General features: G+C 42.9%; 6 protein-coding genes, 2 long non-coding RNA genes, 3 other non-coding genes and 8 pseudogenes across 36 annotated transcripts; 10 read left to right on the top strand and 9 right to left on the bottom strand.

Annotated features, from left to right (window-relative positions):
• Positions 1 to 29,228: 29,228 nt before the first annotated feature.
• Positions 29,229 to 32,141, bottom strand: LOC144580651 (translationally-controlled tumor protein-like; annotated as a pseudogene).
• Positions 32,142 to 128,915: 96,774 nt separating this feature from the next.
• Positions 128,916 to 191,345, top strand: SCAF4 (SR-related CTD associated factor 4). Of its 7 annotated transcripts, none has more exons than XM_078358820.1 (21): positions 128,916 to 129,363; positions 135,042 to 135,144; positions 153,554 to 153,637; positions 154,463 to 154,507; positions 156,298 to 156,459; positions 158,139 to 158,274; positions 158,598 to 158,740; positions 159,355 to 159,531; positions 164,319 to 164,497; positions 164,837 to 164,945; positions 166,225 to 166,392; positions 166,875 to 166,948; positions 168,001 to 168,191; positions 169,342 to 169,442; positions 170,144 to 170,257; positions 171,102 to 171,258; positions 173,548 to 173,705; positions 175,793 to 175,958; positions 176,046 to 176,132; positions 176,290 to 176,481; positions 190,016 to 191,345. In XM_078358820.1, the coding sequence occupies exons 3-21, from the start codon at positions 153,566 to 153,568 to the stop codon at positions 190,978 to 190,980; spliced, it is 3,396 nt and encodes a 1,131-aa protein (XP_078214946.1). In that variant the 5' UTR covers positions 128,916 to 129,363; positions 135,042 to 135,144; positions 153,554 to 153,565; the 3' UTR covers positions 190,981 to 191,345. The 7 variants fall into 7 exon arrangements, with proteins under 7 accessions (XP_078214946.1, XP_078214947.1, XP_035139019.1 ...); XM_078358821.1 differs by having other exon boundaries at positions 166,875 to 166,960; positions 176,356 to 176,481; XM_035283128.3 differs by having other exon boundaries at positions 166,875 to 166,960.
• A 2,021-nt stretch (positions 191,346 to 193,366) lies between these two features.
• SOD1 (superoxide dismutase 1) lies at positions 193,367 to 202,641 on the bottom strand. Its single transcript, XM_002761360.7, has 5 exons — positions 202,487 to 202,641; positions 198,576 to 198,672; positions 195,624 to 195,693; positions 194,774 to 194,891; positions 193,367 to 193,701 (listed from the first exon to the last, which is right to left on the bottom strand). The coding sequence occupies exons 1-5, from the start codon at positions 202,556 to 202,558 to the stop codon at positions 193,594 to 193,596; spliced, it is 465 nt and encodes a 154-aa protein (XP_002761406.1). The 5' UTR covers positions 202,559 to 202,641; the 3' UTR covers positions 193,367 to 193,593.
• LOC118150018 (small nucleolar RNA SNORA81) lies at positions 197,626 to 197,801 on the bottom strand. The gene has a single exon (XR_004737786.1). It is a non-coding gene; the product is annotated as a small nucleolar RNA SNORA81 (small nucleolar RNA).
• A 43,075-nt stretch (positions 202,642 to 245,716) lies between the features above and the next one.
• Positions 245,717 to 246,599, bottom strand: LOC100407529 (chromatin modification-related protein MEAF6 pseudogene; annotated as a pseudogene).
• An 817-nt stretch (positions 246,600 to 247,416) lies between these two features.
• Positions 247,417 to 287,182, bottom strand: LOC100407167 (glyceraldehyde-3-phosphate dehydrogenase pseudogene; annotated as a pseudogene).
• LOC118150037 (U4 spliceosomal RNA) lies at positions 273,225 to 273,364 on the top strand. Its single transcript, XR_004737799.1, has one exon. It is a non-coding gene; the product is annotated as a U4 spliceosomal RNA (small nuclear RNA).
• A 14,061-nt stretch (positions 287,183 to 301,243) lies between the features above and the next one.
• On the top strand, positions 301,244 to 750,292 carry TIAM1 (TIAM Rac1 associated GEF 1). Of its 17 annotated transcripts, none has more exons than XM_078358815.1 (31): positions 301,244 to 301,404; positions 362,225 to 362,353; positions 393,399 to 393,518; positions 512,080 to 512,261; positions 563,986 to 564,089; positions 576,288 to 576,464; positions 588,051 to 589,024; positions 604,515 to 604,962; positions 612,412 to 612,584; positions 630,757 to 630,981; positions 633,764 to 633,949; positions 640,036 to 640,182; positions 645,209 to 645,283; positions 648,451 to 648,621; positions 656,873 to 656,977; positions 666,896 to 666,977; positions 676,438 to 676,524; positions 683,737 to 683,961; positions 702,209 to 702,312; positions 714,296 to 714,475; positions 715,524 to 715,592; positions 715,909 to 716,034; positions 721,521 to 721,629; positions 725,852 to 726,031; positions 726,119 to 726,237; positions 731,638 to 731,746; positions 737,728 to 737,786; positions 738,394 to 738,496; positions 741,518 to 741,605; positions 744,162 to 744,334; positions 747,879 to 750,292. In XM_078358815.1, exons 7-31 carry the CDS (start codon positions 588,062 to 588,064, stop codon positions 748,346 to 748,348), a joined length of 4,776 nt encoding a protein of 1,591 aa, XP_078214941.1. In that variant the 5' UTR covers positions 301,244 to 301,404; positions 362,225 to 362,353; positions 393,399 to 393,518; positions 512,080 to 512,261; positions 563,986 to 564,089; positions 576,288 to 576,464; positions 588,051 to 588,061; the 3' UTR covers positions 748,349 to 750,292. The 17 variants fall into 17 exon arrangements, with proteins under 17 accessions (XP_078214941.1, XP_078214940.1, XP_035139005.3 ...); XM_078358814.1 differs by lacking the exon at positions 563,986 to 564,089 and adding an exon at positions 410,802 to 410,849 and having other exon boundaries at positions 362,225 to 362,397; XM_035283114.3 differs by lacking the exon at positions 362,225 to 362,353.
• On the top strand, positions 354,360 to 355,338 carry LOC144580650 (interferon-induced transmembrane protein 3 pseudogene; annotated as a pseudogene).
• LOC128930386 (uncharacterized) lies at positions 361,488 to 367,071 on the bottom strand. Its single transcript, XR_008478357.2, has 3 exons — positions 366,838 to 367,071; positions 366,118 to 366,253; positions 361,488 to 363,680 (listed from the first exon to the last, which is right to left on the bottom strand). It is a non-coding gene; the product is annotated as an uncharacterized LOC128930386 (long non-coding RNA).
• LOC118149980 (mitochondrial transcription rescue factor 1-like) lies at positions 386,720 to 501,745 on the bottom strand (annotated as a pseudogene).
• Positions 750,293 to 795,249: 44,957 nt separating the features above from the next.
• LOC100406439 (ubiquitin-protein ligase E3A-like) lies at positions 795,250 to 807,186 on the top strand (annotated as a pseudogene).
• Positions 807,187 to 896,008: 88,822 nt separating this feature from the next.
• Positions 896,009 to 897,439, bottom strand: LOC100406071 (actin, cytoplasmic 1 pseudogene; annotated as a pseudogene).
• Positions 897,440 to 987,016: 89,577 nt separating this feature from the next.
• KRTAP11-1 (keratin associated protein 11-1) lies at positions 987,017 to 987,917 on the top strand. Its single transcript, XM_002761355.4, has one exon. The coding sequence runs from the start codon at positions 987,069 to 987,071 to the stop codon at positions 987,528 to 987,530; it is 462 nt and encodes a 153-aa protein (XP_002761401.3). The 5' UTR covers positions 987,017 to 987,068; the 3' UTR covers positions 987,531 to 987,917.
• A 15,406-nt stretch (positions 987,918 to 1,003,323) lies between these two features.
• Positions 1,003,324 to 1,003,487, top strand: LOC118150023 (U1 spliceosomal RNA). The gene has a single exon (XR_004737791.1). It is a non-coding gene; the product is annotated as a U1 spliceosomal RNA (small nuclear RNA).
• Positions 1,003,488 to 1,015,707: 12,220 nt separating this feature from the next.
• LOC118149979 (emopamil-binding protein-like pseudogene) lies at positions 1,015,708 to 1,031,905 on the bottom strand (annotated as a pseudogene). Its single transcript, XR_013530595.1, has 2 exons — positions 1,031,849 to 1,031,905; positions 1,015,708 to 1,016,211 (listed from the first exon to the last, which is right to left on the bottom strand). The product of XR_013530595.1 is annotated as an emopamil-binding protein-like pseudogene (transcript).
• A 1,725-nt stretch (positions 1,031,906 to 1,033,630) lies between these two features.
• Positions 1,033,631 to 1,072,852, top strand: LOC118149881 (uncharacterized). Of its 3 annotated transcripts, XR_004737623.3 has the most exons (5): positions 1,033,631 to 1,033,835; positions 1,033,934 to 1,034,071; positions 1,058,207 to 1,058,322; positions 1,071,033 to 1,071,103; positions 1,071,610 to 1,072,852. It is a non-coding gene; the product is annotated as an uncharacterized LOC118149881 (long non-coding RNA). The 3 variants fall into 3 exon arrangements; XR_004737622.2 differs by lacking the exons at positions 1,071,033 to 1,071,103; positions 1,071,610 to 1,072,852 and adding an exon at positions 1,058,562 to 1,058,856; XR_004737621.3 differs by lacking the exons at positions 1,058,207 to 1,058,322; positions 1,071,033 to 1,071,103; positions 1,071,610 to 1,072,852 and adding an exon at positions 1,037,463 to 1,037,597.
• On the top strand, positions 1,040,331 to 1,041,044 carry KRTAP7-1 (keratin associated protein 7-1). The gene has a single exon (XM_008986561.3). The coding sequence runs from the start codon at positions 1,040,392 to 1,040,394 to the stop codon at positions 1,040,653 to 1,040,655; it is 264 nt and encodes an 87-aa protein (XP_008984809.1). The 5' UTR covers positions 1,040,331 to 1,040,391; the 3' UTR covers positions 1,040,656 to 1,041,044.
• KRTAP8-1 (keratin associated protein 8-1) lies at positions 1,063,232 to 1,063,829 on the top strand. The gene has a single exon (XM_008986560.3). The coding sequence runs from the start codon at positions 1,063,286 to 1,063,288 to the stop codon at positions 1,063,475 to 1,063,477; it is 192 nt and encodes a 63-aa protein (XP_008984808.1). The 5' UTR covers positions 1,063,232 to 1,063,285; the 3' UTR covers positions 1,063,478 to 1,063,829.
• Positions 1,072,853 to 1,094,921: the final 22,069 nt, after the last annotated feature.

Raw genomic sequence — 1,094,921 nt, 5'->3', positions numbered from 1 at the left:
TCCTAAGCCCCAGGACTGCTGTCAGGGTAAAATGAGGCAAATTATGGGCATATGCTATGAAAATAAAAGCTATTTTGGTCATGCTTAGCACAGCATTCTTAAATCAGAGCGAAAAGTGTCTGGGACATAAATCTGAAAACAAGGGCCGGGCGCAGTGGCTCAGGCCTATAATCCCAGCACTTTGGGAGGCCGAGGCGGGTGGATCACGAGGTCAAGAGACCCAGACTATCCTAGTCAACATGGTGAAACCCCGTCTCTACTAAAAATACAAAAATTAGCTGGGCATGGTGGTGCACGCCTGTAGTCCCAGCTACTCGGGAGGCTGAGGCAGGAGAATTGTTTGAACCCAGGAGGCGGAGGTCGTGGTGAGCCGAGATCACGCCATTGCACTCCAGCCTGGGTAAGAAGAGCGAAACTCCGTCTCAAAAAAAAAAAAAAAAAAAAAATCTGAAAACAATACATTTAAAATAAAGCAAGGAGTGAATGGGTGAAAGGATATGGTTGTCTGGGGCCTCTTCATTCCGTGGCGAAGGCTCTCTGGTGAGCATTAGTGTGGGATTAACACATCTGCAGGTTTTGGGCCCACTCCATGCACAGCGTGGCACTATCCTAGGCCTGCTCCTCAACCCTCCTCTTCAGTTTTCCTGCTTCCAGTCCCCTGAGCAACTGGCCAAGCCATTTCTACTGCCAATGAGTCCATATGTGTAGAAAGATAGTGATAGATAGATAGGTAAGTAGGTAGGTAGATAGATGATTGATAGATACATGGATCGATGGATAGATACATACATGGATGGATACATAGATGATAGAGAAATAGATGATAGATTTTTTTAGATAGGGTCTCACTCTGTTGCCCAGGTTAGAGTGCAGTGGTGCCATCATGGCTCACTGTGGCAGTGTTACCCTCCTGGGCTCAACTGATCCTCCCATCTCAGCCTCCCAAACAGCTGGGACTAGAGGTATGCACCACGACGCCTAGCTAATTCTTTTTCTGTGTATTTTTTGTAGAGATGGAGTTTCACCATGTTGCCCAGGCTGGTCTCAAACTGCTGAGCTCCTCCCTCGTCATTCTCCCAAAGTGCTGGGATTCCAGGCATGAATCACTGCGCCTGACCAATAATAGATAATTGGTAAAGCGATAGATCAATAAATAGATAATAGATCAATAGATGATTGGTAGAGACAGATGATAGATTCAATAGATAGAAGGATAATAGAGATAATACATGACAGATACATCATGAATGACCAATGGATAATTAATAGATACAGATAAAGAAATAGAGAGATAGATGATATCTAGATGGATCGGTGATTGATACAAAATAGGTCAACAGACACATTAATCAGTAGATGATGAACAAGGAGGAGGAGGAGGAAAGGGAAGGAAGGAAGGAAGGAAGGAGAGAAGGAAGGAGAGAAGGAAGGGAGAGAAGGAGGAAGGGAAAGAGGAAGGGAGGGAAGGGGGAAGACAGGCATTCTCTATCTAAACCAAGATAACCTGGTGCACCAATGAAGCTCCACCCATCAGGGTTTCCCTCCATGTCTTTAGGGCCCATCCTGAGTTCAGCTGTAATGCAGTCACTCCATTTTTGTCCACATTCACAATCCAAGATCGAAGCTTACTTTTTCTTCGTCCATCAGTGTAAGGGTTTCCCCTTCCAAATGTGGCTGCAGATGTGAGTTGAGGGAGTACCCTTGGTGCAACAGTGATGGGGGCCCCAGAAGTCAGCTAGCTGCCTATGTAGCTGGCTTGGGCCTCCAGGCCCTGCTGACATATTTGATCGTGGATGCCAGACCTTCTGTCTTGCCTTGGCTACTGCGGGGCACAACTGGCCTTAGAACCTGAAGAGCCCATGCCGGGCAGCTGGAGGTGCATATGGTGGTCACCTGGTATCCCATGTCCAGATGCTTCATCTCTCCCATGGTCCAGCAGCAGCACACCCGGAGCTCTTTCCTGAAGAGTGTAAAACTTTCCACTGCAGATGGCATGGCCTTGCTCCAGAATCCTAGGTCCTTCATGATTCCCCTGTGGAACTTTCTGTAAACTGCACATGGTGGCCTTTCCCCACATCTGAGATTGCGGGTAACCTGAGGCATGCTGTATTATTCAGCCCAAGCAGAAGGGCTGTTTGCACTGCAGCCTGGATCTACTCCAGAGGCCTCCTGTGGGCCTTACTTACAGGAGGCAGCCTTCCACGTACTCCAGTCTGTGGGTAGGAAGAGTATTCCCAGATCTGGACTATGCCACCTCCAGAAAGTATGGGACCTACCAGCATTGTGCTTCCTTCTTCATGGTGGGAGGTGTGAGATGCAATAATTTATCCTTTAAATGTGTCCCCGGTGTCCCTTGAACCAGCAGACTTCTGCAACTGACAACTTCTTCAAACTTGAGGGTTTGTCTCCCATGATCTGAAGCCCACGTGCCCTTCCAGGGCCTTCAGTACACTGGCTGCATCTTGCTTATCCATCTGATATCTGATTGACATAAGGCATTGATACAGTGGACCAGGGTGCCATTCTGTAGGGTGTCCAGCAGGTCCAGCTCTCTTCAAACTATGTATCATAAATGACAGAGGGCACGAGAGTTAGCACCACCTGAGGGAAGACTAAATACATACTATTGCCTGCTCTAAGTGAATGCAAACAGTTTTTTTTTCTCCCCCTTTCAAGAGTGACGGAATAGAACACATTCACCAGAACAATGGCCACATATCCCCTGAAGGCTACATTCATCTGTTGTAGTAAGAATACCACAGCAGGCCCAGCAGCTGCAATCCGGGCTCCTTCTGATGGAGTTTGCAGTAGTGCGCTATCGTTATCCAGGGTCCAGTGGTTTCCACAGGGCCAGGCTGGTGAATTAAACAGAGATGGGCTCACATCACACCCGCGTCCTGTGAGTCCTTAAGGGCGACACTAACCTCTGGCATTCTTGGGATGCACCACTATCCTTCAGTTTTAGAGCCTTCAACTCAGCCTTCTGTTACAACATCCCTGACTTCACAGAACAAACAATGCAGTGGTTATGGCAGGTAGCAAGTGTGCCCATTCCAATCGTACACTTGGCAACTGTGGGAACAACCACCACCTAAGTCCACGGATACAGTGGACCCACTGTGGCTTGACCCACGCCAAGACTGAATTAATTATCTTGCACCTATCTGTCCCCACCCTAACAGGGAGTCTATGATGAGGCTTTAAATCTCTGCATATCAATTCAGACCTAAATAGTCATTGAAATGTTTGGTCCCTATCTTAATTCTTTATTAAGGTGTTAACAGATTACCCTAAAATTTAGTGACTTAAAACAGCAATAAACATGTATTATCTCTCAGCGTTTCTGTGGGTCTGGAATTTGAGGGTGACTGACCTTTGAGGTTATGGTAGAAGGTCTTTCATGAGGTCACAGTCAAGATGTAGGCTGGAGCTATAGCCAACTGAAAGCTTAATGGGAACCGGACGATCCAATTCCATGATGCATGGCTGTTGTCCATGGGCACTGTTGCCAGGAGGCCTCAGTTCCTTGCTACTTGAACCTCTCCAAAGGTTGGTTTGAGTGTCCTCATGAAATGGCAGATGGCTTCTCCCAAATGCAGTGACGTTTAAGAGCAAGGCAGAAGCCACAGTGTATTTATGCCTTCGCGTCAGAAGTCATACTCTGTCATTTGCACAATGTCCTAGTTGTCACAGGTCAGCCCCATTCAACCACACAGAGGCATGAAGAGTAGGAGGTGAGATACACCGGAACCCATCTTGGGAGCCAGCTACCGTGCCCCTTCCTCTTGCACGTGGTTACCCAAGCAAGTGGCCTTAGGTCCCTCTAGGGACGGATCGGGGGAGTCATTACTGTGCCTGTTTAATATAGTAAAGTCCTTTCTCCCAAAGCTCCAGACTTCTCCTCAATCAATGGGCTCCGGGTTAGAAAACTGGTTCAAGTTTAAAAACTGAGCAAAGGGTTATAATTAGTTTATTGGGCAGCTGCCCTCAGCTTCCTGAGCATCTGCCCTTGATTTCTTCTAGTTGTATAAATCAAATAATATCCTCACTCATTTGCCATCTGTCTTACCCCTAGGGACATCACACACTCTGTCTTCACCACTCCCTGTGGGTGGATCCTCCCTGACTGCCATTCGACTTTGACGCTCTCTCTCATAACGGTACCTGCCTGGCTTCTGGTGGTTGAGTGCTGCCCCCTGGCCTTTGTTATTTCAGTATCCTATCATATCAATTTATGTCAATAAACCAAATTCTTCTGTGGCATCTTCTACTACAGCCCTGGGAGAGCCACCCCTGAGCTTCTCGCTGGCTCCAGTGACCCTCTCACTCGTGCATTTCTTATTGCTTAGGACAGTGGAAGGCCCTCTGTGCCTTTGTGCGCAATAGAATCAACTGGTGAGGTTTCTAGCCTTTGTGTCTGTGAGTTCCAGATGCCCACTTCTCTGAGGACTTCTCTGTCTGCCATGGCAGTTCTGTCCTTCCTGCTTCAGTTAGCATACCAGTGCTTTTCCCAGCCTCTAAGAGCATTCCAGGAGTGTGTCTCTTCCATGGGTCTTGCCGGCATACTCAATTCTAAATCCCAGCAGGATGCTCCCAAATTGGTAAGTTCTCACTTATCCAACTTTGTTTCACTCTCCTTGATCCAGCACCTGAGAAGCCAGTTCGTTCCATCTTCTGCCAGCCCACACTGGGTAAAGCCTCCAGCTCCTTCAACATAGGGTTGCCACATTGTGACTTAACTCTACCTGTTGGCCTCGTGGCCAGGAAGGGGGGTAGGCTTAGGGTCTCCAGATCATCTCCAAGGAAAAGGAAAGGGCTGCCCTTAACAGGGAGATGAGACTACAACAGTGCTGTAGTTTGGGATGTTTGACTTTTCCAAACCTCAAGTTGAAAGTTGATCTACAATGTTAATGGGAGGTGTTTGGGCCATGGGGGCAGATCACTTATGAATAGATTCCTGCCCTCTCTGGGCTAGGAAGAAGTGATTGAGTTCTTGCTCTGTTACTTCCTGTGAAAGCTGGTTGTTACAAAGAGCCTGGCACCTCCTCCAGCCCTTTTCCTTCCTCCCTCGCCGTGTGACCTCTGCACACGCTGGTCCCCCCTTCACCTTCCACCATGAATGGAAGCAGCCTGAGGCTTCACCAAAAGCAGATGCTGCTGCCATGCTTTTGTACAGCGTTAGTCAACACATACTAAATATTACTGTAAAATAAATAATAAAATGAATTACAATGGCTAAAATGCACACAGTAAAATATGCTAAAGATGTAAACATCAATAGACCTATACCCATTCATTGCAGTTAAAATTTACAAAAATTATCCCAGCATGAGCCAAATAGATCCCTTTTCTGGTTTTTTTTTTTGAGATAGAGTTCCGCTCTTGTTACCCAGGCTGGAGTGCAATGGCGCGATCTCGGCTCACCGCAACCTCCACCTCCTGGGTTCAGGCAATTCTCCTGCCGCAGCCTCCTGAGTAGCTGGGATTACAGGCACGCACCACCATGCCCAGCTAATTTTTTGTATTTTTAGAAGAGATCGGGTTTCACCTTGTTGACCAGGATGGTCTTGATCTCTTGACCTTGTGATCCAACCGCCTCAGCCTCCCAAAGTACTGGGATTACAGGCTTGAGCCGCCGCGCCTGGCCTGATCTCTTTTCTTTATCAATTACCCAGCCTCAGATATTTCTTTTCAGCAACACATAGACGAAGACAAATCATGAAGAGAAATGAGTGCTCCTGGGGCAACGTAAACATGAAAAGTAAAAGAAGCGTGAAAACCAAATGCTCTTTTTAGATCAAAACCTAATATCCAAAATAGAAACCAATCTCGAAAGAAAATGAATACGTTTACGCTTATACAAACAGAAATCTAGATGCGTAATAGAAAATTCAGGGTCCAGACTTGTTCTAAAAAATGTAGTAAAAGATTTTAATGAGTTCTACCTTAATAAAGTCAAAATTCTAACTTTTTGAACTAAAAATAGAACTACCATTTCATTCAGCAATCCCACCACTGGGTATCTACCCAGAGGAAAATAAGTCATTATAAGAAAAAAAATACTTGCACACAGGTTTATAGCAACACAATTTGCAATTGCATAAATGTGGAACCAGCCCAAATGCCCATTGATCAATGAGTGGATAAAGAAACTGTGGTATACGTATGTATTACAGAATACTAGTCAGGCATAAAAAGATTAGAATTAATGGAATTCACAGCAAGCTGGATGGGACTGGAGACTATTTTTCTTTTTTTTGAGATGGAGTTTCACTCTGGTTGCCCAGGCTGGAGTGCAATGGTGCAATCTCGGCTCACTGCAACCTCCACCTCTCAGGTTCAAGCAATTCTCCTGCCTCAGCCTCCGGAGTAGCTGGGATTACAGGTATGCACCACCACACCTGAGGCTAATTTTGTATTTTAGTAGAGGCAGGTCTTCTCCATGTTGGTCAGGCTGATCTCCAACTCCCGACCTCAGGTGATTTGCCTGCTTCTGCCTCCCAAAGTGCTGGGATTACAGGCGTGAGCCAACTGCGCCCAGCCTCCTGGAGACTATTACACTAAGTGAAGTCACTCAGGAGTGGAAAACCAAACACCGTATGTTCTCACTCATAAGTGGGAGCTAAGCTATGAGGACGCAAAGGCATAAGATGATACAGTGGACTTTGGGGACTTGGGGAAAGGGTGGGAAGCGGTGAGGGATAAAAGACTACAAATTGGGTTCAATGTATATTGTTCAAGTGATGGGTGCAGCAAAATCTCACAGATCACCACTAAAGAACTTACGTAGCCAAATACCACCTGTTCCCCCAAAACCTATGGAAATGAAGAAAAAATAAATTTCAAAAATTCTAGCTTTGTAGTGATACAGTACACAGCACAAAAGAAAACAGGTGTAAAATTCAAGCTTTGGGCTGGGCATGCTGACTCACACCTGTAATCTCAGCACTTTGGGAGGCCAAGGTGGGCGGATCACTTGAGGGCCAGAGTTTGAGACCAACCTGGCCAATATGGTGAAAACCCATCTCTACTAAAAATACAAAAATTAGCCAGGAGTGGTGGTGCATGCTTGTAATCCCAGCTACTCGGGAGGCTGAGGCGAGATAATTGTTTGAAACTGGGAGGCAGAGGTTGCAGTGAGCAGAGATCGCACCACTGTGCTCCAGCCTGGGTGACACAGCGAGACTCTGTCTCAAAATATAAAAATAAAAATTCAAGCTTTGGTGACTTGGTGACTGACCAATGGTGTGCGTTCATTTCCAAAAAAAGTGCTGAAGACTGGCAAGGAAGAAAAATTCAGGAACCACGGTGAAAACAACATGGAATACTTCCATGAAGTATGATAAGAGAAATCATTGCACTTTTTGTCAGTTAATCCTCAGGGGAAAAAAATGTGGAACAAAGGTATCATTTGTGAATTGATAGTAAATATTTCTATGTATTCATGCAATGAGCCTCTGGGCTTCCTGAAATTTTAAATAAGAACTCAAATATCCCATAAATATTTTTTACCATTTCTATAAACTCTAAGAAAAATCAGACAATTTGGTGGACTTGAGCCTTTGTGTGGGGCCTATGGAAACATCTGGAATTCTTCACAGATGGCAAGAGAAAGACTGAGATGCAGTGTCTCAGATGAGATGAGACTTATGACATCTCATGGCATCATGAGTGTTCAGATGGGTTATAAATATAACCCTTCATCGACAGGAATCAACTTCCTTCCCAAGGGACTTCTGAGCCCCTTAAGAATAACAGGAAACAATAAAGACACTTCTAAGTGTCCAGTGTTTTCTTTCAGGTCCCAGGAATTCTGTTGACCTAACCCAGCCAGGACCACTGTGTTGCAAGTGCATAATCCTTGAATAAGTCAAGCCACCAAAGTCCCAGCTGATCTAAAGTACCGCTATGTTGGTATAACAGAAATTTCCCTGGCCTAACAATCAATCAATCAATCAATTCGTCAAATAGCTGTGGCCAGGTCCAGTGGCTTACACCTATAATCCCAGCACTTTGGGAGGCTGAAGCAGGCGGATCACCTGAGGTCAGGGGTTCAATACCAGCCTGGCCAACATTGCGAAACCCACCTCTACTAAAAATATCAAAATTAGCCAGGCATGAGGGCAGATGCCTGTAATCCCAGCTACTTGGGAGGCTGAGACAGGAGAATTGCTTGAACCCAGGAGGTGGAGGCTGCAATGAGCCAAGATCATGCCACTGCACTCCAGCCTGGGTGAGTGCAATGCAAGACACGGTCTCAAAAAAAAAAAAAAAAAAAAAAAATCCTGCCCAAATCTGTTGAGTGAACTTACCTAAACTAATATTATATCTGAAAAATTGAAGTTCAGTTTCTGTGAAAAGAATCTTAAAAGGTTGTTTCTTATTTTAAAACTTATTTTACAATCTCTTCATGTGCAAATGTTCATATTCTTCCCAGAACCCAGTGAAACAGCAAGCAAAAAATACCGCGATTCCTATGATGCGGTGGGGGAAAGAAGGAAGCAACGTTTGAGCCTATAATCACATCTCCTAGCAGGTGAAATTGTGTCTAGAACACAATTCAAACTATTGCAAGGAATTCCTCATAACGCCAGTGCGCACTTCACAGACACAGAAAGAAGACACAGTAAAAGGGCAAGAAGTTAGAAAGACATAGTAGGAAACCTCTGCTGAACAGAGATCTTGTAAGAATTCATTAGAGGCAGGTGCCAGTAACAGTGATAATGTCACTACAGGCTGTCAACCTGATGCTGCTATGATACTGCCGGAGGAAACAACTATAAATCATTTTATTTTCAATCTAACAACCTGGAGCCTTTATTCTTTTATTCCACTATCATTTGCTCTAAAGAAGATACATGTATACACACACACACACACACACACACACACACACACATATCTTACGTATCTTTATATATAGCTTATTTATATATACATATCATCTTCTTTCATGTCTCTCTATATATACATATCTGAACTAATACATATATGGGGGGAGAGGTTTTACAAATCATCTTCCTGTTATTGTTAAAGTGGGTTTTTTCCTTCTGTTTAGATCCCATTAAGAGTGAACATGATTGCTATGTTGAAGTGGTTTGACATCACATTGGCAGCCAGACTAAATATTAGTTACTTGGCCAGGCACAATGTCTCATGCCTATACTCCCAGCACTTTGGGAGGCCAAGACAGGAGGATCACTTGAGCCCAGGAGATACATATATATAGAGATGGGTTACAAGTCATCTTCCCAATACTGTTGAAGTGGTTTGACATCACACTGGCCAGATTAAATATTAGATACTTGGTCGGGTGTAGTGTCTCATGCCCGTAGTCCTGGCACTTTGGGAGACCGAAACAGGAGGATCACTTGGGCCCAGGAGTTCCAGATGAGCCTGGATAACATGGCAAAACCCTGTCTCTACAAAAAACACAAATAGTTAGGGGTGGTGGCACATGCCTGTAATCCGAGCTACTCAGGAGGCCGAGGTGGGAGGATCACTTGAGCCCAGGAGGCCGAGGTTGCAGCTAGCCATGATTGCACCACTGTGCTCCAGGTCAGGTTACAGAGCAAGATCCTTTCTCAAAAAATAAAATAAAATAAGTAAAAATAAATAAATAAATATGAGATACCATAAAGCCAAACATAGAATGTGCAACTTTAAAGCAAGTAGAACTTCATATATGAATTTAGTGGGAGCTCAATTATACAAAGATCATAAATTTTAAATACGGTTATTTTATAGTGTAGTACAGTGTAGTATAATGTTTCTTTACTATAAAAATTAGAGTCTGCGTTCATACCATACCCACAATTAATATAACTAAAGTTGTGAAAAATGAAAAAGATAGGCCGGTCCCTACCAAGATTAAAACTCATAGAACACTATCATGTGAGAGATTCGAAGCCCCGTGTCGCCATCATGCAATAAAACCTGAATTTTCTCTTTGTGTCTATCTAGGCTCCAGATCTTTGTTCAAGCCAGTCTGCAAGTCACGGGAAATGTGTTATAGTCACGACTCTCAAGGTGCAATTTTCTTTGCGCCTAAGAACTAAAATGAATAGGTTTGCAGTGGAATTCAGTTACTAGGGACGTATTTCATTTTCAAACCTGAACATTTTTGCAAAGATGTGATATTTTTAGAAAGCCTCCTGATATTTCCTTTCAGAAGCACTACTGATTTGATTGAAATACCAACTGTAACAGCAAAAACCATAGAAGTAAATATTCAGAATGAAGTGGATACCCTTATGTTTGATTGTTTTTATGTTTTTTTACTGAAATGTGTGTTTAGATAACTTTATTGTTTTTAAAGAAAATACATCTAATTTAAAACATGATAAAAGGATTTTGTTGGATGTTCAGTTTTTGTTCTTCCAAAATGAGAAAATTATGTGAATATATATCAACAATCTTGGAAATGCACCTACTTTTTGACCCAGCAAGTTTACTTCTTGGAATTTATCCTTAAAAGAATTCCTAGAGGCTGATTATGGTGATTCATGCCTGTAAACCCAGCACTTTGGGAGGCTGAGACAGGAGGATCGCTTCAGGCCAGAAGTTTGAGACAAACCTTAGCAACATAGCGAGATCCCATCTCTACAAAAAAATTTTAAAAATTACCTGGTTGTGGTGGTACATTCGTGTAGTCCCAGCTACTAGAGGCTGAGGCAGGAAGATTGCTTGAACCCAGAAGTTTGAGGCTGCAGTGAGCTGTGATTGCAGCATTGTACTCCAGCCTTAGGGACAGAATGAGATCCTGTCTCTAATAAAATAAAACTTAAATTTAAAAAACACAGTAAGTATATAAAACCCAGCAGATCCAGCTGTTTTTTAGATTCTGTCTCAAAAAAAAATTCCTAGAAAAGTGTCCAGAGATGTTCACATAAATATATTTACTGCTGTATGTAATTAGGATATTTTATAAAATACTGGAAGAAATCCACTTGTCTAACACTAGGGGAATTAAATAAGTAAAATGTGATATCTTCAAAAATCATGCAACTACAGCCATTCCACAATTACACAGCAATACCACAATTATTATGGTGTGGAAGAGTATCTGTGGGCATGAGAAAGTTATAATACTAAGTAGAACCCTACTATAATGTTAAAGGTACTTATAGAAATATTCTTTGAGTAAAAAGAATATAAGCATATTAAGTCCTAGCATTGAAAAAATAGTAGAAGCATGTTCTAAAAGTGATTATCCCTAGGTGGTAGAATAAGTGTAATATTTATTTCGCTGGGCTTGGGCTTTTCTGTTTATGCAATCAACAGACATTTGTTGAATAACTTTTATGTGCTAGGAACTATACTATGTGGTAAGCATGTAAGATGGTTGCAGAGCATGGCCTAAAATTTTTGGACATTCAATTGAGAGATCTGTGTCCCCCTCCTGTTGAATCTGGGCTGATGACTGCTTGAACCAGTAGAGTGTGACAGAAGTGAAGCAATGTGACTTTTGAAACTAGACCATAAAAGATCAAGCCCCTCCCACCTGTCTTTCTTGGGATACTCACTGTCTGAAGGCTCCCTTTGGGAAGTTCTCTCTCCAAACCCAGTCACCATGCTGGGACGCACCCAAGTCACGTGGGAGTCCACACACAATGCTCCCATTAATTGTCTCAGTTCAGCCCATTTTTCATCCATCCCAGCCCAGGCACCAGAAGTATCCATAAAGAAGCCAGTTTAGGGGTGGTTCCTGCAGCCCCCACTCTCTTAGCCCCCAGACTAAAGTCTTGCCAACAAAGGCCAAGACATCATGGAGTAGAGAACAACCATCTCCACGGTGCCCTTTTTAAATCTATACTCACAGAATGCGTGAGCATAATAAAACAACTGTTCAACAGCTGTGTCGCTAAGTTTGGGATGCATTCTTACACAGCAAAGATAAGCAGAACAGCACGTCGTAGTGAATAATACACTGGTAACAAGGCCGAGAGCTAAAGTTACCAACCTATAACTGCAGCTATCTGTACACTGCTCAGATAACTGTACCTGTAACTAACAAGCAAGATACCTACAAGTGATGTTATGAAGAAAATAAAGAAGATGATGTGGATTTGTCTGTTGCATTTATCACTAACTGCTGCTCTATGTAATCTATTTTACTGATTTATCTTGCCTATTTTTTTTTTTTTTTTTTTTGTTAATCAACGAGAGCTTGTAACATTGCTCAGGTTGGCCTTGAACTCATGGCCTCACCTCCTCAAGTGCCAGAACATCTGGCCGGAGCCACTGCGGCCCCTATCTTGCCTATTGTTTAAATTAGAGTTCTCCAGAGAAACAAAACCAATAGGAGATACATACACACACACACACACACACACACCATAATATATATACTATATATAATACAATATATATTATGGTGTGTGTGTATATATATACACACATAATAGGTATATATATACACATAATAGGTATATATACACACACAGGAGGTATATATACAGGAGGCTTATAGATCAAGGTGTTTTATACATATATATATATACACACACAGAGAAGGCATATAGATTAAGGTGTAATATATATACACATATACACACACAGGAGATCAAGGTGTTATATATGTATACACACAGAGAAGGTATATAGATTAAGGTGTAATATGTATACACACACAGGACGTATAGGGATCAAGGTTTATATATATATGAGTGTATACACAGGAGGTATATAGAGCTATATAAATATAGATCAATATATATAGATCAAGGTGTTTATATATATATATATATATACACAGGAGGTATACAGATCAAGGTATTTTATATATATATATATATATATATGGTATATAGATCAAAGTGCAAGCAGATTCAGTATATGGTAAAGGAGCCCCCATCTATGAACTAGAGACCCCTTTGCTCATTCATAGATGATGCCTTCTCACTGTGTCTTCACAACTCAACTTAGCTCAAGGTAAGAGGATTAGGCTGCCTTCAGCCATAACCCTTTCCCAAAGCTTCTGCAAAACCTCCCGGCGTTTTGCATCTTTCCTGTAATTTTTCCCACCACGCTGACCAATGTCCTACAGCTTTTGCTCTGCCATGTGAAGACATTGCAGAACCTTGAGACAGCCCTCATTAAGTCTACTCTCTACCCCACCTTGTGTGCCTTTTTCTTCTACTTCAGTAATTGCTAGAGCTACAAACATATCCTATCTTTATCACACATATTTGATCCCACAGCTCACTGCCTGGCCCACTGGCTTAGGGCAATGATCAAGCAGACCTACAAGTTATGACATCACTGCTTGACCAAGCCACTCAATTGCATCAATTTTTCCACCAAAATTGGAGAAACTTGACTAAACAATTTCAACTTACCCAAAGACTAGACAGACAATTTATCCTGCAGTGCCCAGATTGCCAGCTCACAGGCACATCTTTCCACAGGTATTAACCCTAGAGGACTCGAACCTAATCAGTTATAGCAAACAGATATTACACATGTCCTCGAATTCGGAAAACTAAGATACGTACATGCATCTGTTGATACCAGTTCTCACCTAATTAGTGCACATACTCTTCCTGGAGAGTTCACCCAATATGTTATTAAACATCTTTTTTAACTTTTGCATTTATGGAGTGGTCTACAAAAATTAAAACTGATAATGGTCCAGCTTATGCCAGCTCAACATTTCAACAATTTTTTCACGTATGGAACGTCCAACATTCCACACAACCCCCAAGGACAGGCCATAGTAGAGTGTGCCCACTCCACACTTAAAAATATACTCAGAAAACAAAAAGGGAGAGTATGGGTAAGGATCCTGCAACAATACTACCACAAAACTGATTTACCTTTCATTTCTTAAATTTAGATGATAAATTTCAATCAGTCATAGAAAAGCATTTTGCAAAAATTTCCCAAGACATAAAACCCACAGTTTTATGGAAAGATGTAAATAGTAATGTACAGTGCGGTTCAAATGATTTGCTAACATGGGGAAGAGGATATGCTGTGTTCACACCCTCTCAGGCCTTCTTTGGATTCCAGCATGATGCACCAAACCCTACCATGGCGTGGTTAGGACCCAACCCAGTACCGGAAATGAAGGAAATGACCCTGCAGGACCCACAGCCCCAGATGATGTGGCCTCCTCGGATGACACAGCCCCAAATATCACCTGTGGGATGCTGAAGAAGATGACTCAGGAGGCTGAGTGAATCCTGCTCTGGACACAAACACCATTCACTCCAGATAATTTGTTTCTTGCTATGCTCTTTGTTGAACATTGCAACTCTTGAGGATATTGATCCTTTTTATGCTCTCGCTTTCCCTGCCACCCATTCCTGCTACACTCTATTGGGCTCATCTCTTAGATCCACCTTTTTTCCACCCTGCTACCTGGGAGGACACACCCTTCCCAGCCTCTTATAATGTAACTGCTTAGCTAGGAGGGACTGACTTATCCCCAGTGGGGTCCCTCATTAGTGGCACACATTAGACTAGGGTGCCAGGTAACACTACGTATCTCTCCACTATCCTCCCACTGTGTGTAAGTTATAAAAGTTCTAACCCTTACTGTATATCCACCCAAACACAATTATGGCTACATGATGGTTGCAGGTAGCCTCAAACCGGGCAACACAACCAATGCCACTTTTCCCAGCATTCCTCTCTGTGCTAAAGAATGAAGCTGAGAAAGTAATGGATTCCACTTTGACTGGAAGGTCTGTCATGGGGGACAAGCCCGTAGCCTCCAGTTAGGCAATTATAACATCTTAGACTGGAACCCCCACAACCATTTGGAGGGAGACCATCCTGAGGTCCGTGTTCATTGTGGCATCAATCACAGTTTCATAGCCACGTTCCTCTCCCCTATGATTTTGGCCAATGGGGGATGGGGTATCCCAGACCCTAAGTAGAGTCCATGACACTCCATGACACTTTATGGCTCCTGGGACATCTTAGCACCTCATTAACACCTGGCATGGGACACATGATAATTCCAGTAACAATCATACGATGACTTTTATTCATAATCACAGAGATCAGGGCCTAAATTGCACTGATGTTTTCCTTATGGGAACCAATGTTTCCATTACACCCCAAAACTCCACGTTTGTGACCCAAGTGCAGGGACAGACTTGGTTTGCTTCATATATCTGATTTAAATTACAATATATCTGATTTAAATATTGCTAGCGTCATGGTACTAAGGAGACAATCTGAGGCATTCCTTCCAGTCAATTTGGCACGCCATTGGCAAGGTTCCTCCTCTTGACACCTTAGAACGTGCCCTGACTCAGGTCAGACACAGGATTCATAGGTAAATTTACAGCCTTTATATTCTCAGCCATAGTCATCTCAGCAACTGCTTGTGTTGCTGTGCCTCTATTACCGAATCAAGACAAACCGCTACCTTTGTAGATAACTTGGCCAGAATTGTGTCTAATGAACTTCTCCTACAGCAAGGTATAGATCAAAAGATTCTTGCACGTCTACAAGCCCTTGAGGTTGCCTTGGAAACGTAGTGGGGCAACAAGCTGCACTGGCATTCTGACAGCAATTAAACTGCCACTGGGAGCATAAACATATCTGTGTCACCTCTCTGCCTTGGCATCAATCAATATAGTTGGGATGAGGTGGAACAACACCTCTGGGGAACCTTTCATGATAATTTAACAGCAGACGTAAAGCAACCTAAAACTAAAATTCTAGAATTCCCTAAACACCATAGATCTACATGCCCAACAAACAGCCATATGGAAGGATATTCGAGAATATTTCTCCCAGATAGACCCCTACTCCTAGGGGGTACCTCTGTGATTGGAAAAGAATGTTACTGATGATACTCATGTTTGTCTTAAGTTATTTACTAATTCTAGGATGCAAAGCTGGAGCATGAGTTTACCACTACACCTGACAAAACTGTTTCTGCACACATCTGTACTCTTCAACCAACACAACCTGATGCCAAAAAAAAAAACAAAACCAGAAAAGGAGGAGATGTAGGAGATCAGTCAGGGTGGTGGGAAAAATTATAGGAAAGACGCAAACTTTCTTGGAAGGCCGGGAGGTTTTGCAAAAGCTTCGGGAAAGGGTTATGGCTGAAGGCAGCCTAATCCTCTTACCTTGAGCTAATGGCAGAGGACAGATAACAAGGGAGTGCAAAGGAATTTACCTAGAAAAGTTCATTTACCTATTTCTCCAGAAACCAGCCTTTGATCATCCATGTGCAGGACTGCTCCCGACTTGGGGGGTCAACTGAGTTAATTACCCACAAATCCTATTTGCTCCAAGCCTTTGCCATTAAATCTGTAATAAATAAATGTGAGCATATCCCGCTTATTGGGGCCACACTTTCTCATCAGCTGTGCTAAGCCATATGGTCCCCTAGCCCCACTGACAGGCAAAATACCTGTGTCTGCGAACTCCTTTCATCCATCACTCAGCCAGAGTCTGTGGGACAGACTCAGCAAAAGGTATGCATATATATACCTCCCATTGGGATATATATATATGGAAGGTGGGCAATACAGCAAAAGTACTGGATACAAATTACAGAGCAATCAATGAGGGATGATGGTGAAGAGACAGCAGCAGCCACACCTTCGTAGCATTGCAACCTCCTGTTGGTATATGTATGTGTGTGTGTATATATATATATATATATATATATATATATATATATATATATATATATAAAATACCACCTATTGGTTTTTTTCCTCTGGAGAACTCTGATTAAACCAATAAAGATAAATAAGTAATATAGATATATTTACACTCATGTACACATGGAAAGAGATATACATGTATGTGTATGCATATACATGCATATGTGAATGTACATGTATGTATACATGCATAACATTCATGTATACATACATGCATGTGCATGTATATGTACACATGTATGTGTGCATGCATTAAATACATGCATGCATATATGCATTTATATACTTGCATATGCATGCATGTATATGCGTGTTTGTATACCTAGAGAGATTTATTTTAAGGAATTGGTTCACATGATTGTGGAGGCCTGGCAGATCTGAAATCTGCAGGGCAGTCTGGTAGGCTCAAGACCCAGGGAAGAGTGGATGTTGCAGATTCAAGTGTGAAAGTAGGGGGAGGCAGAATTTCTTCTTCCTCAGGGGACCTCAGTCTTTTCTCTTAAAGCCTTCAGCTGATTGGATGAAGCCGCCCGCATTGTGGAGAGGAATCAGCTTTGCTCAGAGTCTACTGGCTAAAAATACCTGTCCAGCAATGTCTGATATTTGATCAAACATCAGGGCATCATAGCTTAATCGAGTTGATACACAAAGTTAACATATCATATCTACTGTTTGAGACTTTGAAAGTAACCTCCATGAGGGCAGGAATTCTTGTCTATTTGATTCACTGTCCTAGCACATAGACCACTGCCTTGCACACAGTAGGCATTCCATTAACTATTTATGGAATCACTTCATAAGTATAAGAATTGACTATGAAAGTCACTTTATATGGATAGTCAGAGAAGACCTCTCAGAGGAGCAATATTCAAACTGAGACACAAAGACTGAGAATGAGCATGGCATGTGCAGAGTTTGGGGAAAAACATTCAACACAAACAGACCCAAAGCTGCTGCAGTGCAGAGGTGAGAATGAGCATGTCCACAGAAGGAAGGAGGTCAGCACAGCAAGAGTGCTGGATACAACATACAGAGCAATCAATGAGGGATGATGGTGAAGAGACAGCAGCAGCCAGGTCTTTAAAGCCAGCATTGCAGTCAGGACCTCTTTGCACAATTAGAGACAGGCACCCTTTCCTCAGAGCAGAGCTCACTCCATGGCAGGACACAAGACCAGAATCAAGTTGGATGTCAGCCCCTTGGCCACCTGGGCAATGAACCTTGGAAAAACACAGGTGGCTCAATTTACCCAGTGATGCAAGTCTGACTCATTGGAAAAGGACAGAAGGAGGAAGACCCTAAAAAGGCTCCTGCACAAACAAGTGATAAAGGCTCCTTGGGCAAGGGTCATGGCAGCAGCATGGAGATGTGGACTAATGGTGCCTGACGACAGATTCAATATGAGGGATAAAGAAAAGGGGAGGCAGGAGTGCTTTCATCTGAGTTGCTATAACAAAAATACCATAGACTGAGTGGCTTAAACAACAAATATTTATTTCTCACAGTTCTGGACACTACAAAGTCCAAGATCAAGGGGCAAGCAGATTCAGTATCTGGTAAAGAACTCCCTGTCTATGAACCAGAGGCCCCCTTGCCTGTGGATAGATGGTGGCTTCTCACTGTATCTTCACATGGCAGAACAAAAGCTCTGTGACCTCTGTATTAGTACGTTCTCACACTGCTAATAGAGACATACCCAAGACTGGGCAATTTATAAGGGAAAGAGAGGTTTAATGAACTCACAGTTCTACGTGGCTGTGGAGGCCTCACAATCATGGTGGAAGGTGAAGGAGGAGCAGAGACATGTCTTACATGGTGGCAGACAAGAGACATGCCAAGAAAAAGAGGGAAAAGCCCCTTATAAGGCTATCAGACTTCATGTGAACTCACTTACAATCACAAGAACAGCATCATGGGAGTAGCTGCCCCCATGATTCCATCACCTCCCACTGGATCCTTCCCACAGCACATGCGGATTATGAGAACTACGATTCAAGATGGGATTTGGGTGAGCACACAGTCAGACCATAGCTACCTCCTTTATAAGGGCACTAATTGCTTCCATGACCTAATCACTCTCCAAAGGCCCCACCTCCTAATACCATCACATTAGGGGCTAGGATTTCAACATGGGAATTTTGAGGAGACAAACAGTCCATAGCAGAGAGTAAGAGGGAAATCATTATCAGTAACTCCAAGTTGGAGGCTCAACAGCTGGGTGCATGATGTGCCATGACTGAGATAGGCCAGTCTGAAGGAGGAGGGTATACCAGACGGAGGCTGGCTTGGGGTCGTGGAGGGGGAGGAAGATTAGGATCTCGGTTAGACACCAGGTGGACATAGTAAATAGGCTGTGGACATACAAGCCTGGAATTTAGAAGAGAATACAAGCTGAAGATATACATTCCAGAGTCTGAAGCATATATTAATAGATGGATTTGAAGCCCTGGCCCAAGATGGGACTACCTAGGGATAAGGAATAGAACAGAGAAATGAAGGACACTCAGGATATCCCCTGCAATTTTTCTGTGCTATGCCTCTAATTTCCACATTTTCTTCAATAATCATATTACTGTCATTCAAACATGTACCCCAAAACTTGATCCCCAGAGTGGAGGTGTTGGGACGTGGACCTTTAAGAGGTGTTCAGGCTCTACCCTCATGAACGGATTAATGCCATTTTCACAGGGATAGGTTCCTTATGAAAGGACAAAGTTCAGCCCCTTCATCTCTCTCCATCTCTATCTCTACCTCTAGCCCTTTCTTTGCAATTTCTCCTTGTGTCATGGGGTAACACAGTACAAAGACCCTCACCAGATATGGCCCCTGATCTTGGGCTTCCCAGCCTTCAGAACTGTGAAAAAATACATTTCTGTTCTTTATAAAATATCTGGTCTCAGGCCTTTTGTTGCAGCAGCACAAAATGGACAAAACCACTTATATTAAGGCTTGCATTAGGAGAAAAATGAAGAAATATCATATTCTGAAAGATGAGAGGGCATCACATTGAGGTTCCTTTTCATTGGAAACAGATGGTGCATTTGGAAGAGAAAATTGAAGATGATGCAATGAAGGGAGGATTCTGAATAAGAGCGTGGGCAGAGCTGAGGGAACAGATATGAGAGGGGAGGTCCTCTGAGGGTAGCAAAAGCGGGGAGCACATCTCACCCCGGGACGTGAAGGAGCATAGGAGGGAGGGTGTCTAAGTCCAGATATGCTGTGATCGAAGACAGAGAACTACAGCAATTCCACAAACAGTCTCAGCAGGGAGGCAGCCAGGCAAGCCAAGCTCTCTCCACTCTCCTCGTCCACATGCAGCTCTGACTGCGGCCTTGCAATGGCCAAACCCAAGGAGAACCCAGGGGGCAAGGAGAGAGGTGAGAGAGACTCAAGATTCACCAATAACTCTAAGGCTAATCCTCCTCTAACCTCAATCTTAATTACTGTATGCACCTTATATTATTGATAAGTAAAGGGTCAAAAAACCAATTTTTTTTTTGAGATGGAATCTCACTCTGTCACCCAAGCTGGAGTGCAGTGGCATGATCTTGGCTCACTGCAACCTCCGCCTCCAGCGCTCAAGCAATTCTCCTGCTTCAGCCTCCTGAGTAGCTGGGACTACAGGCACGTGCCACCACACCCAGCTCATTTTTTATATTTTTAGTAGAGATGGGGTTTCATCTTTTGACCAGGCTAGTCTTGAACTCCTGACCTCAGGTGATCTGCCCGCCTCGACCTCCTAAAGTGCTGGGATTACAAGCGTGAGCCACCATGCCAGGCCCAAAAAAACCTATCTTGAGACATCCCTTTTTCAATCCTTTAGATGCTTCCACATGGAATGTGAGACTTGGCATCTGCACTCTTGGGCAGTTAGCAAAAATAAGTTAAAACAGCTTCATTATCACTTCCTGTCATGCCTTCTATATGGGAATCTAATATTTGACAACAGTGGACATTTAAATCAGAAGGGAAAAGACCAGCCATTCAATAAGCAATGATGCGACATGTGTTTATCAACTGAATGGAAAAAATGAGTTAACCCCTACTTCATGCCAATAATACAAATAAATTCCATCAGGATTAAAGCCCAAAAACATTTTTAAAGCATTAGCTAGAAAATAGAGGATAACGTGTTTATCCTCAGCTTTCATAAGAGACAAAAAGCAAAAACCATACCAAAAAAAGAATAAATCTGTTCATCTGTAGTAACTGTGAGAACATGCCTGAAGACCTCCAACTACAGGGAGCATCATTGTCCAAGGGCTCGGCTGCTGGACTCTGAAATCCATCACCAGGTGGCACTGAGGCCATGTTTCCTATGGGATTACAAGGCACAGTGGGGATGTACTAAGGTAGACCACACTCGGTTTCATGGCTGTGAGAGCCATACACTCACTCAGGGCCCTGAACTCAGAAGGACCCTGTGCTCAGTTTAGCACTCGGCTATTTTGTCTTGAAATTCTCTCTCTCTTTTTAGTTTTTTTGTTTTGTTTTTGTTCTTGTTTTTGAGACAGGGCTTCACTCCATCACTCAAGATCACGGCTCACTGTAGCCTTGACTTCCTGGGCTCAGGCGATCCTCCCACTTCAACCTCCTGAGTAACTGAGATTACAGGAGCATGCCACCATGTCTGGCTAATTTTTTTTTTTTAATTTTTCGTAGAGATGGGATTTCACCATATTGCCTAGGCTGGTCTCAAACTCCTAGTCTCAAGCAATCTGCCTACCTTGGCCTCCCAAAGTGCTGGGATTATGGACATGAGCCACTGGTCCCAGCCCCAAATTCTTAATATATTTTTAACAAGGAGTCCTGCATACTCATTTTGCACTGGACCCTCAAATTATGCAGCTAATCCTTCCTGGAGACAGGACTCCTCTGATAGCCAACGTCAGCTCAAGGACCACATGGCATCCTTGTGGAACCTTCTTTAAACTTCCTATCAGTAGAGGACACTTCCCCTCACCCTTCCTTCCCTTCATCTCTCAAGGACTAAGGGTGAGAGGTATCCCCTTCCCATTTTCTCATAGGCATTTGCCCTAATAAAATTCCCACACACTTAATCCAATTTTAACCTCTGTTTCTTGGAGGATCTAGAAGCTTAAGCGATAACTAAAGAGGTCAGACAATGCAGGTGGAAAGACAAGAATTTCTGGCCTCCTCACCTGTTGCCTGATGGACCAAGAGAATAAGGTCTGGGTTGGTATGTGGGGCAGGGATAACCCGTTACAAGGAATAGCTCTAATGTGACAGATTTCACCAGTGGTGTGACCTGGCCAAATACCCAGTGGCAGAGAAGCTTGTGGTAGGTGCAATGATGTGGGCTTTGAAGAATCTGGGGGAACAAAGCCTAAAAGACAACAGCATGGGTTGAGTAATGCGAAATCACGCTGACATCCTCCAGAAAGATGATGAGAGACTGAGGATTGATTACCAGCAGTAAATGGCCAAGGATGAGAGCCAGAGGACCTGGTAGGGGCAGCCCACGAAGAGGCCCTATCAGCTGCAAGGGAAGAACTGACACAGGCCAGCCGCAGGCTAAAGAGGCAATTCTGTTGCAGGTAGCTCTGGAGATGTTTAAAAGTTCAGCCAAGGCAAGTGTGGCAGGCAATGGGCAAGGCCCTGATGAGGCAAACCTGGATGGATGCAACCCGGTCTGTAGAATAAAGCCAAACAAAAGCAAGGAGAAAGAGAACAGGTCCTGGTCATATTGCTTGAGCTCCTGGATCCAGTCAGACCTGAAGGCAAAATTCATCTCTGGACTTTTCAACTTTGAGAACTAGAATGATTTCCTTTTGCAAGGACAACTATGAGTTGAGATTTTTGTCACTTTCATGGCAGAGTCCAACCACAGCTTTCCCTTGGATACCGTTTTACACAGAGAAGCATCTTCCCCTTATGAAATCCAGCCACAACAAACATTCTACATGCCTTCTTTCATGTTTTTGCAGAAAAGGGGGAAATCGTGGACTTACACAGAGCATGATTCCATAAGTTTGGTCTTGTTTCAATTGAGAAAATCCTCATGGCAGCCTGGAATCCACTTCATTCTTTCATACTCTGCAGCCTGCTTTGAGGCTTCCTGTTGGCGGACAATTTATTTTACATAAGATGGCTCCAGATTACTTTTTAAGCCCCATCTTATACAATCTGGCTCTTGAACTAAGCTCTTCAACTCCCAGGGGGCTTACAGCCTGGCTTTCTGCTGATGTGAATTTCTTCTTAATTCTTAGAAGTTCCAGACCTTCTTTCTTCTAATATTTTACAACACATTTTGAGAAGGCGAGATAGATGTGGGGCTGGGGACTGGATGTGGTTTCCTTACCCAGTTGGTGGGGAATGTTGAAGGCCAATTGTGACTTAGTTGTGACAATAAAATTCTTGAGATTATTTTCAGCTCATTTCCACTCTTCTCGTAACACAAAAAGCACAACATCTCAGGGACTTCTACTCAGAAAAAGCTGGTTTACAGGGTAGGGGGCTGCCAATGCGTTAATGTGTGATTGTTGATTGTACAGAGTTGTTTAATCAGCACATATTTACTGAGCACTAGAGCACTTTGCATCATTGTTACCAAATATTTGCTGCCCCTCCCTATGAAAAGATTATATTTCCCTGTGCCAATGACATCCAGTGAAGCCATTTCACTTGTTTTGCCTATGAGAGGTCAATAGCAGAGACCTGTCTAACGCCCAGACAGAAGCTGTAAGAACGAATGTCTGCTTCACTGTGTTTTTAACTCACCCCCACTAGGGACAAGTGGTGTTCCAGATAGAGGCCGCTCTGTTAGCTGCAGTCCAAAAGTCAGCTCATACTCAAACTGGAGACACAGACAATGCACAGTGCATATATACTACGAGCGAGAAGTAAACCTTCACTGTTGTAAGTTACTGAGATGTAGGAGACATGTGTTACAGCAGCTTAATATACCCGCATACTCACTATGTGCTCCTCATTGTACTGATGCATAAACCTACATCTATTAGGCCCTGGCCCCAAAATAGCTCTACTTGATGAGAACATCTATTAAATAAAAGCATTCCCTATGCCACAGAAGACTTCAAATTTTCTTTAGGCAGCAGAACCTCCTCCCCCACATACAGGGATTATCAGCTACAAAGCAGACACCAGCAGAGCTGCTCTGGTTGAAGGAAACTTGGGCCAGAAACTTGGCAGTTCTGTCTCCCCAAAGACCAGGTCCAGCCCAGTGTCAGATATCTGGCCAACACTCAGTGAATATTTGTTGAATAAATAAACAGCTATACTATTTCCTGCAGAATTCATTAAGGACTCTCAGGAAACATAGTGTTCCACGGAAGAAGATTTAAAATTCCCTTTAGCAACAGGATGGTCCCTACAGGTTGTTTCAGATGCAGTTGTCAAATGTACATGTGGAGAAAAAGAGAACAAGAGCAGAGATTCAAGTGAGGATTCAGATCTTATTTCAGCCGGTGATTCTTCCATCTTTCCAACCATGGTTCTATAAGAGATGTTAGAGATTGTTATTAAATAATTTTGTTAAGTGTTTCCTATGGCATCTTTTTCCATGGTCCAGCCAACCATAGACATGCTAATAAATAAAGAAGAGGGACGAAGATAAAAGATCTAATCATTCACACATTGAGTAACTAGTCCTAAAGCAATCATTCAACCCCTGTATGGATAGTGTATATTAGAGAAAATGCTGGGGGAAAAAATACCTGATAAACCCCAGAGAATTGGCTCAAAATTATACTTTCTATTTTTGTTTTTTGAGACAGGGTCTTGCTCTGTTCCCAAGGCTAGAGTGCAATGGCATGATCATGGTTCACTGCAGTCTCCATCTCATCGGCTCAAGGGATCCTCCCACTTCAGCCTCCCAAGTAGCTGGAAGTACAGCCACATGACACTGTGCCTAGCTAGTTTTTTTATATTTTGTAGATATGGAGTGTTACTATGTTGCCCAGACTGGTCTCAAATTCCTTTGCTCAAGCAATCCTCCTGCCTTGGCCTCCCAAAGTTCTGGGGTTATAGGCACAAGCCACCACACATGGCCTCAAAATTATTCTTTCAATATAAAATGAATTCTTCTTTGTACTAAATCTCTGTTTCTCCTTCTCTGTCTTCCCATAAGTGTAGACTGCAATAGGCAATGAACCTGATGTTTATATTATTCAAGTAACAGTGATCTGTTAGCAAAAGATTCTGTGAGATGAATAATGGGGGTGGGAGCTCTGCTGGGAAGATGGTAGGTGGACTAAGATAATAGATAACAGCAAAAACCTCCCTCAGTAGACTCCTCGCTATGCTGCATTTTAAAAATGCAGGTTTTTAAAAACCCTTTTAAAATGTACAGTTGAGCTCACAAGGCAGAAGGAAAGAAGAAACCCTAGCGGCCCCATAGAAGAGAGAACTGGAAAATGGCATATAAGCTGGCACTGTAGGTGTGCTGGGACCTGGTTGTTGGTCTAAATAACCAAGGCACTTGGGTTTCAGTGCTCATGTGGGAACAGTTGCTGAGGCATTAGGCAAGATGAGGAGGGAGGAATTAAAACCCTTGTGTGGATCTGAATTGTCAAAGAGCTGCAACCTCAGTGATTGAGTGGTATCTTAGCTCAGGCTACTACAACGAAGTAACAAATTACCATAAACTGAGTGGCTTACAAGCAACAGAAATGCATTTCTGACAGTTCTGGAGGCTGCAGTCTGAGATCAGGGTGTCAGCATGGTCGGGTTCTGGTGAGGGCACTCTTCTGGGTTACAGACAGCCACCTTCTCATTGGAGCCTCACGTGGCAGAATAGGGTAAGCTACTTCTCTGGGATCCCTTTTATAAGGGTCCTAGTCCCACTCATGAGGGCTCCACCCATTACCTCCTGAAGGGCCCACCCCCCAATTCATCACAATGGAGATTATATTTCAACATATGAATTTTGGGGAGATAAAAATCTTCAGTCCCTAACTGGTGGGCCAGAAAAAATTTATCTATCAGCTCAGTGGAGTAGTTAAGAAAGGATGCTCATCCCGTCACCTTCCGAACGGAGAGAACTCTTTACCATAACATTTCTTTTGTTTTTAAAATTTAACATGTCTTTTTGACTCTTAGATTTCTCTTTACTTGTGCTCTTATTATAAAGTACTTTAGGTTTTAAGCGGTCTGCTCCTAAACCTATTTTTCCCATAAACACTTCTTGTTTTTAGTATGTAACTTCCTGAATGCAAGACCTGATTTTTCTAATATACCAGTTGTGTGTCTTGCACCAATTCTTGGTGTCCTTGGAGAAAAATAGATGACTGGCACAGGCCATACTACTGCGAGAGAAAATAAAAGCAACTAAAATAATTATGATATGACCAAAAATGTGGCAAGGTCCCTGTATGAAGTACAAAAAGTTCAAAGAAAATTCAGGTAATTTGGGCTTTTTAGCCAATACTTAAAAGGAAAATCTAAGAACCTACTAGTTATTTGGGAAGAAAAGTTAACATTGCCATTACAAAATTGCTAATCGTTTTTAGCATTTCTTAATTTTATTGACAACACCTTGGATTTCATGTGGACTTCCTTTTTCATGTCCAGTTTTATTTGTTTAATATTTTAGTTAGGAATTGTTCTCCATTAGTTCATTTATTAATCTTTAGAGTATGTAAATGGTCTTGGAAAAAAATAAAAGTAGCCCTCCAGTGAACCTCTACTTATGCAGAATGTTTATATGACTAACCCATGGAAGAGGCAAATCTTCATCAAAAACATGTCTACTGTTGAAAGGGATAAGATGATAACCATTCATATTTTAAGAAAGATAAAGTCTCTATACTTAGCATCTGTACTCTGTGAGATGAATCGGAAGAACCACAGATCAATAAATATCACTCAAAATATAAAGATGGTCAAGATGGTCAATACTGACAGAGACTCATCAGATTTATTCTTCTAGTGATGTTGAAATGATGACTACTAGTTGGGTCCATGTCACACCTCCTATACTCATGTAAAAATCGCCTGTTTAGTAGTTGTTAATTATGTTAAAGTTTATTTTACCCCAGTGTTTATGAATTGTTTTCTTATTTTATGTAAAAATGAGTCTGTAAACTAAAACGTATTTCCAAGAACACACAACATAAATGTATACTTGTATTTGAAACTCTCAGGAACTTTCTCTTATTAGAAACTACAAAGAGACATCAACAGAAATGGCAGAGTAAGGACCTTGAAAAAGCTACTCCCTTGCAAAAACAACAAGGAAAGGAAGGAAGGAAGGAAGGGAGGGAGGGAGGGAGGGAGGGAGGAAGAAAGAAAGAAAAAAAGAAAGAAAGAAAGAAAGAAAGAAAGAAAGAAAGAAAGAAAGAAAGAAAGAAAGAAAGAAAGACTCAACAATAGTATCAACTTTTTCAGAAGTCTAGAAATTACAATCATAAACATATATGCACCTTACAACAGAGCCTCAAAATACATGAAGCAAAATCAGACAAAATGAACAAATATGAAGGGAGAAATAGATAAGTTAATAATAATTTGAGACTTCAAAATAGAATAACTAGACATAATCCATGAGGAACTAGAAGACTTGAACAACATTATAACACAACTAGATCTAACAGACATCTATAGAACACTGCATCCAATGAGAGAACAACACACATTCTTCTAAAGCACACAAGGAAATTACTCAGGAATGACTATATGTTAGGCCATAAAACAGACCTTGATATGCTTTAAAAAGCTGAAATCATAAATGCCTATTTTCTGACCACAATGCAATGAGGTTAAAAATCAATTACAGAAGGAAATTTGGGAAATTTATATAAATATGAAAATTAATACAACTAAAGAACCAATGAGTCAAAGAAGAAATCACACAAGAAAATACTTTTAGATAAATGAAAATATCTACCAAGAAAATACATTTATTGATTTATTATAAATTTATAAATGAATTCTCATGTTTTTTTTAAAAAGCAGCTGCAGAGCTTTTCTTTTTCTTTTCTTTTTTTTTTTTTTTTTGAGACAGAGTCTTGCTCTGTTACCCAGGCTGGAGCATAGTGATATGATCTTGGCTCACTGCAACCTCTGTCTCCTGGGTTCAAGCAATTTTCCTGCCTCAGCCTACAGAGTAGCTGGGATTCTAGGCACGCACCACCACATCCAGTTAATTTTTGTATTTTTAGTAGAGACAGAGTTTCACCATTTTGGCCAGGCTAGTCTTGAACTCCTCACCTCAGGTGATCCACCCACCAAAGCTTCCCAAAGTGCTAGGATTACAGGCGTGAGCCACCATGCCCTGCCTTTAAATTTTTTGTTGATTTTTATTTATTTTTTTTAGCTCCCAACCTAATTTCTGAATGCAGAGCTTTTGAAATATTATTGGCGGGGGTTTCTTCTAGACAGTTTTTAACTCATATTATTGGCACTGATTTTCAAAGAGCAATAATCAAGTCTGCTGCTCTATGATTGTACCAAATTGTAAAAGGATTTATGAATTTTTAGGGTTGCCATATGGAGCTGAGGCATTAGGAAAGGGAAAGAACCAACCTACAGTGCCCAAGAGAGAGGGCAGAAGGTGAAAAAGACCCCAAATTCACTCTTCTACCTTCTCATCTTCAGCCAGTGCCTTCCACAGGCCAAACTCAAACGGAAGGCAGAGGTTAAGGAAGCCCTCTGATGTAGTTCATAAAGATGAAACTTGCAGGACACTGAGTAAGGTGCATAGCTGGAGAGCAGAGATAGAGACACAAATGGAGACTGCCCAACACCCATTCTTGTGTCATTTTGCATGAGATTTAAAGTCAGAGTAGAAGCCAAGTTGCCTAATAGGGAACCAGTTCACAACTCTTGGGTAGGGAAGGGCAGAACACCTTGATCTGCTATTACATTAAAATAATAAGAAGTACATCAAAGTTTTTAGAAAAACAAGGAGTTCTGGTTGCCAGATAGTGATGTCCATCATGGATATGTTTTAGAGCCTTTTTTTTTTTTTTAACTTTTGAGACAGTCTCGCTTTGTCACCCAGGCTATAGTGCAGTGGCATGGTATCAGTTCACCACAACCTTCACTTCCTGGATTCAAGTGATTCTCATGCCTCAGTCTCCCAAGTTGCTGGGATTATAGGCATACACCACAGCGCCTGGTTAATTTTGTTATTTTTAGTAGAGATAGGGTTTTGCAGGTTGGCCAGGTCTCAAACTCCTGGCCTCAAGTGATCTGCCCACCTTGGCCTCCCAAAGTGCTAGGATTATAGGCATGATAAGAGCTTTATTTTTAAAGATTTTAGTACTGCTGTAATCCCAAACAACTGGCTATACCACAAAAATGGAAAATGAAATGGATTATAAAACCACTTGCACCTGATCACTGGGTCTTCCCTACCCATGACTGGTTAAAAATCCAGTGAAAGGTAAATAAATAAATAAATAAACCTCTAAAAAATTCTAAAGAAATTTTGCTTCTCTCCTTAGCAGAGCTCCCTGTGAGTATATATGTGGGTGGGGGAGGGGTAACTGACAGCTCTAGTCTAGGTCACAGAGTTGTATTTTTTTTAACTTTAAATGTATTTTATTCTTAGACAATTATATACCTATATATGGCAATTTTTTTCCTTAAAAACAATGCCTCCACTCCAAATAAATCATGGTCAAAATAAAGTGCTCAAGGTGACATCAGTCCCATTTGTCTTCAGTCCTGGTGTTTTGTGGATGACGAATGGCAGCCAGTTATAATGACAGGTGATAGATCCAAAGCAATTGTCAAATCTGTTAACAGTTTTCCATTTCTAAATCATCCTTAAAGAAAATCATAAATGGGGTCACATTATCCTCATGGTAGTCCAGTAGAGCCAGCATGCTATCTGGATCCATGTCCTCACAAATAATGAACTGGTAGTTTTTGAAATTAGCAAGGATGTGCTGGATTTGTTCTGCAGTCCATCATAAAAGATTTTACTTTTTATGGCCTCTGTTCTTCAAGTTTGCCTTTGACTCATTTCATGTAATCTTTGATGTACTTCTTGTAGGCTTCTTTTGTGGAGCTGGTTTCTGGCAAGTGATGGTTCATGGTGATAACAACAGCATCGATTACTTCTCCTTCTTCAGAGGAGAAGACCTCTAGGGTAAAGGTATAGAAAGCACTTTTCTCATTTTTCCCATTACTCTCACTAATGGGAAAGTCTTCAATGTTACAGTCTGTCCTACTGACCATCTTCCCCTCCACCTCCAGGCACAGCCTGTCTCTGATTTCCGGGATCTTTGTAAAAGTCAGAGGATACCTCTCTGGCTGATGAGATCTCTGTAGGTAATAATGATGGTGGTTGGAGGGAGTCGATGGTGGTGCTGGCTTAGGAGGAGCCTGGAGCTCAGAGCGAGCTCTGTGCAGCTGTAGCAGTGCTCAGGCGAAAGCGGAGAGCAGGTGGCAAAGCCAGAGTTACATCTCTTAAAACCAGTGCCAGGGATATTGACTTCCAGGTCCTCTCTGTTGAACTGAAGGCATGGGAGATGGAGAAGAGAGTCGCGGTTCCCTTCTGCAAGTTTCACCAGCAACTGTAAAAGCAACTCCGAGCACAGCACTGGCTGATGGACCACTTGTTCCAGCCAGTACCACCCTGGTGAGTGTAAGCACTGGCATGGGCTGGAAGACATTGAAATCTTTCCCTCTGGTGACACTGTATCATCAAGGGAATGCAAATAAGGTCCTGAGAGTTAAATTATCTCTGATGGTAACTTCCAGAAATTGCAAGTTTGACACAGGGTGCGAGCAAGCTAGATTAGCTATCATTAGGTCACCTTCCTTTGTGCTCTAATGCAGACTCGAGGAACCTTAGTACAGGAAGGAATCTTAGAGCTAACAAACAAAACAGCTAACATAGAGGGGTGCCTACATTCCAAGCACTGTTCTAAGGGCTTTGCATAAAATGATCACCGAAGGTCCTCATCTTACTAACAAAAACCTGTAGCGCACAGTGGCTAAACTAAGTTATCCAAGATCGCTCAGCTGGTAGGTGGTTGAGCCAAGATCAAAATTAGCATCCTTGCTTCCTCCACTCTGCCATACTGCCTAGAAATAATCGAGGCAACATAAAACTCAAGTGTCAAACGAGGCAACTAAGACTGGAGAGAACAGAATTGTCCAATGTCACACAACAAGTTACTGAGAAACCTAGAATTAGACCATCTTCTGATTCCCAGGCCATGGCATTTTCCATGATACAACGGAGAAAGGAGAAAACTCCACTATTTGACAGTTGCCTATTTTACCCATTATGAAATGGAAGCAAAAATGATGAATGAATGAGAAACAGAAGAGAACATCTAACTGAGCTCTGTATTTTTCTAAGTCTAGGACTTGATATAATTCCCCTTTTCTTTCTTTGGGGTTGCTTGGGCAAAGCTGACATAAATAGCTCTCTATGTTCTTCTAATACTGGAGGGCACCACACAGAGCAATAAGAGTATGCACCATCAGAAACAGTATGCAAATTTGAATGTGAAGAAAACTCATTTGATTCTCCATCTGTCTCCCTGTTTAATTACTTAGCCATAAATTAGCACTTTTTACTAGCTACATTCAGCAAATGTGATCAATTCACTGACTTTAATGTCAAATAAGGAATATTTTTGACTTTCAAGTATTTAGCCTTTTAATTTACATTCACATTTTGAAATACAAATTAACTGTTGAAATCTACCCAAACACAATGTTGGAGGCTTTTTTTTTTTTTTTTCTGTCTTCTCATTAATGACATTTCTTTGATTGAATCATTGATGAGATGCTTTTTGGAAACTTGGTTTTTTCCCCTAAAGGGCAAGAAAATAAAGTGCTTTCAACATTTAAAGGAAATAATTAGGAAACATATCATGAACAGTGTGAACTCGGGGCCTTAAAGATACAGCGCCTGTAAGCCTGCTCACATTTGCTTACAGACCTACAGGGTGGCCTCTCTGCAACTAACTTCACTACATGCCAGGCCACCATCCAGGCCCAAAAGGAAAATATACAGGCTGAGAAATTTCTGGTTATTCTATATTCTTAGAATATCAGGGATGAGAACAGGCCCTCAGAGGTAGAAAGCGCTTAAGAAAATAGGTAATAAAATAACCATATAAGTGTGTATGCCTAAGTAGTACACTGATATCTTGCTGCTCCTTAACCCTCGCCGACAAAATTCCAGTTTTATTTAGGAAGGTAATGTGCTCAGCTTCAGGCAATGGATCAGGATTGGTTAAAGCCAATCACGCCGATTCTGTTCCCTAAGGTTCCAGTTTCTTTTCACCTTCAGAGAGGCATGGGATACAATTCTAATTAACAAAATATAATGGGAAGTCTTCTAGGGCTTCCTGGAAAGCTTCTGTCTTCTTGATATGAGCTCTGGGGTGCTTCTCCCACCCTTTCCTGTTATGGATGTAGATGTGATATTTGGAGTGGTGAAGCCATCTTGAGATTGTGAGAGAAAGACAAAAAGTACTGCAAGGATGCCAGCCCTGAGATCTCTGAGTGCCTGAACTGATGCCAAGAGCCACCTACCTTAGGACTTCTCATCGTGTGAAAAAAATAAATCTCTGTTACATGCAACTGAATGCATTCCGAGCTGCAAAATATATTTAACTATAAAAGTGATAAAATACATTCCCAAAAGGGAAAAGTTACTGGAAATCTAAGAGCTAATTCAACGTCTGCTTTCCAATTGAGCCTCAAAACACCCAGCTGGTCCAATTTCAGTTCCTCAATTGGATACTGATTCATCAACCCACTAAGACAGTGGGTTCTAAAATGTGGTCTCCAGGCTGGAACAAATGCAAGAGAGATGTGTTAGTATTTTGAATAATGTGTTCAGCCAGCTCTGGGAGAAAAGACAGGCCATGAACATTCTGACTGGTTTCCCTGCTCCAACCTTACCATGTGCAGAGTGTTGAGAAGTTATTAAGCTTCCTGGCTAAGACGATTCAAGATTAGCACATCTGGAACCAGATGAGAAGCCTTCCCAATAATTCTAATAGTCCAGGAAAAAATTCAGAGCTGTACCCAAAGTGATCAACAGATTCCATGCAGTCCCTGACAAAATTGCAACAAACTGTTTTGCAGAAATAGAAAAACTTATCCTCACATTTACATGGAATTACAAGGGGGCCCTGAATAGCTAAAATAATCTTGGGGGATGGGGGGAAGAACAAAATCAGAGGACTTAAATCCCAATATCAAAACTTATAGAACAAAAATAACCAAAGCAATGTGGTACTGGCATAAGGATAGATATATATACCAATGGAATAGGATGAAGAGTCTAAAAATAAATCCATGCATATATGGCCAATTGATTTTTGACAAGGATGCCAAGACCATTAAATAGGAAAATAACAGTCTCTTCAACAGATGGTGCTGGGACAACTGAATTTTCACATGTAAAAGATGAATTGAAGTTGGACCCTTATTTTACACCATATTAAAAAGCTAGCTCAAAATAGGTCAATAACCTGAATATAAGAGCTAAAACAATAAAACTCCTCAAAGATATAGAGGTAACCCTTGAATTTGCCAATGGCATCTTAGATAGGGCACCAAAAACACAAGCCACAAAAGAAAATATAGATAAACTGGACTTGATCAAAATTTAAAACTTTTGTTCGTCAAAGAACATTATTAAGAAAGCAAAAAGACACCCTACAGAATGGGAGAAAATATTTGCAAATTACATATCTCTCAAGAGTTTAGTATCCAGCCTAGATAAAGAACTCTTATAAGTCAACAACAAAGACAAACAACTCAATTTAAAAATATGCAAAAGACTTGAATATACATTTCTCCAAAGAAGATACACAAATGGTTAATAGTCACATAAAAGATGTTCAATGTCATTAGTCATTAGGGCAATGCACATTAAAACCACAATGAGGTACCACTTCACACCTAATAGGATGGCTGCCATTTTTAAAAATTGAAATGAACAAATATTGTAGAGGATGCAGAGAAAGGGGAACTTTCATACATTGCTGGTAAGGATGGTGCAGCCTTTGTGGAAAACAGCTTAGTGGTTCCTCAAAAAGCTAAACATGGAATTGTCATATGACACAGCAATTTTATTCCTTACCCAAAAGAAGTGGAAACAGCGACTCAAATAGATAGGTTTACACCCGTGGACACTGTGGCATTATTCATAACAGTCAAAGGCTAGAAGAAACAATTTGTGTTCATCAACAGATGAATGGATAAACACGGTATGGTTTATCCATACAATGAAATATTATTGAGCCATGAAAAGGAGTGAAGTTCTGACACATGCTACAACATAATTGAACCTTGAAAATATTATGCTGAGTGAAATAAGCCAGACACAAAAAGACAAATATCATATCCTCCATTTATGTGAGGTCCCTAGAGTAGGCAAATTCATGGAGATGGAAAGTAGGTTAGAGGTTATCGGGATCATGGGAGAGGCAATGGGGAGTTACTGTTTAATGGGTACAGAAGCTCTGTTCAAGGTGATGAAAACGTTTTAGAACCAGACAGTGTGACAGTTGCACAACATTGTGAATGCACTTAACAACACGTTAAAATAAATCGCTGATTAACACTAATTTTGTACTTTCTATATATTAGACACTGCATTCTTACAATAAAGTAAGCTAGAGAAAAGAAAATGTTATGAAAGTCGTAAGAGAGAAAATAGATTTACTATTCATCAAGCGGAAGTGGATCATCATAAAGATCGTCATCCTCATCATCCTCATATTGAGCAGAATTAATGTAGAATCAATCATAAAACAAAATACTGTGTCCATGCCCGAAATTTTTCTTTGCTGATAGAGACACCTGATCAGAAAAGGTAAGACACCACTGCCTTAGTACCTCTGGGGAGAGAGTGTGCTGCTCTCCACTTTGATTGGGGCTTGCTTCAGCCAGCTTCCCTGCCTTCCTGACTCCTAACTAAGGCTCTCAGTTCCCTCTCTGTGCAGCCTCTCTGCAGATCCATCACCTCCTCACCCACTTCTGGTCCAAGACCAGTTTATATAACAGATTTACTGGAGATTGGAGGGCCATGGAAGGGCATTATGATTCACAATGGTAAGCAACTTGAACTCAAATATGCAACTTCACAGTTCTGAAAAGTTTCTTGTTTACTCTCACCACTGGGAACTTTGCTCAGCCCATCTTTTCCCCTGGCTCTGGACTCCTACCAGGTCACTGGGCGCTCCTCCTCTCTCATGAGAGAGCCTCTTCCATCTTTTAAGAAGCTTCTAGCCAGGGCTTAATAGCTCATGCCTGTAATCCCAACACTTAGAGAGACCAGGGCAGGAGGATCACTTAAGCCCTGGAGTCAAGGCTGCAGTGAGCTATGATCATGCCACTGCCACCAGCCTGGGTAGCAAAGCAAGATCTTGAAAGAAAGAAGAAAACAGAGAAGGAGAAGGAGAAGCAGCAGCAGAAGCTTCTAGCAATTCAAGATTCGCATTGCTTCATCACACATAACAACATCTCTTCACCCAAACTCTAGCCACAGAGGTGGACAAACAAAATCTGCCTACTCAGGTGTTTCCAAAAACCAAAACATCAGGTTGTTTCCCCCTAAGTGGATGCTATAGTCTTTCCAGACAGTGATTTCTAAAGTGTAGTCCAAGAGCGTCGAGCACCTAAATCACATAGGTCCTTATTTAAAACACAGATCCCAGGGCCCCAGCCTGCTGCAACTGAATTCAGTGAAGGCTGGGGTTTAACCTAGGAATCTGCTCCCCACAGGTGATTCTGGTGCACACTGAGATCTGGGAAGCACTGCCCTGGCAGGTGGATGACTCAACTTACAGATATTCTTCTTTTTGTTACAGCTGATTTATACTGAATGTGTTTGAGCAAATTAATCCTTTGCCCTGTCTTACCCATTCCTTTACTTGTGTTCTGACTACTTTTCCAAGCCACACCCTGAACCAGTGTTTAAATGCAACCCTCTAGGGGAATGCGCCCAGCAGTTGCACAGTTTGGTGAACTGATGGTACCGCTGCAAAGATGAAATAAGGCAGCCCTGCTGGGGACACAGCTCTACACCAGAGCAAGACACAGGCCAAATAGGTATGGGCTAGGTTCAGCTGGGGACTCTTGTCAACAACGCACCCTTGTCTTTGGAAAAAACCAAGTCAAAATAATAATTATCTTAGCTCCTCTTTCAGATCTGTGCTATCCAGAGGAAAATGGGCAGGAGTTAGTGCCTACATTTCCTGGAACAGGGACAGCAAATAGCTGAAACATCTGCATGGAAGCTGCTGCAATGAGTTTATATTCTTGATTACTATTGAAGAAAAAATTATTCTGACGCTTGTTAAAATGGTAAGGAAGACTTTATTTGGGATTATTCCAATTGGTGTCAAGACTACTGCAATAGAGGAAGGAGATTAGGCTCATCGCCAAATATAGCAAAGACATCTGGGGATTTATAGCCAGTGAGCAGGAGAGAAGGTCAGTGGAAGGGATATTACTAAGAGGAGACATCAAGGGCATGAGGACTCTTTCTTTCTTTTTTTTTTTTTTTTCTTTTTGAGATGGAGTTTCACTCTGTCACCCACACTGGATCTCAGCTCACTGCAACCTCCGCCTCCTGGTTCAAGTGATTCTCCTGCCTCAGCCTCCCGATTAGCTGGGATTACAGGCATGCACCGCCGTGCCTGGCTAATTTTTGTATTTTTTTAGTAGAAACGGGGTTTCACCATGTTGGTCAGGCTGGTCTCGAACTTCTGACCTCGTGATCCACCTGCCTTGGCCTCCCAAAGTGCTGGGATTACAGGCGTGAGCCACCATGCCCAGCCATGAGGACTCTTTCTAAACTGACTTAACAGGATGCTTGCTGAAGGCAGACCAGCGCAATCAGATAGCAAGGGTCAGGGGCTCTGTCTAAACTGACTTAGCAGGATTCTTACTACAACTGAACCAGGCGGGCCAGGTGACAACAATGGCCAAGGCTGAAGCCTAGTTGAAAAGAGGGCTTGGAGGAGCCTAAAGTCTGGCCAAGTAGAGAGTCTTTGGCATCACTCAGTGGCATCATGGCTTTCCTTCTTGATTACTCAAAGGTGTCATTTGGGTCTGAAACACCACCATGCCCTCAGTGGCTACCGACGTACGCAGGATGGGTTGTTTCTGCAATAAACGGCCCCAGGAGATGCCTTCCCGGGTTGTTAAGTCTAGCTGTAATATGTTGGTTGTCACTCTTCTGATTATTCCATTAGCTGTTGTCTTTGCTCTTGTCAGCAATCTTGATTTTCCAATTTACTGCTTCCAGTGTGCTGTGAATCAGACTGCTGGGATGTGTGAAATATGTCGAATTAATACGGTACAATGAAGATGCTAGAATTCTGGTTGCTGGTTCTGAGATGCTGGGCCAGATTCCCCTTTAAAAACCTAGTGCTACTTCTCCTCACCATTTATAATTCTCTCTTCTCTTTCTGGGGGATAAAAAGAACTAATTAATACAGAGAGATGTTGTATTTAAGGAACAAGAACTGCACGGACCTGGTTCAGGGATGGAAATTCCACAGCACTGCAAGAAATTCAACACATAGATGCTTGAAAGCCCTTGCAAGAAATCTGTCCCAAAGACCAAAAAGGGGTAGGCCTAGTCACGGAGATGTGATGAGATGCTGTAGCTGTCAGTCATGTTGGCCCAAGAGAGGCCCTGAAAGTTCCAGCACTTTTCTCTCCTGAGCAGATGCCAGTTTCAGGGTTCCCTGCAAGCTGGTGGGTCTTGTGCTGCTTCCACTCATGCAAGCATAAATGATCTCACCAACAGAGCAGAGATATGTGTGATTATATCTAAAAGATTTTTTTTTTTTTTGAGACAAAGTTTTGCTCTGTCACCCAGGCTAGAGTGCAAAGGCATGATCTCAGCTCACTACAACCTCTGCCTCCCGGGTTCAAGTGATTCTCCTGCCTCAGCCTCCCAAGTAGCTGAGATTACAGGCACCTACCACCTCACCCTGGCTAATTTTTGCATTTTTAGTAGAGACAGGGTTTCACCATCTTGGCCAGGCTGGTCTCAAACTCTGGACTGCAAGTGATCTGCCCACCTCAGCCTCCCAAAGTGCTGGGATTACAGGCATGAGCCACCACGCCTGGTCTAAAGATGTATTCTAATTTCTGAATGAAAATAAAGAGAGAGCCATTTTGGGAGGCTGAGGTGGGTGGATCACGAGGTGAAGAGATCGAGACCATCCTGGTCAACATGGTGAAACCCCGTCTCTACTAAAAATACAAAAAATTAGCTGGGCATGGTGGCACGTGCCTGTAATCCCAGCTACTCAGGAGGCTGAGGCAGGAGAATTGCCTGAACCCAGGAGGCAGAGGTTGCGGTGAGCCGAGATCGTGCCATTGCACTCCAGCCTGGGATACAAGAACGAAACTCCGTCTCAAAAAAAAAAAAAAAGTAAATAAAGAGAGAGCAAAATAACTCGTTGAGAAATCTGTGTCTGCAGGCATCCTACAATGTGTATCTCATCCCCAAGAATTTGCTGGAACTAAAGAAGAGACTCCACCCCTGATTTTGGCCAACAAATACAGTAACTTTTCACGTGTTTTAAATTTAAAGTAATACTTCTTTTTAAACTATTAGAGTCTGAAAGAAGACTAAAGAGACCGAATGAGGGCCAGAGGAGTTTTCCTGTGAATAAAGGTGAACTTCAGGGAATGGATTTTTTAACACTTAGGCTCACTGACTCATAAACTTTCTTGCTTTCATCCAGTCCCTTGGGTGAATTCCAAATGGAATTGGAATTCACTGTGTAATAAGTTGCTCCCTTTAAAAAAATCAATATGAATAATTTTCACTTATAGATTGTTGCTCTGTTCTAATACACAATGTTTTTTTGGCCCTGGTGAAACATGAAACACTGAATTTCACATACAGGCATAGGAGAGTTCCCACTGCCAAGTCAAGGCTTCTCTTTCTACTGAGGGAGAAACAGCAGTGCTTGCTTGCTTACTGGTGAGAGTTTACTTCCTATCTTCATTATCCTCACCTGGATGAATACAAACCATCTCTCTGGTTGCTCCCTGAATATGGAAACGTTGTGGGCCCATTATAACCCAGTATTTTTCAATCATTTTAGGCTATAAATCTTGAGAGAGAGAGAGAGAAGAGAGAGAGAGAGAGTGAGAGAGAGTGTGTATGTGTGTGTGTGTGCCGGAAGTCCAAGATCAAGGTGTCAGCAAGGGTGGTTCCTTCTGAAGCCTCTTTCCCTGGATTCTAGATGGTCGTCTTCTCCCTGTGTCCTCACATGGTCTTCCCTCTGTGGGCGTTTGTGTCTTAATCTCCCTTCCTTATAAAGATACCAGTTATATTGGAGCAGAGTCCATCCGAATAATCTTATTTGATCTTAATGACTTTTCTAACAAATCCAATCTCCAAATAAGATCATATTCTGAGCTACTAGGGCTTAGGACTCCAATATATGAATTTGCAGGGATAGGATCCAGCCTTTAGCACTCCTTATGCATGTATCCAATTCAGTCTGGCATTTTCTATTCTATTCTGTTTTTCAAAATTACATATTGAGATGTACTAATTTGATTTCACAATCCAAAAAGTGGGACACAGCCCAACAGTTTGAAAAGCACTATTTATTACCTGACTATGCCGTTTGGCCTGGTAATCAGCAAACAACCTTTTTTTTTTTCTCCCTGTGATGGAGTCTTGCTCTATCACCCAGGCTGGAGTGCAGTGGCATGATCTCAGCTCACTGCAACCTCCACCTCCCAGGTTTAAATGATTCTCATGCCTTAGCTTCCCAAGTAGCTGGGATTACAGATGTGTACCACCACACCCGGCTAATTTTTGTATTTTTAGTAGAGATGGGGTTTCACCATGTTGCCCAGGTTGGTCTTGAACTCCTCACCTCAGGTGATTCTCCTAAAGCACTGGGATTACAGACATGAGCCACTGCACCAGGCCCAAATAAAACCTTAATAAGGAGTCAGTAAAATGGCCCTCAGATCCCAATCCTTGCCTGTCCTCAAGAAAACGTGCTGAAATGTGAAGAATAAAAACTGTGGGTGAGACACACCCAGATAGAAATCTCGCGGGGTGATAAACCCACCGCATGCTTCTGTTCTGTGAGGAGACTGGAGGCTGAGATCAGAAGGGCTACCCAAACATGTGACTTGCTTCCTTTCTGACTTCCTGAGTCCAAGACGGTGAGCCCTTAGGCTTTGATCCCAGAATTAAATGTCAGTCATGCTATGTATGTCCTGTGGTGTTCCCAGAAACAATCAGACAGTGATCAGCAGGACTGAGCAGTAATTACTCAAAGGAAATTGTATTCCTTGTTCAAATAAATTCCTCCATAAATCAGAAACTTTGTTCTCTGAGAGTTTGCTTTATAGCCAGCCCTCTTCACCGTGCCTCAGAGAACTGTGTTTCATGTTATATAAAGGAGTTCCTATAATTAGTGTTTCTAATTTGAATTATTTTTTAAAGGATTGTTAACATCCTTACCTTTTTTTTTTCAATTTAATTCCTAGTGAATTAATTCTAAGTGAATTGCTCTTGTGCATAATTAAATTTTTTCTTTTGGAAAAAAAAGTCTTTATAAAAAAGGCAAGCTGGTTACTAGGTATGAATTGAAATTCTTGCCACCTACATCTCCATGTTCAGTAAAGTGTCTTGGGTTGATGACATCAAATTATTCACTCTCCAAGGAAGGAAGAAAGGGTTGAAAACAATGCTGAAGATGCTGGTATATTCCCTGTGAGAAATTATGTACACAGAAGAGGAAAGAGTAGACCCAAGATTTGGAAACCCCCAGGTTAAAGAAAAAGTGCTCAGAAAAATCATGTACACAAGACAATCTGTATTGGTTTGTTTTCCCACTGCTGATAAAGACATACCCGAGACTGAGTAATTTATAAGTAAGAAGAGGTTTAATGGACTCACAGTTCCACATGACTGGAAGGGCCTCACAATCATGGCAGAAGGTGAAAGGCACATCTTACATGGCAGCAGACGAGAGAGAATGAGAGCCAAGCAAGAGGGGTTTCCCCTTATAAAACCATCAGATCTCAAGAGACTTATTCACTATCATGAGAACGGCATGGGAAAGGCCCACCCCCGTGATTTAATTACCTCCAACTGGGTCCCTCCCAAAACATGGGAATTATGGGAGCTACAAGTCAAGATGAGTTTTGGGTGGGGACACAGCCAAACTATGTCACAACCTAAAAGGTAGTCCTTGTTTGGAAAGGAAGAAACATGGGCAGCATGGTGCACCCAGCAGGTGGAGCCACAGACACTTTCTTCAAAACCCACACTGGAGTACTTTCCACTTCCTGGCTAAGGAAATGAGGTGAGAAATGCATTTGAGAAAGAAGTAATACCCACATCATTTTTAAGAAGAGAAAGGACACCAGTGATGACTGAGAAAAGCATTTCTGCATTGTTCTTGAACTGCATGGGCCTTCCTTCCTCTCCATCTTCCCCTTTCTCCATCTTGTCCAGGCCTGCATGCAAGCTTGCATTACACCTCTCCCATGCACTTTTTCTATCTCTACCATCTGATCCCATTCTCTCATCCCACCACCCCATTTCAAAGTTCTATTTGCCTTCTCCCATAACAGTGCCTTTTAGAGGCATCTTCCCGAATTGTTTAACACTGCCCCTAAGTCCTCACCCATTCACCCATTCGCCTCTACCCCACAATGTGGAAGCTAGGGCATGCTCTTAACCTAGGTTCAAGATTTTGTTGTAAACACACTGCTATGCTATGCCTTGTGAGATGTTATCATCTATAATAGATAAATGTATTGCTGGATTACAAGCTATTCTAAAATATCAGAGGCTTCCACATCAAATCTCGATGTCTCACTCTGGTGACATGAGGACAGAATGTCTTCAAGTTTGCTCTGTATATCTTTTCATCCTGGGCCCCAAGGTGAAGCCCCTTCATTCTATAAGCCAAAAATAAAATCCTAAGCCTTCCAACCAACTGAATGGATCCCCCCTTAGCTGAGAAACCTTAAAAACCGAGTTTTTAGCCATGATGGGGTGGGAGGTCAGACATGCCTCATGACGCCCCCTCCCTTTTACAGTTCTGTTGTCATTGCTCTTGTGGTGTGAAACAGGGCCTGACTCTTCCACCCAGGCTGGAGTGCGGTGGCACAATCATAGCTCACTGCAGCCTCTACCTCTTGGGCTCAAGCAATCCTCCTCTCTCAGCCTCCCAAGTAGATGGGGCTACAGGTGTGCACCACCATGCCCAGCTAACTTTTACATTTTTTATAGAGATGAAATCTTACTATGTTGCTCAAGCTGGTCTCAAGTTGCTGAGCTCAAGCAATTCCCTTGCCCCAGCCTCCCAAAGTGCTGGGATTATAGGCGTGAGCCACCACACCCAGCCCCTTTTTCAGTTTAGACACAACACTGACCATCATTAATGCTAAAATATAGATCATAAGACATAAGAACAGACTATTTGTGGCAATAGGATGCCAAATTATAAACAGAAGCTAAGGCCATGCCAGGCAAGGTTAAGTCACATTGCCTCCACTTAAAGAATACAGCACATCATGTGTAGCTACATAACAAACCTGCACATTCTGCACATGTACCCCAGAACTTAAAGTATAATTTTAAAAAATTTAAATTTAAATTAAAATAAAATATTTTTTTAAAAAAGAATACAGCATGTTCTAAGTACCACAAGGTTTTTCTTTTTCTCTAGCGGTTAAATAAGCACTGGCCTCAAGATAAGCAATATTAAAACAATTACAGCTCATCTACCTCGAGATGCTGACTGAATAACCCCGTTCCACAAACCGTAACTACAGCTTTGAGTGGACAAGAGACTGATTTCAGTAACTTTCTCCTGATGGGAAGACCACAGCCTATGGACTGGTTCCAGCCAGTTTACAGAGGCTGCACATTGAGTGCCTTAGGTCCCTGTTTCCCCTTTTGACGTGCAGGGCCTGACAGTAATACATTTAAATGTTGAGTCTCCACCCAAAGTGAACATGTGTCACTTGGAACACATGTGTGCTTATCATGCATGTGCAAAACCCCCTTTCATGAATGTTCATAGCTCCTCCTATATCCTATTGAGTGTGTATAAGCCCAACCCATTCAGCTTAAATTCCTCTTTCCTTTCCTTTCCTTGAAGTCCCTGCTAATAGCTTCAATAGGAGACCCCTCTCTCTAACCTGTCAGAATGGCCACCTTGCTGGATATGATTTTGATACAAAATAAAGCTCTCATTTCTCTAAATGTATAGATTGTGTATTTTTTTTGTTTTGTTTGTTTGTTTTGAGGCAGAGTCTTGCTCTGTTGCCCAGGCTAGAATGCAGTGGTGCAATCTCAGCTCTCTGCAACCTCCCCCTTCCAGGTTCAAGCAATCCTCCTGCCTCAGCCTCCGAAGTCACTGGGATTACAGGCATGTGCCACCATGCCTGGCTAATTTTTGTATTTTTAGTAGAGACAGGGTTTTGCCATGTTGGCCAGGCTGGTCTCGAACTCCTAACATCAGGTGATCCGCCTGCCTCCGCCTCCCAAAGTGCTGGAATTACAGACATGAGACACCACACCTGGCCAGATTGTGTAATTTTTAAGTTAACGATTCTGAGAAGACATCATGCCTTTCTCTTCCAGAAAGCAGAAGCACAAGTGGCCAAGCCAAACCACATAACTGCATCTGAAGCATTTTGCTCCAATGTGGGCTCCATGGTGTTTGCTAACATTGTGCTAGCTAAAGCAAGTCATGTGGCTAAGAATGCCAACATCCTCCACCCACAGAGAGGGAGCAAATCACGTGACCAAAAGTGTAATCTACTGCAGACATAGTGATCAAGCAGACACCCAGCCATACACGGGAGCAAACATCCAGTTGATGGCTTCTGAGTCAATATCGTCACCAATCTATTGGCAGAATGTTGTTAATAATACCCTTTTAATATCTGAAGAATCTGGAATGATTGAACCTTTCATTCTTGATATCAGTGTCTCTATTTTTAAAATAAACTTTTAAAATTGTTTTAGATTTACAGAAAATTCCTATAAACCCCAGGCCCACTTTGCCCTATTATTAACATCTTACATTAGTATTGCAAATTCGTCATAATGAACTAGTAGTGATGCACTATTGTTCAGTAAAGTCTATACTTCATTCAGATTTTTTTTCTTTTTTCCTTGTGTCCTACTTCTTCTCCAGGCTTTCATCTAAGATGCCACATTACAGTTAATAATCATTTCTCCTTGGGTTCCTCTTGTCACAGTTCCTCAAATTTTCCTTGCTTTGAAAGACCTTGATAGTTTTGAGGAATACTGAAAAGAAATTTTGTTTAGAACATACTTCAACTTGGGTTTGTCTGATGTTTGTCTCACGAATTAGACAGAGTTGTAGGTCTGGGGATGATTGGACAAGACCAGAGAGATAAAGTGCCATTCTCATCACATTATGTCAGAGGTACATACTATCAACATGACTTACCACTGTTGACAGTAACTGATCACCAAACGAGGGAGTGTTTATCAGGCTTCCCTACTGTACAGTGACCCTTCTCTCCACTCAGTGTACTCATCAGAAGGAAGCCACTATATGTAATCCACACTTTAGGAGTGGGAAGGTACATTCTATCTCCTTGAGGACAGAGTAGCTATATAAATTATTTGAAATTATCCTGCACAGGAGACTTTTAAATTCTTCATTTATTTATTTATTTATTTAATCATTTATTTACATAAGTATTAACAGATATAACCAGAGTTTGTTAATATGGAGGTTAAATCAAGTTAAGCTTCAAGATTATTTTTTATTTTCTTTTTCACTAGCCTCAGTGTGTTGGCTTATCCTTTTGGATGGGCTCCTCTCATGGTCCCTAAAAGGCTGCCATAGTTCCAGGCATTACCTCCTCACCCAGGCACACCAAAAGCTGAAAAAGGAGCACACGCTATCTTTCCAAAAACAAAGGAAAATTTCCCATAACACCACTGCAGGATTCCCCTCTCATCTCATTGGCCAAAATTGTGTCACATGACCATTCATAAACCAATCCCTGGGTGGGGTGGGGTAAGATTCCCTAGCTGGGTCTGGAGCTACTGCAAGGCCCATCCTAATGTGAGTAACATTGCCACACTCTAGAGGATAATTAAAAATGGGATTCTGTTCAAGTGAAATAAGGGAGATAGCTGTTTGCAGGGTAACTACCAGTGTCTGCCATAGGAAACCATCATAATTAAAGGCCTCAAAAATATGTCTTCACTGACAGAAGAGACTGCTGGTGTGAAAACCCTGAAACGCCAGTGATACAAAAGCCTCTCCTTTTCATCCTCCCTTTCCCGTTGTTCCATTGTCTTTGTCATTTTATTTTTATAACTGCCCTCCTCTCCACCCCAGTCTTTCATGACATTTTCTCTTTCAGGTCTTTCTTCTCCTCAAAGAATAATCTAAGGTTCTAAATTGCCAGCTTCCTTTCAAGGCACTAAATAAAGTAAGCAAAGCTTCTGTGATGTCCTCACGAGCACAGTGGGAAAGTTTAGGTCTCTGTCCTTGAATATTTTTGATAGCTTCATAGAAGTACAATGAGAATTAAAGAGGGGAAATTTCTTTATTCAAAAAATGGTTATTGAGCATATGGGCTTAATATGGGTTAGAGGAAAAGGAGAGGTGAGGAGAGTACAAGTGGGAAGGGGAAAACAGAAAAGAAAAGGTGACTCTGTCTTCAAGATTTACAACACATAAAACAATTAGAAGGCCGGGAGTGATGGCTCACACCTGTAATCTCAGCACTTTGGAAAGCCAAGGTGTTCACCTGAAGTCAGGAGTTCAAGACCAGCCCGGCCAACATGGCAAAACCCCATCTCTACTAAAAATACAAAAAAAAAAAAATTAGCCAGGCATAGTGGTGAGCACCTGTAATCCCAGCTACTCGGGAGGCTGAGACAGAAGAATCACTTGAACCTGGGAAACAGAGGTTTCAGTGAGCCAAGGTCGTGCCACTGCACTCCAGCCTGGGCAAGAGAGCAAGACTCTGTCTCAAAAAAAAAAAAAAATTAGAAAACAAAGCAATGTTCCTAACACATTATCTTGTACTCCAAATAGGTTCACCTTTTCTTCCTACCTCATCCCCACTGTGCTTATTATAACAGCTGGCACGTGGTCAGCTAGAAGTAATGAAAACACATGAACTCCTAGAGGTTTACCTTTCTCACATATTAAGAAGTCTGGAGGGAAAACTTGCTGCCATTAGTTCAGCTTCTCAGGCTCATGAAGTACCTAGCTCTTTCCATTCTGCTGCTATTCATTTGTTGGCTTTTTGTCTTTATGATTATTGCTTCATGGTCACAAGATGGCTGCCACAGTTCCAAGAATCATGACTGCATTCAAAGTCAGCACCCAGTGAGGCAGCCAGATAACATAGGACCTTCTGTTTTCTGCCTTCTATGGAGGGGGATGGGGATCAAAAATATTTTTCACAAGCTCTCAACAGATTTCCTTTTTGTCTTACTGACCAAAACTTGGTCAAATGGCTCCTCTTAGCTACAAGAGGAGAGGGCAGCCAATTGACTACCTGGCAAATAGTATTAGCATAGTCATGATTGGCTTAAGACCAATCACGATTCATTCGTAGGATCTGCACACATGGCAATCTACCCTCCCAACCCCCCAGACCACCAAGAAAAAGAAAATCAGAGATCTGTTAGCAAGAAAGAAAACAGAGAAATAGCAAGTGCCTCGGCTTTCCAAGTTCATTTGCAAGTGCCTTTTATTCTCTTCACATTACCTGTAGTGACCTCACTGATCCCCACTTTTTACCACCCCCTCAAGATCAGTTCATACTTCAGGTCCCTGGCTCTCACCAACCTTGCTGCCTCTAAGATGCACCCAGGACCTGCACCTGCACCCCAGGGAGAGGGCTTGGCTGAATGATGCCTCAAGCCCAGTGGACAAGCCCTGGAATCTGCTTTCCTGGGTTTGAATCCTGGTTGTGCCTCTTTCTGGTTACAGTCTGTTAGGAATTGATTTGATCCCCTGGGAGTAAGAACTCTTCAGTTTCCTCATCTGTCCAATGAGCATAAATACAGTGACTAGCACAAAGTGGTCTCTTAATTTTAAAAAATTATCAGATGGATGGAAGGATGACACCTACCCCCATAGAATCACTGAAAATATTAAATAAGATAATATGTATGAAAGACAAAATGAGTCCTGGATTACAGTAAATGCTCATTAGATGCAGGAGGAAACTGATGATATCACCACCCTACTTCAAAGCCTTCAATTGCTTCAGTTACACCTAGGGTAAAAGTTCAAGTCCAAACTGCTCAAACAACTTGGCCTTTGCCTACCTCTTGGGATTCTCCCTTGTTGCTTAAATCATGCTGTCTCTCCCCTGAGCAGCTGTACACCTGCTCCTCCCACCCAGTACAGATGACATCTTCCATTCATCCTTCATGTCCTATCCAAGAGTCTCTTTCCCCTAAAGTCCTTCACCTCAATTATCACACACTAGCCAGGCTAGGTTCCCAGGGAGACAAGGAGTCAAGAATGTATGCAGGGAGAATTTTTGGAGTTGGGAAACAGGAAAGCATCCTCTCAAGTCTGCACTGCCAGGGCCCCAGGCGAAGCCCCTGAGAAATGCAACAGGACTCATCTTGTTCTTCTATCTGGAAAGTTGTGGGAGCCAGAACTGCAGATCAGATGTAGATATAGAGTGAGATAGGACTACTGATAAAGGGCAGATTTCTCAAGGAACCAAGCACAGAAAGAATTCAGAAAGGCCCCATAATTATCTGGAAGCCTACAATTTGCCAAGAGTTATAGTTATAATCTCCCAAGAGCCTTCATTTTGTCATAGTTTATTGTACTTCCTGCATGTCCAAGACAAAACTGTTCATCTTCTGTTTATTCCAACCTCTTCTCCTGAATCCCTATCTCTGCCCAAGGTGCCATAATTGATATTTCATCTTCAACTTTCACATTCTGCCAGTGGTCCTCAGACTCTTCCTACAGCACTCCCATCCCTGCTACCCTACAAGATACCCAGATCCTATCACATTCTCCTAGGGCTTCTCCCCACCACTGGCCCCTCCCTGCTCCCATCCATGTTGCATACAGAGCCTGGATCCCTTCCTACCCTGCTGCTTTCATTCCCTCGGGTGCCTGCTGTATATTAGTCAGAATAGTGGGAGAAATTACAGAAAATGCAAACCTTCTTGGAAGGCCAGAGGTTTTGCAAAAAGCCTTGGGAGAAAGTTATGGCTGAAGGCAGCCTAATCCTCTTACCTTGAGCTAATAGCCAAGAGTATATATAAAGGAATGTAGAGGAGTTTATCCTCTAATGGTGTTTACTCGAGACCATTTTCATTAAACCTATACTAATTAAATACAATCATTGCCAGCTTACCAAGGCCACTGCTGACTCTGGCAGAGATGTCCTGGTTGTGCTAACTGGCAAGCCTGTGTCAGTGTACATCTTTCATCTGTCACTCAGTCAAGTCTGCTGGTAGATATAAGGAATATAGAGGAGTTTATCTAAATAGCTTGTTTACTCATGTGGTCCTAAGACCCACCTTTGATCATCCATAGGCACATGACTGCTCTCTACTTGGGAGGCTGGCAATGTTAATTACCCTCTAATGGTGTTTACTTGAGACCTTTGTCATTTAATCTGTACTAGATAAATGCAAGCATTGCTGGCTTATCAACTGCTAACTCTGGCAGAGGTCCCCTGTTCATGCTGACTGGCAAGTCTGTGTCAGTGTACATCTTTCATCCATCGCTCAGTCAAGTCTGAGAGTCAGACTCGACAGCCTGCTCAAGGATTTTCACTGGTTCCCTGTCTCCTTCATTAAACATGAATGTCTCACCTGGAACTCAGAACTCTGTACACCCTCTCCATATATATTTCTGACCATGCTCCCCATTTTTTCTTTCTTTAAAACCTGTCATACATTCAAAAGAGTGTTCCTAAGAGTTGTACAAATTATTGTCCTAAAGACCACACTGAAAAACCACCTCTTGCAGTAAATCATCAAATACGTTGTTTGTTAGCCATTCCCCTCTGCTCCCTCACTTAACGTATTCCCCTCCCACCTCTGTGAGCTAACTCAACCCTGACACGTTCATAATCATTGCCTTGATTTGCTTAGAGTCCTACCATATAGTTCTAAATGATAATCATTTGCTTGGTGTTACCAAATTCTGAATTTTCTATTGACTGTATCATTCTACATTTATTTTGCTATGACTAGATTCTCCTTCCCCTGTTTCCCAGCTTATTTGAGATATAATTCACATACCAACTCACTCACTGAAAGTCTAAAATTCACTGCCTTTAGTATATTAAGTGCAACCATCACCACAATCTAATGTTAGAAAAATGTTATCACTGCAAAAAGAAGCCCTGTACGCATTGGCAGTTACTTTCCATTTCTTCTCATCCTGCAACCCTAGGCAACCACTAATTTACTTTCTGTCTCTATAGATTTGCCTCTTCTATTCTATTTCATGTAAGTAGAATCATACCTATTTGTCCTTGTATATGCTCTGTGCTCTCATAAAACTGACCACTCTCTTTCCCCATGTGCAGAACACCATTCATTCTGTCTACACTCACCTCCCCACCCCAGCCATCACTGCCCACCCACGTCTGACAGCTTCTGTGTGATCCAGCTCCAAGCATCTCTCTTCCACAAAGGTTTTCTCTTTTTCACTCTACCTCCCTGTAATTTTTCCCCTGTCAAATTCTCAAAACACATTGTAACTTTGTCTCAGGGGGCCTAGTGTCTTCTCTACTAAACTGTCAGCTCTGTGAAGGATCAGTACCTTGCCTGACACATAAATCAGCACTCTTTCCTAGTTAAAACATTTCCAGAGCTCTCAGGCTCCTCATTTCCTTTGGGATCAGGTTCAAATTTTATTCCCTGCTGTTTTATTACTATTGTTCTCCAGAGCCTCGTCAGTGCCTGGCACATAGCAAATGTCTGATAGGTATGCACTAAGAGGATGAGGACCATGCACATTATTCTGCCTGAGATTATCACTGCTTGTGCATGTAACTAGAACTTGAATGTAAGGAACTGACTAGGTGTGTCGTAGTCCATTTTGTGCTGCTATAAGGGAATACCTGAGGCTGGGTAATTTATAATAAGCAGAAATTTATTTCTCACAGTTCTGGGGGCTGGGGAGTCCAAGATCAAGGTGCTGGCATCTTGTGAGGGCCTTCTTGCTGTGTCATAACACGGCAGAAGGCAGCATATTTCAGGAGGGTAAGGAGAGGGTGAAAGACAGAGAGAGTAACTCAAGGCCTTTTATAATCAGCATTAATCCATTCATGAGGAAGAAGCCCTCGTGACCTAAATACCTGCCATTAGGCAACACGATTGCCTGGAAGATTAAGCTTCCAACACATAGGGACACATTCAAATCATAGCAAGATACAATCAGAAAATGATGTTTCTTTCCCCTGAAAGGGCCTGTTCCACCTGCTCTGTGAGACTGAGTCCTTCACCATTCTGGGAAGAAGTCACAGGTAGTCCTTGTGGCTTACTGCTCATTCTCACAAAAATGCATTCATGACATCTAGCCCATAGAATCACCAAATCTCTATTTTCAAGTCCATGCCCCTCCCTAGGTCAACCTAGGCCTCTTTCTGGCTGGTGCCCTGGGGATTGTGGTTAGCTTCCTGTCTCTTTACCCCACCTCGCTAGCTGTACCTTCTGCCATCTCCATGGTTAGACAGGGGAAGAGGGAGAGGTAAACACATCTGATGTTGGTTTTCCCCAGGCCATGGATCATGGAGAACACCAGCTCTTTCCCTCAGCTCTCCCTCCTGTCCCCCATCACTGGGAATATTTCTCACCTGTCATGTGCTCTTGACTCAGGCAAAATCATTCCATCGATGTGGCCACTTAAGAGCTCTCCCTTGGTCCCTGGACATCTAGCAATACCACTAGCTGCCTTCTGCTCTGGGAATTATCTGATAACCCTGGCAGGGCTCTCTCTCACATGACCCACCTCTGGTCCACAGTGAACATGCATCTTTGGCCTGTGGCCAGTGGCAGAGCAGGCACACAGCCCTATTCTCTGTGACCTCTACCAGCCTCTGACCCTTGAGACTGTACCTGTGAAATGAGCCTCCAGTACCCCAAGTTACCTAAGCTCCAGGAACAGTTAATATGCTCTCTAAAAGGTGTCTTTGAAGCCATTCCCACAGACCTGAAGGAGGAAGGTAGCATGCCACCTCCCTCCATGAAGGGATAAAACTTATTACACACTGATTATTCTTCTTCCAAGAATCATTTCTTAATCTCCAGCCCCTCACCTGGCCTCTCCATGTGGTATATAGGTTGCAGCTGGGTGGTCAACTGGAGGCCCTCAAAGCTGGTTTTCAAGCCCCTCCAAGTCCTGCATGGGAAACCACACCCTGACTTTGGAACACCATTGTTCTTGCCACCTACTGACTTGAGGCCTCAGCCAAAACTGAGACAAGGGTTTCATCTTAGCCTCCTATCCTTGTCTTAACCCTTCACTTAATTGTAAGCTCCTGAAAGGCAGACACCCTGCCATGCCCATCTTCATTGCTTTCGCCCCTCTTACTTAGTGTTTAGTGGTGCCAGCTCAAGATGCCAGTAGGCATTTTAGAGGAAGATAGCCCTGGTGATGACTCAGCATCATAAAGGAAGATGAAAGAAAAAAAGGCGGAAGACTTGGATTCTGCAGTGATGACTCAAAGGGGAGGCTTTAGAGGTTTCATGTTAGAAGTTATTCAGGCTTGGAAGCTATGAAAGCAGAGCTCTCCCAGGTCCATTTTCCCTTGGCATTGACTCAAGAATAAGCATATTACACAAGTCATTTTATACAGGCTGACCTTACAATGATGAGAATGCACAAGATAGGAATAACGAGGTTTAATAGGGGAAAAAGGGTCACCCTCACTGCATCTAGGTCCTCCCAGTTATTTTCCTACATGTCCCTGCTTCTGAAATCAGATCTATCACCAGCGTCATCTTTGGGATATTAGGAAATACACTGGTCCCTTTATTTCGGCCTGGTTAAAGCATGTGCTGAAGGTCTCAGGCACATAGAGAAGCAAGCATTTATTGGCAGGATGAAGAGTTCTGGGATAAGACATTACTATTAAAAAATGTCTAATTTACATGTACGCAACACATGCTGGGTGCTGTATAGAGCTGGATCTCATCACTTTGCAATCGGAGTGTCTCTTACATTCTAAACTCATAGGATTTCACCTATATTCATTTATTTGTCAATAAATCATTGACAATAGCTAAGAATTCTTAGTTAAGACCTCCAAAGTTGTTCCCTCTACTAAATTCCTGGCCTTCATTTAAGCTGCCAGCCTCCTCTTAAAAGGTCCATGCTAGACCAGGTGCGGTGGCTCATGGCTGTAATCCCAGCACTTTGGGAGGCCTAGGCAGGCAGATCACCTGAGGTCGGGAGCTCGAGACCAACGTGACCAACATGGAGAAACCCCATCTCTACTAAAAATACAAATATTAGCTAGGCATGGTGGTGCATGCCTGTAATCCCAGCTACTTGGGAGACTGAGGCAGAAGAATCACTTAAACCCAGAAGGCGGAGGTTGCGGTGAGCCGAGATCGCACCATTGCACACCAGCCTGGGCAACAAGAGTGAAACTCCATCTCAAAAAAAAAAATGTCCATGGTAGAAGTGGCCCAAAATCACAACCTCCTCTTCCCCACATTATTGATATGGAATCCACCTTCTGAATATCTTCCCAGTCTGCTGCCTCCTCATCATCTCCACGACAGCTCCCAGTCAGTCCACCATCACTCAACAAGTGGACTTGCACAAAAGAACTTTATCACTGGTTCACCACCTGCCAGTCCTTACTCAGTCCACCTCCAACATAGATGCCTGACAAGGCTGAATTGTATCCCCCCCAAATTCATATGTTGAAGTCCTAACGCCCAGCACCTCAGAATATAACTGTATTTGAGGATAGAGCCTTTACAGAGGTCATAAGTTAAAATGAAGTATTGAGGGTGGGCCTTAATCCAACATGACTGGTGTCCTTGTAAGAAGAAGATATTTAGACACAAACAGGAGCACACATACACAAAAGAACACATGAGGACGCAGTGAGAAGGCGGCCATCTTCCAGCCCGGACAGAAGCCTCAGAAGGAACCAGCCCTGCTGACATCCCAGTCTCATACCTGTAACCTCCAGGACTGAGAAAATATGTTTCTGTTAAGCCACTCAGTCTGTGGTAGTTTTTAATGGTAGCCCCAGCAAACTAATAAAATGCCTACTAGCTTCCTACACATAAATCGGCACACTTTCCTAGTTAAAACATTTCCAGAGCCCTCAGGCTCCCCATTTCCTTTGGGATCATGTTCAAATTTCTTAATATGACATATTTAGCCTTCTTCCACCCCCAACCTGCCTTTCCGTGTCATCTCCTGCCTACCAATCCTACCCTGCCCACCATTTCTAATCCCACAACCTGATGTATCAACAATGACGTCAACATGCATTGCCTCGGTCCTCTCCCTGACTTAGTACATTTGGCATTTCTGTCTTGGACTCATCCCCTCTATGTCCCCCTTGCAAGGGAGGGAGAGAAAGAGCGAGAGAAAGAGAAGAAAAGAAAGAAGGAAGGAAGGAAGGAAGGAAGGGAGGGAGGGAGGGAGGGAGGGAGGGAGGGGAGGGGAGGGGAGGGGAGGGGAGGGGAGGGGAGGGGAGGGGAGGGAAGGGAAGGGAAGGGAAGGGAAGGGAAGGGAAGGGAAGGGAAGGAAGAAGCAGGCAGACAAAAGGTTACATCCTATTGTTTTAACCAAGAACTCTTCAAATCTGGGAATGCTTCCTGCACATAGTCTCTGTCTGCTACCCATGCTCAGGCAGGCCTGGTTGATCTTGTTTTCTGACACTGATGAGCTCTCTCGAGTTCTTAGATCCTTTCCAGGTGTACAGAATTGTCTGTACTATATTTCCAGCCACTTTCTCCTTTCAGGGTTTCATCATTGCCTTTGACTCTTTCTAAAAGTTTGAGGGTTTTTTTTTTCCACCCTGGAAATTCCTTGTCCTTTTGTCCTCTTTGTATAAACTGATGCTTCCTATTCGTCTCCCTCATCCTAGGTCTTTGCCAACAATCAATCACCCAATTACAGTCACATTACAGTAATGTCTTGGAGAGACAGTGCCTCCCTTGGAAGCTGAAATGCAGCCTCGAGCTGCTTTCCTCCATGCAAACCCAGGACTCTTTAAATTCTTCTCTGGTTATGTAACTGTAATTTCCATAGTCTTTCTCCCAAAATGTTTATCATAGATTACCTTCAAGCATACATAACTCTAATAACTTACATTCGTTTAAACATGCATTAAATTGAAATAGAACTATGAGCCACCTGGGACCCAGGCATTTCATTTCAAGGTTTAGCCATTGCTTTCCTTTCCTTTATGTGCAAGTAGGTAAACCTGTTGTGTCAACAAAGAAATGTTCTCACCCATATGACTGACATTTCAGTAAGCCTTTCCCAACCCAACCTCCCACTCACCATGTGAAGGACGCTGAGCACTGTAGAACAGCAGGGCAAAAAGCTGAGTGTTTGCTTACTTCCTCTCTTGCCAAGGGGGATGAGAGAGGGGTGGGGGAGTGTGCCTGGATGGCTCAAGGAAAAATCAATCTGAACTGGGATTTGGAGGAGGAGTGCCTTGGAGATCCGTGCCTGTTCCCTAACTATACGGTTAGCTATTGCAGCCACTAGCCACGTGCAGGTATTTACACTGTAATTGATTAGAATTAAGAAAAACTGAAAATGTGGTTCCTCAATTACACTAGTCACATTTGAAGTCTTCAAGCGCTTCAGGTGGCTGGTGGCTAGTTTAACAGGATGGTGCAGATACAGAACATTCCCATCATTGAGAAAAGTTCTAGTGCGTATCTCTGATCTATAATGTAAGACCAATATCTGAAATTTTTAATCTTTTTTTTTGAGATGGAGTCTGACTCTGTCACCCTTTCATTTCAGGGTTTAGCCATTGCTTTCCTTTATGCATAAGCAGGTAAACCTGTGTATTAACAACAAAAAAAAAATGCTTGGCGAATAACTGAAATGTTCTCACCCATATTACTGACATTTCGGTAAGCCTTTCCCAACCCAACCTCCCACTTGCCATGTGAAGGACTGAAGTGCAATGGCGCGATCTCGGCTCACTGCAACCTCCACCTCCCGGGTTCAAGGGATTCTCCTGCCTCAGCCTCCCAAGTAGCTGGAACTACAGGCGTACACCACCACACCCAGCTAATTTTTGTATTTTTAGTAGAGACGGGGCTTCACCATGTTGGCCAGACTGGTCTCAAACTCCTAACCTCAAGGGATCCACCTACTTCGGCTTCCCAAAGTGCTGGGATTACAGGCGTGAGCCAGTGAGCCACTATGCCCAGAGAAATTTCTACTTTTAAAATGAACATTGAGAAAATATAAAGTGAACTTTGCTGACTGCAGTAAGAGTAAAACAATTTTTTTGAAAGGATTACTACTAGGTGCTTTGTCAACACCAGTCAAAGACAGGAACGAAAGACAGAGAGAAGAAGGTGGTTATCAGCGGTAAAGGGGCTCACGGAAGACAAAGGGAACCCATCATTCCTAAGGGGAAAAGAAACAAAACAATTACCTGAGGTGGACTTGTCTGAAATCCTGTCGGGAGGCAGCAAGCACTTTCTCATTTGGAAAATGTGTGCATGTGAGTCTGGAGGCACAGGGTCACAGGCCATCCTGGTCTTTGGTGAGTCAATTTAAACGATGTAATATGAGGGAGGAGATGTTCCCTTTAAACAGCCATACACCCCTGTTTACACATCTTTTCCTTTTCTTAAGACCACACTGGGTCAGGTGTGCAATAATTTATGAGGGCACCACTGTTGGGATGGGGGTTTGGGGGACACCCAGAGGCCAACGAACTTTTGTCTAAAACCTGTCAGGAGAGAAACCCCAAGAATCTGTAAAATTTCCAGGAATCTTTGGTATTCAGACTCCAGGGTTCATGTTAATGACTAACACCCATGTCTCCATCTCTCTGTATTTTTAAACCTTTGCTTTGCTTGGTAAGACTCCACCCCTCCCTCCACTACCAAATAGTAAATGGCTAGTGTGTATTCCACTGCCATATTGATTTTTCAAGGCTCATGTATAGCAGTCCTGCAAGAGTAGCCTCCATTTCTGGAATCCTGCAATATTGTGAAATATCTATCTGGTTTTCTTCTTGTTTCCCGGCATATAATTCCTAAAATCATCAGACTCTCCAAAGTGATGTCTTCTGTAGGCAAATGATTTGACCGATGGCTGGCAGTGCTTAGGTAACTTTGGGATGGGGGCTGGTGACCAGAAAGACCAAGGCAGGATTAGAGGATTGGGACTTTCAGCCCCTCCCCAACCTCAGTGGAGGGGAAGGGGGTTGAAGGTTGAGTTGTTCACCAATGCCCAGTGATGTCATCAACCATGCCTGCATGATGAAACCTGCATAAAAACCCGAAAGAACTGGGTGCAGAGAGCCAGCTGATAGCCAAACATGGAGGCTTATACATGCATGTGCCTGGAGCATGGCGCACCCCAACTCCACAGGGACAGAAGCTCTGGGCTCAGGACTGCAGACCTCTCCCTGTGTATCTCTTCATCTGTTTATTTGTATCTTTTATTGTTGTGTTGTTGTTGTTGTTGTTTGAGATGGAGTATCACTCTGTCGCCCAGGTTGGAGTGCAGTGGCACGATCTCGGCTCACTGCAACCTCCGCCTCCTGAGGGTCAAGCAATTCTCCTGCCTCAGCCTCCTGAGTAGCTGGGATTACAGATACCCGCCATCACACCCAGCCAATTTTTGTGTTTTTAGTAGAGACAGGGTTTCACCATGTTGGCCAGGTTGGTCTCGAACTCCTGATATCAGGTGATCTGCCTGCCTTGGCCTCCCGAAGTGCTGGGATTACAGGCATGAGCCACTGCACCAGGCCTTATTTGTGTATTTTTAAATATCCTTTGTAATAAACTGGTAAATGTAAGAAAGTGTTTCCCTGAGGTCCATGAGCAGCTCTAGCAAATTAATCGAACCCAAGGAGGAGGTTGTAGGAACCCCAATTTATAGCTGATGGGTCAGAGCCACAGGCAAAATAACCAGGGGCTTGTGAATGGCATCAGAAGAGGGGGGCAGCCTTCAGGGATTGAGCCCCCACCCCTGTGGGATCTGACGCTAGCTCTAGGTAGACTGCATTGAAATTGAACTGGAGGACAGCCAGCTGGTGTCCGCTGCAGACTGATTGCTCCCTTGGAGTGTAGGGGAAGCCCACATACATTTGGTCTCAGAAATCTTCTATGTTGATTGTTGTGGAGTAAGAGAACAGAAATAACATGGTAAAAACCCATCTCTACTAAAAATACAAAAATTAGCTGGGCATGGTGGCACTGGCCTGTGGTCCCAGCTACTCAGGAGGCTGAGGCAGGAGAATCACCTCCCAGGAGAACCTGGGAGGTGGAAGTTGCAGTGAATTGAGATCATGCCACTGCACTCCAGCCTGGGCGACAAAGTGAGACTGTCTCAAAAAAAAATAAAAGAAAAAGAAAGCACTTTGAGTTTGCTTTTACTCAGTCTTTATAAAAGCTCTTCGGAAAATCAGCTCTGCTGGACTGCTACTCCATCCAAGCTGCATGGTGGGCTGCCTGAGGGGCAGCCTGATCCATGGAAGCTCTGGAATTGGCAGGCTGCCCTGTGAGTAGGACTGAGGCAGACCTCTCTGGGCATGCGCTTTCTTTTTCAGGAGACCCCAGCCGAGGGTGGAGCCGCCAACCACAGGACGAGGTCCGTGCGTCCCTGGTCAGCAACAATGGCTGGGGAGCTGCTTATAGTAGCTGGCAGATTGGCAGCAGGTCCGAGACTGCTTACTGCTAGCAGCAAAATCAGCCTGTCATTCCCTCTGCCTCTCACTCTCATGGACGCATCATACACACGCCATTCCATTCCTCCACACCCAAGCACCTACACGCAGACGCACACACCCTCTCCAAACATATACATAAAACCCGCACACACCCAAACTGGTATGCATACATGTATACACATATACACCCACTCCACACGCACACAACACATATCCACACGTACATGCTTTTGAGAGTTCAGCCATCAGCACGGTCGTCTTGCCTGGCTAAGCTTGAAGCTGCCTGTCAAGAGGAAGCAAGCTTCAAGTTGGGACCAAACTCACCCCCCAACTCCTGCAGCAGCAGCTCTGGACAGGGAGGAAGCCACCTGTGCTGAAGCCCTTCCATCTTCTGCTTGCCCTCTGCCCCCCTGCAAGGACACTGGACTCAGCCTGAGCTCAGGCAAGAGCAGACCGTTGTCCTGGGTTTGTGGTCATTCTGTGACATTAGCATATCTCTCATTATAAGATTTATGATGTAATATTGTATGGTCTATGATATCACATGCATGGCATATAAAAGATTGTGTGTGTGTGTGTGTGTGTGTGTGTGTGTGTGTGTGTGTGTGCAGAAACCATGTCTATGAACAGGACAACAAGAGAAGAGGCAGAGAGGAGGAATGCAACCCATTCTAACAGGAATGCAACAGCATACAGTTTGGAAATTGACCCAGCAGCAGACCAATAACTCAGCCCAGGCCCAGGGTTGGTTTGCAATCACATTCACGCAGGTATTGGGCACCGTGGCCACTTCAGCACCAGTGAGACGTTCATGCTGAAATCTGCAGGAATCCAGCTATTTCCACGAAATTGGGAAGAAACAAGAGCTGAAGGGACTGCAGCAATGTGGTATTTTTTAAGGTGTTGCTAACCAGCTAATAATATCTGGGTTTTGGGGCGTGCTGCACACACTCGAAGGCTCTGCCAACACGAGCTAATTAACCTGTACTCAGAGGTGGGTGTGCATGTGAACTGTTACCACTTCAGCTTGCAGAACCACTTAGCTCTGTCACACGTCTTGTAGCAACATGCCAAGAGATCGCTAAAAACACACTGGGTTTTTAATACCTGGATTTAAGCAAATAGTGCTGGGAATCTCTGAGGCTGCTCATGCATTCAAATGAGAATGTTCCCTCTTCCCTCCTAGCTCCCGGCTGCTGTACATTCTTCTAGACTTCAACGCCCACTCAGATGTCTCCCTCCTCTACACAGCCTTCCCCAGCTGTGCTTGCACGCAAATCGATCCTTCTCCATGGTGACCAACCATCGTGTTTGCCTGGGACCATCTCAGTTTAATACTGAAAGCCTTCTGTGGCAGTCAACCCTTTAGTCCTGGGCAACCTGGGACTACAAGATTCTCACCATTCTAAAGGATGCATTACATACGATTTTGCTACTAACAATACTGTCTGCTATCTAGTAACATAACCTGATAATTTGTACTGAGTTTGTCTCAAGATTATAAACTGCTCAAGAATAGGGTCCTTTCTTCATCTCCTTGCAATCTCTAATTTGGGCACAAAGAATTACATATTGAATTCATTTCTTTTTTTTAATTATTATTATTATTTTTTGAGACAGTCTTGCTCTGTCACCCAGGCTGGAGTGCAGTGGCATAATCTCGGCTCACTGCAACCTCCACCTCCCAGGCTCAATCTATTCTTCTGCCTCGGCAGAAGCTAGGATTTACAGGTATGCACCACTATGCCCAGCTAATTTTTGTATTTTTTTTTTTTAGACAAAGTCTCACTGTCACCCAGGCTGGAGCGCAGTGGCACGATCTTGGCTCACTGCAACCTCTGCCCCCGGATTCAAGCAATTCTCCCGCCTCGGCCTCCCAAGTAGCTGGGATTACAGGTGCCCGCCACCACACCCATATAATTTTTGTATTTTTAGTAGAGATGGGGTTTCTCCATGCTGGCCAGGCTGGTCTGGAACTCCTGACCTCAGGTGATCCACTGTTCTTGGCCTTCCAAAGTGTTAGGATTACGGGTGTGAGCCATCGCACCTGGCCATGACTTTTTTTTTTTTTGAGATGGAGTCTTATCCTGTCACCCAGGCTGAAGTGTAGTGACAATCTCAACTCACTGCAACCTCCACCTCCTTGGTTCAAGTCATTCTCCTGCCTCAGCCTCCCAAGTGGCTGGGACTACAGGCATGCACCACCACGCCCAGCTAATTTTTATTTTTATTTTTATTTTTGTATTTTTTAGTAGAATCAGGGTTTCACCAGATTGGCCAGGCTGGTCTCCAACTCCTGACCTTGTGATCCGCCTACCTCAGCCTCCCAAAGTGCTGGGATTACAGGTGTGAGCCACCGTGCCCGGCCGACTTCCTTTCCTTTAACACCAGGTCTCTGCTATAACACAAGTCAAAATAAGACCCCTAATAGGTTTTTCTCTCTGTAGACAGTATAGGCCTTTCCCACTGAATGGTACCTTGAGCCTTAATCTTCCAGGTTGTAGGTCCAGACTAAGGACTCAGGGTGTTTGCCCTGATTAGCAAAAGAGCCCTCAGCAGCCAACTCTCCTGAATTGATCTCTAGGGAATTTGTTCTGGGCCCACCCCTAGAACTTCCAGTTCGAGACTGCAACTCCCTGGTGATTCTCATTCAAATGGTCCTTGAAAAATAAAAGTAAGACCGGCACAGTGGTACATGCTTATAATCCCAGCACTTTGAGAGGCCGAGGTGAGAAGATCCCTTGAAGCCAGGAGTTCAAAACCAACTGAGGCAACATAGTGAAACCCCATCTTTATAAAAAATTTAAAAAAAAATTAGCCAGGGTGTGGTGGCACAGACCTGTAGTCCCTGCTATTCAGGAGGCTGAGGCAGGACGATCACTTGAACCCAGGAGGTGGAAGCTACAGTAAGCTGCGATCACACAATTGCACTCCAGCCTGGGCAAAAGAGCCATACCTTGTCTCAGAAGTAAGCAGAAAAAGAGAAAAGAAAAATAGAGTAGAAACTCTTTCTTTCGGCTCTGTTGGGACTAGTTGTCAACTGTCAATCGAAAAAGCCACTTACAGTGAAAATTCATTTTTAAAAAGAAAAAAAGATAAATATTTAAACTTAAACATTTCATTTGAATTTAAAACATGTAAAAAAAATTTTTTTTGATTTAAGTCCAAGGCCTTCCTTTGAATTTGCGCATTGGATTTCTTCGTTGTTTTTCTTGTATAAATCATGCGTGTATATTTCTAGTTATGATTTCTTTAAAATAGAACAAGAATTTAAAGACACTTGTGAAGTATTCTGAGAATGGACTCCTTCCAGAGCCTTGCAATATTTTTCTCAATCTTTTTACAGTTGTCTCAACCACACCAAATTAAGCAAAAATTTTAAGCAACTTACATTTGTTGGATCTTACCAAAGCATTCGACTGAATTCTTGGTGAAGTAGATGACGTCTTTTTGCATAGAATGTAAGTTACACAAAAAAGGGGATCTTTGTTTTCTTGTTCGCTGAGTTATTCCATGCATGAAGAACATTGCCTTCCATATTATAGATGTTTCATTTGTTGAATAAAATGATTTACTTAATATTTAATTAAATTAATTAGTTACAACAATAAGGACAAATGCCAGAAAGAGGTTTGGGAGCTAATGCAACTGACTCTTGGTACACACAGTAGGTAAATCAGCAGGTCGGAGCGCGGCTGCATGAGAGAGTCATTGACTAGCTATGAGCGTTCAACTTGCTGTGAGCGTTAGTTAGTGTGTGTTCTTGGGAGGGCATGAAGTGTTCATTCATTTGGGGAGTCAGTTAAATGGAGGTTTGTTATGAGATATTCCTCTCTCCTGATCAGATAAGAAGCCCAGGTCAAAGGAGAATGGAGGCAAGAGCCAGTGGAATGAGTCAGAGAGCACTTCTCTCATTTCCGGTTCAGAAGGTGCCCTGTTTTGGATTCCAGAGCCAGAGAAGAAAGAACAGGGCAAGCAGATTCTCTGCAAACCCCAAATTACCAACCCATCTTCCTGAATTTCCAAGAAGCTCTTCTCCCAAATAAATCATTAGAGATCTTTCAACCTGTTCTAAGCTAGGGGCTTCTGTGGTTCCCAACAGAAGTTATACATCCTGCCATCATTTTAAGAGAAAAAAAACCCACCCCACCCATTTCTTGGTGTTATTTATTCATGTCCTTCTTTGCCAAGAATGCACTTGAATAAATTCATTTGAGACCACACCTGGAACGATGTCAGTGAGTCAGACCGTCTCACTGCAGACTCTGGCACTACACCAGCAATGTGAAACCTTCTGTAAACCTTGGGGGACAATACTTCATAGGGTTGTTGTGAAAACTCAGTGAGATAACATGCATGAAGCACTGAGAACAGTGTCTATCCATAAGTTGGTCAACACATCATCATTGTTGTATTTGCATCTGTGTCCTGCTGCGTCACCAGAACCTCATGAGTGTCACAAACAAGCCAACAATAACAAAAAAGTTTGGTTAACTGAATTTCTGCTTCTGCCACAAAAGACTTAAATGTTCAGGGCCCTGATTCATTGCAAATAATTAGCCTTTCCTTCCTCGAACGAGTTTGGTTTGGGGGAGAATCAAGATTTATGATAGAGGTAAGTAGTGAATCCTATTACTTTTAGGCAGGTTTGAAAAGCCTGAAGATGGCTGGGCGCGGTGGCTCATGCCTGTAATCCCAGCACTCTGGGAGGCCAAGGCGGGCAGATCACTTGAGGACAGGAGTTCTAGACCAACCTGGCCAACATGCTGAAACCCCATCTCTACTGAAACACAAAAATTAGCCAGCCCATAGTGGCACATGCCTGTAATCCCAGCTACTCAGGAGGCTGAGGCATGAGAATCACTTGAACCCAGGAGGTAGAGGTTGCAGTGAACCAAGATCACGCCACTGCACTCCAGCCTGTATGACAGAATGAGATACTATCTCAAAAAGAAAAAAAAGGTAAAGAAAAGCCTGCAGAAAAGGCAAGGAGGGGCAAGGGTCACTTCATTTTCCAACAGTGTCATTCTTAGATTCCAGCTCACTATGGATGTAGTATTACATTCACTGGATAAAACTGACTGCACACATTAAAACTGACTGCATGAAGATTGTTATTAATAATGAAAAATGATTGCAATATTAATTGAAGATTTATAAAACAATCATTCATTTAGGCATTCATTTATTAATATTAAGTCAGTAGCAAATAAAACAGATGACATCCCTGACCTCATGAAATATTTGTTCTTATAAGACAAATATTCATTAGAGGACATGTGGAAGAAATGCATCTAAATTTTAATAAATTTTTTATTTCTGAGTTATTGAATTACATTTTATTTTAATGTTCTTTAAATTTTTTTGTATTTATTTCAAAAAGGGCAGGAGGAAACATTTATTAGAGATATTTTAACTGCTTAGTGTCTGAATCCCCTTCTTATAATTGGAGAAAATCCCTTTTCCTTTTTTTTTTTTTTTGCTCAGGCTGGAGTGCAGTGGCATGATCTCAGCTCACTGCAACCTCCACCTCCCGGGATCAAGTGATTCTCCTGCCTCAGCCTCCCGAGTAGCTGGGACTATAGGTGTGCACCACCATGTCTAGCTAATTTTTTTTATTTTTAGTAGAGACAGGGTTTTTCACTGTGTTAGCCAGGATGGTCTCGATCTCCTGACCTCATGATCCACCCCCCTCAACCTCGCAAAGTGCTGGGATTACAGGCATGAGCCACTGCACCCAGCCTGGAGAAAATTCCTTTTTATAAAGCTTGTCTACCCACGTACTACAGAGGCTGAAAACATCAGATCTTTTCTTTCCCAGCTACCCGCACAGTCAGGCGTAGGCATGCAATCCTAGGTTGCTTGGGCCTCGTATGATCATAGTGCACTTTGCTTTAAGACCAAGTGATATAGGCAAGTGGGGATGACAGTGAATCCTTGCTGGTGGTGCAGATTGTTGCAGTGAGACTGGATCTTGGGCCAGCCACGGTGGCTAACGCCTGTCATCCAAGCACTTTGGGAGGCCAGAGCGGGCAGATCACCTGACACAGGAGTTTGCGACCAGTCTGACCAATATGGTGAAATTCCATCTCTACTAAAAATACAAAAAAATTAGCTGGGCATGGTGGCGGGGACCTGTAATTAATCGCAGCTACTCAGGAGGCTGAGGCAGGAGAATTGCTTAAACCCGGGATGTGGAGGTTGTCTCTACTACAAATACAAAAATTAGCTGGGTATAGTAGTCCTAGCTGCTTGGGAGGCTGAAACAGAAGAATTGCTTGAACCTGGGAGGTGGAGGTTGCAGTGAGCAGGGATCACACCACTGCACTCCAACCTGGGCAACAGAGAGAGACTCTGTGTGAAAAAAAAAAAAAGACTGGCTCCCAGCCCAGCAGTTCAACAACGTTGGCGGCATTGTTGAACGCCAAGCAGCCACATGGTCTGGATTGCTCCGTTGAAGTGGTCAGTTTTTCTGCCCTAACAAAAGTCTGGTGTGAGCCACAGAGCGCCATCATTGGTGGCAGAGGGATAGTCAGGAGGGTGCTTGAGCAGACTGTGATGACACAAGTTGCTCCATGAGCAGCAGCCTCACCCCTGCCACTCCGCCATCCTTCTCTCCACTCCGCCATCCTTCTGTCCACTCACACCTACAGCCTCATGGGACGTTCCCTGTGTCAGCTCAAAGCCAAGCATGGCCTCAGACGGATCTGCTTCATCTGCCTGCTCCAACCAGAAGTAAACAACTGGCTCTATATCCCTACTCTTGAATGGCCCTAAAGGCTGTGGGTAAAGGGAACTCCTCCCAGAGGATGGAAGCTTGAGTGGAACACTTTGTTGGCAACTCTTGCTGGACAGTGAGAGAACTTGAGCTATAAAACATTATCAGATTCTTGGGCTGCAGGTTGTGGCTGATGTTTGGATAGCTGGTCATGAACGTGGAAGGAACAAGATTGGAGAATTAGCCCCAGGGGGTTTGACGAGGTATGTGGATGGGCATCTAGAAAAGTTTCCCAAAAGTGTACTCTCTCCCGAAGACCCTTACTGCACAGTGGGAAAGGTAATGAATGAATCAGTGAACAAAACTATCAGCCCTGTAGATATCAGTCAACCTCCTTCCCAGCCACCCCACTGACTGTTTGATGGGCTCATATGCAAAGTGGCCATGGAGGTAGAAATGGAACCAACTGACGGACTCAGAGAGACACATTTCCCTTCCCCATGACTAATTTGGCAACTTCCAGTGTGCTGAGGCCCAACCTGCGAGCAGCATGAAGCCTCCCTTATCCTGTAATATTGTGTCTTTCTTAGATGGATCATCCTAGCTGCCAGCCAAAGTGAAAAACAGAATGTCATCAAGCTGAGGTCGTAGAGTTAAGGTAAAATGATTGGCTGCCCTCAGCGTTGGCACAAAGTAGTTTTCTTTCTTTGTATCTACACTGAGCGTATTTTGTTAGACCCACCAGAATGCGAAAGTAATTAAGTCCCCTCTTTGTCCCAGCTTGAAAATATTTGTGGAAGGCCTGCAGCCTGCTTTCTTCCAGCCAGCCAGCTGCCTAATGAAGCATTTCCTCCTTAGCTGCTTCAATCTTCCTTCGTTTCACATTTTAGCTGATCTGTAAACCTCTTCCAAGTTATCTGCATCTTCTTGATACCACTGCACTCCAGATCAAATACCAGGCACATTCATGTTGAGCCTCACCTCCTCAACCTATTACATGCCTCCGGCAGCAAAGGCAACTAAACCATGTAAGCATCTTATCTAATTATTGTAATTGCTTTTCAGACACATGCACACACGACAGATATACTTTGTTACCTCAGAGAATTAATGCCTTCTGAGGTCAAAAACCACATCTCTCTTGGTTAGAAAAGGAAGGGAAATAAATAGTCTTGTGAGATTGATGAGTCTAACCATAGGAAGAGCAGTGGATGGAGTTTTGAGGGTGTTGGTAGGTGGTCTAGCTGTAACCCCACAAGCTGGGAGACCTTGGATAAGTCATTTCACTAACTGGGCTCTCCATTTCCTGGTGAATAAAAATTAATGTGTTAAATTGCCGCAAAAGAGCTTCCTGTTGTTGCTATTTGTGAAAAGATAAATGATGTTTCAAGCTAACATTTAAACCAGTGGATCACAATGAGAGTGAGACTGAATCAGAATCCCCTGGGGTGCGTTTGCAGAATACACCGGCTTCTCCAGGCCTGGGCCTACTACCCCTCCAAGAAAGGCGAAAGAGGCATTTCTGCTTTATGAAAGCAGATTATGGTGGTGACTGTGGGGCAGAACAATGTTACCCTCGTAATCACCAGAATCTGTGAATATGTTGGGTTACATGGAAATGAAGGCTGCAGATAGAATTAAGGTTGCTAATCAGTCGACCTTAAGAGAACAAGATTCTACTGCATTATTCAGCAGGCCCAGTGTAATCACAAGGCTCCTAAAAGCAGAAGAGAGAGGCAGAGGAGCAGGTCAGAGGACTCAATATGAGAAAGGTTTCACTTACTCTTGCTGGCTTTGGAGATGGAGAAGGTGCCACAAGGCAAGGGGCAGGTTCTCCTCTAGCACCTCCAGAAAGAATGCAGCCCTGCCCACACCTTGATTTTAGCCCAGTGAGGCTGATTTCAGCCTCTGACCTCCAGAACTCTTAAGATGATAAATGTGTGTTGGTTCAAGCCACTAAATGCATGGTAATTTTGCCACAGTGGGAAGAGGAAACAAAAATAGTGACCTCCAGGAGCAATGTACTTTTACATTGACTCTCACACATAACACACACACACACACACGTGCATCTCACATACTGCTCAGTCACACTCACATACATGCATATTCCCACCCACCCACATGCTCACACAGTCACTCACAGACACTTATATACGTAGTCACATGTATGCCAAAACAAATCCATTCCACTACTCTGGATTTTATGGAATAATACCCATAGACTTCCCCCAAGAAAAGACTGAATTTCTACTAAGTGAACTAAGAAATAAGTTGCAGTGAAAGAAGCTATGGAATGGGGAGGGGTCTGTGACACCCCAGCTTCTGCCAGGCTCGCCTCTGCCTCCCTGTGCCGGCCTCAGTCCTGTGACGACTCTAGGCAGCCCCTTCCCTCAGCTCATACAGACCTGTCCTTTCCCACAGAAGAACCTCTCCTGCCTCCCACAACCCTTAACCCCTCCCTCCGTTGGTCTGAGAGGAGTTCCTGGCTTTCTGCACCACTCTATGCAGCCAACTCTTAGACCAACTCTTAGCTCCCACTCCCTGATCTTTCCTTTTAATCCATGTTTCTTCTTTTCTCAAAATGCATTTGATATGCTTTTCATGATACCAAGATCTGATTTTGCGGGACACGGTGGATCACACCTGCAATCCCAGCACTTTTGGAGGTTGAGGTTGAGGTCAGGCGTTTGAGACCAGCCTGACCAACACAGTGAAACCCCATCTCTACAAAAAATTTAAAAATTAGCTAGGCATAGTTGTGCATGCCTATAATCCCAGCTACTCAAGAGGCTGAGGCAGGAGAATCACTCGAATCTGGGATGTGGAGGTTGCAGTGAGCCAAGATCATGCCACTGCACATCAGCCAGGGCAAAATAGTGAGACTTCTCAAAAAAAAAATCTCATTTTGTTTTCTTTACTTCAACTCCCCCTCAATATTTAGGGCACACATTTGTACTGCAGTTGATGGGGCTGGTTAGGGTTGGTGGCAGGGTGACCTGATAGGAAAAGTTCCACAGGGAATCAAGAGGCCTGAGGGCCCGTCCTGGCCATCCCATTACTCCGTGGTCACGTAATTACAAAATGTGTCACCCTTCACAAAATAAGTTAGACTGCTTATCTCTAAATCCCACATGAAATGTTTCCTTATTATTAGTGTATTTGTGTTCAGCAGGAGTGTTCTGTGTTTCCCGGAAATTAAAATCTCCTTTAGGGCATGAGTTAAGTTTCTATTTATTTTCAGTTCGCCCCCGCACCTAGTAAAATGTGCCATACCCTGTGGGTGTCCAGTGAATGTGGATTGACTGACTGCTGACCTCACATTAAGAAGGCATGACTCTTCCTTCTGCTGCTGAGGTGTGAATACAAAAAGAAAAACAATGCTCATAGTTTTTTAAAAAGAAGCATGACTCGATTCAAATACTGCAAGCCATGAATCTGCTGGGGAAGAAAAATCACTTTGTAGGTATGCATTTGAGTCCTCTTCATATCAACAGAGACATTTTGAGAATCTATGCTCAAATGTATAAAATAGCTCTTATTAAGCTATAAAACAGGGGTCCTCAACCACGGGGCCACAGACCAGTATCAATCCGAGGCCTACTAGGAACTGGGCTGCACAGTGGGAGAGCAGAGGGAGAGTTAGAGAAGCTTCATCTGTATTTACAGCTGCTCCCCATTATTACCTGAGCTTCACCTCCTGTCAGATCAGCAGTCGCATTAGATTCTCACAGGAGCACAAACCCTATTGTGAACTGCACATGCGAGGGACTCTAGATTGCCACTCCTTATGAAAAGCTAATGCCTGATGATCTGTCACTGTCTCCCATCACCCCCATATGGGACCAGCCAGTCGCAGGAAAACAAGCTCAGGGTTCCCACTGATTCTACATTATGGTGAGTCATATAATTATTTCATTATATGAAGAAATAAAGTGCATAATAAATGGAATGTTCTGGAATCATCCTGAAACCACTCCCCACCCCTGGTCTGAGGAAAACTTATCTTCCATGAAATAGGTCCCTGGTGCCAAGAGGGTTTGGAAAAGCTGCTATAAAATAATTATTAGCATGATCATGTCATGATAATACTTATTAACGGAGGTGTTTCCTGCGAAAACTACAAGACTCCCTTATTTTTTTTCTTTTGAGACGAAGTCTAGCTGTGTTGCAGGCTGGAGTGCAGTGGTGCGATCTCAGCTCACTGCACTTCCACCTCACCTCCCAGGTTCAAGTGATTCTCCTGCCTCAGCCTCCCAAGTAGCTGGGACTACAGGTGTGTACCACCATGCACAAGTAATTTTTTGTGTTTTGTTTTGTTTTGAGACGGAGTTTCACTCGTTACCCAGGCTGGAGTGCAATGGCGCAATCTCGGCTCACCGCAACCTCCGCCTCCTGGGTTCAGGCAATTCTCCTGCCTCAGCCTCCTGAGTAGCTTGGATTACAGCACGTGCCACCATGCCCAGCTAATTTTTTGTATTTTTAATGGAGACGAGGTTTCACCATGTTGACCAGGATGGTCTCGATCTCTTGACCTCGTGATCCACCTGCCTCGGCCTCCCAAAGTGCTGGGATTACAGGCTTGAGCCACTGCACTCGGCCCGAATTTTTTGTTTTTAGAAAGACAGGGTTTCACCGTGTTGGCCAGGATGGTCTTGATCTCTTGACCTTGTGATCCGCCTACCTCGGCCTCCCAAAGTGCTGGAATTACAGGCGTGAACTGCACCCAGCCAAGCCTTCCTTATTTTATTTAGAAGGCAAAAGTAGGGGCAGAATTGAGCCCTCCCTAAACTTCATATATGTAGGTCCCAACCCCCAGTACCTCAGAAGGTAACTGGACTTGGAGATGGGTTCTTAAACAGGTCATTAAGTTAAATCATCAGGTCATCAGGGTGGGCCCTAATCCAATGTTACAGTTGTCATTTTAGGAACAGATCAGAACACACACGAGGAAGGCGGTGTTAAGACACATGAAGAAGGCGGCCATCTACAAGCCAAACAGAAAAGCCTCAAAAGAAACCCACCATGCTGACACCTTGAGCTCCAACTGTCAGCCTGCGAATCATAAGAAAATGATCTTCTGTTGGTTAAGCTGCCCAGTCTCTGGTACTTTGTGGCGGACATTCCAGCAAATGAATGTAGAAAGCATATAGACTAAGTTTGTTTATTTAAAATGTTTGGGGGAAGCCTATTAATTTTGAAATTATATACTTAATACATAATTATTATAAAAACTTTCTGGAAAAAGAAATTTAATGGCATTTAATTTCTCCCCTTGCCATTGATTGATGTCCTTCCAGAATGTTCTATATGTAAATATATAAATTTCAAATTGAGTAATGATATACCTATAATCTGTCATCACTAAATATGTTAATTTTGCCCTTCCATTTTAGTAAATATAAATTTAATTTTAATGGTGGGTAGTTCTCCGGTATACAAATGTAACTGCCAGGTGCAGTGGCTCATGCCTGTATTCCCAGCACTTTGGGAGGCCGAGGTGGACAGATCACCTGAGGTCAGGAGTTCGAGACCAGCCTAGCCAACATGATGAAACCCCGTCTCTACTAAAAAAATACAAAAATTAGCTGGGTGTGGTGGCAGGCATCTGTAATCCCAGCTCATCAGGAGGCTGAGGCAAGAGAATGGCTTGAACCCAGGAGGCAGAGGTTGCAGTGAGCTGAAATTACACCATCGCACTCCAGCCTGGGTGACAGAGCAAGACTCCATCTCAAAAATAAATAAATTTAACTAATTCACTTAATCAGTGATCTATGGCTCAACAGCTAAATTTTTCTTCCTGTTTCTTCACTGGTAATGCAAACTATTTATTCATCTTTACACATTTTCCCAATATTTTTACAGAATAAATACCTAAGAGGTTGCTGTGTCAAAAAAGAATGCTGTTTCCAGATTTTTTATACCTTAAGGAATGACTTGTTTTTTGATACCTTTAAGGGTGCAGTGGTGCAATCATAGTTCCCTGTAGCCTTGAACTCCTGGACTCAAGCAGTCCCCTGCCTTAATCTCCCTCCTGCCTCAGCCTCCAAAGTAGCTAGGACTACAGGCTTGTGCCACCATCTTCAGCAAACTGTTTTTTTCTTTTAATTTTAGAGATGGGGGGCCTGGCTGGTGGCTGAGGCAGGCAGATCACAAGGTCAGGAGTTCGAGACCAGCCTAACCAACATGGTGAAACCCCATCTCTACTAAAAATAAAAAAATTACTCATGCCTATAATCCCAGCTGCTCGGGAGGCTGAGGCAGGAGAATCACTTGAACTCGGGAGGTGGAGGTTGCAGTGAGCCAAGATCACGCCACTGCACTCCAGCCTGGGTAACAGAGCAATATCCTTTCTCAAAAACAAATTTTAGAGATGGGGTCTTGATGTTTTCCAGGCTAGTCTTGAACTCCGGGCTTCCAGAGGTCCCCCTACCTTAGCCTTCTACAGTGCTGGGATTACAAGCATGAACTACCAAACTCAGCCATAAGATGTTATTTCTAAATCTGTTCTTACAGGTCATAATTTAAAAGTGATTTGAAGACCCAAAATTCTTAGAGCATGGTAGAAATGAAGGGCCATTGATTCCTTGGATCCGACATATATCAGTGAATCTTACATGGCACATGAACCAGAGCAATGCCTCTTCCAAATGATGTGTCTCCCTGAAATTTGTGCTTTTGGCATTTTTTGGATCTGGAAAGGGTGGAAGTGGGTCAGCCTAAGTCAGTTACCACTATTAAAAAAAAAAACTAGGGCCAGGCACAGTAATCCTGGCACTTTGAGAGGCTGAGGCCAGCAGATCACTTGAGGTCAGGAATTCAAGACCAGCCTGGCCAACATGGTGAAACCCCCATCTCTACCAAACATACAAAAAAAATTAGGTAGGCATGGTGGTGCATGCCTGTAATTCCAGCTACTCAGGAGGCTGAGACATGAGAATTAATAGAACCTGGGAGGTGAGGCTGCAGTGAGCTTGGATTGCGCCACTGCACTCCAGCCTGAGTGACAGAGCAAGACTCTGTCTCAAAAAATAAAAATAAAAATAAAAAATAAAACACTAAACACACACACTCACTCACGCACATCCACCCAGCTTCGCATTTTACAAGAGGCCAGCATAGAATGTCTGCACCCCCTTCTTCAACAGAGATAAGAAAAGCAACCGTTTGTCTCTATCTAGTGGACTGTCTTCCTTTTTTTTTCCCCTTGAGACAGAGTTTCACTCTTGTTGCCCAGGCTGGAGTGCAATGGTGTGATCTCGACTCACCGAAACCTCTGCCTCCCAGGTTAAAGCGATTCTCCCACCTCAGCCTCCTGAGTAGCTGGGATTACAGGCATCCGCCACCACACCTTGGTAATTTTTTGTATTTTTAGTAGAGACGGGGTTTCACCATGTTGGCCAGGCTTGTCTCAAACTCCTGACCTCAGGTGATCCACCTGCCTCAGCCTCCCAAAGTGCTGGGATTACAGGCGGGAGCCACCACACCAGGCCAAGTGTACTCTCTAGACCAAATATTGGAACCACTTATTTTATTGTCCTGATATAGAATCCATAAATAGCATGATTCTATGTATGGATTACCACCACACATCCCTGTAAATCCCCACGCCTGACCAAAATAGATGTCAGTAAGAAGTCAGATGCGTGGCTTGCATGTAAAATTCCTGTGAACAGGACCGCTACACGCACACGCTGAGCCCTGTGTGCTGCTTTGGCAACTCAGATCCTACGGGCAGTGCTGTCATTGGTGAGGTAATTTTCAGAAATGGTAAGCAACTCAGCCGAGCGCAGTGGCTCACGCCTGTAATCCCAGCACTTTGGGAGGCCGAGGCGGGCAGATCACCTGAGGTCAGGTGTTCGAGACCAGCCGGGCCACATGGTGAAACCCTGTCTCTACTAAAAAAATATAAAAATTATCCAGCCGTGGTGGCAGGCACCTGTAATCCCAGCTCCTCAGGAGGTTGAGGCAGGAGAATGGCTTGAACTCGGGAGGCAGAGGTTGCAGTGAGCCAAGATCATGCCATTGCACTCCAGCCTGGGGGACAAGAGTGAAACTCCATCTCAAAAAAAAAAAAAAATGGTAAGCAACTCTTAGCCAAGGTTACAGAGTACAGGATTTCAATTTATATGACAGTTATACAACTGGGAAATTCTGTGTGTATTAAAAACATAGGAAAATAATTTGTATTATATATGAAATAGAGTTTTTTGTCAAAATAAGGTTCAGGTCTAGCATTAGATCATTATCAACAGGTTTTTTACCTATATAAATGACCAACAAGACAATCAAAACCAGTGCAGGCTGGGAGAGAAGTTTTCATCATGAGGGAAAACCTCACACCTTGCAGGATGAATCAGAAATCCTGTCTCCCACCAACTATGTGCCAGGTGTATCCCCATTGGTTGTGGTTACTAAGAAATGCCCACAGATTTGCAAAACACCCTGGGAGCAGAGGTGCCCTCATTAAGCATCACTGCACAAATATTCTTCTTAAAATAGAATCCCCTGACCCAAACACTATACTTCCTATGGAGAGTGATAGAAGGAATTTGATGTAGAACATCTTGGAAATGCCAAGTTGGCTTTATCTTAAGTGCCATTGATCTGTAGAAGCTGACTGAAGTGGTGTGTGGAGAAGGTGTCTAGAACAGCCTTTGGAATTGCCACCATCTATCAACCATGCCATCGTGAGCACAGAGGAGGGAAGTGTGGCCTGCCTGCCACTATGTTTGCCAGCCCAGAAATGTTAACCCTCTTACTCTAGACATCTTTTGCCTATGTCTGCAGTTGAAGATTGAAATCACTTTTTGGCAGGGGAAAAAAAATGCAATTGACTCACGTCAAGCTCCACTTTCCCACATTTGGCGAAACATTTCAGAAGTTAGAGCAAAGAGGAAAACATCAGGTTCAAATATTCAAAACTATACATATTTCATGGAACAAGAGGAACTCTCTGTGACAGAGAAATTAAAAAATAGAACTGCTGAGCAGATATACAAAGTATGGTTTCTGTCAGGGAGAGTCTGGAAGAATTCACACAGTGGCAGCTCCAAAATTCAAGGATAGAGCAAAATTCTTGCATCGAACTTTTTCTTCCACAGCCTGCCCCCTGGTGGAGATGTTAATAAGCAGGAGACACAAAATATTGAATTTACCAAAGGAAAGGGGAAAATAAAGCCGCTGTCCCAAGACCTTCTGAGGTAATGGAGAAAAGAAGTTTTGGCTGCTGCTCTGGTGATGATGATGGTAGTGATAGTGGTGGTGGTAATGACGATGATGATGGTGGTGGTGCTGGTGGAGGTAGTGGCAGGTGATAACAGTGGTTGGTATGATTTGGCTTTGTGTCCCAACCCAAATCTCTTCTTCAATTATAGTTCCCATAATCCCCACATGTCATGGGAGGGACCTGGTGGGAGGTAATTGAATCATAAAGGCAGTTACCCCCATGCTGCTGTTCTCGTGATAATGAGTGAGTTCTCACTAGATCTGATGGTTTTACAAGGGGCTTTCCCCCTTTGCTCGGCACTTCTCCTTCCTGCCACTATGTGTTCGCTTCCCCTTCTGCCATGATTGTAAGTGGGATTACAGGTGCCTGCCACCACGCCTGAGGCCTCCCAAGCCATGCTGAACTATGAGTCAATTAAACCTCTTTCCTTTGTAAATTGCCCAGTCTCAGGTGTGTCTTAATTAACACCAGAGAACAGATTTATACGGTGGTGGTGGTGGTGTAGTCACATTTTGCATGGATTATTTTCCCCAACATTCTCTTTTTTTTTAGACAGAGTTTCACTCATGTTGCTCAGGCTGGAGTGCAATGGTGCAATCTCTGCCCATTGCAACCTCCTCCTCCTGGATTCAAGCAATTCTCCTGCCTCGGCCTCCCAAGTAGCTGAGATTACAAGTGCCCCACATCATACCTGGCTAATTTTTTGGTAGAGACAGGGTTTCACCATGTTGGCCCGGCTGGTCTCAAACCCCTGACCTTGGGTGATATGCCCAACCTTAGTCTCCCAAAGTGCTGGGATTACAGACTTGAGCCACTGCACCCAGCGTTTTCCCCCAACATCCTAAAGTCACTGATTCTCTGAGTGGAGAAGGAACACTAACAGGTTGTGGCTATCTCCCTTATAACACATGTTATTGATTATTTTTTGAAAGCATTTTCTGTATTCTTTTCTTGTATTCGTAATCCCAAGGAGGTATGGTATACCACCTCAGTTATCTCATTGATGAAATTATGTCACTAGCTGTAATGTGAATGTAAATGGTTTATTAAGGACATGATGTGGTTGGTGTGTGATACCAACTACTGGGAAATGAGTAGAGAGTTCAGATAGGGTGAATGAAGAAAGAGGGACTGGGTCACTGCTTTAGATTGGGGAGCAAGGGAGAACCTATCTGAGGAGGTGACATTTAAGCTAAGAATGGGATGCATCAAAGAAGTCAGCGATGAAAAGAAGAGGAATCCATGCCTACTGTGACCACAGCATGGACAGAGGAGCTGGAGTGGCGCAGAGGAAGGAGCATGGCGGGAGATGAGTCTGCAAATGTAGGACAGGGCTTGACCAGATGGGACCTTCTAAGCCAAGGAGAGGATCTTGGTTTTTATTTTAAGTGCAGTGGAGAAGACTTGGGAGGGTTTTAAGCAAGGAAGTAGCATGATGTGATTTGTTTTGAAAGAACACCCTGCTGCGTTTGAGGAAGGGATTGGAGGAGGAAGAGAACCATCAGGAGGTTCTTGGCAGAAGTCCAGATGAGCAACTGTGGAGCCTTATGCTAGCTGGAAGCATAGAGGATGGAGAGAGAGGGCAGAGTTGAGATGTGCCTCAGAATGCAAGTGGGCAAGACTTACCCTGGATTTAACAAAATGAGAAAAATGGCAGAATTAAAAATTTGATGTGTGTCCTGAGCAGTTGGGTGCCACTGACTGAGATGGGGAAGACTGAGTATGGAGTAACTGATTATTTTTCTTTTTGAGGTGGAGTAGGGAGTAGATCAAGAGTTCAGCTTCAGCTCCATTAATTCTGAGGTGCCTGTTAGGCATTAGGAAGGGTTTCCAAGCAGAACATTCTAGATGCAGCTCTAGAATTCTAGAGAGAGCCCAGGTCTGGAAACCCAGAACTAACAGCCCCTTGCAAGCAGGCAACAAACAACACGCATTTGTACCAGGTGTGGTGGCACATGCCTGTGCTCCCAGCTACCTGGGCGGCTGAAGTGGAAGGATCACTTGAGCCCAGGAGTTTGTAGCTGCAGTTAAAAAAAAAGAAAAAGAAAAAGAAGCATTTGTGCAGCAGCTTACAGCCTACAGACACCTCTGTATGCCTTGGCTCATTCATCTTTCAGCAATCTTGTGGAGTTATTATTACTTCTGTACTTTTAGTGATTAATAATAATATTTCCCATTTGCATCTTGGTTTAGAGTTGCTACAATACTTTCCCACAGGCCGTTTGTCTCATTTCGCTCTTTCTAAAAACACTGGGGAATAGAAAGGTACGAGTGAGGGTGGCTGCGAGCACAGTCATTACTCCTGCTGACACTCATGCCTAGAGAGGCACACGGGAGAACATATGATTTGTACACCTGTGCTGATGATCTTTAAAAAAACGTCTGCTGATGTAGACTTTTTTTGCGTACATAAGAGCCCTCTGCTGTTCAGAGTGAGTTTATCCATTACGCAGGTTTTCAGCTCAACAGTATGAAAGTATTGAATCAGACTTTAACTTTTGTAAAATGCTCTTGGGGTAGATATCTTACATAATGACCAAAATGTTTTAAAAATACTTTAACTTGTTATAATTAACAATACCTCCAGCATGGTGGTTCATGCCTATAATCCCAACACTTTGGGAGCCCAAGGCAGCAGGATAACTTGAGCCCAGGAGTTTGAGACCAGCCAAGGCAACATACCAAGACCTCCATCTCTACCAAAAATTAAAAATTGGCCAGGTGTGGTGGCACATCCCTGTAGTCCCAGCTACTCGCGAGGCTGAGATGGGAGGATCAATTCAGCCCAGGCAGTCGAGGCTGCAGTGAGCCATGACCACAGCACTGCTCTTCAGCCTGGGTGACAGAGCAAGTGAGACTGTCTCAAAAAAAAAAACAAAACAGAAGAAAACACCACCTTTATATTAGAAAACTCAATATTTTATTCTTGAAGAAAAGGACATTGAGAGAAAGGAACGAAGTGGTTTCATATTTGAGACTTGGGTTTTTCCACCACTACCCAAATCTAGATCTGGTTCTTGCATCAATGTCACTTCATGGCTAAAAGTAGATGAGAAGCATCTAAATCTTTATAATGTCTGTTCATAGGAACACCAAGTTAAATCAGTGATTTAATACTTTTTAAAAATTTCTGAGAAACCTTATCATATGTATCAGTGTGCTTTCCTGGTTCATGGATAGCGTGCCATTTGAATCAGTCATTACAGGATGGAGATGCATAAAGGGAAAGATAGGGGTAGGTCATTGATGATCTAGAGATTGTGGAAGCAAATGGCCAAGGGTGTGCCAGGGGAAGGTGCCGAGACCAGCTCAGTCATGGAGACCCCAACCCAGCGGCACTGAAGGAATTAAGAAACAGACACAAAGATAGAACACCAAAGTGGGATCAGGGGGCTAACAGCCTTCCGAGCTGAGAGCCTCAAGCAGACTCTGACCCACATATTTATTATCTCTGAACAGGTAATTATTATTAACAAACAGGTGTTCTGTGTTTTCTGATAGAATAAAGATAAACTAAGCAGGCAGCTGGTGCCTGCTTACTACTGATCAAAAACAAACTAGAAAGCATTCTCCACGAGGGAGCAATGAGGGCAGGGTCACATATCCTGTGTTTAGTTTAACTGGTGTATGATATACATATACAAAGAACACCATGAGCAGTTTTCCGCTTGGGGAGCCAGCTTGGTTTTTCTTGCTGTTGTTCTCAGCAAACAATATAATCCATCACACACATTAGGACTTGTCCCAGAAGGAAGGAATAACTTGAAACCAAGAGAATTGTAGATTCTAGAGCCGGGACATAAAGCTTGAAGACCACCCAGCAAGACTGGCTGAGGGCCTTCAGTTCACTGGGCTGGCAGTGGGGACCCCGAAAGACTCATTAACTGGATGATGGCACACATGATGAGATCTGAGCTTGAAAGAATGTTCCAGAAGGCATGTGTAGAGCAGCTGATAGAGTTAAGGGGCAGGATAAAGAATAGTCATTTAGGGACCTCTTACAACCATCCATGGACACAACGAGGATCTCAGCTAGGTAGTCAACATGAAAAAGAAAAAATAGGCCAGGTGCGGTGGCTCATGCCTGGAATACCAGCACTTTGGGAGGCCGAGGCAGGTGGATCACAAGGTCCAGAGTTCAAGACCATCCTGGCCAAGATGGTGAAACCCCATCTCTACTAAAAATTCAAAAATTAGCTGGCTGTGGGGGTAGGCACCTGTATCCCAGCTACTTGGGAGGCTGAGGCAGGAGAATTGCTTGAACCCAGGAGGTGAAAGTTGCAGTGAGCTGAGATCATGCTACTGCACTCCAGCCTAGGCAACAGAGCAAGACTCTATCTCAAAAAAAAAAAAAAAAGAAAAAGAAAAAGAAAGAAAGAAAGAAAAGAAAAAGAAAAAATTGTAATATTGTGAGTAGGAAATGAAGAAAAGGAAGATAGTTCAGAAAATGGGGAACCACTGCATAAACTATTACACAAAAGACTTGAAAAGTAAGTTCCATTGTATCAACAACAAAACAACAAATAAAACAACAGTGTCTCTTGTACTTATGAGGCCTCCCCCTGTACACACATGTGCTCACTCCTAGGGCTGGTGGGCTTATTCCCCATGCTCATAGCTGCCCCTAGTCCCAGGACCCATTCCAGCCTTAGGCTGGTCATAATTCAGTATCACCTGGGAGAATTACCACCCCCTAGGGAGACATTTGAAGATGTCTTACAGTACTGTCCCAAAATTATTGATAAAATGACTTAGGGTGGTTACCAGCATTTAGTGGGTGGGAACCAGGGATACCAAGTATCCTGCAATAGTCAGGAAATTGCCACACAATGCAGAATTGAGCTATCTGTAACCCAGCAGACCCACCATTGAGGAACACTGCCACAATCCCCTCTGGATCCCAGTTAGATAAACAGGCTGCTGCTGTGTTCTCTGTGCCCAAGTTCGTGTCTCAGCCAGGGGCCTTATATCAATATTCCAGTTGGATAAACAGGCTGCTGCTATGTTCTGTGCCTGAGTTCGTGTCTCAGCCAGGGGCCTTATATCAATGTCCCTGTAGGTCTCGGGTGCTGTCTTGGTTTACTCCCTTTCTCCTAAGGACCAGAGTCCTTCTCCACAGGCTTCCCCGAGGTCTACTGGCTGACTGCCCACCTGCTGGGCACTCAGTGCTCCCAGCAGCCATCCTTTTCATGCCCATCAGATACGCCAATCCCCATATCATACTCCACGGCCCACCTGCTGGCACTGACCAGACTAGTCTGCCCTACCCTTTGGCATTCTGGTCAGCCACAAATACAAATCCTTCCTTAGCCTCCACCAGAGAACATCTCATCACTGATGACCATTGTAATGTTCTGAGAGTGAGTTTTACTTTTCAGTGTTTGCTCCATTTATCTGACTGTGGTACTCCCATTGCTTAAGCAGAGGATCTCAAGGTTTTGATGTTTTGTGGCATATACTTGAGAAAGACCATTCTGATTAAAGAGAACCAGACGCATGAGAGTATGAGCAGGAAAGGTGGAAATGTGCATGAAATAGTAAGAAGAAAGCCAGAGAGAAGGGGAAAAAAGCAGCAATATTCCTACTCTTACATCAGACCATATAGGTTGCTATAGTCTCTCTGCCATGAACTAGCCACCTGAACTTGGACTGGTCACTTCACCTCTCTGGGCCTCAGCTTCCTCATGTATAAAACAGGGTTATTAATGGTGCCTGTCTTACAGAGTTGTTAGGATTGAATAAGGCAATTTGATATAAAGCACGTAAGACAGTTCCTGGCACAATGTAATACTAGTGTTGGCTGATGTTAGGAGGCCAGAGCTGCCAGACTGGGAGGGGCTTCCAGTTAGACAGAGAAAGCGTAGGTGCTGTGGGAAAAGGTAAGGTTTCCCAGAGGTGGTTTACTTGTGTATTTTTTTCCTTACTAAATATGTCATGCAAAGTAAAGAATACTTTTGTGGGCCAGGTGCGGTGGCTAATGCCTATAATCCCAGCACTTTGGGAGGCCAAGGCAGGCAGATCATAAGGTCAGGAGTTCGAGACCAGCCTGGCCAATATGGTGAAACCTCATCTCTATTAAAAATAAAAAAAATTAGCTGGGCATGGTGGCACATGCCCATAGTTGCAGCTGAGGCTGAGGCAGGAGAATCGCTTGAACCTGGGAGGTAGAGGTTGCAGTGAGCCCAGATTGCGCCACTGCGTTTGTGTAGTCAGATGCAAGATTTGCAGGGTAATAATGAAATGAATCCTTAGGGACCCATTACCCAGCTTAGGAACCTGAATATCAGCAAAGCAGTAGAAGCCCTTGCAGGCCCCTCCCTGCTCTCTATCCCTCCCATCCCCTCAAAGGAAACCACCCAGTCTGATTTAGACACTCATCATTCTCTTGTTTATTTTGATAGCTTAAGTGCATTTGTATGTTCCCCATAGATACTGTGTATTTGGCCTCTTTCTGAACACTGTATAAATAGGATTCATACTGTGCGTATTTTTCCATGACTTTCTTCTTCATTCAGTTTGGCGCTGTAGAGATTCACCCACAGTGAGGTGTTGGCTCTGGTTCATTCATCTCCATTGTGCTCTAGCACCACACTCCATTGTATGAACATATCTCATACTTTTACATCTGATCAACAAAACTTCCAATTGGTTTCCATATTTCTTCTCTAACAAAAATACTGCCAGGGGCTGGGCATGGTGGCTCACATCTGTAATCCTAGCACTTTGGGAGGCCGAGGTGGGTGGATCACGAGGTCAGGAGTTCAAGACCAGCCTGGCGAAGATGGTGAAACCCTATCTCTACTAAAAATACAAAAAAATTCACCAGGCATGGTGGCAGGCTCCTGTAATCCCAGCTACTTGGGAGGTTGAGGTAGAGAATTGCTTGAACCCAGGAGGTGGAGGATGCGGTGAGCCGAGATCGCGCCACTGCATGCCAGCTTGGGCTACAGAGCCAGACGCCATCTCAAAAAAAAAAAAAAAAAAAAAAAAAAAAAAAAAAAAAAAAAAAAACTATTGCCTGGACATTCTTATGTGTGCTGTCTGTTGCAAAAGTGCAAGGGCTTCTGGATGGCAGGGCACCTCCAGCTTTCCTAGGTTCCCTCAAATTGTTTTCTGAAATGAACAAAGGAACTCACTGTCCCCCTAGTTGTATATATATGTTCCCTTTATTTATATTTCTTACTCTGGAAACTTTCAAGCAAAGGACTGACCAGATAAAAGCTAAGTTTAAAGAAGACCCATTAGGCAGTCGTGGGGGCATTGGAGGAGAGAAGCCTCTTGCCAGGTAAGATGGACGTCAACAGATGCATCCCAAGAGACCTGAGCAAGGCACAGGCTCCTTTTGGGGAAGAACTCCTCCTACAGTTTCTCTTTTGTGTATGAGTTGGTATCCATCAGTAGAATCCACAATCTTTGCAATATACGCAACAGTATGCATACCTTGCAGAAAAGCAAAGAGTTATACGCTTGAAAATTCTAACATAGTTCCCTGTGTCTGGTCAAAGTATCTGGCCCCCGGAAAGGTTCTGTGCATCTTCAAATCTAATCCTCTTGGTCTATCAACTGGGCATTATTATCCGCCTCCACAGAACTGTTGTGTGGCTTGGCAGATCGTTAATGGTAATGGGTTCTCGGTCCCTATAAAACCAGATGTAAATGCTGAGTACTGCGTGTAAGTGGGAACAGGTTAGGCATATAGTAGGGTGGAAGCAGGATCCAACGTGGCTAGCCTGAATGGTACTTCTCAGAGACAATCTGAATCTCACCACATTTTAAACAGGTTAGTTGTGTATCAAGAGGACGTTTCCCAAGCCATCAGTTTCCTTTTCCTCCTGCACAATCAAACAGAACTGCCCTGGAGGAGGAAGGCAGAAATCATGGCATGTATCTTGAGAGGCCACATCTGCCTGTGCAGGCCTTGCCACCCCCCTGCACAAAGGAACATGGCCTCCTGTGCATCAGCTGTCATATCTTGGGTTTCCCAGTATCCAATAAATGCTTTCTTTTCTTTTCTTTTTCTTTTTTTTTTTTTCAATACAGGGTCTCTTTCTGTCACCCAGGCTGGAGTGCAGGAGCCCAATCTTGGCTCATTGTAGCCTTTGCCTTCCAGGATCAAGCCATCCTTCCACCCCAGCCTCCCGAGTAGATGGGACTACAGACCCACAGCATTATGACTAGCTAATTTGTAGAGATAGGGTGTCCCTATATTGCCCAAGCTGGTCTTGAATTCCTGGGCTCAAGTAATCTGCCCACTTTAGCCTCCCAAAATGCTAGGATTAAAGGTGTGAACCACCATGCCTGGTGTAAGAAATGGGACCACAAAATCCAGAATATTTTGTAATAATTTTTAGGGGGGTGTGTGTGTATGTGTGTTTTGTTGTTGTTGTTGCTGTTGTTTTGACTCAGAGTTGTGCTCTGTTGCCCGGGTTGGAGTCCAGTGACACAATCATAGCTCACTGCAACCTCAAATTCCTGGGCTCAAGCAATTCTCCCACCTCAGCCCCCGGAGTAGCTGGGACTACAAGTGTGCACCACCATGCCCAGCTAATTTTTAATTTTTTTTTATAGAGAAGGTGGGGGTCTCATTGTGTTGCCCAGGCTGGTCTTGAACTTCTGGCCTCAAACAATCCTCCTGCCTCAGCCTCTCAAAGCCCTGAGACAACAGGCATGAGCCACCATGCTTGGCTAATTTTTAGTTGTTTAGACTGTCCTGTCCTGAAGGCAACAATCTATTGCAGCTGATTCACGAGGCTCACGCTTTTGTTTTTGAGACAGAGTTTTGCTCTTGTTGCCCAAGCTGGAGTGCAGTGGCATGATCTCGGCTCACTGAAACCTCCCCTTCCTAGGTTCAAATCCTACCTCAGCCTCCCGAGTAGCTGGGATTATAGACATGCACCATGCCTGACTAATTTTTGTATTTTTAATAGAGACAGGGTTTCCCCATGTTGGTCAGGCTGGTCTTGAACTTCCAATCTCAAGTGATCCACCTGCCTCAGCCTCCCAAAGTGCTGGGATTATAGGCGTGAGCCACTGTGCCTGGCTCAGGCTCACACCTGTGTTAAATTTTGTGGTAATAAGTGAGGGCCAGGTTGCAGCCTGAGGTTTCTCAGGTCGGCCCTCCTGTCCTTTCCACAGGTCCTAGGTGCCTCTCCCACCATGCACAGGGCCCTGATCCAGTCCTGGGGCAGTTGGCTAAAGAGCCTGTCAGTTAATGCTCAGCCTTTTCCAGCTGTTTACCCCATTTTTCTCATGTATTGACTAACACTTCCTGCCCCCAAAACCCATCAGCTCGAAGATGTACTCCACAATCATTCTGTCTCCCATCTGTCAATTTGGGGCTTGGGAAACACAGGCTGGGAGTCTCAAAAGGCCCATTTGCATCTCACCCACATCAGTAGAGCAAAAAGAGGGCATCACTGTAATAAATAATTGAAGGAAGGAAGCTCTAAAGCAAAAGGGGGAGGGAAGATTATCCAAATGCAACTAAATATAGATTCCACCGTGGGTCATGTTGCTGAGGTGCAGACATTTACAGCAGGTGTTCACTTTGGCTTAACACAAGACTCTTTGCAATCATTTTTAAGTAGTACAGCAGAAGGGCCCTTAGGGAAAGAGCTCTCCGTGTTCTCACTTAGCAGATGTGGGGGCCTGAGAAGAGGGATGGGAAGTAGTTCACCCACGGTCCCATAGCTGCTAAGTGCTAGGGCTAGGAATCCATCCCAGGCCTTGTGACAGCCAATCAGGGCCTCTCTTGACAGGCCCGTATTGTCTCTCAGCAAAGATCTATAAAAAGCTGGACGATAATAAGATAAGCTTATGCAACACTTTTACCTAATGCAAATTAAGAAACTGATTTCAGGAACAGAAACTTGGGCAGGGTTTGCCCACCTACAAACAACACTAAAGAGAAAGTTGACTACTTAAAATAGAAGACACTGGTCTCTTGTGTGACTGAGAGCCTTATTTCTATTCTGAGAAATTGAGAGGTTGCCTGTCATAAAGTCATATCCTCAAATTCAGAAACTTTAAAGTTTAATGTGGCCCAAAGCGTTGGCTTACACCTGTAATCCCAACACTGGAGTCCAAGGTGGGAGCTTGAGCCCAGAAGTTCGAGACCAGCCTGGGCAACATGGCAAGACACCATCTCTACAAAAAAAATTTTTTTAATTAGCTGAGCATGGTGGCACATGCCTGTGGTCTAAGCTACATGGGAGGCTAAGGCAAGAGGATCCTTTGAACCCAAAAAGTCAAGGTTGCAGTAAGCCGTGATTACACCACTGCACCCCAAAAAATAAAGTTAAAAAAAAAAATTCTGGCCAGGAACAGTGGCTCACACCTGTAATTCTAACACTTTGGGATGCCATGGTGGTTGGATCACTTGAGGTTAGGAGTTCAAGACTAGCCTGAGTAAACTGGTGAGACCCCCACCTCTATAAAAAAAATACCAAAAAAAATTAGCCAGGCGTGGTAGCACACACTTGTAGTCCCAGCTACTCCAGAGGCTGAGTTGGGAGGATCGACCTCTTGAGCCCAGGAGATATAGGCTGCAGTGAGTCAAGATTGCACCACTGCAGTCCAGCCTGGGTGAAAAAGTGAGACCCTGTCTCCAAAATATACATGTATAATAAATATATATAAATGTTTTAAAGTCTATTATAAGTGTCTCCAGTATACTGTAAGGTGACTCATGTCTGCAGAATTTAATCACTTGCAAAACACATAGTCATCCTCTCATTGGTCTTGACAATAATCCTGTGAGGAGCTGAGAATCAATCAGTGTCATCAATATCTCCATTCCACAAATAAGGAGGTGGCGCCTCAGAGAAACTAAATGAATTCTCAATATCATGCAGCTAAACCTTGAACCGTAGGCTACTGAACTCTTTCTGTAAGGTATGGTAGAAGGGAATTCAAGCTCAAAGTCAGGAAGACGGATTTGAGTTCTGACTTGGCCACTTACTTGGTCTCTGTTGTTGGACAACTTATTTACTACACAGAACTTCAGTTGAGGCATCTGCAAAATAGGGAGTATAATACTGATGTGGTAGCTTTTATGAGCATTCAGTGAAGCAATGTATGAAAAGCATCAAGATCAGTGGCACAAACCAGGTTCTCAGACAAGTAATCCTTGCCATTGCTGATAAACACAGCTTCTCTCTATGATTCTATTTTGCAGCTTTTCCAGCTAGCTACTGATGGGACAATACACAACTTAAAGACACAAAAGGGAGACTTCTCTCCCCTGGTCTCACTCCCTGATTCACTGGCCTGGTTTCTTATAATGAAAGGTCTTGGCTGGGCATGGTGGCTCATGCCCGTAATCCCACCACTTTGGGAGGCCAAGGCGAGTGGATTACCTGAGGTCGCGAGTTTGAGACCAGCCTGACCAACATGGCAAAACCCCGTCTCTACTAAAAATACAAAATTAGCCGGGCATGGTGGCGCATGCCTGTAATCCCAGCTACTCGGGAGACTGAGGCTGGAGAATTGCTTGAACTTGGGAGGCAGAGGTTGCAGTGAGCCGAGATTGTGGCATTGCACTCCAGCCTGGGCCACAAGAGTGAAACTCCCTCTCAAAAAAAAAAAAGGAAAGAAAGGTCTGGTCTGGTTTAAGCAGAAATTTACTTACCGAAAGAATCCGTCAATGAGGTTGCCAGAAAATAAATGTAAAGCATTTCACTTATTCATACGATAAATGTTAAGAAAGTGTCTACTACAAGCCAAGCTTTAGGGAGACCATGGGTCACTTGGTAGGCAGAGTCCCAGGTCTCAGGGAGCTTAAGTGATGGAGAAGGCAAACATCAAGTCATTGGTACCACCAATGTGATGCAGACACCTCCGATCACCTCCAATCACCTGGCATTTTGAGGGCTGAGAATCAGTAAACAGATAGAAACTCATCATCTTCCCCTGCTTTCTCCACTTCTCTGCAGCTCATCACCAATTAAGTGAGCATTCAATCAAAGCAGAGAAAATCATTAAGTCCTTAGTGATTCCCACCACTGCTGCCTACATTTCATTGCTGAGAACTAATCACATGACCATAACTGGGCATGAGGAGGGTTGAGAAAATAGCCCTTGACTGGGCTGTCACTCTCCATGCTAGGAAAAGGGGGATGCATTTTTGATAGCCAAATGGCATGTACTTGGGAAAGACGATTCTGACCTTTCCGCCACAGCCAGAAAGAAGGCCAAATATGTCAATGATCCTAACACCTAACGAAAAGAGCATAGGAAAGATGGAAAAGACATTGAAAAAGGCACGGTAGGCTGGGCACAGTGGCTCACGCCTGTAATCCCAGCACTTTGGGAGGCCGAGGGGGGTGGATCACCTGAAGTCAGAAGTTCAAGACCAGCCTGGCCAACATGGTGAAACCCCATTTCTATTAAAAATACAAAAATTAGCGAGGCATGCTGGTACAGGCCTATAATCTCAGCTACTCAGGAGGCTGTGTGAGAATCACTTGAGCCTGGGAGACAGAGATTGCAGTGAAATGAGATTGTGTCGCTGCATTCCAGCCTGGATGACAGAGTGAGACCCTATCTCAAAAAAAGAAAAAAAAAGAGGCATGCCAGGTGTATATTAATAGTAGTCATCTCACACAAAATAAAATTCAAAATGAAAATCATTAAAAATATATATCATAATTATAATATTATGAGGCTGGGTGAGGTGGCTCATGCCTGTAATCCCAGCAATTTGGGAGACCGAGGTGGGTGGATCACCTAAGATCGGTAGTTCAAGACCAGCCTGACCAACATGGAGAAACCCTCATCTCTAGTAAAAATACAAAATTAGCCGGATATGGTGGCACATGCCCATAATCTCAGCTACTCAGAAGACTAGAGAGGCAGGAAAATCACTTGAACCCAGGAGGCGGAGGTTGCAGTGAGCCGAGATCGCATCATTGCACTCCGGCCTGGGCAGCAAGAGCGAAATTCTGGCTCAAAAAAAAAAAAAAACAAAGAATATATCATAAGTATAACATTATAACCCACAAAATATGTCATAAACCTTTATGTATCTACAACCACAGCCTCAAAATCTATTAAGTAAGACAAGCCATGATAGAAATGCAAGGAGACACTGGTAAGTCCCCATTATAGATGGCTTTAAACACATTTCTCAAAAACAGACTGATCAACTACTTCCCAAATGAATATGGCTCCAGAAGTCCTGGCTGACAAAACTAACATTTATAACCTCATAGACATATGGAGAGAAACAAGTTTTTATCCAACAGACATTACACATTTTTTTCCAAACTCTCATGAGACATTCTCTGAATGTATTAAGCCACAAAGAAAATCACAACAAATCCCAAAAAGTAAAACTATGACAGCACACATTTATGAACTATAATGGAATAAAATTAGAAAATAATAAATGACGGATAACTAACAAAAATCTATCCTCTTGGATATTTTAAAACATTCCACTAAATAAGTCTTGGGCTTGACAGGAAATAAACAGACATTACAAGCCATTTAGAACTGAATCACAGTGAGAGCAGTCCATGCATATCAAAGCCCATGGGACACGCTAAGGCAGCATTCACAGGGAAAACATATAGCCTTATGTGCATATGGCAGAAAATAAGAAAGGTTGAAAATAAATTAATCAACCAAGTTTTAACTCAAGAAGCTTGGCAGAAGATGCCAATCTGAAGAAAGTTGAAGGAATGAATTAAGAAAGATAAGAGTAGAAATTAATAAAACTAGGAAATAAAGAGGTGAGAGCATTGATGACTGATTTTTCAGATTCTGGTGAGGTTGTAGAGAGAAGGAAACACTTGTACGCTGTTTGTGGGAGTGAAAAATAGTTGAACCATTGTGAAAGACACTGTGGCAATTTCTCAAAGCCCTAAAAACAGAAATACCAATTGATCCAGCAATCCCATTACTGGGTATATTCCCAAAAGGATATAAATTGTTCTATTATAAAGACACATCCATGTGTATGTTCATGGCCCCACTATTCAAAGTAGCAAAGACATGAAATCAACCTAAATGCCCATCAATGATAGACCGGAAAAAGAAAATGTGGCACATACACACCATGGAATACTATGCAGCCATAAAAAGAAGGAGATCATATCCTTTGCAGGAACACGGATGGAGCTAGAGGCCAATATCCTTAGCAAACTAACACAGAAACAGAAAACCAAAATTGCATGTTCTCATTTTTAAGTGGGAGCTAAATGATGAGAACACATGAACACATAGAGGGGAACAATACACACTGGGTCCTATCAGAGAGTGGAGGGTGAGGATCAGGAAAAATAACTAATAGGTACTAAGCTTCACACCTGGGTGATGAAATAATCTGTACAACAAACCCCCATGACATGTATCCCTGAACTGAAAATAAAAGTTAAAAAATAAAAATAAACTTGTAGTTTTGAGAGAAGTAATAGAAAGGCAAATCTTTGGCATACTTTCAAGAAAAAAAATCACAAGTCAAAAACTAAGAATGTTTATCTTCATAGCAAGCATTTTGAAAATTACTGGATGAAGAGATGAATTTCCTAGAAAAATATTAATTACAAAGATTCATTCAAGGAAAAATAGGAATGTTGAATAGAATCATAACCATCAAGGAAATCAAAGACATACTCAAAGATCTATCCCTAAAACAGACACTGAGTCCACAGGGCTTTTCAGGTAGATTCTGCCAAAGCTTTAAGGAAGGGATAATTCTATATAAACTGCCTTTGAGCCTAGGAAAACATGGGAAACTTACTTAACTCATTTTCTGATTTTAGAGGTTTAGTATAACACTGAGGTGGCTCACACCTGTAATTCCAGTGCTTTAGGAGACCAAAGCAGGAGGATCATTTGAGGTTAGGAGTTTGAAACCAGCCTGGGCAACAAAGCGAGACCCCTATCTCTACAAAAATTAAAAACAAATAGCCAAGCATGTGTAATGTGTGCCTGTTATCTTAGCTACTCAGGAGGCTGAGGTGGGAGGATTATTTGAGCTCAGGAATTTGAGGTTACAGTGTGCCATCATGCCACTGCACTCCAGCCTTGCTGATAAGAGTGAGATTCTGTCTCTGAAAAAAAAAAACACTGGGGCCAATTTTCATGCTGCTATAAGGGCATACACATAGGGCTGGGGAGGCCACAGGAAACTTACTGGTGGAAGGAGAAGCAAACACATCCTTCTTCACATGGTGGCAGGAAGAAGTGCCAAGCAAAGGGTGGGGAGAAGCCCCTTATAAAACCATCAGATCTTGTGAGAATTCATTCACTTATCACAAGAACAGCATGGAGGTAACTACCCCCATGATTTAATTACCTCCCACCAGGTCTCTTTTGCCACCTGTGGGTAATATGGAAACTACAGTTCAAGATGAGATTTGAGTGGGGACACAGCAAAATCATATAATTCCACCCCTGGCCCTTCCCAAATCTCAAGTCCTCACATTTCAAAACATAATCATTCCCATCCAACTGTCCCTTAAAGTCTTAAGTCATTCCAGCATTAACTCAAAAGTCCAAGTCCAAAGTCTCATCTGAGACAAAGAAAGTCCCTTCTGTCTATGAGCCTGTAAAATCAAAAGCAAGTTAGTTACTTCCTAGATACAATGGGGGTACAGGTATTGGGTAAATATACCCATTCCAAATCAGAGAAATTGGCCAAAACAAAGGAGTTACAGGCCCCAGGCAAATCCAAAATCCAACAGGGTAGTCGTTAAACATTAAAGTTACAAAATTATCTCCTTTCACCCCATGTCTCACATCCAGGTCATGGTAATACAAGAAGTGGGTTCCTACAGCCTTGGGCAGCTCCACCCATGTGGCTTTTCAGAGTACAACCCCCTCCTCCAGACTGCTTTCACAGGCTGGCATTGAGTATCTGTGGTTTTTCCAGGTGCACCATGCAAGCTCATGCTGACTCTACCATTCTGAGGCCTGGAGGTCAGTGGTCCTCTTCTCACAACTCCACTGGGCAGTGCCTCAGCAGGGACTCTGTGAGGCTCCAACCCCACATCTCCCTTCTGCACTGCCCAAGCAGAGGTTTTCCATGAGGACTCCACCTCTGCCACAAACTTCTGCCTGGACATCCAAGCATTTCCATACATCCTCTGAAATCTAGGTGGAGGTTCCCAAACCTCAATTCTTTTCTTCTGTGCACTCTGAGGCTCAATACCACAAGGAAGCTGCCAATACTTGGGACTTGCACCTTCTGAAAAAACAGTCTGAGCTATACCTTGGCCCCTTTTAGCCACAGGGGGAGTGACTAGGACACAGGACACCAAGTCCCTAGGCTGCACACAGCAGGGGGGCCCTGGACTTGGCCCACAAAACCATTTCTTCCTCCCAGGTCTTCGAGGCTGCTGTAAAGGTCTCCGACATGCCCCAGAGACATGTTCCCCATTATCTTGGTGATTAACATTTAGCTCCTCATTACTTATGCAAATTTCTGCAACTGGCTTGAATCTCTCCCTGAAAATGGAGTTTTCTTTTGTGCTGCATTGTTAGGCTGCAAATTTTTCTAACTTTTATACTCTGCTTCCTCTTGAACACTTTGCCCCTTAGAAATTTCTTCTGCCAGATATTCTAAATTAAATCTCTAGGGCAGGGGCGAAATGCCACCAGTCTCTTTGCATAGGAAGAGTGACCTTTACTCCAGTTCCCAAGAAGTTCCTCATAGCCATCTGAGACCACCTCACCCTGACCTTTATTGTCCACATCACTATCAGCATTTGAGTCAAAGCCATTAAAGTCTCTAGAAAGTTCCAAATTTTCTCACATTTTCCTGTCTTCTGAGCCCTCCAAAGTGTTCCAACCTCTGCCTGTTATCCAGTTCCAAAGTTGCTTCCACATTTTTGGGTATTTTTATAGCAGCACCCACAATCTGGTACCAACTTACTGTATTGGTACATTCTCATGCTGCTCTAAGGACATACCCAAGACTGAGTGATTTATAAAGGAAACAGGTTTAATTGACTCACAGTTCTACAGGGCAGGGGAGGCCTCAAGAAACTAACAATTACGGCAGAAGGGGACGCAAACATGTCCTTGTTCACATGGCAGCAGCAAGGAGAAGTCCAGAACAAAGAGGGGAAACTTTTCTTTTAAAACTGTCAGATCTTATGAGAATTCACTCAATAGCATGAGAACAGCATGGAGGTAACCACCCCTCCAGGTCCTTCTTATCACACATGGGGATCATGGGAACTATAGCTCAAGATAAGATTTGGATGGGGACACAGCCAAACCATATCGACCTTATATCTATCTGTATCTATCAATCAGCACACACACACATACATATATACACCCAATATATATGGCAAACATATGTATGTATACAAATGTATATATTTATATATCAGTAAAAACAAAGATAGAAAATTTCATATTTAGCAGTGTATTACAGGTATGAAAGGATCATTCTGGCAATGTTAAGATGTTTCCACATTAAGAGTCTATTAAAAAGTTCAAAACAGAGCTGGGCATGGTGGCTCATGCCTGTAATCCAGTACTTTGGGTGGCTGAGGCGGGTGGACCACCTGAGGTCAGTGGCCAACATGGTGAATCCCTGCCTCTACCAACAATACAAAAACTAGCCAAACGTGGTGGCATACACCTGTAGTCTCAGCTACTGGGGAGGCTGAGGCAGGGGATTCGCTTGAACCTGGGAGGCAGAGGTTGCAGTTAGTTGAGATCACACTGCTGCACTCCAGCCTGGGTGACAGAGCAAGACTCCAACTAAAAAAAAAAAAATCAAAGTAGAAAAACCATGTGGTGGTATTAACAGATCTTTCAGAGGCATTCGCTAAAGGACAACATCCATTCATGATAGCAACCCAGGAAAAGAAATGTCTTAAACCTAATCGAGCATGTTAGTAATGCAAGCAAGCATAATTTTACACGTCTGGTATTACAAATCTCTCCCATAAAAGTCAGGACTAAGACAAGATTTCTACATTGTATGACAGGTACTCAATAATACATTAAGACCAAGGAAAGCTAATGCTGTTCATTGACAAGTGTTTGGGTTAATGAAAACAATCCTATACATCTACTTGCACTTTACAGTTTACAAAAGATTTCCGTAAGTAGTATTCTCCTGTGACTTTCACGAGGACCAAGGGGAATGAGGATAATTATCATCACAACTTTAAGGATGAGGAACCTAGGGGTTCAGTTCCTCTAGGATTCTCTTAGCTCTGCTCACTGTGCTGTGGCAACTCCATGCTGCTATCAAGATGCCTGCAGGGATCAAGTACAGAAGATACTATTGTCTTTCTCTGGCTTTCTGGAAGAGGAGAAACTTTTCCCTGGAATCTCCCAAACAAATAATCTTGTGTCTCATTAGACCAAAGTGTATCACATGCTTATACCTGAACCAACCCCCAAAGTGGGAGACACACCATGTGCATAACTAGCTTAGATCTGATTTTCTGAACAAATCACTGGCAAAGAGAACTGCATTATTCAGCTTGGTTTGAATATAACATGGGCTACCTTTGAAGCTGAAGTTAATCTTCTAAACCTTACAGCTGTTAAACAACAGAAAAAGGTGAAGTGGATTGTGGAAAAGCATTTGTCATCATTTTTGGCTGAGCAATCTCTGAGCCTTCTTCCTATGTTTAGACTGAAAATCTGAATTTACTTCCCCAGATTATAAATCCTCCTAAAAGGCAGACTCTATTTCCCACCATTGAAACTGAAAATGTCAGTTTCACAACTCAGGCTCTTCTGTTGCAAGGGTGTGGATAAGTGACCTACATGTGGCTAACTAGAAACCACCACCATCCCCAAACCACCCCCAGATGGCAAACACAAATCCATATTTCTTTCCCCAGCCCATCCCCAAACAATCCCCTAGTGCACAAGGATGTAGGACTAGAATCCAACTGGTTTGCCCAGAATCGAATTGAATCCAATCCAATCCAATCGATTGCCTAGCAGGGGTCTTTCACCATGCTAATCGACCAAGGAACTTCTAGGACCAAAAGCATGAAGGCGCCCACTCAGGCCTGATTAACAAGAGGCAGGGATTGAGCCACTGGGATAGACATTCTCTAGTCCAAGGTCTGAATTAGATCACAGACCCAGAGCCTCTTGAATGAAAAGAGACCAGGTATTCTTGATGAAGGATGTTACAGCAAGACCACAGATACATACTCTAAATCAAGCCTTTGCAACCTGCAAGCCATGGGCCACATGTGGCCCCAGAATGGCTTTGAATGCCACCCAACATGAATTGATACTTTCTTAAAACATTGAGAGATTTTTTTTTTTAGCTCATCAGCTATTGATAGCGTTAAATGTATTTTATGTGTGGCCCAAGACAATTCTCCCAATGTGGCCCAGGGAAGTCAAAACATTGGACACCCTGCTATAAATCTTCATTCTCATCTGTCCCCTAAATCACTACCAACAAGTGATTGTTTGCCTTTATCAAGGCAAAGGTGTACTAGAGAAATGGAAAATCTAGACCTTTGAAGGATTATTGAAAACTGCATCCATTAGTTACTATTTATTTATTGGAAATGGAGTCTTGCTCTATTGCCCAGGCTGGAGTACAATGGCATGATCTCAGTTCACTGCAACCTCTGCCTTCCAGGTTCAAGCAATTCTCCTGCCTTAGCCTCCCAAGTAGCTGGGATTGCAGGCACCTGCCACCAAGCCCGACTAATATTTGTATTTTTAGTAGAGACGGGGTTTCACCGTGTTGGTCAGGCTGGTCTTGAACTCCCGACCTCAGGTGATCCACATGCCTTGGCCTCCCAAAGTTCTGGGATTACAGGCATGGGCCACCGTGCCCAGCCAACTGCATCCATTACTAATGCTAATTACTATGGGCCCAGAGTGCTACTGTTGTCCACCAGTCAGAAAACGGATTTATGGTGAGTTAGGTAAGAAACTGAAAATGAAACACCGCATATTCTCACTCATAGGCGGGTGATGAAAAATGAGAACACATGGACACAGAAAGGGGAGTACTAAACACTGGGGTCTATTGGGGGGAAAAGGGGAGGGCCAGTGTGAGGGGGAGGTAGGGAGGGATAGCTTGGGGAGAAATACCAAATGTGGATGAAGGGGAGAAGGAAAGCTAAGCACACTGCCATGTGTGTACCTATGCAACTGTCTTGCATGCTCTGCTCATGTACCCCAAAACCTAAAATCCAATAAAAAATTTAAAAAAAAAAAAAAAGAAACTAAGTTTTAAGTTTGTCACTAGGCCCAAAGAGTCCTCAAATCTGTATTTCCCCAGCTCATAAGGGTATAAGTGGGACATACATACACATGTAACAATAGCAAATGTCCACATTGGCTCAAATGGCCAAGTGTAAACTCAAAGAGCTCTTCATGTACAAAATGGCACATCACAAGTAATACCACATCCCTAGGAGAATTTCAGAGATTAATAGACCTGAAAGATCCAGAGGTGATGATTGCTATCACATTCTCTTTTAATGCTCTAGTTTGACTAGTGAAGAAAACCAGATGGGGCTTGGGGAATAACAGTGCATGATCATAAACTTAATCAGCTACACCTGCTGTTCCAGTTGGCTTCACCTGACCAAAGCAGATATACAGAGACTCTGGCACATGGTATGCATCCGTGGATTTGCCAAATGTTTATTCTGATGCACAAAGAACACTAGAAGCAGGTTAGTTGTTGGTTCATTTGTTTGTTGTACCTGGTAAGGACAATAGTACACCTTTTCCTTACCTTGGTATTGTTACCTCTCTGGTGCTGGGCTTAAGTTTGGTCTGTGGGAGCCTTAATCATCTAACGGGACATCAGGTTGATAGAATCTAGGGAGCTGAAGTAGCAGACACCAAGGATGCCTGGGTAAGAAAATTTACACCAGCTGCCTGGGCATGGTGGCTCAAGCCTGTAATCCCAGCACTTTGGGAGGCAGAGGCAGGTTGATCATGAGGTCAGGAGATCAAGACCACCCTGGCCAATATGGTGAAACCCCATCTCTACTACAAATTCAAACAATTAGCTGGGCGTGGTGGCACACGACTGTAGTCCCAGCTACTCAGGATGCTGAGGCAGGAGAATTGCTTGAACTCGGGAGGCGGAGGTGGCAGTGAGCCAAGATTGCGCCATTGCACTCCAGCCTGAGCGACAAGAGCAAGACTCCATCTTGATAAAGAAAAAGAAAAAAGAAAATTCGCACCAATGGGTAGAAGAGAAATATCCCAAAGCTACAGAAGATTTGGGACAGCGGATTTGGAGCAGAGGTGGAGGGAAGGTATTCAATAATCTGGGGGATTAGGGCTCTTTCTCCAAAACAAAGAGCAAGTTGCTATGCCTGGTATGCCTTATCACTAGGACTCAGGTGCAATGTCTGTGGGCCTCCACAGGATTTTAGACTTGTGCAATACATTGGACTATGCCATCTGACTCAATGGATGACTCTGAGCTTTGACAATGAGAAGTTCCAGAGCTGGTCCAGGCTGCACTGTAAGCAACTTAGCGCTTGTGGCCCGGCTGATCCAATGAGGCCTGAAGCGTTTCTGGCCAGCTCAGATATAATGAGGCATCTGTGGCAGGCTCTGATGGGAGAAACAAAGTCATAACCCTAGGATTCTAGGCGAAGTCAAGACTTCTCAGCCAATAACAAACCTTTAGAGAACCAAGTCTTGGGTTGCTGTGCTTCCAGCCAGCATGACATGGCGATTGAGAGCTCAGGCTGGCCCTGGGCTGCCTGGGTTTGAATCTCATCTCTATCACTTAATAGTGAGGCTCTAGTCCAGGGGTGTCCAGTCTTTCAGCTTACCTGAGCTACTCTGGAAGAAGGATTGTCTTAGGCCACACATAAAATACACTAACACTAATGATAGCTAAGGAGCTAAAAAAAAAAAAAGCCTCAAAAAAACTCAGAATGTCTTATGAAAGTTTGCAAGTTTGTGTTAGGCCACAGACAGCCCGCAGGCTGCGTGTTGGACAAGCTCACTCTAGACCATAGCTTATCTTGCCTTTGCTTTGGTTTCTCTTCTGTGAAATTGGCTTACTAGTAGAGGCTGGTTGGGAGGTTTAATGTGTAATGCATGAAAAGGGCTTAGGGTGATGTCTGGCATGTGCCTAATAATACAGGTTGAGGCCAGGCATGGTGGCTCACGCCTGTAATCCCAGCACTTTGGGAGGCTGAGGCAGGTGGATCACCTGAGGTCAGGAGTTCAAGACCAGCCTGACCAATATGAAGAAACCCCATCTCTACTGAAAATACAAAACATTAGCTGGGCATGGTGGTGCATGCCTATGATCACAGCTACTTGGGAGGCTGAGGCAGCTTGAACCTAGGAAGCGGAGGTTGCTGTGAGCCAAGATCGTGCCATTGCATCCAGCCTGGGCAACAAGAGTGAAACTCTGTCTCAAATAATAATAATAATAATACAGGTTGAATATCTCTTATGTGAAATATTTGGGATGAGAAGTGTTTCAGATCTCAGATGTTTTTCACCTACTGGAATATCTACACATACATACCTTGGGGTTGAAACTCAAGTCCAAACACAAAATTCATTTATGTGTTTTTGGTTTTTGGTTTTTTTTGAGACAGAGTCTCATTCTGTTGCCCAGTCTGGAGTACAGTGGTGCAATCTCGGCTTACTACAAACCCTGCCTCCTGGGTTCAACTGATTCTTGTGCCTCAGCCTCCCAAGTAGCTGGGATTACAGGCATACGCCACCACACTCAGCTAATTTTTGTAATTTTAGTAGAGACGGGGTTTCACCATGTTGACCAGGCTGGTCTCAAACTCCTGCCCTCAAGTGAGCCGTCTGCCTCGGCCTCCTAAAGTGCTGGGATTACCGGCATGAGCCACTGCGCCTGGCCATTTATGTTTTATATACATGTTATATGCATAGCCTGAAGGAAATTTTAGACAACATTTCTAACAATTTTGTGCACGAAACAAAGTTTTGACTGTGTTTTGCCTGCCACCCCTCACATGAGGTCCAACGTGAAATTTGACACTTGTGATATCACATCAGTTCTCAAAACATTGTAGATTTTGGAGCATTTCATATTTTGGATTTGGGAATTATGGATGCTCAATCTGTAAGTTATTGGATCCAGCATATTGAATAAGCACGAGTCATACCAGAAACCAAATTTTAGTTCAGTGTGTTCCCCTCCTCCCTGCTAAGCTCTCTATAGGGTCCAGTCCTACAGGGTCCTGTGAGTCCCTCTCTACAGGTGTAGAGATGAGAAACTGTGAAAATAAAGACACAAGACATAGACATAGACATAGAGAAAAGAGAGTTTGGGCCCGGGGTCCACTGCCAACCAAAGTGCGGAGTCCTCCAGTGCCTGGACACTCTGACTTTTACTGACTACAAAGCAGGGAGCAGGGAAGGTAGGGTGAGGTAATGGTGGCTGGTGATAGGGTCAGATAAATCACGTTGGAGACAGGGGGCCCAGGACCTTCAAGTAGCCCAGACGAAGAGAAAACCTGATGTGTCAGCACTTTTCACATATTTGTAAGAAATATCAAGGACATTTATGCCGCTATTATGAATTCTTATCTTCTAAGAAAAAGAGAAACCAGGTGCAGAAGCGGAGTGTGAGAGTGGACATGGAGCATGACCACCAAAGCACAGCATCACATAGAGACAGTTAGGCACCTGGGTATCTTTGGGCCTCCCTGACAGCCATCAGGCCTTGCCACAAGAGCTTGGAAGAGCAGAGTTTTCTCCTAACTCCCCCAAGGAAGGAGATGTCTTGGCCATCTTGAGCATCTCCTTCCCTAGCTGGCTAAATAGTGGGCACTTTCATAGCACTGGCACAGCCACACAGCCGAGGCGCCCTCCAGCAGCCCTTATGCAGGTATGACAGAGGACTTAGAGCATCTTGCCTTAGGATCACTTCTTTCACAATGTCACCTCAGTTCCATGCTTCATAACCTGATAGTCAATAGTAAAATTAAAGGTTATATTGAGTAGATATCTTTATAAGTGAGTAACTATAAGATTACATATGATTATATAAAGGAATAACTATGTGCTTATCTTTCTAATTATTTTCTAAATTAAGCCTTTAGACCCTTGCCACAGCACTTGTGGGGTCCCCCCACCACAGCTCTCCTCAGTGGAGGTGGTCTTCTCGTGAGCTGGGAGACTCTGGCAGGTCCCAAACTTCTTCCACTCACTCCTTGGAACCAATGAGTTTCAATTTAGTAGTTAGAATGTTAGAATTGGTTGGGTGTAGTGGTTCACACCTATAATCCTCACTTTGGGAGACTGAGGCTGGAGCATCTTGAGGCCAGGAGTTTGAGACCAGCCTGGACAACACAGCAAGACCCCATAAATAGCTGGGTGTAGTGGTGCATGCCTGCAGTCCTAGGTCATCAGGAGGCTGAGGAGGGAGCATTGCTTAAGCACAGGAGATGGAGGCTGCAGTGAGCTGCTAGGACCATGCCACAGCACTGCAGTCTGGGCAACAGAGTGAAACTCTGTCTCTCTCTCAAAAAAAAAAAGAATGGGCCAGGCACGGTGGTTCACACTTTGGGTGGTAATCCCAGCACTTTGGGAGACCAAGGCAGGTGGATCATGAGGTCAAGAGATCAAGACCATTCTGGCCAACATGGTGAAACCCTGTATCTACTAAAAATACAAAAATTAGCTGGGCATGGTGGCGTGCACCTGTAATCTCAGCTACTTAGGAGGCCGAGGCAGGAGAATTGCTTGAACCAGGGAGGTGGAGGTTGCAGTGAGCCGAGATCGTGCCATTGCACTCCAGCCTGGGTGACAAAGCAAGACTCTGTCTCAAAAAAAGAAAAGAAAAGAATGGGCTGGACAGCAGTGGCTCACACCTGTAATCCCAGTACTTTGGGAGGCGGAGGCAAGTGGATCACGAGGTCAAGAGATCAAGACCATCCTGGCCAATGTCGTGAAACCCCGTCTCTACTAGAAACACAAAAGTTAGCTGGGCGCGGTGGCACATACCTGCAGTCCCAGGTACTTGGGAAGCTGAGGCAGGAGAATCACTTGAACTGAGGAAGTGGAAGCTGCAGTGAGCCGAGATGGTGCCACTGCACTCCAGCCTGATAACAGAGCAAGATTCCATCTAAAAAAAAAAGAATGTCAGAGTGCCAAACTTGACAGTATGAAATCTCCCTCATGTTTTGGCTGGAAGCCTGCAGAGGGGAAGATACCATGGCCTTCTGGTCCTCCTCTTCCCTTACTCATGCCTCCCCCAACTTGCCAGTTTTTGGTGCAGTCCCACCAGGTACAGCAGAAGTGGTGGATAGGGAGAGGGAAGGGTCTAGCCCAGCTCCACCTTGCCTGCTGACTTCTTGCTGTCTCAGGGCTGGTAGATGATTAGAGGAGGCTCTCTCTCACTTTGGTGAGCTTTTTAGAGATTTCTTTTTTTTTTTTTTTGAGACCCAATTTCACTCTGTTGCCCAGGCTGGAGTGCAGTGGCATAATCTTGGCTCACTGCAACCTCCGCCTCCAGGGTTTGAACAATTCTCCCGCCCAGCCTCCCGAGTAGCTGGGATTACAGGCACATGCCACCATGCCCAGCTAATTTTTGTATTTTGGGAAGAGACCAGGTTTCACCATGTTGGCCAGGCTGGTCTCGAACTCCTGACTTCAGGTGATCCACTGCCTCAGCCTCCCAATGTGCTGGAATTACAGGCACAAGCCACTGCACCCAGCCTAGATATTCTTTTCTGTAACTTTTCTCCCCCACTTCCTTTAACTGCAAAGAATGGACCTATTCTGGGCTGTTTCTTGTGATGTCTTTAATCCCTGGGCATGAGTTGGGCCACTCTAGCCTCTATCTGCTGAGATGGCTGCTCTCTCTCCCACTCAATCCTGAGTGTGGTCCTTGGGAAACATTCAGCGTCACCTCTGATCCCAGTGTCACAGCACTGGGTTTGCCACCAAAGCAGGGGTTCACCCTTCTTTCCCCATCAGGAGAGTAGAGCTTAGATACAATCTATGTAGTGGTCTTCTACGTTGCCCACCTAGCAGGGACATGTTTTGAAACTCTCCTGGGGACCCCTGTAGTCTTCCTCATGAGGCATAAGATTAGAATCAAGGCAATAAACTTTTTCTGGAAAGAGCCAGACAGCAAATATTTTAGGCTGTCTCTGTCACAATCCTCCCACTGATACTAGAGAACAGCCAGAGGCCAGGCGCAGTGGTTCATGCCTGTAATCCCAGCATTTTAGGAGGCCAAGGCGGGCAGATCACTTGAGGCTAGGGCTTCAAGAACAACCTGGCCAACATGCTGAAACCCCAACTCTACTACAGATACAAAAATTAGCCAAGCACGGTGGTGCATGCCTGTAATCCCAGCTACTCCAGAGGCCGAGGAAGGAGAATCACTTGAGCCTGGGAGGTGGAGGTTGCAGGGAGCTGAGATCGCACCACTGCACTCCATTCTGGGTGATAGAGTGAGACCCCATTTCAAAAAAAAAAAGAAAGCCAGAGACAATACTCAAACAAATTAACATGGCAGTGTGCGCCATTATACTTTATTTGTACAAATAGGCTGTGACCAGATTTGGCTAACAGGCCAAAAGATTGCTAGCCTCTCACCCCAAACAGAGGGGGGTTGGAAGCCTGTAACTGTCAACTCCTTCCTCTCACTGCCAATCTCCATATCCCAAATTCTCTCTCTCTGCACCCTGATCATGTTTATTATCAAGTAAACAAGGGGGAGGAAGAGCTGAGAAACACTTTCTCAAACATTTCCCTTGAAAATCTCAATACATGGATTTGCTTCACTATCACTTTGGTAGCCAATGACGTCTTGGCACCTGAACCGGAAATGATGCAGGAAGAGTTTAAAATGTGCTGAGCATACAATGCGGGGGACAGGACTCAAGATGGCGCTGTGAGAACAACCCAGGATTGGAGCTCTCGTTGTGTCCGCGGAGAGGTGAGTCTGAGCTGCATTTCCAGACTGATCTTTGTTGCCCACGGAACGGGGAAATTCCCAAGTGAAGAGGAGACGCGGGACGCCAGGCAGAACCTCCGCCTGGCGAAGCCGGCAGCCAGGGTGGCAGAGGCCGGCCCTACCCAGCGCTCCCCACAGGGCGCGCTTGTCCGGGCGCCCTGTTGAACTGGCAACCGGAGACGTGAGAGGGCTGGACTTGAGACTGAGCTAGACTTGGACAGTGGGCCAGCCCAGGGGATTGCAGGGACAGAGCGTTAGGGGTGGCCCAGCGGGAGAACAAAACTGCAATTTCAAACAAGCCCCGTGCAGACGGCCCGAGATGCTCTGAGGGGGAGGGGCGTCCACCATTACCGAGGCAACCCACCCCAACTGAGATACACGCCCATTGCTGACGCAGCCAGCCGTTGCCGAGGCAACCCGTCCCTACTGAGATACACTCCCACTGCTGACGCAGCCTGCCGTTGCCGAGGCAACCCGCTACAACAGAGAGACTCCGCCGCAGGGCGTGGCGGAGAACACAGCAGAGCCAGGGTGAGCCTCACAACAGCAGGGCGGAGCCTCGGCAGGCAAACAGTGGCTAGTCTGCATCCTAGCTGGGCAGGACCCCAACGGACATCCAAAAATAAAGCCCAAACCCCTCAACACAGAGCATTTGAGGAAAAAAAAAAAGGGTTTTTTTAATGAGCTCTGTTGCAGCAGAATCAAACATAGCAGCCTAACAGCCCTGAATGAACAACAGAGCTCACAGCTCAGCAATTAAGCTCCTATAAAGTACAAACTGTCTCCTCAAGCAGCTCCCTGACCCCTCTATATCCAAAAGACTGACATTAGGCAGGCATCATCCTGGGACAAAGATAGCAGAAAAAGAAACTGGTAGCATCCCTCGCTGTGCCACAGCTGCTAGAGGTGCACCCCAGACAAGCAGGGCCTGGAGTGGACCTCAGCAGTCGTACAGCGAAGGGGCTAGACTGGTAGAAGGAAAACCAAGCAACAGAAATACTTCATCATCAACATTCTGGGTGTCCACTCAGAGACCCAATCGAAAAGTCAGCAATTACGCAGACGACCAGCGGACAAATCCACAAAGATGGGAAGAAACCAGCGCAAAAAGGAGGAAAACACCCGAAACCAGAACACCTCGCCTCCTAGAAAGGACCAAAACTCCTCACCAGCAAGGGAACAAAGCTGGACGGAGAATGACTGTGACGAAATGACAGAATTAGACTTCAGAAGATGGATAACGAGAAACTTTTGTGAGCTAAAAGATCATGTATTAAATCAATGCAAAGAAACTAAGAACCTTGAAAAAAGATTTGAAAAAAGACTCAAGGAAATGATAACAAGAATGGATAACTTAGAGAGGAATATGAATGAATTAAAGGAGCTGAAAAACACAATACGAGAACTTTGCAAAGCAAGCACAAGTTTCAATAGCCGAATTGACCAAGCAGAAGAAAGAATATCTGAAGTCGAAGACCAACTCAATGAAATAAAAAGAGAAACCAAGATCAGAGAAAAAAGCGCAAAAAGGAATGAACAAAGTCTCCAAGAAATGTGGGACTATGTGAAAAGACCTAACCTATGTTTGATAGGTGTACCAGAAGGGGACGAAGAGAATGAATCCAAGATGGAAAATATTCTTCAGGACATCATCCAGGAAAATTGCCCACACCTAGCAAGACAGGCCAACACTCAATTGCAGGAAATCCAGAGAACACCATTAAGATATTCCGCAAGAAGAGCAACCCCAAGGCACATAATCGTCAGATTCAACAGGGTTGAAATAAAGGAGAGAATATTAAGGGCAGCCAGAGAGAAAGGTCGGGTCACCCACAAAGGGAAGCCCATCAGACTCACAGCAGATCTCTCAGCAGAAACACTACAAGCCAGAAGAGAGTGGGGGCCAATATTCAACATTCTTAAAGAAAAGAACTTTCAACCCAGAATTTCATATCCAGCCAAACTGAGCTTCAGAAGTGAAGGAAAAATAAAATCCTTTGCGAACAAGCAAGTACTCAGAGATTTTGTCACCACCAGGCCTGCTTTACAAGAGCTCCTAAAAGAGGCACTACACATAGAAAGGATCAACCAGTACCAGCCATTCCAAAATCACACTGAATGCTAAAGAGCATCAACATAATGAAGAATCTACAACAACTAACAGGCAAAACAGCCACTTAGCATCAAAATGGCAGTATCAAATTCACACATAACAATATTAACCCTAAATGTAAATGGACTAAATGCACCAATCAAAAGACACAGACTGGCAAATTGGATAAAAATCCAAAACCCATCAGTGTGCTGTATACAGGAAACCCATCTCACATGCAAGGATACACAAAGGTTCAAAATAAAGGGATGGAGGAAGATTTACCAAGCTAATGGAAAGCAAAAAAAAGCAGGAGTTGCAATTCTCATCTCTGATAAAATAGACTTTAAAGCAACAAAGATCAAAAGAGACGAAGAAGGCCATTACATAATGGTAAAAGGATCGATACAACAAGAAGAGCTAACGATCCTAAACATATATGGACCCAATGCAGGAGCATCCAGATACATAAGGCAAGTTCTTAATGACTTACAAAAGGACTTAGACTCTCACACAATAATAGTGGGAGACTTTAACACTCCACTGGCAATACTAGACAGATCAACCAGACAGAAAATCAACAAGGATATCCAGGGCTTGAACTCAGACCTGGAGCAAGCAAACCTGGTGGACATTTACAGAACTCTCCACCCCAAATCCACAGAATACACATTCTTCTCAGCACCACATCACACCTACTCTAAAATTGACCACATAATTGGAAGTAAAGCACTGCTCAACAAATGCAAAACAACTGAAATCATAACAAACAGCCTCTCAGACCATAGTGCAATCAAGTTAGAACTCAGAATTCAGAAACCGACCCAGAACCGCACAGCTTCATGGAAACTGAACAACTGGCTCTTGAATGTTGACTGGGTAAACAATGAAATGAAGGCAGAAATAAAGAAGTTCTTCGAAACCAATGAGAACGAAGACACAACGTGCCAGAACCTCTGGGACACATTTAAAGCCGTCTCTAGAGGAAAGTATATAGCAATAAGTGCCCATATGAGGAGAATGGAGAGATCCAAAATTGACACCCTATCGTCAAAATTGAAAGAGCTAGAGGAGCAAGATCAACAAAACTCAAAACCCAGCAGAAGACAAGAAATAACTAAGATCAGAGCTGAGCTGAAGGAGATTGAGACACGAAAAACCCTTCAAAAAATCAATAAATCCAAGAGCTGGTTTTTTGAAAAGATCAACAAAATAGACAGACCACTAGCCAGATTGATTAAAAAGAAAAGAGAGAACAACCAAATAGATGCAATAAAAAATGATAAAGGGGAAATCACCACAGATTCCACAGAAATTCAAACCATCATCAGAGAATATTACAAACAACTCTATGCGCATAAACTAGTAAACCTGGAAGAAATGGATAAATTCCTGGACTCCTGTGTCCTCCCAAGCCTAAACCAGGAGGAAGCTGAAACTATGAATAGACTAATAACAAGGTCTGAAGTTGAGGCAGCAATTAAGAGCCTACCACACAAAAAAAGCCCAGGTCCAGACGGGTTCACAGCCGAATTCTACCAGACACACAAGGAGGAGCTGGTACCATTCCTTCTAAAACGATTTCAAACAATCCAAAAAGAGGGAATACTTCCCAAATCATTTTATGAGACCAACATCATTCTGATACCAAAACCCGGCAGAGACCCAATGAGAAAAGAAAACTTCAGGCCAATATCCATGATGAACATAGATGCAAAAATCTTCAATAAAATATTGGCAAGCCGATTGCAACAGCAAATCAAAAAACTTATTCATCATGATCAAGTAGGATTCATCCCAGGGATGCAAGGCTGGTTCAACATACGCAAGTCTATCAATGTAATTCACCACATAAACAGAACCAAAAACAAAAACCACATGATTATCTCAATCGACGCAGAGAAGGCATTTGACAAAATTCAACAGCCCTTTATGCTAAAAACCCTCAATAAACTCGGTATTGATGGAACGTATCTCAAAGTAATAAAAGCTATTTATGACAAACCAACAGCCAATATCATACTGAATGGGCAAAAACTGGAAGCATTCCCTTTGAAATCTGGCACTAGACAAGGATGCCCTCTTTCACCACTCCTATTCAATATAGTACTGGAAGTTCTAGCCAGAGCAATCAGGCAAGAAAAAGAAATAAAGGGTATTCAAATAGGAAAGGTGGAAGCCAAATTGTCTCTATTTGCAGACGACATGATAGTATACCTAGAAGACCCCATTGCCTCAGCCCAAAAACTCCTGAAACTGATAAGCAACTTCAGCAAAGTCTCAGGATATAAAATCAATGTGCAAAAATCACAAGCATTCGTCTACACCAATAACAGACTTAAAGAAAGCCAAATCAAGAACGAACTGCCATTCGCAATTGCTACAAAAAGAATAAAATACCTTGGAATACAACTCACAAGGAACGTAAGGGACCTCTTCATGGAGAACTACAAACCACTGCTCAACGAAATCAGAGAGGACACAAACAGATGGAGAAACATTCCATGTTCATGGTTAGGAAGAATTAATATTGTGAAAATGGCTATACTGCCCAAAGTAATTTACAGAATCAACACTATCCCCATCAAGCTACCATTGACTTTCTTCACAGAACTGGAAAAAACCACCAAGAACTTCATATGGAACCAAAAGAGAGCCCGCATAGCCAAGTCAATTCTAAGCAAAAAGAACACAGCGGGGGGCATCACACTACAGGATTTCAAACTATACTACAAGGCTACAGTAATCAAAACAGCATGGTACTGGTACCAAAACAGAGATATAGACCAATGGAACAAAACAGAGGCACTGGAGGCAACACAACATACATACAACTATACAATCTTTGATAAACCTGACAAAAACAAGCAATGGGGAAAGGATTCCATGTTTAACAAATGGTGTTGGGAAAACTGGCTAGCCATGTGCAGAAAGCAGAAACTGGACCCCTTCCTGACACCTTACACTAAAATTAACTCCAGATGGATTAAAGACTTAAACATAAGACCTGGCACCATAAAAACCCTAGAAGGAAATCTAGGCAAAACTATCCAGGACATAGGAGTAGGCAAGGACTTCATGAACAAAACACCAAAAGCATTGGCAACAAAAGCCAAAATAGACAAATGGGACCTAATCAAACTCCACAGCTTCTGCACGGCAAAAGAAACAGTCACTAGAGTGGATCGGCAACCAACAGAATGGGAAAAAATTTTCGCAGTCTACCCATCTGACAAAGGGCTGATATCCAGAATTTACAAAGAACTCAAACAGATTTACAGGAAAAAAACAAACAAGCCCATTCAAAAGTGGGCAAAGGATATGAACAGATACTTTACAAAAGAAGACATATATGAGGCCAACAATCATATGAAAAAATGCTCATCGTCACTGGTCATCAGAGAGATGCAAATCAAAACCACATTGAGATACCATCTCACGCCAGTTAGAATGGCGATCATTAAAAAATCTGGAGACAACAGATGCTGGAGAGGATGTGGAGAAAAAGGAACACTTTTACACTGTTGGTGGGAGTATAAATTAGTTCAACCATTGTGGAAGACAGTGTGGCGATTCCTCACGGCCTTAGAAATAGAAATTCCATTCGACCCAGCAATCCCATTACTGGGTATATATCCAAAAGACTATAAAACATTCTACTATAAGGACACATGTACACGAATGTTCATTGCAGCACTGTTTACAATAGCAAAGACCTGGAATCAACCCAAATGCCCATTGATAATAGACTGGATTGGAAAAATGTGGCACATATACACCATGGAATATTATGCAGCAATCAGAAATGATGAGTTTGTGTCGTTTATAGGGACATGGATGAATCTGGAGAACATCATCCTCAGCAAACTGACACAAGAACAGAAAATGAAACACCGCATATTCTCACTCATAGGTGGGTGAGGAAAAATGAGAACACAGGGACACGGAGAGGAAAGTACTAAACACTGGGGTCTATTGGGGGGAAAAGGGGAGGGCCAGTTGGAGGGGGAAGTGGGGAGGGATAGCCTGGGGAGAAATGCCAAATGTGGGTGAAGGGGAGAAGAAAAGCAAAGCACACTGCCATGTGTGTACCTACGCAACTGTCTTGCATGCTCTGCTCATGTACCCCAAAACCTAAAATCCAATAAAAAAAATTAAAAAAAAAAAATGTGCTGAGCTCGAGAAGGCTGTGAAGTCCAGATGTGGTATCCAGCTGAGAGCTGAAAGCTGTGCCTTGAAAGTCACAAGGATGAACTGGGCATAGCCCTCATCCTCTGTTATATCACACACTGCCTAACCTTTTTTTTTTTTTTTTTTTTGAGGTGGAGTTTTGCTCTTATTGCCCAGGCTGGAGAGCAATGGTGCAATTTCAGCTCATCACAACTTCCGCCTCCTGGGTCCAAGTGTTTCTCCTGCCTCAGCCTCCTGAGTAGCTGGGGTTACAAGCATGCACCACCACACCCAGTTAATTTTGTACTGTTAGTAGAGACAGGATTTCTCCATGTCAGTCAGGCTGTTCTCGGACTCCTGACCTAAGGTGATCTGCCCACCTTGGCCTCCCAAAGTGCTCGGATTACAGGTATAAGCCACCGAGCCTGGACCCGTTTTGCCTTCTTAAACAGAGAATGTGGTGCATACTCTCCCATTCTTAGTTCATTGGTGCCTGATGTGTATAGCAGCCTTGTTGTAACTTGCTGAAAAACCAATGCCACCGGGAGTTATGGAGGTGCCTGGAATGAGTTTCTCCTAAACAGAATGGCCTGATAGTGTTGTCTTTGTGCGTTCTTGTGTCTGCTTCCTATATATTGCTGCCTTCTCCTTCACTGTCACCCTCTCAGCTGTTACCTGTAGTTGCTTGCTGTTAGTTTCCCTATCTCTACCAGCCTCCTTATTTTTCTATTTTTTTCTTTCTTTTTTTCTTTTTTTGAGACAGAGTCTTGCTCTGTCACCCAAGCTGGAATGCAGTGGAATGATCTCAGTTCACTGCAATATCCGCCTCCCTCAACTTGGATTCAAGCAATTCTCCTGCCTCAGCCTCCTGAGTAGCTGGGATTACAGGCACATGCCATCACACCCTGCTAAATTTTTGTATTTTCAGTAGAGACAGGGTTACATTGTGTTGCCCAGGCTGGTCTCAAACTCCTGAGCTCAGGCAATCTGCCTGCCTTGGCTCCCAAACTGCCCACCTTTGCCTCTTTAAAACAAAAAGAAGACAATGATTCAAGAAGTTAGAATTGCACCAGATAGGGGGAGGATACAAGATGGCCAAATAGAAACAGGTCTGGAGTACAGTTCCCAGTGAGAAGAATGTAGAGGGTGAGTGATCACTGCATTTCCAAATGAGTTTCTACTGCCCACAGACCAGGAGATTCCTGGGCTGAAAAGTGCCATGAGTTTCCAGCATGGCTGTTTCAGCTGGCGCAGCAGGTCTTGGCACAAAAACTCACACAAATCTGGACGGCCATTTCAACAGGTGCCTGGAACACCTGCAATACAGAGCCACCCATTCAACTGAAAAGAAGGGGGCTGAAACAGGGAGCCAGGTGATCTAGCTCGGCAGGTACCATCCCCACAAAGACCAGCAATCTGATTGAGAGTTTCAGAGCAAGCACAGCTGGACCCGGGATGGTCCAGCTCAGTGGGGGGAAGGGTGTCAGCTATTCCACTACCGAGGCAGTCCACCATTACTGAGGCAGACTGCCATTACAGAGGCAGTTCTAAATGTACCCTGCAAACAAAATCACAAGGAAGTTCACACAGCAGCTGAGAAGAGCCCACGGAGGCTCAGCGATGCCTCTGCTGGCAGACTGTGACTAGACTCCCTTGTTGCTGAGCAGGGCATCTCTGAAAAAAGGCAGCAGCACATCAGAAACTTGTAAATAAAGCCCCACCTTCCCAGGACAGAGCACCTGGGGAAAAAGGCGGTTATGAGTTCCATTGCAGCAGACTTAAACGTACCTGCCCATCAGCTCTGAACGGAAAAACAGAGCTCCCAGCTCAGCATTTGAGCTCCTATAAGGGACAGACTGTCTCCTCAAGCAGCTCCCCAACCCCCATATATCTAAAGAGACACCTCACAAAGGAGAACTCAGGGTGACATCTGGTGGGTACCCTTCTGGGATCAAGATAACAACAGCAACCCTTATTGTTCTGCAGCAACTGCAGGTGATCCCCAGGCAAACAGGGTCTGGAGTGGACCTCCAGCAGTCCTACAGCAGAGGGGCCTGACAGTTAGAAGGAAAATTAAAAAACAGAAAGAAATAAATTCAACATCAACAAAAAGGACATCGACTCAGAGACCCCATCCAAAAGTCACCAACTACAAAGACCACAGGTAGATAAATCCACAAAGATGGGAAGAAACCAGCACAAAAAGGATAAAAACATCTAAAACCAGAATGCCTCTCCTACTCCAAGGGATCAGAACTCCTTACCAGCAAGGGAACAAAGCTGGATGGAAAATGAGTCTGATGAATTGACAGAAACAGGCTTCAGAAGGTAGGTAATAACAAACTTCTCTGAGCTAAAAGAACATGTTCTAACCCAATGCAAAGAAACTAAGAACTTTGAAAAAAGGTTAGATGAAATCCTAACGAGAATAAATAGGTTAGAGAAGAATACAAATGATTTGATGGAGCTGAAAAACACAACACAAGAACTTTGCAAAGCACATACAAGTTTTAATAGCCAAATTGACCAAGCAGAAGAAAGGATATCAGAGACTGAAGATCAACTCAATGAAATAAAATGAGAAAGCAAGTTTAGAGAAAACAGAGTGAAAAGAAATGAACAAAGCCTCCAAAAAAAGATGGAATTATGTAAAAAAAAACCTAATCTGTTCAGGCGCAGTGGCTCAAGCCTGTAATCCCAGCACTTTGGGAGGCCAAGGCGGGTGGATCACGAGGTCAAGAGATCGAGACCATCCTGGTCAACATGGTGAAACCCCGTCTCTACTAAAAATACAAAAAATTAGCTGGGCATGGTGGCGCGTGCCTGTAATCCCAGCTACTCGGGAGGCTGAGGCAGGAGAATTGCCTGAACCCGGGAGGCGGAGGGTGTGGTGAGCCAAGATCACGCCATCTCACTCCAGCCTGGGTAACAAGAGCGAAACTCCGTCTCAAAATAAATAAATAAATAAATAAATTAGCTGGGCATGGTGCCGCATGCCTGTAATCCCAGCTACTCAGGAGGCTGAGGCAGGAGAATTGCTTGAACCCAGGAGGCGGAAGTTGCAGTGAGCCGAGATCACGCCATTGCACTCCAGCCTGGGTAACAAGAGCGAAACTCCACCTCAAAAAAAAAAAAACCTAATCTATGTTTGATAGGTGTACCTGAATGTGACAGAGAGAATGAATCCAAGCTGGAAAACACTCCTCAGGATATTATCCAGGAGAATTTTCTCAACCTAGCAAGGCAGGCCTACATTCAAGTCCAGGAAATACAGAGAACACCACAAAGATATTCCTCAAGAAGAGCAAACCCAAGGCACATAATCGTCAGATTCACCAGGGTTGAAATGAAGGAAAAAATGCTAAGCACAGCCAGAGAGAAAGGTCAGGGTACCCTCAAAGGGAAACCCATCAGACTCACAGCGGATGTCTCAGCAGAAACCCTACAAGCCAGAAGAGAGTGGATGACTTCTTTAAGGGTGATTCAACATCCTTAAAGAAAAGAACTTTCAACGTGGAATTTCATATCCAGCCAAACTAAGCTTCATAAGTGAATGAGAAATAAAATCCTTTACAAACAAGCAATTGCTGAGAGATTTAGTCACCACCAGGTCTGCCTTACAAGAGCTCCTGAAAGAAGCACTAAACATAAAAAGGAACGAGCACCAGCCACTTCAAAAATGTCCCAAAGGGTAAAGAGCATCAACACAATGAAGAAACTGCATCAACTAACAGGCAAAACAACCAGCTAGCATCAAAATGGCAGGATCAAATTCACACATAACAATATTAACCTTAAATATAAGTGGTCTAAATGCCCCAATCAAAAGACACAGACTAGCAAATTAGATAAAAAGTCAAAACCCATTGGTGTGCTGTATTCAGGAAACCCATCTCATGGGCAAGGACACACATAGGCTCAAAATAAAGGGTTGGAGGAAGATTTACCAAGCAAATGGAGAGCAAAAAAAAAAGCAGGAGTAGCAATCCTAGTCTCTGACAAAATAGACTTTAAATCAATAAAGATAAAAAGAGACAAAGAAGGTACTTACATAATGGTAAAATGATCAATGCAACAAGAAGAGCTAATAATCCTAAATATATACGCACCCAGTACAGGAGCACTCAGATATGTAAAGCAAGTTCTTAATGACCTACAAAGAGACTTAGACTCCCACACAACAATAGAGGGAGACTTTAACACTCCACTGTCAATATTAGACAGATAAATGAGACAGAAAATTAACCAGGATATCCAGGACTTGAACTCAGATCTGGACCAAGAAAACCTAATAGACATCTGTGGACCTCTCCACCCCAAATCCACAGAATATACATTCTTCTCAGCACCACATCATACCTACTCTAAAATTGACCACATAATTGGAAGTAAATCACTCCTCAGCAAATGCAAAAGAACAGAAATCATAACAAACAGTCTCTCAGACCACAGGGCAATCAAATTAGAACTCAGGATTAAGAAACTAACTCAGAATCGCACAGCTTCATGGAAACTGAACAACCGGCTCTCGAGTGTTGACTGGAAAAACAATGAAATAAAGGCAGAAATAAAGATGTTCTTCGAAACCAATGAGAACAAATACACAATGTACCAGAATCTCTAGGACACATTTAAAGCAGTGTCTAGAGGGAAATTTATAGTAATAAATGCCCACATAAGAAGTAAGGAAAGATCTAAAATTGACACCCTATCATCAAAATTTAAAGAGTTAGAGGAGCAAGATAAAAAAAAAACTCAAAATCTAGCAGAAGACAAGAAATAATTAAGATCAGAGCAGAACTGAAGGAGATAGAGACACACACACACAAAAAAAAAAAAAAAACCTTCAAAAAATCAATAAATCCAGGAGCTGGTTTTTGGAAAAGATCAGCAAAATAGACTACTAGTCAGATTAATAAAAAAGAAAAGACAGAAGAATCAAATAGATGCAATAAAAAATTATAAAGGGAATATCACCGATTCCACAGAAATGCAAACTACCATCAGAGATTACTACAAATAACACTATTCACATAAACAAGTAAACCTGGAAGAAATGGATAAATTCCTAGACACTTGCACCCTCCCAAGCCTAAACCAGGAAGAAGTTGTAACCCTGAATAGACCAATAACAAGGGCTGAAGTTGAGGCACCAATTAATAGCCTACCAACCAACAAAAGCCCAGGTCCAGATGGGTTCATAGCCAAATTGTACCAGACTTACAAAGAGGAGCTGGTACCACTCCTTCTGAAACTATTCCAAACAATACAAAAAGAGGGAATCCTTCCCAAACATTTTGTGACACCAACATCATCCTGATACCAAAACCCAACAGAGACTCAACAAAAAAAGAAAACTTAAGGCCAATATCCATGATGAACATAGATGTAAAAATCTTCAATAAATACTGGCAAACCAAAGGCAACAGCAAATCAAAAAGCCTATCCATCACAATCAAGTAGACCTCATCCCAGGGATGCAAGGCTGCTTCAACATACACAAGTCTGTAAACATAATCCACCACATAAACAGAACCAAAGACAAATGACCATCTCAACAGATGCAGAAAAGGCCTCTGACGAAATTCAACAGCCCTTTATGCTAAAAACTCTCAATAAACTAGGTGGAACATATCTCAAAATAATAAAAGCCATTTATTAAAAACCCACAGCCAATATCATACCAAATGGGCAAAAACTGGAAGCATTCCCTTTGAAATCTGGCACTAGACAAGGATGCCGTCTCTCACCACTCCTATTCAATATAGTCTTGGAAGTTCTAGCCAGTGCAATCAGGCAAGAAAGAGAAATAAAGGGTATTCAATTAGGAAAGGAGGAAGTCAAATTGTCTCTATTTGCAGACTACATGATTGTATATTTAGAAGACCCCATCATCTCATCCCAAAATCTCCTTAAACTGATAAGCAACTTCAGCAAAGTTTCAGGACACAAAATCAATGCACAGAAAACACAAGCATTCCTATATACCAATAACAGACTAAAAGATAACCAAATCATGAGCGAACACCCATTCACAATTGCTACAAAGAGAATAAAATACCTAGGAATACAACTAAGAAAGAATGTAAAGAACCTCTTCAAGGAGAATTATGAACCACTGCTCAAGGAAATAAGAGAGGACACAAACAGATGGAAAAACATTCCATGCTCATGGTTAGGAAGAATCAATATCATGAAAATGACCATACTGCCCAAAGTAATTGATAGATTCAGCACCATCCCCATCAAGCTACCTATGACCTTCTTCACAGAACTGGAAAAAAACAAATTAAATTTCATATGGAACCAAAAGAGAGTCCACATAGCCAAGACAATCCTAAGCAAAAAAACCAAGCTGGAGGCATCACGCTACCTGACTTCAAACTATACTACAAGACTACAGTAATCAAAACAGCATGGTACAGTATCAAAACAGAGATATAGACAAATGGAACAGAACAGAGGCCTCGGAGGCAATGCCACACATCTACAACCATCTGATCTTTGACAAATCTCACAAAAACAAGCAATGGGGAAAGGATTCCCTGTTTAATAAATGGTGTTGGGATAACTGGCTAGCCATGTGCAGAAAACAGAAACTGGATCCCTTCCTGATACCTTACACTAAAATCAACTCCAGATGGATTAAAGATTTAAGCATAAGACCTAACACCATAAAAACCCTAGAAGAAAACCTAGGCAAAACCATTCAGGACACAAGCATAGGCAAGGACTTCATGACTAAAACACCAGAAGTATTGGCAACAAAAGCCAAAATAGACAAATGGGATCTAATTAAACTCCAGAGCTCCTGTACAGAAAAAAAAAAAATCATTAGAGTGAACTGGCAACCAACAGAATGGGAAAAAACTTTTGCAATCTACCCATCTGACAAAGGGCTAATATCCAGAATCTACAAAGAACTAAAACAGCTTTACAAGAAAAAGACAAACAAACCCATTCAAAAGTGGGTGAAGGACATGAACAGACATATATGAGGCCAACAAACATTAAAAAAAATGCTCATCATAACTGGTCATTAGAGACATGCAAATCAAAACCAAATTGAGATACCATCTCATGCCAGTCAGAATGGTGATCATTAAAAAATCAGAAAACAACAGATGCTGGAGAAGATGTGGTGAAATAGGAACACTTTTACACTGTTGGTGGGAGTGTAAATTAGTTCAACCATTGTGGAAGATAGTGTGGCCTCAAGTACCTAGAAATAGAAATTCCATTTGACCCAGCAATCCCATTACTGGGTATATATCCAAAGGATTATAAATTGTTCTCTTATAAAGACACATGCACATGTATGTTCATTGCAGCACTGTTTACAATAGCAAAGACCTGGAACCAACCCAAATGCCCATCAATGATAGACTGGACAAGGAAAATGTGGCACATATACACCATGGAATACTGTGCAGCCATAAAAATTGATGAGTTCGTGTCCTTTGTAGGGACATGGATGAAACTGGAAACCATCATTCTCAGCAAACTGACACAAGAACAGAAAATCAAACACCACATGTTCTCACTCATAGGCGGGTGTTGAACAACGAGAACACATGGACACAGGGAGGGGAGCATCACACACTGAGGTCTGCTGGTGGGAACTAGGGGAAGGGAAGTGGGGGGTAGGGAGGTTGGGGAGGGATAACATGGGGAGAAATGGCAGATATAGGTGATGAGGGGTGGTTGGAGGCAGCAAACCACATTGCCATGTATGTACCTATACAACAATCCTGCAAGAGCTGCACATGTACCCCAGAACCTAAAGTACAACAACATATATATATGTATATGTATATAAAAACTACACTAGGGAGTGAGTGCAATGGCTGTCCCTCCAGCTGGTGGCATGCATGATCTTAATGCAATGACAATGGGACATTTATTGTGGCTGCCATGGACTTATTCATTGATTCATTTACTCATCATTCACTGATTTAGTTTTTTGCTTGAATGTAGGGGCTCAGCCGGGGTACTGATATAGTGCAAAAAATTACTTGTATTTTAAATGGGATTGGGATTTAAAAAATTTTTCTGATTTGTGTGGATATTCACATAAGTACATAATTGGACATAAATGCAAATACGCAACCTGCATATTTTTTAGGCCACATTTTCTTTTCAGTTTTGCTTGCTTCCCCTCCCACCTTCACCTGGATTCATGCCCCTTTTTCCACTGTGATATGGTGTGTGCTAACAATAAGTATGCATCCTTCCACATTTCCTGCATGCTTACACAATCACACAGTCCACACTCACACTCAGTGCCCTGTCTGTGTGGCCATTAGTCCTTATTCTCACTCAGTAGCCATACCTTAGCTCCCTTCTTCCTTGCTATTCCGTTATACCATAGCTTCCATTATTCCTTGCTAACAGAACTTACTTGTTCAGATAGGAGGCAAAGATCCCTTGTTCTAAGGAAGGTTGCTTATATTCTAGCCTTAGCAGATGAATCCTGACTGGTGTTCATCCAATCCCTTTCTTCTTTCCATTGGTTTAGGAATGAGCATGTGGCTCAGTTCTGGTCAATGAAGAGGTAAGGAGACCTGTGGGGAAACATTTCTGGAATAGGCTCCTTTCTAATTTTCAAATTTTTATTATTTTATTTTATTATTATTATTATTATTTTGAGACAGAGAGTCGCTCTGTTGCCCAGGCTGGAGTGCAATGGCATGATCCTGGTGGAATAACCTCCTTTCTTTACGTAAGGAGCAGATCCAGCAGATACCATCCTCTCTCGATTCACGCTTTGACACAGATGCAATGCCTGGAACTACAGCAATCATCTTGTAACCACAAAGTGACAAAGAAGTCAAAAAGCCAACATGTTAAGAAAAGTCAAGCAGAATTGACAGAAAGAGTCTTCATCCTCAGCTGTAGCATTGTAACCAAGGCCAGAAACCACCTATTCTAGACTTTTTTATGTAATGGGAAAAATAAACCCCGTTTTAAGCTATTGATCAGATTTTCTTTACTTGCAGCCATAAACATTCCTATTTGAGACAGAATTTTATGTTTTGAAGTGGGGTTGAAGTCTATGAGGAATAGACTTTAAAATATTAATTGGCTGAGCAGAAGAGTTAGGACAGAAAGCAGTGAGATTAAATTATTCCAGGTCAGTAATTTGGTGATGGCAAAATATTTAGGTGAAAAGTGGCTAACTCTATTTGCTGCACTACTGGGAGGAATGGTATGAAATTATAGAACATTGATTTTTTTTATTCATTGTTACAGCTCTGTATTATTGCTGATAAAGAAATACCCAAGACTGGACAATTTACAGAATAAAGAAGTTTAATGGACTCACAGGTCCATGTGGCTGAGGAGGCTTCACGATCATGGCAGAAGGCAAAAGGCACATCTCACATGGTGGCAGACAAGAGAAGAAAACTTGTACATATAAAACCATCAGATCTCATAAGACTTATTCATTATCACAAGAATAGCATGGGAAAGACCCATCCCCATGATTCAATTATTTCCCACCGGGTCCCTCCCACAACACATGGGAATTATAGGAGCTACGATTCAAGATGAAATTTGGGTGGGAATGCAGCCAAACCTTATCAGGCTCTCAGCAAAAGAGAGCCATGGTGAAGATTAATAATTTTCCTCCCATATCATTCAGACTTAATTCACTTTAATAATAGAAGTTTTCTGAGGTTCAGCAAGATATGTGGTCACCCAGTCCAAAAATATATTTCCTCTCCTCCCCTACAGCTTGCATGGCCCTGTGACCAAGCTCTGATCAAGGGGATGTGAGTGAACATGAAGTATGTAACATCCTAAAACGGAAACTGCATGCCTTCTACTTCCTCTTTCTCCATCCTAGTAACTAGGAAATCATGATAAATGGCAGAGTCACCCTGGAGTTCATATGTTGGGGATGGCAGAATCACCTCACTAGCTCTGGGCTGCTCACTTCTGGAGCATTACCTGAGGGAGAAATAAACTTATAAAAACACAATATTTGTGTTAGGGAGTGGCGGTCCTTTTGTTTCAGCAGCTTATCTTATACCCTAACTGTATCAAGACATGAGACCTTAACTTAGAGACACCTGGTTTGAGAGGTGAGTGAGGGAAAAATCAGTTTTACTAAATGTGATGTTCTTCTCCAATCCAACTAAACAGAGAGTCCCATTATTTTAAGCATGGCCAGGTTAATAAAGGCAATTTTTCCTCTCCTTCAGTTGAAGCTAATACAAGGGACGCAGGAAAGTGATTGTAAGCACTGGAGTTTGGGCACTTAGGCACCAAAGAGGTGACTAAGGGTAGCATTCCCCATGTAACTCTTTTCTATCAAATTGTCTCATGCAATGGCCACTGGACCACGGGAGAGGGGACTGCACAGTGCATAATGACCAGCAGCTCGGAGGCAAGAATTCTTAGGCTTAAAGATCATTTCTCTACAAAGCCCTTGGATGTGGTTACCTACATATGAAATTGTTAAGAAGCAAATAGACTAGAAACATGCTGTCCTGAGGGAAATGTGTTGAAAACACAAAACCACAAAACCACAAACCCAGCGGGACCAGCCTAGGCCTCCTCAACCCCTAAGACAGTACTTCTTAACCTTAGCTACACATTGGAATCACCTGAGGAGTTTTAAAAATTACTGCCCCACCGGGCTTCTTGTGGCAAGATAACCTCAAAGAAGAGCAAAGTTGGCAGACTTATACTTCCTGATTTCAAAACTTACTATAAAGTTACAGCAATCAAGACAGTGAGGTATTAGTGATGAAAGGAAGAGAAGAATGAGGTCAGAAACAGGCCCACAGATACAGAGCCACTTAATTTTTGACAAAAGTTCCAGTGCAGTTCAATGGAGGGAAGAAAGCTTTTCAATAAAGGAGGATGAATTAACTTTTTAAAAAATAAACCTTAAAACTAAAAATAAAAGTAAAAAATAAAATAAAATAAAATAAAATAAACCTTTATTCCTATCTCACACACACAAAAAAAATTTACTTGAGATAGGCAAAAGACCTAAATCTGAGCACTAAAACTATAAAGCTTTTAAAAGAAACATAGAGGATAGTTTCATGATCTTAGGACAGGCAGATTTCTTAGAACACAAAAAGGCTGGCTGGGCACAGTGGCTCATGCCTGTAGTGCCAGCACTTTGGGAGGCCAAGGAGGCAGATCATGAGGTCAAGAGATCAAGACCATCCTGGCCAACCTGGTGAAACTCCATCTCTACTAAAAACACAAAAATTAGCTTGGCATGGTGACATGCACCTGTAGTCTCAGCTACCTGGGAGGCTGAGACAGGAGAATTGCTTGAACCCAGGAGGCAGAGGTTGCAGTGAGCCAAGATCATGCCACTGCACTCCAGCCTGGCAAAGAGCGAGACTTTATCTTAAAACAAACAAACAAAACACACACACACACACACACACACACACACACACACACATACACACACAACAGCTGTAAGTATAGAAGAAAAAAAACCTAATAAATTTTACTCCATAATAATTAAAAAGTTCTGGGAACTCTGTCTCTCATCATGAGATAGTAACAGGATGCAGAATTACCATTTCACCATGAAAAAAAGAAACAAACCAGAAAACTGGAAAATATACAGGAAATAACAATTTTCAGACATTGGACAAAAGGCAATTCTTTTAAAATATAAGAATTATTTCACATACTTCCCATGAGAAACTATGTAAGCCAGGAAACAATGGAATAACACATTTTAAAGTGCTGGGAAGGAGGTGAATCCTATAAATGTAGAATTCTATACCCACAGAAAATTTCTTTCAGAATTTAAGGTAAAATATAGACTTTTTCAGATCAACAAGAACAGAGAGGTTTCACTGACAGCAGATATGCAGTAAAATAAAATTTTTTTATATATGGAGTCTTGCCCTGTCACCCAGGCTGGAGTGCAGTGGCACAATCTTGGCTCTCTACAATCTCTACCTCCTGGGTTCAAGTGATTCTCCTGTGTCAGCCTCCTGAGTAGCTGGGATTACAGGCACGCACACCACACCCAACTAATTTTTATATTTTTAGTAGAGACAGGGTTTCATCATGTTGGCCAAGCTGGTCTCAAACTCCAACCTTCAAGTGATCCACCTGCCAGTGTGATCCACTTACAGGTGTGAGTCATCATGCCAAGCCAAATTTTTACATTTTTAGTAGAGATGGGGTTTCAGCATGTTGGCCAGGCTGGTCTTGAACTCCTGACCTCAACTCATCTACCTATCTCGACCTCTCAAAGTGCTGGGATTACAGACATAAGCCATGTGCCCAGCCTAAAACTAATAATAAAGAAACTTCACTATGAAAAAGAAAATTGACAACAGATGGAAACTCAGATCTGTACATGGGAATGAAGAGTACTGAAAATGTTAAATATGTGGAAAAATATAAAAAGCATTTTGTTTTCAAAATAAGAACTAAAGCAAAAAAAACACTACTGTATTATGGGCTTACAAAATGCCCATGCAGAAGTAAAATATAAGACAACAATAAGCACAGGATTGGAGAGGAAATAGAGGCATATAATAAGAACCACACATTATGTGTCAAGTGGCATATATTTATTTGAAAGTAGACTGTGATAACTTGAAGATGCATATCGTAAACCTTAGGTCAACCACTAAAAAAGAGGTACACATAGTAAGTTAACTAGTAGAGATCAAATAAAATACTAATACAATACTTAACTATGCCAAAAGAAGCCAAACAAACAGAAAAATAGTAGAGCAGATGGGACAAACAGAAAACAAACAGCAAAATGGTAGGTTTAAACTCAACTCTATTGAGAAATACATGAAATGTGAATGGTCTAAACAATTCAGTTAAATCAGAATAGACTAAAATGCAAGGCCCAGGCCAGGTGTGGTGGCTCAAGCCTGTAATCCCAGCACTTTGGGAGGCCGAGGCGGGTGGATCACAAGGTCAAGAGATCGAGACCATCCTGGTCAACAAGGTGAAACCCTGTCTCTACTAAAAATACAAAAAATTAGCTGGGCATAGTGGCGCATGCCTGTAATCCCAGCTACTCAGGAGGGTGAGGCAGGAGAATTGCCTGAACCCAGGAGGCGGAGGTTGTGGTAAGCCGAGATTGCGCCATTGCACTCCAGCCTGGGTAACAAGAGCGAAACTGCGTCTCAAAAAAAAAAAAAAAAAGCAAGGCCCAACTATATACTGTCTACAAAAAATAAAAATACACTTTAAAAATAAAAACGCAGATAAGTTAAAGGCAAAAGGATGGAAAAAATATACCATGCAAGCATTAAGCATGAGAAAGCCAGAGTGGCTTTATCAATATCAGATAAAAGAGAATTCAGGGCAAGGAATGTTATCAGAGATAAAGAGAAAATGTTCTAATTGATAAAGAGTCTAAGGCGGATTGCTTGAACCCAGGAGGCGGAGGTTGTGGTGATCCAAGATCATGCCATTGCACTTCAGCCTGTGTAACAGAGCAAAACTCCGTCGCAAAAGAAAGACGAGAGAGAGAGAGAGAAGAAAGGAAGGAAAGAAGGAGGGAGGGAGGGAGGGAAGAAGGCAGGAAGGAAGGAAGGAAAGAAACTGAAAAAGAACAAATTAAATATAAAGCAAGCAGAAGAAAGGAAATAAGTGAAAACCAATGAACTTATAAAGTCCACAAACAATAGAGCTAATCAATGAAACCAAAACTTGTTCCTTTGAAAAGAGCAACAAAATAGTTGAATCTCTAACTTGACTGAACAAGAAAAGAAGACAGAAATTACCAATATCAGGAATGAAAGAGGAAATATCATCACAGACAATGAAAGGTTAATAAGAGAATATCATGAAAAACTTTATACCAATAAACTGACAACCTTTAAATGATAATTTTCTGAAAAAATACAGATTATCAGAACTCGCTCGAGAAACAGAATACCTGAATAGCACTATATCCATTTAAAAAACTGAATTATTAATATAAAACCCTCTGATAAAGAAAACTTTATGCTCAAGTGACTTAACTGGTGAATTCTAACAAACCTTAAGAAATAAATAATATCTACAAAAATCTGTATTAGGGTTCTCTAGGAAAAAAAAAAGAAAGAAATAATATCAATTCTACACTAGCTATTTTAGAAAATAGAGAAGGAGGTCAGGTGCAGCGGTTCATGCCTGTAATCCCAGCCCTCTGGGGAGCCAAAGCTGGTGGATCACCTGAGGTCAGGAATTCGAGACCAGCCTGGCCAACATGGTGAAACCTCATGTCCACTAAAAATACAAAAATTAGCTGGGTGTGGTGGTGGCTGCTTATAATCCCAGCTACTCAGAAGGCTGAGGCAGGAGAATCACTTGAACTCAGGAGGCGGAGGTTGCAGTGAGTCGAGATGGTGCCACTGCACTCCAGCCAGGCGACAAGAGTGAAACTCAGCCTAAAAAAAAAAGATAACAGGCCGGGCACAGTGGCTCAAGCCTGTAATCCCAGCACTTAGGGAGGCCGAGACGGGTGAATCACGAGGTCAAGAGATCGAGACCATCCTGGTCAATATGGTGAAACCCTGTCTCTACTAAAAATACAAAAATTAGCTGGTCATGGTGGCACGTGCCTGTAATCCCAGCTACTCAGGAGGCCGAGGCAGGAGAATTGCCTGAACCCAGGAGGTGGAGGTGGAGGTTGCGGTGAGCCAAGATCGCGCCATTGCAATCCAGCCTGGGTAACAAGAGCAAAACTCCGTCTCGGAAAAAAAAAAAAAAAAAAAAAAAAAAAAAGATAACAGAAGAGGAAAGAAGCACTTCTCAAATAATTTGATGAGTGTAAGCTATCCCAGCACCAAAACCATTACAAGAAAAGGAAACACAGACCACCAATACCACTCATGAACATAGAAGGAAATATTTTGACAGAATCTTTGCAAATTGAATCCAGCAACATATAAAAAAGTAATAACCCAAAACCAAGTGGATTTTATTACAGGAAAGCCAGGTTGGTTTCACATTTAAAAACCAAGCACAGTAATTCGTTTTATTAACAGAATAAAATAGACAAAGTCAGATAATCATCTCAATGAATATGGCATCAGCATCTGACAAAATCCAACACCCATTTGTGATTTAAAAGAATAAAAATACTCTCAGGGAACTAACAGAAGGGAACTTTCTCAACTTATTACAGAGCATCTATGAAAAACCCTCAGCTGACAACATAAGTAATGGTGAAAAAAAACCTTTTGCCTCCAAGATCAGACACAAAGTAAGGAGGTCCATGCTCTACTTTTATTCAACATTGTCATGGAGGACTAGTCAGTGCAGACAAGAAAAATAAATAAAGGATAGAAAAAAAAAAACTGTCTTTATTCTCAGAAGACATGAGCATGTATATAGGAAATCTTAAGGAATTTACCCAAAAAAGCTACTAGAACTAAGAGCAACAACATAAGATTGCAGAACATGAGCTGAATATACAAAATCAATTGTATTTCCCTATACTAGAAATAAGAAATTGGAAACAAATTTTAAAATAGCATCATTTATAATAGCATCCTGGCTGGGTACAGTGGCTCACTCCTGTAATCCCAACACTTTGGGAGGCCAAGATGGGAGGATCACTTCAGCTCAGAAGTTTGAGACCAGCCTGGGCAATATAGTAAAACCCCCATTATCTCAATTTAAAAATATATATATATATGTATATATAATGGCATCCAAAACTAGTAATAACCTTGCGATAAATTTAACAAAATATAGGTAAGACATGTGGAGGTCTCAGCAAACACTGCTAGGAGAAATTAAAGAAGACCTAAATAAATGCATAGATATATCATGCACATGGATCAGAAGACTCAATACAGTTAAGGTCTAAATAATCCCCAAATTGATCCATAGATTCAATGCAAACGCAATCAAAATCACCTCATACTTCCTATTTTGTCTTGTTTTCAGTTGTGTGGGGGTTTTTTTGGAAATTAGCAAGTTGATTAAAAAAAATTATATAGACATGCAAAGATCACAAAGTAGTGAACACAATTTTTAAAAGAACTACGTTGGAGACTTTAATTGATTTACTTGAATTACTAAAGAGATGAAGACAGTGGGCTATTTACATGTAAGACTGGTATATACAGGTATATAGCTCTATAGATAACAGAAGAGAGTACACATAGTGGACTAGATCCACACAGTGGTCAACTGATACTCAACAAAGGAGCCAAAGTAGTTCAATGGGGGAAATGATTGGTTTTTTTCAACAAATAATGCTGGAACAACTAGATATGCTAATGTAAAAACATGAAGCTTGATATTTACCTTATCTCATACATGTATACTAATTCAAAATGGATCACAGACTTAAACAGGATTGCTAAACTATAAAGACTCAATAAGAAAATATAGAAGAACATTTCCATCCCCTGGAGATAAGCAAAAATTCTTCAATATAACAGAAAAGCACAAACCATAAAATAAAAAAATAATAAGTTATATCCAGGGCGAGGTGGCTCACGCCTGTAATCCCAGCACTTTGGGTGGCCAAGGTGGGCAGATCACGAGGTCAGGAGATCAAGACCATCCTAGCCAACATGGTGAAACCCCGTCACACAAAAAAATTAGCCGGGGCATGGTGGCACGTGCCTGTAGTCTCAGCTACTCCAGAGGCTGAGGCAGGGAAATTGCTCAAAAGTGGGAGGTGGAGGTTGCAGTGAGCTGAGATCGCTCCACTGCACTCTAGACTGGTGAAAGAAGACTCCATCTCAAAAAATAATAATAATTATATCCATCAAAATTAAAAACATCTGCTTTTGGAAAGAAAATGAAAAGGACAGCCACAGACCTGGGAGGAAATATTTACAATACCACATACCTGACAAAGGACTCATATCACCCAATAAGAAGACAAATGATCCTTTTTTTTTTTTTTTTTTTAGACAGAGTCTCACTCTATCACCCAGGCTGGAGTGCAGTGGTGCAGTCTTGGCTCACTGCAACCTCCGCCTCCCAGGTTCAAGTGATTCTCCTGCCTCAGCCTTCTGAGTAGCCAGGACTACAGGCACCTGCCACCATGCCTGGCTAATTTTTATTTTAATATTTTTAGTAGAGATGGGGTTTCACCATGTTAGCTAGGATGGTCCTGATCTCTGCCCATCTTGGCCTCCCTAAGTGCTGGGATTACAGGCATGAGCCACCGCGCCCAGCCAATGATCCATTTTTTTAAAGGGCAAACCATTTGAACACTTTACTAAAAGAAAGTATACATATGGCCAATATACACATGTAAAATGCTCAACATCAGGGCAAGGTGCCAGATCCTGGAGGGATAGTTCCTCAAGGAAGAAACTTATCTGTGTTTGGGCTTATCATGGAATTGCACACACCTAGCCCAGTGCCTATCCACAAGAGATGTACATATTTATTTTGTGAATGAATGAAGAACAAATGTTGGATTGGGGAGGCCTAGTCCTAAAAGATGACATTTCACTTCAGATGAGACTGGTTTTTAATAGTTTCTATTTTGAAAAAAGAATCTTGGATTCCTATTCCTAAGTAAAATAGGAAGTGACAAAAAGAAATGGTTTTCCTTTATTATTTACTCATATGCTCACTGTTACAATCATAGAATCCAGAACATTTTAGGTTTGCCGCACACTTACTTGTATATTTTCTTTTTTTTTTAAGGAACTTATTCTTTCTGACAATAAAACTGGTCTGGCGCAGTGGCTCATGCCTGCAATCCTAGAACTTTGAAAGGCTGAGATGGGTGAATCACCTGAGGTCAGGAGTTCAAGACCAGCCTGGCCAACATGGCAAAACCCTGTCTCTACTAAAAATAATAATAAAAAAAATACTTAGCCAGGCATGATGGCAGGTGCCTGTAAACCCAGCTGCTCTGGAGGTTGAGGCAGGACAATAGCTTGAACCTAGGAGGTGGAGATTGCAGCGACCTAAGATCATGCCACTGCACTCCAGCCTGGGCGACAGAGTGAGACTCTGCCTCAAAAAAAAAAAAAAAAAAAAAAGTGATACGTGCCTTCTGTGGGGAGTATGAAAAATGGTGGAAAATTAAGAAGAAAATGAAGATTCCCTAAAATCCCATTGCCCAACTGCTGTTGAACTCTTCCTTCTTGGAGTTCCTGCTTTCCACACAGTTCATTCCACTGTTTTGGCCCCAACAGCATAAAGGGCATGAAGACAGAGGAAGGCACAAAAAGGAGTCAGGTGGGGCCCTTGGGAATGGAGGGATACACATGTGGAATTCCCCAGTGGGCAGCTGAAATGCAGTTCTAAACCAGGAGAGAGTTCAGTTACAGCCCGAAGTGGGGAGGAAGAAGAATCACAGAAATGTCAGGCAAAGCTTGAGAGAGAGGAGGAGGCAAGGCCATGGGAAGGTAAGCCACAGACTGGGAGGAAATATTTACAATACACATATCTGACAAATGAATTCAGGAGCTGGCCAGAGAAGAAAGCAGACCAAGGAGAAAGAAGTCTCATATAATACAGCCAGTTTATACTTGCTCCAAAAGAAGATGGCATAGAGAGAACTCATTTTCAAGGCTGGGTGCCATGGCTCACATTCACACCCATATTTCCAACACTTTGGGAGGCCGAGGCAGGAGGATCGCTTAGTAACAAGAGTTGAAGACCAGCCTGGGCAACATAGAAGACCCCGTCCACAAACAAATTTAAAAATTAGGCCAGGTGTGACGGCTCATGCCTGTAATCCCAGAACTCTGGGAGGCTGAGATGCAAGAATTGCTTGGGCCCAGGAGTTTAAGACCAGCCTAGGCAACATAGGAAGACTGGCTGGGCATGGGGCTTGTACCTGTAGTCCCAGCTATTTGGGAGGCTGACATGGAAGGATCATTTGAGCCCAGGAAGTCGACTTCCTTAGCCAAATCTATTTTCCTGACTCACAGGAGGAAAGTAGATTGCTTATATGAATTGGGGAAGGGGGATCCCATTTGGCTTTGTGAAGGGATCTACTTCGCAGAAACAAGTAGAAGCAGGGTGAGGGCACATCGTGTCAGAATAATGCAGACTTTTTTTCTTTTTCAGATAATAACTATACAAGGTAAGAGGTGCTATGGTGGAGTCATAGAAGCATGTTGCGGAAGATGCCAAGACTGGCTGAAAGGAGAGAAGGGAAGCTTTTCCACATAGTGCCTGGCACAAAGTACATGGACAATACTTGGATAATGAATGAAAAGGCAGGGACATCTGAATCTCAACTAGATGCTAGATGGGCCTGCCTCCACAGAGGAGCAGAGAGGGGTTTTCTATGAGAGCAAAGGCCCAGCCATGTCAATTCACAGATGTGTCTAGGGAATGACAAAACCTGGGTTATGCCCTGGCAATAGGCTGGAAACGTGGTGTGAGGATCTTGGACAGAATTTGGTAGACAGTAGATCTCCAGAAATGCCAAAGGGTAGGAAACAGAGATCTAATGATCTACTCACTTCTGTATTTTCTTTTTTTTTTGAGATGGAGTCTTGCTCTGTCACCCAGGCTGAAATGCTGGAGTGCAGTGGCACGATGTCAGATCACTGCAACCTCCACCTCCTGGGTTCAACCTCCACCTCCTGCCTCAGCCTCCAGAGTAGCTGGGATTACAGGCATGTGCCACCACATCTGGCTCATTTTTTACATTTTTGGTAGAGAATGGGTTCCACCATTTTGGCCAGTCTGGTCTCGAACTCCTGATCTCAAGTGATCCACCTGCCTTGGCCTCCCAAAGTGCTGAGATTACAGGCATGGGCCACCGCGCCCGGCCTCACGTCTATACTTTCTAATGCAATGTTAGTGGTCTTATGGATAACAGCTTTTACAGAAGCAAGATGGATTTGGAAAATACAATGTTAGTTCAGTTGGAAGATTAAAAAGTAGTGATAGGGAGTGGTAATGAAGTAGAAGATGGGTCGACCCGAAAATAAAATTTGCAATCTACTTTGTTTGTTCCTTTAACAAGTAATTAAGGGTACATGAGTTTCATCTCAAAACAACACAAAACACACAAGCAAACACTCTCACTTCCCCCTGCAGGTTTTTCCTGTTGTCCTCACCACTTGCCATCACAGCCAAGTTTCTATAAACTTTCTCCTGCCTGCCTTCCCCTATTCAATACACACCAATCTAGCTCTTGCCCTCACCACTCCAGCCTACACACAAGACAAGCTCCCTGCACGTAGCGTCCTTCAGACACTTTCCAATTCTTACCTTGCTGGACTTTTACTTTCAGCACCAGACAGAGCTGATCACTTCAGAGCTCTTTCTTCACCTCTTCTTACCTCTAACTTATCCTTTGCATACCTGTGTGCCTGGGCTTTTTCCCCCTTATCTATTTCAGCTCCTTCCACCACTAGCTGTGCACTAACGACTCCCAGATCTCTATCACCTCAGCCATCTCTCCTGACTCTGCACATGTTTACCCAACTGCCTCCTAGACATCCTTACTTACTGGTCCCAGGGGCGGCTCAAACTCCACAGACCCCAGATGGAAATGATCCAGCTGTGTGACCTTGGGCACGTTAGTTAACTCACTCCCTGAACTATAAAATGAGGGCATTACTAATAGCCACCTCACCCGGAAGCCTGTTATGAAGATAAAACGAAACAGCACAGAACAGCATGTCAGTAGACCCTGGCACATGGTAAGCAGTCTACAAGTGTTAACCATCATTCTGTCTTCCCTCAAACCCATGCCTTCTTCCCCATAAATCCCCCAAGTTTACTCATAAACCCCCCACCCATGTCATTCATCGGGTCAAACTCTGAGCATCCTCCTTGACACCCCCTTTCCTTTTTTTTTTTTTGAGACAGAGTCTTGCTCTGTCGCCAGGCTAGAGTGCGGTGGCGTGATCTTGGCTCACTGCAACCTCCACCTCCCGGGTTCAAGCCATTCTCCTGCCTCAGCCTCCCGAGTAGCTGGGACTACAGGCACACACCACCAAACCCAACTAATTTCTGTATTTTTTAGTAGAGATGGGGTTTCACCATGTTGGCCAGGATGGTCTCGATCTCTTGACCTCGTGGTCTGCCCGCCTCAGCCTCCCAAAGTGCTGAGATTACAGGCGTGAGCCACCGCCCCGTTTCTTAACCTCACAGTCATTGTGCCTCAGCCCTTCCACTCCACTTCCTGAACAGCTGTCTTTCCTTCTCCATCGCCACCACTTTCAGCCGTCATTATCCTGGGGGGCTAGGGCCGTTCTTTCCGTCTACTCTCAGTACTTTTGCACCAACCTTCTGAGAGCACACTGCCTCCATCACTCCACCTTCCCCTTTCAAGGGCTCCCCTCTGCCTTAGGGGAGCAAAATCCAAACTCTGGAAGAGCAAAGGTTCTTTAGGATCTGGTCTCACTCCCCTCTCTCAGTCCACCTTGCTCCTAAGCTCCAGCTGATCCTCCTTCAAGGGGAGGCGATGGTGCAGTCCTCATCAGGCTCTGTAGGCCTCTCCTCCCTCCAGATGTAGCTGGGGTGCCACTTCCTCTGGGAAGCTTTCCTGGCCTTCTGGTCGGAGGCGCATCTTTCTTGGTTCCCAGGGCCTCTGCCCTAACACTAAGCATGCTTTGATAAGTGTTTGCTCACTTGTCCTCTCCACTAAAGTGTGGTGTTCTCAGGCAAAACAATTATCTTTTATTTCTAAATCCCCAACGCCAGGCAGACAGCAGATACTCAAGGAAAGTGATCAGCATAGAGTTTTGGCCAAAAATGAAACAACACGGTTCGCGGAATCAGCGTCAAAGTTAGTGAATCCACTCCTCTCATGGCACAAGGCTGCACAGGGGTTCCTTAAGGCCTGCGTGGATATCCAGTGCCTGCCTGTCTTCCTCAGTGTTTTAGCTCACGCATAATCAACCCGCACAACTACAGCGGACACACAGCTGCACTGGCACTGGCAGAGCTTTTATTTTACCCCCAGCAGAGCGCACGAAGGCCTGCAAAGGCACGCCCAACAAGGCCGAGGTTAAATCCTGCGCCCTTTGTTTGCGGTAGCGGAGAGCTAGCGGCTCCGTGCCCGCCCGGCCTGGTCGGGTGCAGGGCGGGTTAGGGCCGTACTGCTCGCAGAGACGCAACTGGGAGCACCGCGTCAGGCGGAGAGTGTGTGAGCCAGGGCTTGCTCCGGGTCACCCTCGTAGCCCTGGGATCCCGCGCTCTGCGGCGCCCTTCGCCCAGGCCTGGCTTCGGTGCCAGACCGTCTCCCCCGCCCGCGGCCGCCGTCGGCGGGAAAACGCCTGGCGTCCTGGCGTCCCGGCGTCACGCGCCAGCAGCCGGGCACACGGGGCGGCACGGGGCGGGATAAGGCGGAACAGGGCGGGACAAGGCGGGGAGGGGGCGGGACCAGCGCGGCGGGGCGGAGCGGACGTCGGGCACAGGAAGCGCCGGGAGGCCTGAGCTGTCCCAGGGTGCCCCGCGCGGCGTGGACTCGGGCGGCTGCCGCCATCCCGCTGGCGAGAGGGAGAGAGAGGCCCGCCCGCTCGCCGGCCGGGCCAGTGCGTGAGGGCGCGGGGGGTCGTGTCATAGAGACGCAGAGCGCAGCCGCCACCACCAAACGGACATGTTGAAGCCCAGCGCCGCCGCCGCCGCCTCGTTTTCCTCATCCTGCGAACGGGACTGAGAGGGGGCCCGCCACCTTTCCGCCTCTGCCTCGGCCTCCAGCCTCGCCGCTTCGGCTGCAGCCTCTTCCTGCTCGGGCCTCGGGCTCCGCCGCGCGTCGCCTCCCACCGCCACCAGGCCCGGCCGGTATCCCGGCCTCGCTCCGCTGCGGCGCGAGGTCTATGTGACCGGCGGGCCCGGAGCAGCCGCCGCCGCAGCGCGAACATGGACGCCGTCAACGCCTTCAACCAGGAGGTGAGGGGTGCTCCGGGCAGGGGGGTGCCGGGCCTACTGTGGGAGCCGGGGCCGGATTCTCCCGCCGCCGGAGGTTTAAAGCTTTGGTCCGGGTGGGGACGCTTCCTGCCCCAGTTCCGGGGCGGTGGGGCCTGCGCGGAGCGGGGCCTGTGGCCCGGGAGAGGTCGAGGCGACCACGGGAACTGACCCCGCACCCCTCCCCCCACTGCCCACCCCCGAGGGCGACCTCGGGCTTCCCCCCTCGCCCCCTTGCGGTTTCCCCTGCCCAAGTCGGTGCCCCTTCCTTTAACTTGGTCCCTTTTCGGGTCCGGGCGCCCTCGCTCTCTGCTCCGCGAGCCCCGTTGTCGGGTTCGCAGTGCCAAGAGCCGGCAAGGGGCTAAGAAAGAAGCGCGGGCGGGCGTGTGGGGTTGGGGGCGGGGGAGCGGGAGCATCTGCCGGTCTTGGGGCTGGCGGAGCGGTGGCTTCACCTCTCCTGTTGCTCAGGCCTTGGCGCATCGACGGCTGGACTCTGATCCCAGGTCCGGGAGGAGTTGGAGAGGGTGTTCATCCCCCTTCTCCGGGATTCACGCACTTGGGAAATAGGCTAATAAATGAAGAGGGGATGGCTCGTTATAATTTAAAGTCGTGAACATAACCCGCTTATAGGCTCTATGGCCCCAACGTGACGCCTAAAAAGTTGAATGGGAGAGAAGAGTATTCGCCCCGCCTTAGTCCTCTAGAAAGCTGGCGTTGTCCTCCAGTTCCCTACCCTCGCACCCCCTCCCGAGGTAGTTAATCCTCGGCTCCCTTCTACGAGGACATTTACATGTGAAAACCTCCCCAAACCGGGAACAAAGCTGCCTGCAGCCTTAAGGTTCTCTAGTTGTTTCTCTCGTCTTTCCAGGTGTTGCTTTTGGAGTGTAGCGTCCATACATCCGATTTGTCAGAATCGATTTGGGAGGAGGAGACTTGACCATTGATGATTTCAAATGAAGTTACAGAATGGGAACTGTTGTCATGGGTTGAGTTATATTGTCTTCTCTTTCCAAATACTAAAGATAACCAGCATTGAAAAATCAGTGGTTGTAGTTCGAGATGTGTGGATGTGGCGTTAAAAACGTGCTGCATCTCACAGAGAGATTTTGTAGGTTTACTTGTTGCAGTTACTTTCCTTTAGATTTGCGGTGCCATAATATATGGGACTCTCCAATTACACGCAGTTGAGACAATTTATTGTCATATAAATTATTCTAAAAATGACTTTCTTCAATTAATGGGCACATACACTGCCCTAACTGCAGTAGTTGCAACTGTTATTGGACAGTGCCTTGTAAAAGTTCAGTAGTGATTTTCAAAACAATAAAAATAATATGTCCTAGTTTTTGATCGCCAGGGAATTTGTGATAATGCTCCAGATATTTCAGGTTTGGAAGTTGATTGTTTTCTGAAGGTAAATTCACTGGAATGTTGTCTCCAGGCTCCATGAGGGCAGGAAGTTTCTGTTCTTTCCCCCTTTCCCAATCAAAACAGGTGCCTTGCAAATAATTGTTGAATGAGAATTTAAACAAATGGCGTAATAATAGTTAAAGAAATTTCAAATTCATTTTTTCTCCCAACAATGAATGTGTATTTTTAAAGTTTATTTCAGAATCGGAAGAATGAATGTTTTTGATGAAGGAAGAGGAGGATTTTTAGTTTATTCTTAAGATCAGAAGTGTTCTGATTCAGACATTATGGAAGTTGACATCAAGCACATTATTAAGCAAAGTATTTTCTGTTAATCCTGAAAAAGCACCATCAGTAATTTTTACTTTGGAAAACTAAAGTTAGAAATGGTATTGACTCCTTGAAAAGGGGAAATGGAATTTGACCTTTTTAAGTGTGCAAAATGAGCATTTTCTTATCATTGTTCATTTTACAGTTCATTTCAGTTCTATTCCTAGTCTTTATGAACTGCAGAGAATGCCAGCTCTCTTCTGCTAAATTAAAACTTCTGGAGAAATTAATCTGATTTTAAAATTAATCTTCTTATGCCTACTTGATTTGTAGTGCTTCTCAACTATTTTTCCCCATTCATGAAATGTTTTACATTCGTTCCCCATAATCTGGAATCTCTCAGATCTGATCTTCACTTAGCAAACCTTTGAGTGCCTGCTCACCTGCACAGCTATGTCCTGAATACTGTAGGACTACCAAGGATCTCAGTCACCTAAAAGTCTAATCTAATAGAGGACATAAGACTTAGGCAAATAATTTAAATATGTGGTAGAACAGCTTCCTTTGGGATCCTGCCATTGCAATGTGGCATAGCCATTGGAGATTCAGTGAAGGCTTGGGAAGAGAAGGTGTTACCAGTTTTAGGATTTCAGAAGATGTAGGAAGCAGTGATTGAAGGGCAATAGTGCTGAAAAGAGAGTATTTTGATTCTGAAGGCTACTGGAAAGTAAGGATGGTAAAGTAGTTTGGGCTTGACAAGTTTCATGTTTGCCTAATCTGTTTGAACTTCATATTTAGGCTGTGGATAAACATTGAAGGTTTTAAGCAGTGGGATAATATAATCAAAACTGTTTGGTTCATAGTGGTATGTGTTGTAGGAGGCAGAGACTTGGTAGGAAAGATAAGTAAAACCTGAACTTGGCAAAGGTATAGTGGGCATGAAGAGGGAAAGGATGTGGGCCAAGGGAATCCATGGACCTTGGCATCTGATGAGTTTATAAGCACCTTTTGTCCCCACATCCTAAGGGCTGAGAGAGTGGTGATACCCTTAACACAAATCATCAAAAGTCTGCTTAGTAGAGAAGAAAATAAATGTGTTTGATTTTTGAGCAGGTTGAGTTTGAGTTAATTGTGGAACAATCATTTTTGGCAAGCATTTGGGCTTATAAGACTTCAAGTTGGAAGCAACTAAGAGATAGAGGGAGACATCCAGGAGTTCAGATGGGAAAGGTGGGGGGAATCAAAAGGGGGAGAAAAAGGAATTAGTATAACACCAGTAGTGGCCTGTCAGACACTTTATATGTACACACACATCTAATTTAATAGATTTGCATTCCCACAACTCTGCATAGATGTCTAATTACAGATGAGGAAACGGATTTTCAAAGAAATTATAGTAAATGCTAATACCCCCAAGGGCATACTAGTTAATGGCAGAACTGGGATTTGAATAAGGATCTCTACAATTTAATTGCTGCCGGAAGATAATGTTTTGTGTAGTATGAGGGAACTTGGCCACTGAAATTTTTGGGGATAACAGGATTTGAAGTTTAGGGTTGAATGGTGATGGAAGATAAGGAAATAAGAGGTAGCTGGTATAAAGTAGTCTTTAGAGGTTTGATTTTAAGGGATTAGAGGGAAACGTTACTTAAGGATGGGAGAAGAAAGGGCAGTTAACAATGTACTAGGCACTGGTGATAGGCTGTATGTTTGTTTTTATAACAAATACATAAGGTTTTAGCTTTAGTTAGTAGTGTTGAATCCCTAGTCTCTGGGATGGGAGTAGAGGGTTTTAGCATTTTCGAGGAAGGGAGTATAGAAAAGCATAGTCTACCAACAAGAGGGGATGGCTAACTTGAAGCAGAATTATGAATAAGAGAAATGGAACAAATCAGAAGCACAGGTAAAGACATCCATCTCTGACCCAGAAGGAAAGGAAGGTAAGAAAGATGAGGTTATTAAAGATACCCATTTAACAGAATATTTGGAGAATTTTTATGGCAAGGCATTGTATTAAGTGTTGTGAAACGTGAAAAGATCAGTTAAAAAGAGTTATCAGTTATGGCTAATACTTAATTGTGTCTGTTGTATTGTTCATACATTTCTGAATATGAAGATTTTGTTAAAGTTTGTGGAATAGAATAAAGAATATGGATTGTAATTTTTTTTTTCTGAGACAGAGTCTCACTCTGTCAACAGGCTGAAGTGCCTGTTGGTACAGTATCGGCTCCCTGCAACCTTTGCCTCTCAGTTAAGTGATCCTCCTGCCTCAGTCTCCCAAGTAGCAGGGACTACAGTTGCGTGCCACCATGCCCAGCTAATTTTTTGTGTTTTTAGTAGAGACGGGGTTTCACCATGTTGACCAGGATGGTCTCGATCTCTTGACCTCGTGATCTGCCTGCCTCGGCCTCCCAAAGTACTGGGATTACCGCTGGATTATATTTTTTAACCCATTGATTGTATTTTTAGTCTTTAATACATTTTCCCTAAATCCTGAAGAATTATATCTTACCCTTCCCACTTTTTTACATCATCTGCAATTTTAAGACACAAAAAGTACAAAAATACGCAGGGGTGGTGGCCTGTAATCCAGCACTTTGGGAGACCAAGGTGGGTGAATCATGAGGTCAGGAGTTTGAGACCAGCCTGGCCAACATGGTGAAACCCCATCTCTATTAAAAATACAAAAAAGTAACTGGGCTTGATGGCAGCAGACGCCTATAATCCCAGCTACTCTGAGGCTGAGGCAGGAGAATCGCTTGAACCTGGGAAGCAGAGGTTGTGATGCGCCAGTGCTCTCCAGCCCAGATGACAGTGCGAGACTCTGTCTTTAAAAAAAAAAAAAAAAAAGGCACTAATAGTGCAGAGAAAATAAAACGGTAAGAATATACAGTTATTACTATTTTGTGTTTTTAATTTAAAAATAAAATATAAATTCTTTCTTTTATTCTCCAACCCCAACCCTCCTCCCACTTGCAGGAGAGGCAATCAGATAATTTAGTATTAATCTCTGTGGTCCATAAACAATATATAATATTCTGTGTTTGATACTGGAGTATAGTGGTGCCAGCACGGCTTACTACAGCTTTGACCTGCCTTTTTTTGTTTGCTTAAATATTATTCATACTGTCTAGTAAGATTTAGTTAATACTTGCTGACAGACTGCAATGAACTTTTCAAACATGTCTCCCATGCACATGTATAGTAATTTCTGTAGGGCAGCTGTTCTCAAACTTCCTGGTTTTAGACCCATTTATATATTTGCTTTTTGAGACAGGGTCTGGCTCTGTTGGCCAGACTAGAGGGCAGTGGCACAAACTCTTCCCATTGTGACCTCTGCCTCCTGGGTTCAAGCCATCCTCCTGTCTCAGCCTCCCAAGTAGCTGGGACCACAGACCTCTGCCACCATGCCTGGCTAATTTTTGTATTTTTTCTTTTGTAGACATGGATGTTGCCCAGGCTGGTCTCAAACCCCTAAGCTCAAGTGATAAGCCCACCTCAGCCTCCTAAAGTGCTGGGATTGCAGGTGTGAGCTACCAGGCCTGACTAAATCCTTTTAAATTCTTAAAAGTTAAAGGCCACAGAGAGCTTCTGCATCTATGGGTTATTGTATCTATTGATATTTACCGTATTAGAAATTTAAACTGAGAAATGCAAGTGTTTATTAATTTATTAAAAATAACAATAAACGTATTACAATGTTAACATAAATAACATTTTTAATAAGTAACATTGCTAAAACAAAATTAGTGAGAGTGACATCATTTTACATTTTTGCACATCTCATTTAAACTTTGTTTTAATAAAACCTGGATCCTTATTCCACTTTTTCATTCAGTCTCTTGCAATAACACACATCAGGTCAATAATTGCAGTAAAATTGGAGATTTCCCTTGCCAAAGTTGACCATGTTGTCTTAGGAGTTTTTGAATATTGAAAGTTGGTTATACATAGTTTTTTTTCTCTGCTTTCTTGACTCTCAGGGAATTCTTAATCTCTGACAAGGGCATTGGTCTGGCTTTATAGTGATTGCAGTAAAGTGATTCTTCAGAGCTTTCCGTAGCAGGGTTTATCACTGATGTTCTTGTAAGTATTTCCCTCCCTGGTCTATCATTTTGTCTGGTATTTTGTTTCAGAAAAAATTAAATGAACGTGTGATAAGGAATTGATTCAGAGAAAAATTAGAATAATGGAAAAGTTAGTTTCTGAATATCATGAAACAGAATTCAGGTTAAAAGTGTACCTACTAGAAATATGAGACAATTGATAGTGTTTTTTTGTTTCCTTTTCCACATACTAAGTCACTATAAAAACTGTAGATTACTCTGTTATGGAGCACAAGCAAATACGATTTACTTCAGGATTCAAAGTAACTTTTCGTACATATCTGCACACATTCAAATCTCATTTGAAATACACCTTTATAACATAGTAGGGGGAAAATGTTATATAAGTAATGAATTTTTAGTGTTATTCACAACATTTATTGAGACAATATGCCCGATCCTTTTTTCAGCACACTTTAGAGCAACAGCATACAACTTTCATGATAAGCTAAAAACTACACTGTGTTGTTAGGTATATAGCAGAATAAGCAGCTTACCTATTAACCATTCAAAATTTTGTTACCATTGGTGTATTAATTAGTATTATGTTTCTGTCGAACCACAGAAAATACAGAGGTGGCTAATAGTTAGATTTGCATTAGAATAGGCCTTATCAGGATCTGTTGAGAGCTTAGAATAGGAGAGACATGTCTACATTTCTGTGTTAATATTAAATGTGATTAATACTGTGCTGCTATGATTTTGAGAACTAGAAGAGATTTTACAAACAGTATTATAATTTATTATACACTGATCACCTTCATCCTGTTCAATATTTGCATGATTTATTGATTACATTTCATTACTGAGTAGTTTGAGCTTTTTAATTGGTGCTTTGAAGACATAGATGAATATACAGAAACCTGGTATTCCTTTAAAGTGCACTGTACCGGATTAGTAGAAAATTCAGGAAGAAAACCAATGTAACTCAGGAGTGCAGTTAAGAATTAGAAGCCAGGTTTTTGACTAGTGGTAGAGAACAGCAGGGCTCAGTGAAAGGTGGATGGCCATCCAAATAAATACCTCTTGAAAGTTATAATTTATGTTTGGATAATTGGTGATTCTTGGTATGAATCCATATGGGTCAGTAAGCCCAGTTGGAAGAAAACAGAGAGCAGTAGCCATGGCTAGCATATTTGACATCCAGAGCAGATTTTTTTTTTGAGATGGAGTCTTGCTCTGTCGCCCAGGTTGGAGTGCCATGGTGTGATCTCAGCTCACTGCAACCTCTGCCTCCTGGGTTCAAGCGATTCTTCTGCCTCAGCCTCCTGAGTAGCTGGGATTACAGGCATGCGCTACCACCCCCAGCTAATTTTTGTATTTTTAGGAGAGATGGGGTTTCACCATGTTGGTCAGGCTCAAACTCCTGACCTCATGATCCACTAACCTCAGCCTCCCAAAGTGCTGGGATTACAGGCATGCGCCGCCACACCCGACTCATTTTTTATTTTTAGTAGAGGTGAGGGTTCTCCATGTTTGTCAGCCTGGTCTCGAACTCCCAACCTCAGATGATCTGCCCACCTCAGCCTCCCAAAGTGCTGGGATTACAGGCGTGAGCCACTGCGCCCGGCCATAGAGCAGATATTTTTAAACACATCCTTTTTGTATAACAAAATTATTTTCAGAAACAGTCATGAAATGAATAATGAAAATGGCCAGAAAGGAAACCTGAACTGTACACACACTTGCATGCATGCACACACACGCACAATACATATATAATCATACCAGACTTTTAAATTGCATTAATACCTATTTTTTGGAAACATGGGAAAATTTCTCTGCATACTGATATGTCACAATGAATACAAATGCTCCGGTTTCTTTTATTTATTTATTTATTTATTTATTATTATTTTTTTATACAGTCTTGCTCTGTCACCCAGGCTGGAGAGCAGTGGTGCGATCTCAGTTCACTGCAACATCTGCTTCCTGGGTTCAAGCAGTTCTGCCTCAGCCCTGCCTAGTAGCTGGGATTACAGGCTCGTGCCACCACGATTGCCTAATTTTTGTATTTTTAGTAAGGATGGGGTTTCACCATTTTGGCCAGCCTGGCCAGTTTCTTTTCAAGTCTTAGGCAGATCTGTCAGTGACTGTTAAAATTGATCTTCACACATTTGTGTTTAGTAGACAGTTACAACTAAATTTATTCATCTGTTTTCACCCACAGTTGAAGAGCACTTTTGATTAATTTTAATTACAAAAAGTTGTACATAAAGCAGCACATACACAAATAGGAAGTTTTTAACATACTGTGGTTAGCAGGGATTTATAAGCACACTTCACAATAAATTCTAGAAATCACAGTCCTATCCATGTATTTTTTTTCAGCACTGAGTCTAATGACTTTCAAATGCCTCAGTTAAAATTTTACCAAAATGGTTTTCACCTGAAAATTCAATGTGTCTATTATAGTTGATAACCACTTTTGATAATTCAGGTACAAGGAAGTATAGCTTTATTTCCTTGCACTTGGTTGCTTAGTGATGGCACCTCTGTAATTTTTGTTCATGGGTCTTCACTTTTAAAGTTTTATATTCATCTCTGTATTTGTTTGAGGTGGATTCTGGTTGTTTGTAAATATTCATGCCAGAAAAAATATATTTCAGAAAAGATAAATTGGACACAGCTATAATTTTGAACATATTATTTAAACACGGGAATGTATACAGGTACAATAGGATTAAAGTCATACTGAGCCTGAGGAGAGCTAACGCTATCCTGAATCTTTGTGTTCTTACTCTCCAAATGAACGAGCATATCAAATCTGCATGCATTGGGAACTGACTATATAACGGGGATTTCCTAATAAACTTCCAATTAAGATGGATTGTATATTTAAGGGTATGTAATAAAAATGTGCAGATTTGACATTTCTATATTGTTAAAACTCATCAGTAACCACAGCAACAGTTTAAAACTTAAGAATATTGCCAAAATATTTGAAGGTAGATACATTTTATCTCTGATGTTATTTAGAATTACCCATGCTTAGGCCAGGCATGGTGACTCATTCCTGTAATCCCAGCACTTTGGGAGGCCAAAGCGGGTGGATCACCTGAGGTCAGGAGTTCAGCACCAGCCTGGCCAACATTGAGAAACCCCATCTCTGCTAAAAATGCAAAAATTAGCTGAGTGTGGTGGCTCATGACTGTAATCCTAGCTACTTGGGAGGCTGAGGCAGTAGAATCGCTTGAGACTCCATCTCAAAAAAAAAAAAGAATTGTCCATGCTTGATGTAATAAAAGAACACAATCAAAATCTTACTGTTTTATTTAGTCTTGGTAGTTCACCCACTTACTGCCTACACGTGGGTGGACTGCTCCCCTGGTCTCGTCCTAGGTATGCTATTGCATTAAAGAGCAATGGTTGACCATTCCAGTTGTCTGTCAAGTCTCCCTCTGCAGATCCCCAATATATCTTTATGCATTCCATCATGAGTATTCCTCTATATTTCCTCCTTTTGACTTTCCTTCAGTTGAAGTAGAATTATAACACTTTGCTTAAAGGAAACCAGTAATACAGAAAATTGCTGTAATATCCCTTTTAAAGCCTCTAAGAAATATAAAATAATTTTTAAACTTTAATGATCATACATGACTTAGTTTATGTTAATTCAAAGATGCTGAATGATAAAACACTTTAGATAGGGCAGCCAAGTTTGGGGATCAGTTGAAATAAGTCCACACATTTATGAAGGTCTTTTACCACTGTCTAACATATATAGGTACATACTTTTTTTTTTTGAGACAGTTTCGCTCTTGTTACCCAGGCTGGAGTACAGTGGTGCCATCCCGGCTCACTGCAACCTCCTAGGTTCAAGCAGTTCTCCTGCCGCAGCCTCCCAAGTAGCTGGGACTACAGGTATTCGCCACCATGCCCAGCTAATTTTTGTATTTTTATTAGAGACAGGGTTTCATCATGTTGACCAAGATGGTCTCGATCTCTTGACCTCGTGATCCACCCACCTCAGCCTCCCAAAGTGCTGGGTATAGGTACATACTTGATAAAGCAAACCCATAGAGGCAGGAAGTAGATTACTGGCTGACCGAGAGCATGGAGAGTGACTGCTAAAGGAAACGGAATTTGCTTTGGGGGTGAAGAAAATGCTCTAAAGTGTTGGTGGATGCACAACTGTTGAGTATACTAAAATTGCACATTTTAAATGGGTGAATTTTATGGTATATGATTTATATCACAAAGCTGTTGTAAAATACACAAAAATATCAGGTTATATCATAATCATTTTGGTGTTTACTTGCCTTATCTTTTTTCTGTCAAGATGAAAACAATACTCAGTAGCCTCTGCATGGGTCTGTAAATTATTTTGTTGATCCGGAATCCTAAGTTTGTTCAAAGAATAGCTTTAGTTTTGACATACCATTTTAAGGAGTAATCCAGTGGGGACAGTTCAAGTGAAGGACAAGAAAATAACCCTTCATTTGCTCATTAAATAACCAAGTGCTGGCTAATGAATTAGGTGTTATATATATGTCTTTGCATTCTTTCCATTTTAAAGGTAAGGAAACTAGAGAAGCCTGGTGAATGGTCTGAGGTCACGCAGTTTAAAAGTAACAGTTCTGAGATCTGACTCCTTCCTTGTAAGAGCCCATTTGAGTCTTGTCCACAGCCCCACGTGGCTCCTGTGACATTTTTGAGCAGCAAATCCTTGTCTAATGGACTATTTGTGTGGGGAGAAGACTCAGGGAACAAGTCTTAGAGGCCTCCTGGCCTATCTTTTATACATTTGAAGCTTGGTAGCAAGTTATACTATCAAGATAATATATACATTTGGAAGGACTTGTCTCAGTTTGGTTAAATTTTTGAGCCATCCACAGTAATGCAGTAAATGTAATCAGCATTTAAAACTGAAGGTGTCTGTATGTTTTTAGCATTTTATAGTCAATTAAAAAGTATAATTTCATTAAGGATTTTATAATGGTAACATTAAAATTATTTTCCAGTTAAATGATTTTATATCCTGGAATCAATTTTTATTTCTTGTGTTGATAGCTAGGAAGAAATATTTAATTCACAAAAATGTTTAATAGCCAAAGGTTCATTAGTGAGGCAAAATAAATGTGATGTTTAAATCTGGCATCTGTGCTACTAAAGTAGAGCAGTGGCATTGGATAAAATATTTGGCATTTCCTAAAATCACCTCTTGGCCTCTCGTCTTTCAAGCAAGTGAAAAGGAAGAAGTTGTGGATTGATTTGCAGTTCAGTGAATCAAAAATGGAACTACATTTGGAATATAACTTAATGTGGTAAGCTGGAACCGTTAGGGTTAAAAGCCCTGATGAGGTTTATACAGCCTTGGTTCTAAAAGTGAAAAGTTTGAGTGAAGGGTAGACCCTTGGAAATTGTAGGGGAGGCAGTGTAAAATGAAGAATACGTTAGGGCATACTTTATAGAGTAAGTCTTCAGAAATTAACTATTAATTAATACTTAGAAAATTAGTTCTGCCAGAAGTAAAGGCGAATAAGACAGCTCAATGATACAATTAAGAGTGAAAAGCAATGCAGATGAAGTTTAAACCATTGTCTATTATATTCTGTTTTCTTAATGTTCTTAATGCACACAGAAGTATAAGTAGTTAACCTAAAAATGTTTTTGTATTTATTATTAAATATAAATATTAAAAATAAACATGGTTTCATGTGTTTATTTGGTAAAACATTTCTTTAAATTCTGTACTAGAAGAAAAGTTACAAGTTTGTGGGAGAAGGCAGTAAAGAAATGTAGGAAGAAGTAAGTATGAAAAATGTTTTAACCTTTTGAATTTGAGAATATTATGTGCAGTTTTGTTGCCTATGAAAGTACCTGGTTTGGAATCTCTTGAAATCCGAAGAGTACATTTTATGAAGTAGATGGGAACTATTTTTTAGTGTTTATATTCAAACAAGACTCTGCTCAGTAGAGCAAGAAAATGGTATAGCATCTTGCCCCTGACTCTATGTTTTCCTGACTGTTTTAAAAAGCTTTTCAGGGCGGGACAAGGTGGCTCATGCCTGTAATCCCAGCACTTTGGGAGGCTGAGACTGGTAGATCCCTTGAGGGCAGGAGTTTGAAGCCAGCCTGGCTAACATGGCAAAACCCCATCAGTACAAAAAAAAAAAGGCTAATTTTCTCTACCTTAGGAGAGTATTTCATATTGACAATGCCAGATCCGTCTTGTTTTCATACCTTCCTCTAAGCAAGTGGAAAAGGTTAAATGTTCAGATTTCAGAAGGTTGGAGTCTGTGACAAACAAATGCGATTTATGTGGGAGTAAACTGTTTTTCAGTAATTAAAGGGATACTTTCTTTAAGAGATGATAACAAAAAACATAAAGCAATGATTTTGTTTTGTTTTGTTTTTTCCCCACAATGTATGAAGTTTGTTTTATCCATAGGGCTTCAGTCATTATAAGGATTTGTTGGAGGAGGGGTGTTTTTTAATTTATTCGTTTTTAAAAATTGGAATTTTGAAAGGCTTTATTAAAGATTTGCAAATTACTGATTTAAACGTAGTAACTCAGCTTCAAAGATAAGATTTACTTTGTGGAGAAGTTATGTGATAATGGTGATTCTATATAACCACATTCCTTTATCACTTAGTTATATTTATAATCAAAAGTTGAACAAAGATACATCTCAAACAGATACAAATTAAAGTTCGTTTTTAAATCCATTAATTTTATTTTTTTCATTTAAAAATGAATACAAGTTAGATAAATTTAAATTAGAAAATAAAATAATCTCATCAAACACCATTGACATTTTAGAGTATTTCCTTTCAGTCTTTTTTTCTCCTCCACTTATGTTTGGAAATTTTTATATAGGTGCCAGATCTTTTTAATAGCATGAATTTATTATTTTCTCAATAGTCATTGTGGAAAATTTGAGAACATCTAATTATTGCCTTAGATAAATTTCTAGAAGTAGAATTACTGGTTTAAAAGATACGGACATTTTTTAGTTTTTGTTTTATTGTTTTAAATTTCTCTTTGGAATTAAAACTCGTCCATTAGGTCTCACCAGCCCAGTACTCTTTTTGCTTTATGCTGTTAGATAATTGAAGAATTTTTCTCCTTGTGTTAATTTGTACTCTGATTATTAATTGGTATGGTTGAACATTTTTTCCTGTGTTTGTTGGGATTTTCTTTTTTCTTTCTTTCTTTCTTTTTTTTGATACCAAGTCTGAGCTCTGTAGCCCAGCCTGGAGTGAAGTGGCATGATCTTGGCTCACTGCAACCTGCAACCCCTGGGTTCCAACAATTATCCTGCCTCAGCCTGCTGAGTAGCTGGAATTACAGTCACGTGCCGCCATGCCTGGCTAATTTTTGTATTTTTAGTAGTTACCATGTTGGCTAGGCTGGTCTCAAACTCCTGACCTCAGGTGATCTGCCCTCCTTGGCCTCCCAAAATGCTTGGATTACAAGCGTGAGCCACCTCAGCCAAGATACTGGGATTTTCTTTGTTAAATGAGTTGCTTCTGTACATTTTTCAGTTTCATTGTATCTCTGTGTGTATGTATTGTTAATTAACTCATACACAGTATTCTGCTTTCAAGTAGAGTGACATAGTGGTACTTATTTAACATGTGACTGGTTTTCTTTCCTCACCTCATCATTATTACCTGATATTAAGAAAGTATTAACCCAGACACACATTTAGTAAATTACATATCAGAGGCATAAGAGGAAATACCAAGTAGGAAAGGGACTATACACGATCCCTTACCTAATTGTTCTAGCAGTAGTGTTTTATGGAGTTGTCTTCAGGTTTAAGTGAGGTAGATAAAGCATCTTTACAGGAAAGATGATTTTAAAACTTTTCTTTCTGATTATCTTTTAAGAAATTGAGTGTGTACTTTATTATACAGTGTTTATATGTTGGTAATAAACATAGAATTGTGTTGGATTTAACTCTATTTGGTTTAAGAGTGTCTGATATATTGAGTTGAGAATGAAAGAGGAAGAATGTATAATTGAATGCTTTGATATTTGTGTCTAATTGTATCTAACAGGAAGGAGATTTGAATACTAGCTTGTCATTGTGAGTATATATGTATTTCTTTTAGGAAGCTTTTTTATTTTTTCTTTAAATTCAACTTTACGTAGTAATAGGAGCTTAAGGAAAAATTGCTTTGTTATCTTGGAAGTCATACTAACAAAGGAAGGAATACTGGAAATAATCAGTGTAATCCATTACGAAATAAATGAAGGAAAATACATTTTTAAAAGTTTAGGTTTTGGGGTGGGGGAAAAAATGAAAAAAAAAAAGTTTAGGTTTCAAAAAGAAAGGGATATGCATCCCATTGAGGAAGATTCAGAAATAAATATTGCTTGAGAGATTTAAGTTTTAAAGAATGACTTAGATTAGTATATAGTCTTCCAATTCTTATCATTGCCTTGACAACTTTATTTCAAAAAGTAGGAAAAAGCATACTTTAGAAATTATAGATTGTGTCTGTTTACTTTTGTCTCTGCCAGTTTTCATTAATTTTTAGAAATTACTAGTCACTAAGAACCAGAACATACTCACTAACAATTTATAACAGACTAAACATTTTTCATTTGTAAAGTATGTTATGTCTAGTGAAAACGATACACCAAATATTTCAGAAAGGTATTGGGTATATTTGCATTATGAATAAATTGGAAAAATATGGGCAGGGTGACAGTATTGCTAAGTGGATTTTAGCTGACTAATTATAAATACCCAAGGAGTATCAGTTAAAATCATCTTACAAATAGGTCCTGTTTTAATTTTTAGAAAACATTGACTTGGAAGAAAGCATACAAAACTAGTTAGCGAAATCTACAAGCCGATTGGAATAGCTGACTACATTAAACAGCAGAAAATGACTTCTGGACTACCTAAATAGGTTGAAAGGTCTCTCAGAAACCAACACAAAGTCAATGTGAATATCTAGTTTTGAAGAAAATCCTGGTGAAAGCAGCCTGAGGATTTCAGTTGACTACAAATTGGAATTAGCGAATTAAGCCCTATTTTTTTTTAAGTAATAAATACCCCCTTCTTCAAACATGTTCATAATCTGATTCCTAAAACCTGTAAATATGTCACCTTACAAGGCAAAAGAGACTGGGGATGTGAATAAGGTTAAGGATGTTGAAATGGGTTAATTATCCTGGATTATCTGGGTGGGCCCAATATAATCACAAGGGTCCTTATACTAGACAACAGAAGAAGAGGTAGAGAGGAGAAGATGCTGTTCCACTGACTTTTAAGATGGAAGAAGAGGCCATGAGCCAAAAGAATGTAGGCACCCTGTAGAAGCTAGAAAAGGCAAGAAATAGATTCTTCCCTAGAGCCTCTACAAGACATTCTCCTTGCTGATGCTAGTGAGATTCTGACCTCAAAACTGTAAAATAATTTGTGTTGCTTTAAACCGGTAAATTTGTGGTGGTTTCTTACAGGAATAGGAAACTAATAAAAAAGCCAATTCACTCTTAAATTCCATTAATGCAGGACTACATCCAGACCCTGTCCATTCGAGGATACCGTACTTAAAAGGAATTAACCAGGATCATCTAGAAACCTTATCATTTGGCTAATAAAGAATAGAGAGGGAAGCATACTAATTATCTTTACATAGTTATGCTCCATTTACTGAGCACTTAGGTGTTACTGGGCTAAGAGGTTTAAATACATTATCCTGTTTAATTCTAACAGCATGGTAAGGTGAGTCTATTAATCCCTGTTTTTCAGATTTTAAAAATCCTTGAAGTTTTAGAAAGGTTAACTAAACTTGTCAAGGCTTATGCCATTGGTAAATAGCAGAGTACCATGTTACTTTGACTAATCCCTAAACATCGAGAATTCTGCCAGGTGTCACAGGCCAAATATTCTCATTCTTCATCTTCACTTGAAAGTCTTTACTGGTATAAGAGATCAGGATGAATCATTCTTCATAATTTTTAGAGTATTTTGTGTCTCAGGTTTCTATATGTCATACAGCAGGAGAGTGGTCATGTTTAGACGTTTTCATAGTCACCCAGCTAGAGACAGAGCAAAGATCCTAACTCATATCTGATGCTGACAAGTAGCATGCTTTTCTACTACGCTTCGCCCTTCTTTTTTTTTTTTTTGTTTTTTGAGACGGAGTTTCACTCTTGTTACCCAGGCTGGAGTGCAATGGCGTGATCTTGGCTCACTGCAACCTCCGCTCCTGGGCTCAGGCAATTCTCCTGCCTCAGCCTCCTGAGTAGCTGGGATTACAGGCACATGCCACCATGCCCAGCTAATTTTTTGTATTTTTAGTAGAGATGGGGTTTCACCATGTTGACCAGGATGGTCTCGATCTCTTGACCTTGTGATCCACCCGCCTCGGCCTCCCAAAGTGCTGGGATTACAGGCTTGAGCCCGGCCCCTATGCTTATCCCTTCTGAAGAAGTCTTGTATTTGGAATGGCTGTTGTTACTGTAAGCAGGAGGATTTCATGGTTTTCTTTGGCTGCTTTGACACTTTATTCATTCACAGATGACATTGATTGCAAATACAGGCTATAATGTTCGCGGAGCTCTGCACCTAATGATGTTTACTGAATACTTGTCCTCTGCCGGGTAACACAATACAAGTCATTCCATATACAGAAACTCATTTAGTTCTCCCTGAAACTGATACCTATCAAGCAGGTATTGGTATATCCATTTTACAAATGAGGACACTATGGCTTAGAGAAATTAATATGCCTAAAATCAAGTGCATGACCAGACACAGATTCAAAACCAAATCTTTCCCTCTACAGAATACCACCGTTTCTGGTTTTTCTCACTAGTAGATTCTGTTGGAGTTATATTAAATTTTGTGGCTTTCAGACTTGTTATATAAAACTAATAGCTTTTTTTCTTGAGATTTGTTGACTGAAATTGGATGTTGGTTATACGTAACTGAATTACCTTTGAATCTCTGGTCTACTCTGTGTATACTACTTATGTGTACCTAATCTTGATTGAAAAACAAAGTTTTTTTCGACATGGCAGTGCTGTTCCCCGCCCCCTGCCACCCCTGCAGATTGTCCATGAGAAATTTATTAATGGTTTGAAGGAATCTATACATTATTGAAAGGTGACTGGCAGTTTTAGAAATGAGGAAAATTAAAAGGCCCAAAATAATTTTTCCCTGGATTATTGTCTTTAGTATTTTTTTTTTTTTTTTTTTTTTTTTGAGACGGAGTTTCGCTCTTGTTACACAGGCTGGAGTGCAATGGCGCGATCTCGGCTCACCGCCATCTCTGCCTCCTGGATTCAGGCAATTCTCCTGCCTCAGCCTCCCGAGCAGCTGGGATTACAGGCACGCACCACCGTGCTCAGCTAATTTTTTGTAATTTTAGTAGAGACGGGGTTTCACCATGTTGACCAAGATGGTCTCGATCTGCTGACCTCGTGATCCACCCGCCTCAGCCTCCCAAAGTGCTGGGATTACAGGCTTGAGCCACCGCGCCCGGCCGTCTTGAGTATTTTTTGAGCACAGTACACACAGTAGGAATTACATAATCTATTTGGATCTCAACCCACAATTTGAAAACCACTCCTCTGGATTAACTCCAGGATTCTCTCTCTTTCTCAAAAAAATTCTCTATAGTGGTAATACTCATTAATGTCTATTTTGTATTTACTCTGTGCTAGGTGCTGCTCTAAGTGCTTTTATATGTATTGTTTGCATTTAATTCTTAGACTTCACTAAATAAGTAGGGATTGCTGTTATCCCCACTTTACAGATGGAGAAATAAATTCTCATAGGTAGCAAGTGGTAGCGCCAAGATTTCTTGGGCAGTTGATTGTTGAGCCTGTACACTTAAAATAATTGCAGGGGAAAAAGGAAAGGAAAAAAACCCAAATTATTGTGGAAAATCAGTAACTATCATCAAAATCTTAGATCACCACAAGATTATACACTTCTCTTGAGAGATTCCTCAACCAGTATTGGTGACCATGACAATTAACTCTTTTATTTAAGATTAACAAGTTGCAACTTTGCTTTAGATGCAGGTAAGGACTCAGTAATAAATCATTTACAACTAACAAGTTCATTTTGTTTTAGAATGAGCAAAACATACTATGCATAAATGGGAAATAAAACAATAATGAGCTGTATAATTGATTTTTTAATTAAGGGAAATAAAAGTCAGGGGTTGGTATATGTGAGAGGGGTAGGAGGAGTTAGAAACTAAGACATTTATTAAGCACAGTTGTCTTAGATGCTTTCATGTCATTTCATGCTATTAACAGTTTTATAAAGAAGGCAATCAGTATTTGTTTTAAAAATGGGAGAATCAGGCCGGACATGGTGGCTCACGCCTGTAATCCCAGCACTTCGGAAGGCTGAGCCAGGCAAATCACAAGGCCAGGAGTTAAAACCTGGGCAACATGGCAAAACCCCATCTCTACCAAAAATGCAAAAATTAGCTGGGCGTGGTGGTGCACATCTGTAATCCCAGCTACACAGGAGGCTGAGGCACAAGAATTGCTTTAACCTGGTGGGCAGAGGTTGCCGAGAGCAAAGATTGTGCCACTGCCCTCCAGTTTGAACAACAGAGTGAGACTGTCTGAAGAAAAAAAAAAAAAAGAATGGGCGAATCAAACTCAGAACTGGCAACAGTAGAGGGCCCATGTCTTACTAGAAATATTGGATGAGTCAGTATTCAGAAATAAGAATTTCTGAATGTATAACATGCTGGCTATTTAAAGCTGTCCCTCGTGCCCTAATATAAAATTGAGTTCTAAAACATAAAAACACTGCATTGATCTTTAGTCTCGAGAAATTGAAATTTGATCATTATTTTAATCATCTAAATAAATTATGCTGACAGTTTACCCCTAAGTTAGCACATTCAGTATTCTAGGGCCATTTACACACCAAAAAATTGACACTATTTTAGTAATTTATATCACCTCTAATTTGTTGCTTGGGTGCACACATCACTTCATACCTCTGTGCTGCTTATTTTATTAAAAAATTCTTGGGTCCAACCCCTCATAACAATTATATTAGTATATTACTTTCTAGTTTGGGTCTACATTGCATTTTATTTCTTTTTTACAACTTAACATGGCTGTGTAGTCATTTTTACTATTGGTACACTATTCTGGGCTAATATATTTGAAATAATTTCATTACTGTTAGGTACTAATTAAAAAGAATTCGAGTTTTGGGAAACAGTAGATTACAGATTGAATTCTACCACTTAATTAACTTTATGACTGAGCAGATTCTTGAACCTCAGTGCTATCATCTATGAAATGGAATTACAACATCTGCCTCACTTTAAAGGCTGTTATTATTTCTGTCCAAATGAGCAGTGTCAATGTACAGGCTTACCAGGAAAGTATATCAATTTATAACCTTTTTGTCAAAGTGCATCAGCATAATTTCTGGATTTCTGTGTCTGTCCAGTGAAGGCACAGGTATTGGGGAACTTTTTTGTCTTGCAAAAGGTGGAGATCCTTTGATGAATTTGTGCATTAAAGAAGTCAATAAAATATTAACAGCATTCATTGAGTGTTAAAAGGCGATTTTGCAAACCTCCAATTTTGAAACATCTGTATTTGCCTGTAGTGTTTTTCCTTGTAAATTATATCAAATGCAAATTCACAGTTTGAAATTTTCTTTAAAATGTTGGTAAAGGAGAATAAAAGTCATCTGAAAAGAAATGTCTGTGGGTGGGGTTGGCACATGCCTGTAGTTCTAGCTGCTGGGAAGGCTGAGATAGGAGGATCACTTGAATGAACTCTGGAGAGAGAGAAAGGGAAGGAGGGGAGGGGAGGGGAGTTATGGAAACTTTATGTTGCTAACAGATAGGATTTAAGGGTGAAAGCTTTGAAACATGATCCTGTCTCCTTTTTACATAACTCCTACTCAGCTTGCTACTTACTAAGCTGTCAGGTATTTGTTGAATTAATGACAAATGAGCCAAAAATGCATTTCTTCTTCCTTGCCTGCCACTCAATCTTTAACCAGTTGGAATTTGGAATCACTTTCAAAAACTGATATTACTTACATTCACCTAATTGCCAAACTAAATGAACAAGATTTGTTTTGCATCCTGATTAACCTCTTGTAGCATTTGGCTATGCCAGATGTCTTTAATTTCTATGATTCTACTTTGTCCCGGTGTTCATTTTTGCAGGTTTTTTCTCTGCTACATTGGAATATTTGATATATATGTGTAGTTGTTGTTGTTGTCGTTTGAGGGGAGACGGAGTCTCACTCTGTTGCCCAGGCTGGAATACAGTGGTGTGTTCTCAGCTCATTGCAGTCTCCGCCTCCTGAGTTCAAGCCATTCTCCTGCCTCAGCCTCCTGAGTTAGGGACTACAGGTGTATGCCACCATTCCTGGTTTATTTTTGTATTTTTAGTAGAGACGGGGTTTCACCATGTTGGTCATGCTCCTGACCTCAGGTGATCTGTCGTCCTTGGCTTCCCACAATACTGGGATTATAGGCGTGAGCCACCGCACCTGGCCTAGTGTATATGTTCTTGACTCCTTTCTTTCTTTAAGCTCTTTCTAACCCATCCTCATGGTTCTATAACCTTTCAGTTTCTAGCTTAGATCTCTCTTACACATTCAAGATCCATATTTCTTTCTCTGCCTGGATATTTGGTAGGCATCCCAAATTAAATTCAGTATGTTTCATTGTTATCCCTGAATCCAAACAGTGTACAACAAGCAGGCACAGATGCCTGCCTGGATTTCTTTTTTCCTTACATTTCCTATCATGGTTAATGGTCTCTGCACAAATTTAGTCTGTATGCAGTATTGTATCGGGTATGGGTATGTTGTTAGGGAATGTGAATCACAAATTTTAGTTCAGATCATAGCCTAGGCATCATCTAAAACAGATGTAAGCCTTTTTGAGTATCATCTCAAAACAGATGTAACAGATCTGCCTTAGTTAACATGATTAAGTAAAAACTACAACACACCACATCACCCAGCTAATTGCTACCTGATAAGTGCCCAAATGTTGGTTACCTCTTCTCTTCCCAAATAATCTTTTCTTTCTGGAATGTAATAATACTTTTCAGCTGTCTCAGATTATGGCACCTGACAGTTCTGGTCTTTTGCCTGAATGATGGTTATACTGTTATGTGGTATAGTCTATACTTTAATTTTTTAAATACATTATGATAATTTAAATAGAGACTATGGAGAAAGAAGTGCTTTTTGGGGCATTAGATGAATTTTATCTCTGGCTTAGGCTTTATTAAAATTTACTCTAAATGACCAGAAAAGTAGTTCTTACTGTTGCTTTTTTCTTTCTTTTTTTGCTGTGTCAATACCAGTAAGTCTTTATTTATTCCTTGTATTTTCCCAGGGAAAAGAGTCAGCATGTGTGTTACAAAATCATTAGAAAATGAGAAAGGAAGTACTTGGTACGGCAAAATCAATCATCAAATACACCCTCTCCCCCACCCGCCCGCAACCCCAGTGATGGGGATACCAGTGCCCAATGGGGCTAAGTCTCTTATAGTTCAGGAACGAGGGGAAGGGATCAGGAAAAGAATAGACAGGTACAGGGTTTCTTACCCACCCTGCCTCCCCATAAATTTAAGATTTCACACAAAGCTTTGATTTGTAGCAGTAAAGAGGGAGTCACATTTGTTCATCTTCTGTTAAACAGTCTTGTGGCTTGTACCTGCATAAACATTCCAGACTTCCTTGGATATACATTTAGATTCCTGACCAGCCTGGCCTCCTGACCATCCTGACTCTCTTGACTTTCTACATGGAAGGCCCCTTATTGCTTCTACTTTATGATTAAAGATTTAATCTATCCAAAATATAGATTAAATTATAATATTATAGATTGATCTATATTTAAATATATAGATTAATTATTTGGATAGATTTAATCTATCTAAAATAGAGCAATGTCTCAAGTATTTGGCGTGAATCATATCAAGAAGTGGCCTTGACTCAGGAGGTTGAGAACAAGGGCTGGTTTCTAGTTCCTTCAGGATTTTTCCATAAATTATTTAAGAGTTCTGGAGACAACCCAAGAATTAAATATGTGTGTGTATGTGTTTGTGGTTGCTCAGTCTTAAGATCCATGTCTGTCTGTCTGTGTGTGTGTGTGTGTGTGTGTGTGTGTGTGTGTGTGTGTTTCATCTTTCTCTGTGGTAAGGTATAGAAAAGAAAATAGAAAAATCATAAGAAACTGTCTTAATAGATTTTATAACATAGAGTATCCCTTTTATAAATGTATGCTACATATTATGCAGTGTTAATATTTTTTAGAATTTGTGTTTAAGTTGAAATATGTTAAATTTTTTTACTGGTTTATATAATTTTAAGGATTTACTATTTCTTTCCTTTTTTTTTTTTTTTGACAGAGTCTTGTTCTGTCGCCCGGGCTGGAATACAGTGGCACAATCTTGGCTCACTGCAACCTCTGCCTTCTGGGTTCAAATGATTCTTCTGCCTCAGTCTCCCAAGTAGCCGGGACTACAGACGTGTGCTACCACATCTGGCTAATTTTTGTATTTTTAGTAGAGATGGGGTTTGCCATGTTGGTCAGGCTGGTCTCAAACTCCTGACCTCAGGTGATCCATCCACCTCGGCCTCCCAAAGTGCTGGGATTACAGGCGTGAGCACCCGACCTACTATTTCTAATTGCCTTTCAGTTAGTGAGCATTTATTCTCAAAGAGAATTTTTTTACTACCTTGGTAAATGAAATAATGCAATGAAGAATCACAACTTTATTTAGAGAATCTCTTTATTAAAATGAATTCCTGTGATATTAATCCTAGTGTTTTTCCCATTTTCCGTATCTTATGGAAAAATTCTGTTATTTTCTGCTTACTTCATTATCTGGTTATTCTGCTTACTTCATTATATGGGTTATATTTCATTCCTTTTCTAAAATTGTTACTGATGTCTATGGTTTTCAAAAGTTGTGAAAATTGAATTCTTAGGATACCCTTCTAGGTGGGGCTATTTACTCTGAGAAAACACTTGTGTTGTAGGCTAGCCTGTTAGCTAGTGGTCTAGTAAAGGTTCATACCCTGGGGGTCCATATTTTGAATATTGGCATAAATGGGAAAAATGGAAATATGATACCATTGAAACTCATGAGTTTCATAATGTTGGGAATCTGAAACTTCACATAATATCTTTTGGAAGTCTCGGAAGTGTATGCTTATGATTAAACTAAACAAAAACAAGAATTTAAGAAGCTAGATATGTTTCTTAATGTCAGAGTTTTATCTTTATAATCCTCTATGGACTCTCCTTATGTTTTGGTTAGATTTAACTGTTTGGGGGAAGGAGTAAAAGTATGTGGTTAAGTCTCATTGAACCATCTGATGGCTGGGATTTACTGTTGTGAGATTTGTTAAATTTGGTTTTCCCCTATTTGTGGTTTTTTTTTGGAAACAAAGTCTTGCTGTGTTGCCCAGGCTGGAGTGCAGTGGTGCAATCTTGGCTCACTACAACTTCCATCTCCTGGGTTCAAGCAATTCTCATGCCTCTTGAGTAGCTGGGATTACAGGTGTGCACCACCATGCCCAGCTAATTTTGTATATTTAGTAGAGATGTTATAGGATATAAAAAGTAACCTCCCCATCTGTGGAATGTTAAGCTGACACCCAAGACAGTCAGAGCAATACAATATCCCACACTCTTCTGGTTGTACCAAAAAATAAAGGAAACAACCAGTGAATGATTTTACCTCTTAAAAAAAAAATTACACTTAAACAGTGGGAAGAAATGGGATTCCCTCCTTAAAAAATATTTCCAGACCAACTTGCATTTACAAAATATTTGTTAAAAATACTACTCTGGATTGTACGAGAGGGAAGACAGGGACTACTGATAAGACGTGGTATGTATTGAGTGGACTTGGCTTCTTTCTCTCTTGCTTCATCGGAGCCTGGACTCTCCTTGGTTTTAGTTTCTCCGTTTTCTGCAGGTAAATCTTTACTTTCTTGGTTAGCCACTTGAGCCTGTTTTCTCTTTGCTCCCCCTCCCTTTCCCTTTTGTTTGCACATTTTTGTCTGAGAATTTATCCTTCTCTGCTACCGTTTTTCAGCTTCATTTCCACTTTTGCAGAAGTAGGTTTAGCTGACAGCCATGCCGATTGTGTCTTGGGCTCTTCTTCACCACCCCTTCGCCACTTCTCTTTGCCAGAGCTGACCACCTTCTTGGGTACCATGGCAGTGGGGAGGGTGTGTGCTGGGTGCCTGCACACTAAGAGCCTTTGCAAAGCTGGGCTCCGTGGCCACTGCAGCTCCTCCCTCTGCCTGAGCTGCTAAGACGTCCTGATTGTATTTTCCAAGTGCTGATGCAGATAATGTAGGAAAGGTTGTTGTTTACTAGCCAAATAGTTAAATTTTTTATTTCAAAAGTTTTTTTAAGTTTTTCTTTTTTTGTCTTTTAAGCTCTTTTCGCTTATGGATATGAAACCTCCCATCTCTAGAGCCAAGATGATTCTCATCACTAAAGCTGCTATTAAAGCTATTAAGGTAATGATGACATAAATATAATCAATTTGAGAAATGTTATTGCAATTTTGAAAATACTACTTTTTTAAACTGGGAAGTTAACTTGTGAATTACTTTAGGCCTTAAATCAAAGAGCCCTAACCAGCCTTTGCTGAAGGTACATGTACGTGATAAGTGTATATTTGCATTGTAATGTACTGTTTCAAAGCAGTTTGGGTTTTTTGGAACGTGGAGAGTCAAGAGTCTCACTGTGTCACCCAGGCTGGAATGCAACGGCTCAATCTCAGCTCACTGCAACTTCCACCTCCTGGGTTCAAGTGATTCTCATGCCTCAGCCACCCAAGTAGCTGGGATTACAGGCGTGTGCCACCATGCCCAGCCTCAAAACAGTTTTTAAAATTTTCATTTATTCTATAAACCAACTATTTAGTTTGATTATTATTTAAAGAGAAAAGAAAATTTAAGCTCTGTGAAATTAAACGTCTAACCCAAAATCACACTTTAAAAAGTGACTTATTTTAGAAAAAGTGACATTGTTTAACTCTGATTCCATTGGTTTTGTCCCATCAGGTTGCCAAATATTCTGCTTTATGAAGGTTTATTGATTTAAAATTTAAGAAAAAAGATCTTCTGTTTGGGGGAATTTTTGTAGTTTTCTGTTTTTAGTTTTTATCTGATTTGTTTTTTAAGATTTAAAAAATTTTTTTATTATGAATTATTTCTCATGGTTCATTCAGTATTGATAATATTTAAATTGTACAGATTTCAAAGTTTTAAGTATTTTCTAATTAGAGAAAATATAGAATTATGTAAACTGAACAGTAATTTTCTTTTCATTCTTTTCAGCTTTATAAGCATGTAGTTCAAATAGTAGAAAAGTTCATCAAAAAGGTAACTATCTTTCATTATTACCTCATTTTAGTTACAATATGATTTGTAATTTACTTTTTAAATTTTAATTTGGATGCTTGTTTCTAAAGCCACTTCATAAAAAAGTAGTCACTAGAGGTTCTTTTTAATCACTAGAAATTTAAAAACAAATTTTTAGTAGTACTATTAATTGGTACTTCACTTACTGTGAACTTAACACTCAGCTCACATCAGTTTCTTATATGTGGGGCAGGACCTTTCCCTTAGCCTGAAGTGCTTGCTCTACCCTTTGCCCTGTCTACTGTTGAAGTTTAAACGTTTAACTCACCTTTGAGTATTTCAAATGAAATTACTTTGTAAACTTTTCCCATCAGAATAAAATTTTTTGAGTTATAGTTGTCTGTTATTTTTAACTGTGTGATTAGCACACATCTGTCTTAGTTGAAAATTGAGAACAGACACTTGGACATCTTTGTCTTAACTTCTGACCTAGAGCTGTGACATGTAATACCTACTATTCAGTGTTTATAAAAATGTCTCTAATCTATGGCCTTTGTATACTGGCTTAGTTATAGTAGTTAAAGCTCCAATAGACCCAAAAAATGGTTAGTAGAGGCCAGGCGTGGTGGCTCATGCCTGTAATCCCAGCACTTTGGGAGGCCGAGGTAGGCAGATTACAAGGTCAGGAGTTCGAGACCAGCCCAACCAACATGGTGAAATCCTGTCTCTATTGAACATACATAGCTGGGCATGGTGGTGCATGCCTGTAATCCCAGCAGCTTGGGAGGCTAAGGCAGGAGAATTGCTTAGACCCAGGAGGCAGAGGTTGTGGTGAATGAAGATTGTGCCATTGTACTCCAGCTTGGGTAACAGAGCAAGACGCCGTCTCAAAAAAAAAAAAAAAAACTGGTTAGTAGAAGCTTTGCATAGTAGAACATCAAAGACAAATAAAATGGAAAAAATTACCTACAGGCATTGCCTCCAAATTACTGCAATATTTATTAATACATTTGGATCTATTATTTATGTACATGTACATTTATAAATGTAAAAATTGATATAATACTGATTGTTAGCCTGCTTTTCCCGCTGAGCTGATCATAAACATTGGCAAAATACTCCTCTCTATGGTTGTTACCGTGATGCACTTAGCCATTTTCCGAGTTGTTAGACCTAATTTCCTTTTTTTTGGCATAAACTCCTAGATGTAGAATTGGTGGATTAAATAAGACCTTGGTTTTATTGCTAAATTACCTTTGATAAAGAGTTATACTTTTTTGTACTACAAAAACAGACACCTACATATATTACCACCAGAAATATATGTAGTTGTCTGTTATTCTGCTGTTGTCAGTTTGATTAGCCAAAAACACCTTCTTTTTAATTTTAATTTATCTGGTACTATACTTTAATAGAATTAAAATTGATATGTTAAAAAATGTTAATTTTGAAAGGTTAAAATTATCTTTTTGAGCAGGGTGAATTGTAGAGACTATTATAATAAGTGAATTTGTATGGGACTGGCTTAAGGATTGGTAAAGTAATGTTGATTCTGGGACATTGGGTGTGGGGAGGCAGAGAAAGAAGAGTAAAATCTTGGGGGTCAGTAGTATCAAGAGAATAGAATGGTAGTTCTGTATAGACATGGGAGATTTGACAAGTTAGCCATTTAGAGAGCTGAAACATTCAAGTCGTTTTTAACCAAAAGCAGTCATTGGATGGATATATAAAGTTTCATAAAGGTGAAATTAATGGGTGTCAAACTGTAACTTTGCTTTTTCTGTACTGATTTTACATCTTTATCCTTGCAGTGTAAACCAGAATACAAGGTTCCTGGATTATATGTAATTGACTCAATTGTTCGACAGTCTCGTCATCAGTTTGGAACTGATAAAGATGTTTTTGGGCCAAGATTCTCTAAAAACATAACTGCCACATTCCAATATTTATATCTTTGTCCATCTGAAGATAAGGTATAATTTTTAAACTAAAACTTGTATTCTTTATTTAAAAAATTAATATTTTACATGTATGTTAGATATTTGGAGCCTACTGTATTCCTGAATGAGATTTTTGTGTAGCGATGCCTGTGAGCTTGAAACAAAACCCAGTTTTTTTTCAGTGGCCATTTCATATTCATCTGTTTTCTTACAAAGTTCTTCAGAGATACAGTCATACTGTTGAAATATGAAAGGAGCAAAATTTATAGAATCAAAGAATGTGATAGCAGTTGTCAGGGACTAGGGATAAGGGTAACAGCAGGAGCTGCTAATCAGTAGGTATGACATTTCAATTAAGCAAGATGAATAGATTATAGATATCTACTGAACAACATTGTACCTATAGTTAACGATTATTGTACACTTAAAGATTTGCTAAGTGGGTAGATCTCATGTTAAAGTGTTCTTACCACAGTAAAGTAAAATCTTTTAAAAATAATATGAAAGGAGCATCATCTTGCTTTATCATTGGAAAGATGCGCTTATGTAGTTGAGTGATGAAGAAATTCTGCAGTAGAAAAAGGCAGCGATCATCTTATTATTCCAGAAAGAAAGGGCCAATAATTCATGTTCTTTCCCAACATAGAGGTACTGCAGCTTAAGTGGTATTCATTAGCAGTCAGACTGCTGTATTTAATTCCTTACGTATACAGTTGGCTTTACAACATACTACATAAAAGTAGAAAAACATTATAGATATAGTAACTGGCTATAAATAGGGGAAATTATACTAGTAAACATACTCGGAATAATGAAGAACAGAGACATTTACCATAAACAGTGTATAAATTTGAGTGCCATAGATGGCTGTTTTTATATTGGAAGAGTGCACTTGTGGGAAAATACACCGAAAACCAAGATGATTCCTTGAGTAAGGGTGAAAGTTACACCCATGAATAACACATCTTCTTTGGATCGCCTTCATATTTACTTGGCCACATAAGTTAAATTTTGATTACAGGCCAGTTTCTTAAATATTTTAGCTTTTACAATAATTCTGAAAAAATTCTCCTTTACTTCATTTAATTTTTTAAGATAGTTTTTTTTTTTTTTTGGTCAGTGATAGAGATTCTTTAACTGTAAGTAAAAATAAAATGAAAATGTCAAATAATAAATTTCTTGTCTGGGTCTGTAGTCCGTCTCTGTGCCTTACTCTAGATTATACCACTGTAGAAAGACTAATTAGAGTACATTGTTTTTGTTTTTTGAGATGGAGTCTTGTTCTTGTTGCCCAGGCTGGAGTGCAGTGGTACAATCTTGGCTCACCACAGCCTCTGTCTTCCAAGTTCAAGCAATTCTCCTGCGTCAGCCTCCCGAGTAGCTGGGATTACAGGCATGTGCCACCAGGCCCAGCAAATTTTTTTTTGCATTTTTAGTAGAGATGGGGATTTTCCACATTGGTCAGGTTGGTCTCCCTCAGGTCATCCACTTGCCTCGGCCTCCCAAAGTGCTGGGATTATAGGTGTGAGCCACTGTGCCCAGCAATTAAAGAGGTTTAACCAGGTTTTAATTCTGATTTTTTCCCCCTCATTTCTGAAACACACATAGTATGGAAATATTAGCCTAGGGACTTTTCCTCTTTTTTTGTAAGAGCATAATAGGTTATTTATGCAAATATTTATTGTATATTTTTGTTTCTTCATGCATAACAGAGTAAAATAGTTCGTGTGCTGAACCTTTGGCAAAAAAATGGAGTGTTCAAAATTGAAATCATTCAACCTCTTTTGGACATGGCAGCAGGAACCAGTAATGCGGCCCCAGTAGCAGAAAATGTTACCAATAATGAAGGTATGGTCAAATGTATTTGTAAGCTTGCACAATGACATATTTGCACATAAAAGAGTCAGAGTTTACCTGTATTGATGGAATTTTTCTGTAAGAAAGAAACTTGAGTTTACATCTTGGAAGGTGTGATTTTCTTTCCATAATTCCTATTTATAAAAAAAAGTCTGCTCTTCTGTTAGTTGTTATAGTATAAACTCTAGTGCCGCAATCTATATATTTTATACTGTGTTAAACTGGATAAAATTTTGTTTTAGTGAAGAAGCTTAATTAGGAAAACTTGTAGGTTAACAGTTTTTTTTAGGCCTTAATGCCCTTTTCTTTCTTAGGATCACCTCCACCTCCAGTAAAAGTTTCTTCTGAACCACCCCAACAAGCCACTCCAAACTCTGTCCCAACTGTACCACAGTTGCCCAGCTCTGATGCTTTTGCTGCTGTGGCTCAGCTGTTTCAGACAACTCAAGGCCAACAGGTAAAGTGTCTAGTCAAAGGTGAAATTGTTTACAGGACTAGGTACTCTTGTGACCTATTGTTTTCCATTTTTCACTAATAACCACATTCAGAGGAGAAAATACATCTGCTTTTCAGCTAGAAAAGCCTTCATAAGAGAAGTAATGATGTAGGAATAATAGGGAAAATGTGAAAGTGGTGAACAAGGAAACAGCACACTTGGAAATGGCAGTAACTCTTTGAAGAGGGCTTCAGAACTGCTAAGTGGCTTTTGTTGGTGCTCACAATTCTAGCATTTCTGATGGATTTCAAAATTATTTGTAATGGACAATTTTTCCAGTTTTCTAGAAAACTTTTGCTTACCTTGTTTACAATTTAGTGTATTTTCTCTTCTCTTCAACCATCTTGTATCATTGACATTGTCAGCATACATTTTTTAACCTTAAGCAACGCACATTGTACTTGGGTTGAATTCATTCATTCACAACAAATTTAACCATTAGTAAAAGGATTTTTTTCCCAATTTATTCTGTGCCTATGCTATTTTGAATCACTTTTTTTTTTTTTAAGTAAATTAACTTTTGATATTATGATTATACTTTGTTGTGTGATTTACTGGTTTTCCCACTCTTTAAGCTTCAGCAGATCCTTCAGACTTTTCAACAGCCTCCAAAACCACAGTCTCCTGCCCTTGACAATGCTGTGATGGCTCAGGTTCAGGCTATCACAGCTCAGTTAAAGACAACTCCTACACAACCATCTGAACAAAAAGCTGCTTTCCCCCCACCTGAACAGAAAACTGCATTTGACAAGGTACATTTCTCTCACATAACGCAGCCCACTGTTTATATCACTCAACTTAAATTATGGAAGTTATCCCTCCTGTGGATTGTTCATTTTGTTGTTTTCTGATTTGAGAGATTGTCCCCCTCAACATCAAAACATCGATTATTTTCCCTGGTTTTAAATGTGATACGTGCTCACTGCAAAAATTTTCAGGGTTTGAAACTGAATTTGCTAGTGTAAAATGAAAAAAGTAAAAAAAAATTTAGGGAGTAAAGGAAATAGAAAATTCTTTATTAACCCACACTTGGGGCTTATTATATAACATTTTGCCTTATGTGTTTTCACAATTAATTTCCTACAGATATATATGCTTTCCTTTTATTTATTCACTTATTTTTGAGGTGGAGTCTCATTCTGTTGTCCAGGCTGGAATGCAATGGCGTGATCTCAGATCACTGCAACCTCCACCCACTGGATTCTCCTGACTTAGCCTCCCAAGTAGCTGGGATTACAGGCACCTGCCACCACAGCTAATTTTTATATTTTTAGTAGAGATGGGATTTCATCATCTTGACCAGGCTAGTCTTGAACTTCTGACTTCATGATCCGCCCACCTCACCCTCTCAAAGTGCTGGGATTACAGGCATGAGCCACTGCACCTGGCTGCTTTTCTTTAATTGATTGTCATACGTATCCACTTGTTTTGGTGTTAATACTTTTATGTCTTTGTTGTTGTTGTTGTTGTTAAGATTAATAGTGGATTTAGATCTACATTTTTACTGAATGCATGTAATACATAGTATTTCACTTCATGGGTACATTATAGTTTTGCCATTCCACTGCTAGTAGACATTCAAATTGCTTTCAGTTTTTTGCTGTTAAAAAAAACCTGATGGTTGAGTGTGGCGACTCATGCCTGTAGTCCCAACACTTCAAGAGGTTGTGGAGGGAGGATCTCATAAGCTCAGTAGTTTGAGACCAGCCTGGGCAACATAGTGAGACCCCAGCTGTATGTATCTATTTTTAATATATATATGTATGTTTTAATAATATGTAGGTATTATTCTTAATAATATATAAAAATTAAATATTTTTAATGTTTGTGTAATTATGTATTTTATTATTATTAAGTTTCAGTTACCATATATGTAATAACAGGGTTTGGTAACCAGCTGGGCATGGTGGCATGCACTTGTAGCCCTAGCTACTCAGGATGCTGAGGTGGGAAGATGGCTTGGGCCCAGGAATTCAAAGCTGCAGTAAGCCATGATTGTGCTACTGCGCTACATCCTGGGCTACAGAATGAGATCCTGTCTCTAAAAGACAAGCAACAAAAAAGAGAATTTGAGTTGGGTCATTGTCTTTCAGCTGCTCTTTTGGGCCTATGGTTTCTTAGGCATGTATTAGAAGCTGCCACTAACAGCTCAGAGCTTCTCATTGAAATTTATTCCTAACAGCTTCACTCTTATCTGTTTTATTTGGTTTATGGCTTTATAAAACATTTCACTTTTCACTGCAAAAAAAACTCAAAAGTTTGTAAATCAGGACTGATGCCTTTGGTTTCATCATATCTAAAATTTCTGATTCTTTCCAACATCCTAATTATAAAAACAGAAGGACTTTATTGCCCATAGTCTAAATTAAAAATCTATGTAGTAAATACCAGTTTTCATTATATCTTAGTGATTTATGAGTGATGACTGATTAAATGAAAGTTGGATAAATTTTTTTGAGTAAAGAAATATATGCTTGTAGAAAAATATGGAAAGTTATAAAATGAAAAAGGAAGGAATTCCACACTATAGGTTTGGGCAGATTTGCTGTATATTCTTGCACACCTATTTACGTGCACATATGAACATAAACTCATATATTTGGTTTTATTAGTTTTTTTTTTTGTCTTATGTCATAATTAGGAAAACTCTTCATTTGTATTAAAAAAGAATTCTGTATTGTAGTAGGGGTTTTTTTACGTTTGTTTTGTCCCTCTGGAATTTTTAGAATATGGTTCAAGACAGTGAAATCTTTATGTTTTTGAAAATATCCGGTTCTCCCTCGCTGCTTTTTCATACACTGAATTCCCGTATGTTTCTATGTCTCATTTCTGGACACTGTTCTATCCCACTAATATATTTATTTCTGCATCATAGTAATTCTTGTAACAGACTCTTTGATTTCTTGGTGTCCTGTCTCTGCCCATCCCACTTATTCTTTTTCAAACTTTCTTCATTTATCATGAAGTGTATTAGGAGTCCCCAGAGAAATAGAACCAGTAATTGTATCTACATCTGCATCTGTCTGTCTAGATTAAAAGAATGAAAGATTTATCTTAAGCAACTGGCTCACACAATTGCGGGGGGGGCGGCTAGTGAATTTGAAATTTGTAGGGCAGGTCAGCAGGCTGGAAATTCAGAAGGAGACACTGAAGGTCTGAGTCTGAATTTGCAGGTTAGAAACTCAGGCCAGGGTTTCTCTGTTGCAATGTTGAGGATAATTCCTTCTTCAGGAAACCTCAATTCTTATTCTTAATGCCTTTAACTGATTGATTGAGGCCCACTCATTATCAAGGTTAATCTGCTTTACTCAGAGTCTATTGATTTAAATGTTACTCCCATCTAAAAAATACCTTCAAAGCAACATCTAGGTTAGTGTTTCACCAGACAGCTGGGCACTGCATAACCTAGGCAGGTTGACACAGAAAATTAACCATCACAGCATACTTTTACAAACGAAGTGGAAAATTCTATACATTTCTGTGTCAATGTATAGAATGCTTTGAATTTACAGGTAAATTTAGGAAAAGCCATGATAATGAGCATCTTTCTCTTATTAATGTGAATTGTAATTCCTCTATATTTAACTTTAAGTGGATTGCCCATAAGTTTAGAAAAAGTAATGATGTGCTTTTCCTTTGGCTAAAAAGGTCTGTTTCAGTCTACTAACTGGAAATAATTTTGTCTGTTTCAGCTACTTTATAGATCCTCAGTTTCATAAAAAGCAACTAAAATTTCTTTTTGGATAGACCCCATGTTAATTTTTTAATTGCTTTATATAGTTTTTTCAGAGCAATGTTCTTCAAACTTTAAAGAACATGTTAATATGTAATAATCTGTAAAGATCATAGGTTTTGTTTTTTGTAGGCAACTTTGACCAGATTTTAATTTTGGCTCCAATTACTTACAGACTGTCCTGTTGTTGAATTAATGTTTAGTGTTCAGTAGTGTGAAATAAAGATGGTAGTAAAAATATTTTATTGTTGCCATGAAGGTTAAATAAAAATGTATATAAAACAGCAAGGTGCCAGGGCTATGGTTTCTGTTCAGAAAATACTAACTTGCTCATTTGTAAGAACTACTCACTTGGCCTAGAACTACAAAGAAAGAAACAAAAGTCAGTTCTATCCCAAAACACTCTTCACACTTAGTTTAGTCCTAGGTACTGTGTTGTCTAAGGAGGAAACTTTCATTACTGATTTAAAAATTTGTTGTTCAGTAAAGCAAAACCAGAATCTCTAGGCCAAACTATTACAGAATGACACAAGTTTAGGGATTTAAGGTTGAAGTCCATGAGCAGAATGGACACAGCTTGAAAGGAAAAATTGCTTATTGAAAGCCAGAGATTGAGGGCTTTGAAGTCAAAAAGATAAGTGTCCTCCTTGTGATTCTACCATTCACTGACTGTACAATCTTGATCATGTTTCTTAATCACCTGAGACTTTGTTTCCTTGTCTATAAAAAAGAAGAAATTATATCTACATTGCAGTGTTCTTGTGATGATAAAGTCTATATAATCTGATACTCATTAGTAGGTATTCAATGCATTACCTTTTTTCCTGAATAAATCTTACTTAAAATTGTTCTTCTAGGTAGGTGATCTCATTAAGTCTCCTGAGTTTGTTTTTAAAAGAAAGTTTCTGATAAGCTGTAAAGTGAGATAGAAGTGAGTGAGTGAACTACTTAGTAAACTGCTATTGACTTTGTGTCCCTGTCCTATGCCATTTTTTTTCTTTTTTTTTTTTTTTTTTTTTTTTTGAGACGGAGTTTCGCTCTTGTTACCCAGGCTGGAGTGCAATGGCGCAATCTCGGCTCACCGCAACCTCCGCCTCCTGGGTTCAGGCAATTCTCTTGCCTCAGCCTCCCGAGTAGCTGGGATTACAGGCACGCACCACCGTGCCCAGCTAATTTTTTGTATTTTTAGTAGAGACGGGGTTTCACCATGTTGACCAGGATGGTCCCGATCTGCTGACCTCGTGATCCACCCGCCTCGGCCTCCCAAAGTGCTGGGATTACAGGCTTGAGCCACCGCGCCCGGCCTTTTTTTCTTTTTTTAATGTTAGTATATTCTGGAGCAAGCAGTATATGGACACTTTTCTATATGCATTTATGGTGATTGGATAAGACAGTCTTTTTGTACATTTTATGCTGACTGAAAATGTATGCCCATTTGCACAGTGTTCCGAACATTTTTAGTCTAGACCACTAAAAAAAGGTCTATTTTAGAAAATAGACCTTTTTAGAAAAATGTGTATGCTGCTAAATTGCTTGTGAAATATATGATAGAAAATAGAAAGAAAGCACTGTACTTACAATTGGGGAAGGAAAACAGAGTAATAACATTGTGTGTTTTTCAAACTGGCATCTGTGTAGAAACTGTTCATATCTACAAACTAAGGTCCTTAGGCGCATGTGGGAAAATAAGATTATGCTTAACAATGTGGGTTTCTAGATAGTGGTAAACATCCTTAGTTTTTATAACTTTTTTGTGCAGTGAATCAGTCTAAATTTTAAAATGGAATATTGATATAACTTTTCCAGAAGTTGCTTGATAGATTTGACTATGATGATGAGCCAGAAGCTGTGGAAGAATCAAAGAAAGAGGATACCACTGCCGTCACCACGACAGCACCTGCTGCTGCTGTGCCCCCTGCTCCTAGCGCCACCGTGCCTGCTGCTGCTGCACCCACTGCTGCCTCTCCGCCTCCACAGGCACCATTGTTAGTTTTTTTTTTTTCTCAGCAGATAGAAAATTGGCAATAGTTGTAAAGGCATAATCTAAGTGACATTTAGCAGTGGCAATTTTCAATGAAGTTGTTTTGTAAAATTTGTGGAATTAGTTTTCTCTTAAATGATACGGGGATCCTCTAAGATTTAAATTTAAAAATGGCTTTTCTGTTGGGGATAATACTAAGTTTATAAATTTAAAATATAGATAGATACATGGTTCAGTAACATGTTGACTAATGGCTTGTGAACAACACTCTTTCTGTAGTTTAAGTGTGACTGAGAAGCTTGTGCTTTTGAATGGGTAAAAAAGATTTTCCACCTTTTTTTAGTGGCTTTCCTGGAGATGGCATGCAGCAGCCAGCATATACACAGCATCAAAATATGGATCAGTTTCAGCCACGAATGATGGGAATACAACAGGATCCAATGCACCATCAGGTACAAGCATTTTTCTTATGGTTGAAAAAAAGATGTATTTATTAGAGCATGTGGTTTGCACTCCACAGACCACTATGCAGCTCTGTGATTGGCTGAGTCGTACTATAGCTCTGATAAAAGCTGTTGAACATGTAACTGTTTTGAGTTGCTTTTTTCTGTAATTAAAACAAGGATGGTAAAATCGCATGCTTATATTTTAATAATAGGCCTTTTAGTTAAAGTAATTTAGAAATTACAGTTCTGTTTGAGGAAACCGACTTATTTAGTTATACAGCCTTTTCCCCTGGAAGGGCCTTTCTTCTCTATTTTGTGTAGTTAGATACTTCAGAGGGCTCTGAGCTCTGAACATTGAGTAATATAGTTTGAAATGTGGAATAAAAGGAGCATACATAGCACACTGGAGAGTTGCAGGAAGCTAGTAGAGATTTGTTCAGTTTCAGTAAATTATCTCATTGAGTGTTTCTTAAACTTGGCTGTGCATCCAAATTATGGGGATGGGGTAGGAAGCATTTTTGTTATTTCAGGTGTTTAACAATTACTGAAAGTTCATAAATAATTTAGAAGGAATACTGATAGCATTGTATTTGTAGTTTTGTTTTTTTTTTTTAAGATGGGGTTTCACCATGAAGGCCAGGCTGGTCTTGAACTCCTGACCGCAGGTGATCCACCCACCTCGGCCTCCCAAATGCTAGGATTACAGGCATGAGCCACCGTGCCTGGCCTTTATTTGTAGTTTTATTTGCATTTAAATTGTACGAGCAGAAATATGTTAGATTGTAGTTTACTCATTATTACGATTCTTTATTTGAAACTCTAAAAGTTGGGTATGTTAGTTGAAATTCCCCCATGGTAATTTTTTTTAAAAGTAAACCTAGAAATCATTGCTTCTAGAAAGCCAGTTTTCCTCCCAAAAGGCTTAAAATACCTGTCTTTAAAGCTGAAAGGAGACCATTTGCAATAGAGTACTACTTCCGACTTGAAGTTCAGTTTATCACATTGCTTTCTTACGTAAATGAAAGTATTTCTTTAAATATTTAAAAACTAAACCTGTGTATTCAAAATTTTAAAATCAGTTACAGGATTTTTAACTATATACTTAGTATGTAATAATCCTTGCATGAAAATTGTACATAAGGAAATTGTTAAACATTGTTGAATATCATGATAACTTTTCCTTGATTAAAGTTTATTGAAGATATTTTAGTTTTATATAATAACTAAGGGGTTTCCAAATTATTTTGGTAGCTATTAACTCATATAGTTTGTTTAAAAATGAAAGGTTCCACTTCCTCCTAATGGACAAATGCCAGGATTTGGACTTCTTCCCACACCTCCATTTCCTCCCATGGCCCAGCCTGTGATTCCTCCAACTCCACCAGTGCAGCAGCCTTTCCAACCTTCTTTTCAGGCACAGAATGAACCACTTACACAGAAGCCACATCAGCAGGTAAAATTTTATTCTCAGATAGTTGTACATTTTTGTTGCCTTGACTTATATGCATATTTCTGCTTATTTGCTTGCTGTCTTCATATTTGACTATATAAAGACCTGGATACATGGTAAACTCTCTCAGTGCTCCAAGTGTTTAATCTGGAAAGTAGACATAAAACTACCAACTTCCATAGGATTCTGTGAGGTTTGAGATAGAGTGTTAAAGGCTTATTAAAATGGTATGTAATTTAAGCACAGTAACTTTGCCAGAAGTAGAGAAGTATTTTTTTTAGTCTTTTAAACAATATAAAAGTGTTTTTTTGTTTTTCTTTTTTCTTCCAGTAATGGCTAGTTGTTATTGAACTAATTTGGTCCCAAGCAACCAAAAGAGAATTGCTTAGGGGCAGGAGAATTTTAATGTAGCATTTGTTAGATTGTGTCCTCTTGTCTTTAGAATTTTTGTATTTCTCATTTTATGATGGTTTTTGTTTTTTAAGGAAATGGAAGTAGAACAACCTTGTATTCAAGAGGTTAAGCGACATATGTCTGATAACAGAAAGTCAAGATCTAGGTCAGCATCCAGGTAATCTATAGAAAATGTTTTTTCCAACCCTGTATGTCTTAGGAGACATAGAAATTAAAATTAGATTGGGTTATTTTCAGATATTCAGAATGTTAATAAAATAACAGTTGGTATGTTTATATTTGTACATGTGTGTAGAAGGGGGACAGAAGTATTGACTTTAAAAAAAATCTACCTTGTTTATCTTATATTTTTCCTTATATATGAGTTGCTCAGATGTAATGGAACTTTGAAAATATAATTCTATACCTTAGGTGTACAGTATGTCATATTAGAACTCTATTATCAAGGTTCTATTGCAACTTAATTAGCCAGCAAAAGTGGAAGATCACAGTAACGCTATAATCAGAATGTTCTAAATTGCTGCAGAAAATACTTTACTAAGAAGGTGGATAACAGTAGTAGCAATGGCCAGGTGTGGTGGTGCATGCCTGTAGTCCCAGCTACTCTGGAGGCTGAGGTGGGAGGATCACTTGAGCCCAGGAGTTCTGGGCTGTAGTGCGCTATGCCGATCAAGTGTCCACACTAAGTTTGGCATCAATGTAGTGACCTTCCGGGATCGGGGGACCACCAGGTTGCCTAAGGAGAGGTGAACCAGCCCAGGTCAGAAACGGAGCAGGTCAAAACCCCTGTGCTGATCAGTAATGGGATTGCACCTGTGAATAGCCACTGCACTCCAACCTAGGCAACATAGTGAGACTCTTGTCAATTTAAAAAAAAAAAAAAAAAAAAGTAAAAATAATATATCCCAACCATGAAAATTAGCTACTTAAATTACAAGAATGTAATTTTATATAGTACCAGAGGCACTGAAGATGACAGATACTTTCATTATATAGGCTGTTTATTTTATTTAAATAATGTGCATGATTTCTAATTTGGGACATACTAAAATCTGTAAAAGGAATTCCCAGCTATTGCATTCTTATGTAATCCAAACATTAAATTACCTAGTTGTATTTTTTTTTAATTAGTATGTGCTTATATTTTCTGCTTTTTGTCTATATGCTATCCATTCTCCCTTCTCTTGAAAACATAAGGTCACCAAAAAGGAGGCGATCTAGATCTGGTTCTAGATCTCGAAGGTCTCGTCATCGACGTTCTCGGTCTCGGTCCAGGGATAGACGCCGACATTCTCCCCGATCTCGATCCCAAGAAAGACGGGATCGAGAAAAAGAGAGAGAACGTCGACAAAAAGGCCTCCCTCAAGTCAAACCAGAAACTGCAAGTGGTAACTCAATCTTTATATTCAAACTTCCTGCACTATTTTTTCTTGTCTTGGGTTTAAAGTGTTTCATAACTGCTAGCAAAAATATAAAAGAAATATTACCTCTGTGTTTTTTATTTGAAATATTGCTTTATTTTGTCTTAGTTGTTTATGCATTGATATTCCCTTAGATTTGCTTTTTTACCTTAAACCAGCTGTAAAGCAGCAGTAAGGAGTGAACCAAACATTTACAGAATATATTCACTTGCATTATTTTCTGAGTCTCATCAAATGTCTTCAGTATACATTGAGTAAGGTACGCTAGACATGTATGTATTTGATATAAATCAGTAAGTATTAAGATGATTAAAATTACCAGACTCGGTGTCTCACGCTTGTAATTCCGGCACTTTGGGAGGCCAAGGTGGGCAGATCACCTGAGGTCAGGAGTTCGAGACCAGCCTGACCAACAAGGAGAAACCTCATCTCTACTAAAAATACAAAATTGGCTGGGCATGGTGGCGCATGCCTGTAATCCCAGCTACCCAGGAGGCTAAGGCGGGAGAATCACTTAAAACCAGGACACAGAGGTTGCAGTGAGCCGAGATCACGTCATTGCACTCCAGCCTGGGCAACAAGAGTGAAATGCCATCTCAAAAAAAAGATGATTAAGATTTTAATTCATAATATGACTAGGACATATGTAAGGTTTCTGATTCTGTAAGGCTTATTACCTAGGACACAACATTAAAAAAGAAAATCACGAACACGCAAGAGTGGAGAAAGGACAGTTACATGTAGTGAACAAAGCGCTCAACTGGTTGGTAATCAATAGACTTGAGCTCCAGTCCTAATTCTGCTGTTCATTGGCAGGGTAATGTGGGCAAGTTATTACTTCCCTGGCTCCAGCTTTTGTACATGAAGTCTTTAGATCCATCTACAAAAAAGCTAGTTTTTTCCAACTTTTATGTATACCTTTCACTATCCCAGTTCTCTTTTTAGAAGTACTAATGCAGTTTTCTAGAATTTTAAAAATGTATGTCAGATTTTCTATTTAAACTTGTGGTGTTGTAATATAGTTCATGGATATTTTGTGTAATTTTTTTAATTTTTAGCTATAGTGCTGTTCACTATCAAATGTGAATCTCTTTATGATTGCAATTTTAATTTTAAGTTTGCAGTACTACACTCTGGGTGGGGCAACTGGACAAAAGAACTACTCAGCAGGATGTTGCCAGTCTCTTGGAAGAGTTTGGTCCAATTGAATCAATTAATGTGAGTGTTTATTCATTATTTAAGTGTGATGGACAGATGTGATTAATGTCATTTTATGAAATGAAGGACTTGAGACCTAAGTTACAATTTGCCCAGGTTTATAGATGTGACTAGAGTTTAGGTGTTCTGAGTCCACATTTAGAATTCCCTGTGTTTAACATTTCTTGGATAACCAAGTTTAATTTCAAACATTTCTAGGTAGGCTGGGCGCGGTGGCTCACGCCTGTAATCCCAGCACTTTGGGAGGCCAAGGCGGGTGTATCACGAGGTCAAGAGATCGAGACCATCCTGGTCAACACGGTGAAACCCCGTCTTTACTAAAAATACAAAAATTAGCGGTGCATGGTGGCGCGCACCTGTAGTCCCAGCTACTCAGGAGGCTGAGGCAGGAGAATTGCTTGAACCCAGGAGGCAGAGGTTGCTGTGAGCTGAGATTGCTCTACTGCACTCCAGCCTGGGTAACAAGAGCGAAACTCTGTCTCAAAAAAAATTAAACAAAACAAAAAACATTTCTAGGTAAGTCTTTACATAACAAAGCTTGGAGGACTCAATTGAGACCAAACTTGAATTGCCATCATAGAAGTGAATTTAACCTTACATTATAGAGCATGGGATTGGGGGTGGGATTCTTGGAACTGGTTACTTAGTATTATATCTTGTTGCCCTTAATTCTGTTACCATCTTACAATGTTTTGGAGCAGATGATTCCTCCCAGGGGTTGTGCCTATATTGTTATGGTTCATAGGCAGGATGCCTATCGTGCCCTGCAGAAGCTGAGCCGAGGAAACTATAAAGTGAACCAGAAATCCATAAAGGTACAGTCTTACATGTTATAATTCATTTTTTAAAAATAGGCAGAGGAAGAAGGGGGCAAAATAATATGTGGCCTTTAAAAACTAATTTGGATCTTAAATATGACTTTTGACACTAAGGCATTTCATGTGCATCTTTATTTTATTTTACTTTATTTTATTTTATTTTAAGAGAATGTCTCCTAAAAGAACTCCAGTGTTTTAACATAAAATTGTAAATGTTACATGCATGGTAGAATTTTGGTTTGGTTTTGTTTCAAATGTAGATGGGTTCATCAAGGTAAATTAATGCTTTAAATATGTTGTCCTTTAGCAGTATGTTTTGTCCTATACAAAAAATTTGGATGCCATATTTTTAAAATTTGCCATCTTAGAATTAAGGGTATTTTTTCCCTAAGAAGCTAAAGTCATTGTTTCCTCTGTGTATTGACACCCCATTCTGCCATTGGATTGCAGTGCAAAAGGATTTTATCTGATGTTAAGTAATTACAAGGCACTCCTAGACTTGGAAACGTAGTCCACAGTATGCTGCTATGCTATTCAGTGAACTTCAGCCTTTCCCTGATAAACTTTTTCCTTTTTTCTAAGTTTTATGTTGGCTGGGTTGGGTGAGCGTTGGTAAGGAGCAAATGCCAGTGACGTTTCCATTCTAGGACAAAGTGAGAATTAAAGGTAACCAGTTTCTTAGTGAGAATAAGGTTTTAAATGAGATCCAAGCCTGGCTGGTCCAGATTGCTCCCTTGCTGCCAAAGTCAGAATGGATAGAATGATAGAGAATAGTATTTTCAAGACTTATGACCTTGTTTTTCCTTCTTTTCTTTTTATATTTTCACTACTGGTGAAATAGATTGCCTGGGCCTTAAACAAAGGAATAAAGGCAGATTATAAGCAGTATTGGGATGTCGAACTTGGTGTTACTTATATTCCATGGGACAAAGTCAAGCCTGAGGAACTGGAGAGTTTTTGTGAAGGAGGAATGTTGGACAGTGACACACTTAACCCAGGTAAAGCAGTATTTCATTTCTCTTACAGTTCACTTGTTTGCTTGGTGGTACACGTGAGAAATCCAGCGTTCTGTTCCTTGCATTAGGATGTGATTTTTGAGATTCTTTTAGTATCTATCCTGTGTCAGTCTGTCCATTATAAACTGAGGATTAAATAGTGAATGAGACAAAAGAGATGCAAACACAAATGAAATACTTACTGATTATGGGGTTTAAGAATTACAGAATTAAGTAGAACTTTTCCTGTGAAACTTAACAGATCATGTAGCTCTTAACTGAGCATCTTTGGTATTAGGTTTATTTTTTGAGATGGAGTCTCGTTCTGTCGCCCAGGCTGGAGTGCAGTGACACAGTCTTGATTCACTGCAACTTTCGCCTCCCAGGTTCAAGTTGTTCTTCTGCCTCAGTTTCCCAAATAGCTGGGACTACAGGTGCGTGACACCATGCCTGGCTAATTTTTGCATTTTTAGTAGAGATGGGTTTTCACCCTGTTGGCCAGGTTGGTCTGGAACTCCTTACCTCAGATGGTCCACCCACCTTGGCCTCCCAAAGAGTTGGGATTACAGGTGTGAGCCACTGCACCCAGCCTGGTATTGTGTTTTAATCCAAGGTAATAATAATTACCTTGGATAGTTTTAGATGTCCAGAGAAGCAATCTAAAGTAAACATGTAAGACAAGGAATTGCAGTTATTTGTGGGCGTAAATATTTAAAATGCCATATTGACAGATTCCAGTGGGGAAAATGGCAGAATGCATGGGCATGACCTGGAGATTGCTAGACAGGAACAAGAAGGAGCATAGAATGGCATGGCAACACAGAAAGAAATTTTTTTATCCTGAGATGAAGTCTTGCTCTGTCACACAGGCTGGAGTGCAGTGGCATGATCTCGGCTCACTGAAGCCTCTGTCTCCGTGGTTCCAGCAGTTCTCCTGTCTCAGCCTTCCTCGGGAGTAGCCGGGACTACAGGCATGCACCACCATGCTCAGTGGTATTTTTTAGTAGAGATGGGTTTCACCATGTTGGCCAGGCTGTTCGTGAGCTTCTGACCTCAGGTGATCCACCCCCCACCTCAGCCTTCCAAAGTGCTGGGATTATAGGTGTGAGCCATTGTGGCCAGCCTCAGAACTGTTAAAGGAAGCTTCAAGGCTGGGCGTGGTGACTCACACCTGTAATTCCAGCACTTTGAGGGAGGTTCAGGCAAGCAGGTGACGAGATCAGGAGATGAGACCAGCCTGACCAACATGGTGAAAATCCAAAAAAAATAGCTGGATATGGTGGTGCCTCTAATCCCAGCTGCTCAGGAGGCTGAGGCAGGAGAATCGCTGGAACCCAGGAGATGGAGGTTGCAGTGAGTCAAGATTGCATGACAGCACTCTATCCTGGAAGACAGAGCAAAACTCCATCTCAAAAAATAAAAATAAAATAAAGGAAGCTTCAAGCAGTAGTGAGATTTGAGAGCCAAAAAGAGGTGAAACAGTGCTGTACTGTTCCCACATCCCACTCCCTCCATTAATGCACAAAACCTTCACCTAAGGATAGAGCTAGACTTGTATTCAGGCAATCAGGTATTGAAGGCCAACTATGTGCCAGATATCTGGGAGGCTCTGGACGAGGGTAAAAAGATTAAGATGGTGTCATCATGGAGCTCATGGTCCAGTGGAGAATGTATTGAAAGGGTAAGTAATATTGGAGGATCTCTGATGGAGCCAGGGCCCCAGAGGACAGAGCAGAAAGATGGTTTTCTGTTTATCAGTTGACTAGAAGATAAGTAGAAATCGGTGGAAGGTTTAAGTTATTCTTTAATATTGAAAATTTGTTAAGGAAATATCGGATGTTTCATTATCCTTTATTTTTAATACTTCAAACAGTATATTCTTGTAGTTAAGTACGTGGACTCTAGAACAAAATGTGTCTGAGTTGAATCCATCTCTGCATTTACTAAGAATGTGATCTTGGACAAGCAAGCAGTCTTCACTTTCCTCATTTGTAAAATGGGATTACAGAACTAAATAAGCTATTTGAGAACTAAATAAGCTAGTTATAGAGAACTATATAGTTTTGAGAACTAAGTAAGCTAGTGTAGAGTACTTGTGACAGCACCTGGCACACAGCAAGGATTTTTTTGCATGTTTGTATTGTTATTAATTGAAATGATTGTTTCTAAAATTAGCCTAGGAATTTCTTTAATAATTGGGCTGGTTTTCTATAATCAACATTTTTCCTTTCTAGATTTAAAGTTATAAACTGAAAATGGTAAACTCTTGTTAAATTTTTTTCACTCTCACAGATTGGAAAGGAATTCCTAAGAAGCCTGAAAATGAAGTTGCTCAAAATGGAGGTGCTGAAACCTCACACACAGAACCAGTATCACCCATACCTAAACCATTACCCGTGCCTGTCCCTCCTATTCCTGTTCCTGCACCTATAACAGTGCCACCTCCACAGGTGAGAATATTGGGACATTAAACTTTTCCCTTTCTAAATCTTACTGTAGATATACATCTGGATTCATAGTTAAAAAAAAACCATGAGTACATATATGTGCATATTCGTTTTCATGTTTTGTGAGATTTAAAGTTTATATTCTTTATATAATTTTTTTTCTTTTTTTTTCTTTTGGAGACAGAGTAACTCTGTTACCCAAGCTGGAGTGTAGTAGCTTGATCTTGGCTCACTGCAACGTCCGCTTCCGAGGTTCAAACGGCTCTCTTGGTCTCAGCCACCTGAGCAGCTGGGATTACTGGCATGTGCCACCATACCTGGCTAGTTTTTGTATTTTTAGTAGAGACAGGTTTTCACCACGCTGGCCAGGCTGGTCTCAAAACTGCTGACTTCAAGTTATCTGCCTGCCTTGGCCTCCCAAAATGCTGGGATTACAGGCATGAGCCACCATACTTGGCTCATAAATGTTTATAGAACCAAAATAAATTTATATTGTCATATCTATCTATCCAGGTTACCCAGTATCAAGTTGCATAGATTCTGCCTACTTTTTTTTTTCTGAGTCTTCACTCTTCAGAGATTTTATGTTCTGAAGGAACTTGCGTATGTGCCCAATAAGCTGCTGCTTTGAGGGAAAGGGATTTTCTTAATCTTTACCTTGGTGCTATCATGAAATTTGTAAATCGATTGAAAACTATAATTAATCCTGTTTAACATGCAGTTATGTTCTTATTATAAAATCTTTGCTGTATAGTCAGCCAACCTATTACTTGAAAGAATAGATTCTGGTAGAACTGGGTTTACTTCTCCGCTCTATTGTTTATCCTCAGCAGCATGTAACCTAACCTCTAAGCTCCAATTTTCTATTTGTAAATGTGCAAATTCCCTTCCCTGGCTTTGGCAGTCCTCATGTGTTAGAGTTGTTTTGAGAGTTAAATGAGATAATATATGTTAAGTACTCAGCATGCTTTTGTTACATCATAAGAGTTGAAAAATCCTTTGAAAATTATAAGAATTTGATCCATAGTTCTATGTATGACCTACTAGATTTTTGTTTCAATACCTTTCTTCCTCAGTTTTTCACATTAAATCTGAATCAGATAAGTCTAAGCTATCACAAAAGTGAATTAACTCTTCATCTTCTCACGGTGAAGGGAAAACTATATGCTTTGGTACATTCTTAGCTGTGATTTAAAAGGACACCCCTAATTGGCACTTATTCAGTTGACCTTCTAGATATGCCCTTCCAGTGCAGGTTCTAAACAAACGATGTGTGTCAGCACTCGTTTACAGAAACCTGCCTAATCTGTTAAAATAGTGGTCCCCAGCCTTTTCGGCACCAGGGACCAGTTTATTGGAAGGCAGTTTTTCCATGGACTGGAGTGGATGATGGTTTCGGGATGAAGCTAGTCCACATCAGATCATCAGACATTAGTTAGATTCTCATAAGAAGTACACAAGCTAGATCCCTCACATGTGCATTTCACAATTAGAGTTCATGCCCCTATGAGAATCTGATGCTGCTATTGATCTATCTTTAAAAAAAAAAAAACACAATAGCTAACATTTTTTGGGTGTTTATTATGTGCCAGGCACCAGCACTTAGTATGTATTAACTCATTTAATCAGCGTAATTATGTGTGATTGGCACGTTCCCATTTTAGAGAGTTTAAATAGCTTGCTCAAGGCCACACAGCTAACTAAAGCGGGTAGGAGAGGCAGGCAGTTTGTCTCCAGGACCTGTGAGCTTAGCCATTGTAAATTGCCAAGTAGCCTGGCTTAGAGTTGTATTACCCAAAGTTGCTTGATTGGAGCATGGACCATTTAAAAATGTATGATGTCAGAACACCAGTAAACACTGATCAAATGTAGTATGAATTTGCTGTCATAAAGTGGAGAGCACAGCTTTGATTTCTATCAGTTCGTATGAGTAGAAGTTAACTACCACCTGATTTAATGAATTTGCTGGTCTACCAAGCCCAGATTAAGAAACATCTGTTTTTTCAACAGTATGCTCTTGTATCTGTGCTTACTGTATGGATGAGAGGGTGTCTAGATAGGTGGTTTCATTTTTTTATCTTTCTTTCTAGGTCCCACCACATCAACCAGGTCCACCTGTAGTTGGTGCTCTCCAGCCACCTGCTTTCACACCTCCTCTGGGAATTCCACCTCCAGGCTTTGGTCCTGGTGTTCCTCCTCCCCCTCCTCCTCCACCATTTTTGCGCCCAGGATTCAACCCAATGCATTTACCACCAGGTACACCAAATTGTCTGAGAACATACTTACTTTAGAGCCTGCAATGAAGTGATCGAACATAAGTTGACATTATTTCTCTTATTTTAGGTTTTCTTCCTCCTGGACCCCCACCTCCTATAACTCCACCGGTATCCATTCCTCCTCCTCACACTCCACCAATAAGCATCCCAAACTGTAAGCATGGTTTTTTCTTTGTGTTTGCTTATAATCTTGGAGCTGGGTATAGGAGGGAGAGTCAACCGGTAATAGGGTCTATAGTATGGCAGAAGAATGTTGACCGGGAGATAATTAATTATTCAGCTTCACATGTTGATATAATTATATTCCTTAGCTACTATCGCTGGTATAAATGAAGACACTACAAAAGACTTATCTATTGGAAATCCCATTCCAACAGTGGTGTCTGGGGCTAGAGGAAACGCCGAGTCTGGTGACAGTGTGAAAATGTATGGCTCTGCCGTGCCACCTGCTGCACCCACGAATCTGCCCACCCCTCCTGTAACCCAGCCTGTTTCACTTCTTGGTAAGTTATTTTTTTTTATTACTAATTTTCCTTCCCTACCCCCCATCCACAAGTTAGGTTTTTTAAAAAAAACAATGTTAATTTTGGGAAAATGATCTCTAAGACTGGTTTTTTTTTTTTTTTTGGTTGTTTTTTTGTTTTTGTTTTTGAGGAAGATATTCCTGTTTAAAGTCAAATATGTGTACTTGGTCTTTACCAAGAGATAATCTCAAAGATGAAATCATGTTTGTCTGACTTGAATAAAAGTTTGGATCTTCACATCCTTATTTGGTATAGAAAAATGAAGAAAATAATCTCTGTGCAAAGGAATTGGTACAGAGTTCGTAATTCACTTAACCTCCGTTTCTTCCCAGCTTTTAAAGGGACATTTCTTTAACAGCGTAGGTTTTTCTCTATCTGGACCAATTTTTATCCATCTGAAACCCATGGACTTTGGTAGCATTCTTTGTGGGCTCATCTTTGATACACTGCAATAAAATGGCTTTGTTTTCTCAGTAATGGTTGCAGTCTGAGATGCTGCTTTTCCACTCACTGTCAGTTTACTTGGCTGGAGTTTATCTGTTTTATTTTTTACCCATAACGTGAATACTGTGATCAAGGGCAATGTGACTTAGATCTTTTACATCTTTAAGCGGGCTTACTCTTGGCTGGGCGTGGAGGCTCTGCCCTGTAATTCCAGCACTTTGGGAGGCCGAGGTGGGTGAATCACGAGGTCAGGAGTTTGAGACCAACCTGACCAACGTAGTGAAACCCAGTCTCCACTAAATTAAAAAAAAAAAAGACAAAAATTAGCTGGGCGTGGTGGCGTGCGCCTATATCCCAGCTACTCAGGAGGCCGAGGCAGGAGAATCGCTTGACCCTGGGAGGTGAGGTTGCAGTGGGCCGAGATTGTGCCACTTCACTCCAGCCTGGGCGACAGAGCAAGACTCTGTCTCAAATAAAAAATTAAAAAAAAAAAAAAAAAAAAAAAGGGAGTGGGGGCTCTCTCTTGCTTGCTTAAGTTATGAATAAATACATCTTATGCTCGTTATAGTAGACCATCTTTTAAATTAACAAATTATTATATTTGAAGTGGTATTGCCAAATATAATTAACACTTGAATCTCCTAATTAGAAGTTAATACCTTGAGAGTATTGCAGTGTTCTAGTCCTGTGAGCCCATAGTATTTTTCAAAGATATATGTACATGCCTGTTTGCTTTCATAATCTGAGTTGTTTTAGGAAAGAATCCATTGATTACCTTTGAGATGTAGGACAGTGAAACATTGGTTTGTAATGGAGGACTTTTACTTTTCACCCATACTATTTAGTACTGTTGAAATTTTTTTTTTTGCATGTACTATATTTATAATAAAAATCAATTTGTTTTTAAATGGCATACTGTATTTTGCCCTCCCCTAGACTAAGTTTAGGCTGAAAATAGCCTTGATTTTATTTCTCTTACTACAGAGATTAGGTAATGGTAAAAGAGGATTTGGAATTAAAATTTATTACAAGTGATAAAGGAACATAGTTACCATAATGATGGAAAATCATTTGTTTAATAATAAGGAAGTTGCTTAAGAGCTTCTCCCTGCCCATGGAAATCATATCATACAAGGAATATTGGACTAGGAACCAGGGAACATCTTTGGATCTGTTTTGTTATGCTTTTTTTCCCCCCATGTTAACATGATTGCACAGGAATTATAGAATCTGTGGATGGTTTTCTGATCTACTCCTTCTCTTCACATCCCACATGGGCGCGCGCGCACACACACACACACACACACACACCATTGATTATGCATCTTAGTCTCAGGTCCATGGATATTAGACTACCTGAAACTATTTACAAAATGGCTGAATTTGTGCTTTTTACTGGGCTTAACAAACTTATGAATGAAAAGATCTCATGATCTCCAGGAGTTTAATGACCACCGCTTTCAAACAACCCTGAAGAGTAGTAAGTAGCCTGCCTATGATTTAACGTTTAAGTCTTGAAGACCTGACCTGTTACTTCTTATCACTAGTGGACATGTAAGATTTAACCTCTGCATCCAACATGTGAAACCAAACACAGATAAGAGGTTGGTGAGCTTGGAGATACATAGTAAGCTAGGCATAGAAATGTAATTAAATTCTGAATCACTTGTAGCATTTATCATCACCTGACATATCTGTTTCTGTGTCCATCTTCCTCCCACTAGATGGACCCATGAGAAGGGAACATTTGTTACATGAGTGGGTGGTTTTCAATGCAGGACTGTTCATATTTTACCTCTGATGATTATCTTCGTTCATAACTTATAAAACAATTTAAAAATTGAAGGCTATTCTAAATCCATAAGAAAAATGAAAACAGTTTTGTTAAAATAACCACTTTTAACTAAAATACAGTAGTTTAGTTCCAGTCATGAGAAAGAATGCCTTCCATGTGCCTTTAGTCAGCAGTCTTGAAAAGAATATCACATGAATTTTGACCTTATAGAGGTATGAGTTATATTAAATGTGTATGCAGATTAAGAAGGATTCATCCAAGACTAACCAGTTTTAACATTTTGATAAAAGAATGTGGCAACCACACTGCAGCATTGCGGTACTAAAGGATCAGTAATAGAATGCCAGAACTAAGGTGCTTTGATATTTCCTCTTAGTGCTCTAATGTTTTCTTTTAAGATAATAAAGGAAAGTGTTAATGCTGACCAGAAAACTGTAAGCCTAGAAATTGATACTAAACTTCACTTTCCTTATCTGTAAAGGGGGATAAAAATGACAGACACAACAGGGTGTCACAATGATGTAATGGGCTAACATACATAAAACACTTGCTATGGGGCCTGCTGCAGGGCAGGCACTTACTGAATGGTGGATGCTTATATTACACATAAGAAATGTCATAGATGATATTCATGACAGCTAGAGAAGAATATCTTTTGCAATTCTAAAATAATATTATTTCAGCTATGATTTGTTTTAAACTGTTGTATTGGCAGACAGAAGAAGCAAATTTGTTTTTTGAGATAGAGTCTTGCTATGTTGCCAGGCTGGAGTGCAGTGGCTCAATCTGAGCTCACTGCAAAATCCACCTCCCAGATTCAAGCAATTCTTGTGTCTCAGCCTTCTGAGTAGCTGGGACTATATGCATATGCCACCACACCCAGCTAATTTTTGTATTTTTAGTAGAGACAAGAGTTTCACCATGTTGGCCAGGATGGTCTTGATCTCTTGACCTTGTGATCTACCCACCTCAGCCTCTCATAGTGCTGGAATTACAGGCATGAGCCACCATGCCCGGCCTACTTTTTAGGAAAAAATTTATCTTGACATAGTTTCGTCAGATATCTTTGAGATAAATTAGATCATAAATTTACACATATCGAAGTTCCGTCAGTTGGCTTAATGAGAAAATGTGTGTCAGTTTAGTGATAAATAGCACACCTAGGGATCTATAGTTTTTCCAGTGAGCAAGATTTAATTGAGTTCTTGGATCTTAATTCGTGAAATATGGCGATATTTCTAAAGTAGGCGCCAAGCAGTTGTACGGTGGGTCTCCAAAAATTCTGTAGTGAAGCCTGATTATACTGGAAAGAGGCAGTGGGTGCCTTAAGGATGGTTTGGTTTAAAATTTTTTCTGTATCTTCAGACTTAAGCGTGTGTCTTAGTAGTTAGTTGAGTCATATTACCAAATTTTGAAAGAATAAACCAACTTTTAGAAATTTTGATTCTTTTAGCAAAACTTATAATCTGAAAATATAAAATTACTTGATGTGCATAATAATCATTCATTGTTACTTGATTTTAAAGAAATCTCACACACCAAAATAGCTAGAATGTGGTAGTTTCATAAAAGCTAAAGGTAACGTTCTACAGTTGTTGGTCACTTAGGAGAGAAGGAATATTAAAAATGATAGCAATCCAGTTCATTCTCTTTACTGTATAAGTGTCTGTGTTTACTTTTCAGAAACTTTTGTATAACCTGTATCTCTAATATGTACAACATATTTTTATTAAAAAGTTCATTGTAAATGTAAAGTTTGGGTTACTTTGGTGTTCCAAACAATAAAAAAGAATACACAAAAAAAAGTTTGTTTGTGTTACCTATCTCTACTGTGTTACCAGTATATCCAAAATATCTTTTCAAACAAACACTTTTCTAGGTTGAACTCATTGCTTTTATGGAAAACGAAAGCCTCTTAACAAGTATATTTATTCATTAATTATCAATATGAAGAGATTACTGCCAGTTTTTATCACACTGTAGATGATGGTAAAGTTTATAAATGAGAATTGGGTGTTTGTAAGATTACTTCCTACTTGTAATTTTTGTTACCAAAGGTTTTAAAGCACAAGTCACAAGTTGGTGGCCTGTGGCTGAATTACTAGGCAGTGGTGTGATGCGCTGCAGTCCCAGCATGGCTTCAGTAGGCATTTGCGTTGATGATTCCAGATTTGGACACCTCAGGAAATTGTGGGGACAGAATTGGTTTGTGAATTATATTTAAAGAGATATAAATGTTTATATGCTATCATTATGATCCCTGAAACTGCCGGAAGTTGAGTAACTTTACTAACAATTTTAATAGTTGCTTTAAAATTGGAGTTTGGTTTTGATTGTTTCACTACAGTTTGGATTTCTCTACCCAATTTCCGTCTAGAATTTTATGGTTTTTGATAGCTCGTAATTTTTAGCAACACTTATTAGGACATTAAAGCACCAGTCTACTAGTAATGCACTAGTTAGCCACTGACATTTAAAGGAAGCCTGAAGAAAATTCAAGAAAGCAGAGTTTTTAAAGTACTAGCATAATATGTAATTTTTTAAAAACAATTTTTGCGTTTTAAATTTTTTTGAACTTTAATGTTTGGTTACATTAAATTATAAGCTGGAGTGATGTATCAGGTATTTTATTTCGTACCCAGAAAGCCTGTTTACTTATCCTATAAAGCATTCTTCTTTGAAAGCGTTAAGATATTTGAATTGGTATTCTAATTATTGCATTATGTTATTCCACTAGTGTTACATAGTAGAAATGGTTTCTTAAATACGAATTATAGTACCTTCAACTTAGTATATAACATTATTCATTGGATATAGCGGATATTGCAAAATAGTGATTAATCTACAACAGATATTTGGCATGGATAAATATGCCTTTACATGTGAACACACAATAGTTTCTCACAAGGGCAGAGCACTTCAAATGAAACATGGAGAAAGTCTTGCAGAAAAGCTTGAAATATTTTAACACGATGTCTCCATTTCTCCTGGGCTTTCATTTCTTAGGCTGCTCTAGAGTACAAGTCTGAAGGATGTCTTAAATTTAGATCTCTCTGAGGGACATCTTGAGGAAGGTGGGAAGGTCAGTAACTCCGGGCTCTAGATTGATTTTGGTAGAGAAAGTTAATTGCTGTAAGGAATTTCGGGTAAGATTTTTTCCAGTTATCATTGAAAATGAAATTGCCTACAGATAGTCTCAATCAGTGATAGAAAGTTAACTCTAGATTTCAAACTTACTGACTCTCAATAGTGAAATTTTAACTCATAGCTGATGTACTTTGTCAGTTATAGTACATAGTAATAGTATACTAACTGAGATTCTAAAAAGTAAGTCTACGGGGAAGTTAACCATACAGAGCTTACTGTACGTTATTTTGAAAAAACCAAGCATTTGAAAAAGATAATCATTCTCCAGTTTTACATGTAATTGTTTTTCATGTATTAGATGTTATCAAAACATAATGTACCCTTGTGACAAGAATAGATGAGTTACATACATCTCAGTGTATCTGCAGTATGAATTATTGAAAACTCAAATTTCTCTTAATCTCTTGCAAACATTCTAAGCATCATTTTTCCAATCTAATCTTAATGTATGGGACAGTCTGAAAGATGCTTTTTCTCAGTCTTTGAAAATTAGCTCCTTCTTCTTCTATTCCCCCCAGCTCTCAGAACATAGTGCTTACTATAAGAATCACCTAGGAGCGTTTTCAGAATAAATAGGCCTAAATGTTATTGGTGAATCTAGGCAAAGGAAATAACGTGTTGGTTGTACTGTTGTTTCCATTTTCTGCAGGTCTGAAATGAAAAAAGAAAAATACTTGATTAAAAAATACTTAGGGATATATGCTTAGGGGATCTTCAGGCATTGATGAAAGAGTTAAGAGTGGTTGCTCTTTTTCTTCGTGTGGGAAAATTTTATTTTTGAGTTCATGCAGAATACCACAGTGACACTCATTCTCTAGAGAACGGTGGAACTACAACAAGGAACAGAAAAGGAGGTTGAAAGAAAACTGCATCCTATCTCAAAATTCAAATCTTCCTAGATTTATGCTGGAAAGATTGTTACCACCCTGGGAAAAGATCTGGACCCTGTAGCCTCTATTCTTAATCCCCTGAAGGGTATCTTCTCCTTGATGAGTTTGGTCATCACCTCTGCAACCACCATTCACCTCATACATTGAATAAATATCTAATCAATAACCATTTTGTGCCAGGTACCCTTCTAGGTACTGGAAATACCAGAATGAACAAAACAAAACCTGTCCTGGAGTTTATATTATTGCAGACCTGGGTAATAACTAATAATTTAACATGGAGATACTTCTATGAAGAGAGTAAAACAGGACAGTTAGGAAATTTAAGGGTGTAACATGGTTATGTGCAATTTCAAATATGATGGCTAGGGAAGGCATCTGAAGGAGTAATGAAGAAAACACTCCCATGTAAATACAGAGGAAAGGAATGTAGAGTGAAGGCCAAAGATAAGGGGGCCTGAATTGAGATGGAACAGGGCTTGTTGACCACAGTGGGAAGGGAGAGCAAAGGAAACAAAGTGGCAGATGAGCTTAGAGAAGGTGGTTGAGCACTAGGCTCTGAGTGCAGTGGGAAACGAGTTTTTTTTTACCCATGACATGATTTCATTTACAGTTTTTAAAGTATTACTGTGGCTGTTAGAGGAACGGACTGTAGAAATTGGTAAGAGTGGAAAGGAGATCTGTTCTGATTCTGCTGCGGCAGATGAGATGGGAGCTAGCCCACATTGGGCTGGTGCAATGGAGGTGATGAGTGATTGGAGTCTGAGTATCTTTTGAAGATAGAGCCTTCAGAATTGCCTTATTGTTTAAATGCGAATGTGAAAGAGAGTCAAGAATGACTCAAGTTTTTTATGTGAGCAACTGGTAGAATGTAATTACCATTCCTGTGATGTGCAAATCTGTAGGAGCGAGTTCGAGGGGAGCCTATCAAATTAAAACATTGGATATTTTAACTTTGATACCCAGGTACAGATGCCAAGTCAACAACTGATAGCATCTAATAGAGATGTAAATTCTAATATTTAAAGCCACAGGAGCCTGTGAGATTACCTAAGGAAAGAATGTTAATACAGAAGTGATGAGAGGTCTGAGGACAATAATTCTTCAGCATTTAGCAGCTAAGAATATGATACTGAGAGCTAAGATGGACATAGTTCCACATGCCAGGAACTCTCAAACAGTTTGTATATCTCAATCATTTAAGGCTTGCAGCCCTCAGGGTCATGTTCATTTTATAGTTGGGAGTGGGGGAGGGGGTGAAGCACTTGGAGATGAAATAGTCTTCCAAAGATCACATAGCTGCAAGTAGCAGTGTTAGAATTCAAGGTAGCCTCACTCCAAAAGGAGCCTGTGCTTTTGACCACTGTCTATACTGTACTCCCCAGCAAAGGATACTGAGAAGGTGTAGCCCATGGGCTAGCATACAAAAGTAGAGGGCGACAGAAGCCAAGTAGAGTTTCTAGACAGGAAAGGGAGAGAGAGAAGAACTATCAGATGACACTGATGGATCAAGAGTGCTGCAACTTGGCAGCAGGATTTAGCAAAACGAAGGCTCCTAGTGACCTTGAGAAAAGTGCTTTCATTGGATTGATGAGTTCAAAAGCCCACTTATATAGGGTTGTGAACAGAATGGGAGACGAAGGATACAATTGCGATTTTGAACATCTCAGGAGATTTGCTATAGAGGGGAACAAAAGAATGGGGTGATACCTGGAAGGAGATCCAGGGTAAAGGAGTTTTTAACTTTTGTTCTTATTTCTGAAAGATGAACAAAACTACGGTATACTTACTGGGAAGTCCAGTAGAGGGGAGAGTGTTGGTGCAAGCAAGAAGGGCTGTGTGCTAGGTTGTTACGTAGGTGAGAGGGGATACAAATAACAGGTGTAGCTGTTGGAGTGTGGACAGTCAGACGGTAGGAATAATGTGGATTCAGGTGCAGGTAAATTGGTAGATTTGGTGGCATGTGGGTAGATGAGGAAGTCTTTCTAAAGACCATTTTTAATGACGGGCCAACTAGGATAACTAAAATATGGTATATTCATATAATGGAATACCAATAAAGTGAAGGACTTAATGCAACATGGATGAACCTTGAGAAGAACGTCAAGCAAAAATCAGTCACACAAGACCACATATTTTATGATTCCATTTACAGACTGTTAATAGGCAAACCCACAGAGACAGAAAACGTGGTTGCTTGGGGTTGGGGTAAGTGAGGGGAAAGCTGAGGAAACACAGATGGCCCACGGATGCAGGATTTCCTTTAAGGTAATAAAGATGGTCTAAAGTTGATTGTGATAGCCCAATTCTGTGAATTTTATAGGCTGTGTTAATTTTACCACTAAAATTACTATAAAAACGACTAAGAGTAGGCAGGATTAAGGAGCAACTTGCAAATGGAAATAGATATCCAGGACATGAGAATATGGATTTACTAGGAAAATGTTAAGATTGCTGACCAGAATGAAAGGTGGACTTGGGCTGTAGTTAACGAAAATTTTAAGTGAGAGCAGTCAGCATACCTAGGGGTGGGGCAACCCACAGCCACATCCAGGTGAAGGTTAGGCAGAAGCGTTGCATTGAAAACCAATGTTGGGGATTTTCCAGGCAGATATGGTGAGGGAGAGCCATGGACTCCAAAGCAGGTAAGGAGGAGCATAAAGACATGAAGGGCCTTGGGGGGCATGAGTCTGGTGGGATTGAAGATTGTCTGGAAAAAGGAGACCTGGAGAGAATAACCTGGAAAGAGGAGAAGCGGGTTAAGAGTGGGGTCCTTGAAATTGGGAATTTGGAAGTAATAATGTTAGTGATCAGACCTCTAGAGCTCCTAGAGGTGGTAGCTCGTAGAATGGAAGATAGGGTTGTTGGCCAAAAAAAAGTAGAGAAACTGCCTCGTTCCTCTTTTTCTGTAAAGATCCCACTGAAATTTTGCATCTTCTGCAAAATCGTCTAACTGATGCAGTTGGTCACTCTCACAGTATTTAAATCAGACCTTTTACATTTAATATTTTTTATCAGTCTTCCTGATTGCATACACTCTGTGGTCCTTGACAGAAAGCCACCCTATGCACATTCTCCTGAGATTTCGAGGTCCACATTGGACTCCAACTATGAAATAACCTTCCTTTTCCCCACCTCCCCCATAACCCTTTAATGTACTTGTTCTTTCACACCATTCCGGGCATCTTTGCTGTAGATGGCAATGGTGTCTCCCCCACCTCTCTCTCTCTTTTTTTTTTTTTTTTTAAATTATAAAACAGCTGTTTTTTGAATCTTTATAGGAAATATTTAGATTCTTTGTTATTTTTAGTTAAACTCCAGTGTGTTTTCTGTATTCCTCAAATTTGAACACAGGCACTTGGAGCTATCACTTTTTTGGTCTGCCCTAAAACCGTACTGTATTACAAGTTTGTTTCACAGGTCTGAGCCGTTTTTTGTTTCATCTATATTTCAGAGGAGTTAATCCCATCACTCTTCTGATGTTGCATTGACAGCTGCATTCGCTCAGTTAAGGCAGAGAGCTGTGTTCCTTCATCACTTAAACCCCATCCTTCCTGTCCACTAAATGTCTTCAGTGTTTTCACTTTGTTCTCTTGTCACGGTCACTGCTGGATTCTCCAAATAAATGCCTAACTACTTCCTAGGGGCCTTCCCCTCTTTGTTATCCTGTATACTACTTGCCAGAAGGACCTATCAAAAACAATCAGAATCATTTATTCCTGCTAAAAATCCCTCGGTTTTCTGCACCACTAGAAGTCAAAGTCCAAGTTTCTACTTGCAGCATTTGTGGTCTCTGAATTGCCCTGAGTTACCTCTTCAGCCTCATAAACCTCATCTGTATTTTCTCCTTCCTTCTTAGTTTTCATCAAAAGTCATTTTATTGTGGTTCTCTGAACAACACATGCCACTGCTTTACCTTGCTATGCCTTTTCAAAAGCTGCTAGTAATGTGTTGATAGTAGTGTCCCTCCTTAACTCACACTTTTGCTTTGAGATCCAATTCAGACATCCCTGGGACCCCCACTCAGATTCACACACCAGCTTTATCACTTCTACCTTTGTACCACCATGTGCCATCTCCTACAGCAATTGAGATTTGTCAATTTCTACTAAACTTTGTCCCTTTTGAAGGAAAGGACTATTAAATGAGGTAATAGAAAAATTCAGATATTTAATACATAATGTGAATGAATTGGGTTTTTAAAAAATTTATAACTTTAGAAAACTTGTCAGTGATATCACACATATTTCCAGATGAATAATTGCTTTGAATGCCCTTTTAACCTGAGTAACTCACAATATATTCTGATGGTTTATGCATAATGCCAGCTTTCCTAGCTGGCCTGCTTGCCAATGTCTTCTGCCACCTAATGTATTTTTAATATAATTTGATTATAAAAGCATTACATGTTCACTGCAAAAGGGAAAAAAGGAACTACAGATAAAATTGTGTGGTCTGAAGGCCATTTGGCCTGTGGGAATATTCTATCAGAAATTATAAATTTAGTTGACTCACAAAGGGTTAAAAGGAAACTAGCTGACCACACATCTTTTTAGCTCTGTTTACAAAGAAGGGAAAGTATTTGAGTGTATAGTGTTTTAAGCAAATCTAATACACAAATACCCACATGTATGGGATAGGCAATTCTTTATAAAAATTGGGCTTTTATAGGTATATGATTATTGTAAATATAAACCCTGTTAATCTGTTTATACCCTCAGCTGAATGCTGTAAAGTACTTAAGAGATGTGGTCCTTCAGTCTGAGGCTGGTATTTTATCGTATTGGCCCATTTTCTCTCTTCTGTACAAAGTTAGGTGGCTTTGCATCCTTTGGCCACCGTCAGATACTTGAGGAAGCCAACTCACGGGGCAGTCAGGAGTAGGATCTTCCCATTGCCCTGCAGGAATCACTTTCCTTTTGAAGACTCATCTCAACTAAATTCTCCTGTTATAATAAGATGCTTTGAATCTGTTTCCCATTTTTCTGGTGGTGGTTTAAAATTTGGCATGGCCATTTAAACCTATAGATAGGCACCAGAATGTGCTACGCTGACCTCCGTAACAGTAAACATTGGTCATTTTAGTCCTGGAAAACAAATCTTTCCTATTTAAAGGTGATGAGAAAGTAAAGTTCTGTTTGTCTCAGGTGCTTCTATGTAATGATACCCCTATTAAAAGACTGCCTGGACATACGCATTTTATGTTTTGGATTAAAATCCACAGGTATTGGGACTACACTATTCCTTTACAAAGTGAAAGCAAAGACATGTGCTTCCGATGCTCCAGTGTATGGTATATACTCAGTAGTTATTTCCCAAATGATGTAAAGAAGGTTTTCTTTTGATTTGAGATACGGTATAGGTGGCGTCCTGTCCTGTACATGTTCATTGTCTGGGATTTTCCCAAAGAATCTGAAGAACCTGTGAAGGGGCAGTCATCACCTCATCCATTTCACAATTTCTGAAATTTTTGCTATGGTAATTAGCACTTCCCAACTTTAGACCTGACATACGGAAGTTTAGTGTATTTTTTCCAGCTACCCAAGTACTTGACTTTATGGCAGGTGTTGGGGGAAGCAGGAAGAGTTGATTAAGATTTTAATTATCAGAGGTAGAAATGTTGTGTTTTTTGCAAAATCAAATGTTTAGTGTTAGGATATTTATTACCTTTCTAAACAGATGTGCAGAATAATTTCAGCAGTTACATGAGCCAAACACTGAACTCACTCTTAGATATTTTATCCTATTTGATCTCAACAAGTGGCAGGTATTATTACTATGCCCATTTTGTAAGCCAGAATACTAAGGCACATGTCCTAAAAGATACTTCACCAAACATTTCTCTTTAAACATTTAGAAGAAGATATTTTTGTTTATGTAAATACCAAAGCTGGTGAGTCTTTATGTTAAAAGAGTTACAAACTGGTTTACATACATTTTCAGGTCCACTTTAGTGCTAAAGTTTAACAAGTACTGCTGGACAACACATTGTGAATAGCAAAAACATAAAGTTATTGTTTATCATAATAATACATAAAAATCTAGAAACAGGACTTGTTAGTTTGCTAAATAGGTGGGAAGAAATTGATTCAAGTTGTAAACCTAAAATAACATTATGTTGGGGAAGAAAGAAAATAGTACTAAAGTATTGGCCATTTTTCTGATCATTGCTAACTGATGATAACCCGTAACTTTCTGCAGCACGTAGGTAAATGGTATTTTCTTAATAGCATCTGGAATGTTTTCCATTATGTTCCTTTTAGTCATAATGGAATATGACAGAATAACTCCTTTCAGTTACGGTATTATATATTTGCCTTGCAATATTTATATTTGCAAAGGAATAAATTGAGAGATCCCAGTGCTTATCTGTTAAGTGGTGAACCCCAAGCAGAAAATGACAGATTGTTGAACTTATGTGACTCTTAATACCAGTATGAGCAAACCCTCATGTAAGTGGGAAAATAAAACCAAGAAGTCATTGTTACTTTCAACAGCATCAACCTTACCAGACTTGCCACCTTTGAAAGAATGAATAGAAGGTGAGCTGCTGAACACTGAGCATTATTCACGTCATGAGGCCTCAGAAGTTAAATACTGTGCTTTGAAAAAAGAACTGTAACAATAAACCTCACATTCGCGTTCGGATCTTTGTTTTGTTGACAGTGTTTAATTGATGCACATTGCATCATAACTACATTAGGCATGTTAATATGGACTAAGTGTAGCATGGAAGCAGATCTTCCTCTTCACTGGATTTTCTAGGTCTGTGACCTCAGTTTTTCCTAGTAATAAGTAAAAACACTTAGATTGTAAATTTTCTAAGTGTGCACCTGCAGTTTGCTTAGTTGACTGAATAGTTATTGATAGCAAATGTATTCATCTCATTTGGACTTAGCACATTGTGTTTCACAAGTGTATTTGGAGTGGGAAAACAGCGTCTAATGAAAGCCACAGGAGATTTTGACATACTGTTCAAAAATTGGTATTACCATTACTATTTTCTTCTGCGTTTATTTTGGCCCCTACCTGTATTAGATACTTTAAAGATGAATTTGCAGTTGGCTTGCCTTAGCTTGTTACTGGGCCTCACACTGGGTTTGTGACAGGTAGACTGGCAGACAGTATGAAATTTGAAGATGGTGGATTGAATTTTGTGCTTTAAGCGCCACAGAACAGCTGAAACTGAATTGCCATCTTCTTTCCTACTTAAATTTTTATTTTTATCATCTTTTAGGCACTCAAGGAGTTGCCCCTGGTCCTGTAATTGGACTCCAGGCACCATCTACTGGTCTTCTTGGCGCCCGGCCCGGTCTCATCCCGCTCCAGCGCCCTCCGGGAATGCCCCCACCTCACTTACAGCGGTTCCCTCTGATGCCGCCCCGTCCCCTGCCGCCGCACATGATGCACAGAGGCCCACCGCCAGGACCAGCGGGCTTTGCGATGCCTCCGCCTCACGGAATGAAAGGTCCCTTCCCACCGCATGGCCCCTTTGTTAGGCCTGGTGGAATGCCAGGGCTCGGGGGCCCAGGGCCAGGCCCAGGGGGCCCTGAAGACAGAGACGGAAGGCAACAGCCGCCGCAGCAGCAACAGCAGCCACAGCCGCAGCCGCAGCCGCCCCAGCAACCGCAGCAACAGCAGCAGCAGCAGCAGCAGCCGCCACCATCACAACAGCCTCCACCAACACAGCAGCAGCCGCAGCAGTTTAGAAATGATAACAGGCAGCAATTCAATTCAGGTAGAGACCAAGAAAGGTTTGGAAGAAGATCTTTCGGAAATCGGGTGGAAAATGACCGGGAACGGTATGGGAACCGTAATGATGATAGAGATAATAGTAACCGTGACAGGAGAGAGTGGGGAAGGAGGAGCCCTGACCGGGACAGGCACAGAGACTTGGAAGACAGAAATAGACGCTCTAGTGGGCATCGAGACAGAGAGAGAGATTCTAGAGATAGAGAGTCTCGTAGAGAGAAGGAAGAGACCCGAGGAAAGGAAAAGCCTGAGGTGACAGACAGGTCAGGTGGTAACAAAACCATTGAACCTCCCATTAGCCAAGTGGGAAGTGTAGACACTGCTTCAGAACTTGAGAAGGGGGAGTCTGAGGCCGCAGTCCTAAAGCCTTCTGAAGAGTTACCTGCTGAGGCTACCTCATCCGTTGAACCCGAAAAGGATTCTGGCTCAGCAGCAGAGGCTCCTCGTTAGAGACTGGAATTTGTGAAAATGTGACAGTGACACTTCCTGGAGTGTAGAGCTTGAGGTGTACAGATGCTGTATTATATCTGCTCCCGCTGTACTGCAGCCCCGCGCCAGCTGGTGGGGAACTGTAAGCAATTTGATTGCTTCCCTTCTATTTAAAAATAGCCACAAAATAACAAAAAATACTGAAAATATGAATAAATATTACCCTTTTTGCTGTAACTTTTTAAAAGTTTTGACTTTAAAAAGTTTACAAATCGTAATTAGAAGTGCTCTCTATTTTTTTTTTTTTTTTAATTTAAGACAAGGTAACGGTGAAAGCTCCTCAAAACAATAGGGATGTTTTTAATAAACTCTATTTTCGTAACAAACTTTAATGTGTGCTATTCTTCCTACACTGCATTAAGGTGGAAAAGGATTGTTCACCGTCAAAGTTTGATCTGTTAATACTGTATTGGAGTCTAAATTAGACTTACCTGATGGAAACAGACACTTTACGTAGTTATTCTCACTTGCATATGTAATGCTTTTGATTTTTAGGTAAAGGTTAGTTGTTTTAATGTCAATTGAAAAACTGTTTGCAATTCAGTCAGTTTTCTTTTTTCCTCATTGGCTTTGTGGTAAATGTTGCCCTAATTAATTTGTAAGGAGATTTTGCTGGAGGAAGTTAGATCCCAGTGTTATGAGTTATACTACAAATTCTTTGATTGCCTGGGTATTACGTTAGAAGGTTGCGTGTATATATATTTTTTACCATCCCATTAAATTTTTCAAAAGGGTAAAAGAATCAAGGTCAACATTTGCAACCTAAAAGCTTTTTGTTGTACATTTGAGGACTTCACTGCAACCTATTGTTTTCTTATATAAGCCTTGCCTGTTGCCTTTACCAGTTTTTTAATTCCCCTGCTGGGCAGAGGTAAACTGAACTTTTTCCCCACATATACTTTCTTTTGCTTAAAGTTGCTGGGTTAACTAGGAAAAATCATAGGTTTTCCAAGAATTATCACATGAATACATTCAAAGCCAAGCCAAGCCTTCATCTGAAATTAAAGGAAATCCAGTGCCAAGATCTGATGTCATACTATCCAAGTATTTATGGCCTCAAAGTTGTTTTTAATTAAACCCTGAGTTTCAGTGTGCTGAGCAGTTAACTTTGCCTTCATCCTCGGGCAAAGCTGCTTCATTACTCCAGTTTTTAAGTAAGACCTTTGATTTGATAGGGAGAATATATCTAAGGCAATGTCCTTATATTCCTGCTTTTAGAAAATGAGAGGAAATTGTTTGTGAATTTAGAGAACTTGTCCTTAATTTTACACTGTCCCACTGAGAAGTTTAAAAGTCCTAACAAATGGGCTTCTGGAAGAAAACATGATTACCCAACATCCAGACTTCAAGGACTTACAGCCTGTACTTCCAATTGAAAGTACTGAGACCATCCTGTGTCTCACACTCACATGAATAAGCTACTGCTAGTACGATTTTACATGTGAAGCTTTAAAAGGCTTAAGTCAGTCTCTGTATTTGAGTTATTCCACATGTGCAACAAACTGCATTAGGGAAATCTGTTAAATGCTGTTTTTTAAAGATTCTCCACCAAGATTTAAAGGATGGTGGTTTTCACCACTTACTGTGAGCATATTCTTTATTGTAATTTTAAAACTTTGGAAACACTACCAATTTGTCTTCAGTTTAGCTTTTCCTCTCCTAAATCATGTTACATTTGATAAAGTACATATTTATGAACAAACAGGATTGTCACTTATTCCTGGTTTATCAGAAATAATTTCCAGTGGAATAGTCAAACCTGAATTAACATTTAAAAGCATTCTCTCACAGGTACATGAGAAAATGACTCAATTTCACTAATTCGGTGTGTAAATTTTTAAACAGCCAGAACCTACAATAAAACATTGCCTTTGTTCCATCTTCTAATGCTACAGATTTCTTTAAAGGGCTCATCTGTAAGTAGGTTGTGCCGATCTCCACCCTTGAATGTAGAATTCGTGCCATTCTGGCACATAGATAATCTTATTAGCTAGCTGAGGCTAAATGTTATCAATGGCTCCTACGCTATAACATCTTTTTAAAATGAGGTCCTTTATGAATGCTAAAATGACTATGCAGGGACATTTCCCTAAAGCTTACAAAGGACAGCCTATTAGTCTAAGCAGTTAGTTTCAGCTAAAAGACCTGCTGTTTAAAAAATAGGCATTTTGATGGTCTCAAAACACTTTCAAAATAAAACACTATCAATTATCAGAGCTAATTTAGTTTGAATTGGATTATTTAATAGGCTCAAAATAGGTGCCATACGGGGTGTTTATTCCCAGGCTTGAATGAGAACTGAAATTCTGACAAGTTTAATACCCATCTGTGATTAAGTCTGGCAAAGTACAGGTCACTGAAACATTTTAATGTGAGGTTTATAAAACTATACAAATCTTCCAAGTGATCATAAACCAGTTTCTCATTAGAGGTACTTTAAAGCAACTTTTTTTTTCAAAATCACACTTAAAATGACGCTTTTAAGATTACAGTGTTTAATGTCAAGTTACATTTCTACAGCTAGCCAGGATAACAGATGAGTTAATGGGACTCAGACTACATCCAGGGCAATGTTTACTGGGCAATCCCAATGACACCACAAGCCAAACGACTTCCAGCGTTTCCTGTCTTTGTACTTTCTTCATTTCCACCTTTGCCCAAGTCATCTGCTTTTTCATGGACCTGTAAAAAATTTTAAGAAGATAACTTTGGGCTGTCAAGTAATCACTACCTCTTCCCAACAATACCCAAAAGATGTTTAAGAACCTTGTAATATTAGAAAAATAACATTAATCCTACTAGTAGAGAAATATACTAATATTTAGTAGTTTAAAAGTAGAAACTCCTACTAAAGGCTTTGTCTACGTGTTGCAAAGACATTAAACAGTAGGTAAGTGTTGCTGTATCTAAATGAAATACTAAAAACCCAAGTAACTGTGTCGTAGACCACCATGCTACTCTTAATCCTCCATAAATTATAGTGACCTTAGTTCAGCAGTGACTCTTACTTGGGCAGTTTTTTTAATTGCTTTGGAAAAAAAGGAAAGTGAAAGTGAACGAAAAACCTCAAAATTTCATGCCAAATGAGCGACAGGCCTATAAATAAGATATAACCCTAAAAATACCTTCATGTTTTAGCAGCAGTATTTTGAATTTTGCTCATCAAACCTTTATAAAAGATTTTTCTGCTTTACAACTATGGCTCAAGAAAACCACAGAAAGGGTCGCCTGAATGGAAGTGACCACTGACATTAATGCCCTCGAGGGTAGGTAGCAGAGCCTCTGCTTGGCGTTTGGCATGAACCAGATGCAGTTCCCTAGGGTAACCTGGGGCAGCAGCTTTCCACAAACCAGTCCTGATAACCTGCAGACCTGAGTGAACATGAATACTCAAGTCCGTCCCAGGCTTAAACTTACGAAATGTTCTGTTTAACAAGTGAGAAACCCAATCCTGGCAAGAAACTCTGACCCCTTTTAAACTACACAATACTTCTGTCTTTCCCAGTTCAGATCTTCTAATAGGCTCAAATGTAACCTGCTTTTTACTGCATGTTAGCAGAACAGTGTTCTTAACTGACCTAGATAGAATAATTCATTTTCACTGTAATTGTCCAAAAAAAATTGCTTTTCCCAATTTGAACTGCAAGTACAATTTATCTGGATCTTTAGAAACCACAACTAACAATCATGAAGTGAAAAGATACATGACTGTATGTTAGAGGAAGTTTTATGCATATCCTTTATGAAAACTTACCACCAACGTGCGGCCAATGATGGAATGGACTCCTGAGAGTGAGATCACAGAATCTTCAATTGACACACTGGCCACACCATCTTTACCAGCAGTCACATTGCCCAGGTCTCCAACATGCCTGATAATGAAAAAGCATCAGATGGATTAGGGCTCATTCCACTAGACATCAAGGTGGTTCATGAGCTAAATTAAAACCTGACTGAGTAAACACAAATTTGAAAACAAGTAGCTAGGCATTCTAGACACAGCTCTTCCAACAAGGCTTCAAGTCTACAGACTAATGCTCTGGGAAGAAAGATGGGGGTGCACCTCGTTTCAGAAGTACCAAAGGGTAAATTCTCAGTTACTGAGTTAAGCCTGTTAATTTCTGGCATAGCTAACAAAGCGATGGCCCAGGGCCTCTGTTACAAAAATAATCTTGTCCTTTAATATTTTCCTGAAAGGCTTTCAGAAAAGACGCATACAATGGAGTCTCAACTAGTTTTCAATTTCGATTTTTTTTAATCTAAGAAGCTTCCTATGTTTCATAATGATGACTGATTTTGCTAGTGGTTGACAGTACTGTTATTCATGACATTTCCTGTATTAGTTCCCTATGGCACTTGTATTAGTTCTATATTCAATAAATGCTACAAAACCAAATCGTTTTAAGTGTCCCCATTTGTCAACTCCTTTAACCCAGCAAGTAAGCATTCCAGCATTTGGGGGCAGGGGGTTAGGTGAGAGTCGAGTTCAAAAGCAAAGGTGGGGAGAAGACGGAACTACCTTGGCACATATTTATAGCAGTACACCGCATGGACTCCAGAAAGCTACCACCACTATCAAGAGAGTTAAGTATCTTGTTGCTCACCTCTCTTCATCCTCTGGCCCACCATGTTTTCTGGATAGAGGATTAAAGTGAGGACCTGCACTGGTACAGCCTATTCACAAGAAAAAAAAAGCCAAATTATGAATTAAAGTTCCCAAATACATTCTAAAACACTGCTACAACTTCCACCGAGAGAGCAAAGGCCTGCATCATGACTTTGGGATAAGCAACACCTTGGTACAGGCACAGTGAGAAGGGAACAGAAACAAGTTCTATGGCCAGGCATGGAGGCTCACACCTGTAATCCCAGCACTTTGGGAAGCTGAGGTGGGTGGATCACCTGAGGTCAGGAGTTTGAGACCAGCCTGGCCAACATGGCAAAACCCTGTCTCTACTGAAAAAATACAAAAAGTAGCTGAGCATGGTGGTGCACACCTGTAGTCCCAGCTACTTGGGAGGCTGAGGCAGGAGAATCGCTTGAACCTGGGAGGCAAAGGTTGCAGTAAGCTGAGACCACACCCCTGCACCCCAGCCTAGGTGACAGAGCAAGACTCCGTCTCAAAAATAAACAAACAGTTCTAACTACTGTCAGAACCTTGTAAAGTTAATAGCCTTCTCTAGGCTTTGGCTTCCTCACTGTAAAATAAGGGGACCACAATGATCTTCAGCAGTTTTTCTATTAAAATCCCATGGTTATGATCCAAATTTTTAAGAATGTAGTATTCTTTACAAAAATCTCATCTCCCCAGCAACATACTATCAAGCAGTTCTATCTGTGCCCTTTACTTGGTGCAGGCAGAATATTCAGCATCTTATGTGCCAGGGCCAAGGCTGCTGCCTTACACAACTCCAGGGGGTGGCATTCCGACTGTATCCTGCATAGAGGGCACTCCTGTGCACCAGGGGATGACAGCCTCGATGGCACAGGAGGCCCTTTCATAACACGGCTGTCTTCATTCAGCAGCACCCCCCGAGCCCAGAGTCCCACACCGGGAGAAAAGCAGGCAAGTTACAGGATGCAGCAGGACAATCACCTCCCAAACCAGAGGCGGAAAAGCCAAAAAGCAACTTGGGGAATTTCAGCAATTTCGGAAATGGATCCAATTTGATTATTCAAAATCACTATTTGGAACTAAATTAGCAAGATGAATAAAGTTAATTTAAGAAGACATCTATAAACAAAAAATTCAGATTATTATTCAAATATGGCAAAAGATCACTAAATGCAATTTAACCCATAAACGTTTGTGAACTTGCTTCGAATCCCAAATTAAGAAAATAAAACTCGGGTTGGGCCTGGTGGCTCAGGCCTGTAATCCCAGCACTTTGGGAGGCCAAGGTAGGTGGATCATGAGGTCAGGAGTTCAAGACCAGCCTGGCCAATATGGTGAAACTCCACCTCTACTAAAAAAAAAAAAAAAAAAAAATTAGCTGGGCGTGGTGGCATGGGCCTGTAATCCCAGCTACTCAGGAGGCTGAGTCAGAGAATGGCTTAAACCCAGGAGGCGGAGCTTGCAGTAAGCCGAGATCATACCACTGGGCTCCAGCCTGGGTGACAGCTATGAGACTGTCTCAAAAAAAAAAAAAAAAAAAAAAAAAAGAAACTTGGCATTTCTCCGAACCTACTCTGGTTCAGGGGCTGTCTGATTTTTAAAAATATTTAAAAAAATTTTTTTAAAAGCTTATTCCAAAGCACCAATAATCATCTACATTCCGTCTTCAGTTTGCATCATACTTTTGTCCCACTAAGGAGCCTGTGTTTGGGGCATGCTCTTATATGGCATTATGCAAATAAAACAGCCCGTTCGCTTGAGGCACCCACCCTCAACCCCCAGCTCAAACACCTGGGATCACTCCCAAGAGTTAAGAGCTCAACTTATTTTCTATTGCATTCTTTAAAAAGCACCCTCTACTACAACGAAGGCGTAAGACAAAAAACATCAACTCTTTTCCACACCTGGGTGTCAAAGACCAGTTTTGCAGCTAATCTTAAGGTTGATCATAGTTATTTCACCTTGACTTTGTTGTTTGTTTGTTTCTAAAGATTTACTACACCAAATCTTAAGACAAAGGACACTGGACATTAACAAACAGGTCTACCCCAGTCTTCACAATCTAGTGCAATTACTTTTCTTCCTGTCTCACTCTGCTAGCATTATTACAAAAACAAGATATGGTCCTAGTTTTTGTAATTTTAGCACAGTGCTTATACAATAAAGTTGACCTCTTTTATTTATTTATTTTTTTTGAGATGGAGTTTCACTCTTGTTACCCAGGCTGGAGTGCAATGGTGCGATCTCGGCTCACCGCAACCTCCGCCTCCTGGGTTCAGGCAATTCTCCTGCCTCAGCCTCCTGAGTAGCTGGGATTACAGGCACGCGCCACCATGCCCAGCTAATTTTTTGTATTTTTAGTAGAGACGGGGTCACCATGTTGACCAGGATGGTCTTGATCTCTTGACCTCGGGATCCACCCGCCTCGGCCTCCCAAAGTCCAGGATGGTCTCGATCTCTTGACCTCAGGATCCACCCGCCTCGGCCTCCCAAAGTACTGGGATTACAGGCGTGAGCCACCGCGCCCAGCCAGTTGACCTCTTTTTTAAAAGAAGAGTTGAGGGTTTTGCCAGGCACAGTGGCTCACACCTGTAATCCTAGGACTCTAGGAGGTCAAGGATGGACTGCTTGAGCCCAGCAGTTCAAGACTAGCCTGGGCGACATGATGAAACTCCACCTTTAGAAAAAATACAAAAATGAGCCAGGCGTGGTGGTGTGTACCTGTAGTCCCAGCTACAGGCCAAGGCATGAGGCTCACTGGAGCCTGGGAGGCCAACAGTGAGCCATGATCGCACAGCACCACTGCACTCCAGCCTGGGTGACAGAGCAAGACCCTGTCTCAAAAACAAAAATGAGTTGAGAGGTTTTAATGTTTAGGGGCTACTGAGTTTATCTAACTAGGCTAAACAAGAATGGGTCACCAGCACAACACAACACTCACCTTGTGTGTTGTCTCCAAACTGATGAACATGGAATCCATGCAGGCCTTCAGCCAATCCTGTAATGCTTCCCCACACCTTAACTGGTCCATTACTTTCCTTTAATCAAAGAAAAGTGCGAGAGAGTTACTGAACCAAGAAAACAGCTGATTTACCTTTACCCCTCACAGGCAAGTAAAAAACCAGACTTGGGAATGGAAAAATCTGTGTCCAAATCCCAGGCCCACCACTTTCTAGCCAGTGAACCTCCAGCAAGCTGCTTAACTGCTCTAGGCCTGTGTCCTGAAAAGGGAGATGGCAATGTCCCGCACTCAGTTTGCAAGTGCTGTGGCTAGGCTTTGTGATTAAATAACATAAAAAGCATCTAACAGAGTGGTAAGCATAGAGTACCTACACATCAGGGTTAGATACTTTGTAGGGTTTGACTATTACAGTAAAAATGTAATATTAAGTACCTATTTATTTAGTAAATACTTTAAACAGGCCGTATCTGTACATGTTGAATATACATGCACGTGTAAACTTTTTTAACCCAAAGGTGTATGTCTCATCCTACACTCCTTAGCACCTTGCGTTTTCTTCATATAGACGCTCTTCCATATGGCATACAGACATGACTCTTAAAAGGAAAAGGCACCCTGGAAATGTCCAACAGGCAACCCTAGGACCCCTGCTCCCCACTCCCCCACTCAGTGAGTGTTTTTACGTTTCCATCATAGGTTTTTGTTTTTTCTTTTTTTTTCAGATGGAGTCTCACTCTGCCGCATAGGCTGGAGTGCAGTGGTGCAATTTCGGCTCACTGCAACCTCCACCTCCCGGGTTCAAGCGATTCTCCATCAGCCTCCTGAGTAGCTGAGATTACAGGTGCATGCCACCACACCCAGCTAATTTTTCACATTTTTAGTAAGCACGGGTTTCACCGAGTTAGCCAGGATGGTCTCAATCTCTCGTGATCCACCTGCCTTGGCCTCCCAAAGTGCTGGGATTACAGGCGTGAGCCACTGCACCCAGCCACGTATTCTTAATTCGCAGTCAGAAACTATCCTATTCCACTTCCCGTGGGAGAGGACTTATTCCAGTCTAACCAGAGATACTAGTGTTTTCTAAAATCTTTTCACGCACTGAAACCTAGATAACCTTTCCACTCTACCACGAAGATAAACAGGATCGCCATTCAAGTAATGGTGACAGGTAATGGTGCTCCGTGGCTATATACAGAAATCAAGAAAGTTACAACTAGATCTGACTAAAATAGACACAGTCATACAACACGTTAGTGTCTCTTGTTTTTAGCTTGGTTTGTTTTCAAATAGGCAGGGCCAACAATTAAGAAGCATTAGCCTTTAAGAGGTGACTTTCCACTGGAAAATACCACTGCTCAAACAAAGTCTTCTGGCAATTGCTGCCTTTTAAAATTGTTTTCTTTTTGAGAACAGATGCCATGACCCTTTTACAACCTTTAATTTTGAAAAGAACTCAACTGTTAAAAGTTGTCCCTCAAACACTCTATTAAGACCACAGAGCCAAAAAGAGCAGGTTCTTTCAAACCTCCATTTAACAGGTAATGCATTGGGAACACGTAAGCGGCTGTGCCTGGGTACAACCCTACAGGGACCAGGCTGTTAACTTAGGAGAATGACACAGGCCTGGGAAGTGAAAAAAATACACGAACTGCTCCAGCTGTGCTGCCCTTGGGCCAGTGAAGGCTCAGTATGAAGAGATCTCCAAAAACTCTCCAAGAGAAGCTAGGAGCGTTTTAATTAATAGGTGAAAAATTCTGATTTGCAAAAGCTGGCAACGAGTCCAAGATTTTAAACATAGAATGGGCCAAGCCAAGTAGTTTACAGCCAATTATCTCTGCATATCTGGAGAGCCGGAATGCTCCACTCTCCAAGCGTCTTTCTCAGGTACAACGGGCATCACCAAATGAAGCCTGGAGCTTAAGAGACGGAACTCTGCAAGCTGCTCAGGGAAGGGAGAAAATGACAGAAACCTGGGTTCACGCACGGATTCTCAATGGCCCAGGAGAGGGGATTCCTCAGAGGCTCTTAAAACTAGTACTGGTGAATTATGTGGGGAGAACTCAAGAGGGACACAACCAAGTGACAAATGAAACCTGCAAAATGAAGTCAAATGGCAAAGAACCTTTTCCAGAAAATCTGGAGGCCTATGAAAGAAAAAAGCTGGCCCGGCGCGGTGGCGCACGCCTGTAACTTCCACCACTTTGGAAGGCCGAGGCGGGTGGATCACGAGGTCAGGAGATGAAGACCATCCTGGCCAACATGGTGAACCCCCCACCCCGCCTCTAGTAAAACAAAAATTAGCTGGGCATGGTGGTGCACGCCTGTAGTTCCCAGTTACTGGACAGGCTGAGGCAGAAGAATCACTTGAACCAGGGAGGCGGAGGGTGCCGTGAGCAGAGATCGCGCTCCTGCACTCCAGCCTGGGCGACAGAGCGAGACTCTCTCAAAAAAAAAAAAAAAGCTAAACTTGTATCTCCCTCACATAAATTTCAGACACTTACACAGACTGTTCCTGTCCTCTCCTGTTTCTGTACATCCCTTTAAAGACGGAATCTCATTCATACGGTAAATATCCTCTCGATTTTTAAGCCGAGTACGAGACAATTTTCCACCAGTTGGTAAGTTCGCTAAGGTTCTGGGGACACTGTTATCACAACCGCCTTTCTGGCAACTCGTTTTGCAATTTTACTGATAACAGTTCTGAAAATATTTCTGTATATTTTATCCTACAAGATTCGTTGAGAAGTTTGTCTCTGACCATCTTAGCAACCTGCCTAATGGCAGAGCAATTTTAAAGCCACTTTACAGAGAAGTTGGCTTCAGAAATGCTCCGACTAGTTATTAAGTGCCAATTCGGTGTAATGGAAACTCCAATTCTTCTAATTTGCAAACCCTAAACCCCACCCACTGACCTCAAAGAACAGTTCTAAATCGTGGGTGCACATCGAAATCACCTTGGAAACTTCTAAAACCTGGCATTACTCACCCTGCACCAGGGCAGGTTTGGATGTAATTGGTCTGAGGCTGGGCTCTGGTGTCTGTATTTTTACCAAGATCTTCAAATGAGGTAACTGTGCACCCAAAATTAAGAATCACTGCCCTCGAAAATCCCCGAAAGGGTCAGTTAAATCTCTGGCTTTCGGAGCTTAGGAAGAGGAAAAGGACCTCTGTCCAAGGCTACCTTCTCTACCCTTGCAGCCCAACCATGACCTAGAACAGACCTAAAACAGTCAGCAAACTTTCTTGCAAAGTGCCATACGAAACGGTCTCTGCTGCGTATTTTTCTTTTCCAAAGTCTTTTAAAGATATAAAAAATATTCTTAGCCTTGGAGCTGTATACAAAAGAGGAGACTCCCTGACCTAGAGCGCTGAAGTCGGAAAATGGAGAAGGATGCGAACACCAGGGGTCCCCCCGCGCAGTCGCCACCCCCGGGACCCACAGAACGAGAACACTCGGCGTCCACGGGACCCACAGAACGAGAACACGGCCAGGCAAGCGAGGAGCACAGCGGCTCCAAGCACCACAACCGACCCAGCGGCGGGGGTCCACCGACCCCAGAGGGCAGCACGCCCGCGCCCGCCCCCGCCCCTCCCCGGCCGCGGCAATCCCTCCCCGCGCTCCCGCCACGCGCAGGCCCAGCCCCGCGGCGGCCTCAGTCCCACACCCCGCACCCGGGCCCGGGCCCGCCCGGTGACTCAGCATTTAGCGGACGCCGCACCGCCGTGGACGAAGGCACCGACCGAGCGGTACCGACCGGGGCCGGGGCCGGGGCCGGGCGCCGGACCAGGACAGCCCCGAGGCCTGGCTGACGGCCCGCTCCAAGTACAGATGCGTGGGCGGGCAAGCGGACGGGAGAGGTCTCGCCACGAGCCTCCGCCCCGGCCCTTGCCTTCTGCTCGAAATTGATGGTGCCCTGCACCGGGCCGTCGCCCTTCAACACGCACACCGCCTTCATCGCCATCACTCGCGAGGCCACGCCTGGATCCGGGTTCCAACGACTGCCAGAGAAACCACAGACGCTGCAGAAGAGAACGGCGCAAACCCAAGCGAGAGCGCCGCGGGCACTTTATAGGCCGGACCTACGTGCACCACCCACTCTGGCCCGGAGCCAATCGCCCTGCGCGCGCTCAGCCCGCCTTCTGCCGCAGCCTCGGGTCGTCAGTGGCCGGGAATGACCGGGGGCGGGGCCAAGGGGCCGCGTGCGCCGCAGACTTCCCCCGCCCCACAGCCCGGAAAGGTCCAGAAACCCGAAACGTGGAAAAAAACCACATCTTTCTCCAAACGGGCGCGTCGCCCGCCGAATGCAGGACGCGACATTGGCAAAATGAGGTACACATGGTACGCCTTGGCGATCTGAAGTCACTTTATCTAGAAATGTCATTAGTTATGACTGATTTTGGTCACAGCGTCTCATTTGTTACTCAGAAATTGGGACGTACCAAGATGGATGCTTTTGTAGTTTTCATTTTTTTGTCTTGGTTTTCAGTTTTCTGAAGGTGTAGGAAGTCGTTACACCTCAATCCCCGGCCTCCCCTTTTTTTCCCCTGCAATTTTTTTAGTCCTAGCACAGAGTTTATTTGGTTGGCAGAATTCCATACGCCTACATTTTTCCTCTGCAGGACCACAGCCCTACAGATAACCAAAACGGTAACTAGGTGGCTTCTACGCATCTCCTGCGTTTTTGTCTGGCTCCAAGGCCACAACACTCAAGGAGAAGGATAGAATGATGACATAATTTATGATCCCTCCATAAAACAGGATGATAAAGATGACTTATCTTTCAAGGGGAGTATTTCAAAAGCATATTATGAAATGAGAAAATAGTACAAACTACTTTTTCGGGGGGGGTAATTTTTTGTTTGTTTTTGAGACAAATTCTCGCTCTGTCGCCCAGTCTGAAGTGGAGTGGTACGATCAAGCTCACTGCAGCCTCGACCTCCTAGGTTCAAGCGAACCTATTGCATCAGCCTCCCAAGTACCTGGGACCACAGGCATGCAACACCACACCCGGCTAATTTTTGTATTTTGAGTAGAGACGGGGGTTTCACCATGTTGCCCAGGCTGGTTTCAACCTCCTGAGCTCAAGCCAGCCATTTGCTCTCTTCGGCCTTCCAAAGTGCTGGGGTTACAGATGTGAGCTACCACGTCCAGCCTAGCATTTAGTTTTGAGCATGGCAAAATACTGAGACTTAATTCAAGTCCAGTATGAACAACAGAAGCTACTCCAGCCTTGTTTGGAGTACACTATTATCTATGTATTTACTTACTTATTATTTATGTTATTTAGACCCTCAGACTCTAATGCATCCCCTATCAGAGAAACACAATTCACATTTTTTGATCATCCTCCAGAAAGTATACATAATTGTAGTTTTGCTTGTTGTATTTAGTAGTTTCCAGATAATTAGTATATTCTAGACGGTTACATAAACAGTTCAAACGCTTGCCAAATGGCCTTTGCCCAAGGCTGAAGTTTCTTTGGGTTCCAGGAAGTTCAGCAGATTTCAGTTCATTGTAAACTTGCCAAGGGAGCCACCCGTCGACACGAGAGCTGCTTTGGGACGGTGAATTACTCTTCTTTTGAGATGGTCTGATGATGCCAGCGTGGTGCCTTCCTACGACGATCCTTACACCTGAACAAGGAAGTCCCATACTTTAAAGGGCCCTGTTCTGTCCCTCTTCCAGCATCAACTCCCATGGAGAAAAGAATGTGTTGAGGCCATATGTGGTGGCTCACGCCTGTAATTCCAGCACTTTCGGAGGCCAAGACAGGAAGATCACAAGGTCAGGAGTTTGAGACCAGCCTGGCCAGCATGGTGAAACCCCATCTCTACTAAAAATACAAAAAATTAGCTGGGCATGGTTGAGCACACCTGTAATCTCAGCTACTCGGGAGCCTGAGGCAGGAGAATTGCTTGAGTTGCAGTGAGCTGAGATCGTGCCACTGCATTCCAGCATGGGCAACAGAGCGAGACTTCATCTAAAAAAGAAATGTGTTGAAGCCAAGAAGGTGCTCCTCCCAAGAACATCGTCTCTCCTGGGACAGGGTTAAGGAATTCAGCTTCGTGATAATTAAGGGTTTCCTAATGCAGGATGTCAAATCTGGGCACTATGGACATTTTGGGCCAGATAACTCTGCTGTAGAGGCTGTCCTGTCCACTGTAGGGTGTTCAGTAGAATCCCTAGCCCCTGCTCACCTACTCATTAGATGCCAGTAATACCCTCCCCCTCCCTGCCAGGCTGGGACAACCAAAAATAATTCCAGACCTTGCCAAATCACTCTCAGTTAAGAACCACTGTTTATTTTTATTTATTTAGATATGGAGTCTCACTCTGTCGCCCAGGCTGGAGTGCCGTGGCTCACTGCAACCTTCACCTCCTAGGTTCAAGCAGTTCTCCTGCCTCAGCCTCCCGATTAGCTGGGATTACAGATGTGCGCCACCACACCCGGCTAAATTTTTCTATTTTTAGTAGAGATGGGGTTTCTCCATGTTGGCCAGGGTGGTCTCTAACTTGTGACCTCAAGTGATCCACCCACCTTGGCTTCCCAAAGTGCTGGGATTACAGGCATGAACCACTGTGCCCTGCCAGGGACCACTTTTCAGAACATCACTTGAGTACCAGCACCCCGGAATCTCCTGCCCAAAGAACCCTGAGCCTGTATATAGGATCCCGAACAGGCCACGCAGGGACTATTCCTCATTGAGTTCACTGCTAGCCTTGAACATAGTCCCCGCCCAGTGCCACTAGGAGCAGGACTGGGGAAAAAAGGACAGGCCAGGGGCGGGCAGGCAGCCAGCTCTCTACTGCCAGCCTTCTACACAGAACTGAAAGAAGTCCAAGAATTCCACATTTGAACGTGCCTCCCAGGTCTTTTTGAAGGTATATTTCTTAAGACAGGCTGACAGAACATATTTTATGTAGCTGTGTCCTCATGATTTATTATATCTAAGCATTTGGCAGATGGTATTAGGGCCTCTATCTGTGCTCTTGTCTCAGCCCTGCAAATGTTCGGGCAGGCCTGTTCATTCCCACCTGGAAACTCCATGATCCTATGACTGTGGGGCTCCTGCCCCATAATATATCACAGAGTCCATGTGTTTCAAACTGGATTCAAACGTTGTTGTTGTTGGAGACAGAGTCTTGCTCTGTCACCCAGGCTGGAGTGCAGTGGTACAATCTTAGCTCACTGCAACCTCCACCTCCTGGGTGCAAGCAATTCTCATGCTGCAGCCTCCTGAGAGGCTGGAATTACAGGCATGCACCACCACGCCAAGCTACTTTTTGTATTTTTAGTAGAGATGGGGTTTCATCATGTTGGCCAGGCTGGTCTCAAACTCCTAACCTCAAGTGATCTGCCCGCCTTGACCTCCCAAAGTGTTGGGATTACAGGCGTGAGCCACCTCAAGTATGTACTCAAGCCCAGCCTCAAGTATGTAATTTTGAAGAGTTCGCTCTTGTACCAGGCCAGTTCCATTGATAGTCTCCTAGAAATCAACAGAATCCTAAGGTAGCCTGAGTTGTTTGGAATCCTGGAACGTAGCTTGAATCTGACACATGTAATTAGCCAGGCATGGTGGTACGTGCCTGTAGTCCAAGCTACTTGGGAGGCTGAGATAGGAGGATCGTGTGAGCCCAGGAGGTTGAGGCTGCAGTGAGCTATGATTGCACCATTGCACTCCAGCCTGGGCAACAGAATGAGATCCTGTCTCAACAATAATCATCATCATCATGCTGGGGTATGTAACTTAAAATTAAAAACAGGGAAATCAGATGAGAGGGAACTTTGCACTTGAACTCCAGGGTATAAGGAATCAGAACAGGCAAGACCCTGTCTCAAAAAAAAAGAAAAAGAATGTGGCACATGTAAACATGTAGACAGTCCAATCTTATCAGGAATGGTGAGGAGGAATAGATGCCTCAAATCAGATGGCACCATGTGCAGATGACAAAGCTGCTTGTAATGCGTCATTTCAGCCTTCCTGGGAAGGAAAATTCATGTTTGGGGACCTCTGTGATGAAAGGTGGGCAACAGCCAGGTGTGGTGGCTCACGCCTGTAATCCCAGCACTTTGGGAGGCCAAAGTGGGCAGATCACATGAGGTCAGGAGTTGGAGACCAGCCTAACCAACACAGAGAAACCCCGTGTCTACTAAAAATACAAAAATTAGCCAGGCGTGGGGGTGGGCACCTATAATCCCAGCCACTTGGAAGACTGAGGCAGGAGAATCACTTGAACCTGGGAGGCAGAGGTTGCAGTTAGCCGCAATCACACCACTGCACTCCAGCCTGAGCGACAGAGTGAGGCTCCATCTCAAAAAAAAAGATGGGCAAAAAGGTAAAAAAGGGTAGGCCAGAAATTCTTTTTTTTTATTTTTTTTTTGATATGGTGTTTCTCTCTGTCCCCCAAGCTGTAGAGAAGTGGTGCAATCTTGGCTCACCACAGCCTCACCCCACTGAGCTTAAGTGATTCTCCAGCTTCAGCTTCCCAAGTAGCTGGGACTACAGTTTCAATAATACTCTCTAGACCTCAGCTGCAAACCAAAGGCACCTGGCCTAGATGCAGTGTTTGTCAACCCTGGCTGCACAACAGAATCACCCAGGCAGTTAAAAACAAACAAAACACTGTGCTTAGGCCCAACTATATTGAAATCTTAAAATTGTATATCTTTACTCTGTAAATACACATTTCATTGCCATAAGAGTCATAAGAAACCTCAGTGGTTATCAGTGGAAATGGGCTGCTTATCTGTGCACTTTTTGTCACAAGAGAAAAATAAACCTTTGTTTGGTTAAAGAGCATAACCAGATTTCTGTTATGTGCAGTCAAAAGCAATTTCTAACTGATAGAGATGAGAAGCCACCAGAGGGGTGTCCGCAGGGAGCCAGGATGGTCTCTGGAATAGCTGAGTGGGTGGACCGAGAGCAGATGGGGTGAGACTCAAGGCAGACAGGTCATTTGGGAGACAGGATAAGAGCCCGCATAAGGCCATTACTGGACGAAAGCTGGGAGATCGTGGAAATGCATCCACAAGCCCAGCCACTCATTACCAGTGTGTATTGAGAGAGGAAGGTAAGGGCAGCCCCAGGTTTCTAGCCTGCTTGGTACTGTTTAACAGGGAAAGCAGGTTCAAGGACAAAGGGCTTCATTCAGGACAGGGTGCATGTACGGTGCCTGAAGAACCTAGAAGTGCCAGGCTGGAACTGTCCCCTTGGATATGGGTTTAAGCCTCAGGATCATTCCTAAGTCTGGACTCCCGTCTCAGAATTAACACACATCTATTTCAAAGTTCTTGTTATGTTTTGTTTTGTTCTGTTTTTTTGAGACCAGGTCTCACTCTGTCACTCAGGCTGGAGTGTAGTAGTGTGATCTCAGCTCACTGCACCCTCTACTTCCTGGACTCAGGTGATCCTGCCACCTCAGGATCCTGCCCAGTAGCTGGGACTACAGGTGAGCACCAACATACCTGGCTGATTTTCTTAATATTTGGTAGAAATGGGGTCTCCCTATGTTGCTCAAGCTCATCTAGAACTCCTGGGATCAAGCAGCCCACCTGCTTCAGTGGACTGTCTAAGTCTCCTCATACCTCTTTTAATTCTGCCAGTTTTCTTTCATGTTTTTGCAACTTTGTTACTAGATATGTACATATTTATGACTTGTATGTTCCTGACATATTGACTCTTGTATCATTACTAAATGTTCTCTTTGTCTCTAGTGATATTTCTTGACTTAATGTTAGAGATAGCCGCATAACTAATGACTGCAACTTTCTTGTGGTGACTTTTTTTTTTGAGACAGGGTTTCACTCTGTCTCTGTCACCCAGGCTGAAGTACAGTGGCCCAATTATGGCTCACTGCAACCTTAACCTCTGAGGCTCAAGGATCTTCCCACCTCAGTCTCTCGAGTAGCTGGGACTACTGTCACACACCACCGTGCCCTAATTTTTATACTTTTTGTAGAGATGGGGTTTTGCCATATTGCCCAGGCTGATCTCAAACTCCTGAGCTCAAGCAATGCTCCCACCCTGGTCTCCCAAAGGGCTAAGATTATAGGTGCATATACTGCCACCCCCCCAGCCTACTATTTTCATAGTATATCTTTTTCTGTGTTTTCACCTTCCACTTATTTTTTTGTCTTTGAATCTAGGGTGTAACTCTTGCAGACTGCCTATAGTTAGATTTTGCTTTTTTTTTAATCCAATCCAAATATCTTTTTTTTTATTGGAATGTTTAGATCATTCGCATTTAATGATTTAATGGTATATCTGGATTTACATTTACCATTTTACTATTTGTTTTCTTTTGTTGTTGCTTCATTTACTTTTTTTTATTTTGTGTGTGTTGTTTTTTTTTTTTTTAGAGACAGGGTCTCATTCTATAGCCTAGATGAAAGTGCAGTGATGTGATCATAGCTCACTGCAGCCTTGAACTTCTGGGCTCAGAGACCCTCCCATCTCAGCCTCCCAAGTAACTAGGACTACAAGCAAACACCACCACACCCGACTAATTTTTATTTATTTTTTTGTAGCGATGAGGTCTCATTATATTGCCCAACCTGGACCTGAATTCCTGAGCATCATACAATCTACCCACCTCGGCTCCCAAAGCACTAGCATTGCAAGTGTGAGCCACCGAACCCAGTCTGCTATTTGTTTTCAATATGTCTCCTATTTTTGTTTCTCTGCCCTTCTTTCACTGCTTCTGTGCTCAATACGTTTTAGTACACCATTTAAATTCTTTTTTTTAAACTATTTAAAAATTTATTTTCCTAGTCATTGCTATATGGATTCTAATATATATTTTTTAATGATAAGAGCCATTTCAAAGTAATTTTTTCAGCTTGAGGTATAACTGACAAATAAAACTATATATTTAAGTACATAATATTTTGATAACATTGTGCATCTTATCTAAATATAGTTCAGCTTAATACTAATTTAGTTCAGATAAAACATAGATATTTTGCTTTAATAAAGCTGAATTCTCTTCCCTCTTTTTTGTATCATTATATGTATTACATTTATACATCCCATAAGCCCAACAATACAATGTTATGATTACTTCTTTACATAATATTATGTCTTTTTTAAAAGTTAAGAGAAGGGCTGGGCGCGGTGGCTCACGCCTGTAATCCCAGCACTTTCAGAGGCCGAGACGGGTGGATCACGAGGTCAAGAGATCGAGACCATCTGGTCAACATGGTGAAACCCCATCTCTACTAAAAACAAAAAAATTAGCTGAGCGTGGTGGCAGGCACCTGTAATCCCAGCTACTCAGGAGGCTGAGGCAAAAGAATCACTTGAACTTAAGAGGCAGACATTGCAGTGAGCTGAGATCAAGCCACTGCACTCCAGCCTAGGCAACAGCGTGGGACATCTCAAAAAAAAAAAAAAATTAGCCAGGCGTGATGGTGTGCCCCTGTAATCCCAGCTACTCAGGAGGCTGAGGTGGGAGAATTACTTAAACCTGGGAGGTAGAGGCTGCAGTGAACCAAGATCATGCCACTGCATTCCAGTCTGGGTGACAAAGTGAGACCCCTTCTCAAAAAACAAACAAAAACTGTATGTATAAGGCCAGGGATGGTGGTTCATGCCTGTAATCCCAGTACTTTGGGAGGCCGAGGCAGTAAAATCACCTGAGGCCAGGAGTTCAAGACCAGCCTGGCCAACATGGAGGAACCCTGTCTCCACTAAAACATACAAAAATTAGATGGGCATGGTGGCAAGTACCTGTAGTCCCAACTACTCAGGAAGCTGAATCAGGAGGAACATTTGAACCCAGCAGACAGAGGTTGCAGTGAGTCGAGATCCTATCACTGCACTCCAGCGTGGGTGACAGAGCGAGACTCTGTCTCAAAAAAAAAAGATACACAAAAAGAAGAATTGGTCTCACTTCTCCTGGATATCTAGAGCAATCATCGCAGACTTAATGAAAGACTGAATAGAAGAAGCAAGGCCAGATGCAGTGGGTCACGCCCCAGCACTTTGGGAGGCTGAGGCAGGTGAATCATCTGAGTGCGAAACCAGCCTAACTAACATGGTAAAACCCTGTCTCTGCTAAAAATACAAAATTAGCCGGACCTGGTGGCACATGCTTGTAATCCCAGCTACATAGGAGGCTGAGGCAGGAGAATCACTTGAACCCAGGAGACGGAGGTTGCAGTGAGCCAAGATTGCGCCATTGCACTCCAGTCTGGGCTACAGAGTGAGACTCCATCTCAAAAACAAACAAAAAACCAAGCCAAAGGTGGCAGAGCTAACAGACATCGTCTTCCAGCCATGTATTCACTAGCACGAAGCCACACTTCCTCTGAATTTCTTCTTCTGTGAGATAATACACCTCTACATTGGTTAAGCCATTCTGAGATGGAGTTTCTTCACTAGAAGGGTCAGGGGCAAAAGAGGAGGATTATCCTGAACATTTAACTGGATTAAACTGAAGAGGAACCTACTGAACGTTCCAGGCAGTAGATGAGGACTTCCAGCCTATTACTGGCAAGACCAGGACGGTGCCAGCAGCAGGACAATGTGCTGACAAGGCACTGACTTGGTGTATGACTTGAGTTAGAAGCTGCTTGTTTTGGCGTAGGTCTATCCTTTTTTTTTCTCTTTTTTTTTTTGGGAGACGGAGTCTTGCTCTATCATCCAGTCTGGAGTGCAATAGCGCAATCTTGGCTCACTGCAACCTCTGCCTCCCAGGTTCAAGCAATTCTGCTGCCTCGGCCTCCTGAGTAGCTGGGACTACAGGCGTACACCACCATGCCCAGCTAATCTTTGTATTTTTTTAGTAGAGACAGGGTTTCACCCTGTTGGCCAGGCTGGGTCTGTCGTTTTTCTTTGCCGGAGAAGATAGGGATTGCAACTGCACCTGCGGTCCTTATCGCTAATGACCTCCTCCATGCACAAGACTTTTCCTGGGCACTGAGAGGCAAAGTCCATGAATGGCTTTCTCTTTATTTCATTTGGTACTCACAAGTCCTTGTTGTCAGGTCAGGCAGATATCGTTATCCCCATTTGTAAACTGGGTTTTGTTGTTTTTTTTTACGATGGAGTTTCACTCTTGTTGCCCAGGCTGGAGTGCAGTGGCGTGATATTAGCTTACCGCAACCTCCGCCTCCCAGGTTCAAGAAGTTCTCCTGACTCAGCCTCCCAAGTAGTTGGGATTACAGGCATGTGCCACCACGCCTGGCTAAATTTGTCTTTTTAGTAGAGATGGGGTTTCTCCATGTTGGTCAAGCTGGTCTGGAACTCCCGACCTCAGGTGATCCGTCTGCCTCGGCCTCCCAAAATGCTAGGGTTACAGGCGTGAGCCACCGTACCTGGCCAAACTGGGTATTTTCCTTAAGGACTCTAGAAATGGGAAAAACCCAGAATTGAACCTAGCTTTTCTGAGTTCTAGGCCAGCACTCTTTCAACCCCACCATGGCATTCATTTTAGGATTTAAAAATGGCATCTAATCACAGTTCTTACTTGATTATTCTAATTTTGCATATTAAGTACAGTATGAGTAAACTATCACTGAGACTCCCATGCATCTTGAGTCAACAAAATGTATGCTAAGTACCCAGGCTTTTTAGGGCATGGTTGGTTTTCTTATTTTCTTTCTTTTTTTTGAGAATGGCTCTTACTATGTGGCCCAGGCTGGAGTGCAGTGGAAGGATCACAGCTCACTACAGCCATTCTCTCTCAGGCTCAAGAGCTCCTCCCACTTTAGCCTCTAGAGTAGCTGGGACTACAGGTGAGTGCCACCACACCTGGCTTTGTACTCTTTTATGGAGATGGGGTTTCGCTATGTTGCCCAGTCTGGTTGTTATATTAATAAAAATGAAAACTCTTCTTCCTATGCTACTTGATGAGGACTCTCTTCCCCTTCCAGTTTTCTTATAGCATGTGCTATGAGTTAATCTTTTAGTGCTGTAGAGAACAAGGTTCAGAATCACTTTGATTTTATTTTATTTATTTATTTTTGGGACAGAGTTTTGCTCTTGTTGCCCAGGCTGGAGTACAATGGCTCAACTTTGGCTCACCACAACCTCCACCTCCTGGGTTCAAGCATTCTCCTGCCTCAGCCTCCTGAGTACCTGGGATTACAGGTGTCTAACACCACGCCTGGCTAATTTTTTGTATTTTTAGTAGAGACAGGGTTTCACCATGTTAACCAGGCTGGTCTCGAACTCCTGCCCTCAAGCCGTCCACCCACCTCAGCCTCCTAAAGTGTTTCAGGCATGAGCCACTGACCGCACCCAGCCACAGGATCACATTAATTTTAGAAATGATCTTTTTATTACTGTTGGCAAGGAACAAGTATCTACATCTATAGTGATTGTGCAACATCTCCATTAACTTTAAGTGGAATTGAAAGTTACATTTGTTTTCTAGTGAAGCTCCTTTTGGCATGAGAATAAAAACTCTGAAGTGAAAAATCAAGTTCAATTGTACCAAGGGAGCCAAGTCTAACTGGTTCAGCAGGATGAAAAGTGCTTCTTAGTAACTTGGTTTTAGAGTGAACATGGAATGTCCTTTTCTTTTTTACTTCTTTTTTTTTTTTTAAGTCGGGGTTTCACCATGTTGGTCAGGCTGGTCTTGAACTCCCAACCTCAGGTGATCCGCCTGCCTTGGCCTCCAAAGTGCTTGGATTACAGGCGTGAGCCACCATGCCCAGCTACTTTTTTTTTTTTTTAATGGAGTCTCGCTCTGTTGCCCAGGCTGGAGTGCAGTGGTGCCATCTTGGCTCACTGCAACTTCCACCTCCCAGGTTCGAGTAATTCTCTTGCTTCAGCATCCCAAGTAGCTGGGACTACAGGCACGCGCCACGACGCCAGGCTAATTTTTGTATTTTTAGTAGAGATAGGGTTTCACCATGATGGCCAGGCTGGTCTTGAACTCTTGACCTAAGTTGATCTGCCCATCTCGGCCTCCCAAAGTGCTGGGATTACAGGCATGAGCCACTGCACCTGGCCATATTCGCTTATTTATTTTTTGAGACAAGGTCTCACTCTGTCCCCCAAGTTGGAGTGCAGTGGCACGATCACCACTCACTGTGACCTCAGCCTCCCAGGCTCAAGCAATCCTCCCTCTTCAGCTGCCTGAGCAGCTGAGACTACAGGCACATGCCACCATGCCTGGCTACTTTTTGTATTTTTTGTAGAGATGCAGTTTCTCGATGTTACCCAGACTGGTATCAAACTCCTGGGTTTAAGCAATACTCCTGTCTGCGCGTCCCAAAGTGCTAGGATGACAAGCTTGAGCCACCACACCCGGCCCTTAAATTTTACTTTATTTTTGTGAAAGAAAATTCACATGGTTCAGAAACCAAAACATAAAAGGGAATAGGCTGGGCTTGGTGGCTAATGCCTATAATCCGAGCACTTTGGAAGGCTGAGGCAGGCAGATCACCTGAGGTTAGGAGTTTGAGACCAGTCTGGCCAACATGGTGAAACCCCTTCTTTATTAAAAATACAAAAATTGGCTGGGCGTGGTGGCTCACGCCTGTAATCCAGCACTTTGGGAAGCCAAGGTGGGTGGATCATGAGATCAAGAGATCGAGACCATCCTGGTCAACGTAGTGAAACCCCGTCTCTATTAAAAATACAAAAAATTAGGCCGGGCGCGGTGGCTCAAGCCTGTAATCCCAGCACTTTGGGAGGCCGAGGCGGGTGGATCACGAGGTCAAGAGGTCGAGACCATCCTGGTCAAAATGGTAAAACCCCGTCTCTACTAAAGATACAAAAAATTAGCTGGGCACGGTGGCGCATGCCTGTAATCCCAGCTACTCAGGAGGCTGAGGCAGGAGAATTGCCTGAACCCAGGAGGCGGAGGTTGCGGTGAGCCAAGATCACTCCATTGCACTTTAGCCTGGGTAACAAGAGCGAAACTCTGTCTCAAAAAAAAAAAAAAAATTAGCCAGGTGTGGTGGTGTGGGCTTGTAATTCCAACTACAGGGAGGCTGAGGCAGGAGAATCTCTGGACCCCAGAAGGCGGAGGTGAGACTATATTGCGCCACTGCACTCCAGCCTGAACAACAGAGCGAGACTCTGTCTCAAAAAACTAAAAGGGTATAGATGGGAGGGTTTCACTTCCATCTTTAGTCATGTGTATGTACCATTTATTTTTTGAGACAGCATCTCACTCTGTCATCCAGGCTGGAGTGCAGTGGCGCAATCTCAGCTCACTGCAACCTTTACCTTCTGGGTTCAAGCGATTCTCCTGCCTCAGCCTCCAGAGTAGCTGGGACTACAGGCATGGACCACCATGCCCAGCTAATTTTTGTATTTTTAGTAGAGACAGGGTTTCACCACGTTGGCCTGGCTGGTCTTGAACTCCTGCCCTCTAGCAATCCGCCCACCTCAGCCTCTCAAAGTGCTGAGATTATGAGTGTGAACCCCCACACCCAGCCAGTACCACTATTTGTTGAACTAACCCTTATTACAGTATTCTTGTAGGGCTGCCATAACAAATTACCACAAATTGGGTGGCTTAAAACAACATAAATTTATTTTCCCAGAGTTCTAGAGGGCAGATGTACAAAACCAAGGTGTTAACAGGTCTGCAGTCCCTCTGGTGGCTCTAGAAAAGAATCTTCCTTTGCCTTTTCCAGCTTCTGGTGGCTATAGGTGTTCCTTGGCTTATGGCCTGGTCACACCGATCTCTGCCAGTATGGTCATGTGGCCTTCTCTATATATGTCTGTTTCTGTGTGTTCTGTGCTCTTCTTCCAAGGACACCCATCATTGGGTTTAGGGTCAACTCTAACTCATGTTGTGGCAGGAGTTACTAAGAAATTATTTTAGGCAGAGAGGAACATGGATCCTTGGGAAGTTTTTGTTTTTAAAGCTGCCGGGGAAGTGTTCCTTATAAAGTCCTGGCTCTCAGAGCCAGGCAGGCAACCTTTGATATGCAAATGCAGGCCATTAAAAACTGGGTCCACCCAAACATGGCGATTCCCACCCTCTTCTTCTTGTCCTTGCCATCCCCCAACATGTGCCTGGCAACATGGCCACCCCCACGTATCCTGACGTGTATAGAACCTCGTGGTGGTCTACATTTGCATATTAAAAGGCTAGGGTGGGAGGGCCAGCTTTTTATCCGTCTACATGAATGACATGCCTAGTCTAACCAATTCTCTGAGCACTGTGCAAATCAGACACCGCCTCCTCCAGCTTCTCTATATGCCTGGCTGGTTTCCGACCCACTTGGGGTCTCCTCTTTCAGCTTTGGAGACAACCACCCCGCCGCCCCTGGTCTCTGTAGCGGGGAGCTTCTTCCTTCTGCCTTCTCCTTTCTTGCCTGTTAAGCTCTCTGCTCCTTAAAACCACTCCATTTGTGTCCCTGTCGTTTTATCCAAACCGGCATGAGGACCAAGAACCCTTGTGTTCCTCCACTCATCGGAGCCATATCAATATGACCTCATCTTATCTCAAGGGTCCCCAATCCCTGGGCTGCAGATCAATACCTGTCTGTGGTCTGTTAGGAACTGGCCACACAGCAGGAAGTGAATAGTGAGGAGTATTACCACCCGAGCTCTGCCTCCTCTCAAATCAGTGACAGCATTAGATTCTCATAGTGAACCCTATTGTGGACTGTGCATGTGAGGGATCTAGGCTGCCCGCTCTTTATGAGGATGTAATGCCTGATGATCTGAGGTGGAACAGCTTCATCCCAAAACCACCCCCATCCATGGGTATATTGTCCCATGAAACCAGTCCCTGGTGTGAAAAAGGTTGGGGACCATTGACTTAACTAATCGCATCAGCACATACTGTATTTCCAAATAAGGTCATATTCACAGGTACGCCATGGACTAGGACTTTAACTTATCTTTTTGGGGGGCACAATTCAACACATCACACCTATGGATGGACTTGTAGCTGTTTTCAATTATTTGCTATTGTTGCATAGGTACACACATGGCAATGTGGTTTGCTGCCTCCATCACTCCCGTCACCTACATCTGACATTTCTCCCCATATTATCCCTCCCTGGCCTCCCTCCCCCGACTACTGTCCCTCACTACTGAGCCTGTTGGCTCCCCACAACAGACCCCAGTATATATTGGGTGATGCTCCCCTCCCTGTATCCATGTATTCTCATTGTTCATCACCCACCTGTGAGTGAGAACACGCGGTGTTTGATTTTCTGTTCTTGTGTCAGTTTGCCGAGAATGATGGTTTCCAGATTCATCCATGTCTCTACAAAGGACACAAACTCATCATTTTTTATGGCTGCATAGTATTCCATAAAATGGAACAGGCCTCTGTTCTGTTCCATTGGTCTATATCTCTGTTTTGGTACTAGTACCATGCTGTTTTGATTACTGTAGCCTTGTAGTATAGTTTGAAATTAGGTAGCATGATGTCTCCAGCTTTGTTCTTTTTGCTTAGGATTGTCTTGGCTATGCAGACTCTCTTTTGGTTTCATATGAAGATTAAGGTGGTATATATATGCTACATTTTCCTTGTCCAATCTATTGTCCATGGGCATTTGGGTTGGTTCCAGGTCTTTGCTATTGTAAACAGTGCCACTATGAACATATGTGTGCATGTGTCTTTATAATAAAATGATTTGTAATGCTTTGGGTATATACCCAGTAATGGGATTGCTGGGTCAAATGGAATTTCTATTTCTAGGTCCTTGAGGAAGTGCCACACTGGCTTCCATAATGGTTGAACTAGTTTATACTCCCACCAACAGTGTAAAAGTGTTCCTGTTTCTCCACATCCTCTCCAGCATGTCATCTCCAGATTTTTTAATGATCACCATTCTAACTGGTGTGAGGTGGTTTTGATTTGCATTTCTCTAATAATCTGTGATGATGAGTATATCATATGAGTTTTTCATATGTTTGTTGGTCTCATATATGTCTTCTTTTGAAAAGTGTCTGTTCATATCCTTCGCCCACTTTTGGATGGGTTTGTTTGTTTTTTTCTTGTAAATCTGTTTTAGTTCTTTGTAGATTCTGGATATTAGCCCTTTGTCAGATAGGTAGATCGCAAAAATTTTTTCCCATTCTCTTGGTTGCTGGTTCACTCTAATGATTGTTTCTTTGCCTTACAGAAGCTCTCGAGTTTAATTAGGTCCCATTTGTCTATTTTGGCTTTTGTTGCCAATGCTTTTGGTGTTTTAGTCATGAAGTCCTTGCCTATGCCTATGTCCTGAATGGTTTTGCCTAGGTTTTCTTCTAGAGTTTTTATGGTGTTAGGTCTTATGTTTAAGTCTTTAATACTTCTAGAGTTAATTTTAATGTAAGGTATCAGGAAGGGGTCCAGTTTCTGCTTTTTGCACACTGCTAGCCAGTTTTCCCAACACCATTTATTAAACAGGGAATCCTTTCCCCATTGCTTTTGTCAGGTTTGTCAAAGATCAGATGGTTGTAGAGGTGTGGCATTGCCTCCAGGGCCTCTGTTCTGTTCCATTGGTCTATATCTCTGTTTTGGTACTAGTACCATGCTGTTTTGATTACTGTAGCCTTGTAGTATAGTTTGAAATTAGGTAGCGTGATGTCTCCAGCTTTGTTCTTTTTGCTTAGGATTGTCTTGGCTATGCAGACTCTCTTTTGGTTTCATATGAAGATTAAGGTGGTTTTTTCCAGTTCTGTGAAGAAGGTCATTGGTAGCTTGATAGGGATAGCGCTGAATCTATAAATTACTTTGGGCAGTATAGCCATTTTCACAATATTGATTATTCCTAACAATAAGCATGGAATATTTTTCCATCTGTTTGTGTCCTCTCTTATTTCGCTGAGCAATGGTTTATAGTTCTCCTTGAAGAGGTCCTTTACATCCTTTGTTAGTTGTATTTCTAGGTATTGTATTCTCTTTGTAGCAATTGCGAATGGGAGTTTGCTCATGATTTGGCTGTCTGTTATTGGTGTATAGGAATGCTTGTGATTTTTGCACATTGATTTTGTATCCTGAGACTTTGCTGAAGTTGCTTATCAGTTTCAGGAAATTTTGGGCTGAGATGATAGGGTCTTCTAAATATACTATCATGTCATCTGCAAATAGGGACAATTTGACTTCCTCTTTTCCTAATTGAATACGCTTTATTTTTTTTCTTGCCTAATTGCTCTGGCTAGAACTTCCAATACTATATTGAATAGAAGTGGTGACAGAGAGCATCCTTGTCTAGTGCCGGATTTCAAAGGGAATGCTTCCAGTTTTTGCCCATTCAGTGTGATATTGGCTATAGGTTTTTCATAAATAGCTTTTATTGTTTTGAGTTATGTTCCATCGATACCTAGTTTATTGGGAGTTTTTAGCAGAAAGTGCTGTTGAATTTTGTTGAAGGCCTTCTCTGCATCTATTGAGATAATCATGTGGTTTTTGTCTTTGGTTCTGTTTATGTGGTGGATTACGTTTCTAGACTTGGGTATGTTGAACCAGCCTTGGATCTTTCCAGGCGAAATCTTGCTCTGTCACCCAGGCTGGAGTGTAGTGGCACAGTCTTGGCTCACTGCAACCTCCACCTCCCAGATTCAAGCGATTCTTGTGCCTCAGCCTCCTGAGTAGCTGGGATTACAGGCATGCACCACTCTGCCTGGCTAATTTTTGTATTCTTAGTAGAGACGGGGTTTCACCATGTCGGCTGGGCTAGTCTCAAACTCTTGACCTCATGATCCATTTGCCTTGGCCTCCCAAAGTGCTGGGATTACAGGCATGAGCAACCACGCCAAGCCCCAGATGTATATCTTCTATGGACATGTGTATATATTCTTATGGACTTGTGGAATGCTTCTGAGCTACAAATTGCCAAAAGTGTATATGCTGACTCTGGTTTTTGCCAAATTGTATTTAAAAATGGTTGTGCTTACAGCATGGCTAACATGACAAAACCCCACCTCTACTAAAAATACAAAAATTAGCAGGGCATGGTGGTACATGCTTGTAATCTCAGCTACTCGGGAGGCTGAGGCAGGAGAATCGTTTGAACTTGGGAAGCGGAGGTTGCAGTGAGCCCATATCAGGCCAGTGCACTCCAGTCTGGGAGACAGAGCAAGAGCCTGTCTCAAAAAATATAATGAAATAAATTTAGAAAACACAATGGCTATGCTTAATTCCATTCCTACTCTGTTTATTTCCCTTCAGCCTCACCAAACCATAATACCAGTCTCTTTTTTTTTTTTTTGAGACAGAGTTTCGCTCACGTTACCCAGGCTGGAGTGCAATGGCGCGATCTCGGCTCACCGCAACCTCCGCCTCCTGGGTTCAGGCAATTCTCCTGCCTCAGCTTCCTGAGTAGCTGGGATTACAGGCACACGCCACCATGCCCAGCTAATTTTTTTTTTTTTTTTTTTGGGAGGGATGAAGGAAGGGAGGAAGAGGGGAGGGAGGGAGGGAGGGAGGGAAGTGAAGGAAGGAATTCTAGCAATGAGAGAGACATTGCCAACCTGGATCTAGAGGTTTACAAGTTGATTTCTTTATTTTGAGTGAAGGAAGGAAGAAAAAAAATGAGTAAAGGAGAGGAATAAAGAGGAAGAGAAAGAGGGAGAGTGAATGGAAATATTGCTTTATTCTGAAAAAAAAATGGGTATTAATAATGGCCAATCAATGTTTCATTTAAACCTATGAGTAGGTGTGATGTGGTGTTGACTAGAATGTTTATTTTGTGTATTTGAAGTGGAGAGCTCTATAAATATTTATTAAGTTTACTTGTTCCGGATCTGAGTTCGAGTCCTTGATATCCTTATTAATTTTCTGTCTCATTGTGTGTCTAAGTCTGTATGTATCTGGGTGTTAGGATCGTTAGCTCTTGTTGTTGCATTGGTCCTTTTACCACTATATCTTTGTTGCTTTAAAATCTGTTTTATCCAATACGAGAATTGCAACTCCTGCTTTTTATTTATTTATTTATTTATTTTTGCTCTCCATTTGGTTGGTAAATCTTTCTCCATCCCTTTGTTTGAGTCTTTGTGTATCCTTGCATGTGAAACAGGTCTGGATGTAACATGCCGTTGGGTTTTGGCTGTATCTTTTGATTGGGGGTTTAGTCAATTTAAATTTAGGATTACTGCCATTTGATGTTAACTGGCTGTTTTATCCATTCGTTGGTGTAAATTCTTCTTTATGTTGGTGCTCTTTACTTTTTGGTATATTTTTAGAAGGGCTGATACTGGTTGTTTCTTTCTGTGTATAATGCTTCTTTCAGAAGCTCTTGTAAAGCAGGCCTGGTGGTAATAAAATCTCTGAGTGCTTGCTTGTTCATAAAAGATTTTATTTTTCCTTCAGTTGTGAAGCTTAGTTTGGCTGGATATGAAATTCTGGGCTGAAGGTTCTGTTCTTTGAGGATGTTGAATATTGGCCCCCACTCTCTTCTGGCTTGTAGAGTTTCTGCTGAGAGATCTGCTGTAAGTCTGATAGACTTGCCTTTGTGGGTAACCTGACCTTTCTCTCTGGCTGCCCTTAGTATTTTCTCTTTTGTTTCAGCCCTAGTGAATCTTAACGATTATGTGCCTTGGGGTTGCTCTTCTTGAGGAATATCTTTGTGGTGTTCTCTGTATTATCTGGGGTTGAATATTGACCTGCTTTGCTAGTTTAGGAAAATTTTCCTGAATAATATCCTGAAGGGTATTTTCCAGCCTGGATTCATTCTCTCCGTCGCATTCAGGTACGCCTATCAAACGTAGATTTGGTCTTTTCACATAGTCCCACATTTCTTAGAGACTTTGCTCATTCCTTTTTATCATTTTTTCTCTAATCTTTTCTTTGCGTTTTATTTCATTAAGTTGGACTTTGACCTCTGATATCCCTTCTTCTGCTTGAGCAATTCGAGTGTTTAAACCTGTGCAAACTTCTCGGAGTTCCTGTATTGTATTCTTCAGTTCCATTATTTCACTCATACTCCTCTCTAAGTTGTCTATTCTCAATAGGATTTCATCAAACTTTTTTTCAAAGTTCCTAGTTTCTTTACGTTGGGCTACAACGTGTTCTTTTAACTCACCGAAGTTTGTTATTATCCATTCCCTGAAGCGATATTCTAGCGTTGGGATGCGCTCGTTCTCCATCAAGCCTTGTTCCATTGTTGATGTGGAACTGTGATCATCTTTAGAGGGAGAGGCATTCTGACTTTGAGTATTCTCAGCTTTTTTACGCTGGTTTCTTCCCGTCATTGTAAGTTTATCCTCCTGTGGTCTTTGAATTTACCAACTTTCAGATTAGGTCTCTTGAGTGGGCGTCCAGGTTGTTAGTTCCCAGGGCCAGAGCAGCAGCGTTAAAACTGATGGTGCTTTTCTACCCAGGATTCTCTTGTCTGGCTTCCTTCTTTTTTTTTTTTTTGAGACGGAGTTTCGCTCTTGTTACCCAGGCTGGAGTGCAATGGTGCAATCTCGGCTCACCGCAACCTCCGCCTCCTGGGTTCAGGCAATTCTCCTGCCTCAGCCTCCCAAGTAGCTGGGATTACAGGCATGCACCACCGTGCCCAGCTAATTTTTTTTGTATTTTTTTTAGTAGAGATGGGGTTTCACCATGTTGACCAGAATGGTCTCGATCTCTTGACCTCGAGATCCACCTGCCTCGGCCTCCCAAAATGCTGGGATTACAGGCTTGAGCCACCGCGCCCTGCCCTGGCTTCCTTCTTGTGTCCGTAGTGGACAACTCTGCCTTCCCCGGGCTCCAAATCTTGGTCAGAAGGGGAACCGGTCCCGTTTACTCTGCGCCTCTGCACTGAGCTCTGCCGTGCCGAGGTGCCGTCACAGCCGCTGCGCCAGGCTCTGGTGTCGTGCTGGGGGCACTTGTGGGTCCTCCAAACCTGTTTTCTCTGCTCTGAGAGCTGCCGCGCGGAGGCACCGGTGGAACCGCTGCGCTGGCCACGAAAGTCGCGCTGGCGACCCATGTGATTCCTCCACTGGGGATCTTCTGCTCTGTGAGCGACCAGAATTTGTCTGAAAGTGTGGCGTAGTCTAGTTCTCTGCACCTTCACTGAGAGCTGCAGTCCCGAGATGTTAGCGATCGGCCATCTTGGATCGGACTCCCATGCCCGGCTAATTTTTGTATTTTTAGTAGAGACGGGGTTTCACCATGTTGACCAGGATGTTCTCGATCTCTTGACCTCGTGATCCACCCGCCTTAGCGTCCCAAAGTGCTGGGATTACAGGCGTGAGCCACTGCACCCAGCCAATACCAGTCTCTTTTCTTACCAGTCTGAGCGGTCAAAAACAAGACTTCATTTTAAATTTCTACTTACTTGATTATTCATGCTAATGAGTACATGTTCATGTGTTTGTTGATTTTGTGTAAGTCTTTGAAATGCCAGCTGTTTCTTATTCCCTGTTGGGTTGTTGGTCTGTATTTTATTTAATCTATTTTAGACATTTCAAGGGCTTTTTGTAAGGTCATGATCCTTTTATTGTTCTTGTTCTTTTATTGAAAGGAACTTGATCTTCTATATAATCCTAAAGCAACAGACTGTGTGAAATTATATATGTAGCTATGTGAGTATGGGAAGTGTTTTGTAAGATTATGATACTTGTGATGGGTACAATTTATGAACAGGGTGGGGGGAGGTGTAAACAGTTATACCAGAAACAAGATATGACTGAAAGAATGTCAGTGAGTGGGACCTTATATGAATCTGTGAAAGGGTTTTTTAAAAAATCCCATTTCTGGCCAGGCATGGTGGCTCATGCCTGTAATCCCAGCACTTTGGGAGGTCAAGGCGGGCAGATCACTTGAGGCCAGGAGTTCAAGACCAGCCTGACCAACATGATGAAAACCTGTCTCTACTAAAAATACAAAAATTTTTCGGGCACAGTAGCGTGCAATCCCAGCTACATGGGAGGCTGAGGCAGGAGAATTGCTTGAACCCAGAAGGTGGAGGTTGCAGTGAGCCAAGATTACGCCACTGCACTCCAGCCTAGGTGACAAAGCAAGACCTTGTCTCAAAAAAAAAAGAAAAAAAAAATCCCTCTCCTTCATTTTATTGTATTTATTGTTTATTATTTATTTTATTTGAGATGGAGTCTCGCTCTGTCTCCCAGGCTGGAGTGCAGTGGTGTGATCTCAGCTCGCTGCAACCTCTGCTTCCCAGGTTCGAGTGATTCTCCTGCCTCAGCCTCCCAAGTAGCTGGGATTACAGGCATGCACCACCAGGCCCAGATAATTTCTGTACTTTTTTATGAGAGATGGGGTTTCACCAAGTCAGCCAGGCTGGTCTTAAACTCCTGACCTCAAATAATCCGCTTGCTAGGCCTCCCACAGTGCTGGGATTAGAGGCATGACTCACCGCACCCAGCCCTTTCCTTCATTTTAGATGAGGACCTCCAGTTAAGATATCAAACTGGTAGTAAATATTCGCCAAACTGCCTGCCCATCCTGACTTACTTTTTTCAGCACAGAGACATTTAGTTTGTAATTAAAAATAGTGAGGGGGGCGGCCGGGTGCAGTAGCTCACATCTGTAATCCCAGCCCTGTGGGCGGCTGATGCAGGCGTATCATTTGAGTTCATGAGTTCGAGACCAGCCTGGCCAACATGGTGAAACCCTGTGTCTACTAAAAATAGTGCTGCCAGGCACCTGTCGCCCCAGGTGCTCCAGAGCCTGAGGCAGGAGAATCTCTTGAACCTAGAAGGCAGAAGTTGCAGTGAGTCAAGATAGTGCCACTGCACTCCAGCCTGGGCAACAGAGCAAGACTCTGTCTCAAAAAAAAAATAAAAAAATAGTGAGGGGGCGATTCCACTTCTGAGTATACACCTACAAGGACTAAAAGTAGGACATGAGGCTGGGCACAGTGACTCACGCCTGTAATCCCAGCATTTTGGGAGACCAAAGCGGGTGGATCGCCTGAGATCAGGAGTTTGAGACCAGCCTGGCCAACATGGTGAAACCGCATCTCTACTAAAAATACAAAAATTAGCCGAGCTTGATGGTAGGTGCCTGTACTCCCAGCTACTCAGGAGGCTGAGGCAGGAGAATTGCTTGAACCCAGGAGGCAGAGGTTGCAGTGAAGCAGTGAGCTGAGATGGTGCCATTGTACTCCAGCCTGGGGGACAAGAGGGAGACTTCATCTCAAAAAAAAAAAAATGAAATGAAAGTAGGACATGAGTAGATGTGTGTATACCTGTGTTTACAGAAGCAATATTCACAAAAACCAGAAGGTGTAAGCAACCCGTTTCCATTGTCCAATTAATGGATTAATAAAATGTGGAATATCTATCAACATACAATTATTTATTCCTAAAATGGAAGGAAATTTTGATACACGCTGCACCATGGATAGACTTTGAAGACCTTATGCTAAGCAATACGTGCCAGACAAAAAAGAACAAATAGGCCAGATGAGGTGGCTCATTCCTGTAATCCCAGCATTTGGGGAGGCTGAGGCAGGAGGATTACTTGAAACCAGGAGCTTGGGAAGAGCCTGGCCAACATAGTGAAATCCTGTCTCTACAAAAATATTAAATTAGCCATGCGAAGTGATGCATGCTTGTAGTTCCAGCTACTTAGGAGGCTGAGGCAAGAGAATTGCTTGAGCTCACGAGGTCAAGGCAGCAGGAGGCTTTGATTGTGCCACTGAACTCCAGTCTGGGCAACAGAGTGAGGTCCCATCTCCACAATAAAATAGAATAAAGGACAAATATCATATGATTTCACTTATATGAGGTAAACAGAGTAGTCAAATCCACAGAGCCAAAGAGTAGAATGGCGGCTGTCAGGTGCTAAGGCAAGGGAGGGGTGGAGAGTTATTGTTTAATGGGTATAGAGTTTTAGATTTACAAGATGAAAGGACGTCTCGAGACTGGTTCAACAACAATATGAATATACTTAATGCTACTGAATTACACACTTAAAAATGGTTAAGAAGGGCCTGGTGTGGTGGCTCATGCCTGTAAACCCAGCACTTTGAGAAGTCAGGGCAGGAGGATCTCTTGAGCCTAGGAATTTGAGACCAGCCTGGGCAACAATGTGAGCCCCCGTCTCTACAAAAACTAAAATAATTATGTGGACATTGCAGCATATGCCTGTAGCTGCAGCTAATCTGGAGGCTGAGATGGGAGGATCCCTTTGCCCAGGTATTTGGGGCTTTAGTGAACTATGAGCACACCACTGCACTGAAGTCTTGGCAATGGAGTGAGCCCTATCTCTAAATAATAATAATATTAACAATACTGAGTTTATATCCAGGCAGAAGAAAAAGAAAAATCATATTAATAATAATAAATGTTTAAGAAGAGAATGTATAAGGAGTTGTATGAGGGAGCCCCTATAAGACTATGAGTTGATTTCTCAGTGGAACCTTTGTAGGCCAGAAGGGAATAGGGTAATATAGTCAAAGTACCGAAAGAAAAAAAACTTGTTAACTAAGCATACTATACCTGGCAAAATAGTCCTTCCAAAATGAAGGCGAAATGAAGTTTTCCCATGGAAAACAAAAGCTAAAAGAGTTTATTACCACTAAACCTGCCTTACAAAAAAATGCTACAGGGAGTTACATAAGTTGAAACAAAAGGATGCTAAAACAGCAAATCATTTGCATAAGAAAAACTTATTGGTAAAAGTAAATACAAAGACAGATGCAGAATACTGCAATACTGTAATGGTGTGAGTAAATCTCTTTTGATTCTAGTATAAAAGTTAAAATACAAAAGCATTATAAATACCTATAACTAAAAGATATATTAATAGATACATAAGTTCACGTAAATTATGACAGCATAAAGTGTGAGTAGGGGGTAATAAAATATTATGTTTTGTATACAATTGAACTTAAGTTGTTATCAGCTTAAAATAGACTGTTCTAACCATAAGATCGTTTTAGTAAGCCCCATGATAATGACAAAGAAAAATATCTGTAAATTTACACAAAAGAAACAGACAAAGGAATCAAAACACATCAATACAAAAAACCAATGAAACTAAAAGGAAGACAGCAAGAGAGGGATAGATGGACAAAAGAATTGTAAGACTAACACAAACCAATTAATAAGGTTGGGCATGGTGGCTCATGCTTGTAATCCCAACACTTTGGGAGGCCAAGGTGGACAGATCACTTGAGGTCAGGAGTTCGATACCCGCTGAGCCAACATGGTGAGACCCCTCTCTACTAAAAATACAAAAAGTAGCCAGACATACTTACTTGAACCCAGGAGGCAGAGGTTGCAGTGAGCTGAGATTGTGCCACTGCACGCCAGTCTGGGCAACAGAGTGAGACTGTCTCAAAAAACACAAAAACAAAACTTAAAAAATAAAATGGCAATAGTAAATTCTTCCCTATAAATAATTACTTTAAATGTAAATTGATTAAACTCCCTAAGCAAAAGATACAGAATGGCTGAATGGATAAAAACAAGACTACATGATGTATACAAGAATCTCACTTTAGATTTAAGGACACATAGAGCACTGTGTGTCCTTAAACATATTCCATACAACTGGTAACGAAAAGGGAGCAGAAGTGATTATACTTGTATCAGACAAAACGGAGTTAAAATTAAAAACTGTCATAAGAGACAAGGAAGGACATAACATAATGATAAAATGGCCAATTCACTAGGAAGACATAATAATTGTAAATATTCACTCAACATCTGAACACCTAAATGTATAAAGCAGACACTGACAGAACTAAAGAGAGAAAGTAAAGCAATAATATCTGAGCCTCTGGCTACTTTGCAAACAGGAAAAAAGAACAATAAAATTATAGTGACAGACTTCAATATCCCACTCTCAATAGTGGATAGAACATCCAGACAGACTATTGATAAGGAAACAAATGATTTGAACAACACTGTAGGCTAAATGAATCTAACAGACACACACAGAACATTCCACCCAACAGCAGCAGAATCCACATCCTTTTCAAGCACACATGGAAAATTCTCCAGTATAAATGGTAATGTTAGGCCACTGCCTTAGTCCATGTGCTGTTGTATCAGAATTCCTGAGACTGGATAATTTGTAAAGACTAGACATTTATTTCTCACAGCTCTGAAGGCTGGGAAGTGAAAGACCAAGGTGCTGGCAAGTTTGGTGTCTCTGCTTCCAAGAGAGCACCTTGAATACTGCACCCTCCAGAAGGGAAGCACACGGTTCCTCACATGGCAAAAGTGCAGAAGACAGTGCACTCACTCCAGATAGCTCGTGCAATCGCGGCATTAAATGCACTCGGGAGGATAAAGCCCTCATGACCTAGACACCTCCCATGAAGCCTCACTTCCCAAAACTGTTGCATTGGTGATTAAATCTCCAAGACTAAGTTTGGGATGGGACAAGCATTCAAACCGTAACAGTCACAAAAAAGTCTTAACCAATTTAAGAGGACTGAAATCATACCAAGTATCTTCTGACCACAGTGAAATAAAACTAGAAGTTAATAGCAGAAAAAAAACAACTCTGTGGCCAGGCATGGTGACTCATGCCTATAATTCCAGGACTTTGGGAGGCCAACGCAGGAGGATTTCTTGGGCTCAGGAGTTCAGCCTGGGCAACAAAGTGAGGTCTCATCTCTACCAAAAAGAAAAAAAAAAAATTAGCCAGGTGTAGTGGTGCATGCCAATAGTCCCAGCTGCTCTGGAGGCTGAGGCAGGAGGATCACTTGAGCCTAGAGGATTGAGGCTTCAGTGAGCTGTAATTGCACCACTGCACTCCAGCCTGGGACAGGAAGACTTTGCCAAAAAAAAAAAAAAAACCTTGGAAAATCCAAAAGGTAAATCAAAACACTATATTACACGATGAATGGAAATGAAAATACTACATACCAGCTGGGTGCAAGTGGCTCACACATGTAATCCCAGAAGGTTGGGAGGCCAAGACAGAAGGATCATTTGAGCCCAGGAGTCTGGGAACAGCCTGGGCAAGATGATGAGACCCCTTTTCTACAAAAAACAAACTAACAAAAAGCTAGCCAGGCACTGTGGCAAATACCTATAGCCCCAGCTACTTGGGAGGCAGAGGCAGTAGGATATATAGAGCCCAGGAGTTCAGGGATGCAGTGAGCTATGATTGCACCACTGCCCCCCAGCCTTGGCAACAGAGTGAGACTCCGTCTCTGAAAAATTAAAGTAAAATAAAAAATAAAGAAAATACTACATACCAAAACTTATGGGATGAATCAAAAGCAGTACTAAGAGGGAAGTTTATAGCAATGAATGCCTATATATTACTAAGAGAAAACATCTCAAATAAACAACCAAACTTTACATCTCAAGGAACTAGAAGAAGAACATCAAACTATTCCCAAAACTAACAGAGGAAGTAATAAAAATTAGAGATGAAATCAACAACATAGAGAATAAAAAATAGAAAAAAAGTCGTCCGGGCACAGTGGCCCATGCCTGTAATCCCAGCACTTTGGGAGGCCAAGGCTGGCAGATCACCCAAAGGCTGAAGTGGGAGTATCACTTGAGCCCAGGAGTTCAAGACCAGCCTAGGCAACATAGCAAGACCCCGTTCAGTATTTAAGGACAAATGTAACTAAGGGTATGAAAGACTTCCAAAGAGAAAACAATAGAACATTGATAAAAGAAACTGAAGAAGACACAAATAAGTGGAAAGATATCCCATGGTTATGGATTAGAAAACTTAATATTGTTAAAATGTCCAATGTTACCCAAAGTCATCTACAGATTGCATGCATTCCCTGTCAAAACCCCAATGGCATTTTTTACAGAAAAAAAAAAAAAAAAGATTCTAAAATTCACATGAAGCCAAAAAAGACCGCAAATAGCCAAAATAATCTTGAAAATGAAGAGCAAAGCTGAAGGCATTATACTTCCTGATTACAAAATAATTTATAAAACTACAGTAATAAAAACTACAGTAATGAAAACAGTATGGTACTTGTATGAAGGCAGACATATAGACCAGTGGAACAGAATAGAGAGAGAACAGAATCTGCAGATAATGGTTAACTGAACTTTGACAGGGATACCAAGAATACACAATGACAAAAATCTCTTCAACAAATAGTGTTGGGAAAATGGGATATTCACATGCAAAAGAAAGAAATTGGAGCCTTAATTTATACCCAAAATCAACTAAAAATGGATTAAAGACTTAAATATTAGACCTGAAACTATAAAACTCTAGAAGCACACATAGAGGAAATCTTTATGATATTAGTCTTGGCAATGATTTCATGGATATGACACCAAAAACACAGGCAACAAAAGCAGAGATAAATACATGGTTCTACACCAAACTAAAAAAATTCTGTGAAGCAAAGGAAATAACAGAGTAAAAAGGCAATCTACAAAGTGGAATGATGTCAGCAAACCATATATCTGATAAGGGCATAATTTCCAAAATATGTGGGGAACTCCTACAAATTGAGAGAAAAAAAAAGATAACCCAATTTTAAAATGGGCTAAAGACTTGAATAGACAGTTCTCCAAAGAATCCATCCAAATGCCCAACAAAAAGATGCTCAGTGTCACTAATTGTGTAAGGCTGTTCTTGCACTGCTATAAAGACATACCTAACACTGGCTAATTTATAAGAAAAGGGGTTTAAGTGACTCACAGTTCTGCAGGCTGTACAGGAATCATAGCAACCTCTGCTTCTGGGGAGGGCCCAGGAAGCTTCCAATCATGGCAAAAGACAAAGTGGGAGCAGGCACATCACATAGCAAGAATGGGAGCAAGGATGGGAGAGACTGGTGGGGGAGGTGCCACACACTGTGTGTGTGTGTGTGTGTGTGTGTGTGTGTGTGTGTGTGTCTCAAGGTCTTGCTCTGTCACCCAGGCTGGAGTGCAGTGGTGCGATCTCAGTCACTGCAGCCTTGACTCCCCTGGCTCAAGCAATCTTCACACCTTAGCCTGTTGAGTAGCTGAGACCACAGGCTTACACCACCACAGTGAGCTAATTTTTGCATGTTTTGTAGATACGGGGTTTCACCATGTTGCCCAGGCTGGTCTCGAACTCCTGGGCTCAAGAGATCCACCACCTCAGCCTCCCAAAGCCACACACTTTTAAACAACCGGATCCTGTGAGACCTCATTCACTATCTTAAAGACAGCAGCAAGCCATGAGGAATCCACCCCCATAACCCAAACACCTCCCACTAGGCCCCACCTCCAGCATTGGAGATTATAGTTCAACCTGAGATTTGGGTGGGGACAAATATCCAAACTATATCACTAACCATCAGAGAAATGCAAATCAAAACCACAATGAGATACCACCTTACACCTGTCAGGATGGCTATTACCAAACAAACAAAAGACGAAAAGCGCTGATGAGGATGTGGAGAAACTGGAACCCTCTTACGCTGTAGATGGGAATGCAAAATGGTGCAATCACTATGAAAAATAGTGTAGAGGTTCCTCAAAAAATTAAAGTAGGGCCAGGCTCAGTGGCTTATGCTGTAATCCCAGCACTTTGGGAGGCCAAGATGGGCAGATCACCTGAGATCAGTAGTTCGAGACCAGCCTGACCAATATGGTGAAACCCTGTCTCTACTAAAAATACAAAATAAAAATAAAAAATCAGCTGGTTGTGTACCTGTAATCCCAGCTACTCAGGAGGCGGAGGCAGGAGAACCGATTGAACCCGGGAGGTGGGGGTTGCAGTTAGCTGAGATTACACCATTGCACTCCAGCCTGGGCAACAGAAATGAGACTCTGTCTCAAAAAAAAAAAAACTGGCCAGGCATGGTGGCTCACGTTTGTAATCCCAGCACTTTGGGAGGCTGAGGCAGGCGAATCACCTGAGGTTGGGAGTTTGAGACCAGCCTGACCAACATGGAGAAACCTTGTCTCTACTAAAAATACAGAAAATTAGCTGAGCGTGGTGGCGCATGCCTCTAATCCCAGCTACCGGGAGGCTGAGGGAGGAGAAGTGCTTGAACCCGGGAGGCAGAGATTGTGATGAGCTGAGGTCACGCCACTGCACTCCAGCCTGGGCAACAAGATCAAAATTCCATCAAAAAAAAAAAAAGTAAAAATAGAAGTACCATATGACCCAGCAACTCCACTTGTGGCTATTGATCCAAAAGAACTGAAACCAGAATCTCAAGGAGTTATTAGCACTGCATATTCACTGCAGCATTCTTCATAATAGCCAAGATGCAGAAACAACCCAAGCACCCATCAGCAAATGAGTGGATAAAGAAAATGTGGAATACACAAGCACTGGAATATTATTATTCAGCCTTAAAAAAGAAGAAACTTCTGCAATATGGGACAACGTTGAACTTTGAGGACATTATGCTAGGTGAAATAAGCTAGTCTCAGAAAAACAAATACTGCCTGATTCCACTTAAAATTAGTATCTAAGGTAGGCAAATTCATGGGATACAAAAGTGAAATGGTGGTTGCCCGGGGAAAGATCAATGGAAAGTTTCTTTCTTTCTTTCTTTTTGAGACAGTCTTGCTCTGTCCAGGCTGGAGTGCAGTGGCATGATCTCAGCTCACTACAACTACCGCCTCTTGGGTTCAAGTGATCCTCTCACCTCAGAATCCCAAGTAGCTGGGACTACAGGCATGCACCACCACACCTGGCTAATTTTTGTATTTTTAGTAGAGATGGGGTTTCACCATGTTGGCCAGGCTGGTCTCGGACTCCTGACTTCAGGTGATCCACCCGCCTTGGCCTCCCAAAGTGCTGGAATTACAGGCATCAGCCACCATGCCCAGCCTCAATGGAAAGTCTAATCAACAGGCATAACATGTCAGTTAAGCAAGATGAATGAGTCCTAGAGACCTGCTGTACAATGCTGTACCTATACTTAACAATACTCTATTGTACGCTTGAAAATGTATCAAGAGGGTAAATCTCATGTTAAGTGTTCTTAGCACAATAAAGTCACTCTTTTTTTTTTTCAAGTGTGCCATAAATTGAGGAGTATGATTAAATCTACCTTTGGAACCTGAGTTCCAAAGTGAAATAAACTCCAACATAAAATTTTTAAATGCTTTAACTATTAAAAATACTATTAAGCCAAAGTTTACAACAGGTAAGTTTCAGTTATCATGGAGACTAAGTTAAGATTTTCAGTTCCTAGAGATTTTTTTCCCCCAGAACTGCAGGCTAGCTCACAGGGGTATCTTTTGTCCATTTCTTTTTGAAACAGGGTCTCACTGTCTCCCAGGCTGGAGTGCAGTGGCATGATCTCAGCTCACTGCAACCTCTGCTCCCTAGACTCAAAGGAACTTCCCACTCAGTCTCCCAAGTAGCTGGGACTACAGGTACACACTACCATGCCCAGTTAATGTTTTTTATTTTTTGTAGAGAGTAGATCTTACCATGTTGCCCAGGCAGGTCTCAAACTCCTGGGCTCAGGCAATCCATCCGCCATGGCTTCTCAAGGTGCTAGGATTGCAGGCATGAGCCACTGCATCTGGCCTTCCCTCAAACGTAACCTTGCCTGTCTTGTTCATTGTTAAATCTCCAGTGCAGGCATAGTGCTGGCACAGAGTCAACTCTAATAAATATTTGATGAATAAATCCATATCAAAACAAAATGCAGGCTGCTTCCATTTTGTAATTCTGCATTTTGCTAGTGAAATAATATTTGAGTCATAGAAATCAGCAAAGTAGGTAGTATTTGTTGTTAACTCATGGAGGTGATAGGTGAGAACCTCAGATTTTAGGCTTGGTCAAGATCTCAGTCTGTTAAAACTGGAAAAAAATGGAAAGTTTCTGAGTAGCATGAGGCCAAAGGTGCTAGCCGATTCCCTTTATGGCAGCCCGAATGATGCTTGTGAAGGGCAGCCATAATTTTGATTATGTCATGTTCATGCTGGAGAAAGAAAGAGCCAACCGTGAAATAATCACTGGGACAGATCTGGTTTTGTTTTTTTTTTTTTTTTTCGAGACAGAGTCTCACTCTGTCACCCAGGCTGGAGTGCAGTGGCATGATCTCAGCTCACCGCAACCTCTGCCTCCTGGGTTCAAGCGATTCTCCTGCCTCAGCTTCCTGAGTAGCTAAGATTACAAAAGCGCACCACCACACCGGGCTAATTTTTGTATTTTCGGTAGAGACGGTGTTTCACCATGTTGGCCAGGTTGGTCTTGAACTCATGATCTGCCCACCTTGGCCTCCCAAAGTGCTGGGATTACAAGTATGAGCCACTGCACCCAGCCCTGCACACCACCTTTTAATGACAGCTCTATGACAATACTCTGCACATATCATCACATTTAACCCTCACATCTCCCTGAATGTGAGGGTGCTCATACCCCTTTTACAGATGAGGAAATTGAGGCTCCAAGTCAGGAAGTATTTGCCTAAGGTCACATGTCTAGAATTCAATGCCTGGTCTCTGATGCCAGAGTCCTCACTTGTCCCCACCCCACTTTACTGGAAAAAGATTTGGCTCACCAAGTTAGGGGCAAATCTTGGTGAAAGCTTCTGGAGGCTTTCTGGTGGGTTTCAGTAAAGCCACCCAAGACCCAGTTTTCTTGCCAGCCTCTCGGTTGGTGGTGAGGATTATAGCTTTCTTAATGTTCTTATATAACTGAAATGTGTTATTATTTTGAACACTCATTCCACTAGTGTATAAGCTACATCCTCAGCCAGTTTGGTTAGTCTTAGTTGATTCCACGTGTTTTAGGGCAAGTCCAGGCTTCCTTCATCACTTCAAGGGTTTTTTTCCCCAACAGAAGCTGTTGAGCCCAAAACTGGCTCATTTTTGTCTTTGGGCTCTTTGTTTACATGTCACCTTCTTAAAGCAACCATTCCTGACATAGCTAAGAATGCCCACCCACGCACCCACTATCAGATACTCAATTTCACTCCTTCATAAGCGATAGTCATCGTCGGATCGGATATTTTCCTGTTTGTTTGTTTTGAGATAGAGTTTTGCTCTTGTTGCCAGGCTGGAGTGCAATGGCACCATCTCAGCTCACTGCAACCTCTGCCTCCCAAGTACCTGGGATTACAGGCATGCGCCACCACACCTGGCTAATTTTTTGTATTTTTAGTAGAGACAGGGTTTCTCCATGTTGGTCAGGCTGGTCTAGAACTCCCAACCTCAGTGATCTGCCCACCTCAGCCTTCCGAAGTGTTGGGATTAGAGGCGTGAGCCAGCGCGCCCAGCCTTTCCTGTTCATTTTTATTGTCTGTGTCTCTCGTCACCTCCAACCAATGCTTTACTTCTCTTGTTTTACTCTTGTGCCTAGAATAAAACCCATCAAGGCTTTGGTGCCCAAGTTTTGAGTTTGGGACTTAATTAAAGAAATAAAACGGCCGCTTGTAGCCGGGGCTTCCTATCCAAGAAGGTGGGAGGAGACTGGAAATCCTGAAAAGGACAGCCAGAGTGGGGAGGGAAACAAGAGGGAAGAGAAGTATCTCCCCTCCTTGTTGAAGACAGCCAGTCGGTGTAGAGAAGGCAGGAGGGGGCGAAGCAGAAAAAGCTTTCTTTCCTCACTCCCAGCTCCCCAGCCCTCCCTCCGCACCTCACCCCTACACCTTCCACCTTCCCAGTGCCTTGTTTTCCACTGCACCTCAGGTGGGCCTCACTCAGGCACCCCCGCTGGCTAAACTCAGCTGTTGGCTTTGCAGGAAGCCCTGGCCTTGTGGAAAAATGCCTGTTATTTGTTCTGTGCCACCCTCTGCCCGTATTTGTTTTCCTCTCCCCTCCCCCTCCCTAAATAGCCCATCTTGGCCCCACCCCTGTCGAACTTTGTCCTATTGGCAGTGGAGTACCTTTCCAACCACAAACAGTGGTCCCATGGCAGAGATTTACAGAGCGAATCAACAGGTGAACTTACACCTACTGCACAGATTGCAAGCCAGTTATTTTTGTCGTCTCACCGCCCTGGGAAATGTAATCTGATAGAAGAGGTTTGTTGAACTTTCAGATTCCTTTTTTTTTTTTTAATTATGTGCCACCCAAGCTGGAAATCAGCGCCACCTGGGGGTCCTCGACGCTATAATCAGAGAACAAGATTGAGGTCGGCTGGCCCCGAGGCAAGCTACAAGCAAGCTCCAATGAGCTCTTTCCTTCCACATTTGGTGAGTAGAGGAAAATATTGGGGGTAAATTTGCAATAACCCGAATCGATTGCATTTTTCCCTGTAGACAAGCCGTCATTAAATCCTCTTACGCGCTCCCCCGTGCTGCTCTTTTTCTGGAATGTTCAGTGTGTTTCCAGTCCTGTGTTTCAGTCGGATGGGACTGCCCTTCATCACAGTTACGTGGGTTGTGAGCTATGAGCTCCTCCTCTGTGAGAGCCAGCAGGGCACCCCCACTCTCCTGTAACAAGGAAAGGTTATTGTGTAGTAAAGAATTTTCAGCTTGCTTTTGGAGAGATCTGGGCTTTGCTCTTGGCTCTTGGGAGGTGATCTCTGAGCCCTTAGATTGTCCTGCTTAATAATAGTGCTTTGTTTACCTGGAGGCCTTGGGCCATGTCAGACAGACACAATGTGTTAGACCAATGTGATTTACGGTGGGAGACCTGGCCAGACCATAGCAGCTCGACCCCTGAAGGAACAGACTAAAGTCAAGCCAGCCATGTCCACAAAACCAAGCCCTACTATATGCTCTGGACACCAACAGCCTGGTGAGTTTCCTTGGTTGGCAGTACTCCATGTATATGGTCTGAACATATGGTTTCCAGAAGGAGTTAACGTTGTCCATGACTCCATTGGGAGAGGACTGCTGGCAGCTCTCCTGGATGCCACCCTATGTGTCTCTTCCCTTAGCTGATGTTGATCTGTGTCCTTTTGCTATGATAAACTGTAAGTATAATAGTTTTCAGTAAGTTCTGTGAGTCCACCAAGTGAATTCTTGAACTCGAAAGTGGTTGTGGGGACCCTTAAACTTTAAATTGGTATCTTGGGGACTCTTTCCTAACTTTATAGGAATGTGAGCACATGGTCTCAACAAAAACAAAAAGAAAGAAAGAGAAAGGAAAGAAAGGAGGAAGGAAGGAAGGAGAAAGAGAGGAGGGAGGGAGGGAGGTAGGAAGGAAGGGCTGGGCATGGTGGCTCATGCCTGTAATCCCAGCACTGGGAGGCTGAGGCTGGCGGATCATGAGGTCAGAAGTTTGAGACCAGTCTGGCCAATATAGTAAAACCCCATCTCTACTAAAAATACAAAAATTAGCTGGGCGTGGTGGTGTGTGCCTGTAATCCCAGCTACTTGGGAGGCTGAGGCAGGAGAATCACTTGAACCCCAGAGATGAAGGTTGCAGTGAGCCAAGATCATACCACTGCACTCCAGCCTGGGTGAAGGAGTGAGACTCTGTCTCAAGAAAAAGGAAGAAAATTCTGACATATGCTGCTAATACAGGAGCTGGAAGGAAGTTATTTAGGCAGATAGTGGGTAAAATAGGGTAAAAGAGTCCTCAGCAGAATTTCTCTTTTAACAAAAGCAGCCCCCAAATCATTTATTTTCTAACAAAGAACAGCCTGAAAAATCAAGCTGCAGACATAGATAAGTAAGCTGGAAGCTTGCACAGGTGAATCCTGGCAGCTGTACCAGTAGAGAAGGGCTACTTGGGGGCCAGGTGTGTTCAACATGGAGGCTCCATCTTTCCTGTTCTTTGTTGCCACATGTACAGTAAAGAAACAGGCAATATGGCACTGGCCAGCCAGAGCATATCTGCCTAATAAAAGATTAGGGTCTGTATGCAAAGACTTAAATAATGAGCTGATTATCATACGGGGCCATGTTAAGGATACTTTTGCTCTCTAATGTGCATGCCTAGCCCTGAAGAGCTGCTCCTTACTGGTTTCATCCAGATCCTTCTGGCCATAGGGTCCTTGCTCTGTCTCTATCTAACTTTTTGTTTGGGCTGCTTAACTTCTGCCTCTTATCTTGCTTCTTGCTCACCAGCCCCTTCACCTTGATTTGGTTCTCATGCTCTTACTCATTCTGCCCTTTATCCAACTTTTAATTCCCTTTGCTATTCTTCTGCCTCATTTTCCCTATTCTCCTGCCTCACCAGGACTTTGGGAGGCCAAGATAGGAGGATCACTAGAGGCCAGGAATTCAGTCCAGCCTGGGCAACATAGCAAGACCTCAACTCTACAAAAAATAAAAAACATAACCTGGGCATGAGGGCATATACCTGCAGTCCCAACTACTCAGGAGGCTGAGATGGGAGGATCACTTGAGCCCAGGAGTTTGTGGTTGCAGTGAGCTAGGATCACGCCAGTCCAGGCAGCAGAGCAAGACACTCTCTCAAACAAAACAAAACGAACAGAATAATACACAGCCTGTTTTTAAAAAGAAATATGTGTTGATTGAACTGACACAAATGACCATTTTTAAAGTCAGAAAACTCAAGCACAGACTAGAAAATAAAACAGCTGGCAGCCTCAGGTTAGAAGCCAAAGCTTCAGGTCCCCAGCCTGGATTTCCTTATCTACTACAGAACACCAAGGGCCTGGCTGGCTCTACATTCTTATGACTCAGAATTTCTCTCAAACTGTTAGTTATGTTGTCGTAGTAGATTGAATAAATAATCTTCCTGACACAGGCATCATGCACAGATAGGTAAATAGGTCAGTAACAACTAAACCCATCAATTTCTCTTTGGATGTGACATTTCAACCTGAAATGATAACTAAAACCCCTGAACCTGTTCTTCCCAGGAGCCCCACAGACCTCTTTTACCTTTTATATATGAAAAATTTCAAATATTCAGAAAAGTACGGGAAGTAATAAAATGAACCCATCATCTACATTTTATAATTATTAATATTTGCCAGTTTTGCTTCATGTTTTGTTTTGTAGAACTTCCTGGATTGTTTTAAAGTAAATTATGGCTGGGCACAGTAATTCATACCTATAATCCCAGAACTTTGGGAGGCAGAGGTGGAAGGATTGCCTGAGGTCAGGAGTTTGAGACTAGCCTGGACAACAAAGCAAGACCTCATCCTTACAAAAAGTTTAAAAATTAGCCAGTGATGGTGATGCTTGCCTATAGTTCCAACTTACTCAAGAGGCTGAGCTGGGAGGATCCTCTGAGCACGGGAGGTCAATGCTATAGTGATCTATGATTACGCCACTGCACTCCAGTGTGGCTAGCAGAGCAAGACCTCATATCTAAAAATAATTTTTTTTTTTGAGACGGAGTTTCGCTCTTGTTACCCAGGCTGGAGTGCAATGGCACGATCTCGGCTCACCGCAACCTCCGCCTCCTGGGTTCAGGCAATTCTCCTGCCTCAGCCTACTGAGTAGCTGGGATTACAGGCATGCGCCACCATGCCTGGCTAATTTTTTTTATTTTTAGTGGAGACGGGGTTTCACCATATTGACCAGGATGGTCTCGATCTCTTGACCTTGTGATCCACCCCCCTCGGCCTCCCAAAGTGCTGGGATTACAGGCTTGAGCCACCGCGCCCAGCAAAAATAATTTTTTATATAAATTATGAACATCATAGCATCTCAACTCTGATTAACAAGAACAATTTCTTCTATAACCATAATTCCTTTGTCACATATAAGAAAATTAATAGGCTCAAGCCTGTTACCCCAGCACTTTGGGAGGCTGAGGCAGAAGGATCCCTTGAGTCCAGGAGTTCAAGACCAGCCTGGGAAACATAGGGAGATCCCATCTATACAAAAAAACAAACAAAAATTAGCTGGGCCTGGTGGTGCATGCCTATGGTCCCAGCTATTCAGGAGACTGAAGTGGAAACATCGCTGGGGTCTGAGAGGCTGAGGCTGCAGTGAGCCAAGATGGCGCCACCTCACTCCTAGCTGGGCAACAGAGTGAGACCCTGCTTCAAAAAAAAAAAAAAAAAAAGGCAAAGAAAGAAAAAAATAATATAAGTCCTTAGTATCATCTTATCTACAGCCCATATTCAAATTTCCCCATTTGTCCTAAATAACTTTTTCCAGTTGGTGTGAGTTAGTATAGAACAATTCCCCACCTTTCCTTTGTTTAATGCCATTGTCTTGCTGAGACAACCGTATTAGTTTAACTGCAGGATGTCTCCCATTCTGGACTTGGCTGGCTGCTTCCTCATGGAACCATTTAACTTCTTCTCTTTACCTCCTGTCATCGGGAACTTAGATCTAAAATCCTGCTTAAGGCTGGGCACACCGGCTCATGCCTGTAATCCCAGCACTTTGGGAGGCTGAGGTGGGCAGATCACCTGAGGCCAGGAGTTCAAGACCAGCCTGGCCAACATGGCGAAACACCATCTCTATTAAAAATACAAAAAAATTAGCCAGGTGTGGTGGTGCACGCTTGTAGTCCCAGCTACTCAGGAGGTTGAGGCAAGAGAATTGCCTGAACCCACTTGAACCTGGCAGGCAGAGGTTGCAGTGAGCCAAGATGATGCCACTGTACTCTGTCTCAAAAAATAAACACCAGATTGTAGGTTTATGCCCTGCATGTGCCTTAACTTTCCTGCTAGACTATTCCTCGAAGTAGTAATGGTATCTTTTTCACCTCCAGTAGCACAGCACCTTACCCAAAGCATGCATGGGATTTTTCTATTTCTTTAGATTTTAAAATGTGCTCATTCTTGATCATAGATGGAACACTTCATGATTACAAATGTTTATAAATTCCAAGTTCAAATCTTGTACTGAAAGATATTTTTATAATTATACTCAGTTTTCAATATCTGGAAATGTATCTAGATACTAAGACAACAAAGAATAAAATAGACTGGGCACAGTGGCTCATATCTGTAATGCCAGCACTTTGGGAGGCCACAGTGGGAGGATCGTTTGAAGCCAGGACTTTGAGACCAACCTGAGACACATAAAGAAACACCATCTCTAGAAAAAGAAAATCGTGAAGAATAAAATGAAAGTGAAGGCCAGGTATGGTGGCTTGTGCCTGCAATATCAGCATTTTGGGAGGCCATGGTGGGGGGAATCACTTGAGGCCAGGAGTTTGAGACCAGCCTAAGCAACAAAGTGAGACCTCCATCTCTGCAAAAAGTCAAAAATTAGCTGGGCATGGTGGTGCATACTTGTAGTTCCAGCTACTCAGAGGGCTGAGGCAGGAGGATTTCTTGAGCCTAGGAGTTCAGTGCTGTAGTGAGCCATGATTGCACCACTGTACTCTAGCTTGGGTGACAAAATGAGACCCTGTCTCAAAATAAAAAGTGAAATAAGGATATTAATTATAAACCAGAGGAAGGGATATCACAAATGATTAGTCTTGTGATTTTGCCATCATAAAACTGATTTTTTAAAAATAAAATCATTATTAATAATAAATGTTTCTGGGCCAGGCATGGTGGCTCATGCCTGTAATCCCAGTACTTTGGGAGACCGAGGCGAGCAGATCACGAGGTCAGGAGTTTGAGACCAGCCTGACCAACATGGTGAAACCCCATCTCTACTAAAAATACAAAAAATTAGCCGGGCATGGTGGCGTGCAGCTATAATCCCAGCTACTCGGGAAGCTGAGGCAGGAGAATTGCTTGAACCCGGGAGATGGAGGTTACAGTCTCCTGAGTAGCTGGGATTACAGGCACCTGCCACCACTCCTGGCTAATTTTTGTATTATTTTTAGTAAAGATGGAGTTTCACCATCTTGACCAAGCTGGTCTTGAACTCCTGACCTTGTGATCCACCCACCTTGGCCTCCCAAAGTGCTTGGATTACAGGCGTGAGCCACCGTACCCGGCCATTTACATATAACTTAAATCAACTACATATATGCGTGTTGAGGGCAGAGGCACAGAGAGAGAGAGAATGTGAGTTTACATCATAAAAGAGATTTTGTCTGCTATTCCTGTCAACCACTTTTATGCCCTGGAGTTGGAGGAAGATTGGAGATCTGAATCCAAAATGCCTTCACACGCTGTCAGTCTGTAAATCTCTCATGGTGTGAGCAGCTCACCTTGTGAGCTGATTTTGCTATTTTAAGTACATATTTTTGATACAACAAGGCCCTGTATAACCAAGCAATTCCTTCAACTGATGCTCAACTGAAAACAAACACACAGAAACAGCAATCTGTTCATCTCTAAGAGCAGGGAAAAGGACTATTTTTGAGTCGATATGCCATTCAACAACATATTGTGTAAAGATGGCTCCCTACACCAGACCTCATTGAGAACCAAAGATTCATAAGAGTAATTTTGGCAATACTAAAATTCCAGCCTTATACGCATATATTCTTTAAAACTAAGTTCCTGGTCGGGTGAGGTGGCTCATGACTGTAATTCCAGCATTTGGGGAGGCCAAGGTAGGAGGATCACTTGAGCCCAGAAGTTCAAGACCAGCCTGGCACCAGAGCAAGACCCTGTCTCTACAAAAAATTTAAAAATCAGCTGGGCATGGTAGTGTGCACCTTCAGTCTGAGCTACTTGGAAGGCTGAGATGGGAGGATCACTTGAGCCCAGGAGTTCGAGGCTGCAGTGAGCCTTGATCACCTCAGTGCACTCCAGCCTGGGTGACAGAGTGAAACCCTCTCTCAAATAATAAAAATAACTGAGTTCCTGAGAAAGTAGACTATTGTTTTCAGCCTGCAAAATGGCTGTTCTAGGTAGATTTCTCTGTAGAAATAGTTTTTTGTACATGCATACATGCAGGCATGTGTGTGTGAGAGAAAGAGAGATTGATTTAAGGAACTGGCTCATGTAATTGTATGGGCTGCAGGCCAGGTTTGTTGGCTCACACCTGTAATCCCAGCACTTTGGGAGGCCGAGATAGGCCTCCTGAGGGATCTCCTGAGGTCAAGCATTCGAGACCAGCCTAGCTAATATGGCAAAACCCTGTCTCTACTAAATACATAAAAATTATCCGGGCGTGATGGCGGGCGACTATAATCCCAGCTACTTGGGAGGCTGAGGCAAGAGAATCGCTTGAATCCAGGAGGTGGAGGTTGCAGTGAGCCAAGATCGTGCCACTGCACTCCAGCCTGGGCGACAGAGCAAGACTTGGTCTCAAAAAAAAAATTGTAGAGCTGTAAGTCCTAAATCTGCAGGGTGGGCCAGGAAGAAGTTGATGTTGCAGTCTTCAGTTCCAAGGCAGGCTGGAGACAGAGTTCCTTCCTCTTCAGGGGACATCAGTCGTTTAAGGTGTTCAACTGATTGGATACAGCATACCCACATTGGTGGACGGTAATTTTCTTTACTCAGAGTGTACTACATATACTGAAATGTTAATCACATTTTTTTGAGTCAGGGTCTCGCTCTGTTGCCCAGCCTGGTGTGCAGTAGCACAAACATGGCTTACTGCAGCCTCGAACTCCTGGGGTCAAGCCATCCTCCCACCTCAGCCTCCTGAGTGACTGGGGCTACAGGCATATGCCACACCTGGCTAATTTTTGTATATTTTTCTGTAGAGACAGGGTCTCACCATGTTGCCAGGTTGGTATCAAACTCCTGGCCTCAAGCCAACCTCCTGCCTCTGCCTTCTAAAGTGCTGGGATTACAGGCGTGAGCCACCTTGCCCAGCCTCATTCTGGATCTTACTGACATCAACAGTATTACAACATATTAGTAACTAATTGAAGGCAGAGAAATGACACCACAGTCCTGTGACCCCTTCCTGCCCTTGCCCACGGCCAAAGCTTTCTCATGGGGATGTCTGTAGCGTCAGAGCTCCAGCAGGGGACCAAAGCCACACTCAAATAGAATTCTGCAAAGAATTTAACAGAGTCTGTTTACAAACTAGCATGCGGGGCTAATTTTTACAAAGCAGGACGGTGAAGTCTCTTGGCATCAGGCACCATGGTAGAGGTCAGGGGAGGAGAGAGCGTGGCTGAGCGTGATGAGAGCTGGAGCTGGGTGAGGAGCCCAAAGCCACCAGCAGCATCCCTACAAGTAGGGAGGGACAGGGAAGCAAAACCCCCGCTGCTTCTCCTGCCCTCCAGCCTCTTCTCAGGACCCCTCATTGGCCAAACGCACAGCAACACAAAAGGGAAATGTGTCCACAGAGGTCAGGCCTCCAGGGCACACAGCAGGGCCGGGAAGGAGGAAGAAATGCTAAGAAGGGCACGGAGAATAATCAGCCCAGCGGCTCATGCACAGTGATTCACGCTTCACAGAAGCTCAAAGCCCTTATATGCAGCAGCCCCACCCTTCCAGCACGTCCTGGTTAAAGTGGACTGTCGTCTGTGTGGGCTGTCTGTATTGTTAACCTAGAAAAGCCAATACTTATAAAAGTGTTACTGTGCCAAATACCGAGTCCCCAAAGGGGTAGGCTTGGGGCTGCAGAGGTCAGGTTCATGCCTTGGGGCCCACTGTCACTGAGAAGGGATCTCTGTGGTGTCTCTTTCTCTTACCCACACTCCTAAGCCCCTTGTGCAGGCTTTACCGAGGGGGGCTCACAGGAGAAGGGGAGCAAGGCAGGGGAGAGCTAACTAAGCAAGGACCTCGCCTCACTTCTGCTAGTTCTGCTTCTCTCTCTTTCATTCTCTTCTTCTTCTTCTTTTTTTTTTTTTTTTTTAAGACAGAGTCTTGCTCTGTTGCCCAGGCTGGAGTGCAGTGGCGCAATCTTGGCTCACTGCAACCTCCACCTCCCAGGTTTAAGTGATTCACCTGCCTCAGCCTCCCAAGTAGCTGGGATTACAGGCAACTGCCATCACACCCAGCCAATTTTTGTATTTTTAGGAGAGAGAGGGTTTCACCATGTTGGCCAGGCTGGTCTTGAACTCCTGGCCTCAAGCGGTCCTCCTGCCTTGGCCTCCCAGAGTGCTGGGATTACATGTGTGAGCCACCATGCTCAGCCAAAACAATAATAATCTGACACATGCTACAACATAGATGGACCTTGAGGACATTATGCTAAGTGACATAAGCCTGTCACAAAAGGGCAAATACTTTATGATTCCACTTACATGAGACACCTAGAGGAGACAAATTCATAGACACAGGAAGTATAATAAAGGTTTCTGGGAACTAGAGGAGCAGGAAAATTGTTAAATGGGTACGGAGAGTTAGCCTAGGATGATAGAAAAGTTCTGGAGATGGGTGGTGGTGATGGCTGAACTGTAAGGTCTGACCGCCATGAACAGCCTGGTAATCTCTGTGGCCTGCACGTACACCATCAGCCCCTGCGGCACCTGACTAACTTGAGACATTCTTCTTTCTTATTCTAACCTCAATTGACAAGGCCTTTGTGGCTGACCTTGGCCAACCTTGTGACACCACACCCTACGATCCCCTCCCAGCTTGCAAAAAACCACCAACTATAACTTCTGTAACTTTCCACTGTTTACCCCAGACCTACAAAACCAACTCCTGGGCCGGGCGCGGTGGCTCAAGCCTGTAATCCCAGCACTTTGGGATCACGAGGTCAAGAGATCAAGACCATCCTGGTCAACATGGTGAAACCCCGTCTCTACTAAAAATACTGGGCATGGTGGTGCGCGCCTGAAATCCCAGCTACTCAGGAGGCTGAGGCAGGAGAATTGCCTGAACCCAGGAGGCAGAGGTTGCGGTGAGCCGAGGTCGCGCCATTGCACTCCAGCCTGGGTAACAAGTCCAAAACTCCGTCTCAAAAAAAAAAAAAACAAAACAAAACAGAACCTCCCTAGCTGCTTCCCATAGGGAGGCACAGCCAGGGCTCCTCTTCAGGTGGGCGCTGCCCCAGGGTTGGCCATCCTGCTGCCATCGCTCCTTGGAAGCTCAAATCATTTCACTTGGTTTCCACAGTGTATTAGTTTTCTCATGCTGCTATAAATAACTGCCTGAGACTGGGTAATTTATAAAGGAAAGAGGTTTCATTGACTCACAGTTTCACTGCACCTACCGAGAGTTCTCTCCCCACTGAGATTGCTAAACTGGGAGGAAGGATGGTTAGGAACAGGGCTACTAGCAGCTGTTTTGCTACCATGAGGAAAGTTGGCCCAAAACTGAACCCATCCAAGAGGAAAGTAGAGGTGGAGAGAAGTGGGGGGCCAGCTAAGCATTTGGGTCCTGCCACCCCAGCTTTTCCAGTTAATAGGCCAACAGGCGATCTTTTTTTTTTCACAAGCAATTTAAAAAACTTGTATTTAAAGAGAAAAAAAGGCATGTCAAATCAGTTCTCTCCATCCACGAAGAAATAAAAGTAGGCAAAGATCAGGATTCACAGCAGAAGACTTTATCCCACTTTACAGCTCCCCATTATGTACTAGTGGCATTTTTCAAATACTGTCTATCACACAGATCCCCTTTCTATTTCTCCTGTTTCTCTTTTAAAAGTATCCCATGTTCACCATATGAAACAAGGTTTTATGGAATAAAACTATTCTGCACTCGAAACAGTGAGAAGGATCCTGGAGTCTTCCTTGAGGGTTACTGTAATGTCCACCAATTCCTCTCTTTGAGCAAATTAGACTGTTCACTTGGACCAAAGGACGTTCTTGCCATCAGCAACAGAAAGGCTCTGCAACAATCGTACAGCGTTGTCACTCTAGGCAATTCCCTTCACTGTAATGGTCATGGAAGCTGCAGGGGTGGGATCTCTGCCACTGACCTGTGCGGGTTTTTATTTTTTATTTTATTTTATTATTTTTTTAACATGTTCTTTTAACTCCCAGAAGTTTCTTACCATCCACGGGTTTTTATTCTTTCGCTTTTTATGGCTGCTGTGGCGGCTCCCTGAGGAAGTAGAGGAAGCAGCCGTCTGAGGTTTCACTCCCTGCACAGACCCATCCAGATCCTCGGTCCTCCTGGCTAGGCTCGTTTTCCCGATTGTGGAAGTCTGGAGAAGTGTCACTTTCTGTCCCACTTCCTGGCTCCCTCTTTTCAATGAGCGGCTCCTGCACTCCTGCCAATGCACTTACTGCAGCTGCTGAAGTAACAGGATTTACTGAAGAGCCGTTCAGCTTCCTGAAACTTCGGTCCCTTGGATCATTTTTGCTACTGGAGTTTTTTTGATTGGTCAGGAATAATATTGCCATACATCTGAGTGTCCTCCAGGTAGCTTCCCTCAAAAGCATAGATCTGTCGCTCCGAGTTTGCCAGTGTTTCCGCCAGCTCCTGCTCCCGCTTCACCACCTCCGCCAGCTCCCGCCGGGTGTTGGGTGCATCGCCACGCTGGGCTGAGGCGGGCGGCGGTGGCGGCGCGCGGCTGGGGACAGGTGATCTTTTCTAATTAAATCCAGCGTGAGTCAGGTTTTGGTCACTCACACTGAAATTATCCTAATACAGATGGCTTTCCTAACAGGATGCAAATGGACACTTATGGGAAAACGGTTGTGTAACAGGACCACCCTATTCATGTTATGCTCATGACCTCAGAGATTTTCAAAACCACTTTGCCAGATAAATTCTTGATAATATTGATGACTAAAAGTTTTTATTTACATGTGTCCTAGAAGAGCTTTCAAAAAGCCTACCCCTTATGCTTTTTAAGGTTCTAACATTTAAAAAATCATTTTTTCATTACTTAAGTAGTTGCAAAAGATATCATTTATCCTATATTGTTGATACTGACATTTTCAAATAAAACTCTAGATCACTTTTTTTTTTTTTGAGAGGGAGTCTCACTCTGTTGCCCAGGCTGGAGTACAGTGGCACGATCTCAACTCACTGCAACCTCTGCCTCCCAGGTTCAAGCGATTCTCCTGCCTTAGCCTCCCGAGTAGTTGGTACTACAGGCACGCGCCACCACACCCAGCTAAGTTTTGTATTTTTGGTAGAGATGGGGTTTCACCATGTTGGTCAGATTGGTCTCAAACTCCTGACTTCAGGTGATCTGCCTGCCTTGGCCTCCCAAAGTGCTGGGATTACAGGCGTGAGCCACTGTGCCGGTCTCTTAGATCACTTTTAAATGTGTCTGGCAGAACCTAAATACCCCGTTGTTTTGATGACCATATCCATTCCCAAAATAGTGAACAAACTCTTTATTTTTTTAAAATTTTTTTGGCTGAGCATAGGGGACTTTATTGATGGTACACGACAAGGTGGGGCTCCCTAGGCCCCTCCCTCTTCAAGGGGTCTGGATGGAAACTTTGAGGAGGGACAATTTGGTGTGGTGAGGGACTCAGTGTGTCAGAGACTCCCCAGCAGTGAGGGCCTCTCTTCCTCTTATGCTCTCGCTGGCGCTGGTGGTCCAGGGGTCTTACTCCTTGGAGGCCATGTGGGACATGAGGTTCACCACCCTGTTGCTGTAGCCAAATTCATTGTCATACCAGGAAATGAGCTTGACGAAGTGGTCATTGAGAGCAATGCCAGCCTCAGCATCTAAGGTGGAAGAATGGGTGTCGCTGTTGAAGTCAGAGGACACCACCTGGTGCTCAGTGTAGCCCAGGATGCCCTTGAGGGGGCCCTCCGACGCCTGCCTCACACCTTCTTGATATTGTCATATTTGGCAGGCTTTTCCAGACGGCAGGTCAGGTCCACCACTGACACGTTGGCAGTGGGGACACGGAAGGCCATGCCAGTGAGCTTCCCGTTCAGCTCAGGGATGACCTTGCCCATGGCCTTGGCAGCGCCAGTAGAGGCAGGGATGATGTTCTGGAGAGCCTCACGGCCAACATGCCACAGTTTCCCGGAGGGGCCATCCACGGTCTTCTGGGTGGCAGTGATGGCGTGGACGGTGGTCATCAGTCCTTCCACGATACCAAAGTTGTCATGGATGACCTTGGCCAGGGGCGCTAAGCAGTTGGTGGTGCAGGAGGCATTGCTGACGATCTTGAGGCTGTTGTCCTACTTCTCATGGTTCACGCCCATCACGAACATGGGGGCATGAGCAGAGGGGGCAGATATGATGACCCTGTTGGCTCCCCCCTGCAAAAGAGCCCCAGCCTTCTCCATGGTGATGAAGATGCCAGTGGACTCCACCACATACTCAGCGCCAGCATCGCCCCACTTGATTTTGGAGGGATCTCCTGGAAGATGGTGATGGGATTTCCACTGATGACAAGCTTCCCATTCTCAGCCTTGACAGTGCCATGGAATTTGCCATGGGTGGAACCATACTGGAATTTGTAGACCATGTAGTTGAGGTCAATGAAGGGATCATTGATGGCGACGATAGCCACTTTACCAGAGTTAAAAGCAGCCCTGGTGACCAGGTGCCCAATACGACCAAATCCGTTGACGCTAACCTTACCTTCCCCACGGTGTCTCAGGGATGTGGCTGGCGACGGGAGACAAGATGTGGCTGGCTGTTAAACAGGAGGAGCAGAGAGCCCAAACTCTTTAATAGTCAGAAATTTCGCCCATTTTTTCTTCTACTTTTATTTCTGTTCTATGCTCTTACAGGATTTGATTCTAATATATGCTTGAAGATCTTTTGTTGATCACCCTTCACTTCTCTGCAACAAAATTATACATAAATATACATTCGTTTACTTATTTATTTATTTTGGAGACTGTTGCCTAGTCTTCTCTGCAGTAGTTCAATCTTGGCTCACTGCCACCTCCACCTCCCACGTTCAAGGGATTCTCATGCCTCAGCCTCCGGAGTAGCTGAGACTACAGGCATGTACCACCACTCCTGGCTAATTTTTTGTATTTTTAGTAGAGACAGGGTTTCACCATGTTGGCCAGGCTGGTCTCAAACTCCTGACCTCAGGTCATCCACCTGCCTCAGCCTCCCAAAGTGCTGGGATTATAGACGTGAGCCACCATGCCTGGCCAAATATACATTTATAATGTGTGTGTCTGTGTGTGTGTGTGTCTGTGTGTGTGTGTGTGTTTTCAATTTCCCATGATTATAAGATTATAAGGTCCTTTAATTTGGATTAATTTGTAATTATAATCAGTAGTATACAGTTGATTAAAACGACAAAAATATATTATAATGTTCACCATTGTCAAGGAAAAGAGTTGAACTCTGTAAAATATTTGAAGATATTAATTCTGAGTCAAATGTGAGCAACCATGGCCCATGACACAGTGCTTAGGGGGTCCCCAGAACATGTTCCCAAGGTGGTTGGGGCATAGCTTGGTTTCATACATTTTAGAGACATGAGACATCAATCGAATACATTTAAGAAATTCATTGAATTCGGCTGGGCGTGGTGGCTCACGCCTATAATCCAGCACTTTGGGAGGCTAAGGCGGGTGGATCACAAGGTCAAGAGATCGAGACCATCCTAGTCAACAAGGTGAAACCCCGTCTCTACTAAAAATACAAAAATTAGCTGGGCGTGGTGGTGCGCACTTGTAGTCCCACCTACTCGGGAGGCTGGGGCAGGAGAATTGCTTGAACCCAGGAGGCGGAGGTTGCGGTGAGCCGTGCCATTGCACTCCAGTCTGGGTAACAACAACAAAACTCAGTCTCAAAAAAAAAAAAAAAAAAAAAAAAAGAAATTCATTGAATTCATTGATTTGGTCCAGAAATGAGGGACAACTCAAAGCAGAGTGTGGGGAGGGTAGGGGAGATGTGCCTCCAGGTGAATTTAAACATTTTCTGGTTGACAATTGGTTGAGTTTTTCTAAAGACCTGGGACTGATACGAAGGGAAGGGCACAGTGGCTCAAGCCTGTAATCCCAGCACTTTGGGAGGCCGAAGTGGGCAGATCACCTGACGTCAGGAGATCGAGACCATCCTAGTCAACATGGTGAAACCCCGTCTCTACTAAAAAGGCAAAAATTAGCTGGGCGTGGTGGTGGGCACCTGTAATCCCAGCTACTTGGGAGGCTGAGGAAGGAGAATCACTTGAACGTGGGAGGTGGAGGTTGTGGTGAGTGGAGATTGCACCCCCCATTGTACTCCAGCCTGGGCAACAAAAGTGAAACTCTGTCTCAAAAAAAAAAAGAAAAAGAAGTTATTTCACTAAATGATTTCTGACATATAATGCTGAAGGAATTCAAAGGATTGATTAACACCACTGTAATATACCATCTCTTGATTTATGACAGGCTTGTTTCTCAGAGCATACATCTTTTTAAAATTATTATTAATTCTCTGGAATTAATAATAATTATAATTCTCTGGAAGTTGCAAATTATAAATTATAAATTCTCTGGAAGTTGCAAATTATAAATGATAAATTCTCTGGAAGTTGCAAAGATAAGCAGACAGGACTGCTGTACCTACCCTTCACCTGATTTTCCGCAATGACTAATCTTATCAAAGGAGAATATCAAAACCAGAAAATTGACATTGGTATGACATGTGTGTGTACTTCTGTGTCATTTGCTTACATGTGTAGATTCACATAAGGTACATTGGCTCACGCCTGTAATCCCAGCACTTTGGGAGGCCGAGGCAGGCAGATCACCTGAGGTTAGGAGTTTGAGACCAGCCCATGGTGAATCCCCATCTCTACTGAAAATACGAAAATTAGCCAAGCATGGTGGTGTGCGCCTGTAATCCCAGCTACTCAGGAGGCAGAGGTTGCAGTGAGCCAAGATTGTGCCACTGCCCTCCATCCAGGTTATAGAGCAAGGCTCCGTCTCGAAACAAAAAAAGAAGAAATGGAATGCTTTCATCTAAAAGATCTCCCTGGTGCTGCCCCTTAATCATCACACCCACCCCTTGACCCCATCGTCCCTCACCCCTGGCAACTACTGATTTGTAATCCATCTCCATGATGTTGTCATTTCAGGAATGTTATATAAATAGAATTATACATAGATGTAACTTTTTTTTTTTTGAGACAAGGTCTCACTCTGATGCCCAGGCTGGAGTACAGAGGAGCAGTCTTGGCTCACTGCAGCCTCCAACTCCTGGCCTCAAGCGATCCTCCCACTTCAGCCTCCCAAGGAGCTGGGACTACAGGCCTATGCCACCGGGCCTGGCTAATTGTTTTATTTTTTGTAAAGATGCTTGCTTTGTTGCCCAGCTGGTCGTGAACTCTTAGGCTCAAGCAGTCTCCCACCTTGGCCTGCCACAGTGCTGGGATTATAGGCATGAGCCACCCCACCCACCTGCACCACCATACCTAGCTAATTTTGTATTTTTAGTAGAGACAGAGTTTCTCCATGTTGGTCAGGCTGGTCTTGAACTCCTGACCTCAGGTGATCCAACCGCTTCAGCCTCCCAAAGTGCTGGGATTATAGGCATGAACCACTGCGCCCAGCCGAAGTAACTTTTAATATTTTAAAGATTAGGAGATTCAATTAGGTCTTCCTTTGATTTTGGGTAAAACATGCTTGGGAAATAAAATGACTCATCGGAACTTGTAACCCCGTTATTAGTCATTCACATTTTCATCCCTGCACAGATATGTCTCTTTATGCCTTTGTTTAGTGCCCAGAGGTTACCTGGGGTGAAAGTGCACTTTATTTTTATTTTTATTTTTTGAGACGGAGTTTCGCTCTTGTTACCCAGGCTGGAGTGCAATGGCGCGATCTCGGCTCACCGCAACCTCCGCCTCCTGGGTTCAGGCAATTCTCCTGCCTTAGCCTCCTGAGTAGCTAGGATTACGGGCATGCGCCACCATGCCCAGCTAATTTTTTTGTATTTTTAGTAGAGACGGGGTCACCATGTTGACCAGGATGGTCTCGATCTCTTAACCTTGTGATCCACCTGCCTCAGCCTCCCAAAGTGCTGGGATTACAGGCTTGAGCCACCGCGCCTGGCCAAAAGTGCACTTCAATAAGACTGAGGGAAGGTGGTTGGGACGCCTTCCTCCAGAAAAGGGGAAGAGGGATCATGAAGTCTAAAAACCAGTTTGAGATCGAACGCACTGGCTCACACCTACAATCTCAGCATTCTGGGAGGCCGAGGCAGGCAGATGGCTTGAGGTCATGAGTTCAAGACTAGCCTGGCCAATATGGTGAGAACTTGTCTCTACTAAAAATAGAAAAAAAAAAAAATTAGCCAGGCGTTGTGACTCATGCCTATAATCTTAGCTACTCAGGAGGCTGAGGCAGGAGAATCACTTGAACCCAGGAAGGGGAGGTTGTGGTGACCTAAGATCTTGCCACTGCACTTCAACCAAAGGAGACAGAATGCAACTACATCTCGAAAGAAAAGAAAAGAAAAAGGCCAGGCACAGTGGCTCACGCCTATAATCTAAGGACTTTGGGAGGCCAAGGTGGGTAGATTGCAGGTCAAGAGATCGAGACCATCCTGGCCACTAGCACGTTGACAACCCCTCTACTAAAAGTACAAAAATTAGATGGGCATGGTGGCACGCACCTGTAGTCCCAGCTACTCAGGAGGCTGAGGCAGGAGAATCACCTGAACCTGGGAGGTAAAGGTTGCAGTGAGCAGAGATGGAGCCCCTGAACTCCAGCCTGGCAACAGAGCAAGACTCCATCTCAAGAAAAAACAAACAAACAAACAAAAGAGGCTTGGGTAGCTCCTGGGTCTGCAGGCTATACAGGAAACATGGCAGCTTTTCCTCTGGAGAGGCCTCAGGAAACTTACTCATAGTGGATGGGAAGCAGGAGCAGGCTCATCTTACATGGCAGGAGCAAGAGAGAAAGCAAAGGAGGATGAGCCACACACTTTTCAACGACCGGGACTTGCAAGAACACACTCACCATCATGAGGACAGCACCAAGTCTGGTGCTAAGCCATTTATGAGAAAGCCACCCCGATGATCCAATCATTTGTCACCAGGCCCCACCTTCAACACTGGGATTACCATTCAACAGGAGATTTGGGTGAGATCACAGTTCCAAACCATATCAGGGAGAGAGTGGAGATTGGAATCTGCACACTGCTCCTCTTAAAACCACCCATCTGGGCCAGGCGAGGTGGCTCAGGTCTGTAATCCCAGCATTTTGGGAGGCCAAGGCGGGCGGATCACCAGGTCAGGAGTTCAAGACCAGATTGGTCAACATGGTGAAACCGCGTCTCTACTAAAAATACAAAAATTAGCCAGGCATGGTGGCACACACCTAACTACTCAGGAGGCTGAGGCAGGAGAATCACTTCAACCCAGGAGGTGGAGGTTGCAATGAGCCGAGATCCAGCCACTGCACTCCAGCCTAGGCAACAGAGCGAGAGTGTTTCAAAAAACAAACAAATAAACAAAATGCCACCATGTACCTTTGGAGGCTTTGGAAAGTCTTCAAGACACTCTCCGCCACCCCCAAGTCTACCCAGACGCTGTTCGAAGGCTCTGTTAGTCACTCTACAGCAGAGAAAAGCAAGGCTAAGGGTGGTTAAGTCATTTACCCAAGACCACCTGGAAAGTGGTTGCACTGGGACTAGATCTTGGGATCAACTACAAAATCCATTGTTTTTCAACCGTGCTGTCCTATGAAAACAAGGCTTGTGTGTTTCCCTAGTATCATCTAAGTGCAAAATTACCCATTCATGGACATCGGAAATTGCCTTGTGTATTAAAATTGCTGACAATGTTATTACTACCTGCTGAGCACACAAGGGCCTGGAAAGACTGGTCGTACAAAAATACAAAGAAATCCTCATTCGTTTTCTCCTCCTCACACCCTCTAAGAAATCAAGCCTCAGTTGTCACAGAATTGTTGCTTAGTGACCAGCAGATGGCACCACCACCTCATCGTTGTCCTGACATTCACGCTGGGAGAATTTCATTTTGTAGGTAACTCTAGTGTAAATGGAAACAAACTTTACAGCCCTGGCCATCCTGGACTTGTTCCTATTGTTTCAGCCCAAAGATGGGTAGCTTCTGTCGGGCTGTAATTGATTTAGTTTCCTTGAATTTCATTTATTTGACACTGAAGAGGATTTAGCTGGCAGTTTTGGCCATGAGGTGAAGGTATGATTAGAAGAACTCATTTATTGAGGGCTTATCTTGCACCCAGCCCTTTGCTTGGATCATCTCATTTAATTGTTGCAGTAAGAAAAAGAGGCGAGTTCTGGTTTGGTTTTGTTTTGAGACAACAGTTTCTCTCTGTCGCCCAGGCTGGAGTGCAGTGGTGCATCTCAGCTCACTGCAATATCCGCCTCCTAGGTTCAAGCAATTCTCCTGCCTCAGCCTCCCAAGTAGCTGGAATTACAGGCATGCAGCACCACATCTGGCTGATTTTTGCATTTTTTGATAGAGACAGGATTTCACCTTGTTGGCCGGGCTGGTCTCAAACTCCTGACCTCAGGTGATCCACCCACCTCGGCCTCCCAAAGTGCTGGGATTATAGGCATGAAACAGGCTGTTTCACTCTTTTATTGCTGATCACTGACCAATAATTCTGTGACAATTGAGGCTTGATTTCTTTTGGGGCTGGGGAGTATGATGAGAAGAAAATGAATAAGGAATGTTTTTTTTTTTTTTTTTGAGACGGAGTTTCGCTTTTGTTACCCAGGCTGGAGTGCAATGGCGGGATCTCGGCTCACTGCAACCTCCACCTCCTGGGTTCAGGCAATTCTGCCTCAGCCTCCTGAGTAGCTGGGATTACAGGCACGTACCACCATGCCCAGCTAATTTTTTTGTATTTTTAGTAGAGATGGGGTTTCACCATTTTGACCAGGATGGTCTCGATCTCTTGACCTCGTGCTCCACCCACCTCGGCCTCCCAAGTGCTGGGATTGCAGGCTTGAGCCACCGCGCCCGGCTAGGAATGTTTTATTTGTATTTTTGTATAACCAATCTTTCCCAGTCCTTGTATGCTCCGCAGATAGTATTAACATCATTAGCAATTGTAACACACAAGGCAATTTCTGATGTCCCCAAATGGGCAAAAAGACAATCCAAATTCCAATAGGTTTTGGAATATTAGGAAAATATGACATCAGTTTTAAACAATAAATGTTAGGGAAATATTACATGAATTTTTCTCATTATTATTATATGCAAACCTTTATTGGATAATATGATATCTTCTGGGTGACTATAATGTGATAAAAATAAAATTATTTATAAATATGTGATATTTTCATTTATAACCACTATATGCAAATTAATATTGTGTGTGTGGTGTGGGGGTGTGTGTGTGGTGTGGGGGTGTGTGTGTGGTGTGGGGGTGTGTGTGTATCACACTCACCTGATACCAACCCAGCTCTAAGTTTTTTGTTTTGTTTTTTGAGACAGTCTCACTCTGTCACCCAGGCTGCAGTGCCGTGGCACAATCTCGGCTCACTGATTCCACCTCCTAGGTTCAAGTGATTCTCCTGCCTCAGCCTCACTAGTGGCTGGGACTACAGGCATATACTACCACACCCTGCTAATTTTTTGTATTTTTAGTAGAGACGGGGTTTCACTGTTAGCCAGGATGGTCTCGATCTCCTAACCTCTTGATCCACCCATCTTGGCCTCCCAAAGTGCTGGGATTACAGGCATGAGCCACCACACCCAGCCCAGCTCCAAGTTTTAAGAAGATATACACATGACTCCTTCCTACATGAAATGTTATTACCATGTATCACTATATGGTAATATTTTCAAATCCAGGACAATGGCTCACTTAGAATAATGCAATCCTGTATCACCCAGTTAAACCCTTTACCTTACAAAGGAAATCTTTGTCACCCAAGGAAGTGGTGATTTACTTGAGACACATAGTGTTGCAATTCCAAGACCCCAACCCCCTGACCCTACAACAAAGCTCCTTCCTTGGGAGGCCGAGGCGGGTGGATCACGAGGTCAGCAGATCGGGACCATCCTGGTCAACATGGTGAAACCCCGTCACTACTAAAAATACAAAAAATTAGCTGGGCACAGTGGTGCGTGCCTGTAATCCCAGCTACTCGGGAGGCTGAGGCAGGAGAATTGCCTGAACCCAGGAGGCGGAGGTTGCGGTGAGCCGAGATTGCGCCATTGCACTCCAGCCTGGGTAACAAGAGCGAAACTCCGTCTCAAAAAAAAAAAAAAAAAAAAAAGCTCCTTCCACGTGAACTGTTCTGCCCTTGGGTTGGAAATTAAAATAAAACCAAATATAGGGGTTCTCATTTATCTCTTGTTAAATGTCTTCTTTTTAATTTGAGTTTCCTGACTATGTAGATTTTTTTAAAATATTAAATATGTCATCTAACTAATTGGCTATTTATCAAATTTTGTGCTATTTACAAATCTGATAGTCTTCTATGTCCTCTTCTGTGACTTTAATAAAAACGTCCAATGGCCAAGTCTGAGGACAGAGCTTATTGATCATTTACAAATTTCATTTAGGATCCTACTGATTCATTAAATCCAGGTCTGGCTGGCTACATAATTTGCGGGGTCCAGTGCAAAATGAAAATGCAGGCCCCTTGCTCAAAATTATTTAGAATTTCAAAGTGGAGCTAGTGGAGCATTAAACCCAGCATGTGCCCTTCTGAAGGTGAGGCCCCGTGTCACTGCACAGGTCACACCCCTTTGAAACCAGCTCTGATTAAACCGCTTTGATTTCAGTCATTCAACCTGCTACAAATTGATTTATCTAACACATGTCCACTGGAATTGCTTCTAGCTGTGAGCGGCAGGAAACGCAACAATGGCTTAAGCATGAAACATACAATCCAGAAGCAGGTAACCACGGACTGCTGCCGCTGAGGATGGAACCCTTCTCTTTTCCTAGCTCTCTTTAGCGTCTAGTTTTCTTTTTTTTTTTTTTTGAGACGGAGTCTCACTCTGTCGCCAGGCTGGACTGTAGCGGTGCAATCGCGACTCATTGCAACCTCCGCCTCCCAGGTTCAAGTGATTCCCCTGCCTCAGCCTCCCAAGTAGCTGTGACTACAGGCGCGCACCACCATGCCCGGCTAGTGTTTTGTATTTTAGTAGAGATGGGGTTTCACCATGTTGGCCAGGATTATCCACCTGCCTTGGCCTTCCAAAGTGCTGGGATTACAGGCGTGAGCTACTGTACCCAGCCTCCCCCGCCTTTTTTTGGAGACGGAGTCTCATTCGTCCCCTAGGCTGTAGTGCAGTAGCCTGATCTCGCTCTCAGCTCACTACAGCCTCCACCTCCCGGGTTCAGGCGATTCTCTTGCCTCAGTCTCCGAAATAGCTGGGATTACAGGCGCACGCCACCACGCCCAGCTAATTTTTGTTTTTTTGTTTTTTGAGTCGGAGTTTCACTCTTGTTACCCAGGCTGGAGTGCAATGGTGCGATCTCGGCTCACCGCAACCTCCGCCACCTGGGTTCAAGCGATTCTCCAGCCTCAGCCTCTCGAGTAGCTGGGACTACAGGCGTGTACCACCATGGCCAGCTAATTTTTGTATTTTTAGTAGAGACGGGGTTTCACCATGTTGACCAGGATGGTCTCAATCTCTTGATCTCGTGATCCACCTGCCTCGGCCTCCCAAAGTGTTGGAATTATAGGTAGGAGCCACCACGCCTGGCCCATTTAATTTTTGTATTTTTAATAGAGACCGGGTTTCGACATGTTGTCCAGGCTGGTCTCAAATTCCTGACCTAAGGTGATCTGCCCACCTCAACCTCTCAAAGTGCTGGGATTACAGGCGTGAGCCACTGCGCCCAGCCCGTCATTCATTTCTCCTGACACAGGATAGCTGCAGTACCTTAAACCATCATATCCATATTCCAGGTGGGAAAAATGAGGCATGGCAAAGGACAGAGAGCAAAAACCTTCTGCTCTTAAGCATTTGCCTTTATATTCAGGAAAAGAAAGCTTCCCCAGTGTTTTCAGCTGACATCTCATTACCCTCATCTCAAAGCTGCAACACATGGTCACACCTAGCTGCAAAGGGGGCTTGGTATTAGTGTTTCACTGTCCAGTCTCTTCAGTTGAGAAAGACAAGAGAGAAAGCGGTTGATATATATAGGAAGCATTTCTTTTCTTTTTCTTTTTCTTTTTTTTTGAGACAGGATCTTCTTCTGTCAACCAGGCTGGAGTGCAGTGGTGCAATCACTGCTCACTGCAGCCTCTGCCTCCCTGGCTCAAGGGATCCTCCCGCCTCAACCTTTTGAGTAGCTGGGACTACAGGTACACGCCACAATGCTCAGCTAATTTTTTTTTTTTTGTAAAGATAAGGTCTCAGCCGGGTGCAGTGGCTCACACCTGTAATCCCAGCACTTTGGGAAGCCAAGGCGGGTGGATAACTTGAGGTCAGGAGTTCAAGACCAGCCTGTTCAACATGGCGAAACCCCATCTCTACTAAAAATAGAAAAATTAGCAGGACATGGTGGCATGTGCCCGTAATCCCAGCTATTCGGGAGGCTGAAGCAAGAGAATCACTTGAACCCGGGAGGCAGAGGTTGCACTGAGCCAAGATCACACCACTGCACTCCATTCTGGGCAATAGAGCAAGACTGTTTCAAGAAGAAAAAAAAAGACAAGGTCTCACTGTGTTACCCAGGTTAGTCTTGAACTCCTGGATCCACCTACCTCAGCTTCCGAAAGTGCTGGGATTACAGGCGTGAGCCATTGTGCCCAGCCTGTGGGAAGTATTTCAATGACCATTGCTGCATACAAACTGCCCCAAGTGGATTACACATTTTGTTATCTCATGACTTTGGAAGTCAGGCAGGACTCAGCTAAGGGATGTTTTGTTCCTCACGGCATTTTTTTCGGAGTTACTTGGTCTGTCCAAGGAGTCCAAACAGTTTCATTCACATATTCAGCATGTTGGTGGGGGTGGCTGGCAGGCTGGGTCCGGCAAGGACTGTCATCTGAAGCGTCTGTATGTGGCCTTTCCAGCATGGTGCTCAGGGCAGCTGGGGGCTCCCAGAGTGAACATTCCTGCATCAGAGTAGAAGTTGGCACTACCTTTATGACTGGCTTTTGGAATCACACACAGTCACTTCGGCGGTACACTTCATCAAGGTGGTCACCAACCTGCCTAGTTCCAAGAAGAGGAGACAGAAACCCAGTAGTAAAGGACAGACAGCTTGTACTGGCCAGTGAGAACCAACTCATAGTTTCAAGACTGTTGCAAGCTGGTTGTTAAACATAGCCATCCTTGAAATTGGCCACGGCAGGCCGGGCACGGTGGCTCAAGCTTGTTATCCCAGCACTTTGGGAGGCTGAGGCAGGTGGATCACGAGGTCAACAGATCGAGACCATCCTGGTCAACATGGTGAAACCCCGTCTCTACTAAAAATACAAAAAATTAGCTGGGCATGGTGGCGCATGCCTGTAATCCCAGCCACTCGGGAGGCTGAGGCAGGAGAATTGCCTGAACCCAGGAGGAGGAGGTTGCAGTGAGCCGAGATCGCGCCATTGCACTCCAGCCTGGGTAACAAGAGCGAAACTCCGTCTCAAAAAAAAAAAGGAAAGAAATTGGCCATGGTGGAAATACATACGTCAGAAATTGGCAAACACTACAAATCAGGACTTTTTCCCTCAAAGAGCCAGTCGTTAAACATTTACCAGTACAGCTGGGCGTGGTGGCTCATACCTGTAATCCCAGCACATTGGGAGGCCAAGGCAGGCGGATCATGAGGTCAGGAGTTTAAGACCAGTCTGGCCAAGATGGTAAAACCCTTTCTCTACTAAAATACAAAAATGAGTTGAGCGTGGTGGTGGGCAACTGTAATCCCAGCTACTCAGGAGGCTGAGGCAGAGAATTGCTTGAACCCGGGAGGTGGAGGTTGCAGTGAGCCAAGATGACACCACTGCACACTCTAGCCTGGGTGAAGAAGTGAGACTCTGTCTCAAAAAAAACAAAAGCAAAAACAAAGACAAAAAACATTTACCAGTGCAACACTGCTTGTTCACCTCTCTATAGAAAGAGTATTGCAAAATTGACAGCCATGGTTTTTGGTTTTGTTTTGTTTTGTTTTGAGATGGAGTCTCACTCTTGTTTCCAGGCTGGAGTGCAACGGTGAAATCTCGGCTCACCTGGGTTCACGCGATTCCCCTGCCTCAGCCTCCCAAGTAGCTGGGATTACAAGCAGGCGCCACCATGCCCAACAGCCCTGTTTTAAATCTGTTACCATAAACCATTGAGATTAACTTTCTTTTGTCTTGTCCAGCACACATTCATTTGGTCCCCAAGAATATCATGAGAGATCTCGTCAAATGCTTTCTGCAACCCATGACCCAATAGCTTAGTAATTCCATGCAGAAGTAAAATTGAGAGACTTGGCTTCACTCACTCTGAATGACCTCGTGCTGCCTCCTGTCGCCACCACTGTCCTTTCCAAGTGCTCAAACTAACTCAGGTCAACACCTTCTTCCAGATTTTTCCCCCAGAGAATATTTTGGTTTTTAATATCTGAAAGCCTCCTTTTTTCTCTTTTGAAAATAAATATTTTTTAAATATATATATATATATATATACTTTTAGACAGTCTCACTCTGTCACCCTGGCTGGCATGCAGTGGCCTGAGCTCAACTTACTGCAACCTCCACCTCTTGGGCTCAAGTGATCCTCCCTCCTTAGCCTCCCACGTAGCTGGGCCTACAAGCATGCACCGCCACGCTTGGCTAGTTTTTTGTATTTTTTTTTTTTAATTTTTGTAGAGATAGGGTTTCACCGTGTTGCCCAGGCTAGTCTTAAACTCCTGGGCTCAAGCAATCCACCCACCTCAGCTTCCCAAAGTGCTGGGATTACAGGCATGAGCCACCATGCCTGGCCCTATTTTTAAAATATTTTAATTGTGTAATATAACACACATGCAGAAAGCTCAAATATAAATATGTACAAATTAATAAAAAACTGAATCCAACATCACTGGAACTATCACACAATCAGTAAGTTGAATGTCGGGAAAAGCCGCAAAATCTGCCGATGAGTCTCTTTCCAAGATCCACCGTCCCTTCCCCTGTAGGTGATCAGCTTCCTGACTGCAGTGGGATTCAGTCCGCTGCTGTTCTTCATAGTCACAGCAACTTCCTAAGTCATAGAGTTGAACCTTTAAACTTTATATGAATAGAGCCAGACTGTGTGTATAACTGGGACAAATGTTGCCCGGCTCTGACCTTTTAGTCTGTTTTTCTTTCTTCATAGTTTCTCCAAGATTAACAAGACTGATTTCATAATCATAGTTGTAAAATCTTTTGCACAATTTTAGGCTAAAACTGAAAATCTTTCATGTTCTATTGTGAGATTTCATCATCTGTATTAATTAAAAAGTTGTATTTTCAGGAAATAGAAAATTGAAGGTTTTACAATTTTTTTTTTTTTTTTTTTTGAGACAGAGTCTTGCTTTGTCGCCCAGGCTGGAGTGCAGTGGCGCGATCTCGGCTCACTGCAACTTCCGCCTCCCGGGTTCAAGTGATTCTCCTGCCCCAACCTCCCAAGTAGCTGGGATTATAGTCACGCGCCACCAGTCCTGGTTAATTTTTGTATTTTTAGTAGAGGTGGGGTTTCATCATATTAGCCAGGCTGCTCTTGAACTCCTGACCTTGTGAGCCACCCATCTCAGCCTCCCAAAGTGCTGGGATTACAGACGTGAGCCCCACTCTGTACTAAAAATACAAAAATTAGCTGGACATGGTGGCGGGTGCCTGTAATCCCAGCTAGTCATGAGACTGAGGCAAGAGAATCGCTTGAACCCAGGTGGCAGAAGTTATAGTGAGCCGAGATTGCACCACTACACTCCAGCCTGGGCGACAGAGGGAGACTCTGTCTCAAAAAAAAAAAAAGAAAGAAAAAGAAAAGAATGAACAGTTCACAAGCTGGTGGTGGTAGAGAGGATCCTTCTGCTCTGAAATGTGTGTCCCCGGGAGACTGTAAGCAAGGTAGAAAGTGACTGGGGGCGTGAAGGGGAACTGGCTGATCCCGACTGTCAGGGAGGGGAGAGCCCTGCAGTTTGGGTGAACAGCTTGAGTCAACGAAAGACCCGGCTGAGCCTTCCTTCTCCCTCCCGCCCACCCCAAGCCTGTTTTCACCACCATGTTTCCCCATGGCATTAGTTTACTAGGGATACCATAATAAAATGTCCCAGATTGGGTGGCATGGAATTTGTTGTCTCACAGGTCTGCAGGTTGCAAGTCCAACATCAAGAAATGGGCAGGTTTGACCTTCTCTGAGACTGCTCTCCTTGGCTCGCAGATGGCCACCTTCTTGCTGTGTCGTCTCATAGTCTTTCCTGTGTCCTTACACCCTTATGTCTCTTTGTGTTCAAATTTCCTTTTCTTGTAAGGACACCAGTCAGATTGGATTAGCGTCTCTCCAGGTGACTCCATTTTAACCTAATTGCCTCTTTCAAGGTTCTATCTCCAAATGCAGTTGCATTCTGGGATATAGGGGTTAGGACTGCAACATATAATTGGGGTACACAATTCAAGACCGTAATACCCATCTTGGTCCATGGCTTCACCGTTCAGAACCATGAGGCAATGAACATGAGGTTCAATGTCAACATGTAGAAGACAGTGGCGTCAAAGAGCTGAAAAACCCTGGATCTGTGAAGATGTCCATGTCACATCTCCTCCCGATGACTTGTCAAATACACAACAAACGAACTCCTGGTTTAGGTCACCATGAGTCAAGTGTCCTGTCACTTGCAGCTGAAAGCATTCCTACCTAGTGACCTCCCCCACCATTTAGCACTGTACCTAGCATACAGCAGGCACTCAATAAAGACGTGCATTTGAATGAACTCTCCTGTTCCCAAGCCCTCAGTCGTTGTGTAACCTGGTTTTGTTCTTGGGTGCTGGTGAGGCACAGCTCCCCCGAGAGAATGCTATGGGTTCTTGGCCCCCAACCTCTTAAAGAATAAGCGATGGGAACACTGAAGGTGCACCATATGCTCATAAAAATAAATATCAGACCCAAGAAGGGTTGCAGAAAGGTGATTTTATTTAGGTGGAGGAAAGAGAAGGAAAGGAGAAGAAGAGAAAGACTTCCATGAAGAGTGTGGAAGGGGATTTCAGAGGGAAAATCCCAGAGGGAGCTCCCACCATGTGGGAGGGGATTCCAGAGAGTTGGAAATCCAGTGTGGTTGAAGGAGCAGGGGAATTTATCCTGGAAGAAATTTCCACCTTCCCAAGTTCCTCTGGCCAATGAAAGGAGTTCCTTTAAACTTCCACCGGGGTGACTGACTTTTAGTTTTTTCCCTACGCCAGTGAAATTCAAACATAAACCATTGAATCTCCCAGATGGAGAGAGATGGTAGGGGGGCATGGTGCTGGGAAATTCTTGCCCTTAAGCCTGTACCCCCCATGGACTCGGAAAGAGAACACATTCCCTCAGTAGCTCTCCATCCTCTCTGTCGGGAGACTGAAGCTCCGTGGGTCAGGTCAGCTAGGAGTCTGTCTCTGCTCAGGGTCTGGTCTCCAGCTTCAACTGCTCCTCCATCCCTCCCTTGGCCAGACTTGGCCCTTTTTCTAGGATAAAATTAACCAAGAGGGATGCAGAGGGAGCTCACAAGAGAGCCAAGGGCTGAATGTGCGTCTCAGGAGGCAGAGGGAAACACAGAGGGTAACACAGAGGGTAATTTGGGTAATGCAGAGGAGATTTGGAGCAGGAGGAGGTTCAGCACAGGCTGTCTCTGAAGGACCGAAGCCTCGGGGAGGAGTTAGGAAGGCGTTGCAGAGACGCAGGAAGGATGGAAGATACCAAGGCTAAGGAAGGATTTGCTTTCCTCCTACAAAACCAGAAAAATGGTTAAATGGAAGCTTGGTGTATTTATTTCCTCGGGCTGCTAAATAGAGGACCACAAACTGGGTGGCTTAAAACAACAGGAATTTATTCCCTTACAGTCTGGAGTGCGGACATCCAAAATCAAGGTGTCAGTAGGCAGGTTTGGCTCCTCCCTGGGGTCTCAGGAAGAAATCTGTTCCATGCCTCCATCCTGGCTTCTGGTGGCTGCCAGCAATTCTTGGCATTTCTTGAAGCAGTGGACTCTGCCTCCACTGTCTCATGGCTACATGGCTGTCTTCCCTCTGTATTCATCTGTTTCTCCTCCTCTTCCTCCTCCTCCTCCTCGTCCTTCTTCGTCCTCTTCTTCTTCTTCTTTCTGAGACAGGGCCTTGCTCTGTCACCCAGGCTGGAGTACAGCCATGCGATCACAGCTCACTCCAGCCTCAACTCCCCAGGCTCAAGTGATCCTCCCACCTTAGCCTCCTGAGTAGCCAAGATCATAGGCACATGCCACCATGCTCGGCTGATTTAAAAAAAAAATTTTTTTTTTTTGTACAAATGGGATCTCCCTGTTTTGTTCAGGTTGGTCTCAAATTCCTGGCCTTAAGGAATCCTCCTGCCTTGGCCTCCCAACGTACCGGAATTACAGGCATGAGCCTCCACACCTGGCCTCTTCTCTTCTTCTAAGGACCCATCCTATTCCAGTATGACCTTACTGTAACATACTTGTTATTTACATAGGCAATAGACCTATTTCCCAAGAAAGGCCAGATTCACAAATACCAGTCCCAAAATCTGTGTTGGTTTGCGAGGGCCACTGACCCCATAAACTGAGTGGCTTAAATGACAGCAATGGATCTGATGCTCGGCAGAGGGCCTGGCTCGAGACGGGTGCCTCATAATCACTAACCACAGCCCGGCGCTCAGTGAAGGTGTGTTGACTTGAGCTGCATCGTGTTTGCACTCTGGAAATACATTTACCTCTTGGTGTGGACTGTAGAACACAGCGGGGCGTGTGGATTTCCTTTGCTGCGTGTAGCCTGCACACACTTGCCCTAACACGCATTTGGAAACTTTCCCACGATGGCCATCAACATAAACATCGAAGGAAGCCTGCCTCTGGGGCTTTATTTTACTTTTTCTTTTTTTTAGATTCCCTATGTAACTTAGGTCTTTTTTATTTTTTGAGACGGAGTTTCACTCTTGTTGTCCAGGCCAGAGTGCAATGGCACCATCTCGACTTACCACAACTTCAGTCTCCCGGGTTCAAGGGATTCTCCTGCCTCAGCCTCCCAAGTAGCTGGGATTACAGGTGTCTGCCACCATGCCCAGCTATTTATTTGTATTTTTAGTACAGACGGGGTTTCATCATGTTGGCCAGGCTGGTCTTGAACTCCTGACCTTGTGATCTGGCCGCCTCAGCCTCTCTCAAAATGCTGGGATTACAGGTATGTGCCATCATGCCCAGCTAATTTTTTGTATTTTTTAGTAGAGATGGAGTTTCTCCATCTTGGTCAGATTCATCTTGAACTCCTGACCTCAGGTGATTCACCCGGCCCTTTGGGGCTTCATTCATCTGAATTCAGTGATCATCTAAATGCAAGAGTTCACTTTCCTGGTCGTAAACTTTGCCTTGGATCGTTTGACTTTGGGTCTTTGTTTCTGCGTTTGTTTCACAACTCAATTTGGAGAGAAAAAAAAACACAACAGAGGGAGGGAGAGCTGTTTGCAAGAGACACACCTTGTTCAAGACACAGGGTAGAGTGGGCGGGTGGGGCCGCCTAAGAGTTCCAAGACAGGGTAGAGAACCTTTGTTCCTTAAACCTGCATCATATCACAACACACATGACGTGATTCGCAGCAGGATCCCACTGGTTGTGGCAGGCTGAGGGGAGAGTGGGTTGACCTTATAAGCTATTACATTCCCGTCCAAGGCTGTGCTGGCTCCTGCCCTGGCCTCCCTCCCTGGGCAGATTTTGATGGACCTGGGTCAACAGAGACCCTGCAATCATTTTAAGGTCGTCCCCAGATCCAAATGAATCATGGTTTCCAAAAGGCAAAAGAATGACATGTGAGCCACATGATGCAATGGGCTAAGGAGATGCTTTGACCAGTTGGAACAAAGGGCTTGGCGTAACACGTAGCTTCAGGTGTGGGCTACCCCACCTCTCCTGACCCCTGAAAAGACCTTCACTGCTTCCAGGCAGAAGAAAGGGGCTTGAGCTTATAGAGGAGGAAGGTTTGCGACACTGGGTTGATTCTGAGGTTTCTTGAAAGTGTGGGGGACAGTGGCGAGTGGGGAAAAGATGATTGACAGGAAAAAAATAGAGCTGGTCGGTCAGGATCCTCTCATCTCTCAATAATGGTGATAACAGCATTTCTAAGAGGGAGACAGGGAGGGAGGGAAGAAGGGAGGGAGGAAGGGAGGGAAGGAGGGAGGGAGTAAGGGAGGGAAGGAAGGAGGGAAGGAAGGGAAGGAGTGAGGGAATAAAGAGAAGGAGGGAGGGAAAGAAGAGAAGGAGAGGAAGAAGGAAAGGAAGGGAGAGGGAAGGAAGGGAAGGAGGGAAGGAAGAAAGGAAGAAAGGGAAGGAAGGAATGGAGGAAGGAAGGGAAGGAAGGAGGGAAGGAAGGGAAGGAGGGAGGGAATGAAGAGAAGGAGGGAGGAAAGGAGGAAAGGAAGGGAAGGAGGGAAGGAAGGGAAGGAGGGAGGGAAAGAAGAGAAGGGGGAGGGAAGGAGGAAAGGAAGGGAAGGAGGGAAGGAAGGAAGGGAGGGAGAGAAGGAGGGAAGGAAGGGAAGAAGGAAGGAAGATAAGAAGGGAGGGAAGGAAGAGAAGGAGGGAGGGAAGTTTTAAGTTGTTAGCCAATCAGGTTTTAGTTTAGATTGTGAGGTCTAGGGGCCGGGCGCGGTGGCTCAAGCCTGTAATCCCAGCACTTTGGGAGGCCAAGGCAGGTGGATCACGAGGTCAAGAGATCGAGATCATCCTGGTCAACATGGTGAAACCCTGTCTCTACTAAAAATACAAAAAATTAGCTGGGCATGGTGGTGCATGCCTGTAATCCCAGCTACTCAGGAGGCTGAGGCAGGAGAATTGCCTGAACCCAGGAGGCGGAGGTTGCGGTGAGCCGAGATCGCGCCATTGCACTCCAGCCTGGGTAACAAGAGCGAAACTCCGTCTCAAAAAAAAAAAAAAAAAAATCGTGAGGTCTAGCTCCAGCCAACGAAGATGAGACACAGCAGTAAGGACAACCCTAAATGTGTAAGGAAATAATTTGTGTGTTTCCCTTTGTTCACTGTACTCTGGTGGCAGGATGGCTAGTGGGAGTCCCCTTCCTGCAGTCCGGGAGTGAAAACCTCATTGCTAAGAGATCCTTTCTCTCAGTGCTCATTTTTCTTTGTGGCATTGAGCATCCGTTTCCAGCAGTAGCCCACTAGGTCAACAGGAAAATTCTCTTTCTCTAAATCCCACTTACCACCATCTCTATATTGGTTCTTCTGTTGTTCACACATCTTACATATTTTCCCCATTACAAACTGTGGATCTTGTATCGTATACAACGTGCCTCTAACCTCCTTCTATTCGCTCTTCTTCAGCCCGGCATCCCTGCCCCCTCCCAGCCATGTCATTTCTTTGCCCTCTGCCATTTGAAGTCTCCACGGGCTCTTTGATTGACTCTTTGCTGCTTGTTCCCATCTTCCGAGGCTAAGAGCCCCTCAATAGGCTCTTCATGCATAAGAAGTTCTCAGAGATTGGCTGCTGCAGCCGCAATGACCAAATGCTGATGTCTTCGTCTGCTCTGGCTACCATAACAAAACCACAGGCTGGGTGGATTCAACAACAGGAATGTATTTCTCCCAGTTCTGGAGGCTGAAAGTCTGCGATCAAGGTGCCAGGACGGTCAGGTTCTGGTGAGGGCACTCCTGGCTCGCTGTGAGCTGATGTAGCCTTTCCTCAGTGTGTTGGAGCGGTAGAGGGAGTACATGCATGCTCCTGGATTTCTTCTTATAAGGGCACTAATTCCTTCATGAGGGGCCCACCCTCATGACCTCAACCTCGTCACCAAAGGCCCCATCCAAAATACCACCATATTGGGGGTAAAGATGGGGAGGGGGCACAATTCAGCTCAGAGCACCGGTGGACACATTTTAGAAGCCTGCCACTAGCTTTTAAGCTTCACCACCATCTTACCTACGGCTCCAGGGCACTGCAAATGGGGAAAAAACAATTATTCACAAGAGGTATCTATTAGAATTTCTCATTTATTTTATGGTAGGTGGAGTAGCGAGGGCTTGGGAGACAGGGTTCCTGGGGTTTGAATCCTAGTTTTTCTAAGTATTGGCTGTGTGACTTTGGGCACATTACTCAACCTCTCTGTGCTAATAATACCTACTTTATAAGGTAGTTGGGGGAGATTATATGCCATAAAGCAGGTAAAGCATTAGCACTTAGCCTTTTAAATAATGTTAACTATTTATTAGTCTTCCTATCTACAAGCGAGCTGTTTTTCCTGTTGAAAGACTAGAAAGTGTGAGAATAAAAGAGAAATGTGAGCTAGGTGCAGTGGCTCATCCCTGTATTCTTAGCACTCTGGAAGGCTGAGGCAGGCAGATCACCTGAGGTCAGGAGTTCAAGACCAGCCTGGCCAATATGGTGAAACCCCGTCTCTACAAAAATACAAAAACTAGCCAGGCGTGATGGTGGTGCCTGTAATCCCAGCTACTCGGGAGCCTGAGGTGGGAGAATTGCTTGAATTTGAGAGAAATAGGTTGCAGTGAGCTGAGATCATGCCATTGCACTCCAGGCTGGGTGACAGAGCGAGACTCCGTTCCCAAAAAAAAGGAAAAAAGAGAGAGAAATGTGGAAAAAGAATGAGAACAGGAAGGATTTGAAGGAAAGTTAGGATGAGTTGGGTTAGGACAAGCTTCTGGAAAAAGGTACCCACAGTTTGCAGTCCAGTAGAAACAGAATGTAATTCACAAATGAAAGTCACGAATATAAGTCATACATGTAATTTAAAATTTTCCAGGCAGGGTGCAGTGGCTCATGCCTGTAATCCCAGCACTTTGGGAGGCTGTGGTGTGTGGATCACCTGAAGTCAGGAGTTTGAGACCAGCCTGACCAACATGGAGAAACCCTGTCTCTACTAAAAATACAAAAAAATTAGCCAGGCAAGGTGGTGCATGCCTGTAATCCCAGCTACACAGGAAGCTGAGGCAGGAGAATTGCCTGAACCTGGGAGGCGGAGGTTGCAATGAACCAAGATCATGCCATTGCACTCCAGCCTGGGAAAGGAGAGTGAAACTCTATCTCAAAAAATAAATTTTCCAGTAGCCACATTTAAAAAGGAAAAAGAGGCTGGGCATGGTGGCTCACGCCTGTAATCCTAGCACTTTGGGAGGCCGAGGTGGACAGATCATGAGGTCAGGATATCAAGACCATCCTGGCCAACATGGTGAAACCCCATCTCTACTAAAAATACAAAAAAAAAAAAAAAAAAAAAAGCTGGGCGTGGTGGCGCATGCCTGTAATCCCAGGTACTCGCGAGGCTGAAGCAGGAGAATTTATTGAACCCAGGAGGCGGAGATTGCAGTGAGCCGAGATTGCCCCACTGCACTACAGCGTGGGTGACAGTGCAAGACTCTGTCTCAAAAAAAAAAAGTAAAAAGAGGTGAAATTAGTTCTAGTAATATATTTTATTTAACCCAATTTTTTCAGTTCTGTATGGTGATCCACTATATAGTATATTTTAGATAACCCAATACAATGACTACCATACAGATAATCTAAAATTTTGAATATGGCTTTTACATTTCTTTTTCATCCTAAGTCTTGGCCATCTGGCGTGGGTTTTATTCTTATAGCACATCTTAAGTCAGACTAGCCACGTTTCAAGAGCTTCATGGCCACCTGTGGCCAGTGGCTACCAGATTGGACAGCGCAGTTCTAGTTTCCTAGAGACATTCCTTCTTATCTCTCTGCATATCTGCCGTGACGTGCAAGCCCTGTGAGAGAGAATATTTTTAGCAGCTGTTAACAAATCGAGGCTGCAGGCAGCAACCACACATCCTGCTGCAGCAGGACCCACCCCTTGCCATGCGTCTCCTTTACGGTGTTAGCGCTTCATTTTGCTTCCCACTCGAGGGCTGATATTTAAGGGGTTGTTTTGGTTCCATCCTGAGATTTGAATTCATGTAACCCATGGCAACAGTGAGGCTCATGAAGCTGATTGCGATGTTTAGTTTCCACAATGCTGAGTTGAGAGTTAGGGGGGAAAAAGCATTTGTCTGGAGCTGGGAAAGTGACAGCAGGGCCACAGAGGGACTTTGGCAAACTGGATGGCACTGTTGGCCGCATACCCTCCGGGAAACGCGTGACTCCTTCCTTCTCTGGACCTTCGTTAACAGAATGAGGTCCTTAGAGCAGAGTTGATTGAGCCAGGATCTGGGGGGTTGAGCTCTATAGGGTGACTTGGCTGCACATGGAGAAACAATGTTTTCACGGTCACCACCTCCATTACCCACCCAGGTCAGCCTCAAGAATGAGTGTGCTTTTAGGATTACTCCTGGGGGATGGCTTGAATGCTAGGTTTGGGCACAGGGCCACTGCACAACTCTAGGAGGCACCATCTGCATTTTGTTCCACAGAGATGGGTGCTCCTGGACTATGGACCTTCATGCTCCAAATAGCTCAAATACTATTTAATGACAATACTAAGAAATGATTTTTCTTTTTCACTCTCATTCACTCGTAAGTGTATAGTGGAGTTTTCCAGAGGCTGTCCAACGTGCTGATGTTTTTGTTCTGAAAGCCAGTGAAGGTGCACTTATGTATTATTGAGTTTTACATTTTTCATGCTCTTAGATATGCAATGAGAAAGGTGAGACCCTGGACTCAGTTGTAACCTGGCATCTGTGTTTAATGAGATAATTTGGAAGGAAATTCAGGAGAGTGAGTTCTAATCCCAGCTCCATCAATATCTACTTGGGGGACCTCTCTGAGGCCATTACCTCATCATAAAGAGTGGATCGGATTGGATCATTTGAATTTCTGGGATTCTTCAAGTTTTAGAGCACTCCATTCTCTTTTTTTTTTTTTTTTTTTTTTTGAGACAGAGTTTCGCTCTTGTTACCCGGGCTGGAGTGCAATATCGCGATCTCGGCTCACCGCAACCTCTGCCTCCTGGGTTCAGGCAATTCTCCTGCCTCAGCCTCCTGAGTAGCTGGGATTACAGGCACACGCCATCATGCCCAGCTAAGTTTTTGCATTTTTAGTAGAGATGGGGTTTCACCATGTTGACCAGGATGGTCTCGATCTCTTGACCTTGTGATTCACCCGCCTTGGCCTCCCAAAGTGCTGGGATTACAGGCTTGAGCCACCATGCCTGGCCAAGCACTCCATTCTCTATGTACTTTTTTTTCTTTTTTTTTGAGATGGAGTTGTGCTCTTGTTTCCCAGGCTGGAGTGCAATGGCACAATCCTGGCTCACTGCGACCTCTGCTTCCCGAATTCAAGCGATTCTCTTGCTTCAGCCTCCCAAGTAGCTGGGATTTCAGGCACGAGCCACCACACCCGGCTAATTCTGTATTTTTGGTAGAGACAGGGTTTCTCCATGTTCGTCAGGCTTGTCTCAAACTCCTGACCTCAAGTGATCCACCCACCTCAGCCTCCAAAAGTGCCAGGATTACAACTGTAAGGCACCGCACCCTGCCTGGAAAAGTTTAAATTACATATATGGCTTACATTTGTGACTTTTATTTGTGAATTACATTCTATTACTATTGGACTCCTAAAGTGTTGGCATTATAGTCATGAGCCACTATGCCCAGCCCATTCTGACTTCTGTCACCATAAATTAGTTTTATTGGGCACTCGTCCCATTCATAAGGGCTGCACTCTTATGACTGTCAACCTAAATAAACAGAGGCTCTCCAAAAGAACATGATGTTTACTTGGGAAAAGAGCATTACAATGGGCATATGTGTGCCATAGGAAATTCCCTCCCTCTCTCCCTCCCTCCCCTCCCTGTCTTTCTCTTTCTTTCCTTTCTCTCTCTCTCCCTCTTTTCTTTTTCTCTCGACAGGATCTTCCTCTGTTGCCCATACTGGACTGCAGTGGTATGATCTTGACTCACTGAGATTTCTTGGGCTCAAGCAATGCTCCCACTTCAGCCTCTCAAGTAGCTGGGACTACAGGTGCACACCACCATATCTGGCTAACTTTTTTTTTTTTTTTTTGGAGAGATTAGGTTTTGCTATGCTGCCCAGGCTGGTCTTGAACTCTTGAGCTCAAGTGATCCTCCCACCTTGGCCTCCCAAAGTGCTGGGATTATAAGCATGTGCCGCCATGCCAGCCATTCTGTTGATATATCCTGTCTGCTGTTGCCTGATCTCCCGTTGTCTTAAATCATTATACTTCATGCCTACTACAGAATTGCTAGACTTGATTTTCTAAGTTAAAAAGCAAAATCTTGGCCAGGCGCAGTGGCTCATGCCTGTAATTCCGGCACTTAGATCGAGGCAGGCAGATCAAGAGGTCAGGAGTTTGACACCAGCCTGGCCAACATGGTGAAATACTGTCTCTATTAAAAATACAAAAATTAGCTGGGCATGGTGATGCATACCTATAATCCCAGCTACTTGGGAGGCTGAGGCAGGAGAATCGCTTGAACCTGGGAGACGGAGGTTACAGTGAGCCAAGATTGCTCCATTGCACTCCAGCCTGTGACACAGTGAGACTCCATCTCAAAAAAAAAAAAAAAAAAAAAAAAATTAAAACCTCCCAGCTCCTTAAACAACCCTTCAAAATCTAATAAATCAAGCTTCCAATACTGAAATATCTTAAAAGGCCAATATTATTTATCAACATATTCCATTTCTCTATGTATAGATTTATATGTATATATGTGTTCAATCTGCCATGTTTAATCGGAAGTCCTTCTGCTGTTACAACCCTTCACACATTTGAACATGAGTTCCCCAGATCTGAAGCTCTTGCCTCCATCTCCTCCCCAGCTCAGCAAGCTCATTTTCCTCCATCATCTCATGGGACATTATCATCACAGCCTCACCACATTGTCACCTGCAGAATACTCTTCAGATGAACCCTTCAGAAAGTCTATTTCATGGAATATTCTTCCCAGACCTGACACAGTCCTCCGGAGTGACAATGGAAGTTTCCATATGCCCTTAAGACAAGCTTCTTGGCTGGGCGCAGTGGCTCACACCTGTAATCCCAGCAGTTTGGGAGGCCAAGTGAGCAGATCATGAGGTTAAGAGATCGAGACCATCCTGGCCAACATAGTGAAACCTCGTCTCTACTAAAATACAAAAATTAGCTGGGTATGGTGGCCCTTGCTTGTAGTCCCATCTACTTGGGAGGCCGAGGCAGGAGAATTGCTTGAACCCGGGAGGCAGAGGTTGCAGTGAGCCGAGATTGTGCCACTGCACGCCAGCCTGGTGCCTGGAAAAGAGCAAGACTCTACCTCAAAACAAGACAAGCTTCTTGGATACAGAGGAGACATTACTTGGATTTTCAAATAAGTATTCCATTTATGATTAAAGTTGTAAATTTTTTAAAAGGTAGTTTTCCTTAAGACCTTCAATTTAGCTTTGTGCAGTGGCAGTATTGTAACCAATGAAGTTTATCCAAGGCGCGATTATTGCTAATTGAAAACTTTTCCCAATACCCCGCCGTGACGACTTACAATACAGTCAGCACTGACAATTTTTGCCAGTCTCTAGGAGACTGATTAAAAAAAAAAATAATAGGCCGGGCACAGTGGCTCACGCCTATAATCCCAGCACTTTGGGAGGCCAAGGTGAGTGGATCACGAGGTCAAGAGATCGATACCATCCTGATCAACATGGTGAAACCCCATCTCTACTAAAAATACAAAAAATTAGCTGGGCATGGTGGCACGTGCCTGTAATCCCAGCTACTCGGGAGGCTGAGGCAGGAGAATTGCCTGAACCCAGGAGGCGGAGGTTGCAGTGAGCCGAGATCGCGCCATTGCACTCCAGCCACAAGAGTGAAACTCCGTCTCAAAAAAAAAAAAAAAAAGAGATCAAGACCATCCTGGTCCACATGGTAAAACCCCGTCTCTGCTAAAAATACAAAAATTAGCTGGGCATGGTGGCACGTGCCTGTAATCCCAGCTACTCGGGAGGCTGAGGCAGGAGAATTGCTTGAACCCAGAAGGTGGAGGTTGCGATGAGCCGAGATCACGCCATTGCACTCCAATTTGGGTAACAACAGCGAAATCCATCTCAAAATAATAATAATAATAATAAGACCTTCAATTTAGCTCACAAATATTGTATGACTCATAAATCTAGTACATTTTAACAATCACTTTCAAAGGGTCCTATGGATAAATTTTTATCAACTTCAATTGGGCAAATGTAAGTACCTTAAACAACTGGTCACATGTATAAATTTAGTTAAATTCTCTCAACATTCAAAACCAATTTACAAAGTTACTGGACTTTATTTTCCAAACTTAGAAGCAAAACCTCCCAAAGTACTTAAACAACTCTCAAAAAACAAGTCAAATTTGTAATAGTAAATATCTTTTTTTTTTTTTTTTTTTTTTTGACGGGAGTCTTTCTGTCGCCCAGGCTGGTGTGCGGTGGTACGATCTCGGCTCACTGCAACCTCCACCTCCCGGGTTCAAGCAATTCTCCTGCCTCAGCCTCCTAAGTAGCTGGGACTACAGGTGTATGCCACCATGCCCGGCTAATTTTTTGTAATTTTAGTAGAGATGGGGTTTCACCGTGTTGGTCAGGCTGGTCTCAAACTCCTGGCCTCAGGCCTCTCAAAGTGCTGGATTACAGGCATGAGCCACCACGCTTAGCCTTAGTAAATTATCTTAAAGAGACTAATATAGTTTATCAGCTTAACCAAGTTCTCTAATAACTTACAACTTAAAATCACAAATGTGAAATCATTACCAGACTACACATCCTAATTGGACTTACAGGGCTACTCTATCATAGTCTAATATGAAAATCCCCTTAGATATTACAAACCTTTAAATGTTAAAATATACAGATTATTTCAACAAATATAAAAACCTTTTTCTGATCGAAACAAAAAGTATGATTATTATTTTATTTATTTATTTACTTATTTTTGAGGTGGAGTCTCTCTCTGTCACCCAGGTTGGAGTGCAGTGGCGCAATCTCGGCTCACTGCAACCTCCGCCTCCCGGGTTCAAGCGATTCTGCTGCCTCAGCCTCCAGAGTAGCTGGGACTACAGGTGCCCGCCACCATGCCCAGCTAATTTTCGTATTTTTTGTAGAGATGGGGTTTCACCATGTTGGCCACGCTGGTCTCAAACTCCTGACCTCAGATGATCTGCCTGTCTCAGCTGCCTTGGCCTTCCAAAGTGCTGGGATTACAGGTGTGAGCCACCACACCCAGCCTATTTATGCATTGTTAATGGGTATTTGTGTTTCCAAGTGAGGCTGTTACAGAAGGCTGCTCGGAACTTGCAGTTCATGCCTTTTGGTGAATATGCATTCAAACCGAGGCAAGAGAATCGCTTAGACCCAGGAGGCAGAGGTTGCAGCAAGCCGAGATCGTGCCACTGCACTCCAACCTGGGTGACAGAGGGAGACTCCATCTCAAAAAAATAAAAAAGCATAAATAATTCACCCAACAGACTAAGCTGAATGATCTACAACCACACACATCGTAGATGACTCCCATGAGAGTATGATTCCATTTTTATAAAGTACAGAATAAATCTATGCTATTAAAAGTTAGGACAGGACAGGCGAGGTGACTCATGCCTGTAATCTGAGCACTTTGGGAGGCCATCGAGGCGGGTGGTTCATCTGAGGTCAGGAGTTCAAGACCAGCCTGACCAACATGGTAAAACACTGTCTCTAATAAAAATACAAAAATTAGCTGGACGTGGTGGCGCGTGCCTGTAATCCCAGCTACTTAAGAGGCTGAGGCAGGAGAATCGCTTGAACCCGGGAGGTGGAGTTTGCAGTAAACCGAGATTGTACCACCGCACTCCAGCCTGGGCAACAGAGTGAGACTTCGTCTTAAAAAAAAAAAAAAAGTTAGGACAAGCAGGCGCGGTGGCTCACGCCTGTAATCCCAGCACTTTGAGAGGTCAAGGCGGGTAGATCACTTGAGGCCAGGAGTTCAAGACCAGACTAGCCAACATGGTGAAACTCCATCTCTAATAAAAATACAAAAAAAGTTAGCTGGGCGTGGTGGTGGGCCCTTTTAGTTGCAGTTATTCAAGGGGCTGAGGCAGGAGAATTGCTGAAACCCAGGAGGTGGAGGCTACAGTGAGCCAAGGTCATGCCGCTGCACTGAAGCCTGGGTGACAGAGCAAAACTCTGTCTCAAAAAAAAGGACAAATCACCACTGGGAAGAAGTAGTGAAAAGAATGGCATATGAAGGGCTTGTCTGCTGCTCAGTCTAGGCTCTGGATCCATGGGTGTGCTCAGTTTCTGCAATCTTTTCAAGCCCTACATTTACCCTTATGTACACATTCCTGTGTATAGGTTACACCTCAAAAAACAGTGATTCTGTTTTTTTTTAAAAGAGTGCTTGGGCCGAAGGGAGTAGTTTTACCATCCCAAGGATATTGGCTTAGCGGCTCAAGGGCAATAACATTGCTTATCAGGCAGAGATTGCTGAGACAGGGATCTGAGTGGCACACATTCTGGCCAAGATGCTTCTGGATAATTTGCTGAATGCTTTTTTTTTTGAGACAGAGTCTTGCTCTGCCACCCAGGCTGGAGTGCAGTGGCGTGATCTCAGCTTACTGCAAGCTCCACCTCCTGGCTTTGAGTGATTCTCCTGCCTCAGCCTCCCAAGTAGCTGGGGTCACAGTCACATGCCACCACACCTGGCTAATTTTTGTATTTTTAGTAGAGACAGGGCAGGGTTTCGCCATGTTGACTAGGCTGGTCTCAAACTCCTGACCTCAGGTGATCCACCTCAGCCTCCCAAAGTGCTGGGATTACAGGTGTGAGCCACAGCACCCCGCCCGCTGAATGCTTTTTATTTTCAGTTTAACAGGGACTCTGAGCCCATAATCAATGCAAACGAGTTCTGTCCCTGTCTCCCCCGTCTCTGTCACCCCACTCTACAATTTGTGCTCCCCTGATTTGACTCGCAACCTCCAATGAGGCTGCATCAAACATCGTTTTCCAGTTGATTGCCTTTCTTTTAGTTCTTTTAAGATACCTAAATGCCTTGCCTTCTGGCACTTCCACCCCATCAACTCTTTCACTTTCCTATGTGATTCTTTCTCAAACCCTTTTAATTTTACCACCTGCTTTCGGTGGCTGAGATTCTGCATTAAGGTTGCTGCTGTCTGTATTCACCTTTTCAAGCCCCGGTTGAATTCTGGATTCTTTTCATGGTCTCTCTGTCCAGCAGGGCCACCACTCACCTGAGCGGAGTCTATCTGGCTTTCCTTCCTGTTGGAAATAGACACTCGGTGCCACAAAGCAAACTCAGCACGGAGACAAAGGATCTTTCAGCAACACAATTTTTACTTCCTGGACTGCAGGAAGGGTACTCTCACTAGTCGTCTTGCCACAAGAGTCCAACGGATAAAGGAAAGCAGACAAATTTATCCCTTACGCATTTGGGGTTGGTCTTACCGCTGTGTCTGATCTCCATTGGCTGGAGCCAGACCTCACCATCTAAGCTAAAATCCAACTGACTAACAACTTAAAACTTTTCTAAACAGGTAAAAGCAGTAGAGAACCGGGACATGCCTGTGAGCACGTCCAGCACAGATATCTTGGTTACAGTACAAGGACACAGAATGTACTACGTGCCTGTAAGCACGGCATGTCTAACAGCTACATAGAATAGGGCTTCACAAAGTTATTAGCACACTTATTCTTTAACAAGAAAGAAAACTTTAAGAAGGAACTTTTCTACTTCCCACACTTCTTATATTCAAGTCATGCTAACGACATAGATGTGGCCTGAACAAAGGACAAGGGGGGATTTTTCTTCTCTTGCTTCCATCAGCTTTGTTCATCAAGCCCACACCACACTACATTTGGGTTGAGTAGGGGCGCCACATCATCATGTTGGCACGGACTGAGATTGTAGTAACCTGAACATTCTAGACAGACCTCTTTCCACAGTATCAGTTATTTTTACGCACTTGACATTCTGTGGACCAGAATGTACATTTATCCTGATTCAATTTCAATTGTTAGATTTCATCCATTGTTCTAACCTGTCAAGGTATTTACCAATCTTAATTCAATCTCTCAGGATAGCGTTGATCTCTCCAAGGTCCTGATAAGCCACCATCTCAGCATTCGGGGGACAACGCAGGAGGGAAACAGACCAGCACGTGGACAGTGCCTTTTGGTACCGACCACTGCTTCTTTGTTCAGATGAAGAAAGAACAGTTGGTGGAAGGAGGCCTGATAAGGATTTGGTATTTAAAGGATAACCTCCTGGCTCCATTTTTCTTGTACTTCTGGCTTCCAATTCAAGGACTTATTTCCTGGACCTGCTCCCCCAGAGTCCATGGGCCAGAGATGGGGGACCTAAAGGAAAGTTTCAAATGTGAGTTGGTTTTGTTTTTTTCTTTTTTCTTTTTTTTTTTTTTTTGAGATGGAGTTTCCCTGTTGTTACCCAGGCTGGAGTACAATGGCGCGATCTCGGCTCACCGGAACCTCCGCCTCCTGGGTTCAAAGCAATTCTCCTGCCTCAGCCTCCCTAGTAGCTGGGACAACAGGTGCCTAACACCATGCCCAGCTAATTTTTGTGTTTTTAGTAGAGATGGGGTTTCACCTTGTTGACCAGGATGGTCTCGATCTCTTGACCTCGTGATCTACCCGCCTCGGCCTCCCAAAGTGCTGGGATTACAGGCTTGAGCCACCGCGCCTGGCGGTTTTGTTTTTTTCTTTTAGGAGAGGGCAAAGATATATTTAAGGAGGGAAAGGTGGCTTTCTGTTCATTTCTTTTGACCCTCTCCTCTTTTTTTTTTTTTAAGATGAATTAAGATGAAGACTTGCTTTGCTGCCTAGGCTGGAGGGCAGTGGCACAATCTTAGCTCACTGCTACCTCCGCCTCCTAGGTTGAAGTGACTCTCCTGTCTCAGCCTCCCAAGTAGCTTGGATTACAGGCACATACCTGGCTTATTTATTTATTTATGCATTATTTATTTATTCATTTTTGCATTTTTAGTAGAGACGGAGTTTTACTATGTTGGTCAGGCTTGTCTCAAACCCCTGACCTCAGGTGATCTACCCACCTCAACTTCCCAATGTGCTGAAATTACAATCATGAGTCACCGTGCCCAGCCTCTTTTGACTCTCTTTTCTACCCTTAGAAGATTACTAGAAAGGCAGGCTTTTAGAGCTGCATTAGGAGTGAACAGAAATCTGTCACTTAATTGTGAGGTGCAGTGAAGCCAGGTTCCTGGCCTAGCCCACTCTGGAATAAGATGCCAGAGTCAGGAGGGGACACCAGTTCCATTGCTCTGCCCTGAATTGTCTCAGTCAGGTAATCATGGCTGTAAACCTGCCACCACTTCCTAGAGAGCCATTGTGTCTCCAGAGTATGAAGAAAAACATTAGTTTCTCATTAAAACATATGAGGGTAGGCCGGGCACGGTGGTTCACACTGATAATCCCAACACTTTGGAAGGTCAAGGTGGGTGGATCACCTGAGGTCAAGAGTTCACGACCAGCCTGGCCAACATAGTGAAACCCCGTCTCTACTAAAAATCGAAAAATTAGCCAGATGTGATGGCGGGTGCCTGTATTCCCAGCTAGCTACTTGGGAGGCTGAAGCAGGAGAATCATTTGAACCTGGGAGACAGAGGTAGCTGTGAGCCCAGACAGTACCATTGCACTCCAGCCTGGGCAACAAGAGGGAAACTCTGTCGAAAGGAAGGAAGGAAGGAAGGAAGGAAGGAAGGAAGGAGGGAGGGAGGGAGGGAGGGAGGGAGGGAGGGAGGGAAGGAAAGAAGGAAATAAATGTGCATTTACTAGCCATAGATGTCAGATTCCCCAGAGAGTACAAAAATCGATTGTTTTACTTTATAGAAGAACAGTTTTTAAGCAGAGAAATAAGGCTTTCAATAGGCTCCATGAATATATCAGCTGTTTGCTGAGGTCTGTCTGTAGCAAGTAGGAGAGGGACATCATCCTTGTTTCCCATGTGCTGTTATCATTATTCCTTGTTATTTGTAGGTGTGACCAGTGCACAGAATATAAAACACTTTCAAGAAGCCGCTGTGAGGTGACAGGTCTGGTCACTGAGTCCTCTCTGTAAATATGCAGATTTAGCCAGGCACGGTGGCTCACACCTGTAATCCCAGCACATTGGGAAGTTGAGGTGGGCATATCGCCTGAGGTCAGGGCTTTGAGACCAGCCTGGCCAACATGGTGAAACCCGTGTCTCTACTAGAACTACAAAAATCAGCCGGGCGTGGTGGCACACACCTGTAATCCCAGCTACTTGGGAGGCTGAGGAAGGAGAATCGCTTGAACCTAGGAGGTGGAGGTTGCAGTGAGCCGAGATCAGCCTAGGCAACAGAGAGATGCCTTGTCTCAAAAAAAAAAAAAGGAAAAAAAAAAGCATATTCATTCATTTTAGGTTTCTGAGGACATTGGTCAATCCTTGCAAAATTCCCAAGAAGCCAGCTGCATGATGGACGCTCATTTCCACTGCCTGGGGACTGATTTTATTGTCGTAATTAACAGTGAGGAACTTCATGCACGGTGTCCTCTTGTAGGCACGAATTTCTAACCGAAGAATGCCTTTCAGCTCTCGGCATTGTTCAACTGAATGTTGCTATGAGACTGCAGCTATTTATTCCTCTAAAGAACTCTAGTGTGGCTCTGGTGACAGAGTATATTTTTCATAGCTACGCAGTCTTTCTTCTCATTTAAAGAAATAAGAGACTCTTGCCATTTGTTTATCATCTATGAATATATTAGAATATTAGATGGGGGGTGGGTACCAGAGGTCTTGGGAGAGTAGAGGCCCTTTCAATTGTTTAATTTCTGTTTTATTCCGATGACGTGGTACAAAGTTGATTTGCCTTAAAGAATCAAAGATCATCAAGCTCTTACTGAATGTTCCAATAATGTGCTTAAATAGTTAAAAATAGATATGTTTTGGAATAATAATTAATGGGTTTGCAATAATAATAATACATGGATTTTAGAGTAAATAGGCTATAAATATTCTTGTCAGTCAATACCATCAATAGGCTATAAATGTTAACAATCAATATCCTGGCGTATACCTGTCTCACAATAGAGAGGCATGGTTTCACCTACCTATTTAGCTTTTCTTCTTTTTTCTTTTTTTCCCCCTTCTTTTTTTTTTTTTTTTTTTTAATAGAGTCTCTCTCTGTCACCCAGTGTGAAGTGCAGTGGCACAATCATGGCTCACTGCAACTTCTGCCTCCTAGGCTCAAGTGATTCTCATGCCTCAGCCTCTCAAGTAGCTGAATTACAGGTGCCCACCAGCACATCTGGCTAATTTTTGTATTTTTAGTAGAGATGGGGTTTTACCATATTGGCCAGGTTGGTCTCGGAACTCCTGACCTCAGGTGATCTGTCCACCTCAGGCCCCCAAAGTGCTGGGATTGCAGGTGTGAGGTGCTGCACCCTGCTGAAAACCCGGTTTTCCTTTGAGGATTTACCCCTCTCGGGGTGATAGGCAAAATTTACAACAACTGGAATGACTTGGGCATAGCCAGATTCAACCAGTCAGAATGGATCACTCAGCCTTCCTCGTCAGATATGCTTTTGAGGAGTCCGGAAATCAAAATATCCTGCCCTTCTTTATCCAAAGGGTGGATATGAACCAAGCCAGGCCTAACAGACTCTCTGTCCCCAGAATTCATATACTGATTAGTGACACAGGCAGGGCTGAAAACAATTGTCCCAAAGGTGTTGCCCTGGAAACACCAGCTTACTGGACACCTAATGCCCCGTTTCCTGTCCTTTGTGAGATGTTGTTCAGCTTGAATTGTTTTACTGTAAGTTACTGCCATATTCCTCTAATACATTTCATTTGTGTATTTCTTTTTTGTTTATGTTTCCTAGAATCTACTTCTGTTACAAACAAAGCAACAGAAATGAATGTGTCAGGTGTTTGCGGGAAGGGGGGCACCAGCCCTGCTTTCCTTGTGCTGTTGCTATTATTTGTTATTTGTAGGTGTGACCAGTACACAGAACATAAAGAAAAACTACACGCACTTGTAAGAAGCCTTTGTATTTTGGAAAATGGGATCTTAAAGCACATTTTCTGTAATGGGAACCCTGTTTGCCTCTCATTTTGTTACAGAATTATAGGAGTGTTCCTCTGGGAGGAAAAATGTCTTCAACAGAATAAGTAGGAAATAGATAAAAAATGAAAGTAAGAGGCACTGTTGGCTGGGCATGTGGCTCACACCTGTAATCCCAGCATTTTGGGAGACTGAGGCAGGTGGATCACCCGAGGTCAGGAGTTTGAGACCAGTCTGACCAACATGGAGAAACCCTGTCTCAACTAAAAAAATAAATAAATAAAAAATAGGCATGGTAGCGCATGCCTGTAATCCCAGCTACTCAGGAGGCTGAGGCAGGAGAATCTCATGAACCCGAGAGAGGGAGGTTTCGGTGAGCTAAGATCATGCCATTTCACTCCAGCCTGGGCAACAAAAGCAAAACTCCATCTTAAAAAAAGAAAGAGAGAGAGAGAGAAGGAAGGAAGGAAGGAGGGAAGAAGGAAGGAAGGAGGGAAGAAGGAAAGCAGGCAGGCAGTTGTGAGCTGATGGGCCTGTTTATGCACTGGTGTAACAAAAGGCTTGGACCAGAAACAGCAGAAGCGCCAAGCTTTCTGTGAGTTGCTAGCCCTATGATGACCAAAAAAAATTTTTGTTTGGCCAGGCACAGTGGCTCTTGCCTGTAATCCCAGCACTTTGGGAGGCTGAGGTGGGTGGATCATGACAAGGTCAGAAGTTCAAGACCAGCCTGGCCAATATGGCAAAACCCCGTCTCTAACTAAAAATGCAAAAACTAGCCAGGCGTGGTGGCACGTGCCTGTAGTCCCAGCTACTCGGGAGACTGAGGCAGGAGAATCGCTTGGGCCTGGAAGGTGGAGGTTGCAGTGAGCCAGGATCATGCCATTGCATTCCAGCCTGGGAGACAGAGCAAGAGTCTATCTCAAAAAAAGAAAAAGAGAAAAAAAAAATGTTTCTTCAACTCTAATGCGCGCACGAATCACTTGGAGGATCTCATGAAAATGCAGATTCTGAGCCAGTGCCTGTAATCCCAGCAACTCAAGAGGCTGAGGCGGGAGGATTGCTTGAGTCCAGGAGTTCGAGACCAGCCTGGGCAACAGAGCAAGACCCTGTCTCTAAAAAAAAAAATGTAGTCTGATTCCACATTTACAAACTCGTAGTAACGCTGATACTAGAGGCCCTAGGACCACACTTTGAGTAGCGAGACTGAAGGTCAGGATTTCTCTTCAGCCTCAATTTCCCAGGTACTCCACTCAGGGGGTCCAGACCACCTACCTCTGTCTAGACTAGAGCACATCTGTCATACCATGCCTAGCCAGCAGGTGTCATCAGAGTGCTCTGAGAGTCACACCAGATCAGATTTCTAAGGACACTTGATATGTTTCAAAACGATTCATGTATAGGGACTTTAAAAACCTCCCAAGTAAGGCCAGGCGCTGTGGCTCACGCCTGTAATCCCAGCACTTTGGAAGGCCGAGGTGGGGGTGGATCACGAGGTCAAGTGATCGAGACCATCCTGGTCAACAAGGTGAAACCTTGTCTCTACTAAAAATACAAAAATTAGCTGGGCATGGTGACGCGTGCCTGTAATCCCAGCTACTCAGGAGGCTGAGGCAGGAGAATTGCTTGAACCCAGATGGCGGAGGTTGCGGTGAGCCGAGATCGCACCATTGCACTCCAGTCTGGGTAACAACAGCAAAACTCCATCTCAAAAAAAAAAAAAAAAAAAGAAACGCTACAGCTCAATTTTTAGACAGCTTTCTCATGCATTATCTTATTGCTAGAAGAATCTTTGCTATAATTATTGTTCCCATTGCACAGATGAGAAAACAAAGGCAGAGCGGAGGATGTAGTGATTACCTCAGTGCTGCAAAGATAGCGATGAAATTCAACCTCGAGCTTCTACTTATAAGACTCTCCTTATCCTAGTGTTTATGGAGAAGGAAAAAGATGGCATTTGGGCTTTCTCTTGCAAAGAAAATTTATTCTTCGTACCTAGATTGAAAGTTAACTAATCTTTATAGGGAATAATGGTCTACACTTTAGAAGTTCCTGGCTTCCTGATCAAAGGTGCTGGGCTACTGATAGTTCTGAGCATAAATCCTCCCCAAATAAAATGATACACTTTGAATACAATGATCTGAGATGCAAGAGTTCTATAAACATTGTATTTATTCATAACAACCAAGGACTCCCTGTCCTACATATGCTATCAAAACCCCTTTAAAATTTTTCTGGGGAGGCTGGGCACAGTGTCTCAAGCCTGTAATCCCAGCACTTTAGGAGGCCAAGGCGGGAGGATAGTGAGGTCAAAAGATTGACATCATCCTGGTCAACATGGTGAGGCTCTACTAAAAATATAAACATTAGCTGGGCGTGGTGACATGTGCCTGTAATCTTGGCTACTCAGGAAGCTGAGGCAGAAGAATGGCTTGAACCTGGGAAGCAGAGGTTGCAGTGAGCCGAGATCGTGCCACCAAACTCTAGCCAGGCGACAGAGCAAGACTCGTCTCAAAACAAAAACAAAAACATACAAACAAAAAATTTTTTTGGCGGGGGGAAGTTAGAAATTCGTGAAGAGGGGCCGGGCGCGGTGACTCAAGCCTGTAATCCCAGCACTTTGGGAGGCCAAGGTGGGTGGATCACGAGGTCAAGAGATCGAGACCATCCTGGTCAACAAGGTGAAACACCATCTCTACTAAAAATATAAAAATTAGTTGGGCATGGTGGCGCGTGCCTGTAATCCCAGCGACTCAGGAGGCTGAGGCAGGAGAATTGCCTGAACCCAGGAGGCAGAGGTTGCGGTGAGCCGAGATCACGCCATTGCACTCCAGCCTGGGTAACAAGAGCGAAACTCTGTCTCAAAAAAAAAAAAAAAAAAAAAAAAAAAAAAATTCGTGAAGGGGTAACATTTTGAGTATATTTAGATTAAAACAGAGATTTCCGTGGTGCCTGGGTGGAGGGTGTTTAGGGGAGTTGCTATGTCATCTTTGAGAACCTCCTCCAGGTTTTGCAACCCCAGTAATCTCCTCCCAGGCCCACACTCATCATATCTGATCACCGTCACCATCAAGGCCAAGCAGAGGAGATTGGTGAGCACTCACTCTCAGGGCAGGAGGGGCTGCTGTGGGTGATTGCTAACGCCTCTTTGAGCTCCAGGGACCTTAAGATCTTTGACTTCAAACATTTTGCAAATGGGTTATATGGGGAACTGATATGGAGAATTGGGGGAAAATGTTGCTCTGGTAAAATGCATTTGAGAAGCGCTGGGTGAAATGAAGGCACACTCGTTTCTTGCCTCTCAGCGGGGCTTGCTGCAGCAGTTCATGTGTGTTTTTGAATCTTCAACGAAGGGATGGGGAAATGTGCCCCACTTCCCAGAGATGAGCTTAAGGAATCTTTTGTTTTTGGAATATCTGGACGTTACTCTGAAAATCCTGATCTAATTTGTTAGAGCCGGCTTCATGGGCATGTGACGGACATGGTCGCACAGGGCCCCAGTTGGTTTAATGCTGTGCTGCTGCTGCCTCCAGATTCCTAATACGTTTTGAACAAAGGGCTCCACAGTTTGATTTTGTATCGGGCCCTGCAAATTATGTAGTTGGCCTTGCCTATGGATACCCCAGAGGAGGAAATGGTGGTCCAGAGAAGAGAAGGGTCTTGAGATGGAGTTTTGCTCTTGTCACCCAGGCTGGAGTGCGGTGGTACGATCTCAGCTCACTGCACCCTCCGCTTCCTGCATTCAAGCGATTCGCCTGCCTCAGCGCCCCCAGTTTGGGATTACAGTCATCCGCCCACATCTGGCTAATTTTTGTATTCTTAGTAGAGACAAAGTTTCACCACATTGGCCAGGCTGGTCTCAAACTGCTGACCTTAGGTGATCTGCCTGTCTCAGCCTCCCAAAGTGCTGGGATTACAGGCATGAGCCATTATGGCCTTTTTTTTTGGGGGGGGGATGAAGTCTTGCTCTGTTGCCCAGGCTGGTGTGCAGTGGTGCAATCATGGCTCACTGCAACCTCCACCACCTGGGTTCAAATGATTCTCCTGCCTCAGCCTCCCCAAGTAGCTGGGGCTACTGGTGTGTGCCACCACATCTGGTTAATCTTTGTGTTTTTAGTAGAAATAGGGTGTCACCTCGTTGGCCGGGCTAGTCTTGAACTCCCGACCTCAGGTGATCCGGATGCATTGGCCTCCCAAAGTGCTGGGATTACAGGCGTGAGCCACCGTGCCTGGCCAAAAAGAATCTTGATCTAAACACTTCCCAGTCCTTCCCTGCCCCCCTCTTTTTTTTTTGAGATGGAGTTTCGCTGTTGTTACCCAGACTGGAGTGCAATGGCACGATCTCAGCTCACTGCAACCTCCGCCTTCTGGGTTCAAGCAATTCTCCTGCCTCAGCCTCCCAAGTAGCTGGGACTACAGACGCGCATCACCATGCCCAGCTAATTTTTTGTATTTTTTAGTAGAGAAGGGGTTTCATCTTGTTGACCAGGATGGTCTCGATCTCTTGACCTCGTGATCCACCTGCCTCGGCCTCCCAAAGTGCTGGGATTATAGGCGTGAGCCACTGCACCTGGCCAAGTCCTTTCCTCCTTTTCAGACTTAGCTTCCTGCCTTTGCCTCTGCTTGTTCTCTCCTCCCCGTCTTCTCCTGCATCCCTTCTTTCGGCTGCCATCTCTTTTTCTCATTTGCATTTTCTATTCTACTCTTCTCCCTTTTTATCCTTTCTCTTCCACCTCTGGACATAGGAGATTTTCCCCAGTCCAGTTTTATGTCACTAGAATAATGTTCTCCATGTTTCCTTGGCTCCCTTTTGGGCTTTTAATTATGAGAAGAGCCCGCATACTTTATCAAATGTTCACAGTTTAGAGGATGGTCATTTATATAAAACTGCTGCGGTAATACTGCTGGATGTTATGACTCTGCTCTGGGCATTGCTACATTCTCTAATTTGCATCTGGGCATTCAGGGAGGGAAGAATAGAACGCAGTAGAAAGCAGAGAAAGCGCATTTCAATGATAATGAAAGCAACACTTTCTGAGGCTAATAATCTCTTCTGTCTAAACTTATTAAATTCATGGTTTAGAGTGAAATGTTGCTGTTACTCTCTTCTTACAGTTAAAGGAAAGTGTCTGCTTAGTGCCCCTCAGCACATCAAGGGAAGAATCAGAGCTAAAGATGGTAACAGCATTGCTCACCTCTTTCTAGAAAGGATTTATCTATCATAAGAAGGCAAGCTTCTCTGCCTGGCTTTTAGGGTCCTCAGAGACCACCCAGCCTGTCCAACCCAGTCTCCATCTTTCTCCTTTACCTTCCATCTTTGTCAAGGTGAGTTTCTGTTTGTTTTGTTTGAGATGGAGTCTCGCTCTGTCACCCAGGCTGGAGTGCAGTGGTGTGATCTCGGCTCACTGTAACCTTCACTTCACGGGTTCAAGCGATTCTTCTGCCTCAGCCTCCCAAGTAGCTGGGATCACAGGTGCCCACCACCACACTCCACTAATTTTTGTATTTTTAGTAGAGATGGGGTTTCACTGTGTTGACCAGGCTGGTCTTGAACTCCTGACCTCATGCTCCGCCCACCTCAGCCTCTCAATTTTTTTTTTTTGAGACGGCGTCTTGCTCTGTCACCTACACTGGAGTGCAATGGCGAACTCTCAGCTCACTGTAACCTCTGCCTCTTGGGTTCAAGTGATTCTTCTGCCTCAGCCTCCTGAGTAGCTGGGACTACAAGTGTGCGCCACCATGCCCAGTGAATTTTTGTATGTTTAGCAGAGACAGGGTTTCACTGGATTGGCCAGGCCTGGTTTTTTGTTGTTGTTTTTTTTTAATTTTTTTTTGCCAGTGATATAAATGTAATTCAAACCGCTGTATGGAAAAAAAAAGAGATGTATTAGTTTCCCATATCTGGGCAGCATAAGTAAGGAACGGGAATGGCCTCAGGTAGAGTTGGGTTCAGGAAACCAAATTATCCCATTTGGACCTCTTTCCTGTCCCCTTCTTCTCTGTGATCCCTGCTGTCTTTTGGGAATGCCAGGCCACTCCCCACCAGGACAAAATTAACTGCTATCTTATTTATGTTCTGAAATCTCTGTTAAATCTAATTTTTCTAAAAATTATCTCTTTGAATCATGTGCCTGCTTCCCTCAATAGATTCCGAGTACTTTGACCACAGGGTATATATAGTTTTTCACCTTTGTATTTCTAGTACCTGGCGTGTAAGCAACTGTTCAATAAATGTTTATAAATTGGAATTGTAAACCCTAAAAATAGCAATAAAGGTCCAGGCTTTTGCTCTAAGTAAAAAAAATAAAAAAGAATTTTGATTTTGACAAAAGTATAACAAGAATTTCTGATAACTTACAACTATTGTCTGGCCAGATAGCTCCACATGGAGGCCAAGAGCATCCCTGATAGCTCTCAGCTGAGCTTTCTTCATGGCTTCTGCTCTAGAGAAATGTCATTCTCTCAAGAGTTCCACAGGAAAACTGGAGGAGCGATTCTGATTGGCCCAGCCAGGTTATGACTCATAGCTTTTGAGCCACACAGCGACCCATCACAGTGACCCAGAAAATGGCAAGCACTCTGATTGGCCTGGGAGAGTGGGCCACGTGCCCACTCATATGCTGCTGCTGGAAGAACTCCAGCTAATCCACACGGGAATGGGTTAATGGGTTCTCCTTGAGAAAGAGGGTTCCAAGCACTAGAAGAATGGGAGGAGATAAGTGTGAAGCAGACAAAACACTGACAACTCCAGGCAACTGTACCTTCTCTTGTTCCTCACCTCCTCCCCTCCTCCCACACGTGATACAGGAGTTAAGAATAAATTACTGGCCGGGCACCATGGCTCACGCCTGTAATCCCAGCACTTTGGGACGCCAAAGGGGGTGGATCACATGAGGTCAGGAGCTCAAGACCAGCCTGGCCAACACGGTGAAACCCTGTCTCTACAAAAATACAAAAATTAGCCAGGCATGCTGGTGAGTGCCTGTAATACCAGCTACTTGGGAGGCTGAGGTGGGAGAATCGCTTGAACCCAGGAAGTAGAGGTTGTAGCAAGCCGAGATCGTGCCACCACACTCCAGCCTGGGCAGTAGAGCAAGACTTCGTGTCAAAACAAAAAAAAAGAATTACAATAATGTCCAAGCTGTGCATTTTCAGTCAGGAATTATCTTGGGGTAATGAATGAGGGGAAAGAAAAGTCACTGATCTTTCAGATTTCCATCGGCTGGCCAGAGAAATTACCCAAGAATGAGAAGTAAATACAGAGGAAAATGCCTGGCTAGCTGTGGTTTACTAGGCTTTTCAGATACCAGCTTAGAATACTGAGGCTTGACCGATCATTTGCTGTAACAGAGCCTGGAATGTTGCTTCAGTTTTGAGAGGATAAAAGCAGCACTTGTTTTAGGGGGAGAAATTAACTGACATACTGAAAGGAATGAATAATGTAGCTATTGAAGGGCACCTATAGGTGGGAGCGGAGTCACAGCCATGGATTAATTCGGGACATGTGGAGGGTGGTGAGAAAGGGCTCCTTTCCCAAGCGGAGGAGGTCTCTGCCCTGAGGCTCCAGGTACTATGCTCCTGCACTCTGCCCTGGGCCCGTCTCTCTTTTGATCCCAGTCTTCATAACTGTTCGTTGTTCTCCTTTACTCACAGGCTTTTAAATGAAACCCTTGGAAATCTCAATAATGTATTTTACCCATTCTTTTATTTATTTATTTATTTGAGACGGAGTCTTGCTGTGTTGCACAGGCCGGAGTGCAATGGCATGATCTCGGCTCACTGCAACCTCTGCCTCCCGGGTTCAAGTGGTTCTCCTGCCTCAGCCTCCTGAGTAGCTGGGATTACAGGTGTGTACCACCACGTCTGGCTAATTTTTATATTTTTAGTAGAGACAGGGTTTCACCATGTTGGTCAGGATGGTCTAGAACTCCTGACCTCATGATCCGCCTGCCTTGGCCTCCCAAAGTGTTGGGATTACAGGCATGAGCCATTGAGCCCAGCCCCATTCTTTATTTTTTTAAAAAAGAAAAAAACCTCTGAGAAGAGAGGACACTTTTTCCATGATCCTTTGCTAACTAACTGAAGAATTTAATTCAATTCAACAGTTATTCAACTAAAAAAACTAGGCAGAAACCCAAGGGGAAGGGGTATCTATGTAGATCCAAATATTCAGCTATGGTGTGTTTATTATTCTTTTTATTTAATTTATTTGAGTCAGGGTTTTGCTCTGTCACCCACATGTGAGCGCAGTGGCGCGATCACAGCTCTCTGCAGCCTCAACTTCTGGGCTCCAGCCATCCTCCCACCTCAGCCCCCCAGGTAGCTGGGCCCACAGGCACACACCACCACATCTGGCTAATTTTTGTATTTTTGGTAGAGACAGGGTTTCACCACATTGCCCAGGCTGGTCTCCAACTCCCCAGGCTCAAGGGATTTGTCCACCTCGGCCTCCCAAAGTGCTGGGATTACAGGCTTGAGCCACCGCGCCCGGCGCATGTTTATTCTTTACAGCTCTGTTGCGCAGGCAGGAGTGCAGTGGTGTGATCTTCTACAGCATGTAGACGACACGGTGGATGTTGGGTATTTGTTATGGCTTGAATTGTGTCCCTTCAAATTTCATCTGTTGAAGCCCTAACCCCCAATTCCTCGGAATCTGGCTGCATTTGGAGATAAGCCTTTTAAAGAGGTGATTCAGTGAAAACGAGGCCAGGATGGTAGGCCCCAATCCAATCTGACTGGCGTCCTTGTAAGAGGAAGTTTGGATACAGAGAGACACCTGACCATGTGAGGACACAGCGAGAAGGCGGCTGTCTGCCAACCAAGAAGAGAGGCCTCAGGAGAAACCAAATCTGCTGGCACCTTGATCTTGAACTTTTAGTCTCCAGAACTGGGAGACAATGAATGTGTGTTGTTTAAGCCACGCCATCTACAGTATTCTGTTATGGCAGCCTGCAGGAAGTAATATAGTACTCAAAAAGTAAACTCAAACCTCAACAGAGTGAGACTCAGTCTCAAAAAAAAATAAATTAAAAGGCACACCTAGGGGCTGGGTGTGGTGGCTCACGCCTGTAATCCCAGCACTTTGGGAGGCTGAGGTGGGCAGATCACCTGAGGTCAGGAGTTCGAGACCAGTCTGACCAACATGGAGAAACCCTGTCTCTACTAAAAATACAAAGTTAGCTGGTTGTGGTGGCTCATGTCTGTAGTCCCAGCGTCTCGGGAGGCTGAGGCAGGAGAATGTCTTGAACCTGGGAGGTGGAGGTTGCGGTGAACCGATATCGCACCACTGCACTCCAGCCTGGGAAACGAGCAAAACTGTCTAAAAAAAAAAAAAAAGGCACACTAGGATTCTCTTCCTAGAGACCCCCCAAAAGTCTCCTGAAATCAACCTGTCCCTAATCTCATATCCACCCACCACATTCCCCAAACAAGAACAAACAAATCCCACTATCTCTTCTTTCGTTTCCCAGGCAGGCAGTTAGCCTTATTATCTAAGGACCCCGCTGTTGGGCACGATCATCAGGAGTGCGTGGCTGACATGGGAAACTGAAGCAAGCACCCACCCATCAGCCCCTGTGCAGCGCCGAACCGCCCACCCGGTTATATGTCAGTTATTGCTTCCCCCCGGACCCTTCTCTATCACCGTGTGTCTGCAGTGTGTCTCTATTTCTCCTTTCCTTCAGCCCCAGTCTGTTACACTGCACAAAGCAGGCAGTCTTAAATGTTTATTAAGTCAGCATGTGTCTCTAATCAGTGCACATTCTGTACCTTCTAGAAGGCTCGGGGCTGGCTGTGGTGGCTTTGTCATCCCAGCACTCTGGGAGACCGAGGTGGGAGGATCGCTTGAGCACAGGAGTTTGAGGCCAGTCTGGGCAACCTAATGAGACCTCCCTTTCTACAAAAAAAAAAAAAAAATTAAAAAATTAGCCAGGTTTGATGGCTTCTGCCTGTAGTCCCAGCTCCTCAGGAGGCTGACGTGGGAGGATCACTTGAGCCTGGGAAGTTGAGGCTGCAGTGAGCCGTGATTGTGCCACTGCACTCCAGCCTGGGTGACAGAGCGAGAACCTGTCTCAAATATAGATATAAAATGTAAAATGAAGGAGGCTCAGACAACAGCAGAGGCCTGTGGAGGAATGGGGTCCATAGTCATCCTGAAGACAGATCCAGAAACCGCTTCAGCATGTATCAGATGAGGGAGAAAGAGGAAGGTTAAGTGAAAGCTGCTTCCCATTCTTCCAGCTTGGGCAGTGCCTCGTTAGATGGTAAGGCTCAGAACTGCCTGCCTGGGAAACAAAAAGAGACATCAGTGGGATTTGTTTGTTTTTGTTTGGGGAATAAGGTGGGGTGGATATGATGAGATTAGGGACAGGTTGATTTCAGGAGACTTTTGGGGGCTCTAGGGAGATAATCCTAGTATGCCTTTTAATTTTTTTTTTTTTTTTTTTTGAGATTTAGTCTTACTCTGTCGCCCAGGCTGGAGTGCAATGGAGCAATCTCGGCTCGATGCAATCTCCAGCTTCTGGGTTCAAGTGTTCTCCTGCCTCAGTATCCTGAGTCACTGGGACCACAGGTGTCCATCACCATACCCTGCTAATTTTTCTATTTTTTATAGAGATAACATTTCACCATGTTGGCCAGGATGGTCTCGATCTCTTGACCTCGTGATCCACCGGCCTCGGCCTCCCAAAGTGCTGGGATTACAGGTGTGAGCCACTGCGCCCAGCCCAGAGTCTGCTTTTTAATCACCAGGCTCTTTGCCTTTAACTATTGCCTTTCTACGGAGAGGGAGAGAAGGAAAGAAGTGGGGGAGAGAGACTGAGAGAGAAAGGGTCATAACTCCATATGGATAGAAACTGAAGCTGTCACCTTACCCCAAGAAGGGAGGTGATTTCTGTGGCTCCACTGTCCCAGTTTTCCCGCCCGTCTCTCAGCCTAGTGATTGTTTTGCTGAGGCAGTGTGGCTACATTCCAGCCTTTTCCGTGCCATTCTGTTAGGCTAGGGGAGCGAGGACACTTCTAGGGAGTAGAGAATAAACGCATGGTCTGAGATAGGTGGAGCTGCAGGTGCATGTCCTGTGGGTTCCCTGCATTGTCCCTTGTCCCTTGTCCGGGAGGAGGTGGGAAAAGAGGCAGCTTCAACTCTCACCTCATGGGGCCGGCAGGAATATTGAACCTCGTGTGTCAGTGAAGAGAAAACCCATTAGGCCAAGATCTGCAGCATCATCGTAGAAGCCCACCCTCCTGCAGCAGTTGCGGTCTGTTTTAGGAGTAGCTTTTATTCTGTCCCACGCTGATGAGTTAATAATCAGATTGGTTTGTTTTTGGAGATGCACGGGTCCCTTCCCAGGGAAGTTCTTTCCTCTGAAAAGACATTTTGAGGATTTTTTTTTTTTGGTTGTTTGTTTGTCCCTTTGCCTTGGAGTTTCTGAAATATTCCATAGCGCTGTCCCTGCCAATTCTGCAGAAGTGTTGCTGTTGCTTAGAGCCTGTTCGCAGCCAAGTGGGAGAGTTTCTCCACAAACTGCCATTTCAGGGAAAACACAGAAAATAAAACGCAATAAAGCAAATTACAAAGAGGGGGCACTGCTTAGCTCTGTGAATGTAGTGTGGCCTGATTTGCCCGGCCCTGCCTCTCTGACCTTGGGTTTACTTGTATTGGTTCATACACTAGGTTGTGTATTGAGGCTGCCTTGGTCTCTTCTCCATAATTGAAGACTTATTGTTGCTAGGAAAATGTCCTGACTTCTTGATTTCTTTTCTAGGTCCTCTTTTACCCGACTCCCCAGATCTGTCCTCAGGTAAGAAAGCCTTGGTTAAGGGCCGGGCACGGTGGCTCAAGCCTGTAATCCCAGCACTTTGGGAGGCTGAGGCGGGTAGATCACGAGGGCAAGAGATTGAGACCATCCTGGTCAACATGGTGAAACCCTTTCTCAACTAAAAATACAAAAAATGAGCTGGGCATGGTGGCGTGTGCCTGTAATCCCAGCTACTCAGGAGACTGAGGCAGGAGAATTGCCTGAACCCAGGAGGCGGAGGCTGCGGTGAGTCGAGCTTGTGCCATTGCACTCCAGCCTGGGCAACAAGAGCAAAACTCCGTCTCAAAAAAAAAAAAAAGACTTGGTTAAATTAATTCCTTTACCAAGCCGTTTTGTTTCTTTGTTGTTTGTTTTGAGATGGAGTTTCGCTCTTGTTGCCCAGGCTGGAGTGCAGTGGTTGACCTCAACTCACTGCACCCTCTGCCTCCCAGGTTCAAGCGATTCTCCTGCGTCAGCCTCCTGAGTAGCTGGGATTATAGTCATGAGCCATCACGCCTGCTAATCCTGTATTTTTAGTACAGACGGGGTTTCTCCATGTTGGTCAGGCTGGTCTTCAACTCTTGACCTCAGGTGATCCACCTGCCTTGGCCTCCCAAAGTGCTGGGATTACAGGCGTGAGCCACTGCACCTGGCCAGTTGTTTTAAATATTGTTATTTTCTTCTTTTTTCTTTATTTTATTTTATTTTAAGACGGGGTTTCACCACGTTGGTCAGGCTGGTCATGAACTCCCAACCTCAGGTGATCCGCCTGCCTTGGCCTCCAAAGTGCTTGGATTACAGGCGCGAATATTGTTATTTTCTTTGAAAATGCATATGCCGGGCGCGGTGGCTCAAGCCTGTAATCCTAGCACTTTAGGAGGCCGAGGCAGGATCACGAGGTCAAGAGGTCGAGACCATCCTGGTCAACATGGTGAAACCCCGTCTCTACTAAAAATACAAAAAATTAGCTGGGCATGGTGGCGCGTGCCTGTAATCCCAGCTACTCAGGAGGCTGAGGCAGGAGAATTGCCTGAACCCAGGAGGCGGAGGTTGCAGTGAGCTGAGATTGCGCCATTGCAGTCCAGCCTGGGTAACAAGAGCAAAAACTCCATCTCAAAAAAAAAAAAAAAAAAAAGAAAATGCATAACATTTTCAAAGAAGTGATAATGTGGCGGGGCGTGGTGGCTAAGGCCTATAATCCCAGCACTTTGGGAGGTCGAGGAGGGCAGATCACTTGAGGTCAGCAGTTTGAGACTAGCCTGGCTAACACAGTAAAACCCTATCCCTACAAAAAAAATACAAAAAAATTAGCCGGGCATGATGGTACGAGCCTGTAGTTCCAGCTACTTGGGAGGCTGAGGCAGGAGAATTGCTTGAACCCAGGAGGCAGAAGTTGCAGTAAGTTGAGGTCCGCCACTGCACTCCAGCCTGGGTGACAGAGCGAGACCCTGTCTCTAAATAAATAAACCCCAAAGAAGTGATGATGTGTTTCTCAAACTTTATACACAGATGAATCACCTGAGCATTTTGTTAAGATGTAGATTTGAATTCAGTGTCTGGTGCCGGGTGCGGTGGCTCACGCCTGTAATCCCAGCACTTTGGGAGGCCAAGGCAGGATCACGAGGTCAAGAGGTCGAGACCATCCTGGTCAACATGGTGAAACCCCGTCTCTACTAAAAATACAAAAAAATTAGCTGGGCATGGTGGCGTGTGCCTGTAATTCCAGCTACTCAGGAGGCTGAGGCAGGAGAATTGCCTCAACCCAGGAGGCAGAGGTTGCAGTGAGCCGAGATCACGCCATGGCACTCCAGCCTGGGTAACAAGAGCGAAACTGTCTCAAAAAAAAAAAAAAAGAAAGAAAAAGAATTCAGTGTCTTGCATGGTGTCTGAGATTGTGTTTCTGACACCAGGTGATGTCATTGCTACGGGTCTGAAGACCACCCTTTGAGTAGTAAGTCTGCAGAGGAATATTGAATGGTTATGGGAAAAACTATTGGGATGTGTTAGGGTTCTGCAAACAGAACCAGTGGAAGACATACACACACACACACACACACACACACACACCCCATGTCAATCAAAGTTAAGGTGGAAATAATTTAATAAAGGCTTCTTGGAAGTCAAAGGTGAAGACTGATGATGGGGAAAGACACATCAGCAAAGTTAACAAAGTTCTGGAATCTGTTACAAGTTGTTTAGGAGAAGAGAGGAAGACTCCTCATATCTGAGTTGTGCTTTTTCATTAGAGGGTGCAAGAACTGGCTACAGATTGCAACAGATAGGCTAAAATGTCCACCTGAAAGACAGTCAGTGAAACGTAATGACTCAGAAAGAAATCAGCATACTTTTCAGTGTCCGTGGGTTATGCGCCAATCAGTACATCAGCAACCTGAGGAACTCACAAGGTTCCTTACCCAGGGACAAGGTCGCCATGCATCACAAGACCTTCCTACAGAAGGTTAATTTGGCTGCCTGTTTACTTTTTTTTTTTGAGATGGAGCCTCACTCTGTCACCCAGGCTGGAGTGCAGTGGCACGATCTAGGCTCACTGCAACCTCCGCCTCCCAGGTTCAAGCGATTCTCCTGCCTCAGCCTCCTGAGTAGCTGGGATTACAGTCATGAGCCACCACGCCTGCTAATCTTGTATTTTTAGTACAGACGGGGTTTCTCCATGTTGGCCAGGCTGGTCTCAAACTCCTGACCTCGTGATCCATCCGTCTTGGCCTCCCAAAGTATTGGGATTACAGGCATGAGCCACTGTCCCCGGCCTATTTTTTTTTTTTTTTTTTTTTGAGATGGAATCTCGATCTGTCACTCAGGCTGGAGTGCAGTGGTGCAATCTTGTCTCATTACAACCTCTGCCTCCCAGGTTCAAGAGATTCTCCTGCCTCAGACTCCTGAGTAGATGTGAATATGGTGTGTGCCACTATGCCTGGCTAATTTTATTTTTTAAAATTTACCCAGCCTCCTGCAGGTGTAATTTTTTTTATTTTTAGTAGAAATGGGATTTTGCCATGTTGGTGAGGCTGGTCTTGAATTCCTGACCTCAGGTGATCCACCTGCTGCGGACTTCCAAAGTGCTGGGATTACAGGTGTGAGCTATTGTGCCCAGCCCAAGATCTATTTTTTTTAATAAGCTGCCTCCTGTCCTTTCTTCAAAGGGGGCACCCACAAATAGATGACACAAAAGAAAATAATTAAGTGCCAAACTTCTTGTAGAATGCAGGCTAAAAACTTCATTCATTTAATAGATGTTTATTGAGCACGTACTATGTGCCAGTCACTGTTTGAGACACTTGAATATAGCAGTGAATTAAACAGGCCAAAGTCTAGCCCTCAGGGAGCATCTGTTAGAGGGAAAGACCAGCTCAGGAACACAGGGGAGGCAGGGCTGTCCAGAGCGCATGTGCGGGCTCATCTCAGTGGTGTTTTCGTACTGGGGAGGACCATTTGTTGTGACTCAGCTATGACTGTGTGCAGTCAGCCTTTCAATAAGCATTGAGGAAGAAAATGTTGACTCTTAGTTGCAGCTAGGGTCATGTACTAGAAATGTAACTTCTGCTCATCCACCTGCCCTAAACCTTGATTCTGCCTTTGACCACTCCATTTTTCCCCCTAATGCCAATTCCATGTTCTCTTTAGATGTCAACAATGCCCTCAGGAGACAAGGTGTCAGAATACTCGGCCAGATGGCATTTGTCTGTATTTTAATCAAAATGCCCCATCCTCTGGCAGTGTGAAGCAGCAATGTCCTGTGTAGGGTGGAGACAAGAAACAGCATAGAAGCCCGCAGCAGCTTTTTAGGTTTGCAAGGTCAGGAAAGGTACCCAAAGGCTGGATTGGCTTAATTCTGTCAGCCTCAGTGGCAGTGCCATGATCGTGGGAACAACGCCTCCCATAGTCAGCGGCGAGCAGATTCCAGGAGCCAAAGCACTGCCATGTTGAGGTAAGGGGGGTTCAGGGAGAACATGAACGAGAGAAGGAGCCTGAACAGTGGTTTCCATGCATCCATCTCCCCTGTGGGCAGTGGGTATTTCTCTTGCATCATCTCATCAGGTTTTCCTCTCCTTTTCTTTTTTGTTGAGACAGTCTCACCCTGTTGCCCAGGTTGGAGTGCATTGGCTGGATTTCGGCTCACTCTAACCTCTGCCTTCCAGGTTCGAGCAATTCTCCTGCCTCAGCCTCCCAAGTAGCTGAGTCTACAGGTGTACGCCGCCACACCCAGCTAATGGTATTTTTAGTAGAGATGGGATTTCACCGTGTTGCCCAGGCTGCTCTTGAACTCCTGAGCTCAGGCAATCCGCCTGTCTCGGCCTCCCAAAGGGCTAGGATTACAGGAGTGAGGCACTGTGCCTAGCCAGCACACTGTTAATATTAACACATTCATCCTCATACCAACTCTATGTGGCATGAGGTACTGTTATCTCACTTATTTAAATGGGGAAACTGAGGTACAGAAGTCTGAAGTAACTTGCCCCAGATTAGAGCTGGAAAGCAACCAGGCTTGAAACTAGCAGCCTGGCTCCAGGGTCTGCTCTTTTCAGGATGGCCAGATGTACTTTTTTTTTTTTTGAGTCAGAGTATTGCTCTTTCACCAGGCTGGAGTGTAGTGGTGAGATCTCAGCTCACTACAACCTCCGCCTCCCGTCTTCAAGCAATTCTCCTGCCTCAGCCTCGTGCGTAGCTGGGACTACAGGTGCCCACCACCATGCCCAGCTAATTTTTGTATTTTAGTAGAGACGGGGTTTCACTATGTTGGCCAAGATGGTCTCAATCTCTTGACCCCATGATCTGCTCACCTCGGCCTCCCAAAGTGTTGGGATTACAGGCATGAGCCACCATGCCCGGCTGGCCAGAGTACTTCTAAACATCCTTAGAGAAAAACTACTCATTTTCAAATATATATATTTCCCTTAGATGGTGGCTTGGAAAGGTTCAAGAAATGGCTTTGTCCTGGGATGAAAAGCTACATAAGGGGGCCGGACACAGTGGCTCACGCCTGTAATCCCAGCATTTTGGGAGGCCAAGCTGGGTGGATCATGAGGTCAAGAGATGGAGACCATCTTGGCCAACATGGTGAAACCCCATCTCTACTAAAAATACAAAAATTAGCCAGGCATGGTGGCGCATGCCTGCAATCCCAGCTGCTGGGGAGGCTGAGGCAGAGGAATCACTTTAACTCAAGAGGCAGAGGTTGCAGTGAGCTGAGCTCACACCACTGCACTCCAGCCTGGGTGATAAGAGTGAAACTCCGTGCCCCACCCCTACCACGCAAAAAAAGAAAAAAGAAAAGCTTTACAAGGGAATGATTCTCCATTCCAAGCTGTTGGCTGACACGAAGCTGATTTTGGAAGGAGTGTCTTTAGAAAATCTCTCAAACTTGACTGAAAAACCTCCCTGTAACACCCATCATGGAACCTGGGGGACGCATCCCTTCCTGAGCCACCATGCTACCCATTCTTCTCGAAGTGATGTTTTAGAAGCACTTCAAATCCTTAAAGCTCTTCCCTATAATTACAGCTCCTCCAAAATTCATTGATTCCATATTTTTTTCTGTGTCCCAAATGTGCCAAACACTGTGCTAGGACTGGGATCCAGCAGTGAAGACAGAGAAGATTCCAGCTTCCATGGAGTGCTTCAGTGCAACAGCAAGTTCAGCCCCGAGGCATACAAGCTGTGAGGGAAGGACCGGGCGTGGAAGCACTGGAAGTGGAGACGTGGGCCTCTAGCCTTGACAGGGTACAGGAGGCTTCCGGGGGTCTGTATGAGCAGGTGCTACACAGTAGTTCAGCAACGCCTACTGCATGGGTGCCTTGGCGGACAAGCTGGGATCTTAAGAAGGGTAGGAATTAGTTAAGTGAAGGGAGAATCTGGGGGTGGACGTGTTCTGGGGAAAGAAAAGAGACCCAGAGTTGAGAGCGCACATGAGATTTTTCTGCTTAGAATGATCATTCTGCAAAGTGGAAAGCAGATTTCAGGGGGTGAGGCCTGGGACAGAAAGACTGTGGGAGCCCTATACTGTGGTCCAGGTGACAGGATGGGAGGCATGGGTTCGGGAGGTTAACAGAAATGGATGGGAGAGGGTTAGAAGGAGGAATCCAGGATGACTTTCAATTTTCTGCTTTAGGTTTACCTACCAGAGTGGGCAATTCTTTTTTTTGTTTGTTTGTTTTTGAGACGGAGAGTTTCGCTCTTGTTACCCAGGCTGGAGTGCAATGGCGCTATCTCGGCTCACCGCGACCTCCGCCTCCTGGGTTCAGGCAATTCTCCTGCCTCAGCCTCCTGAGTAGCTGGGACTACAGGCACACGCCACCACGCCCAACTAATTTTTTGTATTTTTAGTAGAGACGGGGTTTCAGCATGTTGAGCAGGATGGTCTTGACCTCTTGATCCACCCGCCTCAGCCTCCCAAAGTGCTGGGATTACAATTTCTTTTTGTTTTTAACAAGATCACCCCGGGAGCGCAGACGTTCCCAGCCCCTGGGGCGAACGAGCAAATGGAATCAAGGTCTAAGGAACATAGATCCTAGCCTTTGTGGTAAACGGTGAAGTCTAGAGCTCTGCAGGAGAGGAGGAAACTCTGGCCTGATGCAGGGAAGGTTTCCCTCGAGGCTCCACCGCCAGCATCTTCGTTTCCTTGTCCCTCACAACGTTGCAAAAGGTAAACTGCAACTGTTTCCGGATTTTACAGAGAAGCCCAGGAGGTCTGCGTGACCCCTACCCGAGTCACTTACTCTGCCCAGCAGGTGAACGTGAGCTCAAGCCCCACGCTGTGACTGCAAGTTCGCTTGCTGGGCGCGGTTAGTGAACGCCAGGAGTCCTGGACTCTGGTGAAGGCCACCGTGCTCTACCTGGAGACTGGTCAGGGTCTTAACATCCTCTGGCATCCACGGGAAGGGTTTGCCTGAGGATTTTTTTTTGTCTCGTAAAAAAGTTCCTGTTTCCCCCTAGAGCCAAGCACACGCCTCCCAAGCCAGACCACCTGTCCCACGTACAACGTTTTTTGGCTCTTCGCCTCCCCCATTGCTATCCCCCTTCCTCTCCGCGTTAGGTGGCAGGAAAATCCTTTACCTCCGACCAATCCCACCGATGCCGAGTCGCGCGCGCGCGCGCCAACTCGAGCTCGGTCTGTGTACGCCATTGGCCACCTCCACCTATGCGGGGTGACAGGCAGCTTCGCGGACCTATCGCCGGGGGAGGCGGAGGCCGCCCGGCCCTCCCAAAGCTGCTTTGTTAGGGGCTCCCTGGTAGTCCCCCGGCCCACCAAGCCTCCGCTGCTTGTCGGCGATCTCCCCGGGCCGCGCTGCCGGAGCCTAGTGGGAAGGCATCCCCGGAGCGCGCGCCCCCCGCGCCCCTCCAGTCGCGCGCTCCGGGCGGGCCACGGCGCGGGCAACCGGCGTGCACCCGTGGTCGCTCTACAGCCCAACTCCGAACGCCCCGCTCCTGCATCCGCCGCCTCGGATTGGCTAGCCGGAGGCGGAGCGATTGTATGGCGGCCCAATCGGAGCTCGGTTTCCCACGGGCTCCCGCGGCCCGGCCCCCGAGGCCGCCGGCGGAGGCGCACTGACAGCTCCCATTGGCAGACCGCGAGCGAGTCCGAGCGCGGCCGGCAGAGCAGCGCCGCCGCCGTCGGGCGCGCAGCTCTGCAGCGCCGCGAACGCTTCGGCGCCCGCAGCCCCAGGGGCCCGGCGGCCCCGCATCGTGCTCGGCCCCGTCGCTGAGCTCCCGGACGACCGTCGCGGGTGAGTACCGCAGGCCTGGGGGGCGCGGGCGTCCGGTCGGAGCCGCCCCGGGGGGCCGCGGCGAGGATGCCCGGAGCCTAGGTGCCTCGGTGCCCGTGCCGGGCGCGTTCTGACCCCCGTCTCCCGCACACTGGGGCTCCCGGCGGGTCCTAGCTCCCCCCGATCGGGCTTTCCTCGTATTGTTTTCGTGTTCACACTCTTGGGAGGTGGGGAGATCCGTGGAGTGGGGGCAGGAGGAGGCGTCCCTCGCGCGAAGGAGGGAGACGAGACCGTGCAGCCCGGGTGCCCGGCGCAGGATGGAAGTGACAGCGTCCGGACGTCGGCATTCGGTCTTCTCGGCAGCAGGAGGTCAGCGCTGACCTGCAGCGGCGGCGGCACTTTGTATTTTATCGGCTGATTTTCGTCAACTTCGGGGAGGGCGTGCGTGTGCGTGCTTGTGTCTATGTTTGCGTCTCGGTCCTTGACTTCGGCACCTTCGGGCCTGGCTTTTCGGCGACGCTGCCTGGGTGCTCACCTTGGCGGTCCGTGCGGTGTTCGAGGCCGGGCTCAACGGGCGGAGAGCCTGGGGCCGGCGCGCGGAGTCGGGACCCGCGGCGAGCCCCGGAGGGGGCATTTAAAGCGGAATTCTGCGGGTGCGCAGACAATGCCTCATCCTGGCGGCCAGGACCCGAGGGCCGTGCCCCGGGTCCCCGCGCCGGATCCCGTCCCCGCCTCCCCCTCTCACGGCTGCGATGCTGCTGCGCCGCGCCCCTCGCCTCCCGGCTGGGGACCCGCGTGGGGCCCGCTTTGTTTACAGACCTCGCCATTGGGCGAGAGCAGCGCGCCGTGCGCCCCCGGCCCCGGCGGCTGCCGGCTGCCCCCTCCGAACCTGGAGAAGTTGGTGCACGCTGTCAGGTGACGCCTCCTCCCCCAGGCCGCGGGGCGGGATGCTGCAGGGGAACGATGCCGTCTCGGCGCCTTCGTGCCCAGCCCCCGCCGCGCGCGGCGCCTCAAGGTCCCCTGCACCCGAGGGCGCCCGTGTCCTGGCTGACGGCCCTCGGGGCCCCGACTTGGCCACTCTCCCTCGGTTCCAGTCGCATCTCCTGGTCTGGCCCACGGGTCAGCCGAGGTTGACTCGGAGCCTGCCATTTCCCGCTCGCTGGCAGGTCTTGAAGGACGCGCGCGAGCCCTTGGGAACACTGTGCAGTCTGTGCCCGCCTCGGTGACACCCGCGCGGTCCCGCGGGGCAGCTGTGCGGCATCTCGAGTCAGAGCCGTCCGGATCACACATGCACGCTGACTTGGCGCACACTTTGAGTTGGAGCAGAGGTTGAGATCCTGTGCGCTGCGGTCAGACAAACCCAGGTTCCAGTACCTGCTCAGTGTCACTCACCAGCTGGGCTATCCCGGCCGAGCTACTCAATCTCCCTTGGTCTCAGTGTGCGCATCTGTAGAGTGGGGATAAGGAGAATCCTGGGGGGCGGAGCTTAAACGACCATATAAATTAGCCTTATAGCACAGTGACAGCCGCTTATGAAACATTAGAATTGGCCTGGCGCGGTGGCTCTCGTCCGTAATCCTAGCACTTTGGTAGGCCGAAGTGGGTGGATCACCTGAGGTCAGGAGTTCAAGACCAGCCTGGCCATCCTGGTGAAACTGTATCTTTAAAAAAAAAAAAAAAAAAAAATTAGAGTCCTGTTCATTCTCTGTTAGAGGAAATCTATAATAGATGACGACCCCTTGTCGCTTTCCTTTTCCGTTTTCTTCACCCCCCCAGCCCCGATTTCTTTTAATTATTAAAGTCATGAAGGACTGCGATTCTCAGCTTCAAACAGGTCTTGTTTTACTTGGCCTTAGGTTTAATTGGGCTTATCTAATCGCTTGCAGCTCTTTTTAAAATGTGTTTGAATTTCCATTAGGTTTTAGTTGTTCCTTCTTCCTTTCTCTTCGAGACTCCGCTGGGACCCAAACCTGGGTTTGGAGAAGGAAAAACCCTTCCAGGTGGAGAGCAGTTGCCAGTGAACCAATGACTGTTGTGGAAAGTGATGAAGTCCAGGAAGGAGGGAGGTTTGAACATAGAGAGGTCTGGAGGCTGGGAGGGAGCACTTTCTAGGAGAGGTGAAATTTAAGCTATGTCTTGTAGCTGAAGAAGTTCGGTAAATTCCTGGTTTCCAGCATATGCTCTTTTGTGTCTCAAGGTAAAAAGCTGGGCAAGGGAGGGTGGATGCCTTTGAGTGGTAAACCGCGACGTTGCTAAGTAATTATCTTTGAATAGAAGAGAAATAAAACTTAAGGAAGAGGCTGTTGACTAAGCAGGGAAGGCAGAAGAAGAAAGTCAATTTCATTGAATATCTTCAAAATGTTGTGAATGTGTTTTGACTTGTTTTTCCTCTACTAGCTCTGCCCTGCTAGTTTTCTTTAGGCAAAAAGAGAAATCAGTTTTATTTAGAAAACAAAATAATAACGGTCCATAATCAGAAAAACAGTTTAAAAAGATGATCTCAGGCTTAAGGACAGACTAAGATTTTATTGAAAAAAAAAATCCAGCTTCCTGTTTTAACACCCTTTTGCCTTTTGGAATAAATTATTGGGTCCAACAACACATTCTTTGAAAGTGGACCCCAGGGGCCTTTGCCAGCCAAAACAAGCAAACAAACAAACATACACAAACTCGACTTGTAGTGTGTCCAGTGGTTGCAGAAGCCCTCAGGATTGCACTCTGTGTCTTCTGCTCCCCTGGGCCTGCCTCAGTTACCCGGAGTGGAGTCTGATTCCCGTGAACCCCTATTGGGCTGTTGATGTGGAACTCGGTCAGTAGCATTATTGCTAGATATCAATGAATAAACGTGGTAACCTATTTAAAGATGAACTGATTCCCATCCTTCTTGTACTTGTTCTGGGAATTCTTGGGCCCTTAGGGACGGTGAAGGCCTCTTTCCCCCCTGCTGTTGTGTGGGGATCAAATCAGCGGGGGGCCTAGACTTAAAAGGGAGCACGTGGTTAGGAAATCTCATTAGCTGACAATTTAACTCCACTCTAATGCTCCTCCAAAGAGCCCGGACAAAGACTTCCTCTCCTTTCCCTTTGCAGTTCTCTCTCCTTGCTCCACTCTCTTCCCCTCCCCCTCTAAACCAGAAAGGAAAAGCAGCAGTGGGCCTATCTCCTTCCCCCAAGATTCCTGCGGTTCTAGTGTGCCGACTGAACCCCAACATTCCGGAGCCCTGAGCAGGAATTCCTTGGAAGACTTTGCTGAGGGCCTATTAGGTGCATGTGTTAACACTTCTACAGTTTCTGCAAGGAGCATACTGTCCAAAGGAGAAACATATTTTGTGAGACGCTTTCTTTCTTTTCTTTTTTTTTTTTCATTTTTGTTCTTCGTTAGAGACAACACTTTCATAGATGTACAGTAGAAGTGTCTGGTTTTTCCAAATGAGGAGGGCGGGTGAGAGCATGGGAATCACATCAAAGCCTTGTCTAAAAATCAGTGCTGGGAGAGGGGGCTTCTGCCTGTTTGAGGAGGACAGAGGAGTGGGAGTGACAAGCCAGGAGGAGAATTCAGTTTCTGTGGGTCAGGTACAGATTCCCATGGGAGTGCTGAACACCACGGACTCAGGCTTGTGGTTAAGAAAGGGCCTCGTTTCGCCAGGCTTGGTGGCTCACACCTGTAATCCCAGCACTTTGGGAGGTTGAAGCAGGTGGATCACGAGGTCAGGAGTTCGAGACCAGCCTGTCCAGTATGGTGAAACCATATCTCTACTAAAAATAGAAAAATTAGCTGGGAGTGGTGGTGCATGCCTGTAGTCTGAGCCACTTGGGAGGCTAAGGCAGGAGAATCACTTGAACCTGGGAGGTGGAGGTTGTGGTGAGCTGAGATCGTGACACTGAGCTCCAGCCTGGGTGACAGAACAAGACTCTGTCTCAAAAAAAAAATTAAGAGGCTCGTTTTGGCAGGGCGAGGTGGCTCAAGCCTGTAATCCTCGGCTCAGGCCGAGGCAGGTGGATCACGAGGTCAAGAGATCGAGACCGTCCTGGTCAACATGGTGAAATCCCATCTCTACTAAAAATACAAAAAATTAGCTGGGCATGGTGGCGCGTACCTGTAATCCCAGCTACTCAGGAGGCTGAGTCAGGAGAATTGCCTGAACCCAGGAGGCGGAGGTTGTGGTGAGCTGAGATCGCGCCATTGCACTCCAGCCTGGGTAACAAGAGCGAAGCTCCATCTCAAAAAAACAAAAAGAGGCCCCTTTTATGATCTCCAGTCATTTGGTCTTCAAATCAAAAACACACTTTCACTGGGGATGTGTGAATGTATATACTGTGTATACACGTATATTTACCTGTACATTTCCTTTCTAAATTAAGCAGATAACTAGAAGATATGTTTCTGAGGGTGTATCACTTTTTGTTTTCCCCTCAATTCAGGACCAGAAAAAATCAGATTGGTAGGTGTCTAGTAAAAGTGTCAGTTTTTCCTAATACCAAACTTGAGGTCTTTTCATCTGTAAATATTCCATTTTGTATAAGCTGTAATTCCTGTGTTTAAAAAAAAAGTCTCTCATCTTTATTGTAGGCAATCAATTATTAAAAAAAAATAAAAGAGACATTCAGAAATAAAGCAGTACTCAGCAAGGAACAGAGTGTTTTTAAAAATCAAACAATGCCCTAGTGTAAAAGGGTACATGATATTAATAGTTAGGTGGAGTTTTTCCCTTCCATCCTTTCCCAACCTCTGCCACCGTCCTCCACACCCTCCAGCATAAGACTTTCCCTGTTCCTGTGGTCTCCAGGGACCTCATTAAGAAATTCATAAGGGCCTAGACTATGGGCATGGGAAGCCGCAGAGATTCCTCCATTGCTTGTGTGAGATTCTTCTAGAAGACCTTGAAGCTCTTTCACTAGGTGAAGAGGTTCTTCTCCCCCTGGGCTGAGGCAGACCTGGGAGACTTTGCATCCTACCACAGAGCCCTGGAGTGGGGGTCTCAGCTCACGAACGCTTGCAGAAGTGGAGGGGATGGGGTTCCACGCAGGCATGATCTGTGAGCGGATCAATTGCTTTCAGAGGGTGTTAAACAAAGAGTGATGATTCATCGAAGAACTCTGTGGGAGGAAGTTTCTTTCAGCTGAGCACAGTCTCAGTTTCAGAATGGGCCCAGGGCCCTTTTAGGCTTGGTCCTGTCGCAAAGTATTTCTGAATAGGAAGGCTTGGGTGTAGTTGGAACAGGGGCATCTAGCAAAACACAAGTATAACGTGGATGTTTTCTGTTTGGGACCACTTTGAATTCATGAAGGAAGATGCAAAGGGAAGTGTCTTTGTTTTTTAAAAATAATACCTATATTATTTATTCCAGCTTCTGCCCCCCTAGAGTATGATTTTATTAAGGATCAAAGCATTCTTTTTATTATTATTAATATTTTATTTTTTGAGATGGCGTTTTGCTCTTGTTGCCTAGACTGGAGTGCAATGGCGCAATCTCGGCTCACTGCAACGTCTGCCTCCCAGGTTCAAGTGATTCTCCTGCATCAGCCTCCCGAGTATCAGGGATTACAGGCATGCGCCACCACACCTAGCTGATTTTTCTATTTTTAGTAAAGATGGGTTTCTCCATGCTTGTCATGCTGGTCTCTAACTCCAGCCTCAGGTGATCAGCCTGCCTTGGCCTCCCAAAGTGCTGCGACTGAGCAAAAAAAATTCAAACGCTCCGCAGAGCAAAGGATTCAAATGCAGATGTGCTGGGAAAAAGATCTTATTGGGAGGCAGCGGGCCTGAGTGTCCAAGCTTGGAATGGGTGGAGGAGCTCACTGGGGATTGGGCTATGAAGATTTAGTTGCTTTTCTTTAAAAACACAAATAGGCTTCTCTGTGAGCATGAGGAAGACTGGAAGGATATCCTGCTGAAAAAACCTGCCTTTGCAAGCTTGTTTCCAAAGGAGCGCTCTCCTGCCCTCCTTCCACCGGCCCTCCCACCTTGTCTGAGAGCTGCTATCCTTGTAAACATAGACCAATCCATCAATCCTAGTTCCTCCTCTTCGTTTCCTCTTCCCACTCTGCAGGGGTGAAAATGAGCCCCAGAAAGCCACCAGGTCAGCTGGGGATCGGGGGAGGTGAGAATGAAAAATGAGTCTGGGAATTGTCTTTGCTGGGGGAAGCAGGGATGTCAGGACCGTGGAAGTGGGGTGAACAGGATTTTCGGCCCATTGCTTGCTCTGGTGGGAAGGTGGGATCGGGGCAATAGTGATGTCTGCTTGTTGAGTCTTAGGGGCCTTGGGGTAGGGGTGAGGGTCTGCCCTGTAAAACCTCTCCTCTGAGCCTTGTTGGAGGCCTCCAGTGTCTGTTAGGAAAGATGGCAGCCCAAGGCCTCATCTTCCAGGGCTTCTTCAGATCCTGGGGACACGATCTCTATCAACCCAGCCATCTTTCGGCCATCACTTGGGCTGGGTGGTTGTATTCTAGGCAAACGATAATTTCTTGCAGGAAAGTCCAGAGGGTCTCATGAGCTCATTCCTACTCACTCTTTGGACAGTGTTTTCAGAGGCTCAGAACCACAGGCTTATTCTTTTTTTTTTTTTTTTTTTTTGAGATGGAGACTCGCACAGTGTTGCTTGGCATGGAGTGCAGTGGCATGATCTTGGCTCGCTGCAACCTCTGCCTCCCGGGTTCACTAGATTCTCCTCCCTTAGTCTCCCAAGTAGCTGGGATTATAGGCACACACACCACCACACCTGGCTAAATTTTTTTGTATTTTTTAGTAGAGACAGGGTTTCACTATGTTGGCCAGGTCTCGAACTCCTGACCTCGTGATCCACTCCTCTCGGGCTCCCAAAGTGCTGGGATTATAGGCATGAGCCACTGTACCCAGCCCACTTACTCTTGCCATGACCTTATGTGGGTTTTCACCCAACCAGCTGGAGTAAAGCGTAAGAAGTTCTTTTCTTCTTTGCAAAATGTGCATCTCCGTCTCCTCATGGAACACAAGGATATCTTTGGAAAGTGATAATTAGGAGGGCAGGTTCTTTAGCATAATGTAGGCTCCCTGGATTCTGATAACCACTGGGGTGCATTTCCACACGGCTAAGCTCCCTGGGGTACCTAGGACACTCCTGCGTGTTGCCTGGTATTATTAATTCTACCACCTGACATGCTCACAAATGACCCACTTTGGTCTCTCAGAATCCTGTGTCCCAAGTGTCCCAGCTGTAACTCTGATTATGTTTTAAATAACTCTGTCTAGAACTTTTCTGCTGGCAAATTCTGCTTTGTTCGGGTGCTTAGCAGAATCTACCTTTTTGTTTCAAAGTGTGTTCTAACTGGGGCTGGCTGTGCTGGTTGGTGTGGAGGTGAAGGGGGTGCCATGTGCACTTTATTTCACCTAAAATTTGCCTTGGATCCCAAAGTTATTAAGGCATTTGAATGCTCATTCTTGCCATGGCAGAGTTTTGACCTTTTTTTTTTTTGAGATGTATTCTTGCTCTGTTGCCCAGGCCAGATCTCAGCTCACTGCAACCTCTGCCTCCCGGGTTCAAGTGATTCTTCTGCCTCAGCCTCCTGCGTAGCTGGGACTATAGATGCTCACCACCATACCCGGCTAATTTTTTGTATTTTTAGTAGAGATGGAGTTTCACTGTGTTAGCCAGGATGGTCTCAAACTCCTGACCTCATTATCCATCCGCCTTGGCCTCCCAAAAAAAAGTGCTGGAATTACAGGCGTGAGCCACCACGCCTGGCCTAGAGTTTTGACCTTTTTACGATGATTCTTACTGTCTACTTTACATGTGGTAGGGACTTTATACAGGTTTCTTGTTCTCTTTTTTTCCTCTTTGGAGACAGAGTCTCTTGTCATCCAGGCTGGAGTGCAGTGGCACAATTTCAGCTCATTGTCACCTCTTTCTCCCAAGTTCAAGCAATTCTTCTGCCTCAGGCACCTGCCACCATGCCTGGCTAATTTCTGTGTTTTTAGTAGAGACAGGGTTTTACCATGTTGGCCAGGCTGGTCTCGAACTCCTGACTGCAGGTGATCCACCGCCCTCAGCCTCCCAAAGTGCTGGGATTACAGGAATGAGCCATCGTGCCTAGTGGAGGTTTCTCCTTCTCTTAAGGATCCAGCCTACATTTCTCAGCTATCTTTGTAGCAGGGACACAGTTTTTGTCTATCAAACTTGAGTCAGTTTTGCTTAAATCACACTTAAATCACAATTTCACTCAGTAATAATGATCTAGTTTAATATTTTTTCTGACTTAAATGATATTATTTCATGCAGATTCTTCAACTGAAGTAATGTACAGTTTGATTTGATTCTAAAAACAATGTGCAGGCTGGGTGAGGTCTCTACTAAAAATATAAAAATTAGCCAGACGTGGTGGCACAATCCTAGCTACTCAGGAGGCTGAGGCAGGAGAACTGCTTGAACCTGGGAGGTGGAGGTTGCAGTGAGCCAAGATGGCGCCACTGCACTAAAGCCCGGGTGACAGAGCAAGACTCCGTCTCAAAAAAACGAAAACGGGCAGTGTGTAATATTAAGAGACTCAGAACAGATGGGGTTCTCTTGAAAGGTATCATAATAGTTTTCTGCCCCTGTCCTGTTTTATTCCCATCCAGCCTAATATTCTGCAGAAACAATTACATTTGTTCATTTCTGTTTTTAGTACTTCTAGTGACTATCTTTATATCTCTAAGTAATTTGAATGTATGATTTAATTCTCAGCTTCCTGTTATGGTAAGTGACAGTTGCATCTCACCTACTTCCTTCCTCCTCCACATTTTTGATAATTATGTTTATGGTTCTTTTTTTCTTTTCTTTGAGCTAGGGTCTGGCTCTGCTGCCTAGACTGGAGTTCAGTGGCGTGATCGTGGCTCACTGCAGCCTCAAGCCCCCGGACTCAAACAATCCTCCTGCCTCAGCCTCTAGAGTAGCTGGACTGCAGGTGCATGCCACCATGACCGGCTAATTTTTAATTTTTTTTTTACCATGGAGATAGGGGTTCCACTATATTGCTCAGGATGGTTTTGAACTCCTGGGCTCAAGTGATCCTCCCCTGGCCCCTGAAAGTTCTGGATTATAGGTGTGAGCCATGGCATCTTTTTATTTATGGTTCTTAAGTTGATTATTCTTCAATCTTTATATTACTGAAATAGACCTTTAATTTAGTACCATCAACCAATGACAGTGACTTTTAATCCCTCCCTGCCCTTGTGAAATTAGAAAATGGATGTCCTGATCTTCTTTCTCTTGAACTTTCTTTCTCGTTCTGTCGCCAGCTCTGTCAGCAGTCAGGAGTGGTAATATTGTCTTTGGTACATTGTATTTCTGTAATCATGATTAAGTCTTCTAGGTTTTCTCTATAGATTGTTCTTATATTTACAACAGTGTTATTAAGATACACTTCCACCTCTTTTGTTTTCCTTTTTGTGGAGAATGGGTTCTCGCTATATTGCCCAGGCAGGTCTCGAACTCCTGGGCTCAAGCTATCCTCCTGCCTCTGCCTCCCTAAGAGTTGACATTTCAAGGCTGGTCTCAGTGGCTCATGCCTGTAATCCTAGCACTTTGGGAGGCCGAGGCGGGCAGATCACCTGAGGTCGGGAGTTTGAGACCAGCCTGACCAACATGGAGAAACCCCATGTCTACTACAAATACAAAATTAGCCGGGTGTGGTGGCGCATGCCAGTAATCCCAGCTACTCGGAAGGCTGAGGCAGGAGAATCATTTGAACCCGGCAGGCAGAAGTTGCGGTGAGCCCAGATCGTGCCATTGCACTTCAGCCTGAGCGACAAAAGCGAAACTGTATCTCAAAATAAATAAATAAATAAAAATAAAAAATAAAGTAGATATTTCATTGTTTTTTGATGTATTTATAGAGTTGTACAACCATCACCACAGCTTTTAGGACATTTTCGTCATCCCAAAAGAAACGCTGTTCCCATAAACAGTCTCTTCCTTTCCCTACCCTTCCTCCCAGCACCTGGCAACCACTCACCTACTTTCTCTCACCATGGATTTGCTTAGTCTGGACATTATGTAGAAATGGAATCCTATCTTATGTGGTCTTTTGTGACTGACTTCTTTCATTTAGCATCCTGTTTTCAAGCTGCTTCTATAGTGTAACATGTATAAGTACCTCATTCCTTTTTGTGGCTGTATAATACTCCATTGTATGGACATACATTTTGTTGAGCCATTTATCAGTTGATGGACATTCGGGTTACTTCCACCTTTTGGATATTGTGCATAGTTACTATTATGAATGAATGTGATACAAGCATTTGTTAGGATATTTTTTTTAAATTCTTTTTTTTTTTTTTTTTGAGACGGAGTTTTGCTCATGTTACCCAGGCTGGAGTGCAATGGCATGATCTTGGCTCACCGCAACCTCCGCCTCCTGGGTTCAGGCAATTCTCCTCCCTCAGCTTCCTGAGTAGCTGGAATTACAGGCACGTGCCACCATGCCCAGCTAATTTTTGTATTTTTAGGAGAGACGGGGTTTCACCATGTTGACCAGGATGGTCTCGATCTCTTGACCTCGTGATCCACCTGCCTCGGCCTCCCAAAGTGCTGGGATTACAGGCGTGAGCCACCGCGCCTGGCTCTTTTTTTATTTTTTGAGATGGAGTCTTGCTGTGTTGCCCAGGCTGGAGTATAGCGGCGTGATCTTGGTTTACTGCAGCTACCACCTCCCAGGTGCAAGTGATTCTCCTGCCTCAGTCTCCTGAGTAGCTAAGACCACAGGCATGCGCCACCACGCCTAATTTTTTGTATTTTTGGTAGAGACAGGGTTTTACCATGTTGGCCAGGCTGGTCTGGAACCCCTGACCTCAGGTGATCCACCGTCTTGGCCTTCCAAAGTGCTGGGATTAGAGGCATGAGCCACCATGCCCAGCCTTTTTAAAAAATATTCTTTTGGATATAAACATAAGAGTGGATGGCCGGGCGCGGTGGCTCAAGCCTGTAGTCCCAGCACTTTGGGAGGCCGAGGCAGGTGGATCACGAGGTTAAGAGATTGAGATCATCTGGTCAACATGGTGAAACCCCGTCTCTACTTAAAATACAAAAAATTAGCTGGGCATGGTAGTGCGTGCCTGTAATCCCAGCTACTCAGGAGACTGAGGCAGGAGAATTGCCTGAACCCAGGAGGCGGAGGTTGCGGTGAGCTGAGATTGTGCCATTGCACTTCAGCCTGGGTAACAAGAGGGAAACTCCGTCTCAAAAAAAAAAAATAAATTAAAAAAAAAAAAAAGAGTGGAACTGCTAGATCATACAGTAATTTTATGTTTAAGGTATTGAGGAACCACGAAAGTATTTCCCAAAGTGGGTGCACCATTTTACCTCCCACCAGCAGTGCATAAGGAGTCAATTTTCCCACATCTTTGTCAACACTTGTTATTGTCTGTCTTTTCGTTTATAGCCATCCTGTTGGATGAGCAGTGGTATATCCTTGTGGTTTTGATTTGCATTTCTCCAATAAATAATGTCATTGAACAGAACGTTGTTTTGTCTGCTCACAGGCTAATTGTATATTTTCTTTGAGGAAATGTATCTTCAGACATGTTGCTCATTTTTAATTTTGTTTTTTATTAGTAAACTGTAAGAATTCTTTATTCTAGTTATAAATCCCTTATCAAATATATGATTTGCAAACATTTACTGCATCCTGTGGGTTGTCATTTAATTTTCTTGATGATGTCTTGTGCATATTTATTTTTAAAAGCTGAAGTCGCCGGGCGCGGTGGCTCACGCCTATGATCCCAGCACTTTGAGAGGCCGAGGCAGGTGGATCACGAGGTCAAGAGACCATCCTGGTCAATATGGTGAAACCCCGTCTCTACTAAAATATAAAAATTAGCTGGGCATGGTGGCGTATGCCTGTAATCCCAGCTACTCAGGAGGCTGAGGCAGGAGAATTGCCTGAACCCAGGAGGCGGAGGTTGCGGTGAGCTGAGGTCGCGCCATTGCACTTCAGCCTGGCTAACAAGAGCGAAACTCTGTCTCAAAAAAAAGAAAAAAAAAGCTGAAAGTCAATAAAAAATAGTTACTTAATCATGATTCTGCCAATACTTTTCACTACATATGTAGGTGGTATGCTCATTTACATTTTCTTTTCTACACTTCTACTGGCATGACTAATTAAGTTACAGGTCAGGAGAAGGAACACAGGAAACATTTTGTTTTAAAACACCAATTTCACACTTAAAAAAAGCAAAACTTTGTTTACTTAAAAAACTCTGTAAATGACTCAGTTATTTTATTTATCAGAGCTTCTTGAAGGGAATATTTGCAGTGAGATTTAGAAGTGAACTACCTTTGGTATCAGCTTTTGGGTGTTAAACTTCGGCTGGGTGGTAGGTTTTGTTGTGTGTGGTTTTTTTTTTTTTTTTTAGATGGAGTCTTGCTCTGTCATCTAGGCTGGAGTGCAGTGGTACAATCTTGGCTGTCTGTAAACTCCACCTCCCAGGTGGAGCAATTCTCCTGCTTCAGCCTTCCACGTAGCTGGGATTACAGGCAAGTGCCACCATGCCCAGCTAATTTTTTGTGTTTTCAGTAGAGACGGGGTTTCGCCATGGTGGCCAGGCTGGTCTCAAACTCCTGACCTCATGATCCGCCTGCCTTGGCCTCCCAAAATACTGGGATTACAGGCGTGAGCTGAGCCGGCCTGTTGTGTTTTATTAATACAGAGGTTCTCAACTGGGGGCAGCATTGGCCTCCAAACATTTGGCAAAGTCTGGAGACATTTTTGGTTGTCATGGCTAGGGAGGTTCTAATGGCATCTGGTGGGTAGAGGCCAGTGATGCTGCTGAACGTCCGGCAGTGAACAGAGCAGTCCACCAGGACAGTGATCAGGTCCATAGTCAATAATGTTGAGGTTGGCCGGGTGCGGTGGCTCACGCCTGCAATGCCAGCACTTGGGGAGGCTGAGGTGGGTGGATCGTTTGTGGCCGGGAGTTTGAGACCAGTCTGGCCAATGTGGTGAAGCCCTGTCTCTAGAAAAAAAAATACCACAATTAGCTGGGCATGGTGGTACATGCCTGTGGTCCCAGCTACTTGGGAGTCTGAGGCAGAGGACTGTTTTAGCCCAGGAGGCAGAGATTGCAGTGAGCCGAGATTGTGCCATTTCACTCCAGCCTAGGTGACAGAGTGAGGCTCTTATCTTAAAAAACCCAAAAGGTTGAGGTTGGGAAACCTTGCTTTTAAAAGATGCAAGTGGCCTGGCGTGGCGGCTCATGCCTGTTATCCCAGCACTTTGAGAGGCTGAGGTTGGCGGATCACTTGAGGTCAGGAGTTCAAGACCAGCCTGGCCAACAGCATGAAACCTGTTCCTACTAAAAATACAAAAATTGGCTGGGTGTGGTGGTGCACACCTGTAATCCCAGCTACTCAGGAGGCTGAGATGCACGAGAATGGCTCGAACCCGGGAGGTGGAGTTTGCAGTGAGCCAAGATCTTGCCACTGTACTCCAGCCTGGGCGACACAGCAGGACTCTGTCTCAAAAAAAAAAAAAAAAAAAAAAAAAGATACAAATACTATTCAAGATCAATGTTTAAATGTATTTACTTAAGAAAGAATCTTATACTTTCTAGAGATTTGGAACTGAGCTATCTTGGGGCACCAGCTTTTGGTTATTATTTTACCTGGAATTAAATTAAGAAAGTATATCTTTCTTTTATACGACAGAAGGTTCTTAAAAGCTAGAACATAATTTCAGGTGTTTTGGGCTTCTTTGTGCTTGAGTAAGTTCTCCCACTTAATGTCTTCTGGATATTGCTAAGAACTGTGTCCCGCAAAGCCATCCTAAACACTCACATCTGTTATGGTTAATATATTGCTGGGTGATTATTACAGTATTACTCCTCTTAAGCAGTTTATTGAGCATTGAAAATATTTTCAGAAAACGTTGCGAGTGTATGCATGGTCTGCCATGACATTCTAGAAAAGATGTCTGAATGTTTGAATAATTATCACATCTTGAAATCTCTGTGATTAGAAGTTACCATTTCAGTGCCACAATTACAGCAATTGATCTTTAACATTTCAATGTAATTTTAAAAATTAAAACCTTGTAACTGTGGCTCTTAGTTAACTAAACAGTTTAACAATTGAGTTCTTTAAAAGTAGATTGAAAATATTCACCCTGTAGTTTATTTTTTTATTTTTATTTTTTCACCCTGTAGTTTTTTTCCCCTCTTTTTTTCTCCCTCCTGATGGACAGTTAATTGCTTTAATTTGAGGGTTGGATCTGCCCTGTGAAACCTCACCAACGGTATCAAACAATTCAAATTACTGTAAAGGTTTGTGGGAGTCTGTTGCCACAGTTTCCGTGCACTTCAAGTAAGAGTACTCAAATGGCTGTCTCTTTCTTGGAAAATGGGGTCAAAACCAGATACACGTTGTTTATAGAAGTTTCTGGTTTGGGCCAGGTGCGCCTGTAATCCCAGCACTTTGGGAGGCCGAGGTGAACGGATCACGAGGTCAGGAGATTGAGACCATCCTGGCTAACACAGTGAAACCCCGTTTCTACTAAAAATACAAAAAATTAGCCAGGCGTGGTGGCGCGAGCCTGTAGTCCCAGCTACTCAGGAGACTGAGGAAGAATTGCTTGAACCGGGGAGGTGGAGGTTGCAGTGAGCCGACATCATGCCACTGCACTCCTGGGTGACAATGGAAGACTGTCACACACACAGAAAAGTTGCTGATTAGCATGAGGAAACTGGAGTCCTCTTGCCAAAGACTTCAGAGATCCCAGTTAACTGCCTATTCTTTGAAACAGGACCAGTTAATATAGCTTATTAGAGTGGGAAGGGCTAAAATGGTTCCTTTAGCCCTTAATTTTAGACTCTTAATTTTAATTGCAGTAATCCATGTCTTCTCAGCCTGTGATACAGCAGTTCTGAATCTCATCCAAGTTAGGAAAAGTGAATTTATAAGCCTCCTAGCAACTAGCAACTGGTAAGCTGGAGGGCCTGGACCTTATCTTTATTACAACATAGGAGCCAGCCCCACTATTTTGGGGTACAGCCCCTCAGTCTAGACAGCTGAGATGGTGACAGGCTTGGGGAAGCCGGTTTCAAGGGTATAAAATATGGTCTTGGTTGCTGCCTTATGGTTGCTGGATAACTTTAATTTGGGAAAAACTTGAGAACTCTGAAGGCAATGAGACGATGTGGTTTTTCAAGCTTCAACAAGTTACTTTGTGGAATTCTGGAGCAGAGGGGAGTCAGGTTTAATAGTTTGTATTCTGACTATAGATGCTGTGACTTGCATATCCTTGATTTTCTCCTTTGCCATGAATAAAATATTTCTGACCTCTAGCAGTGTTAAAATGGTTAATGGTCTTTGATAACATGGGCCCACCCTTCTCCATTTTTCTCAGGCATGTTCTGGTTTCTTATTCTTTGTTTTTTTTTTTTTCCTGAGACAGAATCTTGCTCTGTTGCCAGGCTGGGGTACAGTAGTAGTGTGATCTCGGCTCACTGCAACCTCCACCCCTGGGTTCAAGTGATTCTCCTGCCTCAGCCTCCGAGGAGCTGGGACTACAAGTGTGTGCCACCATACCTGGCTAAATTTTGTATTTTTAGTGGAGACGGGGTTTCACCATGTTGGCCAGGATGGTCTCAATCTCTTGACCTTGTGATCTGCCCGCCTCTGCCTCCCAGAGTGCTGGGATTACAGGTATGAGCCACCATGCCTGGCTTTTTGTTTTTTGCCTCACCTTTCGTTTCTTCTAAACATTCTTTTTTTCTTCTGCCTGTGTGATTCTTCTGGAAGATTTCATCACAATCTTTTTTTAAATTAGAAATGTTGCTTTTCATTACATAAAGTGTGCCAGAATACCCATTATAAATATTTTTTAAGTGTCGAGATTAAGGGTGGTTTTTATTTTCTTTTATTTAAAAAAATTAATTAAAATTGTTTTTCCTCTTCCTATATAAAAGTGACTTATTTTCTTCCCTATGATTTTCTCTAACTTTGAAATATTTTGCCATGAATAGGAGTTGCTCTTATAATTGGAAAAATCCCATTGGTGGATATACACATTCATCTTTGAGTGGGTGTGACTAGTGGCCACTTAAGGCCCCCCAGAGTCATATTTCCTCGATTTGTAATCCACTTTACACACGCAGATTAATCGCAAAGTGCTCCTCTCAGCATCAAGGACCTCGGGAAGCATAAAGAGTATGTGGGTTCTGTGAGAATGAACAAAGATGAGAAAGCCAGTGGGGGCCAGTGATTACATCTCAATGGAAGGATTAGCTCTATTGATGGATCCATTCAGGCTGGGATTGAACCAGGGCCCTCAGTCATCAGAACATTGTTGACCTTGGAGGGTCAAGTTTCCCCTTTTCTCCCGTTTCTCCTTAAACACTGGTCTTAGATCCAGAGTCCCAGTCATGCTTGTATCTCATGACCTCAGCTTTTCTCTAGGATTGCCTCCTGTTCGCGAACGATCCCATCTCCTCTGAATGTCCCAAAGCATTGACGATTTCCAAGACATTTAATTCCTGTCTTAGTTTCCTTGGTTCGTTGTAACAAGGTATCTCAGTCTGGTGACTTATGACAACAGACGTTTATTCTTTCACAGAACTGGAGGCTGGAAGTCTGAAATCAAGGTGTCAGCAGGGCCACACTCCCTCTGGAGGCCCTAGGGAAAATTCTTTTCCTGCCTCTTCCCTCTTTTGGTGGCTCCGGGCCAGCCTTGGCTGGTCACATTATCACTCGGATCTCTGCGGGATCTCTGTGTGTTTGTTTCCACATCTTCCTTCCCCTTTCTTTTGTAAGGTTATCAACTACTGCCTGTAGGGCCCAGCCTAATTCTGTATGACCTCTTTTGAACCTGATCACATCTGCAAAGACGCAATTTCCAAAGGCTCACATTCCCAGGTACCAGGAATTAGGATTTGGACATATCTTTTTTAGGGTGCCACAGATCAACCCATAACCATGCCCAATGCCCAACTCCTCCGTTACATTGCCTGTTTATTTATTTATTTTTTTGAGATGGAATCTTGCTCTGTTGCCCAGGCTGGAGTGCAGTGGCGTGATCTCAGCTCACGGCAACCTTCGCCTCAGCCTCCTGTATAGCTGGGATTACAAGTACCCGCCATCGTGCCCTGCTAGTTTTTGTGTTTGTGTAGAGGCGGAGTTTCACCATGCTGGCCAGGCTGGTCTTGAATTCCTGACCTCATGTAATCTGCCCACCTTGGCCTCCCAAAGTGCTGAGATTACATGCATGAGCCACTGTGCCTCACCTGTTTTTAAATTATGTATGTATGTGTGTATGTATGTATGTAATTTTTTAAGACAGTCTCGCTCTGTCGCCCCTGCTGGAGTGCAGTGATTCGATCTTGGCTCACTGCAACCTCTACCTCCCAAGTTCAAGCAATTCTCCTGCCTCAGCCTCCTGAGTAGCTGGGACTACAGGCGCCTGCTACCACAATGGCCCAGCTCATTTTTGTAGTTTTAGTACAGATGGAGTTTCGTGCTATTGGCCAGGCTGGTCTTGAACTCCTGACCTCAAGCAATCTGCCTGCCTTGGCCTCCCAAAGTCCTAGGATTATAGGTGTGAGTCACTGTTCCTAGCCTTAGACTGCCTGTTTAAATTGGTTAAGGACACGTAATATGGATGTGTCCTCAATGCTAAGAGGCTTGCTTTTCTCAAAGCTTAGCTCTGATATGCCACCTTGTGTTTTAAACTTTTAATAGCTGTGGCTAGTCTTCTGGTCCAGACCTTATTTTTCAGTCTTGTCTGATAGGACTCCTTGTTCAAGTCCTTTGAGCCAGTGAGACAGGAGCTACTTCTCTGGGATACATCCTGTTTTCTTATTCTTTTTTTTTTTTTTTTTTTAATTAAAAAAATTTTTTTTAAAAAAAGACAGGGTTTCACCACGTTAGTCAGGCTGGTCTTGAACTCCCGACCTCAGGTGATCCGCCCGCCTTGGCCTCCAAAGTGCTTGAATTATAGGCGTGAGCCACCACGCCCAGCCTGTTTGCTTATTCTTTTGCTCATACCGTTTCCAGATCTGGGACATTGCTGTTGCTGCATGTAAAAATCTACCTTCTCTTCTAGGTCTGGTTGAAATCAGCCATCTTCTTCATCCTCTTTTTTCTTTTTTTTTTGACACAGAGTCTCCCTCTGTTGCCCAGACTGGAGTGCAGTAGCATGATCTCTGCTCACTACAGCCTCTACCTCCCAGGTTCAAGTGATTCTCCTTCTTCAACCTACCCGAGTAGCTGGGACTATAGGCGCCCACCTCATGCCCAGCTAATTTTTTTGTATTTTTAGTAGAGGCAGGGTTTCACCCTGTTAGCCAGGATGGTCTCGCTCTCCCGACCTTGGGTGATCTGCCCGCCTTGGCCTCTCAAAGTGCTGGGATTATAGGCATGAGCCACCATGCCTGGCCGAAATCAGCCATCTAATAGTTTTCCTCCATGTTCTCCTTCCTCCATGACTTGAAGTTGTCCCTTCCTTCTGAATTGTCATAGTGTTTCATGGCTCTTTTCTGTGTGTTGTCATAGACTAGCTTGGGTTTCTGTGGATGCTTGCTAGACTGCAAACTCTTAGATGGCAAGGTCTCAGCCAGATTCATCTCCCCCGGCACTGCTGTGGAGGAGCTTGGTCTGCGTTTGGATAAACTTGCCTTGATTTGTAACTCTGGTCTATACATATGCATGATGCACAGGTCATTGCCAGGAGCGTGAGCTCTGAATGGTGGTGGCTGTGGGATGAGAAGCCCAAGAAGAAAAAGGAGTTTTACTCAGGAGAGATCAGGGAGGGCAACTTCCCTTTGGGCCCATTGGAGAAGAAAGTTTCTCTTAGGTGCTGATGAGCAGCTTCCAGCCAGGGTGAAACTGATGTATAGGAAGAGGCAAAATGAGGTGGCATGTCATCTGAGGGGGAAAGGGGGTGGTGGGCAAGCAGTTTGGAATCACCAGATAAACAAAAGCCAGAAAACCAGGAAGAGCATCACGCCAATATGCCTTTGATTCCAAGGTGAGCCCTTCTGGACCTTTTTTTTTTTTTGAGTTTTGCTCCATCACCCAGGCTGGAGTTCAGTAGCGCAGTCTTAGCTCACTGCAACCTCTGCCTTTTGGGTTTGAGCGATTCTCCTGCCTCAGCCTCTCAAGTAGCTGGGATTACAGGCATGCACCACCATCCCCGGCCGATTTTTATATTTTAAGTAAAGACAGGGTTTGCCTTGTTTACCAGGCTACTCTTGGACTCCTGTCCTCAAGTGATTGGCCCCTTCAGTCTCCCAAAGTGCTGGGATTACAGGTGTGAGCTATTGTGCCCAACCGTGGACCTGGAGTTTTTAAAGTGTCACAGGGACTGAGCAGCCCAGGACCTAACCTGCAAATGGTGGCAGAAGAATTTGTACCTGGATACTGAGCCTATGGGTAGGAAATCATGGATGATCCGTGAGGGAGTAGCAAGGGTTGGGGGGCAGGTAGAAATAGAAGCTGGCCTGGTGCAGTGCCTCATACCTGTAATCCCAGCACTTTGGGAGGCTGAGGCAGGCAGATCATGAGGTTAGGAGTTCAAGACCAGCCTGGCCAATATGGCGAAACTTCATCTCTACTGAAAATACAAAAATTAGCCAGGCGTGTAGTCCTCAGCTACTCAAGAGGCTGAGGCAGAAGAATTGCTTGAACCTGGGAGGCAGAGGTTGCAGTGAGCCAAGATTGTGCCACTGCACTCCAGCCTAGGCAACAGAGCAAGATTCTGTCTCAAAAAAAAAAAAAAAAAAAAAAAGAAGCTGAGTTCCCTAACCTCAAGGAGGAAACATTTTGCCTGGTAGGTAAGATGATCCCACAGTGCTGTACCTATTAATAAGCATTCAGAAGAATGAGAGAGATCTCCATGGGGGGAGCTGAGCTCAAATGCCTGTGGTTGGGTCAAGGGTCGAGGGTGTAGTCTTCATTGCGAATGACCACAGAGGGAGGGGTGAAGGCACTGGTTTTAGGGAAAGTGAGAAAATGGCTAATGGAGATCTGTTAAGGGTTCAGGCCTTTGCTTCACTTTCCCAACCTATTTTTCTAGGCAGTTGGGCAAGCACTTGGCTTCTAAGGGGATTTTGTGCTACACACGGATCAGCTTAATCTTTTAAAATGTATTTTTATTGACTTTGTGATTTTTTTATAAGAACAATAAAGTGTGTTTAAAAGGAGACCTTCTGCATTCCCAGCGTAGGAGCACATTGGTTGCTTTTGGTTTTCTTTGTTCTTTCCTTTTTTTTTTTTTTGAGACGGAGTTTCGCTGTTGTTACCCAGGTAGGAGTGCGGTGGCGCGATCTCGGCTCTCTGTAACCTCTGCCTCCTGGGTTCAGGCGATTCCACTGCCTCAGCCTCCTGAGTAGCTGGGATTACAGGCACGTGCCACCATGCCCAGCTAATTTTTGTATTTTTAGTAGAGACGGGGTTTCACCATGTTGACCAGGATGGTCTCGATCTCTTGACCTCGTGATCCACCCGCCTCGGCCTCCCAAAGTGCTGGGATTACAGGCGTGAGCCACCCGCGCCCGGCCATTCTTTGTTCTTTCTTATTGGTATTTTGGATGTACTTTTTACCTGATTTAGCTCTTAAATAGATACAGCTTTGTATTTTGTTTCTTTTCAGGTAATGTTGCATCTCAGCCTGTATATTGTAGCCACTTTATCCTCATACTTCTCATTTATAATGTTTATACATTGCAGTGAGTTCACAATTTATTTAACTATTCTCCTGTAATTGAAAATTTATGTAGCAGTATTTTCATCACTGTTTTAAGAATCTTTTGTGACTTTTTTCTTAAATTTTCTTCCCTCCCTCCCACCCCCACAGGCTGGCGTGCAGTGTGACATGATGTTGGCTCACTGCAGCCTCAGCCTCTGGGGCTCAAGTGATCCTCCCACCTCAAACTTCCGGGTAGCTGGGACTCCAGGCGGGCACCACCACACCTGGCTAACTTTCGTATTTTTGGTAGAGAGGGGATTTTACCGTATTGCCCAGGCTGGTGTCAGACTCCTAGCCTCAAGTGATCTGCCTGCCTTGGCCTCCCAAAGTGCCGGGATTACAGGCGTGAGCCACCGCGCCCGGCCTGACATTCTTTAAGTATATATTTGCTTGCTTGCTTGTCTGAACTTACTTTTCTCAGGATAAATTCCCAAGATGTGGGATCTGTATTAAATATGACGTACAAAATGGCTCTTGATTTGAATTGCCAAATTGCCTCCCAAAAGTTTTGATTGGTCTTCATCAGTTGATGTATATATCCATATATGAATTCATCAATGGATAAGTATATTGGACTCACCAGAGCCTAACTAGCAATGGATTCTTCATCATTTCACTTTATTTTCTTGCTGTTAATTGAGTCAATATCTCCCTATCTCTCTCTTTCTCCATTTCTTTCTTTCTTTTTTTTTTTTTTGAGATGGTCTTGCTCTGTCGCCAGGCTGCAATGCAATGGTGAGATCTCGGCTCACTGCAACCTCTGCCTCTCAAGCGGTTCTCCTGCCTCAGCCTCCTGAATAGCTGAGACTACAGGCGTGTGCCACCACGCCCAGCTAATTTTTGTATTTTTAATAGAGATGAGGCATCACCATTTTGGCTAGGATGGTCTCGATCTCTTGACCTCGTGACCCACCCGCCTTGGCCTCCCAAAGTGCCGGGATTACGCACAGGCCTCCAACATTTCTTTACTTTCCAGGTGGATTTTCTGTGTTTATTACTTTAAACGTTGTTTTAAACTTTTACAAAACACTAGCATGATCTTATCACTTAAATCATTCACATGCCTCAGAGCAAAACAAAACTATCAACAACTGTCTTTGGATTCCCGTCTGTGAGACACTGTTTCGGAGGTCCTTTCTGGCTTGCAGTGTCTTAAGTCTTTGATTTTATGAACCAGAAGTTTAAGAAGTGAGTAGTCTGGACATTAAGAGTGCCTCATCTGCAGAGATGGGGTCCCCGTATATTGCCCAGGCTGGTCGCAAACTCCTGGGCTTAACCGATCCTCCTGCCTCAGCCTCCCAAAGTGTTGGGATTACAGGTGTGAGCCACTGCATGAATACTTTTGTAAGTGGTTTTTACGACTATGACCATTGTACTTGCTACCTTTTTTTATTTTTTATTTTTGAGTCAGAGTTTCGCTCTTGTTGCCTGGGCTGGAGTGCAATAGTGTGATCTTGGCTCACTGCAACCTCTGCCTCCTGGGTTCAAGCAATTCTCCTGCCTCAGCTTCCTGAGTAGCTGGGATTGAAGGCGTCTGCCACCACGCCCAGCTAATTTTGTATTTTTAGGAGAGATAGGGTTTCACCATGTTGCCCAGGCTGGTCTTAAACTCTTGACCTCAGGTGATCCACCCACCTGGGCCTCCCAAAGTGCTGGGATTATAGGTGTGAGCCACCACGCCTGGCCTATACTCACTACCTTTTTTTGATTCTTTGTTCTAGGCCTTAAAAATTTTTTTTTTCTTAAATGTTTTTTTTGAGACAAAGTTTCACTATATTGCCTAGGCTGGTCTTGAACTCCTGGGCTCAAGTAATCCTTCCGCCTCAGCCTCCCAAAGTAGCTGACATTACAGGTGTGTACCACTGTTCGCAGCTTACACTGGGCCTTTGTGATATTTTACATGTTGTCATTAAGAAGTCCTCAAAAGGTGTACTATTACCCCATTTTACAGATGAAAAATTGGAGAAGCAGAGAGATTAGAACCCTGACAGGATTCATCAGTGAATCCACATCACCTGGATGCGATGAAATCCACTCTCATCAACTGATAACAGTGCCTGGGTGGTTTTGTGGCTGGGATTCATTGATTCCCGCCCTCCCCTTAATTCTGTGTCTGTCAAGGTCACCACATTCCCCTCCCCCTTCTCATTTCATGTCCCTCTGCCAAGCAGTCCAGAGTGTCCGTGTGACTGCAAGACTGAGCAGAGTCTGTTTAGTAGAGACTGTTTAGTATAGAATAACTCACCCATTCCCTCTTCCCCTGTCGTTTAATACGATCCAGTGCCTCCGATTACTCTGTCAAAGGTATTTTATGTAGGTGAGACCATTTTAGAATGGACAAAATTTCCTGTTGAGAGATGTAATGTATGTGGTGTGTGTGTGCCCTTGGAGGCAAATGGACGTTTAAGAGTGTGTGAGGTGAAGGATAGCAGACTCCGGAAGTCTGGGGACCACTTAGGTCTGGAACCCTCCCTCTCTGCACCAGCTGGCCAGCTCCAAAAGGCCTCCTGGGTTTTCCATTTATGGGGCCCCTTTACTGTTACGACACCTGTTTAAATCTGGTGTTTCCATTACGGGAGGCATAGTAGGTGGCTGGAGTGAGGGGCCGTGCAGGGACGATGTGTGCAGGCTGCCCCTCCTTCCACCACTTCTTGGGGAAAGTCCATTTTTGGTCTTTTGTTTCATCGAGAAACGCATAAAAATGTTTTCAGGGACCCCTCGCGGTCTTACTTGCAGCTAAAATTTCAAGCTTTGATAATGGGGGCCAAATCTCTTTTGAAACCAGGAGATTGTGAATGAAAACACTGACATGTCCATATTTCTTTTGGAAAAATCTTTTAGAGCCTGTGACATAGATGTCCATGACATTGGACCTGAATGATGACAGTGTTCTGTGCTTCTCCCCTTAGAATTCTGGGCAGCCTCAGGCAGGAGAGCTTTGCTATAAACAGGGTGATATCATCCCCATTTTATAGATAGGAAGCTATACACTAACATTATACACTAACATTATGTATATACTTATTTTTTCTCTAAGTTTTTACTTTTTTAGATGGAGTTTCACTCTGTCACCTAGGCTGGAGTGCAGTGGGGCGATCTGGGCTCACTGCAACGTCCACCTCCCGGGTTCAAGTGATTCTTCTGCCTCAGCCTCCCAAGTAGCTTAGACTACCAGCATGCGCCACCACACCCAGCTAATTTTTATATTTTTAGTAGAGACAGAGTTTCACCATATTGGCCACGCTGGTCTCGGACTCCTGACCTTGTGTTCTGCCTGCCTCAGCCTCCCAAAGTGCTGGGATTGCATGCATGAGCCACCACACCCAGCTCTATATTTGCTTAAAAAAATACTTTTTTATTTATATAGAGATACGGTCTTTTCCCATCCCAGCCTCCTGAGTAGCTGAGACTACAGGCGCATGCCACGACACCGGGCTATTTTTAAAATTTTTTTGTAGCGACAGGGTCTCACTATGTTGCTCAGGCTGTCTCTAACTTCTGGTCCAAAGCAGTCCTTTCATCTCAAACTCCCAAAGTGCTGGGATTACAAGCGTAAGTAACCACACCTGGCCACATATTTATTTAATTAAATAATTACTGAAATTATGTATAACATACATACAGAAAAGTATATGTTATTGTACTTGTAAGGCTTGATGAATTCTTACAAATGGCATACAGCCACGTAACCAGCACATCCAGCTAGAAACAGAACATGCTGAGACCCCAGAAGTTTTCTTGTCACCCCTGGTTTAGGACAGCCCCAATCCAGATTTCTTTTTTTTGCTTTTGTCACCCAGGCTGGAGTGCAGTGGGTGATCTTGGCTCACCGCAACCTCCGCCTCCTGGGTTCAAGCAATTCTCCTGCCTCAGCCTCCTGAGTAGCTGGGACTATAGGCAAGTACCACCACGCCCGGCTAATTTTTATATTTTTAGTAGAGACAGGGTTTCACTATGTTGGCCAGGCTGGTCTCGAACTCCTGACCTAATCATCCACCTGCCTCGGCCTTCCAAAGTACTGGGATTACAGGTTATGAGCTACTGCGCCTGGCCTCCATGCCTGGCCCCCAATCTTGATTTCTAATCCCGTAGATGTATTTTTGTACTTGATAGCAAGGAGTCACACAGGATGTATTTGATTGTATTTGTTGTCTTTTGTTTACTGTTATGTTTGTGAGATTCATCCATTTGTAATATTTGCCTACAAAACATTATTTTTAAGTTTCATTTGTTTGGATAAATAATGTCTTTACATGGTTTCAGAATGAAAAGATTATAATGAAGTACACCTAGTGCAATCTTGCTCTTGCCTCATCCATGAATACCCTAGTTTTCTATCTCCTTGGGTAAATATTAATGCTTTTTTCTTTCTTCCTTCCTTATTTTGTTTTGTTTTCTTTCTTTCTTTTTTTTTTTTTTTTGCATATAGAGTCTTGCTCTATTGCCCAGGCTGGAGTGCAGTGGTACAATCTTGGCTCTCGGCAACCTCCGCCTTCTGGGTTCAAGCAATTCTTGTGTCTTAGCCTTTCAAGTAGCTGGGAATACAGGCTTTTACCACCATGCCTAGGTAATTGTTGTAGTTTTGGTAGAGACAGGGTTTCGCCATGGTGTCCAGGCTGGTGTCGAACTCCTGGCCTCAAGTGATCAACCCATTTTGGCCTCCCAAAGTGCTGGGATTATAGGCACAAGCCACTACCCCAGCCCTATTAATACTGTTTTTTTGTTGTTGTTATTTCGTGCAGTATTGGTTTATATGAGCAAAGGTATGCTAATTTTTGCACCCCGCCCCCCCCACCAAAATGTTGGCACACCTTCTTTATTATAATTTTTTTTTTTGAGACAGAGTTTTGCTCTGTGATCCAGTCTGGAATACAGTGGTGTGATCTTGGCTCACTGCAACCTCCGCCTCTCAGGTTCAAGCGATTCTCCTGCTTCAGCCTCCTGAGTAGCTGGGATTTCAGGTGTCTGCTACCACGCCCGGCTAATTTTTTGTATCTTTAGTATTGACGGGGTTTCATCATGTTGGCCAGGCTGGTCTCGAACTTGTGGTCCGTCTGCCTTGGCCTCCCAAAGTGCTGGGATTACAGGCGTGAGCCACTGCGCCTGGTCATGTGTTTTAGTTTTAAGGGGATAAGAGAAAACATTGGGAAACAAGAACTTTCTGGATTAACTTTTTTTTTTCTTGAGATGGAGTCTTGCTCTGTTGCCCAGGCTGGAGTGCAGTGGTAGGATCTTGGTTCACTGCAACGTGCGAGTCCCAGGTTCAAGCAATTCTCCTGCCTCAGCCTTTTGAGTAGCTGGGATTATACAGGTGCCTGCCACCATGCCTGGCAAATTTTTGTATTTTTAGTAGAGATGGGGTTTCACCATATTGACTACTTGAACTCCTGACCCACCCACCTTGATCCAGCTGCCTCAGCCTTCCAGAGTGCTGGGATTATAGGCATGAGCCACTGCACCCGGCCCTTTATTTTTTTTTCTCTTTTTTTGAGATAGGGTCTCGCTCTGTCACTCCGGCTGGAGTACAGTGGCGCAATCCTGGCTCACTGCAGTCTTGACCTCCTGGGTTCAGGTGATCCTCCCACCTCAGCCTCTCAAGTAGCTAAGGCTGGTGCTACCACACCTGCCTACTTTTTTGTAGAGATGGGATTTCATCATGTTGCCCAGGCTGTTCTCAAACTTTTGGCCTCAAGTGATCTGCCCACCTTGGTCTCCCAAAGTGTTGACACCATGCCTGGCCCTGGATTAATTTATAACAACAAAGATATTGAGAAGATATGCCAGATCCTCAGAGTGATTATTCTTTTAGGAATTTGGGTGGTCAAGATTCTGTGATGGGCAGCAGTTTTGACTTAAATTAAGATTCTTAGGTGCTAATTTTGGATGCTTTTTTTTTTTTTTTTTTTTTTGAGAGGGTTTTGATCTGTCGCCCAGGCTGGAGTGCAGTGGCATAAACTCTATTCACAGCAACCTCTGCCTCCTGGTTCTAATGATTCTTCTGCCTCAGTGTCCCAAGTAGCTGGGATTACAGGTGCACACCACCATGCCCAGCTAATTTTTGTATTTTTCAGAAGAGATGGGGGTTTCACTCTGTGAGCCAGGCTGGTCTTCAACTCCCGAGCTTGGGTGATCCACCCACTTTGGCCTCCCAAAGTGCTGGCATTTTAGGCATATGCCACCATGCCCTGCTGATTTTTGTATTTTTAGTAGAGATGGGGTTTCCCCATGTTGGTCAAGCTGGTCTTGAACTCCCAACCTTAGATGATTCGCCCACCTTGGCCTCCCAAAGTGCTGGGATAACAGGCGTGATCCAACACACCCAACCTGATTTTGGCTTCTTAAGTGCTTCTTTGGTTTGTCCTGGAATTTGGAAGAAGACAGGCCATTAGTCCAGGGAGCTCAGTTTCCTGTTAAGTCTGGTTGCTCTCGATGTAGGCACTGGATTGAATGACTTTTTTTTTTACTTGAGATGGAGTTTCGCTCTTGTTACCCAGGCTGGAGTGCAATGGCGCGATCTCGGCTCACCGCAACCTCCACCTCCTGGGTTCAAGCAATTCTCCTGCCTCAGCCTCCCGAGTAGCTGGGACTACAGGCACACGCCACCATGCCCAGCTAATTTTTTGTATTTTTAGTAGAGACGGGGTTTCACCATGTTGACCAGGATGGTCTCGATCTCTTGACCTCGTGATCCACTCGCCTCGGCCTCCCAAAGTGCTGGGATTATTGGCGTGAGCCACCGCGCCTGGCCCTGAATGACTTTTTAATAAGGCATGGAGATCCAGAGAGGACAGTGTCTCTTGGCCAGCATGTTAGGCTTAGATGTTAATGGTGAGTTTGAACATGTCTCGTGTCAGCCCCTAGCATGGTTTTCCTATGTAGGAGGTACTTGCTTTCTTTTTATTGTGTGTTCCATTATACAGAGTGGGTGAGGTTTTGGATGTGAAACTCAGAGTCCTGGAGAGGTTCTCTTGATGCCAGGCAAATATTTCCGAATGACCACAGGGCACATGTGTGCCCCTTGGAGGAGCCGTGTGAAAGAAAAGCTGAGCACATCCTGTAATTGGGCACTTAAACGGTTCTGGATTCCTCATATTCGGAGCTTCTTTATCTAACCCTGTTCCCTGCTGTCCACACATACAATCAGAGGGTCTGTAGCTGTCCTGCCCACTATGCTGACATGTGGATAGTCTCAATTAGGAAGTGCTGTCAGCATAAACTATAGACCCGATTTCAAAGACTCCAGAAGAAAGAGAAGAATGTTTGGTATCTCACTAATAATTTTTTATATTATTATTTTAGGGACAGAGTCTTGCTCTGTCACCCAGGCTGGAGAGCAGTGGCATGAACACAGCTCACTGCAGCCTTGAACTTCTGGGCTCAGGTGATCCTGTCACCTCAGCCTCCCTGGTAACTGAGACTACAGGCGTGTACCACTACACCTGGCTAATTAAAAAAAAACAAACAAAAAATTGGGACCGGGTATGGTGGCTCACTTCTGTAATCCCAGCACTTTGGAAGGCCAAGGTAGGCAGATCACCTGAGGTTGAGAGTTCGAGACCAGCCTGACCAACATGGGGAAACCTCGTCTCTACTAAAAATACAAAAATTAGCCAGGCATGGTGGCAGGTGCCTGTAATCCCAGCTACTCTGGAGGCTGAGGCAGGAGAATCGCTTGAACCTGGCAGATGATGGTTGTGGTGAGCCGAGATCATGCCACTGCACTCCAACCTGGACAACAAAAGCAAAACTCTGTCTCAAAATAATAAATAAATAAATAAACAAATTAGTGAGAGGGTCTTGCTGTGTTGCCCAGGCTTGTCTTGAACTTCTGACCTCAAGTGATCCTCCTGGGTTGGCCTTCCCAAGTGGTGGGATGGCATGTGTGAGCCACTGCACCCAGTCACATGAATAATTTTTTGTGTTGAGCCTATGTTGAAATGATAGTATCTATGATATGCCTGGTTGAATAAAGTAGGTTTTAAAATTCTGTTTAACCTTTTAACTTTTTAAAACATGTGGCTACTGGAAAATTTATTATTATTATTATTATTATTGAGACAGAGTCTCACTCTATTGCCCAGGCTGGAGTGCAGTGGCGTGATCTTGGCTCACTGCAACCTCTGTCTCCGAGGTTCAAGCGATTCTCTGGCCTCAGCCTTCCGAGTAGCTGGGATTACAGGCACCTGCCACCACGCCTAGCTAATTTTTATATTTTTGTTAGAGACAGAGTTTCACCATGTTGGCCAGGCTGGTCTTGAAATCCCGGCCTCAAGTGATCTGTCCATCTTGGCCTCCCAAGGTGCTCGGATTACAGCATGAGCCACTATGCCTGGCCTAGAAAATTTAAAATTATGTTTTCCCTTGGCCTAGAGAAACGGTGTCCACCTACCTTGCTGGGATCACCTGCTAGAGTGGGTACATTTTTTTTTTTTTTCCATTTGTTGCCTGGGCTGGGGTGTAGTGCTGTGATCACAGCTCACTGTGACCTTGACCTCCAGGACATAAGGATCCTTTTACCTCCTTCTCCTGAGCGGCTGGGACTGCAGGCATGTACCACCACATGGCTAATTTTTTGTAGAGATGGGGTTTGGCCATGTTGCCCAGGCTGGATAGGATGGGGAAATTTCTCTTATTTCAGGAATCTCTTAATCTTTTTTTTCCTCTGCCCCCTCTGGATATTAGGACCAATATCATGGAATAGGTGTACATTCACTGAGATATAGAGAGTAATGTTATTCTCTAACCCCCTGGATGTTATAGGAACAATATTCCAGAGGGGTGTACACACCCTGTGATATTGGAAGTAATATCATTTTCTCTCCTCCCCTCTCAAAATTAGGAACAATATCACAGGGTGGGAGTACACACCCTGCAATAGTGCGAGTAATATCATCCTTTTTCTCTTTGGATATTAGGGGCAATTATTAATGGATGTTATAATATCCAAGGGAGATGCTGCTCCTAATATTGCACTCCCAGTTATATTATTCATAATATCCTTTTTTTTTTTTCAAAAAGAAATAAAGAAAAAAAACTTGCATTGCAAGTACAATTAGATTTATGTCTGTAGAAGTGCCTTTTGTCCAGAGACCCCTTAGGATGCTATACTGAGGCACTGAGCTGAAAGAGGAAAGATGATTTTTTAATTTTGATTTTAATTTTTTTTTTAAGGAAAGAAAGAAGAAAATAGAAAAGAGAAGGAGAGGAAGAAAGAGGAAGAAAAAGAGGGAGAGAGAAGGGGAATATTGCTTTATTCTAAAAACTGGTATTAATAATGGCCGATCAATATTTTGTGTATTTAAAGTGGAGAGCTCTGTAAATATTTATTAAGTTTACTAGTTCTGGATCTGAGTTCAAGTCCTGGATATCCTTATTAATTTTCTGTCTCGTTGAATCTAAATCTCTTTAGGGGTCTTATGTATCTAGGTGTTAGGATCGTTAGCTCTTATTGTTGCATTGATCCTTTTACCACTATATCTTTGTTGCTTTGAAATCTATTTTATCTCTTAATTTTGATGGGCCCCGTCACCCACCAAAGCATGTTTGAAGCCAGGGTGAGGGGAGATTAAAAAGTACAAGGCTAGCCGGGCGTGGTGGCTCAAGCCTGTAATCCCAGCACTTTGGGAGGCCGAGGTGGGTGGATCATGAGGTCAAGAGATCGAGACCATCCTGGTCAACATGGTGAAACCCTGTCTCTACTAAAAATACAAAAAAATTAGCTGGGCATGGTGGCGTGTGCCTGTAATGGCAGCTACTCAGGAGGCTGAGGCAGGAGAATTGCTTGAACCCAGGAAGCGAAATCGTGCCATTGCACTCCAGTCTGGGTAACAAGAGCAAAACTGCGACTCAAAAAAAAAAAAAAAAAAAAAATTAAAAAAATAAAAAGTACAAGACTAAGTGGTTTCCAAAAATGAGTTTTCACGACTAGCCTATTGGAAAGATAGGAGTTTTCTCTGTAGCAAAATTAATTTAGGCACATTTAGAAGATTAGGTAGACATTGTATCACTGCCCATTGTGTGTAACACTAGCTCTGTGTATTTAATTGCTTGACTCCCCTTTGAAAGTCTAAGAATAAGGAAGTTAGAGTAGTCATAAAACCATAAAATAGGTTAGGAAAAATGAATGAAGGGCATAAAAGCAAGCAGCATAGCACTGGGGGAGGCTACCCTATCAAGAAGAGATTTTTATGTTGGTTGGTCAAGTGTGTAATTATTCATCAGCATTGGACTGTTTTGGTGTGTGAGCCAAGGCTGTGCCTAGTTTTAGTTGGACCAGGGAGGTGCTTCTGTTTAATCTCCTCCATTCCTACTCCACAGCCAAACGTAGTGTGTCGGTCCTTGCATCATTCTATGGCTCTGTAGAAGATTGAACTATAGGCTTGTTTGCATTCTTGCTGTTGGGTTCTTTTTTTCTTTTTGAGACAGGGTCTTGCTCTTTTACCCATGCTGGAATGCAGTGGTGCAATCTTGGCTCATTGCAGGCTGGAACCGCCACACTCAACCAATCCTCCCACCTCAGCTCCCTGAGTCGCTGGGACATGCTACCATGCAGGTGCATGCCACAATGCCTGGCTAATTTTTGTATTTTTCATAGAGTTGGGGGTCCCCTTTGTTTCCCAGGCTGGTCTCGAACTCTTGGACTCAAGCAGTCCATCTGCCTCAGCCTCCCAAAGTGCTAGGATTATAAGCGTGAGCCGCTGTGCCTGGCCTTCTGTTGGTTTCATATTTGTTTCTCTTGCTGTTGATTTGTTTCTCCCAAGGAGGCATCTTGTATTTTTTTTTTTAGCTCCTGTACTGTTGAACATAAAATGGATATTCAGTTTGGAGGTTTTTAATTGGCATAGTTAGTGGTGAGTTAAAAAAAAAGGAGAGTGTTCTCTTCCCTTCTCTCCTGCCCTCCTTCCTCCTCTAGGTCCTCTTAGATCCCCTCATTTGTCCATTTATTTCACCATCTCACTCCCTTCTGTAGTTTATTCCACTGTTTCTTCCTCTTCTTTTTCTTTTCTGATAGGGATCACATGGGGAAGTCATGAGAAATGTATGCCCAGCCGGTTTGTCTCTGTCCCTGACTTTTACCAAAAACGCCTTGCTTCCCAGGGTGTCGTTTTCCATTTTTCCTTTGGCCACCTTTGCCCTTCCTTCCATACAGTCTCCTCTTACTAGGCAGCCCCCTTGCATGGCACCGGTGGCTGGCTCCCAGCATAGAACTGCCTTGGACCAGGGCCAACCCTACGGTTGGAGCTGGGCAAACACTGTTTTTCACTGGGGAGCTGATTGGACAGAGGCCCAGGGTGGAGTACTCACGGGCTCAGTGGAGGCCTGGTTCTACTTACGATATTCCAATCGGAGCATGGGGGAGTAAACAGTCTGCTAATTAAATCTGTGGGTGGCAGTAAATTTGGAGGTGTTGCAAAGCCCTCTGTGCACAGAGAGGACGTTGGGAAAACACAAAGAGCCGTAGAAAGGTGAGGCAAGGCTTGGGGAGATGAGATTCTGCCTGGAAAAGTACAAGCCGCCATCTGGAGAGAAATTAGCCATGGTTGCTGCTCTGTGGGGCGTAAGTCAGTGGCGCTGTGATTGACTTGGAGCCAGAAATGTTAAGTCCTTTTTCTTGTTCTTGATAGTCACTAGGAATCATTTATTTATTTATTTAACATTACTCAGGACTGAAGCCAGTTCTGCTGTATTCTGGGTTTTCTAAGGCTTGAGTATATGAGTGAACAGATAGGAGAGTGTCTTCCAGAAACATCTGCCTGCCACTTACATTTCCAGGCCAGGGGTGCGGGATCTTGGAGGCTGGTTCTGGGGACACAAAGTGCGACTGACCAGCTGGTGGGGACAGCTGATGACTCAGTGTGGATCACAAGGCGCCTTGCTTCTACCACAAGGCGTCCAAGTGTGTGCCCACTGGGGGGCTCATACAGTCGGGCTCTGGGGTGCCCCACAATTTGATTTGTAGATCTCCATTAATATTTGTGGCCCTGCTTCCTCTGGGGGTTTCATAGCCGCACAAATATGCTTTAGTATGTTGACCTGGTTTCCATTTGCCAGAGACAGAATAGCATTGATGGTGAAGAGCAGGGATTTGGGGATTTTTGGGATTTTTGGAATTCCATCTCTGTCCAGGCCTCTGGGCGATCTTGGCCAAGTTTCGGAATGTCTCAGCCTCAATTTCCTTGTCTGTAAAGTGGTGGTGAGAGGGTTAAGGAAATGACGTGTAGAGAGAACTTTGCTCGGCAGCACACTTTGGGTAGATTAATATTAGCTATTCTTGAAATCGTGGAAGTCATCTTCAAAACCTTTTCAGTGTGAATTCATAGGAGACCTTCCCAGATGAGGTTGCCCTGGGAGATGGCATTGACGGTGGCCAGGAACTGGGAGAATAATGGTGACATCAGGCTCTAAGAAAGGAGTCAGGTTCCTCCTTGAGTTTCCTGATACGGTTGCTCGAATGCCAAGTTGTCTTCTTGCCTTCCAACATGTTAGTAGAAATAAACATTTGTGGGGTGGGGGTGGGGGTTGCAAAAGCAGTGCTAGGTCCTGGCTCCAGCGAAGATGGCAACAAGAAAATTCTGTAACGTCTGTGACATTTCACAGGAGATGAGAGAAGCTGACAGGAGGCCCAGTAAGGTGGAATCTTCCCTGGTGAGAACATCTTACATTGTCTCTGGGGACCTCCTCTTGACAGGGAAGGGGCATGAGATGAATTTTCCTGGAGTTAAAGGAGGAGAGATGCCACCAGGTTGGAGGTCATGGACTCTTAAGTTTATAAACACATGTCTGCACAGCTGTCCTGCGGTGACAGTTACTCTGCCTTTGAGGAGGAGGTATTTGGGAAGGAGCAATGCTGGATGGGTGACCTCATTTATTTCCTTTGTTTCCTTCTAGCCTGAACTGGGCAGGTAGCCTTGACCCACAAGGTCTTACACTCTGAAAGGAAATCCATTTGCTGATAAAGAAGATACATTGAGGAGATAAAGAAGGGAATGCTTTGTTTCTTGCTTCCTCTCTGGGTTTAGTCAAGGTAGAGCTAAGAGGGGAATATAACCCTTGTTTCTGAACTCTTACCCTTGGAACTCAGAGTTACACTAGTAATTGTTCATAAGTAACAATCCACGATTCGACTAGTTACTGTTTTTTAGTTGTTTTATCTGCATTAGTTTTCTTTTCCCAACCTGACAGGTTGGAGGGATTTTTGAGGACAGGTTTTGTGACTTTTCCACTTTTCCATGATTGGACTTTTTTTTTTCCCACCTTTCCATGATTGGACTCAGATATCTATTTAAAAGAATAAAAAGGCGGCCAGGTGCAATGGCTGATGCCTGTAATCCCAACACTTTAGGAGGCTGAGGCAGGCGGATCACGAGGTCAGGTGTTTGATATCTGTCTGGCCAACATAGTGAAATCCTGTCTCTACTGAAAATACAAAAAAGCAGCCAGTCTCAATGGCTGGCACCTGTAATCCCAGCTACTTGGGAGGCTGAGGCAAGAGAATCGTGTGAATCTGGGAGGCAGAGGTTGCAGTGAGCTGAGATTGTGTCATCGTACTCCAGCCCTGGCAACAGTGAGAGACTGTGACTCAAAAAAAAAAAAAAAAAAAAAGACATTTTATTTCTCTGATATCTATTCTTCCTGTTTCTTGAAAGAACATGATAAATATAACTGAATTTTAATCTTGAGAGTTTTTTTCTTGTTTACAAATTTCTTTCTTTATTTAGTTTTTATTTCTGTTGCCCAGGCTAGAGTACAGAGACGCGATCCTGGATCACTGCAGCCTCGATCTCCTGGGCTCAGGGAGCTTCCTGCATCAGCCTCCTGAGTAGCTAGGACTACAGGTGCAACACCATGCTCAGCTAATTTTCAAATTTTTAGTGGAGCCAGGGTCTTGCTGTGTTGCTCAGGCTGGTTTTGGACTCCTGGCCTGAAGCAATCCTCCTGCCTTGGCCTCCCAGAGTGCTGGGATTATAGGCATGAGCCACCCTGCCTGGCTTTGAGAAATATTTTAAATAGAGGTCACATACTTAGTGCATTGATAGTGCTGCCTATTCTCTGGAAGAAATGTTTTCATTGATAGGCATTCTCCCTCCCTGCTCCATTAACCTCCCTAGTTATCGCTTTCTCTCCATCAATGAATGTTGTTGTTTAGACACTGAAGTCTCATCAGTCTTCTATTCTGGGCAGCCTAGAATCACTAGTTTAGGGCTTCACATCTCAGCTGGATTAACACTGTGATCTCGGCTCACTTCCACCTCTGCTTCTTGGGTTCAAGTTATTCTCCTGCTGCAGCCTCTCAAATAACTGGGACTACAATCACCCGCCACCATGCCCGACTAATTTTTATATTTTTAGTAAAGGCGGGGTTTCACTGTGTTGGCCTGGTTGGTCTCGAACTCCTGACCTTAAATGATCCCCCACCTCAGCCTTCCAAAATGCTGGAATTACAGACATGAGCCCTCAAACCCGGCCTTGGATGAGATAACTAATGTGTCACTCACCCTCTCATTTTATTTCTTCATATAATAAGAGCTCCTGGTGTGGGGATTAATAGCATGGATTCTGGCACCAGGCACTGGTTTGGAATTCTGGCCCTGCTAGCAGTGCGACTTTGGGCAAGTCACTTGGCTCTGTGCCTCAGCTACCTTGTCTGTAAAATGATTCATACAAGTTGGGATATTTGTCCCCTCCGAATCGGATGTTGAAATTTGATTCTTAGTGTTGGAGGCAGGGCCTAGTGGGAGGTGTTTCGGTCTTGTGAGTGGATCCTTCATGAATGCCTTGGCGCCATTCTCATAAGGAGTGAGTTCTCAGTCTATGAGTTCCCATCAGAGCTGATTTTTTTTTTTTTTTTTGAGACAGAGTCTAGCTCTGTCGCCCAGGCTGCAGTGCAGTGATGTGATCTCGGCTCACTGTAACCTCTGCCTCCCGGGTTAAAGTGATTCTCCTCCCTCAGCCTCCCAAGTGGCTTGAGATTACAGGTGTGTGCTAATTTTTGTATTTTTAGTAGAGACAGCGTTTCACCATGTTGGCCTGGCTGGTCTTGAACTCCTGACCTCAGGTAATCCACTAGCCTCGGCCTCTCAAAGTGCTGGGATTACAGGTATGAGCCACTGTGCCCGGCCTCAAATTTGATTTTTTCTTTTTTTTTTTAAAGATGGGGTTTCACCCTGATGGCCAGGCTGGTCTTGAACTCCTAACCTCAGGTGATCCACCCACCTCGGCCTCCCAAGGTGCTAGGATTACAGGTGTGAGCCACTGCGCCCAGCCAGATTTGATTGTTAAAACGAGTCTGGCCCCTCTCTTTTCCTCCTCCCTTGCTATGTAACATGCCTGCTCCCCCTTTGCCTTCCTCCAGGAGTGGAAGCTTCCTGAGGCCTCCCCAGAAGTGGAAGCTGCTGCTATTTTTCTTGTATAGCTGCAGAACCATGAGCCAAATAGAGCTCTTTTCTTTTTTTTTTTTTTTTGAGATGGAGTTTCGCTCTTGTTACCCAGGCTGGAGTGCAATGGCGTGATCTCGGCTCACCACAACCTCCGCCTCCTGGGTTCAGGCAATTCTCCTGCCTCAGCCTCCTGAGTAGCTGGGATTACAGGCGCGCACCACCATACCCAGCTAATTTTTGTATTTTTAGTAGAGACGGGGTTTCACCATGTTGACCAGGATGGTCTCGATCTCTTGACCTCGTGATCCACTCACCTCTGCCTCCCAAAGTGCTGGGATTACAGGCTTGAGCCACCGCGCCCAGCCTCTTTTCTTTATAATTACACAGTCTAGACATTCCTTTTTAGCAACACAAATAGACTAAGACAAGGATGTATCTGCCTCCTTGAGATGTTGGGAAGAGCAAATGAATCACATGATACGAGGCACATACTAAATGCTCTGTAAGTTTTTGCTGTAATGATCTAGCTTAAAGAGCATTGCATGATGAAATGGATAGAAAGCGCTTGGGCCTGGTGTTCAGTGATACACTTTAGCTCTTTTGCTTATAACCTTGGCAGAGAGTAAACTCTGATTATTCCTCCTGATTTCCCATTTTTCTGTTTCAAAGCTCTCAGGATGAGAACCGTCACCACAAATGCTTTCTGCCATCTAGTGAGAGAGTATACTTATGCGTCCAGGTTCTGGGATTCAGTGGCTAGTATAGGTGGATGTCCGCCCCAGATCTTTCGTTGAGATGTAACCCCCGGTGTTGGAGGAGGGGCTTCGTGGGAGGTGTTTGGGTTTCAGGGGCGGATCCCTCACAGCTCGCTGCTGTCTTTGCCATAGTGAGCCAGTTCTCGGGGGATCTGGTTGTTGTAAAGTGTAGCGCCTCCCACCACTCTTGCTCCCACTCTGCCACGTGAGACTCCTATCCCCACTTCACCTTACATTTTGAGTAAAAGCTCCGACGCTTTCACAGAAGCCGTGCTTCTTGTACAACCTGCAGAACTGTGAGCCACTTAACCCTCTTTTCTATATAAATTACCAAGCCTGAGATATTTCCTCATAGCAATGCAAAAATGGCCTGACACGCTAGTCGTGGAAGTGTATCAGGAATCTTAGCTTTTTTTCACCTGAGCATTGGAAATTATCATGCTTGTAAAGCGGGCAGAGTACATACTTTTTTTTTTTTTTTTTTGAGACTGAGTTTCGCGCTTGTTACCCAGGCTGGAGTGCGATGGCGCGATCTCGGCTCACGGCAACCTCCGCCTCCTGGGTTCAGGCAATTCTCCTGCCTCAGCCTCCTGAGTAGCTGGGATTACAGGCACGTGTCACCATGCCCAGCTAATTGTTTTTGTATTTTTAGTAGAGACGGGGTTTCACCATGTTGACCAGGGTGGTCTCGATCTCTTGACCTCGTGATCCACCCGCCTCGGCCTCCCAAAGTGCTGGGATTACAGGCTTGAGCCACCATGCCTGGCCTTTTTTTTTGAGATGGAATCCGGCTCTGTCACCCAGGCTGAAGTGCGGTGGTGGGATCTCGACCCACTGCAGCCTCTGCCTCTCATGTTCAAGTGATTCTCGTGCCTCGGTCTCCCGGGTAGCTGGAAGTAGACGCCACCATGCCCAGCTAATGTTTGTATTTTTAGTAGAGATGGGGTCGCACCATGTTGGCTAGGCTGTTCTTGAACTCCTGACCTCAGGTCATCTGCCCACCTTGGCCTCCCAAAGTGCTGGGATTACAGGCGTGAGCAGCCTTGCCCGATTTAGTACTTACTGTTATCCCCACTTTATTGATGAGCAAACTGAGGTTCAGAGATGAAGAGATGTGCCCATGGATGGTCACACAATTGGGAAACAGCTGGGTAGGGCCCAGAGGCACTTCAGAGTGTCCTGGATGGCTGGGAGTTGCTGCTCCTCTGAAGTATTAGTCTTCCTCGCTTTCAAAATCCAGACATCTTTCTTAAAAGAGTCTTAAATGAGTGGTTCGTATGACTTGTTCTTAATCGGGAAGAAGATTGCTGTTGCTTATATAAAATCACTGTGTTGTTTTAGATTTTTCTTAATAGCACTGCTTGGGACTTTTTCTGCAAAAGTATGAACTACTCAGTTCGCTGAGCTATATTTAGTGAGCACTGCACCCAGTACAGTTTCAAGTCACATTATTTACATCTTGATGCTGTAGCTCTTTACTTTGAAACCGTTTGCAGTGGGAAAATAAATATAACTTACATGTTTTGTTTGATTTACCTCACCTTGCAGGTACCTTTTGTAAGGTGTGAAAAGGTGCAAAGAGAAATACTGCTTTGCAGAGGAGTTATTGCTGCTTAAATACATGGCATGGGGTGCTGTTGAAATCTGTGAATGATGACACTTTATTGAGAATGATTGAGAATGTGCTAAAAATTTATTTTACAGCTGGACAGTGAATTTTAGTGATTGCTTCTAAATTTAAATGACAGAATTTGTGGTTGTAGCTTAAAACTTATCACACTGAAGTACAGGGTAGTATAAGTTCTGAGAACCGGAAAACGACATTTTGTTTTTTTAATTGGTTACATGAAAAGAAACTTCCTGGTTATCCGTATTTTCAATTTTTTTTCTTTGAAATGGAGTTTTCCTCTTGTGGCCCAGGCTGGAGTGCAATGGTGTGATCTCAGCTCACCACAATCTCCGCCTCCTGGGTTCAAGTGAATCTCCTGCCTCAGCCTCCAGTAGCTGGGATTACAGGGATTACAGGGCGTGCCACCACGCCCGGCTAATTTTGTATTTTTAGTAGAGATGAGGTTTCTCCATGTTGGTCAGGCTGGCCTCGAAGTCCCAACCTCGGGTGATCCACCTGTCTCAGCCTCCCAAAGTGCTGGGATTACCAACCGTGCACCAAAGTGCATGGTGTGAGCCACCATGCCCAGCCTACTTTCAATTCTTGATATATTATAGCCAGTGATCTCTTTTGGATAGAACTTTGCAAAGGACTGCTTCAAGTAGGACAGATGGGTCTTATAAGTGTTGTGGAACATTCGTGCTAGATGCCTCCTTGGAGAGAAGTGGTGGTCTGGCCCATTTACTACTGATGCGAAGTCTGAGGCCCAGCCTAGGAATAAGGGCTCCCTGACCATAAAAAAGTATGTTTAATAGTTTCATGGTGGGGACATGATTAAGCATTTCTTAATAATTAGAGGCTGGGTGTGGTGGCTCACACCTATAATCCCAGGACTTTGGGAGGCTGAGGCAGGTGGATTGCCTGAGGTCAGTAGTTCAAAACCAGCCTGGCCAACATGGTGAAACCCTGTCTCTACTAAAACTGCAAAATTATCCAGGGGTGGTGGCACCCGCCTATAGTCCTAGCTGCTTGGGAGGATAAGGCAGGAAAATCGCTTGAACCTGTGAGGTGGAAGTTGCAGTGAGCCGAGATCGTGCCACTGCATTCTAGCCTGGGCCAGAGTGAGACTCTGTCTAACAAACAAAAAAAAATTATTGGGGCCGGGCGTGGTGGCTCGCACCTGTAATCCCAGCACTTTGGGAAGCCGAGGTGGGCGAATCATGAGGTCAGGAGTTCAAGACCAGACTGGCCAACGTGGTGAAACCCTGTTTCTACCTAAAAAAATACAAAAATTAGCTGGACATGGTGGCTCATGCCTGTAATCCCAGCTACTTGGGAAGCTGATGTGGGAGAATGGCTTGAACTGGGCCCAGGAGGCGGAGGTTGCAGTGAGCCAAGATCATGCCACTGCACTCCAGCCTGGGCTACAGAGCAAGACTCCATCTCAAAAAAAAACATTGTTAGATTTCTTCCTCTCTTTTACTTTCCTTTTGTGAGGCAGGGTCTTGCTCTGTTGCCCAGCCTGGCATGCAGTGGCACAATCATGGCTCACTACAGCCATGAATTCCTGGGCTCAAGTGATCCTTCCACATCAGCTGCCTGAATAGCTGGGATTACAGGTGCACACCACCACTCCTGGCTACGTTTTAAAATTTTCTATAGAGAAGGGGTATTGCTATATAACCCAGGCTTGTCTTGAACTCCTGGCCTCATGTGATCCTCCCGCCTCCACCTACCAAGTCACTAGGATTACAGGTGTGTGTTCTTTTCTTTAAGAGACTCAACTGTGTCTATCTGGTTTACATCCTTTGTGATCTGAATATCGAGGCTCTGAGGGTAAGTGCTTTGCCCAGGGTCATGCAGCTAGTGACTGGTTGGAACCTTAGGTTTTCTGGATCTCTAGAATATGTTCTTGAGTTTCTCAAGATCACGATATGAGTTTCTCTTCAAAGAAACTCTAGAAACCTTTTTCTAATTTAAATGAAGCCTTCCAGCTTAATATTTTGCTGACTCTCTGGACATTTCCAGTTATCTGGCCACAAAATAGAGAGCTGACCTCATTAAGAGTTTTTAGGATGAGGGTTTCTTTTTAGAGAAGGTGGCGGAGTTGAGGCAATTAAGAGGAAATCTGGCGATCTGTTCCTTCTTAAGAAGTGAATGAACAAGCAAGCATAAAGCCACCTGACGTGTGAGTGCCTGCATGGACGGGGCGAAAGGAAGCAAGCCTTGGGCATTTATTAAGCACCTGCTTTGTGGCAGACTGTGTTCTTTCACACTTGCTGTGTCTAAATCCCTGACATTTGCCGGGCGTGGGTTCTTTGCGGGATTTACGGTTACCTTAGGAAGCAGGTGTTCTTTCACCTTACAGAAAAGGCAGCAGAAGCCTGGGGAGTTTTTAATTGGTCCAGTGGTGGGAATTGGAGGGCAAAGCACGTCTTGAATTCAGCTTCTGACCCACGCCTCCTGGCCCACAACTTAAGTTACATAATGTTTCTTTATGTTGGTGTGCAATATGAATCTCCAATCACACGGCTGGGAAGTGCTTTCGCCTGGCTTTGTTGCTTCAGCTGTCCTAAAGGAATGGCTTTCATAAACACAGAGAGGGAATTGGATTTTCAATTTGTGAAAATTCATATTACAGAAGTGGGGAAGGTCATTGCCACAGGAATTCCATTAATCCTTGAAGCCGTGGGTCCTAAATGAGTCGGCCTGCCCTAGGACAGCACGTTTCTTTCCTTCTGCTGTTTATACGACGAATGCCTTTTCCCTTTTTAAGAAAAATTTCATGAGTGAAAGTTTAGGACTCAAAGGAAAAGTAAAACTGTGCTCACAAACCTGTTATTCTTAAACAGTTATTGCTAGTACTTCATTTTTTTTATTGTGGTAAAATATGTATAATATCGTTTGTCATTTTAACCATTTCAGAGTGTCAAGTTCAGTGAATTAGGTACATTTACAATGTAACGTGGCATCACCACCAGCCATCTCCAGAACTATTCATCTTCCCAAGCTGAAACTCTGTATCCATTCAACAATAACTCCCCTTTCACCCTCTCTCCAGGTCCTGGCACCTACCATTCTGCTTTACGTCTCTATGTATTTGACTGCTCGAGGGACCTCATATAAATCTTAACAGTATTTGTCTTTTTTGGCTGATTTCTATCAGCACGATGTTTCTGGGGTTCTGTATTGGAGTGTGTGCCAGAATTTCCTTCCTTTTTAGGGCTGAATAGTATTCCGTTGTATGGTTATGTCACATTTTGCTTGTCCTTTCATTCATCAAGGCACGTTTGGGTTGCGCCCATCTTTTGGCTGTTGTGAACATAATGTGTGCAAATATCTGTTCAATATCCTGCTTCCATTTCTTTCGGGTGTTTACTCTGAAGTGGATTTGCTTGATCATATGGTAATTCTATTTAATTTTTTTTTTTTTTTAAATGGAACAGAGTCTCGCTCTGTGGCTCAGGCTGGAGTGCAGTAGTGCAATCTCAGCTCATTGCAACCTCTGCCCGCTGGGTTCAAGTGATTCTCCGGCCTCAGCTTCCTGAGTAGCCAGTGTTACAGACACACACCACCATGCCTGGCTAATATATTTTTTCTTTTATTCTTTTTATTTTTCTCTTGATGCAGCAGTAATATTTTGTATTTTTAGTAGAGGTGGCGTTTCACCATGTTGGCCAGGCTGGTCTTGAACTCCTGACCTCAGGTGATCCTCCCGCCTTGGCCTCCCGAAATGCTTGGATTACAGGCATAAGCCACTGTACCTGGCCGCATTTGTCTTTTATCTGAAATCCAGAGTACATTTTCTATAAAAACGATGTCACCAGGGTGATCGTTTTCCAGGCTATCCCTAAAGGCCAGAAACCAACATGCGAATTCACTGGAGCCGGCCAGGCATGCTTGGAGGATCAGATTGCTGGTGTTTGCACCTGGCTTTGCCCCATCTCCATGACGTGAGCTGCTGCCCTGTCTTCCTAGTCTAAGCTTCCCTGTCCATACAGTGGGGGTGATACTGGCTCGCCTGCATTTTTGTTGAGAAAGATAAGTGAAGTGACAATGATGGTATTTGATTCGTAAGCCACAAATTCAGTACCTTAAAAAACACTCATTTGGCCAGGCACGGTGGCTCACGCCTGTAATCCCAGCACTTTGGAAGGCCAAGGTGGGCGGATCAAAAGGTCCGGAGTTCGAGGCTAGTCTGGCCAACATAGTGAAACCCCTCTCTACTAAAAATATAAAAAATTAGCCAGGTATGGTGGTGTGTGCCTTCAATCCCAGCTACTCAGGAAGCTGAGATAGGAGAATCGTGTGAACCTGGGAGGCAGAGGTTGCAAGGAGCTGAGATTTCACCATTGTACTCCAACCTGGGCGGCAGTGCGAGACTCCATCGCAAACAAAAACAAAACCAAAATACAAAAACACCCACTCATTTATTCTTTTTCAGTTCTGAGACCAGAAGTCCCAAATGAGTACCACTGGCCCCGGGTGTAGTTGGCATCGTCATACCCAGGGCTCCCCGGGAGAACACTTGCCTCTCCCAACTTGTGGTATGAGAGAGGGAGACTCTTTTTCCTTTACCCATTTTAGGTTTTCTGACTGGGGCCTTATACATTAGACTAGCAAAAGATAGATTAACAGGAGAAAAGCGTGCATCTTTTATTTAGTTATTTTTACAAGTCCATGGGAGCCCTCATAAGAAAAATAAAGACTCGAAGGAGTGGTGAGGGCTGAGAGCTCATGTACTTGTTTGGACCAAGAATAGTAAAGTCTGGGAACCTGGCAAGACAGGGGTGTGGGCTAAGGCAGTTGATCATGGAGGAGTGACGAGGAAGATAAGGGTTAGTTGAACAAGGTTGGTTTGTACAGATTTCTCTTGGCCTCGACTCACCAGCTCTGGTGATAAGAATGTTTCCTTCCTCCTGGTACAAGAAGGACACCTTTTGCATGGTTTTATTTCTGGCTTGCAGGAAGAAAAAGGAGGTCAGAGTGCCCTTTTTGCATTTGCTGTTCAAGTGTCTTTTAACTCAAAACTTTCCTTAAGCCGGCCAGGCGCAGTGGGTCACGCCTGTAATCCCAGCACTTTGGGAGGCCGAGGTGGGCGGATCACCTGCGGTTGGGAGTTTGAGACCAGCCTGAGCAACATGGGGAAACACCGTCTCTGCTAAAAATACACAAATTATCTCGGTGTGGTGGTGCACGCCTATACTCCTAGCTGCTTGGGAGGCTGAGGCAGGAGAATGGCTTGAACCCAGGAGGCGGAGGTTGCGGTGAGCTGAGATGATGCTATTGCACTCCCGCTTGGGCAACCAGAGTGGAACTCCATCTCGACAAAACAAAACAAAACCCGAAAAACTTTCCTTAAACCAAAGTGGCATATTTGGGGGTGGCATGTTCTACCTTCGTACCAGCACTCCTTGGCCTGTGGCTGTATTGCTCCCTCTCTGCCTCTGTGGTCACATAGCTTTCTCCTCTTCTGTGTGGTTTCTTCTCTTAGATCTACGTGGAATCTCCCTCTGCCCCCCACATTAGGGCCTGGGATACCTTTGGAGACAGTTTTAGTCTTCCACAATCAGTAATAATAGTAATAGTACTGCCCATTGATTTTTTTTTTTTTTTTAAGATGGGGTTTCACCATGATGGCCAGGCTGGTCTTGAACTGACCTCAGGTGATCCACCCACCTTGGCCTCCCAAAGTGCTAGGATTACAGGTGTGAGCCACCGCGCCTGGCCCACCCATTAATATTTTGATGTTATAGGACTGTTTTAAAGTTTTAAACATTTACTTATTTACAGAGACGGGGTTTCACCATGTTGCTCAGGCTGTCTTGAGCTCCTGGCCTCGAGTGATCCTCCCGCCCTGGCCTCCTAAAGTGCTGGCATTATAGGCACAAGCCATGATCCTCAGCCTGTTTTAAAGCTCGCTGCACAGATCTCCTGAGATCGTGTGATGGAGCAGGGAACACTTGTGGTCTGGCTGTAGAGTTATAGCCTTAACTGCTGCCCTTGAAGACCCTGGCATAGTGCCTAGCAAAGACAGAAGCCTAGAACATATGAATTCATTATATTTCTTCTTCTTCTTCTTTTTTTTTTTGAGATGGAATCTTGCTCTGTTGCCCAGGCTGGAGCGTAGTGGTTGATCTTGGCTCACTGCAACCTCTGCCTCCTGGGTTCAGGCAATTCTCTACCTCAGCCTCCCGAGTAGCTGGTATTACAGGTGTGTGCCACCATGCCTGGCTAATTTTTTATTTGTATTTTTTAGTAGAGATGGGGTTTCACCATCTTGGCCAGGCTGGTCTTGAACTCCTGACCTCGTGATTCACCCGCCTCGACCTCCCAAAATGCTGGGATTACAGGTGTGACCCAATGTGCCCAGCTGAATTCATTATATTTCTAAGGATTTTGTGCTGTGCTGCCCTCTCATGCAATTTTATTCTGGTTTTTGTCTGTCTTTTCTTCTTCTTCCTTTTTTTTTGGTGGTGGGGTAAGTCCAGTTGTGTGAACACCATTAGTGTGTTGAGTTTTGCAGGGTGGAAGCTTGGAATCAGTGACTCTAATGAGAAAGAGGATGGATGTCACACCAAATATGGTGGGTTGCTTTCTCTTAAAGAATTTTCTTTGTTACGGAGTGCTTCAACTCTGCTGTCCCGACAGAGCCAGTAAAGATCCCTTCTGAGACATAAACCAGTGTCATTCCCAACATTTCCCTAGTGTGTTTTATTTTTAAATTTTATTGATTTTTTTGAGACAGAGCCTCGCTCGGTCACCCAGGCTGGAGTACAGTGGTGAGATCTCAGCTCGCAGCAACCTCTACCTCCTGGGTTCAAGCAGCTCTCCTGTCTAAGCCCCACTAGTAGCAGGGATTACAGGTGCCTGTCACCATGCCCAGCTAATTTTTGTATTTTTTATTAGAGATGGGGTTTCACCATGTTGGGCAGGCTGGTCTCGAACTCCTGACCTCAAGGCACAGATCACAAGGTGATCTGCCTGCCTTGGCTTCTTACAGTGCTGGGATTACTGGGGTGAGCCACTGTGCCCAGCCCCTAGTGTATTTTATTTTATTTTATTTATTTATTATTGAGATGGAGTCTTGTTCTGTCTCCCAGGCCAGAGTGCAGTGGTGCCATCTCAGCTCACTGCAACCCCCACCTCCTGGGTTCAAGTGGTTCTCCTACTTCAGCCTCCTGAGTAGCTGGGACTACAGGCGCCCGCCACCACACCCAGCTAATTGTTCTATTTTTAGTAGAGATGCAGTTTTGTCATGTTGGCCAGGCCGGTCTCGAACTCCTGGACTCAGGTGATCTGCCTGCCTTGGCCTCTCAGAGTTCTGGGATTACAGGTATGAGCCATGTGCCCAGTCCCTAGTGTGTTTTAGATCCTTACTAACACGCAGTGGTCATGGACAGGATCCACACATTAGTTTTTCTCAAATCACTTGCTCCATGGAAATTCTGATCGAGTCCCATTTATTCCGTAGGATTCCTGGGTGCCGCTGGTGCTGCATGCCGGAACATGGTGATGGAGGTTCAGCAGCCTGTCACGTTGCCAATTTTACACTGCCTTTTCCAGTTTTGGAAGAGCTTATTTAGGTTAATTCAACAAGTGGGTGTTTATAGGGTGCCTAGCTTGTGGCAGCTCTGAGGGACTCACAATGACGAAGATCCTAAGCTAAGTAGAGAGGATAAAGTAGTGATTCTGGCTGTTGTAGTGGGCAAAGCTTGAGCGGGCATCGGAACCCCCTGCAGGGCTTGTGGACGCATAGATTGCTGGTTCACCCCAAGTTTCTGCTTCAGTAGATCTGGGACCCAGTGCACAGATTTCGATATTGATGCCACTGGCTCAGGGACCACTCTTTGAGGATTTCTGTACAATGGAATGGAGAATAGAGTAACTAACTCAACCTGGAAGATGGGTGAGATTTTCCTAGAGTGACAAAAGAAGAAGGGGGCAGTCCAGGCAACCGAGGGCTGCGTGGGGAGGGTGGGTCCTGATTTTGGACCCGGGGCCTGTGGTTGATAGCAAAGAAAGGGAAAAGGTGGAGAACAAAGGGTAGGAGTTGTTTTTGGGGAAGGGCATAAGAATCTTGGGTGTCTGCAAAAGTGTAGTCAATTCCACAGTGTCCTTTGGCAAAGAGTCATCGAACCAGGCAAGGCCCTTCTGCCTACTTCTGGGTCTGGGAGCTACTGTGTACCTGTGTAATAGACTTAATGAGAGTTGGAAGCAAGAAATAAAGTGACTGTATCTTGCTTTCCATCTCCTCCAACTCCTAACATCGGCTTTCCACTGGAACAAAGTCTGCTTTGTCCCGTGGTTCCACCCAGCTGCGGGCTGTGGGAGGCCTGCTTCTTGCAGAGAGAGCAGTGCAGCTGCACTAGCAGGGAGCACACTCTGGATCTCCAGGCGTGGGCTCTGCAGTTCAGAGTGCTGGAGGCTTTGAGGACTGCGGTTGTATAAAAATTCAGATCAATATGATTAAAAAAAATTTTGCGTGTTACTCCGTTGCCCAGGCTAGAGTGCAGCGGTACAATCATGGCTCACTGCAATCTCCACCTCCCAAGTTCAGGCAGTTCTCGTGCCTCAGCCTCCCCAGTAGCTGGGATTACAGGCGCGGTGCCTGACATCATACCTCGCTAACTTTTTTTCTTTTTTGAGACAGAGTTTTGCTCTTGTTGCCCAGGCTGGAGTGCAATGGCACGATCTCGGCTCACTGTAGCCTCTGCCTACCGGGTTCAAGCGATTCTCAATTCTCCTGCCTCAGCCTCCCCGGTAGCTGGGACTACAGGCACCTGCCACCACGCCTGGCTAATTTTGTGTTTTTCTTTTTACTTATTTATTTATTTTAATTTTTCTCTAATTTTATATTTTTAGTAGAGATGGGGTTTCTCCATGTTGGTCAGGCTGGTCTTGAACTCCTGACCTCAGGTGATCCCTGCCTCAGCCTCCCGAAGTGCTGGGTTTACAGGCGTGAGCCACTGTGCCCGGCCCTTTTTTCCCTGAGGCAGAGTTTCACTCTTGTCACCCAGACTGGAGTGCAGTGGTGTGATCTCAGCTTACTGCAACCTCCGCCTCCTGGGTTCAAGTGATGCTCCTGTCTCAGCCTCCTGAGTAGCTGGGATTACAGGTGTGCACAACCACGCCTGGCTAATTTTTTGTATTTTTAGTAGAGATGAGGTTTCACATGTTGGTCAGGCTGATCTCGAACTCCTGACCCCAGGTGATCCACCTGCCTTGGCCTCCCAAAGTGCTGGAATTATAGGCGTGAGCCACCACACTGAGCCCAACAGTTTTCAAATGAGGTCTGTTATGGGCTGAAATATGTCCCTCTAAAACTTCCTATGTTGAAGTCCGAACCCTCAGTACATCAGAATGTGATTGTATCTGGAGCTAGGGCCTCTAGAGAGGTCCTTAGGGTGGGCTCCAATCCATCTGACCGTTGTGCTGATGAGAAGGGGAAATCTGGACATAGAGGTACCAAGATGTGCTGGCACAGAGGAGAGGCTGTGTGAGGGGGACACAGCGAGAGAAGGAAGGCAGCCATCCATCTGCCGGCCGAGGAGAGGCCTCAGCAGAATGGTTTCTGGCCGCTGGGTCTCTGACCTCCAGTCTTCAGAACTGTAAGATAATACACTGCTGTTGTTGACACCACCTAGATGCTGGGATTTTGTTATGGCAGGCCTGGCACACTCATGCAGTTACACTGACAGGTGCCAGGGGTTAGGGCGTCAGCATTTTCTTTCAGGAGGACACACTTCATCCCATAGCACCAGGGTTTGCTGTTAGGAAGTCCTTTGATGGCTGTGCCCCGTGAATGCTAGTTCTGGTCTGAAGTTATGATTTTCACAACTTTTCTGCCTGTGCACTAATAACAGCTGCTTGAGATAAATAAACACACTCCCGTGGCCTGGGGAGGGGCCCTGCGGTGGATATCAAGGCGGCAATCGGCTGACTCATCCCAGAAGTTCTGCGGGCTTCCGGCATGTGGAACTTTCTGGTAGAAAGAACTATCATTCTAGGTGTGTGTGGGGGGGGTACCCTGAGAGAGAAACATGCAGCGCCGTCTTTGTTGCGAGGGAAGGCCTCTGACTTTATCCCTGTTAAAGATGATCTCTGACAGTGTAGACAAAGCTCCAGGCGTGGAACTGTCTCTCTCCCTGCCCCTCTCCCCTCTCTGTGGCTCCCTGAGGCCTGCAGGGGACTGAGAGGCGTGCCTGGGGCAGGGGATGAGGCGTGAGGCATGAGGCGTGCTATGAAACAGCTGGTTATTTTTACTGCCTGCCTGGGTGTGAGTGTTTGTGTTGACAGTGGCGGAGGAGGTGCAGTGATGAGCGCTGGAACAGTTGGGTGCCCGAGGAGTGGGTGGGAAGTGGCGCCTGTGCCAGGCAGGTGACTTGGGGCTCACGTGGCCCTCGAGTGGGTCCTCGGGGCTTTGCAGGACTCCAGGAGAGGTGGGCTTGCACCCCTGTGCCAGGGGATGTCTGCTTCCTTTTTCCTTGTCATATTTTGGAGGCTTCCCCATGCCACGCCTGATGCATCCAACAGGGTGAGGCACTCCCAGCTGAAGTGGTATTTCCCTAAGTGGGTGATTCTGCCTGGGGTGACCTCCCAGTCTCAACAGGTAGGGTTTAGGGGGTAGTCCTGAAGAATCACTGTGTAGGGTGCCCTCCATCCCCCATAACCTCCACCACTGAGGCACACAGACACTCCACATGTATTCAGACATGCATCTTACGGAAAATTAGTGGCCTGCTCTGTGACCGAGCTTTAAGACTCATTGCCTCCTGGCGGGGGTCTCACCTCTTGCTGGCTTCTCTACAAATATGGGCGGAGGCATTGCTTGTTCATGACAAGGCAAGGGGGAGGGGCAGGGTACATTCCTAGCACAGCCCAGTTTGCTTAATGTCCTGCATCGAATCACATCTCAATACCAGTAGTGTGCCCATTGGTCTCCCATAGGGAAGATTGGGAGCTGACCCTGTGGGCTAGCTTGAAAAAGACTCTGTGAGAATCTTAGGACCCCTTCAATGCTGGGATCTCAGAGATAGTGTAAGGGCATGCTCACCCTACAGAGTCAGAAGCTGAGACTCAGGTCCACAGGCCAGGATCAAAAATTGGTTAGAAGCTGCAAGATGAAAACCTAGTTTTTTTTTTTTTTTTTTTTTTTAGATGGAGTTTGGCTCTTTTGCCCAGGCTGGAGTGCAGTGGCACGTCAGCTCACTGCAACCTCCGCCTCCCAGATTCAAGTGATTCTCCTGCCTCAGCTTCCTGAGTAGCTAGGATTACAAGTATGCATCACCATGCCTGGCTAATTTTTGTATTTTTAGAAGAGATGGGAGTTTCACCATGTTGGTCAGGCTGGTCTCAATCTCCTGACCTTGTGATCCATCCTCCTCGGCCTCCCAAAGTGCTGGAATTACAGGTGAAAGCCACCGTGCCTGGCGAAAACCTAGTTCTTTATTTCTCTCTCTCTCTCTCTCTCTCTCTCTCTCTCTCTCTCTCTCTCTCTCTCTCTCTCTCTCTCTCTCTCTCTCTCTCTCTCCTTACCCTCCCTTCTCTCCCCTCCCCTCCCTACTCCAAGGAAAGGTAGAAAAGAACCTGACCTAGGACTTTCCCATGTTTCGCCCTGTGTATTTCCCAGGGATGTGCTAATGAAGTACCACGGAGGGGGAACTTCAGACAGTGGAAATGTATTCTCCCACAGTTCAGGAGGCCGGAAGTCCACTACTGAGGTGTGAGCAGGGCCACCCTCGCTCTGAAGGCTCTAGGGGAGAACCCGTCTTTGCCTCTTCCAGCTTCTGGCGGCTTCCTCAGTGCGCAGCTGTGTCCTTCCTGTCCCTACCTGTGTCTTCCATGTCCTCCTTCCCTGTGTCTGTCTGTGTGCAAGTCTCCCTCTTTTTACCAGGACATTGATCGTTGGAATAGGGCCCACCCTACGCCAGTACAACGTCATCTGAACTTGATTATATCTACAAAGACCTTATTTCCAGTTGGGTCACATTACATGTTCTGGGAAATAGGACTTCAGCATATCTTTTTTTTTTTTTTTTTTTATCCTGAGACAGAGTTTCGCTCTTGTTACCCAGGCTGGAGTGCAATGGCGTGATCTTGGCTCACTGCAACCTCCGCCTCCTGGGTTCAGGCAATTCTCCTGCCTCAGCCTCCTGAGTAGCTGGGATTACAGGCACATGCCACCATGCCCAGCTAATTTTTTGTATTTTTAGTAGAGACGGGGTTTCATCATGTTGACCAGGATGGTCTCGATCTCTTGACCTCGTGATCCACCTGCCTTGGCCTCCCAAAGTGCTGGGATTACAGGCGTGAGCTACTGCGCCCGGCCTTCAGCATATCTTTTAAGGAGTTGAGTTCAACCCACAGCACAGACCTTACCCTTGGGCTACCAAGCTAAAACACCTTCCCATGATATGATTGATGGCAGAGTTGCTGCCTGTGTCAGTTTCACTGTGGTCTGTCTGCTCCAGATAGCTGCCTGTGATCTGATTCCTGTCTGTCCATCCTGCTAGACTGTCAGTCCCAAGAGGACGGGGACCATGACTTTAGGTCATGATCGTTGTATCCCTGGTACATAGCCCAAGGCCTAGCATATAATTGGTGCTGAATACACATTAGTTGAATAAAAAAGAAAACATACTTTGCTGTCAGTTGCAGTTGTGGAGAAGTGTGATATAATTTTAAAAGGGACAAGGCACGGTGGCTCTCGCTTGTAATCCTAGCACTTCGGGATGCTGAAGTGGGCAGATTACTTGAGGTCAGGAGTTTGAGACCAGCCTGGCCAACATGGTGAAACCCCATCTCTACTAGGAATGCAAAAATATTAGTGGGGCATGGTGGCAGATGCCTGTAATTTCAACTATTTGGTAGGTTGAGGCAAGAGAATTGCTTGAACCCGGGAAGCAGAGGTTATATGAGCCGAGACCCCTCCACTGCACTCCAGCCTGGGCAAGAGAGCAACACTCTAGCTCCAAAAAAAAAAAAAAAAATTTTTATTTTAAAAAGGTGCATGCACCTCAAAAAGTTAAAAATAGAATTACCATATGATGTAGCAGTTTCACTTCTGGGTCTCTACACAAAAGAATTGAAAGCAGACACTTAGATGTTTGCATACCCACGCACATAACAGCATTATTCACAATAGCCAAAAGTAGAAGCAGCCCGGGTGTCTGTTGATTGAATGGGTCAACAAAATGCGTAATCATACAATGGAATATGATTTAGCCTTAAACAGGAAATGTTTTGTTTGTTTGTCTGAGACAGGGTCTCCCTCTCTCGCCCAGGCTGGAGTGTAGTGGCACGATCTCAGCCCACTGCAACCTCTGCCTCCCGGTTAAAGCGATTTTCCTGCCTCAGCCACCTAAGTAGCTTGCGCCACCATGTCTGGCTAAGTTTTGTGTTTTTTAGTAGAGACAGGGTTTCACCATGTTGCCCAGGCTGGTCTCAAACTCCTGACTTCGAGCGATCCAACTGCCTCAGTCTCCCAAAGCTCTGGGATTCCAGGCATGAGCCACTGCGCCTGGTCAAAAAGGAAGGAAATTCTGACACATGCTACAACATGGGTGAACCTTGAAGACATTACTTTAAGTAAAATAAGCCAGTCAGAAAAAGAGAAATACTATGTGATTCCACTTGTATGAGGGACCTAAAGTAGTCAAATTCAAGGGAGTTTGACTTTCAGCTTAGCAAGATGGAAAGAGGTTGTAAGATGGATGGTGGCGGTATTTATACAATATGAATGTACTTAACCCTGAACTGTACACTTAAGGGTTAAGACGATCAATTTTATGAATGTGTATTTCACTATACCTTACAGATATGGAAGGAAGCAAAAGGAAGAGGAAGAAGATTCGTGTACATGTGCATGTGTGTGTTTGTGTGTGTGTGTACATGTGTGAGAGTGTGTGAGTTTAGAGAGAGTGCTGTTAAGGATGGGGAGGGAGCTGGTATAGGTGTCTGATTTCCTGCTGTGAAGAGAAGTTGTGCTGAGCAGAAAACTCTGAGGGCAGCTGGCAGTGCCTGGGTGGTGATCAGAGCTCTGTCTCCTGCAAGCTCTGGGACCTTGAGCAAGTCAGTTGTTTCCTGTTGTGGGCATCAACTTTTTTTTTTTTTTTTTTGAGACACAGTTCATTCTGTTGCCCAGGCTGGAGTGCAGTGGCACAGTCTTGGCTCACTGCAACCTCTACCTCCCAGGTTCAAGTGATTGTCCTGCCTCAGCCTCCTCAGTGGTGGGGACTACAGACGCGCATCACCACACCTGGCTAAGTTTTATATTTTTAGTAGAGACGGGATTTTGCCTTGTTGGCCAGGCTGGTGTTGAACTCCTGACCTCAAGCAACCCGCTTGCTAAGCCTCCCAAAGTGCTGGGATTACAGGCATGAGTCCACCACACCAGACCTTCTCCACCATTTTCCTAAGGGAGACACAGTAGTGGATTACAGACAGTTTTCACCTTGGTACCTTTAGCCATGTCACTGCAACAGACATCCGAGCACTCTCATTTGAGAACTGAGGAAATGTCACTGTCTGATGCCTGGCCCAGATGAGGTTTTCCATGAGGTGGGTTGGGGCCAAGCTCTTCATCTATGTGCTCCTGAACTGTGTGTCTTCTCTGCCGGGTCTCCTCCTGGTCTGTACTGGGGTTATCCTCAATACAACCCCAGGAAAGAGATGGAAAGACAGCCTTCAAGGAACTTGGGGTGGCGCCGGGGTGCAGGGAAGAGGAGCTGCCTGAGATTCAAATGACAGGGAAGGCACGAGTCTGGAGGTGCTCACGCACGGGGACCCTTGGGACACCGGCGAGGAGACACATTTGCTTCAGGCTCAGCAGATCTTGTTTTCTCTTGAGTGGGGCTGTGATTTATCCCTTTAGGGAGACGTGGAGTTTGCTGCTCATTTGGAGCATGTGTTTACACTACCCAAACAACCCCAGGGAGAAGCATCCCAGCAGCCCGACCACGGCCCGTCTTCCCTGGACACCGTGAACCACACTGTCCAAACCTTCTTCACTCCCGCCAGCACCGACCGTCCCCTGAACTATGAGATGCTGAAGGAGGAATATGAGGTGGATGTGCTGGGGGCGCCCCACAACCTTGCGCCCCCGACATCCACCGTGATCCACATCCGAAGCGGGACCTCCGTGCCTAACCACGTCGTCTGGTCCCTGTTCAGCACCCTCTTCAGGAACTCCTGCTGCCTGGGCTTCATAGCGTTTGCCTACTCCTTGTCGTCTAGGGACAGGAAGATGGTTGGCGACCTGACCGGGACCCAGGCCTACGCCTCCACTGCCAAGTGCCTGAACATCTGGGCCCTGATTTTGGGCATCATCATGACCATTCTGCTGATCATCATCCCAGTACTGATTCTGCGAGCCTATCAGTAGATCCAGAGAACCATCCCGGCCAGGGGCTCTCCCCGTGACCTGTCTCCCACGTACTCCAGCTTCTATTCCTCGGCCTGCCCTCAGCTGAGTCCTGTATCAGCCCTTTATCCTCACACACTTTTCTACAATCGCGTTCAATAAAGTGCACGTGTTCCTGGTTAAAAAAAAAAACCCCAGAACAGACTTGGGGGAGCCAGGTGAGGGGAGGGGAGGCCCTTCTCGTGTGAACACTGGGGAGCAGGGATGGTCTTTCTGGGTGAAAGCGGGGGGGGTATGTCCCACCTTTCGAAGCTAACTATTAGATTTGTCAGTGTAAAGCTTTCATTGCCTGCCTCCTTTCCTGCGTGTGACCCAGTCCTGACTGCTGCACTGAGTGAACCAACACAGAGCAAGGCCTTTTTCAGTGTCCAGGGAGCAAGACTGGTCTTGAACTCCTGGCCTCAAGCGATCTGCCTGTCTCCGCCTTCCAAGGTGCTGGTATTATAGGTGTGAGCCACCTCGTCTGGGGCTTATTCTTTCCCTGCCTTTTTTTTCCCTTGTGTCACCCAGGCTGGAGTGCAGTGGCGTGATTTGACTCACTGCAACCTCCACCAACCGGGTTCAAGTGATTCTCCTGCCTCAGCCTCCCGAGTAGCTGGGATTACAGGCATGCATCACCATGCCTGGCTAATTTTGGTATTTTTAGTAGAGACAGTTTTGCTATGTTGGCCAGGCTGGTCTTGAACTCATGACCTCAGGTGATCCGCCTGCCTCAGCCTCCCAAAGTGCTGGGATTACAGGTGTGAGCTGTCAATTTTGTAAATTAGTGCCCAGCCTAATTTTGGTGTTTTTAGTAGAGACTGGGTTTCACCATGTTGGCCAGGCTGGTCTCGAACTCCTGACCTCAGGTGATCTGCCTGCCTCAGCCTCCCAAAGTGTTGGGATTGCAGGCGTGAGCCACCACGCTTGGCCTTTTTTTTCCTTCCTATTTTTGAATCGGCCCCTGCCAAGTTAATTTCATCATCCTAACTCAAGTAAGAGGTTGGAATGTCAGGGTGCCTTGCTTGACTGATTGCCTTTCTTTAAACTTCCTTTGCTCTCCCTCTGATGAGATGCTCCTAAGCAGAGAAATGGCAGGCAGCCAAAACTGCAGAGTACGGCCACCTGGATTAGCAATCCTTGAATCATTAGGATCTAAACGGAAAGGGAAACTATGAAATGCATTAAAGGGTGCACTCCAGAGTGAACCAGGAAACTCAAGACAGATGATCTGGGCAAAAAACATCTTACAGCGCTTCCTGAGTGGAGCAGAAACTCCTCCCGCCTGACCCATTATCCAGGCCTTGTGATCTCCTTTTTTCTCTAGCTGAAATCCCATCCTTAGTTCCATTTTCCTCATGCTTGGTGCTGGTCCACATCTGGGGGAGTGGGGTAGGGGGTGATGGGTGGTGATGGTGGTTGTGGTAGTAATGGACATAGAAGTCCTCTCTTAACATTCTTCCAGGCTGGGTGCGGTGGTTTACGCCTGTAATCCCAGCCACTTGGGAGGCTGAGGCAGGATCATTGCTTGAGCCCAGGAGACTGAGGCTGCCGTGAGCCTAGATTGCCTCATTGCACGCCAGCCTGGGTGACAGAGCGAGACCCTGTCTCCAAAGATACATAAATAAAAAACAAAGAATAACATTGCTTCTTTCCTGACAGTGTTCGTGGGCCCTAAAACGTCTTCTCCGGTATTTCTCCCTTTACCTCCTTTTTTTTTTTTTATTTTAAGTTATGTTACTTGGCAGACTGGTTTGGTAACCTTACTAGAACTGAAGCTATTGAGTCATTAATTCTGCCAGCTGAATTCCTTGACACTGGAACTTTCCCCCCGCTCTCAAAACAGCTAAGTGAAACCTCAGGGAGCGTAAAGAGGATGGACAAGGCAGTGCCTGCTCTTAGTCTTACTCTGATTGAATTCCCAGGTGGCTGGGAATGGGGCATTCAGCCCTTTGGTCCCACGTTTCCAAACAAATGGATTCTTTGTTACTAGTAAAAACCACTTCTTGAGGCTGGGCGTGTTGGCTCCTGTCTGTAATCCCAGCACTTTGGGAGGCTGAGGCAGGCAGATCACCAGAGGTCAGGAGTTCGAGGACATGATGAAACCCTGTCTCTACTAAAAATACAAAAATTTAGCCAGACGTCGTGGTGCACACCTGTAATCTCAGCTACTCTGGAGGCTGAGGCAGGAGAATCGCTTGAACCCTGGAGGCTGTGAGCCAAGATCACGCCACTGTACTCCAGCCTGGGAGACAGAGCGAGACCCCATCTCAAAAACAAAAAACAAAAAAACAAAACCCACTTCATGGATTTGGTGTGTTCCAGTGAGAATACCAGTCTTGTCTTGAGAGAATAACAGGTAGATGGGAAAGGCCGAAGAAAGTCGTCGTGCTTGAGTCACTTTCATTGGGTGAATCAGGCTCAAAGGTCACTTGTTTTCCTTCTAACTGTGTAGATGCCTAGGAAAGTGATTTTCTGCTTTGTGTTGACTTTCCCCCTCTCTTCTTCCCGTCCTGATTGACCTGTGGTTTGCTGAGAGCCGATTATGGTAAAAAATAAATAAATAATCCAGCCTCCGGGTTCTTCACCATTGTAACTGAGCAGCAGTGCTAAGGGGCCTCTGGAAGGTGTGAGGTACATGGGGTGTGAACCAGCCTCTCCAGTCAAGAGGTGTGTGGTCCCGACCTTCTGGACTGGATTTGAAGGTCCTTCTCTAGCTGTATCTTTATCCCTTGGGGGAATCATGAAACAATCCCAAGTGGTGGCGGCCATTATGAGAGGGTCAGGGAGGAGGAGGGAGGATAAAGAAAAGAACCGACAAAACACCTCCATTTCTCTTTCTGCTGCAAGGGCCTATTAGCGAAGATAGCCTTTCCTGAAATCAGTTGTTAGTTACTTTTGTAAAAGTGTCCTGTTTTCTCAGGCAAGGCAAGAATTTTGTTTTTTCTTAAAAGGGCGGTGGTAGAGGGGAGGAGGATAGGGCTGTTTCCCGGGACTGCCATTATGACAGCACAGGCTGGTAGCTTCCAACCACAGAAACGTATTCTCTCAACATTGTGGAGGCCAGAAGTCCAAAGTCATGATGTCCACCAGGTAACTTCATTCTGAGGGCTCCGTGGGAACGTCGGTTCCATGCCTCTTCCTTGTTTCTGCTGGTTTTTCTGCAAGCCTTGGAGTTCCTTGACTTGTAGAGGCTGGCCTCTGTTTTGTGCCTCCATTGTCGCTGTGTGTCTCTATCTTTTCTTTTTCTCCTAATGGCACTAACCATACTGGATTAAAAGACTGCTGTGCCCCAGGATGATCTCTCCTCTTTTTTTTTTTTTTTTGAGATGGAGTTTAGCTCTTGTTGCCCAGGCTGGAGTGCAGCGGCATGATCTCCATTCACTGCAACCTCCACCTCCCGGGTTCAAGTGATTCTCCTGCCTTGGCCTCCTGAGTAGCTGGGATTATAGGCATGTGCCACCATGCCCAGCTAATTTTATATGTGTAGTAGAGATGGGGTTTCTCCATGTTGGTCAGGCTGGTCTTGAACTCCTGACCTCAGGTGATCCACCCGCCTTGGCCTCCCAAAGTGCTGGGATTACAGGGGTGAGCCACTGTGCCGGGCCATATCTTTGTTAAACTGTCACCTGCATGTGAATGTGCCTCCTTCCTAGCACCCCAGGAAGATGGGGTGAGGACATTCACCATTCGTTACTATTGGTGTTTGTATCCCTCCACTGGACTGGGAGCTCAGCTGTGTCTTTCCAGGGCTTTGCTCACTGATTGACAGAGGCAATGCTCAAGGTATCTTTGTGAAGTAAACAGATCCCATCATCTTACAGTTCTGAGGGAAAAAGACCCTCTTTTCTTTTGTTTATTTCTTTTTTCTTTTTTTGAGATGGATTCTTGCTCTGTAGCCCAGGCTGGAGTGCAATGGCATAATCTCAGCTCACTGCAACCTCTGCCTCCTGGGTTCAAGCCATTCTCCTCTCTCAGACTCCCAAGTAGCTGGTGTCACAGGTGCACACCACCACACCCAACTAATTTTTTATTTTTAGTAGAGACGGGGTTTCACCATGTTGGCCAGGCTGTTCTCGAACTCCTGACCTCAGGTGATCCACCTCAGCCTCCCAAAGTGCTGGGATTATAGGCATGAGCCACCACGCCCAGCCGAGACCCTCTTTTCTCATCCCATGTCTTGACTTCTCCCTAGTCCCACATCCTTTTTCCAATACAAATATCAATCACATTTCAGGCTCTACAGTTCATGTGGTACAAACATACACAGGTGTGCCCAACCAAATCCTCCCCCAAAATACTGGAGGCTGAGTCATGGAGCTGGGATCTTGGCTCGGAGAGCAACTGTGGGTTTCCTCAAGGGAGAGTGGGGTGCTGTGGGGTCCCTCCCCTGGTGTTCTGACAACCAGCATTCGCTCACCAGCTTCTCAATCCGGCTTCTGCAGACAGTAGTATCTTCCTGTCTTTCTATGGTTGTCTGAGAGCTTGCTCAAGTCCCATAAAGTTTAACATGGCAAGTCTAGGCTGGTGAGAAGGCTCATGTGTCCATTCAGAATTGCTCGCTGCTGGAATCATCTGTGATCATCTTGGAAAGCTCTTGCATAGATTCAAGACTCTTTCCTTCCGTGACACACCACCAGATAAATGGCTTGTTGGCTGTTACCTCCAAGGAGGGAGGCTGCTCCTGAAGAGTGCTGGAAGCTGTTTATGTTTGGGTTTGTCCTTCGGAGGAACGGAATAGCCTCCTTAGGGCTTAGCAGGTTGTGACAGTGTGTCATGTGATTCAATTACCGAACCAGCAAAATCAGCTTGGGGGAAGAGGGCGAGGGGGAATTGTGGCTTGTAAGTCAATCACATAATTTATTTTATGGGACAGTTCTGTCCAATTTAGGCTGAAACTTGATAGAACATGTTTTTCCAAGCCCCCAGCTTTACTTGCCTGGAATGAGCCCTTTTTAAATAGGCAGCTTTCCAAGCACAGTGGCTCGTGGGGTCACATCTGGGCAGCACCCTGCCGAGTATCTGTTAGCTGATTTCTTACCTGTCTCTGGCCTACGCCACTCCACACCACGTAGTCCAACTGTGAATAGTGCGTCTGCTTGCACTGTTGTATTATTTTCCTTGAATATATTTCTTTTCCTTCAATTTTTTTTTGAAGACGGAGTCTTGCTCTGTTGCCAGGCTGGAGTGTAGTGGCGTGATCTTGGCTCACTGCAGCCTCTGCCTCCTGGGCTCAAGTAATTCTCCTGCCTCAGCCTCCCAAGTAGCTGGGACTACAGGGTCACACCACCATGCCCGGCTAATTTTTGTGATTTTAGTAGAGACGGGATTTCACCATGTTGGTCAGGATGGTCTCTATCTCTTGACCTCGTGATCTGCCTGCCCCGGCCTCCCAGAGTGATTATAGGTGTGAGCCACCACACCTTGCTAAATTTTCAAAGCAATTTTATTGCCGTTATTTATGTTTTGAATACACAATATGTTCACATGGTTCAAAATTCAAAATATATAAAAATAGTGAAAACTCTCCATTCTACTCCATCCCCAACTACCCTGCTCCCCTCTACAAAGAGGTAACTAATAGTACCAGTTTCTTATCTGCCATTATGGACATGTTATATCCAATTAAGTACATATCAGTACCTTTTCCTTTCCACTTCTGAAATGAATGGTAATCTTCCCACATCTCATTCTGCATTTTTTTACTTTGCATATTTTGAAGATCTTAGCAGTATATAACCTCCTTACTCTTGTAACTTTGCTTCGATATTATTTCAGACTTACAGAAAAGTAGCAATACTAATATAAACAACTTTCAGCTGGCTACAGTGGCTCAAAAGAAAGGTAGCTTTATAACTTCGTAGATTTTGATTTGTAATAAACTTGACTCTCTAGTAACCCTGTTTAAAACATAAGCACAATGTACAGCTGTATAAAAGATATTCTCCCTTTATTTCTTTTGAGATGGAGTTTTGCTGTCTCCCAGGCTGGATTGCAGTGGCCCGATCTTGGCTCACTTAAACCTTTGTCTCCTGGGTTCAAGCCATTCTCAGCCCTCTGAGTAGCTGGAACTACAGGTGTATGCCACCACACTTGGCTAATTTTTGTATTTTTAGTAGAGATGGGGTTTCACCATGTTGGTCAGGCTGGTCTTGACCTCTTGACCTCGAGTGATCCACCCACCTTGACCTCCCAAAGTGCTGGGATTACAGGCATGAACCACCGTGTCCCGTCAGTATTATCCTTCTTTATATCCTTTTTCTGTATACCTTTTTCTATTTTAAAACATTAAAATTTTTTTAAACTTTTTAAACTTTTAGTTAAAAACCAAGATACGGACATACTCCTTGGCCTAGGCCCACAAAGGTGCCAGGCCAGCAGTGTCACTGTCTTCTACCTCCACATCTTGTCCTTTGGGAAGGTCTTCAGGGGCAGTGAGGGCTCCATTGTAATCTTGTTTTTTTTTCTTTGAGATGGAGCTTTGTTCTGTCGCCCAGGCTGGAGTGCAGTGGCGCGATCTTGGCTCACCACAACCTCCCGGGTTCAAGTGATTCTCCTGCCTCTGCTTTCCAAGTAGCTGGGATTACAGGCATGCACCACCATGCCCGGCTAAGTTTGTATTTTTAGTAGAGACAGGGTTTCTTCATGTTGGTCGGGCTGGTGTTGAACTCCTGACCCTAGGTGATTCATCCACCTCGGCCTCCTAAAGTGCTGGGATTACAGGCTTGAGCCACCACGCCTGGCCTCCATTGTAATCTTATAAGACCACTGTTGTATATGGATCGTACCACTGCCACAGACTGAAATGTCATTGTGCAGTGCATGAATGTATTGCTGTGGTTTCAACCCTCCAAAACTCAGGTGCTGGCAATGTGATGTATTGGGAGGTGGGCCTTTAAGAGGTGATCAGGCCATGAAGGCTCCTCCGCTGTGAATGGCATGAAAAGGCTCTTACAAAGGAGAATTCATGCAGCATTCGGCGCTCTTGCCCTTCCTCCTTCTGCCAGGTGAGGACACAGCGCTGTTCTTCTTGGAGGATGCCACATCAAGGTGCCATCCTGGAGGCAGAGAGCAGTGCTCCCCAGACAACTGAACCTGCTGGTGCCTTGATCTTGGACTTCCCAGCCTCTGGAACTGTGAGAAAATAAATTTCTGTTCTGTACCAATTACCTAGTCTCAGGTAATTCGATGTAGCTGCGCACGTGATTCAATCATATCCACATTACCCAAGTTCACCAGTTGTTCGCATTTTGTCCCATTTTCTGTCTAATTCTCTCTGTGTATATAAATACGCACCCACTCGCTTTTATGCCTAACACATTCATCCTCATACACATTTATATAGGCACACTTACATACACACAGCTTTCCCTGACCTATTTTAGAGTATTTCAGCAGCAGCATGTCCCTTTGCTGCCTAAGTACTACAGTGTGGTGTCCTGAAGAATGAGGACATCATCGCACGTGCTCGGAGAACCTTTCATTGTATTGCACTTTTCTGCAGGTGTTGCTTTGTGTTGGTTATGTGGATATACATTTTTGTTAATTTGTAGGACTCTTCTGTTTTTTTTCTTTTTTGAGATGGAGTCTCGCTGGAGTCTGCCAGGCTGGAGTGCAGTGGCGTGATCTCAGCTCATTGCAGCCTCTGTCTCCTGGGTCCTGGTTCAAGTGATTCTCCTGCCTCAGCCTTCAGAGTAGCTGGGATTACAGGCATGCACTACCACGGCCAGCTAATTTTTGTATTTTTAGTAGAGATGGGGTTTCACCATGTTGGCCAAGCTGGTCTTGAACTCCTGACCTTGTGATCCACCCACCTCAGCCTCCCAAACTGTTGGGATTATAGGCATGAGCCACCATGCCCAGCCCTTCTTTTGAGACAGAGTCTCGCCCTGTTGCCAGGCTGGAGCATGGTGGCAAGATCTCGGCCCACAGCAACCTCCACCTACTGGATTTAAGCAGTTCTCCTGCTTTGGCCTCCCAGGTAGCTGGGACTACAGGTGTGCGCCACCACACCCAGCTAATTTTTGTATTTTTAGTAGAGACAGGGTTTTACCATGTTGGCCAGGATGGTCTCGATCTCTTGACCTCGTGATCTGCCTGCCTCAGCCTCCCAAAGCACTGGGATTACAGACGTGAGTCACCGCACCCACTCAGTGTTTGGGACTTTTCCCCTGTAGGAGCAGGGAGATGGAGCATCTTACTTTTTCATATCAAGCTGATAAGGTGTTCTTTCTCGGACCCGTACCCTTTCCCACTTCGGCCTTTCCTGGAGTGTTTGTTAGGCTTTGTGCTTTCCTCAGGTTTGCTGTGGCAGAAAGAGGATTCTTCGTTGGAAATAGGAAAAGGGAGGGTTTTTCTCCATTCTTGGTGATTCATCTCTGTGCTTTTTGGACTGGATCACTTGTAGAGGATGAAGGGGGCAAGAGGAGCTGCCATCGTTAGTGCCTTATGTGTGTTCAGAGCCTGTAGAGGGCACAGGAAATAAATTATTAGATGGGCCAGGCACTGAGGCTCACACCTGTCATCCCAGCACTTTGGGAGGCCAAGGTGGGCAGATCACTTGAGACCAGGAGTTCGAGACCAGCCTGGGAAACATGTCAAAACCTTGTCTCTATAAAAATATAAAAATTAGCCAGGTGTGGTGGTGCCCTGTAATCCCAGCAACTGGGGAGGCTGAGGCATAAGAATCAGTTGAACCCGGGAGGTGGAGGTTGCAGTGAGCTGAGATCGAGCCACTGTACTCCAGCCTGGGCGACAGAGTGAGATTCTATCTTTAAAAAAAAAAGAAAAGAAAGGAAGAAATAGATCTAATTCCTGACCACAAGAAACCTAATTCACTTTAACAAATACCTGTGGAGCTGTCTGTGCTCTACCCACTATGCTGCCAGCCATGGTTATAACTGTACTTCTGCCGTGAGTGAGTGCAGATGCTGTTGGCTGGTCCCTTCTCCAGCTCTAGACCAGGTCACCTGTTGCTGCTGGATTTATTTATTTCTTGATCTTGGCTCACTGGCACCTCTGCCTCCCAACAATTCTCCTGCCTCAACCTCCCAAGTAGCTGGGACTACAGGCAGGCACCCCCATGCCTGGCTAATTTTTGTATGTTTTAGTAGAGACAGGGTTTCACCATGTTGGCCAGGCTGGTCTTGAACTCCTGACCTCATGATCTGCCTGCCTTAGCCTCCCAAAGTGCTGAGATTACAGGTGTGACCCACCGCATTCAGCCTTGGATTCATTTATTTCTAAAGCACAGCTCTGATGTGTCACTGCCAAGCCAGCCTCTTCTCCTAACCCTTCATTCCCTGTCAAACCAAGGCAGCCTGGCATCTTGTGGGTCTTGCCATCTGCTTTGTTTCCAGACCCATGATTTGCCTCTACATACCCCGCATTCCAGCCCATCTTGATTCTCTATATTGTTCCCAGAATTCTTCTTAAAGTCTTCTGTTCTTTATCTTTGCTAAAGCTGTTGCTACCCTCTGAAAATGCCAGTCTACCTAATTTCCATCCTCGGTTTCCATTTCCTATGCCGCCTTTCTTATGACACCTTTCCTGAAATTCTCCATGCGATCTCACCCTCATTTAAAGCTCTATCATTTCATCTCATATCTCTTTTTATCATTGATTGATTGTGTGCCTTACATTATATGTGTCTGTTTTTACCCTTCACGTACTCCTCCCTGCTCTTAGTTAGATTATGCGTTCTTAGAAGGTAAAATTCATCTTCCTTCATGCTTTTTTCCTCATTTCTCATGTTCCAGAAAGAGTTCAAGGCCACTAGGGCTGCATCTGAAATATAACTCAATTCTTTGCAGAACCTGCATGGTTCCTGGAATGTAGTTGGCCCACAGATCATGAAGGATTGAGTTTAATAAAGGTAAGAAGATCAGTGAGTGGTTTTGGTGAACTTAGAATTCCGAGCACTGGAGATGTCTGAGAACATACAGACACTCATCATCAACTTAAACGACTTCATTAAAAAAAAAAAAAATTGTAACTATCAACTTACTTCATTAAAAAGTCAATTTCATTAAAACATACCTTAAAACATCTTTATTTCTCCATATTCTTTATGATTTTTGAATCAGTATATATGTAATGTGATGGATGGATTTTTTTTCACTTAACATTTTTATGTGTATACATATGTTTGTGTGTGTGTGTGTGTGTGTGTGTGTGTGTGTATAGAACCCAAAATATCTCAGATCTCAATCAATTTAGAGAGTTTATTTTGCTAAGGTTAAGGACGTGCCCATGACACAGTCTTAGGGGGTCCTGTCGACAGGTGCCCAAGGTGGTCAGGATGCAGCCTGCTTTTATACATTTGAGGGAGACATAAGACGGCAATCAATATGTGTAAGATGCATATTGGTTTGGCCTGGTAAGGTGGGAGAACGCTGAGGGAGGGGCTTCCAGGTGGTAGGTAGATAAGAGACTACAGGTTGCGTCGTTTTCAGTCCTTGATCAGCCTTTCACCGAATAAACAATTTAGTTGGGCTCAGTGAATCTGCTTTCCTGCATAAAGGGTAGGGTGGAGGAGGAAGCAATCAGATATGCATTCCTCTCTGGTGAGCAGAGGGATGACTGTCCTTCCTGCACCTGTGAAGATGAGCTTTCAGTTCAGAACTGTTTTAGGGTAAAGATCTTGAGGCCCACCAGGAAATTCCAAATTGTGAGGGAAATATGTACCTTTTTTATCTTTGTTAGCTATCTTATTTAGGTATAAAATGGGAGGCAGTTTTACCTGCTGTAGTTCCCAGCTTGACTTGTCCTTGGCTTAGTGATTTTGGGGTCTTGAGATTTATTTTCCTTTCTTTCTCTCTCTGTGTTTATGTACATACACATATGCATATGTATATACGTAAATATATATACACACATCACATACATATATATTACTTACATTAGTTTTAATGCTCATGTAGTCTCAGGAAGTTAGTTCTTGAAGAATAACCTTGCAGGCACATACTAGAGAAATTTTCTATCCAGTCAGATGGTGTTATCTTTTGTTTACGTCTGCTTCCTGAGAGTGGAGAGGCCTACAAGAAATTCTTATCTTTAACAAGATGATTTATGTACCTATTTATCTAACACTGTCTCCCCTACCAACCTCTATCCTTGAAAAAATTGCTTTGGAAGATTTTCTTCTCCAAAGTCTCATAGATTCATCAGTCAGTTTTATTTAATGTCTAAACTTGCGATGACATTTAGCAGTGGATAGTCCATAAATCGCAAAAGGAAAGAGACCTTTTGAATCCTGGTTTTCACTGCTCCTTCTCAGGTGGCTGTAAAGCATCAATTTTCTACCTCTTGAATATGTCATAAAAGGTATCAGTTGCTCAATGTTCTGTTAGAATGAGTTACAGTCAGAGTGTGGAGAAAGGAGAGTTGAGAAACAAACAGGTTGGTGACTGACAGGAAGTCATCACGAAGGTCCTGGCCACCTGTCCTCTCTGTTCTTCTCTGTGCCTTACTGGGGATCTGGTCCAGGCAATCTGACACATTGTCTTTTGGCTTTAATATGTTTGTAAGATTCCAGACTCTTAGTGATGAGCCTCAGTATAGGGTTCTACCAGTTAGGATAGTTTTGGTTGCTAGAAACAAAAGACCCAACCAGACATACCTTAAACAATAGTGTCGCACATGATGGTTCCAAGGTTAATTCAGCAATGCAGTGATGGCATCAGAATCATGAGTTCTTCCCAGTTTTCTACTCCATTCTCCTCAGGGTCTTTGCTTGATCCTTGGGCTTATTTCTAAGTTGCAGGGGTGGCAGCTGGAGTTGCAGCACTGCCAGTAATTGCAACACTTGAATTAAGAGATGAGCATTTCCTCCAGTTGGCCTCTTTTCATCTGCAAAGAGAATCCTTCCCGGAACTGCCCAGGCTACTTCCTGTCTTGTTCTATTGGTGGCTGCTGGATCACATGGTCAGCCCTAATCCAGTCACAAGCAAGGAGTAATGGGAAGTTACCATTGGTTTATATCTGGCTTATTTCAGATTGGAGCTGAGCAGGGGCAGTTCCCTAAGTCTGTCCTGGCCTGAGAATGTGAACTTGAATCATCAGTGTTCTATTGACAGGGAGGAAGGCATCCAAGAGGTGCTCTTGGGAAGGCAACTAGGGATTTTTTTTTTTATTATTATTTAAAGGCTACATCTAGGCTTGCTGGCAGTCTAAAAAAATTTGATTTCATGTTTTAATCAATGGTGACATTTGGGTATTTTGAATTTTTGCATTTTTGGGTGTAATATCTTAAACTTCAGAGATTCTTCTTTAAACTTGAGGATATCTGTAATAATTTTTTATAAAGCCACTTAATTATTTTATCCAAAGTAGAATTAGAGAGGGCCTCACAGTGACCCCAAGTCCTGGTCGTAGGGCAGGGATAGAAGAACCTGCCTCTCTGAGTTAACGAGAATAATGAAAACGATTCATTAGATAATGGGTTTCTCTGCACACAGTAGGTTTTCATGGTGGAAGGGGACTCCAAGCAGAGAATTAACAATAACTCATGTACATGTTTTTTGGGAAAAAATTGGAAAGGGACACTTTTCAGTGAACTCTAGAATTCTTTTCCTTTTTTTCTTCTAAAACAAACTTTCCCATGAAGACCTGGATAAAGACTTCTTCTTTTTCTTCTTACTCCTCCCAGTTAGTAAGACTGCTGAAAGGCAGTTGTAATGATCTGGAAACCTTGTTTTTCTGGAAGTCTCTTCAAGTGCTTTGAGCATGGGCATGAACAGCCAGATAAGGAGGTAGGAGGGGGAAGAGGAGGGGGAGGGGGAAGGGGATTTGACCTTACCCTTCAGGGCTCTCCCTCTGGGCACTTTCTGCCCCAAGATGGATGAGGAGCTGACACACTGTCTCAGAGTCCAGGAAGTGTTTTTCCTCTGGAGCGGATCCCTTACAGCTGTGCTGTGAGTGTGGCCTCATGAGGATGGCTTCCTAAGGTCACGGTCGTAGAGGTATGATGGGTCCAAGCAACCCAGGGTGGCCCTTCCATCTGCCAAGGGGGGTCTGCACCTTTTCCCTTAGCACAATTGTCTTTCTTTTCAGTCTTTCTTTCTTTCTCCACTCCCTCCTTCCTTCCCTCCTCCTTTCCCTCCTTCCCTCCTCCTCCTCCTCCTCCTCTTCCTCCTCCTCTTTGTCCTCCTCCTCCTCCCCCCACCTCCTTCTCTTGTTTGTCTGCTTCCCTCCACCTCCCCCCTCCGCCTCCTCTTTGTCACCAACCCTGGAGTGCTCATTGGAGCCTTGAACTGCTGGGCTCGAGCCATGCTCTTCCCTCAGCTTCACAGCCATCCTCCCACCTCAGCCTCCCAAGTAGCTAGGACTACCGGTGTTCATTACCATGCCTGGCTAAGGTTTTAAAAATTTGTGTAGAGATAGGGTCTCTGTGTTGCCCAGGCTGTTCTCAAACTCCTAGAGTCAAGCATTCCTCCCGTCTCAGCCTCCCGAATTGTTGTGATTACAGGCGTGTGCCACCGCACCAGGCCCACAGTTATTAATGCTTTTTAGTTGCTGGTGCTGATGACAGTCTGGAAATATATGTTTTGCAGGCATCTAGTTCTGTTTATTACGTTTTTTTCTGATTGTAACAAGCATTTTCCCTGGACAGAATACCGACAATCAGGAAGGCACAGAGAAGAAAATAAGTTACCCATGATTTTGCTGCTCATAAACAGCTGCTGTGAACATTTTGACCTACCCTTTTTCTGTCTTTTTTTCTCATATATATCTGCATCCTTCCCTTGTCCTCCTCTTCCTTCTGTCCCCTCCTGATGAGGTTTGACTGTGTCCTCACCCAAATCTCACCTTGAATTATAATCATCCCCACATGACAAAGGCAGGACCAGGCGGAGATCATTGAATCACGGGGGTGGTTTCCTTCATACTGTTCTCATGGTAGTGACTGAGTCTCACAAGATCTGATGGTTTTTTTTTTTTTTTTAACGGAGTCTTGCTCTGTTGCCAGGCTGGAGTGCAGTGGCACCATCTTGGCTCATTGCAACCTCCGCCTCCTGGGTTCAAGTGATTCTCCTGCCTCAGTCTTCCTAATAGCTGGGACTACAGGTGTGTGCCACCAGGCCAGGCTAATTTTTGTATTTTTAGTAGAGACAGGGTTTCACCATGTTGGCCAGAATGGTCTTGATCTGTTGATCTTGTGATCTGCCCACCTGGGCCTCCCAAAGTGCTGTGATTACAGCAGGTGTGTGCCACCTCACCTGGCCTGATGGTTTGATAAATGGCAGTTCCTTGGTGTACACTTTCTTGCCTGTCGCCGTGTTGGACATGAGTTTGCTCCTCCTTTTCTATCCGCCATGACTGTGAAACCTCCCCAGTCATGTGGAACTGTGAGTCCATTAAACCTCTTTCCGTTATAAATTATCCAGTCTCGTGCATGTCTTTATTAGCAGCGTGAGAACAGACTGATACACCTCCTGTTTCCCCTTCCTCCTCTTCCTTTTCTTTTATACAGATGTAATTTTGTATCTCCCTCCCCTCCCCTCCGAATACACTGACTGGGGTCGGACTGCCTGGATTCAAATCCCAGCTCTTCTAAGCAGAATGTGATAATTATGTGCCTCAGTTTCCCAGTCAGTGAAACGAGAATAAGGGTAGCTATGAGGACCAGTGGGAAGCTCTCTGGAGTTCAGTCCTGTGCCCAGCTTCGATGCAGGCATTCCTGGTTGACAATCTGTGTTCTCAGTGACTGCTCTTTCATATGGCCTCCCTATACTGTGAAGTGGGGATGAAAACCCTGGTTTCCAGTAATGCCAGCACTTTGGGAGGCTGAGGCAGGTGGATCACCTGAGGTCAGGAGTTCGAGACTAGGCTGGCCAACATGGTGAAACCCCATCTCTACTAAAAATACAAAAAATAAAAAATTAGTTTGGTGGCCAGCGGCTGTAATTTGGGAGACTGAGGCAGGAGAATTGCTTGAACTCAGGAGGCAGAGGTTGCAGTGACCAGAGATTGCTCCATTGTACTTCAGCCTGGGTGACAGAGTGAAAAACTCCTTCTCAAAAAAAAAAAAAAAAAAAAAAAAGAAATAAATCATGGTTTCTGGCAAAGGAAAACTGGCTGTCAAGAGTTGCTTAGACAGGACATGTGAACTGCGGCAGTACTGAGCTTTTGGGCCGGAGGATTCTTTGTTGTGGGGGCCGTCCTGTGCCTTGTAGGGCTCTGCTCGCTACTAACAGCCTCCCCTGCAGCTGTTTCCAGATGTCACAAATGTGTCCTGGGGGACAGAAGCTCCTTGAGCTTTAGATCCCTGGACTGGCCCTGTCAGGATTTATTGCCTGGGGTTGCCCACAGCCTTGAACAAAACTGATGGGCAGCCAGGTCGTCGAGCACCCATGAAGCCAGGCGCAGCCTCCAACGCCCCCTTTCCCAGCCTCTGAATATCTCCCATCCCATATTCCCAGGAGACACCTGCTGGGGCTGCGTCACCACGTCTTAGCACCACTGCCTGTCTTGTCCTGACTCCAGGTTGAGACTGCTGTGGCCCCGATAAGGAGCTGGGTGAAGTGGCCACACAGCAGAAAGGCAGTGCTCCCTGATGTGACATCCAAGGGCCTGAGTGGCAGTGGGACTCTCGTTATGTTTCAGGCTGTGGATGAGGCAGCTGCGCACAGAGTGCTTCTGCCTTGGGACTGCCCCATGTCAAAGACCACCAGACTTCACTGGTCCTTGGGCTTCCCATCAGGAAGGATGGCCCAGCCTGTTCCCCTCCTCAGTGGAGAGGGCAGATGCAGGAAGTTTCCACCTGAGCCTGGCTACCAAGCCCATGAAATGGTTGACTGGTCAGTGGTCACTGAGGAACAGTTGAATGTAACGCCAGATAATTAAAAAAACAAAACAGGGCCGGGTGCGGTGGCTCACGCCTGTAATCCCAATACTTTGGCAGGCCAAGGTGAGCAGATCATGAGGTCAAGAGATCGAGACCATCCTGGCCAACATGGTAAAACCCCATCTCTACTAAAATACACAAAAGTTAGCCCGGCATGGTGGCGTACACCTGTAGTCTCAGCTACTTGGGAGGCTGAGGGAGAAGAATCGCTTGAACCTGGGAGGTGGAGGTTGCAGTGAGCCGAGATCACGCCACTGCATTTTAGCCTGGGTAACAGAGCGAGACTCTGACTCAAAAAAAAAAAAAAATTGCTGTGTCCTGAGGTGCTGCTGTAGGCTTGGTTGTGCCTGTGTGACTCACAACCAAGCCTAGAGCAGCACCTCAGGGGACAGAGTATTTGTCAGACTCAAATGAAATGCTTCATAAATCTTGCCGTCCAAGGAGGGACAGGCCACTGGAGCTGCTGACGCTCCCTTTGCACCCACCTTGTCCTAACCCTGAAGGCTGATGCAGGACAGTGGGGCGGTCATTTCTGCTGCTCCAGGTTCTGAATGCAGCCTCAGACTCGAGGGCAGGATGATGGTGGTGCAGCTGGCTTTCAGAGGGCCAGGGTTTTCATTTATTCCCCAGGATGATCCAGAGTGGAAAGCATCTGGTGTTGCAGTGCCGGATGGTCCGTAAGACTGCAGTTTCACAGTGCTGTGGCACCTCCCTTCCTTGGTTCACATTTTATGGTGGGCAAGAACTATCATTGAATGGTGAGTTATCAGGTGGTGGAGGGGTAGGATGTGCTGTTGGTTTCCACTCAGTGGCGTGCCGCTTATTTCTGAGCCCACAGGGGAGTAGATCGTGTATGTGAAGACGGATGCTCGGAATCAGGGAATCAGAGAACCAGGCACTACGAACATGTGGTTAGGCGGGGTGTAGAGCTGGGAGGAAAGGTTCTGGAGCTGGGCTGTGACCTTGTACAGGGAATTCACTCTGTGCCTGGGTTTCTTCATCTGCAAAGTGGGGACATAGTAGCATCTACCCCTCAGGTATGTGCGAGGCTTGAGTGCGCTAATACACGTAGGGGTTTAGACCAGTATCTGGCCCTGGTTGACACCCAGTGGCTGTGGGTGGTGGTGGCGTTGGAATTGTTGGCACAGTACTGCTTCCCTGGGACACAAGCCATGCAAGCCCCTCCCTTCAGGAGTGTGCTGGCTCTAGAGGGCAGGCTGTCTCTGAGGAACTGAGAGCTCATTGAGGCTCCTGACGCAATGGCTGCTACTGGAGTCCGACAGAGAGAACATGGTCATTAGGTGTTGGAGATTCCTCGTCTACATTTTGACCTGTTATCCTAGAGTTAGTGTTTTGTTTTCTCTCTGCCTCTTCTCTCCACACTCCCAGGCAACAGTGCATTACATGTTTTCATTTTTTTGTCTTGGGATTAGCACGTGAATTTTATAGGCTCCTCAACAATGTTGCAGTGAGTTGTAAAATGGCCACCCAGTAGCTCTACCTCTTGATATCACAGTCATTTTATGTTCTCTTTTGTACGATGTGAGGGTAATAGCCCATGTCTGAGAAGCCCCTGGGGCTTCTTTCTGGGGACCAGTTGGAATGTGTGTGAACCATGGAGTGGGTGTGTCCTGGTTTCTGGGAAGGCAGCGTGGTGCTCTAGACTTGCTCTTCAGTCTCCATTCCTCTGTGGATGTGTTATGCTATGACTTGTGCTAGTCTTCGTCTGTTCTTTGCTGGTCTGAAAGAATAGAAATTAGTCACAGACTGGGTAATTGATAAAGAACAGAAGTTCATTTGGCTCATGGTTCTGGAGGCTGGAAAGTATGGTCAAGGCACTGGCACATTTGGTGTCTGGTGAAGACCTGCTTCCTGGTTCACAGAAGACAGTCGTCTTCTCACTGAGTCCTCACGTGTTGGAAGGCACTGGCCAGTTCTCTGAGGCGTCTTTTGTAAGGGCGTTAATCCCATTCACAAGAGCTCTGCCCTACTTCTCAGTCACCTCCAAAAAGCCCCACCTACTGATACTATCACCTAGGGGGTTAGGATTTCAGGGGGATAGGAATTTGGACAGGTGGGACACAAACATCTCAGCACCCGCCATACTGGGGGAGTCTCAGAACATGAAAATGACCATGGCTGGGGTCATGGTCCTGGAAAGACTGTCACGGCCCCCTTCCTGGATGAGCAGGAAGCTGAGATTACAGGATGTAAAGTGCTGTGGACTTGGGGCCCTGCTATAATAGCTGAGCCTTGAGTAGGTTTACTCTTAGAAAGTGGTGGGCAAAGTATTTGAAACTCATAGGAGTTTGCTCTTTCAGACTTCCTCAATCCTTTCTTTGTGTGTTTCTGCCTGATTTTCACATTGGTTAACAGCTGCTGTTTAAGTGATGTCCCTGCCTTGGAGGCAGAGGCAAGCTGGGTTCGGAGGCTACCCACCGTGCTAGCTCCACTGAGTTAATTCAGCCAGCAGGTATTGATGTATTGAGCTCATACCTGTGGGTATTTGCCTGCAGATGGACCAGGGAGCAAAGCAGGCACAGTCCCCACCCTGGAAGCCTCTTTGTGGAGTACTGTGGGAGACAGGCAAAGTGACAGGCAGTGGGGGTGCCGTGTTCTTAGTGGGTGTCTTCATCTGTTTGGGTTGCTATCGCAGAATACCATAGACTGGGTGGCGTATAAACAACACAGTTCTGGTGGCTGGGAAGTCCAAGATCAGGGTGCCAGCAGATTTGTTTCTGTTGAGGGCTGGCTTCCTGGCTCATAGACAGCTTTTGCTGTCTCCTCACGTGGTAGAAAAGGTGAAGGAGTTCTCTGGGACCTCGTTTTTTTTTTTTTTTTGGAGATGGAGTTTTGCTCTTGTTGTCGAGGGTGGAGTACAGTGGTGTGATCGCGGCTCACTGCAACCTCTGCCTCCTGAATTCAAGTGATTCTCCTTGCCTCAGCCTCCTGAATAGCTGGGACTACAGGCGTGTACCACCACGCCCAGCTGATTTTTGTATTTTTAGAAGAGAGGGTTTCTCCATGTTGGCCGGGATGGTCTTGATCTTTTGACCCTGTGATCTGCCTGAGCCACCGTGCCCAGTCCTCTGGGGTCTCTTTTGTGAGATCATTAATCCCATACGTGAGGATTGCATCTTATGGCTGATGACCTTTCAAAGGCCGTCACTTTTCAGCTGAGGATTTGAGCCATGTGAATTCTGTGGGGGAACCCAACCTTTCAGCCATAGGCAGTGGATTTTCTGACTCCTTTTCCAGCAATGACCAGGGTTCCAGAATGCCTGGTTCACTCCCTTTTTCCAAGGCTGCCTTAGATCTACTTGGGAGTTCCTTATGTTGGACTCTGCTTTCCCACCAGATAGGGACAAGGGCCATTGTCTCTGGTCCTGTGTGCAGATTTGTCAGGCTATTCCTTGACTGGATACAGAGACTCTGTCGTGAAGGAGTGCCTCTTGCAATATCAGCCGATTGATGATATTGTCTCATTTTTCTTGATTTTGCAGGTATCTTGAGTGCTCTCAGAGCTCACATGGCTCCTGCCCTGCGTGTAAAACCAATCTTGGTCCCTTAGGATCCTCTGGTTGTCCCAAAATGAATGGAAGAGACTGTCAGTAGAAGCAGCTGCTTCTACTCTTAGAAATCTACAGAGCAAAAAATGAGTCTCACCATGTTGAAACTGTGACATGTGTTTGAAAATAAAGTTTTAATTAGAAGGAGCATTTCTCAGCCTCAACCTGGTGCTGGCTGTCTTAACATTGACACTAAAATAAACTGGCTCCGACTTCTTGGCACGAGACCCACTCTGTCTTTTACACACTGAATCTCTTGGGTTGAAGCGTGGGGTGCAGTATGTATATGTCTTTTTAAGACCTCAGATTTTATAAAACAAAGGAGTGGGAGGGTGCTTGATCCCAGGGTGGTGAGGACTGCAGCAACATTTGCTGCAAATTCTGTTAGTTTTGGCCTTCTTACGTTTGCTTATGTTTATAAAATGCCTGCTTTCTAAACATAGGTCTGGAGACTTCATGGAAGCAGCCAGCCAGCCAGCCCACCATGGTGTGATGCCAAACCATGGCCTCTGGAGCAAGATACCCTTAGCTTCGTGTTCTTCTTTTACCAGCTGTGTGGCCTGGGGCAGGCCACTTAGTGTCTGAGCCACTGTATCCTCATCTGTGAAATGGGCACAACACTTTCATGACCAGCTTGACAATGATTATTTATGCACAGTGCACAGTGCCTGGCACCGTAGCTACTCAGTATATGGTATCTGTTCTTACTATGATCTCATGATTGGCACAGTCCTCCCATTGCTCTGAGTCACTGCCAAGGCTGCCATGATGTTTTTGGTGTTAAATTGTCCTTGATTGGGGGTGCTTCCGGTTTAGTTGAGGACTGGCAAGCTTCAAATTCACTTTACCAGATGCACATGGGCAGGCAGGTGGGCGTGTCCTGAGTGTCAGCTTGCATATTGCATCACCCTTCTGTTGTGCTTCTGGACTCCCACTCTGCGCTCTCTCCTCCCACCTCCCACCAGAAGCCATCACCAGACAGAAACAAAACAAACTGGCACTGCCTTGGAGCTAGAAATAAGCCCTTTCTTGGCTTCCTCATGCTAGGCTAATTTAGCCCAGGTGACAGGAAGGTACCATTTTTAGGTTGGTGTGCAAGGCAGAATTTCTGGTTTAGTATGATGGGCTGGGCGTGGTGGTTTCCAGCATTTTGAGAGGCCAAGGTGAGTGGATCACCTGAAGTTGGGAGTTCAAGACCAGCCCGGATGATGTGGTAAAACCCTGTCTTCTACTAAAAATACAAAAATTAGCTCTGCATGGTGGTGGGAGCCTGTAATCCCAGCTACTCGGGAGGCTGAGGCAGGAGAATCGCTTGAACCTGGGAGGTGGAGGTTGCAGTGAGACAGGATCGTGCCACTGCAGTCCAGTCTGGGTGACAGAGAGAGACTCTCAAAAAAAATTTTAAAAGATGGGTGTGATGATAAGAAAATAATTTGTGTGTACATATATATATATATATACACACACATACATACATACACACACACATACGCATACATACACACACACTCTTTGTCCCAGGTTCTGGCACACAGTTCTCCAAACCATTGGAATCTCTGGATTGATAGAATGTCTTTCTTTTGTACGTGGGGGACCTCTTGATAGCTTCAGGATGAGGGCTGGTCTCTAGAAAGACCAAACCATGTGATACGAGGGTTGAAACTTTCAGTTCCATCCTCTTAAGGGAGAGGAGAGAGGGGCTAGAGATTGAATTAATCATCAATGGCCAATGATTTACTCATTCATACCATAAGATTTCTAAACAACAGAATTCAGAGAGCTTCTGGATTGGTGAACACATGTTCCTGGGAGGTGGCGTGCCCAGAGAGGACATGGGAACTGGGAGCTCTTCCTCACACCTTGCCCTGCACATCTTTAACATTCGTCTGTTTCTGAGTTGTGTCCTTTATCATAAACCAGTAATAATAAGTCAGATGTTTTCCTGAGTTTTGTGAGCCATTCTAGCAAATTATTGAGCCTGGGGAGAGGGTCATGGGAACCCCAGAATTTGTAGTTGATCAAGCAGAAGTGTGGGCACTCCATTTGTAGCTTGTGTCTAACGTGAGGGCAGTCTTTTGGGACTGAGCCCTTAGCCTGTGGATTCTCTGCTAATTGTAGGTAGTTATTGTCAATCTGGAATTGAATTGTGGGAACCCCCCCTGTTGGTGTCCAGAGAGTTGGAGCATTGGTTGGTGTGAGGAAAAATCCCCCTGCATTTGGTGTCAGAAGTGTGAGTAAAATCAGTTCATGATATAGGATAGAAACAGGTACCCAAACAAGGAGCTGTGGCTTAACTTGGAACCATTGACTGTACCTTTGGCATCTGGGTTAAATCTTACTGTCGAGTGTACAGAAGAAAGGCTATGTGAGGACACAGAAAGAAGGTGGCTGTCCACAAGCCAAGAAGAATGGACTCACCAGAAACCAATGCAGACAGTACCTCGATCATGGACTTCCAGCCTTTAGGACTGTAAGAAAATAAATGTCTGTTGGCCAGGCGCGGTGGCTCATGCCTGTAATCCCAATATTTTGGGAACCCGAAGTGGTGTATCATTTGAGGTCCAGAGTTCTAGACCAGTACGACCAACATGGTGAAACCCCATCTCTACTAAAAATGCAAAAAAATTAGCTAATTGTGGTGGCTCATGCCTGTAATCACAGCTACTTGGGAGACTGAGGTGAAGGATTGCTTGAACCCTGGAGATGGAGGTTGCAGTGAGCCAAGATTGTGCCACTGCACTCCAGCCTGGGTGACAGAGTGAGACTCTGTCTCAAAAATAAATGAATGAATGAATGAATGTTGTTGAATCTGCCAGTCTGTGCTGTTTTGTTATGGTAGCCAGGGAGACTAAGACACTTTGCCTCCTTCCTTCCAAAGATGATAGAAGGGGGTGGCTCCATTTGCAGCCACTGCCGAGGTCAGGGCTGGTGCCCCTGCCTTTACTCTGGCATGGGGCAGGGTGGTGATTTCTTTCTTCTCTGTACTATTTCTAGTCTTCTGTCTTCATTTGATGGATTGGGTAGCAAAGGGTGAGAAGCTTAAGCAGTTTGCTCCAAGTCACTTGAGTGTATTAGGCAATAGAACCAAGGGTGCATCCCAAGCCTCCCTTGGGTAAATCCAGGACAGATATAGTTAATTTTTTATTTAAAAATGCAATTCCTAGTGACATGTGGATGTCATTGAGTAGCAAAGAAATGAAATGAAATGAAATGAGCCAGTGACACACTGCACTGCTCTGTGACAAAAGTAGGTTAACTGATTTAATGGCAAACCACGATGTAAGGGAAAGTGTACCTGAAAAGCTTAAGCCCTTGAAAAAGCTCCTGCTACCCAATGATGATCAGGCTAGAAGAAGCGCTGCTCTTGGAAGCTGAAGCTTACATCATCAGATGTTTTTGCTCTGCCTTGCAGCTAGAACCATTGCTTTAATTTAAAATCTATTGATTGGATGTGACTCTGTGCCTGTCTTTGTGCTGGGCATTAAGTGCCAAGAGCTAAAATGCACAGTTGCTGTGCTGAATTAGCTGATACTTTTGCCGGGCTGACTAATTGGACAATGGCCGCAATGTATAGTACCTAGGAGGGTGGAGAGGGGTAATGACTACATGCTGTGAGAACACGTGTAAAGGCATCTCCGGTGGAGGGCAGACTCCAGGAATGGCTTTTCTAAAAGAGGCAAAACAGGTAGGGGTCCCAGTAGGGAATAGGGTTTCAGGCAGAGAAAATACGAAGTGTATCAATGTGGAGATACGGGGGAATAGCCCACTGGGAGGACTTTGCAGGCACTTACGGGTGCTGTTGCTTTGTCTTTCTTCTCCCCTTCTTATCCTTTCTTTTTCCCTTCCATCAGTGGTGTGTTAGTAAATTGGCTTCCCGAGGTGAATAAAAATGGCCTGATTTGTAGTGTTTTGTCAATTTCTGTGGTGTAAATTTTCCCATCGTGGCCAATTCCAAGCTATCAGCATGATGTCAGCTGGTCTACAGAATTCCTAAAGCTGTAACAGTTGGTCCCAAGCCTGTACAGTCCCACTCCGGCAGACCTCTGCCTCCCATCCATCCATCCATCCATCCATCCATCCACCCACCCACCCACCCACCCACCCACATGCATAATTTTAGCCAAACAAGAGTAACAGGAGTAAATCATGTTACAGATTTGAGGATTATTTTATCAAGTGGCTTTTAAAAATTCTGTTCATTCAGCTATTAGGACGGTTGTCTCCAGAATTCGAGTAAAGAATGTGGTTTAGCAATTCTTGAGTTGAAGCAATGTGGAATCCAAATTGTGCAGACCATAGTTGTGATGGTCCTAATGCTCAGGAAGCTGTTTTTGTTCCTTGTCTCAATAGTTGCTTGTTCCCAGCAGGCTCACAATTTCTTTCACAGGTGGTTAAAAATGTTCTTGTAGAAATCACATTCTTTTCCCAGTGCATAGCAGATAGTATCAGAATCTAAGTTAGCAATTAGCTCCTGACGTTTCTTTAGTCTTTGGTGTATCTGGATTTCATTTATCTCACTTTTTGGGTGATGTAGACATCTTTCCTTTAGGATTCCAACTTAAGCCACACATTTGGGATGTCAGCTCGCTGCCTTCACCCCATTGTATTGGGCTGGATTTCCTTGGACACATCTATGGGGTTGAAACACTTTGGCTTCTAACAGCGTGCTTTGGAGCTTTTGGAAAGATGAATAATTGGTCATGGTTTTTGGTGGTCTTTAAATTGTTGTAAACTCATGGGTAGGAGTTGATTCTTACTAAATAAGAAACTTTATTTTGAACAAAAAAGAAAAAGAAAAGAAAAAAAGAAGCTTTATTTTGAAATTGTGGACACACTGGCTGGTGAATAATGAATGTTCCAGAGGACTCCATTTAAAAGTAGTTTCTATGCTTAATGTTGAGTGAAAAACCAAGTCGCCAGGATATGTATTAGGATGTGACTTTTATAAAAAATAGGCAAACAAATTGGCAGTTACCTCTGGGGGAGTGACAATGAGCATAGAATTCATTCACTTTTAACTCCACGTTTCTAAATTTTTTTTTAAAACTTTTAAATTACACATAGATAGTAAAGCAAATCCAGACTAAACAGAAAGCTTGGTTCTGTTTTAAGAGGACTCATCTGGGAATGGATGATAAACTTTCTGTTGTCTTTTTTTTTTTGAGACGGAGTTCTGCTTTTGTTACCCAGGCTGGAGTGCAATGGCGCGATCTCGGCTCACCGCAACCTCCGCCTCCTGGGTTCAGGCAATTCTCCTGCCTCAGCCTCCTGAGTAGCTGGGATTACAGGCACGCACCACCATGCCCAGCTAATTTTTTGTATTTTTAGTAGAGATGGGGTTTCACCATGTTGACCAGGATGGTCTCGATCTCTTGACCTTGTGATCCACCCGCCTCGGCCTCCCAAAGTGCTGGGATTACAGGCATGAACCGCTGCGCCTGGCCCTCTGTTGTCATTTTAAGGCAATTTGCCATTTGCCCAAATGCAAAGTTTACATGTGTCTAGTTTATGAATAGTTACTTAATAATCCCAGATACAATTCATTTTGGTTGCTAGAAAATTCAAATTGCATAGCTGTTCATACCTGCTCAATAAGGCCAGCAATCTAACCCTAAGCTTCACTGTAGTTCTCCCTCATAATTTTTTCCCAGTTCTTTCCTAATGAGGTTGATCCTCTGTGCACACGCACTGGCTAAGCTGGTTGTTATTCTGGACTCCCAACAGTGATTCATTCTAAGAACCTCCTGGAGATATTCTGTGAACTAACATAGGGCCATTCTGTTTCTTCAGCATTTCTTCACTGGGGGGCTCTCAGCTACCTGGGACATGGAGAGTCATCAGACTCCACTTTGCTTCCCAGGAATAGCATCATGCTATGATGCCAATATGCTGCCTACCCTCCTTTTTCCTCCTAAATGAACTCCTTGCATGCGGTCGGCAGTTCTGTCCTCATCTTCAGGATGAGAACAATGCATTTAGCGTTCAAGACCAGCCTGGCCAACATGGTGAAACCCCATCTTTACTAAAAATACAAAAATTAGCCAGGCCTGGTGACGCGCACCTATAATCCCAGCTGCTTGGGAGGCTGAGGCAGGAGAATTGCTTGGATCTGGGAGGCAGAGGTTGAGGTGAGCTGCTATTGTGCCACGGCACTGCAGCCTGGGTGACAAAGTGAGACTCTGTCTCAAAAAAAAAAAAAAATTGAACAATGCATTTAGTTTCCTTTGCTGAGTCGCTGAGCATTTGAAATGGGAGGGAATGTGTGGATATTATATAAGAATTGGTCAAATCAGATTGTGTTAGTGTAAAATGGAAAAATACCTGTGACTTCTTATTCAGGCATTTGCCAGCAGATTGCCGCTCCCAACTCTTTCTTACAAAAAGAATTTTAGGAAATATGTGACTTAGGTAAGTGATGTGTTGTTGATGCAAAGCCCAATTATGATTACGCTGGTGGACAAAAATAGTTCTATTTCACAGTGTGTGGAAACCTCCCTCTGATTAGGTTGACCCATATGAATTGCCAAATCGAGCCACCAAAAGGGCAGTTTTCCCCAGTTCAACCTAAGATCACTTATTTGCTAAGCTGTAAGCGCAGAAAATACGGGTCTACATTAAAAGGACATGAGATGGATGGGCTGTGAGGAAGCCAGGCATCCCTTTTTATTTGAACCTGTCTCTAATGGTTAGTGTTTACTTAGTTGACACTTGGTTGTTGCCTCACTAGCTTTCAGGAAGTATCTGGAGCAAAATTCGTTGCCTAGCAACATGTTCCAGCCCAGAAGGTTGGAGAATGGGTCAGTGATGAACAATTATATACAATCAAGTTTAAAAATGCATAGCAGTAGGCAACATGCCTGCTCTGGCCACCAGAAAGCATCAGCGTTCTACTGCCCTGGGTTTTGGGCTATCGTAAGTAAATTTCTTGCAGTTGTGATCTTGACCTCATGGTGGCAATTAAGAAAAACTGCTCTGGACTGAAATAGGCTCACGGCGCCCCTCCGTCCATGGATCCATTTTGCAAAAGCATCTGATACCCATCATTTGGTTGGCTGCCTGTCTGGACACTCATCCCCTTGGAAAACGAGAAGAGAAAATGAAGAATCTGGGTATTTATGGTTGTTGTCGTCTCAACAAATTGGCCCCTGTTAGTGAATCTGTAATTTACTAAAGAACAAGTACACACAGAATGAGTGACAACAGCTCCCTCGTTCAACCCAGACCGCTCTTTCAAGAATTACGAATGCACTGCAGATGTTCTTCCTGAAATGGCCCAAGCCCTCAGTCGTTTCTCTTCCTTCCGTTCCAGCGAGAGAGAAGACAAATTTTCATCAGCCAGTCCTTACTTAATCTTTCTGTCAGCACAAATATCAATGGTGTAAATCGTGAAAACGGCAGTACAGCTAGGAGACATTTTTATAACTCTGGCAAAGCTAATAATGCACATTTCATTGTTGAGAATCATTGAGTTTAATTGGCTAATCAATTTTTAGGCCCTTTCCATTTGTGTTTTGATAATCAACAAAAATAAATCGCCCTGCCAACCTTGGAAGACCCAAGTTGGAGAACAGTGCACATATTTCGTTTGTCCTGCCAAAAGTGCTTTTCCAGCAGCAATGTCTTAATTGAAGATGATTTATATTCAGAAGTGCTGATGTTTTATCATTTGTCTAAAGAAGGAAAAAGCTGTGTAAGCAGGCAGTAGGCAACCGTTTTAGGCATTGTTTTTGACATTTATCGACACTCTTTCTCCTTCAGATGTTTATATAAAAATGACCTGCCCTAGTCTTTCTTGCCGATGATTCGGACATCACCTCATGAAGTAGCTGTCAAGTTGTTCCCATAACTTTTGGTTAGAATCAGGCTTTGCTGTGGAGAACTCCAGGCCCAGGTCTTTTCTCTCTCAGTGTCTGGGCCGCAGCTTTGGAGGACGGGTCACCTGGGTGTGCCCCGGTGAAGTGCGCTGATTCTTGGTTTCTTCATGGAAAACATCACTAGTTCCAGCTGGCTGTGGGGTCTCAGGGCACCCTAGGACTTTGACCTGCATGGTGACAAGCTTTCTGAGAGTTGCAAGAATGTCGCATTTGCTTTGCTTTGCCTCCTTTGCACCCCAAGGAAGGGAAAGAGATGAAGAAAGTAACATTTATTTAATACCTACATGGTGTATTTTAATTTCTTTTTATTTTCTTTTGAGACGGAGTTTTGCTCTGTTGCCCAGGCTGGAGTGCAATGGCATTATCTCGGCTCACTGCAACCTCCACCTCCTGGGTGCAAGCGGTTCACCTGCCTCAGCCTCCCAAGTAGCTGGGATTACAGGCGCCCACCACCACGCCCGGCTAATTTTTGTATATTTAGTAGAGACAGGGTTTCACCATGTTGACCAGGCTGGTCTTGAACTCCTGACCTCAGATGATCCACCTGCCTTGGCCTTCCAAAGTGCTGGGATTACAGTTGTGAGCCACTGTGCCCGGCCTCCTGTATTCTCATTTCTTACAACAATTCCAGGAAGTAGCCAAACCCTATGTAGCTGGTAAGGAAGATGAGTTTCAGAGAACATCAGAACTAGAATAACTTCCAGTGCTGGATGCAGTGGCTCACTCCTGTAATCTATAATCCTAATACTTTGGGAGGCTGGGGAGGGTGGATTACTTGAGCTCAGGAGTTTGAGACCAGCATGGGCAACATGGAGAAACCCTGTTTCTACAAAGGAATACAAACGTTAGCTAGACATGATGGTGTGCACCTGTTTCTGAGCTACTTGGTGGGGTGAGGTGGGAGAATCACCTGAGCGTGGGGCGGTCGCTACTGCAGTGAGCTGTGATCAAACCACTGCACTCCAGCCTGGGAGATGAGTAAGACCCTGTCTAAAACTTTAATAATAATAAAGCAGCTCACAGTAACTTAGATGTGGAGTGTCTGCAGTTTGAATCCTGTTCTGTGAGTCTCCAGCTGTCTTCCCATTTCACTGCTGCAGGAAGTTGGCAAAGTTCCCCTCTCTACCCCAAACATGTTTTCCCTGTAGTGCTCCCAGGGCGCAGGAATTGAAGAGTAATAAAGGCTAAAGGTTGGCCAGGTGCGGTGCCTCATGCCTGTAATCCCAGCACTTTGGGAGGCCGAGATGGGCAGATCAGCTGAGGCTGGGAGTTTGAGAACACGTTGACCAACATGGAGAAACCTGTCTCGACTAAAAATACATAATCAGCTGGGCGTGGAGGCACATGCCTGTAGTTCCAGCTACTATGGAGGCTGGGACAGGAGAACTGCTTGAACCCCAGAGGTGGAGGTTGTGGTAAGCCTAGATTGCACCGTTATACTCCAGCCTGAGCAACAAGAGTGAAACTCTGTCTTAAAGAAAAAAATGCTAAAGGTTTGTGAGTGCTTATCTTATGTCTGCTGCTTTTCCAAAAGCTTCATATGATGTATTAATTCATTTACACTTCACTTGCTTATTAGCTGCTGCCAGCCTCATCCTACAGAGGAGGAAACTGAGGCTCAGGGTGCCTGGGGCTGGACCATGGTCAGATGGCTAAATGTTGAGGGAACCAGGATTTGAATCCAGGTGGTCTGACCCAGAGCCCATGGTCTTAGGGGTCTGCCTTTCATTGGCTGTACCCTTATTTGTTTAATATTCTCTGATATGGTTTGGATACTTGTTCCCTCCAAACCTCGTGTTGAAATGTGATCTCCAGTACTGGAGGTGGGGCCTGGTGGGAGGTGTTGGGTCATGGGGGTGGATCCCTCATAAATGCTTGGTGCCTTCCCCATGGAAAGCAGGGTAAGTTTTCACTCTGTTAGTTCTTGGGAGAGCTAATTGTTTGAAGAGCCTGGCACCTCCTCCTTCTGTTTCTCGTGCTGTCTCTCGCCCTGTGATATGGCTGCTCCCACTTTTCCTCTGCCTCAGGTGGAAGCTTCTTGAGGTCTCACCAGAAACAGATGCTGGCACCATGCTTCTTATACAACCTGCAGACATAAGCCAAATAAACCTCTTTTCTTTATAATTACCCAGTCTCAGGCCCGGTGAGGTGGCTTACGCCTGTAATCCCAGCAATTTGAGAGGCCAGCCTGGGCGGATCATGAGGTCAGGAGACCAAGACCATCCTGGCTAACAAGGTGAAACCCTGTCTTTACTAAATATACAAAAAATTAGCCGGGCGTGGTGTCACGCGCCTGTAGTCTCAGCTATTTGGGAGGCTAAGGCAGGAGAATCGTTTGAATCAGTGAGGCAGAGGTTGCGGTAAGCCAAGATCGTGCCACTGCACTCCAGCCTGGGTGACAGAGCGAGACTCCATCTCAAAAATAAAAAATAAATAAATAAATAAATAAATAATCCAGCCTCAGGCATTCCTTTGTAGCAGTGCAAGAACGGACTAATAATTCTTCAAGTCCCAGTGCAGCGAGGCAACAGCTAAGATGACAGAAGGGAAAATAGTGATTTTATGGAATTTATTTCACACTTTGTAATGGACAGCGGAGGCCACTGATTGAGTGATTGTCTCAATTCCTGGCTCACTCACTGATCTTTGACTGTACTGAGACCCTTTCCTGCTATTTTTTCTCCACTTCTGGTTGTTTTCCTTGTGTGCCCCTGGTTTATCTTCCATGAGGCCCTCAGACTGACAAGAGGCCAGCTGTGCTCCAGGGGCCACCAGGAAACCAGCATAGTGACCTGAAAACTACTCCAAGGGCAAAAAAACAACAAAAACAAAACAAAACAAAAAAACCACACACTAACCTTAAATCAACCTGGGATCTAATATGCAGCGCAGCAACTTCTAAGCCATGTTCCTGTTGTTAGTAAGTAATTCTGGGAAGCCAACAGAATGGGAAAAAACCCCAGAAAAGTGCCTGAAACTCCACAGCATCTTTCTAACAAGGCCATTTCCCTTGCTAGCCCCAGACCAGGCATGCATCTTTGGTACCAAGGTCAAGTGATGCCTGGATTGAATGAGGACTGAGGAAGAATTTCCACATTTGATTGGCGTGGGAAAGCCTGCAGCAGGTCACATCAGTTGCTACAATGACGGTGAAAATACCTGCAGAGAACCATTTCTGATGAGTACTCCATGCCAAGCCCTGTTCAAAGCATTCTCTGCATCTGTTAGTCCTTAATCCTCCGCCAGTCTTGTTAGCTAGATGCTATTATCCCCATTTAACAGATGAGAAAATCTATTGTAATTTTACAAACGTTAAATTACAAAACCCTCTTAGGATCAAGGCCATGTGGTATCATGGGCTGGTGGTATCTGGAGCACAGAGGCCTCTTTGTTAAATAGTTCTTGGAAACTCATTGAAACATGTGGGCCATATGACAGCCAGCATCTACTGAGTTCTTGCTGCACACCAGACACTTTTTTTTTTGAGACAGAATCTCTCTGCTGCCCAGGCTGGAGTGCAGTGGCACAATCTCGGCCCCCCTGGGTTCAAACGATTCTCCTGTCTCAGCCTCCTGAGTAGCTGGGATTATAGGTGTGTGCTACCACCCCCAACTAATTTTTGTATTTTTAGTAGAGATGGGGTTCACCATGTTGGCCAGGCTGGTCTTGAACTCCTGACTTCAAGTGATCTGCCCTCCTTGGCCTCCTGAAGTGCTGGGATTGCAAGCATGAGCTACTGAGCCTAGCCCAGACACTATTCTGAGAACTTTCTCTGAATTTATTTAAACCCACCAGAAACACGGGCTGGGCACGGTGGCTCACGCCTGTTACGCCAGCACTTTGAGAGGCTGAGGCGGGTGGGGTATGAGGTGGAGATCGAGACCATTTTGGCCAACATGGTGAAACCCCGTTTTTACTAAAAATACAAATATTAGTCAGGCATGGTCATCATGGTGGATGCCTGAAATCCCAGCTACCCAGGAGGCTGAGGCAAGAGAATCATTTGAACCTGGGAGGCGGAGGTTGCAATTAGCCGAGATTGCACAACTGCACTCCAGCCTGGTGACAGAGCGAGACTCCATCTCAAAACAAAACAAAAACAAACAAAAATCTCACCACAGAAACACAAGCGCTATGATTATGATCATCCTGACTTATAGATGAGGAAATTAAGTCACGGAGAGATGATATAACTTGCACACGGCCGCCTCGTCAGTCCATGGCAAGAACAAGTGTCTGCCGAGGCTCCCCATCCAGGCTCTTAACCGCAGCGGCCTTGTGCCTCTGAGCCCAGGACATTGGCACAGCAGGAAAAGGGACAGCGGCATGGGAGATGGAGATCATCGTAGGGCTCCTGTGGGTTTGAGGCTCCGGCCCCTCTCAGGTGGCGTTGCCCGACTGGCTTGCCACTCCCTTTGGGCAGTGGCCCTGTGGAACTGGGATGTTGATTCCATTGACTTCTCTTGTCACCTGGTGTTTGTTTGTACCCACAATCACCCCTGCAGGGAAAAAAACAGACAAGACCTCTGATACTAATCCTAACACATCCGAAGGTGTTTACTGGGTCTTGGTGACATGCAAAGCACATTTTCTCCTTGACCCCACAACAGCCCTGTGAGGTTCATTCTTAATGATCATCTCTGTGTCAGAGGGCGCTGATCCCCGCCCCACATGGCTCCCAAGGGGTGGATCTGGGCTCCCCAGTGGCTGACTGCTGCCCACCCCAGGGTAGAAATCTGTAGACAGCTCCAGGCTTTGTTGTGCCCACCTGGGCATTTCCTGTGTGGTCTGCTCTGCTGTTCTCTTGTCGCCTGAGTATTTTTTCCCTCCTGGTTTGCTGCCTGGAGACTCTCAGCAGCCTGGAGGTTTTCAGAACAACACGATGAGATTTTTCCCGGCCGGAACTGTTTCTGCTGTTGCTTGTGCATCCGACACCTGCTGGGCTGACGGGCTTTGCAAATGTTACTGAGTGTTGAGAGGGAGCTGTGGAGGTTTGCAGGAACGCACTATCCCAGCTGCCCCCTTGGGGGCGGTGGTGCCGGTGAAGGGGTCGCTGCCGGTCCCTCCTCTAGCCCGGCTCCCCTTGGAAATGGAAGAGGTGGTGTTCCAGCTCATGGAGCTGACCTGGGTGCCCACAACCTACTGGTTCCTCCTCCTTCTCCTGGGGAAACAGTGGCTGTTTCTATGTGGTTTTACTGGCAGCATTGTCTCTTAAAATATTTGGTCACCTTTTGGGGATATAGAAACATTCTGATCTTTTCCTTTCTGGATTTCTCTTTTCAGAGAAATGGAAGCATACACACAATTTTGTCTATAAAATTCTAGATTTTAGTTGGGCATGGTGGCTCACCTCTGTAATCCCAGCACTTTGGGAGGCTGAGGCAGGTGGATCATGTGAGGTCAAGAGTTCAAGACCAGCCTGCCCAACATGGAGAAACCTCGTCTCTACTAAAAATACAAAAGTAGCTAGGCCTGGTGGCGCATGCCTGTAATCCCAGCTGCTGAGGAGGCTGAGGCAGGAGAATCACTTGAACCCGGGAGGCAGAGGTTGCAGTAAGCCAAGATCGTGCCATTGCACTCCAGCCTGGGCAACAAGAGTAAAACTCTGTCTCAAGAAAATCAATCAGCCAGTCAGTAAAATTTGCGGTTTTCAACTGGGTGCGGTGGCTCATGCTTGTAATCCCAGCACTTTGGGAGGCCGAGATGGGCAGATCACCTGAGGTCAGGAGTTTAAGCCCAGCATGGAAAACATGGTGAAACCCTGTCTCTACCAAAATATAGAAATGGCCAGGTGTGGTGGCAGGCGCCTGAAGTCCCAGCTTCTCCTGCTGATGCAGGAGAGGAACTTAAACCCAGGGAGGCAGGGGTTGCAGTGAGCTGAGATCATGCCTCTGCACTCCAACCTGGGCAACACAGCCAGACTATCTTAAAAAAAAAAAAATCAAGGTTTTCACTGGTACTCTTACACTTGGAAAGTGCTCCCCACTTGCCTTTGACCCATGCCTGGAAATCTAGCTTAAAAATCTCGTTCTCTGTTTCTTCCCTCTCCATTGAGGGCAAAGATAGAAAACTGAATTTTAAATTCTCTGCCCTCTTCTTCTTCGACGGTTGTCAGTCAGAGGCTTGGCAGGAAAATAAATGGCACACTCATAGGTGCCAGAAGAGAGTGACGAGAGAAGGTGTGTCATGAGTTAAAAGCAGATAGGCTGGGTGCAGTGGCTCACAGCTCTAATCTCTCAGCACTTTGGGAGGCTGAGGCAGGAGGATTGATTGAGCCAAGGAGTTCGAGATCAACCTGGCAAACAGTTTTTTTCTTGTCTCTACCAGAAAAAAAAAAAAAAAAAAAAAATTAGCCACGTATGGTGTGGTGGTGTGTGCCTATGGTCCCAGCTACTTGGACGGCTGAAATGAGCAGATCATGTAAGCTCAGCATGGGAGTTCAAGGCTGCAGTGAACCGTGATCATGCCACTGAACTCCAGCCTGAGTGACAGAATGAGACTCTGTCTCAAAAAAAAAAAAAAGGTAAGAAAAAAAAGAAAAAGAGACAGGGATTGGGTTCACTGGGGCAGTGGGAGGAAAGCCCTTTTTTCCCCTAGAACGGAAGCCTGAGAGAAGCAGGGATGTATGATGAAGAGACCTCCAGTGCTGCTGTGGGGTGGAAGCAGGGGTTTACACTCCTACCGTCTTGACCCTCCTCCTCTCCTTCCTGCCCCTGGTTCCTCTCCAGGCCGAGGACGAGGAAGGGCAGCCTCCTAGGGCACAGATCTCAGAGGAAAAAGAGGGAAAGTCACCTGAAGGGCAACCTGAGAGTATTTAGCACATCATCCTTTTTTTTTGAGTTAGTCTCGCCCTGTTGCCTAGGCTGGAGTGTGGTGGTGTGATCTCGTTTCACTAAAACCTCTGCCTCCTGGATTAAGGCGATTCTCCTGCCTCAGCCTCCCAAGTGGCTGGGATTACAGGTGTGCACCACCACACCTGGCTAACTTTTATTTCCTGCTAAAAGCAATAGGAAAAAATGTTGGCCAGGCTGGTCTCAAACTCTAGACCTCCAGTGATCCACCCACCTTGGCCTCCCAAAGTACTGAGATAACAGGAATGAGCCACCACACCCAGCCTATTTTTACTTTTATTATTATTTTAGAAATGGATATTCTTTAACCTTGAACCCCTGGACTGGAGCAGTCCTCCCACCCCAGCCTCTCAAGTAGCTAGAACTATAGGCATGCCACCATGCCTGGCTAATTTTATTTAGTATGTATGTATGTATGTATGTATGTATGTATGTACTTATTTATTTTGAGACAGAGTCTCTCTCTGTTCCCCAGGCTGGAGTGCAGTGGCGCAGTCCTGGCTCACTGCAACCTCCGCCTCCTGGGTTCAAGTGATTCTTCTGCCTCAGCCTCCCGAGTAGCTGGGACTACAGGTGTGTGCCACCAAGTCTGGCTAATTTTTGTATTTTTAGTAGAGATGGGGTTTCACCGTATTGGCCAGGCTGGTCTTGAACTCCTGACCTCATGATCCACCCACCTTAGCCTCTGAAAGTGCTGGGATTACATGTGTGAGCCACTGTGCCTGGCCTTAGTTTTATTTTTTAAGAAACAGGGAGTCTCACTCTGCCACCCAGGTTGGAGTGCATAGATTATTGCAGCCTGGAACTCCCAGACTCACGTGGTCCTCCTGCCTCAGCCTCTGAAGTAGCTAAAGCAACAGGCATGTGCCCCTGTGTCCACTTTTTTTTTTTTCTTTTTTTTTGAGATGGAGTTTTGCTGTTGTTACCCAGACAACAGTGCAACGGGACGATCTCGGCTCACTGCAACCTCTGCCTTCTGGGTTCAAGCAATTCTTCTGTCTCAGCCTCCCGAGTAGCTGGGACTACAGGCGTGTACCACCATGCCCAGCTAATTTTTGTATTTTTAGTAGAGACGGGGTTTCACCTTGTTGACCAGGATGGTCTTGATCTCTTGACCTCGTGATCTACCCGCCTCAGCCTCCCAAAGTGCTGGGATTATAGGTGTGAGCCACCGCGCCCAGCCTCTGTGTCCACTTATTCTTTAAAAGAATCTTTGTGGAGATGGGGTCTTGCTATGTTGGCCAGGCTGGGGTCAGCTTTAAATGCTGTCTTTTGGATTTGGGCATCTTGGAACTTTGCTAGGGCAGTTTGGTAATTCTATTAGTGACTGCAAGTGTCCTGGTTTTTGCCAGAGGCTTTTAAATCTAGTCTTTTAGTTTTTTTTTTTTTTTTTGGCCTCTTTTATTTGTATGCCTGTCATGACAAGGCTACTCTGAAAACCTTCATTACCTTCATGATGGTGAATCAATCTGCCTCAGTCTCATAGGGAACTTATATAAATTGCTCCCAGGGCATTATGTGCAAAGGTAGTTTCCCTTTATTGTACAGTAGCTTGATGTTTAGAAACGGCCATTTCTAAATTTTGTAGAAAAGCGAGATTATATGTGGGAAGAAATAGAGAAACCACGAAGTGTGCTGCGGTGTGTGACATGTTATGGGGCACCAGCTATAACTGACCCCTCTGAGCTCAGGACCAGGATGTCTGGATTCTGCTCTTGGCTCTGGCTGGCACTTCTCTGTGGCCTTGGTCACTACCTCCAGGTATCAGGACCTCTGTTTATACCCTGGAGTTACGGATACTGATGAAGACTTGCTCCTTGACCAAAGCTGAGTCCAGCTTCTCTGCGCCCCCTTCTCAGCTAGGCCTTTAACGCACCCCCATCCTCCAGGCCTTCCCAGCTATTTTAGCAAGAATCCTGCTAGATGAGTTTAGAGAAATTTCTTCTGTCTTGGACATCTGATCACAATCTATGCCTGATCAAGTTCCTTGTCCCACTGTCCTTGATGTAAGTCAGTCTGCCTTCAGCAGGAATCCCGTTAAGTTGGTTTAGCAAGAATCCCCTGACTTCAATGTCTCTTCTTAGTAATTTCCTCTCCAGTGGTGCTTCCCGCTGCTCACTGGTTACAAATCTCCAGATGTCTCTGCTGTATTTGGAGTTGAGCCCAATCTTTCTCCCTGTTGCGATGACCTTGACACCTACACAGTCACCTTGACACCTGTCTGTTGTAGTAGTCCTAAGTAAAGTCTGCCTTACTATTTGTAAAATGTGTCAGAATAGGCCGGCGCGATGGCTCACGCCTGTCATACCAACACTTTGGGAGGCAAGGCGGGCAGATCACGAGGTCAGGAGTTCAAGACCAGTCTGACCAACATGGTGAAACCCTGTCTCTACTAAAAATACAAAAATTAGCTGGTTGTGGTGGTGTGTGCCTGTAATCTCAGCTATTCAGGAGTCCGAGACAGGAGAATTGCTTGACCCCAGGAAGTGGAGGTTGCAGTAAGCTGAGATCATCACACTGCACTCCAGCCTGGGTGACAGAGTGAGACTCCGTCTCAAAAAGAAAAAGTCAGAATAATTTTTTACTTTGACATGACCCATCATAAAACCTTGGAATTGATTGAGATCTTCAGGGACCTCTAGTTCAACCTCGCCTGATATTGAGACCTGTAAGGAGATAACTATTCACTGCCAGGGTTCTAGTCACCACCCTACAGGCTGGTTCTCATTGTTAAGAAGTCTGCCTTGGTCTCAAGCCTGAAATCTGCCTCAATTTTTCCTCATTCATCTTAATTCTGTCTTTCTTTGAAACCTCTTCCCTTCCTTATTAAGACGATATATTAGCTTTTAACCAAGTGTAGTGGCGCACGCCTGTAGTCACAGCTGCTTGGGAGGCTGTGGCGGGAGGATCGTTTGAGCTCTGGAGTTCGAGGCCAGAGTACAGATCATGCCACTGTACTCTGACCTAAAAAATAAATTAAGAGTATATATTAGCTTTGAAAACGTTAATTTCTTTTTTCAGATAGGTTCTTGCTCTGTCTTCCAGGCTGGAGTGCTATGATGCAATCACGGTTCACTGCAGCCTGGTCTTCCCAGGCTCAGGCAATCCTCCCACCTCACCCTTCCTAGTAGCCGGGACTACAGGTGCACACCACCACATCTGGCTGATTTTTTTGTATTTGTATTTTTTAATTTATTTTTATTTTTTGAGGCAGAGTCTCGCTCTGTTGCCCAGTCGGGAGTACAGCGGTGGTGTCATCTTTGCTCATTGCAACCTCCGCCTCCTGGGTTCAATCAATTCTTGTGCCTCACCCTCCTAAGTAGCTAGAATCACAGGTGCATGCTACCACACCTGGCTAATTTTTATATCTTTAGTAGAGAAGGTGTTTTACCATGTTGGTCAGGCTGGTCTTTGAACTCCTGACCTCAAATGATCCGCCCACCTCAGCTACCCAAAGTGCTGGCATTACAGGTGTGAGCCACCGGCCTGTATTTTAATTTTTTGTAGAGATAGCATTTTGCCATGTTGCTGAAGTTGGTCTTGAACTCCTGGGCTTAAGCAATCTGCCAGCCTCAGCTTCTCAAAGTGCTGGGATTAGGGGGTGTGAGCCATTGTGGCTGGCCCAATTTTAACCATCTTAGGAAAATAAAAATAGAATAAAAATGTATTACTCATCTTGTTTCCTTGGACAGGATTCTGAGCCGGGTTGAACCTCTGTTGCCAACCTGGGAATATCGTTACTGTGGAAAGCTGTTAGGGTGATACGCTGGGGTTCACTCCGTGTGGACTCTATCTTTATTTCAAAGTTCTGGATGGTTCTGCTTCTCTGCTTCTAATTTTAAGTCCCTTGTTTCTTTCCTCTACTATTAGCAATGACTGTCACCTCCTGCTAGTGCTTTGTGTGTGTGTGTGTGTGTTTTATTCTGCTAGTGTTTTATAAATGACGCACTTCTTTTTCTTCTATGGAATAAGATGCGTGGGCTTTGTGGAAGCTGCTTGTCACTCAGTTTTTTTTGTTGTTCTTTTTCCTTACCTTCCAGGTTGATGGTCACATTCCAGATGTGAAGAGTTTCAGAAGCCTGACTGTCACATGGTGAGCAGTGGACACTCTCAGATATGCCCTGTCCTGTGCTTTGAAGGACCTTCTAGGGGCATCAAGGGTATGTGAATACATTTGCTTTTTCACTTGTTTGTCTGTCACGGCCCCAAAACCTGCTGTTTGCTGATTTTCACCACCCCCCCGCCTTTTTTTCTTGGAGATGGACTCTCGCTCTGTCGCTGGAGTGCAGTGGCGCTATCTGGGCTCACTGCAACCTCTGCCTCCCAAGTTCAAGCCATTCTCCTGCCTCAGCCTCCCCAGTAGCTGGGATTACAGGTGCTCACCACCACACCGGCTAATTTTTATATTTTTAGTAGACACAGAACTCTGTGTCTACTAGTCACCATGTTGGCCAGGCTAGTTTCGAACTCTTAACTTCAAGTGATCCGTCCACCTTGGCCTCCCAAAGTGCTGGGATTATAGGAGCCACCACGCCTGGCTAGGGCTGTGGTTTTTTTTTTTTTTTGAGATGGAGTCTCACTCTGTCACCAGGCTGGAGTGCAGTGGTGTAATCTCAGCTCACTACAACCTCCACTTCCTGGTTTCAAGTGATTCTCCTGCCTTAGCCTCCTGAGTAGCTGGGACTACAGGCACATGCCACCATGTCCGGCTAATTTTTTGTATATTTTTTTTTGTAGAGATGGGGTTTCACTGTGTTAGCCAGGATGGTCTTGATCTCCTGACTTCGTGATCTGCCCACCTTGGCCTCCCAAAGTGCAGGGATTACAGGCATGAACCACCATGCTCAGCTAGGGTGTGTTTTTAACAGGGTGATTAGTAGAGGGCCTCTCTAAGGAGACATTTGGGCAAAGACTGGAAAGAGGTAGGGGTCAAGCCTGGTGGCTGTCTAGGGGAGGAGCTTTCCAGGCCAGGAGAAGGGACATGCAGAGGGCCTGAGGTTTAGATGCACTTGGCATTGCTGAGAGACAAGGAGGAGGCTGCTGTGGCCAGACCAGCATGAAGGAGCAGAAGAGGGCTAAAGAGTGACTGGGGAGGTGAGGGGATTGGGGGAGTGTGTTGGGATCCAGGTTGTGTAGGGCCTTGCAGGTCATTGTAAGGATTTTGGGGGCCACTGGACCAACAGGATCTTACTTCTTTTTTTTCATTTCCTTTTCTTTTTTTGAGATGGAGTCTCACTCTGTTGCCCAGGCTGGAGTACAGCAGTGTGATCTCAGCTCACTGCAACCTCCACCTCCTGGGTTCAAACAATTCTCCTGTCTTAGCCTCCTGAGTAGCTGGGATTACAGGCATGTGCCATCGGGCCTGGCTAATTTTTGTATTTTTAGTAGAGACGGGGGTCTCGTCATGTTGGCCAGGTTGGTCTTGAACTCCTGACCTCAAGTGATCCATCTGCCTCAGCTTCCCAAAGTGCTAGGATTACAGGGATAAGCCACTCCCCCCGGCCTTTTACTTCTCTTTTTTTATTTTTTGTAGAGATGTGGTTTCTCCATGTTGGTCAGGCTGGTCTCGAACTCCTGACCTCAGGTGATCCGTCCACCTTGGCCTCCCAAAGTGCTGGGATTACAGGCGTGTGCCACCATGCCCTTCTTTTTCAACATAACAATATTCTGTTGGAGTGAGGTTAAGAGCAAAGTCAGGGAGACCAACTAGGAGGCGCCAGTGATGAGGGTGCTGGCGATGGAGCTGGTGAGATGCGGCAGATTTTGGATACCCTTTGAGAGTCCAGTTGACAGGGTTTGTTCTGGGTGGAGTGTGAGGTATGAGGGAAGACGTATCCAGGAGAGGGAAGAACTCGTGTATTTGGGGTTTGTGAAGTGACAGTGGTTGATCACGGCTGCTCTAGGCTCCCTGGCTCTTTTTGGCCCTTCAGCAGATAGGAGTTCAAAGCTGCAGTGGAAAGCCTTATCTCCTGAGCTCTCATTGAGTAGTTGATGAGTTCCAGGGCAGGGTAATTCCCTCGTAGACCAGTTACCTCTTTTGACTTGGTGACCACGCTCTGCGCTCCTAGTCCTGGTATGCTGCTAGCTACAAGAAGTGGTAGGCTGGCTGGGCACAGTGGCTCATGCCCCTATAATCCCAACATTTTGGGAGGCCAAGGTGGGTGGGTCACCTGACATCAGGAGTTTGAGACCAACCTGGCCAACCTGGGGAAACCCCGTCTCTACTAAAAATACAAAAATTAGCTGGGTGTGGTGGCGTGTGCCTGTAATCCCAGCAGAGTAGGAGATTGAACCTGGGAGGTGGAGGTTGCAATGAGCCAAGATTCTGTCACTGCACTATAGCCTGGGCGACAGAGAGATACTCGGTCTCAAAAAAAAAAAAAAAAAAAAAAGGTAGGGTGTGTAGACCCTTTGGGGACGTGACTATAGACCTCCGTGGACATGCTGTTTGGGGGATAAACCCCATGGCGGAGTGGTAGCTGCTTCTGTGAGGGAGAAGCCCTTGTGTCTTTTTTTTTTTTTTTTTTTGAGACGGAGTTTCACTCTTGTTACCCAGGCTGGAGTGCAATGGTGCGATCTCGGCTCACCGCAACCTCCGCCTCCTGGGTTCAGGCAATTCTCCTGCCTCAGCCTCCCGAGTAGCTGGGATTACAGGCACGCGCCACCATGCCCAGCTAATTTTTTGTATTTTTAGTAGAGATGGGGGTTTCACCATGTTGACCAGGATGGTCTCGATCTCTTGACCTCGTGATCCACCTGCCTCGGCCTCCCAAAGTGCTGGGATTACAGGCGTGAGCCACCGCGCCCGGCCCCCCTTGTGTCTTGAGAGCTGTGGTTGTTGAGACATGATGCTTCCCTGTATTAGGTTGGTGCAGAAGTAGTTGCAGTTTTTCCATTACTTTTAGGGCAAAAACCGCAATGACTTTTGCACCAACCTAATATCTCTAGACTTGGTTTTGTCTTACAAGAATACTGCTGGGTGTAATTGGCTATGTGCGCTGGATACGTTTGGATCGACTGGATCTCTTTGCTCATTCCTGCTGTGTTCTTATAGGAATGTCTTAAGTGTGTCTCTGCTTCACTCTTCATTTCTAGCACCCTGAGAACTGGAATAGGGGTCAGCAAATCACAGCCCATGGGCCTGTTTTTGTAAATAAAGTTTTATTGGAACACAGCCACACTCCTTTTTGTACGTGTTATCTATAGCTGTGCTTTCTTGGTACAGCAGCAGAGTTGAGTAGTTGTGAAATAGGGACTAGAAAGCCTGAGGTCCTTACTATTTGACCCTTTATTTTTTAAAAAGTTTGCTGATCTTTGGGTTAGAAGACAAACAGGATAAATAAGGCTGCAGTAGTAGATGGGTCACACAGAAATACTCTTTGTCCAGCTATACCGTTCAGCCTTGGTACATATGAATGTGAAACTGATTTAAAAGTATCAAAATTGGCTTCACATGGTGGCTCAAGCCTGTAATCCCAGTACCTTGGGAGGCCGAGGTGGGAGGATTGCTTGAGCCCAGGAGTTTGAGACCAGCCTGGGCAACATGGAGCGACCCATCTCTACAAAAATGTAGAAAAATTAGCCGCGCATAGTGGTGCATGCCTGTGGTCGCAGCTAGTCGGGAGGTTGAGGTGGGATAATCACCTGAGCCTGGGAAGTTGAGGCTGCAGTGAGCCATGATCACACTATTGCACAGCAGCCTGGGCCATAGAGCGAGGTCAGGATCTTCAAACAAAAAGGGTCAAAATTATTTATTTATTTTTATTTTTTTGAGACGGAGTTTCACTCTTGTTACCCAGGCTGGAGTGCAATGGCACGATCTCGGCTCACCCCAACCTCCGCCTCCTGGGTTCAGGCAATTCTCCTGCCTCAGCCTCCTGAGTAGCTGGGATTACAGGCACATGCCACCATGCCCAGCTAATTTTTTGTATTTTTAGTAGAGATGGGTTTCACCATGTTGACCAGGATGGTCTCGATCTCTTGACCTCGTGATCCACCCGCCACGGCCTCCCAAAGTGCTGGGATTACAGGCTTGAGCCACCGCGCCCGGCCTATTTTTTTAATTTTTATTTTTTTGAGACAGGGTCCCTCTCTGTTGTCTAGGCCGGATGGAGTGCAGGCTCGATCTTGGCTGACTTCAACCTCTGCCCCCGGGTTCAAACAATTCTCCTGCTTCAACCTCCCGAGTAGCTGGGATTATAGACATGTGCAACACACCTAGCTAATTTTTGCATTTTTAGTAGAGTCGGGGTTTTACTGTTTTGACCAGGCTGGTTTCAAACTCCTGACCTCCAGTGATCCACCCGCCTTAGTCTCCCAAAGTGCTGGGATTACAGGTGTGAGTGACCGCACCCGGCCTTAAATTCAGCATTTTGAGACCTGATTTGCTGCCTCCTCTTCCTGAACAGGAAAGCGTTCTCTTTCATAGGAGTATGATACCATGTGGCTTGTTTTATCTGTGTTTGGTCAGGAGTTCTTAGTATTTTTGACTATTTCAGGTTAAGGTTTTCACAGTAAGTAGACTTGTACTTCTTCCTCCTAAGTGGAATTCATCTCCTTTTATCTAAGTTATTCATTTTGTCTCTTGGCTATATTGCATGCTACATTATTATGGATGACTGTTGAATTCTTTATGTAAAAAAAAAAAGAAACAGGCTGAACACTTAAAGGACTTTTTAAGTTGCATCTTAATGGAATAAAAACAGGAGTTTAATTATTAAAAATGGTGGAAGAAAAGACTGGTGGAAGAAAAACTTGCTTAGTAAAGACTCTGTTTTATAATGCATTCCAATATAATTGGTATCATAGTGTGTAATTAACAATCTTTGAAGTGTGAAGCTTGAGTTTGGGTGGATGAGGGGCCTCTTACGGTGGGGGGATGTCTATACTTGTTTTTGAACAGTAGAACACCCTTTTCTCCTTTTGTTTTTGAGACAGAGTCTTGCTCTGTTGCCTAGGCGGGAATGCAGTGGCACCATCTTGGCTCACTGCAACCTGCCTCAGCCTCCCAGTTCAAGCGATTCTTCTGCCTCAGCCTCCTGAGTAGCTGGGATTACAGGTGTGCACCACCACGCCCGGCTAATTTTCGTTTTATTAGTAGAGATGGGGTTTCACTACCTTGGCCAGGCTGTCTGGAACTCCTGACCTCAAGTGATCAGGCCACCTTGGCCTCCCAAAGTGCTGAGATTATTGGCATGAGCCACCACGCCCAGCCTTGAACAGTGGCACTTCCGAAGTGGTGTACAGATTGTGGGGTCTTGCTACCTGCCTTTTTTGTGTGTGTGGTTGAAGGAGATGGTAGAAGAAGGGCTAGGACAGAGGACTATCCTCCAATGCTTGACCACCCACCCACTCCTGCCAGGGTTTGTCAGGGAGGAGAAGACAGACTCCTTCATATGGGCAGTGGCTTTAGCTTCAGATCTCAGGGTAACTTCCTGGGGAGTTGGAGTCCACCAGATGCTAGACTGGTTTGGGGCTTGTTGTTTAAAACCTGCAGAGGCCAGGCACAGTGGCTCATGCCTGTAATTCCAGCGCTTTGGGAGGCCAAGACAGGCAGATCACCTGAGGTCGGGAGTTCGAAACCAGCCTGATGAACGTGGAGAAACCCCATCTCTACTAAAAATACAAAATTAGCCGAGTGTGGTGCCACATGCCTGTAATCCCACCTACTCGGGAGGCTGAGACTAGAATACGAGCAGCCTGCCCCTGCTGCAGGCTTTCCTACTGCATGCCCCCAATACTCTCCCTCCAAGCTCCGCCTGGCCAGCCGTTCCCTTTCTTCAGCTGTTGGCTCAAATGTCGCCTCCCCAGACAGGCTTCCCTGAGAACCTAAGCTGAAGTGGCAGCTCTCTCCTCAGCCATTGCTGTCATTATCATGATCTTGTTCAGCCCCTTTAATTTACAGATGAAGAAGCTAAGAGGGACGGTGGTGCACCCAAGTCGTGGTTAATGGTAGAGCAATGAAAGTCTGGGGGTTTCTGTGGAATTTACTTGCACTTGTGTTCACTGTGAAGTTGGTGCTGGGATTAGCACAGCTCTCTACCTCCTCCACTGAGCTCCCTGTCAGAGCCTGAACATATAGTGCCAATATTCTGGGCCCATGTTATTTATTTATTTATTTACCTTTTTTTTTGAGACAGAGTCTTGCTCTGTTGTCAGGCGCCAGGCTGGAGTACAGTGACGTGATCTCGGCTCACTGCATCCTCTGCCTCCCGGGTTCAAGCAGTTCTCCTGCCTCAGCCTCCCAAGTAGCTGGGATTACAGGCGCACGCCACCAGGCCCAGCTAATTTTTGTATTTTTAATAGAGATGAGGTTTCACCATGTTGGCCAGGATGGTCTCGATCTCTTGATCTCATGATCCGCCCGCCTCAGCCTCCCAAAGTGCTGGGATTACAGGCGTGAGCCACCGCACCTGGCTGGAAGATTTGTTAATAAGAAATTTTCTGAAAAGATTGATCAGGGAGGAGACATAGGGAGTCAGAGAAAAGGAAGGAGAGAGGAGCATCTTAAAGTGCAAAGATGTTGATCTGGAAAAGGAGAACTATGAAAACATTGCAAAGGGCAAAGAAATAGAAGGAACCTGTGGAAGAAACTGAAGAATCAAATCAACGAAGTGTAATGTTGGATCTTGTATGGATCCCGATTTGAACACAACAACTGTGAGAGAAGGAGAGAGAGGGAGACAAAATCAGGAACATTTAACCGGGGAATAGGTTAATTGGTGTTATTAAAGATTTTTGTGGGGTGGGTTGTGGGATGTTATTTAAGTAAAAGTTCCTTCTCTTTTAGAAGTAAGTGTTGATGTATTCATGGGTGATATATATGATGCTTATTTTCTTCAAAATAAGTCAGCCAGCCTTGGGGGCGGGGAGTGTAGTGAAGTAGGATTGAATAGTTGAAGCCATATCGTGAGTACTTGGGGATTACGTACCTATCATAAAACATTTCCAAGGAAAACATTTAAAAACCTGAAAGTTGATCAGTTGCAGAACCTCTTTGCAACTTAAAATAATAAAGAAAGAAACAGTGTGAGAAATTTGCCAACTTTTTAATATTATCTTAAAGAATCCTCCAAATGTAGCAGACGTTTCCCAGTTTCCCTGGCAAAGACCCTTTGCCCTGTGTGACAAGCGGATATGGAAACAGGAGCTCAAGGAAGCTCATTCTTGCCAGCACGGCAGGGATGCTCCCAATCCTCATGTACCTGGTCCCAGGTTCCGCCAGGTATGACCCTCTCTGTGCCAGCAGTGAGCTCATAGTGTCCCTGCGGAGCTGATAGGAGAGTCTTCCTTCTTCGGCCTCCTCCATCTCTCCTGCACCCTTCCAGACATGATCTGTGGACCAACCTATCTTTTTTGGCAAATGTTTTATTCTCTAGATAATATACAAATTTTAAACAGTCATAGAAAGATGAGACTATAATGCAAAAGAGATTTCTCTTCCAACAACCCCTTTCTGGAACCACTTGAGTGTAGTGACATATTGATGCTCTGCTACCCTGGAATTCTCAGTGTGTGTTTCCCGCAACCAGGAACCTTCTCTTACATAATCACAAGAGAGCCATTGATATCCGGAAATTAACGTGGATACATTGCTACCTTCTGGTGCTCAGAGCCCAGTCGGATTTATCCTGTTCTTCCTGGAATGTCCTTTAAAAGCAAAACGATGTAGTTCAGAATCATTTAGTTGTTTCCTTCAGTTGAGAACAGTTCCTCAGTTTTTCCTTGATGGCCCTGATTTTCCTTAATACTTTTGAGGATGTCAGGCTGTTTTCTAGAAGATTCCTCAGTTTTGGTTTGCCTGATACTTTCTCAAGATTAGACTGGCTGTGCATTGTTGGCAGCAGCGTCACAGAATTGCTGTGTTCTAGCGTTTCCCATCTGGTGGTCCAGATTTTGAGCTGTTCTACTATTAACCCGTAGTTTGCTGTGGCTTATTCAGTGGCCTGTATTCCTCTGCTCTCATCACTTTGATACTCATGTTGCCACTCTTCTGGCTGAGAGGAGCTGGTTTCTCTGTGCTGTCATTCTTTGAGTACTTCCTTACTTTCTAGCCTATGTTGTAGTAGGTTCATCTTTTTTTTTTTTTTTTTTTTTTTGAGGCGGAGTTTCACTCTTGTTGCCCAGGCTGGAGTGCAATGGTGTGATCTCAACTCACTGCAACCTCTGCCTCCTGGATTCCAGCAATGCTCCTGCCTCTGCCTCCTGGATTCCAGCAATGCTCCTGCCTCAGCCACCTGAGTATCAGAGATTACAGGCATCCACCACCATGCCCAGCTGATTTTGTATTTTTGGTGGAGACGGGGTTTCACCATGTTGACCAGGCTGGTCTCAAACTCCTGACCTCGGGTGATCTACCTGCCTCAGCCTCCCAAAATTCTGGGATTACAGGCGTGAGCCACTCACTGTGTCCAGACTCTAGGCTCATCTTATACCTTCCTTGGCCAGCAGGGAAACCAGCCATTTCTCTAAGGAGTCATGTTTTTTCTTAGTGGACACTGGGATGTAGAAACCAAAATCTGGGTTTAAGGTGTGCTCATTGCTTATTGGGAAGTCAGTGTCCCAAGATGCTCAAAAAGAGGTTAGTTACATCTTTACACACGTGAGTTCACACTGATGCCTTCAGTTCTCATTCAGCTCCACAAGGTTCATTCTAGTTTTCTCCCTTTCCACATTTAAATGGATTCTCCAATAAGCAAAACTCTGGTGCTCATTATCCATCATAACTTTACTTATTTGGTCAATTGGCATGTGTGTAACCAATCTCTCCTTCCCGACTGTACCTCCTCCCATGTGGGTGCCCTGCTTGTTGTGCTTGGCTTGGAGATGCATGCTGGGCTGCTGTTTTACATGGCCCCTTCCTCACCCTGCTGGGTCAGGTTGGATACCCTACTCAGTGACACCATGGCTTCCCCTTCCTTCCTCTGTGAGTGCCTGCCTTGCTCTGGCTCATGTTAAGACTTCAGAAATGGATTGCTTGGAAAGGAAGGTTTTTGTTTTAGACATACATAAAAAGGGTCATAGCACACATGTTGTCTTTTGACACGCTCTTGAAATTTTTAACGTTATGAGGTCTCACAGGCATCCTACCAAGTAATACATGTAGACCGATCTCATTGATTGCTTAATGATTGCCTTGAACCATTCAGTAAATATTTTCCTGAGCACTTGTTCTGTGCTATATATTGTTCTAAGCTCTTTGAATTTATCAGCAAAAAATACAGACAGAAATCAGTCTTTGTGGAGCTTGCATTCTAGCAGGGGAGACAGAAAAACAATCAACATAACGCATAGTAAATCTTGTAGCATGGCAGAAGGTGATAAATAGGCTGGATCAAAGTACTGCAGCTCATGAGGTAACTGGAGGGCAATTAACAATACATTGGTCAGGGTAGGCATTTATGGGAAAGGCTTTGGGCAAACAGTGGAAGGAAATGTGTCTATGGAGGAAGAGCATTCTGTGAAAAGGTTGTAACAGCTCATGCTGGAGTGGGAGCCACAGAAATGTGGCCAGTGTGCCTGGACCAGGCTGAGCAAGAAGGAAAGTGTAGAAGGTTCAGTGCGGTCAAGTGGCCACGTCATGTCGGTCTTGGTAGCACGTTTATTTTTCCTCTATTTTTGGTCATTTCCTTTTAAACTCAGGGAAATATATTCATTTTGTTGTACTTTCTTTTAATTCTACCATTTATTTATTTATTTATTTATTTATTTATTTATTTATTTATTTATTTATTTAGAGACGGAGTCTTGCTCTATTGCCCAGGCTGGAGTGCAGTGGCGCAATCTCACTGCAACCTCCACTTCCTGGGTTCAAGTGATTCTCCTGCCTCAGCCTCCTGAGTAGCTGGGACTATAGGTATGCCCAGCTAATTTTTGTATTTTTGTAGACATGGAGTTTCACTGTGTTGATCAGGCTGGTATCAAACCTCTGACCTCAGGTGATCTGCCCACCTTGGCCTCCCACAGTGTTGGGATTACACACGTGAGCTATCATGCCGGCCTTTTTTTACTGCACTTTCATCTGATGACTTTGTCCTGGCCCCACTTTTTCTTGATCTTTCTTAACATCTTCATTGATGTTCTGGTGGCTTGATGAGTGAGACCCTGGACTGAATCTGCTCATCCTCCTGGGCACCTTCTGTCTGGCGCTTCTTCAGTTTTCTCCAGCTCATCTTTTTCCCTCCCTTGGTGTTGGCTTTGCCTTTTCATTCGCTTTTTTACCTTTCTCAGCACATTCTGCCTTTGAGAACTTGAGCACCACCCTCTGCCCCTGTCCTGCTTACTCCCTGCTGCTCTGGAGCAGGTATCTCTTTAAGTGCTAAGTAGTTGCTAATTTCATCATCAGTAACAATCATAAGCAATGGCTACTATTATTTCCTCCACTTCATGAATGAAGAAACTGAAGTGCTCTAGTCACACAGCTAGGAGGTGCTGGGGCTCAATCCTGTACTGTCAGGCCCCAGCATCAGCCCTCATCTGAGGGACACATGGCTGCATCTGACCTGACCCTCTCCTGAGCTTCAGCCCAGCTGCTCCAGTTCCTAAGAGATGTTGATGAAGTTTCTATTGGCACATAACACAGTGCCCCAAACTCTATGTCTTAAAACAACACATGTCTGGGCACAGTGGCTCATGCCTGTAATCCCAGCACTTTGGAAGGCTGAGGTGGGTGGATTACCTGAGATTGGGAGTTCGAGACCAGCTAGACCAATGTGGAGAAACCCCGCCTCTACTAAAAATACAAAAATAGCTGGGCATGGTGGTGCGTGCCTGTAACCCAGCCACTCGGAGGCTAAGGCAGGAGAATCACTTGAACCCAGGAGACGGAGGTTGCAGTGAGCCGAGATCGCACCATTGCCCTCCAGCCTGGGCAACAAGAGCGAAACTCTATCTCACAACAAAAACACAGACTTAGTAATCTGACAGTTCCATGAATCAGGAGTCGGGGCTCAGCTTTGAGATCTCACAAGCCTGCAGTCAAGGTGTTGGTTTGGCTTCATTCTCATCCAGAGGCTGGGAAGAAACTGCCTCCAGGCTTGCTCAGCTTGTTGACAGAATTCACTTTCTTGCAGATTTGGGATTGAGAGGAGATCCCTGGCTTCTTACTGACTGTCAGCTGGAGGTCACCTCAGCACTTAGAGATCACTCCCACTCCCTGTAGACACCCACGGTTCCTGCCACACAGCCCCTCCATGGGCAGTTTGGACATGACAATTTTTTTTTCTTTTTTTTTTTTTGGAGTTGACCCCTTCCTCTACCACTGGAAAGCAGCTTTATTGCTAAAAAGCAATCCATTTATTTAGACATTCTCTTCCTGGGGAACTAAGTTTTCCCACTGCTGTGACACCACTCCTATTTTTTCACTTTTAGTCTTCAAACGCTTTTAATTACTGTTATTAGATTTTAAGTTCTGGGATACATGTGCAGAACGTGCAGGCTTGTTACATAGGTATGCATGTGCCATGATGGTTTGCTGCACCCATCAGCCCTCATCTACATCAGGCATTTCTCCGAATGCTATTCCTCCCCTTGCCCCCACCCCTGACAGGCCCGGGTGTGTGATGCTCCCCTCCCTGTGTCCATGTGTTCCCATTGTTCACTCCCACTGATGAGTGAGAACATGTGGTGTTTCCAAACGCTTTTTTCAGGAGACTCCGCATCACTATCTCTGTTCCTGCTGCTTTATCCTCTCCAATGAGAAGATCCAGTGTCTCTTCCACTGTGAGCAGTCTGCTTTTCTTCCACGATATTTCCCCATTCAGCCGGAATTCACCTCTGCAGAACGCATCTTCCATTTTGTTTCTTCCAATATTGAGGCCTGTCTTCAGCACACCATCGTACCGAAAAGACTAACCTGCTTTTTCCGGGTCTGGATAGTCTCTGACTGTGGGAGGGTCATTCTCGAGTGCCTCTTTCTGCTCACTCATCTCATCATGATCACTTTCCTCACCAGAGTCCTTTTCATCTTCTACTTTTTGCAGTGACTTTTTAGTATGTTTTTAGAACTTACCTAACTTTCGAGTCCTACGGAAAATGGAAAAATATATTCTAGAGATATTAAAAGCCCTGGGAGTTTCAGTGAGAAAATATTATGGAAAAGTCTTTTATAATTTGGTGCACATAACTTGGTACTAGATAAATACAAGTATTCATTGCAGGAAGTACAGAGTTTATGTGACGAAGGTGTCCCTCAGAGAACACCCCAGAGTCCAATCCAGATGCCTGGTTTTCTTAAAACACTGGCCAGCAATTTGACACTAGTCATAGCCACAGCGCTTCTGACTTTCTTTTGTTGTTGTTGTTTTGAGATAGAGTCTTGCTCCGTGGTCCAGGCTGGAGTGCAATGGTGTGATCTCAGCTCACTGCAACCTCTGCCTCCCAGGCTCCAGCGATTCTCATGCCTCAGCCTCCCAAGTAGCTAGGACTACAGCCGTGCGCCACCATGCCTGGCCAGCTTTTTGTATTTTTAGTAGAGACAGGATTTCATCATGTTGGCAAGGCTGGTCTTGAACTCCTGAGCTCAGCGATTTGCTTTTTCAAGGCCCAGCGGGCTTAGATGAAGTCTTACATAATGAAATATAATCAATGGAGCGACACCCCATCATTTTTGTCATGCCCTGGCCACATTCAAGGGAAGGGGTTATAGAAGAACATAGATCACTAAGACTCGATCACCCAGGGTGTGTCCTCTGCAAGGTGGCCTGCCAACCTTGAAAGTTCACCTTCAACCCGAACTCAGTTTCCCTCTTCCAGCTTCCTCATCTCTATTAGCATCACCTCCAGTCTTCCAGCCACCAGCTTTTTAGTCTGTTAGCACTGACACTTGTTTTTGTTTGTCATTTTCAGCACCCTTGCACTTACAAAGTACTCTCAAATTTTCTTTAGCATGTCCTTTGTAAACCATCTTCCAAAACACTGTGTATCTCTCACTGACTTTATCTCTGTCTCTCTCTGTGTCTCTGACACACACACACACACACACACACTCTCTCTCTCTCTCTCTCTCTCTCTCTCTTTCTCTCTCTCTCTCTCTCTCTCTCTCTCTCTCTCTCTCTCTCTCTGTCTTCCCCCTTCACTCTTTCACTCCGTCTGGTTTGAATTCCCGGAGTCTAGTGCCTGGTGTTGGTCTGTCCACCCTTTTCTCTGTAAGCAAACTGCTTCACTTCCACATTTATGCTGTATTGGTTTGGAGCTTGTCTGTCCTTCCTGGGATATCCTCGGCCACATCTCCTGTTACTCCTCTCAAGCCTCCGCATTTGCTCTTTCTCTAAACTGCAGACTCTGGTCCACTTAAGCCTGGTGCTTTCTTTACGTTAGAATCATCAAGGTCACTGGAATTGTCAGCGTGTACAAACTTGGCTCATTTCCCTGTATGCAGTATGTATATATACATCTATAAAAGTAAGGTGGGGTGAATTATCTGAATTTAAAAATTCATGAGAAAAATATGATAATACTAAATCAAACGTGCTGCTGTTTGGCAGCGGAGTCACCAAGCCCTCCTGTCCCTGTGGCTGGCTCTGCCGGTGGCTGGGCAGCCTGGTGTTAGCCAGGGTGATGGATGGCGCTGTGGCAAGCCTTCGGCCTGGAGGGCTGGCCACACCTGTGGCTCTGGGCCTGATTCATGCTGGCCTCGGAGCCGCACATCGCTCCACAGGATGACGCAGATCCTGGGGCCTGTCCTAGCGTGTGGCCTGGGCCATGTGCATCCTGAACGAACCTTTTTTTTTTCCTTTGAAAATCTCATTTAGGCTTCTTAGCTTACTTAATTGACTACCAGATGGATTAGGTGCCGCTTAATGATGTCTGAAGCTCACAAGGACTGTTTTGATGGACTCTTGATCTGGTTTCGCTGTGTCCCCACCCAAATCTCATCTTGAATTGTAGCTCTCATAATTCCTACATGTTGTGGAAGGGACTGGTGGTAATTGAATCGTGGAGGTGGTTTCCCCGATACTGTTCTCGTGGTAGGGAGTAAGTCTCGCCAAATCTGATGGTTTGATAAGGGAAAACCCCTTTCCCTTGGCTCTCATTCTTTCTTGCCTGACACCAATGGAAGAGGTGCATTTCACCATCTGCCATGATTGTGAGGCCTCCCCAGCCATGTGGAACTGAGTTCATTATCGTTTTTTCTTTTTCTTTCTTTTTTTTTGTTTTGTTTTGAGACAGAGTCTCACTCTGTCACCCAGGCTGGAGTGCAGTGGCGTAATCTTGGCTCACTGCAACCTCCACCTCCCGTGTTCAAGCAATTCTCCTGCCTCAGCCTCCCGAGTAGCTGGGATTACAGGCAGCTATGACCACGCCTGGCTAATTTTTTGTATTTTTAGTAGAGACGGGGGTTCCACCGTGTTAGCCTGGATGGTATTGATCTCCTGACCCCGTGACCCACCTGCCTCGGCCTCCCAAAGTGATGGGATTACAGGCGTGAGCCACCGGGCCCAGCCTGCACTTTTTTCTTGTAAATTACTCAGTCTCAGGTATGTCATTATCAGCAACTTAAAAATAGACTGATACAACTCTCAAGGAGGGAAGAACGCCCTCCTGTCGCCCCCCGCCCCGCCCCGCCCCGCCCCGCCCCCCCCCGCCCCGTGCCTCCGTGAGTCAATGCTGCTCTTCGGCAAGCTCCTTTGAGTATGTGCTCTGCATTTGCCCGGGCCCAGGAAAGCAATGTACAGGGAGAAGGCACCTGCTCTGCCTTGAAGAATCTCAGATCTGGGTAGGAAGCAGGGCGCCCAGGGACAAGAGTGACACTCCCTAACTGTAGAGCCGCAGGAGGAGCTGCCACCGTTAAGCAGGACCTGCCTCTTGCAGAAAGTCAAGGAAACATTCCAAGAAAACATCTCGGACTTGCTTCTCTTTGGTATAGGAGAGTGGCACTATTGTTTCTGTAGGGATGTTGGATGGGGCCTCTCTGAAAAGAGGTAATTTGGAGGATTCCAGTTATGATAGGACAGCATTGTCTTGTATATCCTGGGATGAAGGGAAATTGCATCTTGCCTTTGTCCAATAACAGGCGGTGGGGAAATGGGTAGCAGTGCCTTTGGGGCTGAGAGCCCTGTTTTCCGCAGCTGCATGATTCACGAGCAGCTCCTTCCATCATGCCTTCTATTCTGCTGGGAGGGAAGAGGCAAGGCTGGTTGTGTGGTTGCTGCCTGATTATCAGCCTGACTGCCCGAAGGAAGTCCCCCAGGCCCCTCTGGCCTTCCTCTTACCCAACCTGCCAGGCGTTTGCTTTTCCCCCTTATTCAATTATGCCTCAGTGTGAACATTTTCTGCCTAGGCTTGGTCAATCTGCTGGGACCTCTCTTGGTACTTCACATAGTCAGTTGTGTGACTGCAAACCCAGGCCTACCCTGGGTAGAAAAAGGGAGTGGTGACAGTGCCAGGAAGATTTCTCTGTGGAAGTGGCTGGTGTTTTTCTGGGTGGAAACTTTATGGAGGGAACAAGCATTTAATTAAAAAACAGGCTGGGCACAGTGGCTTACACCGGTAATCCCAGCACTTTGGGAGGCTGAGGCGGGCAGATCTCCTGAGATCAGGAGTTTGAGACCAGCCTGACCAACATGATGAAACCCCGTCTCTACTAAAAATAAAACATTAGCCAGGCGTGGTGGCCCATGCCTGTAATCTTAGCTACTCACTCGGGAGGCTGAGGCAGGAGAATCACTTGAACCCAGAAAGCATAGGTTATAGTGAGCCAAGATTGTGTCACTGCACTGTAGCCTGGGAGACAGAGCAAGATTCTGTCTAAAAAAAGAAAAGAAAAGAAAAAGAAAAAACAAAACAGAAAGAATTATGATGATTTTTTTAGAGTACCTACTGCGTGTCTGATATTGGGCTATTTCCTCAGTAACCATTACTTCTTTCTCATCTCATAGCAACCCTGGCCAGCCATGGTGGCTCACATCTGTGGTCCCTGCACTTTGGGAAACAGCAGTGTGAGGGTCACTTGAGTCCAGGAGTTCAAGACCAGCCTGAGCAACATGGTAGAAACCCATCTTTACAAAAAATACAAAATTAGCTGGATGTGGTGGTGTGTACCTGTAGTCCCAGCTACTCGGGAGGCTGAGGTGGGAGGATCACCTGAGTCTGGAAAGTTGAGGCTGCAGTGAGCCACGATGGTGCCACTGCACTCCGGCCTGGGCAACAGAGTGACCCTGTCTCAGAAAAAAAAACCCAAAACCAGTTCTAGCAAGTGGGTGCTGTTGTATTTGCTATTGCAAATGGGGAAACTGAGGTTGGGAAAGGTCCAGTACCCAGGCCACAGGGACTTGCAGAAGTAGATGCCAGGGGCTCCACTGGGAGAGCTGGACTTTCTGACCCCAAAGCCCTGCCTGTGATTTGGGAATTTGCCATCTTGTCTTCTAGCGGTTCTGAGAGCTGCCGCAGTTCTGATTGTGGAGGCTTGAGTGACAGAGTTGCAGCCTGAGGCCTTTGGTAGAGTTGGGAAGGAATATTTGCAAGATACCTCCATGCTCAGCACCTTCTATGGGCTTCTCCAAGTTGCACTTCTTCTTTTTTCTTTTTTTTTTGGAGACAGTCTCACTCTGTCACCAGGCTGGAATGTGGTGGTGGGATCTCAGCTCACTGCCACTTCTGCCTCCTAGGTTCAAGTGATTCTTCTGCTTCAGCTTCCCAAGTAGCTGGGACTACAGGCATGTGACACCACGCCCACCGAATTTTGTATTTTTAGTAGAGTTGGGGTTTCACCATGATGGTCAGGATGGTCTCGAGCTCTTGACCTTGTGATTCACCCACCTCTGCCTCTCAAAGTGCTGGGATTACAGGCATGAGCCACCGCACCTGGCCTCCAAGTTGCCCTGCTAATTTAGATTCTGGCCTCTAATCTTGGTCAGTGTAGATGTTTTAGGAGTGACCAGTGTTCCTCATATGTTTCTGTTGAGGCCTGCTACACAAAGAGTGCTATGATAGTTATTTTTGTGTCAACTTGACTGGGCCACAAGGTGCCTGGATATCTGGTCAAATATTCTGGTTGTTTCTGTGAGGGTGTTTTGGATGAGATGAACTTCCAAAACAATAGACTGAGTGAAACAGATTGGCCTCTATCTCATGTGTGTGGGCCTCCTCCATTCACTTGAAGGCCTGAATAGAACAAAAGTCTGGCTCCACCCCTGAGTGAGGGAAGTTTCTCCTGCCTGACTGTCTTTGGAGCTGGGACATAATTTTTTCCCTCCTGCTTTCATCTGTGGACTGGCACTCCACCACTGCTCTCCTAGTTCTCCAGTCTGCCAACTGCACATCTTCAGGTATGTTAGTATGTTAACCTCCATAATCGCATGAGTCAATTCCTTATAATAAATTTCTTCATGCACATATATGTATGTGTGTTGTGTAGGAATGTATGTATGGATGGGTTCTGTTTCTCATGAGAACCCTGACTAGTACAAGCATTCATCCCTGTCACTGTCCACTTTATTTCTCAGGCTGGCAGGCATCTGACCAACATACCTGCAGGTGCTGCATGGAAACACGTGAGTCACAGTCTCTTCACTTCCATCTGCTTTTACCCCTCTTTTGAGATGGAGTCTTGCTCTGTTGCCCAGGCTGGAGTGCAGTGGTGCGATCTCGGCACACTGCAACCTCCACCTCCTGGGTTCAACCAGTTCTCCTGGCTCAGACTCCCAAGTAGCTGGGATTATAGGCGTGTGCCACTATGACTGGCTAATTGTTTTCTATTGTTAGTAGAGACGGGGTTTCACCATGTTGGCCAGGCTGGTTTGGAACTCCTGACCTCAAGTGATCCGCCTGCCTCGGCCTCCCAAAGTGCTGGAATTACAGGTGTGAGCCACCATGCCTGGCGCTTTTGCCCCTTTTATCTCTGAACTCACAGCTCAGTTTTTAACACATTCAGATCATTCTCACCGTCTTCCTCCTGTATTCTAATTTATTGATCTTAGGAGAATTTCTTTCTCTTTTCTATACTTTCTCCATGTTTCCTTCCTTTTTTCCTTTTGCTTTTCTTCTTTTTTTTTTCTTTCCTTCTTGAGCTAGGGTCTCTCTGTTGCCTAGGCTGGAATGCAGTGGTGGGGACACAGCTTACTGTAGACTTGACCTTCTTGTGCTCAAGCAGTCCTCCCACCTCAGCCTCCTGAGAGCTGGGACCACAGGTGCACATCACTACAGCCCACTAATTAAAAAAAAAATTCCCAGTTGCCAGCAGCTATAGTAAAATAAATAAAGAAAAATTTTGTAGAGTTGGGGTTTTCCTTTGTTGTATAGTCTGGTCTCGAACTCCTGGGTTCAAGTGATCCTCCTGCCTCAGCCTCCCACAGTACTAGGATTATAGGCACGAGCTACTGCCTGGCCTCCTTTTACATCTTTCTTATTATCCTACCCTATCCTGTCCAACCTTAAGGCCCGCGGTGGCTGTAATATTTGTGGTTCATAGGGGTAAGAATAATACTCATATTATTTGTCTTAGCACAAAATCCCTCGTAGAAACAAAACCAGTAGTTTTGCAAACCAGAATTTCCAAGAATGTCTCCAGCCACCCTGCTTTCTTCGAAATAAGTCTTCTTTTCTTTAAGATGAATAAAATGTTCCTGCTGGAACTTTACTGTTTTGCTTTTACTGGAAGATTTGCACCTTTTCTGGGCTTAGCATTTGTTTTCACTAAAGACATGCAGCAGATCGATGACATTTCGCATGAAAAGGCTATGGTGGGTTGGCTGAGAGTAGCCCAGCCGCTGCCGCTGTGGCTAGAGGTCCTCCTTGTTCCATTTCCTGTCTGTGGTGAGTGGGTATCTCCCATCGTTATGTCAGAGGAATATGCTTTGTATTTCTTTTCTGTTTTCTTTGCCTTCTCTACATCTTTCTCATTCACACTTCGTTACTCCCTGGCCTTCGCTCAGTAGTGCCCATAAATGTTGACCTTGCAGTCCACCACGAAAACCAGTGTGTAAGGTTTCACTGGAAGCTGAAAGTGATCACCCCTCATTCTTAGCACGAGACAGATGGAATTATGCATGCTGCCCGCTGCCTGTGCCTCTGGAATGGCTGTTTGGGTCATGAAGCATGAGGTAACCACAGCTTACATGCCTATCTTCAGTAGAAAGCAACTGGCACTTGGTTCTATTTCTCAGCTGCAGAAATTTCAGACAACGGTAGGGTTAGTTAAAAAACAAACACACACAGTCCTCAAAAAAACAAAGCAAAACCGTGAAACCAACCTTCCCAAAACCCAAACGTTAAAATACAACCAACAAAACCCCAATCTCTCCTTTATCGTCTCTCCCCGCCTCCTCGTCCTGGCCGTATTCATGTCCCTGAGTCAGAGAGGGCTGTTAAAATTTAATGGATATAGTCTGACTCAGGAAGCAATGGATGATAGTCTTGAATCAACTCTTGAAGTTTACAAGGATTTGGGATCTCCTGGGCCTCCTGATAAAGAGTACAGGCCTTTGGATACTGCCTGCAGTTTTGAGTGCTTGACATTTCTGCAGGGTAGGCAGTGAGAGGTGAGCATTTGGGATGATAGAATTCTGTTCAGTTACCTGTGGGCTGTGTGTTTGTTAATTGGAATTATAGGTGATATCCAGAATGACAAGGGGGAAATATAACTTCTGGATTTACCAGATTATTTTCCACAAAGTTTGGAACTTACATAAAAGCATCTTTTGGAGTGAGCATTGCCCCTCTTTGAGCAAAACCAGAGGAAATGTCATACAGAAGGACTGTGGTTAAAGAACATTCTGGGTCAGGTACAGTGGCTCCTCAGCACTTGGGGAGGCCAAGGCAAGTGGATCATGAGGTCAGGAGTTAGAGACCACCCTCGCCAATATGGTGAAACCCTTTCTACTAAAAATACAAAACTTAGCTGGGCGTAGTGGCACACACCTGTAATCCCGGCTACTCGGGAGGCTGAAGCAGAAAAATCGCTTGAACCTGGGAGGCAGAAGTTACAGTGAGCCAGGATTGCACCACTGCACTGTAGCCTGGGCAACAGAGCGAGACTCCATCTCAAAAAAAAGAACATTCTGGAAGACACACATATTAAACAGGGTAAGCATTACAGAAGGTTGAAGCCAGCAGGAGCACAGTAATAAAATGAGCCTAGTTTCTTATTTTATAAATTCAAAAGCAAAACCTGAGGCCTTGGAGTTTCCATGTCTTGCTCAAAGTCAGGATTCTATGTCATCACCATAGACTGTTTCTCACATTAGTCTGTGACAGTTGATGTTGTATCTCATAGGCTCAAGACATTTCCCACAGAAACTTTATCTACTTGTTACTGGTCATAAAATTACCGATAGCAAAAGCGGAAGTTGTCTTTGCCTTCTCTTATTAGAAAAGCTTGCTGACTTTTTTGTTAATTGTCACATATTTAATGGGAGACTGCAGTTCTTTGGATATTGGATCATTATTTGCTGAGGTCCTGATAATTAGTCCAGTCTCATTTCACTCAAGCTGACAGATCGTGCTTCATTCCTTTTGGGGAATGTAAGTATAAAATTAATATTGTAGCAATTAGTCATCTGTCCCTCATTTTTTCTAGTAAAGTCTCCGAGCACAAACATGAAATTCATCAGATCAAACCCCTTATGCTTAAAAACCATGGTGGCATTCTAGACATTTCACCCCTCCTTTGAAATAGAATGCAATAAGGCATTTAACAGAAATTTTTAGTAGAAATTTACTGATTTATTTTTAAATCAGGAAGCTGTATTTCTCAGCAGCTGTTTTCTTGTGGTTGCTGGCTGACTCAGCGCCACGCTGTGAACAACAGAAAAGCTGGTGCGAATTCTATATTTTAGTGCCTCCACTTAAGACTACATTAAAGTTGTTTGATAACTGCTGCTGTAATTTCCGTGGGACAGCTTATCTTTAATGCTGTTCATATAAACACAGGTCCTGCTGCTGGGAGCCACAGAGGTTAGGATTGATTTTCATGAAACTTTTTACTTAATGAAATCTCATCAATTTCTATCCTCCTGGATATTTTAATTTGAGACCAAGGAGGGTCTGAGGATGAACTGCAGCTTTGCTTTGGCTTTTGAGAGGCTGCCTCCCATGAGGTTGAGCTTTTATGAAACATGTTCTAAATGACTTGAATGGAAGCCAGCTCTGGCTGATGTTTTACATTATGTAACTGGTCAGATTTATGTTGCCTACAGTGAATTTCAAATTCCAGCTTTTAGGGATTTGCAGGAGGGACAGGGATGCCCGAGCTTGAGAATGAAAACTTGGAAAGCCACAATAGTTTAGGGCTCATTATGGAAACCATGGCTATAAAATATGATTCTTTTTGCCTCGAATAAACATCAGAAATTATATTTCAGACGCTAAAAGAGATTCATCGGTGATAGACAACAGGAGTGGGTGGTTGTGGTGGGTGAGGTGAGATTTCTTACGTGAGAGCATTTAAACTGCTCCTTGATGGTCAAAGAGGGCTTCAACAGGCAGATTTGCAAGGAAGGCAAGAGAGGCTAAAAACAGGAGAATGCATCAAAGAAACATTAACTCTTAGCTCCATATGATAACTTTTAAAAAACCATTAAAAAAATGAGATCTTTCCTTAAAAGGAAAAGAATTATACCAGTGACGTATAGCAGCATGGTCCATAGACTCTGACCCCAGTTCTATAAAGCATTCCGGGTTATGGGCACATCTCTACCGTAATTGTCTTGTGGGAAGAGATTGCCTCCCCCACTTCCCATGCTTTTCTGATATCTGGGGAGCTGGCCCTGAAATGTCTGTTCATTATTTCTTGTCTGTTACTAGAGAGTTTAATTATTCCCAATGACCAAAAGCAGCTGGGGAGTCTGACAGGCCTGGCCATGTCCCATGTTGGGCACTTTTCTAACCTATTCCTTTCTATCCTCTTCTCCCTTTGCTTTTTTCAGAGTTAAAGTTGTAAAATGAAACTATAGTCCAAGGTTTCTCTTTTTTTTTTTTTTTTTTTTCGAGAATGGAGTCTTGCTCTGTTGCTAGGCTGGAGTGCAGTGGCATGGTCTCGGGTCGCTGCAACCTCTGCCTCCTGGGTTCCAGCCATTCTTCCGCCTCAGCCTGCCAAGTGGCTGGGACTACAGGCACACGCAACCATGCCTGGCTAATTGTTTTATATTTTTAGTAGAGGGGCCATGTTGGCCAGGATGGTCTCTTATCTCCTGACCTTGTGATCTGCCTGCCTGGGTCTCCCAAAGTGCTGGGATTACAGGCGTGAGCCACCGCACCCAGCCAGGTTTCTCTCCTACACTTTCTGCAGAAATTGTTCCAAGACAGTTCATAGTTGCTTTCAGTTGCAGGTAACATGTATGTAGGAGCTGCATTGCAATTTGGTATTTAATACAGTAGTTCATTGAAACACTGGATCCAGTTTGACTAATCGTTGGGGACTTCTTCAGGTCCTGGCGGTCCCATATTTGCCTACTTGACCTGGTGCATGGTCTTTCTCCTTCCTCAGCTTATTTTTCCTTCTAAATCTTAATGAGCTTGTTAAATATGGAATTCCAGAGCCCTACCTTGACAGTAATTCCCTCCTTGATCAAACCGTAGTGAGGCTCCTCTGAGCCCTGTTTTCAGCTAGGCTATGACCCTGGCCCCATCCTCTCTTTGGCCTGTCCAGTCCAGTCTTAGGAAAGAATCCTGCTAGGTTATCCTCTCATTCCTGATATCTGACCACCCTTGATTACCTGATCAGGTTCCTCATTTTCCACCTTTGATGTGTAAGTCCTTGGCTGTATTTAGTAAGAATTCTCTTAGGCCAGTTTCGCTTTCGCACGATTGCGAGAATCTCCTGGCTGGGTGCCGTGGCTCATGCCTATAATCCCAGTGCCTTGGGAGTCCAAGGCGGTGGATCACTTTAGGTCAGGAGTTTAATACCAGCCTGGTCAACATGGTGAAGCCCTGTTTGGTCAACATGGTGAAACCCCGTTTCCACTAAAAATACAATAATTAGCTGGGTGTGGTGATATGCACCTGTGATCCCAGCTACTCGGGAGGCTGAGGTGGGAGAATCACTTGAGCCCAGGAGGCAGAGGTTGCAGTGAGCTGCGATCATGCCGCTGCACTCCAGCCTGGGCAACAGAGGGAGACTCCGGCTCAAAGCAAAAAAAAAAAGAATTTCCCTACTGCTGCTGTTTCCTGTTGGTAATTGTCCACCCACTGACCCTTTCAACTTTGCTCCTTGGCTGTAGGTTCCCACCTATTCTTGCTGTGTTTGGAGTTGAGCTTGATCTCTTTGCTCTGTTACAATACCCTTATTTAACACATGTATATGTATATTTGATAGTCTCACTTCATCGCCCAGGTTGGAGTGTAATGGCACAGTCTCAGCTCACTGTTACCTCTACCTCTTGGGCTCAAATGATCCTCCCACCTTAACTTCCTGAGTAGCTGGGACTCCAGGTATGCGCCACTATGCCTAGCTCATTTTCGTAATTTATTTTGTGGAGATGGGGTTTGACCATGCTGCCCAGGCTGGTCTCAAACTCCTGGGCTCAAGTGATCCACCCACCTTTACCTCCCAAAGTTCTGGGATTACAGGCATGAGCCATCATGTTCAGCCAGTAGTTTTGTATTAAGTCTTCATTACTCTTTTAACAAGTGTCAGAATAATTTTTTTTCAGTGACCTCCAGATATTACTTGCTATATCTAAGATAGGAAGCCTGTACGTTAGGTAGGGGAGGCTCACTCCTGGAACAAAGTCTGAAATTCCAGTGGCTTAACTCAACAAAAGGTTATTTCTTGTCCACATAAAAGTTCTTTACCAAATGGTGATTTCAGCACCCAGACCCCTTCCATATTGTGGCTCTTCTGTTGCCAACTTGTGCCTTCCAATGTTTCCATATTCCTGGGAGTCAAGTCCTAGAAGGGGAAAGAGCTTGCAGGCTTGTGAGAGGGGCAGACATGTCTCTTCCACTCACATTCCTTATTGGCTAGAGTCAAACCATGCAGCCACATTTAAGAAGAAGGATAGAGTCTGTTGAATACCAGCACATGAATCTGCATTTTAAACAAATGTCACTTGTGACTCTTATGCGGGGAATGCTTGGACCACATCTTGGTAAATGTTGTACATAATGTTTGCTAAGAGCCCTCCAACCCTAACGGTCTATGATTCTGTTGTGCTGTGACTTTTCACATGGAAAAAGGCCAGCATTTCCCTCTAAGATGAAAAGAGAAATTGAATCAGCAAAATCACAATGGATTCTTCCCATATCCTGAGTTCGTAAAGCAAGGTGACCTGTTAAGACCAGCTGATGAAATAGCCACTGGTTCCATAATCATTTTGCTGTGACTCTTCTGCTTTGGGAACCTACTGAGATATTACCTTATGGTGTTTTCTTCCATGATGGGGTGCTGGGAACTAGAATGGGGAGCACAGAAAATGTAAATGCCTGTTTTCCTTCCCAACCAATTAAAGTGGACAGTGTACTACTTCATTTGTCTCTTTCCATCCATTGGAAATTTAAAGGTTTCCTTAACCTCTGGGACCAGGACAACCCTGATAGCATCTGTATTAACTTGGCCATTTGTGCTGTGATTTTTGTTTAAAGGCCAAGAATTTAGGTTTATTTCAGGAATTAGGTTATAAGTAGACATGTGGGGCTTGGGGATGGTGGCGGTCAGCAGTGTGGTGATCAGATTTTCTTAATTCCACTAAGGACTAGTTAAGAAGAAATATTTGGACCTGCATGAGATGTATTTTGAGCACACTGAAACTATGAGGGAAAGCTAGATGGTGAATACAGCCTTTGAGTGAGACTTTTTCTGAGTTTCTCATTTCTTAACACCTTCAGTTGCTAAGCTGCTGGCAAATATGACACAAGCTGTTGGATGCTGTCTCGATTGAATATAGTTCTGACATCACACAGTATTAGCTAACATTTGTAGAATACTGAACTGATACAGATCTGTGTTTGTAGAATACTTAACTGCAGATGGCTTTTGTTATTCTCTTATTTCTTCATCGTAACAACACTGGGAGGTATGAGTACTATTTTATCCCTGTTTTACCAAATGAGGGAAATTGAGACACAGAGAGGTTAAATAACTGCAAGGTCGCTTTGCTGGTGATCAGGACCCCGTCGAGAGAAGCATCAGCCATCCATGGTTTTGTTCCATCTCAGTCTGGTTTGTTCCGCACTAGTTGTTACAGTCTTAGACAACCCAGTGGTTCTTCGAGAGAGCCCTCCCCCTTTTTTAAACATAGATTACATGGTTCAGCAGAAAGTGGTTCTATTTCCTTTCGTGATAATTATGGTTTCTGGGTTAGCACTCAGTGCTGCCAACTTTTTGAGGATGTGGGGAAAGTCAGTTCTATTTCTTACCAGCCTTTGATGGTGTACAGCCTGCTTAGATAGAATAGGAAGCTTATACATATTAATGACTGGTCAACTGTAGTTTCTTCTGGGGATCATTTCGTAGGATGTTACAATCAAATACATGTTAAAGAATACAATGCTTGCCGGGCGCGGTAGCTCATGCCTATAATACCAGCACTTCAGGAGGCCGAAGTGGGTGAATCACTTGAAGTTAGGAGTTCGAGACCAGCCTAGTCAACATGGTGAAACACTGTCGCTGCTAAAGATACAAAAATTAGCTGGGCGTGGATGTACATGACTATGATCGCACCACTCAGGAGGCTGAGGCACAAGAGTCGCTTGAACCCAGGAGGCGGAGGTTGCAGTGACCCGAGATCGTGCCACTGCACTCCAGACTGGGCAACAGAGTGAGATGCCATCTCAAAAACAACAAAGAATACCAGGTTTCTGTTATTCTTCTGTGAGTTCAAGGGAAGATGGTATTGGGTCTGGGTCTCGTGGGTTTAAGTCTCGTTTTATTAGTTACTGTTGTCCCCCCTGTTCCTGTTCAGCTGCTTCTGGTGAGGTAGTGGGGATGACAGGCTTATCTCCCACCACACATTATATTTCAGCCCCAGGGCACATGTCCTGGCATTGCAGGGCCATGCCACTTATTTTAACACCTCTGTGTTTGTTTCTACTGTTTGCCTGGAAAATCATTCTCTCTGTGCCTTCCTCTCCCACATCATGCATGTTGCCACGTCTTTCCAGCATTTATAAGTAGCGTTGCTTTTCTTCTCTGCGTTCCCATGGCTCTCTCACACTGGCTGGAGGGTGTGTCTGGGAAGGCCATAGTCACTGTTGACAGGAAGGTAATTTAGAAACCAGGCTGGATCACCCGAGTCCCGCTGCTGGGTTTGGTACTGTCAGTCTGTCATCATTATAGAGGTAGAAGCTCAGGAGCAGAATAAAGAGTATGGAAGAGCTGGGTGTGGTGGCTCATGCCTGTAATCCCAGCACTTTGGGAGGCTGAGGTGGGTGAATTGCGAGGTCAGGAGATCGAGACCATCCGGGCCAATGTGGGGAAATAACATTTCTACTAAAAATACAAACATTAGCTGGGCATGGTGGCATGTGCCTGTAGTCCCAGATACTTGGGAGGCTGAGGCAGGAGAATTGCCTGAACCTGGAGGTGGAGGTGGTGGTGCAGAGTGGTGCAGAGATTGCGCCACTGCACTCTAGCCTGGTGACAGAGTGAGACTCTATCTCAGGGAAAAAAAAGTTTTTGGAAGGGCATTTGGGACAATGATCTAGACTTTTGCCATCAATAAGTTGGAGTGAAAGAACAGCCAAGTCTTCTCTGTCCCTCTCCTATTTCTGGCTTCATTTCCTTTTGCTTGGAGTAACAGAGAAAGTATAATGGTTAGGTATAAGGTGAATATATATATATATATTTTTTTTAAAGATGGGGTTTCACCATGATGGCCAGGCTGGTTTTGAACTCCTGACCTCAGGTGATCCACCCACCTCGGCCTCCCAAAGTGCTGGGATTACAAGCGTGAGCCACCACGCTCAGCCTGTTTTTTTTTTTTTTTCTTTGAGACGGAGTTTCGCTCTTGTTACCCAGGCTGGAGTGCAATGGTGCGATCTCGGCTCACCGCAACCTCCGCCTCGTGGGTTCAGGCAATTCTCCTGCCTCAGCCTCCTGAGTAGCTGGGATTACAGGCACGCGCCACTATGCCCAGCTAATTTTTTGTATTTTTAGTAGAGACGGGGTTTTACCATGTTGACCAGGATGGTCTCAATCTCTTGATCTTATGATCCATCCACCTCGGCCTCCCAAAGTGCTGGGATTACAGGCGTGAGCCACCGTGCCTGGCCATGCTCAGCCTTTTTAAAAAAAAAAAAATTTTTTTTTTAAAGATGGGGTTTAGGCGAATAATTTTTCACAAAGAGTGTGTATTAAAAAAGGGAATCTTTGATTTTTGACATTTTCATTCCATATTTATTAAGGTTTCCAGATTTCACAAAGATATCATCAAGGAAATAGTTGTAAGATGGCATGTAGCAGCCGGGCATGGTGGCTCACGCCTGTAATCCAAGCGCTTTGGAGACCAAGATGGCATGTAGCTCTGCACAGCATGTGATGTGGGGTTCTGACAATGGTCGCCGTTATGTATGGGAATGGGTTTTTTTAGTCATTAGGCGGCGCATGTTGCATTTTGGTTAATGGATCGCATACATGATGGTAGTCCCATAAGATTGCATACATGACGGTGATCGCATATTTTTACTGTCCTTTTTTCTTTATTGGGTGGTGGGAGTTAAAAGGCTCCTCTTTAAAGTTTTCTTTCTTGTTAAAGAATAAGTATGCTAATAACTTTGTGAAGCCTTATCCTATGTAGCTGTTAGACATGCTGTGCTTACAGGCACGTAGTACATTCTGTGTCCTTGTACTGTAACCAAGATATCTGTGCTGGACGTGCTCACAGGCATGTCCCAGCTCTCCATTGCTTTTACCTGTTTAGAAAAGTAGCCAGTTAGGTTTTAGTTTAGGTTGTGAGGTCTGACTACAACCAACGGAGATCAGACACAGCAGAAAGGATGACCCCAGATGCGTAAGGGGTAAATTTGTCTGTTTTCCTTTGTTCATTGTACTCTCATGGCAAGATGGCTAGTGAGAGTCCCCTTCCCGCAGTCCAGGGAGTAAAAATTGCGTTGCTGAAAGATCCTTTGTCTCAGTGCTGATTTTTCTTTGCGGCACCGAGCATCTATTTCCAACATTGGGATATGTTTAAATACACGAATACCACTCAGGACAGTACCATACTGTACAGGTTTGTAGCCTAAAGCAATAGGCTGTACCATCTAGGTTTGTCTAAGTGCACCCTCTGTTGTTTGTACAATGACGTCATTGCCTAACGGCATTTCTCAGATTGTGTATCTGTTAAGTGATGCATGACTATATATGACTGCATTTTAAAAAGTAAAATGGATAAAATAATTTCTGACCAATCTTGTACTAAGTGTCAGGTGCTGTTCTTGGGCCATAGGATGCAACAATGAATAAAACAGTCACCACCTTTGGGAGTCTCTGAGTCTAGCTCAGTGGTTCTCCCACTGTGGTTCCCAGACCAGCAACATCAGCATCATCTGGGAACTTGCTAGAAATGCACATTCTTGCCCCCGCCACCCGCCCCGCCAGTTTACTGAATCAGAAACCCTAGGGGTACAGCCTAACAACCTGAGGTTTTTTTGGGGGGGCGGGAGGGACAGAGTCTTGCTCTGTCACCAGGCGCCAGCTGGAGTGCAGTGGTGCGATCGCGTCTCACTGCAACCTCCGCCTCCCAGAACGACCTGAGTTTTAACAGGCGCTCCAGGTGGGGTGATAGACACATTCAGTAGTCTGGTAATAGCTACTGAAGGTATGTGGAGTGCATCTCAGAGTAGTTTAGGAGGTGAAGTTGAAGGCAATGGAGAATTAGGTCGGTCTTCAGATGAGTCAAGTTTAAGTCTCAGATGATGAGTGGTTGTTCTTCTGATGGATAAGGGGGAGAAGGAGAGCGTTTCAAGCCAGCAGACCCACACATGCAGAAGTACAGAACAATAAAAGGGTTGGTCCCCTCTGGGGATGACAATTATTATTACTGTCATTATGTCCATATTATGACTATTACATATACTTATGTCAGGGTTATAAGATGGGCTAAGCTGGCAAGATCAGCGGCCAGATCATGCCAAGAAGTTTGACTTTTCCTCTGGTAAATAACCAAAAGATTTGTTAGCAGTGAAACAAAGTAATATCATATTTGCAATTCTGTTGTGTATACACAAAAAACAGGGCCTTTTTGAATTAGAAAAAATTATTTTATAATAGTTGCAAAATCTAAGCTGAGAGTGAAAGAAAAAGATACAGAACGATAAAGAATTTCAATGAAGATAACAATAAAGAATGTAGAACTTAATTCTTAGAAACTCATCCAAAATCTTGGCCGGGTGTGGTGGCTCACAGCTGTAATCCCAGCACTTTGAGAGGCCAAGGTAAGTGGGTCACCTGAGGTAAGGAGTTCGAGACCAGCCTGGCCAACATAGTGAAACCCCATCTCTACTAAAAATACAAAAACTTTCCCCAGGCGTGGTGGTGGGTGCCTGTAGTCCAGCTACTTGGGAGGCCGAGGCAGGAGAATTGCTTAAACCCGGGAGGCGGAGGTTGAAGTGAGCCAAGATAGCATCACGGCACTCCAGCCTGGGCAACAGAGTGAGACTCTGTCTCCAAACAAAAAAAAAAAGCAAAATCTGAAAAGAATTTTAATTCTAAAACAAACCCTTCAGAAAATCTACAGAAAACTTTAAAAACCAAAGAAACAAAAGCGAACTCAGTTCAGCCTAGACTGGACTATTGTTTACTTTTCAGTTGTACTTTGATTTTTTTTTTCTTTGTCTGGTCTTTGTTTATTATATGTAATACGTAAGTTTGAATTCTAGCTTGATGTTTTTCCCATTTGAAAATGGTTGTGTAGGAAGTAGCTTTTAATCGTTTGTAAATAATCATTTAGCAAGTGTTGAAGTGTTTCCTGTTCTATGGGTACTGCACTGGGGTTTTCTTTGCTCTTATTTCAGTGTGTGCTAATGTATATATCAGTTAGGATTTGGTGAGGGGCATGGCAGAGGATTTATCATGGGGATTCCTCCCTGTGCAATATTTTTTTTTACCCCGCCAGACAGAGTTTCGCTCTTGTTGCCCAGGCTGGAATGCAATGGTGATCTCGGCTCACTGCAACCTCCGCCTCCTGAGTTCAAGCCTCAGCTTCCGGAGTAGCCAGATTAGGCACCAGCCACCATACCCAGTTAATTGTTTGTATTTTTAGCAGAGACGGGGTTTCATCATGTTGGCCAGCCTGGTCTTGAACTACTAACCTCAAGCGATCCACCTGCCTTGGCCTCCCAAAGTGCTGGGATTACAAGCGGGAGCCACCATGCTGGGCTCCCCCTGTGCAATTGTGGGAGCTGAAAGAAGTCTGTGGAAGGCTCTGTCCCTGCCTCTGGCTGGGCCAGGAGTCAAGAAGAAAAGTAGCGCGTGGAGTGCGCGGAGCCAGGACGTGGTGCAGCCGCTGTCTGTTTCTTCCACTTCCCATCTGGATGACTGGGAGTGGCACACAGAAGACTCCATGCCCTTGCCGTTGGACTGCACAGTGCCTGACCCAGGAACCCAAGGGACTGTGGGAGGCTGCAGCCACAGGTGGTATGCCCCCCAACTCCGCTTGACTTGCTTCTCCAGTCCTGCTTTCACATACCGAGCAAATTTCCCCATGGCTGCCACCCACTCCCCGCTGTCCGGGAGAGGGAATTCTGGGAAATGAGGTCTGACTTAGCCACTTAGCTACAGTGATCCCCCCACCCCCTACTGCCTCCCCAGGTTTTATTTCCGATTTTTATTCTCTTCTTAGGAAATACTGCAGTGGATGTCTTTATTTCCACGTGCAACATTTTCTGAATCTTGGATCATTTCCTTGGGTCAGGATCCTCAGAACAAGGATTAATGGGTCAAAGGGCCTGAATATTGTTGACTCTAGATGTTGCCAGTTTACTTTCCACAGAGGTGGGTTGGCCAGTGCTGTGGCTTATATCTGTAATCCTAACATTCGGGAGGCCAAGGCGGGCAGATCACTTGAGCCCAGGAGTTCCAGACCAGACTTGGCCACATAATGAAACCCCGTCTCTACAAAAATACAAAACCTAGCTGGCTGGGGTGGTGTGTACACCTGTGTTCCCAGCTACTCAGGAGGCTGAGGGGAGGATGGTGTGAGCCCAGGAGGTGGAGCTTGCAGTAGGCTGTGATCACACCACTGCACTCTAGCCTCAGCGACAGAGTGATATCCTGCCTTAAACAAACAAATCAAATAAAGTTGTATCAGTTCTGCCACCAGAGTAGGATATGAAGCATCTTATCTGACCTCACCTTGGGTAGTACTTAGCACTGTATCTGCTCTACTGTTACATCTTTCTTTTTATTTCTTTTTTCTTTGGAGACAGGGTCTGGCTCTGCCATCCAGGCTGGAGTGTGTGGCATGATCTCAGCTCAATGCAGCCTTGACCTTCTGGACTCAAGAAGTCCTCCCACATCAGCCTCCTCAGTAGCCAAGACTACAGGCATGCACCACATGCCTGGCTAATGTTTGTATTTTTTGTAGAGGTGGGGTGTTGCAGGCTGGTCTTGAACTCCTGGCCTCAAGCCATTCACCTGCTTCGGCCTCCCAAAGTGCTGGGATTACCGGCATGAGCCACCGTGCCAGGTCTCGCCTTTTACATCTTGAAGTTTCCATTTGATTTATTTCCAACCCTTAAAGTGAAACGCTGTATGTATGTATATTTAATTAAATTGACTTTGCAACAAGTAAACATTAGTGGCTTTGAACCTTGAGAAAATTGCTGAATAAATATCATGAGTAATAGGTAAACCACCCTCTCTTGTCCTGGGGATTTACTAATCATAATAGCAATAAAATATGGAGGTAAATTAGCTGACAGGTATATAGGAAGGGGTATTAATAAGTGCAGTGAAAGTTAGAAGCTTATTTGGTGCAGTCAGTTTATTGCAACATTGTTTCTCCCTCTCTCTCTTTTTTTTGGAGATGGAATTTCACTCCTATTGCGCAGGTTAGAGTACAGTGGTTCAATCTCGGCTCACCGCAACGTCTGCCTCCTGGGTTCAAGTGATTCTCCTGCTTCAGCCTCCAAAGTAGCTGAGATCATAGACATGCGCCACCAGGCCTGGCTAATTGTGTATTTTTAGTAGAGACAAGGTTTCACCATGTTGGTCAGGCTGGTCTTGGACATCTGACCTCAGGTAATCCACTGGCCTCGGCTTCCCAAAGTGCTGGGATTACAGGCATGAGCCACCACACTTGGCCACATTCAGTTTCTGTAGAGGATTTGGGGATTGTTTTTGGTTGCAAGGAATCAATTATTTGCTTTCTTTTTAAAAAAATGTTGTTCTTTCTCTTTCTACAAGAAGACTGCTTTTAATTTAATTTATTCAGATTTATTTATTGTTTTTGAGGTGGGGTATTGCTCTGTTGTCCAGGCTCTGGGGTATATTGGCGTCATCACAGGTCACTGCAGCCTCAATCTCCTGGGCTCAAGCAATGCTCCCGCCTCAGCCTCCTGAGAAGCTGGGACTATAGGTGCACACCATCACACCTGGCTATTAAAAAAATTTTTTTTTTCAATTTTTCATAGATACGATCTCTCGTTATGATGCCCAGTTTGGTCTTGAACTCGTGAGCTCGAACAGTTGGTCTCCTAAAATGCTGGGATTATAGGCATTAACAACTGTGCCTGGCTCAATAATGCTTTTAATTTTAATTGGTGACCTTTAATCTTAAAGACAGACTATGTTGCCGAGGTGGGAGGATTCCTCAAGGCCAGGAATTTGAGTCCAGCTTGTGCAAATTGTGAGAACTAGTCTCTGCAGAATATAAGCCGTGAACCAGGCTTGGAGGCCCATGACTGTAGCCTTAGCTACTCAAGAGGCTGAGGTGGGAGAATTGCTTGAGCCCAGGATTTGGAGGCTGCAGTAAGATATGATTGTGCCACTGCACTCCAGCCTGCGTGACAAATCCTATGTTTTGAAAAATAATAAAATAAAAATTAAAAAAAAGCACTGATCCCAAACCCCCAAAAAACAGAGTGTGTTATTAAATATTTTAATTTCCCTTAAGTGCTTGTCCTTATAACATCTGTCTTATTGATTGGTGAGGCTCTGGGCCTTACCAATCGCTTTTTCTTACTGTTCTGATGACGTTTCTTTCCAGTTAATTTTCACTAAGAACTGGCGTGGAAACCCAGCCTTCATGAAAACCAAAGTTAAAAACTGTGCTATCCATGACTCTGCAAAGTGGAATGTTTGGGCTCTCTTTCAGTTGGAGCTTTTGACATTGTGAGTTACCAAGGGGCTGGAGTGAGTTTCTGAATCAGTTATTCGACCACGTTGCACTGATTTCTGAGTTTTAAATCCTATTTCATATTCCCTTTAGAAACGAACTACAGTTGGTTTCTTTCCTTCCCCTGCAATCAAGCAACCACTCCGCTGGCTCGGTTTTAACATAATGAAGCTTTCATTTTCACAAACCATGGAAGTGAAATATGTGTGTTTTCTAACTCAGCCTAAAGTGAGCTGAGATGTATTGGCTTGTGATTGTGTGCTTAGTTCTACTGAAAATGGAATGATCCCAGGGAACCCCAAGTCTGAGAAGGTGGCTTCTCATTTGGGGTAAGGAATGTGATGTCACTTCATGGCTACCCTTGCTTCTCAGAGTGTCAAAAAGTGGGCCCTTAGGCAAAGACATAAGACTGATACAATGAATGTTGGGGACTCAGGAGGAAGGGTGGGAGGTGGTTGGGGGTACACTGAGTACAGTGTACGTGGCCCGGGAGAGGTGTGCACCAGAATCTCAGAAATCACCACTAAAACCCATGTAACCAAAAATCACCTGATCCTCAAAAACTGTGTAAATAGGCCGAGCGCAGGAGCTTATGCCTGTAATCCTAACACTTTGGGAGGCTGAGGTAGGTGGATCACCTGAGGTCAGAAGTTTGAGACCAGCCTGGCTAACATGGCGAAACCCCATCTCTATTAAAAATACAAAAGGTTAGTCAGGCGTGGTGGCACATACCTGTAATTTCAGCTACTTGGGAGGATGAGGCAGGAGAATTGCTTGAACCTGGGAGGCAGAGGTTGCAGTAAGCCGAGATCGCACCATTGCACCCAGGCTGGAGATTCTGTCTCAAAAAAAAAAGAAGGGAAAAAAGAAAAGAAAAAGAAACTATTCAAATAAAAAAATTAAAAACAGCGGTCCCTGGACCAGCATCATCTAGGAGTTAGTTAGCAATGCATAATCGCAGACCAGCTTAACCAGAATCACAGAATCTCCAGATCCCTGGGTGACTTAGATTCATTCAAGTCTGAGAAGCTGTCTGACCAGCTTGGCACTCAATACCAGATACCTTTTGCTGCCATCCATTTACCTCTTGGCAAGTCGTCTTTGGGATGACTCAGACCTGTGGAGTGGCCTCCATTTTATTGATCTGTCTACTGATTGGTCCTGCTGAGATTTGTTAAAATTCTCGAAATTCCTTGTAAGCAGTGACGTGGCCTCTCTGATTTCTTGATTGTGAAGTCTGAGCAAGCAGCCTGCTTTCCTTTCCATCTGTGCATTCCTGGGTCTGGGAAGGGCCACAGTGGAAGAGAGTTGAGGATGGAAGTTAGGAGACTTAACTTTGGATTTAAAAAAAAGTTTATTTTTGCTGGACGCGGTGGCTCACGCCTGTAATCTCAACACTTTGTGAGGCTGAGGAGAGTGGATCACGAGGTCAAGAGATCGAGACCATCCTGGCCAACATGGTGAAACCCCGTCTCTACTAAAAATACAAAAAAATTAGCTGGACATGGTAGCATGTGCCTGTAATCCCAGCTACTCGGGAGGCTGAGGCAGTAGAATTGATTGAACCCGGGAGGCGGAGATTATGAACCCGGGAGGCGGAGGTTACAGTGAGCCAAGATCGCACCATTGCACTCCAGCCTGGCGCCTGGCGACAGAGTGAGACTCTGTCTCAAAAAAAAAAAAAACCAAACTTTATTTTAAATTATGGTAAAATAATATAAAATTCACCATCTTAGCGATTTTGTTTTTTGTTTGTTTGTTTGAGATGGAGTCCTCTTTTGCCCTGGCTGGAGTATAGTGGCATGATCTTGGCTCACTGCAACCTCCACTTCCTTGGTTCAAGCGATTCTCCTGTCTCAGCCTCCCTAGCAGCTGGGATTACAGGCGTGCACCACCATGCTCAGCTAATTTTTGTGTGTGTGTGTGTGTGTTTTTCGTAGAGAGATTTCACTATATTGGTCAGGCTGGTCTTGAACTCCTGGCCTCAAGTGATCCGCCTGCCTTGGCCTCCAAGTGTGCTGGGATTACAGGTGGGAGCCACTGTGCCAGCCCATTTTAGCTCTTTTGAGGTGTACAGTTTGGTAGTGTTAAGTACATTTGTACTGCCATGCAGTCAGTCTCCAGAACTCTTTTCATCTTGCAAAATGGAAACTGTGTGTGTGTGTGTGTGTGTGTGTGTGTGTATGTGGGTTTTAAAACAAAGTCTTGCTTTGTCACCAGGCTGGAGTGCAGTGGCATGATCTCAGCTCACTGCAATCTCTACCTCCTGGGTTCAAGCAATTCCCCTGTCTCAGCCTCCCAAATAGCTGAGACAACAGGCGTTCACCACCATGCCTGGCTAATTTTTTGTATTTTAGTAGAGACAGGGTTTAACCAGGTTGGCCAGGATGGCCTCGATCTCCTGACCTCATGATCCACCTGCTTTGGCCTCCCAAAGTGCGGGGATTACAGGTGTGAGTCACCAGGCCTGGCCTGTGTGTTTAATAAATAATAACTGCTCATTCTCTCCCTGTTCCCCCGGGCCCTGCAGCCACCATTTTCCTTCTTCTCTATGAATTTGGCTACTCTAGTTACCTCATATAAGTGGAAGCACATAGGATTTCTCTTTTTGTGACTGGCTTATTTTACTTAGCATAATGTCTTCAAGGTTCATCCATATTGTGGCATGTGTCAGAAATCTTTTCCTTTTAAGGCTGAATAATACTCCATGGACTGTCTGTATCTCATTTCGCTTGTCCACACACCTGTTGATGTGTACTTGAGTGGCATCCACAAACCTCCCCTTTTTCTTTTGTAAATAATGTGCTGTGATTGAGTTTGAATCTAAGCTTCGGCACACTGGCTGTGAGATCGTAGACAAATCACCGAACTTCTGAGTCTCAGTTTTTATTTCTTTAAAAATGAGCAGCTCAGACCAGATGTTCACAAGCATTTAAGCTCTAGTTACAGGATACTAAATAAAACCGAATCTGCATCTATTAAAAACGAAAAGAAGTCCATGCGTCTTCCGAAAGCTTTCCATGGCTTCTCCCAATTATACCCTTTTCCTTTTCTGAGCAAACTTAATTTTCAAATATCTGTAGCAGCAGAACTTCTGTAACTTTAACAGCTTTGTTGAGATATAATTCACATGCCATGCAGTTCATGCACGTAAAGTGTGCAGTTCAGTGGTTTTTAGTGTATTCTTAGTGAGGTGCAATCATCACTACAGTCAACTTCAGAACACGTGCATCATGCCCCAGGTTATTCCCTATTTCTCCCCAAACACCCTTGACCCCCAGGCAATCATTAATGTATTTTCTCTAAGGCCTTGCCTATTCTGGATATTTCATATAAATGGGATCATAAAATGTGTGGCCTTTTGTTACTGGCTTCTTTCATGTAGCATAATGTCTTCAAGGTTTTTTTTTTTTTTTCTTACAACTTTCTAGGATGACAACTCATCTCACATGTGAAGGATTCATTCATCATCATGAGCTTGTTATAGGTCTAGGGCCTAGAGGTACAGCAGTAAATAGCAGACACAGCTCTGGCTGCAGAGAACTCACAGGCTTGTGGGGAAGATGGACATTAAATGAATTAGCTGATATTAATCACAAGTGTGCTATTTTCTATAATGGAAAAGCTGGATTCTCTGAAGGTGTATAATGATGGGGCAGGGACCATGAGGGTAGGCTGCTCTCACTTTTACATATTCAAGACAGTGCTGGTCACAGATTTCTTATCAGGAAACCCCTTCAATCAGTGTTTATTAAGTGACTCTGTGAGGTGACAGTCATATAGGAGAGAGAGAGACAGGCAGAGAGAGACAGACTGTGCCTGTGTGGCATGGCAGGGGGTCCCCCCATGTCATGGGCAGACAGCTGTGTATGCTGCAGGCTGGTCCAGTGTGCTGAAGGAGCAATGGATGATTCTCTCTTAAGCATGCTAGGGAATCTTTAGGGAGCGATGATGCTTAATTGGGATTTTGGAAGGTGAACGAAAGAAAGTTCCTTAGAAATACCGTATGTGAATGGGGGGACAGAAACTTCTAAGTAGAGATCATGAGCAAAGGTAAAAACATACTCAGTAGGTTCAGGAGAGGTGCCCATTGGTGCAAAGGTGGAGTGCGGTTGGAGGCACAGGACATTGCTCACGGCAGTCGTGGATGGTGTGAGCGTAGGCATCAAGTAGTTATCTGGTTTGGGGTTGCTGGACAGGTAGTTGGATGAACATCCCCAGAGGATGTTTTTGTTATATGTGTGTTCACCTCCCAACAGAATTTTCATAAATGTGATCCAGAGGCCAGTGTCACTAGAATCTGGGGTTCCTTGTTAAAAATACCGTCTCTTGTACAAAGACCTCAGGTCGGGGCTTGGGAGTCTGCACTCTAATGCTCTTGCCAGGGTAATGCTTATGCACACCAATGCTTAGAAACCACTGCTCAGAGAAACAAGAAAACTGCTTACAAAATCTTAATTTTAGCTTTCAGCATTTCTTCGGAAGTATCTTCCATCCTTGACACGTATCCTGAGATGGAGCTGTAAAGTAGCATATTTTCTTAACATACTCTCCCCTCAATAATCCCTCTTTTGTGTGATTTTCTTGTCTTTACTTTGAGACTTCTGTTTGTGGGTCGTATTGGTTTTCTAGGGTTGCCATCACATATTACCACCAACTTGGTGGCTTACAAAGACAGGAACATATTCTCTTGCAGTTCTCTGGAAGCCAAGAGTCTGAAGTCAAGGTGTCAGCAAGGCATGCTACCTTCTTTTTTTTTTTTGGTTTGTTTTAGAGACAGGGTCATTCTGTCACCTCTCTAGGCTTGTGGAACTCTTGTTTACCTGTAGCAACTCCACTGGAGTGCAGTGGTGTGATTATAACTCATTGCAGTCTCAACCTCCTGGGCTCAAGTGATCCTCCTGCTTCAGCCTTGAGAGTAGCTAGAAGTACTCATGTGTGCTACCATGCCTGACTAATTTTTTTTTTTTAGAGATGGGTCTCACTGTGTTGCCCAGGCTAGTCTCAAACATCTGGCCTCAAGCGATCCTCCTGCCTTGGCCTTCCACAGCATTGGGATTACAGGCGTGGCTACTGCACCCAACTGGCATGCTCCTTCTGAATGCTCTAGGGCAGCGTTCCCCAAGCTTTTTGGCACCAGGGACAAGTTTTATGGAAGACAATTTATCCCACTGACTAGGGGTGGGGGAAGGTTTCAAGATGAAACTGTTTCACCTAAGATCATCCGCATTCAGTTCTCATGAGGAGTGCACAACCTAGTTCTCTTGTAGCTCAGTTTACAATAGGGTTCATGCTCCTATAAGAATCTAATGTCGCCGTTGATCCAGCAGGAGGCAGACCTCAGGTGGTGAAGCTTGCCCACTCACCCCTGCTCATCTCCTGCCTTGTGGCTTGGCTCCTAACAGGCCACAGACTGGTACTAGCCAGCCGCCTGGGGGTTGGGGACCCCTCTCTACAGAGGAATTCTTCTCGACTCTTCTTCTGGTGGCTCCTGGCGGTCTCTAGTGTTCCTTCGCTTGTAGCTGCAATGTCCAGTCACTGCGTCTCTCTTCACTTGGCCTTCTTTGTATGTCCTCTCTTCGTTAAAGGCCACTAGTCACTGGATTTAGGGCCCATTCTAATTCAGTATGACCTCATCTTTTTTTTTTTTTTTTTCCCTTGAGAGGGAGTTTTGCTCTGTTGCCCAGGCTGGAGTGCCGTGGCATGATCTCAGCTCACTGCAACCTCCACCTCCTGGGTTCAAGCGATTCTCCTACCTCAGCCTCCCAAGTAGCTGGGATTACAGGTGCCCACTACCATGCCCAGCTAATTTTTGTATTTTTAGTAGAGATGGGGTTTCACCATGTTGGCCAGGCTGGTCTCGAACTCCTATTCTCAGGTGATCCGCCTGCCTTGGCCTCTCAAAGTGCTGGCATTATAGGCGTGAGCCACCGTGCCCAGCCGGCCGCATCTCAACTTGATTACGTCCACAGAGACCCTATTTCTAAGCAACGTCACATTGTGGATGTGAGTTTTTTGGGGAGACCCTATTTGACTCACTATTTGGAGGAGACCCTATTTGACCCACTATATAGAAGTTTGAGTTCTGAAGGCAGTTCTACTCTGTTGAACAGTTTGAAAAGTACACACTTAGTTAAAACCACAGTCAACACTAACAGTGGTACAGACAACAGTAAAATAAGTCAGGGGGTCACTCCAATGAATTCTGAACTGTTGCATCATTTTGGACAATCTTACATGCTCTGCTTCGAGGCCTTATTGCATGTACTTACCTGTAGACTCTTTAGGGTCTGGGATACTGGAAAAGGTTTTACAAATTTCCCTTAAGTAAGCCTCCCTGGAATGGTCAGCTGGTTCTTTCTATCAGTTCCTAGAGTTTCTGTGGAGCTTGTGTTCACTGACATCCAGAGGAGATGCAACAGGAGAGGGGAGGCTCCGGCCCATGGGTATTTTTTACAGGCATGGAGGCTGATGTGGCTGTCCTGAGCCATAAGGTGTTTTTTTTTTTCTTCCAAGGCTTGTTTTCTATACCGTGACTTATTATTATTAGGAGTCAAAGCCAGGAAATTGCTTCTCTTCCAACGTTGCTCATTTGCTGAGTTCTCAGGTGGCTCAGGTTCTCCTGATAGATATTTTTCCTAAAGTCACTTTTTCAAAAATTACAGAGAAGTTTCTTATAAAGATGTTATATAGTTTATTTTATTTTTTATTTTTGGTTTTTGAGACAGAGTTTTGCTCTTGTTGGCCAGGCTGGAGTGCAGTGGCACAATCTTGACTCACTGCAACCTCCACCTCCTGGGTTCAAGCGATTCTCCTGCCTCAGCCTCCCAAGTAGCTGGGACTGCAGACGTGCACCACCACGCCTGGCTAATTTTTGTATTTTTTGTACAGATGGGATTTCACCATGTTGGCCATACTGGTCCTGAACTCCTGACCTCAGGCAATCCACTCGCCTTGACTTCTCAAAGTGTTGGGATTATAGGAGTGAGCCACTGCGCCCAGCCTAGGATGTTATATAGTTTATTTAATTGCGTCTTTTGCTCATTATTTTGTTTTTCTTTTTTTCCCCACTTTTGTTTTTCTATTTGCGGGGAGTATTAACTTATTTGGGTGTAAATATTTATATCTTTTCTTCTATCCTCAGATAAAATTTTTAGATAGAGATTTACTGGGTAAAGAATTTAAACTGATAAATGTGTCTAATGCATATTACTGCTGAATTAGTGTCCAGAAAGAGGGTTTTAATGCCGTCATCAGCATCTGAACACACTAGTGTTAACAGTTCACTTGTAAGTGTTGCTGAGGAATTTGTATCTCTGAATTTTGCATCAACATCTTGGGGAGGATGGCTTTTAACTTAAGGTGAATCTTCTGTTCTTTGAATAAATGTTTAAGATGACACATCAGTGGCCGGGCGCGATGGCTCAAGCCTGTAATCCCAGCACTTTGGGAGGCCGAGGCGGGTGGATCACGAGGTCAACAGATCGAGACCATCCTGGTCAACATGGTGAAACCCCGTCTCTACTAAAAATTACAAAAAATTAGCTGGGCACAGTGGCGCGTGCCTGTAATTCCAGCTACTCAGGAGGCTGAGGCAGGAGAATTGCCTGAACCCAGAAGGCGGAGGTTGCGGTGAGCCGAGATCGCGCCATTGCACTTCAGCCTGGGTAACAAGAGCGAAACTCCGTCTCAAAAAAAAAAAGATGACACATGAGTAATACAAGGTGCGTCACCATCCTATTTTTATCGCTCTATTGTTTAATGATGATACATTTGTTGCTTATGGTACACGTGAATGTTTTCATTATTTTACTTTAAATGAATTTCTCATGCATTCATGTGCAGTTTAAGAGAATTAGCAATAATAATCCCAAGAATAACTCTCTGCTGAGTGCCCTCCTTGTACTGAGTGCTCTTCATGCATGAATCTCATTTAGAGGAGAAGTGAGGAGGGTAGAGGCGTTTGGTTACCTGGGTCTCCAGCTAAGTGGATTCCGGAGCTGAAGCTCCATCAGGAGGGTCACTGGCCAGTCCTGGTGTGCCCAGCAAATCTCTCGGAGACCATGGGAGGTGCAGAGAAGAGCAATTTGCACACATCTTCAACCCAGGATTACTGGGCTAGATGACTCGGTAGGGGGCTGGGCTTGAAAGCCACCTGAGTGTGTGACCTTGACTCCTTTTTCTTTCCTTCAACTGCAGTAAAAGAAGCGATAGTTCCAAGAGGCCTTGCCACCCTGCTTGCCGCAAAGGCCTCTGAAGCTGATTCTGTGCAGAGTCCAGAGTCGCTGGTATCTGCAGGGTGCCTTTCTTCTCTGGCGGTGTGTGTTTTCCTCTGTTTCCAGGGGAGCTCCCAAGAGAAGGTTGTCTCTCAGTCTTCTTTTCATTTGGGGTGACCCGTCTAGCCCCCTGTGTTTAAAGCTGGGCCACGCTCATTGCTAACCTTTCTAATAGCTTCTGTGGAGCTGGCCTGAAAAACTGCAGAGAGCTTTCCTTTCATCCCTGGCCAGGGTGGCTGCAGGGCTTTGTATGTGCAGCTGCGGGGGTGGGGGAGAGTAGACACCCTTGGCCATTTTCTCAAATTCCAGGTAGCTGGTGCACAGACCCTGCCTGGAAACAGTAGCTGTTCAGTTTGGATGCCTTGGAGCCTTCTCCCTGGGGTTACTGTGCTTCCCTCCACCACCGGATGGGGCCCTCTGCTTTTCTCTTGCCCTCCCACCATTCTGTCTCTAAACCACCACCCTATCTCTAAATAGTAGCCAGAGGGCACTTTTTTTTTTTTGAGACTGTTGCCAGGCTGAAGTGCAATGGCATGTTCTTGGCTCACTGTGATCTCTGCCTCCCTGCAACCTCTGCCTCCCGAGTTCAAGCGATTCTCCTGCCTCAGCCTCCTGAGTAGCTGGGACTACAGGCACATGCCACCATGTCCAGCTAATTTTTGTATTTTTAGTAGAGACGGGGTTTCATCATGTTGGCCAGGATGGTCTCGATCTCTTGACCTTGTCATCCACCCGCCTCAGCCCCCCAAAGTGCTGGGATTACAGGTGTGACCCTTCATGCCCAGTCTTTTTTTTTGTTTTTGTTTTTTTGAGATGGTCTTGCTCTGTAGCCCAGGCATGAGTACAGTGGCATGATCGCGGCTCACTGCAACCTTCACCTCCGGGTTCAAGTGATTTTTTTTGCCTCAGCCTCCTGAGTAGCTGGGACTACAGGCACACACCACCACACCTGGCTAATGTTTATGTTTTTAGTAGAGATGGGTTTTACCATATTGTCCAGGTTGGTCTTGAACTCCTGACCTTTCACGATCTGCCTGCCTCGGCCTCCCAAAGTGCTGGGATTACAGTCCTGAGCCACCACGCCTGGCCGACGATCACCATTTTTACCGAGCTTATAGTCTGCTGGAGAAGGTGGATATAATCACGAGTAATTCTAACATGAGCCTTAATGTGTGTCATGTAAGCAAAGTGGGTGAAAGCTCTGAGCGAAGCGATGACTTTTTTTTTTTGAGACAGAGTTTCACTCTTGTTGCCCAGGCTAGAGTGCAGTGGCGCATTCTCAGCTCACCGCAGCCTCCGCCTCCTGGGTTCAAGCGATTTTCCTGTCTCAGCTTCCCAAGTAGCTGGGATTACAGGCATGTGCGACCACATCCGGCTAATTTTTTTTATTTTTAGTAGAGACGGGGTTTCACCATGTCACCTCGTGATCCACCTGCCTCGGCCTCCCATAGTGCTGGGATTGCAGGTGTGAGTCACTGCGACCAGCCATGATGACTTTTATCTAGACATTAAACTTCATTTTGTGTGCCCATGAATCAATGAGTAGATACAGCAAATGTGGCATATATACGATGTTAGCAGTAAGAAAGGACGAGATTATGTCTTTTGTGCAACTTGGATAGAGCTGGAGGCCATTATTCTAAGTGAAGTAACTAAGGATTGGAAAACCAAATATTGAATGTTTTCACTTATAAGTGGGGGCTAAGCTAGGACGATGCAAAGGCATAGAGTTATATAATGGACTCTGGGGACTTCTAGGTGGAAAGGTTGGGAAGGGGGTGAGGGATAAAACACTACATATGGGGTACAGTATACACTGCTTGGGTGATGGGTACAGGTACACCTAAATCTCAGAAATCGACACCAAAGAACTTATCCATATAACCAGAAACCAGCTGTACCTCAAAAACTATTGAAATTACAAAAATTAACTATATGGAGCGTGCAGTATTTGAGGTGTACCTTGTAGGGTGCATTGAAGACTAGCAAGAATTGGAAGGTGTGGGGTGGCCAACCATGCAGGGAAGTGGTGGCCTGTGAAGGGTGGGGCATGATAGGAGAGGAGTTGTCCTATGGGGCTGGCATGTAGGATTTGTGAGGATTTGGTGGGAGGGGAGAAGAGAAAGGGCTGCTGGAGTCATGTGATGGAGGCCTTTTTAAAGGTAACCCCAAAGAGCTAGAATTTTCCTAACAAAGCTAAAGCCACTGAAAACGTTTCATTCGGGAAGAATGAAATCTGTGTCCTGCCTTATAGAGAAAACCCTTGGGTAGCATTAGGAAGGCTGGTGGTTGGAGGAGGCCTAGAGGGCAGGGATGTCTGTTAGGAGCCTATGGTCATAAACTAAGATGAAGATGAGCTTGAGGCCGGGCGCGGTGGCCCACGCCTGTAATCCCAGCACTTTGGGAGGCCAAGGTGGGTGAATCACGAGGTCAGGAGATCGAGACCATCCTGGCTAACACGGTGAAACTTCGTCTCTACTAAAAATACAAAAAATTAGCTGGGTGTGGTGGCGTGTGCCTGTAGTCCCAGCTACTCGGGAGGCTGAGGCAGGAGAATCGCCTGAATCCAGGAGGTGGAGGTTGAAGTGAGCCAAGATTGCACCACTGCACTCCAGCCTGGGTAACAGAGCGAGACTCCATCTCAAAAAAAAAAAAAAAAAAAAAAAAAAAAGATAAAGATGAGCTTGACCTGGGAGGTGGCCGAGATGGAGACATGCAGGAGACACTCTGGGGAAGGCATTCTGTCATTCTGTTGGGTCATGGCCAAAAATGAATGAGAGGCCGGTTTTCTCTCCGCATCACCCAGGAGCGCAAATGTTCAGACTCTGTCGCCTGACCAGGAAAGTGGAGTCATGGAACCCTTGGAAAGAAACCAGTATGAAGAAAAGGGCCTAGAAGCTGAGGGTGCTAAAACCGGAAGAGGCCCCAGCAATCCTATCATTTCTTCATAAGTTGGAGAAGTAAAGGAAGAGAGAAAAATTGTGGTGACAGAGAAAAGCCACCTGGGTGAAGGCAGTGCCTTTTTTTTTTTTAATTGTAGGTTCTGGGGTACATGTGCAGCTCATGCAGGATTGTTGCATAGGTACATACTTGGCAAGGTGGTTTGCTGCCTCCATCCCCCCGTCACCTATATCTGGCATTTCTCCCCATGTTAGCCCTCCCCAACCTCTCTTTCCCCTGCAATCTCTCCCCTAGCCGCCCCTCCCCTGGCCACCCCCCGCTGACAGACCTCAGTGTGTGGTGCTCCTCTCCCTGTGTCCATGTGTTCTCATTGTTCTACACCCGCCTATGAGTAAGAACATTTAGTGTTTGATTTTCTGTTCTTGTGTCAGTTTGCTGAGAATGATGGTTACCACATTCATCCATGTCCCTAAAAAGGACACAGACTCATTGTTTTTTATGGCTGCATACTCTTCCATGGTGTATGTGCCACATTTTCTTTGTCCAGTCTATCCATCGATGGGCATTTGGGTTGGTACCAGGTCTTTGCTCTTGTAAACAGTGCCGCAATGAACATATATGTGCATGTGTCTTTATAATAGAATGATTTATAATCCTTTGGATATATGCCCAGTAATGGGATTACTGGGCCAAATGGGATTTCTATTTCTATATCCTTCAGGAATTGCCACACTGTCTTCCACGATGGTTGAACTAATTTACACTCCCACCAACAGTGTTTTTGCAATGAGGGCATTGGGTCCTAGCAACAGTAACTGATCACCCATGTCCCTGGGTTAGAAATGGGAGGGGAAGAAGGGGCACATACCGCCAGTGTTTGTACATGAGTGATACTGGACTTTGAAAGAATATTTTGAATAGCTATGATTTCCAGAAAGGGGTTCATTAGCTAACCAATGGGTTTGCTTAGAGAGGAACTGAGTTTTCATCTCTGGAGGGAACACCTGTTTTATTGGCAGCTGTGAATATTATTTCATTGTTGTTAATAAGGTAACCAATGACATACATTTTGGTTAACTTTACTGAGAATTCCTGACCTTGTGCTAAGCACTTTGTAGAGACATCTTCTTTTTTTTGAGACAGAGTTTTGCTCTCATTATCCAGGCTGGAGTGCAATGGCGCGATCTCGGCTCACCGCAACCTCCGCCTCCTGGGTTCAGGCAATTCTCCTGCCTCAGCCTCCTGAGTAGCTGGGATTACAGGCATGCGCCACCGTGACCAGCTAATTTTTTTGTATTTTTACATTTATTTTTTGTATTTTTGTAGTTTTGTATTTTAGTAGAGACGGGGTTTCACCATGTTGACCAGGATGGTCTCGATCTGTTGACCTCGTAATCCACCCGCCTCGGCCTCCCAAAGTGCTGGGATTACAGGCTTGAGCCACCGCGCCCGGCGAGACATCTTCTTATATGGGATGTTGAGATTTTCTTTTACACTTTGGGGCCTGTAGGTAAGAAGACCCTCTATCACTGAGTCTCTCCCGTTTGTTTTATATGGACTGCTGATTTTGCATTAGTGTTAGTTTTACAGGTGGAAGGAGACACTGAGTGTTGGAAGAGTCACACAGAACATTCCCCATTCCTCATGGGTAAGCTGTTTCTGTGCCTTCCTGCCTTCTGGGGCCATCTGACCACCTGACCACACAAACATCCCAGGGGCCATTTGTGTGAATGTTCCTTGGAGTGCGTGATGATTTCTCTTCTTGTGGGCGGTGTGTGTCCGCCTCTGCCTTTTGGGACTCTCTTCGTTTGGTTGACATATTTGTTTGGACGTGACCTTTTTCCAGTTCCTCTTCCCTGGGTTTTTGCTCACTGAGGAAATGATCCTCGGATCTCATCCATCTGCACTGGTGGCAACAGAAGAGAGAATTTCTTTTTTCTGTGGTCCAGGTCCAACTGCCCGGACACCTGTCCTTCAGAGGCTCGTGTTGTTCTGGTTGGTATCACTTCCTTACGTAGACACTCGTTAATATTCAAGTTCTGGAAGTCATCAAGTTGCACAAGAGACAGGAGGAAGCGGTGGAGGGTCCTCAGCTGACCTGGGATGCTTTTTTGATTGTTCACTTGCCATATAGGAAGGGGCCATGGCTCCCACCTCCATTTGCAACTGGCCTCTGGAACTGGCCCTGTTAGTAAGCTTTTCCCAGTGTGGCTGTTTCATTCTGAGGGCTTTCCACATCCTTTGGGATTCTTCACTGTTAGATTTGGGAAGAAAAAGTACAGCTTCGTTTTTAAGTTTGATGAAAACCACGTGCAGCAGACATGTCTCCATAAGCTGTATATTGATGCTTTTCTTACCGACACTTGACTGCTCCCCTGTTGTTAGGGAAATTCACAAGAGGACAGGCACCTTTACGCACGACCCTTAGCTTGTGAGTTCTGCTGTCACAAAGAAAATGAGTTCTGGCTATTTTCGAGGCTTGCCAAAGTTTTTTCTCTGCAACTCTGGAATTTTCTTTCTTGTGCTTTCAGAGTGGCAAAATCCATGGGCTCCTGAAAGCCTGAGGTGGTGGGGGATGAAGTACAGAGTTGAGCCAAATCCTAACTCTCCTTTTAGGCCTCTGCCATCTGCCAAATGTCATGTTTGCCGTTACCTTGAACTTGGAAGAGTGCTCTCCGAGCCCCACTCCCATCACCAAGGTTGCTCTGTGGCTTTCCAGATGTTGACCTTGTGCAGGTGATGTAACCGCAGCTCATGTTGCAGGGGGGCTGGCTGAGTCACTCTCACAGCTTTGGGATTGGATTGTCATCTCATTTAGCAGCAGGAACCTGTGGAAGGAGATGGCGCCTGGTTGGTCTGTTTGCATGTTCTTTGCCTGGGACTTCTTCAAAGCTGTGATCTGAGGCCCGGTGTGGTGGCTTACACCTATAATCCCAGTACTTTGGGAGGCCAAGTCGGGGTGGGAGGGTCACCTCAGGTCAGGAGTTCGAGACCAGCCTGGCTAACATGGTGAAACCTCGGTTCTACTAAAAAGTGAAAAATTAGCTGGGTGTAGTGGTGTGTGCCTGTAGTCCCAGCTGCCCGGAGGCTGAGGCAGGAGAATTGCTTGAAACTGTAGGCAGAGGTTGCAGCGAGCCGAGATCGCACCACTGCACTCCAGCCTGGGTAACCTGGGTGAAAGAGCGAGACTTCATCTCAAAAAAAAAAAGCGACTGTGGTCTGGAGCTGGTATCAAGAAATAGCATATCTGTGATAAGAGGCCTGGCAAGTGCTAGATAATACATTTTACCCATTTTTTTAAAGAAGTTGGATGATAATCAGTTTCATATTCCCTTCTCAGGACCACAAAGACAGGAGCAAGACCGAGGGAAGAATGGAGTGCAATGAAATGGGTAGAAAGAGGAAGACGTGGCTGGGCGCGGTAGCTCACGTCTGTAATCCCAGCACTTTGGGAGGCCGAGGCAGGCGGATCACGAGGTCAAGGGATCAAGAACATCCTGGCCCACATGGTGAAACCCCGTCTCTACTAAAAAAAGATACAAAAAATTAGCTGGGTGCGGTGGTGCATGCCTGTAGTCCCAGCTACTCAGGAGGCCGAGATAGGAGAATTGCTTGGAACTGGAAAACGAAAGTTGCAGTGAGCCGGGATTGCGACATTGCACTCCAGCCTGGCAATAGAGCGAGACTGTGTCTCTAAAAAAAGAAAGAGGGAGACATGCACAAGCGGGAGGAAAGGGAGATACAAGTCAGTGGATGTGGGGAGAACTTCCCATCCAGAACAGAAGCAGCTGAGAAAGGAGAATTATGACATTATTTTGTTCTTTGTATTTTAACTTCTTGCTCTAAATTTATGGGATACATGTATGATTTTGCTACATGCATAGATTGTATAGTGGCAAAGTCAGGGCTTTTGGGGGGGATCCCCAATCCCCCAGCCATGGGCCAGTACCAGTCTCTGGTCGGTTAGGACAGGCCACGCAGCAGGAGGTGAGAGGTCCGAGAGTGAGCATTACCACCTGAGCTCTGCCTCCTGTCGCATCAGCATTAGATCCTCACAGGAGCACGGACTCTATTGTGAACTGTACCTGTGAGGGAGCTAGGCAGCATGCTCTTTTTTTTTCCCCCGAGACAGGATCTTGCTCTTTTGTCCAGGCTGGAGTGCAGTGGTGTGATCTCAACTCACTGCAACCTCCCTCTCCCAGGTTCAAGTGATCCTCCTGCCTCAGCCTCCCAAGTAGCTGGGATTCTAGGCGTGTACCACCACGTCTGGCTAATTTTTGTATTTTTAGTGGAGACACGGTTTCACCATGTTGGCCAGGCTGGTCTCGAACTCCCGATCTCAGGTGATCTACTTGCTCAGCCTCCCAAAGTCTGGGATTATAGGTGTGAGCCACTGTGCCCAGCTGCATGCTCCTTGTAAGAATCTAATGCCTGATGATCTGAGGTGGAACAGTTTCATCCTCAAACCATTCCTACACCCCCTTGTTCATGGAAAAAGTGTCTCCCATGAAACTGGTCCCTGGTGCCAAAAATGTTGGAGACTGCTGTTATGGAGTATCCATGGCCCAAATAACGTACATTGTACCCATAGTAATTTCTCATCATCTACCCGCTTCGCACTCCACCTCCCTTTCAAGTCTTCATTGTCTGTTGTTCCACACTCTACATCCATGAGTACACTTTATTTAGCTCCGACTTAGAAGTGAGAACTTGGAATCCTTGTCTTTCTGTGTGTGACTTAAGATAACGGTGTCCAGTTCCATGTAGGTTGCTGCAAAAGACATGATTTCATTCATTTATACAACGGAATACTATTACGTTGTGTATATATATAACATTTCCTTAATCCAGTCATCTGTTGATAGACACCTAGGTCAGTTCTGTATCTTTGCTACTGTGAGTCCTGCTGCAATACATATAAAATGTAGGTGTCTTTCTGATATGAGGATTTCTTTTCCTTTGGGCAGCTGTCCTGTTTCTTTAAAAGAGTGGACAAAATGCACTTTCTAGTGTTGTTCGAGTGCCCATTACATACATTCTTACACCAGCGGTCGGCAAGCCACGGCCCACAGGCCAGATCCTGTCACCTGTTTTTGTAAATAAAGTTTATTGGGACAGGGCACGGTGGCTTATGACTGTAATCCCAACACTTTGGGAGGCCAAGGCAGGTGGATCACTGGAGGCCGGGAGTTTGAGACTAGTCTGACCAAGATGGTGAAACCCTGTCTCTACTAAAAATGCAAAAATTAGCTGGGCATGGTAGTGAGCACCTGTAATCCCATCCACTCGGGAGGCTGAGGCAGGAGAATCACTTGAACCTGGGAGGTTGAGGTTGGAAGCTGCAGTGAGCCGAGATGGTGCCATTGCACTCCAGCCTGGGCGAGGGAGTAAAACCTTGTCTCAAAAAAGAAAAAGTTTCTTGGGACATGACCACATCTATTCCCTTATCTTTCATGGCTGCCTTCGCCTGTGTGTCGGGGTTGAGACATGCTGAATGGCTCCCGGAGTGTGAGGTTCTTCTTCACCGGTCTCTTACAGGAAGTTTGCCGACTGCTGCTCTGTAGTCACCTTTATCCTGACAGTGAAATCTAGGATATCCCCTGTCTTTAAAATCTCTAGATTTAATATATGCTGCTTTTTGTTATTACTATTATTTTAAATTCATTGCACATCTCCGGCTTCTTACTATCCTCTTTGCCCTTGGATTATTTCAGGAGTTTAATTTTCTGTGGGGTGCTACTTCCCTCTTGAGGACATTTAGGATTATGAGGCGGGGGGTTTTATGATTGAGGTGGGAGCCAGAGAGAGGCTCTAAATCGTCCCCAGTGTGCCGGACAGCCCGCTCTAAATGTCAGGAGCCCACTCGCCCTCGGAACCACTTGCCTTGTGGCCGTGATGTAACATGGGGCTCTTTTAACATGGTCCAGTGAGGGGCCGGCCCCTAATGCTCTCACTCCAGCTGAGTTCATGCTTTTGCGTGCCTCATGTTACTTGCTGTCAGACACAGGAAACCGCCAGGTAATTTATCTGCCTGCCAGTGACACGGAGGACTCCGCTGACTGGATTCAGACTCTCTCCCTTTTTGTCTCTCTCTTCTCTCTCTCCCTCTGCCTCTGTCTCCTGTGTCTCTCTCACATACACACTCACACACTCTCACACCCTGTCCCATACATACACATCACATACACACTCTTACACATAGTCACTGATACATGCTCACATTCATACATACACTCATACAGTCTCATACACATACACACTCACATACTCAGACTGTCTCACTTATACATACTGTCACACACACAGTTGCTCACACATGCATATACTTGCACTCACGGTCACACACACATAAACTCACACACTCACACTGTCTCATATTACACATACACTATCACATACAATCTCACATACCCACACAAATATATATACTATCACACACCCGCGCAATTCAGATAATGCACAGTCTTACAAACACAATCACTGTTTCACACACACACATCCTCCCTGTCTGACATGTGCTCTTTGACAAGTACATGCACACTCTCCACGCTGTCACACACTCATACAGCCTCACACTCACACACACTCCACTGACTTTCCTAACTGATTCGGTCGGTTCCCAGGACAGGATGTTGCGTCGCCCTGGCTGTCTCGTGCAGCGCCGGAGAAAACTTGGATCTCCTTTTCTCTCTCAAAGGAATCAACAGCCAGCCTTTAGAAATCCTGCTTAAAACAAGATCCGAACTCCCAAATAAAAAAAAAAAGGCCTCCTTAACCCTTTGCCCCCTCACCTAGTTCTCATTGCTTTTGGGGGGCAGGGTTAGAACTTTTGCCTAGAAAAAGCCAGCTGTTTCCTGCCCCCCACCAGGGAGGGAGGCCTGGGGGAGAGGATGAGTTTTTCTGCAGCCCAGAGAAGGCTGCAAGGCTACTGGAGGAGAGACGGAGAGGGGCAGGGGTGTAATTGCAGAATAGAAGGGACAAGCCATGGTCACAAGGGAGGCGGGCCAGAGGTGTGGCGGTCCAAATGGGTCTCCGGGAGGGGTGGCGGTGCCGTGTGTGGATCTGAGCATGGAGTCCTGTGTGCTTGGCCTCCAAGGAGCAGGAAATTGGTGTGCAGAGTGACTGTGGACTGTGGGACCTCATCCTAGAGAGATGTGGGGAGCAGGAGGCGGGCTGGAGGGGCAGCATGTGAGAAAATGCAACTTCGAGACTGTCAGAGAGATCTAAGGAGAAGGTCAACGCCAGGCGAGGTGGCTCATGCCTATAATCCCACCACTTTGGGAGGCTGAGATGGGCAGATCACGAGGTCAGGAGTTCGAGACCAGCCTGGCCAACTTAGTGATACCCCATCTCTACTGAAAATACAAAAAATTAGCTGGGTGTGGTGGGGGATGCCTGTAATCGCAGCTACTCGGGAGGCTGAGGCAGGAGAATCGCTTGAACCTGGGAGGCAGAGGTTGTGGTGAGCTGAGATTGCGCCACTGCACTCTAGCCTGGGCGACAGAGTGAGAATCTGTCTCCAAAAAAAAAAAAAGAGAGAAAGAAGAAGGTTGAGTTGCTGCCATTTAGGGGAGTGAGGAGCATGGCTGAGGGAGCAATGTGTTTACAGAGACAGTCTTAGGACCTACCAAACTGGTGAAGCCTGGGGACAGGGAGTGAGTTGGGGGGATGAGGGTGACACAGATGAGGTGTTTCAGTGGCTGAGAGCCATGGCACTCAAAACGTGTTGCACTGAAATCACCTGGAAGCTTTGTAAACCACTTCTAGGTTTCTGATTTATTAGGTCTCAGGTCAGATCCGAAAATTTGCATGTCTGACAGTTCCTGGGTGATGCTGGCACTCTTGTGGAGATTGAGACCATCCTGGATAACATGGTGAAATTCCATCTCTGCTAAAAATACAAAAACATAGCTAGGCGTGGTGGCACACACCTGTAGTTCCAGTTACTTGGTAAGGTGAGGCAGGAGAATCGTTTGAACCCAGGAGGCAGAGGTTGCAGTGAGCTGAGAGCACGCCACTGCACTCCAGCCTGGGCAACAGAGTGAGACTCCCTCTCAAAAGAAAAATAAAAAAGAGAGAGAACCACTGTTCTCGTGTGAGAAAGGTAAACAGAGCTCAGAAGTGTCCTTAATAGAACTAATCTAAGACGTGGGGAGAAGATGAAAAATGAAGCTGGTTGGATGTTAAGAATAGGAATTTGCTTTCCAGCACGTTGATGAGAGTGTCAGAATTTTCTCAGTTCTGGAAAGGGTTAAGCCAGTTTAGCCAAAATGCTATTGAGCAATGCATGATAGTAGAGACTTTCATTAAAATCTAATTCCTCTGCATTTGGGGAATTTATTCACTATAAACAGGAAGAGTGTTTCAAAACCGAGTTTTGGCTCTTTGTAATTTTGATTTCTTTTAGCTGACTCGGGAAAGAGAGTCCCTCATTTGAACTTTTCTTTAGAAAAGAAGAAAATTCTAGGGCCTAAGTGGTTACCATCTTTCACCATCCTGGTTTGTCCCCTTGGTACCAGGATGACCGCTTGATGGCCGTGACCTACATTTTCAATTGACAGACTCTCATTTCTTCTGTTTGTCTTTCGCTTTTCTTTACAAGTGTAAGATTTTGGCCACAAATGTAAAAATAACTAAAATATAAACAAAAGAAGGATAGACAGACACATAGTAAACAGTATAATCAGGTGCTTCAAGAATATCCTGAATCATTTAGAAGTAAATCCTGGGTTTTTAACAACTGATGTCTTTGTCCTTAGTTTGGATTAGATTTTTGTAATGCGAGATACAGCAAACTTTTCAATTGTATGCATGGAAGTTTCCAGAGAGCTCTTACTTCCTTCTGTGGGCACACAGGACAGGTCAGCCATTCACTGATTCCTTAAAAATCTTTATAAGGGGACAGGCATGATGGCTCATGCCTATAATCCTAGCACTTTGGGAGGCTGAGGCGGGTGGATCACGAAGTCAGGAGAATGAGACCATCCTGGCTTATATGGTAAAACCCTGTCTCTACTGAAAATACAAAAATTTAGCTGGGCATGGTGGCACGTGCCTGCAGTCCCGGTTACTCAGGAGGCTGAGTCAGGAGAATTGCTTGAACCCAGGAGGCGGTAGTTGCAGTGAGCCTCTATTGTGCCACTGTCCTCCAACCTGGGTGACAGAGAGACTGTCTCAAAAAAAAAAATTCTCATAATTATTAATTAAAGAGCAAGTGACTCATTGAACAGGAGAGCATTGAAAACCTTAACCTTAGAACTGGAGTCTGCTCCCAGTGACCAGCCATGGCCTGTTTTTGATTTTGGCCAGGCTGTTCAGTGGTTCAGCCCAGCACCAGTGGTAGCAGTAGTGCTTGGGAGGGGCGACTGGGGCTTCTGGCTCTTTCAGAGCTACGTTTTATTTACAAGTTGTTGGGATCTTTGCCCAGGTGCTCGGGCTGCTTCTTCGTGCTTAGGTCCCACCATCTGTGAACTCCACTGACGGTGTGTAAATTAATAAAATGCTCCGTGAGCCCAGGATGAGAGACTTTGGAGGTGCCAAGAGGAATTGTAATAAATAATATTAAACAACTCCAGGGATTTTAGCAGTGTTTACAATTTTGGCTTCTCACACTTAGAGGTTTGGAATCGTTTTATAAAACTGACTTGAAAACCACGCATTAGGCCTTCTTTGTGTGACTGGCAATGCTTCAGCACCCCCTGCTTCTCAGAGCTGCTGTGAGAACCTCATCAGTTCTGCATGGAACTCGGCCTCCTGTGAGAGCTGTCCCTTTCCTGGGAATCCTTCTCTTGCTCATGGATTCCCCATTGGGGATGTCATTGGTGTATGATGATAAAAGTGCCCTGGGAAAGGACAAGAAGCAGTGGGGAGGAGAGGGAATGGTTGTGGCCAGTAGCTGCAGCTACTGGGATGGCTGGTATTTTAATATAATTATCTGCAGACCTTGAAAAACTCGTCTGATGGCACAAGCTTTGTGTGAGACAGAGCAGTGTCTTTGGGAATTTGTTGATTTTTTTTTTTTTAAGGTGAAAGTTGAATGAGGGGGGCAGGGAGACACATACCACTGACATTTCACATCTGCTTTGATGAAATTTTATCTTATTTGTGACTTGTAAGTTCTGCCGACAGGGCTAACAGCTCCTTTGGGCTGGCGGCGCCAGCACTGTCTGACCGTTCTCTGTCTAAATGTTTAGTAACATGCAGATTCTTCCAGAATTATGGCTGTGCCTTCTTTTATCTTGGATTCATAGAGTTTGGGACCCAGGTACTTGATAAAAGTTTATTGCATTAATAATAATAATAATAATAATAATAATAGACAACACGTGCTTGGTAGAGAGTGGGCACTGTTCTAAAGCTTTTTTGTATTAATTACTTAATCTTCCTGAAAATTACACGGAGGAAGGTTCTAACTAATGCTGTCATGATCTCCATTTTATAGGGAAAGTTTAAATAACTTGCTTACGGTTTTTCATGTCTTAAAGGGTGGTTTATATGCATCCAGCTGAAGGGATTTGACCTCTGTAGCATCAAATTCTTAATCATTGCTCTGTAGGCCTACCTTTTTTTTCTTTTTTTTTTTTGAGACGGTGTCTCACTGTCACCAGGCTGGAGTGCTGGAGTGCAGTACTGTGACCTCAGCTCACTGCAACCACTGGCTCCTGGGTTCAAGTGATTCTTCTGCCTCAGCCTCCGGAGTAGCTGGGACTACAGGTGTGAGCCACTATGTCCAGCTAATTTTTGTATATTTTAGTAGAGACAGGGTTTCACCATGTTGGCCAGGATGGTCTCAATCTCCGGACCTCGTGATCCGCCTGCCCCGCCTCCCAAAGTGCTGGGATTACAGATGGGAGCCATTGTGCCCGGCCGACTTTGTTGGACTCCTAAAGAGAGTGAACTGTGCTGCAGATGCCCCTTTCTGGTTGCCCTTCCCAGGACCAGGTCATGTGTTTGCTGAATTGTGTTTGCAAGTTTTTTGTTAGTGTGATTTATTTATTTATTCATTCATTCATTCAATCCCAGGCTGGAGTGTGGTGGCATGATCATGGCCTACTGTAACCTTGACCTTCTGGGATCAAGTAAACCTCCTGCCTATAGCCTTCTGAGTAGCTGGGACCACAGGTGCACACCACCACACCTGGCAATTTTTTATTTGTATAGAGATGGGGGTCTTACTCTCTCACCCAGGCTGGTCTCAAACTCCCTGGCACAAGCAATCCTCCTGCCTCGGCCTCCCAACGTGCTGAAATTATAGGCATACCCACTATGCCTGGCCTGTATCTGCAAGTTTTAAGGACCGATATCAAAGTACTAGAATCTAGGAGGAAAAGGGGGCTGTTGGATATTGGCAGAGCTCTGAAAGTGATAAATGCTATGAGTGCTTTTTTAAACTTTTTATTTTGAAGTAATTGTAGACTTACTGACAAGAAGTTGAAAAATAATACAGAGAGGTCCTGGGTACCCACCACCCAGCTTCCCCCAGGGGTGACATCTTACTTAGCTGTAATGCATTATCAAAACCAGGAAATTGAAATTGGTGCAATGTAAGTCACAGAACTGCAGATAACAGGTGGAAGTGGTGGCTCAGGCCCCTAGTCCCCAGCCACTCAGGAGGCTGAGGTAGGAGGATCACTTGAGTTAGGAGTTCCAGACCAGACTGGACAATATAATGAGATCCCATCTTTAAAAAAAAAGAAAAGAAAAAAAAAAGACCAGCTGAATGCCATGGCTCACACCTGTCATCTGAGCACTTTGGGAGGCTGAGGTGGGCAGATCACTAGGTCAAGAGATCAAGACCATCCTGGCTGACACAGTGAAACCCTGTCTCTACTAAAAGTACAAAAACTAGTTGGGTGTGGTGGTGCGAACCTGGAGTCACAGCTACTTGGGAGGCTGAGGCAGGAGAATCTCTTGAACTCAGGAGGTGGAGGTTGCAGTGAGCTGAGATCATGCCACTGCACTCCAGCCTGGTGACAGAGCAAGACTCCATCTCTAAATAAATAAATAAATAAATAAAAATAATAATAAAGAACATACTGGAATCTCACCAGCTTGGCATACACTTTTTCTTTTCTTTTAAAATAGGACTTAGTGTAAAATTTGACCAGTGTTTTCTGATGAGGGAGAGAACCTCTGACTAAGACTGTGATACATGCTTTACAGACACATGGTTTTCACATAGCTCTGTTTGCTTAAGTGTTTTTAACACGGAAAACAGTTGAGTGGAATGTGAAATCCAGCAGCTCAGTTATGGGATCGAGACCAAGCAGTCTGGTTATTTTCATTTATGGTCTTGAACTCTTTGGGGATATTATCTTTACTTTTTTGTTGCCTTTTCAGAGAGAGGATATTTTCTAAAGATAAAAGGATAATTCAAGGTCATGGTGTCATCTTAAGAGCTCTCGGAGGGAATGATAAACAAATGTTGTTTTCCCTGGCAAAGGGTGGGATTTCGATTAATCAGATAGAAGGTGTGGACTGATAGGACTCAAAGATCATGGATAGAATTTCAAGATAACTTTTAGAGTGGATTTGCTTTTCCAGTGACAGCCCTGGATGAGTTGTGGCTACGTGTTGCCTGCCTGGCTGGCCTGTGATTAATTGCTCCTGCCTCCGTGATCCCATCAGGCTTTGCTGAGAGTTCCAATTAGCCTCTCTCACTGTCTGCCCTGGATTTGAGCTATTTGTGAGAGTGATTGTCTTCTTGAGTAGACTAGGAAGTCTTTGAGGGCAGGGACTGTCTAATTCATTTTTTGACTTTTCTCCTCCTTTCTCCTAGTATCAAGCAAGATGCATTGAGCAGAAAGGATCTCTCTATTCTCCCGCCGCCAGCCGTTTTTAAACTGTCCCTAAACTGTCCCTTCACTACTTTATGTATTTATCTGGGCATCTGTTTGTATGTTATGTGTATTTGAAACTAGTAAGGCTTAATCCATGGTAGATTATTTTATAATTTTGAGCTATCATGAGTCAGACTGGCCTTGTTCTGTAGCTCCACCCGAATAGCAGAAAAACAGCCTGAGAGCTTGGGAGATTTTCTTCAAAAAAAAAAAAAAAAAAAAAGCAGTGGGGAGTTGTTTTTGTTTTCTCTATACTATGGAATTTTTTCTTAAAAAAGTGTATCACCTGCTGGGCATAGTGACTCACACCTCTAATCCCAGCACTTTGGGGGACCAAGGCGGGTGGATCACTAGGTCAGGAGTTCAAGACCAGCCTGGCCAAGGTGGTGAAACCCCGTCTCTACTAAAAATACAAAAAATCAGGCAGGCATGATGTGGGGGCACCTGTAATCCCAGCTACCCGGAGGCTGAGGCAGAGAATTGCTGAAATCCGGGAGGTAGAGGTTGCAGTGAGCTGAGATCGTGCCAGTGTACTCCAGCCTGGATGACAGAGCGAGACTCCATCTCAAAAAAAAAAAAAAAAAGATATATCACCTTTATACTTAACTGTTAACCTTGGGATAATTCAGATTCTTCTGAGTCATGCTGCCTTTCAGGATTTGGCGTTTCAGGGATGTTGGCAGTGGTCTATAGTTTTGACCCCTGCACATCATCAGTGGTGCTGTGAGCCCCTGTCTTCTTGGAGACATATAGGAAGATACATTCTTTTAGTCACCTTTTCTAATAAGGGGAAAACTGAGAGCAGAAATACTGTGTTCTTGGGATCGTTTGGTTATAATGAAATGTGAAGCATCTCTCTCAAGTGAGCTCATGTAAAAGTGGTGTTACCGAAGGGATATGGGGAAATGCTGTGGGCAGCCAGGGATGTGCAGGCCTTGTAAAACGGGAAAATCAGGAAGGGACGCTGGGCCCGTGCCTCTCAGAGGCCCCCAGAGTGTGGATGTTGGCTTTTCTCTGCAAGGATTTGCCATTCTCTTGTCCCTACTTGCAGACTGACTTTCTTGCTTGGCCTCTGAGGTCTCAGATTTACTGCTTACCAAATAGCATTGATTTGGTGCAGTGTTGCTCTAGTCCAATACTACATGACCTTTCTTCTACATAACTGTCTTAGTCTCCCAGTGTTTCAATTCCAATTTTTTTTTTCAGAGATGGGGTCTTGCTTTGTTTCCCAGGCTGGAGGGCAGTGGTGTGATTATAGCTCACTGCAGCCTCAAACTTCTGGATTCAAATGATCCTCCTGCCTCAGCCTCCTAAGTAGCTAGGGCTCCAGGCATGCACCACCATCATGATCAGCTAATTTTTATATTTTGTAGAGATGGGGTCTCGCTATGTTTCCCAGGCTGATCTCGAACTCTTGGGCTCAAGCGATACTCCAGCCTCAGCCTTTCAAAGTGCTGGGATGACAGGCATGAACCCAATCTCAATTCCAGATTTTGAGTCGGAGTCTGGTTGGCCAGTACTGAGTCATGTATTGTGGGAAGTAGAAAAAGTTCCTTTTTAGGCCGGGCGCGGTGGCTCAAGCCTGTAATCCCAGCACGTTGGGAGGCCGAGGCGGGTGGATCACGAGGTCAAGAGATTGAGACCATCCTGGTCAACATGGTGAAACCCCATCTCTACTAAAGATACAAAAAATTAGCTGAGCATGGTGGCGTGTGCCTGTAATCCCAGCTACTCAGGAGGCTGAGGCAGGAGAATTGCCTGAACCCAGGAGGTGGAGGTTACGGTGAGCCGAGATTGCGCCATTGCACTCCAGCCTGGGTAACAAAAGTGAAACTCCGTCTCAAAAAAAAAAAAAAAAATCCTTTTTGAAGTTTCCTTTCTTGTTAAAAGAATAAGTGTGCTAATAACTTTGTTAAGCCCTATCATATGTAGCTGTTAGACATGCCAGGCTTACAGACATGAAGTACACTCTATGTCCTTGTACTATAACCAAGATATCTGTGCTGGACATGCTCACAGGCATGTCCCTGCTCTCCATTGCTTTTACCTGTTTAGAAAAGTTTTAAGTGGTTAGCCAATTGGGTTTGAGTTTAGATTGTGAGGTCTGACTCAAACCAATGGAGATCAGACAAAGCAGTAAGGATGACCCCAAATGCGTAAGGGATACATTTGTGTGTTTCCCTTTGTTCATTGTACTGTTGCAGCAAGATGGCTAGCGAGGGCACCCTTCCTGCAGTCCGGGAAGTAAAAATTGGGTTGCTGAAAAACACTTTGTCTCAATGTTGATTTTTCTTTACGGCACTGAGCATCTATTTCCAACATGTATTCACCTAGCTTTTGCTGGGATGCAAGGGTGTATGTATGATGGGTGGTCTCAGACTTGCCCAGGCGGGATCTCCAGAAGGCGGGGATGTTGGGAGGCCATGATTGACATGGTTGCCATATCCCAATGAAGGAACAGTTCATCATTGTTTATATTTAGCTCTAGGCTACATTAGGAAGGCAGGGCCCATTTTTTTCCTGCCTTGTGTTAGCTTCCAGCTTTTCCCACTTAAAATTTCAGGTCTAGACAGTAGAATGAGAAAAAGGTACAGAAGTGCTGGAGTCTACATGTAGCTGATGAAGAGCTGGTTACTAACACTGACTAGAGACAGGTGGTTGGGTACATGACATCACCAGTAAATATTTAGTTCAAAAAAATACTTTCATTCATGCTTTTGAATTAAATTAGTGCAGTTGAATTCGTCTTTTCATATGCATGTGTTTACTTTTTGAGTTCCTAACTTGGACTTAAAAAATACAGACTCGCCCTGCAGTGATTCCACTTTTTTTTTTTTTTTGAGACGGAGTTTTGCTCTTGTTACCCAGGCTGGAGTGCAATGGCGCGATCTCGGCTCACCGCAGCTTCCACCTCCTGGGTTCAGGTAATTCTCCTACCTCAGCCTCCCGAGTAGCTGGGATTACAGGCATGTGCCACCGTGCCCAGCTAAGTTTTTGTATTTTTAGTAGAGACGGGGTTTCATGATGTTGACCAGGATGGTCTCGATCTGTTGACCTCGTGATCCACCCGCCTCGGCCTCCCAAAGTGCTGGGATTACAGGCTTGAGCTATCGTGCCCAGCCGTGATTCCACTTTTATAGTCAAGGAATTCTGATGTGTGTTGAAGTCACTGGATAACAGGAATACAGTAACCAAATGGTGAAGACAGAGAAGAGGACTGGGCAAGACCTAAAGGCGTCTATTCCCTGCTAACCAGCTGTGTCACTGAGGTAACGAAGTTCTCTGAATTTCAGTTTCTTACCTGTAAAATGGGGTAGGGGTAGTATCTGTCTCATAATGTCGTTGAGAGGATTCCATGAGCTGATCTATTCAAAAGCACTGTACTAGGCAGTTGGGATATAGGAGTGCACAAAATCCATAAAGATCTTGCTCTCCTGGAGCGTATATTTCAGCATGTGCTGCCACCACTCTAATTTATAAATCAGAAAGAGCGGTGTGTGGCCAGACTTGTGGCTCTTGCCTGCAATCCCAGCACTTTAGGAGGCCAAGGCGGGCAGATCACCTGAGATAAGGAGTTTGAGACCAGTCTGGCCAACATGGTGAAATCCTGTCTCTACTAAAAATACAAAAATAATTTGCAGGGAGTGGTGATGGGTGCCTGTAGTCCCAGCTACTCGGGAGGCTGAGGCAGGAGAATCACTTGAACCCAGGAGGCGGAGGTTGCAGTGAGCCGAGATCATGCCACTGCACTCCAGCCTGGGTGGCAGAGCAAGACTCCATCTCAAAAAGAAAAAAGGAAGAAAGAAAAAAGAAAGAGTAGCGTCCTTATATTTCCCCTAATATTTCCTTCCAATTCTTTAAAATTCTAGTGGAGTTTGTTTTTGCTTTTGTTTTGTTTTGGTAGATAGGATCATATATAGCTGACAGTCAGGCTTCTCTAACTTAGAAAAATCAGGATGTTTTAGTGAGTACATGTGTGGGCCCTTATGCTATCAGGAGCCCAGAGAAATCAATGCAAGTGTCAACATTCTTTGAAAAAGGTCTGTTTTCCAAGGCAAACGTGAAGTTAGCTTTGGGGGAATAAAGAAAACCTGTGAGAGACATTTATGAGCTGATATATATTGGCTGTGATGATCCAGGGAAAGGCATGCCTGTTTGTGCAGGGGCCACTCATTTTGCTTGTATGAACTCAAAGTCAAAAATCTTAATGGATTTTAATAACCCTAAATGTCATACTGAATTTACGCTTGGAAAATTTCAGATAACACCTCTTTGTAACAGCTATGGTTTACTCATCTCTTGGGCTGCCACATATATCTCAAGACAAAAAATCCTCCATTTAAAAAAACTTTCACATTTTGCAAACTTTGCTGTGAGAAATAGAAACTTTTGGGGCAAGCTCTTTTAGATGAAGGAAATATTTTCCCCCACAGTGGATCCATATAATTTATTCTGTCAGCTAAAACAAGCAATTTCTTTTCTTTGCCTTGGGATTTAAAGCAATAATATATTGTATATAATTATTTAATTTAGTTGACCTAATGTTAATGTATTATTTTTAAAGGTTCAATAGATTGTAATATATCTTAAAATCATTACAGTTTGACATGGCACGAAGTATTTAAGGATATTTTGATTGAAGTTTTAAAGAGAGAACTTATCCAAGCCAGTATTAAATAAAAAATTTCCCTGCTTTATAGACAAATTTTAGTATATATCAGGGGCATTAATGTTATATCTAAAATGTCAAAGGAAGATTTGTAATAACAGAAATGTATTACTCTTTATTATATATAGTATAAATGAGTAAAGCAACCAATTCTGCTTTGTGGAATTAACTTTGGCTTTGCTACTTCTTTTTAGTTTCTGGCAAAGGTAATTTTTTTTTCTGAGACAGAGTTTTGCTTTCGTTGCCCAGGCTACAGTGCAGTGGCACGATCTCGGCTCACCGCGACCTCTGCCTCCCTTTAGTGAGGGAGCCTCCCAGGTCATGATTTTTCTCCTTTGCCGATTCTCCTGCCTCAGCCTCCCAAGTTGCTGGGATTACAGGCATGCATCACCATGTCCAGCTTATTTTGTATTTTTAATAGAGATGGGGGTTTTACCATGTTGGTCAGGCTGGTCTCGAACTCCTGACCTCAGGTGATCTGCCTGCCTCAGCCTCCCAAAGTGCTGGGACTGTAGGCATGAGACATTGGGCCCAGCCCAAAGGCTATTTATAATTATTTGAGAAGAGACAGAGCCTGGGTGGTAAGAGATGTTGACATTCCCATTTCTCTTTCTTCTTCAGTTTCACATGATAAGCGATCAACTCTATATTCTCATATCACACTAAATAGTTCTCCGTATCTGCCCAGGCACAGACTGAAGCTTGCTTAGATATTTATCACAGTGGCTAATGCCCTTGTTATTGTAATTGGTCATAATTTTTCTCCTTTACTGAGGGAACACAAAGAATTTTCATATCTGAGAACTGTGTACTCTGCGGATGGCAAAGTTCTGTCTGCAGTGGGCATTTTGCAATGATGGCACATTCACCATTTATTTATGTGCTTGGTCATGTGTTTTGATGTTTGAAGCGTGATGGAAAATAGAAACGATGTGGGCTACTTCCCATGGCTATGTTATTTTTCATTTTTAGTGGTGTAAAATTATGTGGTGGTTTATTAAAAAAAAATCTTTACATTTGCTTCAGTAACACAAACCATTACCACTGTGTGGGAAAAATAACCGGGTTTCCCTCAGGCCCAGCTTCCCCATAGTTCTTTATTCAGAAGGACCGCATAAAAAGTAAGATTGTTTTAAAATTTTCCACGCCTTTCTGAAAACAGGTGCTTCCTTTGTGAATTCAAGTTAGTGAATTTATGTGGTCATTTCAACCTAGTTTCAACTCTGGTTCTAAAGAACAAAGACTTTTTTTTTTTTTTTTTTGCCCTGAAGATTGACATTTGCTTGCAGAGATTAGGCACTTCCTGTGCCCCTGGGTCCCATTCTGCTGGTGCAGAGGGGAGGCTGGGGGCGTGTAGGGGGAGGTCAAAGCGAAGCCAACACATTGGTCCATGTTCATTTCATGGCGGTGGGAGGGACTTGGAGTCTGTGCAAATCTGCACAGGGGCAGGCTGAAGCTTGCTTCGAAGTTTACCAGGTATTCCGTGGTTCATCCATTCTACAAGGTAGCAGTGAAGAATTCTGCAGTTCCTTTGTTCTCTGTAAATGGTCAGTTTGAGACCTGTTGCCTCTACCCTTCTCCTTTTCCCATTTTCCATGTCTTTCCTTCTGCCCTGGCGGAAAGCAGCCCCGCATCTTCACATTCTGACTTCTGGAATGGAATGAAAGCGTTTCTTTCTGTACAGAGAGGTTTGTTTCACACAGAGCTGCCTTTGACTGGGAAGACTCCCCCTAACAGATGTGGATCATAATGTGTTGGCACCAAGCCAGGAAGGATGGCCATAAATTGTAATTTGAAAGAGGTTTCACCAACTCTTTGTCCTGTTATCTCATTTCTGGCACGGGGATATTGGGGCAAGTTAAACCAAGAGCTGATTTGGTACTGGTCTATGTGATTGTCATAATTTAAATTAGAAATGTTCATTTTGGGTGGTAGGTATCAAGATTTTTGTGTATTGGTTTCTGCTTCTGAATTTTTTTTCAAAGGAATTAAAATGGGAGGAAAAGAGGAGGAGAGAACGGAAGAGAGGAAGGAAGCAGTTTGAAACATGGGATCTTAGCAGAGCTTTTGGATGCGAAAAGATCTCTATAGGAATTTGGCACTTGCTGTATGTGTGACTTTGGCCAACTTTTCTGCCTCAGTTTTTGCTATTTATAAAATGACACTTATAAATGGGCGTAATAGTTCTTTGTTATGAGATCATATATCTTCAGAGCCAAACTTAGTGCTTAGTATTAGTATATAAAAGATACCTCCAAAATCTCAATTCCCTTTCATTACCTCTTTCATGTTGCATTTAAAGATCCGTAGCTACATTGAATGCTGCAGACCTTGTCACTTCCAGGCTGGTCTGAACTTAAGTCTTGCTAGAATGTTTTTCACTTAATGGCAATGATACTGGCTGGGCGAGGTTGCTCATGCCTGTAATCCCAACACTTTGGGAGGCCGAGGTGGGTGGATTACCAGGTCAGGAGTTTGAGACCAGCCTCACCAACATGGTGAAACCCTGTCTCTACTAAAAATACAAAAATTAGCCAGGTGTGGTGCCCTGTGCCTGTAATCCCAGCTACTCTGGAGGCTGAGGCAGGAGAATTGCTTGAACCTGGGAGGCGGAGGTGGCAGTGAGCCACTGCATTCCAGCCTGGGTGACAGAGCTAGACTGTGTCTCAAAAAAAAAAAAAAAAAAAAAAAAACATAAATTCACAGTGATGGAAGGGTTCTTTTGCTTTGGTTTCTTTCTACCATTAAAAAAGTAGAAGGGCATAAAATGTTATTTTAAATATTTTATTTTATATTAATATTAAATCAGATATGATTGTTATAATTGATAATATAATTAGTATGATATATCATATATTAATATTATACATTTTATGTTTATTAATTTTTAAAATATTTATTGAGGCCCAACTCAGAGCCAGACAGTGTTTCAGGAGCTACAGTGGGGCGGGTAGGAGATTAGACATCCAGGGGGTGGTGGGTGTCTGTTTTAGACGGGGTGGTCTGGAGATACTTCTCCCAGGAGATATAATCCTGAGGTCTGCCTGGAGGGAGAGACCCCGTGAAAATCCAGAGAAAGAACATTCCAGGCAGAGGGACCTGCAAATGTGTTAGAGATTGGCAGCAGGCATGTATGGGAAAGGCAGGAGTGGGACAGGGGCTGAGGTCACAGCCAGAGGCACCTGCAGGAGCGAGGTTCTTGTTTGGATTTTGGGCAGTAAGAATCGGCGTAAATGGAACCACAACCCAAGCCCCTCTACTCCTCTTAAGAGACTTAGTTAGATGCGTTTTTGCAGAGAAGATGGAAAATAATAGTGTATCTGTTACTTTGATTACAATTCCCATCATATAATAATTAACTGCTAGCTGTAATTATAGGACTTCCTCTAATTTAGTTTAGCACTCGGGGGACCTCCATTAGCCTATATCCCAATCAATTTCACAGCTATTACGGAGGAAAAAAGCTACGTTCTTGTTGAATTTTAACTCTAGCGGGTGAATGATGCGCACATTTGCTAGACAGCTTATTGTGTTTTTGCTCCTTATTTTCTTTCTGTTCAGGCCTTCCCTGCTGGCCTGCTGTTTCAGGCATGAACATGTTATTTCCTAATTAGGATAGATTTTTGCAGATAGTTGTTCATGAATTCCATGCATCCCACGTCCTTTTAGTAACCTCCCCAATTTACAAAGCAAAAATTTTCACCTGACAGCCAAGGGAACGCGTGTCCCCTCCCCAAGGCGGATGTTTTAGTCGATATTTATTCTCCCGTCCAGCACCTTTTACTACCCCCATACTCTCTGTGTAAGGTCATTTATGTGGGGAAATGTAACGCAATCTGCTTTCTCAGTTGGAGGGAACAATACGTTCTCCGGTGGCAGAGAATGCAGGGTTGGCCCGCCTCTTTGCCTCCGTGGCATGTCTGGTGATTGGCTATGTTTAGATGACCTGGGCCTCCAGGGGCACCTCTTGTCCAATTTTCTCTGCTGCTCTGGTGGTGAAAGTCGCCCTTACGGTCACATGGCTGCAGCGGCACCATGTCTCCAGTGTACTGCTTCTCTCTGGAGGCAAGCAGTCATCTGTATGTGGGGCCGTTTATAACTTCACTAGAAGTAGCGCCCTGAGAAGTAGTGTCATCTCCAGAGAGCTCTAGTTTTGTTTCCTCCCCACTCCATTTTTTTTGAGACAGAGTCTCACTCTGTTGCCCAGGCTGGAATGCAATGGTGCGATCTCAGTTCACGGCAACCTCTATCTCCTAGGCTCAAGCAATTCTTGTGCCTTAGCCTCCGAAGTAGCTGGGACTGCAGGCACACACCACCACACCTGGCCAATGTTTGTGTTTTTGGTAGATACAGGATTTCACTGTGTTGGCCAGACTGGTCTTGAACTTCTGACCTCAAGTGATCTGCCCACCTTGGCCTCCCAAAGTGCTGGGATTACAGGTGTGAGCCGTCATGCCTGGCCCCACGTACTAGTTTTATAATAATGTCTGTAGCTCGTCGGTAGCAACTAGAATCTACCGGGAGAATGATGCACCTGTTTATTTGATAGACAGCTTTATTTTGTTTTCGCTCCTTTTTTTTTTTTTCTGTTCAGGCCCTCCCTGCTGGCCTGCTGTTTCAAGCATGTACATGTTATTTCCTAATTAGGAATAGATTTATGCCATGGAAGAAGAAACCAAGATTGTGGACAAGGAGGTGGAGGGAATGGTTGCCCACTGCTGTCAGGCAGGTGGCTATAACATGAGTGCTGTGTGTTTGCCCCAGCTCCTCTGGCAGTGTGTGTATATATGTCTGAGAGAGAAAGAGAATGAGTAGATTTTTTCTTTTCTTTTTTTTGAGACGGAGTTTCGCTGTTGTTACCCAGACTGGAGTGCAATGGCACAATCTTGGCTCACTGCAACCTCTGCCTTCTGGGTTCAAGCAATTCTCCTGCCTCAGCCTCCCGAGTAGCTGGGACTACAGGCACGCACCACCATGCCCTGCGCTAATTTTTGTATTTTTAGTAGAGACAGGGTTTCACCTCGTTGACCAGGATGGTCTCGATCTCGTGATCCAACCCCCTCAGCCTCCCAAAGTGCTGGGATTATAGGCGTGAGCCACCCCGCCCAGCCTGATTTTTTCTTTTCTTTTTCTTTTTTTGGAAATAGAGTCTAACCCTGTTGCCCAGGCTAGAGTGCAATGGCATGATCTTGGCTCACTGCAACCTCCGCCTTCTGGGTTCAAGCAATTCTCCTGCCTCAGCCTTTCAAGTAGCTAGGATTATAGGCATCCGGCACCACGCCTGGCTAATTTTTTTTGCCTCTTTAATACAAATGGGGTTTTACCGTGTTGTCCAGGCTGGTCTCAAACTCCTGACCTAATGATCCTCCCACCTTGGCCTCTCAAAGTGCTGGGATTACAGGCATGAGCCTCTGAGCTTGGCCCAGATTTTCATTTTTAGAGCAGTTCTAGATCTCCATCCAAATTGGATGGAAAGCACAGAGCGTTCCCATGCATCCCTCCTTCGTCACTCCCGGCCACCTCCCTCACCATCAACATCCTGCCCCAGACCGGGAGAATGATGCACAACAGCAAACCAGCAGTCAGCTGTCATCACCACCCGGAGTTCATAGATTACACCAAGCTTCACTCTCGGTGTTGTACCTTCTGTGCGTTTGGACAAATGTATCATGATGTGCGTTCACCACATAGTATCCCACAGAATTAGTTTCACTGCCCTAAAAACCTTCTGCTCCCTGCCTGTTCATCCCTTCTTCCCCCCATCCCCTGGCAAGCACTGCTTTAGTTGCTGTCTCTATAGTTTTGCGTTTCCCAGAATGTCATGTAGCTGGAATCATACAGAGGGTAGGCTTTTCAGATTGGCTTCTTTCACTTGGTAATATGTATTCACGGTTCTTCCGTATTTTTGTGGGTTGCCAGCTCATTTCTTCATAGCCAGATAATATTCCTTTGTGTGAGGCACCGCTGATCATTTATCCATGCACCTACTGAAGGGCATCTTGCTGCTTCCGAGTTTTAGCAATTATGAATAAAATTACTGTAAGCATTCACACGCAGGTTTTTGTGTAAACATAATATAAATATAAATGTATATTTACACAGTATATAAATGAAGTTTGTTTCTGATTATGAAAAAACGTGCTTTATTGCATAACATTTGGAAAATATTAAAAAGAAAATCTTTAAGAATCAGTATAAGCCTATTTATTAATTTACTGTAATAAGATACATGGAATTGGAACTCCCCTGGAAATGCAGGCCATATGGTTATTATATAGTATAACAGTCAGTGGAAGAGACAGGAAAGATTTAGGGCATTCCAGATGCTGGTTCTGTTTCCATTAAACCCACTTCTTAAGTGGCTTTTTATGATAGTCCACATTCAGACACTCTCAGCTTTACCAAATGGCTAAGAAGTCCTCACCAACAACTGTAGTCCAAGGAGGTACTGACATTTTTCTCTTAAAAATTCAAATATACATTAGCTATGGTTCTTGGTGGCGGTGGAGGGGATTCCAGACATTCATGTGGAATCCAGCAGTTCAGAGGCACACAGCTTGTATAAGGCTGGATGTGACTGCATTCAGTTCTGGGAGCCTCCGTATCTCCTGGGCATGTTCTGGGTGCAGAGGCAGAGGATGCTGCTGGGGAGGACGGGGTGGTGTTGATCTAATGGAATAGTAATGCCGAAAAAGCAGCCTCAGAAATGGACATCCGTGGACAGCCTGTTGCAACTTCATTTTTCATTTTTAAGAATTCTTGACCAGGCGCAGTGGCTCACACCTATAATCTCAGTACTTTGGGAGGCTGAGGCGGGTGGGTCACCTGAGGTCAGGAGTTTAAGAGCAGCCTGACCAACATGTTGAAACCTCGTCTCTACTAAAAATAGAAAAATTAGCCAGGCATGGTAGCACATGCCTGTAACCCAGCTACTCGGGATGCTGAGGCAGGAGAATTGCTTGAACCTGGGAGGCAGAGGTTGCAGTGACCTGAGATCACGCCATTACACTGCAGCCTGGGGGACAGGGTGAGACTCTGTCTCAAAAAAAAAAAAAAAAAAAAAAAAAATCTGGCAAAGTACTGTGTTAATCCATTTTTCATTGCTATAAAGCAATACCTGAGGCTGGGTAATTTATAAAGAGAGGGCCAGGCATGGTGGCTCATGACTGTAATCTCAGCACATTGGGATGCCAAAGTGGGCAAATCACTTGAGGTCAGGAGTTCGAGACCAGCCTGGCTAACATGGTTAAATGCTGCCCCAGCTGAAAATACACAAATTAGGCAGGCATAGTAGCAGGTACCTGTAATCCCAGCTACTCGGGAAGCTGGGCCCAAGAATTGCTTGAGGCCAGGAGATGGAAGTGGCAGTGGGCTGAGATCTCACCACTGCACTCCAGCCTGGGCAACAGAGTGAGACTCAGTCTCAAAAAAAAAAAAAAAAAAAGAGAGGTTTACTTGGCTCATGGTTCTGTATAAGCCGGGCACCATTATCTGCTTGGCTTCCGTGAGGCTACAAGTAGCTTTTACTCATGGCAGATGAAGGGGGAGTAAGCCTGTCACATGGTGAGAGGGAACAAGAGAGAGTGTAGGCGGTGCCAGGCTCTCTTAAACAACCAACACTCACTTGAACTAACAGAGCAAGAACTCACTCATTACTGCAAGGAGGGCACTAAGCCATTCCTGAAGGACCAGCCCCCATGACCAGAACCTCCTACCAGGCCGCACCTCCAACATCGGAGGTCACATTTCAATGTGGGATTTGGAGGAGACAAATGTCTACAATATATCAGGTATTGAAGTTCATTTTTGACTTTAACAAGGCAAACAATACCACATCAACCTTAAAAATAACTGTCTTTCGTGGCTTCTGAGAATGGAAGTATACAGATGCTCAGCTTACAGTGAGGACACGACTCAGTAAACCCATTGTAAGTTGAAAATACATGAATACACCTAATCTGCTGAACATCCTAGCTTAGCCTAACTTACCTTAAATGTTATCAGACCACTTACATTAGCCTACAGTTAGGCAGGATTATCTAACATAAAGCCTACTTTATAATAAAGTGTTGAATATCTCAGGTAATTTATTAAATACTGTACTGAAAATGAAAAACAGAATGGGTGTATGGGTACATAAAGTATGATTTCTGCTGAATGTTTATTGGTTTTATGCCATTGTAAAGTCAAGAACGGAAGTGGAACCATCCTAAATCTGTATGTCTAGCAACTTTTAATTTTAAAAATGTTAGGTATTCATGATCTCTTTTTGGTGGAAGAAAGCAGGCCTGCAGGCAGGAATACAAATGAAGGCACATATAACCTTTGTCTAGATACCTGAAAGTTGTTGTAAGTCAAGCGAACAAATTGTAAAATAAAACGTCTTCTCCTACCTTGACAAATAGGCTTTTTGTTTTTTGAGACAGCGTCTTGCTCTGTCACCCAGGCTGGAATGCAATAGCATGATCTCATCTCATTGAAACCTCCACCTCCTGGGTTCAAGTGATGCTCCTGCCTGAGCCACCCAAATAGCTGGGATTCTAGGCATGCACCACCACACCCGGCTAATTTTTGTATTTTTAGTAGAGACAGGGTTTTGCCATATTGTCCAGGCTGGTCTCAAACTCCTGACCTCAAATGACCCTCCCGCCTTGGCCTCCCAAAGTGTTGGGATTATAGGCAGAGTTACAATTGTCAGACTCCTTGGAATACCATGTGGGAACCTAAGGTGGGGGAAAGCTGGCCTCCGCCATGACCCTTCCTTATCCTCTACCCCGGCTCCATCTTGGACCATGAAAAGTTTTATGGACACAACAACCTATACAAAGAAGCCCCCTCTAAAATCCCCACCAAGAGCTGCCCTTGGGCCTATGAGTGCACACGTGGCATTGTTAGGTCAGAACTAAGAAAGAGCCCCTAGAGGGCCAGGACATAGTCATGGGGTCCAGGGTGCCCTGGTGTCGTCTAGAAAGGCATGTGCTTGTCTTCACAGGAATCCTTGCCCCTTTAAGAAGGAGTGTGACTGGTAGAAGACCAGAGAAGTCCCTTTGATGTGAGTGCCCAGGTCCTACTACGAATCTTTGAACACTGGTCTGGTTTTGATCCTGGAAAAGCTAGTCATCACTTTTAGCATAAAGAAAGGACAATGAGAAGCCTCCATTTGGAATGTATTAGAATTCAGCAGCATGTAGTTAAAAAGTTGTTTTTAATGGGTGAACATCAGTGTATCCTGGCATAGGTTCATTTAAAAAGCTCTGGGCTTGGCCGGGTGCGGTGGCTCAAGCCTGTAATCCCAGCACTTTGGGAGGCTGAGGCGGGTGGATCACGAGGTCAAGAGATCGAGACCATCCTGGTCAACATGGTGAAACCCCGTCTCTACTAAAAATACAAAAAATTAGCTGGGCATGGTGACGTGTGTCTGTAATCCCAGCTACTCAGGAGGCTGAGGCAGGAGAATTGCCTGAACCCAGGAGGCGGAGGTTGCAGTAAGCTGAGATTGCGCCATTGCACTCCAGCCTGGGTAACAAGAGCAAAACTCCATCGCAAAAAAAAAAAAAAAAAGAAAAGAAAAAAGAAAAAAAGCTCTGGGCTTGCTCAAATAGCAAAATATACGATACATTTTATAAGGTGATTTGTTGTTGTTTTCAGACTTTTTACTTTTCAAGAACCATAGTGAAGTTTTGCTTAAAAACTGTTGATCTTTGGTCCCAGGGATCATGGCTCTCTTCTGAGCTGATGCAGTGTTTCACCTCCTGGCATCTTCTGTGATGGCCTTCTTCCTGCTCATCACATCTGTATAGGTGCTCCTGCACTCTTCATTCTTACTTTCAAGGGGATGTTGATGAGAAGAGCTAATGTAATTTCAATACACAGGAAAAGGCAAAACCAAGATCAAGTTTAAATTGGAAGATACTGTCTTAAAGGGTGAAAAGATACTATCTTAAAGGGTACGATAGTGAAATGAACATGTATACTGGCAAACCCCTTGTCATGTTTGGTAACAGTAATACAAAAGTTTTACAAATTGTTCATTAGTGAAATTTTCAAATTGCTTTAAAGACTGTAGAAAAACAAGCAAGTTGGAGTTCTGAGGTTCTGTTCTTCTGGTGATTGGAGACAATTAAAATAATACCTTGTTTTTACATCATTAATTATTTAATCAAAACTGAAAACATTATGTCCATAACACTACATCCACAAAGTGGGTACCGAGGAATGGGTAAGTTTAAATTCTCCAAAAATCTCTCACGTTTTCTCATTCTTGCTTAATAAAGTCTTTGTGCTTTCTAAAAAATTCCTCTAATAGATTTAAAAAAAAAAATCTATTTAAAATGAGAAAGCCATACTGCAAAGTGATATGTTCCAAGGCTTTTCCCACCACTAGAAATATTCCTGATTACTGAATGTAATGAAATAAATTTGTCATGTTGGACATAATGTGTGGTGGAGTACAGAATGAAGAGTCCAAAACTCAGAGTGGAGGCTTGACATTTATAGTTATAAATATGTGCTTTAGGAATTGATTTATATAGAAAAATACCAGGGCTAAGATAGATAAATTGAAGCTTGTTCTCACTAAGTAGGTTAGACAGTTCATCAAATATTGGTTAAAATCTTTCTCTCTCTGGAGATCAAAAACGAGATTAAGTGGCAGTGTTCAGCACACGGGACTTTGACTGTACAGCAGCCAGTCTCTTCATGTGAATATAAATGTGCAGCACATGGTTTAAAACCCAGCTAGCCACTCTTGCTTTGTTACTCAGGTTGAGAATAGATTTTATGCTTTAAATGGTTGGGGAGGCCAGGCGTGGTGGCTCAAGCCTGTAATTCCAGCACTTTGGGAGTCTGAGATGGGCGGACCACCTGGGGTCAGGAGTTCGAGACCAGCCTGGCCAGCATGGTGAAACCCTGATTCGACTAAAAATACTAAAATTAGCTGGGGATGGTGGCGGTGCCTGTAGTTCTAGCTACTCAGCAGGCTGAGGCAGGAGAACCACTAAGACCTGGGAGGCAGAGGTTGCAATGAGCTATCGCACCCCTGCACTCCAGCCTGGGCAACAGAGTGAGACTCTGTCTCAAAAAATAAAATAAAGTAAATAAAATAAACGGTTGGTGATAATATCATAAGAGGAGTAATACTTTGTGATATGCAAAATTACATCAAATTCAAATGTCAGGATTCACAAATAAGATTTTATTGGAATGTCACCATACCTGTTCATGCATATATTGCCCGTAGCTGGTTTTATGCTCCAGTGGTGGAGTTGAATGGGTGTGACACAGACCTTATGGCCAGGAAGGCCTAAAATATTTACCATCTGGCCTTTTGCAGAGTAACTTTTTTCAGTTGGGCTGGGCACAGTGGCTCACGCCTGAAATCCCAGCATTTCGGGAGGCTGAGGTGGGCTGATCACAAGTTCAAGAGATTGAGACCAATATGGTGAAACCCTGTCTCTAGTAAAAATACAAAAATTAGCTGGGTATGGTGGCACATGCCTGTAATCCTAGCTACTTGGGAGATTGAGGCAGGAGAATCTCGTGAACCCGGGAGGCGGAGGTTGCAGTGAGCTGAGATCGTGCCACTGCACTCCAACCTGGTGACAGATCAAGACTGTGTCTCAAAAAAAAAAAGTTTTCTGAACCCTGGTTTAGCAGAGCCGGTGTGTTGCTGCTGGCAGCCTTTGATTGTCCCTTCTTTCCCCTTGTCGTCTTGATTTTGCCTTAAATTTGTGTTGAGTTATAGTGATAGGTAGTGCTTTTATTGAGTGCTTACTATTTTTAATTTATTCAATTCTTCTATGAACTCTGTGATATGTAGATTCAATTATTGTTCCCATGTTACAGATGAAGAAATTGAGGCATAAAAACAGGCCAGGCATGGTGACACACACTTGTAATCTCAGGACTTTGGGAGGCCAAGGCGGGCGGATCACAGGGTCAGGAGATCGAGACCATCCTGGCCAACATGGTGAAACCCCGTCTTTATTAAAACACAAAATATTAGCCGGATATGGTGGCACGCGCCTGTAGGCCCAGCTACTCAAGAGGCAGGGGAATCGCTTGAACCCAGAAGACGGAGGTTGCAGTGAGCTGAGATTGTGCCACTGCACTCCAGCCTGGCAACAGGGCAAGACTCCATCTCAAAGCGGGGAAAAAAAAAAGATTTTTCTCTCTCTTATTTCAAGGTCACATTCTGATGAATGTTTCACTTGCATAGTTCCTAGCTTATGCCTTGACCCAGCCGTCCCCACAGACACTGGGTGACTCTCAGGCTCTCCCTGCGTCTCCCAGCCCCCAATGCCTTGGGACCCTCTACCCCACCCTTCTTTCCTGCCAGCCTAGAGCCTTGTGGCTTGTATGGTTTTGAAACTCTCATTCTGTTTTATGATGGTTGATAATAGTCATTAACCTCATGAAGTTTGTTTTTTAAAAATTTATATCTACCTATAAAGAATTCACTATTGAAAGGGCAGCATTGCCTGGTCAACATGGTGAAACCCCATCTCTACTAAAAATACAAAAAATTAGCTGGGCGTGGTGGCAGGCAGGTGCCTGTAATCCCAGCTGCTTGTGAGACTGAGGCCAGAGAATCACCTGAACCAGGGAGGAGGAGGTCGCAGTGAGCCCAGATCGCGCCATTGCACTCCAGCCTGGGCAACAAGGCAAAACTCTGTCTCAAAAAAATAAATTAAAAAAAAGGACAGGCTCAAGCCATGTGGAATCTGCTCCTATGACCCAGACATCTCCCACTAGCCCCCACCTCCAACACTGGGGATTCCGTTTCAACAAAAGATTTAGAGAAGACAGCATTCAAATCATATCAGTGTGTGTATGTGCTTGTGTGCGTGTGAGGTTCCGTTACCTAGTCCCGACGTCATGGGCTTCATGTGCTACTAATACATTTTTTAATACAAATTGAAAAATACTTATAACTATAAAGATTAAACATGGTTTTCCATGCACCACTAAAAATGGTTTTTTATTCCATTAGTGGTATGTGTGGCACTTTTGTGCAGCCCTCTTGGGTTTCCACTCACAGCTCTTGACCTATTTGTGGGACTTAAGATATTTGTGGGCTTTGGTTTCTAAATTTAAAGCGAATTCAAGGTGTATAATCCTGAAGTACAAGAGACAATACAGAGTAATTCAGGGAGGTTGGGAAAACTTACTTGCTTTTGGGTTTTAGAGACAAGGTCCTGCTTTGTCACCCAGGCGGAGTGCAGTGGTGCAATCATAGCTCACTGCAGCCTCGAACTTCTGTGCACAAGCAATCCTCCCACCTCAGCCTCCTGGGTAGCTGGGACTACCAATATGTGCCACCATGCCAGCTAATTAAAAAAAATTTTCTTTGTAGAGGTAGGGTCTGGCCATGTTGCCCGGGCTGGTCTTGAACTCTTGGCTTTAAGCAATTCTCCTGCTTTGGTCTCCCAGGAAAAACTTTTAATTTAGGCACCTTCTCCCTTGATCTTTGATTGTTTTTTTTCGTTTGATGGTGTGTTTGCTTGAGTACTTTTATTTCCAAGGCCTCTTCAGATGTTATGTATGTACTTGAGTTTTTTTTTTTTTTTTGAGACAAAGTTTTGCTCTTGTTGCCCAGGCTGAAGTGCAATGGTGCGATCTTGGTTCATCGTGACTTCCACCTCCTGGGTTCAAGCCTCCTGAGTAGCTGGAATTACAGGCATGCACCACCATGCCCAGCTAATTTTATATTTTTGGTAAAGATGGGGTTTCACCCTGTTGGTCAGGTTGATCTCGAACACCTGACCTCAGGCAGTCCACCTGCCTCGGCCTCCCGGAGTGCTGAAATTATAGGTGTGAGCCACTTATTTTTATTTTTTGAGGTGGAGTCTCACTCTCTTGCCCAGGCTGGAGTGCAGTGGCGAAATCTCACTGCAACCTCTGCCTCAGTGTGGTCTCTAACTCCCGACCTCAGGTGATCCCCCCACCTCAGCCTCCCAAAGTGTTGGGATTACAGGTGTGAGCCACCACGCCTGGCCTTGAGTATCTTAATTGCCTTATTCATTTATTCAACTTAAATTTACAAGGCGCTGCTTGAGACTGGAAGCGCATCTATGAACACCGCAGAATATGTGGCCCATAGTGCGTTACAAGAATATGGTCATCAGCCAGCAAATGTCTTCACCTGCTCTACTTAGATTTTAGCAATTTGCCTTGCTCCTGCAGTGAGTGATTGCATATGATAATTTTGAAACAGCAGGTCCCAGTGGAAAGAGGAGCAGCTGTCAGATCAAGAAACCTGTCCTTTGGCCCAGATTGTTCTGATGATTTGCAGCATAACCTTGGAAACGACGTTCCGTTTTCCATTCCAGGTTTTCACTCTGGAAAGTGGAAAATAACAGCAAATGAAGCTGTTATTGGTCTTCAGGAAATCAAGTGCCCCAGAGACTGTAATGAGCTCAGCTTTTCATTTCTCATGCCTGCCTTGTTTACATGGACAAGTCCTGTTGGTGTGTAACCTTATGAGGTAGATAGATACAGGGTATGAAGATGCACGTGTGTAATATGACACCTGCAATCTGATGTAGATACGGAGGTTGTCTTTCCCCAGACATATCAGGAACTGTCCCTGGAAATGACAGCCTGAAAGGGATAGGTGTGTAGCATTGGTGGACAAGGCCAGTATTAGTTTGGCGAATCTGTGAAAGCCCATTTTGTGCCTGTTTGTAAGGTTGAGTGAAAGATGTTGAAGTGTGAAGAGGTGCCTGGGAAAGGACTCTTAAGTTCCTGGGGAGTGGGATGTAGCCCAGGATCGGGCACATAATAGCTGCTCACTGAACCTCATTTTGCACCATCCTTGTAATGCTTAGTGGCCCATGGCACTGAGAGAATCACTTTGTGTTTAGATGGTGACAAAGCTGGGATTAAAAACTTTACTCTTTTAAGTATTCTGAATTTATGAAACTATTATGTTTAACACTTTTCTTTTTTTTTTAGATGGAGTCTGGCTCTGTTGCCCAGGCTAGAGTGCAGTGGCACGATCTCCTCTCACTACAACCTCCGCCTCCCAAGTTCAAGTAATTCTCCTGCCTCAGCCTCCCGAATAGCTGGGATTACAGGTGCCCACCACCACACCAGGCTGATTTTTGTAGTTTTACTAAGAGATGGGGTTTCATCATGTTGGCCAGGCTGGTCTCGAACTCCTGACCTCAGGTGATCTGCCCTCCTCGGCCTCCCAAAGTGCTGGGGTTACAGCCATGAGCCACCACGCCTGGCCTATGTTTTATACTTTTAAAGGATATTGATAATATTGAGACATCTAATGATAATTCGCCAAGGTGAAATTGATTACTTTTCCATATGGAAGGCACAGAAGCATACTTCTTGAACCAATAATGTCACATGGGTCTCTGTTTTACACTAGAATCTGTTTTTGTCCGGGCGCGGTGGCTCATGCCTGTAATCCCAGCATTTTGTGAGGCCCAGGTGGGCAGATGATGAGGTCAGGAGTTCGAGACCAGCCTGACCAACATGATGAAACTCTGTCTTTACTAAAAATGCAAAAACTAGCCAGGCGTGGTGGCGCACACCTGTTGTCCCAGCTACTCAGGGGGCTGCGGCAGGAGAATCGCTTGAACCCCGGAGGTGGAAGTTGCAGTGAGCCAGGATCGCGCCACTGCACTCCAGCCTGGGTGACAGAGAGAGACTCCATCTCAAAAAAAAAAAAAAATCTGTTTTACAGACTGTCAAAAGAAAAAGCATAGGTGTTTTAATCCTCTCATTCAGTGTGCGACATCCGTCTCATTAACTGCCTCTTCAGAGAACGGTGTCATTGGAGGTAATCAGTCTTTGGAAGAAAAACAGACCAAAGGGTTGTCAGGAGGTTGTCTGACTCTGAGACAGTTCATTTCTTGCTTTCGTCCGTGAGATACAGAGGAGTGTGGCAGCTAATGATCAGCAATTTGGAAATTGAAATTTATGTATCTGATCCTGGTACCTTGGTCAAAATAGACAATTAATCTCTCTGCTTTTCATTTTCTTCCGCCCTTACGTTGGTTCTAGACAGGGTGCAAATCTCAAGTCATGCCTTTTGTCACCTGTGATTTTAGCCAGTGGTTTCTACCTTACCTGTGGTTTTTCATAAGGATATACAGTGCGCTGATGAGCGTTGAAACAACGCCCGGAAGTCTCTGGTGTTTGCAGAAGAGTTAGCAGAAGGCTTGCCTGGGAGACGTGCTCATCGCTTTGTACCTTTCCTTTCCCTCTTTTCATTCTCTACTCCAGGAATTTCTGCTTGACCCAGTTTAAATGTCTTTCGCACAAATCTCTCCTCAATGCTTTACTGGTCTTTGTCTTAGGCAGTTTGAACTGCAATAATGAAATACCACACACTGGGCAACTTAATCAGCAAATACTTATTTCTCACAGTTTTGAAGGTGAGGAAGTCCAAGACCAAGGTCCTGGCTGAATGGGTTCCTAGTTTGAAGACGGCCTTTCTCTCTCTGTCTGTATCCTAACATGGCAGAAAGAGAGGATCTCTCTAGTGTCTGTTCTTTTGTTTTCTGTTTTTGAGACAGAGTCTCACTCTGTCACTTAGACTGCAGTGCAGTGGTGCGACCATGACTTACTTCAGCCTCGACCTCCCAGCCTTGGGTGATCCTCTCACCACAGCCTCCCGAGTAGCTGTGCGCTACAGGTGTGCGCTACCCTGTCTGGCTAGTTTTTTTGTTTTCCTTGAGACAGAGTCGCACTCTGTTGCACAGGCTGGAGTGCAGTGGCGTGATCTCAGCTTACTGTAACCTCCGCCTCCCACATTCAAGCGATCCTTGTGCCTCAGCCTCTCAAGTAGCTGAGATTACAGGAATATACCACCATGTCCAGCTAATTTGTGTATTTTTAGTAGAGATAGCGATTCATCATGTTGGCCAGGCTGGTCTGGAACTCCTAGCCTCAAGTGATCCACCTGCCTCGGCCTCCCAAAGTGCTAGGATTACAGGTATGAGCCACCATGCCTGGCTGCCTAGCCAATTTTTTGTATTTTTTATAGAGCTGGGGTTTCAGCATGTTGTCTAGGCTGGGAGTGTCTCTTCTTATTTCTTCTAAGAGCACTAATACCATTCACGAGGGCTCTACTCATGACCTCGTTACCTCACAAAGACCCCACCTCCAAATACCATCACACTGCGGATTAGAATTTCAACATGGATTTAGAGGGGACGCAAATGTTCGGTCCATAGCATTTTTATAATGGCAGCACTAAATAGTCTGCTTGGTGTCATAATCGAAGAAAGGGACTGTTTTGTCTGTGTCTTCCAGCAAGGTTTAGTGTATTGCACACAGGCCCCTGTTGGTTTTGTTGTTATTTACTTAGAAAGTTACTGGTTGAGTGCTCCACGGTGTCAGATACTCACTCATCGGTGAAAGAAGCACTATGATTTTCCTCATTTTCCATGTAGAGAAGCTGAGGCTTGGAGGAGGATCCAAGGTCATTCAACTTAGGAGTGAAGGGGTTGGGACTCAAACCTAGTTTTCTTCCAAAGCCCCTGTCCCTAACCAATCTGGAATAATGTAAATGATATGGAATTGACTGTATACACTGCTTTATTAACATTGTGGATATGTTAAATTTAGGATTTTGACCCACATTTAATGAACTAAAAAAACTAGGGTATTGAGTCTATTCTTTCTCTTTATACTGTGGTAATAGATTAATTATCCTCTAATGGATTTAAAAAAAACAGTTTTATTGAACTATAATTCATACCCCTTGCAGTTCTTCTATCTAAAATGTATACTTCCATAATTTAATTTTTAATTTTTACTTTATTTATTTATTTATTTATTTTTGAGACAGAGTTTTGCTCTTGTTGCCCAGACTGGAGTGCAGTGGCACAATCTCGGCTCACTACAATCTCTGCCTCCTAGGTTCAAGTGCTTCTTCTGCCTCAGCCTCCCAAGTAGCAGAGATTACAGGCATGTGCCACCATGCCGGCTACTTTTGTATTTTTTTTTTTGAGATGGAGTCGTGCACTGTTGCTCAGGCTGTAGTGCAGTGGTATGATCTTTGCCTCCTGGATTCAAGCAACTCTCCTGCCTCAGCCTCCCTCGTAGCTGGGACTACAGGTGTGCACACCCACACCCAGCTAATTTTTTTGTATTTTTAGTAGAGACGGGTTTCATTATATTAGCCAGGATGGTCTCAATATCCTGACCTTGTGATCCACCCACCTCAGCCTCCCAAAGTGCTGGGATTACAGGCGTGATCCACTGTGTCCAGCCTAATTTTGTATTTTTAATAGAGACAGGGTTTCTTCATGTTGGTCTGGCTGGCTGGTTTCTTTTACATTTTCTTTTTTCTTTCTTTTTTTTTTTTTTTAGAGATGGGGTCTTGCTATGTTGCCCAGGCTGGAGTGCAGTGCCTCTTCACAGGCGCAATCCCACTACTTATCAGCACGAGAGTTTTGACCTGCTCCCTTTCCGACCTGGGCCGGTTCACCCCTCCCTAGGCAATCTGGTGGTCCCCCGCTCCCGGGAGGTCACCATATTGATGCCGAATTTAGTGCGGACACCCAATTGGTATAGCACACTACAGCCCAGAACTCCTGGGCTCAAGCGATCCTCCAGCCTCAGCCTCCCAAGTAGCTGGGACTACAGGCACGTGCCACCACGCCTGGCTGGCTGGCTGGCTGGCTGGCTGGCTGGCTGTTTGGTTTCAAACTCCCGGCCTCAGGTGATCCACCCGCCTTGGCCTCCCAAAGTGCTGGGATTACAGGTACGAGTCACAGCACCTGGCGCATTTGGGTTATTTTTCTTTTTGGCTATTAGAGCTAATGCTATGAAACATTTGTGTAGGAGCTTTTGTGTGGACATACGTTTTCACATTTTTTTTCTTAGGGACAAGGTCTTATATTACTTCTCTTTGGAGTCTAGAGTTACTTTTAACTTGTCTAAAGTCCAACCTTGGGTGCTTCTTTGGCTAGGGCACAGGGCAGTGTTTTTGGAACCAGAAATTACTCACTGATATTATTTCATTAATGTCACTGTATAGTCATCCCTTGGTATTCGTAGGGAATTGGATCCAGACCCCCTCTAACCCATAGATACTAAAATCCATGGATGCTCAAGTGTCTTATATAAAATAGTGTAGGCTGAGCGAGGTGGCTCATGCCTGTAATCCTAGCACTTTGGGAGGCCGAGGTGGGAGGATCACCTGAGGTCAGGAGTTCGAGACCAGCATGGCCAATATGGCGAAACCCCATTTCTATTAAAAATACAAACATTAGCCCGGTGTGGTGTTGGGTGCCTGTAATCCCAGCTACCAGGGAGGTTGAGGCAGGAGAATAGCTTGAATCTGGGAGGTGGAGGTCACAGTGAGCCAAGATTATGCCAGTGCACTCCAGCCTGGGTGACAGAGTGAGGCTCCATCTCAATTAAAAAGAATAATAATAAAAAAATAAAATAATGTAGTATTTGCACAAAACCTATGCACATTCTTTAGATGAATGTAAGTAATCTCTAGATGACTTACAATACCTAATGCAATGTAAATGCTAGTAAATAGTTGTTATACTGTATTGTTTAGGGAGCAGTGACAAGCAGAACAAGCCTGTACGTATGCAGTACAGACTCAACACAACCATCCATTTTTTTTTTTCTGAATATTTTGGATCTGCAGCTGGTGGAATCCAGGGATGCAGAACCCACGGATACCGGAGGCCACTGTCCTGGCCAAACTGTGTGGCAGCGAGTATGAATGGGAAACAGATGGGCTTCAGGGAATCAGGGAAGCCAAGGAGAAATGAGAATAAAATGGTTAAAAGCCTTGAGGGTTAAGAGAATAAAATGCCCTTGGGAGAGCAGGGACCCTTAGGATGTGAAGCAGGCTGGGATGTGCAAGCGAAGGTGAATTAGTGAATCAGCACCACACTGGCAGGACAGACTGCCCAATACCTTAAGAGTAATTGGCAAGGTACCTTATGTGGGACACTCCGTTTAGTTTCTGTGTTAGATAGGACTCCTGTTTGTAAGTCACGTACACCAAGTCAAGATCATATGCATTTTTTGAAAAGAGGTTGGTGTTAATTTTTAGGAAGATATAAGTTGCCTCCTGGCCAACATGGGCAGTAATGTTATCCATCTAGGGATTTTGCTGGGTGGTGAGGCCCCCAGGATTTGGGGCTCTGCGGCTCTTTTGGCTCATCTTGTTTCTGCTTAGTTATGTTATTCTCTCTCCTGCAGCTTTTAATGATTTTTTTTTTTTTTTTTTTTTTGAGATGGAGTCTTGTTCTGTCCCCCAGGCTAGAGTGCAGTGGTGCGATCTTGGCTCACTGCAACCTCTGCCTCCCAGGTTCAAGCATTTCTCCTGCCTCAGCCTCCCCAGTAGCTGGGACTACAGGCATATGCCACCATGCCCGGCTATTTTTGTTGTTTTTGTTGTATTTTTAGTAAAGACAGGGTTTCACTGTGTTAGCCAGGATGGTTTTGATCTCCTGACCTTGTGATCCTCCCATCTTGGCCTCCCAAAGTGCTGGGATTATAGGTGTGAGCCACTGCACCCAGCCCCACCCCCCACCCCGCTTTTTGGTTTTTTTTTTTTTTTTTTTTTTTGAGACAGAGTTTCGCTCTTGTTGCCCAGGTTGGAGTGCAATGGCACGGATCTCGGCTCACTGCAATCTCTGCCTCCTGGGTGGAAGCGATTCTCTTGCCTTAGCCTCCTGAGTAGCTGGGATTACAGGTGCCCACCACCATGCCTGGCTAATTTTGTCGTTTTAGTAGAGATGGGATTCCTCCATGTTGGTCAGGTTGGTCTCGAATTCCTGACCTCAGGTGATCCACCCGCCTTGGCCTCCCAAGGTGCTGGGATTATGTGCATGAGCCACTATGCCCAGCCTACTTATAATTATTTTATTCCTGCCTGAGCACAGCCAAAAATGTGGCTGCTGTTTTTGAACTTGGATATCACATCTGGAGGGGAGATGTGATATTCAAGAAGACCCCTGCAGGGTCTTCAGTACAAAACCTAAATACCCTTAGTAGCCCAGGATAGCAGGTAGAAACCTGCCAGATAACCTTTCAAAAGCTGGAATGTGATGTCCTGTACAGTTTGCGGACGATGAGAGCAAAAGAATAAATTGCTGTACATATACAGAAGGGTTTGGCTTGGCATTAGTGTCTGTCAGAGGCATGGTGTGGTCACTGCAGATGACTGAGCCCACTCTTGGGCTAAGGGAAGCATAGTGTCCTGATCCCACTGAATTTTCAGGGGGACACCCCAGCCCTTGAGGACTGTAGCCAGCTCCAAGATTAAGGAAGACCTCTAGTGTCAGACAAGCGGAACCAAAATGGTGGCAGGAAACCCTGCCAAGGATAGCAGCTTACCTGGAGGAGGAAACAGTGAGAAGACAGGACACTTCCTTCTGCTGTTTGAAGGCTTAGCATACAGAAATGATAAAGAATTGGTCTGAGCTTTTCCAGCATATGGGAGCTGCAGAAAGACATCTCTTAAATCTATCTTAAAAAAAAAAAAAAAAAACTCTCTTAAATTTTATCTAAAAAAAATTTTCCAGCCGGGTGCACTGGCTCACACATGTCATCATAGTACTTTGGGAAGCTGAGGCAGGTGGATTACTTGAGGTCAGGAGTTCGAGATCAGCTTGGCCAATGTGGTGAAACCCTGTCTTTACTAAAAAAAAAAAAAAAAAAAAAAAACAGGTCGGGCGTGGTGGCTCACGCCTATAATCCCAGCACTTTGAGAGGCTGAGGCGGGTGGATCACGAGGTCAGGAGATCGAGACCATCCTGGTCAACAAGGTGAAATCCCGTCTGTACTAAAAATGCAAAAATTAGCTAGGCATGGTGGCGCGCGCCTGTAGTCTCAGCTACTCAGGAGGCTGAGGCAGGAGAATTGCCTGAACCCAGGACGTAGAGGTCGCGGTGAGCCGAGATTGCGCCATTGCACTCCAGCCTGGGTAACAAGAGCAAAACTCCGTCTCAAAAAAAAAAAAAAAAAAAAAATACAAAAATGAGCCAGGCATGGTGGCACCTGCCTGTTATCCCAGCTACCTGGGAGGCTGAGGCAAGAGAATAGCTTGAACCCAGGAGGCAGAGGTTGCAGTGAGCTGAGATCACACCACTGCATTCCAACCCACACAGCAAAGTGAGATTCTGATTCAAAACATTAAATAAAATAAAAATTTCTATCTCAGAAACGGCGTAAGGAGTTGCCTAAAATTTTGTGCTTCCTAGATTGGAGCTCCATCACTTACCATTCTTCAGGATATTGTAGAAGTTATTCTAGATTTCCTCTGCTCTTTTAAGACCTGTTGAACATGACATTGGTCAGCATGTAGGCTCTGAGTATGGAAAAGGTTCTTTTATTTGAGGCCGATTTTACAGTTTAGCAATCTTTCCATCACCCAGAAGTCCTTTCGATTGGCATCTCCTCCCCCCTCTGCTGTGCATGTGTTTGGGGGAACACTAACTAATTTTGATGGTAGCCTAAGCAAAATGCAATTAGAGAAATCTCGTGCCAAACACGCATCTGTGCCAATGTTTGCCTTCATTAGCGTGCATAATCAGGAGTTTGCTTTAAATACTATATGTCTTCTCCTGCAGAAACACGAAGTGAAGAGGGTGCAGAGGGAGACCTGGGTACCCTGCACCCTGTGGAGTGCTCGAAAGTGAGCCCAAGAGCCTGAGACAGCACCTCGGGTTTGGGGAGATCGTGTCTTGGTGATTGCTGTTATGGTCAGAGACTGAGACGCATTTATCAGGGATGTGTGTGAGTGTGCGAGCGTGTACATGCGTGAGTGTGCACATCCACTATTGCTACTCATTTTAGCACTATATGGGGAAGCACAATTAAGGAAATAGAGAACCAGAGATCTCACAAAATGAAGGGAAGACTGGTGGTGCCATTTCTGAAACACTTGAAGGATATACCTAGCCATTTGACACAAAGGACTCTTCTTTTCTCCTCTTGATAAAAAGGTTTGCATATAGTAAGAAAAACTCAGCTTCACTTCCCAATGTATGGGTTTTCTTTTTTTTCTTTTTTTTTTTTGGTGGCACAGGGTGTATGGGTTTGTATTTAGTGTCTGGTTTTTTTTGATGAAAGGAGATGAGCATACCTTGTAAAAACTCCATCTTTATACGTGTGATAAAAGTAAGGTTGTTGATTTTCCTTTTCTATGTATGAATGATCATGGTGGGAAGTTTGAAAAACCAGAAAAGGTGGAAGAAGGAAAAAATAATTGTTATTTACTTACCCTGAAAGTGATGCTGATATTTTGGTATTTTACCCATTCTGTAGTCTTTATTACTTGAACATACACATGTATACTACACAGAGACACATACATATTCATGCACAATGCATGCACAGTTTTGCACACAAACACTGCGTTTCCCTGGATGTCAATGACTTTGCTCTGTTAATGTTTGTTTGAATGTTGGTAGTAATTGTAAATTACATTTTTTTCTATTAAACAGTGACTTTCTGATATTTTTTTAATCTGAAATGTTGGTTAAAGCCTACCTCATATTGGATGTTTCTTAGAATATTTTTCAGCAGTAAAGAATAAAGAGCCAAAATTAAGAGTTCAAAAGTGAGCACATTTCTCTGCTGTGTGTAAAAAACATATAGAGAGTTCTAATGTAAGGTCAAACACTAAAGAATCTGAGTCACTGTGTCTAATGTAAAGACCAGGAATTTCACCCTTGCTCTGCCATTCCTTGCTAAATTTCTCTCTGCTTCCCCTCATCACTGAAACCTGTGTCAAACTTATTTTCAGTGATTGACAGTAGAAACTTAATCTTCTTTTAAAGGAGGGCATTATCTGTTTGAAATAATTTAATGGCCCAGAGGAATAATGAATATTTGTTTTTCTTTTATAAACATATTCCTAAATTATCAGTTGGCTGGTTGTCCTTTTGGTCCTAGAAGTTAAATAAATAAATTCTGGAAACCAAGTCTTATCCCATACTACCTTGGGACAATCTGTCCCCCTGCTGGGAACCTGACGTTTTCCTTCACTTTGATGGGATAAACTTCTTTACAGGAGCAGGGTGATGCGTGGGAACCCAGAGCAAGTGTCAGCTTGCTCCAGGGAGTCTTGGGTTTCACAGTCCCTCCTGTTCCTGTCTGTCTTTTCCTCCTATCCTGAGATTCAGGTCCATTCGGGAAGTGGGGGAGGGAGGATATCTGATCTTTAGTCCTGAGAGTTGGATTCCAGTGCGTGTGTGAAATGCTGAGTTCCCTAGATGATGGTATCAGTGATATAAAAGAAGGGAGCTCCAATGGGCATTTGGAGGGATGGATGCCGAATATCCCATATATGTAGGTATACGAGGTGGGAGAAAGAACCGGAGCCAGGGGAAATTTGCGAAGAAACTGTCAAAGGTATAGGAGGGAAATGTGGATGCTGTAGTGGATATTTCTGATTGTTTGCCCAGTGGTTGCTTTCTACCCTGTTCTTATCAGCACCCTGTACCTGTTTTGTGGGAGTCCTCTCTGCCTGCTGCACACCAGCTGTGCCATTTGGGAGGAATGGGTTCCATATCGGTGTTGACATTCTTCTCGGCACCAAGCACTGAGCGAGTTAGGCCGGGAACTCACGTGGAATTTTCTGTAATTGGTACAGAATTCAAATGAAGAGGCGCCCCCAACAAGGGCATGGCTGGTGGTTTCAGGTACTTTCTGGATACCAAGGAGGGGAAAGCCATTTAGAGTGACAGATGTGGTGGTTGGGGGTGGGGCTTCTGGTGACGTTGGTTGGGGCTGGGCTTGAGCGTGAAGAGAGGACGCTGCTGCTTCCAGAGGGAGCTGTTGAAAAAGATATGGGAGGAGTTGGGGAGGGGAAGAGGAAACAACCAGATCAGTGAGACTTTGATTTAAAAGAGGGGGGAGAAGTATGTATATTTATGTAGATGCATGGCTAGATTTGATCATTTTCTTGAATTAGTTATTTCTAGTTTCTTCTGCTCATCAGCTTTCTCTTTAACTCAGCATCTCTCTGAATGGCCTTATTCCTCTCCTCTCATTTCCAGTACTCCCTTGAAAGAAAAACATTCCAGACACCCTCCTGCCTCTCCTGTTTCTTCCCTGTTCTTTTCTGCTGCCTCTTGTATCCTAGCGCGTTTGTACAGTACCTGGCCACACGTTAGGTGCTCAAGACATATTTGTTATATGAGCATGATATGGTTTGGCTTTTGAATAAGTCTCATGAGGTCTGATGGGTTTATCAGGGGTTTCCACTTTCACTTCTCTCTCATCTTTCTCTTGCTGCCACCATGTAAGAAGTGCCTTTTTTTTCCCGCCATGATTCTGAGGCCTCCCCAGCCATGTGCAACTGTATGTCCAATTAAACCTCTTCTTGTTCCCAGTTTTGGGTATGTCTTTATCAGCAGTATGAAAACAGACTAATACAGAGCAAAAGAAAGGAAGCTTTATGACAGGGTCTCATCCTCTGTCCCAAGCTGGAGTGCAGTGGTGCAATCTTGCCTCACTGTAACCTCTGCCTCCCAGGCTCAAGTGATCCTCCTGCTTCAGCCTCCTGAGTAGCTGGGACCACAGGCACGTGCACCGTGCCCAGCTAATTTTTGTGTTTGTTTTAGTTTTTGGTAGAGAAGGAATTTTTTTTTTTTTTTTTTTTTGAGATGGAGTTTCTCTTTTGTTGTGCAGGCTGGAGTGCAATGGTATGCTCTCGGCTCACTGTAACCTTGACCTCCTGGATTCAAGTGATTCTCCTGCCTCAGCCTCTTGAGTAGCTGGGATTACAGGCATGTGCCGCCATGCCCGGCTAATTTTGTATTTTTAGTAGAGACAGGTTTTCTCTACGTTGGTCAGGCTGGTCTCGAACTCCCGACCTCAGGTGATCTGCCCTCCTTGGGCTCCCAAAGTGCTGGGATTACAGGTGTGAGCCACTGCACCTCTGTGTTGCCCAGGCTGGTCTCAAGTGATCCTCCTGCCTTGGCCTTTCCATGTGCCAGGGGATTACAGGTGTAAGCCACCTACCCAGTCAGTTTTATATCTTTAATGTCATGTTGGTTCATAGCCTCTCTAGCTACCTGGCTCTTCAAACCCCACCCTCACCCCTACCCTCCCTTGCCCCTTCCCGTTCACATCTTCTCTTTACCTCTGTGGCCACTGTGTCAGTTTCAACTTTGGTCTTCTCTTGCCAGACTGGTTTCCGTGGTTCCTCTCCCACTGCTCTCCTGGTTCTCAGGTTCTGGCTGAGCGAGGGTTGACCACAGATGCCCCCTAAGGCTCCAAAGCCTCCATATTTTCTACTGGGCACTCAGTGCAAACCTTTTCCGTTACAGTGGTGGGGAGCAATTATGAGTTATCACCTGTTCATTTGTTAGACTAATTAATGTGGTATAACCTGTGACCACTGGCCCAGAAGGAGCTCCAGTTTTTGAGGCCCAGAAAGCTAGAACCCCAGCCAAGTGATTGCTACGGTGCCTACAGACCTTGGATGGCAAAATCTGATGATGTTTTCCAGTGTTTTTAATGGGAGGAAAGAGTTGCTGACTTAAAGCACGTCAGAAGTGTTGAGAAAGCAAATGGGATGTGCCAGCCCATGAGGCAGAACTGGAGTTCCTCACTGGGGAGCTGAGAGTATTGCATATGCTTCACTGTCCAGACCCATGTTGCCTCAGGGTTGCTTTAATTTTTCTTCTTTCGGCTTGTCTGCCATTGAATTAATTAGATTTCAAGAATAGTCTATTGTTAACTGGGTGCGTTCGCTCTGAGAAGAACCCAAGTTCACCGCTGGTGGGCTCTGCATATATGGCAGCCATTGCAGGACCTGGAGAATTTCCTTCGGCTCAGCCTGGCTGAAGGGGTGAATGAGTCCGAGAACAGTTATGAAGAGCCTAGAATCTGGAAGAGTCTTCAGAGAACCTGAAGAGTTAGAAGGACTTTCCTGTCCTTCCTCTTATTTGTCTTCTTTTTTTTTTTTTTTTTTTTGAGGTAGAGTCTTGCCTCGTTGCCCAGACTGGAGTGCAATGGCACGATCTTGGCTCACTGCAGCCTTCACCTCCAGGGTTCAAGTGATTCTCCTGCCTCAGCCTCCCAAGTAGTTGGGATTACAGGCATCTGCCACCACATTCGGCTAATTTTTTTGTATTTTTAGTAGAGACTGCATTTCACCATGTTGGCCAGGCTGGTCTCAAACTTCTCACCTTGTGATCCACCTGCCTCAGCTTCCCAAAGTGCTGGGATTACAGGGTGAGCCACTACACCCAGTTTATTTGTCGTCTTGCCTGATGAGAAGTAATTGTCCAAGTGAGGAACGTCAGTTAGGTGCTAGGAGATCTTGTCAACAGATGTTCCTCGTTGAGTGGTCCATTTAAAGAGGAATACCGCGACGCAAGTGGTTCAACCCTTAGTCCTTTTTAAGGTTGAAAATCTGTCTTTTTCTAGAGACATGTTACTCTTTTTTCCATAATTATACTGGAAAAGTATTTTGCAGGGAGTAAAAACATGCAGGAACAAATTGTCATCCAGTAACTCTGGGATGTGTATGGGAGCTGTCAGCACTCCATCTCACGTTACATTTTCATTCCCATCCCTTCCTCCAGAGACCCCTTAGAAAATGGTTGGGTGAATTACTCAACCTCCCTTGGCTTGAGTCTCATCGTAAAAGAAGGAGGGAGGTAGTAAATGAGCTCTCCTCCCCCTCTTCCTTTGCATTCTGGGAGTCTGTAGAGCAAGACAGGAGCCAGTCCTGTTGCCTGAATGATAAGGAGAGTCGGCAGAACCGGCCAGAGGTCCTCAAGCCAAATAAACTTCAGAAACTCTGGGGTTTGCTTTTGCAGTGTGTTGACTGCCCATATGTTTTGAATCACCGCTTTGTGTAATATCAACTCAAACTCTTCAAGTGCTTGAATTGAAGTTGTGGTCAGGAACTTTTGATGACTGGTCAGAAAACAAGGCTCTAGGAGGCTGGGCTGAGAGAAGAACAGTCATTCTGGACAGTTTGTCCCTGGAGGTTGGCACTGAGTTGCTGCTCTGAAAAGCCCGGACGCTGGAGGCCATACGCAAATGGCCACAGACCAGGGAGGCCCCGGAAGCGAATGGGTGCTGGGTCTGGGAGAGGGCAGCGCAGCTCCGCTCCAGGGCTTGTTGCTGTAGCCTACTGTTGCCAGATCTTTCTATTTATTTCAAGATTAGTTGGAAATCCTCATTTTTATGTGAAGTCTGCTTATTTTTAAATATTGGATCAAAAAGGAAACAACATTTTTTAAACAGTCTGCTGTCCAAACAAAATATGTCCACAGGCCACCCGGAGGTGTAGTCGGGCATATAGACCACAGTATGTCTTGTACAGATTGTGTTTTGAAAACCTTTTTATTACGGGTAATTTCAACATTTACACATTGAAAGGGTAGTATATAACCCCACACAGAAACTCACATACTCACCACCCATCTTTGAGGAATATCAACCTATGGTCAATGTACTTTCACGTACAGTCACTACACACACATGCGTGTGCACACACATAAACACACCAACACACGCATACTGGATTGTCTGGATACAAGTCACAAGTATGCTCTCATTTCCTCTGTATATATTGCTAAAGATAAGAACATAAAGAGGCCATATTGGTCCAGCCTCTGTCTGGTTTCGAAAAATAAAAAGAAAAGCTGTATTTTTTATAGATCTCAATATTGTGGAACATATTGTCAGTTTTCAAACTTAATCTATGTCTCATAATTTTTTAACAGCTCATCCTTTTGAATCGTAACCCAAATAACACCCATACATTGTGTGTTAATCCATTTGGCTCCTATAACAGAGCACCATAATCTGGGTAGCTTAGAAACAATAGAAATTTATTTCTCATGGTTCTCGGGGATGGGAAGTCCAAGACCAAGGCAGATTCAGTGCCTGGTGAGGGCCTGCTTCCTGGTTCATAGACTGCTGTCTTCTAACTGTATCCTTGTGGTGGAAGGGAAAGGGGTCTCTCTTAGGACTCCTTTATAAGGATACCAATTACTTCCCAAATGTCCTATCTTCTTTTTTTTTGTTAATTTATTTTTCCTTTTATTTTTAGTTGACATGTAATAAGTGTACATATTTATGGGAAACAGAATGATATTTTGATATGTGTATACAGTGTGTTATGATCTAATCAAAGTAATTAGTAGATCCATGATTTTAAACATTCATTGTCTGGGTGGCAGAGTGAGACTCTGTCTCAAAATAAAATTATTTTTCTATGTTGGAAGCATTCAAAATCCTTTATTCTAGCTTTTTGAAAATATACAATAAATTATTCTTAGCTATAGTCACCCTGCAGTGGTATAGATCACTAGAACTTATTCCTGCCATCTAGCTGTACCTTTGTATCTGTTAAGCAACCTCTCCTTATCCTCCCCTCCCTCCTACCAACATCTAACATTTCACCTTCTGATACTATTGCCTTGGAGCTTAGGATTTCAGCATATGAATTTGAAGGGTACAGGGACGCTGAGACCAAAGCACCTTGCAACTGATGCTTGTATGTCTTCAGTGTCATGTAGCTTCCTCAGTATCATCCCTTTCTTTCTTCTCTTTTCTGTGTACTTAAGAGTCCAAGTCCTAGAATCTTACACTCTGAAGTTTGCTGCTCGCATTATTATGGATTTTTTCAAAACGTACATGCTAATTTAATACCTCTAGTTTTATACCAAAGAATCATCGAGACGCTTATATTTTATGAGTTTTGTCGTGTTTGCCCTGCTGCTACTCCATGTAGTTTATCATTATGAGCTGCTTTTTTCCTGAGTTTTTCTCCTGTCCTTTTTCTCTTACAAATAAAAGCATACTGGAGACGGTCAAATCTAAAGTCTTGTCAGCCTCTGCCTGCCTTTTGGGATCTGTTCACGAATCTATTTGAAGCTTGTACGCTTTCTTGAAATGCTTTTTTCTGCCTTGTGATGTGAAAGTTTGGTCGCTATTTTTAGCTTTTTAGACTCCTGGCAGCAAATCCGAAGCCTACAGAATAATTTTGGGTTGGGATATTTTGGATTTGAAGTCAACTGTGGCACTCTAATTAAAAATGTTATGCATGTGGCTCAGCCAGCTCGAGTGAATAATTTGTCGAGCTACAAACAGTAACAAATTACAGAAATGATTCACCTGGAGTTTTAGAAAAGGATATTAAGAAAGCTTAAAATCAATTATTATGGAATATTAAAGCCCTTTTAAGAATGAGGCCTATGGAACAAAATAGGAAGTTATTAATATGCCTTAAATATTGTCCCTTAAAATTTTTGATGAAGACATCTTTTGTGAGGTTCACCATCAAGTTGGTTAAAGTCCCTTTAACATATAAATAACCAAGTTTAAAATCAGAGGAACGTGTTTTATTTATTTATTTATTTGCGCCCCCCCCCCCCCCATGTGTTTTAAAATGAATTCTTTGACCGTGAAACTTGGTATGAAGTTTCGAGTTATATTGAGAGGCCTCTCATGAAAATTCTAGTGGCTGTTTTTGGGTTCAGCTCATTGATCCACTGAAATGGAGCATCAGATGTTGCTTTTTAGGTCTTCTTTTGTGGTCCATGAAGCAGTTTAGGGAGGATAAACACCCAGTAAAACTATGTGGATTTTGTGATTCCAAATTAGATGTCATTTTGAAGTTAAAATATTATAATACAGTGGCCCACGAGGATGTGGAAAATATTAATACAACACACACTAATAAATACGTGATGAATGGGAACGAGCCTATCTAGGGCTGTAATTGGTAAAGGATGGACTTACCCAAATGGTGAAGAAACCCAACACTGCTGCCTTGGCTGATAAACAGGTCTCTTGCTTGTTTGCTTTTGGTCTCAGATAGAATGCACAATGCCCATCAGAATTTCTGGATCATCTTAAATGTGGCGTTTGGTAAGAAAAAAAATAAAAACATTCTTGCTAAACTTATTAGGTAGGTAAGCTTGGGTTGAATACCAAGGTATTCAAGTTCAGTTGCTATGGAGACTTCTTCACAAAGGAAAAAGAATCCAAATACCATTTAAAATGGATAACTAGTGAATTCAAAAATGTACAGAATGGGCCAGGTGTGGTGGCTCACACCTGTAATCCCAGCACTTTGAGAGGCAGAGATGGGTGGATCATGATCAGGAGATCAAGACCATCCTGGCCAACACGGTGAAACCCCACCTCTACTAAAAAATACAAAAATTAGCTGGGTGTGGTGGTGCGTGCCTGTAATCCCATCTACCCGGGAGGCTGAGACAGGAAAATTGCTTGAACTCGGGAGGTGGAGGTTGCAGTGAGCCGAGATTGCACCACCTTACTCCAGCCTGGGTGACAGAGTGATACTCCCTCTCAAAAAAAAGAATACTGAATGAGGTTATTTTGGTCTGTTGGTCTGGGTACTTCTAGTCCCATTCTGTTGACTGGGAAATTAAGTCTTGGTGCAAATCAAGCAAAGAGTTACTGACAGACCTACCTAGAGAAAGGCAATAGTGGCATTCTTTAAAGCTCTGTTTGCTTTGCTGTTCATATGGCTTGTAGCTGAAAGATGCTGTCAGGGTGGGTGAACCAGGTGAGTTGCTCTGTTTGTACCCTTCTCTTCCTTCCTCCCTCCCTCCTTCCCCTTTTTTTTTTCTCCTTCCTTCTTGGCTGCTTACCTGCCTGCCTGGCTTCCTGCTTCAGATTGCAATTATGTTTGTGGAGCCACATTCTGGGACCCATCCAAATCTGAATACTCATGAGTCATTTCCACACAGATTATCCTGTGGTTCTTTGTATTCCCTTTGTATACCGATTTGACCCCGGCACAATCCTATTCAAGATTTCCAATAAAATGTTAAAAAGAGTCTGGGCATGGTGGCTCATGCCTGTAATCCTAGCACTTTAGGAGGCTGAAGCGGGTGGATTGCATGAGGTTAGGAGTTCAAGACGAGCCTGGCCAACATGGCAAAACCCTGTCTCCACTAAAAATAGAAAAATAAGCCAGGCACGCTGGTGCGCGCCTGTAATCCCAGCTACTCGGGAGGCTGAGGCAGGAGAATCACTTGGACCTGAGATGTGGAGGTTGCAGTGAGCCGAGATTGCGCCACTGCACTCCAGCCTAGGTGACAGAACAACACTCTGTCTGAAGAAAAAGCCCCTAAGCATCCTCTTTTTAACATCCTCTGCTTTCCTTGGAAACACAAGTATTTTGAGGATATGGCTACACAGTGTCCACCATGAACATGACATTGAGCTTTCTCCTGATGGATAGTCTGGAGGGAGAGGTGAATGCGAAAAAAGGGAGCCAGGAGTGTGTTTACTGCCCATCAATTCCCAAACTCAGGAGCCAAAGGGTGACGTGTTTTTCATCCTCTGCTAATGGATGGGTATGTTTCTTTTCATTTGGGACATGCATACATTAAGTAACATCTGTGTGGTCATGGCAAGAATAAGGTAACTGGTTTCCTGCCTTTTACAGTGTGACAAACTAAGAGTTGCTTTTGAATTGAATTGGTACAAAGTTTCCAGTTATACAGAGAGGCCGCTCATGAAAATTCTAGAGTGGCTATTTTTCGGTTCAGCCCATTGATCCATTGAAACTGAGCATCAGATGTTGCTTTTTGGGTCTCCTTTTGTGGTCCAGAAGCAGTTTAGAGAAGAAAAGTAAATCCAGCTTCAGGGTAAATGAGTACAGTTTACTTTCTGTGACCTCTGTCAGTCATCCCAAGGGCATAATATTCATGGCTGTGATACCACATACGGGATGCCTGGTATCGACGTGGCTTGCCCTTTGTGCCAAACTTTGACAGTGAAATCTTGTGGTTCTTGGGGAGTATGGTTTGATTCAGGAAATATCTCTCAAGCACCTGTTATGTTCCATGTACTATGCCAAGTGCTAAAGGTATAGAAATATGTGAGACACAGACCCTGCCAACAAGGTGCTTCCTATATCCCGGAGGGCAAGACGTCCATGAGGAATTAAGCAATAAAGACAGGAGACATACATACAAAGCACAGAATAGAAAATGTGTGCTGTGTTAGATCTCCTCCCAGGGTCTGCTGGTGAGAGCTGCTTTCCTGATCACTATCCTGAGTGACTGGAGTGTTTGGAGATTAGATCTGGGGTCCTCAAATTCTGGCCTGAGCACCAAATTCCACTAGTTCTTGTGTTTGAAAGATACTTGAATTAAAAATGTCTTTTACATTTTTAAGGGGCTGGCGGGGGGAAGAATAATAATTGGTGTCATGTAAAAATCATATGAAATCCAGATTTCAGCATTCATGAATAAAGTTTTATTGGAACAAAGTCATTTTCATTTCCTTACTGTCTTTGGTTGCTTTTACATAATAAGGGCAGAGCTGGACAGTCACAATGGAGAGTATATGGCTGGCAAAGGCTAAAATATTTATCTGGTTTTTTAAAGAAAAGATTTACCCACTCTGTACTGTGCCGTTACTCCACAATTATGGTGTGGTTGGCCTGTCCTCTGTCCTTCGTCCCCCATCAACACACACCATTTTTTACCCGGTCCATCTGTCTGTCCATTTGTCCATCTGTCCGTTCATCCATCCATGATCCCTGGCCGTCATGGTGTCAGCTGTTCCAAGATTTGTTAATAGAGAATATAGAACTCTTATTAATGATTCCTGTAGGTGGAGCTGCGCTTTCCTCTCCATCCATGGCTTATGTCTCAATACTTTCTCAGTTGCACCATCATATGCTCAAACAGAACCTTCTCCCCTCCGTCACACCCACTTCAGTTGCTGGTGGGGTTATTCATTGGCTCCCTCTGCAGAGGCAGGAGTACAAGCGAGGTATTCAGCAGAGGTCTTTGAAGGGTTTCTCATTTGATCACAATTTTAGTTTGAGAAATGGAGCCTCATTAAGCTGTAAGAGAACTCTCTACAAGCAATTTTATTATTTATTTATTATTATTATTTTTTGAGACAGAGTTTCGCTCATGTTACCCAGGCTGGAGTGCAATGGCGCGATCTCGGCTCACTGCAACCTCTTCCTCCTGGGTTCAGGCAATTCTCCTGCCTCAGCCTCCTGAGTAGCTGCTGGGATTACAGGCACGCGCCACCATGCCCAGCTAATTTTTTGTATTTTTAGTAGAGACGGGGTTTCACTACGTTGACCAGGATGGTCTCAATCTCTTGACCTCGTGATCCACCCACCTTGGCCTCCCACAGTGCTGGGACAGGCTTGACCCACCGCGCCCGGGCCGCAATTTTATTTTTAAGTAGCCCTTTGCTTAACAAATTTACTCCACCTGGGATACTTTTTATTTTTGATGGCCCATGGAAATCTGAAACAATGCAGTGCTCGGGCCTCTAATCTGCCTTTAGGAATGGGAGATACTGTGAAGCTCACCCTGTGATTACTTAAGAAAGTGTGCCTGTAATCTCAGCTATTCGGGAAGCTGAAGTGGAGAATCGCTTGAACCCAGGAGGCAGAGGTTGTGGTGAGCTGAGGTCACGTCACTGCACTCCAGCCAGAGCAACAGAGTGCGAGTTGGTCTCAAAAAAAAAAAAAAAGGAAAGCTACTGGCTAGTGCTACTGTGAATGTGTTTTTACCTTCCTGTAAAATGCTGAAATCACAGACTTTATTACTACTATAATGGAGAAATGTATAAAGTCAATGCAAATGAGGCCAGCAGGCTTGTGTGTTGGGCAGAGGTGTCCTGGGGCCGTTTTGCTCTACGCTTTTCCTCATAGTTTTTTCTTTCTTGAAATTACACACCACTGGCCTGGTGTGGTGGCTCTCGCCTGTAATCCCAGCACTTTGGGAGGCTGAGGTGGGCAGATCATGAGGTCAGGAGTTAGATAGCCTAGCCAATATGGTGAGACCCTGTCTCTACTAAAAATACAAAAAGTTAGCTGGGCATGGTGGTGCGGGCCTGTAGTCCCAGCTACTCAATAGGCTGAGGCATGAGGGTCACTTGAACCCAGGAGGTGCAGGTTGCAGTGAGCCAAGATTGTGCCACTGCACTGCAGGCTGGGCAACAGAGGGATACTCTGTCTCAAAAAAAAAAAAAAAAAAAAATTGAACACCGCTGAATCTCTCTTTAAGCAAAACACTTCAGCAAATATACAGGAAGAGGTTCCCCCCCCGCCCCCACCTCTTTTTTTCCTGTGGTTTCATTGCATGCTGTGTGGTTTTAGAGGTACTTCCTTGGGCTGCCCCAACCAACCAGAGTTTCCTCAGAACCAGAGAGCTTTCTTTTGGAAGGACTGTTAAGATTGTAATCTGCATGCTAGCAAAGCATCTCCATCCAGCTGCTCCATTTTCAATTCTTAATTTGAGAATGATCAGCAGTTTCACAGAAGAGAGAAAAATCTAAGACATTCATCGTGTGATCATTCAGCATTTGGAAAAGGGAAAAGGAGGACTGATTGAGGTCATAAACAAGGATGTTAAGGAGAAGACGTGGAAGGTGCGGTTTTGAAAGACGTCATTAGAGGAAGCTTAGGGACTAACAAGATGTTTTTGCACATACATGTGGTACGGAGGAGTGTTGTGGATCACAGGAGCAGATCTTCTCGCTTCTTACCCCTGCAAACAACATCAGCAATGAAACCATTTAAAAGGCCGGTTGTGGTGGCTCATATCTATAATCTCAGCACTTTGGGAGGCCGAGGCAGGCGGATCGCTTCGGCCAGGAGTTCGAGACCAGCTTGGCCAACATGGCGAAACCCCCGTCTCTACTAAAAATACAAAAATTAGTCAGGTGTGATGGTAGGCATCTGTAATCCCAGCTACTCAGGAGGCAGAGGCAGGAGAATCGCTTGAACCTGTGAGGCGGTGGTTGCAGTGAGTCGAGATTACACCATTGGACTCCAGTCTGGTGACAGAGCGAGACTCTGTCTCAATAAAGAAATAAGGAAAAAAAACCCAGAAAAATCAGAAAAAAAAAAAACCCCCACAAAATTCTGGTCCTGTTAGAATGTTGGATTGCAAGGATCAGAAACCTAAGTTGATTTAGGGCCAAAGTGGGAATACATTTGGCTGTGTACCAATCAGTGTAAAGCTGGGGTTAGGGGACAGTTGGACCCAGGGAAGTTACCACCATCAAATGTTGTCTTTCATCCCTATTTTCCCTGGATCGGATTAGTTCTTCTCAGGCCAGCATGAACCAAACAGAACGCATGGCTGCCAGCAGTTCTAGGCTGACATCCTCAGTTTTAAAACAAAAAAATTCCCGAGGAAGTTTTCTGATTCGCTAATGTTGATCGTGAACCCACCTTTGGACCAATCACTGTGCGCAAGGCTCAAGGTTCAGATGATCTCAGTTGGATCCTGTGCCCATCCTGTGGTTAGGGATGGTGGAGAAATATGGAGATGCCATGCAGAAGAAAACAATCACAAATAAAAGGGGAAAGGAATGGTCTTTTCCACCAATCCTATGCCAAAAACACCCATCAGAAAACTCAATGCCCTGTATCTGATAGGGTATCCTAATCAGAAAACACAGTGATGAACCACCTCACAGTGTAAGAAAGAATGTGATTAAGTGTTCTTTGCTTTAAGGGGTGGTGGACTAGCATTGCTTTAAAAATAATTGTCAGCTGGGTGCGGTGGCTCATGCCTGTAATCCCAGTACTTTGGGAGACTGAGGCAGGCAGATAACTTGAGGTTGGGAGTTTGTGACCAGCCTGGCCAACATGATGAAATCTCTACTAAAAATACAAAAATTAGCCAGGCATAGTGGTGGGAGCCTGTCCTCCCAGCTACTCAGGAGGTTGAAGCAGGAGAAATCGCTTGAACCCGGGAGGCACATATTGCAGTGAGCCAAGATTGTGCCGCTCCACTACAGCCTGGGTGACAAAGCAAGACCTTTTCCCCAAAATAATAATAATAATTGTCACCATATTAATGGGTAATGGATCTATGACTCGTCTTGAGGAGAAGGGCGAACGTTGGGTGGCTGTTTTGAATCTCTGGGTTCAGTGTGGGGTGAGTCAGCTGCTCCCTTCTCACTTACTTTCTAGCGCTTGTGGGTTGGAAGTGTCAAGTCCGTAACTCATCCAGTCCAGCGACATTAGAGAGAATAGAGGAAGAGGCTGGATGCACTGAACTCACTCTTATGCTGCCTTCATTTTCAAATAAAGTCACAGTAAAGAGTGTGTATATATATATATTATTTATTTATATCTATCTATTTATTATATATTACATATTTATTTAATATATATTTATTATATAAATAAATTTATTATTTATTTAATGTATTAAATATATATATCGGCATCTCTATTTATTTATTATATATTTGTATAATAGATCATCAGTCTCCTTCCTGCTGCTTTTATGGTTTTTCTCTCTGCCTTCGGCTTTCTAGTTCTACTGTGACATGTCTAGGTGTAAATATATTCTTATTTATTCTGTTCAGGGTTTATCGGACTTCTGGATTGGTGTCTTTGTTGCATTTTGGGGAATTTCCAGTGTATCTCTTCAGTCTAGTTCTCTTTTTTTCTTCATACTAGATCCTTTCACAGTGTTTTTTTTTTTGAGATGGAGTCTAGCTCTGTTGCCCGGGCTGGTGTGCAGTGATGTGATCTCGGCTTGGTGCAACCTCTGCCTCCCAGGTTCAAGCGATTCTTCTGCCTCAGCCTCCTGAATAGCTAGGATTACAGGTGCCCACCACCATGCCTGGCTAATTTTTTGTATTTTTAGTAGAGACGTGGTTTCACTATGTTGTCCAGTCTTGTCTCAAACTCCTGACCTTGTGATCTGCCCACCTTGGCCTCCCAAAGTGCTAGGATTACAGGCGTGAGCCATCACGCCCAGCCTTTTCACTGTATTTTCTATGTCTCCTGCTTTCTCTTTCTTTCTTTGTTTTATTTTTGTCCCTTTATGTTTCATTTGGCCAACTTAATGTTGTGAAAAGAAAATACTATTTTTTCACTCAACAAATGTTTATATTTTTAGGTCCTACTGTGTGCTAGGCAGTGTACTAGGTATTTGGTATACTTTGGTGATCAAAAGAGACAAAGATCCTTGACTTCATGAATTACTATTAAAAAGATAAATAATGGTTTATTTATTGCAATGAGTTATTATGTCTTCATTTTAAATTAATTAAGTTTTACTTAATGATTTAGTGTTTTGGAGGTAGGAGATGATGTTTTAAAAAAGCAAAGTAGACCTGCTTTGGATGGGTGGTATGGTGGCACACACCCATAGTCCCAGCTACACGGGAGGCTGATGCAGGAGAATCACTTGAAACCCAGAGGCGAAGGTTGTGGTGAGCTGAGATCACGCCACTTCACTCCATCCTGGGCAACAGAGCCAGACTCCATCTCAAAAAAAAAAAAAAAAGTAAGATAAGAAAATATTCAGCATGTGTATAAAGGAGAGAAAAATACTTGGGCGCAATGGCTTATGCCTATAATCCCAGCACTTTGGGAGGCTGAGGTGGGCGGATCACTTGAGGCCAGGAGTTTGAGACCAGCCTGGCCAACATGACAAAACCCCATCTCTACTAAAATACAAAAATAAGCCATGTGTGGTGGCAGGCACCTGTAGTCCCAGCTACTCAGGTGACTGAGGCAGGAGAATTGCTTGAACGTGGGTCGTGGAGGTTGCAGTGAGCCGAGATTGTGCCATTGCACTCCAGCCTAAGCAACAGAGCGAGAATCTCTGAGAAAAATGAATAAATAAAATAAAGCAGAGAAAAAATAAATCGGGGAGGTAAGAAAGGAAATGTGCTAGGCATGAGGTGTGCACGTGGTGGGGGTGGGGCCACTGGCCAGGAGGACACCTTCATTGAGAAGGTGACGTTGAACAGAGACTTCAAATCTAAGGTCACCTGCATATGCAGAAGAAGTTTACACGATACCAAACAGACCAAGTTGTTCGCATGTCCTTGAGAAAACAAAAACCGATATTCATGCCAAAGGCCAATGTTTTTGGTTACTGAAATGGAATGAGCCAGTAGTATCTGTGTGTATGTGTCAGTATGTGTCTGCCAGACAAGTAATGGGCAGTTCATTAGCCGCTACACATTTTTTTTTTTTTTTTTTGGTGATGGGGGAACTGTGTCTGGTGGGGGTTTCTGCAGGAGACTGCTGACCTCAGACCCAGCCGACCTGACTAATTTTTGCCAATGGAAAGTTATGTGTGTAAGGGATTACAGCTGTTTTTTAATGGGCTGAGTTCATCTGCGGCCAGAAAAAGAACAAAAGCTCCCAGGGTACAGGGCTTTGGGAGGGGTCAGAAGCCTGAATCATAAGCCTGAGCCTAAGCAAGGTGAGTGAAGTTGCTGAGCCTGAGAAAAAGAAAAGTCAGAGAGGGCTGATCTTGGTGTCCGCTCGACCGCAGTGAGGATCTCAGCCGGGCAGGCTGTCCGTGTCATGGTCGTATGCTGAGAAATTCCCTTTCTCAGAAACTAGGCATCCGAGAGTAGTGTTGAGCTCTGGTGTTTTAGGTGATGTGGTGAAGTGTTTGTCAACTTGCTGGCTGAGCCTGCTCCACACAGTGTTCCTGGCACAGGTACCAAGAGTTACACATGTGTATCATCCCTGTGAGTCACCTGTCATGTTTTACCGAAAGGTTGGGTGGCTCAGCTGCAAGCAACATTCTGTTCGGTATGAATTTCCTTTGATCGTGACCCAACGTTAGTACTTCAGGGAGGTATTATAAATAGGTCAGGATAAAATAGCCACCCAGCAGTTAATTATCTCAGTCCAGAGTTCGAACTTGCCTCTTCCGGTGGCGGGGGGTGCGGTGGTGCGGGGGGCCTCGGTTCTGTGAAAGGGCCTCGTGAATACATGTCGGAGTCTCCCACACATCCATTATGCATATTATCTGCCTATTGTGCAAATCGTTGGCTCACGTTAGATACCTTGTTCACTCACCTTTCTCAGACGGAGTGATGATTAACTTCCAGGAGCTTCATGACAAACCCTCAAATATGTTGCTTGCCTTGCCACATTTGTCCTTGAGAGGGGATGAGATTCTCCATGAGTAAGTGTAGGCTTTTGGAGTGATACTCAGCCCTCTGACTTCATGAGCCCAGAAGCTGAGATTCATGAAACAAAAGGTAATGTTTAGTTATACTAAGGCTCGGAATTGGCACACGCCTGTAATCCAGCACTTTGGGAGGCCGAGGTGTGCAGATCGCTTGAGGACAGGAGTTTGAGACCTGCTCAGCCAACATGGTGAAACCCCGACTCTACTAAAAAGACACAAATTAGCTGGGTATGGTGGCAGGCGCCTGTAATCTCAGCTACTTGGGGGTGTGAGGCACGAGAATCGCCGGAACCCAGGAGGTGAAGGTTGCAGTGAGCTGAGATCACACCGCTGCACTCCAGCCTGAGCAACAGTGAGACTCTGTCTCAAAATAACAACAACAGTAATAATAAAAACAAATAAATGTAAGGATGACAAGATTGTAGCCCAAATGCAGTAGTGAGGTTGGAGAGAGTTGGGGCCTCAGCTTCACAGAGACTAGCTTAGAATTTTAGACCTGCCTCTTAGTTGTTGAGTGGCTTTGGGCGGTTCATTTAACCTCTCCGTGCCTCAGTTTTCTTGTCTGTTAAATAGGTCTAGTAGTAAGTAGTACCTTGCTGAGTTATCATGAGGTCCAGATATAAAATTGAATGACCAGCCCCTGACCTTCTGGCTTTCACAGAGAAAGTGCTCAGGAAATGTCAGCAACTGATTGTCATCAGAGTTGTCTTCACATAGCTTTATGAGGGAAGTGCTCCTATTCCCATTTCACAGGTGAGAGACTGAGGCTTTATGGAGATTAAAGGATAGGCCTGCAACTGGAAGAGGAATTCCTGGCTGATCCACAGTTCTCACTTAGACGGGCACCCCTGCTTATGTCTTAACTCCTGAAATTACCACGGGTTGAGGGTACACTTGAATGTGGTCAGTTACCATGTATCATTTAATATTTGCAATTAAGAATTTGGGTTTGGGCTGGGTGTGGTGGCTCATGCCTGTAATCCCAGAGCTTTGGGAGGCTGAGGCTGTCAGATCACATGAGGTCGGGAGTTGAGACCAGCCTGACCAACATGAAGAAACCTCATCTCTACTAAAAATACAAAATTAACCAGGCATGATAGCACATGCCTGTAATCCCAGCTGCTCAGGAGGCTGAGGCAGGAGAATTGCTTGAACTCGGCAGGTGGAGGTTGGGTGAGCTGAGATTGCACCATTGTACTCTAGCCTGGGCAACAAGAGCAAAAACTCTATCTCAAAAAAACAAAACAAAGAATTTGTGTTTGATTAATTTCCCACTAGGGTTCTGGACTCCTGTCTGACCTTTTTTGGTTCCTTGATCTGCTTTGCAATTTGGGATTGGGATGGCTTGGTGGAAGCAGCTGTTCCATACGGCTGTGATTCTACCATACTGTGCAAAGGTGTGCCTTGTTTTTTCTTTATAATTGTGAAAGATTTACCTTGGTAAGTGAGGCAATGTCATTTTCTCTCTTACCGTCAGAGAAGATCACTCATCTGGGTGTGCGAAGATCATGGTGATTTGACAGGGAGAGTTTTTCTATTGGAAGCCTTGGTTAATGTGTGGAAAGTTCTGATTAGTTTTGTTTTAAGCAGCAAGTTTTTTGTTACTTTTTTTTTTTTTTTTTGAGGCAGAATCTTGTTTGTTGCCCAGGCTGCAGTGTAGTGGCATGGTTACAACTCACTGCAACCTTCGCCTCTGGGGTTCAAGCTATTCTTGTGCCTCAGCCACTTAAATAGCTGAGATTACAGGCGTGCGTCACCACACCTGGCTTATTTATTTATTTATTTTAATATTAGAGATGGGGTTTCCACTGTGTTGGCCAGGCTGGTCTTGAACTCCTGACCTCAAGTGATCCACCCACCTTGGCCTCCCAGAGTGCTGGGATTTTAGGCATGAGCCACTGCACCACACCTTTTTCTTTCTTTCTTTTTTTTTTTTTTTTTAAAGCTACATATATTTGAGCCAAAAAGTTGAAAATGATATTTTTGGAATCTTTTTTTAAAAGTTGTAGTAAAATACATATAACATAAAACTTGCCATTTTAACTATTTTTAAGTACACACTTAAGTGGCGTTAATTACATTCACAATGTTCTACAGCCATCACCACTATCTATGTCGAAACCTTGGACATAAGTGGAATTATGCAGTATTTGTGCTTTTGTGTCTGACTTTCTCACTTAACATAATATTTTCAAGGTCCCTGCATGCAGCAACACAGATCAGAACTTCATGACTTCAAATGGCTGAATAATATTCCATTGCGGAGCTATGCCAGATTTTGTTTACTCATTCCTCTCCTGATGGGCACAGAGACTGCTTCCATCCCGTGGCTATTGTGATAATGCTGCAATGAATAGTCACAGACAATTCAAAATGATGGTCTTTTGTGGTGTTAGCAGAGATGCACTTTTTTATTTTTTATTTTTTTGAGCCACAGTCTTGCTCTGTTGCCTAGGCTGGAGTGCAGTGGCGTGATCTTGGCTCACTGCAACCTCCGCCTCCTGGTTTCAAGCAATTCTCCTGCTTTGGCTTCCTAAGTAGCTGGGAGTACAGGTGCATGCCACCCTCCCTGGCTAATTTTTATATTTTTAGTAGAGTCGTGGTTTCACCATGTTGCCCAGGCTGGTGTTGAACTCCTGACTTTAGGTGATCCGCCCGCCTCTGCCTCCTGAAATGCTGGGATTATAGGCATGAGCCACCATGCCTGGCCAGAGACGAAACTTTAATTTCTTGGTATTGCAGGAGTAGAGCTTTCGTAATTGGGAGTCTGTGTCTTTGACCAGGTTGCTATCTTAACCCCTTGGGCACATGTGGATCCTTCCCCTGCATTCTTGCGGAGCCTGCCACCGTAATATGTCTGGGAGGATGCTGGCTACTGGTGAGTCAGACTGCCTCCAGCCATCCGGGTCTGACTGCGTCTTCCCTCCCAGTTCTCTAGGCCCCTTGCTTCCTTGTCTGGAGCTGAGCCAAGAATTTCTCATGTACCCATTTATTATGGTTTTCTTATTAGTTCTAGATGGGCCCAATTCATATTGTTTTTTATTTGCTTGTGCCTTTTGTACTAGGTTGGGGCCCCAAATTATATGTGCATATACTGCATTGAATGTTCATTTTATGGAAATATTTTTTAAAGGAGGTAGTAATTGAGTGGAACATATACCAAGTTTATTTCTGTTGACCTGGGTGCTGGGCTGAAGCTGTCATGGTTTTATTATATGAGCTTGAACAAGTCACTCCTTCTGACTTCAGATGAATGAGTGATTTATGAGACCTCCTTTCTGCTCTTACATAAGAGGTCTGTGACCCTAAATGCATCAACCCTATGTTAGGGCCTTTACTATTTTGAGATACAGGTTTGTTCTGTTCTCTGATTGAAATTTATCTTTGCATGTTTGGTTTTCATTGACATTAGGGAAGATGGCAGCAAGTGATCCTAGAGTGAAATCGAATGCTTGTGTTATTGGAAGGGAAGACAAGACAAGTGGATTCTCATTAATCCACTTGGCCATTATTCATTAGAAGTCACCTAATTTTAATTGATTATCTGCCTGTGGTTAGTGGAACTCTGTAAGGTGTCATGTGTTACAAACAGGTCTATGGGTGGGGTCCTTTTCACCTCCCATCCTACCCCTGTGCTAGGTGTCTCCTCGTGTATTGGGCCATTCTTGCATTGCTATAAAGAAATACCCAGGACTGGGTAATTTATAAAGGAAAGAGGTTTGATTGGCTCATGGTTCTGCAGGCTGTGTGGGAAGCGTGATGCTGGCATTTGCTCAGCTTCTGGGGAGACCTCAGGAAACTTACAATTAGGGCAAAAAGAGAAGCAGGAGCAGACGTGTCATGTGCCAGAGCAGGAGCAAGAGAGAAATGCGGGGATGTGCCACCTACTTTTATACAACCAGATCTCATGAGAACTGACTCACTATCACGGGAACAGCAGCAAGGGGACGCTCCTGAACTATTCATGAGAAATCCACCACCGTGATCCAGTCACCTCCCACCAAGCCCTACCTGCAGCACTAAGAATTACAATTCAACATGAGATTTGGGTGGGAACAAATATCCAAATTATATCACCTTCCTAGTCAGTGTCACTCATCCCCACCCCACAGTGTGTTTTGCCTCCCCAAAATTTTAAAGTGACAGTCACTGTATCTTAATATAGAATAAAAATCAAAACAATTCCCACCCATAAATAACAAAAACAAATGCCATTAAATTGGCTGGACCTGGTTAGTGCCAGGCCTCTGTGGCTCACCGTGTCCACTCTCACAAGGGTGGCCTGCCACTGCCCCATAGTAGGGACTGTCTGGGGAGGGCTTAGGGCTCAAGAGGGGAGCCCTCGGGCCGGGCGCGGTGGCTCATGCCTGTAATCCCAGCACTTTGGGAGGCCGAGGCGGGTGAATCATGAGGTCAAGAGATTGAGACCATCCTGGTCAACACGGTGAAACCCCATCTCTACTAAAAATACAAAAAATTAGCTGGGCATGGTGGCGCGTGCCTGTAATCCCAGCTACTCAGGAGGCTGAGGCAGGAGAAGTGCCTGAACCCAGGAGGCGGAGGTTGCGGTGAGCCAAGATTGCGCCATTGCACTCCAGCCTGGGTAACGAGCGAAACTCCGTCTCAAAAAAAAAAAGAGGGGAGCCCTCTGCAACGCCATTGGAAAGGGCCTCCGTTCTGTCATCCGACACATAACTAGTGCCAGAACTGCACTTTATTACCAAAATAGCACTGTCAACGTGAAAACATTGAGAACATTATAAACGCTAAGCTCGTTCAAGATACAGGGTTGGCTTATTTCCCGATTGAAATTGTCTTGACATGTTTCATGCCATTTGTCCATTTAGAGACAGTGTTGGGCATGTGCCCAGTCCAAAGCCTGTTAACCCACACATTCCATTGCCAATAGGCATCTATTATTTTAAGTTCCCATTTTACTGAAGGGTAGGCAGAGTGGCTTGCTTTATGTTATTCTGGTTGTCGTTGGAGCCTGGCCTTGAACTGGGTCTTCTCAGTTTGTGTCCTTGCTTCTCTCATGACCAAATGAGGCCTCCCCAGTGGGACGCTCCCTGACCCAGCTTTTTCAAGAGGCTATTCTCAGGATTCTAAAGCTATCCTGGCATTCTCTGAAGAAAAGGCAGGACTGAAATTAGAACTTGACCTTTTATCTTCTTAAATTAGTTATTCTATATTCTCTTGTGCCAATGGCAGTTATTATTGTTTATCGCTGCTGAGCAGGGAGGTATCTGAAAGGTTCCCGAACTAGGAAGAACTTAGATGCTTTGACCCCCGCGAATACATGCACCATTTGTACAAGGCACCCAGGGCCCTCGAAATCAACAGCCTTACTGTGTGTGGGTGGGACAGCAGCTGGCCCCATATGGTTTAGTGTTGGGAGGAGCTAAGAGCTCGTGGAGGTTTCCTCAGCCTTCATTGTCACCTTTATCCTCTGGTTGCCCTTCCTCCCTTTCCCCTTCACCCTTTCAGTTACAAACCCGGCTTCACTTACAAGAATGTGGGCCATCAAGGAGTGCTCACCCTCTCACCTTTCACTTGTTACATGAAAGTTGTTCTTCTGTAAGGAAATCTAATTTGGGGTAAAGAAAGCAATGGGGGCTTTAAAATCATGGAAACATATAATTGGAAGATAGAACTCAGAAGGCAGAGAAAATTAAATTGAAAGCCATAATTTATAGTCAAGGAAATTGAAGCCCTTGGATTTTAGGGAATTTGCCACACAGTTCCTGCAGTGCATTCTGGAGGTGGTGCTTAACAGCTATTAGAGTTTCCTGGCCTCTTTTGGCTGGCCCTCTATTTTTTAAGAGTATCTCTGTGTATTTGTTTTTCTGTTTTCAGAAAGAGAAAACTATGTAAAGAGTCTCCGAGTTTGGTTGGCGTAAAGTTTGCTTTGAAGTTGCGAAACATTCTTGTATCAAATCAAATTTTAAAAACCAAGTTTTTATAAAACTTTGCCTTTAAATGGTGAACATTGTTTGTCTCTGGGAGAAAAGATAGTCCCCATCCAGGGCTGAGACAGGTGTTTGAAGTGTTTTCAAATGTGGCAGTATTCTTGAGCAGACAGATCCTCAGATCACCTAGCATGGGAGTGGGGGGGCTGGATTCATATTTAGACCTTTCATCAGTTTCAAATATAAAAAATTGATTTTGGCAATCAATTGGTAGTCAACCACAAAATGTATTTATGAACAACCTTCTGCATTTTCATAGCCATTCCAAATATGGATTCCATTAACAGGATCCGAATTTGGAACTGCAGTTATGCTGGGAAGTCGTGTTTGGATTCAGGCAGTTTGATGGTGCTGACACCCCTGTTGTGTATCACCTAACGTGAGGAAGAGGACACTCCTCCTGGCCTTGCTGCTGATAGGCTGTTGCTAGGTAGCATAGGTGAGGACGGGTTGGTGGCGGCACTTCTTACCTTGTTGTTGTTCTGTGAAGGTTTGAAAAGGTGCAGGTAAGTTCCGTTATGGGTGATGGCTTCAAATCCACAGACCTTGAAGACACCTTGATTCCTGACCAGGTTGGTTCTGGAGATCCTTGAACAGCAGTCCAGAAAATGCTTGCTTTTGGAAGTCATCTGTGTCATTGAGAATGTGATTTGAAAGGGATTTTAAAGGCCAGCTATTGTAGATCTGTAAAGAGAGACTGAGCAAGCTAAACACTGAGTTGAAATTTTTGGAGAGAATAAGCTTAAATAAACCCCATACGTTTTCATTTCTGAGTGTAAATCCACTTGACAGAGGGAAAAAGAAATTCAACACTTTGTGACCGTTTCTCCACATACCACATATTGTCTGCCAATATGAATTCGTTTTTTGTGTAGTCCTGTCTGTGTAGCAAGCTTTTGTGCAAATACTCACTAACAATTCAAATCCCTTCTAAGGCTGTCGTGGTTTACAGTTTCTCTGAATGTTCGTGCATAAATCTTTTCTTTTGCTGCGATGTGTATTATTTTTGTATCATTCAGCTTCATCCCCAGGTTCATCCCGATCTTGAGAAATTAACAAGAAAAGTCCGCTGTGCTCCCCCTACTGGTGCATTTCTTTGGCGAAGAAATAGTGTACATTTGTGTCTAAGTTCATTGCTGTTGATGGGGCTTGGACCTGTGTTCATGTTTTCTTTTCCTAAATTTGCACAACTTTTAAAAAGCAAAACTAGTGGCTTTCAACACCGCAGATTAAGAAGCTGGTACTTTAAGAGGGATAGGGCATCTTTCTTACTGCCCACTTGACTAGTAGTGTTTCTCGGGGGAACCCACAGCCTGGCATTCTTCCTGGGCAGGAGGACACAGCCCTTCTGCTATAGGAGTAAATTCTTGGATGCTAAGTCCTGCTTCTCTTTGAGGCCTGAGGCCAATGCCTGGGGCCTCTTTAGTTCTGATATTGTTGGAGTTTCACCTGTATCAGGTCAGCCCTTCTGTTCAGATCTGTGAAGACTGCCCGCCACTATGTGGAGCCAGCGGGGATTATGTAATGTGTTCACATGTTGCTCGGACTCTTGATCTCAAGATACTTTTCTTTAGAAGCATCTACAGGAGACCTTTTACTTTTAGGCCTGAGAGATAGGGAAGAAGGTGGGGACTATTTGGCTTAATCCAACACGTGTGTATTGCACCCCCACCATATATGTGGCTTCAAGAAGATTCAAGATGAGCAAACCTTCTGTTCCCTGCCTCCCCCAAAGGAAACACTACGTAACAACAACAAAAAAAGCTCTTCTCTCCCTCCATGCAGAAATTAAATAATAATATCAGAAAGAAGGGGGGAAAAGTATATGGCCTCCCAAAACTAAAAGAAACCCTTCTTAGGTAATCATTAGACCAGAAAACCTGTAGGCGAGATGTGTAAGCCCCCAGCTCTGACCCCAGACTTCATGGTGCTTACCTTCCTCTTCCCATGAGTGATCTGTACCATTCTTTTCTATATGCTGTAGAGAGATGAAGCGCCTTCCGGTTCTGCGTGGAGTACTTCCAGCGTAGACTCGTGATTGTCAATGGAGAAATGACTGATGGGCCACGATAAGCCCACTTTGTCCCTGTATCTGTCACATCTCTCTCTGCACACCCTGTCAGCTTCCCTGAAGTAGGTGATCTCAGATTCTCAAACCGGTCCCCCCCAGCTCTACATCCTCTTCCTCCCACCCCCTTCATGAAGGTTTTCATCCAGATTCAGCGTCAGTCGTTAGCATGATGAGTGCATGGATGCCAAGGCTGCACCCAGAACCATGGGAAGCGTTCCTGCCTCTGATCTCAGTGTCTGCTTTCTTCTGAGCCCATGCGTCTGGTTCTCAGCCATTGAATGCTGCACAGTGGAAAAGGAGAAGTGTTGTTTCATATTTTGATAAGTCCCTGGAGAGTCCTTTGAAATTGATGATGCTATATGGAATAGATGGAATACATGAATTCAGCGACAGGTGAGAGTGAAACTTCTAAATGGGGGTTTCTCAGCAGCAGCGCTATTGGCATTTGTGGCTGGAGAATTCTTTGTCGTGGGGCCTGTTTTACGCATGATAGGATGTTAAGGAGCATCTCTGGACTCTACCTACCAGATGTCAGTAGCACCCCCAGCTGTGACCACCAAAAATGCCTTCAGATATTACCAGATGTTTCCCAGAGGCAAAATCACCTCCAAATAAGGACCATTACTCTATCCAGATATTCTTCTCTTTGTTCATTCTGTTTGTTTTTTTATTTATTTTTTTTCAAGACAGTCTCACTCTGTCACCCAGACCGGAAGTGCAGTGGTGCGATCTTGGCTCACTGCAACCTCCACCTCCTAGGTTCAAGTGATTTTCCTGCCTCAGCCTCCTCAAGTAGCTGGAAATATAGGTGCACACTGCCACGCCTGGCTAATTTGTGTATTTTTAGTAGAGATGGGGTTTCACCATGTTGGCCAGGCTGGCCTCAAACTCCTGACCTCAGGTGATCCACCTGCCTTGGCCTCCCGAAGTGCTGGGATTACCGGTGTGAGCCACCATGCTCATTTCAGTTCTTTTAGATACGTTTGTGGACACTCTTGTTTATTTCCTTAATTCATTTTTCAAGTGGTGATTAGATTTTCTGCTTATACCAGCTTTTATGTGAGTTACCAAGAATATGAAGATGAACCAGGCATCTCTTTCTTCATGTTCATGTACATATGAATAGATATGTGAATATATGGATATGTATGAATATATGTATATAAATATATGTGAATATATATCCATATATTGAGTCAAGTTTAAATGTATCTGAAAGTTCCCTTTTTGGAGTATTGTTTCCAGGCTGTCTCCCTGGCTGGCATTTGAGTCATTATGACTTCTTTAATGAACATTGTTTCTATTTTTGTAGCCTGTGTCTTTGGGTAAAGTTCCTTACAGCATGGATGAGTATCCTTAGTTTTTGGCACAGCTTTTAACCTTATGAAATGATAATGCTCTATTAATCTATCAATTTCATCCATGAATGCTTCAACCATTTCAGATATAGCTTCTCACCTGTCACTTTAGATTTACTGTTTTGTTCTTTTGTGATTTCTTTTGTTCTCTTTAACCAGCCACCTGAGGCTTCATTTAACCTGAGGGCATTTTAAGTTTTATTTAAGGAAACTTCTGTTTGGAAACCAAGGTCCAGCACAGTAGAGGGGTGTCCATGGCTGTCCTCCTGGTAAACTTTAAGTTAGCATGTTCCCATTAACATTTTTAGAAACCGTGTTGCAAAATTTTTCATGGGAAATGAAATGTGGGGCAGTTTTCTTTCCAGGGGGAAGGAAAGAGAGGCATATTTCAGTGAGGAAAAGGGTTGCAGGTAGTTTCCACTGTGTTAGTAATTTTAATTTTTTATGCTTCATGCTGGGTACTTGGTTGTTTATTACATTCTTTTCAAATATATGGTGTGTGTATTATTATTATTATTATTATTATTATTATTTTGAGACGGAATCTTGCTCTGTTGCCCAGGCACATTCTTGGCTCACTGCAACCTCTGCCTTCTGGGTTCAAGCGATTCTCCTGACTCAGCCTCCTGAGTAGCTGGGATCATAGGCACGCATCACCACACCTGGCTAATTTTTGTAGTTTTCGTAGAAATGGAGTGTCACCATGTTGGCCAGGCTGGTCTCGAACTCCTGACCTCGTGATCTGCCCACCTTAGCCTCCAAAGTGCTGGAATTACAGGTGTGAGCCACCGTACTTGGATGTATATTTGAAATACTTTCTAGTACATATTAAAGAAAAGGCAGCCAACTGAAAGTTTGGTTTCTATATTTCTGCCCTTCACTGGTTTTCAGTAGATATTTGGGAGTCAGGTCTCCACTTGATGAACTACCCACGTTTCTGCCCTTGAAGGACTTGTGGGGGGCGCTTATGTAACATTCCTAGACTTTAACATTTTTTAAGAGGCGCTGCTTGTTGCCATGTGCTGTAGAAAAATATCTGATAGTCACTCGTGCTTTGTGCAGGGTGGCCAGGTTCATCCGTAAAATGCTTAAGACCTGTTTGAAATACATTGCTCCCAAGGATGTGGTGGGCAGGGTGCTGGGATTCTGAGTGACAGCCGGCGAATGCGTAGAGAAGTAAATTGGAAAGGGAGGCGGAGAGGAGGGAGGTGATGGTGGGAGGAGGAAGGGAGGAGCGACCAACCCTCTCCAACACACCCAAGTGACCAGATTCATCATAGCTCGAAACTTCACAAGTTACACCCACTGCCTCCGCCAGCAGCCGGGGAAGGCTGCCGCTTCCTCATTTCTGTTACTGGAAGTTTGAGAGATGTGAAGCCAGACGAGAGAAACGTGCGCGCCTTGTTGAGCAGGGGTGAGCTTGAATTTTGAAATCGATTCTTTCCACCAGCGAATCTCTGTGTCGGGTGGTCGGGGCGGGCAGCCGATTGTGGGTCTGGGAGAGGATAGGTGAGAGCCCTGAGCTGAGCTGTGCAGCTGGGGTGGGTGAACCGTGCGCCCCGGAGCCCCTTCCCAGAAGGAGCAAGCGCGTCTCCAAGCTGCTCGGCGCGCGTTGCCGGCTGAGCTCCAGGGACTGGGACGCCGGCGACATTGGTTCTGGCTCCAGGGTACAGAGATTCGGGCTTTGAAAGCTTCATCTTTCCTCCTTGACTTCTGTAAGCGAGGATCATTGTATGGGATACCGTGTTGGGGAGGAGACCGGGATCCTATCACCCACCCAGGATGCGTCCTGCCCGGGGCTGTCCCGCTGCGAGTTGGGTAATTGCATGTCAGTGCCATTGAAAATGAACCCCATGGCATGCTTGGGAATCAAGTGAAAAAAAGGTTCCGAAGAAATACTCAGAAGCTGTGGCTCGGACCGCACCTGGATGGGAGTTCTGGAGTGAGACATGGGAAGTCTCTGGTTTCTCATTTTACATCTGATTAGATTAGCATGGTTCTAGGTTCCTGGCTGTGGAGGTGTGATTTGTTTATCTGGAACATTTTTTTTTTAAATGTCTGTCTTTATGTGACAGCTAGGCTTATCTTTGGATTGATTGCCTAAGTCAGTTTTGGGTGGGGTGTGAGAGGAAGTTTGGGTGGAGGGTGGCACTGGGGGCTGGGATCATTGCAAGTGACAGTATGTTCCAGCAAAGGATAAACCTGGCCCAAATGAGGCTTCTCACAGACAGGCTTTAGGTTTTATCTTAAGCCTGGAGCTGGTCAGTCGGCTTCCATTTGGCCTGGGTCTGTAGGGGTCAGATGGAGGCTATAGGGTTAACTGTCAACAGTTGCAGTTATTTTCTGCCTGATCAACAACTTGGTAATATACCAGCACTTGGAGCTGGTTTTTGTTTTTCGTAAGCAGGTCCTTCAAGAGAATGTTTATAGAATCGTCTTACTTTTAGGGGAAGAAACGAAGGTGAAAAATGTATTGCTCCTGTTGTATTTATAGCAAGCCAAATGCTATTTCCCAGGTCTGGGGTGGGTTCAGTCAGGAAAATGTCAGTAGCTGATTTTATCATTTTTCTAATATCAAAGTGGAATTGCCTGACTTTCTTAGCGTACCTTTCCTTGAACTTTGGGGGTCAGGAGGCAGGCTGCTGGGCCACAGTTCACTTAGCTTGCTCTGACTCGTGCTTCCTTGAAGTTAAAGATACAGATGGAAAAGAAATTACTTTTCAACCATATTAGACGTGGCCTAGGGAAGGACAACAGGTTGTATGATTCAGGGCTAGAACTCCGAGTTCTAGCTGGTTTTGGGCTCAAGGAAGGACCCAGTGGCAGGTAGATGTGAAATTGATGCTGACATGAGGTCTGTGACCCACTCCCTCAGGCCCCCACCCCGCAAGGAACGTTTAGTAACTCACTTGACATTAAAGACAACCAAATTGGATCTCATGATAATGCTGGTGAAACTGACTAATAGAGTTTTATGGAACAATAATTCTTAGCTAGAGAAAGGGGAAATGCATTATTCATAGAGCAAAGGTTTTTAGATATTGTCACATGGGAGTGTTAGAAGATACCATCGTGGACATTTGAAATTGGGGTTAATGCTGTTATATCACCATACAGATGTGAGAGAAACCGACAATTTCTGTATCGTTATCTTTTCATATTGTCTCCCCACCTCTCGCAGTAAATAAGCTGGTTTGTCTCTGGTTGGTTATATTTTAAATTTTATTCACTTATTTCTTCGTTTTAGAGGTGGGGTCTTGCTCTGTTGCCCGGGCTAGACTCGAACTCCTGGGGTCAAGTGATCCTCCCACCCCAACCTCCTGTGTAGCTAGGATTATAGGCTTGTGCCACCATGTCTGACTGTTTGTTAACTGTTAATTTGTTTACCAGACCGTTTACAGACATTTTTCCACTTTATATACAGTTTCAGATTTATTGGTATAATATTGAACATGATGTCCTCATAGCCTTTTTAAAGATGATAGCATCTGTGGCCGTGTTTCCTTTTTCATTCATGGCGTCGTTTATACCTTTTCTCCTTCAGTCTTGCTAACATGTTATCAATTTTATTGGTCTTTTGGAAGAATCAACTTTGGCTTTTGATGGTTTCTTAATTGGAATACAAACAAAGGCCACCTCCTTCCTTTTTTTTTTTTTTTTGATAAGAAGTTTCGCTCTTGTTACCCAGGCTGGCGTGCAATGTTGGGATCTCGGCTCACCGCAACCTCCGCCTCCTGGGTTCAGGCAATTCTCCTGCCTCAGCCTCCTGAGTAGCTGGGATTACAGGCACGCGCCACCATGCCCAGCTAATTTTTTGTATTTTTAGTAGAGACGGGGTTTCACCATGTTGACCAGGATGGTCTCGATCTCTTGACCTCGTGATCCACCTGCCTCGGCCTCCCAAAGTGCTGGGATTACAGGCTTGAGCCACCGCGCCCGGCCCCACCTCCTTTATTTTCTTCTTTTCTTTTCGAGATGGAGTTTTGCTCTTGTTGCCCAGGCTTGAGTCCAATGGCATGGTCTTGGCTCACTGCAACCTCCACCTCCTGGGTCCGAGTGATTATCCTGCCTCAGCCTCCCAAGTATAGCTGGGATTACAGGCACGCGCCACCATGCCCAGCTAATTTTTTGTATTTTTAGTAGAGATGAGGTTTCACTGTATTGATCAGGCTGGTCTTGAACTCCTGACCTCAAGTGATCTGCCCGCCTCAGCCTCCCAAATTGCTGAGATTATATGAACCACCGTGCGTGGCCTGCCACCTCCTTTCTTGAGTTTATATTCATTTTTAAAATTCTACCCCGTGGAACTCTGTCAAAAAAGGCCTGAAAACAGCCTTTGAAAATAAGCAGCTGAATTCCTTAGCTGTAAGCAGGAGGACACCATGTATTTATCTTTGTATCTTTGACATAGATTATGTTTTTTCAGTTTCATTAAAATATACCTCTGTTTGTGAACACCATACACAGTGGACCAAATTGTTCCAAGGTGGGTTTTGTGTTTTCATTGAGGCACACCCTGTGATATTGTTCTGGGAAAATGTAACTAGAATTTACATGAGACTTGCTGGTAATTTAATGTGAATTGTAGGTACCTTCAACACACTTGACAATACAGATTTACCTGTACAACAGTAGAACGAATGTGCTGTAATGACTCGAGAAGACACTTCATTTTGGTTCATATTTAATGCATGAGTCTGAGCATTTTAAAGTTGTCTCAGAACAGATTCTTTCTGCATATATCAGAAAGGATGCTGATATCAGAAAGGCCTGGCTTTGAATTCCTCTTCTACCACTTTAGGCTGTGTGGCCTCAGGAAAATTGCCTACCCTCTCTGAACTTGTATTTCCCCAAATGTGAAATGGAAATGGATTGTGAAATTCCACTATGAATTCAGTGAATAATGAGATTTCATTATGAATATTCATGTAAGGTTTCTATCCCTGCTTTGACACAAAGTAGGCATTTAACAGTGACACCGAGTGTTTTCAATGTAATGATGAACGTTTTCTGCCTCCCACCCTTTCTTGTCCAGTCTCCAACCTTCCCACCTCTCTTAATGCCTTTCTTAGCGTAAGGCAAAGTTACTGCAGTATAATAAAACAAAAACCATTTTCCCCGTTTGTTCTCTCCTCCTCAAGGGCAAGTGCGTTATCGGAGTCACCTATATTTTCAGTATTTGCATTGTATTTTCCTGGTTGGTTATCCTACCATTTCTTCCCTCCAATTTTTATCTTACTTGCCCAGGGTTTTTTTTCTCTCCCAGTTTATCTCATCTCTTTGAGGTTCTTACCCACTGCTCTGTTTTTTTTTTCTTTCTTTCCTTTTTTTTTTTTTTTTGCCTGCCTTTAGTGTAAAAATGAAATTGAGTACAAAGCCCAGATCTTGGCAGTGACTGGGATGTAAGTTAGTGGGTTGCTTCTATGAAGGAAATGTTTGCTTAATTTAGTTACTCGAGAATTTAACTTGGAAGCCGGTCGTGGTGGTGTGTGCCTGTAGTCAGGAGGCTGAGACAGGAAGGTTCCTTGAGCCCAAGAGTTTGAGGCCGTCCTGGGCAATAAAGTGAGACCCCATCTCTAAGAATTAAATTAAAATAAGAAAAGAATTAAAGTTGGAGATAGATGATGCTGGTGAGTGCCATAGCAGTTTGGTATTGCCATTGCATTTTCTGAGAACGCTTTTTCAGACCTTGGAGTTTCTAAGTACTTTTGGGGAAGTGTTGATTGTTTGATGTTAAGGTTGATGTTGTAGCCAAAAAGGGACAATTAGAGTATAAGACAGAGGAACTTACTGGTTAATATTCCCCAACAAGGGAATGTAGCATTACTGAGTTTGTCCAACACTGAGCCATTGGTTCTTCCAAGGGTGTCTCATTTGAGAAGCTCCTGGGGTATTAGGACCTTGACCTATGTAATGGCATAATGAGTTAGCGTTTATTTATGCATCTAGTATTGCAAGGGACTGGACTGGGGATGGGAAGGGATTGTGAGCAGGGAAGAGCCTTCATTTGCTTTCTGGTGCTATGCTAAAGTCATTCTGCTTTGCCCAAGGAGTGAGTCTTGGTTTACATTTTGTATAGTGAATCAGCTTCAAGTGTGGAGTCATTTTCAATAAAGGCAGATTGACTAGCTGTGTCTGGTCTGGCCTGCCCGCTATGACCTGGTGGTGCTATTTTGTTCTAGCCGATGCTTTCATGAGAATAGAGAATGAGGAGGCAACACCCGCTTCTCCGGTTTATTTTGGTGCCGTTGCTTGAAAACAGTGTTAGCGTGGCTTTCATTGGTAAAGCTTTTAGGGAAGAGATCATCACTTTTGGAAAGTTTTGTTTCCTTAATGGTTCAGGGGGGATTGATTTGTGAGCTCTTGTACTGAATCGTGAAGCTGCTTCCGGTACCTGTAGTCACATGCTTTAGGATTTCCATAAACCGTGAGATTTTCGTGGGCAAGAATCACCACAGTCGTAGGTGCTTCTACAAAGCTATAGATAACTAAGCCTGGTAAATGCTTCTTTTGTTTATTTGTTTATTTATTTACTTAGAGACGAAGTTTTGCTCTTGTTGCCCAGGCTGGAGTGCAATGGCGCAATCTTGGCTCACTGCAACCTCCGCCTCCTGGGTTCAAGCCATTCTCCTGCCTCAGCCTCCTGAGCAGTTGGGATTACAGGCATGCACCACCACGCCTGGCTAATTTTGTATTTTTAGTAGAGGCGGGGTTTCTCCATGTTAGTCAGGCTGGTCTGGAACTCCTGACTTCAGGTGACCGCCTCGGCCTCCCAAAATGCTGGGATTACAGGCATGAGCCACTGCGACTAGTCAATGCTTCCTTATTAAAATATGAATAGCTTATGAAAATAACAACACTAAATACTAATGTATTGAGTGTCTACAACATATGAGGTACTTTTCCTGTGTTATCACATTAATGTTTCCGAAGATAATCTTGCAGTCTCTCGAGGTATATAAAAAAGAAGCCCAGGGGTGGGAGGTGGGGCGGGGGATAGAGCAATTGTGCTCTTTTACTGTGGACTTCACTCTCTCCTTGTAGGTTTGTTGGCTTCAGCTGTATTTTTGATGATAAAACTGTGCCCTGGGGGTCTCAGGTCCCTCTATAAACATCAGCTAAATCTTCAGCTCACCCACAAGAAATAGAAAATATTTGCTTGCTGAGTCCTGGAAAGGCAGGCTTTTAGGCACTAAATGGATTTTCTACAGGAAGAGACCTTAAAAAGTCACACAGTCCAACCCTCTCTTGGACACTGTGACCCAGGACAGTAAAGTCAGAAGCCAGGTCCCCCCATGTTGTGTGGCTCCCTCCATAGCTTCGTTCAAGTCCCTGCTCAGAGCTCAGCTCATCACTGAAGTGTCCTACAACCCACCAAGCTAAAATATACCGCAAACCACATTACTCTCTATCTCCTTTCCCTGAGTGTTTTTAAAAATAATGTAACTACTTAAAAAAATAATTATATTATTTTTCAATTTAAAAAAAAAAAAAGAAGCACAAATCCCATTATTTTCTTATGTTGCTCTTATAGGTGGAGTCACTGTGGACTGAAGCCCACGTTTCTAGACTTGAAGCCCAGGAAGGAGGAAGAGGAGGCTGGTTGGTACCATGGGGTATGATGCTCTGAATCCTAGTCTCTCGCCTAGGATGTGAACAGTCCCTGCAGATGGCACATTTGGAGATCTTGACAAAGCTTCTTCTGTCTCCAATGGGGTAAGTGTGGCATTTGCAGAAGGCTGGAGAATGAGGATTGAAGCTTTTAAAGTCTTTATTATCTTGATCCTGCCCAAATCCACCTTTTTTGGGGGGACAATAGAAAGTTCATTGTTTGTGACGATGGTTTTGGTGGTTAAAGGGTTGCTGAGTTTCCCCAGTTGCAATCTGAGGCTTTGAAATGGGTTTCCTGGGAACCTTTCCCATTCTTCCTGGGTGGTTCCCATGGTTATTTTGTTTTGGAGTTGGCCATGGGTAATCCTCTGTCTTCCTGACTTTTCTTTTGCCTGCCTCCATGATAGTGGGAAAGGGGAAGAAGGAATTGATTTGGATGCTGCTGGGGAAACTTGGTATCAACGTGCTGGTTTTGAGACTGATGGGCGTGGGTTCACTTCACTTATAACGAGACAGGGTAAGCATTGATGTAAACTGCTACGTGGTTTTGTTCAAGTGGAATATTTCATGTGGGCCTCCCTGCTGCAGTGAAACTGGACGTTTTTATTACATGACAGGCTTGGGGCTTTCATAGAACGGAGCAAGTGGTCCCTGTGTAATGGTCGCAGTTACTCCAAGAGAAGAAATATGCTGCAGGGGCCAGGCACGGTGGCTCGCGTCTGTAATCCCAGCACTTTGGGAGGCCGAGGCGGGCGGATCATGATGGGGTCAGGAGATTGAGACAATCCCGGCCAATGTGGTGAAACCCTGTCTCTACTAAAAATACAAAAACGAGCCAGGTGTGGTGGCGAGCACCTGTAGTCCCAGCTACTCAGGAGGTCGAGGCAGGGGAATCGCTTGAACCTGAGAGGCAGGCGGAGGTTGCAGTGAGCCAACGTCGGACTGCTGCACTCGAGCCTGGCAAGAGAGTGAGACTCCATCTCAAAAAAAAGAAAAGAAAAGGAAAGAAATATGCTGCAGAGATACCCTCCCTACTTCCTGTATGTGGCACGGACCCCTTCTAGGGAATTCCAGCAGAAAGGGCTGTTGTACTTCAGTTTTCCTCGGCTACGTGGGAGTGGTGATGTCTGCCCGTGCAGTCCCCGTTTACTTCCTAGGAGGAGAATGACGTCGACCAAAAGGGGCTTTCTAGCTATTCGAAGTTGCTCTTGTTCTTTTCAACTTTGCCTTCCTCTCGTGGACAAACCCACCTCGACCTTGTTAGCAGGTGACATTGGGATGCATTATTTTACCTTCACCAGGTTTGGCTCCTATGTTGGTTGGTCCAGAATGTGAACACAGCAGGAGACTGTGGACTTGAGAGAGAGCAAGAATCACAAACGCTTCCTGGGGCGTGATTTTTGTAACTTTTAGCGTTTCCCACCCAGCATTCCGGGTCCTGCATTGTGGATCTTGCTGGGACTTGTTCCTCCAGTCTTACCTGCTGCTCCGCTCTGCCTGCATCCAGACGCACAGCGGCGTAGCCACTCCTTTCTCTGAATGTGCGTAGTTGCTTGAAGCAAACTTCCTTTCAAGGGCTCTCTGGACAGAGGGCAGATAAGACCTCTGTGTGTGCACTCTCTTCAGGGTTAGCTCTTGCTAGGGATGCCCTGCGGATACAGGGACTCCCAGGTAGTTGGTGAAAGGGAATCCAGCCCCTACGGGCACCCTCCAACAGAGAGCGGAGCCAAAGCTCTCACTTTTCCTGTGATAATCCAGACTCATTGTATTATCATAATCAGGTTTCATGCCCTTTTTAAGGGGTAAAAATAATCATATAAATAATAATAGGCCAGACGTGGTGGCTCACACCTGTAATCTCAGCACTTTGGGAGGCTGAGGTGGTTGGATTACTTGAGGTCAGGAGTTTGAGCCAGCCTGGCCAACATGGTAAAATGCCATCTCTACAAAAATACAAAAATTAGCCGGGCATAGCGGCCCATGCCTGTAATCCCAGCTACTGGGGAGGCTGAGGCTGGAGAATCTCTTGAACCCAGGAGGTGGAGGTTGCAGTGAGCTGAGGTCACACCACTGCACTCCAGCCTGGGCAACACAGCGATACTCTGTCTCAAAATAATAACAACCCTTTGGAAACCCAGCTGTCCTTGTTCATCCCCTATCCTTTGGGTTCCCTTCACCTGTCTATTAAATTTCCTTTCTCTGAGGGCTTTCGCCCCTGCCCTCTTTGTTGGAGGGTGCCCACAGGGGCTGGATTCCCTTTGACTAACTACCTGGTAGTGTCTGTACCCCCGGGGCATCCTGAGGAAGGGCTAACCCTGAAGGTGCACGTATTCCAGGCCACGCTGAGATCTTACCTGCCCTGGATCTAGAGTGCCCCATGACTGCTTTCCCTTCAAGATCTCAGCCTATTTTCTGTTTTTCTCTGAAAACACTTCCTTTTTTATTTTTTAATGGAGTCTCGCTCTGTCTCCCAGGCTGGAGTGCAGTGGCTCAGTCTTGGCTTGCTGCAACCTCCACCTCCTGTGTTCAAGCGATTCTCCTGCCTCAGGCTCCGGAGTAGCTGGGATTATAGGTGCACACCACCATGCCTGGCTTAGTTTTGTATTGTAGTAGAGACGGGATTTCACTATGGTCGGGGTGGTCTCGAACTCCTGACCTCGTGATCCGCCCGCCTCTGCCTCCCAAAGTGCTGGGATTACAGGCGTGAACGAACACACCTGGCCAACACTTCTTAATCAAAAATATATACATGATTTTTTACCTCTGGCCTAAGTAACCTATCCAAAGCAATAGCATTGGGAAATGAGGTACCAGGATTTGAACCCAGGCAGCCTAGCCCCAGAGTCTGGTCTCTTGACCACTGTGCTATTGTGTTCCTCTGAGGTGGGCTGCTTGGACCCCTCTTTATACTTGCGCCAGCATGGCTCTAGTGACTGCCATGGTCTGCTTAGTAAATGTTACCTGAGTGAGTGGCCACACAACGCACCGGAGTCAGCCTTTCTGAGTCCTGTCTCAGGGCACCTGTCCTTGTCAGTTACATCCCCCCCCCCCTTCGCCCCCCCGTGGCCTCCCGCCTCCTCTGTGCCGATTCAGATTTTTCCTCTCCTTCAGGGTCAGCTCATGTTCACCTCCTCCTGGCTGCCTTTCTGGACTGCCCGGCCACTGTGATTTTTGCCCCTCAGAACCAGCACTCCTTCTCAGATGATGTTACCCTGCAGCTTTCTCACTGAAGTAGGATCATGCGTCCCTGAGAGCTGTGACTGTGCCCTGTGGCACCGTGTTAATGGATTCTTTTGGGATTTAAACCTGGTCAGAGCTGTCCAAAGAAATGGCAGCATTGCTTCCAGGTTCTGCGAGCAAAGAAACATAATGAGGTTAAAGAGCAAAACGAAAAAAGCAAGGGGCAAATCTAAAAATTGTCAGCCCATTTCTGTGTGAGCCTGTGTGTGTATTTTCATGCTGCAGCTGCTCAAGTTGAGTCATAGAGTGGATGTGTCATCTCTTGGCTTCAGGCACAGTGGCTAGCCCATCTTCCCCCTGGAGGGAGTTTAAGTGCATTTATGTGATGAATAATGTGGATTCACCCCCAGTACTTGGGATGCATTTCAACAGATTTCATGCAGATGGTAGGTGAAGCATGTCAGGCATCTTTTGTCCCCCATTCGAAAGATAACAGAAATACCCCCAGCAGAATCAGTGCGCTGAGTTTTAGCTGACGGCCAACATGGTGGGTGCGCCCGCCATCGTAAGGCAGTGGAAGGAGGGCTAGGGCTGGAAAGGAAGATGCAAACCTTGAGCTCCTACTGTGTGCCTGGCGTTCTTCTGCTTTGTGATCTCTAATAGAATACATGATTGCACTCACAGCCCCTCTGCCTGTGCGTATTCTTATTTCCGTCTACCTGTTGGAACCCAGGTAGCTTGACTAAAATCTCGCTATTGTGGCAGTGACCCTGGACTCAAACCGTGTTTTATCTGACTTCTAAACTTGTGACCGTTCCCACACATCTTGACCTCTGGTTCTGAATATAAACAGAGGCATTTAGATGAGGATGTCTATTGGTCATATTAACTCTAGAATTTGGAGACTCTTGAGTTTCTTTGTGTGTATGTGTGTGACGGAGTCTCCCTCTGTTACCCAGGCTGGAGTGCAGTGGTGCTATCTTGGCTCACTGCAACCTCTGCCTCCTGGGTTCAAGCATTCTCTTGCCTCAGCCTCCCAAATAGCTGGGATTACAGATCTGCTCCACCACACCCAGCTAATTTTTCTATTTTTAGTAGAGATGAAGTTTCACTATTTTGACCAGGCTGGTCTCAAACTCCTGACCTCAGGTGATCCGCCCTGGTCAGCCTCCCAGAGTGCTGGGGTTACAGGCGTGAGCCACCACACCTGGCTGGAGTTTATTTCTAATCTGAATCTTTTCTACATTATCCAGTTCCTCTTAGTGCTTCACTATGAACTTGTTAAAGTCTTTCTTGTCAGAAATACCATGTTTAGGTTTAACTTTGGTGGGGGGCAGTCAGATAATATTTTAAAAACTGCAAAACGAGGGATCTCATTTTATTTTTAGATGCTCGATGCTCATCTGCAGGAGAAACATCTTTTGAACACCCTCAGGGAAGTGAAAAGCTTGATCTTTCTCTTTAGGAACCAGGAGCCTCTCCGGGTAGACGGAGGACTATTCTCTCACTGTCTTGTTTTGTGGCACAAACGGCCTGGGATGGCGACGCCTTGGGTCTGATGCAGGATACCCTGGAGTCTTCCCTGGCCTGTCCCTCTCCTGCCCATGTGGCGTAAACATTGGCATGGCAGGGACAGATGGCCACTCCAGGGGCTCTTTGGATGTCACATTTGGTTGCCTGGGTGGGGGGTAGGGTGGTTGCAGCCAGTCTCCACTGGGGGGAGGAGAGGCCGACTGGGAAATACCCCTTGACAGTGGGTAAACACAAGCTCACCTCCGGAAAGGCCAGGCGCCCCAGGACGTGTGCAGGCTGGGCGGTAATGGAGTCAGATGCACATAAGTGTGTTTGGCTTGGGAAGAAGCCAGTCTGCTCAAAGCACAGCCTTTTCTCTCTGCTCCTAATTGATGCTCAGCAGAGTTTGGTTTGCTTATGGGAATGGGAATGACTCGTGTGGGGATGGTGGAGGGAGGGATGGGCTGCAGATAACTTCTTTAAGAGCTAGAAAGAAATTCTTTCCAGAGGTCTGGGTTAGCTTTACAGGAGGCGCAGGTGAGGGTATCTGAAATTCCCAGAGAGTCAGGAGAGCGCAGTTAGCTACCCTCATCGGTGGTTTTTTTTTTTTTTTTTTTTTTTTTGCTGATCAAACAGCGCCAATCTGCGTAATGAGGAGCGAAGCGTTGATGAACAGCCGAGTGCAGCATCTCCGGCATAAAACCCCATCGCTTCAGGAGGCTGCCTGGGGGGAGAAGCCCTTAAGCCGAGGAGTTTGAGGCTGTACTAAGTCAGAACCACGTTATGGCACTCCAGTCTGGGCAACAGAGTGAGATCCCGAGTCAAAAGAGAGGGGAGAAAAAAGAAACAGCACCCGGGCAGGGAAGGGCTGGAGGCAGCAGAATCCCTCTTCAGAGAAAGCGCAGGAGTTGACATTAGGTGAAAATAAAATGGGGTTTTCGTGGTTTCAGCTTTAGAAGCAACAGTGGGGGTTGTTGCAATTGCCTGCATGCAAACCAAGCCTGGGGTTGAATCGAAGTGGAAAAGCCTACAGCCATAAGCGTTGACTGAAAGCATTTCCGATTCTCACCTCTGTGTTGTAACTATTGCTATTTATCTAATGTATTTGCAGAAGTCCCAACAAGCCAAGGTAAGGTAATGTATTCAAGTTAGCAGAGTGACATCTAGTTACTAGGCCTTATATTAATTTATTTTTGTGAGGGAGGGTGGTGTGGTTATTTATTCATTATTTCAACAAATCATTTGTTGGGTAGCTATGAATATCATCTTTGGGGTACCATGTAGAATATCATCTTTGGGGTACGGTGTAGCTGACAGTGTAGAAGGGAGGAAAAGATATACCATCAAGAGTTCATAAGTGTTCAGGCCAGGCGTGATGGCCTGTGCTTGTAGTCCCAGCACTTTGGGAGGTTGAGGTGGGAAGATCACTTGAGCCTAGGGGTTCGAGACCAGCCTGGGCAATAAAGTCAGGCCTCGTCTCTATAAGAAAATAAAAAAGCCAGGGTGTGGTGGTGCATGCCCGTGGTCCCAGCTGCACAGGAAGCTGAGGCAGGAGGATTTATTTGAGTCTAGAAGGTTGAGGCTGCAGTGAGCCATGTTTGGGCCACTACACTCCAGCCTGGGCGACAGAGCCGGACCCTGTGTCAAAAAAAACAAAAAAGAGAGAGTTCATATAAGGGTTCAAATGAGGGGTATAAACTAGAAGTTTGATAAATTTGAAGCATCAGGACATTTAACCTTCAAAGTAATCTAATGAGCTGTTATTCCAGTTTTGCAGCTGAAGAAAACAAACAGGTGCAGAGAAGTAGAATACCTCAGTGAGGCTCCGCGGGCTGCCCGGTGGACAAGCCACGCCTGCCCAGATCCCTCAGCCCTCTGGGCATCCGAGAACCCCCAGCCTCTGTGGTCCTGATTTCCCTGTTGGTAGCTCAGTCAGTGATCAGTGCATCTACAATATTTAATTCTTTTATTTATTTAAAATACAAGTTTGATTTGAGAGATGGGGTCTCGTCATGTTGCCCAGGTTGGCCTTGAACTCCTGGCCTCAAGCAGCCCTCCTGCCTCAGCTTCCTGAGTGGCTGGGACTGCAGTCACACATCACCATGCCTGGCTTATTTACTTCTTTTTAAGAGTTGGGACAGAAAACCAGTATGGACTATTAGTGTTTCTGCTTCACCTTTCTCAGTATTGAGAGTAATCTAGTTAGTGCAGATGTCTGATGAGCCATTTAGTCCTGAAGAGATGTAACCAACAGAGCCTGTTTTGTAGGTCATTGGAGGGTGATTTTAATGATCACTTAAACACTGTGAATGTGAGTGTGGGAGTTTTGTCGCCAGTTCCCTGGTGGTGGTTTGAGCATTTTCTCTGGGTGGTTCCCGTTACAGTGTTGACACTGCTGGAAGCTGTTCGTACTTAGGGCACAGCAATTTTTCTCTTTTGGTGAAAAATAAAAATTTTTTTTTGAAGAGGTGAGTGAGGGTATTTCTGGTAAGTTCAGTGATTTATGTTTAAACAAAATGATCATCATTATTAGCAAATAATGTGAGTCTTTTTGACTCACAAATGGTGTGAGTGCCCAGGGACACTTAGCGCGGTAAATACGCGATGTGGGAAATCTACCTGCAGAATGTCAGCCCTGACTAGGAAAGAAGCGTTCAATGGAGGGCCTTGTCAAATGCCTTTTGATTTGATGTGTAAAGCTGGCGTGCCATAGCTGGAGATGCCCAGTCCTGAGGAGTATGGTAGGGTAGTTAGTATTCATGAATGAAGTATGAGGAGGCGAGCACTGGACTAGAAAGAGGTCAAGAGACCCGAGTTCTTACCTTGGGCTCTTCCCGACTCTTCCACCTTAGTTGAGCCAGCTGCTCAGGTCTGTGAGTCGCATCCTTCCGTTCCTTGAGAAGTATAGAAGTTTCTCCCTGTATAGTTGGCAAAGCCTGTGATATGGATATTATGTACTAAGACTCACCTTTTAGCTTCGATCCTGCTGGACTATGTATTTGCACGTTATTGATTTGTTTCTTTCAGTCTCAGATGCGGGGGCTGGATTTTGTATTTTTGGTGTGTATTTTACACTGGAGTGTTAACTTCTGGTTGTTCTCTTTCTTTTTTTCCTTTTTCCTCCAGGAGTAGGGGGTTTCATGTAGGATGAAAATGAAAACTAAGGAAAACATAGGATCTGGAAGTAATTTTGAGCAGCAGAAGCATTAAACAAAATGGGGAAATATACCATTTTGTTACTAGCCAGATGAAGAGAACAAGGAGTATATACTTGCTTTTTCTCAGTAACTGGATATGTTAGACACGGATTATGTTTTCGCTGGGACTTTGCAGTTAAAAGAAAGCAAAAAGCAGATCTGGATGTTTCAATGTTTTCCTCTTCTCAAGAGCACATGAAGTCGCACTTAAATGCGAGTTGCCTGCCTCTCACTTCCATAATTTGAAATCAGACTGAAATCCTGCATGTGGGACCCTCATTCTGTGACCCCTGTGTATCCACCAGGCTTCCTTGCCAGCCCTCTTTTTGACTCACAGATGCAGTGGCTATGACTGCCCGGGAATACTTAGCGTGGTAAATACAGGATGTGGGAAATTTATCTGCAAAATGTCAGCCCTGAGTAGGAAAGTCGTGTTACACCAGAGAACGCCTTGTCAAATGCCTTTTGATTTGATGTGTGAAGCTGGTGTGGCATAGCTGGAGATTCCCAGTCCTGAGGAGTGTGGTAGGGTAGGCCCTGTCCTACCAGAAATGCGTTTGGGTTTTAGAGATCATTGTGAAATCGTTTCTTTTGCAATATCATTTAAGACACATTTGGGTTCTGGGACATTCTCCTTCCTCATTTTTCCCCTGGGAGTTGTTGTGGCTGGTTGGGTGGGCCTGCAGGCTGTGATTGATGTGGTGAGCTCCCCTCTTCCAAGGGATGGACCTCTCTGACTTGTGATGCCTCCATTATTGCAACTTTGGTTTAATCATTATAGGTGGATTTTGAGACTGATTGGTGGGATGGATGCTTTCTTTCCTAATCCATGTCTACTTCTGTGTCCAGAAACTTGTAGCCATCTTTGTTTTAAAGTTTGTCATCATCTTTGCTGACTGCTTGGTTGAATCTTTGAAATGCATTCAACACCCAGCATTTTTTTTTTTTTTTTGGCACTGGCTGTGTATGGTGGCTATGGTGGGTCCCTCACAGAACACTTGGGCTGGGAGTACCAGCTGGGAGAAAACGGCCTAAGTATAATGGAATAGATGGCGAAGTCCCACAGACACGTTTATTTAGTGGGGACATTCAAATCACATTTTACCTTTCAGAGTTTATAAATCCAACTGAAGATTTTTTTTGAAAAAATATCATAGTATTAGAAATGGATACATGTGTGTATAAAACTAACGCTAGACCTCTTTGCCAAATTTAATTTCCCAGAAGCGTTCTTAGAAAGAGGGACTTTCTTGGAGAATATGAAGCCTATTTTGCCTCCAGCTCATGAAGGTCATTCTTTTCATTTCTCTTTCTGTGTGTCTCCCCACACCAAACTGCTATTAAAAACCTACAAAGGGCTGGGTGTGGTGACTCAGGCCTATAATCTCAGCACTTTGGGAGGCTGAGGTGGGCAGATCACGAGGTCAGGAGATTGAGATCATCCTGGTCAACATGGTGAAATCCCATCTCTATTTAAAAAAAAAAAAAATTAGCTGGGTGTGGTGGCGCATGCCTGTAATCCCAGCTACTTCGGAGGCTGAGGCAGAATCGCTTGAACCAGGTAGTCGGAGGTTGCAATGAGCTGAGATCGTACCATTGTACTTCAGCCTGGCGACAGAGGAAGACTCCATCTGAAAAAAACAAAACAGAACTACAAAGAACCTTGGGAGGCCGAGGCAGGTAGATCACTTAAGGTCAGGTGTTTGAGACCAGCCTAACCAACACAGTGAAACCCCATGTCTACAAAAATACAAAAATTAGCCAGGCATCGTGGTGCACGCTTGTAATCCCAGCTACTCGGGAGGCTGAGGCAGGAGAATCACTTGAGCCCAGGAGGTGGGGGTTGCAGTGAGCCAAGGCCACGCCTTTGGACTCCAGCCTGGGCACCAGAAGGAAACTCTATCCCCAAAAAAGACAAAACAAAACAAAACAAATGCAAAGAACCATGCAAAAAAAACAAAAACAAACAAACAAACAAAAAAACAAAAACAGCCCTGCACACGGATGTTTACGGCAGTTTTATTGGAAACTTGGAAGCAACCAAGATGTCCTTCAGTAAGTGAATATATAAACACTGTGGTATATCCACATGATGGAATATTATTCAGCACTGAAAAGGAATGAGCTGGTCATGAAAAGACACAGAAGAACCATTAGGGTGGTAGCCAGGGGCTAGGGAGGAGAGAGGGATAAACTGGCAGAGCAGTTTATGGTGCAGTTCGGGGTGGTGAAACTACTCTATACGAGATTGTGATGGTAGATACATGTCATTATACATTCATCCAAAGCCATGGAATCTACAGCTCCAAGACTGAACCCTAACGTAAACTATAGACTTTGGGTAATAATGATGTGTCAATATGTGTTCATTGATTGCAACAAACAGACCCTTCTGGTGAAGGGTGTTGGTAGTAGGGGAGGCTGTGCACGTGGGGCAGGAGGTATATGGGAAATCTCTGTACTTTCTGTGGAATTTTGCTGGAAACCTTAAACCGCTCAATAAAGCCTGGGTGTGGTGGCTCATGCCTGTAATCCAAGCACTTTGGGAGGCCAAGGCTGGCGGATCACAAGGTCAGGAGTTCGAGACCAGCCTGACCAAATGGTGAAACCCTGTCTCTACTAAAAATACAAAAAAATTAGCCGGGCATGGTGGTGTGTGCCTGTATCCCAGCTACTCAGGAGACTGAGGCTGGAGAATTGCTTGAACCTGGGAGTCAGAGGTTGCAGTGAGCTGAGGTTGTGCCATTGTACTCCAGCCTGGGCGACAGAGACGCTATCTCAAAACAAAACGCATTTACACAAACTGCTCTGTAAAGTGGTCTTAGGAAACTGCAAAAACATTCAAACCAAAGTTGAAGAGCGACAGCACTGCGTTCTGCTCATGGCATCTAGTAAAGTGTCTTTTGACCTGTATTCCTTCTCGAAGTTCTTTGCAGCCTGTCCGTTTGGACAGCAGTCACTGGGCAGCAGGGGAGACTCTCCGGTCAAGCAGGAGGATCTGATACTCTGAGAACTGGGACTTTCGCTGGCAGCGTCATAGCTATGAGAGCACTGACTTCATATTCTCGTTTCTTCTTTCTGGCCGTGTGCTGTGGCCACTAAGGATGCATTTTCTGGTAAACGGATTCATACGGTAGGTTCCGTGTGAGCCACACTTTCCTGCATTGAGGGTGGTTAGGGAGAGTAGGGCTTTAGTCATATTTGAAAGTACTGTGACTAGGGGACCACAAAGGGTCAAATTCTGCTTCAGTCTTAAGCCCCTTCCCACAGGGAGTCACCAGGTCTGTGTGCCCAGTTACCTCAGCATGAAAGTAAGCAATTATGAGGAATTTTCTGGGAGCCGACCTCAGTCTTTCTCCGTGTGGGCTGTCTTAGACTTCCCTTTTTTTTGAGATGGAGTTTCGCTCTTGTTGCCCAGGCTGGAGTGCAGTGTTGCGATCGTGGCTCACTGCAACCTCCGTCTCCTGGGTTCAAGGGATTCTCCTGCCTCAGCCTCCCGAGTAGCTGGGATTACAGGCATGTGCCACCACACCCGGCTAATTTTGTATTTTTAGTAGAGACAGGGTTTCTCCATGTTGGTCAGGCTGGTCTTGAACTCCTGATCTCAGGTGATCTGGCTGCCTTGGCCTCCCAAAGTGCTGGGATTACAGGTGTGAGCCACAGTGCCTGGCCGTCTGACTTCGAAGTCAGCATCTGTGTGATCACTGTGCTGTGCTCAGTTGCAGGTAGTAAGGAGACAGCAGTGCAGAAGGCTAGGAAGCATCCCTGCCCTCAAGAAACTGACATTCTAGATACAGACAATATCAACAGGCGTATTCCCTGCATATCTGTGGGAGGTTGGTTCCAGGATGTCCCTTCCCTACCCTGAAGACACCAAAATCCACAGATGTTTAATCTCTTATGGACAATGGTGTAGCATTTGCATATAATTTAGGCCCCTCCTTCCAGACATTGAAAATCATCTCTGGATACCTAAAACAACATAAATGCTATGGAATAGTTGTTACACTATATTGTTTATGGAATGATGACCAGAAAAAAAAGTCTGGGCTGGGCATAGTAGCTCGCCTGAAATTCTAGCCCTTGAGAGGCCAAGGCAGGAACATCACTTGAGTCTGGAAGTTCGAGACCAGTCTAAGCAACATAGTGAGACCCCGTCTTTACAAAAAATAGAAAAATTCACTGCATGTTCTCACTTATAAGTGGGAGCTGAACAATGAGAACACATGGATACAGGATGGGGAATATCACACACGGGGCCTGTTGGGGGTGGAGGTCAAGGGGAGGGAGAGCATTAGGAGAAATACCTAATGCATATGGGGCTTAAAACCTAGATGACGGGTTGATGGGTGCAGCAAGCCACCGTGGTGCATGTGTACCTATGTAATAAACCTGCACGCTCTGCACACGTATCCCATAACTTAGAGTAAAACTTTTTAAAAAATGCCAGGCATGGTGGCTCATGCCTGTAATCCCAGCAGTTTGGGAGGCTGAGGTGGGTGGATCACGAGGTCAGGAGTTCAAGATCAGCCTGGTCAAGATGGTGAAATCCTGTCTCTACTAAAAATACAAAAATTAGCCAGGTACAGTGGCAGGCACCTGTAATCCCTGCTCCTCAGGAGGCTGAGGCAGGAGAATGACATGAACCCAGGGAGTGGAGGTTGCAATGAGCCGATATCACGCCACTGCACTCCAGCCTGGGCGACAGAATGCCACCTTGTCTCAAAAAATAAAGTAAAATAAAATATGTACTTACTCAGTACAGACAGAATCATTTCTTTATTTAAAAAGAAAAAGTAGCCAGGCGTGGTGGCATGCAGCCTCTGTTCACAGCTACTCTGGAGGCTGAGGCAGGAGGATCACATGAGCCCAGGAAGCTGAGGCTGCAGTGAGCCATGCTTTGTGCAGCTGTGCTCCAGACTGGGCGCAGAGTGACACCTTGTCTCAAAGAATAAAACAAAATACAATATGTACATGTTCAGTATAGACACAATCACTTATTTATTTTGCATATTTTGGATCCACGGTTGGTTGAGTCCGCGGATATGGAAGCCATGGATACAGAACCCGTGGACAGGGAGGGCCGACTGTAGTTACAACATGTACTATGTGGGAAGGCGATCGTTGCAGTGGAGACTCTTAAAGCAAGGAAGTGTTGGGTGTTTGAGCTTTTGAATGTAGAGGAATTAGGAAGGCCCCACTGCGTGGGTGACATTGAAGCCAAGGTGGCAAGCGGTTGAGGGAGCAAGCCTGTGCTGACAGAGGGGGCATCTAAGCAGAGGGCAGAGGGCTGGGCCAGGCATGTTGAAGGCTTGGGTGGGAAGAGCAAAGCGCGAGAGCCAGGGAGATGCAGACTGAGGATTACCGTTGGGGCAGGGTCTCAGGACTGCTGGTGAGATGGGAAGCCTTTGAGGGTTGTGGGTAGGACTAGGGAGACACCATCTGGTTTATAGGTTCTCTCAGCCGGCTGTGCTGGGAGGAGACTACACACCATCTCCCGTGGACCGTGGTTTTTAGCCTGTGTCTGAGCCTCTATTAGACTTAGTTACTGCTTATACAGACTGGATCCCACTGGTGTGGGGTGGTGGTGGTCTTTGTTTTTGCAACTTCTCTAGGCACAAATCTCTTTCTTTTCTTCTTTTTCTTTGTTTTTTTTTTTTTTTTTTTTTGCGATGGAATTTCATTCTGTTGCCCAGGCTGGAGTGCAGTGGTGCAGACTTGGCTCACTGCAACCTCCGCCTCCTAGGTTCGAGCGATGTGCATGCCTCAGCCTCCCAAGTAGTGGGGATCACAGGCGTGCATCACCACATAAGGCTAATTTTTCTATTTTTAGTAGAAACAGAGTTTGCCATGTTGGTCAGGGTGGTCTCGAACTCCTGACCTCAAATGGTCCACCTTGGCCTCTTGAAGTGCTGGGATTAGAGGTGTGAGCCACCATGCGGGGTCCACAGATCTCTTTCTTTAAAGAGGATGAGAAAAGGGACTTTTTATCTTACGAGGGTACTTAGCTGATGAATTCTAGAATGCTTTCAAGCGTGGCTAGAAAAATGCCTGAAGATAATTCCAGGTTCTCGGCAGCCCAATGTTTCATTTAGCTTCGAAACAGAAAGCTCCTCCTCCCTGTGCATGCTCCGTGTCGCCCACTTGGCTCACCGGTGAGCAGATTCCACCCTCTTTTCCACTGATCACTTCCCTTTTCGGTTCAGGCTGCTCCTCTGGGGTTGTAGTTCTGAACTAAGGGAACCATTTATCATATGTTCTGCCTTCTCGCCGGAGCTGCATGTTCAATCGTGACCAGAATGCATCTGTCGGATCTCTGAGCTTTTCAAAAATCCTAACCCGAATGTTTTGGCTTATGACCCTCTTAGCCTGTTTTAAGTGGGCGTGTGGTAAACTTGCCCCACGGATGTTAGCATACCCGTGTACTTTGAAGAAAATAATAATAACTTTCACATCTGTCCTCTTTTCATCTAGGGATCTTAAAACCCCAAGTGCATATTAATTAAACCTCACATCACTGGCAGGTAGGGAAGGGATGGAGGGCAATTGCTTTAATCACCACTGCAGAAAATGTAGAGGGATTGCCCCTGGGTAACAGATGCCTTTCATGTAGCATCTTAAATACTTGCTGACGATTACCTGGTGGGAAGGGTACGGTCACGCACATCTGCAGGGTGTGGGGAATATCCTGAGTTACTAGGGACTTACCCTATGTTTTTGGTGTAGTCTTGGCAGAAGGCTTCCTTCTTTCCCGTTCATGGGCTTTTACTGCTTAATATGTATTATTTGGAGTCTCATGGTATGCACTGAAGGATGGTATCGTTAACTGGTAAGGCCATTTGGTTTTCTTTCCACCTTTTATTTTGGTATGCAGATAGGAAGTTCCTTTTAACATTTCAGCTGCCTTCCAAGCTGGTAACTGGGAGTTTTCCATGAATGGAGTGGTACATCCCCTTCCCTTTAACAATCTTTTCTTGGAAAGTCTCTCAAGTGAGCTGGGACAACAGAAAGACAGGAGAGGACCGTGACTTTCCTCAGAGGACAGAGTGGCAGCTGCTTAAGTCTATTCATAGAGAACGGGGTGTTGGTTTTACCTATAAGAAAAATGGGGCAGGGCGTGGTGGCTCACGCCTGTAATCCCAGCACTTTGGGGGCCGGAGGCGGGTGGATCACAAGGTCAGGAGTTTGAGACCAGCATGGCCAACATGGTGAAATTCCGTCACTACTAAAAATACAAAAATCAACCAATATGATGATGGCAGGTGCCTGTAATCCCAGCTACTCAGGAGGCTGAGGCAGGAGAATCACTTGAACCCGGGAGGCTGAGGCAGGAGAATCACTTGAACCCAGGAGGCTGAGGTTATAGTGAGCTGAGATTGCACCACTGCACTCCAGCCTGGGTGAAAGGGAAACTGTCTCAAAAAAGAAAAGAAAGAAAAGAAAAATGGAACAGAACAAAACCAAAACAAAATCAGGAAATGGTATGGTCCTGTCATTAATAGGTAGGAATTCTGCTGCTAACCGGTGGGAGGGGAGTTGCAGGTGTCGCTGGGGTCAGGGAGTTCATATGCACAGCAATTGTTCTTCAGGGCACCTCTGCCTGGCAGTGGGAAAGCAGGCCTCGGCAGGGTCTAGAGGGTCTGAGATACAGCTGGTTTTCAAAGGGATGGGCTTCTTCAATTTTAAGCAGAAAGTCTTTAGCTCCATTTTAAACAATTTATAAATGCCAGTGTATAGTACATCATCGATTTTACAATGTCACACTGCTTTTAGTCACAGTCGCGTGCAAAAGAAAACAGTAAAGGGGAAAAATATTGAAAAGTGTGGATTTCTCATTGGCCCCTCCATGCGACACCTCTTAACTCATGGATGGCTGGCTTCTTTCCATCTTTGTGACTTAAGAGGTAGAAATATATCTATCTTTCCTCAGATACACGATGAATATTTATATTATTTTAGATGAACATTCTTCTGAATAAATTTTTTTATTTTTGAGATGGAGTCTTACTCTATTGCCGAGGCTGGAGTGCAGTGGTGCCATCTCAGCTCACTGCAACCTCTGCATCCCAGGTTCAGGTGATTCTCATGCCTCAGTCTCCCGAGTAGCTGGGATTACAGGCGAGCGCCACCACACCCAGCCAATTTTTGTATTTTTAGTAGAGACAGGGTTTTGCCATGTTGGCCAGGCTGGTCTTGAACTCCTGACCTCAAGTGATCCCCCTGCCTCGGCCTCCCAAAGTGCTGGGATTACAGACATGAGGCACTGCACCTGGCCTACCACTGATGTCACTAAATAGTGTTGTTTTTTCTGGAATGTCGTATACTTGGAATCCTGCAATGCGTAGTCTTTTGGGACTGGCTTAGCACCACCTTTTATGGCTTCGGCCACTTTCTCGTCTTTCTTTACTTTGGCTCTGGAGTGCTGAGGTGCACTTACCAGGGTTCTACCATGGACTTTGCCAAGGAACCGAGTTCCCTGAAGGGCACTTTGTCTCACCTGCAGGACTTGTTCGGGAAAACCGTGAAGTGGGCCCTCCCTTGCCAAAATTACCAGTGGCTGTCTGACCCCCTTGTGGAAAGAGAAATACAACTGCATGCGTAGATAAGTTTACAAATTCATTGCATTTGGGACCTAACATTCAACAGTAACTCAGTTCAGTTGACAGACGGTGGCTTAGATATTCCTGATAGAGGTCAGTAGGCCACAGCCCCTGCTTCACAGTGTGGCAGAGGTGACAGGAAAGTCAATGCATAGGGACAACGAGACAGGTGGTGGCAAAAATAGAAGCACCTGCGGGAGGAGTCAGGTTGTCAAGGCCAAGAGGCTGGGTTCAGTGTTGAGTGTGGATTGGAAGCCAGGCCTGTCAGGTGAGCAGCGCACCCCTGGGCAAGTTGCTGTCATTCTCAGGGCCTCAGTTACTGCCCCTATAAGATGGCAGATGATGGCACCCCCCGCTGTAGAGGTATTGTGAGTAGGAAATGAATTTACATGTGTCATGACTTAGAGGACGTGGTCTACACGGATGCACTTTGGGAATACGAGCCAGAATCATCCTCCCCTTCAGTATAAGACAGATGCAGACACGGAGTGAGAGGGAAGACTGTGGTCAGTCTTTGAACTTACCGACTAATTTCAACTTATCTACGCATGCAGTTGTATTTCTTCTCCCTTCTTCAGGGAGGAGAAGAAGGAGCAGGGAGGCTTGGAAGAAGCTGGACTCCGAGCTAGCATGTTCTTTCTTCTTTGTATGTGATATTCTTAGATGATCATGCACGTTCCTTATAGGAACACTAGAAAATACGGCTAAGCAGAAGGATGGCCATCAAAACGACCACAGGTATTGACTATTCACATTTAGATGATTTCTTTCTAGATTTTTCTTTCTTCCTCTGCTGAGATGGTTTGTGGTTGTTTTGTTTTGTTTTGAGGCGGAGTCTCACGCTGGTGGCGCGATCTCGGCTCACTGCAACCTCCGCCTCCCAGGTTCAAGCGATTCGCTGGGATTATAGGTGCCTGCCAACATGCCTGGTTAATTTTTGTATTTTTAGTAGAGATGGGGTTTCACCATGTTGGCCAGGCTGATGTTGAACTCCTGACCTCAGGTGATCAAGCCCGCCTTGGCCTCCCGAAATGCTGGGATTGCAGGCATGAGCCACCACGCCCAGCCCAGCTATCCTTTTTGCTCTGTCACCCAGGCTGGAGTGTAGTGTCCTGATCTCGGCTCACTGCAACCTCTGCCTCCCGGGTTCAAGTGATTCTCCTGCCTTCGCCCCTGGAGTAGCTGGGACTACAGGCGTGTGCCAAATTAGGCCTGCCTAATTTTTGTATTTTTAGTAGAGATGGGGTTTCATCATGTTGGCCAGGTTGGTCTTGATCTCTTGACCTTGTGATCTACCAGCCTCAGCCTCCCAAAGTGCTGGGATTCTAGGCGTGAGCCACCGTGCCCGGCAGCTTTCCTTTTTTTTCTAATGAGGCTCTGAGAGGTAGAGGGAGTCACTTACCATCGCTCACGGGTCAGTGTGCAGCTGGGGTTGTCCCAAGCTTCTGATACCACATACCCTGAATGCCATTTTCTGGCTCATTCCTGCCTTGGAGACCCCAGACTCAATCATCATTGACTGGAGCCATTTTTTTTTCAAAATGTTGTGGATTTTTTTTGACTAATTATATTTAGAAGTACAAAGTGACGTTTTTACATTTGATAAAATATCCATAATATAAAATGTACCACTCTAGTTATTTTAAGTGAACAGTTGTGCAACCATTACCACGATCTATTTCCAGAACGTTTTCATCATCTCAAGCAGCAGATGCACCCAGCCAGCAGTATAGCTCCCATTTCTCATCCTCCACCTCCCTGTCCCTGGTAACCTCCATTCTACTGTGTATGAATTTGCCTATTCCAGGTACCTCGTATAAGTGGAATCATACATCATATTTAGCATAATGTTTTCAAGGTTTGTTCATGTTGTAGCATATGTCAGAATTTTCTGCCTTCTTGGGGTTGATATTATATATATGCATCTTTTATATACATGTTTATATACATGTAAATGTAGGTATATATATATATATATATACACACACACACACACATGTTTTGTTTATCCATTCATCTGTAAATGGGCATTTGGATTGTTTCTGCTTTTTGGCTATTGTGTGAATAATTCCGCGATAAGCAGTGGCGAAACAACTCAGCGACAATGAAAAACCATGCCATTTAAAAAATCAGCATAGGACTTGGATAGACACTTCTCCAAAGATAATACACAGGTAGCCAAATCAGCGCATGAAAAGATGCTCAGTATCTGTAGGGAATTGCAAATCAAAACCATGGTGAGGTACCACCTTATGCCCACGAGAAAGGTTATAGTAATTTTTTTAATGGAAAATAATAAGGTGTTGGAGGGAATGTGGAGAAATTGGAACCCCTATGCATTGTTGGTGAGAACGTAAAATAGCACAGCTACTGCGAAAACAATTTACTGCTTCCTCGAATGTTAATCAAAGAATTACTGTATGACCCACAATTCCATTTCCACTTATATGGCCAAAAGAATTGAAAACGGAGACTCAACTATGTACTTGTACCCCATTGAGCAGCGTTGGAACATGTATCATTTTTTTTTTTTTTTTTAAATCAGTTCACCCTTCCCAAGGCTGGTTTGTCTGGGTATTTAGCCTGTTGCACAGCAGAAACGAAAGCTCCAGAAACAAGAGGCCTGCCCGCCTTTCTGCTGTACAGCACCATGGGAAGCCAAGCGAGCAGAGACTGAGGCCCGGTTGTGGTGCGCTGGAGACACAAAAAGGTTGATTCAAAACTCAGAGGTTTAGCTGGGCGTGGTAGTACATGCCTGTAATTTTAGCCAGTTGGGTGGCTGGGGTAGGAGGGTCTCTGGAGTGTAGGAGTTCAGGGTTATGGTGAGCTGTGATTGCACTACTGCACTCCATCCTGAGTGACAGAGCGAGACCCTGTCTTTGTAAAAAACAACAAAAACAAAAACCACCGACTTGACCGGCATCTTGTAATGTTGTGTTATGGAGGAAGCATCCTGAATGAGAAACCGGGATAAATCAGATTTTATCTTTCGAGTAACATTGTCGAGATAAAGTCAAAATAACATCAAGAAGATTTATGTGCAGAGCTTTTTCCATTTTTTCCCCTCCCAGACTCAAAGCCAAAAAGAATTTCCAAAGTAGTAAATTTTGTTGGCTTTACAGTGATAAAATTGGCAGATTTTGCTCATCAGATTCATTAATAGACAATCTCAGTAGGAACAAGTAGGTTTGGGTTCTTAGATGTTCCCTCTACAGAGTTGAGTCCGTTGACCGCCTTCCGAATTGTTGATGATTCATGCTGGATTTCATTAGCCTGTGGGAATGTCTTGGGACACTCACACTTGGTGTTTGTTATTTTGGAAATTCACGTTGAATGATAGAATTTGATCCTCTGGCGATGTGGTGGCTCACATCTGTAATCCCAGCACCTTGGGAGGCTGAGGTGGGCAGATCGCTTGAGCTCAGGAGTTTGAGACCAGCCTGGCCAACATGGTGAAACCATGACTCTATAAAAAATATAAAAATTAGCCAGGTGTGGTGACGCATGACTGTAGTCCCAGCTACTCATGAACCTGGGGTGGGAGTAGCGCTTGAGCCTTTGAGAGAGAAGTTGCAGTGAGCTGAGATGGTGCCACTGCACTCCAATCTGGGTGACAGAGTGAGACTGTCTCAAAAAAAAGAAAAAAGAGTTTGATCCTCTTTCTGTGAAGACCTGGGAGCTGTACCCAAATTACTGTTTAACTCACCCCGCAAAGCTGCTGTTACTCTGTGATCGGGCAGTAACCTAAAGAAAACTATCTTCTTTCTGAAATCCTGTTGAGCTGGGTCATTAGCTATGTTTTGATTTCTAGGAACTTCTGTGCGGTATTGGACTGCCTGAGAATATGAATAATTCCTACAGTTTTCTCATCAAGTAGGCATATGTAGCTTTGTCCTAAAATTAGAAAGTCACAGATGTGTTCAGCGGTGGGTTTTTTTGTGGGCTTTTTTTTTTTTTTTTTTTGAGGTGGAGTCTCGCTCTTTTGCCCTGGTTGGAGTGCAGTGGTATGGTCTGGCTCACTGCAACCTTTGTCTCCTTGGTTCAAGGGATTCTTCTGCTTCAGCATCCTGAGTAGCTGGGACTATAAGTGCATGTCAGCACGGCTGGCTGATTTTCATATTTATAGTAGAGACTGGGTTTCACTGTGTTGGCCAGGGTGGTCTCGAACTCCTGGCCTCAGGTGATCCACACACTTTGGCCTCCCAAAGTGCTGCACCACACCTGGCCAAGTAGTATTTTAAGTGTCGTCAATTCACTTGAAATTGAGAAGATGGAGAGGACAGAGCTTATTGGGATTTGAGAAGTTCTTTTTCCTGCTTAATTTCTAGACCAACTGAGACAAACAAAGCATTCAGCAGGTGGAGACGAAAAGCTTAGCTTTATTATTAGTGAATGTCGGATTGGAGGTTGTGACGCAGAGGTACAACAATGTGGGTTCCCCGAACATCCCTGGCCAGCTGAGTTAGGCAGACTGACCCCTCTGTGCAGACCTGGCACTGGATAACAGGTCTCCCTTCTATGGGGCAGGATCTCTCCAGTTACTGCATGATCCACAGAGGTCCAACCTTGAGTTCCCCAGGGGCCTTTATTCCTAAGCAAGTGGAACAGAAGGGCTTGATCTAGGCATGTGTGGGTCATTCTTCCAAACTGTCTCCTCTGTCTGCATGAATGACTCATTTTTCCAGAGCCATCCTGAGGGGCCAGAGAGGCCAGGAAGTTTCCTATAGTTGAGAATTCTTGATGGGGAAGGAAACAAGAGGGCCTGGGGGCATGGCATCCCCATCACACAATCCTATCTTAGCTCAGAACACCTTAGATCCGATGAGGGGCAAACGACACAGTCTTGATTACTCCTTAGTGAGAGGGTTTAGTGTGCCCCAACCACAGGGCGAGGAGAAGAATGCATCATTAGTATTTTAATACAAGTTCAAGTGGAGATGCAGTCCTGGATTTAGCTCTCACAAAATACTTTCCTCTATGAAAAATGCTCATGCCTTTTCATGTGAGCTGGCTACATCTCACCATTGTCTCAATCCATAGAAATCTTTCCTTGTAACAAAGACCTGGAACCAATCCAAATGCCCATCCATGATAGACTAGACAGGGAAAATGTGGCACAGATACACCATGGAGTATTATGCAGCAATCAAAAATGATGAGTTTGTGTCCTTTGTAGGGACATGGATGAATCTGGAGAACATCATTCTCAGCAAACTGACACAAGAACAGAAAATGAAATACCACATATTCTCACTCAGAGGCGGGTGATGAACAATGAGAACACATGGACACAGGGAGGGGAGCACTACACACTGGAGTCTATTGGGGGAAATAGGGGAGGGACAGTCGGTGGGGGGAGCTGGGGAGGGATAACATGGGGAGAAATGCCAGATGTGGGTGAATGGGAGGAAGACAGCAAATCACACTGCCACGTGTGTACCTATGCAACTATCTTGCATGTCCTGCACATGTACCCCAAAACCTAAAATGCAATAAAAAAAAAAAGAAACCTTTCCTTGAAATATTTTGGCTGTTAATTGGGAACAAGCAGTAATGAAACGATAGGATTTTTGGTTTAAAATTATCCTCTTTCAGAGCATTCCATCAGGTTCTCTGTGGGAGGCAGGAAATAGGTAGGTAACGCTCTTCGATTTTGGGGATTTCAGAATTGTAGTGTAATAATACTAGAACACTGCAGAAGACATCAGGGTACCTCTCAGGTAACTTCCTCCTTTTCCAGTTTAACCCAGAATCCTAATACAGTTGCCTTGGTAGGCAGTCAATATGTAGAAGAAATGAATGAAGGTTATTGACAGTCTGCCATATTGCCACCCTTTGTTTTGTGACACGATTTCAGGGTCATCAGGGTTGGGATGATCTCTTCTCATTGCATGTTTGTTTGTTTTTTGAGATGGAGTCTTGCTCTGTTGCCGAGGCCAAAGACCAGTGGCACGATCTGGGCTCACTGCAGTCTCCGCCTCCCAGGTTCAAGAGATTCTGCTACCTCAGCCTCCCAAGTAGCTGGGGTTACAGGCATGTGCCACCACATCCAGCTAGTTTTTTTGTATTTCGTAAAGACGGGGGTTTCACCATGTTGGCTAGGCTGGTCTCGAACTCCTGATTTCAGGTGATCTACCTGCCTCAGCCTCCCAAAGTGCTGGGATTACAGGCATGAGCCACTGCACTCGGCCTTATCACATGTTAATTTTATTTATATTTAACCAGAATGTGGTTTTGATGTGAGGTTTGGTGACTATCACCAAAAAATTAAGGAAATTAAATAAATAAGTATCTAAACTTGGATGGATCCCACTTTTGTAAAGTTGGTTAAAAGCCATGAAATGCTCTTTATACAAAGGCAGGTGTGTTTCTGCACGTACTTTTTATACTCAATTCCAGAAGGTTCAGATACCTTTGAAAGTCCTCCAGGGATCCTGTGCTAAGCATCCTCGTCCTGGGTCCATTCCCAGGCCCTGTGCAAAAGTGCTGAAATTAGCAAGTCTGTGTGACCCTACCCTTTACAAGCATGCACGTTTTAAAAATACCAATAGCTCCATGTGCAAAATTGTAATTTCCATCTGGGTAGCACTTTTCAACTGAGGGTTGAAACCTTTTTGGAGTTAATAAAATAATTTTAGTGTTTTGTAGCCAGTATTGCTTAAAAAACTGCAAAGGAATAGGATAGGAAATAAACTAAGCTATTATGTGTGTGTACTGGGGTTGAGAAATAAAAATATGGGTCCCAGTTTAAGAAAAACTGATGTATGTGCTGCTTGTTTTACTATATATTTAGGGCAGTGGGAGCAATTTAAAGAAATATTTGCTTTCTTTTCATTACATGCTTTGACTATATTGGCACTTTTTCGTCTTCATAAGAAGGGTCAAAGAGTTTAATGGGCTGACATTTTATATAACACATCCTACTGCCAATCGTCATTTATCCACAGTTATTCTCAGAATACCTCTAATACCAGTAAGCTTAAATCTGCCGAATGTTCTGATTTTCTGTAACAGTAACACTTAAAAAAAAATCTCCTAGCCAAGAATCAATGTGATTCGCCGCTAGTTAACAATTTCATGTGGGAGACCTAGCCTCCTTGGCTTCACTTTTCTCATGTGTAAGTGAGAAATGGTCCTGATAATAATGACATTCTTCTCTCAAAATTGTTGGGAAGCCTGAATGAGCTTTTATATGTAAAATTCACAGCATAATTCTTCCATAAACCTTATTATTCTTCGTAGGAGTTGTGCTATTTGTCTACCAGGCTGGAATCACATCTTAGCCTCCCTTTAGGATTTGTGAGAATCTGTTAAGTTGTCCATTCTCTCTGTGTTACCTAAAAAAATGGGCACTCTGGAGCATATAGTAATGTCCTTGTTTCAAAAGCATCTGCTTAACCTTTTTTTTTTTTTTTTTTAAAGTGTGCCAGGCACAGTGGCTCATGTCTGTAATCTCAGCACTTCGGGAGGCCGAGGTGGGCAGATCACTTGAGGTCAGGAGTTCAAGACCAGCCTAGCCAAAATGGTGAAACCCTGTCTCTACTAAAAATACAAAAAATTAGCTGGGTATGGAGGTGCATTCTTGTAATCCAAGTTACTTGGGAGGCTGAGGCAGGAGAATCGCTTGAACCGAGGAGGCTGTGGTTGCAGTGAGCCGAGATTGTGCCACTGCACGCCAGCCTGGGTAACAGATGGAGACTCTGTCTCAAAAAAAAAAAAAAAAAAAATGAAGTGGGTCAGATGCAGTAGCTCAGACCTATAATTTCAGAACTTTGGGAGACCAACGTGGGTGAATCACCTGAGGTTGGGAGTTCCAGACCAGCCTGACCCATCTCTGCTAAAAATAAAAAATTAGCCGGATGTGGTGGTACATGCCTGTAATCCCAGCTAGTTGGGAGGCTGAGGCAGGAGAATCACTAGAACCCAGGAGGGCAGAGGTTGTGGTGAGTAGAGATGGTACCATTGCACGCCAACCTGGGCAACAAGAGCAAAAACTCCATCTCAAAATAAATAAATAAAGAAAGCGTAGTCTATTGAACTCCTGAGTTTTGTATACATTATTTTGCCCCCACACATCATGAATGACATTAAAAGAACAATCTGTCTTTCTTTCTCTGTATTGTGAACCAACAGTCTGTTCACCTACAAATGCTGCAAATGGTGATTATTTGGAACCCAGATGGAAGCCTCCCAGAAGACTCAGAAGAGCGTTGCAACTTGACTGCAAGGATTTGTTATTAAAGTAAATGTCGTGGGAAAAAAATACACAGAGAGCTAAATAATTTTCCTGGTGTGTTCCTCCCCACCCCCACCCCGCTCCGGAAGTACTTTTTGTAGGTGTCCTGTTGATTTTTCAGGAAAGAAACATGCTGAATACCCAGGATTAAGTAGACTAAATGCAAATGCCTACTGCAAATAAATGTATTCACGTTCTTAGAAAATTATGCATGCAAACTTTCCTTCCGCACCACTCTGAAGAATTTGCAAGAAGAATGTAAGTCTGGGCTTGCTGTATCTCATTAAATAAGATATAGGACACACTATGCATGGAAACATTCTTTTTGCACCAGGCAGGTGAGTAGCTGCTGTAATGTAAGGGCTGTGTGTGACCTGAGCTGGAGAAGACTGCAGAGCTATGTCTCAGAGGGCCTGACCTTTGTAAAATCATGCGCCCCAGCACACATTTCTGTATCATAACCTAGCTCTTTCATCCCTCTTTTTTACATAATATTTTCAGATTCTTTTTTCTTTTCTTCCCCTCCCTCTTTCTGGCTATAAAAACCATCCTTCCCTTAGAGAGAATGCAGTTACGAGTATCTGACAGAATCCTTCAGGAAAGGGGCATGAACTTAAGATCAAGGGGTCCTGCATTGGAATTTCTTCTCTGCTCCTTTCAAGAACTTGGGCAATGTAGTTGACCTCTCCATGCCTCAGTTTGCTCATTGTAAAGTGGCCCTATTATTACGGATGAATCCAGTAGAAACACCTTCATACGGATAAGGCTCAGATTTTCTTCCTTGTGGGTATATGTATGTATTTTCGTTTCTTTTCTTTTTCTTTTAAAACGGAGTTTTGCTCATATTGTCCAGGCTGGAGTGCAGTGGCATGATCTCAGCTCACTGCAACTTCGCCTCTCGGGTTCAAGCAGTTCTCCTGCCTCAGCCTCCCGAGCAGCTGGGATTACAGGCATGCACCATCACGCCCAGCTAATTTTGTATTTTTAGTAGAGACGGCATTTCACCATGATGGCCAGGATGGTCTCGATCTCCTGACCTCATGATCCACCTGCCTCAGCTTCCCAATGTGCTGGGATTACAAGTGTGATCTACTGTGCCCAGCTGTATGTTTCTTAAGAAGAGAAATAATTAAAAAATCAAACAGTGAAATTTTTGGTTAGGGAAAGTGTTTTGTGAACAAGGAGGGTCTTTTTTAGAACTCCTGAAATCTCATTATTTCTCTTCTTCCCATGATCTGTAAGGGACCTGACATTGCCTGCTGCATCTACTAATGATGCGAGCTGACCTTATTGTTTCCCTTCCAAGGCCAGTGTTGTGCGCTTAACTCTCATAGTTCACCTGGGAGGGGGTCGTTATTAGGAAGCTCATTTATGGATGAAAACTGATGTTTAGTGTGGTTAACTCCCCTTGTATTAGTCAGGGTTCTCTAGCAGGATAGAACTAACAGGGTAAATGTCTATATAAAGGGGGGTTTAGTAAGAGTATTGACTCACACTATCACAAGGTGAAGTCCCACAATAGGCCCTCTGCAGGCTGAGGAGCCAGGAAGCCAGTTTCGAGTCCCCAAACTTCCTAGGGAAGCTGATGGTGCAGACTTCAGTCTGTGGCTGAAGGCCCGAGAGCCCCTGGCAAATCACTGGTTAAGTCCACGAGTCCAAGAGCTGAAGAACTTGATTGAGGGCAGGAAGCATCCAGCATGGGAGAAAGATGGAGGCCAGAAGATTTAGCCCGTCTAGTCTTTCTGCATTCTTCTGCCTGCGTTTATTCTGGCCTTGCTGGCAGCTGATTAGATGGTGTCTACCCAGATTGAGGGTGAGTCTGCCTCTCCCAGTCCACCGACTTCAATGATAATCTCATTTGACAACAGCCTCAAAGACACACCCAGGAACAATACCTCGCATCCTTCCATCCAATCAAGTTGACACTCAGTGTTAACTGTCACACCTCTCGTGGTCTTTGTGGCCCCGGAACTTGAATTCTCAATCGCTGCTCGGTCCATATGAAGACATGTGTACTAGAGGACTTTTGTAGAAGTAGGTACCAGGCATGGTAATGGGCTGACAGAGAGATGTAGAGAATCCTCTTCTCCCCCCTCAGTTTATGGACTGCTCATCACATACTGGGTACATTCCAATGTGGCAGAAACAGAGCTGTTTTGGCATTTTTGCTTAGACCCAGATGTGAGATGGTCTTTGGGAAATTATCTGGACGAGGGTGATAGGAAACCACCTCCCATTCTGTTTGGGCCACAGTCCCTGGAACCCTTGTGGGCATGTTTGAAATGATTTCACTTAAGTGTTTCAGCTTTAGTCTTTCACTGAGTGATGTCTTAGAGAAAACAGTTTCTTAGTAATATGAATTGTTTCCAAAGTAGAGTCCATCACCTTTTAAGGAAACTGGCAGCCTAATCCAGGCCTTCCTGCCACCATCTTTGGAGGGTCTCCATTTCCCTAAGTTAGCAATTTTGACAATGTTCTTCCCAATATATGACTTTTAAAAAACGCACTTCCTGATGGCAGAGACATCAGGGAAGGGAATCAAGTTTCCTCTCCTTGGTTGTAGAACAAGCTTATTGGCAGTTCGGTATTTACTTATCGTGAGAGTCCTGCCGAACCAATGCAGGTGTGGCTGACTTGCTGAGACAAGTTGGTGCTCTATTTTCTCTTAAGAAAAGCTGGAATGCGGCCCTTTGTCAGAGGATTGCACTGCGAGAGTCACTGAGCTAAATGTAAATATCTGAAAATGCAAATTACGCTTTGCCTTAGAATTAAACATTTTGACATCCTGCCTTAAACGATTTTCCTGAATGACAGTTGTTAGTGCCGTCCTTCCCTCATCCAGCATTGCGTAACCTTTCCTTTGGGGTTTTTGGCTACGCTAACGAGCACTTTCTAACATGTCTGCTTGGTTGTTTTGGGGTCACCAAATTGGCAGCAGAAAGAAATGTAATAGGTAGGGGTTTCCATCAGGGAGTGGTTATCTTCTGCATCTGAAAGGCAGCGAGTGACCTGGATTTTTAGGAATCACGTATGTCCAGGTTGTAACTCTATGAAATTAATTTAATCTCCATGGGGATAAATTTCCCAGACTTTATTGGAGTGGTTTTGGTACCTTTGAGATCACTTAGAAGATTCTCACAAAACTTCCTTAACCCCAGGCTGTTTTTCACCCAGGTGGGCTGAAACATACAACCCCACATTTCAGTGGCTTTGTGGATCCTGGAGTTTACTTCCTGCCTATGTCACAGGCTGAAGCTGGCTGGCTGTGGGAGGAGACTGCTTTCTCTCTCTCCATGGGGTCCTATGGGCACCCAAGCTTCCTCTATCTAGTTGGTTCTAAGCTCTCAGAATCCGCAACTGGCTTCTCTGCATTTGGTGTGCAGGGACTATTAGAGACAGAGCTTGGAAGCCCTCCAGGGTGGGGACTGTGGCAGGTTCTGGAAGTGGCCATCTTGTACCCACATTTCACCAGCCTGAACTCAGGCATGTGGCCCCACATAGCTGTGATGGCCTGGAAGTGTAAAGTTCCTCACTTCCCAGGTGAAAAAGGGATTGATCCAGCATCTGCCTCTGTTGTGTATTTAAACTTCATCTTAAGGTGAAGCGTTTTTGTTAGGAAGACGTTAGCTGTGTCATTTACTTCACTTGGTGGCTGGGTATTTGATTTGCATTTCTGGACTTATTTTTGCCTTGGGTGGTTGTGAGCTTCTCACAGATGGGAAAGAAGGGGATTTGGGGTTTTGATTTTTTAAAATGCTGCACTGGGGGACTTTCTTCTTTGCCTGGTGATGTCTTTATACTCAGCTCAGAGAGCCAGAATGAAGTCTGGTCATGAGCGATGGATTTCAGTTGAAATAATAGATTTGGGTTTTACAGTTTCTTATAGGGATCTGTGCTGACTTTAGAGATGCCTTGCAGGTTGTCCTGAGTTTCTCACTGACCCTAGCTTTCCAGGGCTTGCAGGCCACATCTTCGTGCTCTTCATATGCGAAGCCCCTGGTTTAGGAGTCTAGAATTCTAGGTACATGACTCTTCCTGCTGAAAGACTTTTTTCCCCCTGTAATTTCAAAAGCTTTTCACCTTTGAAATAATTTTGCAAGACTTTTAAAAATTAATTAATTTGTTAATTTATTTATTTTTGAGTGGAGCCTCATTCTGTCGCCCAGGATGGAGTGCAGTGGTATGATCTTGGCTCACTGCAACTTCTGCCTCTGGGGTTCAAGTGAGTCTTCCTCCTCAGCCTCCTGAGTAGCTGGGACTATAGGTACATGCAACCACCCCCGGTTAATTTTTGTGTTTTTAGTAGAGACAGGGTTTCACCATGTTGGCCAGGCTGGTCTCGAACTCCAGGCCACAAGTGATCCGCCCGCCTCAGCCTCCTAAAGTGCTGGGATTGATTACAGCCTGAGCCACTGCACCCAGCCCAATTTTGAAAGACAGTTAAACCTTTCATATGTGACCAGTCATCTTCGATAGAATATGTGAAATTGATCTAAACTGATCTTTAGTCAGTTTTTCCCCCTCCTACAGAATTGATCGGTCTATCATTCTGAGATTTGGTGAGGTGGAGATCGTTGAGCTTGTAAGGCCCAGAGTGGTGAAGTATTCAAGCTAATTGCATTTGCTTCCTAAAATGGCTTCATTTTTCATCCCTGATTCCTCCTCTGCACCAGCACTAGCCCCTCCAACTCCCAGCCTTTAGTTTGCTGTAGGCTGTCAAACCAGATAACCAAGCTTGTTAAATTGAGAATCAGTAGGCTGTACACAGGGACTACAACAGAACGACTCTCATTATCGACAGAATCAAGTTCAGACTCCTTGTGCTGGCATCTGTTGGCCTCTGGAGCTGGCTCTTCTGGCCTTAGCTGGTCCACCCCGTCTCACACACATACTGCATCCATTTCCCGAATCACACCAAATTATAGTGGATATTATCAATATCATCGTGACAAACTACAACACACGTTTGTTGAGTGCATACTGTGTGTCAGGTTCTTATAGAGTATACTTTAGTAAACATTCCTGGAGACCGAAGCATTTAGAATATAGTAAAAATTGATTAAATCATGAAATGTTTAAAATATATGTAATAATATATAGTATGTACCACATATTAGTAGTTTAATAATTAAGTGTAGGTTAAATATTAAAAATATATAGGTATATAGAATATATGAAAGCATTTAACCCTCCAAGCGTGCGTTAGATAATGCCATCGTCTTCCTTGTGAAAATGCAGAAACGAGGCAGAGGTTACCTGACTTGCCGCAGGTCACAGGACTAACCGTTTTGCAGTTGTCTGTTTTTTGGTTTTAGATGACTTCTCGCTCCATCGCCCAGGCTGGAGTACAGTGACTCGATCTTGGCTCACTGCAACCTCCACCTCCTGGGCTGATGCAGTCTTCCCACCTCAGACTCCTGAATGGCTGGGTCTACAGGTACACACCACCATGCCCGACTAATTTTTGTATTTTTAGTAGAGACGAGGTTTTGCCATGTTACTCAGGCTGGTTTTGAACTCCTGGACTCAAGCAATCTGTCTACCTCTGCCTCCCAAAATGCTGGGGTGACAGCCATGAGCCTCCGCACCCAGCCCGGTGTGTAGTGTTGACTAAGATTGAAGTAACTTGGCTCTCTTCTCCCCTTCCTTTTATTCCACTTAGGGAAACCTCTATTTTTTATCCTGTAAATTCAACTTAGATTCTCCATTTTCCTGCAACCTCCCCTCCTCTCCAGTGTCTTCTCCCTGAACAGGATGGAGCCTGTGCTGTTTAATGAGAAAATGGCCCATCTTCCCTCACCCCTCAGTTGTCCAGAGGTGTCTGTCTGCAAGCCCCTCCTTGCTCAGCTTGAGCTCCTTGAAGACAGAACCAGGGCCTGGCTGAAGGGGAGGCCTTTACTAAATGCTGGTGGAGTGATCAGAATTAGGTTACCATACCCACCTACCCAATTTCCAGTTGACAAAGCTGAGGTCCAGTAGGGTACCTGCCACAGAGTTCTCCGGGGACCAGAACCCATGTGTTCAGCGTCTGTGACAGGCAGAAGACCTGAGAGGGATTCTGATTTCATTCCTTTGTTCTGGCTGTGTTCTGGATGGTGTCTTGGATGCAGGAGGTGTTTCTAAGCCTTCAGCATACTCAGAGGGCTGGTAATAGTCATAAGAGTGGCTTGGCATGAAAAGACAGAGAGAGCAAAGTTAGGAATTTGTACAACCTGCTGGCTGAGGGTGTGGATACTCTGGTGAGGACAAGAAGAGCACCTTAACTTACCGTGTGGCTAAAGGGCCTTTTGTTTTTTCTAATACAAAATTAGCAAATTTTATACATTGTCATTAATTCTCACAGGAGTAGAGTGAGTGATGTGCTAAATTGTGCCTCATTTCATTTTATCAATTATCCATACCCGTTTCCACCTGTATATGTGACTGAGAATAAATCAGCCAGGTTTAAGATTTTCTTTTTTGTTTTTGAAAGTGCCACAAACTTCAAGAAAAGTTGGCGATGCAATATAGTATGAAGAATTTTATTTTCTCAAAATCACTTCTGAGTAGCTGGGACTACAGGCGTGTGCCACCATGCCTGACTAATTTTTTGCATTTTTTTTGGTAGACACGTGGTTTCACTGTGTTAGCCGGGATGGTCTGGGTCTCCTGACCTCATGATCCGCCTACCTCGGGCTCCCAAAGTGCTAGGATTACAGGCAGGAACCATGGCGCCCAGCCTATTGATATATTTTTAAGAGACAGGGTCTTATCAAAGAGTTAGTGTTTTTCAAGGACACTGTTCTATACAGCCACCATCCGGGGGTCAGAGTCACCGCATGAGGGCGCTGTAGGGGTGGTGCCTGTTAAGACAGTGAAGGTTTCCGGTAGAGGATCATGCCTTGCGTGTAATTGTCTCGTGTGTTTAAACTCCTTCAGTCAGGAACAGTTGCGCAGCCTTGCCTGGACTCCCAAGACCTTGATACTTTGGAAGAGTCCAGGCCTGTTGCTGTGTAGAATGCCCCTTTATTTGGTTTCCCCAGATATCTCACAAGTCACTCCACGCTGGATCGTTGCATCACTGGCAGACATACCACATGCCACGATGTGGGGTGTTCTCCTGTGTCTCCTCTGAGTGCCCCCAACATTGGCCTGTCCCACTTCTGATGCTGTCTGCTCACCTTGGCCACTTGGTTAAGATGTCATTGCCAGCCTCCTCCCTTGTAAAGTTACTCTTTTCCTCTCTGTCATTAGTAAATGTTTTGTAGGGGGATACTTTGAAATTAAGTAAGTCTTTTATTTCTCATCAGGCTGCAAATTGTATTTCTATCTATCTAGACTCATAATTTCCTATTTTATTCAGTGGGTGATAATCTGCTAGTAGTATTATGTATCAATTTTTTTTTCTTTTTTTGAGATGGAGTCTTGCTCTGTCACCCGAGCTGGAGTGCAGTGGCGCGATCTCAGCTCACCGTAACCTCTGCCTCCCAGGTTTAAGTGATTCTCTTGCCTCAGCCTCCTCAGTAGCTGCGATTATAGGCATGTACCACCACGCTTGGCTAATTTTGTATTTTTAGTAGATACAGGGTTTCTCCATGTTGGTCAGGCTGGTCTCGAAATCCCAGCCTCAGGTGATCTGCCCGCCTCAGCCTCCCAAAGTGCTGGGATTATAGTTGTGAGCCACATCGCCCAGACTAGTGATAATTTTTTAGAGACAGGGTCTTGCTCTGTCATCCAAGCCAGAGTGCAGTGGTGTAATCAGAGCTCACCACAGCCTCAAACTCCTGGGCTCAAGCGATCCTCCTCCCTCAGCGTCCTAAGTATCCGGGACTACAGGTGCACACTACCATGTTGGCTTCTTTTTTTTTTGTGCAGATGAGGTCTTGCTGGGTTGCCAGGCCGTTCTGGTTTTTTTTTTTTTGAGATGGAGTTTCGCTCTTGTTACCCAGGCTGGAGTGCAATGGCGTGATCTCGGCTCACCACAACCTCCGCCTCCTGGGTTCAGGCAATTCTCCTGCCTCAGCCTCCTGAGTAGCTGGGATTACAGGCACGCGCCACCATGCCCAGCTAATTTTTTGCATTTTTAGTAGAGACGGGGTTTCACCAAATTGACCAGGATGGTCTCTATCTGTTGACCTCGTGATCCACCCGCCTCGGCCTCCCAAAGTGCTGGGATTACAGGCTTGAGCCACCGTGCCCAGCCCCCCGTTCTGTTATTTATTTTGATCCTCAAATTGTCCCTGACTTGGCCTGCAGGAACCCCTTCGCGTTTGCTCGTCCGTCTCATTGTGTCCCCCCATCCTGCGCTCTGCCTGGACTATGAGGACCGTGGAGGTTCCTCTCCCGGGGTGGGGGCTTGCCCTGTGGGGCTTCTGACACCACCACGGCAGTCACCCCCGCAAGCAGACATCTTCCCACTGCAGTCACCATGTTTTCAAAAAAGTATATTTCGTGGTTAGGTTGGGTTAAATAAGCCATAGACTTTTTTTTTTTTCCTGGAGGTTTTAGGGAGAATTGTTTTTGTGCCTAAATTGAAAAAGCGAGGCATGTTTAGAATTCGTAAACTAGCACAGAAAGGGTAGCTCTGTGCCTCCGGGCAGATTCTCATACAAATTATTAAAAGGCTCAGGAGGGGTTTGGTCATGTTAAAACCCCAGTTTGAAAATGTAATCAAGTTTCTCTAAGCAACTGGGTGTTGATAAGATTTCCAGGGAGCTAGGAGGATAGCTTTTTAAAGAGAGGTGTACATGAGAGAGAAGGCGAACCCCTGTGAGGGGCAGCTACCAATGGAACCTTTCGGGATCGTTTTAAAACTCTCATCCAGGGTCCTATAAGGAAGCCAAGAACTGGTTAATGCCCCTTGCTCCTTCCCTAATTCATTGGCCACCCCCTTGCTGCTGAGTCCTGCGATTCAGCCTTTTTGGCCAGTCGTAGAACCAATCGCTCATTCACTTATCACCTAATTTTCTATCTGGTTTATTATCATTTATCACACCGAAAGTAATCAATGAAAACTCTTGGCTCCGAATTTAATTTAAAATATTGTTTATAGATAGATTCTGTAAAAGTCAGCATTTTAGTGATGTCCTGATGACCACTTCCAGTTGCACATTCTTGTTGAGCAAAATATTTAAAAGTTTTGCCATTTGTTTTATAAATGTTGTCTGTCTCTTGCACACATATACAATTATTACAGAGCAGTGTGATGAAAGATATTTATTGGAGACAGGAGTTGGGTGAATTCAGAAATTCAATGGACCGGGCGCAGTGACTCACACCTGTAATCCTAGCACTTCGGGAGGCTGACGCGGTTGGATTATTTGAGGTCAGGAGTTCGAGACCAGCTTGGCCAACATGGTGAAATCCTGTTGCTACTAAAAATACAAAAATTAACCAGGCATGATGGTGTGCGCCTGTTGTCCCAGCTGCTCAGGAGGCTGAGGTAGGAGAAACGCTTAAACTTGCAAGGTGGAGGTTGCAGTGAAGCAAGATTGCACCACTGCACACCAGCCTGGGCATTAGAGCGAGACTTGTCTCAAAAAAAAAAAAAAAAAAAAAAAAGAAATTCAAGGCCGGGCGCGGTGGCTCACGCCTGTAATCCCAGCACTTTGTGAGGCTGAGGTGGGTGGATCACAAGGTCAAGAAATCGAGACCATCCTGGTCAACATGGTGAAACCCCGTCTCTACTAAAAATACAAAAAATTAGCTGGGCATGGTGGTGTGTGCCTGTAATCCCAGCTACTCAGGAGGCCAAGGCAGGAGAATTGCCAGAACCCAGGAGGCAGAGGTTGCGGTGAGCCGAGATCACGCCATTGCACTCCAGCCTGGGTAACAAGAGTGAAATTCTGTCTCAATTAAAAAAAAAAAAGAAATCAAAACAAAGCAATGATACAATATTCTAATCCAATGTCAGGATTTATTAAGACTGAAAAATTTTTTTTGTCTTATTGATTGAATTTTCAGTAACTGCAACCACATTTAAAAAGGAATCTCGACCATGTTCATATTTTAGCATGGTGCTCAAGCACACGGTACTTTTTTGGCTGAGTGGAATTAAACTGGGCCCCTAATTTTGAGGCTGTAGGATGGATTTCTTAAAAGCAGCTTTTCCCGATGGCTTCCAACGAGTAAAGAGCATTTGAAATCTCATGACTGGGATTTAATCTGTGTATCCTGATTCCCTTTTGCGCAAAGCTTCCACGATTATATTATATTTTGCTTCTTAATTTTATTTTCTTCCTTCTCTGTGTCTTCCTTCCCTCTAACTACGTATTTGCATGGTTGCTATATTTACCATTTTTTATGCCTCTGGTACTAAGATACGAAACCTTTAAGTTGGCCTGGAGTTTCTGAGAAAATTGGAGAAAGGACTTTTTTTTGCTAGAGGAGTAAATGAAGTATATGAACATGTGTGTAGTTCTCACAGCCAAATGCAGGCTAGCTCTCAGAAGCCCCACCAAGCCAGCATCTTCCATTCCATTGTTTTTGGAAAGTAGAACCTTGGGACAGAGCTATGTCATATTCAATATCTCATTTGTTTTTTTTTTGAGACGGAGTCTTGCTCTATCACCCAGGCTGGAGTACAGTACTTGGCTCACTGCAGTCTCTGCCTTCGGGGTTCAAGTGATTCTCCTGCCTCAGCCTCCCAAGTAGCTGAGATTACAGGTGCACGCCACCACGCTCAGCTAATCTTTGTATTTTTAGTAGAGACGTGGTTTCACCATGTTGGCCAAGCTGGTCTCGAACTCCTGACCTCAGGTGATCTCCCTGCCTCAGCCTCCCAAAGTGCTGGGATTACAGGCATGAGCCACTGTACCTGGCCACTGTTTGTTTTCTTTGGGTGTTTTTTAGCCTAAGGGTGTTTTTTTTTAAAAGGTCTAGTTCTTTTTTGTTTTGAAAATTATAAATCATTTTGATGCTAGTTATAATGAAGACAGTGCTGCCCTGGAAGCCAGAAGATTTAAGTTCAGAGGTTACTTAGATATCACAACATTAAAAGAAAAAAACAAAATAAACCAGTTCTTTTTTTTTTTTTTTTTTCAAATTGCATTTTAGGTTTTGGGGTACATGTGCAGAGCATGCAATACAGTTGCATAGGTACACACATGGCAGTGTGTTCTGTTTGCTTTCTCCCCTTCACCCACATTTGGCGTTTCTCCCCAGGCTATCCCTCCCCATCTCCCCCTCCCACTGGCCCTCCCCTTTTACCCCCAGTAGACCCCAGTGTTTAGTACTCCCCTCTCTGTGTCCATGTGTTCTCATTTTTCATCACCTGCCTATGAGTGAGAATATGCGGTGCTCCATTTTCTCTTCTTGTGTCAGTTTGCTGAGAATGATGTTCTCCAGATTCATCCATGTAAACCAGTTCTTTGTATTCTTTTTCCTAATGGGGTGCCATCAGTAAGCTGAAGTATGGCCCTGGTGGCATTCAGGCACAACTTCCTGCATCCTACTGGCCTTATTCATTTAAAATGAGTTAATGAATCTGCCAGATCTGTGAATGATAGACATTGTGCTAAATTAATGCTGATTCTTTGTGTTTGTGTGTGAAACCTCTGTAGAGCACCTTTTCTTTCTTAGAGTAACTCAGTACAGTAGTTGTGAAACTGAATAATGAAAACTTCGGCTTCTCTTAGGAAAAGAAGAATTCCCAGTCATAGGTGTCTTATGGGGAAGTTCCTTAAGGCTACAAATTATCAGTATTTATAAAGTAACTGATTTTGCACAATTCTTTTGTTACTGTGACCACAGCGGAACAATGTCTCCTCGACTATGCGTATGTAAAGTTATTAGAATGGTATCTGTTCATTTTAGTGATAGGAAGAAGAAAGACCACAACCAGCAACTTACAAATCAGAGTTTGCCAGTTCAAATTCAGCATGGCTGCAACTGATTGAGAAATTGATATGATAATTCTATGCTAGTCTGTCTTACTAATGGAATTACATATTGGCCAGTAAAATGGGCCTCCCAATTGCTGTTTCAGCAGGTTTTAAAACCTTCAAGGAACACCAGTTAGGAAAATAGGTCCAGAAAATATAGATGTATTTTATTTTTATTAAAACGGCAGTCTGCATCATCACGGGCTTTTCCTGAGACTGCCTTTACCAGAATCTGTGAAATAATTCATGTTTTTCTACAGAAAGTAGTGAAAGCAGTCTAGTCTTCCTGAAAAGAAAATCCCTTGGATGTTTACGACGGCCGACTTGGCTGTGATGCGGCATCGTGGCTTTGGTGGCGTGGTGCTGTGTGTGTGGAGTTAGCATGAAAACGTGGATTACACTAACTGGAAGGAACGTCTTCTTGCCAAGCTCATTCTTAGAACTGAAACAACACGACGGCTTCTACTTTAGCGATGATGATGTAGCACTCGAGGCTTCTACAGGGAAGACAATGGGGGGCAGCATTCATGTGTTACTCTTGCATTGGAATCTGAAGGTACTTAAGACTTCTTGGGTTTTCTTTTTAAACAAAACAATGTGAAAACATTCAAGGTGGAAATGTTGTATTTGAAGTTGTGATCATTTAATATGTTCATATTACCGAGACTATTATATTGGAAGTGGTTTCTTTTTGTGTTATAAAGGTTTAGTTTTACATAAGGCAGTTGCTTAATGTGATATTTAACCCTTAAAAAAGTGGAGAGATATACATTTTCTTGAATTTCTTATCAGAATATCTGGCTGGGCCTGCAATTTAAATTTTTTTTTTTTTTTTTTTGGGGTTGGAGTTTCGCTCTTGTTACTCAGGCTGGAGTGCAATGGCACGATCGCTGCTCACCGCAACCTCCGCCTTCTGGGTTCAAGCAATTCTCCTGCCTCAGCCTCCCGAGTAGCTGGGACTACAGGTGCACACCACCATGCCCAGCTAATTTTTGTATTTTTAGTAGAGACAGCTTTCACCTTGTTGACCAGGATAGTCTCGATCTCTTGACCTCGTGATCCACCCGCCTTGGCCTCCCAAAGTGCTGGGATTATAAAATTTTGGAGAAACAAACAAGCAAAAAGTAACTTAACATTGACCATGGATAGCATTGCAGGGTATTTACATCTTCATGTTATATGAATGTTACATACACATTATATATATGTATACATATTTATACACACATGCACGCACACACACATGTGCACACACACGTGCACACACACACGTATATATTTTTTGAGACAGAGTTTCTCTCTTGTTTCCCAGGCTGGAGTGCAATGGCACGATCTCAGCTCACTGCATCCTCTACCTCCCGGGTTCAAGCAATTTTCCAGCCTCAGCCTCCTGAGTAGCTGGGATCACAGGTGTGTGCCACCATGCCCAGCTAATTTTTGTATTTTTAGTAGAGGCAGGGTTTCACCATGTTGGCCAGACTGGTCTCGAACTGCTGACCTCCGGTGATCTGCCCGCCTTGGCCTCCCAAAGTGTTGGGATTGTACAGGCATGAGCCACTGCACCTGGCCTTCATTATATATTGAATAATGTTTTTATTCTTTAAGCCAAAAATCCTACGTAGATTGCACAGATGGGTAAGTGCGTATTTATTCTACATTTTGATGAGTCTACCCAGAATATAATTTCTATCTGGTCTCATTTTTATGCTGTACAATCCCAATGGTGTTTTTTAAAAATACCCTAATCTGTGTTGCATAGCTATGGCCTGTTTATTAAGAGAATCTAGAGAAGAATGAGAAATTGAACCCAGGGTTTGTATTGTAGAATTCTAAATTCCACTGTATTAATCTAGTTCTTATGAATTAGACCTTCTAGAAACAGGTCTAATTGATAAGAACGAGGCCTTATTGTGGTCTGGGTCCTTCTAGGTGAATCATGAGGATGGTGCCTCTGTATTCAAGTTGATGCAACCTCCACCCTCACCCCTGTCCTGAGCACTGGGAATATTCATCATCATAGCTGTTGTTAACAAAAAGTGATCACATCCTATAATCTCACTCAGCTCCAGAATTCACAGCGCAGTTCTGTCCTTGCTGTTATTTTCGTACGTAACTGGGGATTGTCTACCATATTTTTGGTGCTGGATTTCTTGAGTCAACTTAGCAGCAAATACATTTTACTACTGACACCTCCTACCATGAGATAGCTGGAATTTGATTATGCCTCAAAGGTGTGACTTAAAGTCTAAATATTATAGCATGAGTATTTTACCGTATCTATATATGGTAAATCTGATTTGCTTTGTGCCTTTCTGATAAGTTCTGGAGCAGTAAATGTTTGCCATTGGCAGTGTTCTTTCCGATATCCTTACATTTTTCCTTCTATTCATCTTTAGTCAAGAATGGTTACTTACGTTTAGAAGATGAACTTTCTAGGACTTCAGATTGATCAGAAATAATCTTTTGCAAACACTTGTGAAGACATGAAGGAGCTGGAGAACTGGGGTATTATTACTTTACAAGGCAGTGGTCCTTTGCATTGTCACTTCTTACCCTCGATGTTTATCACTGATGAAGGGTTCAGGATGTCCTCATGACTGTTCTGTGTTGCGACTTCCTCTGGCCATGAAAGAGCTTGTGTGTTTTCATTGTAATCAATGAGGAATGAGATTCTATGAAATCAGGCACTAATTTCACAGAGCATTTTTCATACTTGTTTATTTTTTGAAAACTTCCAGTTATTTATTTATTTTTGAGCCGGAGTTTTGCCCTCTTGTTACCCAGGCTGGAGTGCGATGGCGTGATCTCGGCTCACCACAACCTCTGCCTCCTGGGTTCAGGCAATTCTCCTGCCTCAGCCTCCTGAGTAGCTTGGATTACAGGCACACGCCACTATGCCCAGCTAATTTTTTGTATTTTTAGTAGAGACGGGGTTTCACCATGTTGACCAGGATGATCTCAATCTCTTGACCTCGTGATCTACCCACCTCGGCCTCCCAAAGTGCTGGGATTACAGGCTTGAGCCGCCGCGCCCAGCCCGAAAACTTCCAGTTATTATGGCTCATATAGTAGGCCATTCTTGCGTTGCTATAAAGAAATACCTGAGACTGGGTAGTTTACAAAGAAAAGAGATGTAATTGGCTCACAGTTTCATACAGGAAGCATGATGCTGTCATCTGCTTCTGGGGAGACCTCAGGAAGCTTTCAGTTGTGGCAGAGGGTGAAGTTGGGAGAGCAGGAGCAAGATACCGAGTGGGAGGTACTGGCGTGTTTTTAAATGAACAGATCTTGCAGGAACTCACTCACTATCGCAAGGACAGTACCAAGGGAGGTTGGTACTAACCCATTCATGAGAAATCCTCCCCCGTGATCCAGTCGCCTTTACCAGGCCCGACCTCCAACACTGGGGGATGACAAATTTGGGATTTGGGCAAGGACAACATTCCAAACTCTATCAGCTCAGGAGACTGGAGATTTTGATGACCCATCAATATGCACATGTCAGGAAGATCTCACATTTTTTTTTTTCCAGGCTACCATTTATTGATAACTTCTGTGGCTCAGGCAGTGGACTGTGATTTCCAACAGATTGTTCCACGTACTCTTATTCCCATTTTACCGTTGAGGAAACAGGCTTGGTGAAATGAAGTGACTTTCCACTGTCGTTTGGGCATCAAGTAGCACAGGCAAAATTCCTGCCAATTCTGTCTGGCTCCGAAGTCCAATCCCTAAGCACGAATCCCTTACTCTCTGCCACTTAATGGCTAACGTCATGCCGTGGGGCTTGAGACTGCTCTCGTCTGGGAACTGTCCCTATTTTGACTAATGCTGTTGCGTGTCTTTCACAACCTGTTCATTATCTGTTTCAGATTTCATGTCAAGATTAATAATTAACCCTTAAGGGCTTTTCCCATTGTGTCAGGTTCAAACAAAATAAGCTGACAAACTCCATTATAAGTTGAACATACGTAACAAACAGCGCAAGCCTCAACAAGAAGTAGCAGTTGATAGGTCTAGTGGTTTTTCCACTGCAGCCTGGGCCAGTGTCAGCAGTTAATTACCTTCTCAGAAATGTCGTGGAAGGGAGAGGGTAGTGACGTGGTAGCATGGCTGGGTTTGCAACTTAAAAACGAGGGCTATGAAAGGCATAGGGAGGGGCATTTATTTTTAATTGAATTCCAGAAGGAGATATGGAATCTTTTCAGTAAATATGCCTATCATATTACAAATTATTTTTGAACAATTTGTTGCTTTGTCTTAAAGATTTTTGGATGCACTCTGTTCAAAACAAAACAAGACAAGAAACCCATGATTAAAAATTTTGGTCTGTGGTTGTTGATGTTTTGTTTTAATTGGTGTGAAGAAACTGGTAATGAGGTATATTAAACTCCAAATCTAAGTATTATTGTTGAACCTGTATTTCTGTTCACCCTTCACCTCCCTCCTCCGATAACATTTATTTATCACAGAGTGATAGATCTGCTTCTTTCTCTGACTCATTTATAGCAGGCCTGTGAAAAGGGATTTGAGGTGGGGAGGATATATACCATTATACTTCTCATGGCCCAGTTACCCCTGTCTCTGTCTCTCTCTTTCTCTCTCTCTTTTATTCCACATGCGCACGCGCACGCGCGCGCACACACACACACACCCTCAATGAGATCTGATCTGATCCCTGCTTGGTGAGTAAGAAACACAGGAGCCAAGGATGACGTCTGTCAGGTTAGTCATTGTCTTCTTCGTGGTCTTTTATGTGTGCTACTTTTATGGTTGATGGAAAGTTTTGGATGAGGGAAGACAGACAATTAAAGGGGGAAGACGACCAGATGAGAGTAGCGCTGGCCAGCCATGACACTGATATTTGGAAATGCCAATTAAGTAAGCACCTTGATCACTTGATTATTGCAAGTAGATAGAATCTGTAATTGTAGAACTGAGCACATTTCATTAAAATATTTCCCACAGCAGTAACCATGACACACTTACTCTTGCACGGGTTTTCAGTAGACAGTCTACAAAATAAGTTTTAATTAAGAGAGTTTAGAAAACACTAGGTTAAATGAAGTGAAAGCCATTTCTTTACTGTTGGAGTTCTCAACTTTGGCCATAGAATGTGTATGTCTTGGAGCACCTGGTAACATTCCTCTATTTCTACAGAAATAGACACAACTATTGGAAGATAGTGTGGAGGGGTGAAGTTAGCACTGCAGGGTTTTTTTTCTTTGTTTTTTTGAGACAGAGTTTTGTTCTGTCGCTCAGGCTGGAGTGCAATGGCATGATCTTGGCTCACTGCAACTTCCACCTCCCAGGTTCAAGTGATTCTCCTGCCTCAGGCTCCTGAGTAGCTGAGATTACAGGTACACACCACCATGCCTGGCTAATTTTTGTATTTTTAGTAGAAATGGGGTTTCACCACATTGGTCAGGCAGGTCTTAAACTCCTCACCTTGTGATCCGCCCACCTCAGCCTCTCAAAGTACTGGGATTACCTGTGTGAGCCACTGCGCTTGGCCTAATTTTGTATTTTTAGTAGAGATGGGGTTTCACCATGTTGGTCAGGCTGATCTTGAACTCCTGACGTCACGATCCGCCCGCCTTGGGCTTCCAGTGTGCTTGGATTACAGGTGTGAGCCACCGCCCAGCCTGCATTACAGGTTTTGAAGGAGGCCCACTTGGGTTCTGATGACAGCCAAGCCACTCCATCCACTCGGCAATAGACATGCCGCTTACATAGACGTGTGTAAGAGGGATTCACATGCCCCTCCCCCAGGTGGCTGTGATGATTAAGTTACCTAATATACATAGAAACCTTTTTCAAATTATGAACACCCTGCAAATAGTAGTTACTATGATACTCTCGATTTTTTTTATTGCTGTAATATATGTGTCGTCATACTCGGGCAATTAGTATTCCTTTTGAGCACCAGGATGACCTGTTAACTATTCATCATAAAGAATTTCATTAAGTTGCACCTTTCCCTCTTCATAGCCCCTGAGTTTATCGGATGGCACCAAACTCTTGAGCACTATATTATATTTTGGGGGTCCCCAAACCCTAATATACAACACCAAATTGTCCATTGCAACCATTTTGAGGCAAACAGCTCAGTGGCATTAAGTACATTCACACTGGCCAGGCGCGGTGGCTCATGCCTGTTATCACAACCCTTTGGGGAGGCCAAGGCAGGCGGATCATGAGGTCAGGAGTTCGAGATCAGCCTGAGAACATGGTGAAACCCCGTCTCTACTAAAAATACAAAAATTACCCAGGTGTGGTGGCAGGCACCAGTAATCCCAGCTACTCAGGAGGCTGAGGCAGGATGATCATTTGAACCCAGGGGGCAGAGGTTGTAGTGAGCAGAGATCACACCACTGCACTGCAGCCTAGGCGACAGAGTAAGATTCAGTCTCCCCCACCCGAAAAAGAGTGCATTTACACTGTGTGCAGCCATCAGCACCATCCAGCGGCAGAATTCTTCATCTTGCAGAACCAGAACCGTACCCATTCAACAACTCGCCATCCACCTTTCTATTTCTGCCTCAACAAGTTTGCCCGCTCTACGTACCCCATGTTAGTGGAATCGACAGTATTTGTCCTTTTGTGTCTGGTTCATTCAATTAGCGTAACGTTTTCAAGTATACCCTCTAATTTTATACGATGTGAAATTTTGAGTTTTATTTATTTTCTTAATTTACTCACCCCTAGTGCCATTCTTTTAACACATAGCATGAAGTTGGAAGGGTGGATGTATCCCTAGACTGTTCCTCTAGGAGAGCCCTGAAGAGTGAGTTAGTAGCACGATGTTAGCAGAGGGGATGTCAAAGATATGACTTGAAGAAATGCTGATCAAAAATCCAGTCCGACCTCAGATTGAAACTAAAAGAACCCTTGGCCTCTCCCTGATGAGAAGACTCATTTTGTTTCTTCTTCAGCCAGGGATTTGAAATAGAAGAGACATGAGTGTCAGCACCTGAGTATTGTTTTTTTCTCTTGTGGATTATCTTGTGGATGATTCATGCATAAGCAGGAGTTTTTTAAATGATGTATTTTGTCATTTTTACCTGTCTTGAAATGGGGGTTTGTTGGGGAAGTCCTCTGTCACTTTTAGGTGAAGATCATCCATTTAAAATTTAAATAGTTGAAAATTTGAAATTATCTATTTTTGTTCATTTAAATAAAGTTTAAACCTTTTAAATGTGTGCATTTTTTTGGAATGAATATTCTCTTCTATACCAGGATTTGAGAGTAGACGTATTTCCAAATTCTCCCTTATTAACCCCCAGAAATAGAAATGTTTCTTTTCCCAAGGACTTCAATAGTATTCTGATTATAGATTAAATAATATGCCAAAATGATCACATTCTTTTCCTGAATAATTATCAAATCCAGGTTTTAAAAAATCAGAGTCGAGAATCTCAGAATCCTAATGTGCATATTTTCAAAAGGTACATATATTCTTTACCTTTGTCCTGTTAAGGGCATGTATTTAATTGTAGAGACCCTCACCTGTATTCGTATACTGTGGCAATTGATACTCTTTTTTGAGCACCAAGATAACCTGTTAACTGTTCATCATAAAGAATTTCATTAAGTTACACCCCTTGGTCTTCATAGCCTCTGAGTTCATTGTATGGCACCAAACTCTCGAGTCATAGCTTACATTTTTAGGGTCCTCATCTCATTTCTTCATTCCCACCCACCCAGATAAATGATCTTTATGACCCTGTAAGAAGTCTTAATCCTTCCTGGTCCTAGCATCCTGTGTGGAATCTTGAACCATACCATGCACAAGGTGGGTGCTCAGCGTACAGTGACATTGAAGGGGGCTGAGCTGAATTGAGATGGGGGTCTGGAAGCCATAAATGAAGGGACATTTTTAGATGAAAAATAGCGTCAGGATCTTATTTACCTTTATGGAAAACCGAGCTGTGCTAGGAGGGGCAGCACAGATGGCAGGCTGTTCCTGTGAGTGTGGGGACGGAGTGAGAGAAACAGAACCAAACAGGTGGCTCAAGAGCTGCCACCCTGGTGCCAACATGCGTTTGGGCCGTGTGCGGTGCCCCCCTTCCCCGTGCTTGTGCGAGTGAGGCATCCGCGGAACCAGAAGGCTGATGTTATTTTGATCACCAAGCTCTATTTAGTGAATGCACTTGATTAATTCCCCCCCTTCTTCTCATGGATGCTATTTTGAATGGAAAATCACTACTGGAAAAACAAATCTCTACATTAATGATGCCCACAATCCTATTTTTCCTCTTTACATACCACACCCAATGGCTCTCTTTTCTGTGGAGCCTAACATTTTAAAAGCCCTTACTAGGTGCTAAATTGTACTGAAGAAGAATCTGAAACCACAGAGAAATTAACTGATTTTCCTCAAGTTAACAGGTTACCCTGGTGCTCAAAGTGGCATACCAATTGCTTACCCACTGCGTATGTTCTTTGATTTGACCCTTGAAAATTCAAACTCCCTGTTCTGTGGAGAGGCAGAGTTAGAAAGGACTCCTAAGCCAATACTCTCAGCTTGTTTTCTCTCTAGGTGGATATTTTCGGAAAGGGGTATACTTAGGGCTTGGAGGGGCTGAGTGGCTCCTGAGCCTTCTTGGGATTGGTTTGGTTTAAATGTGACTTGTCAGTTCTCACTAGCTGGGAGGAAGTGCTCTCCCAGTGTGATGATGCATTAGTCATGAGCAGAGAGTGGGAGGCTGTTGAACAATCATTCCAACCTTCCTCCCCACTGCTGGGCTTTCATGCTGAACTTTAAGCCCAGCTGTGTTGAAATTGAGGACTTGCTGGGACAACCCCCACCCCTACCATGCTGTGAAGTCTTGGCTCAGAGGTGGGAGAAGGCGGTGATTTCAGATCCAAGACTAGGGCAGAAATAACACCAACAGGGTAGCTTATGTACCTAGGACTTCCAAAATTTATGTTCGTTGGGGTGGGGGTGGGGGGCGGGCGTTGTTTTAAGTCAGGGCTGTTCTAAGAACCAGAAGCTGTGGTACAAACTTCTACAGTATTCCTGGGTATGTGTGTTTTCCAATCTGCAAATATATTTTGATACAGTTTTCCATGTTGAAAGAAAAGATAAGTCACCACTCTTGATGATATTGGCTACCAAGAAACATAAGGTTGTATGGTTGAAATTGTCTTGAAATACATGGCAAGGAAGACATCCTGGAAGCCTTGCCGCTCTTCTCAGCGACCTCTTCATTCCCTGTAGACTGTGACTACCTGGAACACCTGAGCTGACCTCCCTTGAGAGTACAGGACAGGTGGCCTTATGGGATGGAAGAGAGTCTGTCAAGAGCACCTGTTGGATATTGCATTGTAGACATTCTGTGGGGAAATACATTTTATTCTCTTTCTTCCTTTGGCTAATATTGATGGCATTACTAGGTACTAGATAAAAAGTCTGTGGTGGGGGGAATGATGATTCATTTGATCTGTCAGCTTGGTAGGTTGTGGTTCCTAGTTATTTGATCAAATACCAGTCTAGATGTTGCTGTCAGGTATGTGTGGCTGTAATTAACATCTACATCAGTAGCGGTTGAGTAAAGCAAGTGACTTCATAACACTGATATGCCTCATCCAATCAGTCAAAGATCTTAAGGCAAAAGACTGATGTCCGAGGAGAAAGAAATTCTGCCTCCAGATGCCTCTGGACTCAAACTGCAGCATCATTTTTTCCGTGAGTCTTCAACCCTGCCTTGCAGATTTCAAACGTGCCAGCTCCCACAAAGCATGTGAGCTAATTCTTTAAAGTAAATCTCAGCCAGGCATGGTGGTTCATGCCTGTAATCCCGGCATTCTTGAGGCCCAGGCTGGTGGATCACTTGAGGTCAGGAGTTCAAGACTAGCTTAGCCAACATGGAGAAACCCTGTCTCTACTACAAATAAAAAATGAGCTGGGCATGGTGGTGGCCGCTGTAATCCCAGCACTTTGGGAGGCTGAGGCAGGTAGATCACCTGAGGTCAGGAGTTCGAGACCAGCCTGGCTAACATGCTGAAACCATGTCTCTACTAAAAATACAAAAATTAGCTGGGCGTGGTAGTGTGCGCCTGAAATCCCAGCTGCCCCAAGGGCTGAGGTGCAAGAATCCTGGAACCCGGGAAGCAGAAGTTGCAGTGAGCCGAGATCGTGCCACTGCACTCTAGCCTGGGCTACAGAGTGAGACTCTGTCTTGAATGAATGAAAATATAAATAAATAAAGCAAATCTCTTTCTTCACATAGATGTAGCAGTGTAACTGTATAGGTTTCTTTCTCTGGAGCACTTTTCACTAACACGGGAGCATGTGGCATCGTGCACTATGACAAACATATCATGACTGTGGTTCCTTCTCTCATAGAACTTGTGATTCTACCAGAGGATAGGAGTAAGTCAAGTATTCAACTATCTGGTAACCGTAGGGACTGAGAGGGAAAAGTGATAATGAAAATTTTGGAAGATCAGAGGTTTGCAAAGTTTTCCAATAAAACATCCCAACATGAAAAGAGAATAAGCTTCTAACCATTCCATGTGCCATTTTATTTTTAGGGGAAGACAGATATTTCATTTTAGGAAGTCATACATATTTAAAAGTGTATTCCAGTATCAATCTGCACCCCCCCACCCCCAGCTCTTCCTAACTTCCTGAGTAGATCTTTGAGTAAAATGGATTCTTCCGGAAGATGCTGCTTTGCCCCCCTCTCTGCTGTATCTGCTGCGGTTGCTTGCTCCTCAGGTTAGCAGAGCAGGGATAAGAGTGGTAGTGTTTCTGAAGGACAGTCAATGCACTTCGAATGTGGATTAGTTTAGTTGTACAGTGACGTAGGCATTGGGCAAATTGCACAGAAGAGAGAGATACTCACAATGGCGATTGAGGCCAGGGCATGGTGGTTCACACCTATAGTCCCAGCACTTTGGGAGGCCAAGGCGGGTGGATTGCTTGAGCTCAGGAGTTCAAGACCAGCTGGGCAATATGGCAAAACCGCATCTCTACCAAATATACAAAAATTAGCCGAGTGTGGTGGTGTGTACCTGTAGTCCCAGCTATTTGTGTGGCTGAGGCATGAGAATCACTTAAATCTAGGAGGTGAGGGCTGCAGTGAGCTGAGATCATGCCACTGTACTCCAGCCTGGGTGACAAAGTGAGACCTTGTCTTTAAGAAAAAAAAGCCAGGCATGATAGCCCATGCCTGTAATCCTAGCACTTGGGGAGACTGAAGCGGGTAGATCACTTGAGGCCAGGAGTTCGAGACCAGGCTGGCCAACATGATGAAACTCCGTCTCTACTAAAAGTATAAAAATTAACCTGGCATGGTGGTGCATGCCTGTAATCCCAGCTACTCGGGAGGCTAAGGCACAAGAATCACTTGAACCTGGGAGGTAGAGGCTGCAGTGAGCTGAGATAACACTACTGCACTCCATCCTGGGCAACAGAAAACAATGGTAATTGAAAACAAGGTGACCTGGATTAGAAGGGTAGGAATAGAAGGGACAAGTCGTAGAAGATACTGCAGGGTCCTGGGAGGAAGAACAAGGGGAAGAAGGAGACAGGAGGAAAGAAAGAAATGAACATTCACGAAGCCTCAACTAAATACCAAGGAAAGGTGTGTTTCCATACATGGCCTCGCTTAACTTCTAGCATAAACCTGCAGGCAGGAATCGTGTTATGCAGATGGAGAAAGTGGTTCATAGGGATGTGAAGCGCTGGCTTAAGGTCACAGATGCATTGAGTGGCAGATTAGGGTCAGGTCTCTCAGATCCTAAGCGTGTGTTTCATTTTTCAATCACACTGCCCTCATAACGGTGAATCATAAGGGTGGAAGGTTATCAGCCTAAGTGGTAAATCATCAGTGGGACAACCCCAGGAGGTGAGAAAGAGGGATTTGTGCTGAAGAAGGAGAGTCTGGAAGGAGCTAGATGGAGCCAGGTAGAAGGCTGTGGGCAGAACCTACAGTTGGGGTAAGAGAAATATCTGAGGGGTATACAGGCATGGAATTCGGCCAGGTGCAGTGACTCACGCCTCTAATCCCAGCACTTTGGGAGGCTGAGGCAGGCAGATCACCTGAGGTCAGGAGTTCGAGACCAGCCTGGTCAACATGGTGAAACCCCATCTCCACTAAAAATACAAAAATTAGCCGGATGTTTTAGCACATGTCTGTAGTCCCAGCTACTCGGGAGGCTGAGGCAGGAGAACAACTTGAACCTGGGAAGTGGAGGTGCCAGTGAGTCGAGATCTCGCCATTGCATTATTGAATGGGCAACAGAGCGAGACTCTATCCCAATAAATAAATAAATAGATAAAGGCATAGAATTCATGGGGAGGGTGTGTATTTTGGAGGGGTGCATATCAGTAAGAGCAGATGCAGATGGGAGGCCACAGCCATATGAGCTCCTAAGGAGAGCTCCTTCCATCATCAGCAGTGCCTTTCTGGATTGGAAGCTGGCCAGGGAGAGGTTTCCGGAAAATGAAGCTTTTTTTTTTTTTTTTCTGTCTATGAGGAGGACAAAAGTTTTATATATAAAATCTTTAAAAATAATTTTTCATGCTCGTTATTGTTAGCCTTTATTCTTCCAGACTATACAACTGAAATTTCTTGGCTACTTACCCTGGCTGCCCCCACAATGAGCTGTGCAGTCATGGTCAGAAAGGTGTTTTTTATTGACTGCATCTCAGTGAATCACAATATGCTGTATTGTCTGGTCTTGTGGTGGGTGGGGATGCATCCTTCTGTCCTATAGTTTCTTTTTCTACATACGGTGCGGTTTTGTTAACAACTGGTGAAGGGGTAATTTGTTGTTATCGTTGTTGCAAAATCACAACTGGATTGAATGGTCCCTAGTGAGCAGTAGATGGTTTCAGAGCAGCCAGAGGATTTCAGTACATGTCTCCTGAATGGTGATGTGCCACCTTCCTGAATAATCGGGGAGATTTTGGCCCTCATACGTGCTGTGACTTCGTAGTAAGGCCAAAACATAGATAAAATTTTGACTGTACAGATGGGGAAACTGAGGAAACTCAGGTGGGGTTTGCAAGTTGCAAAAGCACTCTCCAGCAGCAGAAAACATATCCTCTTTGGTGAAAAGCTATTCCACTATCTGGCTTTTTTTTCCGAGACTGAGTCTTGCTCTGTTGCCCAGGCTGGTGTGGAGTGGCATGATCTCAGCTCACTGCAACCTCTGCCTCCCGGGTTCAAGTGATTCTTCTGCCTCAGCCTCCAAAGTAGCTGGGATTACAGGCATGTGCCACCATGCCTGGCTAATTTTTGTATTCTTTTAACTAGAGATGAGGTTTCACCATGTTGGCCAGGCTGGTCTTGAACTCCTGACCTCAGGTGATCCGCCTGCCTTGGCTTCCCAAAGTGCTGGGATTACAGGTGTGAGCCACTGTGCCCGGCAGATGTTTTGTTTTTTTTTTGAGCCTGAGTTCTCCACATGTTGCCTTTCCCGATTATTTTGGTAGGTTCCAGATCGGCCTTGTATTTCCTTGAGCAGTGGCCTTCAATATCAGATGAATATGCAGATGAATTCATCAGGGCATGGAAGGAGATTTCAAAACTTATATTTCTTTTTTTTTTGTTTGCCTTTAGATTTTTGTGTATTTCGGTTGGTTCAAATAAATTTTGTGCTTTATAAATATATACAGAAAATTGAACTGTGCATAATGTATTTGGACAGTACTTCATGTATATAATCTATACATTAAATAAGCAGTGGTAGGCATACTCTTTTGGGTGGGCATGGATGCCAGTAGAACCGTTTGCATCATAATGCCCTGGACAGGAGTGTACTCATTGATTCTCAGAAGGCAAGCCCAGTGTCTCTTTCCCTTGCATTGTGTGTGGTCCCATAGATATTTCTTGGCAGTGAACGTCAAGCTTTTAAAGCCAGTTGCTGTCATATAAGAAACAGATTTGCTTTGTGACTTTGTGTATTGGTTTCTGCATGAGGACTTTGATGTATCAGTGTTTGAGAAACGTTCCCATGACTCCCCAGGAACAGCCTTTATGTTAAAAGAGGCTGATTACCCTCTTATGATTTTGGGGAGGAGAATATGGACTCTTTGATTTTTTTTTCTTCTACTTTAACAAATCTGCTTTGCAATGACTTCATATGCTTTTTATTCTCTCCCAGTTTGTCATTTGGCTACGATGAACGTGAATTGTTGCACAGGCAAAAACTCTTGCACCGGCTTTACAGAGAAGTTAGGTTACTTTTCTGGGGTCCAGCTCAGTGGTACTTGCCTTAATTGAATCACCTATATACTGAAAAAAGAATACCCATGGAGAAAAATCTCATGGTGGTTAACATTGTGATACTTGTGGGTTTCCACTTGAGCAAGTTAAAGAAACACAGACTTCTTTTCAGGAGTGGGGAGCACAAAAACTTCCAGACCATCCTCCTAACTTCGGAACGAATGGGTGCTCAGGGGAGTTGGGCTGAGTCACTTGTGACGTATAGTTAACCATGTCTTTCTAGCCATCCCTCTGTGCTCATTGCCATGGGCTCCACTCTCCTTCTTTCCCGTCCTGGTCACTCACATAAACCACGGCATCACCTGAGATCTGCTCGGTATTGCGAAGCTATTGACTTCTTATTTTATGCACTCACAGAAAAGTTAAATGATTGTCCTTAAATGTGTTTAAGTGGCACTTGGGCACACTTATTTATGCATTGCAGATATATAGCACTGTGATTTGTACACCGCCTGCATTCAGTGATCTTATTTAAATAATAAGAGTGGGTTTCCTGCAGCTCAAGAGTATTTTGGAGGCTGAACCCAAATCTGATTTACTTTTTAACTTTATGACACCAAGGCTGAGGCATCCTATTTTTATTTTTGCATCAAATTATTGATGCCATTAAATCCGTTTATTATTACGGGTATTGATTTACTCCATAAAAAGTGTGGTCGAGATAATGTTCGAAACTTCTAACCTCTCATTGATTATTAGAGGGTTTCGTTTTTGTTTTTGTGTGTGTTTTAAGTTCTGTAATTATACATTGGAATTGTCCATTATTTGTGTCTCCGTTCTAATATCCTTCTTGATCTAAGCTTTTTGGGAGGCTTTACTGAAACAATTTGTAATGCTCTGAATGTCGGTGTAGATTCCTATGTGGAACCTAATACCTGAATGTGATAGTATAATGAGGTGGCATCTTTAGGGCCTGATTAGGTCATGAGAGCTCTGCCCTCATAAATGGGATTTGTGCCCTTATAAAAGAGGCCTCAGGGAGCCTGTTTGCCCCTTTCACCAGGAGACGACGTAGCAGGAAGGTACAACATACTCTGTGAGAAACAGGCCCTCATCAGATGCTGAATCTGCTGCAACTTGAACTTGGACTTCCCAGCCCCTAGAACTGTGAGCTACATTTCTGTTGTTTATAAATTACTCAATGTATGGTATTTTGTTATAGCAGCCCAAACACACTAAGACAGGAGGTTTTTTTTTTTTTTTTTTTTATTGTATTGCTGTTCTAGTGGGTTTTCATTCCTTTGATTTTGAGGTCCTTTGTGGAATGGTCACTGAATTTCCAGTACGATCGCTGTCAGTGAATTGTGGCCTCTCAGGGATAACATTTGAATCGGGTGCTTGATTATACCTCAGAGTGGAAGGTGTTATTGTCTCCTTCCACGTTTTCAGTTACCAAACCAGGAACTTCAGAGAAGTCTATGCCTCCTCGTTCTCCCTTCTTCTTTCCGCAGAGGATGTATGTGGCCACCGAGTGCTGGTGATCCTGTCATTCTCACTACGACAGGGCACTCATTGTCCCAGTTGGGCCATCCCATGTGATTGCTTGCTTGCAATAATTCTTCCCCTTCTCTTCCAAGCTAACAGGAGGGAAAACTGTGTTTGATCATGTAACTCCTGTAATAGTGAGGTGAGATCGTGCCACTGCACTCTAGCCTGGGTGACTGAGCAAGATTGCATCTAAAAAAAAAAAAAAAAAGAAAAATCTCATCACGTAATCCCATCAAACATAATAACGTTCAGTTCCTTTCTGTAACATCCATATCCCCAGCCCATCTTTTTAGGTTCATCACCTCCAGCTTTTTCCCATGCACTTGCCTGCCTACAATATTGGGCTAATGATACTTTCATTCTTCAGAGTCTTTGCTTATACCCTTCTCTTTTACTGGAATTTTCTGTCCTTCTCATGTGTAAACTATCTCCTATCCCTGTTCATTTCTTCCCATCCACCTAAGGTAAGCCAAATCCTTTTAACCTTTCAGAACCAGATTCAACTGATAGCCTCTCCTTGCAGAATTAGTCTATTTCTTCACATCCTTCACTTTTTTTTTTTTAAGATGGAGTCTTGCGCTTGTTGCCCAGTCTGGAGTGCAATGGCTTGATTTTGGCTCACCATGACCTCTGCCTCCTGGGTTCAAGTGATGTTCTGCCTCAGCCTCCTGAGTAACTGGGATTATAGGCATGTCCCAACACACCCAGCAATTTTGTATTTTTAGTAGAGACGGTGTTTCTCCCTATTGGGGCTGATCTCAAACTCCCGACCTCAGGTGATCCACCTGCCTTAGCCTCCCAAAGTGCTGAGAGCCACCATGCCCAGCCACATCCTTCACTATTAATTGCCAGACTAGTGGTCACAGCCCTGTCTGAATGGGTAATTGCCCACTGTCTCCCCAGATTGTAGACCTCATAAATAGTCTATTTCCTCATTCCACTTCTTTTTTTTTTGAGACGGAGTTTCGCTCTTGTTACCCAGACTGGAGTGCAATGGCATGATCTCGGCTCACTGCAACCTCCGCCTTCTGGGTTCAGGCAATTCTCCTGCCTCAGCCTCCCAAGTAGCTGGGATTACAGGCACGTACCACCATGCCTAGCTAATTTTTTGTATTTTTAGTAGAGATGGGGTTTCACCATGTTGACCAGGATGGTCTCGATCTCTTGACCTTGTGATCCACCCGCCTCAGCCTCCCAAAGTGCTGGGATTACAGACGTGAGCCATCGCGCCCAGCCTCCTCATTCCAAAGATATAACAGGTGTCCAGGAAAATTGTTGGTTGAGTTGAACTGAATTTGTGATACTCAGTAAAATTTTACATAGATACTCTGTCTTACCCAAACAATTTGTAAGCAGTTTTTAGATAGTCCTAAGTGTAGCTATTTAGAGGTCTATTTTTATATACTCTATTTCATAAAATGCTGTCACTTGTAAAATGCACCACTATTTTGCATACCACTAAGAAGCAGAGAAAGTGGCACTGACTAAATCCCAATACACCATTGTGATTGTAAGATATGTCTAATTTCAGAGGTGTTAAAAGTGAAAAACAATGTTTCTTAAAATCAATGAAATAAAGAATGATGTTTTTTACGTGTTAGTGCTTGTAGTGTTAATAACTGTGAAACAACTTGAAATCATTTGCAAATAAAAACTTGATCATTTTGAAAGTGTTTTTTTGTTTGTTTGTTTGTTTTATTTTAAAATGACAAGTGAGTAAAGGAGAATTTGGGATTAAGTGCTGAGGGAGAGACTCGAGACTCAAGGTGTTCTGACCGTGGTTGCGTCACTGTCTTGTGGTACCTCTGACAAAGTCCTCAAATTTCAACCTCAGTTCTTCTCTTTTAAAAGATGAGCATTTATGGGTAAAGAATCACCTCTATTTTGAAAATCTGTGGGAAGAAGTCCTGTAAATAAACACGCACACGCACACACGTACACACACGTGCGCATGCACACACACGCACACGCACGCGTGCACACACACGCACACACACCCACACACACGTGCGCACACACACACACTTGTTGAGACAGGGTGTCTCTGTTGCTTGGGGTGGAGTAGCATGGTGCAGCTGAAACTCACTGCAGCCTTGATCTCCTGGGCTTAAGTGATCCTCCCTGCTCAGCCACCCCAGTACCTGGGACTACAGGTACATGCTGCCACACCCAGCTAATTTTTTTTACTTTTTGTAGAGATGATGTCTTGTAGTGCTGCCCAGGCTGATCTCGAACTTGTGATCTCAAGTGATCTTCCTGTTTTGGCCTCCCAAAGTGCTAGGATTGGAGGCGTGAGCCACCAAGCCTGGTCCTTTAATTATTATTATTATTATTTTAAAGAAATAGAGATAAGGTCTCATCATGTTGCCCAGACTGGTCTCGGACTCCTGGGCTCAAGTCATCGTCCCGCCTCAGCCTCCCAGCATGATAGGATTACAGGCATGAGCCACGGTGCCTGGATCCTTTAAATATTTCTAAAAAATCATTAACTTTAAGGCGCAGTATTCTTTGCTGCACTGTGATGTTTTACTTAGTCTTTGATTAAAATCCTTCTGTTAGGTTATGCCATCTAAACACATATCAAGGTTGAAGCTCATAATGTCCCCCAGCAACAGCGCAACACACGATCCTATTACAATTTCACTTTTTGCATGTGGCAGTTCTCATTTCCCAACTATCATATCAGTGCCTTTTAGTTATTAAATTAAGTTGCTTATCAATACATACACACACTTACATACTTTATAGATTCTCTTCCTTCCTCTCCACTTACAGTGTCATAGCCTTAAAAGCGTTCACATTATCTAGAGGATTGAAATCTCTATTTAATTTATTTTATTTATTGAGACAGGGTCTTGTTCTGTGGCTGTCTGGAGTGCAGTGGCGCAATTTTGGCTCACTGCAGCCTCCACCTCCTGGGTTCAAGCGATTCTCCTGCCTCAGCCTCCTGAGTAGCTGGGATTACAGTTACCTGCCATAGTGCCCAGCTAATTTTTTTTGTATTTTTAGTAGAGACGGGATTTTACCATGTTTGACAGACTGTACTCTAATTCCTGACCTCAAGTTATCCACCCACTTTGGCCTCCCAAAATGCTGGGATTACAGGCATGAGCCACTGCTCCTGGCCTGACATCTCTCTTTAACCGTGTTCTGTTAAAAGGATTTCATGACATCAACACAAGTGCAGCAGCAGCAGAGACAGACCCAAGGTGGAAGCAGCAATTCCATGGCGGGGAGGAATTCTTTTTGGATGGGCCCTTTAGGCTCAAAGCATCCAGGGACAACAAGGCAGATTTTCACACCCCGTCCCTGTGACCTCTCCAGCGGGGCTTGGGATATCTTTTCTGTTGTTGGATGCAGGCAGTCCCAGACCTTGTTGCCAACAGGCTTAGTTGCCACGCTGCCCTCTTGAGTGCATGGCCTCATACCCTCACCCCCAGCTCTTCCCTGATTCCAGAGTGGCCGCACAAGGCAGCTCTGGGTCAGGGAACTGGCTTGGGGAATGAAATCATGGTTGAGGACCACATCTTGGTCTGCTTCTTGTTGAAGGAAGGGGACCCCTTGATATCCTGACTTGATTTTTGGCTGAAGACTTTCCTCTTGGCAGCATGGTAAGAGAACAGATTAGGGGAAGCCAGGCTGTAGAGGTCAGAGGCCATCAGGAAAATTGTGGTTGTACTTTCCTGTTTTGGGTCACTGGGGCAGGTCTGGAGAGTATCATGGAGGTAGATAGAAGCTGCTGAGTCTGAGAGTCCCTTGTGGTGCCTTTTTCCCCGACTTCCCATGTAGGGCCATGTCCCTTAGAATAGAGACTCCCTTGTCTTCAGGCTGGCTCAAGGCTGAACCTCATGCTTGGAAAACAGAATTAGAACCAGATTCCTCACTTTGGGAGGGCAAGGTGGGCAGATCATTTGAGGTCAGGAGTTCAAGACCAGCCTGGCTATCATGGTGAAACCCCATCAGTACTAAAAAGATACCAAAAAAAATTAGCCAAGTGTGTGGCACATGCTTGTAGTCCCAGGTACTGAGGATGTTGAGGCAAGAGAATCGCTTGAACAGGAGAGTTGGAGGTTGCAGTGAGCCAAGATCAACCGTACCACTGTACTCCAGCCTGGGTGACAGAGCAAGACTCCATCCTCCTCCCCTCAAGAAAATTTCCTGGAGCTTGAGTCTTTGACAGTGAAAGAGGAGTTCTCTTTACCCTCCACCCACCCTGCCATGTGTCCCAGGAAATGTGGCTTCCTCCTGTGCCTGGTGTGGTTTCTACAGCTTACATGGGAGTAGGAGGGAGCTCTGTTTAAGGGAAGATACCTAAGGGTGGCCCAATTTTGGAAAATGAGTACTTGGGTAAAGAGATTTGGTTTTGACATCTCTTCTAAACTAAGGTGTTGGTATGTTCTTGAGATGAGTATTTTGGTGTGTGGTTTAAGGATTACTTGCCTGTGTTTCATGGGAGGTATGAAAACACTGAGGATGAACACGTCCTCTCCCACTGTCTTGCATGAGCTTAGATAGCCTAGTTCTCTCACAGGGAACACCATGTAAGTTAAGCCGTAATGTCATGAAATAGCAAAGGACAGATCTAAGCATTAGAAGTTAATTACATTCAGCTCCATTTCTGTTTTCTTTGGGGATCACGTGTTCTACCCTGCCTTACGGTGACATGGGTGTGCTTTTTTGATATGACTGAAACTTGGAATTTAGGAGCCAAGAGCGAGCCCAAAGCTGGGTTCCAGGATTCCATGGTCACTACTCTCGGAATGGGTGGAATTCCCAAATGTTGAGTAGCTTTGCGGCTTTAAGAAATGGGAAAAGGATGCTGCTTGGATTTTGGAGAAAGCACGTGATTCTCCTGGTGTGTCCTGAAAAAGTTATTACATCTATTTTAGCGAGCTGGGGCCTCATTTGAAGCATTAGTAGGGTCAGGCTCTATGGATATTTGGGAGATGTGGACACCGGCTGTGTGACACAGCCCTGGAGGTCTGGTGACTTCCAAACCCTGTTGGGAGCGAGCTTTTCGGGAAATGACGTGGTGTCAGCGTTGCAGTGTGTTGGCCGCTGTCAGTGAAGAGGTATAGTTGCGAGGTGATCAACCCCAAGAACTTAGGGGAAGTCTAAAGCGTATTTTGGCCTGAAGCCATGAACACAGTGGTAGCCGGATAGTCAGCTGTCCATCAATGGTCGCTTGCCTGAGTTCAGGTGGAACATACTAACTTCGCTTTGGAAGGTACCGACTTACTCCTAAGAAATACGGCAATGTCTGTCCTGGCTGAATCTGTTGGTTAAGTATTGCCAAAGATTCACTACTTGAAGATTAAAGCTATGATTTTATAGTTCCCGACTTATCCTTAAACATACTGATTCTATGAACATGCTTTCTTGCTTATTTAGGATATATTTAGATACATTAGGAAGTAATTGATCAAAACTAGGGCAGTCTGTGGACGTGGAAACTTCTGGGAACTTTTTAATTTTTTCTTATTTGGGTGTCTTTTTATATCTGCCGTAAAAAAATGGCTGGGCTAAAACTTTCATTCATACTTTATGGAATGGGAACTTGGGCCCCTTACCATGGCTCATTCATCTGTTTGGAGGGATTTTTTTTTTTTTGGAGTCTCGCTCTGTCGCCAGGCTTGGAGTGCAGTGGCGCAATCTCGGCTCATTGCAACTTCCGCCTCCCAGGTTCAAGCGATTCCCCTGCCTCAGACTCCTGAATAGCTGGGACTACCTGCGCGCGCCACCGTGCCTAGCTAATTTTTGTATTTTTAGTAGAGATGGGGTTTCACCTTGTTGGCCAGGATGGTCTCGATCTTTTGACCGTGTGATCCACCTGCCTCCCAATGTGCTGGGATTACAGCCGTGACCCACTGCGCCTGGCTGGCATTGGTTTTTCACTGGGAGTCCTGGCCCTGCCCCAGGGCCATCATTGGGAAGCGGGGGCAGCTCTGCTTTGTGCGTGAATCCTTGTTGCCATCTCAGCTTTCACAGAAGCCAGACAAACACACCCTTGGCGGAACAGTGGCTTTACACCAGATGGGGTGTGGTCATCTGTCAGCATGTTCTAGCTGCAATCAGCTGTGAGCCAGCGAGCCCGTCTCGAGGTCACTCCCCCTCAGTCATGCTTCTGTACTCTGGAGGGCAGACAGTGCTCAAGAGGAATTTCCTGGAAGGAACACTGTCTGTCCACTCTGCAGCAGTATCCTGCGTCTTCAGGATGGCTGCTTGCTGCTGAATTGCGACTTTTTAAAAAAATAATTGTTAAGACAAGAAACATTCCTGTGAAATTTGTCACTGAGCTTTGGTGGAAGGATGAGGTCCAGGGCGTTGCTCATCGCATCACAGTGTCCTCAGAGGACCCCCAGTGTGGACTCCTGTCTGATCCAAGCACCAAAAACTTTGGTGCTTCTTTGGAACCGTCAATTTGGACATTGTGAATTTTACAACTGCCATGTTTTTTTCTATTTGACTTGGCTGTTATAAAGCTTACTGTTAAATGGAGCTAGGTATGTGGCTCAGTAGGATATGCATGGTTACCCTTAATCCTCTTATTACTTTTTAAATTGGGCATCCTTGGAAGTCATTCCCAAATTTTTTCTTAAATAACAGCTTAAAAAGTGACTGATGAAATTTCTTTAATTTCTGAACCATTTAAAATTTTCTGATGCACTAGGTCCATCCATCTACATCCATCCACCTGCCCATCTACCATCCATCTATCCCTCTATCCGTCCATCTACTCATCTACCATTCATCCATATCTCTATCTCCATCCACCACCCATCCATCCAATATTCATCTGTATATCTATTATCCAACCATCCATCCATCCATCCATCCCTCCCTCCCTCCCTCCCTCCATCCCTCCATTCAGTTATCCATCTACTCATCTGCCATCCATCTATTCATCTGTCAATACTGATTTGGGGTCTAAGTATGACTATTAAAAGCTAAAGCCTGTTGGTGCTTATTGCATATGAAATAAATGTTTAGGATTTTGATTCAAGACCTCTGCTCCCTTTGTTTAAGCTCAGTATAAAGAAAAACTTCCTGATTGTCATTAACCTACTAGTTAATGGAAAATTTGGGGGCACTAAATCATTGTAAACACAGTAAGAATTAACATACTTATATAAATTTTAAAGTTAATGGTGTTACATGTTGATTATCTACTTGTTTCCTATAAGAAAAGACATTAGATGTAAGTATTGGTAAGACACAATATTACATCCTCATTTTTTCTGATGGTTTTCAGAATGGGTAATTTACTATCAGAAAATCACATAATTTATGAAGTAATAGCACCTGGTAATTGAACTTGCGTATTTCGAGGGCAAACACAATATAGTATCCTTTTGTCTATACACTGGTCCCTGAAACTTGAAAGGACTTGAAAATGACAGAATGTCCCTTAGGAGTGTGTTTTTGTGGTTGTTATTTGTTTTTTGAGTTAGGGTCTCACTCTGTTGCCCAGGCTATGACCTCAAACTCCTGGCCTCAAGAAATCCTTTGATGCAGCCTCCCCATGTATCTGGGAACACACATACACCACCATGCCCAGCTAATTTTTTAAATTTTTTGTAGAGATTGGGGGGTCGGGTCTCACTATTTTGCCCAGGCTGGTCTTAAACTCCTGTCCCCAAGCCATCCTCCCACCTCAACCTCCCAAACCACAGGGATGAGCTACTGTATCTGTCCTCCACCCCCCACCCCCAAGTGTCTTTGACACTTTGAAGATGAAAAAGAAACCTCTAGTCTAGCAGACATTTTGGGAAAAGCCAAGGATTAAATGTCATGGACACACTTTCAGACACCGAATTTTCATCTTAAATCATATTACAGCGTGGAGCAGTGGGACTTCTCAGCCCTATCCATTTTTTGTGGGTATTTGAAACCTGAGATTAGTTTTGGTAATACCTTCCTCACTTCCAGTATACACATTTTCCTGTGAAAACTGGTTATTTGACACGTGACACAGAAAGTGGCCATACGAATTGAGGATTGTATTAGTCCGTTTTCACTCTGCTGATAGACATACCCGAGACTGGGTAATTTACAGAAGAAAGAGGTTTAATTGGACTCACAGTTCCACGTGGCTGGGGAGGCCTCACGACCCTGGTGGAAAGCAAGGAGGAGAAAGTCCCATCTTACCTGGATGACCGCAGGCAAAGAGATAGCTTCTACACGGAACTCCTCTTTTTAAAACCATCAAGTCTCGTGAGACCCACTCACCAATTGGGAGAACAACAGGAGAAACACCCACCCCCATGATTCAACTACCTTTTACTGGGTCCCTCCCATGATATGTGGGAATTGTGGGAGCTACAATTCAAGATGAGATTTGGGTGGGGACACAGCCAAACCATATCAAGGATGCCTCAGAGTGAGACTGAATAGCTCGGTAATTTCAACATTCACTTCCCTAGGGTCATGTTAACGTAATGTAAGCAGACATACTGGTATTGCTGGATTTCATCAGTATGGTTGTGTGTGTGTGAACTGCAGCCAATTGACCAGTAGACCGCATGCATCTTCTACCTGGATTAGGTAATTCTCCCTCTTGTTCCACAACAAATTTAAGGTGACTGATTTCATCCAATTTATAACATACAATTCAGTTTCAATGAATTAGGTATCATTTTACTAAGGGAGCCTGCATAATAGTGGCCCATTCTGTAGCACATTCCTTATGGTTTAAACATTTTAAATCGTAGTGGAAATAATAGTTAATGTTTATTGAGAACTGATTATGGCATAGGCACGAGGCAAACTGTGTAACATACATGATCTCATTTAATGCTCCTGACAACCCAGTGATTTAGGAATCTTATCGTCCCCACTTGTTAGAGGGATAGGACATTTAGGGTTTGCCCCAAGTCATGCGGAAAGTGAAGATTTGACTTGCAAAGCCAAGATGCCACCGGATGCAGCACGACTCCTCCTCCTCGCTTGGACTCCCAACACTGAGCTTGGTACATAGCTGTCTCCCAGCGAAACTGAGTGCTTCGTAGCTCTTGGAGAAAATCCATAGTACTAGTAGTTCCCAAATTGCCATGGGGGCATCCATTTCCAAGGCCACGATGCCATTAACTTGCTGGAAGGGAAATGGATACATACTTGTTGGCACATTGCGACCTTAGCATGTCTGCTGATTGTGGATCTGTTTCACAGTCAGGGTCATAGGCAAATCTTTTCCCCACCAAATCAGAAAGAAGTTACACCAAATCGATTCCATTTTGTTTTTCTTCGTGTTTTTAAAATAATGCCCTTTCTCCCTATAAAGTTGTTCCCCCCCTCCCCACCTCAGGGACTAGAAGAATATAGATAGAGGAAAAAAATTATTCTATCTGAATACCTAATTTTGTTAAAGTATAGAAAATGCATTATCAGCCTCTGCTATGCAGGTGGAAGGACAGCCGCCTGCAGGCCTCCTTTGCCAGCAAGAATCCAGCCTTGCCAATTATTGGCAGCTGGCACCGTAATGAGTCCATTTCAGTATAAATGGGCTATTGCTTATTAATTTCTCCAGTTCCTAAGCAATTCAGGAACTGCTTCAGAAATTTGGAAATTTTGCAGAGAGCCGTTTAAGGAGGATGCCCGGGGAAAGGGAGCGAACCAGGAAGCCTTGGGGGAACTGTGGAAAGGGCACGTGTTGTGGGGTAATAATGAGGTCTTGCTGAGAACTCGTGCTCCTTTCCGTGTGAGCATGAGTCTCTAACTTTATGATTAAATAGACTATTTTCCAAGATAAGGAAGAACGGTCTTTGCTTATTGTTCTGTTCTGGTTAGACATAAATATTTATATACTTACTGCCTGTATGTGGCTCCTTTCCACAAAATAGGCAGTTTCCTTCGTGTTCCTGCTCAAAGTGGTTTTCATGTCGGGTTCTCACCTGCTGAAACTACCAGCAGTGGGCAGCCCCAGGGGAATGTCTGGGAAGAAACTACCAAGATGAAGCCACCCAAAGAGGCCCTTCAGGCCTTTCTTTTTTTTTTTTTTTTTTTGAGACGGAGTTTCGCTCTTGTTACCCAGGCTGGAGTGCAATGGCGCGATCCCGGCTCACTGCAACCTCCGCCTCCTGGGTTCAGGCAATTCTCCTGCCTCAGCCTCCTGAGTAGCTGGGATTACAGGCACGCACCACCATGCCCAGCTAATTTTTTGTATTTTTAGTAGAGACGGGGTTTCACCACGTTGACCAGGATGGTCTTGATCTCTTGACCTCGTGATCCACCTTCAGGCCTTTCTTTTACATGCCGTAGTATTTGTGATTTCACCTCTACTGGTAGAGTTTTAAAAGAAAAAGGAAGTAAAATAACCATGTGTTCCTGGAGCTCTTGTCCATTGATTTTCCATGTTAAATTACAGTTGGATCTTTTACCTAAATTCTTTCCTGTGCATATTCTTCACGCGTTTTCTCTGAATTTGATGTTTGCCATCCTAAGAAAACCTGCGAACAATGGGAAGTTCTATGTAATTGACTTGGGCTTCTGTTTCACTCTCTTGCAGCGTTTTCTTCCATGTCTGTTATGAATAGAGCACTACTTTGAGAATAACTGCGGGTTCTTGAGACTGAAGATTGAGTGGGAAATGGGAATCATTTCATAGTAACCTCTTTCTGTTCTCTAATACCTTAATATACACAGATACATTAAAATAATGAGATAACTTAGTCTGTAGGGCTATGTATTGTAGCTGGTATTTATTTATTAATTTATCTGATTAAGCCTGTCGTTTTATGCCTGTATCCAAATGTTACATCATTTGATTTGGCATGTCATATTGTTACAGGAAAGGGGTCCTGATCCAGACCCCAAGAGAGGGTTCTTGGATCTCGCACAGGTAGAGTCTATAAAGTGAAAGCAAGTTTATTAAGAAAGTGAAGTAATTAAAGCATAGACAGAGCAGTCCCGAGGGCTGCCGGTTGCTCAATTTTGTAGTTATTTCTTGATTATATGCTAAACAGGGAGTAGATCATTCATGCCACTCCTTCCTTCCCCTTCCCCTTCCCCTTCCCCTTCCCCTTCCCCTTCCCCTTTCCCTTTCCCTTCCCCTTCCCCTTCCCCTTCCTACCTTTCTTGCCTTTTCTTTCTTTTGAGTTTTGCTCTTGTCACTTAGGCTGGAATGCAATGGTGTGATCTTGGCTCACTGCAACCTCCACCTCCTGGGTTCCAGCGATCCTCCCACCACAGCCTCCTCAGTGGCTGGGATTACAGGCACCCACCATCATGCCCACTTAATTTTTGTATTTTAGTAGAGATGGGGTTTCACCATGTTGGCAGGCTGGTCTTGAACTCCTGACCTCAGGTGATCTGCCTGCCTTGGCCTCCCAAAGTGCTGGGATTACAGGTGTGAGCCACCACGCCTGGCCCATGCCTCCCCTTTCTAGACCATATAGGGTAATTTCCTGACATTGCCATGCCATTGTAAGCTATCATGGTGCTGGTGGGAGTGTAGCAATGAGGATGACCAGAGGTCACTCTCATCACCTTCTTGGTTTTGGTGGCTTTTAGCCGGCTTTTTCACTGCAACTTCTTTTTTCAGTGAGGTCTTTTTGACCTGTATCTTGGTGCTGGCCTCCTATCTCATCCCATGACTTAGAATGCCTTAACTGGTCTGGAAATGCAGACCAGTAGGTTTCAGCCTTATTTAACCCAGCTAAAGATGGAGTTGCTGTGGTTCAAATGCCTCTGACAATATTTCACAAAAAGTTGATGTCATGGAATAGTTGAAATGGGTTTGACAGAACATGCTGATTTGCTTCCTTCTGCCTCATCATTTCCTTTCTGGTTTTCTCTCTTCTCTGACCCGCTCCTCTCCAGGTTTGTGGCGCATTCTCACAGACTTAGATGAAACTGCCATGGCCACCCCAGGGGGCAGGTGCTGACACCATCCCCAGCCCAGTGGCTGCTCATCCAGACATCATTTTCATCCTCAGTATCTAAATGCCACAGTGCCCTTGGAGCAAGTTGGGCTGGGGACCACTGTTGCCTTTTAAGGTAGGTTTGCATGTGTATATTTGAGCCTGTATGTCTGTATGAATTAATGGAAATGCTTCAAAGGTGGTGGGACAGATACACTTTACCACCATTGTTGTGTGTAGCTCCTGGGAAAAAGAATTTGGAATCACCTCCTTGGAGTAGGTCACACCCATCTGACAATTCAAAAGTATTAGCGTTAAAACAAAACAGACACGAGAAAGTTAGGTGCCTATGAAATCCTTTCCTCCCTGGGACTTGCCCTCAGGATCTCTTAAATTTATCCCTGGATTTTACCATCTTTATACAGGATTACGTTTGAAAAAGGCGAACCTGGCATTCAAAATCTGACTTGAAAACAATGATACATTTTGTTTATGCTTCGGATAATCTTTAAAAAGTAAAAATAAACACAGTCAGAATAATAATCTTTTCGAAATCAAAGATCATCTTGTATTTGTTGCAAAACTTTCCCGCTTAGTCTCGGTGTGTTCGGGGTGTCTGTGTGTGACTTGGCAAACTCTTCTCATGGGTTGTAACAATTTAGTGAAAACTTTCCGAACTTTGTCTTGGTTTAATCTTAGCTCTCCCTCACCCCCACCCCCCAACACCGTCTTCAAGCTCAGCCTGTAGGGAAAAAACAGGCTTGAAACCAAGACCTCCCACTAGAATCTAATTTTAAATTTGCAATCTGTTGTCTTGTGATTTCGCTTCAAATTTAACTTAGAAATAAATACATTTCATCCTTTCTCGTGCAGTTTCGGAGGCCTATTTTCAAGTCACAGAAGGGTCATGATTACGTTTATTTTAATAGGTTTTTAAATATCTCACGGGAGTGAAAGTTTGTCTTATTAATCATTGTAACTTACATCATTAAATGCCTTATGGTCGGTGTCACAATGTCCTTGCCGAAGACAGAGAAACCTGGCTTTCTTAGCTAACTTTTGACTTGGATCTGAGATGAACTGGATTATCTTGGGTCCACCTGTGAGAACGAAGATTTGATGTATTTGAAGTGCCCTTTTTATAATCATAAGGCAGTGTCAGTGATGAAGATTCCCACTCAGAAGAGCTAGGCTAAAACTTTGGTGTATTTAGGTCACAGTCACAAGTAAGGTATGGTTTCTGCCATTGAGATTTTATAATAAAGTGAGAAGAGGGTACTTAAAAACCAGACGAATGTGTCAGGGAACAAACAACCCCGCCATAGGTATCATGAGCAGAGGTCAGTGTGCCATTGAAACGTAGCGAACAAGTGGAGTGAATCCAAGCGAGGCGCTGTTTTCCTCATCCGAGGTAATTTTCCCAGGCCGTCTGTTGTTGAGTTTGGGTTTGATGTGGTTTTGTTGTAGCTGTCAGCATAGTGCCCACATCCTCACTCCCTTCAACTGTAAAAGAAATTCAGTGACTTAAAAACCTGTTGGCATGTTCTATTTATTTTTCTTTCCTTAAAATGAATTACGTGTTTAGTATAAAAACATTAGAAAATACCAAAAAAACTATAATTGTGAAAATTAAAATGCCGTGTAAGTGTAGGGCGTGGTGGCTCACGCCTATAATCCCAGCACTTTAGGAGGCTAAGGCTGGTGGATCATGAGGTCAGGAGTTCAAGACCACCCTGGCCAGCATGGCAAAACCCCTTCTCTACTAGAAATACAAAAAATTAGCTGGGCATGGTGGTGCACACCTGTAATCCTACCTGCTTAGGAGGCTGAGTCAGGAGAATCACTTGAACCCAGGAGGCAGAGGTTGCAGTGAGCTGAGATGGCACCACTGCACTCCAGCACGGGCAAAAGAGTAAGACTATCTCAAAGGAAAAAAAAAAAAAAGCCCTACAAGCAATCCATCCAGAATAATTGCTTATTAAAATTTTTATACAGATTTATCATCTGTATATGTGTTGTGACATATTTACATATTAATATTCTTTTTTTTTCTTTGAGATGGAGTTTCACTCTGTCACCCAGGCTGGAGTACAATGGCGCGATCTTGGCTCACTGCAACCGCTGCCTCCCTGGTTCAAGAGATTCTTGTTCCTCAGCCCCCTGAGTAGGGCTGGGATCACAGGCGCCACCCCACACCATGCCCAGCTAATTTTTGTAGTTTTTAATAGAAACAGGGTTCTACCATGTTGGCCAGACTAGTCTTAAACTCCTGACCTCAGGTGATCCACCTGCCTCAACCTCCCAAAGTGCTGGGATTACAGGTGTGAGCCAACATGCCCAGCCTCATATTAATATTCTTGGAGAGAAAAGTTTTAACTGTCTCAAGATCTGTATTTTGAATGTGCATCTCAAATATAAGACTTTACTTCTGGAGGATGAGAAGAATTTTGCACTGGAGATGTTTGACCCTGTGATAGAATCAGCTTTTGGATGATTTACTCCCACACTGGGCAGGCCCTGGCCAGTGGACCTGCAGGGCTGGGCATTGTTCATGTGGAACTTGCCTGTTCTTCAGCTAGAGGGTGGGGCAGCCTGCTGTCTGCTGGGAGCACCGCTGGAACCTCTGGTTTCATTGAGGGCATGAGACATCCAGACCATAAAAATATTATTATAACCTCCTTAGTCCTCAAGGTGATGAAGTTGTTTCCAGATTCCCTTGTGCCTATTTCTTTCCTTCCTTCCTTTTCCCTCTCAACAATCAGTGGTTGTGGAAGTATTTTCCTGTGTTCTTTATGTCTAGGACTTTGACCACAGGGGCCATCCTTACTTTGAACGGGAATATTTTCTTAGGCAGTACAGGTGGTTTAATGATGCAGTGTATGTGCTGTATCTTGGGTCATAAAGGGTTGACCTTTCTTTTTTATGTATGTTTTGTTTGTTTACTTATTTTTTTTTTTAAGGAGTCTTGCTCTGTGGCCCAGGCTGGAGTGCAGTAGTAGCATGGTCTTTGCTCACTACAGTCTCTGCCTTCTGGGTTCAAGTGATTCTTCTGCCTCAGCCTCCCAAGTAGCTGGAATTCCAGGCATGTACCATGCCTGGCTAATTTTTGTATTTTTGTAGCAACAGGGTTTTGCCATGTTGGCCAGGCTGATCTGGAACTCCTGACCTCAGGTGATCTACCCGCCTTGGCCTCCCAAAGTGCTGGGATCAGGCGTGAGCCACTATGCCTGGCCTTTACTCATGTACTAGTTTCATCATTGATGTTCATAATGATCTTGCACAGGTATTGCAAGCAGTGAAGTTTCTCATTAATTTTAAGGGTGTCTGCCTTTACTCAGGAAACGTATTTATAATAGCTGCTTTAAAAGTCTTTGTGTGGTAATTCCAACATCTGGGTCACCTTGGGATTGGTATCTATTGATTGTCCTTACCCCCGAAAGCTAATTACATTTTCCTGGTTCTTTGGAATGCACTGTGGGCATTTTGAATATTATGTTGTGGTGCTGCACGTCTTGCTACAGCATCTGGAGAGTGTTGGTTTTTCCTTGTTATTTTGCAGGCAGTGGACCTGGCTGGGTTCAGATTATAAGTACTGTCTCGCCTCCTTGGGTGGAGACTCTGATGTCAGCTCGGTTTTCATACTGCTTTGAGTTTGTCCCATTCCTGTGTCACTCGGGTTAGTCTGAGGATTGGGCTGTGGTTTATGTCATGATTCAGTTCTCAAAGCTTTTGCTGTCTTGCTTTGGGTTAGTCCTAGGCATGTGCATCTGAGGAGTGAGCCTGGAACTTGTGCAGATTGGTACGCACTATCATGGGACGTTCTTTTCCACTTCTCTTTTCTCTGAGATCCCCACACTTCCTCTGGTTTACGGGGACTACTGTTGGTTCCTCTGGGTTGAACAAGGTCTGGGCCAGAGTTTTTTCTTGCCTGTGTCACAGCTTCACTGGTGCCATACTCACCCTTGGTACAAGGACAAGAAAACCAAAATAGCAAACTCATCCTCAAATGGGTGGCATTCTCAGGTTTTGATCCCCCTTTTTTTTTTTTTGGAGACAGAGTCTTGCTCTGTCGCCCAGGCTGGAGTGCAGTGGTGTGATCTTGGTTCACTGCAACCTCCGCCTCCTGGGTTCACGTGATTCTCCTGCCTCAGCCTCCTGAGTAGCTGGGATTACAGGCACGTGCCACCATGCCCAGCCAATTTTTGTATTTTTAGTAGAGACGGGGTTTCACCATGTTGGTCAGGCTGGTCTCAAACTCCTGACCTCATGATCTGCCCGCCTTGGCCTCCCAAAGTGCTGGGATTACAGGCGTGAGCCACCACACCTGGCTTCATCACCCAGTTTTTTTCTAATGGTTGCATCTTACATAATCATAATCAAATACCAAAGCCAGGAATCTGACATTGTTTCAATGTATGTGTATAGTTCTATATCATTTTTTATACAAAAGCTTTGTAAAGAGTCTATAAAAGCAGTCCGTGAGAAATGATCACCTTCCATGAACCACCTTAGCTAAAAAGTATTTGTGCATATTGACAAAGTTTCTTCAAATACCTTTTATTTCCTTTATGATGAATAGACAGTCCCCAACTTAGGATGGTTTAACTTGTGTTTTTTTAACTTTACGATGGTTCATATACAACCATTTTGATTTCCACTTTCAACACATTCTTCAGTAAGTTACATGAAATATTCAGCATTTATTATAAATAGTCAACAGATATTTAATACTTATTATAAAATAGGCTTTGTGTTAGGCAGTTTTGCTCACCTGTAGGCTACTGTAAGTGTTCTGAGCACATCTAGGGTAAGCTAGGCTAAGCTATCATGTTTGGTAACTTAGGTGTATTAAATGAATTTTTGACTTAGGATATTTTCACCTTATAATAGGTTTATGAGGACATGACCCCATCATAAATGGAGGAGCATCTGTATTTAATTTGATGGGATTTAAAGGCCTTAAAGGTGATTACTTATTGAAAAGTTGAACTCATCACTTTAAGAGAGGGACCGTGGTGTTGGTAAGCATAGAAAAATCCCACTCATCCTGTTGTCTTTGATCCCTGGCCCTAAGCACTCCTCTGGGAACTCCTGATGCTTTGACCCAATCCCACTTTGAGATGACACTCTTGCCCATCATGCCCCCACTTTGTCTGGATCGCCTCGGCCTGAGCAGTTTGGCACTTGTGACTCTGACTATGTGGAGAGGTGCCCTCTCAACTCTTAACCTCATTCCTGAACCTCTGCACTGCACCAAAAGGAAGAGGAAGATAAGAACCTGAGGTGAGAATTCAGTGCAGTGAGACAGGTGCAAGCCCTTAATTCTTTCCCCAGGAAGAATTGGGGGTGGGGAGGGGAACACACTGGAGTACAAGCTGACCGCCCTCACCCCTAAGTTCATGGATCAGGGTGACCTTCAACCCAGTGGTCCAGAGTGAGAGACTGACATGGACCTGCCAGTGGAAGGGACCCAGAGAGCAGCGAGCTGATTGGGCAGTTTCTTCCAGGCATGCTGAGAGGAGAGGCTAGCGTGTTGAAGACGGATGTGTGCTGTGTCTCATTCGCACTGTGGTCATGTTCTCACCTATGCTACATGGTAGTTGTATGAGTTTTCACATCTTAGATGAAAGTGTCTTTGTCATCCGGTATTTATTTTTTTTGAGGTGGAGTCTTGCTCTTTCACCCATGCTGGAGTGCAGTGGCGAGATCTTGGCTCACTGCAACCTCTGCTTCCGGGTTCAAGCAGTTCTATTTCAGCCTCCCGAGTAGCTGGGACTACAGGCACGTGCCACCAACACCCAGCTAATTTTTGTATTTTCAGTAGAGGTGGGGTTTCACCGTATTGGCCAGGCTGTAATCAAACTCCTGACCTTGAGATCCGCCCACCTCGGCCTCCCAAAGTGCTGGGAGTACAGGTGTGAGCCACCATAACCAGCTTCTCCTTTTCTTTTTCTTTCTCTTTTTTCCCCCCAAGAAGTTCAAGGCTTATAGTAGAGACCGGGAGGAAGGAAGGGAAGGAAATAGTAGAAAATTGTTCTAGTTCCTACTTGAATTCCTGGGGAACTCCTGCCTTTGGACAACGTAGATGTGACCATATGTCTCCACATCTGGTTTTGCCCTAGGGCACCTAGTGGCGAATGTAAGGAGGAGGAGGGACGGGATGGGAAACAAGGACAGTGCGGCAGCCTTTAAGGGCTTCCTTGTATCCAAATGTCCCCAGACCTCAAAGAAAGGTCACTGTATAATAGAAGTGTCGTTGTTGTTTTTTAATGGAGTGATGCTCTTCTGCCCAGGCCAGAGTGCTGTGGCTGGGATTACAGGCGTGAGCCACCGCACCCAGCCTTTGGTGTGTTTTTAGTGGACCACCTACAACTTTTCAGGCTGGGTTCTAGGCACTGAGGATACAGCGGGAAACAAGACAAGTAAACCTTCCACCCTCCCGAAGCTTAGGCTCTAGAGGGAAAGGATAGAGAATAAGAAAGACCAGTAAGTGAAACATATTGTTGGTTACAATCATGATCAATGTGAAGGTGGAAGACAAAAGAAGAGGGGTAAGGAGTGCTGAGTGTTGGTTGTCGTTTTAGATGGAGGGGCCAGGAAAGCCCTCCCTGACCAGGGGACATGTGATTGAAGATCTGAAGGAACTTGGTGGAGTAGGTGGAAAGGCAGAGCATTCTAGGCAGAGGGACAGGGACAGGCACAGGCCCTGAGGCTGGCCAAGGAAGCCAGAACTTAGAACACGGCCATCCAATCTTTTGGCTTCCCTGGGCCACACTGGAAGAAGAATTGTCTTGGGCCACACATAAGATACACTAACACTCATGATAACGGATGAGCCGGGAAAACCAAAATTGCCAAAAAGTCTCATAGTGTTTTAAGAAAGTGTACAAAAGCCAGCCGTGTGGCCTGCGGGCTGTGGGTTAGACAAGCTTGGCTTAGAACATTGGAAAAAAAGAAAAGTGTGAGAAGCCATACTTGAGGTTTGAATACTAAGAGCTGTACTTAGGCTAAAAGCTTATGCTACGGCTGGGTGCAGTGGTTCACACTTGTAATCCCAGCACTTTGGGAGGCCTAGGCGGGTGGATCACAAGGTCAGGTGTTCGAGACCATCCTGGCCACCGAAACCCTGTCTCTCCTAAAAATGCAAAAAATAAGCTGTGTGTGGTGGCACCCGCCTGTAATCCCACTACTTGAGAGGCTGAGGCAGGAGAATCAATTGAACCCAAGAGTTGGAGGTTGCAGTGAGCTGACATTGTGCCACTGCACTCCAGCCTGGTGACAGAGCGAGACTCGGTCTTAAAAATAAATAAATAAATAACTTGTCCTACCTCCCTCCTACTTAGCTGCTAAACATGAGCACTACCTGGGACCACTAACATTCTATGTAAGTTGTATTCTGAAATTAAGAGTTTAATGAATTTGGCCGAGCTTGGTGGCTCATGCCTGTAATCCCAGCACTTGGGAAAGCCAAGGTGCGCGGATCACAAGGTCAGGAGTTTGAGACCAGTCTGACCAACATGGTGAAACTCTGTCTTACTAAAAATACAAAAATTAGCCAGGCGTGGTTGCAGGTTCCTGTTATCCCAGCTACTCAGGAGGCTGAGGCAAGAATCACTTGAACCTGGGAGGCCAAGGTTGCAGTGAGTCGAGATGGTGCCACTGCACTCCAGCTTGGGTGACAGAGCGAGATTCCATCGCAAAAAAAAAAAGAAGTTTAATGAATTTAAAACTGGTGATATTTCCCAGCTTGAGGTCTAGTATCATTTTTCTGGCATCTTCCTTTTCAATGTCAATCCCAATGTTTTTATTTCAGCCTGTCCTTCTTGTCCCAAATATTCTCTGTCCTACCTAGTGACTGTGTGATGATGTTGGTGAGGTGCTGGTTTTTCACTTTTTTGCTTTTGTTACTAAAATGCACCAATATTTATTGATTTTTTTTTTTTTTCGAGGCGGAGTCTTGCTCTGTCACCCAGGCTGGAGTATAATGGTGAGCTCTTGGCTCACCGCAAGCTCCGTCTCCTGGGTTCAAGCAATTCTCCTGCCGCAGCCTCCTGAGTAGCTGGGATTACAGGTGCACACCACCATGCCCAGCTAATTTTTGTATTTTTAGTAGAGACAGGATTTCACCATGTTGGTCAGGCTGATCTCCAACTCCTGACCTTGTGATTCGCCTGCCTCAGCCTCCCAAAGTGCTGGGATTACAGGCGTGAGCCACCGCGCCCAGCCTATTTATTGATTCTTTATCATTCGTGGAATATTTCTAGTCTTGTGAAAGCCATGAAAAAATAAAAAGTTATTTTCTTCCCTGAATTTGCTTCTTTTGCGCTACAGGAACAACAAAGCCCACTCAAATACAAAATGCAAATCAGATTTTGTTTGTTTAAATGAAAATAAAAAGGGTTAAGATAGGATAGGAAGAAATTAAGATGATGGAAGTAGCTGGTATTTTACATTTGTACATGGAAAGGTTAAAACTTGGAATTCACCAACTTTCTGGGGGTGGCCAGTAGGGCAGGCGTTGTCCCGAAGCAGGAAATTGTGTCTCCTGTATGCAATGAGCAATTTTTTTTTCTTTTTTGAGACAGAGTCTCCCTCTATCACTGGGGCTGGGGTGCAATGGTACGATTTCAGCTCACTGCAGCCTCTGCCTCCCAGGTTCACATGATTCTCCTGCCTCAGCCTCCCAAGTAGCTGGGATTACAGGCGCAGCTAATTTTTATTTTGTACTTTTAGTAGAGATGAGGTTTCACTATGTTGGCCAGACTGTTCTCGATCTCTTGATCTCGTGATCCGCCCGCCTCAGCCTCCCAAAGTGCTGGGATTAAGTCAGAAGCCACCATGCCCGGACACAATGAGCAATTTTAACTTTTCGCGCTGATATTATTTCAGAGCCCCCCACTGATTCCACATGGGCTTTCATCATTCTTGTTAACCTTTCAGGAATAGCTTTCAAACTGAAGGGTGTTGCAGCGGTCCCTAGAAACTTATTTTTCTTAACTTTAGTTGTTCCAAGCTTCCTGTTCACTCTCCTTAGGCCATCTCCTGAGAATTTCTCTTAGTAGGATTTAGGAGATTTGGCATTCATCTCTACATTCTAGTTCTGAAGATAAAAGTGGCTTCTTTCCTACCTTGGCCAGCTGAAAAAAATCTTGCTACTAAGAATGCTATTAATATAAGAGACCCGTCAGCGTGATGCATGGAGTGCGGTAATTCTTGAAGGTTGGGGCCATTTCCTTCAGGAAACCTCTCCTGAGGCTTTTAACTTGATGAGTTTTCTGTTGGCAGAAACAAGCCTTACCAGAAAGCTGTTGTTGAAAATATATCTGTCAATTTATATTTGCAAACTTTGGATGTATGTGCTAGAGGAGGGCAAATCCTAGCATATTTGAGGCAGCAGCTTTGCCTTTTCTTTTACTCAATTCATTTCATCATTGTTCTTTCTTCTTTTAAATTTAAACCTATGTGATTCTTAAAACAGGGCCATGACTAACATTGGTTCTAAGTCCTTATTTATTGGCAAAACGTATAGTTACATAGGCACATCCAGGTATCTTAATTTATACTTTAAAACAGTAAAGGACTCCAAGGCATTGGTCAAGTCTTTAGTGCTACTGAAATGCATATTTATTTATTTTACTTGTAAGAAACGTAGCATGTGCTATTCTTAGGAATCTAGATAATATAAATGGTTGTGCACAGACCGTTGATCTTTTTGTTTTTATATCTTTTCCCTTGCTTCTTGAAGATACTAGAGAAGCATGAACATATTGCTTTGAAATCTACTTGCTGCTAGGAAAAAAGAGATTGTCTTTTTTGGAAAATTCCATCTGAGACTCCTCTGATGTGTGCCCTGGTGGGGAATATTCCAGCCTGGGAATAGTTTAACATCTGGTGTCTGCATGAGTTACCTCTGAACTCACTGGAACGTTAAACGGAGGGTTTCTTGTTGTGTTGCCACACGTTGTATTTCAGTAAAGATGTGCTGGTGAGAGTTTCAGCAACGTTCCAGCCTGAACAGTGGGATTATGGAGTAAGTCCCAGATCAGTGCAAGGTATATTGTATTCCACGGTGTTTCGATCTCTTTGCAGTGATCCTGGTAATAATCATTTCCTGCTTCCCCACGATGCCTTTTACTTTCTTGTCTATTGCATGCCTTCCCTGGCTAGAAATTAATTTCATGAGAGTAGGGGATGTGTCTCTTTTGTTCACTGCTGTATCTCTGGCTTCTAGAACATGGTAGGTGCTCAGTGTGTATTTTCTGAATGAATGGCTCTATAGGTGGTTAAAAGAACCACCTCAGAGATGTGCCCAGTTCCTCTGTTTTTTTTCTTTCCTTTCCAGCTATTTTCATGTGCGCTGTCTTAAGTGCATACAATTTGTAGTGTGACAGAGAGACCTCATGCAGCAAGGAGAATAGGCTAAGTAAAGTCACAGTTGTCGAGCTTTGAAGAGTTTTCTCTTTCCCACTGTGGGTAACAGAATTGTGTCATCGGGTCAGTGAGAGAGACTGTGAAAAAATTACGGAGGGACTTGAATTAACCTGGGGGGCCCCGGAAGGCTGAATCACGCTTAGTGGTTTCATAATGTGCATTTCTGTTTGCAGGGCACGCTGTACCAGATTAATGTTCGCAGGTTGGATTTGCTCCCAGAAATAAACCCATTAATCTGCTGCTAAGCAGAAAGAGGAGTTTCTATTTTGTTTTGCCCATCCCTGCCACCCCTCCATAGTCCTCCAAAAATGCCCCTAAATTCAAGGTGTTCTCAGAAGGCTATGAAAGGTAAAAGCCCGCCCCCCCTTTTTTTGACTTTGATTTACTAGGAAAAGTTGATCAGACTTATACCTTGAGGTTTTCCTTTTTTTTTTTTGAGCTGGAATCTCGCTCTATCACCAGGCTGGAATACAGTAGCACGATCTTGGCTCACTGCAACCTCCGTCTCCCAGGTTCAAGCGATTCCTTTGCCTCAGCCTCCTGATTAGCTGGGACTACAGGTGCCTGCCACCATGCCTGGCTAATTTTTAGTATTTTAGTAAAGATGGGGTTTCAGCATGGCCAGGATGGTCTCAATCTCCTGACCTTGATTCACCTGTCTCAGACTCCCAAAGTGCTGGGATTACAGGCATGAGCCACCGTGCCCAGCCAGAGGTTTTCCGTTTCTGATTGTTTTTGAAGTATTGTTAGAGCTCAAATAGAGCAAAAAAACAAAAGTACCCATTGTCACGGAGGGAAGGAGGTTACCCAACATACCTCTGAGTTTTGTTTCTTGAAATATGTATATAATTTCAAACAGAAACTACAACTTTGGTGAACATTTTGGTTTGTACTTTCAGAGTTTTCAATTTATACATAAGAGTAGAACTTTAAATGTTTAGTAAGGAAGTGAAGGACAGCAGAGTTTCCGGCTGTACAAATGCAGCGCTGTCACCTATGTCCTGTGGTCATCTTCCCTCTGGGCAGAGACAAGTCTCACTCTCTGATGCTCATATTTATGAGCTTATTTCACATCTCAGGGGCAGTCTCAGCAGATGATGTTACTGCTCACCTGCACCCAGGTAAGAGTCCAAGAACCTACCAGGTGCATATAGGAAGTTGTGCTGGTACTTGACCACCCCTGTGAGGCAAGGTGTTCTGCCCTCCCTGCCGGCTGAGCTCTTTCTCTAAGATGCCTATACCTGTGCTAATAGTGACTCAGTTCTCCCCCTTTCCCCCCACTTTGCTGCAGACCATAAAACCATGGGAAACGCAGAAAGTCAACATGTAGAGCATGAGTTTTATGGAGAAAAGCATGCCAGCCTGGGACGCAAGCACACCTCCCGCTCCCTGCGCCTCTCGCACAAGACGCGGCGGACAAGGCATGCTTCCTCGGGGAAGGCGATCCACAGGAACTCTGAAGTGAGCACCCGATCCAGCAGCACCCCCAGCATCCCCCAATCCCTGGCTGAAAATGGCCTGGAGCCCTTCTCCCAAGATGGTACCCTAGAGGACTTCGGCAGCCCCATCTGGGTGGACCGAGTAGACATGGGCTTGAGACCTGTGTCTTACACCGACTCTTCTGTCACTCCCAGCGTAGACAGCAGCATCGTCCTCACCGCAGCCTCTGTGCAGAGCATGCCAGATTCTGAGGAGAGCAGGCTTTACGGGGATGACGCTACATATTTGGCTGAGGGAGGCAGGAGGCAGCATTCCTATACATCTAATGGGCCCACTTTCATGGAGATGGCGAGCTTTAAGAAGAAACGCTCCAAATCTGCAGACATCTGGCGGGAGGACAGCCTGGAATTCTCACTCTCTGATCTGAGCCAAGAACATTTAACAAGCAACGAAGAAATCTTGGGTTCTGCCGAAGAGAAGGACTGCGAGGAGGCTCGGGGGATGGAAACGCGGGCGAGTCCGCGGCAGCTCAGCACCTGTCAGCGAGCCAACTCCTTGGGTGACTTGTATGCTCAGAAAAACTCTGGAGTGACAGCAAACGGGGGGCCGGGGAGCAAATTTGCAGGCTACTGTCGGAATTTGGTGTCTGATATTCCCGATCTTGCAAACCGTAAGATGCCACCAGCTGCTGCTGAAGAGACTCCTCCGTACAGTAATTATAACACGCTTCCCTGTAGGAAATCTCACTGTCTCTCCGAAGGTGCCACCAACCCACAAATTAGCCATAGCAACAGCATGCAAGGCAGAAGAGCTAAAACAACTCAGGTAAAGTGATTGAAATTTGTTTCAATGTTTTGGGACTGGTGCATGACTCTTTGAGCGAATGACTTTGCCCTTAGAAGATTTCCATCTTTTAATCAGGGTTTACCCTGTTTGCCTGTACTTGCTGCAGCTGGTGCTGTTTTGGTAGGATTCCTCTGTCTCCTGCTTTGCCCCTCTTATGGTTCAGTGGTTAAGGGGTGGGGATTAGGGAAGTTAGGGGTGGGGAGTGGCGATGTGATAGGAGTGGGAATAGAGCTGATCGAAGTTCAGATCAGGAAACTGCTTCTACATGTTCGTTCCTCAGCAGCATCCCACTTATTCAAGCTTCCTTTCTAACTTAGTCCTTCCGTGGAAAAACAGGCATGGTGGGTTGCAGACTCTTGGAACTTAACTTCTTCACTGCAGCAGGTGGGAGGAGGTTAGCCGGCAACTCCTTTGAGGAGGCATTTTAAATTCTGGGCGGGTTTGGGTCACTCGTCAGTTTCTTTCGGGGGCTGGCAGGCTTGCTACCTTACCGGGAGCCATTTCAATTTCCTGTTCCTTGCGATGCTGGCCAGCCCTGTCTCTGGAGGGAGGTGTAGCGGAAGGAATAACATGGGTGGCTTCCAGTTCTGATTTTGCAGCCAGCTAGTTGTTTGACCTTGGGCAAACCCTGACTTCAAGTCATTCCTCTGAAAAATGGGGATAAAGATGCTCAACTTGCCTGCTTCGGGGTCTAGCGTATGAAACCGTGGGTGGGAAACATTATTAAAAGACTTCGCTTCAGCCTGGGTGACAAAAGCGAGACTCTGTCTCAAAAAAAAAAAAAAAGACTTTGAAAGTGTCTTCCTAGTGAAAGGAGGCACCACCACTTAGTTGGCAATAATAATTAAGACTAGAAATAATAGCATATTGAGTAACTGAGTCGGCTTGGTGGCTGAGGCAGGGGGATCCTTTGAGCCTAGGAGTTTCAGTCCCATCTGGGCAACATAGCAAGACTCTCTGTCAATGAAAGAAAGAAATGTGGAATAATCCTGCATGCATTGGGCCTTTTTTGGTACTTCTGTTCGCCGAGGCAGAGTTCAGGGAGGCTTGGCTTTTGCCCAGGATGGGGAGGTGGTTTGTAGATGGTGCTTCAGGCTAAAAATCCAGACTTGGCCCATTTGCGTTGAATGGCGGAGCAGCCTCAAGGGTGACCAGCAAACGCCACTGCAGTCAGCACTCTGATCTGGCCAGTAGGAGGCGGTGCTGCACCTTCCAGCTTTGCTCCAGCTCAAGTCAAATGGGCATTTCAAGGTGACGTTCTGCTGGAAAGGGGGTCTAAATATAATGAGCGCATGATGGAGGGCGTAGGGGGAGCCCAGAAAAAGAAAACTGACTTTAGACTGTCTGTGTTTCTGCCTGGGGACAGGTCTTGCTGATGGTGTCCAAGCCAGGTATCTTGGCTCCACCTCTTCTTCCCTGCGTGACTTTGGATAAGCTGTTCACGTTCTTGTAGCTTTAATTTCTGCATCTGTCAAGTGGGGATGATAAGACTCTTTGAGAAAGTGGAATGAAGTAATGTGTGAAGCGTAGTGCCTGGTCCTTAGGAAGCAGCCAGTGAGGGCAACTCTGTTAGCTTTTGTAATTTTCAGCATTGTTAGTGGAGGCACAGGGGTTGAGGACCCAGGGTAGTTGTTTGTATCAGTATCTTGAGTACTTCATAAAGATGGAAACAGTAGACACTGGGGACTCCAAAAGCTGGGAGGGAGGGGAGCAAGAGTTGAGAAATGAATTCTTGGGTACTGTGTTCCCTGTTTGGGTGATGGGTCCAATAGAAGCCCAAACCTCAGTTTTACATGATATATCCATGTAACAAACATGCACATGCTCCCTTGACTCTAAGGAAAGAAAAACACACTCATGTCCTAGAAACCAAGTTGCTAAAAAGGCTGCATCTGTGGTCTGAGAAGGTGAGCCTGAGGCTTGCCTCTGGATGCACTCCCTGAATTTTAACCCATCTCTTCTGAATTGAGAATATAATGACCCAAATGACCTGATAACCCACGTGCAGCCCCTCTGACTACCCCGTGAGGGCTACTTCTGCACTGTCAATTTGACAATCATGGAGATAGATGACCTATTAAAGAGTAACCTGAAAGGGATTGAATGTCTGTCTTGAAGACATCATCGGATTGGCACTGCAGGACTGATTCAAAGAGGTGATCTGTGGGGCCTTCGGAGCTTAGAGAAGGATACTCGGACATAGATTGTTAAAAACAGAATGTCACCTTTGACTTTCACTTTTTCCCAACAGTGCCAGGTTGGTGCATATGCTCTGTAAGATTTGAGAGGGGGGTACCCTGCTGTATTTTGGCTCTCTATGGTTCTGACACTAGGGATGTGTAGATTTCTGCTCTCCCCCACACTCAATGGCTGATGGGGATTTGAGCCTTTGAGTTACGGCTACCCCCAGAAAATGGGCAAAGGAAAGGACAGTTCTCCTGTCCAGGTCTGGTACTGCTGAAAGCTCTCATCTGTCATTGTTATATGAAATTTCCGTCCTTTGGCTTGTCACCTTCTAAAATTGTTAATATATGGAAGTGAGATCATCTAAAGGTGGTGTCTCATAAAATCACCGCTTAGGCAGCCTAATGTAATGGGAAGTGCCATGGGCCAGGAATCCTAAGAAGGGCTTTTGCATCCTGGCATGTGTGCTTACCCAGTGGTGACCTTGGGCCAGTCACTCCATCTTCTGTGCCCCAGGATCTGTTGCTGTCCAGTTGGAGTGACACCAGCTACCCACAGGGCTATCAGGAGAACCAATCGGGATACCGTGTGTGGAACCCTCTTGCGGCATCTAGAAAATGCACAGAAGTATTATTTTTGTATTGACTTTATATGTTGAGTGAGGATCTTTAATGACTTGAAACAAACCTCAGAATTATGCATAACGCTATCCGCCCGCCCACATTTCCTCGTCTAAGTTTGGCATGCTCATCCACGCGATTTCTTGGGAGCCCACTATGTTCCAAAGAGCGTATTTTAAGAGGCGGTGGGTGTGGAGGCTTCCTTGAAAAGAATGCTTTAAAAAAATTTTTTTTTGACCCAGGGGACCTCTCCAGTGAGCTTGAATCATAGATAGTAAAGTCTCCTTGGCTGCCCTGGTGATGTAGTTTAATCTGTGATCATCCTGTCAGCAGTTTTACTCCCCAGAAAAGAGCTCCTGGCAGACATTTGACCCAAGAGCATGACCTCTAAGCCTGGAAGAAAACACATTTTATCTGGAATAATGTGAACAACTTCATTTGATTTGAAAGTGATTAAAAAGGGTTTTGGCCATTCTTCCCGTGTCTGCATTCTTTTCAGTTGTTGGATGGATTTTGAAACAAGAAGACATTGGACTTCACATTTCAGTCTTCAACAGTGTCACGTAGGTGCTACAGGGTCTGGCTGGCAATTTTTTGTTACATTCGTGTGTTTTATGAGCATGTTTATCGTGCATGCACATGCGTGCTGGGCAGAAAAGGTTGTCTTGGAGTCAGTATGGGTAAAGCCTCATGTAATTTGAAGCAGAATTTTGTTTTGTTGGTTTCTGTGAAAGTACTGAATAGGTTGCTCCTTGGATTTAATTGATGGCTAGCTTATCTCTGGGCCTGAACTTTATGAATTTCTTTGATTATAGACAGAGGAGGGGGCAGCCTAGTGTCAGACAAAGAAGTTAGCAGCATATCTGAACTTGCAAGGTTGAGGCTGTTACCTCTTGGTTATTTATTTATTTAGTATATTTTATTATTTATTATTTATTTTACTTTAGGTCTATATCTGTCATTTCTCCCCAAGTTATCCCTCCTCATTCCCTGCTGTCTCTCTCCTACCCCCTCCAACTGCCTCCAGCGTGTGATACTCCTTTCCCTGAATCCACGTGTTCTCATTGTTCAACACCCACCTATGAGTGAGAACATGCGGTGTTTGGCTTTCTGTTCTTATGTCAGTTTGCTGAGAATGATGGTTATTTAAATTCCATGGTTCTCAATGCCTCTTAAATGAGGCTGGAGATTCTGCAAGGGAATGAATGGAAAACTCGTGGCAGTTTTACACATACAAATGCTTAACACATAGGAGTTGTTAGTTGTGATGGTTAAGATTGCCTCATTGTACTGGGGTTCGGCTCTCCTGTGTCTCTGAGACTTTCAGTGGGTGAGCTGGAAGAGAGAGAACCCTGCCATTTGATGGAGTCTTGTCGCCAGGTTCTGTGTTCTGTGGGAAGCTTTGGCGTGGAGCCACTGTACATGCTTGTGAGGAGAGCTTCATTCATCCACTTGGGAGATGAAGGAACACAGCTAGGTTGTACTGAGCGAGTCTCAGAGAACCTCAGCCTCAGGAGAGCAGCGAGGAGCCCTGCTCTCGGAGCACCCCCAGCCAGGTGTGGTGCTGGTGAGTCAGTTTGTGAGTTTCACTGGCCAGTTTCAGACAGCGCATTCCCAGAAAAGACAGAGATGAAGAGAGAAGGTGTCATAACTAGATGAGAACCCAGATTTTTTATTTTTTATTGAGACTGAGTCTCACTCTATCACCCAGGCTGGAATGCAGTGGCACGATCTTGGCTCACTGCAACCTCTGCCTCCCAGGTTCGAGCATTTACCATGTGAGTAGCTGGAATTATAAGCACACATCACTGTGCCTGGCAAATTTTTTGAATTTTTAGTAGTAAAGGGTTTCACTAATGTTGGCCAGGCTGGTCTTGAACTCCTGATCTCAGGTGATCCTCCTGCTTCTGCTTCCCAAAGTGCTAGGATTACAGGCATGAGCTACTGCGCCCAGCCAAAAACCCAAGTCTTCTGACTTGTTGATCAAGCAGGGCCTTTTCTTCCAAAGCATACACTAGTGCACTACCTCCCTGTGCCTGAAAAGGTTTCAGTTCAATATCCTCAGATTTTAAGATCAAAACCCTCAATTCTGGTACAGACACGGAAAAAGAAAAAGGACTTGGTTGAAAAGAAGATTGTTACTGACCACTCTTGCCACCTAAAACAGGGATTACAGAGAGAGGTGGCCAGGATGACTCTGGCACAGCCGTCCCTCACGGCTGCTTTGTGTAACAAGCAGGTATTAATAACAGGGTAAAGAGTGAAGCATTGGCAGAAGAGGAGCTTGAGTTTCTAAAAAAATTGTCTTGATGTTTAAAATTTGGTTTTATTTTGCAACTGAGCTTCAGTGACTCAGAGATAAGTTTGTTTCCTGGTTTGAAAATGCACATCAACAACCATGTGATTCTTGACCTTTGGACACAGTCTTTTGAGAATCAGATGAAAAATGTGGACCTTTGCCTTAGATAAAGATAGGGACCACCCTTCTGCATATCATTTCAAGGGGTCCATAAATCCCTTAAACTCCATCTAGAGGCTTCTTTCTGGTGAGGAACCCCAGGTTTTCATAAAACAAATACTTTCATGTAAAATCAATTTTTAAAACATCCCTGTCTTTTTCTTTCCTTTTCCTCTGTCTTCTGTTTGATGGTTTGTTTTTTTTTCTTTCCTTTTCTCTTTCTCGTTTCTTTGTCTGGCACGTCAGTTAAGCAATGAGATATTTATTTTAAAAATGAACCCATCCATTTTCTACAAGAATATTTATCTTCTTTGCCAAGATCTTTTTTTGGGAAGTGGAAAGGTGGGTAGGTAGTTGAGAGAAAGCTTATGTCAGCAGTTCTTAGACCTTTTTATACTCTTAAAAACTAATTCAGGAGGCCGAGGCAGGGGGACCATTTGAGGTCAAGAGTTCAAGGCCAGCATGGCCTACCTGATGAAAACCTGTCTCTACTAAAAATACAAAAATTAGCTGGGCGCGGTGGTGGGTGCCTATAATTCCAGCTACTTGGGAGGCTGAGGCATGAGAATCACTTGAACCCGGGAGGCTGAGGTTGCAGTTAACATAGGTTGCAGTGAACCAAGATTGCACCACTGCACTCCAGTCTGGGTGGTAGAGTGAGACTCAGTTTCAAAAAAAAAAAAAAGGAATTCGGACTCCAAGGGACTTCTGTTTATGTGGTTTATATCTATAAATATTGATCACATTAGAAATTGAAACAAATATAAAAAATATCTATTAATTCATTTTAAAATGACAGCATACCCATTACATGTTCACATAAATAACTTTATTTAAAATGTTTTGACCCACCAAACATGGTGGCTCATGCCTGTAATCCCAGTACTTTGGATCAGGAGATTGAGACCATTCTGGCTAACATGGTGAAATGCCATCTCTACTAGAAATATAAAAAATTAGCTGGGTGTGGTGGCATGTGCCTGTAGTCCCAGCTACTCAGGAGGCCGAGGCAGGAGAATTGCTTGAACTTGGGAGTGGAGGTTGCAGTGAACTGAGATCATACCATTGCACTCCAGCCTGGGTGACAGAGTCAAACGGTCTCACCAAATAAAAATAAGGGTTTTGGGGAAAAAAAAAGTTTGGGAAACATAGTAAGAGGTTGTCTTTAAAAAAAAAAAGAAATGGAAAAATTAGCTGGGTATGGTGAGTACCTGTTGTCCCAGCTGCTTGCAAGGCTGAGGTGGGAAGACGACTTGAACCCAGGAACCGGAGGCTTTCATGAGCTGGATCACACCACTGCACTCCAGCCTGCGTGACAGAATGAGACCCTTATCTCTAAAAGAATACCGTGTTTTATGCTCTAAAACAAAAGATGTGGGGCAAGGCATTGTTTTCCATTTTGCAAATCTCTGTGACTTCCAACATAACAGAAGACACTAGCGTCTCAGACCTACCTTTGCGTTCACTCTCTTGCAACATGCTGTTTGACTGGACCCTATGAGCAAACCCTGGCCTTGCACAGGTAGCCGGAAAAGGAAGAGCCTGAGGGGGACCCCCTGTAAGTATTTTAGGGACCCCTAGTCCACACATTGAGAGCTGATCATTTATGCTAATACAGATTGGGAGTATTCAGGATTTTCTCTTTTAAGAGACAGGTCTCGCTGTGTTTCCCAAGCTGGAGTGCAGTGGCCATTTACAGGTGTGATGATAGTGCATTGCGGCCTTGAACTCCTGAGCTCAAGTGATCCTCCTGCCTCAGCCTCTTGGGTAGCTAAGACCACAGGCATCTACCACTGTGCCCACCAGTTCAGCTTTGGAGGATCACATTCTTAGGGGCAGTGGCTCATGCCTGTAATTCCAGCATTTTGGGAGGCCACAGTCGGAGGATCGCTTGGGCTCAGGAGTTCAAGACCAGCCTGGGGAACATAGTGAAATCTTGTCTCTACCGAATTTCAAAAAAATTAGCCAGGTGTGATGGTGTGTGCCTGTAGTTTCAGCTACTTAGGGGGCTGAGGTGAGAGGATTGCTTGTGCCTGGGAGGTTGAGGCTGCAACAAGCTATGATCATGTGACTATATCTACCAGCCTGCACATCAGAACGAGACCCTGTCTCAAAAAAAAAAAAAAAGGCTGGGTGAGGTGGCTCACAACTGTAATCCCAGCACTTTGGGAGGCCAAGGCAGGTGAGTCACAAGGTCAAGAGATCGAGACCATTCTGGCCAACATGGTAAAACCCAGTCTCTACTAAAAGTACAAAAAATTAGCCAGGCGTGATGGTGTGTGCCTGTAGTCCCAGCTACTCAGGAGGCTGAGGCAGGAGAATCGCTTGACCTGGGGAGGCAGAGGTTGCAGTGAACCAAGATTGCGCCACTGTACTCCAGCCTGGGTGACAGAGCAAGACTCCACCTCAAAAAAAAAAGAAAAGAAAGAAAAGAAAAAATCAGATCATATCATAGTATAAGAATAGAGGAAGGTCTTGCCCCTTGACTCAACTTGTATGAAAACAATGTGTAATCATTGGTGTGTTATAGCATAACTGTAAATGTGTGACTGTTGGATGCGGCTGTGAAGGCTGCCTCCCCTGAAGACCTGACAGGGTCTCCACAGGTCCTTATAGAGAACTTAGGAAACACCTGACTAGCCTTTCACTTTGTCATTTGGACCCAGTTGACATTGGACCACCAGTTGACTGAGTATCTAGCTTGGGCCATAAGATAGCCCAATATATCTTTCTTACTTTCTCTATTTTTTTTTTCTTTTTGAGACAGAGTTTTACCCTTTTGCCCAGGCTGGAGTGCAGTGGCACAATCTCAACTCACTGCCTCCCGGGTTCAAGTGATCTTCCTGCCTCAGCCCCCTGAGTAGCTGGGATTACAGGCACCTGCCACCATGCCCGGCTAATTTTTGTATTTTTGGTAGAGACAGAGTTTTACCGTCATGGACAGGCTGATCTCGAACTTCTGACCTCGTGATATAGCTGCCTCGGCCTCCCAAAGTGCTGGGATTATAGGCATGAGCCACTGCGCCTGACCTACTTTCTCTATTTTTTCGAAAAGTTTAGGAAAAAAATTTAAGTGAACTCCGATTGCTTCCATACAAGACATAGTCCAACTGGACTGCTTGAAGGCTGCAAATGTAAGCTTTATAGCTAGGACTAATTTGTCCCCTCAGCTTTAGTTGAGCATGAGCTGAGTTTAGAAATGACAGAGCCTTGAAATCCGACTGCAGTGTATTCCATGAGAAAGTGTTTTCCTTGTTCTAAGATTGTGGTGGAAAATGAGCAACAGTGAGTTCATTCAGCAATTATTTTTGAAGTGCCTTCTCCATGCCAGGCTTTATTCTTGGCACTTGGGATGCGTCAACCAGGAAAGATCCACGAGCTCGGTGGGGTGAAGTGGGTGTGTGTGGCAGAAAACAGTTAGCATAATAAGTAAGCGATACACTGTGGAAGAAAGACAGAGCGTGTTGAGGAAGATGAGGTGTGGGGCATGGGGGAGGCGATTTCTGACAGGGTGGTGGGGGGTGCTCTTGAGAGGGCAGACTTGGGTAGGGACTTGAAGGAGAGGAGGGGAGGAGGGAGCTGGCTCCTGAGTTGTTAGATGGGAGGGTGCACAGCACATTTGAGCAGGGGCGCCAAGCCCAATATGGCTGGATTCGGGGCGGGGAAAGGGGATGCTGTAGAGAAGTTGGCTTGGCAGTTGGAGGAAGCACAGAGAAGGCTTCTAGTTGTAGTAGAAGCAGGGATGTGGGCCGGGTGCGGTGGTTCACACCTGTAATCCCAGCACTTTGGGAGGCCGAGGTGGGCATATCACCTGAGGTCAGGAGTTTGAGACCAGCCTGGCCAATGTGGTGAAACCCTGTCTCTACTAAAAAAGCAGAAAAAAGTAGCCAGGTGCAATGGCAGGTGCCTGTAATTTCAGCCACTCAGGAGGCTGAGGCAGGAAAATTGCTTGAACCTGGGAGGCAGAGGTTGCAGTAAGCCAAGATCGCACCCCTGCACTCCAACCTGGACGAGAGTGAGACTCCGTCTCAAAAAAAAAAGGTGGGGATGTGAGTATTCTTGGGAGTGAGAATGATTGGGAGTATGACCTGGAATGAGTTCTTCAATTTCGCTGGTGGGTGGGTACATCCAAAGCTCAAGTGCTGACACCGGACGTTGGGAGAGGGTCTTGAACAGCAGCCTGAGGAGTCCTCCATGTTGCTTCTGGAAGATTGGCCTGGCAGCGGTGTGCTGGATGGATTGATGGAAGGAAGATGGTTAGGAGAGAGCTTATTGCTCAGCCAGAGTGTGGCATTCGGAAGGGAAGGAGAACACTGAGTCTCTGATATATTACGGATCGTGAGGAGGGAGAGGAAGGATGACTGTAAGGCATAAGCACATGCATGGGAGAGCAGAGGAAAGGAGAGGTCATGATTCATTTAACTTAGACATAAAGTGTGTCCATCAGGAGGTACCTGAAGGAGCATTTCAAGCTTTTGCCAACTTACTTTGGAGTCCCTTTTTAGTAACAGTAAGAATTTTGGTTCCAGTGCTTGTAACTGAAGTTGTGAGTCACTCCCACTGGAAATCATTAGGAGAAAAGGAATGGGTGTTGGAAACATAAAAAGCAAGGCATGGAGATTTTGCCCTAAGAAAGGAAGAGGAGCGAAAATAGAGTTGATTTCCTATTCTAGCAAATTGGGGATGGCAATTATTAGTAATTCGTAATAGTGACCAATAGTTACTAATTTACAGTGTAGAGAACGTCACCACTTTCCTAGCTTAGTGCTGTTTTGTGAATGTGAAGACAAGGAACAAGCCTAATTAGTATTAGCTGGCCCCAGCCTTGGTATGCTTATGTTTTTCCCAGGTTTCTCAGGGACCTTTCTTCCATGTTGGTGCAGGAAGTTAGCAGCTGAGTTCAGGCAATGCCTTCTGTCGCTGAAAGTGGAGATAACTGTAATTATAGTTAACATTTTTGAGCAGGTACTATGTGCTGGGTTCAGTTCAACACACTTTTCCTGGGTTAACTCAATCTCACAGTGTCTTATAAGGGGTCTTACAAAGTAGATGTGTTATTCTCCCCATGGTACAGATGAGGAAATTGAGCAGATTGGTTCAGAGTCTCTTACCTAGAACTGTCACTTGTTGTATTCAGATTATCAAAGGTGAGTGTACTGAGAATACCAAGGAGAGAATACTGAGGACCAAAGATGGGTGTGTGTGTGTGTGGTGAGGTGAGGTGTACTTAACATTTTGGGGTTGGGAAGAAGATGTGAATCAGAGAAAGGACATGTTAGAATTTAACAAACCAGAAACTTCTAATTGAGGGTTTCTGCAGGTCCACATTTCTTTACCTTCTGGGATTCAGTGAATTCTGCATTCTATTAGCATGTTAACACAGGTATATTCAAGCTAAGCTGGATCTATCAGGGAAATTAAAGTGACACAGGAAACGCATTCAACTTATCTAACTGCATTCAACTTATAACAGCTACAGGTAGCCAGTTGATTCTCTCCTGGTCCTGAAATTGGCCCAGAGACCTTGCACTTTCTGACTAACTGCATTTTCAAAATCGTGTTCACACATCATTAGCACAGAAAACCTCTCCCTTTGGTAGTATTTGAAGTCTCCTGTCAAAACAACTGGAGCCTTATCACAATGTGTCATTAGTCCACATTCATGCTGTGTGACCCTCCCGTCTTCAAGGCGGTGAAAACAGGCTTTGAATTTGCCTCTTGCCTCCCTCATTTTAGTGTGAGAGCTCATTTAAGCATTTGTTGCCCAGCTCAAATGCTAAGAAAACTCTTGCCCGCAGCTGTTGCATGCTTCAGGCTACAGCTGGCCACTTGGGCATACATTCATTTCTGGGAAACTGCCAGTGGAATGGAGGCTGGTGAGTACCCTGAAAATCTGGCTTCAGATAATTTGTCCTGGGAGAACAGGATTGAAGAGCCTCTCCACCCTGTGAATGTTGGTTCATGATCGGAAGTCTCTTCAATGGAGTGGTTCCATCATGGAGAGTTTATTTTGAACTGTTTTCTGGAAATCTCTGCTAGATCATGAACCATATTTAGAATTATTTCTCTGTCTAGCCAGGATCTTACCCTAACATTTGACTCTAAGAGGGAAGATACCTTGACGTTGTTGCAAACAGTGCTGAGTCTCCCTTAGGACCATTCCGTGGTATCAGTCTTCTGTATTCCTCACTGCTGGGAAGACTGGGGAGGTTTATAGGTGCCTCTGGGTCGGGGGAGAATCTGGTTTCTCAGGTGGGTAGGAGGAGCCCCTCTGAAATGACCACTAAGTAAGTTTGCAGCACAGTGAAGGAAAGAAAGAACAGTGTTGAGTAGCACCTCTACCTGGGTCATTGCCATTTCCAGCCTTACTGGAGAATGGACTTCTGGGAATTTGGGACATCCCAAGCTTCATGACTTAATAGGGGCTGGGGCTGGGCAACCCGCATCTGTTTCCCAATGGGCTGGGTCACATATCAGTGGGGGCATGTGTACCAGTGAGCCTGAATAACCATGTAGGAGACAAGGTGGAGTTGTCTTGGATCACAGATGACAAGAGCATTCCCTGGTGATGACATGGAGCTGTGTGCTTCCAAAGTATGCACGCTCAGCTGGGGCCCGCAGGCCTTTTACCTGGAGTAATCACTTCCTTGCTCGGTTTAGTGGCTGTCCTAGAGTTGAACACACATAGTCTGGGCCATGGCCAGGCTGCAGCATCAGTTGGCAAGAGCAGATGTTCAGGTCCTACAAAGAGGTGAGTGTCCATTGAGGCCTTAGCTCTTAGTTTAAATAGAGGCAGATGTGAGGGCATTCTAGAAAGGTAAGGATGGTGTGGGAATGTGGTGAACTCTTACGAGACATGCTCTGGAGAGCTGGTCTGTTGGGTCTCTGCCTCTCTTTTCCTTACCCTCTTTTCATCTCCTCCTTCCCCTTTCTTCCACTTTCAGCTTTTAGCTTTTTGCCAGGCAGGTCAAGGCAACTGGATAAACAATTACTGAGCTTTTACTGAAAGAAGCTAGAAGAGCCATTGTTGGTAAGAAAAGTGGGGAGGCATGGGATTGATTGTTATTTTTTTTTTGGATACAGGGTCTCATTCTGTTGCCCAGGCTGGAGTATAGTGGTGCAATCTTGGCTCACTGCAACCTCCGACTCCTGGACTCAGTGATCCTCCCACCTGCCTCAGCCTTCTGAATAGCTGGGACTACAGCTGCGCACCAACATGCCTGGCTGATTTTTAGTATTTTTAGTAGAGACGGGGTTTCACTTTGTTGCCCAGGCTGGTCTCAAACTCCTGATCTCAGATGATCCACCCGCTTCAGCCTCCCAAAGTGCTGGGATTATAGGCATGAGCCACCATGCCCTGCTGGGATTGAATATTTAGGCAGAATCTGATCCGGTGCTACCTGCAGCTGAGCCATGAGGTCGCCATACAATAATGGAAAGCATAGTTGGAAGGATAGGTTTCAACCTCCCATCTGCCACCAACCAGACTTGTGATTTTCATCAATGAGATGACTTTGCCAAGTCCCTTCCTCTTCTGGAGCTCTGGGAATTACAAGTTGCCTGGGATCATTTCTCTTCTTTTACGGAAGTCTCTCTTATGAAATAGGGATGTTACCTATGTAGCTACATTTCCCTGTCTTGTAGAGAAGCATTTCACCTCTTTGCATTTTAGAGAAGAATACTTAGTAGCTGATTTTTTTCATGCATACCAAACCTTTTTCCGAGAAAGACTAAGACTCCATGAAAATAAATCCAAAAGTTTGGAAAATTCACGGGCTCATCTTGTGTAACTCAGTGGTAATCCTAAATAATCAACAGTAGTCAGATTTTCTCTTTGTCTTTTATCAAGAGAGAAGCATATGGTCAGTGTCTCTGCCTGGGAGAAATGTGAGTTGGTAACAATGTTTTCCTGTTTGTGTAGAGGATTTTTACCAATCAGCTCTAGGTCTTTGATGACCACCATGAAAGTTAATAAGCAGGAGGGCAGATAGCGAAGCTGTGGAACCAGCAGTTACAGGGTCTGCATCTCAGCTGCATTTGTGATTTCTTTCTTTCCCTTAAGTCCCTCTAACTCCCAGGGGTCTAAACTCCATTTGTCAAGGAGTCGATCCCTAGAAGCTCACTCAGCTATTTCCTGCTGCCATTCTACTCCCACCACCCCTTTTTTCCCCATGTCTTGCTGTACACCTCTTTTAGCTGCTCACTTAGTATTTCTTCATGATGAAGGTAAGCTTTGACCAATTCTTAGAACTGGGCTGGGCGTGGTGGCTCACGCCGGTAATCCCAGCACTTTGGGAGGCTGAGGCAGGCGGATCACGAGGTCAGGAGATCTAGACCAGCCTGGCCAACATGGTGAAACCTCATCTCTACTAAAAATACAAAAATGAGCTGGGCATGGTGGCTCCATGTGGCTCCCAGTTACTAGGAAGGCTGAAACAGGAGAATCGCTTGAGACTGGAACTTGGAGGTTACAGTGAGCTGAGATTGTGCCACTGCACTCCAGCCTGGCAACAGAATGCAGCTTCATCTCAAAAAAAAAAGAAAGAAAGAATTAAGTGAGGACCCTGGAGATCCAGGAACAGTGCCTGTCTGGGGCCTTGTGTGGGACAGTATTCGTTTGTGACATGACTCATACTGTTCCCATTTCCTCTCAGCAAAGACAGGAGCCCAGAGCTTTCATTTGTATGGTAATTCAGACTATCTGGTTAGTTTCTACATGTTTGAACCAGAATTAGCCATTTGTGAGCCTAAAGGCCCCCCACATTGGTGAAACCTCTGAACCGCGTTGAAACCTCCGAGGCCGGGTGCGGTGGCTCACGCCTGTAATCCCAGCACTTGGGAGGCCAAGGCGGGTGGATCACAAGGTCAAGAGATCGAGACCATCCTGGTCAACATGGTGAAACCCCGTCTCTACTAAAAATACAAAAAATTAGCTGGGCACGGTGGCACATGCCTGTAATCCCAGCTACTCAGGAGGCTGAGGCAGGAGAATTGCCTGAACCCAGGAGGCGGAGGTTGTGGTGAGCCAAGATCGTGCCATTGCACTCCAGCCTGGGTAACGAGCAAAACCCCGTCTCAAAAAAAAAAAAAAAAAAAAAAAAAAAGAAACCTCCGAACCGCACGTTACTTTGGCATTTTCTATATTAGATTCAGGTCGCCGTTCTCTTGCTTGGAGAACAGTCAGGCCCCTTCCTTAGGCATAAGATTGTTGAGCCGTCCCATCCACTACTGCAGTCAGGATCCTTCCTTGATTACTACCATTATTTAATTATTGTTTATGGAAATGCCTGTAGCGCTTTAGAGCCATTAAGATACTGATTTAAAAACAGACCTGTCTGTCTCAGAAATGTTCAACTTAAAGCAGAAGCAGTTTTGGAAGTTCCCAATGTTTTTAAACTGGGAATTGATACCCCCAGTATCTTGGCAGTTGCCCCTAGCTATCACTTGGCCCAGGGGCAGCAAGTAACCTGCCCAGGGCTCCTAGCATACCGGCTTTGAAAGGGCAAGGTAATTGGAGAGCTTGATGGAGCTGTGGGCCCCACAGACTTACCACAATGCAGAGAGTGAGAGGCTGCTTGTTTTCAAGAAGCGAAGCTGATTAGAGGATGAGGATTCTTGCCTGCTCCTGGAACGAGGGGCCTTGCTGGGTGAGTGGGTGAGGCAGTGCCCTAGCTACCTTTTCTGTCACCCCATTATAAAGGAGACTCCTAAGCAGGCCTTTTATTGATTGATTTTTAAAAGTATCAGCTGTAAAGTCCTGGTTATTCACTGTCACCCCCTATGTCTAGAACAATTAACTCATCTGCCTGCAGAATTTCCCGGAGTTCAGGGCAGGCTGATGAGGCTGAGGGTGCTGGGCTCTCAGCATGGCAGCGGAATAATCTCAGTCACTGATTTGCCAGTTCGTTAATTATCTTAGAAAAATGATGAGCTCTTTGAAGTATTCCTTATTTCTTTTATATTTCTTGAATATTCCAAATCATTTGCTCTCACGAAGGGCGGCTAAAGGTTTTCTGAGCAGCTCTGCTGGGTGTGTGCGAGTCCAGGGTTGGGCAGGACCGGGTCCAGGAGCCATGGGGAGTGGCTTTGCCTGTGAGTCTCCTGTGAGTCTCCTGGGACTGCAGAGCCCTGGCTGGACTCACAGGAGCTCCTGGGTTCCTTCTCCACGTGACGCTTGTCTTCTTTGCTCTCCCCTTCTGCTCCCAAGGATGTTAATGCAGGTGAGGGCAGTGAGTTTGCAGACAGTGGGATTGAAGGGACCACCACCGACACGGACCTCCTGTCCCGGCGATCCAATGCCACCAACTCCAGCTACTCACCCACCACCGGCCGGGCCTTTGTGGGCAGCGACAGTGGCAGCAGCTCCACTGGGGATGCAGCTCGCCAGGGTGTGTATGAGAACTTTCGGCGGGAGCTGGAGATGAGCACCACCAACAGCGAGAGCCTGGAGGAGGCCGGCTCAGCCCACAGTGACGAGCAGAGCAGCGGCACCCTGAGCTCCCCGGGACAGTCGGACATCCTGCTGACCGCCGCGCAGGGCACGGTGCGCAAGGCAGGTGCCCTGGCCGTCAAGAACTTCCTAGTGCACAAGAAGAACAAGAAGGTGGAGTCAGCCACCCGGAGGAAGTGGAAGCACTACTGGGTGTCCCTGAAAGGTGAGGCTGGGAGGGCCCTGGCTGTGTGCCAAGTGCACCACAGATATGCTCCGTTGTGTACATACTCATGGGACGGGTGGGTTTTTTGTGGTTGTTATTATATAGAATTTGAAATTCATTCTAATTTAAAATTTTATTTTATCATGGTAAGAGCACTCCACATGAAATCTACCCTCTTCACACTTTTTAAAATGTGCAATGCAGTATTATAGACCACAAGTGCCATGTTGCAAGGCAGATTTCTAGAACCTAGTTGGGCTGGGCGTAGTGGCTCATGCCTGTAATCCCAGCATGTTGGGAGGCTGAGGCGGGAGGTCCACTTGAGCCTACGAGTTCGCGAACAGCCTGAGCAACAGAGCAAGACGCGGCTCCAATTAATTAATTAATTTATAAACTAGAACCTATTTGTTTGACTTAAGTGAAACTTTATGTCCCTTGATTAGGAACTCCCCATCTCCACCCCTGCGAGGGATGTTTTGTTTTTTCACTTACGCTAGAGGAGCGTCTCATGTCTAGTTTCGGCATATATGCAACCGGTTGTGATGACGCTTTCAAAGGATGAGTTTAAAAAAAATTTTTTTTGGAATCATTCAGCTTTGTGTCTTTCCAAGTGACTATTTTGAAGGGAAGTTTATTAGCTTGAATCCTATGAAATTGCCATTTTTTAAGGTAAAAGATTGGTAGGATAATGTTAATTTCATAGGATTCAACCTGATGTTAATGGAATGTGTAGACCATCATGTTTAGGAAAAAGTCAGTCACTGTCTGATCGTCACATGTTGCATGTTTGCCTGTGTGTAGGTATACATACATGCATGTGTAGATCACTATATTTTCTGTTCATATGATCATAGTTTTGTAGTTGCTATTTGTTGTCATTTTGCACATTTTTATGAAGTGCACGTATGTATTGTTGTACGTATCTGCATATGTCCTGGTAGCGTAGAAAATGTAATATATTTGTGAGCTCTCTATATACATATTTTTTTGAGATGGAGTCTCACTGTGTCACCCAGGCTGGAGTGCAGTGGTGTGATCTCAGCACACTGCAACCTCCACCTCTTGGGTTCAAGTGATTCTCCTGTCTCAGCCTCCCGAGTAGCTGGGATCACAGGCATACGCCACCACACCCGTCTAATTTTGTATTTTTTTTTTTTTTAAAGTAGAGATAGCGTTTCACCATGTTGTCCAGGCTGATCTCTATCTCCTGACCCTGTGATCCACCTGCCTCAGCCTCCCAGAGTTCTGGGATTACAGGCATGAGCCACCACCCTGGTTGAGCTCTGTATTTTAAATAGAAAAACACTTCTCAAGCACACAGTTTTCATCACAAGCTAGACTTGAAACAGGATTAATACGTGGCAGCCTGAGTTGGATAGGTTAACAGGATTGATGGAAGGGCGTGGGAGGAAGAAGCTTGGGCTTCCCAGCGTCAAATTAGACCATTTGATACTGGATTTCAGACTGTGGTCATTTAGGGAGCATCCAATCCTAGAGACATGGAGCGGCCCAGAGCTCTGCTCAGTGAGGTGAAGACATGACTGTGCGGTGATGGGCAGGTGCAGGTCAACCCTTGCACAGGTGGGGTTGGTTTGGCCCCATCATTCTTGGTGCCAGCTGTTGCTCAGATGCAGGTCACGCAGGAAGGGAGGGTGTTGGTTAGGATATAGGTTTTGCTGCATGTGCCAGAGACCCGCAGTGCCGACGCCAAAGCCATAAGCAAGGAAGAACTTTACTTCCCGCCCACTTATCAGAAATAGACGATCTAAGGCTTGTGTGATAATTCCTCCCTGTGAATTCACTCAGGGACGCTGGCTCCTTCTGAAGTTTTGTTGCTCAGCTATTCCTAGAGCGTTATCTGGGTCTCACTCTGTCTTCTAGGCTGGAATGCAGTGGCACAACAGCTTTCTGCAGCTACAAATGCCTCGGTTCAAGTGATCCTCCTGCTTCAGCCTCCCACGTAGCTGGGACTACAGGCATGTGCCACCATGCCTGGCTAATGTTTTTTATTTTTTGTTGAGACAGGGTCTTGCTATATTGCCCAGGCTGATCTCCAGCTTTTGGCCTCAAGTGATCCCCCCACTTTGGTCTTGGGATTACAGGGGCCGTGGTGCCCGGCCTCCTAGGGCATTATCTTTTGATGATGATTTTCTGTAGGGGTCTTGCCTGTGAAACATGGATGTGCACCCAGTGGTAGCATTTTGGAGAACTTCAGTGTTCTTTCTCATGTGTGACCTGCCTTGGCTTAATTTGGAGGTGCTACAGGGTTATGTCTGAGGGGCCTGGATCATCACACCTGCTGCTCTGCTCTGAGGGAGTGAGAGCAGATGAGGGGAAAGGCTTCTTTTCCACTTCCCGCTCCTCCCCTAGATGGGCACACCACTGAACACTGTGGCCTCTGATTCTTAGCAGCCCATCTTAGCAATTTTTTATTAATTAGTGCCAAGTTCTTAATAGTTTGATTTGAAGATCACCTTCTGGGTTGTACCCCACATCTGCTGACTCACAAGGTTTGGAGGTGGGACCCTGGATGAATTTGCTGGGGCTACCATAGCAAAGCACCACAGACTGGATGGTGGAAATTACAGAAATGTATCATCTCACAGTCCTGGAGGCTGGAAGTCCAAGATCAAGGTGTCAGCAGGGTCGGTTTCTTCTGAGACTGCTCTCACTGACTTGGAGATGGCCGTCTTCTCTCGGTGTCTTCACACAGTCTTCCCTTTACTTGTCTGTGTTCAAATTTCTTCTTCATATAAGGGCACTGTTCATAGTGGGTCAGGGCCCACCCTGTGTCCTCATGTTATCTTAATTACCTCTTTAAAGGCTCTATTTCCAAATATGATCCTATTCTGAGCTAACTGGGTTTAGGATATTTGGAGGACACAATTCAGCCTGCAACAGGCCCTGACTTTGTGATTTAAACAAGCTTCCCAGGGGATTCTTACTCTCAAGTTGAGAGCAGCAATGTTAGTGGCATAAAATAAAGATGATTAGGGCCAGGGGTGGTGGCTCATGCCTATAATTTCAGCCTCTTGGGAAGCTGGGGTGGGTGAATCACGAGGTCAAGAGATTGAGACCATCCTGGACAACATGGTGAAACCTAGGCTCTACTAAAAATACAAAAATTAGCTGGATGTGGTGGCACGCACCTGTAGTCCCAGCTACTGCGGTGGCTGAGGCACAAGAATCTCTTGAACCTGGGAGGCGGAGGTTGCAGTGAGCCAAGATTGCACTGCTATGCTCCAGCCTGACAACAGAGCAAAACTCTGTCTCAAAAAAAAAAGATACTTCGTTGACTTTTTTTCCTTGGGACATGTCAGAGGGGTTAATTTTGTTACTGCCATTCCCTGGGAGAGTCATTAATACAGGAAGCCAGGGTGCAGGTACCTAGGTGCACAGCCCACAGGCCCTTTAGGGAAGGGAGTCTTCTTGGTGATGCAGATCTGAGTGACACACCTGTCGGAATTCAGGCCCAGAACATGGAGCCACCGAGCTCTTTGCTTCACCCTGATGGGTTCCCTGTTTATTGCCATCCTCGGGGCTTTGTCCTTGCTGCTCAGAAGCAAAACTTGCAATTGACTTTTTCTTAGCAACACTTGACAACTGAGAAATAAAGAGCAGAACACCTGGGAACCATGGGATACAGATTCCCCCCCCAATTCTTTCCCATTAGACAAAGTAATTGATTTTTTTTTAGAAAAGATTTCATTTGGAATTAGTCTCTGGAGTGTTTCCATGGACAGCAGAAGAGCGTAGATTATGTTCCAGAGAAGATGAAGGTAAAAACTGTCTTTTTTTTTTTTTTTTTTTTTGAGATGGAGTTTTGCTCTTGTTACCCAGGCTGGAGTGCAATGGTGCAATCTTGGCTCACCGCAGCCTCCGCCTCCTGGGTTCAGGCAATTCCCCCACCTCAGCCTCCTGAGTAGCTGGGATTACAGGCATGCACCACCATGCCCAGCTAATTTTTTGTATTTTTAGTAGAGATGGGGTTTTACCATGTTGACCAGGATGGTCTCGATCTCTTGACCTCGTGATCCACCTGCCTCGGCCTCCCAAAGTGCTGGGATTACAGGCGGGAGCCACCATACCCGGCCCCAAGGTAAAGACTTTCATCAGGGTGGACGTGGTTCTCGGATTTGCTGCTTCGCATTCATCTTAAAATTGGGACAAGTGATCATTGAGTAAAAGCAGATTTTAATCACCTTTTGTGGTGCTTTGTTGTGGATGAATCTACATCAAATTTGAAAAAGTATAAAAACACTTACCTGGTAGGACCGTACAACATTCAGTAGGTGCACATTTTAGGATGTGTGCGTGTCCCCTAATTCATCACCCACAGGCTTCTTTCTCTGTTCTAAAACTGTGCTAAGGTGTGTTGCTTTTTTATGTTTGGAATCTGCTTTTCATTAGTGTTGAATTAGTCATAAGGATTATTTAGAGTAGGATTTCTCAACAGGGACACTGTTGACATTTTCTGGATAATTCTTTTGTGGAGGGCTTAGGCTCTGTCCACTAGATGCCAATAACACCTTCCCCCAAGTTGTGACAACCAGAAAGGTCACCAGACACTGCCAAGTTTGCCCCATCGTGAGAATCTCTGATTTACAGAAAAACAGTTTCCCCCTCCCAGCTTTGTTATTTCTTTTTATCTCTAAGCTGTGCTAGCCTAAGACAGGGAAATAGGAGGTACAGATGATTCTGCTTTTTATATAAGTGTTCCTGAAAAGGCTTGAGATCCTCAAAATCTTGGGGATTTGGGGAAAAATAGAGTTGGGGCAGACTACTCTACAGGTACGCATCTGAGTTCTACAATGCAACTTTTAAACCCCAAACTAAAAAAAAATTAAAGAGAGGTTGGTGTGGTGGCTCACGCCTGTAATCCCAGCACTTTTGGAGGCAGAGGCAGGAGGATTACTTGAGGCCAGGAATTTGAGACCAGCCTGGGTAACATAGTGAGACCTTGTCTTTACAAAAAAAATACACAAATTAGCCAGGTATGGTGGTATATGCTTGTAGTTCCAGCTACTCGAGAGGCTGAGATAGGAGGTTCACTTGAGCCCAGGAGTTCAAGGCTGCACTGAGCGGTGATTGTGCCACTGTACTCCAGCCTGGGTAACAGTGGGACCCCATATCTACAAAAATTATAGTAATAAAAAGAAAAATAACTGCAGAACTCCACTAAAATTTTCTAGCAATAAGCAACATAAAACTTGTATTTTTATTTTTTTGTGACAGGGTCTTGCTCTGTTGCCCAGGCTAGAGTGCAGTGGCATGATCATGGCTCACTGCAGCCTCAACCTCCTGAGCTCAAACAGTCCTCCCAGCTCAGCCTCCTGAGTAGCTGGGAACACAGGCATGCACAGCTAACTTTTTTTATTTTTGGTAGGGTTGAAGCCTCACTATATTGCCCAGGCTGGTGTTAAACTCCTGGGCTCAAGTAATCCTTTCACCTTGGCCTTCCAAAGTGCTGGGATTACAGACATAAGCCACGGTGACTGGCACACTTTATATTTCAAAAAAGCATTAGCATGGGGCTTTCCCTTTGAAAAAAAGAAGCAACTGTAACTTGAATGGGTAGAAGCAATAATTATGGAAACAAGGATTACAAGTGTGAAATCCTGATGCTCAGGAGCACCGTGCAGTAAGGACTTGTAAGCAGAGACTGTGGTCAAGCTGTGCCAAGAGAAAAACGTGACATGAGTGGGGAGGGCATGCCAGTATGCTGCATTCCTACAGAGGAGGGACGAACAGTTCAACAGCGGTTCTCTGGTCATGTGAAATACTATAGGCTAGGAACGTTGCCCTTGAACCAGTGGGACCTTTCCGTTGATGTGCATCATTCTCTATTATTCATTGCATATGAGCAAATTTGCTTTACAGAGCCCCATTTGCTTTACAGAGCTGAATAGACTGAACTTTCAAGGGCTGTGCAGTTCACAGCAAGTGTGGCACTTGTTTGTGGTAAGGAAGATGGTGAAAACGGACTGATAGCTTATGTTGAAGTTGAGGAAGAGTTCACCCTGGCTTTCCCTGAAATTGGTTTCAGTTGGTTGAGAGTAAGTGTTCAGCTAGTAATTGCTTTTAAAGTGAGCCTTGGCCGGGTGCGGTGGCTCACACCTGTAATCCCAGCACTTTGGGAGGCCGAGGTGGGTGGATCATGAGGTCAAGAGATCGAGACCATCCTTGACAACATGGTGAAACCCCGTCTCTACTAAAAAATACAACAATTAGCCAGGTATGGTGGCACACACCTGTAGTCCCAGCTACTTGGGAGACTGAGGCAGGAAAATTGCTTGAACCTGGGAGGCGGATGTTGCAGTGATCCGAGATTGTGTCACTGCACTCCAGGCTGGCAACAAACCGAGACTCCATGTCAAAAAAAAAGTGAGCCTCAAGTTTAGGTGATAATGGAGGGCATCTGTGGAAGCCATCTTACCACAAGTCTATGAAATATTCTGTTTCTATTGTCTTGTTAGTTTCACGGTGCACTTACATATGGACCAGGACTCTGGCTTCTCCCAGGCCTTTGTGTGTGTGTGCCATGTATTTCCTCCTTCAGCAGGAACAAAGGCATGATTGGCTTCTAGAAAAAAATTTACAGTTAAGAGATGAGACCAAAATGTATGTTTTTCTTATCCTTAAAGCACTTAACGCCAATATTATATATTGTTTTCTCCAAGGGCATGGTCTGGAAACTAAATACATTTCCTAGAGTTTTCTGGTTGCAGATCATATGAGATGTTGGAATGGGCTTCAGTTGGACGGTAGTGACTTCCAGTCCTCACATAGTGCCGGGCACAGTTCTGGCCTGGAGGACCGTGTTTGAATTCACCTTGGGACAAAGTCACAAGACCCTATGTCTGTGAAGAGGCCTGTCGTGAATCATTCTAAAACCCAAAGGAAGGGTTTGAGAGAACCTGAGGGCATGCAGGAAGGAATCCCAGGCAGGCTGAGAAGCTACAATTTAAGATCTTTGTTCTTTTTTTTTTTTCAAGACAGAGTCTCGCTCTTGTTGCCCAGGCTGGAGTGCAGTGGTGTGATCTTGGCTCACTGTAACCTCTGCCTCCCTGGTTCAAGTGATTCTCCTGCCTCAGTCTTCCAAGTAGCTAGGACTAAAATTAGACCACCATGCCTGTCTAATTTTTGGTATTTCAGTAGAGACGGGGTTTCTCCGTGTTAGCCAGGATGATCTCGATCTCCTGACCTCCTGATCCACCCGCCTCGGTCTCCCAAAGTGCTGGTATTACAGGCGTGAGCCATCGTGCCCAGCCGATCTTCTTCCTTCTTTAGGTCCATCCAGGACTTGAGTCTAAGCATGGCCCCATTCTCTTCACTTCCTGGGTTCCACGTGCTTTAATTTTTCAGCCTCTGACATGTTAAATTCCGCTATGGGTCCTTTTGTTTCCCAGGCACTAAATACTCATGCAGACCTCTGTTCTGTTTCCTCAGGATGCACGCTATTTTTCTACGAGAGCGACGGCAGGTCTGGGATCGATCACAACAGCATCCCCAAACACGCCGTCTGGGTGGAGAACAGCATTGTGCAGGCAGTGCCTGAGCACCCCAAGAAGGACTTTGTCTTCTGCCTCAGCAATTCCCTGGGCGATGCCTTCCTTTTCCAGGTTTGTTGGGCATTTCCTTTGCAGGGCATTTCAAACCTCTCAGCTGGGTACCTTCTTTTCTTGCCTAGGTGCCCAATCTCCCTTCACTGCTTTTTTTGTAGTGGTGAGATAAATCTGTTGCTCATTATGAAAACAAAAACAGTGCATGACAAAATAAACATCTATGTGAAATTCTAAGAATAGGTATATTCAGAGATCTTCCGAGTGAAGGCTAAGGAGGGCTATGGGTTGGGTGTGAGAAACTTGCTCTGTTTGTGATGAGTTGAAGGATATTTTAGTGTGGTCTCAGTACCATTTCTGTTGCATGTAAGAAAGGGATCATGAATTCCCTGCTTCAGACATGATTTGAGCTGCCAAAAATTTTTATATTCTTTTTTAGTATTAATCATAAAGTAAAATAATGACATCTCAGAAATGACGGGCATCACCTAAACAGTTTTTCTCCCTCACCTGATCAGGACTTTCTACTCATCATCCTTGATTTTCAGCGTTCTTTAGAAAAATACTTCTGGTTGGGGCGGTGGCTCACGCCTGTAATCCCGGCACTTTGGGAGGCTGAGGCGGGTGAATCACCTGAGGTCAGGAGTTTGAGACCAGCCTGATCAATATGGTGAAACCCTGTCTCTACTGAAAATACAAAAATTAGCCAGCCATGGCAGTGGGCACCTGTATTCCCAGCTACTCAGGAAGCAGAGGCAGGAGAATTGCTTGAATCTAGGAGGTGGAAGCTGCAGTGAGCTGAGATTGTGCCATTGGACACTTCAGCCTGGACAACAGGAATGAAACTCCATCTCAAAACAAAAACGTCTCTACTAACTGCCTCAGGATTAACATTTTCTGTGATAGGGAATCTGTTGAATTTGGATAGTTGTAAAATACTCTGCAAGAACTATTTTTGAGGTGTTATTTAGGAAGGCTTTCTTGATTCCGTTGAAGACTTAATTTCTCAAGCCTTTATTCTGTGCTTCCTATGTGCTCCGCGTGGCCCTACTGAGAATACCAGAAGATTTTGACAGTTCATCCTTTTTTTTTTAAATTTGAGATGAAGCCTTGCCTTGCTCTGTTGCCCAGGCTGGAGTGCAGTGGCATGATCTTGGCTCACTGCAATATCTGCCTCCCAGGTTCAAGCAGTTTTCCTGCCTCAGCCTCCTGAGTAGCTAGGACTACAGGTGCCCACTGCCATGCCTGGCTAATTTTTGTATTTTTAGTAGAGACGGGGTTTCACCATATTGGTCAGGCTGGTCTCAAACTCCTGACCTCAGGTGATCCACCCTCCTCAGCTTCCCGAAGTGCCGGGATTACAGGTGTGCCCAGCCGACAGTTCATCATCATAAAAGTGTTCACATGTAACAGAGAGGACAGACACAGCAAATCTTTATAATGTGGCAAAGCCTAACGGTGCCGGTTAAAGGAAGAGCAGGTATAAATGGCGTGACAAGGACAGCGAGACTATAACATGCAAGGAAGGAGCTGGAACAAAGGTATAGAGGAGAAAAATCATTTATTTCGCCAAGTTTCTGGCTTTGGCTTCTGATGCTATTTCTATTTGGACAATTAAAGTAAGGAATATAAAGTGCTAGTTTTGATTGTATAAAGACAAAGCATCTGTGTTTTCTTTTTTAAAAATCTGTGATGTAAAACACAGAAAGAAGAGTGCACAAAACATAAGCGTACTGCTCACTGAGCTATCATAAAGTAATTATGTAACCAACAGCCAGGACGAGAAATAGAAGTTTCAGGCACCTGCTGGGTGCAGCCACTCAGGCCTGTAATCCCAGCAGTTTGGGAGGCCAAGGCAGGCAGATTGCCTAAGCTCAGGAGTCCATGACCAGCCTGGGCAACACGGTGAAACCCTACCTCTACTAAAGAAACAATACAAAAAAATTAGCCAGGTGTGGCGGCATACACCTGAAGTCTCAGCTGCTTGGGAGGCTGAAGCAAGCGAATTGCTTGAACCCAGGATGTGGAGGTTGCAGTGAACCAAGATCTTGCCTCTGCACTCCAACCTGGGCTGGGCAACAGAGCAAGACTCTGTCTCAAAAAGAAAAAAGAAGGAAAAAGGAAGTTTCAGGCACTTAAGCCACCTTCCCCAACCCCACCCCACAGAGAAATGCAGCCTACTAGTTGAATTGAGTGAATATGTCTTTTATCATCCAAGCCAGGACATGTTTATGTATCTGGGAATGACTTAATTGTCCCTTCAGTTTTACTGGATATAGAATTCTTAATTGACAGTCTTACTTCAGTGCTTTGAAAATGTCATCTCACTTCTTTCTGGACTTCATGATTTCGGATGAAAAGTCAGCTCCTTGCGGATTTGTTGTGGGAGATAGGGTCTTGTTCTGTCACCCAGGCTGGAGTGCAGTGATGTGATCACAGCTCACTGCAGCCTCAACCTCTTGGGCTAAGCAATCCTCCCAGCTCAGCCTCCTGAGTAGCTTGGGCTACAGGTACGCACTGCCACACCCAGCTAATTTTTTCTAGTTTTTGTGGAGATGGGGGTCTCACTTATTACCCAGGGTTGTCTCAAACTCTTGTCCCCAAGTGATCTTCCTACCTCAGCCTCCTAAAGTGCTGGGATTACAGGAATGAGCCACTGTGCCTGGCCTGGTTCTTTTAAATAAAAATTATATTTCTTTATTGATATTCTCTATTTGTTTTCTTTTTAAGACAGGGTTTCATCATGTTGGTCAGGCTGGTCTTGAACTCCCGACCTCAGGTGATCCACCCGCCTTGGCCTCCAAAGTGCGTGGATTACAGGTGTGAGCCACCACGCCCAGCCAATATTCTCTATTTCATGTGGTATTAGTCTCATACTTTATTTCTTTAGACATGGTTTATTTTAGTTCTTTGAATATGTATACAACAGTTGCTTGAAATCTTTGTCTAGTATACTTAACATTGGACTTTTCTGAACCAGTTTCTATTGACTTTTTTCTGTGTATGGGCCATACTTTATTCATTTTTTTTTTTTTTTTTAGCAATCGGGCCTGGCTCTGTTACCCTGGCTGGAGTACAGTGGTGCAATCATAGCTCACTGTAACCTTGAACTCCTGGGCTCAAGCAGTCTTCCCACCTCAGCCTCTCAAGTAGCTGGGACTGCAAGTGTGTATCACCACACCTGGCTCATTAAAAAAAAAATTTTTTTTTTTTTTTTTTTTTTTTGAGACGGAGTTTCGCTCTTGTTACCCAGGCTGGAGTGCAATGGCGTGATCTCGGCTCACTGCACCCTCCGCCCCCTGGGTTCAGGCAATTCTCTTGCCTCAGCCTCCTGAGTAGCTGGGATTACAGGCACGTGCCACCGTGCCCAGCTAATTTTTTGTAACTTTTAGTAGAGACGGGGTTTCACCATATTGACCAGGATGGTCTCGATCTGTTGACCTCGTGATCCACCCGCCTCGGCCTCCCAAAGTGCTGGGATTACAGGCTTGAGCCACCGCGCCCGGCCAAAAAAAAAATTTTTTTTAAGACAGAATCTTGCTATGTTACCCAGACCAGTCTCAAACTCCTGGCTGCACGCAGTCCTCCCATTTTGGTCTCCCAACCCTCTGGGATAATAGGCATGAATCGCCATTCCTGGCCCATGCTTTATTGTATATTTGCATGTCTCATACTTTTTTTTGGTTTAAATTGTACATTTAAAATAATGGGACAACTCTGAAAGCTGATCCACTTCCCATCCTTTGCTATTGTTGTTGATTATTGATGGTGATGGTGCTTCTTTGTTTAGTGACTTTCTTGAAATCTGTAAAATATTTAGGCTTTGTCATGTGTGCTCACTGAAATCTCTCCTCAGCTATTTAGTAATCAGCTAATGATTAGAGAGAGATTTCCTTAAATGTCCAGAAGCAAAAAGTTTCTTCCTAGTCTTTCCGAAGAACAGAGGTTTGCAAGTTCAAACACATCATCAATGCTCAGGCAACCAGCTTTCATCTCTGCCTTAGCCTTCATCTCTGCTTTCACAGAGCTGTAGAGTCAGCCAGAGGGTGAGCTTAGGAACTTCTTGGGACTATCTGGGCTTGTGCACAGCCTTATGCATATATGCGACTGTATTAGTCCATTCTCATGCTGCCAATAAAAACATACCAGAGACTGGGTAATTTCTAAGGAAAAGAGGCTTAATGGGCTCACAATTCCACATGGCTGGAGAGGCCTCACAATCATGGTGGAAGGCAAGGAGGAGCAAAGTCATCTTACATGGTGGCAGGCAAGAGAAAGCATGTGCAAGGGAACTCCTCTTTATAAACCCATCAGCTCTCATGAGACCTACTATCATGAGAACAGCACGAGAAAGACCTGTACCCATGATTTTATTACCTCCCACCAGGTCACTTCCACAACATGTGAGAATTATGGGAGCTACAATTCAAGATGAGATTTGGGTGGAGACACAGCCAAACCAGATCAGTGGTCTTCCAGATTCCAAGGACTATGTCATATCTTTTCAGAACTTTTTATGGAAATTGTATTCCCCAGCTTTTCCTCAGGTTTCTTGGTCAGCTTCTTCTTTGCCCAACTGTTATCACTGCTTCAGGCAACCATGATGTCAAACAATTGTCATTGGTTGTTTTTCACCAACACCCCCTGGAGTGAAGAGTGTTTGCATGAATGAGGTCTGAGTCAGGTCAAGTAGCAACAAGCTCTGTGAAGAGGGTTTTCTGGGACCTGCTAGACAGGTTGGTTAGTGACGGTTCTCTGAGAAAGACGTTTTTGGGAAGATGTAGAGATCTACCTTGCAATGCCATGTTTAGTTCTGAGCCAGAGACTGTACCTACCACCTACAGAGTACAACTTCCTGTTGAGCCTTCATTCTTTCATTACTTTAGGCTATCACATACAATTTCAAAAAGCTCGCTCACCTTTATGGTAACATATCCTAATGATAGTTATTATTTTGTCTGTTAGACGCCTTGGGAACATAGCTACCAGGCAAATAAGAAAGGTGACAGAGTAGAAAATCATATGCAGTTATATATCTAAAGGGGTGTAGAAAATGTTATCTCTCTAGGAATTGATTGCCTTTTCCTTCCATAGAAAGTTTTCTTATCATTTAAAAAGTCACTCATGTGAGGGTATTGTATGCATACATATGCATATTAAAAGATTCATATGCCATTAAGTTGAGTTGCAGATTAATTGTGATAATGATAGTAAGTGTCTGATAGATAGCAAACGCTCAGTAAATGTTAGTTACAGTTACCATTTTAGTAATAAAGAAAAAAAGACGAGTTCCATGGGCTCCTCTTTTTTTTGAGAGACAGAGTCTCACTCTGTCTTTCAAGCTGGAGTGCAGTGGCATGACCTCAGCTCACTGCAACCTCCACCTCCCAGGTTTAAGCAGTTCTCCTGCCTCAGCCTCCCGAGTAGCTGGTATTACAGGAGCGTGCCACCACGCCTGGCTAATTTTTTGTATTTTTAGTAGAGATGGGGTTTTACCATGTTGGTCAGGCTGTTCTCGAACTCCTGACCTTGTGATCTGCCTGCCTCAGGCTCCCAAAGTACAGGATTACAGGCGTGAGCCACCGTGCCTGGCCCCTGATGGGCTTCTCTTTTTTTTTTTTTTTTTGAAACGGAGTTTTGCTGTTGTTACCCAGACTGGAGTGCAATGGCGGGATCTCAGCTCACCGCAACCTCCACCTTCTGGGTTCAAGCAATTCCCCTGCCTCAGTCTCCTGAGTAGCTGGGACTACAGGCGCACACCACCATGCCTGGCTAATTTTTGTATTTTTAGTAGAGACGAGGGTTTCACCTCATTGACCAGGATGGTCTCGATCTCTTGACCTTGTGATCCACCCACCTCGGCCTCCCAAAGTGCTGGGGGCTTCTCTTAAATAAGCATCTTTATAGAAGCTAAGTGCGGCTTCACTGTGGAAAGGCTAAGGTCTTGAGTTTCATCAGGCTCTAGAGATCTACCTTGGAAGCCATGTCTAGCTTGTGTGCCAGATTAGAGGAAGGTCATTGCCACATGCCCTGGACAACGGCAGCTGGGTTAGAGAAAAACCTCTATATCTTTCACAAGGAGGTATCAAGTGGACTTTTGGCAGAAAAGACTTTAGTGGGGTTTGGCATCTTGACCCAGCATCCCTCTCAAGGGAGGTATGATCCCTGCAAGATCCTGGCCAACAGGTGAGCCTGCTCATTGGGCAGCCCCTCCCCTTCCTGGAAATCTCCCAGCTTTCAACCACTGGTTTTGTGAGGCAGCCCTAAGTCCTGGAAAGTTCTTTGTCATGTTGAGATAATATGTTCTTTCTGGTAAGTCTTGCCATTTCTCTTTGTTTCTGTATTTACCCCCAGAATCCTGTGCAAGTCTTCTGCTTATCCTTACTCATCAGATACTTAAAAACAGCTTTGATTTGCCTCCTGCCACGTCTCTTTAGGCTACCCTGCTAAGGTTCCCAAGCCATTCTCACTGTTCGAACTTATAAGTGTGCGCAGGAGCTCAGCGTCCTCTCTGAGCCTCTGTGTCATCTGCTCCTTGCAGTCTGCAGTGAGGTTCCCGTTATCCTTGTTTCCGCTAGAGTTAGTTCTTTTATTAAAAACCACATCAAGCTGTTGACTCAGACTGGGCTCGTGGTATCTTAAACCCTCAGCATCAATTCTTACCCAGCAAGGCCTTCCCCATCTTATCTTAATAGAATTTTATTTAAAAAACCCAACTCAGAACTTAAATGTACCTCTTTAATATGTTATCCTTGTGGGCTTTTATCCTTCTAATAAACAGTTGAAATCCTCTGGGATCCTCGTTTGATCTTCCCTGGTGTTTATATTCCTCTTATCTTCACATTATCCAGTGATAGGACAAGCTGAGTGCGAGGTCTTCGTTCTCTTTGTTGGTTTCCGTGTTGACTTAGTCTGTAGCTAAGTCCTGTTTTCTCCACACTGTGGATTATATTCCTGCTCCTAGCCAGCCACTGGAGAAATATTTACCTTTGATTTTGGCATGGGTTAGTTGTGGAGAAGGGCCAACTCTAGAATATGTGGAGCCCTAGGCAAAATTTTTTTTTGATGGAGCCTTTATAGATATAAAGAATTTGGCTCACCCACATCAACTGTCAGCACCATTCTGGTGGCCCAATCTCAAGCAATCTGGTGAAAGAAATACCACACAGACTGGTAGGTACATCTCACTAGCCACAAACTCAAGTTCAAGAGCTTCGGGCATCTTTTTGACACCGCGCGGCTGGTACAGGGTGAGAGAGTTCCCTGAAGGGGAGAGATGACATGAGGGCCACCTCCCGAAACCTCCCGTTTCGAGGAACCAGAGGGAAACTTGGAAAATTTCAAGCAAGCCCTCTAAACTGTGGGGCCTACTGAGGTGCAGGGCCCTGGTAGGGGCCCCACTTGCCTACCTCTTAAGAGAATGGGATGTTGAAGTGTAAAATGAATATCCAAAGCTGGAAATCAGATAGTTAGATTTTATGCCTTCTGTGGGTGCCTCAGAGAATTCCCCACACTGCAGAGGTATAATTGCGGTTGAGCTAGATCTTCCTATATGATTCTATACTGTTATGTATTATGCAAATAATGTTCTAACAGTATTCTTCCTTTTCTTACATTAGTTTAAATTTGTATTAAATCAATATGAGCATCATTTAAAATATTCAGCTAAAATGAAAAGGCTTAAAGTGAAAGTATTTTCCTCCTTTTGCCCTCTTCGCCTCATGGGGCTCATTCCCCAGAAGCAACTGTACAAAACTAGTTTAGCTGATGTTTTTGTTCCTTTGTTTTCCTGCATTTGCCCTCATTTATCATTAACATGCTTATACTGCTGTTTCTTTTTTTAACTTGATTTATTTATTTTATTATACTTTAGGTTCTGGGGTGCACGTGCAGATCATGCAGGATTATTGCATAGGTACATACATGGCAATGTGGCTTGCTGCCTCCATCCCCCTGTCACCTATATCTGGCATTTCTCCCCATGTTATCCCTCCCCAACCTCGCCACCCAACACCAGTGTGTGATGCTCCCTCCCTGTGTCCATGTGTTCTCATTGTTCAACACCTGCCTGTGAGTGCGAACATGCAGTGTTTGATTTCCTGTTCTCGTGTCAGTTTGCTGAGGATGGTGGTTTCCAGATTCATCCATGTCCCTACAAAGGACATGAACTCATCGTTTTTTATGACTGCATAGTATTCCATGGTGTGTATGTGCCACATTTTCCTTGTCCAGTCTATCATCAATGGGCATTTGGGTTGGTTCCAGGTCTTTGCTATTATAAACAGTGCCACAATGAATATATATGTGTACGTGCCTTTTTAATAGAAAGATTTATAATCCTTAGTTATATATCCAGTAATGGGATTGCTGGGTCAAATGGAATTTCTGTTTCTAAGTCCTTGAGGAATCGCCACACTGCCTTCCACAATGGTTGAACTAAATAACACTCCCACCAACAGTGTAAAAGTGTTCCTATTTCTCGACATCCTCTCCAGAATCTGTTGTCTACAGATTTTTTAATGATCACCATTCTAACTGGCATGAGATGGTATCTCAATGTGGTTTTGAGTTGCATTTATCTAATGACCAGTGATGATGAGCATTTTTTCATATGTTGGTGACCTCATATATGCCTTCTTTTGGGTGTCTCTTCATATTCTTTGCCCACTTTTGAATGGGATTGTTTTTTTCTTGTAAATCTGTTTTAGTTCTTTTTAGATTCTGGTTATTAGCCCTTTGTCAGATGGGTAGATTGCAAAAAATTTTTCCCATTCTGTTGGTTGCCGATTCACTCTAATGATGGTTTCTTTTGCTCTACAGAAACTCTGGAGTTTAATTAGATCCCATTTATCTATTTTGGCTTTTGTTGCCAGTGCTTTTGGTGTTTTCGTCATGAAGTCCTTGCCTATGCTTGCCTAGGTTTTCTTCTAGGGTTTTTCTGGTGTTAGGTCTTATGTTTAAGTCTTTAATCCATCTGGAGTTAATATTAGTGTAAGGTGTTAGGAAGGGGTCCAGTTTCTGTTTTCTGCACATGGCTAACCAGTTTTCCCAACACCATTTACTAAATAGGGGATCCTTTCCCCATTGCTTGTTTTTGTCAGGTTTGTCAAAGATCAGATGGTTGTAAATGTGTGGCATTTCCTCCGGGGCCTCTCTTCTATTCCATTGGTCTATATCTCTGTTTTGGTACCAGTACCATGCTGTTTTGATTACTGTAGCCTTGTTGGAAATTAGGTAGCATGATGTCTCCAGGTTTGTTCTTTTTGCTTAGGATTGTCTTGGCTATGTGGGCTCTCTTTTGGTTCCATATGAAGCTTAAGGTGTTTTTTTTTCCCAGTTCTGTGAAGAAGGTCATTCATTGGTAGCTTGCTGGGGATAGCATTGAATCTATAAATTACTTTGGGCATATAGCCATTTTCATGATATTGATTCATCCTAACCATGAACATGGAACGTTTTTCCATCTGTTTGTGTCCTCTTTTATTTCTTTGAGCAGTGGTTTATAGTTCTTCTTGAAGATTCCTTTATATCTTTGTTAGTTGTATTCCTAGGCATTTTATTCTCTTTGTAGCAATTGTAAATGGGAATTCACTCCTGATTTGGCTCTCTTTAAGTCTATTATTGGTGTATAGGAATGCTGCTGATTTCTGCACATTGATTTTTTATCCCGAGACTTAGCTGATGTTGCTTATCAGTTTAAGGAGATTTTGGGCTGAGACAATGGGTTCTTCTAAATATACAATCATGTCATCTGCAAATAGAGACAATTTGGCTTCCTCATTTCCTAATTGAATACCCTTTATATCTTTTTCTTGGCTGATTGCTCTGGCTAGAACTTCCAATACTGTACTGAATAGGGGTGGTGAGAATGGGCATCCTTGTCTAGTGCCAGATTTCAAAGGGAATGCTTCTAGTTTTTGCCCATTCAGTATGATATTGGCTGTGGGTTTGTCATAAATAGCTTTTATTATTTTGAGATACGTTCCATTGATAACTAGTTTATTGAGAGTTTTTAGCATAAAGGACTGCAGGATTTTGTCAAAGGCCTCCTCTGCATCTATTGAGGTATTCATGTGGTTTTTGTATTTGGTTCTATTTATATGGTAGACTACCTTTATAGATTTGTGTATGTTGAACCAGCCTTGCATCCCCAGGAGAAGCCTACTTGATCGTGGTGGATAAGCTTTTTGATGTGCTGTTGCAGTCGGTTTGCCAGTATTTTATTGAAAATTTTTGCATCTATGTTTATCATGGATATGGCCTGAAGTTTTCTTTTCTTGTTGAGTCTCTGCCGGGTTTTGGTATCAGGATGATGTTGGTCTCATAAAATGATTTGGGAAGGATTCCCTCTTTTTTCTCCTTTGCTTATGAAGCTTAGTTTGGCTGGATATGCAATTCTAGGTTGAAAGTTCTTTTCTTTAAGGATGTTGAATATTGGCCCCCACTCTCTTCTGGCTTGTAGGGTTTCTGCCAAGAGATCTGCTGTGAGTTTGATGGGTTTCCCTTTGTGGGTAACCCGATCTTTCTCTCTGGCTGCCCTTAGTATTTTTAACTTCATTTCAACTCTGGTGAATCTGACAATTATGTGCCTTGGGGTTGCTCTTCTTGAGGAATATCTTTGTGATGTTTTCTGAATTTCCTGGACTTGAATGTTGGCCTGCCTTGCTAGGTTGGGTAAGTTCTGCTGGATAATATCCTGAAGCATGTTTTCCAGCTTTGCTTCATTCTCTCTGCCACATTCAGGTACACCTGTCAAACGTAGATTAGGTCTTTCCACATAATCCCATATTTCTTGAAGGCTTTGTTCACTTTTTTTCACTCTTTTTTTCTTTAATCTTGCCTTCTCATTTTATTTCATTGAGCTGATCTTCAATCTCTGATATCCTTTCTTCTGCTTGGTCGATTCAGCTATTGAAATTTGTGTATGCTTCATGAAGTTCTCATGCCATATTTTTCAGCTCCATCAAGTTGTTTATGTTCTTCTCTAAGCTGTTTATTCCAGTTAGCATTTAATCTAAGCTTTCTTCAAGGTTCTTAGTTTCTTTGCATTGGGTTAGAACATGTTCTGTTAGCTCAGAAAAGTTTGTTATTACCCATCTTCTGAAGCCTGTTTCTGTCCATTCATCAGACTCATTCTCCATCCAGCTTTGTTCCCTGGCTGGTAAGGAGTTCTGATCCCTTGGAGGAGGAGAGGCATTCTGGTTTTTGGTGTTTTCATCCTTTTTGCATTGGTTTCTTCCCATCTTTGTGGATTTATCTACCTGTGGTCTTTGTAGTTGGTGACTTTCGGATAGGGTCTCTGAGTGGATGTCCTTTTTGTTGACGTTGAAGTTATTTCTTTCTGTTTTTGAGTTTTCCTTCTAACAGTCAGGTCCCTCTGCCGCAGGACTGCTGGAGGTCCACTCCAGACCCTGCTTGCCTGGGGATCACCTGCTGAGGCTGCAGAACAGTAAAGATGGTTGCTGGTTTCTTCTGTTATCTTCATCCCAGAAGGGTATCCACCAGATGTCAGCCTGAGCTCTCCTTTATGAGGTGTCTCTTTGGATATACGGGGGTCAGTGAGCTGTTTGAGGAGACAGTCTGTCCCTTATAGGAGCTCAAGTGTTGTGCTGTGAGCTCCATTATTCTGTTCAGAGCTGCTGAACATCAGAGCATCCCAGGTGCTCTTTCCTGGGAAGGTGGGGCTTTATTTATAAGTTCCTGACATGCTGCTCCCCTTTTTCAGAGATGCCCTGCCCAGCAAGGAGGTAGTCATAGTCTGACAGCAGAGACATTGCTAAGCTGCCACGGGCTCTGCCCAGCTGCTGTGTAAACTTCCTTGCTGTTTTGTTTACAGAGGTACAGTTACAACTGCCTCTGTAATGGCAGTCTGCCTCAGTAATGGCATACTGCCTTGGTAATGGCGGACTGCCTAGATAGTGGTGGACTGCCTCAGTAATGGTGGCCTCCCTTCCCCCCGCTGAGCTGGACCATCCCCAGTCCAGCTGTGCTGCGAAAGTCTCAATCCATAGCATTTTGGATTGCTGGTCTTTATGGGGGTGGGACCTGCTGAGCCAGATCACCTGGCTCCCTGTTTCAGCCCCCTCTTTTTGAGTTGAATGGGTGGCTCTGGTTCCCAGGCGTTCCAGTTGCCAGTTGAAATGGCCTTCAGATTTGTGTGAGTTTCTGTGTGGAAACCCCCGGTGCCACTGAAACAGCCATGCTGGAAACTCGTGGCACTTTTTGGCCTGGGAATCTCCCTGGTCTGTGGGCAGTAAAAACTCATTTGGAAATGCAGTGATCTCTCACCCTCTGCGTTGTTTTCATTGTTCTCTCTGGGAACTGCACTCCAGAGCTGTTCCTATTCAGCCATCTTGATCTCCCCTTACACTGCTGTTTGTAATGAATTTTAGATACTAACTACTGACTTTGTATTATGGTAGATGAATTTAGCTCTGTTAGCTACAAGTTACTCTTTCCTCATCTTCCCGTATAGGTATATGAACATTAGGATTAAGGCAGTAGTCAGTGTTGTTAGATTGTTATGACCACATAAACAGTATTGGCCACTGGGACAAGTAGTGTACTATGAGCTTATTTCTTTTCTGTAACAATTTCTTCTTAGTTTGTTTTTTCCTGTAGTTAATGACTTCCTTCTTTTTTTGGGAAACTCATATTGCTTATTTTCCAGGTTATGTGGCAATGATATTTTCTAAATCTCCAGTGTGTTAGCTGGTTCATCAGTGCTGTTTTTCCGTTGAAGCCTGCCCTCCCCTGGCACATTGTCCTGCTCCCATATGGCTGCTCTCCTGGCCTCATGTAAAACAGTGTCCCTAAAATTACCAACTGCTTTGTTTTCATGAAAATAACCTGTAGTAATTTCCTACAAAATGGTGCGTATTTAGGCCAGGCATGGTGGCTCACACCTGTAATCCCAGCACTTTGGGAGGCCAAGGATCATGAGGTCAGGCGTTCAAGACCAGCCTGACCAATGGTGGAACCCTGTCTCTACTAAAAATACAAAAATTAGCTAGGTGCGATGGTTGCACATCTGTAATCCTGGCTACTCAGGAGGCTGAGGCAGGAGAATTGCTTGAACCTGGGAAGTGGAGGTTGCAGTGAGCCGAGATTGCATCACTGTACTCCAGCATGGCCAACAGAGCAACAGAATAAGACTCTCCAAAAAAAAAGAGAAAAAAAGGTGCATATTTTAAAAGTCTTCATTTTACGTTTTACTTGCCTAATATTTGAGTAATTTGCAATTTTGGCTTGGAGATCATTTCCCCTTGGTTTAATTATTTTTGTACTCATTTCTGATTAGCATGTGTGTTTTTTATTTTCTTTTTTCTCTTTGAATCATTTAGCATCATTTTCTTATCACTGGTGTTCTGATCCTTTTTTAGTTTATGTGCTGCCGAAGCAAGCACAGCATGCACATTGTTTTTGGAGACAGGGTCTCGCTGTCACCCAGGTGTAATCATGGCCGATTGCAGCCTCAGCCTCCCAGAGCTCAGGTGGTTCTCCTACCTCATCCTCTCGAGTAGCTGGGATGACAGGTGCACACCACCATGCTTGGCTACTTTTTGTATTTTTTGTAGAGAGATGAGGTTTTGCTGTGTTTCCCAGGCTGGTCTTGAACTCCTGGGCTCAAGTGATCTATCCGCCTTGGCCTCGCGAAGTACTGGGATTACAGGTGTGAGCCACTGCACCTTATTGGTGTTCTGAGCCTTCATAGTGATTTCCTTCTATTGACATTTTAATTTTTTTTTAATTCCTAAAAGAGGCTTTCCCTCCCTCCCTCCTTCCTTACTTCCTTTCCCACCTCCTCCCTCCCTTCCCCTCTCCCACTCTCCTCTCAAGCTCATTGTTCCTTCTTATTATAACTTGTACTTTTCATTCACTTGTTTGTAGCTTTAGATTCCCTTGCGTCTCCAAGGGTTGTGTAGGTTTTAGGCAAGCTTTCTCTGTTTCTGGCATGGCTTCTCCTTTCTGCAAGTACATTTTCTCCTGTGTGCTTTAGTCTCTGCCTTTCATGCTGGGGGCTTTAGAAAATGTCTGGTGATCCTTGGCTGTTTGGTCATATTTACATGTGAGATATGAAAAAGCTGCTTGGATATCATCTGTGTATCTTAGGAGGTACTGGGAGCTTTCATAGCATGGATGGATAAGTGGTCTTCTTATGGAGAGACTCCGGTCCTTGGAGGCTGCTGAGCTTGGCCAGAGATGAATCCTGCCAGTGCCCTCCATCAGGGAGGCTGCCATCTGTTAGCCTCTTAGCAGCACATGCTCCCTGCTTCCCTTATGTCTGTCTTCCTGGAGTCTGGAGCTTCCCTTCTTCTCTAAAGAATGAACCTGGGGTGGGTGAGAATGAGAGGGATGCTTTATATCACTATTTTCAGTGTGGGAGGGGAACCTCACATTTAAAATTCTCTTTTTTTTTTTGAGATGGAGTCTCACTCTTGTTACCCAGGCTGGAGTGCAGTGGTGAGATCTCAGGTCACTGCAACCTCTGCCTCCCAGGTTCAAGCGATTCTTCTGCCTCAGTCTCCTGAGTACCTTAGATTACAGGCACATGCCACCACGCCCGGTACTTTTTATATTTTTAGTAGAGATGGAGTTTCACCATGCTGGGCAGTCTGGTCTCGAACTCCTGACCCCAAATGATCCCATCTCAGCCTCCCAAAGTGCTGGGATTACAGGCATGAGCCACCGTGCCTGTAATCATGGTGTAGCATCTAACCCAACCCTAACCCTAACCCTTACCCTTCAGTTCTCTTTACAGATGTTAAAAGTAATAGCTTAATTAAGTTTTATGTAAACAAAATATGTTGAGTGTAGAATAAACAAGAAAAAAGCCTTTTAAGAATTCACATAGCAACTTCATTCCTAGTTTCTTAAAAAATGATAACTTTCTTTTTTAAAAAAAATTTAAAAGTTTGACCTAGTTTACAATTATTCTTGTGCTTCTATAAATTTGAATTATCCAAAATTTTAGTTTCCTAGATTTGGCATATATTCCCTAGTATTTCTCATGTTTAAAATGAATTTCCCTTTTCCTGCCACTTACGTAAACCATTGATTATCTGAAATCACCGAGTGTCCTCCATGCTGTTGGATAATTGAAGCTGGATCTATTTAAATACATAATGAAGCCCTGAGCTTCATCTTATCTCTGCACTCAAAGGGGCTGTTATGCAAAATGCATTTTTTGCTGATTATATTTGTCTGTTGGCAAGAACTTTGCTTATTCCCTTCACTGAACTGTATACAGTATTTATAGCATCCCCAGAAGGCAAAGGAAGAATCACAAAATTCACTCTCTCTTTACCTGTCTGCTGCTGTTTGTTTAATGGAAGGTGATTTGTGGTGAGTAGGTTGAGAGGGTACCATTGGGTGGTCTCTCCTTCCTGCCTTTTTGACCTCTGGATGCTGGCGAAGGGACCTATCATGAATCTGATGTCTTTAGCCTTGCCTGGTTCAAGAAGGGGATGCAAGGTTAGTGGCTTCGAATGGCTTTTTCTAGCATGTCAGAATTTAAATCCTGCAGAGGCCATGATGAAGAACATTGTGTCAGGTCAGGAGTCTACTGCGGTCGGTTGAGCTGTTAAGCCTGTAAATGGTCATGAAATGTTTAGAGACTTCTGTCCACCTAACTAGCTGTTGAAAGCAGTCGGGGGAGACTTTCTCTCCTCTCTTGTCGACACACAGCTCCCTGTGTGCCCCCTCAAAAGGACACACTTTGCTGAAAAGCTCACTTATTGAATTGTGCTTCTGAGAAATTGATTTGGCTTAATGATAAAGACTGGTAGGGACTGTTGTTCTATTTCAACAGGACAGTGGAGCCAAAGTTCTCTCTATTGGAACAGCCTTCGGCCACTGACAGGTTTTTTAAAAGTCTGGAAGGCTGAGGCATAGTTAATGGATAAAAGGGCTGATGGCTGAATTTTTCATATAGCGGTCACACATTTCTATATATGTTTCTCTAGGTTTTGGGGACTGTTATGCTTTTTCTCCTTTTATTTTTTTTTTTAATTATGTGTTCTTTTAAATTGTGGTACACCACACATGAAATTTACCATCTAGCCATTTTTAAGTGGACAGTGAGTGGCATTAAGCACATTGACGCGGTTGTGTAACCATCACCATTATCCATCTCCAGAACTCTTTTTTTGTTTGGGGTTTTTTTTTTGAGATGGAGTCTTGCTCTGTTGTCCAGGTAGGAGTACAGTGGCATGATCTCGGCTCACTGCTACCTCTGCCTCCTGGGTTCAAGTGATCCTCCTGCCTCAGCCTCCTGAGTAGCTGGGACTACAGGCTTGTGCCACCGTGGGCAGCTAATTTTTGTATTGTTAGTAGAGACAAGGTTTCACAATGCTCAGGCTGGTCTCGAACTCCTGGCCTCAAGTGATTCTTCTGCTTTGGCTTCCCAAAGTGCTGGGACTACAGGCGTGAGCCATCCCACCCTGCCCAGAACTCTTTTTCATCCTACAAAGCTTAGTCTCTGTCCCCATTACATAACACCCATTCCATATCCCCCTCACTCTGACCCCTAGCAACCAGTCTTTCTTTATTTTAAATAAATAAGTTCCAGGATAGCTGCTTTGCCAAAATTAAATATATACCATTCAAAGGGTGTTTGACTTTGGTCTGCTTCTTTCATTTCTACTTATTAAGTGGAAGGGAAACATGAACTCTGATGTCAGAATGGACTGTGTTCCTATTGGCTGAGCTTGGCTGGGGTCCTCACAGACAGGGGGAAGAAGACCCACTTTCATTAAGTAAAGAGAGCAAAAGGCTGTTGTTCCACAGAACATGTTAGATGCTGTTTCATCTATGGAATACAAAACTGATGAGATTCAGAAAGAATACAGTACTCTCTTGGCTTAAATTTCAGCTGCCAGCCAGCATAGAGTCATATGCTGATGGGGTCCTGTTAATAGAATTTTTGTTTACAAGTGGCTGGGCATAGTGGCCCACACCTGTAATCCCAGCACTTTGGGAGGCTGAGGTGGGTGGATCACTTGAGGTCAGGAGTTTGAGACCAGCCTGGGAAACATAGTGAAACCCATCTCTACTAAAAATATAAAACTTAGCCAGACATGGTGGCACACGTCTGTAGTTCCAACTATTCGGGAAGCTGAGGCATGAGAATTGCTTGAATCTGGAAGGTGGAGGTTGCAGTGAGTCTAGATTGTGCCACTGCACTCCAGCCTGGGTGATAGAGCAAGACCCTGTCTCAGAATAAAAAAAAAAAAAGAATTTTGTTTACAAGCCTTCACTCAAATGATTAGAAAACTAAAAAGGTGCTCCAAAGGAAAAAACAATTAAATGCTTTTGTGCATGAAAAATGATATTAGGAGCTACTTTAGTATTGTAGTGGCTTAATAGACGATTTCTTGAGATGGGCTAGCTTCTGAGCATGTATTTCACCCCTCTGGGCTTAAGAGAATACCTAGAGAAGTCCGGTATCTCCTGACTTTTAAAAACTCATTGATTGAATGCCTAAGGAATCATTAATAGCGAGTTATCACACATGAACTGTCTCTTCAAACTATTCTGACTTTAGCCTTTCAGAACCTGAGTCACACCGATCCCACTTAGGTCACCTGTCCATTGGTGGTTGTCACTCACCCTTTTCTTAATGCCCTTCTCAAACAGGCCACTTTTAGCACATGGAGTGTTGCTGGCTGGCTGCAATTCATAGAGGCTCCCATGTAGCTCCGCAAGACAGTATTTCTTCTGGCTACCTGACCCCTTCCCCAACTGTAGTTGTCTTGCTGCTTAGTGCCAGGATGGGACCTTTGGATTTGGGTTGCAGTGGTTCACTAAGAGTGGGGCTGTTGTAGCTTCCTATGTCAGTGAAGTCCCTCACTCCCACTCACACTCTGTAACTGACCCGTCCTATCTGGAAATTGACCTTTGCTTCATAGCAACCCTCCTGAGTAGACACCAAGCTGTGTTAGGAGTATCAATTTCACAAGTGAGTTCAGTAAGTATATTGAGTGAGCAGACCTGGTGGCTTCATTCAGCACAGCCCTTGAAGGTGAGGAGGGGAGGGGGGCATCTGACCTGAGACTTACTTTTTGTTATTGATTTCCTGAAGGTGGAGGAGGAGGTCAGGTTAGCCTTATCTATGGGTGTCTAGACCTGACACCTTGACTCCCAGGCATTGCTTCTCTGGATATGCTCCAGTCCATTTCTCTTAACTTCCTAAAAGGTGCCTTTTTCTTCCTGCCCCTTCTCCCTGGTACAGACCACTAGCCAGACGGAGCTTGAAAACTGGATCACCGCCATCCACTCTGCCTGTGCCACTGCGGTCGCGAGGCACCACCACAAGGAAGACACGCTCCGACTCCTGAAATCAGAAATCAAAAAACTGGAACAGAAGATTGACATGGATGAAAAGATGAAGAAAATGGGCGAAATGCAGCTGTCTTCAGTCACTGACTCAAAGAAGAAGAAAACGATACTAGATCAGGTAATCATTCGTCCGTGTTTAGATCCGGACAAAATTGTTAGGTCTCTAAAAGGGTTGTTTTTTTTTTTTTTTTTTTGCTTTTTTGGAGTCAGGAGACATCATCAGATACCTCCTCGACAGCCTGTCATCCAGGATGCTAAAGTCTTTATTTTGACTGTCAGTGTTCTTCACCCGTTGTTGATAACTGATTGTTAGCAGCTAAATGGAATAATAATACATTGAATGAAAGACAGAAAAGACAGAAACCTAATAGATGAGCACCTGGCCCCCACCAGTGGTGTGCTGTTCTAGAGGATCTGTGTAATTAGAAAGTTTGCAATTTCATTTCCACGTTATCAGACTGACTTGGAGTTTTCCTATGGTAGGGACTCATTTCTGACTCCTCAGTAAATTTTGAATTGTTAATTTGAAAAAGGGGAAGTACATTCAAAAATATATCTGGCCAGGTATGGTGTCTCATGCCTGAATCCCAGCACTTTGGGAGGCTGAGGCAGGCATATTTGCTTGAGCCCAGGAGTTCAAGACCAGCCTGGCCAACATGGCAAAATCCATCTCTACAAAAAAAAAAAAAAAAAAAAAGTACAAAAATTAGCCACAGCTTTAGTCTCAGGAGGCTGAGATGGGAGGATCACCTGAGCCTGGGAGGCGGAGGCTGCAGTGGGCCAAGATTGCACCATTGCACACCAGCCTGGGTGACAGAGCAAGACTATCTCTCTCTATATCTATATATACTTATACCTACACACAACACACACACACACACATAATTGCTTTATGTGTACATAAGTATATTTCATGTCAAACAGAAAAGATTTAGTGAAATGAACAACGGACATTTTTACCTGCTATTCAGCTGTTTTAAAATCAGTGACAACCTATCTGGTAATCCTTTGACATTCTGTCCTAATGCTTAGGAAATCATTACATGAATAAATGATATTTCAATTATTGAACAATTGACATGGACCTTCAACATTTCTCTCCCTCTGGGGTTTCCCTTTGTTACCTGACACTGTATTTTTTTTTAATTAAGGCAAAATTCACAAAATGTCAACTATTGTAACACAAACAATTCAGTAGCATCAAGTACAGTGTGGTACATCCACTACCCCATCTGGTCCCAAAATGTGTTCATCTGCCCCAAAAGGTAACATCATATCTGTTAAGCAGTTGCTGCCCACTGCCCCCGGCACTCTGTCTTCATGGATTTGCCTCTTCTCGATGTTTTTTTTTTTTTTTTTGAGACGGAGTTTTGCTCTTGTTACCCAGGCTGGAGTGCAATGGTGTGATCTCGGCTCACCGCAACCTCCGCCTCCTGGGTTCAGGCAATTCTCCTGCCTCAGCCTCCCGAGTAGCTGGGATTACAGGCACGTGCCACCATGCCCAGCTAATTTTTTGTATTTTTAGTAGAGACGGGGTTTCACCATGTTGAGCAGGATGGTCTCGATCTCTCGACCTCGTGATCCACCCGTCTCGGCCTCCCAAAGTGCTGGGATTACAGGCTTGAGCCACCGCGACCGGACTATTCTTGATGTTTTATATGAACAGAATTGCACAATAGTTGGCCTTTTGGGTCTGGCTCCTTCTCAGAGCTTCATGTTTTGGGGGTGGAGCCACATGGCAGCATACATCGGTACCTTACTCCTGAGTTCTGGCTCAATCACATTCTGTTGTAGGTACACACCGTGGTTTGTTTATTGGTCATTGGTTGATGGACATTCAAGCTGTTCCCACCTTTTGTGACCAGGGCTGCTAGGAACACATGCATACGGTGATACTGTATTTTGTTGAAGCAAAAGGGCGATTTCAACCATTCATCATTATCTGTACTACTGTCAGCATTACTGAGCCTTCACTCTGTGCCAGACCTTGTACTTATGCTTGTTTTGTCCTTTTCACACATTCCATCAGCCTTAGGAGGTAGGTATTATCTTGCCACTTTGAAAAATGAGGGAATGGCCAGGCGCGGTGGCTCACGCCTGTGATTACAGCACTTTGGGAGGCTGAGGCAGGTGGATCAGCTGAGGTCGGGAATTCGAGACCACCCTGACCAACATGGAGAAACCCCGTCTCTACTAAAAAAATACCAAATTAGCTGGGTGTGGTGGCACATGCCTGTAATCCCAGCTACTCGAGAGGCTGAGGCAGGAGAATTGTTTGAACCCAGGAGGCAGAGGTTGCGATGAGCCAAGATCGCGCCATTGCACTTCAGTCTGGGTAACAAGAGTGAAACTCTGTCTCAAAAAAAAAAAAGGAAGAAAGAAAAAGAAAAATGAGGGAATGTCTCAGTGACATGCTACGGTTGGAACTTTGTATTCCAGAGTCTAGGCACCATCTAGGTGTTCTCCTTCCACTCTGTGTTCTGGGCTACCCCACTCTTCCCAAAAGCTTGGTCAGTTGCTTCTGGTCTTTAATTCATCACTTTTCTTTGTATGAAAACCCACCTTGTGTTAATTCCTATAGTTCTCTGGTGCTGGAAATCTCTACATTTTTACTTCTCCAGTCTGGAGTTTGTGGCCCAGATCTTGGAATTGATAGACTTACCATCCTCCCAGTATGAACTCCAAGATAGGAGGGAACAGAACTCACACTTTCTATTTATCATGCTGAATGTATAGCTATAGATCTTTGCAGAAGAAACATAAGTAACTAAGAAACTTAGGTACTTGTTGTTTATTCCTTAGGATTATAATGAATGCCTTTACAGCGTGCAGCTCTGTATAGGATAAAGATGTTAACACTTGTTTTCCCTTTTTCTTCTCCCATGTTTTCACTACCATAGATCTTTGTTTGGGAGCAAAATCTCGAGCAGTTCCAAATGGACCTCTTTCGTTTCCGCTGTTATTTAGCCAGCCTTCAGGGTGGGGAGCTGCCAAACCCCAAAAGGCTTCTTGCTTTTGCAAGTCGACCAACGAAAGTGGCCATGGGCCGCCTTGGAATCTTTTCCGTATCATCTTTTCATGCCCTGGTGAGTAGAAGTGAATGAATTTTTGAAAAACATTAAGCTTGATGCTTAATCCTGAGCAGGACTTGACAAGAGTCTCCTAAGTGTTTTTCTAGTTTCCTGCTGTGTGTGGATTTCTGAAATGCCCTCTCTTTGCAGTGGATGCAAATTTCCATTTAAACCTGTCTGAAATATATTACTTCAGCATCTCTTGATGGGCACTAAGCTATTGTGCAAAGAAAATATGAAAGGTTCCATCTTCAGCGTAGATCATGTGTAGTATTTGTTGATAGCTCTTGTCGTCTTTAGGCAGTGTCATGTTTTGAATCCAAATGCATATTTTTTATATTAACTTTGTGGGAATGGTGAGTGGAGTGCTCACTCTCATATATCCATGCATTCTCAGGCTGGGTGCAGTGGCTCATGCCTGTAAACCCAGCCCTTTGGGAGGCTGAGGCAGGTGGATCATCTGAGGTCAGGAGTTTGAGACCAACCTGACCAACATGATGAAACCCCATCTTTATTAAAAGTACAAAAATTAGCCGGGTGTGGTGGCGCACACCTGTAATCCCAGCTAGTCAGGAGGCTGAGGCCTGAGAATTGCTTGAACCTGGGAAGAGGTTGTTGCAGTGAGCCAAGATCATGCCACTGCACTCCAGCCTGGGCAACAGAGTGAGACTTTGTTTCAAATAAATAAATAAGTGTGTGTGTGTGTGTGTGTGTGTACATTCCCATTTTGTCTCTTTCTGTCACTCAGTCACTCACACACACATATACCCATATATGGAACATAGATCTCTTTGGCGATCTCCATTTCACTTCATTTTTACCATTGTTTTGATGACCATGAATACTCAATACATTACTGGAAGGCAAAGAACTTTGTGATTTGCCAGTTGAACATATGCGTTGCTGGAGGAAGGGAATTTCCATCTGACCTCTAGAGCGGCAGATTGTATACTTGTGTGTTTGTAATCTGTAATTTCATGTACTTGCTTAAGTGCGAGAAGCTTTGTGTACTTTTGGCTCCTTCTCAAAAATTGCTGTATGAGTAACATGGTTTTAGTCTCTCCAAGTCGACACCCACTTAAAATGTACTGCACCTTAGCACATTTGCTGTGGAATTAAATGTTAAGTCTCAGGTTCCAGAAACTGCTTTGTAAAACCTTGGCTGTGCTATTCTCTTGCTGTGTCAGCTGTACCCTTCAATTGCATTCAGAGCTATAATTCAGTCAGAGGCGTTTGTATTCTTTATAAATAGATTAGCATCATCATTCAGATAATTAGGGTAGATTTACATTTTTAAAGAAGTCTTAAACCAATTTCTGGAGTTATTAAAACTGGCATCCTGATTTGTTCTGCTAATTACAGCTCAGCTCTTGGTCTCCCTGACTACCACCTCTCCATACAGCTATTAAATCCTGTTTTCTCAGTAGTGGTGGGACAAACTGCTGTGTTGAATAAACTTACGAAAGGTTTTCAGTTTGTGACTTCAGATCTGTTTCTCGGAGACCTGGACACCAGTTTTTAACTTTGTCAAATCTCCGTTCACCTATTCTGCAAAGCAAAAAACAAACACAAAAAACTAGGACAGAAATTCTTCTTTATTTCCTTCTTTATCATCCATTGAGGACGCATTTTTATGAAGGGAACTTGTGACGTCGTTGAGGTACCATCTGTATTAATACTAAACCCTGAGCGTCAAAGTGGCTCCCTCCTCTTACTGTACCTTGCTGCATTTTGGAGAAAATAATGTTGCTTTGTCTCTAAAACTGGTACCCTTTCATTATTTCCTTCAAAGCCGTTGGATGCACTCTCCCTGAGAAGGTTACCGTTTTACTCTTCCATAATTGATCTTCAGACCCTCTAATTTCCTTCGTCTCAATGTCTGCGATGTGTGTGTACTTTTCTTTCAGGGGGCAGGCTATTAAAATTTGGCCAGTTGAAGATGGGGCTGGGAGAGTTAGTTACTCTTTTAGGGTTTTGGTCAGTGGTTTTAAAGAAGAATATTTAAGTCCATACATTCCACTCTCTGTTCCTTTGTTTGGATTTTTGCTTGTTTCGTCAGTGATACAAGTCTGGGTGTTTCTCTATGCCCCTGCAACTTCTCTTTTCTGTGAGGGGTTTTATTTCAGTGGGAACAAGTGACATGAGCCTGTTGGGTGTCTGTTCCTGTTTGTCGCTTTAGCTACTGTGGACGATCCCGGGCAGGGAGTTTTGCAGTCTGATTTATTAGGCACTCTTATTTTCGTTCCCTCCTCTCCTTGTCAATTGACCCCCGGGATTTTTTTTCTCCTTGGGGTTGAAACATTCTTCAATTTAGTCTTTGTCCAGAATTTTTTTTTCTTCTTTTCAGTGGGGGAGGAGGGAGGAGGAGGTGTGAGGGTAATGGGGCTGGGTCGGGAAGATGGGAGCTGTGATTGAAGTAGCATTCACTGAGAGAGCTTCCCATAATGCTGAGTGATTTGCGGTAATTAACTGAAGGGTCCCCGCTGTACTCTTTGAATGAAGGTTATCATTGTTCTTGTTTGCACAGATGAGCAGAATGATAGAGTAATCAGGTTCAGGCCACAAAGGGAGGCATTGTCTGGGCAAAGATCATTGAGAAACTCTTGTGCTCTTGTCCAGCAGTTCTTCTGCCAGCCTTTTTTTCTAAATCCCTTTGCTCATTTTGAGTCATTATTGTCTTGGGGCAGTGATTACTTTTGCAGTTTACAAGGCCCCGTGCAATTTAGAAGAGTGCTTATAAGAACCTTAAGCAAAGTGTTTGTTAAACAGACTGAACTAGTCAGCTGGTAGCTGAGAATGTGTAAATGTGTGTGGATGCACGAGTTTCTCTTTCATGATCTTTTTGTCCAGAAATTGTAAACCCAAGAGTTACGTTTTCATTGTTGCCGCCATGTTATATAGGATATGCTTTTGCTTTGTGGTATTATTTGTTTATTTGTTCAAGCAACAAACATGTATGTAAGTGGCTGAGATTCGTCGGTTTTATCCTTATGACTAGAATTATAGTGAACAGCACAGACAGCCTGTCCTCTTGGAGCTTATAGTCTTATAAGAAATAAGTGAACAATTAACTAGACATGGTAAGTACAGGCATTGCTGTGTCTATAAAGAAAGCAAATGGTAATATATGTCGGCATATTTATATGGCTGCCTGTATATGCGTGTCGCTATTAATGGCTGGACTTATTTATAAATAAGACCATATGGCCGTGAGGCCGAATGGACATCTTTTTCCTCTAGAATTTAAAATGTTTAACATTATTTATTCAGTGTTGTGAGCATATGCGTGCCGGCATGTTAGAATTTATTCCTTTTACAATCTTTGTTTACCGTTAACTCAGAAAGTGATGAAGGTAGAGAACATTTGTATATATTTTACGGTGTGTTTGTCTTGTGATTTTGTTCCCTGTGACACTTCCAGTGTAATCTTAGATTAAGACCTTTCAAGTAAAAATTCCCACCAGTAGGCCAGGCGCGGTGGCTCAAGCCTGTAATCCCAGCACTTTGGGAGGCCGAGGCAGGTGGATCACGAGGTCAGCAGATCGAGACCATCCTGGTGAACATGGTGAAACCCCGTCTCTACTAAAAATTACAAAGAATTAGCTGGGCACGGTGACGAGTGCCTGTAATCCCAGCTGCTCAGGAGGCTGAGGCAGGAGAATTGCCTGAACCCAGGGGGCGGAGGTTGCCGTGAGCCGAGATCGCGCCATTGCACTCCAGCCTGGGTAACAAGAGCGAAACTCCATCTCAAAAAAAAAAAAAAAATTCCCACCAGTGTCTTGGATGCCACATTTTTCTATGCCTGGTCCAGGTTGGCTGCTGCTGTTGTTTTAATGTGCTAAGCTGAGAAAATGCAAAATGCAAAACCTCTCAGCTCCCTCATCTTCCTATTTTCGTGTGGGTCCAAAAACCTTCCCTCTAATACCCTTGTAGAGAAGCTGTTTTGATTCCTGGTTTTAATGTACATGGGGGTCCCTGCCAACCCACCCGTGGGGCTTCTGAGGTGTTTACACTGTCAATACTGAAGCCCCAGAGAGGCTGGTGGTCCAACCAGCATGTGGACTCCTGGGAGACCCCACATGTTACCCACACTGCTTCACCCCCCCGAGTTGCTGCCAATTGGCACCTGTCACATTGGGAGTTGCCTGTGTGGGAATCTACAAGTAGGTTCCAAGACATTCACCTCTGGCAACAGAAGAGTGGGTGGAGAAGCTTCATTTCAAGTCAGACTCGCTCTCCCTCCTGCCACTCCCGTTTTTGAAAGTCCAGTCCGTGGGTGGCCTGTGGAGACCTCCTGGCAGAAGTTCCCTTAAGTTCTGGGGACTTTGCTTGCCACCTGGAGGATAAAGTTCAAGGCTGAGTGTTTTCTGGGGGGACTTTCTGGAGTCCTTACGGAGATCTTCCCTGAGCACTTATCATGGTGACAGATTTACATTCAGGGCGTTCCCTTGTGAAATGCTTCTGTGGGATGCTGGCACATTGTAGTATCTTGACAGAGTTTAGCTTTGGTTTAACCAAAAAATTAACAAGTTTTGTTTCCAATTTACCTGAACAGAGGACATCTAAGTGATGCAAGTCTGGTAAAGCACCTTCATCTTCAGTGAGCCAGGTCCCTTTTGTCTTGTTATTCTGCCATCCTTGAAAAGGCTTCTGGGCCAGGCGTGGTAGCTCACCCCTGTAATCCCAGCACTTTGAGAGGCCCAGATGGGCGGATCACCTGAGTTCAGGAGTTCGAGACCAGCCTGGCCAACATGGTGAAACCCTGCCTCTACTAAAAATACAAAAATTAGCTGGGCATGGTGGCAGGTGCCTATAATCCAGCTACTAGGGAGGCTGAGACAGGAGAATCGCTTGAACCTCGGAGACTGAGGTTGCAGTGAGCCGGGATCGCACCACTTCACTCCAGCCTGGGCAATAAAGAGTGAAACCCCATCTCAAAAAAAAAGGAAAAAGAGAGAAAAAAAAACAAAAAAACGGAAAGGCTGCTGTAGGAACATCCTAGCCCACCACACAGACCTTCCTTTCATCAGGAAAAAGAAAAGCAGAGGATAATAGAAAGCCCACTCCTATCGAGCACAATTCCTGGATGCTGCAAATAGTGTTTTGCTTATATGCCATTGACCTGAACTGAAGCCCAATTCATGCCATACTGCAAGGAAAATAAGTCATCTTGGACTTACTGGCTACATGCTCACTTACATTAGAGATTCTCCCCACCCCCCCTTTTTTGAGATAGTCTTGCTCTGACACCCAGGCTAGAGTGCAGTAGCATGATTTTAGCTCACTCTAACTGCCACCTCCTGGGTTCAAGCAATTCTCCTGTCTCAACCTCTCAAATAGCTTGGATCACAGGTGCCTGCCACCACACATGTCTAATTTTTATATTTTTCAGTAAAGACGGGGTTTCGTCATGTTGGCCAGGCTGGTATCGAACTCCTGACCTCAGGTGATCTGCTTGCCTTTGCCTCCCAAAGTGCTAAAATTACAGGCGGGAGCCACCCATCCTGGCCTACATTTGAGATTTTTCTGACTAAGATGGAATAGAGAATGGATATTGGGGGCAACAATCACTTGCCTGATTTTAAAACGTGATTTTATATATTCCAAGAAAACAAAATAGTAGGGATTGGTAATTTTAGATTTAACCTGGAAACCCGGGAACCAAAATCTGCTGTTTTTCCACTATTGTTGCTGACACTTGGGCACCATTTTTCAATAAAATGCAGAAACAGCTCTGCAGCAATTGGAGAGAAAGCCTGGCTCATTTCCCTTGCTGCTGTAGTTCAAGCCTGTGACCAGAAGGACGTGTCATTTTGGGAAACAGAACATACATGTTTTATTCCTATATTATGTCCTATATTATGATGATTTCAAACAAGGATCGAATGTGCCAGCCTTTCATTTCCATTCTGAATTCATGAAGGGCTCTCAAAGTCCCAATATGTCTGGGTCATGGATTGAATACTTTGGACGTTGGGGTCAGGGTTGGCTGGCATGATGGAGGAGGGGTTTCCAAAGGTTGGGACTTCCTAGGGACCTGAGGGCACAGGCGGGTGGTCCTGATGCATCTCCCTGTGGCTGCTTGTCCTTGCCATCCTCAGGTCGCAGCACGCACTGGTGAAACTGGAGTGAGAAGACGTACTCAGGCCATGTCCAGGTCTGCAAGCAAGCGAAGGAGCAGGTTTTCTTCTCTTTGGGGTCTGGATACTACCTCCAAAAAGAAGCAGGGACGCCCAAGCATCAACCAGGTAGGTTCCAGAGCAGATGACAAGCAAGCCTGCACAGATTGCTTCTGTGGCCACCTCAATTTGGGATGTGTGTGTTTCTTTATTGAGACTGAATGTTATTTAAAATCAGATAGATAATGCACACCCATAACATTGAAATCTGCTATTAGCCTATCACTAAGCTCCAGTTTTCCACCTGCATCCTTTCCAAACCCTGGTTAATTACAGACCTGCTCAAAGAGCACAATTCACCCGGAGTCTTCAGGACAGAGCAGGGCTCTACAATGAAGCCAAGTAGGCACCTGAATGCGAATCGTTTTTTTTTTTTTTTTTTTTTTTTTTTTGAGTTGGAGTCTTGTTCTGTTGTCCAGGCTGGAGTGCAGTGGCACGATCTCAGCTCACTGCAACTTCCACTTCCTGGGTTCAAGTGATTCTCCTGCCTCAGCTTCCCGAGTAGCTAGGACTACAGGCACGAACCACCATGCCCAGCTAATTTTTTTGTGTTTTTAGTAGAGACAGATTTCACTGTGTTAGCCAGGATGGTCTCGATCTCCTGACTTTGTGATTCACCCTCCTTCGCTTCCCAAAGTTCTGGGATTACAGGTGTGAACCACTGTACCCAGCTAATTTTTGTATTTTTAGTAGAGACAGGTTTCACCATGTTGGCTAGACTGGTCTTGAACTCCTGACCTCGTGATTCACCCACTTCAGCCTCCCAAAGTGCTGGGATTACAGGCATGAGCCACTGGACCCAGCCGTGCAGAGTCTTTTTAAGTCTTTATGCTGGATGAAAGGCAGCCCCTAGGGAAATCTGGTTGTTTCTGTGCCCTTGACTCTTCGGGGTTGGCATTAAATGGGCAGATCCTCTGCCTACTGGAATGAGGAGCCAGGAATCCAAGAGTGCTCGCCCACTGCCACAGCCCCCTTCTGCTCAGGTCCAGGGCTGGAAAGGTATGTCCATGAGGGCACAACGGGTCTCCGCTGACCATGTGCAGCCGCTAGTTCTTCCCCATTAATTTCACGTCTTCACTCGCCAAGGCCAGCCTCCTGCTGGAATGACCTCGAAGCTCACTCTCGGTTGTTATTGTCATCCTTGGCGTTTGGCTTTGAGAAATGAGTAGCTCTAGAACTTCTTGTTAGATTTTGGGTGCTAAAGGAACGTGAGCATCTGTAGTCTTTTGGAAGAAGAATGTGCGGTTGATGGGCTGCAGTGGCTGGAAAGTCAGGCCTTAAGCATTTTGGAGGTCAGGACTACAGCCGCTAGTTTGAGGTCTTCACCCTGCGCCCTTATGCAAAGTGAGAAGATGTCATTGACTGACTTGATAGAATGATCTCTCCTTGTTTGCTCTGACAGTTCCAGCCATTAATTTACTTAAGAAATGAACTTTAGGGCCGGGCGCGGTGGCTCAAGCCTGTAATCCCAGCACTCTGGGAGGCGGAGGCGGGTGGATCACGAGGTCAAGAGATCGAGACCATCCTGGTCAACATGGTGAAACCCCGTCTCTACTAAAAATACAAAAAATTAGCTGGGCATGGTGGCGCGTGCCTGTAATCCCAGCTACTTGGGAGGCTGAGGCAGGAGAATTGCCTGAACCCAGGAGGCGGAGGTTGCAGTGAGCCGAGATCGCGCCATTGCACTCCAGCCTGGGTAACAAGAGCGAAACTCCCTCTCAGAAAAAAAAAAAAAAGAAATGAACTTTAGAAAAGAGATTAATCCTGAAAGCTGATGCACTGAGTCCCTTAGCTGACTACCATACTCATTGGAGAATTTTTATTTTTGAGACAGAGTCTCACTCTGTCGCCCAGGATGAAGGCTCACTGCACCCTCCACCTCCCAGGTTCAAGCAATTCTCCTGCCTCAGCTCCCTGAGTAACTGGAATTACAGGCACGCTCCACTAGGCCCAGCTAATTATTTTTGTATTTTTAGTAGAGACAGGGTTTCACCATGTTGGCCAGGCTGGTCTTGAACGCCTGACCTCAAGTGGTCTGTCCACTTTGGCCTCCCAAGTGCTGGGATTATAGAGATGGGCCACCACGCCCGCTCAATACTTACTGTTTTAATGTGGTATTTCTCTATCCTTGATGGAACCTGGAGAGACCAGATGAGCAAATGATAAGCGAGCGTGAGCCTGAAGCAGTTTTACCGCTTGTCCTTGATCTTTTGGGAGGGTAGAACATCCATCTTGCTTCCGTGGGTTCTGCTTTTATGTAAATCAAAGAAAAACTGGAGGAGAGTCAGCATTTCTTCAGAAAAATCACATAGACTTGATGGTTATCAATTAAAACCTGCAAAAGGAAGACATGAATGAGCAGCATTTCTCTTCTTTTTTCTTTTTCTTTTCTTTTTTTTTTTTTTTTAAAGACGGAGTTTTGCTCTCGTTACCCAGGCTGGAGTGCAATGGTGCGATCTCGGCTCACTGCAACCTCCGCCTCCTGGGTTCAGGCAATTCTCCTGCCTCAGCCTCCCGAGTAGCTGGGATTACAGGCACGCGCCACCATGCCCAGCGAATTTTTGTATTTTTAGTAGAAACGGGATTTCACCATGTTGACCAGGATGGTCTCGACCTCTTGACCTTGTGATCCACCCACCTCGGCCTCCCAAAGTGCTGGGATTACAGGCATGAGCCACCCACCTCGGCCGCATTTCTCTTCTTTTGGGAGGTGGTGGTGTCATTGTGTATATATCTTCTGCTCTTAGAGACAGCTCAGCCCACTGCTCCAGCACTTCACAGGTCAGACTTGTTTTCTAGCAAAACGCTTTGTTCATATGCTTCTGCTTGATTGGCACCAGGTTATGTTAAAGCCCATTTCTTCTTTTGTTTTTCTTCTTTTTTGAGACAGAGTCTCGCTCTGTCTCCAGTCTAGAGAGTGTAGTGGTGCAATCTCAGCTCACTACAGCCTCCACTTCCCAGGTTCAAACAATTCTCCTGTCTCAGCCTCCTGAGTAGCTGGGACTACAGGCGCGCACCACCGTGCCCAGCTAATTTTTGTATTTTTAGTAGAGACGGGCTTTCACCATGTTGGCCTGGATGGTCTCCATCTCTTGACCTTGGGATCCACCCACCTCAGCCTCTCAAAGGTGGATTACAGGCATGAGCAACAGCACCCAGCCGTTACATCCCATTTCTCCTGAAACATATGACTAAATTTAAATGAATTCAAGAGACTGTTTTAACATTTTTCTAAAATCGAAGCACAATGTAATGTCTTAGAAACAATTCTTATAATTTTTTTCTTAAAGTATGAGTTTTTTAAGAACCTTTTGCTTAACCATAAATGTACCAGTAGAAATTTACTCATTAATTCTGTAATTTGAAAAGGACAAACATTATTTTTTGGCCAGGCGTGGTGGCTCATGCCTGTAATTCTAGTATTTTAGGAGCCCAAGGTGGGGGATTGTTTGAGGCCAGGAGTTTGAGACCAGCCTGGGCAACATAGTAACAACCTATCTCTATCAGAAAAAATGTAACACGTTGTATGTTTTGGTATGTTTTATTTGCATGGAGGAAAGGCTTTTTCTTAATTATGTACATTATCCTGACATGACTTGTTTTAGGGATGGTCATAAAATTCCTCACGTCCGTGAGTTTGAGTACCTAGTGGCATTGCTACCCTATTCTAATGTTCATGATGTCTTTAAGTTAGCAGGATTGATTACATTTCAAAGAAGAGACAATTTTCTCTGTCTTAAATTTTTTAAAAACCTATGTTGCCATGTTGATGTAAAAAAACCATAATCTCCTACATTCTACTGAAAAAAGTGTTACAAAGCTAGCAGAATGTTAGTTAAAAGTATCGGATTGGGTATATGAGGCTATAGGAGAAATGCTTCCTTGTAAGTTTATCTAGTCCATTGCTTTTTCTTTTATTTGTTATTTTTTTCTTTTCTTTCTTTCTTTTTTTTTTTTTTTTTGAGGCAAGATCTTGTTCTGTTGCTCAGGCTGGAGTACAGTGGAGCAATCTCAGCTCACTGCAGCCTTGGCCTCCAGGGCTCAAGTCATCCTCCACCTCAGCTTGGGACTGCAGGCACATGCCACTATGCATGGCTAATTTTCAGGGGTTTTTTGTAGAGCCAGGGTCTCACTCTGTTGCGCAAACTGGTCTCGAACTCCTGAGCTTGAGCAATCCTCCTGCCTCAGCCTCCCTAAGTACTAGGATTACAGATGTGAGCCACCACGTCTAGCCTAATGTCTTTCATTCTTTCCTGTTTTTGAGACAAGGTCTCCCTCTATTGCCCAGATTGTAGTACAGTGACATGATCTTGGCTCACTGCAACCTCTGCTTCCTGGGCTTAGGTGATCCTCCCACCTTAACCTTTAAAGTAGCTGGGATACGTGTGCATCATGCCTGGCTAATTTAATGTAACTCTTTATTTATTTATTTATTTTGAGATGTCACCAGATTTGAGTGCAATGGTGCCCTCTTGCCTCACTACAACCTCTACCTCCTGGGTTCAAGCAATTCTCCTGCCTCAGCCTCCCAAGTAGCTGGGATTATAGGTGCATGCCACCACACCCAGCTAATTTTTTTATTTTTAGTAGAAATGGGGTTTCACCATGTGGGGCAGGCTGGTTTTGAACTCCGGACCTCGTGATCCACCCTCCTAGGCATGCCACCACACCTGGCATTGTAATCCTTTTTTTTTTTGTAAAGACAAGGTCTCACTATATTGCCCAGGCTGGTCTCGAACTCCTAGGCTCAAGCAGTCCTCCTGCCTCAGCTTCCCAAAGAGCTATAGCTTATAGGTGTGAGCCACCATGCCCAGCCTATTTTCTTTAAGTGAAGATGAATTACCCAGATTTGAAAGCAGCCTTTTTTATTTTTCCAACTGTCAAAGATGTAGTAGGGAAGTGATCTAGATACAGGGACGTGTTTTCTAAGGTCTGCTCCCATCAATTATTTCACCTGCTTTGGGATTTGATGTAGGAGCCTCTGAACACGTGTGTAAGGTTTTGTCATAGCCATGCTCACTTCCTTCCCCCTTCCTAGGTTTCATTTGCCCCTTTGCCCAGATTCCTTTTTAAGATGATACTTTTGTATGTGCAGGTGTTTGGAGAGGGAACCGAAGCTGTAAAGAAATCTTTAGAGGGAATATTTGATGACATTGTTCCAGATGGCAAGGTAAAAATAAACCTGTGTTTTCTTTTCTAAAAGTACCATAAGTGCATCAACATATACATAGTGCAGTGTTTTCTTGGCTACTAAAATTAAGTAAACTCAATATTAAAAACTGAAATTATCAGTTTTTTAAAGTTATGTAATAAGTCAACAAGAGATGGAAAATCATTTTATATTTAAAACTGAGTGGTAATGAGAACATTCTCCTGCTGACATAACAGTTCCCTTACTTACCGTTTGATGTGATGTGTGAATTTCTTTCTTTTTTTCTCTCTCTCTTTTTTTTTTGAGACGGAGTTTCACTCTTGTTGCCCAGCTGGGAGTGCAATGGCTCGATCTCGGCTCATTGTAACTTCTGCCTCCTGGGTTCAAGCAATTCTCCTGCCTCAGCCTCCTGAGTAGCTGGGATTACAGGCATGCACCACCATGCCTGACTAATTTTGTATTTGTAGTAGAGACGGGGTTTCTTCATGTTGGTCAGGCTGGTCTTGAACTCCCGACCTCCGGTGATCCACCCACCTCGGCCTCCCACCCAGCCCTGATGTGTGAATTTCTAACTAGAATGTAAGAGGAAATGTGGATTCTGAATTGCTGAATATTTTATGCCATTGTCAATTTCTTTTCATGTATAACTTCTCTTCCTAAGAGGCGTGTTCTTACTACACTCTCTCTGCCCACACATGCTGTTTTGCTCCTATTAATTCCGAAGGACTGTTCCAGTAGTGTGTTCTTTAAAACAACAGCAACAAAAACACATTTGCCTCCTAATACTGTTTAATTGAGTATTTCTCAATTAAAGATTCACAGACTTGGTTCAACCTTGTGCTTGGATTTAACAGGGCCTTTCAAACTGCTCTGATTGAAAGTCTGTAAAAATACTGATTTTTTTTTTCTTGACCACTTTTTCAGCCTCTAAGTAAATAGACATCTGTGCTTTTTCAAGACTCTAGTAGTGATACTGAGATCCTGTTTTTGTAGGGGAGGGGGGGTTGGGCTGATGTTGATAATGTGACCTTGGTGTGAGCCTCTGGTTCTCAGGCTCAGAATCAATATGACAGAATTCAGCCCTCTGAATTCTGTTGCCATGCAACCAGTGTCCGTCATCAGCAGCTCAGCCCCATGTTCTAGATGGAGCTGAGCTTCAGAAACCAGAGTGCCATGGGGAGTTCTGCTGTTGGAGGGGAAGGAAAGAGTGGTGGCCATGGGAAGGCCTTTTCTTTCCTTCATACCCCAGCTACTCATGAATGATGCTATCCGGGATATAAAGGCCGCTGTTCTTGGAAGTACTCATCCATGGCCACTGTCTGAGCATCTGTCTCCGATGACATTTGAAGAAATTCAGTTGCTGGACCTATGTGCAATCCAAGCATAGTTTTCGACGTTAACTTGGTCATTTCTGACATTGGCCAATTCATCCTGCACACTATTGTTAGTCCACATTTAATGCTGAGCTATCTTCTCCGAGCCACAGAGCTTAGAAACTGTCAAAGTTTTTCCGGTGGATTTCTGTGTACCATTTTTGGTTTTCCATTTTTCCAGGATACCTCTTTCTCCCACATCCAGGCTAGAATGCCTTGTTTTCAAAGAGGTTAGATGCAAAACTTGGGCTGATCCAGTGCTAAGGGGCATTTGTTTAATGTGGCACGCTGGAACGGACTCGGAAGATTCCAATTATAGTTAATGGGATTTAGGCATGTTGATTGCTTTTTGACAATTCCTTCCCTGGGGTCCAGCTTATCTCCTAAAGCATCTATGTTCAAAGGCAGGGCTGAAATTATCTTCCACAGTTGGGTTTAGTTTAGTGGCTTTTACTAAAATGTTTCCCCATTCTTGATCCTGTTCTTATGAATAGAGGTTATGTTGCTACCTCTCAGCCTTCACTGGGAAATTTGTTTTTCTTGTAATTTGCTGATACCAGCCTTGTTCTTTGTGATCTGTAGATACATATGCACCAACTAGTGGCTTGGTTATAAATCAATAACAAAGGCATATTACTGAACATGTATTGGGCATCAGTATTATATTTACATTGCTGAAATCGAACATCATTCTTTCCTTGCTTATTTCACGGGACTCCTAACATTGCATCAATCTAAGGATGTCTTCTGCTTCATCTGCTTCGCTTGCTTAGGTTGAGCCCAGCCGTGATAGGGCATAGGACTCTTCTCCCACATTCACAAACTTCATTCCACTCCCTGGTCCTCAGGCAGAGTGATGGAGAGGATACAGTGATGGCAGCCAAGGAGGCTTGTTTTTGCCACATTGTACCATGACGTTATCCGTGAAGTTCTTTGAACTCTGTCTGGAAAATGGAACTGTGTCCCGGGTTGTGTGAAGGTCCAAGGAGAGCACAGAAATGATGCTGTCTGCAAAGATCAATATGTAGCGCTAGAACATGGTCTTTTTAAAAAACATTTCTGGCCGGGCGTGGTGGCTCAAGCCTGTAATCCCAGCACTTTGGGAGGCCGAGGCGGGTGGATCACGAGGTCAAGAGATTGAGACCATCCTGGTCAACATGATGAAACCCCGTCTCTACTAAAAATACAAAAAATTAGCTGGGCATGGTGGCGCGTGCCTGTAGTCCCAGCTACTCGGGAGGCTGAGGCAGGAGAATTGCCTGAACCCAGGAGGCGGAGGTTGCGGTGAGCCGAGATTGTGCCATTGCACTCCAGCCTGGGTAACAAGAGCGAAACTCTGCCTCAGAAAAAAAAAAAAACATTTCTGGGGGCTTCGTCATGGTTTTGAACTATAAGTTCACAGGGCAAATATGCTTGCTGTACGAATTCCCGGTTTAAAACTTGAAATGAGTTTGTGGAGGAAATAAGAGCCATAAAGCTGAGCTAAATGGGTGACTGACTTACTTCCTCCCTCCTTCCCTCCCTTCCTTCCTTATTCCCTTCCTCCCTCCCCCCATCCCCCCACTCATTCATTCCGTGGCCACCTATGGATATTGTGGACCAGGTGTGAAGCCTGCCCCACATGTGAGGTTAGAAGTCTTCCCATTGCACCATAAATCTGCTTTCTCAGTAGTTTCTCTCTCTGAGGGTTCCCTGCCTCCGCCTCTGCCCTGGGCTGTTTTTGTAGGAATCGGTGATTGCTATGTGCAGTCTGTGGATCTAGGGTTGTCAGTTCCACTGCAGCCACCCTGCTAACTTTATTTCTTCTTATAGAGGGAGAAAGAAGTGGTCTTACCTAGTGTTCACCAGCACAACCCTGACTGTGACATTTGGGTCCACGAGTATTTCACCCCATCCTGGTTCTGTCTGCCCAATAATCAGCCTGCCCTGACGGTCGTCCGGCCCGGGGACACTGCACGGGATACCCTGGAGCTGATTTGCAAGGTATGGAGCTGCTTTGTGTTGTTTTTCCAAGAAGAGCAGAATGGGGTGTAGGAATCTTCAAAGGCACATGTGGAAACCCTGAGTCCTGAGAGGGGAAGGTGCTTAAAACATACCTTCCTTTCATTTTGGAGTAGCGTTGCATTCCTTTGTGATAATATTCGTAATTATATTAGTGAATGCTTTGCCTTTGAGAGGAGAGGAACTCTTCTAAGTGGCATCTTTCAATGTGTGTGTTTGATAGATTTCTTTCTTTTTTTTTTTTTTTGAGACGGAGTTTCACTCTTGTTACCCAGGCTGGAGTGCAATAGCGCGATCTCGGCTCACGGCAACCTCTGCCTCCTGGGTTCAGGCAATTCTCCTGCCTCAGCCTCCTGAGTAGCTGGGATTACAGGCACGTGCCACCATGCCCAGCTCATTTTTTGTATTTTTAGTAGAGACGGGGTTTCACCATGTTGACCAGGATGGTCTCCATTTCCTGACCTCGTGATCCACCCGCCTTGGCCTCCCAAAGTGCTGGGATTACGGGCTTGAGCCACCACACCTGACCCTGTTTGATAGATTTCTAATGCACATATCACTTGTTCATTGCAAACCTTTTAGAAAATCTAGGTGAAGAACACAAACAGCAAATTTTTCACTAATTATTCACTTTTATTCACAAAATCAAAAAATAACTATTGCAAACATTTTGGCATTTGACCATTCATTTTTCCACACACATACACATACATGTGTTCAGTGGCGTCATATTATAAGTACTGTTTTGTTACTTGCTCTTTAATCAATAACCATACACTATGGATATGTTTAGAATGGAGAAAACGGAAGGAAATATAAGTTTGACCTCCATTGGTGGAAAATTCCTCTTCTTGTGAACACAGAATTAGCCTTTTTTTAAAAAAAAAAAATGACAAATGACTGAGCTCCTTTTCTCTACTTTCACCCTAAGCTGTAGAAGAAGTGCCTTCATCTTTTTCAAAGTGAACCTGGTTTCATTCTTCCCCCTGAAGGGCAGCCAGGTGTGTGGCCTGGAGTGAGGGGATAGAGAGGAAAGAACTTCCCTTGCGTGCGTTGTTGTTTTAACGTAATGAATAGCATTAATAGTTCTATGTAGTAGTCATACCAGGTCTGAGCCTGAGAAAGAGCTTGGAGTTTACCATTTTACAGATGGAGGAAGTGAAGCTCAGCGGGCCTTAGCTGCTTGCCTGAACTCACAGCATAGTCAGTTGCAAAGGAGAGGCTGAACCCACATATGCTGGCTTCTCTATAGCTGAGTGCATCCCGCAGTGCTGGGTGTCCACAAAAACTCTCAGAACTGGGTCAGTCTTCAGGAAGTACAATCAGTAAGGCTCAGAAGGATCTAGAATATATTCTTAGGGGAGTGAATTGGTCTTAGGGGCTGCTAAAAAAAAATAGTGGAGGTCAGTCGCAGTGGCTCACACCTGTAATCCCAGCCCTTTAGGAGGCTGAGGAGGGTGGATCATGAGGTCAGGAGATTGAGATCATCCTCGCTGACATAGTTAAACCCTGGCTCTACTAAAAATAGAAAAAAAAAAAATTAGCTGGGCGTGGTAGCATGCCCCTGTAGTCCCAGCTACTCAGGAGGCTGAGGCAGGAGAATCACTTGAACTTGGAGGTGGAGGTTGCAGTGAGCCAAGATCGAACCATTGCACTCCGGCCTGGGTGACAGAGCAAGAGTCTGTCTCCAAAAAAGAAAAGTGGAAAGCTTTTCCATCACAATTTTATCCTAGAAGAAGTTGGATGGATAAAATGACGTTTTCAAGACCTCATCATTCAACACAATGTTTGTAAATACCGAATGACTTCCACTACCTCTGCCAGTACCTCGACTTTGTAGTTGTACAGGGGGCTTTTTAAAGAAAAAACATGACTCTTTATGTGACAGGGAAATGGAACAGTCCAGCTCATATTAGCCTCTTCCAATGTCTTCTGTATGTGGAGGAAAAACAGAAGAATCACTTGTTTCAGTCCATAACCAAAGACAGCCCCGACGTGGATGTTAAAACAAATGATACCACCTTATGTGCTTTGAATCCTTCATGTGTGAGGGTTCCAGCTTTTGGAGATAATGGTATCTCTTTTCACAATGTTTTCATGTTAATCATTTAATAAAATTGGTCTGTTGAGGATTTCTGCATTCCTTTATTTATAGATTAGCACAGTTCTTTAGAGACCCATTAATATTCTGCAGAGCTGGTTATTGTCAGATCTGCAGCAGAAGGCGTTAAAAGTAGGACTTTCTGGTTCCAGAGGAATAACATGGCTTGGGAGCATCCTGTGCGCATTCGCTGTAAACTCAATCAGGAATTGAAGGTTAACCCAGAGTTTTCCAATAACCCTTGATTAGCGGGAAATTGATCAGTGAGTGAAGCAATGAGGGATTGGCCCCATTTCAGATATGTTTCAAGCTTTTGCTTTGGAAGAAACGAGGGGAATGAAGAACGATATTGTCATTGCTGCTGAGAGACCATATCTGGATAATGTAGAGGACCCCTTCCCCTTTAAAGTGTTTATTTCTGTCACTTGAAAGGTTTCTGATGACATCGTTATGGTACACATCCCTTTCTCTAACAGTAAAGGGTAGTCCTGCCCACTTTTCCTTGGATCTTCAGTTCTTTTTCCCAAGACATAGAAATAAAAGCAAAGACAATGTGGTGCGGAACAAGCTTCTATCTCATGAGTTTATGCCAGGCACGATGGCTCACATCTGTAGTCCCAGCACTTTGGGAGGCTGAGGCGGGCAGATCACTTGAGTCCAGGAGTTCAAATCCAGCCTGGCCAACATGGCAAAACCTCATCCCTACTGAAAATACACACACACAGAAAAAAAATCTCATGAGTTTAAAAGTGGAAGGCTGTATGTGCATTTCAGGAATTAATGGTCTTTGGAAGAGCACCCATATAGGGAAAGTGATATCGTATCTCAGGGCCAGGTGCCTTCTAGAGCTTGCTTCTCCTTGGAAAACACCTTATTGTAATTAGTGGACCTGATTTTATTCTTTTTTTTTTTCTTTTTGAGACAGAGTCTTGCTCTTTCGCCAGGCTGGAGTGCAGTGGCACAATCTCAGCTCACTGCAACCTCTGTCTCCCAGATTCAAGCAATTCCCCTGCCTCAGCCTCCTAAGTAGCTGGGACTACAGGTGCACAGTACCATGCCTGGCTAATGTTTTATATTTTAGTAGAGACGGGGTTTCACCCTGGCCAGGATGGTCTCGATATCCTGACCTCATGATCTACCCACCTCGGCCTCCCAAAGTGCTGGGATTACAGGCGTGAGCCACCACTCCTGGCCCTGATTTTATTCTTTAGAGGGAAGGAGATAATGGAGAAAACAGTTCCCCATGTTATTAGCAATCTGATATAATGGCGAATGTTTTTTTCCCCCATTGAAAACAAAGATGATTGTAAGAATGCCTGTCTTTTGTTTCATTATTGTTGTTCTCAATGTTTGGTGATAGATGCTTTCTCTGATATTTAATAATCAATCTGTTTCTTCTGTCTCTTGCATTCAGCTCATTCTCTTTCCTATTCTGTCTGATCCACATCATTTCACATCAGTTTGCCATCTGCCATCTGAGCACCAGTCAAGTTCTGGTATAGTGCATGTTTCAAGATATTCATTTCATATACAATTCATGTCAGAGACGTTACTGGAATGACTGTTGCTAAATATAGCAGGTAACCATGTTGGCCTTTAGGTTTTAGATATATTCTGATCGTTACAACTACAAAAATAATTGCAACATATTTTCATTCATTTATACCTACTGATATTACTCACATATGACCATGTGTCAGTTGTATTTCATGCTTTTACTGTGTCAGCTATGGCTTTGGATATGCTAATAACCATTGGCATTTAAAGCAATGAAAGGTTACTTTGAAGGGGAGGGAAGTGTCTTTAGAAATTCTACAATAGCACTTTGTGTGTGTGTATGTGTATTCGTATTTCCGTCTGCAGTGACTGCATGTTTGTATTTCTGTATACAGTAATTGCATGTTTATATGTCTCCTAGCAGTTTGACTGACATGGAAGAATATGAAGAGAAATAGAAGAACAAAACATAATGGATTAGGAGATCTCAGGCAGTAAATTCTCAGACATGTTATCTATTTTAATTGGTGCAAACTGTTTACTGAAAATATCTACATTGTGTTTTGCTGTTTCATCCTTTGAAATAGAGTAAGATGCTAATTTAAAAAATTACTCCAACTAAACTAAAAATTGTTGTACCATAATACTTACGGTATAATTTGTGGCTGCGTTGCCTCAAAATGAATCAAATGCTAAGTAACTTCAGTACATGTACATTGGAAAACAAATTTATACCATTTAAATTTTTTCCTAACTAAATTTTCCTTGAATGTTACACAAGTCTGAAGTTGCTTTTGAATTTTCACTTGAATGTTTTATGTCTAAAGCAAGGCCACACATTTAGAATTACTATGTTTAAATATTCATTAACATTTGAAATTCTTTCGCACAAAGACGTATTGTGAACGCGGTTAGTTGTGTGACTTGCTTTCATACTAAGAGATATCTCAGGAGTATAAAATTCTTCTTGATAGTTTTGATGATCTAATTTAATTAATTAGTTAGGATTTTCTTTTTATGTTAGATCAGCCATGATTAACAAGGGCTCGTAATTCAGAAACTTACCAAAATAATCCAATGTCCTGTTTTAACTATTTACTGACCAGAACAAGGGTTGTTAGGTTACAGCTAAGACCATTGTGATTTTTATGTTTGCTGCTTGTGCTGATTTTTATTTTTGAAAGTTATCAAGACATTATTGTAACTTAAAGAAGTTGAAAAATATGGGTGGTGGCAAGAATCTTTTTTTCCTTTTACGTATTTATTTACTCTTTTGAGACAGGGTCTCACTCTGTCCCCCAGGGTGAAGTACAGTGGCACAGTCATGATTCACTGCAGCCTTGACCTCCCAGGCTCAAGCAATATCCTCCCGCCTCAACTTCCCAAGTAGCTGGGACTACAGGTGTACCCCACCATGCCTGGCTAATTTTCGTATTTTTGATAGAGATAGGGTTTCACCATGTTACCCAGGCTGGTCTCAAACTCCTGGCTCAAGCTGCTCACCCGCATTGGCCTCCCAAAGTGATGGGATTACAGGCATGAGCCACCGTGTCCAGCGAAGAATGATTCTTTTTACCATTGCTATATTTATTGTTCTTTAGTTCTCTGCAATGCATTATGCAGTTTAGGTGAGGTGCCTTGACATTCTCTGCATGTATTTATAAATGTTTACAGCACCGTAGCATTTGGGGGATGATGGAGCTCCCCATAGTCCACGCCAGGACTTCCTGGACTGTCTCTCACATTAAGGTTTCAGGAACCAGAGTCTTCTTAGGTGAGGTTGCTATTTTGGTCTGATTTCTGGAAGACAGTCTGTTTCAGTGGCAGTCTCATTAAGGAGTGTCCACAAAGTATTTATTAATGATGATGATAAGGTTTCCAAGCGGATTTGTTCCTGTTACTAAGAACCCATGAAATTTCATTTCTTTCCCTTCCGCCTCAGTCGGAAACAGATGGTGAACCAAAATGTTTGCTTCTAATTAAAGATTTCAGTGAGGACCCAGGTAGGGGGAAAGCATTTGCAGCTTCGAGCTCTCTCAGGAAAACTTTTCTTGCTCATTGCATCGCCTTAATACTAGCATTTTGTTATTTGTCTTGATGATTCTCCGATAGTAAGTAACACACTTTAAAAGTCCCTGTATTATGTTTCCCTGGGCTTTCGCATCCACCCTTATTGTCTTTGACATTGACAATCATGAGTCTGTTGGACCTTGAGCTTCTGGTCTCGGATATAGGCAGTGAAAGGACAAAAGCCAGGTGCGCGGGGACGTGTTTGGTGAATGGCATCTGTGTCCAGCACAGCAGGCTGTAAACTATCCTGTTACTCTGGAGAGGAGAAAGGTTGGGGTTCCCAAGAATCGCTGGTGGAAAACTTTATCCTTCTGCTCTGTGTTCAAAGTGAGCTCGTTTCCACTTTCTGGAAATGTGCTTTTGCAAGAATGCAAGTTGCCTGTCCTGCATGTATGTATGTATGTATTATTTATTTTATTTTATTTTTTTTGGAGACAGCGTCTCACTCTGTCGCCCAGGCTGGAGTGCAGTGGTACAATCTCGGCTCACGGCAACCTCCGCCTCCCAGGTTGAGGCATTTCTCTGCCTCAGCCTCCCGAGTAGCTGGGATTACAGGCACCCACCACCATGCCCGGCTAATTTTTGTATTTTTAGTAGAGAATGGGTTTCTCCATCTTTGCCAGGCTGATATTTAACTCCTGACCTCATGATTTACCTGCCTCAGCCTCCCAAAGTGCTGGGATTATAGGCGTGAGCCATGGTGCCCGGCCTGCACGTATGTATATATTAAGATGCTAATCCACTGCTGCCTCACCTCCTACATCTACATAGCTCTCACCTGCAGCTGCAGACGCTCCTGAAGACTGCATTTAGATTGTATTAATTTCTGTATTCTCAGTGCTACGCATGGTGTCTGGCGTATCTAAGAGTTTCTTAGATGTAACTTAATATATATTACTGGAATAGTCATTGGAATGCTGTTGGTTTGGCTTTAGAAATTTTTTTTGAGGGTGGGGTAAGTAGAAAGAGTACGGAACCAATTAAAAATTAATTTTATTTATTTTGAAGGAATTCTCACCTGCATGGCCTTGAATGTGAAGAGGTTTTATATTTCTTTTGTGAAAAATTTCCAGTTTATATAAAAGTAGGAAACAATGTAATACATTCTCATATATCCGTCACCTAGAATCTGTAATGATCAAATTCAGTTTTACCTATTCACTTGCTCATTCGCACCCCCAACTTACTTATTTTGGAAGCAAATTCCAGACATGATATCATTTCTGTCTGTTAGCACTTTAGGATCTATCTCTAAAAGATAAGCACGCTTTAAAAAATCGCTTGTTTTAAACATTTTCTGTCTAGCAATGTATTTTCATGTTGCTATGTAACTTTCGAAGACCATTTTCCTTTTTCCCTGGATCCTCTTGACGTCTGCTGAGAATGATTTATAAAACCATGTGGCTATTAGTACTTATTCCTCAAAATTAATTCAAGGATTACTTTTTAGACAGAAAAAAAAAATCTATTGTCCCATCCTGGACCAAAGGAGAAGCCTTGGACATTTCAATTTTAGAAGTGTTTTCGTTGAGCAAGTCATTCAGTGTGTTCCCATCGTTGGACACATGCCTATTAGCACTGCCCCCAGAGGGAGTCTCACTTGGGGAGTATATAAATAAGACTGAAATCCAGAAGCCTTGTCTTCACACTGACTCGCTTGCAAATGAACTGTTAACAACTGTCCCACTGTCCCCATGAGGTTGAAAAAACGGCTTTGCCCAGGCACAGCATTTTTCTCTCGTAAACCCAGTCTTTTCTTGCCTTTCTTGTTACTCTATGCTTGAATCGCCTATGTATGAAGTTATGTTAAGTACCTTTTGGATCTGATGTGAAAATTGACCATTGTTAGAGAGAGTACAGTGAATCAAATAAGTGAAGATGGACTCAGTTGTTTCTGTTGAATCCTAAGATATCCTTGGAATGTTACCAACGTGTTCAGTGAAAAAAAATCAATTGTCCCATCCTGGACCAAAGGAGAAGCCTTGGAAATTTCAATTTTAGAAGTGTTTTCGTTGAGCAAGCCATTCAGTGTGTTTCCATCGTTGGACACATGCCTATTAGCACTGTCCCCAGAGGGAGTCTCTGGGACTTTATTTTAAAAGTTTGTGTTCACGATGTGAACGTTTTAAGAAGTGTAGAAACCTTATACCCCCTTTTAGTATCAGATCTCTATTGAGCTGGGCATGGTGGCTCACGCCTGTAATCCCAGGACTTTGGGAGGCCGAGCATGTAAATCACCGGAGGTCAGGAGTTCGAGACCAACCCGCTCAACATGGTGAAACCCTGTCTCCACCAAAAATACAAAAATCAGCTGGTCGTGGTGGTGGGTGCCTGTAATCCTAGCTACTGGGAGGCCGAGGCAGGAGAATCACTTGAACCCAGGAGGCGGAGGTTGCAGTGAGCCAAGATTGCACTACTGCACTCCACGTTGGGTGACAAGAGCAAAACCCCATCTCAAAAAAAAATCTCTGTGGGTCGTGGGAATACTTAATATGTTGGTGGAGAGCTAATTATGCCTATTTACTACTGAACAGGCATTTCTTCCTTTTATTTTTTTCGTCCCAGACACATCAACTGGATCATTCTGCTCATTACCTACGCCTGAAATTTTTAATAGAAAACAAAATGCAGCACTATGTCCCACAGCCTGAGGAAGACGTCTACGAGCTGGTAATGTCAATGACTGCATCCAAACACATTTTGTGGGAGATTATTTTCAAATTAGACGTGTTCTTGTGTTAATTGTAGTTGGTGGAGTGGAACAAGTTCGAAAATAAATGAGCTTCAGTCAGAACGCTTACGTTGGTGGGGATGGCCTTAGTTAGCTCAGTATTTCCAGAGTGGAATGCCACCTTTGTTTATGCAAAAGCAGCGCGATGCTATCATGAAAAATCAAAATCTGGAACTATCTCTTCCATAGAATTTTAGTCATTATTATAATACTAGCTTCCCTTACACTGACAATCTTCTACTTGATTTTATTTTAGTATTTTATTTTGTTGTTCAGAGACAGAATCTCATCTGACACCCAGGCTGGAGTACAGTGGGATGATCATAGCTCACTGCAACCTTAAACTACTGGGCTTAAGTGATTCTCCTGTGCCAGCCTCCTGAGTAACTGGAACCGCGCAGGTGTGCGTCACTGTGGCTGACGAACTTTTATTTTTTATTTTTATTTTTGTAGAGACAGGATCTTCCTTTGTTGCCCAGGCTGGTCTTGAACTCATGGGCTCAAGTGATCCTCCCACCTCAGCCTCCCAAAGTGCTGGAATTACAGGCATGAGTCATTGCACACAGCTAGTCTTTTATTTAAAGTTGGTGACTTAAAGATCAGCTGGCTGTGGTTATGGAAAACAGTGCTAATTCTAATTTTCTGTGACATCCGTAGACATGTTGACACTGCTGGGTCAAATCTTGTTGGGTGAAAAAAGCTACCATCTACTTCCTGGTCTTTTAGAACTGTATATATATAGCTTCTCGGGGACATTTATGTATATTTGAGATTGAACATACTTATGGGACTTGGGTTCTGAATCAGACCTGCTTACTAATCATATGGAACTGGCCAAGAAAAAAAAAAAACATGAGAGGTTAATACCTAATTTCTAGGATTTTACAAAGATTAGCGATAATACGCTTACTTGGTAAATTACAATGGTTATTATTGCAATGAGCCAGTGAGACGCTCTTTGCTCTTTAGCAGAGTGGTGCATCGTCAGTCCAGCAAAGAAACATGTTGGGAGTGAGGCGCCTCTATTTTGGAGTTCCTTATGCTCTCTCTGTACTTAGTCATTCCTCTGGGGGCTCTGACTGCTTGCCACGGATGTGTGAATAACAGTGACTTCAGAGTTTCACCACAGAAAGCGGAACTGAACATTTAAACCCGAGTATTATTCTCTTTTTGGAAAAGGGAAGCGTGATTTAAAAATGAGTAGGAAAGTGTGTTTTCAGTCAACTTTATTGAGGCATACTTTGCATTTAATAAGACCCTTGCCAACTTTAAGGACGAAATCCAATGAGTTTTCAGAAATGTATACAGTCTTGTTTCCACTGCTACAGTCATGCTTTGGAACATTTCTGTTATCCTAAAAAGTTACCTCGTGCCCCTTTAAGGGCTTTTAAGGAAACACAAGAGAGGGCGTGCTGTTGTAACACTCTTAGCATGTTATGCAATACAAGATGATCAAAATAATGAGCCCTTTTTCAACTATCACTTAAATCAGTAACTGTTCTGTGTTCAGTGTATTTAACAGAGAGGGCTGACGTATTCTTTCTCTGGCCCGGGGAAAAGGCCCATCTTGGTGCTGTATGAGTAGAGGAAAGAAAACCCTTTTATCTTACTTAAAAAGGAAGTGCTTTCCTGCTAACACTGGAAGAGATATTAGATTACACCTTTTGCATCTTGGGGTTGATGAGTATTTTGCATCCTGAATTGTAGGGATCATACCTAATCAGTTTCCATGTTCCTCATATTTTACACGTAAGTGGTGTAGGGACTTCAGGCATAGCTTTTGAAATTATTTGGACTTTTTTTTTTTGAGCTAGAGTCTTGCTCTTTCGCCTGGCTGGAATGCAGTGGTGCGATCTCAGCTCACTGCAACCTCCGCCTCCCAGGTTTAAGCAATTCTCCTGCCTCAGCCTCTCAAGTAGCTGGGACTACAGACATGTGCCACCATGCCTGGCTAATTTTTGTGCTTTTAGTTAGAGATGGAGTTTCACCATGTTGACCTGGATGGTCTTGATCTCTTGACCTTGTGGTCCACCCTCCTCTGTCTCCCATAGTGCTGGAATTACAGACGTGAGCCACTGCGCCTGGCCACTCGTTCATTGTTTTTGGCCTTGGCCATTGTGTGGTCTCCTCCAACACAGGACACTAAGGTGTGCCAAGCTTAGTCTGTTTGGATCTACAGTTTTTGTATGCATACAGCTATATATGTATTTTGAAAGCATCTAAAGTACAGAGAGACCATGGTATTATTTCTTGGCCTGTTGCAAAAGGTCTCCAGGCCATAGATCTCTAAGGATGCAAATGCCACAGTCTTGCAATACCTCTATTTTGACCAAGGTTCTTAACTGTTTTGTCCTTTTTCTTGGTAGCCTGGGGGAGCCTCCAGACCCCTTCTCAGAATGATATTTTCAGTTGCATAAAATAGAATACATAGACTTACCTGTGCCCTAAATATATTGAAATAGTTCTCAAAAATATTTTTAAAATTATAGATAATATATGTTCTTATTTATTAGCTCATTAAATTATAAGACTTAATAGCTAGACGTAGACCTAATAGCCAGACCGTTAAATTACAAGACCTAGCAGTAGGTGTAATAGCTACCACTGTTCTGAAGTAGCAGTGAGCATAAATAATATTTTGAGGCATGAACAGCAGCTGAAACATGATATGAAAATAACTGTGCTTTACTTTTTTTTTTTTTTTTTTTTGAGACGGAGTTTCTCTCTTGTTACCCAGGCTGGAGTGCAATGGCGCGATCTCGGCTCACCACAACCTCCGCCTCCTGGGTTCAGGCAATTCTCCTGCCTCAGCCTCCCGAGTAGCTGGGACTACAGGCACGCGCCACCATGCCCAGCTAATTTTTTGTATTTTTAGTAGAGACGGGGTTTCACTATGTTGACCAGGATGGCCTCGATCTCTTGACCTCGTGATCTACCCGCCTCGGCCTCCCAAAGTGCTGGGATTGCAGGCTTGAGCCACCGTGCCCGGCCGTAAACTGTGCTTTCTATTTGTGACGGAGTCACAGGCACTGCTACCATTATTACATTTGTTGCCTACATTCATTTATGATAAAAGGAAATGCTGATTTTTCAGTTTAAGGTTTGTAAATATCAAGATATCACTGTTTTTCATCATCCACATTCACAGACCACTTAAACTGGATTCATGGATTCCTGGTTTTGAATCTGCGTTAGGCCATTAAGCTAGGCGTAGTGTCGTTCTGAGACAGGGGTTTCTGAACAGGGTTCCTGGATGCTTTTTGAGAGTCTGCAGGTATTCAGTGTCTCGTCCCTTACTGAATAAGCATCAGACCACACACAGTTAATTGGTTTCCCTAGCTCCCCTCCATTTTGATTTTGATGGACATGGGAAGCTTTCAAGTGTTGCAAGCCAGTTCCTTAGAAATGACTCATTCGTGTACGACTCTCCCAAAATATCTTACTCTATGCCATTGTTTTGTCAGTCTTTCGTGGTAAGACCAATAGTTATTAGCAAAAGTATGTGCTATATTTTTTTAAAGATCTTTTTGGAGGGTCTAGTGTGTTTATTTTGGCGGTCAGGGGATTCTCTTGCTTGTGCATAATCAGGAATAGTTAGCCACTGATTTCCCTGCTTTGCTGGTTGTGTTTTTAATATAAGTGGCACCTGTTTGGCTGCTTTTTCACGATGACTTGTTTGTTGGTTCCAGTCCACGGCACCATTGATTGTAGTCTGTGGAAGCTCTTTTCAAAAACCCACACTAAATGCATTTCTGAAAAGTGACAGGTAGAAATAAAGTTTGCAGAAACACTGGGTAATTTATTCACTCATCCAGCAAATATTTTTTATTTTATTTTTTTGAAATACAGTCTCATTCTGTCGCCTAGGCTGGAGTGCAGTGGCACGATCTTGGCTCACTGTAGCCTCTGTCTCCTGGGTTCAAACGATTCTCCTCCTGCAGCCTCCCAAATAGCTGGGATTAAAGGTGCCCATCTCCACACCCAGCTATCATCTAGCAAAGACTTACTTAGCAATTGTATGCCTGACACTATTCTAGCTGTTCTAGGCACTGGGGATACACCAAAACAATTCTGCTCCTGGTGGAACCTGTATTCAAGTTTGCAGAAAGAGATAAAAATACATGCGAATGTGTGACATGTCAGGAAATGTTCAAAGCCTGGAAAGGCAAGAGGCTTGGGCAAGTAGAGAGAGGGAGATGGCGCAACTGCAGCAGGTCTTACTGCTTTTTAATTTTATTTTGTTTTGGGGTTTTTGTTTAAGATGTGATGTTGGAACAAGGAGGTGCATGAAGTGAGGGAGTAGACTCATAGAGATATTTTGCAGACAGGTGTTTGGCTGGCCAGGCACGGCGGCTCACGCCTGTAATCCCAAAATCCCAGTACTTTGGGAGGCCGAGGCAGACAGATCCCGTGAGGTCAGGTGTTCAAGACCAGCCTGGCCAACATGGTGAAACCCCTTCTCTACTAAACATGCAAAAATCAGCCAGGCGTGGTGACACATACCTGCAGTTCCAGATACTCTGGAAGCTGAGGCAGGAGAATCACTTGAACTCAGGAGGTGGAGGTTGCAGGGAGCCGAGATCACACCACTGCACCCCAGCCTGGGCGGCCAAGCGAGAATCTGTCTCAGAAAATGAAAAAATGTGTTCTAGGCTGAGACAACAAAGCTGGCTAAGGCCCAGGCAGCTGGAGGGTGTCTGTGGTGGATGGTGGCTTAACAGGTTTGTGAGGAGGATGGGTGGGGAGGGCGCTAAACGGGGGATCCAAGAGATGAGATGAGGGGAGGAGGGAAAAAGGATAGGCCATGTAGATTTTAAGTGCCATAGGAAACCCCAGAGAGAAAGGGCATTGTTTGACATCTGTTTTGAAAGGCTCACTGTGGCAGGTGAGTGGCCCACAGGGTATGAGAAGATGAGCAGGCAGGGGCCATAAGGCGGGCTATAGGGAGCCACTGTCACGCAAGAACCCGATGGTGGCTCAGACCAAGCCATCCAAAGGAGACAGAGAAGGAAATGATCATGATGTTGTGAGAACCCAAGAGCCTAGGTAAGCAAAGCAATTTGTTACTTAAAATCTGATGATCTTATCCAGTTTTTGAAAATGGAAAGTTGCAACATTATCACTTTAATAAAAGAAAGGGAATATGTGAGATATTTCATTGTTAAATGCATTTATGTATAAAACTACTGAATTTCAAAATTTCTAGTTCCAAATATTGTGGTTGCATTTTTATATTTTAAAGGACAAATCCTTCTTGAAGTTTTATCTAGTTTATTTTAAACCTGGCTTTAGTGTAACCAGTGGGGCCTGTCTGTATGGTACCGAATTATTGTCTGAGACCAGCAGAAGACAGCGACAGTCACACTATTCCATAGAAAACTAGGAAAAAGTATTATGAGAAAACAGGAAAGATTATGCGCAAAGCTCTATTCCCACCAGATCCTGTGGAAATGATTAGAACACACAGTTATATACTGCCACCTGCAGGAAGAGTTTGGCTCTTAAAGTTTTAAAAACTAATGCTCCTACTAAGTTAAAGTGAATATATTTGATAACATTTCATTGAGCATTCTGTGGTGTTATGATATATATTGTAAACCTTATTGAATTTAATAATTTACTATTTAGAGTTTGGGTGGCTATTTTCTGAATGAAAAAGTAGTATAACTGATTTCTTCTTCTTCTTTTTTTTTTTTTTTTTTTGAGACAGAGTCTCACTCTGTTGCCCAGGCTGGAGTGCAGTGGTGCAATCTTGATTCACTACAACCTCCATCTCCCTGGTTCAAGCAATTCCCCTGCCACAGCCTTCCAAGTAGCTGGGATTACAGGCACATGCCACCAAGACCAGCTTTTTTTTTTTTTTTTTTTTTGTATTTTTAGTAGAGACAAGGTTTCACTTGTTGGCCAGACTGGTCTCGAACTCCTGACCTCAGGAAATCGGCCCACCTTGGCCTCCCAAAGTGCTGGCATTACAGACATCAGCCAGCGTGCCAGGCCAGCTGATTTATTCTAATTTGTAAATTTATTGTATGAAACATTTCTAAAGTATGACACCAAAACCATATCCAGTTATGCCCTTGACTTACTGCGTTTGGTGGAAGTTGCATTAAATTAAGGTGTTTAAGAGGACCCAAGCTGTCCTGTCTTCATTCCTGTCCCCCACATTCCTTGGCATTCTCCTACAGCAGACTATTTTTTCAGGCTCCTGAGTCGCAAGTATTATGCTGACCTCTCAAATGCCCCAAGCAAATAAGAGAAGAAACTGGCCTCTCTTTTCTACCTGCCTGAATAAAATTGATTCTGGACAAATGGCTGAGTGGTCAGAGCTGCGGGCAAGTTGAGATAACCATCAAGACTTCTCTTTAGTGCTAACGGCCACATTTTGTGTTATTGACCTTGGCTCAAAATTGCTTTTCATTTCAAGATGGAGTCATAATTTAAAAATTCTGCATGGGCATTTGACACATCTATTTGTTTTTAGATTTTTATTATAAATTTTGGATTTGAACCTTTGACTGACCTAAGAGGGTAGGTTCCCTTTGCTTTCATATCCTGTGTTCCAGTGAGTGCTGGTCTGGGAGACATTGTAGTATAGTGGAAAGAACTTTGGCTCTAAAGCCAGTGAGACCTGGGTTCAAATCCCAGCTATGCGTGTACTGGTTTTCTGAACTCAGAAAAGCACTTTCTCTTCAGCCTCTTGCCTGTATTTGTAAAATGGAGATCATGGTTGTCTTAATGGAGTTAGTGTAAGAGGCATGGCGCATGCTCAGAACTCCTTAAGTTATCATCTTGATGATAGATCTTGACATATAAAAATGAATTCTCGTTTAAACAACAATGTTTCTGATGTGTGAATGCTGCATCATTCTTATCTTGGCTTTGTACAGAAGTTCTTTTTCCAGGCTTTTTTGTTTAAAAAAAGTTTTTAAATAATTTTAACTTTTATTTAGATTCAAGGGTCACACGTGCAGGTTTGTGTGACTCAGGTCACATTCATACCTGAGTATATTGCATGATGCTGCGGTTTGGGGTACTACTGGTCTGATCGCCTAGGTGGTAAGCCTAGTACCCAGCAGTTAGTTTTACAGCCCTTGTCCCCCTCCCTCCTTCCCCTTCTAGCTGTCCCCAGTGTCTGTTGTTGCCATTTTTATGGCACAACTCTGTTTGTGAGTGTTATCAGCACTCACTGTTTAGCCCGCAGTTATAAGTGTGAAGGTAGGGTCCAGGCGCGGTGGCTCACGTCTATAATTCCAGCACTTTGGGAGACCGAAGTGGACAGAGCACGAGGTCAAGAGATTGAGCCCATCCTGACCAACATGGTGAAACCCCATCTCTACTAAAAACATAAAAATTAGCTGGGCATGGTGGCAGGTGCCTGTAGTCCCAGCTACTCGGGAGGCTGAGGCAGGAGAATTGCTTGAACCCGGGAGGCGGAGGTAGCACTGAGCCAACATTGTGCCATTGCACTCCAGCATGGTGACGGAACAAGACTCTCAAAAAAAAAAAAAAAAGTGAAAAGGTATTTGGTTTTCTGTTCCTGTGTTAATTCACATAGGATAATGGCCTCCAGCTGCATCCATGCTGTTGCAAAGGACATGATTTTGTTCTTTTTTATGGCTAAACAGTATTCCGCGATATGCACCACATTTTCTTTACCCAATCCACCCTGGATGGGCATTGAAGTTGATTCTACATCTTTACTATTGTCAGTAGTGCTGCAGTGAACATACATGCACATGTCTGTTTGGTGGAATTATTTGTTTTCTTTTGGATATATACTAAGTAATGGAATTGCTGAGTCAAGTGATAGTTCTGCTGTAAGTTCTCTGAGAAATCTCCAAACTGCTTTCCACAGTGGCTGAACTGATTTACATTCCCAACACAGTGGATAAGCGTTCCCTTCTCCGCCCGGTGTGGTGGCTCACACCTGTAATCCCAGCACTTTGAGAGGCTGAGGTGGGTGGATCATTTGAGGTCAGAGTTTGAGACCAGCTTGTCCAACATGGTGAATCCCCATCTCTACTAAAAATACAAAAAAAAAAAAAAAAAATTTAACCTAGTGTGGTGGCACACCCTTGTAATCCCAGCTACTCGGGAGGCTGAGGCAGGAGAATTGCTTGAACCCGGGTGACAAAGGTTGCAGTGAGCTGAGATCACACCACTGCACTCCAGCCTGGGCAACAGAGTGAGACTCCATCTCAAAAAAAAAAAAAAAAAAAAAAAAAAAAAGAAAAGCATTCCCTTCTCTCTGCAGCCTCTCCAGCATCTGTTGTTTTTTTTGGCTTTTAAATAATAGCCGTTCTGACTGGTATGAGATGGTATCTCATTGTGGTTTTGATTTACATTTCTCTGATGATTAGTGATGTGTACGTTTTTTTCATATATTTATTGGCCACATTTATGTCTTCTCTTGAGAATTGTCCGCTCATGTCTTTTGCACGTTTTTTGATGGGATTATTCATTTTTGGTTGATTTAAGTTCCTTATAGATTCTGGATACTACATCTTTGTCAGATGCATAGTCTGCAAATATTTTCTCCCATACTGTAGGTTGTCTGTTTATTGATAGTTTCTTTTTCTGTGCAGTAGCTATTTAGTTTAATTAGGTCCCACTTTTCTTTTCTTTTCTTTTTTTTTTTTTTTTTCCCGAGATGGAGTTTCACTCGTTACCCAGGCTGGATGGCACGATCTCGGCTCACCGCAACCTCGGCCTCCTGGGTTCAGGCAATTCTCCTGCCTCAGCCTCCTGAGTAGCTGGAATTACAGGCATGCACCACCATGCCCTGCTAATTTTTTGTATTTTTAGTAGAGACGGGGTTTCACGATGTTGACCAGGATGGTCTCGATCTCTTGACCTCATGATCCACCCGTCTTGGCCTCCCACAGTGCTGGGATTACAGGCTTGAGCCACCGCGCCCCAGGTTCCACTTTTCAATTTTCGTTTTTGTTGCAATTGCTTTTGAGGACTTAGTCATAAAATATTTCCTTTCTTGGGTTTTTAGAGTGCTGATTAATTTGTGTACTTCAGTTTTCTATCTAATTTCGATACAGTTCAGTGGCTAAAAAAAGAATATCCTCCTTTGTGTAATTTGTTTCTGTTTCAATGCTATGTTTGTCTCTACTTATTTGTGCTACCATGAACTTTTTGGAATAGAAGCACAGAGGTGTATCTTATTTTCATGAATTCCATGCCAAGATCTTTAGAACCTCTTCCTGATTTTAATAGACTTTTTTCTCCCCACAACTAGAGATTTCCATTACTGTAGTATTATTTTTCAGGTCTATGATAGACTTTGGGTAGGAAGAGACAGAATTATGTGGAGGAATTATTTAGAAACTAAACTGTGGCTATGCTTGAGGATGACAGTTTTAAGTTTGTTTGTTTGTTTGTTTGTTTATTTATTTGAGACAGAGTCTTGCTCTGTAGCCCAGGCTGCAGTGCAGTGGCGAGATGTCAGCTCACTGCAACCTCTGCCTCCTAGGTTCAAGTGATCCTCCAGCCTCAGCCTCTCAGGTAGCTGAGATTATAGGCATACGCCACCATGCCCAACTTATTTTTGTACTTTTAGTAGAGATGGAGTTTCACCATGTAGGCCAGGCTGGTCTCAAACTCCTGACCTTGTGATCTGCCCTCCTCGGCCTCCCAAAGTGCTGGGATTACAGGCATGAGCCACTGCGCCCAGCCAAGTTTTTACTTGGACTTTTTACTCTTAATGAGTTCCATTTAATGAAAAGATGGTAAAGTGCAAATTCACATCATAAGTGTCAATTGTGAAAAAATAGATTTATGAAATGATGACCATTCTTAAAAGTTAGTGATAATGAAATTCTAATTAGATTCCTCTTTGTAACTTTCAGCTATACAAAGAAATTGAAATCTGTCCAAAAGTCACTCAGAGCATCCACATTGAGAAGTCAGATACAGCTGCTGATACTTACGGTAAGTTTATTTTTCTTTGTGTTTAAAGTATTTTTTTTTTTTTGAGACGGAGTTTCGCTCTTGTTATCCAGGGTGGAGTGCAATGGTGCGATCTCGGCTCACTGTAACCTCCGCCTCCTGGGTTCAGGCAATTCTCCTGCCTCAGCCTCCTGAGTAACTGGGATTACAGGTGCCTGCCATCATACCTGGCTAATTTTTGTATCTTTAGTAGAGACAGGGTTTTACCATATTAGCCAGGCTGGTCTCAAACTCCTGACCTTGTGATCTGCCCACCTCAGCCTCCCAAAGTGCTGTGATTACAGGTGTGAACTACTGCGCATGGCAGGAATTATTCTTTTACACCCTTCTCCCAAAAACAGACATTATCTTCCCTTCCCACACAAATAATGTTAAAGGAACTTACCTTGGTATTGTGTTTTTGAGTAGAGGTCCCCAAGACCCTGCCTAGGTTTGCTGATTCACTAGGAAGACCCTCAGAGCTCAGCATCTGGTCATACTCACCACTATGATTTTTTTTTTCTAGCAAAATGATACCAAAGCAGCTTCGTTGTCTGGGGTAAATACCCAAGATTCATTGTCTCATGCCAAGGGAATTGATGACGCAGACACACAAGAAGTGGGTTTAGGAGTGGAGGTTTAATAGGCAACAAAAAAAAAAAGAGAAAGGCGACTAGCTCTCTCCCTTGCAGAGAGAGGGATGCCCAAGTGGGTCTTCTGGCCCTCAGCAGAGTGCACTAGATTTTATAGCCAGGCTTGAGGAGGCAGTGTCTGATTTACATAGGGCGCACCGATTGTTTGGACCAGGTGTGCTGTCTACATAGCACGTGAAGCTGGCTGTCCCATCCTAATCTTTATTATGCAAATGGAGTCTTTGCCTGGCCATGGCCATGTTGCCTGCTCCTGACTGTACTGGCAAAGAGAAGAGAGGATGGAGTCGCCATTTTGAATGTGCTTAGTCCCAGCTAGCCGGTTCCTATTGGCACGACTGCCGCCATTCACCTGTGTAAGCTTCCAGCTTGCTTGTCTATGTCTGCAGCTCGATTTTACAGGCTGCTTTTTGATAGGAAAGAAAATTCTTTGGGGGCTGCTTTTTATTAAAGGAAAAGCCTTACTGAGGACTTTCTTTTCCTACTATCTGCCTAAATTATTTCATCTTAACTCCTCTGTGAATCAGCAAAGGGAAAAGGCGCATGGAGCAAAGTCTAGGGGACACCATGTGTGAGTTTCAGCGAGGCCTGTTTCAGCAGAGTCACAGAGAATGAGGATAACTCCCCCAGCACCAAGTTGTGACAACACTTGGGAAATGCTCCCTCATAGTGTTCTCCAAGCAGGGGATGAGAGGGGAGACCCCCTCCCTACTTCCCGCTTCCCAGCCTCTGCCTCCTCCCTCCACTCTGGTTGGGAAGGAGGGTGAAAACAAAAGAAATAAAATACCAAAGAGCTTGAATCTGTGGTCAGGCGACTTGCTGACGCCACTGACAAGGCCATAAAGAGGCCCGAGGACTGGGAAAATGACTCGCTTTTCGGTTCCCAGAGTCTCTGCTGTCCATAAGCCTTGAAGGAGTTGCAAAGAATGTTATCACTACCAGCCGGACCCCAGCCCTGGGTCACATCCTCCACGTTTGCATGACCCAGATCCCCTCCTAGAAATACGTCCATCAGCTAATAATTGACTGCCTTTGTCTTGTCTCTGTAAGCCCCCTCCCCTGCCTGTTCCCACTCTCGCTGATATGAACTAGCAAATCAGTGAAGCCAAAGGTTGTGAGGTCAAATGTCCAGCCAATGGACAATAATACAGTTTCACCTCTGCTCCCCTTTTAGAGTTGTAAGCCCTCAAAAAAGGAAAGGAGCTGCTTCTTGGAGAGCTCAGTGGTCAAGGCATTAGCCTCCCGCAGCTCCCAGCCAAATAAAAAGCCACTTCCTTTCTCGGTTTGGTGTTTGAGAGGTTTGTTCCCCACCGATCCTGCTACTGTAGGGAAGGTGGTTAGAAACTCAGTGCCCCGGGCTTTTCTGGGGATGCTGGTTCCTTAGGCACCCACTGCCTAGAACACACCAAAATTCCAGAGTCCCAGGAGGAAAGTAGGCATTCACCATAAGTGCCATTGTTTGTACACACGGTTTAGGCGCTGTGAGCCACTGAGGGTGCTGGGAACCCTTCCAAAATCCAAGTTCTCAGGATGCCAGCCAAGGTCCAAATTTGTAAGCAGGTCTTTCGAAGAATAGCAGTCAGGCCTGTTGTGTTAACGCTTTCCTATGCGGTTGTCTACATTCTGGCAGAGTTAAATATATACTCCTTTCCATATGTTTAAGACCAGTCTTCTTTACTTAGCATTACCCTGTATGGCTTGAATAGTAACAGAGTTGGTGCCTGAGTAAATTAAGTGGGGAAAATCCATACTGTGCTATATCAGTCAGGCGCAGCGAGGTTAGCTGAGGTAACAGACAGCCACCAAAGCCTGGTGGCTCAAAACAGTGAAATTAATTTCTCACGTTCACCACACATCCCTTGTGGGTTGGCTGGGACTCCATACGTCGTCCTCCTTCTACACCCAGTCCTGGAGCAGCTGCCACCTGGGACAGTGCTTGTCAGTGAGCAGAGGGGATAGAGGAGTTGGGAAAGCAGGTATTGTCCCTCTCCCAATTTATTGGCCAAAGCAAGTCATACCACCATACCTACGTACAAGGGAGCACAGACGTGTGATTCTCCTGTTTGCTAGAAGGAGAACAGAGTTCCTGGTGGAAAGACATAAAGACTCCTGCATACCCTCACTTAAGATTTCTGTCTGAATCAGGCCGGGTGGCAGTAGCTCATGCCTGTAATCCCAGCACTTTGTAGAGGCCGAGGCGGGCAGATCACAAGGTCAAGAGATCAAGACCATCCTGGCTAATATGGTGAAACCTTGTCTGTACTAAAAATATAAAAAATTAGCTGAGTATGGTGGCGTGCACCTATAGTCCTAGCTAGTTGGGATGCTGAGGCAGGAGAATTGCTTGAACCCGGGAGTCAGAGGTTGCAGTGAGCCAAGATCACACTACTGCACTCCAGCCTGGCAACAGAGTGAGACTCCCTATCAAAAAAAAAAAAATTTCTTTCTGAATCAAGTTATTAAGCTTTCTTTTTTGAGACCCAGTCTGGCTCTGTTGCCCAGGCTGGAGTGCAATGGTGTGATCTCAGCTCACTGCAGCCTCCACCTCCCAGGGTGATTCTCCTGCCTCTGCCTCCCGAGTAGCTGGGATTATAGGCATGCACTACCATGCCTGGCTAATTTTTGTACTTTCATTAGAGACAGGGTTTCACTGTGTTGGCCAAGGTGGTCTTGAACTCCTGAACCTGAAGTCATTCACCCACCTCAGCCTCCCAAAGTGCTGGGATTACAAGCATGAGCCACTGCACCCAGCCCAAGTAATGAAGTTTTTAGCATATGAAAATCTTTAAACTCTTTTCTGAGCTGTGGGATATTATATTCCTTCTGCACCTTCCCCCGTAGGCCACCAATCTTCATCTCAGAATACTCAACCAAGGATTTGGGCCTAATGAAGATAACCCAATTTTGAACACTGGCCACTCGCAGCATAACTTCATGCTGTTTATCTCTTGACCTTAAAACTAAAGACATCATAAAGCCAGGAGAACGTTTCTGGTGACAAGGAATAAGTGTTTATGAGCAGCTTGTGCAGCAAAAGGCCAACCTCAGTACTTAGAGCTGTAATTGGAGCCTGGATCCTCCAAAATTAGATGCTCCATAATGATTATTCTTTTTCTCTTCAGTCTACTTAATTTTTGTTGAGTAAGGATAAACTAGCAAAGACCAAGTTCAGAAGGCTGAATTTCAAAGCTCTTGGACTCTTTTTTTTGGAACGGAATCTCACTCTATCGCCCAGGCTGGAGTGCAGTGGCATGATCTCCGCTCACTGCAACCACCACCTCCCAGGTCCTGGTTCAAGCGATTCTCCTGCCTCACCCTCCTGAGTGGCTGAGATTACAGGCATGTGCACCATGCCCAGCTAATTTTTTTATTTTTAATAGAGACAGGGTTTCACCATGTTGGCCAGGCTGGTCTTGAACTCCTGACCTCATGTTCTGCCTGCCTTGACCTCCCAAAGTGCTGGGATTACAGATGTGAGCAACCACACCCAGCCTTGGACTCTAATTCTAAGATTGAGTGATTCAGGGACTCAGAAATAGGAACTAGGCATAAAATTGTTATTGTTTGTATACTTTTTAATACTTTTTATTAAAGTCACTGAATTACTCATAGAACCCATTTACCTTTCCCCCCTAAGGAGGGTATGACAGGGCAGGAGGCATCAGTCTTGAGAGTATTACAAACAGTGCTTCTCAACTCATCTGATGTAAAGAAGCAGGTGTTTTAATTTTCACTTTTTTTTTTTTTTTTGAGATGGAGTTTTGCTCTATTGCCCAGGCTGGAGTGCAGTGGTGCGATCTCGGCCCACTGCAACCTTCGCCTCCCAGGTTCAAGTGATTCTCCTGCCTCAGCCTCCTGAGTAGCTGGGACTACAGGCACACACCACCATTTCTGGCTAATTATTATATTTTTAGTATATTTTATATTTATAGATTGTGTTCACCATTTGGCCAGGCTAGTCTCGAACTCCTGACCTTGTGATCCACCTTATTCAGCCTCCCAAAGTGCTGTGATTACAGGCGTGAACTACTGCGCCTGGCCAATTTCCACTTTTTGTGACCATCACTACTTTTGTGAAATACAAAATCCCATGCATGGAGGTTGTGGCAATGTCAGGGCTCCAAGAGATTCTCAATGCTTAGTCACGATTTCTGTTCTTACATTACTGCCGTTAGCAAACAGTTGGCACCTGTTCCTCGTCCTCACTTGGAAAGCCCTGCCACACACAGCTAATATGCTCAGGCAAATCATTTCTTCTCAGTGCTCAGGTTGGTTTTGGTGTACGACGTTCCAACAGCATATTGATTGAAGAGGTGAAAGATTCCCCCAATCCTCAGAGACCTGATTGCCTCTGGATTAAAAGTGCCCACAGACTTGAAATTCAGCCCATGTCTAAGATTAACACCTAGCTAAGTGGCTTCTGTCTAGATACTGAGTTCGGTACAAGTAAAAGCTCCTGGCACGAACACAGAAACATTTGAGGGAGGAAAACGTCATTTAATAAACCAACTGACAGAACACATTTAAAGAGGAAACATTTCCTTAATTTGTCTCTCTTGCCCCTCTCTCCACCTGAGCCCTCTGCTCACTTCCAGACCTTACTGTTGAAATTAGTTCACATATGTAGTTATGTGATACTTAGACTGAGCATGAGGCCCTAGGCTGCCATTTAAGCAACTTAGCGTTCCTTTTCTCTGGGTAAATCTAGAACTATTATATTTTTTAGTCATGTGCCCTCCTCATGTTATAGGTGCCTGTGCGTGTTATCTGAATTTTCATTGTATCCTGGTCTCGAGTTTTGAGTAATTCTCTGTTGTTTATCATGTTATGGTTTTTCCAGTCTGAGGAATCTTTGGGTTGTTCATCTCATGAGTTTGTTCTTCTTAATTTTTTTTTTTTGAGACAGGGTCTTCCCTGTCACCCAGACTGGAATGCAGTGGTACGATCATGACTCGCCGTACCCCATCCTCCTAGGCTCAAGAGATCCTTCTCACCTCAGCCTCCCAAGTAGCTGGGACTACAAGGCGTGTGCCACCACGCCCAGCTAATTAAAAAAAAAATTTGTCGAGACAAGGTCACACTATGTTGCCAGGGCTGGTCTCGAACTCCTGGACTCATGCATTCCTCCTGCTTCTGCCTCCCAGGAGTGCTGGGCTTATAGACATGAGCCACCAAGCCCGGCCTTGGTTTCATCACTTAGTTTTAATCACTTCCTTCTTTCTTCTGATGATTATTCCAGTTGCAACTCACCATGCCTTCCTGTCTTTGAAACTAACAGCCTTCCAGCTGGTCGATACATCCATTTATATTGAGTAATCTGCCCCCTGCCCCCTGTGGATGGTCATTTTGGATGATACTAGAGTTGTCTGCTGAGATTTAGAGTATGGCTGTACTATTGAAAAGACATAGACCTGACTTTGCCGATTAACTGTTAAAATCATTATGTTCTTCATTCAGCTCCACATGATCCAGCTGTAGTATATTTCATAATTTTCTTTATATTTGTTAATATAGGAGATGATTATAGTGTCTTCCCCCCAACTGTGCAAAGTATTGGCATCTTTAAGTGGCAGCCGCTCACATGTTTGTTCCAAGGCAGGGTGTGGGGGGAGCTGTCTTCCTGGAACGCTGAAAAGGTCTCCTGTTTGACCCCTAAACCGGTGTCCAGTGTGAGTTCCAGTACAGAGCTAAAGTGCTGTTCAGATTTGTAAATTTTCAGCTTTCATTTGGGTGGTTTTCATGCCCATCAGCCTTTCTTCCATCCTCTTTCCTATCACAGAGATTTCCCCACTAATTAGAAATGTATGATCTGTTTCTCAGACCCATTCTTTTTACCCAGTTGTCTGATACAAATCACATAATCAATTGCTATCCTCAGACTGGAAGTCTCCTCCATTTTCACTCCTATTTTTAACCTTTTGATTATTAAAAAAAAAAAAAAAAGACCAAGAAAAAAGGGAATGTCCAGGTGTGGTGGTTCACACCTGTAATCCCAGCATTTGGGAAGCCGAGGCAGGCGGATCACTTGAAGTTAGGAGTTCGAGACAAGTCTGGTCAGCATGGCGAAACCGCATCTCTACCAAAAATAGACAAATCAGCTGCGTGTAGTGTGGTGTGGTGTGTGTCTGTAATCCTAGCTTCTAGGGAGGCTGAGGCAGGAGAATTGCTTCAATCTGGGAGACAGAGGTTGTAGTAAGCCAAGGTTGCACCACTGCACTCCAGCCTAGACAGCAGAATGAGACTCCATCACAAAAAAAAAAAGAAGGAATGGAGCAAATGAATACCCGGGATGTTTTTCAACTTGACTTCAGGTGACTTGTAGCAGGTTCTCACTGTGTTGGCTCTCCTGGCATCTTCCAGTCAAACAAGGGTATTTCTTGGTACTCCACAGGAGTGCTAATTTTTTTTCTTTGAGACAAAGTCTTGCTCTGTCACCCAGGCTAGAGGGCAATGGTGTGATCTCAGCTCACTGCAACCTCCACATCCCGGGTGCAAGCGATTCTCTTGCCTCAGCCTCCCGAGTAGCTGGGATTACAGGCGCCTGCTACTGTGCCTGGCTAATTTTTGTGTTTTTAGTAGAGATGGGGCCAGGCTGGCCTCAAACTTCTGACCTTGTGATCCACCTGCCTTGGCCTCCCAAAGTGCTGGGATTATAGGTGTGAGGCACTGCACCTGGCCCAGGGGTACTAATTTTTTAATAGAAAAGAAATTGGGGCCAGGTGCAGTAGTGTTCACCTATAATCCCAACACTGCGAGAGAGGCTAAGGTAGGAAGACTGCCTGAGGCCAGGAGTTTAAGAGCAGCTTGGGCAGCATAGTAAGATCCCATCTCTACAAAAGAAATTAAAAATTAGCCAAGTGTGATAGCTCACATGTAGTCCCAGCGCTTCTGGCAGCTGAGGCAGGGAATTTTCTGCACCCAGGAGTTTGAAGCTACAGTGAGCTAAGATCACATCAGTGCACGCCAGCCTGGGGGATAGAGCAAGACCACGCCTCTTTTTAAAAAAAGGAAAAAAAAATTGCTCTCAGAATGTTATAGAATGATGGCATTTCAGAAAGGAAATTCCAGTATTTAGATGACTCCTATTCATTTTTTCCTATGACATAGCCCTTGATTCTATCTATCTAAACAAATTTTTATTTAAAAATTTCTTCTAAAATACAGGTAAATACACTTGTGTTAAGGCTAATGTAAGTTAAATGGTTCTTGTGTAAAAATATTTAGATTTTAGTAAGGCTTCTTGACACTTAATCTGAAAGTTAGAAGTTGCTGAAAGAAGAGAATTTAAAATAAGAGAATGAAACGAAGGTTTTGGAAAGTCCTCGGGTGGCCCTTTGCTGTTCCCTGAGGGTGTTACGGTACTTAAGCGGGTGATGGCAGTTAGCTGTTTAGCCTACGTGAGGTTATTTCCTGGTCCAGTCAACTACACGAAAAACCACGTCTTCCTCATGGCATGCCCTAGAAAGGCTCAATGACTCCCTGGAACCAAATCTTGTCATTCTGTTTCCCTATTTGCCTGTTGGTTTCTTTCTTTTTTTCATTCCCTGCTTTCCCCTCAGCATTAAGTCAGGTGTTTATATTATGGGATGATTTTTCTCCCAGAGCTGAAATTATTGCAGATAGACACAATGACATGTGTTCTCATTGCCCTTTTTAGAAGTATCTGCAAAGGTATTTGTTTCCTTCAGCAAAGTAGGTATTCATAGAGGACATTCAAGTAACTGATTAGGAAAGCATTTTACATGAGGCGATCTGGAAACACGAGTGAGCAGGGCTTATATCCATAGAGTTGTAAGTACCCAGGTTCCTCAAGCCACATAGAATATCTGGACCTCAGACAGGTGCGGTGTCTCAAGCCTGTAATCCAGCACTGTGGGAGGCCTAGACTGGTGGATCGCCTGAGGTCAGTAGTTCGAGACCAGCCTGGTCAACATGGCAAAACCTCATCTTTACTAAAAATACAAAAATTAGCTCGGTGTGGTGGCAGGCACCTGTAATCCCAGCGACTCGGGAGGCTGAGACAGAAGAATCGCTTGAACCCAGGAGGCGGAGGTTGCAGTGAGCCAAGATCCCACCATTGCATTCCAGCCTGGGTGATGAAAGCGAGACTTCCTCTCAAAAAAATAAAAAAATAAATAAATAATACCTGGACCTCACTCTGCTTTTCTCTCTGAAGAATGTAGCATAGCCCAAGGTTAATTAGCAAATGGGCTTTGAGCTCTGGCAGCCCAGAAGAATAGAAGATAATCTTATGATCAGATGCTGGTACAGGGTGAAATCAGGTACAGTTTCTGTAATGTGTAAGTCACATTACAGATTTGTATTGTGAGTTGCATCTTGCTCCTGTTTGCAGAATCGTGTTTAATTAAAGCAGCGTCCTTGTCATACATTTGGATGAACACACACCCTCCAACGGTACAGCGGCAACATATTCTAGGATGTAGATTTGGTGTAAAATGTCTGGGGACTCTGAGGGAAGCTAATCTTTCTGTTTTGTGCTTTGGAGGAGTGTAAGGAAAAGAAACAATGATGGCGCTTACCAGGAAGCAAGGTCAAACAAAAGAATTCGCTTTCCTTTGAATTGATTGGTAGGTAATATGAAGCTAGACGTACCTAGTAATCTTTATTTTTACAAGTAGTGACTTCCAGAATGATCTAAAAATACACTTTTCTGCTTTGTCAAACAAGAAAAAAACAATCACTCCAAACTGTAGTCACAAACACGAAACATACCTTGTTCCAGCAGGCGCTTCCTGTTGTTTGCTAAACAGTCAGAAGGTGCAAGCCCTGCCATTCTGTCTTTTGTTCCGCAGGGTTTTCACTTTCTTCTGTGGAAGAAGACGGTATTCGAAGGCTGTACGTGAATAGTGTGAAGGAGACCGGTTTAGCTTCCAAGAAAGGTAAGTCAATAAAGGGCTGGTCCGTCCATCTTAAATGCCCTTTGAGACTTCTCCAGCTTTTGAAGGAGAAACATATGCCCAAAGGATTCATTTATGAAAAGTATTTGAACATTTTCTCATTGAAAACCCTTCCAGGGAATGTAGGTTTTATTCCGTTAACTTAAGTATACAAGAAAGGTCATTTTTTTTTGAGAAAGGTCATATTCTTGAACTTTTTCTTTTTTTAATTTTTAGAGATAATATCTTGCTCTGTCACCCAGGCTGGAGTCCAGTGGCACAATCATAGGTCACTGCAGCCTTGAAATCCTGGGCTCAAGCCATCCTCTCCCCTCATCCTCCCAAGTCCCTAGAGGAGTACAGGTGCATGCCACCACACCTGACTCCATTCATTCATTCATTCATTCATTCATCCATCAGAGCCAGAGGTCTTGCTGTATTGCCCAGGCTGTTCTTGAACTCCTGGCCTCCAGCGATCCTCCCGTCTCAGCCTCCCAAGTCATACATTTTTGGATTTTAAATCTGATTGAGCCCATTTCCATGGGGCTTGTGGGAAATCCCATTCTAATCATGTGGTCACCCTTCTCCACCTTTTAGGATGGTGTGGGGTATCTTGGAGGGGGGTTCTTCCTGGAGCAGGACCTGGAGATCAACACATCCAGGTCCACACTAGTCAAAGCTGACACTGGCCATTGCCTGAAGGCTTAGAGCTCTTTCAAATCAGATGTTCTGTTGCTTCCGTTCATGGAAGAATATGCAGAAGTTGAGAACCTAGGGATTTGAGATCCAGCCTCCCTCCCCTTCCTTAGAGAGCGCTTCCCTGCTACACCCTGCCTGTTTCATTTCATCTCTGAAAGGGCCCATAATGCATTTGGGCTACCTGGGGAGCCCCAACTTTCCATCCTTTTTCTACTCACGGTCAGTCTTTGCAACCTAGATGATTTACTCACAGTGTTAATTTCCTAGGGCTCCTGTAATAAATTGCTACACACTGGGTGGCTTAAAATAACAGAAATGTATCCTCTCACAGTTTAGGGGGCCAGAAGTCTGAAATTAAGGTATTGGCAAGACTAATTCCTCTGGAGCCTCTGAGGGAAGAATGGCTTCATGCCTCCTTCAGGTTTCTGGGGGCTGCCAGAAGTGCTTGGCATTCTGTGGCTTATGTCTGTGTCACTCCAATCTCTGCCCTAAGTCACATGGCTTCTGTCCTGTGTGTCACTCTGTGTCATTAACATGGCCTTCTTATAAGAACACCAGTCATTGGATTTAGGACCTACTCTAAATCATCATGAGTTCATTGTAACTTCATTACATGTGTAATATTATATAATTATAATGATGATATTATTATAATTTCATCTGCAATATACATCTATCCCTATTTCCAAAGAAGGTTGCATTCTGACATTCTGGGTGGACATGAATTTGCGGGGGGACACACTCTTCAACCCTGTACTCCCTGTAAATAAATAGGATGGGTAGGTAGGGCTGGAAATCCACCTTTGTTTTTTCCTTCTTGCTGTGGGATTTGTAATTTCATCCAAGCGGTGGCAAAATAATACGTGTTGAACGTCAGAGATCAACACATCCATGTCAACAGTGCTTAGATGCACTCACCTTGCATCTGTTGTGTTAACTGCTGCTGAGTAGAGCAGAAAAGGGAAATTGAGTGCTGATCTTTGCCACTGCCTTTTCTGTCCTGGTTCAGCTGAGTTCTGGGTAGTTCATGGCTTGTAAGCTACATGTGCCGGTTATACTGACCTGTCCTTTAAACACTGGAGAAGCACAGCTGCAGACTTGGCTATGCACAGAAGGGCAAAGGCGTGATGAGTGGGAAGTAAAGTCAGAATAATTTGTCCGCTGCTGATTGTCACGGAGGAGCACTTTCCTTCTTTTTCTTTCCATACTTTCTAGGCCATAGGCAGCCTGGGGCCAAAGTGTGACACAGTCACTGAGCTGCAGCTCAGCTAAGAGCAGAGATGACAGACTTTCTTCCCCTTCAAGCCCAAAGACTGATTTTTATCTCTTTCAGCACAATGAGTGAGCCGGTTTGTGTGGCACGGGGGTGGGGAATCAACCCTGGTTTCAGTCACATCCTGTTTTAGTTCTTTGAATCTGAGAACCCTGGTGTTAGAAACGGTCGTCTGCACCAACCACCTTGCTCTGTTCTCAGCAGATGCAAGAGTGATGTCCATTTTGTCCTCCTGATCCACAAACACGATCCCAGTACCCAGCGTGTCTAGAAAGATATTGGGGGTATTCTGTGTTAAATTTAGCCGTGAATTGGCTGGGCATGATGGCTCATGCCTGTAATCCCAGCACTTTGGGAGGCCAAGGCAGGTGGATTACCTGAGGGCAAGAGTGCAGGACCAGCCTGGCCAATATGGTGAAACCCCATCTCTACTAAAAATACAGAAATTTGCTGGGCATGGTGGTGCACGCCCGTAATCCTAGCTACATGGGAGGCTGAGGCAGGAGAATCGTTCAATCCCAGGAGGTGGAGGTTGCAGTGAGCCGAGATCGTGCCATGCACTCCAGCCTGGGCGATAGAGTGAGACTGTTTCAAAAACAAACAAACAAACAAACAAACAAAAAAAAAATTTAGCCATGAATTGGAGATCCCCTCCACCTGTGATTGAGAGAGTGCTGTGGATCCTACCGCCTCTTTGTGGATTCTATCTGATTATAAAATAGCCTCCTCCTTTCGCTTCCGTCGATGGTTCTAGGTTTTGCCTGAGTCTTCCTTCTAGCCAGCCTTTGCTATCCAAATCTTACAACTGCTGAGTCTTTTTCTTTTCCAGCTACCATTTCCAAATCCTTCAGCCATTTATTACAGTCGAGCACACTCCAGGTGTTGCCTTTCAGACACAAGGTGCCATTGTGCCTGTTAAGATGCCCAGCATGGCGTACAGCCAGGAAGAGTGGAGTGGAACACGGCCTGATTGAATCTGAATATCCTGCTTGCGTAAAATCAGCCCACATTTGCCTTTTTGTTCATTGATTTCTGTTAGCCTCACTGGGCTTCGGCTTGAGCAGGGTGACAGCGGAGCCCAGTTCCTGCTCCCACCCTCTCCCCTCCACACTTACACTGCTCTGGCTGGACCTCACATTGGCTGTACTTATAGAATTGACTTTTTGGACATTCTCTGTTTGATGTGGACATGTTTGTTATGGCTCACCTTTCTACTTGTGGAGTCACCTGAGAGTTATTTGCTGTCATTTAAGTTTTTTCTTGATTGTCACCCAGGACAGAGGCCAGTAGAGAAAGCCACGTGTCATATTACTCTGGATTAGCTTGGATACTTCACAACTTTCCCGTGGTCCATTGGGGTTGTTTCTGAGGCTATGATTTTCTGTTAGAAAGAAAACTGTTCCTCTTTCTTCTACCAAACATTAATAATGAGAGCCAATGTCCATTGAATATTTTTTTTTTTTTGAGGTGGGGTTTTGCTCTTGTTGCCCAAACTGGAGTGCAATGACGTGATCTGGGCTTATCACAACCTCCACCTCTCGGGTTCAAGCGATTCTCCTGCCTCAGCCTCCTGAGTAGCTGGGATTACAGGCATGTGCCACCATGCCCAGCTAATTTTTGTATTTTTAGTAGAGACGGGGTTTCCCCATGTTGGTCAGGCTGGTCTCAAACTCCCAGCCTCAGGTGATCCGCCCGCCTTGACCTCCCAAAGTGCTGGGATTACAGGCGTGACCCACCACACCCAGCCATTGAATATTTTCAATGTGTCCAGTGCTGTGCTAAGCGTTTAACATGGATTGTTTTATTTAATCTCACTTAACCCATTTATCCTTCTTACATATATGGAAACTGAGGCTAAGAGGGATTCAGTAACATGTCCACAGTCACAGACCTGAGACATGGGGCAGCCGTGACGGAAAGACCCTGACAAGGCTCTTCATTTCTCACAGCTGTTGGATGGCCTTATTAATACTGAGAGTACTCATTCAGGAAGACCCCTGCAGTACTTCACCGAGGCTACCATAACAAAGCAGTGCAATCGGGGTGGCTTCAAGTAAGATAAATATATTTTTCTTTCTTGAGACAGAGTCTCATTCTGTCACCCAGGCTGGAGTACAGTGGTACCATCTCAGCTCACTGCAACCTCTGCCTCTCAGGTTCAAGTGATTCTCCTGCCTCAGCCTCCCGAGTAGCTGGGATTACAGTGCACGCTACCATGCCCAGCTGATTTTTTCTGTGTTTTTAGTAGAGATGGGGTTTTACCATGTTGGCCAGGCTGGTCTTGAACTCCTGACCTCAAGTGATCTGCCCACCTCAGCCTCCCAAAATACTGGGGTTACAGGCGTAAGCCACTGAGCCCGGCAAGAAAAATATATTTTCTCACAGTCTGGAGAAGCTAGAAGTATGAAATCAAGCTGTACACAAGTTATGCTCCCTTTGAAGGCTCTGGGAGCGAGTCCTTTCTTGCTCTTTTGTTTCTGGTGGCTCCGGATGTGGCTGGAGCTTGTGGCTGTGTCACTCCAGCCTCTGCCTCTACCTTTCCATGGCCTCCTTCTCTCTTTGTCTCTCTCCTGTGAACCTCTTACCAGGACATTATCAGTGGTCTTAGGATCCATCTGATAATCCATCATGATATTATCTCAAGGATTTTAACTTCCTTAGAGTAGCAAAGATCTTTTTTCCAAATAAGCCTCCATTCCCGGGTTCTGGAATATAGATGTGTCTTTTAGGGGGGGTGCCACTTAACCTAGTACACACTCCTACTCTGCCAGTCATATAAACCTGTAACTTCTTTAAAAAAAGAAACAAACAAACCTCAGGCTGGGCGTGGTGGCTCACGCCTGTAATCCCAGCACTTTGGGAGGCCAGCGTGGGCAGATCACAAGGTCAGGAGTTCGAGACCAGCCTGGGCAACACGGTGAAACCACGTCTCTATTAAAATACAAAAAATTAGCTGGGCGTGGTGGTGGACACCTGTATTTTTAGCTGCTTGGGAGGCCGAGGCTGGAGAATCGCTTGAACCCAAAAGGCGGAGGTTGCAGTGAGCCGAGATTCTGCCACTGTACTCCAGCCTGCGCGATAGAGTGAGACTCTGCCCCCAAAATAAAGAAAGAAAGAAAAAAAAACCCGCTTGTCAAATGTAGTAGAAATTTTGTGTTTTCAATTCAAATACTTTGATGCCAAAATCTTTTCTCTGAAAATGAAATGGTTTGCTTCTCAGGATTTGGCCTCTGATATGAAGGAAACCATTCTTCCTTCCCTTCATTTCCCCTCCCACTATAATGTTTCTCAGAGTATCTTAGGATAGAAAATTGATTTCAAAGGCTGGACACAGTAGCTCACGCCTATAATCCCAGCGCTTTGGGAGGCCGAGGCAGGCAGATCACCTGAGGTCAGGAGTTTGAGATCAACCTGACCAATATGATGAAACCCCCGTCTCTACTAAAAATACAGAAAATATTAGCTGGGCATGGTGACATGTGCCTGTAATCCCAGCTACTCAGGAGGCTGAGGCAGGAGAATTGCTTGAACCTAGGAGGCAGAGGTTGCAGTGAGCCAGGATCACACCATTGCACTCCAACCTGGGCAACAAGAACAAAACTTTTGTTTGTCAAAAAACAAACAAACAAAATTAGCCAAGCATGGTGGCACACGCCTGTAGTCCCAGTTACTTGTTGATACCGAGAGTACTGTCACTCAGGAAGACCCCTGGAGTAGTTCACCAAGGCTGCCCTAACAAAGCAGTGCCATCGGGGTGGCTTCAAATAAGAGAACTGTCTTTTCTATTTTATATCTTTTCTTTTTTTTTGAGACAGAGACTGAGGCACTAGAATGGCTTGAACCCAGGAGACAGAGGTTACAGTGAGCCAAGATCATGCCACTGCACTCCAGCCTGGGCAACAGAGTGAGACTCCATCTCAGAAAAAATAAAGAAATAAAAATAAAAATAATTTCAGATCCCCTGAGGTCAGGAGTTTGAGACCAGCCTGGCCAACATGGTGAAACCCCAACCCTACTAAAAATACAAAATATAGCTGGGCATGGTGGTATGCACCTGTAATCCCAGCTACTCGGGAGGTTGAGGCAGGAGAATCATTAGAACATGGGAGGCAGAGGTTGCAGTGAGCCAAGACTGCACCACTGCCCTTCAGCCTGGGCAGCAGAATGAGACTCCATTCCTCCCAAAAACAAAAGAAAATTGATTTCAAGTATTTTAGAAACCTGAATAAGGATGTCCAGGGCATGTGACTCTGAAGCTGGGAATGGGAACTTCTCCATAGGATCATTTTCTGCAGAATCTGGGTGGGATGCCTGAAGGCCTGGGAGGCTTCTCTTTCCTGCAACTTATCTTTTGTCTTTGCCCGCCCTTCACTCACTTTCTTTTTGAAGCTGGTTTTTCCATATCGGTATATAAAATGAGAAATTGGGCTCCTTTTCTTTCCCTTGCCGAAAGGATTATTTTATTTTCTTTCATATTCTTCCCAACCTCTCCCTTTCTCAAGCTGCTAGAATGTTCTTCCAGTGCCGGTTCGAACTGCACCATGGTGTCTCAGCTTCCTGTTCTTCTAGGTTGGGCTTGCTCATGGCCGTTCCCTTGGGTCCCAGACTTTGGCAGATCTTTTGGGGATCTACCAAAAGAGAGTCACCCCAAGGTCTTGATGTAGTTTGAAAACAAAACCAAAAAGGGCAAAAATGATTTCATTGGGTTTTTGAAACTCATCTCGAACTGGGTTTCGAATGAGACATCCTTCCTTCTGTCATCAGAGTCAGAGTGAACGCCGTGCATTTTGGTTCCCTGGGAATGATCAATAGATATTAGCTGACTGTGGCTTAAGTGTGCACTGAGGCACGAACATGTATAAAAAAACACAGTGATGGCGGTAATCAGAGAGCACTTCCATTCTCCCCGCCCCGCCCCAAAAGTGTAGGAAGATAGCCAGAGTTAATTAGCATTTGTGAGCAATTGGCAGATGCTTGGAACCAAGGAGATTAACAAAGGGGTTAGCTTGTTTGCTTGATGTATCAAGGACTGGCAAGGCATGTTGTAACCTGCAAAGCTAGAACCTTCAGAACCCGAGGCCCATGTCCTCTCCTGAGAATCACTTCTGAGCACCGCAGTCTGTCTGCAGCAGTACCTGGGGCTGTGAGACCCACAGCAGGTGTGCCCTTTATAGCAGAGCTCCGAAGCTATTGTGTTCTGATGATGTGTGTGAAATTAAAAATTTTCCATCTTGCGTTGGCAGGCTTGAAAGCAGGAGATGAGATTCTTGAGATCAATAATCGTGCTGCTGGCGCCCTGAACTCGTCTATGCTCAAAGATTTCCTCTCACAGCCCTCGCTGGGCCTCCTGGTGAGGACCTACCCCGAGCTGGAGGAAGGAGTGGAGCTGCTGGAAAGCCCACCCCACCGAGTGGACGGCCCTGTGGACCTCGGCGAGAACCCCCTCGCCTTTCTCACCAGCAACCCAGGTATGACTGGGCAGGGGGCTGGGGGCAAGTCTGAGCTCTGTTCTGCTGCAACCCACGGAGTTTCTCACGCGGCTTGTATATTTCAGTGAGTTTCTTTGTCTGACGGGTGGTATAAAATGTGTGTGCAAGATGGGCTGATGACTGGCCCTGCACTTCCTGTTGAAATTTCAAAGGCACAGGGAGCTTTATTTTCTCATAGAACTGTTTTGGTACAAATCCACCTGTCATCATGGACAGCTTTATAATGCTTCAACTGTTTGTCATTTTGGAGAAAGGTGAATGTTTAGAAGCGCTTGGTTGTGGATAGAGATATGGAGGCACAGAAGTGTTAGGAATTGGGCCAGGCATGGTGGCTGACACCTGTAATCCCAGCACTTTGGGAGGCTGAGACAGGAGGATAACTTGAGGCCAGGAGTTTGAGACCAGCCTGGGCAACATAGTGAAACTCTGTCTCTACCAAAAAAAAAAAAAATTAGCTGGGCATAGTGGTGGGCACCTGTAGTTCCAGCTACTCCAGAGGCTGAGGCAGGAGGATTGCTTGAGCATGGGAGTTTGAGACTGCAGTAAGCTGTGATCACACCACTGCACTCCAGCCTCAGACGCAGAGGCCTGTCTCTTAAGAGAAAAGAAAAAGGCTGGGAGCAGTGGCTCATGTTGTAATCCTAACACTTTGGGAGGCTGAGGCAGGCAGATTTCTTGACATCAGGGGTTCAAGACCAGCCTGATCAACATGGCAAAACCCCATCTCTACTAAAAATATAAAAATGAGCCAGACCTCGTGGCACATGCCTGTAATCCCAGCTAGTTGGGAGGCTGAGGCAGGATAATTGCTTGAACCCAGGAGGCAGAGGTTGCAGAGAGCCAAAATGGTACCACAGTATTCCAGCCTGGGCATAGAGTGAGACTCCTTCTCAAAAAAAACAAGAACAAGTGCTGAGAATCACATGAGATGCTGAGACTAAGTTCTGCCTCTCTTCTGCCTTCCCTGGCGTCATCTTCCAAACCACCCAGCCCTGCTTTCCTGCTGTCTGAGAGAAGGATGTGAGCTGAGATGCTGAGAGGCCCGGAGTGGAAATGTGTGCAGAACTCTTGTTTGCTGTTTGTCTTTTGGACTTTTTCAACCAAAGGCTGAACCAGAGCCCATCAGTGAACCCCCCTGCCCTGCCCTTCCTTCCTCTCCGCCTCCCTCTGGCAGCCTGTGCTCATTCTCCTACAAGCAGCGTGAGTGCTAACTGCCTTTCAAAGTCTTCCTGAGACCCCACAGAGTGAGCTCCTTCCTCTGGGCCCGCAGGACCTTGCAAATTTCACTTCCATGTGGGCCCTCATTAGATCAGGCAATTTTTACTTGCTTGTGTCTCTCTTTTTGCCTGAATGTATTTCCTGGGACTGGGTTTATATTCCTTGTTTTTGTCTTCCTGGCTCTTTACATGTGCTTCACTACACAGGTGGCCCCATCTTGTTCAGCAAGAGGGTGAATGAATGACCAGGTGAAAGCACAGATTGCTGTTGTTTATTACGCTATTGGGTTCATTTAGTGAGTTAGGGTTTGTCATTATTTTCTCTTTTCAAAGCTTGGGATAAAAAACGAGCGCTCCATTCAAAGTCTGAAGCGGAGGCTCTTGGTACGTGGGTATTCTTGCCCTGCCATTGTTGTTTTTCAAATCATTTTCTGAAGCTTGGCTTGCGGAGGAAGCAGGAGCCCTGTGATAGCTCATTCTTTTGTTCATTGGCTCCTTGGAAGAATTTGACAAGTTGAAGCTTCAGAAAATTGATTGCTCTCAGTTAAAATTGACTTCCTTGGCTCATTTTGTCACTGTGGTCCCCACATCCCAGTCAAATTTTTGAAAAGCGGCTCTAGTGAGTTACATACCCTTAATAAAGGAGAATGAAGAGCAGAAAGGCTGTTATTTCATGTGACCACAAGATGGCAGGCTTGACCCCATAAAACGGTTCACAGATAGAGTTGTTTCTGGAATGTGACTTTGAATGAGACATAGTAGGTTAGATTCTTTAAAGGATTTTATAAGCTTGCACGTATATGCTACGATGCTACAAGCAACAGTGTCTACTCAACTTTCTTTGGATTCTTTTTTTTTTTTCTGTCTTAGTCCTTCTGGTTTACAGATACCAAAAAATTAATTAAAATTAAAAAACAAAACAAAACAGGGGTTGGTAAACTATAACCCACAGACTAAAATCAGCCCACCGCCTGTTTTTGTAAATAAAGTTTTATTAGAACACAGTCATGCCATTCATTTACGCCTTGTCTCTGGTTGTTTTCCTACTGCAATGGCGGAGTCAAGTAAGTAGTTGTCCTTGTCAGGACTTAGGGTCTGCAAAGCCAAAAATATTTACTCTACGGCCCATTACACATAAAATTTGCTGTCCTCTGATGTAAAGTGTGACTGCAATTGCTCACAGTTTGTTTCTTTAAGGATAGCCACTGTTAATGTTTTGGTCTATTTCTTCTTTTTTTTTGAGACAGAGTTTCACTTTGTCACCCATGCTGGAGTGCAGTGGTGTCCCCTCAGCTCACTGCAACCTCTGCCTCCAGGGTTCAAGCGTACTGACTCAGACTCCCAAGTAGCTGGGTACTGACTCAGACTCCCAAGTAGCTGGCATACAAGCACCCACCACCTTGCCCAGCTAATTTTTGTATTCTTAGTAAAGCTGGGGTTTCACCATGTGGGTCAGGCTGGTCTGAAATTCCTGACCTCAGATGATCCACCCGCCTTGGCTTTCCAAGTACTAGGATTACAGGCATGAGCGCCCGGCCACATTGCTTTATCTCTTAAAATTTTGCAATTTTGCAGTCATCAAAAATCCTTCAGAACATAGTCTGCTTTGTCAAGTTAGGCAATCAGACTGACTCAAGAATAAAGCATGAAAGTAAAGCCACTGTATTTTTTTTTTTTTGGGTAAGGTTTCTAAACTGGCTTCAAAATTAGTAAAGTTCAGAAGAATTCCTGAATACTCTGGTCAAGTGGCAGCCCAGTTGGACCTGCTGGAGGGGAGAAGACACTTCAGTTCCCCACCTGGGTCTCTGCCGATCTGCCTCTCATTGCTTCTGCTTCCTAGTCCCCACTTTATAGTAGAAGATAAAAGCAAAGGGAAGTAAACAGGATAAAAGAACTGAAAGACTGTTCCGTGATGGGGCAGAGATAAAGCAGTATCGACAGACAGCAGCAGTTAAAATAGAAAACAGCCAAGAAAATTTTGTACAATAGGCAGCCTGGACTACAACCTTAGTCTAAATTTGAAAGTAACTAAAAATAAGAAACATTCTTGAATGGCAGGTTTGAGGTTTGACGGGAGTGTGGGATGACTGGCGTCCTCGATAGAGGCACTTGCTGTGTCTCAGGGACCCTGGGGTTCATGTGAGTGATGGCTGCCGCCTGGCTGCTGGAGGCTGGTCCTGCAGAGGTCCACTGTCTCACAAGCTCAATTGTACAGACTTGGCCAGGTCCTCGCCTACGAACCCTGAGTATGGGATTCGCTTTCAGAGATGGATTCTTTCTGAACTGCTTTCTCACGAAGAGGTTTATTTCTTCTGTGTAGAAGCATCACAGCCTGCTGGCTAAGAGTAGGCCTTGGAACCAAGTTCTTTGGAACTCAGTCGTCATTTGCAGGGGACAGAGTCTGACTCTGTCACCCAGGCTGAAATGCAATGGCAGGATCTCCGCTCACTGCAACCTCTGCCTCCCGGGTTCAACTGATTCTCCTGCCTCAGCCTCCCAAATAGCTGAGATTACAGGGACCTGCCACCATGCCTGGCTAATTTTTTCGTATTTTTAGTAGAGACAGGGTTTCACCGTGTTGGCCAGGCTGGTCTGGAGCTCCTTGCCTGAGGTGATTCACCCTCCTCGCCTTCTGAAAGTGCTGGGATTATAGGCATGAGCCACCGCGCCTGGCCAGAACTCAGTTTGTTTCTGTGTTCATCAGCTTCATGACCTTGACCTGGTCGTGGTTAATCCCTCTGTGCCCCAGCGTCCTCACCTACAAAATGGGGATAATGCCACACTCATCTCACTGGGCTGTTGTGAGGACTGAATGAGTCATAAACATAAAGCATTTAGAATATTACCCAGTAAGCACTAGATAAATGTTTTGTATCTGAACCCATTCTCTCATGGGGGACATGAGGATTCCCTGGCCTGTGACCAGAGATTGCCCTTTTCCAGTCATCTCCCTGCCTTCTACACCGTCTCATTCTGAAACAGGTGGATTACCTGGTGACTAAGTTCATGAATTACACCTTGTTTATATTTTCCTTGCCCAAAAAGAAAGAAAGGAATGCTGTAGTTAGAATGCTGAAGTTCCTAGGCCCTTTTCAGAACTCAGGAGGCACTTAGTTTGAGATGGGGTCTGGGTCTGCATTTGTTCTGCTGGTTGCTTTTATTTATTTATTTATTTTATTGAGAGGGAGTCTAGCTCTGTCGCCATGCTGGAGGGCTCCCGGGTTCAAGGGATTCTCCTGCCTCAGCCTCCCGAGTAGCTGGGATTACAGGCATGTGCCCCCACGCCCGGCTAATTTTTATATTTTTAGTAGAGAGGGGGTTTCACCATGCTGGCCACGATGGTCTTGATCTCCTGACCACCTGTTCTCTGGTGTTTGCTTCTAATGTGCAGCCCTGATGGGGAGCCACTGCCTTACGTCACCAACTCTTCCTGGTTATTGTCCCCCCCACCCTCTGACACTTTTTCTTATAAGATAATTGCAGTGTTTCGGTGACGGGCAAATCATCCATAGTTTGTTCATCACATTTTGTGATCTGCCTCACTGAGATATTTTGGTCATGAAAATGTGTTAGGTGGTCCTGTAGTACATTGTCCTTTCTCCAGTTCCTTGGTTTATGAGGGAAGCCTGCTGAATGTGTTGCCACATTGGCTTAGAAAGCCAGGATCCGCTGGGTGCAGTGGCTCACGCCTGTAATCCCAGCACTTTGGGAGGCTGAGGCCAGTGGATCACCTGAGGTCAGGAGTTCGAGACCAGCCTGGCCAACATAGTGAAACCCTGTCTCTACTAAAAATACAAAAAATTAGCTGGGCAGGTACCTGTAATCCCAGCTTCTAAGGAGGCTGAGGCAAGAGAATCACTTGAACCCAGGAGGCGGAGGTTGCAGTGAGCGGAGATCGCACCATTGCACTCTGTCCTAGGCAACAAGAGTGAAAGTTTGTCTCAGAAAAAAAAAAAAAAAAAAAAGCAAGCAAGCAAGCTTGGGTCTGCATAAGGAGAGTCTATCCTAAGTGTTCTCTCTAAGACTCGGTTTCCTACCTTTGGCTGTTTGCCAAACATATGAAAGGAACATATGAAAACCATGAGTTCTGGTTTGCAGTCTTACGGAGCTGCTTTCATCTGTTTGGTTTTTTTTAAAGCATTTGTTTTCATATGTATTGGTAGCAAAAAAAAAAAAGGGAAGGATGTTTAGGACAAAAAGATCGTTCCTTCAGTGGCTGTTATTATAGAAAGATCTCAGCAGTGAAGAGGAAGCTGGAGTAGGAAGTTGCAGAACTGTGTTTGTGTGAGGTTTCAAAAAAGTCTCTCTTGCATTCTGGTGTGATTTATTTTAAAGGCTGATCTTATCTAGCAGTGTTCACCATCTGGGCGAGGTAATGCTTTGCTCTGGGGTGCTGTCCTATGCACTGATGTTTAGCAGCACCCCTGCAAAGACAATAGTACACCACCTCCCAAGTTGTGCCCATCAAACGTACCTTCAGACATTGCCGGAAGTCCACTGGGCAGCAAAATCTCCCCAGTTGAGAACTATTGGGCTAATTTATTAAAAGATACAGCTTTATCCCCCAGTTAGGGAGATGTTGCAGTGAACATCGATATAGGGAAGCAAAGCAAATCTAGATGTAAAACAGGTTTTTAAAACAGTGTTATAGGCCGGGCTTGATGACTCATGCCTGTAATCCCAGCACTTTAGGAGGCAGAAGTGGGCGGATCACGAGGTCAGGAGATTGAGACCATCCAGCATGATGGAACCCTGTCTCTACTAAACATACAAAAAAAAAAAAAATTAGCTGGGCATGGTGCTGCACGCCTGTAGTCCCAGCTACTCAGGAGGCTGAGGCAGGAAAATGGCTTAAACCCAGGAGGTGGAGGTTGCAGTGAGCTGAGATTGCTCTACTATGCTACAGCCTGGTAATAGAGTGAGACTCTGTCTCAAAAATATGAAAAGCAAAGTTTTATAAGCTGGATACAGTGGCTCATGCCTGTAATCCCAGCACTTTGGGAGGCTAAGGCTTGTGGATCACGTGAGGTCAGGAGTTCCAGACCAGCCTGACCAATGTGGTGGAACTCTCTACTAAAAATACAAACATTACCTGGGCGTGGTGGTGGGAGCCTGTAATCCCAGCACTTTGGGAGGCTAAGACTTGTGGATCATGTGAGGTCAGGAGTTCCAGACCAGCCTGACCAACGTGGTGGAACTCTCTACTAAAAATACAAAAATTACCTGGGCGTGGTGGTGGGAGCCTGTAATCCCAGCTACTCAGGAGGCTGAGGCAACAGAATAGTTTGAACCTGGGAGGCAGAGGTTGCAGTGAGCTGAGATTGTGCCATTGCACGCCAGCCTGGGCAACAGAGGGAGACTTTGTCTCAAAAAAAAGTTTTATAAGCCATTTATTGGGAGAATTCCAACACAAATACCCTTTTATGGCCTTGTTTTTCCTTTTTACATCAAGGAGAGAGCAAAGAAAAAAAATAAATGCAATTATGTAAAAGTAATTATGCAAAACCTCAGCTTTTATGCAAATTATAAGAATCACAGTTCAAGTGACAGCATTAGTGCCTTTCCAAGGTTTCAGAAGCCTGTTTATAGCTCTCTTTGGGCTCACGTTCACTTTATTTTTCGGTTCATGCAGCTCTGCTGTGATTGTCCCTAGAATTCCACTTGACCAGTTGAGGTGAAGCAGGTGCCTTGGTTTACCCTAAGGAGTAGCCCACAGGACGACAATAGAAGTGCCAGAAGCCAGGCATTGATTATGGCTCCCACCTGTAATCTCAGCACTTTGGGAGACTGAGGTAGGAGGATGACTTGAGCTCAGGAGTTCGAGACCAGCTTGGGCAACATAGTGAGACCTTGTCTCTACTAAAAATTTCAAAATTAGCCAGGCACATGGTATGCACCTGTAGTCCCAGCTATTCAGGCAGCTGAGGCAGGAGGATCCCTTGAACACAGGAGGTTGAGGCTGCAGTGAGCCTTGATCACACCACTGCACTCTAGCCTGTGAGACAGAGCAAGACCCTATCTCTAAAAAAAAAATGTAACAGGCTGGGCGTGGTGGCTCACGCCTATAACCCCAGCACTTTGAGAGGCTGAGGATGGATCACCTGAAGTCAGGAGTTCAAGACCAGCCTGCCCAACACAGTGAAAGCCCATGTCTACTAAAAATACAAAATATTAGCCAAGAGTGGTGGCAGGTGCCTATAATCCCAGCTACTCCGGAGGCTGAGGCAGGAGAATCACTTGAACCCAGGAGGTGGAGGTTGTGGTGAACTGTGATCACACTACTGCACTCCAGCCTGGGCAACAAGAGCGAAATTATTTCGAAAAAAAAGAAAGAAAAAGAAGTAACAATAATTTAAAAAATAATAAAAGTTCCAGAGTCCCAAGAACTGAAGCTGCTTATTGTTCAGAAAATGGTTATTCCTGCTTTTGTGCTGGAGAAAGCTTAGTGCCTGTGGCTAGCAGCAGCCCATGGCTTGTTAAAGGCAATTAGGGCCAGCGCTGGAGTTGGAAAGTCGGCCCTTTGATAAAAACCTCAGGCATGTCTGTCTGATGCCAAGTGGAAGCTTGTGCTCTGCGGTCCAGACCAGTGTCCCTCCTGCAGGAAGTAGATTAAGCAGCGTTTGTTTAACAGGAAAGGCCTCTGTGATAGCCGTGAAAATCCAAGGCACCTTGCTTCGGAATGGGGAATTGCCAAGTGCAGAGCACGGACAGCCGCTTGGTCCTCATGGGCAGGACGTGCCTCTGTGCAGGACTCGTGAAGTGTGAGCTTCTATTTTGGTCCGATGTTCCATGGAGATGGCCTGGAGCTCGATTCTGAAAACCGAAGACAGTCAGGCGGCAGGGAGGGGCAGCAAAGGAAGAGGAACTGCACAGATTTCTCTTCCCACAAACAAATATGGTCCAGAGCTTCAGATTCTCTGAAGTCTCACAGATACCCGGCAGCACATGGTCCTGTTTGTTTGCTGATAACATTTGGAGCCATGCGCGCCCTGTAAACTGTCGGCCTGCTGTGCTTCTTGTCACACAGCACATGGCCTGCTTGGGTGGGCCCTGCTGGGACCGGGGCGGGGTGACTTCCAGTGCGATTTGATTGACGACACCGTCAAATCCTGTGTGTGGGAAAAAAAACGTTTCGGAGAGTGAGATGCTCTTTTTTTATATGTTTAAAGATTATCAATGTCCCTTATATTTAGACGTTCACAACAAGCCAACAGGATTAGTAAGGTCCAAATCTACAGTTTTTATGGATTTTTAAATTTTTCTCTATAGGAAACAAAGACTGAGATTTTGTGACATTTGACTAAAAAGAAGTTACAGCCTACCAAGTTAAAGTCTTAATGTTCCCCCTTTCTCTCTCTCTTTCTCTCTCTCTGTCTCTTTCTTTTCTTCCCCTCCCCTCCCCTCTCCTTTCCTTTCCTCTCCCTTCCTTTCTCTTTCTTTTTTCTTTCTTTCTCTCATTCTATTATAGTTGTTCTGGTTTGTTTTTTAGCTTTGTTGGAGGGATGTTTATGCTGATCTTATTATGGGCATTTATACGGAATTCTTAAAATCTTATAACAGTAAAATGACTGAAAAGCAAAATAAAATTATATCCAAACAGTTGAGTTCTAGCGAAGTATCTTCACTGACAGTGTCTAAGCTTTCTTTCACCCCCTCCCCAGTCTTCTTTTTTTTCCATCAGGGATTTAAATTCAAGCATTAACAAGACCTTTTAAAAATTTAGATTTATAATTTTTTCCCTTTGGAAGTGTTTGAATTGGAGGGTCTGCTTAAAACACATTGTTAAGACATCTCACGAGGCCAGAATTTTTTTTTTCCTCCTTAAACTGAAGTCCTGTGTGTACTGGAATGAAGCAAAGTAGATGTGTCTAATCTGGGTAAATGAAAGGTAAATCTCAGTGTAAACTTAGACTAATATGTTTGCACTTCCCCAAGTCTCCTCAGTGTCTGTCCTGCTAATGGTGTGTGGAAGGTACAGATTGCAAACGTTTTTGCAGTCACAAAAATATTATTAGAAGAAACTTAAAAGGCAAAGCATTGATTTGACCTTTTCACCACAGTGAATTTTATTTATAGCATTACAGCAGTTTTTTGTTTGTTTATTTTGTTTCTTCTCTAATAGAGTTGGGGTTTCACTCTGTCACCCAGGCTGGAGAACAGTGTCACAATCATGGTTCACTGCAGCCCTGAACTCTTGGGCTCAAGCGATCTTCCTGCTCTAGCCTCTCAAGAGTTGGGGATTACATCTGTGAGCCACTGCAGCCACCTCTACAGTGGCTTTTCTTTTCTTTTTTTTTTTTTTTTTGAGACGGAGTTTCGCTGTTGTTACCCACACTAGAGTGCAATGGCACGATCTCAGCTCACCACAACCTCCACCTCCTGGGTTCAAGCAATTCTCCTGCCTCAGCCTCCCGAGTAGCTGGGACTACAGGCACACACCACCATGCCCAGCTAATTTTTGTATTTTTAGTAGAGATGGGGTTTCATCATGTTGACCAGGATGGTCTCGATCTCTTGACCTCGTGATCCACCCGCCTTGGCCTCCCAAAGTGCTGGGATTGCAGGCGTGAGCCACCACGCCCGGCCAACTACAGCGGCTTTTCTTTTGGCCGATGGTCCCTATCTGAGAGGTACTGCAGTCCTGCTCTGGGCTTAATTCCCTGGGGCTTTGTCTCTCTAGATGGAGCCCTGTTCCCTCTCTCCTGGGCCCCTGTTCCCTCTCTCCTGGGCCCCTGTTCCCTCTCTCCTGGGCCCCTGTTCCATGCCTGGCAGTGTGCTCAGTTTGGGATATGAATGGGCATTCTCCTTGCTCTGGCTGCTGCTTTGGCCACCACTGAGCCTTATCATCAACTTTCTTCTCTCTGATTGGTGCCTTGTTTCCTGGTAAGTAGGTGGGGACAGGAATGTCCAGAACAAAGAAGATAATTCCTCCAATGTCTATAATTAGGGGAAAGCCGCTCGCCTACTACTATTGTGAGTGGTTCAAAGGAAGCTGGAGTAGGAAGTTGCAGAACTGTTTGTATGGGATTAAAAAACAAACAAACTTGACAATGTTGTCGTCCACACTGCTTAAGCTGGGGGTGTTTAGAAAAGGTCGTGAAGTATGGGAGGAAGAACAATGCCCCTACCCATTTGTATTCCCTCTTCCTGCCATGCTGGTGTCTCGCCTCAGCTTTCTTGAAGTGTACCACTATCAATTCCTGCCTTTCTGGCTTTCCTGTATCATGAAATTCCCTCTCACCACTTATTGATTACCTGCTACCAGGTAACAAATCACTCTGAAACAGCTGTTTCACTTGCTCCCTGTTCTGTGACTCAGCAGTTTGGCCTGGGCTCAGCTGTTTGGTTGTTCTGCTGACCTTCCCTGGATTCACTCATGTGGCTCTGTGGTCCAGTGGCTTGACTGAGGCTGGAGGGTTTAAGATGGACGTACTCACTCCCACACATGGTGACTAGACAGCTGGGCCTCCTGTCCTTGGGGTCTCTCATGGGAGGCTAGCTTGAGATTTCTTTGTACAGTGAGCTCAGAATTCCCAGCAGGGCAAGACCAGAGACTGCAAAGTCACTTGAGGCCTTGGTTCACAATTAACATATGATTTCTTAAGTTGCATTCTGTTGGTAAAAGCAAATCACAGAGCCAGCCCAAATTCATGATGTGGCAAAATAGACACAAAAGTCTCTGCTTAAAGAGGTGAGAGAAATAATAACTATCCTCTTTGCAAACGATCTACTGCAAACTGCATTGGCCATTCTAATTCATTTTATTGATTTTTATTTTCAGTTAAGGGTAGAAAATATGACATAGGGATAAAAATTAGGCTTCAGAATCAGATATGCCTCCAGGTATTGATTTGTAAGTTCTTTTATATTTTAGAAGTTAATATTTTGCTAGTTATATGTATTGAAGTTAACTTTTATCAGTATATGACATGTCTTGTATATTTGATGCCTTTTTACAAATGAAAGTATTTAATTTCAGTAAAATCTGGATTTTCCATCTTACATGGTTTGTATTTTTCATATCTTGTTTAAGAAATCTCTCTCGCCCCTGAAGTAGTAAACACTGTCTTCTGTATTTTCAGTTTGGGCCATTCACTTACTGGTTTATGTTCCTGGTACTGATTTTTGTGAATGGCGTGAGTTAGGATCCTATGTTATGTTTTTTCATGTGGGTCATCTACCGGCCTAGCATCATTTGTCAAATATTCTGTTCCCATCTCACTGGTCTGCAATGTTACAACTGCTGTTTTTCACAATTCCATATACAGGTGGCCCCAATTTATGATGACTTGACTTAATGATTTCATTGGGACACAACGCCATCATAAGTTGAGGAACATCTGCATGGGATGGAGGCACTGTTCTGAGCTCTGTGTTCTGTTAGCCTCTTCTGCACTGCTTTAAATTACTATAATTTTATAATATGTTTTGAGATCCAGTATCCAAAGTACCCTAATCTTGTTTTTCTGTTTCAAAACTGTCTTTGGTGTTACTGGCCTTTTTTTCTTTCATAAAATATTTAGTTCCAAGAAAAAAATGTTGCCAGTGTGGTCTGGATGCATACGGATTCTTTGGTATTGCTTGAAACTTACACTGTGGCCTATTTGCAGAAATCGCTAATCTTATGGCAAATGTACATTCACTAATTTCTTGGGAATAGATTTGAAATGCATTCATGGATCAAGCTATATAATTACTGATGTTTACACCTTCTGTATCCTGATGAATCGATTGTGTCTGATGTTTATAAAGCTTTCTTTATGTTTGTTTAATAGAGTTTTCCATTCTTTTAATCTTGTGTGTCTTTTATGTTTAAGTCTATGGCTTCTATAGAGCATGTAGCTGGGGCTTGTTTTGCACTGTTTTTCTTCTTTAATCTAAACATGAGGATTAAGTATTATGTTTAACTGTTTTACATTTATTCAGAGTAGCTGTGTATTTTGATTTGTTCCTATGATCTTGTTTTGCTCAATTTGTCTTGTTTCCCTTTCCTGTCCTCTTCTAGGTTGCATTTATAAATTCTGCTTTCTCCTTTCAACCTATATCCTCCATTTGATCTTAAAATTTTAACATAATTATTTATTTATTTTTGAGACAGTTTCACTTTTTTTTTTTTTTTGAGACGCAGTTTCGCTCTTGTTACCCAGGCTGGAGTGCAATGGCGCGATCTCGGCTCATCGCAACCTCCGCCTCCTGGGTTCAGGCAATTCTCCTGCCTTAGCCTCCTAAGTAGCTGGGATTACAGGCACGTGCCACCATGCCCAGCTAATTTTTTGTATTTTTAGTAGAGACGGGGTTTCACCATGTTGACCAGGATGGTCTCGATCTCTTGACCTCATGATCCACCCGTCTTGGCCTCCCAAAGTGCTGGGATTACAGGCTTGAGCCACCATGCCCAGCCCGACAGTTTCACTCTTGTTGCCTAGGCTGGAGTGCAATGGCACAATCTCAGTTCACTGCAACCTCTGCCTCCCGGGTTCAAGGGATTCTCCTGCCTTAGCCTCCCAAGTAGCTGGGATTACAGGCATGCACCACCACGCCAGACTAATTTTGTATTTTTGGTAGACACACGGTTTCTCCATGTTGGTCAGGTTGGTCTTGAACTCCTGACCTCATGTGATCCACCCACCTCAGCCTCCCAAAGTGCTGGGATTACAGGCATGAACCACTGCGCCCGGCCTAACATGATTATTAACAGAATCCAAAGTTAGTCTTTCTAGTTTCCTCTTGGACAAAACTGTGAAATGGCTTTAAATATAATCACTTCCACCGTTGTTTTAGTTGCAGTTTGTATTTTGTTTCACCCCCAAGTACCTTTTTTGGGGAGTTGGGGTTTTCATATACACTAAGACTTATCTGTGTGTGTATCAGCTGTTTCTCATTTTGGCTTGCATACCAGATCTTTTTCTTTTTTTCCCCACACTCAAGTACATTTTTTTTTTTTGAGATGCAGTTTCGCTCTTGTTACCCAGGCTCGAGTGAATGGCGTGATCTCGGCTCACCACAACCTCCGCCTCCCGGGTTCAGGCAGTTCTCCTGCCTCAGCCTCCTGAGTCCCGGGTTTACAGGCACTCACCACCGTGCCCAGCTAATTTTTAGTAGAGATGGGGTTTCATCATGTTGGCCAGGCTGGTCTCGAACTCCTGACCTCAGATGATCTGCACGTTTGGCCTCCCAAAGGGCTGGGATTACAGGTGAGAACCACTGTGCCAGGCCCCCTTTCTTCTTCTTTTAAGAAAATATCTTAAGGCCGGGTGTGGTGGCTCACGCCTGTAATCCCAGTACTTTGGAAGGCCGAGGTGGGCAGATCACGAGGTCAAGAAATCGAGACCATCCTGGCCAACATGGTGAAACCCCATCTCTACTAAAAGTGCAAAAAATTAGCTGGGCATGGTGGTGCGTGCCTGTATTCCCAGCTACTCGGGAGGCTGAGGCAGGAGAATTGCTTAAAACTGGAAAACGGAAGTTGCGGTGAGCCAGGATTGCACCACTGCACGATTCTCTGCACCAGCCTGGTGATAGAGCGAGACTCTGTTACAAAAAAAAAAAAAGAAAATATTTTAAGCATACTTACATGACATTTTATATATAATCATTGCAGAATCATTCCTCAGGGGTCTGGTTTTGTCAGTTATTGTGTGTGTTGTCTCTTGCTTATAGTGATGTGTTGCCTCTTGGGTTTTATAATATGGGATTATGAGTCCTTGTTTGACCAAGTTCTATCTCTGAGTATTATATGATACCATCATTAAGCGTGACTTCTTCCAGAGTAGATTTGTTTATGCTCCTACCAGATGCCTTAGAATATAAACACAGAAAGTCAGTTCTGTGATTAGAATTTCAGGGAAGAGGCTGGGTGTGGTGTCTGATGCCTATAATCTTGGCACTTTGGGAGGCGGGCAGATCACCTGAGGTCAGGAGTTCAAGACCAGCCTGGCAAACATGGCAAAACCCTGTCTCTACTAAAACTACAAAAATTAGCCAGGCATGATAACTGGCACCTTTAATCCCAGCTACTCAGGAGGCTGAGGCAGAAGAATCACTTGAACCTGGGAGGCAGAAGTTGCAGTGAACTGAGATCGCACCACTGCACTCCAGCCCGGGCGACAGAGTGACTTTCCTCCTACCCCAAAGTATAGGCAGAATTTGTTTTTCCATCTCTTTTTCTTTTGCCAGTGAGCACTTTTTTCTTTTGGTCTATGTCTTTTCAGACTGAGGGGCGTAACCCCTTAGCAGAAGCATAGGAAGGTGGGAAATTCACTTCTAACTCCCAAAGTTGTGCTGACCGAAGCCCTGTCTTCTGTATCATGGCCTTATAGTTAAGCCAAAGGCTTCAGGGCAGGGAGTCTCAAACTGGGTGGTGATGCTGTAGGGAAGTGTGTGGGTACATTTTTAATTGTCACAGGACAATCAAGTCCTAATTGTTTTAGTGCTCAGGAGCCAGGGAGCCTAGTGCCAAGTGTACCCACCAAGTGCACAATTCTGTCCCAAAAGAATTGTCCCCCTGCCAACACCAACAGGTTCTCACACCCTTTGGGAAACACAGCTTTAGGGTTTGGGGATTGAGGGATATGGTTATGCTGCTGTGGGATGGACACCACTCCACCTCCTTTATCTTCTTCACTCGGGCTTTGGAGAGTTTTTGGAGCTCAGCTTTGTTTCAAAAGGATATTTCTTTTACTTCAGCATCTCTAAGTGTTTTGTAGACGTAGATTTATTTGTTTGTTCTTCAGGATACCTTGCTCTCACAGTATTATTAAAAATGAAAATCCTGGCTGGGCATGGTGGCTCATGCCTGTATTCCCAGCACTTCAGGAGGCTGAGGTGGGTAGATCACTAGGTCAGGAGTTCAAGACCAGCCTGGCTAACGTAGTGAAACCCCGTCTCTACTAAAATTCAAAAAATTAGCTGAGCATGGTGGCGCACGCATGTAGTCCCAGCTACTTGGGAGGCTAAGGCAGGGTGAATTGCTTGAACTTGGGAGGCAGAGGTTACAGTGAGCTGAGATCAAGCCACTGCACTCCAGCCTGGGCGACAGAGCAAGACTTCCTCTCAAAAAAAAAAAAAAAGGAAGAAAAAATGAAAGTCTGGCTAGGCACTGTAATCCCAGCACTTTGGGAGGCCAAGGCAGGCAGATCACCTAACGTCAAGAGTTCAAGACCAGCCTGGCCAACATGGTGAAACCCCATCTTTAAAACAAAATAAAATAAAATAAAATAATAATAAGAAGAAATATAAAAATAAAAATACAAAAATTAGCCGGACATGATGGTGGGAGCCTATAGGGCACCTATAATCTTAGCTACTTGGGAGGCTGAGGCAGGAGAATTGCTTGAACCCAGGATGCAGAGGTTGAAGTGGCACCGAGATTGCGCCACTGTTGTCCAGTCTGAGTGACAAGAGTGAAGTTCCATCTCTTTTTTTTTTTTTTTAATGTTACTAGTTGTCCCAATACAAGTTCTTTATAGCAGCAGAATCTAGTTCTGATTCCCTGTTGCAGTTGGTTGTCCTGTCCCATTAGGTTTTTTTGGTCTGGAATGATTTGTCACCCTTTTCTTGACTTTTCATGACTTTGACTCTTCTGAAGGTTACAAACCTTCAGAAGAAGGTTTTGAATAATACTGTGAGAGCAAGAAGTTCCATCTCAAAAAAAAAAGAAAGAAATTGCTTTTATTTGCTTTCTCACTATTTCATGAGCATCAGCTATATCCTAGGCATTGTAAGCAATGGATATGCAGGGTTACAGCATTTCTCTGCACAGTCTACGGGTTGTACAACTCCAGGAGGTCGTGATTCTGCAGACCACATTGTGAAGGGGGACCCTGTCAGTTGTGCATCCTGGCTACTCTGGACTTCGCGCTGAGCATGGCGTGGTTTCTGTGATCAGAGCACTGAGTGCTGTTGCCATCATGTTCCCACATGAGCTTGTCAGCTCTTCCACATCAGATATCAACTCTTCCTCTTCTTTCTGGCCCCATACCTAGGTCATTGCCCCCATGCAAAACATTCAAGCACTTTTGTTTTGGCAATGACGCTTGACATAGATGATTTCTGCCAAGTTCATTGAGCTTCCTTTTTTGACCACTACCACCTTAAGAGCGAGCAATGAGTGATCGAATAATGAAAAGAAACTCGAGAAAATCCAAGAGCCAGAGCCAAAAGGTGGAGAAACCCACAGAAGCCTCTAAGCCATTCGAGGTGCAGTCACTTAGTTGGTGCTTCATTCCAGAGAAGGAGAAAGCGACAGTAGGAGGCAGTGTTGGTGCCAGGTCGGCTCAGAGGTCCACCTCCTCCCTAAGTTTCCTGGCCAGCTTGGACCTGAATAGAGCATTGTCAGGCAGCTTATGGCTGTAATGGTGTCATTGGAGCAAGGGAGCCACTTTGCAGACTCTCATCTAAAGCATCAGAGGCTTCTTCTGCTTCTGTTTCTTCTCTTTCCTTCTCTCTTGTCTGGTTATATTGATAATGCTCTCGTCCATGATCCAGTGCCGCCTGGTGTAGGACAGTGGGGCTCACACCACTGTCTTCTCAGATTCAACTAGAGAAGGTTTTCAATGTTCTAGAGTCTTTTTCTTCCAAGTGTGGTCCATGGACCTGCAGTTTTGATGAGTATCATTCAGAGCTGGTAAGAAATGCAGAATCTTAGGTCCAACCCCATGCCTGTTGAATGAGAATCTGCATTTAACATGATCCCCCAGGAATCCAGATGCTCTGTCAGTTTGAGAAGCACCCCATGGGAAAGTGATCCTCAGGTTCTCTTCTCAATGTGGAGAACCACTATAGAGATTCACTGTGGTAAGCACTCAGTAAATAGCAAGGAAAGAAAGTTGCTTGCACTTTTGCACAGAATATCGTGGGAAGAGCAGGTATTATAAGATATTTATAATTTGCCAGACTTGGCCAAGATAGATTTTGCAGGATTTTTCAGGCAATGGATATGGGAAGTCATTTTTTTTGTTGTTGTACTGGTCTCAGTATGTTTTTAAAAATTATTTTAGTAATTAATGAATTAATTCATCAATTTGCTAATTGTAACAGTAACAAAATTAGTTGCTTTTTTAATACATAAAATATATATTCTTCTATTATGGTGGTTCACGCCTGTAATCCCAGCACTTTGGGAGGCCAAGGTGGGCGGATCACCTGAGATCAGGAGTTTGAGACCAGCCTAACCAACATGGTGAAACCCCATCTCTACTAAAAATACAAAATTAGCCGGGCATGGTGGCACATGCCTGTAATCCCAGCTACTTGGGAGGCTGAGGCAGGAGAATTGCTTGAACTCCTTGAACCAGGAGGTGGAGGTTGTGGTGAGCTGAGATCACGCCATTGCACTTTAGCCTAGGCAACAAGAATGAAACTGCATCTCAAAAAAAAAAAAAATACACACACACGTATTCTTTTATTATAAATTATTATTGTCTTAGCTTAAGCCACTATAACAAAATATCATAAACTGAATGGCTTAAACAACAGTCATTTATTTCTTACAGTTTTAGAGCCTGGGAAGCCACATCCTCTGGATGCTAGCCAATTCAGTTCCCTGGTGAGGGCTCTTTTCCTGGCTTAAAGACAGCTGCCTTCTTACTGTGTCTTCACATGGTGGAGAGAGAACAAACTCTGGTTTCTGTCTCTTCTTACAAGGGCACTAATATGATCCGTGGGGACCCCACCCTCATGACCTCATCTAAACTTAATTACTTCTCAAACATTCCTCCTCTAACTACTGTTACTACATTGAGGGGTAGGTCTTCAACATAAGAATTTGTTGGGGGGAGACAAAGACATCCAATCCACAATTATTATTTATTATGAAAAATAAAAGTAATACTAGTAGTAACAGTAACAACTATCATTCTAATTTGATGAAACCTTGGAGCTTGTACTTGGAGGGTTTTACAATATCTGTACATGTCATGAAAACGGCTCCTCGTCCCTCTCGCAAAGGGGTGGCTTTTAGCAATTACTATCCGTGTCGACCCACGTTTTCTTCTGATTTCATCTGACAGGGCACAGCCTCTGCAGCGAGCAGGGCAGCAGTGCTGAGACTGCTCCGGAGGAGACCGAGGGGCCAGACTTGGAATCCTCAGATGAGACTGATCACAGCAGCAAGGTGAGAGATTTTCATTTTCACATCCCATGCCTTGAACCACTGAAGAATCACAGCTGACACGTCACCTGCGCAGCTGTATGTGGTTACCAGGCCTCTCTATGGACCAAGTGTTTTTACTTCTGAGATGCTGCTGAATAGCAAGATATGAAATCCAAATTACAGCCTTGGGAACAAACCTGTATGTGAGAATGTAGGGCAGAAATCACTCCTAATGAAATGAAATCCTTTTTCTTTAATTTCTGCCACTGCTGGAGCTCCCAGTTAATGCCATAATTTTATCCCATTTCCTTATTACATCTTCATTTGTGTAGAGTGAAACAGCATTCAAAGTATGTGGGACTGAGTCAGCTATGCTTTTTTGCTATTTAGGCTTTCTATAATGAATTCCTTTTGAATTATCTGCATTCAGTTCTTGTTAAAAGTGAGCAACTTTTATGTTAAAGGGAAAGAAACCGTATTTTAAAATTAATCCAAATAAACCTTTCCTTAGTTGAACATAGTAACAAAGTTCTTCTGACTCTTTGGCTCCAGACACTAAAATTGTTGCGTATAATGTGTCATGTTTCTATTCCACTTCATAAGGAGTTCCGTTCTGTGGGTCAATAGCCTCTTTTTACCTCAGTCTTCAAAACACAACCCAGCTTAAAACCTCTGTTACCCCAATCCAAAAGGCACTCCCCTCAACAAAAGGCAATTTCTTTTTTTTTTTTTTTGAGACGGAGCTTCGCTCTTGTTACCCAGGCTGGAGTGCAATGTCGCGATCTCGGCTCACCGCAACCTCCGCCTCTTGGGTTCAGGCAATTCTCCTGCCTCAGCCTCCTGAGTAGCTGGGATTACAGGCATGCGCCACCATGCCCAGCTAATTTTTTGTATTTTTAGTAGAGACGGGTTTCACTATTTGGCCAAGATGGTCTCGATCTCTTGACCTCGTGATCCACCCGCCTCAGCCTCCCAAAGTGCTGGGATTACAGGCGTGAGCCACCGTGCCTGGCCAAAAGGCAATTTCTTATGATTATGTTTCCATGCTTATTCATCTTTTTCTCTAATGTTGTTGAGATATTTATATTCCTTTATTATCTCTCATTTTTTTGCTTGACACTTACTAGTCACTTAATCCAAGCAAATGACGTCATTTTAAATTATACCTTCATTTTCTCATCTGCAAAGTCAGGGTGATTCTTGCCTTTGCCTGGAGATTGGATTTTTGGATGGGTTAAATAATATAACTATGAGAAAGTACATTGATAATGGAAAAATGTTTCTCAAACATGAACTAAATTATTATTATTTCTGAGATGGAGTCTTGCTCTGTGGCCAGGCTGGAGTGCAGTGGCACAATCTCAGCTCACTGCAACCTCCACCTCCTGGGTTCAAGCCATTCTCCTGCCTCAGCCTCCCGAGTGCTCGGACTACAGGTATGTGCCACCACGCCCGGCTAATTTTTTGTATTTCAGTAGAGATGGGGTTTCATCATTTGGCCAGGATGCTCTCGATCTCCTGACCTCGTGCTTCACCATCCTCGACCTCCCAAAGTGCTGGGATTACAGGCGTGAGCCACTGCGCCCGACCAAACTATTATTTTTTAAAACCTACATTTGTACTTTTCCTGTTTTGATTCCTCTGCATGTGTGGATTCTGTAGGACTTTCTTGGGTGCACATATTTGGTTCTTCAATATCTTTTATCCATATATGTTTCTCTTTCCTGACCATAGGATTTTCATTCACAGACTGAATGGTGTAATGTTGTTGGTTGTTAATTAAAAAGCAGATCAATGGAAATGCAGATTTTTTTAAGGCAAATTAAAAAAAAACTGCTAAAAGTGACTTTTTATGTAGGTGACCCTTACATTTCTTTTGCTCACTTATTTGTGTGTGTGTGGGCTGGGGTGGTGCGGAGGTGGGGGCAATTTATTCAGCTGTCCTCAGGAGAAACTGACATTTCTGTACTGATGTAGGCTATTTTGAAGGGTATCTATTAGGTTACTGTGTTATAGGAGCTAAAAATACCAATTTTCAGTTTCTAACTGGTTTTAGACAAAACAGCTATTTTTGCTATATCCAAAACATTTATTTCTGAACACTTAAAAAGTATTGGATCAGAAATGATTGGATCATTTTTACTTGACTGTAATAGGTCAGTGTTCTCGTCTCCTTGTGGATTTTGAGAGAGATCGTTTCTGTGTTAAATATAGTGAGTCATGAGGTCATAAACACAGTCTATATAATATGAGGTCTGGCAGTGGAGAGGACGGAAGAGGCTGCAGGGCTTTGTGGACTGGTCGGTCCCACGTGTCACTCTGACTCCATGGTTCCTTTTCCAGAGCATAAGATCCTTGGAACTCATCGGGAACACAAACGGTCAGATGTAGAAATAGATGGTGCTGTTCCAAGATTTTCTTGTAGAAATTCACAGTGGGCTTTCTAAAAATGGACAGAATTTTCTCAAAATTATTGACAAACTACTCGTGAGGCTGAGGCAGGAGAAGTGCCTGAATCTGGGAGACGGAGGTTGCAGTGAGCTGAGATCACGCCACTGCACTCCAGCCTGAGCAACAGAGTGAGACTCCATCTCAAAAAAACAAATTATTAACAAGAAGTTTGGGTGAAGATTTGAATAGTTTTAAAGGTCATGCAGTAGACTGCGTTCAGACCATACGTTTGTATTCCTTTCTGCTAGATTAGATGTGGGGAGCGCTGTGTCCGAAATGCTTCCTAGTTTTGCCTTGATTCACTCTTCATCTTCTGTATTTGAAATTTTGTCATGCAACCCAAATTAATTAGCTAAAATAACCTTTGGTCAATTAAATTTCCACTTAGGATATTTGAAAGCTAAAAGCTTAAATGAGCAGTTCTTGGTGACTGGGTTCTAGTGTGTGTTATTAATAACAAATGAGAGGTAATACTTATTTAAGGTCTGGTAGATATTAGGCACTGTTCTATATTAACTCATCCTAGCCTCAGAACACTCCTGAGAGAGATACTATTATTTGCCCTCTTTTATAGATGAGGGCACTGGAACAGAGAGGTTCAGCGACTTACTGAAGGTCACACAGCTCTCAAAACCAGGATGCAAATCTAGTTCGGCTCCAGGTCTTGTGTTGTTAGGGGCTATGCTAAGACTACCTTGTGTCCAGATTGTTAACATCGGGTGTTAAATATTGGGCTTCATTAAAAAAAAAAAAAAAAATTAACTTATTAGTGGTGCTGTTGGCCATTCATATACACAGCCATAAGCCACTTAAATATTTTCCTAATGCTTAAGGTTTCTGTGTGTCTCGTTTTATGATTTAAAGTGAGAGCAAGCAAACACCTTTAGTTTCTAGGTTAAGGCTAAATAATATTTCTTACGCATCTCCTATGTAAGTGTGAAATTTTTCTTGAGAATAAACTGAAAATTAATTTTTAATTTAGCTGTCTGAACGTGAAAGCATGATTTAACCTGTCTGAATGCACCAGGCTGAGTGTAGAGATGGAAATACATAAATAAGTAAACAGAAACAAGTAATCATTTATTAGTCCAGCTGAGTATGTTAGAGCTGTTCTTATGTTGTTTAATGTCCTGCTTTCTTTCTAAATGGACTGTTTTACATAATTTCGATCAGGATCAAGAAAAACCATGTTGGAGTTCAGTGGTTTTCACTTATTTTGAATAGCAGTTTTTGCTGTGCATGGCCTTTTGGAGTTGAAAGTAAATAATTGTATGCTTGTTGTTGAGCGTGGTGACACTGGAATGTCACAGCCATGGGGGGGTGGGGGGATGGGGTGTGGCCCCGTCACACCGCAGGGGCAGTCTAGCGACCTTTCTCTTTGTGAACCGCCTCCTTTCTCTTGTGACTGTGGGTGACAACCTCAAAAAGCCTCATCACCACTGGCTACTTTTTTCTCTGCTTCTCATTGAAAACTCTTGTTTCTGGAAATGAATGCTAATTAGCTTCAGGGCAGTCGAGTCATGCGTCATGCATTCCAGGCCTCCTGGCAGCTGTGATTTTGTTTTCCATTTAGCAAATGTATTAGACTCATTTTCAGGACATTTCCATTAGGAATGACTTTCTTTTCTTTCTAATCCATATTGTTTTTGTCCCATAAATGTTTGCCTTTATAACAAAGCACGAGTGGAAAAATGTGAAACTATCAACTGCTTAAAAACAAAACAAAACAAAACAAAACTTTTTTTAGTTGCCTGCTCTTAACTTGGTGTGGAATGCCTTGAAAGTTGCGGGAGCCCGGCAGGTTTAATATTCCTGTGCAGTGCAGGATGCTGGCCAATCAGCTGATCTCAGGCTGCAGGGCAGAGACGCCTGCATCCCGGGGAGGCGTTTTGTGCTTTGTTTTCTTGCCAGTTTCAGCTCTCTCTTTCTGGAACTTTTGTTGTTTAGCCAGGTGAAATCAAAGCCTGAGTTCTGGTCCAGAGTTTAGCCTTTGACAGCTCCCCAGAGGGCACTGATGGGAAGCGGGTGCAGCGCCGGGATCGCACCGGCACTGTCCTTGCTGCGTTGAGACGTGGCTGTAGATTTTCATGGGAAAAGCAGCATGGGACATCCATCTGAGAGGATGCTCTCTTCGGAGCTGGGAGGCGTGTATTTTAAGAAACTAATGTCTCCGTGCTGAACACGTCAGGTGGTAGAATTAATTACCATGAGAATACATTCCTGAGGATGTCTGCGCTGTGGAAAATAAAGCGCAAGCCGAGGATTGAAAACAATGGCAAGTCTGGTGACTCTATCTATCGAACACTTCATCTGGTGAGCGCCTTTGCTGTTTGAATCCTATCTTGCTAGGTTGGTTTGTGGTATGACTTTCTAGCTCAGTTGTTTTTCAATCCGAATGACGGTGATTATACCTTTCCCGTTTCCCCATACTCTATCCTTTTACCCTCTGGTTGCTAAGAAGTATTTATGATGACTTTGGGGGAGGTGGGACGTCTGCAGTTGGTATGGAGTTGAATTTGCCTAGAATCTTGACATTTTTCTACTCTTTCATACTTAAATGGCTGAAGGATGTAATCTGCATTTTTTCATCAGTTAATGGTCAGTTGCATGTTTTGCCTTTGTTTGGGTAATTGAGGTTTTGATTGTGTTTCGTGTTATGTGCCTGGTGAGACTCTCCCATCCTCTCTCAGAACGGGTAGTCTGAGTGATGGGCAGGGAGGTCTGGGAGTAGGATGCTCAGCTTGCTTCCTTGTATAAGGCTTGAAGTGTCTTTGACTTTATTTCTGCTTACTTGATTGACAAGGAGATTCATATCGAAGTGTTGGCTCGGGGGACGTGTTAATGGTTTGACGGCAACTGACCTATTTGAACAGGTCCGTCCTACAGTCAATGCCACCTCTCCAGTAAGGAAGGGTAGTGGGGTCATGGCAAGAAATAATTTAACAGAATCGGATTCAACCTTTTAATAGTTTATTAGTAATAGCAGAGTCTGTCAACTATCAGATGTTGTGTCATTTAATCAAACTTGAACTTCTCTTGATTTGCTCAAATCAGCCTCCTCCTTCTTGGATATTTCTTCTTTGAAGTTTGTTCCAGAGGAAACTGAAAAGGTGATAGAGAACTGTAGGGATTACCACTGTACATAATGTCACTGAAATTATGGAGTGCATTGTCCCCCCAAAAAAGCTTAAGTGAAGGCTATAAGATTTTAGGCCACTCTGGCCTCTTTTAAATCTGTGGGATGTGTTAAATCGGTCAGACTCACAGAACCGTTTTAGAACTGTGAACTCATCTAGAGTTAGAAATTGCCTTTGGTGGTTGCATAACAGGAAGAGCTTAAACAGCTGGGTGGCTTGGGTTGATAGTGTGTACTTAAAAGTCTGCCCCTCTCTATTTGTACTTTCTTTTCATCTTCCACAGGAGTAAAGCGGCATTATAAACATTGAGCATCATGCTGGTCTCAGTCAAGTGGCCCATTTCCTCTTGCCATTGTTCTCTCCTTCTCTCTAGGTTGGTTGGATAATTCTTAGTCCTGCGAGTGGAAAAGCTCTGCTACCCTTGAACAGTTTTAAACTCTCAAAATTTCTGTAAGTGCTTTTTGGTTTCCAGGGTGACTGATTACAGGCCTCAAGCAGGGGAGAAGTTTGTACTTTTCCCACTAGAGAAACCTGGTCTGTCTTCCCCTTGCTGGAGTCTGAGCTGCTCCTCCCAGATCCAGGATGCTTGGCTTTTGGGGGCAGGTTGAGAACCTCCCATTGTGGCGACCTTTCTGGGCACTCGTGGCTACGGCGCTTGGGGTGGGAATGACCAGGATGCCATCTCTAACACTCAATGATGGAGTGTGGCGAAGCCCTGTACCTCATTCCTCCTACATTCTACATCATGGCTAAGCTGCATGGAGAAGGCCTGACAGATTTTGATGTAAAGATGTTTGGCCACAGTAGAGAGGGAGGGGGATTTAAAAGCTGAGCCCCACAATGTGAAAAAATCTCTAGCTTAGAAGTATTCTAAAGAAAACCTGCATTTCATAATGCCTTCCGAAAAACGTTTCGGGGGGGGGTAATATTTTAATAAAACAGAATTCTCAAACTTGATGACATCCTTTTACATTGTTTCCAAGCAAATTTTAAGAGCCTTGTATATAACACCCCTTAACAACATTGATATCATTATAACTTGTAATTATGTATAATGATACCTTTTCATTCTTTATTCAAATCACATGCAGTTGACAGTAAAGAGATTACATCATTTGGACTCAGTTCCTTGTGCTACACCTAAGAGTTGGTGCCTTGAGTCATTGAATAGGGTTGCCAGTGGGGAAACCGCTCTGCCCTTTGCTCAACTTGGGAGACCACTCAGCTAAATCTGTCACAGGCTTAGGTTGTATCTGATAAAGAAGGCATATTTGGCCAGGCGCGGTGGCTCATGCCTGCAATCTCAGGACTTTGGGAGACGGAGGCGGGCAGATCACATGGTCAGAAGTCCGAACTAACCGACCAACATGGTGAAACTTCTTCCCTACTAAAAATACAAAAATTTGTATTTTTACAAATATTGTAATGTGGTGATGCGTGTGTGTAATCCCAGCTACTCAAGGGGCTGAGGCAGGAGGATCGCTTGAACCTGGGAGGCGGAGGTTGCAGTGAGCCGAGATTACACCATTGCCCTCCAGCCTGGCAACAGAGTGAGACTCTGTCTCAAAAAAGAAAAAAACAAGAACAAAAAAGGATACTTAAGGCAGTGAAATGACCAAAGAGGACCCAGTGGAATTTTAGTTGTCTCCTGAGATGCTAAAGGTATTTCCTAATATAATCTAGAACTTAGCTCTAGCTGTTTGAGGGTGAGGTTGAGGTAAGATACAGCTGGATTTAGAGCGCTGAAGCCCTAGCCTACATCCTACTGACCTGAGCTCGCCCCACAGGCCTGCTTGAAACGAAGGATGCCAAAACCTCAGAGGGGGTAAACTTTACCTAGACAAAGTCAGAAACCCTATTCGCACTCTTAAAAATGGAATTCTCAAAGTATTTCTGGTAGAACAGATGGAATGGAAACCCAGAGGTGGTGAGGTGTGAATCGGAGGCACAGAGGAATGTGTGAGGTTCCTTTGTCTTTTGGAATTTCCTGCCTTTGGTATGTGTCAGATCCCCATGTTTATAATGGTTTGCCTTTTGTGAATCACTGATTTCACATGGACAGTTTGCCTAAATCATAAAAGGCGTGCTGTGCCTCCGTGGCAGGTCCTCGGATAACGTTTTGTTCAACGTCATTTCATTAAACGTTTATGTGAAAAAATTCTGGCTAGGACGACTGTTTGTGGAATTTGTGTGTTCAGTTCTTCACAGGTTTTCTCTGGATACTCAGGTTTGCCCTCACATCCCAAAAACGTGTGTGTGGGATGAATTGGTATGTCTCAGTGGTCCGTGTGTGTGTGTGTGTGTGTGTGTGTGTGTGTGTGTGTGTGTATGCATCCCATAATGGAATGGCATTCTATTCAGGGTTGATTCCTCCCTTGCACCCTGAGCTGTCAAGATAGGCTCCTGAGCTGGAATAAGTGGGTTGGAAAATGATGAATAAATGAATACAAATCATTATAAAATAAAAATTTGCATACAATCATAAAGATGCATAGCAGTAAACTAGGCAGTACCAAAGTACTCAGAGATCCTGCCAAAGTTCTTCTTGCTAGTTTTGAACTGCATGGTGGGAGGAGGTGCTCCTTACAGTTTTTGCTTTGCAAACATTTATTGCTTGACTTAACACACTACCGCTATGACCACTGTCACTCACCAGTTCACCAAAAGTTGGGTAAATAGTTCTTTTAACTTGTTTTTGTTTATCTTACTTAAATGTATATCTAGCTTACATTTATTTCAGTGTTTAATATTAGAAGCGTTTTGGTCTTTATTTAGAAGGGTGGTGATGCTTTTTGTGACCAGAAGTGGGCTGTAGGAACTTGTTTGTATCATAGCCTACAGTAAAAATGGTTTCTTATGTCAGTTTCCAAGAACCTATAAACCACGTTAAGCAAAGACTCACTGTAATAGACTGCAGTGAAGGATCTATTTGCCATGAGTAGTAGCTTTTCTGTTAATTCTGTGAAGAACAGACAGCTGTGGTTACAGCTGGAACATTTAGAAAAGCGTAGTATAAACAGAGGTGCCAATTATACATCTGTTGTGTTAGGTGCCTTTGCCAGGTACCAAATCAAAGCAAGCAAGGAGAGTTTGGGGTAAGATAAGGGCAGGGCACAGTTAGTTGTCAGCTGTTACCACTGTCTGTCCATGGATTTTCATTCTGGCAAGGGTTTTCTTTCCATCTCATTATGAGTATGTTATAATGAGTTTTCCTTTTTTTTTTTTTTTTTTTTTTTTTTTTTTTTGCCCTTGTTACCCAGGCTGGAGTGCAATGGCGCGATCTCGGCTCACCGCAACCTCCACCTCCTGGGTTCAGGCAATTCTCCTGCCTCAGCCTCCTGAGTAGCTGGGATTACAGGCACGCGCCACCATGCCCAGCTAATTTTTTGTATTTTTAGTAGAGACGGGGTTTCACCATGTTGACCAAGATGGTCTTGAGCTCTTGAGCTCATGATCCACCCGCCTCGGCCTCCCAAAGTGCTGGGATTACAGGCGTGAGCCATCGCGCCCAGCCTATAATGAGTTTTCTATTAGTTATCACTGGATCATCTAAAAGACACATGAAGATTTTTGCTAAAATGGATGTATTTGTTCCTTTGTAATTTTTAAGACAAAGCCCTAATTGACTGTATATTTAATGATGATTTTGGATTAGTGAAGTTCTTTTTTATTTTTTGAGATATAGTCTCACTATGTCGTCCAGGCTGAAGTGCAGTGGTATGATCTCTGCTCACTGCAACCTCTGTCTCCTGGGTTCAAGCATTTCTCCTACCTCAGCCTGCCGAGTAGCTCGGATTACAGGCATCTGCCACCACTCCCAGCTAAGTTTTGCATTTTTAGTAGAGAGGGAGGTTTCACCATGTTGCCCAGGCTGGTCTTGAACTCCTGACCTCAGGTGTACCGCCCGCCTTGGCCTCCCAAAGTACTGGGATTACAGGTATGAGCCACTTCCCCCAGCTGAGTTAGTGAAACTCTAGCATAACTAAATAAAATTGTTGAGTTTATTTCTACTGAGATGAACTTTGAACAAAAACATATCGTTTTTCTTTTTTAACAGCCTTGTTGAGATATAATTCACATACCATACAGCTCAGCCCATTTTGATGCATTTTTCCAGTCACCTAGGAAAAAATTGTTTGTGGGGTTATTCCATGTCAGAAACATGCTTTTCCACAGAAAACATTGAACAGTTCCAAATAGTGCCACTGATGTGTGACTGACACCTTCAGCACATAAGATCAGTGTTGGTGCTAGCAACAAATAAGCCGCGGTGATTGTAAGATAATCAGAGTAATCATTATGTGGATGTGGGTTCTGGCTCTCCTCTGTCCTGTCATGCCACTGCAGCTAATGCGTCTTTGTCAGGTTCTGATTTTCCCTGTGTTTGCTCCTCTTTATTCCAGACTTCCTTCCCTTTTGGATATGCTAATGAGGGAAAGGCTCTTCAATATTAGCTGCCTTCCTCTGTGTTTAAAATTGATTGCTCCATGGCATACCCTTTATTTTAGCTTTTCTGCCCTGCACAAAACACCCTCTTGACTTTTCGCTCTGTGTACCTACTGTTATTTTTGGGAGGATATTCTCATGTTCTTGCCAGGCAGGTGGGTGATAGAAGAAGTTATTCTTTATTTGCACCGGTATTTACTGGAAATAGCTTGTGCCTACAGTTGAATAAGACAATAGAAGCAGAGAGAGAAGTGTGAGAAAGGCAGCCACTACCTTCGAGAAAACATTCACTCAATGGAGTGGTGCATTGGAACAAGTATTAGTGAATTTGATTTTGTGCTATAAAATAGCCTCTAGAGCAATTACATGGAGAGCTTTAAAAAATACTGATATCAGGCAGGGCGCTGTGGCTCACGCCTATAATCCCAGCACTTTGGGAGGCCAAGGCGGGTGGATCACGAAGTCAAGAGATCGAGACCATCCTGGTCAACAAGGTGAAACCCTGTCTCTACTAAAAATACAAAAATTAGCTGGGCATGGTGGTGCGTGCCTGTAGTCCCAGATACTCGGGAGGCTGAGGCAGGAGAATTGCTTGAACCCAGGAGGCGGAGGTTGCGGTGAGCCGAGATCATGCCATTGCACTCCAGTCTGGGTTAACAACAGCGAAACACCGTCTCAAAAAACAAAATAAAAAACCTGATATCGACCAGATGCAGTGGCTCGTGCCTGTAATCCCAGCACTTTGGGAGGCTGAGGCAGGTGGATCACGAGGTCAGGAGTTGAAGACCAGCCTGGCCAGATGGTGAAACCCCGTCTATACTAAAAATACACAATTTAGCCAGGCATGGTGGTGTGTGCCCATAATCTCAGCTACTCAGGAGGCTGAGGCTGAGGCAGGGAACTGCTTGAACCTGGGAGGTGGAGGTTGCAGTGAGCTGAGATCATGCCACTGCATTCCAGCTTGGGCAACAGAGCAAGACTCTGTCTCAAAAAACAAAAAACAAAACAAACAAAACTGGTATCTGCTCATCCCACCCCAAAGATTCTGATTAAATTGATACCTGGTGTGCATGGGCATTGGGCGGTTTAAAAGCTCTTCAGGTGATTCTCATAAGCAGCCAAAGTGGAGAACTACTGGTCCATTGAGTTTTTACAGAAGCCCATGCTTTGCAGAACTGTTTGCATAACTGAAAGAGTTGGAATTTTAGAATTCTGGAATCCTAAATTTCAAATGGATAACAAAATATGTGCAACCTTTATGGTCTGCACCTGATTGATCCCTGGTAGCTATGGAGACTGGGATCTCCCATGAGGCCTGTTTTAGGGCTAATTATCTTATTTTTAAAGGGAAGTGGTCTCTTTTTGCCTTTGGAGAAGCTGGAGAGGAAGAAACTTTTTTTTTGAAGTGCGGGTATCTTTCTTAATCTAGAAAGTTGACTCAGAGTCCATTTTTAACAGGAAGAACCTCTGCTTGTAAAATCATCTTTGTAACATTGTAAAGTAGATAGTGTACTGAACCGGGAGGCTGATAATTAGGCTTATGCCTTGGGTGAAATGCAGCTAACTTTGTCTCTGTCTCCTGATTTATCAACTTCTTGGGGAGTGGTAGATCCATAGGCTTTGGAACTAGATTGCCTGGTTCAAATCCCAGCTCTGCCACTTAACGTACTGCGTCATCTTGGATGAGTTACTTAACCCCTCTGGGCCTCCATTGTCCTTACCATGTGGGAAGATGAAATGCATCAGACCGGTGCTAGGCGCGTGGGAATCGATCAGTGTATGTTAGCAATTGTTATCATGGTTGTATTGAGCATTCGGGAAGCTCTCCTATATGTGGAGCAATTTGTGGAAACGAGACAACATTCATATATGACAGTTAATTAGGAAGAATGCTGCGAAGCGGTCTAGGTGTCAGGTGAGTCTAATGAGGGATAATGACCTCTGCCTTCCCTTTCCCCTGTGCTCCGAAGAGTACAGAACAGGTGGCCGCATTTTGCCGCAGTTTGCATGAGATGAACCCCTCTGACCAGAGCCCATCTCCTCAGGACTCCACGGGGCCTCAGCTGGCAACCATGAGACAACTCTCGGACGCGGATAAGCTGCGCAAGGTGATCTGTGAGCTCCTGGAGACTGAGCGCACCTATGTGAAGGTATGTTTCTCCCCCTGCCCTCCCTCTGCCTCGTAAAGGAGTGAAGTTGGCGTGTCTGTGCCGGTTTTCACTAACAGCAGAGTCAAACCGTGGTCATGAAGAGTGTCTTGATTTCTCCTGGAACTTTGCCTTTACTCTGAATATTAAAAGCTTGCTTTGAGGGTTTTTGTTTGTTTGTTTGTTTGTTTTAAGATAGTCTCACTCTGTTGGCCATGCTGGGGTGCAGTGGTGTGTTCATAGCTCACTGCAGCCTTGACCTCCTGGGCTCAAGTGATCCTCTGTCCTTAGCTCCTGAGTAGCTGGGACCACCGTTGCACACCACCATGCCCAGCTAAGTTTGCTATTTTTTGTAGAGAGGGCTTTTTACCATTTTGCCTAAGCTGGTCTCAAACTCATGGGCTCAAGCCATTTTCCCACCTTGGCCTCCCCAAATGCTGCGATTATAGGGGTGAGAGCTACCACGCCCAGTCTCCTTATGATTTTTAAGGAAGCCTAGCAAGTTTACAGCGATTCATTTATATATATATAAATATATGTGTTGTCAACCTAGTAAGAAAGCTAAATTTAATTTTTAGAAAAGTTGAGGGTATGATCTTCATAATCTCAATTAGATCAGGTCTATTGTCTTTGTGCTGTCACTGCTTCTGACACCTGGCCACCTTCCCCATGCAAAAGCAGTGTGATCTCTAAGTATGTATATTGTGGTCTTTAAATCAGGGGTTAGCAAAGGAAGGCCCTTAGGGTTAGCAAATTCAGCCCGCTGCCTGTTTTTGCAATTGAAGTTTGATTAGAACACAGCGACACTCACTCCTCGATGATGTATCTACGCCTGCTTTGGTGCCACAGCTGACGAAGTGGCAACAGAGACCGTATTTTAGGCCTCGAAGCCTTAAATCTTGAGAGAAAAGGTTGGCTCACTCCTGCTTGAAAGGGACTTTCATGACCTAACGCCTCTTATGTTAGCCTTTGGGACGTGATCTGTGTGTTCTCTTCTAGATCTTTTTATAGACTTTAAAATATGCTGACGAGGTATCTTTTCAATTCTTAGGACTTAAACTGTCTCATGGAGAGATACCTGAAGCCTCTTCAAAAAGAAACTTTTCTCACCCAAGATGAGGTATGGTGGAAATGGTTTCAACTTCGTGAGCGTCGTACTGTGGTTTGACTTGTTGGCAAAAAGGAAGAAACGGGCGGAGGGAGACACGTGTAACACTGAAAACATTTTAAATGTATTTAATTGTAGTAACTAGGTGAGATCGTTGCCTGCTAAGCTCTGGTGTGCTCATGGAGAGTAAAGACCTGCCCTACTCTCTGGTCGTGGGATTATTACTGTAATGGACAAGAATTGATAGAAAAACCTTGTAATCAGATATAAATAAAGTTCAGCAAGACTAATGAGATATGAGGTGGATTAAATTCTGTTTCATTTCTAGCTTGACGTGCTTTTTGGAAATTTAACGGAAATGGTAGAGTTTCAAGTAGAATTCCTTAAAACTCTAGAAGATGGCGTGAGACTTGTACCTGATTTGGAAAAGCTTGAGAAGGTCGACCAGTTTAAGGTAACTAGTGCGAAGCTGCCCCTAGCATCGGAAGAGGGCTGTAATGTGTGTCACATTGAATCCCCTAATCATATTGGAGGGCCACATTGGGGTCGGTTCCTTAAGGGTGTCTGAGAGGGGAGCTGAGTCTGTCTTGCTGGTCTGGTTAGGGGAAGACCAGTGCCTTCGATTTGCATTAAACTGGTGCAGCTGCCGGCTTTTACTCGAGAAGATGCACCAGCCTTGACCTTTTGCTTGGCTTATGTGGGGACCTTTAATACTTTAGCTATTAGTGAATTAGAATAGACACTCCTGGTCACCCAGTAAACAAATTAATTTTCCCTGTTCTGGGAAGCTTTGCTTAATGGAAATGCTTATCATTATCCAGGAGGAAGACAATCTTCCAGCACACGGTGTCCTTACAGCCTAATGAGGATTTATGGCTAGTGCCTTAGCAAGCCTGCTGATTTCCTCTCCCCTGCTTAGCTTTCATTTATTTCAGATTTCCTGTGTTGCGTCTGCAGTTAACAAAGCACATTGCTTCATATGCTGCCTTACATGTCACCCTCATGTACTTTAACAAATCAATTGCGGTATAACTGCAGTAGAATATGCTGCATATATTTAGTGTGGAATTTGATGAATTCACACATACACCCCTATGAAATCATCTCCACAATCGGGACAGTGCATATAACCGTTACCCCTAAAAGTCTTTTCCTGCCCTTTTGTGATTTTCCCTCCTGCCTCTTACTGCCCTCCCACTCTCCCCCTGTTCCGTGCTCTGCTCCCAGTTATTAGAGATAAGTTCTGGAATTTTATGTTGGTGGAATCCCACACCAAGTACCTGCTTTTCTGGGCTACTTTCATTCAGCATAGTTGTACTGAGATCTGTCCATATTGCTGTGTGTATCAAGAGCGCATCCCTTTTCATGGCTGCATAGTCTTCCATTGGATGGATAGACCACGCTTTGTTATCCATTCACTTTTGTTGGGCATTTGGGTTGTTTCCAGGTTTTGGCAATTACAAATAAAGCTGCTGTGAACACTTGGGTCCAAGTTTTAGCCTGGATATATGCCCTCATTTCTCTTAAGTACCCGGGAAGGGAATGGTTAGGTCATATGTAAGGGATTTATGACTAAATCCCTTTTTAACTTTTTAAGAAATGGCTAAACTGTTTTACAAAGTGATTTTACCATTGTAGCTCCCTCCAGCAGTGCCTCCTCATTGTTCTGATGAGGTCACGGTCATTCTATTATTATTATTTTTTTTTGCCATGCTAACAGGTGTATAGTAGCACCTCATTCTGGTTCTAATTTTCATTTCCCTAATGACTTACAATGATAAGCATCTTTTTTTATGTGCTCGTTTGCCTTCAGTATATCCACCTTGGTGAGGTGTTTGTTCAAATAATTTTCTCATTTATTTTACTGGTTTACTTAAGTTTTGAGAGTTCTTTTTGTGTTCTGACTATAAGTCCTTTATCAGATCTATGATTTGTAAAATTTGTTTTCTGTATTTGAGGCCTATCTTTTCATTCTCTTGACAATGCCCTTCACAGGGCAGAAGCTTTTCATTTTGATGAAGTACAGTTTTTCACATTTTCCCTTTTTGAACCATACTTTTGGTGTCATATCTATGAAATCTTTGCCTAAACCAGGATCATAAAGATGTTTTCCTGTGTTTTCTCTTTAAAGTTTTGTAGTTTGGGGATTTACATTGTCTTCTGATCTATTTGAACTTAAATTTGTTATTGTTTGATGTAGAAATCAAAGTTAATTTGTGTGTGTCTGAATATCCAATTTTTCTAATCCTGTGTGTTGCAATGACTGTCCTTTGATCCTTTTTCTTTTCTTTTTTCTTTTTGAGATGGAGTTTTGCTGTTGTTACCCAGACTGGAGTTCAATGGCACGATCTCAGCTCACCGCAACCTCCACCTTCTGGGTTCAAGCAATTCTCCTGCCTCAGCCTCCAGAGTAGTTGGGACTACAGGTGCATACCACCATGCCCAGCTAATTTTTGTATTTTTAGTAGAGACGGGGTTTCACCTTGTTGACCAGGATGGTCTTGATCTCTTGACCTCGTGATCCACCCGCCTTGGCCTCCCAAAGTGCTGGGATTATACGCATGAGCCACTGTGCCCAGCCCCTTTGATACTTTTTCTACTCAACTTCTTTAGCATTTGTGTCAAGAATCAGTTGTTTATATATGTATAGGCCCCATGCACTTCACCTGACTTCCAACACTTGGCCGGATCTAGCTATATAATGTTAGGGTAAAAGTTTAGGAGCTGAGGATAAAGACTGCCTCGACTTGGTCTATATATTTGTGTGTGTGTGTGTGATCTCTTTACATTGCCTCTCTGCAACAGGAGCTACTAAGAATCACTTACAAACACACATAAGTATGTGAATATATATGTATGTTTATCAGTGTTCATTTTTGTTTGGATATAATTTCAGACTTACAGAGAAGTTACAAGGATAGTGCAAAGAATTCCTGAATTCCCTTCACCTAGATTCCCCAAATGTTAACATTGGGCTACATTTGCTTTATTCTTTCCCTTTCTGTCTCCTATGTGTACATGTATGTGTGTGTATGTGTGTACATTATGTATGCATGTATGGTGCATCTGTGTACATATAAAAGATTTTCTTCCCAAGCCCTTTAAGAGAAAGTTGTAAGCATAATCTATTTTCACCCTAAGTACTCCATGTAGTTCATTTTTGTCTTCAAAAGTTGCTTCTTGGTGGTTGTGCTCTTCACTTGAAATACAGTTAGGTTCAGTTGTCTCTGTTTGTAATGATACCTGTTTTCTAAATTAGTAAATTAATAATTTGCACTGTAGAACACATGATGCGGCCTGGTAGTTTGTTAGACAAACAAAAAAGCTGCTTAATAAAAATAGTTGTATTCTGTAGGCCATGGTTGGTTAAAAAATAAATACAGACATACTTTGAAATACTTCATTTTAACCTGAAGTAGCTAACGGTCATTATATTCATTCACAAGTCTTTTTCTGTGAGGCTAGTTCTTAGAGTTTGGGTCCAGTTAATCACTAAAAGGATTCACAAGAAGGAGATTTTGAGTGACAGAACTTTGATATGAACTTGAGTGTACTGAGAGCAGTGTTTCTCTAGGGAGGGACTGGTATGTTGATTCTTCTGGCTTCAGGTGGAGCATCTCAAATCTGAAAATCTGAAGTCTGAACTGCTCTGAAATCTGAAACTCTTTGAGTGCCAACCTGTTGCCCAAAGGAAATGGCCATTGGAGCATTCTAGATTTTCAATTTTTGATGCTCAACCAGTAAATATAACGCAGATATTCCCAAATCTGAAAAAATACAAAATCTGAAATACTTTTGGTCCCAAGCATTTTGGATCAAGGATAGCAAACCTGTACTTCATACTCAATGGTCACTCTTCTAAATTCCATGTAAGTGGGCCCCTCTTCATAGACCTTCACTTTGCTGCTTATGGCACAGTCTGACCATCTCCATCCCAGCTGTAAGGTGAGCTGCCTGATGAACACTGAACGTGCCTTCCTGCAGGCTTCTCTACAGGTTCTCTGAGTTGGTTTCTGGAGAGTCGCTGTTTGGTTCCAAACCCGTTGCTGTTTATTTCCACAATTGCTGCTTTTTTAAAAATCCTCATTGTATATTTGAAGGAAAAAATGAAAAACTTGTTAAAATCTTCAAACTGTGTTGCATAGAGCACTAGTTCTCAAGGCAGTATCAGAAATGGTTAGTTCTGAGGTCAAATAAGTTTTGATAACATTTTCATATGGAAATTTGCAATGTACATCAGCCTATGAGAAGCATTCTCAGGTCCTACAGAACAGAAACATTGGGGAAATGCAGTCTTTGTGTATAAACCCCTCATATTTTTGTGTACTGTGTTCCCTGAGAATCAATTTTTAAGGCAGGAAGAATAAATGAATACCTTAATGTTTCATCTGTGGTTACTGTAGGGTAAACACTTAGTAAATATTAAGTTAAACAAATGAATGACTTTAGGATGGCTAAAGAGAGGAGTTGCCTTTAGCGCATTTTCTTCTGTAACTTTTTCTGCTTAATTCTTGAGTATGGTCTGTATTAGTCCATTTTCACATTGCTATGAAGGAATGCCTGAGACTGGGTAATTTATAAAGAAAAAGAGGTTTAATGGACTCACAGTTCCACATGGCTGGGGAGGCCTCACATCATGGTAGAAGGCAAAGGAGGAGCAAAGGCACATCTTACATGGCGGCAAGCAAGAGAGCTTGTGCAGGGCAACTGCCCTTTATAAAATCGTCAGGTCTCATGAGGCTTGTCACTATCATGAGAACAGCACAGGAAAACCTGCCTCCATTCTTCAATTACCTCCCACTGGGTTACTCCCACAACACATGGGGATTATGGGAGCTATAATTCAAGGTGAGATTTGGGTGAGGACACAGCCAAACCATATCAGGCTCCAAGGATAACTGTCCCTCACGGTCTGATGGCAGTACCCAGGGGTACTCCTGCTGACACCTTTCAAGCCAGAGTGGAGATTTGGGGAGGACTTGGAAAGTAAAGGAGGAAAAGGAGAACATGTAGGAAGAGAAGTGAGGCCTCTAATTACCAATTATGTATGGTTTTAAATAAACCTTTTTTTTTTTTTTTTTTTTTTTTTTTTTTTTGGTCATGGACAGACTATTAGAAGCCTCTTCACTGTTCATTACATAAATTGCACTGTGGGGAACCTAGTTGTTACTCAAATTAAAAAAAAAAAAAAAAAAAACTTTTTTTTCTTTGCTTGAAACTTACCTTTTAAATCTGAGCCTCAATAATAAGGCCTCTCTCTGAAAAAGACTCTTTCAGTGTGAAACTCACAGAAGATGTTTTTCTGAGGCCTTTTATATATATATAAGCTAGGTGGGATACAAAGTATCCTCTCAGGCATATGAAAGTCTTAATGAGAAGGCCTCTACCCATGTGTGATCCTACTGGGACAGAACACACAGGCTGGGGAGATGATACCTGATTTCCATAGTTGAGCATGTTTCTTTCTTTAATATTGCTTATGTTCTTACCTGCTAGAGGAGAGGGTGGTTTTGGAAGGTATGATGATAGTGATCAGAGAAACATGTTATCTACTTCAGGGGGTAGTATAAGCATTTCCTGCCTTTATCTAGTTTGCCAACAGGAGCTAATGAGAGGATAGATTTCTGACTTCAAAAATACATACTTGTCAACATTCAAACAGCTCACATAGGTTATTAAGACACCTACAAAACCAGAAACATCTCCCCTGTAAATACTGAGAAGGCAAAAAGTCCAACACCTTTTACACAAACTTGTACATGCACATACTTTGCAGTGGGCAATTTTAGGGCATTTGATAGCAAAGAAAGGCTCCGACAGGCGCGGAAGATGTTGATTTGCGGGGTGGGCCAGGCAGAAGTGAGCTCCCTGCCATAACCTGCTGCTACTTCCAGTGGAGGAAGGAAATAAACCAACTGTGCCTTTTCTCATTAAATCCAGAAAGTGCTGTTCTCTCTGGGGGGGTCATTCCTGTATTATGCTGACCGCTTCAAGCTCTACAGTGCCTTCTGCGCCAGCCACACAAAAGTTCCCAAGGTCCTGGTAAAAGGTAAGGCCTCTGAGATTATGGAGGCGGTGGGTGGGGGTTGTCGCTTGTCAGTTGTGTGGCTTACGGTTCTTGGGGGTTTTTGGACAGAAATCTAAGAGTCATTGGTTGCCAGATAGATGTTCTAGCAAGCCACTGTTATGGATATGGGTGCTGAGCAATGCAATACATTCTTTTTTTTTTTTTTTTTGAGGCAGAGTTTCACTCTGTTGCCCAGGCTGGAATGTAGTGGCATGATCTTGGCTCACTGCAACCTTCACCTCCCAGGTCCAAGTGATTCTCCTGCCTCAGCCTCCTGAGTAGCTGTGATTACAGAGGTGCACCACCACGCCAAGCTAATTTTTATAGTTTTAGCAGAGACAAGGTTTTGCCATGTTGGCCCAGGCTGGTCTTGAACTCCTGACCTGAGGTGATCAACCCGCCTTAGCCTCCCAAAATGCTAGGATTACAGGTGTGAGCCATTGTGCCTGGCCATTTCTTTTTTTTTTGAGGCAGAGTCTTGCTCTGTCACCTAGGCTGGAGTGCAATGGCACAATCTTGGCTCACTGCAACCTCCACCTCCCGAGTTCAAGCAATTCTCCTGCCTCAGCCTCCCAAGTGGCTGGAACTAGAGGCGCCTGCCACCATACCTGGCTAATTTTTGTATTTTTTAGTAGAGATGGGGTTTCACCATGTTGGCTAGGCCGGTCTTGAATTCCTGACCTCAAGTAATCTGACCGCATCGGCCTCCCATCGTGCTGGGATTACAGGTGTGAGCCTCTGTGCCTGGCCAGGATCTTGAATTAATGGTTTTGTCAATTTTCTTGCAATGAAAGTTTTACCTTGCTTTTTTGGGCTAGAACTGATGGGTCGTTTTGCAGTTATGTAAAAACGTAGGTGGTTTAGAAATTCCCTGCTTTATTTCTGTTTTTCATTAATTTCAGTTATAACCTACCACACTTCATAACTAAGTCCCCACTTCACGTTGTCGATAGGTTCTTGGCAACTGTGACATGATGTACAGCAGGTCCCCAACTAATGTCATTTTGTTCAACTTCATTATAATGTTGGTGAGGAAAAAAATTGGTTTCCTTATATGTCATTTCACTTAAAGTCGCAGCACTTATTGACTGCATTAAGGGAAGACTTACTGTATACCTTTTTGTGGACTTTCATCCTTCCTTCACCTACTTTTGCTCCCGGGAGCGTGATAGCAGTTCCCGAAAGCACTTCTAAAGTTGTCTCAGCCTCGAAAATTGCTGCATTTGTAGTTATTTTTGTACAGGACAAAGTAGAGTTTTTATATTGGCAAGCTGCTTTTTCTTAAGGGTTGTGAGAAGGCGGTGGAACATTCTGAAAGTCTCCAGAAGGAGGTTATGTCTCCATAGTTCCGCATATGGCGGGTTTTGATGGTGAAAGGATGAAGGAAACATTTTCTTGGCAAACAGTAGCACCAACAGAAAGTTTGATTTCAAAGAATCTCTGGAAATCAGCCTGCGATTCCTTAACACTTTGCTGTAGCTGCCGAGTAAGCAGCTGCTGATCAGGTCCCGGATATGTAAATAATGTTCTGGTGCGGTGTTTATGTTTGCTGCCAGAGAGAGCCTGACTTAATCTAAAACCTGTTATAGGAAACATTAGCACAGTGCAGATCTCTGGGTAACAAAGAGCTGCCCCAGATAAAAACAGTCTTATTGGTAGTGGTGGGCTGTGCAACAGTCTGGTGCAGCCCCAGATGAAAAGGGGACCTGGGATTCTCCTTGTCATGCTGCCTGACCCTTCCCGTGTCCTGTGTTGGTCATATGGCTCTGCGTGTGCAGTGTGTTTCTTTTAAAACCTTTATTGAATGCTAATTGTTATGAGATTGTTAAATAATTTGAGAGTGCTTTGATCTACAGTGAAATTACATACCCATCATGGCCCTAGAGCAATTTGTTATTTTTAATCACTCAATTAGATTAAATTCTGCCCCCGTGGATTTTTCTTAATTCAATAAGAAAAATATTATAGTATCTTTTAAAACTATCCCTTAAAACGGTAGGTATGACCCATATTTTTCTTCATTTTTTCTGAGATAGAGCCTCACTCTGTCACCTAGGCTGGAGTGCAGTGGTGTAATCTTGGCTCACTGCAGCCTCTACCTCCCAGGTTCAAGGGATTCTCCTGCCTCAGCCTCCCAAGAATCTAGGACTACAGGTGGAGTGCCGTGTCTAATTTCCATTAGGGGAAAGTCATCCAGATCAATATTCAGGTGCCGAATGTGAAGAATGTGCTTTTTCCAATGTTGATTGTGTTAATTTACTGGTTTATCATAAAGGATGCATCTGAGGAATAGCCAAATTGGGAGGTGATTGGGCGCAGTATGGGGGAGGGGTGCATGGAGTTTCTGTGCCCATGCCACCCTCTCAACAGCCCCAGGTGCTCACCAGCCCAGAAGCGACATGTGTCTACCGTTAGTTGCTTGGATACACTGTCCCTTCCTCTTCCCATATTTTGCCCTCCAGCACATTGCTTTGCCATGTGGAAGGCATTAGGCATGGCTTTCTGTCAGCCACTGCTGGTACCTCTGTTTGGGATCCACAGCTTCCCAGGGCTGCTTCCCAAACCAGCTGGGACGCAGAGGAAGGCAAGGCTGGTGAGGAAAGGGCTGCCTGAGCTGCATCAGGTCGGAGCCCACAGGTGCAAACAGGTGGTGCCACTTTGAGCAGATGTGAGTTAACTTTGAGCAATCACTGTGGGAGATCCTACCTTGCTCTGCTCTTCCGGCATCGTGAGGTGCTGCTTCTGCTCACCTTTTTTTAATTTCTTTTTTTCTTTTTTTTTTTTTGAGATGGGGTCACCCTCTGTTGCACAGGCTGAAGTGCAGTGGCATGATCTTGGCTCACTGCAACCTTTGCCTCCCGGGTTCAAGTGATTCTCCTGCCTCAGCCTCCAGAGTAGCTGGGATTACAGGCACATGCCACCATGCCCAGCTATTTTTTGTATTCTTAGTAGATATGGGTTTTGCCATGTTGGCCAGGATGGTCTTGATCTCTTGACCTTGTGATTTCCGCCTGCCTCCGCCTCCCAAAGTGCCGGGATTACAGGCATGAGCCACTGTGCCTGGCCTTTTTTTGTTGTTTGTTTTTGAGATAGAGTCTCCGTCTGTCATCCACACTGGAGTACAGTGGCATGATCTCAACTCACTGCAACCTCCGCCTCCTGGGTTCAAGTGATTCTCCTGCCTCAGCCTCCTGAGATGGGATTATAGGCACCTCCCACCATGCCCGGCTAATTTTTTTTTGTATTTTTAGTAGAGATGGAGGTCTCACCATGTTGGCCAGGCTGGTTTCAAACTCCTGACCTCAGGTGATCCACCAGCCTCAGCCTCCCAAAGTGCTGGGATGACAGGCATGAGCCAACGCACCCGGCCTGCTTGCCTTTTTCAAAAGAGGTTTTTCCAGCAGCGAAATGCTTGGAAAACCAGGGTAGGGTGTGTTCAGAATGTAGGTGTATCATTATTTTGGAATGACAAGACCAACAGCTCTTGGGATGGAAGATTCTGCAGTTTGTCACTCACAGTTCCCAAGAGGCACAGGCGCTCCCTGCCATGCGGGGCCAGATGAGGACATGCAAGTTGGGTCAGGAGGCAAGGGAGTGAGGGGAAAACATGACCAAGAGCCTTTCTTGGGATTTCTGAGGGAAGGAACTGGGGAGGCCGGGCTCTGGGGTGCACTCAAAACGGAGATGTCTGCTCCCCACCCGGAGGCGACCAGGGCAGGGGAATGGTGGCCCAGGGCGTAAGAGCCTCAGAGAGGAGGTGGCAGTGTGTGGGGACTCTATAAAAGGCACATTTCCTGGCAAATCTTTGACTACCTCCAGGAACTGGCCAGTGTGGGCGGGGCAGTCTCCTCCGGGACACTAAGGCCCCAGGTGTTAAAACATCAGGATAAAAAGACATACTTCACGGAGGAGGATCAACAGCAGCCCCTGGAAATCCGGGTGTCTGGAATCTACACTCTGTCATCCTTTAACTCATCAGGCTTCTCCCCACCCCCACAACACATAAATACGTAGATCCGATGGCAGGCCCTTCCCGTGGTCTCCCTGACCGCCCCCTCCCCTACCTTTCCCTCTTCCTGCCACCCACTCTCTGCTCAGTGCTGCAAAAAGGCACCTTGGCGTCTCAGGGAGGAAGGGAGGGAAATTGTGGGAAGGGAGTCACGTGGACGTTCCACCCTGATGACCTGTATTTAAACCCTGCCAGCCAAGACAGACACGGCTTTCAAGGCATTCTTGGATGCCCAGAACCCAAAGCAGCAGCACTCGTCCACGCTCGAGTCGTACCTCATCAAGCCCATCCAGAGGATCCTCAAGTACCCGCTTCTGCTCAGGGAGCTGTTCGCCCTGACTGATGCCGAGAGCGAGGAGCACTACCACCTGGACGGTAGGCCTCGGCCCAGGACCTCCCCACAGGCCTGCGTCCACAAGGGTCTCTAAGTAGCCTCTCATTTCACCACCTGTTTTCTTCCAGTGGCCATCAAGACCATGAACAAGGTGGCCAGTCACATCAATGAGATGCAGAAAATCCACGAAGAGTTTGGGGCTGTGTTTGACCAGCTGATCGCTGAACAGACTGGTGAGAAAAAAGAGGTAAGAATCCCCATCTTCTCAGGACAGCTGTCAGGAAAGCCAAGTTTGCATTTGCTCTTTTTTTTTTTTAAGGGGTTATTTGTAAGTAAAATAGTTAGGATGCAGTTGTTTTTCTTAGGGGTACATCTGTGCTTTATCCAAGGCTGCAATGTGAATTTTCTTCATCCGCTGGGCTATTTCTTCCTGTAGGAAATGTTTCCCTGATGCTCAGTTCCTCACCCTGGGGATCTCTGGCTTTATTCTGCATTAAGCGTGAAAGTGAACTTCCATGACCACAATCTGGCTATTTCTAGAAGCATTATTAACAGGCCAGGGCTCTACCTCCAGAGCTTAGAAAGACATCAGGCACACAGTGGGTATATAGTTGGTATTTAATACAGGTATATAATAAATAGCTGTCAAATGAATGAACATTTCAGATGACTCTGAATCATTTAAATCTACCCAAAAACCTACTTGGAAGAGCAGTGGCAGGAACAGATAGAGCTGAGAAAGACTTAAGGCAAAGCTAAAAGGTGTGCCTGAGTCATTAAGCAGCACTCACCTGAATGAGAGTATGTTGCCAGCACAGAGAAGTGGTAGACATTTGAAATCATGGGTAAGTTAATTGCTCTGATCTGGTGGTTAAACAGTACATGTATCAAAGCATCGTATGTACCCCTGAATACATGCAATTTTTAATTTAAAAATCCCAGTGATACTTAGAGGAATCATAGGCAAATGATATATAGTAACATTCATCAATGCCTCTGTACACTCAGATTCAACTAGAATATTAGACTCAGTTTTTCTTTCCACCTTAAAAAAGACAAAATGTGGGAAGGAACTTAGAAGAAAAACACTCTTGCTGTGACTAGCAGCAGGGTTAAAAAAGTGGGTAGGGCAAAGTTTGATTGGCTTTTTTTTTTTTTTTTTTTTGAGACGTAGTTTTGCTCTTGTTACCCAGGCTGGAGTGCAATGGTGTGATCTTGGCTCACCGCAACCTCCGCCTCCTGGGTTCAGGCAATTCTGCCTCAGCCTTTCGAGTAGCTGGGATTACAGGCACGTGCCACCATGCCCAGCTCATTTTTTGTATTTTTGGTAGAGACGGGGTTTCACCATGTTGACCAGGATGGTCTCGATCTCTTGACCTCGTGATCCACCCGCCTCGGCTTCCCAAAGTGCTGGGATTACAGGCATGAGCCACTGTGCCCGGCCCTGTTTGGTTGTTTAGTGTAGACTAGAGAAAGCACCTTATCTCCAGAGATATTAAAGGCTGTTATCCAGGTTCATGTTTATGTCCTGAGTGAAATGAAACAAGTTTTCCCGCTGTTCATGGATAATTTTCAGAAACAGGTAAAGTTATGACATCTTATCATTTATCTTACTCATAAGATGTGGGGGACCCAGGCAGGTGTTTTAAGGGTTCATTGGAAAAGTCACAGTCACACAGTTATATATGGAGTGAAGAAGTCACTAGATGAATTGTAAATGAGACGAACTGGTGTTTCCACAGCTGGAGGAAATCAACCAGGCCAGTGTCAGACTGGATAGAATTTACACTTGTGTCTGTTACCTACACCTTACAAAGTGTTGCAGAGGCTCTCAAAGATGCTATACAGTCAGAATCTGATAGCCCAGGAAGGTCTGCTGTAGAGGATATGTAGCTTTCAATTGAAACATTTTTTTTTTAACATAACATGACAAGCAGAGCATGAGAATGTTCCGAGACTAATTTAATCTATCAGAGTGTAGAAAAATTTAGGTTGCCACCCTGGACATAGTTCTCACTTTCTTATAAAACATTATAAGAAGAAAAAGAATTATGCTTATTAAAGCAGAGGGCAAAATATAGAAAAAGGCAAGAAAAAAACTTCTCTGGTTTCAAGACATACAACTTACCATATTTTGGTGTTGATTTTGATTTTTTAAAAATTAATATCTATGTATATGTTTGAATAGTTGTATCTTGAAGGTAATTTTATACCTTGATTTTATGTCGATCACAGAATTTTAATGCTGTTTTTAATGGACTAATATGAATTCTATAAACATTTTACAAATGATAAGACGGCCTGTCCTCCTTTGGTTTATTTCATTCTGACAGAAGAGCATTTTACCGGCCCATGGAAGTGAACATTTTCATTACATTCTCTTTTATTTTCTTTATGTGCCAAATTAATTACTGGATTTTAATGACTTTAGGAGCAAATGACCATGCTGCTAAAGATTAGAAGGCAAAATGGACAGGGGACAGCACAGAATTTAGGAAAAAAAGATGAATATGATCAAAAGTCAGAGACTATAAAAAGGAACATGGTTTCAGTGAAGTCCTTTAAAATGAGATTCTGACATGTAAGACATCTTTCCAGTGACGAACAAAGTGATATAGTGCTATACAAAGTCTTTTTCGTGGGCTAAGATTGTAAAAAGAAATGTGCAAAAGATGGAAAGAGGGACACTGGCTGAGTCCCAGGACTGAAGAGGAGGAAAATCCTACTTTTACCAGGAGGTGCAAAGCCCAGAAAATTTCTGGCTTGGAAAAGAGGCCAAAGAGAGCAAGAGAAGAGAATGTTTTGGCAGGACAAGATGAACAAGCAGGCAACAGGCCCCCAGCGGGAATCAGTTACTCAAAGGCAGTTGATTACTCAAGGAGAGGCTCTCAAGCCCTATTTCATCTCTTCTCCTTCCATTGAGGAGAATGGCCTTTAAACTGGAAAGGATGCAGTAGCCTCAATGCCGTAAGAACAAAACCCCAGGGAAAATGAGTCCTGGGAAATAGGATCGTCTGTGCCAAGATCAATGACAATTCTGTTGCACTGCTCTCAGCAGCATATTGGAAGAATTGTGGAGACTCAGGCAGGTGACTGTGGAGGTACCCAAATTATATTCAGATTTTCACAAAGGTAATTCCTGAATTCCTGTCCTTGTGGTTCCCTCTTAGTGGCAGTATGAAGTAACAGCCTAGAATGGATTTAGGAAGTTTTCTAAACAGGAATAGGAACATCTCAGTATTTGCTGGTAACAGCAGGTTGATAGTGAAATGGTAACATTCTAGGATCACAGGGTACCTGAATCCCATCTTCAGCCAACGTGCCTTAAGATATCTCTGAAGGCAGATATGTTCACAGAGAACAAAGCTGCAAAGAAACAGCTTTTGATGAAACTGCGCCTTCAACTTCCTACCCCTGTGTTAAACTTTGGGTTGTTGGGCTAAGGACTCTCTTTTGCTTAATGAGGAGGAAGAAGAATCCCAGAGGGTGTTTCCCCATAAAAGAAGTCCTTAAAAGCCCTGGGTCAGTAGGACATCCCGGTCCTTAATAAGGTAAAGGCCTCCCAGCAGAACTCTCTCTTGGGATTTGAGAGGAAGATTCAGAAGGGAACCAGTGGAAGCCCCAGTGAGAAACTGTGACCAAAGGGAGCACCCCGACTCCCTATTCTATTTGGCATGGGAAGCTTGTCCAGAGAGAAGCCTTGTGCAGAGGCACAGGATCAGCCCGTTTTAAGTTGTGTAACAAATGAAGTATCAGTGGTTGTCTACACGAAATATTTATCTCATATGTGGCTTTGTAGGTCAACTAAAGTTTGGTTTCTCTTGGTTAGCTCCAGCTTCGAAGGTTCTGGTGTGCCCCTTGTCTCTTCTTCCAGCACCCAGGCTAAAGCAGCAGTGGCTGTTTTGGGCAAGTCCTTCTCCTGGCTGGAAGGTGGGCGCCCAAGAGGGGCTTGTTGTGGCATGTCCACTGCCTAAGTCACTTGGCTACACCCAAAGTCATCTGGGCAGCGATGTATGTACCCTGCCTCTCTAGTGGGAGGTGCTAGAAAATCACATAGCAGAAGGTGCAGATAATGTAATTCTGTTGGAGGAAATAGAGTTTGGACAGTCTACCATGTTGGCCTTTAATCACTTTTAAAGACATATTCTGTAAGGCTGTGGCCCCTGGGGATTTGCCTTATGTATATAACTCCTCCTCTTCCATGTGGGTCTTTGGGGGATAGGTAGTGGAGACTGTGTCATTACCTTGGCTGATAATATCCTGGGGGGTTGGTGGATGAGTTACTTAATATCTATAGACAAAATAATATGGCTGCTTGAAAACTATTTTAACCGTTGGTTGTACTACGATATTATAGCTCAGAAATAATGACAGTGATGATTCTAATAATCCCAATCAAGGAGGCAATACTACTTCTGTATCCTGTACTGATGGAGCCCCATCTCAGCACGGTAGCCTGTTTTGGTGGCTGGAGGACAATCCCAACTGCACTGTGATCAGTGGAGGGTTGCCAGGTTGCTGCTGTATAAGAAATCCAGCTAGGTTTGGAAGGGGTCAGTGCCTCCCGTGAGAAAAGCAGACATGACCGTTGTGAGGCATAGACATTGAACTTGCATCAGACTCCTTGGATCATTGTGTCTAGATGGCTCTACAGCCAGCACTTGACAGTTTTTAGCATGTGACTGCTGGGGGGCAGTGACTGAACCTCATGGTCTCTGGGGATTCCGGCACTTACGCTGCACTTGCCAAGAGAGGAATCTTCAGACTCTTGATTTGGCTCCTGTCTCCCTCATCTAAAGTGAAATAAAACCTTGCTTGAAATGGATTAGAAAAAGAAATAATTTGCTTACACTTCCCAAAAGAGGATACTCACTGGTGGAAAGGTCTGCAGTTATCTGGGGGTGGGGCTTTGCCATTGACGGCAATTGGCATCTACTTGGGAAACTGGCTCTATTTGTTGAACACAAAACATCTCTAGTTTTGTAGATCAGTTTTGACAGACTAACTACATGTGAATTTGAGAGCCCCTTTTTGTAACTATTTGCCATGTTATTCTGAAATTCTAGTAGACATACATGGAATAAAGTGGAGAAAAAAAGATGAATGTTTTCTCTACCCTGTATTCCATGTGTTTCTTTGGGAATAGAGAGGATTTATTTTTTAATTAGGAGATTTCATAGGAACTAAAGGGTTTTTTGTTGTTGTTAAAATTTCATTGTTTTTTTCCTAGCTCAAACTTGGCTAGAACATAATGATACTTTATTTCCCATTAGAAAAGTTAATTTGGATATTGTACCTTCACCCTGTTTCAGTGATAGGTGGTGTTTATTCAGACAATCACAAATTCAGAGTATTTTTTTTTTACAATGTAATGTCATTTTGGTGCCATTTTCTCAAAAACAAAAAAAAAGGAAATTGAAAAAAATTTTATGTATTTATGGTGTACAGCATGAAGTTTTGATATGTTACATTGCAGAATGGCTAAATCAAGCATAAATGATGGATTACGTCACATACTAAAGCAAATGTTTTTAAGAGTATTTTCTTGAAGTAAAATTAATATCCACATGCTGAATTTTCAAGCGTCATGAAAATCTGAGCATCGATAACACCACCCGGTAAACTTGGTCCCGTCTCTGGCTTTCAGGTTGCCGATCTGAGCATGGGAGACCTGCTTTTGCACACCACCGTGATCTGGCTGAACCCGCCGGCCTCGCTGGGCAAGTGGAAAAAGGAACCAGAATTGGCAGCCTTTGGTGTGTATCAGAAAAGGGTTTTATGGAAGCGGGAAACGTCTAGCTCAGTTTTCAAAACAAGAACGTTTCTTTTTCAAGGCCCAATTTATTAAAAATAAAGTTAACTGCGGTTACTTGAATTGGTCTTCCTGCTGTAGCCACCAACATCTCACAAACATTAAATGAAACCTTCGAGTTCAATTGCACTGTGGTCACTCAGCCACGTGGGTGGGCGGAAACGGCAGTGCCCAAGTCTCTCCAGACGTAAACACACAGGCAGGAAAAGAATTTTCCTCTCTGGCAGCTGCTCTGAGTATCTTTTCAAAATAATGGGTTAATTATAAACCAAGGAAAAATAAAGTAAAAAATTGAGACAAAATGGCCTCTGTTTCTGAGACCTCAAATCCTGGATCTTTTATTTTCTTCTTGACTCTGTTGCTGTTTGTTCTTAAGACCAGGATGTGTCCAGGTGTGGTGGCTCACACCTGTAATCCCAGCACTCTGGGAGGCTGAGGTGGGTGGATCACGAGGTCAAGAGATCGAGACCATCCTGGTCAACATGGTGAAACCCCATCTCTACTAAAAATACAAAAATTAACTAGATGTGCTGGCGCGCGCCTGTAATCCCAGCACTCTGGGAGGCTGAGGTGGGTGGATCACGAGGTCAAGAGATCGAGACCATCCTGGTCAACATGGTGAAACCCCATCTCTACTAAAAATACAAAAATTAACTAGGTGTGCTGGCGCGCCTGTAGTTCTGGCTACTCAGGAGACTGAGGCAGGAGAATTTCTTGAACCCAGGAGGCGGAGGTTGCCGTGAGCGGAGATCGCACCATTGCACTCCAGCCTGGGCAACAAGAGAGAAACTCCGTCTCAAAAACAAACAAAAAGACTAGGATATAGACAAGGTTCAGGTTCTCAACTGAACTGTTGGGGCAACTCGAGTGCCTGGATCAGCTGTGAGGTGCATCTCAATCACATTGCTGCTCAGTACTAGTGAAATTAGAGATGTTTGCAAATGATTTATTTTTTAATAAGCCAGTTTAGATGGATGCAATTGCTGCATTGAGAGATCTCTTGTGATTGTGTTGTACGGTTTTTAAGAGAGAGGAAAACCATGGGTGAGCATACTGGGAGTTACGCGTATGTAGGAAACGTGGCTTGTTGTTGCAGTGTGAATGCTCGTTGGCATATTGCTGTGTTCATGAATATAAAACCATCAACACTCCATGCTTTTTTTTTGGTTTGTTTTGTTCGTGTTTTTTTTTTTTTGAGATAGAGTTTCACTCTTGTTACCCAGCCTGGAGTGCAATGGTGCGATCTTGGCTCACCGCAGCCTCTGCCTCCTGGGTTCAGACAATTCTCCTGCCTCAGCCTCCTAAGTAGCTGGGATTACAGGCACATGCCACCATGCCCAGCTAATTTTTATATTTTTAGTAGAGATGGGGGTTTCACCCTGTTGACCAGGATGGTCTCGATCTCTTGACCTTGTGATCCACCCGCCTTGGCCTCCCCATGCTTTTGTTTTATGTTGCATTTTGTCCTAGCCTTTTGCTAAAAGACTCATGGGTAGGAACATAATATAATGGAGATCTGGCTTATCATTCTCTTGCCTTACATTACTTTTGTGGGCTTGTGGGGAGTGGGACTTGCTTACTCCTTCTTTAAACTTTTTTTTCCTCCATGATAGGAACAGAGTATTCCCAAATGGAATGTCCTGCTGATTTTAAAATCAGAGTATTTAATGCAAAGATTCACTGAACTTTCTATTTCAATCACTTAGCCTTCATTAAAAAATTACTGACTGATATTCCTAAAATTCCCAGAGTCCCTGTAGCTGTTGATGCCATTTCATTAAAAATAACAAAGAAGGCCGGGTGTAGTGTAATCCCAGCACGTTGGGAGGCCAAGACGGGCAGATCACTTGAGGTCAGGAGTTCAAGACTACCCTGGCTAATATGGTGAAACACCGTCCTTACTAAACATACAAAAAATAGCTGGATGTGATGGCAGGTGCCTGTAATCCCAGCTACTTGGGAGGCTAAGGCAGGAGAATCACTTGAACCCCGGAGGCAGAGGTTGTAGTGAGCTGAGATTGCACCAGTGCACTCCAGCCTGGGTGGCAGAGCAAGACTCTGCCTCAAAAAAAAAAGGAACACATAAGTACAGAGAAAGCATGTGACTAAAAAGGCCGTACCAAGGAGTACTGAGGATGTTAACAAGTTGTTAGGTTTGGATGGGGTAGGGGTGTGGTGAGGGCAGTAGTGTTTGCTTTCTTTCAACATCACCACTTGTGTTTCTTCTACTGTGATTTCTTCTTGGAGGAGTCTGGGATCTCCCTGATGCTGCTTAGTGGGTCACTCATGGGATGCAAGATGTTGATGTAGATGACCCACACCGTGACGTGGGCCTACAGACGAGCAGTTTCAAAGTCAACATTTAGAGTTTTCATGACTTTGCCCTCAATATTACAGATTCATTGTAGTTAGAAAGCAACAGATTTAGAATAAGAAAATAATTTAAGTAGGAGAAAATAGATTGGCAGACTCTTTTCTGTTAAAGGTTACATATGGTACTTTTTTTTTTTTTGAGACGGAGTCTCATTCTATTGCCCAGGCTGGAGTCCAGTGGTGCAATCTTGGCTCACTGCAGCCTCTGCCTCCTGGGTTCAAGCAGTTCTCTGCTTCAACCTCCTGAGTAGCTATGATTACAGGCACTTACCACCGTGCCCGGCAAATTTTTGTATGTTTAGTAGAGATGGGGTTTCACCATGTGGCCAGGCTGGTCTTGAACTCCTGACTCTGTGATCCACCTGCCTCAGCCTCCCAAAGTGCTAGGATTACAGGCATGAGCCACCACGCCCAGACTATATATAGTACATTTTAGGCTTTGGGCCAATAGGCCACATGCTTTGCCACTGGAGCCAGAAGCAGCCACGTGTAAATGAATGAGATGACCAGATCAGCAGCTGCACCACACTGGTGGCAGCAGGCCTGGGTCTGGCCTGAGAGCCCTTGTTTGCCAACCCATGGTGTAAGAGATGCAGGAAAATGCTGGTTTTGAGGTTGGGGATTTAGGTGCCACTTGCTGCCCAGGCTCAGGCAGTGGGCTCTGCTTTCATTACTCTGTTCCCTGCCTCCTGGGCTGTTGATGAGAGGTCAGTGTGGGAGCTGCCTCCAGGAAGGTGGCCTGCAACCCCTGTCTTAGGTATAAATGGAGACTGCATACTCCAGCAACAGTGCCAGGGCATCACACCGTCAGCAAACTCAATGGGGCCGTAGTTCACAAGAGAAAGACTGAAGGCTCTGAGAACCAAGGCTGATTTATCATCAGTCAGAATCCTCTCCAGAGAGATACGAGAGAGAAAAGGAAGGATTCAAATTGGGATTATGAACAAAGGCTACAGTCATGATGTGGATGTGGATGAGCTGTGGATTCCCAGTCGTTAGAGACACAAGTTTGATGGTTTGGGTGTGTTTTCAAGTAGCAAGGCAGAACTAATGGAAAGGCTGAGCAAGGAGTTGAAATAAGGAAGAGTTACTGTGAAGGAAGGATCGTGGTTACCCTCAGTCAGGCAGATTTGGGGTTAAAAAGTGGTTGTCGTCTTGTTTTGGTTTAAACCTCTAACCTCAGGAAGCAGTGCAGCTTTCTTATGAAAGCGAAGTTGACTTGCTGCCAACGAGGCACCTTGATGTTTCCCTCACAGGATGGCTCATGTGGACCAAATGTTGGTGCCTTAAACAAAAACAAAAATAGAAATAGGCTTCTGCCTTGAAGAGTGTTTGTCGTTCACCTTTTGGGGCAAAGAGAGGATGCTTTAGGCTGGCAAAGTAGCATGAGTTTTGGAGATCAAGGCCGTGTCTGAAGGGATTGGGCAACGCGGTGGAGTCACGTGAGAAGCACTAGCTCCAAGGGTTAGGGAAAGCTGAAGGGAGAGGCTGAGGGCCGGGTGCCAGGCCAAAGCTCACTCTCTGGCCCTCCTGCTGTGATCCACGATGATGAAGATTGAGGGAAATGGAGGCAGTTACAGCACTGAGCTGTGGTCTCAGTGGCATGGTGGCTCTTCTGAGATTAAAGTCATTGGGGTAGAGTTCTTTCACTTCTTTTTGTTTTTGTTTTTGAAATCGAGTCTCGCTCTGTCACCCAGGCTGGAGTGCGGTGGCGTGATCTTGGCTCACTACAACCTCCGCCTCCCAGGTTCAAGCAATTCTCCTGCCTCAGCCTCCCCAGTGGCTGGGACTATAGGTGCGCCCTACCACGCCCAGCTAATTTTTGTATTTTAAGTAGAGATGGGGTTTCACCATGTTGGCCAGGATGGTCTTGATCTCTTGACCTTGTGATTCCCCCGCCTCAGCCTCCCAGAGTGCTGGGATTACAGACTTGAGCCACCGTGCCCGGCCAAGCTCTTTCACTTCTAAGAGGACCTAGCTGTCCTAGCCTCTGTGGTTTCTGAGGGCTTCATGGTGGGAATGAAGGGCATCCTCAGGTTGCTTGTGCTCAGCTGCTCTGCAGAGCTGGGTGTGGCCTCCTCTGGTCAATGTGAACCTTTGGAGGGAACCTGCCAGTCTGTGCTCTGGAGACCTTGAGCGGTCAGATGCTGTGAGGTGTGAAGGGCTGTGGGCGGTCTAGACCCAGCGGCTGAGTCAGTTTCTTTGTATCTCAAGGCTTATTTCCCTGCAGTGGAGATTAGCATGATCTTACCCAAAGAGAAGACAAGACCGACCTGCCCTACCTAGGACAGAAATTAAACCAGATACTTGGGGTTCGTCTCCAAAGGGCGTTTGAGCCTGGTGGCCCATCCCTGAGAATTCTCTGGAAGTTTGTTCCTTTTGTAATTCCATGTCTGGTATACAAGACTGTGCCTCCTTCAGCTGCTGTGTGACTGTGCTATTCCTTGGAGTCAGAGTAGGAAGGGATAATGGAGACTATCTTAGTCCGTTCGGCTGCTGTAACAAAATGTCAGAAACTGGCCAGCTTCCAAACAACAGAGATTTATTTCTCACAGTTGGGGAGGCTGGAAGTCAAAGATCCTGCTTTCTCATACTTCCTAGCTGTGGCTTCATGATGGCAAAAGGGTCAAGGCAGCTCTCTCAAGTCTCTTGTATTGGACACTAATTCCATTCATGAGGACAGAGTCCCCGCTTCTCAAAGGCCCACCTTCTGAAACCATCACAATGATGATTAGTTTCAAAGTATGAATTTTGGGGAAACACAAACATTTGGACCATAGCAGAGACCCTGGCACAGAGAATGCAGGAGGGGCAGAGCTCAGTCCCCCTTCCATTCCTTCTGAGTGCCAATTCTACTTCCCCCTCAAGGAATAATCAGAATCACTGTATGTTAAACATGTTTGGCATTGCTTAACAAATTCTCTTGAAGATTATGCATAACTCTGTTGTATCTCCCCACCCCCTGAAAGAATATAAGAATGAAACTATGTATTTACCACTCCTAGAGAGCTTACTCTGATTCAGTCTTTTGGGAAGAAATATAGTCAAATTCTAATTTCATAAACTCATTTTTGTTTCTTTAGGTCAAAAGATGAGTTATATTTCCTAACTTATCACTCTGTGTCTGTGTGCGCTATTACCTTAATTTGCATGAATGTAAATCATCTTCAGAATCGCATTATTATTATGAAAGACATTTATATTATTCCTCCATCTATCGAATTAGTACATTTTTGTTGAATATGTATCAGTTGAAGTTTTAACTTTGAAATGGTATCATACTTAACATATTTTGCCCAAAAGTTTTTTTGGGGCGTAGGTGATTTCCACTTATGTAGGCTTTTTATGTTTATTTTGAACCCGGAAAATTGTGTCTCAATAGGCTTTTGATTTTCACAGACGTGATGAATGAATGGAAGGTGGGTGGGAGTCAGTTGGCTGGGATCTCCACATGTCTTCATAACCGTAGTGTTTATTACCACAAGTTAGTGACGTCAAGGGGAAAACCCTCTGCGTGACATGCCATGACTGTCTTTATTTTATTTTTTCCAGTCTTCAAAACTGCTGTGGTCCTTGTGTATAAAGATGGTTCGAAACAGAAGAAGAAACTTGTAAGACTTCTTATGTTGCCCCGTGGTTTCAAAGTATTTCTCCATCTGCTTATCAGTTGTGTCTGCAGAATTTTACCATTTTGTCAGTATGAACCTTTTTACAATTTTTTTTCATTTCTTAAGCGTTGCTAAGGATGCTTGAGATCACCCATCCTGCCTTCTTTCAGGAAGGCTCAGGTTTCGAGCAAAAAAATGAATTGGTCTCATTTTTGTGAATTGGAACCAATTGGTGACTTGGTCTCATTTTTGTGAATTGAAATCCATTGGACGCCATTGGTGACTGGGTCTACCATGGCCCAGAACCTTTCCAACACTACTCTTCCCTTTCTCTGTTGCCCTGTTCTTGTTTTGGGATCCCTTTTCTCCTCTTCCTGTGTGTCTCTCTTCACTGCATTTGCTTAGCAAATGTATTTGCACACCCTCCCCTCAATATATTTATCATGCAGCCTCTCACTTCCTGCTGGATGAACAAGAGCTCAAGGGGGAAGATCCTCTGGGCACGCCTGGAGTTACTGCGTGAGAGTCTGTTGCTGGTTTAGAAAACATAGGGAACTGGTCCAGGGCAGGTTAGATTCTTTTTATGCAGCTGGTTCCTTCTCCTCTGCAGGTAGGATCGCACAGGCTTTCCATTTATGAGGACTGGGACCCCTTCCGATTTCGACACATGATCCCCACGGAGGCACTGCAGGTTCGAGCTTTGGCGAGTGCAGGTAAACTCTGACGTGTGCTGGGTTTTTCACACACGTATTTCTGGTTTGTGTAGGAATTATTTGAATTCACACTCTTGGTCTAACCACCCTATCATCTTTTTTTCCCTATGCTTAACTCTGGTCTCTCAGTCTCTTTATTGCCTCTTATTTACTCAGCCATTGATTAAATATTGAATGAATGAACTGAATGAATGGATGTGTAATGTCTTCAAGATTCCTGGAAGGGATTCTAGTTATTCTATTCTGTATATTAATACTATAGTGACTACCGTCTGAGTAGCAATGAGCCTGTGCTTCTTGAAAGAATCCTGGAGACTGTGAGCAGACAAAGCCCATGTCAACTACTCACTTGCTTTTTAACTGAGAGATCCAAAAATACCACCAAAAGAACTAAAAAGCATTTTTTTCCCTAAAGTATTACAAATGTTTGTCTTTGGTATTAATGTGAAGGTTTTTTACAATGTTGATTCTATTTAAAACTTAAGTTAGTTTTTTTTAGAGACGGGTCCCATTCTGTTGCCCAGGCTGGAGAGCAGTGGTGCGATTGTAGTTCCCTGTAGCCTCAAACTGCTAGGCTCAAGCTATCCTTTCCAAGTACCTGGGGCTACAGGCGTGTGCCACCACACCCAGCTATTTTTTTTAAATATTTTGTAGAAATGGGGTCTAGTCTTGAACTCCTGGGCTCAAGTGAACCTCGCACCTCAGCCTCCGAAAGTGCTGGGATTACAGATGTGGAAATGTTGATTCTTTTTCTAAAATCCACATAGTAGTGAAGTGAATTGTTGGGTAGCTATGAGTATACTTAATAATATAATTAGACAATGCTTTAAACACATCAGTAGCAGGGTACTGACTAAGAAAAGTGGTATTTCTGTGACTCGAAAGCTCCCCCTCCTGGGCCTAATTTGAGATCAAGTTCTCGAGAGGAGGAATGGGCTGTGTACAAGCTCTCCCAGGTGCATCCTGGAAAGAGCATCTCTGGGGAGTCAGGTGGAACCTCTTTAGCCACACCTGTTGCCTGTCCCACTTGGTCAGCAGGTGCAGCTTTGGTAAGGAAAAGCCCTGGCAGTGGAGACCTGCAGGTGGATGATCAATGTGAATTTCTTTTGTCTTCTTTTTTTTTGAGACAGAGGTTCACTTTGTTGCCCAGGCTGGAGTGCAATGGTGCGATCTCAGCCTACTCCAGCCTCCGCCTCCCGGGTTCAAGCAATTCTCCTGCTTCAGCCTCCTGAGTAGCTAGGATTACAGGCGCATGCCACCAAACCCAGCTAATTTTTGTATTTTTTTTCAGGAGACAGGGTTTCACCATGTTGGTCAGGCTGGTCTCAAACTCCTGGCTTCATGATCCGCCTGCCTTGCCCTCCCAAAGTGTTGGGATTACAGGCGTGAGCCACCTCACCCGGCTGTCAATGTGAATTTCTATTTTATGCTTTTGATACCTAACGTGAATGTTAACTTCTTACTGTCTGATTTCCGTTGTGTAGCCTCTTTGTTTCTACTTGTCATAAGCAGTAAAACTGGATCTGATCCTCAGAAAACCACCACACGCTAGTCCAGCTTCATGGGGAGAACCCTCCCTCTTGCAATATTTTGCACACTTTGAATTATTTTTCCAAATTAAACAAGGTGTCTCTTCCTTCACAGTTTTTTTTTTTTTTTTTTTTTTTTTTGCCTTACAGTAGGAAGACTCAAATGCAAAAACCATGTAGGGCAAATATATTGGGAATGATTCTTTGTCTTAGAAGGTTTCTCTCTAAGCTTCCAGCAGTGATTTGCCGGATGCCCTTTTACTTATGTGATTTGCAAAATTGATTTCCATGTGAATTTGCAGGCACCTGTAAGTTGTGAGTCTAGTATAGCTACAAGTAGCATTTTGAGGTTTGAGCACATAAATACTGATGTCTTACTTTAGAATCGTAGATTATGAATTATCTGGTTGCTTTGTTTCTTTGTGCCAGGTTTATAAATGGGTAAGTTTATTTCCATAGCAGACTGACAGCTTCTAAGCCAGGGATTTTGCCTGCGTCGAGTAAACACGTAAAGACTTTAAATTTTGAAGACAAAGCCGTCTTTGTGACATGACATTCCATTCTCACCCTCTATTTTTCATTCCAGTCAAGTTTAAAATCATCAAGATAAAAGCTTATTTAGGTTGAGTTGCAAAGACTAGTCAAGATGTCTTTCATTATGAAATCCACTCTAGTGGGTTGGAGAATCAGAATGTGGAATTTCTGGGTTTTCATCTCAGTCTGGGAAAGTTTGTAAAATTTTTTGCAGATAGATTCTGGTTAAGGTTAAATCATGGAACCACAGTGAGGGTTTGTGACCAGGGTTCTAAACCACTGGATGCAAGTGAGACTTTACAGCGTATAGCCTGGATGCCTGCAGTTAACTGTTCCTTTCACAAACACTTCATTCGTGACTTAAAGTACTGCACTATTATAGGCACTGCAGAGCTTCAAAACTATTTTAAAATTGTTCCTTACCTTCTTGGCGTTTCTGCTGTGTTCAGAGTTGACCCCAGGGGAAGGCTAGGGACGAGAAATACCATTAGGTCTCCAGGGCTTTAGGCCCAGCCACCTGGGGGAAGGCTCCCTTGACAGACAGCAAGGGCTCACCTGTCGTCCCTGGCCTGATGAAATCCACATAGGAGGCTTTGGCTCCGTTTAGTCCAACTGTTGCTAAAACAACTAATCATTTCATTGAAATGCACAGGTCAGTTAAAGAGACTGCGTGGCTGAAAGGGTGAGAGCAGTCAATATGATTGACTGATTGGCCTTTTAGACCATCTAGAAGATTTTAGCAACTGGAAATTCTCCAAGCGTTGTCTTCTTAGTATCCATTAAGCTTTTCAGTTGCTTCGTCTCTTTAGATCGTGGGATAGTGGGAAAATATCTTCGATCTTGTACAGTTCTGCATTATGAATCCTCTATCACAGCTGGCAAATGCTTTTGTAAATAAACCATGTAAATAAACCCATCTAAAACATACCCTGATTCATTGTTGCTTTCATTTCTTTAGATGCAGAGGCAAATGCCGTGTGTGAAATTGTCCATGTGAAATCCGAGTCTGAAGGGAGGCCGGAGAGGGTCTTCCACTTGTGCTGCAGGTGAGCTGCGCCTGTGAAGTCCAGACCATGTTTACATTCTGCAGATGGGAATGAGATGGTGGTCTCATCGTGTTATGTTTTGATGTTTGGTGCATTGTACTGTAACATTGCTGAGATACAGTAAACGGAGACTCAGCTGGGAGGGGGTGACACTATGGGAAGGTCTTACCGGGATTCCTGCTCATTTTGGGAACAGCCTGTGTTGATCACCTGCACATCTTGAGGGGAAGCTGGGCTCGTGACATGGGGTTCTACTTATTTCTTGTGGTTTTTCTTCTACCCCGCTGCCCTCTTTCTTCCCTCCCTCCTCTTCTCCTTTCCCTCCTCCATGAGAATTTGAGGTCTTCTCCAATATACAGTGTATTCTTTTATTTTTCTAAAAATATGAGATGAATGACCCCAACAGATGACATTTAATGTTTTGGGCTTTAAATGTGCCCCATATTTAATCTTGCTTTAATTTAATCATAGACACTCAGCGATTTATTCAATAATTACCCAGTACCCCACACAGTCAATAGAATCAATACCATATGATTGTTAGCAATATTTTATCATGCTAGTGTAGTAAAAGGTACATATACCAAGTGTGAAACATGCTAAGCACCTTACATTCATTATTTCATTTAGTCAGACCAAGGTATTAGGTTGGTGCAAAAAGAAACGGCACTTTTTACCATTAAAAGTGATTGAAAGTGCCATTACTTTTAGTGGCAAGAACTGCAAATATTTTTTGCCCCAACTTAATACTATTATTACTCCAGGTTGCAAATGGGGAAGCAAGGCTCTGAGATGGTACTTTGCCTAAGGCCTTATAGAAAGTGAATACTGGGACAGGTGTGGTAACTCACTTTGCCTAAGGCCTTATAGAAAATGAATACTGGGACTGGGCGTGGTTGCTCACATGTGTAATCCCAGCACTTTGGGAGGCAGAGGCAAGTGGACCACTTGAGGTCAGGAGTTCGAGACCAGCCTGACCAACATGGTGAAACTCCATCTCCGCTAAAAATACAAAAATTAGCCAGGCATGGTGGCAGGCACCTGTAATCCCAGCTACTTGGGAGGCTGAGGCAGGAGAATCACTTGAACCTGGGAGGTAGAGTTTGCAGTGAGCCAAGATCATGCATGCATTGCACTCCAGCCTGGGTGACAGAGCGAGACTCTGTCTCAAAAAAAAGAAAAGAAAAGAAATGGCGGGTTTAACGTCCAAACCCATGTTTTGTGTTGCTGCGTCACTTCTCTGTGTTGGGTGACAGAGGTCAACAAAGGGCAGATCCCTGGGAAGCTGTCAGGACTACAGGTGAGATGTTTTTTGTATAACCACGTGGGGTTTGAGCACCACCTTTACCATCTGTTTTGGCTCATCCACTTGTGATGCTGTTGGTAACATTTACAGGGTTTAGTAAGCTTGCCTACACGGATGCCATATTTATTGTTAATAAGGAATACCAGGTGAAACTTAACCAGGGTAAAAATATTGGGAATAAAACAAGAAAAATAACTCACCTAGGAAGCATTTGTGTTTTTTTTTGAGACGGAGTCTTGCTCTGTCACCCAGGCTGGAGTGCAGTGGTGAGATCTCAGCTCACTGCAACTTCTGCCTCCCCAGTTCAAGTGATTCTTCTGCCTCAACCTCCCAAGTAACTGGGATTACAGGCACGCACCACCACACCTGGCTAATTTTTGTATTTTTAATAGAGACAGGGTTTTACCATGTTGACCATGGTGAAATCTTGACCTAGTGATCTACCCGCCTAGGCCTATAGTTGTTAACAACATAGCCTTGGACCAGGCGTGGTGGCTCACACCTGTAATCCCAGCACTTTGGAAGGTCAAGAGATCGAGACTGTCCTGGCCAACATGGTGAAACCCCATCTCTACTAAAAATACAAAAATTAACTTGGCATGATGGCTCATGCCCATAGTCCCAGCTACTTGGGAGGCTGAGACAGGAGAATCACTTGAACCTGGGAGGCGGAGGTTGCCTTGAGCCTAGATTGTGCCACTGCACTCCAGCCTGGTGACAAAGTGAGACTCTGTCTCAAAAAAAAAAAAAAAAAACCAACAACACAGCCTTAATATTTACATGTTGAAATGTGTCATGGGAACCGTTGATGCTGAACAGGAGGGAGCCAAGCTCTAGAGGACATTAGGAACGTTGAGATGTCAGCCTTTGGGTGCTCTGCAGAGCCACACAAATCTTGTGGTTCATTTGCCCTCAAAAATATTTTACAATGAAAAGCTCTGCCTTAAGTGCCAGGAGCAGAATTTGGCAGCTTCTTGGTACAAACTCCCACTGTCCATAGGTCTGTTCATTAATGGGCTGCTCTGCCCCGCACCAGCAGCAGGAGATGGATCCCAAAGCACGACGGGAGAGGAGTTATGTGCTGTTTATCCCTGGCTGTGAAATCACCGCTCAGCACAGAAATTGGAGCCATGGCCTCAGTCTTTAGCCTTTGGCCCTGAGGGATATTTGTTTGGTTGCCCTGATAACCTTAGACATTCCCCATGTGTTAAGCCCTGGTTCTCTAACATGTGCAAATCTTCTTTTCCTAGCTCCCCAGAGAGCCGAAAGGATTTCCTGAAGGCTGTGCATTCAGTCCTGCGTGATAAGCACAGAAGACAGCTCCTCAAAACCGAGAGCCTGCCCTCATCCCAGCAATATGTCCCTTTTGGAGGCAAAAGATTGTGTGCACTGAAGGGGGCCAGGCCGGCTATGAGCAGGGCAGGTACTGTGGGGATTCAGACATTCAAGATCCCCGTTACCCCCACTCCGCTGTAGAATCCAGTGAGCTTGATGTCCTTGTTGAGTGGGGGTGAGGTGTGGCCGGGTGGGGGCTGACGTAGGAGGGTGGTTCTTCCCTGGTGTGAGGTTCCTTGCCCTTGCCTCCTTCCCGGTGGCTCCTGGGGATCTGCCCTCTGTCTCCTCTCGCCCTCCCTCCAGCCTTCCCTTTGCCTCCCTTCTCCTTTTGGCTGGTGAGCTCCTCTCTCATTTGCCAAGCCGGGAAGCTGACACATCCTCTTTCTGGAAAGGCTGTCTCAGCCTGCTTGCAGAATGAGAGTTGCTGCTTTGCATGACAGCCAGCTTTGTCTAGCAGAAAGCCATGTGTCACATATCAGCAGGGTCACAGACCTCTGTTCTGAGAACAGGGTGGCTTCATGGTCTGGCAGCCCAGCAATGCCTGCCCTCAGCAGTAAGGATTCTAGGTTTGGAGCCCACATGACACTTCCCGATTTTATCCTTGCCTTGTGCTTGCAACTTTTAGTCACCATGTGAATTTGGGGAAGCCTCGAGCTATTGGAAAAAAAGAATCTAGAGTTTAAATGATCCCAATTAAATACTCTGGTAGACCTAATCCATCACAGCGGAGCAGTGAAGAAGTAAGATACATACTACCAGCCGTAAATGGCAGCAAAATTTATGTAGGAAGAAAGCTGTTTTCAGAATACTTAGGGACTTAATGACATCAAGATACTAACATTTTTATCACGCCTTTCTTAAGAGGCAGCCCAGAATTTTTGCAGGGAGGATTTCATTAAAAGAGACCCGCTTTGCACCTGCCAGAAGGTTTCTGGCCTTTGTCCTCATGACCATTTTACCTGTTGACAAGGCAGGGACAGAAGTGAGAATGCTTGAAGGTTTTCAGAGACAAAACCTACCTGGCTTGACATGGGATATTACATTCTTTAAGCACCTTAAATTTAATGTTAGGGGACTAGTTATTGTGAATCTCCCCTCCAATCAATTGATAAATGTTTATTGAAAACTTAGTGCAGTGAATACCCAGCACTTTGTGAGGTTTTCCGAGGTATCCTGAGAGTCTTGAGTATGTCCATATCTGCAGCTTTTCATGGGGGCCCCATGGAAGAATAGTTGATTGATCCTTTCTAACTCATTTTATAGATTTTTATCTTGGATTTGTCTTACCCACCCCCCCCCTTGCTTGCCAGGGAAATGTTTAAACAGATTTGGGAATACGTATCTCAACCTCAGGGAACTCATCTGTTTCAGTTGTTAATCAATGAACCGAACTTCAGAGCCGCATTGACTTTGAAACTAAGCATGGTTAGTCTGTCACTCAGAAGTTTTCCTGCTGAGATCCATTTGGGAAGAAAACAAAACCAGCCTACAACTTGACACCATCATCCATCATCATGATTACCGAGAGAAAGCTTTGATGTCGTAGCCTGTTATATCTCACTGATTGAAAGATTTTTCTGCGTGATGGCTCATTTTTGGCTGAAGAAAGTCGGTATCACTTTGCTTTGGAGGCACCTCGCTCTCCTCAGAATCTTCTTATTAGAGGATTTTAAAATGGTGCCTGAGTAGATCAGCACAGCAGTAGCTGGTCAGTCTTAACAGGGAGCACTGGAAATAGTCAAAGATTGCATCCCTAACAGACTGAGAAGAACCCAGTGATGGTAGCCGGGTTCCTAAGCATCCTAAGGACAGATACTCATGCTTCGTTCTGCTTTGTCTTGAATACTCTGCTTCTATACTAAACCTAAAGTACTATCTGGCTGCCAATAACCCAATGAAAAATTTTTTTCTTTGTTCTATTTTCTTATGAAAATTTTCAAACTTAGAGAATTTCTGAAAGAATTCATACCTACCATCTATATTCTGTAAGATTTTTCTGTATTCTCATTATCACTCATCTATTAGAATCCACCTGTCATCCATCAGCTCATCTTATCTTTGACACATTTCAAAGATGTAGACATTAACACACTTGACTCCTAGATACTTCAGCATGAAGTCATTAACACATATTTCCAGTAGCTTTGAGTTGGGTCGTTCTAATATAGCGATTGCAGAGAGAGATGCTGTGTTTTGCTGGTGCTGAGATAAAAGTGAACAAGAATTTTTGTCTCTTCTCAATAGAAGTAGGTGGTATTTTTTCCTCTTTTCTATTTCTTTTTTCCATTTTGCCTGGAAATAGCATTTATTCCCATCCTCAAACAAGAGTGGTGCCCATTTCTTCCACATTTTAAGACGGCAGAACACTCAGCAACAGTGATGGACACACACGGGTCCAAGGCAGAGGATAGCTGCAGTGGGAGCCAGTTCAGCCCCTTGTTGGCCTCTCTAACCTCGTGCCTGCTGTGTGTGAAGACAAGGCTGCATCTGGCAGTAATGCAGCCGAGGCATCTTCTGGCAGCATTGAAGCAATTCGACGGTTTCTAGGGGCTTAGGTTTCAGGAAAGCAGCTCCCAGTTGGCGTTTAGACTCTGCCCTTCCTCTGGAAAGCCTGTGTTGCCTGTGTCTGTAATAACTGCTTCACTCTCAAGGGACTTGTGTGTGCGTGTGGTGGGACTGTTTGTTGGCTTGATTGGATGGTGTCTTTTGTTCACTTATTTTTAATTCTGGCTTCCTAGAGGGCAGTAGGTGAAAGAATGAATTCTTCTTAACTAGTCGTCTCTTTATACAGCACTTTGTTGATCAAACTGCTTGGGTGTCATTGGTGTTTTATTTCTCATTCCACTGAGGCACAGATCAGTTAATTGCTCTGTAGAAGAATGAGCGATACACAGAATGTAATGGGAGGAGACTGAGGCTCACATCTGCTTAGCCTCCGAGCTCATGGGGGACTTTGTCAGAAAGAAGACAGGGACGTAACTGAAGACTCCGTGTCTTTGAGAGCCACTCTTTTTCTCAGGCTTTAATCTAACTGCAGATCCCAAGAAATGTTACGTTCAAGTTCCCAGAAAACAAGTAACTTGGACCAGTGCCTCTGCCTCCCTGATGCCTAGGGGCACTTTCTACAAAGACAGCAAAACCGTAGATGCATTCCCAACCTTTCTAAAGACCTATTCCAGCTAAACAACCCTGGGACACCCCGGTGGGACCTTCATAGCACGGGGCCATGGGACATGACCAGTGCTCAGGACACGAATCCCCAAATCAGTGGTCTGTCTCCAGAGAAGCTGCAGTCTGTGTTATCCATCTCTTAGGTGCACAGGTTAGAACAGTAGATTATTTCGGAAGGAGTTGGGTTCCCCTTTGCCCATAACCTTCAACCTCTCCTGTGTGCCCCAGTTCCCTGTTGCCCCTCCATCAGTTGCTGGGGTATCTTCTAAGTCCAGACACCTCAACAAGGTAAACACTCCAAGACACACTGGTGATATCTAGACTTTAAGCCCTGAAAGACATCAAGGCATTCAGTGCATACCGTTGAGGTTTTCATTTTCTCCTGTCCTTTGCTTTCTGGATTTTCATCTCACGTAAAGCATGTGGGGGTTTTATTTTTATATTTTTGTGTGTGTGTGCAGTGTCTGCCCCAAGCAAGTCTCTTGGGAGGAGGAGGCGGCGGCTGGCTCGAAACAGGTTTACCATTGATTCTGATGCCGTCTCCACAAGCAGCCCGGAGAAAGAGTCCCAGCAGCCCCCCGGTGGCGGGGATACTGACCGATGGGTAGAGGAGCAGTTTGATCTTGCTCAGTATGAGGAGCAAGATGACATCAAGGAGACAGACATCCTCAGTGACGATGATGAGTTCTGTGAGTCCGTGAAGGGCGCCTCAGTGGACAGAGACCTGCAGGAGCGGCTTCAGGCCGCCTCCATCAGTCAGCGGGAAAGAGGCCGGAAAACCCTGGATAGTCACGCGTCCCGCATGGCGCAGCTCAGGAAGCAAGCTGCCCTGTCGGGAATCAATGGAGGTCTGGAAAGCGCAAGTGAGGAAGTCATTTGGGTTAGGCGCGAAGACTTTGCCCCCTCCCGGAAACTCAACACTGAGATCTGACTGTGTGCCCTGCCCCGTAGAGAATGTGTGTAGATACTTCCTGCCCTAACTCTGCCCACCTTCCCATACCATTGACAAGAATGTCCCCTTAGGTCGCGCTCTTGCACACACGGTTTTGGCAGCTGACTTGGTCCTGAAGCCATGTAGCCACCCAGCTTCGTCATTTTCAACAACAACATCAGAAAGAATTGCTCAGAATCCCAGATAAGCTTGAGTCGTATCTTCTGTGTAGTTACTAAGGGCTTTTATTTATTCTCAATGAATCAGGGCCTGAACAATTAAAAGAAAAAAGATTCCATAGCACTGGAAAGCAAATCACCCCCAGGAGTTGACATATGTATGACAGATTAATTTAAGGGATAGTAGCACACACACGATCCTTCTATCTGAAATCATTCTCCTAGTTGGGGAAACCACTTCAAACACAAAATGAAATGAAATGTGTACAGCTTGCAGTGTTCTGACTGTACCCTTCCCTCTTCCATGTCTGAGAATCTCTGTGTATTTTAAGAATGTGTGAGGAGAGGGTGGCGATTCATGTTTCAATGAGCCTTTTTTTTTCTTCCTGTTTTGGTCTATGGCTGGTCTTACTGTATGTTCATGTTCGGAAGCTCTAGTTTTGCATAGAATTATAGAGATGCCAAACTCTTTGGAAAGAGATCCAAATTTATCACTTGAGAGAAAGAAAAGAAACACTATTTTTTGTATTTTACCTGAGATACAGGGGCACAAATAGATGAGAATTTTACAGTGTTAGTGTAACCCTGAGCCTAAAAAAATGAGGATATAACCTTTTACAGAGAGAGTGAGGCGTGGTGGATTTATATTTATATATGAAAGGCCAACAAGCTCATGCTAAGGATACACTTTTTTTTTTCCAAGAAGCAGATTTTTTTTTTTTTTTTTTTAGTGTTTGAATCTCTATTTGAGACGGGAGTTTGGTTGGATTAAACATGACACCCAAGTGGGCGGTGTGTGTGTCTGTTGCACGTGGCAGGGAGGGGAGCCTCCTTCTCATGGGGTTGCCGTGGTGATCACTGGTTTTTTCCATCAAAATTGCATCTTCATCCATAGATTACCTTCCCCTTCCCTGACAGTCCATAACCAAACCTTTTAACAGAAAACCTCTTTTAAAAACATCTCTCATGTTGAACACATTCTTCATGCCAACTAAACAGGGTAAACGCTCAAAACGTTAACGGTCTAAACAGACATCCAAATACCAAGAAGAAAAACAAGTTATAGCACTTTCAATTTTTTTTTCCAAAGGTTTATAGCTTTTTCTTTTCCCATGTCACAATGTCCACTTCCTAAGAAGGGTTTAAATACTATGAAAACTTTCTTTTTGGGGAAAATATCTATTTGGTGTTTGACACATCAGTAGGTACTTTAAAAACCTGAATTTTATAGTAGCTTTAGGAGTTATATTTTATAAAAATCAGTTATGACTTTATATTTCCAGACAATAGAGAGTGCAGAACATCATGCTCTTGTGCCTCTGCCTGCTTTTCCCGCTTTCCCACCCCGTATTCCCCCCGCCTTTCGGGTTTCCAGGGCTTTGAGCTTGATCTTTTGAAAGTTTTATTCTATTAAATTTTTGCTATATCTTCTGGTTTTCTTAAAAAGCTTTAGAATGGTTTCTATACCCTTTGTATCACTGCATTTTTCCGTATCATCTCCGGTTCGATTGCGTCCAGATGGAAAACGGAAGCAGAGGCTTCTAATCGTCGCCTTTACTGGTCCCAACACATCCGTCTGAAACACTCGGGAGTCCGGTGCTTGGAGAGGGTGCCATTGTCTCTTGTACATAAGGTCATGACGTGTCTATGTCAAAAGTTCTTATATATTTCTTTTATAAGCTGAAAGAAGGTCTATTTTTATGTTTTTAGGTCTATGAATGGAACGTTGTAAATGCTTGTCAAACAATAAAAATAATGAAAAGTGTCTGGATGGTTCTATGCCTTCTTGGATGGGAGGATGAATGTCAGTTGTTGATGGGAGAGAGGCCATGGGAGAAGATGCCTGGGAATGCCATTCATGGAAATAACTCGTGATCATCAGGAGAACGCTGTTGTGGTAGAGCTTGAAGGTTTTTTTTTTTTTTTTGAGACGGAATCTCGCTCTGTCACCTGGGCTGGAGTACAGTGGCAGAATCTCCACTCACTGCAACCTCCGCCTCCCAGATTCAAGTGAATTTCCTGTCTCAGCCCCCAAGTAGCTGGAATTACAGGCAACCACCACCACGCCTAGCTAATTTTTGTATTTTTAGTAGAGACGGGGTTTCACTATGTTGGCCAGGCTGGTCTCGAACTCCTGACCTCGTGATCCACCCACCTCAGCCTCCCAAAGTGCTGGGATTACAGGCAAGAGCCACCGCACCCAGCCAAGAGCTTGAAGTTTTAACAACAGAAAAGGGTGTCCGACAGTTGCTTGCCGTCTTGACCTAACGTTTCCCCTACTGGGCCTTGTTTCTTTTCCAGTCTCCTGCCTGTCCCGATGGGAGCAGGCTGGGGGGTTCCCACGAAAATATTGGGGTGAAGTGCAGAGCTCTAACTGGCCTGACTGAGCTCTAGAATCACTCCACATTTTATCATCGGGGCCTGCTGCCTGAGCCTTCCACAGAATCACAAAACAAGGTAAATACACCCTGGGGCTGGCTTCCTCTCCCTGTCAGAGTCCCCAGATCTGACCCTCCTGAGTCCCTTACAAACCTTCCCCATCAACGTTACCCCATCCATCCCTGCTCTCAGTGAAAATATTGTCCCCTCCTGTCACTAGAAGATCCTTTCTCTGGTGCCTGGGGAGCCCTGTTGTGTCGCTAATTGCCCCTCAGTGCAGGTCCTGACACCAGCAACGTCAGTGTCACCAGGAGCTTGTCAGAAGTGCAGAAAATGGGGAGGCAGGAGGAGCACTTGAGGTTAGAAGTTTGAGACCAGCCTGGGCAACGTAGTGAGACCCCGATCTCTACAGAAAATAAAATACATGGCTAGTCGTGGTGGTTCACACATATAGTCCCAGCTACTCGGGAGGATCGCTTGAGCTCAAGAATTTGAGGCTTGTGAAATATGATCATACTCCAGCCTGGGCAAGAGACCCTGTCTCAAAAAAGAAAAGAAAAATGCAGGAACTTGGGCCCCACCCAGAGGCATTAAACCACAACTTCCATCTTAACAGGATCCTCTGATGACTCAACCATGTTTATGTTTGAGACACATTGGTTTGGTGGCCTTCAAACATTTTGATGTTGAGCAGTGATTTGGACCACATTCCTCTTTATTTTCAATATGTTCAGGCATCACAGCAACAATATAGATTTCCCTCCATAGCCAATGCGTCCGTCTTGGGGGACGGCTGAAACCAGCTTTAACACCTACTCCGTGAAGTTATTCCAGCAGTTTGCGCTCCGGTGTAAATGGATTTAGCAGTTTGGGCTGCTTTCCTCACCAGTAGTTGAGCCAATGTATGCGGATGAAATGAGTGCTCAAAGTCAACTATAGAGGAATCATCATCATACCTTTCCCGCCTCGTTTCATTTGTTCTCAGGCTCCTCTCCCACCAGGCTGCAGAAAACATCCTCAGGTTACCTCTCCTTTTCTGTTCTTGAGGTTTGGGGGTGGGGTGCTCCCTTCTGCAAAGATAACTGTAGCAGCGACCAATGTCCCCATCCGTTCACAGGCTCCTTCGCGCGGGCTGGCCGGCTCTCAGTGTTCCTTTTGCACACCCAGGAGCCTGGGTCCCCAGGGTTCTGTCTCCTCTCTGGGGTGTTGCCAGGATTCCTTGCCCAAGTTCTGGTCCCTTCCCTTCCACAGAGCTCTGCTGCCTGTATTCCCAGCCAGGGGCTGTTGCCTTTTATGTGGATGGGTGATTGTGGGGGTGAGGACAGAGAAACCGGATTGCAGCGGGGAGCCCTTGTGTTTTTTGCAAACTTTTTGTTGATACCCAAGTTTTATAAGCAATTCTGCTTTTTGGCACAAACCTATTCCTATTCCGTGATAGGAAACCGCTGTGACAGTTGCCTTAGGAGGGAGGTATTGAGCACCTTGGGGGGAAGAAGTGCAAATACAAGGAGAGAAGGAAATACTCAAAATATTCAGTCACTTATGTAAAGAATGTGTGATACTGAAATTGCAGTGTCACAGCCAGGTGTGGTGGCTCACACCTGTAATCCCAGCACTTTGGGGGGCCGAGGCAGGCGGATCACTTGAGGTCAGGAATTTGAAATCAGCCTGGCCAATGTGGTGAAATCCCATCTTTACTAAAAATATAAAAATGAGCTGGGCATGGTGGCACACACCTGTAATGCCAGCAACTTGGGAGGCTGAGGCAGGAGAATCATTTGAACCTGGGAGGTGGGGCTGAGATTGCGCCACTGCACTCCAACCTGGGAGACAGAGCGAGACTCCATCTAAAAAAAAAAATGTAGTGTCACAATCCCCCTAGGCTTCTCTAAAGGAAGTCATTGTTGGAAGAAGGAAAAAGGAGTATTCATACCCCAAATCATGAATGTGCAAGGCCTCTGTAAACAGTATGGATGCTGTGCAAGGCCTCTGTAAACGGTATGGATGCTGTTGGCAATTTACTGTCTTCTGCTGAACAGTGCAGGATAGAAACCCTCCCAGGTCATGTTCCTGGGATCACTGTTTCCATTCTTCTGCCTGTCATATGCCTTCCCACCCCCACCATATACCAACAGAGTGCATTCCACGGAAAACCTCATTTGTCGACAATGGAGTTTATTCCGGTCTATTCTTTCTACGTCATGAAGCAACTTTTAGCCTATAAATTCTACTGTTTCAGTAAGTCCGTTTCTACTGTCACTGAGTTCACCACCTCAACTGTGTTCCTGAGTGACATGCGGCTCATGCACATCTTTATGTCACCACTGTCAAGCCAGACTTGCGATTTCTAACTTGTGTGCGGTAGATCCTCTGCGGTTGTCTAGTCACTGAGGATTTCTTTTATTTATTTATTTATTCATTCATTCATTTTCATTTTGAGACAGAGTCTCACTCTGTCACCCAGGCTGGAGTGCAGTGGCTTGATCTCGGCTCACTGCAACCCCTGCCTCCCAGGTTCAAGCAGTTCTCCCTGACTCAGCCTCTCAAGTAGCCAGGATCACATGCCCGGCTAATTTGTGTATATTTTGGTAGAGACAGCGTTTCACCATGTTGGCCAGGCTGGTCTCAAACTCCTGACCTCAAGTGATCCACCCACTTTAGCTTCCGTAAGTGCTGAGATTACAGGCGGTCACTTGGGATTAAAAATGACAAGGGATTTAGACTATGTGGACACCCTGCACTTTCTGTACAGTCAGCTGCTTTCACATTGGGAGGGATGACACTTTTTTAAAAAACCAAATCCAGTGTCCATAATACTAAAAAAAAAATCAGGAACCACATAGTCCTTCAGAATTTTTTTTTTTTTTTTTTTTTTTGAGACAGAGTCTTGCTCTGTCGCCAGGCACCAGGCTGGAGTGCAGTGGCACGATCTCAGCTCACTGCAACCTCCACCTCCTGGGTTCAAGCAATTCTCGTGCCTCAGCCTCCCGAGCAGCTGGGACTACTGGTGCACACCACCATGCCCAGCTAATTTTTGTATTTTTTTAGTAGAGACGGTATTTCACCATGTTGGCCAGGATAGTCTCGACCTCTTGACCTTGTGATCCTCCCACCTCAGCCTTCCAAAGTGCTGGGATTACAGGTGTGAGCCACCGTGCCTGGCCAATCTTTCAGAATTTTTTTCCATATTCTTCAACATACTTCATACCCAGATCAAGCCAAAGTTCGATTTTTTAGCCAGTCAGGCCCTAGTGGAATTGCTTTTGCCTTTCTGGGCACCAGCTTCATCCTTTTTGACTTTAATACTTAATTTCTTTTCTTGAACACCACCTGGGGCTTCCTGGGCTGCTCCCAAGAATGATTTGGTTACTGAGTTCGGCGCCTGACGTCTGAAACAGGATGTCCTGTGTTCTGTTCTCATCTCTGTGCTTGTCTGTTCTGCCTGGTGCCGTTACCTTGTATTTTAGACATTAATGGTTGGCTAATTATAAGCCTCTAACTTTCAGTCAAGATTGTAACATTTGATTGTCGTTGATTGATTTCTTGAGTATATGCATGGGGTATGCATGTGCACACACACTTAAAAATGAGTTTATATTTTATTAACATACTGTTTTGTTAATCTGATTTTTACTCTTAATGATACAAGTTGTAGATGTTTGCATGACATTCTAAAAAGGTCTGCGTCACTCACTGTAAGTCATCGTCCCATCCATCATAATGGTCATAGTTCACCAAAATTTACATGACCAATTCCCTGCTGATGGGCATTAAGGACTCCAGCTGATGAGCATTAAGGACTCCAGCTGATGGGCATTAAGGACTCCAGCAGATGGGAAAGTGGTAATGGCTCCCGGAACAGAGTAGTTCAGTTTGGGGAATGGATAGAAAGTCAAGGTAGGGATGGAGTGTCATTCACTTGAAACAAATCTTGATACCTTTTACTAAATGCCATTGCATACAAGCTACGTTTCTGTGGAAAACCAGGGAAACCGACAATGACTGGCGGATCTTCTATTACCCTTTCCGGTCTCAGGGAGTTTCTCGCCACCAGTTGGAGTAAGAGACTCAATGTCGAATGCCCTTTCCTGAAATTGATCTGCCCGGGAATGTGCTTGTGATAAAGTGCGCATTCTCTTCCCTCCCTCTCTCTTCAGAGTCATCTTGCTCCCATTTTATTAAAAAGAGAGAGAGAGAGAGAGACTCCTCTCAGCTGTCCTGGATTGTACTTAGGGGGAAGAGCCTCTGGGACACCAAACAAATGGTCACAGAACCATGGTGTGTTCAGAAAGTACATGACACCACCGACCAGGGAGCTAATCCTTCGGTGAGCCAGGTGGCTTCTAATTATTTGCTCCTAATCAGTTTGAAGGAGGACCTAATCAGGTCATCAGGTGGATAAATCATTAATTATAGATGATATCTCTGATTTGGTACATATAATTCAAGAGGTCAGAGAATTGAGTGACACATAAAACTGCCTTAATTAAACTCCTTTCACTCCCAGTAGTCTTCAACCAAGGCTTTTCTGTGTTTGCATCTACAACAATGAAAAACAGAAATAGAATTGAGCAGAACTCTGTCTAGCTAAAAATCAGATTCACTGAATGGATACGTGAACTAATCGAAAAATAAAAATCTCTGTCCATTTCATTAAGAGATTATTTCCAGTGAAATTTTATTCTTTATATGTTTATATTTCTCTTTCTCTATGACTCTAATATATATATAATATATATATTTTAACATAGAAAACTTCTAACATAGAAATTTATCTCTCTCTAATGTATATAACATATATATGTTATCTCTCTATATATGAGAGAGAGAGAGAGAGAAATTTCTATGTTAAAAGTTTTGGCATTTCCTATGACCATATATATTTATATATACATATATATATAAAAAATCCCTCTCTAATACATATATTATATATATAAATTATATATAATACATCTCTAATATATAATTATATATATTAGAGATTTATATTTTATATTTTTATTTATATTTTATATATAAGTAAATATATATATTATATATTTTATTTATATATATTTATATTATATATATATGTATATATATTAGAGAGAGATTTATTTTTGTCACCCAGGCTAGAGTACATGGGTGTAATCATAGCTCACTGCAGCCTCAAAGTGGACTCAAGCAATCCTCCCACCTCAGCCTCCTGAATAGCTGGGACTACAGACATGCCATGACCAATGGGGCTAATTTTAAATTTTTTGTAGAGACAAGATCTCTGTATGTTGCCCAGGTGGTCCTGAACTCCTGACTTCAAGCAGTTTTCCCACCTCAGCCTCCCAAAGTGCTGGGATCACAGGCATGAGCCACTGTGCTTAGCTGATACATTTTTATATTGATCAATTGTGTACCAATAATAACTGCAATGGTAACACAATCCAGAAGTCATTTTTTTTAAAAATTGTTGGAGCTTTATGGTCATCGGAAATGCCAAAAGTTTTAACATAAAAATTTGTGTGGATATCTTTGTTGTAAAGAAGCATGATAGGGTAATAAAGTGTTATAAAATGGGGCTAAAAGAAAAAAGGAATGATATGAAATTACTGAGTTTTTAAATGTATCTTTTTTTTTTGTGAGATGGAGTCTCACTCTGTTGCCAGGCTGGAGTGGCACCATCTCAGCTCACTGCAACCTCCACCTCCCGGGTTCAAGTGAGTCTCCTGCCCCAGCCTCCAGAGTAGCTGGGATTTCAGGCACACACCACCACGCCCAGCTAATTTTTGTATTTTTGTATTTTTAGTAGAGACGGGTTTCACCATGTTGGCCAGGATGGTCTCGATCTCCTGACCTCATGATCTGCCTGCCTTGGCCTCCCAAAGTGCTGGGATTACAGATATGAGCCACCGCACCCGGCCTAAATATATCTTTGGAATGGATGATGGGCATCAAATTGATTTGAGGTTTTGGATACACTGGGTACATTAAAACTGACATAATAATTTTCTTTGAAAATATCATATTTATAATATGTATTAGTTGCTAGGTAACAAAAGCACCCTAAGGCTTAGTGGCTTAATACAACAAGCATTTACAATGTTCATGAATCTGGGGGTTAGCTGGGTGGTTCTGGACATGGCTGGCTTGGTGGATCTCCGTGGTCAGCTGGTGGTTCAGCTCAGCCTGGGCTGCATGTCCTCATACCCTGCGGCTTCACATATGTGTTAGTTGGAGGGCTGCTTGGTCTAGGAACCTCAGCTCGGACAGCTTGTCTCTGCTTCACGTGCTCTCTCTTCCACCAGTAGACTAGCATAGGCTTTCTTACATGGCGACCACAGGTTCCAAAGAGTAGCAAGAGCAAGCCCCAGAACACGAGCAATTTTCAGGCTTCTTCCTGACTCTCCTTTCCATAACGGCGAAAGCAAGCCGGGTGTCCAGTTGGGAAGGAACTCTCCTGCGTCCTGACCAGGAAAGACGTGGGACTCTTTTGGGACCATTACCGCCATAATCTACCATCTCCAGGCAGTGCATTCTTTGAAACTAATTAAATTTATAATCAAAACATTTATTTATGACATTTAGCTGTCAGAGGGAATATGGTTTCAAAATTATCTTGGGGAGTTTCTGAGAAGAAGTTGGAAATTATTGCTGAGAAGTCAGGGTAATTTTCGAGGGCAGTCCAGGCTTTCTCACTCTCCCCTCTCTGTTGAGAACAGGGAGTCTGAATGCAGAGAACGTGCATGGGCTTCGGGGTGGAACCCCTGTGTGCTTCCATCCTGACATTTCCATTGACCAGCTGTGTGAACCTGAGCAAAACACCAATCCTTCTGTGTCTCTTTCCGCACCTCTGCAGTGGGGATAATAATACCTACTTTAGCACATGACCAATTAGCGGTCACCACCTGCTGTGTCTCCCTCCCCCTCCCCCTCCCTTAGCCCACATGGAGGAAGCAGCGGGGCCTCTATGTTCTTAGTGTTCTGGGGTGATGAGATGGTGCCAAGTTTGCTTTGGAGCCTTCTAGCTCAGGTTTTGACTAATCAAGTGAAAACTGTCATTTGTAGAGAAAGAAGCTGGAAAATGCCTTTATACAAAAAAGGTTTTGGTATTCACCTGTTAAGTTATGCACCACCCTGTTAAAGATGTAAAAATCCATCTAGACTTAAAAGTGATTAGAATAAAAGTAAACATTTTCCTATTGATTTAAAGATCAGAAAAGCTACCTTGAAAGTGTGTTCAAAAGTACTTGTGTTTTTTTGTTTTTTCTTTTTCTTTTTGAGAAAAGGTCTTGCTCTGTTGCCCAGGCTGGAGTGCAGTGGCATAATCTCAGCTCACCACAACCTCCGTGTCCCAGGTTCAAGCAATTCTCCTGCCTCAGCCTCCTGAGTAGCTGGGACTACAGGCACACACAACCATGCCTGGCTAATTTTTGTATTTTTAGTAGAGATGGGGTTTCACAATGTTGGTCAGGCTGGTCTCGAACTCCTGACCTGAAGTGATCCGGCCGCCTCGGCCTCCTGAAGTGCTGGGATTACAGGTGGGAGTCATCCATCCTGGCCTGATTTTTAGAGCAAATATGGACACTGTACTCAAACTAGCATTTTCGTGGGTGAGCCCTGTCTCACTGCCATATTACTTAATAATTCATGTTCAGATAGCTGAGTCTGAAGTACCCCAGTTTGGGAATTAAAAAAGAATTAAAACCCACAGTCTATGTCTTAGCTAAAATAGGAAAAATTTATTACAGTTTTTTTTTTTTCTGGTTGAATTTCAGATTTCTCCTATAACTCTGCACACCAGAAAGGAATCTATAATACAAATACACATGAAATTCCATCAACTGTTCCATTTTTTATAAAAGTTTCCTTAATCTTGTTCAGGGCATATACAATTTGTTTTAATTAAAATTATTCACTCAATTTTTATATGGAACACACTTGAGAATTCTACCAGAGTTTTCTTGATATTTCTCTTTCTTAAGCAATTGATCTTGAAATTCTCTTAAAAATGATATCTGAGTTTTACAAATTGTAATTGATTGCCTGTGGGAGGAAAAACAATTTTTCTTTCTATCTTTCTTAGTTTTTAACTGGGATCTCTGTAAGCAAAAACAGATTATCAAAAGAAAAGCGAACAGAAGCTTATTACCAGTATATTTCATATACACATGGGAGAAAACTCAGAGAAAGAGTAATTGTCAAACAGGTGGCTGAGAATTTTGGTGTATATAGTACTTTAGCAAAGAGCAATACATCTTTAGAGAAGTGACAAGATAAGGAGAAGGACTGTCAGTCTTCGGCATGGCAAATTGTGGGAAGGCAAATAAGCTGAAAGGAAACTAAGGGTGGATAAAGGCTAGTTTGTCCTGTAGATTCCTCTGGTGCCATCTTCAGGTTGATAAGGCTGTGAAGTCATGTCTTCCTGGCAGAGAGGAGGGGAGGGACCCTGATGTAAATCTATGTTGTGCTTTTAGGCAAATAGGGGAAGGGCAGAGAGATTTTCTCCCATCTGCTTCTTTTAAATTTCCTTCAGCTCAGAAGAATCCTTATGCTGGCGGGAGGCGCAGTGGCTCATGCCTGTAATCCCAGCACTTTGGGAATCCGAGGCAGGCAGATCACTTGAGGTTAGGAGTTCGAGACCAGCCTGGCCAACATGGTGAAACCCCGTCTCTACCAAAAATACAAAAATTAGCCAGATGTGGCGGCATGCACGTGTAATCTCAGCTACTCAAGAGGCTAAGGCAGGAGAATCACTTGAACCCTGGAGGCGGAAGTTGCAGTGAGCTGAGATCGCGCCACTGCACTCTAGCCTGGGTGTGACAGAGAGAGACTGTCTCAAAAACAAAAAGAAAAAAAAAGAGTCCTTATGCCAAAGTGTCATATATTGGGGTGTTATATTTGCTACCTTTTGGTTGTTATCTTCTTTTGCCCATTTTTCTGTAATAGACTAGAAAAGTTGGTCTGCTTTGTATTTATGAAGAGCTCGCTTATGAAGACAGCTGGTCCAAGATAATCTCTTATGTTTCTGATGGACAGACTCCAGCAATATCACTAATCCCGGGAGTGGGATCCCAGGCTGCTGTTACCATGTGGTGGGGCCTCAGAGGGACTCCCTCTCTGCCATGGAGCTTGTTTTTATAAGTTAAGAAATGGTCATGCTTTCTACATGGAAATGTTTCTGTTGTACCTTAGTATATATTACATTTAAGAAATTTTGACATGGAAAAAATGAAATTGTCTTGGGAGGCAAGAAGAAAGCTGGTATCTCAAGCTGGAAAAGTCCAAGTCATTGGTTAGATTCTGAAATGACTCTGAAATGTTTTATTAATTGAATTAGTCCATTCTCATATTGCTATAAAGAACTACCTGAGACTGGGTAGTTTATAAAGAAAAGAGGCTTAATTGGTTCATGGTTCCACAGGCTGTACAGGAAGCATGGTTGTGGAGGCCTCAGGAGACTTACAATCATGGTAGAAAGCAAAGGGGAAGCCAGTTGCAGCAGAAGGAAGAGAGCAAAAGAAGTGCTACACACACACACACACACACACACACACACACACAAATATATTTTAAGATGGAGTCTTGCTCTGTCACCCAGGCTGGAGTGCAGTGGTGCAATCTTGGTCCACTGCAACCTCTGCCTCCCAGGTTCAAGCAATTCTCAAGCTTCAGCCTCCCAGGTAGCTGGAGATTACAGGTGTGCACCACCACGCCCAGATAATTTTTATATTTTTAGTAGAGTCATGGTTTCACCACATTGGCCAGGCTGATCTTGAACTCCTGGCCTCAATTGATCCACCTGCCTCGTCCTCCCAAAGTGCTGGGATTATAGGGGTGAGACATCGCAGCCAGCTGCTACACACTTTTAAACAATCAGATCTTATGAGAACTCACTGTCACAAGAACAGCAAGGGGGATGTATGCCCCCATGAGCAAATCGCCTTCCACCAGGCCCCTTCTCCAACATTGGGGATTATAATTCAACATAAGATTTTGGCGGGGACACAAATCCAAAGCATATCATTAGTTTACTGATAACCAGATGAGAAAAAGGAACAAGACGGCATTTCAAGAAAGGGAGAGGGATCTTTTTAAAAATGGCTTTTAAAATTGAGGTAAATGTATATACAGTGAAGTGCACTACATAAGTGAATACTGTAAACCAAAAGTCAAATTCCATGTCTTTTATAAATTGAATTAGTCCATTTCAATCAATTAATTAAATGGTCCGTACAGATGGTTGATATCTGTATGGACCCCTCCTCTTGGCCAAAAGCATTTTAAAGTTAACCTGAAACACTCGTTCAGGCTGTGATGGGAAGGGGAGCCAGAGGTTAAACTCATTATACTCTCCTCCCTTTTGGAATTACTGATAGAACAGGGTCTTTAGGTCTAATAAGAAATATTTACAGTGGGCTGGGTGTGGTGGCTCATGCCTATAATCCAAGTACTTTGGAGGCCAAGGCGGGTGGATCACCTGAGGTAGGGCGTTCAAGACCAGCCTGACCAACATGGTGAAGCCCCGTCTTAAAAAAAAATAAAAAAGAAAGAAATATTTACAGTCTATTCTCTATGAAGCCTGCTACCTGGAGGCTTCAACTGTATAATAAAACCTTGGTCTCCACAATGCCTTGTCACAATAACTCTATTCATCACAGGTTTTTAGATAATAACTCCTTCAACCAATTGCTAATCAGAAAATCTTTGAATCTGCGTGTAACCTGGAAGCCCCTGCTTCCCACCTGCGCAGACAGAACCAACGTACGTCACACATGTATTGATTGAGGTCTTATGTCTCTCCGAAATAGATAAAACCAAGCTCTAGGCAGCACCTTGGGTACATGTTCTCAGGATCTCCTGAGGGTTGTGTCATGGGCCATTGGCCACTCATAGTTGGCTCGAAATAAATCTCTTCAAATATTTTAGTTTGGCTCTTTTTGTCAACAATACCTTGGCGATATAGGAGAGGAAAAGATCATTTTCCCTCTGCTTTTCTGGGTTCTTAGGATCTCTGTAATAAAAGATTGATACACATGAGCTGAAGTTTATTAATGTTGTATCTCATGTATACCTGGGAGACACCCAGAGAAATGAGTACATTTCCAAGCAGTGGCATAGAACCCTGGCGTATATACCCTCGCCAGAGAAAAGAAAAACAAGAAGGAAACCGTAGGGAACAGATTCTGAAGAACTTCCTTCACTGTTCTCCCTCAGATGCAAACCAAAAATTAAGAACCCAGTTCTAAGAGGAGCCAGAGCTGTGATCAGTCCTGGAAACTGGATAAATTTGAAGAATTTCACCTGTTAAAGGTGCAGATAAGGGTAGCTCTCCAGGATAAGAACGGGAGGGAATCACCCCAGATCAATGCAAATGGGTTCAGAAATGCCGACCGGAAAGGTCAGAATCTGTGAAAGGGTCAAAACCAAACACGAACAAGGGCTTCACGTTGAGATTTCGTGATATTATTTTTACTTTCTGTGTTCGTTATTTTTATTTCCCGTTTCCTCATAAACATTTCAGTTGCACACACGTCTACACAGGTACTGTTTCTGCTTGTTTCCTGGGACAGTAATGAAGGGAAGAGTAAATAAAGCTCCACAGATATTTTCTGGGACAGTAACACAGTACAGAGTAAGAAAGTCCCATAGATATGTGCTCAAGGTCTCTGCTGCTAATAAGGGGTAGCCATGCTTGGGCTGTGGCAGTGACGAAGAGGAGGGGCAGAGGGAGGAATTCCTAGGTCTTTAGGAACAAGGAGGCAGCAGTGACGCACAGAGAGTGAGGGGACTCAGTAACTGGAAGGTCCCACCCTTGCTCTTTCCCTGTTGTGCTTTTTTTTTGAGACAGAGTCTCACTCGGACGCCCAGGCTGGAATGCAGTGGTGCAATCTCGGCTCACTGCAACCTTCACCTCCCAGGCTCAAGCAATTCTCTTGCCTCAGCCTCCCAAGTAGCTGAGATTACAGGTGCAAACCACTGAGCCCAGCTAATTTCTGTATTTTTAGTGGAGACGGGGTTTCACCATGTTGACCAGGCTGGTCTCAAACACCTGACCTCAGGTGATCCATCTACCTCGGCCTCCCAAAGTGCTGGGATTACAGGCATGAGCCACCACACCCGACCCTCTGTTGTGGACATTTTCACTCGGGGTTTCCTGCAATTCCAGAAGAGGTGCAACCTTTTGTCTAAGGGGAGCACGTGATAGCTTAATGTGCGTGTAAACACACGCTTAGAATATGACGTGGTCTTAATTTGGCTTCCAGGTAGCTGATGTTCTCTTCTGGTGGTATTGAGGGATAGTGTAATCAGGAAATCATACACATCACTTGTATGTGCTCAAACCCCAGTAGCTTTGAAAATAAACTGATGTTGCACTTGGGGAGGCTGAAGTGGGCAGATCACCTGAGGTCAGGCATTTGAGACCAGCCTGGACAATTGGTGAAACCCCATCTCTACAAAAAATACAAAAATTAGCTGGACATGGTGGTGTGTGCCTGTAGTACCAGCTACTCCGGAGGCTGAGACAGGAGGATTGCTTGAACCTGGGAGGCGGAGTTTGCGGTGAACCGAGATTGAGCCACTGCACTCCAGCCTGGGCAATAGAGCGAGATTCCCTCTCAAAAAAATAAAAATAAAAAAGAAAATATACTGATGTCAAGACACATCTCACACCAAGAGAATCACAGTCTCTGAGGGTGAGGTCAGAGCATCAGCATACCTTGAACAATACAAGTTTGAATTGTGTGAGTCCACATATACATTTATTTCTTCTGCCTCTGTCACCCCCGAGACAGCAAGGCTAATCTCTTCCTCCTCCTTCTCAGCCTACTCAGCGTAAAAGTGACAAGATTTTTATGTGAATTCACTTCCACTTAATGAATAGTAAATATATTTTCTCTCCAGCTTATTCTGTTGTAAGAATACAGTGTATAGCCGGGCGCGGTGGCTCACGCCTATAATCCCAGCACTTTGGGAGGCTGAGGCGGGTGGATCATGAGGTCAAGAGATCGAGACCGTCCTGGTCAACAAGGTGAAACCCCATCTCTACTAGAAATACAAAAATTAGCTGGGCATGGTGGCACATGCCTGTAGTACCAGCTACTCAGGAGGCTGAAGGAGGAGAATTGCCTGAACCCAGGAGGCGGAGGTTGCAGTGAGCCGAGATCGCGCCATTGCACTCCAGCCTGGATAACAAGAGCGAAACTCCGTCTCAAAAAAAAAAAAAAAAAAAAAAAAAAAGAATACAGTGTATAATACATATAACGTACAAAATATGTGTTAACTGACTTTACGTCATTGGTAAGTCTTTTGGTCAACAATAAACTATGAGTGGTTGTCTTAGGGGAGTCAAGAGTTACATATGAATCTTTGCATGGGGAGTTTTCCCTCCCTCTTATGTTGTTCCAGAGTCCACTGCATTTAGGGTTTTTTTGAGGATGGCGTCTTGCTCTGTCTCCCAGGCTGGAGTGCAACAGCGCGATCTTAGCTCACTGCAACCTCTGCCTCCTGGGTTCAAGCGATTCTCCTGTCTCAGTTTTCCAAGTAGCTGGGATTACAGGCGCCTGCCACTGCACCCAGCTAATTTTTGTATTTTTAGTACAGACATGGTTTTGCCATGTTGGCCAGGCTGGTCTCGAACTCCTGACCTCAGGTGATCTACCCACCTTGGCCTCACTGCAACATCCACCTCCTGGACTCAAGCGATTCTCCTGTCTCAGCCTCCCGAGTAGCTGGGATTACAGGTGCACAGCACCACGCCTGGCTAATTTTTTGTATTTTTAATGGAGATGGGGTTTCACCATGTTCCCCAGGCTGGTCTCAAACTCCTAATCTCAGGCAATCCACCTGCCTCAGCCTCCCAAAGTGCTAGGATGAGCCACAACACTAGGCCCCTATAACATACTTTTTAATGGTTACAAAGATTCCCTTTGGGTTGACACACCATATGATAGTTTGGATGTGTGCCCCGTCCAAATCTTGTGTTGAAATGTGATTCTCACTCTTGGAGGTGAGGCCTGGTGGTGGCGGGGTGGGGGGCTTGGATCATGGGGGCAGGTCTCTCATGAATGGTTTAGCACCATCCCCAATCCCAGGTGATGAGTTCTTACTAGTCAGTTCACATGAGATCTGGTTGTATAAAAGTCTGAAACCTCCCCGCCACCCCTGCATCTTCCATGTGACATCACCTTCTCTCCCTTCTCCTCCTGCCATGATTGGAAGCTTCCTGAGGCCTCACCAGAGGCAGAGGCTGGAGCCATGATTGTACAGCCTGCAGAACCACGAGCCAATTAAACCTCTTTTCTTATAAATTACCCAGCATCAGGGATCCTTTTTCTTTCTTTCTTTCCTTCTTCCTTTCCTTCTTCCTTCCTTCCTTTCTTTCTTTCTCTTTCTTTCTTTCTTTCTTTCTTTCTTTCTTTCTTTCTTTCTTTCTTTCTCTTTCTTTCTTTCTTTCTTTCTTTCTTTCTTTCTCTTTCTTTCTTTCTTCTTTCTTTTTTGTTTGTTTTTGAGACAGAGTCTCATTCTGTCTCCAGGCTGGAGGGCAGTGGCACAATTTCGGCTCACTACAACCTCTGCCTCCCAGATTCAAGCTATTCTTCTGCCTCAGCTGCCCGAGTAGCTGGGACTACAGGCACTCGCCACCATGCCTGGCAAAGTTTTGTAGTTTACTAAAAATACAAAGAGACAGGATTTCACCATATTTGTCAGGCTAGTCCCCAGGCTGGTCTTGAACTCCTGAGCTCAGGCAATCCCCCGGACTTGGCCTCTCAAAGTGCATGGGATTACATCGCTCCTGACCGAGGCATTTCTTTATAGCAACTCAAAAACAGACTAACACACCATATGTCCTCAAATACTTGCTGACAAGAGGGTTTCAACTTGGTATTTGATAATTTTGGACATGTAGATCATTTGCCTTTTGGCTATTGTAAATCAGACCCTGTGATGTGAACATCACCTTGAAAATAATTACACACTTGTATCATTACATTATTCATGGTATAAATAAGCACACCTTTGAAATCATTCCACCAGCAGTTTGAATCTGTGGTATACACTTCAGAACATGTACGATACCTTAGTCTGGTCCTCACAAACCTGGTGAGAAGATGAATTGGGCGGATGCGCTTATCTTTTCTCACCATCTTAGAGGTGTGAGAAGAAGGTGTGGCTTGCACCACAAACAGCAGCTTTTGTGTTCGGTGTTCGCGACCGGCATTAGATGGCACACAGAGGGAAAGATTGGCAAGGCCAGGCATTTCCCAACCAGAAAGTTCATCGATGAACTATCCTAACAGGACTGCCTGCTAGAAATCCAAGGATCAGGATCTGCCCTGCTTCTCGTAGTAAGGGTAAGGAAGCAAGCTCACCACATGCTAAGAACTTTTTGCCAAACCAGCTTTGAGGGTGCCACGTGTGCCCCACTGCTCCCTGCTGGAGACCTACCTGTAGGATCACCTCAAGTTTCTTTGGCAATGTCCACAAAGGAGTCGAATCTGACTTGGCAGCTACGCTGTGAGTTTCCAGGAGCCAGGAGTGGGAGGCGAGCAGGAATCTGTCCCAAGTTCATCTTTTTTTTTTTTTTTTTTCCTTCCTTCTTTTAGCTGATGGGAGGGCTGTGGCCCCTCGCGCTGCTCTGGGTTGGGAGTAGAGCATCGGTGCGTTTAAGAGCACCCAGGTGAGTGACTGTAATGTGCCAGCTGGATCTAATTTACCTTGAAAATTCATGCATTTGACTAAGACACTCTGGCAGTGAAGAGCCGGACAATGCTTTTTGCCTTGATAAAGAACTAAAGGGTATCAATAGGACGTTGGCTGCGGTTGCTGCTTATCGAGGGTTTTTCCCAGATTGAAGGGTTTTCCCCAGTGAGGAGGATGCGGAAGGATGGCGTTCCACCTTGCTTCCACCTGGTACCCTGGCTGGCTCCGGGCGCTGCCAGTGCCGTCCTGCGCGAGGACGTTTCTCTGGTGCCCTCTCGCGGTGGATCAGCGATGTGCCGCATTTTATTTAGAACCACAGTGGACCTGGAAGGAGGACCCTTGGAAGTCATCTTTTGTAACCCTCCCATTTTACAGACGAGGAATCGAGGACTAAATCAGTGAAGTGGTTTGCCCAGGCTACCTGCCTGGTAATTAGCTGAAGTGAGGTTTGGCTGGGGACAGTGTTTAGGAATAGGAGAGGGTAACCCAGATCTCTGGAGGTCGACAGCGGGAACAAAGGTTTGGGAAATGAGAGCCAGCTGGTGACGGATGGAATTTGAACAGATGCTGGGTGCCGCACACAGGCCACGGGTGATCACTGCTCTCACCACTGGAGCCTCAGAACCTGAAAGTTACAAAGCCCCTCAAGGCCAATATGTCCCAAACTGAACTTAAGGTTTCCACCCTTCACTTTATCTTCCTTTTTTTTTGAGACGGAGTTTCGCTCTTGTTACCCAGGGTGGAGTGCAATGGCGCGATCTCGGCTCACCGCAACCTCCGCCTCCTGGGTTCAGGCAATTCTCCTGCCTCAGCCTCCTGAGTAGCTGGGATTACAGGCACGCGCCACCATGCCCAGCTAATTTTTTGTATTTTTAGTAGAGACGGGTTTCACCATGTTGGCCAGGATGGTCTCGATCTGTTGACTTCGTGATCCACCCGCCTCGGCCTCCCAAAGTGCTGGGATTATAGGCGTGAGCCACCGCGCCCGGCCTTTATCTTCTTCCATCATGTTTCATCACAGTAAATGGTCGCCTTCTCTCAGGTTGCTCAAGCTGGACAAATCGTCATCTCTCTCTGTCATCCACATCTAATCCATCACTGAGCCCTGCTTCCTGTAAAATTTAGGCCGGGTGTGGTGGCTCATGCCTGCCTGTAATCCCAGCACTTCGGGAAACTGAGGTGGTCAGATCAGTTGAGGTCAGGAGTTCAAGACCAGCCTGGCCGACACGTTGAAACCCTGTCTCTACCAAAAATACAAAAATTAGCAGGGCGTGGTGGAGGGCGCCTGTAATCCCAGCTACTCAGGAAGCTGAGGCAGGAAAATGGCTTGAACCTGGGAGATAGATTGCAGTGAGCTGAGATCGTGCCACTGCACTCCAGCCTGGGTAACAAAGCGAGATCCTGTTTCAAAAAAATAAAAATAGTAAAATATTTATCTTGACTTTTTCACTGCCAAAATTTCCCCTTGCCTGTAACTATGTAAACCTGGGTAGTGGACGACTTCTAGCTGTAGCTGCCTAAATGCTGAGCACCCTTCTTGCAAAGACAGTGGCTCGTCTTGCGAGCACTGTCCTGCTTTCTCAAGGTAGAATCTGGTCAACTTCCTTTTCCAGCCCTCCCAGCAAGGGGTGTGTACCCTTGCAACTGGAATATGGATGTGGGTGCTGGGTTTTACCAATTCGGTGCAAACCCAGGAAGCTTCCTTATGGAAGTGAGTGGCGTGACGGCAGCTGAGGATGGAGCCGGCCTTTCATCAGGGTTTAAATGGCCTGGAGGGCTCGAGGGGATGATTTGGGAGGGAGAGAGGCAAGGGGCACAGAGCAGAGGGAACACGAGGAGAGAGGAGATGCCAGATGATTGTTATTTAGAACTCTGGTTCTAAATAAAACTACATTTTGGGTTAGGACCCAGTGTGATGGTTAATATTGAGTGTCAACTAGATTGGATTGAAAGATGGAAGATAGTATTCCTGGGTGTGTGTGTGAGGGGGTTGCCAAAGGAGATTAACATTTGAGTCAGTGGACTGGGAAAGGCAGATCCACTCTCAAGCTGGGTGGATATTATCTAATCAACTGCCAGCTTGGCCAAAATTTAAAAAAAAAAAAGGCAGGAGAACGTGAAAATACTATGCTGGCTTGCTTTCTTTTTTTTTTGAGATGGAGTTTTGCTCTTGTCACCTAGGCTGGAGTACAATGGCGCAATCTTGGGTCACTGCAACCTCTGCCTCCCAGGTTCAAGTGATTCTCCTGCCTCAGCCTCCCCAGTAGCTGCAATTACAGGCACCCACCACCATGCGCAGCTAATTTTTGTACTTTCAATGGAGACGGGGTTTTGCCAGGTAGGCCAGGTTGGTCTCAAACTCCTGACTTCAGGTGATCCGTCTGCCTCGGCCTCCCAAAGTGCCGGGATTACAGGAGTGAGCCCCCGTGCCCAGCCTAGACTGGCTTACTCTTCTGGCCTCCAGCTTTCTCTCGTGCTGGATGCTTCCTGCCCTTGAACGTCAGGCTCCAAGTTCTTCAGCTTTGGGACTCGGACTGGCTTCCTTGCTCCTCAGCTTGCAGACGGCCTATTGTGGGACCTCACCTTGAGATTATGTGAGTCAATACTCCTTAATAAACTCCCCTCTCTCTCTCTCTCTCCATATATATATATATATATTATTAGTTCTGAAACTCTAGAGGACCCTGACTAATACACCCAGGGGACACAGAGGTGACACATGGTAGTGCTACATTTCTCAGACTGACAATGGTGTGATTTTGGCTCACTGCAACCTCCGCCTCCTGGGTTCAAGTGATTTTCTTGCCTCAGTCTCCCCAGTAGGGAGGCTTTCAAACTGATTCACAAAAGCTGTTGGCTTGGTGTAGGACAAGCTAACGCCACAGGTGGAACAGATGAGCTGCTGAGGCAGCCGCAGGAGCCTGGGGCTGTGATGGGTGCTTTGAAGGCTTGTGCAGGAACAAGCTCTGGTTGGAGGTTGGAAACAGAGCATCGTATATATAAAACAACAAAGCTGATGTAGGAAATGATAAAAAGTAGCTAATACGCTATTAAACAATTTCACTCCAAAGCAAGGTGTGACCAGATTGGAATTAGAATGTGTGTGTGTATGTGTGGATGTATGTATGTATGCATGTGTTAAATCTATTGTGAGTGCAGCAGTCGCCATAGAGAATTTTTGAGTAAAATCACCCTCTTTGGAAATATAATTTCTTCCCCATGGGACCACTTTTGGGATCAAAACTTATTTGGTTGAGTCAGCTTGGGTGACGTCCTTGCCAAAGACATTATTTCATATGCATTGTTTCAGCAGAGATACTACAATTTTGCAAAGTGAGAATGAAACTCTGGTTTGGGCTTTTCTGCAGGTTTAACAGAAATATAAACCACTGATTAATTGGATTGATTGAACATGTAAATGAGACAGGTTTTTGTTTCCTCTTATTTCCAGAGCAGGAATAGTCTCATTTTAGACATTCTGTCATGGGTACTATCTGCTCTCTGACTAACTTGTCTCTTCTGACTAACTTATAAGTATCTGAAAAAAAAAAAGTTGCACTGGGTGTTTAAGATCTTTTCAGTTTACTTATTGAAAAATAATTTCCCCAGCAGTATTATTTGCAGAAGTGAAAAAAGCCAGTTGTTCAATTTTAAATAATTGCACAGGGCCCCTAAATAGCAAAAACAATATTGAAAAAGAATAATAATAATAACTACCGAATGGGTACTGTGCTTATTATATGGGTGGTCAAAAACTCTGTACACCAACCCCCCATGACATTCAATATACCATATAACAAGCCTTGACATGTACCCCTGAACCTAAAATAAAAGTTAATAAAAAGAAGAAGAAAGTTGGAAAGCGAACACTTCTGGGTTTCAAAACTTAGTACAAAGTTATAGTAATCAAAACAATGTGACACTGTTACAAAGATATGCATATAGACCAATGTAATAGAATTGAGAATCTAGAAACAAACTGATACATCTATGGTCAATGGATTCTTGATAAGGATGCCAAGTTCATTCAGTGGGGGAAGAATAGTCTTTTCAAAAAATAGTTCTGGGACAACTGGATTTTTACATGTAAATGAATGTAGTTGCACTCTTACCACACACTGCATATAAAAATTAATTCAAAATTATTTCTGCATTAATCTGGTACCAAAACCAGATAAGGACACAACAATAAAAGAAAAATGACAGGCCAATATTCCTGATTAACATACATGCAGAAATCTTCACCAGAAAATTAGTAAACTAAATTCAACAACACATTACAAAGATCATTCCTTATGATCATGTGTATCCCAGGAATGTAAGGATGGTTCAACATATGCAAATCAATAAACCTGATACATCCCATTAGCAGAGTCTAGAACAAAAGCCATATAATTACAATAGATGCTGAAAAAGCATTCAATAAAATTTAACATCCATTCATGATAAAAACTCTCAACAAACTGACTATAGTAGGAATATATCTCAAAGCAATAAAAGCTGTATATGACTTTTGTATGGCAAAAAGTCATATATGACAAACCCATAGCTAATATCCTACTGGATGGGGAAAAATCAAAATTATTTTCTCTAAGATCTGCGACAAGACAAGGTTGTCCACATTCACCATTTTTATTCAGTATGATCATGGAAGTCCTAGCCAGAGCAATTAGGTAAGAGAAAGAAATATAGGCCATCCAAATAGGAAAGAAAGAAATCAAATTATTCTTGTTTATAGACGAGATGATTCTACATTTAGAAAAACTTAAAGATTGCACCAAAAAACTGTTAGAACTGATGAACAAATGCAGTAAAGTTGCAAAATACAAAATCAATATATGAAAATCAGTGGCATTTTTTGTTTGTTTGTTTGAGACAGGGTCTTGCTCAGTTACCCAAGTTGAGTTCAGTAGCAGGATCATGGCTCATGGAAGCCTAGACAGCCCAGGCTCAAGTGGTCCTTCTACCTCATCCTCCCAAGTAGCTGGGACTAAAGGCATGGGCCACCACACCGGGCTAATTTTTAAAAACATTTTTGTAGAGATAAAGTCTCCCTTTGTGGTCCAGGATGGTCTTGAATTCCTAGGCTCAAGCAGTCCTCCCACCCTGGCCTTGAACAGTTTTGGGATTATAGGCATGAACCATCATGCCTGTCCATCAGTAGCATTTATATTTGTCAGCAGAGAACAATCTGAAAAGGAAAGCAGTCCTATTCATACTAGCTTCCGAAACAAACGCAAAGCCCCAGGAAAAATTTAATCAACAAAGTAAAGGATCTCTACAATGAAAATTACAAAACACTAATGAAAGAAATTGAAGAGGACACCAAAAAGTGAAAGATATCCTATGCTCATGGATTGGAAAAACTGATATTGATGTATCCATACCATCTGTATTAGTCTACTTTCACACTGTTGATAATGACATACCCAAAACTGGGCAATTTACAAAAGAAAGAAGTTTAATGGACTCACAGTTCCAAGTGGCTGGAAAGGGCTTATAGTCATGGCAGAAGGCGAAAGGTGAAAGGCACATCTCACATGGCTGCAGAGAAGAGAAGAGAATGGGAGCCAAGCGAAAGGGGGTTTCCCCTTATAAAACCATCAGATCTCGTGAGATTTGTCCATTACCACAAGAGCCATATGGGGGAAACTGCCCCCATGATTCAGTTATCTCCCACTGGGTCCCTCCCACAACATGAGGGAATTATGGGAGCCACAATTCAAGATGAGATTTGGGTGGGACCGCAGCCAAATCATGTCACCCACCACCTAAAATGATCTGCAGAATCAATGCAGTCCTTATCCAAATACCAATGACACTTGTCTTAGTGTGTTTCTGTGACTGTAGAGAATTACCTGGGTAATTTATGAAGAAAAGACGTTTATTTGGCTAATGTTCTGCAGGCTGTTGAAGAAGCATGGCATCTGCTTCTGGCAAGGGCCTTAGATTGCTTCTACTCATGTCAGAAGCTGAAAAGGGTCCGGGTGAGATCACATGACAAGACAGGGAGGACGAGAGCAGAGAAGGAGGTGCCAGGCCCTTTTTAGCAATCAGATCTTGTACATAGAGCAAGAACTCATTACCAGGAGTATGGCAACAAGCCCTTCATGAGGAATCTGCCCCCATGACACAAATGCCTCCTGCCAGTCCCCACCTCTAACATTGGGGATCACATTTCTTTCTTTCTTTCTTTCTTTTTTTTGAGACGGAGTTTCGCTCTTGTTACCCAGGCTGGAGCGCAATGGCGCGATCTCGGCTCACTGCAACCTACGCCTCCTGGGTTCAGGCAATTCTCCTGCCTCAGCCTCCTGAGTAGCTGGGATTACAGGCATGCGCCACCGTGCCCAGTTAATTTTTTGTATTTTTAGCAGAGACAGGGTTTCACCATGTTGACCAGGATGGTCTCGATCTCTTGACCTCGTGATCCACCCGCCTTGGCCTCCCAAAGTGCTGGGATTACAGGCTTGAGCCACCGCGCCCGGCGGGGATCACATTTCAATGTGAGATTTGGTGGTGGAGTGGGGGTGTCAAATATCCAAACTATAGCAATGTTCTTCACAGAAATAGAAAAAAAAATCTTAAAATTTACATAGAACAAACATCCCTGAATAACCAAAGCGATTTTGAACAAAAAGAACAGAGCTGGAGGTATCACACTACCAGAGATCGAAATGTACTACAAAGCTATAGTAACCAAAAATAGCATAGTACTGGCACGAAAACAGACACATAGACCAAATGGAACAGAATACAGAGCCCAGAAATAAACCTATGCATATAGAGCCAACTCAGTTTTGACAAATATGCCAAGAACATACATGGGGGAAAGAATTGTCTTGTCAATAGACGGTGCTGGGAAAACTGGCTATCCATATGCAGAACAAAACTAGGACCCTGTCTCTCACCGTATTAAAAAATCAAATCAAACAGATTAAAGATTTAAATGTAAGACATGAAACTACTAGAAGAAATCACTGGGGAAATGCTTCAGGACATTAGTCCTGGCAAAGATTTTTTTTTTTTTTTTTTTTTTTTAGTAGAACCTCACAAGCACAGGAAACAAAGCAAAAATCAGCAGACAGGATTATATCAAGCTAAAAAACTTCTCACCCAGCAAGAAAACAATCAGCAGAGCGAAGAGGCAACCTACAGAATCGGAGAAAATGTTTACATCCATTTGACAAAAGGATTAATAACCAAAATATATAAGAAACTCAACAGCTGGCTGGGTGGGGTGGCTCAAGCCTGTAATCCCAGCACTTTGGGAGGCCAAGGCGGGTGGATCACGAGGTCAAGAGATCGAGACCATCCTGGTCAACATGGTAAAACTCCGTCTCTACTAAAAATGTAAAAATTAGCTGGGCATGGTGGCACATGCCTATAATCCCAGTTACTCAGGAGGCTGAGGCAGGAGAATTGCTTGAACCCAGGAGATGGAGGTTGCGGTGAGCCGAGATCATGCCATTGCACTCCAGCCTGGGTAACAAGAGCGAAATTCCGTCTCAGAAAAAAAAAAAAACAAAAAAACCCAACAACAACTCAACAGCAAAAAAACAAATAATCTGATTAAAGAATGGGCAAATGATCTGAATAGACATTTCACAAAAGAAGACATACAAATGGCCAACAGATACGTGGTAAAATGTTCAATATCACTAGTCATCAGGAAAATGCAAATCAGATATTATATTATATGCAGTGAGATATTATCTCCCTCCAGTTAAAATAGCTATTATCAAAAATATAAGAACTAACAAATGCATGCCAGTACACTGTTGAGAATGTAAATTATGGAAAACAGTATGGAGGTTCTTCAAAAATTCAACATAGATTTACTGTAGGATTTAGCAAATCCAGTACTAAGTATGTATTCAAAAGAAAATAAATCAGTGGTCTGGCGTGGTGGCTCATTCCTATAATCCCAGGACTTTCAGAGGCTGAGGCAGGTGGATCATTTGAGGTTAGGTTGAGCCCAGCCTGGCCAGCATGGTGAAACCCCATCTCTACTAAAAATACAAAAATTAGCCAGGAGTGGTGGTGCACACCTGTAGTCCCAGCTACTCAGGAGGTTGAGGTAGGAGAACTGCTTGAATCCAGGAGGTGGAGGTTGCAGTGAGCCAAGATCACAGCATTGCACTCCAGCCTGGGTGACAGAGAGAGACCCTGTCTCCAAAAAAAAAAAATTAGTATGTTGAAGATATCTGCATTTCTATATTTATTGCAGCACTGACAGTAGCCAGGATATGAAAATAACCTGAGTATCCATGAATGGGTGAATGAATTAAAAATATGGTGCAGATACACAGTGGAGCATTGTTCAACCACAACAAAGAGTGAAATTCTGCCATTTGTGACGACATGGATGAATCTGGAGGACATAGTAAGTGAAATAAGTCAGGCACAGAGAGACACATGTATCACATGTTCTCATTCATATGTCTCGATCAAAGTTGATTTTATGAAAGTAGAATATAGAACAATGGTAACCAGAGGGTGAGAAGGATAGTGGAGATTGGGGATGTATTTCCTTACCCAGTAAATGAAATACAGCTAAATAGAAGGAATAAGTTCTAATGTTTGGTAGAGCAATGAAGTGATGATAGTTAATAATAGTTTATTGTTATTAGAAGAGAAGATCTGCCATTACTGTGTTAGAAACACAAAGAAATGATAAATGTTTGAGGTGGTAGATATCCTAATTACCCTGATTTGATGATTACACATTGTATACATCTAACCAAATATCACATGTACTCCATAATTATGTGTAATTATTATATATCAATAAAAAACTATAGAAGAGAAAAAAGAATTTAAAATAGTTAATTATAGAAATTTTAATTGAACCCCATATCTCTTTCTTTCTTTTCTTTTTTCTTTTTGAGACAGAGTCTCATTCTGTCACTAGGCTGGAGTGCAGTGGTGTGATATCAGCTCACTGCAACCTCCGCCTCCCTGGTTCAAGTGATTCTCCTGCCTCAGCATCCTGAGTAGCTGGGACTACAGCTGTGTGCCACCACACCCAGCTAATTTTTGTATTTTTAGTAGAGACGGAGTTTCACCATGTTGGCCAGGATGGTCTCGATCTTTTGACCTCGTGATCCACCCGTCTCAGCCTCCTAAAATGCTGGGATTTACAGGCATGAGCCACTGAGCCCAGCCAAACCCACATTTCTTAATGATGAGTAGAAAAACAGCAATGCTTCTTTTTGATCCAGGGTATCTAGAGTTTGTTCTTCTTTCTTATCAAATTGACTAAAATATTATTGCTTTTTGATAAGACTTTATCTGAATGTTTGCTTTTTGCAGGCATTAAGTCACTTTATTGTATTAAGATACTATCCCAAACCTGAGACATATCCTCTATAAAATACAGAGAAATAAAATCAGCAAATGTTTGACACATCATGAGGAATTAAGGATACCTGTCATTTATCAGTACATTTATAGTTTAAGAATGAATTATAAGAGAAAAAAATAACAAAATGACTTGTAAATATGCAGAAAACCACACAAGTATAATTCTGAAATAATATGTCAAAAATTTCATTTGAAATTTTATTTGGAGTGGATGTCTCATACAAATGTAAGCCAAAAATATGTGTATAAATAATTTTACAGCTCAATAAAATTTTGTTTTATTTAAAGCCCAAAAACAGAAAGAAAAAAAAATTCACTCAAATCAATGACCTAAGTATAGGAGCTAAAACCATAACACTCTTACAAGAAAACATAGGGATAAATCTTCATCATCTTGGATTTGGCAATAAGTTCTTATATATGACACAAAAAGCTTGGCAACAAAAGCAAAAACAGACAGATGGGACTACATCAAACATAAAAACTTCCTTATGTCAATGGAAAGAGTCAGCAGAGTGAAAAGCAAAGCTACAAAATGGGAGAAATTACTTGCAAATCATATATCTGACAAGGGATTCATACATAGACTGTATACAGAACTACTACATCTAACAACAAAGAACTCAATTAAAAATGGGCAAAGCAGCCATGCGCAGTGACTCATGCCTGTAATCTCCGCACTTTGGGAGGCTGAGGTGGGCAGATCACCTGAGGTTGGGAGTTTGAGACCAGCCTGACCAACATGGAGAATTCGCATCTCTACGAGAAATACAACATTAGCCAGGCGTGGTGGTGCATGACTGTAATCCCGGCTACTCAGGAGGCTGAGGCAGGAGAATCTCTTGAACCCGGGAGGCGGAGATTGTGTTGAGCTGAGATCATGCCATTGCCCTCCAGCCTGGGTGACAAGAGTAAAACTGTCTCAAAAAAAAAAAAAAAAAAAAAAAGGCAAAGTACCTGAATATACATTTCTTCAGGGATGGTGTCCAAATGGCCCCTAAGCATATATGAAAAGATGCTCAATTATTAGAGAAATGCAAATCAAAATCACAATGCACCCCATATCCATATTAGTATAGCCACTATCAAAAAACACAAAATAGCAAGTTTTGGAGAGGATGTGGGGAAACTGCTGGAACCTTTGTGGACTGTTGTCGGGAATGGAAAACGGTACAGGCTGCTATGGAGAACATGGAGATTTCGCAAAAAAAATAAAAAATACATTGATCATATAATCTAGCAACTTTACTTCTGGGTATATAGCCAGAAAGCTGAAAGCAGTTTCTTGAAGAGAGATTTTTCACACCCGTGTTCACTGCAGCATTATTCACAGTAGCCAAGAGGTAGAAGCAACTCAAATGTCCGTTGATGGAAGAATGAGTGAATATGCAATATCCATTCGAAGGAATATTATTCAGCTTAAAAAAAGAAGAAAATCCTGTTACAAGTGACAACATGGAAGAACCTCGAGGAAATTGTGCTAAATGAAGACAGCCAGTCACAAAAAGACAAACACTGTGTGATTCCACTGATAAGAGGCATCGAAAGTAGCCAAACTCCGGTGGCTCACGCCTGTAATCCCAGCACTTTGGGAGGCCAAGACGGGTGGATCACGAGGTCAAGAGATCGAGACCATCCTGGTCAAACAAGGTGAAACCCCGTCTCTACTAAAAATACAAAAATTAGCTGGGCATGGTGGCGCGTGCCTGTAATCCCAGCTACTCAGGAGGCTGAGGCAGGAGAATTGCTTGAACCCAGGAGGTGGAGGTTGTGGTGAGCCGAGATCACGCCCTTGCACTCCAGCCTGGGTAACAAGAGCGAAACTCCGTCTCAAAAAAAAAAAAAAAAAAAAAAAAAAAGTAGCCAAACTCATAGAAACAAAGTAGATTGAAAGTTACCAGGAGCTGGGAGAGATGAAAGGAGAAGTTATTGCTTAATGGGTAGGAAGTTTCTGTTTGGTGAAGAAAAGTTGGTTGCCAGGGGTAGGGGAAAGAAAACCAGAGTTGTTTAATGGATGCAGAGTTTCAGTTTTGCATAATGAAAAATCCTCTTAGCAACTGTTGGCAAGGGTGTGGACAAGTTAGGACCCTGTGCATTGCTTGTGGGGATGTCAAATTGTACACCTGATGTGGAAAAGAGTAAGGTGGTGGTTCCTAAAAAAAAAGAAAGAAAAATTACTAAGCATGACTGGGTATGGAAATGCAAGCGATTCGGGAGGCTGAGGTAGGAGAACTGCTTCAATCCAGGAGCTGGAGACCAGTCTGTGCAAGACAGGGAGACTCTGTCTATAAAAATAAAAATAAAAAAAGAAACATAGAATTTACCATATGTTCCAGCAATTCCACTTCTGGATATACATAAAAAGAACTGAAAGAAGGGACCTGACAGATACTTGTGCACTAATGCTTATTATTCACAATAGCCAAAAGGTGGAAATTCTCAGTGTCTATCAACAGATGAAGGGCTCAACAAAATGTATATCCATGTAAAGAAATATTATTCAGCAATAAAAAGGAATACATTTTTGTTTTTTTTCTGAGACAGGGTCTTGCTCTGTCGTGCAGGCTGGAGGGCAGTGGCGCAATTTTGGCTCACTGCAAATTCTGCCTCCTGAGTTCAAGCGATTCTCATGTCTCAGCCTCCCAAGTAGCTGGGATTACAGGTATGGCCCACACACCTGGTTAATTTTTGTATTTGTAGTAGAGATGGGGGTTTGCTAGGATTACAGTGCTAGGATTACAGACGTGAGCCACCACACCCCATGTAATAAAGTTTTGATGCATACTGCAACATGAATGAAAACATTATGTTAAGTGAAATAAGCCAGACACAAAAGGACAAATGTTGCATAATCTTATTTATATGAAATAACTGAAATAGGCAAATTCATAGAGACAGAAAGTAAATTAGAAGTTACCAGGAACAAGAGGAGAAGGAAGGGAGGAGGAATTCTTTCTTAATGGATACAAAGTTTCTATTTGGAGTGATGAAAAAGTTTTGGAAATGGATAGTGGTGATGGTTGGACGATATTGCAAACATAATCGATGCCACCGACATGAACAATTACAAATGGTTAAAATGGCAAATTATATTTTACCAAATGTCACGTTTTTCCACAATAAAAATTATAAAGACAATCTTCACTTTTTAAAATGAGTAAAACATAAAAAAAAGTACAAATACACAAATATTAGACATATGGCTGGGGTCGGTGGCTCTCTCCAGTAATCCCAGCACTTTGGGAGGCCAAGATAGGTGGATCATGAGGTCAGTAGATCAAGACCATTCTGGCTAACATAGTGAAACACCGTGTCTACTAAAATTCAAAAAACTAGTGGCAGGTGCCTGTAGTCTCAGCTACTAGGGAGGCTGAGGCAGGAGAATTGCATGAACCTGGGAGGTGGAGGTTGCAGTGAGACGATATTGTACCACCGCACTCCAGCCTGTTGACAGAGCGAGACGCCATCTCAAAAAATAAATAAATAAATAAAAAAATTAGACATACAATTCAATGAGCTATGAGCTATATTGGACTCATCCTGTTACTATTGCAACAGGATGGGGTCTTGATGTTGTCGAAATTTTTCCTACATGCTTAGTACTTTGTGTGTGATTTCCCTGCATCTGCAGAGAAACCCTGAGAGGTGCTACGGGGCCCATTTTACAGATGGGACAACAGATTAAGTCCTGGTCCAGATTTAGGAAGCTCTATAAATCCAGCATTCAAAGCTAGGTCTGTCTGGCTCCGGATGGAGTACAAGCAGACCATGGTGACCATTTTGGGAAAATCATTTCACCATGGAGGATAATTTTGAACTTTTACTTAATTTAACTAGGGAAGATCACTGTGAGGGAGAATAGGTTGAATGTGAGCAAGATCCTATCCAACTCCAATTTCTCATTGGATTTTGCTGGAACTCATCAGCCTCAGAACACTTATTTTGGGTTGAGGTTTCTAGATTACATGGTTTTAGTGCACAACGGCAGATTTAGTAAATGTTGAATGCAGTTCTTTTCCAACGTGATAACCTATCCGTATTTGAAGTTTAAAATGGACTTTGATTGAAGTTCTTGAATTTCCTGCTGGTGACCAGCGGAGGTCGCTCTTTCACTATGAATGTTTTTAGGGTCCAACGCAAACTCCAGCATACTGCTGGGTCCAAAAATTATCGCTCTTATTTTCATTCCTCTCTCTCTCTCTCTCTCTCTCTCTCTCTCTCTCTCTCTCTCTCTCTCTCTCTCTCTCTCTCCCTCCCTCCCTCCCTCCCTCCCTCCCTCCCTCCCTCCCTCCCTCCCTCCCTCCCTCCCTCCCTCTCCCTCCCTCCCTCCCTCCCTCCCTCCCTCCCTCCCTCCCTCTCTCTCTCTCTCTCTCTCTCTCTCCCTCCCTCCCTCCCTCCCTCCCTCCCTCTCTCTCTCTCTCTCTCTCTCTCTCTCTCTCTCTCTCCATCCTCTCTCCTTTCCTTTCCTTTTTTTATTTCTTTCTCCTCCTATTATTTCAGCATCACCCCAGATGTGATAACAAGAAAGGGATGTTTCTCTTCATCACGTTCTTTGAACATTTATCTGCCTCTTCCCCAACGAATACTGTTTCCTTTAATAACAAACTTTCCAAGAAAATGGACCAAATGGAAAAGATACTTTTCCTTCCCCTTTACTATTTTTTTTTTTTTTTTTTGAGATGGAGTTTCGCTCTTGTTACCCAGGCTGGAGTGCAATGGCACAATCTCGGCTCACTGCAACCTCCGCCTCCTGGGTTCAGGCAATTCTCCTGCCTCAGCCTCCTGAGTAGCTGGGATTACAGGCACGCGCCACCATGCCCAGCTAATTTTTTGTATTTTTAGTAGAGATGGGTCCACCATGTTGGTCAGACTAGTCTTGAACTCTTGACCTAGTGATCTGCCTGCCTCGACATCCCAAAGTGCTGGGATTACAGGCATGAGCCACTGCGGCTGGCCCAGCCAGGGCTTTTAACTGGGAGAGTTAACAAGCAAAATTAAATTTTATCAATTAGAAAAAAGTTTTTTTTTTTTAAAAGAATTTTGTAGCCTGACAGATGAGGGGATCAGGGTGCATGTGGGTTGGGGGCAGGAAAGGTGTGTGACAAGCACAATCTTCTTTATTCTAAATCACCTGTGGGGGCAGGAGGGAAGAATTATTTACTTTAAGGGTGAGGTGATTTAGAGCTCCAAAAAAATATTCATCTGCAGAAGTGCCTCATCACACAATGTGCTTAGTGAGAACTTCAATGGACTTGCTATTTGTGTCTTGGATGCTACGTCTTTTAAAGGGCCCGAAGGATCTTTAAGGAGTTAGGAGGCAGATGAGCTTTCCTGTTTCTAATTGATACTATGCCGCTTTTCCTTCTCATGCAGGCTATTCACACTAACAAGAGGCGGTTGGTTGGGGCCCTCCTACTAAATTGGTTTCAACTATATTTCCATTGCTTGTGTGACCTTGAACCAGTCCCTGAATCTGTCAGGGTTTCAGCTGTCCCTGTCACACAATGAGATGTGGAATGATGTGACCTGTGACGTCTTCTGAATGCTCTTTATGATTCTCTCTGGCTTTATTGTCTTAGAAGCACCGTGTTCAGATTCTGATGCACTATTCCTAGCAACTGCCTCACCTTACAGTAAAAGCAGACAGAATATCAATAAACACAAGATTGTATTTTCCTTTCTTTTGGTTCTGGAAAGACTTTGGATCCTAGCCTGTAGCTGAACAGGAATGGGGACAAAAGGAAGGTGAATCAATAAAGTAAAAGACACTTTGAAGCCTGACTTCCTGGGTTTAAGTCCTGACTTTGTTACTTTTACCAGTAAGTGAGCAAGCTTTAAAATTCTTTGTCCTTCTATTTTCTCATCTCAAAAAATAGGATGAAAATGTCGCCAACCTCGTGGGTAGGATTGTTGTAAAGACAGCAATCACTGTAGTAATTATTATGTAATTATTATTTCTGCCAACTTATAATTATGCCTTTTATTTATTTATTTATTTTTGGAGATAGGGGATTATAGCTCACTGCAACTTTGGACTCCCAAGCTCAAGTGATCCTCCTGCCTTGGCCTCCCAAGTAGCTGGGACTGCAAGCATATGCCTGGTTATTTTTTAAGAAAAATTTTAGTGGAGATTGAATCTTGCTATGTTGCCCAGGCTGGTCTCAAACTTCTGGGCCCAAGTGATCCTCCCACCTTGGCCTCCCAAAGTGCTGGGATTATAGGCATGACTCCGCCCCCCACCCATGCCTGGCTTATGCTTTTTGGAAGATTAGCATCTTCCATTTTCCACTGTGACTCATTAATCAATGTAAGAAACTACTTTTTGTGAAAAAGACTGTCCTGGACCCATTTTCCTGCCTTTGCAGTGTATATTTACAAATGAGTTGGAAAGATAAGCCCGCCATTAGTAAAATGTAAGTGGGTTGCCTGAGAGGGGACAGTTGGGGGAAGCTGCTTTTGAGGTCATGGATCTCCACTGGTGGCTGTTTTGCTGACACTCCTTCAGGGAACAGGGATGGTGCAGTCAAAAGACATGAGCAAACCATTCACCTGGTGTTTTAGGCTGAAAGCCACTCAGCAAACCCGTCAACATGATGGGCTCGAAACCTTTATGAGGGCTCCATTCAAAGGATGGTCTGAGGGCTAGCAGCATGGGCATTTGGCATTATCTGGGAGCTTGCTGGAAATGCTGGATCTTGGTTACCACCCCATACCTGCTGAATCAGAATCTGTACTAGAATGAAATTCTTAGATATTTGGAGAAGTTTCTAGGCAATTACTGAGCACATTAAAGTTGAGAAATGCAGCCAGACCTATGTTCTGTCTATTGTTCTTTTTCTTTTTATTTATTTTTGAGACAGAGTCTCACTGTGTCCCCCAGGCTGGAATGCAGTGATGTGATCTTGCCTCACTGCAACCTCTGCCTCCCAGGTTCAAGTGATTCTCCTACCTTAATCTTCCAAGCAGCTGGGACTATAGGCATGGCAACACCCCTAGCTATTTTGTTTGTACTTTTAGAAGAGACGAGGTTTTACTATGTTGGCCAGGGTGGTCTCGAACTCCTGACCTTAGGTGATCCATCCACCTCGGCCTCCCAAAGTGCTGGGATTACAGGTGTGAGCCATTGCAGCTGGCTGGTTTACTTCCTTTAAGTTTTGGTTTTATCCACTGAAGTAGATTGTCAGTAATGATAAAGACGTGACATGGAGCAGAAACTGACAGGAATTACCTTGGGGATTTCACTGAAGACACAGTGACCATGATTATGACAGACATCACCCATATTCTCCAGGATGGAGCCTGTGAATTTACCAGATAAATTTGCATTTCCATGAAGCCACGGCAACTCATGATTTTTCCCCTTGCCCTATCTTCCACTACGATTATAGGGGTAAGGAAAATTATTCTAAATCTCTATGTGAAATGAAAGGGGAAAAATTTTTTTTGAATATCTTAAAAATGCAATATTGAAAATGGTAAATTTTATGCTATAAACTTTAAATTAATTGCCTTTCAGCCTCACGGTTCTATTTCTCTTTTAACTTGCTTTGATTTTGAAAGTAATATGTACCTATTTGAGAAAAGCTGTGTAATAGAAGATGACAAAGAAAAAATAAAAACCATCATCCAGAAGGAGCCACTTTTGATATTTTGTTGATAGATTTCTAGGAAGTTCATTTCCCTATAAAATAGAAATAGATTGAACACACTTCTTTACAAACTGCCTTTTCTCCCATATTACTATCATTGCTTTATACTTCCTATGCCATGAATATTCCATATTACAGAGGTTCTCAAACATGAGTGAGTCTCAGAATTACAGATTGTTGGCTCTACCCCCAAAGTGTCTGATTTAGGAGTTTTGGGGAAAGACCCGGGAAGTTGTGTTTCTGCACTTGGAGAACTGCTGCTGTGTATCCGTCTTACTAAACTTGGAATTGGTGTGTTTTTTTCCTCAGGCTTTTAAGGTGATTTTGATGGTCCATCAGGTCTCAGAACTATGATGGGAGCATCATCATAGCCCTGATCTGATAACGCCGTGTCAGGAGGAGAGAGACTGAGGAGGCTGTAATCAGGCTGCTCTTCTAAAGATGACTTGTTTTTAGAAAGTGCATAGGTAAAGGGGGCCTTGGACATTTTGGTTTAGTCTCATAAAGCATTTGTAAAAGAGTTGTAAACTTTTGGCTGAGTGTGGTGGCTCACACCTGTAATCCCAGCACTTTGGGAGGCTGAGGTGGGCGGATCATGAGGTCGGGAGTTTGAGACCATCCTGGCCAACATGGTGAAACCTCGTCTCTACTAAAAATACAAAGTTTAGTCTGGCATGGTGGCACACACCTGTAATCCCAGTTACTCAGGAGGCTGAGGCAGGATAGTTGCTTGAACCGGGATGCAGAGATTGAAGTGAGCCGAGATCGCACCACTGCACTCCAGCCTTGGCGACCGAGCAAGACTCCATCTCAAAAAAAACAAAAACCAAAAAAGAAAAAAGCCAAAAGAGTTACAAACTTTTTACACCTTTGACTTCAAAAAATTATTTTATCACAACAGCTTTGGCTCAAAATGAAGGGAAATTGATTAATGGCCATGGAATGTTATTATTGTTAGAAGAAATGAATCCCAGCTACTCAGGAGGCTGAGGCAGGATAATCGCTTGAACCGGGATGCAGAGATTGAAGTGAGCTGAGATGGCGCCATTGCACTCCAGCCTGGGTAACAAGAGCGAAACTCCGTCTCAAAAAAAAAGAAGAAGAAGAAATGAAACAAGCGGGACAGATTTCATAAAATCAAACAAGAGCCTGACAGCCAAGGGAATACTGTAGAATTTAGTAGTCATTGGTGAAAATCGACTTCCTAGGCTGATCTTCCTCTATTGTCTGATATAAGTCTTTTCAGCTGCTATCATGCCAAGAAAACAAAACAGGGAGACCGCGTGAAATATACACATTTGAAAAGTAGCTCGCCCCTATCATCTGTGTGAAAAAATGCATTCCATATGGGAGTGACTATTGTATTAGTCAGGATTCTCTAGAGGGACAGGACTAATAGGACAGATGTAGATGAAAGAGGGAAGTTTATCGAGGAGTGTGGACTCACATGATCAGAGGAGAAGAAAGCCAGTTGGAGTCCCAAAGCTGAAGAACTTGGAGTCTGATGTTCGAGAGCAGGAAGCATCCAGCATGGGAGAAAGATGGAGGCCAGAAAACTAGACCAGGCTCATCTTTCCAGGTTCTTCTGCCTGCTTTTTTTTTTTTTTTTCTGAGACAGCATCTTGCTCTGTTGCCCAGGCTGGAGTGTGGTGGCATGATCTCAGCTCACTGCAACCTCTGCCTCTTGGGTTCAAGTGATTCTCCTGCCTCAGCCTCCCAGGTACTGCAGGCGCTGGGACTACAGGTGCACTCCACCACACCTGGCTAATTTTTTGTATTTTTATTAGAGACGGGGTTTCACCGTGCTAGCCAGGATAGTCTCGATCTCCTGATCTTGTGATCCACCCACCTCGGCCTCCCAAAATGCTGGGATTACAAGCGCGAGCCACTGCGCCCAGCCTGCCGGCTTTTACTCTAGGTGCACTGGCAGCTGATTAGATGGTGCCCACCCAGACTGAGGCTGAGTCTGCCTTTTCCAGTCCACTGACTCAAGTGTTAATCTCCTTTGGCAACACCTTCACACGCACTCCCAGGAACAATACTTTGCATGCTTCAATCCAACTAAGTTGACACTCAATATTAACTATCACAGCTCTATTTTGACATTGGATATTTTTTCTTTTTCTTTTTTAAGAGGTTGGGTCACTCTTGCTCAGGCAGAGGTGGATTGGCACAATCATAGCTCACATCAGGCTCCAACTGCCAGGCTAAAGTGACCCTCTCACCTCTAGAGTAGTTGGGATAGAGGCATGTGCCACCACGCCCAGCTACATTGTCTAAGTCATCTACAGCAGTGATCAGCCGAATCAAAAAAGAAAAGCTTACCCAGGCCTTAGATTAGTGACTTGGGAGATAGTGGAGGGGATGCAAAGCTTCCTTGTTCTTGTATTGAGGCAAAGGAGGCATTCCTCAGATTCGCTGTTATATCGTGATGGCATGGTTCTTGCTTTTAGAGGCACTGGCTGTATGGCCTCAAACAAACCACTCAACTTTACTGAGCCTCAGTTTCCTCATTTGTAGCCGGCCAGGGTACCATTCTGCTTGCCTACCTCCAGAGGGCTGGAGGTGGAGAAAATCAGATGAGAAAATAGGAAAGCACTTTGGTTATGAGTGATGGTTCATGACTGTCATCCCAGCACTTTGGGAGGCTGAGATAGGAGGATCACGTGAGCCCAGGAGTTTGAGGCCGACTTGGGCAACATAGTGAGACCCCATATCTATTGAAAAACAAAAGTAAATTTAAAAAGAAAGCACTGCGGACCGGGTGCGGTGGCTCACACCTGTAATCCCAGCACTTTGGGAGGCTGAGGTGAGTGGATCAGAAGGTCAAGAGATCGAGACCATCCTGGTCAACATGGTGAAACCCCGTCTCTATTAAAAATACAAAAAATTAGCTGGGCATGGTGGCGTGTATCTTTAATCCCAGCTACTCAGGAGGCTGAGGCAGGAGAATTGCCTGAACCCAGGAGGCGGAGGTTGCGGTGAGCCGAGATCACGCCATTGCACTCCAGCCTGGGTAACAAGAGCGAAACTCCATCTCAAAAAAAAAAAAAACAGAAAGCACTGCATAAGCTATAAAGTGCCATGCACATCTCAAACATTGAATGTCTTTGTTAACAGCTTAGATGGATTCTGCCTCCGGGTAAGAGGAATGTGACTTGACCGCTGTTTCCAGCAGGACATGAAGCAATGTCCTTACCTAGTTAATGCCGTGTTTGGTACATTCTGCTCCTCTTCTCCCATGTCAACAAAGCTATTATTTTGTACACCATTTCCCTGAAGCCTGGAAGATTGGCTAGAGATGCTGATAGGAGGCAAGATTAAATTTCCAACTTTGAGCTGAAAGGCGGGTGACTCAACGCCACGGTAGCCAGGACCAGGGTGATGTCATAGAAAACGCAGAAAACTGAACCGCAGATAAAATTCATGTTTTGGTTTGTTCTTTCACTTTATCCTGGATTAACTTTAAAACCAAAAACTGATGAGAATCATCATTCAAATGACTAATGGCTTTCAGGCTGTTCTCACAGAAAACCTCAGGAGTTGCTTCTGTTCTTGGGGTCTGTGTTGCTTTGTGTCTTGAATCAAGTTAATTGCAAGTGAAGAGAAGGTCCATAAACTCAAGTTAATAAAGTGAGGACACATCTATCTCACTTAACTGAAAAGCTGAGGGGTTCCGGGGTGTTTTGGGATGCTGCCTTGATGTCTCTGTTCTCAACTCTGCTCTTTTCTGTGCTGACTCTGATCTCAGCCCGATGTCCCTCTGTGGTCTCAAGGTAGCTCCTGACAGCTCCCCTTAACCCCCTGTCCTCTCTTCCCACCAGTTTCAGCAAGAATCCCGTACTGAGTCTTCTACTGGCACTGAACGGTTGTTATCTGCAGAACGACGTGTAAGTAAAACTTTTCAGCAGATGACGTTGTATTGCGGTACTGTTGCTAATGTGCATGGGCCCGTGTATGTGGCACGGCAGGCGGTGGAAGAAGACATGATTAACAGTGGTTTGAGAGTTGTCTGCTAAAAGCCAGGTGTATTCATTTTCTGTGGTTTCTGTCACAGATTATCACAAACAATGTAGCTTAGAACAGAAACTTACTGTCTCAGCGTTCTGGAGGGCAGGAGTCTGAAATGGCAGTGTCATCAGGGCTGTATCCCTTCTAGAAGCTCTGGAAGACATTCCATCCATTGCCCACTGGCTTCTGGTTGCTGTCGGCATTCTTGGGCACGTGGTTGCATCTTGCCAGTCTCCACCTCCATGGTTACAATGCTTCCTCCTATTCTCTGTGCCTTCCCCTCTTCTGTCTGTCTCAAATCTTCTGCCCTCTGTTTATAAGGACACTTGTCATTGAATACAGGGCCCACCTAATTATCCAGGATCATCTCATCTCAAGATTCTTAATTACAACTGCAAAGATACTTTTCCCCAATAACATTTACAGGTTTTGGGAATTAGGATGGGGATGTATCTTTTTTATTTTTATTTGTTTTTTGAGACATGGGTCCGTCATGCTAGCTGGAGTGCAGTGGTGTGACCAAAGCTTACTGTAGGCTTGAACTTTTGGGTTCAAGAGATCCTTCTGCCTCAACCTACCTAATAGCTAGTACTATAAACATGCACCACCATACTTGGCTAATTTTTTTTTTGTAGAGATAGGGTCTTGCTGTGTTGCCCAGGTTGATCTTGAATTCCTGGGCTCAAATGATCCTTCCCACATGGACTTCCTAAAGTGCTGGGACTACTGGCATGAGCCACCACACCTGGCTCTATTTTGGGGACCACTATTCCACTTATTATACCATACCATGATATGTATACACGTTCTCCTGAAATTCTCTCTAGGTCTTGAATATTTTTCTCTGGTTGCTTATGCTCTAGTTTAAAGTTATGTTTTCAAAGCCAGTTTCTACAGCAGACCTGTAAGAGATCTCAACTCTATACTTTGAATCCTCAAGTGGAGATTGGGGGCAAGACTTGAGGCAGTGAGAGGACCTGTTTGGAATTGTGATTGCTGAGGAGGGGAAGAAGGGCCTGAAGAACGTGGGGAGTGGACTCCAGGGAGTGCAATTTACTGGCTCCTAAGACAGGCTCTTGCTTGAGACCATTCCTCACAGACCTTGCCTCGCCCACAGGCTGATAGTAAGAAACCACGTGTGATAACCTTTTCAGACTCTCCAGGGAGACTTAGCTTTCTGGAACAGCACAAAGCACATACAAACCCATCTCCTGTCAGTGTTTGCATAGAAGGTTGTCTATTTCGTTAATAATAAATAATATTTTTTCTCATCCCAGGTAGGATATCACTTCCTAAGAGTTGCTCATCTTACTGGTTCAAAGATAATTCGTGAGGTCCATATTTATCTGGTGAATATAATACCACGTTGCAAACAAACAGGTCTTCTGCATTTCATTTTAATCCAGCCACAAGTTTTGGCCCAACTGTACTCTGATCATGGCTGTGATCACTGTAGCTGCTTCTCCCAGCACCCAGTGGTCTGTGATAATTAGCAAGCACATGTGGAAAGTTCTAGAACTGCTTGAAAATGGAAGTGCCAAGTGTTATCATTCTTCAACTACATAGGAGATGTGAGAATTAAGGCAGGGCTGGACCTGATTCCTCATGCATGCTCTGTCTTTGGGAATCAACCGCTGTGTCACAGAGAGTTGAAAGTTTCACACTTGTCTATAGCCTATGGGTGAGCCAGGTCTCATGGCGAGAGCTTTGCACAGTTAGTGCAGAAGGGCAAATAGGGAATGTAGTTTCCCTCAGTTGCACTGGGCTACCGTGATATGCTCCTGGAAGATCCCTGGGGCTGTCTTCACCCTTCCCACCATCTCATTCACTTCCAGGTTTTCAAGGTCACCAGGACCTTTGTCTTCTTTTACGTGGAAGACAGAAGTCTGATTATCTTTCTATTGGTCTCTGCCTCCATTCTTCATGCCACTGGCAAGATTATCTTCTGAAACTCTGTACACAAGTCATTCCTCAGTAGATAACGCTTCCCTGCTTGCCTCATTGTCACCTAATAATGTCCCAACTCTACAGCCCAGCTCTGAAGACCTTCTTAAGTTTGGGGGTCATCTACCACTTAAAAATATCTTTTTCTTTTCTCCTTAATCAACCCTCAACTCTTCCTGCCACTTTGAATGACCTTCAGCTCTTCCTGCCACTTTGAATGACCTTCACCAAACTGTATTGTCAACTTCCTTATTAGTGATGGGAGTAGCATCCTTAACTCTCCCAGACAGAGCGGTAGATTAAATGGACAATTTCATGGAAAGTTTCTAGGACAGCACCTAATGCACTAGGTGATCACAGAATGATTACATACCTTCCATCTTTGGGAATTACTTACTGCAAGGTCTCCCTCATGGTTTAGCTTGAGAGCTGCTGCTTTTCTGATGCTGTCTTTGTCCCCTTAGCTTTGGGATATTTTCTCTCTCCCACTGAAATCCAAAGCACTTAATCTCCATTCATCATTTGATGTTGTGTACATATTACTACATACTTGGATTTGGTATCAGGTCCAATTGTATGTGCCTCTCTGATTTGCTCCCCCTCCCCCCGTGTTACATCTTTTCTCTTCTGTAAGTCTTGAACCATAATTTCCTTTGTGGCAAAGGCTCTCTGGGTAGCTGTTCCCAGGGCTCGCTTCCTCCACATCACAAGCTCACTGCAACTATGCAGTGTGGCTGTTGTGACCTCCACTGTGCTCAGGGATGTAGAACCACAGCAGGTCCAGCACTTAAGAGATACAGAGTCTTGGTCCTGTGGCCAAGAATAAGCAAGATGGAAGCCCAGCTAGTTTCCCTGGGCATGAGTTGTCTTAACTAGGTTCCTGGGGCCTTGAATGTAGTAGCTAAAGACAGACCAGGAAGGTTTCAGGCTCTATGCTTCCATTAGGGTGTGTCCTACAAAGGCAGTCCTGGAGACAGTGGATCAGTTGAGTTTGAACTTGGAGTTAGCTAAGACCAGGCTCATAGGGCTATGGCCTTGCTACTCCGTCAGAACTGAGATAAAGACTGTGTTCAAGGAGTGATGCCTGGCTTCCCAGAAGGACCAGGTAATACAACTTATATGAACTTGGACTGATGAGAAGGGGAGACAGGAACAAGCTTACGGATCAATTGCTCTCCTTCCCTCCCCATATGGTTCTAGTTTGCATGTAGCATCTGGAGGCTGTCCATGTGATAGGCAGGATATACTTGAAGTTGACGATGTGACCAGCTGGGAGAGGACCACCTTCTATTTGTTATGTCTTGATACTCTACTGTCCGTTCCTCCCACTCCAGATTCCAATGTGTTGCACTTCTCAAGAAAACAGGGTGCAAATATTGCCTAAGTGTTTGCTTCCTAAGGAAGCACGCCCTGAAAATTTTTGTCTACCATCTCTCTTTTTTTCTTCTCTCCTCCCTTTCCTTTCCTTCTCATTTCCTCTTCTCCTTTGGTTTTCTCTGTTTTTTTTTTTTTCCTTCTCCTCTATTACTTATTTTGTTCAAAAATCAAATCATAGAAATTTGATTTTTCTGGGGAGGACTCTCACATTTCTTCATTTTTGAGGCTAAAGCCCTAAGGAATCATGGGAGCAGTAGTCTTCTGAGTAGATTCAGGATGCTGAGCTTGATAAAATATTCTTTTTCTCTTTTGGAGACAGAGTGTCGCTCTGTTGCCCTGGCTGGAGTGCAGCGGCACAATCATAGCTCACTGCAGCCTCAAATTCCTGGGACTAAGCAATCCTCCTGCCTCAGCCTCCCAAATATTTGGGATTGCAGATGGCCAAACTTTACAAAATAAACGTAGGTACACCCCAATTTTAAGTGATCCCCTGGTTTTATCTTTGTTTTCTTTATAAAAAAAGGTTCCCATAACCTTCTATCTCATACAAATATTATTTGATTAATACATTTCAGTTAGCAATGAACTTCACAGTTGCAGTCCCAGGGAGAGAAGTCATGGGGAGACTGGCCATTGCTTCGAGCTGTTCCACAGAGGAAAAGACATGTTCCTACTTTCCCCTGGAAGATGGGGATAGTGGCATCTTTACTTTGCTCTATTTTTATCTCTCTGGTGGGAGCAGTGTTAAAAATGCTAAAAATCCTCTATCATAGCACTGGGGAGCTTCACAAATGTCTGACATGGCCACATAGTCATTTGTGTGTTTGTGGTGGGGGAGTGGTGGTAGGTGGAACAATGGCCCCCAAATGTCCACATCTTAATCCTCGAAATCTGTGAATATGTTACCTAACAAGGCAAAAGGTAGTTTGCAAATGTGATTAAGTTAAGGGTCTTGAGAAGGGAAGCTTATTGGATTACTCTGGCTGCATGTAATCACAATTGGCCTTATTAAGAAGGAGGAAAAAGTGTCTGAGTCACAGAGAGAGATTTGAAGATGCCATCCTGCTGGCTTTGAAGATGGAGGGAGGGGCTATGAGCCAACGAATGCAGGCCACCTTTAGGAGTTGAGAAAGGCAAAGAAATAGATTCTCCCCTCCAGCCTTCAGAATGAACTTAGCCCTGTACCTAGACACCTAGGCTTCCTGACACCTAGATTTTAGTCTTGTTAGACTTTAGACTTACAGAACTTTAGGACAATAAATCTGTGTCATTTTAAGCCACTAAGTTTGTGGCAGTTTGTTGTAGTGGCAATAGAAAACTGGGGGTGCTGGTGGTGGTGGAGTATTAACTTTTGGGTTATTCATAGTTAATTAGTCAAATATAGTATTTGTTGAGCTTCTCCTCTGTGTCAGGCACAAAGGTGAATCCATATTCTCTGTCCCCTTGGAGCCTGAAGTCTGGGGAAGCAATTATTCTAGCAAGTTCTACAGTTCATAGCTGTATCAAATAGCCTGTTTTTTTTTTTTTTTTTTTTTTTTGAGACAGAGTTTCACTCTTGTTACCCAGGCTGGAGTGCAATGGCGCGATCTCGGCTCACCGAAAACTCTGCCTCCTGGGTTCAGGCAATTCTTCTGCCTCAGCCTCCTGAGTAGCTGGGATTACAGGCATGCGCCACCATGCCCAGCTAATTTTTTTTGTAGTTTTAGTAGAGATGGGGTTTCACCATGTAGACCAGGATGGTCTCGATCTCTTGACCTCGTGATCCACTCGCCTCGGCCTCCCAAAGTGCTGGGATTACAGGCTTGAGCCACCGTGCCCGGCCAAATAGCCTGTTTCACTTGTTGTTTAGGATATTTTCATTAGGATGTTTCTTTTTCTCCTTGTGAATTTCTTTCTCTACGAAGTCATTTCTAATTTAAACCCTTGAGCACTTTGCAGTTATCATGCGGAAGGCATGATAGATGGATCCTGGGGAGATAAAGATTCTCTTCAGGGGGCTTCCAATCTATTAGTAAAATTGGAAAGCATCTAAAATAGACAACTAACTCTACAGGGTAGTGTATGATTTTTAATAGAATGAGATTAGGCCAGAAGCAGAACCCGGGACTCCTGGAGTCTCCCTTCAGCTGCCAACCTCTGTCCTAGATAGATACCGTGTACAGAGCCCTGCAGATAAGGAATTCTTTATTACCTATAGACCTAGTTTCTCTGGAGACTCCAGCGCTGCTGCTTGTCTGAATCATGCCCAGCTTCAAGGGCTCCCTGTTTCCCTGTAAATTTAGACTTAGACTAGATGTAGATCAAGGTTATACCAAATGCTGATCTTGACCTGATAAATTTTACCTATAGCCTACACCACACGCAAGAGAAGGCAATTCTTTTAAATCTTTTTAAAAGCAGACCATTCACCTCACTTTCATTCCTCCAGCTGAGCATCTTCCTCCTGTGCCCTGTCAGCTCTGTGCCCCAATTATATCTCTGTTCTTCAAAATATTCCTGGACCATCTGGCAGGGTCCGAGGACATTTTTTTTTAAAGTTGTCTAAACAGGAGGAGAGAAGCCTTGGGATTTCCCTAAAGGTCAGAGTGTGTGACCAGCCATGCTAAGTGCCTCAAGAGACTCTTGCAATTTCAGGGGATTCATGGATCCCAGGAGAGGGATACACCATGAGGTCAGTGGGTCACAACTTATCATGGAGGAAGGGAATGACATGTGCCTCAAGGGACATGGAGGATTTAATTGAACGAAGGGGAGGGAGTGTTTTCCAGGTAGGTGCCTGGGGTAAATAAAGTGGAATGTGGGAATCTGTAGTGTGTAGGGTCCAGAATGCATTGAGAACTAACTTCATGCATGCAATTCGAGTTACCTGATGTGAGCCTTTCTCAAAATATGACTGGTATTTATAGGATAGTGCCGCAGCCAAAGTTCTTGGAGTAAAAGCAATTGCATTGAGAAATCTGGGAAAGTCAGGCACGGATATGTTCTTAATCCTTTTTAATTGAAGTCCCTGAGGAAACACAGCTGTCTGAGCCCTATATTCACTTGCAGATTAAATGAGACAGGTATTAATTGACAATTCATCTTGTCCTTGGTTAAGAAGCCTATTTCATAGAAGAACGTAATGAAACATCTGCAAGATGGCATGACTTGCAGTAGTTGAGTCTGATTACACTGTTTGTGTGCAAAGAGAAAAACAAGCAGCACAAGATAATGTAGGTAGGCTTCCATCCCAGGAATTTATTATTTGAGCAATTTGCTTAAAACTTGCTCATAATAGTGAAAGAGTAGATGATCCCTCTTTAAAAAAATTCGCAAATTTTTCTTTGTACACAGTTTGAATTAAACCCCAATAAATTAGTCTGCATTGGGTATGGAAGAGCATGGAATGGCAGAGCGTAAGCCGTCGTGGTCTAGGTACAATGTCGAGGAATTAGTTAATTAAGAATTGATATAGACAGAGTCCCTAAGTGGGATATATGATAATATAACTTATGGAGAGTCTTAGAAGACGCTGTTTAGACCACACAGAAAGATTTATTGTACATTTTTTTTAGCATATGTGGAATACCAAAATTAGTGTCTCATTCTTCTGTGTCTACCACACTTTCTACTTTTTTTTTTTTTTTTTTAGAGAGGGTTTCACTCTGTCATCTGGCTGGAGTGCAGTGGGGGGATCTTGGCTCACTGCAGCCTCTGCCTCCCGGGGTCAAGTGATTCTGGTGCCTTAGCCTCATGAGCAGCTGGGACTACAGGTGCATACCACCACATCCAGCTAATTTTTGTATTTTTTTGGTGGAGATGGGGTTTCACCATGTTGCCCAGGCTGGTCTCAAGTTTCTGACCTTAAGTGATCCACCCACCTCAGCCTCCCCAAATTCTGAAATGACAAGCATGAGCCGCTGCACCTGGCCACATTTTCTAGTTTTTGTGTGCTTCCTACTGAATTAAAATCTCTTTTAGTGGATGATGCAACGTTAGCTATTACTATTCATTATCATCTCAGATGGGATTAGTTGACAATGGCAAATTGATAATGAAAGTGCACATCCTGTAAACACAGGTGGAAGGACATGCAAGCATCCAGGAAAGAGAGACCTAGGGAGCCAATGTCACAGTTTGGCCCAGGGCAGTGAGTTGTCTAACTGGGGCCCTATGTATCCTATCAAAGCCTGGATGGTCAGCTCAGGCGCTTTCTTTTCTGACAACAGAAGCTACCTCAAGCTAATAAGGAACGAAAAATAAAGAAATGTACTGGGAGGATACGGGATAGCACACAGAACTGAAGAAAAAGATGAATCAATAATCGATGAGTGAGGCAAGAATGCGGGCAGAGTCAGAAGAATCACGGACAGTGCTTGTGAGCATCACTTTTGGGTTGAATCTCCAAATGTTTTCTACCTTTGAAGTTTGCTGCACAAAATCTGAATCCTTGCTGGGGGCAGGGAGAATCCGACCTGGTTTTTCACCCTTGAATCAGGAAAGGGAAGGGACCCTAAATGACAGCTCCATCAACACCACCAGGTAGGAGGGGGGTGACTCTTCACAAGAGGGCAGGGCATTGCCCCCAAATCAAGTGCGATGGGCTTTGGGCTGCTTGTAACAATAGACGTCATATCCAGGTAGCTAGAAGGTTTTTTTAAATGCTTTCCAAATGGGAGGAGAATTTTTTTTGTATTTACTTTCAGTATAAATGTCAAGGCTTTCAAAGAACTTTTGTCAAGACTTAAACATAGGGACGCTTGTAAACTGGGTAACAAAAATTAAAGAAGAGGGGACAACTGGTAGAGACTGCAGATGAGTCTGAAGCCCCCTTGGGAGATTCATGACTTTATTTTCATTCTGAAATAATTAAAAAGGTAAGTGATATACAAATTATCTCAGAATTTCTAAGAGGAATTTATGTAAGATTATACATAAAGTCAGTAGAATATGGTGGAGAAAGCTTGGACTTTTGAGTTGGAGGGGTTTATAAACGAAGATTTTTTCAATTCTTTCCTTTATAATATGGAAATAACCACATCTCTTAGGGTTGTTGTAAGGTACCTGAAGCTCTTGGTCTATATTAAGCCTTAATAAATGCTAGCTTTCTTCTCTCCCGCTGTGTATTTATGTATATGTTCCTCTTTATATATGAAGCATATATAGCGACATAGTTTTCCTTTCCCTGTAATGAGCTGAAAACAAATTCTCTTCTCCTCAAATCTATTTTTCTTCTTTGGAGCTGATATTGGTAACAGGGGTGCACAGCAGACAAGCTCGTCCCTATCCTGTGGTCTGTATTACAAGATACAATCATTTTTCCCCTGGTGGTAGATGAGGCAATTTATATCCCTGGGTGTCTTAAACCTCTCCTACAGCAACAGTCAGCTGTAGTTTAAAGTGAAAATTAAATCCTCTGTGGATTTGAATCATAGCTGGAAGCAAGGCCATCAAGTTGGAGTGGTTGATCTAGCAAAGTAAAAAAAGAAAAAAGTCTTAGAACACCTACATTACAATGAATGGGAGTAGTATGTCATTTACGACAACTTCAGTATTCTCAAATACTTTGTTATTTGCTCAACCAGTTTCTCATATTTAAATGGCCTGATGGGGTGAGTCTTCCTAAGTTTTATTTTAAATGGGGCTGAAAGTAGAAACTGTTGTAGAAATAAACAACAAATTGTTTAAGGAGACATCTAGAGGGAGAAGTGGCAAATAATCTTGGAACATGTAGGCGAAAGAGCAAGTCATCTTGCAAAATATGGAAACAAAAATCTGCCATACCTGCCCCAGCCCAAGGGAAAGAGTAATCCAGGGTACCCAGAACACAGAAAAGGAGCCTCAAAGTTGACCAGAACAAAATGGGTTCCAGTCTTGCCACTTTCTAGGAGCTGATCAACTTTGGAAACATGTCTTTGCCTCTCTGATTTTCACTGTTATCTGTAGCATAAGGCTAAAAAAAATCTCCATTTGCGGAATTCCTGTGAGGATGAAATGAGAATGTAAAGCACTTTGGAGTGGTTGGAACATATGAAACATTTGATAAATGATGTTATGTTATTGCTTAATATAGTTAATACAGTGTATATTCTAAGATACATATTAAAATATGCATGCATTAAGATTTGACCTGATAAACGAAACAATGCTTTATTATGTGAGAGTTAATAATCTTATAATAATCATGAATAGGAATCATATTAATTCTTTCATAAAAATGCTGAAATTTGAGGAGATACAGCATAAGAAAAAAACATGGACTTGGGGTCAGAAAGTTTTCGGTTTCTTCTGCTTGGTGGCTGAGATGTTTGAGTAAGTGTCTTTATCCATACAGAGGGGATGATACCACTTACTTTTTAGAGTTTTGGGAGGATTGTAAAACAACTAATGAATATTGCCTGGCATGTGGTAAACCAAAAACACCTGTTCTCTTCCCTTCTTGTATTGTTCTGAGATTAACACAATCCTACTATATCTCGTAGTCACCTTAGAATACAGACAGAATATAGAGTCTCACAATCTCACAGATAGCATATAGTATATTGGAATCATCAAACATAAAATTTAAAAGTGAACCTGGTGAATATTTAAACTCTACTAACTGATACATCCGGGCTTCTGATGTGTCCCTGGTAAGGAAGAAATTACCTGCTAGGTCATTTCTCTAGTACTAGTACTTAGAACAGAGAGATCTTACCTTTGAGGCAATTTTAATTGTCAGAAAGTTCTTAATATCGAACTGAAATCTCCTCCTGGCAATTTTCCTTCAATGGTTATAGTTCTAGATGCTGATCATCTTCACATCACAGCCCTTCGTGTATTTTAAGTCTGCTACCTTAGAACAGTACCTGACCAATGGTAGGCACTCAGCAAATGTTTCCTCAGTGAATGAATGAGTGGATGAATGGGACAAGAAATGAGAACCATTTAACAGTGTTAGTGCTTTACTGCTTATGCTGAGAACATTAGCACAATTTCTTTTGCACAAAATGGTAATACCTTATATCAATCATGGCACAGTAAAGACAGCAGAACCATTATGAGTTTTATGTAATAAGAGATTTATCATAGGAATAAGGCCTTGTACCATTATGGAAGGGGTTGCAGAAGTGTGGTTTACAAGGAGGGGTTGGAGGATCAGAGAAATGTCTGTAACCTGCCTTCTGAAATGCTAGTGCCAGTGGACAAGAGCAGAGTTCACAAAGGAATATGGGGAGACAGGGATATCAACTGAGGAGTGAAATGGGAAGAAGACTGGGAAGCCTGTTGTTACCTCTGCATCTGGTTACGGGCCTGGAAAGACTGTTGGCCCTTGTGTTCGGGCTCTTCAGAGAAAAAGAGAGTCAGTAGGATCTATCTGCCTATTTCTCTATCTGTGTATCTGCCTGTCTATCTCTCTATCTGTCTATCTATCTATCTATCTCTATCTATCTATATCAATCATCTCTCTCTCTCTCTCTCTCTCTCTCTCTCTCTCTCTCTCTCTCTCTCTCTATCATCTATCATCTATCTATCCTCTCTGTCCATCTACCCATCTTTCTTTCTATCTATGGAATTGACTCATGTGATTATGAAGGCTGGGAACTCCAAAATCTGCAGGGGGACTGGCAAGCCTGAGACCCTGGAGAGTTGATGTTGCAGATGAAGGCTGAAGGCAGTCTGTTGGAGAATTTCCTCTTGCTCAGGGAGGCTGATCTTTTTGTTCTGCTCAGGCCTTTACCGTATTGGATGAGGCCCACCCACATTATGGAAGACAATCTACTTTACCTAAAGTTCACTGATTTAAATGTTAGTCTCATCTGAAAAATGCCCTCTGAGTTGACATGTAAAATTGCCCATCAGCAAAGCTTGCAGTCAGGAAGAAGAGCTAGATACAGAGGAGGGAAAGCATGAATGAGGGCTGGAATCTGCCAGCACTTCTGCCTCTATCTCTTGTTGTGCTAACAATGATGGTCTTTGAAGAGTCAATGGTTACCATTCACTTCTGCCTTCCAAATCTTGCTCAGATTTCCCAGAAGATGATTCTGGGAATCATAAAGCTAGCAGACCAGTTGGCATGCATAAAACTACATAGGAGGCTGGGTGTGGTGGCTCACGCTTGTAATCCCAGCCCTTTGGGAGGCCAAGGCAGGTGGATCACGAGGTCAGAAGATCGAGAACATCCTGGCCAATGTGGTGAAACCCCGTCACTAGTGAAATACAAAAATTAGCTGAGCGTGGTGGTGCCCGCCTGCAGTCGTAGCTACTCAGAAGGCTGAGGCAGGAGAATTGCTTGAATCCAGGAGCCAGAGGTTGCAGGGAGCTGAGATTGCACCACTGCACTCCAGCCTGGTGCAAAAACAAAAACAAAGAAAAACTACAAAAACAAACAAACAAAACTACATAGTCAACCCATTGTTGACTTGGCAGCATATATACCTTTTTAACCTATATTTAACTTTTTTTTTTTTTGAGATGGAGTTTCACTTTTGTTACCCAGGCTGGAGTGCAATGGCAATCTCGGCTGACCGCAACCTCCGCCTCCTGGGTTTAGGCAGTTCTCCTGCCTCAGCCTCCTGAGTAGCTGGTATTAGAGGCAAACGCCACCATGCCCAGCTAATTTTTGTATTTTTAGTAGAGACGGGGTTTCACCTTGTTGACCAGGATGGTCTCGATCTCTTGACCTCGGCCTCCCAAAGTGCTGGGATTATAGGCATGAGCCACTGCGCCCGGCCCCTGTATGTAACTTTCTAACATGATGCAAGACACTCCCCAAACAATCTAACACCTCCTAACTTTCTTGCCCCAAAAGGATACAAAGTCTCATGTGTCATATGGTCCATCTCTGGGTGATGTTATTATCCTTCAAGCTGCCTCACACTTTTCCTTCGATATCTTGTAGCCTGAATACTGAGGTATAAGACTAACCGATTATTACCACATCCGATGATAGATTCTAGCTCAATGGGCGAAGGGGAAGAAAGGAACATAAATGGTTAATATATACACAAATATTCACAGGAAAGTAAGAAAAACAACAGTCAAAATTACTAGTCTTTTTTTTTTTTTTTTTTTGAGACAGAGTCTTGTTCGGTCGCCAGTCTCCAGGCTGGAGTGCAGTGGCGCGATCTCAGCTCACTGCAACCTCCGCTTCCCAGGCCTCCCAAAGTGCTGGGATTACAGGCATGAGCCACTGTGCCCGGCCCTTTTTTTTTTTTTTTTTTTTTTTTAAGACAGAGTCTCGCTTTGTCACCAGGCTGGATGCAGTGGTGCAATCTCAGTTCACTGCCACCTCTGCCTCCTGGGTTCAAGTGATTCTCTTGCCTCAGCCTCCTGAGTAGATGGGACTACAGGCTCGCACCACCGCGCCCAGCTAATTTTTGTGTTTTTAGTAGGTTTGTTTTGTGTTTCACTATGTTGGCCAGGATGGTCTTGGTTTCTTGATCTTGTGACCCACCCACCTCAGTCTCCCAAAGTGCTGGGATTACAGGCATGAACCACCGCACCATGCCTTCCGTCTTTGTTTTTACAACTAGACAGGCTTAACTGGTGTTATCCCAGCACTTTGGGAGGCTGAGGTGGGCTGATCACAAGGTCAGAAGATTGAGACCATCCTGGCCAACATGGTGAAACCCCGTCTCTACTAAAAATACAAAAATTAACTGGGCATGGTGGCATGTGCCTGTAATCCCAGCTACTCGGGAGGCTGAGACAGGAGAGTCGCTTGAACCAGGAAGTTGGAGGTTGTGGTGGGCCGAGATTGTGCCATTGCACTCCAGCCTGGCAACAGAGCGAGACTCTGTCTCAACAAAAACAACAAAGAATATCTATACTTCTTCCATGGCTGTGCAGAGCTCCTAGCAGCAACAAAGCAGGGATGCTAGCCCTTTTAAGGGCTCTGTTCCAGGGCTGCAAAGCATCACCTCCACTGAATTCTAGTGTTTATTAAGTAGCCTAGTTTATTCAGCATCAATTGAAGGGGCAAGAGCTACACCAGGGCATGAATTTTGGGAGGCATAATTCTTTGAGAACTTCCACAGCTGACTAGTATATGTACTTTTGGAATTTTTTAAAAGAAAATTTTGTTGCCTACATGAAAATCATAGCGTAATACCTCTATGACCTGTACTTTTTACAGACAGAGAGATAATGTTCATAACAATATTCAGGTTTCTTCTAACATCATAGAAATACACTGATAGTGGTAGCTGTTGAGTGAAAGATGAATTAATTCTCTTGTTTCTCTGTTGGAAATACCACTGGAATAGTAAATGAAATGCCCCCAGCCGTGGTCAACATATTTTTCCTGCACTGTTCATTGGCTGTTATCAAGCCTTTAGAGTAAACTTATTCGGCAAGTTTACTGGGAACTGCTGGGTGCCCCAAATAGCTAGTTGATATTTAAAAATCTTATCTCATGTGTTTTTCTTTCTCTTCACCACTTGTGACCCTGTAGCTCTTCAGTCATTTAAATTAAGCCACAGGTCTCAGGCTGTCAGTGAAGGGAAGACCATAAAGGACACAGCGTGAACAAGTAGTCAAATTCTTGGCTTTTTTTTTTTTTTTTTAATTTTTTATTGGATTATAGGTTTTGGGGTACATGAGCAGAGCATGCAAGACAGTTGCGTAGGTACACACATGGCAGTGTGCTTTGCTTTTCTTCTCCCCTTCACCCACATTTGGCATTTCTCCCCAGGCTATCCCTCCCCACCTCCCCCTCCCACTGGCCCTCCCCTTTTCCCCCCAATAGACCCCAGTGTTTAGTACTCCCCTTTCTGTGTCCATGTGTTCTCATTTTTCATCACCCACCTATGAGTGAGAATATGCTGTGTTTCATTTTCTGTTCTTGTGTCAGTTTGCTGAGGATGATGTTCTCCAGATTCATCCATGTCCCTACAAACGACACGAACTCATCATTTCTGATTGCTGTATAATATTCCATGGTGTATATGTGCCACATTTTTCCAATCCAGTCTATTATCAATGGGCATTTGGGTTGATTCCATGTCTTTGCTATTGTAAACAGTGCTGCAATGAACATTCGTGTACATGTGTCCTTATAGTAGAACGATTTATAGTCTTTTGGATATATACCCAGTAATGGGATTGCTGGGTCAAATGGAATTTCTATTTCTAAGGCCTTGAGGAATCGCCACACTGTCTTCCACAATGGTTGAACTAATTTACACTCCCACCAACAGTGTAGAAGTGTTCGTTTTTCTCCACATCCTCTCCAGCATCTGTTGTCTCCAGATTTTTTAATGATCGCCATTCTAACTGGCGTGAGATGGTATCTCAATGTGGTTTTGATTTGCATCTCTCTGATGACCAGTGACGATGAGCATTTTTTCATATGATTGTTGGCCTCATATATGTCTTCTTTCGTAAAGTATCTGTTCATATCCTTTGCCCACTTTTGAATGGGCTTGTTTGTTTTTTTCCTGTAAATCTGTTTGAGTTCTTTGTAAATTCTGGATATCAGCCCTTTGTCAGATGGGTAGACTGCGAAAATTTTTTCCCATTCTGTTGGTTGCCAATCCACTCTAGTGACTGTTTCTTTTGCCGTGCAGAAGCTGTGGAGTTTCATTAGGTCCCATTTGTCTATTTTGGCTTTTGTTGCCAATGCTTTTGGTGTTTTGTTCATGAAGTCCTTGCCTACTCCTATGTCCTGGATAGTTTTGCCTAGATTTCCTTCTAGGGTTTTTATGGTGCCAGGTCTTATGTTTAAGTCTTTAATCCATCTGGAGTTAATTTTAGTGTAAGGTGTCAGGAAGGGGTCCAGTTTCTGCTTTCTGCACATGGCTAGCCAGTTTTCCCAACACCATTTGTTAAACAGGGCATCCTTTCCCCATTGCTTGTTTTTGTCAGGTTTATCAAAGATTGTATAGTTGTATGTATGTTGTGTTGCCTCCGGTGCCTCTGTTTTGTTCCATTGGTCTATATCTCTGTTTTGGTACCAGTACCATGCTGTTTTGATTACTGTAGCCTTGTAGTATAGTTTGAAATCCGGTAGTGTGATGCCCCCCGCTGTGTTCTTTTTGCTTAGAATTGACTTGGCTATGCGGGCTCTCTTTTGGTTCCATATGAAGTTCATGGTGGTTTTTTCCAGTTCTGTGAAGAAAGTCAATGGTAGCTTGATGGGGATAGCGTTGATTCTGTAAATTACTTTGGGCAGTATAGCCATTTTCACGATATTAATTCTTCCTAACCATGAACATGGAATGTTTCTTCATCTGTTTGTGTCCTCTCTGATTTCGTTGAGCAGTGGTTTGTAGTTCTCCTTGAAGAGGTCCCTTACGTTCCTTGTGAGTTGTATTCCAAGGTATTTTATTCTTTTTGTAGCAATTGCGAATGGCAGTTCGCTCTTGATTTGGCTTTCTTTAAGTCTGTTATTGGTGTAGACGAATGCTTGTGATTTTTGCACATTGATTTTATATCCTGAGACTTTGCTGAAGTTGTTTATCAGTTTCAGGAGTTTTTGGGCTGAGGCAATGGGGTCTTCTAGGTATACTATCATGTCATCTGCAAATAGAGACAATTTGGCTTCCACCTTTCCTATTTGAATACCCTTTATTTCTTTTTCTTGCCTGATTGCTCTGGCTAGAACTTCCAGTACTATATTGAATAGGAGTGGTGAGAGAGGACATCCTTGTCTAGTGCCAGATTTCAAAGGGAATGCTTCCAGTTTTTGCCCATTCAGTATGATATTGGCTGTTGGTTTGTCATAAATAGCTTTTATTACTTTGAGATACGTTCCATCGATACCGAGTTTATTGAGGGTTTTTGGCATAAAGGGCTGTTGAATTTTGTCAAATGCCTTCTCTGCGTCAATTGAGATAATCATGTGGTTTTTGTTTTTGGTTCTGTTTATGTGGTGAATTACGTTGATAGACTTGCGTATGTTGAACCAGCCTTGCATCCCCGGGATGAATCCTACTTGATCATGATGAATAAGTTTTTTGATTTGCTGTTGCAATGGCTTTTTTTTTGTTTGTTTGTTTGTTTTGAGACCGAGTCTTCCTCTGTCACCAGGCTGGAGTGTAGTGCAATGGTGTGATCTTGGCTCACTGCAACCTCTGTCTCCCAGGTTCAAGCTATTCCCCTGCCTCAGCCTCCTGAGTAGCTGGGATTACAGGTGCACGCCACCACCCCCAGCTAATTTTTGTATTTTTAGTAGAGACAGGGTTTCATCATGTTGGCCAGGATGGTCTCAATCTCCTGACCTCATGATCTGCCCATGTAGTTCTCCCAAAGTGCTGGGATTACAGGTGTGAGCCACCACACTGGGCCAATTCTTGGCTTTTTGTTCTAAAATAAGCTTTTATAATTCTTAGTAGAGTGATTTTGTATTTGTAAAATCCGAAGTTTTTAGAGAGGAAAATATGTGGGGCTTCAAGGCAGCGATTGCTTGGAGGATAAAGAATGTGGAACTCATATCTTAAACAACAGAGATGTGAGATGACCAAGAGCAGTTTCCCTCCAAAAAGACTAAGTACAACCACTTTGGAAAACCGTTTGGCAGTTTCTAATAAAGGGAAACATACATCTACCCTTTGACCCAGCAAGTTTATTCTTTATCTAGGGACTCACAGTGCTGGTAGATCAATGTACCCAAGAGAAATAAAAATATATGTCCAAAAATATTTGTACGTAAACATTCATTGCAATTTTATTCATGGTATTAAAAAAATTGGGAATAATCCAAACATCTATTAGGTGTCTAGATAAACAGCTGTAAACTTTTCATACAGATTAAAGATGTGACTTACTTAACAGAATAGAAGGTATATGAAATTCTTGAATTATGCAGAGAAAGAGGATTATTCCCTTTTAATCTGAGTTATTGGAAGAGTTTTTTCTAGTGCTGAGGCATTGGTACAGAGGTTCTGGAAAGTTACACAACATACCAAGGAAGAACTGAAATCTCTTCAAGCAAAGGATGAAGACAGGGATGAAGATGAAAAGGAAAAATCTGCATGTTCTCCTCCTGCTATGGAAGAAGACTCAGAAGCATCTTCCTCAAGGGTAGGTGATGGCTCACAGGGAGACAACAGTTTGCAAATATTAGGCCCTGATGATGTGTCTGTGGATATTGATGCCATTAGAGGGGTCTACACCAGATTGCTCTCTAATGAAAAAATTGAAACTGCCTTTCTCAGTGCACTTGTATATTTGTTACCTAACGTGGAATGTGACTTGATGTATCACAATGTATGCTCTTGAGATCCTAATTATCTGCATTTGTTCATTATCGTAGTGGAGAATAGAAATCTCCACAGTCCCGAATATCTGGAAATGGCTTTGCCATTATTTTGCAAAACAGTGAGCAAGCTACCCCTTGCAGCCCAAGGAAAACTGATCAGACTGTTGGTCTAAATACAATGCAGACCAGCTTCGGAGAATGATGGAGACATTTCAGCGATTTATTACTTATGAAGTCTTGAGCAATGAATTTAACAGTTGAAATCTAGTGAATGATGATGATGCCATTATTGCTGCTTCCAAGTGCTTGAAAACGGTTTACTATACAAATGTAGTGGGAGGAGAAGCGGACACAAATCACACTGAAGAAGATGATGAAGAGCCCATCCCTGAGTCCAGTGAGCTGACACTTCAGGAACTTTTGGGAAAAGAAAGAAGAAAGAAAGGTTCTTGAGACACCCTGGAAACTGAACTTGGTGTTAAAACCTTGGATTGTCAGAAACTACGTATCCTCTTTTGAAGAGTTTATTAATGAACCACTGCATGAGGTTCTAGAAATGGATAAAGATTATACTGTTTTTTAAAAGTAGAAACAAATTATCTTCTATGATGTGTCCCTTTGTACTGTATGCTGTCACAAAGACTTTGGGATTGTATAATGACAGAAGTTGCATGTACAGTGAATGAAGAATCACTGTTCTCGACAGCTTAGTTCAAGGACAGCAGTTGAATCCATATTTGAGACTCAGAGTTAGATGTGACCATATCATAGGTGATGCACTTGTCCAGCTAGAGATGATTGCTGTGGAAAATCCTGCAGACTTGAAGAAGCAGTTGTTTGTGGAATTTGAAGGAGAACAAGGAGTTGATGAGGGAGATGTTTCCAAAGAATTTTCTCGGTTGGTTGTGGAGGAAATCTGCAGTCCAGATATTGGTATGTTCACATAAGAAGAATCGACAAAATTGTTTTGGTTTAATCCATCTTCTTTTGAAACTGAGGGTCAGTTTACCCTGATTGGCACAGTACCAAGTCTGACTATTTGCAACAACTGTATACTGGATGTACATTTTCCAATAATTGTCTACAGAAAGCTAATGGGGAAAAAAGGGACTTTTTGTGACTTGGTAGACTCTTACCAAGTTCTATATCAGACTTTAAAAGATTTATTGGAGTATGAAGGGGATAAAAGATGACATGATGATCATTTTCCAGATATCACTGACAAATTTTTTTTTTTTTTAGACAGAGTTTCGCTTGTTACCCAGGCTGGAGTGCAATGGCGCGATCTCGGCTCACTGCAACCTCCGCCTCCTGGGTTCAGGCAATTCTCCTGCCTCAGCCTCCTGAGTAGCTGGGATTACAGGCACACGCCACTGTGCCCAGCTAATTTTTTGTATTTTTAGTAGAGACGGGGTTTCACCATGTTGACCAGGATGGTCTCGATCTCTTGACCGTGTGATCCACCCGCCTTGGCTTCCCAAAATTCTGGGATTACAGGCTTGAGCCACTGTGCCTGGCCAGACAGATCTTTTTGGTAACCCAGTGATATATGATCTAAAGGAAAATGGTGATAAAATTCCAATTACAAATGAAAACAGGAAGGAATTTGTCAGTCTTTATTCTGACTACATTCTCAATAAATCAGTAGAAAAACAGTTCAAGGCTTTTCAGAGAGGTTTTCATATGGTGACCAATGAATCTCTCTTAAAGTACTTACTCAGACCAGACGACACTGAATTGCTTATATGTGGAAGCCAAAATCTAGATTTCAAAGCACTACAAGAAACTATACAATATGATGGTGGCTGTACCAGGGACTCTGTTCTGATTGGGGAGCTCTGGGAAATCCTTCATTCATTTACAGATGAACAGAAAAGACTCTTCTTGCAGTTTACAATGGGCACAAACAGAGCATCTGTGGGAGGACTAGGAAAATTAAAGATGATTATAGCCAAAAATGGCCCAGACACGGAAAGGTTACCTACATCTCATAGTTGCTTTAGTGTGCTTTTACTTCCAGAATATTCAAGCAAAGGAAAACTTAAAGAGAGATTGTTGAAGGCCGTCATGCATGCCAGAGGATTTGGCATGCTATAAAACAAAGCAAAACAAATAAAAAAGGGAAGAAAGAAACAAAGAAAAAATTTAAAAATTCTAGAAATATAACAAGAGGGATAAATTTTTGATGGTGATAGTGTCCCAGTACAAAAAGCCTATAAGATAGTGAACCACAGAATCATCTATGTCTGTACCTCCCTTCTTTATTGGGGACATGTGAGCTGGAACAGAAGATTTCAGCTACATATATGAACAAATACTTTATTATTATTATAATCATTTTTTTTAATGAAAGTGTTGCATATTCTTCGACTTATATGTACAGAGAGGGTTTTCTGAATATTTATTTTAGGGGTTAAATCACTTTTGCTTGTGTTTATTACTGCTTGAGATTGAGCCTTTTGAGTATGTGAAAAATATATAGCAACAGAACTACGTTCCCAAGGAAAATATTACCACCATTTTTAGATCACGTAACATTCAAGTATGTGCTGCTTTTCTGTCCCTGGATCTAACTCAAATCAGGAACTGTATTTTGTTTTTAATGATTTGGTTTTGAAACTTGAAGTCTTGAAAGCAGTGTGACGCAATCACTGCTGTTCTAGCTCCTAAAGAGTTTTCTGGGCAAAATCTTGTGAGTCAATAAAGATGGAAGGGAGAAATTGGAAAAAAATTTCATACAATGCAATATAATGGAACCAATTACTAACAGTGCCACATTCATGCATCTCAAAAACAGGATGCTGAGTGGGTAAAGAAAGACCCCAAATAGCATGCACTGCCTGATTTCATTTATGTGAACTTCCGGCACACACAAAGCTAACCTGTGGTGAGAGAAATCAGAAAAGTGTTTGCCTAGGAGTGGTAATTGACTGGGGAGAAGCATAAGAAAAATTTGAGGGTGATAGAATATTCCATATCTTGTTAAGACTATAGGTTACAACAGCGTATGCATTTGTTAAAACTAACTGTATTGTTCATACACTTTATGTAAATTATACCTTAGTGAAAGAAAGGAGATAAAAGTTGATCCAGCTGGAGCAAGGAGATTTGGGATGATTTGAATGCTGGTGTGTTCTGAAGATACCTCTCTCCCTAGCCTTGCAGACCACACTTTGTTCCTCTTGACCCAAGAATGTCCAGCATGGCCTCTACGACCGTATGGCTAAAGTGTCCAGGTAATGAGCTGAGAGAGTCTCACACAGTTTAAATGATATGGTTTGGCTGTGTCTCCACCAGATCTCATCTTGAACTTTCTAGATATCCCCATATGTTGTGGGAGGGAACTGGTGGGAGGTAACTGAATGATGGCGGTGGGTTTTTTCTCATGCTGTTCTCATAATAGTGAATAAGACTCATGAGATCTGATGGGTTTTTTTTTTTCCACTAATTTGAGATGCTGCCTTTTTCATATTCTAAATTTCTATTTGCAATTGAACCAATTTCTGCATTTCTGTTCTGTTCCATTGTTTATTTTATTATACATGTGTGTAGAAAAACACGAACTCAAAGTGCTTTTTCTTGTCTCTCACTCAACAACAATCAATACAGAGACCTCTATGATCAGCTGTGTGTAGGGTATTTCCTTGCTCGCCAAACAAGCAATTGATTCTGCAGCAAACATCACCTAGATGTCCTCTAATTCAGTTTTCACATTATGTATCTGGAGATAGCATCAGATCCCACAGGTTAAAGGTTCAGTCTCCAAAACTGGCTTCCACCTTCAGATGTCAATCACAAGCTCCACGTTGTTGTTGTTGTTGTTTTTTTTGTCTCTTTGATACTATCAATTTTTAAAATTTTATTTATTTATTTTTTGAAAGAAAAAAATAAGACTCATGAGATCTGATGGTCTTATAAAGGACAATTCTTTTGTACACACTCTCTTGCCTGCTGCCATGTAAGATGTTCCTTTTTTCCTCCTTTGCCTTCTGTCTTGATTGTGAAGCCTCTCGAGCCATGTGGAACTGTGAGTCCATTAGACCTCTTTTTCTTTATAGATTACCCAGTCTCTGGTATTTCTTCATAGCAGGATGAAAATGGACTAATACACTAGACCTCACTGTGCATGAGGCAGAGCAGAGAAAAGTCACTTAGATTTTCCCAGTACCTTCATTCTATGTCCTCTTTTTCTACTGGAGGTGAGTTGCAGCATTCTGGGACAGAGCTAATGAACCTAAGGCAAACTTGATTGGGTTTGGAGGAAGTCAGTTGTGGATGCCAACTCCAGTTGCCTCTCACACCTGGTGCCAGGACAGTGCAAGCCACCCACCAATAAAAATCATTCCCAAGGAGAAAGAAGCTGAGTAACAGAGGCTTGAATTGACTGAGTTTGATATTCAGTCATTACATTTTAAAATGGTAGCAAATTGAGTTTAACTTGAATGACAAGATTAGGTGTTTCAATCGTCAAAGAGAAATGAGTTCTCAAGAGCCAAGTTGATTTTAGTTAAAGTTTTCTCACCCTCAGTACATGCTCAGAGCCATTTACAAGAATCCTCCTCTCTCCTTCCCTCTCTCAAATAAACATTAGCAACTTAAGGCTATAATTCTGAGAGGAAACACAGCACCTACATTGGTCATGTGAGCTCAGCTGAGGTGTCAGGGAAGAACAACAGACATGAAATTGATAGAATTCCAAAAATTAAAATGCAGTGACATTTAAAAATATGAAACTACCCATGAAAAATAATTTTTGCAGTTATAGACCAAAAGATAATTTTTTTCAAGGATGAATGGCATCTGGAAAAAAGCACTGACAATTTAAAAATGAAAACTAAAAATTACTTTATTAGCAACATTTTATAGGTTTTTTTTTTTTTAAAGTGGACTTAAACATATTTTTATTTGACACTCTGATAATTTCAATTATTTGCTCCAGTGGGCAATTCATTAGGTAACTTTGAATGAATTTTCAATACGGAAGCCTTCACTTACTTATGGAAAAACAGCCTTTTATGTAGGGCATGGTAAAACCTCAGTTACTGATCTATACGAACAATTAAAGTTATTTAGAGCATGTGAGCTAACAACATGGAAATGCAGAAATCTTAGCTGCTGAGCTCGAGGAGGGTCTCTTGCTGTGATTGTGTTTTCTCAGTCCAATTCATGCATTCCTCTGAGTTTCTCTAACTGAATCCATTTATTATTTTTCCGAATTGAACTAGTTTTCTTCTGATAATTTCTTATGAGTGTTTGAATCACCTTTCAGGCAAAATGCAGTGAATTATGATGTTTTAAGTACTCCAAGAATATGAATGTTCTAGACAATGGAGAAGCTGTATTGTTTGGGGATAATATGGTTTGACCGTGTCTCCACCCAAATCTCATCTTGAATTGTAGCTTCCATAATTCTCATGTGTCATGAGAGGGAGAGGGACGTGGTGGGAGGTGATTAAATTATGGGGGTGGGTCTGTCCCATGCTGTTCTCATGATAGTGAAAAAGAGTCATGAGATCTGATGGTTTTATGAAGAGAAGTTTCCCTGCACAAACCCTCTTTGCCTCCCTCCATCCATGTAAGATGTGCTTTTGCTCCCCCTTGCCTTCCACCATGATTGTGGGGCCTCCCTAGCCATGTGGAACTGTCAGTCCATTAAATCTCTTTTTCTTTATAAATTACCCGGTGTGTCTTTATCAGCAGCATGAGAATGAACTAATACAAGGGACATTTAGGCACTGACAACCCTAACACCCTGGAGGAGAATGGAGCCTTGCTAGTGCTAACTTGGGTTCAAGAAGCAGGAGAGCTTGATATTTGTAAACATTTTGTTAAAGGGTAGCACAAAGATTTTAATGTACCTCTTTTATTTTAATGTAAATGCTTCCGATTGATGATATATCCGTCATGTATATTACAAGGGCAGTGGCTTGGCGGCTTTCCACCAAGACCTTACCTGGAGCCAAGAAAGTCAATGGTGGCTACAAGTCTTCCATTAAACATTTGAGGGTGAAGAATTTCACATCAGTTTCCGCCCTGTATGGCCACTATGCTTTTAATAGGGTTTGTGACCTTGCTGAAGTAGTGTAGGAATAGAATGTAATCTCACAGTGGAGTGTGAATTTGTGGTTACTCCCCATCAATGTATATAGCCCACCAGAATAATCTATAAAATTTTGGGAAGAAATTTAATTTTTCTTTGCAGAAAGAAGACTTTTTAAGAGTAGGGAGGTTCTATGCTTTCAGGGCTAAATGTTCAACATGATTCAAGGATATTGGGTATCTCTGGAAGTAACTTGTTGTTTCATGGTTGGCTCAACTCCAGTAGTGCAAAGAGACTTTCAATTTAGTGGGATAAATTCTTTTGAGATCAAGAAGGAAGAACTGGTATAAATATCATGATGATGAACTGAATTGTGTCCCTTCAAAATTTGTATGTTGAAGCCTTAACCTCCATTGTGATTATATTTAGAGATCGGGTTTTTAGGAGGCAATTAAGGTTAGGTGAGGTCATAAGGGTGGGGCCCTAAGCTGATAGGATTAGTGTCCTTATAACAAGAGAGAGAGAGAGAGAGAGAGAGATAGTGTCCTTATAACGAGAGAGAGAGAGAGAGAGAGAGAGAGAGAGAGAGAGAGAGAGAGAGAGAGAGAGAGAGAGAGAGACAGAGAGAGAGACAGACAGACACCGACCGGCTGGGAGTTTTGACTTATGCCTGTAATCCTAGCACTTTGGGAGGCTGAGGTGGGCAGATTGCCTGAGCTCAGGGTTAGAGACCAACCTGGACAACATGATGAAATCCTGTCTCTACTAAAATACAAAAAATTAGATGGTCATGGTGGTGCATGCTTGTGGTCCCAGTTGCTCGGGAGGCTGAGGCCGGAGAATTGCTTGAACCCTGGAGGCAGAGGTTGTAGTGAACCGAGATTGTGCCACTGCACTCCAGCCTGGGCGACAGGCTGAGATCCTGTCTCAAAGGAAAAGAAGGTGGCTATCTGCAAGCCAAGAGAAGAGGCCTCAGAATAAGACTTACCTTGCTGGCACCTTAATCTTGGACTTCTCAGCCTCTAGTGATAAATTTCTGTTGTCTAAGCTACCCAGTCTGTGGCATTTTGTTATGGCAACCTAAGCAGACTAATACAATTACCGAGCACCAACTTAAATACTTCCTGAGTCTCACAAGCTTGCTGGGTGTTTAAATTTATTGAGTCAGATGTTTTACACACACACACACACACACACAAACACACACACACACACCATACCAGTATTCACCTTTAGAAGTGGGGATGGTGTGGGCATGATGGCATGCACCTGTAGTCTCAGCTACTCAGGAGGCTGAAGCTGGAGAATTGCTTGAACCCGGAAGGCGGAGCTTGTAGTGAGCCGAGATGGTGGCCTGGGCAACAGAGCGAGACTATGTCTCAAAAAAAAAGGAAGTGGGCATGGTGGTTAAACCATACCAAAGTTCTGGGGTGCTATCAGAGTGTTCCGCAGTCACTGGCCAGGTTACCTGATTTCATCCTCTAGTGACATCCCACAGTACAGTTACACGGGCCTGTACATTGTTCAAATCCCTGACAAAGTAGTCTATTTCTCTCTAGTTCATAGATTTCTTACCCTTGTGTTTACAGGTAGACTTCATGGTTTTATAAATTTCATAAAATTTTATGCTAAATATATCTATGTGCATTTTCAGAGGAGAGGATTCATAGCTTTAAACAGATTCTCCAGTAATTCCAGACTCTAAGGTTAAGACCCATGACTTCAGACCAAGGTGTGGTGGAGATCTTTTTTTTTTCTTCCTGAAACAGAGTCTTGCTCTGTTGCCCAGGCTGGAGTGCACTGGCTCAATCTCGGTTCACTGCAACCTCTGCCTCCCAGCTTTAAGCAATTCTTCCTCAGCCTCCTGAGTAGCTGGGATTACAGGCGCCCACCACCATGCCTGGCTAATTTTTGTGTTTTTAGTAGAGGCAGCTTTCACCATGTTGGTCCAGCTGGTCCTGAACTCCTGACCTTGTGATTCACCCACCTTGGCCTCCCAAAGTGCTGGGATTATGGGTGTGAGCCACCGTGCCAGGCTGGAGATCTTATAAATAGTGAAGAGTAGCTCCGGGCTAAAGTCCTGGGCATGATATCTTAGGTCTGACCAAAAGCATTTGCAAGGCTTTTCCCAGCCAGTCTCATCAGAGAAAGCTGTCCTCCCCACATCGCAATCTCTGGAGGAGGGAGGTGAGGTCAAGGATTCAGGTCCCCGCACCCTTATTGCTCATATGCTTACAGATAGCTGCGTTCACAGCCCAGGCACCTTCATTCGGGCTCTTCTTTATCTGTAGCCCTGCAGGGTGGGGGCCAGTTTTCAGGTACATCCACCAAGATGTTCCTTATAGGGGGAGCTTGACTAAGACTCTTCTCTTCATTGGGTACTCTGGCCCAGTACTTTTTAACCCTAGTTCTTCCCCATCCCTCCTTTTTCTTTTTCTTTGTCTCTTGCCTTCACTCTCATGGTAAATTAGTGAAAAGCTGGCTGTTTCTTCCAGTTTGGCTTGTTGTCCTGCGTGATCCTTGTTGTCCTGCGTGATCATTTTGGGATCTGGCAGCTCAACAGGAGCTGAGGGACTTTGAGAGGTCTCTCCTCCTCTGGAAGTTCACACTAAAATAATCATTTAAGGGAGATCTTTACAGAAGAACGTGAATATCTCAAAGACATGGTTAATTCCAAGGAGCCTCAGAACGACTCATCTTCTTAATATTTCATGTGGATTCTTCTTTACTAGGCCAGTAGTCTAATTTTAGTTCTATTTGGCATTGGGAAACTGGTGAACATACTCCATCAAATTCTGGCTTTTTCTTCCAAATGTCCCAGCAGGGTCACCTGTGGCCTCTGGTGTTAGACTATCCATCTATAATTATAGCACAAAATTGCTCATTAGAATGGATCTTAGGCTTACACAATAGGCTCAGAGAATAGCCACACCTGCCCCATGTTAGGAACCCTCACCCATGCATTTGTGCACACACTCAGGCATATACGCATTTATTTCTCCCAGTAATATTTATGAATCCATTTGGTATTTTGCAATTGCCAAAATGGATGGGAAGGCGAGGGCAGGGCATTGACATGTGTTGAGCAATGACCTTTAAGAACTATGAAAGGTGCTTTTGTAAACCTTATCTCCTGTGATGCTTCCGTGAGGGTCATTTTGCAGAAGAGGATACGGATTCACAGGTTAAGTAACATGCCCAAGCGGGCAGGTGGTGGCTTTGGGATATGATTGCAAAGTCTGTGTCCTTCCCCCTCACCACAGCATTTCCCTGGACCGGGGTCTGCTCTGTTCAACTCACCATTGTCTACTGAAGACATCCATGATGTAATAAGACTATTATATTAACGTTTGTATTAGTCTGTTCAGGCTGTGATAATAAAACCCCACAGACTGGGTGGCTTAAGCAACAGACATTTATTTTCTCACAGTTCAGGAGGCTGGAACTCCAAAATCAAAGCCAGCAGGATTGTTTTTCTCCTGAGGCCTCTCTCCTTGGCTCACAGCTGGCCACCGCCTTGCTGTGAACTCACTTGGTCTTCTCTCTGTGTGCGCACATTCCTGGCGTCTCTCTGTGTGCCCAAATATCCTCTTTTTATATGGACTTCACTTAGATTTTGTTAGGTCCCACCCTACCAACCGCATTTAACCTAAACATCTCTTTCAAGGCCCTATCTCCAGATACAATCACATTCTTGGGTCCTGGAGGTTAGGGCTTCGACATACGAATTTGGGAAGGCTGCAATTCAGCCCATAACAATATTCTTATGTCCAGAGTTGGGCTCTGGGCTGTGTAGGACTCAGTATCATCCTTAGGGCACAGTGGGACCCAACAAAAATCACAAATTCCCATGTCCTCACCTACGAGCCTTCCATGCTGGGAAATTTTAGTAAAATTGACAAACAGACTGGGTGTGTTGGCTCACGCCTATAATCCTAGCACTTTGGGAGACTGTGGCAGCCAGATTGCTTGAACCTAGGAGTTCAAGATCAGCCTGGGCAACAAGGCAAGACCCCATGTCTACAAAAAATACGAAAATTAGCCAGGTACGGTGGTGCATGCCTGTAGTGTAAGCTACTTGGGAGGCTGAGGCAGGGGAATTGCTTGAGCCTGGGAGGTCAAGGCTACAGTAAGCCAAGATTGCGCCACTGCACTCCAACGTGGGTGACAGAGTGAGACCCTATCTAAAGCCAACAAAACAAAACTTGGCACAGAAGGTACACTGTGAGAGGAAGAGTAAGTGGCAATCATTTATCAGGTCCCCTACTGTGGCAAGGCTGTGTGAGGGGCTGAGCACATACCAGCAATCCCTGCTTGCAAGGAGCCTCCACTTCCTGTGGGAGAGCTGGAGGATAAGGAATACCCAAAGTACCCCTGGGAGAAGAACGGTGAGTGGTGGGCGTGGGACCTGTTTGAGGGTGGGTGGTTCGGTATGCCTTCTTGAGGTGATGACCTTCAGGCTGAGACCTGAACAGTGAGAAGCAGCAGCCTCTTGGAAAGTCGATGGAAGAGTTTCCAGACAGAAAGAATAGCACGTGCAAAGTCTTTTGGGAAGAAAGGAATGTTGGGGACACTGAGAAGAGACCTGGATGGCTAGAGATGAGTGAGGGAGATGGGAAAGGGAGAGCAGCCTAGGGTGAGGGTGGAGGATAAAGCAGGGGCTGGACCTGGAGGCTGTGGCAAGAGGACCTCAAATTGAGAGCTACAACCCTTCTACAAAAGCCATTCAAGAGCTGAGCTTCAGGCGGAGCTGAGGCTTTCTAGGGCAGATTAGACCTCGCTTGTATAATCATATTTGAGGGATGTACCGAAGGATGTCCTTATGCAGAAACTCTAGCTCTCACAAATACAACCCTGAGTGTCGGTTGGTAGTGCCTGTCGTTCCAATCACTAAAGCATCCTTTTTTCAAGTACCTTTGCTTTGCCTAGGAAGAGACTCCTGCCGAAGTACAGATAACCCTGGCAGCATATCCCAGGACACGGACAGAACTAGTTTAGCAGATCATCCCACCTTGACAGCTAGAGAGGAGCAGCTTGTTGGAGAATGAGATAAGCTTTCGGCTCTGCCTGTACTATGGCCAGCTCTGAAATTGCCCCCCGTTAACAACATTGCCTATCCTTTCCCTAGAGTATTTCTCATATTGTCTTCTCCCTCACTCCCTACCCTCATCCAGCCACCTTTCCTCAGTGACAGGTCCCTCCGCAATGTCCCAGTCCCTTTACTGCCTCCCTCTGTTATTTACCTCTGCACACAGCCAGGACTCCTCCTTGCCCTCTTTTTTGCCCCAAATTTCTCACCTTGGGGACTTCCACCACCCCTATCATGCAGACTCTGGATCGTTGTCAATCAGATCATCCACTTTTTCCGTTATAACTCTGTGGCTTCTGAGACTCACTGAAGAAAGCGATCTCATAGCCTCGATGATTGGTCATGAGATTCCCCCCACTGTTGCACCATTCCAGCCACACCACGGTCCTTCTAAATTCTAGCTCATTGTTTAGCACGTGTCTCATCTCTAGGCTTCGTGGCCATACGCAGAGTAGTAGTTGAGCTTTGGTGTCATAATCCTGGGTTCGAAACCCACTTTACTTCTTACTCACAGCTGTGTGGTCTTGGTCAAGTTATTTAGCTTCTCAGAACTTTAGATTCCTCATTTAAACAGATTGAACAAAACAGGTTTAATAAAACTTTTATGGGCTGGGTCAAGTGGTTCACCCCTGTAATCCGAGCATTTTGGGAGGCTGAGATGGGTGGATCACTTGAGGTCAGGAGTTTGAGACCAGTCTAAGCAACATGGTGAAACCTCATCTCTACTAAACATACAAAATATGGTGGGCACCTGTAATTCTAGCTACTTGGGAGGCTGAAGCAGGAGAATCGCTTGAACCTGGGAGGCAGAGGTTGCAGTGAGCCAAGTTCGCACACTATACTCCAGCCTGGGTGACAGAGCAAGACCCTGTCTCAAAAAAAAAACAAAAAACAAAAAACAACTTGTTCACCTGTGTAAGTTTGAATGAGATTGGTTGTACAATGCTGAGTATTGAGATTAGTCTGATAATAAAGGGTCAGTATAGATTAATTCCCTCTTTTCTCTCCAGTGCTCAAAGAGCAGATGCTACATTCATATAAAAACCAGGTCCAGGGCACATTATCACAGTCTTTTCAGAGGAAGCCAGGCCAAGCCCTGGCTGTGAATACCTTGGGATCACCAGGGCCAGAGGAGAAGGTGGTCACGTGAGCTTCTTCCTTAATGTAGAAACCTCGCTCTCTGGAGTGGTGTCTTATCTGAAATCACAACAACTCATTTTGCAGCCTCATAAATTCAAGGAACGCTGCTAGATTTGCCTCTTCTTTGTCCAAGCCAAAGTTCATGTTGTATTTAATGAGGACTAAAGTGGGGTCACGAATGAGCAATCTGCAAGATATATGTGTGACAACTAGTAGATACATTTCAGTATCATTCTACTGTCTGGAGAGGAAAGCAACAGCAGGACCATGACAGTCACCACAGAAGGAAAGTAATTAAAGGCATCGACTAGAAAATGATTTCAACGTAATCAGGTTGCTCATGATGCACAGGGCAGAAGCATTAATTTAAGGGACATTTGTCCGTTTCTTCTGGGTAGATGTCAAAGACAAAATGCAATGAAAACAATGTAGGCAGCGTTTTCTGCTAGTCACATGGTCAACTCTAAATTACTTTTGAATGCATGCAGAGACAAGATTGAAGAGAAAGCTCGAAAATAGTTTGCATTAAGCAAGTAATTATTTAGTACCTGCTATACACCTTGAGTAAGTTCTGGGTTAGAGCATACAAGGATGCTGAAGGAAAACCCTGGAAGTTCCCAGCAGATGGTCTTGAGCTTACTTGCCGCTGCAGTCAGATGTTTGGGACCAGAAAAAACCATGGACACCTGGGACACACTGGTGAAAGTTTTTTTTTTTTTTTTGTAAGATGGAGTCTCACTCTGTTGTCCAGGTGGCATCTCCATTGTCTGCAACTTCCACCACCTGGGTTCAAGCAATTATCCTGCCTCAGCTTCCTGAGTAGCTGAGATTACAGATGCATGCCACCATGCTGGCTAATATTTGTATTTTTAGTAGAGATGGGGTTTCATCATGTTGGTCAGGCTGGTCTTGAACTTCTGACCTCAAGTGATCTGCCTGCCTCAGCCTCCCAAAGTGCTGGGATTATAAGGCATGAGCCACAGCACCCAGCCTGGTGAAAGGTTTTGAATTGGGTTTCAGACTAGAGGGTGATCTTTGTTTCTTTAAGGAACTAAGAAGGAAGCTCAAGTATCACTTATACCTGTGGCACAGTTTTAAGAAACACACTTTCAGGCAGCTTTGAATTTAAAGGGCATATACAGAGTGTTTCCTTGAGCATTTTGCCTTATTAAAGCCAGAGAATGTATTAATAGTTGATAAAGTATTATGAAGGAAGAATAAAATAATGACGATGATAATGATGACAGTGTGAACATAACAAATTTTATTTATTGGCCTCTCGTTACATGCCAGACATTTGGCTACACACATTTCTGAGAACAATTCATTCAATCCTTACAACACAGTTTTAGATTCTTGGACCGTCAGTGTCTTCAGCCGTAACTTCTCCCTTAACATCATGTGATGGCTAATTTCATGTGTCAACTTGCCCAGGCTAAGGGATGCTCAGATAGCTGAGAAAATGTTATTTCTGTGTTGTCTGTGAGGGGTTTCCAGAAGAAATTAACATTTGAATCAGTCTGAGTTAAAGAATCGCCCTCACCAATGTGGGTGGATGTCACCCAATACTTTGAGGCTCTGAATAGAATGAAAAGGCAGAGGAAGGGCAGATTTGCTCCATCTGAGCTGGGAATCCACCTTCTTCTCTCTCAAGAACCAAGGACATCAGAGCTCCTGGTTCTTGTGGCTTTGGATTTAGCCTGATATACCATTGGCTTCTCTGGTTCTCAGGCCTGTGGCCTTGGACTGAACTACACCACTGGCTTTTTTGCTTCTCCAACTTACAGATGGCATATGGTGGGACTTTGTGATGGACTTTGTGACTTCCAGAGTTGCATGAGACAATTTCCATAATAAACCTCTCTCTGTCTCATATGTATATATGTGAATATATATTCCATTTTCCTGTTTCTCTTGAGAGCCCTGACTAATTAGACACTTCATTAGACCTCTGTTTTCCCATCTGAAAAGTGAAGACAGTAATTTTTACCTCTAGAGTTGTTGCAAAGATTACATGAGACAATGGACCCAAAGCCCATAGCACAGCATCTGTTACTGACTAAGCATTCACTAGAAACTGTATTTATGTTTGTGACTATTATAGGAAAATGTCTTTAGGCGTGTGTCCAAGGGCTGTATTCAGCTGTGTCTCTTATGCCTCCCTGAAGGCTGTGGCATGGCCAGGTGGCTTCCAATCTGTACTCAATTGTTACTGTACAGACTTTGTTTATTAGTGGCAGTCCCTTAGGTACCAAGGCGAATAGGCCACTACTTAGAAGAATCTCATGTTTTGTGATCCCCCTGACATTTATTACCCTATGAGAGTGGGTAATGCTCTGGACCTGAGAGAAGCCCATAAATGCTTTTAGAAGTCCCAGTATTCTGATACCTTTCCAGCCTTCTCCTGCTTTCACTGTTCTCAGCCCCTTGGCAACTCACATCCCTAAAACAAGAGGAGGGAAATTTTCTGATGCATTTCCGTATAAGGGTTTTCTGGAGAAACGGAACCAACAGGATGTATGTATGTAGAAAGAGATTTATCACAATAAATCAGTTCATGCAATTACGGAGGTTGAGTAGTTGCAATATCTGCGGGGTGAGTTGATAGGCTGGAGACCAAGGGGAGCTGATGGTTTGGTTCCTGTCTGAATCTAAAGGCCTGAGAACCAGGAGAGCCTGTGTTGTGGCACCAATCCAAAGGCTGTCAGGCTGAAGACTCAGGAAGAGCCTATGGTTCAGTGTGAATCTGAAGGCAGGAAAAAAGCCATGTCAGTGAAAAGGCAGTCAGGCAGGAGAGATTCCCTCCTACTTGGGGGAGAGTTGGCTTTTTTGTTCTATTTAGACCTTCAGCTGATTGGATGAGGTCCACTGACACTAGGGAGGGCAATTGCTTTACTTAGTCCATTGGTTTAAATGTTAATCTCATCCAAAGCACTTTCACAGAAACACCAGGAAAAATACTTAACAAAATAGCAAGCATCCCATGGCCCAGTCAGTTTGCCAAATAAAAGTAACCATCATAATTTTGGTTCTCATCAGTCTTGAAGCCCCCTCCTTCACCCTCTAGTAAACTGGCATTTTGTCCAAAGCTTCTAAGTTATTTAAAGTTTTACACACCAATGAGGGTGAGTTTTTAATCTAAGGGGTAGGAAGGGAAGAATAGGGTGAGGAGGGAATAGCAGAAGTAATTAGAAGTAATTGTCATAATTGCTTCTTGTTAAACCCAGCTAATTGGTAGAAAGTAACAAGGAGAAAGCCATTATGCAAATATACGGCCACTCTGTTCAGCTCCAGATGAAGATATCAGAGCAGAGAATGGGAACATTTCTACAAGCCAGTTACATGATGATCTGTTCATTATCCTTCCTTATCAGTAACCTTCGGCCTCATGAAGCTTCGGACTTCTGTAATCTTGTTAGTTTTTTCCAACTTGCTCCAATCAATTCAATATATTCCTGGTCATTCCTGATCCGTAAGTGATGCTATTTTCCTCTCTGTCTTCCAACGATTACCACCTTTTAATGCACAGTTCAAATTCTGTCTTCCCCCTGATGCGTTCTGTGACTATTCCAGTCCTTAGTCTTCCATTTCCTCTGTATTCTTTTCTTCTTGCAGCTGCCTGTATGACCTGTGTTACTAGTGGCTGCTTTGCCTGGTTATTTCCCCATCAGGAGAGTAAAAAATTTTACAGCAAAGCTCTGTTTCTTGTGTACCTTCTTCAGCACCAAGAACAGTCCCAGGAATAGAGTTGCTAGTAGATACTTATGAATAATGAGTGACTCTAACATGTAAGCCAAATCATATCATTCCTCTGGGAAAAACTCTCTAATGACTTCTCATCTTATAAGAAGAGCTAAAGGTCTATAACAGACAACACAAGACAGCTTGATTGGATACCACGTCTCTTCTCTTCTTGTCTCCATAATTCTCCACCTTGCTCACTAGAGCATCACCTAAATTGTTTTCCAGCCTCTTAAGTGTAAGGGTTTCCAGGTACTGTAAAGGCAAATACAAATAAAAGCAAGAGTCTGGGCACTGTGGCTCATGCCTGTAATCCCAGCACTTTGGGAGGCCAAGGCTGGTGGATTACCTGAGGTCAGGAGTTCAAGACCAGCCTGGCCAACATGGGGAAACTCCATCTCTACTAAAAATACAAAAAATTAGCTGGGTGTGGTGGTGGATGCCTGTAATCCCAGCTACTCGGGAGGCTGAGGCAGGATAGTCACCTGAACTCAGGAGGCAGAGGTTGCAGTGAGTGGAGATACTGCCAATGCACTCCAGCCTGGATAACAAGAGCAACATTCCATCTCAAAAAAAAAACAAAAAAACAAAAAAAAAGAAGCATCAAAGATACCTCCTTTTTCTTGGAGTATTTACTTTAGAAAACTTGCCATTGTAAATTCTCTGTTACTTTGCAGGTATCTTGATCTCAAACTACCTTCTATTATTGGGATATAAGAAGTTTATTTTTTCCTTTGAATAAAGCCAATTGGAAAATACAGATGGCCACTGCAATTACCCAATGAATCTAGGATGAGCCACATGTGACAAATGGGGCTGCCAAATCTCTTATGGAGGCGTAGGTGTTGTTTATCTTGAGAACATGTATGTAACGGGCTGTATCTGCTTGGCTATATAAAAAGGTGAGACTTTTTTCTGTCTTCACAATTTCTTAGTGGGTCACCTGAGATGGGCACCACATTCTGGTTCAATGTTTATTCAGTAATGAAATTGTTTTCTTCTGCTTCTTCCTCTGAGGGAGGTTTTCTGGGCTTCATTCTTTAAAAAGAAAATGACATATTTAAGTACTTTTAATTTTACATATTTTTATAAATTATAGTTTAAGTTTTCCTTAGAGAACAGAAGATGGAATCTTAGAATTTGGAAAACAACTTTATAAAACCTCTTTGCTGCTTGTATTAGGAATTTAGTAAGGCAGAGCGTGCTGCCTGCCTTCCTGTGGCTGTGGAGTCAGATGGGTAGAGCCGATACTCAGATGTTAATCTCTTTAGGAGAGTACTTTTTAAAAACAAGGAGATTACAAAGATGAAAAATATGGTATTACTTTGCAAAAATCACACCCGCAACTCTTGCCCATAGTGAACACTGCATAAAGAAAAAAGTATAGCGGTAAGATCTAAGAGCCATCGAAACATTCATAAACAACATTGAATAAAAGGGTAGTAATGTGTAATGAAACAAAATTTTGCCATTTGGTTTTTTCTCTCTCTTAAAAAATAAATGTTATCCTGTTGTGCTGTCAGCTCCATTTGGTTGGATTTATACAGTAAGTGTACTTCTATTACTTCACTAACTTAAATAACAAAGATAAAGGGGCAGAAGTCATGGGATTGGGAAGGGCAGTTCTTATTTACAGTTGCACCTCTGTAAATTACACTAGCTCTGAGCATAGTGCCTGGGATGCATTATTGGGCATTAAATATTTGTGAAGTGAATACATTAAGAATCAGACACTGTGAACGGGCTGTAATGAAAGAACAATTTTAGGTGACAAAATTGGAGCTGATTGCTGCTCTGAGGTCTGATTATAGAGCTTTAACTATGATGGCCAAAGCAAGAGGGCTTTGAAGACAGCATAATCATCCTGTGGAATTCAAACTGCATGGAAATCAAATGAAAATAGCTTTAATTAGTGTCAGGAGTTGTCCTATAGTTTTAAGAAGAATGAGATACTTTTCATGCAATTAAATCTACACCATGAGAAGTCTAACATGGAAGCTGTATTTTTCTGGAGGGGGGATGGGGTCTCACTTTGTCACCTATGCTGGGTGCAGTGGCACGATCTCGGCTCACTGTCACCTTTTCTATTTTATTGTGGTAAGAACACTTGACATGAGATCTGCCCTAACAACTTTCTGAGTCAGTGATACATTATTGACCACTACAGGTGCCACATTGCATAGCTGATTTCTAGAGCCCGTTCACCTTGCTTGACGGAAACTTCATGCCCCTTGATCAGTAACTCCCCATTTCCCCCTTCACCCAACCCCCGGTAACTGCCATTCTACTCTTTGATTCTACAAATTTGACTCTTTCAGATACCTCATATAAAGTAGAACTGTGTAGTATTTGTCTTTCTGTGGCTGGTATGTTTCACTTGGTTTCATTTCCATTGATTCGTTTCACAGAACAAGACCCAAGCTTCCAGGGTCTGTGTGTGTGCATTCACCATTGAATATTCTGTGCTCATGAGAATGCCTGGCACATATAAGGCAGACAAGAATATTTGTGGATTAAGAAACTTGCCTATTGGTGTTATAATATTAAATCAGTTTTAATCTGTTCGGTGATTATCTAAAATGTCATCTAATTTTGGGTTAATGGTATTCTTTTACAGCTCTCCACCCTCTTCTCGCCCCATTTCCTCTTATGCACACATGTACACGCTCTGGTCAAACATCTCTCACCTTAGGTGTAATTTATTTTTGTCCCAGCAGCTGACAAAAAAACCTCAACTGTGGCACTCCATATATATACCCTTAGAGAGTCAAGCAGAGTGCCTTGCATTTTGTCAAGAAACAGAGATGAAAAATTATTTGCTTTTAAGGCAAGCTACAGAGTGGGAAGCAACATTTGCCACATAACTGGAAAACAAACAAAATTTGCCACATAACTTGCACACTTGGACTTCACCATACACAACCTAATGTCTGTCAACATTATAATGGAAAAATAAATGCGGCTTATTCTTACAGTGGAATATAACACAGCAATGAAAATGGCCAAACTGGCGCTATAGGCAACAACCTGGCTGAACCTTACAATCGTAATGTGGAGTGAAAGAACCTAGGCATAATAGAATAAACACAGTATGAGCCCATTTATTTAAGTTTTTGGAGAAGAAAAATGAGATTATAGGGTTAGAAGTTAGGATAGAGATTACTTTTGGGAAGATAGCATTCATGGGAAGGCTTGAGGGTGGCTTCTGAGGTGCCGGCAATTTTCCATTTTTGATTTGGGAGTGGTTATATGGAGGTTCTTTCTAAGTCATTAAATTTATGTTGTGTGTATTTTTCAGCATGTTTGTTATGTTCCAATTTAAAATAGTTTAAAAATTGACAATATTCCATGATTTGAAAAGTGCCATCTAGGAACAGATAATTCAGATGGTCCAAACTTTTTTTGGACCATCTGAATACTATGTATTCCATGTTGGTGGCTAGGACATATGGAGATTTCAAATGAATAAACACATTGCTTTGTGTCAAGAAACTCAAAATATAGCATCCCTTAATAGAGGCATAGGTGGGGAAGAGAGGTGTGAGAAGGGGGTGGTGAGTTTCTGTTCCAAAATTTAGGAGAAGATTAGAGAAGCTTCTCCTAATGTGTCTAAGCCCCAACTTTAGGATATATACATGTTATTAATATTGTTAGTCACAAATCTAATCATATCTGAAGGAATAAGACCTAAAAAAAGTTAAACAGTAACCACAGAGAAAATCAAGTAACAAATATGAATTAGGAAACTTGCTTACCTGTGGGTTTCTCTCTTTAGCTTATGTAGAAAGTGCATTTTGCTCAATGGACCCTGAGTATATTTGCTGAGTGTGCTGTGGGTGATATGGGTAGGAGATGTGTATGACGAATAGAGAAAACAAATCTAGCTCCTTTTGACGAAACTTCAACAAACGGAATTTTGATGCCTAAAAATTGTTCTAGATGATTTTTAAAGATTATATAATAGGCTAAATTATTCTTTGGAAATCATGAGAAAATGTGTTTTGCTGATAGGAAGATGCAAATATATTAACAAAAATGTTGTTTGCCATTCCTTTAATTAATGTATCTACTCTATTAAAATGGTTTGGATAAGTAAAGATAGTTTGTGTTTCTCAAAGATATTTTAGTTAGGCAACAGTATACTTGATTTTATATGAAGTCTTCAGCATTTCAATAGTGTTGTCTGATATGCTTGGGATAGCTGATAGATATCAAACATTCCTCATGTTAATGAATATGTCTGAAAAATGTATATGGAAAAACAATGACTTGAGAACTAAGAGTTACTCATGAGGGTGATAAACATAGTGATCAGCACAAATCTTGGCCAGGCAGTTGCTTTTATAACCCCATTGGCAGCTAGTATCTTCTATTTGACAGAAATAATATACCACATATGAACCTCTCAGTAAATTCAACTTTCCCCAAATGCCTGCTGAGATTTATCTTGCACAGAATGGATTAAACTTTCAAGGCTTAGGAAAAAAATGTACATTCATCCTCAACTCACCAGCTAAATAGAAAGCCAAGCTCATGTCTTACATGAAAGGAAGCCTTAGAATCATTCTGATGACCCAGAGAGAGATGACATTCTATACCACCCATGATGCCAGGTCCAGAGGCTTTAAAAACACCTGTTTTTTCTGGAGCCTAATTAGCACTAATCCTATGTGGCAAAATAAGCTGGGGGTATGATAAGGCTTAGAATATTTGTTAAGAATAATTTTTCATTGTTGCCTAAAATTAGTATTTTTTTTTTAATTTTTTATTTTTATCTTACTTTTTGAGGGAGATCTCACTCTGTCACTTAGGCTGGAGTGCAGTAGCATGATCTTGGCTCACTGCTACCTCTGCCTCCTGGGCTCAAGTGATTCTCATGCCTCAGCCTCCCATAGCTGGGACTATAGGCATGTACCACCATGCCCGGCTAATTTTTGTATTTTTGGGAGAGATAGGGTTTCATCATGTTGCCTAGACTGGTCTTGAACCCCTGAGCTCAAGCAATTCACTTGCTTCGGCCTCAAAAAGTGCTAGGATTACAGGCGTGAGCCACTGTACCCAGCCAAAATTAGTATTTTTTAAATTAAACTTTGGGTGACTACTATCTGGAAGGTGCTTGGAAGTAGTAAAACAAAACACAATTTCTGTGCACTTTGTAAATGCCCCTGATTTTTGGCTATTTTCTTATCTAATATTAGTTGTCTGTAAATGATAAATATCTGTAAATAAAGAAGTTCTGCTAGTTCCTCTATGATGTCCAATTTGTGTTGTAGGTAATTTGAAAGAGTTGAATCTCAGTTGACTTCAGATTAAGAAATATTTGAGTTTATGAGTTGGAATAATGTTTTGTTATTAGTCAGGATAATATAGCCTATGCTGCAGTAACAGGAAGATCCTCAAATCTTAGGCTTAATCCAGTAAAGTTATTTATCACTCTTGTCTAAGTCCTACTCAGTAAGTCGGTTCTCCCTGGAGCGCTCCTATAGTGACTCCGGGATCTGGGCTGCTATGTTTTTACCTCTGCTATCTCGTTGTTCCAGCTACACCTAAATGGAGAGAACAGAATATGGAGAAAACATACCTGCCTTTGTATGATGAAACACATCAGTTCTGCTCAGTAAGAAGTATTCAATCTTACTTCTCTGTGTGCCCCAAAAGGGGAGAATTGGTGGTCTTTCCATAGTTACTTTTCTCAACCAGAACTGGATTGTTTTACGTATCTTAGGGACCCCTTATTCCATCTCTCTTTGAAATTTATTGTAGCTCAAAGATGCATATGATGGAGATGTGGAAAGATCAGGGGTAAATTTTCCACACGACAAAGAAAGTTCTTCTAGGCTGACAAACTTTTTGTCACTCTAAGTGGTATGAGCTGCTTTATTGGGACTCCAAGTCTTTTTTTTGGCGGGGGACGGAATCTCGCTCTGTCACCAGACTGGAGTGCAGTGTTGCGACCTCGGCAAACTTCAATCTCTGCATCCCAGTTCAAGCTATTCTCCTGCCTCAGCCTTCTGAGTAGCTGGGATTACAGGTGTGCACCACCATGCCAGACTAAATTTTGTGTTTTTAGTAGAGACAAGGTTTCACAATGTTGGCCAGGATGGTCTCAATCTCCTGACCTTGTGATCTGCCCACCTTGGCCTCCCAAGTGCTGGAATTACAGGTGTGAGCCACTGTGCTCAGCCTGGAACTCCAAGTCTTAAATAAATATCTAAATTCATATATCTATGTACCTTCATATCATTATATTTTACAGGTATTAAATCTACAAAATATTTAAATTTTAAATCTTATAAACATAACAAAGAGATGTTTATGTTTTCAAAACCTTAGGTTTTTAAAAGTAAATATATAGAGAGAGCACTGAATCCCTCATTAAATGGATGAATTTCTTCAGGAGTAGCCTTGCCAAATGGTTTTGGGTACAAAAATTATCAATTTATCTTTAGTCAACACCTTGCTTGGGGTCTTCCTTTGTCTTAGCAATTATTATTAAAACCATTCAAAGACTTCTAGTAGCACTAAGTGTCTTTTTTTCCTTACTTCCTTTCTATCTATGCAGCTAAGTCTGTACCATCTTCTTTCTCCACCCAGCCTTAACCATCTGCACACACACACACACACACACACACACACAATCCACTTACATAATAGCGTTTTGACGGATTAGGACTTTAACTGAAGTTTCAAGGTGGGAGGGGCACAGAGTGATGGAAAAATGATCAGATAAGGCCAATACCTCCATCATCTTGCTTTGGAGCCGATTCCTACCAGCCTAGCTTTGCCCAAACTCACACTCTCCATGTGTGACACATTCATTATGTGAATCTTTAAGTAAGTGATTCTGTTTCTGGATCTCATTGGGAAAAATGCCTTTCTGCTCTTTTCCTTAGGATTCCTGAAATTTTGGAAAACAGATTTTTCTCCATTTTGTCATACTTTATATCTTGCATGCTTCCTCATAAGCTTTCAGGTGATTTACAGTAAAACAAAGTATCACATTAAAACCATCAAGCATTAGAGACAAAGGACAAGAGGCCAACTCTTCCAGATAACTCAGGCTAAGGGAAAACTGCAATTCAGTTAAAAAAAACCTAGCTCCAAGCTTTCTGGCTGCCAAGGCCATGAAGGAAACTCATTCATCTTCATTTTACCTGATTGACATGCTTGCTTTTTTGTTTGTTTGTTTGTTTGCTATGACTCTTCTTAATTTCGGCTGTGTTACCCAATGTTTGGCCCAGCTTTGTTTCACTTATCTCTTCAACATACATTGCTTCTATGCTTTTGTTCATTGACCCAAGTCAGTTTGAATAAATTCATTAACACCATCTCATTGGCCCAAGTCAATGAAAGAAACACGAACAAAACAGGGCCAAATATAGCCTTACAGTATGTTTTCAGAATAGCTTTCCATGTTATTCATTCATTCATCCTTTCACATATTTGCAAACACTGGCATGTCCTGGGCACTGTACAAGGTACATGGGAAGTGGTAGTTGGTACCCCTGCTCCTAAGTAGATTGTAATCTACAGAAAGTGAGGCTTGAGAAGTTTAGCAATTTAACCTGACTTTAAACAGAGACCCAGTCAAATTACAGAGCTGGAATTTGAAACCAAATCAGTCTTCACCAAAACCCATGTTATTAGTTTTTATCCTCCTCTTTCTTTGTGATAGGCAGAATTTCTCCAGTGGCCTCCACAAAAATGCCCTGCCCTGATTCATGGGAACTGGGTTTAGGATGAGATAGCACTCTCATGACTGTGTTACGTCACATGGCACACTTGACCTTGCAATGATCCAGCTAGGTCTGATCTAATCACTTGAGTTCTTAAAAGCAGAGAGTTTTCTCTACTGATAGCAGAAGTCAGAGATTTGAAGCATGAAGGAGATTCAACACATTGTTGCTGACTTTGATGATGAAATGGACCCCATATGAAGGGATGCAGGTGCTACTTAGAAGCAGAGAGATGCTCCTACCTAACAGCCAGAAAGTAAATGGGGACTGCAGACCTACATCCACAAAGAGCTGAATTCTGTCAAGAAATTGGATGAGCTTAGAATTAGATTCTTCTCCAGAACCTCCAGATAAAAGCCCAGCCTGGCTGATGCCTTGACTTTGGCATCAAATTCAGTAAGCCTGGCTGGAAATTTGTGAAACCCTAAGCAGAGAACCCAGCCAGGCTTACTGAATTTCTGACCTACAGAACTGTGAGATAAGAAAATGTGTTGTTTTAAGCTGCTAAATTTTGGGTAATTTCTTTTACAGCAATAGAAATATAATACATCCTCTCAGATTAAAAAGAAACCATCAGTTTCCTCTCATTGGGCAATTCATGAATCAAAATAGCTGGATTTCTCATCTTCTACCCATTTCCCCCAGATATTCCTAGGGTTACCATGAGAAAATTCCACGGAATCCAATTTCAACTGCACTTCCGATTCACTATTTGAATGACTCTTCACGTAACTGTTTTTCTTTGGGCAGTCAGGAATGGCCACTGACCAGTTGGGAAACCAAAGCTCAGAGGAAACTTATGTAAGGTCATATAGAAAATTGGAGGTAGACCTGGGTTGTTTAAATGTGTTTTATTTATTTTAAAATATCTTCTTTCGTTTAGGAAGCAGAGGACTCCTCTTTTCGCGCAAGATAATTCTGAAGGTGAATTGAATGTCTGATGCAGTCGTGACATTTATGTAGGTAAATATTTTATAGTTTGCTTTTCTGCTCTCGTTTTCAGGTATATTTTAGTACGACAACCTTTTGGGTTTTGCCCGTGAAACGTCGTTTTGTGATGTCAATTATATGCTGTTGATTTGTTTAAGCCATGCTATTTCCACCTCAGTAGTGATCCAACTTGTTGGCATTGGACAGACCCTCGCATTCACTGTTAGGTGAATAGACACTTCAAACCATTTTGATGTAGCAAAAGAAAGTAACTACATTTAGGTTACTAAAGAAAAGCCCCGCTGAAATTTTTGACCCTGAGCTCCAAAGCGCATATTGTAAATGCTGGGTAAACTACTTTAGTCCTTTGCTCTATAAGTGAGTCCCTTTCTTTCTTCCATTGACTACTTTTTGGCACAGCTTCTGTTTTTAGAGCCGAAAAAAAAGATGGGAACCGAAAATAAAGAAACAAAATCTTATCTGAAACACCCGAGTCTGTGAATCATGGTCTGCCTCCTGCACAGCCTGTGTGTAGCTGCTAAGTAATTTATGAATGAGGGAGCATAGACCAGATATGGCATCAACAAAAAAAACTTAGACTGATGGATTCTATTTCTAGTTCCAAATTGATGATGAAATGACTTCAGATAAGTCACTTTAACTCCTTTTGGGGGGCTCTACTTGTAAAATAGGAAGAAACTCCTTTTTTCTTGACAATGATATAAAAATCGACTTAGCTTCTCACCTTTGGAGACTTCTTATTTAAGGCTTGATTCTCTTAATGTCTTCCTTTAGGCCAGGCTTGGTGGCTCAAGCCTGTGATCTCAGCATGCTGGAAGGCCAAGGTGGGTGGATCACCTGAGGTCGGGAATTTGAGACCAGCCTGACCAACATGGAGAAAGCCCATCTCTACTAAAAATACAAAATTAGCACGGTGTGGTGGTGCATGCCTGTAATCCCAGCTACTTGGGAGGCTGAGGCAGGAGAAGAGATTGAACCCGGGAGGCAGAGGTTGTGGTGAGCCGAGATCATGCCATTGCACTCCAGCCTGGGCCACAAGAGCAAAACTCTGTCTCAACAACAACAACAACAACAACAACAAACCTCCTTTAATATTCAACCCTGTACAACAGCCATGGGATCCATGCTTTTCTTTGTGACAAAGGAACTCAGGACAATAATTCAAATGATTCAGCCTTAGTGCTGATTCACTTGGAGTGTTGGCCCTGGTTGGGTTCTAGCTTTGTTCTGTGTGATCCATCCCTTTCCTCTGACCTCTTTCCAGTAACTGGATCCTCAGATTCTTTTATGACATCTGAGCCTCTCCTCTGGTTTCCGATCTGCTATGCGACTCCCCCTGAGACCAAGGTTCTGCAACTGACCCTTTTTGTCCCTTCTGTCGTATTTCAGCCAGAGTATCCAGTCTAGTTAAGGTTCCAACTCTTTTTGTCTATCTAGCCCACTACTTCTTGAAAGACAACCCTTGAAGACCGTTCTTTAAAAATTTTAAATTAAACCTTGAGGAACCTCACCCCCCAAATACTTGTAAAATGTCCATAAAATATAGAGACTAATGATACACCGAACATCTAAAGTATCATACCTGGTTACCACCACTACCACTACTGGAAAAAAAAAAAAAAGAAATTATTCTTACCATTGAAGTCCATGTCCCATTCCTTTTTCTCTCTACTCAGACAAAACCAACCTGGCTGAATTAACTTCTTTCCCTCTCTTTTTTATTTTAGTTTTGCCAGATGGTATTTCCCTAAGTAACATATTATTTAATGTTGCATATTTTTGAACTTTATATAGATAAAATTATAGGGTGTATGTTATGATATTTGCTTCTTTTTGTTCAACATTATGTCTCTGAAGATTCATCCATGTTTTTACATTTACCTGTAATGTATTCATTGCCACAAGAAGGCAGTCTTTTCATTGCATGAACCTTACATAGTTTATTATCTCTGCCGTCCTTGAAGAACATTTGGATTTTTCCTATTTTTATTATGAAAAGGACCACTATGAATATATACTTGTCTTAGAAGAAGCACTTGCTGGTTGATACAGTCTTCAAAGATGCATGTCTCAATTTATAATCCCACCAGAAGGGTAATTCCATATCTTTGCCAACTTTAGATTTTGATAGGCTCTTTAATTTTTGTCAGTCTGGAAGTCATAATATAGTATCTAATTGTGTTTTAAATTTTTATTTTCTTTGTGATTAACAAAGCTGAGAATCTTACTCGTACTTTTTTGGTCCTTTGGATTTTCTCTTCGCTGAAGATCTGCTTAAATTTTGTGTTGCAATTTCCTCTGAGTCATTTGCCTTTTAAAATGATTTGCAAAAGTTCTTTGCTCAGTTACTATTCCTTTGTCAGTAACACATAGGGAAAACATTTATTTCCAGTTTATGGGTTGTCTTTTTATTTTCGATATCTTTTAGGGAACAAAAATCTTTAATTTTAATGTAGCTAATTTATAATTTTTTAAAAATGACTTGCATCTTAAGACAATTTTTCTGGCTTGGTGTGGTGTCTCCTGCCTGTAATCCCAGTGCTTTGGAAGGCCAAAGTGGGAGGATTGGTTGAGGTCAGGAGTGAGACCAGCTTCCGTGACATAGTGAGACCCCGTATCTTCAAAAAAAAGAAAAAAAAAGGAGACTTTTTTCCTTTTCCTAATATCACATATATGTTGTCCTATATTTTGACTAAAAGTTTTATAGTTTTGCCTTTTATATTTAAGTCTTTAATCTATCTGGAATATTTCTGTGCATGAGGTTAAAAAGGGCTTTGATTTAATTTTTCCACACCAATAAGAATTGTTTAAGTCATGTTTATTACAAGTCCATTCTTTTCCCACTGGTGTGCAATGCCAGTTGTGACATAAATCAAGTTTCAAGTCTGTTTCACTGATCTGTTTGCTTTTCCCTATGATAATCCCATAGTGTCATGAATGTAAAAGTTTTATAAGAATTATTGATATATGGTAAAGCACGTTTCACTATGTTGTCTTAAAATGTCTTGGTTAACCTGGTTCTGTGTTTTCCATATGCATTTTGGAAATTTCTTTTGACAAGTTACATATACTAATATACACACAAATTCATTGCAACTTAGACTGTAATTGCCTTTAATCTATAGATGAATTTGCAGAGAACTGATTTGTTTTATATTGCTTCTTCTATTCCATGAACATGGTATATCTTGTATAGCTCTTCATTTAATTAGGACTTCTTTGAAGTCTTTTAATAATTAACATGTTTATCATAGTTTTATGCATATTTTGCTCAATTTATTGCTAGAAATATACATACGCATTTGCTATGATTAATCATGATATGGGATTTTAATTGTGTGCACTTGAATTGTATTTGCATATTCTCAGCTCACTTCATCATTTTCATTCTGTGCTATGATAAATCATTAATAGTTTCATTTGGGAAGTCTAGATTAGGTCTATTTACTTGCCTTCCCTCTCACTTTAATTGGATAGTCTTTATTTTTTCTTACTGGTGAATATACATTACATTAAAAAATTAAATTATGAGTGTACTTTTTTGGTCATGTATATAATGATATAAATAAATATATTTACTCTATCGCTGTATATAGAGGGTAAATATCTTTTTCCACTAACGGCTTTCCATTTTACTGTTTTTTATTTCCGAATGAACCAAATTTTGGCATATATAAAAACACACACTCACATAGACACGTATATGATTTTTACATTGCTATTTGTAAGATTGGTCTATAATTTTTTATTTTCATAATGACCTGGCCAGTTTTTCACATGAAGTTATGCCAGCTTTATAAAATGAATTGGGGAGTGTCTCTCTTTTTATTCTTAGAAACTTACCTTTTCTTTTTCATTTCTTATTCCTGGAGCTTGCTAATCAAACTATGTGTAACTAATATTTTCTTTTCAGGAATCTTTTTACTAATTCAATAAAAAATGTTAATAAGTATATTATTCTTTAATTGTTCTTTAGGCCATTTTATAAAGTGTATATATATACTTTATATACATATATATGTATATGTATATATATACTTTATATATATGTATATAAGTATACATATATATATGTGTATATATATACTATATATATGTATATATATACGTATATATATATGTATATATATATATTTTAGATGAAGTCTTGCTCTGGGTCACCAGGCTGGAGTGCAGTGACATGATCTTGTCTCACTGCAACCTCTGCCTCCTGGTTCAAGTGATTTTCCTGCCTCAGCCTCCTGAGTAGCTAGAACTACAGGCACGCGCCACCATGCCTGGCTAATTTTTGTATTTTTAGTAGAGATGGGGTTTCACCATGTTGGCCAGGATGGTCTTAATCTTTTGACTTCATGATCCACCTGCCTCGGCCTCCCAAAGTGCTGGGATTACAGGTGTGAGCCACTGCGCCTTGCTGTAAATTATATTTTTCAATGCTCTGTTCATGTCATCTGTTTTCATAATTATTAGTATTGTTATTATCTTTTTAATATGTGTAGCATCTATAATGTTGGTTAATTTTAATTCCAATATTATTTATTCTGTCTCTCTCTTTTTTAGATTAAACTTGTTAGAGAGGGTTTTCAGTTTTATTATTTCAAATAACCAAGTTCTCACATCACCATTACTTTCTATTATGTGTTTGCTTTCCTCTATTAGATGTTCTTATCTTTAGTTTCTCATCCTTTAGCACTCTTGGGATATATAGATACATTTTCAGCATTTTAAGTTTTCAGTTATAATCACATTACTTTATAAATTTTACTATACATACCACTTTACCTTTATATCACAAGTTTTATGGGGCATGTGCTCTTTTTGTTATCATTTCAATTCGAAATTTTTATGATTTCTTGTATGATTTCTTCTTTGACCTATGAGTTACTAAATTTGTGCATTTAAATTACCAGACATATGGGGATTTTGATGTATGTTTTTGTCATTATAAGTAATAATTACATTGACTTTTGGTTGAAAAGTGATCTATATGAGATCAATTATTTGACATGTTTAAAGACTTTAGGTCAAAGAGATGGTTAGTTTTAGTACATTTTTAAAAAGAAATATTCTTCATGTTGTTGAAAAGAATGTATTTTGGAGATACAGTGTTTGATATATGCACATAAGATAATGTTTTGGGTAGTGTTCAATCTATATCCTTACCAATTTATTTTCTGTTTGATCTATTGTCAGAAAAAGCATGTTAAAATATTATTTCATAGTGGTAGAAGCGCTTATTTTTTCTGTACTTCTCTGAATTTTGGCTTTACTTTATTTTATTTTTTTGAGATGGAGTCTAGCTCTTGTTACCCAGGCTGGAGGGCAATATGTGGTCTCAGCTCACTGCAACCTCTGCCTCCTGGGTTAAAGCAATTCTCCTGCCTCAGCCTCCTGAGTAGCTGGGGTACAAGAACTTGCTCCTGCGCCTGGGTAATTTTTTGTATTTTCAGTAGAGATGGGGTTTCACCATGTTGGCTGGGTTGGTCTTGAACTTCTGACCTCAGGCGATCTGCCAGCCTTGGCCTCCCAAAGTGCTGAGATTACAGGCATGAGCTATCGAGCCCAGCCTGCTTTAAGTATTTTGAAGCTATGTTATTTACTGTGTTATTTCATCATAACACCTTTGACATTGATGCCTAAGAGAATTGAATTTATATACACATATATATATATTTGGCTAGATTAGGGTTAATTTTCAATGAACAATCCTCAACTCTGCAAAAGATCTTTCCATTGTCTATTAGACATTTATATCAATGTATATTTGAGGTATACAAATAAAATAAAGCTTAAATAAGTGATATGTGTAGATTATTAGCTTTGTATTTTGATGGTGGGAAGGGTTAGGTTTGTGCTTTTGTTAGATTAATTAAATATAATTACTATCACTTTTTAAAAAACACATGATGCATTCACTTGTTCATGACTCTGAGTCCATTTTGTCCTCAGAGGGGAAAAGCATGATGCTGTGGACTATGAGTCAGGGATGGAAGAAGGAAAAGAGAAGGAACCATAGACTGGGATCCAGTTGGTTAATGTCTTATCAGCCTCCTTTTTCTTTTTTGGTTTCTTGGTTCCTTAAGGAGGTAGGAAGAAGATGGGTTTTGAGAAAATTTCACTTTCAAGGGAAATGTTGCTGCAGTTTCAACCATCATGCAAGAAACCTTTCAATAATATTATACAGGGTGTGGACATGAATAACATTAAATGTTGGACGCCTAGACCAGCAGTTTTGAAATCTTAGCTTGGTGGCACCATTTCATAAAGTCCACGTTACCTTTAATCCTAAACATATTCAGAATGTGATTGCAATTACCCATAGTTTTTGAAGATATGCAAAAACAATACATTTTAAACTGACAGAGCATAGTTTCTTTGGAAGTGCTTTATCAGGAATGAAAATGATGAAGAGTGCTGAGAATATGCAAATACAATTCAAGTGCACACAATTAAAATTCCAAGATGTGTTTTATGATAAATCATTTCACTGCAGTTGCAAGAATTAGAAATAGGTATTCAAATTGATAATTATGATTATATGATTTTTAGAATAGCTACAGTTTTCCATTTTCATCTGCTCTTTGAAATAAAAAGAAGAATATCATATCCTAAAGCCAATCTGTAAAAGGGAGATTGTATTTCAAATGTACAGGAAACTTTATTTTTCTCTCCAGAAGTCTTCTGTACCTTGAGAAAACTGCAAATAGAATTTTTAAAAAAGTCCTATCTGCCATCCCCACCTCCCAACCTCAGAATAAACTCCAAAACTTGTTTCAGTTCCAAAAATATTTCCAGTACAGGCCTTAAAGAATGAGAGTAGGATTGCATTAGAATAAATACCTAATGTAGATGATGGGGTGATGGGTCCAGCAAACCACCATGGCACGTGTATACCTATGTAACAAGTCTGCACCTTCTGCCCATGTACCCCAGAACTGAAAGTATCACTTAAAAGACAAAAAGGATGAGAATAGGTGCTGTATGCTCCCATCACAATGCAAATGTCCTGTTGGAAGTTAAGCCACTTCTAACCAATCCCTTCAGTGAGCAAGCCCTGAACTGATGAAATCACCTTATGATGAACGTATGTGGAGGGCTGCGTTAGAGGAAAACAGTTATGAATTTTTGATTTAGACATTTATCATCAGCTAGGCCATTTGTTGTCTGCTTTCTGTTGCCTGTTCAGCTTGAAGGAATAACTCAAGCTGAGCAGATGATCTTCCAGTTCAGAAATCATGTTGATTGCACATGTGATGGCTTTGCAGGGGTTCAGGAGGGAGAGTTAGATGTTAGGATTATCCTTCATCTGCTGGTCCAAGCTTATTTTTATTTTTAGGGTTTAATGAATGCAAGAGAAGAAATGTGCATGTTTTCAAATGTAGGTTTTATTATTCAGATATAGTGAGGCAAATGTGTTAGTAGATGACTGCCATTGAAAAGATGACTTGTTATAGATTTCAAGCAGAGGGACATGCTGTGCCCTGGGGACTTGGGGCACCCAGAGAAGCATGAGGGTTGGTCAGGAGGCAGAGGGAGAGAGGAGAAAACATGGGCAAGAATCTCTACTGTGGTTTCCACAGGAAAGAACAGGTGAGGGAGGGCAAACCGGCTTAGAATTGGTTCCTTTGAATAATTTCAGCAGGTTTTGAGGTGCAGAGAATGTCCTCATTTGTCTAGTACCTGGCTCTGGGGTGATTAGAGCAAAGGAATAATGGCCTAGAGTGTCAGAGCCCAATAAAAGAGGTGGTTGAGAGGCATGGGCTCTCTTGCCTCCCAAGAGATTGGTTGGTTTGCATAGGATTGGTTGATTTGCATATGATAGGCAATATGTTTGCAAGAGAGTACTTTACTGTTTCTAGTAACTGGGGAAGCGTTGGGGAGGAGGGGGTGTGTGTGCGACAGTGCCTTCAAGATTAGCAAGTCTGAAGATGTCAAAGCATCGGAAATACACGGTTAATATGATGTTGTACTAAACAAGTGTCACCCTTCCCGTGGGTGCTTTGTAAGGCTTCATACAATTGTCCAAGGTTGAGTGGACCCAAGGTGGTCCCGTGACCTGGACAAGAGAGACTGCGTGGACTGCGTCCTGCTCCCGCACCTCACTCTGGATAGTGGATTCTGCCAAAGGCTTTAAGTCTGCACTTTACCGCTTTGAGTTTCATCTGTGAAATTTGAACAAGAGCTGCCCTATCTACGGAGAATGATTTAGAAAACAGCCTCAAAGAAGGATTTAAAGCAAAAGATATTGACTGTACTTTGCAAGTGTAATTCATGATTACTTAATAGGGAAAAGAAGCAGATACTTCAAAAGAAGCATAAACGAAAACGAAAACAACATACTACCAACAATGAAATCGAATCGGTCTTTTATCTTTTCTGATTTAAAGCATACAGAGTAGGCATGGATTTCATTTAGCATTCCCAGACTCAGAATAATGGCTCTGTGTCCAGGTCATTCAGAGAATCTGGGGATCCTGTAACTGTTGAGATGCTGGGCAATTTTATCGCAATCCTTAATCAAATTATCACAGTGCAGTATCTGTGTGTTCTTGTCTATTAGTTTTTGTTGAGAAATTTCCCCTCATGCCCTTGAGCATTTCAGGTTCCCTCAGAAGAGTTTACACAACATTGTTTACCTTTATGCCAGGGACAAAGCCCTAGAGAGATCCTGATTATATGCTTTACCAATCCAATGTAAAAAAATAAAAGCTTTCTCTTGGTTGGGGATCCTCCATGCAAGCTTGATTTATTTCCTTACGCACCTGGTGTATAACTAGTTAGTAGCTGCCCAGTGTCCCAGATTTTAAAATAGAGGCAGTGAGGCTTTCCGTAAGATTATTGCAGGTTCCAAGAAGCAAATGTAAACAAGGCATAGAGATGATTGCATTTGTGTTTTGAAGACCTCAGCAAGCACAGACAATTGAAATATACTATCAACAGGAAGGCAAAAGACACGTGTGCATTTATAAGCCAGAATTAGAAATGAGTTTCCCGAATAAAAGACAGGAAGCTGAGAACGCTTGTGTACAAATGCCACCTCTGTTGAGAATATGCCTGTTGTTCCTGTATATTATTCAAAAAGTAGACTCCACCATCTCCTTCTGTAAGAAGGTCACATGCACCAGCTAAGTGATGACACTGAAACTCTCAGAAGCTTCAAGTTTCTCTAGAAATGCAAAATAATGCTCTTTAGTGGAGATAGTAAAATAAAGATGTTTGCCAGTTCCCCAGGCTTAAGTGTACCCTTTGTACTTTAATCCCGGGAACAATACCACTCAGTGAAAGGTTTTATTCTCAGTAAATAGAGAAACTTAAAGCATAAAAACCAATGATGAGGCTGGGTGCAGTGGCTCATGACTATAATCCCAGCACTTTGGGAGGCTGAGGTGGGAGAAGTGCTTGAGGCCAGGAGTTCAGGAGCAGCCTGGGTAACATAGTGAGACCACCGTCTTTAAAAAAAAATTAAAAATTAGCTGGGCGTCATGGTGATAGTCACATGCAGTCATAGCTGTAGTCACAGCTACCTGGGAGGTTGAGGTGGGAGAATTGCTTTAGCCTAGGAGTTTGCGGCAGCAGTGAGCCATGATCCTGCCACTGCACTCCAGCCTGGGTGACAGAGTGAGACCCTGTCTCAAAACAACGACAACAAAAACCAGTGGTGAGATTTACCTTATCCAAAGAAGAGCAAAAATCCTGTGCAAAATGAAGATTAAAAGCCTGATGCCCTCTTTGTGCAAACATTCAGCAATCCCCATGCAGTAGACCTTAGGCTCTGTGGAGTTTTTCACCAAACGGCTGCTTTATATTGCTAATATCCAGTGTGTGCCTTAAAGGTCTGTGCATGTTCTTAGTCCCTTTTTTCATAAGACTTTGGAAATCTTGAATTAACCAAATATTTGGTGGGGACAGTTCCAGGTTCCTTGAGAGAATCTGGGTCCTACTTATTATTAGAGAGAGTCCATGGAAACTGATATAGTTGGTCCTCAGGTGGATGACAGCGTAGGGTGGGCGTCTCTGGGTTTAATAGTAGACCTGGGGACGGGGACCTGCCAGCAGTATTCTTTATCATCTCCTAGGACTTTGGTCAGATGTGGGCTCTCTTCTTCTCCAACCCTCGTGTTCTCATTCGTGTTGAAGTGGCTTGTCATCCTCCCTGGGACATCTGCTCCCACAGCTCTGCTCTCTTGTCTGGAATCTTCATCCCAGTCTGCCTCTGTTGTGCCTCCATCCAGCCTGGACCTTGTGGCTCCTTTGCGTGGCTTCCTCGCTGGCACCTTAGCATCCCTCACCGCCCTTAGCCCTTCACTGTCCCCATTTGTCACATTCATGTCTGGATACGTCTTACCGAACCCTTTCTCATGCCATTTCCGGATGCCAGGACCTGATAGAGGAAGCTGAGAAACAGTGCTGAGGGCTTGCAGGTAAGTTCAAGTTGTCTGGGTGCCCAGTTCCTTCTGTGGATCAGCAACCCTCTGAATCAGCTGTCAGTCCTCTCCTCTCCTCACTGCTTATTTTACCGAGATGATCAAGTCCATCTAATGAGAACTCCTCTCATTTTTTCTTACTTCATTTCTAAAGTTCTCTGAGTGTTGGGATAATATTTTTGAGATATTAACCTCTATCAATGCTTTTTCCCTTCCATCATTTCTTTCCCGTCAATAGAAGCAGTAAATTGTCTCCATGTTTGTTATTTCAGTGGAGGGGTAGGACAAGGTAGGTCTTAATGGTTTTGGTTTCAAATATTCTGAGCTCTTAAGAAAAAGAGGGCAACTGAGAACAGACTCAATAGTGGGGAAAAACATGAAAGAAGAAGAATTCTCATCCCTGTCCCACTTCAGCCCTTCCCCAAACTGGAAGTTTCCTCTGGGATGATGTGAGAACAGAGGCTCCACTCTTTGTAAATCCTAGCGATAGTGCACCTGCTGCCTCGTCTAGCAGAATTGCAGAGAGAAATTGGACTCACGGTGTATAGCAGATGGGCCCTTAGTCTAGTAGAGATTATTGTACCCCTGGTGTGGCACAAAGGTGGTAGGGAAAGTCCCTTGCCACTGGCATTATATGGAAACAGCAGAAAAGCCACCAGACTTGAAGCCACCATGAGCAGAAAACTGGCTTGGCAGAAAACTTCACAGACCAATATTTCAAGTCCCTTATCCCCAGCCAGGTTTCAGGATCCTGTTAGCACCCCAGCAGCTTGATAGAACTCTGAAGAAGAAAGCAGGGAGGCCAGAACCAACTGGGATAAAAATTTCCACCAACCCAGTGGAATGAGGGCTTATAATAGCAATTAGGTTGAGTTATAGAAAAACACATTATTTATTGCCTGCTTGAGTTAAAGACTGAGATTCAGCCACCCTTTATCTCTGTCTTCAACCATCTTCATTCTTTCAAATTAACAAGTGTTTTATTGCCTTATGTTTCATTTCAGTTTCAAGAATAGCATGCCATCATCCTTTTTTAAAACATTTATTTATTATACTTTAAGTTCTGGGGTACATGTGCAGAATGTGCAGGTTTGTTACATAGGTATACATGTGTCATGGGGGTTTGCTACATCCATGACCCTGTCATCTACATTAGGTATTTCTCCTAATAGTATCCCTCTCCGATCCCCCCACTGCTATCCCTCCCCTAGCTTCCCACCCCCTGGCAGGCCCCGGTGTGTGATGTTCCCCTCCTGTGTCCATATGTTCTCATTGTTCAGCACCCACTTATGAGAGAGAACATGCGGTGTTTGGTTTTCTGTTCTTGTGTCAGTTTGCTGAGAATGATGGTTTCCAGCTTCATCCGTGCCCCTGCAAAGGACATGAACGCATCCCTTTTCATGGCTGCAGAGTATTCCATGGTGTATATGTGTCACATTTTCTTCATCCAGTCTATCATTCATGGGCATTTGGGTTGGTTTCAAGTCTTTGTTATTGTGAACAGTGCTGCAATAAACATACGGGTGCATGAGTCTTTTTAATAGAATGATTTATGATCCTTTGGATATATAGTCAGCAATGAGATTGCTGGGTCGAATGGTATTTCTATTTCTAGATCCTTGAGGAATTGCCACACTGTCTTCCACATGGTTGAACTAATTTACACTCCCACCAACAGTGTAAAAGTGTTTCTATTTCTCCACATCTTCTCCAGTATCTGTTGTCTCCTGATTTTTTAAATGATGATCATTCTAATTGGTGTGAGATGGTATCTCAATGTGGTTTTGATTTGCATTTCTCTAATGGCCAGTGATGATGAGCTTTTCTTCATAAGTTGGTTGGCTGCAAAAATGTCTTCTTTAGAAAAGTGTCTGTTCATATCCCTTGCCCACTTTTCGATGGGTTTGTTTGTGTTTCTTCTTGCCAATTCGTTTAAGTTCTTTGTAGATTCTGGATATTAGTCCTTTGTCAGATGGATAGATTGCAAAAAGTTTTCCCATTCGCTTGGTTGCCAGTTCAGTCGAATGATAGTTTCTTTTGCTGTGCAGAAGCTCTTAAGTTTAATTAGATCCCATTTGTCTATCTTGGCTTTTGTTGCCATTGCTTTTGGTGTTTTAGTCATGAAGTCCTTGCCTATGCCTATGTCCTGAATGGTATTGCCTAGGTTTTCTTCTAGGGTTTTCATGGTGTTAGATCTTATGTTTAAATCTTTAATCCATCTGGAGTTAATTTTTGTGTAAGGTGTAAGGAAGGGGTCCAGTTTCAGCTTTCTGCATGTGGCTAACCAGTTTTCCCAACACCATTTATTAAACAGGGAATCCTTTCCCCATTGCTTGTTTTTATCAGGTTTGTCAAAGATCAGATGGTTGTAGATTTGTGGTGTTGTTTCTGAGAAGTCTTCTGTTCCTTGTTGTCCTAATATTTCTAACATCTACTAAGCCTTCATCACATCTATCCATTCTTGTATTAGGTCATATCAAGTCTCAAGGGGCACATGTCTAACTCAGAGTCCCTAAGACAAGACGGTAAGACTGTTGGCTCATGGAAAGCAAATCAACATACAGATTCCTTCATCAAGAAAGTCCTTCTCAGGAAAAAATGTTGGCTCAACTAAACAGTGTGCTTAGTGACATAGTTGATTTACTGCATGGTTGAATTATATTTTGATATAAGCTCCTGACCTCATCAGGGACCGGTAACAAATAGTTTGAGGCCGAGTACTTTGAGTAGCTCCATTATAGGGGATCGCTGTAGTCTAAATGTATGTGTCCCTCCAAAATTGTATGTTGGAACACAAACCCCAAGGTGACAATATTAAAAGGTAGGGCCTTTGAGAGGTGACTAGGCCATGAAAGCTTCACCTTCATGAATGAGGGTAACACCACTATAAAAAGGTTGGAAGGAATTAGCGGCACCCATTTTGCCCTTCCATCTTCTGCCATCTGAGGACACACACAGTGTTCATCTCTTCTGCCAGGTGAGGATGTGGGAACAGGGTGCCATCTGGAAGCAGAGAACAGCCCTCACCAGGTACAGATTCTGTTGGTGTCTTAATCTTGGATTTCCCAGCCTCCAGAACTGTAAGATATAAATTTCTATTTTTGCAAATTAGTTAGTCTCAGGTATTTTGTTAGAGCAGTCCAATCAAACCGAGGCTGAGATATAAAACAGATATGGTATGATTTCTGCTCCTAAGAGCTTACATTTTAATTGAAGAAATATAATGTGAAATTTTAAAGCAAGAATAGCAACAACTAGATCACAAGATGATAAACATGTGGGTCAGTAAAAAGAAAAAAGGAATTAAAATGCCTCTAAACTGTTAGTCCAATTCTCTAAGTTTTGTAGATCAAGAAACAAAGGCTTGGACAAGCTGTTTGAAGCCAGTCTTAATAAGGCAAAAGTGTTTCCATGGAAACAAAATGTTAGAAGTACGTTTTAAAATATGACCAGACGTTAATTGTGATTTGAATATTCACAACAGTTATAGGTGAGCGCAGGTTCCACGAGGAAGTTTTCTGATCTTTATTTGTAGATTTAATACAATCCTAACTTTTTTTATTTTGTTTTTTGAGACAGTCTCACTCTGTCATGCAGGCTGGAATGCAGTGATGCAATCTCGGTTCACTGCAACCTCCACCTGCTGGTTCAAGCAATTCTCCTGCCTCAGTTTCCCCAGTAGATGGGATTACAGGCATGTGCCACCATGCCTGGCTAATTTTTGTATTTTTAGTAGAGATGAGGTTTTGCCATGTTGGGCAGGCTGGTATACAACTCCTGGCCTCAAGTGATCTGCCAGCCTTAGCCTCCAAAAGTGCTGGAATTATAGGCATGAGCCACCATGCCAAGCCCAAAAGTTTATATGATAAAATATAATATTAGCATATAAATAAAATATATTTCTGCAGTCTATTCATCTTTTCTCTACTTAAAAATTCTAATTTGCCAGGTGTGGTGGCTCACACCTGTAATCCCAACACTCTGGGAGGCGAAGGTGGGAAGATTGCTTGCATCCAGGAGTTTGAAACCAGCCTAGGCAACACAGCAAGTTCCCATCTCTAAAAAAAATTAAAAGGTGAAAACCTAGCCAAGTGTGGTGGTGTGTGCTTGCACTTCCAGTTACTTGGGAGGCTGAGTCAGAAGGACCACTAGAACCCAGGAGGTTGAGGTTACAGTGAGTTATGATTACACCACTGTACTTCAGGCTGGGTGACAGAGCAAAACTCTGTCTCTCTAGACAAAACAAAACAAAAAATTCTAATTTATCTTATTAAAAAAGGATTGTAAATCCTTAAGAAAGACTTTCTGAGTGGCTATATTTTCTTTGAAGAGCTTCTCAGTGTACGTAGTTTGCAGCAAGGCTTTTAAACATTTATTTGTTGCTTACAAATGCAATTTTAAGTAGTCTGACAATCATTCATCTTCTGAAATACTATCAACAAGAGTAGACTTACTGCACTGGCTATTAATAGAACTGATTACAAATATCAAATTGTATGTGCCAGATTTCTTAAACTGTCACCTTTTAGAGACATGTGAGTTAAATCAGCAGATTGCTGTGGAATTAGAAAAAGAAACAAAAACATCTTTAGCAGCAAGATACATAATTTGACAGTTTAAATATATACTACTGCAGACAAAGGAGAAAGACAAATCTTTACTCCAAGACAAAGTGAACACCGTTGTAGTTCATGGTCTTCCTGACATAATATTTGATCTGCTTGGGCGCACACGAGATGGGTCACAGCTGGCAAGAGACAGAGATACTAGCACAGGAGTATCCTAACACACTGTTATGAATGTGTTAGAAAAACCACCCGATTTACGATTCTGCTGTCTATTAGCTCCAACCCCGTCTCTGAGAGGAGGGAACACACACTTCAAAATGAAATCCCAAGGAAACGTAAGTAAAATGTGAACAAAAAAATAGCCCCTGAAAAACACAGCAGGTCCAACAGTCACGGTAAAGAAAGGCCAGATACTTTTGTTCAAAAGCTGTTTGTTTTGCTCAATTGTATTTTGAAATATTCATTAAAATAGGTTTGTTTTTGACCCTTTAGGACTTCATTGGAGGAAATCTATGCAAAGGTAAACAGAACAGATGAGGAAGGTGGAAGAACCATGATGGAGAGATTTACAAGCTGATTTGTTAAAATGATCTTTTTTGATTGGAGATGAACTGTGGATAAATGAACACTGTCTGTGAGTGGCTTTTCTTCTTTTCTTTTTGCACTTTCTAATCCCCTCAGAGATGAGGCTATCTAGAGGTCTTTCTCTTCAGATTATAATGAGGCTAAGGCAGAGAACGATTGCAGAAACCTATATGAGCATTGCTGTTATTACAGACTGAATTCTGTCACCTCAAATTCATATGTTGATTCTCTAATTCCCAGTGATTGCATTTTCAGATAGGACTTTAATGAGAGAATTAACGCTAAATGAGGTCATAAGAGTTGGGCCCTAACTCAATAGGACTGGTGTCCTCATTAGAGGAGAGAGGGATGCAAGTGCACAGAGGAAGGCCAGGCGAGGACACACCTGCAAGCCAAGGAGAAAGGCCTCTGGAGGATGAAACTTACTGACAGCTTGATGTTGGACTTCCAGTAACCAGAGCTGTGAGAAACACGTTTCTGTTAAGTTACCCTGTCTGGGGCACTTTGTTACAGCAGCCCTAGCTGACTAAGATAATGCCATAGCTGTTCAGTAAGACAAGTACTAAAACTGAGAGTAAACTTAAAAAAAAAAGCAATTTGACAGAATTGCTTTATGTCTCTTGAACTGATAATGTAATATTGAGATAAGTATTTTGTATGCTTTTAAAAATGTTCACTTTCCCAGTAATTCAATTTTCTTTCTTTTTTGAGATGAAGTTTTGCTCATGCTGCCCAGGCTGGAGTGCATGGCAGTATCTCAGCTCATTGCAAACTCCCCTCCCTTGGTTCAAGTGATTCTTCTGCCTCAGCCTCCCAAGTAGCTGAGATTACAGACATGTACCACCATGCCCAGCTAACTTTGTATTTTTAGTAGAAAGGGGGTTTCACCATATTGGCAGGCTGGTCTCGAACTCCTGACCTCAGGTGATCTGCCTGCTTTGGTCTCTCAAAGTGCTGGGATTATAGGCGTGAGCTACCATGCTTGGCCTCATTTTTGTTATATTTTATGCAAGTATAGCTCTGTGATGGATTGGAAAAAAAAATCTGCTCCTTCGCTGTAGGCTCAGGTTTGGAAGGAAACTGATTCCCCAATTTTCCTCTGTGTTCTGAATCTGAGACATAATTAAATACTGTGGTCTCTGTTCTGAGCTGAGGTAGATACTAGAGACCAAAGTTGGGTTGACTTGCATCTTACCTAATCAGATTTTCCTTGAGCAAGGGCCCAGAATTTGATGATCATGTATCTTGTATTAAATCATCTCTCCCTTCTGTTGAAAAAATGCCATGTGAGAATAAGAAGCTGATTAGTTTCTTCTTAGGTCAGTTATTTTGAAGCTTTCCTTAGCCTCAAAGCAGCAACAAGCTGAACTCAATAGAAGATTTTTTTTTTTTCCACAGATTTGTTTCAAGCCACAAGAAAAGGGAAGCTCTAACAGAGTTTGGGTTTAGCTGCATATATCAAAGCAATCCAAATAATAGTGTCTTAGTGTGTGATTACCCTTTCAAACGGCAAAGAAGTTTTGGGATAGTCAGGCCATAGTTTGTGGAGCAGCTCAAGAATGTCAAGATTGACTTTTGAAGTTCTTTAGATTTTTCTTTCATTTTCAGTTGTAATATGTCTGCTGCAGGCCCCGCCGTCATAGCTGCATTGAAAGTCAGAGAGAAGAGGAAAGCACAGAGGACAAACCTACTGTACGCCAGCTGATTCTATCCCAGTTGAAGGTGCTTCCTGGTAGCCACGTGAAAAAATGCTACTTAATTATCATTGGCTAGAACTGTGTCACACAGCTATGTGTAACTACAATGGATGCTGGGAAATGAGGGAGTGTCATTTTTGTTTGGTTTTAGACAGACACACTGTTTCAGTTTGTAAAGAGGAAGGGAGAGTAATGACTGAGAAGAAAGCTGGCACTCTCTGCCACAAATTAATGCAAACAATTAAAAAGTGCATTTTCCATTTCAAGAAGTGAGCCACTTGACTGTGTTGCTAAATAGAGAGAAATTCTCCTTACCTGACCACCTTTCTGGATAGGCTGACTGGGGATAAGAGAGGACAGAGGCAATGAGTCCCATATACACCTCTTCACAGAAATCAGATTACAGAAGGAAAAGACTGTTCTGAAAGTTTCCTGCTTCTCTGAAAGCGTTAGTGTGTTTCTTTTTTTCCTCATCTTTGGTTCTCAGCAGTTTTCAGTTTTTGCCATAATATGCCTTGGTGGGGATCTTCCTCTCTCCCTCCCTCCCTCCCTTCCCCTTTCTCTCTCTCTTTCTTTCCTTCCTTCCTTCTTTCTTTCTTCCTCTCTCTCTCTTTCTTTCTTTCAAGATGGAGTCTCACTATGTCACCCAGGCTAAGGTGCAGTGGTATGATCTCAGCTCATGGCAACCTCTGCCTCCTGGGTTCAAGTGATTCTCTTGCCACAGTCTCCTGAGTAGCTGGGAATACGGGTGCATGCCACCAAGCCCAGCTAATTTTTGTATTTTTAGTAGAGATCGGATTTCACCATGTTGGTCAGGCTGGTCTCGAACTCCTGACTTACTGATCTGCCTGCCTCAGCCTCCCAGAATACTGGGATTACAGGTGTGAGCCACGGCACCTGGCCAGTGTGGATTTCTTAGTGATTGTCTCGCATGTGGTTTGCAGAACTTGCATCTATGGCTGCCTTTCAGTGTCAGAAAAGGCTCATTCATAATCGCTTCAAGTATTTCTTTTTTGTCCTCTCTTCCTTTGCCTCCTGGGACTCCACTTATACATGCTTTAGGCCTTTTTACCTTGATCCATAGAGCAATTCCACTCAAGTATTTTCTTTTTTCCCCCATCATGCTTCAATAATAGTTATTTTTACAATGAGCAGTATCAGTTCAATAATCATTTCTTCTATTTATCTAATCTGGTGTTAATCCCATTTCTTGGAGTTATTAATTTCAACTAGTGAATTTTTTATTTCTAAATTTTACATATTGTTTCTTAGTAGATTTCAATTCTCTGATAAAATTCCCCATCTTGCTATCAACTATTCTTGAACACATCAACCACATTTATTTTAAAGAGCTGTGGGTATCTTTCTATTGTCCATTTTCTTTCCTCCTCTCTCTTTTTTATACTTACTTGGTTCTATTTCTTGGCATGCCTGGCGTTTTTTGATGGCAGGCGGATGGCTTGAGCCCAGGAGTTCAAGACCAGCCTGAGCAACCTAAAAAGACATGTCTCTGCCAAAGATTAGAAACATCAGTCGGGTGTGATGACATGTACCTGTGGTCTCAGTTACTCAGAAGGCTGAGGCAGCGAGACTGCTTGAGGCCAGGAAGTCAAGGCTACAGTGAGTTTTGTTTACACCACTGTAGTCCATCCCAGCCTCGATGACAGAGCAACACCCTATCTAAAAACAAACAGAAAAAGGAAAGTAACCCATAAATATAACAAAATAAAAAGCAATACAGTGTAACAACTACTTATATAGCATTTACATTGTATTAGGTATTATAAGTAACCTGGAGATGATAAAGCATCAGAAGCAGAAGGAGCTGCATAACTTATATGCAAATACTACGCCATTTTAGGTAAGGGACTCTTAAGTCCCTTGCGTCCACAGGAATCTGTATAGAAGGTGGCGGGTGGGGGGTAGGCGGCAGTCTTAGACCCAATACCCCATCAATACAGAAGGATAACTGTATGTACTCACTCTTTTGTCTCTTCTGCCATGCCGCTGAGAAATTGGCAAACACCGGGAGGAGAAATGTGGCAGAGCATATTATGGTCATGTCAGTGACTTTCCTTTCTCTTTGCATCTTGACCCCTCAAGTGTTGGCTACCTTGCTTTATCTGCTGTGGTTGGAAACAGCTACTTTAAACAGAAATTCAGCTTTTATAGTTTATCTAAGGGAAAGCTGCTTTGCTGCAAGCTATGCTCTCATAGCCAGAAGCTGAAATTTCACAGTTTTATTTAGTGTTATCTGGGGTCAGTAGGTGCTAGTCCTTGGAGTCACTCAACTGCAGAAAACATGGTTTTAAAGCACCCTAGAGTAGAAGCCCCTCTCATCACGTTCGAGATGAGGATGCAGCTCAGGGGGCTCAACTAGAGGTTATTACCTGCTCTCACCAAAGAAAGCTTCCTTCTACATTGCCACTCCCTTTAGTCTTCATATCCCTATCATAGGTGAGGAAATTTAAGAAGTCTGGAGCAGGTCTTCAAATTCTAGTGTAAACTTTCCCTCCCTCCCTCCTTCCCCTTCCTTCCCCTTCCCCTTCCCCTTCCCCTTCCCCTTCCCCTTCCCCTTCCCCTTCCTTCCTTCCTTCCTTTTCAGGGTCTTGCGCTGTTACCCAGGCTGGAGTGTAGTCGTATGATCTTGGCTCACTGCAGCCTTGACCTCCTGGGCTCAAGTGATCCTCCCACTTCAGCCTCCTGAGTATCTAGAACCACAGGCATGTGCCACTGTGCTGGCTAATTAAATTTTTGTCATTGTCGTTGTAGAGATGGGGGTCTTGCTATGTTGCTCATGCTGGTCTTGAACTCCTGGGCTCAACTGATCCTCTTGCCTCAGCCTCCTAAAATTCTGGGATTATAGGCATGAGCCACTGCACCTAGCCTGTAAATTTTCTTTATGGAGGTTTGAATTTCAGTCACATGAGTATTGTTTGATTGGTGCCTAAGTTAATCCTGGGTCAAGCAAAGCCGCAGTCTATATCCTGTTGCAGAGCCAAACCAAATTTAACATGAAAACATCCACTTCTGCCTGGAAGTAAAATAAATATGAGAACTAAAAACATTCTATTTGCTTATTTATTTAGTTTTAGATGGAGCCTTGCTCCGTCACCCAGGCTAGAGTGCAGTGGCACGATCTTGGCTCACTGCAACCTCCAGCTCCCAGGTTCAAACAATTCTCTTGCCTCAGCCTCTTGAGTAGCTGGAATTGCAGGCACATGCCATCATGCCCAGCTAATTTTTTTGTATTTTTAGTAGAGATGGGGTTTTGCCAGGTTGGCCAGGCTGGTCTCGAACTCCTGACCTCGTGATCCACCTGCCTTGGACTCCCAAAGTGCTCGGATTACAGGCTTGAGCCACCACACCTGGCCTAAAAACATTTTAAAAGTGGCTTTCCCTTTGGAAGTACAGGAACCCTCACCCCCAGGATGTCAAACTCAGCCTGCTCTTTTGGGAATGGTGGTTCAGTGACGTCATGGATTAAATAGTTGTTTTTTTCTTTCTTGAGCTGCGTAGGATTCTTTCACTCATAATATTATTACTATGAGAAAATGCTCATAATGAGGCCTTTTCATAAATAATCTTTGGAACATAGCTCATGTGAAAGTTTTGGATTACTTTCGTTAAACCTGTTAATTCAGAAAGCTAAGGATTTAGAAAAGGGAATTGGATCCCTTTGGGCAAAACTGCATCTCTTGAATTCTTTCCTTGATAACCACTCAAATAAGGTATTCGAGAGCCTTGTGCTTTTCTTTGACTACAGGTCTGTAAATGGTTTATAAAGAGAAAAGTACATTAAAAAATCTGTTTCATGCAAGCTTCTGGGGCCTATACAAAGAAACAAAAATTAGGTCTGGAAGACAGAAAGGAAAACCAGTTTCAGAGCTGTGAGGGCCAATGATTTCGATCTTAGGTTCATAAGTGATCTTGGCTGAAACCTCCAAGTGCGCTGGGAAGGGCCAGAGGCCTCTGATGCGACAGTCTGGGCAGCATTTAAATTGTACTTGCTTAAAAAAACATAGTTTCTGCTGATGCCATTTGCTTGAGTCTAGTGGGAGATACTTTAGCCACACCAGTTTGAAGAAAGATTATCTGCCCATGTCCTGGATGTGGCTGGATGGAGGTAAATGAGAGCAGAGCTATAAATAGGCTTCTTGGGCTCATTGTCTAAGTCTGCCGTCACAAAGTCCCACAGACTGGGGGGCTTAAGCTACAGAAATTGATTGTCTCACAGTTCTGGAGGCCAGAAGTCTGAGATGGAGGTGTCAGCAGGGCAGGTTCCTTCTGTGGTTGCGAGGGAGGGTCTGCTCCAGGCCTCTCTTCCAGCCTTTGGTGGTTTGCTGGCAAGTTCGGGCGTTCCTTGATTTGTAGATGCATCATGTCTCTGCTTTCATCTTCACATGGGTTCCCCTGCATCTGTGTCCACATTTCCTCTTTTTTTTTTTAACTTTAAAAAATTTTTAAATAATTTTATTATTATACTTTAAGTTCTGGGGTACATGTGCAGATCATGCAGGTTTGTTACATAGACATACATGTGCCATGGTGATTTGCTGCATCTATCACCCTGTCATCTACATTAGGTATTTCTCCTAATGCTATCCCTTCCCTAGCCCTTCACTTCCCAACAAGTCCCGGTGTGAGATGGTCCCGTCCCTATGTCCATGTGTTCTCATTGTTCAAGTCCCACTTATGAGTCAGAACATGTGGTGTTTGGTTTTCTGTTCTTGTGTTAGTTTGCTGAGAATGATGGTTTCCAGCTTCGTCCATGTCCCTATCAAGGACATGAACTCATCCTTTTTTACGGCTGCAGAGTACTCCATGGTGATTTCCTCTTTTTATAAGACACCAGTCATATTGGATTAGGGGCCCACCCTACTCCAGCATGACTTCAACTTAACATTATATTTCTAATAACTTTATTCCCAAATAAGGTCACATTCTGAGCTACTGAGGGCTAGATCTTCAATATATTAATCTTTTATTTTGTGTATTTATTTTTTTAAGATGGAGTCTCACTCTGCTGCCAGGCTGGAGTGTAGTGATGCGAGCTCTGCTCACTGCGATCTCTGTCTCCTGGGTTCAAGTGAGTCTCCTGACTCAGCCTCTGGAGTAGAGTAGCTGGGATAGTAGAGACGGGTTTCACCCTGTTGGCCAGGATGATCTCAATCTCCTGACCTCCTGATCCACCCACCTAGGCCTCCCAAAGTGCTGGGAGCACAGATGTGAGCCACCGCTCCTGGCCTTCAGTATATTAATTTTAGGTTGCAGGGGGCTGGACACAATTCAACCCATAACATTTCTGTTAACTTGAGATTCCCAGATACTCTTTCCCTAACTTTCAGTCACCACATCCCTGAGAGTTAAGAATCTGATACATCACTTCACTTCAGGTAGCTATTATAATTGAATCAGGGTGTGACCCATTAGCTATCAGACTTTTCTGGTAATGGGAAGGTTAATCTATTATGCTGAGAAACTCTCTGGGGTCACAGCTTCCTGGCATGGAGAACCTACTCCTGAAACCTTTTATTAGGTGTGTGCACAATTGTGTTGATTGATCTCCTGTTTTTAAAATCTTGCATTTTACAGCCATTCATTTTCAAATCTGGTAATCAGATTGATTAAACTTTGACAAGCATTAAAAAAAAAGAGGAATATGGAGAAGGAAGCTGACAGTCTTAGGAGGGAAAAATGAGTCTTTAAAAGATAAAATTTGAAAATACAATGGGCATTTGGAGGGTACTTGTTAAAATAATTAGCGACAGAGCTTTGAATCTCAAATCATCTCCAGATTTTTCCGCTTGATTAACATGAATAAAGTGTCTTAAAGTGATACATGAGGTTTTGGTTTTGACTGCCTTTTTTCCCTTTGTTTTTGAGTTTCAGTGTCTGTGTGCTGAGCCACTTTCTAATTTCATCACTTTACTCCACTGGTTCTCAACTGGGGGTGGTTTTGTGCCCTCCTCTCCACTCTGAGACTATTTGGCAATATCTAGAGATATTTTGAATCACAAATTGGAGGCAGGGAAGATGCTACTGGCATCCAGTGGGCAGAGACCAGCTGATACGGTTTGGCTCTGTCCCCACCCAAATCTCAAATTTGTAGCTCCCATAATTTCCATGTATTGTAGGAGGGCCCTGCTGATAGGTAACTGAATCCTGGGGCAGGTCTTTCCCATGCTGTTCTTGTGATAGTGAATAAGTTTCATGAGATCTGATGGTTTTATAAAGGGGAGTTCCCCTGCACATGCTCTCTCTCTTGCCTGCCACCATGTAAGACGTGACTTTGCTCCTCCTTTTGCCATGATTGTGAGGCCTCCCCAGTCATGTTGAACTATGAGTCCATTAAAATTCTTTCCTTTATAAGTTACTCAGTCTCAAGTATGACTTTATTAGCAGTGTGAGATCAGACTAATGTACCAGGGATGCTACTTAACTTCCTACACTGTACATAGCACAGCCTCTCACAGCAAAGAATTATTAGCCTGAAATGTCAAGAGTGCCAAGGTTGAGAACCCACTATCTTTTTCCATTTACTTCTGCTGGGAAGTCCTGGTTCTGTTTTTTTAACTGCAGCTTAGATGTCATCCAACGTTCATTCTGTGTATGGAGAGTTAGCTAACACTATGGGGAAGTCAATCTAACATTTCAAGGGAGGTCCAGGGTCTTCCTCAAGGCTTTTGAAAATGGCTGTAAGCTCACGTTTTCCTGGACATTAAAAAAATGTCACATAATATATAAAGGTCATACAGGCTGGGGCTCCTGCTTTTAGTAAACCTACAGACTGTGATCCAGTCTTCTCTGCTACTGTTACTCTATCTGCTCACTGCTAAAACAGATGTGGAACTTGAACTGCCAATCTTCATATTCTCAAATAAGCATTGGTGTAACAGATTTTGCTGCAGTTTTTTCTTTTTTTTTTTTTTTTGGAAGGTGGCATGTATTTATTTTTCATAGTCACAAAAGAGCAGACAAAAGGTCATCATAATTTCTTTAGTCATTCTACATGCTGCTTGGTTATATATTGTTGGCACAACTCCGTTCTGTGGGTTTATGGGCCTCCAATCCTCAGGTTCCCTAGTGAAATTCAATTCCTCTGTACTTGAAGGTGCACTGTAACTTAGTATTCTGGGTTTAGCTTGGTTCCGAATCTCCCTTTGCATAATTTGGGGCTCATTACTGAGCTACACTCTGCTGTCCCTGTCCTCTGTAGGTTTTGCTTTAACTCACACGAAGGTCAGGTGAAGGGCCGATGTTCTGGTTAATTCCTTTCATGCTCTTAAGCCAGTTCCTAGGTGAGACAAAAGACACCTAGAGAATTTTGTTCCCACTCCAGTGATGGTGCAGCCTTGTTCCTCCAGACCCCTCTTAGCAGTTATACTTGCCTTTCTTACCCCTCTCCTATATTTTTCCTTGTTTGCAAAACTATTTGACCCTGCACAAGTCAATCAATTTAGAATCATTGAAAGTGCAGCTTAAGGAAACCCTAGAAAATGTTTATTTTAAGCTTCTCATTTCAGAACTAAGAAAACTGATTAGGATTAACCCAAGGTTAATTAATGGTATTTGAGACCAGGATCCAGGTGCCCATTGTCTGGTAGTGGTATTCACGATTACTAGGAGAAAAACACTCAAATCTTAGTTCTCAAGGAAATCTCTATTAATTACTCTGAGCCTCAGTCTTCTTGATTAAAAAATGGGAAGAGAATCCTAGAGATTCAATAATCTCTAGGATTTTTTTTAGCACTGGCAATAAAATAATTTTTATGAATTGCTTGGAGACCCTAAACATCCCCCAATTTAGACAAAAAAAACCCTAAAATATTTTTCTTACATATTGAACATATTTAACTTTTTTCACATATGTGGCATTTTTAGAGAGACACGAAAGTATAATAACGGGTAAGAGCACAGACATTAAACATAGAACATTCAGTATGAATACAGGCTTGTCTTCTTACAGGCCAAGCTGTGTGATCTTGGGCAAGCTGCTTAACCTCTCTGTGCCTTTGTTTCATAATCTTTAAAAGGCACTTGATAATCATAAAGACTATCCTAAAGTAGTTTGAGGCATTAGATGTGTTCAGAGAAGCACTTCAACTGGTAACTGGCACATGGTAAGTACCATGTTAGGGGTAGCACTTACTATTTCTGACACCTGCAATTAGTGGGATATAGATCATGAAACAAAATAATTCAGTTAGAATAGAAAAATTAGAGGGACACACTTTTCACCTTACATACACTTCTTTTCTTGCCAAAGAGCAACTGAGTCAATATATAAGAGGCTCTCACAGTATTATTTTTAGACACTTATGAGGAGAAATGTCTAACCTTATTCACACTTGAGATAACAAATTATTCACGTCATGAGAATGATCCATTACTGAGAGTGGGTAGAGAAGCATCAAGATTGTGCAATGCAAGCACTTTGGCTTGGCTGCTGGGTGAGGCTTTTTGGAATGTATTGTAGACAATTTATGTTTCCGGCAAAAATGCAGAGAAAAGCCAAACTCTTGCAAACCGGGGCTTCAGAGCATTGGTTTTTTTGAATGTAATTTCTCTAATCCTCTAATCAAAAGAGATGTGTTTTGCCCTGGGAACCCCAACTGTATTTAAGTCAAATTATTTTTAATTAGTCTCAAATAATTTTCCCGGGAGGTCGTAGACTTGAACATCCCCCCACCCCCGCCACCTTCTCCATGATCTCATTCAGGAGCATCCAGTCGGAGCCATGGACCCAACTCTGGGCAAGAGTTTATCTCAAAGTCATTTGATCTTAGAGCAGCTGCCAAAGGAAATGGAAAGGCGATAACAGCTTGGAGATGGTTCTGGAACAGAAGTGCCCCAGTGAGGGCCCTGCCTGATCCAACACCCGTGACTGCTTCCGTCGAATGAGATGACACAGGGGCTTGCATCTTCCCTTCCTCCCTCTGCATCTTGGAGTTGAGGACTGTGAGTTACCACTATGGGGAGATGAATACCAGCCATCAGCAGCCTCCGCCTCTGCCAGCAAGTCAAGGGGTGAGCGAGCAGCCACAGAGAATCGCAGGTGCAGAGTCACCAGGCAGGCGAGGAAGGAATGTTCCAGGGGCCCCTGTTGACAGTGAAGGACAGCCAAGTTACAAGGTGTCACCTGTTATGCTGAGACAATTTCTACATAAATCAGTCTCCGGCAGGGGTGAATATTAGGTGAAAAAAATATGCCAGGCTATGGAGTTTGCTCATTGCTGTGCCAGGTATGAATCTGTGGCTTGAAAGAAAAATCAAACAGGCAGACGAATGTTGCAGCAAGAACAAGGAGGCTCAGAGGGAGGTTGGGGCTTCCCATCCCTTTGGACGGCTCTTCAAGCGTTCTCTTTGAGGTGTTAAATTCTAGAGCTCCTGTTCTCCTTTCAGAAGCTAATGGCTTAGTTTCAGCACATTCAGGTGTGTTCTCTGCTCCATGGTGATTTCGTGGCTGTACATCCCAGACCCATTTCCTCTCGATGCCCACATTCTTTCTACATTTGGACCCTACACTTGATCCCAGACCTTCATTTGTAATGGCATTAGGGGTCATTGCAGCTCTGGAGAAACTGCATCAATACCGGAGAGGTGAGCTGCTGGTTTAGTGTCATCCTTTGAGGCCAGCCTGGGGCAAGACGTTTTCCTAAGCTTTAGCAACCATGCGAGTTTCCATGGCTTTTCTAGGAAAAGGGGTCTTGAGAAGAAGCATTGGGAATTAGAACCTAATATACAAGAGGGCCATGAAATGCAATAAAATCCTGGGGGCTGCAAGGCACTGGAATCCTGAGACAGGAGAAGAGCAAGCCAAGCAGGGCCGGTCAGGAAGTTGATTTGAGACTTTGCAGAGTCCTTGAGGAGTAAAGTTGAAGGAGCCCAGACCTTTCTGGACCTTTAGATGCTCCGGCAGCTATGCAGATAGAAGGCATGCTCTCCTCCCCGGGCCCCTTGGCTCACAGGCATGATGACAGCTGACTCCTTTCCTTCTGAGCAACAGGGCATCCAGTTCTCACTGCAGACTCCACCCTGTATCATCAATCTCTTGCTGTACGCCAGTTCCTGCACCTCTACGGAGCCCTCATCAGCGTTCCCAGGTTGTCAGATGCCTCCTGAGGGTCCCGCCCCTGGTACCAGGCCTCTATTAGGGCCTGGCTCACTGTGTCTGGCGAGGCTTCGCTATGCTCCTCAGTGGGCAACTAGATGGTGGAACCCTTGGGAACCAGAACTGTGCCACCATCTCCTCTCTGTCCATTCTTACAATATGGAGCGTGGTATAAACTAGGCACCATTTGTTTGTTAAATAAAAACAGAAGGCTTCCTCCTCATTTCCCATGAATGTTGCCATCTAAACCAGCATAATTAAGAACAATGTGAATCACTTTAAAGTTAGCATTTACTTTGAAAAACTCCATTATAATTTCTTTTAAAGGGGCAGGGATGAGAGGATAGACCAAAAACTTAGCCAAATCCCTGGCACTGTGTAAAGTGTTATATATGCAGGTTAAGTCACTTAATCTTGAATGTAATGTACGGGAATTATTTGCACCATTTAATAAATCAAGAAACAAGTTCAAGAGGTAGAGGTGAGAGGCCGAAGTGAGTTATAAAGTTGAATTTCAAACCTAGCTTCAGGGGACTCATAACCAGGGGTTACCCTATTCTGCCTAATACTGACTGTTTCACTTTTCTCTGCAGTGGGGCAGATTCTAATTTTGAATTCTTGTAAGAGCTGTAAGTAACTTAGCATGCATGCACAATATAGTTAAAAAGATAAATACATCTACTGAAATTCATGTTTAAAATGCATAAAGCCAGGGTACCTTAGAAATACTTTCTAAATGAAATTCATTGCCCAGCTCCCCAGTTTTAAAAAAGTTATTTATTTTTCACTAAGCCAAGTTAAAAGCAGAGGAAAAGAATTTTAGTAGCAGACCATTTCCCTGAGGAGAGTGATTTGTCTTCATTAGTCTTGCAATTTTTAGTATGCAAATTGTATGCACATTTTTCCCTCTTCTTTATATTAGTGGCAAATTATAATTCACTCTCACTGACAGAATGCCATGGAAGATGAAAAGAGCCTAATCTTTAAAATGCGTCAGGCTTTCTCTGATTTGGGTGGAAGTGTAGGGACCCGCCTCAAGGCATGGGGTCAGCTGAAAGACCTTTCAAGGTTTTATTCTAGTCCTAAGAGTCATTTAATTATTCTGTTTTTCTGATTCTTTTTCCCCCTCACATTTTAATATTTATGAAATTGAGAAGCACCTTACTGTTGATTGAATGTTTAACTTTTTGATAAATTGGGCTGGGCATGGTGGTTCATGCCTGTAATCCCAGCACTTTGGGAGGCCAAGGTGGGTGGATCACAAGGTCGGGAGATCGAGACCATCCTGGTCAACATAGTGAAACCCTGTCTCTACTAAACATACAAAAATTATCCGGGTGTGGTGGCACACACCTGTAGTCCCAGCTACTCAGGAGACTGAGGCAGCAGAATTGCTTGAACCCAGGAGGTGGAGGTTGCAGTGATCCGAGATTGCACCACTGCACTCCAGCCTGGCAACAGAGCTAGACTCCGTCTCAAAAAAAAAATTTTTTTTTTGATAAATTGTTATTTTCTCCTGTTTTTGGGGTTGTGTCTCACAACTGATGGTATCTTAGAATTGAGTAAATCTAGGAATCCTTGCTGGGATGCTCAGGAGCTGTTCTGATTACCTTTAGTCCTCTAAGAAATCGGGGCTGACACCAAGGCTACCCTGGTTAATATTTCCTTCTAAATGTTCTCCTGGTTGACCAATGTCATGACCTTCTGTCATCCTTTAGTTCTTATATATTAAATAACATTATATCGGTTATCAGCTGTTCCTTATATCTTAGAATATTCTTCCTTTGCTTAATAAATATGATCAATGGGCCAGGTGTGGTGGTTATACCTGTAATCCTAGAACTTTGGGAGGATGAGGAGGGCGGATCATGAGGAGGGCGTATCACGAGGTCAGGAGTTCAAGACCAGCCTGGTGAACATGGTGAAACCCCTTTTTTACTAATCATACAAGAAATTAGCCAGGCATGGTGTTGGGTGCCTGTAATCTCAGCTACTCAGGAGGCTGAGGCAGGAGAATCCCTTGAACCCGGGAGTTGGGGGTTGCAGTGAGCGGAGATCCTGCCATTGCACTCCAGTCTGGGTGACAGAGCAAGACTCAGTCTCAAAATACAGGATCAATGTAATTTGGAATGTTTTCTCATCTATTGATGCTGTACCTGGAGAAGACTAAAAGGCCAAGAAGTAGAGGTGAGCGAGCAACACAAAATCCCCAGAAGTCCCAAGAGAAAACAGGCTGACTCTGAGCACAAGCAGCTCCATGTTAGTGCCTGGTTGATGCCTCCTGGTTGGCATGGTGATGGGAGGGGGCTAGATCAGGAGATAGTCTTGGGATGTCGCCATGGGATGAGGGTTTCTCTTATTCTCCTCTTTGCAACGTGAGCCTGGCTTAGGTTGTTACTTGGAGCTATGGTAAGGATGGTCACCCCTGAGGTCCCTTTGAGGATCTTCATGATATCAACGTTGTCCTATTTCCGTGTGTGACACTGATCTTTGTTTCCTCATGTTACTGCAGGATCCCAAACAGCTGTGGGCTCTTGGTAACATCTTCATGACGCTGGCGTGTGAGAGGTTTACTTCTTGCTTTTCTTCGTGCTGTGATATAGCTGGCCTAGAATTAGAACCTGTATAATGCCATTTTTTTTAAAGAACAGTGCTGTTTCCATTCTCACAATGACTGCTAACCTTGGCTTTTGTAAATTGCTAGATCATTTGCAGGATGCAAAGAGAGGTAAAGCTGCATACCTCCTTTTATCTATCAGAATTGCTGGCCTTTGTTTCCCAGAGTAGGCACCCCAAGATCATTCCATCCTGGCGCCAAGCAACTGAAAATCTATGGATCCCACCCCTACCCAGACGATGTGTAAACGAATGCTAATCTTAGCATCTGTGAACTCCTTAAATGACAATCAGAATAGTCCTCTGGCCCTTGAAATGTCCAGAACCCCCTCACCCTCATCTCCGCCCAGAAGCTGATTTGAATCCACTGGCCCTCGGAATGTCTGAAGCCCCTCACCCCATCCTCTCCCCTCACCCCCGAGGCGATTTTACGGGTATAAAAGGTCTTGTCACCCTCTTTTACGGGGCCACGGGTTGGAGAGACGTGAGTCCTCCGTGGTCGCCGGCAATAAACCCTGCAATTTGGCATACTTTTGTTCTGGTGTTGACTTTCTGTGCTAAGTTCAATGCAACATTTTGGAGGCCCCAGCGAGAAATTATTTTTCATCACCAGACAAAAGCCATTTCAGAGTCTCGCCTGGGTGGCTGCTCCCACCTCGGAAGCCTCTAGGGGAGGCGCCCCCTGAGCTGTCTCAGGGCCCCGGAGGGCCACTGCGGAGGAGCGCCCACCCGGCCGACATTCGCCCAAAATTCTCCAGGGTCCTAAAAGCCTCCGGAGGTAGGTTGGTTTGGAATCTGGGAACCGGTTCAAGGGAAAGGGCCTGTGTCGGGGGACTGACGAGTCACTGCAACTCTGACCTGGCAAGCCTCACCGAGACGTCGCTTGAGGCTTCTGGTGGCTGGCATAGTGGGTGCCAGCCTTTTGGTGGCTGTCATAGTGGGTGGCAGCCTTCTAGTAGCTGGTACAGTGGGTACCAGCGTCGAGCAGCTGGTATAGTAGATATCAGCTTCTGGTAGTTAGCATAGTGGGTGTCAACATTAGATTGTTTTCCGTAGCCTCTGTGTGAGTGAGAGAGTGTGTGAGTATCTATGTAGTCCCACGGCTGAAAAGCTACGGGATTTGAGTGGGCCTCCACCCGCGGTTCCACGGGAACGTCATAAGGCATAACGGTGATTCACCTCAGAGCTGTCCTACTCGGACTTCCATCCTGAGGTGACCAGGCTCGGGGATTATACGAGTACACCTTAGTCAAGACGTTCCTGAAATACCCCTCCGGGGGCGTGGCCGGGCAGGCAACTGAGTGGTCTCCTCTGGGAGGCTCCCATCCCTTGTTCGTCACTCCTTCATGTAGTTCTGTCTCGCTTGTAAATTTGTTAGTTTTATTAGACTTTTGCTAGCGGACATACACTGGTTCAGACCATCTTCCCTTGAAGTAGGAGATATATTACAGTGGTTGACGAACCACTGGATGCAGGGAACTTTCATTGATTATACCCCTGCAGAGATTACTCTCTTCTCCTTCTTTCTCATCTTCTTCTTCTATCACTGAGGCCTCATTCTTTCTTTCTCCGCCATGTGGCAGATAGTCTTAACTTTAGTTGTTTTTATTCTCTTCCTTGTTATGATCATTGTGGCCTGTAAATTCTCCCAGCCACCTCCACCGGGAAAGGAGTACTTTTGCCCCTGCTGGGTCTGAGTCCATGTCAGGAAGGCAGTTGTGCCCTCGGCACCTCGGAAGCAGTTTCTTTGGAGTTGTAGGAAACAAAGTCCTAGACCAGGGTCTACGAGAGCTCTTTGTCAGATTGGGATGGAAAACTGGTAACTGCCTATTCTGCCAGAAAAGTGTCCAATGTTGTTATGGGCAGTGCCCGGTGGTGTATCACAGGGAGGCATACTGGCATCATCCCAATTGTTGGGAATTTGGGTGCCATAAACCACTAAAGACAGATTGGCAACTCTTTTGCTCACTGTATGAATTGTAGTAGGTACAAAATACACACCCAGTTGACCTGTTAGTTCATCTCTTTTGCCATATCCCCACTTTTCCACGGGCTTTGGATAGGAGAGCCTATAATCGGGAGAATTATGCCCAAGCAGCAGTAAACCTCCATAGAGCTTATTCTCGCCAGCTGTGGTTTGAGGAGAAAGAGACCGCCACCGTACCCTGGCCCTTATCCCCTGTTCCTTTGGATAGGACTAGAGACAGACCCACCAATTCAATTGTCTGGTCCTTGCAGGACCTGGCTGCGGAGGCCTTACTAAAACCTGCTTTAGAGAGAGCAAAATTTGAGTTGGAGGTTTTCCAAAATTGGCTATACCACAGAAAAAGAAAGACACGAGTAGTAAGCAAGAGTTGCAAAGGAAAGGAAAAGAAAACAAGTGAGAGGAAATAGGGAGAGAGAGGGAGACAGGAATTAAATGCTTTTCAGGGTCCCTGCGTAAAGGTGAGGAAAAAAAAAAAAAAAAAAGGTTGCGGGCGGGGAACTCACAGTCAGCCCAGCAGCGGCTTGGAGCTCAGTTTAAACTGACACAAAAAGCATTTTTTTCTTTTTCTCCTCTGCCAGCTGCCAGCCACACCCGGCTTTCAGGCAGGACACACTGCCTCAGAGTGTAGCATTTGCATCTAAAGAACCGGCTTTAAGAAAAGCTTTTTCTAACTCTTAGCAGTGCAAATTATTTGTTAGCACAGCAATTAAAATTAGGGGGGGGCCACAAGCTACAAAATTGTTAGTTTAAGTCCTAAATAAAGCCAGTCTTAATTAGTAAAATTTCCCAAGAAAACAAAATTTAAAACTGAGAGAAAAAAGAGGGACGAAATGGGCTCATCTCAGTCCCGACCATGCACCCCGCTCCGATGCATGATAGAAAACTTTAAATTAGGATTCTCTGGCCAGTATGGTGTTAAACTAACCCCACAGAGGCTTCAAACCCTCTGTGAGTTAGAGTGGCCAGCCTTTGGAGTAGGCTGGCCAGATACGGGGACATATGACCCCAAGATAACTCAGGCTGTCTGGAACATCGTGTCAGGGTCCCCAGGCCACCCTGATCAATTTCCATACATTGATCAATGGTTGAGGCTGAACCAGCACCCCCCTCCTTGGCTTGAAAAATGTATAAAGCGTGCTGGACTTCAAGTTATGCTAGCAGGCCCAAAGAAGGGCCCCTCAGCGCCGGCTGTGCTTCCAGGCCCTGCAGAGGACCAAGAGTTGCCTCCACCATATTCTCGGCCTTCAGAGGTGGGGTCCCGACACCCCTCCCCGGACAGTACTAATGACCAGCCCTTGTCTCCTCTCCACACTCGAAGCGGGGCCCCACACCCGCCAGAGCTGTTGCCCCTCCGGGAGGCACCTCCCGCAGATGGCAGCAGCCGGGGCCGCCCTTTCTTTGTTCATATCCCCTTTTCCTCTAGTGACTTGTATAACTGGAAGGCTCAACACCCTCCATTTTCTGAAAAACCCCAGGCACTCACAGGGCTCCTGGAGTCAGTTTTACAAACCCACCGTCCAACCTGGGATGATTGTCAGCAGCTGCTCCTGGTGTTGTTTACCACGGAGGAAAGAAGTAGAATTAGACAAGAAGCCCATAAAGCAATACTTGGGACAGGGGGAGGGTCAGTACAAGACCGCCAGGAACAAATTAATGAACTTTTTCCTTCCACCAGGCCCCAGTGAGACCCAAACACCCCAGGGGGCATGCAGGCTTTGAACAATTTTCACCGGTACTTATTAGAGGGAATTAAGGGGGCAGCCCGAAAACCCACCAACCTCTCCAAGGTAGGGACCGTGACCCAGGGTCCACAGGAGCCTCCTGCCGCTTTCCTTGAGCGCCTACAGGATGCCTACCGCACCTACACCCCTATTGACCCTGAGGCCCCGGAGAATCAAAGGGCCATCAATCTGGCTTTTGTTTCCCAGTCAGCCCCAGACATCAAAAGAAAGTTACAAAAATTAGAAGGGTTCCAGGGAATGAATCTAACTCAGTTGTTAGAGATCGCCCAAAAAGTTTTTAACAATAGAGACACCTTAGAAGCCAAACAAGAAAAGAGAGTTACTAGGGCAGTAATAGCAGCTCTCCAGGAAACCTACACCTCCACTGGAGGTCAGGAAAACCGAGTTATATCAAGGGGACCAGAAATTCAGCAAAGAGGCCCTAGGAGACAGAGGCCCCAGTTAGGTCCTAACCAATGCGCATTCTGCCAAAGAGAAGGACACTGGAGGAAGGAATGTCCAGAAAGAAGGAGTCGAGGGGTAATACAGGAGAGACAGCCAAAGGCCATTTTCAGCTTAGAAACCCAGGACTGACAGACCCCGGGCTCTTATCAACTAAGCCCCCAGGAGCCCAGGGTCACTTTGAAAGTTGGGGGCACACCTGTCAGTTTCTTAGTCGATACTGGCGCGGCCCACTCGGTCCTTACTCAGCCGTTGGGACCTCTGTCCAACAGAAAAACAATTATTCAGGGAGCTACAGGAAAAACCACATCAAGCCCTTGGACCACCAACCGACTCGTTGATCTAGGCAATGGTACTGTCACCCACTCCTTTTTAGTTATCCCAGAGTGTCCATATCCACTCCTAGGACGGGATTTACTCCACAAACTTCAAGCAAGTATTTCTTTTTGCGAGAGTCAGGCTTGCCTCTCAATTCCTCCCCCCTTGACATCAGGGCCACCTCAGCAAATCCTCATCACCTGTGCTCTATCAGACGAGTATCTCTTGCAGGAAGCTTTATCCTCAGAAGCAGACCAACCGCCAACATCGGACCTCCTCCGCCAGTTTCAAGAAAAGGTACCTGGAGTATGGGCTGAGACAAATCCCCCTGGCTTGGCAAGTCACCGTACCCCGGTCATGGTCCAGCTATTGGCAACGGCAACTCCAGTCCAGGTACGACAATATCCCATGAGCCAGGAAGCTAGACGGGGAATTGCTCCACATATAACCAGACTTCTACAAGGAGGAATCCTTACTACCTGTAAGTCCCCCTGGAATACTCCCTTACTCCCCGTCTTAAAACCAGGCACAAAGGATTATCGACCTGTTCAGGACTTGAGGGAAGTAAACAAACGAGTGGAAACTGTTCATCCTACAGTTCCGAACCCATACACCCTCCTGAGTCTTTTGCCCCCGGACCACCTCCACTACACGGTCCTGGACCTAAAAGACGCATTCTTCTGTATACCGCTGGCTCCAGTCAGCCAGCCCTTATTTGCTTTTGAATGGACTGACCCAGACACGGGGGTTTCTGGGCAACTCACTTGGACAAGACTGCCGCAAGGTTTCAAAAATTCCCCTACGCTGTTTGATGAGGCATTGAGCCAAGACCTTGCAGCTTTCCGAGCTGAGTTCCCAGAATGTACCCTGCTCCAATACGTAGATGACTTACTCTTGGCTACAAAAACCCAGGAGGCTTGTAAAGAGACCACTCAGTCATTATTAAAAACCCTGCAGACTTTAGGGTACCGGGTCTCAGCTAAAAAGGCCCAACTCTGCCAGCCGAGAGTTACTTACCTAGGCTATATTATAGAGAATGGCAACCAGGCATTGGCACCCAGCCGAATCCAAGCAGTGCTGCAAATACCCACCCCCACTACGAAACGTCAAGTTCGAGAATTCCTTGGGGCAGTAGGATACTGCAGACTATGGATTTTGGGATTTGCTGAGATAGCCAAGCCCCTGTATGCCTGCACTGGAGAAAATCAGCCCTTGACATGGACAGAGGTAGAGCAACGGGCTTTTAACAAGCTCAAGACTGCCCTGACTGCGGCCCCTGCCCTGGCCTTGCCAGACATCTCTAAACCTTTCCAGTTGTTTGTGCATGAAAAACAGGGAGTCGCTAAGGGGTTGCTCACCCAAACTCTGGGACCCTGGTCCCGGCCAGTCGCCTACCTCTCAAAAAAACTTGACCCCGTAGCCTCCAGATGGCCAGCTTGCCTAAGAGCAGTAGCGGCCACAGCCTTATTAGTCAAGGAGGCGGACAAGCTGACTTTGGGGCAAGAGTTAAACTTAGTAGCTCCCCATGCAGTGGAGTCGCTACTCCGTAGAGCCCCGGGAAAATGGATGTCAAACGCCCGCATAGTTCAATATCAGGCCTTACTCTTGGATCAGCCCCGCATAAAGTTCTTAAAAACCACAGTTTTAAACCCTGCTACATTGCTACCTGACAGCAAGCCAGAGGAGCCCTTACATGACTGCCAACAGACAATAGACGTCCTCCACGCTGCGAGACCGGATCTCACTGACGTCCCCCTGCAGAACCCGGAAGAGGTACTGTATACAGATGGAAGCAGCTTCATAGTCAATGGAGTCAGGTACGCCGGGGCAGCTGTGGTTACCCTAGAGCGGGTTATCTGGGCCCAGGCTCTCCCACACAGGACCTCAGCCCAGAAGGCAGAACTCATAGCTCTAATAAAGGCCTTGAACTGGGCAGAGGGAAAAACTGTCAATATCTACACGGATAGTCGATATGCCTTTGCTACAGCCCATGTACATGGAGCCATTTATAAAGAAAGAGGGCTGCTTACCTCAGAGGGAAAAATCATAAAAAACAAAGAGGAAATCCTAGCCTTACTAGAAGCTATATGGAAACCTAAGGCAGTGGCATTAATACACTGCAAGGGACACCAGAAAAGAGATTCACCAGATGCAAGGGGAAATAGGGCAGCGGACCTGCAAGCCAGACAGGCTGCCTTGGGGCCGGTAAAACCTCTGACTCTTCTTGTGACTCTGCCGGCCCCAAACCTGCCTCCTACCCCGATATACTCGCCTGAAGAAGAAAACTTTGCTAAAGAACAGGGGGGACGGCAAGATTCCACAGGATGGTAGATTCTACCAGACACAAGGATTGTGCTCCCCGAGGCCCTAGGAAGGGTACTAGCTAAGGACATACATCAGGCTACCCACTTAAGGCAAACAAAACTAACTGAGCTGCTGAGGGCCAGATACTACATTCCACACTTATATGAGATTGTTAAGGAAACTTCTACTCGTTGTGACGTCTGTGCCAGAGTAAATCCAGGGGCCAGTAGGTCTAGTCAGACAGGGATAAGACTTAGGGGTACTAGCCCAGGGGAACACTGGGAAGTAGATTTTACAGAAATAAAGCCCCCAGCTTGTGGCTATAAATACCTCCTTGTGTTTGTAGACACTTTCTCTGGATGGGTCGAGGCTTTTCCTAGTAGGTCAGAAACCGCACTGGTAGTAACAAAGAGATTGCTACAGGACCTAGTTCCTCGGTTCAGCTTGCCCCTGACACTGGGATCAGATAATGGCCCCGCCTTTACGGCACAAGTTTCCCAGGGCCTGGCGAAGGCCCTGGGCATATCCTGGAAGCTACACTGTGCCTATCGCCCCCAGAGTTCTGGGCAAGTTGAAAGGATGAACCGGACCATCAAAGAGACTTTAACAAAATTTATCCTAGAGACCGGTGAAAACTGGGTCAACCTGCTTCCTTTTGTTCTCCTCCGTACCCGATGTACTCCCTATAAGAAAGGCTTTACTCCTTTTGAAATCATGTTTAGTAGGCCCCCTCCCTTACTCCCCAAACTTGCAGACACCATACAGGCGGAAATCCATAACCATACACTCCTTAAGTCCTTGCAGGCACTCCAGTCTGTCCAGTCCCAGGTGCACACACTCATCAGGAGAGCTCAACCTACCTCAGGGGACCTCACTGACCAGCCGGTACACCCCTTCCAGCCCGGCGACGAAGTCCTGATAAAGAGATTCACCACCTCCGGCCTGACTCCTCGATAGAAGGGACCCTACACCGTGATTCTGGTCACCCCCACGGCTGTCAAGGTGAACGGACTAACTGCCTGGATTCACCACTCACATGTCAAGACGGCCCCGCCGGATGCACAATGGAAAGTGACCTCAGCTTCAGCAGACCACCTAAAGCTAAGACTTTCGCACTCCTCACAGTAACCTTCCTTGCCCCCCTGATTCATGGTGTAGCCCTTCGGAGAGGACCCCCCTTGACACCCACCTATTACCGATAGATCCTTACTGAAAGGGCCACTAGTAGATATGTTAGTTCTAAAACTAAAAGAGGATCCACCCTTATAAATGTAACCCTAGAATACATTCCCAGAAACCCCATAACCTTTTCCTTAGACCTTTGTGCCCTCTTAGGAGCTACTCTCAACCAGAGGGAAACAGGTGTCAAGAGAAAAAAAGCAAGCTTCACTTAGGGAAGCAGAGTAACAGCCCTAGATGTAACAAAACCCGGGTGTGGAAATGTGGGGGCCGAAAAGCAGCTTCAGACAATAGGGCTATATCTATGCCCAGGGTCCACACCAGATAAGAGATAAAATTGTAGAAACTTAGATAAGTTCTTCTGCCCCTATTGGGGCTATGAGTCTATCTCCACTATAACAGGATATACTACAAACAGAGACACTTTCATCTCGTTCACCCGAGACTCTCCCCCGAGCCCTTGCCACACCAGTTCTTGTAACCCACTCAAAATAACGGTCCTGTATCCAGATAGGAGATGGGCAACAGGGCGAACCTGGGGTCTTAAGGTATATATGAGTGGATGGGATAAGGGAAACATCTTTACCATCCAGCGTATACCATTGCCCAGAACTGACCGCCCAGTGGGACCCATTGCCGAAGTCCTAAGGCCCCCGAAAATCATCTCCAAGGTCCAGATAGCCCCCAGTCCTAGCCCTGTTACTCCCAATCTATCCCCCACTCCTAGCTCTGCTATATCCATTCCAAACCTGTTCACAGAAGCCCCCCCAGACATAGAAGGCTTGAACCTTCTAAACATGTTGTCCTCCACACACCACCTGCTCAACCAGACAAACCCAGATCTAGGAAAAGATTGCTGGCTATGCTTAAATCCACAGCCACCGTTTTACATAGGTCTAGCAGCCCAACCCGACATAGCCCCCTCAAACACCTCTTGTACTGAAAGGCAGTTCCACATAACACTAAGTGATCTAGAGGGAGAAGGCAGATGTTACCACTCCCCTAATTATAATCTCACCAGCTCCCCCTACCGACGTTTTTGCAAAAATACCCTCATTTTAAGTTATAGTCAAACAAGTTTTTACTACGCTGCCCCAGACTCGGTCTGGTTTGCCTGTACTTTTGGCCTCACGAGCTGTATTTCCACCTACCAGTTCAACAACTCCTCAAAACCCATTCTTTGTACCCCCGTGTATATGTTACCCCGGGTAAATGTTTACAGTGGGCCCCAAGGTGAAATTCTCATAGCACCTGATACAGACAGACGTTGGAAACGGGCCCCCATAATTGTACCCCTATTAGTGGGACTTGGAATAGCAGGATCCACCGCTATAGGAATCTCTGCCTTAGTCACTGGGGACCAAAATTTCAAAGCTCTTTCACACCAAATAGATGCAGATATTACCCATCTAGAAAATTCCATCACCAAATTAGCTGAACAAGTGGATTCCTTGGCTGAAATGGTATTACAAAATAGAAAGGGGTTAGACTTGTTGTTCTTGAAGGAAGGGGGACTGTGTGCGGCTCTCGGTGAGCAATGTTGCTTCTATGCAAATAACTCTAGAGTTATCCGAGACAGCCTTGCTATGGTTAGGAAAAACTTAGAAACAAGAAAACACCTCAGAGAGGCCTCAGGAAATTGGTACCAAAAACTGTTCTCTTGGTCCCCCTGGCTGACATCCTTGCTCACTGGCTTAGCAGGTCCTTTAATGTTAGTGATCCTAGGGTTGACATTTAGACCATGCCTTTTAAACATGCTCCGCAAGTTTATCCAAGAAAGAATAGATTCGGTAAAATTAATGGTTCTAAGATCTAACTATGGGCCCCTGTGTCAAGAAGAAGACACCTATTAAAGATTTAATACATGATTATAAGAACAGGGGGGAATGTGATATAGCTGGCCTAGAATTAGAACCTGTATAATGCCATTTTTTTTTAAAGAACAGTGCTGTTTCCATTCTCACAATGACTGCTAACCTTGGCTTTTGTAAATTGCTAGATCATTTGCAGGATGCAAAGAGAGGTAAAGCTGCATACCTCCTTTTATCTATCAGAATTGCTGGCCTTTGTTTCCCAGAGTAGGCACCCCAAGATCATTCCATCCTGGCGCCAAGCAACTGAAAATCTATGGATCCCACCCCTACCCAGACGATGTGTAAACGAATGCTAATCTTAGCATCTGTGAACTCCTTAAATGACAATCAGAATAGTCCTCTGGCCCTCGAAATGTCCAGAACCCCCTCACCCTCATCTCCGCCCAGAAGCTGATTTGAATCCACTGGCCCTCGGAATGTCTGAAGCCCCTCACCCCATCCTCTCCCCTCACCCCCGAGGCGATTTTACGGGTATAAAAGGTCTTGTCACCCTCTTTTACGGGGCCACGAGTTGGAGAGACGTGAGTCCTCCGTAGTCGCCAGCAATAAACCCTGCAATTTGGCATACTTTTGTTCTAGTGTTGACTTTCTGTGCTAAGTTCAATGCAACAGTGCTGTCACTACCCTTGCCTCCCCAGTGCTTATTCTGCACACCTTAGCACAGACCCCAGTCAGCTGAGTTACTATTAGATGCGATAGGTCTATCTTTTATCACATCTGGTGGGATAAACTCTCTACCTGGTCAACATCTCAGAATGCCAAGAATTTAAAAAATACTTTTTTGTTTTTGAGACAGAGTCTGACTCTGTCACCCAGGCTGGAGTGCACTGGCATGATCTCAGCCCCCTGCAACTTCCACCTCCCAGATTCAGGTGATTCACATGCCTCAGCCACCTGAATAGCTAGGATCACACCCGCGTGTTACCACGCCTGGCTAATTTTTTGTATTTTTAGTAGAGATGAGGTTTCGCCATGTTGCCCAGGCTGGTCTTGAACTCCTGGCCTCAGGTGATCTGCCCACCTCAGCTTCCGAAAGTGCTGGGATTACACGCATGAGCCATGGTACCTGGCCAGTAATACTATTTATAATGCAGCTGTACACAGAGTAACAGGATGGAGAAGGAGATATTTCCCATTGCCAGGACTTTCAGCTGAAGTCCCAAAGCTGAGGATAATAAGCAGTAAGTGTTTCCATACTTTAAAGGGCAAATTCCTCTTCCAAATGCCTCACTAAAGAAGAGTGGATTGTTGTGCTACCCCCACACTCTATGTAAAGAGAAGACTAGATTTCACGACATTGCATTCCAGAAGAGCACTGAATCAAAGAGAGGGGGATTCATAGAACGCGGTTGCTGATCCAGCAAGGAGTCTTAGGCAATGAGGCTGCGTTCCCCTCCTGTGCCGCCTGAGGGCAGTGGTGTGATCTTGGCCTCCCTGCAACCTCTGCCTCCCAAGTTCAAGCAATTCTCCTGTTTCAGCCTCCCGAGCAGCTGGGACTACAAGTGTGTGCCCAGCTAATTTTTTGTATTTTTAATAGAGATAGGGTTTCACTGTGTTAGCCAGGATGGTCTCAATCTCTTGACCTCAGGTGATCCGTGCACCTCGGCCTCCCAAAGTGCTGGGATTACAGGCGTGAGCCACCGAGCCCCACTTAATTATGCTCCCCTTAATCAAAGGAATGCAGCAGTATTTGGATTTTAAAAATACATTTTTTTTTTTTTTTTTTGAGACGGAGTTTCGCTCTTGTTACCCAGGCTGGAGTGCAATGGCGCTATCTCGGCTCACCACAACCTCCGCCTCCTGGGTTCAGGCAATTCTCCTGCCTCAGCCTCCTGAGTAGCTGGGATTACAGGCACGTGCCACCATGCCCAGCTAATTTTTTGTTTTTTTAGTAGAGACGGGGTTTCACCATATTGACCAGGATCGTCTCGATCTCTTGACCTCGTGATCTACCCGCCTCGCCTCCCAAAGTGCTGGCTTGAGTCACTGCGCCCGGCCAAAAATACATTTTTATTTTATCATCTCACGCCAGTTAGAATGGCGATCATTAAAAAATCTGGAGACAACAGATGCTGGAGAGGATGTGGAGAAAAAGGAACACTTTTACACTGTTGGTGGGAGTGTAAATTAGTTCAACCATTGTGGAAGACAGTGTGGCAATTCCTCAAGGCCTTAGAAATAGAAATTCCATTTGACCCAGCAATCCCATTACTGGGTATATATCCAAAACACTATAAATCGTTCTACTATAAGGACACATGTACACGAATGTTCATTGCAGCACTGTTTACAATAGCAAAGACCAGGAATCAACCAAAATGCCCATTGATAATAGACTGGATTGGAAAAATGTGGCACATATACACCATGGAATATTATGCAGCAATCAGAAATGATGAGTTTGTGTCCTTTGTAGGGACATGGATGAATCTGGAGAACGTCATCCTCAGCAAACTGACACATGAACAGAAAACGAAACACCGCATATTCTCACTCATAGGTGGGTGATGAAAAATGAGAACACATGGACACAGAAAGGGGAGTACTAAACAGTGGGGTCTATCGGGGGGAAAAGGGGAGGGCTAGTGGGAGGGGGAGGTGGGGAGGGATAGCCTGGGGAGAAATGCCAAATGTGGGTGAAGGGGAGAAGGAAAGAAAAGCACACTGCCATGTGTGTACCTACGCAACTGTCTTACATGCTCTGCTCATGTACCCCAAAACCTAAAATCCAATAAAAAATTAAAAAAAAAAAAAAGAATAGTTTTGGATTTAAAGAAAAGTTGTGAAGATAGTTCAGGGTGTCCTCGTAAACCCCAGGCCCAGTTATCCTTATCTCACATTACTATGGTTCATCTGTCACAATTAACAAACCAACTATTAACCAAAGTCCACCCTTTTTCAGATGTCCTTAGTTTTTAATGAACCTCCCGTTTTCCTGTCCAGGATTACGCTTTGTCATCACATCTCATCAGGCTCCTTTAGACTGTGACATTTTTCAGACTTTGGTTTTGGTGGCCTTGAGAAGCTTTGAGGAGTACTAGTCATGTATTTTGTATATAGTTTTTTCAGTTAAGGTTTTTCTGATGCTGTTTTCAGGGATAGAGGAGGATATCTTTTTTCTTTTTTCTTTTTGGAAGGAAGACAACAGAAACAAATGCCATTCTCTTCACATCATGCTATTAACCTGATTCTGCTGTTGATATAAACATTGATAACCTGGCTTGGGTAGCATTGTTTAGGTTTTTCCCCTGTAAAGTGACTCTCTCCCCTCCCTCACACTGTAATCTTTGGAAGGAAGTCATTCTGTGCAGCTCATGTTTAAGAAGTGGAAAATTTTTTTCACCTCCTTGGGTGGGGAGTATCTCCATCAATTATTTGAAATTCTTTTGCATGGGAGATTTGTCTATCCTCTCCATTTATTTGCCTGTTTACTGAGCCATTTATTCAGTCATTCATTTATATCAGTGTGGTGGTTTTTGAACGGTGGCTCCCAAAAAGATATGCCCGCTACCTAACCCTGCAACTTGTGAATGTGACCTTATTTGCAAAGAGGGTTCATTGCAGTTTTAACTAAGTTAAGAATTTCAAAACGAGATTATCCTGGATTATTTAGGTGGGTCCTAAATCCAATGTCAAGTGTCCTTATAAGGCACAGAAGGGGAGGCACACACAGGAGAAGGCCATGTGGAGATAGAGGTAGAGCTTGGAGTTATGCAGACACAAGACCAGGGACATCTGGAGCTCCCAGAAGCTGGAGGAGACTGGACCCTCCCCAAAGTCTTAGAGGGAGTGTACCCCAGCTAATATCTTAATTTCAGATTTCTATCCTTGATAATTATGAGAAAACAAAGTTCTGTTGCCTAAGTCACCCACTGTGTGTTCATTTGTTACGGCAGCTATAGGAAAGTAATACAATGAGCATGAGTTTGTGAATGCTTATTTTATATTTTGCATTACAATCTCACATGATGTTATTTATTTTATTGCTCAACTTTTTCCAGCTTTGGTCATTGGGAGCCCTTTCAGCTGGCTGCGGTGGTTGTTAACAGGCATCCCTGTCTCCCATCCTGGTGTGTGTTGCTGGCCTCTGCTTTGTAGGGCATTTTAATCTGTCCTATGCAAGCACTGTCTCTGAGTCAAGTCCAGAGCCTCCGACTCAGTTTCCCTGGAGCTAGGTCGTCTCCAAATCCTGAACCAGAAAGTGACCTTTAATGTTTTATTACTCTTTAATCATTCTGTTACCCATCAGCACACCTGGGAGTTTAACTACATTCTAGAAGGTTTGCCAGGAGAGGGAAGAATTAAGCAGGAATGCTGGCATCAAACAGGTTTTTCTATGCCCTGAAATGTTTACATGTTTTAGCAACACGCTGGCATAGCATTAATGAGAGGAGGCAGAAGCAAAATTGTGCTTTCAGACTGCTTCAGATTGGGCCTCCTTACCTGATATATTTTCATGCAAAGGCAAAGTTCATGCTTTCTGTTGGCAGATTTGAAATTTCAGGTACTTTAGGTCAAATGCACATCCAAGTTAGCCAAGGTGTCTTTAGCTGCCGTAAATGAGAGCCAGTATCCTAGGTTCCTTGGGGAATTTCCTGGAAGATTTTGAGGATTAAGATTGAATCTGCTCTCCAAATGTAATATGGATAAACAACGTTTCTTGGGTGAATTTAGACTTCCTCTCTTTGTAAGCCAGAGGGCCCTTGGTGTCCATTGGCTACAGAACTTGTAGAATTATTATCTTTGTCTCCTTTGCAGTAGAATGATTTATTTTGAGAACTGAACGTGATAAAAAGATTGGAGAAAATTGCTAGAAATGATAAGGCTCCATCTCTTCCCCACCCTCGCTCCCTGCCCCAAGCTCGTTCGCACCCCTTCAGGATTTCCTGTGTTCATAAATGCTCCTCATTGATCATCCTTGAAGCTGGCTGTCATCTTTATCCACTTTCCTTCTTCTCATCTTCCTTCCTTTTTTGGTTCCTCCTTCGCTCTCCCCCACCCTATCCAACCTCCAAGTACAGCCCGTTTTTCTTCCTTTCATCTCTGTATCTATTTAACTTTGCCTCTTACAGCTAGCACCCTAATCCAGGGCTGCATAACTTTATTTCTGAAATATTGCAAGACTTTTAATCTTATCACCTGCTTTTCGACTCTCCTGTATGTTTCTCTAAGTGCATTAATGCATAATCACATCTCCCAAACACAACCTTGTGTCTTGATATTCCCCAGCTCATTCTCCTTTAAGGTTTCCTCAATGCCAGAATCAGAAAGTCTGCACTCTTTCCTGTAACTCTTAAGTTCTCTCCTAGATCAAGCTTAGCATGCCTGTATAACTGTAAATCCTATACTTCAAAAATGGCATGAAGCTTCTGTGCTCACGGAAGTGATTGCTGATGCATAGTTCTGCCTATTGTCATTTTCTTTCATTTTCCTTTTCTTCTTCTTTTCCACTACGTAATCCACTATTTCAATGCCCCATCCTATAGATGAGCTCTTCTCTTTTAAGGATCTACAGGCTGTTCCTGCTTCAGGCAATGGCCCTCCTCGTTACTCTTGTGTTCTTATTGCTATTGCAATATTTTTCAAACTGAAGTCTGCACAGACATACGATAGCCATGGTTCTCAAACTTGTAGCATGCTATCAAAACCATCTGCAGGGCTCATTAAACAGGGATCACGGAGTCAATTGCCAGGATTTTTGATGGAGTAGGTATGTGGTGCAGGGGAACATTTGCACTACTGATGAGATTCAGGTGATTCAGATGTTGCTGGTCTGGTAACCAGATTTCAAGAAAAAATGCTGTCCTGTGGCTTTAAGATTTTAGTGTTCACTGGAATCCCTTGGAGAGCTGATTCAAAGCATAGATTCCAGGGCACTCACTCTCAGAGTCTGATGAGGTAGGTGTGGGCTGGGCAGGCCCTTTATCAATCCCAGGTGATTGTTATCTGTGGTTCTTAGTCCTGCCCAGGAAGTATTGTTCTGGAAGGTGCTAGCACTGTCATTTCTGAGAACAGTGGTGAGCCATTAGGCTCTTACCCCTTAGCATCCTGGGCTGCTTATCTCTGTGCATTTGATTTACTGCTTCATTTAAAGTTTTATGTTTATTCGAAAGAGTTTCTTTTGATTCTCAGTCTCTAGCACAGATTTTCCCAAAGAGTAGATATGCAAGACAAATCTTTTGGACTTTACCCAGTTTGAAAAAGTAATTCCTGTCTATTTTGATGCACTGTGAAAGTAAGAGTTGAATTATGAGTCGGGTGGGAGGGCTTGATTGGGCTTTGCGAAAAGGCCTCAGGCTGTTTGAATTTCCAAGACGTACTTCCACTTTCCCTGATGTGGGCATGTTAAGGCCAAGCTTCATTTTTCTCTTTTGCTGGAGGTGAGAATTGAATATCCATATGCCTGTGTTTAAGTGGCATTCTGATTGCTAGGTTAAAACTAAGCCACTTCCCTCCATACTTTCAGGTAGTTTCGTATGAGTGACAAACTTTTAAAAAGTGAAACCAAATGCCACTTTCATTTTAGCATTAAGAATAAAAAAGATTGAGGGCACGGAAAAAATGAGGAGGATGATTTTTTACTTCTATCTGGACTGATTACTTAATGTTTCAGCAAGGGACAATGTATGTAGAATAAAGAGGTGTGCTGAGAAGGGGTAGGCAGGGATGCTGGAGGGCTATATATATTTGCCTGGTGGCTCTGTGTGCCTAGAACTAGGGACCTTGCAGTATGAGGTCCTCTGTTGTACTGACCAGAGTGTATCTGGAGACGTGCAGGTGTATAGATGTACAGTAAAGACGTATGATGTACATACATACAGTAAAGACATGCAGATGTACAGACTTACGATAGAGATGTGCACATGCAGAGATATACAGTAGAGACATGCAGATGTACAGACTTATGATAGAGACATGCACATGTATAGACATACGGTAGAGACATGCAGATGTACAGACTTACGATAGAGATGTGCACATGCATAGACATACGGTAGAGACATGCAGATGTACAGACTTACGATAGAGACGTGCACATGCATAGATATACGGTAGAGACATGCAGATGTACAGACTTACGATAGAGACGTGCACATGTATAGACATACGGTAGAGACATGCAGATGTACAGACTTACGATAGAGATGTGCAGATGTACAGACTTACGATAGAGATATGCACATGCATAGACATACAGTAGAGACATGCAGATGTACAGACTACGATAGAGACGTGCACATGCATAGACATACAGTAGAGATGTGCAGGTGTACAGATGTACAGTAGATATGTACAGATATTAAGATGTATTGTAGAGATGTACAGATGTACGGTAGAGACATACAGATGTACAGGTGTACCATAGACACTATACAGATGCATAGACACACAGTAGAGATGTACAGATCTATAGATGTACAGTAGAAATGTACATATGTATAGCGGAGATGTATAGATGTACAGACATAGAGTAGAGATGTACAGATGTACAGTAGAGATGGGCAGATATATAGATGTACAGTGGAGATGTATAGATGTATCGTAGAAATATATAGATGTATAGACATACCTTAGAGATGTATAAATGTAAAGATGGGCAGATGTATAGATGTACAGTAGAGATGTGTAGATGTATAGATGTATAGCAGGCACGTATAGATGTGTAGACATACGGTAGAGATGTACAGCTGTACAATAAAGATGGGCAGATGTATAGATGTACAGTAGAGATGTGTAGATGTACAGACATACCTTAGAGATGTACAGATGTAAAGACAGGCAGATGTATAGATGTACAGTAGAGATGTATAGATGTACGGACATACAGTAGAGACATACAGATATATAGATGTAAGGTGAAGACATAGATATATAGACATACAGTAGAGGTGTACAGATGACAGTAAAGATGGGAAGATGTATAGATGTACAGTAGAGATGTATCAATGTACAGACATACAGTAGAGACCTACAGATGTATAGATGTGCAGCGTAGATGTATAGTCATACAGTAGAGATGTATAGATGTACAGTAAAGATGGGAAGATGTATAGATGTACAGTAGAGATGGGAAGATGTATAGATGTACAGTAAAGATGGGAAGATGTACAGAGGTACAGTAGAGATGAATAGCTGCATAGATATACAGTAGAGACATAGGGATGTGTAGATATACAGTAGAGATGTTCAGATATACAGATGTTCAATAAAGGTGTACAGATGTATCTCTGATACTTAAGAGGAAATCTAGGGAAAGAGATTAGAAGTAATCATCTTTGCAAGAAAATCAGAATTTAAAAATCATATATTTAATTTAAAACTGATTGGCCTAAACTTACTTGGTCACCATTAGCATTTCCCTGGACAGTGTTCCCCAGAACGCCATGTAGAAAATGTTTGTATAAGTACATATATATACATACACAACTGAATCTGTGTTACAGTAATGCAATTGTGCCAGAATTTTCAGCTGCATATTTTACTTATTTTAAAGGAATTATGGAGGTATGAACATTCCCTGTTATAAAAGTACTATTCTAGAACAATCTGACGTCCTTAAGAATATCAGAATGTTCTAAAGTTCAGATCCATATTAGTTTTAAAAAATTCAATTTAATAAATATGTACTAATTTGGCCAGGAAAATAGCTTTTCTCTTTCTTTTCCCAAGTAACTGGATTTTATTTTAGGTGAATTCCAAATTTTAGAGCTAGAGAAAAACTTAGAGTACACACTAAGATAGACAAATGAAGTGAGGTGTCCAGTGGAAAACTCCAGAATGTTCAAGGATAGGGAAAGTTGAGAAAAATAGTATACATGCACAAAGGAATAAAATGTAAGTATTGAAAAGAAGGAGAATGATTGATAAGGTGACCTGGAAAAGTGTTCTTTATGTGTTGGTGAGTAAAAACAAGCAAGTTGCAAAATAATGTGTATAATATGGTCTCAGTTTTGCAAAAAAGAAAAAAATCAAAAAAACAAAACAACAACAACAAAAAAAAAAAAAAAAGAAAAAAGGAAACAACCGGAACAAGCAAAAAACCCCAAACCAACCAACCAACCAACCAACCAACCAACCAACCAAAAGCTGTTATGGAAATATACACTTGTTGGTATGTTTCAGCAAGAAAAACATGAAAACATACTTCAAAATGCTGTTACTGGTTATCTTGTTAGGGTGAAGTGGGATGGGGAATGAGTTCTTTGGTTTCTCCTTTAAATGTCTCTGTATTAGTTTGCTTGGGGGCACTGACTGTGTAATGATTTTGTAGATAAATGGAAAATTCAACATTACATTTTTTTTAAAAAAGCTCTCAAAAGAGGGAGGTCTGAAAGTGTTAGAAATACCTTGCTAGGAAAACTACTTATCTTTTTTCCTTTCCTTTAGATGAGCTGTGAGTGAGCCTGTCAACTATAAAGTGAATGAGAATTTAGGAAGGTCTTGCGCATACTTGCTTTGTCCTCAAGTACTAAGTGTTCTTTCCCGAGATGTTGTTTAAATGATCCGCTGGCCTATGGAGTAGGAACTTGCAAGCAAAGGTGAAGTTCACTTCTGCCTAAATTTTTTTTCCAAAAAACATTGCCTGAAGTTTTCTGAATATTAAGATTGGAAATGCCCAGTTAGAGGATCTTATAGTAGAGCAATTTGTTCAAAACATTGACTAATTAGTATTATCATGTTAGTCCCAGAGGAAATCCAAAGATGTGCCCTAAAACCACTGTCCTTGGTCTCTAGGGTTTTGTTGTGGAGATAAAGAGAAATGTTTAAGTACACGTCAGAAGTGGAGAATATTGGCTGGACGTTGGTGGCTCTCGCCTGTAATCCCAGCACTTTGGGAGATGGAGCCGGGTGGATCACCTGAGGTCAGGAGTTGGAGACCAGCCTGACCAACATGGTGAAACCCCATCTCTACTGAAAATACAAAAATCAGCTGGACGTGGTGGCAGGTGCCTGTAATCCCAGCTACTCAGGAGACTGAGGCAGGAGAATCGCTTGAACCTGGGAGGCGGAGGTTGCAGTCAGCTGAGATCACACCATTGCACTACAGCTTGGGTGATAGAGATAGATGCCCATCTCAAAAAAAAGGGGGGGTGAATATGATGAGATGATACTCAATATGTTTGTGTAGTCCCCACTTTTTAGCAGTGTAGACATCCAGAAATGGAGAAATGAGTGAAGGCTGAGGAATTTGGACAGATGCTGCAGTGAAGTATTTTGTACAACTAGAAAGCAATAAAATATAAAAATAAAAATCCAAGTCTCTGCAAAAAGTTATAATTACTCCCAAGTAAATAATCCACACACATACAAAAACTAGAATATGAAAGAATTAGAATTCCTTTTAAAATTGTTCAGTGGACAGCATCTACCACCTGACATTCTCCTTGAAATCTTATTGATGTTAGTTGGGATTAGGAAAGTGGCTAGGGAGGACGGCTGATATGTTTTGTATTATTTAAATATTTTCTCAGTTTCTGCTGCTTCTAGTGTAGATTTCCACTTTAGTAAATCTACAAGTGAGCTTGCTGCTCCAAATATTCTTTAAGGAAACGAAATGATTTTCCCTGGCAATGTTTACATCTTCCGTGGAGTTCTCAGGCATGACCTCCTGAGCTCTGTGGGCTTGTCATCTTTTCTGGGCAGCCTTCCAGCCAGGCAGGTATTTGAAAAATTTTATGCTTAGGCCTTTGGACATTTAGTGGTTTCCCTGCTGTCTGTGTCTAAACTGCTTCCTGAATGCTGTGATTACCTAGAACACCATTATTATTGATGATAGGGACATACTCATAGTGTCCTCTCCATTTGCAAAGTGTTTTACAATGGCATTCACTTATTATTTATTAGATGTTAATGTCTAATTACAGGATGCCTATGCCAAGCCTTAGAAAGGTTGATTGGGTAGGCTTGGCTTCTGGGGTGGTATGCCCAGCCCGTTCCCCCTACAGGGTTGAATGCATGTGGTCTCATTCCGCATCAGTCCTACAGTCCAGCATGCCAGCCTCTTCTATGGCTGTGCCCTGAGGACAGGAGACTGGGGCAAAGCAGGAAGAATCTGCCCTGATCCTGGGCTGGATTCAGCCCTTTGGTATCAGGTCACTAACTCCTGCTGTGAGGATTGGGTACTTAGGACTTTTCTCTGCAGCAAGGATTGTCTCCTTCCCTTTAACCTGACCAATGTATACAGTTGCAGTCACTAGGAAATAAATCTACCCAAAATGTAGAAATCTTTTTTTTTTTTTGAGATGAGTCCGGCTCTGTCACCAGGCTGGAGTGCAGTGGCGTGATCTTGGCTCAGTGCCTCCACCTCTTGAGTTCAAGCTATTCTCCTGCCTCAGCCTCCCAAGTAGCTGGGACTAACAGGTGTGCGCCACCATGCCCAGCTAATTTTTATATTTTCAGTAGAGACAGGGAGGGTTTCACCATGTTGGCCAGGATAGTCTCGATCTCTTGACTTCGTGATCCACCTGCCTTGACCTCCCAAAGTGCTGGGATTACAGGTGTGAGCCACTGTGCCTGGCCAGTTTGAGTGTTCTTTAATAATACAGTGGAGGTATTTGCCACACTGCAATGTGCATTGATGAATGTTTGTCTTTTCTAAAATGGGGGCCATTTAAAAAATTGCAGACAAAAACCACTCTTCTTGTTATAGATCTATTGGCATGAGTTTTGAGGACTTAAACCCAGCTGAGCTCTTGAGTTAACAAAACATTCCTTGTCCAAAGAAATTTAGAAATGTAGTCTGAGTATCTTTTTAATTATGAAAGAGAAACAGTTAAAAACTGGATGGCTTTAGATTTTGATAAACTCTGGGGCTGTGTGTGTCTCTTATGAGAGTGGGTTGACTGAACCTGGGGCTTTCGGCCCAAGGCAAAAAGTCAGTGTGTTGACGTCACATAGCTCTGCTAATGATTAGCTTTCCACATTCGGGTGTTTAGGAGCTGACCAGAAAATACCACTGCTATGCATGTCTGCAGCTACCTCACTGTTGGTTAAGGATCCTTCAGTTCCAAGTCTCTTCCCTGTTGCTGTAGAGTTGAAATTGAAGGTTCCCATACTTGTCAACAAGCACTTCATTGTTGGGATAAACATGGATACTTCTTCCTTTCATTGGAATCTAACCATCTTGCTGTTCTCCACTGTCTTCCTAAACTGCCCCAATTGCCACAGCTCACTGGAACTGCAGTGTTCACGTCATATTGCTGTGGGAGGCATGCGAGGAGCAGATGTTGACCCAACGTTCTCCTCATGGGTTTCAATTCTAGAAGGAATAAAAAACATGCAGAAGTGGAGTGTTATTTCTCCATAAGATAGGACTGACCATAGAACATTTGTGGAATATAGTTCATACTTCATCTAGTATTGTAATTTATTTTTTTTTGTGTGTAATAGTGATAGCTGTGTTTATTTTGTAGTTCCTTGAGAAAGGGGAGGCAAATCCAAAAAGGACATTAGTTGAGACTCTGAAGGCCATCCCTCTTTTGGGAAAACTCAAGACTGGTGGAAGTAGGATCCTGGTACCCATTAGGGAGGCCTGAGTTTCCAACTGCTCTGATCCCATTTCCTTGTAGTGAGGCAATGGACATTTGAATAAGCTGAGCCTGGTGTGTTTCTACCTTGGATTTTGACTCTGGGGCCGTGGGGCAAAGAAGCAGGGGGCATTCTAGAATACCCTGTCCAGGACTGGCAGTGGTGCTAGTATAATAACGCCACAGTAAGAATCTACGTTGGATCTTCTATTATGATTTTGGCTGTGGTTCTGGTATCCTTTTATTTTGCCCATTTGTCTGTGCTTGGTTGACTAGCCTTTGCCTGAATCCTGTCATCTAACCTACATCCTTCTGATAAATTGCATTTTGCCTTCAAGTAACCAACGCTGGTTTCCTTTATATGGAATCAAGAACCCTGCACAGCACTCCTGTTCTGGGTCCCAAGACATTGACTACAAAGTAGAACCTATTTTGTCCAGTACCTCTGTTTAATAATAGAAGAACATTTTCTTTGAACTTGCGAATGAGACTGTGTCAGCTACCATATGTATTCCAAGTCAAGCGTCTGAACTACTCACAGCTTTAGTCCCTGTGTTTCTATTATTCTAATGCTTTATGCTCTTAATGGCTAATTGTGCATTCCATGCAAGTGCTGATGATACAAACTTACTCCAAATTCTTGTTTTAATTGGTTCTGCTAACACCTCTTTTGGGTATTCCTGATGTAATTACTTGTGAATTCATGCTGTACTGAGAGAAATTCTATAAATAGTCTTAGCTTTACGAGGGAAAATAATATCTTCTACTGGAGGGTTATCCAAAGAATGTTTTTGCCATTACTTAGGAAATGGATTCTTTGGTGTGTCTTACTCCTAAATGTTCACCCAGATTCAATAGTCAAACATTGTCTGCGTTGCTTTCCTAGGAATTTGCTTTCTTCTTCATGTTTATTTACAGGATGTGTTATGTTTACTTGTCATTTGGGAAATGTTTTCACAATGCTCATTTCATATAGCAGATTCTCATTTCGTGAGGGAATATCATCTTGGTCCACATGATACAAATCTCCGGATTGGTCTGTAGGGCAGACAGTGTATCTGCCATCTTTCATTTGTGTATGTAGAATTCCTTAGGTATGGCAGAGTGATGTGCAGATGCAAATTCTCATTTAAGTTAATACGATCACATTAAAATGTATTAAGTACCCAGAATTATGTCAATAATTAACACACAATTGCAATTGGTGACAAGAAGCAAATTCTCCGAATAAATAGAACATTTATTTAGCAAGTATTTACAATGTCATCTATCTAGGTGCTAGGCTCTTTGAGGAGAGCTGAAGCTGGCATGCTTTCCACTCAAGGGATTATCTATTTAATTGGGGAAACTTACAGTTTCATTGGAAACCTATACTCTAATAGCTTTTAGGGATTTTTAGTCAACCCACAAATATAAGCTCCATGTTGGCTTACATGTTCCCGGCAAAACTTTGGCTGTAGGCATCTGGAGGCAATAAAACAAACATCTTTTAAAGCACAAAAGTCTCCAATATCTCTGATCTGAAATTCTAATGCTGACTTCTAAGCTATTTTCATAGTGACCCTAAATAGGATAACAGTAAAGTTTTGAAATCTGAGGCCTGAAAGAAAACAAAGGCAGGAAATCAGAGCATCTTGGACCTGGAACGAAGCACAGATCATTTGGCTTTGGTTACTAGGAGCTCAAAAATGTTTTAGCTCATTTGTATTTGAGAAATCACTGACTTGACTCCCTTGCTTTTTTTTTTCCTTTCCACTTCCCCTCCCCACCCCATTTTATTCTTCTAGAGTCCACAAAGATACCTGTTCTGTGTCTCAGTGGTTTTTTTTTTTTTTTTTTTTTTTTTTTTGAGACAGAGTCTTGCTCTGTCGCTAGGCGCCAGCAGGCTGGAGTGCAGTGGCATGATCTCGGCTCACTGCAACCTCTGCCTCCTGGATTCAAGCAATTCTCCTCTCTCAGCTTCCCAGGTAGCTGGGACTACAGGCACACACCACCACTCCCAGTTAATTTTTTTGTATTATAGTAGAGACGGGATTTCACCATGTTGGTCAGGCTGGTGTTGAATTCCTGACCTCGTGATCTGCCTACATTGGCCTCCCAAAGTGCTGGGATTATAGGTGTGAGCCATTGCGCCCAGCTTGGAATGTTTCTTATATATACCCTGAAGAACTCTAGTCACAATGGATGCTCCAAGAAAATCAGTGTAAAAGAAATAAAATCACGTCAATGCTAATTAGAATCCCAGAATTTTAGAAATTACTTTTCTCAATTCCTACATTTAGAGATGTTCTGGCAGTGGCCTGGAGAGAGGAAATGACTCCCTCTTGTGACCTGTCTCCGCATGATTCACAGTTGTCAGCTTCTCTGTCCCAAGCTCATGCAGATACCCAGGGCTCTGGACTATATTCTATATTTATTTATTCATTAAAACAGTTCTTTCCTTTATTTTTCTTTCTCCTCTCAACTGGGATTCTCCTGGTGTGATGATCTGCAAGCATTTGCAGGGAGACAGATGCCTGCTCCGCTAGTAGCCTTGAACCTCAAGGATGCTTCCCAGGGAGAATTTTGGATGAAGACCTATATAAAGGGGTGAGGCAGCTGCTCAAACTCTTGAGTCATTGCTGCGTCATCTTTTATAGGTTGCCATCTCTAGTACAAGGCGAATATGAGGGTGTGTGAATGTATGTGTAGTTTATAAGAACAAAATCGGGGATATGTTTGCCAATAGCTTTATGAAGGGTGGATCAAAGTCAAGGAGTGAAGCCCATAGACTGAAAGAAACATGAAATTCAGATTCATCATGGCCTGGCTTTTAGCCACACATCAAAGATGTTTGGTCTGTTGGCTCGGCTTAAGAACACACTTAAGTTATTGTATAATTTATTTCTCAGAGTGAGAATTTTAAATATTGTTGGACGAGAGACACTGTGAGTGAGAAAACCAGTTTTCTTTTGGATATTCATCTGAAGGTAAATAATACAAAAGTAAATTTAAATGTGTGAGATAAACAGTCTACCTCGCCTGAATACTCTTTCCTGTCTCATTTTTGGTTGAGATTCTGAGATAGTGTCTCAACGACACACATTTCAAAATGTGAGACTGGGAGTCCTAATAGGAGCTTGCACAGGAGGTGGTTAAAATCCTGTTTTGTGGCCCTTAGCTGATCACTTACACAAAACTATCAAAGAGGCTGGGGAGTCTGAGAGAAGAAGCTGGAGTTTGGAGAGAGGATTGGGTTGGGAAAACTTAGGCTTTGAGTTTCATTTTTCACCCAAGCTCCAGACCTCTCTTGCCCACTCCATCACCTCCTAACCTAAAAATAATTCACTTTTCTCAAGGTAAGAGAGGAGGCTTTAAAGGGCTTATTTGCACAGCTGGAGCTATGAACCCTTCGGTTAATAATGTATGCCTACAAAAAAAAAAAAATCTTCACAGGCGAGACACTGGCTGGACCAGCTGTGGCAGCTGAGGACAGGGTTGTGTTTGGGTCTGGTATACTCCCTCTGATGGTGGGTCAGACATTTCTGTCACCTGGAGGCCAGATGAAGGCCACATGTCAGAACACCAGCTTGGGGCTGTCTTAGATCTCGCCACCAGGGCTTCCAGGAGGAGCAAGAAAATAGCAACAGCATGGGTTTGGAGGTGTGCCACTAGATGCCAGGACTGAAGGAGGAATTCTAAGCTGTCAGCAAGAAGATATATTTATGCTCATCAAGGAAACTAAAGGGAAGGCACCCCCAGCTTGGAGATGCTGTCCAAAGAAGACAGAAAGCATCCTACAACAGCATTGTCACTAAACCCCAGCAAGAACCAAAGCTACATCACACAGATGCCCTTCAAGTGAGTCTGTCTCCTTATCTCTTCTCTCCTCTTTGGCTCTTGTCCTAGAGGAGTTAGAAGCCACAGCTGGGATCAGGGCAGAGGCCCTTCCTTCCTTCACTTTGAAAAAAGGTTTGGAGTTTGACTGTTACACAGGATGTTATATTTAATTACTGAAATGAAACTACCTTTAGGAGTGTAAGTGACTAGAGGGCACTAAATAATCATAGAGTGAAGGGATGTCTTATGGGGTCTGTACAAGGTTTTACCAGGAGCAAAGCAAGATTTCATCCACAGGCAAAAAGAATCAGCAACACAAAATGGCCTTGACCAGCAGGGGAGAAAATAACAAGTTGGTTTCTGATTGTTCCTTGCCAAAGTCACCTATTTCATATCTGGGTTACAACTATAATTTGCAACAGCAAATTAAAGGAATATAAAATCTCAGTTTCCTATAGTTTTTCTTTTCTTTTTTTTTTATCAATGTTACAGGATTAGACTCCTACGGGAACAGACACTTTAAACCTGTAATTTACAGTCCTCCATAAATTTTTTCACAATTTTTTTTTGCTTCTTTATTCTTTGGTGATTTTAATTTTGATTTAGAAATTGAACAAATTCAGCCTAACAAAAGAAAACCACAGGCTAACTTTATTTACTGAAATAGATTCAAAAATTTGAATGAAAATATTAGCCAATGAAACTTAGTGATGATCAAAAGGAATAGCACATCAGGACTAAATAGTTATTTCAGAAATGAAAGCATGTTTCTATTCCGTGAAACCCATTAGCATTTTTTCAGTTCATTAAAAAAAAGGTAAAAATTACACGATTATCTTGCCAGGTACAGAAAAAGTAATTTATAAATATTCAACAGGTCCTCCTTGTAAAAACTAGGAAGAAACAGCCTCCTGAACTTAGATAAAAGGTATCTACCAAAACAGCAAATATCTTATGTAACAGTGAAACACTGGGAGCACATTAATTAAAATCGGGAGCTCTGTTATTACTCCTGATTGTACTGCAGATACCCGCCAATGAAATATGACAAGAGGTAAATAGTGTACAAACATTGAAATGGAAGGGATAAAACCACAATCATTTGTAGTTGGTATGATTGTCTAACCTAGAAAATCAAAGAAACTAAAAAGCTTTTAGAACTAATGTGAGAATTCATTGGATTGCCTGAATATAAGACCAAACACTGAGATCACAAATTTACTGTTATCTAAGAGTAGCACGTAAAAATAGATGTTATTCATAAGAATAAAAATACCAAAATGCCTAAGAATGAGGGCAGAACTTCCGAAACTCTGAAATGCCTAAGGATAAACCTCAGAGCCTAAGAAATGTACAAGGAAAATTAGAACATTCTATTGAAAGACGTGAAAGAAGTGATGAATACTGGGGAGATACACAGTATTTCTGGGTGGGAAGACAGAACCGCAAACTGGTAATTTCTTCCCAAGTTAACTTATAAATTCAATGTAATTCCAATCAAAAAAATTTTTTAGATTTGTCTCTAAATAAAACCATGCTATGATGGCAAAAAAAAAAAAAAAAAAAAAAGGAAAATAAAGAGGAAACTTTCCATAGCAGTGTGGTTTTGTGTAGTTTTGTCATGGAAACAGAAGAATAAATAAATGGAATAGAATTGAGAATCCACAGAACCATGTGTCTTTGGTAATTAAGCATTTATAAATGGACTGTTTCATAAATGATGCATGGACAATAATGTTTGAAAAAATTATTCTATACCTTATGCTGTATATAAAAATAAATTCCATATGGTTTAAAGACATAAACTGAAAAAAAACCCCTATAAATAGAAGAAGAACATGCAGGACTTCTTTTTTTCAATTTGATTGTTATATTAGGAAACAATATGAGCACAACACACATTTTCTGTTTGTTTGGTTGGCTTTGTTTTGTTTTGAGACAGGGTTTCACTATGTTGCCCAGGCTGGCCGCAAGCAATTCTCCTGCCTTAACCTCCCAAAGCGCTGAGATTACAGGTGTGAGCCACAAATTTCCTATTTCTCAATGTGTGATTTCATCCTGAAGAAGCACTAGGGGATTGCAGAAAATGATCTGCTAAGCCACGCTGCATGGGAATACACAAGGCACGCATGTGCACACCCCTCAACATCTAACGCATTCTTCAAAACACCGTGTTAAAAGCCACACCCATCCACACCTGCTGTTACAGCTTTCTGTCAGATTTCAGATAACCCTGTCCCCACCACCTCACCATAACTTGCAAGCTGCTGCCCTTCCAAGCCCGCATCCATGGGCAAGCTCCAGGTCTTCTTCAAGGTCAAGTGCAATGTTTATTATCAAACTTATGCACCATTTGAACCATTTGATCATTTGAAATGTGTAAAACTGTGCCATCATTTTTGTTAGATTTTTCATCTTTTTAAACTGGTTATTTTTTTTAAATATACACATTTGTTTTACATTTTAATAATCTTTGAGAGGGGAAGATTTTCCTAATTAAGACACAGAACACATTACCATAAAGTTACAGAGTTTAAAATTTTAAAGTTGTCCATAAGCAAGGATAAAATATAAGTAGTATAATGAGAAAAACAATAATGACAAAATAAGCAGAAGATCAATTTCTATAATATATAAAACACTCTCTAGTCAGTCAAAGAAATGACCCAATAGAAAAATAAACAGCGATAAGGAAAAATCTATTCACAGTCCATTGGAATGTGAAAAATTAGTAAGCTAACTTAACCAAAAAATGCAAATTAAAATAATAAAGAATGAGCATTTTTCATCCATTGGGCTAGCAAAAATAATATGAACATTTATTAATAATATGTTAATATAATAATATGAACATAAAAAGTGAACATTTGTCACACATTATTGATGGTAATATAAAGTAGCAAATAATGTTTGAAGAGATTTGGCAATTTTCACCTGAATTTAAAATACTGATTTCCTTTAACCTAGGTTTTCTATCTATCACACATTTATATATATGCACAAAAAATATAAAAATTATTTGTCAGATTAAATAAATTGGAAATAACCTGTATGTCCGTCATTAGAAACTGGTAATATAAGGATTCTATGAAACCAATGAAAAGAATCAAGTAGATCTGCATGTACTGAAATGAAAGGAACTCCAAGATGTAACATCAAGTTAAAAAGTTGTAAGTCTCACAGTTTCAGAATAATATGTGAAGTATGAATCTATGTTTGTAAGCATAAAAAGATATCTGAATCTATATCTGTAGCTATAAATCTGTATTTATTCACATAAATGCATAAAGTTCTGGAAGGATACTCTGGTTGCCTAAGAGAGTGGTCTTATTTTAAGAGGATGAAATGGGTAATTTTGTCTCTTATATCTAATTCTTTAAAATTTGAATTTTTAAAAGAGCATGATTCTTGTATTACTTTTGTAATTTTAAATGTTGTTACTCTACTTTGCCTTGTAAGGATTGGACATGAAAAGTACTGGGCTTTCAATAACTCACTCTTACTGCAAGGGAAGTGGTGTTTTAGCAGCCCTAAAGGGTTTCCATATGCCTGGGGCTCAGGTCCTGGGGGTTCGCATTCAACCTCTGGTCTTGCTAAACAGCTGCAGGCACAGCTGGATGAATCTGAATCACAAGCTCATAGTAAAGTAGAGAATTAGAAAGTGATTTAGTAATTCAGGATTTAGAACAATTGTATAGAACACAGAGTTGTAGAGATTCAGAAATAAATAGTTTTATCCAATGTTAGAACAATGTTAGAAACTATTATCTATGGAAAGACCCAATAACTACGAGAATTGTGAATAAAGCAAGAATCTTAGAAACTCAGAGTCACATAGAAATGCAGAGCCATCTCTTTTGATGTTTCCACTTCACAGATGAAGAAAGGGAGCTGAGGGACTTGCGGTGACTTCCCACAGGACACCTGAATCCTAGTGCTCACTTAACTGTCATATCCCCAAAGCTATTGTTGTTGCCTGAACTTATAAGGGAAACCATAATTTCAGGAAAAGTAATTCTATTAAAATAACAAAAGAAAGAAAATGCTTTGCAAAAAAAAAAACTACAGATATGAACAGAATTTTCCATTTTATTCTTCTTCAACTTGGCTTTACCAAAGTATAAGAAAAGATTTCATTGGTGATGAGGAAAGTTGAAGACAACAGTAGGAAGGCCAGAACAATGAAAAAATCCTAAATATAAATATTTCCATAATGAAGTGCCATAAAATAACGGCGAGAGAAGGCTGAGTATGCCATTATGGTTAGTGAGAAAAGAAAGATCTGATTTTACCTGGAAAAAATGAGAAGAGTCCCAGAGACAAACAAGAAAGTGGATAGGCTAGGTAAACTTATTTCATAGAGAATCTTTGATTTTTCAGGTTCAAAATTTAATTAATTAATTAATTAATTAATTTATTGAGACAGAGTCTTGCTCTATCACAGGCTGGAGTGCAGTGGCACGATCTCGGCTCACTGCAACCTCCGCCTCCTGGGTTCAAGCAATTCTCCTGTCTCAGCCTCCCAAGTAGCTGGGATTACAGGCACGCGCCACCATGCCCAGCTAATTTCTGTATTTTTAGTAGAGACAGGGTTTCACCATGTTGGCCAGAATGGTCTCGATTTCTTGACCTCGTGATCCAACCCCTGCCTCGGACTCCCAGATTGCTGGAATTACAGATATGAGCCACTGTGCCTGGCCCAAAATTCGACTTTAAAAACTATGCAATGCATTTAAAAAATGAAAGAAAAGCAAGTGGTAAAGCTGGCTGTGCAGGGGATTGTAATGAAGCCTTATGCCTTTTCAGCTGCTGTGTAAAAGTTTTATTATAAAACTGAGCATCTATGCTGTGCATGCAGAATATTTTTGGTTATTATGAATAATCAAGTATCCTAGTATATATAAAAGTTAGTTTAGCATATGCTTTTAATGGACTTCATTATCATACCTTTCCTAGAACGCTTCAGAATTAATAATGCTGGCAGGTGAGGTGGCTCACGCCTATAATCCCAGCACTTTGGGAGGCAAGGATGGGTGGATAACGAGGTCAGGAGATTGAGACCATTCTGGACAACATGGAGAAACCCCGTCTGTACTAAAAATACAAAAAAACTAACTGGGTGTGATGGCATGTGACTGTAGTCCCAGCTACTTGGGAGGCTGAGGCAGGAGAATTGCTTGAACTGGGGAGGTGGAGGTTGCAGTGAGCCAAGATTGGGCCACTGCACTCCAGCCTGACAACAGAGCAAGACTCCAAAAAAAAAAATAAAAAATAAAAAAATAAAAACAAGGAATAATGCTAAGTACTTGAGTTTTATCTTGTGAATTCCCTGAATCTGAATTTTTCCTTTCAGGGTCTGTCTGCACTCCATTCACTGGAAAGTGAATGTTTCTAAAGTTTAGAAACATTCTAAAGTTTGCAGTGCACATACCAGTCACCAATAAAGTATGAGTTGCCCACTTTTCATGTGAGGGCTGGATAGTAAATGTTTTAAGCTTTGTGAGCCCTGAGGTCTTTCACAACTACTCAGTCTGCCTCGTAGCCCAAGAGCAGCCGCAGACACCATGTAAACGAATAAGCTTGCTGGGTTCTTGCTACCTTTTTTTTTTTTCTTAAATTAAAATTAAAATTTTACTTTAAGTTCTGGGGTAAATGTGCAGATCTTGCAGGACGTTACATAGATAGATATACACATGCCATGGTGGTTTGCTGCTTCCTTCCCCCCCTCACCTACATTAGGTATTTCTCCCAATTATCTCTCCCCAATCTCCCCATTTGCTGCCATACCTCCCCTAGCCTCCCACCCCCAACCGACCCCAGTGAGTGATGTTCCTCCCCATGTCCATGTGTTCTCATTGTTCAACACCCACTTATGAGTGAGAACCTGTGGTGTTTGGATTTCTGTTCTTGTGTCAGTTTGCTGAGAATGATGGTTTTCAGATTCATCCATGTCCCTGCAAAGGACATGAACTCATCCTTTTTTATGGCTGCATGGTATTCCATAGTATATATGTGCCACATTTTCTTTATCCAATTTATTATTGATGGGCATTTGGGTTGGTTCCAAGTCTTTGCTATTGTAAACAATGTTGCAATGACCAAAAGTGTGCATGTGTCTTTATAACTGATTTATAATCCTTTGGATATATACCCAGTAATGGGATTGCTGGGTCAAATGGTATTTCTATTTCTAGATCATTGAGGAATCACCACACTGTCTTCCACATGGTTGAACTAATTTACACTCTCACCAACAGTGTGAAAGTGCTCCTATTTCTCCACATCTTCTCCAGCATCTGTTGTCTCCAGATTTTTTTAATGATCACCATTTTAACTGGTGTGAGATGGTATCTCAATGTGGTTTTGATTTGCATTTCTCTAATGACCACTGATGATGAGCATTTTTTCATATTTTTTGGCCACATAAATGTCTTCTTTTAAAAAGTGTCTGTTCATATCTTTCACCCACTTTTTGATGGGGTTGTTTGTTTTTTTCTTGTTTTAATTCTTTGTAGATTCTGAATATTAGCCCTTTGTTGCATGGGTAGCTAGCAAAAATATTTTCCCATTCTGTTGGTTGGTGGTTCACTCTAATGATTGTTTCTTTTGCTGTGCAGAAACTCTACACCCATCAAACTACCATTGACCTTCTTCACAGAACTGGAAAAAACCACCTTAAGCTTCATATGGAACCAAAAAAGAGCCTGCATAGCCAAGACAATCCTAAGCAGAAAGAACAAAGTTGGAGGCACCACACTACCTGACTTCAAACTATGCTACAAGGCGACAATAATCAAAATAGCATGGTACTGGTACCAAAACAGAGATATAGACCAGTGGAATAGAACAGAGGCCTTGGAAGTAATGCCACACATCTACAACCCTCTGATCTTTGACAAACCAGACAAAAACAAGCAATGGGGAAAGGATTCCCTGTTTAATAAATGGTGTTGGGAAAATTAGCTAGCCATGTGCAGAAAGCTGAAACTGGACCCCTTCCTTACACCTTATACAAAAATTAACTCCAGATGGATTAATGATTTAAACATAAGAATTAACACCATAAAAACTGTAGCAGAAAACATAGGCAATACCATTCAGGACAGAGGCATAGGCAAGGACTTCATGACTAAAACACCAAAAGCAATGGCAACAAAAGCCAAAATAGACAAATGGGATTTAATTAAACTTAAGAGCTCCTGCTACCTTTTATTTAGGGAAACTTACATTTCATATAGTTTCCAGATATCATGCAATATTCTTCTTCTTTTAACTTTTCTTCTCAATCATCTAAAAATGTAAAACCTAGGCTGGGCACAGTGGCTCATGCCTGTAATCCCAGCACTTTGGGAGGCTGAGATGGGTGGATCACCTGAGATTAGGAGTTCAAGACCAGCCTGGCCAACATGGTGAAACACCATCTCTACTAAAAATACAAAAATTGCATGCCTGTAATCCCAGCTACTCAGAAGGCTGAGACAGGGGAATCACTTGAATCTCAGAGGCAGAGGTTGCAGTGAGCCAAGATCATGCCACCGCACTCCAGCCTGGGTGACAGAGCAAGACTGTGTCTCAATCCATCAATCAATCAATAAGTAAAAATAGAAATGTAAAAGCCACTCTTAGGTTGCTGGTTGTACAAAAATAGATAGTTGGCTGGATTTGGCTCACTGGCAGCAGTTTGCTAAGCCCTAACCTAAAACCTTAGAAAGAAGGCAGGGAAAAAATGAATGTGTGTTTATATTGAAACTGCTTTATTTTTTTTTTCTTTGAAGGATCAAGAGGGAGATTTTTTGCATTGCTATAATGATAGCAGTAATAGTAGTCAATAATGTATTTCTCTTTTCCTTGTTTTTTTTGAAACAGAGTCTCACTCTGTCACCCAGGCAGGAGTGCAGTGGCTTGATCTTGGCTCACTGCAGCCTCCAACTCCCAGGTTCAAACAATTCTGCTGCCTTAGCATCCTGAGTAGCTGGAACTACAGGCACATGCCATCATGCCCAGGTAATTTTTTATATTTTTAGTAGAGACGGAGTTTCACCGTGTTAGCCAGGATGGTCTCAATCTCCTGACTTTGTGATCCACCTGCCTCGGGCCTCCCAAAGTGTTGGGATTACAGGCGTGAGCCACCGCGCCCAGCCCAATATTGTACTTCTGTAGCACTTTCTTTGTGCCTGCTACTTTTCAAAGTACCTTCACCTTGACTGACTCCCTTAATTCTCACAATAAACTAATGAGATAAGAAACATTATTATTATGCCCATTTTACTGATAAGAAAACTGAAGCACAGAAACTTTAAATAATGTGCCCCCAATTCACAGTGCTAGTAAAAACAGTAGGGCTGAGATGAGAAGTCAGCCTCGTTCCAGCATGTGCATCCTTAACTGTAATGTTAGTTTCCAACTTAATTTAGTCACAAACCCAGTGAAGCCCACTGTGTGTCTTTCTGTTTGAATATTCTTCACAAGGTCTAAATAATTTACTGGGATGTTTTCATTGAGAAATCTGTCTTGTGAAATAGTATCAGAAGTGAGAGAGATGGAAAAATGCTAAGTAACTTTTTTTTTTAAAAGAGATATATATTAAAAAAATTCTTGAATAACATAATTTTAGCAGGCAAATTCAAAATCGCAGGAGGTCTTCCAAAACATTTCATGAAAATGAAAGAAGTTTTATTTGCTTGGTTAATTGATACTGGAGTTAGGAAAGACTTTAGGACTTCGTGTGTGTATTATTTGAATTAAAAATGAAAAATGCTATTGAAGTGGGGTTCATTGGGGGATGGTGTCACTATGGCTGTCCTTGGAGAACCCAGCAGGCCCCTAAGCAACAGAGTGTTTTATTTTCAATTTAACACGGAAATCACTAAGTAATCAAACAAAGACTACAGCCCACAAGGAGAAAATTGGTTATCAAAGATTTCAAGTCTGTGAAGAATTTCTCAAATAAATCACCAATTGTTTTAAGTTTTTAAAACAACTGTGTCTTATGTGTATGAGTGTATACTTCTTGGTTGGGGGAGTAACTCATTCATTTATGTGAGGAAGACAAGATGTACTTTATAAAAGCTGGTTGGTTCTACTAAATTCTATCTGTACCACTTTTGAGTTGGCAAAAATCCATTCCTTCTCCAGCATCTAATTATTTCACTACAAATGATGATGATATTACCAAACTCACAGGCTGGTTGAAAAGATTAAATGGGATAGTGTATATGCATTGGAAATTGTGAAAGGATAATACATATATTAATCTCTTTTAATAATGGCAGTGGAAAAGACAAATCTAGCTGTATCTCTCTATTTAAAAGAACTTTATTACTACCTGCATCAGCAAAATTCAGATAAGATGTTCATTGTTTATTTTTTTTCAGCAAGAGCTGGAAAACAACTCAGCATAACTGCTATCAAAGATGGTTTCAGAGATCTGTGAGAATGCACATATGCCTTTTCATTTAAACTGAGCATACAGTGTCAGCTTCACCTCAGAAAGTCTTAGGGGATAGATTTTATTAAAATATTTGTTTTATATTCTTTCTAATGAGAAGCATTTTCCCAGCTTTGATCTAAACTCTTATTTTATAAGATAAAAACTCATCTGTTCAAGTGAAAAATATGTGTGTGGTATCTCCAGGAGGAGAGGCATGCTATTTCATAACAACCTCAACACTTTTGGTAGTTCTTAGCCAGGTTCAACATTCAAGGAAAAGCTGAAATTGTATCTTTCAGCTTTGTGCCCTTTAAAACTGCCATTATTATTATTATTATTTTCTTTTTCTTTTTTTTTTTCACTTTTAAGGTGGGCACTTTATTCAACTGGTCTCAAGTCAGTGTACAGGTAAGCCCTGGGTGCCTCCACCCACTCCCAGGGAGACCAAAAGCCTTCATACATCTCAAGTTGAGGGACAAAAAAACGGGTAGCCAGAGGCTAAAATCTTTCAAAACAAAACAAAATAAAAAAAGTATTAAGGCGAAATTTAAAATTTTTTTCATTACTTAATTTAGTCCTCGGGAGAGGACTGGGCCATTCTCCTTAGAGAGAAGTGGGGAGGCTTTTGGGAGGGCAAGGGACTTCCTGTCACAATGCATCTCACGATATTTGGAATGACTTAAAAAAAACAATGTACACAATCAAGTCCTCGGCCACATTGTAGAACTTTGGGGGATGCTCGCACCAACCGGCTGCTGTCACCTTCACGGTTCCAGTTTTTAAATCCTGAGTCAAGCCAAAAAAAATAACCAAAACAAAACAAGAAAACAAATAAAGCCATGCCAATCTCATCTTGTTTTCTTCACAAGTTAGGTTTTGTCAAGAAAGGGTGTAACACAACTAAGTCACAGTCCGCCTAGAAGCATTTGCGGTGGACGATGAAGGGGCCGGACTCATCATACTCCTGCTTGCTGCTCCACATCTGCTGGAAGGTGGACAGCGAGGCCAGGATGGAGCCACCGATCCACACTGAGTACTTGTGCTCGGGAGGAGCAATGATCTTGATCTTCATCGTGCTAGGTGCCAGGGTGGTGATCTCCTTCTGCATCCTGTCAGCGATGCCAGGGTACATGGTGGTACCATGAGACAGCACTGTGTTGGCATACAGGTCTTCGCGGATGTCCATGTCACATTTCATGACGGAGTTAAAGGTAGTTTCGTGGATGCCACAAGATTCCATGCCCAGGAAAGAAGGCTGGAAGAGCGCCTCAGGGCAGCGGAACCGCTCGTTGCCGATGGAGATGACCTGACCATTGGGCAGCTCCAGGGAGGAACTGGAGGCTGCCGTGGCCATCTCCTGCTTGAAGTCCAGGGCGACATAGTGCAGCTTCTCCTTGATGTCACGCACGATTTCCTGCTCAGCTGTGGTGGTGAAGCTGTAGCCGCACTTGGTGAGGATCTTCATGAGGTAGTCAGTCAGGTCCTGGCCAGTCAGGTCCAGACTCTGGATGGCAGGGGGGAGGGCATACCCCTCATAGATGGGCACAGTTTGGGTGACCTTATCACCGGAGTTCATCACGATGCCAGTGGTACGGCCAGAGGCGTAAAAGGAAAGCACAGCCTGCATGGCCACACACATGGCTGGGGTGTTGAAGGTCTCAAACATGATCTGGGTCATCTTCTCATGCTTGGCCTTGGGGTTCAGGGGGGCCTCAGTAAGCAGCACAGGGTGCTCCTCAGGAGCCACACACAGCTCGTTGTAGAAAGTGTGGTGTCAGATCTTCTCTATGTCATCCCAGTTGGTGACAATGCCATGCTCGATGGGGTACTTCAGGGTCAGGATGCTTCTCTTGCTCTGGGCCTCGTCACCCACGTAGGAGTCCTTCTGACCCATGCCCACCATCATGCCCTGGTGCCTGGGGTGCCCCATGGTGGAGGGGAAGACGGCCTGGGGAGCATCGTCGCCCATGAACTTGCCTTGCACATGCTGGAGCCGTTGTCGACAACAAGTGCAGCAACATCATCCATGGTGAGCTGGCGGCAGGTGTGGACGGGCAATGGAACGGCAAGGGCGAGGCTCTGTGCTCGTGGGGCAGATGCGGTCTCAGTGGTCCAATATTATTATTTTCAAGGTTAACCTTAATTTTTACTAGCCTACTCTGTAATTCTCTAAAATTAAATTATTGGCTTTCTTTAAAATTACCTTATTTTTAATGGGATAAAATTGTCCTTATTTGCAATTTCAAGATGAATGGATAGGCCAGGTTTGGTGGCTCGTGCCTGTAATCCTAGCACTTTGGGAGGCCAAGGCGGGTGGATTGCCTGAGCTCAAGAGTTCAAGACCAGCCTGGGCAACACAGTGAAACCCTGCCTCTACTAAAATACAAAAAATTAGCTGGACATGGCAGTGTGCACTTGTAATCCCAGTTACTCAGGAGGCTGAGACAGGAGAATCACTTGAACCTGGGAAGCAGAGGTTGCAGTCAGCCAAGATCGCACCATTGCACTCCAGCCTGGGTGACAGAGTGAGACTCCATCTCAAAAAAAAATTAAAAAAAAAAAAAAAAGATGAACAGGGTAGACATGTGTCTTAGTCTGTTTTCTGTTATTATTACTGAATACCTGAGACTGGATAATTTATAAAGAAATACTTTTATTTCATACAGTTCTGGAGGCTGGGAAGTCCAAAGTCGAGGGGCTGCATCTGGTGAGGACCTTCTTGCCATTGGGGACTGTCTGCAGGGTCCTGAGGTGGTGCTAGGAATTGCATGGCAAGGAGGCTCATGAGTGATGGCCAAACTGATTTTTATAACAGACCCACTCTGTTATGAACCTCCTCCCTCGTAATAATCCATTAATCAATTAATCCATAAGTGTATTAATCCACTCATTAAGGCAAAGCCCTCATGACTGAGTCATCTTTTAAAGGCCCCGCCTGTTAGGACTTTTACATTGAGGATTAAGTTTCAGCTTGAGTGTTGGAGGGGACAAATGTTCAAATCATAGCAGAATAAGATTGGGGCTGCGTGAGATTTGGAAGTAAAGCTCTTTGGGGGAAAGGTTGTGCTGAGTGATTTCTGTTAGACGTAAACACACACACAGCAAAAGAGAAATGCCATAGAGGAGCTTCTTTGCTGCAGACCCTCAAATGTGGTTCTTCTTGCTTGCTTTGGAGACAAAATATAAACATCTATCAATTATTTCAAAGATGACCAAGCAGTCACTGCAAATTGATGTGGAAGAATCAAATAGAACTTCACGTATGAATTTTGAGAACAAACTAAGTGGTCCTTGGAGTAACCTGGTACAAGGATGATTTGAGTAAAAACAGCTCTTGAACACTGGTAAAATCTCATTTTAATGAATTTGAGGGAGATAGAAATAGCTTTGTTACATTCCAATTATATTTAAATGGGACCTATTAAACAGAGCACAGAGGTGGTGGTATTTACTTGATTTAGTTTATCTAAATAAAGCAGGCATTTTGTTTCTATGTCCTGGTTTTGCTATTTTTTTTTTTAAAAAAGCACTTTTTTTCATCTCCCTTTTATTCTGTATCATGTTGAGGTATTTGCCTTGGAGATATTCCATCCCTGACCCCTAGTTCTAGTAATTTCCTCCCTCTCATTCCTTTCCAGCCTTCTTTACTCTTCTGAGATGCTAATATAACAATACTGTAACAGTGGAAAGCACTAATTCTGAACCATAGCCGTGTTTTCATTAAGCAGTTGGCTGCTATGTGGACAGGGACTTGTGAGCACATCTGTTCTACAGGATTTTTCATTTAATATAATTTTTCTGAAACCACATTGGCAAAGCACCATTATTATAAGCCATCCCCAAGGACATGGAAATAATTTTGCTAAACAGAACTCTACATTAAAATGCTATTTATAATTACGAGATTCTACTTGCATTTATCAGCTGTCCCCTCTCCCCATATATGAAAATCAACTCTGAGCTAGTGTTATTTAGATGAGGATTTTGGGCTTTGTCCTTACCTAGTTATGGGGCTGGGCCTCCTGGAGTTGCTTGCCTGTTTCCTCTGACTCATTTGACACATAATGGCAAGGTTGTTGGCCTTGGTTAGAAAGACAGTTTATGGAAGAATAAGCATTATTTATGCCAAATTAACTGGCCCTACCAAAATAGTACCCATTAATCTCATTTAATAAGATTATGATCAACTGAGATTACAAAATGCAAGAGCAGGAATGATGTCAGCTCAATATTTTTATTCCATCAGTTTATTTATTTATTTTTGAGATGCAGTCTTGCTCTAACACTCAGGCTCATAACACCCTGGAGTGCAATGGCGTGATCTCAGCTCACTGTAGCCTCTACCTCCTGTGTTCCAGTAATTCTCCTACCTCAGTCTCCCAAGTAGCTGGGATTACAGATGTCTACCACCATGCCTGGCTAATTTTTTTGTGTTTTCAGTAGAGATGGGGTTTCACTATGTTGGCCAGGCTGGTCTTGATGTCTTAATTTTACATGATTAGCCTGGCTTGGCTTCCCCAGGTGTTGGGATTACAGGTGTGAACCACTGCGCCCAACCTCAATTAGTTTATTTGATTGCAGGGTTGAGTGTTATTAATTCCTTGGATCATATCTCTTGCTTCTTTTCCAAACTCTTGTAATGCATATCTTAGACTGAGGACACTGCAAAGCTATGTCTCTGACCCTTGCTTCCAGGTGAGTGATATGAAATGGGGACTGCAGTGTTTCATGTCTGCCTGTAACTGGCTTCAGAAGGTTTTCTCATAGGAAGAAAGCTGGCTGTAGGTGAGCAGTCCCTGAAGTCTTTAGGATGGATTTTAGGCATGTTAGTTTGATCAGTGGTTCTTATTTGGGGGCAATTCTATTTCCCCGCTCCCTTCCAGGGGACATCTGGCAATGTCTGGAGACAATTCTGGCTAGTAGAACTTGGGGGTGGTGGTATACCCTGTGGGTCAAGGTCAGGGACTCTGTCTGCTAAACACTCAACAACACACAGGACAGTGCTCCACAAAGAGGAATAATTTGACCCAAAATCAAAGTAGAGCTGATGTTGAGAAACCATGAGATTTAGATAAGAACCTTGTTTGAAGCTTAATAGTCCAAAGGCTGAAGAATCATGCCAATCTACTCTACAGACTTTAATGCAGCTGTTCAAGAGTGATACATAGATCTATATTTGTGGAGCTGTTTATGATGTATTAAGTGAATAAAAGCAACTCTCCAAGTGATGATAATAATAAACAAACATTGTTATTTATAGCAAACCTTCATTGAGAAATGACTTGGTCAGGCATTGCACTAAATGCTGTAGTTGTATCATCCAATGTCATTCTTCCGACTGTATGAAGTAAGCATTAATACTGGTTCCATTTTATAAATGAGGACACTGTGGCATGGAAAAGCTCGATAAAGTTGCCTAAAATCACATAGCTGGTAAGTTCTCAGAGTTTCCTTCCTTCCTTCTTTCCTTCCTTCCTTCCTTCCCTCCTTCCCTCCTTCCCTCCTTCCCTCCTTCCCTCCTTCCCTCCTTCCCTCCTTCCCTCCTTCCTTCCTTCCTTCCTTCCTTCCTTCCTTCCTTCCTTCCTTCCTTCCTTCCTTCCTTCCTTCCTTCCTCCTCCTCCTTTTTCCTTTCTTTCTTTTCTTTCTCTCTTTCTTCCTTTCTTTTTTCTTTCTCTCTCTCTCTCCCTCCCTCCCTCCTTTCTTTCTTTTCCTCCCTCCCTCCTTCCTTCCTTTTCTTCTTCTTTTTTTTTTTTTTTTACTGAGACAGTCTTGCTCTGTCACCCAGGCTGGAGTGAAGTGGCACAATCTTGGCTCACTGCAACCTCCGCCTCTCAGGGCTCATGCAATTCTGCTGCCTCAGCCTCCTGAGTTGCTGGAATTACAGGTATGTGCCACCATGCCTGGCTAATTTTTGTATTTTTAGTAGAGATGGGGTTTCACCATGTTGACCATGCTGGGCTTGAACTCCTAATTTAATGATCCACCCACCTTGGTCTCCCAAAGTGCTGGGATGACAGGCATGAGCCACTGCACATGGCCAGGTCTCAGAGTTTCTATGCCTTGTCACCATCTCATGCACATGCACGGAAACCATGACGTGATACTGGAGATTTTATAAAAAGCAATCATCTCCCGCAGCCTTTCTCTGACATCAGTTCCATTTCCTGGAGAAAACTCCTCTGAATCCTTTTGTTTTTGGTTGTTCTGTGTCTTAACTCCACAACTCAAAAAATTACTTGATTAAAAAAAATTAAGTACCATTTATTGATTTCACACACTATGACAAAGGTGTGATTCACACTCACACTACTACGATACCCTCTGAACACCTCCTTCCCCTCTTCTTGTTTTTTGTATTTTTGAAAATTTCTGATGATCATCAATGTAACTTTAAATAATAAAATAGTAAGCCATTTTTTCATTCCATGCATTTTTATCACAACTTCCCTTTTCATGCATTCTCTACTTAATACCCCTGACTTTCTTCCTCTTTGGTTCTCTCCTCCTCTCACTGTTGGCAGAATCTTTAATATTTATGTCCTGCAAACATCAGCAAGTCTTCTGAGGCTGTCCAGGAGTTAATGTGGAGAGCTGAAAACCACTAGCTGTTGTTTATATAGCTGTGGTGATGAGTTATTCTTGGATCATGAAGGGACTAGGGCTACATTTCCTTTACTCCACGCCTAGAGTCTGCAGCCTTGAGCTCAGGTGGACAACGAAGGTACAAGTGCCAGTGAATTCTGTTTTTCTGAATAAAGACTGTGAGATGTAGAAAAATTCCTTTTTAAAGTTTCCTTTCTTGTTAAAGAATAAGTGCGCTAATACCTCTGTTAAGCCCTATCCTATGTAGCTGTTAGCTATGCCGTGCTTACAGGCATGTAGTACATTCTGTGTCCTTGTACTTTAACCAGGATATCTGTGCTGGAGGTGCTCACAGGCATGTCCCAGCTCTCCATTGCTTTTACCTGTTTAGAAAAGTTGTAAGCTGTTAGCCAATCGGGTTTTACTTAGATTGTGAAGTCTGGCTCCAACCAATGGAGATCAGACACAGCAGTAAGGACAGCCCTTAAATGCATAAGAAATACATTTTTCTGCTTTCCTTTGTTCTTTGTACTCTGGTGGCATGATGGCTAGTGAAAGTACCCTTCGTGCAGTCCAGGGAGTAAAAATTGTGTTGCTAAAAGATGCTTTGTCTCAGTGCTGATTTTTCTTTGTGGCACTGAGCACCTATTTCCAACAAAGACCATTAGCGAATCTGCCGTTTCCAGCTCATTTCTTACGCCTGTTCACTCTGCCTAGCATCTCTCCTGGATTCTAAAGAACCATCTCCAGTCACTTCTCTGGTTGCTACACGGACCTAGTCCTTTTGAAAATTCTATCAGAATATGCAACTCTACTGAATTTTATTTCTTTTTGTGAATATTCTGTTTTATGTGTTGACATTTTACTACTTAATTTAATGGATAACAAAGAGTGTATAAGAGAGTCTAGACTGTATCCTCCCAGAAGGGAGTTTGGATGTGTTTTTTCCCTTTGATTTATGAGCCCAGCGTGGTCCCTTGGCACTTTGGAGAATCAGTTCCTGAGGGTCCCTTTGACCTTTGAAGACAGCCTCTGAGGAGAGCTGGCACCACACTTCTAAGACTCCTGCTCTTGGCAACCATTAAATTAAAAGAATATTCCCTTAAGATAGCAACAGTGCTCTTCAGAACATTCCCAGGTGAAGGAACATTTGGCTGTACATGAGAAGCCTGTGAAGTAGAAGCTTTGAGCCCACTGTGCATCAATTTCATATTGAACCAGTGTCGTGTGGGCTGAGAAGTGGAGGAAGTCACACGCAGAGGAGACTCCTTAGTCATCCTATCCCAAGTTTAACTCTCAAAAATAGACAAGGGGTCTGTGAATTTCTGTAAGGCTCTGGGGGAGGAGGCTTGAGCGCTCATCTGTCCTGAAGAGGATGGCTGTAGAGGTAGGAGAGGATTTACATGGGCTGCGAGGTGTTTCTGTCCCTTCTCCTCCACCCCCACTTCTCAGTAACCCCCTAGAATGATGCATGGGTTCTGTAAGATGCCTTGCAGACACGTTTCAGACTCCCTGCCTGTTTTTTAGAATTAAACTCATGAAAGGATCACCTGAGGGGTCTCCTCTTAGTGGGATTTCCTCCACTTCTCAGTCCTTGCCACAGGTTAGGGATTGGTTCAGTGTCAGATTGACACACACTGAACTCCTGTGCACAATTCTCCTGACATCAGCCACCCATGAATAAACTTGAGTGAATGAATCTATTTAGTATCCTGGAAACATTCTGAAAAGTTTTCTAGTGTATAGGAACGATTTCCTTCTTACAATGGGGAAACTGACTATGGCTCTCTAAAAACAGATCTTTAGGATAAAGTGGTGGTTTGCCTGCTAGTTTATTCATCTTGATAACAAATAGAAAATGGTCTGCTCCCCTTCCTGCCTCTGCCAAAAAAAAGAGAAACAAACAAACAAACAAAAATCAAACACAATAGGCTGGGCGAGGTGGCTCACGCCTATAATCCCAGCGCTTTGGGAGGCCAAGGTGGGTGGATGACAAGGTCAGGAGTTTGAGGCCAGCCTGGCCAACATGGTAAAACCCCGTCTCTACTAAAAATACAAAAATTAGTCCAATCAGTGGAACATGTGTGCCTGTAATCCCAGCTACTCTGGAGGCTGAGGCAGGAGAATTGCTTGAGCCTGGGAGGTGAAGGTTACATGCAGTGAGCTGAGATTGCACCACTGCACTCCAGCCTGGGTAACAGAGTGAGACTCTGTCTCAGGGGGAAAAAAAATCAAACACAATAAAACAGAGAAACTTGATGATAGAAAATGTGTGATGTGGTTTTGTAATCGGGGGATGGGAGCAAGTTGCAGGGGTGTTCCAAAGATGCTCACTGTTTACTGATCAGATGTATTTTCCCAGGTCCTTGGGCCTCACTCAACCAAGAATGGGGAGAGAGCCCTGGTGGTGCAGTGAGCTTGTTCAAGTAAGTATCGGACCCAGAGAGTTTTGCAGAAAAGTGATTTATTAGGCAGAGAGAGAGAGAGAGAGAGAGAGAGAAAGAGAGAAAGAAAGAGAAGTGGGGGAGGGGGTGGGGAGAGAGAGAGAGAGAGAGAGAGAGAGAGAGAGAGAGAGAGAGATCCTATGCTGTCATGGGAGGGTATCCAGAGATGGAGTCTGCACAGGTAAGGGGTAGGGGGACTTTTAGTCTGGGAGTTACCCAGCCCCATTCAAGTTCTTGTTCCATGAGAGGAGTTCCTTTAAACTTCCTCTGGAGTGATTGATCTTCAACTCTGATGCTGGATTGGCTGTCTGGCTCAAAATAGGGCACCTCCTTCAAAGGCTTTTGGCGGGCTTTCTAAACAAAGGAAGCTCACCTGGGCTGTTTACCTTCCCAAGAGCAAGCGAGGAGCGGGAAAGTTAGACAAAGAACTCTAGGCTCCTGGATGGGGAGGTGGGTGGAGGTATGGCATGAGGAAGGTCTTGTTTCTGAAACTATGCCCCTTGTGGGCCTGGGAAGATAAGTTAACATAGTCCCTCACTTTGTGCAGAGTTTGTGTCTTTTGTGAAGGGGTCTGTGAGTCCTAGTGTAGCAGGGGAGGAGTTCTTTCTGACCTCAGGGAAGAGAGTCAGCTGCCATCCTGGGGGAGCTGGGAACCTTCCAGAAAGATTGACAAACATGCTGCTAAGGAAAGTTTTGTTACACTGCACAATCTGACTCTGTGCTGAATTATTGCTTGAAATGTGCACCTGGAACATCCTCCCATCCATGGAATTTTCCAGAATGACATTCATGCACCAATCTCATTTTACTTTCGTATCCTCATGTTATCTTTTCTGAAGTTGTGACCATTTAGAGGTATTTTGGAACACACTCTCCAGTCGCTAAAAATCCTCTAGTGACAGGAGGAAGTGGGGAAAAATGCAAAAAGCTCCTACCTTTTCAATCTTAGATTTTAACACCATCTGATTAAAAGACCCTTGATTTTTAAAAGCCATTTCTCCCATGTTTAAGGTTTAAAGTCTTTTTCTCAGGCTCCTGGGATGGGAATTTTGATAGCAGAGCAGAGAAGAGTCACCCTTATCTCAGTGGACACTTGAAGGATGACTTGTGAACTTTCACTGAAATTGACTTCTTCTGATTCCACTTCTTGGTAAGATGTAGTGTGTCCCAAAGCAATAATTTCCTGACACGGCTGTGCATTGGAATGACTTGTGACATTTACAAAAAGGAAGCCACACACACACACACACACACCAGAGAGGCAAACCTACTGAATCAGAATCTCCAGTAATCTGCATGCATTACAAACTCTCCAAATGATTCTGAGGTGGGCCACCTGTGCACATTACTGCGGATCTTAGTATATGTGTCCCTGCTGACAATTTCTTTGTAGGCTTTCTCATATCTGAATACAATTTGATGAGCTTTTGAATTTTATTTACACTAATCATTGGGACTGGCTACATAATTTTCAGGGCCCAGTGCAAAATGATAATGCGGGCTCCTTGTTCAAAACATTATTAAGAATTTCAAGATGGAGACAGCAAAGCATTAAACCAAGTACAGGGCCTGATGTTTCTGCACAGGCTGCATACCTGTCTATGAAACCAGCCCTGCTAATCATCTATTAGCTGTTAATGAAACACAAAGTTTTGGATAAACAGCATTTCCAAAGCTCAGTTTGTAGGGAGGGCATCTGGAAGGTGAAGACTAAATATCTATGGGTTATTATTATTTTTTCTTTTGAAATGACATTATGCTCTTGTTGCCCAGGCTGTAGTGCAATGGCATAATCTCGGCTCACCACAACCTCCACCTCCAGGGTTCAAGTGTTTCTCCTGCCTCAGCCTCCCGAGTAGCTGGGATTACAGGCATGCGCCACCACACACAGCTAATTTTTGTATTTTTAGTAGAGACAGGGTTTCTCCATGTTGGTCAGCCTGGTCTCTAACTCTTGATCTCAGGTGATCCGCCCGCTTCAGCCTACCAAAGTGCTGGGATTACAGGTGAAGCCACTGCATCTATGGGATATTTCTTAGCAGATAAGTCCCTGACAGAGGAACGTATCTGGTCAAACCAGGCTGCCATGTAAAGCTAGGTAGGTTTGTTCTGCAAAGCTCTAGAGGGCATCAGGCTATATGATGTTACCCTCCTGTGTGTGCAGTGGACAACCTGGACAACCATATGTAGAACAGCTAGGTGAAGACAAATTCTGCTTAGAAACCTGGGGGATATGGCTGGAAAAAAATGTATATATACCTCTGGTCAAGATTCAGAGGTATTTAAGTAAGAAGTCCTGCCAGGCATAGTGGCATGCACCTGTAGTACCAGCTACTTGAGAGTCTGAGGTGGGAGGATCACTTGAGCCCAGGAATTGGAACTTAGCCTGGGCAACATAGCAAGACCCCATGTCTAAAAAAAAATTAAAACAAAACAGCAAATCAAAAATTAAACAACAAATCCATATTTATTTACCTCTGTAGTAAATAATTAACTAAGATTTTGTGTAAAATTATTAATTCCCCTTCTAACTTCCTGTTTTAAGTCTGAACAGATGTTTAACAGAAGCCAACAGTTATAGGAGGAGAGAGATTTAGATGGAGACGAGAGCTCCAGTTTTCAAAGTAACTTTTTGAAATCCTAAGAATGCTCAGCACTGTGCTCGAGGTCTTTTGGAAAAGGTTTCTTCACTAATGATACAGATTAACATTTGTTTCATAGTTTCAGGAGGTTTTTCTAATACAATAGTTCATTTAATTTTATCTGCATACGGTTTTATCCTTATCTCCTTTTGATAAATGAACAACTGAAGCTCAGAGGGGTTAAGTGATGCCTTGAGGGGCTCTGTGCAAGCAGATAGTAGAGTGGAGATAGGACCCGGGACCATCTGATGCAGGTCCCACTCTTCATTTTAGAGATTCTAGGTTTCTCCTTAACAGGGGCACAGTTATCACATCCATTTTCAAATATCAGACCAATCATAAGAAACTGGATAGGACCTCAGGATAAAAATCTCTTGCATGAAAAGAGTTTAGATTTTGCTCAGAATGAAGATATTTATTCTTGCCAACTATGTTCTTCTATAATTATAATCCTCCTGTAAAAATCTTCTCAGATTATATACAAATGTAGTTTATTCAATGTTGTTACCAGTTTGAACTGCTGTAACAAAATATCATCGACTCTTGTGACTTAAATCAACAGACTCCATTTCTTATAGTTCTGGGGGCTGGAAAGTCCAAGATCAAGGTGCTGACAGATTTAGTATCTGGGGAGGGCTCTCTTTCTGGCTTGCAGATGGCCACCTTCTTGCTGTGTGTTTGCATGGTCTTTCCTCAGTGTATGTACTTTGTCTTCCTTTTCCTATAAGGGGATTAGCCTCATCATGAGGGCCATAGCTTCATGACTTCATTTAAGCCTAATTGCCTTCCAAAGGCCCCACCTCCAGATGCCATCACATTTGAGGTTAGGGCTTCACATACTAATTTTGGGAGGACACAAATATTCAGCTCATAACACTAAATTTACAAAAAAGTGATTGCTTTAATTCAAAAATTGCCTCAACTATATATTTTTTGCTTACTTTTACTGAGTGATAATTCTATAACAGATATATTTCTTAAGTACTTAATATATACAATTCGGGGAGAACGATCCAAGATGGCCGATTGATAACAGCTCTGGATTGCAGCTCTCAGTCAAAGCACAGAGAACTAGAGGACGCCACACTTTCAGACAAATTCTGGTCACTCTTGGAGCAGAAGATCTCCAGTGGAGGAACCACACAGGTCACCAGCGCAACTCTTGTGGCCACCGCAGCGGCTTCGCTGGCACCTCGGCGCGGCAGCTCTTGGAGCAGAGTAAACAGGGCCGGCTCCCCTTCTGACTGAGGTTTGGAGAACCCACATGGGTCCCCATCACGACCCCTGAGACTGGTGCAGCGGCTGTGACGGCACCTCAGCGCGGCAGCTCTTGGCGCGGAGTAAACGAGACTGGTTCCCCTTCTGACCGAGGTTTGGAGCCCGGGGAAGGCAGAGTCGCCCATTACAGACACAAGAAGGAAGCCAGACAGGAGAATCCTGGGCAGAAAAGCACCATCAGTCTTAATGCCACCATTCTGGCCCTGGGAACTAACAACTTGGACATCCAATCAAGAGACCTAATCTGAAAGTTGGTAATTTCAAAGACGACAGGAGGATAAATTTACAATGATGGGAAGAAACCAGCATAAAAAGGCTGAGAATACTCAAAATCAGAATGTCTCTCCCTCTAAAGATGATCACAGTTCCACATCAACAATGGAACAAGGCTTGATGGAGAACGAGTGCATCCCAATGACAGAATCACTCTTCTAGGAATGGATAATAAGAAACTTCTGTGAGGTAAAAGAACAAGTTGTAGCCCAACGTAAAGAAACTAGAAACTTTGAAAAAAGGTTTGACGAAATCCTATTGAGAATAGACAACTTAGAGAGGAATATAAGTGAATTAATGGAACTGAAGAATACGATACAGGAACTCCGAGAAGTTTGCACAGGTTTAAACACTCGAATTGTTCAAGAAGAAGAAAGGATAACAGAGGTCAAAGTCCAATTTAATGAAAGAAAACAAGAAGACAAGATTAGTGATAAAAGGATAAAAAGGAATGAGCAAACTCTCCAAGAAATGTGGGACTATGTGAAAAGACCAAATTTATGTTTGATAGGTGTACCTGAATGCGACGGAGAGAATGAATCCAAGCTGGAAAATACCCTTCAGGATATTATTCAGGAAAATTTTCCTAAACTAGCAAAGCAGGTCAGCATTCAACCCCAGGTAATACAGAGAACACCACAAAGATATTCCTCAAGAAGAGCAACCCCAAGGCACATAATCGTTAGATTCACTAGGGTTGAAACGAAGGAGAAAATACTAAGGGCAGCCAGAGAGAAAGGTCAGGTTACCCACAAAGGCAAGCCTATCAGACTTACAGCAGATCTCTCAGCAGAAACTCTACAAGCCAGAAGAGAGTGGGGGCCAATATTCAACATCCTCAAAGAACAGAACCTTCAGCCCAGAATTTCATATCCAGCCAAACTAAGCTTCACAACTGAAGGAAAAATAAAATCTTTTATGAACAAGCAAGAACTCAGAGATTTTATTACCATCAGTCCTGCTTTACAAGAGCTTCTGAAAGAGGCATTACACACAGAAAGAAACAACCAGTATTAGCCTTACTAAAAATATACCAAAAAGTAAAGTGCACCAACATAAAGAAGAATTTTTGTCAATGAATGGATCAAACAGCCAGTTAACATAAAATGGCAGTAACCCTAAATTTAAATCAACTAAATCCCCCAATCAAAAGACACAGCCAAAACCCAATGGCATGTTACATCCAGACCTGTTTCACAGGCAAGGATACACAAAGACTCAAACAAAGGAATGGAGAAAGATTTACCAACCAAATGGAGAGCAAAAATAAATAAATAAATAAACAAACAAACAAACAAACAAACAAACAAATAAATAAATAAATAAAAAGCAGGAGTTGCAATTCTCGTAGCAGATAAAATAGATTTTAAAGCAACAAAGATATAGTGGTAAAAGGATCAATGCAACAACAAGAGCTAACGATCCTAACACCCAGATACATAGAGACTTAGATTCAATGAGACAGAAAATTAATAAGGATATTAAGGACTCGAACTCAGATCCGGAACAAGTAAACTTAATAAATATTTATAGAGCTCCCCACTTCAAATACATAAAATATACATTCTTGTCAATACCACATCACACCTACTCATAGGTTTAAATGAAACATTGATTGGCCATTATTAATACCCATTTTTTTTTCAGAATAAAGCAATATTTCCGTTCACCCTCCCTCTCTCTCTTCCTCTTTCTCTCCTTTACTCATTTTTTTTTCTTTCCTTCTCTCAAAAAAAGAAATCAACTTGTAAACCTCTAGATCCAGGTCGGCAATGTCTCTCTCATTGCTTGAATTCCTTCCTTTTCTTCCCTCCCTCCCTCCCTCCCTCCTCCCCTCCTCCCTTCCTTCCTTCATCCCTTCCTTCCTCCCTCCCTTCCTCCTTCCCTCCCTTCCTGCCTTCCTCCCTTCCTCCTTCCCTCCCTAAAAAAAAAATATATATATACAATTCATTATTCTCCATGACATTTATGGGTAAAATAAACATAATAATAAAAGCTAAAAGCTAAAAATAAAGCCTATATCCAGGAGCTACCACTAGGGATTCTGAAACAACTAGTCTAAAATGAGACTTGGGCATTGGTATTCTGACAATCGAATATCCATTTTAGTGTGCATTCAAGGTTAAGAATGAATGATCCATACACAAGCTTAAGAAGCTACTGAATATTTTGGTATACTGAGAATGCATCAACGAGCTATTGCTACGTAACAGATAATCACAAAATTCCACAGCAGCAAGCATTTATTGTCCACATGTGCATCTCAGGAGTGGCTGGGGAGCTCTGATGACCCCAATATGGTTGACTGGGCTTGGCTTCTGGCCATGAGTTTAGTTTATCTTGGGTTCACATGGCTCTCGTTTTTTGCGGACCAGCAATGTACTCCTGACAATGGTAGAACTGCAAGGGAAAGGAGGAGAAACATTTTATGTCTTCTCAGGCCTAGGCTTGGTACCGTTAGTATTTCCTTTCTGCCCATGTTCCACTGGGCCAGAATAAGTCATATGGCCAATCCCAGCTTCACCGGGCTCTGCAACCTGACAGTACTTTTAGGCTACATTCCTTGGACAGACCTCTCATGGTGGATATTTTGAGCAGAGTTACAACTGAGAATTACTATCTCACGCTGCATGAGACTCCCAGACTTAACAAGACTGCAAGAAGATAATTAGTGTTTCCTTCATTTAATGAAACTGGTAATTTAAAAATTATCTCCCAAATCACTGGCTTTCTATAACCATGTATTCACCCTCCTTTTATAAAGAAACATTTTTGTTAACTGTCTGTTGGGGTTGTGCAAAGCCCTATTGAATCCTGAAGCAAAAGGAAAAATTAGAAATATTAATCTTAATTTATAATCTTTTGTTTATCATTAACTTTTTCCATTTATTGTTGTGTTTTCAAGTATTGCATTAAATTGTTATGTATATTGATCCCTGAGTTTTCTGGTTTTCTCTTAGTTCTGGTTCTGCTCTTTGTGAATGTGTGGCTAGGTGTGTTTGTGGCCTCCAAGGACCTGTCCTTGTTCCCAAGGATGCTGCTGTGTGTACAGCTTTCTTTCCTACTTCAGCTCTTTCCACAAACTGCTTTCCTAGTACAAAACTCAGAAGTCTGCATTTGCTAAGTAAATATGCCTATGTGATACACCCTCCATTTCTGTGTTGGGATGGGCCAGGGCACCCTGCCTCATCTGATATCAGGCTGACCTCCAGAAGTTCTAGTGGGAAGCCTGTCCCTACCTCCCAGCAGTCTCTGAACTCAGGATCTGGGGAACTCAGCAGTCAGCTGAAAGATTCTTCATGCATTCCTCCACAGGGCACCAGGGCATATGGTAGGTACAAATTAAACACAGTAGCAACCTAGATACCTAATTATTCCCTAAGGCAGATATGTAACTCAAGCATACTGATAACTCTGGGTTATAAACTTAAACCTTTTACTATTAATTTTGTAAAATGTACAGACAGAAAAAATGTACCATTTTAATAACCTTAGAAAGGTGACTTTTGGATCCATAAAATCACATGGGTTAATGACACAACACAGATTTTGGAGTCACAAAGACAAGAGTGTGTATCTTGGATCAACTAGGTGCTATATGTGTGACTTTGAGAACATTTCTTAACCCCTCTGAGTCTCAATTTAATAAGGGTAATGGCCTTTGTCTTTGAGGTGGTGGAAGATGTATGTAGCCCAGGGCATATAATAGAGCTTAAAAGAAATAATAATTAGGAGATACCTGAGATGTTGAGCTTGAAGGCATGTTGATTTCAGCCTTAAAGCTCTCTAACAGCATAACTCTTTAGATAGAAGATCTTAAAATTGTATTACACTTTCACTTTGCTGCTTATGTAGAATAGACTGGGCCTGCATTGTCTTTTTCTGATACACCAAGGCCATTAATAGGCACAGCTGTTTCTGGGGCTATGCTGAAATGCAGAATGCCTCAGGACTTATTGATTCATGAAGGGCAACTCGTCCTTATATGCCTCGCTTGACGTGTCAGTGTGCTGATCTGCATTTTTTGCTCTTTGGTCTTCTCCATAGCTGTCACAAGTTTGCTGTCACTTGTCCTTGGTCTTACTTGCCTCCTTTTACTTGCTAGTCCTGACTTGTGGTAGCCTTGTAAACCAGATGTTAGCTTAATAAAACATGTAGACAGAAAAAGTATTAATAAAAGGCACTAAAAAGTATTAATAGGCTGTAAGGACCAAGGGAATCCCTATGCGTAGTGTGTACCTTTTGTGGCATCTCTCTTACAAAGGGATTGCTTCATGGTGGCAACCTAAATAGACAAAGTTGCCAGGTGTCTGGATTTTGGATGGTGAAGTGCCATTATAATAGTTGACATGGCTCTTAATGGATGAAAGGGCTTAGATCTTTTCTCAACTAGTATCATGGCTGTACCCTGAGAGTCAGGACTTTATTTTGTATGACTTGATCTCCTTCACAATGCCCAGCATATTCCATATCCATAATAGCTGGTAAATTGTGCATTGCATTAAATTAGATTTAATGTAATTTGTTTATCTAGGAGAAAGTAAATGTCTCCAAATCATATTAACAGAGGGTCAAAAACAAAACATAAATTTTTAAAGAGGACTCACTTTCCCTTGGAAAAACTATAAATGTAATTTAAGAGAAACTCTGGAATGTTGTTTAAGGATGTGGGATGCCACCTCTTCATCACAGTGCTGTTAGTCTGTCAGGTGACTGTACCCATTGGTATGGCACTGCCCCCAGCACAGGAAATTTCAAATGAGAGAAACATGTAGACGGAAAGAGAAGCAAATATTGTGGCCTTAAATTATTTCCTGTATGTGTATGTTAGGGTAGACAAAAGTGAAATGAACTCGTGTGGAATTCAGGTGAAATTCACTGAGAATCCATCTAGAGAAACTCTTACTCCTGAAAAGGATACATCCCTATGAATGCTCCCCAAATGGAGCCCCCCTAAGTGTTGATCTATATCGGAGTGGATAAATCATGGTATATTCATGCAGTAGAATGCTATATAGTTTTAAAAATTAATGAATTACATACAATACATTCAATTCATACACAATATGATTAACTTTCTTTTATTTATATTTATTTATTTATTTATTTGAGATGGAATTTCGCTTTTTCGCCCAGGCTGGAGTGCAATGGCACAATTTTGGCTCACTGCAATTTCTGCCTCCCGGGTTCAAGTGTTTCTCCTGCCTTAGCCTCCTGAGTGGCTGGGATTACAGGAATTTGCCACCTCCCCTTGATAATTTTGTATTTGTAGTGGAGACGGGGTTTCTCCATGTTGGTCAGACTGGTCTCGAATTCCTGACCTCAGATCATCTGCCTCCCTTGGCCTCCCAAAGTGCTGGGATTACAGGCGTGAGCCCCCAGGCCCGGATAGTATGACTAATTTTCAAAATAAAATGTTGGAAAATCACAGGATAGTATGGGTCACTGGCTTGCAGTTAGGTAAAGATAACAGAGAGTCACTCTGGAGGTTCTAGGGGAGGCTTAATTTCTTGCCTCTTCCAGCTTCTGGTGCCACCAGAGTTCCTTGGCTTGTGCCAACATCACTCCAATCTCTGCCTGTCTCTTCATACTGCCTTCTCCTCTGTGTGTGTATAATTGCCCTCTGTCTTTTTCTTGTAAGGACCCCTCCCTTTTTTTTTGAGGCAGTGTTTTTTCACTCTTATTGCCCAGGCTGGAGTGCAATGGCGTGGTCACAGCTCACTGTAACCACTGCCTCCTGAGTTAAAGTGATTCTTTTGCCTCAGCCTCCCAAATAGCTGGTATTACAGACATGTGCCACCAGGCCCAGCTAATTTTATATTTTTAGTAGATTCGGGGTTTCACCATGTTGGTCAGGCTAGTCTCAAACTCCTGACCCCAGGTGATCCACCCACCTAAACTTCCCAAAGTGCTGGGATTATAGGCATGAACCACCGCACCCAGCCGTAAGGACACTTTTAATTGCATTTAAAGCCCACCTGCATAATCCAGGGTAACCTCCCCATTAATCACATCTGCAAAGATCTTGTTTTCTTTATAAAGTAACATTTATTTATGGGTTCCAGGTATTGGGACCTGGTATCTTTGGGTGGGCCATTATAAAGCCTACTGGAATCCAAATCATAAAAGTCAACCCTTGAAGTTTCTGTGCCTAAAAAGTGAGAATTTGGGCAGAGCAAGGACTTATGGATACAATTATCTGGTAATAAGCCCTGCCGCATTCAGCCTAGATGGGTGTTGCTTTTTGGTTTATGGTTACTGCGTTGTGTCTTTGGGCCACAACAGGTATATGGCGCTTAGACATTGTAATCCCTTCGTGCCATTTCAGGCCCGAGAAAATATTCTGATTTAATAGCTCCTGGTACTATTATTATTTCTTTTGAATACAGGGTTGGGGACATTTGTATTTGACTCATTTGGGAGCCAGCTGGTGTATACATTAAAATGAAAGGCCAAAATCTTCTCTGAGTTCAGTTTCCTGCTAAGTGAACATCAAGCCTATTCATTCAGAATTATAATTGCCATCATTGACAGAACCGCATGAGGTTGGTGTGAAATTGCTAGGGAGATCCTGATACACATATTCTATTTATTTCTGTCCCAATTGGAATCAGTAATGCAAATCACAAATAAAAATGGGAAGCAATTTTCCTCACTGTATCAGCATGAAAACAAAGTTTAGTGCTGCCAAAGAGAATAGGAACCACCATTTGTAAGTAGAAGCAAGGGATATATTTCTCCTCGGGATCAATTTTTGATTCAGTAAAAAGTTGCTGCTGCTTCTATGATTATTTCTGATGTTTCTATCTTTATCCTTTATGGAAATAATTTTATTCATCTCTCAGTTGAAAATCTTCTTTAAACATTTAGAATAGTATTTTTGGCAGGTTTTATTCTTTTTCTTTTTTTTGTGGTGATGTTAGTAAGGCAGAAACGGAAACAACTCTTGCTTTTGCAGCATTTTCTTGGCTACACTGGACAAAAATATATCACTTTTGAACTTTCAGGGTCTTTCAAAGAGCAAGTCAAAAATTGCAGGCCAGACATTGCAAGCTAACACCACTAGTGTTGCTCTCATATAGCCCATGAGTGAGTGAGTGAAGATAAGACCCTGTGTATTGCCAGTGGAGAGAAGCCAGTGAAGCAGAATGAGCAGCCCTCGTGAAATTACTCAGATGAAGAGGATGTTGCACAGAGAAGAAATATAAAATTTAAAAGGCTTTTGATATTGTGGGGAAAATAATTTTATAAATCAACATTGAAAAGGAATAATTTTTTTTTACCATGTAAGAAAAGGAATAAATTTTTATTGTGTTATCCCCTTTACAAGCTTCTTTCACATATAATTTTTTATTTGAGTCCTCCTGCAGTTCTGTGAAGCAAGGTAGGTGTTATTATCTCTATCTTATAGATGAAAAAATTGAGAACTAGAGAGGCTGTGATATGATCAATGTCAGGTGACTCCTAAGAGGCAGAGGTGGGACCAGAACCCAGTGTTCCACCATTCTACTGTGGTCATAGATTAAGTCTTTTTCAAAGGCTGAGTGCTTGTGCGTGCGCGCGCGCGCACACACACACACACACACACACACCCCTTCCATTGACTTTTGTTGTTTCATACCTGGATTGGAATGGACAGTCTGCCCTAGTAAGAATAGCATTCTGTAATGGGAAAATGATCCGTATTCTTAATCCAAAAAGATGGTGGGGCAATATTGAATCAAAGGATAAAGAAAGTAAATACTTTGTTTCCCTAGCTCAGTACTCTTTCTCAAGAATGATTTAAAAGAGCACTTTCCTTGGAATCACTTGGGATGCCAACTAAAAATTTGAAAAATTTCCTTCTCATAGCTTACCTGTGAAGATGATGCTTAGGTATGCTAATATTTGAGCATTATTATCTTTGACTATCTTTCTCTCTGTTATGTGTTTGTGTGTGTGTGTGTGTGTGTGTGTGTGTGTGTATTTCTTCTCATTCCTTCCTCCTCCCATCTGACACACAAATAATGTTGCTATAGCCACAAATAATTGCGGACTTATTTGGCTGAGGGAGTCCAGCCCAAAGCATCCCTATCTCCTTGATTACTAGTAAGGGAGAAGAATTATACTGAATAGCTGGAGTCTGTTCCAAAAAGCCTGCTGGGATTTGCTGGGTTAGGCCCTAGAGATCCAAGCAGAGCACAGTGGCAGAACACCAGCCTCTGAGTGTTCTGGGCCTGCTCCATTGGAGGGGTCAAAGTTGGATCTGACTGACTGGGCAGCAGGAACAAGTAAAAGGGAGTGCTCAGGGAGACTGTGGTAGTTATTTGAGGCTGAGATCTGATGGTGAGTCCTATCATATGCCTATTGTAATCAGTGTTCTTTCAGTTAAAAAAAATAAATTTCTTTTTGTTTATTTTACTTATGTTTGGGATTTTTTTTTTTTTTTGAGACAGAGTCTTATTCTGCCACCCAGGTTGAAGTACAGTGGCATGATCTCGGCTCACTGCAACCTCCTCCTCCCAGGTTCAAGCAATTCTCCTGCCTCAGCCTCCCAAGTATCTGGGGTTACAGGTGTGCACCACCACGCCAGCTAATTTTTGCATTTTTAGTAGAGACGAGGTTTCACTATGTTGGCCAAGCTGATCTTTCTGACCTCAAGTGATCTGCCTGCTTCGGCCTCCTGAAGTATTGGGATTACAGGAATGAACCACTGTGCCTGGCTTGTTTGGGATTATTAATTTTGCTTTTAGAAATCCTGCTATTGCTTATACCTCATTCCCCTCCCACCTCCTGCCCACATTTTTCCTTGCGAACCACATCAGTATTTTGTACATTTTGAGCTCTTTTTACTAGGGATGTTCATTAAGCTGCGTGAAGAAGCAGATGCAAATTGAGGCATAAAGGACTTTTTACAGAAAAAAAACCCTGAAGAATTACTAATCAAAATGATCAAATGATAATATGATCCAAAATTAGTGAGACAAGGAATCATAAACAGCAAGATTGGAACCCTGGATTCTAGAATATTAGACTTTGAGATAATATCCTACAATGAGGATATAAGGACAATGTACACTAAGTATGTTGAAAATTGTTAAGACATGATGGAATTGAACCCAAGGATTAGGGTTGGGAGTTGTGGTGGAAAACACATTATATAAAAAAAGAGAGTTAAAGAAGAATCAAGTAAAACTTCCGCTTCCAACACTAAAGAAATGTATTTTCATTACAAAAAAAGCTCAATGAACTTTATAATTAGTTTTACCAATTAAAAAGAGAATATTGATATTTTATTGGGAATTGTGTTGGAATTTATGAATTAAACTATGGAATAATAAGCAACAAGAATAGCCAAGAAAAATAGTCTGAAAATTACAAGCAAAATAAGGACACAACACTGCTGGATTGATGTTAAAACATCATAAAGGCATAGTGGTTATTGGCACTTGAATAGAAAGTCCAGAAATAGATCTAAGTCTGTAGGATAATTTAGTAAATGATAGAGATCAAATTTCAGAAGGGAAAAAAATGAAGCCATTTAGAAACAAATAACTGTGTGCTTGGATTCATAACTCACACCTTATCTCAGGATGAATTCTGGATTGATCTTAAAGCTAAATGGTAAAAGAGAACAACATTAAATCTTATCTGTTATAATAGAGAGGACATAAAATGTGTTTTAAAAGAAAATAGTAAGCTATTTTTCTGTTAAAATAAAAATCTTGGAGTGAATGGTTTAGAGTGGTGGTTAGCACTGCTCTCCATGGTCTGTCAAAGACACAGTTTCCTTCCCTCTTGGCCTATCACATTTGCTAGGACAGTGTTCCCTGCTGCAGGAGTGAAGCTAGTTTGCAGACACATTGTGTTCCTGCTCTGAGGAAGCATCTCTAGAAGTTACATATATTTGTTTGCATTCCCCTAATGGTTACCTAACCACGTGGTTTCACACGGATGCAAGGGATTCTGGGAAATAGGGCCTTGAGCTGCATCATCATTTGCTCAACTTCAATTCTTTATTGTAAAATTGCAAAAAAGATTTTGGTGGACATCCAGTAGTCTCTGCCACCCTGTTCTGTTACATTTTAATAATTTCATAATGTAGAAGGTCCTGTGAGATAAATTACAAAATATGCAGGCAATGCAATCTCCCCATCTGACAAAGGGCTAATATCCAGAATCTACAAAGAACTAAAACAGATTTACAAGAAAAAACCAAATAAGCCCATTCAAAAGTGGGCAAAGGAAATGAACAGACACTTTACAAAAGGAGACATACATGAGGCCAACATATGAAAAAATGCTCATCATTACAGAAATGCAAATCAAAACTACATTGAGATACCACCTCATGCCAGTTAGAATGGCGATCATTAAAAAATTTGGAGACAACAGATGCTGGAGAGGATGTGGAGAAATAGGAACACTTTTACACTGCTGGTGGGAGTGTAAATTAGTTCAACCATTGTGGAAGACAGTGTGGCGATTCCTCAAGGACCTAGAAATAGAAATTCCATTTGATCCAGCAATCCCATTACTGGGTATGTATCCAAAGGATTATAAATCATTCTACTATAAGTACACATGCACATGAATGTTCATTGCAGCACTTTTACAATAGCAAAGACCTGGAACCAACCCAAATGCCCATCGACGATAGACTGGACAGGGAAAATGTGGCACATATACAGCATGGAATATTATGCAGCCATAAAAAACAATGAGTTCATGTTCTTTGTAAGGACATGGATGAATCTGGAAACCATCATTCTCAGCAAACTCACATAAGAACAGAAAATCAAACACCGCATGTTCTCACTTATAGGTGGGTGTTGAACAATGAGAACACATGGACACAGGGAGGGGAGCGTCACACACTGGAGTCTGTCAGAGGGAAACAGGGGAGGGACAGTGGGGGGTGGGGAGTTGGGGAGAGATAGCATGAAGAGAAATGCCAGATGTAGGTGAAGGGGAGGAAGGCGGCAAATCACACTGCCACATGTATACCTATGCAACTATCTTCCATGTTCTTCCCATGTACCCCAATACCTAAAATGCAATAAAAAAAAGAAGGGGGAAAAGTATTAATTAAATTTAACAACATAAAAATAAATAATTATTGCCAGGCAAAATCTCTATGAGCAAAGTCAAATGACATGATAATCTTAGAATCTTGGAATATTTACAGCTTATTTGTCAGACAATGGATGAATTCCACAATTGTGATATTTATGTATATAAAACATATGAATACATATTTTCATTCACAGCTTCTGGCTCATAACTACCATAGCTCTTATATTTTCTCTCCAAAGCAGGCCATAGAAAGATATATAAATATACTCTAGTCTTTTGTCTTGAGCTGCCCTTAAAGAAATTCTCTGACCTGCTTCATCTGATTTTAGGTCATAAAACCCCCATTTTAGAAGGAGTCTTCACTCACATTCTGAAGGAAGAAACACTGCACAGAAAGGCCAAGAGCAATCTGAGAATACATTTTTTAAATCTGTATCTTTTGTATTTTTTTTATAATAGACTGGTAAATGTAAGTGTTTCTCTGAGTTCTGTGAGCCACTCTAGCCAGTTAATTGGACTCAAGGAGAAGGTGGTAGGATCCCAGATTTATAGGCAGCCAGTCAGAAGTACAGGTACAAACAATCTGGGGCTTGCAATTGGCATCTGAAGGTGGGGCAGGCTCAAGGACCGAGCCCTCAACCTGTGGGATCTGCTGCTGTCTCCAGGGAAATAGCATCAGAATTGAACTGGATTTCAGGACACCCAGCTTGCATCCCATGCCAAAATTCATTGCTTGCTTGCCAGTGAGGAGGTGCTCCCACATGCTTGGTCACATAAATTGTCTATATTGATTGTTATGTTGTGAGAGCAAAGGAAAGACAGTTTGTGCTTTTCCACTCAGACTTCTATATAAAGAAGCCTAAAATCAAAATTTAAAAAGTTATTCTTATATTTTCTTCTAAGAGTGTTATAGTTTTAGCTCTTACAGTTAGGACTTTGATCTACTTTGAGTTAATCTATATATATGATGTGAGGTAGGAATCTGATTTTACTCTTTTTTGAATGTAAATGTTCACTTGTCACAGTGTCAGTGTTAAGGCTATTGTTTCTCTAATTAAATTTTCTTGATGTCTTTGTCAAAAATCAATTGACTACAAATGTAAGAATTTTTGTACTCTCATTTTTATCAAATTAATCTGTGTGTCTATTCTTATGTAGGTACCATACAGTCTGGATTATAGTAGCTTTGTAGTAAGTTTTGAAATCAAGAAATGTGTGTTCTGCAGCTTTGGTTTTTTTTTTAAAGATTGTTTTGGTTATTCTGGGTCCCATGGATTTCTATATGAAGTTTAGAATCACCTTGTCAGTTTCTGCAAAAAAGGCAGCTGAGAGCTTTATAGACAATTGTGTAGAATCAATAATAAGGGAAGTATTGTCATCTTAATAATGTTTTTAGATCCATAGTCTTTCTATTTACTTAAGTCTTTAATTGTTTTCAGCAATATTTAATATTTTCAGTGTATAAGTCTTACACTCTTTTGGTTAAACTTGTTCCTCAATATTTTCTTATATTTGATTTTATTATAAAGTTTTTTTAAATTTTTATTTTACTTTAGGTTCTGGGGTATATGTGCAGGTCATGCAAGGTTGTATAGGTGCATACATAACCAAGTGGTTTGCTGCCTCTATTCCCCCTTTGTCTATATGCGGCATTTCTCCCCATGTTGTGCCTCCCCACCATCCCCACTGTCTGCTGTCCCTCACCTAGTCCCCTGAAACTGACCCCAGTGTGTGTTGCTCCTCTCCCTGAGTCCATGTGTTCTCATTGTTCAAACTGTCTGGCAGTTTGATGCCTCCAGCTTTGTTCTTTTTGCTTAGGATTATCTTGGCTATGCGGGCTCTCTTGTGATTCCATATGAAGTTTAAAGTGGTTTTTTTCAAGTTCTGTGAAGAAGGTCATTGGTAGCTTGATGGGGATAGCAATAAATCTATAAACTTACTTTGGGCAGTATGGCCACTTTCACGATATTGATTCTTCCTAACCATGAGCATGGAATGTTTCTCCAACTGTTTGTGTCCTCTCTTATTTAGTTGAGCAGTGCTTCGTAGTTCTCCTTTAAGAGGTCCTTTATATCCTTTGTTAGTTGTATTCCTATTTTATTCTCTTTGTAGCAGTTTTGAATGGGAGTTCGCTCTTGATTTGGTTCTCCGTTTGTCTGTTTTTGGTATACAGGAATGCTTGTGATTTCTGCACATTGATTTTGTATCCTGAGACTAAGTTGCTTATCAGTTTGAGAAGAGTTTGGGTTGAGATGATGGGTCTTCTAAATATAAAATCATATCATCTGCAAGTAGAGACAGTTTGACTTCCTCCTTTCCTAATTGAATACCCTTTATTTCTTTTTCTTGCCTGAGTGCTCTGGCTAGAATTTCCAATACTATGTTGAAGAGGAGTGGTGAGAGAGGGCATCCTTGTCTAGTGCCCGATTTCAAAGGGAATTCTTCCAGCTTTCACCCATTTAGTATGATTTTGGCTGTAGGTTTGTCATAAATAGCTTTTATTATTTTATGATATGTTCTGTTGATATCTAGTTTATTGAGAGTTTTTAGCATGAAAGGCTGTTGAATTTTGTTGAAGGCCTTCTCTGCATCTATTGAGATAGTCATGCGGTTTTTGTCTTTGGTTCCATTTATGCAATGAATTAGGTATATAGACTTGTGTATGTTGAACCAGCCTTGCATCCCCGGGATGAAGCCTACTTGATTGTGATGAATAAGCTTTTTGACGTTCCGTTGCATTCGGTTTGCCAGTATTTTATTGAATATTTCTGTGTCGATGTTCATCATGGATATTGGCCTGAAGTTTTCTTTTTTGGCCGAGTCTCAGCCTGGTTTTGGTATCAGGATGCTGTTGGTCTCATAAAATGAGTTAGGGAGGATTCCCTCTATTGTATTATTTGATATAGTTTCAGAAGGAATGGAACCAGCTCCTCTCTGTATGTCTGGTAGAATTTGGCTGTGAACTCATCTGGACCTGGACTTTAAAAAAAAAGTATTCATAAATTGTTTATTTAGTATATAAAAATGTAATTGAGTTTTGTATATTGATCTTGTTTCTGCAACCTTGCTTCAGTCATTTGTTAGCTCTAATAATTTTTTGGGAGATTCCTCAGTGTTTTCAACACAGAAGATAGTGGAATCTGTACATAAAGATAGTTTTACTTTTTCCTCTTCAATCTGAATGCCTTTTATCTCTTTTTCTCACCTAATTTCCCTACTAGAAATCCCAGTATAAAACTGGTTAGAATGGTGGCAGCAGGTATTATTGTCTTACTTCTGATCTTAGTTGGGGTGGGGGCACTGTTAGTCTTTACCTCTTAAGTATGATGTCAGTTGTGACTCTTTTTGTGGATACGTTTTGTCAGGTGAGAGATTAGCTTCTATTCCTTGTTTGTTGAATGTTTTTATCATCAAATGTTAGACTTTGTGAAATGCTTTTTCTACATCACGGAGGTAATCATGTTCTTATTGTTCTTAATTAATATGTTGTATTACATTGGTTGATTTTTTTTGCATGTTGAACCAATCTTGCCTTTTTGGGATAAATTCCACTTGGCTATGGAATGTCATCCTTTCAATCTATTGCTGGTTCCAGTTTGCTGGTATTTTGTTGAGGACTTTTACATCTATATCCGTAAAGGATGCTGGTCTATAGTTTTCTTGTGATATCTTTGCTTGGTTTTGTATCTAGCAACTTCAGTGAATTCATTTATCAGTTCCAAGAGTTTTTTGGTGGACTCTTGAGGTTTTTCTAACTATAACATCATGCCATCAGCTGGGCATGATGGCTCACCCTGTCATCCCAGTACTTTGGGAGGCCGAGGCAGGTGGATCACTTGAGGTTAGGAGTTTAAGACCAGCCTGGCCAACATGGAAAAACCCTGTCTCTACTAAAAACACAAAAATTAGCCAGGTGTGGTGGCATGCGCCTGTAGTCGCAGCTACTCAGGGGACTGAGGCTCCGAATCTGGGAGGCAGAGGTTATGGTGAGCCAAGACCATGCCATTGTACTCCAGCCTGGGTGACAGAGTGAGACTCCATCTCCAAAAATAAATAAATAAACAAAATAAAATACAAATAAAAAAATTTTCATCTGGAAAGAAAAAGCAAATCAAAACCAAAATGAGAGGTCATCACATGCCAGCTATTAAATGGCTATTATCAAAATGACAATAACATATGCTGGTGAGGATATGGACAGTGTTGATGGGGATGTAAATTAGTACTGCTGTTATGAAAACCAGTATGGAGTTTCTGCAAAAATTAAAAATAGAACTATCATATGATCTAGCAACCCACCACTGGGTGTATATCCAAATAAAAGGAAATCAGTATGTTGGAGATGTCTGCATTTTCACATTTATTACAGCACTATTCATAATAGCCAAGATATAATCAACTTAAGTGTCCTTCATCAACAGATGAATGGATAAAGAAAATGTGGTATGCGTACACAATGGAACATTATTTAGCCATTGAAAGAATAAAGTCCTGTCATTCGCAGCAACAAGGATGGAACTGGAGTTCATTAAGTGAAATAACCTAGGCACAGATAGACAAATATTGTATCTTCTCATTCATATGTGGGAGCTAAAATAGTGAATTTTGGCAGGGTGTGGTAGCACACACCTGTAATCCTAGCATGTTGGGAGGCCAAGAGGACGGATCACCTGAGGTCAGGAGTTCAAACTGACTGGCCATCACGATGAAACCCCATCTCTACTAAAAATACAAAAAAAAAAAAAATTAAATAAAAGCCAGGTGTGGTGATGCACACCTGTAATCCCAGCTATTGGGAGGGTGAGGCAGGAGAATTACTTAAACCCAGGAGGCGAAGGTTGTGGTGAGCTGAGATTGTGCCAGTGCCCTCCAGCCTGGGTGACAGAGTAAGACCCTGTCCCCGCACCAAAAAATAATGGATTTCATGGAATTGGAGGGTAGACTGTTGGTTCCTGAGGCTGGGAAAAGTAGAAATAAGGGGGTAAAAAAGAGAAATCGGTTCATGAGTAGAAAAATACTGTTAAGTGGAAGGAATAAATTCTAGTGTTTGATAGAACAATAGACAATTGTTAGCAATAGTTAACAATAACTTATTGTATATTTCAAAATAGTTAGAAGAGAATTGAAATTTTTCTTTTTTTTAGGAAGTGAGGGATGAAGGAAGGGAGGAAGCGGGGAGGGAGGGAGGGAGGGAGGGAAGGGAAGGAAGGAATTCAAGCAATGAGAGAGACATTGCCGACCTGGATCTAGAGGTTTACAAGTTGATTTCTTTTTTTTTGAGTGAAGGAAAGAAGAAAAAAATGAGTAAAGGAGAGAAAGAAAGAGGAAGGGAAAGAGGGAGAGTGAGTGGAAATATTGCTTTATTCTTAAAAAAAATGGGTATTAATAATGACCAATCAATGTTTCATTTAAACCTATGAGTACGTGTGATGTGGTGTTGACTAGAATGTGTATTTTGTGTATTTGAAGTGGAGAGCTCTATAAATATTTATTAAGTTTACTTGTTCCAGATCTGAGTTTGAGTCCTTGATATCCTTATTAACTTTCTGTCTCATTGTGTCTAAGTCTCTATGTATCTGGGTGTTAGGATCGTGAGCTCTTGTTGTTGCATTGATCCTTTTACCACTATATCTTTGTGGCTTTAAAATCTGTTTTATCCACTACGAGTATTGCAACTCCTGCTTTTTATTTATTTATTTATTTATTTATTTATTTTTGCTCTCCATTTGGTTGGTAAATCTTTCTCCATCCCTTTGTTTTGAGTCTTTGCGTATCCTTGCCTGTGAAACAGGTCTGGATGTAACATGCCGTTGGGTTTTGGCTGTGTCTTTTTATTGGGGGATTTAGTCGATTTAAATTTAGGGTTACTGCCATTTGATGTTAACTGGCTGATCCATTTGTTGGTGTAAATTCTTCTTTATGTTGGTGCTCTTTACTTTTTGGTATATTTTTAGAAAGGCTGATACTGGTTGTTTCTTTCTGCGTATAATGCTTCTTTCAGAAGCTCTTGTAAAGCAGGCCTGGTGGTAATAAAATCTCTGAGTTCTTGCTTGTTCATAAAAGATTTTATTTTTCCTTCAGTTGTGAAGCTTAGTTTGGCTGGATATGAAATTCTGGGCTGAAGGTTCTGTTCTTTGAGGATGTTGAATATTGGCCCCCACTCTCTTCTGGCTTGTAGAGTTTCTGCTGAGAGATCTGCTGTAAGTCTGATAGGCTTGCCCTTGTGGGTAACCTGACCTTTTTCTCTGGCTGCCTTTAGTATTTTCTCCTTCGTTTCAACCCTGGTGAATCTAACGATTATGTGCCTTGGGGTTGCTCTTCTTGAGGAATATCTTTGTAGTGTTCTCTGTATTACCTGGGGTTGAATATTGACCTGCTTTGCTAGTTTAGGAAAATTTTCCTGAATAATATCCTGAAGGGTATTTTCCAGCTTGGATTCATTCTCTCCGTTGCATTCAGGTACACCTATCAAATGTAGATTTGGTCTTTTCACATAGTCCCACATTTCGTGGAGACTTTGCTCATTCCTTTTTATCCTTTTTTCTCTAATCTTTTCTTCGCGTTTTATTTCATTAAGTTGGACTTTGACCTCTGATATCCCTTCTTCTGCTTGAACAATTCGAGTGTTTAAACCTGTGCAAACTTCTCGGAGTTCCTGTATTGTATTCTCCAGTTCCATTAATTCACTCATACTCCTCTCTAAGTTGTCTATTCTCAATAGGATTTCATCAAACTTTTTTTCAAAGTTCCTAGTTTCTTTACATTGGGCTACAACATGTTCTTTTAACTCACTGAAGTTTGTTATTATCCATTCCCTGAAGCGATATTCTAGCATTGGGATGCGCTCCTTCTCCATCAAGCCTTGTTCCATTGTTGATGTGGAACTGTGATCATCTTTAGAGGGAGAGGCGTTCTGACTTTGAGTATTCTCAGCTTTTTTACGCTGGTTTCTTCCTGTCATTGTAAGTTTATCCTCCTGTGGTCTTTGAATTTACCAACTTTCAGATTAGGTCTCTTGAGTGGGCATCCAGGTTGTTAGTTCCCAGGGCCAGAGCAGCGGCGTTAAAACTGATGGTGCTTTTCTGCCCAGGATTCTCTTGTCTGGCTTCCTTCTTGTGTCTGTAGTGGTGACTCTGCCTTCCCTGGGCTCCAAACCTTGGTCAGAAGAAGAGCTGGTCCCGTTTACTATGTGCCCAGCGCTGCCACGCCGAGGTGCCATCCCAGCTGCTGCGCCGGGCTCTGGTGTCGTGCTGGGGGCCCTTGTGGGTCCTCCAAACCTGTTTACTCTGCTCTGAGAGCTGCCACCCTGAGGCGCCGGTGGAACCGCTGCACTGGCCATGAAAGTCGCGCTGGCGACCCATGTGATTCCTCCACTAGGGGATCTTCTGCACCATGAGCGACCAGAATTTGTCTGAAAGTGTGGTGTCCTCTAGTTCTCTGCGCCTTCACTGAGAGCTGCAATCCCGAGATGTTAGCGATCGGCCATCTTGGATCAGTCTCCGAAATTTTTCAACACAAAGAAATGACAAGTAAGCTAACGGATACCCCTATTACCCTGATTTGATCATTCTATATTGTATACATGCATAAAAATATCACATGTACCCCCAAAATATGTACAGTTATGTATCAATGAAAAAGTGAAAAAATATTGACTATTTGATTGCATGAGTATTTATATATATTTTATTGAGGTAGAGTTTTGCTCTTGTTGCCCAGGCTGGAGTGCAGTGGTGCAATCTCAGCTTACCACAACCTCTGCCTCCTGGATTCAAGCTATCCTCCTACCTCAGCCTCCAGGGTAGCTGGGATTACAGGAGCCCGCAAAGATACCTGGCTAATTTTGTATTCTTTAGTAGAGACGGAGTTTCTCCATGTTGGTCAGGCTGGTCTCAAACTCGTGACCTCAGGTGATCCACCCACCTTGACCTCCCAAAGTGCTGGGATTACAGACATGAGCCTCCGCACCCGGCCGGGTATTTATCATTTTAATGGTTACTTCATTATTGGATGATTAAGCTCTTTCACCATTTTTTTGTACTTTCATAAATGCTGCTGTGACAAGTATCTTTATTCAGGTTATTATTAAGCACATGAATTATTTGGTATTATATAAAATCTGGTGCCTTCTGGGCCACCGAAGATTATTGTTTTTTTTGGCATTAAATAAAATGAATAATGTTTTTGATTCCCATAATCTATTATTTTAATTTTTTATCTTCTCCCTTGATGTCCGATTGTCCATGGCTCATTCAAATTTTACTTCAATCCCATTTTTAAATGTTTCTAATCAGCTGTAAAGTGGGAAACTCAGCAACTGGTTGTGTTATACTTGCTTATGAAGAAAAAGTAGGTACAGAGTAAGTGCCTTGTAGGAAAAATACTCAAGTTTTACTACATACAATTTTTGGCTCAGCTCAGACATTTTTAAAACTAAGTCTCAGGTTTTTTTTTTGGCTGAAGTTCTTGTTACTCCACTAAATTAAAAAACAAATCTAATAATAATAAGAAATGGTTTCGGCCGGGCGCGGTGGCTCAAGCCTGTAATCCCAGCACTTTGGGAGGCCGAGGCGGGTGGATCACGAGGTCAACAGATCGAGACCATCCTGGTCAACATGGTGAAACCCTGTCTCTGCTAAAAATTACAAAAAATTAGCTGGGCACGGTAGCACGTGCCTGTAATCCCAGCTACTCAGGAGGCTGAGGCAGGAGAATTGCCTGAACCCAGGAGGCGGAGGTTGCGGTGAGCCGAGATCGCGCCATTGCACTTCAGCCTGGGTAACAGGAGCAAAACTCCGTCTCAAAAAAAAAAAAAAAAAAAAAAAAAGAAATGGTTTCAGATGAGGTTTGCTGCAGCTAACAAAAAGATAACTATGATTTCTGAGTGAGGGGAAATATCTTATTTTCATGACTGGGTGAAGTGGTGTGAGTTCAGGAGAGTTTAGGAAGAAGGGAGGCATTAGAATTTATGGATTTGAGGAAATGAAATGATCTGCTTGGCTGCACTCTGGCACAGTTCACTCTCTAGACACATAAACTGCGACCCAACTGAATGAGTGGTTGAATTGCCATTTCATCGAGGACTCAACATGCATTCCCAGATGCATAGGCTTCGAACTGATCTATTTGGAACGTAATGTGTTATCAGCCATGACTGCTAATGCTAACTATTGAATACTGACACAGAGGAGCTAGCTACCATTGCCTAGGTGATTATCCCATCAGTTCATAAGGGAAAGTACAAATGTGCAAATCATTATACATGACTTTGAACTTGCTTGCAAAAACTCCAGAGGGGGTATTTTCGAAGTAGATTTGGCTGAATGTAGAGTACAGACTTGCCAAATGTAATTGTAAGAATAGGATGCTGGGGATTCTCAAATGGCTAATGGTACACAGTATACAGTGAGCTTTCCATGAGAAAGCAGGACCCATCTTTTAGAAGAGGATTGGAAAGTAGGTTGGGAGTGGCTGAGAGTTCAAATGGAGACTGTCTTTTGTACTCAATAGGCTCTGTGTTTGCCAACTACTGTTTTTTCCCCAAGTTTATTGCGTAGAAATGATACAAAACATGTGATGTAATTATTAAGTGGAAATAATGTGTTAAAATGTTGTGTGATATGAGATAATAAACGGGGAATAGTTTACTACATGTCAAACACACATACACATGTGCACACACATATACATACACACAAAATAGGAGATTTGAGCTTCAGTGTGTAATTAGTAACTCCTTGGTCTCAAGGTGCTTCTTTTCTGTACTTCATCTGTGAGGTGAGTTGGGATGGATAAGCTATAGCAGTTTAGTTCTGATAGATTAGAAGCTGTGTGTAGGTGAAGTTGCTGTAACAAAACGATGTTATTGGACTCACTTTAAAAATTATGAAACTGTCAGCCTGGGCAATACAATGAGACCCTATCTGTATAAAAAGTAAAATAAAAAAAAATTATCTGGTCATGGTGGCACACACCTATAGTCCCAGCTACTTTGGAGGCTGAGGTGGGAGGATTGCTTGAGCTGAGAGGTCAAGGCTACAGTGAGCCATGATTGTACCACTGCAGTCCAGCCTGGGCAACAGATCAAGACCCTGTTTGAAAACAACAAACCAAAATTATGAAAAAGTTTTGGTTTCTTTAGGATACTACTTGACAAAATTTCATAGTAGACTGTCACTAGGGTGAAAGATGGCCAGTTCACCAAAACCCAATGAACGGATACTATAGTCAGGCTTTCCTTTCTTGGTCTTCTATAAAATGATCATATTCACAGATTGCTATCTTAGTATACACAAATTTACAATCCATATTTGCATAAGTTCCTGTTCACCATTTATATTTACATTATCCAGCATTCTTCCATTCATATTACTTTTTAAATATCTGCTTTTGTACTCCAAGAAGACTTCTTTGAGCCAAAGGTTCGTGTTCATTAATTGGGAGAAAAATGTGACCTAATGGTAACGATAAAAATGAAAATGTATCCTAAAATAAAACAAGAATAGAAGCACCGTGCCCTGTTAACTAAATCTGATCTGATGCAAAGTGGCTAGCCTAGTACGTGCAGCCTATACACAACCTTCAAGAAAGTAAGGGGCCAGGCACGGTGGCTCGTGTCTGTAATCCCAGCACTTTGGGAGGCTAATGTGGGTGGATCATGAGGTCAGGAGATTGAGACCATCCTGGTTAGCACAGTGAAATCCCATCTCTACTGAAAAAACAAAAAACAAAAAATTAGCTGGCTATGGTGGTGAGCACCTGTAGTCCCAGCTACTCAGGAGGCTGAGGTGGGAGAGTCACTTGAACCCAGGAGGTGGAGGTTGCAGTGAGCTGAGATCGTGTAACTACACTCCAGCCTGGCTGACAGAGGGAGACTCCGTCTCAAAGAAACAAACAAACATACAAAAGACCAACTGAAAAATTAACGAGAAACCTGTGGAAATCATAACTAAATTTACATTTCAAATTTATAAAACACATTTGAATGGAATGGTCTCACTGCCTTTCCCTCCCACATCTTCCTTCTATGCACCAGCAGGCTGCTTGATAGACTCCGGTCTTAACTCAGTACCTTCAGGGAAATAAGAAACCATAGGAAAATGCTGCTAAGGTCAAGGATCAGGTTCCTCAGCACTCGCCCCTTAAACTAGAGGGTCCCAAATCCGGCTGTATATCAGAATCTCTCAGGACCTTTTAAAAACATGAATTCCTGGGAGTTCCCCCTACCTATTTAGTTTGAATCTTGGGGTGGTTGAGTCTAGAAATCTGTGTTTTTCTAGCAGCTGGAGAGCTAGCCTAGCCTCTGCCTGCATACCTACTTTTGGAAGACATCAGCCTAAAACTTTCTCCAAAGATGAGCATATACATTATTTTGGAACATCTGTAGAAATATTACAGACTCCTCTAATGCCTTTGGTGGCATGATTTCAATCTCAATAACTCCTAAAATTTGCAGGTTCTCTTTCAGATCTAACCCAAGCCTTTCCCTTTCAGATGAAATTCATTTTGTTTTAGGGATTGAAAAACAACTGATGCTCTTCAGGCATCGTTTGCATATTGGAGCCTGGTGAGCATAATTATTTCATTTTAAATTCTTTTTCCCATGTAATTAGTTCAATTTCCTTTTTGTCCACCATCTTTAAATTTTTTTTTTTTTTTTTTTTTAGAGAGGGTCTGGCTCTGTTGCCCAGGCTGGAGTGTAGTGGCACAATCATGGCTCGATGCAGCCTCTACCTCCTGGGCTCAAGCCGTCCCCCTACCTCAGCCTCCTGGGTCACTAGGACCACAGGTGCATGCCACCACACCTGGCCAATTAAAAAAAAATTTGTAGAGAGGGGGTCTCACTGTGTTGCCTAGGCTACATCATGCCTTTTTCCCCTAACTTTTAAATTCTTTTATAGCATTCTTTTCTAGCTAAAGAGAAAACAAGAGGAGTAGAACAAACAAAAGACAAGGATTCAGAAAACCTTCCCCATGTGAGTTACTTACCATCTGACTGGAGGCCCCCATTTATTCACTTATCCAGTCATTCATCTAAGAAATATTTATAAGCTAGCTCATGCTGCAAGACAACAAACTTGGAAATCGCAATGACAGAAACGCTTATTTGGCTTGCATATTTATGTTGCCTGACTGAAGCCAGCTGGCCTCAGTCAGCTCTGCTGATCTCAGTTGGGTTTGCTAACATGTCTGTGGGTTCGTTCAGGGTTGGCTATGCATACGGGGTCCCACTAGGGTTGTTGTGTAATATGCATCTCTTGTCCTCCTGCTTTATTGGGTGTGCTGACCTAGACATATTCTTCCCCTTGGCGTGGCAGAAAGACAAGATCAAGTGGAAACGTACATGACATTTTTTTTTTTTTTTTTTTTTTTTGAGACGGAGCCTCACTCTGTTGCCAGGCTGGAGTGTAGTGGCACGATCTCGACTCACTGCAACCTCCGCCCCCCAGGTTCAAGCAATTCTCCTGCCTTAGCTTCCTGAACAGCTGAGACTACAGGCGTGTGCCACCATGCCCAGCTAATTTTTTTTTTTTTGTAATTTTAGTGGAGACGGGGTTTCACCATGTTGTCTGGGATGGTCTTGATGTCTTGACCTCGTGATCCACCCGCCGCTGTCTCCAAAAGTGCTGGGATTATAGGTGTGAGCCATGGCACACATGTGTGAGAAACATACATGACCTTTTAAAGCTTGAAGTTAGCAGCACCTCACTTCTACCTTGACCAAGGAAGGTCACCTGGCCCACCCAAAGCCAAGGGTGGGGAAATAGAGTAGACTAAAGGAATGGGGTGAGTATTTCTGAAAAATAGCCTAATTTACCACAAGTGTCTAATGTATTTGGGGCTCACCTTTTTGTATTTTGAACCCCTATTTTTCTCTTTTGTAAATTGAGATGACAACATTTGTTGGAATTACATAGTTTTGTTCTATGCCTTGAATGTGATGATGCTAAAGAGCTTAGTCAGATTTCATCATGAGTCTTCAGGTTGTCCAGCCATGATTTCCACTAGAGACTGCTGGGGAGTGCGGAGAGAGGCTAGGAGTCAGTTTACAGGAGTGTTTGTGCATACCCTGACCCGTGAAAAAAGAGAACAAAGGAAAACGAGGTACAGTGGGTACTTTACTCACATAGAGACGTTGAGACTTTAATCCATGTTTCTCCATCTTTTTCCTAAAGGAAAAGAACTAGAGTAATGGGTCAACAGGTGTTAGTTGTACCCTACTAGGTATGAAGCTGCTGAAGTTATCTTTTGAATATGTGTTTTGAGGTTGCAGTGAGCCAAGATTGTGCCAATGCACTCCAGCTTCGGTGAGAGAGGGAGACTCCATCTCAAAAAAAAAAAAAAAAAAAAAAAGACTCCAGGTTTATTGCAGTGTGGGTTGCAGGTCTGGGAATTTTAATTTGGGCAGCCAGTTTGCTCAGCCTTGTAAGTATGATTTCCGTGAAAAATAATGTTTGTTGTTGGTTCTTTGGGACACATGTACTTTTGGTCTGCCTTTGATCTGTGAGATGATGAAGGATACTGTGCATTGTTCATGTGGATAAGTTAAATAATCATGATGAATGGAAAAAATCTCAGGCTCCTCACATTTTCTGTAAAAGTGATTGGGGATTGGTTAATTTTAATTTTACCTGAACATTTTAATCTTTATCAGTTCTCTCCCCTGTCCTTTTCAAATAAAGAAAAAAAAAATTTCTGAAAGGAATAATAAATACCCTTTAAGAAGAAATCCTGGCCATGTGCGGTGGCTCACACCTGTAATCCCAGCACTTTGGGAGGCCAAGGCGGGCAGATCACTTGAGGTCAGGAGTTCGAGAGCAGCCTGGCCAGCATGGTGAAACCCTATCTCTACTAAGAATACAAAAATTAGCAGAGCATGATGGTGGGTTCCTGTAATCTCAGCTACTTGGGAGGCTGAGGTGGGAAGATCACTTCAACCCAGGAGGTGGAGGTGGCAGTGAGCCAAGATCATGCCACTGCACACTCCAGCCTGGGTGACAGAGTGAGAGTCCATCTCAAAAACAAAAAAGAAGAAATCCTTTCAGTCGTTTTTAATATTTAAATACAAAAGGGGTGTGAGATAAGACAGTGTCTCAATATATTCCAGTTACAAGTGTAAGTTGCAGACTTATGACAATGTTTTTCTTTGTTTGTGTACTTGTGACCAAGATTAAATAATGTAAGAGTCAGCAAATGCCAAAGGCGATACTTTGCGAGGGTTGGCCTCCCAAGAAAATGCCATTGGGCTTCTCTTTACATCACTGCATCTCTTTTTAGCATTTCCTGGCTGCTTTGCCGCTGTATATTTTTCCTGTGGAAAAAAACAAACAATAAACAAACCAAGGCCTTTAGAATGATAAATGGGATTACGTAATCATCGATATCTTAGAAAGAGAAACCTATTGGGCCTGAAGGTGGGGCCTCACTGGGAAACCACCCCTTCCCATCCAAGAGCCTGTCTGTATCCTGCTGCCCAGGGTGCCCAGGGTGCCCAGGCTGCTGGAGCCAAGGGGCTGCAGGCCAGTGCTGAGCTGCCCCCATCACCATCTTGGTATCCTTCCAGCACTCATTGGTGCCCAAAGTCTGGAGGGTCTGAGGCAGCAGGGAACACCATGTCAGCACTTCCCTGAGGCTGCACACATCCAGCTGGGCTGCAACAGTGCCCGGGCCTGGCCCCAACCCTGCTTCAAGATCTGAGCAGATGCTTCAAGATCTTGGAGTGGGGAGAGACCAGGCAGTGGGAGCAGACACCCCTGAGCCTGTGGTCATGGAGGGGGCCCTACTGCCCCAAGAGGACTGGGAAGCCTAGGCCCACAGCCATGACCTGGTGGCTGCAGCTGCTCCTGGGGAGCTCCAGCCCTGCAACTGGCAGGGAGAGGGGGAAGGTGGAGTAACGGTCCTGCCTGTCCCTGGCTCTGCAGAGTGTACAGCCCTGGCCATGCCCTTTCTCTGCATCTCCCCTCAGTGGCAGCAGTTGAGGTGTGGGTGGCATGGGGGTCCCTGCCAACCCTGCACAAAAGAACTTGAGGCTTCTGGGGCCAGTCCTGAGAGTCCTGGATGTGCCTTTTGCCTGGTGCTTGTGGGCTCCAGGGACACGACGGGGAACAAGTTGAGCCTGCGGAGGAGGCTCTGGGCGTGGGAGTGGGTCCTGCTGGGCCGCGTGAGGGTGGGGGTAGCATAGTCAGTTGCTTTGGGGACATGGGCACAGGGGACCCACTGCAGCCACTGCTGCTCCCGAAGCCACTTCTGCTGCCCTGTTTGCCTGCTTGCAGCCTGGGGCACGGCTCCAGACCCTTGCTGGGCCAGGCTGGTGACTGGGGCAGTGGTGACATTGCCACAAGTTCCCCTTGCACCCCTGTGCTCAGGAGTGGCTCGGGGCCCCCCTCATCCAGCTCACAACCCTACCAAGCGGTAGCCTCCAGGAGTGGATTGTGGGCCCGAGCCTGGCCGTGGATGTGCCAGGCTCTGCAGTCACACTGACGTGGGGTGGATCCTGGGCCTCCAGCTGAGGCACAGGATCCTGGCACTGTGGGCAGGGTGGGCTTGGCAGCTGCATCGCTGGCCTGGTCTGGGAAATGGGTGCCACTCTTGCTTCCCGTCCCAGGCCCCTGCAGCGTGGCCACCTCTGTGGTTCTGGGCCCAGCCCCTGAGCTCCATGCACAAGGGCAGCACTGCCCCAGGTCCAGCTCCACCTTGGGACCCCTCTATGCCTGCCTGTGCCATTCCCCTGCTGGAGGGTGGCTTGGCCCTGCCTGGGCCCTCTGCAGCAGCTCCCAAGTGGCAAGCTCCAGACACCGTTTGCCTCAGCATCCGCACCTGAGAATCTGTGGCCTGGGCCCGGGCCCGCGCCCCACTGTAGCTGGTGCCATGGCAGCAGACGCTTTGGCTGGCCCACCACTGTCATCCACAAAACAACAGGGATTGTTAGAAGAAAAATCCTGTGCAATAAATAATAGAGAAGCAACACTTACTGAGATTCGACACAATTGCTCATGTTAATCAGGAACACTTTCAGTCAAAAATAACCAAAACACAACTACCGGTGGCTTAAATGAGTGGTTCTCAAAGTCTAGCTTGCATCAGCATCACCTGGAGGACTTGCTAAAGAACGGGTTGCTGGGCCTCACCCCCAGGATCTTTCATTCAGTCTAGGGTGGTGCTCAGGGATGTACATTTCTGACAAGTTCCATGGCTGTGCTGATGCTGGTCTGGGTGTCTCACTTTCTGCACCACTGGTTTAAATCACAAGGCATTAGTTGACTAACGAACCAGAAGTCAGAGACAGGAGGTTCTCAACATTGGGTGATCAGCACAGTGGTATGTCAAGGGTCCACTGTCGTCAGATTCTTTTCTATCCATTGGCTCCACCAGGTTTAAAGTGATAGCTTTTCATCTCATGCATATTTCCCTTTTTAAAATTTTAATTGACGTCATCACACATATTTATGAAGTACAATGTTATGTTTCAATACAAGCATACATTGTGTAATGATCAAATCAAGGTAATTAGCATATCTATCACCTCAAACGTTTATTATTTCTTTTTTTTAAAATTTTTTATTGCATTTTAGGTTTTGGGGTACATGTGCAGAACATGCAAGACAGTTGCATAGGTTCACTCATGGCAGTGTGCTTTGCTTCCTTTCTCCCCTTCACCCACATTTGGCATTTCTCCCCAGGCTATCCCTCCCCAGCTCTCTCTCCTGCTGGCCCTCCCCTTTCCCCCCCAATAGACCCCAGTGTTTAGTACATTTATTATTTCTTTGTGGTGAGTGTATTAGTCCAGTTTTCACGCTGCTGATAAAGACATAACTGAGATGGGGCAATTTAACAAGGAAAGAGGTTTACTTGGACTTGCAGGTCCACATGGCTGGGGTGGCCTCAGAATCACGGTGGAAGGTGAAAGGCTCTTCCCACATGGCGGCAGCAAGAGAAAAGGACGAAGAAGCCAGAGCAGAAACCCCTGATAAACCCATCAGATCTCTTGACGCTTTTTCACTATCATGAGAATAGCACGAGAAAGACCGGCCGCCATGATTCAGTTACCTCCCCTTGGGTCCCTCCCACATGTGGGAAGTTTGGAAGATACAATTCAAGTTGAGACTTTGTTGGGGACACAGCCACCCCATCTCACTGAGAATATTCAAAATTGCCTCTTCTAGCTATTTTGAAATATATACTATTGTTAACTATAGTCATCCTACTGTGGAATAGAAACCAGCATTTACTCCTCCTTACTGTAACTTTGTACCCATTGACCGACCTCTCCTAGTCCCGCCTCCCTCCTGCTTTCCCAGGTCTCTGATGACCGTTGCTCTGCCCTCCCCTTTATGAAGTAGGCTTTTTGGGATTCCACCTGTGAGTGAGATATGAGGTATTTGTCTTTCTGTGCCTGGCTTTTTTCACTTAATGTAAGGATTTAATTCTTTTTAATAGCTGGATAGTATTCCATTGTGTGTATATATTACATTTTTTCCATCCATTCACCTATTGTTGGACACTTAGGTTGATTGCATATCTTTGTGATTGGGAATAGTGCTGCAGTAGACGTGGGAGTGGAGATCTGTCTCTGAGACATGGATTTCCTTTCCTCTAGATAGATACCAAGTAGTGGGACTGTGGGATCATACAGTATTTATATTTTTAATTTTTGAGAAACTCCATACTGTTTTCTAGAATGACTACACTAATTTATATTTCTCCCAGTAGTTTATAAGGGTTCCCTTTTGTCCATTTCCTTCCCAACACTTGTTATCTTTTGTCGTTTTGATAATAGCCGCTTTATCCTGCAGTGAGATGACACCTCATTTTGGTTTGATTTGCATTTATCTCATGATTAGTGATGATGAGCATTTTTCTTATACCTGTTGGCCGTTTGTATGTTCTTTTGAGAAGTGTTGGTTTCAGTCTTTTGCCCATTCAAAAATCAGATGATTTGTTTTTTTGCTATTGAGTTTTTGAGTTCCTTACATATTCTGGTTATTGATTCTCTCTCAGGTAGTTTCCTCCTGCAAATATTTTATCCCATTTTGTAGATTGCCTCCTCACTTTGTTGATTGTTTCCTTTGCTGTACAGAAACTTTTTAGCTTGGTATGATCCTGTTCATCTATTTTTGCTTCTGACTTCTTTTTTTTTTTTTTGAGATGGAGTTTCACTCTTGTTACCCAGGCTGGAGTGCAATGGCATGATCTCGGCTCACCACAACCTCCGCCTCCTGGGTTCAGGCAATTCTCCTGCATCAGCCTCCCAAGTAGCTGAGATTACAGGCACGTGCCACCATGCCCAGCTAATTTTTTGTATCTTTAGTAGAGACGGGATTTCACCATGTTGACCAGGATGGTCTCGATCTCATGACCTTGTGATCCACCCGCCTCAGCCTCCCAAACTGCTGGGATTACAGGCTTGAGCCACCGCGCCCGGCCTTTGCTTCTGAATTCTATGCTTTTGAGGTCCTACCCCAAAAACCCTTTGCCCAGACTAATGTCTTGTAGCGTTTCCCCAATGCTTTCTTCCAGTAGTTTCATATTATAGTTTACAGCCTTATATTTAAGTATTTAATTCATTTTTGGTTTATTTTTGTATGTGGTGAGAAAAGAGGTCTAGGTTCCTTTTTTGTATATGGATATCCAGCTTACCCAGCACCATTTATTAGAGAGGTTATTCTTTACGCAATGTATCTTCTTGGCAGCTCTGTAAAAAACGTATTGGCTGTAAATTCATGGATTTATTTTTGGGTTCTTCCTTCTGTTTCATTGGCGTATGTGTCTGTTTTTATGCCACTATCACGCTGTTTTGCTTACTATAACTTTGTAGTATGAAGTCAGGTAGTGTGATGCCTCCAGCTCCATTCTTTTTGCTCATCCTTGCTTTAGGGTCTTTTGTGGTTTTATATAAGTTTTAGAATGGTTCTTTTTATTTCTGTGAAGAATGTCATTGATATTTTCATAGCGATTATGATGAATCTGTAGATCAGTTTGGGTAGTATGAACATTTTAATTACGTAATTTCTTCAAATTCTCGAACATAAGCTATACTTCCACTGTTTTGTCTGCTCTTCAATTTCTCTTCTCTTCTCTTTCTTCCTTTCTTTTGTTCTTTCTCTCTGTCCTTCCTTCCTTCCTTCCTTCCTTCCTTCCTTCCTTCCTTCCTTCCTTCCTTCCTTCCTTCCTTCCTTCCTTTCTTCCTCTTTTTCCCTTTTTTTCTTTTCTTTTTCCTTTGAGACAGAGTCCTGCCCTGTCACCCAGGCTGCAGTACAGTGGCGTGATCTTGGCTCGGTGAAACCTCTGCTTCCTGGGTTCAGGCAATTCACCTGGCTCAGCCTCCCGAGTAGCTGGGATTACAGGTGTATGCCACCATACCTGTGTAATTTGTTGTATCTTTGGTAGAGATGGGGTTTCACCATATTGACCAGGCCAGTATCAAACTCCTGACCTTGTGATCTGCCTGCCTCAGCCTCCCAAAGTGCTGGGATTACAGATGTGAGCCACCATATCAGACTCTTTTTTTTCCCTCCCTCCCTCCCTCCCTCCCTCCCTCCCTCCCTCCCTCCCTCCCTCCCTCCCTCCATTCCTTCCTTCCTTTCTCCCTCCTTCCCTCCTCGTCCCTGCCTCCGTTTCTTCTTTCCTTCCTTTTTTTGTCATGTCTTGCTCTGTTGCCCAGCCTAGAGTGCAGTGGTGTGATCTCAGCTCACTGCAACCTTCACTTTCTGAGTTCTCAAGCGATTCTTGTCTCCTGAGTACCTGGGATTACAGGCGCACACCACCATGCCCAGCTTATTTTTGTATTTTTAGAAAAGACAGGGCTTCACCATGTTGATCAGGCTGGTCTCAAACTCCTGAGCTCAAACCATTGCCCATCTTAGCCTCCCAAAGTTCAAGAATCAAGGTTTTTGTCCTTGATTCTGGTGATGTGATGTATCACATTGATCGACTTACATATGTTGAAATGTCCTTGTTTCCCCGAATGAATTCCACTTGGCTATAGTATACACTTCTTTTAATATGTTGCTTTCTTCCCTTTGCTGGTATCTTGTTGAGGATGTTTGCATCTATGCTTATCAGGGATATTGCCCTGTGATTTTCGTGTGTATGTCTGTGTGTGTGTGTGTGTGTGTGTGTGTCCTTGTCTGGTTTTGTTATCAGAGTAATGCTGTACTCATAGAATGAGTGTCAAAATATTCCCTTCCCTTCAATTTATTGGGAAACTTTGAGTTGAATTGGTAGTAGTTCTTTAAATGTTTAGTAGAACACATTGGTGAATCTGTCAGTCTAGGGATTTTCTGTAATGGAGGACATTTATTACTATTTTGATCCTATTACCCATTGCTGGTCTGTTGAGGGTTTCTATTTCTCTATTGTTTAATTTCAGTAGGTTGTATGTGTCCGGGAATGTATTTATTTCTTTTAGGGTTACCAACTTGTTGGTGCATAGTTGTTCTTAACAGTCTCTAGTGATTTTGTATTTCTGTGTTGTCATTAGTTGTTTTTTTTCGTTTCTGATTTTATTTATTTATTAGTGTAACTAAAGGTTTGCTGATTTTATCTTTTCAAAAATTCAACTATTCAGTTTGTTGATCTTTTGTATTTTTTTGTCTTAATTTCACTTATTTCTGCCCTTATTTTTATTTTGCATTTTCTTCTAATTTTGGGTTTGGTTTGCTCTTGGTTTTCCATTTTCTTGGGGTGCATTGTTAGATTACTCTTTCTCTTTTTTGATGTAGGCATTTATTGTCATAAAGTTCCTCTTAGTATTACTTTTGCTGTGTTCTACATGTTTTCGAATGTTGTTTCCATTTTCATTTGTCTTGACAAATGTTTAAATTTTTATTTTAATTTTTTCATGGACCCACTGGTTCTTCAGGAGCATGCCATTTAATTTCCATGTATGTGTAAAGTATTTCAAATTTCTCCTGTCATTGATTTCTAGTTTTATACCATCATGGTCAGAAAAGATACTTGACATGATCTCTATTCTCTTAAATGTGTTAAGACCTATTTTATGACCTAACCTATGATCTATCCTGCAGAATGTTTCAAGTGCAATTGAGAAAAATGTGTACCTTGCAGCTATTGGATAAAATGTTCCATACATTTACATAAAATGTTAGGTAAACAGATCTGAAATGTCTGTTAGGTCAACTTGGTCTAGAGTGCAGTTTAAATCTGACGTTTCTTTGTTGATTTTCTGTCTATCCTTCTGCTGCTCAGAATGTAGTGTTGAAGTCCCTACTATTACATATTATTACTATGATAATTTTAGAGATGGAATCTCACTCTGTCACCCAGGCTGCAGTGCAGTGGCATGATCTTGGCTCACCGTAACCTCTGACTCCCAGGTTCAAGTAATTCTCCTGCCTCAGCCTCCTGAGTAGCTGGGATTATATACATATGCCACCAGGCCGAGCTACTTTTCGTATTTTTAGTAGAGACAGGGTTTTGCCATGTTGGCCAGGTTCATCTCGAATTCCTGACCTCGGGTGATCCACCCATCTTGTCCTCCCAGTGTGCTGCAATTACAGGCGTATGCCCCTGTGCCTGGTTGCTACTATTACATATTGTGGTCTATCTCTACCTTTAAATCTAATAATGTTTGCTTTATATACTTGGGTGCTCCAGTGCTGAGTTTATGTACATATATACAATTGTTAAAACTAATAATGTTTGTTTTATATATTTGGGTGCCCCAGTGTTGGGTTTATATATATTTACAATTGTTATATCCTTCTGGGAATAGATCTTTCAGCTGAAATGAGTCTTTTTTTTTTTTTTTCCAGTTTTTGACTTAGTCTGTCTTATCTCATAGATGTATGGCTACTTCAGATGTTTTTGGTTTCCATTTGTATGGAATATCTTTTTCTATCACTTCATTTTCAGTCTTTGTGCATCCTTATAGGCAAAGTGTGTTTCACATAGGCAGCACATAGTAGGGTCTTTTTTTTTTTTTTTTTTTTTAATTGAGACGGAGTTTCGCTCTCCTTACCCAGGCTGGAGTGCAATGGAGCGATCTCGGCTCACCGCATCCTCCGCCTCCTGGGTTCAGGCAATTCTCCTGCCTCAGCCTCCTGAGTAGCTGGGATTACAGGCACGCGCCACCATGCCCAGCCAATTTTTTGTGTTTTGAGGTAGAGACGGGGTTTCACCATGTTGACCAGGATGGTCTCAGTCTCTTGACCTCGTGATCCACCCGCCTCGGCCTCCCAAAGTGCTGGGATTACAGGCTTGAGCCACCGCACCCGGCCCCTTTTTTCAACTTCTAAGTTCCAGGGTACATGTGAAGGATGTACCGCTTTGTGAGCAGGCAAATGTGTGCCATGGTGGTTTACTGTGCAGATCGCCCTGTCACCCAGGTATTAAGCCCTGCATGCATTAGCTATTCTTCTTGATACTCTCCTTCCTTCCCTGACAACAGGTGCCCAGTGTGTGTTGTTCCTCCCCACATGTCCATGTGTTCTCATCAATCAGCTCCCACTTATAAGTGAGAACATGTGGTGTTTGATTTTCTGTTCCTGCATTAGTTTGCTGAGAATAATGGCTTCCATCTTCACCCATGTCCCTGCGAAGGACATGCTCTCATTCCTTTTTATGGCTCCATAGTATTCCATGGTGTATATGTACCACATTTTCTTTATCTAGTCTATCATTCATGGGCATTTAGGTTGATTCCATTACATTGCTATAGGGCTGCAATGAACATATGCATTTATGTATTTTTATAATAGAATAGTTTATATTCCTTTGGGTATGTACCCAATAATGGGGTAGAATTCCTGGGGGTCAAACATTGGACTGGTGACTGGTTCCCAAACCAAGAGGGTGTATGCTGTAGGTGCACTGATTTGGACTTTGCTTCCCTGCTATGCAGGACTGCTTGTTACTTGAGGGCAGGGAACCATGTGTGCTTTTGTACTGGGGTCACCACTGTTTTACTGGACCTAATCTCTGAGTAGCCCAGGGTGTGGCATTGCAGCCATTTGTGTGAGCATGGTGAAATGATGGTAGAGATGCCGTGCTTACTCTAGCAGATGGGGAGTGCAGGCTGCACTCTAGCAGTGGCTACAGTTTCAAGATGGTGCTGTGCCTTAGAAGCTTGGTCATGGGTGTTGGGAAAGGCACAACATGGGATTCTTCTCTGAAACAGTGAGGCCATGTGAACTTGAGGCATCTCCCTAGACAGGGCTCAAGGTCTGTGAGGACTATGGGACGCTCCAGCAGCAAAGACTGCAGGTGTCTGTGGTGGTAACGAAGGCTGTTCAGGATCCCCTCCTTACCTTTTTCCTGTAAAGAGAGGCACTTTTTGGCTCTAAACCAGTCTCATCTGGGGAGAAGAGGTGACGGAAGCAGCATGCTTCGTTCTCTTCTTTATGCTGCCAGCTTGAGTTTTCATCGTGCTCCACAGGGCTTCCTCTACTCCCTTGTACCCCAGCACTCTTCTTTAGATGCTCTAGTCTATGTCTAGTTATTTGTTCTTTTGGTCCTTTTTATGTTGAGTGGAAATGAGTGTTAGGCACCTGGAGTCAGCCATCCTGCTGATCATGCATATCGCCTGATGGTTACCACAGGTGCTGCTGTGCTGGTTACCACCTCCCCACACCACCTGCAAAGGAAGAAAGATGAGGAAGAGAAAGGAAAAAAGGGCATAACTATCTTTCAAACTAGTTCCCTGGATACATGTGTAATTGGAGGTGACCGATGAGACAATTTTGGGACTGGCAAATTATTATGGATTGGACACACATCCCTGGAAGAAAGGGTAACCTTGAGTTATTAGTTGGTTCAGGGTCACACTGCTTCTACCAACGCTACATTTGTGTCTTTTGCTATTGTCCTGGATTTATAAAATATTGATATTCTGGAAGTAGATTACTTTTTCAATTGAGCTAACTCTGTCTGTGGCATCATGTAAGCTGGAGTCTTTGGATCTTTTTCAATGTATCTTTGAGAACATTCTTGAAATGCTGTTTCTGTCCTTATCTTGAAAAAAAGGTGATTGAATTGAGAAAATAAAACCTGTTTCAGAAAACCTTTTGATACATACATTAAATTTTCTCACATGACACATCTTAATATTTCAGGTTTTTAAATCAAAAATAGTTTTTGGTTTTGCTTCTGATTTTCCTTACCAAAACATCGTAAACATTAAAAAAAATCTGATCAAAACTAAATTTGAAATTATAAATGATTCTTATTGCTATATTTTTGGAATTTCATATGAAATGCTTTTATTGAATAAACTGTGTCATATAAACCCCACCTAGTAGAGTAATAGGGGGAATGCTGTGACTGAGAGGAAAGGAAATATGTTTCTAGACTATCACGTTATTAAAAGACAAATTGAAAAGTGCTTTTAAGATCTTGATTAATTCACAAGATTCTGTTCAAAAACTTCAAGTGGGGCCAGGCGCGGTGGGTGGCTCATACCTGTAATCCTAGCACTTTGGGAGGCCGAGGAGGGTGGATCAAGAGGTGAAGAGATCGAGACCATCGTGGTCAACATGGTGAAACACCGTCTCTACTAAAAATACAAAAAATTAGCTGGGCACAGTGGCGCGTGCCTGTAACACCAGCTACTCAGGAGGCTGAGGCAGGAGAATTGCCTGAACCCAGGAGGCGGAGGTTGCGGTGAGCCGAGATCACACCGTTGCACTCCAGCTTGGATATCAAGAGTGAAACTCCGTCTCAGACAACAACAACAAAAAAAAAACAGTTCAAGTGGTAAATAAGCCTGTGAGTTGGGTGTTTTGCTTCTTACTTTGGTTTATCGCCAGCTGGAAAAAAAAAATGCTGCTCTAGCAGGCTGCAGCCAAACTGGAGGCAAAGAATTGGTGGAATCTCTTAGAAAAGTATTATTTTGAAATTCATGCCGAAGCAGAAAGACGACAGATGCATCTGGCTGGAACTGGTGTGTATTTCATAATGGCTGGTGGTGTGCTATCTTTGGTTGAGTTTACTGCTAGCTTGGAGTCAAGTACCTTGTTACTAGGTGTTCCCATGGGAGCCCAAAGGGGTCAGCCTTGTCTGGAGGCCTCCAAGGCAGGGACTATGCTTAATCCCATGAAGATTTCTGTGCTGCCAGCAACTTTGCTAGTAGCTTTTCTTTAAAGGATCTACAGTGCTTCCTGTGTTGGGAGAAAAATGGCTGCTCCTGAAGATGGATTGGGAACTTGGTTTCTCAAGTTTTGTTAAGGATTTTGTTATTCTGATTCTGTTTCTCAGCCACTGAGATGCATACTCAAATACAAATTATGTTTTTTCTTGATGAAATTTGGTTTACTTCATTAACTCGTGTGTACTTCAGAAAAGTGGTTAAATACATTGGATATAGACCAAAATTATTAAGAAGAGGAAATAGTCCCAAACTTATGAACTGGTGGAGAAACTATGAGTGGCTATGAAAATAAGTTAGGAAGGTAAGTGCGGGGAGTTTCCTAAGGAAATTCCGGAGAAATGAGCCTAAGGTGATGTTCCTTTCAAAGTATATTTCATGTTGTGAGAATCACGGGGGTGTTTGTGCACACTAAAGCAAAACAAAATAAAACAAAAAGAACCCACAAAAGGTCTCTGGCTCCATTTCAGATGTATGGGATCAAAACATAGGGGCTGGAGTGAGGGGCTGCTGCGGGCAGAATCGTGTCTTTTCAAAATTCATATGTCGAAGTCCTTACAATACCTGAGAATGTGACTATTTGTAGACAGGGCCTTTAAAGAGGGGAGTGAGTTAAAATGAGACCTTTAGGGTGGGCCCTAATCCAGTGTGATTGGTGTCGTTAGAAGAGGAGATCAGGATGCAGTTGCATAGAAAGATCTCGTGAAGGCAGAGGAGGAAGACAGCTATTTACAAGCCATGGAGAGAAGTCTCAGAAGAAATCAAACCTGCAGATACTTTGATCTTGGACCTATCGTTTTTGGAACTGTGAGAAAGTTTCTTTCTGTTGTTTAAGACACCCAGTATATGGTACTTCATTATGGAAGCCCCAGTACAGTAACAGGTGGAATATGGATTTTTAAAATATCCCACAGGTGATTTTTTATGCACATTAAAATTAAAGAATTGATGTTTTAAGGTTGGAAAAATAAATTTGAGTTGAGTCCCGTTTGTTTTTTAAATTTTCTTGAGCAGTTGATTAAAATGGTTATGAAGAGAAATAAAAAGGCGAAGAGAAAATGCAGGCCGACAAATTCTTGTATGTGCAACCCAGGGTATAATGCAGGGGCGGGCCTTGGTGAGTTTTATTTGGTCTTCAGAACAAATAAGAACCAGGAATTATGCAGATGCCAGGCTCTGGCACAATACTGAGTGTTCAGCTTCCAGGGACTGAGCGTTCTTGCCATCCTTACTCAGCCAGGTACATTGAATGTTGCCTTCCTTGTCTGCAAAAATAAACAAGCAGTGGTGTTCTTAGAGGGAAATGTACTCATTCACATCACACAGCACTAGGTCTGGTTCAGGACAAGACAAGCAAAGTGCCCAGCGCACAGAGCTTAAAGAGGCAAGGTCATGCAGTCTGCACTGGCGTAATCTGGAGTTAGGTGCTCAGGGTGTAGAATTTAAGGAGACACTCACTTTCAGGGTTCTACAAGGGCAGAGTCAACACTTGCCTCCTTAAATTTTGGGCCCTAGTCACCTGTTTGTCTCATCCTAGTCCTGACCTTGTTGCTATGAGACATGAACTAGTACATTTCTCTCTAAGGATACAGCCGCTTGTTTTTGCAGACAAAGAAGGCAATGTTCAATGCATCTGAGTCTAGGAAGGTGGCAGGAACATGCAGCCCCTGGAAGTAGAGCATGCTCAGTGTTGTGTCAGGGCCTGGTAACCGATTAATGCCTGTTTCTAGTTTGTCCTGAAGTCAAGCAAAACTTAGCTTGCTTGTTGACTGCAGTCAAGAGAGGATTTGGGGACAAATGGTGATAGTCCCCACTCTTCCTATGTTCTCTGTTTAGAGAGCACACTTAGCATCTTGCCTTGTATGTTCAAGGGATTACAAACAAAAGCTGGTGATTGTTTTTGTTGAGTTTCCTGTTGGCTGGGATTTGTTTCTGCTGCAGGTAGAGGTTTAGTCTAAGAATTATTTTGTCCAAGAACCACCTCCAAGGAGATAGTTGGGACTGTCTCTTTGTATTTCACACCTGTTATTTTACTTGAAGTTCTATCGTGCCTACGGTGTTACTGACTTTTCACTTGCGTGCAAGCGTTTGGCTTTGGGTTGGTGATACTAGAGTCTCTGGCAGAAGTGTTGACACTTGCCAAGTAGTGAAGATTGTGACCTCTGTCAGTGAGGAAACATTTCAGAAAATCTGGCTTACAAGGGCTTAAACAATGAGGAAGGATATTTACTCAGCTATGAAGTGTTCGTGGGTGAGGCAGACTTTAGGTTGATTGACCTGGTGATTCAATGCCACTGAAAATTGTCTCTCTACATGTCCTCTACCATTTGAAGAATTGGCATCTGCTATAGTTTGAATGTGTCCCCCAAAGCTTATGTGCTAGAAACTTAATCCCCATTGCAACAGTGTTGAGATATGGGATCTTTAAGAGGCTCTGCTTTCATGAGTTGATTAGTGCTATTATTGTGGAGATAGATAATTGTCAATGAAATGCGTTCCTGGTAAAAGAATGAGCTTCCTCTTTCTCATACATACATGCTTTCTTGCTGTTTCACTTTCGGCCATGAGATGACACAGCACAAAGGCTGTCGCCAGATGCAATCCTGGACCTTAGACTTCCCTACTTTCATAACTGTAAGAAATGAATCTCCTTTTCTTATAAATTACTTGATCTTAGGCATTGTGTTATAGCAGCCCCAAACGAATGGAGACGGCATCTTTCTAAGCATTATTCCCTCCCTTAATGAGGCAATGGTAATTAAATGCCAAATTACTCATTCCTTGGGGGGTAGGGAGGCAGAATACAGAAAGAGATCTTCTCTTTGGTTAGATGAGGTCAGCTTAGGCCAGATATCTAGTCCCGATCTGAAAACTGATGCTGGGAGAATATGTGTGCTCTCTGACCTAGGCCATTTCACTGTCTCAAGGGATTGGATTAACACAATGGGTTTAAACCACTGTTTCCCAAGTTCGATAGAGCATCAGACACATCTGGAGGGCTTGTAGAAACATGGTCCACAGGACTTCACTTTTGGAGTCTCTGATTCAGTGTCTGGGGTGGGGCCAGTTCACAATTTGCATTTCTAATCACTTCCAGCTAACGATAATATTGCTAGTTCAGGACCACAGCACTTTGTGAATGATTGATTTAAAATACTTAAAATCCACCTTTGCAGTTGATTTTGATTCTTCTAACAACTTTGAGGCAACAAACAATGAGGTTTGGAATGGACTTTGGACAGTCACCGTGACACCACTACGGCATTTTCAGCTATTTTTCTTCTGCCATCTCCTGCTTCCTAGCAACTTTTCTGTCCTGATCCCGAATCCTGGACCTACAGAGTCCTCTTGTTGAAATGTTTTCATTGGAACACCACCTTCTTACTACACTACGTTTGTCTTAGTGTTCCGTGCTCCACAATGGTCCTCTTCTCTTTCATCCCTGGCCTCTCTCCAACATAAAATTTCTCTCTTTCCTTTGCAGATCTCAACTATGTAATAGATTGTTATGTGACTAAATGATACGATTGTCCCTCTCAGAATTTTAAAAGAATGTTAAGTTTCTACCTGTGCACATGTATAAGGGAGATATTTAGGTCGAGTTAGCCTTCCAGGTATCTTTGGCCATTCCTGACCAACCTATTCTCTTTACTTCCAATTAAGCAGAATAAAGGTACCCCAAATATAGAAAGCGAAAGACTCCTGCTAGAGCAACATTTTAGACTCTAAAACCAGAATTACTAGATTTAGTCACTCATTTCTAGACTTCTGGATTGTAAACCTAAAATAAAACCACCCAGAAGGCAAGCTGGGGAGCCCTATGTATCTGCCCCACCCTCAGACTTCTGAGACACATAGTGCTAAATTGTCATCTAGTAATTTACTTAATTTAAGCTTTTTCTTTGGGAGAGAAATCCATTTTGAGTATTTACTAAAACATGTGCTGTGCAGTGCAAACAGTGCTCTAAATGTTACGGATTCTCATCTTTACAGGAAATAGTTTAATGATGACAAGTTCCAATAGTTTACATGCCCCAAAGGCCTTCAAAATAAGAATTTTGAAGAAATACAGAAAACAAACTTTTATATCCGTCTCATGTTTTCTAATGTAAAATTCATATGCTTTGCTACTCTAAACCTAGTTTGAAATAAACAATCTTAAGAGTAGATGAAAATTTTGATGAATAGTGGAATTCTTTTAAATGGAAACCTCTTACATGTGATTTTCCTTGCCATCTAGAAATAAACCGTAGTATTTATGTTGAATGAATCAATACTATATTTACTAAAGCTTTAGTCTGTAGATCCTAAAATTGTATTAGTTGCTGCAGGGAAAATAAAAAGGGTAAAGTGTATCTTATACTCAGTTGTTCCAAACTCGAATATAAACTTACTCGAATATAAATTTCCTTATTAAACACTCATTTTCTAGCTTTTGTAGGGATAGAATATAGTCCCTAAGTATGGCTCCATTTTTATTCAGTTATTCAGCAATGGGGGCTTCTACTACCAGGCACTCCAAGGATTGAATTTGTTAAGCTATATACTACAAGTAAAATAAAATTTTCCTTTTTTAAAGAAATGTTTAAATATTGAGCCCTCTGTATTTCTTAGGCATTAAGAAAATGTTCCAAATGGCTTATTAGTTACACTAACACTATTTTTCTAGAAGTAGTCCATCCTTTCCCCCCTATTGAGACTGACCCTTTAATTATTTCCTAAATTACCATGTAATTACAAAATTACCCGACTTCTGTTTTCTGAATCTATTCTATTGTTTTGACTTTATTGTCTTATGCCTTGCTGCTTTCCTGGCTTCTTCGGTTTTAAGCTGGCATTTGGATTAGGATTGCTTCAAATTTGCAAATAAATTTGATGAATTTGGGAGAGAATTAATGTCTTTAACTTTTTATTTAGTTTTTAAATGCACAGATGTAAAGTGAATGGCCTTTAGTGCTATAAGTTTTGAAAATTATTACATTTCACATTAAATTTCTTAATATGCTTTTTATAAATGTTTTCTCATTGCTTGTTTTTGGTTCTTGAGTAAACACTTGATTTTGGTATTTTTACTTATGAACAATCATCTTACTAAAGTATCATATTTCTAATCATTTCTCAATATAATCTCTGCCTTTTCCAGACAAATAATTATCTTCTCTGAAAATGATGGCTTTGCCTTCAAGATTACAACATTTATGTCTTTTCACATTCCCCTTCTATACTACTGAAACCATTCAACTGGGTACCAGTTTCCCTAACATTAGGCAATACTATTCTTTTGGGGAAGGGATGACCCTCTTTTTTCCAGTTAGCCCAATCATTGTGTCTTGCTTGTCACAATGAGGAAAACTGAGCCATCACATGGGCTTTCTGCTCTGTAATACCTCATATACATATCACCCAGTCTCCAACTCTGAGAGTTTCTCTGTTGCTGCTATTCGTTAAAGGCAAACAAATACCAAGTAAAGAATTCACCTTTGCTTGTATGGACCATTTTAACCAGTGATATGGTTTGGCTCTGTGTCTCCACCCAAATCTCATCTCAAATTGTAATCTTCCTAATCCTCTCATGTCAACGGAGGGACCTCATGAAAGGTGATTGGAATGGGGGGCAGTTTCCCCTAGAATGTTCTCGTGACAGTGAGTACATTCTCAAGAAATCTGATGATTTTGTAAGTGGCAGTTTCTTCGGCTCTCTGCTCTTTCCTGCCTTCGTGTGAAGAAGGTTCTTGTTTCCCCTTCACCTTTGGCCTGTAAGTTTGCTGAGGCTTCCCCATCCATGTGGAACTGTGAGTCAATTAAACTTTTTTTCTTTATAAATTACCCACTCTCAGATATTTCTTTATAGCAGAGTGAAAACAGACTAAGACAACCTGTAGTTGTTTCTTCTTCAGAGTCTGTAGGTTTCGCTGCTCTGTGCTGCATAGTGAGACTGTGTCATAATGAGGAATGAGGGTCAGAACCAACAGCGAGGCATGATCAGCTTTGCAGTGTGATATGCCTTTCTCCATTGCCTTCATTCCTTCCTTTACTGTGAGGAAGTTCCTTTACTATTTCTTGTAGCAATTAATTTCTTGAGCTTTTATTGGTCTGAAAACATTTTTATTTCACTTTCACTTTTTGAAGATTTTGTTGCTGGCTATAGATGTACTCTATTAAGGAATTATTCCATTATCTCCTATTTTTCTTTTTCTTCTGATGAGAAGTTAGTGATTACTGTTAATGTAGTTTCTGTGAATTGGAGTCTTTTGATATGAATGCTTTGAAGACTGCCTCTTTAGTTTTGCTATTCAGCAGTTTGACTATAATGTGTCTACTTTTAAATTTTATTTTGAAAATTATCTTTAAGATTTGCTGCATGCTTAGATTTGTGAGTTGATGACTTTAATAAATTTTAGAAAATTCTCAGTCATAATCTCTCTAAAGTTTCTTGCCCCGTTTTCTTTCTTCTCTGCTCTGTAACTGCAATTGCATATAAATTAGATAATTTCATATTTTCCCTTAATTTCTGTTTGTTTGTTTTGATTTGTTTCAATTCCTTTTTCTCTCATACTTTAATTTGGAAAACGAATTCTATTGCCTTGTTTTTCAGTACACTGACCCGTTATCTTGCTCTGTCTTGTCTTCTGTTAAATCCACCTAATAATAATAATAATTTAGTTCTTTTTTTATGCTGAAAGTCCTCATTGTTTTCCCAAATAATAGAGTTAAATGTACTAAAAGTTGATAAAGTTAATATGGTGTTTTTAAAGTTGTTTCAACATTTGGGGCATCTTTCTGGAGACTATCTTTGTCTTTTATGGGTCATATTTTTTTTACTTCTTTACCTGTGTTATAATAGTTTATTGTATACTAGACATTGTATATGAAAGGGTAGTAGAAACGAAATTAGATATTCATGAACTCAGAAAAGGCTTGCCTTGCCATTTTCTTTTTTGGGGCAGCTAGAGTGAGAAATTAAAATATTCAATCAAATCGGAAGCTGGGTTCAGCGGTGGATTGGTTGACTCTCCAGGTAGTTTCAATTAACATCTGGTGTTAATATCTTTAAGCAGAATTTTGAAATCTAATTACCCAGAACTAAAGACATCTCTTCGCTTCCCTCTTTCTCCACTTTCCCCTCCTGACCCTAAATTCCTAGTGCTTTCATTTATTTCACTGAAGTTACATGTGAAAGAATTGCCAAGAGAGGAAGACCAGTCTTTGCTTGGTGGTCCTCCAGATTGAAGTCGGTCATTCATGGCAGCCCCCCTGTGGCTGTTAAAGTGATCTTTTTTTTCTACCCTAGAACACTTCTGATTAGCGCAGAGTCATTCCTCTGACTGCTGTGCTCTTGCTTTAGGATTGGTAGAGGCTACCAGTACTAGCTAATTCAGGAACGACTCTTTTTTTTTTTTTTAGGAATTTAGTTTATTTAGCATTCTTTAGTCTGCTCTTCTCTGATGACTTCAAAGAGTATAATAGTTTCTCTTGATGGAGAGCTTTGTTATGAATCATAGAAGACTGTGTATTTCAAAGTGGTAACTTTTTACCTCTCCCGGCCAGGAGCATGAGGGGATTTTTCTCTAGTCTTCACTGTGAGAACTGAGTAGAGCTTTGGGAAGTAAAATTCACAAAACCATAGGGGACCCCTTATGCCTGAGCTTCCCATGAAGTTTTTAACTTGCAGACGTGTCCACACTGAGTCCCTGGAAATTCATCAATGAGAGTTTGGGTTTTTCTATCTGCTCAGAGTTTCTGTTCATAGGTTTCTACTTTACTAAATTGTGATTCTTGGTTTTCCATCCATCTGTCTTTCCGATTTAGGGGGTTATGATCTGCACTGTGACCTCATTTCCCTGATGAACCTAAGAAGCATCACTGCTTTTTCAACTTGTTCAGCTTTTTACTTGTTGTTAGAATGGCTTTTGTGACTTTCTAGCTTCTAGAAATGAGAAAGATAAAATTTTTGAGGAAAGTTATTGATTAGAGTAGAGGTTGCATTATGGGAAATAATGGCTAGGTAGAGTGGTAACATTATAAAAAACCTTGAAAATTTGGCAGAGAAGTTTGGAGTCTATTCATAGTTTTGGCTTCCTCCTGGTTTAGGCTTGGGAGGACACAGGTGTCCAGGAATTTATCCATTTCTTCCAGGTTTACTAGTTTATGTGCATAGAGTTGTTTGTAATCTTCTCTGATGATGGTTTGAATTTCTGTGGAATCTGGTTCCCCTTTATCGTTTTTTATTGCATCTATTTGGTTGTTCTCTCTTTTCTTTTTATCAGTCTGGCTAGTGGTCTGTCTATTTTGTTGATCTTTTCAAAAAACCAGCTCTTGGATTTATTGATTTTTTTGAAGGGTTTTTCATGTCTCTATCTCCTTCAGTTCTGCTCTGATCTTAGTGGTCAATTTTAGAGTAGGTGTGATGTGGTGCTGAGGAGAATGTATATTCTGTGGATTTGGGGTAGAGAGTTCTGTAAATGTCTATCAGGTTTGCTTGTTCCAGGTCTGAGTTCAAGCCCTGGATATCCTTGTTAATTTTCTGTCTGGTTGATCTGTCTAATATTGACAGTGGAGTGTTAAAGTCTCCCACTATTATTGTGTGGGAGTCTAAGTCTCTTTGTAAGTCATTAAGAACTTGCCTTTTGTATCTGGGTGCTCCTGTATTGGGTCCATATATATTTAGGATTGTTGGCTCTTCTTGTTGTATCGATCCTTTTACCATTATGTAATGTTTTTCTTTGTCTCTTTTGATCTTTGTTGCTTTAAAGTCTATTTTATCAGAGATGAGAATTGCAACTCCTGCTTTTTTTTTGCTCTCCGTTTGCTTGGTAAAGCCTCCTCCATCCCTTTATTTTGAGCCTTTGTGTATCCTTGCATGTGAGATGGGTTTCCTGGATACAGCACCCTGATGGGTTTTGGATTTTTATCCAATTTGCCAGTCTGTCTCTTTTGATTGGCGTGTTTAGTCCATTTACATTTAGGGTTAATATTGTTATGTGTGAATTTGATACTGCCATTTTGATGGTAGCTGGCTGTTTTGCCCATTAGTTGATGCAGATTCTTCATTTTGTTGATGCTCTTTAGCATTTAGTGTGTTTTTGGAATGGCTGGTACTGGTTGTTCCTTTCTATGTGTAGTGCCTCTTTCAGGAGCTCTTGTAAAGCAGGCCTGGTGGTGACAAAATCTCTGAGTACTTGCTTGTTCTCAAAGGATTTTATTTTTCCTTCACTTCTGAAGCTCAGTTTGGCTGGATATGAAATTCTAGGTTGAAAGTTCTTTTCTTTAAGGATGTTGAATATTGGTCCCCACTCTCTTCTGGCTTGTAGAGTTTCTGCCGAGAGATCTGCTGTGAGTCTGATGGGCTTCCGTTTGTGGGTGACCCGACCTTTCTCTCTGGCTGCCCTTAGTATTTTCTCCTTCATTTCAACCCTGGAGAATCTGACGATTATGTTCCTTGGGATTGCTCTTCTTGTGGAATATCTTTGTGGTGTTCTCTGTATTTCCTGGATTTGAGTGTTGGCCTGCCTTGCTAGGTTGGGGAAATTTTCCTGGATAATATCCTGAAGAGTATTTTCCAGCTTGGATTCATTCTCTTTGTCACATTCTGGTACACCTATCAAATGTAGGTTAGGTCTCTTCACATAGTCCCACATTTCTTGGATACTTTGTTCATTCCTTTTTGCGTTTTTTTCTCTAATCTTGGCTTCTCATTTTATTTCATTGAGTTGATCTTCGACTTCTGATATTCTTTCTTCTGCTTGGTCAATTCGGCTGTTGAAACTTTTGCATGTTTCGCGAAGTTCTCGTGTTGTGTTTTTCAGCTCCTTCAATTCATTCATATTCCTCTCTAAGTTATCCATTCTTGTTATCATTTCCTTGAATCTTTTTTCAAGGTTCTTAGTTTCTTTGCATTGATTTAAAGCATGTTCTTTTAGCTCACTGAAGTTTCTCATTACCCACCTTCTGAAGTCTAATTCCGTCATTTTGTCACAGTCATTCTCCGTCCAGCTTTGTTCCCTTGCTGGTGAGGAGTTTTGGTCCTTTGTAGGAGGCGACATGTTCTGGGTTCAGGTGTTTTCCTCCTTTTTGTGCTGGTTTCTTCCCATCTTTGTGGATTTATCCACCTGCCATCTGAGTAGTTGCTGACTTTTCGATTGGGTCTCTGAGTGGATGCCCAGATTGTTGTTGGTGAAGTATTTCTGTTACTTGGTTTTCCTTCTACCAGTCTAGCCCCTCCACTGTACGACTGCTGAGGTCCACTCCAGGCCCTGCTTGTCTGGGATACACCTGTAGCAGCTGTGGAACAGTGAGGGATGCTACCAGTTTCTTCTTCTGCTATCTTTGTCCCGGACTGATGCCCACCAAATGTCAATCTGATCAGTCCTTTTTGTGATGACTTTTTGGATATACAGGGTCAGGGAGCTGCTTGAGGAGACAGTCTGTACTTTATAGGAGCTCAAGTACTGAGCTGTGATCTCCGTTGTTCATTCAGGGCTGTTAGGCATGCATGTTTAAGTCTGCTGCAGAAGAACTCATAAAACCCCTTTTTTTCCACAGATGCTCTGTCTCGGGGGGTTGGGGCTTTCTTTATGAGTGTCCATTGCAGTATCCTGCCCAGCTAGGAGGCAGTCTAGTCACTATTGCCTGCTGAGGCTCCACCCTGCTGGCATGGGGTCTGCCCTGTTGCTGTGGGCTCTGCCCTGCTGCCGCGATCTCTGCCCTGCTGCCACAGGCTCCACACTGCGGCGGAGTCTCTCTGTTATGGCGGGTTGCCTCGGCAATGGCAGGCTGCGTCAACAATGGGAGTGTACCTCAGTAGGGGCGGATTGCCTCGGTAAAGGCGGACGCCCCTCCCCCACCGAGCTGCACCGTCCTGGGTTCAGCTTGTGCCCACAGTGAAACTCTCCACCCGGAGCATTTCGAATTGCTATTTTGTTTGTCCCTGTGGGGGTGAAACCCACCGAGCCTGCTCCCCTGGCTCCCTGCCTCAGAGCACCTTTTTTTTTTTAAGTTGAATGGTTGACTCTCCCAGGTATTTCAGTCCGCTGCTGTTAGGGCACTGGGATCTGTGTGATTTCCCATGCAGGGACCCACTGTGCTAGCTCAAATGCCGCTTCCCAGGAATCTCCTGGTCTGGCTCACTGTCCAAGTCCCGTTTAATCAGATGGATATGCTATTATGCCCTCCCAAGTCTCAGATTGCCGGTTTAACAGGGCTCCCGGACCAGTGCATTTTGTGCAGCGTGTTGTGGAGTGCCACTGCGCTGTGGCGCTGGCTGAAGCCGCTGCACCAGCCAAAACAGCTGTGCTGGCATCCTGTGTCTCTCCTACACCTGGGAATTTCCCCGTTCTGTGGGCAACAAAGATCCGTCTGGAAATGCGGCTTTGACTCACTCTCTGTGCGCTCACTGAGAGCTGCAATCCTGGGTTGTTCTTACCAGGCCATTGACTCTCATGGGACCTTCTTCCACTGCTTTTGCCTCAGCTTGCCTGGCTGGAGCCAAGGGCCAAAGCAGCCGCCATTATTGTATTTTTTAGTAGAGATGGGCTTTCACCATCTTGGCCAGGCTGGTCTTGAACTCCTGACCTCATGATCCACCAATCTCCCAAAGTGCTGGGATTACAGGCATGAGCCACAGTGGATTCTTTTTTTTGAAATATGATGTACATCATGATGCCTTGATACATGTATACATTAGAGAATGGATAAATTAACATATCTGTCACCTCATATATTTATCATTTTTGTGGCAAAAACATTTAAAATCTGCTTCCTTAGCCATTTCAAGTGTACATTTATTAACTGTAGTCACTATGGTGTACATTACATCTCTGGATTCTTAATATTTGGAGTGATGTGAGAAATGTGTTTTAGGAGGACTAATATGAAAACATTATTCACAATGTATTTCTAATGGAGGTGATGGTGAAGGGCTGGTGTGGGGATAGGAAGGTGGGTAACAAGAAGGCAGGCACATAGCCAGGCATGATGGGCACCACCTGTAGTCTCAGGTTGTCTGGAGGCTGAGGTGGGAGGATTACCAGAGCCCAGCAGTTCAAAGCCAGCCTGGGCAACGTAGCAAGACTGTGTCTCTAAAAAGAAAAAAAGAAGACAAGCACAGCATCTCTCTCTCCAAAACTTCTCTTCCCAATCAACTAATTTATATCAAATGAAGGCACTTTTTCATCTTTCAATCCAGAAAACCTGAGATCATCTCCAATTCTCTCTTCCCTGTTTCCTAAATCCAGGAAGTCACCAACTAGCTAAATGTGGCTCTATTTGGTATGTGTACCTGCTTCTGCTCCTTTTCTGCATTTCTTTCTGTCCCTCCCCAGTGGCTTGGACCCTTCAAAATAGTTTAGTTGGGATGAAACACTGGCTTGGAAGGGAGGTAACAGACATGCTTAGAGACAGGTGCTGACCTCTCTCTAAGGTCTCTCTAAGCGTATCTCTAAGAAACCAATTTTAAAATTCATAATGTCTGACATTCAACAGAAAATAAGCAGGTGACAAAACAACGTAGAATGACAGAATATCTAAATGAAGATGTCTTCTAGGAAGTTTAAAATATGAGATGTGAGCATAAATGATATTTTAGGACTAAAGATGAAGATAGAGAAATCATTCGTGTAACTACAGCTGTAGGAGTAGATCCATTTATTGAAGGGTTATATTTAAAAGCGTTATTTATCCTAACAGACACCTATATAAAAGACTATGTGTAAAAATAAGCATAGTCCTATAAAATAAATGAGGAAGGAATATAGAACATATGTAGGAATATAAGAAATATAGAGAGTAATAAGAAAATTTTAAAAATCAGAAATGTATAATGTGATGAAAATGAAAGTTTTCAAGTAAGAAATTAAACAACAGAATTGGGTACCTCAGAGAGTTAAAGGAGAGTGAGAATTCAGAAAAAAAGATTGGATTTTCAAACAAATGAGTTACTGGCCAGGTGTGGTGGCTCAAGCCTGTAACCCCAGCACTTTGGGAGGCAGAGGCGGGTGGATCACGAGGTCAAGAGATTGGGACCATCCTGGTCAACATGGTGAAACCCCGTCTCTACTAAAAATACAAAAAATCAGCTGGGCATGGTGGCGCGTGCCTGTAATCCCAGCTACTCAGGAGGCTGAGGCAGGAGAATTGCCTGAACCCAGGAGGTGGAGGTTTCGGTGAGCCGAGATCGTGCCATTGCACTCCAGCCTGGGTGACAAGAGCAAAACTCCATCTCAAAAACAAAAAAAACAAAACAAAACAAAAAACAAGAAATTAAACAACAGAATTGGGTATCTCAGAGAGTTAAAGGAGAGCGAGAATTCAGAAACAAAGACTGGATTTTAAAACAAATGAGTTATTGTACTCCGGGAGTGATGAGGTAGTTCATCTGGATTCAACCTCTTATTGAGAACAATCAGAAAATTGGGACAAAATGTCAAAGAAAACAGTTTATCTGCTTGAAGTTATTAAAGAAGCAATTGGGTTGACTCACTCAGAGAAATGAGACTGCATTGAGGGCTGTTTTTGACTTAAAGGTATCTACAAAATCTGGAAAAGAAAATTGAGAAGCTATGATAACTAGGGAGAAATTTTGAAAGCTTTTTGACTTGGGAGAAAAAACTTGAGGTACCTTCTGTTGGAACACTGTAAAACTCCCTATTTTAAGTTGAGAACCCAAAAGGTTATGCTCTGGGAGTTGGCGTAAATTTGAACTAGAGGAGTCCTTGCAAGGACTGAAGCCACAATTATCTTACTTCCTAAAATTGAATTCAAGGCAATTCCAGATTATTTGTAATCTTGGATATCTACTAGAAAGAGAAAAGATATTTTTTCCCCTGGAGGAAGATAGCACAGGATTCATATTATTTCTACAACTTGTATAATGATTTCTACAATTTTCAAATTAGTAATATCTGGTATTCAACAGAAAATAAGCAGGTGACAGAACAACGTAGATCAAAATCCAAATAAATGACCAGAGAAAACCCCACGGGGTCTGCAAATAATCATATTATCAAATCTAAACTGTAAAAACGAACCACATGTAAAACTACAACTGCAAAATACAAAGTGAAATATGGAGAGTTAAAATTAGGAAATAGAGAAGAGAGTGTAAACAACATCGAAAAAAACGAGTTGGATCCCCTGGCGCATAGAAGAGAGATAATGGGCTAGAAGCAATATATGGTGAGATTGAATCTGAGGATTTTCTCAAGTTAGCAAAAACCATAAAGTCACATATTCAGTCATTCCTACAGATCCTGAGCAAGAGAACAAACAAACAAACAAACCTGGGCTTGTCACATTAAAACATCTGAAAGCCAAAAAAAGAAAAATAATAAAAGCATTCAGACGTTCAGAGGAGAAAAAGCCAAACTAATTTCAAAGGGACAACTATTAGTGGCAAGCTGACTGCAGAATTGAAACAATGAAAGCTAGCTAGTAATAAAATGTTATCTTCAGAGTTCTCATACTGCTCACAGTAAATAACTTGCTACTGTGAATTTTGTATCCAGGGAAAATAACATCCAAAAATAGACAAACGGCATTTTTAGATAAGTAAAACCTGGCAGAATTCATCACCTGTACTCTGCACCAAAGACAGAGAAAGATTATTCAGGCTCAGAATCTGAGATGCAGAAAGAAATAAAGAACAATAAAAATGAGAAACTGATGAAGAAATTTAAATGTTTAATGACTATGTAAAAAATAAAAGTAGAACCTTATGAGAAAACATGACAATGTTATGTAAGTGGCAGGGGAATTAATGAAATTAAAAATGTTTCAATTTTTTGCCTTCCTCTGGAAGAGACAAAAAGTCTCATGTAACATTAGATTTTTTAGGGAAATCAATGAAGAATATGAAGGCCAGATATGAACACTAAGCTGATAGTGATAAAAAGAGGAATAATAAGAATATTTTATCCAGAAGGATAAAGAAAAAAGAAAAGGAGAACAGTTTAGGTAAATAGAAGGGACTGAGTATGATAGTAGATGCAAATTGAAATATGTCACTAATTATATTAATTGTCAATGAACTGAATTCTCCAATTAGAACACAAAGTTTGTCAAATGGAATAAAAAGTTAACAATTTATAGCTTATAAGACTTGCATAAAAAATGTAAGGTTAAAAGGAAAAAACTGTGGTATTTCTATACAATGGAATACTATTCAGAAGTAAAAAGTAGTAAAATATTAATGCATGCAACAATGCATTGGATCTCAAAAACAGTGAAATCATGCAAACAACACAGACTGCATAATCTGTTATTTCATTTACCTGAAACTCGAAGACTAAATTATGGGGATAGAAAGCAAATTAGTAGTTCCCTGAAGCCACTCACCAGAGGTGGTGACTTGACTGCCATAGGGCATGAGGAAACATTTTAGGGATTAGGATGGAGTTATTGTGTATCTTGATTATGTTACATGACTGTATGCATTTGCCAAATTTCATCAAACTGTATACGTAGAATGAATGAAGTTTATTTTACATAAGTTATAACTCAATGAAAAAGCAAAATGATTGCAGAAATTTGAGGTTAGTTATTTGAAAATAAGTATAGCGTAAAGAAATATTTAAGAGAGAAAAATCATTTGGTCCTCCCAATAGATGCAGAAAAAGTATATAAAACTTAACATCTGTTTATAATAATATATTGAACACATAGCATTGGAAAAATATAAGAGCATTTCATTAACCAGGTCAATAATATCTATAATGAGACTTCAGCAAACATTATATTGAGTAGTGAAATTTTGAGAGATTAGTGTTTGAAATAAGAACTCCTGATATTTGTTACTTCTAGTCATCATTTTATTGGAGTCTTTGTCTGCAAAAAGGCAAATGTAAGAAACAAAATTCTTTATAGATAGAGAAATAAAGCTATCATATCCCAGATCCTATGATCATATATGGACAAAATTAGGAACAAAATCACAAGTAAATTGGTAGAAGCAGTAAGCAAAATTAGCATATTTTCTGAGCATAAGGTCTGTATATAAAATCAAAAGTATTTCTGTGTGTCAGCAACAAATAGACAATGAAACTTAAAAATGCTATGTATAATAACATAAAATATAAGATACCTAAGAATAAATCTAGTGAAAGATTTATACAATTGCTACACAGAAAACTATAAAATATTATTCAGAGAAATAAAAGAAATGGATGGCTACACCATGTTACAGATTGAATGACTCAATATTAGGAATATATTAATTTCCCTACCAATTGATATATATATCAATTTGCATATGTGTGTGTGTGTGTGTGTGTATACATGCAAAGAGCCAAGAATAGCCAACATACTCTTGAAGTAAAAGAAGTTGAAAGAGTTATGCTATAAAGGTGTCAAGACCTACTATAAAGTCGTACTATATTTAAGACGATGTGATATTGGCACAAGGAAAACTAGACGAAGGGATAGAACTGATGTTGTAGGAACAGAACAATTTCTGTTAAAGGTGGTGCTGCAGGACAGTGGGCAAAAAGGAATCTTTTCAGTACATGGTTCTGGGGCAAATGGACATCCTCAGGAGGAAAATTTAGGCTTTACCTCTACTTCATTCAAAAATTCAATTCCCTAGATTCCCTAGTAGAAAAATTTAATTCAATTCCCTAGATTCTCTATTAAAATGTGAAAAGCAGAAGCATACAAACTTGTAAAAGATAAGCTAGGAATATACATATATATGTATACACACACACGCACACACACACACGCACACACACACGCACACACACACACACACATAGTGCAGTTGAAGAAAGATTTCATAAACATGATCCCCAAACCCATTAAACATAAAGTAAAGAAAATGTCAATAGACAGGACAACGCCAGGATTAAGGTATTTCATTAAGAAAGTAAAAAGGTAAACCACCAAGCAGCAGAAAACATTTGCATAACAAGTAACAAACAAAGAACTAGTGTCCATATCTTAAAAAGGAACACCACAAGTGTTCAAGGGAGTTGAACAGTTATTTCACAAAAGATACATTCACGTGGCCACAGACATGGAAAAGTGCTGTGCTAATCAGCAGATTACAAACTAAAGCCATTTTGAGGTATAATGTGTGTCCCTAAATGGTTAAAATTACAATGATTGACGACATGAAATGTTGACGTGGAAATGAAACTTTCTCAAACTGTTGGAGGCAGCAGAAATAGGTACAACTGCTAACTACCTATTAGTGCTAATATATATGTACTGTACGGCCTTGAAATTTGACTTTTAGTTCCCTAACAGACGTGTGTGCAAGTGCAGTAAGAGACTACATAAGAATGTTCATAGAAACATTGTTTATTACAGCCAAATATTAAAAACAATCTAAATGTTAATAGTAATATAAATAAGTTGTAATAGTCATACAATATGAATGCTGTATAATAATGCAAATGAATGAACTGATGCATACAATGGCATGGATAAATCTCACCATCAGAATGTTGAAGAAATATGCTAGACACAGTTCCGTAAGGCAGCACATGAATCTGTTCACAAAAAGATGAAAAACAGGAAAAATGAAACACCAGTGTTAGGCATAAGGATAGAGACGGTCTTGTGGGAGGAGAGAAGCCTTAGACAATGTTCTATTTTTTTGTCATGAGAGACAGTTGATATTTTACAAATATGTTGTGATAATTTATTAGTGTTTTTGTTTTATGTAATTTTCTGTTTATGTGTTAATATAACCACCCAGTGGGTTCAACCTGCCTGTTGCCTAGAGACAGCCAATTTATCAAGACAGGGGAATGGCAATGGAGAAAGAGTAATTCCCACAGAGCCGGCTGTGCAGTAGACCACAGTTTAATTATTACTCAAATTGATCTCTCTGAACATTTGGGGATCTGAGTTTTTAAAGGTATTTTGGCGGTTAGGGGCTTGGGAAGTGGGGAGTGTGGATTGGTCAGGTTGGAGATGGAATCCTAGGGGGTTGAAGTGAGTTTTTCTTGCTGTTTTCCGTCCCTGGGTGGGATCACAGAACTGGTTTAACCAGATTACTGGTCTGGGTGGTGTCAGTTGATCCATCCAATGCAGGGTCTGCAAAATATCTGAGGCACTGATTGTAGGTTTTACAGTAGTGATGCTATCCCCAGGAGCAATCTGGGGAGGTTCAGATTCTTGGAGCCAGAGGTTGCATAATCCCTAAACCTTAATTCCTAATCTTGGAGTTAGTTTGTTAATTCTGCAAAGGCAGACTGGTCCCCAGGCAAGAAGGGAGACTTTTTGGGAAAGGGCTGTTACCAATTTTGTTTTCGAGTTAAACCATGAACCGAATTCCTCCCCAAAGTTAGTTTGGCCTATGCCTGGGAATGAACAAGGACAGCTTAAAGGTTAGAAGAAAGATGGAGTTGGTTAGGGCTGATCTCTTTCACTGTCATAATTTCCTCAGTTATAAGTTTTGCAAAGGTGATTTCACTATCATTTACAATAAAATAAGGTCAAATGTAAAGCAGTCATTGGTGACCTTTAGGAGAATAATTTCAGCATAACATTGCTGACATTCAGCATAACATTCTGAGGCAGAAGAAAGCGAAGGTAGGAAAAGGCTGGGCAGGATGTAAATAAGTTTCAGATCACTTTGAGGGGTGTTTGGCAGTGGGAGCAAAGGATAGAAAAAAATTTGCTATTTTATTATTGTGGTGTATTTTAGCAAATAGTAAAATCTTCTTTATTTGAGAGTGGGAAGACATAAATTTGCTTTTTTATTTCCTGATAGCTTTCATAAAATTCTATCAATGAAGTTCATTATCTTTTCTTTGAATGTCTATTCAAACTGCACTGATATTAGATTTAGGAAGAAATAAACCTTTCTCTTATGAATAGCTCCTTTCATAATTTTGTTCATTCCATATGACAGCTAGGACTGAAAATTGAGGCAAGGCTGGGGAGGTCTCTCAGCTCTACAAAAGAAAGATATTTGTAGAATCTTTCCATTTTCCCTTTTAGGATTGCTGAGAAGGCTTTATGTTCCTGGCATGGCATTCTCTGTGGATGATGAGACTTTGCTGTATTCTATGGCCTCTGAAAGTGCCTCAGCCCAACCAGCTGTCTGCTATTACAAGGGAAATTGGATAAAAGGTGCCGACTGCTGTTAGGACTCTTATCACATTGTACCCTGTGATCTGCTTCATATTTTAGTCTGAAAATAAAAAAATAGAGAGAGAGAGTTAAATAGATAGTGTAGCAGTTTTTTAGAGAAATTCTGTCTTATCCTGGAGATAGAAACAGTGGATCATAAAAGAGAAAAGAAACTTCACGGATAACCAGCCAAAAAAGAATTGAGTTGGAATGGGGTGTGATTCTGCTACCTTGATAGAGAATTGTTTTATTTAAAGTCCTTTGGGTTGGAAGCACTATCATTAACATGACTTTGAAAAGAGGAAGAACTATGAGATATGCAAAATCCACTCAGTTTTCATTGAAAAAACTGTAAAAGTTATGGTCCTATCAACCAGAATTTTACCCGATGAAATATCCAAATCAGTTGATTAGATTAAGTTTATAAAACATAGGTAGACTATGCCAATGTTCAAAAGGGTTGTTACTGAATCTATCACAAAAGCATTAATGTTAAGAATTTGATTTATTTCATAATTTTCTACTATGGAAACATTTATACCATCACAAACAATTTGAGTTTCCTATCTCAGGGTGTCATGGTACAAAATATACTCTGAATTTTAACTCAAGAATTTATTTAACCTGAGATATTTGAATCATATTCAGCTTTTTGGAGAAAAAGTTTGATATCAAACAAATCCATGCAACAACTAAAAAGCATAGCCGGTAATTTTGCTTCAAACTAGAGACAGAATTTGCTTTTAAAACATTGAGTGAAGATCTATCCATGAAAATCTTTAATACATACATATTAAATATGTGGGTGATATATTTGTTTCTTTTTTTTTTTTTTTTTTGAGTCAGAGTCTCACTCTGTTGCCCAGGCTGGAGTGGCACAATCTCGGCTCACTGCAACCTCTGCCTCCCCGGTTCAAGCAATTCTCCTGCCTCAGCCTCCCAAGTAGCTGGGACTACAGGCACACGCCACCACTCTTGGCTAATTCTTTTTTTGTATTTGTAGAGACTGGGTTTCACCATGTTAGCCAGGATGGTCTCGATCTCCTCGTGATCTGTCCGCCTTGACCTCCCAAAGTGCTGGGATTACAGGCATGAGCCACTGCGCCTGGCCTATACATTTCTAATGATTATTTTAGGAAATATGTCTTTGAATTTCAATTTATTTTTGTATTTATTATTTGGAATACTGATGACCCTGCACTTCCAAAGGAGTGATTTTATTTTTGGGGATCCTACTTTGTTACTTACTCTTAATCTGCCTGCCTTCATGCCCAGTAAAGATTTTACTCCAGCCTTTCTCCAAAACTTGCTGCTTTGTTAGAGAATAATCTTGCATGCAAGATATTAACAAATAGTCTTTGTTAGAGAACAAAGGTAGATTTACCACGGTTGCATGTGTTATTGGAATATGAACTAATTTTATTTACCTATTAGTAATTAAAGTTTATCGGTTGCTAATTGTCATTATTCAGTGGCTTAATTGCCACTGTTTTGGAGCTAGCTGATTAGATATCTTCATTTGGGTGGGTAGTTTGAAGACTTTCATGTCCTAACCCAGGGATTAGGTTTGTTATTAATAACCAGCCTACTTGGCATCCTCATGGCTTCAAACTGTCATTGAAGGTGTGCAGTAGATCGATAACCTAACAGTCTCCATTCTATACCCTCCTGTACCCAATCCCTTTGCCTTGTAATTCTTCAGGGCCCTCTGGGCTGGGCATTCCATCTCACACCTTGACTTTAGATTGAGCACGACTTGCCCTGTACAATGACATGTTAGAAAATGTAACCCAAGTAGAGGCCTGAACAAGTGCTTGCATGCTTTTGACGAGTCTCTTGAAGCTTTGTGATTTCCATGAGAACATGCCTGGCTGGGTTGCTGTAAGATGAGGCATGTGGAGCAGAGCTGAGTTGTCCCAGACACCCCAGATGATGCTGTCTTAGATCAGCTAACAGCCAGCCACCCCCAGACTTGAGACTGAGCCAGCTGAGGCCAGAAGTGCTGCTCAATTGAACCCAGACTAAATCAACAACCTGCAGACCTCTGGGTAAATTTAATGCTTGTTTTTTTTACATCACTTGGTTTTGGGGTGGTTTGTTACATAGTGTTGTGGTAGATAATGGGTAGAACATGGTTTCATCAACATCTAGTTTTATGATTAAATTGGTGATGTAGCACTTTATAAACTCATACGTTTTGATGATCAGATGCTGAGAGCTGGTCAGGAGGGACCTTCAAGACAGTTGATGGTTAATTGATAGGAAGTACAGGAATACAAGACAGAGGAGTTTTTCTTACAACAAATATCTTTGACCAAATGTTACTCAGGCTCCTGAAGCTTCTCCTAGGCCCGTCTTTGCACTTCCTTGTAAAATCCAGTTTTAGCCAAGAACTCAGTTTAGTAAAAACCATCCACCCTTGATATCTGACTTGGCGATTCATTCTCTACCATTCCCTAGATGATGTCTAATCATCCTTGTCCGTCTTCAGCAAGAATTCTGTTAGGTCAGTTTAGTCAGAGTTTCCCTTACCTCTGATGGTTCCTCTTAGTAATTTTCTATCCACTGACCCCCACACTGCTTCTTGGCTGTAAATTCCCCCTTGCCCATGCTGTATTCAAAGCCGAGTCCAATCTCTCTCTTCCTGTGCAAAATCCCACCTCTGTGGCCCCTATGCCCATTGCGATGGTCCTGAACAGAGACTTCCCATTCTACTTTAACAAGTGCCATTGAAGACTTTTTCCCTTTAACAGTTGTTCCTTCTTTTCTGCAGCTGCATCATGAATTCAGGGGACAGTGGGCCTAGGCTTAGGCTGTAGCTTGGTGGCAGCAGTGGTCTCCCTCTCACTATAGACCAACTTCTCATTCCAGGGCACGTAGGTGTTCTTCTTTCTTTGTGTCTCACATGCTCTATTCTTCATCAACTTATCATTTAATGGAAAAACAAAAACCACCAGGAAATATTTCTCACCCCCAGGAAGCATGTGAAATGTGTCCATCATATTTTTCCAGTTACTAAATAATTATTTCAACTTGTTCAGCAGATCCTGGGGAAATTCAGACCATATATTTTTTCAGATTTCTGACTTTAGGAAAGATGTTTAATTTCATTTTGATATCTGTGCAGTGTAATATGAAACTGTGCCAATCTATTTCTATAACTGGATTCTGATTTATAATAATACCCATCTTAATATTATTTTTTTCTAGGTTAGCACCGTGAAGCTGCTCCATGTACTTATCCAAGCTGAAGTTTTCAGGGAGACAAGAGAAACAAAAGCCTAAAATAACCTCGAGAAATAGTATTTGGGTGATTCTGCTCACAAATCATCTTATTTCACAAGATTTGGGAGAGCTTCTTGCTTCCTGATGCAAGTTGGCCATTGTGCAGTTTGAAGTCTTGAGGTGACTCACCTGAAAATTGAGTTAAAAGCAGCCTAAATAAGATGGCTCACCAAAATGACAGATGTATTATTTGAGGCCTACCGAGAGCGAAATACTTCAAGGTTCTCTCTCTCCGCCTTTCTCTCACTACTTTTTTCTTTCTTTTTTTTTTCCTTCAGGATTGACCCACTTGGAAAATTCTGGAATTTCTAGCTCATTTCTTGGTTTAAAAATATTTATATCATGACTTCTAGACAACAAAGACTGTGATAATTTGTATAACATTTCTACCTTAGGTCCTTGTAGAAACATCCGAAGAAATATAAAAATATTGAGAAGCAAACATTATCACTGGAAATTATGGGAAAGTACTATTAAAAAGCTGGGGATAGGCCAGGCTCAGTGGCTCAGACCTGTAATCTTAGCACTTTGGGAGGCCATGACAGGAGCATCATAAGGTTGGGAGTTTGAGACCAGCCTGGCCAATACATTGAACCATCTCTACTAAAAATACAAAAAAATTAGCTGGACGTGGGGGCGCATGACTGCAATCCCAGCTGCTTGGGAAACTGAGGTAGGAGAATAGCTTGAACCCAGGAGGCAGAGGTTGTAGTGAGCAGAGATTGTGTCTCTGCACTCTAGCCTAGGTGACAGAGTGAGACAGTCTTAAAAATCTGGGGATATTAGTTAGTTTCTTTATATTTAATGTAGAATTTTCCAAAACAAATGATTGGGGCTGTCTGAGACTTTTAGAAAAGTTCCACTGGTGATGAATTTAGAGGGATGAGTATAAGAGGCTGTGTGTACCCTGGAGATGGTGACCTGGGTTCACCCAACTCCTTGTTCATGGATGTGGATCAAGTCTATGAGAGTGCTTGTATTAGGAGATGTTAGAGTTCATATAGGATTCACATCAAGCAAAAAGCTGCCAGGGAGGCAAGATGTCTTTGAGACACCTTTGATTTTTTCATTTGATGTGCTAAGCAGTATCCTGGCAAACAGATTGTGTAAGATGGGCCAGGAACCTGGGCATGACCATGAACCAGAGAGAGAAAATGGCTAACGTCTGATCCTCAGCAGAATGGATCACCAGATAGAGTTGCTCCTCCATTTTCCTCAGCTTCTGAAACAGCCATGTTCCCATGTGAGTTTGGGCACCTAAGCTTTCTGCCAAAGGTCTGAAAAAATTTTTTTAGGAAAAATACACGATGTATGAGAGGGATCCAAAGAGCCTGCCTCATCCTCATTAAATATGGATAGATCACACCAAAATGCCTCAGTATGATACCGAAGAAAATGTTCTCAAACTGAAAAAGAAGATGCAGATGTCGTATTTCTAAAATATTTTCCACAAGAAAGAGAACAAATGTAAAATAATCTCTTTGTGCTTTCAATAATACTCTGGAAAATATGAAGCAGAAGCATGGGAAAAAAAACCCAGGAAACAGATTAAAAAGGGATCCAGCTGAGAGAGAGAGAGAGAGAGCAAGCGAAGGAATATTCAGTGAGTTGGATGAGGCAGGAAAAGATGAAACAAAAATGTAATCTCTGACTTAAAATTTGCGTGAGAAAGACTAAAATCTGTATGAGGAGGCTTAAAATGGAAAAGTTTTTCTGTGATGTAATGAATCATAATGTGGAAAACAACTTTGAGAAGCTTTTCCAGAATTCAGATGAAGAGGACAGAGAATGAAATTGATGAGAGAGAAGATGATACGGTTCATGAATCCTGGAAACGTAATAGATGGAACGTGGTGTTTCAGAATTGTCTTCTGAACATTAACTGCAAGAAAAAATGAAACAAGACTTGCAGGATTTTGAGAAAGAATATGTTTGCCCTTAATATTTTTGGTTTAATACTTAATTGGGTTTTTATTCATATGGAATGCAATTGAAGTACATATTCAGATAATAGTCGGCTAAAAAAGTAGACTGCTAATAACATCCTTTTCTTAAGCTACAGGAAATTAGAAAGAAAACCTCAAAATGATTAATGGTGAATAGTGAATAAAATAATTAAATGAGTCTCATGATTGTAGTTGTGAAGTCAGTTAAATAGGTTTAAATAATTACTGAAAAGTGATACAAATTAAAAAATGGAAATTGAGTTTTACTAACAAAAATATCAGTAAGAGATTGGGAGTATGATGTAAAACTATGAATGTCTTCAAGTTCCATGGAGGAGAATCAATCAATTGTGTATTTTCTGATATTAGCCTTTTTAAAATTGTGAAGATGAGCGAGATTATTTCATTGTGAGAAACAGTGTTCCATATAGAATCTTGCACACGATGAATGGGTAGGATTTAGTGCTTTAATCATAATGCTCACAGCAGGGGTAGAAGGAGTGTGATATCCGCCTACCCCAGCAGCCTGCTTTGTTCCTCCCTGATTATAAATTTATTCCTTCCCCTTCGCCGTGTACATCATCCTAACATTTTTGTTTTGATATAAAATCATTTTGCCACCGAACAATATGATTACTTTTGCCTGCTTTAGAATATTATATAAGTAGAATTAAATTCTGTGTGAATGAATTATTTTGTATGTTGCTGTTTTGTTCAATAGTTTGGGTCATTCACTTTGTTGATATAGCCTAGTTTATTTAACTTTATTACTTTACAGAATTTCATTATCTATTCATATGATCGATTGATCCCTTCTAATGTTGGTGAACTTTTGGGATATTTGCAATTCTTGGCTTTTATGAGATGTATGTCTTAAAATATTTTACAAGGTGATGACATACAGAATTGAATAAAGATGTAGGGTTAAAAAAATAAAAATATTAGTACATCAAAATAATGGTAAAAAAAGTAAGAAATCTTAAAATAGGAGGACTTACACAATGGGCTGACAAAAGCAAATCCAAACCTATAAAATAAATATGAACACATTAATTTTTTTTTTGAGACAGTCTGGCTCTGTCCTCCAAGGTGGAGTGCAGTGGTGTGATATCAGCTCACTGCAACCTCTGCCTTCCAGTTCAAGCAATTCTCCTGCCTCAGCCTCCCTAGAATCTGGGATTACAGGTGCACGTAACCACACCCGGCTAATTTTTGTATTTTTATTAGAGACGGGATTTTCACCATGTTGGCTAGGCTGGTCTTGCACTCCTGACCTCAAGGTAATCTGCCCACCTCACTTCGGCCTCCAAAGGTGCTGGTTTTACAGGCGTGAGCCACTATGCCTGGCCCTGAACACAATACTTTTTAGTAAAACCTAAATATTAGGACTGAGTTCAGAACAATATCTGAATGTGAGCTATTTATTATGAGTACTCATAAAGTAAAACATAACCACTGCTCTCCAGCTTGGTGATAGAGCAAGACTCCGTCTCAAAAAAAAAAAAAAAGCATATGTTCTTTTCTTAGTATATAACAGGAAATAAGAAATAATGCTAAGACATGTCCAAATAATATAATAAATTCAGAATGCATAATAGATTTAAAATTATATTTTCTATAACAAAAAATATACTTAGTATATAACTGAAAATTCTATAAGTAACACAATATGATTTATGAAAGAGAAAGGGAAAATCACACAGATGGCAGAAATTAATGAAATTAGAAAACCTAAAAATAAAATATCTGCATAAAAAGGGAATGCAATAACATTAAAAATTACTGGCAAATATTTAAAACCCTTTTCTAAAATTTAAAATCTCAAGAATGAATGAATAGAAGGGAATATGAATATAAAATGACTCAATGAGAAAGGAAAAAGAAAAAATCTGAGCATCTGAATAAAATAGCAAGCTAGACATTAAAATGATTTTTAAAAATCACTTTCTGAAAATGCTTTGGTCTCAGATACTGAACTGGTAAGCTCTGTGGTTTTGTCAAGTGCAGATAAAGAATATAGGTTAGTGTTATACTCTGTACACTCGTGTGATATATAGACAGCTGACATTATTTTATAAACTATTATTATGCCAATCTGTTCATGAAAATACAAAAAAATCCAAAACACCAATTTCGTTTATAAATCTCATCTCAACATTCTAAATAAAGTTAGAGCAAGTTAAATTCCAGAAAAGTTATAGTTACATGTCAAAAACAAAGTTCTTACCAAAGGAATGGGAAAAGTAGATGAACCTTTTGGTGTGGAAAGGTCTATTTTAGCCTAAATAACAAAGGAAGAAACTATTTTAAAACATCAATAGTTCGTAAGCGCATGTCAATAATACAACGATCCAAATGAAAAGGCAAGAGTAGAAGAAGAAAAACTAATGTAATCTCTGTCAAACAGCTTGTATGTTTACTATGTAAAGGTCTGTTACAAATGAGTAAGAAAGATAAGTGCCTGGATAGAAAATTGGGCATAGCCATAAGTGGACAATTCACTAAAATGTAATGCATGTCACCAATAAATAAACAAATAGCAGCTTCTCTCATCATCAGAGCACTACAGATTAGAACACTGGCTCAGGATCTAGCGATGATTAGTTCATTGCAATTTTGTGGAAGTCCAGAGGCATTCGAAGACCCTGATGTATTCCTAGGGCGCTTATCTCCTCAGTCTACACCCTACCACCACGTTTCTATTTCCAGGAATTGTTTTGGGTATCTATCTGATGCATGCTCCTTTTGTCAACATTTGAGTTGACCAAATGTGAAAATTAGGCCCTTTCCAACATACACGAAATGTAGCGGGATTCAGAGACTGGAGAGCCTGTAGAGGTTGCAGAAAGGTTTATTTTAGGTGTACATAGGCCCAGCGCTGACTCATGTCCAAAATGGCTCAACATTAGACAAAGGAAAAAGGCCTTCTTTTATACTTTTCAATGCAAAGCAGGAAGTGAGTTTTACAGAAATGGGCGCAAAGGCAGTTAATCATCCCTGACTTGTCTTGTGGCATGCCTTATAGCTTGAAAAACATGTTTGTAACATAACTTATCTGTGCAGTGGCCCTGCAGCTGTTCCACAAGGAAAACAGGGACTTAGAGAAGGCTTAAGGAATGTTGAGAATAGATAAGGTTAACATTCTGCAGAAGGATGGAGAGGCACTTACTATTTCTCCTTAACTTAGGCTCTGGTGGGACCTTCTCACAAACAATTTTTTCTTGCTAGAGTTATTTTAATTTCATATCATGTTGTTTCATTAATTCTCTTCCCTCTTCAATACAAACCTCACTAGTATCATCCATACTGATGAAGGGGATGTGGGGGAGAGAACACATAATGACAACTTGGACAACTTCACAGAGGAAAACAGATGTTCCTGTTCTCGAAATTTCCTTCACATCACTACCTTTGGAGGAAGTTTTGTTAAGCACAGATAAAGAACACAGATCAGTGTAATACTTTTCTATAACTGACATAATTTCCATGAGATCTCTCAGCCTTAAAATATGAGATTGGCTCATTGTCTCCTCCTCCATTTATGCTCCCTGTCCCTCTCCTAGTCCTTGACACCTTTCTCTTCTCCCCGGCAATTCTGGTTGTACCAGTGGCTCAGTAAACGAGCTGCCTCTTTGTTGCCTTGGCTTCTGCTGACAATAAATAGAGCTCTGAGAGTCTCATCCTCTATTCCAAAGAACTGACCAAAGTTCCTAAATAAGATGGTTAGGAATGATTCCTTCATTAAGAAGAATCAGCTGCTGGCTTTTGGGATAATAATGGTTCTACCATGATATTAAGGCAGAATGTAAGTCTTCAAAAAACATTTTTGTATTTTCTCTGGGCCACTTTAGGCTCCTTCCCAGTGGATTCTATCAGTATTTCCTAAGGATATTTGTTTACTCTCTATTGTCATCAGAATTACTTTGGACAGATATGGAACTCATCCATTTCCCGCTCCCCTCCACCTGCATCAAGTATTACCCACCATTTCAGGCATCCTCTTTCAGAAGTGTGGATCCTAAAGCTTAGGAGGACCACCTTTATCCCTGCCACTGCAGTGAGGAATGACAGCCTAGTGAGCTGATCTTGGCCATAGCTATAAAGGTTATGAAGAAATGAAATACCTTTTAACTGTAGCTAGTACAAAATTTTGGGATTTGTGTTGAAATCTTGAGCCCTATTCACGATCTAAAAGTGTGAAGCTGTAATTGTTAGTGATTACAAGTTGCTTGGAGTCTATATTTTATTAATTGCATGCACTGAGAAGTTACATATGGTTAGGAATCTATGACAACTTTAAATAAATTGAAATTTATATTTGGGAAAAATTGGAGCCCTATAAAGCCTTGTCTTAAATGAAAGAAAAAAAGGAGTGGAGAACCATTATGGATTGAATGTACACATGCTCCAGGCGTTACTTTATTAGGCCTCACACAAAGTCTATGTAGGTCCTACTGTTGTTTCCATTTGGAGTTAGGGAAAAGAGGATTAAAAGCAGTCTTACAGCTTTTCCCAAGATTCTACATGGTTAAGTGGTGGTGAGGCAGGACAAGCAAGCCCCCAAATTGGGGCTTAGTTCAGGAGGGTTCTTGGCTTCTCCCAGAAAAGAATTCAAGGACGATCCAGTGATGTTAAACAGCAACGGTTATTGAAGTGGCAAGCACCTCTGCACAACAGCAGAGGCACTGCTCCTTGTGGGGCCGGCAGTGTGCCCAAAGTAGGAGCTCAGAAGCAGCCGTGCACTCATATTTACACGTACTTTTAATTACATGCAAATAAGGGGTGGTTTATGCAGAAATTTCTAGGAAAATGGTGGTAACTTCTGACTGCTTGGGTTGTTGCTATGGCAAGGAGTGGTACTTTCCATGATGATGGTAAACTGACATGACATGTTGGTGGGCATGTCTTATAAGGACATGCTTCCATCCTGGACCTGTTTTAGCTAGTCCTCAATTTGGTCTGTGACCAAGCCTTGCTTTCAGAGTCGAATCCCACCTCTTAGCTTAGTTGAGCACACTTTTCATCTGCAATCTTCACAGTAAACTGTGAGACGCTCTATACAGCCAACGGTTTTTCTTGCTTCATTTAAATTATGCAAATTACCTGGATAATTGAGTTTTCTGTAATAGAAATCTGGCAAGCCTGTTGTGAAACTTGAAATTTAAAAAATTTCTCCAGAAGTCCCTTGGTTACCCTAAGTCTATTTGGCCATCCTAGGTTTAATTTTTTTTTTTTTAAATAATCATTGTAGTAATTGCTTTTTTTAAAAAAAACATTCTTTTCTTTTTTTCATTCTTTACATATTGCTAATTTCTTGTCCCACTATTTCCATTATAGCCAAGACATTGGCATTCACCTTTGGATCACTGCAGCTATGGCACTCTCTTAATTGGAAGAGGGTGAATGTTAATCATTTAAATTATTATGATGATATTTTCAGTGCCAAGAGTGCCCAAGAGGCTTTTTAATGTGGAAAACACCAAATGATAATAGGACAAAATTTCCTCCTTCCCTGTGTGGTTGTAATTTAAAGGTAAAAATAAGTACAATGCAGCTCAATGAGATTATTATTTAGTACCAAATATTCTAACTTTACAAGCTGTGAATACAGTTGCCTCCCCTTTTTCATCGTTTCCCTTTCTGTGGTTTTAGTTACCCTCAGGACAGTACAAGATATTTTGAGAGAGAGAGAGAGAGAGATTCATATAACTTTTATTACAGTATATTGTTATGATGGTTCTATTTTATTATGGTTGTTAATCACTTACTGTGCCTAATTTATAAATTAAACTTTATCATAAGTGTGCATATCTAGGAAACAATAGTCTATGTAGGATTTGGTACTATCCATAATTTTAGAAATCCACTGGGGATCTTGGAAGATATCCCTTGAGAATAAGGCTAGGGGGACTATTTTAATGCCTGAGGAGCCTCCTCTTATGCTATTTGTAGAAAATTTAAAGTGCATAGATGTCTTTAAAGTGAGACATAGATGTCTCACCATCACTTTGTACAATTTAGAATTTAATTTTTCAGTTTTAGTCTCCTGTAGTGTAAGAACAAACCTGATAGGGTTAACCCTTAATTTATCCTTAAGGCATGAAAATTATTGCTATAACTTTAAGAAGAGTTAAGTCAAAACAAGATTTGGGTAGGCAGCTGAAGACTGGAACAATATTTTATTTACATTTCTCATGGGCTTGATTCCAATGGGTAACTTGAAAGCAGAGAGACTCTCTTATTGCCAGATCTCAGAGCCAATAGTAATCAGGAATCCCTCAGTTTTGCCTTTCCCTGCATTTATCTGTGAGTGACATGTCTGGTTTCCTAGAAAAAAAGCGAAAAACAAAAACAAAAACAAAAAAACCTGTGTCGGCAAATTGCCTGCCTTAGTTTTGGAAATTCTATGTAACATCATGCTGCCTTAATACATTTGGAAGCTTATAATATTAATCTCTTCTTACTTTAAAATAATTGAGATGAAAACTGTTTGTAATGCTCAATGATAGTTTGCTTTCTTGTAGTGCCTTTTATGTGTGAATCACAAAGCATTTTGCAAACCATAACTCAGTTCCTGCAGCTCCCTGGTGAGGCAGATCCCATTATCCCTGTTTTACAGATGATCATGAAACAGATCCATGGAGTTTCAGTGAGCAGCCTCAGGTCAGGCAATGAGTCAGTGGGAAAGTTGGGGAAGGAATTTGCAGAACTTTTGACATACCCCTTGAACTTGACACATTAAGAAGGTTAAGCATTCATAAATAAGGAAGATAAGTGAAGAGCTATTGGAAGAGCTGTTTTGTAACAAGCAATAGTTGTTCTGATAAATTTTAAAATTTGCCTTCGCTTTTAAGTTTGTACATAAATGAAAGCTTGTTGGACTACTACTAGGATACTTTTTTTGGTAATGTATATTACATATTGGCTTCCAATATGTAATATACATAACTAAAGAGGGAAGATGTTTAAAATATGCAATAGTAGAAAGTGCAGTGTAATATGCAAGAATAATTTCAATAGACACGATGTACTATTTGGGTATGCAATAATGTGCAAACTTAAATGCTAAATGCAAAGGTCAACATACCAAATTATTTGGCATGACGAGTTGCCAGGAAAAAAATAGATTGCAATTTCAGATGCATGTAAGCTAAGGCATAATTTTGTTTTTATTATACTTTAAGTTCTGAGGTACATGTACAGGTTTGTTACATAGGTATATATGTACCTTGGTGGTTGGCTGCATCCATCATCCTGTCATCTACATTAGGCATTTCTTCCAATGCTATCCCTCCCCTAGACCCCCACCCAATGACAGGCTCCAGTGTGTGACGTTCCCCTCCCTGTGTTCATGTGTTCTCATTGTTCAACTCTCACTTATGAGTGAGAACATGTGGTGTTTGGTTTTCTGTTCCTGTGTTAGTTTGCTGAGAATGATGGTTTCAAGCTTCATCTATGTCCCTGCAAAGGACATGAACTCATCCCTTTTCATGGCTGCATAGTATTCCATGGTGAATATGTGCCACATTTTCTTTATCCAGTCTATCATTGATGGGCATTTGGGTTGGTTACAAGTCTTTGCTATTGTGAACAGAAGGCACAATTTAAAAAATTTATCAGAACAGCTATTGCTCATTACAAAACAGCTTTTCCAATGGCATGTGAAAAAACTGGAAGCCACTTTTCATAGATGTCATTTAGTCAGTTCAACCTGTGTTATACTCAACTTAAAAGAGAATTCCATTTGCTAAAAGTACTTGGAAAAGGAGGAGTTCATTAGATAATATGAGAAAATGGTCTTTTAGTGAGATGTGCACCTCCTATCTGTAGCAGATAAAATGGTTTGGTCATTGAGGGAGATGGGGTGACTATCCAGATTGAAGCTGGTGTTTACATTTTGATTGGAGGTGTGCAGTGACAACAGGATCAGGGTCTGTTCCTCCGGGTGGCTGCTGAGGCTTTTCGTTTTGTCAGTCCACTCACGGTTAGCAGGTTCTGGAGGACTAACCAAAGTTCGCCAAATTTTAAAGAGACCGATATACAAGCCAGGGTGCAAATGTAACTCACATTGAAATCAGATTGGCATACTTAAGCTAAGTACTGAAGGTGTTTTATTTCTAGTAGGTAAGGACAATTGAAAAACCAAGTCAATATCAGAATTCTATTTGAAAAGTCTATTTCAAGGATCGGATGATCTGAATGGCATGTCTGTCATGTCTGAAAAAGATATATTTGCCTAGTGAAGGGTAAAAGCATTTGTGGGGCTGACTGGATGCTGTTCAGGCCTCAACCTGTAGGCAAAGATAACATTACCCTTCGTGTGTTTTCATTAGTTGGACAACAGTTTCTGTAATAAAAACTGTGCTTTTGCGTGGGTGTTGAGGTGTGGAAAACAATCTGGTCTGAAAACAATCCATTTGGAAGTCATGTCTTCCAAAGTTGATTATTTTGAATACGCCCACCACATTTCACTCATTTTATTGCTTTCTTTTTATATTGATTCTCATTAATTTCTACTACCATGCTTGTCTTCTGAATTACTACTCAAAATTCTGGGGATTACCATTAACCTTGCATAATATACTATATAATTTTTCGTACTGTAAGTTAGTCATTCCTTTTAGTTCTTCCTGGTTATTTTTTAGTTTTCTTTCTTGAGCTTATTTTTACATTAGATCTTTTTGCAGAAACCAAAAGTTACTGTGGAATTTATACTGTGTCTTTCTTGGGAAGGGAAGAAGAGTGAGTGGCTGTGTTGATATTAGTAGGGGAAAAGGATACTGAAGTTAAGGAATGACATGAAAGATGAGATTCGGTATATCAGTTTCGGTTGATTATTTTCCAGAAGGGTCGTTTCATCAACCTTTGGTTCTTTTCCTATTTAGCCAAAGCAATTGCTTGCTTCAGGTTCACTTCATAGTTCAGTATCAATTATAACTGTGATCAGAAAAGCAAGGACTAAGAAATGCTTTACAATTAGTGTAAGATAACTGACCCTTTGCCTGGGCTGTGACCTTCTTTACCTGTGGCTCAGGAGCGTTCAGGGAAAGATACATTGTCTTAAAACACAAAAGATGTTTGCATCCAGTCTGATCTTTGCCCTAAATAATGGGAATTCAGTATCAGCTAGAGACAGCTTGAGGAAACCACCTTAAGATTTTTGAAGAATATACAATGGATACAGAAAATGGAAGGCTGACTTGGGAGCAATTAAGAGGAGTTAGGTCAGCTATTCTCAGCATTGCTACTGGTATTTTATTTTTCCATTATTAATTTTATCCTCATGTTCTTCAATCCACCACGAACTGCAAAACAATTTCCCTTATGATATAAGACTGCATATTCTTCAAAAATCTGACCCGTCAAGACTGGTGAAGTCCCCATAGTTTCCATTAACCCCCGAGAGCTTCCATGTACCTGACTGCTTCATCTGATGTGGAAAACCCTGAATACACATGTGGAGACACAGGCTCTGGAGATTCCAAGTGTTTAATTAAGAAATGGAGCCAGCATAAATGAAGACTCTGGAGTGGCTGATGCTCCTTGAATGTACCGAGGGTGCTGGTCATTAGCCTGATTCACTGCATCAAGCACGTGGGCCTTAGGAGGTTGAAGGCATCCTATTGGTCTCTCTAATTCCTGTAAGAATCCCCATCACAGTGTTCCTTGATAATGAGCTGTCTCTCTACTCTGAACATTTTCAATGACATAACACATGAAATTTCAGTTTTTATGAGCATCAACTAAGCCCATCTCAGGGATCCCCAGTCCTGGTGTACTGGCAATTTAGAGAATGATAGTAGTTTTATTTTCATGGCCAAAACAACATCTTCAGTCTCATGTCCTCTTCCAGAACATTCCCACTCCTCTATCAAAAAGTATAGTCCATTTTACCTCCCCTGGGATCTGGATAGGCCTTTGGGATGCCTTGCTATGTAAAGTATAGCACAAGTGATGGTAGATGACTTCCTAGGTCAGAAAAAGTAATATTTAATATTTTATTAATATATACTTATCATACATAAAATATATTAATATATTGATAAGTATATCAATATATTTTATGGTTATATTAATATATAAACATATATATTATAACATATTAATATTATATAGTATAACATATATTATATATTAATATAACATAATATATAATAAAAGGTAATATATAATACATAATATAATACAATTCATAATATATAATACATATACATTGAGATACCATCTCAGGCCAGTTAGAATGGCGATCATTAAAAAATTTGGAGACAACAGATGCTGGAGAGGATGTGGAGAAATAGGAACACCTTTACACTGCTGGTAGGAGTGTAAATTAGTTCAACCATTGTGGAAGACAGTGTGGTGATTCCTCAAGGACCTAGACATAGAAATTCCGTTTGACCCAGCAATCCCATGACTGGGTATATATCCAAAGGACTATAAATCATTCTACTATAAGGACACATGCACACGAATGTTCATTGCAGCACTGTTTACAATAGCAAAGACCTGGAACCAACCCAAATGCCCATTGATGATAGACTGGACAGGGAAAATGTGGCACATATACATGATGGAATATTATGCAGCAATCAAAAAAGATGAGTTCGTGTCCTTTGTAGGGACATGGATGAATCTGGAAACCATCATTCTCAGCAAACTGACACAGGAACAGAAAATCAAACACCGCATGTTCTCACTCATAGGTGGGTGTTGAACGACGAGAACACATGGACACAGGGAGGAAAGAATCACACACTGAGGTCTGAGGGGAGGACTAGGGGAGGAACAGTGCGGGGTAGGGAGTTGGGGAGGGATAACATGGGGAGAAATGCCAGATATAGGTGATGGGGAGGGAGGCAGCAAACCACATTGCCATGCAACATACCTATGCAACAATCCTGCATGTTCTTTACATGTACCCCAGAATCTAAAATGCAATTATACATATACATGTATTTAAACATATATATAATACATAATATATAAATACATTTATTATATATACTTATATGATATATACTTACAAAATATATAATACATATATATGTATATAAATATATAAATTTATATATAAATATATAAAAACAATATATTAAGTATACTTATATGATACATACTTACATAGTATATAAACACAATATATTTATTATATATTATATATACTTATATATAATATATAATATATAAGTATATATTATATAATATATTATTTTTATATATGTATAAGTATATATAAGTATATATTATATTTTATATTATTTTTATATAATATATAAGTATATATTTATATATAATATATGTTGTATGGTCTACTTATAATATATAAATATATACCATATAAGCATATGATATATATTTATCATATATATGATATTATATACATGTATCCTATATGTGATATATATATATATCATATATTTATATGTACCCTCTTGAGGTTCTCACTCTTGGAACCAGCCTCAGTGTTGGAGAAATTCTGGTCACACAAAGAGGCCACACATAGGTGTTCCCATAACGGCAAGTGTCAGTTGCCATATGTCTGAAAGGAATGAACCTTCAGACAATCGCAGACTCCCCACACATCTGGAGCAGAGAGGAACTGCCCTGCTGCACTTTGTGCAAATTCCCAAGATGCAGAATCCATAGGCATAATTAATGGGTGTCTTATGCTCCTATGTTTTGGGGTAACTTGTTACAAATTACTCGATAAGCAGAAGAGGGAGCAGGGCACTTGGAATGCATGTGTGTGTGTGTGTGTGTGTGTGTGTGTGAATGTGTGTGAATGGGAATTTTAAATGATATATTCTCTAAAATAAAGTGAATTTTGGAAAATTAAAAAAATACTAAAGTATTTATTATTTCAATATTTATGAAACTATTGTATGAAATCATTTATTTATTAAACACACTGCTGTGATTTTTATCTTGACAATTTTTGTCATTATTTTCATATCAACCTCACCATTACAAATATTGTTTATGTTTAATTTTTATATTACATTAACTTTTATTATGTTTATTAATAGTAACTCACTTTAAAAACTTGCTTAAGCTCCATTTAATGTACTACCCTCAAAATTCTGGCTTGGATAATCTAGCCCTAACTTATTAACACATTTAAAAATAAATTCATGACTAATTGAAGCTATAAAGGAGTTGTCCATTTACTACCTAAAATTTTCTCCCATTTCACAGTTGGTGCAGGTCGTACTTTGTTAAATAGCATCTTTTCATTTTGGAAAACAACATTGACATGAAACTGACAATAATATTTGCCAAGCTTTTAGTGTTTTTGATGTCACTCTTAGGGACTGGTCTATGTTAAGGAACCAGCATAGTAGATCCAAATTACCAGGAATACATTTGAAAATCTATCAAGAATCTAGCTGCATTTCAAGACTTTTGTAGTTACTCATTTGGCCATTGAAGAAATGGCTTTAAATACCCAAATGTGACTTGCTGGATGCTCAGCTTGTGTACAAGATTTTTCCTGGGATTGTGTGGACAGAGGCGTGCATGTATCCTTGGGAGTGAAGCTAAGGATTGGAAAGCCTGCTTATTATTTCTAATTCTTTCAAACAGCAAGTGTTTGGAACCTGGGTGTCTCAACCCAAGTTCCCTGAAAAGCAAAGCTTGAGACTGTTTTGGAATTTTATTCCAGGGTTTGCAGCACGAGGGTAGTGAAACGGAAGAGTATGGAGAGCAACCACAATAAAGTGTTATCAAGTCAGCCACTGCTGCTTAACTTGTGCATGATCCCCTGGGACTTTCTGAAGTGAGTTTCAGTACTGTATCAGGCCATTTTCACACTGCTGATAAATACACACCTGAGACTGGGTAATTTATAAAGAAAACAGGTTTAATGGACTCACAGTTCCACATGGCTGTGGAGGCCTCACAAAAGGCACGTCTCACTTGGTGGCAGACAAGAGAAAATGAGAGCCAAGCCAAAGGGCTTTCCCTTTCAAAAACTATCAGATCTTGTGAGAATAATTCACTACCACAAGGAGAGTAAGGGGGAAACCGCCCCCATGATTCAATTATCTCCTACTGGGTGTCCCCCCACAACCAGATGAAATGAGATTTGGGTGGGGACATGACAAAGCCATATCAAGTATTATCTACCTGGAGGACAAAAGTGGGGAGCATTCATCCCTTGGTTTGCATTCTCTGTTGCCTACAACTGACCCCACTTCTCGGTGGTACCTATGTGACTGCAGAGAAAATTAACATGGACTTTCCTTGCCATGGCATCAGGTAAGACCCAGCAGGAAGCAAGGAGTATGTAAGCTGCCTCTAAGTGAAGGAAGCACTTTGGGATTGTACCATCATGAAACTGGCTTAAGCATGTGCAAAGAGGCTACAGTAAGAAATGAAGTGAGACAGTTTCGAAGTAGTGCACAAGAATGTTTTATGTGCTTGGCAAAGATACTCCCTGTTTGGGACACGGTTTCTCATGAATCAGATAAGAGAATTATATGAGAGGAATTTAAAATCCAGCATTGGAAGTATAATTACCAACCTGAGATAGTGCTGGCCTAATGTTACACTTTTAATCCCCCAGAAAGGCAGATCAGACCAAGAAGGACTATGTTGAAAGGGTATAAGCACAGGTCAGTTAAGTGATATTAAGAAAAGACCTATCTACTTTGCCTGTCTCCTACATAGATTCCAGTATCCTTACCCCACAGAGTACCTAGTAGGCCCTGAATAGTTCTGGATCAGGGAAGGATGATACATCTTAGGTGACTTGGTGCTCTCTCTTAGGCCCTATACATAAAAACTACTCATACCTTCTTACTAATGGGTCTACCTCTGTTTACTTGCAAGGCCAGTAGCTGGAGCCCATGCCAGCTACACATGGGCTTTGTGACATGGGGGTTTGTTGTGCTGAAAAATACTTGGAATTCTACTCACCTTTCTTGACAGCACCCTGATTTTGATTTCCAGTGAAGACACACACGAAGAAACACATGAATCTGAAAACAGGCATCAAGAGAGAGAATGGTTCAATTTAGAATTTTTCAACCTTGACACTGTCCTCTGAAGGTTTATTTTTACACAAGTCATGTAGCTGGTGACTGCTATTTTCAGGTTCTAAAAGCAGCAACTGGTCTTCGCTTGTTTCTTTCACCTTCTGCTTTCTGCCCTAGAGTTCCTTCCAGCCCAAATTATTCAACCCTTCTTATGATTGATGTTTTTTGAAAAGAGTTTGGAAAACGAATTTCAGTTCAGTTTTGTGGTGCAAATCACCCAGCCTCCAGGGGTTTATAATGTCTTGGTTAATAAAGATTCTGGAGATTCAACCCAGAGGTCCGTGTGAAGTTGGAAAGAAAGCAGCACAACTCAGCCAAGGTGTATTTAATATTTAAGACAACCATTAAGTTCTACACTTAAGCTTCTGAATTTCCTTTTTACATTTATTAAGAGACAATAAATAGCTTCAAATTTGAGAGGGTGATCACCCTGAAAAAGTGCAGAATGACAGCATTTCATTTCATATATATTAATTTTTGGACAAGTTCACTATTCCTCCATTCGACGAGGCTAAGTGGTTTTCTCTGAACTGGCATTGGTCAACATTATTATCAATTTTTTGATAAAAAAAAATCCTTTCTGCATATCAAACCTCCAGTCTCCCTCACATGCTTAGTTCATTTTACTCTTAAATGCTTGGCCTTGTAAGTGATTGCTGTGATTCAGTTTTGAGGGAAAGAATTGCTCATTTCCAGTCTGTGATAATTATCATATAAGGCTCAGGCTGTTAGATACAAACGAGAGCAAATTATCCATCAGTGATGAAGATAATGGGTAGTAGTTCCTTGATCTCTCCTCATCTGCTCCCATTACCCACCCCTGCCCTCATTTCATGCTCTGCAGACATAAGAATAATAATCATTCTAACAATTTTTGCTGACTTGAAGTTTCACGTTGTGTCTAACTACATGGTGATAGCAATTGGCCGTGTAATTTTTTCTTACATTTTAAGGAAAGGATGACTCATTAATTTCATTGAACAACATTGTCAAATTAAAATTGTGTAGTTTCATCAAGCTTATGTGACTGTCAGTACACGTTTCTACACTTTTGCAACTTACAGTGAATGCAGATAAAGAGTGGAAGTGCTCTCATGTGACAATAGAATACATGAGAATATTCAGGAGCTTGTCCACCTCTGTGCTGGATGGTGCATTTTCAGAGAACAGAAGTGTATCTGTTTTTCAAGTCTAGTTGGCAAGACTTTTCTGAGAAATGTTATTTACAAACTCTGAAATCATTTAATATAAGACTTCAGAAATGATCTAATGTAAGCCAAAGTTTCTTTGAATAATTAATCTAAGGGATCTACTCAACATTTTCCCTCTATTTAGCACCTGAAAAATGGCAGACTCTGGAAAATGGATAACACTGAAAAATCAATTTACTTATCTGCTATGCTCTGAAAATTAGTTGTATGCACAGCTATTATACATAATTATAACTCCAAACTACAACTTTAAGCTATTAATATTTCTCTATACTTTTTTTGCTTTGTTTGTAGTGACCTTGCATCGTATTGCAAGGATTAAAAATTGTTAAATTGGATACAGAATGAAGAAAACATAGGAAGTAGGACAGCATTTATTTCCGTTGTTAATTGTTAAAAGATAAATGATTGTATTCCTTATAATGTCTTCAATGAAGTATTGATTGATTGATTAAAAATAACACATTCTTGTTCATACTTTAAGGAAGGCATCGCATCACGTTTAAGTATCCTCGGTATGAGTTGGTAGCTCAGAGACTCTGTTTTAGTGGAATCTCAACTTAGTCAAATATAAACTGTATGACCTTAGCGAGCCACCCAACGTCCCTGAACTTCAGCTCCGGCATGTGATGTGATCTCTACACTGTAGAGTTGCTGTAAGAACTCAGTGAGATGAGTTGTGCAAACCTTTAACTCAATACCTGGAAGAGAGTTGAGTGCTTAAAAGACACTCATTCTCTTTTTTTTTTTTTCTGAAGCAATGAAAGATATTTGCCAGGATCCTTTTTTCTGTAATTTCCAGCTTTTAATGAGAAAGAGGAATCAAGGCAAAGTAATAACTGATAAAATTCTCTGCCATTCCAGGAATGTGGCAATGGGTACTGAGACGTTCTCCTTTGTAATTCTACTACTGACCACGTTTTGGGTATTCCTACAAAGAAGTACTCTTTCGCAGTAGCCTGTAACCTATGACTGGGAGAAGCCTGTAAACTACTAATCCATTTTAAAACATGCAAGTGAGGCCCTAGGACCAAGGACTCAGGCCTTCAAACACCAACTGCGATACTCTCTGTGGTGGGAAGAGCATAGCCACAACGTTTAGGAAAGTAGTCATCTCATTAATTTTGCCTGGTTCCTGGGAACACACAGTGAGTCACTGAGGGAGGGTCTGGACATTGAGGTCTGATATCTGGGAATCATGCTATTGCTCACAGCACAGCACCCTCTTGTTTGGGTGTGTCATTAGCTTCCAATTAGATGAATGAAACTTTTGCAAGCGGATTTCTGATGAGTCCTGACATAACGCTGTTTGCTTTGTGGACATTTAAAACATAGCTTATTACTTGTAGCCCTCAAATATATGGAAATCCATTTTATCCTCTTGGACTCCCCCATATAAGCTAGTTTAAAAATGAGTCAGATCTTACAGCTGTTTTGGGACAGAAATACCATTGACCACTTGAAGTGATGTTGAAGTTGCTAATTTTGCCAGAGTCAGGCAGTTTATTCATCCGTGTTCAGGTGGACCAAATGAGCCATCATTCTGGTGTTCGAAATTCATTATATTGCAGTGAGATGAAATAAAAGAGAATGATACCCATATAGCTTCCCCAAGCATAAAAAGAATAATTAAATATTATGGCACACACTTCACACATCTCTTCATTACCAAACATTGATTAAGTGCCTCCTTCCCCCTACTCTGCCTCCCCCTTATTCCTGACGGAGACAGTGACCTTGAAGAATCTTCAGTTTGTCTATGATTAAAATGCATTCTATCTATAAGTATTTGTGTGAAAATAAATATTTTTGGAACACATTGAGTAAATTGGGAGAAAGACACTATACCCTTTCAAATTAACATTATGATAATTTAAAAAATTAAGTAAGCCTTTTCCACTGGCATATTAATGAGACCCAGGAGTCACTATTATCCATTGTTACTAAATTAAACATTTTAGGAATAAAGCTCATCCAATTTATTTAGAAAAGGTCTTGGCTACAAATACAGTTGCAGTTAATTAGCTTCTAATTTTCTTTGTCACTTGAACATAAAGGGTGGGTCCCACTGCCCTCTAGCTTTCCCACGGGCATCTTGTTTGAGTCAGCTGATTAATTTGGAGAGCCAGCTCAGACTTTGGATGCAAGTCTCTGTGTCCTTTTTCCTAGCAGATGTTGTCCTTGTAATCTTGAAGCATATTAGAAGATTCCTAATGAGGAGCTCCGTTAGGCATGGTATAGTGACTGATTAAGTTATATTTAAAATATATTAAGTCCAGTGACAAACCAAACAGGCCATGGGCTTGTAATTAGTCCTGGTATGGAGGGAGAGAGTGTGTGATGGTAGGATGGTGGCAACTTCGATTACTGTCAGATCAATACTCATCATAAGCAAGATGAATGAGGGACAAAGTGTGGGCTGGGATGACCAATAGCTTTGAAGCTGCCAACCAGCCTTCTTAATCAAACTAAGTACAGTACAGAAGACTTGTGATTTAGTTACCAAACTACTAAACTTCTTTATGAGGGTAAAGGCTTCTTAAGAGACAATTAATGTGTGGATTCATAAGATGTTCTAAGGCAAGCTGGTCTGAGCCAAAGAAGCCAGGGAGACCAGGGAGAGAGCTCCACCCACCAGCAAGGATCTATAAAAGCTCAGGAGCCTGAAGTGACATTCACAACTCAGGAGGTAACTTCAGCAAGCTACCTACAGCCCTCTGTCTGACATCATGTCCTTCAACTGCTCCACAAGAAATTGCTCTTCCCGGCCAATTGGAGGACGCTGCACTGCTCCAGTGGCCCCAGTTGCCACGACTTCCGTCACTGATGCTGACTGCCTGAGCGGCATCTATTTGCCCAGTTCCTTCCAGACTGGATCTTGGCTCCTGGACCACTGTCAGGAGACCTGCTGCGGGCCCACTGCTTGCCAGCCAACCTGCTATCAGCGAACTTCATGCGTCTCCAACCCTTGCCAGGTGACCTGCTCTCGGCAAACTACCTGTGTTTCCAACCCCTGTTCAACTACCTGTAGCCGGCCGCTCACCTTTGTCTCTAGTGGATGTCAGCCCCTGGGAGGCATCTCCAGTGTCTGCCAACCAGTGGGAGGAGTCTCTACTGTCTGCCAGCCAGCCTGTGGGGTCTCCAGGATGTACCAGCAGTCCTGCGTGTCCAGCTGCCGAAGAACCTGCTAAGTGTGTAGGAGCCAGTGAGCGAATCAAGACTCCACGACCTGCCAGCTGTTTCCAGGACCTTCCAGCACACTGCTTGTCCCTAATAACTCTTCATCGCTGACTCCTCTTCTGACTGCCTGACTGCTGGCTACTAGCCATTCACATGCTGTCTTTGGCACTCTAAATGTTTTCTGGCCAGCCTTAAGCTTGTTTTAAGGGCTGCTCACTGGTGCTGTGTATGCCTCTGGATGTGTCCAGAAGATTTACCATCCACACCCCAGTCTCTAATGCTTTTAACATGTTTTCACCGTGCTGCTGCATCTCTGGTCTCTGCTTTTGTGTCTCTCAAAGAGGGAGCTTGTCTCGCCATGTATTTCTCAATAAACCTGCATTATTTGGCATTGCAAATGTATGTCTCAGCAGAGTTCTTTTTAAAAAATTTCAACTTTTAATTTAGATTTGGGGGGGTGGGTATACGTGCAGGTTTGCTACGAGGGTGTACTGTGTGAAGCTGAGGTTTGGGGTATGATTGAACCCATTTGTCAAGTACTGAACATAGCTCCCAATCGGTAGTTTTCCAATCCTTTTCCCTCTTCCTCTGTTCCCACTCTTGCAGTGGACAGTGTCTATCGTTTTTATCTTTATGTCCATGTGTACTCAATGTTTAGTTCCTACTTATTAGTGAGAACAGGTGGTATTTGGTTTCCTCAACAGAGTTCCTGGTTTGCAAGAGTCTTTGCTAATCAGGGTCTATTTTTTTTTTTTTCTTCTGAGCCTAGAATATGGGCTTAGTCATTATGCCCTGTGACCAAGCAAAGGATTACCTTATATTTTACTTATTCAGAGAGAGTCTTCGGCTGTGTGGTGAAGTAAAGACTATGAGATTTCCCTTCTCTTCTCTTCTCTTCTCTTCTCTTCTCTTCTCTTCTCTTCTCTTCTCTTCTCTTCTCTTCTCTTCTCTTCTCTTCTCTTCTCTTCCCTTCCCTTCCCTTCCCTTCCCTTCCCTTCCCTTCTCTCTCTCTCTCTCTTCTCTCTCTTCTCCCCTCCCCTCCCCTCTCCTCCTCTCCCCTCCCCTCTCCTCCTCTCCCCTCCCCTTCTTCTCTTCTCTTCTCTTCTCTTCTCTTCTCTTCTCTTCTCTTCTCTTCTCTTCTCTTCTCTTCTCTTCTCTACTCTTCTCTTCTCTTCTCTTCTCTTCTCTTCTCTTCTCTTCTCTTCTCTTCTCTTCTCTCTTCTTCTCCTCTCCTCTCCTCTCCTCTCCTCTTCTCTCCTTTTCACTTTTCTTCTTTTCTTTTCGACAAATTCTTGCTCTGTTGCCCAGGCTAGAGTGCAGTGGCATGATCTTGGCTCACTGCAACCTCTGCCTCCCGGGTTCAAGTGACTTTCCTGTGTTAGTCTCTGGAGTAGCTGGGGTTATAGATGTTCACCATTCTGCCCGACTAATTTTTGTATTTTTAGTAGAGCTAGTGTTTCACCATGCTGGCCAGGCTGGTTTTGAACTCCTGACCTCAAGTGATTTGCTGCCTCCGCCTCCCAAAATGCTGGGATTACAGGCCAGAGCTATGCAATTTCTAGGAGTATCTTGTCTTCTACATTTCCCCCAATTTCTAGGGGCACATGGAATAACTTTTATGTAGGAAAAAGTTACCCGGAAAACCAGATTCTACAGAGAGGTGTGCAGGGAAGGGGGCAGCGGGATCACTGAGAGGTTCTCAGTCTTACTTAGAGGATCACAGTGGAAACATTTGCAAAAGATCTCATCATGATCAACTGGGAATAGAAGGAGAAGGAGGAAAAAAAGGAAGTCATTTTTCAGGCCCTGAAATTCATCACATCAAAAGAGTGGCTCTGGCTCTAGTTTCACACTCTCTCCACTGGTGGCAGCAGATTGGCAGAATCTCCCGATTGAGGATTCCAATTGATTGATCAAGTCAGAGCTCTGAGAAAACTAAAGCTCTGTGTTTTAGTAAATCTTCTTAAAAAGAAGCTTAAAACCCTCTTGGCTTATATTAACACTTAGCCACACTTCTTGCTTGCTCTCGTCTGGAACTTGTGTGCTGAATAAATCAAACCATCTGGATAGGTGGAGGTCAACATGCTAAGTCCCTTTGCCTTTTTTTTTTTTTTTAAAGAAAGTGAAGACTGGCTACCAACTGGTTTGCTTTTGCCCTTCTCATCTGTTCTGTCCAGAGAACACAACTCAATTTTCTTTTTAGAGTTGTTCAAGGAGAAACAAAAGCAGATGATTTTTACAGAAAATGGAGACATAGGAGATACACATGCCGTCAACAATGGGTGTCCTTTTTCATAAGAGAAATGCTGGTGCCTCGTGAAGAATTTGATCTCACTCTGTTGTCAGTGCAAAACAGATTTCTTATTTCTCTGATGGTTTTTCAGAGGCAAAATGTATAGATTATTTCCATATAGATGCAATATTTAAAATTTTTCCTGTTGACAACTCTCTTAGGATTAAATTGGATAATGTTAGTATGTATGGCTCATGGTAGTATCTCATTAAACCAAGACATGGTTTTTTAGTCTATATTAGTTTCATGCCTTCTCTTTTTAAAAGAAGCATTCTGGCTTTTGAGAATGCTCTGATTTATTTTCAAATAGAAATCACTAGGGGAACTCTACATTGCCCTTTCAAAGCTGTTATTTACATGATTCTCATTCGTTGTTTATTTTAGTCACTTTACATATGATTTGGAAAATTCCCACTTTTTAAGAAAATGACAGATTACAATTTTTTTTTTTTAACTTTCAGCCTTCCAGATGTCAATAAAAAATATAAGGACAGAGATGCCTTCTTTATGTTTTAATTTAGATGGTTACTTGGCTCTAATAGATAAGATTTCTATGTTAATAATATATAAGAACACAGGTTTTGTATATATGAACAAGCTTTTGCTTGGGCTATTTATTGTGACAGTGTGAACATTTCAGGCTGTGGTAGCTGTCTGGCAAAGCTATTTTCTTGCCTTCATTTCTGTTTGGGGAATCATCTTTTTGCTATTAAAGCTATTCGATTTGTACTTGAACTTTGGAAGTTCTCTCCATTCTTTGCCTTATTACATAATAAATTGTAAAGTTTCAAAGTTTGTTTTTGAGAACTGTCTTTTAAAAGACAGGGCAGTGATTATTTCTTTCTCTTCATTTACAGCCTAGAAATGCAATTTGTATCCAGCATCTCAGAGCTGCAGGGAAGGAGCACAACTTTTTCTGGTTCCGCCAGTTGGGTGCAGGTTTGCCGACATTCCTAAGCCGCAGTTAGTTCATTTGTGTGTGAACCAGAGATCATGGCAGCATCTCACACCTCTGTTTTCAGGTGTAAATTGAGATAATATACATGCAACCCAAGTATCAGCTGAGACATCCTGTCATTTAACGTTGAAACACAAGGAGCTCTCTTATCTCCGTTTGCTCTCTTGTGGAAGTGTTGGCTATTCCCAACATCTCCAAGGAAACTGAGAATGGAGAGGTTGGGGGAAGATGCCTAACTTTTTTCTTATCTTCCTGGGCTCTGAGCTTTCTAATTTAGAAGAATTAGTTCATTTCATGAATTTTCTTCCTATTTTATGGTCAGCTTCTGTTCAGTCTACTGTGATTCAGATTTTTATATTTCCTTTTTACAATTTTCACAAGATCCACGTACACGAGGCATTTGTGTATCTAACACTTTATTGAAAGTTTGAGGACAGAGAACATTTATACTCTAGTGATAATAACAACTTAAATCTAATTTAAATTTTTCTTATCATGGTAAAATATACATACATATATATAGCATAAAAGTTGTCATTTTAAGTCTTCTCAACTGCACAATTCAGTGGCATTAAGTAAATTCACAATATCATGTCACTATTTCCAGAACTTTTTCTCCATTCCAGACCGAAGTCTCTTGGCCATTCATTGTCTTTGGGACATTATCTCAAGGTCCCAGCTCAAAATCAAATTTCTCCCTCTTTGTCTCCCTTCTTCCCTTCCTGCCACCTTCTCTCACGCTCTCCTTTCTCCTTTTTCCCTGTTTGCCTCCTTTCCTCCCTCTCTTCATTCTGTCTTTCTTCCAACAAACATTAGAATACCTCTAATGTTCATGTAATCCCAGCACTTTGGGAGGCCAAGGCAGGCAGGTCCTGAGGTCAGGAGATCGAGACCACCCTGGCCAACATGGTGAAACCTCATCCCTGCTAAAAATGCAAACATATTCGCTGGGGATGGTGGTGTGTACCTGTAGTCCCAGCTACTCAGGAGTCTGAGGCAGGAGAATTGCTTGAACCCAAGAGGTGGAGGTTGCAGTGAGCTGAGATCACACACTGCACTGCAGCCTGGGGACAGAGTGAGACTCCATCTAAAAAATAAAAGGAAAGAAAGAAAGACAGAAAGAAAGAAGGAAGAAAAGAAAGAAAGAAAGAAGGAAGGAAAGAAAGAAAGACAGAAAGAAAGAAGGAAGAAAAGAAAGAAAGACAGAAAGAAAGAAGGAAGGAAAGAAAGAAAGAAAGAAAGAAAGAAAGAAAGAAAGAAAGAAAGAAAGAAAGAAAGAAAGAAAAAGAAAACCTCTAATGTTTCAGCTTCTATGTGCAGTGCTGGTTATGCGGTGGAAAACAAAGCCATTACTATTCCTGCTCTCCTGAAGCCCATAGTTGGGTTGTGAAGGACAAATGCACTGATTCTTCACCATCTTCTTCTATATGTTTTGTTCCCCTTAGGGCTTCACGTTTTACTTCCAAATGCCTTACGTTTCTCCTCCAATGCATGTAAAGGCTTACCAGGATGCTACATGATGCAATTTCTCAATAAAAGATGGGTGGATATTCTATCCTTTTACTTATATGTTGCTCCTTGTAATGAGCTACAATGAAAGCTGGAAGTATAACCTACCTTTGGAATATGTGACTTTATATCTGAGTGATCTAAGGATTATAAGACTCAAAGGAAGGCATTGAGATTTGGTCAAATAGCAGGAATGAATACTCAACACATTGGGACACAGCCCAGAACAGTCCCTTTAAAGCTATCCATGTAGGCAGATAAAGGTGGGCTCTGATCTTTGACTCCAGCCTTGGTAAAGACCTAGGCTTGGTCTTTGTAGATTTTCTGAAAACTCCTACCTGCGCTTAGGAATTTGTAAATGGCTTCCTATCTGAAAGACTTTGTGTTTGCTTTTATACATCTGAAAGCTTTACTTACTAGGATCTCTCACTCCAACCTCTTTCATAAACGGTGCTTTCCTGTATTTAACTGCCTGATGGGCATGTTGAGAGAGATGCCTAGACTAATATTAAAAGAGATTTTCTTTTTTTTTTGATATGGAGTCTCACTCTGTTGCCTAGGCTGGAGTGCAGTGGGGTGGTCTCTGCTCACTGCAACCTCTGCCTCCTGGGTACAAGTAATTCTCCTCCCTCAGCCTCCTGGGTAGCAGGGATTACAGGCACCTGCCACCATGTCTGGCTAATTTTTTTTTTATGAGTATTTTTGGTAGATGTGGGGTTTCACCATGTTGGCTAGGCTGGTCTTGAACTGGCTTCAGGTGATTTACTCATGTTGGCCTTGCAAAGGCCTGGGATTACAGGCATGAGCCATCGTGCCTGGGCAGTATTCAAAGAAATTTTCAAAACTCAAATTGTTATAATGTAATCTATTCTATTAATTAGACATGATTTGTGTTGTACACCTCATATAAAACAATTATGATTGGAAACCATACCTTTTTACCTGTATGTATTAGCACAGGTAAAAAGCTGTTATAAGCAAATATGATTGGTTTGCATAAGTTGTTTCGTGCCCTATTGTAAAAACAGATGATAAAGATAAGAGTATGTAATAATTACATTAATGACAGTTGCTGGTTCCCATAAGAAAGACAGGTGATTACTCTTTTTATTTTTATTTTTGGGACAGAATCTTATTCTGCAACCCAGGCTGGAGTGCAGTGGTGTGATTACAGCTCACTGTAGTCTCAACATCCCAGGTTCAAGATCCTTCCAGACAGGTGATTACTCTTGATCCAGAACTGAATCAAGAGTAAATTCTTCTAGGGTAGAATTTATTTAGTGATGTATGGATTTCTTAGCTATACACTTACCACTAAAACAAGTTATTAAAATTTTATAAATATATATAAATATTTTATTGTACTTTAAATTCTGGGGGTACATGTGCAGAACATGAAAGTTTGTTACGTAGGTATACACATGCCATGGTGGTTTGCTGCATTCATCACCCCATCATCTACATTAGGTATTTCTCCTAATGTAATCTCTCTCCCTCCTATCCCCCTACTCCCTGCTATCCCTCCCCTAGTCCCCCACCCCCTGACAGGCCCTGGTGTGTGACGTTTCTCTCTCTGTCCATGTGTTCTCATTGTTCAACACCCACTTATGAGTGAGAATATGCGGTGTTTGGTTTTCTGTTCTTGCGTCAGTTTGCTGAGAATGATGATTTCTAGATTTCTTCACGAAAAAGACTTTATATTTTTGGGCCTGAAACTCTAGCCCCTAAACCACCTTTCTCTTTATTGAAATTTTGCTTTTTTAAATGTCAATGCAAACATTCTTAGGAACACATCAATTGCAATGGCAGAGAAGACTTTCACAAAAATAAAATATTCTTTTGCTAAAACCTCTCATCAAACTAATTTTTGCCTCTTGGTTAATGGTGCTAGAGCATCTTCCAAGTCACCTAGAATTGAGATTCTGTTATTGGTTTTTCTCCTTTTTTCCCCTAACTTCACATATTTAATTAAACACCAAGAGCTATTGTTTCTTCCCTAGTAAGTATAATGATTCTTTTGGTGATTTTCTTAGCATTTCCTCTACTTCTACTTATTGTGGGCAGCCTTGCCTTATACTGGGGCCCAGAATAAGCCCCTAACTGGTCCCAGTGTTTCTATTTTCTGCCTCTTCCTCTCTGCATAACACTAGCAGAACTATCTGGATTAGTTTTCTGTGGGTGCCAAAGTGCTACAAACTGGATGGTTTCAGTAGCAGGATTCAATAGTCTGTTCCTCTTTCTTTTTCCATGGTAAATAATAAAATACGGAAATAAAATTCACTGGAAAGTGAAGTGAATTTACCCCCAAAGCTTATTCCATGGACAAAAGTTATAGTTATAAACCCTGGGATTAAGGGTTGCATTCATTTTCAAATTGATTTGATTAAAACGAGAAAAGAATTTAATCTTTCGTTAGCTCTTGCCAAGATGATAATTCATTGACTCTTCCCTTATCTCTGTGATTCTGGAATGAGCTTGAAAAAATGTTTCTTTTTCAAGAAAAGGGCGCAAATGGTCTGAAAAGCATATGTAATATTCCTGTAGAAATCAGAAACTTTGGAAGAGGGAAAACATTGCTTTAGAAAAGTCACAGGACTTGGAGGGAGAGGTACGGTATTGAATCCAGTTCTAGTACATTGACAGTAGGTTGTGTGATCTCTCAGTCACTGTCTCCTGCGTAAATGAGGACAGTAATGCTAACTGCAAGTATTAGCTAAGGTCGAGGCTCATGGTTATAAAAGATAAACTGTGTAAACCTAGAAGGATGAAAGGAACATGCATTTTGCATTCTAGGCAATGCAAGAGAGAGAGACAGAAGAGAGAGAGAGAGAGAGAAGAAAGAGAGAGAGAGAGACAGACAGAAGAGAGACAGAAGAAAGAGAGAGACAGAAGAAAGAGAGAGACAGAAGAAAGAAAGAGAGAGACAGAAGAAAGAAAGACAGAAGAAAGAGAGAGAGAGACTGAGTTTATGCACTCTGCCATTACTTCTATTCCTATAAAATTAATTCATGAGAAATAGTCATAAATGTGCATAATTATGTTGAGATATGTTATTATATGCTTCTTATTGTATCAAAAATTAGAAACCACATAAATACCTTCTCAGTAGTAGAGTGGTTAAATAAATCATGGCAATATCTGTACAAATTTAACCATCAAAACAATACTCAGTAGTGTTGTTTTTAAATAAAAAATGCAATTAATAAATCAATATGCCACATTGTTACAGTTTTATAAATGTACATATATAAAATAAATATACAACGTTGGTAACAACAACAAAATCAACTGTGTAGTCTTAGTGGCTTCGCCCAATGGGAGTTTATTTCCTGCTCATTTCAAGCCTTGAGTAGGTGTTCTGGTTAGTCTGGTAGCTCTTCTTCAATATGATTTGAGGATATAGGCACTTTCTATCTTGTGCCTCTTGTAGCTTCAACTCATGGCTTCCAGGGTAGCTGCAGAAGATCAAAGAGCAAGGGGAGTACATGGGAAAGTTTTGTGAGCTGCCTTGGAAGTGACCCCTATGGCTTCTGCTCACATTTCATTGGCAAGTTTCCATTGATGTAGCCACTCTTAAAAGGAGTCTGGTTTATACGGTCTTGATGTGGGCAAAGGAAGAGGAGAAAATGGGTTTGGTGAAGAGCTGGTTTGTGTCTGCCATTCCTTAAAATGTGGCTGTGAGAATGAATGTGATATTAAAGTCTGACTCGCAGTAGGCACTCTTGAAGTGCTGGCTGAATCTGAACTAGATTTCTATTTTCATCTGCCCACCAAAGGAGCCCTGCTTAAGGAAACAAGAATTCATAGGAAGGGATTCATCTGGGCACTAATAAATTCAGGGATTGTGCACAGCAGTTAAGGATCCATCTTTATAGGAGGCATTATTTTTTAAATCCCAGGCAAAATACTTCCAGACTAAAATTGAGACTTTAGCAATTAGTGCTCATTTAAAAGGAGCTAATTCTGGTAATGTCTACAATAATTGGAAATAATTTAGATATTTTACACTTGAAATAAAATAGAAATTGACCAGAAAATAGCTCCATAAGTGAAACTAAGGCACATAATTTTTCTATTTATCTTTATTATACATAAACCACATAATATCATCTGACATTATCTAGGTCTGTCCCTTATTTTCATTGTGTAACAATATTTTTTGTAAGATCTTAGTGCTGGAAGAGACCTTAGAACTAACTTAATACAGCCCCCTCATTTAATGAATGAGGAAATAGAGAGGGAGTGACTTTGTTGTCCAGTTGGTGGCTCATGCCTGTAATCCCAACACTTTGGGAGGCCAAGGTGGGTGGATTACAAGGTCTTGAGTTTGAGACCAGCTTGGCCAATATGGTGAAACCCCCATCTCTCCTAAAAATACAAAAATAGCCAGGTATGGTGGCAGGTGCCTGTAATCCTAGCTGCTCGGGAGGCTAAGGCAGGAGAATTGCTTGAAACCAGGAGGTGGAGGTTGCAGTGAGCCAAGATTGGGCCACTGTACTCCAGCCTGGGTGACAGAGCGAGACTCTGTCTCAAAAAAAAAAAAAAAAAGACAGTGATAGAATCACTAAATGCCTTCTGATTGGGGGATTTTTTTACTATAAATATGAAGGCAACACTATTCAGATTTTGTGGCTGAATACCATTGCCTTCATATTTATAGTAAAAATATTCACATTTTCTAATGAGTTATTATGTAAGTAGGTGGCCCAGGGGTGGGTGAAACCAGGGGTGGGTGAAACCAGGGGTGAGCCATCTACTTACATAGATTCTCGATTTCCTCTTAGATTCTATGCTCTTTGACAAGGACCTCTAAACCTGTTTCATTTAGCAAAATAATTATTTTTTACTTTTCTGAAATTCAAATGTAACTTAGAGTCTTATACCTGTTGCTAAGACATAAACAACAGATAAAAGATATCCTGCTCATAACATATATCAGATATCCTGCACATAAGACTGTGCAGGAAAGTAATTCTATGTTATACTTAAGGGAGCTGTTTTTACTCTAGAGGACTCAGCTGGCTCTCTAAGCACAAAGACCTGGCCCACTCCTCCTGATGTCTGCCCTGTCCCATTTGATGTGACCTCCACTGTCCTTAGGGGCTTATGATGGTACCGGAAGGCTGAGCTGGCATAGCAACGAGCACCTGCAAACTGGTCGGTGGTTCTAGTTGATGAGTCTGCCATCTCCTATCTCACAATTCTACTGTTTTCTTTATCACCTTGGGACATCTTCACAAGATCTCATCATCCCTCTGCCCTGTCAAATTCTCACCGTTGCTGGCTTTGGTCTTGTCAAATGTACACACACACACACACACACACACACACATACACATACATTTTAATATAGGCATATTTCATTTGGGACAAGTAAGTATTTGGGATATACTCATACTAAAATGTTTTTGTTATTTGAACCTCAAATGTAACTAGGGTCCTGTATTTTATTTGTAAATTTCTGCAAACGTCTTGTTTGATGTGATCGAAACAGTAGCAGAGAAAAGAGTGTTCAGTAGAGCAGATGTTTGGGAAATCCAGATCCAGTTAATTTAACGTGATTTGTTTCCTTGGTCCCCTCAGGTATTTAATATTGTTACTAGGCACTATGAATCTCTTCTGGTGGGACATAATATTCAGTGTGTGTGTATGCATATATATGTACATTAGAACTATGGAACCTATTTATCTGGAGCTTCTAGTGAGACTATCATTCTGTGAAAGGAATTTTGGAAAAGACTGGGGAAGAGAAGTGCCAGGATTCCATGAGATGGATTCCACTCTTTTTCTAATGTGAGATATGAGTGAGAAGACCAAGACACGTGAATCTTAAGAAGAAAGATGGGAATATCCATGTGACTTGAGTAAGAGCCAGTGCAGCATAATCTTGAAGGCTCATTACATTATTTTATCATCTACATTCTGTGATATAAAGGGTCAGACAGGCTGGCTGATCAAATTCTGCTCTGATTCAAAGTTAAGGCTGCCAAGCTCTCCAGGGTTCCATATGTGCTGCTAAATTAACATGTCTAGGCTATGTTTTATGTGAGTGGCTCTCAATGATTTTCTTTGAGGTTGCCTGTATCTCTGGTGCAACTTTAACTGAAAATGCAAAATACAGCTATGACTAAATACAGCTGACTGAGTTGTGTAATGTTCTGATGGGTAGCTTTGTCGTTTCAAAGTGAGGTGTGACATTCTAATGCCAAATAAACCAGTTGCAAAACACCAAAAACCTTTCGCACATTATAATAGTTCTCTGATTCTTTTTTTCCCAGATAACTTAATTCTGAGCAGAATCTATCAAGTGAGTGATTTTTCAAAGCTGCTGACTGGTCTCTTCAGGGTCATAGGGAAAATTGATGGTTTATGATTAGATTCTCCTTCTACTCCTTTCCTTTTTTTCATTTCTTATTTGATGGCTTTATATACTCATTTCATCCCCTAAATTTGCATATCTCCAAGAGAAAAAATGTGTAAGATGACCTCAGGAGACATACTGAAAAGGGAGTTTTCAGTAACTCTGAGACGTCATTTTCACATTTGAAATCACAGAGTACTGGAACGACTTTACAGTGTGAACCAGTGGTTCAGCTAATTGTTCATTCATCTGGTGCATATTTACCGAATATCTGTTAGTACTTGGACAATGCCTCTCTGAAGTTTCTAATATAGTAAGGAAGCAGACAGGTAAGTAACGAGTTGACATGAAATAGGTACCACAGTAGAGAAGTGTATGTAAAGTACTGTGAATCTTTCAAGTTAGGAGGATCGATTTTTCTCTGGGGTGGAGACTTATGGGAAGATTTCCTGAAGGAAATTATTTGTACTGGGTCTTAAAGAATAGATGAGGTCATGATGCCCACAAGGTAAAGGGTGGAGTAGTGATGTTGGATGGGGCAGAATGAGGGGGAAGAAAAGGAGGGTAGCTTCCCATAGATTAAACAGCAAGCCACACCCAGTGGGGGCATGAAAGCTTATACTGCATTCAGAAAACAGTGAGGTTTGATGTGGCTCCAACAATGTTGATTGTGTTTGGAGTGAGTATGGCTTCACAATAACATGATTGTGGGTAAAATGTACATACATATTTACAGTTAAATGTATACACACACACACACACACACACACATAAAAAATATTTACAGGGTCTCCCTCTGTCACTTAGGCTGCAGGAGTGCAGTGACATGATCACAGCTCAGCCCAGCCTGAAACTCTCCCAGGCTCAACCAGTCCTCCCACCTCAGCCTCCCAAGTAGCTGAGATTATGGGTATACACCACGATGCCCAGCTAACTTTTCTAGAGATGAAGTTTCACTATGTTGCTCAGGCTGGTCTCAAACTCCTGAGCTCAAGCCATCCACTGACCTCAGCTTCCCAAAGTGCTGGGATTACAAGAATGAGCCACTGCGCCCAGCATGGTGGGTGACCATGAACGGAGGAAGATAAAGTGTAAATTAATAATCTCTATGTTGGGTATTTTGAATATCATATGATGAGTTTAGTTTTTTAATGTAACTAATAAATCCTCATGACAGGGTGTTTAGAGTTGTCTTTTCTTGATGATCAGGGATCCCAGTGAGGTTGAAGGTGAAGGGTGACCTCTAAAAGAACTGGCACTCAAAAATGGCTTTGAAATTTCTGTTCTGAAAGACTGGGTGGATAGTGTGTCCTTTATCTAGAGGAGGAATATGTTAAAAGGATACATGCAGTGGGCGATAGGTAATGATTTTTGTTTAGAGCTTACTGCATTTGAGACAGACAGAACTCCAGGTGGGTACGATCAGGTGAACAATCGAGTCTTTGGGTGTATATGCTGCACTATTCCAACATGAACTGTTTTGTGGGTTAATGGGCAGGCTTGATGAAACACACTGAGATTTATGTGGAGACTGTCTCATGATCAAGGTCTATGTATTTCTATTGATCACTGGCTGCATCTAGAAATAAATTTACACAATTTCCCTCACAAATCGGTGTGTCTTGATACTGTGAAATACTAGGTTGACAATGGCTTGACAGTAGCCTTCACAAAGGACAAAGTAATAAAGTTGTTGCAGAAAGACCAGTCCCCTGAGGAATATCAAAGGTGCATGGGTTTAATAGCCTATCCACTCTTTGAAAACAGTATATATATCCTATAATTTGTTGCTTTAATTCCTCTGCAAAATTAAGTAAATGTCTTATTGAACGAGGGAATATTGCTACTTAAGATTAGAGAAAGGGATTTTTCAATCAATTAGTATACACACTGCAAAGGAAGGTCCTTAGGTAGGAACACACTTTTTTTTTTACGGAGTCTCACTCTGTCGTCTAGGCTGGAGTACAGCGGTGTGATCTTGGCTCACTGCAACCTCCGCCTCCCAGGTTCGAGCTGTTCTTCTGACTCAGCCTCCCAAGTAACTGGGACTATAGATGTATGCCACCACGTCCAGCTAATGTTTGTATTTTTAGTAGAGATGGGGTTTCACCATGTTGGCCAGGCTGGTCTCAAACTCCTGAATTCAGGCCTCAGCCTCCCAAAGTGCTGGGATTACAAATGTGAGCCACCACCCCCAGCCAAGGGACACACTTCTTAATGAGGGAAAAGATATAGATGTTTCTAGGCAGAAGGTAACATCATACTGCAGGAATTCATTCTTCCTTTCGCACCTTACCTTTCTCTCCTGACTGAGAGAATCAGGAGATTCTCTGGGAACTTGCTTTTGTACTCTTATGGGACTGTTTTGGAAAATGCCCCAAGTGGAACAACAGTTATCCACCTAAATGCAACAGATGCTGACTCTGGAACAAATGCTGTGATTGCGTATACTGTACAGCCATCTGACAGTGACCTCGTTGTCATTGACCCTAACACAGGAGTCATAACCACTCAAGGCTTCTTGGATTTTGAAACCAAGCAGAGCTACCATCTTACTGTGAAAGCCTTCAACGTCCCTGATGAGGAAAGGTGCAGCTTTGCCACTGTTAATGTACAATTAAAAGGGACAAATGAATATGTGCCAAAAAACAAAACAAAACTTTTTCTCTGGGAACTTGCTTTTGTACTCTTATGGGACCGATAACTTGCCCAAAACCTTGGTCTTGCAGTTTTATAGGAAAATATATATCTGGCACAATATCTTCCATTCTGAGTCATCAGTAAAACCCTACTCCCTTTACTTCTGAGGTCTGCTGCTTTGGATCAGCTTTGGAAATTGTGGACTAGAGAACATGTATTATGTTGACTGGTCATAGCACTTTCTTTTGAAATCAGCAGCTATGGAAGAGTTTGCAAGTAGGTTTGGAATCGTCACAATCTTCTTTACCTGTACCTTGAGATCTATACTTCTGCAATGTTGTTTCATGTGTTTTGTTCTTCAGTGCAAAGAACCCAGATGTTTTTCATCCAGAGCATAGTTTGCATAAATACTAAAAGATAAAACTAGTTTCCCAAATACTTTAAAAAAAAATCAGCACTTTTTCTCTTTTCTTTTTGCTTTCTCAGTTTCTGTGTGTAATCTTATATTTCTTGACAAAAATAATGACACCAGTTCAGTTGACAAGGTTGGCTCATCTTGTCATTTATTTGAATTGTTTCATATTTTGCACCTAACTACTGCCATTTGCACAAAGGAAAATAGTTATTCCACAGCAGGCACTGTGGAATAACATATTGGAGCAGCATTGCATGGAGCTCTAATTCCGTGGATTTATGTGGAAACAATCTCCACAGAAATGCGTGTTTAATCAAACCTATCCATTAACCCACAGAAAAATTCATGTTGGAATAGTGCAGCATACGCACCCAAAGAAGGATTTAAGAAATCCTTCTTTTTTGATAAAAAAGAGATACTCCTCCTTTCTCTTTATCCCCCCCCATCAAAAAAATTCCAGGTGAAATATATGTGAAAAATGCTGAGTGAAGGAAAGTTAAGCTGGTTTCTTTCTTGTATGTTCTATTTCAGTCTCAATGTGCTGATGTACATTGTGACTCTCTCAGTGTGAAATGTACCTTGGAATAAATCCCAAACATTTTTTCTCCCTAGAATATCTTGAAGATCCAGAGTCTAGTCAAACTCATTCTCTGAGGTCATGCATTGATGTATATATACTCAATCTGACATGGGTAATTTTTGTTAAAATGTAGCTATGTTAGCTAAACTATTTTCTTTTAGTTATCAAGGTGTATCCAATCTTGCTATTTTAAAAATTTTAATTGTATAAGAAAGAGTTTTTCAGATTTTGGGGTTCAATCTTAGTCTATCTGCTCCCCTGATCTGCCAAACCAATAACAATTTCTTCTAGTCTTTTTCAATGTGAGTGGTTTATGTCATCAGAGAATTTTATCTGAACTCATATGAGTACAATAGGTTTAGGTGATTAATCCAAGTGTGTGTGTGTGTGTGTGTGTGTGTGTGTGTGTGTGTGTGTGTGTATCTAACCAATTTTACTGGAATCTTTTTGTTAGATTTCATGTAGAATAAATCCTACCTGATGCACAGACGAGGCTAGCAGTTGTTGCTAGTTCTTTTGTAGAAAAAAAGATGTACCAAAGTGTCCAGAAAGTTATGCAAAATGGAGATGCCAGAAAAACATAATATATCTCACATCTCAGTAAACAGGAATGCAATTAATGTTTAGAGAAAACTCAAAGTAGGAAAGGATTTAGAAATATATGACAAAATTGGTAAGGCATGGTGGACACTGTTTAACATAGGTTGAGGCTTTCTCATCAGCATTTTCCACATGTGCCCTGCATTGACACCAGCTTGACCTCAGCCTTGATTCTTGCATACCTGACTATTATAAGAGCTGGCTAATATGGTTGCCTAATTATAACCTCTTATCCAAATTAATATTCTTACTGCACCATTGTGATCTCAGAATCATAGTTTTTGAGGTTATTGTCGTTTACTAAAATCATTAAGATGTAATGAACAGAATATTGGATTTCAAGTGAAAAATTTACATTCTTGAGAGCCACTTACGAGCTGTGCAACCCCGAGCAGGTTACTTAACAACTAGAGGTGAATCCATTTCTACCTATAACATTTACATAGCAGTACTTACCTGGCAGGGGGATACCATGATCACGAAGGTGATTTTCCGAGCGTGAGGCTTAGCTATTGCAGTCTGGATGTGCCGACCCCTGCGATTTTCCCAAATGTGGGAAACTCAACTGCTTAATTTGTGGTAGTGGGGGACTGCGTTTCGTGCTTTCCCCTAAAAAAAAAAAAAAAAAAAAAGAAATTACATAGTAATACCTTTGCTGTCTAATTCATAAGTTTGCTGTGGGATTTAAATGAGATAATATGTGAAGACTTTTTGTAAACTTTGAAACAAAACAGACCTGTAAGGTACTACTATTACTCAATAAAGTATTGCATGTGTATTTCGAGGCTGACCATCAATGTTCTACCAGGCCACAATTACTTTTCCAGTCTATATGTGACCATTTGTGTGTAGGAACAGGATAATTCATTCAAAATAGAAATTTATCTATGAATGCCTTGGGTTTTCATACATACGCATCCTTTCTATGTCCCTTTCCTGCTGAGTTTCCTCCCATTCTCCAAAGTGGCATTGAGATGTTGTATTTCCATGACGCCTTCTGTATTAGTTTCCTAGGTCTGCTGTAGCAAATCACTACTGACTGCATGGCTTAAAACAACAAAATTTATTCTCTTGCCATGGCGGGGTCAGAATTCTGAAATCAAAGTGTAGACAGAGTCGCACTCCCTTAGAAGGATGTAGGGAAGAACTCTTCCATGCCTCTTTCATCTTTTGGGGGCTTTAGGTGGTCTCTGGCTTGTGACAGTATCACTCCAATCTCTGCCTCTGTCTTCACATAGCCTTGTCTTGTGTCTCTTTGTCTCTTCTCTTTCTGTCTTTTGTAAAGATACACATCATTGCACTTAGGGCTCATTCTAAAACCAGAATGATCTCAAGATCCTAAGCCACATCTGAAAAGACTCTATTATTTCCAAATAAGGCCATATTCATGAGAGCTGGGGGTTAGGATTTGGATATATATTGTTGGGCCTGCTATTACACACTCCATCTCCCTTGATCATTCTAGTCTGATTTGTTTGGAAAACATTACATCTAAGGTTAAAAATCATGTACAACCTTGGAACAGCTGAGAGCACTGTACTTACAACAAACCAATTAAACAAGCAAATTTCAAGGACCACTTATGGAAAGTTTAGCATTTGGTTCTTTTAATGTAATTGTTATTTCAACCGTAATTACATAGCACATAAAGAAGCAGGACTGTTTAACTTTCTGTCAAAAGAGTTGAATTATTTAACTACTTTTTTACAACTCTAGAAACTGAGAAGAAATTTTCTTTTTTAAAAATGTGACTATATTGAACGGAAAAGTAGAATTCATTTAAAATCATTATGACTTAGCAACCTAATCATTAGAAAAAATATAGTACAGTAATACTCATAAGATTATCTCTGGGCTCAGTACAGATGAAAGCCAAAACTTGACATTGAATTGCTATTGGGATAGTACAAGATTGTATTAGCTCAGCACACTGGCTATTAACGCGATACACATTGTGAGCTCAAACACGTTGCAATGTCAGTTAGAACTTCTTCCATCTGTGCTGATCCCTCAGTGGACTTGGTCCTCTCTGGTGGCATTAAGGGACACAGAGCACAATTATGGTAACAAGCAAGCATGCCATTCACAACCCAAGTCAATTTATAAAGCTCTGAGAGAATGAGTTCTTTTATGTCCACTCTGCGTTTTTTTTCCATGCAAAAAAATGATACCAGGTTGAATGGAGGGGCAGTGTGTGCTCATGATTATTTTATTTATTTATACAGGCTACTCCGAAATTCTAGATCTTGCTGATTCATTTCAGTCTTTTAAATTTACAATCCATGTTCATGATCTTACGTCACAAACTTATCCCAACTTTTTTTTTTTAGTCTCTTTCCCAACGTAGAGGTAGGAAGGCAATGTGCTTAAGTAACCACCAAATTTTCTTACTATAGTAAGCTTAATATGGGATGTTGCCTTTGCTCCACTTCATCAAAAGTTAATATTTTCTTCATTCATAAGAATGAAACCAGGATTTCCTAGGTCTTCCTAAAAGATGGAAAGCCTTCTGAATTTACTAACCTAATATATTTCTGTTAATACAACACTTTCAAGTATGCATTATAAAATATAAATTTTAACTTTACAACACACCCTTAATTTATTTTGATTCAATACATTTCTCTTCTGTTTAATTCTACCTAGAAGTCCTTTTGACTTTTATTTATTTATTTATTTTCCTGCTGAAACGTAGTGAAAATTTGGCTAGAGGTGGAGAGATGAAGAATAGTTTTTAGCCATTCACAAATATGGTCCTCATATTGATATTTCAAGTTTTATCCTGATCTTAGTGAGGAGTGTGTGATTAAAGAAGGGAGGCCAGGAACAGGTTAAGGAGGTGTGGTCCAAGTGAATCTTTTCCTCTGTCAACCACACTAAAGTCACATCACATCACCAACTGGAGTATTTATTCACGTGCTTCTGGAAGAAGACATTATGTTAGTTTGGCTTTGTTTTTGTTTTTGAACAATTATTTACAGGTATCATTGGATTTAAGATGCAAGAGAAGGTAAACTAAATTATTCAAGGAGAAAGCTAGCTTCTGAAGAAGAAGAAGAAAAAAATTATGGATTTTCTCCCTGGAAAGGTGAAGGTTAGGAGAAGATACCAGCAAAGATGACAAGCATTTAAAGAATAAGGGCCAGAAAGCAATCTCAATTTCCTTGAGGCATCTGCAAATACTAAAAACAGGAACAAGCATTTGAGATATAAAAATGAACATTTTAGTTAGAAAAGCACTTTAAGCCTCATAAGAGAAAGTTTTTAATAAGTTAGTTGTGGTCTCTGTTGATACAAAGAGTAAAATAAGCTGTTCTGAAGATAAAACGTGTCCTGAACCTTCTGAAGGAGAAGTCATGGAGAATGATGTGCAGGTCTTTCATGTTTCCTGGTGTTTCTATGACTGTTCTCACCAATGGCACCATCACTCTGGCCAACATACTCCTACTGTAAACTCCTCCTACTCCTGTTTCATCTTCCCACAGGTGTGTGACCCTATGTGCTCTGGAAGAGAAAAAGAAAAACGTCTGTTGGTCTTCATATGTCATGGATGCAGTTTTATAAAGTAAAGACATCATCTTATTCTTTTTTAAAAGCGAAGCTGCATCATGCAGACCGCTGTTTATTACAGTGATTGTGTCATGGAACAGGGATGACAGTGTTCAGTGGCAAGGCCACATTCTTTCCAGACTCCACTATTACAGAGCAAAAGGGGCTTGCTGTCCAACGCGCTAGAAGCCAATGCTATGACACTGGATTTTTGGAGAAAAAACAAGCTTTATATTGCATTTTGACTCAACAAGGAGATAGGAGTGTGAAGCTCAAATCTGTTTCCCTGCGCTGTTTTTAAAGCAGTAATTTTACGAGAAAAGGTTTAGGGCAAAGATGTCCAATCTTTTGACTTCCCAGGATCACACTGGAAGAAGAAACGTTTGCTTGGGCCATACATAAAATACACGAACACTAATGATAGTTGATGAGTTAAAAAATTATAAAAGAGATCTCATAATGTTTTAAGAAAGTTTATAATTTGTGTTGGGCCACATTTAGTTATCACTGGAGTGGGCTCCTGATAATAGTTCAGCTCCTGTTTTCTCTGTTTATCTCATGAACTTTCAGCCTCTCATGCCCTCTTTTGCCATGTGATACCTTTTGCTACATCTGAGGCAGCCGGAAGTCACTCGCCAAATGTAGAGCCTCAGTCTTTGACTTCCCAGCCTCCAGAGCCACGAGCCAAATACATCTCCTTTCTTTGTAAGTGTCCCAGTCTATGGCGTTCTGTTATAGCAACATAAAATGAACTAAGACACTGTGTCTTCCAGGCTTTGATTAAATCCTTTGTTTTGTTGGAGCAATTCTTATAGTAAATCCTTAAGAATGTGTAGGGTGTAAGTTGTCTGAATTTTGGATGGCTGCATCTGAGAATGTGTTATTATTCTCAAACTTGAGTGATGGACTAGGTAGAGAATACGAGGTTGAAAATAATTTTCTACCACTGTATAGACAGTTTTGCTTCTCTGAGTTTAGTTGTTGTTGTTTTTTGCAATATTGATCTCAATAGCAGACTTTCCTTTGTGCTCATTTTTCTCCCTTTTTTCCTGGAAGTATTGCATCTTCTTTTTATCCTTGGTGTTATGAAATTTCATAGTGATGTATGTAGGAGTTGCAGTTTTGAAACATGACCCCCAAGTTCTTCAATACTTCTCTTATTGAGAGGTGCAGTTTCTATTCTCTCCTATAGAATCTGCTTGTGATTGCTTGTCACAAATAAAGTCATAGGCTGCCTCAACAAATAAAGTTTATAGGAAGTGACACTAGGTGACTTCCGAGGTTAAGTCATGAAAGATCTTGCCCCTTCCACCTGGTTCTTGTGAAACTCTTGCTCTCTGGAAGCTACATATTGTTCTCAGAGTCTAGCTGCCTTGTTGTAAAAAGCCAAGGCCCTGTGTAGAAGCCGTGCGTAGGTGATCAGATTGACAGCCTTGAGCTAAACTTAGTCTTTAAGATAAGCCCAGACCAAGTGCCAGAAACATGAGTGGAGAAGCCGCAAGAGGATTCTACTCTCTAGCTGTTTGGATCACTCCCAGACATTCAAGTCTTCCCAGTTTAGAATCCAGACATCATGGAAAAGACTAAAACCATCTTCACTGTCTTTTGTATGAATTCCTGATCCACAAAATCCATGATTATAATAAGGTAGTCATAGTTTTATGCCACTGACTATGGGTGATTTGTTATACAGCAGTAGACAACTGAAACAGTAGATATAAATCTATCTTTAGTCACCATTCTGGATACACAATGGATCATTTTAATTAGAATATTCTGATTGCAACATAAAATAAACTAAGACACTGTGTCTTCCAGCCTTCCAGAATATTCTGGAATATTCCTTTTTTCCTGATTTTCTTCCCTTCAATTATAGAAAATTCTCTTCTATTATTTCTTTGGTAAGGTGCATCCAATCGTTACCTGTTTTCAAAAACTGGTTATATTTTGGATCTCTCAGAATGATCCTATTTGTTTCTCATTTCTTTTACGTTTTCTATTCCTTTATATTTTTATTGTAATATATGGAAAAATCATCTGATTTTATCATTCCAATCTTTTACTTAAGTTTTGAATTTTAAAAATCATTTATTTTTAAGAGTTTTAAAATTTTATTTTATGGCTTCCTCTTTTAATAACATCCTCCTCTTGTTTCATGGATGGAATGGTTTTAAACCTTTCTGAGAGACTGTTTTAGTCCTTTTGGGCTGCTATAACAATACCACAGACTAGGTGTCTCATAAACAACAAAAATTTATTACTCATACTTTTATAGGATGAGAGGTCCAAGATCAAGGCACCAGCAGAGTTGGTGTCTGGTGAGGGTCTGCTTCCTGGTCATAGATGGTACATCTCACGGTATCCTCACATGGTGGAAAGTGGCAAGGAAACTTTCTGCAGTCTTTTTTTATAAGGGCACTAATCTCATTCATGGGAGCTCCACCTTCATGACCTAATTACCTCTCAAAGACCCCACCTCCTAATACCATCACATTGGAGCTTAGGATTTCAGCATATGAATTTTGGAGAGACACAAAGATTTAGTGTAGTAATCTACCCCTCCCCACCCCAACTTCATGTCTTTCTTGCATATGAAAAATAAATTAATTCTGTCCTAACAGTCCCAAAGGTCTTAACTTGGTCCAGTATCAACTCAAAAGTCTAAAAGCCAACAACTCATCTAAACATCATCTAAGTCAGATATGGGCAAAACTCAGGACCAAATAAGGTGTGTGCTTCCAAAATACAGTGGTGAGATAGGCATAGGACAGACATTTTTGATCCAGAAAGGAGAAATAGAAAAAGGAAAAAGGGGTAAAAATGTCCTATGTAAGTCCGAACTACGAGGAAACTGGCACAAAATCTCAAGGCTTGAGAATAATCCTCTTTGGCTTGATGCTCCGTGCTTCAGGCCCACTGGGGAAGAGTGCTGCCTTCTAAACCTACTGAGTCAGTGGTACCACCTTCTGGACCCACTGTGTGGAAGTCCTGACCCCTTACCTCCAGCTCTACCTGGTAGAGTTTGCAGCCCTAGGGCTCTGCTGGGAGGTCCCATGCACACAGGTCTGGCTGGCCCCTCACAAAAATGGCTTTAAATGGCCCTGTCCCCATGGCTGCAGGCAGAGGCCATCTGGCCTGTTGAAAACAAGTCAATGGTTCCCCATTTTGAAAATGAGAAGGCAGCCCTGATGATCCTGAATCATCTTTGTGGTTATGCTCCCCCTTTTTTTAAGAATAGTGCACATTCTCAGCTGAATGACTATCTTTCAGGTCTGTAAAATCCAAGAAGTCTGACAGACTTCTTTCATTTCTTTCTATCTTCTTCCTCTTCAGTTTAAGCTGGCTTCCAGCTGTAATGGCTTATTAAGTTCATGGTTTATATCCGTATTAATCTCTTTATCCAAGGAACTCTTGGCGACACCCTTAGACAACACTAAGGGTTCTCTCTTGAATACACTTTCTCATTTTTTTTTTTTTTGCAATATGGATAGTTTGAGAGTTTTTCAAATCTTTGAGACCTGCTTCCTTTTTTGCTTAACAATTCCATCTTTAGGAAACTTCTCTCTTCCCGTATTTTACTATAGCCAGCCAGGAGACTTCAAGCTGTGCTTTTAACACTTTGTTTAGAAATAGCATCAAATAAATATCCAATTCATTGCTCACATGTTCTTCCTTTCACAAAACACTAGAACATGAACAAATTCAGTCAAATGATTTGGCGTTTTATACAAGGATCATCATTTCTACATTGTCCAATAACGTGTGCTCATTTTCATCTGAGATCTCTTCAAATAGCCTTTACCATCCATATTTCTGTCAACATTCCCTTCAAGCTTATTTATATAACATCTAAGAAGATTGAAGTTTTCTCTGCGTCTGTCCTCTTTCATTCCTGAGTCACCATAATTGCTCTATAGGTCCATTCACAGCTGTGATTTTATATAGACGTAGTTTTTGTTCATGGTTCCTGGCTGGTAACTCCAATAGCCCTTATTATTTTTCCCCAAGGCAGGCCATAGAAACTAAAAATAAACCCTAATCTTTACCCGTTTTTCTATCTTGGAATTGGCCATAGCAACATTCTCTGACCTGCCTTGTCTGATTGTAGGTCATAAGACCTGAATTTCAGTAAGTGGCCTCATACCCTGCAGGAAGGAATGCTGCACGAAGAGGAAAAGCCAATGAAAATATGAGCAGACAGGCCTGCTGGATCTCCCACTCACTCCGTTAGTACTAGTCCAGTCACATTTCTACATGGTTGTCTATGCTTCAATCATGCCTATCCAACGAAGTTTCCATGAAAGGCCCAAGAGGTTGTGGTATAGAGAACTTCTGAATAGCTGAACATGTGAAGGTTCCTGGAGGGTAGAGTGCCTGAGGAGGGCATGAAAACTATGCACCCCTTCCCCTATAACTTGCCCTATGGATCTCTTCATCTGTATCTTTTGTAATAATTCAGTAAACGTAAGTGTTTCTGTGAGTTCTGTGAGCTGCCCTAGCATATTAACTAAATCCAAGGAGGGAATCGTGGGAACTTCATTGTATAGCTGGTTGGTCAGTACCACAGGGAAAATAACTCAGAGCTTGCAGCTGGTGTTGGAAGTAGGAGATGGCCTTGTGGGACTGAGCCCTTAACCTATGGGATCTGACACTATCTCCAGGTAGACAGTATCAGAACTGAACTGGAGGATACGCAGCTGGTGTCCACTGAAAAACTGATTTCTTTCTTGTTGGTTAGAGAGATCCCCACACATTTGGTGATAGAAGTCCTCTTTGTTAGCTGGCGGCCGTGGCTCACGCCTGTAATCCCAAAATTTTGGGAGGCTAAGGTGGGTGGATCACCTGAAGTTGGGAGCTCAAGACCAGCCTGACCAACATGGAAAAAACCCCTCTCTACTAATAATACAAAATTAGTCTGGCATGGTGGCACATGCTTGTAATCTCAGGTGCTTTGGAGGCTGAGGCAGGAGAATCACTTGAACTCAGGAGGCAGGCAAAAGTTGCAGTGAGCCAAGATCGCACCATTGCACTCCAGCCTGGGCAACAGGAGCAAAACTCCGTCTCAAAAAAAGGTCTTCTGTGTTGATTGTTGTTGTTTGTGTTTTGTCCACTCACAACAGCAGTGTAGACTGTCTAGAATGGACCTCGGAACTCTTCCAGACCTTACCCCTACTCAGTTCCAAAGCTGCTTCCACAGTTTTAGGTATTTGTTATATAGCAACACCGATTTCTCAGCACTAATTTCTATACAGTGAGTGTTCTTCAGAGAATCAGACCCTTATGATATAAACACAGATACAGTATAAATATACAAAAAGAGATTTATTATGAGGGATTGGCTCTTGTAGCTATGAAAACTGAGAAGTCCCATGAGCAAAGTCCTCAGCATAGTACATGATGGGTTGGTTTTCAATCCTCACCCTCCTCCCACCCACTTTAATTCTTAAAAAAGCTGGTTTTGTGTTCCTCTTGGCAACTGTCTTGTCTGCTATGATGTGGCAAAAGTTAGGAGCAGCTGACTCAGACTCCCATGTGGAATCTATGTACTGAGGACGGTAGAGCTGTCTACCAACCTTGCCTACCTCTGCATGAGAGAAAATAAACTTCCACCTTTTGAAGTCACAGTTAAAACGTACCATGAGCTGACACTGTTCTAAGAGCTTTTATGAATTAATAAAAATAATCCTCACAATGACCCTAACTTAGGAATTAGCACTGTTATTATTACTACTATGCAAATTAAAAAAATACAGAGGTGAAATTTTCTCAAATACACCAACAAAGTAGTGAGAGAGTTGGATTCAACCCAGGCAGCCTGGTTTCAGAGCCCAAACTCTCAGTCACCTTGATACATTGTTTATTCTTTGTGCAATGTGCGGTGGTATCTGACCTTTATAGATAAAAAACAAATGCAATTGGGAGTCATTTTGCCAAATGTTGCAGTCAGATGTTAATTTGAAACCATTAGTTATAGGAGAAGCCCTAAGTACAGGGAGATATATGCCAAACATATTAAATAAATGCTAATAGGAGTTAACGAGTAAGAATGCACTTGATTCACCACAATTACTCCAGTGAGGAATGGATTGCGATTTTGTACCTGCCCATTGACTTTTTAAATGCAAATTTCATTGAAATATAAAAAGAAAGTACATGAGTATGGCAACACAATCAATTTTTCCAAAGTGTACGTGCCACAGAACAATTGTATAAATCTGCATAAATCAGGAAATCAGACTAGGAAATCAGAGCATGACCATTTCCTAGAAGGCCTTCATGCCCCATCCAGTCACTATACATTGTCTTTTATTTATTTTGTTTTATTTTCTTATTTTTTTGAGACAGAGTCTCACTCTGTCACCCACACTGGAGGGCAGTGAGTGGCATGATCTCGGCTCACTGCAACCTCCGCCTCCTGGGTTTAAGTGGTTGAACTCCTCCCTCAGTCTCCCAAATAGCTAGGATTGCAGGCACATGCCACCACACCTAATTTTTATATTTTTAGTAGAGACAGGGTGTCACCATGTTGACAAGGCTGGTCTTGAACTCCTGACCTTAGGTGATCCACCTGCCTCGGCCTCCCAAAGTTCTGGGATTACAGACATGAGCCGCTGTGCCCGGCCTACATTGCCGTTTAAAGGGGACATTTCTTATTTACCGTCAGTGATTGGAACACTAGCATGCTGTGTATTCATATAAACTCACTTTGTATATGCATACATATATACACGTATTTGCCTGTCTTTAAACAGAACAATCTTCCAAATAAACGGATGGGGGTATTGAGAAAGAACGGCTCTGGGTGAAGCCTTATCCTCCAGTGCCCGTGAGAAGAGACATCAAGCTCTGGCAACTTCTTTGCTCGATAAACCTCATTTACAAACCCTGACTCAACGAGCCAAACCTCCTCCTCTGGGAACATTCCTGCTTCAATGGTGCCATTCTCTCTTTGGCTCTCATCTTGGGTTTTCTCTCCAGGGATGCATATAGGCCTGGCCGTTTTGACTTTGCAGGCTTTCAACTGTTCTTCCTTGGGCTATAGTTTTGGGTTTGGCAGCTTTAGCTGCAGTGGCTGGGACCTTGGCTGAGTGGATTGCGGCACCAGAGGAAACAGAAAGGATAGCAGTGCTAAGTCAAGGGGATTTGGCTCTGGTTGGAAATGTGGCAGTTACTGAAGGCTGAAGATTTAGCTGAACTTGAGCCCGCAGCATCAACCAATCCCCACACTTTAGAATTCAGGGATTACGGATTTATGCAGATTTATACAATTATTTTGCTTTCCTAGGTTTCGACAGTCATTTCTTAGCTAATGACAAATTGTTGTCTTGGTCTTTCCAATACAGCAGTACCACCTGTAGTGAAATTCCAGATCGTATTTACTTGAGACTGAGCTCTGTTGACCTTGACTGTTGAGTTCACTTTTCTGGAAGGATATTCTGAACGTGCTCCCTTCTTTATTTTTGCTCTACTTGTTAAATAAGCATAATGATGTCACCAAAGTCAACAAGATGATCACATATTTTCATCTATTTTAGTGGCTTCATTTAGTAGATTTTGTTTTCGAGTTGTGTTCAGTTTTGATGAATAGAGTCTGAAATATGTGATGAGGGGTCTTGGACTAAAATTTTGGAGGAGTGTTTTTAATTGCAACCACGGTCACTCATCCAGGCTCTCAATGACATTTCAAATATTTCAGTGAGTGTATGTCCATTTTGGGCTCCTGCCATGGTCTGATTAGGCACAGGGTGGAGTCTCACAATATCTGATCCTGCCCCTAACTGTCACGGTAAGAAATGGAAATGACCGTGACTTCTGCTGGAGGCCCAAGAAAGACAAATGGAACCTTGTCTTGTCTTTTCATGTGGGCCAGAGTGTTAGTCAGACTTAAGGTTGCCTTTTTTTTTTTTTTTTTTAAGATGTGGAGGTTGACGCTCCCAAGGAAAGGTATCTAAAATCAATTGTTGTTTTTGAAACAACAAACTTAGCTGGCTTACATTTTAAGGCCTACTGGAGATTTTGATGTAGAAGGTTTCTATTCTGTTCCTGTCAAAATCTTAGCTACAAATTTCATGGTCAATGGCTCAGAGTGTAAGAGGTCAGCTAACTACCTGTATTCCTTTAGGTCTGGGGTCACCAAACCCTTTGACAGTCTCTGTGACACTGGGGACTTTAAGTCTGTTCACTTCACATAGAAAGGGTTTTGGAACCAACATGGTATTCAGTGTTTATTACTACTGCTAATTTCTTATTGGTATGATTAGGTCTGCAATCTCTCATCTTTTGTTTTACCACTGAATTGAATACAGTTAATTTATTTAAAGTCAAACCTCTTCTGAATTCTTTTCATATTCCGCTTTTTTGGCCAGACCACAACGGATAAATCATAAAATGCTTTCTGATTGGATTCCAAATCTGATTGGAAAAGAGGCACATCTTTTCAGACTTTGCCTCTGTGATTCCAAAACTTAAGTCCAGTTACAAGGAGCCTGCCTGGAAGCTCAGCGCTATGCTTCAGTGTTATCCATTCAACTGGTTTCGAGATGTGCCATAACCTTCTACAGCATGTGGCTCTTGCTTTCAAACTGTATTTTAGGAGCCTTATTATACATGTATACATTTTTTGAAATTAATTGAATAACTCATACCTTTTGAGAAGTAGGCATGGTTGTATATATTATTTGTGTATATATAAATCTATACATGCATGTATATATTTATTATTTTCTACAATAAATCATTTAATTAAAATGCATTGCTTTCTCTTCTTGAATGCAGTATTTTCATTTGTTTTGTTACACACACACACACACACACACACACACACACGTGCATATATATATATGAGAAAACAACAAAGGGATTTAAATCAAGAGAAGTTAAGTTGTTGGCCAGGGGTTACCAACTGGAAGAGAGCCCAATGTAGCTAATACACATGCTTTTTGACTTGCAAATTTGTTTAAAAGTTTTATTTTGGAGGTCTTTAGAAAGGATATGTATTCTGTTTGCCACAATCCCCAGTCTTGATTGTCTTTTAACTACAGTGATTCACATATTTATATTCTTGCATAACTCTTATAGGTGCGCGAGCCTACCATTAATGTTTTAGACTTTTTAATGCAATAAGCAATTGTTTTTGTTTTGAAAATACTGAAGCCAGTATTTCAAGATATAGTGTATTTTATTTTACTATCATCTCTATTCTGTTGTGGTCCATTTAGCTCCAGGTGAAAATACAAACCAACTGCTCTCATTTTTTATTTTATTTTATTTATTTATTTATTTTTTACATTTTGGCCAAACAAAAACATTTGATTCATTCTGACTCAAAAAGTTAGAGCATGGTGTTTATGGTTTTGAAAATTCACTGAAACTTTTTCACTGAACTGGTTTCTTTCTGATGCATTTTGTTGAGTTCTACCCATGACTGCCAAAGTAGCAGTCCTGGGATCAGAACCCACACACCATTAAAAAAAGACAGGTAAACCCAACAGTAGAGCCAGTTGCTGGTGTTGAGGTTGGGGCTCCCGGTGAGCCACTCTGGGAGGAAGGTCATCCAGCAGCTGTACAGCTCACACACACACAGGGTGATCTGCAGGAAATGCCGGTAATGTTTTTCTTTGACTATGGCATAAACGAGGAACAACGCCAGAGACCCATCCAGGGCGACAGTCAGAATTTCCACAGACACAATGGTTGGATCGAAATAAAGCCATCTCGCATCAGCTTTGCCATATTCTTTCCCTGTCGCCCATGCTTCCCACTCCCATGAGCCACCATGCCCAGCAGACTTTATATTTTTAGTACATTGAATACAGAGTAGAATTAGTATGATAGAAAGAAGTCGATAAAATGAAAAATAATTTTTTTTAACCTCCTCATTTGGGATTTTTGAAGCTTTCTTTTCATTTTATCGACTTATTTCTATCATACTAATTCTACTCTGTATTCAATGTACTAAAAATATAAAGTCTGCTGGGCATGGTGGCTCATGCCTGTAATCCTAGCACTTTGGGAGGTTGAGGCGGGCAGATCATGAGGTCAAGAGATTAAGGCCAATTTGACCAAAATGGTGAAACCCTGTCTCTACTAAAAATAAAAATTAGCTGGGCGTGGTGGTGGGTGCCTGTAGTCCCAGCTACTTGGGAGGCTGACTCAGGAGAATTGCTTGAACCTGGGAGGCAGAGGTTGCAGTGAGCCGAGATTGTGCCACGAAACTCTAGCCTGGTGACAGAGTGAGACTTCATCTCCAAAAAAACCAAAAAACCCCATATATATATATGTATACATATATATATATATATATATATATATATATATATATATATATATATATTCTATGACTCTTTTAATATTTTGTTATATTATTTGAAACATTTTGACTACAACTTGCATCTCAGAAAATTTCCCTATTTATCTCATCTTGTCTTTTTTTTATCTTATCTTTATCTTTTATTTCCTAGAGTTTTTGTTTAATTGTATTTTATGGAGGTTACGACATATGCATTTAACATTTTCTTTTATCTGTAATAAATTATTGAAAAACGCTTTGCTTTTTCCCCTTAATTGCAATATTTTCTTTTCATTTCTTATAGAATCCTTTCATAGTCAGTGAAAATCATTTTATTTTGTGGTAAGGTTTTAGTAAAGTTTCAAAACCAGCTTTATTTCATTCATCTATTTATAGTAAATTGGAAGTGAACTCTTCTCCCTTAGTGCAGTCAATAGCTACTATATATAACTCTGCATAATACAAAAAGAACAAAAATCTCTATATGTTGAATAAGGATTTATTTGGTTTCTTTCTAAATTTATTATGTGTCTATTCCCTCTTTGCTGCTTTTTTGTGTTTAGTGGATGTTTCTTCTGCCCAAATAAACATGGTCACTTGGACAATGCCAGCATGAATTTGCATACAACGTGAAGTGTTTCTGTCATTTGGGCAAAACTTGTGTGTGTTTTGGAAGCAAATAATCCATCATATGTCTTTCCCTCATGCATTAGTTACAGCCAGTTTCAAAAAATAAACATAGGTTTTCAGCAGATGTCTACTGAAACTATCTCAGCTTTGTCACCTAGAAATGAATAAGAAAATACAGCCTTTTCATAGCTAGACTCTAACACCCCTCTCCACTCACCCCTAAATAATGCTTAGGACACAGTCATAGGTAAGTGCCAGACAACTATAAGTCACCACATCACAGCAGACAGAAAACCACAGGCAAAGGGAATGAATGTATGTATTCTCAGAGGGAACCCAGAGGGATTTGAACCTAACCTGCCTATTTTTTTCTCCCACTCTCATCAAATCAGATAATAAAAAGGAATGAATGCAGAGTGTTACCCTAAACCTACACTCTCTACCCCAGAAGTGAAAGTTTTGTCTTTAATGACACAGGAGGATTAGGGGAAAATTGTTCTCTCTCATAGCACAATGGATAATATAAAAAAAAAAAAAATTCTAAAATTCCTTTGGAAGACAAAGGGCTTCAAATAGTTAAAGCAATGCAGAACAAAAAGAACAGAGCTAGAGAGAATATCACACTAACAGGTTTCAGATTACACTGCAAAACTATAGTCACCAAAACAGCATGATACTGGCATAAAAATGACTAATTTACTTTTATTTTTCAATAGGGATGTTTCCTAACACTTCACAAATTGGAAGGGTGTTTTTTCTGTATTTCCTGAAAGGACATTTAACATTTTTCATATTTCAAGTTTGTGAGAAGACATTTTTCTAACTCAATTTATTTTTCTTCTGATTCTAAAGCCAATATCACCCTTAAGTTGTAGAGCTATGCTAGTAAAAAACACATGCATGGTTCACATAAGATTGTTGGCACATTTCAGCTGCATATAGTGCACTTGTTTTACATTGAGCTATAAAAGAAAAAAGTTATAGAATCATAAAATCTGAGTTATGAGGGACCTTGTATATGATGTAGTGTAACTTTTTACTTACTCTGTTTAATATTAAAATCTCTCTAACGACATTCAATAGTTGTCCATCCTCCTCTTTTAATAGTATGCACTATTCTCAGAAAAGGAATGATATATAGTCTCCTGTAGCTGCCAGGAATTATTTCTAATTCTAGTGGCTGTAATTTTAATAGCTATTCAAATATTTGGAAGTAATTGTTATTTCTTCTGTGTCTTTAAAAGCTAAGCTCAAACGCCCAAGTTTCTTTAACCTTTCTGTACATACACGTGTTTTCAAGCACTCTGTCCTTCTACATCACATCAACGTTTATTAATTTACCTCTTAAAGTGCAATGCCAAGATCTCACCATAGTGCTACATCTATTGTCTAGCAAGAGCCTAGTATAATTGTCTCCAATGTGAATCTATTAATAAAAACTAAGAGACAGAAATAACAAAATCCTTAAAGACCATTTCTACTCTTACTCTCCTCACACTACAAAAACGATTAAAGCTTACCTAACTTAATAAAAATTTCACTGATTTTGCTATTTTTTCTAGTTTTTATATATATTGTTATTAAAAATTTACTCATTGATTCAACTTTCAACTCTTAGAAAAGTAATTTAAAACGTTTAAAAGTATTATTTTATGATTTTAAATGTTTAAATTTCTTAACTTTGGATAATATATATCTGATTTAAATGATGAAAAATTTTCAGGGAGTAACAACACACTTAAATTACATCGTATCTCATTTTTAAAATGATATCTCTTTGATGTGAGATTTCAAGATACATTTTTTTTTAATCCCTGGGGTTAAACATATAATGCAAATGGAATTTTATTCACTGGGTTTTAGAATTTGCTCTTAGTTGTTAGAGTATTTGTGTTAATTATGGGTGGTTGACAAGAACAAATTGCATTTTAATGCTTATGACACAAATTTCATCCTTGTCATCTACAACCTCCAAACAGTCCTTTAGAAATAATAATATTTCTATGTCAGAGGCGTACAAACTGGTTCCAAGTGTCCAAGTTAGGAAGACTTTGACCCTGGGCAGTTCAGTCCAGATAATGTACCTTTCCTTCAACCCTGTGACCGGTTGGGAACATGGAGTGGAATTCATCTAACAGTTAGTAATGTCTTCAATGCAGTGTCCATGTTGTTAGCTGCTGCTCATGTTAGCTTGGTCCTTGCTGGGCTACAATAGGTTTTGACGACCTTGGGTCACGGATCACAGACATGGTGCTTCTTAGGCTAGTGTGTTTGGTAATGTGTTTCCTGCAATAGCATTTTTGAATTGGCTAAGTTTCCAAGATCAGTTTTGAGTTAATGGATGCTGTCAGGACATTAGCTGCATGCATAGTTCTTAAGAATCCAGCTTGTCTTTATCCAGATATTCTCTCTTTAAATATTAAATGCTCAAGGACAAGCTTTCTTAAATTCTAAAAGGTGCCTTTTTGTTTATTTTTCTCTCTTTGCTCTGTTTAAGGGAGGTAAAGATTTTCTGTTTTTGTTTTCTAATAAATGGTCACAGATGGTAAAGTCACTGTGTCAGTCACATCCTTTCACTTATTTAAATGGTTTCAAGTGGTGTACCTTGGGCCTGACAGTTGCAGGCAGCTCAAGGAATCATTTTCATGTTTATCTTTTTCAAAGCATTTACTCTCAGATGACAATAATGAGCAGTATGTTGAAAGCATATACTTTATGTAGATGATCAAGTCTTTGCTAAGATGTGATGGTGCATATTAATTCTCCACTCCATTTGGTGAGATCTTGGATTTGTCTTATATCACGCTTCTGTTTAATCTTCAAAGTGTAGTAGCAAGTATGCTATTTTAAATGTCACCATTCTTCATCAGCCAAGTTTTTGACCCAGCTAATTCAGTTACTTCGGAAGTGGATAATGGGGGAGAGGATGGAGTACACAGATTTATCTTCCAAAAATTTATGTTCAGTGTTGAATTTACTGTAGGTGAAATAGTACCTAGGATGTGGTTACGGCACTCTTAAAGATCCCTGGAAATGAAATCTCCACCCAAATGATTCCCTTCTGTCACTGAAATGTCACCAATTAAAGATCAGTGGTCATATAAGTTAATTTCACATAATTGGTGTTTTCAGCTTCTTCCACCCACTCCCCAACCCCTACATCCTGCTGTCTATACCTAACTGGGATTGTTTGGCTCTAAGAGAATGGCATTTTTGTGAGAAAAGAGGAGAAGCAATTTTAGAGTCTAATGATAAGTTTTAAAAAGAGTTTTTTTTTGTGGGAGACTCAGAGGGCCTTGAAATATTCTTGGCAGATAAAACACAAATTTGTTAATATAGTAATGGAAATAACTCACTGACTTAAAAGTCTGCTAATCTCAATTATAATTCTGAATAGAGACAGAGAAACTTAATTTATTCATTTTTTTATTCGTTCCTCAGCCAGTCAAAAAGTAATACCCTTTGTTAGCCCACGGCAGTAGAAATAGACTTTGTCCAGGCTCAATTCTGCAAAGGGATCTTGCTTCTCAGTATCTGGAATATTATATAGAACATTGTCTGCAAGTGTTAATTTGCTCCTGCAGTTAAGGTACTGTGTTTCTTCAACAATACCTGATGAGTTTCCTTTTATAAAGAAATATTGCAAAGATAATGAAATTAATACTAGAGAATAAGTGAATCAAAACTTTACATAAAATTTCCTCATATTTAGCTTTTGTAGAGTCTGCATGTGTACCAGGACCCCAAACTAATATTCAAATATAAATGTAGTATGATTCTGGAATTAATTGTGACACATTGTAAACTGACTGCCTTTAGCCAGTTCTGTTCTTAACATGTGCTACCCTTAAAGCTAGTCTTGCAAATTGCCACATCTTAAAAGGTGTCACAAATTTCAACATCCAGGCATTTGATAGATTAAGGAGATTACATGCATACCTTGCAACTAAAGTTTCTAAAATTCTTCTTTTCATCTCTCTTTCCCTCTCCAAAGTTCCACTCCCCATGGAATTGTCACTCGGTTTCTTCTCATGGCCTGTGTTTTTATCTCTTCATTTCTTGCTCTACATCTTCCTCCTCCCAGCTCCCTTATTCAGTCATTATTTCTCTAGTCTTCCTCTTTCCTCTCTGATTTTTTTTTCTCCCACAACATGTCTTGTTATCCCTGTTATTAGGAAAGTTAATTTATAATTTTCTCAATTTCCCGAAGTTTCGTCCATATGTCTCACTCAACCCATTCAAGAAGTAATCATTCAGAAGCGTCCAGTTCAGTTAGGGGGGTGAGTGCATGGGCTGTTTTCTTCCTATTGAATGTTGCTCCTTTGCTGGAACTTGGCAAACTTACAGCTAGGTAGGTCTAAGGAAAATGTCTGTAATCATTGTAAAAGGCTCATGGTCTCATTCGGGTAAAGAAAAAGCATAAAGGGTACATTTTCTCTAACAAGGGTTCTAATCTGCTCTAACAAGGGCTGGTGGAATTCAGAGGTAGGAAAAATCACTTCTGATGTTTGGTCAAGTTACTTTCTCAGAAGAGGTGGCATGTGACTGAATCACGACTGAAACGAGGCTCTGTCAAAGGCAGAGGGCTTTCAGAGAAAGGGCCATTCCAATAAGCAGTGGAAATAAAAAGTAAAAAATTGGGGCCAGGTGCTGTATCTCATGCCTGTAATCCCAGCACTTTAGGAGGCTGAGGCGGGCAGAGGTCAAGAAATCGAGACCATTCTGGCCAACATGATGAAACCTTGCCTCTTCTAAAAATGCAAAAATTAGCTGGATGTGGTGGCGTGCACCTGTAGTCCCAGCTACTTAGGAGGCCAAGGCAGGAGAATCACATGAACCTGGGAGGCGGAGGTTGCAGTGAGCTAAGATCATGCCACTGCACTCCAGCCTGGTGACAGATGAAGACTGTCTAAAAAAAAAAAAATCACATATGGGAAATGGTGATCACTGAAGTTCCCCGTTGCACAGAAAGGAAGAGGAATGGGTAGTGAATGACGTGCTTGGAAAGTTTGGCTGGGGACAGATTTTGGAGGGCTTTATCTTTGATTGAAATGTTTGAAATTCAGTAGCAATCGAAAATGGATGAGAGCTGTTGAACGGGCCAACAGCATTATGACACAGGGTTTTACAAAGACACATTTGAACAATTGCAAAATGGGTAGGAAGAGAAGAGTCTGAAATCAGAGAGATATTAGAAGCCATTGTGATATTTCAGGAAAGATATAAGATTATAAGTTATTTCCAATCTTGGCATGTGATATTTCTTTACCAAAAGTACAGAGGAAAATTTTCCTTTTCTCTCTTTTTTTCTTGTAAATTGATTTAGAGTTTACAAAATTTGGCTTCCTGTTTGAACAGATGTGATGGTTCATTTGTTAATAACTTCTTGAAATTCGAGCATTTATGTGGAAAGATGTTTTACAAGTTTTATATTTCTTTGAAAGGAAATAAAAGGATAAGATTGCAGTGTTTCTTAGAATAGTATTTTGAAAATGAATGAATGACTTGCAGAATACATGTAAAAATATAAAAAGCATAACATTATCTTGTCAATTGCTTTTTTTCTATTATGAAACAAGATGCAGAAGAGAGTTTCTGAGGATATTGGAAAAGGAAATAAATCTTTCTCCTTTATTAAAAAGTTGTAACACACCATGTCACGCTATTATGCCTGAGTTCCTGTGAAACTTTTCACTAAGGTTAGTGAAGATCTTAATGTGCAGGAGGTTTGTATGGTTCAGGGGCTGTGGCAAAGCTGCAGAACTGTTTTTTAGATTAACTTCTATTCATATTTGTGAAATAAACCATTGTAAAATAAACTCTGTTGAGTTTTCTGAAAACTTCTATAGTTCATTGAGTCACTGTTAGTAATGAATATATTTTAAGGAAACATAACCTTCCATTTAATTGTTAATGATTAACTTGTATTTCTTGTACTCCATATGAGACAGCCCACAGAACAGCCCCTTGTTCTTCGACACCCTGGTGTAAATGTCCTCTCTTTTGGCATAGAACTGCTATTTGGTCTATTTAAAAATCATTAACAAATTACAGAGTCCTTTTGGTGTCTATATGCTAAATTCCCTTCCGAAATAGTTTGTCTTTTTCTTCTCCTAAGTTATAAACATAAGTGTCCATCTTTCTACTTATTCATTTTAGAGACACAGTCTCTTTCTGTTGCTCAGGCTGGCATGCAGTGGTGCGGTCATAGCTTGTTGTAACCTCGAACTGCTGGCCTCAAGCAATCTTTCTGCCTCAGCCTCCCAAAGTGCCGGGATCTTAGGCATGAGCCACCAGGCCTGGCCTCTATTTAATTTTGTGTAGTACACGCTCTTCATTAATATTTGTCATGGTCTAAATGTTTTCATAGAAGTTACGTATATAGTTTGGGACATGATACAAGGACTTATTTTATTTGGACTCAAATCCTGTGTACAGCATAAAAATGTGGAATTATGTAATTTTCATTTATTAAGATTGGTGCAAAAGTTATTGCGGTTTTTGCCATTACTTTCAATAACAAAAACTGCAATTACTCTTGCACCAACCCAATACTATTTTATAGACGATGAGAAGCTACTAAATATTTGCGTGCAGTATTGAGACTTCACACACATGTTTACTAGTGAAAAGAAAAGAGAAGAGATGGGCTCTCAGAAGTTAATGATTCCTGAAATAATAAATACAGTGATAGGTAGTGGTATTATTCTTACTAAATTTTATAAAAACTTTCAAACACAAAACCAGAGAGACTGATAAAAACACCCTTGTGCAGACAGCAACTTTAATAATGATTGACATTTGCCTATATTGTTTTGCCTATCTTCCTTTACTTTTTTCTTTGCTTATGTATTTTAAAACAAATCTCAAATATCATTTGATCTTGACTCTCAGATGATCCCAAATCTCTCTCCAGCATGGTTCCAGCTGTCAGCATCTGTAATCTCTATGCCTGAGTGCTTTTCCCTGGATCTGTAGAGAGCTCTGGAGCTCTTGTGTGGCGCAGGCTGGAAGTGCCAAGGAATTAACATGCAGGGGCACAGTCCACAATGAGTGCTACTAGGGGGCTGGCATGTAAAAATCCCAGCCGCCTCAGATTGTCTAGAGTTAATTCTTCCCAAATGAACTGCTTGCACACAAACTTGATTTTGTTTACTGATTCCCGGATAAAACTGACTTTGACATTTAAACCAGGAATAGTCCAAGAAAGTCAATTCTTGAAAGAGGGATTCTCCATCACTAACCAGTCAGACGGCTGAAGGGCTCTGTTGCTGATGGGGAGTGTTGTGGTGATAACTCATTCTAGGTTTAGATCATTGCTTCTTCATGTTTCATTTACTTGTCCTTATACATCCCGTCTTAATCTAAAATGGTAGTGAGAGCTGAAACAGTGATTCAAAAACGGGATGATTTTGACCACCACGGGACATTAGATTATGTCTGAAGACAGTTTGGACTGTCACATTTTGTTGGGGAGTGTGCTGTTGGCATCTAATGGTAGAGGCTGAAGATTCTACTAAATAAATACCCTACACTGCAAAGAATGGCCCTCACACAAAGAATAATGTAGCTCAAAAATTTTAACAGTACCAAGGTTGAGAAACTCTGATCTAGAGGTTTGATTAAATTCAGGCTTTTTCTTTCTTCCCTTCCCCATTCTTTTCCTTTCTCTCCTCCCCTCCTGCTCTTTCCCTTCTCATTCATTTGTCCTTCCTTTCTTTCTTCCTTTTTCAAAAAGGTATCTCATAGGTAATTCTGTATACTTCCATTGCATCACAGCAGACATCAGGAGGCACAGGTTGACTTTCTTGTAGTGTTGCTGGGATCAGTTAGTAAGTCTGAGTTCCATATGTTTAATCTACCTGTTAGAGTGGCCACCAAGTCTCAAATCACAGGCAAATGCATCATGAATGTTTTAGTGATGTCACATGGCAAATACCAGGTAAAATAGTACCTATGCTTCCAGACCTTTTGGCCACCCCGTACAGTTCACATTAGTTTTTTACCTAACAGTTTTAGGATCCACTGATGATCATTGCCAGGGCCCATGATTTCATTAAGTGTTGTGGAAGGGAATTTTCTATTTCTTGCCATTCCTTTATAAGGTGAAGTTGTTTTATAAAGATTAACTTTTTCTCATCAATTATTCATTTTATTCTTAGATAAAGTTTATATAGAATAGGGAAGATAAGTGCATATTTTATAACTTTACTTACCAATACTGCCCCCCCCCCCAAATTTTGGTGCCATAGCAACCTCCAATGTTGCCAGTTCATTTATTTGTATATTATTAACAATTCATGGAATTTAAAAAATCTTTTTCTCAACCAATTATAGTAATTTTTATGTTTGTGTTTATGTTATGTCACCTTTGGCCAGTAGGAATACTGCCAGGTTGCCTTCTGTCCTTTTGCTGTGACTCCAGGAGTCTTTGACAGCTCCCAGCACAGGTGGTTCAAGCTCATTTTATGCATGTCTTCCTTCAGACCTGGAAGTAGTCATTTTCCCAAGGAGCTCTTTCCTATTGCTACAAAGTAACATTAAGAGCACACAGTCTTGATGCTATGAGTCCACATTGCTACTGAGTTGTCATTTCAATTTTAATCAACAGAGCTAGGGGATCTGCTTTTTTTTGAGAGAGAAACATAAATAGTGAATCTTTCTGATATTTCAAATTCACATTTTCTTCTTTGATTTTTAAACTTTTTTCCTCTTATGCTGAAAATCTTAGTTTTTTTTAAATTGTATCTTATCATTACCCATGACAGTTTCAAAATAATAAAACAAATGTCATTGTGAACAATAAGATTACTGAATACAATTGAAGGCTTTTTAGTATTTCTTGTCATCTGAGGATATTTTACCTCTAGGGATGTACAACCAAAATTCTGTGTTTCAGACTCATTTGAAATAATTCTCTGAGTTGTGCTACTGATTTGACATTTACTTAGATTCATTCATTTCACATTGTTTTCTGTTTTCAGATTGCCTTTTTCCTTTTATTTAGTTTTTAAAATTTATTAAAATATTTGTTATCCCAATGTCAAAACAGTAAAATAAGGTATGTTCCCTCCATGCTTCTCTCTTACCCCCACTGGTGACTATTTCAATGAGTTTTTGAATTAACTTTTCACTGTTTAAGAGTCAAGCAAATATGGATACATATTTGTATATTTTTTTTTGAAAGGAGAGAAGGAAAGAAAAAAGTGAAGGAGAGGAAGAAAGGAAGAAAAAGAGGGAGAGAGAATGGCAATGTTGCTTTATTCTAAAAATGGGTATTAATAATGGTCAATCAATATTTCATTTAAACCTATGAGTAGGTGTGATGTGATACTACAAGAATGTATATTTCATGTATTTAAAGTGGAGAGCTCTATAAATATTTATTAAGTTTACTTGTTCTGGATCTGAGTTCAAGTCCTGGATATCCTTATTAATTTTCTGTCTTGTTGAGTCTAAATCTTTTTATAGGTCTTATGTATCTGGGTGTTAGGATCGTTAGCTCTTATTGTTGCATTGATTCTTTTACCACTATATCTTTGTTGCTTTGAAATCTATTCTATCAGATGTGAGAACTGCAACTCCTGCTTTTTATTTATTTATTTATTTTTGCTCTCCATTTAGTTGGTTAATCTTTCTCCATCCCTTTGAGTCTTTGTGTATCCTTGCATGTGAAATGGGTCTGGATGTAGCATACTGTTGGGTTTTGACTGTATCTTTTGATTGGGGGATTTAGTCAATTTAAATTTAGGATTACTGCCATTTGATGTTAACTGGCGTTGTATCCATTCGTTGATGTAAATTCTTTATGTTGATGCTCTTTACTTTTTGGTATATTTTTAGAAAGGCTAATACTGGTTGTTCCTTTCTATGTGTAATGCTTCTTTCAGAAGCTCTTGTAAAGCAGGCCTGGTGGTAATAAAATCTCTAAGTACTTGCTCGTTCATAAAAGATTTTATTTTTCCTTCAATTATGAAGCTTAGTTTGGCTGGATATGAAATTCTGGGCTGAAAGTTCTGTTCTTTAAGGATGTTGAATATCGGCCCCCACTCTCTTCTGGCTTGTAGAGTTTCTGCTGAGAGATCTGCTGTAAGTCTGATAGGCTTCCCTTTGTGGGTAACCTGACCTTTCTCTCTGGCTGCCCTTAGTACTTTCTCCTTCGTTTCAACCCTGGTGAATCTAACGATTATATGCCTTGGTGTTGCTCTTCTTGAGGAATATCTTTGTGGCTCTTGTTGAGGAATATCTTTGTGGTGTTCTCTGTATTACCTGGGATTGACTATTGTCCTGCTTTGCTAGGTTGGGAAAGTTTTCCTGAATAATATCCTGAAGACTACTTTCCAGCTTGGATTCATTCTCTCCATTGCATTCAGGTACACCTATCAAATGTAAATTAGGTCTTTTCACATAGTCCCATATTTCTTGGAGATTTTGCTCATTCCTTTTTATCCTTTTTTCTCTATTCTTGTCTTCTTGTTTTATTTCATTAAGTTGGACTTCGACCTCTGATGTCCTTTCTTCTGCTTGATCAATTCGAGTGTTAAAACCTGTGCATACTTCTTGGAGTTCCCATATTGTATTCTTCAGTTCCATTAATTTACTTATATTCCTCTCTAAATGGTCTATTCTCATTAGGATTTCATCAAACCTTTTTTCAAAGTTCTTAGTTTCTTTACATTGGGCTACAACATGTTCTTTTAACTCACAGAAGTTTCTTATTATCCACCTTCTGAAGCCTGATTCTGTTAATGGAATGCGCTCGTTCTCCATCAAGCCTTGTTCCTTTGTTGATTAGGAACTGTGATCCTCTGTAGAGGGAGAGGCATTCTGACTTTGTGTATTCTCAGCCTTTTTACGCTGGTTTCTTCCCATTGTTGTAAGTTTATCAACCTGTCATCTTTGTAATTACCAACTTTCAAATTAGGTCTCTGCATGGATGTCCAACTTGTTAATTCCTAGGGCTGAAATCTGAGCAACCCACTGCGCCAGCCAAAACAGCGGTGTTAAGACTGATGGTGCTTTTCTGCCTGGGAATCTCCGGTCTGGCTTCCTTCTTGAGTCTGTAACAGGCGACTCTGTCTTCCCGGAGCTCCAAACGTCGGTCAGAAGGGGAACCAGTTCCGTTTACTCTGCACCAAGAGCTGCCATGCCGAGGTGCTGGCAAAACCACTGCACCAGCCACAAGAGTCGCGCTGGCGACCCGTGGGGCTCCTCCACTGGGAATCTTCTTGTCCGTGAGTGACAAAAATTCATCTGAAAATGTGGTGTCCTCTCGTTCTCTGCGCTTTCACTGGGAGCTACAATCCTGAGATGTTAGTGATCAGCCATCTTGGATCGTTCTCCTATTCTTTTTTTTTTTTTTTCCTCAGAATGTAGCATAATGCAAATACTCCACACTGTGATTTTTTTTGATGAGTAATTCTGAATTTAACCCCCTATGCTGGGATCTTGGGAGTTTCCCCTATTTTGCTTAGAGTTGCTTACTCCCACAGTCTCTGGATATACCATAGTTTATTCAACCAGTATCCTGGTGATGGACATAGGACTTGTTTCTAGATTCTTACTTTCACAAAATATGATGCAATGAATAGCTTTGTGCATATGTCATTTTAAACTTTTGCCATTGCATCTTTGGGATAGATATTCAGAAGGCAATCTCTGAGTCAAAAAGTAACTGAATATACAGTTTTGACTGAATAATTAAATACACATAATGATTATTTTTCTCTTGAATTGTAAAACTAGAACTTAAAAAAATCTTTTCATAATTCTGTAGTTAAGTTCTTCATTTGTTCACTGTTAGTTTTGAAGTTTGCTCCAATTTTTTCTGACTCTTAAACTTTAATTTTATAGAGAGCATCTAGCCCAGTGTAGAAAAAGTTCTGATTTCTCTCTATAGCTGTTGCGCACGGACAAGAGTGTTCTATAAATTTATATATGAAAGAATGCACAGAATTGTAAGACAAATCACTGTCGGGTGACCCATGGCCTGTGTTTTATGATGTTTAGGCACTCTGATAACCTGGGCTTTTTAAAATAATTTTTTTTCAGTTTTTTTTTTTTCTGCTTGGAAAACTGGGAAAACATATTCTTGGACTAGACTGAGCCAAAGGACATCTCTCAGTTCCTGCCTAAAGCCCACGCCATGTTTCTCACTGATAAAACCAAGGAGTGAAGCAATTTAGAAAGAAAGTATAGCAATAGGCATCATCAGAGTAATTATGACGGGTGCATAGGGACTCAGAAACATAGGTGAGTTAAATTAAAGGTATTTAATAATAACTTATCAATTGCTTTTTGAGAGTTACCATTTCCTGGTACCTCTCTGTTGGTCTCAGTCTGTATTTGCCCTGTGAAGATATTGAGATAGAGAGCATGGGTAGCTCAAAGTTAGAAGACTCATACATGTGACTCATTGACTGCAGGCTGCCCAGGACCCTGGCTGCTCTGTGGGGTGCGGTGATGCTCATTGTAGGCAAGAGGGCAGCAGAGAGTTCAGCTTAGACTGCAGGACCAGGCTCCTCAGAGTCCAGGGTTCGCATTGCAGGTCCGGCTGCTATAAAAAGGATACCATATTGATTTTATCTGAACCACTTTTCTGATTTTGTTAATTAGCCAATTAGCACCAATTTATTAATGTATTAAAAATGCTTATTGAATTCGGCTGTGTGCCAGGCTCTGTGACACCAGCATCTCCAAATCTAAATGTTTTCTCATTTTCTTCCTTTTTCTCCCTTCATTCCTTGGTCCATTATTCCTCTGATCACTTCTATTGGATCCCTCCTACTTGTCTTCCAGAATCAGCTCACCTGGGTCCTACTTTAGGAAGAATTCCAGGATGTCCACAATCTTGTTTAGTGCCTTTCTCTCTCTGTCTGCAGCTTTCTCTCTCTCTAATTCTCTCTCTCTCTCTCTCTCTCTCTCTCTTGGAAATCTCCTGGGGATTTCCTGAGGTCTGTTCTCAGCCCTCTTCTGTTTTCTTGTGTACATCATTCATTCACATGGCTTAACATTTCACCTCAATGAGGATGATGCTTCAATATACTTTTTATACTGTCTTATAACCTATCCTTACAGTATGAACTTATGGCAACACCATTAAACATTCCTTATAAATGTAATTTGTAGTGGCCGTATAGTATTTACAAGAACCATTGTAAAAAGTCTCCACTAGACTTTAGTTACTGAAAAAAATGTCTGTAAATGGATTTTTTTGTTTGTTTATTTTGGAGACAGCATGAAATCATCACAATTACCCTGGAAAGAAGATTGTATCAAAATGACAGACCAAACACAGGAGCCTGCCTTCTACTCTCTCCCCACAGACCTAGAAATGATAGAAAGATAATTTCTTTAAAAATAATAAACTGTAAGAATCCTGGAAAAAAAGATTGCCATCAGAAGACAACGGAAATATGAAATCCTGTAAGGACAGAAAGCACACAGGATTGGGCACATGCAGGTTTGCTGGGGCAGGTGCAGGAGATTTTGATAGTCTGGTGAGGACAGCTTCTCAGGAGGGGCTGAGTGAACTGGCCTGTACCCCTTCTTCCCTGTGCTTGGCAGTGTGAAGATGAGAAATTCACCTCAAGGTTGAAGCAGACATTGTAGGGAGTCAAGAGCTACTTCCTTTGGTAGCTGGTGACCATAGAAATAAAATGTGAATGGATTTGAGACAAATTTTGGAGCCGACTGTTTCAGTGGTGGGTTGGGTCTGCCACCGTATGCACACGTGCATGTTGTATTTCTTTTCTATTTCTGTGTAACAATATTACCACAAACCTAGTAGTTTAAAACAGCACCCACTTATTATTTTAGTTTTATTGGGGGGGTCAAGATTCTGGGTGCAGCTTTCCTAGGTTCTCTGCTTCATGGTTTTCTTTGCAAGTCTCAACCAGAGTGTGTGCTGGGGTTGCAGTCTCACTTCAAGGCTTGAGTGGGGCCTCAGTCTATATTTGCCCTGTGAAGATATTGAGTTAGAGATTCACTTCCATGTTTATATTGTTGGTGGAATAGCCTGTTAGGTTAAGAGCCTCAAGGTGTTTTTTCTTTTTCTTTGCTTTTCTTTTATTTTTAGACAATCTTGCTCTGTCGCCAGGCTGGAGGGCAGTGGCGCGATCTTGGCTCATTGCAACTTCTACCTCCCCATTCAAGAGATTTCCCTGCCTCAGCCTCTTGAGTAGCTGAGACTACAGATGCATGCCACCATGCCCAGCTCATTTTTGTATTTTTGATAGAGATGGGGTTTCACCATGTTGGCCAGGGTGGTCTCGATCTCTTGACCTTGTGATGTGCCTGCCTTGGCCTCCCAAAGTGCTGGGAGTACAGGTGTGCGCTGCCTGGTTTTTTTTTTTGGCTGTTGGCTGGCTGCTTTCTCCATTTACTGGTCACAAGATCTCCGCATCATGGCTACTTTATCAACATGAGCAAGAGCGACAGTCTTTCAGCCAGCCAGACACTACAGTCTCTAAATGTCATCACAGATGTGACATCTTGCCACCGTCACCGTACTCTGTTTAGTAGAAGCGAGCCACTGGCTCCACACATGTTCACAGGAAGGCATTTCTCGAGGGTGTGGACACTATGTTGCAGGGATCATGGGGTTGCCTTTGAGTCTGCCAACCACAGGGTATCAGTGCAGGCAACGAATATGTTTTGTTGTTGTGGAGTAGTTGGTTCGATTCAAATCTGTAATGGACAAGAACTTCACATTTTTGATTTTAGGCTCAAATCAACACTGATGCAATGTTGGGCAGTTCACTTTTTTTTCCTGAGTCTCATTTTCCTCATGTATAGAGGGAAAACAAGTTTAGACTGGCATTTACTCCAGCTCTAACATTCAGAATTTCTTTTAGTATTAAAAGACCCAAATAACAGAATCTTCACCCTGATCTGTATACTCTTTGAGCTATATTTTCTCATAATTCTTCTTTCTTCCCTTAAGCATCTGCAGAGTTTACATTTATTACTTTTTTGTTGGTGCTGCAATTCTTAGTCACTTGCAATACAGATTTTTCCCTTATTCTTTTTCCTCCCTTAAAAATCATCAATAAATGATTCTTGCCAAATCAGCGAAGTATTCTTGATCCCCCTCTTCCCCAGTGCTGTTGTGACATTAGGTGCTATTGACTATTCTACCCTGAAAATCCCCATGTCCTATGGCTTCTGTGAGCTCCAACACCGTGACTCTCTGACTCTGAGTCCTCTGACTTCTCTTACTTCTCATCCCTCTAAAACTACTCATCCCCAATGTTCTCTTCTCAGCCTTTTGTTTTATCTGGTGGGTCTTCTCTACCTGTCTAACATTCCTTGAAGTATCACTTCTTGGAAGATGATTTTTATATTTAAAATATAAAATTTTATATTTTAAATTTTATATATGCTCTGATTATTATATTTAGCTCATTTTCTTCTAAGCTGTCTTTCTTTATTTCCAAATATTTAATTACAACCTATTGGCATAAGAGAGTGGTCACCATTAAAATCCTCCTCTTAACTCCTCTATTGTCATTACTAGAAGCACCTTTCATCCAGGTACCAGGAGTGATTCGTTGGATATCATCTTTTTCTTCATATCTGCCATCTTTTTCATTGCTAAACAAGTTCTGTATATTCTTCTTCCCCAATTTCACTCAGATCTGTCTTCTTTTTTCCCATTTGTATTGCCCCAACTTAATTCAGATTCTCACTTATTTCTTGTATTGATGGTTAGGATAGAATACTAAAAGATGACCCTTTCTCCATAGCTTTCCTTTAGAATCCATCATTCACACTAAGTTAGTCCTAATTGCATCATTTCCTCAATTAAGTATTTTAGTAGCTGCTCTTTATCTATGTCCTGCACCTGTTCTGCACATACACCCATCCTTTCTTTAACTCTGGCACTCATTTGCTAGAAAGTTCTCCTTTCTTGCACATGCTCAGTTCTCCTTTCTTACACATGCTGAGTCTTCAATTTAAATAGGTCAGCTCACCAATCCCCAAACAAACCTAGACATTCATGCTCTGTCTTTGCCTTTGGTGTTCCTTCTTCATAAATATCCTTTTTCTCCTCCACCTGTTGAAATCATACCTGTTCTTCATGGCATACCTTAACAATAAGTTTTGTATTTTTTAGTAGACATGGGGTTTCACCATGTTGATGAGGCTGATCTCAAACTCCTGGCCTCAATCCACCTGCCTTGGCCTCCCAGAGTCCTAGGATTATAGGTGTGAGCCACAACACCTAGCCATGAGTTCTGTCTTTTATCTATCTCATCAAAACACAAGATTCTAGAAGGCCAAAGACAGCCTTACCTCCTGAATCCAGGAGAATCAAGGTCCACTATGGGTTAACCCCTGGTCTACAAAGAGTCCAAGAACTAGGGTTACACAGTCTGGGAGGCCAGGGATTACGTCAACACAGAGCCAGACTTGTTGGGGGCAAGGAGATGTCAGATATCTATCCTGCCATCAGGAGGGTATTTGGAATTCTATCATCTCTAGCTGTACTGGTATTATCTTCCATTATATTCATTCAAACATTCATTCATTCATTTGTATAGTTAACAGATTAATAGATATTTATTGAGTCCCAATTATGTAATGTCAGGTATGACACAGAATGCTGGAGATACAATGGTGAACAAGACAGAAGAGGTGCCTACCTTCAGGGAATTCCAGTGAGGAAGACGGCAGTGATGAAGATCTTTTCAACTGTTTTATAGGAAGGGAGGAAGAATAGCATACGGTGAGTTAAATATCCAAGTGAATATGTCAAGTAGGCTCCTTATTGCTTTTTCCCTTGTAAATACTACTATGTTGATTCATTTTCTCTCTTTTTTTTTTAATATAAGAAAATTTTTTTTTTAGGTTCTAAACAGGATAATTTATTGCTTTTCAAGATAATTTTCATAATAGATAATAGTACTATTCTGTATAGGAGATAACAGAGGACAAGAACATGGGTGAAAGAACAGCCACTTGTAAATAACAGTAATACAAGATGCTTTCATATGTGGAGAAAAGCTATAATGTAGTAGTGTTGCTAGCAGATTTCTTTGATTTCTTCAATTTCAGATTAAGATTATGAAGGACTTTTTAAAATCATTACTTCTTCTTGCTGCTGTTCCTTTTCGTATTTTTTTTTTAAATTTTTTATTGGATTTTAGGTTTTGGGGTACATGAGCAGAGCATGCAAGACAGTTGCGTAGGTACACACATGGCAGTGTGCTTTGTTTTGCTTCTCCCCTTCACCCACATTTGGCATTTCTCCCCAGGCTATCCCTCCCCACCTCCCCCTCCCACAGGCCCTCCCCTTTTCCCCCCAATAGACCCCAGCGTTTAGTACTCCCCTTTCTGTGTCCATGTGTTCTCATTTTTCATCACCCACCTATGAGTGAGAATATGCGGTGTTTCATTTTCTGTTCTTGTGTCAGTTTGCTGAGGATGATGTTCTCCAGATTCATCCATGTCCCTACAAATGACACAAACTCATCATTTCTGATTGCTGCATAATATTCCATGGTGTATATGTGCCACATTTTTCCAAACCAGTCTATTATCAATGGGCATTTTGGTTGATTCCCGGTCTTTGCTATTGTAAACAGTGCTGCAATGAACATTCGTGTACATGTGTCCTTATAGTAGAACGATTCATAGTCTTTTGGATATATACCCAGTAATGGGATTGCTGGGTCAAATGGAATTTCTATTTCTAAGGCCTTGAGGAATCGCCACACTGTCTTCCACAATGGTTGAACTCATTTACACTCCCACCAACAGTGTAAAAGTGTTCCTTTTTCTCCACATCCTCTCCAGCATCTGTTGTCTCCAGATTTTTTAATGATCGCCATTCTAACTGGCGTGAGATGGTATCTCAGTGTGGCTTTGATTTGCATCTCTCTGATGACCAGTGACGATGAGCATTTTTTCATATGATTGTTGGCCTCATATATGTCTTCTTTCGTAAAGTGTCTGTTCATATCCTTTGCCCACTTTTGAATGGGCTTGTTTGTTTTTTTCCTGTAAATCTGTTTGAGTTCTTTGTAAATTCTGGATATCAGCCCTTTGTCAGATGGGTAAACTGCAAAAATTTTTTCCCATTCTGTTGGTTGCTGATACACTCTAGTGACTGTTTCTTTTGCCGTGCAGAAGCTGTGGAGTTTCATTAGGTCCCATTTGTCTATTTTGGCTTTTGTTGCCAATGGTTTTGGCGTTTTGTTCATGAAGTCCTTGCCTACTCCTATATCCTGGATAGTTTTGCCTAGATTTCCTTGTAGGGTTTTTATGGTGCCAGGTCTTATGTTTAAGTCTTTAATCCATCCGGAGTTAATTTTAGAATAAGGTCTCAGGAAGGGGTCCAGTTTCTGCTTTCTGCACATGGCTAGCCAGTTTTCCTAACACCATTTGTTAAACAGGGAATCCTTTCCCCATTGCTGGTTTTTGTCAGGTTTATCAAAGATTGTATAGTTGTAGATATGTTGTGTTGCCTCCGGTGTCTCTGTTTTGTTCCATTGGTCTATATCTCTGTTTTGGTACCAGTACCATGCTGTTTTGATTACTGTAGCCTTGTAGTATAGTTTGAAATCCGGTAGTGTGATGCCCCCCGCTGTGTTCTTTTTGCTTAGAATTGACTTGGCTGTGCGGGCTCTCTTTTGGTTCCATATGAAGTTCATGGTGGTTTTTTCCAGTTCTGTGAAGAAAGTCAATGGTAGCTTGATGGGGATAGCGTTGATTCTGTAAATTACTTTGGGCAGTATAGCCATTTTCACGATATTAATTCTTCCTAACCATGAACATGGAATGTTTCTCCATCTGTTTGTGTCCTCTCTGATTTCGTTGAGCAGTGGTTTGTAGTTCTCCTTGAAGAGGTCCCTTACGTTCCTTGTGAGTTGTATTCCAAGGTATTTTATTCTTTTTGTAGCAATTGTGAATGGCAGTTCATTCTTGATTTGGCTTTCTTTAAGTCTGTTATTGGTGTAGACGAATGCTTGTGATTTTTGCACATTGATTTTATATCCTGAGACTTTGCTGAAGCTGCTTATCAGTTTCAAGAGTTTTTGGGCTGAGGCAATGGGGTCTTCTAGGTATACTATCATGTCGTCTGCAAATAGAGACAATTTGGCTTCCACCTTTCCTATTTGAATACCCTTTATTTCTTTTTCTTGCCTGATTGCTCTGGCTAGAACTTCCAGTACTATATTGAATAGGTTTTTTTTTTTTTTTTTTTTGAGACGGAGTTTCGCGCTTCTTACCCAGCCTGGAGTGCAATGGTGTGATCACCACAACCTCCGCCTCCTGGGTTCAGACAATTCTCCTGCCTCAGCCTCCTGAGTAGCTGGGATTATAGGCATGCGCCACCATGCCCAGCTAATTTTTTGTATTTTTAGTAGAGACGGGGTTTCACCATGTTGACCAGGATGGTCTCGATCTCTTGACCTCATGATCCATCTTCCTCGGCCTCCCAAAGCGCTGGGATTACAGGTGTGAGCCACCACACCTGGCCCCATTTTCTCTTTTCTTTAAAGAAAATATATGCATTCAAATAAGTCAAATAATATCTGCTATTAGAACTAATCTGTCCCTGAATTGAGGGATTTTTCTTTGCAAAACTAATATTTATGGCAACTTTTCCCTCAATTAGAGCAGATAGTGATTAGGGGGAAATGGAGAAAAGAAGACAAAGAAAAGGAATTAAAGCTATATGTTAATCTAATACCAAAGGCAGACTACGAGTAAATGAATTGCACAAATAACCTAGAAAACCTACATATTTAAAATTATTCAGTATTAGAATTATCAGGACCATTTAAAAATATCGTATGTAAAGCCCTAAAAAAACTTTATTCCTGTTCTTATCTAATCTTTTGAAATATGTGTTAAAATCCGTTAAAATTATTTTAGCCCATGTAAGGACTAGAAACTCCATGGAAGTCATTCATGTTGTTCTGAGACACTGTGGGCTTTCTCCCTCCAGGCACACAGTAGCATTGCTCTTCATGACCTGTGAAGCTAGATGTGGCTGTGGAACTTGCTTTAGGAAATGAGAAGCATGTGGAAGTGGCATATAATATTTTGGGAGAGTCTTTAAAAGCTACCGTGGGTTACCCTATTCATCTCCCCTGTTTGTAATGTTTCAGATAATGAAAGCACTGTCAGCTTAAGTCTTCTGAATGAGAACGATGTGTATCCAAGACACTCACCGATCTGAGAGGAATTTGTAGTGTGAGCATGCAATAAATTTCTAAACATGGAAGTTTGGATGATCTGTCTGTTATAGCAACAACATTTAGCCTTTAATTGTTTTGTTTTCTAGTTTTTAGCAGCGAAAACTAGCAGCAAAAACTATACCCATACGCTCTTCAAGAAAATGATGCAATGAATTATAGATCTGAGACACATAGAAGCTATAGCCTTTTAAAGTTTTAATGGCATATCAAAAGCAGGATAGTAAAGTAGTTAAGAGCATGGCTTGGAGGTAGATGGCATGAGTTTGGAGCTTGATTCTGCTATTAACCATGTGACCTTCAGTAATTCTCTTAAACTCTATGGACTCAGTTTTCTTATAAAGAATCATAATACCCACATCATAAGATCATTATAAAAATTAAATGAATTCACATTTGTCAAGCGCCTAGAATAGTGCATAGCAAATCTTTTTCCTATATATAGAGCTAAAGTAGTTAAGTAGTATGTGCAAGTTCTGTTCTAAGATCCTAGCACAGAGTAAGTCCCCAATGAATACTTTTTGTTATGACCAACATTTAAAATAAAAATTATTGAATAGCAATCAAATAGTTGGCTGATAGTTTTCTCCGGGAAAGTCTGTTAAGAGACAGGAAAGTAAAAACAAGCAAAGGAGAAAATATAATTTTTTCTTTGGATTATGGGTAACAAAACCAGCTCCCACACAGGTGGATTTTACCTCTGGGAAGATGCCTGAACACATTGCTGTTACCTTCCCTTTCTAATCAGGTGTGTCCTGAGACAAGAAGCAGACAGTATCAAGAAATGGAAGAAGACAAACTAAAGCTTTTTCTTTAATTACCTCTATCATCCAGAGTAAAAGGAAATAATTCACCTGCGACTGAAGCCAAACACTCCTGCCAACAAGAGATAAGCAGCTCTGGGCAATTTCACACAGCCCAGCAAAAGTTTCTTGAATTCTCGTGACAAATTGGCCTTGGAATTTATCAGGATGATTATTCATGATAATTATCTGAGATACCCATTAAAATATAGATTTCCAGAATATCAGGCGGTGGTGGGAGAGAAGAGCTCCTGGAATTCTGAATTTCAAAGAAATTCTTTAGGAGATTCTTCTACTTGCTTACATTTGAGAACTTCAAATCCAGTCCTATAGTTTATATGGAGTAACTGAAATACCACTGCCACCTGGTGGCAGGATATACAAATTACAGGTTCCAATGTTGTGATTGAATCAGTAAATTTTTCAAGTCACCGCCCTTCAGTAACGTTTAATTCTTAGCCACCCCTGCCCTCTCCTAATCACAAATGTATTTTTAAGTTTTCTGGATTATCTGATGTAGATTTTATATAATTTGCACCCTAAGGACATGGCCTTTTACCACTTTAATTCATTTTTTTGTTAAACTGAATTGAAAATAGAATTTATTTTTCTTTAATTTTAATAAACTCTTATGACATATAATCAATTTGTAGGATAAAAGAAATTATATACACTTACAGAGTGTTCTGTTGGCAGCTGTCAGAGAATCTGAGAGAGATAGAATCTTAGAGAGAGATGTCTGAGAGGAATGATTAGTTTTGCCTTTTGGACTCTATGCTCGTCTGTTAAAGTGGAAATATAAAAAAGAAATTGGTATTCAGGAAGTTTTTTCTTTTACTTTCAGAGAATCCTGACTTTTATTCACATATAGAAAGATGGTGTCTTAAACCTGTAAATTGGAATAGACTTAGCTCTACTGAGCTCAGATTCTTTCTGGTTTATGTTCTTCGTGAGAATTGGTTACGTAAGGCAAAATAAGAGCAGCAGAAAGTGTTGCATCCTTAAATATAACTGGTATTTCATAATGAATCATGTATTCAAGCTTGTTTTATAGGAGTCAGTAAGAAGCAAGCGTGGTATAACATGACTGTGAAATTGGGCATCATCCCACTCAGGGCCAGTGTGGCAGCTCCACAAAAGACAGTTTGGCAATGTTCAAGATGATTTACAAGAAAACATGGTATGTTCTCTATGAAAAATAAAATATATATTAACAAACAGAATGCTCATAAATGAAGTAGATGAAAATTACTTGCAGGTTGTCCACAGCCAACTTATCCTTTGGCACCCTTGCAGTCTCTGTAAAACCAGTCGTTTGGATGGATTTGTGTAGCAATGATTTTTAAAACTAAAAATACATCATTGAGGTAAAATTTGTATAACATAAACCAAGCCATTTGAAAGTGAAAAATTCAGTGATATTTAGTACATTCAAAATGTTTTGCAACCAACACCTCTGTCTCGTTCCAATGATCTTCTTCACTCCAAAAGGAAACTCCGTACCCATTAACCAGTTGATATACAATTGTTTTCAAATGGCACATGGAGTAAATTTCAAGAGGTTATAGAATTTCAGTTTGATATTTCAAAATAATGTTCAAAAGACCTCAATATATGGCCTTGTCTTGGCTTGAAGTGTTTGCATTCTTGCCAAAGCTTTTTTAGTCTAGCTATGTCAGTTGGGAAGAGTTTATAATCAGAGAATTTAAAGAGTCTTACATGATGCAATCAAGCACAGTAGTTAAACTATGGGACTCTGATGAAAAGAATTCAATTGCATGTCAAGTATGGTCACTGGCTTTGAAAATAGTACAGAGAAAAGCCAACAAAAATGTTGGCAATGAGTCTGTGCATTCCTTATAAGCATTTTATTAGAAAAGAATGAGATTACCTATGCTAATTAGTGGGAAGATGTTTAGACAGAGGTGTGTGCCCACCAGCTTGAGGTATAAAAAGCCCTGTGCGAGAAGGGACCTTCATTCACACTTGGGTAACCTACCCTTCACACTCCTTCTAAAGCCTTCTCAACTGCTGCCACCATGACTCGTTACTTCTGCTGTGGAAGCTACTTCCCAGGGTATCCCTGCTATGGAACCAACTTCCACAGGACCTTCAGAGCCACCCCCTTGAACTGTGTTGTGCCTCTGGGCTCTCCCCTGAACTACGGCTGTGGATGCAATGGTTACAGCTCCCTGGGCTACGGCTTTGGTGGTAGCAACATCAACAACGTGGACTGCTGCTATGGTGGCAGCTTCTATAGGCCATGGGGCTCTGGCTCTGGCTTTGGCTACAGCACCTACTGATGGACCAGTGGCTCCAGCGACTACCGGACTCTCAATCAATTCTCTGCAACCTGAAGAGCAATGACTGTCTTCCTGACTTTCCGCGTGCTTGGGTGATATGTCTTCCATCTTCTTGCTGACCTCTTGCTGTGGTCCTTGTCTTTGATGCTGTCAGACAAGTCACCCAGGACTCAAGTACTGAACTGATACTCATCTACAGCCAAAAGAAGCAAGATGTTTCCTTTTTGTCACACTTGAATTTTAGCAGTGAAACAGTAGTTTGCCTCCCTTGGTTGCTCTGCTCATGTATTATTAACTTCTACATCAACATTAATGTATTGCAAATTGGGTGTGGGTAGGAAGGGGATTTCCTGTCAGTATCCTAATAAATCTATTTCCTTCAGCATAAACATTTTGTTCTGGTTATTTATTTTACTTTGTTTTTATGCTCTTGAATTCATCACCCAGTTTAAACCTGTAAGGGTTGACTTTAACCAAGTTTTATTCTGATTTCAGACTATATAGTCAGGATAGGGTGATGCCTAATGATTTCTTATTTTTATATTGATACTTCAATTTTAAAAACTCCCTGGAAATGTCCCAAATTTAACCCAGATATACTGCAATTGTTGGCATTTCTCAATGCTGATTATAAAGCAGGAATATTTCTTAGCTGTTGAATGCTAAAACATGTTTTCTTTTCTCTTTTCTTTAGTGACACGATTCCATTTTGGTTCCTTTCTCCTTTCCTACTGCTTATAAAACTCAGTTCTGGTGAGATTTGAACCCCTCAGATTGTTGGAAAAATTGGAACTAAATCAACTTAGTTATTAAACTATCTTTAGGAGTTCCTAAAATTTGGTCATAAAGGGAAGCCAACTACTAAAATCACATACAATTTTTAATTCTTTTTGATAGACGGGTTTTATTTACTCCATTTTCTTCATTTCTGATTATACATATAACTAGTACTAAATATGAAGCGTTTATTCTTTGGAATAACAGTTGCCATCAAAAGCACTTGATATGTGGTCTGCACTTAGAAAATGCTCCCTGCCTCACTTACTAAAAAATCTCTGCTTTATTGGAGCAAAATACTTCATGTTTGAATTAAAACTCATCCATTTATGTAGCATGTATTTATTGCACCTCTGCCTGAGAGAAGGTGCTTGATCGTTCGTTGACTTACTTGTTAAATCTCTGCTGTACGGGTGCAAAATATTGGATTGTCCAATGTAAAGTTCGTTCATCAAGTATTGGGCTGTGGACACTGTGTTAATAGTTTTGCAGTTGTAAAAACACCTAGCCAGAGGTGTTTTTGGTCTGAGAAGCTGACTGTCTTCAAGATTCATTCATTTAAGAGGTACCTATCACATAGTATAACACAGCATTGGCTTAAGATTTGGGGACACAAATCTTAGAGATAACGAAAACACATCTTTGCCCTCAAGAATCAAATACACTTTATTCAATATTTAAAGGGCTTTTAATAGTCTCCTATTTTATGTTAATCAACGTGCTGTAAAGGAATATCTAAAGACAGATAGATATTCCTTACTCATTTGCTTCCCAGGACTCAAAATTGGAGACAGTCTGTGATAAGAACCATGTATATATACAAAGTATTACAGGTTTGCACAGAAGGGTATGTAAACATGACCATGACAGGGAGTACATGTTACATATCAAGATAAATACGGCTGTGCAAATGGAAAAAAGAATAGGGCGATTTAAAGATGAAATCGACTCTCACTGGCAAGACACAGGTAGAATGACCTATTGGTGGAGAGATTCCAGGGGTGTTGGGTACTGGACCGGTGATTTGAGATCTCTACCACCCATAAGACTCTAGATTCTATCTTTACGACTAACATTTATTTTCTATTTTAAGGGCATGTTTTGTATTTTGTTCGTTTTTATTTTGAAAATTTCAAACTTATGAAAAATTTGCTGTAATAGTGCAAAAAAGCCCTGCATTCTCAGATTTACATTTTTCTCCATTGAATGTATTATAAATATCATATCTGCTATATGATGTATGCATATAGTGTGTGTATCTATCTATCTATCTATCTATCCATCCATTCATCCATCTGTCCACCCATCCATCCATCTATCTGGATAGCCACTCAGAATAGGTGGCAGGTATCATACCATTTATCTGAAGAACAAAGACAATATAACATACAAATTAAAAATTTAATATTAGTGTAATATTGTTCTCTAACCCAAAGTGCATACTCAAATTTCATCACTTGTCTCATTAATGTCCTTTATAGTTTTCTCCCCCTGCACCTCAGGATGCAGTCCCCCCAGTATTGTGTCTGTCTCCTTGGTCTTCTTTAATTCGGACCAGTACCCCAACTTTTCTCTGCCTTTCTTGACCTTAACCAATTTGAAGAATGCAGGCAGTCATTTCACAGAATTTATCTTGATTTGGGTTTGACTTTCCTCACGATTAGGTTAATATCATGCGCTTTTGTTGGAAACATCATAGAAATAATGCTTTATCTTTCCCAGCACATCATATCAGGAGGCACGTCATGTTGGTAAATGTAAATTTGGTTGATACTAACCTTAATCACTTGGGGAAAGTTGTATCTTTCATATTTCCTTACTGTAAAGTTGCTCTTTCCCCTTTGTAGTGAATAATTATTTTGTGCGTTGATACTTTGACACTATATAAATGTCTTATTTCTTATCAAGATTTTACTTGTCAATTTTTTGATTCATCCATAAATTTCTAATTTTATGTTAATAAATCCCTTTACATTTATTAGCTGGTATTCTACTGTAAGAAAGAACTTTCTCTTTTCTCCATTTATTATTTTTTTGTTTGCTTATTTATATGTGCCAATGCTTATATCAGTAGGGGTTCATGGATTCTTTTTTTATTCAACATATAATAATAATAACCCAGTAATATTTATTTTGATTTTCAAATTGCCTCAGATTTGGACAGTGGGAATACCTTTGTGCTGGCTTCTATGTCCTTTGGAAATGTCCCCTATCACTATTTGATCATTTTCTTTCTTTCTGGCTCAACAAGATATTCCCACCTGGCTCATCTTGGGCTTTTCTGCTCTAATCATATAATCAGGGATTTCTCCCAGGAGTCCTGAGTTTTTAAAGTGCAAACTGATATTTAGAAAGTAAGGGCCAGGCGCAGTGGCTCACACCTGTAATCCTAGCACTTCGGGAGGCTGAGGCAGTTCGATCACGCGGTCAAGAGATCAAGACCATCCTGGTTGACATGGTGAGACTCTGTCTCTACTAGAAATACAAAAATTAGCCGAGCATGGTGGCACATGCCTGTAGTTCCAACTACTCAGTAGGCTGAGGCAGGAGAATCACTTGAACCTGGGAGGTGGACATTGCAGTGAGTCGAGGTCGCACCACTGCATTCCAGCCTGGTGACAGAGCAAGACTCCATCTCAAAAAAAAAAAAAAAAAAAAAAAAAAAAAATAAGATGGGTGCTAAGGGAGCTCAATGCTGTGCTGTCATTGCTACATATCATATGCTATGACAGTCATTGCTATGATTCTTAATTGTCCCTTCTGATTTAAGAATGACACACTCAGAAGCTGCACTAGAGCTCTGTGTGTGGGAGCAGAATTCATTGAGGGGCAGAATTTGCTTAAGGTAAAAGAGAGGCTGACCTATTGGTAGGAGGAAGGTCTTCAAATATCAGACTGTAAAGATTTTTTGTGCTGACCAAGTGACTACGCCAGTGGCCTCAGTACTCCCTGTTCCTCAACTAGATTTCGTATCACGTTTCCTCTGCTTCAGCCTTAATCCGGGCATTTATTATTCTTAGTGTTGTGAGTCTCAGTTCTCTCTGGGAGCTTGAAGGTTTGCTCCTTCCTTGAGCTCCCTCTTGTCACAGTTTCTGCTACGGCTCCTCTTTCTTTGTGATCTTCCGCCATCTCCTTTGCAACTTCCAGAAATGTAGTTCACCTTTCTTCAATTGACATCATTTGTACAATTCTCTGTCATTATTGGCTTCCACTCCTTCGCTCCCTGGCTATAATTTAACGGCTTCTGGGGAATAAGGAGGGCGAAATCTGTAGGTAACTGACAACTTGCACCTAAAAACCATGAATTCCTTAAAGAGGGTCCGGAGGGATTAACAAGTTACAACAACAGGCTTCCTTTTGCAGCAAGAATGTGACAGATTTGATAATAGACAGTTTCACTATTTGCATAATAATTATTGGAGGTAGATTTTATCATCCTTCTATTACTGAAGATGCCAAAATTCAAAAGTAAAATAATTTGTATCATTCATTTGTGAAGAAGATTCCCTAGAGTTTTCACAAGCTTTCCAAAAAGATTTTAATAAGTGTTACACTCTATTCTTTATCTTAATACCAAGTCCTTAGATTTTCCCTTCTCACTGTCTCTAAGAAATGTTGTCAGGACTTCATTTCTCATGTTTTTGCTTCAGTTCACACCCATATCATTTCTTGTCTGGGTTAGTAGCCCAGCTGCTTATCCATTCTGCCAGGCAGTCTCCAACCCATCTTCCATACAGCAGGCACAATAATCTCTCAAAATGCAAGTCTAATTATGTAGCTCTTTTCCACAAACTCATTGGTGGTTTTTAAAAAAGATTTCCACAGCTTTCAGGACAACAATCAAGTAGATGCTCACAGATCTACCAATTTTTCTAGCCTTATTTCCTACATCTCAACGGGCTTCCTGTTCCCCTGTGGTGAGGCCCACCATGGTTTTTGGTTCCCTTCCGCATTCTTTTTAATTTAGTGAACTCCCACGGTCCTTCAGAAGGTCTTCCTCCACCCCAGGGTGCTTTCCTTTTCCCAGGTGAACAGTCTCATCTCTGTTTGCTTTGATGTCACATTGTTCATACTGCGTGGTTGAAGCCCACTAACCAAGAGCACCAGGAACACGCCTATGGTCAAACAATTTAGGCTTGTTAGCTTGTCACAGCGGAGACCACAAAGCATGAGAATCTGCAAGATATCTCAATAAGAGAGTGTGAGGAGGGTTTCGTTACAGGATTTGGGCTTGAATTAGGTGATTTTCCAGAAGACTGAAGGAGGCAGAGGTCTCGTCTACATTGCATATTCATTTCCCATTACCACTGTCACAAATTACCATAAATTTAGTGGCTTAAAACAACACGAATTTATTCTCATATTGCTCCGGAGGTCAGAAGTTCCAAATGGGTCTTACTGGGCTCAAATCAAGGTGTTGGTAGCACTGCACTCATTCTGGATAGTCTAGAGCAGAATTCACTTCCTTGCATTTTCCACTTGAGGCTGCCTGCATTTCTTGGCTACGTCCCTTCTTCTGGCTTCACAGACAGCAGCCTGGCACCTTTCAGCTCTGTCTTTGATTCGGATACGTATCCAAGAGTCTCCTGTCTTCCCCTTCTACTTATAAGAACCCTTGTGATGACACTGGGTTTGCCCAGGTAATCCAGGATAATCTCCGTCTTAAGGTCAACAGATTGGCAACCTTAATTCAGCCTTGCTGTATAACATATTCACAGGATTAGAATGATGACATCTCTGGGGGAACATTATTCTGCCTATCACAGCCTAATTCTAGTTTCAAATAATTTTATTTACGAGGTGGAACAGGCTACGTTTGTAATTGGTAAAGAAGCAGCAGTTATTAATACCCATTTTTTTTAAGAATAAAGCAATATTTCCACTCACTCTCCCTCTTTCTCTTCCTCTTTCTTCCTCTCATTTACTCATTTTTTTCTTCTTTCCTTCACTCAAAAAAAGAAAAAAGAAATCAACTTGTAAACCTCTAGATCCAGGTCGGCAATGTCTCTCTCATTGCTTGAATCCAATCCAATCCCTTCCCTTCCCTTCCCTTCCCTTCCCTTCCCTTCCCTTCCCTTCCCTTCCCTTCCCTTCCCTTCCCTTCCCTTCCCTTCCCTTCCCTGCCTCTCTCCCTCCCCCCTTCCTCCCTTCCTTCTTCCCTCCCTTCCTCAAAAAAAAAAAAAAAAAAAAAAAAAAGAAGCAGCAGTCATCAAAGGCAACGTGTGGTGGTTGCTGTGGTTTGTGTAGCTCACGGCACTTGCTTCTCTCCCTTCTCAGACGTGATTACTGAGGGGTCTGATTTTTGTCTCACTCTGTTGTCATCACAGCCTGACCTCATCTGATTTGCTGTTCTGGAAGTTGCAGATGGGAAGTAGGGGGTGCTCTAGTTTAATATTAGTGTTATCAGGGCTGCTGTTGATGTTTCTTATTGGTGCCTTCATTAGCTGATGGCTGTGATTCCCTCATGACACCATGTATTCGGTAGGTTCTTTGAGGTCCAGCACCATGTTTTATTCAGTGTTACATCACCTGTGCTCTGGATCCCAGACAATTGATAATTTTTTTTTTTTTGAGACTGAATTTCTCTCTATCACCAAAGCTAGAGTGTAGCGGCACAATCTTGACTCACTGCAACCTCCACCTCCAGGATTCAAGCCATTGTCATGCCTCAGCCTCCCGAGTAGCTGGGATTATAGGCACCTGCCACCCTGCCTGGCTAATTTTTGTATTTTTAGTAGAAATGGGATTTCACCATGTTGGTCAGGCTGGTCTCCAACTCCTGACCTCAGGTGATCTACCTGCTTTGGTCTCCCAAAGTGCTGGGATTACAGGCATAAGCCACTGCACTCAGCTGATAAATATTTTTTGAATTGATACAATTATTTAAAACCATAGAGAAAAAGCCCAATTCCTTGTTACTTAAAATATGGCCTGCAGGCTGGGCATGGTGGCTCACACTTGTAATCTCAGCCCTTTGGGGGGCCAAGGTGGGAGAATCACTTGAGGCCAGGAGTTTGAGTTCAGCCTGGGCAACATGATGAAACCCTGTCTCTACAAAACAATAAATAAATAAAAATATGAAAATTAGCTAGACATGATGGTGCGCACCTGTAGCCTCAGCTACTCAGGAGGCTAAGGTTGGAAGATTGCCTGAGCCTTGGGAGATTGAGGCTGCAGTAAGCCATGGTCACACCACTGCACTCCAGCCTGGGCAACAGAGTGAGACCCTGTCTCAAAAAAATATGATCTGCAGACAAGAAACATTGGCATCATCTTGTGCTTGTTCAAGATTCACAATCTCCCGCCTCTCCTCTGTTAAATTAGAGTCTACACTTTAGCAAGATTCTCAGGTGATCTGTGTGCACATAAAGTTTCAGGACTGGCCCAGTTCTGTTGACTCTTATCCCAAAGGAAGCAGAAAGGGAGATACTTCTCACTGTTGATTCTTAAAATAATTGATGAAATAGTATTAATATTTTTATCAAGAAAAGAAAGTTTTCCTTTTTTATTATTTTCCTATACTTTTGTTCTATTTTTTATTGCTATTTACAGAAAAACCAGATTATGTTTTTCATTTCCATTGAGGATAGAGGAAAAGAACTTAAAGTTGTAGCAGGAGAGGCTTCTGTTAGATAAAAGGAAATATTTCCAGATTCTAAAGTTTGCTAGGCAGGGAACTCTCTGAGTGTTCTATAAAACTAAACAGGTTAAGCATTGCTGTCTCTGAAAATAAGCTGTTATTTCTCAGACACCAATTCCTTCTTAGTGACTTGCCTCTGAGTCTTCTGACATTATCTTTGACAATGGTATTTGCACCGCCACATCCTGTTTCTTTTTCTCCCCATTTCAATCATCCTCCCCTCTTAGTAATCTACTTTGCAAGTGTGACTTCTGATTTCCATTTTGAAGCTTCCATGTCTAATGCACTGGGATACCGCTTCAGAATTTTTATGACTTTCCTTATGAACAACCTTAAATTTTAAGAAAGAAGTCTTTGTAACTGGTCATACTTTTTGGTTAAATTTAAATTTCATTTATGTTTAGTTTTGGTCAGCGAAGACTTCTAAAACATAATGCTTTGAGCCTGCCATTTCATTTGCTGTTTGCCAGTAACATGAAGCATTATTTTAAAGATTGTTGGGAGAGAACGATCCAAGATGGCTGATCGATAACAGCTCGGGATTGCAGCTCTCAGTCAAAATGCAGAGAACTAGAGGACGCCACACTTTCAGACAAATTCTGCTCACTCACGGAGCAGAAGATCCCCAGTGGAGGAATCAAATGGGTTGCCAGTGCGACTCTTGTGGCCCGCGCAGCAGCTCTCGGAGCAGAGTAAACAGGGCCGGCTCCCCTTCTGACCGAGGTTTGGAGGACCCACACGGGTCCCCAGCGCAACTCCAGAGACCGGCGCAGCAGCTGTGATGGCACCTCAGCGCAGCAGCTCTCGGTGCAGAGGAAACGAGACGGGTTCCCCTTCTGACGGAGCTTTGGAGCCCGGGGAAGGCAGAGTCGCCCATTACGGACACAAGAAGGAAGCCAGACAGGAGAATTCTGGGCAGAAAAGCACCATCAGTCTTAACGCGCCGTTCTGGCCCTGGGAACTAACAACTTGGATGTCCAATCAAGAGACTTAATCTGAAAGTTGGTAATTTCAAAGACAACGGGAGGATAAATTTACAATGATGGGAAGAAATCAGCGTAAAAAGGCTGAGAATACTCAAAATCAGACCGCCTCCCCCTCTAAAGATGATCACAGTTCCACATCAACAATGGAACAAGGCTTGACGGAGAACGATTGCATCCCAATGACAGAATCACTCTTCAAGGAATGGATAATAAGAAACTCCTGTGAGTTAAAAGAACACATTGTAGCCCAACATAAAGAAACTAGGAACTGTGAAAAAAGGTTTGATGAAATCCTATTGAGAATAGACAACTTAGAGAGAAATATAAGTGAATTAATGGAACTGAAGAATACAATACAGGAACTCCGAGAAGTATGCACAGGTTTAAACAATCGAATTGTTCAAGCAGAAGAAAGGATATCAGAGGTCAAAGTCCAATTTAATGAAAGAAAACAGGAAGACAAGATTAGAGATAAAAGGATAAAAAGGAATGAGCAAAGTCTCCAAGAAATGTGGGACTATGTGAAAAGACGAAATTTATGTCTGATAGGTGTACCTGAATGCGACTGAGAGAATGAATCCAAGCTGGAAAATACCCTTCAGGATATTATTCAGGAAAATTTTCCTGAACTAGCAAAGCAGGTCAATACTCAACCCCAGGTAATACAGAGAACACCACAGAGATATTCCTCAAGAAGAGCAACCCCAAGGCACATAATCATTAGATTCACCAGGGTTGAAACGAAGGAGAAAATACTAAGGGCAGCCAGAGAGAAAGGTCAGGTTACCCACAAAGGCAAGCCTATCAGACTTACAGCAGATCTCTCAGCAGAAACTCTACAAGCCAGAAGAGAGTGGGGGCCAATATTTAACATCCTCAAAGAACAGAACCTTCAGCCCAGAATTTCATATCCAGCCAAACTAAGCTTCACAACTGAAGGAAAAATAAAATATTTTATGAACAAGCATGTACTCAGAGATTTTATTACCACCAGGCCTGCTTTACAAGAGCTTCTGAAAGAGGCATTACACACAGAAAGAAACAACCAGTATTAGCCTTACTAAAAATATACCAAAAAGTAAAGAGCACCAACATAAAGAAGAATTTTCATCAACGAATGGATAAAACAGCCAGTTAACATCAAATGGCAGTAACCCTAAATTTAAATCGACTAAATCCCCCCATCAAAAGACACAGCCAAAACCCAATGGCATGTTATATCCAGACTTGTTTCACATGCAAGTATACACAAAGACTCAAAACAAAGGAATGGAGAAAGATTTACCAACCAAATGGAGAGCAAAAATAAATAAATAAATAAAAAGCAGGAGTTACAATTCTCGTAGTGGATAAAATAGATTTTAAAGCAACAAAGATATAGTAGTAAAAGGATCAATGCAACAACAAGAGCTCACAATCCTAACACCCCGATACATAGAGACTTAGATTCAATGAGACAGAAAATTAATAAGGATATCAAGGACTCGAACTCAGGTCCGGAACAAGTAAACTTAATAAATATTTATAGAGCTCTCCACTTCAAATACATAAAATATACATATTTGTCAATACCACATCATACCTACTCATAGGTTTAAATGAAACATTGATTGGCCATTATTAAAACCCATTTTTTTCTCAGAATAAAGCAATTTTTCCATTCACCCTCCCTCTCTCTTTTCCTCTTTCTCTCCTTTACTCATTTTTTTTTTCTTTCCTTCTCTCAAAAAAAGAAATCAACTTGTAAACCTCTAGATCCAGGTTGGCAATGTCTCTCTCATTGCTTGAATTCCTTCCTTCCCTTCCCTTCCCTCCGTACCTCCCTCCCTCCCTCCCTCCCTTCCTCCCTCCCCCCTTCCTCCCTTCCTTCCTTCATCCCTTCCTTCCTCCCTCTCTTCCTCCTTCCCTCCCTTCCTGCCTTCCTCCCTTCCTCCTTCCCTCCCTAAAAAAAAAAAAAAAAAGATTGTTGGAAGGATTTGCTCTTGGTCTTCCAAAGGCCAATCAATGAGTAAATGATTCGAAGCATCATGATTCTACTTAGTGAGATCGTCTTCACACTGAGGTGGTACAACTGACCATATCTGTTACCCTTTCCGCTGAACTCAGCTTGCAGGCTGGGGCTTTGATTTAAATTTACACACAATTCCAGTTGCAGGTTCTAACTCTGCCTTTGTGTCATAAGAAGAGGACCTTAATTTCTCCATTTTGCATCCCCAAGAATAGAGGATGGATACCCAAACTGACCTTCCTATTCTACAGTGGTAAAAAGCATGCTGCAGAAACGTGCCTTCCTTTGAACTGCTTTTTCATGTTCATTATGAATCACATATGAGGTGTTTCTAACCAGAGTCCATGAATCTATTATGCATCTAGGCACTGTTGTGGTATCACGTTATTTCTTAAGAAACCACATAGGTTCTGCATCAAATGAAGTTAAACTTTGTTAACTAGATGCTTGCTTCGATAATTAACCACAAAGCCTCACAAACGTGGCTTGTCCCTAAAAGTGCTGTGGTAGCACGGTACTGAAATTGTGTCTTTAATTAGGCTACGTCCTGGTCAGCAGGTTCTGATCCTGTCATATGACAGTTTTTTTTTTTTGTATATTGCCTGTTGATTTTATTTGACTTGGTGTGATTTTTGACTTCAGACCAGGTTTCTTGATCTTGGCTCCATTGACATTTTGAGCTGGGTAATTCTTTGTTATGTGGGGGCTGTCCTGTGCCTTGCAGATTGTCTGAAAGCATCCCTGGCCTCTACCCATTAGATGCTAAGTAGCATCCCTTCCCACCCTGAGTTATGACAAAGAAAAATGTCTCCAGACATTGTCAGATGTCCTCTTGGGAGCACAGTTGTCCATAACAATGTCACATCCACTCGGGTCTTAGCCATTAAGCCTGGCTAAAAGAGTGTCTCTGTTTCCTCCTTCACCATTTCACATCCATCCCATTTTATGTTGTATGTTTTGTTAAAGAGGATGCCTTTTCAGGTATCTTATTAAGGAGCACTGCAAAGTTCTCAAAGTTTGACTAAAGCACTGCCTTTATTGGAATCACCTGGTCTGCTTATTAAAAATTCAGATTCCTCCCAGCACTTTGGAAGGCTGAGGAGGGCGGATCACCTGGGGTTGGAAGATGAAGATCAACCTGACCAACATAGAGAAACCCCATCTCTACTAAAAATATAAAATTAGTCAGGCATGGTGGTGCATGCCTGTAATTCCAGCTACTCAGGAGACTGAGGCAGGACAATTGCATGAACCCGGGAGGTGGGTTTGTGGTGAGCTGAGATCGTGCCACTGTACTCCAGCCTGGGCAACAAAAGCAAAACTCTGTCTCAAAAAAAAAAAAAAAATTCAGATTTCTTGGCCCCATGTCAGAAGCATGGAATCAGAATCTATAGGAACAGAGCTCAGAAGTGTTCATTTAAAACAAGTATCCTGGGAGATTCTTGCACAGATTAAACTTTTAAACCTCTTATGGTATTTTTGTAAAGGTTTCAACATTTCTGTGATTCCTGTCACTACATTTTGTTTTTCAAAGCGATGGCAGCTGGAAACTCATTAGTTTGTCTTAGTAGGAATGTGTAATAAGATGAGAAAAATCACTCTGGGTAGTTGCATGCCTAATTGACCAAATTCCAATGAGAGAGTGACTCATCAGTGATTTTGATGGCAGAATCATACAATGTTTAGGGTGGGATGTCCCAGGAAGTCAACTCATCTCATTTGAGTCGGGTCACAGTAGGCCCAGAAAAGTGGTTTGCCTAAATCTTCACAGCAAGTAGGTAGCCAAGTTAGGTTTAGAATGTTCTTTCATTAATTCATTCAGCTGGTACTTATTGAAACCTATATTATGCCCAATAGTGAACCAGGCATCGAGGAATCAAAGCTGATTAAAAAAACCACTTGCTGTCATGGAAACAAGGATGTTAATGAGGCAGACAGATACCAATCACATGAGTGAAGGTTATATGGCAACTGCGATTCAGTCCTACAGATACGAGACAGAGGTTGGCTGCTGTGATGTTACAGATGGGGTCCAGCTAATTAGGAATGACAGAAAGGCCTCCCAACTGAAGTGACTGAGCTGGCATGTGAAGGTTGCATGGGAGTTGATCAGGAGGGGAGGAAGGAAGAGAATTCCATACAGAACAAACAGCATGTGTCAAAGCTTGAGAGTAGAGGAGCATGTGAAGTTTGAAGAACCAAAAGACAGCAAAACTCAGCAAAGAGGAAGTTGAGAACTTTTAGGTTAAAGATGAAAAAATATTATCCTGAAAGCAATAGGAGCAATAGAAACACTTTGTTTTATTTCTGAGACTGTTATTGTTTTATTCATTTATTATGTTGAGGTACATGTCTTCTATACCTAATCTGTTAAGAATTTTTATCATGAAGGATTGTTTAATTTTGTCAAATTCTTTTTTTCCTTATTATACGTTAAGTTCTGGGGTATATGTGCAGAACGTGCAGGTTTGTTACATAGGTATGCACGCACCATGGTAGTTTGCTTCATCCATACCCTGTTATCTATGTTAGGTATTTCTCCTAATGCTATCCCTCCCCTAACCCCCATCCCTTGCTATCCCTCCTCTATCTCCCCACTCCTCAACAGGCCCAGGTTTGTGATGTTCCCCTCCTGTGTCCATGTGTTCTCATTGTTCAACACCCACTTATGAGTGAGAACATGTGGTGTTTGGTTTTCTGTTCTTGTGTCAGTCTGCTGAGAATGATGGTTTCCGGTTTTATCCATGTCCCTGCAAAGGACATGAATGCATCCTTTTCAATGGCTGCATAATGTTCCATGGTGTATACGTGTCACATTTTCTTTATCTAGTCCATCATTGATGGGCATTTGGGTTGGTCCCAAGTCTTTGCTATTTTGTGCAGTGCTGCAGTAAACATATGTGTGCATGTGTCTTTATAATAGAATAATTTATAATCCTTTGGGTATATACCCAGTAATGGGATTGCTGGGTCATTGACTGAGATGATCAAATAATTTTTATCCTTTATCCTATTAATGTGTAAAGTGTATCACATTGATTAATTTGTGTATGCTGAACCTCTCTTGCATATCAGAGGTAAATTCTACTTGATCATGTGTATGATCCTGTTAACATGCTTTTAAATTTGGTGCTAGTATTTTTGCGTCTATGGTCATTATGGATATTGTCCTATCATTTCATTTGCTCGTAGTGTCCTTGTCTGAATTAGGTATTGGGGCAATGCTGGCTTCATAAATGAGTTTGAAAGTATTTCTTTCTCTTTAATTTTTTGAAGGACTTTGAGAAAGATTGGTATTAGTTCTTCTTAAATGTTCTACAGAATTCAATGGGGAAGCCATCTGGTTCTGGTTGCAAGATATTTTATTACTGATTCAATATTATTATTTGTTATTGGTCTGTTAAGATTTCCTGTTTCTTCATGATGTATTCTTGTGGGTAGCATGTTTCTAGGACTTATCCTTTTATTGAAGGTTATCCAATTATTTTGAGATATAATTGTTTACAGTAGTCTCTTAGGATCTTTTATATTTTTGTAGTATCAGTTATATTAGCTCTTCTTTTATTTCTGATTTTATTTGTCTTTTTCCCCTTTTTTTAGTCTAGCTAAAGGTTTGTCGATTTTGTTTATGTTTTAAAAAATCATCTGTTAGTTTTGTTGCTATTTTCTCTGTTTTTTAGACTCCACAGTTATTTCTGCTCTGATCTTTATTTCCTTTTTTCTTAATAACTTTGGACTTTGTTCTTTTTCTTCTAGTTCCTTTAAGTATAAAATTAGGTTGTTTAGTTGAAGTTCTGATTTTTCTTAATGTAGAATTTATTGCTATAAACATATTTTAGAACTTTTGCTGCATTCTAAAGTTTTGGTATTTTTTTTTCTAGTTTTTTTTTAGTGTGTTAAGAGGTTTTCTATTTTTTTTTAAGACAGAGTCTCACTCTGTCACCCAGGTTGTAGTGCAGTGGCAAGATCTCAGCTCACTGCAACCTGCACCTCCTGGGTTCATGTAATTTTCTTGCCTCAGCCTTCTAAGTAGCTGGGACTACAGGCTTGTGCCACCATGCCCAGCTAATTTTTGTATTTTTAATGGAGACAGGATTTCACCATGTTGGTTAGGCTAGTCTTGAACTCCTGACCTGAAGTGATCCACGTGCTTTGGCCTCCCAAGTGCTGGGATTATAGGCATGAGCCACCATGCCCTGCCAAGATGTTTTTCATTCCTCATTTGATCCACTGGCTGTTCAGAAGATGTTGTTTATGTTCCTCATATTTGTGAATTTTCCAGTTTTCCTCCTGTTATTGATTTCTAGTTTCATTCAGTTATAGTTGAAAAAGATGCTTGATAGGATTTCAATCTTAAATTTATTAAGACTTATTTTGTGGCCTAACATGATATATACTGGAGAATGTTCTGTATGTGCTTGAGAAGAATGTGTATTCTGTTGCTGTTGCATGGACTATCTGTATACACATGTTAGGTTCATTTGGTCTAAGTTCAAGTACAATGTCTCCTTACTGATTTTCCGTCTGGATTATCTATTCATTGTTGAAAATGGGGCATGAAGCTCTGTACTATAAGTATATTTCTATCTTTTTTCAGATCTATTAATAGTTGATTTATATGTTTAGGATCTCTCATGTTGGGTACATATGTGTTTAGAATTATGATATGTATCGATAAATTTACCCCTTGGTCATTAAATAATAAGCATCCTTGTCTCTTGTGACAGTTTGTGACTTAAAGTCTATTTGGTCTGAAGCTACTTCTGCTCTCTCTTGGTTTCTGTTTGCTGGACTATCTTTTTCCATGTCATCACTTTCAATCTGTGTGCATCCTTAAAAGTGAAGCAAGTCTTCAGTGGGCAGTACATTTAACATAATTATTGATAGGTAAAGATTTACTGTTGCCAATTTGAAAATTGTGTTCAAGTTGTTTTGTAATTTGTTCCTTTCTTTTCTCTTGGTGTCTTTCTTTGTAAATAGATGATTTTCTAAAGTTGTATGCTTTGATTCATTTCTCTTGGTCTTTTGTATAACTACTACAGGTTTTGCTTTGGAATACCATGAGCCTTAAGTGAAAGTCTACTTCAAGCTGATAGCAAATGAACTTTGATCACAAACAAATACTGTGCATTTCTGCTGCCTCCCCAACACTTTACATTTTTGATGTCAATATTTAAACCTTATTTTATTATGTATCCGCTGACAAATTATCCTAGCTAAAGTTCTTTCTGGTAATTTTGTCTTTGAGTCTTTATCCTAAAATTATAAGCGATTTATACATTACCATTACAGTATCAGAATATTCTCAGTTTGATGATGTGCTTTCCTTTACCAGTGCGTTTTATACTGACATATATTTCCATATTGCTAATTAACATCCATTTCAGCTTGAAGAACTGCTTGTAGCATTTCCTGTAAGGCAGGCCTAGTAATGATACGTTTCCTCAGCTATTGTTTGGGAAGTCTTTGTCTCTTTCTCATTTCTGAATGACTACTTGGTCAAATAAAGTGTCCTTGGTTGGCAGGTTTTTTCTTTAACACTGTGAATATGTCATTCTGTTCTCTCCTGGTCTGATAGGTTTCTGCTAAGAAATCTGCTTAAACCATTGTGGAAGACAGTGTGGCGATTCCTCAAGGCCTTAGAAATAGAAATTCCATTTGACCCAGCAATCCCATTACTGGGTATATATCCAAAAGACTATAAATCGTTCTACTATAAGGACACATGTACACGAATGTTCATTGCAGCACTGTTTACAATAGCAAAGACCTGGAATCAACCCAAATGCCCACTGATAATCGACTGGATTGGAAAAATGTGGCACATATACACCATGGAATATTATGCAGCAATCAGAAATGATGAGTTTGTGTCGTTTGTAGGGACATGGATGAATCTGGAGAACATCATCCTCAGCAAACTGACACAAGAACAGAAAATGAAACACCGCATATTCTCACTCATAGGTGGGTGATGAAAAATGAGAACACATGGACACAGAAAGGGGAGTACTAAACACTGGGGTCTAATGGGGGGAAAAGGGGAGGGCCAGTGGGAGGGGGAGGTGGGGAGGGATAGCCTGGGGAGAAATGCCAAATGTGGGTGAAGGGGAGAAGCAAAGCAAAGCACACTGCCATGTGCGTACCTACGCAACTGTCTTGCATGCTCTGCTCATGTACCCCAAAACCTAAAATCCAATAAAAAATTAAAAAAAAAAAAAAGAAATCTGCTTAAACTCTTGTGGAGGTTCCCCTGTATATGATGAATCTCTTCTCTTGCTTTCAAACATTTCTTTGTCTTTGCTTTTTTTGACAGTTTATTTATAATACGTCTCAGTGAAGTCTTATTTGGTTTGAATCGGATTTAGCAGGGTTTTAAAAGAGGGAGGCAGGAGGGTCAGAATTAGTAGAAGGAGATGTGACAACAGAAGTGAGAGATTGGAGTGGTGAAAGGAAGGGGCCATGGGTCACAGAATGCAGATGTCCTCTAAAAGCTGAAAAAGCAAATAAAGGAATTGTCCTCTCAGTCCCTGCAGAAGGAGCCAGCCCTATTGACACCTTGATTTCAGACTTCTGTCACCCAGAACTGTAGGGATAATAAATTTTAACCACCAACTTTGTGGTAATGTGTGGCATTTAGCAACAATAAGAAACAATTGAGGCAGTACAGAAATTAATGGATCCAACAGACTTGAAGAAGGTAAAACTGACAGCATGTTGAGACACATTGGATTTGCACATGCAGGGGTGCCCAGGGCAATCTTAAATATCAGTTCCTATTCATTCAGATGACATCATCCTAAGGCATGGGTGTAGCTTGGTTTCATAGCAAAAACCAGAGGCAGTTTCTTAATATGAGATTCTAGACAACAATAATTAAATTTTATACGCAAGCTAGTAAATTAGCTGAAAGAAAGTCACTTTTGAGGGTCATAGTATCTGTTTATCAGGCAATAGTAACTGAAAGACAAGAGTTAGGAGTTTAGACCGAAAGTCTAAGCGAGCATCTTTCTTGGGATAAGTAACTTGACATTCGGGAAGCAGGAAGTTGTGTTCTTTGTATTCTTCCTTGTAGCAATTATTAAACATTGTCCTTTAGCTGCTATTTTATTATCTCTAATTGTCCCAATTACTTTGCAGAGCTTCATAATTCTAGGACCTCAGCAATGAATTACAGGTGTGCCAGAGGTGTGGCTGATCTGCCGGATTTGGCAGGATCCAGGTGCCAGAGCTCCTGGGATGTCTGCCTCCTCTCTGTGAGTCTTGTTAGATTACTCGGTCACATTATAAAAATGTATAATGCGAAAAGATTGGAAGGTACTGGCCTTTGTCATTTCTTCTCACAGTGTCTTTCATGATTGCCTGATGTCAAATCCCCCTTGGTGACATTGGGTGACGATCCCAGCAAACAATAATTAACCCCACGCTGGTTAAATCTGACTCCCAAACAATTCTAAAATTCATCATTTCTTTCTCCCTGTTTCTGTGCTTCCAGAGCCTGCTTCACATCATTTAGGCAGAAAAGGCAGGTGTACATTTTTCTGCCTTCCCCTATAACTCAGTCATGAGATGCAACTCAGTTTTGGACAATGGACCCCAAAGGAAATCCATGGGAAGACAAATGTAAAACATATTCCTTCCTGAAACAAAATGAGGAGGAATTGTTGAGAAAAAGTCCTCTTTCTCTTCCTGGTTTTGGATGTTGATGTATAAGAATGTGAAGTATGTACCTGCTGAGGGAATCACCGTGAAGCCAGCCCTGAATCCCGACACTGTCAAGGCCTGAAGCAACCCAGGAATTACTTATGTTCTCATTTCCTATTATTTGTGAAATATAAACTCTTTCTGTTTAATCAACTTTCAAATGGGGTTTTTGTAACTTGCAGCCAAAAGCATTCCTAACAAAGTTTTAAACCTGGTCTTTCTACCTCTGTGGTTTCCCTATTCTAATTCATCCTCCACACCCTCTGAGTAGTGATATTTCTGAGGTGTAAAATTGTTTACATCACTCCCATTTTAGTGTATAAAGTGGCTCCTTTCCTTCCACAGCACACACAGTCATATGTGCCCCTGACGGCCTTTCCAGCATCACCTTCCATTAATTATTCTTTTATACCCAAGGCTATGATCTTTCTGAATTATTTGTAGTTCCTGGAAGACACTTGACTATTTAATATTTTTGAGACTTTGCTTTAAACTACTTCCTCCTTCTGGAATATTCCCTATATCCAACTATCTTCCTAGCCAATGTCCACCAGTAAAATACCCCCTTTCAAGACTCAGTTTATGTATCTATCCCTTTCATGCTGAAATTTTCCTGCAAGTAGCCCCTACTTTAGGTAAAATCATCCACTGTCTCCTTTACTCCAGAAGTTTACAAGGAGCAGTAGGACTTCTAGGCTAGAACATATAACAGAATATATAATAGGTATTTCATTCATTTGTAATTTCTCATTTAGTTACCATTTCTCATTCATCTTTGGATCCCCAGCACCTACGCAATGTATGGAGCATACTACATGATCAATAAATGTCTGTAAGAATAGATGTTTAAAAAAATGAGTGGAAGATAGTTTTTGTATTCTGTGGTAACCACTGATACATATTCTAAAACTCATGTAAAACATTTCGTTCTATTATGTGAGCCTGGGAGGTGGAGTTGCAGAGTAATGGTCATGCCACACACTCAGCCTGGGTGACAGAGCAAGACCCTGTCTCAAAAGAAACCATAACCCAAACAAACAAATAAACACAAAAACCCAAACGAAAACAAAAATAAAAACAAACAAAAACATTCCATTCGAATTTAGCTTTCATTTCTAATAAACTGCAATATGTTGAAGGTGTAGACATTGTATTTGAAGCTGATAAGACAGGGCTCCCTTGCAGAAAGTTAAAAAGCAGCAAGTTTTCTTATCTTTATTTATATCATGTCTTATTTGAAATCAAAGAAATACGAAAGAAAAAGTCAAAGTATTTATTAAACAACGTTTTAGGATTGTTATTAAAAGAGAAGAGGGTCATAAATTTTCTCCAAGCCAATAAATATCCATCAATGATCGGTCTATTACCATGCTAGTTAACATGTGAGAATATATTTTTCTTTTTCGTAAACCTTCACGTTACATAGCTTATTTGGGGGGAAGATTTACAAAAGGAGATACTTTAACAGGAATTGGTTTGAAATGCTGCTGCTTTCTACTGGGCTGCCTCACAATCACATTTCCCCTCATGTAGGGTGGCACTGGAGAGACCGTGGACATATTTAGGATCTGGTTAAGAAGAAGTAGAGTCAGTGATACGTTCAGTTTGGGCATGGTGGGATATATGTATGTGTTTTGCAGCCACTTCTGTATCTAATTAGGCTACTTCTAGCCATTCTTACGTGGGAATGGCTCCCAGGAATTCTTCCACCACTCTGCTGATCCACCCCGAGTGTGTAATGTGAAAATGCAGGACCAGAGGCCATATCTCAGCCTGAGTTTTTCCCATGGCACAGGGCACAGGATGAGTAGTGGAGGGGAAAACAGTTTTAAATGATGGAGCTGGAAGCTAGTCTTTGGGAAAGAAAACTATTACAGTAGTGTGCCACGCAACTCATAACACAAATAATATTTTTTCTCTGAATTTTGTAATATTTGTATTTTTTGTTAGCGTTTAATTTTTTCTGATTTTTAAGCATCTTAACAAATATTTACTTTTGTACTTAATTTTATATTTGTCATATTGTGTACTTTTTAACAAAGAGGGCTCTTAACATTGTATACTTTTCAGGCTTTATGAAAACCTGACTCTTTCTTTGATAAGCTTAATATCAGAATAAAGCTTTCATAGGCTCAATATAGGATTAAGTTTGCTATTAAGTTTTGTATGGCTTGTTGCTAAATGGTATGTTTCCCTAAAATTTTCTTTTGTTGGAATTTTCTGTAGGCTTTCTAGAGAAAATTCAAGCTGTTCTTTATAAATAGGGCTTAAGTTTTAAAAAAGACAACATATTTTAATTACTATTCATGTACAGAGCTAGATTTTGTGCTGCAGAAGGCAAGGCTAGCATCTTGTCAGATTGGGTAGGTGAATGGGAGAATTCATTTAAATAGAGCATCAACTGACCTTTGACAATATTAATTCAAAATGTTCCGTTATACAATGCTATTTTTTGTTTAATGTTTCTTTTTCCCCAACACTACCAAATTTTCCATCATGAAACACAGTAATGTGATGACAGTAGAAATAGAACATAATCATTCTATGATTTTTAGGGAATAATCTACTGTTGAATACCTTTACATTCTGGGAATAAATCTAATTTCAATTCCCTGAAGTTATTTAGCTATAAGCCACATGTATTGTTTGAATTTTAAATGCTGAATCCCCATGGGCAGCCATCCAGCTTTGCTCAAGAAGCAGGGTACTGTAGGTGTTTTCATTCTCTAGAATGTAATTATTAAGCATTGCATATCTGTATCAAAAAATCTCCAGGTGTGGTGGCTTAGGCCTGTAATCCCAGCTCTTTGGAAGGCCGAGGCGGGTGGATCACTTGAGGTCAGGAATTTGAGACCAGCCTGGCCAAAATGGTAAAACCCCATCTCTACTAAAAATACAAAAATTAGCCGAGCATAGCGGTACGTGCCTGTAATCCCAGCTACTTGGGAGGCTGAGGCAGGAGAATTGCTTGAACCCAGGAGGCAGAGGCTGCAGTGAGCCAAAATAGCCACTGCATTCCAGTCTGAGCAACAAAGTAGGACTCCACCTCAAAAAAGAAACTAAAAATATGCTAAAAAAATACTAAATATCTACTAAAAAATGCCACTGATATAATCAATCTACTACCGGTTAGAACAGTGGCATGGTTTTGCATTTTCCAAGTGTCTCATCTTGTTCTTGGATTCAGTCTTTGATCTGTAGCTGCTGAAAGCAGGGAGCAAAATTACTCTGGTTATGAAATAAAATTTAGGGGAGCTCATGTGTAATACACATCTGTTTTGTGGCCTTCCAGAATGATTCCTATTATCTCTGTGCCTTTCTATTTCTGTTCCATGTGTCCTCTGGCTATTTGTTCTGTAAGCTCTCCACTAGGTACCACTGTAAGAAATCTTAATGCAGGTGTCTGGGAATAATACATTAGGTCTTACATGATCCAGGATAGTTTTGATCAGCCTTCTCCCTTCTTTAATTCATATTTGAGAACGAACTCTCTGCTTAGAGAGGAATAACATTCCTTCTTTATCCTGGAGTGAATGATCATTCTGAAAGTGAAACAACTCATTTCATGTTGTCATCTGGCCCTTTATAATATCATCACATTTTTCAGACAATCTGGTTTTATCAGATCTCAGAGAAAAAATGTTCTAAATTTTTTGATAATTTTTTCATTCATTTTTCTGTGTTTACCTTATTAGTTTTAACATTTAGTTTAGAAAATATTTCAGGCTATAAAATTAAATTTGTTTGACAATTCAGTACAAGAATTAATCTAAATACTCCATTTTAAATTTTACTACTATTTCAATAGTATGAATTAGAGCAGTCTTCTAGAAATGTGATATTGGGTAGAGTTTAGGAGGGGACTGTGATTAAGATTACATGTTTAACCAGTTTCCCAAACAAGGTAGCTGTAGATAGAGAAAAAGAGAGTTTTTCTGCTGAGTTCTATGGCACTTGTCTTTCATACTCAAAAGAAAGAAAGTTCTTGAAGCACACGTATTCTAAGACACACTTTAATTTTGAGAATTTTGAGATGGACTCGCTATCCGTTTGTTATTTTATTTATTAATGTATTTAACACATATTTATTGAATTCCAACTGTGTGTTGTGGAAATTCAGAGAGCAAGAGGATTGCATGACAGCTAATAACCTCAGAGTTTTTCTTGATATTATATGCCTGCTTACAGGGTGTTACATAGGGTCTATAAGGCAATGTGCTTTGAAGTCCTGGCAATAATTTTTTTAGGAAGGGGTGTAATTTTTTTAAAGGCATCTTCTCCCCACATTGTATCACATGAGAGCTTTCTTAGGCAACTGTAAAGACATCATAAACAAGGGCAAAACAAGTTAATGAGCTTTTTAGAATGTAAATTGGTGTCAAGAATGAAAATGAGGGCCTTGTGCTTTTCACCACACACCACAGCCAGGGTATATAAAGAAGGTTCTGAGACTAGGAATCCATCCCACTGAGGAAACGCACTCCGTTGCTACCTAAGCCATCCACTCCTGACACCATGTACTGCAACAACTTCTCCCGTGCTGTCTTCCCAGGATGCTACTGGGGCACCTATGGCTACCCACTGGGATACAGCGTGGGCTGTGGCTACGGCAGCACCTACTCCCCAGTGGGCTATGGCTTAGGCTATGGCTACAACGGCTGTGGGACTTTCGGCTACAGGAGATACTGGCCATTTGCTCTCTACTGATTGGCTGAAATCCCCGAGGCATAGAATCTTCTCTCCCTTGAAGGCTGAGCAGCGTATCTCCAAGTTTCTCCCGTATCCACTTCTTCAGTCCTCATTTGCTCATCAACCTCAGAGACACTGCTTTCCAGCCTGCCTCGAGTCCCAGGGGAGGAAAATGAAAAACCAGATGCTTCCTCAAGCTGCCTCTCCTGGCTGATGTTCTCTGGGACATATTTGGAAACTTGACATCCATCTTGGACATGCCATGCACTACTTTTGAATTTTTCATGACACTCATGACTTGTCATGATGAAGCCGTGAACATGTCTGTCAAAATCTCAATAAACTAGTTTCAACTGGCATCATATTCTCATGCTAGAGTGAAGTTTCCTTTCTTGGAGTGTGCATATTTTCTGCTACATTGGGGGTGGGGGGGGGAATGAATTTATTTTTCTCATGTGGGCATTAGGAACAGTGAGAAAGCAAAGAATTATTGATCCTGTGTGATAAAGCTGGTAAGAGGGTGGGTTGTGGGAGATGAATAAAAAGGTTGTCTGTTTGAACCTTCTTTAAATTTTATGATGCCCACCTCCAACCCAGTGGAGCACCATTTATTGCTTGGGGTCCCTTCTCATCTCACTGCTTCTGCTCCTCTGCTAGAAAACCCAACACAAGAGGAACTTCTTCAGTCACTTCTGTGTTAGTCCAAATGAAACCCACTGAGTTCCCTTTCCCAGGGACTAAGGATTATAGAATAAAATACCACATCCCCTAATGAAGGATTCTGAAGCACTGAGTAATAGAGAAATGTCAGACATCCTTTGGAAATCTTAGAGTTTATTTTAGGTGAAGGGGTAAATCTCCTATATCAAACTAAGGTATCTATTTTGTAGCTTAGAAGCACTGAGGTTATTCACAACCATGGCAAGTTTCTTAATCTTTGTAGAATCAACATCAGATAGTGAGTTTCACTCTTTTTTTTTTTATTGCATTTTAGGTTTTGGGGTACATGTGCAGAACATGCAAGACATTTGCATAGGTACACACATGGCAGTGTGTTTTGCTGCCTTCCTCCCCTTCACCCACATTTGGCATTTCTCCCCAGGCTATCCCTCCCCAGCTCCCCCCTGCTGTCCCTCCCCTCTTCCCCACAATAGACCCCAGTGTTTGCTACTCCCTTCCCCGTGTCCATGTGTTCTCATTTTTCATCATCCACCTATGAGTGAGAACATGCGGTATTTCATTTTCTGTTCTTGTGTCAGTTTGCTGAGAATGATGTTCTCCAGATTCATCCATGTCCCTACAGAAGACACAAACTCATCATTTCTGATTGCTGCATAATATTCCATGGTGTGTATGTGCCACATTTTCCCCCTTAAAAGATATGAGCTATTATGAATATTTCTGAGGATATATCAGCCTGTCTCTGTGTTCCTTTAGAGAAGAGAGCAATTTCCTTTTGTAAGCCAAATACAAAATGTCTCAATCCTTCTATTGAAAACATTTTATGTGTAGTACAAATATTTTGGTGGTAACAAGATTTGACTTAACCCTGTTTTTTTTTTATTGAATATATGTAAGAGGTTATATTGCATATGGTTCACTTTGTAGCTAAAAATATAAAGACTATTTAAAGAGGTCATTTCAGAAGAGAGTATTTTCTCCACCATACTTTAATGTATATCTTTTTTAAAAAAATCAGGAAATATCTGATTGTTTTCCCTTTTAGCAATAGTAGACAAGGTTACAGCCAACAGAATCTCCAGTTTGCAACTTTCTAGCAGCCACATGTTAACTCATGCTGAGAACAGTGAATTAATTAAACATGCAGGTTAAAATAGAACAGCAAAAGAAGAGAGGGATTTTTCAGAAACTAGAGCATCCAACTGAAATTAGAAGATTATCAGTTTGTTCTGTAATGATGACTGACATATAAAACTCTGGGCTTGAAGGGACCTCTGAGAGTATCTCATCCAGTGTTCTGGAAATTGCAGTATGCAAGAGAATTACCTGAGTAGCTGACTTAAAATTTAGATTCTTATGCCTTGCGCCTAGGGATTCTGACTCAATACATCTGGGGTTAGGTCTAGAAATCTAAATTTTTTATTTTTTTAAGATGGAGTCTTGGTCTGTCACCCAGGCTGGAGTGCAATGACATGATCTCAGCTCACAGCAACCTCTGCCTCCTGTGTTGAAACGATTCTCCTGCCTCAGCCTCCCGAGTAGTTGGAACTACAGGCATGTGCCACCACACCCAGCTATTTTTTTTGTATTTTTAGTAGCAATGGGGTTTCACTGTGTTAGCCAGGACGGTCTCGATCTCTGGACCTCGTGATCCTCCTGCCTTGGCCTTCCAAAATGCTGGGATTACAAACGTGAGCCACCTGCCCGGCCAGAAATCTAAATTTTTAAGAAGCTCCTGAGGGCTTCTAGCACAGGGATTTGAGGTCCACACTCTAAGAAGCACTGTTTCAGATCATTACAGATGTACACTACCCACCCACCCACACCATTTATTTGTGACACTGAGTCTTGATAAAAGAAAGGCTTTTACTCCAAGGTGCCTACCACGTCTCAACAAGACAAGGATAGAGGGTGGAACATTCTTTAAATCCCTAAAGGAGAACAGGAGGTACAACATCTGTGTTTAGCACCTTTCAACTTGAGTTAATATGTGGTTGCTAGAAAGTTTCAAACTGAAGATTGCTTTGGCTATAAAAATGTCTACTATTTTTAGATAGAGAAAGAATCTATTAAGTAGATATTCGTAGCCTGGTGCTAAAGGCTCAATGCCATGCTAAAAGGAAACAGTACATTGTGGAAGGATTTTATAAATTCACTTTTTCCTACTGCATAGAAATGCACAAATTCCTAGTGCACCTGCATTACTCGACATTATTTGATGATTCTTTTTAAAAACTGAAATTGAATTCTATTATCTATAGGTCTTTTAAAAATGCATATAAGATCCCACCCCTGAACATTCTGAAGGGAAGATCTCTGGGGTCTGGGGATTTGTATTAAAAAAAATCCCTTTAAGTAATGTGATTTTATGCCATCAATTTAGAACAGTTACAGGGTCTGTTTTCGTGGCTGTTCTTTTCTGTGCTTCTCGGTTCTCTTCTTTTATTTTGAATTTAAAAACCAAGATAATTTTGCCATATCCATATAGAATTCATAAAAATGAAAACAGTAAGTAAAATGTTACAGGTAAATTTAAGAAAAGTCTAGAACGAACATTTACTGCTGCATTAAGGCTTAATGGTAGCCTGTATAGAGTGTAGTTTTGTATTCATTTCTAATTGCATTATCAACTCTGGTATTGATCTGAGCCCAGTTTAGTGCACTGTACATAGTAGAAACTCAATATATATGACTAGATTATCAGGCGCTTTCCTCAATAAACACGAAAAAGATGTTAAACATCTGTTTGCTACCATCTGCAGTGCTATTCTTTAATTCATAACCATTCGTGGGTTGGAAGCTTGATGTCTGTGCATTTTATGACTTAGGTTTATCTCACAAAGTCACACAGGAAGTATTGTTTTGATTTTCTATTTCACCATCAATTGCATGTTTTTTCTAATTGAAAACCAAGCTGTGTTATCTTTAACACTTCCCTGAGTAATACAGTCTGTATAACTGAGAACTTGATTTCAATATTAAAGTCATCTTAGGTATAGAAGAACCTTCTAGAGAGACCCCCCAGTAAGTCCAATTAGATCCCCATTCCTCATCATTAGGTTTCCCAATCCCTTGACCACAAGTGATAAGTCACCAGCGGTAACTGAATATACAAATGTTAATTTGAATTTATGCATTTGACTCACAGGGGAGGTTCAGAGTCCCACAGAGTTTTTCATGGCTAACTAACATAAATAATATGTTATGTAATAACCTAGTTAACATTTCTCATGTATTCTTTAATGGCTATTTTGAAGGCATCTGACATCTGCACTCTCTTATAAGGTTGGCGGAAAAACGTTCTCCAAATGGCACCCTTTATGTGACCAGTGTATCTGGTGATGCTATCCAACGAAGCTGTTGACCATGAAATGATGATGCCCCAAAATGTGAGGATAGGGGAGCTGTAGTGGATCTGATAAAAGCAGGAGTCCTGTACTCTATTCATGTTATTCCTGCGCATAAGAAATGGCCAAATAATTTTCCCTCCCTCCTGTTTTTTCTTTTCCTGTATTTTTGTCCCTTTTGCATCTGTGTCTTTCTTCAGGATTATATTCTATTCCCATAGATTTGGTTATAGAAAGGTCAGTTCCTAAGTGGATTTGAGAACAGCTTCTCACCAAGAAGCTAGGCCAAAAGAGGAGCCTTCCTAGCACAGGGTAATATCATAGTCATAAGAAGTCACCTTTCCCAAAGATTCATACTGGCCCTGCTTTCCAGACCTCCTAAAAAGCTTTCAGCCACAATGGATACCTCGGGAAGATTATCTAATGTCTTATAAATCTGAGTTCTTCTCAGTAAAGATGCCAAAGGACACAAACGTAAAAAACTGAAGAATAGATGATGTTGGCACTTGGTAAATTTAATCCAAAGTGTAAATCTTTTCTTATCCAGAAAAGGCTTCTCTTGCTCTTTTGACAATAGCTTTTGACACCGAAGGCAAAGCGGAAACTAGAAATGCTTCATACTCATGTGGGTGATTTTTGGTTTTTCATAATTTTCCTTCAGACAAACAGTGGCCTTTCTCAGAGTCATCCAAAGTGTATAGCTTTTGTCCAGTGCATATTTCAACCCATAGATTTCTGACATGTGCAAGAAAATCATACTTAAAAACCAACCACACTTTGGGAGCCCGAGGTGGGTGGATCACGAAATCAGGAGATCAAGACCATCCTGGCCAACACGGTGAAACCCCGTCTCTACTAAAAATACTAAAATTAGCCAGGCTTGGTGGCAGATGCCTGTGATCCTAGCTACTTGGGAGGCTGAGGCAGGAGAATCGCTTGAACCCGGGAGGCAGAGGTTGCAGTGAGCCGAGATCATGCCACTGCACTCCAGCCTGGAGATAGAGTGAGACTCCATCTCAAAAAACAAACAGACTAACAAAAACCAAACCAAACCAAAACAAAAAAACAACCAACCAACAAACAAACCCACTTACTCCTCTTCGTATACATCTTTAGAACAGCCTAATGACTTTAGAGCTAAATTCTTGGTAAGCACATGTTTTTATCTCATTAATTTCTTATGATGCTGACTATCTTCTCAATTTGGCTTATTTGAGATTGTAGGCCATCATTTTGCATGTAGTCCAGCATAATTTTTCAGTCATTTCAGAGGCAAACATAATTAGGGAAGAGGCAAAACTAACCAATATTATTTCTGGGCCTGCAGTGGGTCGTTGTTACTCTTTGCAACCCCGTTTAATGGGTTTATTCCAGGTTCTATTATCCCCATTTAACACTTGAGGAAGCTGGAGTTCAGAAAGTTCAAATGACATGTTCATAGTTTCAAAGCTAGAATACGGCAGAGTGGGGTTTCTAATCTGGGTGTGTTGGATGCTGAAGCCTTGCCGCCTTCCTCTCTGCTAACCAGAATCCACTCCAGTTGCATTCTATAGAACTGAAAACACACTCTGTAAAGGGACTTCGCTCGGTATTATTCACCCCCGTGTTCCCAAAATAAGGCATAGCGTTGAGCTCATCTTATCTCCTCAATAAAACTATGATGAATGAAAAAGAGACTGCTATGTTTTTTTTTCTTTTTTTAAATATTTTATTAAGTTTTAGGTTTTGGGGTACATGTGAAGAACATGCAGGACTGTTGCATAGGTACATATATGGCAATGTGGTTTGTTGCCTTCCTCCCTATCACGTATATCTGGCATTTCTCCCCACGTTATCCCTCCCCAACTCCCCATCCCCTGCTGTCCCACCCCTATTTCCATGTGTGATGCTCCCCTCCCCGTGTCCATGTGTTCTCATTGTTCAACACTTGCCTATGAGTGAGAAAACGCGGTGTTTGATTTTCTATTCTTGTGTCAGTTTGCTGAGAATGACGGTTTCCAGGTTCATCCATATCCCTACAAAGGACACGAACTCATCATTTTTGATGGCTACATAGTATTCCATGCTGTATATGTGCCACATTTTCCCTGTCCAGTCTATCATATCTAAGCTTGTAGATGAGATCCATTGAAATCATTTATTCAAACCATGAACACAGCAATATTTGGCTGGGATTTTTTGTGATACCCCGGAGAGAGTCCATGCATGTGTAGACTATGAGCCCAGAAATGGCCTCCCAAGATGTCAGGACAGGCTACAGATGCCATTTGGACAGGATCCACTGAGAGGCTGAAGCAGTAACACCATGCAGCAATTTTACTTCCCCCAGGTCTCAGTGACATTCATTTAACTGGGTCCCTTAGATTTTAGACATATCAAATAGAGAGTATTTATAAGTAATTTTTTTCATAAATGTCAAAAATGACTTTATGCCTTGCCTTAGAATGATGGGATGAATAAGCTCTTCAAAGTTGCATTGCCCAGAGATAGAAAGCCAGGGAAGAAAGAAATAAAAAAGAGACACGCTAGAGGCTCATCCCAGATCTCAGTGCTTGCCAGCAGCTTTCAAACTTTGCTTTTGTAGTTTATAAGTACTATGCCACACTCTCACTGGTCCTAACGTCAGAACTTGAAGTATAATTCATCTATGGCATTTTATATACACTCAAACGACTGCTATTATTCCTGCCTCACTACCTCCACTCAACCTTTTATAACTACGGCATTTAGCTGCATAGATGTACGTTGATTGTAGGCTTGTCTGCTTTGCCTTTGCTTGTAATTTGAAAGGGTTGTTAGGTCTACAAACTGTTTAATATCTCTACTTCAAATCCTGGTATAGGGCTTTATGAAGCATGAGGACATTTAGTAAATTCCTGCAGACCAAAAGCACAGTTTGGTATTGCAATTGGCATTATTTTTGTTCTTGAGATGTCTGATAATTGGAGGATCCAACTTGGAGTCCATTTTAACCAAAGACTTTGAAGACACTACAGTAACTTCTCATTACAGAAAAAAAAAAAAAAAATCCCATAAAGTAGAATCCTTCTTCAGCTCAAACTTCTTTCAAGAATAATGAGGATCTCTTTTTTTCAAGGAGATCTAGGAAATTAATGAGACTACTAATTCCCTTGATCTAATAAAGGAAGGAGGTACATTTCTTCATCACAGCCTCTGGTGAGGTTACATGAGTCACAAAGGAAGAAGGATCCTATTATGTGCTGTATGTAACCACTGACCTCGCTGCCTGATCAAACCTTTATTCCTTGGAGAAGGTGATATAACTTCTTCTCTGAGAACTACCAAAATGGTTGCTGGGAAGTTGTGGGTTTCCCTGAGCTGCAGTGCTGCCTGTGGGGATGGCAGTGCCTTCTTACCTGCAGTCCTCCGCCTGTTACAGCTACAGAGGATACCAGCTACTTGGCTATGCAAGAGATCGGGCAACAGGACTTTATTGATTAATCTTCTTATTGAATACTTGATCACTTGCAGGGCATTTTGTTCTTTTGTTTGCAGTCTGATTCTTCTGTTCTTTGAATCCCAAGGTGCTGCTTGAGCAAATCCAGCCTCTGCTTACAGTGGATCAGGTTCACTTCAAGATGTGTTACTTCAGCCTGTAAGTGTCTGAACTTTTCCAGGAGTTCCTTATCCAGACTTGTGATGCTCTTTTGAAATATGAGAATGCTTTTTTTTTAAAAAAACTTACCTGTATTGACATAGAACATGTGGTTTGAATACATTTTCTGGTGTAAATATGTTTACGATGGTGATGTTTTCATTTATATTTTACAATAAAAATGTTTTAAATTTAGTAAAATGAAGACTGATTTTAAAGTATTACCAAAAGATGTTAAGCCTGGGTTATTTGAAAGGAGAAATTAGTGACGTCCAGGTAAATTTAATTTACATATTAGTATCCAAAGGCCAATAATCAAATCCAACCAATCTACTTTGGATCTTAAATAATAAATACAGAATGACTATATATATTGAAATATAATTGCATACATGTTTAATTTGAAATTCAATTAAAAAGTTAACTGAATATTCACATGAACATATGTGACTATGCACATACATTTTAATATCTTGTTTTTCTCTTCAATTTTATCTCATCTCCAGAACCACGTTTTTCAATGTGTGGTCCCTGGACCAGCACTGAGATCAGCATTAACTGGAAACATTTTCAAAAAGCAAATTTTCAAGCTGCCTTCTTTCCTTCTCCTGCATCGAGAGACCTGGAGGGTCAGTGAAACACTTTGTATGAAGAAGACATAAATCTCTTTCCAGGAGTTTCAGTGTGTGATATGTTTGTAAAACACTGCTTAGAGTATTAAGTGAATTGATTCAGCAAACAAATATGGAATCATTTCATGAACCACTTTTATGAGTTAGATTTGGGACGAATGAAAGAAAACAGTGATTTTAACATGCATTTATATTATACTTTATGATTTCACTGTATCTTATTCCTAAAGTATTTATTTCTTACTGAGCATCTATTCTGATTAACAGAAGATTTGCATTAGTTTTGAAAGCAGCCATAATAAGCTCAATCACATATCAAAATTTCTTGGGAGAAGAGTGTGCATATGTTTAATCTCATAGTTTAGATAGTATTCATAATCCCTTTTATGTGCCTCCAAAATGTGTGTAATCTCACAAGCAATGTTAGGCAATATAGTAAGAATATTTCTGGTTATTTAGAAGCCTGTTTTTTGGTGGATAAGCTAGGAGTCTGCTTTTACCAAAGACTTTGATGACATTCCTGTGGCTTCTCATTGCAGGGACTAGCCTCATTAAAGGGACACTAGGCAGTCAGCCAACCTCAAGCAATTTTAAGAGCAATGAATATGCCATGGAACAAGGGGACTCTGTCACCACACCCTCTACTGGGGATGTATGAAAGATTTTGGAGAGATGTAGTAAGTCATTCTTAGTAGTCTTTGTACTAAACACTCAACTAACAAGAAGTCCTTTGGCCTCTTCAGTGATTCATCTCCCTGGCTCCTAGTAGGGCAGTTGTGGCTCTCCCCTGGGATGGTGTTGGCTGTGGATGTGTTAGCACCCATCCACCAGTGGGTGTGAGTTTTGGCTATAGCTAAGCTGGCTCTGGCCACTTGATGACAGAAGATATTGACATGAGACCTCTATTAAGTTCTGACAATCGAAACTATATTATAATCAGTGTCCTAAGGAATCAAACTTGAAGAGATATTTTATTGACAGCTTTCCAGGTGATAAAATGTGGGTTTTAGATTCTCTCTGTTTTGAACTGTGCAAAGTAGACTGATGATGAACTTTGTGGGCTGCACTTTTAAAAAGTCTTAGCTTTTCTTGATAGAACACTGTTTTTTATTTTACATTGCCCCAGTGGATTTGATTTTCCCTTAACTTTAGGTGAATTGTATTTTACTGATTTCCACATTTTAATAAATACGTTAACTCAGCCATATAAATGTGAGTTTCACTTTATTTCTTTCCTCTTGATTCATTCTTTAAGGATATATTTTCCTACTGCATTTCTCAGGAAGTTAACGGTTTGCTATTGCAAGCATTTCATCCACTAAATGGATGTTGTTGTAAGGAAGGAGTAAATAGGCCATGGTAAATTGCATGATGTGCTTCATTCATTCTTCTTGTTCATATTATACTCGTGAGTAGGAAATCTGTGGGTTAAAATTGGGCCTAACTGCTTCAATCTCTAATGTGCTATGCCACTCAATAAAGTTCTAGCTTTTGAAGAATACTTTTCAGTTTCCTGTTGTCTTCCTTCTGGTTCAATGTTTATAATGCCAAGTAGGAGAATCAATGCGCAGAAGCTGTGTTAACATTTATGATCCCCCTCACATTGCCGTTTATGACAATTTGAACGAACCTGGAAGACATTTGTGCTAAGCAAAATAAGCCAGACAAAGGAAGCAAAATATTGCATGGTCTCATGGAGAAACAGAGAGTAGTTTCCAGGAGAAGAGAAGGGGAAGAAATGGGGAGATATAGGTCAACGGGTGCAAATTTATAGTTATGTAAGATGGATCATTCTAGAGAAGTAATTTACAACTTATGAGCTATAGTTCATAAGATTGTATTATACGCTGAACATTTGCTAATAGAGTAGATTTTTGGTGCTTTGCTACATACAAATATATATATATATATACACACAAAGGTAACTATGTAAGGTGATGGCTATATTAATTAGTTTGACTATATAATCATTTCCCTGTCTCTATGTAAATCAAAAATCATCACATAAACCTTAAACTTATGCAGTAAAATATTTAAGAATGCCAGCCGCAGTGGCTTATGCCTATAATCCCAGTGTTTTGGGAGGCTGAGCAGGGAGGATCCCTTGAGCTTGGGAGTTTGAGACCTGCTGGAGCAACATAGGGAGAGCCTGTCTCTACAGAACATAAAAAAATTTAGCTGAATGTGGTGGTGCATGCCTGTAGTCCCAGATACTTAGGAGATGAGGCAGAAGAATCACTTGAGCCCCGGGGTTCAAGGTTGCAGTGAGCCCTGATTGTGGCACCGTACTCCAGCCTGGGCAACAGAGTGAGACCCTGTCTCAAAAAATAATAAAAAATTAAGGCTTCTATGTCTATTACCTTCTGGTATTGGTGTATTTTATGTTTATATGGCTTATTTCTTGAGTGTTCTGTAGGACTTTAGTGGTGAAACCATTAACAAAAGGAGAAAGTTGTGAGTCGGAAGAAATCTCAGTGATGCCAGGGTGATATTTGCTTCACACGGAAAGCTGAGAACAATTTATTCTCTTGAGTATTCTCAACTGGCTACATGAAGGAAGACAAAAAAATACATTTTAAATAGAAAAGGTCAAGAAAGGTGAATTTTGTTAATGGAAAAATCACACTTCACCCTTCACATTTATTCCTGAATCAACAAACTTGACACCTTAGAAATAGATAGGGAAGACAAATGGCAGAGGAATTCACTTCTTTAGGTAGTCAAACCCTGGAAGAACTATAGTCCTCAGGATAACATTTACATTCCCCGTCTCCCTAACTTTGTGCTCTTACAGCCTGTCAACCAATTGGACATAATTATTTCTTGGAAATAATCTTCATTTTAGAAATTATCATCACTATCATCATCATTAAATATCACCTTAAGAACACCACAAGAATTAGCATAATAATGTTTCTAATGTCTATTTCTTACAATCTATTTTGATGTCAGCCTTTGGGGCAGCATCAAAGCAAAATCTATTACAAGACATTTGTAGAGGTAGTAAAACAATGTAATGTAGATTTAAAGCTCTCTGAAAAATGTAACTTTATCCAAGAATATGATCTAGAACATCTAAATAAATGGAGAATTTTTATATCTTTAGGAAAATTCTCTAGCAAATAAAATTAAAATTAAAAAATCAACACACAGTGAAATTGTATAGTTTAATATGTTTTAAAATACATCTGTGTAACAATCATTATAATCAGAATATAGAACAATTCTCTCACTGACCTCCCCACCTCCACCAAAAAAAGCCTCTGTCATGGTATTCCTTTTTAGTAATACTTTCTTCCCTAACTCTGATAAGTAATTGATCTGTTCTCAATCACTATAGTTTTGTCTTCCTGACAAGGTGATAAAAATATAATTATACAGTATATCATACTCTCTGGGTTTGTCCTACATAGGGCTTGCAAAGCTTCTTGAATCTGTCTCTGCAAATAGGGTAAGAACAGAACTTCTTTCAGAATCTGGAGTAGGAATAAACTGCTAGAATGATTGATCTAGTAACTGAAAGAGAATAAGTATGAAGATAGAGAATCTAGTAGCTTCTGAAAGTAGCTTATCAACTTGGCACATATGTAAAAATATGTGAAGTTTACTTTCTAATAACCTGGGTTCTGTGTTTCTCCAATTTGAGCATGTGTAGGAATTCCAGTCATGCTTTTAAAGAATAAACACTCCAGAGTTCTCCCTCCATAGGTTTTGGTTAGTAGTCTGGGGGATACAGCCTATTTATCTGCATTTTTAATTATTATAGCATAAGATGGTTCTGAAATGAGTGATGTTTGAATCACCTTTTGAGATTCATTGATCTAGACAAAGAAAGACATGGGTTTGTCTAGATAGGGCTTGCAAAGTAAGCTCATCACATACTTTTCCTTCTTCTTTCTTTCTCCCTCCCTTCCTTCCTTCCTTCCTTCCTTCCTTCCTTCCTTCCTTCCTTCCTTCCTTCCTTCCTTCCTTCCTTCTTTCCTTCCTTCCTTCCTTCCTTCCTTGCTGCATGCTTTGCTCTCTCACCCAGTCTGGAGTGCAGTGGTATGATCGTAACTCACTGCAGCCTCTAATTCCTGGGCTCAAGCAATCCTCCTGACTCAGCTTCCAGAGAATCTGGGACTGAAGGTGCATACCACCACACCTGGCTACTTTTTTTATTTTTTGTAGAGGCTGTCTTGTTATATAACCCTGGCTGGTCTCAAACTCCTGGCATCAAGTGATCCTCCCACCTTGGCCTTTCAAAATGCTGAGATTGCAGGCATGAACCACTGCAGCTGACCACATTTTTTTCAGTGTTATGAAATTGAGTGTTATTCCTAAACTTGAAGGGTAGAAATACATTTTAAAGGCCACCTAAACAAGATAATCAGCAAAAGTGAAAGTTGGCATGAGAGGAACAAGTGAAAGGCAGGGCCTGGTAAAGAATGGAGGAACAGGCAGGATGTGGTGGCTCATGCCTGTAATCCCAAAACTTTGTGGGGCTGAGGAGGGCAAATCACGAGGTCAGGAGTTTAAGACCATCCTGGCAAACACGATGAAACACTGTCTTTACTAAAAATACAAAAAATTAGCCGGGCATGGTGGCACGTGCCTGTAATCCCAGCTACTCAGGAGGCTGAGGTAGGAGAATTGCTTGAATCCAGGAGGTGGAGGTTGCAGTGAGCTGAGATCATGCCACTGCACTCCAGCCTGGGCAACAGAGTGAGACTCTGTCTAAAAAAAAAAACAACAAAAAAAGTAAAAACACTGGCTTGGGGAAATGTTGCCGAAACCAGACCATTCATTATACACTAGGGCTTTAGGGATGAATCAGCAACATAATGTATAATTAAAAGAAAAACTTGGTACAAATGTGAGCTAATACAAGTAAGATGTGTGGGAGGTGATAATTCCTCTACTGTAGAGCATCATCCAAACTCTTATTAGAATATTGATTCTATTTTCTCATCTGAATTTTGTTAAGAATATAGAAAATTAAGGAATATTCTAGAGAAAAACATTAGAAACTGTTGTTAAAAAGAAATTTAGCTCCACAAGAAAAGATTACAGGAACTTGGACTCTGAGTTACTTTTGTAGAAAAATAAAAACATCCTTTTTTTTATCCATAATTGCTCATTGCAAATAGTATGGAAAATCCAGTTAGAAAACCATAAACATTATTCACTACTTAGGAGTAACTAGTATTATTTTCTTAGTAAAATAATAATTATAAAATATAAAAAAACTACTTTTTGTATTCTTTGTGATGCGATTACTTTGAATACTCCCTATGTAATTATATATTATTTCAAAATGACTGCATCATATTATTCTGTATAAATAGAGCATGTTTCATTAACTTAATCTCAATATTTATATACTTAGGATGCTTTCAATTGTCATTTAAAATATTTTAATGAACATTACTAAGTAACCACTAACCCCATCTTTGATTATTTCCTTATTGTAGACTCCAATTAGAGCCAGGATACTGAATCAAATGTCAGAAGTATTTTTAAGGTTCAGAACACATGTTATACTCCAATCGTAGTATAGGCCATGGCAATTAAACTTCTTATTTTATACCATGTCCTAATGGACTCTGAAGACACCTTTCCGAGGCCCCCCTTCATTACTCTGTTTTACAGCATTCATTGCAAGTTAAAATGGTCTTCAATTAGTATGAATTAATATTAAAAATGATCAAAGTATTAAATGGATGATTCAAAAGTAACTTCTGCAAAAAAGCGGGCAACAAAAAACCAGAGCCTTCCTACCTTTGATTTGTTCCACGCAGTGACGATCACCTTCACGTGTTTTAGGCTTTTTCCATACTTAATCACTTGTCCGTAGTAATCTTATTCTGCACTTTTTTTCCCCCTCAATTTTACACATAATATGCTGACTTCCTATTATGTGAGATGAGAATTAAAAAAAACGTATTCTTCACCCAAGATGCATGCAGCTTCTCTCTCCCAATCTTCCATATGTTAATAATGCAGTAGTATTCACATATTTACCCCAAATCCACGGTGCATTGGAATAGCATTTCCTTTCCGTGAATTAATAACTGTCTAAGTTTTCCACGAAGAAATTCTCTTTAAACCCATTGACAGAATTGTAAAATTCTCACTATAGGATTACACACGTTGGAAAATCCACTGGTTCCAGTCCCCCCACTAGAAATATTCTTCTTGGAACTCCCTATCCTCTTTTTGTTTCCTGTCCAAGCAGGTTTGCTGCCCTTTAGGCCGGCTGCATAGCTCAGACCCTCTTTGTTTATTTGAGCCAGGGTCTCTCTCTGTTACACAGGCTGGAGTGCAGTGTGGCCATCTTGGCTCACTGCAACCACCTTTGCCACCTGGGTTCAGGCAATTCTCCTGCCTCAGCCTCCCAAGTAGCTGGGATCACAGGCGTGTGCCACCACGCCTGGCTAATTCTTGTATTTTTAGTAGAGGTGGGTTTCAGCCATGTTTACCAGGCTGGTCTGGAACTTCTGACCATAAGTAATCTGCCCTCCTTGGCATCCCAGAGTGCTGGGGATTACAGGCAAGAGCCTTGGCATCCTCCCTTAAATCCTCTTTGCCACTGTGTTTAGTATCATCCACTGCCTGAATTTGTGTTTGGGTTTGTTGAGACTTTTTGGAGCACATCCTGCAGCAGTTGTCTGAGCTCGTAACTCTTCAGATAAACTTTCTGCGATCCCGCATGTCTAAAAATATTTTAACCCGACAGTTTATAGACTGACTGGATTCCTGGGTTAGCAACAATTTTCTTCCATTTTATTGAAAAACTCGCCTCATTTTTTTTTCTGACTTTCAGTTTTGCTTTTGAGATATCTAATACCATTCTGATCTCCAGGTCTTTGTGTCCATACTTTCTCCCCTACAGCCTAGCAGAAACTTTTAGTATTCTTTTTTTAAAAATAGTTAATATTCTTGTTACATAGGGACTGACTTAGAAATAAATTTTCAGATAAATTTTACCACTAAATAGACCATTAAGAATATAGACATCCATGATTTTCCTGGAGAATATCACATTTATGAATATATTTGTGTTGTGTTTTAAAAACTATTAATACATATTCTGACAATCTGATTTTAAAAATTCTGTCTCTCCTAAGTTTCTTGCCACTATTCATGACCCATATCACAGCTCACCGAAAGGAAAAAAATAAAAACTGCAATTGGCAGCAGGGTGAGAAGATAAGGTAATGAAATGACAGTGACCTTTCCTCTAAATTGACTGGCTGGTTGAGCCAAATATTGTTTTGTCCATCAGTAAAATGGTGACACCAGCCCTCTGGGTAACATGACACACAGGTTAAACGCTGCTGCATGGGAACTGAGCAGCAATAAATGTTTTTCACTAACAGTTGACAAAAGACAGGGTTGGCCAAGAGGGCAAAGAAGTAACACACGGGAGTGCTGAGGTCACGTTCGGACACTTGCCAGAATGCTTCTTCTTGTAATCCTATAAATCTTGTCTCAAAACGGTTCTTTTTTTTTTTTTTTTTAATTTCAATAGCTTTACACGTGGTGTTTGGTTACATGGATAAATTGAGCAGTGGTGAAGTCTCATATCCATCACCCAAATAGCGTACATTGTACCCAATTGGTAATTTTTTTCCTTCACCCCTCCCACCATCCCATCTTCTGAGTCTCCAGCGTCCATTATACCACTCTGTCTGCCTTTGCGGACCCATAGCTTAGCTCTGACTTGTAAGTGAGGATATGCCGTATTTGGTTTTCCATTCATCAGTTACTTCACTTAGGATAATGGCCTCTAATTCCAACCAAGTTGCCATAAAGTACATTATTTCACTATTATTATTTTTTTACAGTTGAGTAGTATTCTGTGGTGCATATATATATCATGAATTGCATAGAGGAGATTTTCTTTATTCACTCATTGGTAAACGGGTACTTAGGTTGATTCCATACTTTGCGACTGCGAATTATGCTGCAGTAACTATGCATGTGCAGGAATCTTTTTGATATAATAAATTATTTTTCTCTGGATAGTTACCCAGCAAATTACCAATGGGACTGTTGGATCAAATGGTAAATCTATTTTTAGCTTTTTGAGAAATTGCCATATCATTTTCCAGAGTGGTGGTATTAATTTACATTCCACCAGCAGTGTATAAGCATTCCCTTTTCACCACATCCACACTAACATTTTTTTTTTCTTTTTAATAATGATCATTCTGGCTGGGATAAGATGGTATCTCATTGTGGTTCTATTTTGCATTTTCCTGATGATTAATGATGTTGAATTTTTTTTTCATGTTTGTTGATCACTGGTATACCTTCTTTTGAGAAATGTCTATTCATGTCATTTACTCACTTTTTATTGGGATTGCTTATTTTTTCTTGCTGATTTGTTTTAGTACCTTGTGGAATCTGCATATTAGTCTTCTTTGTTGGAAATGTAGTTTACAAATACTAGGTTGGTGCAAAAATAATTGCGGCTTTTGCCATTACTTTTAAATAGCAAAAACTGCAATTACTTTCACACCAACCATTGTCTCCTATTCTGTAAGTTGTCTGTTTACTCCCACTATTTCTTTTGTAGTGCAGAGGCTTTTTGTTTAATTAGGTCCCATTTATTTATCATTGTTTTTGTTGCATTTGCTTTTGGGATCTTAGTCATAAATTCTTTGTCTAGGCCAATGTCCAGAATTTTTTTCTTAAGTTTTCTCTAGAATTTTTATGATTTTAGGTCTCAGATTTAAAACTTTAATCCACCTTGGTTTACTTTTTGACTCAGCTCTTGTCTTTAATGTCTCATTGAATTCTAACAAGCTTTAATGCAGTTCTAGTCTTCATTTTGACAGTCGCTACTCTAATGTACCTGGGTTTTCATTATTACATATGTTTTGTTACTGAATATAATGTTAAAAATTACCATCGACTCTAATTTTGCCTTGCAAACAACATGGCTCTTCTTTTCATTGAATGTATTAATGTATTTTTAATGATTTCTGTTGACTTTTTGAACTCTTATTTATGATAGCACAACAGTTTGTCTCATGTTTGCCTGGAAATTCTGGAGAATGTCATGGATGATACTAGTGCTTTGGTGTTTCTTTGTAAATATATCAGCACTTAGTGGTTCTCCACATAGTATTAAAACAAATAGAAAGTGGAACTTGAGAGCTGGAACAGAAGTTTTGTAGGTTTAAAGTCCAGACCAGAGGACTATTAAATATATAAGTTTTGTTTATATTGTATATTGAAGTGTGGACTATTCTTCATTTTCAGATGTGCCTCTTGAGCAGGGTCTTCATGTTTATATCTGGGCTTTTGTTCAGGACTTTGGTGTCTATATGTGGGTTGTTAATCAATTCAGAGACTAGCAATTTTTAAATTTAATATGATCCCTACTGAACACAGGTATTCATTAAAACACCTGCACACCTTGAAACAGCAAGTGTTAGCTATCTGTTAGCTGGATGGTTTTTAAAGAGAAACATATTCTATAATTTCAGGTCAACAGTGTTAGTTAATGTTGGTATTTACCTTGCTGGAGTCTGCTAATATCTCTGGATAATATTTGTGGGCAATTGCTACGTTTGGACATACATGTTGGCATTTCAGGTTCATGGTAAATGACAGGTGGCAGGTGTGCGTCAGCAACATTCTAAGCAAGTGAGTCTTTCCTATCTCAAGTGAGATTTGTTCAGAAACCCCTAGTTTCTGGGGAAGGTTCACCTCATCCCAGGTTTTGAAAAGAAATGTGAGATTTTATTAGAAGACCAAGAAATTTCAGTGTATTTGAGCAAAGTAGATCTGAGTCTAGTTTCAGAGCTTTCAATCTGGGGTTGAAAGAGAAAAGATTTCCACTTCTTATTATAGTTGGTCGATTGTACTCACTAAAGAAAACTAAAGATGCTTTGAGGTAAAGTTGTAATACTCTTGAGCCCATCTCAAATCCTCTCCTCATATAAGAGGACAAAAGATAATGAGATTTATCGTATTCTTTAAATCAGTTAATAGAATAACACGATGCAGAGTTTATCTGTAGCATCCTACCCACTGCTGGGTACATAGAAATGGCCCTGAAATGATTGTGTTGCCTAACTTTGATTACTTAATTCGGGATATCAGAGGACCCCCTTAGTTCTAATTCGATGTATAACAATCATTGCTATTCTGGCTGGTATCATTCAGGATTTTCTGGACTTTTTGACTCTGAATATGGTCTCTCTGGAGACTGAATTACAGCTGTGGCTCTGACTGTGGGTGTGGGGGCGACTGTAGATGCTTCCAGTGACTTAGCTATAGCTGTGGATGCGTTTCTGCTTTTGACTGATAAGATAGAAGCCCCGCATGTTGAGGGATATTGGCCGTCTGCACTCTACCATGTTTTACCTGGGACTTCTACACCTTGATCGCCATGGCCTGTCATCTCATCCACTTGCTCAGCTCACACCTAAGCTCCAGGTACTATATTATTTTTTGGTAACTGATGTCTCTGTTTTTTGTTGTACCTGGGAATTCAGATGTTACTGTTGAACTGACTTTACCTCAAAATGGATTGAAGGACTTTTATTGAAGTTCCTCAGATACTCTCCCTTTAGGGATCTGTTTCTTGTCTTCATGTAATGGGAGGCTTGAGTGACATAAGTTATATTTAATTTTAAAGTTGGGGGTTGTTTTTCTATCTTGATTTTTAAAAATAAGCACTTTTTCCCTTTGCATAGCAATAGCTAATTCTCTTTTCTGATTTTTGGCATGTACTTTACTGTATTGTTGTGATTGTCATGTGTTTTTTAATTCATTATTCAATATGGGGCCCAAGTTTATGTCTAAGTATTGGATCCCAGAAAAGTTTATAAGCAGGATTTACTTACTTTTTGCCTGAATTATCCCCTGTCTGACTTATTTATTGTTTTGAATTTTCAGAGATTCATACTTGGACAGGTTTTTTTTCTTTTCTGTAAAGATATTCAAATTTATGTACAGATTTTAATCTTAGGATAAGATTGTTGCTCTTTCAGAGTACTCTTCTGTGGAAACATCAAAATATTTTGACATACATGGTGTCCAGAGTGTCCAAAGAGGAGCATCCCTGTGTCCTGAGACAATATAACACCCCTCCTTTGAATCCAGAGCTTAAATATTACTAGAAATTCTCCAGAAAACTGAACACATTCATTGTCTATAGTAGTATATTTCTTATATTCAGTGAATATCAATGGCAAAAGAGTGAAGTTCTTATTAGCCTTCTTATTTTTCAACTTCTTTCAATTGTTGAATAACTGGAGGAATAAATGAATAGCATGTACTTTTCCTCCTAAAATGTAGCATCAAGTGGGCTATGGGTAGCAGCCAGATAATTGCTCATTTCAGATGATATTCTCTGACTTGGTCCTGAATGTTTACAGAAAACATAATTGATTAATGGAAGAACCAGGTGCATTCAGAGGGTATAATTATATCTATTATATAAAGGCTTTTTAGTGCATCCAGTTAATTTTAGGGGCAAAAAGAATAATGTTATTTCTAGAATGTATGGTATTCCTAAGCTATTAATTAATTTTCACAAGAAAAGCACAATATAAACAATCTTTGTATTAATGTATTTAATTTCTCAAGACATTGTTATTGATTACAATTAATTAATGAATCAAATTTATCAGGGTTCTACTAAATACCAGTTACCTATAGCTGCTGTGAGACAAATACATGAATGTGATTTTTGCCTTTGTTCTCTCTCCAGAAGCTGACGACTTAGTTGAAAAGAGAAACAAAGACACGTTAAAGATTTAGTGAGAAACACAAGGTTGTGCATTACTCAGAATTATCTGTAATTTGTACGTTGGGATTTATACAAATTGCATGCGTATGACTTAGACCAGGCCACACTGACACTCCGTTTTCTAAAAACTAATTTTTAGTAAGTCATCTCCCTTTTAAATTTCATCCTTGACTTCTCTTTTCAGAGTCACAATCTTGAAATGGGATTTCACACTGTCACTGCCTCACTTCCTACTCCCTCTTCAATTTATAGCAACTGAACCAAATTTCAACACTTCCCTTAAAATCTTTTTCTGTAAGATCATCAATGGAATTTCAAGTTTTCAATTCATTATTTCTCAAATCTCATGTTACTTTTTCTCTATAAAACACATGAAAACAGCTTTTTAAATGTTCTCTTCCCCAGGGTTCCATGATCCTGATGGTCCTCTTTTCCTTTTCCTCGTGCAGTCCCTGTCTACCTCAGCCCAGGCTAAGTTCATCAGAGGTAACCAACAACCTTAAAATTTCAGTGGCTTCTCCCAACATAAATTTATTACATATTAATGTTACATGTCCATTGTAGGATGTTGGGGGTGAGTTGTTAAAAAGTAACTTAGAAATCCAGGGGGATGGAGACCCATCATCTTCTGCCTGCCTCATCTGCAAAGAGACTTTGTCTTCAGTGGAAGGGAGAGAAACTAGAGACTCACTAACTTTGTCTGAAAGACACATACATCTTTTTCCCTTGTATTTTACTCATCAGAACTGGTCAACTGGCTCTAACAAATACAAGGCATTTGGGTGCCTAGGATGAGAGAATCTGAGATTGGTGAACACTAATACTGTATACCTTAAGCTACAAAAGAATTTTGACAAATTATATGTTTTCTCATATTTCTTTAATATAGTATCTAACATATCAAAAATAATATTTAATTAGATACAAAGAATATAATTTCTGACATATTTAAAAAAGCTGCATTAGTCTGTTTTCACACTGCTATGAAAAACTAGTTGAGACAGGGTATTGTATAAAGAAAAGAGGTTAAATTGGCTTACAGTTCTGCAGACTATACAGGCTGCTGCTTCTGGGGAGGGCTCAGGAAACTTACTATCATGGTGGAAGGGGAAGCAAGCATGGTTTATATGGAAGGAGCAGGGGAAGGAGGGGGTGAAGGTGCTGCACACTTTAAACAACCAGATTTCCTGAGAACTCGAACACAAGACAGCACTGGAGGATGCTGCTAAACCATCAGAAACCACCCTGTTGATCCAGTCACCTCTCACTTTTTCCCACCTCCAACACTGGGGATTACAGTTCAACATGAGATTTGGGTGAGGACACTGAGCCAAACCATATCAATGTTGTCACTTTAAAATAAAATTATCACCATACTTTAAAAATCTACCTATAGAATATAAGTATAATAGTCATTTGCTATGTATTACTATTTCCTGAAAAATTCTTAACCAAGAACTTAATAGAAAAGAAATTTGCACCTTTTTTCTTCCTTGAACTTATCTTTCCATTGCCCTTTTCCCGTAGAATATTTTACTAATAAAATAGATTTTTATATCATGCATCTTCTCAAAAATATTCACATAAAGATACAATTATAATTTTATAATTGATTTTTCCGTAAAACTTTATTTATTTATAAATTTTATTTCCTGTTTCCACAAAGCTATGTCTTAAAACTGTCCTTTTGGATTAGGTTGTTGTTCCGTCAGCTAAGGCTACTGTAACAAAATTTCATAGGCTGGGTGCTTTAAACAACAGAAACTTATTTCTTACCCTTCTGGAAGCTGGGAAGTCCGAGATCAAGGTGCTGGCAAGGTAGGTTTCATTCTGAGGCCTCTTATCTTGCTCTGTCCCTATATGGCAAATGGAGAAAGAGAGAGAGAAAGAAAGAGACAGAGAGAGAGAGAGAGAGAGAGAGAGAGAGAGAGAGAGAGAGAGAGAAAGGGAGAGATAGAAAGCAAGAGAGCACAATTTGGTATTTCTTTTTATAAGGATACGAATTCTATCAAATCAGGGTCCCTACCCTTGTGTTTATGACCTTGTTTAACCTTAATTACCTCACTATAGGGCCTATCTCTAATTATAATCATATCGAGGGTTAAGGCTTTAACGTATGAATTTTGGGAGGAGATGCAATTCAACCCATAGCAGTTATTATAATTATGACTACATTTCATTGATATTTAGTTGCATATGTTTTCACATTTTAACATTTTTGAAATTATGTGCACTTGACAACTGATGTGTGCCACTGCATTTTCTTTTTTTTAAAAAATTTTATTGTGTGTGCATTTAGGGTATACATTGTAATGTTATGGGATACATATAGATAATAAAATGGTGCATAGTAAAGCAATTAACATATCCATCATCTCACAAAAATACCCTTTTTTGGTGTCAAAAGCAACTAAAATCTAATCATTTAGCAGAAATTCCAAGTACAGTATAATTTTATCAGCTATACTCCTCATTAATGATTACCACAGAGGAGGGATAGAGAAAATAGGGAAACGTAGGTATAAAGTGGAGTATACGTGGGACAAACAGATCTAAAGATCTAATGTGCACCATTGCATTTCCTTAATGGTGAATAAAATAATTGCATGCTACACATTTGGTGGAGTTTAGATTTGATGAAATGTAGCATAATGCATCATGCATCAGTGTTATAAAGTATTACAAATAATATAGCTACTAAAAATATTAATTAAAAATAGATATATAGCTCAATGATGAGACAAAAATAGAAAGATAACTTTTTATTTAAAATTTATTACTTCTCAGATTCTTGAGCAACTATTCTTTGCTAGAATGAGCGACATTTCAGCATAAATCCTATTCCTAGTTTTACCTCTTTAGGTAGAAAACATTGACAGACTTGTTTTCATAGTTAACTAGACAAAAAGGAGGAACTTTTGTTACTGCAACCACACTTGATTGTTTGACCTCTCCTGAGGTATAAGCCAAAAGTAAATAATTATCTAACAACAAAACTATTTTATATAATGTATCAATTCAAATGCAATTATCATTCAATTTCATGGAAAGCGAAGTTGGCAAAATAATCCATTACCTACTTATTCAGTATTTGGCTATATAATTTCTGAGAATTCTGCCTGCAATGGACTAAATGTTTGTATCCCCACATAATTTATATATTGAAATTCTAACCCTTAATGTGAGAATATTAGGAGGTGATTAGGTCATGAGGGTAAAGCTCTCATGAATGGGATTGCTGCCTTTATCAAAAGGTCTCTAGAGAGCTTGTGTCCTCCTTCCACTATGTGAACATACAATGAAAAGACTGTAGTCCACACTCCAGAAGGGGGTGCATGCCAGAACCCAACCATGCTGGCACCCTGATCTCAGATTTTCAACCTCGAAAACTGTGAGAGATAAATTTCTATTGGTCATAAGTCACCAAGACTATAGCACTTTGTGTAGCAGCCCAAATCGGCTAAGAAAATGCCCCCAAAAAACTTTGCCAAGCCTCATCAAATGACTATTGAGTAGCCTATTACCCTCTAATTTAGACCCAAAGAGACAGAAATAGACAAAATAGGCACTGCCTTACTGCCCATAAAATTGGAAACTATGTAGTTTAAGGTTATTCATACCAGTAGTTTTGAGCAAAGATATATTTGAATAAAACCATTTATTTTGGGGAATGCCCTATAGAGGTATGACTAATAGGCAGGAACAATTGTGAGAATGACCATAGGTTTGTAATATTATTTAATGGTGAATCATGGTTAAGTTTATACTTACGAATTTCACAGATATAAAAGGACATACCTGTATCTGGATGATGGAATTCATCCTGGCCAAAAGCTGCAGCGTGTTCTAGATTGTACTTTAGAAACAAGTTTTTCTGCACTCTTACATAAGCAGATGCTCTATTTTATGATAAAAATTAACAGAGAAAGGAAGAGAATGTATTGGCTAGGTATATACAGAATACATTTAACATTTACTTTGGTTTCAGCTTCTGGAATTCTGAATGACCGTGTGTCAACTCCAACCTTATTCATGATATCTCTGATCTTTTCAAATATAAACAAACAGTCCAAAGGTAAATTGGACTGGTCATGCTTTTGAAGTATTCACGATTACAAGAGAAATATGCCATAGCAATGAGTGATAATTGGGATTTTTGAATCAAAATTATTAAGAATTGATAAGCATTTAAAAAGATACCTACATTGACATGTGATTAAACCATTATGAGAACTTACACTATCTACATCAATGTTTCACAAACTCTAAGGTGGATTCAAATCATGTTCAAATCAAGTTTTTGATAAAAACCAGATTGGATTCATTGGGTCTGGATTGGAGCCTAACGTCCCTCTTTTCCAACAAGCTTTCAGAAGATTTTCCTAGGTCTGACCCTAAAGTACAGATTTTCTTCTAGAATATATTTATATTTTAACTTTACTTAAAAGTTTTATCCTCAATTACATTCTGTTTGCCAAAGGATTAACAATATAACTAAACATGCTATTCCCGTATTGTGTACCTTAGGAACAATGTACATTCCCTACCTGCAGAAACAATGAAAAAAATTTTTAAGTTGACAAAATGCTGTGTTAATGATGAAACTCACCATGATTTTATTTACTCTTTTTCTGAGAGATCTCTGGAACTCACACGATGAACAACATTGTGAATCTAGTGGCAACTTACATTTGTAGAAAGGAAACTCTGTAAAGAAAAGTGATTGCTATTGCAAATGACAATGGAGCAAACATAATGAGGACTGTGAGTCATTTAGTAATTATGTGTGTTATGCTTTCTCTCCTCATTCTCCAGTTTTGTGTTCAGGGCATAATTATAGCACGTAGTAGAATAGCAGAATTATTGTCCATAATCAGAGAAATAATAGCGAGCTAATTAAAAATCATTATTCCTTAGCCAAGAACAAATGACATGACATAGAGAATTTTGGAGATTCTTTGCCATATTCTTACACAAGATGCTCCAAATAAGATGGAGTATGGAAGTTCTATTAATTGAGTACTTACAAGAGAACAACAGAAATGGTCTATGGCGGACCAGGAAGAATGATGTAATGACCCAGATGTAATGACCATCATTTTGGAATCCAGCTTAGCTTTCACATTTCATCCCCTGTGAAACTTTGCCGTACACCACATTTATCATATGTGAATAAACTTTACCATACCCACTATCATTCGTTTAATAAGTTCTAAGAATGCATTCTCTGCTAATTACTATGCTAGACAAACATTGCTGCAAATTTGGTATTTATGTTCAGCTTTGGAGAGCTTAAACAAATAACAAATCTAATGTCTAATGATGAAAAGGGCTTTGGAGAAAAAGGAAGAATGATAGTGAGTACCAGGAAGAGTGCTGAAATTTTAAATAAGATGATCAATGAAGTTCTCTTTGAGAACATGGCTTTCAAGTGAATCTTGAAGGAGGATAAAGTGGGACTCATGTTCATCAGGGGAAAACACTGGAAGCAGAGTGAACAGCAGGTGCAATGGCTGGGCTCTATTTTGTATAGAAGAAGAAAGCTGCGTTGTGGCTAGCAGGCAGGGGTGGTGGCGGAGGAGTGGGTAGCAGGAGATGAGGTCAGAGAACCAAAGTTTTAGCCCTTATTCTAGATGAGATTCCTTTGCAGGGTTTGGAGCAGAGAGTGACACAACCTATCTTCTGTCTTAACAAGCTCTCTCTGGGTGGTATGTTGATAATATCCGGCTGAGGAGCAGAAATGGACAAGAGTAGAAGCAAAAAGATCAGCTAAAAGCCATTTGCAATTAGCTGCTGGTGACGGCAATCAAAATGATGAGACATTTCAAAGGTAGAGTTTACTAGTTTTGCTAAATGATAGGATGTGGGGTGTAAACATAAGTGAAGTGTTAAGGGTGTTCTAAGATTTTGGCTGAATGAAAGGAAAGTCTTAAATGGAAGTTAAACAAACTGTAAAAGAAGGGCATCTGTGGGCCAGGTGCTGTAGCTCAGGCCTGTAATCCCAGCACTTTGGGAGGCTGAGGTGAGTGGATCAGCTGAGGTCAGAAGTTCGAGACAAGCCTGGCTAACTGGTGAAACCCAGTCTCTACCAAAAATACAAAAATTAGCCAGGTGTATTAGCGCGCCTGTAGTCCCAGCTACTGAAGAGGCTGAGGCAAGAGAATCACTTGAACCTGGGAAGCAGAAGTTGCAGTGAGCTGAAATCCTGTGGCTGCACCCCAGCCTGGGTGAAAGAATGAGACTCTATCTCAAAAGAAGAAGAAGGAGGAGAAGAAAAAAAAGAAGAGGAGGAGGAGGAGGAGCATCTGTGGGGCAAAATCAGGAGATCAATTTTTGGACCTTTTATGTTCGAGATGCTCATTAAATATCTGACTGGAGATGTCAATCAGGCAGACGAACATGAGTCTGGGAAGGCACCTCGGCCAGAGTTATAAATGTGGTAGCAGCCAGCAACATGTGTAAATACTTAAATTCATGAGCGTGGATGAGATCGCTAAGGGAAGTGAATGCAGACAGAAAGGCGAAGCGGGCCAAAGACAGAATTCTTGGCAGTAGGTGTCAAAATACTTGCTGCACCCCAACTCTGTTGTGCCTTTCCCTATTTTCCTCTAGTTTCACCCTCATATCCTTTTGGTTTCTCCTTGGAATATTTTCCTTGATTACAAAGGTTTCTCTTTTTTTGAAGTCGAGTCTTGTTCTGTCGCCCAGGCTGAAGTGCAGTGGTGTAATCTTGGCTCACCGCAACCTCCACCTCCTGGGTTCAAGGGATTCCCCTGCCTCAGCCTCCCCAGTAGCTGGGACTACAGGGGTGCTGCACAATGCCCGGTTAATTTTTTTTTTTTTTTTGTATTTTAGTTTGAGATACGGTTTCACCATGTTGGCCAGGATTGTCTCTATCTCCTGACCTCGTGATCCTCCCAACTTGGCCTCCCAAAGTGCTGGGATTACAGGCGTGAACCACCGTGCCAGGCCATGAAGTTTTTTTACTCATCCTATTAGAACTTCCCAAAACCTTCAAGCTTCTCTTAGTGCCAATCTCTGTGTTCTCCTTCTTATAGGATCTTGGAATTGATTACTTACTTGTTTATTGTCAAATGCATGATTCTTGAGGGCAGGAACTATTTTACCTTCCCAGGACTTAACCCATGAAAGATATTCAATTAATATTTATTGCACAGATGAATGTATACAGGAGCTCACTGATGCATCTGCTTACCAAACAGATATAACAGATATAATCAAAAGCCAGAGGTTTTGATTGGATAATTCAGGATGTTTTTCCTATGATATTAACTACTTGAAAGAATGTGGTCTTGTGTGACTGTAGAAAGAGCAACTGACACAAGAACAGAAATTGAAACACCGCATATTCTCACTCATAGGCGGGTGATGAAAAATGAGAACACATGGACACAGAAAGGGGAGTACTAAACACTGGGGTCTATTGGGGGGAAAAGGGGAGGGCCAGTGGGAGGGGGAGGTGGGGAGGGATAGCCTGGGGAGAAATGCCAAATGTGGGTGAAGGGGAAAAGGAAAGCAAAGCACACTGCCATGTGTGTACCTACGCAACTGTCTTGCATGCTCTGCTCATGTACCCCAAAACCTAAAATCCAATAAAAAATTAAAAAAAAAAAAAAAAAAGAAAGGGCCCTATATTTAGAGCAAGGCAACTTTAGATGCAATTCATCCCACTATTTACCATTTCATTAACCATCTGCAAGTAGTTTAGTGTCTCTAAACCTTGATTTTTTTTCTGTAAGATAGAATTTATAATTTTTTATTGCCATACTAGATTATAGACATGAAAACACTTTGCAAACTGTAAAACACTATAAAAGGTAAGATGCTGTTTTATTATTTGTCTGTCTGCAAAGACGTACATTTTGAATGCGACTTTGCCTCAGGTGTTGAGTGTTAAGATAAGGTGTGTTTTGGAACGCAGCACGCTGTGTTCCAACATGCTACTTAGAGCTGATGCAGCATATGGCAATTGAGTTTCTATTATGGCAAATCTCCTTTCATTTCAAGAGCTGTAATGCTCTACCCAGCTGCTATTACATTTTATATGTTGTCAGTTACAGCCTCCAGAGCAAAGGATCATAGTGATGTCAGCTGTAGATTAAAAGAGGGTAGTACCGGCTCCGAATAAAAGAGATTGTGATGTTCATGAGCTGGATGCTTGAACTGGAATGTGTTTTCTTCCCTTGTAGCGAACCAGTACACATTTGGAGGTGTTAAGCTGGTTTTAGCCATGGATATGAGAACACAAGCACTTTGATGAGTTGAGGTGAAATCAGACTCTCAAAAGAGTGAAAGTAGGGAGAGACTGGCTTCTTTTCTCCTCTTCCTCCTCATTCCTCATTCTTCCTCTCTTCCTCCTCCTCCTCCTCCTCCTTCTTCCTCTCCACCTTCTCCTTCTTCTTCTTCTTTTTTTTTGTTTTGACATGAAGTCTCACTCTGTTGCCCATGTTGGAGTGCAGTGGCACCATCTCGGCTCACTGCAACCTCGGCCTGCTGGGTTCAAGTGATTCTCCTGCCTCAGCCTCCCAAGTAGCTGGGATTACAGGAGCCTGACACCACGCCTGGCTTTTTTTTTTTTATTTTTTATTTATTTTTTTTTATTTTTTTAGTAAAGACAGGGTTTCACCACATTGGCCAAGCTGTTCTCGAACTCCTGACCTCAGGTGATCCACCAGCCTCACCTCCCAAAGTGCTGTGATTGCAGGCGTGAGCCACCCCGCCTGTCTTGTAATAATTATTCTTAAATTTTCTCTTGATGTCTGATCTGCCTATATCCAAAGTGAACATCTGCCTTCAGCAATGAAAGCTTCCATGGTTTCCTCTTTTCCCAAGGTTTATTTCTTTCTCAAATTCAGCTCAACTAGGATTCTTTACATCATCTACTGCTCTTTGTTAGTCCCATGGAGAAGGGTGATTTTTTTTTTTTTTTTTGTCTGAGATTTTGTGGTTGTTATGGGAGGGAAGATCTTTCTCAATCATCAGTATACTACCTGGAAATAGAAAATCTCTTCTTTATTCACATGCTACCTGCAAATCAACTTAGGAGTTTTTGAAATTTTCTGAACTTTCTGATAAAATGATTGTGACTGTTTTTACTTTGCTGTATTTTTTGGCATAATTGAATTCTCTGCTGGAGAGAATGCAGAATTTTAAAGCAGTATGGGATGTAAAAAACATCTGGTCCAATTAGTGATGATTGTCTGTGGCTCTGTCAATGATGCTGAGGTTGTGAGCATGTACCCCATGGTTTGGGAGACTTGAGTGTAATGTACTCAATGGCCATGACTTGTCTTCTAATCCAGGCTAACCACCTTTAATTTGCATGTTGCCATTTCTAAGGGAAAAAATATAGATTAATCATTTCAAATCCACTATTTCTTTTTGAAATAATTATCCAAATACAGGTTCCATTGTGGCTTTTTTCAGTTATACTTATAGAAAAATTATGTGAATGCTAATAGAGCTAGGTAAACCTATCTAAAATATAATACATGATTTATTTAAAATATCTTTTTACTTTCCATATTTAAGATTCTAGAAACATTAGTGGGCAGCATATCAAGCCATTCTGCAAAGAGTAATCCTGGAAGGTGAATTAATTTTACATCTCACTTTCCATAATGCTTTCATAAACCTGGCGAAAAGTATTTTTTAGTATTCTACTTTTTTTTTCAAAAACAAAATAATATATAAAGCACTTAATGAAAATTACCTTATTCATATTAATAGTAACTTATTTATATCTGTTTCACCCCCCGAATTTTCTAAATGCATCCTATTTGTATTCCATGGTTGTTAAACTGAAACTAATATTCACATCTGAATGTTAACATTTCAATGGAATATTAGCATACATTTTGCCTCAGGTAGCATGTAGCAAGGCTAATAACTATTTCCTCCTAAAGATTTCACAATCCCAAAGGTTCCTATTAACATTCTCTGTCCTTAATGCTATATAAAATCAAATAATACTTTTTTAGTCGGTTTTCTGTGCCATATTTGTTTTATTTTTAATGTGTCATAGGCCATAGAGCATGTTCTTCTTCTCTCTCTCTTTGTATCTCTCTCTGAATGTAATTGATTTTAATATATGCAATAATAACCACAGCTCACATTTAATAATGTAATAATAATTGTCATTTTCAGACACTGTTCTCAATGCTTTTCATATACTAATTTAATCCTTAACACTTAACTTAGTATCCCTCATAGCAAATGAGGCAACTGAGGGTCAGAGAGGTAAAACTTGTCCAAATTTCACAAATGATAAATGACAAAGCTGGCATTTGAACCTGGCAATGCGGGCTGGCCCTTGGGTCTTTGATTGGCCCTTGAGATACTGATACAATGTATTATGCAAATTGGAATACACTTGGTAGTGAAGGGTGGCAGTATGCTTTTACCTGGGACTGCACTGTGACGACACTGCCTCTCAGTAAAACCACACTTTTAAAAGGTATTATGTTTATGATTGGTGTTATTGCTTCTTTCGGGTATGGCTGTATTTGGGTCAATTACCAAAAGATGGGTGATGCTTGGCCATAGAAAGGGAGAACTTTGAAAATGTATTATATTTATGATTAATGTTATTTCTTCATTTGGGTATGGCTATATTTGGGTCAGTTGCTAAAAGATGGGTGATGCTTGGCCATAGAAAAGGAAAAGCAGAATGAAGGGAAGGGATTTGGAGCATATATTGAAAAGTATGAAATGTATTTTGCTGGATTGTGAATTTTGAATAAGAAAATATACTGAAAATCTCATGAAGGATGGATAAGTTATCAAAATATTGTTAACAGCCAACAAGTTAGGCAGGTGAGATAGTACAGAGGTAAAAGTAATTGGCTTTAGTTTTCTTTTTAATTAAAAAAATTTTTTTGAGACAGAGTCTTGCTTTCTTACCCATGCTAAAGTCCAATGGCATGATCATACCTCACGTTAACCTCAGACAAATGGGCTCAGGCAATCCTCTCGCCTCAACTGCACCTGTTTAAGTTTTAAATTTCATAGAGACTGTGTTTCCCTATGTTTCTCAGGCCAATCTCAAACTCCTGGGCTAAAGCAATCCCTTCCTTGGTCTCCCAAAGTTCTGAGTTTATATGCGTGAGCCACCACACCTGGCCTAGTACATAGATTTTAATACATGGGTTAACTTTTCTCATCAATTAACTCTATGGATTTGGTGGCAGATGTGGCCTAATCACCAATTACATCTTGTTTTGAGTGCGGGTAAACACAGACCTAATTCTGCCTCTGTGGCTTTATGTGTTAATGGGAATATAGCTTCTTGGCTGATGTGATGCATTAAATCGCAACGAGGAAGAAGTTGAGTTTACGGTCTTAGGTAAAATAACAGGATCATAAAATTGGCAAAAGGGTTTGTCACAGCAGCTTTCATGTGGAAAGGTGCTCA

Source organism: Callithrix jacchus, chromosome 21 (genome assembly GCF_049354715.1).
Source record: "Callithrix jacchus isolate 240 chromosome 21, calJac240_pri, whole genome shotgun sequence".
NCBI lineage: Eukaryota > Metazoa > Chordata > Mammalia > Primates > Cebidae > Callithrix > Callithrix jacchus.
This window is presented reverse-complemented; position numbering and strand designations above follow the sequence as displayed.

Coding starts and splice junctions, on each gene's coding strand:
- KRTAP8-1 (XM_008986560.3), top strand. CDS start 1,063,286: ATGTACTGCAACAACTTCTCCCGTGCTGTCTTCCCAGGATGCTACTGG.
- KRTAP7-1 (XM_008986561.3), top strand. CDS start 1,040,392: ATGACTCGTTACTTCTGCTGTGGAAGCTACTTCCCAGGGTATCCCTGC.
- KRTAP11-1 (XM_002761355.4), top strand. CDS start 987,069: ATGTCCTTCAACTGCTCCACAAGAAATTGCTCTTCCCGGCCAATTGGA.
- TIAM1 (XM_035283120.3), top strand. CDS start 588,062: ATGGGAAACGCAGAAAGTCAACATGTAGAGCATGAGTTTTATGGAGAA. Junction 604,963..612,411: donor CTACTGGGTGTCCCTGAAAG/GTGAGGCTGGGA, acceptor CTGTTTCCTCAG/GATGCACGCTATTTTTCTAC. Junction 648,622..656,872: donor CCCTGGAGCTGATTTGCAAG/GTATGGAGCTGC, acceptor TTTTCGTCCCAG/ACACATCAACTGGATCATTC.
- SOD1 (XM_002761360.7), bottom strand. CDS start 202,558: ATGGCGATGAAGGCGGTGTGCGTGTTGAAGGGCGACGGCCCGGTGCAG. Junction 198,673..202,486: donor CCATCAATTTCGAGCAGAAG/GCAAGGGCCGGG, acceptor CTTTGATTAAAG/GAAAGTAATGGACCAGTTAA. Junction 194,892..195,623: donor GGGCCAGAGGATGAAGAGAG/GTGAGCAACAAG, acceptor TTTCATTATCAG/GCATGTTGGAGACCTGGGCA.
- SCAF4 (XM_002761361.6), top strand. CDS start 129,334: ATGGACGCCGTCAACGCCTTCAACCAGGAG. Junction 158,741..159,354: donor AGACAACTCAAGGCCAACAG/GTAAAGTGTCTA, acceptor CCACTCTTTAAG/CTTCAGCAGATCCTTCAGAC. Junction 164,946..166,224: donor AGGATCCAATGCACCATCAG/GTACAAGCATTT, acceptor TAAAAATGAAAG/GTTCCACTTCCTCCTAATGG.